Source organism: Ambystoma mexicanum, chromosome 5p (genome assembly GCF_040938575.1).
Source record: "Ambystoma mexicanum isolate Mex_15411 chromosome 5p, UKY_AmexF1_1, whole genome shotgun sequence".
Lineage (NCBI taxonomy): Eukaryota > Metazoa > Chordata > Amphibia > Caudata > Ambystomatidae > Ambystoma > Ambystoma mexicanum.
Window position 1 is genome coordinate 660,766,778 of NC_090930.1, and position 1,153,433 is coordinate 661,920,210.

The window sequence follows — 1,153,433 nt, forward strand, 5'->3', positions numbered from 1 at the left end:
TCGTAGTTTCATGGTGGCGAGTTGTTCAATCAGTGAGTTTTGGGAGTTGGCATGCCTGTCTTCGAAACAGATGTTGAAGTCCCCCAGTATGATTAGGTGTTCGTGGTTGATGGCTATGTTGGTTATGGCTTCTATGAAATTATCGACGAAGGATGCATCATAATTTGGGGGTCTGTACACCAGGATGAATGTGATGTTGGTTTTTGGGCTAGCTGTTAGGTGTATGACCATGGACTCGCAGTTGAGGATGTTGAGTGGTTTGTCTGTTCTTATTTTTAGCTGTTCTTTAAATGCTATTGCGATGCCTCCTCCTTTTTTGTTTTTCCTGTTTATTTGAAGGCATTTAAAGTTGCTGGAAGGCAGCTTTGGAGTGTGATTTTGTAGTTGTCGTCCAGCCAAGTTTCTGTGATGAAGAGGATGTCAATGCCATTGTCGTCGAGTAGGTCGAAGATCTCTGTAGAGGGTTTTGACATGGATCTTGCATTTATTAGATTAGTGTAATAATAATAATGAGTGTTCAAACAAAAGTTCAGAGCTTCTTACAGCTCTTGGTCGGAAAGGGCCTCTCCCTTCCCCAGGATTCCAAATATCTCAATATTAATAAACAGGGGATCCCTTCCCCAAGCTTTCAGGTCTCTCACTGTTTTCACAAAAACACAATTCTTGGGATTCTTCCCAGCTTTGCAGCTTTTGCCTTTTTCATCAAAATCATAAAGTTCAACTCTTTAAGTTCAAAATGCACAGGCCTTTCTGTATCTTCAACCATAAATTTAGCGATGTTTCAAGTGGCTTCTCCTGTGTGGGATGTATTCGGTCTAGGCACAGTTGTCGCACTGCACGGTCCACCCATCACAAGTCACGCAATCGACACACCTGATTGACTTCTTTAACACAGTTGCACCACCGCCTCTTCAGCTCAAAAGTGGTATCAGACTTATATCCTGGCAGTCTTTTCCAATACTTGTCTTGCCACTATTCACTTGTTGAACTATCACAACCTTTTCATAGTTTGCCACAACTTGTAAAATTCCTCCTTTCCTAATGGCTTTAGCCAATACTTAACTCTGCATACATAACTCATATAAAAACCTACACAACCACCTCTCGCATAGCAAGCTGCACACACTTCACCACACCGCAACAACAAACACATAAGCCACACCAACAGCACACGAGGCCTGACATCGATCCGATACTCGCACCAAAGCTCAGTGCATCGTGTATACCGAACTGAAGCCGCACACAGGACACCAGTTCTCTCACTATCCTACTCCCTCTTCACCTTACTAACCCACCCCGCCTTCTCGTTTACAGATCCGCCTGAGAGCCTGGCGACCAATTCTGTTGGTGACGGTGCGCGATACAAATACCTTTGACATTAACGATACTTGCTTTTTCTTTACTTCAACACTTCACAGTTCATCATATTCATTACAAATGCTTGCTTTTTTCAGTTTATCTGATTCACAGTTACTTTGTACTAGGGAACATTTTCCTCTGCTTCCCATGCATGTGGCATCCACTCAATATCACTTTCTTTTGGTTAGGTATTGACAATACTTTTCATTCATGTTCAAAACAATGTAATGGCAAATTGCCAGTTCACTCTCCTGCTGGGAATTTGCAACCTTTACTCACAGGTTTCTCATTCACTTTCAACTTTACTGTTTTTTCTGGCCCTTCTGCAGCCTTTTCAATTGCTTTACAGTTCTGTATTCTTAACTTGCTCATTTCACAAAGTTCATCAACCTTCACAACATTGTATGAATCCAGAATTATCGTTTTATCTTTATGAAGCAGCAATCACATTGCCTCTGCATCCGCTTGCTCACTGCCGAGCGTTCCGATCTTCCTTCAGCACGCAGCCCGTACCACAGCGTCCCGGAGTCACTAAGCTTCACTTGACTCACCGGGTACACTGGGCCTCATTACAAGGTTGGCTGTCCGCTAATAACGATACCGGTAAGGGAATACCGGCATCGTTTAACGGACCGGTGCATTACGACCCGCAATGCTGGTGCTACCGGCCCCAGCAGGGACCCTGTTGTGACCGGATATCACCTACCTGTAATGGGGGTGGGCATGCGGCAGCCGCGCCAGTAACAACGGCATGCCGTTAGCAAGTTCACATCACGAGGTTCACGGACATGCACTTACCGGCATCCAGATGGCGGTAAGAACGGGTAACATGACGCCGTTAACACCGGCATTGCGGGCAGCTGTTAATAGCAAACTGCTGTGTAGAAACCTGCCGCAGGTGCACACAATCAGCACAGGTGGAGGCAATGGAGTCTGGCACAGCACAAAAGCAGCACACCCACACACCACACCCCTTCCAAACACAAAATGCTACCATTAGAAGTTGCAATACTGGAGCTGGAGGACATGCCTGTACTGCTCCTACTCCAGCAGGCATTGAATCAGGGGATGCAGCAGAGGCGCAGGAGGAGAAGGAGGGTTTGACAGGGCCACAAGGACAGGCAGTTGTACACTGCAGGCAGCAACCTATACTTCACCTAAGGGCCAGTCCATTTGACCCTAAGCCCTGCACAGATCCACACCCTAGACCGCCTGGACAGGGACACCATATGCACAATAGTGGACCTCATCCATGACGACCTGGTAAGACTCAACAACCAGACAGGCATCCCCCCTTTGCTGAAGGTAGTGTCTGTGCTGCACTTCCTTGCCACAGGCACCTACCAGCACACTGTGGGGCGGCTGCATGGTATTTCACAACCATGTTTCTCCTGTGTGCTCAACCAGGTGCTAGATGCCCTCCTGAAACATGGAAGGGACCACTTATATTTACCACGGACTGTGGATGAGGTGCATGATACCAAAATAGCATGTTATGCACTGGCAGGCATGCCTAACGTAATTGGTGCCATCGACTGCACCCATGTCGAGCTGGTAGTCTGGCATGCAGAGGAGGTAGTGTAACACAACAGGAAGCTCTACCATTCCCTGAATGTCCAGATGGTGTGCGATGCAAAGCAATTAATCACGCATTGCTGTGCAAGATTCCCGAGATCCACACATGATGCCATGGTGCTGCGCAACTACACGCTTCCCTGCTACATGGCACGACGCACTGCACAACGTACCTGGCTGCTGGGTCAGTCCCACAACCGGGAAACGAGGGCCATTGGCAGGGGGGGCACAATCATGGGCAATCTGTCTGTTGGCTGGGGCATGAGGGGTGTTGCCGGGGCGGGGGGAACACAGCGACCTGGGTGGCAAAACCGGTATACGCGTGCAAGCTGACTCGGAATCAACCGTTGATTCCGGCAGCAATGCAACACGGACACAGTTGCACCGGCATGTCAGTAATTTACAATTTCTACTGCCCAACTCGTAATGAGGCCCGCTGTCTTTGTGGGCCCATCTCCGCTATGGGCGGTTCTTCGCAGCTGCTGCTCCCGGCTCGGCAGGCCCCTCTTCTCAGGTCTCCGACACCTCAGGCTGCTGGAGAGGGATTCCTCTCAGCTCCTGGTGATCGGCAGCCTACCCCTGCCACCGGAGAATTTCCGACAATGCCAGTCACAACCTGCTTCTGCAGCAAAGACTCTGCAGCTCCACGGCACCTCAGACACACGTCTCCCTGCTTCTTCCTCCGGCCTCCCCGACTGCAAGCATTCCACAGGAGTTTCCGCTCTCTCTCCCGTTCTCTCCGTTAGCTTCACGTGAGCGGGCCATTTATACCGCCCCTTTGGCCTCAAGTGCAGGCCATTCATGTTAATTACTTTTTTTTTATTATTTATTTATTTAAAGTGCATATTGGTTAATTAAAACCTTATACACTAACAAAAATAATTACATCAATAACAAAGAACATACATTAATTTCATATTATCCATACATAAGAAGGGATATCGCACATCAAATCATATAAATCATACAAACAGGATATCACATTTGAAAAAAGATATCACATTCTTAAAATAGAAGAATATAATTTGCCAATAGTTTAAAAAGAAATTGCTCGCTTCCAAATATAAAAGGCTGCCCCAATAAAAACCTTAATTTCACCATCATAAATTACTGACCAGAATTGATTAGATTCAATCATTTGAAGGTCACCAACTAAATTTGAGTACCCTTTATAATACCATTCCTTTAGTTTAATAAACATAGTTAAAATGTGTCTTACTGTCTCCACCTCTAATTTACAGTGCCTGCACAATCTTTCAGCACGGGGTATATTTGCCCAAGCCCCGGTTATTTCATTACATGGGAGAGTATTCATATGTAACTGTAAAATAAATCTCCTCAAAGTCCTATTTCCCGTGTTTATTTATCCCATGTTAATTACACAACGGTCTTGGTACTCGGCAAGAGTGGTGTTTGTGTTCGAACTAATAAAGAATGGATGTCTGTTCCTGTGTGGCCTCTTACTCGTCTATAATGGTGTATATTGGGAGAAGTTTTTCTAACACAATAGGGAAGGAATTGTACCATGTCTCACCCAAGGGTGCCTCATCCCCCCCAGTCCCAAGTCTCCTCCTCTCAGGTGATCCTCCCTCGCATATCCACCCCCAGGGTCAGGATCCAAAAGCGATGACCTTTCCCTGGCCACCTGGGTGGGGGTGGAGTATTTTGGGGAAAGAAGTGAGGATGCCCTCCGATTCCTCACACCCCCTACATCTTCTTTACAGCATGATCCAGAAAACTATACACATAACCCAAGCCGTTATTTATACCAGTTTGCCCTGTCCTTCTTTAAATCCTGATCCACACATCCATCTACAAATCACCACCGTAACACCCTCTAAGAAAGGGTGGCCTCAGAATCTGCACTGGCCACTAGGGAGTAGGAAATGGGGTACTGTGTGTACCTGAGGATCTGAGGGGGCTAATGACATTTTATGCCTGGCAAGTCATTTGAAATGTGTACCCCTGAAAAGTTGCATGCAAACACCCCTCCAAAAAGCCCCACCTGTAAAGTCCACACCTCTTTCGAAGGTTCTATTCACACCCTTTCTACAAACCCACATCCCCAAAATATCCCCACACTAACTGCCACTAGGGCAGATCCAGATCCCTCACTCTACAAATCTAACACCTGTTGCCTTCCAAAGCCTCATTCAGACCCCTCTCCGAAGCCCAATCCAAAACCCTGCTGTCAAGGCCAAATTCTGACACCTACACAAAGCTCCCTCCAAAACACCTGTGAGAAGGTAAATCCTGGTGTCCTCTAGAAAGCTCTATCCAGAACACTGCCCGTTCCTCGTGCCCCCTATACAAAGCCAGACCCAAAACACCTAACAATGTCTAATCCTTATGCCCCCCCCCCCGTGAAGTCCCATGCAAAACTCCTCTTAAATGTTCCAATCCTGTTCCTCCTCTACAGAGCCCATCTAACATTATATAACGCAACATCTGGTACCACCCTGACAAGGTCTAATCTTGCCCCTCCACCCCCAACAAAACCACATCCAATAATAAACCCGGTTGAATCCTGATGCCGCCTTTCAAAGCTTCATCCAAATCATGCCTAACATCGTCCAATGTTGATGCCATCTCTGCAAAACGCCATCTAAATTAACAACTGATAAGGTTCAATTCTGCCCTACCTCTACAATGTCCTTTCATTAACATCTCGAACAAAGTGTCATACGGCCACCTTTACAAAGCCCTATCCGGCTCCCGCTTCCACAAATCCATATTCCAAGCCCCATGCAAAAATACCACCACAAAGTCACGTGTCGTTTATGTTAGTTATCCAGACTAGAGAGCCACCTGCCTTCCTTTAGATACACCCCCTTTACAAAGCCGTACACTGGACACCTCCCCCTGTGTGCACAGTACAATCCCCCAAACCTCAACCCACTGTATAAATCAACTCCCCCCTTTGTGTGATGAGGTCCCTTTAAGCGAAGGGCGTGTGTGACATCAGGTCATAGTCTCAATAAATGGGGAGTCACGGCACGCACCAGTTCAGTGCACGAGCGGAGCCCGGATGATAACCTGTGTCTTCTGTGTGCTTCCTGTGCATCTTGGCTTTCTGTGCCTAGGAGGCCCTGCAGCCTCACAATTGGCAATGAGGTGGTGCTTGATGTGGGAACGGTGTTGCCACATCAAAAGACCCTGCGCCGCTCTTCCATGAATCGGAAGGTGCTGTGAAGCTTGGTGCCTCACAAGTGAGTACGGGTGGGCGGATGAGCTCCTGAGCAGAGCAGACACACAGTGGACTGCCCCACCCCTCTGTTACTGTGGTCCCAGCTCTGTATAGGAGTGATCATGCGCCTCCAACAGAAAAAAGTGGGGCGAGGACAACATACTTACTTTATATTTCTGAGACCCATCCTGGAAACGTGATTCTTCTCCAAATTACTGTTGTGGCACGCCCATAAGTGCCCGCCCCCCATTTCCCTGAAGTGTGGCTTCCTTGTGGAGTGCTCGTGCCCTCCGTGTGAGTGGAGACTGCGTCTTGGCAATGTGCTATTCAAAGAACAGTGAGTGATTTACAGTCACATAATGGCTGATGATGCAATAGTACCCCCAGCACCTGCACCAATACCAAAACAGAATGGATCACTAGCCACCCCCTAATGGAGTTTGATGTTTCTGGTGCCCGATCCAGCCTGGGCCCACGCTAGAACATTCATGGGATGAGGTTGACACTGCAATACTCTGCTGGCCCTGCAGGTCACAACATTTTTAAAACATTGCGTCCTATATGTAGCTGCCAAGACTGCGCTGACTGAATATTTTGACACAATGGTGATTCTTGATTACCGACGATTTGTGATGTGTTCAGCAAAACAAAAGGAGGATGAATCATTAGATGTGTTTCATGGCTGACTGAGACATTTGTCCATTTTGTGTGCATGGAAGAATGAAGAGGAGGTTGTTCATCAGAAGCTGATACAGGGCTGTTAGTCTAGCAAGATGAGAAGACAGATTTTGAGGGAGCCTGGCATCCCATTGGCCCGCATCCTTGAGTAGGGCCGGTCCCATGAGTTGGCCGATGTAAGGGCATCTAAAATGGACGCGGCCATGAAAACAATTAAACTAGAGGAGGCGCGTGCCACTGGTAGACAAAAATCATGGAGGCCCATCAGGAAAACCATGTGGCCAAAGAAAGAGAAAGAGCCTGAAGTATCACCATTGTGCCCGCAGTGCGGACATGACTTGCAGCATTCGGCTCCATGCCCGGCAAAGGGACACACATGCGGAAAGTGTGGCATTGCCAATCATTTTGCGAGGGTATGCCGAACTCCCGTGCCAGCTACACCATCTTGCGGCCCAGTTAGAATGCGTCCGCTTGCCTTAAGGCAAATCCCCAAAGTAGCGCATGTCTAACCTGCGAAAATTAACAAGATGAAAAAACGCCAGCTCAGATGCGTTGTGAGTGTTAATGGGACCGAAATCCCTGTTCTCATTGACAAGGGAGCATCTGTCAATGTCATGGCCAGTCACAGTATGTGACCCTAGATGGTCCGCCAACCCTGGTCGATTCCAAGGCGCGGATATTCACATTCAGTGGTAAGTCGTCCCTGCCACTAAAAGGTATGTTCATATCGGAAGTTAGGCATAAAAGGAAGAAAATAAAGGCGACATTTTTCATCACAAAGGTCAGTGGGGTCACACTTTTCAGCCCTGGCGATAGTGAGTTTTGTGGTGTATCAAGAGGATATAGAGACGCTGGTAGAGAAGTTTGCAGATGTATTTTCGGGAATTGGAAAACTAAAAGGTGAACCTATCTGCCTACACAGATGAGTCGGTGCAACCAGTTCCTTTGAAACACCGAAGGATCTCGTTCCACCTAAGGGAACTAGTGGAGAGAGAACTTGACAACCTTGTTCAGCTGGATATAATAGAGCCGGTGGACGGTCCCACACCCTGATTCTCCCCGGTTGTGGTGACTCGAAAGCCAACGCAACCTGACTCTGTGTGCATCTGTGTCGACATACGCCTCCGCAATAAAGCCATCAACCGGGAGAGGCATATAACACTGACTATCGACGACATTGTTGCATACTTGCAGGGAGCTGTATTTTTCTCCAAATTGGACATTAGAGCAGGGTACAATCAGCTAGTTCTGCACCCAGAGTGTCGGTATATCACAAGCTTTACCACACACCGAGGTCTTTACCACTATTAGAGGCTCAGCTTTGGAGTCTCCTCTGCAGCTGAGGTCTTTCAAAACTCAGTGAGAGGTGCACTGGCTGGTATCCCTGGTACTCTAAACATTAGCAATGACATTTTGGTCTTTGCAAAGACAGAGGTGGAGCATCTGGAAAGGTTGGAGAAGGTGCTCAAGCGCATTTGCTTCCTTGGACTCAAACTTCACAAGGACAAATGTGAATTTTTGGAAAAAATACTTGAATGTTTGGGGTTTGTGTTCCAGAAAGGGGCATCTCAGCCAACCCAGCCAAGGCCAAAGACATTCAAGAAGCTAAACCCCCAGATAGAATGTCTCAGAGATCCAAGATTTTTGGCCATGGTAACCTATCGTGGGCGATTTATTAGAGACCTTGCAACGCTCTCTGAGCCGTTGCAGGGGCTTACGAAAAAGGACTCCCCGTGGAAATGGACCCGACTTGAGCAGTCAGCGTTTGAAGGATTAAAATCGCCCTCACAGCTGACAGTACGATGGCTTTCTTCAACCCGGACAAATCCTCAGAAGTGGTTGCGGATGCAAGCCTGTTTGGACTAGGGTCTGTGCTCACTCATCTGACAAAAATGGGAATGTGAGGCCAGTGGCATTTGCGAGCAGGGCGTTGTCCACAGCTAAACAGTGTTACTTGCAGATTCAGCGAGAGGCGCTGGTGGTGCAGTGGGGTCGCAGGCAGTTACATTTATATATCTCTGGGCAGCCTGTAACAGTAATCACTGACAATAAGCTGTTAGTTCAGATCAAGGCTGGCTCCTCGACCTAACCACCGGCGAGGATCAAAAGTGTTATGTTGGCCCTGCTAGAATACAACATAAGTCTTAGCAAGAGAACGAACACTGCCCACAAGACACTATAACAGCTTTGGAGGGTCCAGAGTGAACTTTTACAGATGATGGACTGGTATTGAGGGGATCAAAGATGGTCATCCCTTCCAATCTGATCTTCAGGGTAATTGAGCTGGTCCACCATGGGCACCAGGGGTCAGCTAAGACTAAGTCTCGGTTGCGCATGAAGATGTGCTTCCAGGGCTGGAAGAGAGTGTCGACTTTGTTAAACGCTGTATCTGGTGCCAAGTGTCTGCCCCAGCGCAAAGAGAACCAAGGATTGAGCTGATGCCATGGAGCTGCACGCCTTGGGAAATAGTGCATGTGGATTTTGGATGCACCAGAAGGGGGACACTCTTTCTGGTAGTGATTGACCAATGTCCGAGATATCCGGAGAGCGAGTTCATCCCCTCTACGGCCTTAACAGATGTGTTACCGGCATCGGAAAAGATATTTGCTTCACATGGCCTGCCGGAGGAGGTGTGCTTGGATAATGGCTCTCCATTCCCAAGTGAAGGTTTTTCTATGTTCCGGCAGCAATGTGGAATTCATCATAGGAAGAAAACACCAGTCTGGCCAAGAGTGAATGGAGAGGCTGAGCGATTCATGAGAACAGTGAATAGAATTGCCTATGGCCAAGGATCATGCCTCAGAATGGCATTGTACCGGTTCTTTCGAGAATACCGCACCACACTGCATTGTCCTACCGGAGTTCCCCCGCCAGAGGCTCTGTTTAACAGATGTCCTCCAGGGCTAATATCAGACTGAGAGCAACGGATTCCAGGAGCGATTGACAAGAAGGAGATAGCAGAGGATCAGGGAGTGAGAAATTAGTATGAGAACGCCAGGAGAGGCCCGTAGAACTATGATCTAGTACTGAGTGAAACAGTGCTGATGAGATGCTGTCATCCGGAAGGCAAGTTGTCCCTAACATATGAGCCTTGGCCACCTGAGGTCTTAGATGTCAAAGAGTCGATTCTCATGGCATTGAATGGTCATAACACTGTCACCAGGAACTGTTTTTTCAAAAAGATGGAAGCCGAGGTCCCTGTGCAAGCAATGTATGACTCACACCGCTCTGAGGCTGAAAGGGTGGAGGAGGATCCCAAATTTCCTGGCAGTGAAGATGACCGGTATTCTGAACAATCAAGGACTCCAGAACCAACCATAGACCTGGGCCCAGACCAGACTGAAGGGAGTCGAGAAGGCAGCCGGCAAGGTTGCAGAACTATGTGGTAAACGTATGATGGTGGATGTGTGTTCTCTTTATGTGCCCAAGTGTTGTGGCAAATGTTGGATGGGTTAAAAGTTAACGTTGTTGGGTTTAACTATATGGGTTAACGTTGTTGCTTTTAACTATATGGAAAAGGAGTGTGGAGAGGTCCCTTTAACAGACATGCCAACATTCTGGAGCCCCTGAGTGGGAGATTTCACCACAGAAATTGGGAGATAGTATTTCACCCATAGAATTGCATGGGCTTTATAATAATTTTAGGCGGGAGACAGGAAAAAATAGCGAACTTTTTAATTGAAATCGGGAGGGTTGGCATGTATGCTTTAAGCGGCCGGGCAATTTGACGTCAGGCAGTAGTCTCAATAAATGGGGCGTCCTGGCATGCACCAGTTCAGTGCACAAACAGAGTCAGGGCTACGACCTGTGTCTCTGTGTGCTTCCTATGCGTCTTGGCTCTCCGTCCCTAGGAGATGCTGCACCCTCACAATACCTCATACACATGACCACAGGAAATCTCCCAGACTCTGTATAAGACAAATCCCTCTGCATAAGACAAATCAGCCTCCACTCAAGTAATCCATCTGTGCAGGGCAACCCACCCCCTACCCCCCACTCTATGTACAGCACATATCCCCAAATCTGTCCCACTGCAAAGAAAGGACACCCCTCCCCTACTACCTGCAAGGTCGCAAATAACCCCTCTGTACAGGATCACAAATCCTCCCTACCATACAGACACAAGTTCCAAATCGCCCCCTCGCAAAGAAACAAATGGCAAAATGCACCACCCCCTATAAATACCCCAATCTGCGCAAGATAACATCGCCTAATAACTGCCTATCTCGCTGTCGATCTCAATTTCGTATGTCTGCCGAATGCTTCAGCTGTTTGTCATCACTAGATGATGTAGGCTCGCCGAAGAGACATCTAAGACAAACTTGTCAACTCTAGCTCCAATAAAGACGCGTGGATGTAGCGTGCAACTCATCATGAGCTGGAGGCGGAGCGTTGCTAGGGTCCATTCCTCAGATGGCAACCAGCCTCTACCCTTTTCCGTGGACCAACATGCTTTAGTCCTTTTTTTCTTTTGCCGAACCTCTGCAACGTGACTAAGTGGCTAGGCGGCGCATAGATTGAGTCTGATCCTCAGCCTGCTATTGAGTTGTTGGTTCCCATGTGAAGGTAAGACCACCGAGCCTCTTCCGGTTCCGGCGGGAGTGAAGGTCGAGTGTGGCACTGCTGCTCTGAGTGAAGCAAAGAGGATGGACTCCAGCCTGGGTGGCGCCGCTGCGGACCCGCAACTACAGCGGTTCATCGAAGTCGAGACGCAGAAACAGCGTTTCCAGCTGCTGGTGCACCAAATGACAGAGCTGTGCTGGGTAATTATGGGCATCCCCTGTCAGGTTGTGATCATCATCGCTTGGCCATTCATAACCGGCATGCCCAGTTTTCGGGTTTTCATCACATGAAGTGCCTACACAAGTCTGCTCTCATACCAGTGTACGCCCATTGTTGCCAACTTTTTATTTTCGGTACTGGAGCGAGATTGTATGCCTATACTAAATGCTTAACCCCAATGTCGTAAAAGTATCAAGATTTGGACAGACGAAGTTAAAAACTTGTGATTCTATTGTAAGGTGTCAAAAGGAGCATAGCATATAACCATGTAACCCCGCTGCATACTACATTGGAATAAACTACCTCTGTGCACCAGAGGAGGATTTAACCGTCGGTCAAATGCCCATGGGGTCATGGATGGTGTCAGCGGTTTTGTTTGGGGGGCTCGGGGAGGCCAGGGCAGGTACCATCTTTTTTTGCAGTGTTTGCTCGATCTATTCTGGATGTGCCTTCCCTGGAGAAATGGACTTTTTTTGCATCACCTTGTTGCCTTTTAACACTGGTTCCTCCCACTTGCTGACAAAGAAGGATTCATATCTTTTCAGTGGGCATTCAGTGTTTCAGCTTCCTGCTGGCTGCCGTCTCTTGATAATCAGCGGTTATCCCCTTGCTGTATTTGTTTCCATTATAATGTATGTATGCATCCCAAAAGTACCTCAGACTTTTACGTTGTAAGCACAGGCCCCCGTACATCTTCAGCTGGCCTACACAGGGCCTCCCTTCAAACATCTAGGACTACTCATGCTTTCTCTGTGATGCCTAATCCATCTTTTGTAACAGGCTTTATTGGCATTTTGTCAAAAACATCACACACTCCCCAACTACCCCCCCCCCGCAACTGCCCTGATATCTAAAACCATTAATGGCGTCTGCTCCCCCTTCAGTCACTGCGGCAGCTCCTCGCCCAACACCATTCCTCTCCTTGTCCGCCCCCCCCCCCCCATCTTCATCCTTAACCTTATCCACTTTGTTTCCTGTGGGCGTCCGATGAGAGTTCCCCTTTGTTTGTAATTGCATACTCGTACCAAGCCCAACAACTTCAGTCTCCAAGGGCACCAGGCAGTTCGTGAATCCTTTTTGAAGAAATTGCAAAATGATGTCCCACCTATCGGGAATGTATGGCAACCCCGCCCCCCGAATCGAATAGGTCATCCGTTCTAGAGCAACAAAGCTCTATACCTTTCCCACCCATTCGTGCTCCGAAGGGACGCATTTCTGCTTCCATTTTTGCGCCACCAGCAATATTACTGCCACCATCAGAATTACGTACGCCTTTTTTTGTGCTTTAGAGGGTAGATTCCCCAGAACTTTGCTCATCCCCAACATAGCCTCCCCCACATTACCCGTGATCTGGATGCCAAAGATCGTATTTAATGCTCTGCAGACTATACCACAGAAAGGTTGTATAACCGAGCATTCCCACCGGATATGTTTCCAGGATCCCAACTCCATGCAGCCCCCTCCAGCACAGAGCATACGTGATTTGGTAATACCTGTGCAATTTTTCAGGTAAGAGGTGCCATTGGACCATTACCTAACCTACATCTGCTGAACCTGGATGGCCAGTGTAAGTTTGGGTATGCTTGCTTACAGCTGAGCCCAGTGCCCACACATGGTGGCCCACCACAACCTCCCACTGGGTCATATATGCCCCTTCCGGGGCCCCTGGTCCCTCGGCTACAATTTTCTGTAGTGCTGCCAACAGATGTTTACCTGTATCCGTTGTAACACAATTCTCAAAGAGTAAGGTCCCTAGTGGCTGTGGATTTAATCGATGGATTCGAGAGCCAATGTCTCAATTGTGAATATTGATATCTTTCTCTCGCCCCTAGCTTAAAATTCCACTTGTAATGTTCAGAGGCTTTCATTTAACTACCCTCAAACATGCCCCGCAGTTATGACACTCAACAGTTCTGACTTGTGTGTTCATTTTTAGCCTTGCTACTACCCCAAATAGCCCCAGTCCCCACGAGATCGCCGAGGTGTGGTCTGGTTCAGAGATCCGAAGATGCAGGTCGGCGAAGGCCGTTAACTGTGTGCTCTTTGCCCTTGAAAGTGATTCCCTTAATGTCCCCAGTCGACCCGAATTCCTTCTAGTAGCGGCTCCAAATGGATTGCGTATACAAGTGGGGAGAGCAGGCAGCCTTGTTTGGTGCCACTAAAAACTTGTATCCCTTGGGAAGGGTGCCTGTTAATCACGAGACGCAGGAGAGGCGCTTGATAGTTGGCTCTGACTAATGAAAGGAACTTGGGAACCAAACCCCATGGTCTCCATTGTGCGAAAGAGAAATGACCATTCAACTTGGTCGAATGCTTTCTCTGCGTCTAGTGCTAGCAACAGCGCAGAGGTCAGGGGTTGTTCACCTTCTCTATTTAAATGGCACACCCGCCTGATGTTATCGAAGGTCTGTCTCTGTTTATTAAAAACCCATTGGTCGGGATTGATCAGTTTGGGGAGGCGTTTATCCAAACATGACGCTAACACCGTAGTATACATTTTCGTGTCTAGATTAATGAGCTCTATAGGGCGGTATGAGCCGCATAGTGTTACATCTTTGCCAGGTTTCGGAAGCAGTACCACTTTAGCCTCCTCCATTGAGGGAGTAATTCGCCCAACCCTACCAAAAGAATTGTATAATGCAACTAACCGGGGGATCAACACCTCCCGAAAGGTCTTGTAGAAGAGTGCCGGAAAACCATCCGGTCCCGGGGACTTCCCCCAGCGGTCTGGTGGCTATAGCTGCCCTTATTTCTTCAGATGAGATGTCCATCTCCAGATCTTCCTTCTCTTGCCGTGGGAGCGGACAGGTGGCAAGATGGATGGACTGATCACTTTCTGTGGGTGAATCAGATGGGTATAAAGCAGTGTAGTACTCAGTAAACTTCTCCATAAAGTCTGGCAGTGCATAGCTACACTCTCCCAACCCCCTCCTAATATTGAGTGTTGTTCTCGAGGCCTCTTTCTTCCTGACCTGATAGTGATTCGCCTTCTGTTGGAGGAAGAGTAGGGCTCGCTGCGCAGTCTTGGTTGCCTATCTTTTTTAACAATTCTCACCATCGCACCGTTTTTATAATGGGAAGTGATTAGTGAGAGAAAGAATTGGCAGTGAACAATTGCTCCTGCGCTTCTTTTTTTTTTTTTTTTAGACTAATACAAGTTTTAATGATTTAGGTGTGTTTTTTTTTAAACATTTTGTTTTTTGGGTTATTAGAAATTAGGGGGGTGTAGAACAAACCACAATCTGTCTGCATTGCGTTTCACTTTGTGTCTGTGGAAGACTTTGTAGTTTCTTATGAATTTGCACTCTGGAACTTGTAGGCTCTATTATCATCACATTTGAAAGGGTCAATGAAACAAAAATGGCTCCTTGTAGCATATAGCACATATACGACAGCAGATCAAATGGATAAAATCTGGTCTCGCACCTTTAGTTATTCCAACTAATTTTCATTTTGATTCAAATACATATACAGGTTTACTGAGCGATACAACACGGAACCAGTCACGGAAAATAAAACAACAATGATCAGGGGCCAGTTTCCAAGTCGTGCAGAGAGGAAAAACTGGCAGTAAAAGCGTCCCCAGTCAGGCTCAGGTCGTCAATGGCCCATTAGTCAGCCTGGCATCAGCTGACTTCCTACTTTGAAGTGCGCAGCACTTGTTCATTTTGCAAGATGCGTGCTAACACTTCACAAAGCCTGTACCCAGCAGGAGAGGGGCCAGAATCCCTGCCGTCTAGATTTTCTGTTTTCGTTATATTGAGAAAAGTTTCACCTTCCTATTCACAATGGGGCAAATGGACACCTCTGCTCTCGTTGTTTAAGGAGTAAGGTGGCAAGTGCCCTGTGTACTCGGCAGCTATCCATAGACCACCTTTCCATAGCTGCAAACTGGAATTTGTCAGTTTCACAGCCTCATGCCCTTTGCAAGGGCTCAACTGAATTTCCTCCCAATAAGTTTTAAATGATATCGTTCGTGGGGGCAAAAATTAAGTTGCAAACTACTAGCCAGCCATAACTCACTTGCCACCTCAATTCTATACATGCACACCACGCACCCTCCAAGTGTCAAATTTCACTAGCCAGTGGCAAGTGTCAACTTTGCACCCTGCCTTGCTCTGTGATAAAAATACATACCCATTGTGTGGTTTGGCATGAGCAAGTCTTTTGGGTAGCTATGCTATGATATTTATAATGCGCTTGTACACAAGTGTTTCTAGGCATGACAAGACTGGGGGGTGGGGGTGGTGGAGAGAAACCAAGGGAGACGGGAGACAGTGCAAGGAGGACGGGTCCTGGGAAGCCTGGTATCCAGTGAGATTCTGATGGTACCAAGCCTGCTGTTATGTGATTCCGGTTGCTGCTGGGCTTCGAAAGGCGATTGACTGTGTGTGTTCCATTCTACTGTGTTCTGTGGGTTTGGAGGTGGTGGGAGGTCCTCCTATGCTCCCAGCAGAGCATTCTGAACCAGTTTGAAGAGACTTGCGACTGATGGTTAGTCCTGAAGATCCTGCCGCGGGTATCTGGCCTGCTTCATTCCCAGAACAGGGTTTTGTTTCCCCACATCCGGGTGAAGGTAGGTCGTGTTGCTGAGGTTTAGTGGCAGGGTTTGGAGCCTTGGCTACCTGCTTGTTGTTGCTGGGTGCCGGGGCTGGGCCTTGGCTTTCCCGAGCCTGCAGTTTGGATGATGTCCCCTCTCACCCCTGTCATCTGGGGCACATAATGAGTTTTCTGGTGCCGCACTGAAGTCTTGGTGTTTAATTTCTATGCCTCGATTGGGGTAGTACATAGACGAGGAGCACATGTGGATATAGCTGGATAAGGAGGCCCTTGCTACAGTGCTGGTTCAGGTGTCCGACTGTATGAGGTCCCAGTGAATGCTGGTCTTTTCCAACTTTGGTGTCCTGTGCCAGGCTTCAGTGACTTTACTACATCTTTGTGGTCTCAAAATTGAACAGCAAGTTCCGGCTGGTGCTAGATCTGAAGAGGTTGAATATGCAGCACTTAAAAATGGAGTCTTGAGAGGATTATTCCCCTGATAAGAGTCTGTGTGCCAATCAGAGGTTTCTGTGATTCCTAATAACTGGCAGCATTTCCAGTTTCGCGTTCTGCCGTCACACCTCAAATGGCTCACAGGGTGTTTACCTCAGCGATGGGCTGGTGGTGGCTCATCTTCATGCCCTGGAGTTCAGGCTTGGTGGAATATGTGGTGATCAAGTGCAGAGTGATACAGACTCAGGCTGTGCTCCAGATAAGATTTTGAAGTGGGAGTTTTGCTCCCTATTTTTTTTAAGTTGGGAGTAAAATGATTTTTAGGGAGTCAAAATGTACGTCCAGTTTCGAATGGGAGTATTTTTATAAGCGAGCAAAGAAGTTTTAACTGGGATACGGAAATGTTGTTGTAATTATTTCTGTGCACCTTGTTATGCATACAGATTAAAAGATAGATGTTTACTTTGTCCGATCATGCAGTAATAATAGCAGTTTCTTCCTGTGGTACTATGTGCACTACTGGGCCAAACATATCCGTGCAGCTGTGTGAGTGAAAGCAGGGGCACAAGGTCAGGTTTAGTTGGGAGTATTTGTACTCCCTATTTTTATTTTGTGGCAGTATTTGCCTATTTATAGGGAGTAAGTGGCAATACACCCCTTGTCTGTAGGGCTGGCCTCTGGGATTAATGCAGACTTGGGGAAGTCTCATCTGCAGCTGTCGCAAGACTTTTCAGTACATTGGTGCTCAGTTTTGGTCCATACATTGGGTGAGCGTTTCTCCCTTTTGGCTCAAGTAGATAGACTCTAGCTTCACTTGGGCAATCTACTGTCACGGGACTCTGTGATGGCCATAGAGGTTCTCCATGTCCCGAAACACATGATGTATGGCGTGTTTGTGGCAAAGTGCCACATGTCCCTGTTGAGTTCCTACCGCCACAGATTTTGGAGGACAGACTCCGGCATGTGAGGACAAGATTATGATCATTCCGGATCTGAGGGACTAGCTTCAGTGGTGCTTGGACAGGGGGAATCTACAGTTTTTGCTGTAGCAGCCGTTGCCGAGCAAAATCTGTACAGATGCCTCTGGTCTCAGCTGGGGAGCAACGCCAGAGGAAATGCAATACTATTAGCGATAGACTCCTCAGCAGGATACATGTTCTCAACTGGAGGGAGCTTGCTGCAATTTTTCAGGGTTTACAGGTCTTCTCGCACAGTATCAAGGGATCATATTAGTGCGGGTGGACAACACGTTGGCTCTGGTCTATGTGAGCTGTCAAGGGGGAGGAGTCGGTCCCGGCAGCTGGAGGCTCTGGCTTTTGATATGGGATTCTGGGCGGTGCGCACCCTACTGTCTCCGATGGCTATTTCATTTTAGGGGAATGAACAATATCCAGGCAGACACTTATTTTCTTCCTCTTGTTGGGTGTTACGCTTGGAGAGGGGGTGGAGGGTGGTTCACCAGATCTGCCAGCAGTGCAGGTTTCCAGTGATTGATTGTTTTGCCTCTCCTCAAGATGCTCATCTTACATGCTTATAGACCAGATTCTCTTGTCAGAGTTCCAGGGGAGTGGATACAAGACAAAGCGTTTCTCTATGCTTTTCCACCTCTCTCATTCCAAGGGTATTGGTTAAGATCAGGGACTTGTGGTCTGAGGTGATTATGGTGTGGCTGAGGCCGTCCTTGTATCCTATACTGATCAAGCTGGCTGTGACCCTGGGATGGTTTCTGCAGTCCTCTGCCTGTGCTCTCTTGAAAGTCAGTTTTCCTGGTCACCATAACACCTGCTGGCATGCTGGGGAAGATTAGGGCACCAATGTGCATGGCTGTGTTCTTGAGTGCAGACTGATTCCCTTGTTCTGAGGTGTGACCTGGAGTTTCTCTCAAACATTTATTGGCAGGCACAGGCTATTGGGCGGCCATTCACCCCCTCCCCCCACCCCGAGCCCTCCGGCACCCCAAAACCCAGCCTCTCCAAAGGAGGAGAGTTCACACAGGTTGGGCATGAAAAGGTCTGTTTGTGAACTGGCTGTTTCAGCCATAATCGGGCCTTGCAAATTCTTAAAATCCCACTAGGCCTGCAGGGCGAGTGCCTTTGTTTTACGTAGTCAACCTAATAAAAATGCACTTGCCCCAAGGTGACTGGTGACAACATATTTAACAGTGCTTTTTGTAAAGTGACATGCACCAAGGTGCACAGATATATTTTCACACCCCCAGCACACTACATGAAGAAACCTCAGAAACTGAAGGGCAATTATTCACACATACGCACATTCGGCTAGATTATAAAATGGCTCTTATATGTCAAATTTTCAAAAGCATACAGAAATGAATAAAAATAGTTTCGATAAAATACTTCACTGTTGATGCATCTCGCCAGAAAACGGCACTCAAAAGCTCCCACACAGGCAGGCAGAGAGATCTTTTGCATCAACGGTCCTGGAGCGATGTGTCCATCCTCCAGCAAAGCTTTCTCTGACTGCTCAGGTGCCCTCCCCACCCCCCCAATTTTTTTGAACCATTCCAAATGCATGATGGCATTTTCTAGGACTTTCTGGCATTTTCTAAGTCTCTGCCTGTTGACAGGTCCCATGGTCGGAATTTGAGATTCGATAAGCAGGAGCTAAAACCATCTTCTGGGTGTCGGGCATCACCCAGTAGGCAGGAGCTACTGCTGGGGAACCAGGAGCTACCAAAGATGCTCCTTTAAATTTTTGTCCAGTTTGTATGACAAAATTGTGTTTAAATGTATATTAGATGTGTTCTAATTCTTCTTTATTAACATTCTCAAATACTCATGTCACATTTACATGTTTGGAAAGCATCAGTTGGCCCGAGGAGACAAATGTAGCTCCTGGTAGCGGTTGGTTTCAAGCTAATCAGGCTCTACCATGCTAGAAGCGGGAACTAAATCACTCCCAGCTCCCCTCAATTTAAAACCCTGCCTTCTTCAAAACGGCCCTTGAAGCAATGCAGAAGCAAGAAACATCTGAAATCCAAGAAAACAACTAATCCCACAAATTGCCAGTATGATATTGGGTTACCTGTTCCATTAAATCTTTCACATTTTGAATGTGATTTTCAAAAGATCGGGAATGGTCACTTAGATAAAAACAGCGCATTACTTCAACTGCGTTACAGCCCAGGTTATGTTTCGGCAACAAATATAGCAGCTCTACTCTGCAAGCTTGCTTTTTTTTTGTTTTTTTTAATAGCTTGGCTATCTAGAAGCAGTTCCTGTAAGGCTTGGGAGGTAATGATTAACCCTTTCACTACTAAGCATGCTAACTTAATCCAAGATTTATAGCCCTCAGCAGCTAATCCCCCAAACGCCCACCAATGAATATGCAAGAGCTAACACTTATGACTCAGATAACAGGTGCACATTTGAATCCCAGTCTGGGGATAGCCCTATAGATTCAAAAATTGGTCTTCTCGTTCAAAGTAATGCTGGCTGCAAAGGAAACTAAACAAAGTCGTGTTAACACACATGGTCCTCTGGAAATATTAGCCGGAATGTATGTGTATATTACCACACGAAAAAAGCAATCCTGTCAGAAGTTTCACATGGTTTAATTGACTAGCCGCTACAACTGTATGATTACAGAACATAGTGTGGTTTACATTTCGACATGTGCTTGACGCGCGTGACCACAGCTGCTTCTGAAACGCATTTTGGTTCTCTTTAACGGTCAATTGTTGACATTTGCCAACCTCTTCTGGTACACAGGTCGTACGATAACAAACATTGCGTTGGGTGATATTGTAAGTCACTATCTGGGTACGGTTTCTCCACTTTTGGTTTGTTTCTTGACAGAACTTGCAATATTCATAACTGGAGAATGATTGGTGCACATCGGAATCCTCCACGAAAGAGTCATTGTGTGTAACTCCATCTTAAGTGGAAGCAGGTATTGGCACCGCTACTGAACATGTGGCCAGCAAGTCTCCTGCATTGTGCACGAATGTGAGATGTTCAAAACCTTTCATGCAAGATATGCCCACATGTTCTCTATTCGGGCATTCATTGGTGAATATCTTTGCCATACTATCTCGCACCTTGAGTATTCTCAATGCTTTACGAATCTGGTTCTTCATGCCTGCTGTGGCTGGTACGTTGGCATCTATCGGCCTCTGTTCATCGTCCGACTCACATTGGTCGGCTGCACAGATACCTCCTCCTGCGTTTGTTGTGTTGCTTAACCCTCCCGAACAGTCCATTTAGAATCGCAATTGCACCAGCCAGGCACAGGCTATGCAAAGCAAACCCAGAAAAGACACATTTAGTGTTGATAATCACGCTCTTAAATAACATTTGTCTGCTGGCACATAGTTCCATTTCTCCCGGCCAGGCTCCATTACCAAAACAACTTGCTCCCTGCTCGGGGCTATGACATCTGCGGGTACAGATGGGCCACTTGGTTTTTCTACCCACACCTTTGCACCCGGTACCATGCGGTCTGAGGAGCCGAAACCACTGTCCCCACGAGTAATTAACACTGTAGGGTGCTCCCCCTTCTGATCATGAACAATTTGACACGTGTGACATTGGGCTATTCTGTCTCCTACATGGATAGGCAGTATTTGGTCTACACTGTTCATTAAAAGGGCTTTAAATTCTCCTTGGTAATCGGCATCTATTGCTCCTTCAGTACTTGGATACCCTTAAATGCTAATCCTGCTCTAGGGGCAACCAATCATGTGTTTTGGTGGAATCTGTACTCCAATCCCAGTTTCAATTACTATTGCACCTCTTGGTTCTAACGTAATTTCTTTATGAGAATGCAATTCTACCTCTGCAGATTCTCGAGTTGCGCGGTATTGAGCTAAAGTGCCTCTCCCAGTACAGTAATGTCTCTTCAGCTGCATTAGGTTACATGTGTAATGCAGGTGTTAACATTCGCATTAAGGGTGCTTCATTTTCAGTCAATGGCCTATTCTTCAAAATCTGCTCCGCATCAACCACACGATCATGCCAGCCTGTCAGGCTGCCATTGCATGATTTGCGCAATTGTTCCTTCAGTTATCCATCCTCTCAATGATGAGGATGTTGACACACAGGACATTGCAAAACCACTTTTTTTCACTACCTCCTAAAGGGCTGCTAATCCCTCCAAGCTTGTGCCCACCTGCGAGTAGCTTTCTCTCTTGTGGCCACATTTCTGATGAGCCCACTTGGCCAAACCCTAATTGCCCTCCTGAACCTCTGTGTCCACAGATGAAATCTTGGTGTTTTCGTCTGCCACAGAATTGAACCAGCGTTCTAATAAGGCACTAGTACAATGCGCATCCACATGATACATGGTTACCTCACTTTGTGATAGTATATCCCAGATAACTTCCCACAGTTCCTTTCCCCACAATTCTTGGGCATTCCTTTTCCACCCATTCTTCTGCCATGTTGGCAGCCATGTAGCTAGCCCTTTAGTCACTGACTATGAGTCTGTGTACAAGTAACCTTGCCCAGGTATGTATTCTTTCAAGGCTTGATATACTGCATAATGTTCAACAAACTGGCTGCTCTTTCCTTTACCCAACGTGGTTAGGATATTTTTTTTGTCTTGGGATTATGACACTTTCCAATAGCACTCAGTTCCTACATAACTGGCTGAGCCGTTGGTGAACCAGGCATGTTCTCTGCTCTACCGTCAAATCCTCATAAGGTACTCCCATTTCACTGGACTCATGCACTTTTGTCACTTCCTGTGGTGTATATAGTCTACAGGTGGTACACTAGCCACTTGCACATGTAGTTTGGCAACTCCACACTTTCCTGATTTTGCTTAGTGTTGGATATACCATTTCCACTTGATTATACTGGCTTTTTGTGCGTGTCCTATCATTTGGGTTTTAGGAGAACTCAAAACCCACTGCATAATCAAGATTTTGGGCCAGATCAATAAATCATGACCCACTGTCATTTGCTCGGTATCAACAAGAGCCCAATAACACGCTAGCAATTGCTTTTCAAACGGAGTGTACCTATCACCAGCTTTGGGTATTTGTGGCTCCAAAATCCCAGTTTCGGTTTTATTTTTGCCATAGGCTCCAGTTAGCATAATTTTCCTGTACAGAAACATTATTTATTTCATATGTAGAGCACACATACAACCTGGAGGCATCGAGGTGCCGTTACAGGTGCATGTTATTATAGTGGTTTTGTCATACAATACATTTGGGTAAAAAGATCAGGATTTGCAATATAATACAATTGGGTCAAAGGGAGCAGGCACCGGTGATGTTACAGAATTGAAAAGCTGTGTTTTAAGTGCTTTACGGAACTCCCAATATGATTTTTCAGCCCTCAGTGAGTGTGGGAGGGAGTTCCATTGTTTGGCTGCTAGGTAGGGGAAACCGGAGCTCCCGGCTTTGGATTTTTTTACTTTGGGTAAGATTAGGCAGTCAGGTTAAGGTGTCCTAGTGGGTCTTGAAGAATAAGCGTTGACAACTCTTTGAGAGAGGTACGAGGGAGGGCTGTGTTGGATAGGCACTTATTGGCAATGGACAAAGTTTTAAATGTGATGCGCTCCTGGATGGGCAGCCAATGTGCTTCTCTTCTTGCTTTTGAGTTATGATCTTTTTTGGGATGTTAAGGGCTGCTGGGAGGGTGTTATTTTGGATGACTTGGGAGTTTGTGGATGTTACAAGAGGAAGTGCCTGTTAAGAGGACATTGAAGTAATCCTTGATCCAATGATTGCTCGGGCAACAGTTGGGCAACTATTTTTAGACGGGAAGGGTCTGGCAGCATTTAGGACCTTCGTGGCGTAAGCTGCTGATGAGGCAATGGCGCTCACTTGTCGGGACCCGGTGAGTGAGGCGTCAAGGAAACCCCTATGGTTTTTACAGCAGCTGAGACTGGGATAGAGCAGTTGTCAACTTCTCCTGACTTCAAGACCCACAAATCGAGCACACGCTGCACTGTCTTTTGCATATCAAACGCTCTCTGCTGCTCCTCGCCCCACTCAAACTCGTATTTCTTTCATGTCACTTTGTAAAGTGGAGCCAATGTTTGTCCTACATGTGGTATATGCTTTCTCCAAAACCCAAACGGCCCTATGAACTAGTGCGCTTGTTTCTTGTTCACAGGAGTGGTAAACTCAGTTTCTGATGCTTGTTAATCTGCTTAGAATCACATGCTGTGCATAAGGTCTGACATCCAGTGGTAACCCAGAGTATTGCATCTTGTCTTTTCGAGGATCGAAAGGGGACGTCAGCATAGGCGTGTCTGTAACACTATCCGTGATGTGTAGTGTACCCAAAATCCCTCACGTGCCGAGGTCCCTCGGATTGTTTTTTTCCGCCCAGATTACTGGTCGCCCTAATGCAGAGCTCTTGCATAGAGATGGCGTTATTGTCGTATTTATCGACTTTGTCGTTATTCCCATTAAGTCACTTTGACAGTTGAATCCTGTGAAACAACGCCGAAGACTGCTGCAGACTTTTGACGCTTGTTGATCCTACCGGCTCTGCCGTCCACGTGGCCGGGCCTTCTGGCTGGCCTATACAGTAGGGAGAGAGGGGTCGTGGTGGCCATATTCTTTACAAGTATGCCTTTCCTCTTTCACCCTCTCTGCTCCCTGGGTTTTGTCATCGATGTACCTGTCTTTCGCTATGGAAAAGACACCATTTAGATTTTGTCCCTCGCGTAGGGCCAATTATCCTTGGAAAGACTAGCACTCTCAGTGCGACAATTGTCTTCCCCCACCCCCCTCGACCAAATAGAAGCGGGTTGCGCTGCCTGTAGAAGACCAGGCCTCTGTGTCGGAAGCCATTGACCTAACGGCGGGCTGCTCTTGGTCCGCGACGCCCGTCCCTGACCCCCACCAGGCCTGACTCTAGTCACGCTATGGGGAAAACACCCGACGACGGGGGTGCACACGATCATAACACCAAACGCACAACCCAAGGTTCTGCTTCGGCGGCATTGTCTAAGCATACCAAAGCGCCAACGGAACCGTCAAATTTCAGCGGGATCCTCTGATAGGCAGCCTTCACCGCAGCTGCGGCCTGCGACTGGGCAATCCAAATTAAAGGGCGCTAACACTAAAAAACACACGCCTGTCGAAGTGCTCCAGGAGGACGTGCAGGTGCCGCTGACGGCCCCGGTGGTGCCGAAATGCACTGCTCTGCCTCCGGTTCACCCGGTGGTGCTGAAATCCAGCCGGTAGATCAACCAAATTCCCTGAGCATTGGCGATAGCATCGCAAGGATCGCCTCGGCAGTTCGACTGAAGGAACGTTCGAAGGAGGCGGCAAAGCACAAAGAATGGCCTAGAGACATGCTGAAAGATACGCCACAGTGCCCCGAACCCTGCAAGGACTGTGAGTCCTGTGCCTTTTTGTCAAGTACATTAGGAGGCCAATCTCGACGTCGCAGGGAAGATCAACAACCCTTTCCTCCCATGGATCCCTCTGGTTCATCCTGGTGGACCAGGGAGAAATTGAGGGATGTATGGGCAGATTAGAAAACTTGTCTTTTATTCTGAGAAGCTTGCTCCCAAGAGACCTCAACCTTCCCTTTACACCTGTATCCAAGTTTCAAAGGACCTTGGAAGATGCACATGAGTATACCTGTGTCCTCATCAGGATGAGGATGCCACCTTTCTGGAAAACTACAATGTGGATGACCAGTTAGACAATTTGGAAGACAGCCGTCAGGTTGATACTCAACCTTGGACGTCCCCTTCTCCCACCCAGGACCCCAATGCCTTGTGCATAGATCCGCCCGCCCCCCTGCCACTCCGGTCCGCCAAGCCTCCCCAGTGGACGATCAAATGGCGTTTAACGCCATCTTGAAAAAGGCAGCTGACCATTTTCAGATCACCACTCAAGAAGCTTTGCCAGATTCTGATTTTGTAGAGGATATACTGAAAGAAAAACCGCCAGCCAGGCCATTAAGAGGAGATTGGCACCTTCTTTGTTGACACCAGCCCAAACCAGGGCGGCAAACCCTAGGGTGGAGAAGTTATTTCGTCCTTCTCCAACCGACCCTGTCTATATCAAGGGACATGCCACTCCAGATTCCTTAGTGGTTACCACTACCAGGAAACGGGCTGGTGTTCCCCTGTCTACAGGAGAAGCACCACCTGTGGAGGAGTCCAAGACACTATATGCACTGGTGCTGCATGTTCCACAAGAATAGCTAATACCACGCTATTGGCCAGCTATGCAGACGTCCAGTGGAACCTTCTGCAAGAAGGCATTCAGGAAGTGCCAGAACCTACATGGACCAAGTTGCTCACCATAGTTTCGGAAGGCAAGCGAGTCAACTAGAATGTGCTCAAGAACACTCTGGACGCTGCATAGGCAGCAGGAAGAACCCTGGCAAAAGGTACCTTGCTCAAGCGACCTTCTTGGCTGAGGAACTCTGGTTTCAAGCCGGAGGCCCAAGCAGCCCTATATACAAACCCGTTGAGGAGACCAACCTGTTTGGCAAGGCAGTGGACGGTGCACTGGAAACAGCCAAGAAAAAACATGAAACGCTCCAGTCCCTTCAACAGATTACCATTTTTGTTTCATTTTGGGCATTACTAGGATGGCACATTATATTTGTACACTTTGTAGTCTGTGTCTCTTATTTAGGGGTCACGGTGAAAGGGTTTTGCTTTGTACTCCGATCTAGAAATCCCTACTGTGCATTAAATTGCCTCTTTTATACTATGTCGTATTGAGTTTCAGTGAGTGCATTGCATTGTACTCGCACCTAGGCATCTCCAAGATGAGGCAATAACGTATTTCATTTCCTATACCGCAATCGCCACTAGCTAGTGATATGGTGTATTATGCATGTAGATAATTGAGGTGATGAGTAACTTTTATATGGCTAGCTGGTAGCTTGCAACCTGATTTGTGCCCCCTGTCTATACTATTGTTTTATAGACTCGAAACGATGTGTACTTTTGGCACAGTTTTTGTTCTCTCACCCGTCTATGGCTTTGGGTATCATTTTACAGGTTTATTGTTGCACCTGCGCGCTTAGATTTACTCTTCGTCATTTTAACTTCTGTGCAATCTCTTTATGCTTGCACCTTTTGGGGCAGCCAAAGATCTCCAGAAATGTGGGGCATTGGAGGGAACGTAGCGCTTGCCAATGAATTTTAGTGCTCACCTGTAGGAACCTTGTCCTTAATTTAAGCATGGGCATGAGTTTAATCATGTAAAATGATGCATCATTTGTATCCTTTACTTTTCTGGACGGCGAACGCTCTTTTTTCTGCAACTGTTTAAAAAGAATGCATGTTGTGTAATTGAACATACACGTGATTGCTTAACACTGTGTGTGTTAACTAGGAATAAATGATATTGGGGAGTTGATCCAATATAACCATTGTGGTTGTTTTGCATGTTAATTAGCATTTTAAGAATAACCAAAGAGTTTTAGATTTGTCATATGTCTGTGAGAGTTGTATGACTGAATCACTAAATGCTTAATGCACCCTGGTATGCATTTCCGTTTTGTTTTTTCATAAACCAAAGGTCACCCTAACAATAGCGCTTTTGTAAACATAAAGCATATACATGTTTGGCAAGTACAGTGTTTAGCTGTCTGAGTGGACCGACTGCTAAGAGATCGAAATCACCTACGCATTGTTGTGGATCAGTCAGTCTCAGAGAAACAAATAACTTTTGTATTTAAAACATGCTGGCATGGAAAATTATTGCCACAGGAGCGGCATTTTATGTCACCCTAGGCCAGAACCTAGTTGGCCTTATTGTAAATAAGTCTCTGATTGCTGTATGTTTTTACCTAGACGTCTTTAGTGTAAAAGTGTGCTACAATCTTAATTCTCTTTCCCCATGAATCCAGGTGCCCTTGGGTAAGAGTTGGCCAACAATAGGATAGTCCAATATTATCTGCATCACTGTGACTTAAGCGCATGACATTGCTATACTTTCATGGGTGTCCCATTGTCACAGCGCAGCGTAAGAAGGGAATTAACTTGCAGGAGCACCACCAATACTATAAACACCTTCCAACGACCGGTTCAAATATACAACACCAAGCAACAAAACCCAAGTGCCCCAGGGGGCAAGAGCCTACAAGCCAAATCCAAAATGGTTCACGCTACCTGGCCACCTACCGACATGCCCTATGTCCTTTGCGTAGCACACTACAACCCACTCAAACCGTATTCATTAGGACAAGAACCAAAACTTTCGAAACCCACACCCATCCTTGCATGTGATCAACTGAACAGTACAATTTTAGATCACTAACTTCGGAACCGTGTCCGACTCATTGTGGCACAAATGGCTGAGACCACATGACCTTAACAATAACCCCCAACCTGTACACTACCATGGCCACAGGCCACCCAGTAGCCGCATTCTTGCTGGAATCCAACAACATAAACCACCCAACCTGTAACTTACTGGACCAGTTTAACAACAAAACATTGTACTTTATGCAGTTGACTTCCATCTGACAATTTGGACCCCAGCTCACACAGCATGGCAGGGCATCCAAACACACCTGACCTGTTACCCAGAGGCAGGGGGACATGGTTTACTGCAGTTTGAGTAATGCTCACTCAATCTCTCAACACACCTGAGATTCAAGAAATTCTTGGCAAAGGAGGAACCAACATGGTCTTTAAAATAGAAACCTGATTGTCTGATAACTATGAAGTAATGGAACATATGTATCCCCACCAACATGGGACTCCTCCAAGTCAACTGGACCATCAAAGAGGACGAGGTATTATTGTAGCACACAACGAACACCTCCAAATCTTGACTTCACATGGCCTGTATTTCCCAAATTGTGTAGAACTCCTGATCCACCATCAAACCGACCACTCTTTACTACTGATTTACAGACCACCATCATACAATCAAACCTTTGCAGAAAACCTTTTTTAGACATAATTGCTAACCTAGCGATACAACACAAACATCTAATGGTGCTTTGAGACTTCAACATTTTTGTTCGAAACAGTCAGAATCCAAAGGTTGAGATTCTATATAACCAGCTTTCACTTCAGCAAAATAATCAAATGAGCGACGCATGCTGTAGGCCATACCATTGATGCAATCTTTTGTGAAGAAGGCTGAATAGCCCCCCAAAAACCCATTCAGTTACTATGTAACAATGATTAGTGATTCCTTTCAACAGCCCCATGCGTCAACTCCCTACTCACAAAGGAGAAACGATCCATGCCAGGAGTAGCTGGTAAAATCTAAACCTGAAGGAACCTGGCAATCTTAAAGAAGAGACAACGAATGAGCACTTACTACCGGATAGATTTTTTTAACACTAGAAAACTGCATAACCAAAGCACTAGGCTTACTCGCCAGGCCTTGCAATCCTAAAAAACCTGCTAGACCTTCAGGTCGAGGAACTTGGAGAAATGCACTCGCCCCACAAAGAGGATGGCATTATCTTTTTACTGAAAAAAAACACGGTGCCCATCTGAAGTACATCCAGTACTGTCTGAGTATTGTGAGAACTATTGCAGCCTTGATTTTCTTTTTTTTTTTTTTTTTTTTACATATATTTTTCCTGTAAAAACATACATGATGCATGCAAACATCCAGAAATTGATTGCAAAGAAAGACTACCGCCAGGTATATTTAAAGTGCCTTTTTTGCTAGCTAACGAAACTCATTGCATACTTATTAGATCTGTCATTTACTCTTACTAGTTGTTACACAGCACTTCATGCTGGGATCTTCTTGCTTATGTTGTAATGACAGGTGTTAAATTGAGCACTATTAAGTGAGATATTATCAACCTTGGAAGGATGAAAATCTGAGTTGGCGCCACTGGCAATCCTAACAAGAAGTGCATGCTGGCCTCATCTGGGAGGAAAACCCTTGATTTAGGAGGTGTTGTGAGAATTTAGGGATATGGGAGATATGCTCACCTATGTTCCCTGCACTGCACAGATATTTAGCACTAAGCGCAAACATCATACATCATGTCCTGTTGCACAAGAGCTACAAATACACAGGCACATTCACTCACAAACACTGTTTGAGTCAAACGGACCCTTGCACAGATGACGCACAAAAACGCATGCACAGACAGCCAAACCGTTACACAACACAAATGCATACAGAAGACCAGAACACACAAGCGAACAAAAAATAGTCGCACAACGCCACAGGCCTACACAGAACCATGCTGTTTTATATACGAACTCAGATATACACAAACGCGCTTCAGAGACGTATGGGACTGGTGCATGGGAACAGAAACGTGGGCGTCTTAAATAATGCTGTCATGGCTTCCTGTTGAAGTCTTATTTGTAAAAGCTGAAGGTGCTTTTTGTCTAATGTGCACCTGCTTTGCTTACAGTTCTGTGATCGCATTGTAGATGCTTGCAAAGCTTTGATGTGACATTTTTCATGACATTGGTTTATTGTTTTGTCTTCTCTGTGCAATACTTTGGACCCTATGGCAGGCAGAGACATGCAGGCAGATTCAACCATCCACTCTCCCGTTTTACTAGTCCTACATATTCCTCGCCCCTCACTCGACTCACGTCGCTATGATGCTCCTGTGCTTCTAACCGGTTTCCCTCCCTCCCGTGCCACACATCTAGGGACAGCAGAGATCATCTTTCCTTGTGGTCATTTGTAAATGCAGGCAGTTATGGTAGGGCGATGGTGCAAATGAAATGTATGCATATCCTCAAAGCTTATTATTGTGGTGTTTATTGAGCGCAGATCTAGCTTCGGGACACAGCAGATCACTTTCCAATGATGGAAAGAACAACATGGGGAAGTCAAGAAACAAGGGAGTGTTTAGCTAATACGAGAGTGGGAGGACGGGGACTTTGGTAGCAAGGCGTCTACAAGCAAGTGGGGAGCAGATCATCCAGTCTCGGGTGGGGCAGGGAGTGGACTGTGTGTGCGGATATATGTGGGGTGGGAGTGCCAATGCAATGAGTACAAATCGGTTGGGTATTGGCAACATTCACTAATTACAACTTAATATAACTTTGATAGCATCCACAATATAGATATCAATGAAGAAATAAGCTGTCAATGGTAACTGCAAGATGTTAAATTCATAGTCGGTTTTAGATTGAAGCACATGTGGGTGCAAGTATTAACCACAGAAAATACTGTACCAAAACATGCCACAAACTAAGTGCAAATGGCTTCTTTTTGGCCTTTGCAATGCTCAGTTTACGAAGATCCTCCTCCCCCTGCGCCCCCCCAACAGACGGTGGGATATTCACTTGTATCCCTAGAAGGATGACTGGGTGATCAGAGCCCCTACCAGGACCCCTACCAGGACCCTTCTTCTGCAGCACGTTCTGGTTGTCTGCGATTCGTTATTTAGGTACGTTTTTCTGTAAATCAGTAAAAAGTAGAATTTGTCTCTGGTGCACAGTATTCCGTTCCCCAACCCTCGACACTTGTGGGGATGGCATTTCCTCCCCTGGAGAGCATTGTTGCCATTGGGGAGATCACCAAATTCTTCCAGTCAAGAACCACTATTCAGGCGATCTGGTTTCAAAAGATCATAGGCTTCATGGCCTTTTGTATCAATGTGGCTTCGAGGTGACCTGTTTTAGCTGCTCAGTCAAACATTCGGAGCAGCACCAATACCAGCACAAGTTGTAATTAGGGTGGGGAGCAGAGACTTGCAGCAGCTGCTACAAGCTCTGCTTTAGTGGATTCACCTCCTCCTCAGAGGACACTTCCCGGGTCCTTCCCTTGAGATTTCTTATCCAACCCGTGCTTTGCATTCTATTTGTGGTGGGGGGAGGTAGGAGGGGGTAAATTCGGGGCAACTTCTGATGTCCTCTGGCACACAGCCTTTGCACGCAAAAGTAAAGGGTACATAAATGGGCTGGTTCTGAAGGTATTCTTTACGCTTTGAAAGTAGTAATTCTGGATCTTTCAGGAAATTCAAATTCACACACCAACAATACAGTTATGTTTTACGTGAACAATTGGGAACCCGCTCTTGCCCACTGATCATGGTCAAAGTTTAGTTTGGGGCTCAGACCAATGCTGTTCTTCCAGTGGTGGTGTCATCAACACCGAGGCGGGCAGGGTCGGTCATCACCATTCTCCTCTTAATTGGTAACTCAAGCCAGAGGTAATATAGCGAATGTTTCTGTGTTACATTTGCTGCAAGACACAACGAGAAGTTTCAGTCCTACGTGGCTTGGATGGGGAAAAGTTGCCATTTCTTGGGTGTCACCTTTCTAGTTGATTGGTCGGGCAAGTTCCACTACGACGCCTTCCCGATGACAGTTCATTCACCATGTGTCTCAGGAGTTCAGGCGCAGTTTAAACACTCCGATTATAAGTGCTCTAAACTGGGCGTACCAGTTCTGGTATTCAAATCTTCTGCTATTATCGAACTGGGACTTCTTGGATCACCCACTCAAAGGATCTTCTTCTGTACCAAGAAAAAGGTTGCTCTGCCACCCCAAGCCTACCATTGCTCCGCTTGAGGTCCTTGTACCAGAGAAGCTACTTTACCCTGATGGGTTGGATTCTTAGGTCCAACATTCAGATTATGTGCGCGGCTAGGAAGGCTTGGATGTGTTTTTGTCGGGTGCTGTACATGTAGTCTCCGTCATATCTTTTGTCACATTTGTCCTGTACCGGTATCAAATGGACTGTTGTAATCCTTATCTTTTGACTTGAACCTTAATTGAACATGGGCACAAATCTCTCATTTATTCAGATTGAGGTCCTTCAATGCCGTTTACCGGTCCTGCCAGAAACCATCCACCTCAGTGGGACTTGAACTAGATTCTGGATTCTCGATGAGGAAACCTTTTGAGAGTTGCTTCCTGGTACCTTGACCACCTCCTCCTAAAAGACTGTCTTTGTTATTGCAAGCACTCCTGCCAGGTGGGTGAGCAAATTGTATGCCTAATCCTGTAAATGTATTTACGTGTCATTAATCCTGGAAAATTGGTTCTTAGGACCGTTCCTTCCTTCATGTCCAAGATTCTTGATAATTTCCATTTGAACCAGGAAATTGATGTACCTGGTTTTTCAGCCTCTGCCTTCTGGTTCTCCAACTGAGGTGGACTTCCATAAATTGTGGCCAGAACTGACGTTTGGCATATCTGATCGCCTCTTTGCCAGTCATGGTGGCATTTCTCCTGGACTCATGGTGGGAAAGGCCACAATTGCATGCAGTATTCCAGTTACGCAGAGACTCATTAACATTCCAGCAGACCTAAGGCAGCATCGGTAGTTTTGCAGAGTCATGTGTCCATTTTATGGATCTGTCGAGTGGACATTTAGGCTACCCCTTCTTTTGATGGGCAAGCACAATTCCCTGGACGTTTCTTCCAGGCGAGCTGCTTCTTCCAGCGTTTTGCATAACCTGTTTGCTTAAAACCTCCTGTCATATGAAGCAAATCGTCCCCAAGAAGGTTTTGCTTTGTAATGTAATGAATGTTGCTAGGGTGAGTGTTGACGACATTAAGGTATGTAGCCTTAGTCCATCCCTTTGAGTACATGTCAGTGTAATGTATCTCAAGGTTTGGTATGCTAACTGGGGAGGTGGCGCTTGTGGCACCCAGGTGGGGTATTGTAGGGTTTGAATGCTAGGCTTCTTTCTGCATTCTAACTTCCATTGTTGCCTTAATGCAGCATCGCTAGACTGTTTTCTGACCTGACTGCTTGCATGATTAGGCCTTTCCTAACGTGTCAAATGGGAGAACCATGGATTTAAGATTACTTGAATCGCAATGAAGGGCGATCTTTGAGCAATTCATGGTGGTGGCAGAGTTCTGGTTTTTAAATGTTATGTCCAGCAACCCTAAAATGCCTTCAAACTAACTTTCTTACTGTATTTATTATTGTAGTTTAACCACAACAGTACTTCTTTTAATGATTGTATTTGTTAATGCTCTACACGAACACACTTGGAGTGGCTGCTCGGCATTCCCTCCTCCACCTCAAAAGCCATAGCTGAGGGCTGACTGGGGAATTGTCAAATCTCTCGAACACCACACAAAATGAACCTTAACCACCAGACACACGTTGAAGTTCTGCAAATCGGGGCTTCTTGAATCTCAGTTGTGGACTCTGTCGCTCTTAACCATCAGTTGCTGAGATGTCAACCCTCCCTGTTTAGGTCTGGCTAAAAGACTTATGAACACTTGGGAGTGCTGGCAAAGTGCACTAACCTTTTGGCTTTCCGTCACCATTTACGTGTACCCTAGGATCTGCTTTTGGCGGTGAGGTCGCCGCTCGCAGAGGTCCGATCTTGACAGCCACCCCATTGTGGCCACAAACGGTGGCACGTATGCAAGAGGCATTGCCTTTGGTCATGCACCTGCATGGTTGCCAACATGACCCATTCCAATCTGTAGGTGATTATCTAGTCCTGTCGTTTTTCTTTGCATTCTGGGACTTGTAGTCCGAGTTTTGTAATGGAAAAAGAGGACCTACAAGCCCCAGAGTGCAGTGAAAAATGACTGGATAAGCAACTACAGATTACAATGGGTCATGTTGGCAACTATGCACTTGGGCACCTCCAAGAAACCCACTTTGCCACACATCGGTACTTTGGCTGCGGTCTGGCCTTTTGGCTGTTCCTGTGAGCCTACAGGACCCTTTGTGCGCTACAGTAGGTTACTTGGGCACCAGTTTAGATGTTTTTCTGCAGGGCCCATTTATTTTGAATGACTTTCTTTTCACGTAGCCATACAGACTGGCCCTGTAGGTGTGCAAATTGGTCGGGAAGGGGGAATGGATGACTGAAGTATGCCTAATATGCCCGGATTATTTTGAAGGAACACGAAACCAAGCAGATGACCCTTGTATGATCAAAGACACTCGTGGGTGTTTGTATGGGAAATTCAAGTATTGGCACCGCTTCCAAATTTGCCCCATTCCCCCCTCTCCCCATAAGTGAACTTTGTGAAACTTTCCAAGGAAATTCAGTTAGATGTAAATTGCTTTCAGATTGGTAGGCCGTTTTGTCAAATAGCAGAATTTATAAGCATTTGGAAAAGGTGCTTTCCCAATGTGGAGTCCATCGTATCCTTAACTGTGCAATGCAGCTATAGCTTATTCTGCAAGAGATATAGATAGATATACCGAGATGTACTGGCAAGTCCGTTCGAAAAAATAACTTGCGGCACTCCACTGATCTTGCAGAAAGTATGATTTCATAATTTCTTGACATCATGAATCACGCAACCATGACAAGATTACAAAAAATTCCTGAAACAAAACCGACACACGTTCCACCCTTGTCAGGGCTTCGCCAGGCTGATATCAATTGAAAATTAGCAATTAAGATCAAAGTTGAGTCATGTAAAATATGGGACAAATCAATTCTTATATTCCAGGAAATTCTTAAAAACCAAGAACAGGAAAAAAAAGCAGAAACAAATTGCACCGGCATCTGGTTATTCCAATCCTATTGGGCAACTGTACTCTATCAAAATCCGCCCTTCAAAAATATGCACAGCTCACAAGGACGCAGTGCTGTGTTGTCATGGTGTAATACCCCAGCACAAGTGTTCAAAGAGCAATGGTAGCAACAGGTCCATATCCTGATGTAATATGATGGCACAAGTGTGCAAAGCGCAGTAATGGCAGCAGGTATATATTAACAATAATGCACATGGCTAGCTGTCCTTAAAAAATCCCAATGTGCAAAATAGCAAGTGGAGCAGCAAATATTTCAATATTCTAAAGCACAAGTTTCAAATAGCAAAAATAACAGTAGTTTTATATCTTTTAATATGCAAATATGTGCAAAATATTAATACTAGCAGCAAATCTTCAATGTCTATATTAAGTAACAAGAATGTGCAAATGAGCAGTTCAGCTTTTTATAAGGATAACCGTCCAAGTATATGTAGACAGATATACTTCTCAATATACAGTGTAAGCTATATACAGTGTAAGCAAATGTTTCAAATGGCATGAGGGAGCTCATCCGGGATATGAACCTAGCGCAGCACAAAAAATACAACTTTGCCATGTTCATAGAGCTGGAAAAATCAACTGTTCTTAAATTGCCAATCCTAAAACATCTAACCTAATGAGCACAATTGTTCAACACGAGGTAAAGACGATACAACAGGGAAAAGAACAATATTTACAATAGTCCTGATAACAGTAGAAAAGGTCTAAAAGACTGATCATAAGAAAACATGCAATTCATTATCCACATCGAAAATAATGCGTTTAGATAGGGCGGCAACCTGCCCTATGGTTAAGGTGAGTCAGACTCCCATAGCAACCCTTCAAAATTCTATCTTTAGTAACTTGATTCAAGTAACAGATTTTGCTGACATTTTTAAAGTGATTTAAGGACTCAAGACCCACCCCAGACTGAAAAGTTTCATAAAGATTAGTTAAAAATGTAAAAGTTTAGTGCGGCCTACTTTATTTTCCCAATGACAAAAGTCAATTTGTGCTAACAGCCAGCCCAAACCGCTGGATGGATTTGGACCAGATCCGAAACCACTTGGGTACGAAGCATTGATTTGCGATCCGTGTTTGGTTTGGGGTTATTTATTTAGATTTGTAAAGCGCACAATCGGCCCTTGGGTATCGGGGGCTATTGCAGTAATCTTGCTTAGTTGCGAGAGTAGTACAGAGAAATTACAGTGAAGACAATTTAGTATAAAGATGATACAAAGCACAGTAAAGGTACAAATTGGAGAACAGGGTTGGCAGTATGTTCCTTGGTTACATTGGAACAAAGTTGAGGTTTAAACAAGCTATAGACATTTGCAGCTTAATGGAACAGTTTAGTATTAAGAGCTCTGCGGAAAGTTGTGTATGAAGCTTTGTTGTGGAGTGCTGTGGGCAAGGCATTCCAGTGTTTGGGAGCTAGATGTTGGAAACTGGACCCTCCAACTTTAGTTCTTCTGAAGGTGGGGACAAACATCGATGGGTCTGATGTAAGAGAGAGAGAATCTTTTCTGATAAGTACGGAGGGGTAGTGCGGGAGATGCACTTTTGTGTGTGATGGCCATGGTTTTGAAAAGAATGCAATCTTTGACTGGCAGCCAAATGTACATCCCTCCTAGCTTGTGAGAGATATTCCCTTTTAGGGATGCTTAGAGCAGCTCTAAGGGCGTTGTTTTGAGTAACTTATAACCTATGGAGGTTTTTAGTGGAAGTACCCAGAAGTAGAGCATTGCAATAGCCCCAACTGTAGCTCTGGCTATTACGAGGTGGTTAGTATTTGACAAGTAGGGTTTGACTGCATTAATAATTTTAGTGGTGAACGCTGAGGGGGATGCAATAGCACTCACTTGGCGTGTCATTGACAAAGCTGAGCCAATAAATACCCCTAGGGTTTTGACTGCTGGGGACACCTTAATGGTTGTATTGTCAATGATGAATGTCTGGTATTGTGGGTCAAGCTTGTTAAGCAAATCTTTGGAGCCTACAAGGAGGAGCTCTGTTTTGTCCCCGTTTAGAGATAAACCATTTGCTGACATCCATGTCTGAATGGTTGCATAGATATTGTCCAAGGCTGCAGCGTCTTGTTTATAGGAGCCGGTGAGAGGGAGTAGGACGTGGATGTTGTTGGCATAGTTTGTGTAAGCTATGCCACAATCATAGTCCTTGAAGAGAGGAAGGGTAAAGAAAGATATTGTACAGTGTGGGTGTTATTCCATACATATTAAATATTTGATGAAGAAAGGGGGTGCCCTTTCTCAAATAGATCTCGTGGATGTACCCGCAACCAGGGTTTTTTAGAAATGAAAAAATGAAAAGGCTATCTTGTTTTTCTCTCGATGCTGGAGCATCTGTTGGGGGGGGGGAGATAGCACAGGGGAGGTAAGGAGGCCATCTTGGGAGTGCGGGGAGCTGGCACAGATGAGTGGGTGGGTCAGGAAAGCATTTATTTTCCTGGCCGTTCTGTGACTATAAAGGACTACGGATAGCCGAGGGTATGTGTAGTTCAGTACCTGCTGTTAGTTTTTATTTGAGCTATAGTGACGTCGGTGGTGAAATATCACTGGCCAAGACCAGGTCTCCCTTCCATGCAGTAACCAGGACAGGCCCTGCTTAGCTTCAAAGTCTGCTGAGCTTCCTCAGGCCATGTTGTCTGATAAATGAGCCAAAGTTACAAGACCATTTAGAAACGGTCCTTGCTTTGAAGCTAAGCAGGGTCAGTCCTGCTTTGAAGCTCAGCAGGGTTAGTCCTGGTTACTACAGGGATGGGGACCGAATGGGCATCCAAATTATTTTATTTTTTTAAACCCTGCTACTATCAGTCCTTCAAAAATTGCCTTATGGGGGCATATAAAATGAGAGTAGAGGAAGGATAAGGAGGATCCAGCCCATGGGTGCATTTGAAGACAATTGAAAGAGTGATGCAGAAGACGGGATTCAAAATGAAGTAGTGAAATTTAAAGTAGGGAGGATGAGTAGAGGTCCAAGGGGAGGGGGGGTAAAGAAAAAAGGCTAACGGAGGAGTTGTAGATCGAACAAAGAGGAGAAGGATGACGGGCAGGAAGACTGAGCATTAAAGATGAACAGTACTCTATAATGGAAAAGACGAGGGGAAAAGAGAAGTTTTGTGTGAAAAAGATAAATGTGAGCACAGCGAATGTTAAACGGAGCAAAGCGGCAAGAACGGGCAATAGAGGAAATTTGAAGGGGGAAGGAAAGTGAAGGATCAAAGGATTCCCTTTTTCTGATTAGAAGGGCTCTTCCCAACCACCACTTGTGTTTTAGGAAATAATTAAAGACCTGCCTTTCCTTTGACTAACTTGATGTTCTTCAGTACCAGCACCATGAAGCCGTTGGGTGAATGAGTGCTTTAAAAACACAAATTAACATAAACGTGGAAAGTCCGACTGAAAATAATCTTTACAGCCGTTTGGGTTTTGTATATTTGTATTTTATTTATTTGTATAGCGCACTAGGCCCAAGGGCAACCAAGCGCATATCTTGAGGCACAGGTACAAAAGAGGCATTGATAAAGTTACAGGCACGGATAAATTCACAGGTGAATGTCTTAGGCACAAGGGTACAAAAGTGGCATAGGTGCAGGTATAGTCAAATAATTTTAAATCCACGAGCAAAGGAGCCACAAGGTACACAAGATGGCATTGATACAGTTGCAGGCATAGATAAATTCACAGGTGCGTATCTTAGGCACAGCAGTAGAGAAGTGGAAAAGATACAGGTATAGTCAAAACATTTTACATTCTCGAGCAAAGGAGCCAGTAGTACGGGAGTGGAACAGGTGACTTAGGCTGGTAATGAGTAGGGTGTAGAGGATAGCCAAAGCTTGGCTTTGTGTTTGAAGAGCGTGGCGGAAGGGAGGGTTCTAATGGCCTGTGGCAAGGAGTTCCAAAGCTTGGACACGAGGACTGGCAAGCTGACGCCTCCGGCAGTCTGCAGGTTGTATTTCGGTATGGTAAGTGATTGAGTTTGGGCAGATCTTAGGGCCTGGGAGGGAATGTATTGAGAGAAGCGGGAAGTTAAGTAGATAGGGGCGGGGGGCCTGATTGTTAACACATTTGTGAGTAAGTGTCAGTGATTTGAGCGAAATTCTTTGGGCCACAGAGAGCCAGTGTATGCTCTTCCTGGTGTCAGAGATTTGTGCCGATCTAGGAATAGAGCGGGCTGCTCTGATGGCATTGTTTTGGGCGATCTGTAGTATGTTTAGGTTGCGTTGGTTGGTGCCTGGATACAGTACGTTGCAATAATCAAGTTTGGACATAACCAACGTCCTGGCGAGAGTAATGTAGTTCTGGGTAGAGCGGAATGGGCTTGTAATCCGCTTACAAGTGTATTCCGAGGCAGCGGTGACTGCATTCGTTTGTTGGTTGAGGGACAGTGTGGAATCAAGGTAAATACCTAAGGTTTTGGTCTCTTTAGCCAATTTGATGGGGTTACCATCAATGTTGAAGGTGCTAAAGGACGGGTCATGCTTGCTAAGTCTTTGTTGGGTGCCAAGGATGAGGAGCTCTGTCTTGTCATCATTGAGACGGAGCTCGTGATGTGCCATCCATGCTTGGACGACTTGATATACACCGTTCAAGGCTTTGGCGTCTACGGTGTAGTCACCAGTGATGGGGGAATGAGTATCTGGGTGTCATCCGCGTAGTTGGTGTAGGTGACACCCAGATAGTCAAGCACATCAAACAATGGTTTGGTAAAAACATTGTAGAGCGTAGGAGATGCACACGACCCTTGCGGAACTCCGCATGGGACTGGAGATGGGTCAGCGGATGCAGTGGGTGAGAATACTCTCATGAGTCTATTGTCCAGGAAGGACCTGATCCAGTTAGTGGCATTTTCCGAAAAGTGGGCAGCAGATTTCAAGTGTTGGCATAGGATTTGGTGATTGACCAGATCGAAGGCCGCCGAGAGGTCCAGGAGTAGCAGTAGAGCTAGTTTGCCATTATCTTTAAGTCTTCTATTGAGTTTTGAGGTCTAATGAGGCTGTTTCCGTCCCATGTCAGGGTCTGAAGCCAGATTGTCTTGTGCCTAATAGTTGTTAGTCTCCAGATACTTCTGTATCTGGAGATGGGCCGCTCTATCTAAGATTTTTAGGAGGAACGGGACTGTGGTGATCGGTCTGTAATTAGTGGGTATGAACGGATCAAGTGTAGGCTTTTTCAGGAGAGGGATGACCCATGCGTCCTTCAGATTGTTAGGAACAATTCCGGAGTGAAATGAGGAATTAATGAAGGTGGCAATGAAGGGAGCAAGGTCATTGGCAGATATGATAGGGGCTGGGCAGGCGTCCCCTTGGCAGTTGGAAGGTTTAAGGTTACTTTGGACAAGTTGGATCGGCGGTCATTTCTAAGGATAGAGTATCCATCAGGAATATCTAGGGACAGGAGTGGGCCAGAAGCAGCGTGTAGCCATGTTTCTGTGATGGCGATGAAATCAAGGTTTTGGGTGGTAATGAGGTCGGAGATATCGAGTGCATGAGCGGTAAGGGTTCTGGCATTTATATGTGAACATAGTCAGGGATAGCACTGTTTTTTTTTTTTTTTTTGTTCCTCATGCCCTAGAGGGACTGTGTTTACGCGTCCTCATTGCTGGCATGTGTGATGTCCTGAGTAGTGCGTGGCAGAGGTAGGATTCCTAATGGTCACATTGATTGTATTTTGCCTTTTTTGCTGCAACCATAACATTTAACTAAATTTCCAAAGTTTCTTTCAGATACATTTAAGCATAATGTCCCTTTAACAAAGGGTGTTCATAGCATTTTTTAATTACCTACTCTACCTGTGGTACCTGATGGACATGGACAGTAGGCATTGTTCTCGGGGCAAAGCCAAAGGACCTGCCCCGAGCTGCTCCAGAAGCCCAGTTGTGGCTATTGGACATGACCTGTTGCTGTGACCGCGATCAGTTTGCCTGTTGCATTGCCCTAAGCCAGGCCCCAGGCGCCACCCAGCCATTCATTGCTTTCATTGGACATGGCATACAGCCATGCTAAGCGGACTCTGTGCTTGAGGCATGGTTTTAGGCACATCTCTGGGCATTTCTTGGAGCCATAATGTCTCTGGGCATGGTATGTGGACGTGCCCATGGTAGCTATGCCCTGGCTGGGGTGGATCCTGGAGTGCTGGAACAGGTCCCTTTGCAAAGTTTTTGCAGCGCAAGGTCAGCAAAATACACTTCCATGGTGGGCAATAACGTTTTCCAGGCCCACATATCGATTGGATTAGTTGGTTGCACTTTTCTGAACTTGAGACCCGGGCTGGTGTAGAGAACGGTTTGTCCTTTCTCGACCATAAAAACCGCCTCATTGGCCTGTGAATAAAAATATCTGGAGGTATTTTTTTGCCATTTTTGAGTGAATTAAAAAAACGAGTGTTTGGATTTTCACCAGACCAACAAAGGATTGCGAGTCAGAAGAGACTCGAGCATCTCACCTGGATTTGGTGTAAATCCATACCCCAGGCTCTACATTTGGAGACGGCAAAAATTGTCCTTTTGAGAAACTGAATTGATTATGAGACAGGGAGAATTAAATTGGACACTTTACTAAAGCGTTTAATACGTTCCTACTTGTATTTAGCAGTCGCTGCATTCCATATTTGCATTAGAAACTTAACACGCCCATCATTTGATCGATGTGCTAGCTGGAACTTTTAACTTGGATTTACTCACGTTTCACAATACAAGTGCATTGTTGGAATCCGCTTTTCAAATGCACAACAGGCGGCAATGTGCACAGAATGCTTGCAGACTTTGTGGGCAGACACACCGCGTCCAGGAGAGCACGTTGTAGCTGTACATTTACCCATGCACACTACAAGATGGACATCAAATAAGAGTAGCACAAACCTGCCCCCTGTAAGGCAAAAGACGAGTGCCCTTCCTCAGCAGCATAGATCTAAAACATTCCTGTAGAACCGGGACTGTACAGCCCACTGCTTCAAATTTAAGTGAAAGGTCATGTGGGAGCACAGCTAATGTTTGGATTTCCAGAAATGTGTGCTGCATAGCCCTTCAGCATACGTTCTAGTTGTTGGTTGGCCACACCGTAGCCGTATCAAAGGACTTAGAAACGTGACCACCCTACTTATATGCGAGTGTCAAGGTACGTGCAGAGCCGTATCTAAGGATTTAGAAAAATGCAATTGTGGTGGTTACCACATCCATTGTCCGATGGGATTACTGTTGGAATTTAGTGTATCCAATGATTTAACTCTTGTTCGTTTTTAAAGACTCCAAAAATATCTGCAGATTTTGTTTGTGCAGTGTATTTGAAAATTAAATGTATCTATTGCAACAAGGATACACTACTGCATATGACTACGCTAATCTGTGTTTTAAGATAGGGCTGCATCCAAACATCCTAGACCACATTTCTGATTTCCTTTTTGTTATTTTTTTTTTCGAACAGGACAAGTGTATGGACAAACCTGGACCAAAACTAGACAGCCGAGCAGAGACCTGCTTTGTGAACTGTGTGGAGCGATTCATCGACACAAGTCAGTTTATTTTGAACCGGCTTGAGCAAACACAGAAAACTAAGATGGCTTTCTCTGAAAGCTTGACGGACTGAGGATTGTCAAACTGATAAGACTTATTGAGAGCCACCTGCCTACTGTCTAAAAGGAATTTGCTTCACTGCAGATCTGTAAAGGGAAAGATATATCAGAACAACTATAATGGTGTCGGCAGTTAGACTCTCCTTGTTGCAAATGGGATTGGCAATGGCCTGAAGGTGCATTACTTTTTCAGAATACACGTAGTTCAGTAATTTTAAATGCCAAACTTGTAACATTAATTAAAAAAAAATTCTCTCGTTTGTTGCTGCCTTGTTCTTTCCATATTTTCTGATTAGAACATGTTATTGAAGTGTTAGGCTATAATGCCAAAGCAGTACTACATTGCTGTCGTAAATTAACAATTTTTTTGTGCAGCACATTATTCACAAATTAACAACTGTCTGTACATGTTGAGAGCAGAACAGCACACCTCAAATGTATCGCTCTACGTTGAGCGATGATTCACTGGTAACGAGTAAGAAATGAAGCTATGCATGCTAGGCGATTAGTGGCATTTTAGTCTTGGCTAGTAGATTGCAACTTGGAACAGGATGAAACACAAATGTGAATGTATAAAGGTCTTCTTTTTTTCTAAAAAAGAAAAGTAATTCAAACTAGAAACGGTACCAGAAATCCTTACTGCTTCATCCACTCATCGCTGAGTAGTGGGGTAGGCATCCTTACATACTTTTCTTTCTATAAAAGCATTGTATGTATTTCACTAATCTGCACTTCCCAAAAGAGACCAGCTTTTCGCAGTGGCATCTTGATGAGTTTCCCAAACGTGTATATTGGTTTGATCCACTTTATTTGCATTGGAATTAACATAGGATAAATCGCAGCAATCCAAAGCTTGTGCTGGTTATGTAATCCGGGGTAAAAACTAAGTTGCAAGCTACTAGCCAGCCATAAAAAGTCACTCCCCACCTCAATTAGACGGACACCCAGCACACCATTTGGTACTCTGGAAGAATAAATTAACACTAGCCGATGGAGAGTGCAAATTCTGAGTCCTGATGTAATTCATTGGGCATAATAAGAAGCATATATAACCAAATAAAACTGAGCAGGTATAGTTATTAGGCTTTGCTACTGCACAAGTCGCCACTTAGTGTTCAACGCCATAGCTTTGTCCTTTTGTAGGTGGATTGTGATTCCTCCTGGGGTATAAGCCAGACCTTTGTGTGTGAGACAGGATAATGGGATAGGGGTTGTGGGGAGGAAGGAGAGGAGTGGCAGGTAGGTTTGCTAGAATGCTGACACCAAACACAAAAGGGTGAAATTAACAGGATGCATGGTATTGATGACTTGCCTGCGAGAGATGGGATGAGTGAGTGAATAAGTTCTGAAGTACCCTAAACTGAAAAGCTTTGATGCTCTGTGCTTTAATGATGGTGCTATAGGCATGTGCTTTTAATATGTATTGTGTGCATAATGGACTTGAAGTATGCCCACTAGTACATGAATGTTTTCGGCAACACTAATCCAACGAGTCATTGAATGTCGTATGGTTTCAGGCTATTAGGGGATCTGGAAGTGCTATGCCCACTGCCCAAAGAAGTTGGACCGAAGGATAGGCTGTATGCAGAATGGGTAACATATGGAGAGAGTTGGGATAGTCTTCAGTCTTGATCAGCTGTTGGGTGTACTTGGGACTTGAAGAGAGCTAGTGAATGGTACTACATTGCGAGTATGAATGGAAGGAAAGGTTTTTAAATGTTATGTTTACTGATCAAGTACAGTATTTTGTACACCAACTTGGTGGGAGTTTCCTAGCTGCAGCATGAAAGCAGTGGGGTAGGTTGGGGGGGGGGTGGTGGGATGTGTAGGATTTTCTTTCTTTATGGGGATATTGGCAGGAAGGTGAATATCTGTCAATCTCCCCAGGAGGATCCAGGCCGCAAGTCGTCCACTTCAGTTTTTATCAACATGTCTGTCCTTGATCGAATTTGGTGCAGTTTGCATTCGGGTTAGTTAACAGAGGCCCATAACCTATTACTACTGGTTTGATAACTGGTTACCTGATGAAACGTGAGGGTGGAGGAAGAAGGGGTGATTCCTAACTGCGCCGTGTGCATGGAGAAAAAGTGAAAAGATGGCATAATCTACCCTCTGTAGGGGGAAGGAGCCAAAGTTTGTTCCTTAAACAAACCTTACATGATCCGCTTTTGTTGTGACCAAAGACAAAGAAACCAGAACGTAGAGAGCACTGTGTGGAATGGAAACAAAAAAGAAAAGCCGTATCATTCATGTGAATCAGTAAGTTATGTTAATCAGTAAGTTGTTATTGACTATGGAGAAACTGTGTTTGTGATTTGACCCCTAAGAAAACGTCAATAACCATTCTGCTTGCCCCAAGTATCTCCCTGCTAGAGGACCGCCTCGGTCAGAGTCTGAAAATGAATGTTAAGCGAGCCGCATTATTCTCTGGAGGGGGCAGCTGGATAAGCAGTATCTATGGTCTAGCTTACAATTAATGTGTTATGAATCGACTCACCAGAAGCACAGGGAATGATGATGGGACGAGACCAGTCCCTTATCAGTACCATGCCTCACCAAGTGGAGGCATAGTCGCCTCTGGAGTCAGAACTGCCTTAAGGAACCTTCTGGGGGGTAGACTTTGCATCTTTCTTAGACACATTGCTCACAGTGGTTCCAAGGACTGCATACGAGTAGTGGGCCTAGGAAAACAAGAAGGGAACTTTACCACCAGGGCTCAGGATATACCCCACCCACCTCGTGGATGGTAGACCTACATAGATGGTTGGTTCTGGTTCACTTCACCACTACTAGAGGTAGTTCTTGAACTGCCACAAGATATTGTATGAAACTCCTGTGAGAAGGTCAACACTTGGTCACAGCTGGCATATAGGGTACTGGAAAAAGCAGAGAAAAAGCAGCCCCCACTCCCTTGCTATAACAGAACAGCACAGAGTAGGGAAAGGGTTCCAGGAAGCTTCATACAGAATTGGTCAATGAGGCCTGTAACGCTCAGGTAAAAACAGAAAGCACCTAGTTCAAGCACACCTACTCACAGGGCTGTAGAAAAGGTCTGGCACTGTAAGGGTGCAAAAGTACGGCTCGGACACAATGCGGACATGGTTTTGGATACAGACTTATTAATAAGTGGGTTGGAAAATGCCTCTCTCTCCAAGGCTAAGAAGGGGCTCCCTACCTCAAAGGAAACTAATGGTATTGTCAGGAAGTCGGAAACGAAATGGTCTGCCACTGCCATCTCCCAAAAACCTGCGTCTGTCCCCAACACTAGCAATCTAATTTAAGTGTGCAAGGCTTATCGTTTCTCAAAGTAAAACGTGTTCTTTGTGTTTTCAAACACAAAAGTTCCCAGTTTGGTGGTAAAGTGCTGCAAAAATAATGTTCCAAAATGTAAGGTTCCAATCTTAGGATGTACTCCTTTCCTCTAGCTTCCTTATGTTAAACCTTTCAATAACTTGTCCGGAACAGTTTAGCTCACAGCTCCTGTATCCTACCAGATCTGTTTCCAATCCTAGGGTTCTTGACCCTTTTAGGTTTCTTCTCTGCCGGGGTCCCAGACCCTTTTGGCTTTGAACCTAGGTTTCACTTGTGGGTGCAAGTCCCAGACTCGCAATGTTGTCTTGTATCCACTTGGTTCACTCTCCTGCCAAGTATGCAATTCTCATTTGTTTAAGGGTCCCAGACCCTTTCAGATTTTGGGTGCAGGTCGGTTTGTATCCGTTTAGTTCACTCTCATGCCAAGCATAAAACTGTCTCTTGTTTGGTGTATGTTACCAGACATACTTTCTCCAGCTCCTTAGCTCACCCCTGTGCTTCCCCGGACCTCTTACAGCTCTCGGGCAGGCAACGCGCATTCCTTCTTGGCAGTCTCCACGGTCCCCGGGCAGCTGTCTCCTTCGAGCAGGATCTGTAAACTTTTGGGTGTCCAGCGCGGTCTACAGCGTCCCTACAAACTAAGGCTTATCTCTGATTGAGCGTTCTGTTCCTTCTGCGCTTAGTCTCTTGTCTGGTTCTGGCTCCTGATTTTCCTCTTCGGGGGACTGCTCTCCCTTTCTCGCGTCTCTGATGTTTGAACCTGAGCTTGAACTCCGTTGGAACTCACACATTGGATTGATGTATTCCTTGGAGCCAATCAATGGCCTTTGGAAACTAGACTGCTTGTTGTGCGAGTGATATTTGTACTCCTGGCCAGCTCCTTCGTTACAGTACCATCTTTCAAGCTACATGGTGAATATTTCCTATTATATGGTTTTTCAGTGTTATGCATGTCAATCTGCCTATATGCATAATACTTTATCTGGTTTTACCCTGTTATTATGTAGGTGAGTTTGGCTACATGCATTATACTTTATACTGTCTGGGTCTTCAATATTGTCATGTAGATTAATTTCGCTAACTTGACAGTAATATATATTTGCTGTATCAAGGGAGGGGGTAGCAGGATGTAGTCTATGAAAAGGGGTAGGGTGAGGTAAAGCGCGGTGATGCCGCATTGGTCGTCCCCAATCCCACTTTGGACGTTCCATCCTGGCCCCATGGGGAATGTATTCCCCCCCCCCCCCCCCGTTGCCCGCTTGGAAAGAAGGGACGACAACCTCAGATTTGTCACATACCTTTCCCCTTATGCCGCTGGCTTCCTCCTCTCCAAGTGGGAAACTGGACTGTGCTCTTTAACCTTTCGATGTTCCACCTGGAAGCAATATGGTTGCAGATCAAGAAACCAGCACATAATTCTGTGGTTTGTCTTTATGGAGACTCATCCAAATGGGGGTGAGTGGTTTTACCGGTGATAGAGTAAATACCCCACCGCCCACTTTATGGCTAGAGCCTCTTATTCAATTGTTGCATAGTTTTACTCCTTTAGAGAAGAGCTTTTTGCTGATGTATAGTACTGGATGCTCTATTCCCTCATGTTCCCTGGACAAAACAGCTCCTAGGCCAACATTGGAGGCTTCCGTTTGGAGGATAATCCCCTGGGTAAAATTGGGTACTTTTCAATCCTTGGGCACTACAAAGGATAGTTTAACGTGTCATAACAAGCCTGGTCTTTGTTATACCTGGGGTTCTGCATTCTTTAATGTGTCAGTAGGACAAGTGGTGATAGAAGAATAATCCGTAATTAACCATATGTAATATCCTACCAAGCCGAGAGAGGCTCTTAGATCCTGTTTGGTTTTGGGTACTGCTGTCTCTTGCTTTCTCGGTTTTGCGTGGCAGAAGTCCATTACCAATAAAATAAACTGAAATACGTAACAGCAGACTGGGTCAAATGGCATTTTTATGGGTTGGTAGTAAGCCCAACCTTCCTCAGACCCTGGTAACCTCCACAGAGTAACTGTCCTCAAAATAGGCCCTGCAAAATCCAGAGAATGGTCGTAGAATTTAATCCATTAATCTCTGAAAAATTGCAGGATCCCTGTGGAGGCCGAAAGGCAGAACCTTGAATTGAAACAGTCCTACAGGAGTGGAGATGGATGTTTTTCCTTGTATGACAGATTCACTGTTACTTGCCAATAGCCCTTGCTCAGATCTATCGTGGAGAGGAAGTTTTCTGATCCCAGCCAATCAATTAGTTCATCTATCCTAGGCATAGGATAGTTATCGAACTGTGATGAAGCATTTAACTTTCTGAAGTCAATACAAAATCTCCACAAATTATCCATTTTTTCTACCAAAACTATTAGAGAGCACCAGGGACTTTGGATAGATCTATACTGTCGGAAGCCAGCATTTTCTCCACTTCCTGTCAGACTTTCTCTGCGGGACTTCAGGATTTGGTAAGGCTTTAGATTGACAACTTTATCAGGAGGGGTACAGATGTAATGAAAGTCTTTTACCCTTCCTGGTTCACTGTCGCACACATCTGGGAATTGATTTAACAGGGTTTGTATATCCTGTTTCTTACATGGTAGTAAATCCGTAAGGACTAAACCAATTCTATTTTCTTCATTGGTCAGGAGACTGGCCATCACTACAGACGTTGATTCAGCTGGGTCTTCCCTACATGCCTTTAACAATTGATGTTATAAATCCTGTCTTTTGGCCTATCTGGTTGTGACGCCCTATAATTACAGGGTCCTGTCTGTTCCATTAATAAGGACAATGCCAACGTGGGAGCATCTTATATTCTGAGATGGGGAAGGGGTACCAGTAGCTTTTGACCAATAGAAAAAGGAGAAATACTTTTCCTGTCCTAGTGGGTCTTTTGCTGTTCTTGCGACCTATTTAAATGGGGACTAACTATTTTATTTTTAAATGTTTTTATTGGCATTTTAGTGAAAAACATTTGCGTTACAAGGTTGATTAAGAACATGCAATAATGCCAGTTTTAAATAATAACCATCAAAGAAACAAACAAAACAAGCGATTCTCGCTACAGTCTTGGCATGTGAAACACGAGAACAAGCGGCCTCTCCTCATCCGGGGTGCAGTTCTTGCCCCTCTTGGTGGCGACCCCTCAGGTTCACGCATGGTGGGGGTGGGCAGTTTGCCACTCGGGCATGGGGGAGTGCTCTTCAAGGTGTGCAGTTCATTCATTGAGGCTTGTCTGAAGGATGAAACATGTCCCATACTAGCGCTTTCCAGGCAACCCATTTGTCATTGCCATCCAGCTCTGATCTATTTACCGCCTCCATCCATACCTTAGTCTCAGCCCACCTCTCGAATCCCCTGTGCCAGTGCTGGTACCGTGGCCCCCCAGCCCTCTTCCATAACATGGCAATGGTTCTCTTGGCCAGGATGCATGCGAGGTACATGAATTTATGCACATGCTTATGTTTGCTGATCCTGGGGTAAGTACCAAGCAGGCACTCTTTCGGTGACCACTCATATCGGGCAACACCAGCAGCTCTACAGGCTTGTTCTATTTGCGACCAGAGATCCCTCGCAGCCCCAGAACATATGTATCATATCTGCCTCCTCCCTACCGCACCATGGGCAAAGTGAGCTGGCGTTCCTGTTGAAGGTGGCTATCGTGTGTAAGTGCGGTGCAACACGTTTTAGCTGTATCAGTTTGAACCAGTGGTTCCGTGAGATTGCTTTGGGGAAGCTCAGCGCCCTCTCCCAGTCCCGTTCTGTTAATGTCATGCCCAGGTCTGCCTCCCATTGTTCTTTCAGTGCTGAATTCTTTAGGTTGGGTGTTTCTATGAGCGTGCTATATAGGCTAGTGACTTGGCGCCATCCTCCGTCCTGGTTGTACATTAGGGTAAGAATTGGTTCAGCCTGCGGCTCGTCCGGCCAGCCGTCTCCGGCCACCTTTCGGCCCCGTCGATACCACAGGAACTGCCCGCCAGGGCCCCCCCCCCCTCCTGCATTGAATTAAATTCCCCGAAAACCCCTTCGTCATACATGTCACCCCACGTGTATATCCCGTGCCCTTCCCATCTTCGCAGCGCCGCCACGACCGAGCTGTCCTGGCATGCACCTGCCGCTGTTGGTATCTCTGGGGTGTAAGGGTGTGTGATCCCCAGTACCGCTCGCGTACTTTTCCTTATCTTCCGCCCCAGTGTCACCACCATTGGAGTGTGTTCCGCCGCCCCGAGGGTTACCCAGAGTATTTCTTTTAGTGTGCCGGGCGCGACCAGCTGTTGTAGCAAGACAGTCTCCGAGGTGGGGTCCAAGGAGAGTATGGCGTATTCCTTCTGGGAGCCCTCGGTCTGCGCCAGGATGTGTTGCAGTCTGCGCAGGTTTAGGGCAGTACTGCGCCCAGGTATAAAGCCCGTTTGATTGCTGTGTATTATATCCCCAATTATTCTATTCAGGTGTTTGGCGAGGACTGTGGTGAGAATTTTGACATCATAATTTAGCATCACCAGGGGGCGGTATGAATCGCAGATTTCGGTCAGTTTTCCGGGCTTCGGTATTGGGACAATTAGTGTTTCTCTCATAGACCCCGGTAGTACCCCATTGGTGAATGCTTCTTGGTAGACCTCGAGCAGGACCGGCGTGATGACATTGGCATATATTTTGTAGAACTCTGGGGGGAGTCCGTCGATGCCCGGTGTTTTGCCGGAGGCGAGGGACCTAATTGCCTCAGTGATATCCTCACCGTTATTTCAGCGTCTAGGGCCTCTGTGCGTATCTTCTATTTTGGGAAGGCTTATTTCATCTATTGTCTAGTATGTCAGAGTTTGCCACTTGGTGGTCGTGGCAGTATAAGCGGGAGTAAAAGTCCCGGAATGTGTTGTTTATGTCTTGCTGCGTTTTGTGTGTCGTGCCTCTTTCGTCCTTTATCTCAGTGATTTGGTGCCTCGGATGTTCCTTTCGGCATAGCCATGCTAACAGCCTGCTTGGTTTGTCACTTTCGGCGTGTGATTTGGCTGTTTTAACTGCAAAATCAAATTTTGAGAGCCTGCCCCATGTCTCCAAACAATTTCCTCGCTGCAATGCTAGTTCTTCCCCCTCCCCCCGTGTTCCCTTGGTGTTGGTTTCCCTGTGTTTTATTTCCTCTTCAGTTTTTTTCAAGTTCCGCCCTTAATGTTTTCCGTATGCTGCCGGCTCCCGTGATAGCCTCCCCCTTGACAACCACCTTCATTGCCCCCGTGTTCAACACTGTCCACGTTTGTTTCCAACCCTTATAGCTTGTCCTGTAACTCCTCCGCGAAGGATTGGTCCATCTGGGGACATGCGCCATACTGGTATGGGTGGTCTGGGGCCCCTCACTGTCCACAGCACCTGCAGCGGGGAGTGGTCCGATATTGACCTGCCCAAGTATTGAGCAGAATCCATTTGTGGCTGGTAATGTTTGGACACGCATATGTTATCTATCCTGGTGCGCAGGGCGTGGGGGGGAGAGAAGTAAGAGTACTCTGTCCATTGGGTGGAGTTCTCGCTACACGGCGACCAGGTCTAAGGAATCTATCGGCGCATTAAGCGCCCTGGTCGCCGTGTCGTTTCTGGTGATCTAGATCTGTCCAGTTCTCAGTCCCTTACACAGTTAAAATCGACCACCCAGATGCAGAGGCTGTCCTGGCAGCACCCCCGCAAGGCGTGCGGGCTGTGGTGTGTCAGCAACCGGCCGACACTTAACGGTTCGTGGGGTGTGCGCTTTCGCCAGGTCGGAGGCTCCCACTGCCCCTGCCTCATAAGATACTGTGGCGGTCTTCTCAGTGTTCATTTGCGCTTGTGCAAGCTTCACTTAAGGCGTTCCTCCCCACCCACCCCCTCGCCCCCTGTAGCTGGTTGGATCAACGTTCCTCATGTAACAGCTTCACGGCCATCGTCCAAGTTGTTGTGCTCCAGCCACATGTTGGCCGCAGCAGGCGTTTCAAGAAAGACTGCACGCCCTTTGTGAAGGACCTTGAGGCGGGACGGGTACATGAGCATGTACTTGAGGTTCAGTTTCCTATGTTTCAGCTTAACTGGCAGGAAAGAGTTCCGGGCTCTCTGCACCGCCGGGGTGTAGTCCGGGTATATGGCTATGTTGGCGTTATCCCGGCGGATCTCTCCTCCCTCTCTGGAGAACCTCAGAATTATTTCCCTATCGCGGAAGTTCAGTATCCTAGCTGTCATGGGTCGCGGTTGCGAGCCCGGAGGCAGCCTTTTTTGTAGTGATCTGTGGCCACCCTCCACTTTGAACCCCTGTGATAATTTCTCTGCTCCAATCTCCTGGAGTATCATGTTTTCAATGAAGTCCGTTGGGTTGGACCCTTCCATTCCCTCCGGAACCCCCAGGACCCGTATGTTATTGCGCCGGGCTCGCCCTTCGGCATCTTCTGCTCGGGCCTCCAGCGCTGCGTTCTTCCTTTCGAGCTCAGTCAGTTGCCTCTCCAGATCGATTGTGGTTCCTGCTGTCTCCTTCAGGGTTGTTTCGGCCGTGGTGACTCTTTCCGTGAGGTTTCTCATGTCTTGTCTCATCAGTTGCATGTCCGACTTGATCTCCCCGATCCTGGTGTAGATGAAGGTACGTAAAGCTGCAATTGCTTTGAGCGCCTGATTGTCACTGCTAACAGGGCTCTCTGCAGGTTGTGCTTGTGTTTCTGGGGTGGTTTGTGGTTGCCCTTTCTGTTTGGCAACATTGAAGGAGTCCATGATCGTTGTTTCCTTTTTCTGTTTTGTGGATGGCATGGTCCCAGAGGTGGCAAAGAGTGCAGAGGGTTGCGGCACTCTTGCGATGGTAGTATTCCGCCTGGCGGTTCACGTGTTGTGTCTAGGGTCCAGCCGCTCGTGGTTTATAGAGGTTATGGGCTCCAGGATCTAGGCTCTGGTGCCCTTGAGGCCGTGCAGGAGGATTCGCCCCCAGTGTGATGTAGCATGCAGTGTGCCTCGGCACGCTGCCCCAGTGCCTTGTTTCAATTTGACCCAACCAGTTCCTTCAGCAAATAATGTCCCAGCCCTGGGTCGTTCGTTGTTGCACGGGTGACACAACAGATTATGTCCCGGAGTCACCGGGCCCCAGCTCCTGTGCGCGTAGTGTAACTCTCCTGGTGGGCCTCAGACGTGCAGGCGCGCCACGTACCTCTTATCCCCTCCGGCGTCTTCCTGCGTTTACCAGGTCCCTCCAGCTTGCACCCTCCAGCATGAGCCGCACGCAGGAGAGTCCAGGTGGGCACTGCAACAGGTCTGTGTCCCTCGATGTCCTCTGCCGCGCCTTCTCAATGTGCCGGCATGTTCAGCGCCAGGGTGTGAAAACATAAAAATTGCTATGAGGCTGGGAAGCCCAAAGGAAACACACCAACACAGGTTACAAAGAACATACAAGTGCTTTATTTTAAAAGCTACAACAGTTGCCAAAGTCAATTGACAAACGAATAGCTATTCAGAGTAACGTAACGAACTTCAACGAAGGTTTGATGCATTAGTAGAGAGACCGTACATTGGAATATTTGGGTCTTTTATACGTTTTTGTCCAGCCTTTGGCCAACCCTCTTGTGGGTTAACCATTCTTGGGATCAGGCCTAGGGTTCCTTGCCAGGTCAATCCTATAATGTATGCATTTTGATCAGTTTCGCTGATACAGTTGTTCATTTACACATAGGTCAGTAATAGGACAAGGTCTCAGTTCGCGACCCCGACAAGTGGCCTGCAGGCATATTAATTATTCATGTGTGCGGAGGTCACAACGGCCAGAATCTCACTCAGAATGTCATTCAGCCTCCATTTTGATGTTCAGGGTGACTTCCACATTACAAGAGAACCTAAAATGGCGGCTAAATCCAAGATGGCGATTTACATTACTTTTCGTTAAGGTCAAGACCTTGCTGTGGAGTCTATTTACATGATATTTTAGACAACTTGGCGTAGGCCAATACACATTCAATGACTGCGATAGGAGGCATAATATTATTCCAATTCCGACAGACCCTCCTTTTGGCCTATGCCAAGTGCTAATATCATTTCTAATACTTTTGCGAATAACTCTATGTATTGTCTTCCATACATCCCGAATCATTGTAATATCTATAGCCATTAGGTCGTTCATCAGAACCTCTTGTAACACAAACTCTTTGGATGCTGTATCTGGGGCATATATTCTATGCCCTATTGTGCTCACTGCTTTGGCACAACATCCCCCTAGCATTCCACATGTACTCGGAAGACATTGAAAACAGCAACAAAGAAATAGCAGGATCCCCAAAATAACCAGAATAACAAAGCACCTTCCAGCCCCAAGATCGTAAAGAATCCCAGAACCAGGTGCTAAGATTCCAATCTCCTACAGGGATATGCACTTCAGAGCTAAGGATATGCAAGTTCTGTATTGCTTTAAAAATTGTCGGCGAGGAATCTGGTACGAAAACACAGCAAGCGGACCCCACCAATTTGCATACTCCACCTCGTTCTGCCAGAATGACATCTAATGCCATCCGATTTTGGAGTGCTACCAATCTTATTGCTTTTTGTTCTAGTGTCATATTGTAGAGTATGTCCGTGGTCCGGTTGATCGTTCTCTCCAGTACCCTTGCTAATCTCCTAATGTTCTCAGAGTTTATTTGTCCCCAAAAGGGCACAACTGATTTTGCTATATCTCCCAATACTTGCCCAGGGGTATCTCCGTTCTTGTCCCGCCGTGGGCGAGCCTTAGAAACCTCCAATGTACTAGCTACAAATACCCCGGGTAACAGGATTCCTAAATAACAGGTTCCCTGCCAATCCTTGGGCAACTAGGGAAATGCTAAACTACCACAAACAAAATAAACAGGCCCCCTACATACAGAGGCCTGTTTTCTCCAGTCAAATTTACAATGTTCATACAACCTTCAAAATCTCCCATTGGCCAAGTGCCATTTCTTTGTACACAAAAGGGGACCGAATCGGGGCTATGATTTATAGAGTAAGAAGGAGGCACGGCGTCCTTATTGCCTATCGGAGCCATTTTAAAGGAAATTAAAGTTTGAAAAGGAAGAGACAGTTTATCAGACGGCCTAATAGAAGCGACATTAGGTTTACTTCTATTTGCAAAAAGCGAGCATCCCAGGGGAGTCAATTCACGTTTCTCGAAATCATTCAAATTAGTTCCATCAAAGTTCCCTGAGATGCTATCATTCCAACGGCCAAAGAATAGTGCTCTAAGAGAGGCATAGCAAGCAGTCGTTAAAGGTAAAGGGTGAATATACCATCCTAGCCCCTTGTTCCCATGTTGCGGTAAATTAGTGCAAATCCAACAATTACTCTTATTAAAAATGGCATGTGTTGCATTCATTACTATCATTAGAGTGTTATTATGATACTTTTGTCTATGTTGGGAGTCTCTAGGGGACAGAGTGTGAAGGTGTACAGAGGGAGTCAAAGCAGTTGGTACAATCTCGGTCGGTAGTAGAGGTTTTAGAGGATAGATTTCTTCAAAGTACCAAAGTCCTACAGCAGTAATTGCAAAAATACCAATTATCATTATCAAAACACAGCAATACGTTTTCGGGGCCCAGGCACATTGTTCATTGTCCAAGTTGGTCACCCCCTTATTCACAAGTCCAGTGCGGGGAGCAGCAGTGGAGGTGGCAGGCATTGTAGTTCCTCAATCGACAACCCCAATGTTCGTTGCTGGCGACGCTACGGTCGCGCGATTTCTTAGTCCTTCCCAACCCTAGCCAGCAGAATCCCTTTTTCTTCCTGTTGTTCAACAAAGACTTTCTTATACAAAAGAGAACTTTTAATCACTTCTTTCCCAAATGCACGGAAAGACCCGTGCCGTAGTTCTATTTTCTTCGTCGAAGGTTGTACCTCGTGGTACCAAAGATTGTTTGATCCGAAAATAAGGTGGCGTCACTTCCTGAGGGAGGCGACGGAAGTCGCAGAACTCAAAACAGTGTTTTCTGGAAGTGATTTTTCAAAACAGTGTGGAGACGAAATGGACTGTTCCCCAAGCTCCACGGGCTCAGAGAAATTCTCCGACGCACTCACAGTGCTGTTTGCTACTCCAAGATCAGGGACTGTAGCATCAACGAGGGGATCTGCTTCTTCTGTAACGTGTGGCGTCGGGTGAGGAAGCTTCTTGACATGCGTCGCGTGGATCCAGTGTTTCTTCCCAGCCACCCGCACTGCTGTCCGGGTGACCAACAGCACCTGGTAGGGTCCCTTCCAACGAGGAGCGAGACAGGAAGACCTTTCGTAGGCCTTCACTAGGACCCAACTTCCAGGCTGTATATCGTGTCCTGGGCCCGTGAACCGTACAGGTAAAGCTGAATATACCTGGTGATAAATTAAATACAAGTTTTTAGTTAACTGGTTACAGTAGTCTACAAGCAATAATTTTCCACCTCTCTCAGGGCTTTAGGAGACCCCAAATGTTAGCAGGTCTCCCCATCACTACCTCAAATGGAGAAAGCCCAGTCTTCGTTTGAGGTGTGGTACGCATAGCCAGTAATACAATGGGTAAGGCATCTGGCCATTTCAGTTTGGTATCGGCACATGTTTTTGCAAGCTTATTCTTTAAGATACCATTATGTCTTTCCACCAACCCAGCACTTTGAGGATGTCTAGCTGAGTGAAATCGTTTCTCAATATGTAATGCTGTGCATATCTGCAAAATTACTGCTGCAACAAAATGAGGACCATTGTCCGACCAAATTACCCTTGGGAGCCCAAATCGAGGAAAGAATTCTTTTACCATAGTCTTTGCAGTGGTCCTGGCAGTAGCATCTTTAACTGGGAAAGCCTCGACCCATTTACTAAAGGCACAAATAATTACAAGAACATATTTCAGATTGGAACACCGTTCCATCTCAATAAAATCAAAGTGAATGACCTCGAAGGGAACAGAAGGGGGCCCAAAGCCTCCCCTTGGAGTTACTGTCCCCTTACCCACATTGTGCTGTAAGCAGATCATACAGTTCCGAACATGACGTTTTGCAGTCTCCAGAATCTTGTTATTCACCCAAACTTGTTCTAACATTTTCGTGATCTGCTGAGCACACATGTGTAGGACCGTGTGCCATCGTAACCATTGCCAGTACATATGAATCGGGGAGCAACCATTTTCCTTCAGATGTATCCACCCAACACCCATCATCATCTAGTTTCCCCATTCCTTCGGCCCACATTTTAGATTCTTCTACTGTAGCATCAGTTTGAATATCCCGCACAGACCCAATACCTTCATCCATTACATAGGCATCTTTTGTTTCTCTTAGCGCATACATGTCTGTGCTAAGGTCTGTGGCCGTTTGCCTGGCTATCAGGTCCGCAAAGGCGTTCCCTTTTCCCACATCATCTATGACCTTACGATGTGCTGCACATTTCATGATCGCTAACTGCCTACGGAGCGAGAGTGCCGGGAGCAATTGCACTATCAAGGGGCCATGCTGAATCTTGGTCCCATGTGAGGTCAGCAACCCTCTTTCCGACCAGAGCCTCCCAAAGTTGTGAGCCACCCCAAAGGCGTACTGGCTATCAGTATATATATTTACTATACGCCCTTCGGAGAGTTCACAAGCTCGGGTCAATGCTATAATCTCTGCGGCCTGCGCGGAGTTATGCGAAATTCTCTTGGTTTCAACAACTTTACTCAATGTAGTAACTGCGTAAGCAGCTGTAGATGTACCATCTGAAAGTTTGAAGCAGGAGCCATCACAAAACAGCTCCCCTTCTGCATTGTCCAAAGGAGTATCTATAAGATCTATCCTGCCCTTTGTTTGTTGTTCAGTGGTATACAGGCAGTCATGTAATTCTTTGTCACCGCAAACAGTGTTTTGCGGGAAAGGTAAGAGTTCAGCCGGATTAAGAACACAACACCTCTTAATTTGAATGTGAGGGGCAAACAGAATTAATTCATACCTTGTTAACCGTGCAGAGGTGAGGTGTTGGGTTTGGGTTTTGTTCAATAGGATATCTACAGAGTGAGGTACCATCAAAATCAAATCATGGCCTAGGACCATTCCCTCACTCTGTTTTACAGACGCGGCAGCAGCAGCGACAGCTCGCAAACATCTTGGCAAAGCGCATGCGACAGGATCAAGGGCGGAGGAGTAGTAGCCGCACGGCCTATTCTTCCCTCCGTGTTCCTGTGTTAACACAGCCAAAGCACATCCATCACATTCATGCACAAACAACACAAAGACCTTATCATAATTTGGAGTACCCAGAACCGGTGCAGAGCATAACGCGGTTTTGAGAAGCTCAAATGATCGTTGTTGATCCGATTTCCGTGGCAGAGAAATGCCCTTCTTCGTCAAAGCCAACATCGGTTTTATCACTAGCGAAAAGTTCGGGATCCACAACCTACAGTAAGAAGCCATACCTATTAAGGCTCTGACTTCCTTCTGTGTATTTGGAACAGACATGCCAGAAATGTGTTTTATTCTTTCAGGTGTCAACCTTCTCCCCTCCTTTGACAGGAGGTAGCCTAAATAGGCGACCTCCTGACAACAATATTGACATTTTTTGAGCGAAGCTTTGACCATTTTTAGCTAGATGAACAAGCAACAGTACAGTGCCTTCTTTACAAGCACTTTCAGAGTCTGCAGCCAAAAGCAAATCATCAACATATTGAAGCAGTGTACAAGTAGGTGGCAATTCAAGGGTGTCTAGCTGCTCTTTCAAAGCTCTACTATAAATGCTTGGACTTTCAGTATACCCTTGAGGTGCCCTAGTAAATGTAAATGAGCGTCCCCCCAAGGTGAACGCAAACAAATATCTACTTTCCTTATGTATAGGAATGCTAAAGAAAGCATTTTTTAAATCCACAACGCTGAAGTGCGTAGCCGTAGCAGGGATCATTGTCAATATCGTCGTTACATCAGTCACGATTAGGAATTGTGGGGCGACAACTCTGTTAATAGCACGAAGATCAATTATGAACCGGTATGGGATTGCATTGTCGCCTTTCTTATATACAGGCAAGATCAGACTGTTACACAAACTATCTGTAATCTCCTCGATCACCCCACGATGCACAAAATCGGAAACCATGCATTTTAAAGCACGCTAGCCCTCAACTGATATTTTATACTGCGGAATGCGTGGTAGTTTAACTCCATGTTTCAAAACTATTTTAACGGGCTCAATCTGTAGTACCCCGACATCATTGTCGTCAATCGCCCATAAACATTCCGGGACAATGCTAAACTCAGGAGGCAAAGGTAGAATCAGAAACTGAGAATTAGGAAGTTGCTGTGGTGAAACCGTCAGCCGTACTCCATCAGAGGAACAATGAATTACTGCATTCAATTTCTTTAACAAATTTAACCCCAGCAAATTCTCTCCACAGTTCGAAGTCAAAAGAAAAGGGCAATGGTCCGTAAAGGGACCCAAAGAAACAGACACCGGTGAAGAAACCGGACAGACAATTGGTATACCAGAAAACCCTACGGAAACATTTGTTTGCCCTGACAGTGGAATGTTTGAAACCCGAGAATGATCAATGGAGCACTTCTGTGCTCCAGTGTCTATCAAAAACTGGTGTTTCCTATTCCCTACTAATAATTCAACATAGGGGCCTTTCTGATTAACGGGAATAGGCGAAGTTTCCAAACCCTGCTTCGGGCAGTCCTAATGAAATAGAGTATCGTCGGAAGGAAGCTCTTCAGAAAGGTAGGCAGCAGAAGGGTGATCAAATATGTTCCTCGAGTCCACACTCGAGGTCTGATTTTCCCGTGAAAAAGGTTGCTGAGGATCTTGCAAAAACTGACCTCTATCAGGGCCCCCTGCTCCAGGGCGGCCCCTAGGTCGTCTACCCATACTCCCAAACGCACTATTTGACCTTTGTCGAAGGACTGGGCACTGTGCTCGCCAGTGACCTTCCTGGCGGCAATAAGCACATTGATTAATATTCACAGAAACCAAAGGAGTATTTCCTTGAGAGATACTGACCTCTGGTCTGTGTCATTCCTCCTCTGGGGTTTCTAACAATTTGTTGTAATAATACTTTGGTTTTCAAATCTCCTTTCCTCTTTTCTATTTTCTCCTTCTCATTATTAACACGGTTCTCATAATACTGAGCCATGTGCAAAACCTCAGATTGAGATTTTGCCTGCCAAGCGCTCTCAGAGGACATAATCTGTGACTGGATGTCGGGCAACAATCCACGTACAAATTTGTCCACAAACAACCTTTTCCCAGACTCTGTACCCAAATCCTGCCCACTGAAGTCAGAAAATACCTGCTCGAATCTGTTAAAGAATTCGGTGGCGCCTTCAGTGTTCCCTTGAACACAGGCCGTAAGCTTGTCCCAAATAATTCTTTTCTCTGGAATTATAGTTTTTAATTTTGCGACAATTCTATCGGGCAAAGTAAGTATTACCTGAGGTGGTTTCTCACCTGCTGGTCTTTCCCCATCAATCCTAATCATATTAGCCCACGTATCTCCCAACCCTGGCACATCGTCTATTGTCCGAACCTGCTTCCATACATCTACGGGTAGGAGTACAGGGAATAGCAAGTCAATATCACTTAAGGTGAACACAGAGGACTGCAAGACGGACTCTTATCTCTTTGTAAAACCCCGTCGGGTTTTTCCTGATATCGGGAACTGATTGTCTAATAGTGTTCACTTCCTGTCGTGAAAACGGGACGTGAACGAATTGTGATACATAATGCGCAGGGATATCCACAGCGGGTGCACCAGTCCCAGCGTTAGCGGGAATCTCAACCTTTGGGACAACGGTCGGAGGCACCTCTCTCATAGGTAACTGGGATATCGATACCTCCGGCCGCTTACTAAGCAACCGAGCCAGGTCGAGCGCTAAGGCAGCCGAAGAAGTGTCGGGCGAAAAAGCCCTTTTACAAATCCCCAACAATTCTCTGGGGCAACTAACCTTCTTTCTTACACATTCTTCTTGCAGGTACTGTACCATTACCTGAATTACCTTTCTTTGCATTTCTATTGTATACTGACTATACGTGTCATACACTTCATATGGCGGAATCGATGAATCCGAGATCCATCGAATCGCATCTTTGGTACAAATTCGTACTTCCTCGGGTGCCGATCTACGATACGGAAGGAACCGTTTCTGTACATACATACATACTATCGTCTTCGTCATACTCATCTCGTGACTTTTCAAAGTCCTTCCTATACTCAAACAATCTTTCAACATGACCATATACTTTCTGCTCTGTGTCCCTCGAAAGTGCCAAAGCATTTAGATCTCTTACTCCTTGTGGAAGATCCGAATTTTGTAATCTACCCCACATCACACATAAATGAGTCCCCAAACCTTCAATAAAAACATTTTTCTCGGGAAAACTGTTCAAATTAGATAATGTGGAAAAAACATCAACTTGATCACCTTTCTCCATACAGTGCTTAGCCCATGCAAACAATTCCTGTTTCTTATCTGCAGAAACAGTATTACGAGTGAAGATCTTTGATCCTGCACCTTGATCAACTTCAGTCAATACGGGACCACTCGGGAGCGGAGGTGCAGGTAAATTTAATAAAGGTGCAACTATCGGCGCAGGAGGAAGGGGCGGTGCGATAGGTGGAGGAACAACAACTAGAGGAATAGGAACCATAGGTTGTACAGGGGGGACAGGAATAACAGCAGGAACAGCAGGAATGGGCAGAGCGCCCAAGAAAGGATCATACGGAGGTGGCGCAGAGGCACCAGGCCTGCGTTCGTTTAACAATTTTTCAATAAATTCTTCAGAAACATGAAAATCTTTAGAGGGGTAAATTTTCTGGATTCCAAGTGAAAAAGCCCTATCCATATTTTTAACTGATTCTGAATGTTTTTCTTTATCATATAACAACGCTTTTTCGGCATTTGTTTTATGACGGCGTGCATGTTTATCACTACTTTTAAGCTGCTGTAACGCTTCTTTTTTCCAATTCTGCAAAACATCAAAGGCTGCAGGTCTAGCCTTCTTTTTTAGCAAGACCGATTCTAGGTATTCAATATGGGAGATCTCAAAACTGCCATTGATTGGCCACTGAAATTCGGAGGCATGTCTGTGCCAAATATCATAAAATACTATACTACCAATGCCATACTTACAGTACATAGTACATGCCGGTGACCCCTCCTGTGGTGCCGGGCGGCTAAATTCCAAAGATTGTCGATCGCTGCGGAACAGAGCCCTAAAGCAGCTAGACAATTTCCCAGGCATTTCACAAAATAATTGGTGTTACCTGGTCAATAATTGTGTCTGCAGATACAATGCGCCAAATTCAAATTGTCAGGGTTAAATTAAGAGCCGGGTCACGACTGCACCTGACCAAACCTAAGGAGGACCGTACGGTTTATCAAAGAACTTACCTAACAAATTTTACCTTGTGTTTGGTGGTTTCGACAAATCTGCCCGCCTCAAAAAATGGACCCTCGTGAAGATGCCGTGTCAGACCAAGGATCGGATCGTGCAGCGCTGCCGAGGTATCGCGTCTCGCTCGGTCGGGCCCGCAGAATCACATCGTCCGATCCCGGTTCGATAGATCCGGCATCAATCTTGAGGGTCCCTATTCGGGCGCCAACTGTGAAAACATAAAAATTGCTATGAGGCTGGGAAGCCCAAAGGAAACACACCAACACAGGTTACAAAGAACATACAAGTGCTTTATTTTAAAAGCTACAACAGTTACCAAAGTCAATTGACAAACGAATAGCTATTCGGCTCTCAGAGTAACGTAACGAACTTCAACGAAGGTTCGATGCATTAGTAGAGAGACCGTACATTGGAATATTTGGGTCTTTTATACGTTTTTGTCCAGCCTTTGGCCAACCCTCTCGTGGGTTAACCATTCTTGGGATCAGACCTAGGGTTCCTTGCCAGGTCAATCCTATAATGTATGCATTTTGATCAGTTTCGCTGATACAGTTGTTCATTTACACATAGGTCAGTAATAGGACAAGGTCTCAGTTCGCGACCCCGACAAGTGGCCTGCAGGCATATTAATTATTCATGTGTGCGGAGGTCACAACGGCCAGAATCTCACTCAGAATGTCATTCAGCCTCCATTTTGATGTTCAGGGTGACTTCCACATTACAAGAGAACCTAAAATGGCGGCTAAATCCAAGATGGCGATTTACATTACTTTTCGTTAAGGTCAAGACCTTGCCGTGGAGTCTATTTACATGATATTTTAGACAACTTGGCGTAGGCCAATACACATTCAATGACTGCGATAGGAGGCATAATATTATTTCGATTCCGACAAGGGGGCTCGCTCTGAGTCGACCTTCCAGCCGCTCCTCCCCCTCACTGCCGAGCCAAGGCCGCGTCGGCCATCTTGAAGCCCGGGAGGGGGGTGGTCTCGGGTTTTCCGTCTCTTATTCCGCCCGCACTCCGATTTTGTGATTTGTGTGGTCCGGGGGCTGAGGCAACGCTTGTCGGGGCCACCAGTACGGGCCAAGTCGCTCGTTCTTGCCTTTTTATTTAAAGAACGCAGGATCTTTTCAGGATCAGGGCAGGAGCCGCGGGTGAAGGCGTCCTCACGGCATGAGCTCAAGCCACGCTCCCCTGGGGAATTAACTATAGAACCAACTATGGCCAGATGGTCTGAGATAAGGGTGCCATGGCCTCTTGTTCTTCCCACATCTCTCTAAGCATATCAAGAACATCCCTGGGCTCTTGTCCATATAGAAGCTCGACGGGTGAGAAGCCCGGGGAGGTCTGCAGGGTCTTTCGAATAGCAAATGTGGGCCCATTCTCCGTTCTTCTTCAATCAATTTTTAACGTTTTATTGAAACGTTCCACCAGTCCATTAGTTTGTGAGTAATAGACTGAAGTTCTAAGGGTCTTGATCTGCAGAACTTTTTTACCTCGGCCATAAGCAGTCTCATGAAAGTGGTTCCCTGGTCAGTCAGGATTTCTTTAGGGGAACCTACTCAGGACAAGAATGGAAGGAGATCTTTCTAAATTTGTTGTGTAGTGTTGGACCTCATAGTGTAAGCTTCCATGTATCTGGTGGCATAATCTATTATCACAAAGATATTTCGGTTCCCTAGTTTGTAAGTTTCCAAAGGCCCAACAATGTCCATTCCTATTCTTGAAGAGGGGACATCGATAATGGGAAGTGGTTTTAAAGGAACTGGTGGAGGACTGAGTGCTGGTTTTCTGTGGTTGGCATACCATGTCCAGGCATTGCACAAAATCCCATACCAATCCCCCAAAAGCACAGCCATTATTCCCCTCTCTATACCCATCCTCTTCCCCTAGAACATATTGTTGCCATTGTGCTCTGAGGTCCACAGTTGACTGGTACCCTGTCCCTAAAGCATTTCCAGGGACTGCCACATGGCAGCGGTCCTATCGTCCCTTACCTCCCCGCTCAAAGGTATCCACTCCCCTGCTAGGCAGAATAAGTGTGTTTTTAAACACTTGTTGAATGATCTTGTGCTTTCGATACAACCTGTGCATTCGCAATTCTCAGGCTTTCTCTGGCTGAGGCTCCCAACCACTTGTGCACCCCCTCCCCCTTCTACCAAAGAGGCAATGCCCCCATCATGCAGACGGATGGCACACACTATCTCGTACTAGCCTCAACACCTGGCAATCGGCTTTCTGCATTTTTAATTCCAGAAGTATGGCCTTCACTGTTGCACAACAGTTACACCATGGCATGCATCCGACTGCTGTGGCCACTAGGACTTCGAACACCAGAATGCATTGCGGGAGGTGCTGGGCATTGGAGTGTGACTGGATGTCCTGCGGCTGTTGTAGCAGCACATCACTCTGTGTCAACAAGAGACTCCAGAAGAAACCAAAGGCAGGCTTCAGAAGACCACCACCCTTGACACACTTCCAGTTAGTCTTGTAGCCTGTGTATTGTTTTTGTTTATATTGCTAATTGTCTTGTTGTCTCCCTTTGTACCTACCTGGCCTGAACCGTGCCCTTGCTACTGGAGCCCTCTTTGGCCCAGTAGATTCCCTTGTTGTCTACCTGTGTACAAACTCGACCTGCCCTACGGCCTTGTTCTTGGAAAGTGCTGTACTCTGACACAACCTTGCTTTCCTCCCTGCGTACCAACCTGGGTATCTTGTATCTTGTCTTCTTTGTTCCTTATATGAGACTTCTTGGAACGTTGATTGCTTCTCCTGCCTCCTATTAGAATTGCCCTGCTGTGAGGAGCTCTGCGAGATCTGGGCCATGCTTGGGACTACTTGCTACGATATATGACATCATGGTGGTTCTAACTGATGTTCCGGTTTGCTATTCAGACACGTGTTTGATCATGAAAAGACCCAATTGATTTAATCTACAATGCAACCATCCCTTGTAGGAAGATTATCCACTCAGTGAGAAGGAAGATCGACCTCTTTAGCAGCACCTGGGTGATAATATGAAGTCTGGATGACAGTAGATATGTACTGCTAATGTTTTGACAGTACATGAAATAAAATATCAGCTTTTGTGCTACTGACCACACCATGTACAGAATTGTATGTTTTTTTGCTCGATGCATGCCTAATATTTTGGTCTCCCCTTTAATATGTATCCTTAATGTGAATACATTTTGTTTTACCAGTATTACTCCCATTTTGTTTGTGTTATCAAATGGCTAGTTTATAATAATGCCTAGCCCTCTGTAGGTTTTCTCCCACCTCCTGTGCGTCAGAGAGGGGTAGCATTTGACTCTGTCCTTTTGTGTCATGGCCACTGGGCAAGAACCACAGACTCCACAACATAGAGGGTCCAGTTGAACCCAGTCCTGGTGCCAGGCTCGTGAGTACGCGTGCACTGCACACTTTTATTTTGATGCAAGTGCTGGTTTCCCCCTGCATGGCCTCCACATGCATCCATGTCGGGCGTGGCCTTAGGAGAGAGTTGGGCTGCACGTGCAGCATCCTCTAGGAGTGGCAGGGTGGGGCCATGAGTCAGAACTAATGGGCGTGGCAGGAGCCAGGCTATTTAAGCCTAGCCCGCCTGCATGCAAGCGCTTCGTGTAAAATCTGCTTATGGCAGCGTAACGCTCACCGCCGCCTGAAGTGCATCCTTAGCTGATTCCAGCAGCAATCGCAGTCGGAGTGCATCCTTACCTGGTTGCAGCTTACAGCCACAGCACTTACCCGGGAGTCGGTTTATGGCCAGCATAATCGCGTATCCGGGCATCCTTCATTTGCCGGCAGATCTCCGGCTAGCAGCACTTCAGTCTAACACCGACAGACAGTGCCTGCAAGAGAAAGACAAAACCAGGTTAAAAAATCGCTAAAGACATTATGCTAAAGTCGCGCTTGGACAAATCCTCGCGCTTGACTTTAACTAAATCTTACCATCTAGTGGAACGACGTGAACTCCCTTCTCTTCCATTGGTGCTCGCTTTTGCACCACAACTACCGCTGAGCCGCATATCACCTATTGGGGAAAAAAGCAAGGAAAGACATTATAAAAGGATACGGACAATAATCTAGGAAACACATTATTTAAAGGATCCTTACCTTTGGAGTGGTTCAGCCACAGCCGGTCTGGCTGCCACGCACATGGACCAGTGAAGGAACTCGGTCTATCTAAAGCGTCCCTGCAGTGAGAATCGGGACAGAGAGCTTGCCATCATCATTAAACAGGTGAGACTATATGGGTCGGCGCATGCTCGCCACATTCTGGGAAGAAGGGTTTGAGGGACACAGCAGTCATTGCAGCATTCTCACAACCTCTCATATCCTCGCAGGGGCAGTGCCAACAATCAGCGCAGTCCACAACACATGAGCAGGGGAAGAAGCCTGACAAAGGGAAGCCATTTCCAGGGAGGGCTGCAACCGTGCCCCCAACATCCCTGCAGAGACCAGGTGAGCGTAACATTTGTTCTATTACTTACCCTCTGGAGTCAGGCCTCCCATCAACAAAAAAGAGGGTCCTTTTGCCCCATTTTTTTTTTCTGCTTGCAACACCTGAGACCTGAACTTCTGTTTGAAGTTTCGGCCGATGCCTCAGCCACGCCGCCTGAGCTCTGCTGTCGCAAAGATGTCTGCAGACGCTGTGTCTTCATCCAGTGTCCTACTATTCCAGCAAGTTGATTCCAGCTGAAAAGAATGACCCCAAAATGGATCAAGAACTCCTTGCCCTTGTCGCTACATTCAAGGAGTGGAAACACTACTTCTTGAGAGCCTGCCACCAAGTCTTGTTCTACACCACCCATTGGTAGTTAGTTGCACTTTGCATGGGTAGGTTCATTAACACCAGACAAACCTTTTGGCGCCTGTTTTTTTGTGCTTTAGGACTTCGGTGTAACATATTGCCCTATGCCGTCTAAGGGCTAGGCAGACTTCGTGACTCACATGTATGGACAAAAACTAACCAAAGAGTCAGTACCTAAAGAAACCATTCTGTCCAATGGACATGTGCCGTGCATCTGTGACACTCCGTTGGTCCTATTGGATGGTCTGCGCTTGTGGATGCAACGCACATCGTGGTGGGGTGGACTACAATGAACAGTATGTACTGTATGTGCAGGAAAGGTTATACATCCTGACACCAGAACTACACCTTGCTTGCACCCACTGGCTGGCCATCCTGGTCTTTCAAAGACCGTGGCCTTGTTGGAGTGATATTGTTGGTGGCCTTCTGTTCATACTGATACCAAGAGGTATATTGACAATTCGAACCCCCTAACGGTGTTTCCAATCACCTGCTTGGTCAATCTGCGGTGTGTAGAAACTGGTATAGCCTGCCGATTGAATATAGCCTGGAAATATTTAATTGGAGCTTAGCTCGGACGCAGCTGCAGCATTGTAGGACGCATCTGCATTACACCTGCTAAGCAATGCCGCCACTGCCTACACTTGCGGGTGTAACTGTGAAGAAACTTGGCACACGGAACTGAACAGTTATTTCCGTGTGCCAGAACTTGATTCCTTTTGCACCCTCTCTGTTTTCCCTATTTGTTTTTTACAAAGGAGGCAGTACCCTTAGTGCAGTTTCCTCTCCGAGAGAATATTTTCAACATTTCCAATGCTCCTTTCAATAACAGTGCTTACAAGCACTTGCCTTTATGGCTTACTCGGTGATGCTTGGTGTGTGAATGACATCTCAGATCACAACTCTTGTTCTCGGATCTGACGGGTCTCAGCCATCACACCTGAGCTTCTTGGAAAATCGCAGTTTAGCAAAACCAACCACAAAGGAGTAGAACACTCTGGTATTAGCCGTTGAATCAAAATATTTCAATGCAATACTTGCTTTTTCTTTTTCTATAAAGCAATTACTAATTGGTATAACCATCATGCTCTGCCTGGTCCCAGAATGAATACAATGCAGTTTTTCTCTGGCACAGATTATTTTACACGAAAAGAGAAATATCGTTTCTCCAGCATTGGATCTTTCATGGCTTCACATGCTTAGAATATTCCCTGTCGTCAGGCTGGGAACCCTCGGTATATTTATTAAGACGTTTTCCATAGGAAAAAATTCAACACTTTTGTGTCCTATCTACGTTGTTTTTGGGCTGCTTACGCATGACCCAATAGGACGTAGCGGTACAAATAGCCCCGCCCCGCAGCTCCCATCAGATTTCAACTGTCTCCAAAGTAGCGGGAGCACCTCGTGTTTTTCTACTCTGTACAAGGTTGAATTCTACTCTTGCAAGTCTTTCTTTTTACAATGTCTGGAAAGGCGTTGGTCCACCCGTGTGCGGACTGAAGATAGTCTATGAAGGAGATGGGCACATGGATTGCCTGTACTGTCTACACCCGCATCACTCTGCGGACAGTTGTGAGATTTGTAAGGGTTGCTCGCAGAAGACGCTGAAAGATTGGAATAGGCGTCTGGTGACGTGGCTAAATGAAGGGACCTACCCTTCATCGGAGGTAGGATCTGCAGAGTCTGGCATCGAGCCCTAAATCGTCGGTAGTCCATCGCCGATCAGTGTCTGCAGAGCCTCCGACGAAGAAGCCACGTTCTATGGAGAAACGTCCCTCAGAGGAACACCCGGCGAAAGAATCCTCTTCAAAACATGGACAAGATCACCATCAAGAGAAGTCGTCTTCTTCATCTTCGTCGAAAAAAGGGAAAGATCCTTTAAAGACCTCCTCAGGAGACCATCACAGGTCTTCCTCGAGTAGAGACGCGATGAAACATAGGTCTAGCTCAAAAAAGGCGGGATCACCTAAAGAGCCTGCAAACACAGCCTCCACCACCGTCGACAGGTGTTCTGTCGTTGACGGGATCATTACCACCGGCGCAGGCAATACCTGCAGTGGCTTTGACGACTCCGGCAGGGACGATTGAAAGCGCTTCCACATTGACGTCACCGGTGGATCCTCCAAGGGCTTGGCAACCAGAGGTGTACGATACGGTTTTGCCAGAGACCCTGTTGTAGCAGGAGGTAGCTTTCTCAATATCATCAATGGAGGAAGACCGTGAACAGATTGTTGGTTCAGCGGATCTGGGATTGCAGGGCGTTGGCTCATCGATTTCAGGAGGGTAAAATGTCCTTGTTGCATCGTCTTTGTTAAACCCTCAGTCAGTATTATCCTTAAAGGTGTTGACCACACTACAGTCTCTTTTGAGCCAATTGGATGCAAGGTTTCCCCCCCCCCCTCATCCCCTGTAGGTGCACCTACAGGGATCCCAGCGATGCTTGCCAACGATGAACCAGGTCCCTCTCTGTGGTTAACGATGGGGATGCCAGCTTCCCGTCCAGTTAGCGAGGAGCTTCCACGCTTACACCCAGAAGAAGGGGGAATTGCAAGATTCAGAGTCAGAGCAAGGGCCTAGAGACTCTTTTTCGGATTTTTCTTCGTCCCCTTCGAGAGATCCTACATGGGAATCAGAGGCAGAAGTGGAAGCGCCTAGAAGCCCGGCTCAACCGTTGCCGCCAGATGACATGGGCTCTTTTCACACGATGATGGGTAAAGCCTGTATTGAATTTGGTCTGACCCCGGAGGAAGAAAAGAAGGAATGCTTCTTGTTCGACCATATGGGGAAGAGGAGGAAGTCGGTCTTCTCGGTGCCCATTCTGGACCACGTCTGGCAGGAAGGCTTGCGAACCATGCACCATCCATTTTCAGAACCAGCAATAAAGGGCAGGTTGGAAAAGAAATTCAAGGCCCCGGATTCTACACCTAAATGTTTGACCACTCAGCCCTCCCCGGAGTCGGTAGTGTCGGCGGCAGCTGCTACAAAAGCCAGGTCGCTAGAACGCAGGACGCCTTTGGTAAGAAGGTGTTATCGGTAGGTGCAACGAAGGTTAAGGCAGCTAACTCGCTGGCTATCATGGCAAGATACAACCGGGAGATATGGCATTGTTTGGCCCCTATCCTGGAACACCTCCCTGAGGAGCACAGAAAATATGCCATGCTGGTCCGTGAGGGCGAAGAGGCATTGAACCACTCGATCAACATCTCCCTGGACTTGGTGGAATCCGGGTTCAAGCAAATAAACAGCGGAGTGGTTTTGAGAAGGCAAGACTGGCTGAAATGTACTAACTTTAGATCGGAGGTCCAGTATAAGGTGCTCGATATGCCATGTGAAGGTGAGCAGTTTGGGGAAAAGGTGGACGAGGCCCTGAAGGGGATGAAAAAGGACACGGCAAGATCGCTAGGAGCTCTACAAAGCGGGAGAGCATTTCGGTCCTTTCACCCCTTCCGCAGAGCATCGGGGAATTCCCGATTTAACGCATCCAGAGACCAGAGTTTCAGCAGACCATCTTACTCCTCCCAAGGTTATAGGCGTGCTGTCCAAGCAATGCGAAGAGGCCGAGACTACCAGGCTTCAAGGAGAAAGGGAGGATATTCGTCCACGAAAGGCAAGCAGTCAAAGTCCCAAGAATGACGAGCTTCAGGATGTCCTGGGAGGAGTGTTCCGTCGCGTCGACGAGTGGGAAAGAATAACATCAGACCGTTGGGTGTTAGACATGGTAAAACTAGGCCACTCTTTGCAGTTCAAGGAAACGCTGTCACAAATTCCACCTGTGTATTCGGCGCAACCCCATCTTCACAGATTACAACAGGAAGTGCTTATGCTGCAAAAAGGGGCTATAGAATTTGTTCCGGTGGCCGAGAGGTCAGGGAGTTTACTCCTGTCACTTCGTGGTCAAAAAACCCAACGGCAAGTGGCGACCCATTCTAGACCTTCGGGCTCTCAACAAGACTCTGAAAAGCCTGAAGTTCAAAATGCTTACGCTTCAGGTGGTCATCCGATCCATACAGCCAGGATATTTTCTAGCGTCGTCAGACCTACAAGACGCATATTTCCACATACCCATACGTCGACGACACAAGTCGTAGTCGGTCAGTTATTACCAATTCAAAGTACTTCCATTCGGACTAAAGTCGTCTCCCAGGACGTTCACAAAATGCTTGGCTCCAGTGGCAGCTTGGTTGCAAAGAAAAGGTCATCATGTTTACCCTCACCTGGACGATTGGCTGGTGAGGGGCTCGTCGCCGAGAATGACGCAAGCAAGCCTAGAAGCCACCATGCAACTTATGCAGCGTTTGGGCTCTGCAATCAACTTCGAGAAATCCTTCTTAGCTCCCTCAAGGAGCTTGATATTTCTGGGCGCGGAATTCCAAACTCAATCGGGGCTAGTGAAGCCGTCCTTGGAGAGAAAAGCGAAGGAGTGGAAAGTGGGCACCAGAGTGTCAATCAGAAAGTACATGTCACTACTAGGGGCCATGGCGTCCTGTATCCCATTGAACTGTCGCCTCTTCATGAGACCAATACAGGAGTTTCTGGCGGACCGATGGTCCCAAAGTCGAGGCTTATGGTCAGACAAGTTGAGCATTAGCAGCGAGCTTCTACAAGCACTTCAGTGGTGGCAGCTCTCAGACAATTTGATGAAAGGGATGCCCCTACAGGAACCAGATTTTCAATCAACGGTGGTAATGGATGCACCGCTGAAAGGATGGGGAGCCCATCTGGGATCCTTACAAGTTCAAGGTCAATGGTCCCCGGCAGAGTCGACTCTTGACATCAACGTGCTGGAGTTAAGAGCGGTACGTTGGGCTCTGAAATCCTTTTTGCCACGCATACGGGGAGTCGTAAGAATATTGACTGACAATACAACAATGTTCTACCTCAGGAAGCAAGGGGGCACTCGTTCCAGGACGCTCTCGAGCAAAGCTCAAGAAATATGGCGTTGGGCCCTCGAACAGGATATAAACATAATGGCTTACCATCTTCCAGGAGTGAGCAATGTACAAGCAGACTCTCTCAGCCGGGAGATGAATCAACTGCACGAGTGGGAATTGAACGATCAACAACTGACTAACCTCTTCAAGAAGTGGGGTCATCCTTCCCTAGATCTTTTTGCAACCCGAGAGAACAAGAAGTGCAGACATTACGCGAGCAGATGGCCACAACCCGGCTCGCTGGGGGAGGCATTCTCCTTCCCGTGGACTAACAAGTTCACGTATGCGTTCCCTCCGTTTTCACTCATCCGATCGACCCTCCAGTGGATTCGCAAGTACCCATGTCGTGTAATTGTAGTGGCTCCTTACTGGGCGAGACAGTCATGGTTCTCAGACCTGCTCCAACTGTTGCTAGCAGAACCAGTGAGATTCCAAACCTTCTATCCCAAGACAAAGGAGCAGTTTGGCATCACGACCCGGACGCCCTCTGCCTGACAGCCTGGCTCCTGACTTCTCAATTTGGGAACCTGAACATTTCCTCGAAGTGTCGATGAATTTTACAGGCGCCACGAGCTCCGTCCACGAACACTTCATATGCATGTAAATGGAAGAGATTCTGTGTGTGGTGCAGGGATCAACCGGGGTGGACCCCTTAAACGTCACGTCGGAACAGGTTCTTCCATATCCGCTTCACTTGGTGGAGAGAGGATTAGCTTTCTCCTCCATAAAAGTTCATTTGGCAGCCATTTCAAGATTTACTCGTAAAAGACATTCAACTCCATTTTTCAGCAATCGACTGGTTAAGCATTTCCTGAGAGGCTTATTTCGGACCTTTCCTCCAGCCAAAAAGTTTCCTCCTAACTGGAGTCTCAATCTGGTACTGTCCGCACTAATGAAGGCTCCTTTTGAGCCTATGTCATTATTGACGTTTTTGTGATGGAAAATGGCTTTTTTTTATTGGCCATTACCTCGGCAAGAAGGCTTTCGGAATTGCAAGCATTGGTCATTGACCCTCCATACTTGCGGTTTTTCAAAGACAAGGTGGTATTGGCAACCAACCCTCATTTCATACCAAAAGTTCCGACGACATTCCACAAGCATTCTTCGATTGTTCTGCCAACATTCTTCGCGACCGCCTCTTCTGTTGCGGGAAAAAGCTCTCCACACGTTGGATGTCAAAAGAGCTCTGAAGTTTTACCTCAGTCGTACTCAAGAGTTTAGGCGTACGAGATAACTGTTTGTGGCTTATGGACCTTCGGTGAGGGGAAAACGAGGACTGGCCCTCTGGGTGTCGACTATTGCATTTTGTCACTCTAAGGCAGGAAAGCCTCTGGAAAGATGTCCAAAAGCTCATTCAACAAGATCCGCCTCGTCATCGGCGGCATTGTGGTCCGGAATCCCACTGGTGGACATCTGTCAAGCGGCATCATGGTCGGTGCCGCACACGTTTACTCAGCATTATTGCCTAGAGCAACAACATGCAGCGGATATGCAGATGGGACGAGTAGTACTTCGACACTGTTTCAGTAAGGTAAGCCCCACAGAGGGATGTGTTCTCTTGTCAATATACCATAATTTGGGTTATTGTTAATGTGCCATGATGTTTTTTTTTTTCGTATGCCTAACTGCATGTGCGGCTCTGATCTTGGTTTGCATTGCACACCTCCAAGTTAGGCGTACTGCTATATAATCTATTCTAAGCATGTGAATCTATGAAGGATCCAATGCTGGAGAAGGGAGTAGTTTCTTACCTGTAACTCCATTTCTCCAGCGTTGGTATCTTTCATGGATTCACATGCGCCCGCCGGCCTCCCCTGAATGCAAACTTTATATGCCCCTACTACTTTGGGGGTTAAAATCTGAAGGGAGCCGCGGGGGTGGGGCTATTTATACTGCTACGTCCGTCATTCGTAAGCAGCCCAAAAACGACATAGATAGGACACAGGTGTCAATTTGTTCCTATGGAAAACGTCTTAACAAACATACCGAGGGTTCCAAGCCTGACGACTGGGAATATTCTAAGCATGTGAATCCATGAAAGATACCAACGCTGGAGAAATGGAGTTACAGGTTAGAAACTACTCCCTTTGTGCTCCACTAAAGATTTGGCAGTATTTGCTGTGCCAATACCACCAAACTGATCTACCATTATCCCAAGTGGTAACAGTCATTCACTGCCCAAATTAGACTTTTGGTTACTATCTATTCAGGGGTTTGATAGAACCCCAAGGCAGAGTAGCAGCATCACCCCATTCAGTGATTTCACCTGACTCACCACTACCGTTGAGAGTACAAGCATTTTTTGTGCATAGGTAGCATGATTCCAGCCGTAAAACAGGCAGTATAGTTTAGCCCAACATTTGCATACATACAAACATTTATGTATAACTTCTCATTTTCTTTCTGGTTAATGGCTGTATAGACCTGCAGCAAGGGCCGTACCGGGCGGTATGGTCCTTCATACCGCATGAACTCGGTCTTCAGGGCCCATAACGCCCGGTACGCCCTTGCTGCAGGTCTATAAAGCTATATTAGAACCCTGGGCTGGTGAATACCCCTTTCCTGTTGGTCAATTTGCGGGCTATAGGAAACTTTATAGCTTGCAGTTTCATTACAGCCCACAAACGTGGTCTTTGCTAGTTTTGTAGCTCGGAAAGTGGAGCACTAACACTCTGCAGGGGTAGCAGTTTCTAAGTGCTTTTTGAAGCTGTAATCAAGGAGCATGAGAAACGCTGCCTGCTACCTTAGATGTAACGCATGCGCAAAATCTTCCCCTGTCCACCTCCCCCTCCATATTTGTGATTGGTTCCTCTCCCCTCATCTCCCCACTGTAGCTTCTGTCCTCTCCTGAGAAAAAAAATCGGAAAATAACAAAACTCGCAGTTAAAAAAAAAGAACAAAAAAAAATAATCTTATAGCCTCCATCTACTTTACATTTCTCAGTAAAGTAGATGCTCATTAAAGATTTTCTAATGTTTCCATTAGCATTTTGTGTTATGCTAATGGGAATAATGTGGTGCTTATCCCCCATTCCAGGGACTGGAACAGGGATAACCGCCATGCAGCCCAAGTAATCGGTCGAAGCAAGGGCAGATAACGAGGACTCTGGACAGTTATCCCCGTTCCAGCCCCTGCAACATGTGATGAAGGCCATTAGCACCCTGCGTTGCCAAAGCGGTAACCCTGGCGTGCTAAAAAAAAAGGATTTTCCTTTTCCAAGATGGCCACCATGGAAATGGAAGGCGGGGCTCCATACGGCGCCCCTCTTCTTCCATGGTGGTCTATGTAGAAGAGAAGGAGCGAATGAGTCAGTGGCACCATCCACCAGCAAAATAAGTTAAGTAGGAGTAGTGGGGGTTGACAGAAATAAAATGGGATGGAAGGTGGGGAGGAAGATGGCGGCTTGGAGAGCCGTCCGTCTGGCGGCTTGGAACACTGGCTTGTACCGGCAGTTTGGAGTGTTCGGGCCTAAAGTCTGGAATCGGCTTCCATTAGAGATCAGCATGTGTGAATCTCTTGACCTCTTTAGGAAGAGATTAAAAACCTTTCTATTTAAATAACAAAATGAAAACCGAACATAACCAGAACTCTGGCTCCCTGTACTTTTGGATTCTTTTAGTGATCATCTGCGCCCTAATTCGGTTCATTCAGTCTGGTGCGCGTAATCCTTCAAAATAAAAAATCAGTTCAAGGTCATGTTCCTAGCCACCTGATTGGCTGGCTCCCCCACCCAGAATGCTAATGTACAATTGTATATTTAAGAAAAATATAAAATAAACCATTTTCTATCCCACATACTTTTCTCTAGCATATAATAAGGACCATAATCGATGGACCTTAACTATCCAAAGTCCCCTTTCCACGCCATGGATCAAAAAAAGACCTGGATGACGCATATACCATTGCACAGGGCTACCCTTTTTAATTTTATATTTGTAACACACCCTAAAGGCCCGCTTTCAAACGGTCCCAAATCCATCCACCAATCACTTCCAAAAACTGTACATCTAAAACCCTATGACCATATTAAGCTTCCACACACCACCTGCCACTTAACAATCTTTTACAAATCTTTTGCATTTCCCTTACCTATACAAAAGAATTGTACACAATTCTCCTATAAAAGCACACATGCATTGTGCAGTGAGAGAAGCGCATAAATAGAACGGGCAGTACGGATGGGCAAATGTTCATGATAACCCAGGAGGGAAATTCCAAGTTATGCCACCACTGGGTAACTAGTAGCATAGGAGTCCCAAGGGTGGAATGCATCTTAACCATAACATCCCTTTTTTAACAAAAGTTTGTTTCTGTAAATTTGATAGGTTTCAATAAGTGAAACTGTTTCATGTTACATCACTATGTATGTTATTAATAACTCCTCTTTTCATATATTTGAAAACTATAAACCTACGTTAAGAGACTTATTTTTTGCAACACATACTTTTTTTTTTTTTTTTTTAAACTTCTTTTTATTGGTTTTACAACATAAAAGGAATGGGAGAGAACAGACAAAACAGAAACAAAAGTCACCCTCCCATTTTCCTTTCCCCCTTCCTCCCCCCCTCCCTCTCCCCAAAGGCTGCCGCAGTATGTTCGTGGTCCGTTGCCGCCTCGGGGCCGGCGCCGGCCGTTGTCAAGTTCGTAGCGGAGGGGCCGGTCTCCCGGTGGCCTCCCTCCTTTCCCTGGGAGTTTCCCTTGGTCCTGTCCTTGCATGTGTTTGCTGGTCTTTCCCAGTTGGATTTGCACTGTTCAGAGTCCGCGCTGGTCACGACCTCGTCTCTTTCTTCCCGTTAGTTCTCTTCCTCTGAATTATGTAGTGCCTCCCGACGTGGGCGGTTCAATTTCATCGTTTCCTGAGTCGCCTGGGTCGCTATTGTCAGTCGTATCATCCTCGCCTCCGCTGCCAAACAGGTCTTGCACCAGGGAGTTCCATGCTTGTAGTCTGGCTCCGCTGTCGCTCTATCCCCTTTGTGTAGCTCTCGCCCAGACTGCCGTCTCTGCTATTGCCCATTTTTGTAGGTCGGCCCACCATCCTTCCTTCGAGGGGCCTTCGCTCTTGTTCCATGCCATCGCTATGCGGCGTTTCGCTAGTATTGTCATTAAATCCTTCATTTTTGCCACGTGTGTCATCTGCCGGTGCCCCCTTGGGAACAGGCCCAATAGGTATGTTGCTGGCGTTCTTGCTGGCATCCGTATGTCTGCTGTCAACGCCTTTTCTCTCACCGTGTTCCAGAAGTCTGCTATTTGCGGGCACGACCAGAACATGTGCACCATGTCGGCCTGTTCGTCTCCGCACCGCGGGCAGCTCCGGGTTTGTCCTTCTCCCATCTTTGACATTCTCTTGGGAGTTAGATATGCTCTATGTACTATGTATATCTGCAGTTGTCTGAACCTGGCGTTTCTGGACACCTTTTTTGTGTACATGAGGACTTTGTTCCATTCCTCGTCTTCGAAGGGTTGTTGCAGTTCCTCTTCCCACTTCATCCGTGCTGTTAGTGTCTTTTTGTTGGTGTGTCCCAGTATTTGCTCATAGAGTCTGGACACCGTATGACCTCCTTCGGATATATCGTACCATGCCTCTAGTACCCCTTCGGTGTCCTCAGGCTCTGGCATAGTGCTCCACCTCTTCTTTATTGTCCGAACTAGGCTATTGTGCAGGATGAATTGGCCCCTGTGTACATCTTGTTCGTCCATCAGGGTCTGGAATTCAGCCCACTGTCCGTCACGCCACAGGTCCCCAATTTGGGCCACACCTTTGTCTTCCCATTGTGCCCTGTACGTGGTCAGGCTGGCCACTCGGGTGTCCACCAGCCCCGCCAGTGGGATATGTCTTGAGCAGGGGTCTCGTATGCCCTGTGTCTTCCAGGCTCTTTTCCATAGTGTTCGGCCTAGTTGGGCTATTTTGGGTAGGTCTTTGGCTTGGGCGGCATTGACCCATAATAATTCTCTCAGGTAATACCTCCGGAGTGTTGGCCCAATAATTATTGCATCTATTGAGGTCTCCTCGCCCAGCCATCGCACCACAAATTGGAGTTGTGCTGCCAAATAGTAATATTCAAAATCTGGGAGTTTGATGCCCCCCCACTCATAGCTTCTCTGTAGTGTGCTTAGTGCCACCCTGTTTCGCCCCCCTTCCCATAGGAAGGTTCTCGCCATAGTGTGTAGGCGCTTGAAGAAGGGCCTTGGTATGTTGTATGGGATGTTCGTGAAGTAATATAAGAGTCGGGGTAGGACTGTCATTTTTAGTAGTGCCGCCCGGCCTATCATGCCCAACGGTAGCATCTGCCAGAATTTCATAGCCTTTTCAATTTTGTCTAAAGCTACTTGTGTGTTACCTGCGTGTGTTTCCATGGTGTCGTGATAGATGTCCACTCCCAGGTATTTGAAGGTGTTCGGGGCCCATGTGATGCCCAGAGGCGGTAATTGATCTGACGGCACTGCGCGTAGGCCTGCCAGGGGAAACAGCAAGGATTTTTCTCTGTTGACCACTATTCCAGATAACCTACCAAACGCGCGCAGCGCCTCTAGTAAGTCCTGCAGGTGGGTGCGTGGGTTCTGTATGTAAAGGAGTATATCGTCTGCGTATATGGATATCTGGTGTGTTTCCCCGTCTATCTCTATGCCCGTGTCTTTGTAATCCGTTCTTAGGAATACTGCGAACGGCTCCAGGGCCAGGATATATAACATTGGGGACAGGGGGCATCCCTGTTTTGTGCCTCGCTCTATGCCCCATTCCCTAGAAACTTGTCTACCCGTCTTGACTCTCGCTCTCGGGTCTTTGTATAGTAGTTCTATCCATCTTGTAAACCCTTGTCCAATCCCATAGTGGGTGAGCGTTCCCAGGAGCCAGTCCCATCCCACCGAATCGAATGCTTTGATTGCATCCAGTGAGGCTACAGCACACTCCCCTCCCTCCTGGTTTGTCCTTTCTATAACATAGTGGAGTCTGCGCAGGTTCCAGGACGTGTTCCGTTCTGGCACGTACCCTGTCTGGTCCGTGTGGATCAGGGTGGGTAGCACTCTTTTCAGGCGGTTGGCTAGTGCCGCCGTCAGGATCTTGGAGTCCTGGTTTATTAGGGAAATCGGTCTGTAGGAACCGCATTCAAGGGGGGGCTTGTCTGGTTTAAGGATCGGGATTATTATAGATTCTGACATACTACTCGGGAGTCTTCCTTTCTCGTATGCTTCTTCTAGTGTTTCTAGCAGTCTCGGGACTATGTCATTTTTATATTGTTTGTAAAATTCCCCCGGGAGCCCATCTGGCCCCGGAGATTTCCCTGTCGGGAGCTGGGCGATTACCTCCGTTAGTTCCTCTACAGTGAGAGGGGCGTCTAATATTTGGGCCTGCTCCTCCGTCAATTGTGGGAGTCTAATTTCCGCGAGGGCTTCCTTCAGGTCCCCCTCCTCTGCCTCCTGGACCCTGGAGTATAAGTCCTCGTAAAACTGCGAGAACACCTCGTTTATTCCCTCTTGGGATCTTATCACCTCTCCCTTTCTGTTCTGAATTTCATTAATTGGCTCCCGCTTAGTCTCCTGCTTGGTTAGCCAGGCCAGGAGTCTGCTAGGCTTGTCCCCCTCAGCATGTAGTTTCTGTATATATTTCCCATAGTCTAGCCGTCCCAATCTTTCCCAGGTCTCCACGCACTGTTGTCGCAGGGTGGTGAGGTTCTCTTGTTCCGCCCCCTTCTCCCCCGCTTGTCTCTCAGCCTTCTCGATTCTCCTTTCTAACTCATCTAGTTGTGCTAGGGTTTCTCGTCTGAGACCTCCCATTTTCCCCATCGCCTCCCCTCTGACTACCACCTTGAAGGCCTCCCAGACCGTTCCTGTGCTTTCCACACTACCCTCATTATGTTCAAAATAATCTTCTATTACGCTTTGGATGTGTTCCTGGAAGCCCGCGTCCAATAATGCCTCTGCCCTCCATCTCCATGTTGGTATAGGGGCTCTCCTGTGTGTGTGCGCCCATGTGATCGTCTGGGGGGCGTGGTCAGATAGGGTTCGCGCGTGTATGTGTGCCTCAGTGAATTCCCCCAGTGTCTCCTTGCCCGTAAACAGGTAGTCTATCCGTGTGAATGTCTTGTGTGGGGCACTATAATGCGTGTATCCCCTCTCTTCCCCATGTACCTTCCTCCAGACGTCCCCGAGCCCGAGCCGGTCCAGTATCTGTTGTAGTGCTCTCGCTGGCGGCGCCGCTCTCTTGTGCTTATTGTCCGACCTGTCCAGCCGGGGGTCCAGTGTGCAATTATGGTCGCCTGCCCAAATCATCGTTGCATTCCTGTACGGGGCCAGCCGGGGCGGGAGCGTCCTGAAGAAGGCTGTAGCGTCGTGGTTAGGGGCATAGGTGTTCACGAGGCATATCTCCCGATTTTCTAGCATCCCATGGACTACCAGGATTCTCCCTTCCGCGTCTTTCTCTTGGTTGATGAGCTGGAATGGGACGCCCGGGGCGACCCAGGTTATGACTCCTCTAGCGTAGTTGGAGTATGTTGCACTATACATCTGGCCTCCCCATTTTTTCTTTATTTTGGCCTGTTTTTCCGCCGTCAGGTGCGTCTCTTGCAACAGTGCAATGTGGGTCCTTGTTTTGTTCAACCAGGTATAAATCCTTAGCCTCTTGACATATGCGTTCATCCCCCTGACATTCCACGTGACAATTCTTAAGACATCTTGGTCCTTGTGGGGACTAGCGCTTGCGGCCTGTTCTTTCCAATGGGCTCGCTCAGTGTCTTATTCTCTCGGTGTATTCTTGCCGGGGATCTGTGTCCCTTCTTCTGGCTGTTGAGTTTTGAATCGTCCGTTCGTTTTCTCTCTCGGGTCGTTTCTCTCTCTGTTGGCCGCTCTTTGTTGTGGGCGGTCTTGCCTCGTGCTTTCCGCCAGCTTTTTGTTTGTGGGTACTGTCCCCTGAATTTGTTTTCCTTGCCGATTCTTTGTGTGTGACAACTGTTAGTTCCTCTTCCGCTCTCCTCCTTTCTTTGCGGGCTTTGCCTTAACTTCCCAACTGTTATAACTGTTAACCCAAATAACGTCAACAAACGCCCAGCCTCCCCTCCTCTGCTCGGGCTCCACCGCTTTCCAGGTGCCGCTTTTTCCTCCTCGGCCTTGCCTGTCGCGGCGTAGTGTCTTGAAACTGTTGCAACACATACTTATGTCTGTCGTTATCAGCAGTGCATGCTGGGGATGAAAATTGCCTATGGCATAAGGCTCCACCATGAGCCCAGCCGAACCAAAACACCCCTAGTATTCACTGCACCTACCCTGCATCCTAGCTCAGTGTCCACTATACCATAATAATGTAACCAATGGCCAGTGCTCATGGCTTGCAACCATGGCTAGACTCCAAATCCATGGGGCATAGGCTTCGGCCATGCTGCATTCCCCAATTAGCAAATCGGAGTACACATTTGCATTTGCCGAGGGCCAGGCTCACTACCCGGACACCAAATGTATATCACTAGTTTTTCTACTTGCCTTCTTACACTTTGGATAAATGAAACGCAACACATATTTCCAAAAACATGCTTCCATGTCCTTGCTAATGCTCATTGCGCAAGTTTGTTGTAATCTAGTCTGCCACTTCAGGCTGTAACTGCAAGCAGAATATTTTTACCCATTCAAACCTACCGCTTCGGCCATGCTGCATGCCCCAATAAGCAAATTACAGAACACATTTCTCCTTGCTGATGGCCTAGCCCATTACCCAGATACCAATGTTATAACCCTGTGTTGTGTACTTGTGTTTTACACATAAGAAAAATACAGCACATATTTGCAAAACCATACTTTGCAGTTCTTCCTGACCCTCCTCATGCATATTTGCTGCAATCCCATTCAGCACTTCAACCTGTACCCACAAGCGCATTTATTTTTCCCTTTCAAACCGATCCCAATTTCGAAAAACGTTACCACATAGTCAGTCCTTGGTAGCAATGCCTACTTTAAAACCATTGCTGGTCCGTGGTCATGGCCAGTAGCTAGATTGTCCGGGTCATGGCCTTAGGCCATAACCCTGACAATGTGGCCATTGCCCATGGTCACATACCTCAGTCGCCAAAGGTATAGCACTATTTTTTTTTTTTTTTCTTTTTTTTAATTTTTTGTACCTGCTTTATCACACTTTTCAAAAATAAAATTCGGACACATTTGCAAAACCATGCTTTCAGGTCCTTGCTAATGCTCCTTGCACGAGTTTGCTGCAAATCTGCCCACGTTTTTTATTTTTTCAAAAGTGTCAAAATGTACATATGTACAATAGTCATATAACCTAGCCCTCACTTGACAAAATCCATTCAGACAAAAACATTCAATGTTGGGTCTATAATCTTTCTGAAAACATTTGTCCATCTAAAAATGTTGAGATCCCCCACCCCTCTAGTTTTGCCCCTCTTGACAAAATCCCACCAAACTTTGCAAAAACATTCATATCTAAAATCTTTTTCCTACTTTTGTGCAGATTTGTCAGATGGCACCACATTTATAAGCCTTCACAATATTTTGGGACCCCCCCTCTAATTTTGTTCCCTCATGACAAAACAGCACCACACCATTCAGCATCAGCACTACAATGAAATTCCCGAATTTCATGCAGTTTCATTGAGTGGCGCCAAAGTTATAAGCAATCCAACAACTGCTTTTCACCAACTCTGAAATGCAGAAATAGGCATAGATGTCCCCGAACATCTTAGGTGTTCGCAAACATCACAGGTCTGCCCCAGACTGTTCGCGGACATCGCAGAAGAAAAACGCTAGTTTTTTGGCTTTTTAAGGCCATATCCCATCCTCCCTACCCCTCCCCAGAGATTGTTTAATTAGTTTGGCAAGAGCAATGTTGTTTTTTAATATGTTTACACCATGCTGTCTGCGGACACTGGCGGCTGTCCACGGATCCAATATGACGCACCTCACGCTTTTCACCATCCAATCAGCGGGGGCATCCCATGCCCGCGGACATCACTGTGCTCTGGACCACTGTCGGCAGAACAGGGAAGTGAATCTGCGGACCAAACCCAGATATCACTAATTTTCTTTTACCTACTTAAACAACTGGAGAGATTTACACCAAATTTATAAAAGCATGATGTTGGGACCAAGCTGCCACTCCTGCTGCAAATCTGGTGAAAATCCGTCGAGCGGTTTAGGCTGTAGCCATAAGCACATTTTCTTTTCCATTGCATCTATAGCAAAAACCACACATTTGGGAACCCCCCCGCCCTATAACTTTGCCCCCCTTAATGAAACCTCAACAAACTTTGCAGAATCAATCTGATGGGGCCATATACATTTTTTGCAAAGCTTTGTGAGGATTCGTCCAGTGGGGGCAAAGTTATAAGCCTCCCAAAAAGTGTACTTCCTATGGGTTGAAATTGACCGTAACTACACGGCCCCTACCACAGGCATGTAATATTATATGCAACTGTATTGACCAGACGGAACCCTGTCATTTTTGCCTTAACACTTTGTGTAGGCTAATTGTATTCATTTTTATTTTTTTAATTTTATTTTACATATGTTTGTCACATGTAATGATGGGAATAGGTCTCCATATTGTGGACATTGTGTATATGAATATGTGGTACACTGTATTTTAATTAAGTCTTTTTTGCATAAGCAGCATGTTTTTGATACTAAACAATTCATAATAAATGTATGTTTAATTCAATGTATTACTTAGTGTAAGAGTAGCCGTGTGGATACGGATTAGATTTTTCAGACATGGAGGGTGATTGTTGCATTAAATCATATTCTAGTGGGGTAGTGCAAGTCAACATACACTTAAGTTTTTATTGACCTTTAAACTGACATGGTCAACAATAAAGATATTTTGAATACTTCATAACAGGATGTCGTCCTTCTCTCCAGCGGCCCCCCCGCCCCACCCTTCCATCCCATTGTTGGTGTGTTTGGGCAGCGCTAAAAAATGATGCATTCTACTGTCTCGGGGTGGTGACGCATGAATCATTCAAGAACAACAACGATCGACTTCACATGAATTCAGCTCTGCATTGGCTCCCTCCTCCTGACATGGAGCCATGGTAGACTGTGTTTCTCCCATTTCACAGTGACTAGGTACCGACACCTTCCATCCTAGCCGTCAGCTGGCTCCATTGCTCCAAATGGGACCCAAAGTAATCGTTAACAATGGCTGTCAACTTCGTCACTATAATATTGCATAGTTTCTGTTCCCATTCCCTTCTCGTGGGGGCCCTCCCCTCCCTCCATTTGTGTGCTTTAGCCAGTCTCCCAGCCCTCAGCATGGCCTCACATACCTTTGGCAGCCTGTATTTCTCCCGGTCCTTGGCCAGGATCCCCAGCTGGAGGTGATCCATGCTCAACTGGACCTCAAGAGTATTCCTTAATCCAGCTAAGTTCTTGCCAGAAGATGTGTCTCTTAGGGCAGTGCTGCCAAATGTGGGACAGGGAACCCAACTGGCCGCAGCCCCCTGGGCACATGGGGGAGGCCCCCAGAAATGTGAGATCTTCAGTGGGTTCCTATGCCACCATTGTAGCATCTTGAAATTGTGTTCCATGGTTGAGGTGGAGGTTGCCATGAAAGGTTATCCGGAAAATGTTAGCCCATACCTAGTCTGTGATCTCCCTCGCGGGCTCCACGCAAAACCTTTTGAATGTACTTCTCTCCACCTCCGGGGTGGAGACCAAGAATTTATATATGCTCGAAAGGGAGCTCTTACGGGTAGCGGAAGCATCTAACCAACTGGAGATCCAGGCCAGCCACCTCGCATCAGTAAACATCCCCTTTAGCCTTAGGTACACAAAGATCGAAAACCTGTCCTGTCACAGGCCCTCTTACACCTCTTCAAAGCTCCTGAAGCAACTCTGGTCAAACGTGACCTGCCCCACCTTCTCAAGCCCCTCATCTAACCATTGTTTTGCACACCATCTCCTGCCTCACCAGATTGAATGGGGGGGACCCTAGACAGACGCCAAGGGAGAGGGCGAGGCCGAAAAAGCTCTGACTCCACCATCTATGCACAGGCTCCACAGAGCTCCCAACGTAGGGTGTGCCGTAGCTGTAGCCAGAATGCGCCGTAGGGGGGGCCACAGGTAGTCACTCACCTTTTAGTTGATGCACTACCAAGTCTCCCAGGTAAGTTCAATATGTTCGTAGATCCTCCCTCGAATGCTCCGAACAGCACCCTTAGCTGGGCGGCCTTGTAGTATAGGTAAGGGTCTGGAAAGCCAAAGCCGCCCTGGTTACATGGGAGCGTGAGGGCTGCCCACTTTACGTTCGGCCTCTTGTTCTGCCATACAAATTTCAAGAGTGCACCTTTCAAGTTCCTGACGAATGCTGCTGGGAGCCTCGCCAGGAGGACGCAAGAACAGGTACAGCAAACGGGGGGAGGACATTCGCCCATACCAGGAAAGGGTGAGGAGTGCCCACCTTCTAAGGTCTTTGATCTTTGCCAGCAATGGGTCGAGGTTGGCCTTGACTAGCCCTGTAAGGTATCTCTGCAATATCACGCCTGAGTACTTCGTCTGCGACTGTTCGACCCTCATTCACAGGTATCGAGGATGGGTGGACAGGCCAGAGTTGTTTGGGGACATGGGCATATTGCTGGATTTGTCCATTTCAGGCCTGACCGGCGTCCATAGCTCTCGGTTTGCTCCGAGAGCTTGTGGAGAGAGGAGCCCACGTCCATGAGATGACCCAGAATGTCATCTGTGAAAAGAGAAAGTTTAAACTCCACCTCCCTGCTTTGTATCGCCTTAATCTCCTGGTTAGCCCTGATCGCAATAGCAAGCGGCTCCATCATGAGCGTGTGTACAATAGTGGTGACAGCAGGCATCCCTGTCTGGTGCCACAGGTCAGACGGAAGGGGTCGGATACGACGTTATTGACCCGTACACATGCCGTGGGCCACACACATGGGGAGTTTACCGACGTCAGAATATCCTGACCCAGGCCATCCTCAATACAATCTTCATGAAAGGCCATTCGACCCTGTCGAAGGCCTTTTCAGAGTCAATCGAGACCACAGCAGCATCGTTCCCTTGCGTGTGCACCTGATGCGTAAGGATATTGTCGGAGCCCTGTCCCTCTCGTATGAAGCCCACCTGATCCCCCCCCCCCATGAACCAGGGACGGAAGCAGGTTTTGCAGTCTGGAGCCCAGGATTTTGGCCAATATTTTTACGTCGTTCTTTAGGAGAGAGATCGGGCAGTAAGAGACGCATCTTGTTGGGTCCCTGCCCTCCTTCAGTATTGTGACTATAGTGGCCTCCAGCATTGAGCTTGGAAAGCCCCCCCCCCTAATACCTCATTAAAGACCCTGGCCAAGTATGGGGTTAGTGTGGATCTGATCCTTTTGTAAAATAGCAGCGAGAACCCATCACGGTGCCTGGCTTCTTCCACTTATTTGTCCGCACAATTGCCTCCTCAGATGGATGCCTCCAGTTGTTCAGCATCTCCCCTTGATATGTCCGGTAGTGGCAGCGGGTAGAGGAATGCTGCTATATGTTCATCCCTGCCTGTAAATTCGGATGAATAGAGATTTCATAAAAGTTGGCTAATTCCTTCCCTGTACCCCTCGGATCATGTACCACCCTGTCCCCCTCTCCCCTAATAGCACCCATCGCCTTTCTTTTCCTTTACTCCCTTAGCTTCAATGCCAGGATTTTACCCGCCTTCTCCCCCCGCTCATGGTATTTCTGCTTCCGGAATAGCAGTTGATTTTTCTGTGTTCTGAACTAGGATGGCCTTGAGTTTTGCCCTCTAAATCCACAGTTTTTCTGTCCTACATTGCATGAGGTAGGTGACCCCCAGACTCTGTGGCTGCAGTTCCCTGACCTTCCCTTGCCCCCTTAGTTTGTCTTCTTGCACTCTGTGTTCTTTCTTTTTCCAGGATCCTCTCCTGATGAGCACCCCCCCGCCCAAAGTGGCCTTGAAGCCTTCCCAGAGAGATTGCACCCTCACCTCCCCATTGTCGTTGAAGGCAAAATAATCCATAATTTCTGATTAAAATCGACTGGGAGAGCTCTCTATCCTTTAGCAAGAAGTCGTTGCTGTGCTGTCCTCCAGAGGGCCTCGGACCAGGATTGTTGCCCCCCCACCATCTAACCATGTCATGGTCTGACCATGGTACCGGAACGACACTGGATTCTCTAACTTGAGCCTTCACTCCAGTATCAAGTCTATCCTAGAAAAGGAGTTGTGGACTGCTGAGAAGAAATTAAAGAGTCTGTCTACCGATGTTCCCTCTAATTATTTTTCTCTGTGCAGAACCGGTTGGCTGTTGTGCGCACATTATTTTCCATGTGTTTCAACTGACTAATGAGGTAAGGTAAAATATCGACTGGGGGTCGTTATAATGGACAGTGCGCTCCTCAATACCGCCTGAGTGATTTACAGAAAATGACAAGAAATTGAACAATAAGTTGAACGGTCTGCTGCGTCGGTTCACTTCCACTGGGACTCCCCTTCTGGTACCAGAAGAATAAACTAGTTAAAGAAATTGGAAGGAAAGTCCAACTAATCAATTGATATCATGAGAAAAAGTCAAAATCTTCCAAAATGCTGTGTAGTAGTCATAGTACAGCTGTTTCCTTGTTTCTTTTGGATGAACAAATTAAAGGCTATGACTATTACACAGAATTTTTGAAGATTTTGACTTTTTCTCATGATATCAATTGATTAGTGGCAATAATTATCAGGGATTGCGCGTTGGACTTTCCTTCCAATTTCATTAATTGACTAATGAGGTAAGCCACTTTGTGAGCTAGCATCGCAAAAGATTTTGGAATAGAAATTTCCTCTTCCCAGCCACTGCCATTCTTAAAAAAAATCTTACAACACTTTTTCCAAACACATGGGCTAAAATAAAATGTCATATGGGATTATACAGAAAACTCAACCAGTCCAATACTTCAATATCTGGCACAGTAGCTTGCAAACAAACGTCTACGCAGAGAAAAATGTCGGCCTCATTACGAGTTTGGCGGTAAGTGGTAAAGTTGGCAGTAACTCCATTACTGCCAACTTTACCACTATGCCAAAATCCGGAATTTCCACTGCAGTAATTCTGCCAAAAAGCCACATTGAGTCCAATGGACTCAATATGAATGGGGAATAACAGTAATTCGTTTGGGTGGTATTCTGGCGGATTCATGTCAGGATACCGCCCCAATATAAACAAAAGAGGGACTCCAAAACGTACAGGCACTCAAATGGAGCAAACAGACATCTATAAACACAAGGGTGTGCCTGAACATACAAAGTCAAAAAATATCATTTGTGGAGCTAACAGTATTATTTTCCTGGTAGCCTTAACAATAGATTAAATCAAATTCAAAATTTACTGGTCTCTCACCAGTCAAAGTAACCTTTATGAGCAAATAAAAGGGGGGGAAAGTACATTGGCATAAAAAAATTATAAACTTGCTTTAATTGTTAGTTTGTAACAAGACAATGTGTCAATTTAATAAGTACATACAACATGAAAAACATACAAAAACAATGCAATTTACAAAGAGAAAAGAACAGGACTATTTAGTCCATACAATCAATGCGAGCAGAATTTATGCAAAGGTTCACAGAAGTCGGGGTACAACCCCACTAGGAAATAAACATGGGAACCCAATATATGGGAACTGACAAAAAATGATTTGGTGTTAGCAAAACAGTGAATACATTTTAAATCATAAAAGTTTTCCGAGATAGCTAATAAAACTTAAACTATCCCTAGCTGACCCTTACTTGTCTAAAGGCTCAGATTAAACAATTTCGTGAAAATGGCACAGTACATGCGCCAACCAGAGCCTGATTATGGCTACAAAAACAAATTGTATATCACACAGAATATTGTTTGCTAAGCCTAATTTTGGCTAACCATGTAAACAATGTCGCACAGTGCTGTGTGTTAAGCCAGATTTTGGCTGAAAGAAATTTCGACATATACAATGTCACCCAAACAGTCATTTACCTGCTGTGTTGTCACAGGCTGAAAGGGGGTGTACTACGCCTACCGCTATAAAGCGTGTATGTCCATGATGCCAAACCGCAGGAAAATGTAGTTCCTGCGACCATTACATGGGACTAGTTGGCGTTTCGGTGGTATATTGATGGGTAGCAACCACCTTCCTCAGGTACTGGGATCTTCACATTCAGCCTTAATACAGACAGCCTTAATGTAGGGGGTCCTCCTGAAAAGGTAGTAACAGGGGACATTTTGTGAACTCAGAAGGTTTAACTTTAAATGGGAAGAGAACTAGAGAATATACCAATATATGGTGAAGGCATCAGGCCTCAGTGCCCCAGAACCAAGTTGGCAGTACCCCCAGACAGAAAACTTGAAGGTTACCAGAAAGGCGCCCTTAAAGTGTAAAGAGCGTGCCCAAAAAATTGATTACCGATTCCAATAAACGAGCAAGATTCACCCCTCGGGACACCCTGCTACTACCTAAAAATGTGGAGCCACAGGACAAACTAGTAGAACGTACCACGTAGAAGCAGCAGATGACTTGCTTCTAAAGATAGCTGCTTTGTTCATCACACGCTTCCATCCATACCCTTCCCCGGCCCCTGTGCTTGCCTCCAATAATAGTTGATAGAGCACTGTAAAAAGTGAGGTATTGTAGCAGTAAAAACTCACTGGGATATTTGCAGACCTGCAATGCTTTGCAAGTAAGGCATATTTAAATGCCTCAACATATGATGTGCATTTTAAGAATGTCATGACTCTGCATGTGCACAATCCTTTTGCAGTGCATACAAGATTGTTTGCAACATACCCCACCCTTATATCATTGTGTAGAATTACACAAGTGCTCAGTGAACCTGTTTTTGTATAGAAGCGAGTTACCATATAATGTGTGAAGGTCTATGCCCAAATGAGACAATGCAGATTGTGGGAAAAGCATTCTCCTTTCTGAATATCCGGTGCCTTGATACTATGGACGATTTAATCCTAGGCATAGTCCTTACCCATTATCCCTTGTAGGCTAAGTAAATGATATTGCAATGTTGCTCTCTACTTATAGGGTAATGTAGGGTAATGTTAGTAATACAAAAGTAGGAGACGCTGAGCATCACATTTGTCTTTTCAAAATATTTAGAGTTTCATAATGCCTTAACTTACAAGGGGGCCACTTCAAAGCACTTGTGTGACATGTGTACAAAGAAGAGGAAGTGTGGGATTTGGTTACACATCCAAGTAGCCTGCTTACTTACAGTCAGTATCCGATATTTGAGCAAGTAGAAAACAAGTGGATGTAGGTACACATCTGCTAACCTTTCACAGAGCCAAGAGAGGAACAGTCAAAGTTGTCCAGTAGTATCTTAATGTACTCTCGGGTAGAAGTTAGAGTCAGAAGGTAAAAGTGTGGGACAGTCAGGTTTAGGAATCAATGGTTGGGGAGGGAACATTTTTGGTTAATGTGTGCAGGCACATCTTGGTTAGATTCTTCTGTTCGTGTAGCCAGTTTTTCATATTCGTTTTTAACCTCTTGCGTTGTATTTTGCTGTTAGGGATTTTAGGTGCATAGTAGTGTAAGGCAAATTAGCAGAATATCAAGACTAGTTGCTTATTTTAAGAGGAGAACTTAAGGTAATTTCTGTGGCTTGTGCCTTATTAAATCTCTTTGAATAGGTGAGAATAGTCTGTGTGCGCTGCTAGAAATCTACTGAGCGGCACCCAGAAGGAAGCTGGGCAAGCGCACACACGCACAGCTTAGAGGGAACATTGCTGTCTACACCCCACTCCCACCGCTCCCTCCACTAGAGCATCTGTAAGACTTAATTCCTGGTTAATTTTCCTAAACCTTCTGGAGGACGCTTTACCCTGGTTGTCGCTACTCGTCACCCATCTTGCGATCTCTGACCCAGTCTAAGACCATGTTAATGTCCTCGCCTCCCCCATCCCCACCACCAGTCAGCCCTCCACAAAGAGGGGGCATAGAGCGCGCACACAATCCTCCTTTTGCCACACCGGGATCCCTTAATAAACGGGAATCTTTTTTCTTTTTTTCTTTCTTTTATTTTTATTCGCCACCCCCACCCACTGTGTCCCTTTTTATCCCATCCACCATCAGACCCAGCTGGGCCGAGAGTACAATTGTTACCCTACTCTATTTTCTCCTCGCTTGAGGCCATGAAAACCTCTCCTCCCCCTGCGGCCGCAGGCATGGTTCTCTATCCCTCTGCCAGAGCGTCTCTTGTACCATTAAGAGGTCTAACTTGGCCCTTCAGAATTTCAGCATAGTCCTAGATCTTTTAGCCAGAGAATTAAGCCCTCTAAATCAATGAAGCCAATCACAAGGTTACCTTTCCGAGGTCATGGCACTGCTCCTCAACCTCGCCATGCCACCATCCCTTCCTGAGACATGCTAAACCATAATGAACCCGGACAACGGGTCCTTTAAGGTGAGGTAACAGTATCTGAGATGGATGGGTTGCAGATCTTACTCAAACATCAATAATCGGATCGACTCAAGAAGTAAGTCTTCAAAACGGGGAGTACAACGGACATCAACAGACGCTGCACAGACTTCTCAACATAATTCATGAAAAACATTGCCTTTATACTAAATATTAGTTGTGAGTGACATCGGGATTCGTGGCAAACTAAAAAAAACCTACGGGGGTTGTGATTGGGTAACAGGGAACATCTACATCTACTTTCTATAGGATACAGGAACGTAATTGGATCTCTAAGGTCAGGTGGGCACCTAGGCCCATCCCAAGTGCAAGTCCTCTTCCGTGTCCTGAAAATATACAACATATTATTGGCTTATCAAACTACGGGGCGCTCTGCTACGTGGCCCTCTATAATTGGTTTGCACACTTGTAGCATTCTGAAAGATTCCACACGCTAGCAGCACACAACTGGGACTCCAGGTGCTGGGGGGTTTGGCCTGGTCATGCCTCCCCACCCAATTAGACCAACATCCATCATCACTGCTGCGGTCTGCCATTCAATTGATACCTTTGAACTTGGCCTTGCAGAGGCTCACTGCGCTTGGGAATAAAAGGGAGTGAAGCATGGTCTTCTGATCTCGGTGTAGCTCGACCTAAAGGCTATTCTCATCCGATCATGCGACTGGAGACCATGCTTTCGAGCTCTTTGTTGTATTTTAATACCATTAAATGAAGAAATCTTGGCACCCTCAATGGCTTTCATTCCACCTCAACTAGGAGCTGAGCTTGCTTCTTACGTTTTGTATCCTCTTGAGTACGTGGCAAGGCTCTTGGTGGCCAGGTGAGCTTTTCTCTAATCTTCCTTCGCCATCGGCTATTATTCTGCTGCGCCACTCTTCCAATTCTTCCATTCACGGGGTCCAAGTTTTCTAAAGTGCGTTTGTGGAATATCCAGATTCCTATGTATATACATTGGCACATCGCTGCTATCTATGCACTACGTAGCCAGCATTGGTCTACTTGCGTTAACGCATCTGTACAATTGTAAACTGGTTTTGCATTTTCTTTGGTGCTTCTCTGCACATGCAATCTTCATTTCAGGGGTGAAATGTTACATACTTCATTACTTCACCATCAGGTTTCTATAGGGTCTATATTCTTCATTTATATCTCTTCTGTGTGCTTCATCTCAACTTCATGTGACGTCACCAGTTCTTTCTTTATCCATTTTCACATTTCTTCCGAAACTTCCTTCAGAAGATGATAATTTCTTCGTGGATACATATAGGGCTTTCTCAATGGATGCCTTGTTTCAAGTACTTTTCGCGATATAGGCACTCTTACTGGTACTGTACAAGTCGCAATTTCCGGTTGCCAACATATGGGCAGAACTTCTGGTAGAGGTACTTGGCTCCTCCTCTATAATCTCCCCTCTGGGCAATTCATCGACCACTCTTCCATCAGTCTACACATCTAGACGGCCTAGTCTGAAGAAATGTTTCTTTGGAGTCCATATCTTTATTACTTCTTTCAGGCATCCTGCTGACTTCGCGTGCTCTGCAATATTCCAGGTCATAAGACTGCATGGTCCATTCGGACTGCAGTAAATCCATCTTCCCACATACTACTTGTGGTTTCTTGGATACAGGAATTTTGTTCCCTCAGGTGTGAATACTGGCCTTTACATAGTCTGATTTCTTCGTCTGTCAACTCTTTGCATTTGAACCCAGACTCGACATCAATCATGAGCTTCATTCCTGTAGCTTTCTTTGCAGTCTTTTTGCACTGTGCGATTTATAATCCTAACGATACAGAATTCCAAACATGATCATCACAAACAGGGCTCCAAGGAATTTGAAAATGTTAGCCATCCATTGTGGCACCCATGAGAAGATTGACGCAAACCAGCTGTCGTCAGCAATATCTTCCACTTCATCTTCCATCTTGACGTTCAAGTTTGTCAACCTCGTTATGGCCTCTGTCAAAGTGCCATTCTCGTCGTTGTGAGAAGATATGAATGTGCAACACGATTCTCCGATTTTGGCACAAACCCCCTCCAGCCATCGCTGTAATCATGTCTAGACCATATCTATTCTGAAGAGTCATAAGTCATATGGCTCTGTTCTTCCTTGATGGCATGGAATCCCTTTTATCGTAGTATTGATTGTCTGCAAAAGCTCCCATGTGGTTATTTGTAACCACTTGGCATTTGTAATCGTCTGAATCCCAGGCATAAAGATAACTGTAAAACCTGAAGCAGTCTTGCTGCATAGTCTGTTCATATGGAATAGCATCAAAAGCTTCAATGGAGCTGAGAAGTAATTCTCTCTTCTTTCGATCAAGGAGTTCAACAGATCTCCTCTTTCTCAGGTGAGCATCTGCTTTTGGAAACTCACCGATGTTCAGGTCACTCTTTGGAATAACTAATGCTGGAACATGGATAATTGCCATAGGCCTAGTCCTCCCAATCTCTGGGCTGCTTCATGTATGCTCTGGATCCACAGGCCCAGTAGTGGTCCATTATCACTACTGTCCCATCCTTCATTCCTGGTACATCGAAGATTCTGCCACATTTTTGGTTTTCTCCAACTTTCCTTGTGCCTTTATTTTTGAAGCATCTGAAGCACAGTTCTGCACGATCGGCGATGGGCCTCCTCTGTCTTCAACCAATGTCGGCAGCTTTGCAAGCCTCAGCCAGTGAGGTTTACATCCTTTTTAAACTCAATCTCTAACTGGTTTATGATGTCCAGCTACTGCCACAACTCTGCATACAACTATGCCTTCTTCCCAGCCATCTGGAGAAAGTACTGTTCACAGATCTGCATATGTCCTTTCCCTGCATCTTTGTATTTCTTCATCCGTCTTTCCTTGGCAATTGAGCTTCTTATGTATTTCCCATTGGATTCCTGCTGCTTTCATGCCTGGCTGTTCATATCCTAATCACATGATCTCTGGTGTGTGTTCTTTCTCTTGTCTTTAAATCTTGAATGTAATCCTCTTCTAATGGCGCTGTCCATTCAGTTGCCAACACTAAAGATGCTGTTGGACCCTGGAATTGACCTCTTGTATGGCAGTGTGCAAGGTGAGTTGAGCAATGGGCTGTTTGGACATCTATCTCTAGCTATGAATATCTTGAGTTTCCCATAGCATAAGGTAGGAGAGCACAAACCTAACCATCCTCCTCAGAGGGTCTCTTTCCTGCTGCTTTCATGTGTTGATACCACATGTTCCCCAAATTTGCTGTGCGGTCTAATCATTTGACTCATCGTCTTCCCTTGCACTCCTCTTGGGCTTTTTTCTTGCCAGGTGAGCTCTTATGAGCATCTAATTAAATTCATCAGTATAACTTCTTCCTACAGGGGGGAATCGTAGGAATATTCATCACTGAAATAGGTGACCTTACATGTGTCACTGGTGTAGGGTGGATCACGTATGGCCTTTGCTTCCTTGCAACCTCTAACTCTGCATAGGTCACTGAAGTGGGGAGAATCAAAGAGACTTCTATCCTTTTAGAACCAACAAGATATTCAGAATGAGTCAGCAAAAATAGAAAGACAATAACGGATGCTGTGCATATATAAATTATGCACCAATACATAAAGCCCCACCATTGATGTCTCTCCACACATCGTTGAGTTTGCTCACTACCTGGAACGGCGTCGCATGCGCAATAAATCTCATTGTGCCGGTGTACTTATTTTTTAAGGAAGGAAAAAAACCTTTTTAATTAGGCAGCCTCGTTAAATACTCGGGTAGCTGCCGAATCTGCTCGATTATTTCCACAAGTAGTCAACTGTTGCAGGGCGATTTATAGGATCTCGTAGAAACACAAGTGTTGGTGTTGAACCAAACAAGATAAGGGTGAACTTGAATTATATAATAAAAGTTAACAAGTAATCTGTGGGCATCATCATCAGACAGGACCATGTATGTGTCCAAAGAGAAACTCGGTGAGATACGAATTTGGGAACTGCTCCCTTTTCTAGTCCTCAAAAAGGAATTCCAGATCAGCATTTTTCATTTATCTCAGCACTTCCTAAAGTCCAATTTTCAATGAATTCCTGTGGCTCAGGAACAGTAACTTTCTCACATCCTGCTAAAATATCTATAAGGAGTGTCGAGGGGAGCCTCAGTCCAAATGCACACTTGCATTTATTTATTCCATAAACTTTGCGTCCTTCTTCCTCGTCATCGATCTAGTCTGCATGCGCTGAACATCTTCTTCTTGACCTGCTTCTGAATCGGGAGAGGGTGTTCCCTTCTCACCAGCATATGGCTTCGGGTTGTTAAGGTGTATCCAAGCACGCCTTCCTGGAACCTTTACTGCAGATGGAGTAATGTTCTCCACTATAAAAGGACCATTAAAACGGGGCTCATGCCACTTCCTTGTGAAATTGCGGATCAATATGAGATCTCCACTAAATAGTTTAGGAACAGGTAGTTCTTGGTATCTGGTTGTTGAATGGTCTTCATCTGCGTTCTGAGACCGACGTCCCTTACGCCCGAGTTGATTTGAAATGACAGATAATAGCAGTCATGCATGTTAAATACACATGTAACTAATTTCCTAACAATTCTGCAGTTGTCTGGGCATCACTCCTAGTCCTCGATTGAGGAGTCAGAGACGTTCTCATTTGCCTCCTTGTTACTAATTTCATGGGGTGTGAGGTGGTGGTCCGACCCGGGCTGATTTCTCAATGCATATAATGCAAGGAGCAGACAATACAGCCACCCCTTCTTCAGTGTTAATTAAAGCTTGGTGATCCTTTCTTTAAGAAGGCCGTTGAGTCTCTCACGTACTCCATTCACTTGCGGGTGATAAGGAGAGGAAAACTTGTGTTTTAATACTAAGCAATAAATCAATTTGCTCAAACACCATTTACAAAATGGGGCTCATTGTCGGATCTTAGCACCTCACATACTCCCCATCTAGGAAATACTTCTTGGACTAAAAACCTTGCACCGCAAGTGGCCTCAGGATGTGTTCATGGACCAGCTTCATTCCATCTCTAAAAGGGGCACACTACCACCATCCTACACCTATATCCACTACATACTTGCAGCATATCAACATAGTCAATATGTAAATGCTGAAAAGGACAGTTCGGTCTAGGAATCACTCCTCTACTGCTGAGCACACCCTGCGAACAATTAAACATTTGACATATGATGTAATTCACTACATAAAATGCAACATGTTCTAATAGTTTCGGCACAAACCAGTCTTCTGCTATAGCTGCAGCGAGACTCTCCCTAGTTACATGCGCTGGGTAGTCCAGTGGTTCTAACGCAACCCTTAATAAGGCTACAGGCATCACCGCTTTACCAGTGCTGTCCTGTCGCCACAATGCTTCAGAAGGTGATAAAGAACACCCCCCTCCTTGTCCACAGCTCCTTTTCTTCCTGTGGAGCATTACCTTCAACTTCCATCAATTGCGTTCTTGACAAATGATTAAATCCTTTATTTACAATCATAATCGTGACCATTTTACATATCGCATGAGGAGTATCAAGACTAAAAATATCAGATGAATATTCAATCTTTTTGGCCTGTTAGTCTGCGGCTTGGTTTCCTTGTGAAATAAAGTCAGTCTTCTTAGTATGTGCTGCACACTTAACTATTGCGATGGCTACTGGGATTTGTAGTGCCTTAATAAGCCTGTCCAATAATGCTGCGTGTTGTACTGGAGTGCCGTCCGCTCTGAGGTAGCCCCTCCTTTTCCAACGTGCTAACCCTGTGTGTACGGTTGATATCGCGTAGGCGGAGTCACTATACACCATCACTTCCTGCCCTGCGTGATTCTCTAGTGCGACAATAGGCTCTGCCAATTCTGCAGCCAGTGCTGTAGTCTCGCACTTGCTACCACTTCAAGTTCCCCGTTAACTCTGTGCCTTACCACAGCTGAACCTGAATGCCTTTCTCCATAGTTTGATCAAATTTGGAAGACCCGTCAATAAAGAGAACCTGCCCACCCCTGCTAGAGCATTCTCCTTTACCCTCCAGGATTTCGTCATAAAACTCCTCATAATTCGCGCAATCGTGCACCGGCTCGTCCTCTATCACAGGTTCGGCTACAAAAGTGGCAGGTTTCACTATTTTACACCTGACTATTTTAATCGCTGGGTTCAATAGAAATACCTCGTATGCAGAAGCCCTCTGTGATGTTCATGTAACCTTAAGTTTCTCCAAAACAGCAAACCAGGCATGCTCAACAAATAACGTCATGTAACACCCAATCATGATTCTTAATGATTTCTCAATGGCAAACGTGGGTGCAGCCAGCGATTGTTCGCAAGGAACGTGTCCTCTGATAACCGGATTTAGAATCCCACTATAATATGCTAAGGGTTTATACCCATGTGTGGTTTTCTGTTTGAGTACTGCTGTCGTAACTGTTTCATTCATGTGCAAGAACAAAAAGAACTCCTCAGAATAATTGGGAATTCCTAAAACTGGAGCTGTACAAATTGCTTTCTTCAACTCCTCAAACCCTTACTCCATTTCCTCCATCCATTCTATTTTCTCATTGTACACTTGTGCTTTCTTTAATGCTTGCAAAAGTGGTCTCCTGTATGAATTATAATCAAATACCCATGCTCTAACATGGTTACATAATCCCCAAAACTGCTGCATTTGCTTTATCGTGTGCAGTTTTGACGTTTTCATAATCGCCTCAGCTCTTTCAGGTGCAACCTTCTTTCCCTCATGTGAAATCAACTGGCCTGTATACAACGCCTCTTCCTGGCAGTATTGTAACTTCTCCTTATCTACCTTGTATCCTTTGTCTGTTAAAATAATCATCAATTGGATTGAATCTTGCCTACACATCTTCTGTCATGCTACAAACTAAAATATCTACGTACTGCAGCACAACACTTGGCAAATCAACATTGCTTAGGCCCATCTGTAGGACTCTATTAAAGATCGATGGAGACTCGCAGTACCCTTGTGGCAAATGGGTATTTTTCTGCTTAGTCTGGCGTAACGTAAATGACGTGAGGTCTTGAGAGTCCTTATGCAACGGGATTGAGAAAAAACACATTTTTCAAGTCCTTCACCGTAAAATATCACGCCTCTGTAGGAATACTACATAAAATCGTCAAAGGATTCGGAACTAAAGGAAACTCTGCGTCTACAATCTGGTTAATCTGCCTCATGTCCTGAATTAAACGCCACAACCCTCCCTTTGATTTTTGTCACAGGATACACAGCCGTATTACACAGTGACTCTGACGTCACCAAGATGCCTTGTTCCATCACAGCTAATATAGTCTTAAAAATATCCTCATCTGCCTCTCGAGACACTGGATATTGCTTTGCCTGAGGTAAAATTGCTCCTGGTTTCAGTTTAATCTTAACTTCTCCCACCCCCCTCAATAGGCCTGCGTCATAAGGGCCTGTAGGCCATAAAGAGGTCAGCACTTTTTCCATTTCCTCATATTGAAAAATGTGGGGCGTTGCCGCACAATCGCCCTTCGCTGTGGGATTTCCTTTCTCTCTAGTTTGACACAGTATGTGATACTCATTTCGAATACCACTTCATCTGATGGATCATTCCGAAACATGTCTTCATCTGTGACGTCAGTCAATTTATACCCTTCCCCAATGGCAATTACCGTTCTCCATGGCCTGCCTTCATCAAATCCTTCCAGCATGGCTAATTCCCCTCGTACTAGAGCTGCCTGCAACTGTAGGGGAAAAATCTGCCCCCCTTCTTTGTCCATAGGTATCTGGGGCCTGAAAAAAAAATCATCAGGTATCCTCAATCTTTTCCACTAAGCCAGGTAACCATGTTAGCAAAATCAATACCCCATAAAGAAAAACCTCTGTCTCTAATGGCACTCCTTGCAGAGCTATCTGCCCTGTAAATGCCATAATACATTCACCTACGTTTAAATAATTTATCTCTGGCGTGGAGCACACTATTCCCTCATCAGTAAAGGAAATCGTCATATTTCACTTCATCATTAAATCTCTGCACAGAATATTAACTGGTATCTGCCTTGAAAACAATAAAGGTACAGACATATCACACACTCCTATAGAGACTGGTAATTCATCAGTAAAAGGAACTCTACTTGTAACTCCACAGAAGCCTTGAGCATTCATGGCATTTCCTGATAACGAAAACCTTCCCTCTCGTATAAATGAGCGAGTTGTTCCAGTGTCTACTAAAAAAAGAAAGGATTTGCCTCCTATGGTAACATCGACCCTTGGTTCCTCTTGAGGATTTGGTGTCACTGATGGTACGGAACACATCGTCGCCCTGTGAGCTGTCCTGTTGTGGGTGCATGCTTATTCCCGTACCCGTGAAAGGACTACCTCCCGCAATAGTGACACCCCCTACTCTAGGAGTCGATAACTGTCCCATGTTTGCACTCTGCTGTACCTGCATGGGTGCATGCTGTGATTGCCCTTGCAGCGGATTCAAAGGTGCTTGCTGTGGTTGTAAAGCCTGTTGCATTTGTGGCGATTGTGCTTGATGCATTGTCTGGTCTTGGGCAAACCCGTCCCTACCTTGTGGGCTGTATGCTGAAGGATAAGCTTTCCCCCCCTCTTGAGAATTGCCCATTCTGTACATACCCTTGGCTCCCACATGTTCGCGCAATATGCCCGGTTATACCACATGTCCAACATATAGGAGGGAACCTCCTCAATTGCCCTCCCTGAACATTTTGGTCATCATTCTGGAGATTCTGAAACCCGCCTTGGTTTTTTTTGAAAGCCATCCCGTCCACTAAAGCCTGTACCTCTGCCTCTTGGCATAAACCCATTTCCTCCTTGATCCAACTGGCATTGATTACTCGCCTGTTGCACACCCGCTATTTGCTGCGTTCCCAGACCCTCTCTGCTTGTCAATACTGCTTCTATAGCATAATTGGATAATTTGTTCTGGACTAACTTACCTTTTTCAAGTTTCCTAGCATCCTACTTCTTATTTTTCTCTTGTAGCAGTTGGCAGTGATGTGCGCTATTCAGCTGTGTCTGTGCCCATGGCTTCACTTCCATTCCCACTAGCTTCTTAAGCTGCCTGTGTACCTGTTCTGGCACAAAATATGGTAAAATACTGGTACAGATTTTCCCCAAAGGCTCTCGAGTTTAAGCAAGTGGATCTTCATTCTCTTGCATCTTATGTGCCATAATTGCACCCATATCGTATCAGGATATGCTTTCCACACAGCCGCCCTACAATTATTAAACAGCGCTCCATCATGAGCTGTGTTCTGTGCTGTAACACTTGAATAACCTGCTCTTGTCCAAATGTCATCGGCTCTCTCCCCAAGAATGGCTGCTAGGAGACCTTTAATGTCACCTATTGCTAACGTGTTTCCTCCTGCCATCTTTTCTAATTCATAAATCCATTTCCCTGCACCTGCCATTAAGTGGCAGAGATTGCTTCTTAAATTATCTTTGTCCATTTGGGTCCAAGGAATATACTGCGGTCTGGCCCCTCCTTTCTCTAATGGGGGTAATGGCGTGAACCCAAATCCGCGCTCATTGTCTGCCTACTCCTAGGGGGAACAATGGTTCCTGATTGCCTTCTACCTGGCAATGACCTCAACCTGCTCACACATGGTGGCGATTATCCCCTCTCGCTATGTGACCACCCTTTGGGTCGCTCTGGATATGCCACAGGGTCTGGTTATCTTTAGGTTGGTCTAAATCCGACCAACTTATTTCCTTACCTGTCTGCAGACGTTCCTAAGGACTGCATGCACTTTCTCCCTCTTCCCCACTGGAGGTTTCTCTTTCTTAGTCTGACATGTCTAGTCCGGAACTAGTGTGGCTTTTGTCCTTCTCATCTCTGTTTAACATTAGCTTGTCCAAATACAGGGCCCTAAACTCGAGACCTAACGTGCTTCCTTCCTTGCCTCGTGACTGGGCATCTGTGAGTCGATCTTTCTTTCCCTGCTCAACTCATTTTTCATCCTCCTCTCTTGATAAGCTTTATCGATTCTGTCTCTGATACTTCCTATTTCAAAATTCTCATCTAGGTTTACCCTAGATGGTCCTGGCATTACTCCTTGCGACGGGAGAAACTCCTCTGTCACCCCATGATATTACTGGACTCTGTTGCATAAACTATTTTTCAATGCAATCAATATTGTGTGCTCTCGTCTCCTCTTTCATTCTATTTCTTCATCTAATTTCCTTTGTTTTCTCGCTTCCCATCTAACTCCATCTTCTTCCTTCCTTTTCTTTTCCCTTCTTTCATTTGCTCTACACACTTCTTTGTCTTTGCATTCGTTTATCTCGTAATTTTTTCTTCCTCTTTTTCTCTTCTCTAACCTGTCTTGTTCTTTGATTGCTCTCTGCCTGTTGTCATACTTTCTGTTCTTCTGTCCTTTCTTCTTTTCTGAGTTGTTCCTCCTGATACATTTTCTCTCACCTTTGTCTATTTTTCCCTTTATGCTCATCCTCTTCCAATCATTTCTCTCGTTCCCTGTCTTTTCTATCTTGTTAATCTTCTCCTTGCCTTACTTCCTCGATGCTCTTCCCATCGAGTTTGAGCAATATCTGTCCGGCCATCCATTTGTTCTGTAGGAGCGTAACCTCGTCAGTTCTATCTTTCTCCTTTCCTTCTCTTAATCTCTCGTTCTATATCTCGAGATACATTTGTTCATTCACTCTTCTCCTCTTATCTTGCGGGACTTTAGAGGTCTCCTCCTTTTCTTTAAACCTTTCTCTTCCTGGACTCCCGTCACTGATGTAAGCGTGTGGTTCAGATATTGTATTACTATATCCTATCGCTGCTTTTAGTTCCCTCATTGGGTACAACCCGTCATCTTTCGTACTATCGCCGTTTACTTCAGGCGCGGTTGGGGGAGCAGAAGGCTCAACCCCCTCCTCCATGCACTGATTAAGCATCCAATCCTCAGGAGGCTGATCTTCTCGTTCCTCCTGTTACATTTGCTAAAGCTCTAAACCAGCAAACCCTTTCTCCAATTTCTTCCCTGTGTACGCAGCGTGTAAGTATGTGGTCATGTGTTGCAAAACTGCTTTTGACAACGATCCCCATTGTGGCCATTGCATGAACAGTTTGCCTGCGATACCCTTAACCCATTCTGCACTGTACTGTTTAAGCTTCGGTGCATGTTTTGGCAGTTGCTTGCACAAATGCATTAATAGATTAACATCCCCCATTGTGACAAGTCTCAATTGATGTCAATACTTACCGTTACTTTTCACAAAATACATTTTTCTGAAAAACAATAGATGTGAGCGCGCACCAACAGTCGCCACTCAAAGCCTCTAGTCCGCAATTTTACTTCAATCAGCGCTGATATTAACTAAAACTAATTGTTTTGATCTCTACTCAACACAGCCTGTCCTTGTTGCTCCTCGACATTTCACTTCTCTTATGCATAAAATACAACAAACAAGTCAACTTTCCATCATATACTCTTTCAGCGTTCTTTGCTGCTATTGCTTGCCCCTAATTACTCCGATAGGAGTGTGAGTTATTCCCTCTCACAGACATTGTCCGTGTGCAGCCTAGGTTTACCCACTTGGGTTTTGGAATAACTCCTTCTAGACACTTGTGTAGGACACTGGGCTTTACCTCAGACGCTCTTCATCTCTGACGCTCCTCGTCATATATATATATATATATATATATATATATATTTTCTTTATTTTTTACTCAGTCAACCTCTGTTACTCTTCACTATCAGTACAATCCCCAGTTCTCACATTTCTCACTTCTCTTTGCCACATCCTTCAATCCTTTCGGCTCTTGCCACTCGGGATCGTCTCCTCCTCTAATTGAATACTTTTGCCTTCGGTCCGCTCAGCGCCTGTGGAAACCAGGAGGGATTTTGTGAAAGAGGCACCCATCCCACCTGTATCGTCTTTGCTTGCAAGTTTGTCTATGTTCGCCGATATTGCGCAATCTCTAAGGGCTTACTGAGATCGATGGGTCTGAACCATCCTCTCTACTACAAAGTGAACCTGGACAACGGGTTCTTTAAGACGAGGTAACCGTATCTGAGATGGATGGGGATGCAGATCTTACTCAAACATAAATAATCAAACCGACTCAAGAAGTTGGCAAAAGTCAAAGCTGCTTTTAATAAGTCTTTAAAACAGGCAAGTACAACGTACATCGCATAGACTTATCTCAACATAATTCATTGCCTTTATACTAAATACTTCATGAGTGACTTTGGGATAAGTGGCAAACTACAAAAACTTACGGGGGTTGTGATTGGGTAACGGGGAACAGCTACATATACATATACTTTCTATGGGATATAAGGACTTGATTGGATCTCTAAGGTCAGGTGGGCACCTAGATTCTAAGTGATCCGACTGCAGCTGATTTTGCTGCGGCTGGAAAGTTCGCATGAGAAAGGTGCGAATTACCAAAGGTTTGCACCTTTCTCATGTGAACACACTTGCATACTACGGGGGCTGCATTGGTGTCCCCCCGCAACCATCACTCACTATACCACACAGTATAGTGAGTGGGGTGTTGCGGGGTACAGCCCCGCAGTCTTTTTATTTTATTTTTTACATTTTTTTTTACTTACCTGCAATGCTACCATCAAAGGTTCAAACTTTTAGTGTTCGAACCTTTGGTGGTAGCATTTTTCGGTCGTATTGTACGGTCAGACCTTTTTTTTCGGTCCGGTCATTCAATACTGGCACCTAGGCCCATTTCAAGTGCAAGTCCTCTTCCGTGTCATCAAAATATACGACATATTATTGGCTTATCAAACTATAGGGCTCTCTGCTATGTGGCCCTCTATAATTGGTTGGCACGTTGTACCCATCTGGAAGATTCCACACGCTAGCAGCACGCAACTGGGATTCCAGGTGCTGGGGGGTTTGACCTGCTCATGCCTCCCCACCCAATTAGCCCAACATCCATCATCATGCCTGCAGTCTGCCATTCAATTAATACCTTTGAACTTGGCCTTGCAGGGGCTCACTGCGCCTGGGAATAAAAGGGAGTGAAGCATGGTCTTATCTTCTGGTCTCGGTGTAGCTCAACCCAAAGTCTATTTTCATCCGATCATGTGACTGGAGACCACGTTTTCGAGCTCTTAGTTGTATTTTAATACCATTTAAATGAAGAAATGTTGGCACCCTCAATGGTTTTCATTACACCGCAAACAGGAGCTCAGCTTGCTTCCCACATTTTGTATCCTCTTGAGTACATGGCAAGGCTCTCTGCGGCCCTGACTCTTGACTCTGGGCCAGGCAAACCTTTCTTGAATCTTCCTTCGCTGTCAGCTATTATTCTGCTGCGCCACACTTCCAATTCTTCCATTCACGGGGTCCAAGTCTGCTAAAGTGCGTTTGTGGAATATCCAGATTCCATATATTCCTATATATATATACATTGGCGCATTGCTGCAATCTATTCACTATGTAGCCAGCCTTATGATTACTTATTCTACTTGCGTTACTGCGTCTGTTCAATTGTAAACCGGTTTTGCATTTTCTTCTGTGCTTCTCCACATATTGCAATCTTCATTTCAGGGGTGAAATGTTACATACTTCATTATTTTGCCATCAGGTTTCTATAGGGTCTATATTATTCATTTATATCTCTTCTGTGTGCGTTACCTCAACTTCATGTGACAAGTTATTTTTTTTAAATCCTTTTCACATTTCTTCCAGAACTTCCTTCAGAAGATCATCATTTCTAAGTGGATACATATAGGGCTTTCTCAATGGATTCCTTGTTTCAAAGACTTTTCACGATAAAGGCATTCTTACTGGTATTACACATGTCGCAATTTCCAGTTGCCAACATATAGGCAGAATAGGGGTGGAACTTCTGGTAGAGGTACTTCGCTCCTCCTCTACAATAATGCTGAAAACGCTGAGCCCCATGTGGAGCTGTTCCCCGCCCCCCCAACTCTAAACATATAACCCAACCTGCCCTCTCCCTCTTGGGTGGCCTGTGCCAGCCGGCCCCCCCCTTCCTGCCCTCCCTTCGGCATCCGTTCCCGACACAACCCCCACCATCTTCCAGGATAGAATCACCAAAATGTTGCTGAGTCAACAGGACTCTCATAACACGCACCTCACTGTTGTTGAGCCCCCCTACTAAGAAATCTCAATACACCATATCCTTCACGCTCTGCTCAATGCCGAGACACTCCCTTGCCTCCCCCACTTACATGTTCCCAGATCAGGGGCCGCAGGGGCCTCTCAGTGGGGTATTTAACTTTTTATATTTGTGGGCCCCTGCCATTTTGCGTCTGTTTCTGGTGCCTGTGGGCTGATCCAGTGGACTCTCCCGAGCCTGATGGCCGTAGCCGTGAGTCTCCCGTTAGTTCCTCAGAAACTCTGTTTATGTTGCCCTCCATCGCCAGCCGGCAAGTCTGTCCGTCAAGTTCGGGGAAAACGGGAATCCCCATTGGTATCGTACCCCCTTGCCTGTCAGCCACTCAGTGAGTGGCCTGCACATTCTTCTCCTGGTTTGTGTGAGAGCTGAAAGATCCTGTAAAATGGTGATCTGGGCCTTGCCGTAGTTGATTGGGCCCACCTTCCTAGCCCGATCCAGGATCTTTGTCGTCCTGTTCATAATAGAGGAAGCGTGCCAACACTGAGCAATGACCCCTGGAACCACATCTTGCTTGATGTGCCCAATCAATGGTAGGTTCATCTATGGCATCTTCACCGAACAGTGTGCAGATCAACTCCCTGATGGCTCTCTTGATGTCGCCCTCCGTTTTACCCTCTTTCTGGGAAGCTGAAGTACCGTAGGTTGTTTCAGCGTTGTGTTTTATATCATCCAGTTTGTGAGTGGTCTCCGCTTCCCTCCTCTCCATGTCCACCAGCCTCACCCACGTTTGGAGTTTCAGGGTGTCCACTGAGGACCGATTGGCCTCCAGCCCCTGAGTCCGATCTTCCACCGAGAGGAGTCTCTGGTTCATTTCGTCCAACCTCTGATCAAGGGCTGATTTGATACGTATGAGGGCCGCCATATTGGACTTCATGGCAGCCGAGTCACCCTCCATGTCCTCTTCTGGGGGTGCAGAGGCCGTTCCAGCTCTCTCCTCGCCCTCAATCTGGAACCTCTGCAGGGAAGCTTTCCAGCTCATGGGCCGGCCGGGGGCATCAGTGTCAATAGCTCTGCAGGCCAGTGCTGTTCTCCCAATGTGCTGTTGCGCAGATGCCTCTGGTCGTGTCCCCTCCTCCTCCCTGGGGGGCTCTGGCCATCCTGATGTCTAGGTTTTCCCCTATTCTTGTTTGCCACTGTTGTCTGGGAGGTGGCTACCTAACCCGGTCTGGACCAACTTCCTGTGTTGCCAGACAAGCGCCTTAAGGCAGCCACCCTCCCTGTGTGTAGTGGGGGACTCCACCTCCTGTGCCTCTGTAGCAGAGCCTACCAATGTGATCTGCGATGGTCCCTCTCTTGTCGAATGTGATGTGGCCCTTCCTGCACCCATGTGCGGAGCCCTAGACTCCGGACGGGGGTGGGCTGCAACATGTGAGACCTCGCCTGGGCCTCAACCGTCTACCAGCCTTTGGTGGCCCCTGCTCCTCCTCACTGATATCCCATAGTCCAGGCACCAGGCGCTCTCCCCAGGGAGGCCTGTTGCCCACACTTGTGACTAGCACCTTTTTCAACTCCCCTTCCCAGGGAACCAGTTGGGGAATCCCCTGTGGCAGGGGTGCCGGGGCGAGGGGGGAACTCCAGGGGCACCCAGTAACTTGTTCCTCACCCTGTAGGGTTGGAGGGGGCACAGCATACTCACCTTTGGGCCAGAGCGGGCTGTCACTCCTTGGGCTTCACTGGAGGGAGCCGCCCAGCCCCCAGGGAGGGCACGCCAACGGCCGCAGTACCAGCTCCTCCTCTGGGCCTCTCTCTTGCCGGCTCTCCTTACTCCACCTTCTGTTGCTGGAGGTCGGGTTGTGGGGCCCGTGAACAACCTGTACAATGTCATTTCATCGCTTGCAATTGCAACGCCAGGCATTTCAAAGTGTATATTATAACGAAAACGTTCATTGAATTTTTTAGGGGGGTGGGAAAGGGCAGGTAAGGGGTTGAGGGACAGGGAATAGGTAAAGATGGGTGGGGAAGGAGGGGTTGGGGTAACTGTTTCATTAGAATGTACATGTTCTAATGCCTGGCGTTGTAATTGCAGGCGATGAAAGAACATGGAACCGACCAACCAGCCCTCAGTGCGGCGGGCTCAGCAGTCCTACCCCGATTCGCAGGACCAATGGGTCTCTGGGAGCAGAGTCTGCCAAATTCTGGGTCCTGCATGCTTGTTCAAAGTCACTGGGGCCCCTGGTGTCTCCTGTCTCTGCTTCACTCGCAGTTATCTCAGCTGTCCAGTCTTCAAATGGTTCCAAACTTGGACCGTGTATGCCCCAGCCACTCTCCTCGGGGGGGCCACCAGTGGAATCGCTTTCTAGGGGTGGGGGTAAAGGACCGGCTTCAGCCCCCTTTCGTTTCCTGCTGCCACGGAGCGCACAGAGAAGCACATTTTCCTGCATGCACCCCCTGGTGGCCTCGTCAACATACTTTAACAACCCTCTTGGGTATTAAATTTGAATTAGGATGTCTAATCCTTTATAAATGTTTCTACATGGAGAATTTGTGTTCTAAATGAGAAGCAAGCAAACCAGCATAACATGGATGCATCAGACTTCAAGACTGGAGACAAGGTATGGTTGTTCACCAAGCACTTGTCTTTCAAGGGTACCAATAAACTGTTAACCAAATATGTTGGTCTTTATGGAGTAGTGTAGAAAATCAAGCCAGTTTCCCTACTGTGCAGTAGCACATTGGAGGGTATGTCATGCGCGGAATGGAATTACCATAGTAAATTACTTTAGACCCAAATAACCAGACAGACTCAAAGAAAATGGCAAAGTACTACTTTATTGTGAGCTCAAATAAAGTAGGGAAATCTGGTGACCATACGAAATTCTACTCGCACACACTCTAAGTTATGATTACTCAAAGGCTTTATACTTTGATGTACGTTAGCTATGACATCCTACGTAGCAAACAGTAAAACCTATCGAGCGGGTGAATTTGTTAGGGGGAAATATATACTTATATTATGTATAAGTGTTAGTGCTTTATTGGCTGCCCCTTATCTGGTAGACATACCTCGAGCTACCTGAAAATACATATAATTTAGGTCATGAAAAAAATAACAGCGGATTGGCTTCTGCAACATTGGACAGCATACCGCTATATAGCCACTTATGATTGGTTGGCATACTTTCTCACCCTTGGACATTCGGCTTGCTAGCAGCACATGAACAGAACAAAACCCAAGTGTGGGGAGCAATGTCTGACCACTGCCCACTTTGGTCAACTAGCCTACCATCTCATCAGTTAGACCATGAACCAAGGCTTCTCCTTTGTAGTTCACCTTGCTGTTTTCTTCTCTGGGATTTTTAAGGGACTCTAGGTACCCCACTGTTCGTCTGAGGCTTAATGAATATAGCTTGTTTTCGAGTCTTGCACCACATGTTAGTAGACCACAAATTTGCCCATTTCAACCTGTTATTTACTGCTATTTGATTTAATTATGCTGGGTGCTATTACTCCTTTTTGCCCTTGGAGACTTGGTTGCTCCGTCCTACATGTGCTTTCTGCACTCTTGATTGTTCAATACTTGGCACTTGCCGATGTTTTTGTTCTGCTTAAACTAAGAGAAATGTGCCCTTCATTAAAAGCTTATCCTGTTTAACTTCCTTTGTACTTTCCAATTATGTCTCCTTAGTAAAACAGATATTCTTTGTTCCTTGCATGAAGCTGTTTTCTGTACTGTTTCAGATCTGCGACCCTGGTTTGTCTCTGAAGTAGATTTGACACAATCCGACGTCCATCTTCTCATCGTGACCACTTTACTCGTGTTATAGTTTCTACTGCAGTAAGTTTGTATGTTACTCATCTACCTTGCGTTTCTGCATATATACATTTGTTGAGCTTCATCACGCTCATCTTCTCGGCATAGATGATTTTTTCATCTCTATACATGATTAATTGGATTACACCTTAATTCCTTACGTATTCTTATATTGTTTCTGTGCATCATCATGTCTTCCCTTTATGACGTCACTTTACTCTTGTTGATTTGCATGTACTCCTTTGATATGGAACTATTCTTCCGCGTCACCTGATCATACAGCCTTCATCTTTTTCTGAGGTAGCTTGCTACCATCAAACCTGATTCGGCGTCCATTTTCCTATTATGGCTGTCCTAGCCATGTTATATATACCTTTGTAACAATCTTCTGTATGTTTTCCTTTCTACCTTGCGTTACTGTGCATTTACAGTTATTGATTAATAAGTAACTTCATGTTCTTTGTATTCATTACTTTAGCTTTTAGGTACATGTTTCTCTTTGTGCTTCAGTTACATTGTTACCTTTAAGTATTTTCATATCGTTTCAACATAGGTTCATATATCTTTATGACATCACTCTACCCTCCTCGGATTTCACTTAATGCTCCATGATGTCCATAGGTGCGTGATGGCATCCTTCCATGCGGCATTCTTTTACTGGCTCAATGTGAGGGTACATTATGTATGGTTGTCTGAGTGCATGATGTCTCTCATACACTCGATGTGGTATGGGAACGACACAGGTGGGGGGGAGGGTTACCATTTATTGCTCTTCTCTTACCATTCTAGTATGATGGTGGTGAGTCCCCTCAATTGGTGCCTTTGCTGCTGGCTTCCTCCACAGGTTGGCAACTGTCTGAACAAATACGAACATGGGTTGTCCTCCTAGGTGCATCCATGTTTGACTTTTGAGTCATAAGAGCGCATGTTTAATGAATACCGTCTCTTCAGTTGTCTACTCCTCCGAAGATTCATTGTGACAAAACTGTGCACATTCAATCTCTGTCCAGCTAGCACTACAGTACACATCATGCCAATGGAAATTCCCTCAATTCAGCAATGGATCCTGACACTACCCCCCACCCCCACACCAATGGTTGGGATAATTCACTCGTGTTCCAAATTAAACATTATTTATATGAATTTGTTTTAATTGGAACTTATATCGCACCTACAAAAAAGGCACTGAGCATTTCTTTTATAAAAATTGTACGGTATGTCAATCAATGCAATCAAATTTCAATTGAAGAACATATTTGGAACTCGGGCTTCAAGATGAAACCGCAGAATGAAAATACGATTTTAGATATATTTTAAAACACAAAATTAAGAATCTAGACAATAAGACAGTGTCCCAATGTTTAGGAAAAAGCAAGAAAAAAGAGATGAACAAACACACGATGTGGGAAGAGACTGAGCAGAACAAGAAGTAGATGATAAAAATGCTGGACTAATGAGATATGCAACAAAAAAGCAAGCAAAATGTTTGTACCACTTCATAATACATTGTCTTATTTATATATGTACACATAACCTCTAACCAATTTGTGCCAAGAACACAATGCCAACTGCATTTAGTCAATCTATATTTACGAATTTCAATAATTAATATTTTATTACGCGTGGAGACCAGTTTCTAATTGCAGGACCGAGAATCGAACCTGCGCTTTTCTGCATTGCCCTGCTTTCCAAGACAAATGGGTTGCCTGCTCCTGAGTGTAGGAAAGCCCCTAGACAATCGCATCAGAAAAAATACAACCTGTTATGGAAAAAGCCCCAATACACCTCTTGCAAGGATATCAAGGTTTATTTGCACACGAAAAATGGAAAGCACCAACTCTGCTGCTGCGTAACGTTCTGGAAAAATCTGACGTGGGAGTTTAATAAAGCTGCAGGACTACGTACTGGTAACCTTGATTCTACCATGTGTCTATAAAGTAACAGATGTGAGCAACACCTTAGCAACCCACGCGAAACTATTACATATAATATCTTTCCCTACACCTAATCCAGTCACACCACCGCCCCTGCCATTACCTGCTTATCCTGTCATGAAACATGTCTTTCTGTCTCACCTCCTGAACTTTTGAATCTTGCCAGGTGTTCCGAGACCCTTTGGGCAGGGCCAGCAATGGGCAAAAATCTAATTTTAGAAACACAACTGATATCAGTATTAACTGTGTCAACACTTAACTTCTGTTTCCCTCAGTGTTGAACATGTTTCACTCATGTACGTATACAATGATATGTGCACTAAATGTGTTCAGGTTGAAGGCATGGTTGTGCCCTGTGACAGTGTGGTCTCTCCATCCAGACAAGGTTTGGTTCTTGGGGGGGAGGCAGCAGCATTTATGGGCGAGGTGATAGCCCTTCTAGGTGCCTCACTTCACTACACTTTCTCCTTGCTTCTGAATCGGGCATATGGGGGGCAGTCAGCATTCTGATGCCACCTACAGTCTTATATAGGCGGAGGAAGGTAGGGCTAAAGATGTTCATTGTGACCCACAGGGTGCTGTTTTTAAATGCTCGTGGGAAACCATTAAGTCTATGATGTCACTGTCACTTGGTCTCCCTGATGCCTTGGCCATGCTGCATATGCATCATGGTTGGGGGTGTTATGCCAGTCCACTGCATTTTGCAGGTTGAAAGTCAGCACCACCATTTGCATTGTGGTGTGACTATCACAACTGCACCTGCTCCATAATGAAAAAGGAGATGAGAGTCTTGCGGGATCTGGAGGGTTCCTAAAAGGAGACTAGCGGTGCCCAGCCACCCATAATGTCAGCCACCACTGAATCACACCTTCCAGGCAACACAATCTCCACAGCAACAAACACAACACCACCCGATAAAACGTCATCCACATACCCCTGAAGGACACTCCAACATTGCACCACTCCTTCCAAAGAGTACCCCTACTTCCATATCTTTGAATTTTACCTAATGTCAATAAATGCCTACTCTGCTAAAAATCACACACAACAAATTACAGTGCCTTTTCACAATAGAAATGTGGCTATCATCCACCTGATCATTGAGGTCTTTCACAAACGAATTTCGGATGGGAAAACCACATTGCATCACAGCACACACCCAAAACAGAAGGAGGCATAGCTGTACATTGCAGTTGAACCTGCTTGATAATCCCCCCCCCCTTTCATAATAAGCCTCTTACTCAAAGACTCTTTCAAAGCTGTTACATGGTACATAGAAAAACCCCACCACCAAAATTATCAAGCCCAAACCCTCATCCCCTGGTAGCTTCTTCACTGTCCCTGCTTCGTCAGGTCGCATCCTTTCACAGCTGCCTGTTCTCTGTCGCCCCCCTTTTAACTCCCCACCTCGCTGTCCTATCGCTATTGCCTTTGACAGTCTTGCCCCTTGGCTTATGGGGGCCTTGTGTTCCATTTCACTCCACGTCATATGGCCCGATCACATCTCCTCGCCTCCTCTTCATGCTCCACTCGACCCAATTCTGTTGGCCACTCCGGTGGTTTCCTCTCGGTACCGCCTCATGCTACGCTGGCTCCCAGCCTGTGTTTTAACACTCCATGTCTCCATGTCTTGCTTCAATCTGTAGTTGCCCTTACCTAGTGGTGACATGACTTGACTCGGTTGCCTGCAACCTTTACCCATTACTGCACCTTCCCTGCTGTGGCCTAACAGCATTACGATGCCTATTAACTCTCCTTGTTGTCACACCGCTTATGGAACCTAACAGCCCTATGCTGGTCTGTCACTCCCAATCCTGCGCTATACTACCCACTGTACCTTTGCTTTTGTACCTTCCTTCAATGTAGCTTTTAATTTCTATGTCGCATAGCATGTCCTATGTATTGCTTTTTACCCACCTGCATCCACTCCGCGGGTCTTAACTTCTCGTAGCCTGAGCAGTGTTCTGCATTTCACCGACCTGCTTCCATTGGTTTGACTTTTCGCAGCATGAGCTGTGTTCTGCATTTCACCTACCTGCTTCCATTGGATTCACTTGTTTGCTGTGTTTTGCATTGTTTACTTTGTGGTGATACTTGATGTAGCCCCCTGGGAACCCCAGGGTGATGCTTTCCCTTATTGCTTTACATACTTTACCTCTATTCTCGAAGTAGCCCCCTCCTCCATGTGGTGAAGCTTTCCCAATGACATGCTCCCATTTTGCAGTCCACCCTTGCGTTGCGATTGAACCTGTCGCCTGCACTTAATGTTCCATTCCCCTCCCTCTGTTTGTTCTCCTTCCTCCCCTTCTGCACTTCCTTTCCTCCCCCCTTAGTTATTCAAGCAACAGCACTTGCACGATCCGAATTGTCTCACAGTCTAGTAGGAAAGTTTTGTTTGTTTTCTTCTCCCTTGTTCCTCCCCTCCTGCACATCCCCTTCTCCCACTCTACCTTACTTTTTCATGTTTCAGCACTTGCACAATCCGAAAGGCTCAAGGCCTAGTAGGAATGTTTTTGTTTGGTTTTTCTTCATCCCTGCCCCCTCGCCCCCCTTCATTTTGCCTTGATGCACCTTCAAACACCATGTGATGTATAGGCACATTATAAATAACAAATAAATAAAAATGCATAGATAGATAAATCCCCAGGGTACAAAAAAGAGCTGAAAACAAACCTGGGAGACTAGAAAAACAATACAGTAAAACGGCAATACGTATATCGCAACACTATCGAGCATACCACACTGCTGTAAAAAATATCCTGCTGCCAAGCACAGACTATCACCAATGCAAAGTCTTAATTAGCTTAGCAACACAAACAGAGACCCTTGCTCACCTGTCCTCCTTGACTGTTCTTAGCAATTGACATATGTGGTGAGTTGTATAAGCTCCTTATCTTATGTTAGCAGGGGAAGCCACTAGGGACTGAGCTGGTCCGACTGCTACCCGATGTGCTTCCCACAGGGTGGCAGGAGTGGGATCATATAGGCTTGCCACCCTCACCAAGATGCGGTACTACATCCCCAAGAGTTCTGAAGACCCCTCAATCAAAGAAACACAAAAACATACTAAAAACCTCTAACATTCCCTTATCAGGGATTTCTGAAGGTCTCTTTGTGCAAGCCTCTTATGCATACAATACGAGAATAACTTCCCCCGTGTTTGTGGGTAATACTTTACCCCATATCCCTGGGAAACTACTACATGGATTGAGGTAGTGCATGGTTCAGCAACAGTTCAGCAGTATACTCTGCAAAAGGCTGTGCAATAGACCCAACCCACAAGAGGGTTTGCTGTGTGAAGGAGTGCACCTAGTGAGAGGCACTGTAGCCAAGCACTGAGATTAGAAGGAAACCGTAAAGTGAGGGACTTCCTTGAGACATCTGAGAAGAGAGAGCCTTGGCAGGAAGGTTAAAGAACCCTGATTGAAATGGGACGGGGAATACCCATTTTTGTTAGTGAATGTGAAAAAGCCAAGGCATGGGAGAGATCTAAAGTGAATTCTGAGAAACCCAAGGCCTGAGAGGCACCCCAAGTGAATATTGTGAAACCCAAGATCTGGAAGATCTCTTAGTCAGTGAAAGTTGAGAACCTTAATCTGACGTCTGAGAGGTTGGTGGAGGATACCAACAAGTGCAACAAACGCCACCGCAGAAAAAATGAACAACGCAGAAGCTGGATCCACCAGAGGATGAGGAAGAGCTTGAGCGAGAAACATGCTAATCGTGAAAACCTGGGAGAGGTTTTAGGAGGCATTGTGAAAGCAGGAAGAGCAAAGATGCAAAGAGACTGTAAGTAACCCCTGGAAGAGCCTTCCTGGGAGAACATTTCATAGTGTGATGTTAAACTCGAGCTTGGTATTTTAGAGTAGGATACAGGGACTCTTTTGTGGGCCACCCCTTAGAACAATTTGTTTACATTTATGTTACAGCCTAGGGTAGCTAGGAGGCTGAGGACTTATCTGTGTTAAGGTTTGAACTTTCTGCTGGCCACCACCTTCTGATCCTGAGTTGTAGATTAGGGATTCCAATGAGGGCCAAGTACTTGTTAGAATTGGTTATTTATTTATTTGTAAAGCCCAAAGGCAACTAGGCGCTAAGACTTAAGTATATGGCATCAGGTTTACAAAGCTTCAAGGGCATATCTTTTAGTTAAAAGTTTGTTACATATTTACACATTTATATATTACATTAAAACATTACATCATATTCTTGCACATTTAGACATTAGCAGACTGATCTAAGAGACTAAGTGACTATTGAAGGGGGTCGGTCCTAAAGAGAGGTTTTTAGATTTTCTTCTAAATGACCAAAAGGAAGTGTAATTTCTAAGTTGAGTGGGGAGGGCTGTGAAACTTGAGCCGCCTGCTTTCTGTCTTCAATACCTAGGGGTGATAAGCAGATTGGTTTAGGAAGAACGGGTAGGTCTGTCGGATTGAGCTTTGCAGATAAGGCTACTGAGGTATGTTGGCGCCTTGTTCGCAATGCATTTGTGTGTTAGCGTCAGGATTTTAAATTTGATCCTGTCGTGGACTGGGAGTCAGTGGATGTTCCTCCTAATGGTTGAGATGTGTTCATGACTAGGAATATTTAAGGCAGCTCTGATAGCGTTGTTTTGTATTTGTAATTTTTTATATTTCTGCTACTTGTCCCTGCAAATAGTGAGTTACAGCAATCGATCCTGGAGAGTATCAAGGCTCTGGCCAGGGTGATGGTGTTTTCTGTGGTGAGGAAGGGTCTACTGGCTCTTATCAGTTTGGCCGTATAGGCTGCCGAGGAGGCAACAGCGTTGACCTGTCTATTTAAGGTGAGTGAGGAATCGATATAGGCCCCCAAAGTTTTTATTTAGTTAGCGACTGTGATGGTGTTGCCATCGATGTTAAATGATTTGTACAGATGGGGAAGTGGCTTAGTTTAGTTTTATTTCTGCTAAGGATAAGCTCAGTCTTATCGTCATTAAAGGATAGTTCCGGGACTTTTTTTTTATTGTCCCTACGGTTCGGCCATGTATTTTTAAGCATAAATCGGTAGATCGTAGAAAACTTTCCTATGGACCTTACCCGACTTTTCGTCCATTAACGCACTCGAAATCAGCCGCCATTTTGTGATAATCCTATCATTTCCCCCCATCGACCTGGCTCACCTGCGTTTGCGGCACTAAATCAAACCCCCCGCCCCTGAGCCTGACATCAGCAGACGCGTACCGCCCATTTCCCAACGCCAAAGCACGTTTCGTGTCAATCGCTGCGCCTCAGCTAATGAAGTGTGCCATGGAAATGGCAGGACGCCTCTTTCCTCAATAAGTATAAACACACCATTTCACAACACACAGCAGCAGATTTTCGATTCCATTCCTCTCTCTATGTTACTTTGAGTATTCTGTGACTCGTTTCTGTGCTCTGGTCAGCTACCTTCGCCGCTTCTAGGCCTTGTGAACACCTGTACCATCTCTGTAAATTATTTTACTTTCTTTACCACACAATGGCTACAATAATGCCGTATATGTACGAGCCCGAGTACACCGAGGAGGAACTACTGGAAAGGCAAGCACGCGAAAACGATGGGGATTCGGACGGCAGTTGGGAGGACCAGTCAACGGATGAAGAGCCTGGACCATGTCGCATGGACGGCGTCTCCACCTGGTGCACGTGCAATCGGTGCGAGCTAATGCCAACTGAGGAGGAGAACTGCTGCTGCCGTGAAAATTCCGGGTGCTTGGCCTACATTTCGGAAGGCGAGCCAAGTCCGCAATGCATCACCGAGCTGCCAGAGTTCGGGGAAGCCTGCCTCTCACGGACCGTGTTGAGGATGATGATGGTGCTTATGCACGAACTTCGCGGCACTGTTCGTCCGAGTAATCCGAGTAACGAGTAAGTATACTCTGGTTGTGATGTCAGTGATGCCACTACTATTTCATGGTCGTCTCCCACATATAAAATTACATCTACATATCATTCAAACGCATGTAAATTGGTTCCATTGCATCTTTCTTTTTCATAGGTGGTACAGGCTGGTGGCCTATCGTTGCTTCACTTGGTGGCTTCACGGGAGGCTCGGACACCGCGTTCGGAGAGTAATACCTGCCTGTGCGGTACTTGCCATTAGACAACATTTCCCCAGCGACAGTGGACAATACCGCGGATTTTCCCTGGATGTGCTGCAACCGGAACTTTACAATGTGTAATGTTTATTATTTATGTTCAATTGAAATTAAGATCTAAAATAAAACCCAACATATATTTTAACAATGGTTGTTTTGATTTTTTAAATGAATCTAGTGTGTCTCCATTGAATAGTCTTCCTGTGCCTTGTCTTGTCACACCACATGTCTCCGGCCAGCATCCTCCCTCACGCTGGCCGCCCACCTTCAATCCACATAAGTGTGTCTCCATTCACGAGTCTTCCTGTGTCTAGTCTGCACAACCACCGCCCCAATCCACCCCCCGCCCTATCAAAGGCAGTTCGCACCGGGATACTTGCGCTGGCAAGTGGAGCTGTCAGGGAGCGATAAAGGCCAAGAGGTGCCAAAGACCATGTACACTTCAAAGTGGTCTATAGAGCATGGGTTGTTGTTCCCATGTCTACCTCCAGACCCCGTGTCTCCTGCCAAGCATCCCCCCTCACGCTGGACGCCCCCCTGCAAACCGCACAATGCCACGACATATACACGTCATTCATTCACAAACACACCCCTGTTTCGAATTCTTTATAACCCACTTCATATTTCTAATGAGAACTTCTTTGCGCTTTGCTAGTCAACCCGTGAAGGTGCTGGTTATCTGCTCTTCGTCTCTGTGAACTTCCGTGACCACTTCGAGCAAACTCGTCAGTTTGCAACCTGTGAACTGCTCCCTATTCTACGACAAACTACTCTGATCCCTGCATCTAACTGTTTGTTCGTCAAGGTAAGGCCATGTACCATAATCATTTTGCGTCCAATTTTTTAATTTATATCTATTTGCTAGTAGTCATCAAATTGCATCCATGTTTTCTTTTCGTTCAAGACAGTACATGCAAGGAACTAGTCACATGTTCTGAGTTTAGTCAAATTATTTTTCTATTTTTTTAAAGTTATTCAAATACTTATCCGCATGTGAATAACGTGTATAGTTCCAAGAACCAAAAACGAACCTTGCATTGGACCTTTTATGTGTCATTTAATTTTTTAACACATTGGTATTCATTGAGAATTGTTGATCTTTACTTTTCAGAACTTTCCACAATGCCTGCCTGTTCCATTGGCGGTTGCCCTTTGAAGACCCATAATAAATCTTAAGGTACTATAATGCATGTTTTCCCTAAGACAATAGATCAGATAAGAGAATGGGTCCGATATTGCGGATATCCACCGTCTGAGCTTGAAAGTAGAGTCCTAGAAGTCTTTGCGGACACGAGGGGTGATCGATACCGCAGCTGCAGCAGGCACTTTAGCTCAGACATGTACTACACATCATTGCTAATAAAGAAGAAAACACCGCGAGCAAGGCGAAAATTGCTCTCAACCGCTATTCCCACTCTATTCGTCCACATCCCTCCACTGGTGAGTCAAGTTTACGGATTTAGCTCTCGGCCTTGCGGTAGTGTGTAGCATTAGCTAACAATAATTTCCCCATTTATGTATCCACTCAATATGAAGGCGGAAGATTCTCCATCCGTGTCGTTATTGCAGTCATCAGCCACTTCAAGCGCCTATCGGGTAATCTTACTTAGCTATTCTGCCACTGACTTGTTTTAGGCATGTAAATCAATAGTTTTAATTTATCGTGTAATTATTTTACCTAATGGTACACCCTAGTACTCGTCCTCTAGTCTTTGTTTTCAGTTATAATTATTGTTATCCAAAATAATGCAAGTACTGTCTTTCAGGGAGATGCTGAGGAGTCCAACGCATTGACGACAACCCTTGATGTCACTCAGATGCGCGAGGTACGTTTCCGGACAGTTCCATCGATGGAGATCATCAGATCTTGCATTCTTGTAGCGTGATTGTTACACACAATGTTTCTTTCGTTTTTAGCCATTGATATGTCCTTCTGTCGTCGCCCTCCTATGTGTCTTCTTTTTTCAATATTGTGTTCATTACTAATGAAAGTCCTTTGGTTCAGGGAGTCGATGGAGCATTAGTCCAAGAAGAAGGGGGAGCATGCAGTTACGGGTCGGCGCAACAGCTTGCAGAAGTGTGCACCGTAGTTACAGCGTCCCTTGATGTTCTTATGCATTTCGAGGTATGGATACTGACAGTTCGATCAAGCGAGATCATATGACGTGATTACATCCACTATACTTCCTTCTTTATTAACGCAAGTACTATGTTTCAGGGAGATGACGGAGCTTCTTCTACAAGAACATCACTCCTAGTAGTGGATGCAGATCTCTGGGTGGTGACACTTCCTACGATCGAGCAAATCGAATCATATTTAGATATCCATTATTTATTTTAGACAACTGATCATTTGTGCAGGTCTATTTAGATGAGCTGTTGACGCCTGCACAAAGTTTATGTTCTTTTTAACAAAATAGAAAACCATACTAATGCAATTACTGTGTTTCAGGGAGTTGCTGAAGCCTCATCTTCAATAATATCATCAATGGAAGTCTATGCGGAGCCCGAGGTATGGATCTTGACAGTTACATCTAACTAGATCAACAATGCGTGAATAATTGTCGTTTGAATGTTCTACACAATGCGTTCATTCGTGTTTTGCTATTGAGATGTACGTGGGTATTGGTCCCCAAGTACATTTTGTGTTTTCAATATTATTATACATACTAATGAAAGTTCTATGTTTCAGGGAGTCGATGGAGCGTCAGTGCGTGATGGATGTGCTTATCATGAAAATATAGTCGTTGCAGCGCAAGAGGAAGTGGAGACATGCACACACGAGTCGGAGCAACAGCGTCCAGATGTTGAAGTTCGAGGCAAGAAAGTTTCAAAGAAAAGAAAGCAAAAGAAGGTTAGTGTCCTGGTCACTATATTATGTTGTTTTTCACTGTTAATAGTTCAATACTGTAAGTTGTGTTTAAACTGAACATCCCTTTTCCAATCTGTCCTCTAGTTGCGAGTGGGTGTACGAACTACATCTACACAGACAGTGAAGCGAACGAGAGATGTTGCTTGTCAAACCTTTTGGCAGGGACTTGAGACTGGAGATGCATCGTGCCAATGGGAAGAAAATGAAGTGATTGACAACGGAGCTATACCACCACCAGCCATTGATAGCGAATGTCCTCCTGGTAGTTCGGATGCAGTCGGAGATCAATTCACAGAATCCACACCCGCAAAAACTAAGACCGCGAGAAAGTTGAAGAAATTGTTTTATTCTCCCATCGCCGGAGAAGGAACAGATGTTGCAATGGAAGAGAATGTAATGGACGACAATGAAACACCATCAATATCACTGAACATAGCGGAAGACGATATCAGAGATTGTACCTTTAATGTGAGTGACATGTCCTCAACGTTACAGGCCGAACCGGCTGGGATGCAGAGTGACAGTATAAGGAAAGAGGCCAAATTCATTGTATTCGATAGTTGTTTGATTGATATTATTATTATGCTGAAATGTGGGCATTCGGTTGGTGGGGAAGTATGTGGGGAGCCATTGATTAATGTGACTCGTGCAATTCGAGGCACTAACCTTAAAATACATGCCACCTGTACAGAATATCATCCGTTCTCATGGTCTGCACAACCCATGCTGGGGCAACTGCCAGCAGGCAATCTACTTTGTGCAGCGGCTGCACTTTTTAGTGGTTCAAGTTTTAAAAAGTTAGAGTATTTCTTTCAGTTTGTGGGAATCCATTTCATTGCGAAAACTCAGTTCTACAAATATCAAACCGATTATCTATTTCCAGCCATTAGCGAAGCTTGGAGAATGGAAAAAATGTCGATTGAAAGTACATTCGCGGGCAAACGGTTCAGGCTAGCCGGTGATGGACAGTGCGACAGCCCAGGATTTTCAGCCAAGTACTGCACCTACCACTTTCAGGACATGGAAAGTAAGAAAATTGTGAGTTCGGTGGTCGTGCAGGTGTCACAAAGTACATCCTCAGTGGCCATGGAGAAAGTTGGCTTTGTAGCATCATTGCAAGAACTACAATCGCGGGGAATGGTGATCGACCTGATAGCCACGGACAGACACGTTTCAATTGCCAAGACAATGAGAGAAGAGTACAAAAATATAAATCACCAATTTGACGTATGGCATCTTGCAAAAACAATCAATAAAAAAAAATGTCGGCTGCAGGTAAAAAAAAAGATATGCAAGGTATTTCACAGTGGTCCAAGTCAATCAGCAACCATCTTTGGTGGAGCTCAAAAACATGTGAAGGGTCGTTGGAAATTCTACTGGAAAAATGGCGGTCAGTAATGCTACACTGTAGCAACGTTCACCGCTGGACCACAAACCAACATTTCCACAATTGTGAACATGGCCATTTGTCCACAGAGGAGGCACGGAAGAAGAAGTGGTTGATTCCTTCATCACCCACTCACAAAGCCATTGAAAAGATTGTATTTGATAAAACTATAACAAGAGATTTGAGGGGACTCACGGAATTCTGCCACACAGGAGATTTGGAGGTGTTCCACAATATGTGCCTAAAGTACAGGCCAAAACGATTGCATTTTGGCATGGAGGGCATGATAAATCAGACTCTTCTAGCGGTCTTGGCACATAACCATAATGTTGGCCGTCAACAAAGTAGGACGACCGGAACTTTAGGGACGCTTCGCTACAATAAGGCCTTCACTAAAAGAAGTAAACAATGGGTGATCAAACCAGTGTTTGAGGATATGCAATATGAGTTTATTGAGAGACTTATTGTTGATGTCCTAGATAGGCACATACATGGAGTTGTGAACGAACCTGTGCAGGGGACAACTGCATTGCCACCCAACATTGCCTCTGTTCCATGTCCACCTAAAGCAGAGCTCATTGAGAAATACACATCACGGTTTAAATGATTGTAATTTGATTGTCTGTTTTCTCGAGTCTCCTCATGTCGCAGGCCCATTGAATATGTGTAGCTATGTATTGTGTAAATAAAAGTGATTGCTCAGTGTACATGCAATGTGTCTATCCAACCTTGTTCATTTGCGCATTAAATTAAACCAAACAGTAATATAAATCATTTTTCAAAACATATAGAATGTCTCCGTATTTATGGTTCTCTGGGGCTGCAAAGCACGCAGACAAAATGCAAAGATGGAGTGTAAATTTCAAGTCCTGTGAGATGGCCTTACACTGAATGTAGCTAATTAGGAATGTGTGCTTGTTCAAAGTGAAGGTCAGCTGCTTTGATTTTTTGCTCGGGTGCCGGAATGGCCCACGACTCAGTATAAGGTTCTATTGTTATTTGACCTTGACAGGCCGGGACCATCCCGAAAGACTTCTTTTTGGGGGTGTGGTGCAATAACGTAAGAAACGATAATGAATAAAATTTCAGAAACGATAGCCATTTAATGTTCGTTCATTAGAAGAAATAACGTCGGCATAGAAGGAGTGGTATTTCGGGGCTGCCCTACGCACAGACACAATGGAAAATGCAAATATAATGTAAGTAACTCTTTAGATGAGTTTATACCGCAATTTAATTACTATACAGTAGCTTTAAAGACGGGTTAAGTTGTACTTGTTCGTTCTATGTGGCATATTGTTTTGTACCGCGCACTATCTTGAGGAGAACCATCTCCTTTTACGGAAGCACGTCAAAACCTTCCTCTTTGCTTCTGCTTTCTCTCTCCCTCTCCCCTGCTACAACTGGTCCACTGTCTGCGACCTCGGTCCTGGGCCCTTCCACTCTCCACCTGCACTGCCTCCCTGTCAACCCCTGCACTGGGGGACTGTCTCAGTATCCTAAAGCCCCCCCTTCCCAGCACTTGTTCTGCACTTACCTTGCACTCGCCACCAGCTGGCCCTATGTATTTATTATTTTATGCTACTTACCTTGTACTCCACTTCCCCCCTCCCCTTCCCCTTGCACTTTTACCTTCCCCCTACCCCTGCACTTCTTCTCCTTGTTCCCCACCCCTCCCTGCCTCGCCACGCCTTGAAACACTTGTGTATAGGCGCGTTGCAAATGCCATATTATATCATATCAGTGACGAAGTGGTCCACTGGCGCTCAGGCGGCTCTGAAAAAGGCGGAGGAGAGGGGGTGGGTTACTGGAAATGACGCACTGTCCTAGCTATGAAATAATTTCCCGACCTAATATATAAAAGGAATAATTTTAATAAAGATCTGATGGTGAGACTAATTTCATTTTTTATGTTTTTAAAACAGGTACATCCTTCATTATTGTCCGTGTCACGAGTACCAGACACCGGCGGATGGCTTTTACAACCGCCAGTTGCTTCTCCGCGTGAACAACGTTACCACCCTGACCATTTTATGGGACGATCGCCAAGTACAAGTATGCCCTTACGCGGTACTAATGGCTAGATGCAACATACATACCGTTGTGGTGGCCTAGTGCCTCGTTGTTGGAACAGCCATGCGATTATCAGTGCGACCGAAGAGCTTATTTTATCGTAAACCAACACCCTGTGTACTGCACACGAACATCGCTTGCCTCAAGACGAACTATTTTGGATCGAGAGCAAAGAAAAATGCAAATCGCTGAATATTCTCTAAACATTTGATGTCCAATAAATGTACTTTACCAAATGTACCGTGTTGCTGTTTGATTTAAAAGTACAGTTTCATATTCCGAATTGTGGCGCGCTGTGTTGTGAGCTGATCTGTGTTGGTTTCCGGGTTCTGTGTGGAGTCGCGTAGTAGACGCCTGGGCGCGTTTGCCTACGCAGCACAGTCACGTCACGGAGAGAGGCGGGGAATATGAATGTTTTGATAAAGTCTGTTTCAGGGGCGGGGGATTTGATTTAGTGCCGCAAACGAAGGTGAGCCAGGTCGATGGGGGGGAAATTATAGGATTATCACAAAATGGCGGCTGATTTCGAGTGCGTTAATGGACGAAAAGTCGGGTAAGGTCCATAGGAAAGTTTTCTACGATCTACCGATTTATGCTTAAAAACACATGGCCGAACCGTAGGGACAATAAAAAAAAAAAGTCCCGGAACTATCCTTTAAGACACAATTCCTTAAGAGCCATCCAGGCCTGGATTGCAATGTAGATTTTATTCAACATTTTTGGCGTCTGTGTCATAACATCCAGTGATCGGTATGAGTATTTGAGTATCATCTGCATAATTTGTATATGTTATGCCAATTTTGTCAAATTTGTTGAATAGGCGCTTTGTAAATGCATTGTATAATGTGGGTGATACGCAAGAGCCTTGTGGTACGCCACAGCTCACAGGGACAGGGGGGGGCTGCTGAAGTGTCAGAGAAAACCCTTATGGTCCTATTGGTTAGAAATTATTTGATCCAATTGATGAATTCTGGGGAGAATTGGGCTGTGTTCTCGAGGTATGGCTGCTGAGAGATCTAACAGAAGGAGGATGCATAGTTCACATTTGTCTTTATATTGGTCCATTTGTGTTTTCAAGTCTGGTAGGGCTGTTTCCGTACCATGGCCTGGTCTGAAACCTGATTGTCTCAGGCCCAGGAGATGGCTGTTTTACAGGTATTTTTGGATCTGCAGATAGGCTGCACGGTCGAGAATCTTTAGTAGAAAAGATACTGTGGTGATGGGGCAGAAATTAGTAGGGATAATGGGGTCTAGTATAGGTTTTTTGAGCAACGGTAGAACCCATGCTGTTTTTAGATCTTTCAGGACTGTGTTTGAGGCAAATGAGCGATTGATAAGGCTAGTAACAAAGGGTGCGAATTCAACCGCACATTCTTTTACCAAGGTTGCAGGACAAATGTCGCCTTTGCATCTAGAGGGTTTTAGGCTTTTGATAATATTAATGGTGCCGGAAATAGAGAGTGGCGTGAATGTACATTTATTGACCTTAGGGAGATCCATTGAGGAAGGTATTGTTGGAGGGGTTAGGTTGAGGCTAAGTTTAGATCTTTTTAGTTCTATTATTTTTTTTGTTTTTTGTTTTAATAGTGAGATTTTGTCTGCTAAGGCATTTTGAATGCTGGAACACCATAGTTAGTCTTTAACAGTATGATCAGGGATAGGTACTGGAGATTCCATTTCACGGAGAATGGTGAATAATTCTCTGGTATTGGATTGGGTGTTCGATATTCTCTAGTTATAGACTTCACTTTTAGCTTTAATGATCTCTTTTTTATAATTGTTGGCTAGAGATTGGAAGAGGCTTTTGTTTGTCTAAGTTTGGCGATTTTAGCCAGTTATTTTCAGCAGATCTTTTTGATGCACGCATGGTTCTAAGTTCAGGGGTGAACCATGGGTTGATATGTGCTGAGGGTTTGGCCTTTTTCTTTTTTAGAGGACCAACCTTTTCAGTAATTTCAGAGTTGTAGAACTCGATGAATATTTATAGGTGTTTCGTTACCTTTTCTCTCCCATAATACATAACTTTTAGATAGGCCCCCCTTGTATGCTTTGGGCAAGTGGGAGGTCAACATACAGCAAAATGCTAATGACATACAGCTTTGCCTCAAACGTGTCATTAAAAAACGTCCACCAGCAAAAGGCCCATTTCATTCTGATAGAAACCAGATTTAGCTCTTGATTTACAAGCATATCTAACACAAACCAGATTGAGCTTTTGGTCAACCTGCCATTAATCAAAGGCTAGATTCAGAATAAACAAAATGTGTTCTCCGGCATGGAAGAGCTTCCGAACCAAAATATCCAAATCAGACTGTATGATTTGTCTGTTAAACCATAATTCAGCCACTGTATCAAGGCTTGCAGTTGTGACACTGATGCATCAATTAGACCTATGATTTAAAAATCATGTAAAGAAGCTCATCCATATCCACTTAGAAGAATTATAAGAATAAAGATTAAAAAGGTCATTAAAGAGAACCAGGGGCAAGTCTTCATCAATGAGCCCATATGCTGACCGATTTCTCCTTGTCAGTAACTTTCTTCTGGCCTCCAAGTCAAGAAAGAAATAAAGACCACCTTGGTTCTGCAATGGCTACCTCCCTCCTGCATGGATGCTATGTAATCAAGCCTTTGCCATAATTGCCTGTAAGCTCTAACTATGGATTCTTCATTCTTCTGAATATGTTATGCAATCTAGACCAAATATGCTTGGTGTCCTCTGTTTGTTGTCTTGGTCTTTTGGATGATCCTAACTGCAAAGTAACCTTGATTTGGTATGCAAAGCCTTGCAGTGTAGCTTTCAGCCCTGCCCCTTTGAGTGCATGTATCTATGACTACACCCTGCAATGGAACCAGGACCTGATTGGTCACCCTCCTGCTACTTACAGCACACTGAGGTCCTGTGGGGCTAGAAGTGACCTAAACAAGCATTCGGAATGAAATAAAAAAGAAATGCATTTGAAATAAGTGTAATACAGTTAATGCATTGGTACTATTATGACTTTGTCATCAATTTATTTGATATTCTTGGATTTAACATTCACAACTGTTTTACAACATCTTGATGCCAAGGAAATAAAACACAAATCATAGAGAAGTATGAAGCCAATAAGGTCAGGCAAGACAAGAATATACACAAACAGCAAAGGAGAACAAAAAGGAATGTGAACAGCAGTATCGGTGTCTGAGGTGAAACAACACAGCCTTTAGGAACGATAATGTAGTAACTGGACTATTGTTACACCACCTACAGATGGGTAATCGCCAACCCATTGATGAAATTTGAAAGACCACAATACCATGACACCCATCTAAAAGCCTTCAGATGACAACACTCCACCGTGAAAGTGTTGCACTGGCTCCTGATAGAGGAACTGTCAGAAAGTCCACACAATGAGAGGTATGGGTGTGCCAATGGGCCCCTCGTCGACTTCTTTCTTCCCTACCAGTCAGTCAGGCACCACCGACCTATCTTGCAAAAGAAAATGTTGCTTCATCCTGTTAAGTACACATGTTGGTTGAGTAGGATTCGGTACACATCTACCTTCTAGAATGCTCTACCTCGTCTCCACCTTGAATGACATAGTATGAATCATTGGAGAGGATTGAAAACCCATTTGTTCCAGTCCATAAATGGGCGGCAACACACTTTGCCTTTGATCCTCCACTCCGACTCTCACCCTCTTATATCTATTTTTTCTTAAACACTTTGAAGCGCTCTGGTATCTTGAACAGTACATAAGAACAATAAAATAAATAAAAAATAGTCATTAAGTCTAGTATAAACAGAAGAACAATAATCAAGACCAAAATACATAAAATAGGCACGTGCATGAGATGGCTGGAGGGTAATACGAGCATAACACCCAAACATGCACTCTTCTAAGCATCCCCCAACAGCACTATTAATCCCTAATTCAAACCATTCTACTTCAAAGTCCTCTTACAAGAGAACCTTGAATATCTCAAACTGACTTTTTCAGCAAAGTACACAAGACTTTCATCTACAATACAGCTGAAACGGTCACCCCACAATGCAAGCGGAAAGTACCAGGTCTGCAATCGGAGCTGGTAAAGTGCTGATCTCCTATCACACAAGCCAAGTTGTCAACAACAAGGACCTGGTCTCCTCGCTCTGAAGCAAGTACAGCCCATATGTAATAAGCACTGTTTACGAACCAAAGAATAACTGTCCCAAAAATCCAAAACTCCATCAACAAATCATGCCAACTTTTAACAAAATCAAAAGGTTTTTTTAACTCGCCATTTGCACCGAGGTCTCCATCTCCATTCCCAAATGTTCTGCTCCAATCTAAACAACGTGTGCATCAAGGAACTGAAAGACATTATCTGCCAAAGCAAAACCTCCAATATGCCCCCCAACATCCTAACTACTCCTAAAACTGAAATGAACTACAGCCATCTGCTATCTCGTCTCATACAAACATACGATTCCAAATCTTCAACCCTCAGGAGGTGCCATTAACCAAAGATTTTGCAAACATCCTCAATCGGACCACAGCCATCTCACCCTCAGCATCACTTCTTGTACTGAAGCCTTTTACAACCTCTTACTCCACAAGAATACAAACTGTATTCACCATCCAATATCTGATGTAATCCCGTCCTGCTGTCAGTTGTTGGAGGAAGTGGTTGTGGCAAAACACCAAGAATTCAAGAAAACCCAGCACAACATCCATCTTGTTTTTCCCCGAATACCACACACAAAGTGCATCATGGCAGTATGGCGAAACATCCTTTCAAAAGTGCACATTGGTGGCGCCTCCATGTTGGTCCTCCAAGAATCACTGACAGCCATTTAAAGTTTTGCCTTTCACAAGTTGATCAATTGCCTCCAAGAAGCAACAGGTGTTTTCGACTTCTCACTGAGATTATGTGAATTATACCAAACCAATCAAGTGAAACTCGGCGTCTACCTCTCAGAGCCAGCCCTGTTAACCTGAAATGACCACAAAGCACCCAACTCTATCATCAGACTTACTATTTAAACTATCCCCCTATACTAGCCCCTGTGAAAAACCTGAGAACACAAAACCTCCCCAACCATCCCTTAGAAATAACATTTACTTTGTAAACTACAGCATGAAGGAAGCCACACCATGTCAAAGGGATGAACATCCAGAAAAAATAGACTGAGAGAGGAAGAAGTGTTGCTCCCAGGCCCATCTCCTCAGTAAACTATACACCACACAACGTAGCGCCTGCGGCCAACCTCTCACTTATGGTAAGTCTGGCTAATAGTTACACTAACTGACTCAATCACATAACGTGAACTGATCAGTGTTAATGTAATGTGCTCGACAATGTGTATAACGAAGGGGACGTTCAAGTTGAACATGTAAAGAATTGAAATAACATTTATACATTTTTATTTAATCCTATGGATTTTGCAGCATCAGTGTGAGTACATTGGTCTGTCATTTCGTTTACTTGCATCCTTCAACTTCTGCATGTCCGTGGTCACTGAGTAAACTATGGAATTCTCCAATGATTTATGAGCTGAAGGAGATTTCATCAAATTCATGAAGAAACAAGGATATTGCAAATATGATGTCTGCTTCGACAATGGCCTTCCGCCGTTACTGTGATGACTGGCGTCCTGATCCTTTTGTATATGCAAATATTAAAACATTCTGAAAAGATATTGGAGAAAGAGTCTGAGCTATTCATCAATTTGGTCCATAATGTGGTTATGAAGCATCAGGAAGGAGGGTCGCTCATCTGGTTTCTGAAAAATAAGAAAAAACCAAGGTGATATAGTTTTAACTGACATCTATTGATACAAAAAGCGAATTCCCATTTTTCCTTAAAGTTTATTTCCAATAAGAGTCTACTTTCACAAGAGTGTGGAATGGTGCCAATAAGACCCCATGGCCCAATTTCCTCAAACATTTGCAAACGGCCTGCAGATCAGCACCTTTCCCTGCTCCTTTAAAGGGGTTCACTAGTGAAAGAGGCTGCAATCCCAAGCAGATATCATCAAACAAAGGGAAAGTTTGGGGTCATTACTGCTGGTGATTGTTGCTAATGCAGGTCTGGGTAAAGTGACCAGACCATTCCACGAGGATAAGCTTCTGCTCCCTGATTGGGGAGAGCCAGCGGTCTGCGGATGGCAGCCAGGTTGCAGCCTTGGTAGGGCCGGGTCCAAAATCCTGAGGTCAGGCCTCCATGACCATTAAGTGGATTCCATTGTAGACTGCCTCTCTGCCGCTCAGAATACAGTCTGTAATCTGTGGTATTGACCTCTTTTCAAACATTCTGACTTGAACAGCATAAGAAACAGTGCAGAAACAAATGTCTTAATCTGTGTAAAGGCAGCGAGGGGCATGCACACTTCAATGCCCAAAACAAAGCAGTGAAATACAAAATATGTCAAGATTGTTACAAGTTCCATGTTTATTAAACTTACATTACTATGTTACAATTTACGTGTGTGCCCATTTGTTCCCAATAGAGAAGCGGTTTCTTTGTTAACTCTATGTGCTAATAATAGCATTGTAGACCACGGAAGGGGTCATTATCACTTTGGATAATGATGTCTGAAAAGTAAATGTCTCACCTCGTCAATATCTAGTTGGTGGGTCATTATCCCGCGATAATGACCATTCTCTCAGTGTACAAGGCATAATTAAGTGGCACATCCTCCAATTTGCACCACAGGCCTGGATATTTATTATAGTTGATCGTATGGATTTGGAAAATGCTTACTGATACAAAAATAAATAATTCGTGGCAGTGCTTGCAAGAAAGATGAACACTCTTACAAAATTGGGTTGTATGGCACACAGGGGGCAGTAAAGGTCTCTATTGCATATGAGTTTTCACTTGCACCAAGGAGTACTTGGCACAGGTGAGGGCTACATAGGGGTGCACAATGACAGCATATTCCTTTTGTGAAAAAGGATTTGCTTCCCTTGAAACAGACCACTCGAACAATCCCTCTCATTTTGGCACAAAGGTGAACTTCAAGGATTTGTGGCATTTGGCCGTGCTTTGGCTAATATGTAAACCACCCATGGCTCTGCGAATCCCTGCTTTTTGCCTTACTTGCACAAGTCAGCATTTGCTCTTGGGCAAATGTTTAGCAAGTCCTCCAGAATAGAGTTCATTTATGGAGGCTGGCGTTCTGACGAATACGCATTTATAAAACAGGTGATTTAATCTAGTAAACGTCAATAAGAGTCCTCAGCGTTTCTAACAATGAGTACTGGAGACTCATAAAACCGAGTAGTTCCCTTGGTAGAAGTAATTTCACGATTGCCTTATCGACTTCTATCAGCAAAGAATGCCCTAGGCATGCCAATGTGATGTGAACTCTTAATGTTTGGGCGCTGTAACTGTGAAATATATGCACTAATGCTGCTCTAGAGTAGGCAACGATAGAGGGTGCAATGAAAACCTTACCTTTTGTAGGTTTACAGTGTAATATGTTGCATAGACGAATGCCAAGTTTTGCCAAAATGAGTATGGCTTTACAATGCTTGTAAAGCATATTTAAAAGAAACAAGCCCCTAATTTTTAAAGCCAAACCAATCATTTCCCCCAAATGTCCCATGTGTATATCAAAGCAGGTTAAAAGTAGAGAGAGACCTGCGTGAGTGAAAATCCCCAGCCTTGGACTTAAATGTAGTCTACACACAGTTTAAGGTTGAAACGTTACAAGAAAGGGTGTTTACCTCGGAAAATATGTCTGCATTTCAGCTGAAGTATGGTGTTTCGGTTATAATCGATATACATTGCTTTGGTGTATAAACATATTTATTATGGAGGATTGTGTCAAGAGAAATGCTTATCGTTTTATTAATGGCAATATAACAATAGTACAGGCCGTTTTCATTGTCAACGATTGCCTTTGCCAAAGTGATTGATGGGGGTTCCCAGAATGTGGAATGTTGGATTTGGGGCTGGCCAGTCCATAGGAATAAAAGTGCGTCTGAGGAGGGTCTGGGGGAGTTGGGCAATACTGGCCAATGATCCAGTGAGGATTGACTTTCTTGACTTAACACTTTTCTAATATCGGGAAACTCTGATCCCGTTTTGGAAACTTAGCTCCCTGCTCACCCTCAGACCACACGACACCATGCACTGTGGATCCTGGTTGTGTGACGCCCATGGGGATCTATTTGAGAGCACTGCGGGATGTCACTCCGCAACGCCAACTGGGATCGCCCTACCTGTGGATTCCGCATCCAGGCTTTGATAGCAGATGGTGGCCAAAGCGACAGTGTTGGTGTGGTGTGGATGATCTTTCCGCATAGGCCCCAGTCGAAGAAGAATAGAGGAGCTGCTAGTTGAGGCACACGGGAGAGCACCAAATCCTGACTCGGGCCCGAGCCTGGGCGGTGCAGATTTACGGTTTGCTTGCTGACTGACCGAGGCTTTCAGAGAGGTATGACAATCAACATAAAGATCGAGGCGGCCCAACAAGGCCGAAAAACGTGTCTGAGGTTGTTCAGATTAGAATTGCCTAGCATTTTGGTGCTGGACAGCCCTTGTTGGTGGGACGACGACTGATTTACAGATGGATATTTCTCCTCTCTGAAGGGTTCGTAAGCTGAACTGTGGTTATAGGGCTTTCTGATTGGAAGAAATTCCATACAACAATATAGCTTTCACGCCCCAAAAAGGGGGCGGACATGGCTGGTAATGGCCCGCCAAACCGAGCCATGGTAGGCCGAAGCGAGGGAAATTGCAGATCCTGTGTTATAATTCTCCAAACTAGTAGCAGTTCCTAGTTTCTTCCTTTTCAGGGCAATGATTTAGGAAGTGGATTTCTTTTGACCATGATGAGATCACGTTGTTGATAGATTCGGCATTTCTCTGCTTTCCAGGTCTGTATTTGTCCACTTCTTGTGCTTCCCAGACTGAATGTGTAATCCTGTATTGATCCTGCTTGTGTTCATAATCCTGTATTGATCATCAGTTGTCTGTCCATGGAGATTTCACTGCAAATAGATAATCGGCTGTGGGTTAGTTTATATTCAGGAACCTGTACTCCTGCTTGTTATTTTGTGCTTATATCTGGGATTCTCAGGGAATAAAGATGTTTTCTTTGCCTTTTTTTAATGTTGGATTCAGGTAGTGTTTTTTTTATTTTTATTTCAAGTTTCCCTGGAAAGTGTGGGACATGGCTCCTCATATGTGAAGATCATCTGCTACTCTGGGTTTTTTCTCTTTTTGTTAGTGTTTGGTGCATTGAATTGGAAGGACTGGTTTTGCTTTTCCTAATGTGTATCCAGACATGTGAAATCTGTATTTGTATACTGTGCAGGGATGGGGGGGTGTGGGGGGATACCCCAGTTTTTCTCCACAGTTTTGAGGAGGCTGCTGGATATGTGACCAGGTCCTGCCACTCAGTTGCTCCACACACTACCAAGATCCACGCCTTCCAGGCAGCTACTGAAGGGCTCCAGGCCACAGCATTGAGGAGGCTGCTGGTCACGTAACACCATGACGCCATATGCTTTTACACTGCCTTTATTAGTATATAACATTTGCTTTGGCTTCTTAGCCATTACTCCACCCTATCGGGTGTCGTTCTACTATTTTCATTACAGTGCGCATGCGCAGATGACGTCGCAGTGTTTACACCGTGAAGTCAGATGCTTCAGACGCAGGACGGCAACATATTGCGGCTTTCTAGCCATTTCTTCACCCTAGCGGGTTTCGTTCCATTATTGTCATTACAGTGCGCCTGTGCAGGTGACGTCTTGATGTTTACACCATGACGTCAGACGCTTCAGACGCACGATGCCGCCATTTAGCGGGTATTTAAAGGACCGTCTTTTCTCCTAGGTAGAAAGCAGATCCTGGTGTAAGACCGCATCGCCTCTCATACAACGCATCTAACTTAGATCTTTCTTGAGGTAAGTTAATCTGGGTACTTGGGCTTTCCAGTTCCTTGGTACTTACTCCTAATACAAACCCACTTTTTCTTTGGGATTTCTTTCAGATTTCCCTGGGCATTCAGTGGTGAATAGCTCTGTTCTTCCAATTTCTACTGGATGCTATGACTATCCTTCATAGGGAGGGATCCTCTTACACCTGTCCTCAACTAATATATGTTTATTAGTTGGTAAGTGTCTGCCTATATTCACTTTTTTTGACCATTTATTTGGGTGATGTAATCTGATTTTAATATCTTCTTTTAGGTTCAGGTCCTCTCCACAAATTCAGTTTAGGTGTGCTATAAACCGGTGGCCCCCTACTTCTAGGACGCACCGTAGATGACTCCTGACTGACTGATTGAAATAAAGCCATAGGTAAATCCTTCTTCTTATGCAGAAACGTCTCCATATTACATTAACCACATTGACAACATGGGTCAACACAAAACAAAATGATTGATATTGAGATGTGTAGTACAAATGTTGAGTTTTTCATATCTACAAATGAGATTATGATCTTGGTTGATTTTTGAGGAATTAATTCTGATGTTAATTTATTCAACGCTAAATAACTTGTTTGCTTTATGTCCACAAATCAAGTGGTTGAATCTTTTTGAAAGAGACTTATATGATTGTTACTTTTGATGACTATATAGTATGTAATTTATAAAATATATTGAGTGAATTGGGACTAATATGAATTTTTTGAATATTATGTTTTCCAGATGTCTTGTAAAGATTATGAGAAATTGCCCCTGAAGAAGTGAATTGTTTTCACGAAACGCGTTGGGCTTATAATAAATTATTTGATTTGTACTTATGAATCATTGTCACTGTGTATTGATATACATATAATTATTTATTTGTTAAATTCTACTTTGAAAAAAGCATCATCTAATTATCTACTCTTAGACTAAAACTAATTACTGGACTCATCATTTGAGCCACCTATAGAGTGCAGAGGACGGGAGTTCCCACAATTTGGGAACTTGATCTTTTTTCTGCATGTAACCAGGTCCTGCCACTCAGTTGCTCTGCCCACTACCAGGTTTCACTCCTTTCAGGCAGACAGCATTGAGGCTGCTGGTCACGTGACCTAGTCCTGTCACTCAGTTGTTCCGCCTACCACCTATTTCACCAGTGCTCCTTGGGCGACCTCATCAAGGACCTCACCTGTTTGTGCCTACTCAGGCCTGATAGGGCCATGGGCTAGACCCGTTATTCTGCATTTCACCTACAAATTAGTTACTACTACTACTACTCGCTAGAAGACATCACCATGTGCCTCCTCCCTCCACACTCGCTAGGGTTCCAATGGACATGTGTTCTGGGTAGCCCTGGCAAACCTCAATGATATCGCCCTTGCCCCCAACCAACACCCATGGACCACATGCCCTCTCATGTTGATCAATGCTTGCTCAGCAGTTGCTCATGCCACAGTGATCGCTGACCTCATCTCATACGATAACCTTGAAGCCCTCTTCATCACCGAAGCATGGTTTACCCCACTCCTCCCCAGGGTTTCGAAAACCTTCGTACCCCCAGGCTACTGCATCCAACATTCTGACTGGCCAGGAAGGGCAGGTGGCGGAGGGGCAATCATCCACCGGAGCGATTTGGCCGTGCTCCATCACCTCCTCTCCCAAAGCAAGCTTGTTTGAATCACTCACCTGCCTGTTTCCTTTATCGCAGGAGGAATTCATACCCTTGTTTTTTCAAAATGTGTACCTTTGGCCATGTAGTTTATGGCTTCCCCTTTACGTTAAACTGGTATTGGTTGGACCTTATTCAGGCGTTTCCTGGAGAATCCTGACTTGGCATATGCTTTCTTTAATTTCAGGCACCATTAGTTACAGTAGTTTTGCAGTATGCCAAGGTTCCATTAAGGATTAAAGGGCCAGATTATTTGTCAATCAGACAAATCATCTTTCGATCATCTCGTAGTAAATGCGCTTCCATTAATCTTTCTAGGGAGATTTCCAGGTCCTTCATGTGCCCGTTTCTTTCCATGTTCCTGTGTGAGAAAGCCTGTTCTTGTGGTTACTCTCACATTGCAGTGTGTGTGGACCTATATTCCCTTGATTGCATTAAACTGTATACCTGCTGTCTTTTCAAGCAAGGATTGACGGGGCAATCATTTGTTGCGGCTGATGTATAGATCTCACCCATGCATCGGCATCACATGTCCTCTTGCTTACACCTTTTCCAAATGTTTTCATGAAAAGTTATTTGAAATAACCCATGTGAATTTGGATAACCATGATTTATAACCAGGATAACCATGATCTCTATAATAAAAATAGAAGTACCTTGAATAAGGGGGAAATTGACTTGGCCTTTCCATAGAGAGTGTTGTTTTCTTATGAATGTATTACATATTTGTTACCAAAATCCCATGTATTTGCCTTAAATTGCTGTGAAACTGTAAGGTACTTCTGCTGTTGCCATCTAATACCAAGGCAATCAAACCATTGTCAAAGATATTACTAGTTACTGTGGTGGAAATGGAAAAAATATAAAGGGGGTTCCCACAAGGGCTGGAGTGCGGATGGAGTTCCAAGGGGGCGTAGTTCTGCGGAGGCGGAGCTAGCAGTTGGACTCCGCACAAAGGAAATGTTCAAAATAATAGTTTAAAAATGATGCAATTTCTTTCATGTTGCTTCTTTCCAAACTCCACACTGCACATCAATTCCACTTTAAATCACTTCTATGGCAGTGGTGCACCCAAAGTAGTGTTGGTAATGCAGTGATTTTTAGTACATTAAGGGATCTGTAGACCCGTTCTACAGTAGAATGCTACCAGTGTAGCTCAGCAGGTTGACAGACCGTTGCTGCAATGTTAATTATACAAAGTGCTTGGCCAGGGGATGTGTAGTCTGGTCGATGGGTTGGACTGGGGATGGGTTGCTTATATTTAGGGCGGAGGTGGGGGGGTATTTCTGCCCCTGTCGTGAAAATCAAATGTTGGCACCCACGAACCCACCGTTTAATTTTCTAATAACTGTCAGCCCAACAGAAGCATTTATTTGTGATTAACCACTTTGACAAGCATATAATATCTTAGTAAATATAACAAGTGATAAAACACTAAACAAGGGGCGTTGGTTTTTGACGCCTGCTTTTTGCAGGCGTTAAAAACCAACCCGCAAAGGGACCACGGAGCTAATTACGGTACCGCAATTTGCGGCACCGTAATTAGCGCCTTCCCCATTCCTATAGAGCCCTATGGGGCAAAAATGGGAATGGGGAAGGGCAATGGGGGAAAGGGGAATTACTGCCCGCCAACCTTGAAATAGGGCGGTAATTCCCCTTTCCACCAAGGCGGTGCCGGTATTTTACCGGCATGGACCAATGTGCTATTTATAGCACCTTGGTCCACCGCCATCCGTGTAATGAGGCCCTTTGTTTTCTGTGAAAGTGTAAAATGCACATTTGGAAAACAATATTGTGCCCAGCATGAAGAATGCCCACTTTTAACGGTGATGGCCGCACCCCCCCCCCATATCACAGCATGGTCAGATTCCATACGCCCAGTTAGCACACAATGTCCATGTTTTGCAATGGAGAACGCGTGAGAATGAGGGAAGTAAGGGGGTTGTGCACACATAGGAAGGGGGTCAACAGTGAACTCGCTAGGCTGTAAACAGTAGCAGTTGGACCGATGCTACAACTGTTGGGTCAAATCTGTACATAAACGAGAACAAATGAGAGAGGGAAAACGGGGAAGGATGCATGTTTAAGGTGGCTGCTGAAAACAAGAATAAGGCGTGGCAAACAGGAGCAGTAGAAAGAAAATCAAAGGAACATATGCACACACCCCGTACAAGAGTTTGAATTCATTCATGAACTTATAATATTAATAATGTATTTTTTATATGGTGCTACACACTCATAGGTCTCAGAGCACTCAAATAACAGAAGACAATATTATCCAACTGAGTGGTACTCATTGTATCGACATCAGAAGGCGGAAAGGCTGAGTTGACCCTGCCGGGATTCAAACCCACCACAGCAGGCTGCACGCAGATATCGGGTCCGAGCGCTTAGCTCGCTGTGCTATCTAACCGGCTATGAGAGGTCTTATAAAATCATTAATTGTGTACAAGCTTACAGGCAAAGGAAAGTCATTTCCACTTCATGGTTTGTAGTGAACTCCTAACAAAGGATTTAGAATCGCATACAAACTGAGGACGCACAGGCGGATTTGCAATGACCACTTTCAAAGGAGCTCCAGTAGAAATCCCACCTTTTACAAGGATAGCCCATCCAAGGAGGATGAATTTGCTGATGTTGAAAGCTACTCACGTCATGCCAGCAGCTGTACATGATGGCGTAGATGTTCTCCGTAGCCATCTGAGGTCGGTAAAGACGGAGGCCTTTTGTGATGTGATCCATCACCTCACTGTTGTTGAATCGGTCATAAGGCATCTTCCCCAAAGTGAAAATCTCCCACATCAGAATTCCTGCAGAAAATGTCATGATATTGAAAGAACTCTTTTCTAAAACATCACAGCAATACAAGATTGAGTTGTTGCTGAGAAAATGAGGATCAGGATGTCATTTCACAATCCCACTTCTTTACCATATTATATTTTCTTTTGGTTCTTGTAAGGGAAACAACCGTTTTTAAATCCATAGATTGCTAGTGAGAAAAAACACACGCACGCACGCACGCACGCGCGCGTGTACCGTTTTGCTTCCAGATTGCAGATGTTTACAACCTCGCTTAGTTCCCAAGTGAAATTAGTTGTGCACTTGTCAGTGTCTCTGTGTTTATCCACATCCTAACGGACACCCCAGATCGCCTCTCAATGCTCACGGAGCTTAAGGAAGTGAAGCATGGCCAATGCACATTGGACAATGCATGGAAGCCTGCGATATGTCAACTTCAATCAGCACTTTGACTATTTTCCCCCAACTCAGTGAATTAGTCATTATTCTCCAAGAATCTCTAGGTCCTGAATGATTATTTGCACAATTGTCAGAAATGCATGATAGGCGATGTCCATCTCCTAAAAGGTAACCATGGATACCCAAGCAGATAAAAACACCTTTAGGGGATTCGGACAAAAATATGCGTGTGTTGGAGACCTTCTGATGTCAGATACACCTATGCACCAAGTCCAATCAAAATACACATTGCTGTTATAAGGAGAATGCACTGAATACAGTGATGATGTTCCTCTTGCAGAGAATTGTAGTTTGTAGACTAGACATACATTTTCATGGTTTGGATGATAACTCAGAATCAAAGTTCTATCCAAAAGTGGAGTTTTACATAGACAAATGACAACACTGACATTTGAAACATTTAACCTAAAAAAAATTGTGCTATGTATAGAAATACTGGCTGATTACACCATAGAAATCTGAACTACATTTCCTGACCTTTACAAAGAATTGACACTCTATTTGCAAACAGCATATTTCTACATCACAAATAAGACTGTCCAAAATTGTTTGAATACTGATCAATTTGTATTGTCTTTATGGGCATTTGAGACAATTTTCGAAAAGCTGGATGAATATCTGTACAGCGTGTAAGAAGTCCCGCAGAAATCAATAAGGCGAACGCCATGTAACGAGCAGTGTCATTGGCGAGCTACCTGCTGCTCTAGTGCCCGTTTGATTGGAGCATTAGCATCATAACACGGATTTGATTATTCAGGACTTAACTTGATCTGAAGATAATATTTGAAAGCTAGTTTCCAAGTAAGTTGTGAGCTGCTGTGAGAGGAAGCAAATGAAGACGCCTAGCTTTCAGTTTTCCAAACGTCCACTTGGCCAACATCATAATGTAGCTAGCAGTGTGTGCAGGTCAGAGGACAAAAGATCTGGCAGGTGTAATTATCTGATCGTTTCACACATCTGTATGACTATCCATGGTTCAAAGGGTTGCATTTTAGTTTGGCAGAAGCATTAAAAAACTATGATGTTATGACATTTATAACGCGCCTGTACACAAGTGTTTAAAGGCGCGATGAGGCAAGGGAAGGGAACAGAGGGAAGACGGACAACGATCTTAGTAGGCCAGGTGGCATTGAGATCCCGCAAGTGCGGGGGGGGGGGGGGGAAGGGGAAAAGTACAGTACATAGGATAAACAGTAAATAAATGAGAACAATAAATAAGAAGTGTGGCCAGCTGGTGGCAGGTGCAGGGGAAGTGCAGACATCAGGTGTCAAATGCCGGTAGGGGCTGTAGGGATACAGAAACAGCCCCAGAGAGCAAGGTTTGCCAGGGGGGCAGTGCAGGTGTGAAACTGACGGGGACGGGACCTGGACCCAAGAACACAGGTTAGCCAGGTGACCAGTGCAGTTTCAGCCAGGAGTTTTGTATTTCATGTGTATCTATACAATTTTGAAGGATGGTAGGCACCACATGGTTTTCGTTGTACTAGGTTTATTAATGATTGAAAGGCAAAGGTTATGGGGAACTTCCGATACAAAAGAAAAGTAATAATACCAGTAATAGCAGTCAGGATGGCCGGCCTTCTCAAGATAGGTGTGTCCGGTGTCTACGAGGGAGACCAAGTACCCCCATCCTCTGGTGTCAAAGTTCCAGTCCTTATAGTTCCAGGGGGTTACACCACGTCCCCTTCTATAGTGTTGAGGGCTCAGAGAGTTCTTGACCTTCTGCCTGCTCAGTTCTTAGAGTCCTGGAAGGTTGTCACCGCTCCCTGTTCTGTCATTGCAGGCTCAGCGTGTTCCTGTTCCTAAACCCTCTTCTTGTGCTGGTTCTTGATTCCTGCATTCGGGGGTCCCGCTAGTCTGGACTAACCCGGTTACTAGTCTTCATGATTGGGTTGGATCCTTGTTTGAGACCAGTAGCCAGAGCTAGAGATGGGTCACTTCGAAAATGGCACCTGTACCCTGGTTTTCTTCATCTTCCCCTCTCCAAATTGACCATATGTTTCCTGACCCGGTCACATTCCTCCTCTTGCGGTCTGGATCTGCCCAGAGCAGACATGTGACCTCGGAACCTGTTTATTCTGTCTGGCAGGCTCTGATATTCCTTTCTCTTTCCCTCCCTGCTTCTTTCTGAGTGCTTTTGCACTGCTCTCTTATGATCTTACAATGGTTCCTGTATCGTTCTCTGAGGTTTACCCCCTCTTCCTTTCCCGGGGAGTCTGTCACCTCTTCCAGATCCTGTGCTCCTTTTAGGCTCCGCGCCTCGCCTGTTCCTATATTCTTCTATATTCTTTATATGAAACTCTCCCCGGCAATGCTCTTTGCCAGTTTTTGGATCCAGATCTCATCATCTCCTTGGCTGCCACCACCGCTTTCTGCTTAGACTTTTTTTGACCTCTTTGTTGCCACCAGCCCTTTCCTCCTTCTGATTCTACCTCCTCATTCTGCATGACTCCTAATGTTACACCACCGTTCTCACCCTTTCAGCTCTCACCACCTCCTCCCGCTCTCCAGTGTCTCCAGCCCTCAAGTTGCCTCCACTCCTGCAGTCTCCAGACGTCACCAAATGTGAGCCCACTGCTCCTATAATCCACCCTCCTTGACGTTCGTTTCAAGGAAAGCATCAATTAAGGCTGCAATTTCCCTCCTGGGGACCGAGTATCTGAAAATTTCCTCTTTTATGCGACCAGGCAGTTTGAACGGGGACGTAAATCTATTTATCGAAATGTGGGCAATTACCTGGGAATGGTCTGAGTGTTTTAGTGTTTATCTCAACTGCAGGGAGGAAGTGAACAAGGGCTGGAGAAATAAGCACCATGTCGATACATGAGTGGCCACGGTGAACATAAGAGTAAAATGTAGTCTGTCTCCCAAGTGCTGAATTCACCATAAATCTACAACCTGCAGATTCCTCATCTCCGATAATGCAATAGCATTTGTATAATCCAATGGGGTTGGCCGGGGAGATTTGTTGATAGTAGGGTCCAAGGTGGTATTAAAGACCCCCGTGATATTTTTAACATCAGTGGGGATGGCCTTAGAAATTGGGGCCAGATTACAAAATAATGTGTCTTGTTTGTCATTAGGAGCATATATAGAGATTAACATTGCGTGGCGGCCAAAAATGAGGCCCTTCAACAGGAAGAACCATCCCTGGAGATATCTCATAAGGGCTTGTTTAACAAAGGGGCCGCCCTTTGAGACTAAAATTGCCACTCCGTGTTTTTCCATACCACTGGAAGGAAAGTGCCAGAGGGTAAAATCTTTACCAACCAGTCACCGCTCATCGGAAGGCAGGAGATGTGTTTCTCGAACAAATACTAGTTTCATTGGGTAGTTTGAACCCTGGTCATTGGAATAGGACGAAATGTCCGAATAAAAATGACTGACCTCACCAAAAGACCTAAAACACACACCACGAAAAGTTCTAACTACCAAAAGTTTGAACTTTTCATGGTGTGTGTTTTGGTGAGGTTGGTTAAAACATATTTTTTGAAAAGGCTGCAGAGGTGTTCCCCGCAACACCTCGCTCACTAGACCGTACAGTATAGTGAGAAGGAGTTGCGGGGGACACCTGCGCAGCTATCCCGACGGAAGAAAAAAAAAAAAAGATGCTGCGGGGGTGTCTCCCACAACACCCGGATCACTATACTACGCAGTATAGTGAGCAGGGGTTGCGGGGGGAATGCCTGCAGCTGCCCCAAATGATGGGAACCGGCGCCGCAGGGACACCGCGCGAAGGAAGGAAAGTTAAGTAGGGTGGTGGGGGTATGTTGGGTGTGTGGGTGTGTTGTGGTTGTGGTGGGGGTGTATGGATGTATGGTTTTGTATTGGATGTTCGCATGGAAAATGGTTGATTTTTCCATCGCGGAAATATCGCGCAGATCCTGGTCATTCAGTGTAAGGACCTTTTCACCAGGCACCACACTGGATACCACAGGACATTAGGAGCAATTCAATATTATATGTGTGACCCTAGTATGAGACTCTCCTCAATAATCAGTGATTAACTCAAAAACATCATAAACTACAGGTGAACCAATTTCTTTTTGGTGACCCACGTTTCCACTTGGGACCCTTCTCTGAGGCGGTGGGAGAATTTGCTGAATATCTTATAGCCTCTTATTGTTTATAGGGTCCAACTGGGTGGGCCCACCTGCTCCATGGGGACCAGGCAGCCTAGGGTGAGTGCAGGACATAGTCGGGATTAAGTTGTGATGGTGGACTATAATCTGAGAAGCGGTGTCAGAACAAAACCTCACGGTTGTATCACGTTCAAGTCTGTGTTCAGGGGACTGTTATAGTGACAACTGGGGAATCGGCCTTCCTTCTAGGAGGACAATGGGGGTCATTACGAGGTTGGAGGTAAGGGATTACCGGCACCGGTAAGGACACCGGTGCCGATAATCAATTACCACCCTATTCTGAGGTCCCTTAGCAGGCCCCTTCCTTAATGCCTGGTTTTACCAGGTGTTATGGAAGGGACCCGTTAAGGGACTTCAGAGCTAATAACTGTACCGCAAATTGCGGTACCGTTATTAGCTCCATCCCCATTCCCATTGAGCCCTATGGGGACTCGAATGGGAATGGGGAATGGTTCCCGGAATGGGGACTTACCGGGCCCTCCAAGGTTGGAATGACCCGGTAAGTCCCTATTTCGGGAACCCGGACCCGGAATGGGGTAAGGAGGTAGCCATGGTCATTTGCATAGGTTAATTGGCTCTGATACAGAGTTAATTACAGTATTCATTGTAACATTTTCATTTGAAGCCTGCAAGAACACAGAAGGTTGCAAGGGAAGCATTAGGCTGATAGTGAAGCTTTTGGAAACAGTTTTGTCTCGAAATGAAGTTAAAATAGGTCAATTCTGAGCAGAATTTTGTTAAATATCATTTTTACTAGAGCCATTAAGGTATTTCTGGGGTGGATTGTTTTAGTTTGAAAACAGTGGAATAAAAGATAAAACTGTTCCACTCCACATTCAGCAGTGTGTTTTGGAATTTGCTGGGAAAATCAACTGCTCTAGAATATTATAGTTGACGCCATAGGTGACTTCATATTAATATAATTCCATTGACCATACTGTAAGCGCCATCCATTTGGAACACGAATGTTACGTTTTTGACTTTTCCAAAGTGGATAGGGTTATACTTATAAAGGCTGTGATTTCTGGAAGGCTGAGGGATAGTAGAAAAGCTTTCAAGACATTGGGACAGGGTTACCGTGTTCAAAACTACATTTTATCTGGCTAATTCTTAGCACACTTTCTGAGATTTTCTGTGAGTGTTTTGGAAAGGAAATACTCTCAAATAAGGACTTTACGAGATCAGAAGAGACCTTTTCACTTGAACAAAACCGGACCCAAATAGCGTATTTAAGCCTTGTATACATTGGTCGAAGTGTCGGAAAAGAAGTAGTGGAACTATGTTCCCTGCTGGACTGCACCCACACCCACAAACCCCATTACCACGTCCCCTCCCACACACAATACAAACACCCAAACGCATGCACCTGCTGTTTAAGGGAACGCTTAGTGCAGTGCACTGCAGTGCACGTTTCAACAACGTCCTACACTATTAGCATATAGACGCAGTGCTTCTCTCTCTCAAATCTCTAAACATGGTGAATTCATCTCCACTGTATATCAACTCTAAAATAAACGACATATGTAGGGTACATGTTGCAGCGGTGTTGCTAGGTCTGGAAAAGATCTGGGGCTATGCTAATGTCGGGCTGTCAGGACTCAGAGCCAGCTTGCCTTTTGGTTGTAGACCCTGAGCTTCTATCCTGATTTACAACCGAAAGACCCGGGGATATAGCCCCCCGGCTCGTGACTAGCGATGCCTTTGTACATGTAGCATTTCCTGAAACACTCACATTTTAGATTCATTTGGCAAGATAAATGATACTTTTTCAGCAGTTGTAGATTTTACTTCAATTCAGCCAGCTCTTATGAACTTTACTTTCCCTGGAATTATGTGGGACTGACCCATTACAATGCCAGTGTTTTGCTTGATAGGGTTCTTTCCTCTGTCCTAGCTGGTGCCAGCTCAGACGGTGTATCTAGATGTTATTTAGGCCAAACACATGGGCGTTGTACTGAAAGGTCCGTTCTGTTCTAGTTCTATTCACAGGAGATCTCCACTATACACATTTCACCCACACGCTAGTACCCTATGGTGCCTCGTTGGCATTCTTCCCTTTGAAGCAAGAGGGTTGTTTTAACCAAAGGATAACGCAGATCTCAGGCAAAGGAGGAGCATCTGCCATTTTCCAATTCGGGTAAGTACAGCGAGGGACTTAGAATGCGGGAGTGACGAGTACTGGATGTATTTGTGGCCTGTTGCACCTATGGGGAGCTGCTCTGCCCTCTCTGGAGGTGCCTGTGTTGGGAGGAACTTCCAGGTATGCCAGAGGGACACTGGAAGTGTGCGGACTTGGAGGGCCCAACACCCTCCCCCAGGATACCCCGAGGCCTCCATCAACGGCAAGTTCAAACTGCAGTTTATTACAGACAAAACCAACAGGGATCAGAACAGTAAAAGAGAATATTCATGCACATCTCGCTCTTCTTTGTCTCGCAGGCCGGTTTTACTCCCAAATGGCATCAGCACTTTGTCACAACCTGGGCCCTTCTCCAGAAAACCTATCGGGCCAAGTGATTGGGTATTGAGTATTCTATAACCAATACAGGACATTATAGGTGTTATTCTACTGGCCCACGCATGTCAGCTGGCTGGCCTGTTCCATCCCCAATTCACTAACTATAACATTGTTGCAGTGTTGTGGACTTACCATTGGTTCTTGCCCGTGGCTACCCACCCCTATGATACTAAACTGTGATTGGCTAGAGCACACGTCCCCAGGCCTGGGCCCCAAAAAGGTTCTCGGCTCACTGTGTACCTCTTCAAGGTGATGAGAATGATTGTGTCTGTAATGTAACTTGTGTGCACCTCCTTTGCCTTATGAGAGTCCTCTCCTGTCTGGTGCAACACTTGTTGCATACTTTTGCATACTTGTTGCAGTCTGTCTGGCTGCCTGGAACAGGCTCTCCTTTCCCACCATCGATCACTGTCCATTGCCTGCTTCGGCCACGTCATGTGTTCAGAGACCACAAATCTGAGCACTGCAGCTCTGAATTATGAGTATTTATTTGTATTTTCTGCAGCTGCTCCCTTTGTTGTCTGGGGATTGGAATGTCATCTGTATCTGTTGATCTTGGCTGCAGGTCATGTCTCACAGGTCTTGCTCTCTGTCCAGCCTGAATCAGCTCAGCTCGTCTCTTGCTCAGAGGCCTGAGGCCTGCTTTACTTTTCGTAAACCTTGTAATGCAGTTTCTACAGTGTCCATACTATACTATGTTCTCCATAGGTTAGTCACACTTGGCTCTGTCGGGTCCCATAGGTGCTCCTGCAGTTCCATGGGGATACTCTCGTTTAAGCATCTGCAAGCTTCGCTCAGGATCTCTTGCACCTTGCGGTTTCTGCGTAACTGCATTTGGCTAATAGCAAGAATAATAAAAGCGATGACAGTATGTATATGTATCTGTCTTTTAATTACCGAACTGTGCGCTTGTGTTCTTCATGTAGTCGAGTGTGTTCTAACGCTACTATGTCGTGTTGTCTCTGACATCAGCAACATGGCCTCTTGATGCTCTAGTCCAGGCTGTCCATATAGGTCTCTCTGTACCATTGCCTTGGGCTATTCATCCACACAGGGATAGATCCATACCGCACCTGGTCTCTATGGCTGGCTGATATGGTACCTCTCAATGTATTTGTCAATCATTGGTCCATTAGAAATTTGTCTGGAATAGAATGGATGATTGTGTTGTTTCCTGGAATTCTTTCTTGTCATGGATTTAGTAGGAGGGGGGTGGTGGCAGGATCCTGAACCCCTCTTCAATCTGCCTCTGGTCGACCTGTCGACCATATCCTTATATGACAGTCCTTTTGCTCTTGGCTGCCATATCTTTGTTATTCCTCCGAGATGCCCATAGTAGTTTGTGTGATCATCAAACAACCAGTTCATATAACAGCACACTCCTTCGAGGTTACACCATGCCCACTTTCCTTCATAGTAAGTTGCATTGAATGGGTTGTCCAGCTTAATTTCTTCAAGTGGGAACAGTTCACATTGTGCAATTCATTCCCTTATCTTGTTTCTTTCTGCCACAATCTCATCCTTTGCTCCTCCTATATTCACATCCACCAGTACCTGCATTCCCCTGGCTTCCTCTGCCATTTTCTTGCGCCTGGCCATGCAGATTTTGATCCCACATATTGAAGTCGCTGCTAGTATTGATATGCCCATTATCACTGTTAGTCCTTCTGACAGCCATGGTGGCATCCATGACCAAATGTATGCTATCCAGCTCTGGTCCTTTCCAGTACCCCTGGCGGCTTCTTCCATTTTGGTGTGCATTTGTGATAGCTGTAGTACCGCTTCTGACAGTGTACCATTGGCCTCATCGTTGGCAGGTACGAACGTGTAACAGGAACTCCCAATTTTTGTGCAAACTCCTCCTTCCATAGCTGTGAGCCGATCCAGAATGCATCTATTCTGGAGTTCCACCAACCTTACTGCTCAGAGCTCTTCTTTCATTGCGTTGTACCCATTCACTGTAGAGTTGATCATCACCATCAGCTCCCAATGGGTAATTTGTAACAATTTTGCGTTTGTGTACATCTGTACGGATTGTATTAATGATGCAAGGAACATCTGCGTCCTGCTGAACAATCTGTGTTCTGCTGGTACTTCATCTAGTGCTGTTTCTGATGCTTCTGGGAAGTAATTTCCTCCTCTCTTTACTCTACTTACTCCAGTTGCCTTCTCTGCCTTGGTTGTTGGTACCACTTGGATCAATCTCGTCTTTCTTTTGTTATTGTCCATCTTCGGGAACTCATCGAGCTTCAGATCCTTCTTTGGCACAACCAACGAAGGCATGCTGATGTGTACCAATGAGCATACTCCTCCCCAGTTGGGTGGCAGCTTCTCGTATGCCTTCAATTTGCAAGCCCAGTAATGATCCATAAGTACTGCTGTTCCTGTCTTCATAGCTGTGTGTTTTTTTTAATGCTCCTGCATCCGACATTCTCACCAACTTAAACTTCACCATTATTCTGATAACACAGTGCTGGTGTCTTCAAAGGTATTATCGGCATCAGACTAGCTTCATTTTTCACCCATGTCAGTAGCTTTGCACCCACCTCCCATTCCTTCAGGCACTTATTGTTTTCTTCCTGTACCTTGTTCACTGGTGACTGTGCTAGTGTCAGTGTTTTGCTTCCGTCTACTCCATCCTTCCATTCATCTTCTGTATATACTTGGCCATACACAAGTATCTGCAGTCTATCCGAGCAACCAGGCTCTCCTCCTGTCTCCTTCACTCTTGTCCATGGACAGGATAGTTCCTTCAGGGTGATAGTCTTTGTCAGGCCCATCAGTTATGTACTGTATAGATTTATCTGACTGCCAATAATTGTTCATCATGTCTAAAGTTTTTATGTCATTGTCCTCATACAGGAATGTTGCTCTGGACATCCATCTCAATGCCGCTGCCTTCCCATGGAACCTTCCTCGAGTTGTCGCCATCGAGAGGTACATTAAGCATTGTGCCCTTGCTGCAGGTATTTCATTTGCTATGAAAGGTCTGGAGGAACTCATGACATACGGGATTAAGGAGCAGACCTAACAGCTCTCACCGGTGGTTTCCTTACCTACTCTGGTCATGTGCTTGTACCACATGATATGGTATTTAAAATGCGCCTATACACAAGTGTTTCAAGGCGCGACGAGGCAGGGGAGGGGGAACAGACGGAAGACGAGATAATGATTCTACTAGGCCAGGTGTCATTCAGATCACGCAAGTGCATGGGAAGGGGGAAGGGTAAAGTGCTGGGGGTAAGGGGAGGGGACAGTGCAGTACATGGGATAAACAGAATAAACAAAAGTAAAAGTATGGCCAGCTGGTGGCAGGTGCAATGGTAAGTGCAGACATCAGGAGTCAGGTGCTGGTAGTGGGACTGTAGGGATACAGAAAAAAGTCCCCAAGTGCAGGGGTTGCCAGGAAGGCAGTGCAGGTGTGTGACTGATGGGGGAGTGGACCTGGGCTCGAGATCAGAGGGTGGCCAGGTAACCAGTGTAGTTTCAGTTTCAGCAGGAAAATCAGCAGAGGAGAGGAGGAGAGAAAGCAGAAGCAAAGAGAAAGGTTTTGAGGTGCTTCCAGAACCGGAGATGATTCTCCTCAAGTTTCAGGGAGGCAGGGAGGCTGTTCCAGAGGGAGGCCCCAGCCGAAGAAAGAGATCTACCATGAACTTGTTGCTTGGAGAAGCGACTGACCCTGAGGGATGTGTAGGTGGATGAGCAGAGAGCTCGAGAAGGAAGATCTTTAGGAAGAGAGAGTTGAAGGTATTGAGGCCCCAGAAGGCCTTGTGGACAATGCGAAGGGTTTTATACTAACTGTGCTAGTGTCAGTTTTTTGCTTCCCTCTACTCCATCCTTCCATTCATCTTCTGTATATACTTGGCCATACACAAGTATCTGCAGTCTATCCGAGCAACCAGGCTCTCCTCCTGTCTCCTTCACCTTCACTTCCCTTCCCTTCACTCCTCGCAGCCACTGGGAGCCAGTGCAGGGATTTCAGTACTGGAGAGATACGATCCCGCGGCTTGAGGCCAGGGACAATTCTCGCAGTCCTGTTCTGGATGAGTTGCAGATGGCAGAGAGTTGAAGCAGGCAGATTTAGGAAGAAGCTGTTGCAATAGTCCAGCCTAGAGACAACCAGAGCTCTGGAGACAGTGAGCTTCTAGGGGAAAGAGAGGAACAGAAGAATACATCTGAGGAGGTGCAGCTGGTAGTGTGACTTCAGACGTCAGAGATGTGAGGAGAGAAGGAGAGCGTGGATTTGAAGATGACCCTGAGGTTTTTAGCCTCACAGGTGGGAGCAGGAAGAGGTCCAATAGAGGCCAGCCAGGGAGTGAGTGGAAAGGAGGGAGCGGGTGTGCCGATGAGGAGAATCTCAGTCTTACTGGCATTAAGGCAGAGATCATTGGCGGCACACCACTCCTGGATGGTGGACAGACAGTCAGAGATGAGAGAGGGAGAAGAGGTGGCTGAAGGTAGCCTTAAAATGAGCTGAGTGTCATCCGCATAGCACTGGAAGTTGGGGCAGAGCACAGCAATGCGGGGGGCAAGGAGTGCCAGGTATTGGTTGAACAGCCAGGGAGAGAGAGAAGACCCCTGGGGAACACCACAGGTAGAGATAGAGATAGAGGAGAGGAAGGACCCAAGTTGAACCTGGGAGGGTCGATCAGAGAGGAGAGGTCAGCCACGCCAGGGCCTGACCGGTGATACTCAGGTTGTCACGGAGAAGGTTGAGCATGGTGGCATGGTTGACCGTGTCAAAGGCAGAAGAGAGATCAAGTAAGATGAGGACTGTAAAGACTGGAGGGGGTGTCTGTACTCCTGCTCTCTATATGGCAGAGGAGAGGCAGAGAGGACCCCAGCCAAGATTCTCTATAGGGTAGAGCTGGTCGAGCAATCAAGGCCTAGCTTCGCAGGAGGTGATGCAGACTGGTTCTTAAGTACAGTGTAGTTCCCCAAGCCCCCACAAAGGAATGTCCACACACTGTATTAGTTAAAACAATCTTTATATAATTAAGTTCAAGGTTATGTACACAATCACAATAACTCACTTTGTGCTCAGTAAATCTACAATGGCAAATATATACAGTTCTAAGTGGTATCACACTTATTATTAGATTCCATTAAAGTGCATCAACTGTACTCTGGTTAAATGTCACACAAATCAATTAATAAAGGTAACCAACAATAGACATAGGAGGAAAGCAGTTGACTAGAACAATTGGCAGAATACTGGCCCCTGCCACTATACACAGTTCTGTGTGGAGATCCCTCCCCCCCGGACAACCTGTAAAGATCTATCACAAGCCCAGTCCATATATTGTTTTATAAGTCTCATTTCCTTCTATATGGTTTCTACCACCCCAAAGTACCTGGAATAGGAGAGTTCGATGACGAGTCGTCGACGGATCCTTCTTGAGCTGCTCCCTTTAAAGCAGGAGCCACGGATCGTCAAGATCCCTCAAAGAAAGTGAACTCGGCGTCGAGGTGGCAACTTCGGTCCCAGCGGTGCTCGTCGATGACGGAGCGAAGATGTCCTGCAAGGAAGAGGCATGCGGGGCACCTCGATGTCAATAGTCAAGACTGCAAAGAGATTGTGAAGAACTGTGGCCCAGCAAGGGCGTCGAGTCATCCGGCATCGCTACGGTCTTTGGGTGGTGGGAAACCCACCAGTGGATGCGCCTCGGTGCGTCGATGGCCTGGCCTTCTCTGGCGGGATAAGGCGGGCAGCGGTGCGAAAGAGCGCATCCATGAATCAAAAGTCTTGGGCAAAGGAGCCTGCGGCTCCGGTCATCGGTGGCATGACATCAAGCAGTCCCCTCTTCCGGGCAACATGGCTTCGACGGGCCTCCAGCGGTTACAGCAAACTTGCGAACCCTGGGCAGTCCCAGTCTCCGGTCGTCAGGCTTTCGAGGGTCTGACTTCCAGGGAGCTTCGGCGAAGGTTAGCAGTGCTCAATGGTCCCTCGGAGCACGGGAAGAGGGCGCCTAACCAGGTCCTCTCTTGGATCAGTCTCGGCAGCTTTCGGCTTTCGGATTTCGGTAAAGGGAGACCAAAGTCAAAATTCTTCTTCCGGCTTGGCTTCGAGATTAAGCGTCAGTTTCAACTTCAGCGTCTGAACGAATTCTAGCAGTGAGAGGCCCCCAGATATACTAGTTGATCTCCCATTCATTCTGCTGGGTCACACTCGGGCAACCAATCACTCAGAAGGGCATTCAGCAGTCAGTCAGCGAATCAGCCATACAGTGCATTCAGACCAAATTCCCCTCCCTCTCAGACACTCACAACAAGGAATGCGTATTGGGACAAGTACCCAGCCATTCAACACTACATACTGCATTCATACCTGTTTCGGGCAGGGCTGTCTCAGTCATTGTGACAAACACCAGAAACCAGACATCCACAACAAGAAGTGCATATTGGTCACACACTCCATTCACCCAGGTCCCACCCACAGGGTGTACCCATAACATACAGTCACTGGGAAGGCTCCAGCCAGTCTGGCCTGGACTTCACAACAACACCATATATGGAACTTCCACCCAACAGCCAGTCAGGGGGAAGGGACAGAGTCAGGGCTTCCCAGGACTTTGGGAAAACAAGGTGACAGGCAATAGAAAGCAAGAGGCCACAGGGGCCATCTTGTTTCCTATCAGGAATCAACTGATTCCAATGGCAGGGCCTGGGTATCTCAAAATGGAGGATACTCGGAGCACCTGTCAAATTCAGCATGGAGCTGCCACCAGCCCATACCCTGCTCTGTGGGTCACACACAGGTGCCCAAAAACATACACTAGGGGCACAGGGTTGTAACCCCACCAATGGGTGCCATAAGGGTATCCCAGGGGTCTGTACACCAAACCAAAAACAGGAAGAGCTGCACTGCCAGGAGTCCCACATAGACTCCTGGGCAGAAAACAATACAGAACACAAATGAAAAAGGACTACAGGAGAAGGACAGGGAGGCCCTGTCCCTCCAATGCATTTCCAGTATCACAGTGACACAGGGCTTGTTGGAATTAAGGTTGGAGTGCAGGTCCTCACGGATGTTCAGGAGAACAGTTTCTGTGCTTCTTGCTGCTTTGAAGCCAGACTGATGATCATGGAGACGACCACCAGATTCAGTGTGAAGATTGAGCTGGGAAATGGCCAGTTTCTCCAGGAGTTTGTCCAGGAAAGGAGTGATGGAGATTGGACAATAGTTAGCTGAGCAGGACGGGTCGGCCGTGGGTTTCTTAAGAAGAGGGTGCACAAGGGAGTGCTTCAGGGGGGATGGAAAGACACCAGTGGCGAAGGAGCGGTTGCAGAAGTCAGCCAGAACAGGTGTCAGGAACTGGAGATTGTGGAAGCGCTGGAGGCTATGATCAGCGCGCGCTCCAGTCCTCACCCAAGATGGCCGCCGTACCTTTAAGAGGCTGGCTCCTCCCACAAGCTGGTGCGTTGTATCTGTTTGTCAACGCTCGGTTCGTGTGTTGGAGTTTCTTCTGTAGATCCTTCCGTGCCTACAGCGAACTTACTGACCGCCTTGAATCCTACCCTAGTCTCCCTCCTCCTTGGTGCCCGTGCCTCTTTTTGTCTGTTTGTTCTGTTTTGCTCTCCGCCTTATCTTCTTTTTCCTTCTACTCACGGTGTCTCAGCGTCGCCTGGTTCTGTGCCTTTGCCCTTAGTTTGTCTGTCTTAGCTCCCGTTCCATTTGCTACTCTGCCTTTCCTCTAATATTTCATTTTGAATTGTAGGCGCCGATATTTCATACTTCTATCGGCGCTGCCTTTGCCTTTCACTGGTTGGGTCCCTGTTGCTCAGACTACTCCCTGGGAACCTTTAGCTCTTGCTTTATTGGACTATATCCGTATACATTTCTATTCCTTTCAGTCAGCCTTTCACAACCTGCTCAGGATATTCTTTTCGTCCTAATCCTATTTATATCCATCTTCTGTCACTTATCACGTGGTGTTGCCTTTTCTCCTTATATCCTTTACTCTTCTCAGCATTCAATTTGGAGAACTTCTGGTGTTCTCTTCCATTTATACTCCCTACAGTCTGGACAATTGTGGAATCAGACATCTATTCAACCAGCATTCCTTTTTGGTGTGGAGTAAACAACGCCTTCCTTGTCGATTGAGAGGAACCGACGGTCCCCCATCTGAGCCCATTCGGAAACAGGGTTTTTTCTGCATTTGTGCTTTTTCCCTGGAAATTAGGACTGGCCCTCTGGGGATCCCCGAGGTCAGAGTCACATCTGGAGAAGGGATCAGAAGAAGCCAGAGGCCAACCCTAAAGAATCCTTCCCAGAAGAATCAGGTGAGGAGTTGGGGGAGGAAGCCTCGGTTCTTGACAGCATACAACGCCCAATAACCATCATGGCCTCACTAGAGCAGTATCAGGAGTTGGTAGCTGCTTTACAGAACCTTACTTTAGAGGTGCAGGCTTTATGGACAGAGAACGTAGCCCTCCGGCAGCAGGTAGTGTTACATCGAGATGATCGTGGAGACCTGCCTACTATGCCCCTTTCCTTTGGCAAATATGATGGTCACCCGGGAGGTCTGAAGGAATTTCTGGATGCCTGCAGAGTGTATTTCGCCTTCCGACTTCACGCCTATGAGACTGCCAGATCTAAGGTGGGGTTCATCATAGCCAATCTGATCGGAAACGCCCTTGCATGGGCCACACCCTTGGTTACCAGAGATGATCCCGTTTTGAGCGACTATGATCGTTTTACAGAAGTTTTTGGTGAAAGATTTGATAGACCAGAAGTATTCTATTCTTCTCTGGAAGCAATACTTGATGTCCAACAGGGAAACACAGACATACAGACCTATCTCTTTTCCAGAAGCTGGCAGCCAAGGCAGATTGGCCTGATTCCGCTCAGCAAACAATCTACAGACGGGGTCTTCGTGAAGAAATCAAGGACGAGCTAGCCAGAGTGGCTCGTCCGGCATCCTTTCAGGAATTGGTGACTTTATCACTTCAGATCGAGTTCCGTCTCCAAGAAAGAAGATCCGAAAGAAGAAGAACCAGAGGCTTCCCACAACAGTCCAGTCAACCATCCCCTGCTCCTCCACCTCAAGCTAACCCTGGTACGGATGAACCTATGCAGATTGGGGCGACTCGCGGTCCCTTGACGCAAGAAGAAAGAAGGAGAGAGGCAGGATTATGTATGCACTGCGGCTCCTCGAAGCATTTATTGAGAGACTGTCCTGAAGTCCCACCTCGACGACAGGGAAACTTCCACCCCCGATCCACAGCAAGGGAGGTTACGGGGGAAATAACAAGCACCCTTGCTACTATACAAGAGCAGTGAGCACCCCGGAAGATAATAGCCTTATGGTGTTTCGGGTCAACCTGTGGTTGACCGAGGATTCCCCCACTGAGGTATTCGCAATGCTAGATTGCGGGGCTGCTGGAAATTTCTTTGACTCTAAGTGGGTGGCAGAGCATCTAATCCCCACTATACCCAAGGCCACCCCGATTCCAGTAGAAGGGGTCGATGGTAGGCCCCTGTCGTCTGGACCCATAACGCTGGAGACCATTCCATTAAGGATGAGGCTAGGCCAACATGAAGAGTTTTTGGTGTTTGACCAAATCCGTGCTGCTCATTTTCCGTTGGTTATAGGGATTCCTTGGTTAAGGAGACACAACCCTCACATTGATTGGACTGCCAACAGGGTCTCTTTCAATTCGACCTTCTGTGAGTCCCACTGTATGAACCTGTCTGCTTCTCCTAACACCCTAGAACACTGCCGACGTGGGGTTCCGGAACCTGTCACTGTGGCCTCAGTTCCCGTACATTATCAAGACTTCTCAGAGGTGTTTATGGACACCATACCCAGACAACTACCGCCCCATAGACCTGAGGATTGCTGTATTGACTTAATCCCGGAGGCAGTAGTACCCTTTGGAAGAATGTACCCCTTGTCGCTACCAGAGAGGAAGGCTTTAAGAGAGTACCTCAACGCTAATTTACAGAACGGCTTAATCCAAGAGTCCAAGTCCGCCTGTGGGGCTTCCTTATTCTTCATTCCCAAGAAGGACTCGACAGAGCTCCGCCCTTGTATAGACTACAGGGGTCTTAACAAGATTACCATCCGGGATAGATATCCCATGCCCCTTATCCGGGATATCTTGGAGGCAGTACAGGGGGTGGTGTACTTTACTAAGCTTGATCTAAGAGGCGCCTATCACCTCTTGAGAATCAGGCAAGGTGACGAGTGGAAGACGGCATTCCGCACCCCCTTCGGACTCTTTGAATACTGTGTGATGCCCTTCGGTCTCGTAAACGCACCAGCCATCTTCCAGAGGTACATGGACAAGGTATTCACCGACATGTTGTTTTTGTCGGTAGTAGTGTACCTGAACGACATCCTAATCTTTTCCAAGTCTTTATCTGAGCACCGATCATTGGTCAGACTAGTTCTACAGTGTCTGCAGTCCCATCATTTACTGGTAAAGCCAGAGAAGTGTTCATTTGAATCCACTACTGTGTCCTACTTGGGTTTCATACTGTCCAAGGATGGTATTGAGATGGATGCTAATAAAGTAAAGGCTATTAGGGATTGGAAGGAACCTACCAATGTCAAGGAACTACAAGGGTTTCTAGGACTGGCTAACTTTTACAGGAGGTTTATTCCCAACTTCTCCAAGAAGGTGCTTCCTCTGACCTCCTTATTGAAGAAGGGCGTGAGGTTCATATTCGGAGATGAACCCCAAAGAGCTTTCAGTTTCCTAAAGGAATGCTTTTCTACAGCACCCATCCTGGTCCAACTGGATCAGGCCAAGCCCTTCATTCTGGAAACGGATGCTTCTGCAGGGGCGGTAGGGGCAGTCTTACTCCAAAGACTGAAGACGGCTATGAACATCCGGTTGCTTACTACTCCAAGACACTGACTAGTAGTCAGTGCAACTACTCTGTTATCGAAAAGGAGCTGTTGGCCATAAAATCGGCCTGCCAAGAATGGAGACATCTCCTACAGGGAGCCACACATCAATTAGCCATTAGAACAGACCACCGTAACCTGCGGGTTTCGCAACAGTTGGAATGTTCTAACGCCAGACACGCCAGATGGGCATATTTTTTCTTACAATACGATTTTATAATTACTTGCATACCTGGCATCTGAGCCCATTCGGAAACAGGTTTTTTTCTGCATTCATGCTTTTTCCTTGGAAATTAGGACTGGCCCTCTGGGGATCCCCGAGGTCAGAGTCACATCTCTGCCAAGGTGGCCTCCGGAGGGGACAGACCCTACCTACACGATAAGAAGGTCCGGACTCCAAAAGACAAGACTCCCTCAAGGAGAAGGGATCAGAAGAAGCCAGAGGCCAACCCTAAAGAATCCTTCCCAGAAGAATCAGGTGAGGAGTTGGGGGAGGGAGCCTCGGTTCTTGACAACAGGAGCCAGTGAGTCAAAGTGGTCCTTGATGGTTTTGGAGGAACAGGGATGAACCTGCTTTGACGAGACTTTCATAGATCGGACCTGTCTAGAAACCTCATCTGGGAAGAACAGGGGAAAGGTAGAGAAGGAGGGAGGAGAGGTGGCCGAAGAAGGGAAAGAGGAAGAGCAGGGATTAGAGGGAGGAAGGGTAGAGGAGGAGAGAGAGGACAAGAATGTCCTGAGTTTTAGAGATGAAATGAGAAGCCAGTGCCGAGCAGAGGGCTTGGGAAGGGACAGGAGAGGTAGAGACTGCAGCAGGATTGGCCAGTTCCTTGCAGATTTTAAAGAGTTCAGCGAAGTTGTTAGATGCTGCAGAGATGCGGGCTTGCATTAGAGCTCCTCTTGGTGAGGACAGAGAGCCGGTAATGCCTTTGGAGAAGGCGGCAGGCCAGTTTGTCAGAGGATGTACAAGAAGCACGCCATTTCCTCTCAGACACCCTGCACTTGCGTTTCAGGGTGACAAGGTCAGAGTCGTACCAGGAGTCGCACTTGGCTTTGGGCTTCAGACGGATCCTCATGACAGGGGCAAGAACATCAAGAGTATCAGATATAGCAGAGTGGAGCATGGAAAGGGCAGTGTCAGGGTGTGAGTCAGCCAAAGGGAGAGGGGAGCAGAGAAAGTGGTGCCAAAAGCCTCAACTGACACGCGATTCATAAGTCGGATGACCGAGAAGGTGGGTGGTAGTGCTGGAGTTGGCTTGGCCTGAGGGCTAAAGAGGGTGAGCTGGGAGGAAAGGAGAAAGTGATCACTCCAGGAGAGAGGAGTGGTGAGAGGGATGGAAACTCGAGCAGTGTTGGTGAGATACATGTCAACCCCTTTCATGTCTGTGTCAACAATCCGCTTACCTCTCCTTAGCTTATCAGCAGTGGTCCCCTGTCCACCTGACATGGTTGTTTCACCTGCTTGGGTTGGAGGAATGTTAGTGTAGGGTACCGCGGTAGCACTAGCAACGCAGGTAATTTTCCAATATACAAAAACACTGCTAGTAATAAGTAAGACCAACAAAGCCTTCACATTTTTTAATGTCATTCATTTTCACTTATGCTGCTTGACCCTTGCAGCTTGAAGTAGCCCACCTGAAATGCGCGAAGGAATGCATTATCTGGTTAGTATTGTAAGTGCTCTTAAGCTCTGCGGATCAAATAATCGCTTATGGCGAATGCAAACCCTCCTTCCCACACTTTTCTTACTGATGGGTCTCTCAGTGTGGCGAGGACAGGGGGATTGTCATGCTCAAGCTATGGGTAAGTTTGGGCCAAATACTCTATAAAGGCAAGATAGTATACTCCGGGGGATCGAGATCGAAATCTGCTGGGTCTCCTCACAGTATGGACAAATTGGTTTGAGAATGTATCTGGGTGATTGGCAGAGGGCAACATGGACATTCCTCAACAATTACATCGGCTTTCACATTTGTTTATGTGTAAAAAAGAAAAACAACAAACGGACAGTGTGCACTTGCTCTAAGTCGATGAGCAAATCTGTCCCTAACTCTGTTGACCGCGAGCACATGACCATTGAATGTCCCCCTCCTGGTCCTGTAAGTTCAGAACACGCTTGCAGCTCTCCTAGGTGCTGAACATTGGCCCTGTCGATCAAGGTATCCTGTTGCCAGGCAAGGCTGCTGCTTTGTAGGGCTTGACATCTACCAAGTGGTTCCAGACCTGCTTCCCCTTGAGTTTGACAGCTCGGCCTGCCACTTTCTCAACAACGTGCGGACCTGTGAACCTTTGCACATTCCAGCGCCTCATGAAATTCCTCAGGAGGACAATGTCCCCCACATTCACAGGATTTTTAAATCCAGAGACATAAGGTGCACCGTCACAGTTGCTCTCTTTGCTGTTTTCTGGGCCTACCTGGTGTCGCATCTGTCGAGATATAAAAGAAGCGCTAGCAAGCAGAGAAGTGATGTATTCATGCATCTCCTGTCCTAACTCATCTGCACTATTCTCAGTCTTTCAGTGCTCTTATGGGAGGAGAGAGTGGGAGATGCATGCGCCGTCCCGTCACCACCTCGTGGGGTGTTAAATGGTGGTTGGACCCAGGCTTATTGTGCAATGCAGAGGTGAGAGGTAAGCAGTGTAGCCAATTATTTTTTGTGCTCTGCTGCGTTTTGGCTATGCACTCCTTCAGGAGGCTGTTCAGGCGTTCACACACCCCATTTGGTGTGCTGGAACATTTCATTGGCGAAGTGAGGGCCATTGTCAGACCATAGGACCTCACACATGCCCCATCTTGGGAACACTTCCCTGACCAGGAACTTAGCCGATCTAAGGACATCAACATGGGAACAGGGGCCTGCCTCAATCCCCCTGGAGAATGGGCATACAACCACTATCATGTAGTGGTATACTTGGCAAACCTGGATCACGTCTACATACTCCACATGTAAATGCTGGAAGGGGCCTACTAGTTTCTGTATGGCTCCTCTCACAACTAAAGGTTTCACAAATTCAGCTAAGTGTTCCGCCAAATTAGGACAGAACCATGTTTCTCCAATGTGTGCAGCAATGACCTGCTTCTCTGTGTGTGTTGGATAATGCAATTGTGTTAATGCAGTGTTCAATAATGCTAGTGGCATCACCACTTTCCCTGTAATCCTGTTGCTATAGGGCATCTGCCAGAGACATTGTGCATCCCCTCCTGGTTCACAATTCCTTCTCTTCCCTGGGTACAGCACCCTGCAATTCCATGATCTGTGCTTCTGCCAGTACATTGTACCCTTCCTTAAGCAACATATTTCTTGTGCACGCTCATGCATTTGGAGCTCCTTCTATATCCATGGCTCCCCAAAATATGCTGTTCACTTTGCCTCAAAGTCTGCTGCTACGTTCCCCCTTGAGGTGGGATCTTCCCCTTTAGTGTGTGCTTAGCACTTCACTGTTGTTATCCTTTTTGGCCAGAAATTACTTCGATCAATCTGCCCAATAGAAGTGCATGTTGTACTGGAGTCCCGTCTGCCCTCCTGAATCCTCTCCTGAGCCACCGTGACAGCCCAGAGTGTACTGTGGACGTCACATAAGCGGAGTCAGAATACACTGTCCTCTCCTTTTCTGCGCTATGTTCCAGTGCTAGTATTAGGATCATTAGTTCTGCTGTTCGACCGAGTAATGGGATGGTAGTCGTGCACTGGCTACTACTTCACTTGTCCCATATTCCTTCAGTCTTACTACTGCAGTTCCTGTATGCCTGACCCCATCTGTCTGATCAATTGGGAAGATCTGTCAATATAGAGAATGTCTCCCCCTCAAGTGCATCCTCCTCCTCTACCTTGCGAGTGTCTCTGAGCATCTCTGTGTTTACTGTACAGTCATGTGCATAGTCTCCTGCCTGTAGGAGGTCTGCTAGAAATATTGCTGTGTTGACAATTATGCATCTCACTATCTTCAGTCCTACATTCAATAGTATCACCTCGTATCCTAGGTTGTAAGTGTGCTCTTTGGCTTCTGGAGTATCGAAAAGAGGGCATGCTCCATGTAGAGAGTGGTGGTGCATCCCATGGTTATTGCTCCTTAATTCTCTACTGCAAATGCGGCAGCTGCCAAAGCGTGTTCGCACTGATAGTGTCCTCTCATTACTGGGTTGAGTTTCCCACTGTAGTAGGCTATTGGCTTGTGTTCGATGCTTGTATTTTGTGTCATTACTGCCTTCATCACTACACCGTTAGTGTGTGGGAACAGGAAAAACTCATTTTTGTAGTCTGGGATCCCTAGCACCGGTGCTGCACATATTTCCTCTTTCAGCATGTCAAATGCCTCAGTCATTTCTGTGGTCCATGTCAGTGTCTTGTGTCCTTTCTGTGCTTCCTTCAGGGTGCCCAGTAGGGGACTCATGTATGTGCTGTAGTCAAAGACCCATGCTCTGCAGTAGTTGCATAACCCTAAGAACTGTTGCATTTCCCTCACTGTCATGGGCTTAGGTGTTTTGCGTACTGCCTCTGCTCTCTCTGCGGTGATCTGTCATCCATTTCAGGATGTGGTCTGTCTAATGTATAGCACCTCCTTTTGACAGTACTGTAACTTGTCTTTGTCCAGCTTCTATCCCATGTCCGCTAACTCAGTCAGCATGTGTACTGAGTCCTTCCTACACTGATATTCAGTCGTGCTGCAAATCAAAATGTCATCTACGTACTGCAAAACTGTGCTCTCATCTGTATATTGCTCAAATCCATCTGTAACACCCTGTTAAAGATGGATGGTGACTCGCAGTATCCTTGAGGAAGTCTTGTATGTTTCCACTTTTGGTTTCTATACATAAAGCTGATCAAGTCTTGTGAGTCTGGGTGTAGTGGTACTGAGAAGAATACATTATTCAAGTCAATGACCATGAAGCAGGCAGCTTCCGCCCGAATGCTGCACAAAATTCTCGCTGGATTTGCAACTAAAGGATACTCTGCTTCTACAATGTGGTTAAGAGGCCTTAAATCCTGTAAGAAACGCCATGAGTCCCCCTTGGCCTTCCTCACTATGTACACCGCTGTGTTGCATGGGGACTTTTATGGTACAAGAATGCCTCTCTCAATCAGGGCTGTGGTTGTCTCATACATGTTCTCATCTGTTTCTTTAGTTGGGGTTACTGTTTCACTCTTGGTGAAATTGCTCATTGCTTCAGCTTGATCTTCACTCCCCCTATGCTCTTTATGTGACCCACGTCATAGGGACTTGTGGTCCATGAGGTGCTGGTTACCTTGGCCATGTCCTCCTCCCAGATTGGGGGTGGCACCTCCATTGCCATTCTCTGTGGTACTTCTTGTAGTGTATTTGTAAACAATAAGTCACTCATTTCAAACACCATCTCTATTCCTAGCCTTTCTTCCCTGAATAGCCCTTCGTCTGTCACTGTGGTCAATCTGCACCCCTCTGCCACTGCAATCTCTACTCTCCATGCCCGTCCTGTGTCATCCATCCCATGCACTGCTATCCAATCCTCTTTCACAACCACTGCCTCTATCTCTATTGGCACTATTGTTCCTTCCTCCTTGCCCATTGGCAGTTCAGGCCTGAATAAGTACTCGTTTTGAACTCACCACACCTTCCCTGCAATTCCTGGAAGCCATACAATGGCAATGTCAGTTCCATACTGGAACATTTCTGCATCCACTGGCACCCGCCTCTGTACTGCGCGCCCACAATATGTGTGAACAATCTGTCTTACATTGAGCATGTGTATTCCTGGTGTAGAGCACACTATTCCCTGGTCTTTGAATTAAGTGGTCATGTTCAGTCTGCTCATGTCGTCTCATCCCAGTAAGTTTACAGGTGTCTGTCATGAGTAAAGTAAAGGCAGAGATAGATCGTGATCTCGTATGGAAATTGAGATCTCGTCTGTGAAAGGAACTACTTCCCGAGCCCCAGAGAATCCTTGAGTGTTCATGGCATTGCCTGACAATGTAAATGCTCCTTCCCTAATGCAGGACCTAGTTGCTCCTGCGTCAACAAGAAGGGAAAATGTTTTGTCACCTATCGTCACCCCTCTGCGAGGTTCCTTCGTAGGGTTGGGTGTGATCGACAAGATGGGACACATCAAGTTTGTCTCTGGGTTGTCCTATTGAGGGTATAAGGACATTCCATTCCCTGTAAAGGGGTTATTCCTCACCATGGTAATGCCTCCCATTTGTCTGATGGGAACTGTCACCATTGAGCCCTCGTGTGCTGCTGCGTCATTGTTCTGTATTTGTGCTAATTGGTGTGTGTTTCCTCGAATCTGTGGTGCTTGTAAATATTGTGGTACCAGTGCTGGCATCTGTGGTACCTGCACATGTGTACTTGGCGTATGTACTTGTGGTATCTGCTGATGTGTGCCCTGCATCTGTCCTTGCTGTTGTTCCTGTGCATAGTAATCCTCCTGGTACCCTTGATAGGGCTGCTGGCCCTGCGCCCCCCAGGTTTGCTGCATCCCCCTGAACCTATGCACTCTTCAAATGTGTCCTAGCTGCCCACACATCCAGTACCGTGGTGGCTCCGTCCTTTGCCCTTGAAAACCCCCAAAAAATCCCCTGTGTTCAGCTGCATACGTTGCCCATATACCCAACCCTCCCGCCCCCCTGGAAAGGGGTCCGAATCCTTGCCCTCTCTGTTGGGGCCCCCCTTTTTCGGAACCAGAGGCATAGCCAGGATTGTGTCACAAGTGTGGCCTGGAGCTAGAGTAGTAGGGCCCATCCAAAGGGGAGCCTGCAGAGGGACGTGCATTTGGTCTAAATGTGCTGGAGCGACAAAGCATAGATGGGGAACCTGAACCATTCAAGGAGATTAATTGGAGGACCCAAGTCATCAACCATGCACAGAAGAAGTTTCCAATGCATTTTTATAGTGTAGTACCTTCCCCTACACCAACAATAACACTCAATGTTCTTTGTTGACCCATAAACACCAGTTAAACATGCCATGTCCCTGTTAAAAATTGTTCTATGGTCCAATGACCCTCCCTAGGCCCCAGCCTCTCGTACACAGACACACACAAACAAATACACTGACACACACACACACACACACACAGACACAGACACACAAACTCATGCACATTTATACGCATTCATCCACCAGTCACATACCCATTCAATTTCTCTGTCATTCACACAAGCACCCAGAACATTCATACTGCATTCTCATTCACACCCGTTCTCGGACCAATGTACACCATTCACAATGCATTCATTCATACAAATGCACTTATAGACACACCCTTGCATATATATACACACACATACATATGTGCACTTAAACCCTCGCAAGCATGCACACATACATTCATACCTACATACAATCCTCACACACACACCTACACACAAACAAAAACACTGTTTCTTCCATTATCTGTTTCCCTCCAGACTCGCCACACTGCTGCCTTCTCAGCTGCTCTGTAAGCCTCCGGCTCCTAAACAGACAGAAAACAGGAAGCAGAGATAGCTTCCTGGTTCCTGACATGCAAGCAGCAGGGTCCGTTCTCCGGCTCATCTGCGCAATGCGCAAATTTCCCGGGGAGTGAACCCTGCTTCTCAGGCTGCACAGTGGCAGTTGTAAATGTCTACTCAGCAATGCTGAGTGGGCATTTAAAGATTTTGGGTTGGCCTTGCCCCTCAGGCCTTAACCTGTCTATGCCTCAGAACCTTTGTTGTGGACCACCCGCCCCATGAACCCTCTCCCCATGGGTGGTGCAAACTGCTGCAGTTGTTGCTGCGGCTGCTGCCCTTGTGGGTTGGGGCTGGTTAAGACTGCACCCTCCATCGCGTACTAAGATAAGTTTTTCTTTGCTAGTTTCGCTTCGACCATCTTCCTGTCCTCTGCCTTTTTCTTAATCTTCTCCTGCCATAGCCTACAACGATGAACTGTTATGAGCTGTATCTCTGGCCACCCTTTCGCTTCCATCCCTACCAATACCCTCAACTTTTTCTGGATGTGCTCTGGTAGTCCCTGTACTACTATGTGATCAAATATTGCTACTGTTTTGTCCCACGGCTCTGGGGTTTCAAGGCACCAAAGCTCTTGAATCTCCTGAATGTACTGCACATTGTATTCGTCTTCCCTCATTTTCCGGGACGTAATCGCCCCAATGTCTGATGTGTCTGGTTATTGTGTCCTTAGTGCTTGCCATACCGCTGCACTGCAGTTCGCAAATGGCGAACTATTGTGTGCTGTGTTTTGTGTCGTCACCCCCGGTAACTCCATCCTTTTCCGTACCTCATCAGCTGTATCCCTTAAGCTAACCTATTTCCCGCTGCCATCTTCTCCATTTCATAATCCATTTCCCAGCTCTTGCATTCAATGAGGGTAGTCTACACTTCACATTCTCCCTATCTGCATGCGTCCATGGTATATACTGGGGTCGTACTCTTCCTCTTGATAATAAGAGCATTTGTGTGAACCCCTCCTCCTCCTCATGCGTTGTTCTAGTCAGTCAACCTGCATGTCCCCTTTCTCGCTCTCAATGCCTGCGCATAAATTCACTGGTTGTAGTATGGGTACTCGGATACCTTTGTCATATCTCCTTGTCAACCTTCCCCTTGAACAGGCCATTGCTGTCTCCCTTTTCCTTCATCCTGGAAGGTCTCTAAGTCTATCAACACATGTAGGGTATGCAAGTCTGTTGTCAGTCTCAAACTATAAGGTCCTTCGTTATACGGACTTCTACAATTGGTTGGCATGCTTGTGCCATGTCTGGAACATTTGGTTCACTTAGCAGACCCAGGTGCAAGGAGGTGGGCCTGACTCTATCTCCCCACCTAATTAGCCCAACATCTCTCATCGCCCATGCCTTCTGCCATGGAGATTGTCTTTGAACTTGGCATTGCAAAGTATACTTGTCTCTGGGAATACATGGGAGTGCAGACGCTCACTATCATTCTAGGACTCCAAGTTTGACTCTATTTTCATCCTTGGCTCACGTTACATGAGACCACGATTTTGCAGGTTTTAAATGTCTTAAATGAATAACACTTGGCACTCTTGGTGTTCTTTCCCTGGCCTTACCAAGAGATGATTCAGCCTTTGCACGTTCACTCCTTTCAAGAATAGAGGACTGGCATTGGCTGCTTCAATTTTGATACCAGGCCAGACAGCCTTGCCATGCAGCTCCATGATTTCAGCTTATTCTTGCTGTGACACAATTCTTCCTTTCTTCTTCATGGGTACAGGCTTACTAAAATTGATGATACCGATGTCCAGCTTCTATACAGTGGCGGCTTCGCCCGCATTCTTTTCACTACATAAAGCCAGCTTCTATGATGACTTAGTCTACCTTGCATTTCAGTGTCTGTACAATTATTGAACGGTTGATTCTCTGCAGCACTTCGTGCACATGTAATCTTCTTTGTATTTAAAAGTTAACTTGTCTCTGTACGTCATCATTAGTTTCTGTAGGATCCATGCATCCTCTTCAGCCAGTATCTCGGGACATCGCACATGACTCTTGTGATGTCACTAGCTACTCTCTTTGGTCTTTTTCATATTCCTTCAGGGAGTTCCTCCCTCAGATTGTCTTCTCTTCGGGGATACATTCGATATGGTTGTCTCAATGGGTATCTTTCGAATACACTTTGCGGTATTGGCACAACTGCTGGTGTCAAACACGGAATGATCTCAGGCTTCCAACATATAGGAGGTAGGGGTCGGGATTTCCTACAGAGGCATGTAACTGCTACTCTGCATTCCCCCTCTGGTCAAGTCCTTGACCACCTCCTCAATCATTTCCACATCCTGATATTTTCACTTGAAGTGTTTCTTTGGCGTCCATATCTTTATCACCCCCTCAGGGTGCCGGCTGATTTAACATGTTCATCTACACGCCAGGTCATGTAGTTACTATGTCCATGTGGACTACAATAGACCCATCGTCCCACGTACTTCTTATGATACTTCCAATAGAGGAACTTTGTTCCTTCAGGTGATACAATGCTGGCCTCTATATATTTTCTGATGGCTTCATCAGTCAGCTCCTTGGGTCTCGGTCCAGATTCGACATTGATCATGATCTTCATTCCTACCACCTGTTTTCTTGCATTGGGCAATCACTATCCTGATTATACAGAATCCGAACATCACCAGCACTAATATTACTCCAAGATTCTTGAACATATTTGCCAACCACTGCTTTATCCATGAGCCCCGGGAATCAAACCAACTGTCATCTTCAATGTCGTCTGTCTCATCTTCAATTTTGTTATGTAGGTGTGTCAACAACGCTACGGCCTCTGTCAAGGTCCCATTTTCTTCATTATGAGAAGGTATGAATATGCAACATGATGGCCTGATTTTGGCACAAACTCCTCTTTCCACCGCTGTGATCATATCAAGGACAAATCTGTACTGGCGCGTCATTAGTTGTATGGCCCCAAGCTCTTCCTTGATAGCGTTGAATCCCTTTATGGTAGCATTGATTGTTTTGCAGAAGCTCTCATCTGGTGATCTGTAGCCGCTTGGCGTTTTCTACTATTTGGATCCCAGGCATGAATATAGTTGTTAATATTGTAGTAGTCTTACTGAACAACCTGTGTTCATCAAGAATGGAGTCATACACTGTTATTGATTTAACTGTGAAATAATTCTCTCTATTTGTCTGACGGAGAAGTTCAAGTGATCTTCTTTTCATCAAATGGGCATCCACCTTTGGAAATTCACCAATGTTCAGGTTGCTTTGAGGAATCACTAATGCTGAAACATGAATGAGCACCAAAGAACATACTCCCCCCAGCCCTCCAATCATGGGCAACCTTATGTATGCTCTAGATCCATAAGCCCAATATTGGTCCATGAGGACAGCTGTCCCTTCTCCCATCCTAGGAACGCCAATTGTAGTTTTGCATTCTTTGTGATATCCCACATGATTCTTTCCGTGTCTTCGGAAGCACAGTGTCGCATTAGCCAACGAGATTACAACTACTGGGCCCGATTACTCTTCTACCCATGTCAGTAGTTTGCCGTGTTTAGCCCATGACTTCAAACACCCATCATTCACCTGTTGAACTTCTTGTACGTTTTCTGTCTTCAGCAGTTGAGCTGCACAGGACATCATTCCTTCTTCCCATCCCGTCTTGGACTTCAATCCTCAATAGATAAAGAAAAATGGAGTTTGCTCCCAACATCCAGGTGATCCAGCTATTTCTGTCACATCAGGGCAGTTCCTTCTCTTAATTTCTTTAATGATCACCTCATCCTGGCCTGCAGGTCTTGGTGTAGTCATCCTGGTATGGAAACGACCATTTTGATCTCCATCGCAATGTTGTCCAGCTTCCTTGGAGTTGTCCTCGAGTTGTACATGTTGCAAGATGACTGAGACACCTTGCAGCGTGCTCTGGAACCTCTCTGGCAATGAAAGTTCGTACTGCATTCATAGCATAGGGGAAGAGAGAGCAGACGTAGCAACCCTCCTTAGATGCTTTCTCCCCCACGTTTCTCATGCGCTGGTATCACATGTTATTCCCCAAATGTGCTGTGTTATCTAGATAGGTATTTATCCATTCACTTTCATCCTCTGAATCCCTCTTGTATCTCCCAAACATTGTGTAAAAATCATGGAGTAAATCAAAAGTAGGGAGAACCATAGGGACTTTAGCAGAAGTACTAACATGATAGAGGCTGTGAAAGAAGTACTAACAAGATAGAGGCTGTGAAAGATGAAGAACAGAAAGACAGAGAACAACCATGCAAGCGCATATTATGCATAAGAACATAGGCATCCATCTCTCATTCCATCCTGCTACTCGTTGCACTTGTTTATCTTGTAGAACCGCACCACTCTCTTCATTAACCCTTTAACTGCCATGGGTTTTTCCTCCAAGTGCCAAGGCCTTTTTTAGTGATTTTGGTATGTGGCCATTCAATGCCTTGTAACTTTTTTGTTCCATGAGATATCTCGGCCAAATGTGGCTCCTTTTTCCCCACATGTAGGCGGTCGTAACGCCACCTAGGAATCCTAGGGTACTGGAGGGGGTGAGAGAAAATAACCAAAAAGGGCAAAAATTTTGTTTTTTCAAAAAATGTGAATAAAATGATGTACAAAGAAGCCTGTGGTTTTTTTCCTTGTAAGAGCTAGGATCAAATGGTTTGCTTTGCGGAATTCCCAAATTTCCTGGCTTTCAAGAACAGGTTGAATGGAAACGAAAAATCATTATTTTTATGTGGTTATCAAGTGTTTTGGGAGAGGTAGGCGATTTTGCCTATTTTTGCCAATTGGACATGCATGGACGGAATGGAAGAAAAGGATAGGAAAGCTGAATTGGAGGACAGAAAGGCATATATTTCTGAAAAGTAGACACAATTCCAAGTTTAGGAAGTGGTGATTCGCGTTGGTCGGGCAACAACTAGGTAGGGGAAAATGCCATAGATTGAGGGAAAAGCGCGGGAAAATGACTGAAAAAAAGGTATGCGGTGGACATATTTGGCTTGGTATGGCAATACTTCTATGAATTTTGAGAAAAGAAAATGCTCCGCTACATTCCCCCGACTCTTGCAGATAGGAAAGCACACATTTTTTGTAGTGTTTCACAAAACAAGCAATACCACAAGCCAAACACTGAGCCATGGTACACAGGAGTTTTATGCTTACGGCCTGAACCGACATATTTAGCATGTGTAAATCAGGAAAACCAATGTTGTGAGGAAAAGCAAGCATACATTTTTTGAAAGAGCACAGGCAGTCCTTTTCAAGGGTAGGTGACTTGTGCAGGTTACAGAAGTGTATGGTGTCTAAAGCAGCGACTAAATGTAGGGCACATTTGGGAAATTAAAGGGTTGTGTGACAAAGGGCACCAGGAAATGGGTTAAAACTTTATGAAAACCACACAAACACAAGTAATGTCATACCTGAGGTCTGACTTGTGCAAATCGGCCCAGAATTTATTACCCAGAAACACCAGCAAAGTCCGAAATCTGGCACAAAAAAACGCATTTTCCACACATTTCACTCGGCTCACCCACTGAAACACGCCGCCATCAACACATGGCCTTCCGTCCCACGTTTCCACAGGTGTCCTGATGAAAACAGTACCTCACATGTTTGGGTGCACCCACCTGGGCGCCAAGGGGAAAGCCTAAAACACAGGTAACCCCAAGTCTGTTCTGACAGCAGAATTTCACACTTTTTCCAGACGGGCACACCATGCAGATATGGGCCTCGGGTGTGCTGCCACCAAGGAAAACAGGGAATCCCATGCATTTCCGAAAAGAGGACACCCGTGGGAATCCGCAGAGGTCTGACTTGTCAAATTGTCCCAGAATTTATTACCCAGAAACCCTGGCAAAGTCCGAAATTAAGTGAAAAAACACCCATTTTCCGCACATTTCACTCGGCTCACCCAACGAAACATACCGCCACCAACACATGGCCTACCGTCTGGCATTACCACAGGTGTCCCGATGAAACTGGTACCTCACATGTGTGGGTGCACCTACCTGGGCGCCAAGGGGAAAGGCTAAAACACAGGTAACCCCAAGTCTGTTCCGACAGCTGAATTTCACACTTTTTCCAGACGGGCACATCATACAGCTATAGGCCTCGGGTGTCCAAGTCACCAAGGAAAACAGCTCGGCCTACCTTCCCGCATCCCCACACGTGTCCCAATTAAAACTGTACCTCACATGTGTGGGTGCACCTACCGGGGGCGCAAAAGGAAAAGGGTAACCCACTGGTAACCCCAAGCCTTTCGGCACAGCACATTTTGTTTATGTGGGCAACCTACAGATTTGGGCCTAGGGTGTTGAAGCCAGCAAGGAAAACAGGGAACCCCGTGCATTTCCCAAAAGAGGACACCCGTGGGAATCCACAGAGGTCTGACTTAAGCAAATCGGCGCAGAATTTATTACCCAGCACCCCCGGCAAAGACCCACATGGTAGAAGGGTGCCCAAGGCCAGGGATATTACCACTGACTTTGCTGGAGCCCTGGCTGCCCTGCGTTACAGCTTCTCCCCACCAGGGAGTCCCAGCAGTGTGCCAATACCTCCCCGAAGGAAAAAGCTGTAATGCAGCCCAGCCACAACTCCAAGACGGTTGGAGGTGATGTCCCTCGCCTTGGACACCAATGTACAATGTGGGTGTACCGTCCCCAAAGCACAGCAGCAGTTCCAAGGAGCCCCGGCAGGATCTCCATTCCTCCCCGGAGGTGACATCTGTAATGTAGCACAGCCAGAGGTGGAGCCTGGGCTTGCAGACGGACAACCCACATGGAAGGGATCCACTCCCAGGGAAACACCAATGTTCTGCTGGCATGGGGGCAATTTGTGGCCTGCCCCTGCAATTGTGTCCGTCCCAGCCCACTAACATATCTGGCCAGACGGCCCATTCCCGCCCACACCACCAACAATCCAGTCCCAGTCTCACCCACCCCACTGACAGGGGGCCTAACCATAGAATAATAAAAAACAGTACTCTGATAACGTTGCAGCTGCTCGCATAAAAAAAGCTGTAAAACAAAACAAAAAAACATGTGTTATCTACGGTCACACCAGGAAAATGTAGCCCTCCCTGGGGGCACATAAGGGGAGGCACTGTCCTGCACTCCTCCCTGGGCTCAGGCGTCCCTTCCTAGGAGTAGATATCTGGTCCCAGGGAGGGCTGCATGACGTGGCACCCACTCCATTGCGAGTGGGGGGGTTAACGCCCCATCCCATTAGAAAATTCCCTGTCCCTTTGGGGTGCCCCGCAGCCCCCCTAAAATGCGTTCCACCATTTTCCCTTTTTTCCTTTGGTAACACAACTCCCCTTGGCGCAGAGGGGCCATTGGTGTGCCAATCTGGCCCGGGGTGCCCAAACCTTACAGCCCTATCCACTGGGGGGCCTGTCCCACAATTTTTGGGGGCCCTCTCACCCCTCACCCCAAATGTTTGGCGGGGGCACCTCACGCAGGCCTCCCTGGGCCTCCTACAAATGGCTGCGTGAGGTACACCCCCCTCCATTTGGGGTGGGGGGATAGGGTCCCCAAAAAGTGTGGGACAGGCCCCCCAGTGGGTGGGGAAGTAAGGTTTGGGCACCAGGGACCAGATTGGCACACCAATGTGCCCCTCTGCGCCAAGGCAAGTTTAGTAAACAAAGAAAATAATTAAAAATGGCAGGCTGCCCTTTAGCGGGGGCTGAGGGGCCCCCTACACCTCTGGGAAATTTTCTAATATGAAGGGGCGTGCACCTCTCCACCCCCACCCCAATTGGAGGGGTGGCACATCTCATGTAGCCCTCCCCAGGGGCAGATAAGGGGGGGGCTGTCCTGCAGTCCTCCCTGGGCTCAGGCGTCCCTTTCCTAGGAGCAGATATCTGGTCCCAGGGAGGGCTGCATGACATGGCACCCACTCCATTGCGGGTGGGGGGTGGGGCTGTCAATGCCCCATCCCATTAGAAAACTCCCTGTCCCTTTGGGGTGCCCCACAGCCCCCCCCTAAAATGCGTTCCACCATTGTCCCTTTTTTCCTTTGACAACCCAACTCCCCTTGGCGCAGAGGGGCACATTGGTGTGCCAATCTGGCCCCGGGGTGCCCAAACCTTACTACCCAACCCACTGGGGGGCCTGTCCCACCATTTTTGGGGGCCCTCTCCCCCCTCACTCCAAATGGGTGGCGGGGGCACCTCATGCAGGCCTCCCTGGGCCTCCTACAAACGGCTGCGTGAGGTACACCCCCCTCCATTTGGGGTGGGGGAGAGGGCCCCCAAAAATGGTGGGACAGACCCCCCAGTGGGAGGGGCAGTAAGGTTTCGGCACCACGGGGCCAGATTGGCACACCAATGTGCCCCTCTGCGCCAAGGCAAGTTTTGTAAACAAAGAAAAAATGGAAAATGGTACACTACACTTTAGGGCAGGCTGATGGGCACCCTAAACCGCCAGGCAATTTTCTAATGTAATGGGGGTGACCCTCTCCCCCCACACCAAATGCACGGGGGGCATCTCATGCAGCCCTCCCTGGGGTCAGATGCCCCTTCCTAGGAGCAGATCTCTGCCCCCAGGGAGGGCTACAAGGGATGCCCTATTTCCCCTTGCGGTGAGGGGGAGAGGGCCACCTCCCTTTTCTGTAAAATAAAACCCTGGTGGCTAGTGGCCCCCCCCACTCCCACCCATAATTCCCTTTTTTATTTTATTTTTTCATTTTGTCCCCTTTCCTGGGGGAAGATGATCAGCCATCTGCCCCCAGGGGGGCCCTAACCTGCAGACCCCATCCTTTGGGGGGCCTGCACACTTATTCCTGGTGGCCCTCCACCACCCCTCCAATTGGATGGGGGGCCACCTCATGTACTCCTGCCTGGGGGCATAAATCTGCCCCCTGGGAGGGCTACAAGGGGTGGCCCTTCTTTCCACTTGGTGGGGGAGGGGGAGGGCCACCTCCATTTCAGGGGGGCAAAAAAATGGAGAATCTCCCCTTTCCAACAACACCACTTTTTCAAGAATCCCTGGTGGCTAGTGGGCCCCAGGGCCACAAACCCGCTCCCACCTTCCTTCGAACATTATTTTTTTGTTTCCTCCTCACCCCTGGGGGCAGATGATCACTGCCCCCAGGGGTCTCCAGCGTTGTGGCCCCATGCTTTGGGGGGTTGGTGGAGAGGAGGCCGCTTACCTTGTAAGCAGCCCCCCTCCCGCACTCCCAAAACAGATCCCTGGTGGTCTAGTGGGCATTGCTGGCCCGGATCGAGCTCTGCGCCCGATCCGTGACCAGCAATGCTGTCACACAAGGTATGGTTGGAAAGAGGAGAATCTCCCCTTTATAACGATACCTGCCTTGATCTCCGGCTTGAAATACAGCCGGAGATCGAGGCAGAGGGAGAAGGGCTCTTACCTTCTCTCTTCACCGCGGCAGCCGAAAATGGTGAATTTACTTTCAATTGCATGCCGATGTGAAATTGAAGGTAATCCAACCCCCGGGCACTGAAGGGGGACCTCCCCCGCTCATAGCCCAGGGGGGGTGGATTACAGTTTTGTGCGATCCCTGCTGAGCAGGGATCGCACAAAACAGAGTGCCGAAAAGGACAAGATATCTCGTCCTTGGCAACAGGGAGGGAATTCCAAGGACGAGATACCTCGTCCTTGGCACTAAAGAGGTAAATCATTTTTAATACAATCATCAAATTGCTTTGTTTGTAACTGAAAAATCTCTTCAATTATAGCAATAAGAAGTCTTCTTATCACTGGCCCACTTTTAGGATCCTGCAAGAAAGTGTGAATACAAACATCTCTTCTAACATGAGCAGGGTAAGATCCAAGTATGAACACAAAGACAGCTAGCACAAGCCGATGAACATCACTATCGCCAGGTACCATATGTTTAATCACTTAAAACACATGCTCTCCATGAAATGAGTCTGGATCTCGTTTCCAATTTCTGATTAAGAAATTATGTTTAGGCATAACTCTGATGCTTCAATATGTATTTCTAAAAGTTCATATAAAAATTCCTGGAATTCTCTGCAACTCTTTTCACTCTTTGCTAAAATATCTATAAGCAGTGTTGATTGAATTCCAGTCCAATATAAAATCTTTATTAATCACTTGATTTTTCGTCCTCCTTTGTCATCGATCAGGTCTTCACACATTGAAATTCTTCTTCTTGTCTTGCTTCTGGATCAGCAATGGTGGCAGGGCAGGCCTTTACTTTATAGATCTTCACATTGCCCATGACTAGCCAAGCTCTTCTTCCCTGTACTCTAATCGCGGAAGGGGACACTTCTTCATTGAGGAAAGAGCCATGAAAACGTTGCTCATGCCAGTTGCTGGTAACATTTTTAATTAGGACTAGGTCCCCAACATATAACTTAGGTGATGGTAAAAGTTCACTTGGATTAGTTTTTGAATTATCTTTTTCTGTGTTCTTAGACCGACCGCCCTGGCACTTGATTTGATCTGAAATTAAAGAAATACTAGAGGTCATATATGTCAAATCATGCATCTCATCACCTAATAGTTTTTGCTAAGCTCGGAGCATCACTTCTACTCCTAGACAGAGGTGTAAGCGGCATTCTCCTTCAACACACTGTAACTTGCTCATGCGGGTTGAGGTGCTTGTCTGATCCTGGCTGATTCCGAAGGGGAAAAGGCTAGGGGTAGGCAATACAGCCATCTGTTAAGTTGTGCGTCTCTGGGGCGCTGCGTACCTGAAGTTTCAGTTGCTGGTCTCGCCGGTGACGCCAGACTGGTAAACCGTCAAACTGAATGCAGAAATTGTAACGCTAAGAAGCGACCCCGACCCAACCCTAATGGAACAGGGATGGATTGGAATCACCTCCCAACGCCACTGGCTCACCTCCCTGCGGATTAAAGTGACGTCGGGACAGTGCAAGCACTGACAGGGAGGTGATGAGATGTTGAGCTGGTATGATTCGGTAGAGGTTCACAACTGGAGGATGAGAGGTCTTCAAAGATGTCCAGGCACGATCCACCAAGGCAGTTGATAATCAGGAGGGCTGGCACCCAGAGCCAATATGGCAAGAAAGATCCAGGCAAACAAGGAGATCAGGAAGAGAGGACCCAGGGAACAGGGAGGCCCAAGGAGAGGGAGAAGGCCAAGATGGGAACCCCACAACCTCCTAAGAGCCACAGAGCCAAGGGAACTAATCCCAATAGAAATGAACCCAGGGAGGGGAGAGGAACTGGAAGACAGGAACCACAAGGACCCAGCAGGAGCTAAGGCAGCCCGAAGGCCAGATAATTGGACAAGGAAGCAGGAACCAAGGAGCAGGAACCTGATGCAAGGCACCAATCGACGGTAAGTGGGGAACAAACCGCGTTAAGATGCGATCTGTAGAGGGCTGGACACTATTTACAGCGTCCGGCACGAAAACGAGGCGTGGAACGCTAGCGGGGCTGCGCATGCGTAATGGCCGAGCGGGCACCAGAACGAGGCTTGGAACACAAGCTTGTCTGCCCGTTCCTGGTTACCCGTGAGGTTCGCGCATGCAAGCGAGCGCCGGCCTGCTGCCAACAGCCACGCTTCCCAAGCTGGTAATATGGGTACAACTGCCACGTCCGGGAACGGATGCGACGAGAAGGCCAGGTAAGTGTCCTAACACCATACCCCCCTCCGGAAAGACCGGAAGAACCCGGCTTCCAAGGAAAACGGGCACAAAATTCCTTAACCAAACGAGGGGCATGAACGCTCTCAACAGGTTCCCAGGTGCGATCACAGGCAGGATAGCCCTTCCAGTCAATCAAATACTGCAATTTTCCCCTAAAGAGACAGGAATCACATATTTCCTGCACCTCAAATTCAGGGAAACCTTCCACGTCAATAGCAGCGGGTCGGGGGCAGGCACGATGGAAGGGATCCGAATGATAAGCTTTCAAAAGAGATACATGAAAAACAGGGTGGACCCTCCAGGATTCCGGCAACTTAAGTTCAAAAGCTACTGAAGATATCCTTTTGACAATCGGAAAGTGACCTAAAAACTTGGGAGCCAATTTCAAGGGTACGTTCCGTGCGGGCAAATATCTGGAAGATAACCACACAAGATCTCCCACCCGGAATGGTGGCTCAGGGCTCCGATGTTTGTCGGCCTGTCTCTTCATAGCCTCACGTGCCTTGGCCAGGGTACCAGCCGCTCGACGCTGCAGATTCTGGATATCGGTGACAAGGTGATCCGCTGAAGGAACATTACTTGATTGTACTGGTGTAAAAGGCAGCAATCTGGGATGAAGGCCAAAAGTACAAAAAAAGGGACTTAGTCTGGTTGCAGAATGAGCTGCATTGTTATACGCAACTTCGGCCAAATCGAGATGCGACATCCAATTTGTTTGGGAGGCATTGGCAAAACAACGGAGGTACTGCTCCAACGTTTGGTTTGTCCTTTCTGTCTGTCCGTTGGTTTGGGGATGGTAGCCAGAACTGAGTGCCCTCTGGATGCCCAAATGCTGGCACAATCGACCCCAAAAGGAAGAGACGAACTGAGAACCACGGTCAGATATTATCTTAACAGGTAATCCATGCAGGCGATATACATAGTGCAAAAAGGCACGTGCTACTAGAGCAGCCGTGGGAAGTCCTGGGAAGGGAATGAAGTGGGCCATCTTGGTGAAACAGTCGACAATAACCATGATGCAGGTATGACCTTCGGAGGGCGGAAGGTCGACAATGAAATCAGTGGCGATTGTATGCCAAGGAAAAGGCGGTGTTTCCATGGGATGTAAAAGACCCACAGACTTCATGCGTGGAACCTTGACCTGGGCACAGATGGGACAGCATTCCACATAACGTCTGACTTGCAAAGTCCATTTAGGCCACCAAAAATGTCGAGAAATGAGTTCTTGCGTAGACCGAATACCACGGTGACCCCCTATCTTGGAATCGTGAAAGCTTTGTAGGATTGTCTTGCGAAGCTCATCCGTGGGTAGGTACAACTTATTCTGGAAAAAAAGCAATCCGTCCTTCTCCCTAAACTGGCGACGTCTCATCAACGCATCCCGAGAAGAGTCAGACAAAGTAGCTTGTACCACCCTATGCAAGAACGACGGCAAAGCCAGTAGAAAATGCTTGGGAGCGATCACAGGCAGGTCCCGTCCCTCATGTTGCACATCAGCAGCCAAAGAACGGGAAAGAGCATTCGCCTTCACATTACAGTTACTGGGTACATAGGTGACACGGAAATCATACTGTGAAAAAAAAAAGGCCCATCGAGCTTGGCGGGAGGTCCGACACTGCAGAGAGCGTAGAAATTGCAGGTTTCGATGGTCAGTGCGTACCTCCACTGGAAAGCGTCCTCTGAGAAGATGATGGCGCCATTCTTCAAAGGCGGTCTTGATGGCCAGTAGTTCTTTTTCGATAATGGGATAGTTCCGTTCACTAGCTGTAAGTTTTCTGGAATAGTAGGCTACAGGAAACTCCATTCCAATGCTCGGATCCATCTGAAGTAGAACGGCTCCCACAGCAAAATCCGAAGAGTTGGCTTCCACGATAAATGGCTGGTCGTCTTGGGGATGATGTAAGATAGGCGCGGAACTAAAGGCCTTCTTTAGTTGCTCAAAAGAGGCGGCAGCATCATGCCCCCAAACAAAGATTCTCTTACTGCTGGTCAAACAGGTTAAGGGTACAGTTAGTTGCGAAAAGGATGGAATGAATCTCTGTTAGAAATTAATGAATCCAAGAAAACGTTGAAGAGAATTTCTGTCGCTGGGGACCTTCCATCCTAGGATTGCACGAACCTTGGCTGGATCCATGTGTATACCCGACGCACTGATCACATACCCAAGAAATTCAATATGGTCTTGGTGAAAATGACATTTCTCAAGCTTAGCGTAAAGGTTATTCACATGTAGCCGCCGAAGTACCTCTTTTACTTGTACTATGTGCTCTTCGAGATTCCTTGAAAACACCAATATGTCATCCAAATAAACCCAGACTGAGGTCCCGATTAAATCAGAAAATATATGATCCATTAGACGCTGAAAGACAGCTGGGGCATTAAATAGCCCAAAAGGCATAACTCTGTATTCATAGTGGCCGCTTGGAGTCTTGAAGGCCGTCTTCCATTCATCCCGGCCTTTATCCGTACCAAATGGTAGGCTCCACGGAGATCAAACTTGGAAAACATTCTTGATTCACGTAAAGATTCCAAAATGGATCGAATCAAGGGAAGTGGGTATCTATCCTTTCGGGTGATGTCATTTAGTTGGCGATAATCAACACACGGGCGCAGGGTACCCTCCTTCTTCCTTACAAAAAACAGTGGGAATCCTGCCGGTGAATTAGAAGGGGCAACATACCCTTTCTGAAGACATTCATCAAGATACTCCTGCAAAACCTCCTTTTCTTGAGCGGTCAGGGAGTACACCTTGCCGTGTGAAATCACAGCGTCGGGCAACAGGTCGATGGCACAATCGAAAGATCTGTGAGGAGGTAAGGGAATGTCCTTAGGTTCAGAGAAAACCTCATAAAATTCAGCATATTCAGAGGGAACTGAAGAAACAGAGAGTAAGCGTGGCACACCAACCTCTTCAGTCTGGGTGGCGATTGAAGATTGCGTTGAAGAAGAACCGACATGGCAACAGTCCTGCACACAACGATCAGAGCTGAAAACCAAGGTCCGAGTCTGCCAGTTGATGTTGGGGTTATGATGTAACAACCAAGGCAACCCTAAAATGATCGGATAAGAGGGAGTCTTGATAACATCCAGAGAGATCTGTTCATGATGTTCTTCAATCCACAAACTCAGTGTCTCGGAATGTTGATGGACCGGACCCGAAGACAACGGGGTACCGTCAATAACTTCCACCACCGAAGCACAGTTCTTTTCAATCAAAGTAATACCATTCCTGATGGCAAAATCTGCGTCCATATAATTTCCAGAGGCTCCACAATCCAATAATCCTAGCACCTTTATGGGTTCTTTTCCTGACCAAGAGACCTTGAGTGTTAAGACCATAAGCATGACTGATTGCATGGGTTGTCGGACCTGTACCGAATCGGGAAGGACTGTAGAAGAAGAGAGGCCCATCGTCGCCTTTCCCCTAGACGATAGGCCATTCAGTTTTCCGACTTCCGAAGCGGTCTTGATGGACAAGTGCTGAGATAATGGCCGGAGGCCCCGCGATACAGGCACAACCGTAGGTCACGCTACGTTTCTTCTCGGCATCAGATAGGGGACCTCTGACCGCTCCTAGTTGCATTGGTTCAGGAGTTGGTTCAGACGAGGTAGATGCTTTGGCTGGTACTGGAATGAATCTTGGTATTGACCTTTCCAAACGGCGCCTCTCACCCCTTCTCTCAGACAACCTGTGATCGATCCGCCTCACCTGTTCTTGCAATGCTTGCAGGGTTTCAGGTTCTGGAATATGGAGAAGTTCATCCTTATATTCATCTCTCAACCCTCTACGAAAAAGGGTCTTTTGAGTAATCTCAGGCCATTGTGAATCGGTGGCCAGCTGACGAAAACGGCTGATGTAGGCGATTATATCACTGGATCCTTGCTTCAGGTCCATGAGCTGATTTTGCGCAGCAGCGGCGAGGTTGGGAGACTGGAACACTTCCAGAAAAGCCTTCTCAAAGGCCACAAAGTCTTCCAGAACTGGACTCTTGGCAGCTACCAAAGTGTGAGTGGCCCAGGCCAATGCGTTTCCGGTTAGATTTCCCAAAATATACCCAATCTTAGCCTTATCCTGGTTGAAATGCGTAGGACGGCACAAAAAATGTATTCTACAAAGATTGCAAAATTCTGCCACCCGTCTAAGATCTCCGTCAAACTTTATTGGGGTGGTCTGAGCCATCACAGACTCTGCAGAGGTACTGGGGGTAGTCCCTTGAGCTACCAGCTGACGTAAGGCCAAATTCTCCTGATGCAATACAGTCATCTCGGCGCGTAGGGCCCTGATCTCATTCCTCAATTCTTCAGAATCTTCCATTTCAGAATCGGAACTGGTTGTTAGGCGTCTTAATCTGTTAAGTTGTGCGTCTCTGGGGCGCTGCGTACCTGAAGTTTCAGTTGCTGGTCTCGCCGGTGACGCCAGACTGGTAAACCGTCAAACTGAATGCAGAAATTGTAACGCTAAGAAGCGACCCCGACCCAACCCTAATGGAACAGGGATGGATTGGAATCACCTCCCAACGCCACTGGCTCACCTCCCTGCGGATTAAAGTGACGTCGGGACAGTGCAAGCACTGACAGGGAGGTGATGAGATGTTGAGCTGGTATGATTCGGTAGAGGTTCACAACTGGAGGATGAGAGGTCTTCAAAGATGTCCAGGCACGATCCACCAAGGCAGTTGATAATCAGGAGGGCTGGCACCCAGAGCCAATATGGCAAGAAAGATCCAGGCAAACAAGGAGATCAGGAAGAGAGGACCCAGGGAACAGGGAGGCCCAAGGAGAGGGAGAAGGCCAAGATGGGAACCCCACAACCTCCTAAGAGCCACAGAGCCAAGGGAACTAATCCCAATAGAAATGAACCCAGGGAGGGGAGAGGAACTGGAAGACAGGAACCACAAGGACCCAGCAGGAGCTAAGGCAGCCCGAAGGCCAGAGAATTGGACAAGGGAGCAGGAACCAAGGAGCAGGAACCTGATGCAAGGCACCAAGCGACGGTAAGTGGGGAACAAACCGCGTTAAGGCGCGATCTGTAGAGGGCTGGACGCTATTTACAGCGTCCGGCACGAAAACGAGGCGTGGAACGCTAGCGGGGCTGCGCATGCGTAATGGCCGAGCGGGCACCAGAACGAGGCTTGGAACACAAGCTTGTCTGCCCGTTCCTGGTTACCCGCGAGGTTCGCGCATGCAAGCGAGCGCCGGCCTGCTGCCAACAGCCACGCTTCCCAAGCCGGTAATATGGGTACAACTGCCACGTCCGGGAACGGATGCGAAGAGAAGGCCAGGTAAGTGTCCTAACACCATCCCTTTTTCAAAGTCAATTTGATTTGGCAATACTTTCTTTGAGGAGGCTGTTATCCTGTTCGCTTGCAGGTGAAAAGCAGAAGAAAACATATGCTTTATGCTTAATTGAAGCCCTATCTGTTCAAATAATTAATTAACAAAATGCGGCCCATTATCGGATCCCAGAACCTCACACACCCCCCACCTCAGGAATACCTTGCACACTAAAAATTTTGCTGCGCAAGTGGCATCAGGGTGTGTACACGGACCTGCTTCGATCCACCTAGAAAAGGGACACACCACCACTAATAGATACCTGTATCCAAAACATACCTGCAGCATATCGACATGGTCGATATGTTAATGCTGCAATGGATCATTTGGTCAAGGTATTACTCCCCTAATTGTTCTCAGTGTATGCCCAACAGTAAATATTTGACACACAATGCAGTTCACCATAAATAGTGCCACGTGTTCCAGTAGATTGGGAGTGAACCTGTCTTCTGCAATCGTAGCAGCAAGACTCTCTCTAGTTACATACGTGGGATAGTGCAGCTGTTCGAGCGTGACCTCTAATAAAGTTACTGGCATCACTGGCTTTCCAGTGGTGTCCTATCGCCATAAAGCTTCCGTGGGGGATAAAGAACAGCCCCTTCATTTCCATAATTCCTGCTTTTCCTGTAGTGCGCTTCCTTGAATCTCTATTAATTGGGTTATCAACAACTTATTAAACCCCTCTTGCACTAGCATTGTTGTAACTACTTTTTCTTTAATACTCTCATTGTCAAAACTCGAAATTTCTGGGGAATATGCAGCCCTTTCAGCTTTTGTCTGCTGCTTCGTTCCCACAAGAGAGAGAATCTGTTTGCTTTGTATGTGCTGCGCATTTAACAGCTGCTATGGCCTTCTGGGAGTTGTAGTGCCGAATTGAGCCTATCAAATAAGGATGCATGCTGCACTGGAGTGCCGTCTGCGCGGAGGTAACACCTCCTTTTCCAACATGCTAACCCTGCGTGTACGGTTGACAGTACATAGACGGAGTCACTGTACAGAGTCACGTCCTGCCCTTCATGTTTCTCAAGCGTGACAATAAGCACTACTAATTCTGCTGCTTGCGCTGAAAATTGAGACAGTCCTCTTGCACTCACCACTACTTCAAATTATCCATTTAACCTGTGTCTTATTAATGCAGCGCCTGCATGCCTTTCCTCACTAGTCTGATCAATTGTTGAAGAACCATCAATAAAGAGAATCCCCCTCCGGCTAAAGCATTCTCTTTCACAAAGGGTATATCATCATAAAATTCAACATAATTAGCACAATCATGCACATGAGCGCCTTCTTCTACCGGCTCAGCTATAAATGTGGCAGAGTTCACTATTTTACATTTTACGATTTTAATCGCTGAGTTAGAAATCATTACCTCATAAACTGAAGCCCTTTGGGATGTCAATGTGCCCTTGGGTTTCTCTAAAATGGCAAATAGAGCATGCTCCACGAGGAGGGTCATAGAGCAGCTCCTGACAATACTTGAACATATCGTCATCGATTATGTCAGTCAATCTATACCCTTCCTCAAGCGCTATCACTGTTCTCCATGGTCTACCCTCAACGTCTATCCCTTCAAGCATTGCCATTTCCTTTCATATTATGGCTGCTTCCAATTCTATAGGAATAGTCTGTCCACCTTCCATATTCATAGGTATTTGTGGTCTAAACAGAAACTCAAATAACAAGGGGGGTCCTGACGTTAGTCCTGGTTACTAGAGCCTTACCCAGAGTATTTAGCTTACTATCTTTCACAGAGGAGAAATATCCAAAACATATCAGTCTTTGTCCTGCCCTGGAGCAGTCCAGCACCAAAATGCTTGGCAATTCTCCTTTGAATAAGAGTACCAACATCAACCCCAGACACATGTTTCGGTCTGGTTGGACCTCATCAGTATGGTGGAGCTGTGCCTCTCTAAGAATAGTGAGCAAGGGGTCCACGTCTGGATTCCCCTAGTAACTTAGGGTGAGACCCAAAGTTACTTAAAATATTCAAATAACAAGAGGGGTACTGGGGGTCTCTCTGCCAGACATTAGTCCTGTTTACGAAAGCCTTACCCAGAGTCTTTAGCTCACTATCTTTCACAGAGGAGAAATATCCAAAACATATCAGTCTTTGTCCTGCCCTGGGCCAGTCCAGCACCAAAATGCTCCACCTCACTGACGAGGCCCAACCAGGCCAAAACACAGGTCTGGGGTTGCTGTTGGTACTCTGGTTCAGAAGAGAATTGCCAGGCATTTCGGTGCTGCACTGCCCTTGGGCAGGACAAAGACTGATATGTAGTGGAAAGGTCTCTTCTGTGAAAGGATGGTGAGCTAAAGACTCTAGTTGAGACTCTAACACGGGATATAGGCTGGTAGTAGAGAAACTCCCAGAACCCCCCTTGTTTTTGCTAAACAGAAACTCATCAGGTATTCCCACAATATTTCCCATCAATCCAGATAGCCATGTCAATAAAATGCTGACTCCAAATATAAACATCTCTGGATCTACTGGAAGGCCTCTCACAGCCACTTGCCCTGCGAGCGCCAGTATAAACTCTCCCACGTTTATATAGTGTCTTCCTGGAGTGGAGCAAATATTAACTGGTGTCTATCGTGAAAATAACAAGGGAACAGACATATCGCATTCCCCTATGATGACTGGTAGTTTATCCATAAAAGGAACTCTACTTGTAGCTCCAGAGAACCCTTGAGCATTCATAGCAATACCTGACATTGCATATTTTCCCTCTCGTATACACAAACAAGTTGCTCCAGTGTCTACAAGAAAAGAAAAGGATTTGCCACCTATCATCACATCGACCCTTGGTTCTTCTTGGGGCTCTGGTGTCACAGGTAGTACTGAACACATCAAGTCACCCTGTGAGCTGTCCTATGTGGATACAGGCTCATCCCCATCCCAGTGAAAGGATTTCCTCCTACCACAGTGACACCTCCTATTCTGGGTGTCAATACTTGTCTTGTGTTTGCATATTGCATGTCTGCATAGTGGCTTGTTGTGACTGCCCCTGTGGCAGATTCATTTGTGCTTGTCCCTGCTGTGGCACCTGCAGTGCTCGCCTGATGAGATGTGTTATTCTGGACAAAGCCTTCTCTGGTCTGTGCACTACATGGCAGAGGATAAACTGCCCCCACCCCCCCTCTTGAGAACTGTCCATTTTGTACCTTACCTTGGCTCCCACATATGCGCGCAATGTGTCCTGTTATTCCACAAGTCCAACATATTGGAAGAACTCTCCTATTAGTTCCTCCTTGGTTATATCCTCCCTGAACATTCTGGTTCTCATTCTGTGTACCTTGAAACCCACATTGATTATTTTGAAATATGCCTCCTCTTCCTCTGTAACCCATACCTCTGCCTCGTGGTATCCACCTTGATCCATCGAGCGCAGATTATTTGCCTGCGATGTACCCAATGTTTCCCGCATCACCAATCGTTCTCCGCTTGTCAATACTGCCCCTTCTATGGCACATTTTGACAACTTTTTCTGAACTAATTTAGCTTTCTCCTGTTTTTCTATTCTCATCTTTCGTCTTGTTCTTGTTTTGTAGTAACCAATAATAGTGTACTATCATCAGCTGTATCTCAGCCCATGGCTTTGCTTCCATCCCTACTTGTTTTTTCATCTGCCTCTGTACTGGCTCAGGCAAGCCCTGACATAAAATGTGGTAAAATAATGCCACTGTCTTTTCCCAAGGCTCGCAAGATTCAAGCTGCTATTTTTCCTGAATATCCTGAATGTAAGCAAAAGGGTCTTCATCTTCCTTCATCTTATGTGTCATAATTGCACCCATATCTGATGTGTCGGGATACTGTACCCTGAGTGCCCTCCACACATCTGCTCTGTAATTATTAAATGGCGTTCCATCATGCACTGTGTTTTGTGAAGTCACACTTGAATATCCTGCTCTTCTCCATACGTCATCAGCCCGTTCCCTAACAATAGCTGCCAGGAGGCCTATTATGTCCCCTATGGTCAGCATATTTCCTCCTGTCATTTATTCTAATTCGTATATACATTTCCCAGCTCCCAAAGTCAAACTACGGAGCTTGCATTTTAAGTTAGCCTTATCCATCTGTGGCCATGGAATATATTGTGATCTTGCTCCCCCTTTTCATAACTGCGTAAATCCATTGCATAGTCGGATCCCACTATTAGTCTATACATTTCAGGGATAATCGTCCCTGTCTGTCTCCTTTTGGGTAAGGACCTTACCCTGCTCACATATGGTGGCGACCCTCACTTCTCAATATGTGATCGTCCTCGGGGATGCTCAGGATTATATTTGCTCTATCTTTAGGTTGTTACAGATCAGACCATCTCACTTCCTTATCCATTTGCAGATTTCCTTCAGGGGCGCGTGCGCCCCCTCCATCGGCCCCATGACTGGACTCTTTCCTCGTCTGACATGTCCAGTCCCCAAATAGTGTGACTATCATCCCCTTTACCCTTATCCAGATTCAGTCTGCTTAAAGATAATGCTCGACGTTCATTACTGAAAAGGCTTCCCTCCTCACTTTGTGATTGGGGCACTGGGCATCGATCATCTTTCCCTCGAGTTTCATACTCGCTATTTCGCCCTAACTGTTGAAAAACTTTATCGATCCTATATCTGATGCTTTCTGCATCAAATCCTTCTCCGTCTAATGCTACTGTAGATGCTACTGGTATTACTTCTTTTATCTGAAGAATCTCTTCCACGCTATCCCACCGTATTTCTGTGCTCGGCCTCATTTGTTCTTTACGAATTAGACTGGCATTGAGACCTCGCTGTCGCCTTTTCCGTTCTATTCTTCCATCTATTTCTCTTTGCTTTCTTGCATCCCTTATAATTTCATCCTCTTGCCTTTGTTCTTCTCCTCTCCTTACTCCTTCCCTTCTTTCCTCCCTTCCCTTCTTCTCAGTAATCTTTCGTCCCTTAATCTTTGTGCTTCATCCCCCCACTTTCTTGTCTGTCTATCCCTTTCTTCTGTCGCTCTGTCTATTATCGTGCTTTCTTTGTTCTTCTGCCTGTTCTTCTTTTTTCTTTTGCTCCTCCTGATATATCTGCTCTCGTCGCTCCCTGCTTTTCCTTTTCTGCTCCTCTTCTTTCATTCTCTTCTCTCTCTTTTTATCTTTTCTTTCTTGTTCATCCTTATCTTCTCTTTGCCTAACTTTCTCGATACTTTTCCCATCTATCTTAAGTGATGTCTGTCCTCCCATCCATTCGATCTGCACGAGCGCTATCTCATCAGCCTTATCCTTCTCTCCTTTCCATCTCTTAATCTTCCTGTCTATTTCTGTCGACAATTCTGACCGCTAACTTTTGTCTTCCTTGTCTTGTATGGTCTTACAAATCTCTTCCTTTCTCTTATTCTCCTCCGGCCTATCCTCACTACTGTAAGCGGGAGATTCATATATTGAATTACTATACCCCGTCGCTGCTTTCAGTTCTTTTAAAGGATATATCCCTATTTCTTCCATCGCAACACCCTTTGCTTCAGATGAGGTAAGGGGAGCTGAGGGCTCAACGCCTTCCTCCTTATGCTGATTAAGCATCCACTCCTCAGGTGGTGAGTCTTCTCTTTCCTCTTCATACATCTTCCAGAGCTCTAAAATTGCTAATCTTTTCTCTAACTTCTTCCCTCTGTACGTAGCGTGCAAGTATGTGGTCATGTGTTGCAATACCGCTTTTGACAATGATCCCTCTCGTGGCCACAGCATGAACATTTTATCTGCCGTGCCTTTTACCCATTCCGCACTATATTGCTTGAGCTTGGGCATATGCTTTGGCAGTGTCTTGCATAGGTGTATGAGAGGAGTATCCCCCTTAATGACAAGTCTCAATTGACTGTCGATACTTACCAGACTGTTAAATAAACTTTATACTGTGGCTTAAATCGCCACTTTTCAACATTTTTAAAACAAATATGAGCAAGCACCATTAATCGCTGCTCAATTCTCTAATTTCAACAGCCTATCTGTTCTCTTGCTTGACATATCTATTCTCTTGCTTGATGTATCTATTCTCTTGATTGGCACCAATCACATTGCTATATTTAATCACTGTTGCACCTCAACATTTTCATCTTTTTACAATCTCCATCGCTCTTTGATATTTTTACTCAACATCATTCAGACTAGTCAAACATTACACATTTATAAACACTGTGATCACCTTATCTCTCGACTTTATTTATACCCTATACAGGGTTTGAAACATCACTTTATGTAATCCTGATTACGTGTTATATATTTCACTCTACTCCCATTGGAGTTTGAGATGTCTCCTTCTAACTCCCTTGAGTCAGGGCTTCCAGGCGCTACCTCTTCTTCACAATATTTCCAGTTACTGAAAAATATTGCAATCCCGTCCCCTTATTTGCCAGTCCCCTTAGTCTACTCACCATTCGTTAATCGACTCGGAGCCTTCGGTATCGATTCCTCCTTCAATCCGACCACTTTCCCTTCTGTCTGCAGTGCGCCGAGGAAAACCGGGCAGGGATTTTCAAAGGGGGACCTGCCCACCGTTTCAGTTCTTCTTGCAAGGTAATTTCTATCGGTCACTCTCCACAGGAAACCCTGCGATCTTCCAGCTAATGGCGGAGGATGACCGATCGTCCAAAAATCTGGAGACAAACTGAGTTGGATCTTTAAACCATCCACAAAGGTACCACGTGAGCTTTGGGCGCTTTAATAAATTGCGTGAAATTGATGGGTTCACAGAGTAACTCTGAGTCCAACTACCCAAACCAACTCAGGAAGATGGCAAAGTACTGTTTTATTATCAATTATCTAAAACAGGGACTTACAACGGACATCAACGGACGTTCGTTCAATTTCTCTCAGTGATCTTTTCACAAAGCATAGACTTTATACTAAAAATACGTCAGAGGTGATGTCTTACTACGTGGCAAATAATGAAAACCTAGTAGTGATTGTGATAGGCTTAAGGGGAATATCTAAGTATACATTACATAGGAACTAGGATTGTGATTGGCTGCCCAGTGTCAGGTCGGCAATATATGCCTACCTCTAAAACATGTCTTCATTAAAATCATTAAGTACACAGTTTTCAATTGGTCTTCAAAGGTTTATAGTGATTGCATGGAATGCCTTAGCATCTAAAAAAAAGCAATGAAAAAAAGCATCAAATGCATTTCATTCCCAATTTTTTTAATGGGGGGTCCCCCAACCCCTATTTCTTTACCCCTTAAAGGCCATTATAATTAAAATAAAACCTTTACCTTTGAAAAAAATGCATTCGATGCTTTTTTGGATACATTTTTGTTGATGCTTTTGGCATTCAATGCTTTGTATTCGATGCAATGACTGGATACTGTCTTCAAACTATAAGGTCCTTCATTGTGCAGTCTTCTATAATTGTTTAGTACGCTAGTGCCATGTCTGGAACATTCGGTTCACTTAGCAGCACATAAGCCCAGTTCCAGGTGCAAGGAGGTGGGCCTGATTCCATCTCCCAACCCAATTAGCCCAACACCTCTCATCGCCCATGCCTTCTGCCATGGAAATTGCCTTTGAACTTGGCCTTGCAAAGTATCCTGGAAATACAAGGGAGTGCAGGCACTCACTATCATTGTTCTAGGACTCCAAGTTAGACTCTATTTTCATCCTTGGCTCACGTGACAGGAGACCACGATTTGGTCCATTTTGCAGGTTTTAAATTTCTTAAATGAATAACACTTGGCACTCTTGGTGTTCTTTCCCTGCACCTTAGCAAGAGATGATTCATCCTTTGCACGTTCACTTCTTTCAAGAATAGTTGGCTCACCTTAGCTGCTTCAGTTTTGATACCAGGCCAGAAGGCCTCACCACGCAGCTCCATGATTTCAGCTTATTCTTCCTGCGACACAATTCTTCCTTTCTTATTCATGGGGCTTACTAAAATTCATGATACCGGTGACCACCTTCTATACAGTGGCGGCTTCACCTGCATTCTATTCACTACATATAGCCAGCTTCTATGATTAGTCTACTTTGCGTTTCAGTGTCTGTACAGTTATTGAAGGGGTGATTCTCTGCAGCACTTCATGCACGTGTAATCTTCTTCGTATTTAAAAGTTTACTTGTCTCTTTACTTAGTCATTAGTTTCTGTAGGATCCATACATCCTGTTCAGCCAATATCTTCAGATGTCGCACATGTCTCTTGTCATGTCACTAGCTTCTCTCTTTGCTCTTTTTCATATAGCTTCAGGGAGTTCCTCCCTCTGATTGTCGTCTCTTTGGAGATACTTTTGATAGGGTTGTATCAATGGGTATCTTCTTTCGAATTTTGTAATCCATTCTCACCATGTGTTACTGCTTGGGTCACAGTTAATGAAGGGACCCGCAATCCATGCTCCCACCACCGTCTGTGAAATTTCCCAACATAAAGGATTGTTGTCCGGGTGGTATGCTTGACTCAGGAAGTGGCACACAGCGTCAAGACGCTTAGTGGATATGATAGATTAATTACTGAGTCGGTGGAGGGTCCACAGGCGTGTGGCACAGATGTTAGATGTTCTACTGGGTGGTGATAAGAATTTGATGAGATAATGAGAATACTAAGTACTAGTTCCCTCTAACCCATGGGACGGTGATGTGCACTGAGGAGGGCTGGGTCGTGGCAAAGACATTTTTGACCCATAAAACCGAAACTATATTTGGCAAATGTCATGTTTATTACAAATGTGTCACTGTTTTTTTAAAAAAAAGTGAACTGGTTATGTACTATGTATATGTTCCAATGAGAACTACATATCTGCTACCTTGTGATCGACACGTAAGAAGGAATAGTGGCACACAAAGTTGGAATCATTGGTGCCAGGAGATGATTAATTACATCACTGCTGTTGTTTATTAACTGTATTGGGTTGATGACATGAGATAGTAACGGTGGCTGTGCATGAAGAGTGAAACACTTTTGTATAGGCTCGTTATAAATACCATATCATATCATATCATATATGTGTGAGTTGTGTGGTATTCGAGTTCATGGTTGGGTTAGAGAAGTTTGGTGTACAGAGCCATTTAGCTCTGTTTGAATAATTTGAGTTTGTTATTATTGAGAAATTGATATCAAAACAAATAGACATGTATATATTTTTTTAATAAATTGGTGGTGGTCTTGTGAATGTGTTTTATTGCTTGAACTAAAAACAATGGTTTAGGCCTCTCTTAAAAGAATTAGAAGGAAGGTCCGGTCCTGGACTCTCCCATTTTGTGCTACTCAGGCCTCATTTGTTGTTTGACATGTATGTAATACATAACACTTTAAAAAGTAAATGCATACAAAACATATATCATCTGTGTCAAATGACATTCATATATACATTTATTAGATATGTTATTTTTTCAATTGTGAAACATATGTGCTACAAACACACACTGTATGCAGCCCAATTAATGCCTCATTCCTGCGGCAAACACAGTATGGGAGCCTTAGGAGGTATAGCACAAATACAATGCTTTTTTTATGTGGAGCTGAGGAGTACCTGAAAATACATTAAAGCTGTCATTTTTATAGCGCGATGATGTTGTTAGAGATGGCATAACCTGTCACAATGGCAGGATTGCGGCATACCTGTTCAGCTAACAATGTAAGACAAACCCTGCAATTTTCGTTATTTTAATGTTCCATCAAAATACTGTTGGAACATTAAAGTAACGCAACTGCTGGGGTGCGATACAACAATAGTGCACACGCCCCCACCACCCCAATATTAAATCAGTGTGGCACTGTGCAGTCAAGACAGAATGAAGACCCTGATCTCCGCTTCTTTCACTGAATGCGAATAGGAAGTGTCCGGTGTGTGCATGAATCTGCCGTATAAGTACATGAAGCGGCGCGTGCCATCCCAAAACGCAAGTGCCTCAGAAGCTTCCTGAAGGGGAATCCATGGCTAATTTTAAAAGGACTTTTCACGTGTTTGCTAGAATGTACCATACAACTTTCTGGATCTTCTTGGTGACTTAAATATCCATTTTTCATGCAGGCATTCCTCTATTCCATTATGTTCTATTCTTGACTCCCATCATCTTCATCATATTCCTAGCCCACCTTCCATGTCTGGAGCTCCTCTCTCGATCTAGTCTTTCTTCTCTGTTATCTATTTCTTCTGTCTCTGCTCTTCGCATCTATTCTTCCGACCATTTCTTTGTTTTTATTTTCCCTTTTTATTCAGCCTATTTCTCCTCCCTCTTCATCTTCTTCTATCTTTCTGTGCCTCGATTTATGACACTTTGACTCTTCTATGTTTATCTCCGGACTTGCCACATCTCTTCCTTTATTTGGCTTGCTATCCTCCCTCTAACAGACAGTGAAACCTCATTACCGTTCTCAGGCTTTCAAGGTACTCTTCATTCTCTTTATCGTAATTACCTTTCCCTCCCTCCCGTGAACCAACGCTTCCTTGGTTAAGCCCTGCACTTCACACATCCTGCCTTCTTTTATGGCAGGCAGAGTACATTGGAGGTAATCACAATCTCCTTTGGATCTTGCCGTCCTTTCCTCTTTACACACTTCTTGTGATTTTTCTCTACTTTTAGCAAGCAAAAATACTTCACTGCGCTCATAAATTCTTCTTCTCATCCTCGGCGTTTGTTTCAGATTCTCAATCACATTTTATTTTCAGCCTCCACTGATTCCACTCTATCCTCTTCTTCCATCTGTGGATTTTGCCAACTACTATGACTTTACTGGGACCCTTCTTCGTTCTTCTATCTCCTGTAGCACTTCCTCTTCTTACTCTGGACCTCTATCTTCCGTAGCTTCCACATTGACCACATTTCATCCTCTTCAGGACACTGAACTTTTGATAATTTTGTACAAAGTTCACCTTACTGATGCCCCTCTGATCCTCTGCCTTCTGCTCTAATTCTCGAAGTATATACCTTATTCATTCCATATCTCACTCTGCTGGGTAAATCCTCCTTGCTCACCTTGACCTTTTCCTCTGTCTCTAAACATGCATCCATACTTTCGAACCTAAAGAAACCATCCCTTGATCCTTCCCTGCCTATCATCGGATATTTCTTCTTCCCTCCCTTTCAAAGCTCTTGGAATGTGTTGTTTACAACCAGAACTCTGACTATATAAACCACTCTGCTCTTCTTTCTCTTTATCAACCAGGTTTCTGTCCTCACCACACAATGGAGACCGTTCTTCTTTCTGTCTGCAATTCCTTACTTTCTACTCACCATGCGAAACAAGCTTCTCTTCTCATTCTTCTTGACTTGTCTGCAGCCTTTAATACTGTTAATCACTTTATCCTTCTTCATTCACTTTCCAATCTCGCTTTCTAGGGTTCTGTAATTGAATGGTTCTGTTCCTACCTGATGCATCGCACCAACTCTGTTTCCTGGGCAGTACAATCTTCCTCTGTTGTTCCTCTTCACTTTGGCGTTCCTCAGGGCTTTGTATTGGGCCCTCTACTTTTCTCATGTTCAATTCCTCTTGCTTATAGCATCTCCTCCTATGGTCTTTCACACCATTTCTATGTCGACAGTTCCCAAATCTCTCTACCATTCTCTGACAAAATCCACTCTAATCTCTCTGCTTGTCTTTCATCTATAGAATTTTGGAAGTTGGATCATTATATCCTTCTTTATCTATTAAAACTAAAGTCCTTTTCTTTCCAACTACCACTGTAATTCCACCGCTACCTCCATCATCTAATTTTCTTTCCCCCTTTCTCTATTCCCATTTCCTTTTTCTGCTTTCAACCTCGAGGTCACTTTTGACTCCACTCTTTCTTTTCCTTCCCACATTGCCTTTGTGGCTCGATCTTGCCTTTTTTACCTTTTTAATATCCATCGGGCCTGCCCCTTTCTTTCTTTTTGTGGTACTACAATTATTGTCACCTCTCTTATCTTCTGTCACTTATTCTACTGTTCTACACTTCCTCCTGGCCTCCATGCATATCAATTAGGCCCCATAAGTCCATCTTCAATTATACTATTCGCCTTCTTTTCAACCTCTCTCCTCTCAAATCTATCTTTCCTGCTCTCCAATCTATTCATCGCTGTCCTTTAAATGTCAGCTCTTATTTTAATTTCCTCTGTGTTGTCTTTCAAAGTGTTCACGGAATGCCTCCTTCCTGTCTCTCTTCTCTGATTTCTTTCTATGCACCTTCCAACCCGTTTCCAATTTCTTGTCTCTGTCCCTGATCCCCCTCATCGTGCTTTTGTCCTTTCTCTCTCTTAGCACTACCATTCTGGAACAAGCTGCCAGTCTTTTTCTTCCTTTTCTCTTTTTCATACTCGTTTTAAGACATTTCTGTTTTCTGCTTGAATGCTTTGGCAATTGATTTAATTCATACGTTTTTGTACGGTCTTCTTTGTTCAGCACTTTGATGTACATCGCCTTTTTTATAAATTCAATAAAATGCGAATACTAATCTACCAACATGGACTTGCACTCCCAGAGAGAACTGTGTGGCACTCTTAGAGCGGAAAGCCTTTTCACGTACTGTATTTGCTCTCCACATAGCTGCTGTTTGCTCCTGTGATACTCTTCACTTTGCCTTTGGAATTTCATCTTGGCGAGGGTCCGGAAGCACTTACAACACAATGAGCTGACTCCCTGGTGTGCAGATATATAAACACCGACCAAACATATATGCAGACAATGAGAGAGAAGCAGAGTAACCTTTGCAAACTGTAACATTCACATAACCAATATTCACTGTCTCATTGTAACTTACCAAAGGACCACACATCCGATTTGCTGCTGAATTTGCTGAACAGGAGGACCTCTGGAGGGGACCAACGGATTGGAAATTTGGCCCCCAAGGAACTTGTGTACTCATCATCCAGGACATACCTAAAGTGATAAGTGGGGTAGAGACACATCAAAGAACAGTATCTCTTTGCTCATATTGTATTTTGTACACAATTATTGATCCTTTTATAAAGAGTGTTGGTTTGCAGGAAGTTACACTTCAAACCTTCTTAAGTTTATTTGGAGATAAAAGCTACAGCAAAGTCCCTCAAGCATCTCGTTGCAAAACCCCAAACAACCATCCCCACTTCCTTCAGAGGAATGCTTCTGCATCACCCACAGTTATAGGTCAAGCTCCTACCAAGCCTGTTGCTAGGATACTAGATGCCTGAGTTATGAAAGGGAACAATACAGAAGAAAAGAGTTTACCGATAACTCAAAGGTGAAGCTGCCAATTTACCAACAAAATCATTTATTGTTACCGCCACTTGGTCCCATGTCATTACGACAGGATTACGGGTGGTGGTATGCCAGTATAAATCAACATTTCTGGAGTCCATAGGCCTCCATGGAAATGTGTACTGGCTTTACCATGAGGGGTAATTCGGCATGGTAAATCCTCTGATTATTGAAGGCAAAGTGGAGAATTCACTTTCAGCTTCTTGCTGAAGATATATCCTCCATTTTAACCCCACAGTTTGATTTCGGCAGAACACTAAACGTGGTGGTTAGTCTGTTACCTGCAGGAATGGGGTGGGAACAGAATTACTGGCAGTCTTTTATAGCACATGTAATAAGGCCCATATATAATGCCTAACAATCCAATTTGGATATTACACAGAATATAGAACTTGGGGGTATTTACAAGTATGACAGTAGTACTACAACATGCAGTATTTGCAAGTTCTGCATGTCTTACCATGTTGCCAAACTATGAATTGTTGTTCCCGAACATCTTCATTTATTCTCGCTTTGCGAAGAGGACATTTCCTCCACACAAACAGTAGTACTGCATGCAATATTCCAGTTTGCAGTAATATGGAATTCGCCAATGGAGAATAGCTGCAGGCGCCGCATTACTCAAAATCATGCAGCCCTTCAGGTTTCTGCATGTTTACTGCATATGGTAATGCTAATACATTTTGCTGGCATTCCCAGAGATTTACAGAGGCAACTTGTAACCACCTCCATCTTCTTTGTTGCATGGTTCAATCCGGGCCTAGACCAATAGAATGCAATAAAATGGATGCTGTAACGTTAGCTTCCTCAATCTTGCTGAAGCTGCTCAGACCTATGCTTCCACTTATCTTAGAACCCTACACCCATGCTTTGATCTTGGAGTTGGTCTGGCAGCTGTGCTTTTTGTTGAATTGATGGCCAGTTAGTCTGATCATGGGAATTCAGGAGGAGAGTGGAGAAGCAATGCCTGGAACCTAAGAAGGTCCCCACGTGTCGGTGTGTTAGAGGATTGTCTAACCAGACAATCCAAAACATGTAGTTATGGGATTACTGCTCCGATCTGTAACCAAATCCTGCTGTCTGATTGGGGCAAACTGCTTCATGAGAATGGGCTGATCAGTGGCCAGGCTAAATACTAGATGCCCCTTGAGAAGTGATTCAGAATTTCATAGATCAAATTATAGACAACACTGGAGTGCTCCGAGGAAGTGTGTGATGCTGAATCAGGATGTTTGGGTGTTTGGGTCATGTACAAGCTGAATAATCTAACTATGGCTGTTATTAGGTTTGTGGTGGCTACAGTAACAACATGTGGAATTTTAAATACCACTTGTGTTTAAAATACTACCTAATTATGAGGCAGGATCCCATAGGACAGTTTTCGCATAGGGTACATAATGCCTCAGCTAATTATGAGCTTCTTGCAGTTCTTTCTATTTACCCCATAAAATAAATATCTGATGACTCATCCTTACTTGGCATTTGGAAAGTAGGTGCCTTTACTTAAGCTTAACTTTAGACCATTGACTTCTGAATATTGCCTCTAAGATGATTGGATCACCCTCTTTCAAGGACTTTGATACTCTTAATGGGACAGTAGCCGCAGCACTCCTCAGCCAGTTTGCTACATCTTACTGGGACAGTAGCCACAGCACTGCTCCGCCAGTTTGCTACATCTTAATGGGACAGTAGCCGCAGCACCCCTCAGCCAGTTTGCTATATCTTAATGGGACAGTAGCCGCAGCACTCCTCAGCCAGTTTGCTATATCTTAATGGGACAGTAGCCACAGCACTACTCAGCCAGTTTGCTATATCTTAATGGGACAGTAGCCACAGCACTACTCAGCCAGTTTGCTATATCTTAATGGGACAGTAGCAGCACTATTCAGTAGGCTGATAAACCTTCATCGTCACAGTGTCCAAACTTCTCAGCAAGACTGGTATAATCTATTGACACAGTATTCGGCATGGCTCTGATACAGCAGTTGGACCTCTTGTAAGGGCGGTTATTCTTTTAATGGGACATGACCATAACATCTCAGCAGGGTAATTATATTTTAATTAGACATTCCCAACACTTTTCAGTAGACTTCTAAGCAGGCCGTACATTTTTATTAGAATGATACTTCCCAATACTAATCAATACGTCTCAGCAGGGGGCACCCAAACTGGTGCAGCCATCACTAATCTGAGCGGACACTACAGAAGCAGACAGCAAAGACTACAAATTACGAATACTACTTTTAACAGAAGGTAAACATTGTCAATCTAAAGCCCAGCCATGCAAGGCTATGTTAACACACGCAATTTCCTCCACGTGACCAGGGCAAGAGGTGGCTGAAGCTGCAGGTTGGCATGAGCAAATACAGCTCTGCTAATGTCTAATCCGTGAATGTAGTTGACCCGGGAAGAGGAGGAGGTGCAAATGTAACAAATGTTAATATTAAAGGTTTTTGTACCACGCACAGGTGCCACTTGTGTGGTCTCTCTGCGAAAATAAGGACAGGGTAATGGCTAGTGGGAAGAGTGGGAAAAAGAGCAAGGGAGCTGTGATGTGCTGTTGGCAGCTTCAGTTCGGATGGACCGTTCACTGAGCCTTGGTGCAAGGTTTGGGAAGCGGCCATCATGTGGTGTTGTGCAAGGTTGTGTGCGCTGTGTTTTGTGGTTGCAGTGTTGTGAAGTATGTGCGGTTTGCTGTGCTGAGGAGTTCTGGTTGTCTGTAGTGCATTATGTGATAGGTGTGTGCAGAGGGTTTAGTATTAGTATTCGTTTTTTGTTAGCAGCAGTTCTTAAGCTTATTCTGGTTGATTAGTAGTACCTACCCATCCTCCAGTTGCCCTTTCTAGTTATAACAGTGAGGTTGCCTCTTAGGTCATGGGTTCCAAAACTGCACTGCTAGTCCGTTGGCACCCTGAACTCTGATCACTGGCTCTATTTCTGGCTGGGTGCTGAACCACCCATTTTTTTCTTTGTGTATCGTTTGGGTCCAAGGCGGATGTTGTTGAAGGATTCCAGGGCTCTGGCTGGTTTATAAACAGAGAATTTCTTTTGGATGAAGTCCACTCCCTGGCTGCGTACTGCTCTGTGCGTTATGCACAGGGTTTTTTAAAGAGATTCTCCCTTTGACCGGTAGGCAGTGAAGCATCCTGAGAGCGGGTGTGATGTGGTCTCTTCTGCTGAGTTTGAGGAGAAGTTGGGCTGCCGCATTTTGTATTGGTTGTAGTTTCCTCAGCAGGCGTTCTGGCATTCCAAGGTATATGCTCTTAGCATAATCAATCCTGGATATAATGAGGGATATGATGGCTAGTGTTTTGTGTGTGAATGGGAGGAATGGTAAGATCCTTTTTATTGTTTGAATGAGGTAGAAGCATTTTCGGATTGTTGCATTGACTTGGGGTTCAAGTGTTAACTCGTTGTCCAGGATGATTCCAAGGTTTTTTACAGCTTTGGAAGCAGAGCTGTCCACTCCTAAATGCTCATCTGATTTGATTTGATGGTGTAAGGATGGTGCTCCTGCCTCTTCTAGGCACTGATTAGAATAAGACAATAAAAATAACCATTGGCAATGCCAACAATTTGGGCTTTGGTGCACGTATGGGAAAGGCATTTTCTAGGCACTTTCGTAGTGGTAATAACTGACCATTGATGGTAGCAGCTACAAAATGGTGCGAGTACCTGGGCATAAAATAGCAGTGCCTGGCAAATGCCAAATACATATACAGAAGCCGACACTGTTGACTTTCCCAATGATTGTTTTTAACAGGACTTCAGTGAAGGACACACACAGTGCTTATAAATCGAGTGGCTGAAGGCAGACCTGGCTAAGACATTTTCATTACACCATTAGCACGTTTACAGCTCCAATTAAGTGATTAGGCTGGACCCGTAATGATTTATTGGCGCATGACTTGCCAGAAACTGCGGGGCATTGCAACCCCACCGGTCTGGAAAGTCAGGCGCCGGTATAATGTTGTTCCCCATTCCCATAGAGTCCAACAGGAAAGGAGTGATGGAGATTGGGCGGTAGTTAGCTGGGCAGGACAGGTCGGCAGAGGGTTTCTTAAGAAGAGGGTGCACAAGGGAGTGCTTCAGGGGGGAGGGGAAGACGCCAGTGGCAAAAGAGTGGTTGCAGAAGTCAGCCAGAGAAAGGGCCAAGGTGTCAATGTGGTCCTTGAGGAACAGTGGTAAACCTGTTTTGATGAGATTGGACTTGTCTAGAAACCTCATCTGGTGAGAACAGGGGAAGGCAGAGCAGGAGGGAAGAGAGATGGCCGAAGAAGGGCCAGAGGAAGAGCAGGGTGTAGAGGGTGTAGGGGAGAGGACAGGATGGACTGCCTGTACCTTAATTGTTCTCTAATTATTGTTCCTTTGTTTATATTATGTTCAACCCCCTATTAAATTGATAGCCATTGCTGCCAAGTCAAAGGGATTGTAATATTGTTGTGTCTATTTGTTTTTGTCGATTTACTCTGTGCATGAGAATATTACATCCCCTTCCTTTCCCATAAGTGCCCTGAAGTGAGTAACATTATATGTGGTGCATTTTCACAAATCACAGAAGGTAAATACATGTAAAAGAGGGAACCTAGTAGTGGGGACCTTTTCGCAAGAACACATGAAATGTAGCTGCTGTTTGCTATGATTAATAGTGATTACTCTGAAGGGGCCCCTGAGGGACCCTCATTTGTGGAAACAAGGCACAATCACCACACACGAGCTGATACGCCAGACACAAGGTCGTATTCCCAAAATCTAGGGTTTATTGCAAAATAAATAGTCTCAGTTGGCCAACTGGTCCCACGCCCCGCGACATGTCTCTATCAGACCTCGGGGGGCGCAAGAGACCGAAATTCATACAACAGTTACATATATACAAAACAAGCATCTAGTAATCAGTAGTGTCACAACTTATACCGCCCCTATTGCATTTCCTTTGAACTAGGCACGATGATTGACAATGGTGACGAGTTTGACACCTTCAAACATTCATTGTGTAACAGTTTGCAATTTTGTAAGCCCACAGACATTAAGTCTGTGTTTTAAAGAACACAATGCTTCTGTTTTCTGCAAGCAAGCTGTGCGTAGGGAGAGACACATTCCAGGCCTTGCTATCTCCTAGTTTCTATTTGTGTGCCGGGGGGTCAACTTGCTCTCCGGGGCTGTACCGCGCTCAGGGAAGGGGGGCCGCAAAGAAGAGCATAATTCAAGTCATTTAATGTTTGCTCTAGCGTTTCTACTGTGCTTACCGAGACTAGCTGGCAGCTGCTGTACTGATTAGAATGCCTTGCTGCTCATTCTCCAAGGATATGCGAGGGAGGGGACCGGACATTTCTGTCTGAGTTACTGCGTTATGTTTCAACATGCCACTCGTGGCCTTGCATTGTGCACCAGTGAAGCAGAATAACATTTCAGCAAAGCAGTTTTACATGAGGCAAAAAGCAAATGTTAGAGAAAAACAAAATGGCGATTTCAGTCGCTTTGAAATGGGCGCACCTTAGTCAAGTTTATGGCTATATATTTCTTATACTAGATGCATGAGACAGTTGGTCTTCGGCCAACATAATACATAGCCTTATGATCGAGGGGTGTCTACTTTTCTAGATCGACAACTCAATGGCACTGACATTATGAACAGAACCACATATAAAAAAAGGTGTACTACTCTACATTAGCTCTACCCTGGCAAAGCGTGCTGCACTTTCTTTAGCCAGATACATAATTGATAAAAGGTGTGGCTACTTTGGAGTTTGCTATAATGTTTCAATTCCAATCAAATGCAGTGCTAGCAGATTATTCTAGAAAAATAAGTCATGAAGATCATGCCAATTGCATAGTCAAAGGTGTTAGTCAAGGCTTTTGTATAATTATTTATGACTGCCCTATTGAGTTATGAATGGCCATATGACCTTGCAATACAGAATTTACAGGTACATTACTGCCAATGCCAAGGTGTATAAAACAGTCTTGTTGAGATAATTCATCCTCTGAGGCAATGTATTTAAAACATCTCACCTGGAAAGACCGAAATCTGCAACTTTCACAATTCCGTTTTCATTTACCAAACAGTTTCTGGCAGCCTGTTGATGGAGAAAGTGGGAGACAAATACATCAGTCATAAAGACAACACTAGTTACATGTATGGGGCACTAGATCATATTCTGATATGCAAGCCAAACCAAATAAGATGTGTCCTACAGCCTCTTCTATGCTAATTCCTGGGGCTGGGCGGTTTGGAAGTCTTTGGGTTAAGTGTCAAGTGAGATTTCCTTTCAAGAAAACCGATTGGATCTTGTTCTGTTAGTGCAGTGTCAAACTGGTAGCACTTCTGTTCAACCTAAATTCAGTTTCCTTTTGCAGATCTGTCCAATAAAATAGACCCCTATGTGTTTCCACAGGTATAGTTTACAGTTCAGACTGTAAACCGAGTGTCATCGCTTCACAGCCTGACAGAGAATCTTATAATAATTTGCAGCCTGATTGAGGCTTTAGATATTTAAAAAGATATTTTGTAATGGAAGGGAGCTTAAATGAGTCATAGTTATTCCCATAAAAATAGTGCAAATGTAAATCCCATGCAACCTCTCAATCTGAAATTGCACAGTGAGATTCATATGTGGTTTGAAGGTTGTATGCTATTTGACCGAATGACAATTGACCGAATGACAATTGACCTTCTGCACAACTGACCGAATTTTAAAGGTCAATTAGTACGTAAACCCCCCGCAACCTCCCACCCAATCCAACCCCCCCCTGCAACCTCCCACCCAAACCCCTTATATTATTTATAATACAACACCAACCCAATATAAATATAAAAAATAAAAGGTCAATTGTTCGACCAATTTAGGTCATTCGGTCAATTGTGCGCAGTCAATTTGGGTAATGCTGGTTTGAAAGGGGAGGGGCATTTATATTTGTTTAATATTATCTGAAAACCATTCTCTCAGGTTGGGATGAGTGAGCTGAAATTGTGTGTGTTCTAAATTGAAAACGTTACTTCCCTAACCCAAAACTTTTAGAATTCAAATGCAAGTTATTGCAAGCATAATGTAAACTGCACACAATGTTATCAGCCAACAGGACCATATTTAGGAGAGAAGTGTGCAACCTGAAACAGTTCTTTGATTTTAGTATGTAATGGGGAAAGCAAGGTTTTTGCATCATTCAAAAACGTAACTTCAAGCTCAATTTGGAAATGTTTTGATGTGAAAGAAATGTTGTCATAATAGCCGATAAGCGGAAGAAATGAAATTAGATGACCTATTGTAGTTTAGAACTTAATATAGATGTGTAATTGTTTATGTAAATGGATGTTTGAGATTCAAGCAGGCAGATTATTTTAGTTTTTGTGAACAAGCTGCCTGTGATTGTATAACACTATAGTGACATCGCCTGCTTAAAGCTTGGGGACCACCTTTAATTAAATTATTTAAATCAATTTGAGTATTGATCAAAACGTCTGTTCCTTGCCTCGAATTCTGGGACGGGACCATATAATTAAGGGGCATTAGATCAGGGTTGCCTGTGTAGTGGAGGTCACAGATATGGCCTGCACTCCAGCCAACCATTTTGAGGTACCAGGAACATACTCGTCAAGATATGTGACGTATGTGGAGCAAATAAACCAACAAAGAGCAGTGCTGGGGCTCTGCCAAGTGCCATCAGGAGAGCAATACCGGTTGAAGTGCCTATAACCAGACAACCATGGGCAGCACGGTACCCACTGAGACAACCGTACCAGCAGTTAACACGAAATGAAGACTACTTGCAAACTGTCCCCGAAGAGACTCAAAGAGCCTTAATGGAAGCCGAGTGGTGATGACACAAGGGCCCGGACAGACTCACAGATGAACGAAACGACAACCAAAAGATGACACTCAAAGATGAAAAGTTATGAATAGAGATGTAATGGACTTAGAAGAAGAGGCGATGTCGAAATATAAGGAAATCTAGCTGTAAAACGGAATGGAAGTATTCAACCAGCTAATGCTTGTAAATAGGCTTCGAACTCAAAAACCTAAGAAAACAGTACAGTTTGCTATGCTTAGTAGAAGAATAGAGCGGCAAGCGCCAACTGTTTATCTACCTCAAAGAAGCACATTATACAAGTGCGACTCCATTTTACAAAAGCAGAATTAAGCCCATGCTGCAAGGGGCCAACCAGGCAGAGATTCATGTTCCAGCTAAAGCCAGAAGGGAAGAGCGGAATCGAAACTGAGCACGAAGCAGCTCATGCCTGGGAATTCGAGGTCAACCAAAGGAAGGGAGGGGAGCGGCAACTTCGCAGAATCGAAACTTCAGAGCATAGCAGCCTGCCCCGTGAAGGTCAAGATAAGGAGGCCCCAGGCAGGTGGCAAGGCTAAAGGAAGAATCAAATACACGAAAATAGGGAAAATGAAGCAGATTCACGGTGAACTGACACGTGACCAGCCAGGCGCGAAGAGGTACCAACGTCTGATGTCACCCAGAACACGAGGATGCATTAACTTTTCCTGATAAGAAGCTACAGTTTCGAGGTCAACCTCAGCCAACTAATTGACACATAGCCCTAAAGTACTGATTGATGGAAGGGAGGCAGGGTGAATCTTGGGGCACACTGCATCTGGGTGTCCATTCTGCATGCTGCTAATTAAAATGGAGATTTATGTCTAGGGGTGTAACTTATCCAATCACAATGGACCAAATAATCTAGGGTCTTATAGCTAGTAGAACCAATGAGACGTTGTACTTGTAGTGACATCTATCATGAGTGATGTAGAGGGATGGGCGTAGACGCCCACCCGATAAGAGTTATCCAATCCTCACACTCTGTTACCATATACAGATATAGTACCTATACTTAAGTTACCTTTTACGACCAATAGAATTGCATGACAAACTTTGAGTGTTACACGTCAAATGATGACGAATTTTGCCTATAAGAATGGCTGTTGGAATGAAGATTTTGGAAGTTGAAGCGAGGCGGGCGATCGCATCACTGTTGATTTCCATTTGTTTCCCCATCTTTTGTACTTGTCATTAAACGGACTTCCCTTTGCCAAACCATTGACTTGTCCTTATTGATTGGTGTTGGAGTAAGAGAATCCTGCACCCCATCCTCCTCAAGGTGCAGCTGTTTCGTCCTAAGGTGCTTGAGGGTGAGCTCTGATCCCATGGGCCCGTCAGAGGTCGCTCCGTCCTCTTGTACACCTGCTTAGTGAAAGTAGTGATACCTTGACGAAAATATATCCTAGAGAACTGGTTGTTTGTGCCTGGACATTAGGTTGATGACATCATTTATGTCAACACTCATAGGCATTGAATAAGGTCACAGATGTGGGTGAAGTTGCATCAGTGTGTGAAATTAGATAGTCCCCGTTGCTTAGTCTCATTAGAGTATGCAGGTAGTGATTGTGAATTGGACCTTTTTTAATTATACGTCAGAGAAATTATTCAGATAGATTGTTTATTTGGTTACAGGATTTTGATTGTCACATAGACTAGAAGTAATAGACAAGTAAGACTAAGTCATACCTGTGATCAAATATACATTCTGGACATGACATCACGGCTGATCTGGAAGTGGCTTTTGATCATGCACTGACCAGATATTTCCTACATGAGCGATGGTCAACGCCGAATCTCCAGTCATGGAAAGATTAAATGAAACATGTTGGTTTAACTATTTTCAGTTTGTATGGAAGGTGGCCAGTCTCTGATTGATTAACATAGATATACAAGGATATATCCCAGGGTATATCTTTTATTATGTGTTTTATGTTTTTATACCTCCTCTGATTTGGGGTAATTGATTTCCAAGATGCAAATGGTTTTTGGCGACTTACCAGTGGTAACTACAGTTATTCTTTATTTGTTGTGTTGGAGGAAATGAGGAATCTTATCTGTAGTGATTACCCAGTTGGACACCTCTTTTATTGTTTCTTCTAAAGTCTTATGTTTCTTTGTTTGTTGAATATGTCATGTTTTATCCTTAAAAATCAATAAACACATACTGGAAAAAACAATAGTGTCACAGATATTTGGGCTGCTGAAACACTCTATTTAACCTCCACACATAGGGAGGAGAAGCAACTGATTCGGGATCATTCTGTCAATTTCTTCGTCCACCTTAAGTTGGAAGAGGGCAGCATGGATGTGCCATCATTTACAGAAAATGCTCAAAAGGCCTTAACATAAGTAATACCAATGCAACATGCTAATGATCAGTGCAAACACAAGATAAACCAATTGAATGAGTCTTTGGGTGACAAGCAAGTGCTACTACAGAAACAAAACTGTGGAAAAGAGGTAATACAAAAAGAACTGAAAATCTGCAGAATAGCCACTGAATGTCTAGAGAGAGAGAGGGAGAGAGAACATTTTTGCATTCATAGTCAGTGTCTACAGACGTACGATAAATTAAAGGCCAAAACAATTGATCAAGACAATTTTACCAAAATTTTATTAGGTGACATGATGAATATAAAAATACAATTGAAAGAGAGTAGAGAGACACATGCGGAACCTGTTGGGAAGGAGGTTGATTTGCAGACCAAATTTGATCACCTGTGTAATGATCATTAGGTCATTGAGGAACAAAGGACTCAGCACAAGAGAAAGACACTGTAATGCAGGAAATCTATCACCTCTTCTTGCAATTGACACAGACAGAAGCCCAGGGTGATCAAAGGCGCCTACAAAAGAATCGATGCCAAAAATAAAAGAGAATGTAACATTGAGAGAACATTCAGAAACATTAAGGAAAGATCTTAATGATGCAATGTCAGAGATTGAACACCTAAAAAAAGAATAAGCCAGCTGGCAGACTATCAGCCAAGAGTCAGTAGTAGAAGCAAATATTTATCAGAAAGAAAAAAGATTTTTTGCAGAAAGAGCTACACCACATGAAACGAAAATTGGCTTCCAAACAGAGCACTTGGAGACCTCCAATGCCCAAAACCTCACAGAGTCATACTGGTGGCTTTGGCGCACCTAGCCATAGTCACGATATCGGTGGCACCAGACACTATTGAGGTGACACTATTTCCTCTTCCCAAACGCACCTAAACTAGCATGAACACTTGATTTCACTGTCAGATTCATGGTAATATAGAGAAATTCAGGTGAGAGGAGAGAGGAGTGGCACACCTTGAATGCCAAGAGTGGACAGGAGAGAAATTGACAGCACCCCCAAACTGAGAATTTTCAAATCAACATAAGGACAAGAATTACATCATATGATCCAACAGAGAAAACATTTAGCCTGTTTACTGACATTGAGAGACAGAAAATGCAAAAAACCCTTATCTATACTAGCGATTATAGGGATACTTCAGAGTCCCTAGGTAGATGGGGAAATAATAATATAGATTCTGAGTGACATTATGAAGACACACCTCACTATCCATCACCTCAGAAAGGATGTAAAGCCTATAACCCAGAACACCGACATACAAGAGAAAAGAGAGAGGATCTTTGTACCGTACACATTGGAAACCTCCTCAGTCATTATGACGGGGGATTTGAATAGTGATTCTGACTCTGATAACGGTAGTTGGACCCTACCAAGGAGGCATAGAAAAGGAAAACCACAATCACAGTTTGTGAAAGACCCAATTGAACAGATTAATCCCATAAAAGGTTTTATGACCCCTTTGTAGCCCCTTAAGAACAGATGGCATATTTTTTAATTGAAAAATGACCAAACAAAATAGAATTAATCAAATGGATGTTCTCTCCTGAGTTTTCTAGTTTCTTTGATGGGCTTGAAGATCAAAATCATTAGACATGGTCCTCTTACAAGGTGGCATTTTGAAATATTTTTCAACTCACAGAAATCCTCAAGAAGAACATAAGGCAGCCTAATCTCATGTCTTCTGAGGTTCAACCTCCTAGGGAGCGTGCTCAAGAACTCAAGCACATTTTTGCCCAGATTTGTCAATGTGCGTTACCAGAATATGTAGTTATTTTCTGATTTTGATGACCCAAGAAGTCTTGAGTGGATTATCAGGCAGGTTATGAGGATCTATGAAGTACAGAACCCAACAAATCCCCAAAGCAAAAAACCCCAAACAAATGCATGCTCCCACTGTCATTAAGGTACCCGAGGTGAAGAGTACTCCTCAGTTGGACTTGGAGACAGGAGGGAAACACACATATTCTTCTGCTGTTAAGGATGCTAGCAGACAGAGAAGACCCTCTTTTCAAGACAGTCGACTAGTTCTCCAACTGGCATGCAAAATACGTATCCTACAAAACCGAAGACTTACATTATTCCTCAGTACTTTGGTTGTAGGCCTATTTTGGGTTACAAATACATCCCTCCATCTGGGTGAAATACTCAGAATCCAGGAACAGGTTTCGAGTGAAAGGTAGAATTTTCCCAGTGAGGGAAGCCAACCACCACCTTCTAGAACCAATTACCAAGAAAATGATAGTCTTCCTCCTCTTTGATTCCAGGATAATAGATCCCAGTACCAGGGCGAGTGGTGACCAAGCAACACATGTAAAAACAGTTTTCAGAGTTACCAAAGCCACACTCCAAGGAGAATGATTAGGGCAGACAATGACAAGAGGAAAGTATTCCAGTTAAAACATACAAGGAGAAGAGGAAAGGGAAATGTGACAGACAAGATATGCCAAGCCTTAGAGGAAGCTTCTTTTACATCCTCCGAAAATACCCCTAGGTTTGCTGATAAATGGTAAAGGCCAATGGCAAGCCCTCTTTATTCCTTGGAGCCAAATCAAAATAAAAAGTGAAGTTTAGTGAGTAGAACAATTTTACAATTACATTTGATAAAAGAGGAGAACTCTGTGGAGATAGAACCCAATGCTTATTATTCCCCCAAATGTAATGTCTCCTCCAAAAGAGCAGAAAATCAGAGTTAAGAGAATTATGACAAAAAACTGCAATGAAACGAAAGAGATCAGCAAAGAAATCCTTTAGACACGAGAGCCAAGAAGAACTAAAACAGAGAATATAGAACAAAGGAATTATCTTCCTCTCTAGGTTTGTCTAGGTATCCCACAAGCGGTAGCAGTGACCTTGAACTCACAGAAGGGTGAGAAGTCCCTGTGCCAGTGTTGATTTCCAAGTATATTTTAATTCCTACAGAGTTCTTGACCAATCCAGATGAACTTGAATCCAAGGGGAATGCAATGTCAATTAGTCACTAACTCACACTCCCTCTGTAAGTTACAAATTAAAGGTTTGTCACACCTATGCAAGTTCAAGGATAGTGTGACTTATTGGCTGTCATACAAACAGGGTTTTAGGTGACCTTGATATCTCGAGAAGTACTTGAAACTCTGAACCAAGCAAGAGGGAAAAGTCACTGTATTACCCTCAGACTCCTCCTCCTTCGAGAGCTAAATCATTTTGATAGAAAGGAGACTCCAGTAGATGGAGTAACTGAAATAGAGAAACACAGACTCACCCATCTAGTCATGGTCATGGCTATCAAGAGCACTGCTGCTTTACTGGGAAACTATTTTCTTTGGAGGCTTTTGCCTTTGATAGATTATGTGAACCAGGTTTACTGGATCAAAACTCACCACCCGATCAAACTAAAGAGAAGTGCCAATTATATCAGTCTGACTGGGACCTGTCACTTGATTGAAAAACATGCTGACCGAGTAGAGATTCATTTTCAGAACACTCTATTTAGAAAAGGCATTATTTTTAAACTGAGTAAATGTTTCAATAAAAAAAAAAAAAAAAAAAAAAAAAAAAAAAGAAAAGGCATTTTTGTAAGCTCATTATGTAAGCTCAGTTCTGCCTTAAGCTGCTGAAGTGCAATTTAAGGAAGAAATTACTATTCCAGGAAATACTCGACAATACACATTGCCAATAAAGATTGGAAAGAGACAGATCGTGTTTAATGAAGTAACATGCCTGAATGTAATTAGCACACAGGGGGAGCCTGAGAGGGTGGCAGCTGCCCAGCCAATCATGAGGCATGGAAGGGTGTCTTTACCTCATGGCACAGCCCCCACTCCGAGCCTCCTCAGAAGTTGAAGGATGCCATCTTCCCTGCTGAGAAAGCAGGTAAGTCTATGCCACGCTCCCCTACCCACCCTTCCCCAGAGCACCTATTTCCACCTCCCTCACCAACCACCAGCCCCACCCCAGCCCACTTACTTTGCACTCCCTTGTCCCTCACCGGTGCCGGAAACACTTGGTGTACCTGGCACAACTCCTCCTCTGCAATGGCCGCCATGCAGTGGGAGAAGGGACTACGTGTAGTTCCCTTCTCCCTAATCCATGGCAGTCATCTTGGTTTGTCATTTATTTTAAATTGAGAAACAGTAACCTTGCCATTTCTCAACTGAAAAAAACAACTATTAGCATCCCATTAAGCATGCGCGATGCTTATAGCAATAAACTCCTCTGGATGGGAGGACTTTACGGGGCGGTGCAGGCACTGCTCAGTCTCCCATTAAAGCCCTTTTTTCGCTCAGTCTTCTAACTGGCCTGGGCATTACCTGGCCCGTTAAAGCCCCCACCTATTGAGTTTATTGCTTAAATAATATAATTCAGCAAACTACATCCAACCCCTGTAGAAGAGTTCAAAGATGACATCATCCACATATTAGTTGATAATAAGGATCCCGAATGCATCATTCTATCCCCAGGTACCTCCACTGGAGTGGCCGTTGATTCCAGACACTTTTCCATAGATTTAACCAATCCCATCATTGGTAAAATACCTAAAGTATTGTTATCCTAATACTGATGGCAGCAGACCAGAAACTCTCTATACCCGACATGGTGGCAATTTTATGATTTACACCCTGTGCCCTTATAGAGTGAAAGATGTTACCTGTGAGATGCTGGAAAAAGAGCTGGTATTCAAAATCACTAGTAAATACCTTCATCCTAAGGAATCAATCAACCAGGTGGACACCATATGCAAAAACCTGCCCACCCAACTAGAAGGTACATCATAAATAACCACCCCAGAAATGTTTCCATGCTTCTGTCAGATGGATGAAGAGCACATCAGTATGGCTGATACCTGTGAGACAGATGAGCAAAACCTTAAACAGGTGTTCTTAGACTTTTACAAAAAGAAATTGCTGGGTTGGAAGCTTAAAATCATTACAAATGGTCCTCTTACAAGCAGCCATTTTGAAATACTTTTCAACTCATAGAAACCTCCAAGAGGCCTGAAAGGTATACAGTTTAAAAAACCCTCTACAATACTTATCAAATAAAAGACCAATATCAAAAATTCTAAATACAATTCGCAAACAATTCATAAGCATAAATACAATGTAAAAAAGAGCATCGAATTTTACATCAAAAATAAAAAAAACACTAAAAAGTGAATGAACTCATAAACTTGAAAGCAATGCCAGCAGTTCCAGGAGAAAGCGATGCATGGCCAACAACTACAAAACCCCCGCCCCCCTCAGGTACGTGTTCAGCAAAATGATACTTCCTCATAGTAGTTAAACCCGGGCACATGTCACTATATGGCTTAATGTTTCAACATTGCCAGCAATTTTACAAACACAACAATCTGTAGACCCATCTCCAACCAAGTTCCAACAACTAATACGCTCCAAAGTAGGCAATTGATTGAGTCTAAAATGCATATGTAGATCACAGGCCTTGCTACAGGGAAATCTGCACAGGTAACCTGGCAGGTCACCCTTTTCCCTCAAATAACTATCATAGTTTCTATGTCTACTGTACGATAAGACTTGGTCACAAGTAACAACCCAATCATACCTAAACAACTTTGTTTTAGTGGATACAGGTCGACTGATTAGTTCTCTTCGGTAGAATTAATAAGGTCAAAAATGTTACTCATTTTTGCTTTAAAAGAATTAAGCGATGGTACCGAACCTGCCTTGATCATCAAGCCCAGGTCTTTGTACAACAAATCGACAGAAGGCGGGATGATTTTGGCATAAGCAGTCAACTGTCTCCACAAGTATCTAGTATGCAAAGAATTAAGACTAAGAGTACATTCTTCCATTATCCTCAAAATAGGTGTTGACTTAGTTAGTTTGTGATTTTGATGCCTGAGGATGTTTCAAGCAGATTATCAAGCAAACTATGAGGATTTGAAGATTAGGTTCTTCATGTATTGCATTCCTACGAACTTAAAAAACCATGTACATTATGCAGTTTTCTGAAATGTATGTTCAAGCACATTTCTTGTCTTTTTTTCTATTGATGTTCCCATGCAAAATCTATCACTGTTTCTAGAGCTAACCTCACAAAAGTATGGATTATGACTCCATGAGAAGATACTGAGATGCTGACCCTGTGCAATACCCTTTTCTAACCACCCCTTTTTAGTGTTGTGCTTCTTACATATAACTTCTCTTCCAAAATGATCTACTGCATTCACAGATCAGCAATATTGGAAGGTCGATAAATGCATTTATTGTCTGTTGCTTTCAATTCAGCGCATATTTCAGGGTGTTACACATCTTTTAACATATTGTTTTGTTTGTAACCCTAGTAGTTCTTAAATGCGATAATACTTCATAATATGATCATTCCCCTACTTTAACAGAAGGATAGAAGAAGAATCACGCCTTAAAACACTTGTGTATAGGTGCATTATAAATGCCATATCATAACATCATAAATGCCATATCATCGTAGCTCAGGGGCAATGCATTTGTCTTGGAAGCGAGACAATGCAGAGCAACACAGGTTCAAATCCCAGTCCTGCTTTTAGAATCTGGTATTATGCCTGTTCTAAAAGATTAATTAATTAACAGCAAATCACAAAAATAGGTACATTGGGAAGGAATCTTTCTAGCTGTTAGAGTAATGCCCACAATGCTAAAATTATAGCAATATGACATATTTACACCCTGAATCCCTGTAATCCGAGCTTAGTTTGTAAAAGAATAAGTGTCAGGGCGCAAATACTTTCTAGCATACCATGACACCTCAGGACGGGTAGCTTTCTGCTCACTGTTGCCATGACCCACAGCTGCCACATTCTTCTTGGGTTTTTATAAATGGTAAATGTTTAAGTGTCTTTAAACACAATCATTGTTAACATTTTGTTCTGAATTTATATATGCTTCTTAGGTGAAAGACAGTTAAAATAATAAAGTTCCCAAACACCAAATATTACATGAACTGAGTCTGAGTCAATAAGTTCTGGGACTCAGAAATATGTGCCAGGGCTGAGCTCTGGCAAAACCCCCCACAAATTAAGCACTGCCTGTAATTTTGAATGTACACTTGCAAAGTGTATTATTGGGACACTGGTGAATTCAAATAATTCTTATAGGGACAATTTTATTTTGTTGTAGACACTGATACTTCACAATTTTAGTTCAGCTTAGTAATCAATTCTCTGCTTTGTGGAACTAAATAGAAGCAAGGAGATATAATTACTTGTGGACAAAACTCTAGTAAAGAGACTTCATTTTAGTCTGCTGAGAACATTTGAAGCAAAGGTTGTTTTTTAACAAAGTAAAATTAAAACTTTACTAGTACGAAACTATTTTCCTGAGTGTTCGACTCTCTCTGCTGGGATACAAACTGCAGATAAACCCTTGCTAAAAATCTTCTCAGCAAACTACACAAAAACCTTTCACATCTTTTTCTGAGAAACTTTACAGCAACTTTAGTTTTGTCTATATTTTTGCAGAGTCTGACACTGCAATAACCATTTTTTTTGGACTTTTTGAATTTCTCAAAATGTCTCCAGTTTTGTGATGCTGGTAAATTTAGAGCATTATTTCAGAAAAATGGCAAAAATGAAATTGCCCAGGCCATACATCCCTAATTTTGATTTCGGTTCATGATATGTTTACCAGTGTTCAAATTTCAATTTTACAAGGGCACCATATGTGATCATTTGCAGTTTTATTCAACTTGGCTGAATAATTGTGTTATAGACAGAAACTAGCTGCTGTTCAAAGATAAATTGTTGCATCACTTATCAATCTTATCAATTGCTTGGAAGTTATGGTAGAGCCCTGAGCTACTCTTGAATTGTGATATTCGCCTACTATTTTTTTTAATTAAAATGTTTTATTGGTTTACAACAAGGAACAGAGTTCAAACCTTTACAATTTAACTCGTCAATATCTTGCCGTCTCCCAATCACCTTACAATCACTCTAGTATATTTAACTCCCAGAGAAAAGACAAAAAGATACATTAAAAAGTGACTTCACATTTCAGTTCACCGCTTCTTAAAAGAAAAAAAAGAAATTTCAGAGCTGGAGAACTCAAAGAAGGGACACATGTACAGCAAAGGTGCTTATAGAAACCACCATTTTACCAAATTTTCCCCCTGACTTCATTGCTTACTCCATCATCCTCTATTACCTCTGCTTTGTTTAACACAAATTCAACCATCTTCATCAGCACAATCACCAGGCTGTTTTTAGCCCCCAAAAGAACCCATTCCCACCATTCTGAAGGACCCAATATTTCACAGGCAATCATGTGTCCAACTAGAAATTTGGCTCTCACTTCTCGCAACAAGTCACATGCCGTTAACAAGTGGAGCAACGTTTCTACAGTTCCTTTCTCATTGCAGAATCTGCATTGGACATTCAGAATCTCTGGCATTTTCCTTGCCCATAGTACCTCTCCAGTTCTTAGAGTATTTAGCCGACATCCGAGGAGAAAGTCCGCACAGAGCGCTGAAGGGAACTTTTGTAGGTACATTGGGAGATCATTGAGGCATTTTCTTTCAAAGTTTAGAGGCTGTCTCAATTTGTCCTGGCCCCATTTCTCTTCCGTGGTTATACAGTCTATATATTGGAGCTTCTTTTTCACTTTAGTTGGGTTAGCAGCTAGATCACCCATAGGGAACCCCTTTCAGTCAGGATACTTTCAACCTTCATCCTCCACTGGATTAAATATCTATCTTGCCTTCTTTGTGCGGATCAAAAATTGCAAACGGGGTGCCCAATGACTCATAGGCACATTTTCTATAAAGGGCAATTGTTTTCAACACAACCATAGATTTCAAACATTGCAATTTTAGTTCTTGTCTAATCGTATTCATTGGCAGCGGATTTGGAAGCCTCAATACTCGCCGCCAGAAAAAACCTTCCAGCCTCTCCCAGATCTTCCAGGATAAGTGCAAGCAAGCTTCCGCCCCATAAATTAGCTAGGCTAATTTCTGCTTATAGAAGGAAATGATCGGGACCATCGAAAACTTCCCAAATCTACGATGGAAGGCCATTCCCTGTATGGTTAGAGATATTAGCCTGCACCTTAAATACAGGTATTGGCCCTTTTCATTCCCATTCCTGTTTATCACTACCCCTAGATAAAACATAGAATCAACTATTTCCAACGATCTTGCACCCACTCTCCACGTAAACCCACTACTCTTCTTATTTCGTGCTGACATCATATTCAATATTTTAGACTTGGTCACATTTATCTTCATTCCATTTTCATTTAGAAAAGGGATGAATGCGTCAATCCTTCTCTGAAGCCCAATAGGTGTTAAATCAAGAAAAAACAAATTGTCCACAAATAGTATCCATGGTACTGCGGTACGATTGATTTTGGGCGGGAAGTTGTTCACATCCTTTTGCGACCAAGCCAAGTCAACAATATAGAGACAGAATAGAAAAGGAGCCAAATCACATCCCTGTTTTAAATCTCGATGGGTTGGAATTTTCTTTGTCAGATGACCTTTTCCTGAGAGCCTTATCCGCATACAGGTGTTAGTATATAAGGCCTCCATGGCCTCTACCACGTTGACTGGGCATTTACAAGCTCTAAGCTTAGCCCAAAGGTGTTCTCTAATGACCCTGTCGAAAGCCTGTTCGAGCTCCATAAATGCAAGACAAAGGCAGGCCTTCAATTCCAATGCCGTCTCTTTAAGGGTGTTAATAATAAAGAGGTTAAGTGATGTCCCTACCCCCTTGATGAACCCTGTTTGTCTAGGGTCAAAGATTCCACTCTTATCCACCCAGGCCTTTAATTCCCTCAGTAGGACAGTAGCAGACAGCTTTCCCACCAAATCTAGCAGTGCAATGGGCCGGTAATTCTTCGGCTCCGCCCTCTCCCCTTTATTAACAATTGGGACAATATTAGCTTCTCTCCAAGTTGATGGTATTTCCTTTTTCTGCATTATCTGGGCAAACATTACTACCAGGAGCTTTCCCCATTGCCCCTTGTTTTTCTTCCGCTCCTGGTTTGATAGGCCATCCGACCCGCCACCCTGGATGAGCTTAGATTTCCTACCATGATCTCGGCATCAACCTCATCAAATGCAAAATTCCAACTACGGGTTGAGCGGACTTCTCCCTTATCCACTGCCCAACCCAGATCAGAGAATAGGGACGTATAGTGGGTCACCCAGGCCATTTCCGTTACCATACTAATGGAGTTTGCTGGTCGAAATGCTCCTCCATTATTAATCAACTCCCATAAATTCCGAGAGTTTTTGGCACATATTGCTATACGCATGCATCTTTCTGGGCTCTCACCATTTTAGAAGCAATTAGCCAGTTTCGATATTTTTGTCTGGCTTTATATATTCTTTCCTTCTTTAAGTTTTCCCCATCCCTCCGAATCCTTCTAATAGACATTCGCATCCGCCTTCTCACCTTTATCAATTTTAGATCATACACATGCTTCTGAGTCCATTCCCCCTTTCCTTTACTGGACACTTTTGGGGAAAATCCCTTCAGACTTCCCAGATAGTCAACTCCATTTGGATTTTCATGAATAAAAACATGTATCGATCAGTTATCTGCATCACCTCTTTAGGTTTTAACCTTAATTGATTTATTCCCCATTCCAATTCGACCTCTCCAATTTTCTTTAAGCATTTCCTTGATTTCCCCCCACATATAGAGAATGCGAACAGGTCCTGATCACTAGACTTCTGCTGCACTATCTCAAATAGTGCCCTTAAAAACAAAATCTTAGCCTGGCTCAATATAAAAGTGGCTCCTAAATGTATCAGATTCCTAGAGTTAAGGAACCTTCGGAGAACCCAGATCGAGAATTGGTGTAGCTTAGATAACACTGACTGTATTGTGGTTGGATGTGGATCTAGCAGCTTACAATTGTTTCTGCACAGAATTACTAATCTGAACTATTTGTCACCGCTTTCTAAATTGAATATTGTTTTGAATTGATCTGTCTTATTCAGATGCCTTGTCTGCTTTTTTACGCATTGGTTCTGCTTCACTACGGATTGTATCAGCCTTTCCATTTCTGTTTATATTTTGTAAAATGTTGTGTTTGTTTTGTATGCGCCATTATGCCTACAAGTCAGTTGTGTGCAATATAAATAAATAAAATTAAAATAAATACATAGATCTCTTAACCTTCTCTCTTACATTTTTTGATACAAAACAATAATCGATACACGATTTTAATTCCCCACATTTCCACGTACAGCTCCCTGGAATATCGCCCCAAGTTTGGGCATTGAGCATATAAATGTCCCGCTCTCTCTGGCTTTGAATCCACTTCCAGGCTCTCATCTAATTCACCATCTTTCAAAGGACTACCAGCTTTTTTAAATATTCGCCTGCTATTCCCGCACATAGTCCACATTTACAGGGTAATTCATAGAATCCAGCGCACAAGTAGCGCACGCGGCTGGCGCACAGCGTGCGCCTGCGATAGTCTGCGCCAGCCGCGTGCGCCAAAACCGAATCCGGCCCACAGCGTATTCATGGATTTTAGGCTCCCAAACCAGCCGTGGCGCAGAGTATCGCAGCGACCCTGCAGCAGCGCCAGTAACGCCCCCAAGAACGCCCTCGCGCAAGGAAAAGCCATCAAAATCGCTAAATCATCGCAAAGGGCTGCGCCAACCCTGGACCAGTTTACAGGGCTGCCAAACAAGGAACGCAAAGCGGGTAACGTGCATATCAGGGGTACGCGTGAAGTTATACACGCGATTAGCCAGGGTACGTGTATTACAGGGGTATGCGGGAAGTTTAACATGCGATTAGCCAGGGTACGTGTATTACAGGGGTACGCGGGAAGTTAAACACGCGATTAGCCAGGGTACGTGTATTACAGGGGTACGCAGGAAGTTTAACACGCGATTGGCCAGGGTACGTGTATTACAGGGGTATGCGGGAAGTTTAACACGCGATTAGCCAGGGTACGTGTATTACAGGGGTATGCGGGAAGTTTAACACGCGATTAGCCAGGGTACGTGTATTACAGGGGTACGCGGGAAGTTTAACACGCGATTGGCCAGGGTACGTGTATTACAGGGGTATGCGGGAAGTTTAACACGCGATTAGCCAGGGTACGTGTATTACAGGGGTGCGCAGGAATTATCACACACGATTTGGCTGGGTACGTGTATTACAGGGGTGCGTGGGAATCATCACACGCGATTTGGCTGGGTACGGGATATTACAGGGGTACGCGGGAAGTTTAACACGCGATTAGCCAGGGTACGTGTATTACAGGGGTACGCGGGAAGTTTAACACGCGATTAGCCAGGGTACGTGTATTACAGGGGTATGCGGGAAGTTTAACATGCGATTAGCCAGGGTACGTGTATTACAGGGGTACGCGGGAAGTTTAACACCCGATTAGCCAGGGTACGTGTATTACAGGGGTACGCGGGAAGTTTAACACGCGATTGGCCAGGGTACGTGTATTACAGGGGTATGCGGGAAGTTTAACACGCGATTAGCCAGGGTACGTGTATTACAGGGGTGCGCAGGAATTATCACACGCGATTTGGCTGGGTACGTGTATTACAGGGGTGCGTGGGAATCATCACACGCGATTTGGCTGGGTACGTGTATTACAGGGGTGCGTGGGAAGTCACACGCGATTAGGCTGGGTGGGTCCTCACAGGTGTTCCCTGTACACCCTCCACGGCCCCTCCAGGCAGGGGACTACCCTGCACACCTGCTCATGTCCCCCTGCACCCCCACCCCCCAGCAGTGCAGGGGCAGCCTCCACCAGGCCCCCACCCATGCCTCCCACCACCCCCAACCCCCAGCAGTGCAGGGGCAGCCTCCACCAGGCCCCCACCCATGCCTCCCACCACCCCCAACCCCCAGCAGTGCAGGGGCAGCCTCCACCAGGCCCCCACCCATGTCTCCCACCACCCCCACCCCCCCCGCCACCAGGGGCAGCCTCCACCAGGCCCCCACTCATGTCTCCCACCACCCCCAGCCCCCACCATCCAGGGGCACCCTCCACCAGGCCCCCACTCATGTCTCCCACCACCCCCACCCTCCCGCCACCAGGGGCAGCCTCCACCAGGCCCCCACCCATGTCTCCCACCACCCCCACCCCCCCGCCACCAGGGGCAGCCTCCACCAGGCCCCCACTCATGTCTCCCACCACCCCCAGCCCCCACCATCCAGGGGCACCCTCCACCAGGCCCCCACTCATGTCTCCCACCACCCCCACCCTCCCGCCACCAGGGGCAGCCTCCACCAGGCCCCCACCCATGCCTCCCACCACCCCCAACCCCCAGCAGTGCAGGGGCAGCCTCCACCAGGCCCCCACCCATGCCTCCCACCACCCCCAACCCCCAGCAGTGCAGGGGCAGCCTCCACCAGGCCCCCACCCATGCCTCCCACCACCCCCAACCCCCAGCAGTGCAGGGGCAGCCTCCACCAGGCCCCCACCCATGCCTCCCACCACCCCCAACCCCCAGCAGTGCAGGGGCAGCCTCCACCAGGCCCCCACCCATGCCTCCCACCACCCCCAACCCCCAGCAGTGCAGGGGCAGCCTCCACCAGGCCCCCACCCATTTCTCCCACCACCCCCACCCCCCCGCCACCAGGGGCACCCTCCACCAGGCCCCCACCCATGTCTCCCACCACCCCCAACCCCCCGCCACCAGGGGCAGCCTCCACCAGGCCCCCACCCATGTCTCCCACCACCCCCACCCTCCCGCCACCAGGGGCAGCCTCCACCAGGCCCCCACCCATGTCTCCCACCACCCCCAACCCCCAGCAGTGCAGGGGCAGCCTCCACCAGGCCCCCACCCATGTCTCCCACCACCCCCACCCCCCCCGCCACCAGGGGCAGCCTCCACCAGGCCCCCACTCATGTCTCCCACCACCCCCAGCCCCCACCATCCAGGGGCACCCTCCACCAGGCCCCCACTCATGTCTCCCACCACCCCCAACCCCCAGCAGTGCAGGGGCAGCCTCCACCAGGCCCCCACCCATGCCTCCCGCCACCCCCAACCCCCAGCAGTGCAGGGGCAGCCTCCACCAGGCCCCCACCCATGCCTCCCACCACCCCCAACCCCCAGCAGTGCAGGGGCAGCCTCCACCAGGCCCCCACCCATGCCTCCCACCACCCCCAACCCCCAGCAGTGCAGGGGCAGCCTCCACCAGGCCCCCACCCATGCCTCCCACCACCCCCAACCCCCAGCAGTGCAGGGGCAGCCTCCACCAGGCCCCCACCCATGTCTCCCACCACCCCCACCCCCCCCGCCACCAGGGGCAGCCTCCACCAGGCCCCCACCCATGCCTCCCACCACCCCCAACCCCCAGCAGTGCAGGGGCAGCCTCCACCAGGCCCCCACCCATGCCTCCCACCACCCCCAACCCCCAGCAGTGCAGGGGCAGCCTCCACCAGGCCCCCACCCATTTCTCCCACCACCCCCACCCCCCCGCCACCAGGGGCACCCTCCACCAGGCCCCCACCCATGTCTCCCACCACCCCCAACCCCCCGCCACCAGGGGCAGCCTCCACCAGGCCCCCACCCATGTCTCCCACCACCCCCACCCTCCCGCCACCAGGGGCAGCCTCCACCAGGCCCCCACCCATGTCTCCCACCACCCCCAACCCCCAGCAGTGCAGGGGCAGCCTCCACCAGGCCCCCACCCATGTCTCCCACCACCCCCACCCCCCCCGCCACCAGGGGCAGCCTCCACCAGGCCCCCACTCATGTCTCCCACCACCCCCAGCCCCCACCATCCAGGGGCACCCTCCACCAGGCCCCCACTCATGTCTCCCACCACCCCCACCCTCCCGCCACCAGGGGCAGCCTCCACCAGGCCCCCACCCATGCCTCCCACCACCCCCAACCCCCAGCAGTGCAGGGGCAGCCTCCACCAGGCCCCCACCCATGTCTCCCACCACCCCCACCCCCCCCGCCACCAGGGGCAGCCTCCACCAGGCCCCCACCCATGCCTCCCACCACCCCCAACCCCCAGCAGTGCAGGGGCAGCCTCCACCAGGCCCCCACCCATGCCTCCCACCACCCCCAACCCCCAGCAGTGCAGGGGCAGCCTCCACCAGGCCCCCACCCATTTCTCCCACCACCCCCACCCCCCCGCCACCAGGGGCACCCTCCACCAGGCCCCCACCCATGTCTCCCACCACCCCCAACCCCCCGCCACCAGGGGCAGCCTCCACCAGGCCCCCACCCATGTCTCCCACCACCCCCACCCTCCCGCCACCAGGGGCAGCCTCCACCAGGCCCCCACCCATGTCTCCCACCACCCCCAACCCCCAGCAGTGCAGGGGCAGCCTCCACCAGGCCCCCACCCATGTCTCCCACCACCCCCACCCCCCCCGCCACCAGGGGCAGCCTCCACCAGGCCCCCACTCATGTCTCCCACCACCCCCAGCCCCCACCATCCAGGGGCACCCTCCACCAGGCCCCCACTCATGTCTCCCACCACCCCCACCCTCCCGCCACCAGGGGCAGCCTCCACCAGGCCCCCACCCATGCCTCCCACCACCCCCAACCCCCAGCAGTGCAGGGGCAGCCTCCACCAGGCCCCCACCCATGCCTCCCACCACCCCCAACCCCCAGCAGTGCAGGGGCAGCCTCCACCAGGCCCCCACCCATGCCTCCCACCACCCCCAACCCCCAGCAGTGCAGGGGCAGCCTCCACCAGGCCCCCACCCATGCCTCCCACCACCCCCAACCCCCAGCAGTGCAGGGGCAGCCTCCACCAGGCCCCCACCCATGCCTCCCACCACCCCCAACCCCCAGCAGTGCAGGGGCAGCCTCCACCAGGCCCCCACCCATGTCTCCCACCACCCCCACCCCCCCCGCCACCAGGGGCAGCCTCCACCAGGCCCCCACCCATGTCTCCCACCACCCCCACCCTCCCGCCACCAGGGGCAGCCTCCACCAGGCCCCCACCCATGCCTCCCACCACCCCCAACCCCCAGCAGTGCAGGGGCAGCCTCCACCAGGCCCCCACCCATGTCTCCCACCACCCCCACCCCCCCCGCCACCAGGGACACCCTCCACCAGGCCCCCACCCATGTCTCCCAACACCCCCACCCACCAGCACTGTGGGGCACGTGGCCAGCAGGCAGTCAGGCAGCAGCAGATGGCAGGTGGGAGCGTGCTCAGGGCTCTGGGGGGCAGTAATTTGGCCTCCTGGCCAGGAGCGTGGTCTCTCGTGTGTGAACGCGTGGACAGCCTGATAGGGAGTGAAATCCCACACGTCAGCAAAGGCCCTTAGCGCGTAAACCCGTCAACAGCATATGCGCGCCTATAGTCACCTGCACGTGCAGGAAATTGTTGCGTGACACGTCCCAGTGTCAAAGCGTGTGATTGGTGAAAATGGATCTACACGTAGAAGTGACAAAGCGTGTGATTGGTGAAAATGGATCTACACGCAGAAGTGACAAAGCGTGTGATTGGTGAAAATGGATCTACACGCAGGAGTGACAAAGCGTGTGATTGGTGAACGTACACGCCGCGTAAGTGACGCTGAACGTGTGGGCCTGTATATAAGGTACATGTAGAACACCATTTCCTTGTAAGTGCTTTTCGTGGAGAGCGAGTGGGTGAATTCTGTACTTCTTGTCGTTTCACACGCGATTTACTTCACGGCGTTTCCAGTTCGTATTCCCTGTTACCTCTGACAGCTTTTTCTCTTTTTTCTCTTTTACTGGTTTACCTGGGCCTGTTCCCTCAAACAGTGTCCCCTTCTACTGTTGTCCTGTCTTCTCAGACAGCGTACACATCTTCTTTTGGCGGGGGTTTAGCCAGCCAAACGCGCTCATTTTTCACGCTCTTTTACCTGGCAGACGGTGAGTCACGCACGTATCCAACTTCTGTGCTTGCCCCGTGTGTAGCCTACCCCTTCAGAGGTCATTCTAGGCTGCGTGTGACACGCATACGTTCATTCTTGTGTTACTGGGTGCCACAGCGTAGTGCAGGTTTTTCTTTCTGCACACGTGGTCTAGGAGGGGTTGCGTGCACGTCATCTCCCTTTTTTGGGCCTCCTGTGCGTTGCGTGACCCGTCATCTATCCCCAGGGGTTACAATCAGCCGTGCTAGAGCACTAGGGTACAATTACCATCTGGTACCCAACCCCTTTGACCCCCAATTGGCCAGGACAATTGTCTACAGCCACTCCCATACGCACATTAATATCAGTGCCATGGCTGGGAGGCGAGGATTCCGTAAGGGTGGCAAAGGTGGAAGAGCCACAAGTGGTGGCCGTGGTGGATCCGGTAGGGGACGTGGTCGTAACTTGCAGGGTGAGCCTGTTCCCCCATGTGTGGAGGACCAGTCAAGGGCACCCATCATCCCCCCCCTCCCCCCCTCCCCCCCCTCCCGTTGAGGCTGAAGTGGCTGACACCATCCATGCTCAGCCCTTGTTGGACCAGCCCATTGTGGCACCAGACCTGGCTGACTCCATGGCTGACTTCCAGGTCAGCAGGGCTACGACACGTGCGCTGGTGCACGTTGATGCCATCATGCCACGTGGATCTGGGGCAGCAAGGTCATCTGCTGCACCAAGGAGGCAGGGCGGAGAGGCTGCAGGGGCAGCTGCGGCTCCATCCACCCCAGCCCTCACACACCCAGCCAGGACAGTGTCGGTCCTAGTCCATGCTGCTGACATTCCCCCTGACACCATCACACTAGAGCCAATGCCTGCACCAACTCCCATGCTGAGTGTGCAATCCCACACTCCTGATACAGAGTCCACCAGGGCTCCTGCCCCTAGTGTCCAGAGCGGCGCAGGACACTCAGGATCACCACCACCTTCCAAGCGGAAGAGGAAGAGTGCTCGTCCGGCACAGGCTGATGCCCCAGACACGGCTACACAGTCCGGCCCGTCCAGGAAGCCCAGCTTCACGGATGACGAACTGAATGCACTTGTCGAGTATGTGTCCGGACATGACAACGAGATGGTCATTGTTGCAGGATCCAAGACCACACCTGCACAACGCCAGGCACACTGGCAGACCGTTGCGGACATCGTAAGTGCCCTTGGAATCGTGAGGCGCACAGCCAATGATTGCTATAAGCGCTGGAATGACCTAAAGCGCAGGGCAAAGAGTAAGCTGGAATCAAGTCATGCCGCAACTCCAGTGACTGGAGGTGGGTCTCCAGTAGTAGACATGGAACTCACTCCACATGAGTCAGTCGCTGGGACCTACGTCACGGAGGAACAGATCCAAGGCGTGGGAGATCTGGCTGATTACGAGGCATTGTCCGGTGAGTGCACATGCATGTGTGTGTCATCCATGTGCATGGTGTGTGTGTGAGGGCTTCTGTTCGGGTGCCAGGTGAGAGTGTGTGCGCCTGAGTCGTATGGGTCAGCCATGTGCTTCATGCAATCCTTCCTGCGCAGCTGCATTTGGCCATAGCAGTATCCCTTCTGCCAACAGTAGACATCTAGCACAACTGCACGCCAGTTGCCCTTGAAGTGTCACCTTGACACAACATATTTGCTTCTTTTTCACTGTTCATTCAGTCAGTTTGTTTGCATTCCACCACTTTCACTAGGCATGTCGCTGTCCACTAGTCACATGTCTGACATGGGTATGGTAAAGTGGAGTGACTTTGTTACCTGGATATCATTTGTACACACATGTCCCTGTGCAATTGGACCATTTCAGACTGGCAGCTCCAGGTGAAAAATCTGACCTGTTAGAATCAGAAAAGCTATTACATGCGGGAACTGGACTGAATGAATAGGTGCTGCCCTCCTCTCCATCTTCACTCAATAGCAATGGTACATGCCATCTGTGTGACGGCATGTGTGTTTCACCTGCCAATCACAGGCCAATGTGTGATGCCACTGCCAGGCAGCATGCAGAAAATTTGTTCATCTTCCATCTTGGTGTCATCAGTGTGTGCCATTTGCCTGCACTTCATACGCAGTGAGGGTGCATGCATGGGAGGGTTTTAGTCATGTGGGACATGTGTCAATCAAGTACTGGTTCTCTTGCTTCTCAGCCCTCAATGTGTGCCATGGTGCTAATGCCTGTTTCCATTTCTTTGTTTTCATGTCTTTGCAGGGGAAGACGCACCTGATACTGCTGGGGTTGTGGAGATGGTGCAGACCCAGGAGGTGTCCCAGGGCCGACCAACCACCAGTGAGGGACGTGGTGTGGTGGTGGGGGAGAACCCACAAGTGCTGCAGGTCGTGCTCTCAAGGGGTGTCTCTGGCTGCACCTCCCCCGAGCTGTACTCAGGTGTTGATTCGGATGAGACCTACGTGCCGTCGCAGGTGAGTGTTCCAGGGAGGGATTCTGTTCTGTCTCACCCACCTGCACCAGGGTCAGTACCCTCCATGGGGATGTCAGTGTTGGCAGCTACGCCTTCGGTGGTTACGGATGCAGGGTCACACTCCGCGACATCTGATCCTGTTCCTGGGCCAGCAGATCAGAGGGGGAATGCAGTCCTGCAGCCTCAGGCATTGCCGGCACAGCAAGGCGCAGTTCGCCTTGCCCCAGACAGGTGTGGTGCCCGCCGACGTGGTGGCCGTACGCCACCCGGCAATACCGCATGGGAGCAATCCATTTACGGTATGGCTACCCAACAGGCTGCATCATCCGAGATGATGGCTCAGGCCATGGATAGGGTGGCCACTTCCATTGTCCCCCCAGAAAGGCTGATGGAGCGACTAGAGCAGGCAACCGACTCCATCTGCCAGTCACACAGGGAGGACATGTTGGGGTCCAACAGGGACAGGCGGGCGGCACTGGCGACTCTGCAGGAGGCCATCTCCATTGAGTCCCAGGGCCACAGGGAAGCCCTGAGGCAGGAGCTCCTTCACCTCAGGACGACTCTTGTTGAGCTTGGGTTCTGGTGTGCATCCTGTCCTCGGACCTCCTGGGTGGCCTCCCCAACCCCCCCGGGCCCATCAATGGCCATTTTTGATTGTTTCTTATTTTTATTTTTATTTTGATTTCTTTTATTCCCAATTTTTTTGGGACAATCTGTTGGCTTCGATCTGTTGGCTTCGATCTGTTGGCTTCCGTGGTTCCTGTGGGCATACGCTGCATTGTGGCTGGGCACATGCAGGCTTGTAATGTATTTGGTTCAGATGCTTGGGTTTGAGTCACACACACCCCTCCTGCTTCCCGTTTCCATGGGCTTGCAAAGGGTGTGCCCAAGTGACAGTGAATTACACAGTGACGTTGGACTCCCATGAGCTGTGTGGCCAGTCTGTAGTCAATACTGTGTATACATTCATAGTGCATATTGCTGTTGTGTTGTACACTGCATGTTGCATTGATGTGTAACTCTTCTTCTGTGTCTACCTCCCAATTTGCAGGTCCCTTCCTCATGTCCACACAAGGACCTCTAGTCTGGAGATGGGGACCATGTTGGCAGCAGTGCACCTACAACTCTACATGGCGACAACACTGCACAGTTGGTAGTGGTGGGAGTGCAGGCATTTCCAGGTGGTGAGACTACTAATATGTAACATTTGTGATGTCATGTTAATGGTACTACGTGCTCAAGTATGTTGTTGGTCCGGCATTGCTGTGAGCATTTCAGGTGTTGCAGGTTTCTAATAGTGCCACTGTACATAGTGAGACTGATGTCATGTTGTGGGGATTACTTTGTTTACCTGCAATTAGCATGACATGGCACGGTGTGTCGTGTGGCGGTGCTGGGGTTGGGTTGGCTGACATGGCACTGTCCTCTTCTTGCATTTTGCAAGTGGGTATTCATTTTAGCTGCTTCAATGTGTAACTTCACAAAACTGCATTGGTGGTGTCTGTGTGGGTAGGGATGCACACATTGTGACACTTCCAGGTGAACAATCTCAGGCTGACATGGTATTCCCGGTTCATTCTCCAGACATTCAGGATCAGTGTCAGGTTGAGTCATCATTGATTGTCAGATGGAATGTGCCAGGGCAGTGTGCACTCCACAGGGGTGTGATTTCTATGTGAAGTAATTAGCCACTAGCTGTGTACGGGCTGCCTCCCCCCGTGCCCTTTCCCCTCCCATGCGCAGCGGCTGTGCATGTGGTTGGGGATGTGGGGCCACCACCATGTCCACGGCCAGGCCCCGGCGTGTTGCAACGTTGTGCAGGACACATGCTGCCACTATGATCCTGCACACTACTGGGGGAGCGTATAACAGCTGCCCGCCAGAACGGTCAAGGGAGCGAAAGCGTGACTTTAGCACTCCGAATGTGCGCTCCACTATGCCCCTGGTTGTAATGTGGGCTGTGTTATATCTTACCTGGGGTGGCGTGGTGGGGTTCCGAATTGGCGTCATCATGTGGGGGCTGAGAGGGTAGGCACTGTCCCCTGTGGAGGTGGTGATTGGTATCATTGGTGGGGTTGTGACCTTGCTCAGTATCCAACATGCATGCATGTGCAGTGGCATACATACTCACCAAGCAGCCATGTATCGCCATGCCGCCCAGCATCTATGTCCCGGCATAGGGTGGACATTCGGTAAATGAAGCTGTCGTGGGTGGACCCGGGATAGTTGGCATATACTGAGGTGATGATTCCCTTGGCATTACATACTACCTGCACGTTGATGGAATGCCAGTGCTTGCGGTTCCTATAGATGTGCTCTGATGCCCTGGGGGGACGTAGAGCCACATGGGTGCAGTCGATGGCACCTAGCACTTTGGGGAATCGTGCCACTCCGTAAAAATCCAGGGCGGCAGCATGCCTTTCTGCAGGTGTTCTGGGCAGGTATATGTGCCTGCGGACTGATGGGCGTGCAGTCATGATGTTCAAGACCTGGTGTAGGCAGCGTGACTGGGTGGCCTGTGACACCCCACCCACTATGGCACTTGTCCGCTGAAATGATCCAGTGGCTAAGAAGTGCAGTACATTGAGGACCTTCTCCAGGGGGCTGAGTGCTTGGGAGCACAGGGTGGGTGATGTGAGGTCATCCTCCCACTCAGTCACCAGGTCCAGTATGATGTGTGGTGGAAACCTGTACCTCCCATACACCTGGTCATCAGGCATCCCGAAAAGGCTGGTTCTGGGTGTGAATATTCTGGCCCTGACTATCCTCCTCCTCCTCCTTTGGTAGCCCACTGCCACTGCTGCTAGGAACGGTATGTTCATCCTGGCGTCTGAGCTTGTTATTGTTAAAGTCCGCAATTTTATGCTTTGCGCGTGTTCTAGGCGAGCGTGTGACCCGCGCACCCCTGGAATCCAGTTCCCAGTCCAATAGCGTGTGGAAATTCACACGCACCACGGGATACAGGCTCGCTGACGTACTTGCGTGTGTAAGTGGCCGCGCACCCATTAAATACACGTACATAGGCCAATCGCGTGTACGCGCACTTTTGTCCAATTACACGCAATGAAATACACGTACATAGGCCAATCATGCGATGACACTCTGACGTGCAGTATTTCCACGTGTGTTCCGTCATCACGTGCTGAGTGGGGAACGCCCGTGCGGGTCACGTCAGACGCGCTTACGCGCTGAGGGACTCTGGTCCAATAGAATCGCGTATGCGTGCTGACGCGCTTACGCGCTAAGGGCCTTTCCTCGGATTTCACGCTGACGTGCAGGATTTTCACGTGCCAAATCACTCCGTATCAAGCTGGCCACCCGAAAACACACGGAACACCACGCTCCTGCCCAGAAGGCCGAGTTACTGCCCCCCAGTGCCCCGAGCAGCCTCCCACGTGCTATCTGCTGCTGCCTGCCTGCCTGCCTGCCTGCCTGCTGCCACCGTGCCCTGCCATTTGGTGGCTGCACATCAGCCATCTGCAGGGGTCCAGTTGCTGTGTCCACCCCTGCTGGAACTGAAGACTCCCAACTGGGATTACATCGCTCCACAGCCCAGCCCCAGGACCCAGTTGCCCACCCACACCTGCCTCTGGGGTTGCCATGTCGGGCACTTCCACATCTGGCACCAGTGGCAACCCCAGGCCAGAGGGGCAGAGGGGCACCAGCTTCACTGCCACCGAAGTTGGTGTCCTGGTGGAGCATGTCCTGGGGCAGTATGATGCCCTCTTTGGATCGTCCCGCGCCAGCAAGGAAGGACGGGAGAGGATCTGGGCCGACTGTGTGGTTGCCATCAACGCGGAGGGGGTGGCAACCCGCAACGTCCAGAAGATCAAGAAGCGCTGGGAGGACTTGAGGGCCAGGACCCTTGTGAAGGCCCGGCGCCTCGTGGAGGGGGGCCGGGGTCGCATGAGTTCCATCCAGAAGAGGGTCCTGGAACGCGTACGCCCAGCGCTCCACGCCCAGGTCCTTGAGAGGGAGGCCCGTCTGGAGTTGAGCGGTATGTGTCCAAGCATTACTGTGTGAGACAGGGCATGTTGCGGTGTGCTGGTTCTATGATACTTGCCTGTATGTGTGCCATGGGCCATGTATGCATGTATGTGTGCAGGGACATCATGGTAATGCATGTGCGACCAGTGATGTGTGACCCACATGGTTGTTGCATGTGTTGAAATGCGGCATGGGGAGCCCTATGCAGATTTTGGACATGAGAGCATGCCAGTCTCTGTACCTGGACATGGATGGGGGTGAAGGATGGGTGCTGATGCCAGGTACATATATGGTAGCCATGTCTGTGTGCCTGACCTGCGTGTCTGTGACTTGTGCATGCCATGGATGCATGACACATGTGTGTGACAATGCACAGATTCAGTGACGCACCCAACTTACCCTTGTTTCGCCTGTGTTCGGTGTGTTTGGGGCCAGATGGATGTGACTGAGGTGAAGTGTGTGCATGTGATATGCATGAGCCATGATGCATGTGAGTTACATATCATTGAATGTTTCTAGAGTCCATTGGACATGCATGGAAATGTCCATGGCATGCACCATGCCTGTTACTGTGTGTGTTTTGCCTGGACTGACCCATGTGTTGTGGAGGGACATGATGGAAGTGTACTTTGACAGTGGTGCTCATCTGCTATTGCTTCCTGTCTAGGGGACCATTGTACAGTAGCCTGATGCTTGTGTCCTTTGTCTCCCTCTACGCAGCGGCTAGTGAAGAAGAGGGCGGAGACGGCGCTGTGGAGCAAGGCGGCGGGGATGCCCCCACGGCTGCAGCGGAAGGGGTGGGTGAGCCCCCACAGGGGCCTGCTACGGCGGGAGACGGTGAGGAGCCATCCAGGTTGGTGGTTTGCACAGAGGAGGAGGAGGCCGACACTGGTGCACACATGGGGCCTGGTGGGAGCATCCCTGCTGGTGCAAGTGGTGCAGTCCAGGGCCAGGGGCAGGAGGCAGCACAGGTCACCGTGGAGGGGCCTGTGCATGTCACTGTCCCTGACCCTGTGAGTGCACCACCATGCACCAGCAGGGATGCCCCGTCCCAGGCCCGTCCGCAGGTAGAGGGGATGTCCATGTCACCTGACTCCCCTCCACCTGCGGACGTGGTAACCCCTGGCCGCGTGGAGAAGGTCCTGATTGGGGTCGCGATGCGCACGGCTGTGATTCGTGATGACGTGCGTGCTTCCCGGGAGGAGCACGCACGTCATCACGAAGTGCACCGTGCCGACGTGGCCCAATTGGGATCGGCCATGTTCGGGGGTTTCCTGCATGTGTTGGCCAATCTGACGGCCCTCTCCTCCTCAGTGCAGGCTATCCACCGGTCGTTCTCCTTGCCGTCTTCCAGCCCAGATGCCACCAGGGCCCCCTGTGGACCTGCCCCGACCAATGCAGCCAGCTCGGTGGGGATCCCATCCCTGCCACAGTTGGGAGTCGGAGGTCCAGCAGGGGTGGACAACACAGCAAGTGGACCCCAGCAGATGGAAGATGTGACGGCATCATCGGGCAGGGCACGTGCACGACGGCGTCGGTGGTTTCCATCAGCCTGGATGCCGTCGTGCTGGCAGAGGCAGTGGCGTCGGAGGCAGCAGCGGGCTCGACGTGGGAGGCATCATGGCTCGGGGCCATCAAGATCCGAGGGGCAGGCATCGGCCGGAGGGCAGGGCAACCCTTGGATGGTGGTGTGTTCCGTGTGGGAGGAGTTTGGCCAGCGGATAGGTGCGGAGCGGCAGCGGGCGGAAGAGGAGCGGCTCGCCATGGTCAGGGCGGAGTTCTCCATGCGTCGGGCATTGAGGCGGGCTGAGTGCCTCGAGGAAGCTCGCAGGGAGTTTGAGGTGGACATGGGGTTGTCCCTGCGAGACCTCGGGGCCAGGACAGAGTCCCGCCTCCAGGACATCGACATGGAGTTCGATGATGCCCTGGCCAGCAACATCACCAAGTGAGCCGCAGGACTTGCCCGCTGCCTTTGTATATAGTTATTTAGTTAGTTAGTGCTAGGTTTCCTTTATTTATTTTTATTATTTTGGACCGCTCGGACAATGGCCACTTTTTTGTACATATATTTTTCATTAGTTAGTGGTAGGTTTCATTTTTGGTGTTGGGCTCATGGACCCTGGAACATTCCTGTATATAGTTTGTTTTTTTGGGAGATACATTTTTTTAATTTCTTATTGTTTTCACCATGACGTAATGGTTTTTCATTAATTTCCTATTACATGATATTGCTTTGGACAAATTCATTTTAATTTTTTTTTCCTTTGTTTTTTTGTTTATCACTTTTGTTCTCGGACATGGACCATTTATTTACTTAGCCACATCGTTGTATGTTTGAGAAATTCACTTATTTTTGGTATTTAATACATTTTTTATATTTTCTTACACTTGTGTTATTTTCTCATTGGTTTGTTACATGTCATGATATGGGTTTTGACATTCACTTGCACCCATTGTGTATGTGTGTGTGACGGACATGTGTTCTTTTGCATACTTGGCATTGGGGTTGTGTCATGTGATTGCATTCACTATGTGGGTGGATGCAATCCTTGCCTGGGTGTTTGTGCTGGGTATGCTGGCCATTACTGCCATGATTGTGTATCGTCAGGACCTGGGGCCAGGGGGACATGTGTGGGGGCCTGCTGGCAGGTTCCCCACAGTGCTGGGGGGTGGGGGTGGTGGGAGACATGAGTGGGGGCCTGGTGGAGGGTGCCCCTGGATGGTGGGGGGTGGGGGTGGTGGGAGACATGAGTGGGGGCCTGGTGGAGGGTGCCCCTGGTGGCGGGGGGGTGGGGGTGGTGGGAGGCATGGGTGGGGGCCTGGTGGAGGGTGCCCCTGGTGACTGGGGGGGTGGGGGTGGTGGGAGACATGAGTGTGGGCCTGGTGGAGGCTGCCCCTGCACTGCTGGGGGGTGGGGGTGGTGGGAGACATGAGTGGGGGCCTGGTGGAGGGTGCCCCTGGTGGCGGGGGGGTGGGGGTGGTGGGTGACATGAGTGGGGGCCTGGTGGAGGGTGCCCCTGGTGGCGGGGGGGTGGGGGTGGTGGGAGGCATGGGTGGGGGCCTGGTGGAGCCTGCCCCTGCACTGCTGGGGGGTGGGGGTGGTGGGAGACATGAGTGGGGGCCTGGTGGAGGGTGCCCCTGGTGGCAGGGGGGTGGGGGTGGTGGGAGGCATGGGTGGGGGCCTGGTGGAGGGTGCCCCTGGTGACTGGGGGGGTGGGGGTGGTGGGTGACATGAGTGGGGGCCTGGTGGAGGGTGCCCCTGGATGGTGGGGGGTGGGGGTGGTGGGAGACATGAGTGGGGGCCTGGTGGAGGGTGCCCCTGGTGACTGGGGGGGTGGGGGTGGTGGGTGACATGAGTGGGGGCCTGGTGGAGGGTGCCCCTGGATGGTGGGGGGTGGGGGTGGTGGGAGACATGAGTGGGGGCCTGGTGGAGGGTGCCCCTGGTGACTGGGGGGGTGGGGGTGGTGGGAGACATGAGTGTGGGCCTGGTGGAGGCTGCCCCTGCACTGCTGGGGGGTGGGGGTGGTGGGAGACATGAGTGGGGGCCTGGTGGAGGGTGCCCCTGGTGGCGGGGGGGTGGGGGTGGTGGGTGACATGAGTGGGGGCCTGGTGGAGGGTGCCCCTGGTGGCGGGGGGGTGGGGGTGGTGGGAGGCATGGGTGGGGGCCTGGTGGAGCCTGCCCCTGCACTGCTGGGGGGTGGGGGTGGTGGGAGACATGAGTGGGGGCCTGGTGGAGGGTGCCCCTGGTGGCAGGGGAGTGGGGGTGGTGGGAGGCATGGGTGGGGGCCTGGTGGAGGGTGCCCCTGGTGACTGGGGGGGTGGGGGTGGTGGGTGACATGAGTGGGGGCCTGGTGGAGGGTGCCCCTGGATGGTGGGGGGTGGGGGTGGTGGGAGACATGAGTGGGGGCCTGGTGGAGGGTGCCCCTGGTGACTGGGGGGGTGGGGGTGGTGGGTGACATGAGTGGGGGCCTGGTGGAGGGTGCCCCTGGATGGTGGGGGGTGGGGGTGGTGGGAGACATGAGTGGGGGCCTGGTGGAGGGTGCCCCTGGTGGCGGGGGGGTGGGGGTGGTGGGAGGCATGGGTGGGGGCCTGGTGGAGGGTGCCCCTGGATGGTGGGGGGTGGGGGTGGTGGGAGACATGAGTGGGGGCCTGGTGGAGGGTGCCCCTGGTGGCGGGGGGGTGGGGGTGGTGGGAGGCATGGGTGGGGGCCTGGTGGAGGGTGCCCCTGGTGACTGGAGGGGTGGGGGTGGTGGGAGACATGAGTGTGGGCCTGGTGGAGGCTGCCCCTGCACTGCTGGGGGGTGGGGGTGGTGGGAGGCATGGGTGGGGGCCTGGTGGAGGGTACCCCTGGTGACTGGGGGGGTGGGGGTGGTGGGAGACATGAGCAGGTGTGCAGGGTAGTCCCCTGTTTTGTGGGCTGCCTGCAGGGGCCGTCGAGGGTGACAGGACCCACCCAGCCTAATCGCGTGTGTAACTTCGCACGCACCCCTGTAATACACGTACCAAGCCAAATCGCGTGTGATAATTCCCGCGCACCCCTGAAATACACGCGCCCAGCCTATTCGCGTGTGGAACTTCCCGCGCACCCCTGAAATACACGCGCCCAGGCTATTCGCGTGTGGAACTTCCCGCGCACCCCTGAAATACACGCGCCCAGGCTATTCGCGTGTGGAACTTCCCGCGCACCCCTGAAATACACGCGGCCAGGCTATTCGCGTGTGGAAATTCCCGCGCACCCCTGAAATACACGCGCCCAGGCTATTCGCGTGTGGAACTTCCCGCGCACCCCTGAAATACACGCGCCCAGCCTATTCGCGTGTGGAAATTCCCGCGCACCCCTGAAATACACGCGCCCAGGCTATTCGCGTGTGGAACTTCCCGCGCACCCCTGAAATACACGCGGCCAGGCTATTCGCGTGTGGAAATTCCCGCGCACCCCTGAAATACACGCGCCCAGGCTATTCGCGTGTGGAACTTCCCGCGCACCCCTGAAATACACGCGGCCAGGCTATTCGCGTGTGGAACTTCCCGCGCACCCCTGAAATACACGTACCCTGCTGTAATCGCGTGTGGGACTTCCCGCGCACCCCTGTAAATGACGTACCCTAGTTTTTCGCGTGTAGGATTTCACGCGCACCCCTGGAATTCCCGTAGCCTAGCTTTTCGCGTGTGAAACTTCCCGCGCACCCCTGTAAATGACGTACCCTAGTTTTTCGCGTGTAGGATTTCACGCGCACCCCTGGAATTCCCGTAGCCTAGCTTTTCGCGTGTGAAACTTCCCGCGCACCCCTGTAAATGACGTACCCTGGCTTTTCGCGTGTGGAACTTCACACGCACCCCTGGTATCGACGTGGCCAGGGCAATCGCGTGTGGGACTTCCCCGCACCCCGGGATACACGTACCCAGGGCAATCGCGCGAGTGACTTCTCGCGCAACCCGTTGTACACACACGCGCGAATTTTTGAACAGTGGATGTCCGTGTAAATGGCGTACACCTTTGCACATCATTAGTCCTTTGGGGTCACGGTATGGCCCATTGCTGTATGTGGGTGGTATTTGTTGGCGCAGGTTTTGGCGCACTTTCGTTGAGTGCGTCGGGACGCTACCGCCTGCTTACTTGTGGCGTACGTTTTTGGGCCTGTGCGCTGGTTTGATCGAGCGCTGTTTTGCCCTGTTCGAATCCATGAATACGTGTTGCCGGAGAGCGTGTGGGCGTTCCGCGCACTTGCCTCCTGTACTTCCCCGTGCCGCCCACATTCTTCCCCATTCCGAGTGTTGTGCCCCATTTTATTCCCCATTCCGAGTGTCCCGCCCTGTGTTCCGCCTACTTTAGAGCTGTGCGCTGCGCTCGGAGTGATAGCGCAGTGGCCGTGGCGCACGCCGTTGGTTGACCTGTGCGCCGGCGTGCGCCGCGCACTTTTTCAGCGCACGTCCTATGCTTTTCTTACGCACGGACTTCCATGAATCGACGTGCGCTGGTTTCCCTGCGCTTTTCGCTATTTTTCGGCGCAGCGCACGTATAGGCCCCTCTGCGCCGGAATTTTCGGCGCACATTTATTCCATGAATCGGCCTGTTAATATTAAGTTGCCACATAAAAAGATCAGTGAACTATTTTCTTCTTCATTTGTTTGCTACAATTCATGGAACATGTTTTTGTTGTTGAAACATTTGAACTGAGCCTGAGGATGTTGAGGTTGCAAATAAGGTCCTCTCGGTGTGAGCTCTTGCTTACACTGAACAGAGGAATTCTTGGCCTATTGCCAATGCTTGGATCCATTTGCTGAGCTCAATTTGTGGGCTTTCATTTAGTACACCCGGTTTCCTTCAACAATAAGCAAAACACTACATGGAAAATATGAATTTGGAAGAACAGTTTTAGGATTTATAGGATCTAACAACCATATGTAGAAAAGTTTGTTTTTGGAAAACAGACAAACACAAGAACAAATAGCCTAAGGGTCTCATTATAGCCTCTGGAGTGTTTTGTACATGCAATCCGATGGAGCTCAATAGCACCTCAACTAGTGCCAATCTGAATTGTCAAACCAGATTACAGTTTTGCGGCTACCTTTTGGAGTTGAACCTTAAAAGACCATCACCAACAATGTAACCGTCAAAAGTTTTTTTGAAAATAATGTTAGTGCCACCACAACGGTAACATTAAGTGGCAGACATTTTGAAAATGGTGCTTGTTGCCTGCGTCACCATCAATATGAGAGCTGATTATGACGAGAGTGATGGTCGTGTAGATCTCAATAGGTCCCACAACCCTTCTTTCCATGTCTTAACACCACCACCCTATTGGCATGTGAGGGGGCCAGTCCCTAGATTTCGTTCCCACTGTTGCCTTCCAGCAGTTGATGTCACCTCTATGGGAAATGGACTTGCATCACAACGCACATAAACAGCTGGCAGTATGTCAGGTGGAGAAGGTATAGTCTGCATCAGCCACCAGTGTGTGTTTTCTGCAAAACCAAACATAATTTCGGCCTCCTGTGCTGGCTGCGTAGTGATTGAACAGATGTCATGACACTACAGGTCCAGTGCACACAGGAGGCCGCAGAGGCTATTTCCCATAGCTTTGGACTGTTGTCTGAGATACTGGAGAGGTTCGAGCAACAGGGATCATTGGCCCATGTCCTGGAGTGGGATGCATCTTGTGGCATTACCCCAAATATCATACTAGTGACTTCTGTCAGTTGGAACCCACGGTGGAGTTCTGCAAGGGCTGGGTGTTGACCCCAAAATATCATACTAGTGACTTCTGTCAGTTGGAGCCGACAGTGGAGTTCTGCAAGGGCTGGGTGTAGAAGGTGAGAGTGAAAGGGTGTGTAGCAGGGGACGGACTTTGTGGGAGTTGGGCTAGGAAGAGAGTAGGTGAGCCAGTAGGTCGGGAGACAGAGTTAGTTGGAGTTGGGCAAAAGAGGGTCACTGAGGGTGTTAGTGTTTTTAGGGAATACATTATGTACACACACGTTGACCAGTATATGCTAATTGTTGTATTCATATTTTATTTACATGTGCAGTGTATGGATGCGACTTAGAGAGTATAGGCCTCATTACGAGGTTGGCGGTAAACCGCTGGTGCGACAGGCGGGTTGCCGCCAACCCTGTAACACTGAATCCGGTGCCTGACTTCCCAGTGCCACCGGGACATTACAAGTCCGGGCGTCGCGGGAAGTCAGGCGCCGGATTTTGCAACTCCCCATTCCCATAGAGTCCCATAGGACTCTATACGAGTGGGGAGATGGAAGCACTGGCACTGTTGCTAATGGTGCCGGTGCTGCCATGAAAAGTCTGCCTTCCAGGGCCACTGCATCCTGCCGGGCGCGACGGCCACGCAGGCAAACTCAGTGTGGGGTCCAGAAACAAAGGTGCCGGTAAGCTTACTGGCACCCTTGTTTCTGGACTGCCACACTTGTAATGAGGCGCTATGTCATGTGTAGGAAATCCATGTTGTTGAACACAGAAGAATTGTCCATAAGGTAAAGCGTCCATCAGGGCCATTGTGCAGGACTGATCCTTCCTGCCAACCAATGTCATCCTCACTGTCAGACAGCATGTCCTCTTCCGCTGGCAGTGCAGCATTGCCTGTAATGCATATGTTGAGTAGCATACAGCAAACTCTGATGATTTCCCCCACCTTTTTAGGGTTCTACATACATTTTCCCCCATTCAGAGAATGTACCTGAACCATGGCCTCAGGAGGTCACAGGCCTTCCCAATAGTTCCAAGTGCCCTGGCATGGGCCTCATTATTTTGATGTTCTTGTTTGTGGGGGTGCCAGGTGGATGCCATTAAGCAGGGCTGCATTGGGAATTGTGACAATGTTTCCTATCTGATCACAGGAGTGTGAGGAAAGGTGAACATGGGGCAGGAGAGCAACACTCCCGTCATAATGCAGGGCCCCGGGGTAGTGTGGGGAGGAACCCCCTAGCCAAGCCCCCAACACCTGGGTCAAGAAGCAGAGGTTTGTTACATTTCTTACACCCAGATATCTGGCCCTTTAAAAAAATACCCAGAGTTGCTGGTAAGTGGTATTGATGATCCCAGATCTGCAAGCCCTTTAAAACAGGCCAGGCGGTCAGAAAATATTCTTTGTGCTATTCAAGTGAGGTGTAATTCATAGCTGGCGCCCGGATCTCTAGCCAACATTGAGACTCAGAGACTGCTTACCCAGGAAGTCACTGCTAGAGTGGCACTGGCTTTGCATGATCACCACAGAGCCTGGGTAGTTCCACCCATGTGTGAGACTTGAGAACATTATAATGTGGCAGACCAGCTTTTTGAAGCCATTGTCTGGAGGACATGGATAGCACACATTCCTTACACAGAAACACCTGCAAGGAAGCACATTTCTTTTTTTTTTTTAAATATGTTTATTTTAAACCAAGGCAGAGTGTCAATAATACAGAATAAACTGGCTTTGTAAACAAGTTCAAAGGCAATGACGGTTCCCTCCAATCCCCCAACCATCTCCCCTCTCCCCGCCCACGGTTAGGAATGTCTCTCAGTAGTTCGTGCTCTGCCTCTATTCTGGTTGTGTCTCCCCCTCAGGAAGCGTCTCTGTCCCCCAGGGTCCACCGGATGTTGGTAGGCTTATAAGTCAACGCTGCGAATTTTAGATCATATTCCAATATCGGGGCCCAGATGTTCTGAAAGCGATGGAGGACCCCGGCCTTTGCCGCTGTTTACCTTCTCCGCGATCAGGAAGTCCCATATTTTCCCCCACCACTGGGATATGGAGGGGCCCTCTGGGGGCTTCCAGGAACGGGCTATCACTATTTTCTCTGCTAGGAGGCATTGAGTTAGCAGTTTGGCTCGAGTTCCGGATCGCGGATAAGCCTCGGGGACCGGGACCCCCAGCAGGATGGGTCCAGGCTCCAGAGGGAGGGCGGTTTGAGTGATCTGTTAGATGGTGGTTAAGCATGACTTCCAGAATTGTTGAATATTTGGGCATGTCCACCACATGTGAAACCTGGTCTGCCACACCCTTTCCAGCAGGTGTGATCGAGAGAGTGATTCATGTGATGGAGCCTGAGAGGGAGATAGTACCAGCGCAGCAGCACTTTGTATGCACACTCTCTGTTGGTAACACAGGTGGAGGATGTGTGTGCTCGGGTCCAAATGTCCACCCAAGTCTGGTCCTTAATCGGATGTCCCAGGTCCGCTTCCCATTGGGCCATGGATCAGGTTTTTGAGATAAGAAAGTCTCCCAGAAATCGTCTGTATAGAGTGGAGATCCTGCCCTGAATTGGGAGGTCCTTAAGAGTTAGCTCGAGGGGGGTGAGAGGGCGTGTGGCTGCTTGAAGAGTTTGTGGGTGTGAACACCAATGCCGAAGCTGAATGTATGTGAATCCGTCCCTTTCCTGGAGTCAGAATTTCTCCTTGCATTGTGCAAACGTGCAGGGAAGGTTTCCCACATATAGCTGATCTAGGGTCTCAAGGCCTCTCGCAATCCAGTTCTGGAAGTTCCGGGGGTTCGTTCCGGGCGAGAAGGTTGGATTATGAAAGATTGGTGATAGGGGGCTCAGGCCCCTCGGGATTCCTCTGTTTCAGTGCCCAGTCCCAGGAGTTCAGGGTGTGCTTGGTTGCCAGCAGGAGTCCCTCCCAGCGATCCCTGAGAGAGGGTGGTATGTGTGGAAGGAACTGCAGGTGGAGCGGTAGCCGAGATTGTTCCAGTTCTACCCATCTGGGGCGGTCCATGGATATTTGCCAGGCGCGGATTGGTGCTAGTTGCGCTGCCACCCTGTAGGATCGCAGGTCGGGGACCCCCAGTCCGCCCAATCTGGCATTGCCTAACATTGTTTTTGAGGGGATCCTGGCCTTCTTTCCCCCCCAGATGAATTGGAGCATTTTCCTCTGTAGGTCGCGGAGGGCGGGGGCAGGGATCGCAACAGGGAGGGAGGAGCAGGCGTAGAGAAACCTTGGGAGTAAGTTCATTTTGCAGGCCGTTATGCGTCCCATCAGGGAGATTTCCTGGGTCGCCCAGCGCTTCAAGTCGCCTTGCAGTTCTTTAATGAGCCGGGGGAAGTTGGTTTGATATGTATCTTTCGGATTCATAGGTATGTGGACCTCCAAGTAGGGAATCGCCCTTGCCTTCCATGTGATCGGGCACATCTGAATCAGTGTCTCCCGTTCCTCCAAAGAAAGGCCCACACCAAGGGCCACCGATTTGTTGAAGTTTATAGAAAAGCCAATGACCTCCCGGTAGCTAGTTATTTTAGCCAAAGCATGTTTTAGTGAGGAGCGGGCCTCCGAGATTGTGAGCAGCACGTCATCTGTGTACAAAGCAATTTTATGTTGGGATGGGCCCACCTGGGGACCCTTGATATGGTCATTCAGTCTGATTTTTTGGGTGAAGGGCTCCATGATGAGTGCAAATAGCAGTGGGGACAGTGGGCAGCCCTGTCTGGTACCGCTGGTCAGGGGAATTGGGGCAGAGAGCGAGCCATTGACTCTCAAGAAGGTTGTAGGCGATTTATAATTGGCCAGGACCATCGCTCGGAAAGCCAGGCCAAACCCAAAGGCCTCCAGGGTGAGGCTCATGAACGACCAATCCACCCCGTCGAATGCCTTAGTGGCATCCAGGGCCATTAACACCAGTTCTCTAGAGCCCCTGGAGGCAAGGTCCACCAGATCCAGGGTTCTGCGGATATTGTCTCCTGGAGATCTGTTCCTAATAAAGCCTGTTTGGTCGGGGTGGATTACCTCGGGTAATATGCGTGTCAGGTGGTTAGCGAGGATTTTGGAATACAAGTTAGCGTCGATGTTCAGCAGGGCTATTGGCCTATAGGAGGCCGGATCTCTCGTGTCTTTCCCTGGCTTGGGGAGGAGAACTGTAGTTGATTCCTGCATTGAGGGAGTCACCGTGCCTGTTTCACTAAAGGAGTTGAAGCGCGTCACCAGGGCGGGGGGACCAGTTGGGGTTTGAAGATTTTATAGAACCTGGGGGAGAATCCGGGGCCCGGGATTTAAGGGATTTGATAGCTTCCTCGACCTCCTCACCTGTAATTGGTGCTTATAGATTCTTCCTGGCCGAGTCGAGTAGCTGACGAAGGGCCGCTTCTTGCAGGTATTCTTTTTGCTTAGTCTGATCTCGCGGTGGCGCCGTCATGACCTGAACCATATGGTCTGCCGCAAGCTGTTGTTTTTTAGATTCCGCGTATTGTATTACTCCATGTGGATCACGGAGCCCTATAATGGTACTGCTGCACTTTGCCTTAGCTAGCGTGGCCACCAGTAGCTTGTTCGCCTTGTTGTTTTTCACGTAATAGAATTGTTTAGCTTTGGTCAAAAGCTGTGCTGTGTGTTCGGCGTAGTGGGCCTCTAGTTTCTTCCTGGTGATAAGGATGGTTTGCTGTATTTTGGGGGACCAGCCTTTTTCTTTGTGGGCTTCTTCCACTGTTTTAAGTTCTTCTTCGAGGGCCAGACGTGCCTGTCGCCTGTTTCGATGGAATGCTACTTCTTGTGCGATCAACTCCCCTCTGAACACCGCTTTCAGGGCGTCCCTAGTGTTTGCCAGGGAGGTATCTTCGGCCGGGTTTTCCCTGAGAAAGTTTGTGATTGCAGTGGCGATCTTGTCTCGTAGAGGCATTTCATTGAGGATCGGATCGTAGAGCGTCCATCTGCGTGGCGCATTAGGCTTGAGTTCGTGTGCCCGGATCTCAAGGATTACCGGGGCATGGTCAGACAGGATCCGTGGTCCGATAGATACTTCGTTGGCGTAGGCAAGCATCTGGGGGGACATCAGGAGGAGATCGATCCTCGAAAAAGTTTGATGCACATAAGAGTAGAAGGAGAAGTCTTTTTCTGTGGGATGAAGTACTCGCCACGAGTCTACTACTTCCAGGGATCTAAACAGGCGCAGCAGGCTGAGTGCCTGAGTGAAGTCTCTGGGGTTGGGAGGATGAGATTTGTCTTTTGTGGGGTCTGTTACTCCGTTAAAGTCTCCCCTTATGATAACTTGGCCCCCCGTGAAGGCAGTGATAACTTGGCCCCCCGTGAAGGCAGCGAGGGAGGAACCCAATGAGTCATAGAAGGCTGCAGGGCGTACACTGATACAAAAGTGTAAAGGTCTCCCAGCAGTAGGTATTTGACAGCCACAAACCGGCCATCTGGGCAAGTTTTTGATTCCAGGACCTGGGGGTTCATACCACTCCTGAAGAGAATCGCTGTGCCCCCCTTTTTAGAGGCACTTGAGGCAAAGAGCTGGAGCAGGTAGAGTTGGGAGTGAAGGCACCCAAAGTCTGCTGGTAGTAGGTGAGTTTCCTGAAGCAGGGCCACCGCTGCATCTTCATCTTGCAGCTTTTTTAGTATTGACTTCCGTTTGGCGGGGGAGTTCAATCCATTGACGTTGAGGGTAAGGAATTTCAAGGGCTGATGCTCCTGGGCTAGGTCCCTCCTTGTTGCTGCATTTGGGGGTGGGGGGGAAGAGGGGAGTGAGTTAGCCGCCATCTTGAGAAAAGGTTATGAATGTGTCACTCTGCTCTTGGGGTTTTGGAAGAAGCCCCCAACGGGGGGGGGGTGTAACTTTAACTGGTCGGGGGGCCGATATTGTGGGTACGGCCGATCCCCTGGCCAACCGGGTCATTTGAGCAAATAGTCTAGGACTCCCAGGACTCGAAGGTGGTATGTACCTTGGAAATGGGCATGAGCCGTGGGTGGGGCCTGCTGCGTTGGTTATGGGTGTTCTTGATTTGGGTCTGGGTCAGTGAAGTTTCTCTGAGCTCGGGCTGGGGGCGGTCTTATGGGAACACAGGGACAAAGTCGCAGACTGTGGTCCAGCACCAGCCTACCTTCTTCTGTTGTTTCTCAGAATCTTCGAACAGGAGGAACGTCTGGGTTTCGTAGGGGAGGCAGCTCCCATATCAAGGGTATCCTCGGTGCTTAGCGAGGTAGATTTTTCGGGCGAAGATGGATGCATAATTTTGCTAGCATCTGCGAGGTGGCTAATTTTGCGCAGGGTGCCGTTATATGAGAACTGCAGGGCGGTCGGAAATCGCCATCTGTATTGGATTTGATGTACCTGCAAGAAGAGGGTCAGAGGCCGGAGAGATCTTCTGTTCTGAAGTGTGAGCAGTGAGAGGTGCTGATAAATCAGAAGGGGTGAACCTTGGAAGGAGAGCTCATCTCGAGAGCGGCTGATTGCTGATATGGCCTCCTTTGTGGTGTAAAAATGTACTCTAGTGATGACGTCAGGGGGGGGGGACTGAATCAACACCCCGACGAGGGTGCAATCTGTGAGTGCGGTCCAAGAGGAGTTGGGATTTGTCTAGTAGTGGGAGGAGGGATTGGAAGAAGTCCCCCACATATTCCACCAGGTTTTTATCCGGGATAGAGGTTGGAATCCCCCAGATTCGGCGGTTGTTGCGCCGGGCCCTGTTTTCAATATCCTCTTGTTTGAATTCAAGGATTTCGCAACTGTCTTGCAGGGTTCTTATCGAGTGTTGGACTTCGCCCAGTGTGGTAGCATTGTCCTGGGAGCGGTCGTCCACCTCCACCAATCTTTGTTCCATCTCAGTCACTCTTTGGTTGGTCTGTTCCAGCTTGGTAGTGAGCTCTGTCATGCAAGATCTAAATTCAGTTTTGATATCAGCCATGAAGGCCCGTATGTCCTCTTTGGTGGCAAGGGCTTCCCTCTCCTCTTGGGATTTCTGTGGGGTGAGCTTGGAAAGGTCCTGCTTCTTTCCCTTGTCGGACGACATAAGCATTGCGGCGATGTCTGCATTTTTGCCAGCCTTTGATTGTTTCGCCATCGTGCCAGAGGGGAGAAGGGGCAGGTAGCCCAGTGCTCACTTGGGAAGTCAGTTCCTTGGTCAGTCTTTGCGGGGGTAGGTATTCCCTAAGTATGAGGCTCTCTGAGCTAGTTGTAGAGGAGCGGGGAGGGGGCCTAGGGCTCCCGTTGCAGCGTGAGATTGTGGTGCTTTTTCTGACCTCTTAGTACAGGCTCAAGGAGGAAGGGAGAGTGAAGAGTGGGCCGGGGCGCTCCAGGAGGTGAATGAAGGGGGCAGTGGAAAGCAAAACAGTCACAAGTCAGCCTCCGTACAAAGCTGTATCATCTGGGTAGACCGCGGGTGCCCCGCTTGTGTTAGGTAGGTGGTGGCTGCAGAGAGGGTCTCTTATAATATCCCCATCTTGTGGTGACTGCTTTCATAAGGCTGGCAAGGCCAAAGGGGGCTAGGTGGCCCGTATGAAAGCTGGGCTTACGTCCCTCTCAGCCAGCTAATAAGCTGGTGTGGCCAGTACTGGGCCGTTGCTGAAGTAATGGACCACTGGGTGGGTCTGTTCCGTGGTAGTCCAGGACTTTACCCCCGTATGGCGCCGGTAAGCCCAGGGTGCCCGCAGCAGCCTATGCCCAAGGTGAGCCCCCACCACTCCAGTGACCGGGGGTAGGCCATGGGTGTGTAGATGTGGCTGGGTTGTGTGTCGGGGTTCGTGGGTGAGGCGGGTTATTGAAGCTTGAGGTGGGGGGGCCGCAGCACCCCACCGCGCCTTCCCAGGGTCGGAACTTGGCTCCACCAGGCAGGTCTTGTTCCTCCCTTCCGCGTTGTTGTCCGGATCAGGGCTCTCCTCTTCTGCAGGTCTGGAGCTGAGGGGTCTGGGGCCACTAGCCTGCCTGGTGGCTGGCAGTCCCCAACCTCATATGGCGTCTGAAGGCCCTGGGTGCCCGCAGCGGCCTAAGCTCAAGGTGAGCTCCCACCACTCCTGTGGCGGGGGGACGGGCGCTGGTATGCTGATGAGGCTGGGATGAGTTTCGGCGCTTCGTGGTGGGAGGCGTGGGACACCACAGCCTCCTTGCGTCTTCCATCGCTGGTGGAGCGAGGAGGATTATTAAGGCTTGAGGTGGGGGGGGCCACGGGACTTCACTGTGCCCTCTTGGAGCTCCAGGTCGCCCCCCGCGATCTACGAACCCGGCGTCGCCGGGCGGGTCCCGCTCCTCCCTGCTGGTTGCAGTCCAGGTCAGGGCTCCTCTGCGGGCACTATGTGTTGCGGCGGGTGCCCAGGTCCGGGGTCGCTAGATTGCCTGGTGGCCGGTGGAGTTCCCATCATGGAACGCTGTACCTTCATGGGCTTGGGGAGCCCGCTGTGATGTCTTGTTGCGGGCTTCGCCTGCTCCACCCGCCATTTTGGAAGAAGGCGGCGGAGGTGCCACAGAGATCGCAGGATCTTTGTGTCGCTTCCCGCGGGACGCCAGCCCCCGATCTTCATCCCCTCATGGGCTGCGAGGCTTCCGACATCTTTGGGAGAGTTTTTGGGTCATTTTGCAGCATAAAAACTTCACAAAACCGCTTAAGCAGCGGGCCCGTCATAGGGGCCTCTAAGAGAGCGTCCGCGTTGCCAGAGCTTCAGGTCACGCCCCGTGGAAGCACATTTCTTAAGCCAGCTTGTACCGCACTACTAAAACTAATCACCCATATATGAAAGCCTGGGCCAGAGGTGGTTTAGGGGCCTAGATAAGGTGGCTGTAGAGGAAGAGATGAATTGGAGAAGGAGAAGGAGTGAGTTTGGCAAAGGTTGGAGAAAGGCGAGTGGTGGAGTGGGAGAAGGTAGTAAAATAAAGGCTAAAGAATCAGGAGGCGGTGGTCAAAAGGGAAGCAGAGGATGAGGTAGAGGAGGAGGAGGAGTAGAGAACAATATCTGAGGAGGAGGTGATGGTAAAAAAAAGGAGCATGGAATCAGACAGAGGTGGTAAAGAAAGGAGGTGAAGTTTATGTTGCCAAAGGAAGCAATGGAGCAGAAGAATGGGATAAGGCTTGGGGAAGCAGTGGTAAAGGAATCAGCCAAATGGTTTTATGGATTTGTGAGAAAAAAACTGGCAGGGACACTAACACCCCATGCCTGAAAAGTGTGAGAGAGTTGTGGGAGGAGGTACAAACACTTGGCAAAGCGTTAAAGAGGTATTTGAGGAGCCAGGGTTGAGCCAGGGTCTTGAAGGGGCTAGAGGAACCCCTAGGCATGAAGACACATTTGGGATACTTAGAGGGGCAGACGGGCCGCCAGCCGTGCACCCTGGTAAAAGGATGTCTGCCATGTTGGGAGTCTGTCAGCACCCCCGTGCGTGCCCGTGAGCCCCTCAACCCACAGACCTCACTCAGCACACGTCTGTGTAGTTCGGGCTCCCCGGTCGCTCTGTTGCGGCCAGGAACGCCCCGTTTATTTAAGCCGCACGCGGCGACGTGCAACGTCACGCCGCCGCGTGCGCAGACCCTCACGGGGCAACGCCACACTCCTCCTTTTTCGGGAGGAACAACAATACCACACATTTCTAAATGTTACACCGCACACAAAACAACAACTAAAACTCAGAGCCCATGCCACTTTAATATCAGCCACCCGGGTCCCCTCCCTCCGGGAGGCACTCAACCGGTCCTAGTACATAGTCACCAGAAAACCATGGGTGTCAAAGATCTTCTCCACTGCTCCCACCACGTGCTCAAACGCCACTGACTCAACGAACTCTACTTCGGGGTACCGGGAGTACTCGTCCACTATGGCCAGGAAGTGGGTGCCCACTGCCGTGGACCCAAAGTCTGCATGTACGATCTCCCACGGCTGGGTCCCTCGTGGCATCATCTCGATTTCAGGTTCACACTGTACCGGGGAGGCCGCCTGGCACCACACGCAGGCCGCCACGAAGTCGTCCACCTTCCGCTCTAGCTCGGGGAAACCACACCTTCAGCCTCAGCCTCGCCTTTGTCTTGGCGGCTCCCTGGTGCCCCTGGTGTGCCAGATTGATGACCTGATTGATTTTGGAACCAGGCACCACCAGGCGATCGCCCCGCAGCAGAAGGCCTGACTCCGAGAAGGACAACTCGTCCTTCACTTTCCAGAGCTGTTCTAGGGTCACTTTGGCCTCTTGAGTGCGCCCCGCCACCATCTCCAGCACGGACTTCCAGGATCCCGACCGCATCGAGCTCCTCAATATTCGGAAGCACTCGTCGTCGGCCGCAGCTGCCTCCAGTTTTGGTAGCGGCATCGCGTTGGGGGTGGCACCCTCTACCACCATTCTGATGTGATCATCGGCCTCTTCGGCGCAGGTGTCCTGCACTGGACCTCCACGCCCTCCCGGGTGTCGGGACAGGTAGTCAGCCGTGTTGTTGGCACCCGGCCGGTATATCAGGGTGACTCCATATTCCAAAAGAGCAAGCATCCACCTCTCGATTCTGGCCGGAGGCTTCGATGATGATCCAGCCATGATCGGGAGCAGCGGCTTATGGTCAGTCACCACCGTTACAGGTCTTCCCAGCACATACAGACGAAAATGCCTACAGCCCCAAAGGACAGCCAGGGCTTCGCGTTCTATTTGGGAATACCTCTGTTCTGTTTCTGAGAGGGCTTTGCTGGCTTAGGCCACTGGTCTGATCCTTCCATCTCGGCCCACCTGAGTAAGCACTGCTCCCAGACCGAATGGGCTTGCGTCCACAACAATTTCCAACTCGAGAGCCGGGTCGAAGAAAGCCATGGTGTCCTCTGCCGTCAGGGCACCCTTAATGTCCTCAAACGCCGACTGCTCCAACGGACCCCACTGCCAAGCTGTTTCCTTCTTCGTCAGGGCCCTGAGCGGCTCCGACCTCGAGGCCAGGTTCTGGATGAAGCGCCCGCAGTATGTCACCATACCCAGGAAGCTTCGCACGTCCGATGCCGATTCAGGCGGTTGTGCCGTCTTGATGTCACGGACTTTCCTCGGGTCCGGCGACACACCGCCCTCCTTAAACACGAACCCAAAGAACTCAATGGTCGGGCGCAGGAACTCGCACTTGTCCTTGTGGAGGGTGAGTCCCAGCTACTGCAGCCTCTCGAGGGTCTTGGCAAGGCGTTTCAGATGGTCCTGCTCAGTCTTAGCGAAGACCAGAATATCGTCACTAATGTTGAGGACACCCTCCAGATCTGCGAGGGCGCCTCGAATTATGTTCTGAAACACTTCGGCTGCTGACGATACTCCGAAGCTCAGCCGCTTGTACCGATAGAGTCCCCTGTGAGTGGTGAAGGTCGTGATGTAGCGGGACTCTGGGTGGAGGACAACTTGATGGTATCCTGCTCGTAGGCCCAATTTGGAGAAGAACCTTGCCCCTTGAACTTCTGCAATTATGTCGTCAATGGTCGGGGTCAGGTGCCGCTCCCTCCTGATGGCCTTGTTGGGCAACCTCATGTCCACACAGATCCGGACAGAGTCTGGCTGTTTCAGTTTCCTCGCAACCACAATGGGGGACACCCAGGGTGTTGGGCCCTCCACCTTCTCAATTATGTCCAGGTTCACCAGGTTGTCTAGTTCCTTGTCAACCTGGTCCCTCAGGTGGAAAGGGACCCTTCTGTGCTTCAAAGCCACCGGCTGCACCGACTCATCAATGTGAAGCCTCACCGGGTCGCCCTTCATTCTTCCAATGCCCTTAAAGATGGCAGTGTACTTATCCAACAGGTCGTTTATGTCTTCTAAGTAAACTGAGTATGCGAAACTCACGATGCCAAGAGCCTCCGCCGCCGCACAACTCAAGAGGGTGTTGCTGCTCACTGGAGTCACGTAGAAACGGGCCTTGATCATGTACCCGTCATGCTCTACCTTTGCAACGAATGCGCCGTCCAGTGGCAAGGGCTCCCGCCCACCAAACGCAAAGAGGCGGGCCCTCGGCATCGCCAGACTCGGCGGTGGTTTGAGCGCGGCATAGTGTCCCCTCGCCATTACGTTGACTGATGCCCCAGTGTCGACCAGCACCGGGACAGGCGAGCAGTTCAGTTCCACCACGCATCTCGGCTGTCTCCTGCTCTTCCCCTTGAGGACTTCCATGCTGGAGACAAAGAAGATGTTCTCCTCGTCCTCCTCCTCAGCGTCCTCCGCCGGAGCATCTTCTTCCGCGTGGTCTACTTGAGCCACATTGGGCGGCCGATTCTGGCGAGGAGCCCAAAGCCGGGGTTGTCCTCTCGGAGTCAGTACGGGTAGGGCCGCCCTACATACCCTCGAGAAATGGTCGGGTACCCCACATCGGCCACAGATCTTCCCTATTGCCATGCATTCAGATGAGTGGGGGAGGTCATAGCCGCACTTCTGGCAGGACTCCACAGGCTTTCCCGCTCTGTCTCTGGCTGTTCCACCGGGCCTTCGCACCCCTCTACCGCCCTGCCAAACGGCGCACACCTCTTCAGGCCGCGCGGTGCGGGATCCGGCTTCCATTTTGTTGGCTCGGGCCTCGGCTACCTCATGACATCGCCCCAGCTCAAGAATGCGGGGTAGAGTGAGGCCGGGCTCTCTCAGGACCTGTCGCCTCAACTTGCCAGATGAACAAGCCTGGATTAGCATGGTCCGCATCATGTCCTCAGCATCTCCCCACGCACACCCTTGGGAGAGGCGGCGCAGGCGACCATAGAAGGTGTCAAGAGTCTCATCGGCCCTCATTACGACCCTGGCGGAGATCGTGGTGCAATATGCACCATGGAGCACGGCGGAAAGCTGCCAATACCGCCATGGGGGTTGGCGGATTTACCGCCCCATTCCGACCTTGGCGGGGCGATAAATCCCCAATCCCCATTTTACCCTTCCCCATTCCCATTTTTGCCCCATAGGGTATAATGGGAGTGGGGAAGGCGTTAATTACGCCACCGTAAAATACGGTGGCGTAATTAACAACAAGGTCCCGTAGCGCCATGGATTTCTCCGCCCGGAAAAACCAGGCAGAAAACGGCTCCATGGCGCTACGGGAACTCGTAGTAGGGCGGAAGGGTCCGCCGCGAATACCGCTGGCGTAAACCCACTCCGCCAGGGTCGTAATGAGGGCCATCGTCCTTCTGCCTGGCCGACAGCATAACGAATCTCTCGTAGTCCACGTTGGCAAGAGGAAGGAAGTGTGCGAGGAGAGCGGCTTTGGCCTGGTCGTAGGAGTTATCAACTGGAGTCAATGATTCAAATATCTCCTGGACAGAGGCTCCCGCTGAGTATAACATAGTGGCTATCTTACTGTCATTGTCCGTCACTTGGGCGGCCCTGAAGTACATGTCCAGGCGTCCAATCCATATTCTCCACCGGGGACGGGGGACTCGTGGTGTCAAATTCTGGAATGGGCTGCAGGGCTGCTTGCGCCCTGGCTTGGGCCATGGCCGGAGGAGTTGGCTGAGCGCCCTGCAAAACCCCAGGTCCTGGCTGATTCGGGGGAGCGGTGGCACCTACCGCGGGACTCGGCAGTCCAGATGTTGCAGGTAGTGGTGGCTGCTGGGGAGTTTGCCGAAATAGATCTGCCAATCCTTCGTCCTGTGAATCCTCCGAGGTCGTGGCAGACCACCCTCCAGGGCGCCGATGTCACTCATAGGACCGAGCGCACAGGCACCCTCCTTCCAGTTCTGAGGGCCGCAACTCAGTCCCCTCCCCACACCAAAACTTGTCAGCAGACCGTGCCACGTGGGCCCACCAGACCCCTTACTGCCACCACCCTCGTGATGATGAAGGGGTTGAAGAAGATGCGACAGACGAAGGCCGCCGCAGACCTCCTTGATGTGTATGTCCCAAAAATTGAGCTCGAAATATTGGAGTGGGCTGAGAAGGCCCAGCCACCTCAGTCCTTCTCCCAGCTATCACACGACGTAGGGGACCCAAAACAGGTCAAAACGTCAAAACCCAGGCATGGGCCTGCAGGTTAGGCTGCTCGCACTCAGCATGTCCAAAAATTTGGCTCGGATCACCTTCCGACTCCAAACCGGAGCTCCTGGAAGTTCCGCAACCACGTGTGCAAAATGGCCGCCAGCCGCGTGTATGGTCCGCGGCCACGGTGTGAGACGAAACATCCGCGGATGTTCCGACACAGGAAGAAAAATTCCGGGATGGCTCTCACCGCCGGGCCCGGGCATCCCATCCTCGTCGCCACTGTTGGGAGTCTGTCAGCACCCCCGTGCGTGCCCGTGAGCCCCTCAACCCACAGACCTCACTCGGCACACGTCTGTGTAGTTCGGGCTCCCCGGTCGCTCTGTTGCGGCCGGGAACGCCCCGTTTATTTAAGCCGCAAGCGGCGACGTGCAACGTCACGCCGCCGCGTGCGCAGACCCTCACGGGGCAACGCCACATGCCAGAGATTAGATGGCAGGTCTTAATACCTTCAAGCCAGCCCTCGTTCTGGCACAGATTCCCAGAACGAACACCCTCCCAGTTGTGGGAGGGTCTAAGGTCCATGATGGAAGTGGGTTATCATATTGTGGTCACGACACGGGGGGCCTTCTTTTCGCGTCCCTAATGATCTCTTGTGGAAGTGGGGTGGGTTCATGTGGGGGGGGAGAAGAAATGGGATAAAAGGAAGGGACCATGTTAAGAGGAAGGGTGGGGGACACAGTAGTGTCCCCTGTAACAATATTTTTCGTTAAAGGAAGCTGGGGTAACAGCGATGTCCCACATAAAAGGACACTCATTGGGGTGGAACGTGAGTGATGATGCGTTCCTCCGACTGCAACGACATAATGGAAGTACCCAGAGGGGAGCAGTGCCAGGAGGCTGAAAAAAAGGACAAATTAAGGAAAAAGGGGGACTGTGGGCTGTCAGGACAGGAAATCATGGAGAACATGCAGGAGCAGCAGGGGAGTGGCAGGAGTGGAGCAGGGTGATGGCAGCACTGCAGAGAATGGAAGTGCAGTGGCAACACTACCTCCGTTTAGATGACCTGCTCCCCTGTGATATCTTTAAAATATTGTCGATCATTGGTCACACATTCACCATGCTGCAGCATTTCTTATTATGGGTTTGTTGAAATTTGACCGAATCATCTCCATCGTATGCAAACTATATTGGCTTATCTCCAGGCCAGGATACTGTTCAATATTGCATGTTACATCTACAAAGCAGTCACAAGTAGCACACCAGCATACCTGGCAGCTAAGCTCCACATATCTAGTGGCACAGGCTGTATTGCACAGCAAATCAATCAACCGGCTCGAATCAAAACTCTTCCCTCAACGAGAGGACCTGCAAACGATCCTTCTCTTGTCACGCACCAACCGTCTGGAACTAGATCCCAGTATCAACTCGGAATGCCCCCACAATTCTCCAATTTCACAAATCTCTCAAGGCAAGGCTTTCTCAACATCCTCTGGCCATGGACTAATCCCAATGGATGCACAGAACACAACCCGCAGTACTGCGCTACTGTAAAAAGATACCAGCCCAAATGTTGGCTACCCAAACCTTGTACAGCGCTCTGCTGCTCTCAAGCTAGGTCCACGCTTTAAACAATAAAATAAAAGATAAAATAAACTTAAGAGGGCAATGATGACCTGGTGGGAAGAGAGTCAGGAACTTCAGCGAATCAGAGACCTCTTAGTCACCGTTAGGACCAAGAAGCCAAAGCCAAGAGACGGTGAGTGAAGCCAGGAAGAGACCCAGAGAGACTTAAAGACTTTAGTTGTCATTTTCTAAACACCAGAGCATAAGACTAAGGTGTAAAACGAAGTTTGAGCGGTTTACACCTTTCATTTACGCTGCAAGGGTTTATAATTATATCTGGTGGTGCAGTGGGGACACATAATGGAATATATGTTGCTGCTGTGCCCTCTTTCATCGCCTTCAAATAGCACATGGTTTTCCTATTGGAATCTTACTGACTTTATCACCTGCTAAAATGCAAATAGACTCCATATGGATATTTTGTAAGTGCCTCCTGCATTCACTAATTGCAAGGGCATTTGCACTTTTTCCAAAAGTGTTTATCTCTTTGCATTTTCACTCCCTTTTTGGAAATTAACAAAATTGCACAGTGGGGACCTTTTGCACAGACAGAGTTATGCAGCGAGATTGAGAAGAGATGGTGGTGGAGAGAGAGTGAGCGAAAGGGGCATCATATGAACACCCATTTAGGAGATGCAAGGGGAGTTTAGGGAAGAATATAAGAGGAAGTGAAAGAGTTGAGGAGACATTCATGATGCATGCTTCATTCAGGCTTGTAACGGACGCCCCGGGCAATACTAGATTGGTAATGCCCCCCTCCTCGGCTTCTATTGCTTTATTAATTGTTGATCAGTGCTGCTTTGAGTGGTCAATTTGTGTTGCATGATGGTATATGACGTCCAAATATCCAGCAGCAGTGTAAAATAGAGTGAAAGAAGATATATGAATGTTTGTTGAATGTTGGTACCTCTGGTCCAAATATCCAATAACAGTCTAAAGAGGACTGGAAGCAGAAGAACAAGTTACTTACCAACTGTAACGTTCTTTCGACTGGATGTTCCTCCCACGTATTCCTCATCTGATGATAATTCGTTATGGCCAGCTTCGCTGCTTCGGCAACATTTTTTCGGCAGAGGGCACTGTGCTCGAGGTCGTGGCGTCAATTGCCCCTCGACGGTCTCCGTACCTTGTCAACGTCACTGATGGTATAAATGGCTCGAGCCGCGCCCGTTGGCTTCAGTTCTGTTTTTTCGATGAAATATTGGAGGAACACCCAGGTGTGCCTCATGACTGATGCACTCTTCGTGAGAGGAAAGTGTAAGAAAACGCGGACTGTACTGCGGGGTAGGTTGGGAGGGGCGATGAGGAATACGTGGGAGGAACATCCAGTCGAAAGAACGTTACAGTTGGTAAGTAACTTGTTCTTCGAATGGATTGTGTCCTCCCACGTATTCCTCATCTTATGATAGACTCCCATAGCAGTGGCAATTTTGGAGGTGGGAGTACTAGATATTGTTTTCATGGACGGACTGAAGTACCGCCTTGGTAAATAATCCCTCATTGGAGGAGGCAGCATCTAAGCAATAATGCTTGATGAAAGTATGCATCGATTTCCATGTTGCAGCTGAACAAATATTTGCTGCAGGAACTCCCCTCTTCAGAGCCGCAGAAGTAGCCATCCCCCTAGTGGAATGGGCTTGCAGCACATCTGGGGGGCCCTTTCCAGCCAATCTGTAGCATTCAATTATGGCCAGAATGATCCAGCGGGATATGGTTTGTTTTGTTACCGATAATCCCAATTTATGACCTGTATAACCTACAAAGAGTTGGTCATCTTGATGTAATTTTGTCATTCTTGAAATGTAAAAACTGAGAGCCCTTTTGGGGTCCAGTCTATGCAGTCTCTCCTCTTCTTTGCCCAAATGAGAAGAAGAATAGAATGTTGGTAATATGATTTTTTGTGACAAATGGAAGTCAGAAACTACTTTTGGTAAAAAGGAGGGTTTAACTTTAAAGGATAGTTCCGGGACTTTTTTTTTATTGTCCCTACGGTTCGGCCATGTGTTTTTAAGCATAAATCGGTAGATCGTAGAAAACCTTGCTATGGACCTTACCCGACTTTTCGTCCATTAACGCACTCGAAAACAGCCGCCATTTTCTGATAATCCTATCATTTCCCCCCATCGACCTGGCTCACCTGCTTTTGCGGCACTAAATCAAATCCCCCGCCCCTGAAACAGACTTTATCAAAACATTCATATTCCCCGCCTCTATCCGTGACGTGACTGTGCTGCGTAGGCAAAAGCGCCCAGGCGTCTTCTACGCGACTCCACACAGAACCCGGAAACCAACACAGATCAGCTCACAACACAGCGCGCCACAATTCGGAATATGAAACTGTACTTTTAAATCAAACCGCAAGATTGTAAATTTGGTAAAGTACATTTATTTGACATCAAATGTTTAGAGAATATTCAGCGATTTGCATTTATATTTGCTCACGTTCCAAAAAGTTTGTTTTGAGGCACGCGATGTTCCTTTGCTGTACACAGGGACTTAGATCATCTCACAATACAGCGCCACAATTCGGAATATGAAACTGTGGTTTAAAAGCAAACGGCAAGATTGTACATTTGGCAAAGCACATTTATTGGACATCAAATGTTTAGAGAATATTCAGCGATTTGCATTTTTCTTTGCTCTCGATCCAAAATAGTTCGTCTTGAGGCAAGCGATGTTCGTGTGCAGTACACAGGGTGTTGGTTTACGATAAAATAAGCTCTTCGGTCGCACTGATAATCGCATGGCTGTTCCAACAACGAGGCACTAGGCCACCACAACGGTCTGTATGTTGCATCTAGCTGTTAGTACCGCGTAAGGGCATACTTGTACTTGGCGATCGTCCCATAAAATGGTCATGGTGGTAACGTTGTTCACGCGGAGAAGCAACCGGCGGTTGTAAAAGCCATCCGCCGGTGTCTGGTACTCGTGACACATACAATAACGAAGGATGTACCTGTTTTAAAAACATAAAAAATGAAATTAGTCTCACCATCAGATCTTTATTAAAATTATTCATTTTATATATTAGGTCGGGAAATTATTTCATAGCTAGGACAGTGCAACTGGGTATTATACGTCAAGGGGGGGCTGTAGGATACTGAGCCAGTCCCCCAGTGCAGGGGTTGACAGGGAGGCAGTGCAGGTGGAGAGTGGAAGGGCCCAGGACCGAGGTCACAGACAGTGGACCAGTTGTAGCAGGGGAGAGGGAGAGAGAAAGCAGAAGCAAAGAGGAAGGTTTTGAGGTGCTTCCGTAAAAGGAGATGGTTCTCCTCAAGATAGTGCGCGGTACAAAACAATATGCCACATAGAACGAACAAGTACAACTTAACCCGTCTTTAAAGCTACTGTATAGTAATTAAATTGCGGTATAAACTCATCTAAAGAGTTACTTACATTATATTTGCATTTTCCATTGTGTCTGTGCGTAGGGCAGCCCCGAAATACCACTCCTTCTATGCCGACGTTATTTCTTCTAATGAACGAACATTAAATGGCTTTCGTTTCTGAAATTATATTCATTATCGTTTCTTACGTTATTGCCCCACACCCCCAAAAAGAAGTCTTTCGGGATGGTCCCGGCCTGTCAAGGTCAAATAACAATAGAACCTTATACTTAGTCGTGGGCCATTCCGGCACCCGAGCAAAAAATCAAAGCAGCTGACCTTCACTTTGAACGAGCACACATTCCTAGTTAGCTACATTCAGTGTAAGGCCATCTCACAAGACTCAAAGAGCAATCACTTTTATTTACACAATACATAGCTACACATATTCAATGGGCCTGCGACATGAGGAGACTCGAGAGAACAGACAATCAAATTACAATCATTTAAACCGTGATGTGTATTTCTCAATGAGCTCTGCTTTAGGTGGACATGGAACAGAGGCAATGTTGGGTGGCAATGCAGTTGTCCCCTGCACAGGTTCGTTCACAACTCCATGTATGTGCCTATCTAGGACATCAACAATAAGTCTCTCAATAAACTCATATTGCATATCCTCAAACACTGGTTTGATCACCCATTGTTTACTTCTTTTAGTGAAGGCCTTATTGTAGCGAAGCGTCCCTAAAGTTCCGGTCGTCCTACTTTGTTGACGGCCAACATTATGGTTATGTGCCAAGACCGCTAGAGAGTCCGATTTATCATGCCCTCCATGCCAAAATGCAATCGTTTTGGCCTGTACTTTAGGCACATATTGTGGAACACCTCCAAATCTCCTGTGTGGCAGAATTCCGTGAGTCCCCTGAAATCTCTTGTTATAGTTTTATCAAATACAATCTTTTCAATGGCTTTGTGAGTGGGTGATGAAGGAATCAACCACTTCTTCTTCCGTGCCTCCTCTGTGGACAAATGGCCATGTTCACAATTGTGGAAATGTTGGTTTGTGGTCCAGCGGTGAACGTTGCTACAGTGTAGCATTACTGACCACCATTTTTCCAGTAGAATTTCCAACGACCCTCCACATGTTTTTGAGCTCCACCAAAGATGGTTGCTAATTGACTTGGACCACTGTGAAATACCTTGCATATCTTTTTTTTTACCTGCAGCCGACATTTTTTTATTGATTGTTTTTGCAAGATGCCAAACGTCAAATTGGTGATTTATATTTTTGTACTCTTCTCTCATTGTCTTGGCAATTGAAACGTGTCTGTCCGTGGCTATCAGGTCGATCACCATTCCCCGCGATTGTAGTTCTTGCAATGATGCTACAAAGCCAACTTTCTCCATGGCCACTGAGGATGTACTTTGTGACACCTGCACGACCACCGAACTCACAATTTTCTTACTTTCTATGTCCTGAAAGTGGTAGGTGCAGTACTTGGCTGAAAATCCTGGGCTGTCGCACTGTCCATCACCGGCTAGCTTGAACCGTTTGCCCGCGAATGTACTATCAATAGACATTTTTTCCATTCTCCAAGCTTCGCTAATGGCAGGAAATAGATAATCGGTTTGGTATTTGTAGAACTGAGTTTACGCAATGAAATGGATTCCCACAAACTGAAAGAAAGACTCTAACTTTTTAAAACTTGAACCACTAAAAGTAGATTGCCTGCTGGCAGTTGCCCCAGCATGGGTTGTGCAGACCATGAGAAAGGATGATATTTTGTACAGGTGGCATGTATTTTAAGGTTAGTGCCTCGAATTGCACGAGTCACATTAATCAATGACTCCCCACATACTTCCCCACCAACCGAATGCCCACATTTCATCCGAATAATAATATCAATCAAACAACTATCGAATACAATGAATTTGGCCTCTTTCCTTATACTGTCACTCTGCATCCCAGCTGGTTCGGCCTGTAACGTTGAGGACATGTCACTCACATGAAAGGTAGAATCTCTGATATCGTCTTCCGCTATGTTCAGTGATATTGATGGTGTTTCATTGTCGTCCACTTCATTCTCTTCCATTGCAACATCTGTTCCTTCTCCGGCGATGGGTGAATAAAACAATTTCTTCAACTTTCTCGCGGTCTTAGTTTTTGCGGGTGTGGATTCTGTGAATTGATCTCCGACTGCATCCGAACTACCAGGAGGACATTCACTATCAATGGCTGGTGGTGGTATAGCTCCGTTGTCAATCACTTCATATTCTTCCCATTGGCACGATGCATCTCCAGTCTCAAGTCCCTGCCAAAAGGTTTGACAAGCAACATCTCTCGTTCGCTTCACTGTCTGTGTAGATCTAGTTCGTACACCCACTCGCAACTAGAGGACAGATTGGAAAAGGGATGTTCAGTTTAAACACAACTTACAGTATTGAACTATTAACAGTGAAAAACAACATAATATAGTGACCAGGACACTAACCTTCTTTTGCTTTCTTTTCTTTGAAACTTTCTTGCCTCGAACTTCAACATCAGGACGCTGTTGCTCCGACTCGTGTGTGCATGTCTCCACTTCCTCTTGCGCTGCAACGACTATATTTTCATGATAAGCACATCCATCACGCACTGACGCTCCATCGACTCCCTGAAACATAGAACTTTCATTAGTATGTATAATAATATTGAAAACACAAAATGTACTTGGGGACCAATACCCACGTACATCTCAATAGCAAAACACGAATGAACGCTTTGTGTAGAACATTCAAACGACAATTATTCACGCATTGTTGATCTAGTTAGATGGAACTGTCAAGATCCATACCTCGGGCTCCTCATAGACTTCCATTGATGATATTATTGAAGATGATGCTTCATTAACTCCCTGAAACACAGTAATTGCATTAGTATGGTTTTCTATTTTGTTAAAAAGAACATAAACTTTGTGCAGGCGTCAACGGCTCATCTAAATAGACCTGCACAAATGATCAGTTGTCTAAAATAAATAATGGATATCTAAATATGATTCGATTTGCTCGATCGTTGGAAGTGTCACCACCCAGAGATCTGCATCAACTACTAGGGGTGATGTTCTTGTAGAAGAAGCTCCGTCATCTCCCTGAAACATAGTACTTGCGTTAATAAAGAAGGAAGTATAGCGGATGTAATCGCGTCATATGATTTCGCTTGATCGAACTGTCAGTATCCATACCTCGAAATGCATAAGAACATCAAGGGACGATGTAACTGCGGTGCACACTTCTGCAAGCTGTTGCGCCGACCCGTAACTGCATGCTCCCCCTTCTTCTTGGACTAATGCTCCATCGACTCCCTGAAACATAGGACTTTCATTAGTAATGAACACAATATTGAAAAAAGAAGACACATAGGAGGGCGACGACAGAAGGACATATCAGTGGCTAAAAACGAAAGAAACATTGTGTGTAACAATCACGCTACAAGAATGCAAGATCTGATGATCTCCATCGATGGAACTGTCCGGAAACGTACCTCGAGCATCTGAGTGACATCAACGGTTGTCGTCAATGCGTTGGACTCCTCAGCATCTCCCTGAAAGACAGTACTTGCATTATTTTGGATAACAATAATTATAACTGAAAACAAAGACTAGAGGACGAGTACAAGGGTGTACCATTAGGTAAAATAATTACACGATAAATTAAAACTATTGATTTACATGCCTAAAACAAGTCAGTGGCAGAATAGCTAAGTAAGATTACCCGATAGGCGCTTGAAGTGGCTGATGACTGCAATAACGACACGGATGGAGAATCTTCCGCCTTCATATTGAGTGGATACATAAATGGGGAAATTATTGTTAGCTAATGCTACACACTACCGCAAGGCCGAGAGATAAATACGTAAACTTGACTCACCAGTGGAGGGATGTGGACGAATAGAGTGGGAATAGCGGTTGAGAGCAATTTTCGCTTCGCTCGCGGTGTGTTCTTCTTTATTAGCAATGATGTGGAGTACATGTCTAAGCTAAAGTGCCTGCTGCAGATGCGGTATCGATCACCCCTCTTGTCCGCAAAGACTTCTAGGACTCTACTTTCAAGCTCAGACGGTGGATATCCGCAATATCGGACCCATTCTCTTATCTGATCTATTGTCTTAGGGAAAACATGCATTATAGTTCCTTCAGATTTTTTATGGGTCTTCGAAGGGCAACCGCCAATGGAACAGGCAGGCATTGTGGAAAGTTCTGAAAAGTAAAGATCAACAATTCTATATGAATACCAATGTGTTAAAAAATTAAATGACACATAAAAGGTTCAATGCAAGGTTCGTTTTGGTTCTTGGAACTATACACGTTATTCACATGCGGATAAGTATTTGAATAACTTTAAAAAAATAGAAAAATAATTTGACTAAACCCAGAACATGTGACTAGTTCCTTGCATGTACTGTCTTGAACGAAAAGAAATTGGACGCAAAATGATTATGGTACATGGCCTTACCTTAACGAACAAACAGTTAGATGCAGGGATCAGAGTAGTTTCTTGTCGTAGAACAGGGAGCAGTTCACAGGTTGCAAACTGACAAGTTTCCTCGAAGTGGTCACGGAAGTTCACAGAGACGAAGAGCAGATAACCAGCACCTTCACGGGTTGATTAGCAAAGCGCAAAGAAGTTCTCATTAGAAATATGAAGTGGGTTATAAAGAATTCGAAACAGGGGTGTGTTTGTGAATGAATGACGTGTATATGTCGTGGCATTATGCGGTTTGCAGGGGGGTGTCCAGCGTGAGGGGGGATGCTTGGCAGGAGACACGGGGTCTGGAGGTAGACATGGGAACAACAACCCATGGTCTATAGACCACTTTGAAGTGTACATGGTCTTTGGCACCTCTTGGCCTTTATCGCTCCCTGACAGCTCCACTTGCCAGCACAAGTACCCCGGTGCGAACTGCCTTTGATAGGGCGGGGGGTGGATTGGGGCGGTGGTCGTGCAGACAAGACACAGGAAGACTCGTGAATGGAGACACACTTATGTGGATTGCAGGGGGGCGTCCAGCGTGAGGGGGGATGCTTGGCAGGAGACACGGGGTCTGGAGGTAGACATGGGAACAACAACCCATGCTCTATAGACCACTTTGAAGTGTACATGGTCTTTGGCACCTCTTGGCCTTTATCGCTCCCTGACAGCTCCACTTGCCAGCGCAAGTACCCCGGTGCGAACTGCCTTTGATAGGGCGGGGGGGTGGATTGGGGCGGTGGTCGTGCAGACAAGACTCGTTTGCCGCAGGGCCTCACCAAGGAGAGGCCATCTAACTGCATGTAAGAGGCAGGCTGCAGGATCTAGTACATGGAAGGCAGGGGGGTGAGTTTATAAATACCTCACCCTCCCAGGAGAATATATGGGTGCAGTTCACCCTGGAGACCCTGGATGCCTAGGCAGTTAGTCAGCAGCAGGCTGGCCTGTGGTGGCAAGGCGGCACGGGCCAGAGGGGGTCATCTCTGTACCCGGTGCCGAAAAGGATGATTTATTATGATCAACCATATTGATTATTTACCTATAACCATGTTTTGTAGCAATAAAATCCAACGGCCTTTTATTGCCAACGCTTGAACAAAGTGGTGTGGTAAGTATTTTTGGGGGAGGAGGCAAGGCCGGGAGGCTTGATGCCAACCCGCAAAATAACATATGTATGTCTGCTGCATATGGGTTCAACGGTTATGTGGATTGAAGGTGGGCGGCCAGCGTGAGGGAGGATGATGGCCGGAGACATGTGGTGTGACAAGACAAGGCACAGGAAGACTATTCAATGGAGACACACTAGATTCATTTAAAAAATCAAAACAACCATTGTTAAAATATATGTTGGGTTTTATTTTAGATCTTAATTTCAATTGAACATAAATAATAAACATTACACATTGTAAAGTTCTGGTTGCAGCACATCCAGGGAAAATCCGCGGTATTGTCCACTGTCGCTGGGGAAATGTTGTCTAATGGCAAGTAACACAGGCAGGTATTACTCTCCGAACGCGGTGTCCGAGCCTCCCGTGAAGCCACCAAGTGAAGCAACGATAGGCCACCAGCCTGTGAAAAAGAAAGATGCAAACTGTATTAAAATGACAAAACTTTCTTATCACTGTCGATTCAGGTAAAAAAAGTCATTCTGCTTTGAAAAAAATTCTATCTAGAAAATGCACAATATGGAACCAATTTATGCATTCGAATGATATGTAGATGTAATTTTATATGTGGGAGACGACCATGAAATAGTAGTGGCATCACTGACATCACAACCAGAGTATACTTACTCGTTACTCGGATTACGCGGACGAACAGTGCCGCGAAGTTCGTGCATAAGCACCATCATCATCCTCAACACGGTCCGTGAGAGGCAGGCTTCCCTGAACTCTGGCAGCTCGGTGATGCATTGTGGACTTGGCTCGCCTTCCGAAATGTAGGCCAAGCACCCGGAATTTTCACGGCAGCAGCAGTTCTCCTCCTCAGTTGGCATTAGCTCGCACCGATTGCACGTGCACCAGGTGGAGACGCCGTCCATGCGACATGGTCCAGGCTCTTCATCCGTTGACTGGTCCTCCCAACTGCCGTCCGAATCCCCATCGTTTTCGCGTGCTTGCCTTTCCAGTAGTTCTTCCTCGGTGTACTCGGGCTCGTACATATACGGCATTATTGTAGCCATTGTGTGGTAAAGAAAGTAAAATAATTTACAGAGATGGTACAGGTGTTCACAAGGCCTAGAAGCGGCGAAGGTAGCTGACCAGAGCACAGAAACGAGTCACAGAATACTCAAAGTAACACAGAGAGAGTAATGGAATCGAAAATCTGCTGCTGTGTGTTGTGAAACGGTGTGTTTATAGTTATTGAGGAAAGAGGCGTCCTGCCATTTCCATGGCGACACTTCATTAGCTGAGGCGCAGCGATTGTTGACACGAAACGTGCTTTTGCGTTGGGAAATGGGCGGTACGTGTCTGCTGATGTCAGGCTCAGGGGCGGGGGATTTGATTTAGTGCCGCAAAAGCAGGTGAGCCAGGTCGATGGGGGGAAATGATAGGATTATCAGAAAATGGCGGCTGATTTCGAGTGTGTTAATGGACGAAAAGTCGGGTAAGGTCCATAGGAAAGTTTTCTACGATCTACCGATTTATGCTTAAAAACACATGGCCGAACCGTAGGGACAATAAAAAAAAAGTCCCGGAACTATCCTTTAAGAACTACCTTGTCCTTGTAAAAAGTAACATATGGAGGTTTACATGAGAGAGCCTGTAGTTCACTAACCCTGTGGGATGATGTTAAGGCCACAAGAAGGACAGTTTTTAATGTTAGAAGCCTCAAAGGACAAGAGTGCAGAGGCTCAAAAGGTATACAAGTTAGAAACTTAAGTACTAGATTTAAATCCCAAATTGGGGCATGAAAAGGTACTGGAGGGTATATGTTTGTAAGCCCTTTCAGGAATTGAATGATTAATGGCATTTTGAAGTAGGAAACCTCTTCCGAGGAGCGCTTGAAAATGGACAGCGGAGCAAGATATCCTTTAATTGTTCCAATCTGGAGCCCCAGATTGGCTAGATGTAATAGGAAAGAAAGCATCATTGGGGTGCCACATTGAAAAGGGTCCACATCCTTATCTTTGCACCAGTTACTGAACTTGTTCCAACGACACTGGTACAAAGATTTCGTTGCTGGCCTTCTGGCCGAAAGCAAAATCTCCATAACGTCATCCGGAAGATCCCAATCCTTGTATCTGAACCTCTCAGAAACCATGCGTGAAGGTTGAGTGTCTTGACCTCTGGATGGAGAACCCGACCTTCCTCTTGAGAGAGAAGATCCTCTCTTTGCGGAAGACGTTTTGAAGGGCAGATGGACATGTCCAGAAGGTCCGGGTACCACATCCTCCTGGCCCAATCCGGGGCAATTAGGGTCATGGTTCTCCTGAACTTTCTCAACCTCCTGATTACTTGAGGAATTTGTCATGACCCTTGCCCCTGGCCCTCACTGGCAAATCAGCCTTCCAGTTAGGGCCAGGTCAAAGGCCTTAAAACCTCACCCAAGACTCTCTTGGAGTAAGTCCTGGCGCCTTTGGCGCCAGGCTCATAACCATCATGAAATCAACATTAGAATGGGACTATTTACTTGGGACTATTTAACTTGGGGGGGGGGGGGTTCAGCCAACATGGAGGCACACACATAGCTCAGTTACAAGGAACTGAGCTATGCGATCTAGTCTTTTGGGTGTGACAGGCCTGGGACTACTTTACCTGGACTACTTTGGGTGTGGCAGGCCTGGGACTATTTTACCTGGACCACTTTATTTAAAACGCACCCAAACAGCAGAACATACTTTTTGTTATTCTGCTGTGGGCAGCGTAACGCTCACCGTTTCCAGTTCTTTGATGCCAGCTTACCTGAAACCAAGGACCTGCAGAGAGAGAAAGAACACTGTGGAACTTACCTGGAACAGTATCCTGTCTTCAATCCATCGCTGACTTCAGTTCCACTCACCTGAAGGTACGAACACCATCATCCGGCACTGCATGCATCCTGGAATACCATAACCTGGAAGAGGAGAAAGAAAGACAGCATTAGTAAGCGTTTACTCACGTTTCCTCCCGAATGAAGAAAGCCACACAATTCTTACCTGGGTAGTCATCTCCTGGTCAGTATCATTGCTGGAACATTACGGCGCTCGGTGAGGAACATTGCAACCTGCAAGGAGAGAAAAGACACAGGTTAGCAATATAAAAGGCAAAACAGCACCACGCATTGCGCATTGCTCACCGGACAGCATCGTGCACACCGGTGAGCAATGCGCCTACCGGCCCATGCTCATCTTCAAACTGCATGACAACACCAAAATACCTTCCCATACCTAAAAGGAAAGAAGCAAGACATTATTATTCGAACTGAGAGGAACATAAAAACTGCATATAAAAACTGTAAAGCAGCAAACCTACGGAGTCGCAGCAGGCCTGGATTCCCACAGGAGGGTTTGAACCAGTGAAGTAACTTGGTCGCTGCTCACCCCCCACATCTACGCGCCCCTGCCACGAGTAGCAGGACGGAGAATCCACCTTTTACAATATTAAGGTGAGGTGAAGGCCCAAGGGGGTGGAAGGAGTTGAGACCAAGGGAGGTGGGAAAACATAAAGACAATCTGGTATTGAATCCAGCTCTCCTATATTGCAGACCCATCTTTAACCAGAGGCCTTACCAAGGGACCGGGAGAGAGCTCGAGAGTGCAAATCATCCAACCAGGGCTGGGTGGCATCCCCGTGGATACCAGGTGAGCCTAACAGAACACAGAGCCTCAATAATATTATCCACCTAGGCATCATGGAGACTTCAGAGACTGACCAGTTAGTTCAGTTGTTGGGACAATTACGCGCCGAAGTACATTCAGCCAGGCAAGAAACCAACGCTCTTAGGAGGGATTTGATTGTTACTAAGGCTCGTACCGACGAAATAAGTAGACAATTGCTCCAATCACAGGCAGGACAGACCCCATTGCCTGGTAACATTCCGCCAGCACCTGTACCAACTTCTTCCACCAATCCAGTACAAATAACCCTTCCTGGTGCAGTTCCTTTAGCTCCACCTGAACGATTTACAGATTTACCAAGAAGTACGCAACGTTCATGAACCAGTGTCGTCTTCATTTCCTTTGCAGACCTGGGGCTTTTCCTAACGACCAAGCGCGGGTTGCTTTTGTCTTGTCATATCTGAGTGGCAGTGCTGCGGATTGGTCGGTACCATTGGTAAATCAGGATAACCCGTTGTTACATGACTTTCGGGGTTTCCAGATGGAAATGGAAAAACTCTTTGCTCGTCTTACCCAAGGCCAAGCATTAGACAACAAACATTTGTCACTCCGTCAAGGAAGTCAAGACTTTTGCTTACATATATAGCAACATTGAACAGACTAGTCGTTGAAGCTGGGTGGCCTGAGGAAAAAAGGACCACACTATTTCATCGGGGTCTACGAGGGGAACTAAAGGATGTCCTTGCTCAAGTAGTTAACCCACTTAAAGACTGTGGAGAATTCATCAACCTTGTGGTGCAATTAGATCACATATTACAAGACCGAAAAGCGGACTGGATAAGGTTAGACGCTCGAGCTGTGTATGTCCGGTCAAAGGATAATGTTCCACGTACATTGGAAAACACGGTAGAGCCCATGCAAATCAGAGGTGTATGGCCCCCTTTAACTAAAACTGAAAGAGACAAGAGAAGGCAACAGCATTTATGCTTATATTGCGGAAAATCAGGCCACTTCCTCAAAGAATGTCCAGTAAAACCACCAAGGAGAACTTTTGCAGCCACAGAGAAGGAAGATAATAACAAGGAGTCGGAAAACTACCAAGCCCGGCAAGCGTAGAGGTCCGCTTCTCGAGCGAGAAGGATGAGCCACAGACCTCACACTTTGCATTACCAGTAATTTTGATCAATCACCAACAATCGTCTCGGATGCATGCTGTCGAAGCATACATAGACAGCAGAGCAGTTGGGAATTATGTAGACCAAGATCTGGCAGCAGAGATGGCGCTTCCCTTATGCTCTAAGTCGACTACTGAAAAAGTTACTGCTGTTGATGGGACAGAAATAGCTTCCGGACCAGTAATCCAATGTACAGCAGCACTACCCCTACTGTGCCGGGATGGACACCAAGAATCTATTGCATTTGATCTCATCAAAGCTCCTCAGTTTCGACTAATCTTAGGGATGCCATGGCTGGTAGCTCCCAACCCTCTAATAGATTGGCGTGCCAAGAAGTTGGCCTTTTCCGATGATTGTGCTCGCATCTGTTATTACCAAGAAAAGGGGAAAACAGACTTATTTACATCTGCTACTCCCAGTACGGCCGCTATTGTACTAGGTGTGACTAGTACTCTACCAAATGAATACCAAGATTTTCAAGACGTGTTCCAGAAAGAACAAGCCAATACTCTACCACCGCACAGGCCCTGCGATTGTCAGATCGACCTCATACCTGGTGCGCAAATTCCTTGTGGTCGAATCTATGCACTTACTGAACCAGAAAACCTCCATTTTAAATCTTATCTTGATCAGTACCTGGCAAATGGATTTATCCGCCCATCTAAATCACCGGCAGCCAGTTCCTTATTCTTCGTACCAAAGAAGGAAGGAGATTTGAGGACTTGCATCGACTATCGCACATTAAACCAGATCACAGTAAAAAAACGTTATCCACTGCCCCTTATTCCGAATTATTGGATCAAGTCAAAGACACCCAAATCTATTCCAAACTGGACCTTAGGGGGGCGTACCATCTTGTTCGAGTGAAGAAAGGAGACGAATGGAAAACCGCCTTTACTATCAAATACGGCTTGTATGAATACCAGGTAATGCCTTTTGGACTTTGCAATGCTCCTGCTGCATTCCAGTACTTTATGAATGATGTTTTGCTGAGGTTAATTGACGATTGCGCTCCGGTTTACATTGATGACATCTTAGTGTATTCTGCTACAAAAGAAGACCATGTCAGGCATGTCCACTCCGTCCTTACTAAACTCTGCCAACATAAACTGTATTCTAAACTCGAAGAATTCTCTTTTCATGTCACCGAAGTGAAGTTCCTTGGTTTTATCCTCACACCAAAAGGTATCAGAATGGATAGACACAAGGTAGATGCCATTCTCAACTGCCTGTCACCAACGTCATTTAAAGGAATCCAGAGTATGTTGGGCTTTTCAAACTTTTACTGCTGATTCATCCCAGATTTTTCCCAAATAGTGCATCTAATTACATCACTATTGAGAAAACACAATAAAAAGTTCCATTGGACCAAAGAAGCAGAGATGGCCTTTCAAGAACTTAAGAATAAATTCACTTCTGCTCCAGTTCTACGGCATCCTCGCCCACACCTCCCTTATATAGTTGAAACAGATGCCTCTAGCATGGCTATGGGAGCTGTTCTCTCACAAAGGGACCCGGGAACTGGCCAGTTACACCCTGTGGCCTTCTGGTCATGAAAATTCTCACCTCCCGAACTCAACTATGCTATCACAGACAAAGAACTCTTGGCTATAAAATCAGCTTTCAAGGCATGGCAACACTATCTCCTTGGTGCTAGACATACTGTCACGGTCATAACTGACCATCGAAACCTGCAATACCTAAAAACAGCAAAGGCTTAATCATCCCATCAACTGTGGTGGGCTCTTTTCTTTGCTGAATATGACTATGTGATCACCTACTGGCCAGGATTCCGAAACGGAAAGGCTGACGCCTTGTCCCGCATGGGTGTTGATGAAAAGGTATACATAACTCCAGATCCAGTAGCCATCATTCCAGAAGACAAACTCCTGGGTCTTACGACAACACTGACACAGAGTGAACTCCAAAACAAGATCCAACTCTTAATGGATCCCACTTTCTCACAAGAGTGGTGTACTCAAGGAGAACATTACACCATTAAAGACCAGTTACCATATTTTAGGAACCGTCTATACTTGCCAAGTAAAGATTTACAAGAGCAGGTTATTTCAGGTTTTTTACGACTCCCTGATTGAAGGTCATCCTGGAATTGCCAAAGCTCTAGCTAAAGTAAAACAAAATTATTGGTGGCCTACATGGCGTAAAGACATCATACAATTTATCCAATTTTGCGGTGTGTGTGCATAAAACAAGTCCCAAAAATAGAAACCAGCTGGTCTTCTCCAACCATTGGAAATTCCTCCCACACCATGGCACACACTGTCCCTTGATTTCATTACAGATCTATCTCCCAGTCAAGGATTCAACACCATCTTAGTAGTTGTAGACTTGTTCTCTAAAATGGCACACTTTATTCTTTTTAAGGGTCTTCCAAATGCATCCAATTTAGCAAAAGTATTCCTGGAGGAAATCGTACGGCTACATGGCTTTCCATCGGTCTTGATCTCAGATCAAGGTAGTCAGTTCGCATCCAACCTCTGGAGGAAATGCTGTTCAATGGCCCAAATTGACATTCGACTATCCACAAGTCACCATCATCAAACAGATGGCCGAACAGAAAGAACAAACCAAACCCTCGAGCAATACTTACGTTGCATGTTACATCAAGTGGAAAGAAATTGGAAGGACTTGTTATGGATAGCTGAATATGCCTATAATAATTCATTACACAGCAGCAAAGGACAAACCCCTTTCTACACTATATATGGTAGACATCCACGTACTTCAGAATTGGATCTCCCAACCCCTTTGGAAATGCCAGCGGTTAAAACCCTACATACAACTATTTCCCAGGCCTTCAAAGAAGCAGCAGAACATTTACTCCAAGCCAAGAACAGACAAAAGAAATTTGCTGACCAACATCGTAGTAAAGCCCCCGACTATCAAATTGGAGACAAGGTCTGGTTAGCATCAAAATATGTGCCCATAAAAGGGACTCAGACCTTTCGTCCCCGATATCTGGGACCTTATTCTATTGAATCCATAATAAATCCAGTGGCAGTTAAATTAGCCCTACCACCCACTATGCAGATTCATCCTGTATTTCACGTATCACTCCTGGAACCGGTACAACCCGGTACTCGGCTTACAACACCACCAAAACCAGTATTAGTTGACAGAGAACCAGAGTTTGAAGTAAATGATATTCTAGACTCAAAATACACCAGATCCAAACTATACTACTTAGTTGATTGGAAGGGATACGGCCCTCAAGACAGATCATGGGAACCTAGTGAATACATCCATGCACCTCGCTTAATTAAAAAGTTCCATCAGAATTACCCAGCCAAACTAAGACCAGGCAGAAGTGCCACTGTGAGAGGGGCCTTGGGGGGGAGTGCTGTCATTACCCTTGCCCCTGGCCCTCACTGGCAAATCAGGCTTCCAGTTAGGGCCCGGTCAAAGGCCTTAAAACCTCACCCACGACTCTCTTGGAGTCAGTCTTGGCGGCTTTGGCACCAGGCTCATAACCATCATTAAGACCAACATTAGAATGGGACTATTTACTTGGGACTATTTAACTTGGGGGGGGGTTCAGCCAACATGGAGGCACACACATAGCTCAGTTACAAGGAACTGAGCTATGCGGTCTAGTCTTTTGGGTGTGACAGGCCTGGGACTATTTTACGTGGACTACTTTACCTGAGACTATTTAAACCACACCCAAACAGCAGAACATGCTTTGTGTTATTCTGCTGTGGGCAGCGTAACGCTCACCGTGTCCAGTTCTTTGATGCCAGTTTACCTGAAACCAAGGACCTGCAGAGAGAGAAAGAACACTACGGAAATTACCTGGGACAGTATCCTGTCTTCAATCCATCGCTGACTTCAGGCCCACTCACCTGAAGGTACGAACTCCATCATCCGGCACCGCATGCATCCTGGAATACTATAACCTGGAAGAGGAGAAAGAAAGGCAGCATTAGTAAGCGTTTACTCACGTTTCCTCCCAAATGAAGAAAGCCACACAATTCTTACCTGGGTAGTCATCTCCTGGTCAGTATCATTGCTGGAACATTACGGCGCTCGGCGAGGAACATCGCAACCTGCAAGGAGAGAAAAGACACAGGTTAGCAATATAAAAGGCAAAACAGCGCTGCGCAGCGTGCATTACTCACCAGACAGCATCGCGCACACCGCGCTTTCGCCTACCGGCCCATGCTCATCTTCAAACTGCATGACAACACCAAAATACCTTTCCATACCTAAAAGGAAAGAAGCAAGACATTATTATTCGAACTAAGAGGAACATAAAAACTGCATATAAAGACTGTAAAGCAGCAAACCTATGGAGTCGCAGCAGGCCTGGATTCCCACAGGGGGGCTTGCACCAGTGAAGTAACTTGGTCGCTGCTCGCCCCCCACATCTACGCGCCCCTGCCACGAGGAGCAGGACGGAGGATCCACCTTTTACAATATTAAGGTGAGGAGAAGGCCCAAGGGGGAGGAAGGAGTTGAGGCCACAGGAGGTGGGAAAACATAAAGACAATCTGGTATTGAATCCAGCTCTCCTATATTGCAGACCCATCTTTAACCAGAGGCCTTACCAAGGGACAGGGAGAGGGTTTGAGAGTGCAAATCATCCAACCAGGGCTGGGTCGCGTCCCAGTGGATACCAGGTGAGCGTAACAGAATCACAGGGACTGGAGGAAACGCGTACAGAAGTGGGAACTTCCACTCCACTACGAACGCGGCTCCTAGAGCTCCTCTCTGAGGAAATTCCCTTGAGAAGTACTGTTCACACTTCCGTTTGATCGTGGTAGCAAACAGATCCACTTCAGAGGTTTCCCAAAGGGCGAAGATCTCCAGAAGGACTTCCTGAGCTAGCTCCCACTTGTGGGAGACTGTGCTCTGCCTGCTCAGAGCGTCTGCCGCCATGTTCTGCTCTCTGGCTAGGTGAACTGCCGATAGAGAGATTCCTTCTCGTATTGCCCAGAACCAGAGTTGCATTGCCTCTCTGCACAGTGGTAGTGACCCTACTCCTCCTCTCTTGTTGAGGTAGTACATGGCCACTGTGTTGTCCGTCATTATCAGGACATTCTTTCCCTGTACAGAGGTCAGGAAGGCATTCAGCCATAGTCTGATTGCCCTCAGCTCCAATAGGTTGATGTGTAGTTTGGACTCTGATGGAGTCCAACGACCGCTGATTGTCAGATCGTTGGTGTGTGCTCCCCACCCTGTGAGCGAGTCGTCCGTTACTACTGTTATCTCCGGCCATGGTTGCCAAAAAGATTCTCCTTTGAGGATGTTGTTGTTGCAAGCCCACCATGGCAGATCCTGAGCAACTGCACTCGGGACTTGCAGAAGATCCAACATATTCCCTGAGAACTGGGACCACTGAGTTCTGAGTGTCCATTGAAGGGATCTCATTCTCAATCTGGCCTCGGGTACTAGGAAAATGCAGGATGCCATGAGGCCGAGCAACCTCAGAAAATCGAAGGCCGGTAGATGCTGGGCATTCTGGAACTTTGTTACCATCTGCAGAATGTGGAGAGCTCTCACCTCGGGAGGCGAGGCTTTTCCCGAGGAAGTATCCAAGACTGCTCTGATAAACTGAAGCTTTTGGGATGGTACCATGTGGGACATCTTGAAATTGAGGGAGAAGCCCAATTTGTGAAGGAAGTGGCAGGTGATCGAAAGATGTTCCTGAGCTTGTTCGGGAGAACGTGCTCTGATCAACCAATCGTCCAGGTAGGGATAGACGTGAATCCCCCCTCTCCTGAGACTTGCTGCCACCACCGCCATTAATTTGGTGAAAACCCTCGGGTGGAGGTTAACCTGAATGGCAGAACTCGAAACTGATAGTGAGAATTGCCAATCGCAAACCTCAGGTACTTTCTGTGCTTGAGATGGATTGGCACATGAAAGTAAGCATCCTGAAGGTCCAATGATACCAACCAGTCTTGGAGTTGGAGAGCCTGAAGGATCTGAGAAAGGGTCACCGTCTTGAACTTGTCCTTCCTGAGGAACTTGTTCACATGTCTTAAGTCCAAGATGGGTCTCAATCCTACGTCCTTTTTTGGGATGAGAAAGTATGGGGAGTACCAACCCTTGTTCCTCTCCGCTACAGGTACTTGTTCTATAGCACCTTTCTCCAGCAGGGTTAAAATTTCCTGCAACAGGAGCGGATCTGGAATTTTGACAGAGTTGGTTCCTGGTGGATGGTTCTGAGGTGTTTTTAGGAAGGGGAGACAGTAACCTTGAGCTACTGTTTCCAGTGCCCAAGCATCTGAGGTAATGCCCCACCATTCCTTCAGATGCTGAGAGATCCTGCCTCCCACTGGGGTTTTGTGTAACAAGGTCTCAGAGTATTTTGGAGGCGGCTGCAGGAGCGGCTGAGGGCAAATATGCCGATCCTGAGGCTGGTTTCGCACCTCTTCCTCGTCCACCACGAGGGACATTTCTTTTGCCTCTTTGGGAAGCCTGTCGAATAGGGTTTGAGGCTGACGCATGGAGGCGCTAAGAGATTTAGCTGCCGCTTTTGAAGTCTGAAGTTTTTCTAAACTTTCATCAGCCTTACTACCAAACAGCCTCAAGCCATCAAAAGGCATGTTGAGAAGTCTGGCCTGCACATCTGGTGCAAACCCTGACTTTCGCAACCACGCAAATCTGCATAATACAGTGCTTGCAGCCATGGATCTGCTGATACTATCAGCAGTATCCAGTCCAGACTGGAGGCATTCCCCCATTGCCTCCTTCCCTTCTTTAACAATATTCAGGAAGCCTTCCCTTTCCACGCATTCTGGAATATGATCAGCCGCCGCCAAAATGCAGTCCCTCAGGGTATGGGTAAAACTGGCCAGGGTACAGGTGACATTGGTTGACTTAAGAGCCATACTACCTGAAGTAAAAACTGTACGGGCCCAAGCATCAACTTTTTTATCCTCTCTATTCAGGGGGGATAGTAGGATATGCAGTCTGTCTTGAAGTAGTTGCTGCTTGAATAACGAGACTTTCTGGAGTGGGATGTCTGTTTAAATATTCAGGATCAGAACTAGCTGGTCTATATTATTTTGGAAAATTACTGTTTCCAGCAGCAATATTTTCAGGATTTTCCCAGTTCTTCTCCACTGTTCTCTGAAGTGCCCTATGGAAGGGGAGAACTGGATCCTTCTGAGGACCCCAAACAATTATGTCCGTCATATCGTCCTGTTCAAAAGTGGGTGAGGTTCTACCCCAACCCATATATTATATCACTCTATTCATCTGACTCCTGTACCCTGAATCTGCATGTTCTGCAGGGTCAGGTCTAGCAAACTCTAATTCCCGTGACGTGTCAATTCCACTAGCAGAATGCAGAGTCTTACACGGGTCTCTCATCTTAGATTCTGGGTCTATAAGTTCTTCTGGAACTTGTCTAGTGCCATATTGCACTCCAAAAGGAGAGATTTCCTCATCCTCAGAGCCAGATTCTTCAAAAATCGAAGACATAGGCCCTCATTACGACCCTGGCGGAAAGTGACTGACCGGACCGCCACAGCGTAACTAGCGTTTCCGCCATTGCACGAAGGAGCAAAGTGCGGCCCATTCCGACCCATCGGGCACGAGCACCACGGCATGGCGGAAGTGCAAAGTCCGCGATGGCGGAAATGACCCCAAAACGGCCCACACCGCCGCCGTACGGCGCCCTAGGTGCAATACCGCCACCCATCTCAGCGGACACCGCAGTGTGCGCCTACCGGAAAGTACGGTGACCGGAAATATACGGAAACGGAAGTTAAAACATGGGCCCGGAACGGGAAACATCCCGCCGTACACCCATAAAACCACGAAATCCACACAACCACTATAAACACTACCCTGAGACACACCCCAACCCGTCATCCACCCTAGCGAAACCAAGAAAAATGGGAAAAGTAGCGAAGAAAGCGTGCGACCGCAAGCGGCAGGTCCACTTCTCCCGTGAGGAACTCACCGTGCTAACAGAGACCCTCTAGGAGAATGCCGCCGCCGTCTTCTCCACGCAAATGACCAGGACGGCACTTGCGAACAAGAAGGCCATATGGGCTCTGGTGGCACAGCGGGTAAGTGCGGTGGGGACCGCACCCCGCACCCCACAGCAATGCCGTAAGCGATGGGACGACCTGCGGATACGCGTCCGCAGCATACTCTCTGCCAACCGCAACATTGCCACAGCCACCGGGGGAGGTCCTGAATCACCCATCAAGTTGACCCCCTGGGAAGAAATCTGTGCCTCCACCATCGGAATGGAGAGCATAGAGGGAGTCGGAGGGATGGAGAAAGGAGTGCAGACATCCGAAGATTCAGGTAGGTGGCCCTAACAAAACAATGCCAAATCCACAATGTCCAATCATGTGAAGTACCATGCGTCCACATAGTGCAACAGAAACACATGTCCAGGAGAACGTCCACACACATCGGCCTGATAGCGCACGTTAAAACCCACAATAAATACATAAATAATTAAAAACCCCTAATACACGCACTACACGTGCAGCAGGCACACCCTAACTGCAGGCTGCCACACAACTGCACCCTCACTCCACACACAAATGAAACCACCTCCAAGGCCCCGACCCAAATCACCCTCAGGTACCACCCCAATGCATGTGATACAATGCCATTCCAATTCCCACAGACCCATCAATAACCCTCGCCCTCCTTTACTCCACCACAGGGTCCGATCCAAACGACGAGCTCCAGGACACCCCTACCAGCACACCTGCAAAGAGGGCCAAGACCAACGGCCAAAGACCCTCCACCTCAGCTGCACGCATCAAGACACGGCAGCAGCACAAATCAGGTGGCAGCACACAGGAGGGAACATCAACAGGCACCCCAGCAGCCAGCATGCCCACACCACCACCACCACAGGTCCCCCCAACGGATGCCACAGAAGGCACTGGCTCCGGTGGCAGCAGCACCATAGGTGACACCCCATTGATGGCAGCATGCTCCGACACAGAAGACGGGGATGTCGAAGTCAGATCCATCCATGACCTCTCCCAATCCCCCTGTCTGTCCGATCCCGTACAACCTGAGGATACCACGCAGGGGCACCCACAAGACGACGACCGGCCATCCCCCACAAGCCCTGTGGCAAGGCAACATGAGGACAACAGCCCCTCTGTGACACCCCCGCATATGGCCATGGCCCAGCAGAGGCAACAGTCCCTCGACCAGTTAATCGTGCAACAGCAGCAACTGGCCACGCTCCTCAAGGACCATGCCGATGAATGTGGGGGCACTAAGGCAGACATAGAAACATCAACTGAGACACTTAGGGCAGAAATGGAGAGAGGTACAGAGACACTAAGGGCACAAATGGAGAGTAGCACCGAGAGCCTGAGAGTCCAAATGGAGAGAAGCACCGAGAGCCTGAGAGTCCAAATGGAGAGAAGCACCGAGAGCCTGAGGGGGGAACTGCATGCGACGTCCAAAGACGTATGTGCCGATCTAGCCGCAGTGCGCCGTGTGCTCACTGAGCTCTCACAAACCCTTAGGGACATGCATGGACGTGAGCAGGCAGAGACATCATCCGTTGCAAGTTCCGTCCAGGGCAGCCCCCAACGTAGATCTGGGAGGAACCTGCGCTCCACAGGCAGGGGTGCCCCTGATACCCGCAGAGGGGGCTTGCAATAGCGACTGCCCACTGACAATGAGCATCTTTGGACACTGGTGTTCGGGGGGGAGGTAGGAGGGTGGAGGGGGTGTGTTGGGCTCACTTGGGTGGCGGGTCGATAGGGTGTTCAACATGATATCACATATGCCATAAACAGTGCACGATCAACCAATGAGATGTGTGGACATTGATCTTTGTGTACTAGGCCATCATAGGCGTACAGTCCATATTGTGCATGTCCCAGACACACACAGTGCCACGAGTCCCGTGTCCATGTATCAGCCACCAGGCGTGAGTGCTAGAAGCATACATCAATGAGATGCTGACGAATTTCACGGGCCTCCTGTGCCTCGCCGACTCCTTGAGGTGCTGCCACATCCCCACCCTCATCCTGACCATCTTCAGGTGCATGCAGTTCTGCGTCAGGGGGCATGGGCACATTTCTACGTACGCACATGTTGTGGAGCATGACACATGCCATGACCATCTTTGCAACCTTCTCATGGCGGTACAGGAGTGCCCCGCCAGACCTGCTGAGGCAGCGGAAACGACCCTTCAGTAGGCCGAATGCCTGTTCAATGACTACACGGGTACGTGAGTGGGCATGGTTGTAGTCCTCCTCATGCTGGTCCCGTGGGTTCCGGACTGGTGTGAGGAGCCATCTCTTCAGTGGATATCCAGCATCACCTGTATGTGGATGAGAAACGTATGATGTGGAATGCCATTGCTACGTACGCACACACCCCCCCCCTTCCTGCCAGGTCATTGCCGAATCACATAGCCCACATTATCATGCATGTAATGAGACTCACCGAGTAGCCAGGATCTGTTCCCTGCGTGTCGCTCCATGTAGCGTGGTATTGTAGAGTTCCTCAAGACCATAGAATCATGGGTTGATCCAGGGAATCGGGCACAACAATGTGTAATGATCCTGTTGGAGTCACACACCATTTGTACATTCAGGGAATGAAATTGTTTTCGGTTGCGGTACTGGGCCTCCATGGCATGTGGGACGACCAATTCCACATGGGTGCAGTCGATGGCACCAATGCAACCCGGTATGCCGGCAAGTGCATGGAATCCCACTTTTGTGTTCGTAATTTCCTGCTTCGAGCGTGGTAGGGAGATGTAGTCGTCTGCGTGCTGCAGGAGGGCATCGAGCACTTGCAATAGTGTCCGTGAGAACAGTGGCTGAGAAATGCCATGCAACTGTCCGACTGTGTGCTGGTAGGTGCCTGTGGCCAGGAAGTGTAGTACAGACACCACCTTCAGTAGGGGTGGGATGGCGGTTGGGCTATCTATCATGCTGACAAGGTCAGCCTGTGTCATGTCCACAATGGCGGCTATGGTGTCCCGGTCCAGACGGTAGAGGATGTGGATCTGCTCATCAGTGAGGTTGAACGGATGTGCTCGGAGGCGTGGGATTGCGGGCTGCCTGCGTGGTGGTAGTGGCTGTGCTGGCGGCCCTTGCTGGCCCTGCCTTGGCCTCCTCCTCCTCCTGCGTCTCCACCGTGCGGCCGGTTGTAGTTGGTGTTCGTCTTCTTCTTGGAGTTGGAGTACTTGCAGTGCTATCAGGTCCCCCAGGGCCAACATCGCGAGTCCTGCCGGTAGCATTTCGGTGTGGTTGTGGGAGGAGACTGGGTGTGCAATTTATGTGTTTTCAGGCTGTATGGCCTCCACCTGTGGTGATTCATTCCACCTGTGCAAACTGCTCTCCCCTTTGGCCGAGCACGTCCTGCGCACAACGCTGCAATTCGGGGAATGGCATCTTGCTATTGCAATCATGTATTTGTACCCGATGGCCGTGTGACATTGGTTGACATGTTCATTCTGCTGTGGTCCCATTGTTTCACATACTATCTGTGCAGTCGCGAACAGACTTGTGAAGGGTCAGTGGAACGTAGTACTCGAGTAACGGTGGACCCTCATGCAACACTGTACCGAGTTGCAACGACGGGCGGGGCGTCCCATTTGTGGGTGAAGGCAGTTGCCATTTTCACACACAGCCGCACTCGATGGAATAATTAGTGATTTCAAACGGCCACAGATGCCTCTTCGACGTGATGTTGCAAATGAGGAATTCGAAGGGCGGCGCTTTCGGTTATCAGCTAGCGGCGAGGAGATGCCCACAGGTCTGACTGCAAATATAACGTTCTATTGTTCAATGTCCTTGAGACAGGGGCCATGGCGAGGATGCAATGATTGATATGAATAGTTTGGGATGCGCAATAGCGACGTGGGCGATGAGGCCGGCCGTTCCCAAATACATGTTACTTCACAACACTGGAATTACGGGCTGGGGCACTGTGGATTTTGCAGGCTGCATAACGCACAGACTCAATGGATGTTTCTAATGTTATGTGAGTAATTATTCAGGCGTTTTGATCCCGGGATGAGGGAATGATGAATGGATGCATGGGCAGGTGATTTGATACAGAGTTTGCCATGTACAGGGCTTCTTGGGATCTATCCGCCTCCCCTACGCTATGTGATGCAGGGCTGCCATAGTGGGACCATCGTCTATCTGGCCTTGTTGAGCCCTCCCTGTCTCGACGCGCCCTCAGACACTTGTGTCCATGCACGTCAACATTCCCATCTGATGGATTCTGTTTTGACAGACGCATGCACAGGTACACTCGTTTGTGATGGTGTTTGCACCTCGATATAGATGGTTATGAGTTGCTAGTGGTTTTGGGGTGGTGATGATCCTTTGGAGTGGGCTAGCATGCATATGGCTGTGGATTTAGTGTGATCATTGAAGTGAGTTGTTCGAATGTAGTTCTGATGGCCATTCTGTTCTTTTTCTTTTCTTTTGGTTGACAGGTATCTCCTCCCCTTTTGCCACTGCCATCTGTATGCCACTCCTGCAGATGGGTTTTACTCCCGACACCTGCTGCTTCGTGTTAATCAGTGGAGCAGCATTACGATCTTATGGGACGATCGCCAATGGGCCACATGCCCTTACGCAGTACTGGTGGCTCGGAGCAACATTTCGGCCTTTCATCTGGACTAGTGCCTCCCCATTGGGACGGCCCTGCGGTTCTGTGCGCTTCCATGTTGCCTTTTCGTACGTGAATGTGGCTCTGTGTACCATGAGGGAACAGGGCGTCACACAAGTAGTGGCTGGTCATTTCTTGCGGATGCAGCCCACAATGGTGAAAAGTGTTTTGGAGTTCATGGCCTGATGGCTGTATGGGCTTGGTGATTTTGATGTGCATTAAATTTCTATTCTGATTTGGCCCGTGTAGCGTTCTTCTTTGCAAGTGATGTGGCATATGCCTATTTGGGGGGCGATGTATTGTGAGGAGATCTGCATTGGGTTCCAGCTTTGGAGTTTAGTTGCGTGGTACTGTACTGGGCGCGTTTGCCTACGAAGCCCGTGAGGTCAGGGATGGGGGCTGCCAATATGACAGTTTGAATGTTGTCATGCTCAGGGGCGGGGGATTGGGTTTTGTGTAACAGATGCCGGTCAGCCAGGTGGACTGGTGGAATGATGTGATTCTCGGAATATTGCTGGTCACAGGTGCCTGTGTTTGCGTGCGTTTCTTGGTGGGGGACTGTGGTCATGTCCATTGGGATGGCTTCTGTATTCGTGCCATCTGTGCCCTGCAGCTCCCATTGGCCCCTCTTGTGTTTCTTTTGTTCGTTGCCATGCATGGGTGACTTGTACATTTCAATGGTTGCATTGTGACTTCATTGCACCTACGGGGAGTTGTACTTTGTGGGCAGGGAGCGGTGTACAGGCACTCAGTGGGGCCGTTTACGGTTGGTTCGCGATGCCGTACTTCTCACCATGGCGGTATGGTACATTCCGCCATGCTTGATGGCGTTAGGTACATGTCCGCTAGGGTCGGAATTGGCGTACCCTTGCACCATGGTGGTTTTTGCGGTTTGCCATGGCGCGCGCGCGCGCGTACTTGGTGCAGTTAGCGTTGGCGTTCACTACGGTGTCGCTAATGGCTTCGTACTTTGCGGTGACGGGTCATAATCGCACCGAGCGCTATTCGATGGCGGTCTTGCATTTCCGCCATCGTTTTTCGATTTCCGCCAGGGTCGTAATGAGGGCCATAGACTTAAAAAAGTCTGATTTTGGTAATGGAGTAAATCTCCTCTCTTCCTCCTGAGTTTTCGTCGAAGGAATGAAAAGATTATTTGAAGGTGTCGAAGGAATCTTTGACGACCCCGCTGAAGGCTTCGACACAGGCGTCGAAGACGCTTTCGATGTCGAAGCTGCAGGCGCCGAAGGCGCCGATGACGTCGACAAAGTCGTGGACGTTTTCGACGACTTCTGTTTCTTATGTGGTATTGGAGAGGTACTCGACTCTCGATGAGTCTTCGACGACTTGGCGTCGACTCGAGTTTTTCGAGTATCCTCCATACTACTGGGTTTTAACACAGTAGTTCCTGACTTCCCTTTGCTGTCCAATGGAGCGACAGGGGTACAGCTCTTCTGAGGCTTCTTTGAGGGGGTCGAGGCCGCATTCTCAAATACCTCCATCTTCTTTCGAAATTCCTCCCATTTTCTAGGGGAATCCGACTTTGTCGGGCATCGTACCACTTCGGTCGATGAATCGGAAGATGACGAAGGAGATCTATGTCTCCTTTTCACTCTCTTAGAAGATGAATATGAAGAGCGCCTCGATCTACTACGAGATCGAGATCTCTCAGAGTGTCTATGACGATCCGATTCTTTTGAATCGCTCAATTTTTTTTAATGTTCTTTAGCTGAAGCCTTCGAGGAGGCCTTGGAAGCTTCCCTCCGCCACCGCCAGTTTACCTTTCCTCTCACGAAGGGCCTTCTCCGTCATTGACTGACAGGAGCCACAGTCGCCGGTTCGATGATTAGAACCGAGGCACCAGAGACAAACGCGGTGGGGATCTGTGATCGACATCTTCGATCCGCAGTTGATACACTTTTTAAACCCAGTCTTTGGTGTTGAAGGTGTTGAAGAAGACGACATTTTCAGTAGGACATTTCGAAGCGCGCCGTTCTCGAGAGCGAAGCAATCGGAAAAACTGAACTGAAGCCAACGGGCGCAGCTCGAGCCATTTATACCATAGGTGACATCGACAAGGTACTGAGCTCGTCGAGGGACAATCGAAGCCACGACCTCGAGCACAGCACCCTGTGCCGAAATTGTTTTTCCAAAGCAGCAAAGGTGGCGATAACGAATGATTATAAGAAGAGGAATACGTGGGAGGACACAATCCATTCGAAATAGTTGTTTTGAATGCCGGTTCAGGTGGGCCAAATATCCAATAAATCCAATAATAAGAAAAAGTTAAGAGTGAATTGTGTTGCATGGTGGTAGAGGTGGTCTACATTAACAGCAACAGTTTCAAAAGGAGGAAACAGACAATAGTGCTGCATACTAGTACATGAAGTCCAAACATACAGCAAGAGACTATGAATAAGCAAAAGATGAAAGTTAATTGCAGATAAACGTTGTGCGAAAATATCCAGAAAATGCAGTCATCTGGCATTGCTAGTACGCCAGTAAGTGTGTAAGAACAAGGGAAAGAATTGAAAAGTCAATTCTGGCAATTGTCCAAAACTTGTAGCAGGAATATAAGGGGACGTGAAAGAGTTGTAATAGTGTATATTGCATGTTGGTATTGCATGTTGGTACTCATTGTCCAAATATCCAGCCACACTCTAAGAAGGACCGAAAGAGCAAATAGCATTTTGATGTTGAAAAATTTACTTAAAGAATACAGAGCCACGTGTTAGGAAAGGGGGTCCAAAGTACCAGTAATAGTCTACGAAAGACTTGAAGGGTATGAAAATCAGTTGAGCTACATGTTGAGGATTGTAGACCTAAGACATAAATATTACCTAAGAAAGATAGAGAAGACATTTAAGTCAGATGTAGAACTAGAAGTAATTATCCAAACATTCAGCCACATGGAGACTGAGAAATGTTTATGAAACTCCAGTAAGACATAAAAGTGAGGTAATTTAAATCGAATGTTGAGAAATATTGTCCAAAGACCAAGTCACAGTTTTCGAAAGAGTGCAAAGAAGTGCTGTTAACACAATGATTGAATCTGTGCACATAGAACCAACATTAGACTACGATTAACACACTGACCCAAGAAATCACTTGAGGCTTGCCTCAATGAAAGCAAGACGTCAGGGAGAACAAAGGACATTCCGATATCTCTTGAATCCCAGAGGACAGAATATTAGATAGGTTATCGAGAACGAGTGGTGGAAGACTGACAGAGGTGTTAACAGCTTTAAAATCCTGAGCTTTATTAAAGTCCAGAAAGTACATGAAACAAATCAAGTAAAAATAAAATAATGTTTTTTGTGAGAGTCAGAGTGATGTTGTTTCGTATTGGTAGGAAACTGCGACACTAACCTATAAGCCAATCCTAAGAAATGTGCAGTGCCCAAGTCCTTAGTTCAATACCTGGCAATGTTTTTTTTTTATCATCCTCTAGAGTCTGGATTGACAATAAGAAAGAGTGTGCCATGATGGAATGGCAGAGACCAATACATATGTAAAAACCCAATGCTCCATTGGCTTTTCAAAAATGTATGGGAAATTGATCAAGAACTATTCCAAGTTGGCTGTGTCTATAACAAGTTCCCTTGAGAAGAATAGTAAAGTATTCTGCTGTACCACTCATGTAAACCAGGCGTGTATTTGCTGGAGAAAGACTTTTGCAACAACCAGACAATGAGCTTCCTTGTGTTAACGCAGATGCCTTCAACAGGTCATGCAGCGCTGTTCTACTACAATTCATGAATGAGGATGGATGAGAACATTCGCATAGCTTTCCTATCATATTAATTGACCCACTTTGTATGCAATTATGTTGTGATCGACAAATAAGTGTTGCTGATAAAGCAGATATTCCCTGTACACAGACATAATCGACTGGGAGTCTGAAATATTGTAACCATTCTTGCTGACCATTGTAATAAAAACAAATCCTGGAACAAGATGAAAGTCAAAACAGCCGACATGTTCAAAGGACTTCTGGTCATCATTTGACTTCTAGGTAATGTATATTCCAGGATCCCAAAAGAATAGAGCAAATGCTCTTTCATCAACATATACTGAACAAGACAATGGCTAATACATAAGGAAGTTATCCTTCCCCAAACAGTTTTTCTGTTGCAGTTCATCGATTTCTGCTTATAATGCAAAGGGGTACGGACCATGCTCTGGGTGGACCTATCAATGACATATTGTAACGTTTCTTCCTCAATGATGGCTTATTGTTTAATTTTAAGCAACTTTATGTCCTTGAACTCTTGGGGCCTGACCTTTTATCATACATCACTTTTCTTTTCTGTCAGTCATAATGGGAGCAAGAATACTAAGGAGCTACGTGAACAATTGTGGCCTTCCGTAAGCCAAGAATTGATTCTTATGTACCACTTTTGTCCTAGTCAAATCTAGCAGAAGGCCTACGCATGACTTCAACTTCCTTTTGAGATATCCCATTGTCCAGGGAGTACATTGCAGCAGGTTTTGTAGGTACATTAGCACATTCAGAGGTATGCACAGTGATGCACTTGGTTACCATTGACCCATCACAATGGCAGATTATTTGCCATTACAAAAATTACCAAAGGCAAAGGACATTTTCTTTGTCTTTCTTATGAAATTCTTTTTGTTTTTCATTGACTTTAAACATGTTTCATGTCTGGCCAGGGCTTGCAGTACTTGCCCCATTTCTGAACTGCACTTTGTCATAAACTGGGCATCCACAGAGCCCTTTCATCCAGTGTTCCTCCTCATGCCTATGGATGGCACACAAGATTAAATCAGCCACTGAAAGACTATTTACGTTGCTTTACCAGTGCTTCGCATTCTTCATGGAAATCGCTGCTGATCAGTTCCAGAACTGATATGATCTGATATGGCATTTATGACGCGTCTATACACAAGTGTTTCAAGGCGCAAAACACTGCCTATTACAATGCCATACACTCTACCATAGGTTATAGTCCATACTTTTGCACACATGCATTTCATCCCAGGTTTCTTACTGAAATGTCATGCAAAAAGTCCAGCATTGTTAGAAAATCTCACAATTGTGGCATGAGGCCATGCCAGGGCCAAACAACATCTACTAGAGTTCCGAGACTGCAACAAAGAAGCATTAGATAAGCACCACTTACTGCCCCTTGGTTTTATGGAAAACCAAACTAGGTATTAAGCACTTTGGCCCTTTGCTTGACGGTTGCTTTATATATCCAGTGTTGGCCTGCATTCAGCTTCCCGTTTTCCATTCTTACCTTTTGAAATCTGTCAAACCCAGGCATTTCCTCATCCATCTCTGCCTCCTCCTCCTCCTGCGCTTTCTATGCTCATGGATGTCCTGGAAGAGGATGAGCTGATGGCGTTTTGCAAATCTAGAGTCTTAAGGCATCAGCTGCAATATCTCATCCCCTGGAAGCGTTATACCCATTTTGACTGGCCCTGGGAACCCACTATATACTTATGCCCTACAGCTTTGGTCCATGCCTCTTATCAACTTCACCCTTCTAAACCTGGTCCTCTGGGGTAGAGTGTGCTGCCATGGGCTGTGTCAACCTGTAGTCTCCAGGGCATGAGTTTCTTTGTCCAAGAGGCCTAACAACACGCACTGTTGCATTCATGCCCCTGTCGCTGGCACAGTGGCTCTACCTCAACTGCTGTGGTGTACCTCATGGGGCCTCTGTGGTGCTCACAATCAGTCCCAAGATCCAATAGCTGTTGCCTGTGTTTAGCACGTCTCTGATCTTCATAATTTATTAATCGGTTTATATCATGCTTCATGCAAATCAAGATGCTTCAGAACACTCAATACTCCCACTCTACATTATCGATTGTAACTCCAATGTTCTTGCCGTTTGCAGTCAAACATGTATATAAGCAACGTTATTACAATTTTAAACAAATGGATACGCTTGGATGGGTTCTAAAATCAGAGAAAAGTGCTTTATGTATGAATGAACCTAGAACCGTCAGTGATTTCCTAACAGGATAGGCTTGAATTTGTGCGAATAACCCACCGTACCTAATGCTACCTCCTCCACTCTCTTTTGAATTCAAATTAATTAGTACCCACTGCCATTTTAGTGACCTATTTTTGATGAAACTTACCAAGTCTCGGTGAAGGAACTGATTTGACTCGAGGTAGGCCATGGCTGCGCATATGTCCCTGCACATCTCCAGTAGTTCATTGGCAGAGAACCGCCGGCGGCTCTCTTGCAGGTAGTTAAGAAGGCATCCGTTGGACATGTATTCAGTTATAATGAAGATCGGCCTCTCTTTCGTACACACACCATAGAGCTGGACCAGATTCTCATGAGACAGGTTCCTGGAGAGGTTGTTTTAAGGGGACGACAAGAACATATGAGATGAGAACCTGCATGGCTGACAAGCCAACACAGATTTTTTGCTTTTTTTGTGCTAGAGGAAGATTTATTCCACTGGTGAATCACGCTCTACAACACATTTGTCCTGCACAAGTTGCGCTCAAATAGACATAGAACCAAAGAAGTACAAAATCGTAAGCCAGTACTGTGCGAACATAGAACTGTGCAGAGGATATTTGAGAATTTGACAATTGATGATGCCTAAGACATTGTTCCCTGCAATAAACACAGGGGGCTCTGATCTACTAGCAGGCAATCATCACATCCTCCTAACCTACGTAGATGACCTTTTATGACTCATGCAATGAACATTTGGGCACTGGATGTGCATGACGTATTGAGCCATTGTTGTTGTAGTGGGTCACTTGCAATAGATGGAAAGGAAAGACAGTGGAGCTCGTTATCATAAATGGAAGGAGTAAAAGCCTTACTAATGCTAATGCTTTTACGCCTTCCATTGATGCCATGCGATGGAACAAATAATCCAGCATTTGCACCTGCATGCATTTTCATGTGGTGGAAAATGCTGGGGATCCCTATGGAGTCTGCTGGGTTTTTGCACCAGAAAAAAGCAGGTGGATTCCGTAGGGAGATATTGGAATGACCACCTGCCATGCATATATGGCAGGCATTGTTTACTTAATTTGCATGGCAAAGGTGGCATGTATTACTTGTTGATTTGCTTGTTCCCCGTGTAAAGCGCTTTAGATTAAAGCGCTATATAAATCTAAATAAATACAAAATACAAATACATGCTTGTACGCCGCCTTTTGCCCTATAATTTTGCACTCCGGCATGCAAATGACCAGCATTCAGTGACAGGGACCTGTGCATGCCAAAGTGCAAGCATACAGGTCTCCGCCGCCAAATGAGGCTATGTTGAAAGTGTTGGACTTAACACCCCGACTAGTAATAAACTTCCTTTATATTTAAGTAGCATGGCGTTTTTCTTTCCAGACACGTGCAAAGACCTCAGAATTACTCACCCTATTACACGGAATGAAAGTTCTTGGACTCAGGAGGGCAATAATACACACTTAGACCACTAGTTAGAATATTGTTGGCTCTTTACAGGCCCTTTATTCATACTCCATAAACATGCATAAAACAATAGAGTAAATGCAACTTGTTACACATAGATATATAGACATAGACTTAGAACAAATACTTCACCGTTAGTGCAGCTGTAGAGAACACCTTCATCTCGACCACAACAACACCACCAAGTCCCGAGGCAGGGAGATCACATCAACTAATGGGGTCTGGAGTGGAGCGTCCTCTGTCTGAGCGAGACTTTTCCTTCTCAGGATTCCAACTACCTTGGCGGATTCTACTTCTCTTCTTATGGGGTCAAAGTCCCGCCCTCTATAGGTTACCGACAGCCCCCAGCCAGAGTGACAGACAGCAAGCATTGGAGGTGCTCTTAGAGTGGAAAAATCCAGACAGTGGAAAAAATAAAGCTCTCGTTCCCAGGTGTCCTTATCAGTGCACCTGCACATCTCTGCCTCCCTTCTCAGCTCGACCTTGAACGAGCAGTGCAAAACTATCCTACGCAGTGAGCTCATCTACTTGACACTAAAATATCACAAACGCTGCAAAATATATGTCTGCCTTCTAACTGGGCTCGTGGGAAAACACAGACTTCCATTGCGGTTGGGAAGTGAATGTCCAAAATGGCTGCGCACCGGCACCATGTTTTAGCTAATTTAGCTACCATATCCCAATGAAACAAATGACGGTTTCATAACCCGACAACACATACAACAACAAATAAGCAAAATCAAAATAATCATTTTATTTATTTTTCAAGCGCTCACACAGCCTGTGGGCATCAAGGCGCTGTTACATGAATTGTTTTCTTTTTAGTTGCGTAGTTGTTTGTCTTAGTTGCATATTTATAATGCGCTTAAATACCCAGTGGTTTCTAAGCGCGGACCGGGGGATTGAACCTGTCTTGCTTTGTGCCGTCTTGCTTCCCAAGGCGAGCACGTTGCCGCTGAGCTATCCTCCCGGGAGTGCATAAAAATGCAAACAAAAACATAATGCATTACATCAGGAATCCAGGAAATGATTTGATTCCACCAGCTCCCGTTTTGATCTTGAGTAATTTGGGAAATTAGGTCATTCAAATTACTAATATGTCTCTCAATAGAATGGGAATGGTAACCTAAATCAAAACAGCACATCCCTTCCACAGCACTGCAATTCAAATTATGTTTCACAATCAAATAATCAACAGCAGCTCTGTTTTGCAAAATAGCCTTCCTAAAATTTCTGCTGTCCAAAAGCAATTCTGTTAAAGCTTGAGAGGTCTCATTAAGACCTTTAACCACTAAGCATGCTCATATGATTAAAGATTTATAACCACCAGCAGCCAAGCCCCATACACCCACCACAGAAAATGCAAGCGCTAAAACTTCAGGTTCAGATAACAAATTCACATTGGAATCACAGTCTGGTGACAGGTCAACATCACCAACATAATAACATTTAGCTCGATGAATCGCAAGCTGTAAAGGAAACATCATCAGACTGAGCCGCGTTAAAGCACAAGGTCCACCAGAAATGTTTGCAGGAATGTAGGTGTAAGTAACATTCCCAATGGAAAATAGCCAACCTGCCAGAGGTTTCACATGTCAAAGATGGCTGACAGCAATTACAGTAAAATTACACATCATCTTATTCGAAACATCAGTACATGCGACATCAGATCGCGCACATAAGCGCTTTTCAAAGTCAGTTCTACTCCTCCCATTAGTCAAATACAATTGCTGGCATTTGCCAACGCACCGAGGCTCACAAGTCATCATATAGCAGACATCAGCTGGAGCAACGACAGTTCTCCATTTGCGATCCATTTCATGACAGAATTTACAGTACTCGTAAACAGAAAAAGAACTCCTCACATCCGAGTCCTCAACCAAGGAATCATCATGCAGTACTCCAAAAACATGCCTTAGCACAGATGCCAGTGTTGGCACGGCCACAAGACATGTGGAAATCAAATTCAAAGCATCATGAACGTCAGTCATGCAAAATGTTCAGCACTCGATGGGCAAGAAAAGCCCACATGTTCTCAGACTGCTAGACAATAGAAGAAGAATCTTGTCGCAGAAAAAAAACAGTCGTCGCAGAGGAAGGCAAAGCATCATGCCTATGTCCACGACGTCTCCTCTAAAAATGTTGGTATCCTACTTCCGCACTGGTCTTAGGCAACTTTGTCACATCAAAGCCGTTAGTCATCATCCAGTTCGCCGTAGTCGGTTGCACCATGGAGACACCTGCCACTGTTCTTTGCAAGTCCCCGGACCCTCCTGAATGGACTCCACACAAACCCGCAATCGCACCAACCGCACACAGGGTCTGAAGAAAGTTTTTGCAGAAAAAACAAGATATCGGCGTTGTACATTATTCACGTAGGTAACCTTTGTCAGTGGGAATGTGACGCCATTTTATTTTCCCTGGTTCCATGACTAGTACTAGGTTTCTTGACCCAAACCTTTGCCCCCTGTACCATTTTGCGTGATGAGCCAATACCTCTGTCCCCACATGTAGTTATCACAGTCGGTGGCGCTCCTTTTTTCACCATTGACATCTTCACATGTACAATAATTAAATGAGCCACTCTGTCACCTTTGTGAATCAGCAACATTTTGTCTCCACTATGGATCAAAATTACCTTAATCTCACCTTGGTAGTCGGCATCTACAATACCTCCCAATACCTGGATCCCTTTCAACACTAATCAAGATCTAGGGGTAATCAATCCCACATGCCCCGATGGAATTTGTACTCCAATTCCAGTGTTAACAACACTAATCCCTCTTCATTAGCATGCAAATCTACCACGGCTGATTCTGTTGTTGCTCGATAAGGAGCTAAAGCCCCAGGCAGTATCTCCCAATAGAGCAAAGTTTCTGCTGCAATGTTTGGTTTCATTTGGATTGTTGGCGATAACATACGCATCAATGGTGTTGATTGGCAATCGGTCAGTTATTCCAAACTTGGACCACATCAGAAATGCGTTCATGCCACCCTTTCAAATTGCCCCCTCCAGTTTTTCCGCAACTGTTCTTTCAAAAATCCATTGATTCTCTCAATCACCCTCGATGCCTTGGGATGATAAGGGACGTGAAATATCCACTCAACACCTTTTTCTTGACAATATTTCGGAATCAATTTACCTTTAAAATGCGAGCTGTTGTTGCTTTCAATCTTTAAAGGTACACCATAGTACACTGCCACTTGATCTAACAATTTAATGGTGTTCCTAACAATTTAATGGTGTTCAGTTGCGTAGCTCTTTTGGATGGTAACACCATAAAGTAATCTGAATATGCGTCCACAATATTACACGCATACTGACATCCTTTGCTAATTGGCATTGGACGAATGTAATCGATCTGCCAAATTTGTCCTGGCAATTTACCTCACTTCAATGTGCCTTGAACTACACAGGGGGATAGATCTATGTTTTTGATGCTGACACATTGGACACTGCAAAATCACAGTTTTCACTATCTCTAAAGGAACACTAATTCCTCGATCTTCTGTCCACCTGATAGTAGCTTTTTCTCCAAGATGCCCACTCTTTTGGTTGGCTCACCTTTCAAGCCCTTGCAGATCATCTTCCTCATCTCTCGCATTCACAGATGAAATCTTGGCATCTTCATCTGCAACAGAATTGAACCAATGTTAGAATGAATCTGTCGCACAATGCACGTCTTCGTGATACACGGTCACTTTACTGTGCACTAACATTTCTGCAATATCTTGCCACAGTTCTTTCCCCCATTATTCTTTTGCATGAATCTTCCACCCATTTTTCTGCCATGTCGCCAGCCAAACAGCTAGTCCATTGGCCACAGACCCTCAGTCTGTGTACACGACAGTGACCATGTGTTTTTTGCTTTAATGCCTGACAAACTGCATACAGTTCAGCGAACTGACTGCTCTTTCCCTTTCCTGATGTTGTCAGAATTCTCTTTGTTTTGGGATTATATGACACTGCTTTCCAGTATCGTTCAGTCCCTGTATATCTAGTTGAACCATCAGGGAACCAAGCATTTTCAGTTTGTTCACTCGTCAATTCCCCATATGGTACTCGCCATTTCATGGGAGACTTACAGATCTCTGTCACTTCCTGTGATACCTAATCTACGGGCGGTACTCCAGTCACTTGCTCGTGCAATTTCGCGATTCCACCCTTCCCTGATTTGGCACGATCTTGATTGCTCCTTTTCCATTTGATAATGCTGGCCTCTTGAGCATGTCCTATTCGATATGTCTTAAGAGAGCTCAGTACCCATTGCATGATTGGAATTTCTCGTCGGATCAATACATCAAGACCCACTATCATTTGCTCAGTATCCACAAGAGCCCAATAGCAAAGCCAATAACTGCTTTTCAAATGGAGTGTATCTGTCACCAGCTTCAGGTAACGTACGACTCCAGAATCCTAAAGGCACACGTTTCCTGTCCTGTTGTTGCCACAAACTCCAATTGGCCTAATTCTCATGTACATACACATTTAATTCAACTTCCCCTGCCCTCAACGGCCACAAGTCAAGCACTCTTCGTATGGTATCTTTTGCTAGCTGAAATGCTTTCTCTTGCTCATCACCCCATTCAAAGTCAAATTTCTTTCATGTCACTTTGTAGAAGGGGGCCAAAATCGGTCCCAAATGCGGTATATGATGTTTCCAAAACCCAAACAACCTTATAAACTGCTGAGCTTGTTTCTTAGTCACGGGTGTAGGAAACTCAAGAAACCTTTATTTAGCTTTCAGAATCATCTCACGAAGCCCATTATGCCACTGAAATCCTAGAAAGATCACAGTCTCTGCTGGACCCTGAATTTTAGTCTCATTAATTTCCGATCCTTCCTTTCTCAGTCATTCAATGATTACCTCTAGGTGCGTCCGCACACTTTGCTCATCTTTTCCTTGTATAGAAATGTCATCAATATAGTGTGAAATCTGTACATCAGGTTTGCACGGAATCTTGTCTAAATGCTCTGTCACCAGCTGGTGACAAATAGTCGGACTGTGCGCGTATCCCATAGGCAAACATTGAAACATATTCTTCTGTCCGTTCCCCGAAAATGCAAACTGCTCTTGACACTCTTCTGCAATTGGCACAGTGAAAAATGCATTCGCCAAATCTATCACTGCATACCAAGTCCCATCAAACTTTTGTACGTTCTCGATTACAGTAACAGCATCTGGGACTGCAGGTATTAACGGAGGAGTGTACTTATTCAACTCGTGATAATCCACAGTCATTCTGTAACTTCCATCTGTTTTTTTAACCAGCCAGACCAGATTGTTCCAAGCCGTAGTTTCAGGACGTACCATGCCCACTTCAAAATATCGCTTGATAGTATCTGAGATATCCTTATGCCCCCCAGGAATGCAATATTGTTTCATTGACACACCTTTCATGACCAAAGGAACCTGCAATGCGGGCATCTTCAATGTTCCCACAATGCCGGGTGTACACGTCAATGTACTCACCTCAAACTGATAAATCTTACCTCCTAGTCCTAAAGTCAATCCTTGCAAGATATCAAAGCCAATAGTATATTCAGTTATAGGAATAATTAACACTTGATATTTTTGTATTTTCAAATTACCAATTTTCATGTCAACTTTCGTTTGAATAGCGGGTGTCTCCCTCCCAGTCCAGTAATGGTAAAATGCCTGCCAGTAAATCTCGAAGAATTACCATGAATCAATGAGAACTCCATCCTGGTATCTATCAAAGCTCGAACCTCTTGCTTATTCCCTGATTGCCAAAAAAGTTTCACATTCACATGAGGCCGTTTGTCTACCCTAATCCGGGCAGACGCTTCCAGAGTTTGAGCACAATCCTATTCGTATTTTCAATGCGTGTATTTGGACTCTGTCTCCATAATCGCACTCACCACTTTTTGCAAATCAGCATAAGTTGGCTGATATGGTGAAGACGTTCCCATGGATCCCTCATCCATCTCCTCTTTAGGTGGTGCAGAAGGAGAAGTATCCCCAACAGACTTGTTTACATCCTGCCTTTTGACTTGTTTGTACCGCTCTTTCCCTTCAAGCCCTCACTTGTTATACAGCTGGTACATTTCACGAGTTTCAATTCCATCAATGTCTTCCTGCAGTACTCCATCTTTTAGTAGCACCAGGAACGTGTCCTTTCGCGGCACACAAGAATCCCTACTGTCGGACCTCTTTCCCGGGGTCTGTTTGTCACTACGCCTCAATCTCTCTTTCTCTCTGGGTTTTTCTTCAATTTTGTTCCATTCCCCCAAATCTGCTAACTGTCGGATTGGATCTTCCACTTCATCTGTTAATTTACCTTTCATCCACACCAGCAAGGTCATGATTACATTTTTATAAGCCGACGGAGCAGTTCGAATGATTGTATTTTGGGCTGAAACCGATAATACCACCACCCCCATATGTTCTGGATCATCAATATCAATGGCTTCCTTCATATCATGCTCCCTAAGTCTTTGGATTGCCTCTCTCAACGTATACCACCTCTTTTCCTCATTGGGCCAGTCTGACGTAATTGGATATTTGCGGTTACACCCTTGAGCAGCTAACTGTAACAAAGAAAGTGTAGTATCTCTCCCCTGGGCACAAGGAGGCGGCCCTGCATGCAATACCTCCTGAATATTGGTTTCATGGGACAATGGCAGGAATCGTGGGGAATCTACAAGAAGGCCTGCAGCACCTCCATCAAATAACCTGACCATCCACGATAACAGAGACTCACGAGCCCTCTGTTTCAATCGGTGGATAATTTCCCCAACCTTTTGCTTAGAATAATCCTCCAACTTTGTTAATTCTACTAGACCTACCACCGGATTTTGCAGATGTGGTCCGGCTCTTCTATGTGTAACCGGTTTAGCGGTCATCGCCTTTCTGTCAGGCTCTAGGTTAGACAGTGTTTCCCTGTCTGAACCACTCTCCAAACTAGTGCTGTCAAATACGTCCCCATCCCACTGGTCAGGATCCCAATCGACCCCTGCGGAGGCAATCACTGTAGCCACCTTGTGGGTATTCTCTCTCCCTCTTCTCTTTCAATATTTATATCGAGCAACTCTTACAGCAGCTAGCTCAGCCAACTCCTGATATTTATCTGCCTTATCATGATACAATTTCATCTGAAGTTGCTGCATTAGCGCAATCTGTTTCTCAGCAGCCAACTTCTTTTCTAACCTAAAAACATTTGCCTGCAATTCCACATTCTGCTGATGCATCTTTCTAAATGAATACAACAAAATCCAACCTCTTCTGTCCAAAGGTGAGCACTCCTTTCCCTTTTCTACAAGTACCTGTTGCAAGCAAGCAGCCACCTCGGCCGGACTCGCCTCTCCTATGCTCGTATCACATGGCTCGTTCAAACCTGCGCCACATGCTCAAGTCTGTGCGAGTTTGTCATATGGACTCTTTATCCACCCTCGGATCATTACTTCAGGACAATCTCCGCCTGCGGAGCTTCCCCTTTTCCTAAACAAGGAACTCATTGTTTCAATTGATTTTTCAAGTGCCCTATCAAAACCTCAAAAACAATCACACAGCTCACAAAAACAAAACTCAAGAAATTGCATTTCTGTGTCCAAGCTTCAGATTCGTTTGAGTTCTTGTTATTAATTACGTCACAAGAACCCTGCTTACAGCGCCACTATGTTTTGCTTTCCAGACACATGTAAAAACCTCAGAATTACTCACCCTATTACACAGAATGAAAGTTCTTGAACTCAGGAAGGCAATGATACACACTTAGACCATTAGTTAGAATATAGTTGGCTCTTTACAGGCCCTTTATTCATACTCCATAAACATACATCAAACAATAGAGTAAATGCAACGTGTTACACAGATATATAGATAGACATAGACTTAGAAAAAATACTTCACCGTTAGTGCAGCTGTAGAGAACACCTTCATCTCGACCACGGCAATACCACCAAGTCCCAAGGCAGGTAGGCAGAAAGATCACATCAACTAACGGGGTCTGGAGCGGAGCATCCTCCCTCTCAGCAAGACTTCTCCTTCCTGGAATTCCAACTACCTTGGCAGAATCTACCTCTCTTCTTATGGGGTCAAAGTCCCCGCCCTCCCTAGGTTATCGACTGCCCCTGGCCGGAGTGACAGACAGCAAGCATTGGAGGTGCTCTTAGAGTGGAACATTCCAGACAGTGGAAGAAAACAGCTTGTATCTCATGCTCTCATTCTGAGCACCCCTTATCAGCGCACCTGCACATCTCTGCCTCCCTTCTTGGCTAGTCCTTGAACGAGCAATGCAAAACTATCCTGCGCAGTGAGCTCATCAACTTCACACTAAAATGTTGAAAATGCTGCAAAATACCCTTCTAACCGAGCTTGTGGTAAATGCAGACTTTCATTTCTGGTTTGGAAGTGAATGTCCAAAATGGCCGCTCACCAGCACGATGCTTTAGTTCATTTTCGCTCAGACACTACACATGGTCACGGTGATAGAGTAAGGTGAAGCCTCACTAAATGGATTACCTAGACTACAACTCAAAGATTCAAAAGTATTGAATACTCAAAAAGTCAGATTTTGAATTTAGAAAAAAGCAAAGTGAATTTTCAAAATTAAAATTAAACAAACACATGAATGTTAATATGAACATCCAGAGGATGCTTTGCGGGTTAAACTTGTGAGGCAGCCAGGAACATAATTGTTGAGTGGGTATTAGGTGAGGATATATAATTGGTACAAACTATTATACTTTATACCTTAAGCATTGATGCATAGTTTTGAAAGAGGTTTATAAGGTTTGTCTGCTACAGCAATCCTAAAATCAACACTAAGTAGTGAGAAGTAAATGCACTTTGTCAAGGGGACATTTATTTCCATCTCTTATAGAGAATTAGTATGGCCAGCACAACACAGTAAATTGAAATAACTTTTCTTAAATGTTATCTTAAACCAGTTTGCAACATGCCTTATGTTCAGTTGAAAATGTTGCTGAGGAAGCTTAGAGTGTACCTGGCTAAAGAGCCAGGTTTTCCATAGGTCTTAGACTAGGTGTACATGTGTGGGTTCGAGGGGCTGAGTTTCGTGAGGGTTACTGTTATACTGAAAGACGCTTCTCTTGACTCGTGCATACTTGGGATATAGTATGCACAGAAACATGAATTGAATACATCAGTTCCAGCGAACTCCTGTTACTCTTATGCAATGTATTTATCCATTTATATAGCACTGGAGCGCGCCGGCATCAGGGCGCAGAGAAAGGGGGAAAGTAAGGTAAAAAGCCTGAGTCGAATACCGGAAAAACCATAGCTATTTGAATAGAAACATTAATAAAGGTCAAGAGATTGGGTTCAGCACATAGTTCCTTTGGAAGTTTGTTCGAGGCCGTAGCTGCTTGTACAAGGAAGGATTTGCCATATCATCTGACCCGTTTGCCACATGGGACAATCATACGTTTTTCATCACTTAATCTAGTGGTTCTTTTAGGGACATGCATTTATTGTAGCTTTTTTAAATATCCTGGAGCTTGCCCATAGCAACATTTCTGCACGATAGTAAGTGCCTTAAAGAGAGTCCTCGCCTTCACAGAGAGCCATTGAAGGTTTCATCTGTGTTCCGAGATAGGCACGTGTGTACGCACATTTTTGACCAGGTGCACAGCGTCATTTTGCAGGACCTGCAGGCAGCCTAGACTGCCCTCACTAGCTCCAATATGTAAGGTGCTACAGTAGTCGATCGTGGGCATAATTAATGCCCGAACCAAGATTGTGCAGTTGGTTTCTGATACGTAAGGTTTAACCAGTCGCAATAATCTAAGGTGGTACTGGGTTTTGTTGACTAAATTATGGATGTAGGCCTCTGAGCTAAGAGATGCTTCAAAAATAACTCCCAGGTTCTTCACCTTCGTAGTTATTGGAATGAAGTGTTTATCAATAGTAAATCCAGAATATGAATCCTCTAGCTTCCCTCTAGACTGAGATGACCCAAAGAGCAACAGCTCGGTCTAAGCGGCGTTCATAGACATACCATTACATGTCATCCAATTCTGTATCACATCATAGATCCGTGTCACTCTCTCAGTGTCTTTCTTGTGCACTCCACACAGCTGGATAACGAGCTGTGTGTCATCTGCATAATTGGTGAAGTGTATATTGTATATAGCCTGGAAGTGTGGTGAGGTGTATATTGGGTCCACTATAATCTTGCATCCAGGTTTATGTGACACACATTATATCAATCTGGTTGTCAATTCTCCTACATTCAGGGCATGTCTATCTAAGGATCTGGTGTTAAGTAGTGTGACGTTGATAGGCATGATGGTAAGACAGAGGAGACACCCAACCGTCCATCCTCAAGACACACACAGCTCAGGTCTGACTAATCCTGAAACCATGCATGCATCACACTCATTCAATCTTCTCTGAACTGACGTTCATTCACATGCACCAACATTCTACAAGCAGACACAGCCATACAACAAAGACTCTCACCTCACTCGGGCCATGTGTAACAGTTATCATGTTCCACTGCCAGGGGAACGGATTGAGAATGATTAGCCTCTGTTTTGGTACCTGTAGTGTTTTGGAATGGCAATGGTCTAGTTCAGAGACTATAGAACACCCATTGCTTTAATTAAAATCAGTTAATTGTGATCCTTACTTACATCATGACTTTTGCTTCCTCAATGAATTCATCCTCTGACATTGACCCCTCTCGGATCATCTTGATGGCCACATCGTATTGGCCTCTCCATTTCCCATACTGCACAACTCCAAACTGGCCACTTCCCAGCTCCTTCAGGAAGGTGAGGTCTTTGTGGTCTATTTCCCATGATCCTGCATCACAGAAAAGCACAGCACTTAGTATACAGCCAGGGCTTCCCATATAGCAAAGTGTTACTGCTTTCAGGTTAATCTTTTCTCGCCACCCAACAAAGCATGTATTAATGTCAATCACAGTATCTTGCACATTGTTCAAGAAATCTTTACCTTTGCTAGGCTGGTTCATGCTGGTTCATGGCAGTGTGACCTCCAGGAAGTCATTATTAGAGTTACGCCCCTTCCAATGCAGAGATGTTTTAAACACGCACAGAGCCCAGCCTACCAGATGGGAGTAGTTTCTTACCTGTAACTCCATTTCTCCAGCATTGGTATCTTTCATGGATTCACATGCTTAGAATATTCCCCGTCGTCAGACTGGGAACCCTCGGTACACATATATATAGTCATTTCCAATAGGAAAAAACTTCTGCCCTATCCCCGTCTGCGTCCTCTACGGGGCCGCCCACGTACACCCCGTTGGACGTGATGGTATATAAGCCCCGCCCCCGCGGGTCCCTTCAGATTTCGACCCCTCCAAGATAACGGGGGAAAACTTGCTTACATACCAATCTTCCACATTGCAGTCCGGGGAGGCCGGAGGGCGCATGTGAATCCATGAAAGATACCAATGCTGGAGAAATGGAGTTACAGGTAAGAAACTACTCCCTTCTCCAGCATTGGATCTTTCATGGATTCACATGCTTAGAATAGATTGTAAAGCAGTAACATCAAGAAGGAGGTGAGAGTGCAATGTAACTTACATTCGTAGAGACACCCCCAAACACTGCCGTTTACACCATGTATGTAAGCAACAACTTATTATACTGATACGAAACGGATTTCCGCCATACAATGCTATGTCATATGACTCAGTATGCACCCCTTGCGCATATATCTACCCGACCACTTATGTTTAGGTCAATAAACTATGTACATTCATGTATACACTCTGAAAAAACAGCTGAGGCCAAATAATAGGCAGCATTATTCTTGAAACTTTGGCTTACCTCATTGAAAAAGGTGGCGAAGCACTGCCCTTCCCATTTGTACCTCATCCGCGTGCTGCTTTTCCAGGCAGTAGTGGCGCGTAAACGTGTGCGGAACAGACCATGCCGCCGCCTGGCAGATGTCCGTCAGCGGAATTCCTGCCCATAGAGCCACGGAGGAAGATGTCGATCTCGTGGAATGGGCTCTGGGACGATGTAGTAGAGGTCTCCCGGCCTTGGAATGACACAGGGTAATCGCCGAGGAGACCCAGCGAGCCAGACCTTGTTTGGAGATAGCCTTACCCCTAGCCGAGGGGCCGTAGGCGACGAATAGCTGTCTGGTGGCTCTGATATCTTGCGTTTTTTGCAGGTAAAATTTTAGCGCCCTTTTGACGTCCAGAGTGTGAAGAGCCTTCTCTGCCGTCGACGAAGGAGATGCAAAGAAAGTAGGGAGTACCAGGGTCGAGTGCTTATGATAGACCGACGGTACTTTTGGGATGAATGAAGGGTTAGTTGATAAAATAACTTTGTCCTTAAAGAACCTCAGATATGGAGGGTCTATGACCAGTGCCTGTAGTTCCGACATTCTTCTAGCCGAAGTGATGGCAACTAGGAACGCGAGTTTCCAAGATAGAAATTGTAGAGATGAAGAGGACATTGGCTCAAAGGGAGGCTTCATTAAGGCAGCTAGAACCGTGTTCAGACTCCACGACGGTGGGAACCGTTTTTCCGGAGGGAAGGTTCTAAACAGACCCTTCATGAAATGCTTCACTAGCCTGTCACTGAATAGTGGAGGGGACTGTCTTCTTCTTGTAAATCTCGAAACAGCCGCCAGGTGCACTTTGATTGACGATGATGACAGTCCGCTCTCCGCAAGATGAAGAAGATACGGGAGGATTTGCTCCGGAGTTACTTCCAAAGGTTGTATATTTTGTTGTGTTTGACACCATATACAGAACCTTTTCCATTTGCTTACATATGATTTGTTAGTGGACGGGGCCCTGGCCGCCTGCAGAATCCTTCGGCAATCAGTCGAGACTTTTAGGTTCCCGAACTCCGAGAAGTCAGGAGCCATGCAGTTAAGTTCAGGCTGTCCGGATTGTGGTGCCACACGGTCCCCTCGTCCCTGGACAGGAGGTTCGGCACTTTCCTGAATGGTATCGGCTGATCCAGCGACAGATGAAGGAGGTCTGAGAACCATGGTTGCCTCGGCCAGCGCGGGGCCACTAGGATGACCCGGCAATTGTACCTGTGGATCCCCTGGATCGTCCTCCGTATGAGGGGAAATGGAGGGAAGGCGTAGAGGAACTTGCCTGTCCACGGAAAAGAGAACGCTTCCCCCAGGGAGCCTGTTTGGGGCCATCTGCTCGCGAACTGAACACATTTTCGGTTTCTTTCCGTGGCGAAGAGATCGATCGACGGGGTCCCCCATCTTTCGAAGATTTTCCCGAGTTGAGTGGAGTCCAGCTCCCACTCGTGTATTTGTGACATAGTCCTGCTCAGGGAATCCGCCTGTACGTTCTTCGCTCCCGGTAGGTGGTATGCCACTAGGGAGATGTGGTGTTTTAAAGCCCAATGCCAGATCTTTTGAGCTTCCTTCGAGAGGGTCCTGGATCTGGTGCCACCCTGTTTTATCAGGTAGAACATAGCTGTCGTATTGTCCGTGAGCACTCTTACTTTTGACCCCTTGATGTGTGGGAGGAAAGATTTCAGGGCCCATCTCACCGCCCTTAGCTCCAGGACGTTGATATGTAGGCGAGATTCGGTCGACGACCACCTGCCTTGGGTTTGGTGACGTGACATGTGTGCTCCCCAGCCCGACAGAGAGGCGTCTGTAATGATGGTGTTCTGAAATTCCGGCTCCTGCAGGGGGACCCCTCTGTCCAGGTTGCGCGCCACTTTCCACCATCGGAGGGCTTTGATAACTCGTTCGTCGTCGACTATTATCTTGTCCAACCAGCGGCCTGTGGCCTGCTTCCATCTGTCTGATAGGAACTCCTGTAGAGGTCTCATGAACAACCGGCAGTTCGCGACTAGGTGGATGCACGATGCCATGGAGCCGAGGAGAGCCGCATATTTTCTTACTGACAACCTGCTCTGTAAACGAAGTTGGCTTGTCAGGTGTTTGATCTTCAACAACCTTTCCAGGGATGGTTTCACTAGTCCCGTGTGGGTGTCGAATTGAGCACCTAGGAACTTCAAGCTCTTCGAGGGCTTTAGTGAAGACTTTTCGTAGTTCACTGCAAATCCCAGACGCTGTAGCAGTCGCAAGGTGGTCAATAGGCTGTCGTTGGTCGACGCTGGGGAGGATCCCCTCACGAGCCAGTCGTCGAGGTACGGGTAAACGTGATGCCCTTCCTTCCGCAGCCAGGCTGCTACGGGTGCTAGGCACTTTGTAAAGGTTCTTGGGGAGGACTTCAGGCCGAAAGGGAGCACAGTAAATTGGTAGTGTGTTTGGCCGACTAGGAACCTCAGGAACCTCCTGTGGTGAGTGTGCACCGGAATGTGAAAATACGCATCTTGGAGGTCCAGAGACGCCAGGAAATCGTTCTTTTGGACCGATCTGATTACTTCCTGTAGAGTAAGCATCTTGAACTTTTGACTCAGCAGGGTTTTGTTGAGGTCCCGTAGGTCGAGGATGGGGCGCCACTTCCCGTTTGGTTTCTTTACTACGAAGCAGCGTGAGTAAACCCCTAAGCCTCTCTGCGAAGCAGGGACTAACTCGATGGCGCCTTTTTTTAGCATGAGCGCAACCTCTCGACGCAAGACGCTTAGGTGTGGTTGAGACAGGCGTATCGGTGGACGTCTTGGAGGTCTGGATTTGAATCTTAGGGAATGTCCCAGTCTCACCGTGTCCAGAACCCACCGATCTGTCGTAATTGACTCCCATTCCTCGACGCAACTTGACACTCTCCCTCCTAGAACGTCATTGTTGATCTTTTTGTTTTCCCGTCGACGACGAGTAAGTGGGACGTCTCTTGGAGGCCTGGAAATTTCTGCGTCGGGTCGAGGACTGTGAGGCGCGCCTATAGCCTTGGGACGGATATGAGGACCTCCCGAATGCTCTATCCCTGGATCCCGCAAATCGTGCGTTTCCCGTAGCTCCTCTAAAGGGGCGAAAGGAACGAAAGGGCTTACCGCTTTGGAGAGAGCCCAGTGAGCGCGCCGTCTCAGAGTCCTCCTTCATTCCTTTCAAGGCCTCATCCACCTTTTCGCCAAACAGGTGGTCACCTTCGAAAGGCATGTCGACGACCTTATATTGCACCTCGGGTCTAAAGTTGGTGCACTTGAGCCAGGCCTGGCGTCGTAGAACCACTCCGTTGTTAATTTGTTTGAACCCCGAATCTGCCAGGTCCACCGCTATATTGATAGCATGGTTCGAGGCTTCTTCTCCTTCACGAACCAGGGACATAGCTGATTTTCTGTGTTCTTCTGGGAGGTGGTCCATAATGGGTGCCAGTCTGTGCCACATCTCCCTGTCATACCTGGCCATGATTGCCAGGGAGTTTGCTGCTTTCACTGTTGACGCTCCCACTGACAGGATCTTCTTACCGAAAGCGTCTTGGCGTCTAGCTTCGGAATCCGGAGGGGTAGAGCATTTATGCTGGGCCTTTGCCTTTCTCGTCGCCGCCGCCGATACCACCGAGTCAGGCGTGGGTTGCGCAGAGAGGCATTTTGGCGTCGAATCTGGAACTTTAAATTTTTTCTCTACGCGGCCCTTGACCGCAGGTTCCGAGAATGGATGCCGCATGGTTTGGACGCCCTCTTTCCATACATGGTCCAGTATCGGTATCGAAAAAACGGAACGCCTATTCTTGCCCATGTGGTCAAAGAGGAAGCAGTCCTTCTTTTCTTCTTGTTGGGTCAAACCGAACTCCTTGCAGGCCTTTTCCATCATGGAATGGAAGGCCCCTATGTCATCCGGTGGAGACGGGTGAATGGGACTTTTCGGAGGATCCACCTCCACATCCGAAACCCATGACGGGTCTCTCGACGGCGAGAGGGAGATACCAGAAGCTGACCCCTGTTCAGAGAGGGAGTCCGAGAGCTCACCTTCTTCCTGGACTGTTGGAGCAGTTGGGCCCACGACCGATCTAGTCGGGCGGTGTGAAGGTCCGGGCTCGTCGACGAGGGGAGTCGTCGGAACAGGTGGGAGCCTTTCGTCCAGGGACTTCAAGAGCGAGTGTAAGGAGGAAAGTACCTCCATGGAGAGAGTAGCCTGGGCGTTTGGAGGCTGGGTGAAAACTTGAGAGCAGGTTGCACCAGAAGGAAATCTGGGCCGTAGCCCCAGGTCTTCCGGGCTCACTATTCTGAAGCCGTCGTCTTCTTTGGAGGCGATCGAAACTGCCTGTTCTTGCAGCAGTGTGTCGGGTAGCCCCATGTCGAACACTTCTGGCCTCCAGGCCTGGAACTCCGTCGACGAGGGAATCGTCGTCGACGATGAGCCCGTTTGAAAGGCGGGGGACTGTGACGGAGTGGGCACTTGGATCGTCGCCGTCGTCGACGGAGGGCCTGCAGGTGGCTTAGGCGGTCCCGCCTTCGCGGAGCTCTCCCTGCGTTTATCCGCCTCTCTACTCGTAGCTGATCTTTTCTGATCGCTCGAGGAGGATTTTGGCCTGTCCTTATCTTTCTTCGACGAAGAAGAAGAGGAAGATGATTTCTTCGTCGATTCTTTCGATGAGGCCTTAGAGGAATGACTTCGAGGCACGTCCTTCTCCGTAGGTCGTGATTTTTTGGCCAGAGGTTCCGACGGATGTGAGCGTCGGGGGGCTTCTGATGTTTTCGCTGAGGCGATACTGCGCACCGATCCTACCTCCGACTGAGGGTACGCTCCAGCGCCGTCGTTCAGCCACGAGACCAGTCGCCGATTCCGGTCCTTCAGGGTTTTTTGGGAAAACCCCTTGCAAATATCACATTGGTCCGCCGAGTGGTGGGGGTGAAGGCAGTAGATGCAGTCAAGATGGCCACCCCCTTCATAAACCTTCTTTAGACCGCACGTGGCACACGGGCGGAAAAGAGGCTTACCCGACATTATTGCCAGCCCAACAAACAAAACTCGTAGGAGTTAGAAGTGGACCAAACAGACAAACTCGCAGGAGTTAGAAACAATTCGATAAGTATTTGAAGAAAATACACGAGGAGATCCCACTATCTTTGGAGACGGTTGAAATCTGAAGGGACCCGCGGGGGCGGGGCTTATATACCATCACGTCCAACGGGGTGTACGTGGGCGGCCCCGTAGAGGACGCAGACGGGGATAGGGCAGAAGTTTTTTCCTATTGGAAATGACTATATATATGTGTACCGAGGGTTCCCAGTCTGACGACGGGGAATATTCTAAGCATGTGAATCCATGAAAGATCCAATGCTGGAGAAAATTGATTACTATAATTGTTCATTTATAACACACTTAATACCAGGAGTGTTTTCTAAGCATGGGATCATGATTCAAACCTATGTTGCACTGTGTTGTCTTGCTTCCAAGACAAACGTGTTGCCCCTGAGCTATGCTTCATCCCCAATGGAAAGGAGAGTGCAAAAAAGAGTTTGTGGAAAATGGATCAGGTGACATAAATTGGGTGTGCAAGACTGGAAGTAGATGACAATAGGTGGAGGCAGAGGTGTTGAAGAATATCACGAGGCTAGATAAATGGGTTGGCCCGATAGCATAAGACAGTATCAGCAGGAGAATGGGTGAGAAAGGAGATGTCTCAGAACCGCTTTGGTAATAGGAGATAAGGTGCAACAAAAAGAGCTCAAGAGTGAAAAGAAAGTGAACTATTTTGATGCAAAGTACATCTTTGGTGGGATATAAACCGAACAAAAGATAAAAGATTTATTTAGGCCTCATTTGAATTTCTCATCCTAAATATATCTTCTAAATTTGCTGTGTAAGGCACACCTTTGTTTTTATAAGTTATCACCATAGTGCACATCAAAGTGGCTAATACAATGGATGCATGGAATGAGATGCACCACTTACATTTTTTAAAACCCTGCCTGCTTTGACAAAATTGTACTGATTTAACTGTAATGCATCCACTATGTCATGAACCGCTGACCTAGTTGTTTGGTGTTGACGACTATGTCTAACGCATAAGTTGTATAACCATCTCTTCAGAAGATTTTACGTGTAAACCAGCCTTAGTTTTGGGTTCACATTTTTGCTCTCAGTTTTTCAGACTGACACTATTTTTCCTAAAAGGAGAAGACTGGATGAAAAAAGCAGGGTTTGATACTTTATCAACAAATCAAGCTTGCCAAGTGGTCTGAAGCTGCAATTTCAGTACCTCGTTTAGCCAAAGCTCACTCTTTCTCCTTTTTAGAGTTGCCTGGTTTGGGTTTCTAGTCCCAGTGTAGACTCTGATCAGACATGGAAATTTGTAAATAATTTTCCTTGCAATACCTTTGACAAATATCTCTAGAAACGTTGCCTTAAAATTCCAGCCTGTGTTTTTTTCCGTTTGAGTCCCTTTCTCAAGTGGCTCTAGGAACATAGACTTCGGGTTCCAGCAGGCAGTGTTTCTCCCAACATTCACGTGATCAAATGGGCATAGGAAATTGGCCTTCAAGTTGCAGGAGGCCATGTTTGCCCTTTTGATCACTTGGTCAAGTAGCTCGAGGAACTGTACCCTTATCTTTCAGTGTGCAGTGTGTCTCCTTGCCACCGTTTGTTCGAATTGATTTCTCCTTTGAATCACTTTGCTAAACATTTCTTTGCCCTTAAATTCCAGCATTCTGTGTTTCTCCTTTGAATCACTTGGATAAGTGGCTTTATAAGCATTGCCTTTAAGTTCCAGCATGCTGTGTTTCTCCTTTCAATAACTTGGATGGGTGGCTTTGAAAGCATTGCCTTTAAGTTCCAGCATGCTGTGTTTCTCCTTTGAATCACCTGGATGGGTGGCTTTGAAAGCATTGCCTTTAAGTTCCAGCATGCTGTGCTTCTCCTTTCCATCCCTTGGCCAAATGTCTCTAGGAACCTTTCCTTCAAGGTTCAGCATGCTGTGTTTTCCTTTCAATAACTTTGTTGTGAACTTTTCAATTAGGTTCTAGCATGCAGTGTCCCTACTTTCCACGTATTGGTCAAATGGATGTAGGATTTTCGCCTATAGGTTCGATCATGCAATGTTTCTCCTTTCAATCATAGTGTTAGGCATTAGCCTTTAAATTCCGACATGAAGTGTTTCGCCTTACCAACCTTTGATCACATAGCACTAAGAACTTGGTCTACAAGTTTCAGAATGCAACAGATCCCCTTTCAAACACTCAAATGGGTCAAAGAATGTTGTTTTGCGATTCCAGCATACAGTGATTCTCCTTTCCACCACCCCTTGGTCAAATGGCTCCATGATCCTTCTCTATAACTAACAGGATTGATCTATGTTCGGCGAAGGTGGATTTATCGAATTCATCTTTACTGAACCCCATGGACCATCGACTGCCCTACGCAGCAAACACAGAGCTGTCAAATCCGTGGTCTGCTCTCTATGTCCAGTGCTAGCTGTGCAGAGGCAGAAAGTGGAGAGCAGCGTGACAAAGAGGAACAGGTAACTAGAGCATGGGGCTGGGGTGGAGGAGTGCGGTTAGGGGACACAGGGCAGAGCCCCCAGTGAGCACAAAGTTTAATGGGGTGGCTTACGGGCGTGAAATTCCTCCATTAGAAAACAGAGCAGGATTTGCGGGGGGATAGAATATTTGCCAATAAGTGATTCAGTGGGAGGGGACTAGGTATTCAGTTGGTGGGATTTGGGGGGGAAGGATTCGGTTTGGGGGAATGGTAGTCAGATAAACCACATAGATCCAGTTACAGCATGTAGAGTTTCTCCTTTCAGTCAGTTGATTAAGTGAATTTTGCTTCAAATTCCAGCCTGCTGTCATGCTGTATTTACTCTGTTGGTTGATCAAACACTTCTACCGGAAGTATCGTAGATAGAGCAAAACACAGAGAGCAGAGGCAGTCCATTTTCAGGGTACCTTTACATAGTGTCAGGGATCATAATGTTGCAGTCAAGCAAGAAACTGCAGGGATAATGTGTTAGTGCATAAATAAGGGGACATACATTGATAGGGAGACATATACATGCAGTGTACATTTTGGCCAGGGGCCAGTATATTTACATGAATGCAACACACTATAAATGGTTATTTAGAGCCAGGTTAGGACAGGCCTAGTTGTTAGAGGGAGGGTGTCGGTGTAGAGGATGTCTCTTGACTGGCTAGCAGGTGTTGCTCATGCCTGGTTTAAAATAGTTGTATTGATAACATTACTTTGATTCAAAGGGGAGAGCATTTCACTGGTGAGCGACGCGTACAGCGAAGGAGAGGAAGTAGCAGAGCAAAGGAGGCAGGCGACAGACAGGCTGTCAAGAGTTGAAGAGCGGCGAGCACGGGTGGGAGAGTAGAGGGAGATGCAATCAATTAGGTTATGGGGAATTGGGGGGTGGCGCTATGCCATGGATAGAGTTGAAGATTAAGAGTATGTGCAAAGACAGGTTTGACACAGTGTAAGTGCAGTTTTAAAATCACACCAATCCAACTTTTGATGCATTTTATTGGACTAGCTATAAATATTATGTAAGATGGTAGAATGCATTAGCTTTCGGCGTCCCATAAACTTCTTCATTACATGGTAACCGCAGAGCTAAACAGTAGTAGCTCTGGAACTACCATCTGATGAAGAATTAAAAAATCTATGTGACTTTAAAAGCCAATTATTGTAAGATCTCAGCATACGTCTTTCAGTTAGTCCAACTAAAGGTATCAAAACCTGGATTTTATGAAGCTAAAGAGAAGAAACTTTAAAATGCAACGATTTTGCATTGAGATCCACAAAGCACGCTGATGTTACACTGAGGTGGGAGTGGGTATGGGGAGGTTGTAGAGGGTGTGTGATGCAACGTTCAGTACTTTGATAAGGTGGCAAAAGAGTAAACAGGGAGATTCGATTTTTGGCAGGGTGATGGTATGTTAGATGCAGGCATAACTTTCTGATGTTTAGTATGTTGACCATGTCTGTAATAGAATTTGTAGAGATGAAGTTATTTTGCAGTGACAGAGGGGCTCTGAGTGATGGAGTGAGGAGGTACGGAGGGAATACGATAAAGAATGGGAGAGTAAACTGGGCATTGAAGGCTGGGAGAAAGAGGCCTCCATCTTAGAGGAGTGCAGAACCAGGCATTGTATTGACATCCAGTGACATCCAGTGACAGATGGTGGAGATGAATCTGATGATGCAGTTTGAGATGGCAGGACAGAAGGAGAGGAAAGTGAAGAATATTTGGGTGGCATAAACAAAGAGATGGTAACAGATGTCAAAAGATAACCCAGAGAGGTGATGTATAGGGTGAAGAGGAAAGGGGACAGGATTGATCCTTCTGCAAGGCTTACTGAAAGGGGGGCTGAGGTGTAGGAGTTGCAGGAGAAAAAGAAGAAGAAGTGGTGGAGGAGATAAGAAGCAACCAATTCGTGCATGGTGTCCTTGAAGCCAAGGGAGCAGAAAGTTTGAAGGAGGAAGCTGATTATAGACATGGGTGAGAAGAGTTTATGTGGCATGTTTGCTGCAAATCCCAGATTGGAGAGGGTCGCATAACATGCTTATCTCAAGATAGTTGAGGATGAAGTTGAAGATAAGTCTTTAAAAGATCATGGAATGGCGTGGCACAAGAGATGCAGATATGTAGAAAGAGGGTTTGTTAGGGCCAGCATTCGTTTTATTTTTGGAAATGACTGTGGATACCTTATAGCAGACTGGGGGAGATTTAACAGGGTGGATAGTTGCTGGCAGGTGACAGAAGCAAGCTATTGGATGATTTGGTTTGCAAAGGGATCAAGGGGAGTGCAGGATGCCATGTTTCTACTTGCTTCCATTTTATCCAATGGCTCTGGGACCATTCTCTCCTGGTTCCATCCTTCCATGTTTCTCATTTAAGTTATGAACATTTTATAGGTTCCAGCTTGCAGCCTCTATCCTTCCATTCTCTTTGGACTAGTGTTATTTACATTTTTAAAACATTTGGAGAAAGTAACTGATTTCCTTCAGAGTGCAAATTTGGTTAAACATTGCCCCATGGCGACCTTTTCCTTGGCGACAATGTCACTGGATAGCCCTTTATCAAACAAATCTACCAGGTTTTGCATGGACGCTCTAATCACCATGCTAAACTAGCCCTTTATTCATCTGTCCACCCCAAATTGGATAACATCAGCCGTCTCTTCTCCATCTGTTTTCCTGGACTCCATGGGCTCTCTCATTCACATCTGTATTGCAGCTTTATCAGAACTCACCTTCCTTCTGCTTTCTCTGTTTCGCTTCGGCCCCCATGGCGTTGCGAGCCATTTCAAATGATCTCAAAAGCCTCTTTTATCCATTCCATCCACAATTTGTTAGAGTTCACTTCACTACACAATGAAGTACTATTTAACCAGGGTTGTTAAAACAAAGTAGCCAAACAACTGTTAAGTCTTAACACCTGGGCTTCGTTCAATGTATTTTATGAATGATGCATGTTTCACACTACCCAGTGATTTCTCAAGGTCAGACACACTTCGAGGTTGAATTGCAAGACACACACTTATTTACCCATTATGTGAAGCAGCTCTGTGTAGCAATTAATCAGTCAATTGAAACGTGTACACCATTATCTGTCTGTGATTCTTTACACAACAGTTAAATTATACCTCAGGCATGACAGATATGTATTCAACTGCTAAAAATATATTTTACTATTTTGGAATTTATTGAAAAAATTCACACTTAATCTGTAGCAGTAAACACAATGTAATACTTGAACTTTGTTATTTAATCTCTTCAGATCGGGGATGAAATATTCTGACAGCAGCAATTCAGTTGTGCATTTCATTCTATCATATAACTATGAATGTATTTTTTTGCTTTAGCAATTACAAATATTGGATGTCAGCAATTATTTTACCATCAATGGGCATCATTACGACTGTGCCGGACCAGCACAGTTTGACTTTGCAGGCGGGTGCCATGCCATCCGCCAGTGTCAGACCTGGCGGGTGGAATGTCACCTGCCCACCCGCCCCAGTTTCACGGTTGACGTTGTTAACGGTGCTGGTGCTTCCGTCGTCCCCATTCCCATGGAGTCGGAATGGGGACTTATAAAATTACCGGGCACCTGATTTCCCAGGCGCCAGGGTCGGAATACCCCAGTGTTACCGGGAAGTCAGGGGCCGGTAATTCATTACGGGTCTTGCCGCAAGCTGCTGGTTTTACCGGCACGGTTACCGCCAGACCCGAAATGAGGTCACTGACTCGCACATAAAATGTAAAAAAACTGATACATAAAAGTGCACCATGGAAACAGCGAATCCTGCACCAAGAGAACCACACTATTTACAGAATTTTATGCAGCGCTCAAACAGGACTTGCTTGTTCACAGGTTAATTGATCAGACCTCCAAGTGGCAGCACACCCTGAAATATTCTTTTCACCATGATCCTCAACTAAAACAGAGAACCCCACCGTGAAACCTTCAAGATGGACCTTTTCCCCCGAATGTTCGCGTCCAACATTGAGACTAGTCAGATAGATGCACGGATGTAAAAGACATTCCAGCCAAGATCATTCAGGCGGTCATATTGGAGGGGTTGTAGAAATTAAAGAGTCAAACTGGGGGCCTGTTGCAATTTTAGAAAAACAGAAGATAGATTATTGAAAGTTTTTGAATTAATCATAACCTCTGGCGCAACTTGAGTCAACACCTTATTGATGATTGCCACTGGGCTGAAACATGTCCAGGGTTGCTTGTGGACTCATGACAGGATATAGCCTCGCAGTTCAGGCCTCTTTTTGGAATGGGACCAAGCCTGATTTGTAAATGGTATTTCCTCTTAAGTTATGGCTGAAAAGGTAAGTCTGGCGGGTTGCCTAGAGCAGTGGCAGAGGTTATGATCAATTCAAAACCTTTCAGGCCTCAACTATCAATTTTCAGGAGGCCTGGAGTGCATGGTCAGTTATGCTGGCAATGTTGAGGACACTGGGCTAACCAGTTTGGCACTTTTGGAAAAGAACATTCCACTGGAATCGGAATAGTTTCCGAATGAACTTAAATATAAACTTGAGGGTAGGTTTCATGATCACAACAGCACGCCTTGCTAGCAAACAGTAACTGGAGCTCTTTATGGGATAGTTCTGTCAGCACTGTTCTTTTATTTTACTTAATCACATTTTACCATAGCCCAATCCAGCCGTTGATGGTGCATTCTTCTTTTTTGACGACACAGGGTACTTCAATCTAGATATGAGTCCTGAAATACAAAAATAAAATTGACCAAGATTCAGACATTGTTAATACAGGGCTTACATAAATAAAGAGGCCAATTCCCAGAAAATCACGTTTTTGGATTACATTATGCGGGATGTAAATTAGGCTTTCAATCTTTACAATTTACAGCTGAAAATGATATTCACAAAGAAATCAGGTTTAAATGACTGCTGCAAGAGACTATGAGCCCCAGAAAAGGACAGAGCCACAGAAAAGCACTACTTGTACCCACAATTGATGGCCTTGCATGGACTAACCTTACTACTATGGTGTAAGCTTACTCCTTGTTACACAGGAAAGGCAATGACAAACAACTGTTCAGGGGTGGCTTGTCCATAATAGGCAAAAGAGTGCCAACCTGCCAACCTTTATGGACAAGTCAAACACTGAGCACCCTCTCAACTGCAGTAAGCTGCTTAGGCAGCACTTCTGGGCTGGCTTTAAACTGAAACCTGGTTTTTCCTTTGACAGAACCCCAGTGCTCATGTCTAATAGACTATGCAAGGCCAGGGTGTTTTGATTACCCAGACCATTGGGGATGCAGACTGGGCTACTCCAGGCCTGGATGTGCACATGGGATGCTCCCCACACATTCTTATGGCCTGCAATATTAAATTGAGAGTACTCCGGATAGTATGCGCATGTGCAGGAACCAGGAATCTCATCTTGCTTCCTGTTTTCTGCTGTGCAGGAGCTGGAGAGCCTTCCTGGAAGGTGGTGTGAAACTGAGGAGAGTACAGACCAGTGCTACAAGGTGAATGAGAGAGTGTATGCTGTATAACTGTGCAGGGGAATGAGAGAGTGTATGGGTTCATGTGTGAATGAGTGAGTGAATGCTGTATTCATTTGTGTACTTGCGTTCGATCTTTGCCTGAGGGTTGCTGATTCTGGTGCAGGGGGTTCATTTGGCAGGCAGTCTGGATATATATTCTTACTCTGGCATGGCATTTTTACTGCCCATCAATGGTAAAACAAATATGATAAGTGTTACGTTGCCCGCCTCTCTCCTCCCCACCACCCGGTACAGCTGTACCCCTCCTCTGTGCCCCTGGTATCCTACCCCCGCTGTATATCTGTTCTGTTTTTACCTCTGTAAAGCGCTCCGTTATGTACCTTGATTGGTGTATACCTATATAAAGTACTCCATTGCTTCTCATAGTTAGGTCTATGCTCAATAAATACAATAATAATAATTATAATAATATGTGGCTAGACTAGCCTATTTTGGTGTAGCCATTCTGGATATATTTCTTTATTGTGGCATGGCATTTTTGACTGTGCATCAAGGGTAAGCAAACATGATAATTTTTACTACATGGGTAGAGTGGCCTATTTTGGTTCAGCCAGTCCGGCTATATATTCTTACTGCAGCATTGAATTTTATGATGGGAATCAAGGGTGAAGCAAATATGATGTGTTATTATGTGACTAGACAGGCATGCATTGGTACACCCAGTTTGGCTATATAGGCCTATGTTGAACTTCCTTACCATAGATACCTGGTGCCTATCCCCATGGGAATATGCCTGCAATGCTGATTCTAAGAGAAGTCCACAGAAGAGAGAGATCGGAGACAACCAAAGGCCAAACCCGCGTTTGGAAATCCACCTGGTTTCTAATCATCTGCTTTTCCAGGTCGTGTGTGGAGAAACACCCATAAGGCCTGCTGGCCAGGTTGAAGGAAAGTATGCCAGTAAGAAGATTGGAGATAGATAATGCCACTTCCAACAGACAACAGGAGGAGGGTGATAAAAAGAGGAAGGCTGAACAGGGGAAAGAGAAGCAGTCTGGATGCGGAGCATAACGCTACTACTTGCATACCCTTACTAGCTGTAACCTTGAAAGTACTCTGGCCCTACAGTGGGGTAAGTTTGGAAGAACCCCATCCTCGAGGAGCATGATTATCAAAAACCCTGAACCAATGAAACCCTGTGGAGATGGGATGCTCAGTGAAGCTGTACAATGTCTTGAAACTCTGAAGCAATATGAACCATTAGCAGACTCTGACCTCTGGTAAGTGAGAATCAGGAGACAAACAAGGTGTCATTTTGGGTTAAGTGGTTTCTTTATTCAGATAAATAAATCTATCTATCCTTACTGGCTTTTGGTCCTATCTCAAAGAAAGTAAAGAAGTCAAAAGGATGCTTGTCAGGACGTCCTACAACATAACCTCTGTCTGTCATTGAGAAAACCTGCTCTGTTCTGATATATCTCCATACCACTGTAACAAAATAGACACCAACATAAATAAAGCCTGGGGTCTCTTGCTGTGTGGGGAATGTTGGTGCGGTTCTCACGCAATGGGCCTCATTACGACCCAGGCGGTAAGGGATTACCGGTACCGGTAAGGGCACTGGTGCTGGTAATCCCTTACCGCCCAATTACGAGGTCCCTTTGCAGGTCCCTACCATAACGGCTGGTTTTACCAGCCGTTAAGGAAGGGATCCGCAAAGGGACCTTGGAGATAATTACGGTACCGCAATTTGCGGTACCGTAATTACCACCTTCCCCAGTCCCATTGAGCCATATGGGGCAGAAATGGGAATGGGGAAGGGCCAATGGTGAATGTGGAATTACCGCCCCGCCAACCTTGGAATGGGGCGGTAATTCCGCCATTCACCATGGCGGAATCTGGCATCAACCATGGTGCTAATAGCGCCATGGTTTAACGCCTGGGTTGTAATGAGGCCCAATGTCTCTACTTCTCAAGAGGGGGTTCCTGACCCTAGTGTTAAGTTCAAGCCCTGTATTCTGCTGCACTGGAATTTTCTTTGTCCTCCCTTTGTGAGCAGAGTAAAGGCTACTGTCCCATCACGGACGACCGTCCTGTCCCACAGCCACTGAGAGCCAGAATGATGAGCAACAGCAGGGTTGGAGCCTACCAGCGACCTTGACTGAACTGGTGAAGTTTGGTTCTGAGTGTGCATACTTGCTTAACTTACCGGTGGCCCTTGGCACATAAATTGTACTTTTACGCATGAGGATTCCCTAAAGGATCCTCACTTTGGCTGGGACAGCCTGCGCTCCCTAGCTATTCCCGAACCTCAAAAGTCGCTCTGCCTGCAATGGCAGACCCTCTTCGAATTATAGGATTTTATTCTTCATCCCCTCAAGCCCCTTCCTGAACTATTACAGCCCCCTGAAGAGGTACCGTTTTCGCTCCTGAGACACGACTGCGCGTTGTAAACGCACTTCTGTACTTTTGAGTGTAAGGCTCTGCATTTCGTAGGGTTGGACTGCTTAAGCTAGGGTTTGGATTCCGAAGACCGCCCAATGCAATAATTGTGTCAACCCCCCTTCTGTTACAGGTTGTGGATGTGTCTTCCCCAATCTTGCATTAGGCTAAAAGCGATTGTATATATGTTACATAGTGATACGCTTGTGTGGCAATTGTTTCTCTGTTACTGTGATTATTTGTGTTTGATTGTAAGGCCTATAATAAATGTATATGTATTTTTTATATACACCTCTCTAAGAGTATTCTGTGGCTCGTTACTGTGTGTGCTGATTGTGGGTTTCAGATCACTCTCACCCCTCCTAAAACCTCGTATTGACCGCTCGCCAAGCTACCTTGATTGGTCTGGCTTGTCCAATGTTCCCCTGTTCCACTAAACTAGTGTGGCCTCCTAAACTTCTGCCCACCAGGTCAGAGTTTAGAAATCCATCTTAACACTTTCTCACTTAGAGTTCAAACCTCTTCCTTCTCTACTATCGTTCTACTCTTGCTTCTCATTTATGACACACCACCTCCTCATTCCTCCTCCTACTGCAGGCTTAACACCTTCAGGTTGGGGTCTTACCCCACTCTTAGCCTGGGGCCTAAAGTGCATACTCATTCCATGCTGATCTTGCCGGCTGTGGCCTTTCTGGCCTTCATATCTGGCTTCTGGCTCTTCACTCCAATCTTCTTCTGATGTTAAACTTCTACATGTCGCTTCTATTCTGCTCTAACAACCTCTGGATGTTTACCACCAATCTCACCATAGGATGCGCCCCATCATCCTCCTGCTATTCCAAACCACTCAACGCCTGATGTGCCGCTCCAACAACAACACCTTGGTAACTGTTACTTTCCTCTCATGTTCAGCCTCCTCCTCTTGACAAACTTCTTCCAGATTCCTTACTCTCTTTCTAACTCATTCAAACTCCCACCGCCAGCTGCTATTCTGGGTTTACAGAGTCTTGTAAGCCCTACCCTTGGGTTAGCCTTGCTTTGAGGGTCTGTACCTGCTTAAGTTATGGGGGTTTATGCTGTGACTGGCTACTCTTAATTGGCCCATCTGTTTGTTTTGGTTTGGGACTTTGGGGCTGGACCAAGACATTGAAAGGCTGATCTGCCATATTGGATATTAACCGTATCAACTGTGGGAACGCTGCTCATGCATCGCAGGGGTATTAGATGCTGGCGAGCAAGGTAAAGAACTTTTGAACTTGGCACCATTTCCCCATGGCCGTTCTGTGGTTCTGAGCTGCAAGGAAATGAAAGCAGCATTAGTTTGTTAAGCAGAATCACTGAGCGAGTGCCTTAGAAACATGTGTTTTCCCTCTGATGTGTGCATTCGCTCGCTGTGTGGGTGCCGTAGGGGAAAAGCAATGTTCCTCTTATTTCTGAATGATAGTCTTCGATTGGTGTTGAAGGTGTTTAGTTCTTTAGCTAGGCTATTATCTCAAGTTAAGAGCTTTGCTCACTTAAAGTAGCAGTTTCTAAAACTTGATCTGCTCTGTGAAAGCATGAAGTGCCCATGTTTGCGGACTAGGGAAACACTGTAACACTGCTTCTTTTCCGTTTCAGGTCCCCAAGTGTAGGACCTGTTCCCCTTAAAGAAAGAGAGTCTTTGGATTGGCCTCATGTGACCTTCCTTTGGTTTGTGATGAGGAGAAAGTGTGGGTGATCAGGGAGTCAAATGAAGAGGGGAAAGCTAATTTTAGCAGTGTCTGGATGGATGAGAACAAGGGAAAGTGCAAGGTTCTGAACTTAGAGGAGGCAATGCCAAAATCACTGTTCTAGACAACATCTCAGGACTGTCACATCCTGGAGGCCTTCTTGGGTAGGCCTTTCTCCCCCAATACCTGTGCGCTTTCAAGACTGCAGTAACTTTTATCCCCCAGCCATCCTGGGCTTTCTTGAGATTGGCACAGGCTCTCAGTGTCTACAGTGCCTGCAAGGCTCCAGCCCCAGAATGGTAACAAAGTGTCTCTCTCTCTAACCTTCAACTCAACTCAAAGGCAATGCTGGTCCTGGCACTAGACCCAGGATCCGGGCTATAGAACTTAGCAGGCCAATCACTCTACTCATTCTCAGTTGTCTTTGACTCTTACTGGTGTCTGGGCTATATACTCACGCAGACTCCTTGCACAACTATCTCCTTAAGTTTGTATCTCATACACGTTCTGGGATAATTCACTTAAGCGTTTGCTATACTGTGTTTTTGCTACTATAAATGCTAAAGCACCAACACTCTCAAATGTCATCCTAACTCTTACCCATCACTGTGGCTTGTGTCTTTTCTATACTGTGAGCCTAGGCCGAATTGTCCTAATAAGCTCTCAGATTGGAGGGTCTGTTTTCTCATTAGCCTCACGTCTTGGGATTGGTCTGGTTCCATCTGGTCGTCATGTGTTCACCCTCTGTCTCCCAGGGAAACCGTGTGTTCTATTGAATGTATGTGTTCAATGGCAATTCTACGTGGCCTGAGGGCTTACATAAGCCATTTGTCATCTTTAAATCTGGTATGGGCATCATGGTTGTCTGGGATCATGCATTCTGGCTCGCTGTACTCGCGAACATGGATATAAGCGCAGGGTGTACGCAAAGCATGCAATAGAGCAAGTCCTTTTCCGCGAGTACCCGCTTCTCCTTGGGCTCCAGTCCATTCTCCACTCAGGCGACACTTTGCCCTTGGTGTGCCTGGTAGAAATCCTGCTCTGTCAGGTGGATTGCACACGAAGCCCAACGAGAGCGGTGGGCTCTTGGCATGACCCGTAACTGTCCCAAATATGTTCTTACTCTGGTGATGTTGGTGTTTCTGTTTTCTGTTTCTATTCCGCCTGGATGGTAGACCATGTGGGACCGTACCCTACCTCCAATTCACTGCATCTCAAGTGGGATCACACTGTGAAGATTTCTCTGATGGAGTGATAACGGAGCCCATTGAGGGCTTCAAGGGGGGAAACTAGCCGTGCTCTGGGAGAGCCCCACATACCACCTTCAGAGGTCGCTTCACATGGGCGTGGCTTCTCTACATGCGTATGTTTGCACTTCTGTGCAATTCGATTTCCTCTGTGAAATGTTCATCATTTGCAAGATTTAGAGTTTGAGAAAAGTGTAAGAAAAGATGAAATAGCCTTAGTGCCTTTTTTTTTGCACTACGTTTTTCAAAAAGTGTAAATGCTACCTGGCATTCAGGCATGGTAGACAGCATTTAAAATAAATTCCCTTGGTGCAAAAGACAGGTGGACTCTATGGCAATCCGTCGGTTTTACACTAGCATCAAAATGACGTGTCTCCTGTGAGGAATCGAACTGGAAACTCCTCTCGGCAATCAGGAGCAGGGAATCGCTTTCATCCCTAATTCTAAATCTAGATACATGTTTTTTGCGATGGACCAGCTGGGTGGAAAAAGAATCAACCCTACACGACAGAGGCACAACAATGTGGTCTGTGATGTATCTACTTCAAAGTCTTGATAACTGAATACATAGCATATAAGATATGATTCTTCAAATGGGGGAGGCACAGATGAATGAAACAAAACCAAAAGATACCATCCCATTAATAAGGGAAGCCACAACTGGATCAGAAGGAACATCGAGCCACAAATTAAGGTCTTAGAAAATTGTAAAAGGAGGCAAATTGTGCAGACAATGTGACCACTGCGAATGGTGCCTTCCTATCGGGGGTCCAGTAACAAAGCAAGCAACCAGAGAGATTAACCGGGAGCTAGAAATAAGCATTCTGTCCCACCCAGGTGTGGAGAGTGGAAGGCCCCCTCCGATCTCATGTAGACTGACGATGCCATACCCTGGGGGAACAAAACCAGTGATAACTGCGTTAGGGGTAGCAAGTTAGTCATAAAACGTCAAGCTTTACTTGTAATAGAACATCAGCAATGTGTATTTAAGGGGCCAGAATTAATGTAGTTGTTAATTACTGGAGCGGGAATGAGACCAACAGGAGGGTGAACCAGGGGAGGACGGAAAATATACCCAGGGAATGTAGCCGTTCAACAATTAAGAAAAACAATACTGCCCCCAAAACTAAAAAAAATTGGGTTTAACCCAAGAAGACAGAAAGAACAGAACACCTGCAGTAAGCGTCAGATAACGGCACATGCCGTTAGCTGGTGCTACAGAGCTAGTGGATTGCAGATAAAGTTAGCCGAATCCGGGCCCACAAAGCTAATCAGCGTGCGAGCACGTGCACCTGTGAGCAAGGGACGCTGGTGAGGGTAGCTTGAGCCACAACCAGTGCCACTGCACAGATGGCTTCATACAGGCGTGGAAAGCAGTAAGCCGGTGCCAATCACTAGTACAGATAAGAAGAGGCTCTCTCCAATTGCAAAATGAATGTTAACATCTTCTCAGGACCTTCTTATGAATGGTCGCACATTGGCCCAAGCCCTGCCCCCACTGCTGACACACCACGCGAGAGTGTGCACCTAGACGGAAGAGGTGCTCAGAAGTGTAGTCCAAGCCTTAATGATAATGATGTGCTATATATATATATCGCCTTAATCCAAAGCGCTTTACAGAGCACATATTTACATACAATATCACCCAACCAAAATTGGTACTCATTTATCGACCTCAGAAGGATGAAAGGCTGAGTTGGCCCTGCCGGGATACGTACCTGCGACATGCAGATCGCGCTCAGATCGCAGCAGCGAGTGCTCAACCCGCTGAGCTATCTTACCGCAAAACATTATTATAATTTTTTTTAATTAAATTGCGGCTCCTGGTCTGTGGCCAGTAGCATGTGGCTGTTTGTTTCTGGAGTGAATGATTTTCTAATAGCTATAGCCGTTGAGATAGCTCAGTGGGTTGAGCGCTTGCTGCTGTAATGTGTGTGTGATCTGCAGGTTGCAGGTCCGACTCCCTTTAGCAGAACTGTAAGAAAGAGTGGGTTAGTGTTCATACATGAACCAATCTCCATCAGTTACTAACCCCAAGTTCAACAACAAAAAACAATTGTATATCTCTTTGATATTGTGGGGCACACATTTTTTGACTCTCAAAATTGAAGTTGAGTTGAAATTTAGATATTTAACAATATTCTTTATTATAGGATAGGAATCCAATTTTTGTGATATTCAGTGAAATGTTATGCTCATTGGAAAGCTCTTCTTTTTCATTTTTGCTTTTTCTGCTTTGCTTGTCGATACTTACGGCCTGATCACGACTTGGGCGGTAACGCCGTTGGTATTACCGTCAGCGGTATTAGCCCTACTGCCGAACTCCCCGGCGCTAATAGCGCCGGATCACGAGTTCGGCGGTAATGCAATTCCCCATTCCCCATTGAGTCCATTCGGGAATGCCCCATTCTCCATTGGGCTCAATGGGGAAAATTTGCGCTCTTACCGGCGGCAGATTTCCCACCGGCGGTAATAGCGTGAATTTTCAGCGGATTTCCCCCCAGCCAAGAGCTGGGGTGAAATCCGCCGAAGTCCTGATTTGGCAGACCCTTAAATCCAGCGGTAATACGGATTTAAGGGTTACTGCCAAAGTCGTGATGAGGCCCTTAATCATTATTGCCATTTATGGTTTGTATTCAATTCAGATGATTGCTTTTTGTAATATGCTTCAAGTTGAGCTTGTTTTAAAACAATATTGCTACATGTTTTGTAAAATGCTGTTGAGTTTTTGTACAAAGAATTGATTTATGTTTTGTAATAAATGATGAAAAGTACTTTTGAATTCATTGTTAGACCTTATGTTCAGTGAAGTGATAAAACTGAGTGAAATGGCCCAGATAATGGTATAAATGGTATACATTCTGGGGCCCTATGTATATGTGATGTTATCTTGAACACATAGAGAACATTAGGGCATTATCTGGGAATATTGATTAGTACACCCAGAGAGGAGTGATCCTTGATCCCACGTTTTTGTGCTTTTTCTGTTCAGTTAAAACACGGGGGTTGCAGGTAATTCATACACCCCATCACCCATAGGTCATTCATTACCTGTGGGGACAAACTTTGCTGTTTTTTCTGCAGGTTCAACTCCCGGCAAGGTCAACTCAGCCTTTCATCCTGCTGAGGTTGATAAATGAGTACCAACACAGGTTGGGTGATATTGGATGTATATTTGTTCTATATGAAGCGCTGAAGCGTAGGTGCTATATCATAACACATCATTATCATTTGGCCTTGGACGTCTGCTTACATTCGCAGTAATTTGGTAATAGGGGCATATAGGTGCTGATATTAATAATACATATTGTGATCCATTCTTGTATAAATGTATATGACTTTACCGTGATATCGTAACCATATTTTTCATAGTGTACTTAGAAACAATGCTATGTGATGCCACTTCCTGTTTTGTCAAGGGGTGAAAGGAAGTGTTCCATCGCTTCCCGTGATGTTACTTTGGGGTGGGGTCAAATGACATCACTTCATAAGATGTCATCAGGGGGTCAAGGGCCATGTGATGTCACATCCGCTACCCCTGGCAATTTGATGAAATGACGTCCCTGGTCCTGTTATCATTAATCTCGTAAGATCTATTCTTTCCGTTCAGCATTTCCATTTCATGAAGCGATTTTTGTTTGTCTCCCCGGTTGGGTTATTTTGTTACCCTCTACAGTAGTCTCAGGCTTTTTGTATTTTTGTTCTTTCTTTGGATTTTCATTCATTGTTTCTGTTTTTTTCATTTTTATCTGATATTTTATAATATTACATTTTGTTTTGCTTCATACGCTCTCCTATTTCCTTTGGGTGAGAGGGGCACTGTGTAAATATTCAAATGAAAAACACTAAAATATATATATTTTTAATACATTTAGAAAGTACCAGTCGTCGTGCATATTTTGGAAAAAAAGGCAGGTACAACTTTTAGGGAATGCTGCAAATTCTCTTGTACGAACGTTTCTAAGGGGAACACTCCTTAAGGTCTCCCCCCCTGTGTGAGGCGTTTCCAAAAGTGGGAACTACCATAATACAGCATTTTCAAGTCACTTACCTGTCATTCTGTATCCCTAAGCAATGCAGTGTGTGCAACCTAGTGCTCTACTCCTTCTACCTCGTCAGAGAGCTAGAAGTAACTAGCCTGTCCTATGATAGTGCAAAAAATAAAAGGTTCATTATAACCGGAATGCAAACTGAGCTTTGGGTAAGAAAAGGGGGAGGGCGGTATTAGGTGAATCATGAGTTATATGAACTTGTTCTACAAAGAAAATAAAAACATGGGTAGCTGTAAAAACTGGGTTTTCAAAGAGTGTTGGCCTGCATGCACATAAAGGCCTGTGAATCCATAGTTGCAGGGAGGGTGGGGGTATCATGCTGTAACAAGAGGCACTCCTGTTCACAGACTTTGGAATTTGGAAAATAAACCTTAGCCAAATAGTGCAGCACAACTCTACTGAGGTCCACAAATCAGGCTAGATGTAAGTCATAGCTGCGAAGGCACTGCATTGAGATGTAAGTCATAGCTGCGCAGGCACTGCATTGAGATGTAAGTCATAGCTGCGCAGGCAATGCATTGAGATGTAAGTCATAGCTGCGCAGGCACTGCATTGAGATGTAAGTCATAGCTGCGCAGGCACTGCATTGAGATGTAAGTCATAGCTGCGCAGGCACTGCATTGAGATGTAAGTCATAGCTGCGCAGGCACTGCATTGAGATGATCAGCGGGGGATTTCCACAATCAGATGTTTAGACACCTCAATCAGCACTGCTGTTTGCATGACTTACTCAATGGTAGCAGTTCCTTCTGCTTAGAGATACAGAAGCCATTTCTCCATCAGATCCCTTACCTGCTGAGTTGTGTTGGTGGTAGGTGATCATCTCTGGTATTGTGTCGAAGAGATGCTTCTCTGCCAGGTAGCACTGGCCCTGCGATGTCTGGCACACAACGTAATGCCTGGTTAAGCCCTGAGGTTCCCTGAAACCATACATCCAGTCAACTACAAGACAGCACTACATTTGAGACTTTTAATATCACAGAAAGTAGAAGCCCTGGTTGGGACCCACTTTACATGGGGAACCATAAATCTTTACTCATACATGTTTGCACAATAGAATGAAGTCACGGTGGGTTTATACTAAGCAAAAACAGATCTATTTTCCCTCATGAATCACTCACCTGATCCTTCACAGCTCTCCTCAGATCATTAAGTCACCACACTTAATGAAATTCTATCTGAGACACTAGAGGCCCATCAACTGCCATACACAGTTCAATAGCACTCCCTGACAGTCACACATCTACACACTTACCATCACCATCTCTCAGCCACATTCACTTTCTCTCCACCACTTTATCCCCCTCACTTCTCTGCACTCTCACATTCACTCATTCACACTCTCGTTATCAGTCACCCACACTTCCCACACAGGACTTCTTTATACTCTCCCTATCCAGGCAAAGACTTTTTGGTAATCAAAATACTAACTTGCAGAGCATTTTACCTTTCACCGGTGTGGCAAAAAGAAAGACCAATCTAAGTGTGGGATATAAGATCCTGATCGATAGGGTCCATTTAAAGCATTGCAATACATTGAATCACATGCAAGATGTACACAATAGAGCTCAGGTTGCATTATAAAATACCATTTCACATGATTTCTTTATTAAAGCGAACACAGACAAATGAGAGTGGCTTTGGGGTATTCAGACACAAAAACAGCAGAAGCAAGGATACAAAAACGACAAAGTGATCATAGAGCTGCAGTCTGGATTCAATAGCTAAGGTTACATGACACGTTACATAGGAAAGCGAACATGTATTTTCTGCTGTAACATTTGTGCTCATCCAGGAAAGTTCACCAAACATGGCGGGCAATGGAGGTGGCTGAATTTGAACATACATTCAAAGTTTGGTGAAGTTTCACAAACATTTTCATGTGAAACGACTATGGTTGCCATAAACCCACAAAAACAGGCGTTCTGTAGGGATATCTCCAAATCATCCACGTCGACTTCTGAGATATTTGGGGCACAAGTTACCTTAGACCTTACCTTTCTCGGGTGCACGCAGAAAAAATGTTGATAATCAGATTAGCCAAAATCTATTCACTTTTTAAGAATATTATCAATATAGATGTTAAAACACTGTAGAAGCGTTATAGAAATGGTACGTGCTTTCGAGTATAGCACTTGCGCATACCAGCGGACACCATAACCTCCAACAATGCACTCTGAATAATAACCTCTGAACAGGCTCGGACTGATCTATAGGGCTACACGGCAAGGCCCGATCCAAAAGTGGAACATTCTAGTGTGGCCCAGTTTTTGGGGTCAAAGTGGGCCACTTTTTTGGTCAATGTGCACCAGTTTGATGAGTTACTTCACTATACGGTTGGTAGTTTTGACCATTGTTGCTGAACAAATATTATTTAAATGTTCCCAATTTGCATGACATTTTATGAAAAAACTCCTCGGGTACTAATCAGTCTGTCACAAAAGGAATGACTTGTCTTTTGCAATTGTGGGCCACTCTTTCATTGGTGCCTGAGACAATTTTATGCCCTAGTCCGACCGTGGCACTGAATATCACTTGAGCAAATATATTCAAAACAATAGCCATAGACAACGTGCACTGCATAAACACCGACACCGTGATCAACACAATGCGCTCGGATGTTATTCTGAGGGCATTGTTTTTTTTTGTGTACATTTATTTTATTTTCAAAACCAAACAAAACACCACACATTACAACTGTTTCAATACATAAAAAACATCTTGAAACCATCACATTTCACAGTGTAACTCCCCAGCCTCCCCCCTGCCCCCCTCAAACTAGAGCCGGTTCTCTCGTATCGTCTGCAGGAGCATTATCGGGTAGCGCAGTACTTAGGCACTCATCATCCGAGTCCTCTGATTCGTTATTACCCTGATGAGGGTTTGCCATAGAGGCCACCAAGTGCCGCCAGGCCAGCAGGGGCCCTACTTCCTCCTCATCCCCCCTAGTAACCGTTTCAAACCAAACTACAGATTCCGCCTCCGCCCATCTCAGGAGGTCCGCTCACCATAGTTCCACCCTGGGTCTCTGGGCCGCTTTCCAGCCCATAGCGATCCTGCGCTTGGCCAGGACATAAGCTAAATCCTTCATCTTGCTTACGTGCTTTAAATCACGGGGTCTGGGGAAAATCCCGAGCATGCATGACCAAGCTGATCCCACGTCCAACACCACTCCCCCACCAGCCAGTTTCGTTTTAACCTTATCCCAAAATCTGTGCACCTCCGGGCAAGCCCATAACATGTGTAGCAGCCCTGCATCCACCTCCCCACACCTGGGGCATTGCTGCGTACCCGAGCCCCCAAACCTTGCAATTTTCCCGGGAGTCAGATAAGCCCTGTGGGTAACATACAATTGAAGCTGTTGGAGTCTCGCGTTCCATGACACCTTTTTATGGTACCTCTGGGCCCTTTCCCATTGCCCGCCTGTCATGGGTCCTCCTACCTCCTCTTCCCAATTCTGTCTCAATTGGAGCAGCTCCTTCCCTGCCCTTGCCCTCAGGGGCTCGTATATCCTCGATATTTCGTGCCCGCCCTCCGAAACATCATACATAACTTCCAGGGAGGCATCACGGTCCTCAGCCAGCACTGTTTCGGGCCATCTCTCTCCGACCCGTTTCACAAGCCTAGCGTAGGTTATATATTGGCCTCTATGCACCCCTGTCTCTTCATGCAACCTCTGAAAGTCCAATGCCTCCCCTTCCTGCCATATGTCCCCAAGGGTGGCCAAGCCTACCGGTTCCCAGTATCTTCGGACCGACTCAAATAGTTGTGAGTCGTTCCCGCACAGCGCCACCAGTGGGGCTTGCTGGGAGTACGGCTCCGAATCCCCCATCATCCTCCATGTTCTGTGCCAGACCTCCCAGCCCAGCCTCAGTAGCCGCCCCCTGCTCACCAGTTTGTCCCTTCGCAACCACACCACTTCCCTCAAAAAGTATGGGGCTGAGTCTCCTCGCAAAAGCCTGGCTTCTGCCGAGCCTTCCGCCGAAAGCCACCTGGCCACATACAGCAGCTGCCCCGCCAGATAATAGAGTTCGAAGTTTGGCAGGCCTATCCCCCCCTTATCGCACGGGTTCTGGAGCTTCCACAGGGCCACCCTATTCCTGGAGTTACCACACGCGAAACCCCTACACAGACTATGAAGTTTCACAAATAGGTTCCTGGGAATCAAAAACGGGACATTCACGAAAAAATGAAAGAGTCTAGGCAGGACCACCATCTTGAGCAAGGCCGCTCTCCCCATCATAGTCAGGGGCAATCTGGACCAAAACACCATGCTGTTCTTGACCCCCTCTATTGCCCTCTCTGTGTTATGTTTGTGTTCCGCCTCGACCTTGTGGTAAATATTTACTCCCAAATACCTAAATGTCTTGATCTGCCATGGTATTGGCAGGATAGGCAGCCTCTGTAACGGGACATTCCTATATCTGCCCAAGGGAAACAAACTAGACTTTCTAGGATTCACCGATATGCCCGAGAGGGTGGCGTAACGGTCCATCACCTCCAACATGTACTGCAGATTTTCTTCTGGATAACGCAGATAAAGGAGTATGTCATCCGCATATAGTGATACCAGGTGTCTACCACTTACTGTACTACTACCCACCTCCCCATATTGTTGCCGCAGGTATATTGCCAACGGCTCTAGTGCAGTATGTATAACATGGGGACCAGGGGCATCCTTGTCTGGTCCCCCTGCTGAGTTGCCAAGCATCTGAGACTACGGACCCCGTTTTGACTCTCGCCATCGGGGTGCTGTACAACAACTGGACCCACCTGATGTATCCAGGTCCCATTCCGTATCCCCCAGGGCCGCTTTCAGCCAAGGCCACCGTACCGAATCAAAGGCTTTGACCGCGTCTAACGACACAATAGCCAACTCACCCGAATCTTCCTCGGTTTGGTCAATAATGTGGTGTAGCCTCCTATGGTTATCAGTGATGTTCCTGCCCGGGACATAACCCGTCTGGTCTGGGTGTATCAGCTTACCGATCACCCTCTTCAGCCTATTAGCCAGCACTGCCATAAGTATTTTACTGTCCTGGTTGAGCATGGACAAAGGTCTGTAGGACCCGCACTCCACGGCCGGCTTGCCTGGTTTCAAGAGTGGGATGATCACAGCCTCGCAAAGGGACAATGGAAGTTCCCCCTGCTCATAGGCCTCGTTGAACATGGCAAGCAGTGGCTGAAGCAGCTCCTGCCTGTATGTCTTGTAAAACTCACTAGGCAACCCATCCGACCCAGGCGCCTTGCACGTGGGCAGATTCTGAATCAACACCTCCAGCTCATCCGAGGTGACAGGAGCGTCCAACTCCGCGCGTTCTAGGTCGTCCAGGGAGGGCAGCTCTATGTCCTCCAGTGTGTCCAGTATGTCTTGACACATATCCTCTCCTGTGTCCTCATACAAGTGTCTATAAAACTTGAGGAACTCCTCATTTACCCCCTCTTGGGTGTTGCAGATGCAACCTCCCTCATCCCTAATCTCATTAATCACCGAGCGGGGGGTCTCACTCTTGTACAGCCAGGCCAGCAATCTGCCCAGCTTGTCACCCCCTGCGTGTAGTCTCGCCGTGTATTTCTTGTAATTTTGTCTACACAGCCTATCCCAGAGTGCACTGCAGGTTAGTTGTAAATCCTTTATCTTAGTTCTGTTAGCACGGGCGGTGTCCTCATGTCGTGTGAGGCCCTCCAGCTCCCGTTCCGTTTCCTGAAGTTCCTTTTCAATAACCCCCTGGAGCCCTTTAGATTTGGAGATAGCTACTCCACGCACCACCACCTTAAACGCTTCCCACAACGTTCCCACAGAACGTACGCTGCCCGTGTTTATGTTAAAATATTCCTCGATGGCATCCCTCAGATCCTCCCGGAACCCCTCGTCTTGTAGTGCCTCAGTACTAAGTCTCCATGTTGGGATCCGCGATCTGGGGGGTTGGTGTCGCCACTCCACCACCAAAGGCGAGTGGTCAGATAATACCCGGGCCTTGTATTCTGCTCCTACCATTTCACCCACTATCTCAGCTGCTACAAACACATAATCTAGCCTCATGTACAAGTCATGTGGCACTGCGTAGTGCGAGTATTGCCTGTCTACAGGATGCAGCCTTCTCCACACATCCTCTAAGCCTAGGTCCTCCAACAATGTCCCCAGCGCTTTGGCCGCCGGCGCCATTTTCCCCGCTTTGTCAACTGACCTATCCATTCTAGGATTCAGGGTGCAATTAAAGTCCCCTCCCCACACCCCCGCGCCCTCAGCCATTGTACCCAGTTTGCCGTAAAGGGACCTAAAATAAGCTGCAGTGTCGTGGTTGGGGGCATACAGATTTATGATATGCACTTCTCTATTTTCTAAGAGCCCTGTTACCGCCACCATTCTGCCCTCCGGGTCTACCGTCGAGCTAAGCACCTGTAACGGCACATGCGGCGCCACCCAGGTGATAACCCCTCTAGCGTACGCTGAGTACGTAGCCCCCACAACAGTACCCCTCCACTTTCTCCTGACCACCTCCAGCCTCTCCCCAGTGAGATGAGTCTCCTGCAGCAGGGCTATGTCAATGCGCATCCTCTTTAAGTACAGCATCACTTTGTTTCGTTTCAGATAGCTATTGAGGCCCGGAACATTCCAGGTCACTATTCGGAGATTACCCGATGCCATCTACTCGGTCTGTTCTCAACCCACCACTCCCTACAATGCTCCCTTTGAAGGTTCATTTTCTGACTCTCCCCTTTCCCTCTTCCAACAATTTCCCCCCTCCCTGTTCCCCAACTACACACCACAACACACAACCCAACCCCCGCCCGCCCCCTACCCCAACAAATGCCCAGCTCCATCCCTGGATCTCAGGCCCACCCGCGTCTGGTCCTGTCTCGTGACCGAGGACTAGGACCTCGCGGGGCGTCACCAATCTAACAGTGACCTAACTAAGTAAACAACTATTGGGGTCAAAGGGTGCCTCCCAGGAGCTCCCTGTTATCTATTGTTAGGAGAAGTGCGTCCAACGGAACCAGTCGGCTGATACCACGACTCACTCCCCACAAGCATAATACCACTCTATATTCAAGTCCCAATGTCTTGACTATGTCACCTCGGTGCCGCAGCAACATGCTACTTATCTGCCGCAGCTTCCATCTGGACATCCGATTCCTGAGGTCGGCCCTGCATGTCCAGCCAATCCATCGCCTCCGACGGCGTATCAAAGAAAAAGGATCTGTTCTTATAAAACACCTTCAGCTTGGCTGGGTAGAGCAACATGTAGCGATGGCCTGCTTCTTTTAGCCTTCTTTTTACCGACCCAAAGTTCATCCTGCTACGCTGTACAAGCAGCGTATAGTCCGGGTACGCCGTGATCTTTGCTGAACCCCTCTCAATTGTTCCTCCTCTCCGGAAAAATTCTAGAATCTTCTCTCGATCCCGATAATTCAGGATCTTTGCGATCAGTGGCCGTGGGGGGGGGGGGCTCCTGGGGCCGGTCTCCTTGTCAGGGCCCTGTGCACTCTTTCAACCGCGAACCCCTGGGTCAACACACCGCCAGTTATCTCCTGTAAGAGCAAGGTTTCCACGTATTCTGTGGGGTTTGACCCTTCCATTCCTTCCGGAAGGCCCACTATGCGGATGTTATTGCGCCTGGCGCGCCCCTCTGCTTGCTCCGCTCTGTCCTCCAGATTGCCCACCCGTTGCACGAGGGCATGGAGCTCCTTTGCATGCGCGGCGCACGCCTCCGTAGTCGGGGCCATCTCCTTCTCCAAGGCCCCAGTGCGCTCCGCAATCGTCCGCACATCCTGTCTCAGCAGGTTCACCTCCTCCCGGACCGCCCCGATCTTGAGGTCTAGGCCCTCCTCCAGCTCTTTCATAGCCAGGCCCACTTCGTCTCCCAGGCCACTTTTAGATCAGCAATCGCTGCCAACACCTCCTGGATCGTGCCCTGTGTGTCCGCCGCTGCCGCGGGGATCTCCTTACTTTTGCCCCCCTCCGCGCCCGGGGGCGACTTGGCATAGTCCTCCATCGTGGGCTGCTTGATCCTGGGTATAACCACTTTGGAGGACATCCTGCTATGTCGACTGGGCGGAAGCCTGTCGTGCTTCCCCCCAACACAAATGTCCGCGTGGTCACGAATCACCCTCAGCAATCCAGATGTGTGCTAGTCTCTCCGCTCGCACCTAGAGTGGGCTGTGTCCTCCCACGTACCCGTGCACTCTTGGTGTCGTAGCGCCGATCTCTGTCGTGCTCCTTCCGTGGCCAGTGCTCAGGTGCGCTCACCCTTCCTCCGCACTCTCTTAGTATCCCCTCTGCCGCAATCACAAGGCCATCCGGGGCTCAAAACAGTCACAGATGTGTTGCTCCCTCACCCAGGCCCAAGGGGGCCCCTATAGGCATCAAGGGACCAGTCACGAGTGGGTTATGTCCTCCCACATCCTTCGCCGCTGATGTTTCTCAGCCGGGTCCGCTCACCCGCTCCTCCTCAGCTGTCCCTCGCCAGACACAACACTGCTCTGCGGGCACACCGCTGCCCAGGATCTCTCCAACGGGGGCCTGCGCTTTCCTCCACGCCGCAAGCCCGGAACATCTCAGGGTGTCAACGCGAAGCCATCAAGCGGCTGCTCGCGCCACATCGACATGGACTATGTGTGCTTGTGTGCGTGCACTTTGGGCTCGCTGGTTGTATGCCCTTTCCATGTAAATTACTTAAATTGGGTGCGTATTTCACTGTGGTTTATGCTGCTTTACACTGTAATCCCATTTGCATGGAGTGGGCTTTCGTGAATGTGCTGTCCCACAATCAAACCAGTGTCTCACTCAAATGGGAGCCTTTAACTCATATTTTCCATAGATCTTCCACAGGATGGCTCGCCGAGGCACGCCTCAGGCTCAATTACAACGAGTCTGTTACACATGCTTCTCTCCCGGTGTAACATTATTGCTTATGCGCCTCGGGCGCGAAGCCATCAGTGCACTCCCTGGCCACGCTGTTACAATGTATCACGCTTGAAGTCCTCCAGCATTTGATCGTGCTCCAGCGCCGGCCCAGCGTCCACCAGCTGTTCACTTGCGCTCGGCGGGTCTCAGTCAGTTACCCACCCTGCATGCGCGAGCGCTGGGTATGCGTGTCTTCAGTTTCCTTCTGCCTGCAAGACCCACACGCGGTTTGGGCTGCCTGCCTCCTCTGTCCGGTCCTCAGCGCGCCAGCCCCCGCTGTTAATCAGAACTGGGTCCCGCCGAGCTCCCGTAGCATCGTCGTCGCGGCATCCCAATGCATCCCAGTCAGTCCTTTGTTCTTGCCGCCGCCATCTTGGTTTCGTTTTCCACTTCGGGGCCCGCAAACTTCCAGTGGATGTAACTTTGTTTCCTCGCCACACACGTGCCCCAAAAGTTCAGCGAGTGCGCTTGCCACATTCACAGGCAAGTGTGTTGAATTCCAGCGCCGAAAGGGATCCGCATCCGCGCTCTCCCACAGGATCATCTACGGATCAAGGGAGCCCCTCCGAAGCACGTCCTATTACATGGCCGTCCTAGCCACGCCCCATCTCTATTCTGAGGGCATTGTTGTTGCTCATGATGTGCTTGTGGCATGCGCTGGTCTGCGCATATGCTATACAAAAAGCTGGATATCATTACTAACTAGCACTCTTACTGTGTATGAAATATTTGCAAAATACAATTCAGCGCAATAGACATACACAAGACGCACGGCTTACGAGCCCAGAATCATCGCTCCGACTAAAACACGTGTAATAAAATTCAGCATAGACAGAGGGCACTGCCTACAAGTTCACACCATGAACAGTAACAATTTCACACAATAATATCATGTTTGCAATGCAATTCAGCAGACCAGCCAGAGACAAAAATACCAGGAAATCAGGGGGTTACTACCTATTGTGATAAATTGCAATCTGGCACGAGTGTAGAAGCCCTGCCTTTTTTGATTTGTATTCATTAATAAAATAATGCAAGTAATCCCATCTCAGAAAGGGTGATCTGCTGACCCAACGCCCCTTTCATAAACTCCATGTCGAAAGCATAGTGTATCCCTCTGCCCTGCTGCATCAGTAGCCTGATGTGCAGCACCTGCTACCAGTGGGACAGAGCAGGTCCAGAGGTCACAGGTACCCATTTGACAGCTGCTGTGACAGCCAAGTCACTTCAGCACAGAGGCTACATTTAAAGTCTACACCATTGTTCCAAAACCATGAGGAATTACTACTCTGGTAAACTTGCAATGAGGGGTTTCCCTACCTCAACCTAGGTAAGCTAAAGGAAGTGTCAGAATGTTCATCAAATGATAAAGTTATCTGTCCTTTGTCAAAACCTAACTCTACCCCAAACACTTAAACTAAAGAAGGTCTGAACAATGTCAAGTTCTTTCACCAGGATAATGCCTCCCTTCTCCTGGTATCTGGTGGTGATTCTGTACTATTAAAAGGACCAGGAGGAGAATGCCTCCCTTCTCCTGGTATCTGGTGGTGATTCTGTAGTATTAAAAGGACCAGGAGAATGCCTCCTTCTCCTGGTGGTGATTCTGTAGTATTAAAAGGACCAGGAGAATGCCTCCCTTCTTCTGGTTTGCAAAAGTTTCCACCCCTCCTGGCAGTTCTTGGATTGCCAACTTCCAGGAGAATATCTCCCTTCTCCTGGTTCAGGCTCTCTCTGTATGCAATGCATCTTTATATATTGCAGCCCGCTTTGGGCCTCCTTTAGATCTTCCTTGAAATCTACACCTTCCTGCTCCCGCTGAGGACTATATCTTCGTAAGCTTTTCTCAGCTTTGGCAGTGGTTCCCCACCTGCTACTGTAGTGAGGGAGATTGTTTCTCCAGTATAACCACCAGTTCTGTTCCCCATTAGCTTTGCTGCTGCACTGGGATAAGCGAAAATGCTCCCAAGGTCCGGTTTCCAAGTCCGTTCACCAGTAGCCTTACTGCTGCCACTCGGATGAGGGAGATTCCTCCCAGTGTACTGTTCACTGTTGCCTGCCCCAGTAGCCTCACCTTGGCCACTGGGACGGGGTAGATTACTCACAATGCACTGGTTGCTTCTCCTTTCCCCAATAGCCTCACAGTTGCCACTGGGACGAGGGAGATTACTCCTGATGCCCTGTTCGCTTCTTCTTTCCCCAATATCCTGACAATTGCCACTGGGACGAGTGAGATTACTCCTGATGCACTGTTCACTTAATCTTTCCCCAATAGCCTCACATTTGCCACTGGGATGAGGGATATTACTCCTGGTGCACTGTTTGCTTCTTTTTTGTATTTAATAATTAAAGTGTACATATTTTTAATGAACCTTTATTGAACATTCCCTTTATTTTGACTGTTATATCTCGCTCTTTGAGTTGCTACTTGACCACATTAAACCCCTTCTTGAGAGTATAGCCTTCCCTTGGCAGATGTTACCACAAAAAGCTAAGGATATTGGTATCACCCTTGTTTTGTAGAAGTGTGAGGGCTGAGTAGGTGGTTTAGCCACTACTCACCCTTGTACTCCTGCAGGTCAGAAATAATGTATACACACCTATATAAAGGTGAGGTCTATGAACATTGGGGATCCCACCAATAAGGTACAAACACTCAGCACACATAAAGTATTTTCCTAACCCAAAGTCCATCACATTACAAATTAACCCATAAATCAGTCTCTCAGCCTTTTCCCTCATCCATATTACCCATGTTTTTCTCCTTGTCCTAGTCTCTCATCCTAGTCTCCCAGCCTAGCTTTAGTACCTCGTCCTAATATCTTGTCCTGGTTGTGCTATGTTCCTATGCTTTTGTGTTGTTCCAATTTTCCACAGTAGTAGATTGTAAATGCTGAATCCTTTTCCGAGGTGTTTTATGCTCCCTCCCGTAGAGAGGGAGTGAGGCAGGGTTAAATGATTGTATTAGTATAGATGCATGTTCACAGTCTCTCGTCCAACACCCTCATTGTAGTCCTACTCACTAGACTGTCATCCTAATCCTAATTCTAGTCTCTTGTCCTAGTCCCTCAACCAAGTATCTTCTCCTACGACCTTCTGCTTCATCCAAGCACAAATTCTGATACTACTTGTTGTCCCACATTAAAGTCGTAGTCATAGGGCCTCATTATAAGGCTGGCACTCCCGGAATGAAGGGGACCGGTACAGCACCGGCCCCCTTCATTCCGGGAGCGCCGATTACAAGCTTCCCATCGCAGGACCCGATTGCACGCCTGGTAAAGCCAGGTGTGCTTTCCGGGTCCCACGAGGGGAAGAGGGAGGTAATAACGGGCAAGTTGTACTCTGCCCGTCATTACCTCCCTCCCCATTCCCATTGAGCCCTATGCGGGCTCAAATGGGAATGGGGATGGGTTCCTGCATGGAGGACTTACCGGGTCCTCCTATCTCGGAGTAACCGGGTAAGTCCCCATTGCAGGAACCCGGTAAAGGAGCCATGGCTACCTCCATTCTCGTAATGAGGCCCATAGTCTCTCTTCCTAGTCCCAGTTTTGCTGCAGAATGGGAACACGGAGAGGCATCATGTCTATGCTGAAGTGCTGGCTGACACACATGGGTAAACGGAGTAGGGCTTAAAGGGCTATTTGAAACCTCTTATCTGGGAATCCCGACCCCAAAGGGAAAAAAACAGGAAGGGATTGGCCAGGAGAATCAGATGAATGCGGAAACATATTGGAGGGTGAGGAGGTGACTAAACCGAGCAAGAGGCCCTATAAAATGGAACAAGCAGCAGAGGGAAGTGCTGATTATTCAGGTGAGGTCAAGGGATGAGCAGGTGGACTAAGAGACCAGGCGGTGGAAGGAACAGAGTGTGGAGGAGACTAACAAAGAGTGTTAAAGTGCGGTATGGCTTGGTGTGAGAAAGTGGTACTTGTGTGTGAGAGTGTATTTATGGTGAGCGAGGAGAGTGATTGAGGTTAAATGCCAGGGTATGGCAGTAAGTGAGAGTAAGTGAGAAGGATGACTGGGAGAATACAGGAATTGTAAGTTTTAAGAGAATTAGGTTAGAGTGTAGTGGAGAGTAGAGGGGAATAAAAAGCAGTGGAGAGTAGGGGGAGTCGGGAGTCGATGGAAGTGTAGATCAGCGCAGAGTTGAGAGTAGTGGAGATCAGAGCAGAGTGGTGAGAAGAGAGGGTGTAGGGGAGAAGAGTACATGTCAGACATGATAAGATTAGAGGGACAGAGAAGAGAGAGTGTGTGTGAGAGAGAGAGAGAGAGAGAGAGAGAGAGAGAGAGAGAGAGAGAGAAAAGAAGTTGAGAGTGAAAGGAGGAGGGACGGCAGTAGAAGCAAGTCAAAGGAAGGACAGATATCAGGGCCAGGAATACAATAGATCAAGAGAAGCAGTACCAAGTGAGACCTGAGGAGTTTCAAGTACTTATTGTAAAGATCATCCATTTGTGGGACTTCAGGCTATGTTCCACCTAGAAAAACCCTAGTGGGAGTGACAGAAATTACACCTTTCCAAAGCAAGCATTATAGACAGTAGGGACTACTGATCTCTAGTTGCCACTGGGGATAGGGACGCCTCGCCTATGGAGGTGGGAAACCCATGCGATACAAAGGAGAGAGGCGGCTATTAGTGTGTCCTGCTATTCCCACATTGTAACTCTCATCTACTCAAATTGATCATTGTAAAACAAATAAAACCCTGAACCATCTCTGGAGTCATTGGCGTTCTTAATGCCATCTGTCACATATGTCTATCAAGCAGTGGTTTTGGCCATCTGATTTGTTCGGAGATGGGAGAGTGGCAGTTGACTATTAACTCATTCTGTATGTGTCCTTCTGGTATTTATTGACCAGCTGTCAGACAATCTGCAGCATATAGATAATGCAAAACGTCTTATTTTCAAGTGGGAGTATGGAACAAAGCAGGGACGTCATTTGGGGGTTGCCAGGGTAGCAACTGCTGTCCCTGGCACCCCCTTGCTACACCTAGATAGGTCCTTGCGACCCCTGGACCACTGGACAAATGGGCAGTGCCAAGAGCAGATATATTAATGTGTTGCGTCTGAGAAAGGCTGTTGTAAATGCAGCTAAATGTGCAACAGTTTTTTTTACTTGGAATCTAGATCTTGTTAGCTGGAGAAATAACAGGGATGCAGGAAAAACCATGATGCTGCCATCACTAACAGGTTGGCAGTCTATTAGTGAAGAATGCCTGAATGGTTGGGTTCAGAGGCAGGGCTGTCTGTGCAGCTCATACCCAGTACTGTAGCAACAGGAAGGGTATGGGGGTTAGGTCTAGCTAGCTGGTAATGGGTGAGCAGCCTGCAGTACTCACTGACAGTACAGCATGAACGCAAATCTCCTCAGTGTTTCTCGTTGTCTGCTTTGCACATCCAGTAAGCCATTGGACCTGTGATGAGACAGGTGTGCCTCGGTAGCTTCAGCCACCAATCCTGCCTGGGCACTGTGTGACCTGACTCAGATCTGCCAGACCTGCATCACAGGCACACTGTAGATAGATGTAAGTTGAGATCATTCATTTATATTTACATTAAGTTGCCCTAAGCCTTTGAAGTAAACCAGCTGTTGCTTCCTCAAGCAAAAATATATATATTTGAAAGGATATCTCAGGGTAAAGCACTTGCTTTGGGAACAAGAGGATGCAGTGCAACATGGGTTCAGTTCCTGCTCCCGTGGTTAGAAGCTGGAGCAGGCTGACATTAAGAAACATACAAAGGATGAAAGAAAATAATAAAATGGGCCTTTTCTATGGGTGATGTCATGGAGCTGATGCTGCTGCTGTGTAAATTAAAAAAAAAAAATCTGCAATTACTGTGACCTGCAAAACATCCTTCCCCTCTATCTCCCATCTAACAAAATAAACTGGTGAAGAGTTGTTGAAGTGGGGTCGGAGACTCTTTGTGTCGGAGGCGGCCTCAGAGAAACTTTGGTGCGGTCTGACGAGCGTTTCCTGCTAGGTTCTAGGTCCTTTCCTCTAGTCCTCCTCGTCCTCTGCCAGTGCCAATGTCTGCATAATGGGCGATGTCGCCTCAGCCAGCAGAAGATTTTCTAGACAGACAGCTGAGAGCCGCTCTGCTTTCGCAGACCCCCCTCCTGTTCTTGAGGGAGCACGGAGGAGGAGCACCGCCTGATGAGGTATTGCAAACACTGAGATCTCCGTGCTCCTAGCTCCAAGCCCTCTATTCACAAAGGGGGTCATAGGGCTCCCTTTACTCTACCAGTTTTAGCCGCTGTCTCCTACCTCCTACCTACTGTTGACGGCAGTGAGTGTATCCCGCACCCTGCAGGAACAGGAACAGGAGCAGGAATAGGAGACAGGTTGGGAGTCAGTCTATGTAGGAGCAAGAGGAGAGCCAGTTCCTGGTGTGGATAGGCTTTGGGGTGGGAACTGCTAAGCTGACTGGCTGCCAGTCTAGGCCACACCAGGACCAGGCAAAGTAAGTGTGCTTGTTATACATGCTGTGTGGGGGCTGGTGGTCCCTGTTAATAAAGCCTGTTGATAAAGCTCCAGGTAGTAACAGCCGATAACCCATAGCCAACGGATGATAGCTGTAGATAATTACAGTCTCCTAGTTTAGTCCCCGTCTTGTTTTCCCCCTGGCTTCCCTCCAGCCAATTTCACTTGTCTATTGTTTATCAGTGAAAGCAAGGGAAGGGAAGCAGCGACAATGAAAAAAACACGCAGGTAGGGTTTACGAAGTGAGGGCACCCAAGTGGGGAAGCGTTTAAGGTCGCCCATAAAATCTAGAGGAAAGCTAATGCTAGCTCTCCAATTGAAGAGAGCAAAAAAGGATGGCCCTACTGGCGCCCAAAGGAGGATTACCGGGTATTTTGAAGACACGTCTGTGATCCCACTGGCTTTGCCCCTCCTATTCCTTGCATCAGAGCCATCCAGCATGCTCCCATCCATGGATATCATAGGAGCCCGCTGCAGGGGGCATTACAGCCGATTCTGATCCCGTGAATCATTTAGACCACAGCTTGCCATCAATCGATTAAAATGGGTCGCTCCTTCGTATGTGGGAGAACCTAAGGCGGAACTCAATGGATTCTGCCCTGGCAACCTCTGCACCAGCAACTGGTGCAAGCATAGCATAGAGCCCTAATATGGTGGCAGCAAACTTAAATCAGGAGGATTCATTTCCGAACAGTGAATTCGTAGACATGGTGATATCCCTGCCAGTTCTGACAAGGACTGCCTGTAAGGAATTAGATGAAGCAGATGTTTGAACCTCCCCCCAATTAACTTTATTCTGTCTAAAATTGAGGCCTTATTTTTCCTTTGCTCAAAGATGGCAGCAGACCAGCAATCCCTAAAGTTTACAATAACAAAGGTGGCAGAAGCCGTATTGAACAACAGTCAATTTAACAACCACGGGTCCCGGGCTGCCCAACCAAACAGGGAAATTGGGAGGACATGCTTAACCCAGCATGATCCCGTTAGAGGTCCTGCCCCCTGTATATCCAAGAGGGTAGAGTTCCAATCTGAAAACAAAACCCGTCCAAAATCTAATGCCACGAATATATTTCTGCGTGTTGAGGCAACAACAGAGGAAGATCCGATCAAGGCCTTATGAGTGGAACAGCTGATGTGTGCTGGGCCACCCTGCGGGCAACCACTGTGACAGGGTCATTGTCCAGCATTTATCATTAGGAGAACCGGCGTGGATATCCCCCTGGAGGAAGAGGAGTCCTTGGTGGCTCCAGCTGGGGTGCCACAAAGACAGACATCGATGCCCCTTTTACACAGCGGCCACACACCCCGACGTTCCATCAAATGTCTATTACAATTGCCCAGGGGGATGGGACAACGAGGCAGGTGATCCTTCAAGGCCCACAATCAAGACAGGTCCATCGTCTTAATCCAAATCCCCCTAGCACTCGGCAGAACCAAAGTTTCACCAACTGAGTAATCGAGAACAACCTGGGTATGGAGGGCCGATGTCCATGTCGCAGCCTCAACCGCCCTCTATAGAGGGCCATTCTTTAAATCAACCTGGTGTAAATCAGAATTCGCAGCTCCATGAGGCGTGTGGCATTGGTGTACACAAAATCCACAATGAGGCACAAGTACACCTTCTGCTCTCCAGATCAGTGAGACTAGAGTAAATGGCACCAGGATACGATAGCCCATATTTGAATCGCTCCTCAATGTTGTCTCTTTGGAAGTCTATTCGCAGTTATCCTCAATATGTATCAGTCACATAGTCAGAATCCAACTGCCAAAGTGGAACAGTGTCTGAAATTGGGCTTTAATTGAATTAGCCTCACTAGTGGCTGTGACATTACTATCAACATGCGCAGGAACCTTACTGTTCATGGGCTTTCTTCTCTCAGTATGCCAATTGCGGCCCACAAAGATCCACTCCCCGCTAAATGGCATATCTGTAGCAGTAATGGAGGGGCCCTGCTCCACCCGCCCTTGCGCCTGTGTTGAGACACTACCAGCATGTGGGGGAAGTTCAAGGGAGATCCGCCAGCAACTGTCTGCTGGTCACCAGCAGCCCTTGACCTTTAGCCAACCCAACCCGGAGGAATTTAACTGACATGATGAAGGAATGTGGCCAGAGGAAGGCAAACAGAGATTGAACCTGCTTTCTTGGAACATTGCTGGCACGTATAGACATTTGGTTGATCCAATGTGGCCAGGTTTTATTGGTGGTTTTAATATAATTGCTTTGCATCCACTTATGTTATATAGTTACCAGTCCTTCTGCATCCTGGCCTCTATGGGTCCGAGAGGCAGGCCAAGGGGGCCTGCTGATCTGGATCGACTCTTCTATGGGCTGGGGGGTGAAGAGAGCACAGACCCTGTCCCAGGATGTTCTCATGTTGTACGTCAAATTCAACCCTGTAGAGACACTATGCCTAACTAATATCTATAATAGACTCACAGGCATACTAGGGATGTCATGTATAGAATCTGCCCAGAAGGCACTAACTGCCAAAGAAGCAGTGGGTCAACAATACTCTTTTCTGATGATAGTGGGTGATTTTAACCTGCAATTGGACCCGACTAAGGCGCTTGAAGGGTTTTGGGCAGACCAAGATGAAGCCTGGGATATCCCTGACCTGATGGCGCATGACCCAACCTCACTATACCCCTTGGCAGCTAACACAGGTGAATTTAGAGTTATTGAGAGGTATGAAAGTGACCACTGCCCGCTGGCTATACATTTAAAATTAGAATATGAAGACCCTCAAAGGAAAGTCACCATGAAGAGACCCACTAGGGATAAAGTCCTTGTGCGAAGACCACTGAAATGGGCCAAATGTTCTAACTCCAAAACTGAAGCATCAATTTTTGTGAACCTTAAAGTAATCTGTAATCTGGAAAGTAATTCCTTTGGGGTTTTGGACCAGTTTGAACTGCTGAAAACAAATGTGCAATCATATCTTTCAGTGAATGGGGCGATACATAAGAGCAAACCAATCACTGGGGGGGCATGGTTTGATGGATCTTGTAGAGAGGCAAAGAGAGACACAGAGAGACACAGAAAAAGGCCTCAGAGATCCCTCTGGGATTGATAGACCCCTGCTCCCTTCACTGAGAACCAACTACAAACCCCCACTCCATGGTAGAAAGATCAAACATCTAAAAGGGAAATGGGAGGGATTTCACAATGCCTGGAAATCGAGAAACAATGTTTTGTTTTGGAAATTGGTTTCGATAGTGATCTTAAAGGGTACCCCAAGAACACTGATAGTATTGGTGAGGATAGATGGAGGAACCACTTTAGTGCTCTTTATGCAGCAGATCCTATTTTTCACCACGCATTGGTTAGTGAAGGTGGAATAGGCTCCAGCTCTTTGTCTATTACCCTGCAGGCTGTAGTGGAAGTCTTATCGTCTTCCAAAAATGGTAAGGCGGCTGGTCCAGAATTAATACCAATGGATTTTTATAAGGAGGAGTTAGGCACCTGGGCGGCTATATTACTCCAGGTGTTTAGAGCAGTGATAGTTACAGGCAAGGTCCCAGACTCATGACGTAGGGCAATTATTATCCTGGTGTAGAAGAAAGGAGGAAGGGATAGTACGGCCAATTTTAGACTGATACCCCTTTTGGACGGGCTGGGAAATAGTTTGGAAAAATAATCCAGAAACACCTCCAGACATGGGTGGACCAAAAACGAATGATAACTGTCCACCAAGCAGGGCTCCGAAAGGGTCGGGGTTCTATAGATCAGTGTTTCATGTTATTTCTTATTATTCAAAAATATACAGTCCTATTAAAAAGGCATTTATATGTATTATTTGTGGACCTCAGGACAGCATTTGACTCTGTGTCCCGCGAACAGCTATGGAAGGTCCTAGTGGGGTGGAAAGTACTAGAACATCTGATAGGCATTATATCAGCCTTATATTCAAGCACGGTGTCCTGTGTACTTTATAACCTGGGCCACAAAGAAACCACATACTTTGAGGCCTCATTCGGAGTTAGGCAGGGCTGTTCCCTGGCCCCCCTCTTGTTCAACTTATATATACAAGGAAATGTGGATGAGTTGGTGAGGGGGGACCCCTGAAACTGGCTGCAGCACATTTCCTGCACTATTCTATGCGGATGACGCAGTGCTAATAGCTACGACAGCGCAGGGATTAAAGGATTCACTCGCAATCTTTATAAAGAAAACTGGGGTGATGGGTCTTCGCATCAATACGGCTAAAACAAAGTTGATGATTATTAAACCAAAAGGTGGGAAGATGGTTGCCCTCCAAATTGCTATTGATAATAAGCCAATAGAACAAGTCGATAGCTTCGACTACCTGGATGTGAGAATTTCAGCTTTTTCCGGGATTTACTCACCAATTAGACAGGGCAGCCGCGACGCTGAACAAATACAGCGGTGCAGTTCTAGCTTTCTTTGACCGTCACGGGAGTGGTGCAATCTCACCCACATTAGAGCTATATCAGAGGCAGACCGTATCAGCTGCGCTTTATGGCATAGAGTTAGGGAGTTACGAGAACAAAGAGACCATTTTAAGAAGAGAAAATAACTTTTTAAAGAAATAGTTGAAATTACCGCTGAGCACACCACTGCACTCGTGCATTTGGAATGTGGTCTCTCGCTCTGAGTTTAACTATCATTTATCGGCCTATCTCCTTGTGAGTTAGACTGTGGACCAGACCAGCCCTTGAACCATGTAGGAAGGCACTGATACATATCATGTCACTGTAAAGTGCAACCAGATTGAAATGGCTCTCCCATATAAAAGATGTACTATTCCATCTGAAAATGGGCGAGTTTTGGAAAGAGCCAAATAGGCTTTGTGATTTGAGCTTGGCACAAAGGAAGCCCCTAATAAAACAGAGAGTTAGAGAATCACTCCATTTTGAGGCTTCTAAGCTAAGCCTGGGGGCTGCTTACCAAGCGCAGAGACACATTGATGGTTTTAAATCATACCTGGATCAGATCAGGGCTGCCAATGCAAGATCATTATAAATGAGGGATTTGGCATACTGCCGTATCACTGCATTTACTGCCAAATGGAAGGGGTATGATGTTACCAGATGCCCACTGTGTGATGCCCAGAGGAGTCATTGTTGCATTTTATGTTATTCTGTAAACCATTCCAGCGGCTAAGGCTTAATATCTGAGACCCGTCCTTTTGGAAGCAGGGATCAAGTCATGGCCCAGTGCCGTAGAATTGTTGGTCCAATCGATAAAACCACAAACTGTAGATGCTGTGGTCAGTTTTTTGTATAGAGCATGAATCCTGAGTAAAACAATTGTAGCTCTTGAACTGGGCAAAAGGCTGCAGCGATAGCTCTCCTGTTGTCCCAGTGATCCGTGTGAAATAGTTAATCACCAATTTGTTATGGTTGTAGTGGCTACAAAGCGAAAGGTTGGAATATTGCTTTTAGCAGACATGCAATCTGTTTGTATTTTTGTTTTTATGTGTATTTGTGATAATGAATTATGAGATTAATGTATTTTATTTTTTAAATATTTATCCTGATGACTTTGTCGAATAAAGGTCTTTTATAAAAAAAATGATGGGTTACTTAGCAAATAAGCAAAACATACAGGTGTTGGCTGGAAGGTTTCAAATCATTCATAACCACTGGGACAGCTCTGGGTTTGAGGTGTGTGCTTGAGGCTCAGTGTTATGGAGGCTTGTACTGGAGACTTAAGATGTTGTCCAGTGACTTACAGATGTTGGGAGAGAGTGTTTGAGATGTAATATGTTGTATGAGAGTTGAAATGCATTGAATGCAGATATAAGATATTTGAGGAGGGTAATTGAGACTCACACTGTTAGGGTATTGAAAGAGGGTACTGGATACTTACTTTACTAATTTACTTGAGGTTGATGGTGCTGGAGAATGCTGGGGACTTAAGTTGCTGGAGGGTGGTGGCACTGTGTAAAGATGAAGTTGTTGGAGCAAGGCATTGGAGGTGTGGGTGTTGGAGGGTGGGAGTGGGCATCAGACATTTAAAGCTGTTGACCAAGGGTCCTTAGCAACTCGCAGTGGATGGTGGGGTGCCTGTGGTGAAAAGGGTTGGGGGATATTCAGGCTCTGGGTGACTTGTGGGAGTGGGTTGCTGTGCAATGGTTCTAAGTGCAATATTGACACGAGAATACCTGCACGTGTTGTCCAAGTGTAAGCGCATTAAGTGGTACAGCCTATGATTGTCTTCTGGTTGGACTTGTGTTGGTCAGTGGCTGTTTCCAGTCTGTGGCCAGACAATTGGCAGGCATTGAATGTCTGCACTTTTGGGTTAAGGCCTCTTCGAGATGCTCTGTCTGTTTACAATTTAGCCCAAATGATGTACAAAAGCCAAGGTTGTTGGTTTGGACGTCTACTTACATTCACAGTAATTTGGTAATTCGACCTTTACACACTGATATTAATGCTACATATGGTGATCCATTCTTATATGAGATGTATATCATATTACAGTGACATTGTAACCATATCTTTCTTAATGTACTGAGGAACAGTGCTATGTGATGCCACTTCCTGTTTTGACATGGGGGAAGGTTGTGTGCCATCACTTTGTGTGATGTCACTGCAGGACGGGGCAAATTACATCACTTCATGTGATGTCATCAGATGTCAAGGGTCATGTGATGTTACTTCTGCTAGCCCTGGCATTTTGGTGAAATGACATCCCTGGACAAAGTGTCATGTACTCACACATTATGCTGTATTGTTTATTTTTATTTTTTATGTTATTGTGTATTTGTAAGGTGCTTAGACATCAAGTAAATTGTGTTTCAGAGCACCCACAGGGCAACAGGGAGGGGACATGGGAGTGAAGAACAAATACAACAATGAAAGATAGAGGCGGTCCGACTAGGCCTTGGAAGCATTCAGAATGTGCAATTGCAGAGAGAGAGAGAGAAGGGATGTGGGAGTGGGGGGTGGGGGTAGGTGCTAGGTGTATGAAAAGCCGGGAGTGTGCAGCTGTAAATGACGTGGTGGAGTGGTCAACAGCAAATAAAGTAAGTGCAGTCCTGTGGTGACATAGGCCAGTGGGTGTCAAGGCAAAGTGCTGGGGAAGTGAAGGCTATAGGCGATTGGGTGTGGAAGACCAGGACCCGGGAGGACATATAAGGGCCCTGGTCACCAACCTCAGCAACTGTGGGAATTTAACAGAGGAGGGAGGAAGGGAATGAGGAGGTGAAAAGGTAAGCCTTGAGGAGCTTCCGTAATTTGAGGAGATCCAGCTCAAGACGAAGAGGAAGAGGGAGGCTATTCCATAGGAGGGAGCCTGCTGAGGAGAGAGATCGGCCACCAGCTCGCTGTTCAGCGAAGCAGTTAACACACACAGAGTTGATGCCGGAGGAACGTTAAGATCTGGAGGGAGGTTATTTAGTGAGAGCAGGTTGTCGATAGCGTGGTCCCCGGCCCCAGACAGCTTTGTGGATGATGCATGGGGATTTTAATTTGATCCTTGCAGCAACCGGGAGCAACTGGAGAGTTTTTAGGGCTGGATAGATGTGGTCCCTGGGCTTGAGGCCAAGGATAAGTCTTGCAGCCTTATTCTGGATTAGCTGGAGGGGTCGTAGAGAAGAAGGTAGATTAATGAAAAGCCTATTGCAGTAGTGTAGCCTAGAGAAAACCACAGTTCTAGAGACATTGAGCTTCTGGGGGAAGTGTAGAAAGGAGGAATTACTTTCAGGAGGTGTAGTTGAAAGTGGGACTTCTTGGCAAGATGCTGAATGTGAGGGATGAAGGAAAGAGAGGAGTCGAAGAGGGCTCCAAGGTTTCTAGCTTCAGATGAGGGAGAAGGGGGGAGAGCCCATAGAAGATGGCCAGAGTGAGTTTAGCCTATACACTTTAATTTTATCTTCTGATCTTGCTCTCGGTACACAAGTCTTGTGCAGTTACCGTAACAGTTACCATGCCTAGGGCTTTCACAAGCAATTGCTTGAAACATATTTATTCTTGCTATATTTTAACGAGCGACCAATGAGAAACATTCAATAACCAACAATAATTTCTAAACATTTTTACCTTTTATTTTCAAATTATGTCGTTTGGACAGAATTATTTTGCTGAATATTTTAAATGAACTATCCAAAAGAGATATAGGTCTAAAGCTAGCCGGGAGGGATCTATCACCCTTTTAAAATTGTGTGAGAGTTTCTGCAGTTAGCCACAAATCCCAGAATTCAAGGTTAGCTTTGAACAAACAAACTGGTACACAATCAATGCCTTGGCTTTTATGCACCCTGGGTGTCCCAAATGCGGTAGTTAAATCAGTTAAGCATTTCAACAATCATTCATCAGAGATAGGTAACAGATAGATTGACACTACCCCCCCCATCTTATAACATATCCATATCATTAGGGTCATGGCCATACAATCTCAAGAAGTGACCCAACCAACCCTTCTCCGGAACGCTAGTCTTAATGCTGCTGCCATTTATCTGCCTTGGACCATGTCCTATGAGCTTCCAAAACCTTTCAGAATTATGTGACCCTGCAGCTCCAATAAGCTCCTACCAGACGGCCTCATTCAGATCTCATTAAAGTGAATTGGGCATATGCAGTGCTTCTGGCAGAACAAATCAGCTTAGAATCACATGGCATTGCTGTCAGGCCTAGCAGTAGTTCAGACTTCGCTAACCTACACGACAGGAGGCTCAATAGGACAGGTAGTTTATGCCCCTAGACTCTATAGTAGTGAAACAAAATTCTCACCCAGAATCCTTTGGGAGAGGCAGGATATGTTCCCAGCTAAGCAAGGTCCTGCCTCTCTGATAAATGCCTATTTTCAGTTAACATACTTTCAGGGATAGATAGCCCATGAGCGCAAACACCAGCTTCAAACGTAGATAAAGCAGTAATGACATGGCACAATGAACACTGCCTTACCTGGGAATTATTTAGAAACCATTGATATATCTCCAATGCTTTATAGGAAATACATGCATAATCTATAGTTGAGTTGCTCCAAGTTGCATGAAATATTAGCCTACCTGGGCTAAAGTAGGGAGCATGGACATTCAAGGACCTAATCCGTTGGTCCACCTATCAGCCTCTGTGTACCTGTACCACCGTCGATCATTACGGGTGATGGATTTAATTGGCCTACAGTCGTATAATCATCAAACGGGGCGGCTGCTTATCCACCCCACACCTTCCGGTTCAATACCCCTGCTTAAATTATCATAGGGGATCAGCCAACAAAATCAGAATCCCATTCATGCAGGAGGTTATAACACTTCCTTTTGCTATCTGGGCCTGCGTCTCAGCAACAATGTATGTCACAGAGGCTACCAAAACCGGAGTTTCCTAACTTAACAATGTCAAAAATGTGGAGGAATGTTATTTTCAAAGTACAATGTAGCATTCAGAGCTAATAATACACACATACCACCTGAATTGCGCTCATGAAGGCTTTTGGGGCAACAATTGATTAATACTCACCTCAGTAGGGTGTTTCAGGGGGCCCACGCTCCTTGTGATAAAATTGCATCATAATCATTGAGGAATTTTAATAAAGGTTCATCTTGCACTTTATTCCATATCCCCAAAATGTTCTGGGATAACACATTTACTTTCAGTTTCTCCTGGAGCCTGTTATTTCCGACCAGCATAGTAGCTGCCTCTCCAGGGGGCTATGAATAAGAGGCAACACCTTGGTAGATGGAAGCTGACACATCCTAATAGAGATCAGTCCACATCTTCCAATGAGGCTTGGGTTGGGAGGCGGTTAAGCGTTGATGCGGGGGGCCTGACTCTGGCAGTGCTTTAAGAAGCCCCTTATTGGTCAGTTTGACATTCTGACGGTAAAGAAAATTGATGGAGCAATACATGTTGCAAACAGCATACTGCTGCTAGAGTATAATTTAAATGGTTCCTAGCAGCCCCAAATACCCCGAATATCATTTGGGGAATAAACAATACAGTTTGGAAGGGAAAATGAAGAAGTTGGGTTAGGATAGGAAGAGAAGGGGAGCCACGGAGGTGTAAGAGGGGGGGTTATGAAGATCTCTCCTGAAAAAAGAAGGGAGGCAACAAAATAACAGTCAACAATATTTATGCTACAATATTCAGTAACACTATATTTAGTGGCATGGAAACACGCCCTGGATCCACAACATGGTACTTACGCTGTCGACTTGGCATACACCGAGACTGTGTATTTCCCAGCTTTGCTGGACTCTCTGACGATAAATCCACCTTCTTTATCCTGAAAAACAAAAAATATGACAGCAGTCACCACTTACAGGCCACTAAAAGGCCTGAGCTCATTAACAGGCGCTATTCATGATACATTTCAGGACTGTGGTCGCTGACGTTTGAAACTATTCTTATGTACCTTTAATGTGGTTACTAGATTTTAACCTTGCAAACTCACTGTTAAAAAAAAAAAAAAAACATGCTCCTCCTTTGTGGCCAGTTCTTTTCAAAAGAAACCATTGGAACCATTGCATTAATACTGAAAGTATGCACTTGTTAACTGCCCTTTATAATATTTGGCTGAAGGTGGACACCAAATTGGGCATACCATTATGAGGGCATTTGTGATATATTTAGGTCAAGTCAGTATAAGTTTCTTTAGTGTGTTACGAATGGAGGGTGTGGTAATGAAGAATGAGGTTACATTTGTAATATAGCATATCAAGGTTACCAGGATAAGGTTATTGTTATGTCATGGTCAACTTGATTTTGATACAATTGTATTTTATTAATGTATGAATATTATTTGTTTTTATGGCTTTTATATATGTAGACTGATTTGATGTATATGTCTAAAGTTTATTATCTAAACTAAACCACATTAAAGATATCATTATTATTATTATTTAAAAAGAAAAGCAGTCTGAAGATACAGGGACCGCATTAATCTCCTTCAAATTATTAACCCTCACACTGCTCCATTTAGGCCTGTTTCCCTCTAGTTATAGCCTCACTCACAGCCTTATAACCTCATGCTATAACCATATTGTGCTTTGAGCACACCCCAGCAGAACAAGTCAAAGGGAGGCAGAGTGAGGCACAGCAGAGGGCGTGAGCATTGAGCAGTGAGCACTGAGCTCTGAATGGGGTCTGAGTCCTAGACCTACTCTTTGGATGTTCTAGGCTCCATTGCCATATTGGAATGGCTCCTAGGACTAAGCCAGTACAAAAGATACAGAAAGCAAAAATGAAAACAAAAGCGAAGAAAGGAGCCGGGCAAATTAGGAAGGGGTGTTAGGCAGAGTTTGTATGCAGTACCCTTTGGGACCACTACACACAACTAAGACTACAGGTGTAAGCGAAAAACCAACCTTTGGTATAAGTCTGTAGAACACAGTTTTGTTGTAGAGCTGCTGAGCAGTCAGGCTTATCTCTAGAGGGAATGTGAGCTGTAAGGATGTTACACGGAGGTCTATAATTACAATATTCAGATAGACACTTCTACTCAAGGTTTCTTGGTAAAACACTTATTAATTTATTACACAGTCAGTTAGAAGACATTCACTAGAAGGAGGTAATCTATATCACACAGAAATATACTTCAGTACTTCACAATATTAGATTTTGTGTCATTTAAACTACTTTGAAGGAGGAGCAAAATGGCATTCAGAGCATTTGAAGTAAGAGCAAAAAGGCATAAGTTAATAAAACGGATATTACAGTTACTCTTAAACAGTGCAAATAATTTGAGTTTGCCAAAGGAGTTGATTCAATGCAATTGGTTAGGCCAAAGTCAATGGGCTAAAGTCTTGTATCAGATAAAGCAGTTCTAGAAGTTAAACGGAAAAGTCTTTGCCAAAGTTCTCAGAAGTAGTTTGTAAAAGAAAGATTCATATGTCGGGTCACAAGCTGACTAGGCCTGCAAGTTGCCAAAGTTTCAAGCACTTTCGCGGTGAGAGATACGTTTTCTCGGTCGGGTTTTCACAGTACCGTACAATGAAGAAAAAGATGCAGCTGAAGGCATTGGTTCCTGGCAGTTCCTGCAGATATCTCTGTTTCCTGAGCCTCAGTCGTAGGGACAAGAGGGAGGACGTCGGGGGACTCCTGCACTGCACAGGGACTCATCCAAAAAGCTGGCAAAAGCAAATCTTCAATTCCGGTAATTGTCATCAAGCACACAAACTAGTGTCCCTCTCCCTGGCTATTCAGTTTCCTGCAGCACTCTGAGGAATATACAACCAGCACAGATAATGGTGTCCAGGTGGCTTATGAGTTGATTGGTCCCACCAACTCAAAGGGAGAAGTTGTCCTTGAAGGACTTATCTGTCGAGATGAACTTGGCGATTCGGACTTGCGGCAGGGCTTCACTGGGAAAACCAATGGTCCAGGCGTTGCAGCAGCCGTCCTCTTCCAGCTTGTCTTCGGTTCTTTTGTTCCAGTGGTCGACTCTGCCTTCCAAGCCAAGAGACTTGCCTTTTAAACAGTTTTCTCCCATTTATTCCAGCCTAGCTGTCACTCACCCAGCAGTGTGGCTGTCCTTGCCAGACAGTCAGCCAGCCAATCACGCCAGAGAGCATTTGGGTCTCCTAGGAGACTAATCACAGGGAGTTTCGGGCACCTCCCTCACTTCCTGCCCACCCCCAGACACTCGGGCGCCAGAGGCGGTCTTCAGTCGTAAAGCCCGCCAAAGGCATGGGAACAAAGGGACCAAACCTGGTTTGGCATGCAGAGACAAACTCTAGAAGGACCTTTCCACAAAGGAATGGAAAGAAAAGAAGGCCGGGACTTGTTTAAACAAAGGAGGCTCAGAAATCCATCTTGAAAAACATGGCTCCCGCGATTTAACGCTACCGGTGTTTTCGGTTGTGAAAAATCATGGTAGTTCATTGTAAAATCACTGCCACCAGCCATTTCGAGAGGAAAGGGTAGCATTTGACTGCTACATGAGTTTCTAGACATAGGGAATACTAGGTAACCCCTCCAGCACTCTATTGTGAGATAGGGTGTGCTGGGTATAGGAATTTGAAAAGGCTAGTAAAGTCAAGTTCACTTTACTTTCTTTGGGAAACAGTAGTTTATCCCAGAGAAGGTATTTAAACCTTGGAGTAGCCTAAAAGGCTTCCCTGTGTCACTGCACTGAGGGTGCTGTGTGACGCAAATAAAAAATGATGCATATGGAGTTGGCTAAAACTCCATAACCAAAAGAAATAAGCACAGAAAACAAACAGAATTAAAAGTACAGAGTCCCAAAGTTGAGCAAAAAAGCTGGGGGTCTCTGAGGTAGAGAGGAATTAGCACATTTATGAGAATTCTTCCTAACAAGGGGCTAGTACACTGGCTCCTTTTCTATGCAAATAAATCCAAGGGGTTAACACAGTCTACAATAAAATGGGCATTACATAGCCAGAAGCTTCACACTCCGATTGAGGCACTATTATATGCACAACTGGACAAACAACTAGATGGCAGCACTGATACCCCTGATATACAGGGTCCACCACAAAGGCCACCAGAAGAGCCTTGTAGGCTAGTATCTATTTCGGTATCCTCTGAAGCGCATTACTGCCTGACACCTATCCAGGAGCAGGCGAATGTCAGCAATTCCTTATCAGCAACCCAGGCACCCGTGGGGGTGATGGGGATGATGGCAGTCTCACGGGCAGAAGATCCCTCAAGCACCTGGGCAGGCGGCCAAATGGCTAAGGTTCCATTTGACAGATCTATTCTTGCAGTGCTTGAACAGTCGATTGGCCGCCTATATGCTGAGAACTGTCAGTCAGGAGGCAGTATAGTGATACCTCCCATACAAGAACATGTGGCCCCCACAATATATCCCGACGAGAGTCGGATAGCGAAGGAAGCAGACATTTCTTTAATTTGATTTTTCTTCAAAATTGAAACAAGTCTACGATGGTAGAAAAATAATCATGATGATTTGTGGGACAGAAATTGAGTCCCTTGTTGAGTGCCGTTATTAAATGTGGCGAAAGCTCTGTGTTTGTAAGTTTTACCACTAAGTTTTGCGGCTTTGTAGAGGATTCTGGGATCGGGTATGTACTCCTGTTTTTGGTTTTACAGTTTTTGTATTTGGATCTTCTGCCTCTTCTGCCCCTCCGGGTCCTGGATTTGGTGTTGTAGTATTCCCTCTGTTTGTAAATGACCTTAGATAGTTTCTCGTATATTTTTGTTGAATGAATTTGTCTAAAAAAGAGGAGCCAGTATGCACTGTTTTGGGCTGAGAGGGAATTGTTTTTTTGATTGGTTGCAGATCTTCAGTTGCAGCGGGTCTTTCAAACCCTATTTGTGATGAACCATAAAGACATCAATGTTTTCAAACAGACCCTCATTTAAGACCTTAACACCATTGAGCAACTATCAGTAAGTACTATTTTCCATTGGATTTATTTGTTTTAATTACACATTGAAATCGCCCATAACTTTGCTCTGTCTTCGGTTTACAGGGCATATTTAATTTTACCTGACACAAATTGAGCTACCATCAGGCACAAGTAAAGCCAATGTATGAACCCAATACATGGCAAAGACTTTAACATTATCAAGTGCCACAAAGGCAGCAAATTTTGAACTAAGTAACTGTATGAAATCAATACAGGTTTATAGTTACAGATTGTCTTCCACCTGAAAATGAATGTATGCAATCAATACAAGTCAAAAAGGTCTAATGCAAACAATACCTCTTAAGTGACTGTATGAAACCAATACAGGTCTATAATCAAGGATTGATTTTCACCTGAAAACGAATGTATGAAATCTATACACCTTTAGTGACTGTATGAAACCAATACAGGACTATAATCAAGGATTGTTTTTCACCTGAAAACTAATGTATGAAAGTTAAAAAGGTTTAATGTGTACTGTACCTCCTGAAGAACAGCTAACAACGATAAGCAGGGAAACACGTGTCGCGGTTTTCAGTGCAAAATAGAGGTTTTCTAAGCAAATAAACATATTAACTCTGGATAAAATACAGTGTTCATTGTATATTTTCTAAAGTACAAGCACAGACCAGGACAACTCATGTTTTACATGTATGTTCTAGCTCAGGCCAGTCTCTGAGCAAGTCCAGGTTCCAGCTAATACTTTCAACTCGCAAAATGACTTCCCGTTAAGAATTACATTGGAGTGCACCGTTGCTGCTTAAGGTTGGAATTCTTTATTACGTAAGTTGGAGCAAATATGCGGAATCCCAAGGTGACAGCCGATCAGCCATGGGATGTTTTATGGACTTCTTTATGGACAAATATTTGTATGTGGAGTTGAATGGAAGGTGTACGGGTGATATCCCACCAAATCCAACATATAAGACGGTAACAAAGAAAACAATACGCAATTATTGGATGGTGGATTGCTTCTCCTTTAATCGAATTAAACGTTTTAAAGTATTTGACCATATGGAGAGCGACCACAATCCATTGATTGAATGGCATTCAGGTTCCACCGTAAGAAGTATGAGAAAATCCAGTGAAGAGTGGACCCAGATCCCTCCTTTATGACAAATCTCGAATGATGATATGAGGGATATTTTTCAGGATAACATCATTAGGCTAACCCGAAAGAGGGTCTTAGGATCTCAGGAACCCAGGGAGGTGATCTGGCAGCTTGAAATATTGCAATTCCATATTTATCATAGGGTCCCCATATCATGTGCTGTGAGAAGAACAGGTGCCTACAAAGGTAGATTCTCTTTGGTTTGGCATTGAATGCAGGCAATTTAAATGGGCACTACACCAAGCTGTACAAAAACCTAGAAACTCTGTGGGTCAACTTATTCTTATAAAAAATCTTATAAGAATTTCTTGAAATATAAGAAACGCAAATTTGTTGAGGTACAATGGTAATGTTAGGGGAAATCAACCTAAAAAGTTCTGGAAGCTTGTCGCTTAGGGGTTTGAGGCAGGCAATGAGAGGGATGTCCGACTCATCGAGCTGCAAATATTGGTCCTAGCATTTTAAATAGATGTTTTATGATTCATCTGGCTAGACCCCAAATAAGGTAATTAGAAGATCTTCTGCAGAAGCAGGGGCTGGAAATGAGCTATTATTCTCAGACGAATTAATTAGAACTCAACTGAGAACTCTTAAAAGAGATGAGGCAGTTGGCCCTGATGGTATTATTCCAGAAATATACAGAGAGCAGAGTGAGTGGTGGATACCGGTTGTATGTCATGTTTTTATCTTAATAAATAAGATCAGTACTATCCCACACTCCTGGAAAAAAAGTCTTATAGTTCCTTTGTTAAAAAAATGTGATATGACTGATCCACATGGTTATCGATCAATCTTGTTAATTGATGTATCAAATAAGATGTTCGTTGGTTGTCTTGGGGGAGCGATTGGAGGAATGGGCATCAGAAAATGCGATTTTACCAGATACTCAGGCAGGATTTTGCAAAAGGTTTTTCCACGGTTGATCAATGTTTTATTTTAAATTCGTTAGTGGAAAAATATACACAACGGAAAAATATTTGTTGTTTAATGCCTTTTTAGATCTCTCCAAAGTGTTTGACTCCATCTGCCGAGGACTCTTATGGGACAGGTTAAGATTAGGTGTCCCTGAGAGGTTGCTCCATCTAATCAGGACTTATACTGATACATCAGCAATGGTCAGGTGTGAGAAGAGTTATAGTTATTCAAAAATGTACACTATTAACCGCGATGTAAGGCAAGCATGTCCTTTAGCTCCACTTTTATTTTCATTGTTTTTATGTGATTTTAACACATGAGGTTTGATTTCCCCTCTTTTAGATGGTGTTAAAATTCTGACGACACTGATAGACCTAACTGCTAGGGGATTACAGCATTCTCGAGATTATGCCAAAGCATATTTTCAATTGCATGGTCTGGAGAAGAAGCTACTGAAAACAACCATTCTGGTATTCGGTAGAGGTAAGAAGGATTTTAATTGGTCTCTTGCTAACAAGAAATTAGAGGCTGTTGATGAATTTAGATATTTAGGTTTACGTTTCTCAAACTGCGGTACGTGAAAAAACCATATAAAACAGACATCAAAGAAATCAGGGTAGCCTTCGGTGGGCTAATTTGTTTTTACCACCAATATGGCTGTAAACACTTAGCCAAATACATGCAGGTTATGAAGTCCAAGATCGATTCAGCAGTTCTTTATGGGGTTGAAATCTGGGGTGCCTCATCAGGAGGGTGTCTGGAAGGTTATCAAAGCTCAGGACTGTGAAGGCGTATGGGCATCCCAGCCAGTACACCTGCTGATGCATTAAGACATGAACTGTGTCTGGCAATATCACTTTGCTGGTGGAGCAACGGTTTCTGGAAGTTTTTCTTAAATTACAGATGCCTTCCTCCATGAACAGGAATCTTATGGCAGCATCTATGCAGCCAAACAAGTAATGATAGACACAGGTGGCATAAGAGAGGGTGTATTTTAATGCCCCACTGGAACCTACAGAATGTGGCATTTCTGGTCTGCTTAACAGAGTAGGAGCATAAGACATATTTTAAACAAAGAGCCGCAGAGCTAGAAATGGCCGCATTTTGTGCAAGAATTATAAAACTACCTTCACTAAAATTGTATTTACCCTATTCTATAACTGCGAGACGAGGCCTTGGTTAGAAAAAATTAACTCTTTTGAGAACCAGAGATATATGCTGCTGGCTCGATTTGCCCATTTGGGCTGGAAAGCAGGACGATTTAATGCATTTTTTTAATGGTGTGCTGGTTTTTAACAAATTTAGGAAAAGAATGATTCAGACCATATTTCATTAGAAATAATATAAGAACATGTGCAGAGGCAATGGCCTTTTTTATGTGCAGTAATAATGAAAACATTTTACCAGATGCTGGAAGTTTTATTAAGTTAGCTTTTAGAGAAATGTGTAGAAGAAGGAATGCAATGACATAATTAGGCCGGATCCCAGTATTGGGCATTTTATGTGGTAAATGTTAAGTATCTCAATGTCAGGCATTTTTGCAATGGTTGTATTTTTGATAATGTGTATATGTATTTGTATTTAATTGTTAATGGATTATATTGTCCGAATAACCTTTTACTTACTACTAACAACCTGGAAACATGAATGCGGTGAGACTGCTGGATTCAGGGTTCCTGCACTGACTCAGCACAGCAGGACTGTGGGCCACCCAGTGCAGAATGGGGTGAGTGAATATAAGACCTTTTGCATTTTTTATGCTTGTACCATCAATCATGTCTGAATATGTTGCATATATGTAAACACTTGAGCACTGTCTCTGGAGCGCAACCTACAGCGAGGGAATGTAAATGAAGAAGCAACCCGTTGGGTCTGATACACATGTCAATATGGGCAGTCACTGGGCTCTACAATGTCTACTTCAGTGACAGAGGCACTGATGGTCATGGCTGTGGTCTTCTGTTTTGCTGTGCACGAACCCACTCAAAGAAAAGGGGCGGTTCTTAAAGGTTGCAAGCGATCTTGCAGTTTTTCAGTGCTTCTTCTATGTCTGTGAAATCATAGAAGCCATGCAATGAGGAATGTTGCACCAATAATGGAGACACTTTAATCCCGTCATCTGCTCCTTTCACTATCTACTAAACTTTGTGACAGGAATAGGTGTCAGGCAATATCCATGTGGATTCAAAAAAGTGTTCAATACTGGTACCACAAGAAATGGAAACAGATCTGTGTGCCAGACATCCTAGAATGGGCTAAAATCACATTCTGTACGCCAGTCTTATTGTCAGTTAGGAACAATGTGAACCAGTGCCGAAACTCCAACCACGAATCTGGACCTGCAACTTGGAATGCTACGATGGACACCATGCACCCTGACACACAGGGGCACAAGGAAGACCCAGGGCCTCAAGGACGGCCCATCGCAATGCTGGACAAAAAACATATATGTAACTGGAGGGTCAGCTCATAAACAAGTGGGAGGACCTAAGAGCTAATGATACTTGAAACAAAAGGGATGGCGTCCTGCCACTTACTTTAAGTCTCTTTACATATATATTTTGGTAAAGGCTATGTTATTCAGCATGTGTAATATGGCAAAAGCTATTTCATTAAGCGAACGGTCATACGTATTCAAAAAGATGAGCAATTGGGCCCTTCAAGGGTGCACTGTAGCTTTTTATTTAGCCAGTGTTAGTAGATGCAGAGAGAATTTTCTGCATTTAGGTTTAACATGAAACTTTTTCGTTTTCTGGTGTACATGTGGATCGAATCACATTCATCTTATTAAACAGATGCAACAAAGAAAGAATTACAAATGCTTAAGAAAAATTAACAAACAAAACAAACAGATGCACAATCATTGGTGGTTTGCCTAAGTGTGCAATGAATGCAAAGAAACATAGTATATTATTTAAACTCAAGGCAAACACCTATATGGAATGTGTGGAGTCCAAACCATGTGTCAAGAGAAAAGGCATTATTTCTTTCTGAAACTGGGTTCATTTATTGCTGGCTCCTAGAGAAAAGGGACCTAGTCGTTGGTATTATGTTTCTCTAGCACTGCTCATCATAACAATGTGGTTCCACTGAATATAAATTCTGTGTCCATAACCCAACATAACCGAGGCCAGAGAAAAGACTTGAAGCTGTGACAGCATTTCAGAAATAATATGTTAACCAATCTAGGGTTCCGGCACAGGCTGTATCCCCCAGGTGCCTCTGGATCGGGGATACACAAAGAAAGTTCAGAGTCACAGTCTAGAGGGCCTATGTTCAGTCAATCAGGCTGTTAGGACCGGAGGCTCGGGCTGCCCTGGGATCAGTGTTATGACTCAAGTTGACCTGAGGAAGGGGGAAGATACTTGTCAAATGGCAGTTCCAGTGCCAAAGCAGCCAACACCCACAACCTCTCTTAAGGCAATGCAGATTAGAAGCTTATTTTGTAAAAGCAACAGCTTATTTTTGAATTGCTCAAGATTCTTAGCTTTGCTATATGCTATCATCCACTTCGATCTATAAAAAACAGCGCCATTGAGATCGTGGACATATGCAAGGAATTTGACTTTGCAGCCTCCCTTGTGCACTTCTTTGATGAAAGTATCCTGTGGTACATTATGGAACACGGCGAGGCCATCTATAAGCTGGGCTATGACTGCACTATCATCAACCTGGAGGGCAGCTCCAGCCAGAAATACCCACAAATCAATCAAGGGAGGCAATCTGGACTGGAGCGAATTAGAACAGTTACAAGTCTTGATTGCAACAGCTCTGCTCAGGTCTTTGGCCCAGCTGACTCATGGAGGCACTAGGGAGGCGACTTCAGGAGGGGAGGGGGCTGAATCCCACTGGGCCTGGTTGGCCTCCCTGGTTGAAATGAGAGGTGCCTGATATCCCTAACCCTGGCTATGATCTTCCCTATTTGATGCTAAATTGGCATACCAAGGGCCACGCCCATCTATTCCTAGGAGACAGGTTATTGAATTATCCAGGCTTAACGTGGTTTTAGCGCAAGAAATTTGGCTGACAGAACCTTTGGTTGTGGATGGCTGGAACTTTGTAACCCGTCCGGCGAGAAAGGGGCCCAGAGGTCGGCCTAAGGGAGCACTTGCATTGGGAGTCCAATGGGTATTGTGGAGGTACAATTAATATCTGTGAATATTCTCATGGCTAGGCTGACTCCTTGTCAACACATGAGCACACCTTTCCCCCGGGAACTGCTGTTCATTAATGTCTATGCTGCTCCTTTTGCTGGGGAGGTTGTGATCACTCTAGGGGAGCTGGAGGTGTTGTTGAGGGACATGACATATAAAGGTCCCATATTGTTGTGTGGAGATTTTAACTCTAGGATGCCCCTGCCAATGGGATGGGCCATTGGTTGGGATTGGTGGCCTAGATCTAGACTAAGGCATTGTGCAAGATGGAGGTTCCATTAGGGCTCAACAATGGGGAGTCGATTGGGCCTGTATGGTGATGTTGCACGGCTTTGTTGCCGGTAATGGTGCTTATCCCTCTGATTACCCTCCTAAGTTTACCAGAGTGGGCGTAGGGGGTAGCAGTATCCTGGCCTGAATGTTCATTGTGGACTCTCATTCAATAATGGAGGACGTGTGTCTATCAATGCCTGGAAAGTGATCATTACCCCATACTGGCGAACCCGAGGCTGCAGCAGACACCTCCTAGTATAAGACCGACTGGCCTGTAAAGTGTCCAGGCTTGAATCGTGTCTCTTGCAGCGATGCGGGCCTGGATAGGGCAGTGAGGGCAGCGGGAAGCATCTTGGCATTGGCTGGGGTGGAGGCGAAGGGTTCTTCGGCAGAGACCCATGTGGAGGTAATGTTCCAGTTTCAGAACCACATGGCTATGATTCAACGTCATGCCATAAGGCTCCCTCCAACGGCTGGAAGAATGGCATTAGGAATTATGAACCCTCACAGCTATCACCATGATCGGGAAATTAGGGACAGAAAGAGGCAATTGAAGGGAGAACTGCGAGCAATAGCGTTAACTGAGCTATCTCCAGCAACTCATAGTGAAACGGTTAAGAGGGCCAAACAAGCTTATTGAAAATGGCTGAAAAGCCATAGATATTCTCTTGATTGCCAGACATGGCGCAAGCTGGTTCTGGCAGTTATGAACAGGGACAGTGGTGACTTTTGAAAGATTGTCAATAGCAGGGAACTGAATGTCAGGGACATACATGGACTATCTGAGGCTGCTTGGATAACCCATATCCAGCGGACCCAAGGCAAAAGTGGGGTCAATGGGCACACCCAGATTCAGGGGCTAAATAATTTGGCCTATGATCTGGGCATTGATGATATCGAGGGAGTCATTTGAGCCACTAAAGCTTCTAGGTATCCAGGCCCAGATGGAATATGCAGCAATATCATCAATGCCAATCCATCTGTCTGGGCCCATGCCCTACATCAATTGTTCTTGAGTATTGAAGCACTGCAGTGCATACCGGCCTCATGGCAGGACAGCATTATCGTGCCGGTCCTAAAGAAGAGTAGGCATGACGATGCAAAAAATTACTGCATGCTGGCTATGCTGGATCTATCGGCCAAAGTTTTTTGCGAAAATCCTCCTGAAAGAATTGGAGATTTGGGCAGAATCTGTCAACATCATTCCCCAACCCCAAACGTGGTTCCACAATAATTCTAGCACCAGTAGTAAGATCTTGTCTCTAACGACGACCATCCAACAAGCATGGATGGTAAGGAACGTTTATTGATTTAAACGCCGTGTTTGATTCCATGGTCCACGAGAGGCTGAGGGGAAAACTGCAGAGGCTGAACATCCCATCAGGGCTGCTTAAGATGTTGGTCTTATAGTAATCCAACACTAGGGTCAATGTCAGGGTTGATAGGCATGGGGGTTTCACTACCTGGGTGCCAACTGTTAAGGGCTTGAAACAGGGTTGTACTCTGACCCCCATGCTGTTCAATTTATACCTGGATGATCTGGCAGTGGCTCTACTCAATCCAGGTGCTGTTCTGCCAAAGTTGGGGTCTGTGCCACCTCAGTTTCTAGGTTACCCCGATGATCTGGCTATTCCCGACCTGACTTCTGGAGTGCTGCAAAGCTCCTTGAACAACTTATGCTGATGACAATTCTTTGACTACCAATATTGCCAAAATCAAGATAATGGTCTTTAAAGCAGCAAGGAGGAGGGTAAACGTAAACTTTCCCTGGGAATTGGCAGAACCGAATTGGAGGAGGCGACAACCTACACATACCTGGGGATCCACTTGTACTCCAGGTTAAGTGGGTTGGCCAATTTGGAATGTGTCAAACTAAAGTCTAGTGCAGTGTCGGAGGGATATGGGCACTCGCTTTAAGGGGCGGAGGGTTCTTGGTTGGCTCAGTGCTACAGCTTTACCAAGCTAAGGTTGTACCCTTAATGCTCTATGTGGTGGAATCATGGGCCCCAGCAAGGATTGAGAAGGTTGGTAGGTTTGAAAGAACATTACTAAAGAGCCTGTTGTGGCTACCTACTCGCACTGCTTTTGAAATGATCCTGTTGGAGTTTGACCTCATGGCCATTCAACACAGGATGGACCTAATAGCCTAAATCTATTCTGGAAATTGTCTCATGCACCTGAAGGATCCCTCCCGAACTTAATCTTGGAGGTATATCAGTGGTCGAAGTGGGCAGGAGCAGTTGGGAGTGGTCCTCCTCTACTTTTTTAAAATTTTTACTGTTCCTATACTTTTACTTTAAAATTAACCTTTTCCAAAATGGTCTCATTTTAAAATAAATCTGTAGGAAGTATCTGAAACTTGTACTTCAGTGCACTGCACCGAATGTTCCCTTAAACAGCAGGCACGTTTGTTTAGGGGTTTGTATGGTCGGTGGGAGGTGGCGTGACAATGGGGTTTTTGGGGAGCGAGACAGGCCATCAGGGAACATAGTTCCACTATTTCTTTTTGTACACTTTGACCACTAAGGAACATAAATCATGAGCATCCCCCATGGTGGGCAGTGATATCATCCGATTATGCGAGACGGCCAAGCAATGGCCAAGGTACGCACCAGCAAATATCTTGAGTTGTTACATGCAGCACTTTAAACTAATTGTGAAGCCCATATTACGAGAGTATGGTCTGGAACAGGCTTTGGTTAACTTGGGCACTAAAAACCAGGCTGTGGAGTTTGTGCAATACATACAGGAGAGCATGAGTCCCCCTACATATATTCAGCAGTGCCTGGGTAATCATTTGGTTTGGGAGTATTTAAAGTTAAAATGTAACATAGTCAGAACTTGGGAACACGAGGGAGCTTGGCATCAGGTCCCCATAGCAAATAGGCAATGCCGGCTCTGTGGGGAGGGAACATTAGAATCTGTTAGACATCTTCTGTGCCAATGTGAAGCACTAGCAGGACTCAGGACGGCGGCTAGAGCAGCTGTAGGAGGAGAGAGAACCTGCCCAGGGGACTGGTTGTGGGAAGTATTTATGGAGGGAAACAATCATGTTTGTGTTGTTTTTTTCAGTTTGTTTTGGAGAAAAAATGCCAATATTTTGAAGGACTTGCCATGAGTAAAGGGGTGGGAATGATCATTGTTCTCCGACCAGTTTATCCTTGGTCCTGAGATCTATGAGTTTTTTATTGTTTTAAATTGTCAGTATATTCCGAAGTGATGTTCTGTAGGTAATTAATTCGTTTGTGAAAAGTTGAATAAACTAAATCACAGTAAACAAAAAAAAATGTCTACCAAGCAAAGTTTTGTGGCATTCTTGTAGCCTACCCCCACCCACCCACACTACCGCTACTCTCTCTAGCCACCCACCCCACCCCCACTCTCACTGCCCAACCCCACTTGTTCTACTCCATCCACCCATCTTACCCCACTCTGTATACCCCTACCGACCCACCCTACCATCACTCTCTCTACCCCCGCCCACTGTCCCTCCACTCTCTCTACCCCCACCCACCCTGCCTCCACTCTCTCTAACCCCAACCACTCTCTCTATCCCCACCCAACCACCCAACCCCCACTATCACTACCAAAGCTCACTCTCACTACCCCTGCCACCCACCATACCACCACTCTCACTACCCTCACCCACCCACCCTACCTCACTCTCTGTAACCCCACCCACCCTATCCCCACTCACTACCCCCTCACGCACCCTTCCCCACTCTACCCCACCCTTCCCCCATTCCCTCTACAATCCCCCACTCTCTCTACACCACACACCCTGCCCCAACTCTCTCGACCCCCCACTCTACCTCCACTATCTCTACCCCCACCCACCCTCCCACTATTCTCTCTGCCCCCACTCACTCACCCATTGTACCTCCACTCTCTCTACCCTCACCCACACACTCTACCTCACTCTCTCTTACCCCACCCACCCCATTCCCAATCTCTCTATGGCCCTACCCATTTTACCCCCACTCTCGCTAGCAAACCCACCCACCCTACCCCCACTCTCTCAACCCCTGCTCACTCTACTCCCAGACCCCCTGCCGATACCCACCCTAGCCCCACTCTCTGTACCCCCACCACTCACCCAACCTCCAATGTATCTACTCCCACCCACTCACCCTACTGCTACTCTCTCTACTCCCAGTCACCATAAAACCCATGCTCTCTGCCACACCCACCCTACCCCCACTCTCTCTACCTCCACCCACCATATCCACACTCTCTCTACCCTCACCCACCTCTCTCTACGTATACACTCACTCGCTCTACCCCCACCCACCCACTCACCCAATTCTCTCTACAACCCACCCACCCCACCCCCACTCCCTACCCCTCTCATCCTTCCTCTCACACTCTCGCTTTATTTCTTACCCTCTATTTCCTCTTGCTCACCATTGATGGCACCCTCTCTCAATCGTTTCCTTTCATGCAATATTCACTTTCCATCTCATTCTCCTGTACACCCACAGTCTAGTGCAGTGTCGGAGGGATATGGAAAATGAAAGCACAGCAGTAAACACCAAAACTATTGGCTTTGCTAGTGCTTGTTTTACATGGAAGAGTAGCAGGATAATCCACCTACTGTACCCACTCATTTCCATCCTGCAAACAATGATGGAAACAGGTTTTATAACTATTTTTTAAAAAGTGACAAAATCATAACATGCAGATGTTTTAAAATACTTTGCATGTTATTTCTGAACAGCTGCATGTTTTACTGCTGGTAGCACCCTCGGTTTGAACATGTGATAACTGTAATTACTGAATGTACCAGGACAAAACATTTGCAAAACAAAATCTGAAGGCTATGGTATTTATTTACAATTTCTGAAGATGATTCCTAGATTCTATTCCTCACACTTAAGTACACAATGAATATATATATATATATATATATATATATATATATATATATATATATATATATATGTTTTTAATGTAATTTAAAATCCACATCTGGTTTACATATAAAGACGTATACTCTAAGCAGAACAGTTAAATTAAAATAGTTTCGTAGTTAAAAATACAAATAGCATAATCACATAATCAAATTATATAATTGAGTAATTTATCTCAATGTATCATTCATCGCTTTATCAAAGGAGACATATGTCCTAGTCCCATTTAATTAAAATAGCCTAATTTAACAACTCATAAGGTGACATAGTCCAATTCCATTAACACAGCTTAATTTAACAACTCATTATTAATGACAATCCAATACTGAATTATAGCTATAATAAGATTTAGTTGTTTACTAATGATACACCAAGATTGAAAAGGCCTCAGTGTATTTATATTCTTGTTTATAGGCAAAATGTCTGTAGCACTGTCGTTTAACGTTTTCTAAGTGTTCACTGTGCTGACCTGTGCGTGCAACAAGTGGTACATAGGAAGCACTAAATGTAAATTAAAGACACGTATACAACAGCATGTACGGGCCATCATCAATAATGATGCGAACTATCCAATGGCCAAACATTTCGCAGAATTTCATGATACAAATATGGATAGCTTTGGGTTTTTTGGGGTGCACAGAATTGAGATAGGACCCAGAGGAGGCGATAAAGAGAAAATCCTGAGACAGAAAGAGACCTGCTACATATTGGACTTTGAGCGTAAAATCCCCAATGGACACAATATAGATGAGGAATTGTACACATTTTTAGGCCAGTGATGAATTGCCAGAAAAAATTCACTGAATTTTACATTTTCGGAATGTTGATGTCTGTCCTTCATCTCTTTTATTCTTACACTCCTTTTCTTGTTTAACCGGTTTCTATGTCTCCAAAAAAGTTGTAGAGCATACAAACAACTAGTCAAAGAAGTCCATGTTAGTTTTCTAATATTGCATAATGAAGAAAAATTGTAGGATTCTCACATCCCATTTGTGGAATTAGGGGAAAGGAAAAAGAATGGATGAGAATGGTGGTCATCAGCCCTGCCTCTTGGACATCTTTAACAGCTATGAATTTCATATTGTTTTAATTCGTACAGGATACGATTTTAATTTTAGGTGGTTGTCTTTTTATCTATTTGTTTACACATGTGTGACATGTAACTGTGCCCTCCCCCCTGTTTTTATAAACCAGAGTTTGACATATAATTGTCAAAGCAGAGCTTGAACCAATAATTGTCAAGCTAATATGCCGAAAAGATAATATGGTAGGACCTCAGATAAATCGGATAAGTCTAAGCCAGGCAGTGAATGACATTCTGCATTAGCAAGTATTTTTGCATAATGCACCTGATATTGACTGTTGTACTCCAAAAAGACTGTTGCAATTCTTAGTGATCACTGCACTTTAAAGAGTTTGTTGTATTCCAATATGTTGCTGGCACTATGTACTTTATAACGATCCTGGCATCTCACTGAGATATCTTAGCGATGAGATATAATATATAACCATTCGAGTTAAGAATGATTAGATTGCCAATTGATGTCGTTTTATCATTGAACATATTTGCACTTTGCACTTTACAGCGACTATTGCACCTTCAAAGACCGGTGCACTTTACTAAGTTGTTTGCACTATGCACTTTACAGTGATTCTGTATTTCATAGAGGTACTTCAATTATAAGATCTTATATTACTGAGGCCAGCCAATACATGTACTGTATTTTTTAACAGGCATTCGGCATATAATGGAGCTCCACGGGGAAACTTTTACTCTTCGAGGCAGACCATGGTGGACCAATATTGAGTTTGAATCATAATCAGTTTCAAACCCAGACCTCACACTCTCAAGGAGGGTACCACTCCAATTAGGTGGAAGTGGTACGCATAAGCATGCTATCAGTGCGGCACTAACAACACCAAGATGGCCGCCGTGAGTTAGTTTCGAATGGGCTGAGTTTTGAAGTGGAGTCCCCTTTTCTGTGTCGGCACAAAAGGTTGCCGTCTGCTCTGCCTAATGGTTTAAAACTCTATGGTTTACTAGGAACGAATTGTTGTGACCAAGCGGCGAGGCAAGCCGCGAAACGCGTTAACGTTCCAAACGCGCACGGATACTTGCACTTTGGGAGAGCCTTACCTTTATGGCTTTTTAAATTGAATTTTGCCACTTGCAAGGCATTAATAAAGAATACATTTTTTTCAATCTGGATGTCCGGACTTTGGTTATTTCTGAAACTATGAAGAGTGCTACTCACCCAGCCTGACGTCTTTCAGTGCTTTGAAGATATATATATATATATATATATATATATATATATATATATATATATATATATGTTTTTAATGTAATTTAAAATCCACATCTGGTTTACATATGAAGACGTATACTCTAAGCAGAACAGTTAAATTAAAATAGTTTCGTAGTTAAAAATACAAATAGCATAATCACATAATCAAATTATATAATTGAGTAATTTATCTCAATGTATCATTCATCGCTTTATCAAAGGAGACATATGTCCTAGTCCCATTTAATTAAAATAGCCTAATTTAACAACTCATAAGGTGACATAGTCCAATTCCATTAACACAGCTTAATTTAACAACTCATTATTAATGACAATCCAATACTGAATTATAGCTATAATAAGATTTAGTTGTTTACTAATGATACACCAAGATTGAAAAGGCCTCAGTGTATTTATATTCTTGTTTATAGGCAAAATGTCTGTAGCACTGTCGTTTAATCTTTTCTAAGTGTTCACAATCTAATACCAAATGCTTTACACTTTCAAGTACACCTTGAGCTTTTCATATTTGACAGGACCTCTGTTCCTTGTCTATCTTTAACCTATCTCCTATTATTTTAACCGTCTCCAGTAAATCCAAATTTACTAAAGGGATGTCTGATGTTTCTATCTGGAAAGTAAATATCGCAGGGTTGTTGTTTAACATAAAAGTGTGGAAGTCTTACATATTCCTGTGCATTAGTTCTACTTGATAAAATTGCCAGAATATTTTTCCATTCCCAGACTTTAGTTTTTAGCTTAAATTCCTTTATAGTCACACTGAGAGGAGGGATCCAGTTAATTGCAAATTCTATTTCCTGATAAAAGGCTAATAATCAACTTTACATTTTCTGGTTGCTTCCTTTATCTAGTGCCTCTCTAAGTATACCATTAAGGCTATGATTTTCCTCTTGCATTGCTTGAGATAGAAAACACCCCAGCTTATTTTAATTACAGTCGAGAAACAGAGCAAGTCTAGCTCACATCTTACGAATTCAATTGGTGTAGTCGTCACAATACCTAAACACGTACCTCAAAATTTCACAAAAAGGGCTCAAGCCTTAGGCTACAGTTTCCAAGCCATGTCTTACAGCTGGAATGTATGTTTTTATGCAGTGTGCATAGTTCACAAAGAAAAGCCTGCTTATTTTCTATCAGAGGCAGGCAAAGGACAGCTGAATGCTGCTCCTGTCTTTCACTTTTTTGAGGAACCAATACATTAAGCCCATTATGATTACATTTCAAGCCAGGTTTTCGAAACCTCTGTGACCACTCTCTAACAGTGTGTTCCCAATCTCCAGGTATCGTTTTCCCGCTTTCTAAACCTATGAAATATCATGATTTTTCTTTTAGAAGGATTCATTACCAAATGATTTTTAGTAGTAATATCAGCAACTGTGACTAATGATTTGTATAGTCCTCTTTTGGTATGATCAAATAAAACCAAAATCATGTGCATAGGCTGTCCAGGATATATATGGTCCATGCATTACTTTGACGGAAACACTTTTACTTTCTTTAAAGTAGATTTTAAGTCTGCCCTGTACATTTAAAAAAAATATTTGTATTTTATTTTATACTATTGTGTTACAGTCAAAGAGTTTACACATAAAATAAAATAAAAGTAATCGTGCAAAATCTAATACAGAATTTAAGATGCAGAGTTTAAAATACATAATCTGACTTTTAGATACTATATATACATGCAGGCAGTAAATACATTCATACAGTGCATAATAATGAGCAAAACAATAGTGGAGCTCGTACATGGTTTTTCAAAAGAATAAGATTCCCGGACACAGCCTTGATGAAGTCAATTATTTGTTTTAATTTTAGTTGATAATGCCATCAAGGCATATTCTAACCAATGTGTCTTCATTTATTTGTTTAACATGGTTTAATATTGTGAAATCTAAAACTTGGTTGCTTCTTTCCTCCGAAAACATTGTCTAGATGCTATATCAAATTCGACAAAGAGGTCTACGGAGGAAACTTAAAATGGTGGTTTACCTTTTCTAAATTCCGTCTAATCTCTCTGATTTTGCGTGTTACCATTTTTAAAAAATGGAAATTACTAGGTATTCTTGCCATGATCTAGGAACTTTTCTATCTTAACTATCTGACAAAACAACCATAATAAAAGATGATCCCATTTCTCTGCTTGCTCAAAGAGGGCTGCAATAGTCAGATTATCGGGTCCTAGTGTCTGAGATTTTTTGATTTTTCCATTCATTTCAGTAATTTACTGACATTGTATGTGGTGATTATTCACCCTGTTAGATCAAAAAAAAGTTCCAATCCTTTCTCACATTCTTTTGCTAATAAGAAGGTGGTTATATGCTGTTGCCAGGTGTTTTCATTAATTTGATTTAACTATGCTAAATTATTAGGTACATTACTTTTTATCAATCAAGTTCTAAATGTTTCTACAATCTTTTCTTGCAACTGCTTCTAACATATTTGACCAGTTCTGATTTAATTACATCCTTTTTTTCTCAAAAGCTAGCAAAAGTACCCGTTCTCTAAATGGGTTCTGTAGACAGACATGATAACACTCATCAATTTTTGAAAATCAATTATCCTGTTGGTCACTGTTCTGATTCGCTTATCGTTTGAAGTAAACTGCACTGAGAATGGGCACGTGTGGCTGGCTGACATACCTCGAAGTAGACGTTGGGGGGCAAGAGATGTTGTGCCGCTGCATACTGGGAACTTCTGTGCTCTCCCCACATGTCACCTCACTCTAGCGTGGTGCAGTTTGTTGCAGTGCAAATATATCGGAAGCTGTGCGTCCTATTGCCTTGAAACGTGGTTTGACCTCAGATTTTGTTCCTCGTGTCAGGACCAGTCCTTCCTACGACCACATTGATATTTTGCCAATTTCAGGCAGCCGTCTCATGTGTGAAGGTGCTGAAATCCAGGGGAACTTGTGGGGTGTCCAAATGTTATGTAGCAAGACATGTCCGGAGGGTCCTAACCAGTAACTATGCAAAATCTGGTGCAGATTGGTGAAACAGTGTGGAATTGTATAATGAACAACGCTTCACCAAGCCACAAACCCACAAACAAATGTTCACTTGTGCTAAAATCCGGGGAAAGGGCTGGGTGTCCACATATCATGTTGCCAGTAATGTCTGGAGGGTCCTAACAGGTAACTATGCAACATTTGGTGCATATTGGTGAAACGATGTGGAATTGTATAAGTAACAATGCTTTGCAACAAACCCAGCCACCCACACATTTTTACTTCAGTAAATATAGATAGATTAACCCGTTTGCATCTTTTTTGTTGCACGTCTGTTTTCATTATGATATATTATGAAGGTTTAAGCGAAGAACGTTGTCGATTATTCATGCCCAGACTCAATTGTTTCTTCCTTTTGCTGATCCGAATATCACGAGTAAAGTTTACCTTCCCACAGTGAGTCAATCTCTGTCTAGAATGCACATCAAAACTTGTGATCTAGGGTTAAATCAGGTCAGTGTTTACTTTTACAGTATAAGTATCAGGCTTCTGAACCATTTCAAACCATCAACTTCCATTTCAAACCTTTTCACTAATATATTTACTGGAAGCTTTAATATCCTTCACAGTCCATGTTATACTACTGCTAGCCTCATTATTTTTTACATCTCCAACTAAACGTCTGGTACGTTTCAAAATCTGACTTAAATCCATACTTAAGAGTCATAAAAGCATGGTTGCTGGCAGTAGTAGCCAATATATCAAAGGAGCTAAACAGTTCAAAGTGGTTAGCATGGACAAAATAATAATCAATGGTAGAACTAAAATATCCTTCATGCTGTGTGTATTAATATGCAGAATATATTTAGGTGTCCACCCATTCATCACAATCATTCCCAATCATGGAAACACTTCGACCAATAGTGACCGTGCTCTATTACTCAATTTTTGTTGCAAAAATGCTTCTGGAATTCACTTAATAGAGATACCCTCTTCCTCATCGATAGTAATACTTATGGGTATATTTCACTGAACTCACTCCAAGGGAGCCTAAGTTAATCCGGATGTCATTCATCTATTTAGATAGTCATAGCCCATTGACTAATGAATTCCTTTCCAATGAGCCAAGGGGAATGTACAGATCTATCAATAATCCACTCACAGTGTTATTATGGTTATTTATAAACTGAAAATAACCGTGTGCTGGAAATTAATGACATCATTTCAGATACATTCAAATTATTGCATATTGTTTTCAATACGCAGCAGAAGGCTGCATTAGGATGGCCATGAGGTCCTTTCAATGGCAGTCTGTTATATAGTGTGTAGCCTTCGATTGCTGGAAGGGAAGTTAACTGAGTTTCTTGGATCATAAACACATCAGGTGAACACAGTGAATCCATTCTTGTGGAATCATAGCATGATGATGTCTGTGTAGAATTCCAGGAAAGGCGTTGTAAATGACCTGAAAATGCTGATGGCCCTGACTTATTTGTATTTATTTGTCATTTAAATGGCGCCTTACGCCAAGGCGCTGTATAAAACCAATTTTACAGTACAATAAAAATGAACAGGTGGATACAATACAATAATATATATTACAGTAGAGCTCACAGTACAATTAAGGCAGAAGTAAGAAGGAAGGTGTAGTTTGAATGAATAAACCGGAGGGAGAGAGGGAGAGCATTCCAGTAAAGAGGAGCCAGAAGAGAAAACGAATGGAAACGAGAGGAAGCACAGGGGGGACGAGAAATAGTTAAAAGAAAGTGGGTTTGGGAACGAAGAGTACGGGACGGGGCATAGAAGGAAACAAGAGAGGCATGGTAGATGGGAGCAAGTCCATAAAGAGATTTAAATACAATGCAGAGAAAATAGAATTCAGGCTGAGAGTGGAAAGGTAGCCATCGGAGAGAGGCCAAGGAAGGGGAAATGGAGACACAAATAGATATGGAATACAAGAGACAGACAGAGGAATTGGAAATAGATTTAAGGGGAGCTAGAAGCTAGAAGCTAGAAGCTAGAAGGGAGGCGGGAAGACCAAAAAGAAGAACAGAACAGTACAATAATCAAGAGAAAATTAAGGAAGAAATTAGAAGCTTCGTAGCACTGAAGGTAAGAAGAGGTCTAACTTTCCAGATGTTAAAAAGATGAAAGCGGCAGGAATTAAATGGAATTGAAATATGATGAGCAAAGCAAAGATTAGTATCAAGATGACAATCAAGTTTGGGGGCAGTTAGTGAAAAGGGCAGATGAAAAGGGGTAAAAAGAACAAATGGAGGGTAAACTCAAGAGGTTTAGTATTGGGGGGAAAAAAGAGAACTTTAGTCTTAGATGGATTAAGGACAAGAAAATGGTTCGACATCCAAGATCTGAAGCATTCAACTGAGTTTAAAGCATTTCAGACAACAGTTGCAATCATCTTTCTTAGCCTGACTATAGATTTGCTCCTTTGCGGTTATGTTTACTCTTCCTTTACTATTGGTTATTTTTGTCCAAATGGCAGATACATTTTCTTCACCATTAAAAGTGAAAAACCTTTCTGAATTTTTCTGGGTTGTAAGTGCTGTTCCTCTTTCATCAGATGTATTCCTTCAATTAATAATGAAATCAACATTGAAGCCTATAACTTCAAGTTCTCTACCTAATCCCAGACAATTCAAGTTACCATAAGAGAGAAGAAATACACTTTTCCCACACTCAAGAAATTATTGTCAACACATTCCACATAAACAATGTCCTATATGTTAGTTAAACCTAATATTGGTGTAGCCTGAAAGATTAAAAGAACTTGACCTCTATGTAATGGTTCATTATCTGTAAAGAAAATGTCTACAAATATACAGTAGTAGACTGGTTACGCTATACATTTGAACACTGAAAGACATTTTAAAAGTAACACCCTTCCGAGCTCTTCTTGATCTTTTGTGCCAATCATTACATAAATGATCACGTCAACTACAAAGCAGATCATTTCTTACATTCCCTTGCTCTTCAGACTGCTGACCATGTATTCCTTTGCTTCAATTTCAACCTTTCTGTTTTCTATATTTACCAGCACACCAACATCATCTTGAACTCTTATGCAAAGTGATTGCTCATTCATTGGATGCTGTCAGAAGAGGCTGGATTTCAGTGTTTGCAGCATATGGTGCAGTTTGAAGGTATACAGCTCTTGGTCTGCTCCTCTCGTAGTCTAGGAAAGCAGTGTTTCAGACGAAGAAGGGGAGACACGGCACCACACTGTTCTACCATCAGAACCCGAGGGTCTGCTACGCCAATCCTGGCGCAGGAGTATTGAACCCGGCTGACTTTTGGCTGATGTCGTGGAGTGGTGCGGCACAGATCCCATACCTCACATTCTGCAAATTCCTCAGCCGGTCTTTCAGCTGAGCTGTGTCTGCAAAGTGGCAACTGAGTCGGTGATTTGGTGGTCACACTTGCACACACTTCACCCTCCAATCTGTTGCACGAACTTGAGGTGTGAGCCCGCCATTCAATTTTCTTCTCCTTTCTCCCGTTTATCTGGTTGAGGAACCCGAGGTCAAGGTCACACCACACCCTCACCTTCACCTGGTTAATCTAGTTGGTTATCTAGCCATACTGGCCACTAACAGGTCACTAACTAAATACTAACTGGTTACTATGGCTGGTTACTAAGGCTACTAAAGCTATTTGGGCTATTATGGCTACTAAGCTATTAGGGAAAATTGGTGCCACACCAGTAGTGTGATCACCAGTAATACTAGCACTGGCGAGATTATCAGCAGTTTGTGGTGCAGAGCAGGGGGCTCAATTGGAGGGGGGTAATTAGGAGGGTCTCTCTATCTGCCTCTCTACCTACCTCTCTCCCTGCTGCCCGCCTCCCAGCTCTTGAAGCTGGAGCAAGCTTGAGGGGGAGACCCTTAGCTGGGCCCCTGCTTGCCTGGCCTCTGTCTGTCTGTCTGCCATCTTGTGGCCACCTCTTGGCATATATAGAGCTGTGTCAATGGCAGCAAAGCCTAAGCAAAGGAGGGCCAAAATTGTAACCAAGGCTAGAAGTAAAGCCGCAAATCAATGCGCGCCCCTTTGTTCAGTGCGCCTGACTAATCCAGCCATAGCAGTGCGAAAATACTCACAATCAACTAAAAAGTGGGCCCTCAGAAGTCACATGGATGAGGTCATCACTGGAGACTTTGGGACCCTGATTGTGGGAGTAGTGAGGGAAGAAGACGCAGAAGATCCAGGCATGTAGGAGGCCACCTGGATGCCCCTCTTCGGCTCATAACAGAGTCCCAGAGGCACTTAACAATTCAAATGGAGGCAATGCGTGATCCTTCATCATTATTGCTGGTTTCACTGACTCTGTCCAATCTGTCAGAGGAGCCCAGTCCAGCTACTCCATTTAGGGCCTCAAGGGTCATTGAGAGCGCAGAGGGAGGCTTTACCACCAACCAGCTGAACGCTGAGACCAACGAGCGACCCGCCTATGCAGGAGTCCATTCCTCCTCGTGTCAAGGAGTGGGCGAATTGCTCTCCACCCCCTACAAGCGACAGGCAGAGCTTGGAGGGCCATCACTGAGAAGAATGGACACATTGGACAGCTCCTTGATAGAGGCTGTGGTGAGGTCAATTACGAGGAGAACTGCGTGACGTCCGTTCCACCTATCACAAGCCTTAACAAAAGGAATGTGGAGCATGCACTAATTGAGCTGCAAGCTGCCAAGTGGAAACAGCCTGTCAATGCAGAACCCATTGTCCAATGCACCAAAAGTGAAGTCCTCTGTAGAAAACTAAGCCAGCAAAACAAAACCTGGCAGTTCCATTGTTTAGAGAGATGATCACTGGCCCAATGGACAACATGCCAGTGGCACCCAGAGGGAAGGCAGTAGAGGAACATGGGGAAATTAGGGCTGGCTTGATGCCCAGAGAGAAGAAGCCTGACACCTCTGTTATCTCAGTACCCTCTGAGAGAAGGTCCTTTCTAGTCCTGAACGAGCAAATGGACTCTGCTATTAGCACACAGAGCATACAGGACATTGACACCCATTCTCAGCAACTTCAAATCCGACATAACCAGGGTGATGATGAGGAGTGTGAGGAATCTGAGGGAGTCCTCACTTCTTTCCCCAATATATCCTCCTCCCAGGTGGCCAGCGAAAGGCCGACACGACCAAATCCTGACCCTGCGGGTGGATATGCAAGGGAGGATCACCTGGGTGGAGGAGACTTGGGGGGGTCAGGCACCCTTCGGTGAGACGCGGTATCCTCCATTTCCCTTTTCTTATGAGTCCAATGTCCCCCTGGCCTTTGTAGGTTATTACCAGTCCCTTCCCTTTCTTTACAAAAAATCATCTCCCAGTAAAAAACGGTCAGGTACAGGGATGAGGAAGAGACAAACCAGAGTCATACATCCTCTCTTTATTTACTCATACGCACATACACACCACTCTGGTACTTGTAATTGCAATTGGTTATTTATAATATGCTTAATACCCAGAGGCTTCTAAGCGTGGACCCAGGGTTCGAACCTGTGTTGCTATGCGTTGTCTTGCTTCCAAGGCGAGCACGTTGCTATCCTCCCTAATTTGGGACAAGGAAGGGGGATGCCGGATACCATAATCATTGTGGGCCTCATTACGACCCAGGCGGTAAGGGGTTTACTGCGGCGTAAACAGCGCTGACCCTTACCGCCTGATTCCGAGGTCCCTTAGCGCCATGGAGGATTTAACACCTGCTTTTAGCAGGTGTTAAAATCCATGGCGCTAAGGGACCTTGTTGTTAATTACGCCACCGTAATTTACGGTGGCGTGATTAACGCCTTCCACACTCCCATTATGCCCTATTGGGCAAAAATGGGAATGGGGAAGGGTAAATGGGGATTGGGGACTTACCGCCCCGCCAACCTCGGAATGGGGCGGTAAGTCCGCCAACCACCATGGCGTAAACATAGTTTACGCCATGGTGGTAAATGTACGACCCAGGCGGTAACTTACTGCCTGGGTTGTAATGAGGCCCTGTGTAATGAACGAACATTGCTTGCACCTGAAGCCAAGTGGGCGGTATAAATGGCCTGCTCAGGTGAGGCAATGAAATGGCTTGCTGGGGAACCTGGAGGGGAAGCCAGAAAAACGCATGCCCGAAGTGCCTACGAGCTGCAGAGTCATTGTAGTGGAAGCTGAGTGTGGCAGAGGCATTTGAGAGGTCTCTGATAGCAGAGCTAGTCTGCATACCTCGCGGGTGCCAGAGAGACTCCCTCTCCATACGGCCGAGGCAGCGGAGAACCTGGAGAAGTGTTATGCTGACCCAGGAGCTGCAAGTGCCACATCGAGCCTGCCGACATGGGGAAAAGCACCTGGAGACAGCGTACCCATTGAGTCAGAGAAGCGTGAGTGACTCTGAGACATTGAGGTGTAGACCACATATCTGCTATTAATGTGTGCCCCTCTGTTCAGTGCACCTGACTAATCCAGCCATAGCAGTGCAAAAATACTCACAACCAACTATAAAGTGGGTCCTCAGAAGCCACATGGATGAGGTCATCACTGGAGACCTTGGGACCCTGAATGTGGGAGTAGTGTGGGGAGAAGACGCAGAAGATCCAGGAGATGTAGGAGGCCACCTGGATGCCGCACCTCAGATCATAACAGAGTACCAGAGGCCCTTAACAAATCAAATAGAGCCAATCCGTGATCCTTCGTCATTATCGCTGGCTTCACTGACTCTGTCCAATCTGTCTGAGGAGCCCAGTCCAGCTACTCCATCTAGGGCCTTGAGGGTGGTTTAGAGTGGTTGGGGAGGTTTGACCACCAACCAGCTGAGTGCTAAGACCAACAAGTGAACCTGTCTAGGTGAGAGTCCATTCCCCCTTGTGTAAAGGAGTGGGCGCGTCTCTCTCCACCCCCTACAAGCAACAGGCAGAGCTTGGAGGGCCATCACCTGGAAGAACGGACTGGACAGATCCTTGTTGGAGGCTCTGGAGAGGTCAATTGATCGATATTATGCAGAGAACTGTGTGTTGTCCGTTCCACCTATCACAAACCTTCACGAAAGGAATAGGGAGCGTGCAGTAATCGAGCTGCACTCTGCCCAGGGGAAACACATACAGCCTGTGAATGCCAAACTCACTGTACAATGCACCAAAAGTGTAGCCCTCTGTAGAACATCAAAGCCAGCAAACCAAAATTCGGCAGTTCCATTGTTTAGAGAGATGATCACTGACACAATGGACAACGTGACAGTGGCACCCAAAGGGAAGTCAGTAGAGGAGCATGGGAAAATTTAGATTGGCTTAATGCCCGGAGAGAAGAAGCCCACTGCCATCATTATCTATGTACCATCTGAGAGAGGGTTATTTCTAGTGCTGAACAAGCAAATGGAATCCCTTAATGGCACACCAAGCATACAGGAGGCCGACACCCATTCTCAGCAACTTCAACCCTGACATAAACAGGGTGACGATGAAGAGTGTGAGGAATCTAAGAGTGTCCTCACCTATCTCACCAAGATATCCTCCTCCCGGTGGCCAGCGAAAGGCAGTTGCTACGGGATCCTGACCCTGGGGTGGATATGTGAGGGAGGATCACCTGGGTGGAGAAGGCTTGGGGAGGGAGGATGAGGTACCCTTGGGTGAGATGCACTATCCCCCATTTCCCTTTTCTAATGAGTCTAATGTCCCCCAGGCCTTTGTAGGTTATTACCAGTCCCTTCCCTTTCTTTAGAGAAAGTCATCTCCCAGTAAAAAACAGTCAGGTACTTGGATGTGGAAGAGACAAACCAGAGCCATACACCCTCTCTTTATTTGCTCTTACACACATACAAACCACTCTGGTTATTTATAATGCGCTTAATACCCAGTGGTTTCTAAGCGCGTCTCCTGGTATTGAATCCGTGTCGCTCTGATTTGGATGCCGAATACCATAATTGTTGTGTAATGAACGAACATTTGTTGTGTAATGAACGAACATTGCCTGCACCTGAAGCCAAGAGGGTGGTATAAATGGGAAATGAAATCGACAGTGGAACGCCTGCTGAAGAACCTGGAGGTATAGCCAGAGAGACGTGTGCCCAAAGTGCCTACGAACTGCAGAGTCGTTGCAGCGGAAGCTAAGTGTGGCGGGAGCATTCAAGAAGTTTCTGGTAGCAGAGCTGGTCTGCATACGTCCCGGAGTCAGAGAGACTCCCTCTCTGTACGACCGAGGCGCCAGAGACCCTGGAGAAGAGTTACACCGAGACGGGAGCAGCGAGAGCCACAGCAAGCCTGCCAACGCGAGAAGAGCACCTGAAGACAGCGTACCCGTTGAGTTCGAGAAGCCTGAGTGACTAGACTGAGTGCAGGTCGGGTCGCTCGAAAGTGAGCGAGAGACAGTTTGGGCAATATGAATCCTGCTCGAGGTTGAAAGCTAAAAGGTTACGGAATGTGTTTGATAATCACGATGAACCTAAACCGTCAAACAAACCGAGTGAAAGGTTTTATGAATACCGAACTGTGAAAGGGATGAAAGGAAGGCTAACCTGAAGCCAAGTAAAATCCCAGGGTGAATTGCGAATTATGAACTGTTAAAGAGATTAAAGGAAGGCTAACCAGGAGCAGAGTAGAACCCCAGGGTGAAGTGTGAATACCGAACTGTGAAAGCGATGAAAGGAAGGCTAACCTGGAGCTGAGCAAAGTCCCAGGGTGAATTAAATAAGTGTGAGTTTAAACAAGCAGTTGCATGACCAAGGGAGGGCCAGAGAAAACTGTTGGTTTCTACAAAGTGACTGATTTTAATGACAAGAGCCTTTTTGAATTATGATCTGATTGAAAGCAGTTTTTTTTACAATTCCCTGATAACATAGAATTGTGTAACCTGAGAAAACCCGCATTGGCAAACGCCATAAAAATGCAAAGAACTGTGTGACTTGAAGAATAAACAGTGGCAAGAACCCTGAGGAAAGGTGAAAGTGTCACAAGTGACTGGCAGCAAACCTAAGCAGTGACAAATTATCAAGTGGACGTAAAATGAGAGGCAATGCGCCTATGAAGAAGGAGCCGTGTGGTCCGACAACTGCGCCTAGACCGACTACACCCACCTAAGGAAAAACCACTTAAGTCACCAACAAGCTTGTGATTGAATGAAGGAAATTGTATGTGATTTGAAATCGAGGAAATTAATTTTATGAAATTGATGAAAGGCAACCAAGCCAGAACAGCTGAAAGTATCCCAAGGAATTGTGTTGTTTTGGAAAGTTGAGAGACTTGAACGCTTGGGGAAGGGAACCCCTCTTTTTTTGTAAAGTGAGCTATCTTGAACCTTGGGGAAGGGAAAACCCCTTTTTCAACCAATGTCTGGAAGAAGCTCTGAACTTTTATTTGAGCACTTCTCATTTTGAGGCTGACATCCCTACACATTTTATACAAATAGATGTGAGGGCTAGTATAGGTTTTGGACACAGGCAGACATTTGCTTTGGACTTCCTGACACAGCCTATCATTAGTTTTTATTTAGGTAAGGAAATCCAACCTTAGCATTGGGCAAGTTAGGCCTTTTTCCAACCCTCCTTTTGCTTCAATAAAGTTTAAAGCCCAACCTTTATTAAGTTGTCTGCGTCTATTTCATGATGCCGTCACAGGAGGCAGACTACAGTATTAATAGAGGCCAACAATCACTCAATGAAAGCAAGGGAATATAACAGCTGTGGCTAAATGACATCAGCGTAAGGGCCGTAATTTGGGAGTCACGCTTGCCCTGTGGTCTCTCTTGCTGCAACTAAAAAGCGGCAGGCTTTCTTGTTCAGGCCTCTTTAAAAAAAGCAGGGAGTTCCGCAAGTGTAACACTTTGAGCAGTGACCCTAAATAATAAAGAATAGGAATAATTTGTCTTTCTGTAATTCTATACAATAATTGCTAGATTCATTAAAGGTTTATTTCACGCACACTTCAGGGGTTAAGTCACTGATTTAGTCTGTTCTTAAACACCTCAAATTCACAATGCAGACAAAAACGTCCAAAAAGTATTTAGAGTAGAAGAAGCATCCATTTCGGACTATATATTTTGCTTTTTGCAAGTTGCAGTTATAGCATGTTTTTTTCTGGTGTTGTCTCTGTTACGATCATCACAAGACATTCCATCTCGGTGTCCCCGGTCACTTGACAAAATCCTTGTACCTAAAAGCTTGTGTACAGTGTAGAAAAGTTCGAACATAGCACATAAAGTGGCCCTTAATTTCATTGTGCCACAAAAATGCTTTGCTGTAATGTGTCTATCTTTCCTATCTCCCTGGAAAGCTGTGCATGATGTGTGTTTGCATGTATGAGGTAACGAGTGCCGAGTACGGGATGCTGTGTGAGTGCGCTGCTTTCTCTACGCTACTCTAAATTCTTTAGTACACAGTTATGAACCCTCACAATGGTATGTATTTTGCCAACCTCCAAAGCCTGAAAAGTAGATCCACGCAGGCTTGACATGTGGCCAACTTTGCGCCAGACCTACAGATGAACTGGCCGGCTGATAAATCTCAGTTACTAGTTTAATGGTATCCATACCGATGTAATTTGCTTTCTGATTTTGAGAACATTCCGACATACAATTACTAATTTTACTATAGCCGGTAAGATAGCTATAGCCAGTAAGATAGCTCACTGGGTTGAGGGCTCACTGCTGCGTTGTGTGTGTGATTTACAAGTTGCAGGTCTGAATCCCGGCATGGCCAACTCAGCCTTTCGTCCTCCTGAGTTCAATAAATGAGTACCAAGACAGGCTGGGTGATATTGTATGTATATTTGTTCCACACAAAGCTCTTAAACGTAAGTGCTATATAATAACACATCATTATCATTTGGCCTTGGACCTCTGCTTGCATCCACAGTCATTTGGTGATATGGGCCTATATACACTGATCGTAACGATACATATAATGATCCATTCTTGTATGAAATGTATATCACATTACAGTGATATCGTAGCCATATTTTTCATAGTGTACTTTGGAACAATCCAATGTGATTCCACTTCCTGTTTTGTCAAGGGGTGAAAGGTTGTGTTCCATCACTTCCCCGATGTCACTTCGGGGTGGGGTCAACTTACATCTCTTTCTGTGATGTCACCAGAGGTCAAGGGTTGTGTGATGTCACTTACGCTAACCCCTGGCATTTTGGTGAAATGGCATCCCTGATCAGTCTCTCGATAAATGACATCAAGGGAGAGATCCATACGTTGCAACCCTCACAAGCCAAGGATGAGCAGCACCTGGATAAATGACTAGAAGTCATTTTAAAGTTGGTTAGGGATAGCATTCCTCAAACGTCCCTGAATAACAAGATACTTGCATACGTGGATGCTGAGACTCAGACTGTATATACCTGTGCCCAAGCCCATGGGCAAAGGCTGGCAATGGTAGAAAATCAGGCTTCCACAGAGAGCAATCCCGGCCCTGCAATCTTAATATTGTCTTTGGTAGCCACTTATACTCAACATCAGATTCTTTGGACTCCCAATACCCAATGCCCCAGCGCCAGGGGAACCCAGGGCAGTGAACAGCATAGCCAAACCTGGCTAAAATCTGCCTCCGCTGCCTGAGCTATTAACTACTGACACAGCCACAACCAACCCGGGCTGCCAGGTCTCACCCATAATAGAGTGCAGCCTTAAAAGCCACCTGTGATACACACGAAGGCGCTTGAGGCTACCGATAGACAAGGTCAGACTGAAAGCCCTGTGGTGGATTCCCTTGCTGGCTGGAGGAGAGGAAACATCGTCTGTTGCTTTAAAGTCCTGAACCATGGCAACAAGAACTCCAATAAGAGATCACTGATCAAAGCAGTGACAGCAACTCTGGGGATTACTGACCTATCATTCAAAATCTTTTCGGTAACGAGAATCCTCTCAGACTGCATGTACTGAGGGGGCTGTAATGTGAGATTTGGGATGGCAAACCAGCACCTGCGAGCAGCCATACTGAACCGTGCGGTTGCCATGGCAGTTAAATGTATAGTAAAACATCAGGATAAGCAGCATGTGGTATGCCATTTACATGACACATGGCATGCACCATTGTGCAGCATCACAGCGATTTCACAGAAGAATGACATGAATACACGTGGGTCTACGCAGTTAAAATGTCATGTCGTTTTGGTCCCAGCGAACATGATGGACTTGAACCAAGCAGTTTTGGAGGGTGTTTTGGCCAGATCCTCCTTACCTACCCTAACGATTATAGTACCGATATGTAAAAAGGGCAACAGAAGTGACCCAGCATGCTACCGCCCAATCTCCCTAATTGACACCTCCGCAAAATAGTTTGGATGGGTGCCGCACAGAAGGATCATGTACTGGGTCACAGAAAATCGTATCCTCTCAGATTACCAGTACAGCTTTCGGGAGGGAATCAGCACAGTTGATCAGATATTGAATTTGTGCCTGGTCATGGACAAGTATGTCTGTGGTTATAAAGGAACAATTTATCTGGGCTTCATGGACCTTTCAACTGCCTTCGATTGCATTAACCTTGGCAAGCTTTGGGAAGTACTGTGTACACTAGGCGTATCTTGCAAGTCTTAGTCCAAAGACATTCACGTTTATCGGCAAGAGTGAGAGTGAGAGTGAGGAGCCAAGGGAAAACAACCCAGGCATCCGAGTTTCTTGAGCAGTGAAGCATGGGTGTGTAATAGCCCTGCTCCTTTTCAAACTCTATATAAACTCACTGCTGAATGCACTGCATGACTTGACGAGCGATGTCCCCAGGATGGCCGGCCAAAAGACGTGTGTACTTCTGTACACCCACGATGCAGTCCTGATTGTAATTGTAGTTGTTTATTTGTACAGCGCTTGTACAGAAGTGAAGTGCTTCAAAGCGCTTCTAGGCGGAAAGGGAACAAGGGGACATCGTCGTCATTCTTAGGCCTTGAAGATTCCGAGTAAGTGTGAGACAAAGAATGGGGTGGAAGTGGAGGTGGGGCGGGAGAGGAGCATACAAGACAAAAGGTTGTTCGTCAATGCGCCTCTGTGTGCAGGCACAGCAAAGCTGAGGAGGGGAGAAAACGGAAGACAGGACAGGTAATATGCTGGCTTAGTACATTCAGTGTCGTGAAAGTGAGCAAACAGAAGTGCGAGGGGGAGGGACAAGTGCACCCAGTCCAGCAATGGCCAGGGTTAAGTGCAGAGTGGGTGCCATTCTCATGGAAACATATTCCAAGTGCAGTGATGCAGGCGGATTGCGGAGGCCCGCAAGCAAGTGCAGGACTGGTGGGGAAGCCTGGGACCTGTGAGGCTCTGGAGGTACACCAGGCAACCAGTCAGCTGACTGAACAGTTTGTGGATGAGAACGAGGAGGGAAGCAGGAGAGAAGAGAAAGGAGAGAGAAAGAGGAGTAGAAGCGGAATGTCTTGAGGAGTTTCTGGAACTTAAGGAGGTCCAGCTCAAGGCGGAGAGAGGCAGGTAGGCTGTTCCAGTAGAAGGCACCTGCAGAGGATAAGGATCTACCCTCAAATCTATGTTTGGAAAAGCGGCTCACCTGCAGTGAGTTGGAAGAGGCTGGGTGGAGAGCTCTGGAAGGAGAGTACTGGGAAGAGAGCGTTGAAGATAGTGGGGAGCCCGGAAAGCCTTGTGGGCTATGCAGAGGGACTTGAAATTGGTCCTTGCAGCCACAGGGAGACAGTGGAGGGATTTCAGTACCAGAGAGACGGGGTCCCTGGGCTTGAGGCCAAGGATAAGTCTTGCGGTTCTGTTCTGGATAAGTTGAAGCAGTCGAAGAGTAGAGGTGGGAAGATTGAGAAAGAGACTGTTACAGTAGTCCAATCTGGAGAGAACCAGGGCTCTGGAGACAGTGAGCCTCTGGGGGAAGGTGAGAAAAGGTAGAATACTTCTGAGGAGCTGCAGTTGGTAGTGGAACTTTTTGAACCTGTCCGAGATGTGAGAAGAGAAGGAGAGTGTAGAGTCGAAATATGACCCCCAGTTTCTTTGCCTCAAGAGTGGTTGGTCAGAGTGAAAAGGGGGGGAAAGGGATCAGGGGTCCCTAAGAGGACCATCTCGGTCTTACTGTCATGAAGGCAGAGATCATTTGCAGCACACCAGGACTGATTTGCAGACACACAGTCCGGTATGCGTGAGGAGGAGGAAGAGGCAGAGAGAAGCCTGAAAGAGAGCTTTGTGTCATCCGCATAACACTGAAAGTTGGAGGTGGAGGATGAGATCATGTGGGCCAGGGGGGCTTTGTAGACATTGAAAATCCAGGGGGATAGATTTGATCCCTGGGGTACACCACAAGTAGCGAGAGTGATAGCGTCGAGAAAGGAACAAAGTTCTACCTGGGAAGGATGGTCAGAGAGAAAGGATGCTAGCCACGCCAAGGCTTGATCAGTGATGCCCAGGGTCTCACAGAGATAGCTAGAACAAAGTACTCTCAGAAAACATAGGCCAATGGGTTCAATAATTATATGGGGCAGAAAGACTTGAAAATAAATGTGAGGAAATCAAAAGGTCATGTATGTGGGTAATAGCAAACCCAGGGGAAACACAATATCCAAAGAAGTGTTGGGATGGAAATGAGTATATCCCACCCCCCCTAGGGGCTTTCAGGTGAGTCTAACCCCATAAAAGGTGATGTAGTGTACAAGGGGGAGGAAACCGCACAATAAAATACAATGTAGAAGTAATGTAGTGCCAATCATAGGTGCGCAGCACTAGAAAGCTCATAGAACGAAACTTCATTTTGTGTAAGGCCCAAATAGCATAGGCTTGTATAAACGCGCTGCAGACACCAAACTCCATGAACCCAGCCCATTAAGAATCTGCACAGTCAGTTCTGACAGAAGTTCACTTCTCCCTTGTTCCTCCACTGTTACAAACATTTAGTATCCTTCAAAGGAATGCGCCTGCAAGAGCATGAGACAACCCCAGGCGCCGGCGTCGCAGCATGTCCATCCATCTCCACTAAACTGCCAAGGAACCACCAACCCCCACCCAATGAACCTAAAGCTGGGCCCACACCAATGACGTGACCCCTACACATCTGCATTCCCTGATAAGTGAGCGACCCTCCTGTTGCAACACATATCATGTGCCCATAAAAGATCTAAGCATGCGCAACTGTATTTCATCCAGCATAAAATACAGCTTTTGTAACACAAGGTACAGGGAGGGATACATTAAAGATCAAACCCAGGATGGAGACCTTGAGTGCGGGAAGTGCGGTATCAATGAAGCCCTGAATGTGTGGGTCAGCATGGCTGTATTTCATCGTCCCTTCCCCCTGGCACCATTTTCCTCGCCGCCCAGGTGCATGCCACAGTGATGGAATAGAGAGATTAGCGTGCTAGTTTAAATGTCACTTTGTATTATACGAGTAGCCTGACCTTCACCCAAGACTGAGATGAGCCCAGCTGACCCATGTGGAGACTGATCGACGGCAACAGAACTAACCAATTGTAGCCTGGCATCCCCTATGGAGCAGGCCCATCTATAGGGTGCTACCAATCGGTAGTCCCATTTCTTACTGTATACAGTGATGCCACATGGGTTTTTAAGCTTCTGCTTATCCTTGGATTATTCAAAGCGCTGTCGAGCAGCAGATTCCTTTGCTGATATGTGTATTTTGTACTATTAAACCTTTGTTCCCCTTGCAATGCTGTCTCCTGGCCTATTTCCCTAGAGGGGTGTCTTTACTCTGGAGTGCGCGTTAAAAGGGACTTGCCTTCAGAAGGTAAGAAACTAGAATGGGTCACTACTTTTCATTATTTAGGTGTGACAATCTCTTGCGACCTGCCATGGTCCCCACACATCAAGACAAATATAATGAAGTCTTTGCAAATCAATGGCTCAATTCTGAGGTATGGCTCAATACTTGGCGGGCTGCCATTAGAGCATATTGCTGGTATTTACTCAGCAAAATCTGCACAATTGTTGACTTATGGTGCAGCTGTGTGGGGTTACCACTTGACGAAGCCAGCCCAGGTCAGTGAAAATCATTTCTAGAGGAAGCATTTGGGCATGCCTCAAGGTTTCCTGCTGTAACTGCTATATGAAAACTTAGACCTGGTCCACATAGAAGACCTTATACTATTACAACCATTAACCTACTGGCTACGCTTATGGGGAAACTCTCACTTGTCACTAACTAGAACCTTTGTGAGAGATGTAATGACCTCGAACGTCAGTGGCACCTTTCCCGGGCTAAATCACATTAAGTCATCTCTTTGCAAGCTTGGATGCATGTGCTTTTTGAGTGAGGAACCATCGTTTGGCAATGTTGGAGAAACGGAACTTCTAGACAGTTTTATTTCTTATCAAGCAAATGCCAGGAGGAGAACTGAATCGCAAAAACAAAGAGTACATTATTATCATAAGAATATTACTGCCACAGCTGGCAAGACAGGCTAGGCACAGTGGTTTAAAAACCCAAGGAAAAGGGAAATGATTCTCTGTTTCAGGAACAAATCTGCTCTTTACAAATTAACAGCACCCTTTCCACAGAATAATAGCACCACTGGGCAGAAATGTGCATGTTTTTGGGCAAACGCGCACAACTTGCAACACTTTTTCTTTTTCTGCCCTATCTTTGCGGTTCCGAGGAAGAGAGCCTTCCTCCCAATATTGAGGGCGTGAGGAGTGCAACCAGCCCTTAGGCTTCTTTTATCAGTCCCAGACTTGTTCATAGCACAGTGTGTTTACTCTTACATTGAAAGTGCTTTCTTGTTGCATAGCCAATTCCTGTGAACCGAATTTTCCTTGTGCTCCTTTTTTATGCATTCATATCGTACGCTGTTTTTATTCCATTTTATTTATTTTATCTAGGTACTGTTGTGGTTGTATTGTGTTTTATATTGTATATTCATTGATGGAAATGACTATTTTCCGAATAAAGAAAGATTAAAGTAAAGTTTCTATGTTTTCTGAGCATCCTCCCTAATAGCTGTAGAATGATTGTCCTTTGGAGCTATAGTAATTATATTTACGTTCTTAATATTGCAGGTCCACATGTCAATTATATTTCCATTTGTCTTGGTATTTACTATTTCCCCTCTCAATTTTTTACTTCGCTTTTGATCTTTTGTTACAGTCTGTAACTCTGTCCTCTGTCCTCCTTTGATGACCTTCAGCACTACCATCCACCTGTAGCTCATTAGATAAGGAGTCTTTTTAATTTTACTTTCGTTTTTTGTGTGCATCCTCTGCTCTCTTTCTTATTAGGTTTAGATACCTTATTATTATGTTGTTTGTTATTTCTTCTACTTTTACCATGAATTGTAGTTCTTCCTTCTTGAAATGGTACTTCCCTTTAATTAGCCTCTTCATTAGAGCTCTCCTCTGGTGCATGTCTATTTCATTTTCATTTTATTTTATGCATTTGTAAAGCGCTGTATGCCCGGAGGTAAACCACCACACTCTCAAGGATGTCAGAATATAACAGAGGTAGCTGTGCTTCCATTCTGATAGAAATAGGAGACGCCAATTCGATCATACTGTTTCTTTGAACATGTAGAATTTTAGAATACCTTCACTGGAGTCTGCCAAATCAGGATAATGATTTGTTTTCAGCAAAACCTGATTACAAATAGCATGTTATGTTTCTAAGGTTTGCTCCTTGTTGTTGTATATCATTTGCAATATTATCATACAGATATATGAGCGATTTTAATGCTAAATGCATGGTTTGCAATGTCGAGGGTGCAGCCATCTTCTGCCTCTCCTTCCCAGACCTCCCTTCCTAGTTAGAGAAATTGAGGTTGGGCTACTCTACAGGCAAATATGTCTCCTTGTGTCTGACCTGATTCCTGCAACCTAAGTGATAAATCGTGCATTTTCATTTATGTACAAACCTGTTAAGCTTTTCATCCTCTTTATAGTTAATATCGATTAGAAAAATATCTGAGGAATTAGAATTAACAGAGTCTAATCTAGTGTAACCCAATTTCGCTTCATTCGGCACAGCAAGCTTTACTCCCTCCCTACTGAGGCAACTGCTCTCAGCTGGTGCTTCGCTAGCTTGAACGCTTCCTTGATCTTCTCGCTGACACACATGCTTTCATGATCTTTTTTTTATAAAGCTCGAATCCACTTTCAACACGGAATTAAAGGTACAGCAAGCTACAGTTTGTTCTTACTGCAGCAAGTGGGCTTTTCAAACGGACACCTTTGACTTTTCTTCATAGCGACATCCGCCGCGGCACTATTTGAGCGCACGTATCTGCTGTGGCCCTGCAGACACTCTTTCTATTGGCTCTAGTTGCAGTCCTGTAGCTGCTCTTTCAAGGTAGCACTAGAAGCACCCAGAGGACGAGGCACATTGCCCCAGGCATCTGCATCAGACACACTCTTTTATTGGCAAATTGCAGTGTCTCTGGAAGCACAACATTGAGTCTATGGTCAGTTATGTGCAGCCCCAGGACATCCGCCACCCCCTCTCCCTAATACTTCTGCTATTATTTAGCTTACAGCTGACACTCACCTCTCCTTTAAGCAACTGCTCTGCTTGGCTCCTTGTCATGTTCTTTGAATACCATCTGAAATAAAGGAAATATACATGTGGCAAATGGCGCAGAAAATAAGCAATCAATACAAATAACATGGCAACAAAAAAGGTTAATTCACACCGTGTTTAACAGATTATTTGTTTCTCTCCAGCTGTCGATCACTCAATAGGTGAATAAATCAGTCTTTCATTGGAGTACTCAGTGAACTGCTAAGGGAATCATTGTGGGATTTGTGTTGTTAAAATGGATAACAACACTATTTTCTTCGTGCAAACACTACGTTTCTGCCTGCTGTGGCCGCTGTGCCCAACAGGTCTGATCATGCCATGGCGCAGCGGCCACGGTAGGCACTTCCCAGGCTGCCGGACATGTAATCTCCCGGTGGCACCGGGAAGTCAGGCGCTGGTAAAATGTTACGAGTCCAGCGGCAACCTGCTGGTTGGGTCGGCAGGGTTACCGCCAGACTCGTAATGAGGCCCAATGTTTAGTTTTAACACGGTGGCTAGTGAGATTACACCATTATGCAACCACAAGCCTGTGATATCATTCCATTGTTAGCTTGGTGGACAGTGACTCATTCATGAAAGCGCCTGGTGGATATTAAGCTGTCTGGTCTGGGTGTTCCCATAACCGCCATGTTGGGTCCCACACAGGCAACCTCCTCTTTGATCCTCCTCAGAAGCCTTGTCAGATCCTCCAGGAAACAGGAACACTCCCTGGCAGATCCTCTGGGAGCTCAGGTTTTGAGGAACATGAGTATGGTGACATTAACATACCAATGTGCTGATTTTAAATGTACTCTTTGCAATGTAAACTGCAGAGAATATGTGTAGCATGTGCTCAATGGAAGAGTGCATGTCATTCTCAGCAGGACAATATGAATAGACTGCAGCCTGAGAATTAAATACGACAAGGCACCCATATCAATATGGCATTGGATCAGTTTAGAGCTAGTAATTCTTTTTGCTATTGTATCCAAATGGTGTGTATCAAGATGAGGCTGCATTTGGAAAAACAGATGCCAAAAATAACTGCAACTACTTACCACCTCATTTATATGCAGAACGATGTGGACGTCAAAGGCATCATCCACAACCGTATCGGCAATCGCACTGTTCGGACGAACACACGGCAAGAAGCATGTTTCATCCAAACAGAGAGCCACCATTACTTAATTCAGAAGACATATCGCTATAATTTATTCTTTGAAACACCTTTCCGCATACTCCACGCATGTCAAACCATGTTACCTATGTTTGACACGCGTATTTAAACAAGTGAAAGATCTGTTTTTGTTTGAACTAAACTAGCCAATATACCACTGAGGAACCGCCGTATTTAAGGCGGAGAACCACGTGTCGGGATTAGGCTGGACAAAATGAACCGCAACCAATCAATTGAAGTTAATTCATAATGGGATTAAGCTGGACAAAATTAACTATAACCAATCAATTCAAGGTTATTTCACAATGAAAACGAAATGTAACTAATTGAATGACTTTTAATTCAATGAAACAAACACCGGTCCATTCATAATGAAAATTATATGCAAATAATTGAATGATTCTTAATTCAATGAAGGAAATGCTGCAAACAATTGGATTAAATTGAGGCCAAGAAAAATCACACTAAATCCCTTTGAAGTGAATTCTTTATTTATTTTACAATAATTAGTTGTTTTTGATAGTTATTGGGGAAGCACAAGTTACATTAAGGTCTAGTTTTGTTCTCTCTATTTCAAGTATGTCCCTCTACAGCCTGAGGGTATTAGACCTTTCGTTTGCTGCTTTCTATCTCTATAAAAAAATTGCCTAATACGGAGCAGCGCCGGAATCAGCCAAAGACTGTTTTCTTTTCCTAGGACGTCAAAATACACTTGAAAAGTCTTTATTTTAGAATGAATACGCACAGGTTGATCATCAATAGAAAAGAGGGTGGATGATCAGAAGTAGACTTCCAACAGGGCCCAAGGCTAACAAACAACAGTTCTGTTACTGTAAAAACAGGGACAATTATATGGCACCCATGTCTGAATAGAAAGAAAAATAAACTTCAAGTAGTTATTGTCACGGGTAGGATGGTCGCTTAGTTGGAAAAGTATCTGTAAATCATCATCACTAGGGCTGCACAGTTCCTGGCGAAATGTCAGCAAGTGGACAGTAGTAAGCGTAATATTCTTAGTCTGGTGGACGTTTTAAACATTTTGGAACAGCTTCTGGAGCATGGCATACTGTTGTGACCAGAGGCGTTGCTAGGGGAGGGGGCTAAGGGGGCTATAGCCCCGGGTCTTTTGGTTGTAGCCCCGGATAGAATCTCAGGAGCTAACACCAAAAGGCTAGCTAGCACCCAGTCCCGACAGTTCTGACATTAGCGTTGCCCCGGGTCTTTTCCAGATCTAGCAACACCCCTGGTTGTGACGTGGACCCTATCTTGTTGTGTGTGTGTGAATGAGCTTATAGAATTAATGGAATGTACAACCTGCACAGACCTGAGGGTTTCAGAGATGTTGGTTGTGGACTGCAGAATGGGAGCCCTGACCAGAAAGATGTACCGACCTGTTTCTCCTGTCTTATCTTTCCAACTCTAACCTTCAACATTAATGAAGCTTTCCCTTTTTACCTACTTGGGTCCAGAGCCTTACCTGAGTGTTTGCTACTTTTTACAGAGTGGAGTTCTCTGTTGGCAGAGTGAGAGTGTGTGAAGAAGTGGCAGTCCTATGAGTTGGGGTTGGTAGACCCAGATGGAGTTTTATTTTAGAGAGTTGCAGACGTAAGATGTTGGCTTTGTCTTTTCAACTGTAACCTGCAACATTTAAGAAGCTTTCCATTTTTACCTACTTGGGTCCAGAGTATTACCAGAGTTTTTCCTGCCTTCCTCTGGCTCCAAGATACATCACATGCTATGGTGGCATGTTTTATTTAGGAGCTACCTATTTCAGAAGTATGCTCTATGATTATGGTTGCTGGGAATATCCTGAAATATTTTCCAACTAATTATTTAAAAAAGGGTGTTATATTATGAGTCATGTTTTGGGGAAATAGTTTCAAAGACCCTGGGGATATGAGCAAGACCTATCCACTGGCCAGATGCAGAGGGTCAATCAGATAATGGAATATTATTTCCATTGTTTTGTTAATGTGATTAAAACAAATTGGGCTGCACCAATTCTACAGAAGGGAATTGCCATAGCATTTCGGTGCTGGACTGCCCATGTGGGTGGGACAAAGACCGATATGCAAATGGAAATTTCCCATCTGTGAAAAGTACAGTGAGGTAAAGTGTGGCTGCGGACTCTGAAGTGGGTACCTTCCCATAGAACAGGTCAATGGGGCGTGTTCATTCTCGCAGAGGGGCGTCTATGGACTATTTTTTAATTTTTTATGGTACTTAGGTTTGTTTAGTCACCCTACATTTCCTAGGGTCATCCAGACGTGGACCCCTTGCTCACTGTTCTCAGAGAGGGACAGCTCCACCACACTGATGAGGCTCAACAAGGCTGAAACACATGTATGGGGTTGCTGTTGGTACTCATGTTCAGAAGGGAACTGCCATAACATTTCGGTGATGGACTGCCCATGTAGGTGGGACAAAGACTGATATGCAAATGGCTATTTCCCATCTGTGAAAGGTACAGTGAGTTAAAGTGTGGCTGCAGACTCTCGAGTGGGTACCTTCCCATAGAACAGGTCAATGGGTTGTGTTCGTTCTCGCAGAGGGGAGCCTTGGGACTATGTTTTTATTAATCCTACAGCTTAATTTGCAGGTTACACTTAGTTACCACTCTTCTTAATTATCTTAGGTATTCGCCTTCTTCATTAGGCATCTACAGGGATTTCTGGCTATGGTTTCATCAGAACAGATGGTTCTCACTTCAAAGATGTTTTGACATGAGCTGCTGGTAGCATGGTGGAAGATTATATTTATGCATCAAAGGAGGTTATGAAAAGATTTGTGAAGGCTTCTAGAAATCCTTCCCTTACATACTCAGTGGGAGAGAAGATGTGGTTATCATCTGGGTTTATGCCTTCTTGTTTTTTAAAGTGAAGTTATCTCTTCCATGTTATGGACCTTTTGATTTTGAACATGTTAAACATCCTGTGGATTCTTGTCTGAGTTTGCCATGGAGATGGAAGATTCTTCCGGTATTTCATATTTCTCAGGCTATACGTGTTGGTTAGGCAGTACCTTCTGCCACCTGGAAAACGTTCATCATTCCCAAATTCCTTCACCATGATCTTCTGTTAATGTGAGGCCATTATGTTTCATGAGACTACTGTGACCCGGTATCCAGTCATTCCATCGAATGACAATCCATCTAACACCAAACTATCAAATTTTTTCCATCGAAATACCATTCCATAGAATGGCCATTTTGTTGAATAAAATTCGATGGATCCATCGAAATGTAATGTTATGATTAGGGGATGCGATTATGGTTAGGGTTGTGTTAGGGTTAGGGTTGGGCTAGGGTCAGATTAAGGGTTACATAGGGTTAGGGTTGGGGCTAGGGTTAGCTTAAGGGTTACATTAGGTTTAGGGTTGGGGCTGTGGTTAGCTTAAGGGTTACATTAGGGTTAGGGTTGGGGCTAGAGTTAGATTAAGGGCTGAATTAGGGTTAGGGTTGGGGGTTAGGGTTTGGGCTAGGGTTAGATTAAGGGTTACATTAGGGTTAGGGTTGGGGCTAGGGTTAGGGTTTGAGCTAGGGTTATATTACAGCACTGGACAGCGCCATGTAATGTTTTAAAGCTACAAAAAAAGCATAGAAATGCTACTTTTTACATGTAAAAGTGCATTTCCATTGACACCAGTCCATGTATATTGTGGATGGACTGGTTTCGATGGAATTGCACTTTTACACGTAAAATATAGGTTGTCGATGCTTTGGCATGCGATGGTTTGTATTTGATGGTTTTGCATGTCGATCATTTTTTTCGATGTAATCACTATAAACCATGTGACCCTCTCCCTGTTGAGAGAATCTTTTTTCTTTGTATTTACATTTTTATTAATTTTACAAGCATAAAACAAAAAAAATCTTATTAACATCAGTTCCATAAACACAAAAACAATGCGAACAAGGTATAACAAATACATCACAGTAGATTTAAAGTCAAAAGGCAAACTGTAGCGATCAAGAAGAACTTTTCAAGCAAAAAGATCTAGGAACCTACTCCAAACATCTTCATATACATTCATCTTTTTGCTTCTGTAGAGAATAATTATCTCCTTCCTGGCCACCTGTCTAAGATCTGAAACCCATTCTGCAAATTTAGGTTTTTCCACATCTTTCCATTTTCTGAGAATATATTTTTTGGCAGAATTAGATGCCCTCTAAAACAAACATCTTTGAGGATATGTGAAATCAGACCCCAATTCATCCTCGCCCAGAATCAAACTTACATATTCAAATTCTACATCAAGCATGAGAACCTCATTCCTTTTCAATGACACCTTCCTCCAGAAAGGTCTCAGTTCATAGCATTCCCAAATCATATGTTCAAATGTTCCTTTAGAATGTCTGCATCTCCAACACGCTTCTGAATCAAGAAGACCCCTTACATGAAGCCTTTCAGGTGTCCCAAAGACCCTATTCAATATCTTAATCTGACAACTTCTTTCACCCAGATTTAGAGATGTCAACGCCACATTATTATAAATGTTTAGCCATCTATTTTCGGTCATCTCAGAATCTAGTATACCTGACCATTTCTTCAAAAGTTCTGAATTTGGTTTCTTGTATTGATTCAACTGTTTGTCCACTCTTGAAGCCATGTTGCCTTCTGCTTTGAAGTCCTGCAGCCAGGTTTGCTACCCAATGTCAGCAGTAGGAGTTTTGTTCATTAAAGCCTTCTTTAATTTTCTATATTCCCCCTGAGTGCAATCCTGGAGGTCTTTACTTGTATGCAATTTTTTGAAATTAAGCCACTTTTGTCCATCCATTAGGTTCTCTAGTCTATGAATGCCCCCTAATAGCCATTCTGGCCAGAGAAGTACTTTCCTGTTCACCTTAATGTCAGGATTAAGCCAAATTGAGGTGATGGAATTCCCCACTATGCCCTGTTGAGAGAATCTTCATCAGAGAATCATTGCCAGAAGAACTAACAGTGAGAAATCGCTTAGAAAACTGTTATGGCTTCTGGTAGCACTTGCTCCTGCCCCAATCATTTTCTGCACTTCAAGTCTTTTTTTAACTTTTATTTTCACAGTGAAGTGAAATGCACCATGCCCCACATTTGTCATTGCAGCTTTATACATTCATCTGCTACTACAATATAATCATGTTGACAATTAATATATGTGAAATGGGTAATAGATCTAAATGAGAGGGCCTGTACTTTGTCACTCTGTTTCAAAAGGGAAAATGCCAGTTTGAAGTTTGGAGTTAATTGATGGGCCAGAAATGTTATTTTAGGTAAGGAATAACCCTCAGCCTAGGTTCAGCCACTAGCTTCCTGAGCGACAGCTGGTACAGACACTCTGCCTGGAATAATGCAAATGCTGCCCATTGAGTGAGGCTGGCAACGCCTCGCCCCAAACATTCCTAGAAAGCAGCGTGAAAGTGCAGCTTTGAAAGTTGCACATGACGCTTCTCTCAGTGGAGGGAACAGTATCAGGTCATGGTACCAGGTCATGTGAGTAAAGCAGTATGGAAGAACCCTAGGAGAGGATCGTATGGGAGTACATCAGATTGTGAGTGGTGCTTGTGTACTAGAGGGCGGAGGGACCTCTGAACGGGCCTATGAGATTCAGGGCTCGCCCTCCAGCACCTTAAAACGAGATAGTTGCACCTTGAGGAGGATGGGGTGCAGGATTCTCTTACTCCAACACCAATCAATAAGGACAAGTCAATGGTTTGGCAAAGGGAAGACAGTTTAATGACAAGTACAAAAAACGGGGAATAAAATTGAAATCATCAGAGCTGCGATCGCCTGTCTCGCTTCAACTTCCAAATTCTTCATTCAGACAGCAATTCTTATAGGCAAAATTCGTCATCATTGACGTGTAACACTCAAAGTTTGTCATGCAATTCTATTGGTCAGGAAAGGTAACTTAAGTATAGGTACTATATTTGTATATGGTAACAGAGCGTGAGGATTGGATAACTCTTATCGGGTGGGCGTCTACGCCCATCCCTCTACATCACTCGTGATAGACGTCACTACAAGTACAACGTCTTATTGGTTCTACTAGCCATAGGACCCTAGATTATTTGGTCCATTGTGATTGGGTGGGTTACACCCCTAGGCATAAATCTCCACTTTAATTAGCAGCATTGCAGAATGGACACCCAGATGCGGTGTGCCCCAAGATTCACCCTGCCTCCCTTCCATCAATCAGTACTTTAGGGCTATGTGTCAATTAGTTGGCTGAGGATGGCCTCGAAACTGTAGCTTCTTATCAGGAAAAGTTATGGCATCCTCGGGTTCTGGGTGACATCAGACAGTGGTACCTCTTCGCGCTCAGCTGGTCACGTGTCTGTTCACCGTGAATCTGCTTCCTTTTTTATCTTTTCGTGTATTTGATTCTTCCTTAGCCTTGCCACCTTCCTGGGGCCCCTTTATCTCGACCTTCACTGGCTGGCTGATATGCTCTTAAGTTTCGTTTCTTCCAAGTTTCCGCTCTCATCCCTTCCTTTAGTTGGCCTCGAATTCCCAGGCATGAGCTGCCTTGTGCTCAGTTTCGATTCTGCTCTTTCCTTCTGGCTTTAGCTGTAATATGAATCTCGGCCCGGTTGGCCCCTTGTACCCTGGGCTTAATTCTGCTTTTACAAATGGAGTTGCACTTGTATAATGTGCTTCATTGAGGTAGATATATAATTGGCGCTTGTCACTCTATTCTTCTACTCAGCATTTCAAGCAGTACCATTTCCTTAGCTTCTTGCGTTCCAAGCCTATTTACAGGCGTTAGTTAGTTTATCTCACTTCATGGTTACGTTTCTTTATATATCAACATCGTTTCTTCTTACAAGTCCATTACATCATTACTCTTCACATTTCGTCCTTATGTGTCATCTTTCGATTGTCGTTTATGTTCATCTGTACGTCTGTCCAGGCCATTGGGTCATCACCACTCGCCTTCCATTAAGGCTCTTTGGGTCTCTTCGGGGACAGTTTGCAAGTAGTCTTCATTTCGTGGTAACTGCTGGTATGGATGTTTCAGTGGGTATCGTGCGGCCCATGTTTGTCTGCTTATTGGTGCTTCAATAGGTATACAAGTCCTTCTGATAAGCACTGGACAGAGCACTACTGTGGCTCTCTGTTGGTTTATTTGCTCCTTAGATGTCACATATCTTGGCGGGTATGCTTCTGGCATCTCGAAATGGGTGGCTGGAGTGCAGGCCATATTTGGGACCTCCTCTACACACCCCCCTCTGTCGGTTTATCAACCACTTCTTCTTCTTCCTTTAGATTACTCTTACGTGGTTCTTCTATGTCCAATTCTTCGTCTTCTGGGTTTGTACATGACGTGTGTTTCTTTGGAGTCAATATTTTTATCACTCCTTTCCGGCTTCCTGCTGTTTTTACATGTTCGTCTTTGTTCCAGGTCATAAGCTAACACTGACCATTTGGGCTAGAATAGATCCATTTTACTTCATAAAGTCTACATCGTCTGGGATACACAAATTTTGTTCCTTCTGGCGCAAATTCGCTGGCCTTCACAAATTCTCTTATTTCTTCATCAGTCAGGTTTCTCGGCTTCCATCCTAGTTTGACATCGATCATGATCTTCATCCCTATGGCTTTCTTCGCAGTTTCCTGGCATTGTGTGATGATTATCTTGATAATACAAAATCCTAGTAGTATCATTAATAGCAGAGCTCCCAGAAACTTGGATATGTCCGCCATCCATTGTGGGACCCATGAGAATAGAGTTCCGAACCAGCTGTCATCATCAACTTCGTCAGTTTCATCGATCATCTGGTTCTGTAGGTTTGTCAGCATACTTATGGCTTCTGTTAAAGTTCCATTCTCTTCGTCATGTAAAGGTATAAATGTGCAACACGATTCTCCAATTTTTGTGCAAACACCTCCATCCATCGCTGTGATCATGTCAAGTACATATCTGTTCTGGAGGGTCATTAGTCGGATGCTCTTAGTTCTTCCTTAATAGCATTGAATCCTTTTATGATAGTGTTAATGGTTTGCAATAACTCCCATCTGGTTATCTGCAACCATTTCGTATTTTCTCCAACCTGGAATCTTGGCATGAGGATTGTTGCGAACACTGATGAGGTGAGACTAAACAGCCTGTGTTTGTATGGGATTGCATGAAATGCTTCTTCTGATTTGGTAGAAAAGTAATTCTCTCTCTTTCTTCAGGATACCTGTTCCACAGATCTCCTTTTCCTCAGATGAGCATCTGCTTTCGGAAAGCTGTTTATATTTAAGTCACTCTTCGGGATCACTAGTGCAGGAACGTAGACGTTCACTATTGTGCATATGCCTCCCCAGTCTCTTGGCAGTCTGATATATGCTCTGGATCCACACGGCCCAATAATGATCCATAATTACTGTGGTTCTGTGCGTCATTCCTGGAGCTTTAAAGATTCGTCCGCAGTTTTGATTCTCTCCCATCTTCCGCGTGTCATTGTTCTTGAAGCACAATTTCGGGCTTTCCAGTGGCACTATTTGCAAGGGTCCTCCTCTGTCTTTGATCCATGTCAGTAATCTTGTGAGTTTCAGCCATAAAGGTTTGCACAACTTCTGCAAGTTCTCTATTGCTTCCTTATATGCTCCATAGACCATCCATGCTCGGCAGATCACCACTCCTTCTTCCCATCTGTTTGGGGAAAGCACTGTTCCCCAAATCTGAATTTGGCCTCTGTTCTTCCAATGTTTCACTTCTTCTGTAGTTTTTACTTGGACATTCAGCTTTGGGTTCACTTCCCATCTGATTACTGTTCCTTTAACTCCAGGCTTCTCGTACCTGATCACATGATTCCTTGTATGGGCTCTGTTTCTCGTCTTAATGTCCTGTATATAATAATCTTCATCTGGGTAATTTGTCTTGGTTGCCCATATCAATGAGGTATCCCCTTCCCTGAACTCTCCTCTGGTGTTACACATTGCTACGTGTGACATGCAGTGTGCTGTTCGAACATCAATTTCTACAGCCACAAAGATCATGGATTTTCCCATACTGTATGGTAGAAATTCACAGACGAAGCATTCTCCTTCTGATTTACTTCTTCCAACCTCTTTCATGTGTTGGTACCAAATGTTGTTTCCTAGATGTGCTGTGCTGTCCAGGTAATCATTTAGTTCATTGATATCTTCATGTGGGCTTCTCTTGATTCTTAGTGTCTTTCTGTAGTTAGCTATAACTACATCTCTAAATGCGCCTGTGTGACTTTTCCTTGCTGGAGGACTCTCAGGTATTCCGGTTGGTGAAGCGGTTTTCATTATCTGTATCGATGTGGTAGGAGGAGGTTTTGCGATTCTCTTCCTCTCCTCTTGTATTTTTTCGTAGAGTGCCTTTAACCACCACCTGTCTGCCATCAGCCCAACATAAGGCTGCATCGTGGGCCTGGTGCTTGTTCCTTGTGTTGGAACTGGTGTGCTTGTCACTACAGTCTCTGCGGTTCTATTCTTCAGTTCCTTATGTAGTTTCTTCGCTCTAGCTATGAACGGGAATACATGATCTATCAACATTTGTGTCCTTGCAGTAAATTCATCCGTAGCTGCTTCTGTCTCTTTAAGGGCTCTTGTTACGTCTTCTTTAGTTGGAGTTTCTCTTGATTCTTCTCGGTTTCTCTCATTGTTTTCTGAGGCTGATTGTTCGGCAGGCAGTCTTGTGCTCTCTGCTGCCTTTGCTTGAGGTTCCGTAACCATTGACACTTGCCCTATTTCGTGTGCATTTAGTGTGTGGGTGTGTAGTGGTGTGTGCTATCTTTTCATTCATTCGTAGCTGACCCTGTCTCCAGCTTTTCTCTTCATTTGTTACCTCAAGTGTGTATGAATCACTACTAATTACATTCAATTTTAGTTTGCTAACTTTATCATCAGATTTTCTTGGAACTGGAATAACTATATAGGGTCTGGGTACTTTCGTGGGACTCATGCATACATTATCTAGTGGGTGCACTGCAATTGGACCGCTTCGTGCACCAATAAAGAATGCAGTTCTGATTGTTAATGACAAAAAGACGATGATAATCACCATGCATATACATATGATTGTGCGGTAACACAGGTGGCAGCATTTCCTTCCAGGGAAGCGGGGGCGCCCCTCTGCTGGTGGGATGACCAGGTTACTGTTCTGGGCCCCCATTTTGATTATAGGAAAATGTCAATGTTCTATTCGTTTCATTCACTTCATTGTTGGTTCTCGAAAGTTAGTGTCTTAAAGTGTCTGGTGCTTCGTAAGTGTCCCCCCGCTTGTTGGTGATGATTGTCTCTGGTTATGGGATACAGTTCCCTTGCTAGACTATGGAAAAAGGTTAGACTAACACCTTTGGTGAGGCACGTTCACTGCGCATATTCAAAGTAGGTCAGTTCCCAGTCTACCCCCCAAATTTGCTTCAGTCCTGAGGACATGCTGCAACCTGCTCTATGTGAAAAACTAGAAAACATGGGAAATCAAAATCAAAATAAAAAAATCAAAAATCAAAAGTAACAGGCGAAGTTCCTGTCTCTGTTGCCAGGATCTGTCCCTCGGCGGAACGATGAAGAGCTGCCTTGGCTTCCTTGATCTGTCCCTCGGCGGAAGGTTTCACTAGAATTTCCTCAGATACTCTCTTTGGAAGTTGGACAGTTCCACTTGGAGCATAATACCATGGAGGAGCGTTCCCATATGCGCAACATTAGCTGGCTCTCTGAGGAAGGTAATGACATCAACCTCGGCAGGTCTCCCCACCATTTCTGGAAAGTCAGTGACTAGGCGAAACAGGACGTTGTGTGCCAATCGGCTGTCCTCGGGTGACAGGGACATTTGTCCTGCTTTCTGGGTTCTGGATCACAGTCCCTTCCCTTGACGTGAACAGTCCCTGCTCTTTCCTGCAGCGTGGATTGCGACTAAGTAACTAAGTTTGTTCCACAGCTGGCTTAAATGTTCAGAGTTTGATGGATCTCGAATAAAAGTGAGTGTGTACGTGGTTCTTCCGACAATAGCTGGGCACTCCTCTATGATGCGAAAGAAAAGCATTTTGATGAGTTCATCTATAATCGCCTGTGGTGGAAGCATTTGTTTCCTTATCGCTGTATTCAGGCAATACAATGAAGGCTTCCGCGATGACGGTAAGTAGTTGCCAGATTACTTTCTTGTTGGCAGGATCTTGAATAAAGTCTGTGATACTGGTGACTCTCCCTACAAGTGATGGATATGTCTCTAGTACTAATTGGAAACAGGACAATACATCCTTTGGGATATTTCTGCTAGGTGACACCATAGATGTTACAACGCGACGTCCTGTTCTTTGATGAATCGGGATGTTTCGTTCAGCTCTTTAGGCAAAAGTCTTTTAATCACAATCTATTCGAGTCTTGTTTTCTTCGACGCTTCAGTGTGGTTGCTTTGTAAGTTTGAGTCATCAAACGTGTTGTGGCTTTAAATGCGCAATTGTCTTCTTCACCCTATAACTGAGATGCATAGAGTGTCGTTGTGTCCTTATCCCCTTTTTGCTTAGAGGAACTGTCCAGTTTAAGCCACAACTTGCAGGCGGGTTCTTTGTCTTGGCTTTTCTGCTAATGCGTCCTTCTTCCCCGTTGTCCGTTGTTTCTTTGCGGTGGGGTGCGGCTAGAGGGCCTTCTCCGACATAGGGCTTAATGCCATTGTGAAAGATCCATGCTCTTCTGCCTTGCAGTTTGACAGCTGAATGAGTGCAGTCCTCTACGATAAAAGGGCCGTTGAATCTTGGCTCGTCCCACCTTTTCCTCGTGTGGTTTTTCACCAACACAGCCTCTCCAGGGAAGATGAGAGGTACACGTAGACCTTGAACTGTGTCTGCCTCAGTGCCTCCTGCTGTGTCTTGTGCTGTGCTGCACCTTTTTCGTCGTCGCTGTAGTTGGTCTGAAATAACAGTAAGGCTGGATGTCATACAGTTCAAGTATTGTGACAATTCGGTTCCCAAGACCTCTTTGATTGGCTGGGCATCCCATCTAGCTCTATCTCGTGGGGTGAGAGGGGTATTCATTCTCCTTCCTGTGACTATCTCGTGCGGCGTAAGATGATGGTCGGAGCCTGGTTGGTTCCGAAGAGCAAACAATGCCAGTGGAAGACAGTGCAACCATCCCCTCTTTAAAGTAAGTTTCAACGTGGCTATCCTTTCCTTTAACAAGCCATTGAGCCTCTCACAAAGACCATTACCTTCCAGATGATACGCCGACAAGAACATGTGCTTTATACCAAGCAGTAAGCTGATCTGTTCAAAGACTGAGTTAACAAAATGAGCCCCATTGTCTGACCTCATCACCTTGCACACCCCCCATCTAGGGAACACTTCCCTCACCAGGAATTTTGCTGCACAGGTTGAGTCTGGTTGTGTACAGGGACCTTCTTCTATCCATCTAGAGAATGGACACACCACTACAATTAAGTACCTGTAGCCGTTACATACTTGGATCATGTCGACGTAGTCGATATGTAAGTGCTGAAAAGGCCCATTTGGCCGGGGGAGGACTCCTCTTACTACTTTTAATGTGTGCCCATCGGTGAATTGCTGGCAGATTATGCAGTTCACCATAAAGAATACAACATGCTCTGCTAAATTCGGTATGAACCAGTCTTACGCGAGCGTTGCAGCTAGATTCTCTTTCGACATATGTAATGGGTAATGTAATTGCTCCAATGCTATTTTCAGTAGGGCTACAGGCATGACTGGTTTACCAGTGCTGTCTTGCCGCCACAATCTGTCAGAGGGGTTTAAAGAACACCCTCAACGTTTCCATAGGTTCTTTTCGTCCTGATGGGCCTCCCCTTGAAGCGCCATCAGTTGTGTCTGCCCCATGTTACTATAGGCTTCGGGTGTGGTTCGTGCCACCATCATTCGTTCATGGGTGCACGCCACTTCTACTTCCATGATCGTCTCACTTTTGGAGGCCATGCGCTTGGCTTCCGTGTCTGCTGCGTGATTTCCGCGCAACACAAAATCTGTCCCGTGAGTATGGGCGGCGCATTTCACGACCACTATGCCCACTGGGAGCTGTAGTGCCTTAATCAGCCAGTCCAATAAGGCTGCGTGCTGCACTGGCATGCCGTCCGTTCGGAGGTAGCCCCTCCTTTTCCATCGTGCTAGGCCTGTGTGCTCTGTAGACGTCACATAGGCAGAGTCACTGTACACCGTTACTTCCTGGTCTGCGTGATTCTCAATGGCGATTATCAATGCCAATAACTCTGCAGCCTGTGCTGAGAAATTAGATGGTATTCGTGCACTGACGAGTACTCGAAATTCTCCATTTGCTATGTGTTTCATCACGGCAACGTCTGAATATCTTTGTCCGTCTTCTTGGTCGATTCTTGAAGAACCGTCAATGAAAACGATCTCTCCTCCTGCTAGGGTGTTTTCTTTTCCATTGGGATTTCATCATAGAATTCCTCATAGTTTGCACAGTCATGCATCGGTTCTCCTTCAGTGACTGGCTTGGCTATGAATGTAGCTAGGTTTACTGTTTTACATCAAACTATTTTGATCGATGGGTTAGATATAATCACTTCATAGGCAGAAGCTCTTTGAGCTGTCAGCGTACCCTTCGGTTTCTCTAAAATGGCAAATAATGAGTGCTCGACATATAACGTCATAGATCATCCCATTACAATGGTTGTCGCTTTCTCTATGGCGAACGCTGCGGCAGCTAAGCTTTGTTCGCATGGGAATTGGCCTCTCATTACTGGGTCCAGATTCCCACTGTAATATGCCAGGGGCTTGTACCCTAACAAGGTTTTTTGAGCGAGCACTGCCGTCATAACGCTGCCATTCGTGTGCGAGAACAGGTAGAATTCTTCTGCATAATTAGGAATCCCGAGGACTGGAGCCGTACAAATCACTCTATTGAGTTCTGTAAACCCTTTTTCCATTGTCTCAGTTCAATCAATCTTTTCCTTTGTTGCCTGGGCCTTCTTTAGGGCCTGGATCAAGGGCTTGGTATACGAGCTGTAATCGAAGACCCATGCTCTAACATAATTGCACAGACCTAAAAAGCTCTGCATTTGCTTTACTGTGAGTGGCTTTGCCGTGTTCATGATAGCTTCAGCCCTTTCTGGGGTTACCTTTTTCCCCTCATGCAAAATCAACTGGCCTATGCACAGCACCTCCCGTTGACAATATTGCAGATTTTCCTTGTCAACCTTATAACCCTTCTCAGCCAGTATAGTCAGTAGCTGAACTGAATAGTGCCTGTATTGTTCTTCTGTCGTGCTGCAGATCAGAATGTCATCCACATACTGCAAGACAACGCTTTCTAATGCAATATTGCTCAGGTCCATCTGGAGGACTCTGTTAAAGATGGACGAGGACTCACAGTACCCCTGTGGCAACCTTGTGCTTTTCAGACGCATTTGTCTGAATGTGAACGACGTCAGATCTTGTGAATCACGGTGCAACGGGATTGAGAAAAAAGCATTTTTCAAGTCAATCACTGTGAAATATTTTGCCTCGATCGGTATATTACATAAAATCGTGGAAGGATTTGGGACTAGAGGGAACTCAGCTTCAACAATATTGTTTAACGCTCTTAAATGTTAAATGTTAAATGTTAAAGGTATTTGTACCGCGCACCGTCACCAACGGAATTGGTCCCCGGGCGCTCTGGTAGATCTGTAAACGATAAGGTGGGATGGGTTAGTAAGGTGAAGAGGGAGTAGGATAGTGAGAGGAGTGGTGTTCTGTTGGCAGCTTCAACTCGGTATACACCGGGTGCTGAGCTTTGGTGTGGGTACTGGGTCGGTGTCAGTCCGCGTGTGCTGTTGCTCCGGTTTATGTGGTGTTGCAGTGTTGTGAAGTGTGTGCGGCTTGTGGTGCGAGAGATGGTTGTGTGAGTTTTTGAGTGAGATAAGTATGCAGAGTTTGAGGTTATATTGGTTAGTGGGTTACCTGATCTTTAGCATGCTAACTTTTACAGTTTTGTCTAAGTGTGGCACTTGTTGGCCTTCACAATCATATCTAGATGCGGCGCAGGCCAATGTTCAGAATTCTATCTAGGTGTGGGCATGCTAACATTCACAGCCTTATCTAGATGCGGCGCAGGCCGGTGTTCACAGTACTAAGTGTGGCACATGCTAACATTCAAGGTTCATCTAGGCGCGGGCATGCTATCCTTCAGGCAAAATCCTATCTAGATGCGAGGCAGGCTAATGTTCACAATTCTATCTAAGTGTGGACATGCTAATATTTATTTACAATTCTATCTAAGTGTGGACATGTCAACATTCACAATTCCATCTAGATGCGACGCAGGCTAATGTTCACAATTCTATCTAAGTGCGGACATGCTAACATTCACAATTCTATCCAGGCGCGACGCAGGCTAATGTTCACAATTCTATCTAAGTGTGGACATGCTAATATTTACAATTCTATCTAAGTGTGGACATGTTAATATGCACAATTCCATCTAAGTGTGCACATGCTAATATTTACAAATTCCATCTAAGTGCAGACATGCCAACATTCACAATTCCATCCAGACGCGACACAGGCCAATGTTCACAACTCCATCTAAGTGTGGATATGCTAATATTTACAACTCTATCTAAGTGTGGACATGCTAATATTCACAACTCTATCTAAGTGTGGACATGCTAATATTTACAATTCTATCTAAGTGTGGACATGCTAATATTTACAACTCTAAGTGTGGACATGCTAATATTCTCAACTCTAACTAAGTGTGGACATGCTAATATTTATTTACAATTCTATCTAAGTGTGGACATGCCAACATTCACAATTCCATCTGGATGCGACGCAGGCTAATGTTCACAGTTCTATCTAAGTGTGGGCGTGCTAATATTATGGCACTTTATGTTATTGGGAGGTAAGATAGAGTGGCAGGGGTTTTCTGGAGTAGAGTGATTGCTCTACTCCCCACCCATGCCACACTCACAGTTTTTGTTGGTGTCTGTTAGCTGCTGGCTTTCTTGGCATCCCCTGCAAACACCTGCAGACACATCTTGGAGCCGCCAATGTGGGAGCCGCCCTTTGCCTCGGGCCCTTAGCCGCAGGGGCTGCTGGGCAGAGGGTTGCCCAGGTCAAGTCCAGTATAAGGAGGGGTTAGCCAATGGGAGTCGGGGTGTGGGCGCGGGAGGCAGGACTCGAGGGAAAAGTTGGGAAAGGAGCCTCGCGGACATAACGGGCCGCATTGGGGTGAAATTATGGGCAAATTGGAACGCATGGGCAGTCGGGGGTGCAGCGCTGACCTGATGGCCATGATGGAAATGGCTCAGGAAGCGCGACGGCAGAGGGAGTAGGCCCTCGAGCCAAAACATATGGAAATAGCCAATGGGAGTCAGGGGGTGGGCGCAGGAGGCGGGACTCGAGGGGAAAGTTGAGAAAGGAGCCTCGCGGACATCACGGGCCGCACTAGGGTGAAATTATGGGCAAATTGGAACGCATGGGCAGCCGGGGGCGCAGTGCTTACCTGATGGCCATGGTGGAAATGGCTCAGGAAGCGCGACGGCAGAGGTAGTAGGCCCTCGAGCCAAAACACATGGAAATAGCCAATGGGAGTCAGGGGTTGGGCGCGGGAGGCGGGACTCGAGGGGAAAGTTGGGAAAGGAGCCTCGCGGACATCACGGGCCGCACTAGGGTGACATTATGGGCAAATTGGAACGCATGGGCAGCCGGGGGCGCAGCGCTCACCTGATGGCCATGGTGGAAATGGCTCAGGAAGCACGACGGCAGAGGGAGTAGGCCCTTGAGCCAAAACATATGGAAATAGCCAATGGGAGTCAGGGGGGTGGGCGCAGGAGGCGGGACTCGAGGGGAAAGTTGGGATCTTGAATTAAACACCAAGACCCTCCTTTTGATTTCTTGACAGGATAAATCACTGTGTTACGGGGTGACTAAGACGTCACGAGGATGCCTGTTCCATTATGGCGGAAATAGTCTTTGCGATCCCTTCATCCACCTCTCTGGACATGGGATATTGTTGCGCTTTTGGTAAAATTGCTCCTAGTTTCAGTTTAATTTTCACTTCTCCCACCCCCTTCAGGAGGCCTACGTCATAAGGTCCTGTGGTCCATACTGCGACAGGCACCAGGACCATGTCATCATCAAAGTATTCTGGACGTCTCAGTGACAAAATCATTCTCTGGGGCACTTCTATTTTGATCATTTTCACCCAAAATATGAGACTCACTTCTACCCTTGTCTCTTCTGAATCAGGCTGTTCTTCAAACAGATCGTCATCGGTGACGTCAGTCACTGGATACCCTTCTTCAATGGCGATAATTGCACACCATTTGTCTGCCTTCATCATCGTAGCCTTCAACTAATGCTATCCTACTTCGCACTGCTGCAGCATATATCATCAAGGGAAATATTTGTCCATTCATGCATTGGTATTCTCGGCCTGAATAAAAATTTGTCCGGGTTTCTCCTGACCTTGTCTGCGAGGCTTGGTAGTCCCGCCATAAGTTCACGTATGCCATACGCGAAAACCTCAGGTTCCAGTGGTATAGCTCTCATGGCTTTGTGTCCTGAATAGGCTCTGATCATATTGCACATGTTCGAATAATGCATTTCCGGGGTAGAGCATACTATGCCCTCCTCTGTAAACGAGATGGTCATATTTAATTTTGTCATTAGATCTCGACCCAGAATGTTTACTGGGGTCTGACGTGAATACAACAAAGGTACATTCATTTCACATTCCCCTATGGAGACTGGGAGTGTGTCTGTAAAGGGAACTCGACTGTGATCTCCTGTAAAACTCTGAGTATCTATAGTCTTGCTGGACAAGGAAAATTTGCCTTCTTGTATGCACGAGCGTGTTGCCCCCGTGTCAACGAAGAATGAATATTCTTTACCCCCTATTGCGACATTCACCCTAGGTTCCCTATTAGGGTCTGGTGTCACTGATAGGATAGAGCACATCAGGGTTCCCAGTGAGCTGTCCTAGTTCATATATAAGTTAGGTCCACTGTACACTTGTGTATTTTCTCCATTCCCGGGGTTGCCTCCCCTTGCGGAGTTTGTTCCCTGAGACATTTGTGGTGGTGCCTGTTGGAATTGCCCTTGTGACAAGTTCCCCATGCTCGAGGGTTGAACCCCCTGCTGTGCACCCTGCTGCATGCCTGGTGCTTGCTGCTGCACTGTGTGATTCTGTGCACCGCCCTTTTGTGGGATTGCAGGTGCATTCTCTGCACCTGCTCCCAATCCTTGGCTATTTTGCCACGCGCCTTGGCTTCTGCACGCGCGCGCCAGGTGTCCTGTCATTCCACATAGCCAACACACCGGCGGTGGTCGGGCTACTTGTCCGTTTGACATATCTGGACTGCCCATCTGCACATTTTGAAAGCCTCCTTGATTACTCTGGAAACCTCCTTGATTACTCTGCCATCCTCTTCCTCTCAATCCCCTTCCCCTTGGGCATTGTCCTTCGAAAACCCTGGTTATTCTGCTGTGGGATAGGCACCTGTTGTGTGTTCTGTTCAGCTGGGCTAGTTAGCATGGCTCCTTCGAGAGCATACTTGGATAATTTCTTTTGCACCAGCTTTGCTTCCTCACCTTTACGAGTTGCCTCCTTTTTCCGATTCTTTTCTTGCAACAGTCTGCAATAATGTGCAATCGTCAACTGTATTTCAGCCCAAGGTTTAGCCTCAACTCCTACCATTTTATTAAGCTGTTTTTGTACAGGCTCTGGTAACCCTTGCCATAGAATGTGGTATAACACAGGTATGGATTTTCTCCAAGATTCATGTGTTTCGAGCACCCACGCGTCTTGGAAATTCTGGACATAACTTAACAGATCTTCTGACTCCTTCATTTTACGAGTCATTATAGCTCCCATATCGGAAGTATCTGGGTAAAGCGCTCGTAGCGCTTTCCATACTGCTACTCTGCAATTATTAAATGGCGCTCCGTCATGGGCAGTGTTAATTATGGTAACACCAGGGTACCCAGCCCATGCCCATACATCGTCTGCTCTCTCACTGAGTATGGCAATCAGGATACCTTTAATGTCCCCTATAGCTAACGTGACACCCCGTGTCATTTTTTCTAACTCGTGTATCCACTTCCCAGCTCCTGATGACAACATTGGAAGCTTGTTTTTCAAGTTCTCTCGATCCATGTGTGGCCACAGAATATATTGCGGTCTCGCTCCCCCTTTTTCTAGAAGCGGAAATTGAAACACACAGACTCCCTTCTCTTTCCCCAGAGCTCTCATGTTTACCACTGGGGTAAACCTGTCCGCATAGTCGGGCGCCGGAACCTCCCTCTGACCATGGGGTGTTCCTTCGTGTCAGTCAGACTGTGCGGTAGACTCTGATGCCCTTGGTACGGACTCGCTAGTGTCTGACCATCATACCCCTTTGTCCCTTGGGAGCCGCTTTTCGCGCTGTCTCCCTTCTTCATTTGCCTCGCACTCTGTCTCCTCTCCGGAGTCGGACATTGATTGGTCCCAATTCACACAGCTCCTTGCGTCATCTTCGTTCTTACTGATTTCCAGCCTATCTAGGGACAGTCTCCTGCTCCCACTACTTCGGGTGACGTCCATAGTGTCATACAGCTAAGTGCTTTCTAAGCGCTCGTCTTCCCTTTACCCTTGGGATATTCGTTCTAACACCATTTCATCATATATTTTATCGATCGTTTCCCGATGCTTCTGGTGTCAAAGTCATCCACAATATTCGCCCAACTGGTGCCTGGTACTGAATCATACGCAGGGAAAAATTCTTCACTGTCTTCCCATTCTACAACAGGATTGGGCTTTTTTAACTTCCTGCTCCAGATAGTCGAGATCGCGTGCCCTCTGTCTACGCTTACGTTCAATATCATCATCAAATTCTTTGCGCTTCCTCGCCTCTTCTCTGCCCTTATCTTCTTCCCTTCTTCTTTCATTTCTACATTCGTTTGCCCTTCTAACTTCCTCATCTTCTCGTCTCTTTACTTTTCTTTCATGTTCTCTTTGCTCTTCTTCCAACCTTTGCATGTTCTGCCTGTACTTGTCATAGGCTGCGCACTGCTTGCGACTAAGCGGCTTTCCTTGCTCTTCGCGATGTAGCTGTTCTCGCCTCAGCCTATCTTTCCTCTTTAGTCTTTCATCCGTTACTTACTTTTCCTTCTCTTTCTACCTTCTCTGTGCCTCATCAGACCTCTCTCTCTGTCTCACATCATCACTTCCTTCACCATCGAGTTTTAACAATATCTGTCCTCCGATCCATTCGTCGTTTGCGAATGCTATCACATCAGTTCTGTCTTCACTTCCTTTCCATTTTGTTCCCTCTCTCTCCTTATCGAGAGGTGCACTTGTCTGTGCCTGATCCTCCTTTTCATCATAACGTCTCTCCTTGTCCCTCAGGACTACGGAGGCGAGATTCTTATCCTGATCCTTCCCTTTATTTTCGTCACTACTGTACGCAGGTGACTCATATGCGGGGTTGCTGTACCCTGTAGCTGCCTTGAGCTCTCTTAATGGGTAGAGTCCCTCAGACTTACTTCCCTCACTTTCTGTGTCAGGCGGGGCTGGTGGCGGTAGGCGTCTCACCCCCTCCGTGCATACATTTAATATCCAATCTGCAGGTGGATCTTCCTCTTTCGCCTGTTCGAACATTTTCCAAAGTTCTAGAACAGCGAGGCGTTTCTCTAGTTTCTTGCCTGTATATGTGGCATGCAAATAAGTCGTCGTATGTGGCAAGACGGCTTTAGATAAGGACCCATTCTGTGGCCACGGCATAAACATCTTGTGGGTGGTGCCCTTAACTCACTCTGTACTGTATTTCTTAAGTTTGGGTGCATGTTTATGCAATTGTTTACACAACCGAACTAGCGGAGTAATATCTTACATGCTCAATCTGTTTTAGCAATACTTTCATGCATTTTCACCACACCCACCAATATGAGCGAGCACCAAATGTCGCAAGCTCCAAACCAAACTTCTCCCGCAAAATTTTTTATATCACCAATTCATTCAAGAACATCAATTCATGTGCGATTCCCTCTTAATTATAGAATCGCGAAAAACCCTTAATCAATTTCAAACAACATGGAACCAAATTTTCTTACATGTGACACATCAACAGAACATGTATGACGAAAGTTAAACAGACTAGACAGACTAGACAGACACCAGCTGGACACAGATATCTCTGCCTTCTAATCAATACCCTGACATGGAGTTTCTTCTGACTGCTATATTAAAGCGCAGGAAAAGGCGGATCCTTTACCTCGGGTGTCCTCCCGGTATCCTCTCACTTCTCAGGTGCCTACCCTGGTATCCTCTGTTTTCTCTCGGGTGTCTATCCCGGTATTCTCTGTTTTCTCTCGGGTGTCTATCCTGGTATACTCTCTTTTTATTCAATTATCCTAGAGTCATTATTCCCCTATATATATATATATATATATATACACAGTCTTCTCTACTTCTGACTATTTTGTTTTCTCCACCTCCCTCCGTTACCTTTCCCCTTACTTGTTCTATCGCCTAGGAACATTTGCCAAAGCATCACTTTTTATTTCACTCACTGCTCGCATCGTTCCTCGGGATCACCACCTCCTTTTACCGCCTCCTTCAGTCTTTTTGTCCGATCGGCTGCCCGTAGGAATGAGAAGGGTTATGCTTTGTAAGGCAGGTTCCTTCAGACCCACTGTAGTTTTCTGATGGACTTACACTATCATTGTCCACGGGAAGCTTCTCAGTCTACTCAGCCGAATGGTGAAAGTCTTGTGATATTGCCGAAAACTTAGAGTTACTACGTGTCGACGGTCAATAGGTGTCTTATCAATAATAAACATTCACTAGTTGATGGTCACAACCATCCTCTGCTACCAAGTGTACAAGAGGGCGGAGCGACCTCTGAACGGGCCCATGAGATTCAGAGCTCGCCCTACGGCACTTAAAACGAGATAGCTGCACCTTGAGGAGGATGGGGTGCAGGATTCTCTTACTCCAAAACCAATCTATAAGGACAAGTCAATGGTTTGGCAAAGGGAAGTCTGTTTAATGACAAGTACAAAAAAACGGGGAAACAAATGGAAATCATCAGAGCTGTGATCGCCTGTCTCGCTTCAACTTCCAAATTCTTCATTCAGACAGCAATTCTTATAGGCAAAATCCGTCATCATTGACGTGTAACGCTCAAAGTTTGTCATGCAATTCTATTGGTTGGGAAAGGTAACTTAAGTATAGGTACTATATCGATATATGGTAACAGAGCAAGAGGATTGGATAACTCTTATCGGGTGGGCATCTACACCCATCCCTGTACATCACTCGTGATAGATGTCACTACAAGTACGACGTCTTATTGGTTGTACTAGCTAAAGGGCCCTTCTACTAGCTAAAGGGCCCTAGATTATTTGGTCCATTGTGATTGGGTAGGTTACACCCCTAGGAATAAATCTCCACTTTAATTAGCAGCATTGCAGAATGGATACCCATATGCGGTGTGCCCTAAGATTCACCCTGCCTCCCTTCCATCAATCAGTACTTTAGGGCAATGTGTCAATTAGTTGGCTGAGGATGGCCTCGAAATTGTAGCTTCTGATCAGGAAAAGTTATGGCATCCTCGGGTTCTGGGTGACATCAGACGTTGGTGCCTCATCGCGCTCAGCTGGTCACGTGTCTGTTCACCGTGAATCTGCTTAATTTTTCATCTTTTCATGCATTTGATTCTTCCTTAGCCTCGCCACCTGCCTGGGGCCTCCTTATCTCGACCTTCACTGGCTGGCTGCTATGCTCTTAAGTTTAGTTTCTTCGAAGTTGCCGCTCTCCTCCCTTCCTTGAGTTGACCTCGAATTCCCAGGCATGAGCTGCCTTGTGCTCAGTTTCGATACCGCTCTTTCCTTCTGGCTTTAGCTGCAATATGAATCTTGGCCCGGTTGGCCCCTTGTAGTCTGGGCTTAATTCTGCTTTTACAAAATGGAGTCACACTTGTATAATGTGCGTCATTGAGGTAGATATATAATTGGTGCTTGTCACTCTATTCTTCTACTCAGCATTGCAAGCAGTACCATTTCCTTAGTTTCTTGCGTTCCAAGCCTATTTACAGGTGTTAGTTAGTTGCATATTTCATCTCACTTCATGGTTACGTTTCTTTATATATCAACATCTTCTTCTTACAAGTCCATTACATCATTACTCTTCACATTTCGTCCTTATGTGTCATCTTTCGATTGTCGTTTATGTTCATCTGTACGTCTGTCCGGGCCCTTGGGTCATCACCACTCGCCTTCCATTAAGGCTCTTTGGGTTCTTCGGGGACAGTTTGCAAGTAGTCTTCATTTCGTGTTAACTGCCGGTACGGATGTCTCAGTGGGTATCGTGCGGCCCATGGTTGTCTGCTTATTGGTGTTTCAATAGGTACACAAGTCCTTCTGATGGGCACTGGACAGTGCCCTACTGTGGCTCTCTGTTGGTTTATTTGTTCCTTATACGTTACATATCTTGGCGAGTATGCTTCTGGCATCTCGAAATGGGTGGCTGGAGTGCAGGCCATATTTGGGACCTCCTCTACACTTGCAAAAGAGTGCAGTCTGGATCTAAATACCTTACACACGCAAACCTCATGCATGCGGAAGACAGCTGGATAGGCCCAACCAGCAAAACATCAATGTGAACCCAGAAACCCCATAAGCGTGATCCTGCAGAGGACATCGGAGAATACTTGTACACCTGAAAAAGGTTCACAGTGAGGGGCTACCAGTCCATGTCATAGCTGGCTAATCGGTGCATCCTGAAACCAATCTGTATTTGAAGATATATGAGCAGTGGTGTATGGGGTAAGAAAGACGTGGGGTATACAAGGATTCCACAGTTATGTAGCATGGTGTGAGCGACCCTTAGCAGTAACTACCAGTCAAGTAAGCTTTGTGTTATTGTGGGAAGAGATATGCTTGTATGAGTCATGCATATTTGCCAGTAATGTTTTAGAGCACTATGTTGAGTTACTGTGTTTGTTGGAGAAACACTTGTTATAACATTGTTTTGTTTATTCCTACCTGTGAACGTTACCATTTGTGACTCAAAGACTGGACTGATGCTTGTTTATTAGCTGTTGTTTCTCTCTGAGAGTGCAGTGTGTTAGAAGAGACAGCAGGAGTATTACTCCATTGTTAAAGTGTATCTCAACCAGACCCCGGTTCAGGCCTCGTGTTCTAAGTTTCGTCCTCTTTCCTCAGCTTCCCCAGTGGCCTATCAAACATTCCTCTGGCTGAGCACAGATAGCCGCAGTAGAGTGTTAGGGGTCTGTACAGTTATTCCTCAAGAGGATACTAACACAATCCCCTTACTAATGAGGCCTCATGACTGGTGCTATCTCTGTGTATCCTGCAAATCAGGGCTAGGTATACATAGAGTAAAGGCTTTAGAATCTGGTGTGAGAGATCCCATAAGGACTTGACTTAATACTGCATTTGTCTGGTCCTCCTAATTCTATTTGAGACAAAGCAACAATACCAAGGATGTCAATCCTGCAAAGATGCACACATTAGTTTTAATATCTCCAACAAACTCATGCTTGGGTCATGCCAATAGGCATATGTAGCTGCCATCTCAATTGACTGTGTCACCTTAGAAAATGCAAAAAGGAAGTGCCTAAACCTCTACTCTATGGCTCCTAAGTGCTTGGACTTTTTTCAGACATGTTTACCAGAACCTAGGGCTATCTCAACAAGAGTATAACCAGACACTGGGGGTCATTCCGAGTTTGGAGGCAGCCATGGTGCTATAAGCACCATGGCTGCCTGCAAACTTGGGTCAAGGTCCGGTTAGTCGGAATGGGGACTTACCGGGACATTCCGACCTATGCGGACCTGGTAAGTCACCATTTCGAAAACCATTCCCCATTCCCACTTGAGCCCACATAGGGCTCAATGGGAATGGGGAAGGAGCTAATAACGGGCCCGCAAATAGCGGGCCACGGGTCCCGCTAAGGACGGCTGGTCAAACCAGCCGGTCCTGGTGGGACCCGTTAAGGGACCTCGGAATGTGGCGGTAGGGGGTTAACGGCACCGGCATCCTTACCGGTGCCATTAACCCCCTACCGCCATATTCGGAATGACCCCCACTGTCTCTCGTGTGGTTCTTAAGGGGACGACGTGCACCCCATGTGGCACCAGTCAATACCATTTCACTACTGTGAGGGTGGCAGGGGGTGCATCACAACCTGAAAGCGACCATTGGGGAGCCGCCATCCCCAGCGTTGCCTCTGCTTATGCAGCTACCGCTCGGTTTTGAGTTATGACTGAGGGGAAGAATGATTCTACAGCGACGTCGCGTTTCACAGCTTTCCCAAGTAACAATCTTCATCACCACAAATGTGTGAAAACATGAAATCACTTAGTTTTAGGGATGTTACTCTTCATTCGTGTCATTTCAGTCCACCCCCTACAAGAAATGTAGTTTACCAAGTGCGATAGATAGGTAATACACTCATGTAAGTGGAAGCGATGTTCCTGAGCTGGTCACTTCTATTTACATAGTGTCTCCAAGCACAAGCAGCGTGCAGACAGCTTCTACCCGCCACTTCGACTCCAAATAAGATCTGTAAATGCTTGCCAACTCAACACAACAATCTATGCAACATTGTGCACAGACATAGAAGTCGCTCTGTCAAAATTCAATCACAGACTTCACACTTGGACTATCAGTTCCTCTGTCACTCACCCACTCACTCACTGGCTCAGTGACTTGCGGACTCCAATACCTCACTTGCCATCCTTCTCACTCACTCACTCACTCACTCACTCACTCACTCACTCACTCACTCACTCACTCACTCACTCACCCACTCACTCACTCGCGTGTTAAGCCAGTGGAATACGTCTCTAATAATATCCCATTCTTTCCAGTGACATATACGTTGCTGGGAACAATTTGCTGAAGTGGGCTCTAAGTAAAGGACAGTGCCTCTACTCCTGCGTGGGCCATGTCACACCACTGCTTGCCAACTTAATGTTTCAGGAACATCTGCTTTCATAGGGAACACATTCATTTTGATAGACAGTGTGGCCGAGATACTTACTCATACATCTCCAGGGGGTCCCTTGCCTCAGTCACATAGTTATTCGGAATATAGCCTTCTTGCCTGCACGTAGAAAACAGTCATGAGCAAATGGCGGTGTGTATATAGACATCAATAGGGAGTGGGCACATAGGTAGGGTACAGACATTTTATCTGTCAAAACTACTGACAAACTGAAACCATTGATACATTTTTTTACATATTTACCATAGTCAGATTTTAAGTATTATCAGGAGACTAAAGAAGAGTGCTGCTTGCAAGTCTTTCACCCTAGCAGAAGATACAATTCTAGCCTTCCACCTTGACAATTACAGTCCAATAAGGAAGTTTGCTTGTTGTGATGGCACCCCGCTGGCTTGCTTGCGCCCTAGGCAACTGCCTGCATTGCCCAATGGGTTCGGTTGTCATTAGGCACAATTGCCAAAACAGGTGACCTTTCAGCTATGTACATCTTCTGAGTTCCACTTTTCATCTTATGCAATTTCATCTTCATTATTATTATTCATTATAATAATAATAATAAGAGTAATATTAATAACATCAGGATTGCAAACAAGTGCTTCATGTTTCTTATTGCTGTGATAATAGCTGTTATTATTAACCAAAGTAATGGTGCTCCTTGGTAAGTCTGAGTAATTCAAGTCATAGATTACATAAAAGTTCCAATTTGAAAGAAACAGTAGTAAATATACTAGTACAACATCATTCATTCACTGACTTTGAAACATTTCAGAAATATGTGTTACAAAATTAAAAGATCCTTGTATACAACAGATGTGCAGTAGACAGAACTCTTGTCTGCAAGTGTTAAATATTCTGCTCAACTCAGGAGAATAACAACTGTTTCAATGTAGCTGTAATGAAGTGCTTGTTTACATCCAGGAAATGTCAGGTGAGAACGAATTATTTACTACAGTTGCCTTAGATTAAGTAGGACGATCTTCTTAGCGACAAGGTTCTTGCAGCTCAGTTGTACATGCCCTTCCTTTATCATTATAGCTGCAAGAACCTTTCTAAAAATAGTGGGCTTCCCTCTTCCACCGTCGGCTCTCCACCTGGTACCAGTCGCAAAACCTATAACAGTGAAGAGAGTGTAAAACCTCTGTGTTCTAGATCATTTAATCACAGGCAAAGCTGAGCTTAAGGCTCTCTGGCATACCCTTGTCCCTCCTTTTGGGAGCTCAGCTGAACCTAAGGCTTAATTGTGCCAGAGGTGATAGGTTATGCAAGAAAAATATACACTCCTTAAATCAGTTAATAGATATCCAAAGTCATGTTCAGGGAACATTTAATTCTTTGAAATGTAAGAGGTGTTAACAAGTACCCACTTGAAATTTTAAGGTACACTAAGAAGTGTCAATACTCAGACTCTGTTAAGCATATTATTAAACTTCCAAAAGAAATTAAGGGTTTGAGCCTCAAAACAACAAAATCTTGTAGGTTCCCATTGAATTCGATGGCTCTAGAAAAGTGTTTTAAAAATGTATACTTTTAAAAAAGCAGCCAGGTGAACTGGGCTGGCAAGGGAGATAGTTGTTATTCCTGCGGCATTTGGGCCCACTGGGACAAGTTACCTTCATTCATAATCTTCCTTGTTGTTCGATGTTCTCTTGTGAGTGTGGAAATTCCTTGGAGCGGTCTCTGGTGCAGTGGCTGGCCAATGAAGTCGCAACCTTCCCCAGCCGGATTGCTCATGGTGCTCCTAGGCGAGCCTCACAGTACCTGCTGTGTTCTCGTCCTCAGACTCTTTTTTGTAGCTTTCTTCCTCCAATGACCTGCGATGGGAATTAGTGCATACATCCACTTCCTGAAGTTTAGTGTAGGACTGGAGATCAGTTTGTCCCAGTCAGCAATAGAGAACAATGCCTTGAAATGATAGAGTCCCTTACAGGAGTTATATAGGCTCTACTAATGGTTGGAGCCAACTTGGATTCTGTTAAGTGCCATGAGCAACTACGTACAAGGAGGTTTGAAAAATGCAGTCTACCAATGTTTCGTCTCTAGGCCTGTCTGAAATCTTCAAACCGTCACAATTAAAGGTGGTATGGTACCACAAAGTTACCATTTACTGCTTCCCCAGAAAAGGCATTGAGTTTCCAGTGAACCACACATCTCTAACCATGGTGTTAACAGTGAATAGCCTACAATGCTCATGGTGTCCTGGTTAGGAAACAGGCATACCCTAGCCTGGAGGTCTTCTCAAAACTTACAAGGAGGTTATGGTCAAGATCCAAGTGTGAAAGTGCATCTCCAATTACCAGAAACTGATTATCCAATAGCAAACACTCTGTAGCCGGCTTAAATCAAAGAACAGATTGTTTTAGTTCAAGAACAACATTATGTGAGTTATACAGGTTTCAGGATCCGTGTCTTCAAGTCCCAATATGCTACCAAGCCCACAGCCTTGGACATCAGGGAAATATCATCTTGACATTTGCTGAAAATTTTGGGGGTTGGGGGGCATGACATCTAAATGAAAGGGCCCCCTGCCAAATGAGTGGGATACAATGGTGTGCCACAAAAGTTGGGGACAACGACACACAATACCCTTGTCTTCCCCCTAAAATTACACCCATGGCTGCCTTTGATATTACTACTCTGGTCATTTACAGTTAAGATCCAGGAGCCTTGGTCCTGCACCTTGCACATACATTGTGAATATTATGTTTACATGTTTTTTGCACTTTATTTGAACTGATGAATTGAGATCAGGCCTTTGATAGTTTTGATTTTTCACAGTCAAGATTTAGGATCCTTGGTTGTCCAATATTGCACATTTAGTGTGTACTTGATGCTTTTTCGAACAACTGTTCTTCACTTTTTGCACTTTAATTGGCTTTTTGAACTGGATGACTACGTTATTCTTGTTTACATGTTTACATGTTTATATTCTGGTATACCTTCATTGACCAGATGTATTTAGGGGCCATTTGAATATTACTGAAAACTATTCCACATTAAGTGTGTGTGTGTGTGTGTGTGTGTGTGTGTGTGTTTTTGAGATCTGGTTTGTGTAATTTGGGAATAGCATTGTCTTGTTATATGAGTGTATTTTCTTTTTTATATGGTTTTTGTATGTGGCAGAATATTTAACCATCAAAAATATTTTATTTTTGATGGTTAATAATGTTTGTGATTTATACCTTGATCATGGTCAGTCAAAGACTGCGGCTCCAGCTCCAGTATAGGATTGAGTCTACTATTTGGAATTATTTATATTTTTGTTACACCTTGTCATGAGATAGCATTCCGTGTTTGCAGCTTTGCTTTAATAGATCACATTTTCAGATAACAAGTAATGGAGTGCTTCCAAATTTCGAAAATGAAATTAGGCAGCATAGTAACTAACCACAGCCCAGTAGACCCTGGAGTGCCCAGGTGGTCACTGTAGGCGTGTATGCACACCTGCTACTAAACGTTATTGGGCATCATGGCCTGGATTACCATTTGCATGCTGATTGCACAGGCTGGTAACCAGAATTGTCAATATACCAGCTCAACATAAAGCAGAAGATAAGTGGCCGATTCACGAGTGCCTGGCTGAGGTCAAAGTTTGAATGAAATGTGTGTGACAGCCTGAGGTGCTGCTGGTAGGAGATACATCTCTGACCACCATCATACCCAGTAAAGACAGTTAGGAACTTGAGAAAAACATTTGAAAAGCACCTGTCATTTCAGCTGTAAGTTCAGGCAAACTGAACACAACACCTGACAACTGTGCGTCATGCCCTTCCGGCATCTTGCTTGTCCAGCAGCAGAACTTGGGAACATTACCGCTCCTGGCACTGGCAGGTGCAGGTTGATCGAGCTATCCAGTTAGTGGAATGTTCTAAAACACATGTCATTGAAGCTGATGTACCAATAGAGCTGTACAAAACCCTCGATGGTTGAAAGTTAGCAGATGTCGAGTAAGAGTAAAAGGAAGAATGTTTTTCTTCTGGGGTGATTGCCTAAATCAGTGGGTCATCATACCAAACAAAGCAGCAAGATAAAATTTAAATCTTGGCCTGAGCTCACAAGATCATAATAGACCAGCCCTCACGGTAAGTGTTCGAGAGGGAAGTTGGGATTAAAAGATTTTAAAAAACAGAACAGAGGGTTGGGGAGAAGATGGGGAGCTGTGGAGCCGGCCAGAAGGCGGCTTGGAACGCGGGCTAGATCGGGAGGATCAGCCCACGTGTCCAGGCTCCAGATTGGCTGGCTCCCACCTGCAGGGTGCTAATATAGGATATACCATTCAATTTGTTTATTACGAGTGGTCATTTGGTTATTCTTTAGTGATTATTATAATTGAATATTATTTTTTGAAAAATAAACTCAGGTACACAGGCATCCGTGTTTGGGGATGAATATTTGTTCATACCACCAAATGCATTTACTCTCTCCTTCTTTGGAACAGGTTTCTGCAAGTTCTCCATTTCAGTTGGTATAAACTCCTTAAAGACACCTTTGCCAAGAAATCAGCAATTTCGTCCATAGAAATAGAAGTAACCTATGGATGCTGATTCCCTGTTTGAAAAAATAAACTTGATATACTGTGGTTGGGGTGAGCGGGTTAATTAGGTCTTAGAATTTTTGTTGAAAAATTAGCCCTATTAAACTGATTGCTAGCACTAACTGAATGAAATTCTTAACGTGCGTCCTTGATGTCATCCCATAACAAAATGTTGAGAATGTGTGCTAACTAGGTTCTGTAGCCAGCGGCCTGAATGGAGTAATGTTGATGATGTCATCTTTTCTGCAGTGTCGAAGGTCACAAAGAACCTCTTCAGTGGCTACATTCGGAACTGCCTGATAAATGATCTGTCATAAATCTGTCAAAAAGTTGGAATATACCCGCAGAATGAGGTCCTTGAAGCTCGCACCTAGCATTGCCAAAGCGAGTAAAGTTAGGAATCCCAGTTTGATATGATCCTCAACAAAGGCATGAACTGTACGTTTCTGGTGCATGAAGAATCAAGGAACGCCTTGATCCTGTTAGGGCTGCCTCTAAATCTAACCACAGAAAAGCGAATCCCAAACCCCTCATGAACAAATCCAAAGCATGCTGCAATGGAAATCTATGGATAAGCATTTTCTGCCTTAAGAGTCTAGACGTGGTTAGTCAACTTCTGGGCAGCCAAGGTAAGGCTCTACAATTGATCTATAATATTACTAGGGATGTTTGGGAGTCAAGACCTGTCACGATCAGGTAGCTGTCCTGTTGCACAACACCTCTTGGTGCGGAGAATCATGCAACCCTTCCTCAGTACTAGCATGGTACCTTAGGAACCAATACAAAGTGTGCAGGTGACCCATGAGCAAGACCCCTCACTGGAGGAAGAACCACCAGGCGCAAAAACATCCACTCCAATGAAGTTTTCTGGTTCACAGGACCGACTTGGCAGAGAACAAGTAAGAAAGGACAGCTCTACCAAAAGGGTCCAAACTAATTTTGTCCTAAATCCTCCAAGAAGAGTCAAGGAAAGAGATAATGACCACATCTTTATCAAGGTAGAAGGTCATAGGGGGTTGGATAAAAGCAAGTCTGCTTTACAGGATCCAATCGCTGTCAAGCTAACAAGTGACTTTTGCCTTCTTGCATCGTTCCCCAAGTGCTCTGCTAATTACCTTCTGCTCTTTCAGACTCCTATAACTCCGCCCCCTCCAAGGCCTGCAGCTTCAAAGGCCCTTTGGTATGCATCACTTCAGCATGAGGCTGGCCCTTTTGTTATGGGTGTGCCTTTTTAAAATATGGTTATCAGGAGTCCTCATACAGAGGGTTTCCTGGGCTGGAGATGCGTTACCCAACCTCCCAAGTGAACACAAAGAGATTGCTTTCCTTGTTATTGAACTGCTGACTGAGCAGAGACAGGCAGTCTGGCTCCACCTAGCCTTTCCAAAGCTGGCCTGAGCTCACATGGTTGACATGAGTATGGTACAAATCTGATGTGGCTTTAAAAATTGGGTGAACTAACAGCCACCATAGCAAAACCCACAGATTGTTTATTTTTTAGAGATTGCCCTGCCACCATAAGGAGAGTTTGTCCTAATTATGATGGTTGCTGAGTCAGCAGTGCAGAATGAAATGCAAACTCTGTCTGCAGTGACATTTGTGTGTCAGCAGCTGTCAAACAGGGCACATGCAACATTTGAATCTGCTCTGTGCCACTGAAAAGCAGGAACTGCAGATCCAGAGACCGATGCAGCAGAGCACATGTTTTCACTATGCTTTTGGTATTAAGCTTTCTGAAAGGGGGGTCTGTTTAGCAAAAAAGCTAGGGCTTTCACACGCTCATCAGATGTCAATTTTTCACAAGCACATATTAACCATTGTGGACCCCAGCACTACACAAACCTGGACTTAACAGGCAACAACATCACTTTACCTTGATACCCACACCAACAAATCTGATCTAGATTGCCACAAGTCTGTGTCCAGCTGAGTGCCACCAAAAGGGCCCCAGTGCATGTAAAAATGTAAGGGGTTGTGCAGGTTTTTCTCCATGCTGCTGTGCCTCTCTGTTCTTTTTCTTTCTTTGCTATTTTGAAGTTCAAATCCAGTGAGTGCTCTGGATTGGGGACCAGCAACTGGGAACATAATTAGTTTGCCAGGCACCCCAAATAACTGCGATCACACTAAGCCTTTCCAACGTGTCCCAAAGATGCAAGAGAGAGCAACCGCTGTGAGGATTTAAGGCCCCTGCGTAGCCTTACCATGGCCTGTAGAAGTGCATGTTCTGATCTGAGCATGTACATCTTCTTCACGCGTCCTCACCGCAAGTACACACTGGCTTTATATGTGACCAGCTCCCGCCAGAGCGGCCTTTGCTATACAGGAAACAGTGCATCTCAAGATTACTTGGTCAGCTGATTGGCTCCCCGCCACCAGCCAGCTTGCTCACCTCTAACCCTATTCTTGCCCATACATCTTTTTTCTAATAAAAAGATCAATATCAGTCCTTTAGTAATTTTATTAACCATGCCATTTAATATTATATACCTCAATGTGACCCTAAAATACATGACTATTAAATGACCATATCTCTAAAACCTATTGAGCAGTAATACCGCTTTCATTTGGGGAACTATGCATCTTTCTTCAGCATTTAAGCAGTTTTTATTTATTACATTACTCATCTTTTTTTAGAATATCTTTGTCTGAACCTGATTTGTTTTCTATCTTTGTGTTGCTTTGGATTGTGGTTGTTATTCATTGCATGCCCTCACTCCTTGAACAGTTAAGTTTTGATGTTCGCCTCGTTTCTGTGTAAATCTGTCTATGGCTTTTAATGATGCTCCTTTATAGTGGGCAGATGCCTTACGTATTCTTTAGTTCACCCTCTAACAGGCCAGTGACACCTTTGCATTCAGCTTGTAGAGAACCATGCCTGTGACCACTTTCTAGGCACACTAGACTACCTACTCCGGAAACTACAGCAGGCCCAGTACTCATTGTCTCCACTCCTTCCCCATCTGGACACTTGAGACCACTTATCAGCTGTAGCTTATCGGACTACCAGTCCACTGCTGCAACTCCTTCAAAGCCTTATGCATTTGTCACTGGACATTGGCCATTGGTTTCTACAAAGCCAACGTCACAGCTACTGATTGGAATCATACATTCTGGAAATTTCACTTGGGCAATGCATCTTTCTCAGTACAGACCCACATTCCACCTTAGGATATGCAAGCTTATTGACTCTTTCACTTTCAGGAAAACCTTTAAAAACATGCTTCCTACAACCATCACACCTTTTACCCAAAATAGGCTAACCTGACCTTCTCAGACCCAAAGATCTACCCAGTCTTGCAACAATAACTTTATTTATTTAATAGTGTTTTATAACATAGTTTGGGGGGGGGTTGACAAAACCTTGTTTTGTTCGGGCGCTGGCAGTTCTTGGTGATCCAAGATTTGGTACTCTGTTTGGTCCTTAAGAATAGTTAATGATTCAGTCATGAATTGTTGTTGTTCATGGTGTTTTTATTATTCTGGTACAACATTACAGTTATGGCAGCTTGAGCCATTAGGGGTGAAACAAAAAAGCTGACGCGCGTTTTGACATTAGTCTTTATCAAGGCTGTGATTGGTGAGAGATGTGCAGTGATAGGTTTGAGAGTCAAAAAGGAACGGTGCAGTGGCATTTATACAAATTTGAAAATGGCATCATTGTCGGTTGATCAAGCATAGGTTTAAGCGAATAGTTAGTGGCAGGTTTAATCAACATGACATGTGTGTCCAAGACACGTGGTGAGGGGTGAGTTTTGTGGTGATTAGTGATGCCCAATGGAGCATTAACAAGTCAGAAGTAATGGTAACTTGCACAAAGATCAAGCATATTCATGAAGCATGCAGATAGTAATGCGAAGCGAACATAGTACCAGGGAAGGAAGGAGGGAGACAAAAATGATAAAATATATGAAAGAAGAATCAGGGTGGTTTGTGGGGCCTTGGTGGGGCATTCATTTGAATACAATAGGGAGAAACCCTAGCAAAATGATGTGGAAGCAAGTGCTTACCAGAAGAAAGAAGATTAATCAAGCCAGCTGTTCACGAGGAGAGGAATTTACTGACTGGCCCATTGGTCATCACTCACCCTCTAGAACTTGTAAGACAAGATAGCTGCACCATGTGAGGACAGGGGATGCAGGATTCACTTTCTCCGACACGACTCAATAACGAGGACTCAGTAGTTTGGCAAAGGGAAGTCCGTTTAATGATACATACATCAAACAGGGAAACAAATGGGAATCAGGTAGTGCGATCACCGGTCTCGCTCCGACTTCCATGAACTTTGGTAGAACAGCAATTCTTATAGGCTAAAATCATCATAACTGACGTCTAATTTCTATAAAAAATCATCATGCAATATAATTGGTTAGGAAAGGTAACTTAAGTATAGGTGCTATATCTGTATATAAAAATAAAGCATGTGGATTGGATAACTCTTATCGGGTGGGCGTCTACGCCCATCCCTCTACAACACACGTTATTGACGTCACTACAAGTACGACATCTCATTGGTTACAGTGTCTGTAGGGTCCGGGGATTACATGGTTCATTGTGATTGGGCAAGTTACACCCCTAAACATAAATCTCCACTTTAATTAGCAGCATGCAGAATAGACACCCAGGTGCATAGTGCCCCAAGATTCACCCTTCCTCCTTTCCATTAATCAGCGTTTTAGGGCTATATGTCAATTAGTTGGCTGGGTATGGCCTCGGAACTGTAGCCTCTTATCTGGAAAAACTATGGCATACTCGGGTTCTGGATGACATCAGGCGGTGGTACCTCTTCGCGCCTGGCTGGTCACGTGTTGCTTCACCGTGAATCTGCTTCAGTTTCTAGCCTTTTGTGCATTTAATTCTGTGTCAGCCTAGCCACCTGCATGGGCCTCTCTTATCTTGACCTTCACAAACGGGCTGGTATGCTCTGTAGTTGGAGTCTTGTGAGCTCATGCTCTCCTCCCCTTCTCTGGTTGACCTCGATTTCCTAAGCATGAGCCGCTCTTTGCTGAGTTTCAATTCCACTCCATCTCCTGCCTTTGCCTGGGTTTCGAAACTTGGCCTGTCAGGCCTCTGGCCGCCTGGGTACCTTTCTGCCTTTACAAAATGGAGTCATACTAGTATAATGTGCCTTATTGAGGTAGATATATGATTGGCGCTTGCCGCTCTGTCTTCTACTAAGCATTGCAAGCAATATCGATTTCTTAGCATCTTGCGTTTCAAGCATATTTACACACGTTTAACAGGACGTTTGCTTCCATCTTGTCTCGTAGCACCATTTCCTTACGTTTTAACATTGTCTCTTCTCTGCGTACATTCCATTTAATTTAGTAGTTACTCGCACTGGCGTGTTATCTCCGATAGCTGCTCTTGTTCATTCTCGGATCTGTTCAGGCCCTTGTGTCATTTCCACTGGCCTTCCATTAAGGCTTTTGGGGTCTCTTCGTGGACCGTGTGTAGGTACTTCTCATTTAGTATCAGAGGCTGGTATGGCTGTCTAATGGGGTACCGTGCTGCCACGGGTTGTCTGATTATGGGTGCTTCAACCGGTATGGATCTTCTGATGTATACTGGGCAGAGTCCCAGTGCAGCTCTTTGTAGGTTCATTTGCTCTTCATTCGTCACATGCCTTGGCGAGTTCCTTCCTGGTAGCTCGAAATGGGGGGCAGGGGTGCAGGTCATGTCTGGGGCCTCCTTTACACTCCCCCCTCTGGTCGGTTCATCGACCACTTCTGCTTCATTCTTCTCCTCTATTTATTTTGCTTCTTCAGTGTTTTGTTCATCATCTTCAGGATTGGTACATGAAGGCATGAACATGTGCATCTTTGGAGTCCATATTTTTATCACGCCTTTCAAACTTCCTGCTGTTTTGACATGTTCATCCTTGTTCCAGGTCATTAGCTGGCACTGTCCGTTTGGACTGCAGTAGATCCTTTTTCCTTCGCTTTTTAGGATATTTGAACTTTGTTCCTTCTGGTGCAAATTCGCTGGCCTTCACAAAATACAGGATTTCTTCATCTGTCAGGTCTCTTGGCTTCCAGCCTGGCTCGACATCGACCATATTTTCATCCCAATGGCTTTCTTTGCAGTTTTCTGGCATTGTGTGATGATTATCTTGATAATGCAGAATCCTTGCAGTACCATGGCAAGTAGGGCTCCCTGGAACTTGAATATATCAGCCATCCATTGCGGGGCCCATGAGAATAGGTTCCCAAACCAGCTGTCATCGTCCACCTCATCCGTTTCATCGGTCATCTGGTTTTTTAGAGTTGTCAACATGCTTATGGCCTCTGTTAGGGTTCAGTTTTCTTCATCGTGTGATGGTACAAATGTGCAACATGATTCTCCGAATTTTGCACAAACACCTCCATCCATCGCAGTGATCATGTCAAGCACATATCTGTTTTGGAGGGTCATCAGTCTGATTGCTCTCAACTCTTCTTTGATCGCATTGAATCCTTTTATAGTGGTATTGATGGTCTGCAATAACTCCCATCTGGTTATCTGCAACCATTTAGCATTCACTCCAACTTGGATGTGAGGCAGGAGTAGTGTTGTGAATGGTGCCGAGGTGAGGCTGAACAGCCTATGTTCGTACGGGATTGCATGGAATGCCTCTTCTGATTTGGGAGAAAAGTAATTTTCCCTCTTCATCCTGGATACCAGTTCCACAGATCTTCTTCTTCTTAGATGAGCATCTGCTTTTGGGGAACTGTCCAACTTTAGGTCATTCTTAGGGATCACTAGTGCAGGAACTTGGACGTTCACTAGTGTGCATATGCCTCCCCAGTGTTTTGGCAGCCTTATGTATGCCTTGCATCCACATGCCCAGTAATGGTCCATAATAACTGGGTTCCTTGGATCATTCCCGGAGCTTCAAAGATTCATCCGCAGTTTTGATTCTCTCCCATTTTCCTTGTGCCATTGTTTCAGAAGCATAGTTTCGGGCTCTCCAGTGGCACAATCTGCAGGGGTCCCCCTCTATCTTCGACCCATGTTAGTAATTTTACTAGCTTTGGCCACAGATGTTTGCATAACCTCTGTGAATTCTCTATTGCTTCCTTGCAGGCTCCAAGGACCATCCACACTTGGCAGATTACTACTCTGTCTTCCCATCCATCTGGGTAGACCACTGACCCCCAGATCTGCATTTGGCCTCTGTTCTTCCAGATTTGAGCCTCTTCTGCAGTATTCCCTTGAACGTTCAGTCTTGGGTTAACTTCCCATTTTATCCCTGATCCTTTGACGCCATGGTTCTCGTACCTGATCCCATGATTTCTGGTGTGCGCTCGGTTTCTTGTTTTAATGTCCTGGACGTAGCCATCTTCATCCGGGAAATTGCCCATATAAACGATGAGTCCCTTCCCATAAATTGTCCTCTGGTGATACACTTTGCTACGTGTGACATACAGTGTGCTGTAGGGACATCAATTTCTACAGCCACGAAGATCTTGGATTTTCCCATGCTGTATGTAGTAGAGCACAGACAAAGCATTCGCCTTTCAACTGTCTTCGCCCGACTTCCTTCATGTGCTGGTACCATATGTTATTTCCGAGATGGGCTGTGCTGTCCAGGTAGTCATTAAATTCATTGTTATCTTCATGCAAGCTTCTCTTGATTCTCAGCGTTCTCCTGTAATTCTCTATTACTACGTCTCTGAATGCGTCGGTGCTGCTTTTCCACTTCGGGTATCTCGGTGGAGGGGGCTGCCTTGACTGTATTGTTGTGGTAGGGGACAGATTTGTGCTTCCTTTTCTTCCCTTTTGCAGTCTGCCATAAACTTCCCGTAACCACCATTGGTTCATCAACCTCCCAACTAGTGGCTGTGTTGGAGGCTTGCGGCTTGTTCCTTGCGTTGGAGCAGGTGTGCTTGCTGTTATAGTTTCTATAGTTCTGTTTTTCAGCTCCTCGTGCAGTTTCTTTGCTCTGACTATAAATGGGAACAAATAATCTATTAGCATGTGTGTCTTTTCTGTGAGTTCTTTTGTGGCCACTTCTGCTTTTTCGAGAGATTTTGCTATTTCCTCCTTCTTTGGCATTTCATTTGATTTGTCTTGGTTATCTCCACTATTCTATGGTATTGAGTGTTCAGAAGGCAGTTTCCCCTTCTCCGCTGCCTTCGTTGGAGGCCTTGTAGCCATTGACACTTGCCCTTGTTTGTGTGCAGTCTGTGTGTGGGTGCGTGCCGTGGCCAATGCTACATTATCATTCATTCCGTGCTGACCCTGTCTCCAGCTTTTCTCTCCATTCATCACCTCACATGTATACGTATCGCTGCTAATTACATTCAAATTTAAGTCATTTGCTTCATCATTAGCTTTTCTTGGAACTGGAATCACTACATAGGGTCTGGGTGCTCTTGAAGGCCCCTGATGTTCGTTATCTAGTGGGTGTACTGATAGGGGGACACTTCGTGCACCAAATGTGAAAGCAGTCCTGATTGTTAATGACAGAAAGACAATGATGATCACCAAACATATACACATGATAGATTTGTAAGACAGCTGGCAGCATTTTCTCCCAGGAAAGCAGGGGCGCCTTTCTGTTGGGGGTAAAACCAAGTTACTGTTCTGGGCCCCCATTTCGAATGAGTTCATAGTCAGTTATTTATTCCTTCTTTTGCTCTGGTCTCGTTGCTGTAAAGTTAAGTAACTACTAAAGTGATGAGTGCTGTTCAAATGTCCCTTCTCACGAGTGAAGATAGTAGTCTCTGGATATGCAGTACAGTTCCGTTTGCTAAACTATGGAGAAGGGTTAGACTACCGTTTTAACACATCACATTCATCCTGCATTTCTATAGTAAACACCATCTCAGGGCACAACTCCAATTTGCCTCGGCCTTGAGGACATGCAGGAATCTGTTCACTGTGAAAGGCTGAAAAGATGGAACTACTAAAAATCACACAAAAATAAAATGTTGTAAAAATAAAAACAAAAATAAAAATAAAAGTGAACATATTAAAAAATAGGCAAAAATAAGAAAAACGAAGAAAAAGGAAAATAGGACAGCGAAGTTCTTGGGTCTGCTCCTTTCTCTTGGTCTCTCCGTGGCAAGTTGAAGAACAGTGTCTCTTTTCTCTATCTGCTCCACAGTGAAACGATGACGACAAAAATTCTATTTTGGATTTCCTCCTCCTATGGCTCTCCTCAGCAGTGGATGTCCATAGTTGCTTCTTAGTTCCGCTGCAATAGCCCTCAGCAGCCTGTTTAGTTGAGCGTTTTTTGCTTGATCACTGCGAAAAGTGAGCACATCACTGTGGTTGGGTCTGCCCCCTAGTTCTGGAAAGTTTTCAGTGAGGTGAAAGAAAACACAATATATATATTGGCTGTCTTCTGGTGTTAATGACATTTGCTCTGATTCTCTAGCCTCTAGATCACAGTCCTTTCTTGCAGCGTGAACAGTCTTGCACTTTCCTCAATCTGTCTCTCGGCGAACAGTCTTGCTGGAAACTCCTTAGGAATTCTCGCTGGAAATTGGACAGCTCCATTGGAGCAGGATACCATGGAGAAGGGTCCTCATATGTAGGAAATTGACTGGATCTCTTAGGAAGGTGACAACGTCAACATCAGCAGGCCTTCCCACCATTTCTGGATAGTCTGTGACTAGTCTGAGCATAACATTGTGTGCAAGCTGTGTATCCACGGGAGACAGAGACATCTGCCTTGTTTTGCTGGGTCCCGATCACAAGCCCTTCTTTTGACGCAAACAAGTTTTACACCTTCCTGCTGCCTGGGTTGCAACCAAGTAATTTAATTTGTACCATACTTGGTTGAGAAATTCATTGTTTCTTGGGTCTCTGATGAAGGTTAGTGTATCTGTGGTTCTCCCGACAAGTCCTGGGCACTCCTCTATGATTCGGAAAAATATGGTATAGGTCAGTTCATCGATGATCACTTGAGGTGGGAGCATTTGTGCCCTTTTCACTGTATTCAGGCAGCTCAGTGAAGGCTTCTGTGATGACAGTCAGCAGTTGCCAGATTACCTTCTTGTTATCTGGATCTCGAATGAATTCTGTGACACTTGTTTCTCTTCCTATGAGTGACGGATATGATAGCACCACCAATTGAAAGTACGTGAGCACATCCCACTTGAGGCTTCTGCTGGGGGGGTACCATTAGGTATGTAAAGAAAGTCTTGATACTGGTTGCTTCAGGATACTGTGTTACGCTCTCAGAGAATATTTTATTGGCAGTCTATCGGAGTCTTGATTCCTTGTACTACTTGGGTGTGACGTGATTTAAAATGTTCTTTTTACCACTGTTGTTGTAGCTTTGGATGTGCATCTCTTTACCCTGAAACTAGGATGCACAGAGTGTCCGTGTTTATTTTGTCCTTTATCTCTCTCTCTGGTTTTGAGGAAATGTCTTGTTTTAAAAGCCACAACTAAACCAGCATTCATTTGCCTTTATTTTGCTGCCCATGCGTCCTTCTTCCTCGTAATGGACCTTGTCTGCACGTGCTGAGGTTCTTCTCCTTTGTCTGTAGATTCTTAGGAGTTAGGTGTAGCAGGAGGGCTCTGTCCTACAAAAGGCTTAATGTCATTTAGGAAGATCCAGGCTCTCCTGCCCTTGAGCTTGACAGCAGACAGGCTGCAGTCCTCTACGATATAAGGGCCATTAAACCTTGGCTCGTCCCACCTTTTTCTGGTAAAGTTTCTTACGAGGACGCTGTCTCCAGGAAAGACGAGGGGCGCACAAAGGCTGTGAGCTGCACCTGCGTCAGCACTATCTGTTGTGGTCTGTGCTGTGCTGTCCCCTTTCCGCCGACGCCACAGCTGGCCTGAAATGACAAAGGTGCTGGATGTCAAACAGTCCAGATAGGCTTTCATCTCTTCTCCTAGTACCTCCCTAGTTGGCTGGGCATCACATCTAGCTCTGTCTCGGGGGGTAAGAGGGGTCCTCATCCTTCTACCAGTAACTATTTTGTGCGGCGTGAGATGATGGTCGGAGCCTGGCTGGTTCCAAAGAGCATACAATGCCAGTGGTAGGCAGTGCAACCATCCCTTCCTTAATGTGAGCTTCAACTTGGCTATCCTTTCCTTAAGCAAGCCGTTGATTCGTTCATATATCCCATTCCCCTCAGGATGATACGCCGACGAGAACTTGTGCTTTATACCAAGCAACAAGCTGATCTGTTCAAAAACTGAATTTACAAAATGGGCCCCATTATCCGATCACATTACCTCGCACACCCCCCATCTAGTGAACACTTCCTTCACCAGGAACTTTGCGGCACAGGTTGCATCGGGGTGTGTACAGGGACCTGCTTCTACCCAAAAGGGACACACCACCACAATTAAATACCTGTACCCATTACACACCTGTATCATATCGACATAATCGATATGCAGGTGCTGGAACGGTCCATTTGGTCTGGGGATGATTCCGCTCACTACTTTTAATGTGTGCCCAGAGGTGAATTGCTGGCAGATAATGCAGTTTACCATAGAAAATGCAACATGCTCTGCTAAATTCGGTGTGAACCAGTCTTCTGCGAGCGTTGCAGCAAGATTTTCCATTGACATGTGTATGGGGTAGTGAAGCTGTTCTAACGCTACCTTTTGAAGGGTAACAGGCATTACTGGTTTACCAGTACTGTCTTGCCTCCACAGTCCATCAGAGGGGTTTAAAGAACACCCTTGACGCTTCCACAAGTTCTTCTCCTCCTGAGATGCCTCCCCTAGGAGCTCCATTAGCTGAGTCTGCCCCATGTTGCTATAGGCCTCTGGAGTGGCTCGTGCTGCCATCATTGTTTCATGGGTACCTGCCACCTCCACGTCCATGATTCTTTCCTTCTTGGATTCAATGCGCTGGGCTTCCGTGTCCACTTCATGGTTTCCATGTGACACGAAATCTGTCCCTTTGGTATGAGCGGCGCATTTCATGACCGCTATGCCCACTGGGAGCTGTAGTGCTTTTATCAGCCTGTCCAATAAGGCTGCGTGTTGCACTGGCATGCCGTCTGCTCTGAGGTAGCCCCTCCTTTTCCAGCGCTCTAGTCCTGCATGAACTGTAGACGTCACATAGGCGGAGTCACTGTACACCGTTACTTCCTGGTCTGCATGATTCTCAATGGCGAGTATCAATGCCAATAGTTCTGTAGCTTGTGCTGAATAGTGAGATGGTATTCGTGCACTAACGAGTACTTGAAACTCTCCATTCGCTATGTGTTTTACCACAGCCACGCCTGTATACCACCAGCCACGCTTTGTCCGTCTTCTTGGTCAATTCTTGAAGACCCGTCAATAAAGACAATCTCTCCACTTGCCAGGGCGTTTTCCTTTACCCTGGGGATCTCATCATAGAATGCCTCATAGTTTGCACAGTCATGCACAGGTTCTCCCTCAGTGACTGGCTCAGCTATGAATGTAGCAGGGTTCACAGTTTTACTTCGCACTATTTTGATCGATGGATTAGAGATGATCACCTCATAGGTGGATGCTCTTTGAGATGTCAGTGTGCCTTTTGGCTTTTCCAGTATGGCGAACAGCGAGTGCTGAACATACAGGGTCATGGAGCACCCCATCACAATGGATGACGCCTTCTCGATGGCGAACGCGGCAGCAGCTAGATTTTGTTTGCATGGGAAGTGGTCCTACATGACCGGGTCCAGATTCCTGCTGTAATATGCTAGGGGCTTGTACCCCAGCGAGGTTTGTTGTGCAAGTACTGCCGTGATAAAATTACCATCAGTATGAGAGAACAGATAGAATTCCTCTGCATAATTAGGAATCCCGAGAACTGGGGCCTTACAAATTGCCCCCTTGAGTTCTGTAAATCCCTTCTCCATTGCTTCATTCCATTCAATTTCTTCTCTTGTTACCTGGGCCTTTTTAAGGGCCTGTAGCAAGGGCTTGGTATACGAGCTGTAGTCAAAGACCCATGCTCAGACATAATTGCACAGGCCTAAGAAGCTTTGCATTTGTTTTATCGTGCGCGGCTTGGCTGTGTTCATGATGGCTTCAGCCCTTTCTGGGGTTATCTTCTTTCCCTCATGTGAGATCAGTTGCCCTATGTACAACACCTCCTGTTGGCAGTACTGCAACTTATCCTTATCAACCTTGTATCCCTTCTCAGCCAGTATAGTCAATAGTTGGACAGAATCGCGCCTGTATTGCTCTTCAGTGGTGCTGCAGATCAGAATGTCATCTACATACTGCAAAACAACACTGTCCACCGCAATATTGCTTAGGTCCATCTGCAGGACTCTGTTGAAAATGGATGCAGACTCACAGTACCCCTGTGGCAACCTCGTACTTTTCAGGTGCATTTGTCTGAAAGTAAATGACATTTCTCTGAAAGGCACAGGAAACCCCACTCTCTGGAAGAGGGTATTAGTAACAGAAACTAGTCTCGGAAAGAACATCCAGAGGATACAGTTTGAAATTCTCATATTAAGGATTTTATTAAACCTAATACATTTATTATTATGTGAGTTTAATCACAGTTTTATTTTGCACTCAAACAATTATTTATTTAACATAGCAGCAAAATTGTTTAAAAACACATCATAATTCCATAAAATTCATACTCTTGAATCATTCACACATTTGTCCTCAGCCATACAACATACATCAGCCCATTCATACACAACATCAATAAGTACAAGGTAAGAACCTTGTACTTATTGAGAAACATGAGAAATATCACAATTCATTCACAATCCAATTATTGTACAAAAATTATTATATTTTGTGAAAAACAACAACAAACAGCATGACCACAGTGATTCTTGTGGGTGGTCAGCAGTTCGGATAGGCGAAAAAATGGAAGATCTTCACAAATAGCCTTATCCACACTTTCTCTACCGGTTTCGACGTTTTAATGTTTTTTGTGTTACGTCTTCATCAGGAGATAGTAATATATTTTCTAAAAATAGAACAAATATAAAAACATAAATTTCCCTAAAGGAATATATAGACAGTGATAAAAGAAATATAAAGAAGCGCAAATGTGTGAATACACCGTGCTCAAGTTAAAAGTAGAAGAATCTACTACTCTCCTTCTTATGACCCCGAATATATATATATATCCGGGGTAAACAGAGGGCATCATGTAAGGAGTGCTACCAACCGAAATCAGTGTCCCCAGGCAGGGCAGGATTAGATCAGGGCTCGAAACCCGCCAAATGTGATACAACAATTATTACATGCAAAGAGTGGCATCCTATGTTGGAAAGTCCATCTAATTTAGAGACAACCACAAATACTGACCTTGAGGACACCAACAGAAGTCAATCCGTGGTGTGTTACCGCTGTCTTTAAGATTTTTCAGCCTTCAGATTGAGGATCCTGCTTTTGCAGAAGAATGCACTTAATGCTTCAATCTAAAGGGTTAAAGTATATTAAGAGAATCAGGAAACCCTCTGTCAAAGAGACGTGGGCTATAACCTACATATGAGGTTACAAGACCCAAGTCTGCAAGCTAGCCAAAATGTCAAGCATATCCAGGGTCAGTATTATTCTTACCCTAGCGGGTCGGGTCACAATAGACCTATTGGTGGTGCTGGTGGTGCACCTCACAAGATGTTTATTCAAAAGAACTGCTGCAGTTACCAGGAGAGTGGAACCTAAATGTGGCATATTACCACAGGCCAAAGACAAAAGACGAAGAACGAGAAAAGAGCTAGTAAATAGTTATATAATTATATAATTATATAATTATACTCTCTACCGATTTTACAAGAGAAGGACTCCTGACCTAATTTAAGAGTCATCATTTTGGGTCAAGTAATTATTTCCTACTAATGGAAGCCCAAAAAGATTTATGATACTAAATACTAAATACACCAGTGAGCCCAGCGGCTGAATACGCAGTTGGGTTGGCTAAATGAATAGCAGCAAATCCCTGTGTTCGAACATGAATGTAAGCCCAGCTTACCTGAAGCCGACGGCCGTCGACGTGCTGGACCTGTCCCTGGGTCAAATCGTGCACTCAAACTTTCCCCGACCTTCAATACAGACCGGAGACTCGCATCTGAAAGGCAGCGCTGTTGGAACATTTAAATGTCCAACTTGGTCTCCCCACGTGATCGTATTGCGCGTTACGCCGTGTCTTTTTGGCGTCCTTACGCTGATAAGCAGCTGATTGTAAAGATGCGTATGGTAACCTCAAGCAACCAAAGGGACGAAACTGTACACCGTGTGTTTCCAAGCTGATGTAAGAAAAACATCCCTAAACTCATTCCGGAACGTGTCAAAGAGAACACGTTAGCGCTCGATGTGTGCTCTTCACCCATCTACGATATAAAAGGAGCGCGAGACTTAACGCCTGCGCAAGCTACACTGCAATATCAAAATTCGCGGGAGAACGCGGCAAAGGAGGGGGGACGAAAAGGGAAAATTGGTACGGAATCTAATTGGATCCTTATACTTCAGGAAAAATCAAGGAGTAAACATTTATTATTATAGAACATGTCTGAATGGTGCCGCTATGGTATTTGGAAGAAAAAACAGGGGAAAAATGAGTAATGAACCCCAGCTTACACATAGAGCTAGATGTACGAACTGTAGGCAAAAGACCATTAACAAAGATGCAGGAAGTTTCAGCCAGACGCCTTTTTAAACACAGAACTTGAATACTTGAACAATCATGTATGGTGATGGTATACTACCAATCTGCATGATGGGGTCCCAGAATATGGGCGTGTTAACTACCTGGGTGCCAGGGTTCTATAGTATTAAGCCCCCAGTCAATGTTTTTAAATTGAAAATCCATAATTGCTCTTTATAGGCTAGGTTTTTTTCTCAAGCTGTGTCGAATTTTGGCCAAATACCTTTTCTACACAAAACCATTCCATCTGGTCTGCTTTGTGGCCCATTTCCACATAGTGGATGACCATCGGAGCATTTAAGTTCCGTGTTTTTATCTTTGAGCGATGCTCATTGATACGGGTGCTTACTTCCCGAGCGGTTTTCCCTATGCACATTTTTTTACAAGGACAGATAATTGCATAAATTACATTTTTACTTTTACATGTAGTAAAAGTACGAAGATCCCAATTTTTATTTTGCATGAAAAAATAAGTAGTCTTTTTAGAAAATTTGCACGCTACACAAGTGGCGCATGGAAAATGGCCGATAACTGGATTTTGATTGAAATCCCGAACATTAGGTGGTTTCAAATGACTTCTGCTGGCCCGAGTAATTTGTTGTTTTAGATTCTTACTCTTTTTGAATGCAAAAAGAGGTTTTTGCAGTGTAGTGCCAGATACATTAAGGATGCGCCAGTTTTTTAATATAATGCCTTTAATGGTTTCACTGTGTTGGCAAAAAGTTGATACACAAACTAGTTCCTCTTTTTTCTTGACTTGGGTTTTGGGTTGCAATAATGCCTCTCGATTTGTAAAACAAGCTCTTTTTCTGGATTGCTTTATAAGCCTTCTCGGATATCCCCGCTCCAAAAGTCTTTTCTCTAAGATCAAAGCATGTTTAGTAAAGTTATTGATGTCTGTACAGTTACGACGAAGCCGCAAAAACATACCATACGGTAGGTTCCGCAAGAGACAAGCCGGATGTTGACTCTCAGATTTTAGAGTAGTATTTCTTTCTGTTGCCTTTCTGTGTAATTCCGTATGGAGGAGCCCCCCTTCGGAAAAGATGGACAGATCCAGAAAGGCAATTCTCGAGGTGGAATATTCGAAAGTAAAGTGAATGTCCACATCTACTTGATTTAGCCATTCTACAAAAGACAGCAGTGACTCCAACGATCCCTCCCAAATCATAAATATATCGTCGATGTATCGACGATATATCATGATTTTTTCTTTGTATGGATTGGAAATATGTAGGATTTTCTCTTCCTCGAGTAAGGCCATAAAATTATAGCCAAGTTGGGAGCAAAGGTGCAACCCATGGCCGTACCCTTGCTTTGCAGGAAGAAGTCTTCCTTGAATTTAAAGAAGCTGTTGTTGAGAACCAATTGGGCTGCTTTACATAGAAATTCTGTTGCAACAGAGTGTGGAGGTGGTTGCTTATCCAGAATAGTCCTAAGACTTAGAATGGCCCTGTATTGTGGTATATTAGTATATAGAGCCTCTATATCCAAGGAGACCAGTATTTGTGTAGATGGATCAAAGGGTTTTAGTTCAACAAGGTTGATTATATCCCGTGAGTCCAATAAGAATGTGGGGGTTGCCATGGCCAAAGTTTTTATAAAAAAATCAATATATTTGGATATGGGCTCCAATAACGAACCACAACCAGAAACTATTGGCCGTCCAGGAGGGTTTTCCATATTTTTATGTATTTTTGGCATAATGTAGAAAAGGGGCATACGTTCTTCTGAAGAGTTGATATATTCAGTTTATTTTGTTGAAAGGAACCCTGCATGATTACCTTCATCAGTAAGAGCCAAAATCTTTGCCTTAACTAATTTGGAAGGATCATTAGTGATTTTGGTATAGTGGCCTGGGATGGACAAAAGTCTCAACACTTCTTGATCGTATTTGGAGGCATCCCAGACCACTATCCCCCCTCCCTTGTCTGCAGCTTTAATCACTATCGAGCGATCCTCAGCTAATGTCTGAATTGCTTGAAATTCCTACAATTTCAGGTTGGGGCCCGATTGTGTCCTTGAGTAACGAATTACTTGTTCAATTTCTTTAAGGACCATTTTTTCAAAAATAATCACCTCTGGGGGAAGGTCATTAGAGTTGGGAGTGAAGGTAGAAGGTCTAGACAGCCCAGAAATTTTCGGTTCTCTGGGAATCTCATATTCAAAAAGTAGAAACGCAATCTCAGTTTTCTTAAAAAACCTTTTATTTCATTTATTATAGACATTGCACTAGGGTTCTGGGTTGGGACGAAGGAAAGCCCACGTTCCAAAATAGAAATTTCTGCCGATGTTAAAACCTGTGAAGAAAGATTGAAAATGGGCAAAATATGGCTAGAGGTACTCTGTGGTTGGTTTTGATTTACCACCTGTATGCACGGTTGGGAGTCTGAAAGTCACGGTGCATCATACCCTGTCCTGGGGTATTCTGCAAGGGCATATTGTGATTCATTTGACCTCGGGGGGCATTTCTGCGGCCTCTTCGGCCGCCCCTTCCTCGAAAAGGGTTATCACCCAGGGATTGGTTGTTGGAGTCATCATTACCTGAATTACTGGATGATGTATCTGAAAAAGTCACCCATCTTTTTTTATTATTATTCCCATTAGGTCCACCCACATTCCAATTAGCATTGCTCTTCCATACAGTTTGGGGATTAAAATCATCCGCCAAGTATGGATATCCTTGTTCCTTCTTAAAGAGGGAGACATCTTTCTTTAATTTTGCAGTCTTTTTTTCAATAGTTAAAGTTTTGAACTCTTGGAAGGCTTTTTCTATCTGTTCCAATTTTTGTTTGGCCTCTGTAATTAAAGTGTTTGTCAAAAAGGTTTTTTCTTGTTCAGATAATGTTTCCAAAATCGTGGAGCTAACTCTTTGGGCAGTCGTGATAGTTAGGACTAGTAAGTCGCGGCTACACTTTGTGGCCACCTGACTGAATGCTACTTTGTAGTCTTTGTCATATAGAAAGAGACATGGAATAATTTTCACTTGCAGTCCCTGGGGAATAATGCTAGATCTTAAATATTCTTTTAATATATGCCAGTGCATTTCAGTGCAAAACTGTTTCTTTTTTAGCCTCAAAAGTGCCTCGCCCGTAGACCCTTGACTCTGTGTAGGTAGTTGTAGGTTATCAAAAAAGGAAGGACCTTCTATGAGTTCTGAAATTTGGGCTTCCGTAAAGGAAATGGTATCTATTTCTGCCATGATCCAGAGCCACCAGCCTGAGATCCACCAAAAGACACCCAAAGAGCAATAAATGAAAAGAAAAGAAATAAATGAATTACAAATAATAATAACAGTACCCTAAGTAGGGTATGGGCATAGACATAAAAGTAACCTGCACAGCCAAGGGCTGAATTAATATTTCTCTGAAAGGCACAGGAAACCCCACTCTCTGGAAGAGGGTATTAGTAACAGAAACTAGTCTCGGAAAGAACATCCAGAGGATACAGTTTGAAATTCTCGTATTAAGGATTTTATTAAACCTAATACATTTATTATTATGTGAGTTTAATCACAGTTTTATTTTGCACTCAAACAATTATTTATTTAACATAGCAGCAAAATTGTTTAAAAACACATCATAATTCCATAAAATTCATACTCTTGAATCATTCACACATTTGTCCTCAGCCATACAACATACATCAGCCCATTCATACACAACATCAATTCGTACAAGGTAAAAACACATGAGAAATATCACAATTCATTCACAATCCAATTATTGTACAAAAATTATTATATTTTGTGAAAAACAACAACAAACAGCATGACCACAGTGATTCTTGTGGGCGGTCAGCAGTTCGGATAGGCGAATAATGGAAGATCTTCACAAATAGCCTTATCCACACTTTCTCTACCGGTTTTGACGTTTTAACCTTTTTTGTGTTACGTCTTCATCAGGATATAGTAATATATTTTCTAAAAATAGAACAAATATAAAAACATAAATTTCCCTAAAGGAATATATAGACAGTGATAAAAGAAATATAAAGAAGCGCAAATGTGTGAATACACCGTACTTAAGTTTAAAGTAGAAGAATCTACTATTGTCCTGCTTACGACCCCGAATATATATATATATCCGGGGTAAACAGAGGGCGTCATGTAAGGAGTGCTACCAACAGAAATCAATGTCCCCAGGCAGGGCAAGACTAGATCAGGGCTCGAAACACACCAAATGTGATACAACAATTATTATATGCAAAGAGTGGCATTCCATGTTGGAAAGTCCATCTAATTTAGAGACAACCACAAATACTGACCTTGAGGACACCAACAGAAGTCAATCCGTGGTGTGTTACCGCTGTCTTTAAGATTTTTCAGCCTTCAGATTGAGGATCCTGCTTTTGCAGAAGAATGCACTTAATGCTTCAATCTCAAGGGTTAAAGTATATTAAGAGAATCAGGAAACCCTCTGTCAAAGAGTCGTGGGCCATAACCTACATATGAGGTTACAAGACCCAAGTCTGCAAGCTAGCCAAAATGTCAAGCATATCCAGGGTCAGTATTATTCTTACCCCAGCGGGTCGGGTCACAATAGACCTATTGGTGGTGCTGGTGGTGCACCTCACAAGATGTTTATTCAAAAGAACTGCTGCAGTTACCAGGAGAGTGGAACCTAAATGTGGCATATTACCACAGGCCAAAGACAAAAGACGAAGAACGAGAAAAGAGCTAGTAATTATATAATTATACTCTCTACCGATTTTACAAGAGAAGGACTCCTGACCTAATTTAAGAGTCATCATTTCGGGTCAAGTAATTATTTCCTACTAATGGAAGCCCAAAAAGATTTATGATACTAAATACTAAATACACCAGTGAGCCCAGCGGCTGAATACGCAGTTGGGTTGGCTAAATGAATAGCAGCAAATCCCTGTGTTTGAACATGAATGTAAGCCCAGTTTACCTGAAGCCGTCGGCCGTCGACGTGCTGGACCTGTCCCCGGGTCAAATCGTGCACTCAAACTTTCCCCGACCTTCAATACAGACCGGAGACTCGCATCTGAAAGGCAGCGCTGTTGGAACATTTAAATGTCCAACTTGGTCTGCCCACGTGATCGTTTTGCGCGTTACGCCGTGTCTTTTTGGCGTCCTTACGCTGATAAGCAGCTGATTGTAAAGATGCGTATGGTAACCTCAAGCAACCAAAGTGACGAAACTGTACACCGTGTGTTTCCAAGCTGATGTAAGAAAAACATCCCTAAGCACATTCCGGAACGTGTCAAAGAGAACACGTTAGCGCTCGATGTGTGCTCTTCACCCATCTACGATATAAAAGGAGCGCGAGACTTAACGCCTGTGCAAGCTACACTGCAATATCAAAATTCGCGGGAGAACGCGGCAAAGAAGGGGGGACGAAAAGGGAAAATTGGTACGGAATCTAATTGGATCCTTATACTTCAGGAAAAATCAAGGAGTAAACATTGTAGAACATGTCTGAACGGTGCCGCTATGGTATTTGGAAGAAAAAACTGGGGAAAAATTAATAATGAACCCCAGCTTACACATAGAGCTAGATGTACGAACTGTAGGCAAAAGACCATTAACAAAGATGCAGGAAGTTTCAGCCAGACGCCTTTTTAAACACAGAACTTGAATACTTGAACAATCATGTATGGTGATGGTATACCACCAATCTACATGATGGGGTCCCAGAATATGAGCGTGTTAACTACCTGGGTGCCAGGGTTCTATAGTATTAAGCCCCTCAGTCAATGTTTGTAAATTGAAAATCCATAATTGCTCGTTATAGGCTAGATTTTTAGCAAGCTGTGTCGAATTTTGGCCAAATACCTTTTCTACACAAAACCATTCCATCTGGTCTGCTTTGTGGCCCATTTCCACATAGTGGATGACCATCTGAGCATTTAAGTTCCGTGTTTTTATCTTTGAGCAATGCTCATTGATACGGGTGCTTACTTCCCGAGCGGTTTTCCCTATGTACATGTAAATGACGTCAGGTCTTGAGAGTCACGGTGCAACGGGATTGAGAAGAATGCATTTTTCAAATCGATCACCGTGAAATATTTTGCCTCGGTGGGTATGTTGCACAGAATTGTGGAGGGGTTCGGGACTAGAGGGAACTCGGCTTCAACTATATTGTTTAGTGCTCTTAAATCTTGGATTAAACGCCAAGACCCTGTGACACATTACAACCCTGGCGCTAAGTGAAAAACGATGGCGGTAAATTGTTACCGCCATCGTTTTCCGCTAAGTCCGATCATGACCCGTGACCGTTAACTACGATGCCATTAGCGGCATCGTAGTTAACGCTGCCACTAACTACATCAAGGACGCGCGCACGCGCTCTCCCACACCGTAATTACCGGCATGGCGCAAAGGTACGTGAATGCCGACCCAAGCGGACATGCACCTTACGCCATCACCCAGCCCGTTTAGTACCTTACCGCCATGGTGCTAATTACGCCATCGCGAACCAACCGTAAAGGACCTTGTGCAGTGAATCCAGCTGCCACAGGTGCACAGAATCAGCACAGGTGGTGGCAATACAGACTCAGGAAGTAGAAAAAGAGCACACACAACCCCTTCCCAGACCCAGTCACACTCCACAATAATACCAATAGGACTAGCAATGTTGGGGCTGGAGGACCTGATAGCAATGCAAGTGCTACAACTTCAACAACAACAACAACAACAACAGTCTGCACAGAGGAGACGCAGGAGGAGAAGGAGGGCAAGGCAGGGCCAGCAAGCCCCACCAGCACAGCCAGTGGCACCACGCAGGCAGCCCCCAATCCCACGCATCAGAGCCAGTCCATTCAACCTCACCGCTGAGCAGATCCACACCCTGTACCGACTGGACCGGGACACCATCACCACCATTGTGGACATGATACACAACGACATCGTCAGCATGATTGAAACACCCACCGCCATCCTCCCCCCTACTGAAGGTAGTGTCCGTGCTCCACTTCCTGTCCACAGGCACCTACCAGCACACAGTGGGGCACTTGCATGGCATATCACAACCATTATTCTCACGTACACTGATCCAAGTGCTCGATGCCCTCCTCAAGCACACAGACGACCGCATCTCATTGCCACGGTCTGCCCAGGAGATTGCTAACACCAAAGTGGGTTTCCATGCACTAGCTGGCATACCTGGTTGCATTGGTGCCATCGACTGCACCCATGTGGAATTGGTGATCCCACATGCCATGGAGGTAGCGTACCGCAACCGTAAACAATTTCACTCAATCAACGTGCAAATGGTCTGCGACTCCAACAGGATCTTCACACATTGCTGTGCCCGATTCCCATGATCAACCCATGATTCAATGGTCCTGAGGAACTCCACAATACCACGCTACATGGTGCGACATGCAGGCCCAAGATCCTGGCTACTCAGTGGGTCTAATGTCATGAGCATGGAAATGTGAAGTGGGTAGGTGATCGACGTACCAATGCATACTTCACCTAGCAGAAAGGGGGGGGAGATGATGCATACTTCACCTGGCTGCGACTAGCAGTAGCCAGATCATACCCTGAGGCAGCACTTACGTCATCTGACAACTGTATACATGATGCCTGACCTAAGAAGCCCTAACATGGGAATGAAGGTGTCTCCCAACCATGACACAACCATGTGCAAGTGCATTGTACAAAATGTGACCACAGTGACTTCAACAAAAAGCACCTACATGCACGTCACCAAACACCATCAACTGAAAGGCCTGTCCCCTATAACTGCGCACAAAGGAGGCACATGACGGACAGAAACATCAATACACCACAACACAGACAGCAAGGCCCACAAACTGTCCCTATTGACATCAGTATTGTTCAGTGGGGTCATAATGAGGCAGACAGCAATGTTGCAATCATGTGAACGTTGACCTCACAGGACACGTGCCAGGTCACCTAAAGAAACGGCCTGAACGGACACAGTGGATGGGCACTCACAAGGCACTCGTCCCCCCTGCATTGTGTCTTGGCATGCAAAACTGTACATGAGAGCCATGAACATATACTGGTTGCATAGTGTGAATGCATTAGCGCAACTAAAAGTGGTGCAAAGTAACAGTTGAATGCAATACAGAAATCAATCTCATCCCTGACACATACATTGTTGCCCACTTACAGGTGATGCAGGCTATCCCCTGAAGAGGTGGCTCCTTACACCAGTCCGGAACCCACAAAACCAGCATGAGGAGGACTTCAACCGTGCCCATGCACGTACCCGTGTGATGATTGAGCAGGCATTCGGCCTACTGAAGGCACGTTTCAACTGCCTCAGCAGGTCTGGCGGGGCACTCCTGTACCGCCATGAGAAGGTTGCGAAGATTGTCATGGCATGTGTCATGCTACACAATATGTGCGTCAGACGAAATGTGCCCCTGCCCCCTGACGCCGAACTGCAACCACCTGACGATGAGGATGATGAGGGTGGGGATGGGGCAGCACCTCAAGGAGGCAGCGATGCACAGGAGGGGCGTGAAATGCGTCAGAATCTCATTGACCAATGCTTCTAGCACACACGGCGTGTGCGTGTAACATGGAGACGGCACTTGGGGCACTGTGTGTGTCTGGGACATGCACACTGTGGACTGTACAACAATAAAGCGCACATATGCAATGAGCAATGTCCACACATTTGATTTGTGCTAAACGAAAGTGTATTATGAATGTGAAAAGGTATGACACACCCACCCCCCCTACCCCCTGAACACCCCAACACACCCACTCCCCCCTCCCCCCTGGAATCCCTACGAAGGTGTGAGTGAGTCTGTGCAGCAGTGTGTGATGCAGTAAATCTCCACTGTCCAGCCACTAATTACAGTCCCCTCCCCTGGCCCCCGGGGCACCCCTGCCCGTGCTGCGCAGGTTCCTCCCTGATCGTCGGATGGGGCTGCTCTGTGCCGAGCTGGTTGACAAGGAGGTTCCTGCATGCACATTTGGAAGCATGTCACGAATGGTCTGCACCAGTTCTGAGCCTGTCCCTTCGGTGGGCACGATTGGTGTAATGTGCGCTGCTGTTGCTGATTCTGTGGTGACAGTTGTGGTGGCTGTCAGTGCCCTGTCCTCTTTCCCTGGCAGGGATTGTGGCTGGCTGCTGTGGTGTTTTCTTTTTTTTAAACTTCTTTTTATTATAAGCGTGGCAGCAAAACACAGGCGAACAGCGCCAGGCGAAACATTGTAAAAGAACAGTATACATAGCGTAGATATACAGAAGTTACTACACATATTGAACAGTCGAAGAGCAAAATGCAGTGAGATCGTGAAGAAGGGTATCAGGGAACTATGACTGAGCTAAGGACCCAAGCTGGCTAGGGGAAACCGGAGAGGAAGGGGAGGTCTGAGTCTCGACTAGGTCAGAGATATAAGAGCGGAATCGGAGCCAAATATTTCTCGGTCTGGAACGTGTGGGTTGTAGGTGGGACCAGGTTTCTTCCGTGTCAGAGGCCCACGTGACCGCTTTCAACCATTGGGCATGTGTAGGAGGGAAGGGGCGAAGCCAACAGAGCAGGATAGAGCGCACCGCGAGGAGGAGGCAAAGACCAGCTAATTTCTTGGAGTCTCGGGGGAGGCCTGGGAGATCGTGAAAGAGGCATACCAGCGGGGAGAGAGCAATGGGGTGGTCTGTCACAGTGGACACAGTCGAGCAGACGGCCTCCCAGAACTGGGCCAGGCGAGGGCAGGACCAGATCATGTGGATATAGTCAGCCCCATCCCGACCGCATCTGGGGCAGCTGGTAGGATAGTCGGCCGACATACGATGTAGTCTGATCGGGGTATGGTGGAATCTGTGAAGAACTTTGAATTGAATAAGTTTGAACCGAGAATTGAAAGAAACCCGCTGCGTGCGGTCGCATAGATGGGTCCAACGATCCTCGGACATCTCCACACCAAGGTCCGCCTCCCAGGCGAGTTTCAGTTTGGTAAAGTCCGGGACCGATCTGGACTGCAGCATGGTGTATAGCCTAGAGATCTTGCCCCTCCTAGGGGTGGGAGAAGTGAGCTCCTCAATTGCGGGGTCATCAGGCGGTAATGCAGGGAATGTTTGGTAATGTCGTTTAAGGGTCTTTCGAAGGGATGCGTATTGGAGCCATACGCTCCGGTCCCTTCTCAGGGATAAGGGGAGGTCAGGCCACTCGACAAATATACCCTGGTCGAACACGTCGCGTAGCAGCTCGAAGCCCAAGTCCGCCCATCGGCGCACCGCTACCAATGGGACCCGCGGGACCCCGGGGAGAAAATTCCAAAGTGGAAGATTGCCATGGAAGGCATAGGCGGTCCCCAACAGACTCCACGTTTTTGCTAGTGCAACGGCTGTGCAGGCAACTGGGTTCTGCGAGTTCCGAGTCAAGGGGGCGGGTTGTAGCACCAGGGAGCGGATGTCTCGATCAGCTACTGCGAGCCTCTCAAGTCGGACATGCGGGGCTGGATCCGCGGTATCAAACCAATAGGAGGTATATTGGATTTGTGACGCCATCCAGTATTTAAGAAAGTTAGGGGCACCGAAGCCCCCGTAAGACATGGGGGTGGAGAGGGTCCCGATTTTAAGACGAACCGCACCCGAGTGCCAGAGAAAAGAGTTCACGGTGCGGTCCAATTCGCGGAAAAAGCCCGCCCCCGGCCATAAGGGAACATTAGCGAACCTATAGAGCAGCTGGGGTAATACCACCATCTTCAACAGGCCAATTCTGCCAGCCAGAGATATTGGGAGCTTGTCCCAGACCTGAGTCTTGGCTGTCAAGTGCGTAAGATATTTCTGGTAGTTTTCGTGGAATGTCCGCTCATATTGGCGAGTCACTACCGTCCCAAGGTAAATAAGTATGTCTTGAGCCCATGTGAAACCAAAGGTATCAGGGAGGTGAGAGGTGCATTCCGTCAGCGGAAAGAGGGTAGATTTCGAACAGTTCACTTTAAGGCCAGAGATCTGGCCGAAACGGCTAATGTCTGCAAGTACAGGGGGTAAGTTGGCCGAGGGAGAGCGCACAAATAGCAACGCGTCATCTGCATAGAGGGACACTATATCTGTGTGTCCTGCGGAGCGGAGACCCTTGTCTGCATGGCGTTGGCGGAGCATGTCGGCAAACGGCTCGATTGCTATCGCAAAGACCAGGGGAGAGAAGGGACATCCCTGTCTCGTTCCCCTGGCGATCTTGAAAAGGGGAGAATAGCGGTCCCCCGTACTGACCCTGGCAACCGGTTCAGAGTAAAGCAGTCTGATCCAGGAGATAAAAGAGGGGCCGAATTTACAGCTCTCAAGGACTCGCCATAAATACTTCCATGAGACCGAGTCGAATGCCTTTTGCATGTCAAGGGCAACAGCCACAGCGTGTGTGTCGGGGCTGATTCTATCAATAATGTTGAATAGCCGCCTCAAGTTCAGAGAAGTGGAGCGACCTGGGATAAAACCGGCCTGGTCTCGATGGACTATAGATGGCAGAAGGGGAGCCAGCCGGAGAGCCAGAGCCTTGGCAAATATTTTGACATCGCAGTTTATGAGAGACAATGGGCGATACGAGCCGCACTGTGAAGGGGGTTTGCCGGGCTTAAGTATCACTGCGATCGTGGCTTCACGGAGAGAAGGAGGAAGCACCCCAGCCTCAACAGACTCCTCCCAGAGAGCCAGCAAATGAGGGAGCAGTTGTGACTTGAAGCGTTTATAGAACTCGACTGGGATACCGTCCGAGCCAGGTGTGCGGCCCGAGGATAGGGAGTCAATTGCGGTCGAGAGCTCCTCCCGTGTGAGTGGGGAGTCAAGGGAGCCCGCGGCCTCCGGGGACAGAGTAGATAGAGGGAGGGTATCGAGAAAGGAGTCAATCTCCGCCAACGAGACCTCATCGGCATTGGAATACAAGGATTCGTAGAAGGTGAAGAATTCCCTATTGATCTCTTGTGAAGAGACCGCCATGGAACCATCAGATCTCTCAACCCCGAGAATGTGCGGGGGCCCCGTCTCATGCCGGATCAACCTAGCTAGGAAGCGGCCGGGGCGTTCCCCCTCTCCGTACCTCCTAGCCACACCAGGGTTATCGAGGAACCTCTGTTCGCGGTCCGCAAGAGAACGGAAGTTATCCAGTTCCTCCCCAATATTAGCGAGGTTACCTGGAGTAGAGTGTAGTGAGCATGTGGCTTCCAGAGATGAAAGTCTAGATTCGCTGGCGGCGAGGTCCCTGCGGATTGACTTAAGGGCCCAGCTTTCCTTAGACAGCGCAATCCCTCTAGTGTAAGCTTTGAATGATTCCCATAAGGTGGCGTGGGACGTTACCGAGCCCGTATTGGTCTCGAAGTACTCCTCAATCGACAGTTCAAGTTCGGAGCAAAACTCTGGGTCCAGCAGGGAAAGGGGTTTCAATTTCCAGTGTCGAGAGCGGGCGGGATCGGGGCCCCAGTCTACTGTAATGGTGACAGGAGAGTGGTCAGAGAGGGTTCTCGGAAGGATCATTAGTTGTGTTACATTCTTGACTAGTATGTTAGAGATCACCCACCTATCAATACGAGAATAGGAGTCGTGAACCGAGGAGTAAAAGGAGTAGATGCGGGAGTCCGGGTAGAAGAACCTCCACGCGTCCACCATGGCCAGGCGGGGAAGGGAGGAAAGTGCCGCATAAGCCGCCCTGGAGAGGTGACGGGGCCTGGAGCCCGATCTATCTAGGGCTATATCGAAGATCGTGTTAAAGTCCCCTCCCCAGAGGATTGGAACAAGGGGGAAGCCATCGAGAAGGGAGGTGACCTGCACGTAAAATTCCGGGTCATCAAGGTTAGGGCCATAGATATTCAGGAGGATCACTTCCTTATGGTGCAGCATGGCGTGAAGAAGTACATATCTACCCTGGGGGTCAATTTTCGAGGAGATGAGGGAAAAGTGGAGGCTCCTGTGAATGAGGGTCATGACTCCTCGGCTCTGGGAAGAATAATCAGTGAAAAACCGGTGAGGACCCCAGGACTTGGCAAAGCGCATGCAGTGTATAGAACGAGCATGAGTCTCCTGAAGGAAGAGAATCTTGGATCGGTGGCGCTCGGCCTGCAGCTGGAGCTGTCTCATCTTCCTATAGTTCCCCAGACCTCGCACATTCCAGCTCATAAAGGTCAGGGCACTCTCAGTCACAGCATGGCGGTATTAGGAATAAAGCAGAATGTCGGGGACCGAGAGGTCAAATTAACAGTTCCACGGGAGCATATCCCAAATGCCTCAGCACAGTTCGCCTTCGCTGCCATCGCCACTTTTCCAATAACAAAAACCCAAACAACCCCAACATAGCCCACCCCCACCCACACCCCCCTCCCAATCAGAGGGATGACCAGCCCATCCCTTAGTAAACAAAACCAAAGCAGAGGCATCGTCGCCTGGGGGTCTGAAGGCCCGACTGGCCGTAACGCTCCGGGTTGCAGCAGAGCAAATAGTGCATGGGAAGCCCGTGACGGACGAGAAATGCAGATTAGACAAAGTTCTCGCCAAGGGAACAGCGGGCGAGCACCAAGGTCGAGCTGAACAAGCAGGTTGCGGGAAAAAGGATTGACATGGTCCCAGTTCCGGGGGGGCGAGAGGACCCATACGCCTCCCATCGGGGACCAAGGATCACCGCTGTGCCGAGATCAGGGGAAGGGGATCAGCCAGGGAAGTGTTCATCGATGAATTTGGAGGCCTCTTCCGGAATCGTGAAGAACAACACCTGATTGGAGTACTCTATACGAAGCTTGGCAGGATAAAGCATAGCATATTTTATGGAGTGGTCTCGCAACCTGCGTTTCACCGCCTGGAAGGTTTTGCGTTCCCGCTGGACCGCAGTCGAGAAGTCGGGATAGAGGTGGATCCTCGCGCCGCCCAGGAGTAGCTCACCCTTGAGTCTCGCAGCCCTGAGGAGGGCGTCGCGGTCGCGGTAGTTTAGTACGCGGGCTATGATGGGTCGAGGAGGGGCACCAGGTCTTGGTTTCGCCACCAGGGCGCGATGGGCCCGTTCAATTGCGAAGTGTGGAGAGAGCTCAGGCTCGTCAAGCAGCGACAGAAGTGTGCGTTGAACAAAGTCTTCCATTGGCTCATGGATTTCATCCTCAGGGACCCCGATGATGCGGAGGTTATTGCGCCTCGAGCGGGATTCCAAATCCTCGTTTTTCTTTTCCACCTCCGTGACTCGGCTGGAGAGAGCGACGACCTCGGCGCGAAGGGCCCCCAGCGCATCCTCCGCAGAGCCCACCCGTGTCTCGACCTCCAATACACGGCCGTCTGTCCTCTCAATGTGGGCCTTAATAGAGGATATGGTGCCGGTCATGTCGTCAAGTTTGGAGTGGAGAGCGGTGAACCCCTCACGCATAAGATCAATCATATTTCGGGAGTCCGGGGATGTGTCGAGGGGGGCATCGGAGGCCGACTCGGAGGCTTCCTCAGGTGGCCTCGCCGCAGCTCTCGCAAACATATTGATGGAGCTCTGTTTCCTTGCACCTCCCCTGGTCATCCTGGCTTATGGGTATATCAGGTAGAGAGAAGAGGGAGAGATGAGAGCTAGAAATTAGTGCCAAGGAGCGTCCTCCGGGATATAGGGGCCAATGCGTGTCCCGGGGTGATGTAGGCACAGAGCAGCAAGCGAGCACACCCCGAGTCCGGAGTAGAGGTTGTGGCCCCTCTAGGGCAGGAGAGTAGATGTCGCTGTGATAGGCCCAGGCGCGCACCGGTGAAGCGGCGCACAGTGGCCGGAGCGCGGTTCAGGGAGTCCAGTGGAGGCAGCTACAAGGTATGTTCGCCAGCGCCTCAGCCCCAGGGCGCGTGCAGCCCGGGGGGAGATGGAGCACAGTCCAGCGGGTCACAGTGGCTGGGTAGACGCAGCAGGAGTTAGCGGCGTAGAGAGAGAGGCAGGGGGGCGGGAGGGGACAGCAGCGCCGGCACCAGGGAGGCACCCGCAGGGTATGGTAGGTGCGGGCGGACCCGCCAGAGTCACAGCAGTCAGGCGCAGTCCCCTCCCCGCGCTCCCCCTACCTCTAAGCCGCCACGAAGTTGAAGTGGCCCCTCGGGGCCCGGACCAATGGCACGGGGCTGGTCGGCTCCCGCGCCAGTCAGGAGAGGAGGCAGTCGGTCCAAGAGGTCGCGGCTGATCGGTCCACAGGATCGAGGAGAGGCCCGGCCGGCCACAGCAATCCGGCGCCCCTCGCCGGGCGGGTGCCCCTCCCCCAAGCGGCCCGCAGCGCCGCGGCCTCAGGTCGGAAGAGGGCCGACGCTGTCGGAGCCGCGGGTCGGGGAGGGCGGAAGGCTGCAGCCGCAGGGCAGGAAAGAGGGCGCAGCCCCGTCCACGGGGCACGCAGCGGCTCCAAACCGCGTCCGGTCGCGGTAGTAGTGCTCCCGAAGGATCGGGTGTAGGAGGCAGGTCCGCAGATGGCGTCGGGCAGAGGAGAGCAGGATCGAACGCTCTGCTGGCCCGGAGCACGGCGTTTAGGCGGCCATCTTGATTGCCGCGCAACAGCGCCCCTGCTGCTGTGGTGTTTTCATCGGGACGGCAGAGGTGGAGGATTGCGGTCTTGGCACAGTTGTCCTGGCCCTCTTGGTGGCTGTGGAGGCAGTGGTGTCCTCCTCCTGAGGGTCTGAATCTGAGCCTGTGGTGGAGCAAAGGAGGGATAGTGTCATTGATGGGTCAGCGGACATTGGGCCTGCATTGTGACGAATGGCATCTTATCAGTTAGTACATGCAGCACATTTGAGGCAGGGGCATACAGGTTGTCTGCCTCTTGTGTGGAAGTAGCATGGAGGTATGTGGGTGCCGGCAGTTAGGGTGTGCATGCTGCATGTGTGCAGGGTAGAGATTGGATGTGTCTGTGGGCAGTCTCCTGCTGCTGTGTTGCATTTGCACTATGGGGCAACATTGTACTTCACATGATTGGACTTTGGTGAATTTTGCATGGCTTGATTTGAGCCACCTACCTGCATCTCCTGATGTCGTGGCTCCTCTCTCCATCCCTCCTACTCCTTCTATACTCTCCATTCCAATAGTGGAGGCACAGATTTCCTCCCATGCTTGTAATTTGATGGGTGAATCAGATCCTCCCCCGGTTGCCGTGGCCAGGTTCCTATTCGCCGAGAGGATGCTCCTGACGCAGAGCCTCAGGTCGTCCCACCGCTTTCTACACTGCTGTGCGTTGTGGGGTACGGTTCCCACCGCACTGACACGGTCTGCCACCAGGGCCCATATGGCCTTCTTCTTGGCAATCGCCGGCCTGGTCATTTGCGTGGAGAAGACCACCGCAGCATTGTCCTGGAGGGTCTCCGCAAGCATGGTGAGTTCCTCACGGGAGATGCGGTCCTGGCGCTGCCGATCACAGGCTTTTTTCACTGCTTTTGCCATTTTCGAGTTGGTAAATGGGTGGGTGATGGGTTATGACGGGTCTCAGAGTCGGATGTGGAGTGGTTGGGGAGGATGGCAATGGATTGTGTTTTTAAAGATGGCCGCCGTGCTCTTTCCCATTCCACCGCGATGACGCTACTTCCGGTTCCGCTTATTTACGGTCACCGCTACTTACGGTCACCGCTAATTGCGGTGACCGCTAATTGCGGTGACCGCTATGATGGGTGGCGGAAGTGCACCTTGCGCGGTGTACGATGCCGGTAGGGGCCGTTTTGGGGTCATTTACGGCATCGCGTACTTTACATTACCGCCATGGCGTAATGCTCGTGCGCGATGGGTCGGAATGTGCCGCACTTTACAACATGGGGCCAGGGCGTAAACGTAAATTACGCCATGGCGGTAATGTTCGATACTTACCGCCTGGGTCGTAATGAGGGCCCCTCCCTTTGATTTTTTGACAGGGTAAATCACTGTGTTGTAAGGTGATTCTGACGTCACTAGGATGCCCTGCTCCATCATGGCGGAGATTGTCTTCGCGATTCCTTCATCTGCCTCTCTGGACATTGGATATTGTCACGCTCGTGGTAAAATTGCTCCTTGTTTCAATTTGATTTTCACTTCACCCGCCACTTTCAGGAGACCTACATCATAGGGCCCTGTAGTCCATACTATGGCAGGCACTTGGGCCATGTCATTATCAAAGTATTCTGGATGTATTAGTGCCAACATCATTCTCTGTGGTACCTCCCTTCTGATCATTTTGACCCAAAATATGAGACTCACTTCCACTCTTGTCTGTTCTAGGTCAGGATGTTCTTCGGACAGATCGTCATCTGTGATGTCAGTCACTCGATACCCATCTTCAATGGCAATAATCGCACCCCATTGTCTGCCTTCATCGTCATATCCTTCAACCAATACCACTTTTTCTCGTACAGTGGCAGATTGTATCGTTAAGGGAAATACTTGTCCCTCCTCTTCGTGCATGGGTATTCTTGGTCTGAATAGAAACTCATCAGGGGTTCTCATAGTTTTGTCTGCGAGGCCTGGCAATCCCGCCATAAGCACTTGTACGCCATATGCGAAAACTTCTGACTCCAGCTGTATAGCTCTCATGGCTGCACGCCCAGAGCATTCTCTGATCATTTCTCACACGTTTGAATAATGCATTCCTGGGGTGGAGCACACTATACCATCTCAGTAAATGAAATGGTCATATTCAACTTTGTCATCAAGTGCCGACCCATGATATTTACTGGGGACTGACGTGAATACAATAGAGGTACATTCATTTCGCGCTCTCCTACAGAGACTAGGAGTGCATCAGTAAAGGGAACTCTACTATGAGCTCCAGTAAAACTCTGGGTGTCTATAGCCTCGCCGGACAAGGAGAACTTGCCTTCTTGTGTGCAAGAGCGCGTTGCACCCGTGTCAACTAAGAAGGAATATACTTTCCCCCCTATGGTGACATTTACCCTAGGTTCCCTGTTAGGTTCTGGTGTCACTGATAGGATAGAACACATCAGAGTCCCCTGTGAGCCGTCCTATTTCATATACAGGTTCGGTCCAATGTATACTTGTGGGTTTCCCCCATTCCCAGGGTTAATTCCCAACCAGAATTATTGCCCTGAGCCATTTGCGGCGGTGCCTGCTGGGGTTGTCCCTGTGACAAATTCCCCATGTTCGGTGGTTGAACCACTTGCTGTGCACCTTGCTGCAAGCCTGCCGCCTGCTGCTGCATGGTATAATTTTGTGCATTGCCCTGTTGCGGGATACCAGGTTGATTCACCATGCCTGCCCCCGCCCCTTGGCTGTTTTGCCATGTGGTTTGGCTTCTGCACATGCGCGCCACGTGTCCAGTCATTCCTCACAGCCAACATACTGGCGGTGGTCGTGCCAACTGTCCGTCTGGCATAGTTGGATTGCCCATCTGTGTGTTCTGGAAGCCACCTCGAACATTCTGAAACCCTCCTGGGTTACCTCGAAACCCTCCCCGATTACTCTGCCATCCTCTATTTCCAAACCCTCTTCCCATCAGGTAAAATCCCATGCTACCTTGATTATTCTGCGAGAGGCTAGTCGCTTGCTGTATGCTTGGTTCGGCCGGGCTGGTGAGCATTGCTCCCTCAAGAGCATACTTCGAGAGCTTCCTTTGCACCAGCTTTGCCTCCACTCCCTTACGCGTTGCCTCCTTTTTCCGATTCTTTTCCTGTAGCAATCTACAATAATGTGCAATTGTCAACTGGATTTCGGTCCATGGTTTAGCTTCTATTCCTACCAATTTCTTGAGCTGTTTTTGCACCGGTTCTGGTAACCCTTGGCACAATATATGGTAGAACACAGGGATGGATTTTGTCCAAGATTCATGCGTTTCGAGCACCCATGCGTCTTGAAAATTCTGGATATAAAGCAACGGATCCTCTGACTCTTTTATTTTTCGAGTCATTATAGCTCCCATATCAGACGTGTCTGGATATAGCGTATGCAGCGCTTTCCACACTGCTGCTCTACAGTTATTCAATGGCGCTCCATCAGGGGAGGTGTCAGTTATGGTTACTCTAGGGTATCCCGCCCTTTTCCGCACGTCGTCTGCTCTTTCACCAAGTATAGCAATTAGGAGCCCCTTAATGTCCCCTATGGCTAGGGTGACACCCCCCGTCATTTTCTCTACCTCGTGTATCGACTTTCCAGCTCCCGATGTCAGCATTGGGAGCTTATTTTTCAGGTTTTCTCGGTCCATATGCGGCCATGGGATATATTGTGGTCATGGGATATATTGTGGTCTTGCTCCCCCCTTTTCTAGCAGTGTGAATTGGAATGCACAATCCTCCTTCTCCTTCCCTGTACCTCGCCGGCTTTCGCCGGGGTGGCGTCCCCGCCTTGCCGTCTACCTGGCAATGCCCTCAACCTGTCTGCATAGGCAGGTGCTGACATCCCCCTCTGACCGTGTGGTGCTTCTTTATGTCGGCTGGACTGTCCAGCGGACTTCGGTGTCCTACTTGTGGACCCACTAGCATCTGACCATCGTACCTCTCGGTCCCTTGGGAGCCGTTTTTCACACTGGCTCCCTTCGTCATGTGCCACTTCCTGTTTCCCCACCGGAGTCAGACTCTGAATACTCCCAGTTTACACAACTTCTTGCATCATCTTCATTCTGCCTAATTTCTAGCCTATCTAGGGACAGTCCCCTGCTCCCGCTACTTCGGGTGACATCCTCGGTGTCATATAGCTGAGTGCCCTCTAAGCGCTCAACCTCCCTGACCCCTTGGGAAATTAGTTCCAGCCCCATCTCATCATAGATTTTATCAATCGTTTCCCTGATGCTTCTGGTGTCGAAGTCATCGTCAATATTTGTCCCGCTTGCACCTGGTACCGCATCGCTTGCAGGAAAGAACTCTTCTATGTCTTCCCAGTCTACAACAGGATTGGGTTTAATGACTTCCCGCTCCAAATACTCAAGATCTCGTGCCCTCTGTCTACGCTTGCGTTCTGCTTCCTCATTTATTTCTTTTCGCTTCTTTGCTTCTTCTCTAGCCATATCTACTTCTCTCATTTGTTCGTTTCTACGTTCCTTTGCCCTTCTAATCTCCTTGTCTTCTCGCTTCTTCACTTTCTTTTTGTGCACTCGCCTTTCTTCCTCCAACTTTAGCATGTGCTGCCTGTACTTCTCATAGGCAGTGTATTGTGTGCGACTGAGCGGTATTCCCTGCTCTTCGTGATATAGTTGTTCTCGCCTCAACCTATCCCTCTTTCTTACCCTCTCGTCTCTCATGTCCTGTTCTTTCTCCTTTTCCTTTCTTTGCACCTCATCAGACCGTTCACTCGGTCTTACGTCATCACTTCCTTTTCCATCTAATTTCAATAATATCTGTCCTTTCATCCATTCGTCTTTTGTGAATGCTAACTCATCACTTCCTTTCTGCTTTTTTCCCTCTCTCTCTCTATCGAGAGGCGCACTAGTCTGTGCCTGATCATTTCTTCCATCACCACGCCTCTCCTTGTCCCTCGGGGCTGTGGAGGCCAAATCAATTTCCTGTTCCTTCTCTTTCATCTCGTCACTACTGCATGTAGGTAACTCATATGCGGGGTTGCTATACCCTGTGGCTGCTTTGAGCTATCTCAACGGGTAAAGGCCCTCTGACTTGCTTCCCTCAATGACTAGTTGCGGCGGGGCTGGTGGCGCGGTAGGTGTCTCACCCCCCTCCGTACATACATTTAATATCCAGTCTGCGGGTGGTTCTTCTTCCTTCGCTTGCTCGAACGTTTTCCAAAGTTCGAGAACAGCAAGGCGTTTCTCAAGCTTCTTGCCGGTATATGTGGCGTGTAGAAATGTTGTCATGTGCTGTAAAACAGCCTTAGACAGTGACCCGTTATGGGGCCAAGACATAAACATCTTATTGGCGGTACCCTTAACCCACTCCTGGCTGTATTTTTTCAATTTTACTGCATGCTTGGGCAGCTGCTTACATAAATGCGCAAGTGGGGTAACTTCCTCCATTCTTAATTTTGTCACCAACAATATTCACACAGTTCTTTTAAGCTTTCCACTAGTATGAGCGAGCACCACATATGCAAGCTCCAATCCAACATTTTCCCGCCAAATTTTGTATCAACAATTTACTCAAACCTCATCAATTCAAAGGCGATTCCCTCTTAGTTACGAAATCGCGTAAAGCCAAATCCATTACAATCAATCAACAGTAGAGTAATTTCACATTTGACATACATAGGACATATACGACAGACTAGACAGACAAGACGGACGCCAGCTGGTCATACATATACCTGCCTTCTAATCACTACCCCACCATGGGATTTGAACGAACCCCCTTAATTTTGTTTTTAAACGTTATCGTAGCCCAAATGTCCCCCCTCTGTGGGCTCTGGGTTCACGTTCCTTCTGACCACTCTTTAAAGTGCAGGAACAAGGCGAATCTTTACGTTTTTGCTCAGGTGCCCCCCTGGTATTTCTTATGTTTCTACTTCAGGTGCCCCCTGGTATCCCTTACATTTTTACTTCAGGTGCCCCCCTGATATCCTTTATGTTTTTACTTCAGGTGCCCCCCTGATATTCTTTACGTTTTTACTTCAGGTGCCCCCCTGATATTCTTTACATTTTTATTTCTTATGCTCGAGTCATTACCCCCTATATATATATATATACAGTCTTCTCTAGTTCTAACTATTTTATTGTTTCTCCACCACCCTCCGTTACCTTTCCCTTACTTGCTCTAATGCCTTCACGACATTTGCCAAAGGAATGAGTTTTATTGCATTACTCACCGATCACATCGTTTCCCCTCTGGAACTTCGGGATCACCGCCCCTTCCTCTTCCTGATTTAAGGTTTTCATCTGATCCGCTGCCCGTGGGAATGAGAAGGGTTATGCTTGTAAAGGCGGGTTCCTTCAGACCCACTGCAGATATTTTTAAATGTTTTACTCTATCATTGTGCATGGGAAGCTTCTCAGTCTACTCAGCCGGAATGGCGAAAGGACTCGTGATCTTACTGAAGGCCCAGAGTTACTTCGTGCCTTCGGTCTAAGGGTGTCTTACACTATATCAATCGATAATCTATAATCGATGGCCGAAACCATCCTCACGCTACCAAGTGTTCACGAGGAGAGGAATTCGCTGACGGACCCATTGGTCAGCACTCACCCTCTAGAACTTGTAAGACAAGATAGCTGCACCATGTGAGGACAGGGGGTACAGGATTCACTTACTCCGACATGACTCAATAACGAGGACTCCCTAGTAATGTATGTATCATTAAACGGACTTCCCTTTGCCAAACTACTGAGTCCTCATTATTGAGTCGTGTCAGAGTAAGTGAATCCTGCACCCCCTGTCCTCACATGGTGCAGCTATCTTGTCTTACAAGTTTTAGAGGGTGAGTGCTGACCAATGGGCCCGTCAGCGAATTCCTCTCTTCGTGAACAGCTGGCTGGATTAATCTTCTTTCTTCTGGTAAGCACTTGCTTCCACATCATTTTGCTAGGGTTTCCTCCTATTGTATTCAAATGAATGCCCCAGCAAGGCCCCCCAAACTGCCCTGATTCTTCTTTCATATATTCTTTTCATTTTTGTCTCCCTCCTTCCTTCCCTGGTACTATGTTTGCTTCGCATTACTATCTGCATGCTTCATGAATATGCTTGATCTATGTGCAAGTTACCATTACTTCTGACTTGTTAATGCTCCATCGGGCATCACTAATGACCACAAAACATGCCCCTCACCACGTGTCTTGGACACACATGTCATGTTGATTAAACCTGCCACTAACTATTCGCTTGAACCTATGCTTGATCAACCGACAATGATGCCATTTTCAAATTTGTATAAATGCCACTGCACCGTTCCTTTTTGACTCTCAAACCTATCACCGCACATCCCTCACCAATCACAGCCTTGATAAAGACTAATGTCGAAACGCGCGTCGGCTTTTTTGTTTCACCCCTAATGGCTCAAGCTGCCATAACTGTAATGTTGTACCAGAATAATAAAAACACCATGAACAACAACAATTCATGACTGAATCATCACCTATTCTTAAGGACCAACCAGAGTACCAAATCTTGGATCCCCAAGAACTGTCAGCGCCCAAACCAAATTAGGTTTTGTCAACCCCCCCAAACTACCTAACCATTCGGGAACCTTGGAGTTTGGTTCCCTGACAAACTGTGTGCCAGGCTGCAGGCAAAAACATGACCATTAACTAATCGTGCGCAGGGGACCAGCCGTCCCAACACCAGACTCCCAATTTCTTGAAAACTGTGTTTTATAACGTGCCTAATACCGTGCCTGAGTGAGTTTCGTTTCTAAGCGCAGATTCAGGATTTGAATGTTTGTTGCTCCGCATGGTCTTGTTACCAAGACCAGCGCGTTGCCCCTGTACTATCCTCCATTCACAATACAATACAGAATACTCTGTTTGCAATACGGAATACACTCTGACCAGACAATCAAGCCAAATATTCAGCTGTTCTGAATATGTGCAACCTCTGAAATATCCACAAATGCACAATTACAAGTAAGCATGCCCGGGAGTGTCAGTACTCCTTCCTGTGGGCCACATATACGTAGTCATAGGAACAGGTTTGCAGTACCACAATCAGAGCACATCTCTTGCCATCCTGCATGAGAGCAATTATTGGCAAATAGCAGACACATCTATCTCTGCCCTTGCATCACACGATCAGCATCATTTGTACCTGCACAATCATACATTTACTGCAACAAAAATGCAGTGCCACATTTGGGCACTTATCCGGTCTGCAAGCATGATACTCAAAAAATTCCACAGAGAGCATATTCCAACCAGGCGCCCTTCCACTCCCTGGCAGTGGGGGACATGAGCTATACGAATAACTATCAACATTACCATTGACAATAATACACAGGTACTGATACCTCTCTGCCTGTCTCGGCCGTACTTTTGTGGATCCTAATTAGAGGAGTGAGCTCATTCAATGCTCACGGGTTTAGAAACAGTGCCAGAAATGATGTTGCTAGGAAGACCAGCTAGATGAAATATATCTTGATAAGAAACACATAACAACCAACTCCAAAGCAGAATTACATTTGTCCAGTGGTGTAAACAGTTGATAATCCACCACTCTGACCATAATAATAATAATGTACTTCTTATATAGCGCTGCGCACCCATAGGTCTCGGAGCACTGAAATAACAGAAGACATTATTATCCCACAGAGTGGTACTCAATTAATTGACCTCGGAAGGATGAAAGGTTGAGTTGACCCTGCCGGGTTTCGAACCTGCCACTGCATGCTGTACAAAGATACCAGGGGCAGGAACTTAGCTCGATGTGCTATCTGATCTAAATAATGACTGAGCACCCCTCTGTGACCAGCAGCTCCACACAAAAAATCTGAAGCCAATGCATGCCATTGATTGTGAGGTATTTCCGAGAGCCTGATTCCAATGTCAGTATGAGTATGGGCATTGGAGTCGTAAATGTGAGGGAAGCATTGCACCACTTCAGTACCCGCTGGGTTGCACCTTGATTCTGATGGCAGCATTGCCACGGGCACATGATATCGCCCTAGACATGCTGAAAAACCGCTCTCAAAGTGCTTAGCAGGTATCATTTATATTAGCTCTTATTTACGAGGATATCGGCATATATTTTGATGTTTGTCTCCACATTTGTTATTTTCGTCCACATTTGGTAAATAACAAAATGGTGCAGGTACCCCAAGCTCTCCAAAATGTCAGAAACATGTACACATTGATGCTTCCTCTGTACTCTTCAACTGCATCACAAAGAGCAGTTCTGCAATGACAACATAAACCACAGGAAACACATGCAACACTTACTGCTAGTGTAATTTTGGACAGTCACTTCCATGTCACAGGTGGTATAATTGTGTATATGTTTAACACAAGTGTAAAGCTCGACTGTCACAGGTTTTCACCTGGGATCAGGAAGGACGCCAAGACCAGATGTCAGGCTTTACTATCTTTTATTAAGGGTTTGTTACAAGGTTGGGAACTTAAAGTAGAAATGGGAATTGTTCCAAAGAAAACAGATGCCATGCTGTTCCTTCTCAATAATAGGTTTCAGCCCCTTCCTTCTGAGCAGCCTGCCATGACCAATGTCTCTTCCATGGGTTATGGACAGATAGGCCTCTCCTGGCTTCAGAAGCAAATTTATCCATACACACAGTGTAAGGCCACACCCACCTCTGACATTGTAGACTTTTGGGTGACCGCTACTCTCCTTCTTGGTCTGGTCTAGATGCACGCTTTACAGAGTCCCAAACACCACGACTCGCTCTACTCTATATTCTTGTGAACAGGTGAGTTAGTGGACTTAGCCGACAGGACGCTCGAGAGCCTTCCTTCTGGTTTTTCTTTCCCCAACTCTCTGATCTCACAATATAACCTATGCCCCAACTCATGCCTCCTTACAGAATTCGGTCCTGCCTTGGGCCAATAATGCCCACCAAAACCTACCTGCTCTTTTTAGCTCGGAATCCTCTGATTCCTATTTTCACTGTCTGGTGTCCCTCTCTAGACTCACTCTCTCTCTTCTCCTGACATTGTTTAGCATGTCTTCCCTGTAATACATTTAATACCATTGCCAACTCCTCATTGTGCTGTTATTCCTCCAACGTCTGCAGTGCTTCGGAGCTACCAGGATGGGGTTGCGCTACTGTACTGGGAGAGTGTGGATGTTCTGGCTTCCAAGGGCTGGACTGAGGAACGGCACTGTGACTGTTCCCTGCCATGCAGGCTTCCTCCGCCCCCCCCCCTCCTATAGGCCCAAGAGCCACTGAGATGGGGTGGCACCTGGACCCCTGAGCCTCCACATCATTGATCCCCAAAACCAGACGGGGGACTTACTCACTGAACGCTCCCTGAAGAGATTTCTCCACAAGCTTTTGCGTTTCCACGTCATGAAGCATGGTTCACATGAGGAACTTCTTTTTGTCTGAAAATGAGGGGAATTGATACTCACCACTTTTTTCCTAAATGGTTATGACTTAGGGATGTCATTTGGGGGTCGCCAGAGGTCACCACTGCGGCCACTGAGGTCTCCTTTGATACCCCTGTGGTCTCCCTTGCTACCCCTCAAAATAACATTTTAAAAATTCAAAGGTTTTTATTTTTGTTATTTCTTTAAAATTGAAGCTGCTGGGGTGTGGCCAGCGCCAATTTGGCTCTTTGCTTCTGGAGTGGATGGCTTCCTTGTTCCGGCCTCTTTAAAAAACAGAGGGTTCTACAAGTTTAACACTTTCAGCAGTGACCCTAAATAAGAAAGAATAGGATTAACACATAATTTGTCTTTCTGGAATTCTATACCACAACTGCTAGACTCATTAAAGGTTTATTTCAGGCACACTTCACGGGGTGAGTCACTGATTTAGTCTGTTCTTAAACATCTCAAATTCACACTGCAGACATAAACTACCAAAAAGCATTCAGAGTAGCATAAGCATCCTTTTCGGACCATTGGCCTCATCACAAGTTGGGCGGTAGCCCCGGCGCTATTACCGCCGGGGCTATTAGCGCTACCGCCAAACCCCCAGGCGCTATTGGCGCCAGTTCACGGGTTTGGCAGAACGGTTTTTTCCCATTCCCCACTGGGCCCATTCGGGAATTCCTCATTCCCCATTGGGCCCAATGGGGAATTTTCGCGCTATTACTGCCAGCGGATTTCCCACTGGCGGTAATAGCGCTGAAAATTGGCAAACTTGCGGCGTATTTGCCCCCAGCTCATAGCTGTGGGCAAATCTGCCACGCCCATGATCTGGCGGACCCTTAAATGCGGCAGTAATAGCGTTACCACCCCATTTAAGGGTTACCGCCAGACTCGTGATGAGGCATTTTGCTTTTCACAAGTTGCAGATATAGCATATTTTTTTCTATGTTTTCTCTGTTACTGGGTGTCCTTGGTCACTACACAAAATCCTTCTGCCTAAAAGCTTGTGTACAGTGTAGACATTTTGACCATAACACATAAAGTGTCTCTTGATTTCATTGTGCCAGAATTAATGCTTTGTTGTAATGTGTGTATCTTTCCTATCTCCCTGGCATGCTGTTCAGGATGTTTGTTTGCATGTATGTGGTAACGATTGCCGAGAGTACGGGATGCCATGTGAGTGCGCTGCTTTCCCTGCACTACTCTAAATACTTTAATTCACAGTTATGAGCCCTCCCAATTATATGTATTTTGCCAACCCCTGAAGCCTGAACAGTAGATCCACGCAGGCTTGACATGTGGCCAACTTTGCACCAGACCTGCAGATGAACTGGCCTGCTGTTAAATCTCAGTTGCCAGTTTATGATATTCACTACAGAGTGTAATTTGCTTTCTGACTTTGAGAACATTCAGTCATGTAATTGCTCATTTTACTATAGCTGGTAAGATAGCTCAGTGGGTTGAGCGCTTGCTGCTGCAATGTGTGTGTGATCTGCAAGTTGCATGTTCAAATCCCGGCAAAGCCAACTCAGCCATTCATCCTTCTGAGATTGATAAATGAGTAACAACACAGGTTGGGTGATATTGTATGTATATTTGTTCTATATAAAGCGCTTAAGCGTAAGTGCTGTATACTAGCACATCATAATCTTTTGGCCTTGGACATCTGCTTCCATACAGAGTAATTTGGTAATATGGGCCTAAACACACTGATATTAACGATACATATGGTGATCCATTCTTGTATGAAATGTACATCACATTACAGTGATATCGTAATCATATTTTTCATAGCACACTAAGGAATAATGCTATGTGATGCAACTTCCTGTTTTGTCAAGGGGTGAAGGGTCGTGTTACATTGCTTCCCGCGAGGTCACTTCAGTGTGCTGTCAAATTACATCACTTACTGTGATGTCATTGGAGGTCAAGGGTAGTGTGATTTCACTTCCACTATCCCTGGCATTTTGGTGAAATGACGTCCCTGTTATGACTAGGTGTGACATGCTAATTTGTCAATGCACATCATGGCAAATTATACCTGTGGAGATCCACAGACAGAGTAGGCCACCACAAACATTGTAAAACTAAAGGTAAAGTAACCTTACCTCTCCTATAACCAGTAGGATCACGACACAAGCTAACACTCACACAAGCAGTTCTTGGCAAGGGATAAACAGAAAATGACCCAACAATTGTTCATCCTTTTTGATTAATTGTAGAGGTGATTGTTCAGGAGACAAAAGTGTAGAAGTTCATTTTAACACTGTTTCAGCACGCCAACCGACAACTTGTTGTGGAGTTAGTATAACTTTAGCTGAAACAGCAACCCTGGGTGCTGCCAGGCTTGTCCAATTACAGATCTCGAGAGCCGGATCCATGCTGGGTTTTCAGTACAGCCCTCATTAATATTCATGAGATATATTTGCATACAATGATTCTAAATGTATGCACATTTGTCCTCATGAAAATGAATGAGGCATATCCTGAAAACCCATCAGGATTCAGGCTCTGAGGCCCGGAGTTGGACAATCCTGCGCCTCTGCGTTGACATTGCTGGGACATGAAATAGAATATAACCATACTGAGCAAGGAAGCAGGCCCAACTTGATGTTTGCTATTCAATGTCCGCTCATGCCATTATTTTTTCACATTCCTATGCTGTGTTTCAATCGTTTAAGAAAAACAGGTGTCTCTTGTGCAGGCACCATTGTTCACGCCGAAATGTTAATTCCATTTTCAGGTACATGTTACCGGAAAAATGCAATTTGTTAATGTTAGCGATTTCACTGGATTGTACATATAGGGTTTTGCGGGGTGAGGGTATAGAGGGCTGTGGGGAGGACCCCAAATATGCTTGGGGGGCATCACATCAATGACAAATCGAGATGACGATTCATATTCCAATCTACAGTCATGAGAATTTATGTCGGGATAATGCGGGTGTTGACACCCAGCTACATCCTTCTCTTTTCTCAACACACTGCCTTCATTCCTAGAAAATGCTGCTCCATGATGGAGTCATTTCCCTCACAACAGATAAGGGCATGAGGTAAAAAGTAGGAGATTCTGCCAATTCACAATCCCCAAGACGTAAGAGGATGGTCACGAGTGAGGTGAAGCTTGGCAGAGCGAGCTGTGGGGTCCAGTGTTTAGGGTGCAAAGACTCACGCATTTTCATTGCCCATTATCCGGAGTATAGACCAGAACAGAATATGAATTATGTTTTATTGGAACCTCCTTCTGTGTTTTAAAGAATCACTTTATAAACAGTTGTAAAGGATTGATCGTTTTAAAATTCAATGATTTTTAGCAGGATGAGAACCTCTCTTCCCTTTCTAGTTCAAAGGGTATATCCCCAGAGTCTTACCCATTCTTATCCCGCGCTCGCCACCATGCCTGGTTACCCTCTTCCAGGATGAGGTACTCCTCTCCTTTCTGCAGGGGAAGATCATTGGCATTCATGGGGGTATAACCGTAGAGGGCCACCACTTTCTTCATCTCTTCTTGCACTGGAGGCTCTGGGGGTAGAGGTCTGCTCGTTTTCTCCTCAAAGGTAACAGAGAAGTTTTAAAGAGTGGTGAGTTTCTAACAGATCATTGTTCAGCTATTACATTATATTTCTTTCACGGTATCAAAATAAGTGGCAAAAACTCTCCACATACCTTTTCCTCTGTCGGGGTAGGAGGTAGTGGTTTTTTGGACATTCGGCGAGATCTCACTGGTTTTATACCTTTAAAAAAAAAAATCCACACAAAACTTGATTGTTTACTTTAACATTTGCTTTGTTAATGTGCGATGCATCAGAAGATTCAAGATGGCGGAATGAAGAGGTGTGCTTCTAGAGCAGCAGGTTTCAAGAAGAAGCAATGCAATGAAAACTGAGAGGAGATAAGAGTCGGAAAGAAGACAAGAAGAGTTCCTGGTGGTCAAGGCGAGGCTGTAAAGAATGGGAATGTTTCAACCTGCATTATGACCGAGGAGATTAACCTTGTCTCTTGGGTGAGTGGCCCTTTGTTCCAGAGACAAAGCCCAAATGAGGAAGGCAATCAGCCTCTTTCAGCCTGCCTCTGTTTCACTTTGCATGTTGCTTGACTGCATTTCACAGAGAATAGTGAAAACCCACACCAACTTGGTGGCATTTCATACCAACCAGTGGAGGTGTAAAATAACACCAGGTGAAATCACCATACCTCCTGGCAGAAAAATTCATTCTCAAAGGCCCATGCGACCTGCCTACTGTATCCTTTGATATCATATCCGCCTGATGTTAACATATTTCAGATGGTGGCACAGTGTACACCCGAATAACAAAAGTACCATGTGGGGGAAATGAAAACATAGCCAGAGTCATGCTAAGGGCCCATATAATGAAGAAATAAGCCCCACACAGACTGTAGACCAGCAGGAAAATAGCTCTGCATAGCTGCATGACAATCCACAAGACAGCAGAGAGCGGAATAAGGACTGAGAAGATGCAGCTGGAATCCTGGCAAGTAAAGACATGGCACATGAGACAGATGCCAAATGAGGGGGAGTTATTTAGTGTGCATGAACGGATTGAAGGAGAGTGAGTGCATTGCAAACAATGAAATGAGCACACGTCCGCCATTCAACCAAATATCTTAACTCACTCTATCCTCGTCTGCAGGGCGACACGCGCCAAAGACCCTGTCCTCCAGTAGTTAAACATGTTCCCTGGACATCAATGTGATAGCCTTATCAGATAACCTTCTTCAATCTCCAAAAACAGGAGGGTGGGGTAGCAGGTAAAAGCACGCCCAGGCCAAAAAGTTTGCCTTACGATGAGGTGAGAGACTGCCGCAAGCCAAAGGAACCAGTAGGTTAACCCAACCTAATTGAATATAAGGAAAAAGCTGTTGTTCCCTGGAAGATGCACTGTCTCATGCGCAGCGGTGTTGCTAAGTCTGGGAAAGATCAGGGGCTAAGCTAATGTCGGGACTGGCGCGACTCAGGGCTATCAAGCATTTTGGTTGAAGCACCTGATCTTCTATCTGAGGCTACAACCAAAAGAGACAGGGCTATAGACCTCTCAACCTACCCCCCCTAGCAACGCCTCTGCTCATGTGTTTAGTTCAGAAAAAGAGCAAGTTACACACTATAGCAATCTTATGTTGACTAATAATCTCGATTTTAATTATTGAGTTCTTTGCCGACACATGTTTCGACCCCTTCTTTGGGTCTTTTTCAAGGCACGGTTTATCACAATAACACTCAATTACATCCCCATAAATGACCTCCAATTACATGTGCCATTAAGAAAACATCAGAAAGAAAATACAATAAGCAAATCCATTGCATGGGAGGGAGAGGGAAGGATTAGAAAACATCGAAAACCACCAATCAATAAAAACAAATGGTCAAAAACCAAGTAAAGAGCAACACACTGTGGAAAACAATCAAAAGGAACAGTCAAAAAACAAGAAATAAAAAAAGGAAGAAAAAAAGAGAAAAATCTCAATATCATGAAATAATACATTGGTTCAACTCTTGTACAGCTTCTTTGGCATACTCCATATGTCGTGCTGCAGGTGTCATGCTGGACAAAAATATATCAACCCCTTAGTGGGCTAAAGACCAAGTCTGAGAGGAGTCGTATACCCAACCATGATTCAGTAGCATACCATATGTCCACATTTGGTTTAGTGAGAAATTGGGATAAACCGAGACATATCCATGTCTAGCAGACAAATCAAAATAACACTCTATGAGCGCTAGGATTTCATACATCAGAAAGAAGCTTTGGAAACTGGGTAGATGATGGTCTCCAATGCGGGAATTATCCTGTCATTATTTGTCAAAACGGTTTTCAATCATTCATATTGGGAGCCTCAACTCTTAAGTGCACCAATCATTAGTGAATTAAATAAACATCCATGCGGGTGTCACATAGTCCCATAGGAAACCAATGTTCAAAGTGCATCAAATAGTAACAAAAATACTTTTTGGCATTTTCCATCCGCTTGCAATCCTAAGCAATCCGCATGCAGTATCTGTGAACGACTTCCAATCATATGGATATCTATAATCACCTCTGCCACATTGGGGTGCCGCGTCGTTGTGCTAAAGGTAAGTATACACTGACCAATTAACCGGCCTTGAACTAGTAAGGAGAACAATGTATAGATGCATGATTAATAAGAGTGTTGCGTGCGGCACTGGAGTTCCATGTGAGTGACTAGAAGATGAAGTATCATTTACCTCAGCCTGGTTGCACTGTGTCCTATGTGAGTCTCGTGCGCAAGTATGCCTTCTATGAATTGAGCATCCAGATGTGCAATTAAATCACATCGTAATATTCCTAGAATACAAACACATGAAAGAAACACGTCATTCCATGGTGTAGGTGGCTAGAACTCGTTTGGCGACAGCAAGAAATAGGCACATATAACGTTCTTGCAGTCTCGTATTCAAATGCTGTGTAAAAGCTCAGAAATGAGTCGGCGAGTTAGAAGTCGAATCGCCTCTGTTATTAACTCAGGAACGATTCAATGCCGATTTCCGCATATTCTGACACGCAATCAAGGGTTAGACGTATATATTCTAGGGGTAACTTCCCATGTGATACTCCCAGAAATTAGCTGATACCTGCGTAAGAGATTAGGATAAAGTAGTCTTATTGTGCCACCCGGATAAGAAATCACAGTGGATACTATACTTGAAATACGCACGTGAAATAAACATTTTTATTATTAGTGAACAAAATACCTTGCGACATGGTCGCCACCTCACTCAATATGAATGATAGAAATTCTCCATCAACCAAAAATAATCTCCAGTTGGCTCAGAAGTAGCCCCTCTGGTTTTCACAAATGTGGAACATGTACCCTTTGCCAATATGCTCTCACATCTACCGCTCAGTTCACATGTCATCAAGGCCTGACAATGAACATCCAGGACTTCATTAATTGCAAATCGAAATATATTATTCACGCCATATTATGTGTATGCCAAAAGGTCTATGTTGGAAGTATGATACGCATAAGGATACAGAGGCGATTCGACGTCTAACTCGCCGACTGATTTCTGAGCTTTTACACAGCATTTGAATACGAGACTGCAAGAACGTTATATGTGCCTATTTCTTGCTGTCGCCAAACGAGTTCTAGCCACCTACACCATGGAATGACGTGTTTCTTTCATGTGTTTGTATTCTAGGAATATTACGATGTGATTTAATTGCACATCTGGATGCTCAATTCATAGAAGGCATACTTGCGCACGAGACTCACATAGGACACAGTGCAACCAGGCTGAGGTAAATATCTTCTAGTCACTCACATGGAACTCCAGTGCCGTACGCAACACTCTTATTAATCATGCATCTATACATTGTTCTCCTTACTAGTTCCAGGCCGGTTAATTGGTCAGTGTATACTGACCTTTAGCACAACGACGCGGCACCCCAATGTGGCAGAGGTGATTATAGATATCGATATGATTGGAAGTCGTTCACAGATACTTCATGCGGATTGCTAAGGATTGCAAGCGGATGGCAAATGCCAAATAGTGTTTTTGTTACTATTTGACGTACTTTGAACATTGGTTTCCTATGGGACTATGTGGCACCCGCATGGATGTTTATTTAATTCACTAATGATTGGTGCACTTAAGAGTTGAGGCTCCCAATATGAATGATTGAAAACTGTTTTGACAAATAATGACAGGATAATTCCCGCATTGGAGACCATCATCTACCCAGATTCCAAAGCTTCTTTCTGATGTATGAAATCCTAGCGCTCATAGAGTGTTATTTTGATTTGTCTGCTAGACATGGATATGTCTCGGTTCATCCCAATTTCTCACTAAACCAAATGTGGACATATGGTATGCTACTGAATCATGGTTGGGTATACGACTCCTCTCAGACTTGGTCTTTAGCCCACTAAGGGGTTGATATATTTTTGTCCAGCATGGCTGTAAAGACCGGTAGGGGGTGTCTGTACTTCTGCTCTCTATATGGTAGAGGAGAGGCACAGAAGACCCCAGCCAAGATTCTCTATTACGGTAGCAATGGACGAGCAATCAAGGCCTAGCTTCTCAGGAGGTGATGCAGGCTGGTTCTTAAGTACAGTGTATTCCCCAAGCCCCCACAAAGGAATGTCCACACACTGTATTACTGAAAACACAGTCTTTATATAATTAATTCAAAGGTTATGTACACTTATCACAATAACGCACCTTGTGCTCAGGAAAATCAATAATGGTAAATATCTACAATTCTAAAGTGTTACCACTAATATTAGACCTCATTAAAGTGCATCCACAAAAATGTCACACAGATCAATAAGTGAAACCAGCAATAGAGAGAAGAGAGAAAATAAGGTGGTTGAACAATAGGCAAAATACTGGCCCCTAACACTAGACACAGTTCTGTGTGGAGATCCCCCCACCTGGGCAACCTGTAAAAGAAAGAGATCTAACACAAGCCCAGTCCATATGTTGTTCAATAGTCTTATTCTCTCCTACAATGTTTTTACCCCCCCAATGTACCTGGTGGAGTCGAGTCCTTCGAAGAGGCGTCGACGGATCCTTCTTGAGCGACCCCCTTTCAAGCGGGAGTCACGGATCGTCGAGAGGCGTCGAGAAACGTCGAAGAACTCGGGGTTCGGCGACGGGGAATCGACGGCCCTTCTTGAATGCCTTCCCTTTCAAGCGGGAGGCACGGGGCGTCGAACGTCCGTCGACAAACGAGGTAGAACGATGTCGAAGAGGCGGCAGCTTCGTCCGAGCGGTGCTCGTCGGCGTCGGGGCGTCGGCGTCCTGCAAGGCGGAGGTGTGCGGGGCACCTCGATGACAATAGTTCTGGACCGCAAAGATTGTAGAGACGGAAGCCCAGCAAGGGCGTCGGGTCGTCCGAGTCTTTGAGGTCGTTGGGTGGCGGGAAACCCACCGGCAGGTTTCTCCTCGGCGCGTTGGTCGTCCTCGACTTTCTCCGGCAGGATAAGCGGTCGACGATGCGGTCGAGAGAGTCCTTCGATTGAATGTTCTTAGGCAAAGGAGCGGACGGCTCCGGTCGTCGGCGGCACGGCGTCAAGTGGTTCCCACGGCTGGGCAACACAACTTCGACGGGCCTCCAGCGGTTACACAAACCTGCGAACCCTGGTCGACGGCAATGGACTTCGACGGCGTCGATGTCCGGGTGCTTCACTTCGATCTCCTCGGCGGTCCCGTCTCGGGTCGACAGCCTTTCGAGGGTCTGTCTTCCAGGGCGCTTCGGCGAAGATGGAGCGGTGCTCGATGGTCCCTCCGAGCACGGGAAGAGGGCGCCTTACCAGGTCCTCTCTCGGGTCAGTCTTCGACGATTTCGACAGCCTTCGGATCGGTCGAAGCAAATGCCACAGCAAGTCTTCTTCTTCCAGCTGGACGTCGAGGATCAGCAGTTCCAGTTACTCTTAGAGTGGAGACTCAGCTCCAGGATGCTTCTGAACGTTCCTGAACGTTCCTGAACCTCCTGAACAGTGGTGAGAGGTCCCCAGATATACTATTCTGTCTCTCATCCACACTGCTGGCATACACTCAGCAGCCAATCATACAGAGGGGCATTCATGCAGTCAGTCAGCCAATCAGGCACACAGTGCATTCAGGCCACACTCCTCCCTTTCAGACACTCACAACAAGGAATGTGGATTGGGACAAGTACCCAGCCATTCAACACTACACACTGCATTCAGGCCAGTTTCGGGCAGGGCTGTCTCAGTCTTTGTCTCTCATGCCAGAAACCAGACAACCACAACAAGGAGTGTATATTGGTCACACACTCCATTCACCCAGGTCCCACCCACAGGAGGTACCCATAACATACAGTCACTGGGAAGGCTCCAGTCAGTCTAGCTGGGCCTTCACAACAACACCATATATGGAACTTCCACTCAACAGCCAGTCAGGGGGAAGGGACAGAGTCAGGGCTTCCCAGGACTTTGGGAAAAACAAGATAACAGGCAATAGAAAGCAAGAGGCCACAGGGGCCATCTTGTTTCCTATCAGGAATCAACTGATTCCAATGGCAGGGCCTGGGTATCCCAAAATGGAGGACACCCAGAGCACCTGTCAAATTCAGCATGGAGCTGCCACCAGCCCATACCCTGCTCTGTGGGCCACCCACAGGTGCCCAAAAACATACACTAGGGGCACAGGGTTGTACCCCTACCCAGGGGTGCCATAAGGGTATCCCATGGGTCTGTTCACCAAACCAAAAGAGAGAGCTGCACTGCCAGGAGTCCCACATGGACTCCTGGGCAGAAAACATGACAGAACACACGATAAAAAGCAATAAGGGACAAGGATTCAGAGGCTCTGTCCCTCTGATGCATTTCCAGCATCACAGTCGCCCCCCCCAGACTGAGGTGGAGGGTGTCTAATCTCCCACGGGATAGACACCCTCATCCAGACGGTCAACATACCTTCTGGAAAGGCCATCTGCATTATCCTGACTCTTCCCTGGTCTGTGCTCTATGGTGAAGTCTAGCCCCTGCAGGCTAATGGACCACCTGAGCAATTTCGGATTCTCACCCTTCATCTGCATAAGCCACTTCAGGGGCTTATGATCTGTTTGGACCTTGAAGGTAGACCCCGTAAGGTAGGGCCTAAAACGCCTAAGGCTCCAAACTATGCTAAAACACTCCTTTTCAACAGTAGCCCACCTAAGTTCTCTACCCTTGAGTTGTCTACTGATGAATATGATAGGATGTTCTCTCCCTTTGTCATCTAACTGGGACAAGACAGCTCCAATTCCGGTGTCGCAGGCATCCGTCTGGACGATAAAGGGTCGGCTGTAGTCAGGTGCACACAACACAGGTGCCCTACACAGACTTTCTTTCAAGCCATCAAAGGCCCTCTGACAGTCTTCGGTCCAATTAACCTTCCTAGGTTGTTTGGGTGAAGTTAGAGCTGTCAGGGGTGCAGCTATGGTTCCATAGTCTGCCATGAAATTGTGATAGTACCCAGTGAGGCCCAAAAAGGCTCTCACCTGGGTTTGAGTAGTGGGAGTCTCCCAGTTCTGTACATCCTGTACTTTACTGGAGAGAGGTTGGATTTGACCCCCTCCTACCTCATGACCAAGATAGGTAACTTTCCCCTGAGCTATCTGGCACTTGGTGGCCTTGATAGTGAGGTTAGCCCTTTTCAAGGCCTGCAACACCTTATCCAGATGTGTCAAATGCTCTTCCCAGGTGGAACTGTAGACGGCAATGTCGTCTAAGTAAGCCACACAAAAGGCTTCCAGCCCACTGAGCGCATGGTTGACCAATCTCTGGAAGGTGGCAGGGGCATTCTTCAACCCAAAAGGCATTACCCTAAACTGGTAGAGTCCCTCAGGTGTTGAGAAAGCCGTCTTTTCCTTGGCATGGTCCGTCAGAGCTATTTGCCAATAGCCTGAGGTAAGGTCAAAGGTGCTCACAAACTTGGCAGCACCTATGGTGTCCACGAGCTCATCAGCCCTGGGCAATGGGTGCGCGTCAGTTTTGGTGACGGCATTGACTCCTCGGTAGTCCACACAGAACCTCCAATCTTTGGTACCCGCCTGGGAACTTGCCTTGGGGACAAGGACCACTGGACTGGACCAGGGACTGGTTGAGGGTTCAATAACACCCAGATCCAACATCTTGGCGACCTCAGCCTGGATGTGGTTTTTGACTGTATCTGACATACGATAGCACCTGCTTTTGACAGGCACACTGTCACCAGTGTCAATTTCGTGCTTACACCACGGTGTAAGGCCCGGTGTCAGTGAAAACAGAGAGGCATACTGCTGGAGCAAAGCCCTGCAGGCCCTCTGCTGCTCTGTTGTCAAATCTGGAGAGAGATGTACTCCCTCCACTGAGCCATCCTGAGGGTTGCTATGCAGCAAATCAGGAAGGGGCTCACTCTCATCCTCTTCTTGCCCTGAAGCTAGCAAGAGACATGAGACCTCTGCTCGCCTGTGGAAAGGCTTGAGCCTGTTGACATGGAATACCTGGGGGGCTACCCCAGAGGCTCCCATGTCAACCAGATAATTGACTTCGCCCATCTTGGAGATGATCCTGAAGGGTCCAGTCCACTTGTCTGCCAAAGCTCTAGGCTTGGTAGGCTCCATCACAAGGATTTCCTGTCCCGGAGTCCAATCCACTTGCGAAGCTTTACGGTCATGCCAGTACTTATTCAATTCCTGGCTGGCCTTGAGATTTGCTGTTGCCTGACCCATCATTTGTGTCATCCTCCGCCTGAGGCCTAACACATAGTCCCCCACTTGCTTGGCGGGACCGGGAGGGGTGGCTTCCAAGCCTTCTCGGATCAAGGCGAGGGGCCCCCTCACGGGATGTCCAAAGAGTAACTCAAAGGGGCTGAAACCAACACCCTCTTGAGGCACCTCTCTGTAAGCAAACAGCAGGCATGGCAGGAGGAGATCCCATTTCCTCCTTAGGGGTTCTTCCAAAGCCCCTAGCATGCCCTTGAGAGTTTTATTAAATCTCTCAACCAGACCATTGGTCTGGGGGTGGTAAGAGGTGGAGAACTTGTAGGTTACCCCGCACTCTTTCCACATGGTTTTCATGTAACTAGACATGAAGTTGGATCCTCTGTCAGAGACAACCTCCTTGGGGAATCCAACACGGGTGAAAATGCCCAGGAGAGCCCTGGAAACCACCTTGGCAGTAACAGTCCGAAGGGGTATTGCCTCAGGGTACCTGGTGGCATGATCTACCAAGACCAGGATGAACCGATGTCCACCTGAAGTGGGAGGGTCAAGGGGACCGACGATGTCGATGCCCACCCTCTCAAATGGTGTGCCAACCACTGGTAACGGCTGCAGTGGGGCAAATACCTGCCTCCAGTCTTGCCAGACAACTGACAAGTGGGGCAGGTCCTGCAGTGGGACTCCACCTCTACTCCCATCCGTGGCCAGTAGAAATGGGCAGAGAGCCTCTGCTTAGTCTTCTTGGTCCCAAGATGACCAGCCAAGGGCACCTCATGCGCCAACTGCAGAAGGAAGGGCCTGTAAACCTGGGGTACCACCAACCTCTTGCGGGCACCAGGTTCAGGCTTAGTGGGCTCACTAACAAGGAGCTCACCCTCCCAATAAATCCGGAAATTCCTAGGCACTTCTCCTTGTGCCTGGGACAGGGCCTGTTTCCTCAGACCCTCGAGAGAGTGGCACTCCCTCTGTCCCCTACAGAAGTCTGCCCGGGAGGGTCCCCCTTCAGCTAACAAGCATTGAAGGTCGGGATGATCCTCCAGGTTGAGAACCTCTCCCACAGGAGAGTCTTCTGCCTCTTCTCCCAAAGGAGTTGAGTTTGGGTTTTCCACTGGACCCAGCCCGTCCGGAGCATGGATCCCGATGGGTGCAGCAGGAAGAGAAGGTGCTCCCTCCACAGAGGTGGCCTTCTTGGTCCTCCGCCTTCTTGCCTTAGGCCTCGCCTTTGGCTCGGGTATCTGACCCACAGCCAGACCCGGTGTCACCTGTGACCTAGTGACGGCAGCAGCAGTCATGGGAAGACCATCCGAGATCAACCCCAACTCTACTAGATCATTCCCTAACAAAATGTTAGCAGGGACATTGTCCTGAACCAGGACAGGAAGCTTCGCTGTCTTGTCTCCAATCATGAGTGTGACTAAGGCTACAGGTGATAATTTGGGAGGCCCACCAGCTAACCTGGTGGTTTGCAGAGGAGCACCTTCATAGTCCTCTGGCCTGAGCAGGGTCCTGTCCACCACTGTCATGCTTGCCCCAGTGTCTCTCAAACCAGTAGAAGGCTGGCCATTCAAGAGGACACTTCTCAAAAACCTACGGGTGTTCTGTGGGATAGTCGCCAGTACTTCCGCGTACTGGTCCCAGGCCCCAAGGGATACTAAGGAAATCTCTACCGGAGCACCAAATGTGATCCCGGTAGAGGAGGGGAGGACAGTGGCCTCCACCTCAGACACGGGGTAAGGGTAGGTCAGGCTGACAGCCTGTACTCCAAGTGCCTTACCTTTACACTTGGAGTCACCCCTTTTGTGATCCAGAGCCCCACAGTCCCAACAAGCGCCAGGAGTGCGGGGTACGGTACTGGAACCACTGGGAGCCTGCTTTGCAGCAGGTGGACCACTACTCTTATTCCCACCCACAGATGACTTATCCCCACTAGATTTTTGGGTCTTAGGAGAGGAAGGTTTTGGTTTACCCGACTGTGATTGCTTGGGGGACTCCTCAGCTTTCTGAGAGGCCCCCTTCTCTTTGTCCTTGTCCTTCCCACTGGAGTCCTTAGGGGACACCCGGTGAGAGACCCACTTGTCAGCCAACCTAGCCAGCTTAAAGGGGTCCAAAATGTTCTGGTCAGCGACATACTGACGCAGCTCTGGTGAACAGGCTTCAGAAAAATGCTCAAAAAACAAGAGGTGGGACAATTCAACAAAAGTCTTAACCTTGTACCCATCGATCCGCCCCATCATGTTCATGTGCGCAGCACTCACCCAGTCAACCCAAGACACATTCTCTCTTTTCTTAAAATCCCTGAACCTTCTAAGGTATTGGGTAGGTGTCTTGCCAAACTTGGCAATCAAAGCAGACTTCATACACTCATACTGACCCCTTTCTTCCACACTCAGCTTCAGAATACAGTCATATCCAGTTTGAGGCACTCTGCTTAACAAACACTTAGCCCAATCTCTTTTATCTACATCATGAATCGCACAAGCCATTTCAAACGCTTCAATCCATTGGAGGATATCTGAGCCCTCCACAAATACACCAACCAAATCTTTCATAAACTTGGTGGCTGGGGACCTGACACTCTCACTGGTTTTAGCTGAAGTCTCCACTCTAGCTTTCTCTAGCTGGATTCTCTGACATTCAGTGTCCTTGTCTTTGAGCGCAAGATCCCTATTCTTGAGTTCCACTTGCTGTGCCAGCTCCTCTTTCTTAAGCTCAGCTTCTATTTCCAACTTGCGATATTCAAAGGCCAATTTCATCCTTAATAACTCAAGTTCCATGGAATGGCTGGGGTTTGGAACAGAGGCAGCAGGAAGGGTGGCATTCCCAGAAACAGATTCAGCGACAACCCCAGGGGCAGAGTCCTCATTGGTTGCATCCCCCCCTTCATCAAGAGTTTCACCATCAGTCTGGTAGTCCACCAGGGCAGCTATCAGCTCAGCCCTAGACTTATCCACAAAGTCTAGCTCCCTGGCTTCACAAGCACTCTGGAGAGCCTCTAAGCTCATCCGAGTCAATTTACCATTTGCAATGGGCTCCAGTGCTTGTAATGCAGTTATTTGGTACACACCCAAACCTTAATCTAATAAAGTGCGGATATTTTGTAAGTGGCACGGTTATACACTGATTCTTAAAACCATAAGCATCCCACCGCTGCCACCAGCTGTAAAGACCGGTAGGGGGTGTCTGTACTTCTGCTCTCTATATGGTAGAGGAGAGGCACAGAAGACCCCAGCCAAGATTCTCTATTACGGTAGCAATGGACGAGCAATCAAGGCCTAGCTTCTCAGGAGGTGATGCAGGCTGGTTCTTAAGTACAGTGTATTCCCCAAGCCCCCACAAAGGAATGTCCACACACTGTATTACTGAAAACACAGTCTTTATATAATTAATTCAAAGGTTATGTACACTTATCACAATAACGCACCTTGTGCTCAGGAAAATCAATAATGGTAAATATCTACAATTCTAAAGTGGTACCACTAATATTAGACCTCATTAAAGTGCATCCACAAAAATGTCACACAGATCAATAAGTGAAACCAGCAATAGAGAGAAGAGAGAAAATAAGGTGGTTGAACAATAGGCAAAATACTGGCCCCTAACACTAGACACAGTTCTGTGTGGAGATCCCCCCACCTGGGCAACCTGTAAAAGAAAGAGATCTAACACAAGCCCAGTCCATATGTTGTTCAATAGTCTTATTCTCTCCTACAATGTTTTTACCCCCCCAATGTACCTGGTGGAGTCGAGTCCTTCGAAGAGGCGTCGACGGATCCTTCTTGAGCGACCCCCTTTCAAGCGGGAGTCACGGATCGTCGAGAGGCGTCGAGAAACGTCGAAGAACTCGGGGTTCGGCGACGGGGAATCGACGGCCCTTCTTGAATGCCTTCCCTTTTAAGCGGGAGGCACGGGGCGTCGAACGTCCGTCGACAAACGAGGTAGAACGATGTCGAAGAGGCGGCAGCTTCGTCCGAGCGGTGCTCGTCGGCGTCGGGGCGTCGGCGTCCTGCAAGGCGGAGGTGTGCGGGGCACCTCGATGACAATAGTTCTGGACCGCAAAGATTGTAGAGACGGAAGCCCAGCAAGGGCGTCGGGTCGTCCGAGTCTTTGAGGTCGTTGGGTGGCGGGAAACCCACCGGCAGGTTTCTCCTCGGCGCGTTGGTCGTCCTCGACTTTCTCCGGCAGGATAAGCGGTCGACGATGCGGTCGAGAGAGTCCTTCGATTGAATGTTCTTAGGCAAAGGAGCGGACGGCTCCGGTCGTCGGCGGCACGGCGTCAAGTGGTTCCCACGGCTGGGCAACACAACTTCGACGGGCCTCCAGCGGTTACACAAACCTGCGAACCCTGGTCGACGGCAATGGACTTCGACGGCGTCGATGTCCGGGTGCTTCACTTCGATCTCCTCGGCGGTCCCGTCTCGGGTCGACAGCCTTTCGAGGGTCTGTCTTCCAGGGCGCTTCGGCGAAGATGGAGCGGTGCTCGATGGTCCCTCCGAGCACGGGAAGAGGGCGCCTTACCAGGTCCTCTCTCGGGTCAGTCTTCGACGATTTCGACAGCCTTCGGATCGGTCGAAGCAAATGCCACAGCAAGTCTTCTTCTTCCAGCTGGACGTCGAGGATCAGCAGTTCCAGTTACTCTTAGAGTGGAGACTCAGCTCCAGGATGCTTCTGAACGTTCCTGAACGTTCCTGAACCTCCTGAACAGTGGTGAGAGGTCCCCAGATATACTATTCTGTCTCTCATCCACACTGCTGGCATACACTCAGCAGCCAATCATACAGAGGGGCATTCATGCAGTCAGTCAGCCAATCAGGCACACAGTGCATTCAGGCCACACTCCTCCCTTTCAGACACTCACAACAAGGAATGTGGATTGGGACAAGTACCCAGCCATTCAACACTACACACTGCATTCAGGCCAGTTTCGGGCAGGGCTGTCTCAGTCTTTGTCTCTCATGCCAGAAACCAGACAACCACAACAAGGAGTGTATATTGGTCACACACTCCATTCACCCAGGTCCCACCCACAGGAGGTACCCATAACATACAATCACTGGGAAGGCTCCAGTCAGTCTAGCTGGGCCTTCACAACAACACCATATATGGAACTTCCACCCAACAGCCAATCAGGGGGAAGGGACAGAGTCAGGGCTTCCCAGGACTTTGGGAAAAACAAGATAACAGGCAATAGAAAGCAAGAGGCCACAGGGGCCATCTTGTTTCCTATCAGGAATCAACTGATTCCAATGGCAGGGCCTGGGTATCCCAAAATGGAGGACACCCAGAGCACCTGTCAAATTCAGCATGGAGCTGCCACCAGCCCATACCCTGCTCTGTGGGCCACCCACAGGTGCCCAAAAACATACACTAGGGGCACAGGGTTGTACCCCTACCCAGGGGTGCCATAAGGGTATCCCATGGGTCTGTTCACCAAACCAAAAGAGAGAGCTGCACTGCCAGGAGTCCCACATGGACTCCTGGGCAGAAAACATGACAGAACACACGATAAAAAGCAATAAGGGACAAGGATTCAGAGGCTCTGTCCCTCTGATGCATTTCCAGCATCACAATGGCACCTGCAGCACGACATATGGAGTATGCCAAAGAAGATGTACAAGAGTTGAACCAATGTATTATTTCATGATATTGAGACTTTTCTCTCTTTTCTTTTTCTTCCTTTTTTTTATTTCTTGTTTTTTGACTGTTCCTTTTGACTGTTTTCCACAGTGTGTTGCTCTTTACTTGGTGTTTGGCAAGATGCTTTTATTGGTTGGTGGTGTTCGGATGTTTTCTAATCCTTCCCTCTCCCTCCGATGCAATGGATTTGCTTATTGTATTTTCTTTCTGATGTTTTCTTAATGGCACATGTAATTGGAGGTCATTTATGGGCAAGTAATTGAGTGTTATTGTAATAAGCCGTGCCTTGAAAAAGACCTAAAGAAGGGGTCGAAACATGTGTTGGCAAAGAACTCAATAATTAAAATCGAGATTATTAGACAACATAAGATTGCTATAGTGTGTAACTTGCTCTTTTTCTGAACTAAACGCATGAGACAGCGCATCTTCCAGGGAACAACAGTTTTTTCCTTCTTTTCTTCAATCTCCAACATCTTGATCACCTCCATCGAAAAGGGGGTTTGCTAGGGATCCGCCTTGGGACCCCTTCTCTTGAACCTTTATCCTGCATAGCAGAGTGTATGTAACACCTAGTCTACATTCTCTACAAAGCTAGCGGATTGCTGTGCCCTCTGATATGCCGGGAAATTGTGCTTTTAGATTGATCTCCTATTTAGCTTCAGCGCAGTTTACAAGCTGCCAATTTGTACTTGGAAGGGAATGGAAGAATATAAACATTGACCAAGATATTTCATTGTAGGTAGGGATCCAGATAAGATTGTGAATGTCAGTATTTTACTCCCTATTTTTTTTAAGTTAGGAATACAATGTTTTATGGAGTAAACAAGTAATTTGCATTGTCAAACGGCAGCATTTATAGATGAGTCAACATAGCTTTTAACTCTAAAACATATCACTTTGTAATCCGTACTTTTTTATATTCATTAATTAATTAAAATTAAAAGATTTTTAGCATAGTTACATTTCAGATCAGGAAGTAATACTAGAGTAACACTAGAGCTCCTTCCTGCTCATTTCACTCAGTGGATTCCATACATGGAGTTTTGTGGGAATAGCAGTAGGCAGACGTCAATGTTTCTGTTGTTTCAAATTGTTTGCTGGGAATATTTCTACCCACTATTTTATCTTGTTGTGAGTATTTTCCCGTTTTTAGGGAGCAGAAGAGCCAGGCACGCTGAATAGCTGTAGGTCTGATGGTAGGAAAGGGCCACTTAAGTACAGGTAGTATTGTGGGGATAAAATGGAGGTAATCAATGAGTACATTTACCTAGAAATCAAACGTGTAGCTCCTCTGCTGGGGACAGCCCATATCTGTTATCTGACTTCAAAGTTCAAGATAGTCATGGTGGTTCCACACCATGTTTACCATACATTTCATATGCAGACCTCTGAGTTGATATAAATAGGTACTTTGGCGCTTTGACGTAGGGAAATGTTCAGACTTGAACTCTGCCAGTGCAGGAAGGAAAGAATCAGAAGACAGGCCTTCTCTGTCTACGCCCCACAACTCTGGAACCCCCCATCAAACTCAGACCTACCCCCTACCTTCTACAGTTCAGGGATGAGTTGAAAACCCTCCTCTTCAAGACAATTCTCCTGCCTTACAACCAGGTCCACAACACACTCTCCACCCCCCACCTTATCTGAGACTGAGTGATCTGATTACCACTGTGTCCTCTCCTGGCTGTTTGTAGATCCATCGCTGACAACTTGCCTTCCGCCTTCTTTCCACTTCCTAGCTCCCTCAATGGTGGCCTTAATGCCAGGGCAAATATTTCTGCAGATCTTCTGAGGCAAATTGTGAAGAAGCAGTATGGGTTGGGATACGACTCCCAGCTGACTTCATATCCTCCACATTAACGAAGCAAAGACTTGCCAGATGATATCTACTGTGGTTCCGAAACAAAAGTGTTTTTAGAATTCATGCTGTTTTAAAACTGTGTCAATTGATCAGCACAGGAATACATTTCTTTGTAATGCTTTAAAAAAGTTTCCATGTATTAAAATCGCAGCAAAAATGGCAGTTTACACAAAAAATTGTGGCAGAAAGGCTGTGGTTTTGCCGCCACAATCCATGTAAAGGACACCCCCGCACCCCCGCTCCCCTTAAATTATATAAACGGGTACACCTTTACCGGGTCAAACCACAGCATTTTTGTAAGCGATTTTTTTGTAAAGGTCGACATTTTTGCCGTGTTTTTATTACTGCATACCTTAAAAAATGGGCACATAGTGTAGAAGATATTTTCGTTTGCCTGCTCTCTGATGCAGTATTATGCAGTTTTCCCACATATGACAATAACTATTATTGCAAAATATACACTTAATTCTCACAAGATGGAATTTGGAGACATCAGGTTTCACGTTCACATATGAGAGATTATCGTAAGTGTGTTACTTGCTGATGCCACCATCGGTCTCTGCTATTAACCTTCATGAGATTATTAAACATGATTTAAAAAACGAAACAGGATGACCCCGCACTTGTACTTAGGGGAGAATACAATGCACCACATTTTTATTTCGATTTGTTCACGGTGTGAAATGAGACCCCGAATCTATTTGAAGGACTGTCTGATAGTATTCGATGTGAGAAAAAAATTGGGACGTACTAATCTCAATTGGATTGTGCAATCCTTTCTTCAACATATTAGTCTATATGTCATAGCGTCTTCCTGGACAGTCCTATAGAACATGGTGACTGGGATTTATAAAATAATAGGACATGTTTTGGTGGGGAGGAGGGATTCAAGTGCTGTTTACTGATAAGTGTGTTCACTTAAAAAAAAATGAACAGTTCCAGAAACTATTCAATTTTCCAGCCCTAAAGTAGGGTTCTCCTGGTCCTGTCCTCGAGAGCCCCAAACACACCAGGTTTTCAGGATAACCACTGACTCTAATTAAGATTCAGGTTATTCAAATGCATTTTGCGTGGATATCCTGAAAACAAGGAGTGGATTTTGTTTTTGCAGGCTGGACGTGAAGACCACTGCCATAGACAACACTTGGTCTGGAAGTGGTTTGAAAATCCATCACTTACTTGAGAAATGGGGTTAGTGACTGTGTTGCTTGTCCACCTCCTTTTATGTCTTTCAGCGTGCAACTAATCCCGCAAAGAGCTAACATCAGACTACCGCAGAAGGAAGGAGGCCTGATCGCTGGCCTGTTCACCAGCTGGTATCCAATCTCCAGTACTCCCCTGGCGGGGAAGGCTTTAGAAACAGCTGTGTAACCCCCTGACCGATTTAGGAAGACTGTAAACAATTTTTAAGGTGTAACTAGCAACATTATTTTGAATCTTAAAACACACCTAAACATCAATTATAAGAATAATTACTTGTTTCATTTACAATTGTAAAAATCAACTTTTTCTTTGCTCTTATGTTGCACAAAATGTAGGCCTTATGATTTCTCCCTTTTAGTGTGTTTTCCAGTCACTCGTTGTAATGAATATAGCAATAAAACCAGATGTGGCCCACCGGATTAGGTTTTATTGCTATAAGAATCCCGCGTTTCCAATCCAAAACCTGCGGTGCTCACAGCAATGTATTTTGTTTGAATTAACAGGATGCTTTCAGTTCCCCGTTCATTCAAACAAAATACTTACCTAAGTTGGCCACCATGGAGATGGAAGGCGTGGCTCCATGCAGAGCTCGTATTCTATTTCCTGGCACCTGGGGAATAGGTAGGAGTGACGCTGGTGGCGCTGCTAAAGAAATCCGCAAAGGGAGTTGGGAAGGAAGGGACAGGAGACCGCGGGGAGGTAAAGGTGGGGAGAAGATGGAGGGGCAGGTGAGCAACTTTCCGGTTGATCGGAACACAGGCATGGATTGTGGGATTCAGCCTACAATCCAGGAAACCACTGGGGTGGTAGTATTAGTTGTTGCTTGGTAATTAAGGAAATTGTTTAACCAAAGGTTAATATGAAACATTTGTCCTCTTGTAATCTCAAAAAGAAAAGACTGAGCCTATCAAAATCAAACCTTTCAGGCTGTTAGATAGGACAGAATGTTTCAGGCGATCATAAAAGACCACCAACTGATCCCTTTAAACTGAAAAGGGATCAAGGGAAGGCTTTGTTTTAATCAGCAGCTCGGAGTATGTCCCTTCATCAGAACTAGATCATTACAGACAAGGTTGGCAATCCCTGTAGCCTAGGGTAAGGAAGAAAGCATGGCCTTAATAAATGCTTACAGTGATCAGTGGCACATTAAAGAAAAGGCAAACTAGGGTGTAATGAAACAAATACAAAGTCTTCACTGGCTCCCGGTCACAGCACAGATAAAATTAAAATCCCTCTGTATCATCCACAAGGCTGTCTGGGTCTGGTGACCACATTATCTGCAACTCTTTCTGACTAAATATTCCCCCTTTAGATACCTGCGCTCCTCTAGCACCAATTCCTAGTGTGTAAAGCGGTTTGCTAAACAGAGGGCAGGAGGTCGATCGCTTTCCTCAGCAGGCTCCCTTCTTTGAAACAGCCTCCCCTCACTCTTGGTCTTGAGAAGGACCTACTTAAATTATGGAAGAGCTTCAAGACCTTCCTCTTTATCTCCTCCTTCCCTCCCTATCTCCCCTGCTAATCACACAGTAGCTCGATTGGTTAGCAGGGCCCTTATGCATCCTCGGAGCCCTGATCTTCCACATCGTATCATCCCAGCTGCTGTCTATCGTCTGCACGTGCCTCAACCCACCCTCCACCCTTGGAGGCTTGCATTTAAGTTTTCATAGCACTTCACCTGCTACTCTCCCACAAGAACCACAGCACCTATCCCATCCCCTCTCCCTTCTGCACTTGCACATTCTGAACACTCACAAGGCATAGTAGGTTCGTCTTCCCCTCCCCATTGTTTGTCTCTTCTTATATTTTTTGTATTTACATTTTGATTGTCTATCATCACCTGTCCCCCTCACTGTTTCCCTGTGCACGCTTTGAAAAAGAATTTGCTTTGTGTATAAGCGCCTAACACGGACAATAAATAAATAAATACAAATGTGAGTAATATCGATTATAAGACGGTAAGAGTGGTGTTGTGTCATGCCACGATTGGGCCAGGGAAAAGGGTGTGCCTTATACTGGAAGAAGAAAAACAGTGTATAAAAAGATCAAGGCGAAGAAGGCAGTGCAGAGAAAATGTAATGCAGAGAGCAAAAATGTATGCAAATGTGAGGCGCGTAAGAGAAGAGGAAGATTGGTGAGGGAAATGCAAGACAACATAGTGGGAATTGTTCTTAGATACCGAAGCGATAGGAAAGAGTTGGGGAAAACATGCAGAGATAGCTCTTACTTCCATTACTGCTCGTCAGGATCTGGCAGCCCATGGCGTTTTTAGATGTCTGAGCACAGCAGAGGTATTGTCCATCGATCCAAAATTTGGGGTGGTACTTCCGCATAACATCATTTTTGGACGTGATCACTGCAGTGTGAATACAGTGGAATTGTTAGCATGGTCGGAAAAATAAATCAGTCTTACTTGGCTAAAGGAATGGGATGAAGGCAACAAAGCGTTTGAGAAAACGAGGAAGAAGGCTAAGTTTACTTTTGCAATAGTTCACTTTAGAATACCAGTCTATAGTTCAGGCTTTGTTTGTTTAGTTAGGGCAAGAGCAAATGTGAGTACACTTCTAACAAATACATTGAACAAAAACCTGTAACTGGGAACCCAAACAAAATGCGCCTGCATTTCTATATAAGGTGTACAGAACGTTCAGGTTGAAATATTATTCTCAGATGACTGACTAGTCAGAATTTTGCAATATTTCTAATCTCATCCTGCTTGACGTCGCAGCAGCATTTGACACAACGAGCCATAGCATACTCATCAAAAGACTTAACACACCTGGCTCAACAGATGCAGCACTATGTGGGATAACATTCATATTCAGACAACACTCAAATCATATTGCAACTCCCCACTGCCAAGAACAAAGCCCTAGTAGACCACACCAGATGCCTCTGTCAAGTGAGCGCATGGAAGAACAAGAACAGCCTGAAATGCAACCATAGCAACATGGAAACCATGATCTTCTCTCCTAAATCAATAGCCCCCATGTCCATCCCCTGTCAACAGAGAGTGAAAACTGCCTGCAAGTATCCAAAGTGCTAAAGAATCTTCGAATCATCATAGATAGGCCATTAACATTTGCCCCTGCAATCGAGGAGACATAGCCTCGCTTTTACCACACAGCATAGGTGCCGACTAGATGGGGGTGTTGAACGGGTTATTATATTGTGCCTCTTTATTGTATATATTGGCCTAAGCCCAGTCGCTCTGCGAAGAAATCCGCGTTGCAAGGTTCTGACCTTAGATCGATTTAGCCGCCATTTTAGGTTCATCCGCCATTTTGATTCTCACTCCAAAGTCACCCTGTGTTCTAAAATGGTGGACAGTGTTCTTCTGTTTGTAACATGGCCGTCTTGACCTCTGCATACAAGTTAATGCTTAAACTGCCCACAAGCCAAATATTAGGGTCATGTAATGAGACCTTGTCCTTCGTTGACCTGTAGACCAAGGATTACCTGTACCAACGAAACTGATCCGCGAGCATATATTAAGCACAATGCTGTTTAAATACTGAATGTGAACACTTGTTTGACTACATTGTATAAAACATGTACAAATGCTTAATGTTAAATCCAAAGATACACTGTTGCCATTGTGACTTATTTGTGAATATACTAGGAATAATCCATATGCCTATAGATGAATAAATTAGAAGCAAACTCGGCATGAACCCCTAGCCCGAGAAATGGTTAACCTGCAAATGGGCTGGACATCATGTTAAGAATTGTATAAAAGAGCAAACATTCTGATGTACAGCCCCACTCACTTCTCACACCGAAAGGGCTGGTATTCGCTGTGATGTACTGAGGGCCAGATAGCTATCTGATACTTTGTTCCTTTGAAAACTGTTCAGTTATAGAATAAAGATCTGTGTATCTTTGTAAGCCCATGTTTGGTGTATTTCCTTTTGGGGTACTCAGCCTCAATATTCTCTTTTTGCTTTTACAGATGGCGCCCGAATAGGGACCCTCAAGATTGATGCCAGCTCGTTGAAGGTTGACACGGCTATCGGACCGGGATCGGACTGTGTAAAGGGGGCACCTTTCTTGGATGAGAAGCGACACCTCAGCAGCGCTGCACGACCCGATCCCTGGACAGTGAGCATGTGGTCCGAGTCGGCATCTTGACGAGGGTCCATATATCGAGGCGGGCAGATTTGCCGAAATCACCAAACACAAGGAAATCTTTGTTAGAAAATTTGTAATCCGATCGGACCGCCTTAGGATTTGATCAGGTTAGTCGTGGCCCGATTCTTAAGTATCCTGATAATTTGTTTTGGCGTATTGCACTCGCGAGTTCAATTATTGACCAGGTAACACCAGTATTCTGATATGCCTGGGAAATTGTCTGCCTGCTTCAGGGCATTATTCTGCAAGGACAGACAATCTTTGGAATTTGGCCAACTGGCACCAATGGAGGGGTCGCCGGCGTGCACTATGTACTGTAAGCACGGCATTGGTAGTATAGTATTTAATGATATCTGGCACAGACAAACTAGACATGCTTCCGAACTTCAGTGGCCAATCAATGGTAGTTTTGAAATCCCTCGTATTGAATACTTAGAATCTATATTATTGAATAAAAAGGCTAGACCTGCAGAATTTGATGTAAATACCAGAATTGGAAGAAAGAAGCTTTGCAGCAGCTCAAGAGTAGAGAAAAGCATGCACGCCGTCATATGACGAACGCCGGAAAAGCATTGTTGTATGACCAAAATAAACCGTCTGAGTCAGTTAGGAATATGGATAGGGCTTTTTCACTTGGGATTCAGAACATTTACCCTTCTAAAGACTTTCATGTATCGGATGAACTTATCGATATACTATTAAAAGAACAAAGGCCTGGTGCCACTGCGCCACCTCCGTATGTTCCTCTTCCTGCTGTTATTCCTCCTCCCATAGTTCCTCCTGCTCCTCCTGATGTTCCTCTTCCTCCAGTCGTTGTTCCTCATCTTGTTGTTGCTCCTCCACCTGTTCCTCCGCCTTTGCCTGCTGTACCAGTAATAGCACCTCTGTTCCCTGATGTTCAAAACTTTCCTACTCTCCCTCTTCCAAGCTGTTCTACACCGCTTGTAGTCGATCGGGGAGCGGGATTGAGGGTTGTAACTCGTAATACTGTGTCTTCTGAGAAAAAAACGTGAGTTAATTGCATGGGCTAAGCATTGCATGGAGAAGGGTGAACAAGCTGATGTTTTTGCCACACTTTCTAATAAAGACAATTTTCCTGAGAAAAACGTTTTTATTGAAGGATTAGGAATTCATTTATGTGTAATGTGGAACAGGCTGAATGACATAGATCTCCCACAAGGATTGAGGGATCTGAATACTTTAGCATTCTCTAGAGATACTGCGGAGAAGGTGCTAGAGCATGTTGAGAGGATTCTTGAGTATAGAAGGGAGCTGGAAAAATTACGGAATAAAGATGAAGATGGTGATAGCTTGGACGTCATGTTCGTACAGAAACGGTTACTTCCTTGTCGGAAATCATAACTGAGGAAACACACATTTGTACGAAAGATGCGATTAGATGGATCTCAGACATGTCGATAACTCCCGTAGAAGTATATGACACTTATAGTCAGTATATGCCAGAAATGCAGAGGAAAGTGATACAGGTAATGGTAGAGTACCTACAGGAATAGTGTGTAAAGAAGAAGATTTGTTGTCCCGCAGACTTATTGAGTATTTATAAGAGGGCTTTTTCGTTTGACACTTCTTCAGCTGCTTTAGTGCTCGATTTGGTTCTGTTGCTTAGTAAGCGTTCGGAGTTGCCTACTTCTCAGTTGCCTATGAGAGAGGTCCCTCCGACTTTTGTCCCAAAAGTCGAGGTTCCAGCGATGCCGGAACGGGTGCGCAGGCTTATGATATTCCTGCACATTATGTGTCACAGTTCGTTCACGTCCCGTTCTCAAGACAGGAAGTGAACACCATTAAACAATCTATTCCCGACATTAGGAAGAATCCGACAGGGTTCTACAAAGAAATAGAGTCTGTCTTGCAATCATCGGTATTCACCTTAAGTGATATCGATTTGTTATTTCCCGTACTCCTGCCTGTCGACTTGTGGAAACAGATTAGAACTGTAGATGATGTACCAGGGCTAGGGGATACATGGACTAACATGGTTACACTTGATGGAGAAAGGCCAGCTGGCGAAAGACCGCCTCAGGTAATACTAACTTTGCCTGATAGGATAGTTACGAAATTGAAAACTATAATTCCCGAAAAGAAAATTATTTGGGACAAGCTTACTGCCTGTGTCCAAGGGTGCTACCGAGTTCTTCAATCGGTTCGAACAGGTATTTTCAGATTTCAGTGGGCAAGATTTAGGCACAGAGTCTGGGAAAAGATTATTCGTGGACAAGTTTGTGCGTGGATTGCTGCCTGACATCCAGTCACAAATGATGTCCTCCGAGAGCGCTTGGCAAGCAAAGTCTCAGTCAGAAGTATTGCATAAGGCTCAGTACTACGAGAATCGTGTCAATAATGAAAAAGAAAGAGTCGAGAAGAGAAAAGGTGACTTAAAGACAAAAGTATTATTACAGCAAATTATTAGAGGCCCTAGAGGGGGTAATTCGCAATTTAGAGGTCAGTACGTTCCACAAGGAAATGCGCCCTTGGGTCCTGTAAACATTAACCAGTGTGCTTATTGCAGACAAGAGGGTCATTGGCGTGCACAATGCCCGATCCTCCAACAGAGGTCAAATAACACATTTGGGAATATGGGTAGATGATCCAGAGGTCGCCCAGGTGTAGGGGGTCCTGGTAGAGGTCAGTTTTCACAGGATTCACAGAACCTTTTTCGCAGGCCAATCAGGCATCTACTGTTGAAAATAGAATTTTTTTTTATCATCCTTCTGCTGCTTACCTCTCTGAAGAACTTCCTTTTGACGACATTCTGTTTTGCTAGGATTACCCAAAACAGGGTTTGGAACCAGCACCTATTCCCGTTAATCAGAAAGGTCCCTACGTTGAGATGTTAGTGGGAAATAGGAAACATCTATTTTTGATGGATACAGGGGCACAGAAGTGTTCCATTGACCATTCGCGGGTTCCAAACATTCCACTGTCAGGGCAAACTAATGTTTCTGTAGGGTTTTCGGGCACACCAGTTGTCTGTCCGGTTTCTTTTCCGGTACCGATTACTTTGGGTCCATTTTCGGACCATTGTCCATTCCTTTTGACTACGAATTGTGGAGAGAAATTGTTGGGGTTGAACCTGTTGAAGGAATTAAATGCGGTAATTCATTGTTCTTCTGATGGAGTGCGTTTGACGATTTCACCACAGCAACTTTCTGCCTCTCAATTCTTGACCAGGCCTTTGCCTGATGTTCCGGAGTGTTTGTGGGCTATTGATGATAATGACGTCAGTGTTTTGCAAATCGAACCTGTTAAGATTATCTTTGAACATGGAGTAAAGCTGCCGCGTTTTCCACAGTATAAGATTTCGGTCGATGGTGAGCAAGCTTTGAAATGCATCGTCTCCGATTTTGTGCATCGAGGGGTGATTGAGGAACTTGCAGGTAGTTTGTGCAATAGTCCGATTTTACCTGTGTACAAAAAAGGCAATAATGCAATTCCTTTTCGTTTCATAATTGATTTACGTGCCATCAACAAGATCGTTGCTCCACAATTTCCAATTGTGCCTTATGTGACGACAATATTAACTATGATCCCGGCTTCAGCTACTCATTTTAGTGTTGTGGATCTAAAGAACGCTTTCTTTAGTATTCCTATACACAAAGACAGTAGATACCTGTTTGCGTTCACCTTAGGGGGACGTCCGTTTACCTTTACTCGTGCACCGCAAGGTTACACGGAAAGTCTGAGCATTTATAGTAGGGCTTTGAAAGAGCAGCTCGATACCCTTGAGTTGCCCTCTACTTGTACACTGCTTCAATATGTTGACGACTTTCTTTTAGCTGCTGACTCAGAGAGCGCTTGTAAGGAGGGCACTGTGTTGTTGCTTATTCACTTGGATAAACATGGACACAAAGCTTTGCTTGATAAATTTCAATATTGTTGTCAGGAGGTCGCCTATCTAGGCTATCTCCTGTCAAAGGAGGGAAGAAGGGTGACGCCTGAACGGATAAAACTCATTTCTAGCATGTCTGTCCCAAATACGCAGAAGGAAGTTAGAACCTTGATAGGAATGGCTTCTGACTGTAGGCAGTGGATCCCCAATGTCTCACTAGTGATTAAACCAATGTTGGCTTTGCCGAAGAAGGGCATTTCTTTGCCATTACGGAGGAACTTGGAACACCAGCAAGCATTTGATCTGTTCAGGACTGCATTGTGCTCAGCACCAGTTTTGGGCACACCAAACTATGAAAAGGCCTTTGTGTTGTATGTGCATGAATGTGATGGATGTGCTTTGGCTGTATTAACGCAGGAACATGGAGGGAAGAATAGGACGTGCAGCTACTTTTCTTCCGCCCTTGATCCTGTAGCATGCGCTTTGCCAAGATGTTTGCGAGCTGTCGCTGCTGCTGCTGCATCCGTTAAAACAGAGTGAGGGAATGGTCCTAGGCCATGCTTTAACCCTGATGGTACCTCACTCTGTAGATGTTCTACTGAATAGAACACAAACGCAACACCTCACCTCCGCACGATTAACGAGATATGAATTGATCTTGTTTGCACCGCACATACAAATTAAGAAGTGTTGTGTTCTTAATCCAGCTGAACTTTTACCTTTCCTGCAAGGTACTGCTTGCAGTGACAAAGAGTCACATGATTGCCTTTACACTACCGAACAAGAGACAAAGGGTAGAATCGATCTGAAAGCTACTCCTTTGAACAATCCACAAAGGGAGCTGTTTTGCGATGGCTCCTGCTTTAAACTTCCCGATGGTACATCCACAGCTGCTTATGCAATCACTACATTGAGCACGGTCATGGAAACCAAGAGAATCACGCATAACTCTGCGCAGGCCGCAGAGATTATAGCATTGACCCGAGCTTATGAACTTTCCGAAGGGCTTGCAGTAAACATATATACTGACAGTCAGTACGCCTTTGGGGTGGTTCACAACTTTGGTAGACTTTGGGCAGAAAGAGGTTTCTTGACTTCGCATGGTACAAAAATTCAACATGGCTCCTTGATAGTACGGTTACTTTCAGCACTTGCACTCCCTATTCAGCTAGCTATCATAAAATGCGCAGCGCATCAGAAGATTGTAGATCATGTAGGAAAAGGGAACGCTTTTGCTGACCAGATAGCCAAACAGACTGCCACTGAACTCTCTTCAGAAATGTATACTTCAAGCGCTTTGAAACACATTGTGTATAGGCGCTACATAAATAAACTATCATATCATATCATATCAAGGGAAGCCACAAATGCCTGCACTTTGGATGAGGGTATTGATTCCGTAAGGGATATCCAAGCCGATGCCACATTAGAAGAGTCTAAGAAATGGGCTCAGGGCTTGGGGAAACTGGATGATGATGGGTGTTGGGTGGACAAAATTGAAGGGAAATGGCTACTGCCTGACGCATATATCATGATGATGGTTGTTATGGCTTATGGTCCCACTCACATATGTGCTCGTAAAATTACTGAAATGTTGCAAAAAGTATGGGTAAATGACAAAATCCCTAAAGTAGCTGAACTCTTTGTTCAGGGATGCATGATTTGTTTGCAGCATAATGTGGGAAAGGGCACATCAACTCATAGGGGTAGGTTTGGTCCACCTTCTGTCCCCTTTGAGGTTATTCATTTTGATTTTATTGAGATGGAGCATTGCAACAATTTCAAGTATGTATTAGTCGTCATCTGTGCTTTTAGCAAATGGGTTGAGGCTTACCCTGTTAAAGATGCCACAGCTATGTCCACAGCAAAGACTATGTTAAAGGAATATTTTCCAAGGTTTGGGTTACCGAGAGTCATCCGGTCGGACAATGGTCCACACTTTATCGCTGCTGTAATACTGTAGATATGCGCAGGATTGCAGATCGATAAACGGTTCCATTCGGCTAGACACGCTCAGAGTGCTGGACTAGTGGAAAGACACAACAGCATAATCAAGAACAAGCTCGCTAAGACGTGTGCTGGCACCAAACTAAAATGGCCAGACGCCTTACCGATCGTGTTGTTATCTATGCGAACAACTCCTCAAACTAAGACTGGGCTCTCTCCCTTTGAGGTGGTTATGGGGAGGCCAGCTAATATTTGGAATGTTCCGAAGTCTCGCTCTTTACGAGATGTCAAAAATGTACTTCTCTCTGATTACTGTGGCCAGTTAACTAAAAATCTGTATTTATCACCAGGTGCGAGAGGCTTTACCTGTACGGTACGGGGGTCCCGGTCACAGCATACGACCGGGGGAGTGGAACCTCGTGAAATCGTTTGAGCAATCCTCTTGCCTTGTACCTCGTTGGCGGGGCCCCTTCCAAGTTTTGCTGGTCACACAGACTGCGGTGCGGGTAGCAGGACAGAAGAATTGGATACATGCAATGCACACCAAGAGGATCCCACACCCAGTGCCGCACGATACAGAAGATACAGAACCCCTCACCAATGCTGTAACCAATGATCACGAAGCAGCAACCAGCATCGAGAGTGCATCAGAGACTCTCCCTGAGCCTGTGATGCCTGGGGAAGCAGCCACTTTGTCTCTACATTCTCCAACAGTTTCGTCTTTTGAATTTGTACCGGATCTTGCATCCAATCCTGCTTTGGATTCGTCGCTTCCAACGGGAAGTGACGACACGTTGTTCACAGATCACTCAGTACCAGGAGCCACAAGGTACGATCTGCGTCCGAGGAAATAGACTTACTGCACGGTCGGGCTGTGCCATCGAGGGAAATCATCAAAGGGCTTGTCTTTTTGGCCCGATTATTTGTACAGAAGGGGATTCTGTTGGCTAGGGTTTGTGGAAGGACTAAGAAAACGCTCGGCCAGGAGGTCGCCAGCAAATAACATTGGTGCATTTGTTTGAACAATACAATGCCTGCAACCGCTTCCGCTCGTACAGGACTGATAAGAGAATGTGTGACCAGCTGCAAAAATTGACAATCCAATGTATGGGCCCCGAAAACGTATTGCTGTCTTGTGATAATGTTAATTGGTTTCACAATAGTCATTGTCTTAGGTTTCTGGTATCTAGAAGAAGTACATCCGTTTGAGAATTTGTTGCCTACTGAAAATGTACCTACTGTTTCTACTCCTTTCGTGCATCTGCATACTCTATCTCCTAGAGACTCTCAGCACAGACAGAGATATCACAACAACACACTATTACTCATCATGAATGCTACACACGCTATTTTTAACAAATCTAATTGTTGGGTCTGTTCACATTTACCGCAACACGGGGATAAGGGGCTAGATTGGTATATTCATCCTTTACCTTTGACAATTGCATGCTATGCTTCTCTTAGAGCACTATTCTTTGGCGATGGAACGATAGCATCTCGGGGAACTTCGATGGGACTAACTTGAACAAGTTTGAAAAACGCGTTCTGACGCCCCTGGGATCCTCCCTTTTTGCAAATAGGAGTAAGCTTAATGTTGCTTCTATTAGGCCTTCTGATAGACTGTCCCGTCTTTTTAAATATTTGATCTCTTTTAAGATGGCTCCTATAGGCAATAAGGATGCCACGCCTCCTTCCTACACTGTTAACCATAGCCCCGATTCAGTTTCTTTCTGCATACAAAGGAATGGTACTCAGTTAATGGGTGATTTTAAAGGTTGCGCCAATGTTGCGAATTTGACTGGCGAGGGCAGACCTTTGTATGTAGGCGAAGCTGTCTACTTTGCTTGCGGTAATATAGCATTTCCATGGTTACCCAGGGATTGGCAGGGAACTTGTTATTTAGGGATCCTGTTACCCGGGGTATTCATTGCAAGTACTGTAGAGATTTCAAAGGCTCGTCCGCGGCCAGACGAGAATGGTGACACTTCAGCACAAGTTCTGGGAGATGTAGCTAAATCCTTTGTGTCATTTTGGGGACAAATAATGAACTCTGAAGATATCAGGAGACTAGCGAGAGTACTGGAGAGGACCATCAACCGGACCACTGACATAATCTATAATATGACTCTAGAACAGAAAGCAATAAGGTTAGTAGCACTTCAGAACCGGATGGCACTAGATGTCATTCTGGCTGAACGTGGTGGAGTATGTAAATTAGTGGGTTCCGCTTGCTGTGTTTTCGTATCAGATTCCTCCCCAACTATCTTTAAGGCAATACAGAATCTGCATGTCCTAAGTTCAGAAGTGCATGTTCTCGAGGAAAACTGGGATCTTAGCGTTTGGTTCTGGGACTTCTTGCGATCTTGGGGATGGAAACTACTTTCGGTCTTGCTGATTATTTTAGGTATTCTGTTGTTTCTTTGTTGTTGTATACAATGTCTTCCTGGTATGTGTTCAATGTTAGGGGGATGTTGTGCACAAGCGATGGGTACATTAGGACATAAAGTATACGCCCCAGACAAGAACTCCAACGAATATGTGCTGAAAGAAATCTTAGTAACTGATTTTATGGCAAATGATATCTTCGATAGTGATTCAGGATGTATGGACATTGAGACGTGGAGTTACTCGTAAAGTTACTAGAAGTAGTATAGCGCTTGGCTTATGCCAAACGGAGGGTTTGTTGAACGGGATATTATATTGTGCCTCTTTATTGTATATATTGTCCTAAGCCCAGTCGCTCTGCAAAGAAATCTGTGTTGCAAGGTTCTGACCTTAGATCGATTTAGCCGCCATTTTAGGTTCATCCGCCATTTTGATTCTCATTCCAAAGTCACCCTGTGTTCTAAAATGGTGGACAGTGTTCTTCTGTTTGTAACATGGCTGTCTTGACCTCTGCATACAAGTTAATGCTTAAACTGCCCACAAGCCAAATATTAGGGTCATGTAATGAGACCTTGTCCTTCGTTGACCTGTAGACCAAGGATTACCTGTACCAACGAAACTGATCCGCGAGCATATATTAAGCACAATGCTGTTTAAATACTTAATGTGAACACTTGTTTGACTACATTGTATAAAACATGTACGAAGGCTTAATGTTAAATCCAAAGATACACTGTTGCCATTGTGACTTATTTGTGAATATACTAGGAATAATCCATATGCCTATAGATGAATAAATTAGAAGCGAACTCGGCATAAACCCCTAGCCCGAGAAATGGTTAACCTGCAAATGGGCTGGACATCATGTTAAGAATTGTATAAAAGAGCGAACATTCTGATGTACAGCCCCACTCACTTTTCACACCAAAAGGGCTGGTATTCGCTGTGATGTACTGAGGGCCAGATAGCTATCTGATACTTTGTTCCTTTGAAAACTGTTCAGTTATAGAATAAAGATCTGTGTATCTTTGTAAGCCCTTGTTTGGTGTATTTCCTTTTGGGATACTCAGCCTCGATATTCTTTTTTTGCTTTTACAGGGGGAGAAGGCGAATATGCCCCCGCACTCATTATTGAACAACGGGGTCAGGAGTGTCTTCATTTACCCATTGTGAATCTGCAAGTAAATCTTTCCTCACTCAGTCTTGAACTCTGGGTGTTAGGGTGAAGTGTTAGCATCTTGAAAAATGTGCAAGTGCTGCTCACTTCAAAGTGGGCAGGCTGCTGGGAGAAGCGGACTAATGGTTGTGAATGGACATCCTGAGTCTTGGTTTGGGGGACAAGCCAAAGCTCTTTGGCTGGAGTGGAAGCAGTATTGTGTACGTTGTGCCCTGGCAATTTGCCACTTTAGAGGTTAGAAGGAAGAACGACCCACCAGCATGATGAACTCCACACCAAAGTCCTGCCCAACTCCCTCTCCCTCTCCCTGGGTCTTTCTCATGAAACCCACACCGCCCATGGCCTGTGCAGCTGCCTGTTGTCAGGCTCTTCACCTATGTTCATGGAAAAATTGGCGTTATGCAATATGGTAATTCTGGAATTTGGTTGGAGTCTTTTTTTAGAGTTTCACATTGTGTCCTTTAGAAGCTGGACTCAAATAAGACTACACATTTCTATGCGCTGCTTTTATGATGAATGAATTGTCATTCATTACTTTGATATTTTTTTTTAATACTTTATTTTTGCTTTTTGCCAACAAACAAAAGAAACCAACATAAATATGGAGTTCGGTCCCACAGTGACCCACCCGTAACATGAACCAACAAAGGATTGACGGTGTACATTGCAAGGAAGCTGTCCATATTGCCATACAACATGATTATTCAGTCGCTGCAATTAAATATTGAAGATACGGTGCCCACACATCTGGCGGGTGGGCATGCAGGGTGAGAGTCCGAATGAATGCTGTCTCCACGTCTCCATGTCATGACAATACTCAACATCCTGCAACCACATTTGCACACTGGGGGGGGGGGGCGTCCTTGTCCCCAGGACATAGCCATCCTCCTACGAGCCACTACCAGGAGCAAACCGGCCAAGCGTCTAAACCCTGGTGGTTGGGGCCTAGTGCATCCCAGGAGCGCTACCAAGGGATCAGGATCTAGCCATTCCCCAGTAAGCCGGGCGACCCTCGCCACGACATCCACCCAGAACCGAGATACCCCCTCAGAGTCCCAAGCCAAGTGCAGGAACCCCGCTTGAACAATAGAACACCGAGAACATGAGTCCGGTGTAGCTGGGAAATGTCTGTGGAGATGGCCTGGGGTATGATGGAACTGATGTACAAAATTAAAGTGGACCAGCTTAAACTTGGAATTCAGGGAAACCTTTTGGGTTTGATGCAGCCCATGCAGCCAGTCCTCCTCCGCAATTCCCTTACCAAAGGCCATCTGCCACCGCCGCCTCGGCACATCCCTGTACCATGGAATATCGGCCATGAGGCTACTGTAAAGCCGCAAGTCCAATCGTACTTTGCTCTGCAATTGAATCACCCCATACAGCAGTTCCCTGGTGGGAGGCTGTCGGGAACACGATGGGAACGTTTCCTTTAAGATACTGTGCACCCGGAAATACATGAAAATGTCCAAAGCGGTATTCCCTCCCTTATCCTTCACCTGCTGGAGTGATAGGAACTCCTCTCCAACAAAAAAACCCTGAAGGTGGCAACACCCAATTTCTCTACCCACTTAAATTATGCCCTCTCCCGGCTGATCTTCAATCCGACCACATGACTAACGGGTAGGAGAGGCAAATACAGTATATCAATGCACATTTTACATATCACCCTCCTCCAGATGGCACAGCTGACCCTCACGATATTCAGGGATCCGGGTGCTGTCTCCGGGGCCGTCAGGCCCACCGAGCATAACAGATTTGGGGCAGCCAGCACCCGTTCCACCTGCACATGAGGCTGGATGAAGTGAGTTGAATACCAATGCACCAGTAGTGTGCCTGCACCGCCCAGTAGTAACGCTCCAAGTCTGGCAAAGCCAAGCCTCCCTTCTCATAGGGTCGTGTCAGCACAAAGTATGCCACCCTTGCAGACTTCCCCGCCCAGAGGAGGTCAATGATAAGTCCCTGCAGTTTCACTGTCTCATTTGCGCTCTTTCTCAAATAGTGAGTCAGCCACCCCCTGCTTCCAATCCTCATTAACTCTCTATGGTGCCTTCCTGTATCCCCCACTCTGTTGTTACCCACATCTTCATCTGAAGAGGTAAAGCAGCACTGTGGTATATGGATCATTGATGCACATAGAGATTTAGATTCTTCCTATTGTGCAGAATAATTGAGTGCCATCCATACTCCTTCCCCTTGTGGCTGCAACCCTACCCTGCTCTCCACTGCATGGCTGCATTGTATCCTCCTGATGACTGAACAATTCCTCGCGCATCATGAGTTAGGGAACCCTCATTTTAGGGCATAAGCCTCACCTACCCTCACTCGGCATGAGGACCGAAGACGAGGAGCGCCACACATTTGGGGGACGCAATCCCTTGTAAAATAATGTCCCTTTTCCCCTATCAGGGTTCTGCCGTCCTATCAAGGACTGCATGTCTTATTCTTTGCTGGAGATGAGACGCAGGACCAGACCCCAACTTTAGATGATATTTCTTCTCCTTAAGGGCTGTATTTAATTCTAGCACGGACAGGACTTGTATTAGCATTTACCAGTAAGATAGAGGGTAGCCCTGCAGCAGGGTGCAAGGATCTGCACCTTATCGACAAGTCACATGAACCAGCCACGAGTAAGATAGCTCAGTATTTTAATATAGGTAAGCACCTGTGGCAGAGATCTGTTGTAACCTGAAAGGCACAGGTTTAAATTCCAGTACTATAGCATGGCATGTTAACACGCATGCTGTGTGCAACCAGAGGGTGCAGCAGCCTAAAAGCCTTGCGGAGAGAAATTGAAGAACAGAGAGGGAGGGAATGATGGATGGGAAGAGGAAGAGAAAGGAACAAGGGAGGGAGGGAGGTAGGTGAAGAAAGGGAGATAACTAGGCATGGAGAGATGGTGGGAAATAGAAATGTGGAGGATAGATGTGGGAGGGAGGACAGGTTGTGCGGGAAAAGAGAAATAGCAGTAAGTTGCTTTGGGAAGTGAGGTGAGCAAGGAAGAAAGAATGAGGGAGGTATGGGGAATGGCACGTGGAGAGAGAAAGAGACGAGAAGGGGGACAGAAAGAGGAAAGGGAGGAGGAGGGTAAAAATACCCCTGAAAAAGAGCCTGAGAGGTGAATCCCAAGTAATCATGCATAAGAATAAAAGGTGTGCACATTTTACACCACATATATACATTAATTGAGCTATAAAAACAATACAAACCTACAGGAAAAAAGAAGCAAGTGCAGTAGTGTGGCAACATCAGTCTACCTATCTTCCCAATCCCACCTGCTGTTGCCTTTTATGCCATCCACTCCCCATTCACCTTTGAACCCGCAGTCACCTTGCATCCACTCCTTTTTACCACCAACTACATTAAGGTGTTTACAATTTATTGGTGCACATCTTGATACTTTTATAGCATTGGGATTAAGGATATGCAAAATAAGAAATCTCGCTCCCGTACTGAAAATCAAAAGTCAGCATGCATGCCACACAGAACCTTCCCGCTCGTAATTTGTGACTGGCATCTACTTGGGCTACCACAACATCTGTTACAGGGGCTAGAGGAAATATAGAATGCGCTCATGGAACTGCATAAAAACACTACAACCCCCTATGCTGTCCAGCCTTCAATACACTCTTAATTGCTCACCAGGCTCTAAATGACAGAAGGACAACATTCATACAAAAAAACTAAAATCACACACCACATCTCCACAGGACCACTAAAATCCAGCAATCCTGTATTCCTGACAGTGCCTTGATACAACAGAAAATGACAAGGTGGCACCCTGTTAAGCATGCATTGCAGCACTTTGGAAATATCCCAAAGGAATAAGCCCGCTGCAGGATTACATCACTTTCTACAAAGCACTCAGAACCTGCCTCTGCCGCAGACTCTTTAGAAATTCTTAAGGATCTACCTGACCCTAGTCTGGGAACTACATACATCCGTACCTATCAAACTACTCTCAGAAGTAACAGAAGTCCTGAGTATGAGAATATTTACTTTGGCAGACATCAAGCAGATGAGCTAGAGCTTGGAACAAAAACGTGGGATGTCAAACAACCAACAGAAGAGAGAGCCTGATTGGCAAAGACCAGCAGTAAGCAAAAACTGTCCACCAGCCACGAAATGCATCTCTGCCTGAGGTTGCATTAGTGGCCCAGCTGTGCCATCAATCGACCAGATAGATGGCAGCCAATCAGTCACACACCTACGCGAAACGGCACTCCCAATTATAAACCAACACTCCAGCCTCCCACCTGACCCGACACCACATCCCACAATACCACAATAAAAATGAAACACTCCATAGTTTCGGGAGGATAGCTCAGGGGCAACGTGCTCGACATGGATCAACACAGGTTCAATTCCCGGGTCCGCGCTTAGAAACCTATGGGTATTAAGCACATTATAAATAACCAATCATATCATATCAAACACTGTATTTATGAGCCCGACTGGGTCAGTATATAAATTCACTCGTGATACAAAACATATTAATCATTCCCCAGAACCACCATAACACTGAAAGACTCCAAGACCCTTGACAACTTTCTCAAATCACAAAAGTCGCACAAATGAATCTGGCTAGCTCTTTGAGACTATGTACCAAATACAATAACAACATACCCACACACAGAGCACCTTTGCTTCCGAACTGCCTGCATCAACGCTTCGGCAACAGCAGCCTTGCACTGCCCTCTCTACTCCAGCTATTTTTCCACCCAACTAATTCCAATCCAACTGTTCTCTAATTGTTCTCAAAGCAGCCATGAAAAATGGAAGATGCTGCTCTGAATAGACCCAGTAACATAACAATACATAACTTAAGTACTTTCCATGGAAATTAGTGTTGCCAAAATGTGTACCACTCTCCATTCTGCTACTCTCCGCTCCTGCCCCCGGTGACGGGCATCTTTATCTGAGAAACTGCATACGTGCACTCAAGTTGCACTAACACCATCACTCATGGTAGTTCCCTGTTCTGTTTGCTAAATAGTAGAGAGAGAGAACTCTTTGAAAGGGGCCGTAGGGAGTCAACCAGTTCCTTTCTATGGTATTTTAGCCCAGGCTAATTTGGACACACGTTCAAAAATAAGTGAAAGGTTGGTTCGTCTCCTCTGGAAGCTCACTACCTACAACTCACTTCCTTGCTTGCAGGTTTTCTGTGCAGGACACAGATTGCCACCCCGGCTTATTAAATCTCACACAGCTAAACCACTGCCTGCTTCACCCACCTGCCAGGCCACGTCCATGTGGCCTTGAGGACTTCCCTGACTCCAGCCTCTCCATTTGATAGGCCAGTTTATGTTGCATCTCCATCCTCCTCTACTGCCCATTATGGCTCTTTCCAAAGACCCTCTACAAACCGCCATGATTCTTACCCCTCTTCTTGAAAAGTTCAGGTCACCTCTCCGCTAGAGCTCATATGGCACCTCTCTCCAAAAAAGGTTTGGCCTGCCACCCTGCCACATGCGCGTTCCTCCTACGTCATGCCACTTCAACTATTTGTTCCTCTCCAACCGCCAGATATAATACACCACCTTCGCCATTCAGCCTTGGCTGGGTATTTCCCAAACCAGCTCTCTGAGCTTCCAAAGTAGCAGTACCACTCCCTTCCTAACACTTCCAATGCACACAACAGAATTCTTCTCCCGTGGAGATAACTAACAGCTCCTGCCGCATTCTGCACCCACCGTGTGAGGACATGTACATTGGGTTTACATGCATTGCTCAACTTTCCCTTTCCACAAGTAGACATATATGTTTTGACCTAATCTACGTGACCTCCCTACATACACTACGGTTCACGCCAAATGGCAAAACACATTAGGGAGTTAAATCAGCATAATCGAAGTGCAGACATCCCTATAAAGGCAGCACATTCCTTCTCCAGGTGCCTTACACACACACAAACACACGCAGACACCTACCTCCACCAACCCCCTGGCTTTTTGCTTTTTCTATTTTACCTATGGAAACACGACTTGCTACCCATTTCATGGAATTATTTGCGTCATAAATAGGGACTTTGCGCATCAAACTGCATGCAAAATCCTGGTTGTCGATTCATGGAATCGACTGTTCTGCACTTTTTCGTACTTTGCAGAGACTTTGCGCAGGCTCAGCATGTCTCTGCGAGCGGCCGAGTGCCTTATGCGAGACACCATGGGCAGCGTGGGCGTGGCTTGCGCAGAGGGCAGGGAAGGTGGCGAATCTCGTAAAATGAGGAAGAACAAGGGAAAATGTGGGCGTTACGAGGGACGGCCTGTAGGCATTCCATCACACGCCAACTATTGCACAGAACAATACGTATGCATGAATCCAATTGCACAACCTCTCAGCATGGAAATTGCCATGCAAAGCCCTCATTCTATCTGTCACCCGAAGACCAGTGTACAAACACTTGCACAGAGGATTCACCACGCAGAGGTAAGATCGGGTGTCGGATTTAGGCATTCTTGAACGTAGCCGAGGTTCCCATCTAACGTAGGGGTGCGCATGCACAGTGAAGCAGGGTGCAGGAGAGGTTTATGGGGTTTGCACGCAGATTTGCTGAGTTTTACCCAAGTTAAGATCAATTGTACACATGTGTCAGGGTGCTGGTAACAGTTACAAGGGACCAAGCGCAGGGTCCCCGAGATGCAGGCCTGCTTGCGGGGGACCCCACATACTGTTTTTAAGGGTGCATGTAGTCACACCCGGGGAGCACGCAAAGGTAGCAGTTTCTATCTGTTTTTGTTTTGCGTGGGGGCGTTTCGGGGGGCGTTATGGCCACGACTTGCATATACGGTTACTTTGAGTGAACAATTCCATGAATATGCAGAGCACGCAGAAAAATCTCTGCGTGCAGGTTCGAGGTGAGCCCCTTCTTGGCACGTTGGCATTGTGGGATATCTGCGCACAATTCCATGAAATGGGCCGTTGATCTTCTTAGTGAAATCCTAAACTTAAAGTTTCAGCATCACAATCAAATAACAGCCATAGAGTTAACTGTTAGTAATTTTTAAGCACCCTTGTGCTACAGTTGGTTTTATCAGTCTCCATGCTTTTCTGCTTATTGATCCATGCTTTGCTGGTCTCAGTATTAACGCTTTGGAATCTAAGACATGCTAAAATATATTTCATCACGCATTCACACGCAATACATCTTGACACTGGACCATTTGCTGGAAACGTCCCTGTACGCAGTTCTTTGTTATAACCTAATTTTAGATTGAACAAGACTTTCAAATATGCCAATTATTGCACAATGTATTAGTGAAGTAAGGCCGAAACTTGTCTGAGGTTGCTTGTGTTTCCGGTCAGAGGGGACCTGGCCTAGCAGTTCGGGCAGGGCTGCTCCCATTACTGGCAGAACCTGACTGCTTTGCATATGGCTGGACCCCTTTTGCAATGGTGCTGACGGGCTAAAAAACTGTAGTGTGGAAGGTTGACCAGAGCAATTCCAGTGGTTCAGATTAATTAAAAACCTTCCACTCATCACTTTTTTGGTTTCAGTTTGTCTCCCTACATGAGAGAGGGTATGCCCAGATGTGGGTCCCTTGCTCACTTCGCCATAGCGAACGAAGCTGCACCTCACTGAGGAGGCCCAACAAGGGCGAAACATTTATGGGGATGCTTGTGTTTCTGTGTAGAGGGGACCTGGCCTAGCAGTTCGGGCAGGGCTTTGCATATGGCTGGACCCCTTTTGCAATGGTGCAGACGGGCTAAAAAACGGTGGTGTGGGAGGTTGCCCAGAGCAATGCGAGTGTTTCAGATTAATTCAAAACCTTCCACCTATCACTTTTTTGGGTCAAGTAATGCATACTGGTTTTCAGTAACTGGTATTTTTCTTTTGTGCCCAATCTGGTAATGGACACATAATCATTTGTTGACATGAAAATTCAGAGGCCAACAGAATAAATTATTGGATTATGACAAGGAGAATTCTGGGACCAACATAAAGGGCAGAAACAAAAGGAAACTGTATTTTCTTATGTATCAAAGCGTGTGCCGATTCAACCTTTACAATATTGTGTCTAAATGCCCAGCACTTGCTTTACAGATGTGTTTATAAGTCAAGTTGGCCAACAATGTATTCTGTCTCAGGTGTGCCTGTACATTCTATATACAGGCTAAGGGCCACAAGCCGTCGCTGTATTAGGACAGACACTCTTGGAAATGGGCATCCTATAGGTTTAAAACATATACCTTCACACAGATAGTTTTTTGTTTTAAGTTTGCATTCTGAATTGGTTACATTTTAGAGAGTGAACATGCTCTGTGTAACAGGAGGCTCAGCCTGTGAGAATGTGATATCCAGCATCTTGTACTGCAACTCCTTGAAAATATCCTACTTTTTTGGGAGATAACCCCTCCCACTCTTCCCCCAACCATGGCCTGTTTATCTTGCAGTCTCTCGGCAGCACTGGAGCCAGCACAGAAGCAAGGGCCGTTAAATAGACATGCCTTCCTATGCTACATTGTAACTATTAGCTCTTCTTTAAACATTCTGTATAATTTGCCTTCAGACCATTCCCATTTCTTTCTACAATGCACGTTGAAGCTCTGCCGTGGTTGCAGGCCACAATGTTAAGTCTGTGTCAATTCAAACTTTGTAATACCTCGTCTAAATGCTCGGGGCATGCGTTACAGATTTGCTTATCTATCCAGATAACTTTGTTCAATGCCTCTGAAGGAAGTATCATAGACTGCCATTTGGGTTGTAGATTTGCATTTGCTTTACAGACTCCCACTCTGAATCCACGTCCGGATGATAAAACACACAAGATAAACCACATGAACAAGCATGTTACTTCTCAAACAGTAAAACCAGAGACACGTATCACTAGTGAACACATTCATTTCTTTTAGAGAGGGTTATTTCACTGTAGCTACCTGTGCGTCCCAAAGTATTACACTGACTGTCTACAGCTCATTGAGAATGCTGTGGCATCATTGCTTTCTTCAATAGGTCATAGAGACCACAAAATGGCTGAACTGAGAAGCCTTCATTGGCTTCCACTTGCCACTAAGACTTACTACCGTAAATCGGCCTGTATTGTTGTCCAGGAATTGTTTGGCAAATGAGTGATGTAAATCCATGACAATTGCAAGCACTACAAGCACAATAGACGACTTTCTGCTGGGAAGAAGTGCTTTGCTGTGTCTCCAGAAATCGAAACACGGTGAGGAAGCCATTTTAGGCAGGCCCCATTACTATGGAAGCCTCTACCGGTTGCGCCACAAGCACTGGAAGATCATGTTAAGTTCCACAAGCGACTAAAGACATGGCGCTTGCCTTTGACGGACTCTAGGAAAACAGAGAAGGATGGTTAGAGAAGCTAAGGTCCTTCTCTGTTTTCCTAGCACTGAACTGTCTCCTCAGCTACAGAACGCTCGATAAACTAGTATACCCTTACATCTAAGTGATATTAACTAGTACGTTCAATTCTTCCAATTTGACAATGTGAAGATCCGTCAGTTGTTCGATCATATCAGCAGCAAATGGTGCTTTTTGGTGCATGGTGCAGCCTCTCATAGTCTGTGCTAAATTTGGTATGGGGCCAGCCCTCAAGCAGGGAGGTAGTTATTGCATATCTAAAGCTCTTCTTTCTTCCTCACCTTCCTTTCTCTTCTTCCATTTTGTTATTCCTTGCACATCCGCTCTCCAACTTTTCTGTGTTCCTTGACATCGCCAGCCAAAGAACGCTAATGCTAAGCATGTCAAATGAATTGATTAATAGGCTTTGTTGATATAAGGTATGTAACGACATCATACCGTATCTTGATTGTTCATGCACGTGCAGCGCATGCACTTCCTGTTCGAAAGGCTGCAATGTACTCACCATTCTTCAACTGGTGAATCCAACGTCGGCGCAGTTCTTCTGTTGGGGCGAAAACATAGAGCGGCCCTTCATCATACACCACCTGATGAAAGAAGGATGGAGAGAATAAGTCTGACCTTTCTCTCCTAAATAAGCAAACGAGGGCATGAGAGGATGACTATAAGACGAAAATGAACAGCCAATCCCTGCATTGCCATGTGAATAAATTAATTTGTTTTTTTTTACTTATTCTGCCGACTAGTGTATCAGAGTGCCAAACAGCAGTAAAAGATACAAAACATATTTTCAGGAAAATATGTTAAAAACAATAAAACCCCAAATATACTACACCGATAATACATGGAAGGTGAAGTTTAGATATTGGAAACGATTAGCCATTGCTTTAGTGTTTCCCTAAAATGGAGAATGTTTTGCTTCATTCTTAATTCCTCAATAGAGGAAGACACAAAGAGAAATTGGAAAGGGACAAAAAGATATGTTTTAGTTGCCGCCCTCTACACAAAGTTGATCACTCCTGTACTGCTCTCAATTTTGCATTTTGTACGCCAGATAGGATGTTTTTTTTTAAGTGCTGACTTGTTGCTCAGTCAAGCAAGGTTGAAACTAATGTGAATTCTTGGGGGCAACGAAAGGAGCAACCGTTACAGAGTGGTCATGTCTCGTGTTGCTCATCTCCAGCCGTGCTGCTGCACAGAGGATTACCTTCAGTGGCAATGGGTTAGAATCTGGTAATCCTGCCAAGAGTTAATACAATCGGGAAACCACAAGTGCCTGTACCAAAGTGTGCAAGGTAGAAGATGGAATGTAGGTCTCAATGGCAAGTAAGAAGTGAAGTTGATAGTTACACGATTTAACAATGGCTCAGCATTCAGCTTTATGACTTGAGCCAGAGTCTAGCAGAAAGAATTGAATGAGGGTGACAAGAGGAATAAGCCCATCTTTAGAACTCCTACATGCACACCTCACGGGGATAGCCATCCTGCTATTTGAATCTGCAATGAGAAGATGCCCAGTCTTGGGAAGGGTTAGGTTAGCCAACAAGTGGGGCCATTCAGGTCATTTATCTCACGCAAGCAGTCCTGAAGCAGCTTCATGTCATAGATCGTTAAATCTTGCAAATATAGTTGTGTGTCATCAGCATACTGATACGCAGAGACGCCTCGCTCAACAACCAGATCCTTCAGCAGCTCCATGTAAAGACTGAATACAGTTAGAACCAGACTCGACCCCAGGGGGACAACAAGACTAGACATCTCAAAACCTGACCAATTGGCCATGAAGGATGACAACCACGAAAACACCATACCCTCGATACTTATTGGTTGTTCCAAGATGTTGTGCGCCACCCCATGGCTGATCAAGTTCAAGGCTGTGAAAGATCACCAGCAGAGATGCACCCATGCAAACTAGCAGCCAGGGAACATCCAGAGAAAACCCCTTCATGGTCTCAATTTTTGTGCCATAGCAAGCACAATAGCCAGACTATTAAGGGCGAGGAGATGAGCCTCTGTGACAAATCTGTCTTGTTACAGAAATAAGCTGCCATCTGTGGTCTGGCTAGTATTGGGCTGGTAACTCGCAAAATATTTGGGATCGCGAGAGGTCTTTTATATAAGTGGTCAAATATGACCAATCGTTAAGGCTTGAGGAAAGGCTCACTGGGTTAGGGAAGCATTTATCCACACACCACAAGCCTTCGAAGCTGCGGAATAAAAAACTGAGTTGGTAAAATATCACCAGGAAAAAGATGGCTTCAGTTGACCATAATTACAGATAAGTCTTATTGCAAAATCATATTAAAACACAACCAAAAGGTGTTGGTCCAGAAATGCTATAATGAGTGGCTGATTTAAAGAAAGAATGCATTTTGAGCATGTTTTACACCTTTCGATAGCCACAAAATGAGGAGCAGAGCGATCTGGATTTTTAACAGAATTTAACACGGTAAAAATCTTCCAGGCATAATTGCTGCTGCATTTGTCTGGGAAGACAAAAAAAAGAGCTCTCTGGTTTTAATTCTGGCCGATATACTGTGCTGTATGGCTTCTCAAAGTTACGTTTTCGCACAATTGACACCTACAATAAAATAAATATAATCATAGGTCTTGGCAGTCAATATTTATTTCTGATAACAAAAAGTGCGCAGCTTTAGGGATAAATACTACGAAACGTGCGGTTCCGCTGCAGATGCTCACACTGACGCATTGACTTGTATAGGATGTTAAGATTTTGAAAAGCACACAGGGCAACAGGAGGAGTTGTAATACTTTAAAAAGTTGATGGAGTGAATACATCATTGATATTGAAGAGCTGAGTGTTATAGGCATTTCCAGGGGAAGCTGCATTTCCAGACAAAGAAAGGCTAAGTAGGGCTTTGACTAGATTTTCAGGTGGAAGATTTTTAAGAGAACGTTTTACAATGTTTCCTTTCTTGGGGCATGATCAGACCAGGCCAGAAAAGTGGTTCAGAGAATCAGTGCTGGAATCATAGGTGAAATCACCCAACCAGGAACACCTCCATGTTCTTACATGGCCGGGGGAGGGAATAAACACTGGGCAAGGTGACCTAGGTAAAAAAAAAAAGATATTAAGGGTCATGCGTGTGTATAGGGTGTGCCAGCCCCTCTCCCCTCAACTGAATATAGATAACATGATAGGCAGATCAAATAAATTCACTCTCTCATCATTGCAGAAATCAGGATTAGAGTGCCTTTATTAAAAGTAAAAAGTGCACATGGCACTGCACATATTTGGGTTGGGATAGCCCCGGAAATGAAGAGTACTTTTAATGTTACACACACTCCATAAGTGCACAAGGATACAAAGTGAGAGATGCTTAATTTAATAAAGAATAGCTCCTTGAAGCAAAATACTATGTCACACAAAAATATATTATAAAATGGATACTCAAGCGCAAAATGATTTCTAAGCCTAAGGCAGGTGTGGAAGACTATGACCCATGCCAAGAGTTTTCAAACAAGCAACAGAGGCTGATACCTTGGAGATAGTCTCTGGCAGCATCTCGCAGTGAAGTAATTAGGTTTGTTAGTTTAAAAATGGAAATTGGCACAAAAAGCAGACAAGCTTGTGATGAGGCCAGATAAGTAAGGGAAGTTTAAATACATGTATCTATTTTCTTATTGAAGAGGACACAATGTGTTTCATGCAGACTATTCTGAGAGACCAACTGTATTATTTTGGCACCATATAATAAAGTATATATATTTCTCCAACAGTATAGAGCACTAACAAACTTGGCAGGACCTCAACAATCAGATAAGGGTTAGATATTGGTGCGTGGAAATGTTCTTGGCAGGAGTTGAGCACTGTCATAGTTGTGTCCAGCCAAGTCTAAAATAAGCGTATCAGTTGTTTGCGTCAGAGACAATTGTGGATGCCAGCTATGCTAATGTGGGCTTGTTGTACACACAAGTTAAGCTATCCATTGATACTGAAGGAATGTTTTCTCTCTGACTAAGGGGACCTATCAGAAACATACCATGTACAAGGTAGTCATTTGCATAAACATGTTGCATCGTCTAAAAAGACTATAAAGCAGGTTAAAGGAAAAAATGTCTTTGAGTGTGTGTCTTGTTATTCCAGTTAATAAAGGCCATGATGAAAAAACTCCCAGGCTTCTGATTTCCTCTTGTCTCTCTCTAAGAAGTGTTCATAGATGTCAGGTGCTTGATGGAAGATGGGAAGCAGGCCCCCAGTTCAAGTGGCACCCAATGTGGAGACCTAGGTCTTTCATAAAATTCAGGGACAATGACCCAAGACCCTTTTTCTTGATGGTGATGTGCTGGCGGACAGGAGGAGAATGCCTGAAAAGATGATAGGTGAGTGACAAACTGCAGTATGATCTCATTTCTGTCAAGAGCATGTCCTCATGGCCGCCAGCATAGCACACCTGGCACCTATGAATTCTGGCATGTATTCTGAAAGACAGAGGCAGGAGAAAATGAATAACATGTTTTATGTACAAATAAAGGGGATTGTAATAATTTTGAGTAACAGGGAAATATTGTGGAGATAAGAGAGTCCTAATTCTAGGGAATTAGAAGGAGACATTTCAAACTCCAACGGGAGTAGAGAGAAATAAAAAACTCACAGGTCAGGACTGTGTAAGGTAATGTCTCAAACCCTGCATAGGGTAAAAAGTAAAGGTGAGAGAAGTACCCTGTATTTATGAATGAGACAGTCTAAATGTTGTTTGTTGAAAAAAGTATCGAGAAGTGATAGAAATTGGAAGAGTTGAAAAAGTAACAGTGGTTAAAGATAAAGTGTAGTAAAACAATTGGCGCCAATCAAAAGAATAGTTAAGTCATTGAAATAAGAGGACTGATCAGCAGTTGATGGTGCTTGCTCATATTTCTTGTTTTAACATGTTAAAAGTGATGATTTAAGTTAAAATAAAAAGGTTTATTTAACGATCTTGTAAGTATTGACAGTCAATTGAGACTTATCATTGTGGAGGACACTGCTCTCATGCACCTATGCAAAACACCATTTGTGTTACACATTTTAAACAAAGGATTGACATCAAGTAAGGGGTTCAAAATAAATTAAATCAACATATAAAACTCTGCACAGATTGGAAAACCAAGAACGATATAAATCTGACCAACAGAATATTTAAACGAAGGAAGAAGACAGGACAGGAGTGAAAATAAATCTGCGAGCATTTCTCTGGCTAGGAAAGCGTGCAGTCAAAAGCATTCCAGGCTGTGTTGTGAGCTAAAACAACAGCAGTGATTCTATTTTTTCTTTGAACAAAAAGAAGATAGTTTGAACATGCCATACCCTAGGAGTGAAAATAAAATAAAAGTGTATTTATTTTAAAGCTGGATGAGTGCATAAACTGACAGACACCATGCATATTGTGCAGCGCGAGAGTTACGTTTCAAATGGATACAGCATTATGTTGCTTTGAAATAGACTAGGGAGTTTCAAAGCTGAGATAAGAGTTGACACAAAGCAAGGAAGTGATTAATAGGTGCAGGAAAAAATAGCTCTTTGCATTCCTTGTGAAAGGCAAGAGATGAGCGAAAACATTAGACAGCTCTGATGTTGAAGCAACTGTGGATTAGTTCTGCATGAGAAATTAAGAATATGATGTTTTTTTTAGTAAAGTGACATACTTTTATAAAACACCATTGAAAATATGGGAAGCTTAGAGAAATGAGAAGTGTCTGTGAATTAAGGAGAAACTTGGTGTAAATGTATATTTGTGTATTAACATTGAGACAGAAAAATAAATAAAGAATTCATGAAAATGTGAAGTGGGGCTAGAGCTTATGCATGTATGACCATGCACAGAATAAATTGAGAGCAAGGACATATTTTTAAAAAATGTGTAACGTTTAGTTTTTTTAGAACAAAATAATGTTTTGTGTATAGTAGTAGAGTGATTTTCTAATAGAGAGAGTATTATAATGATTGACTTGTGCATTTTGAAAATATGCATATTTTGTGTACAAGGTTGTAAGTGAGCCAGGTCTGACTCACACCCTTGTGAAAATGTAGCCTTGAACCAGAACTCATTGAACTGATTTTTGTTTTTTAGAGGTTTTGTGACACACACATGTAATGCTTGTGTTTCTTGAGTAGGGAAGCTCAGCTTTAGGTCCATATGACAAACACCAGTTGAAGAAATTGAAAATTGAGTAGGTTTTGAGGAGAGCATTTATTCATGATATTTGTGCATGATTATGTTGGAGCCATGTGCTGAAGGAGCACTTGATTGAATTATGTGACATTGTGGGGTGGCTAAGCCCTTGGTTGTTTAGTTAAGTAAAGATATATATTTTTAAACATTGTTGTTTTGCCAGGAAAGCTATATGTGACTAAACCATATTGTGAGTGTACTGTTTTACACTAGAAATTGTCCCCAGTCATTACACGTATTGGTCCCATTAGGTCAGTTTTTCTAAAATTACACAAGCCACTTCCCATTTTAAAGGGTGTGTTAGTTATTTTGGAATTAATGCCAGAAGCTTTCTCTGTTAGGCACACACTAGATCATCCCTCATAAGCATGCATAGGCCAATTACACAGATGAGAAAAAGGCAACGGAAAGAAACCATTAAAAAAAATCTAGACACATTTATGAAAAGTAATTGGGAAAAAAGGAAAGGTACTTCACTAAAGAGTTTCAGTGCACTACCAAAAGGAAGAGCAGATGCACACAGCTTATTTTCATAGAATTTTTAACAAAAATGCAAGGAGGTATGTCAGCAGAAGGAAATGGGAAAGTGATTGCAGAAGGAGAGAAGAAGGATGAAAAGGGGCACAGTGTTGGAAGAGCACAACTAAGACAGAGATTGCAAATGAAAGCACAGGAGAGTGTTATAAGTAGCCAGAACAGTGATAATATTGGCAAATAAGGACAGAGTGAGGAGGAATGGGACATGCACCATAATACAATACGGTTATAAGGATATTGAACATGCACACTCAAGCATATGCACCAAAGCCACAGCAAATTAGGCAAGCTTCAAAAGGGGGTACAGCATCTTGCCCACCGCACAGCATAGAGGCATTAAAAAGAAATGTGCCCAAGATCACACAATTTGTGAGACATGTATCATGAATAAAAAAATAATTATGAATGCAAATTACGTTCAAAAGTAGGTTAACACGATAGCAAAGGATACTAGACTATGCACTGTAAATATTTATGGGGAACAGAAAGAATGAATAAGATAAAACACCTTTTTTCAGCAACAATGTTAAAAGTGCATTCATTGATGCAAACATTTGTATTTAGAATGGGGAAGCCACAAGTAATGAAAGCAAGTACTCTCAAACGCACCAAAGCTAAGGTTACACACACTATAGATAAAAGAGCATGTTATATTTTATAACAAATTAATAGTTGTATTGAGGAAAGATCTCAGTAAGGAACTAGGAGATAACATGCACTCGTTTTAGGGATTAGTTATGTAGACACATAAGAAAGCACACTAGTATTTTTAAGGCCTGAACATGTAAAGGGGTGTGCCATTAGGTCAAATGAGTATTTTCTATAGAACACACACCCTGATTATTATGATTTTCAAGAATAAAGAGTGCATTATTTAGATTTCTTGCAGGATTTCTTTAGATGAAACATATTCATGAATAAGTGCAAGCAGGCTGGGAGCTGACAAGGAAAAACAAGGAAGGCGTGGCACAATTATTGAGGACAAAATAGATTATTACTATGCATGATGAATTGATTTATTAGGAGGAGTAGAGAAAAGTGGAATTTGGAGATATTAAAAGTGAAGAGATTTTTCAAGAGATTGGGGAAAAATAGAGATAATTAAGTTCGAGTCATGATGTGCTTATAAGGAGAGGGTGAGTTACACACACACACACAAACGCGAGCGCACACGCACACGCACACACACAAAGATAGCCAATCTTTAATTTTCAGCCAATTTCAGAACAAGAATTGACTAAAACTATTATGCAGCTTAAAAGTACGAGCTGTAAAGGGGACCCATGTTCTTCTATTATGATAAAGGAATGTTCTCCTATTTTTATCCCCGCATTGACCAAATTTGTCAATTCCTCTTTTGCCCTTAATAGGGTCCCAGACAACATTAAAAATGCATGGATTACCCCTATTTTTAAGAAGCACAACCTCTGCCCTCATAGTGCATTGAACTATAAGCCCATTACAAATACCACTTTTCTGTTAAAAATCTTGGACAGCGTGGCTTATAACCAAATCTCAGTTTTTCTAGAACAATCATATTCTTCATGATTATCAATCAGGTTTCTTAATCAACCATGGAACCAAGACTGCTCTGTTAGCCTTAAAGTCTCATCTTCTGCAGAGTATGGATAGGGGTCAAATCTCTCTACTTATGATTCTTGACCTCTTGGCGGCCTTTGACCTGGTGGACCATTCCATTCTGTCCACCAGGTTAAGGAATAATGCCAACTTTTCCTCGGCAGCGACAGATTGGATCTCTTCCTTCCTCAAGGGGAGGCAAGTTAGGGTAGCTAGTGACTTCGCAGAAGCTAAACCCACCACCCTTATGTATGGTGCCCCACAGGGAGCATGTGTCTCACCTTGTTTTCATAATATCTTTATGATCCCATTCTTTCAGAAGTTGGAACAGGAAGGGATCCTATTTGCGAATTACACAGACGACACTCAGTGTGTTATACCCATGTCAGGATCATACTTGGAGGATGAAAAAATAACTAATAAAATCTATCAAAAGATCCAACATTGGATGGTAGTCAATGCTTTAGCCATTAATAGCTCTAAAACTGACCTTCTATTAGTCGGGTCAGAGACTACAATCGAGAAACTGGGACCAATGTACAAGAATGTTAACATAGATAATTGCACTATCAAGGTTTTGAGCAAGATGAAAACCCTGTGCCTCTATTTAGATAAAAATCTGAATATGAAAGCCCAGGTCAATAGTTTGACCTCCTCGGCATCGTATTTTATTAAATTGTTCCATAGCCTTAGACCATTTATATCTGAAAAAAACTCAGCGACACTGGTGAGGGCTATTATAGGCTCCAAACTAGATTACTGTTGCATCCTGCTGGTGGGACTCCCTTTAGCGGACTTTCACCGTTTACAAGTAATTCAGAATGGAGCAGTAAGTGTCGGTAAATGCCTTAAAAAAAGAGATCATGTGTCAGAAGCAAGAAGAAGTCTCCACTGGCTTCCCATTCAGGCCAGGGTCTCCTTTAGGTTGCTTCTCATCACCCACAAATGTGTGCAGGGCCAAATGCCCATGTATCTCAAAGAAGTCATCATCTTAAATCACATCGCTAGAGTTCTGAGATCAGATGACTCGAATCTTCTCACCATTCCTCGATGTAAGACCAAGAAGGCTAGGGATGCTGCTTTCACCTTTGCGGCACCCCAGGCATGGAACACATTAATACCATGATTGAGAGTTATTATATCCACTGATGTCTTTAAGAAAAAGCTTAAAACAGCACTCTTTTCCTAAACCACCAGATATTCGACAATATGGCAAGATAGCTCATGTCTAGTGAGGCCAGAGATACTACCTGTCTCTGCTGTTTATCTTGTTTAGTTCACTGTTTGGATGTCAAGCACCCTTAAGCCTTTGGGTACCTGGTTGCACTATATAAATTCTGAAACATAAACATAAATACACACATACATTCACACACACACACACATACATTCACCCACTCGCACTCACAAATGCAGACACACTCACACACGTACCCACATACACACACAATCTTGTGAAAATACAGGGAATCAATGGATCACAGGCTCAATTCACATAAAACACATTTAGTTAGTCAGAGAAGGAAGTCAATACTGCAATGAGAATACACTCACAGATATAGGCTGCTTTCGCTTTACATTAGATACAAACATTATGTCCTGCTGAAACACAATATAAGAGTAGCTGGATTTTTGGACACTATAAATGGAAGAGAGCTAGGGATACCTTGAATGTACAGGCTCAAGAAGAGAAAGGAAGGGTATACACTATAAAACATAGTATACGAGTGGTAAGGATTCCTACTGGCAGGGCACATAAAATTCCCAGAATGGTTAACAAAAACAGAAGACAATACATCCACTAAGACAGTGGAGGAAAAATGTATATAGGGGGACAAAATAAAAGTACACATATGTAAGGGAATATGTTATGTTAAGGAAACTTAATAAAGCGCACGTACACCCAAGGGCATCTTGGCGCTGACGTGAGGTTGGAGGACAGAAACATAATCAGGACCTAAGACCCATATTTAAAAAAAATAGTTTTAAGAAGTCGGCGGAAGGTGAGATGATCTGCAGTAGCACGAAGAGCAAGGGGAGGATCATCCCAAGAACATGTAGCCAGCACAGAGAAGAAAGGCTTGTCCACACTTGCGCGACAGACTGTAGCGAGGGACAGCTACTTGAGTAAAGATTGAGATCTCAACAAGTGGTTCGGAATGTAGTGAACAAATTTGGCCTGAAGATACTCAGCACCCATGCCATAGATGGCATGGAGCACAAGGCACATGGATTTAAACAGGATCCGGCTGGCCACAGGAAGCCAGCGCAGTTTCCTCAGTAGAGGTGAAAGATGGCATGCAAAAGGGGGGCTAAGTATAGAGCGGACAGCCGCATTTTGCAATAATAGGAGCCTATTTATCAGATAATGTGGTTGGGCCAAATAGAGAGAGTTGCAGTATTCAAGGGAACTAAGGACCAGTGCTGCCACCACAGTTGCCTGACATTCGGCGGGAATGACAGGCAGAACATTCCTCAAAATGCAGAGTTTGAAATGCCCAGACCTACATACGCTAGCCAACTGGTCATCAAGGGCAAGAGAAGAAGAGATTTCTACGCCCAAGTTCCAGACTGACTGCACCAGAAGGGGGAGAGGTCCCGAACTCGACAGCCAGAATTGCGAGGTCCAGAAACGTTGGGGAGATGTAGTACCCACAACCAGGACCTCAGTCTTACTGCTGATGAAATTTCAGCCAGCTTCTCATTATCCAACGCCCCAGATCCGCCAGACAGATTCTCAGCCGAGCTGCAGTGTCGGCGTGCGTGAGATCAAGGCGAACAAGGATCTGGGTATCATCCGCATAGGAATAGTAGCAGAACCCATGTGCCTGAATAAGAAGCAAAAGAAGTCAGATATAGACATTGAAAAGGATAGGGGAGAGTGCAGAGCCCTGGGAAACACCACAAAGGAGTGAGACCAGGGCCGAATGAAAAGGAGGAAGAGAAATAGACTGGGACCGGTCAGACAGAAAAGACATGAATCAGTCGAGCCTGGCCGGAGAGGCCTGCATCTGAGAGGCGAGAGAGCAGGATGGAATGATCGACCATGTCGAAAGCAGCCAACAGATCTAAAAGGAGGACTGCTCCGACAACACCCTCATCAACCAGGCGCACTAAATTGTCCAGTACCGAGTTCAGGACAGATTCAGTGCCCCTACCCGGCCAGAACCCACACTGGAATGAGTCAAAGAAGTGAGAGGACTCAAGAAAATTAGACAAGAGGGGGAACACCAGTGCTTCCATAAGCTTCATAAGGAAGGGAAGAAGTAAAATAGGGCGGTAGTTGGACAGTACATCGGGATCAAGAGAGGGCTTCTTAAGAAGTGGAACCACCAAAGCATGCTTGAGTGAGTGGGGAATTTCTCCACTAGAAAAGGAGATATTGACAGTGGTGGTAATATGTCCGATCAGATCGACATATGTTGCCTTTAATAGAGAAAGGGGTATAGCCTCGCCAGGGGATGCAGATTTCAGTTTGGAAATAACCAGCAGAACATCAGAATTAGAAAACTGGGGTAAGATGGACCAGGACGAACTAGCCGGAGGGCAGTCATGGCAGCTGTAGCGGCAGTAAGAAAGGGCAGGCTGTCCTTTATGTGGTCGTGAATAAGCAAGATTTTTTTCATAAGGGATACTGAAAGGAAGTCACATAGGCCCTGCGATTATAATATGTCAAGTATAAGAGATTGTATTGTGTTAGACTAATTAATATAAGATAATAAAAAACAGTTAAAACTAAAGCGCTGAAGTAAGATGTACCTAACCAAAACATTGATGTCAAACCAGGGGGTGAAATAAAAAAATAAAAAATAAAAAAATGAATGAATGAATATTAAAGCAACAAAAAATACAAGTTGATAGAAGGTATATATAAAGGGAAAAAATATAATTTTGCCACAAGGTTGATGGAGGAAGGTGTGGATAAAATATTCTGATTTACAAACAATGAACAGCAATGGATGGTGCCTGTTTAAACTGATCAGTGTAGTATATTTGATAAAATAAATATGATTAATGAAAGGCCAAAAAGGTATGGACGGCCAAGATTGATCTAACAGTATGAGAGAACTTCAAGCAGAATTGCACAAAATAACATGTGAGAGTAAGTAACAAAACATTGTTTATGTTTATATGAAAATGTTGATTTATGTATTATAGATGAAAAAATTGTCATTTTTGAAGCTCGGGAGGAATGTCTATTTGGCAGTAGCTGAGTATAACGATATAATGGGAAGAAACATTATGACAAAGGTAAGAACTAGTGGCCAAGTAGAAAAAAAAGGTAAGTACCAGTGGACACATTAAGTGTCTGAATAGCCTCATTAAACAATATTAGGAGAAAGAGGACCAAGGTGAGTACAGAATAAGGTAGTAAGGGATCCAATCTTTTTAAATAGATAGAATTTTTCCCAAGAAAGATGTTGACAGGTTTGAGCACAGAATAGTACATATATGTGAGTATGGCCATATCGAATGAAGAGAATGAAGAAGACTTTTGGATAAAAGGTGGAGTAACCTTTTTGTAATCCTGCCGATAAGAATGTCAAGTATGTACATTTGGCAAATGCATGAACATTTAGGGATAGGCAAATTTTGTATGCCTATATGCCACATTTGCATGCACTTAATAGGATCAGTGCTTATTTTCAAATACCACAGGTCAGTATGATTAGTTTAGGAAGGGCAACAAAAAATGTTAATTATGTCTCAACAGAATAAATACACCAAAGAAAGAAGAGACTCCGGTCCCACACCATCAGGAGGAGGACTACAAAGTCCACAGGACATTTTCAGCATAGCGAAAACATTCACAACAAGGCTGCCACTATATTTATGATAATTCAAAAAGAAAAGACTAGTTAAGGTGCACCATTGTTTCCATTTTTTAAGAAAACAAATTTTGCATTTTATTGATCACACACAAAGAAATCACACAAATTTTGCATTTTATTGACACAAAGAAATGACCCCAGCAACATCATATGGAAGGAAAAATTCATAACCAAGGCCTATTTTAAGGAACTAACTGATTGCTTTGCTAACTTATCATGACTTTGCCTATATTTCGGTTTCTACAGGGAGCATGAAACAATATTGCCATGGATATGCAAAGAAGAAAGAAAGGGAGCAGCCGAAGAAGATGACATCCTTTTAAAAAAAAATTATTGGATTTGTTTTGTTGTCTGATTTGTCTTTTTATCATTTTTTTCATAAAGAACGAAACAGTATAACTCTGTTGGTGTGAAGGATCACACGACCACAGAGAAGAAAATGTCTTTGTCACTTAGAAAATAAACACACTATAAGAAAGAACAAAAATGGAGTGCGAGCCCATGAAAAGATGTGGCAAATGAAAGAAAAAACAATTATGTATGTGCTTTATGGTCTCATGTCATAGACACACCCAGGTAGCAGTATACAAATAAGCATAGGTGACGCTAAGATATTCAGGAAAGGGAGAAAGAAGCAGCCATTCTGTTATATTAGAAAAAGAGAACATTCAGTAGCAATTGTTTTTAGGAGGTAGGAGTGCTTTAAGGAAAGGGACACGGTTATTATAAGGATTAGGTTTGAGGAAGAAGTATTGGTGATAAAAATGTACTTATTCTTCAAGAAACTCACCCAGTTTTTATATCAAAGATAGATGGGCAGCACCTGCACTCCATGTGATTAAAGGCAACTGATCCTGCGAGCAGGGAGAAAAGCCCTCATTGTCATGGACCCAGCCATATGCCCAGTTGCAACTAAAACTGAAGACTCTCTTTATGAAACTCCCCCATTCTTGTGTTTCCCAGAAACAATATAATGCCCCAAACTGACTATTTTATTTGAATCAGAAGATTGAGGGTTTGAGTCTTCTGTGGTCACAAAACAGTGGATCCTAAAAGACTGGCCTATGAATTAAGGGGACCTTCATCTTGCTGCAAAGCAGCCCAAAGGACAAATAAAACAAACAGAAATGGACTAAATTGAGAAATTCCTTTGTCTTGGAATAAGGAGAATAAAGAATCGGGCGGAAGATGTGCAGATGGAAGATGAATAAAATGAAGACAAAACTGAACGTGCATGGGGAGATGGTAGGGACCAAGGAAGGGTTATGGGGTGGGAGGAAGAAGAAAAAAAATATATATATATATATGTATATAAGTGTTGCAAGTGGAAGGAACAGTAGACAATGGGCTGGTGGGTTCCCTCAAGGAATGAGAATATGTTCTAATGAACTCTCCCAATTCTCATGGTAGCCGAAATCACTTGCTGTGCATGTTATTTTAACATTTAAGTGGGTAACAGGGGTGGGAACCAGATGGGACCAAAAAAAGTTACTGTTTGGGGATACGTACATAAAAGGATTAAAAGAGGGCAAAACATATGCCATAATCGTTTGACAGAAAAGAGATACATATATATCTTATATTAGGAGAATGCAATGTGGTTGAAGACAATATTGATTCTTTAGAAGTGTCTTTTATGATACCTCCCCTTTTGAGGTACAGCATTGCATTGAGGGGGTGACTGATATAGGGAGGCATAGGTACACTGCATATGGGGGAGGGTGGACACTGGGTGTAGTGGTTGAATATTAAACACTGGTTGAATATAGACCAGAGGGGGGAATGTATAGGATGTGTCAACCTCTCCCCCTCAACTGAATATAGATAACATGATAGACAGATCAAATAAGGTCACTCCCCCATCCATCATTGCAGAAATCAGGATTAGAGTGCCTTTATTTAAAGTAAAATGTGCTCATGGCACTGCCCATATTTGGGTTGGGATGGCCCAAGAAATGAAGAGTACTTTTAATGTTAAACACACTCCATAAGTGCACAAGGATACAAAGTGGGAGATGCTTAATTAAATAAATATAGGTCCATGAAGCAAAATACAGTGTCAGGCAAAAATATATTTCAAAATGGATACTCGAGCGCAAAATGGTTTCCAGGACTAAGCCAGATGCAGAGGACTATGACCCATGCCAAGAGTTTTCAGACAAGCAACAGAGGCCGCTGATACATTGGAGATAGTCTTTGGCAGTATCTCACAGTGAGGTAATTAGGTTTGTTAAATTGAAAATGGAAATTGGCAGAAAATGCAGACAAGCTTGTGATAAGGCCAGATAAGTAAGGGAAGTTTAGATACATTTATCTATCTTATTGTAGAGGGCACAACATGGGTCATTCAGACTATTCTGATAGACCAGCTTTATTATGTTGGCACCTTATAACAGAGTTTATATATTTTTCCAAAAGTATAGAACACTAACTAACGTGGCCGGACCTCAACAATCAGATAAGGATTAGCTATCTGTGCGTAGAAATGTTCTTGGCAGGAGTTGAGCACTGTCATAGTTGTGTCCAGCGAAGTCTAAAATAAGCTTATCAGTTGTGTGTGTCAGAGAAAATTGTGGATACCAGCTATGCCAATGTGGGCATGTTGTACACACAGGTTAAGCTATCCAATGATACTGAAGGAATGTTTTCTCTCTGACTAAGGGGGCCTATCAGAAGCAGACCATGTACAAGGTAGTCATTTGCATAAACATGATCCATCATCTAGAAATACTATAAAGCAGGTTAAAGGAAAACATTTCTTTGAGTGTGTGTCTTGTTATTCCAGCTAATAAAGGCCATGATGAAAAAACTCCCAGGCATCTGATTTTCTCTTATCTATCTCTAAGAAGTGTTTATAGATGTCTGATGCTTGATGAAAGATGGGAAGCAGGGCCACCGGTTTAATTGCCAAGTGGATTTTCCATATGGGATCATAATCACCCAAAAATAAAGAACTTTTATATTGAAAGAGCTATAGTCATACAGTCTTCCTTTTTGTCAACAGGTCCAGTGTCGTTGCTGGTAGGATGGTACACGCATATGAAGCAAGCCACAGTCTATATCAGGGGTCGGCGACCATTGGCTCGCCAGATGCTTCAGACTACATCGGCCATCATTCCTAGCCAGCATTGTCAAGGGGGAGGTAGCAAGGGAAATCTAGTCTCAAACACTTTGGTAGCCACAGGCTGCAGACCCCTGCTCTAGATCATGCATTATTGACACCAATACCATGATTGTTGACTACAGACCCCTTTCATGGACAGATTGTTTCATGTTCTCCTTTGAAGAATCATGTTCTCCTTTGAGGAATGAAGAATGGCCTCTTTCCGGTATAGAAACATACCTAATGTCTTGTCCTAAGACTTCCCCAACTTTGTCCTAGACCTACCTCTGCGCTGCTCGGAAACCAGGACTGTCAAAGTCCTGTAAGATTTTAAGTCCATGCATATTGTGGCACCTCTAAAATATAGTAGACCCACATATTCAAGACCTGACTGAAGCTCCGCCCACTAGCCAGAGAAGAGCTTAATGCTCTTCCCCTACAGCTCTCAGGCCAGCCTAAGCCTTATGTAATCATTTTAAATATGTAATCTTGCAATCACTGATGTAAGACCTATTTATGGATGTTGGTCTGTTACCAAATGTCCTATTTTAATGTCTCTTTGACCCCCCCCGTTAAATTCCAGCCAAAAACCTCTCCTCACCTTTTCACACTCACAATTTAAGGGCACCCTGAAATGTGACTGCTGCCTATTGATTTTCTGTGTGGCATTTCTGGTAAGAATCTCAACTTACTAAACCGAAAAATAGTTTAAAAGAGATAGAAAACTTTGTCTTCTTGATTGAAAAGTATCCTTAATTGATGTGGTTATGGCTATCAGTTAGTTGAGATGCTAAAGTCTCTGAACTTTGAAGTACATACCATGCTACCTGGCTTTCTAAGAAATAGCAAAGGCGGTGCTGTCCACAACTCTACCCTGCTAGGGTTATGTTAATGCTGCTTATCTGGGATATTTACAGTGCCTGCTTAAATGGTGTCTGGGGCAGCAGAAAGCAGCCACACACATTCTTCCACGTTTGAAATGTACAGATCATATCTCTCCAGCTTCGAGGGCCCAGCAAAGGCTCCTTGAGGCTAAGCAGGTGACTTTTTTCACACCGTGCTGCCCCCATCACTCCTGTTCCAGGCCTCATTATGGGTATAGAATTACTGCTACATTTAGCACACCCCCATACTGAGGGTACTTCTGAGGGTACTTTTTACCCTATGCAGGGTTTGAGACATTACCTTACACAGTCCTGACCTGTGTGTTTTTTATTTCTCTCTGCTCCCGTTGGAGTTTGAAGTGTCTCCTTCTAATTCCCTTGAAATAGGACTCTCTTATCTCCACAATATCTCCGTTACTCAAAATTATTACAATCCCCTTTATTTGTACATAAAACATGTTATTCATTTTCTCCTGCATCTGTCTTTCAGAGTTTGGCAGTAATGAGGAGGAGATTCCACCAACCCTTGGCTGGAGGTATATCCAGCACATTAGTGACAAAAACTGTAAGGCAGAATTTCCATGCACAGTAATTTCCCCAAAATCCCCATGTAGTCAAATGGCCTCCAAAAATAGGGAGTAGCACTGCCATGCTTGTGCAGATTTTGTCTGATTACAAGTGGCCGAAAAGGTAATCGAGTTGGGCGGTAGTTTCAAGCTTGTAATCAGTATAATTAGGCACCACGCCCCTTAAATCCTAGAGTACTCTTCAGTCCATGATGTCACCACCTATCACTGCTTGCCCTAGACCGCTCTGTAAATCCCCGTCCTGCTACAGAGGAAGGACTTCATTTCCTCTCAGATCTGTGATGCCACTGCCAGGAGGCCATTTTATGGTAGATGTTTATTACCCATAAACCATTAAAAAAAAATCATAACTCACCTGAAATGGGTATGGGAACCGTTCAATTTTAGAAAGTTGTCCAGTTTCATCTTCATCACTCCTTTGCTGTAAGTGAAAAGCAAAACAAAAGGACTATAAAAGTATGTTTTTCTGGAGCAACGGCTGTCTGGTCTAAGAAGGTAAACTGCAACATGTTTGAATTTACTGAGATCACAGGCTTGAATAAATATAACAAATATAGTCTTGGATTCTGTTTTCTATATTGCTTTTGTTGTGTAATTCAGTAATTTCTTGTGCTGTGGAACATATGGTACTATTTCTGAACTCAGTTAAATTAATGCCAATGATATAAAAACAATGTAATTAGTTTCTTGTATTGCACTTCATGCAGGGGCCAAGTGCAGTACCCGGACTGGGTACCACTCCCATGCTGCTCAGTGTAGTCTTGTTTACAAGACCAGAGTGTTCAAGCTAAGTTTTCAGTATGCTAGTTAGTAGACGGACTCCAGGAAAATATGACTTAAAATCAAAATAATTGTTGGGTTGTGGCCCGCTGCCTCTTCTAATTTGTGAACATGACAAAGCCACTTCTACTTTTGCACATTGTTTATATCTTATGCATGCTTCCACTCAAATGTATCCATCTGGGACGTATTGCACCCCATCAGTATATTGTACATATTTTTATGAAAGTCAATCTTCACACATGTCTTGAATACTAAGTCCAATCTTTAAAAAAGCAAATCAAAGTTCGTTCAATACCTCTTGAGAAGATCGAAAGTATAGTGGTAGAGTAGGGCAACTCAATCACCCGAGCAAAGCCAGCATGCAACATAGTTAATTCATTTTTCCTAATCAATGAGGGGCATCGCTTGACAGTGTAAGGGTGGCCCTGATAATATTTTCTATTAGTTCTTGCCACACCAGACATCCGTCCCTGGCTTCCTCGCACTCAATGTGAGGCAGCACTGTATCTGTGGATAGTGCATCACTGTCTTCTGGGGGAAGCATGTCCAGATCAGTGGGCATGGGGACATTTTGCTGAGGCAGATGTTGTGCAGCATGGCACAAGCAACAAATATCTGGCCAACCTTCCCTTGCCTGTACATCAGGTCCCCTCCAGAACGGTCCAGGTACCGGAAGCATGCCTTCAGCAGGCCAAAGGTCTGCTCAAAGCAGAGTCTGGTCCTGATGTGTAATTTTAGGCCACCTTCTGTGGTGTACGTGGATTACTCACAGGTGTCATCAGCCATGGGAGCTGGGGGTAACCAGAGTCACCTGCAAGAGGATAGGACACAGATGTCAGTCACATTGCATTGAGTATGCATAGCGTCTTATATGTTTTGTTGATGGACACTGTCTTGATGCATTGATATTGCATTTGTACTATATGGTGTACTATATCATGGGAGTACATGTGCATTGTCACTTAGAGATACACTGTTTGTTCATACAGCTCACAAGCACGTTGTGCCAGTCATGGCATTTGATAGGATATTAAATGTGCATGTTGTCTGTGTTGGGCCTGTGCTATCAGGTAGTGCTCTGCAGGGTGTTTGTTGCCAAAAGGATACACACACGTGGTTTACAGTGTTCTTGCCATCAGTGTCTGGCAGTGTTGCATTTTCATTGTGCAGTGTTGAACTGTTACATTGGCTGTGTAGGTATGTGTGTCCAATGTAGTCATCTGTTTATGCAGGAGTTACTTATCGGGGCATTATGCAATGCTGTCATACTACTGCACAGTCCTGCTGGGCCGAGTCCTGTGGGTTGGTGGTTGCCATGTGCAGCATGCGAGGGGAGGCCCTGCATGTACGGTTTCTTGACAGGGCATGCATTGATCAGTGATAGAAATGTTCTAACCGCCACACCCCCTTCACATGGCATACAACTGGTGCTACGAGATTGTATTGTGTGATGGCACTTGAACTCAACAAGCATCCATAATAGTTGCACTCCATGGCTCTCAATGTACGCAGACAGATTACTGCTACGGAGGACCTTGGGTGGATCGAGAGAAGCAGGTGCAGCAGTGTATTATTGTCAGGTCGCACGTAACCTGCACACTCACAGAGTGGAACTATTTCCTGTTGCGGGATGACTCTTTCCAATGCCTTCGGGGCAAACAACGCGACATGGGTGCAGTCAACTGCTGCAATTACGTTTGACAGGTGGGCTGCTGCAGAGAAACGTGCCTTTGTGGCATTTGTCTGTGCCAGGCTGGTAAGAAGGAAGATGTGCCGAGATGCATGGCACAGGAATGCTTCCAGCACCTGCATGTTCACAAGTGAAAAAGTGGGCTTGGACATGCCATGCAGCATGCCCACAGAGTGCTGGAAGGTGCCACTGGTAGGAAAATGTAGCAACAACACAAGCTCTAGCAGCAGAGGTAGGGCTGTCTTGATATTGATCTTGCTCTGGATGTTGTGAATTATGTCCAGCACCTCTGCAATTGTTTCCCTGTTCAGGTGATACAGGCTAATGCGCTGGGCATCAGTCAATGGCCAGGGTGAGGGTCTGAACCAGGGAATGGGTGCTCACCTTGCATTGCGTTTCCACCTCCTCTTCTCTGCGCCCTATACTCTGTGCTGCTGCTCCTGCCTCTGCAGCTCAATATGGAGCAGGAGGAGCTGCATGGCCCAGTTAGCGACAGCTAGTGGGAGCATGGTGTTTGGAAGTGTGTTTGGGTCAGTTGTGGGCCTTATGTAGTCTTCCTGAGTGGATTAGGTGCACCTGTGACTTGTTTTCTATCCCATATATGCATTTACCTCCACCTTTTAGGTGGAGGTAACTGCACTGTGTTTTTGGCAGTATTACTGGCCATTTTGGTGGTATTTCAACAAGCAATGTGGTGGAAATACCATTGTGCTTATTGGCAGTCATTCCGCCAGTGGAATTAGTGCCAGATGCCAGTGATAATTGCGCTGGCACTAATTAGCGTCCATTTTCTCATACGCCTGATTCGACAGTGCAGTAAAAGTGTCAGTAAACGAATTTCTGCCCCATTTCCCACATAACACCCTACTTGTAATGAGGCCCTAAGTCTTTCTACACTGGTGGGTGGCCATGCATCCTCTTCTTGGAAAGAAGACCACCTTTTACCTCATGCAGTATCCTCCTGTACTTTTTCAGGCTTTTCTGGATTTTGGACTTTCTTTTTATCTTAGCCAGGCTTAATACAAAGTCTGACTGCTAATGTAGCTCTGGATTAGCGTGCTCTGCCTTAAAAGTTTGAATGGCTTCTGAGGCAATGGTACCCCACTACTACCCCATAGTCTGACAGGGAAGGTGGCCTTTCTCTTTAGTTGTGTGGCTAGGCTGGTGGTAGCATTTTTGCTTGTGTAATATGGGTCCACTGGGTTTAATCCATTTTGCCTGACTGGCTCCTTTTTCATTCCCTCGTCCATTTCACAAAATGGAGTTTTTATTTTTTACTCGAAGATCTGAGGGGTCACATGACTTTCCGTTATTTCCGTTATCCCCCTTTCTGTGCGGGAGAGGAAGTGGCTATCCTTGGACCACTTGATGCCTGTATCCCAGGAATGGGGGCTGTAGTAATACTGTAACCTGTTCTGACTTGTATATGTAGATTCCTGTCTGGGATGGTGTGGATTCACTTCTGTTGTGTGAGAACCCTTCGTTAGTGCATCAGTGTCTTTGAAGAAATAGTCTGCCATTGGTTGACCATCCTTTTGTTTGAATGAATATTGGTGTGTGATTAGGCGCTGCGTTCACTCACTGCCTCCCAAGTAGGAGTTTAAGCATGCATCTTATCTACTGCTTGAACTCTTCACCTACGTTCCTGGAAGGATTGCTGATTCAGGAAAGACTGAAGCTCTGCATTATTATCCTTTGATGATCCACTGAATCTTTGCCCCTCTGGAAGACCAGAAGGGACTGACTACTGCACTCCTTACCCCTGACCTAGCGGGAACAACTGGATCCCACTCCTGCTCGAAGGACTAGTGTCCCTGAAACTCTTGACTGTGCCTGCATCACTAGGTCCATAAATGGGAGTACCATTTCTTCCAGGCCTCTGAAGACTCTGTGCCAAACCAACCTGCATTTCTTAATCCTAGGACATTATGCAGGTGCCATGGTTGCATAACCTACATCTGGGAGGCTCCAGTGGCCCGTCCTGCAACCTCACCACCTAACAAGCCTTCCTGTCCTTCCATGGTTGGCTTCTCTCCTGTGTGATATCACAAGATTGTATTCAACAAGTGTTCTTCTTTGAGCTCGCCTCACATGACCCCAGCTTCAGAAGCTGAATCATGCGCCTGATGACAATGGGAGAACCATGCATCACTGACGTCCACCCAGCACACCGGCTCCACTTTTCAGCTAATCTGGCTCAAAACATTTACCCAGGAACGACTGAATCTTAAATAATTGCCCTTCCCAAGGGTCCTGGTGCTCTGCCTGTACTGGTGTGTCATTTTCAAACCCAGGGTGTTGCTCTTCTGACTCTCAGGTACTCAGTGGCTAGTCCTGTCTTTGCTTGTTTCTTCATCTCTGTGCCCCTTCTTCACCACCAATGATCTTTGGTGCCTTGAATTCCATCAGAGTTCCAGAAACCGCTCATTGGGACACTTTCGCAGATTGTAACCCTTGGCTGCCAAAGCCTGCCCCAAATGTGCACAACCGGTACCCCTTAGTTTCTTGGAGACATTTTCTGGCCTGAATAGGGGAGGTTTACATATCTAGTATTGCATTTCCCCTTATAGGACAGACTCATTACTGAACTCTTAAGAACTCCTTTGAAACTGTTTTTGCTTACCTGTTACAGTGCCGTATATATTTTACAACGTTTACATACTTGTAATTGTAGGGATGTGTCTCTTGCTTTTTCCTATATAAAGATTACATTTCTTTATGCCAAAAATAATATGTAGAAATTCTCTCAATTTTTATCAATGAAAAATGTGTATTGTACCTGTTAACCACCTCACTCCACCACTTGAGAGTTGGGCATGGGTTGCTCTGTCACAAAACCACTGTGGTGTGATGTGGTGAGCTTGAGGGAACCACTTGTTCCCTAAGTCAGGAAGACACACCAAAAAAGCTTAAGGGAAATCTCTGTAAAGCCCTCCTGCTCAACACAGCAATGGTAGATACGGAAGACTGATATAGTCCAGTTAAGAGCATGTCATGGAGGATTGGAATCACTCTTCTGAATGTTTATCGTCCAACCCCGGTGTTCACTACCTTTTATGTTAAATTGATGGAAAAATGTATAGTCAGAGTGTAAATATAGGCGATTTTACCATCACAATTAGCCAGTTCATGAACAGTGATCTACTTTCCTTTCAAAGAAGACTTTGAGCACCTCCATGGCCTGGCAAATGAGTTGTATTTTATCGATCTAGGAAGGCCCAAACCTGACAAAAAAGGGATTTCACTTTTTGTTTGAGATTTAAACAAATATGCTCTAGATTAGACTTAAACATTCCTCCCTGGAGCTTTTTGTGACATGCTGTGAAATGTCCTAGCCTTCCCTTCACACGCCTGGAAAATGTCCCCATGAACTTAGAACTCTAAATCCAATCTCTGTGATTGTTACTGAAGAGTGTGACTGGGTTACACGTACAAAGAGTATTAACGAAAAGTGTGTCTTTTTTATACAGATCTATACTTTCAATATCCATATAAGGATGAATCAGATTTTTCAATGCCTTCTTTTGCAAATTGGACGTACCGCTCCTGTCAGAAGTTGATCAGACAGCGCTGTAAACTCACATACAAAAGGAGGATGTAATGTTTGCAATGAAGATACTTTGAAAGGGAGTCAGGTTAGGTGGCGAGCCCTAAAGGCATCCCAATAGACTAGAAACTATTGACTCCAAACTGGCACAGCCATCCCCCTGTTGAGGGATCACTGTCTACTTTAATGGTTGAGTCTAATGGTATGGACAGAATTGGTTATGAACCTGGGCCACACAGGCTCTGGGTCAATGGAGATATTAACTGGATAGTGTTATCAGATTCTGAAAGAATTTCAGAGGAGTCTTGTAGCTTGCTATTGTGGTGATTTTATTAAACAGTTCAGCCAACACGTGTTTCAACCCTTCTGGGTCTTCTTCAAGGCTTGTGTTGGTTGAGAATGATCATCTATGTTGATGTTGAGCTCTGGGTTAGTAGCTCTTGTTGTTTAACAACATATGGGGCCTGAGGGGACTATGTAAAAAGATGAGTGGTCTCAGCAATCTTTTTGAGTGTAATGCTAGTCCTTTTTTTAACCTCGGAAGTTGCCTCCATCTGCGGGTCTTATCCAGAGCTCTAGACCTGATTTTAAAGTGGGGGTATTTCGCCTCCTGTGTTTGGGAGAAAAATTACTTTTAGGGAGTAAAGTAAATCCTATTCCCAATGGGGGTATTTTACCTCTTAAACAGATATCTTTTTGTAATCCATAACACATGACACTGTGTAAATCTTTTTAGCTTAAAGTGCCTCTTCAGGCAAGGCAATAATAATAATAGTAGTGCTTCTTTCTGTGGCATTACTCTGCTGGCACCACTGATCTGAAAATCATATTGATTGTACTGTTTGAGTGGAAGCGAGGGGATAGGATACTATGTTTTTGTTGTTTCCTATTTTTTATTCTGTTGTTATTCCCAATTTATATTTGTTGAACATATTTTATTTGATTTTATAGAGTTAAATGGGCTTGAGCACCACTTATCTGCAGGGCTGCCTATATCTGTAATAATAATGGATGTTGTAATACTGGCCAAATGCCTTGCAAAGAGTTTAGAGCACTTTCTCCCCAGTTTGCTCCCCCACGGCCTGATGGAATTAATTATGGAGCGACACTCCACAGATAACATGAGGATAGCCCTCAATTACGTACTGAGAATGAAAGGCAAGGACAATGCTATCCTCTCCCTCGATCCAGAAGAGTTTGATATAGTTTGTGTTAGGGAGAATTCTCCAGAATGGCTAATTTCCCTTACCTACTGAGTCCCTCGGCAGCTTTGCTGGATTTCTTTTTTTTCACCTGTTAAGAGTGTGAGTCTTTTTTTCCCACTCTTACATGTGTTTTGCTGTGTGTTTTACATTTTTGTGCTTATAGACTGTGGAGCCTCACCTACTCCATAGGCATCATCTTTTTACTGTGTGTCACACAGCACCTTTAGTGCAGTGACACAGGGTTGTCTTTTCCAGACTTCCCACTCTAAACTCCATATTCTGGGACTGACTACTGTCTCCCAGAACATGTAAAGTTGCCATTGACTTTATTAGTCTTTTTAAATTCACAGACCCAGTACAAACTATCTTACATAGAGTTCTGGAAAGGTTTAATAGTTATCCCTTTTCGTCTGTCTCTCATGGAACATTATTTTGTTCCCCTTGCTTTAAGATTTGGCTGGTGGCAGTGGTATCTGCCATATTTTTCTATGCGGTCTATGTAAATAGCCTTGGTACCGTTTTAGGCTATCTTGGTAGCCCCAAATTTAAATCCGCTGGACCCCATTTACTTTTATTTGGTTCCAGTTGGGTTTATTCACCATTTCTTTTTGTAACAGACTTTCTCATGTTTTACTCTGCACACCAAACCAGGTCTGGTATCTTTGTTCGCCGTCCTTGGCGGGCTTCTGCTCAGAAGCCCTCCTTAGGTACCTGAGAGTCTGGGGGGACAGGATGTGAGGAAGGGGTTTTAGGCCCCCTGCACAGGATTCCCTAGGAAACCCAAGTCACACTCTGGTTTGATTGGCTAGGTGACTGTCCTGCCAGGACAGCCACCCCGCTATGTGATTGACAGCCAGGCTGTGTGAATGGGGGAAACCTGCATAAAAAGCAGGTATCTGGGACTAGGAAGGCAGAGTCGCCACTGGATCGAGAGAACCGAAGAGAAGCTGAAAGAAGAGGACCACTACCACGACTGAATCTTCCGGCGAAACCCTGCTGCGGGTCCAAATCTCCAAACTTCGACGACAGAGAAGATCTGCAAGGAATCTTCTTCCCTTGAGCTGGTGACACCAACCAGTTCGCCAAACACCAAGCAAGGCCCCCCTCCCCTGGTCGAATTTACTGTGCACAGCTGTAGTGAACCAGATAACCAGGACGACCGGACCCTGTTTGGGTTTTAAGGAGTGCACCTTTTCTTTGTTGCTTTGCTCTGCTGCTGGTTTCTTCCCTGGGCAGTGCAGAACCCTCAAGTCTTCCTACTTCGTGTCAGTCTGACAGTCACTTCAGCAACCATGAGCCTGCAGGACCTGCCAGGATCTTCTGCCTCAGCTACAGCGTTCTTCTTCATTTAAGGTACTGTTCTAACCCGGTTGTTCGTTCTGTCCGACCGCGGTGAAAGTGTTTGAAATCTTTCGCCAATCCGAGGGCTTGTCCTTCTCTACTCTTTTAAGTAACTTTTCTTCCGACCAACTTAGTTTTGAACTCTTGGCAAAGACTTAACCGTGAACTACTCTGAACTGTGTGGTCCTCTGCAAAGACTCTGTACCATTAACATTGGCCCAGGCCTACTGATTTGAATCCTCATTGTAGCAAGCCTTTTCTAGATTGACCTGCCTACTTACTTGTTGGTGCTGCTTTATTTTGTATAATCTTGTCTTTCCCTCCCTTTTTAATTGCTGGAGTGCCATTTTGCTCACACTTCATTTTGAGCTTGACTTGTCCAGAATTCATTGGGTGTTGCGCAGTATATTAAGAGTGTGATTTTTCTGCTGCTTAATTTAGTGAACTGTTTTACAATTGATGTGTAAATAAATGTATATTCTTTTACTCAGAAACCTTGAGTCAGTGTTTATTTGAACCATAGTAATTGCTGTCCTTTGTGTAACTGTTGATACTGCTCACTTTACTCTTGAGATAAGTCTGGCTGCTCAGCCATCGCTACCACTTTACTGTGTATTACAGGTTTGTACCAAAGGTGAATTTGTACTTGCACTTGTAGTCTTAATTGTGTGTGGTGTTCCCAAAGGGTATTGCATATGATTCTGTCTAACAGTTTGATAGGCTGTCCCGTCCAAAGCGGGACATTTTGAGAAACATACATGATTGCCATTTCATACCCAAAAGCATTGGTAGTTATGAATAGGGTCCTTTCATCCTGATTTTGCTTGCTCCCTGGAACAAGACAGGGAGAACAATTTGCCCATTTGTTCTCCGTGCTTGCAATTGGCATGTGCCATCAGGGAACACCACTGTTTTGCTTGGAGTAAGATGGGTACTGGAAAGCGCAGTATCGCCCTATGTACGATCGATGTGGATGATCTTCTGGGGAATATTCCCATCTATGCTGAATTCTCTTTGAATGTATTGGACTCTATCTCGGTGTAAAGGAGATATTGCTAAATCTGAAACATTGCCAATGTATGCAGAGGGAGACCTCACTTATCGACATGCAGGCCCATTTCGTCTGGCAATAAACGAGATCAAATATTTTAGGATTTGGGCTCCCAATACCTTGCAGGTTATGTAGGGTAAGCGTTCTGTGTGATCTGACAAAGTCATTTACCATATAAGTGTGGAATCAAACAAAGGGTAGACTGAGCTCCAAAATCCTTCAAGTGACCAGGCCAAATGGTGGTGTGCTACCACATGGCTGCAAGAGACTGGCTGTAATTAATACTCAAGCCACACTTGCACACTCTCTAAAACGCTGGTTCTGAAAATAGAGGAAGACATTTCCTTTTGAGGGATATGTTCCTTGTATGGGATTAATGCATGACACCTCAGGCAAAGATAACCAGTTTGTTTACGGTGAGCCTGCACAGTGGCTGGAATACCATAGAGTGGACATGAAACGAACATTAGGCAAATGCCAAGATGCCAGAGTAAGCCTGTGAGGACTTGTGGATTGTGTCCCATGAAAACGTGTATTATGCTAGTTTAACATTCCTGTGCATACTTTCTTTTAGACAATGTTATTAGTTATGATCCTCCGGCTGTCTTATGCAATTCCTACAATTCGTACATATAATTCCCAAGAAGTACTCGTCTCCTCGCTATTCCCTTGTGTTAAAATAGGGAATATGAAGATGATTGAAGCTACAAAGTGAGCGTTCAATTCCCTGCTCTCTAGGGCACATTAAAGGCCCTTCGAGCAAAATGTAAATCCACCATTTATGAAGAAAAGTCGATTTTCTTCAAGGGTGTCAGGATGTTCGAAACTGGTCACTTATTCTCAATTATTTTTTTCTGTTACGTAGGTACAAGCAATAATTTTGATTTTTTATTAGAAAACCACAACATTTAGAACTGAATGTCTTCAAAATCATTTCACTATGTTACCTATTCCAGATATGACTTCCCGTTATATTCCCAGATAGGATGATTTTCCTTTATTAACACACTTAGTCTGAGAAATTCTGTACAAGCAACTAGTGATGGGTATGGTCCACTCTCTTCCTATATTACTAAATCCTCTGGGTCCTCCCTGGTTCCCCTTTTTTGGTGTGCTGTTTAATTCCTCACTTGCCCGGAGCAATTTTTTCCCTATTTTTACAATGCGCTAAGTTTAGCCATAAGCCATTGTTAAATAAGCCTGAGTGGATGTAACCGACTAAGACAACCTGCGGCATGAGCTTTATTTACAGAAGTGCTTGGTGCATTACACAGCATCACACTTGGGGTCCACTTATCCACACATTCTGCACCCCTTTCACAGGTTCTACAGGTTGGACCCTCCACATCACACCCTATCGCAGTCAACTGTAGTACCATGCCTCTTAACATCTGCATGAAGGCGTGGTGGAGGGGAGCAGCAGCATAGTTGTGGGTGTGGCTCTGGCCACTGCAGTGAAGTGGTAAGTAGTGGCACACAGGTAAGTAGTAGCAGTAACACTATTTATTCACACAGACGGAACCCTTGTCACATTTAGTTAATTCTTCACTAAACTGCACTGATCCTGCAACTGGACCACTCTAAACTGCCTTCGGTCCTGGTCCCAGTCACTGATCCCCTGGAACCCCTCTGCACTACGGGACTGTCTCTGTATCCCTACAGCCCCCCCCCCCCCTTCCCCAGCACTTGTTCTGCACTTACCTTGCACTTGCCACTAGCTGGCCCTTTTTTATTTATTACTTACGCCACTTACCTTTACTGCACTTCCCCCCTCCCCTTCCCCTTGCACTTTTCCCCCCTCCCCCACCCCTGCACTTGCGCGATCTGAATGACACCTGGCCTAGTAGGATCGTTTGTTTTGTCTCCCCTTGTTCCTCCCCTCCCTGCCTCGTCACGCCTTGAAACACCTGTGTATAAGCGCGTTACAAATACCATATCATATCATACCATATCATATCATATCATATCATATCATTGTGGTGCAGTGTGGCTAAACAATACTGTTACTGCACCGTGAACATCACCTTCAGGATCCCTGTAGCCCAACGTGCTAGGAGTATGGCATTCTTTCCCTGTTGGGATACCTCTGTCTAAGCATTTAGAAACACTCCATAAACTCTGTTTTGTTTACAGTCTCGGGAGGACAGCACAGCGGCAACGTGTTTGCTTTGGAAGCAAGATGACATGGAGCAACACAGGTTCAATCCCTGCGTCTGCGCTTAGCAACCTCTGGGTATTCAATAATTAGGCTACTGCCCTCTCCCTATGTATCTTGAGCCATATCAAGTTTTACTTCGGTTTTGTTTTCTATTGTTGTAATTTTTCTATTATATTTCCTTTTTTTATTGCAATCTGAAACTGTATTTTTAAAATGTGTATATTCCATATTATTGTACATAGTACTGATGCCTTCACATTTGAGGTGCATATTAAACATAATTTGAATACACATTTAAAAACATTCCCTAGACACAGATGTTGACAACCCTAAGACGTTTCCCTTCTAGACTATGCTGATCCTAGACAATGATCCATAAATGGGGTCCTAGCCAGAGTGTGCGTGCCTGATCTTCATGTTGTGATAGATTGTAGATATATGTTGTCTTACTGGGACCTAACAGGGGATGGAGATCACCTTCTCTGTAGGAAACAGAGACATTCATTCGTTCATACTTAAGCTTTACGGATGCGGTGTGAGAGTAATGTTAAATGTTAAAGGTATTTGTACCGTGCACCGTCACCAACGGAATTGGTCCCCAGGCGCTCTGGCGGATCTGTAAATGATAAGGTGGGATGGGTTAGTAAGGTGAAGAGGGAGTAGGATAGTGAGGGTGTAACGGCCATAACGACAGTGTTAAAGGCCTGAGCACAGTGATTAACAAGGTTTAAAAGCCCATAACCCCTGGTACGGCACGTGAAAGAAGAAACAAAAAGGAGCCAAAGAGGCAAAAGTGGTAGATACGACTAATCCCTTTATAGTCTATATGTCACTGTTCTCTACTTCCTGGGTTGATGTCCACTCCGTGTTTGGTATTACATCAAAATTGTTGGGCAGGGGCCTGTTTATAACATTTAAACCCAGCTGGGAAGATGCCTGGCATCGGCTGTGGGTATGTGTGCACAGGCCTGTTGATAATACAAAAATCTGCCTGCGTTGCTGTGGGGAATAGACTGTGGCTATGCTCTGCACTGCTGGCAAGATTTGGAATGCAGTGGCCTGAAGAATCTGTGGGCCACACCTGTTCATATAGCTTGCAGAATTACAGATAAGAATGCTTAGTGAAAATTCCAAGGGTTATAAAGAGGTGATATGTCCTGAGGCGCCAAGGGGCATATCGCCATTAGCACCTGTGTAGTGTCCTATCCGGGCGCTAGTGGTGTGTATCATTTCTTTAATGAAATTTACCTCAGTGCCTGGATCCGCGCTGTGTTTTCCAAAGGTCTGTTTTCACTGTTGATGGCTGTGCGCACCAAGGTACGTTTCTTTTTTTAACAAAAAATATACACTCTTAGCTCCCATGTAGGAAACTACACGGATGCTAAGAGGTGAAGGATTCTGGGCAAGGCAATAAGGAGTGGGGTAGTGAAGGGGGCTTTCCGAGAATCCTGATTGGCCAACGCCCCTTGCAGGGTGCTAATGCAGGCTGTTAGACTATGCCAAGGAGTGGTTACGAAGCAGCGTAATATATCTTATTATATGCATTGCTATGTTCATTAAACATTCTTATCCGTCATTCTGCAAGCTATATGAACTGATACAACCCACAGTGTATTCCCGACTACAGTCCAGGCATATTGCAGGCTCAGTTAGACCATGCCTAGCAGTGGTTATGAAGCAGTGCAATATAGATTGTGTATTTCCTTTTAAAGAAACGTACCTTTACTGCGCAGCGCCGGGCAGTGCTTTCCCGTAGTCAGTTTTCAATGTAAGCCACAGTGATCAACATTGAAAATGGACTTTGGGGAAACCACTGCGCAGTGTCGGGCTGCGCAGCAATGGTACTTTTTATTTTTAAACGGACACACCATTAGCACCCATGTAGGAAACTAAACTAAACGAGAGCTAATGACCCTCTCGGTAACGGCACTGCTGCTTGCATTAAGGGACCCTCGCTTCACTCGGTCCCTTAACTTGGGTGGCGGGCTGTTACCAACAGGGTTGGCCCGCCTCCTCGGGGCATATTGCCCCAATATGCTGGAGGGCATGTATGTGGGAAGGCACACATTGACCATATGTGGGACGTGTGTTTCTGTCCCCAGAATCAGGGGTTTTGGAAAAGGTTGAACGCAAATTAAAATAGATATGAACGTTTCCTATTGCATTTGGGAATTGACTTCGCTTACAGAGGGTGTCTTTTACCTGGGGATCACTAATCTAGAGAAAGGTCTTATGCACATCATGTTTTTTTGGTTTGGAAAGCATTCATCTCTAAATGGGAAGACAAATATGAAGTAGCCACCATATATTAGCAAAAACTGCTAACACAGTAAGGCAGCGTGAAGCATACCACCCTGGAGACAAGTCCCCCAGATGACTCAGGAGATATGGGATATCTTTGAGCACGGTATATAGAGCCCTATCATACCACCCTGGAGACAAGTCCCCCAGATGACTCAGGAGATATGGGATATCTTTGAGCACGGTATATAGAGCCCTATCATACCACCCTGGAGACAAGTCCCCCAGATGACTCAGGAGATATGGGATATCTTTGAGCACGGTATATAGAGCCCTATCATACCACCCTGGAGACAAGTCCCCCAGATGACTCAGGAGATATGGGATATCTTTGAGCACGGTATATAGAGCCCTATCATACCACCCTGGAGACAAGTCCCCCAGATGACTCAGGAGATATGGGATATCTTTGAGCACGGTATATAGAGCCCTATCATACCACCCTGGAGACAAGTCCCCCAGATGACTCAGGAGATATGGGATATCTTTGAGCACGGTATATAGAGCCCTATCATCTCAGGGATACCAATGAATATAAATGGCAGATGGTGAACCACTTCTGCGGATGCCCTTTGAAATAGTTTGGTATCTACAACTTTGTCTTTGATTTGCAGAGACGACTGTTACTGAGCTCAATGCAAGTGGTCAGGAACCACATTGAACTACTTATGCATGATTGTGGAAGGTTTACGTTTTGTCACGTGTGGGCATCAGCCAGGTTAATGCTGATAGCCCCTTTCTGACTGTTTCTGGTTACTAACCAAAATGCTCTCTCCAGGTTCCAACTCTGGTACAGATGCCAAAACGAAGACTAGGGGCAGCATTACTACAATGCTTTTCCCACTCGATTGCACCATGCCCTGCGATTATGGTTTAAGGTGATCTAACTCATGTGTGAGATACTGTTTGCTTGCCTACTACTCATATGAACCAACATTGTTTCGTTCTAACCTGTAGAATATCCCAAAAAATGTAAAACATAAAGTATATCCAAACAATGCTGCTTCAATAGTCAGGTGTGTTGCATATACAATATAATGTCTCCGTCCAAGGACCTCTAGATATTTATTTATTTGATAGGCTTATACAGTACAATGATATCCTTTTGGCTTCTTCAGTGAATGCTATTGCAAAACTGAATAAGAACAGCACTTGTGTAGGTGTTGTGCGACAATGGTGTTATGGATCGGCGAATTCCCACCCCTTTTGTAAAGTATAGTACAGCAAAGTTTAGCAGGAGCGGATGGTGCGCAGATGAAGAGTGATGGTATCGTGTACGATCAGGCCTGGCCTGGCCATCATCCTCTCGGAATAGGAGGGCGCGGGAGTCCAGTTGCCACTATTAACTCAATGACTCTGTAAACAGGACGATTTGTAAGTACTTGTAATCTCAGTAAATAGTTCCGACCCACCATGCTTTATGTTCAGCCTCCTTTTCTTTTAATGTATAAGCTTAGCCTGAAAAGAGCCTAGATTGCAGGTTGGGTAAAACTGTATTGAACGTTTTTCCGGGTAATGTGAGCTTGGTGTATTAGGGATATGATATGCATCCTTTAGTCCACTAAGAGCAAGGGAGGGCCCTTTAAGGCAAGGGTTATAGCCTCATCCTTCTTTAGGGGATGACTGACTGCAGCTGTCAACGCAATTGTGAAATGACATATTATATGTGTTGTATATGTTGTATGTCATTGTAAGTATTTATGTATATTTATCTATATATAGTTAATTGTATATAAAATGTTATGTAGTGTAGTGCATATTTATAAATAGTAGTAAATGTTAAGTGGGGGAAATTGGAGAGGGTACATTTGTAGAGGGAATGTTAAGTAGGACTGTTAAGTGGGGGTAGGATTGAAAAAGTATATATAAGGCAGTAAGGCGTTGACAGCTGCAGCCAGTTATCCACTTACAGTACCTTCCCTGAGTCTGTCCTTGGTGGCTGGGTGGGGCCCTGTCACTGGTGTAACTGGGGCATCACCCCCACTGTTCATCCTTTTGGGTGTACCCATCAACCACGTGGGGCCACCCACACTCACTGCACTGCCTGCAATCTTATAAATATTTCTGCATGGCCCCTGCCCATGTGGGAGTCCACCCATCACAGCTGTGACCTGTGGCACCAATTATCTCTTCAGGGTGGGCCTCATATGCTGGGGGGCCCACCCGCACTCACTGCTGCTCCCCACCACCTTGCAAATCTTCAGGGTGGCCCCATAGGACGGGGAGCCACCAACAATCACTGTCACACCCCGTGGCAACTTCAAAGTCGTTGGGGCTGCCCTGTTGCCATGGGGGGTGCCTGTGTCACCATCACACCCCGCAGCACCATATTTAGTTCAGGCGGCATGCCATTTGTTATAGGGACACCACCGTGCTCACTGCCATCCCCACAGCCTGAGGCTCTTCCTGGTCCACCCCGTTTGCATCACGTTGCAGAGAAGCAGTGCCAAGCCGCTGTAGACTCACCTGGACTTCCCCGCTGCAGCAACTCAGGAATTTTCTTCATCTGGGCTGCCAAGACGGGGCAGCCTGGGAATTTTAGTCTCTGGCACTCCCTCTTCACCAGGACTTTCTCAAAGGGCCAACTTGGGGGCACGGCCAGGGTGCCTGCTTTGGGCCGCCTCCCTCACATGGCCCAGGCTGGGCAGTTCATTTTAGGACCGGGCAGCTCCAGCATGTGCTGCCCAGTCCCTTTGCTCGTATGGACCCGACTGGTCTGGCCCCCGGGCAGGCGGACTGCTGGGATGGTCCGAGGGGCAGTCGGGCAGCTCCTGTCATGCAGCCTGGCCCCATGGATCACTCGCTGGAGGGTCACCCGCACATGGCTTCACTTAAAAAAAAAACGCCTTGGGTCCCGGGGTGGGGGGCAGGGCGCTCGAGGCTGCACCCCCCTCACGTTTTTTTTTCTCTTGCTGTCTCTGCTCTCTTCTTCCTTTTTTCTAACTCCTTCTTTCAACTGTTGTCTAACTCTTTTTAAATGCACTTTTGATTCTTTTCTCCTCTGCCCAGCCCATTCTTGGACAGGGGAGTTCTGTACCTTTGGTCGCCTTTCTTAAGCATTTCATCCGCCCTGTGGTGAGCTGAATGGATTATTCCGTTACTGAAAACACACACACTGACACTACATTTGATAAAGTATATTTTATTCAGCCCTTGTGTCTGCGTCTTTCTTTCCTTTAGGTGGAAAGCATGCAACCCTTACGTGCCGGGCCATTTATGGGCCACCAGCTACACACCTCAAAGAGAGAAGGCTGAAAAGAAAGAGGAAGAGAAGGGAGAGGCCAGCATAGTTAAAGGAGACACTTGCATTCTAAAGGTAGAAGTGGAAAGAAAGGCTAGTCATTCCCGCATGGACCGGAATATGTCCAATTTTGTGTAAAGTGATTATTCGTGTGTCAAATATTTGCCTCAGATGGGATTGGCGTCTTCTAGGACAAAGACATTTATTCCATGGTTGAGTGGGCATGCACAGTGGGTGGAATGTCATAGGGTGCATAGGAAGTTAATGTTAAGTAGGCCCAATGCCAAGGTGGCAGAGTGCCCATGTACACAAGTTATGTATCCATGGCAGAGAGTGGGGGGCTGCGTGCATAAATACTTGAATACATTTTGGCATCAGGTATCCGAACAAGACAGGGATGTTCCAGCTTTCATGAACAATCAAGAAAAGCCTTTTGCTGTCTTACCGGCATCTGTCTCTCTGGCGGGGGGGCTTGTTCCGGAATGACTTTTTCAACAAAGGTGATTCTGTCAATATCCACTGATCCCTTTTTGCTGCCTCGCCTCTGTAAAACAATACGTTGAATGAGAAGAAGAGAGAATAGGATCAATAAAAAGAAACAATCATGCTATCCATCATTGTGAATTTGGTGGTATTCAGGGTCCAGCTGGTAGGGAACAGTTTTAGGATACTCCCTATTGTGCCATAGGTTTTGCAATCAACTGGCCTCTCGCGCTTCCCGCCTGCAGATTTGCATGAAAACTGAGCTTATTTTATTAGAGCTGGGAACAGTACAACCTTTTATTCCAAGGGCATGGCAAATGAGCAGAGAAGAGCAGAATTCAGCGGGAGGGGCCAAATATGTGGGCGAAGTTGCATTCCAAATGAGCACATGGAAGTCATTAGTGACCTCCTCTGAGCTAATCAGAATGCTCGTAATTCAGGCAATAACTGAGCATTCTGATGTTACCATCCAACAGGAAACATCAGAAATCATTTCCCTGCAATCCCTGCAATCAGAAAACACACAAGCAGTTTCCTAACAAAATTTCTTTAAACAAGACACAGATGGCCTCATTACGAGGTGGGCGCAAAGGGATGCCGGGCACCGTTAAGGACATCGTTTCCGGTAATCCCTTTGCGCCCTATTCCGTGGTCCCTTAGCGGGTCCCTTCCTTAACGCCTGGTTTTAAGGGACTTCAGAGCTAATAACGGTACCGCAATTTGCGGTACCGTTATTAGCGCCTTCCTATTGAGCCCCATGGGGGCTGAAATGGGAATGGGGAATGGCTTTTTCAATGGGGACTTACCGGTCCCGCAAAGGTCGGAATGGACCAGTAAGTCCCCATTGAACGAGGGCGGGTTGTACCGGTATTGGAGTTAGTCATGGCGCCAATAGCGCCATGACTACCTCCAACCTCGGAATGAGGCTCATACTCTTTGTGAGTGTATTTTTTCACTGCGCCTTCAACGTGACAAAAACATTCAGTTTACTGTACTGTCCCAAAGGGAAAAGGAAAACATGGAAACATACTTTCACTTTCCCATAGAGTACCCGTTTAATTTATACCCATTGCATGCTCATGTTAAAACCACTCCAGTTCAACAAAGCTTACAATTCAAAAATCTACCTGAAAAAGACAACCTTGACGTTGTGAACGGAGGATAGTACAGGAGCAATGCGCTGGTGGAGGAAGCAAGACCAGCAGAGCAACAGTGTTTCGAATCCTAGATCTAGCGCTTAGAAACTGAACTGATATTAGACGTGTTATTAAAAAAACAAATAAATAAATACTTGTTTTGCTTTACATCTGTACTCCAAAACCTATACTGCTATAACCACTACGTCCTAACAGCCTAAGTAAGGGCTCGTTGTAAGTTTACCGGTTTCCTGTCAGAATTCGGGGAACTAGCATACTGTCTCTACACCTGATATCCCGGGCTTTGGGGGATGTTATAGGTGGTGGAAATGCCGTAGCTCCCCAATCCCAGGGAGTCCTACAGGACTCCATGGGATGGGGATGCTGCAATCACAGTCACTGGGTAATACTAATGCCGGTGACTGCAGCAATTGTCTGCCGATAGGAGATTGAAATAGTACAATTACTGGCCAATTACTTGATGAACCTTCACTGTTTCGTGATTTAGGAGTTTAGGAGTCCCAACATAATGGTGGGGGTGGGTGTGGGCTGGCTTTACCAACTCATGCAATTTGGTGGTCATTTACTCCCCATTCCTTTACTAGTTTACCATTTTCGACTGCTCTTGCTATGATAACAATTATTATCATTTTCTCTAATTGCCACAAGATTTCAAACCAAAAGGTTTTTGACCCCGTCCTGACCTTCTGCTGGTCAGAAAACATGCAGCCTGGGGGCGCGCCAAAGAGAAAAAGCGAGCTATGTCACTTATTTATTTATAAGTATGCGCTGACGCCACAAGCCAACAATTCTATGGTTGGTCAAAAGCTTCATGTGTAAAGACGTCAGTTTCACTTTAGAGGATTAGCTCACCAGCAGGACGTGTCAGTTTCTTCCCCTTGATAGCACACTTAAGACAAGCCGGCGACATATTGAGCATCTAGGGTCAGGTGTGCCAAGTGTTCTGGCACACGTGTCAAAAGTGTTTTCCAAATAATAACGGAAGGTGATTAGAAGAACTAGGTCTGCAAATAGGACACACAGCCAATTCCTTCTAGAGAGGACTTCTAAATCTTCAGCAGTTGCAAGGCCTAGATCCCACGAATAGAAAGCAATGAATATTGACCAGGGAAACGTATGCTGTTCTTTTATCATTCAGACTCAATTAAAGAAAAAGAGGCCAGCTATTAAAACAAATACATCAGCACACTGGGCCTGATTATCAGAAAACTGGATGTCTAAAAATAGCACAAATGGTGCATTGGTCAGTCCTCCTTGTTGGTGGGAGCATGCTCCTGGCAGTAATTCTTGACAGGTTCCCAGGACCCAGGAGGGAGTGTAGTTCACAATGACAGGCCATCTGTCATTGTGAAAAGTTAATAATGCTGCCGTATGACTTTAAAACATGCATAAAAGAGTCAGACAAATCTAATGCATTGTTCACCCCCCTGAACCCGTTCCAAACAGGTGCAGGCGAATATGTTTGTTTCCTGTACGTTTCAGAGCACATTCTGCTTGTGAATTTGAGATATTCTTTTTCATGTATAGAAAAGCCGCCCCCACATGTGTGCAATTACACAAAGGGGTTACAAACAGGCAGCAGATTGTGCGCATATGTAGGTGCCCTTTCTGAATTTTGCGCAACCGTTTTTGGCGTAATAAAGTGGAAATACGAGCATTTCACCTCACATGGACACAAAACATTTTCGGAGAACTAGGCGCATAATATTTTAGCACAGCACACGCAGTTTGTTTTTAATATCATAAATGGGGCATTCAGATTTTTGACATACATGTGTTATACATTGTTTAACGTAATGGAACCTGGAAACTGATCAAAACAATCAGCATATAAGTGAACTCCTGCAGAGAATTCAGGTTGGACCATAATTTAACAATCTCTGCCTTAATGCCGCTAAACAGAAATGATCATCTTTGAGATCCTTGGCACCTCTACCTATGAAATGACCACCCCTCATGGGCAAACCATCCACCCCTTTGGATCAGGTTTCGACAATAAACTCTAACTACAACAACCAATAGACTCTCTAGCCCAAACATTACACTTCCTGCTCCATATCCTAAGGAGTATTGTCCCCTACTTGGAACTGACAAAGAAAATTGAGGTGACCAGAGCCCTTGTCCTCTCTCGCCTATTTATTATTATTATTTCTATTATTATTTCTATTATTATTTCTATTATTATTATTATTATTATTATTTAAGAAGATAGCTCCACCCGAGTTAAGAAGGCTGAAACACAGAGGGAACTCCATTACAGTATTAGGTCTGAAATTCTGGAACAAATTCTCCACAACTCTGTAAACAGAATCTTCCCTCATGAGGTTAGAAAGGATGTGAAAATCTGTCTCCATGAAAAGAAGATTCTGATAACTATAGCCATGATGTCCAGGCAACACAGGTAAGCCAGGCAAGCTGTGGGCATGAAGGAGGGGCATGAAGGAGGCCCCTCAGACACTATACCCATGATGTCCAGGCAACACAGGTAAGCCAGGCAAGCTGTGGGCATGAAGGAGGGGCATGAAGGAGGCCCCTCAGACACTATACCCATGATGTCCAGGCAACACAGGTAAGCCAGGCAAGCTGTGGGCATGAAGGAGGGGCATGAAGGAGGCCCCTCAGACACTATACCCATGATGTCCAGGCAACACAGGTAAGCCAGGCAAGCTGTGGGCATGAAGGAGGGGCATGAAGGAGGCCCCTCAGACACTATACCCATGATATCCAGGCAACACAGGTAAAGCTCTTCGACTGTTTATTTAGATGAGAGGCAAGCTGTGGGCACGAAGGAGGCCCCTCAGACACTATACCCATGATGTCCAGGCAACACAGGTAAGGCTCATCGACTGTTTATTTAGATGAGAGGCAAGCTGTGGGCACGAAGGAGGCCCCTCAGACACTATACCCATGATGTCCAGGCAACACAGGTAAAGCTCTTCGACTGTTTATTTAGATGAGAGGCAAGCTGTGGGCACGAAGGAGGCCCCTCAGACACTATACCCATGTTGTCCAGGCAACACAGGTAAAGCTCATCAACTGTTTATTTAGATGAGAGGCAAGCTGTGGGCACGAAGGAGGCCCCTCAGACACTATACCCATGATGTCCAGGCAACACAGGTAAGGCTCTTCGACTGTTTATTTAGATGAGAGGCAAGCTGTGGGCACGAAGGAGGCCCCTCAGACACTATACCCATGATGTCCAGGCAACACAGGTAAGGCTCTTCGACTGTTTATTTAGATGAGAGGCAAGCTGTGGGCACGAAGGAGGCCCCTCAGACACTATACCCATGATGTCCAGGCAACACAGGTAAAGCTCTTCGACTGTTTATTTAGATGAGAGGCAAGCTGTGGGCACGAAGGAGGCCCCTCAGACACTATACCCATGATGTCCAGGCAACACAGGTAAGGCTCTTCGACTGTTTATTTAGATGAGAGGCAAGCTGTGGGCACGAAGGAGGCCCCTCAGACACTATACCCATAATGTCCAGGCAACACAGGTAAGCCAGGCAAGCTGTGGGCATGAAGGAGGGGCATGAATGAGGCCCCTCAGACATCTTCCTCATCAGCGCAATCCTCAGACGACTCCTCTCCGCACCTCAGGTACACTCGAGCATCTTGCGGTCCCCCAACCTTCCACTCCTTCCAGCCTACCCGCACATTTGCTGCACTAGGATATGACAACTTCCCGTCCTCATTGACTCCTATACACAACTCTACTGCACTTGTACCATATGACTAGCCCTTCCAGCCACAACTACATTTAGCCATTAACTGATAGCCTCTAATTTTCATTCCTTGGCCCTATAAAAGGTTACCTGACTTGTTCCCACATTTTTTATGTTTGTTGCAATATGTTTAAACCTACAAGCAGCCGAATTTCGGGAACCAGTGGTTCCTTACAAAAGTAGCAACTGCATTATGTAAGCCAACTGTCAGCTAAGACCTCTGATACCGACTGGAACTAACCAGACTACTTGGGCGTGCAGCCACTTCCCGTGCTTCCGATTGCTTGTATGTTAATGTCACACCTCTGTATTGTACTCAATGTCCTATTTTGTTTTCCCCAGCAACTTTAAAGCAACACCCACATGAGATAGCACGTTATTAAGCTAAAAAAAAAAAAAAATATATAGGCCTGGCACAAGTGGGTGAGAGCCGAGAGGGATGTAAGTACCCAGAGGCAAGTGTGGGAGGGCATGGAGAACCGATATACGATCTGGTACGAGATATGGGACAACTGGAACTGAACCCAGACTGGCGTCCCACATGAAGGGACCTTGGGTTGACAGAACGAGGCTTGAGGGGGTTCTATGATGCAGTGGGGGGCAAAGGCGATAAGAGAGGAGCAGACAAAGTGATGGGGGATGAACTGCCTCAGTACGGAATTGGTTTGGGGTTGGAGGAGCGTCAGGGTAGGAAAGGAGGGGGAATGTTACAATGGGCCTCATTACGAGGTTGGAGGTAGCCATGGCGCTATTAGCGCCATGGCTGCCTCCAAACTCGTTCCGACTCCGCCCTGGTGAAAGGAGCAATTACCGGTCCATTCCAAGGTTGGCGGGACCGGTAATTCCCCATTCACCAGGGCCATTCCCCATTCCCATTTGAGCCCCCATAGTGCTCAATGGGAAGGGGGAAGGCGCTAATGACGGTACCGCAAATTGCGGTACCGTTATTAGCTCTAGAGTCCCTTTGTTGGTCTCGTCCTTAATGCCTGAAAAAAACAGGCGTTAAGGACGGACCCGCAAAGGGAACTCGTAGTAGGGCGGTAAGGGATTACCGGCACCGGTGCCCTTACCGGTGCCGGTAATCCCTTACCGCCCACCTCGTAATGAGGCCCAGTGTATGTTTCGTGCTGGCAAGTGTCTGTTTGCATTTTGAAAAGTTCAATAAAAACAGTTTTAAAAAACATATGTAGGTTTGTTACACGCCAATGCAATACTAAGTAAATCAATATTGTTAGCTATTTTGTGCTGCGTAGACATCGTCAGTAGCTTCTTTGTAACTTTTTATATTAAAACCAAATGTGTTTCATTTTAAATTACTTTTAGCCACTGTTTGTGCAATGTGAGACAACCTTAATTATTTCACGTAGAATGTCTTGATTTTATATACAGTTTGCTTTTCAATAAAACTGCAATCTACATCCGTGTTTGAAACAAAGATGGTACTAATGCGATGATGGGCTGTAATCTATTCAGCTGCCACGTCTGAGGCCCAATTTTAGCACTGCACGTGTTTACAGGATGTACAGCGTCGTGAGGATAACTTAGAGGCAATGTGCTTATCTTGGAAATAATACGGCTCGCAGCAGCACACGCGCGATTCCCGGTGCCTCGATTAGAGAATGGAGTTCGGCACGAAGCACGTTATAAACAAATATAATCCCCCCTTTTCTTTTTACGCCTGTTCGAGACAGGTATATTGAAATCCAGGGGAGTTGACAGTGGAACTCGCTTTGTGGTTTCAATTATGTTATTAATGTTATTTTTTAAAGGAAATTGGGCTTTTGTCATTTTGTCAGCTTAGTAAGCAGTAAGAAGGTATTTTTCCACTTTGTAATGTTTTATTGACATTTTAGAAAACATTTAAGACATCTGCATTACCTCCACGGCGCTCTTCCTTGTCCCAGTACTTATGTTTGAGGCACCCACCTCCATGCCAAGAACCTTTCTTAATGTAAGTCCCCCCTTCACTTTGACTATATAATACTGATACAATCCCTCAATTCCCCAGTTAACAATGTCCTGCCCTCTGGACATAGACCGAAAGTGGGCAGCAGAAATGCATGCATTCCGGACACATTACTGCTGGGCTTTAGAGGGGCAACAGTTTGCGGGTTCCCTTCCACTCATGTCCCGAGGAGCGAGAACACATTGAGGAAAGCAGGAAGCATTCCTCCTTGCATGCATGATGGGCGAGGTGCCGAAGATGAGGAAGAGATTATACGTTCTCAGCTCATGTGAAGAAGCACAGGAAGAGCGTTACTAGGGCATGGAGAGTCGCTCCGCACGAAGGTCGGTCTGAGCCAATGAAAAAGTGGCCCACAGTTGCAAATTGCTATTCATTCCTTTTGTGGCATAGTCTGAATTTTAACCGAGGGGACATTTTGGGATACAATGTGATGGAAATTGTGCATTTGAAAGAATATTTATTCAGCAAAACTGGTAAATGCTTCTAGCCGCAGAGTGTAGTAAATCATGAAACTGGCCCACTCTGACCCAAAAAAGTGGGCCACTTTGACCCAAGAAACTGGCCCAGACCAGCATTCTGATTTTTTGGTTCGGCCATGGGCCTATTGTTCTATAGGCCAGACCAAGCCTGCTCCACGCTTAGATGCATGTAAGCAAAGCCATCAATGTGTCATAAAAGATGAGACCTTAGAAGTCCCCATAAAATATGTAAATGAGAGAACTCTTCTTATGGAAAAATGATCATGTATGATAAGGCTGTTGGCGACAATATCCCCAAGCCGACAGACACCTGAGCATGGGCACAAGAATTCCGGGGTGCATGGTGTGGCGCTGCCCCTTTTCCAGGGACGCACATGCAGCGGCGTGACGGTGCACGCCGCCGCTTGCAGCATAAATAAAGGGGGCGTTCCCGGATGCAGGCAGAGCGACCGGGAAGCCCGAACAGCAAGGACGTGTGTGGTGTGGTCCTTGTCAGGTTGGGGGCTTACGGGCATCGCATGGGGGGTCTGGACAAACCTCCAAAGTGGCGACGGGTGGATGACGATGCTTGGGCCCAGCGGTGACAAAGTTGAATTCCCTGAAACGGAATCAACGGACATTTCGTTTCGTGGCCGTGCATCGCACACGCGGCTGGTGGCCATTTTGTCAATGAGGCCGTGGAACTTCACTGAGCTCCGGTTTGGGTGGTGAGTGGCATCCAGGCCTAATTTTTGGACACACTGCTAGCAGGCAGTTATACCTGCATGCCCATGCCCGATTTATGATTTTTCGTCAAAATTTGGGTCTCCTACGTCGAGTGTAAGCAAGGAGGGGGGCTATAATGGCTGGGCCTGCATAGCCCAGCTCTCTTTCTTGGCTCAATTTTTGGGACTCCTACACCCATTGGGTGCTACTGCAGCTGGGGTTAAGGTGCTTCTTCATCCCCTTCATCATCAGGCTGCTGAGGCTTCTTCTTTATCCTCTTCATTATCAGTGAGGATTGCTGCAGTGGTGGACCCTCCATTTTGGTTTCTTCTTCTGGTTCTTCGTCAGGTCCAGTTGCTGTGTGGGCGCATGAAGCGGCCTGGCATTGCACCATCATCATATTCCCCCAGGTTGGACTTTTCATTTTCCTGGGTGGGGCATCAGAACTGTGCTGTGGTGGTGGGCGATTGAGTTGCGGCCCCCAAGGTCCAAAGTGGGGGTGCCTGTGCGCTCAGGCCCATGAGTGACTCTGAAGATCAAGATGGTGGGCTCCCAGCAGCCCAACAGCTCCCCCAAGACGGCGGACAAGCAGCGGCTCAACAACAAGTCCCTCTAGCTCCAGCAAGGGGTCAGGTCCCTGTGCCTCCGGTGCAGCCACAGATAGCAGCTCCACAGCAACTCCCTGAAGTTCAAGCAGGTGGGCAGGCTCCTTTAGCTCAGGCGCCGCCGGCGGTGCAGCAGATTGCTCAGCAAGGGCCTCCCATCATGGCCCAGGCACGTGCCCAGGCGGCCCCACAGCCCATCCCTGAGTTCGACGTATCGGGCCTGCCATCCAGCATTGGGCCCAGATGGAAGAGGTGGGTCGACCGCCTCGACATGTACTTTAGAGCTGCACAAGTGACAGATGATGACAGCAGGCTAGCAACTATGCTGTATTCAGCGGGGCCTTCGGTCCAAGAGATTTTTGAGGCGCTGCCACCGGGTGATGGCTCCTATGACGCAGCTAAGACTGCCCTCCAGGCTCACTTTCTGCCTCTCACCAACTCGGACTATGAAAGGTTTGTGATGCTGTCGGCGAAACAAAAGGAAGATGAGACGCTGGACACCTTTTATGGGCGCCTGCGCTGCCTCTCGCTGGCATGTGCATGGGGTGACGCAGAGGACATGATACGAACTATGCTGATCCAGGCATGCTCCTCGGGCAAACTCAGAAGGCAGGTCCTGAGAGAGCCGGGACTCACTCTCCCCCGCATCCTTGAGCTGGGCCGGTGCCATGAGGTGGCGGATGCTCAGGCAGCCAGGCTGGAGGCGGGGTCCCGCTCAGTCAAGTCTGAGGAGGTGTGTGCCATGTGGCGGGGTGGCAGAGGAGTCAGAAGACCTGGGGCAGGCCCCCGTGACAGAGCAGGAAGAGCGGGTGAATCGTGCCAGAAGTGTTGGTATGATCTTCCTCACCCAACTGAGTGTCCGGTGGCGGGGAGGACATGTGGTAGGTGTGGACTGCCTGACCATTTCTCGAGGGTGTGCAAGACAGCCCGGTCCGGGTTCCAGCGCCAAAGCCGCCCGCCAAACATAGCTCAGGTGGACCAGGGTGAGGAGGATGCCCAGGTGGAGGAGGCAGAGGAGGAAGAAAACGTCTTCTTTGTCTCCAGCGTGGGAATCCTGAGAGGAAAGAACCGGAGACAACCAAGGTGTGTGGTGGAGGTCAACAACTCGCCAGTCCCGGTCCTGGTAGATACGGGGGCATCGGTCAATGTGATGGCCCGGGGACATTATGATGCCATGGACTCACCCCCGAAGCTACTAACACCGAAGGCTCGCATATTTGAGTTTAGGGGACTGGAACCGATCCCACTGGATGGGGCCTTTGTGGCGAAGGTGGAGCACGAGGGCTCGCAGATCAAAGCCTGATTCTACGTGACGCCAGTAAGCAACAAGACTCTGCTGAGCTGTGCCTCCGCTGAGGCTCTTGGAATTGTTAGCTTCGCTTACTCGGTATACCTCGAGGACATTAACGACCTGCTCGAGAAGTATTGCGCTCTCTTCAACGGGATTGGGCGGATGACTGGCGACCCCATGAGGTTGCATATTGATGACTCTGTGCAGCCCATCGCCCTGAAACGCTGCAGGGTGCCGTTCCATCTCCGTGAACAGGTAGACAAGGAACTGGACAACCTGGTGGGCCTCAATATCATTGAGAAAGTAGAGGGCACGACCCCCTGGGTGTCCCCGATCGTCGTGGCTAGGAAGCCGAAGCAACCTGACTCTGTCCGCATCTGTATAGATGTGAGGCTGCCGAACAAGGCCATTAAGAGGGAGAGGCATCTTACCCCTACTATCGATGACATTATTGCGGAAGTGCAGGGGGCTCACTTCTTTTCCAAGCTGGACCTCCGGGCGGGCTACCATCAGGTGGTCCTCCATCCTGAATCAAGGTACATCACCACATTCACCACCCACCGGGGACTATACCGCTACAAAAGACTAAGCTTTGGAGTGTCCTCGGCAGCGGAAGTCTTTCAGAATATAATCAGAGGCGCCCTCGCAGATCTGGAGGGCGTACTAAACATCAGTGATGACATCTTGGTGTTTGCAAAGACTGAGGTGGATCATCTGAGGAAGCTGGCGAGGACGTTCGAGAGACTGCAGTCACTGGGACTCACCCTTCAGAGGGATAAGTGCGAATTCCTGCGCCCCTCCATTGAGTTCTTCGGATTCATATTCAAAGAGGAAGGAGTATCGCCGGACCCCAAGAAGGTTCGGGATATCAAGAAGGCGCAGCCGCCCGAGTCAGTGTCCGATGTCAGGAGCTTCCTCGGTATGGTCACTTAATGTGGGCGGTTCATTCAAAACATTGCCTCCAGGTCTGAACCTCTCAGAGCACTAACAAAGAAGGAATCCACCTGGCACTGGGGCCCACTTGAACAGGCGGCGTTCGAGGACATCAAGGGTGCGCTAGCGGCTGAGGACACGATGGCGTTTTTCGATCCAGCATTGCCATCGGAGATCATCGTGGTTGCCAGTCCGTTTGGCCTGGGCGCCGTACTGACTCAGATAGATCGTGACGGGGGTGTCCGGCCAGTGGCATACGCCAGCAAGGCGCTGTCCGAGACTGAGCAAAGGTATTCACAGATTGAGCGCGAGGCACTGGCGGTTCTCTGGGGCTGCAGGCACTTCCGGCTCTATGTCCTGGGACGGCCGGTGACGGTCGTGACTGACCATAAGCCCCTGCTTCCTATTCTGGCAGGGTCATCATCGAAGCCACCGGCGAGGATCGAGAGGTGGATGCTCGCTCTTCTGGAGTATGGAATCACCTTGGTGTACAGGCCTGGGGCCAACAACGCAGCAGACTATCTCTCCCGGCACCCGGGAGTGCGTGGGGGAGTGGAATATGACACCTGTTCGGAGGAGGCTGATGATCATATCCGAATGGTGGTGGAGGCGGCCACTCCCAACGCCATGCCCCTGGCAGAGCTGGAAGCGGCAGCTGCCGAAGATGAATGCTTTCGAATCCTAAAGCATTCCATGCAACAGGGGTCATGGAAGTCAGTGCTAGAATCTTTGACAGGGCGGACTCAGGAAGCCAAGACCGGACTGGACCAGCTGTGGAAGGTCACGGAGGAACTGTCATTCTCGGCGTAGGGTCTGCTGCTCCGAGGTGACCGGATAGTAGTCCCCCAGTCGAAGGTAAAGGACGTGATCAGTCTAGCTCACCATGGACACCAGGGCGCTGCGAAGACCAAGGCCAGGCTGCGGCTGAATGTTTGGTTCCCGGAACTCGAGCGGAAGGTCGACGACTTCGTAGCGGCCTGTGTGTGGTGTCAAGCGGCATCCCCGTTACAGAGGGAACCTGCCATTGAGGCGATGCCCCGGGGCACGCGACCTTGGGAAGTGGTCCATGCGGACTTTGGATCGACGACCATGAGCACCCACTTCCTGGTAATGGTCGACGAGTACTCGAGATATCCGGAAGTGGAGTTTGTGGAGTCTGTGGCATTCGAACATGTCGTGGTGGGTGTGGAGAAAATGTTTGCGTCCCACGGGTTCCCCCATACGCTGTGCTCCGATAACGGGGCGCCCTTCCAGAGTGAAAGGTTCTCGGAGCTGATGGAGAGCTGCAGAGTGCAACACCGGAAGATAACCCTGTTGTGGCCCAGGGTGAATGGAGAGGCGGAAAGGCTAATGCGGACACTCAACAAGACCTTCAGGATCGCCCAAGGACAGGGACAGTCCCTCCAGAGAGCTCTTTATCAGTTTCTGCGGGTGTACCGCACCACCCCGCATGCTTCCACGAGCGTGGCTCCGGCGGAGGCGTTGTTCAGGCACTGCCGGTGGGGTCTGCTTCCCGAGGTTGGGGACAAGGAGCCGGGGGTGATTGACAACCAACAGGTCGAGGCGGACCGGCGGGTGAGGATCGAGCAAGAGAATTTGCGAAGGGGGCTTTGCCCGCAGCGGCTGGAGCCCGGGGACGAAGTGCTCATCCGCAATCGACACCCCCACGGGAAACTCTCCCTCCCCTATGAGCCAGAGCCGTTGGACGTTGTGGCCGTCAAGGGGTCCATGGTAACTGTCTCTGACGGAAGGTCTGCCATCACCAGGAATGTCAGTTTCTTTAAGAAGCTGAGGGATCCCAGAACTGAACCACCTCTGGAACCTGACTTGGTGGAGATACCGGACGATGGAGGAGGCCCTCCCAGCACTCCAGAATCCCCTGTCCGGGGGGCGTCGTCGGTAAGACTACTCGTGCCGGAGGTAAGCAGGAGGCTGGGCGAGGGAAACCTGCTTACCTCAGCGATTATGTGCTGGGACAATTGTCGAATCAACCTGAGTCCGGGGAGTGTTGAGTAAGGGGACCCGGGTGGTTGATAATAAAGGGACCAGTGGGGAAACTGTATTGATCGGTTGTGTTAATAACTTTGTGTGGTTTGCAGTGTGCATTATAATAGTAATTTGTGTCTCCTCCCGAAAAAGGAGGAGTGTGGTGCTGCCCATTTTACAGGGACGCGCAAGCGGTGGCGTGACGTTACACGCCACCGCGTGCAGCATAAATAAAGGGGGCGTTGCTGGACGCGGGCAGAGCGACCGGGAAGCCCGAACAGCAAGGGCGTGTGTGGTGTGGTCCTTGCCAGGTTGGGGGCTTACGGGCATCGCATGGGGGGTCTGGACAAACCCCCAACACATGGGGTTCACGCATGGTTGACACACTGGGAATGCAAGTGTGACTGATGGCAGACAAGCGTGGTCCAGACAGGTCCACCATCATGGAATGGGGCGAAGCTGGGATATTAATGAGCATGCACAGGGCTCGCGGCATGCAAGGCTTGGCATGAATGATATGATAGGTTATTTATTAACGCTCTTACTACCCAGAGGTTTCTAAGCGCAGACCCAGGGATCGAACCTGTGGTGCTCCATGTCATCTTGCTTCCAAGGCGAGCATGTTGCCCCTGAGCTATCCTCCTGAGAATAACACGCCTGCAATGCAAACAATGTTACATTGTTTCACTGAAGGCAGAGCGGCATGTGAGAGCAGAATGGGATCCTCAGGGAAACGCACAGAGAAGAGGAAGCACTTGCCTGATGCTTGCACTGACTCTGCCACTGATTCCGCCTCATCCTTCTCAAGGAAAAGAAAGGGGGAGAAGACACCATATGAAAATCAGCTCAGAGGAATTCTGAAAATAAAGTGAAGGACAAGCACTACATGAAGAGAGTCCAAATAAGATGAAGCGAAAGAAAGAGCTAGAGAAGAAAGAGAATCCCTTCCTTGTCTTGATTCTTCCCCTCCTCTTCCTGCTGCTCCTCATCAAGTGAGTCTGAGTCCTCAGAGGAGGAAAGTGAACCAAAGGGAAAACACCTGGATAGGGATTCACTGGATAGTTCGAATCTTACCCTCTGTAGCACAAAGTATGAGATTTAAAACCCAGACTGCCCAGGCAGACTCAAAACAAGCGACAGTCACACATCAAGAGTTGCGGTGCCAAAAAAAAGATTCTAAGGGATTGGAGGGACCGTGATGAAATAACTTCATAACGGCCTCCACACATGCCTCCGTTATATCACTAGCTGCCCCGTGTGATTTCCAAAAGCTGTTCAAGGATATTGAGCCGCAGTCAGACCGCACACACATTCTGGGAAAGTTGCAGGAAATAGGTGGAACGACTATCTGGGCTGGCCTTTGACGGAGTGAGTGTTTCGTCCTTAGCCATGGTGTGGATATATCTGGCACAGATCAGGGATTGGCATACATAAGGAGCCCAGAGAATTGCGGCAATTGAACTGTTTTATTTGGGGACCTTCTTGAAGAGGAAGTCCACATAATGTTAAAGGATGGCGAGCATGTGGGCAAACATGGGAAGAAATCAAAAAGCAGTCTTCAAGTCCGGACCAATGGGGCTACACCGAAACTCCAAAAGGTCATCCAAAAGCATGCTCATGGAAAAGGCCAAGTAAAGGTTTACCCAAACACCAGGAGTTGAACACACCACCAAAATAAAACAAAATCTATGAACACATGCCATCGGGGGCTTGATTGTTCAATTTTTTACAAACGCGTGGAACCCGCGTAAAGGTTTTTTTTGTAAAGTTGGAGTACAGAGTCGAATTTGTGAACTGCACATATCAATCTGGCCCGATTTAAACCCCACTACCTAGAAGTGAAGCAAATACACTTACACTACTTTAAGGTGTCCAAAGGGTAATGGATAAAATGGCAATATCCTCTGTAGTCAAGGGAGAAAGCAGAGAAGTATTTGACTCATTAATCTTTCCAGTGCCCAAACATCCGGGTCCGTTCAGACTGGCTTTGGGATGGACAGTTGAAGTGACTCCTCATCTCTCCCTTAGGTATTGCCAAAATTCCACCAGTCACAGAAAATTATTTTACTTCCCTTTGACACAAATCTGACATTGCGGACACTGCACCAGAAACATATTAAAAAACACAACATTGCACTTGTCAAACTTATCGAACAATCTCTGGGTAGGTGGGGGTTGATGACGATGGGATGGGATATGGCCATAAGAAGCCAAAAAACTGGTGTTTTTAACCTCGAAAGTCTGTGAGCAGTCTGAATGTTCACGAGCATCTGTGCCTATTTCTGCATAACAGGGTTGATGGAAAGCAGTTCTTCGATGGCTTATAACTTTGACGCCACTCAATGAAATTGCATGAAACTTTGGAATCGTACTCTAGACTTGACTCTGAATGGTTTTGGAAAGTGTGCACAAAAGTTTGCAAAACGATTTAAAATCAAGATATAAATGTATCTGTAAAGTTTGGTGGGATTTTATCAAGAGGGTGCTAAATTAGAGGGGGGTCTCAGCATTTTTAGGTGGCTTATAACTTTGCTGCCATATGACGAATGTGGACAAACGTTTTCAGAAAGATTATAGAACCAACCTTCAATGTTTGTGTAAAGACTGAATGGATTTTGTCAAGTGGAGGCTAAGTTATATGACTATTGTATGTACATACATTTTGACACGTTTAAAAAAATAAAACATAAGCGGATTTCAAGCAAACATGTGTAAGGAGCATTGGCAAGGACCATAAAGCATGTTTTTGCAAATGTGTCAGTGTTTTATTTTTTGACAAGTGTCATAATGTAGGTACAAAAAATGGTGACTGAGGTATAGCCTGTGGCCATGGGCAGTGGCCAGATTGTCTGGGTCATGGTATAAGGTCATGACCCAGACAATCTGGCTACTGGCCATGACCATGAGGGACCAAAAATGGGGTTAAAGTGGCCATGTCCACCTGGGGTAAAGTTATTCGAAAGTGGGATAGGTTTGAAAGGGAAACAAATGTGCTTGTGGTATAATGGTCATAGGGTTCTGTCTTCGCCTTCTGCAGGCTGCCATGGAAAGGGAAGACGAGCTCTGTATGGAGCCCCGCCTTCCCTATCCATGGTGGCCATCTTGGAAAAGGATTTTCCTTAGCACCCGGGTTCCCGCTTTGGGCTGCAATGGAGGATAATGGTCCGGAGCCCTCGTTATTTATTTATTTATTTATTTATTTATTTATTTATTTATTTATAATGCGCCAAAGCCCGCAGGCATCAGGGCGCACACAGACAAACTTTGCTTGGGCTGATAACTTGGGCTTCCTGGAACGGGGGATGAACGTCACCTATTTCCATTAACATAACACAAAATGTTGGAAAAACGTATTGAGTCTATGTACTTTACTATGTACTTTACTGAGAAATTTAAAGTAGATGGAGTACATAAGATTTTTTTTTTTCTATATTTTAACTGTGAAAGGTGGTTCCTAAACGAACCTTTCTTTTTTTTGTTTTTTTAAAAAGAAATGTTTGCAGGAGAGGTTTGAACGTAAGGTGAGGAGGGAAATGAGGGAAGAGGCACCAAGCACTAAAATGGAGGGGCAGGTGGACTGGGGAAGATGTTGTGCTTGTGTTACTTAAGGAAGTGGGCAGTGTTTATCATGCACCTTGATTACAGCTTCAAAAGCACTTTGAAATTGCTTCCCCCTACAGAGTGGTGTGTTGGAGTATACAGAGGACTGTTATCTTCCAAAGATATGGATCAACAGCCTCTTTTATTGCTTGCATGGTAGCTGGTGGGATTTTGTGTCCCACAGAAGTAGGCTATGTGGTTACAGTATTGGTTGAGGAAGAGGATTTGGCGGAAGACAGCTAATACTTGCTAAGAAAGGAACAATCTGTTGGGACAATGACCACGCCGAAAACAGTTAAGCAGTAGTTTATTGTATGTTTTGAAGCCATATACAAAAGACCCCCAACCAACACTACAGCCAACAACCAACTGCTGATTCTTGAGTAAAAACATTCACTGAGGATTCCACACTCTGGAACCACATGACCTCATCACTTGCCACAGATGAGTAGTCATAGAAGAAATACATAATAATCACCTCATAGATATAAAGCATCTACATAACACCCCCCCTCCCTTATCTAAACAAAAAAAAACAACCTTTTAATTTCCTTATGTCAAATGAAAACCAGAAAGGAGGAGAAAGGGAGGAAAAAAAATAAAAATAAAATAAACAATGATGAGAAAAAAAATCAAACACAGTATAAATAACAGCAGTAGCAATAATGCAAATTCTGCAAGAAAAAAATGGGAAGCAAAGAAGCTCAGACGTAGAGTTTCACTTCACTTCATTATTTTGGCAACTCTTGACAAATTCCATATTTGACCACTTTCTAATCTCACAGCACCCTCAAATACTTGTGCAACCCTGACAGGATCTGAATATAGAGGATCACCCTTCTTGGAAACAACAGCTCTCCTTATCCTGATAAAATCACCCAGTTCAACAATCGTCCTCTTCCTAGGAAACTTCTCATTTGTCTTCCTTACCCATTTTTCCTTTCGCTCTTCCATCCTCTTCCTCACCTCATCCACTACATTATCAGTTTCTCTTGTTCTACCCATCCAAGCCGTAGATAACAATGTGTTACCCTTTTGTCCTCTCATTAGCTCAAAGGGACTGACTCCCGTTTCAACACGGTGCCATCCGCAAAGCATACATCCGTTCTTTAACTGCAACCTTCCTATACATGCCACATGCATTCGCCCCTCTGATTCCTTCCATTATACACCGATTTACTCTCTCAATCATGCCATTTCCCTGGGAATAGTACAGCGCAGTTCTTTTGTGCCTTATCCCACACTTGTTTAAATATTCCTGAAATAATTTCCCAGTGAACTGTGGACCATTGTCTGTGAGCACACTCCTAGGCAGTCCTTCCCTTTCAAAGACATCCTCTAAGAATCCCACAATACTCTGGCACATTACTTCCCTCATTACCTTGAACTCCGTCCACCGCGAAAACATGTCTATCGAAGCAAGCACAAACTTTCCTCGCCCCCTACCCATATCTACCGGGCCAAGGACATCTATCGCAAGGTCCTGCCAGACTCCCTTTGGTGCTTTCACTTTCCTTACCGGCTGCACCACAGCTGATAGATTTTTCCAGATTTAATACAATCAGCACATTCCCCAACCACTCTCTTAACTTCACAATCAAGACCCGGCCACCAATAGTCAGCTTTTATTATTTTGTAAATTCCAATATGACCTTGATGTGCAATCTTAATTAATCTCCCCCTCAAACATCCATGAACAACCAACTTGTCTCATCGGTATACCAGGCCACCCTTCACTGACAACTCCAACCTCACTTCCCATAGCGATCTCTCTTTACCAGACAGCAACCTCTTTTCAGGCCATTCCTCCCTGACAAAACTAACTATGCGTCTCCACCTTTCATCGGACACTTGGATCCATTCTTCTTTCTGTATCACACCTTCTACGGTAGCAAAAACCATATTCCCTACATCCACATACTTGTCACCATCATCTTCATTGGCATCATCCATTCTTACTCTCGATGCATGGTCTGCCTCCACATTCTCTTTACCTGAAACCACCTCAATGTCAGATTTGTGACATTGTAGCCTGGTTACACAGCAAGCAACCCTCCTCAAGACTTTATCAAGACCCTTACCCTCAAACATCGCCTTCAAAGGCTTATGATCAGTTCTCAGGACAAGTTCTTGACCCCATACAAAGTTCTTTAGTTTCTCTAACGCCAAGTGACATGCCAAGGCTTCCTTCTCCAAAATAGAATAGTTAAGTTCAGCACCTTTCAACATGCAAGAAACATGCATCACAACTGCCTCTGTGCCATCCGCCCCCAGTAGGGACATCACAACTCCTATACCCATTTCATCAGCGTCTACAGTGAGGACGGTCCTTTTTCTCGTATCATACATGGCTAAAGGCTCTGCCATGTCAATCTTCATTTTTAATCTCATTGAACTCCCTTTCACATTCTCTGTCCCACTCAAACTCTACTCCCTTCCTCAACAATGCCCTTAACCTAGTTACCTTATCAGCATAATTTTCCACAAAACGATGATAAAACTCTATCATTCCCAGAAATGATCTCAATTCTGCTTTATTCCTCGGCGATTGTATTCTCATAATTCCATCTACCAAATCTCTTTTTGACCTCAGCCCCTCCTTTGATATCTCATCCAAGTATTCCACCACTCGGATAGAAAATACACACTTCTCCCCTCGCAACGTTATGCCACGTTGTTTGAAAATCTCCATCACCACCTCCACCTTTTTTTTTATTCCTCCTCACTCCTCCCACATATCAACACATCATCTTGAAAACACCAGACATCACTCACCCCCTTTAAGAGCTTATCCATGACTTTTTGGAACACCGATGAGGCTGATATCAGCCCAAAGGGCATACGGCGAAATTGATAAATCCCCTCATAAGTGATGAAAGCAGTGAACTTGCGAGACTCAACATCCAAATTAATCTGGTGATATGCACTTGCCATATCTAACTTGGCAAAAAACTTTGCATTTCCAATCCGACTCAGTAGTTCCCCCATATTTGGAATGGGGTGTCGGTCAGCTATCACACATCGATTTAGCTCCCTCAAATCAACATAAACTCTTAAATCGCCGTTCCCCTTTCTTACAACAACCACTGGGGAAATCCACTCTACAGCTTTGGCTGGTTCAATAATCCCTTCCTTTTCCAACTTTTCCAACTCCTCACGTACAGCATCACGCATAGACATGGGCAAAGGTCTGAGTTTGGCAGCCGCAGGCACACTCCCATATTTCAACACAATTTTGTGTACCATCCCTTTAAGACATCCCACACCCTTGTTAAAAACAGCTGGGTATTTCACAATTATATAATTTTCATTACCCCCCGTCTTGTCGTTCTCTGAACCATTGCTAACATTCAGCACTTGTTCTTTACTATAGGGGTCTAATCTGATGCTCAATCCCCTTTGCTCCCTCCACCCAAGCAAGGTCTCACCTTTTTTGGTAACATAAATCTTTCCACATGTCATCCTACCTTTAAATTTGAATTGAGCGTTACAACATCCCTACACTTCTATCCTGCCTCCATTGTAACCCCCAGGGTTCTTATCGGAGGGACCCAAATCTTCCATACGGCCAAAAACTATATTTTCATAAACTGCCCTTGACATCAATGTTATTTTTGAACATGAATCTGCTAGCATTTTCACTTGATGCACATTTACCTCAACCGAAGCAGAGGGGTGTTCGCACTCGTCAACTTCAGTACACCGTACCATATTCACAGTAACAATCTCATTCTCTGACCCCTCACCTTCCTCTGATGACACTACATCGCATTCCTCAACCAACATAGTGCCTTTTCCTCCACCAATGCGGTAACTCTTACAACAATTTTCAAAGTGCCCCCACCTCTTACAAATACTGTAAATGGCACGCCTCCCAGGACATATGGGAGAAGTAGATAGATGACGTGCACTCCCACACCAGAAGCAAAGCCGGTCATCCTTCTTTACTCCTACTTGCATACCATCTTTCTGGGCAACTTTATTCCCCAGGTGACTCCCCCCACCCTTGCCCTGGTTGACATCATAACGTTTCGCTGGTCTGGCCTTGTGTTTCTTTTTCTCTTTTAAACCATCCTTCTTTTTGTCACCCACTCTCAGCACCTCAGTCGCCTGGGGAGTCTTTATTTCTTTGGTAGTTAATTTAGCGACACACTGTAATGTATGTTCGATTCTCTTGGCGATGCCTATGACCTCTTCCAAATTAGGGTCATCTTTCAACCACACTCTTTCACAAATTTTGTCATTGGAACAGTGCAGCATAAATTGGTCCCTTATATGCTCATCCAACCCCCTGCCAAATTTGCAATTTAAGGATAAGTGTCTCAGTGCCGTAATATACTCTTCCACAGTCTCCCCTTCGTGTTGAAACCTCATCCCAAAGTGGTACCGTTCAAGCACTGTGCTTATTTTTGACTCAAAATGTTTATCAAGCTTTGCTAGCGCTGCGTCAAAATCGTTTGCTTTGCCTTCCACATCCAGTTCAACAGTGTCTGGAAATGTATCATAAATTCTTTGCCCTTCATACCCGAGGAAATGCATTAGCATGGACACTTTTCGCTCTGTGGACATTCCATTTCCACAAGTTGCTTTTACATAATGTAAAAAGCCTCTTTTGCAGGGCCCCACTTAATTCTGGGTGGGCCTGGGGTGGGCATGAACATTTGTGGCACTGGGACTCCTGATAAAGCCATGACCATGCAGGATGATGCGAATGAGATCACTCTAGCACACGATTTCAGGGAGACTCACACACATGAGAAGGATATACTGTATAGTGCAGCGTAGTATTTCGCAGCGTAGCACAGTACAATAGTGCAGACACAGGGCTGATCCCTTCCTTCCCTCTCACCTGTACAAAAAAAACCTTGGTCGCTTGAACAATGAGGGACACACCCCTCGCAGGCAGCTCGCAGGGGCACTGCTATCGGTGACTCAACCACTGCCTTGCCAAATGGGCCCTGGGTGGGGTGAGCGCGGGAAAGTGGTCCAATCCTTCTTTTCACTTCCCGATCATCGGGCATAGAGAAGCGATCACACTCTGCAGCCGGCGCCACGTAGCGCATGTCACGTGACTCGCGGTCACAAAATTAGGGGCGGGGACCCCTTCCCGGCAATACTGGGGCTCCTCACCTAAATTGGCCAGCGATCGCCTCGGAGTTTCCGTTCAGGAGAAGTCGGGCAGTGACCAATCACGCTGGTACCAACACTGCAAACAACGAAACAGCTGGGCCGAGGGACGTTGGGGCGGGAACGCCTTCTGCCAGATTAACTTTGCAAATCGCTGGCTTCGCTTCCCCTTGTCAAGCAGGATAATCAGAACAACGCGGTGGCACAAAGGGGTGCAGCTGGGCAATGGCCACTCCTTCCCAGATGGCGTTGGGGGTCTCAGGTCAGTCCCAGGTGGGTGCCACTCACTCCTGGCATCCTATCCTCGTCGCCAATGTTGGGACAATGACCACACCGAATACAGGTAAGCAGTAGTTTATTGTAAGTTTTGAAGACATATACAAAAGACCACCAACCAACACTACAGTCAACAACCAACTGCTGATTCTTGAATAATAACATTCACTGAGTATTCCACACTCTGGAACCACATGACCTCATCACTTGCCACAGATGAGTAGTCGTATAAGAAATACATAACAATCACCTGATAGATATAAAGCATCTACATAACACAATCTTTCTGAGAGCATTGCAGTAGTTGGATTTTGTGTGGTGGAGCATCGAGGTGGTCCTGTAGGAGTAATGTCCAGGTAGTCCGCAACTGAGTACAAAGTTGCACTCAGTGCATTTCACTCTTGTAGCTTTAGCCTTTGGTACATTTCCAACAGTGGTAAAGAACTGCCACACCCACAATTCTCTCGGTGCTAGAGGTAGGCACTTCCTCTACCTCATCTTCTTGGACCTCTTCATTGTCTTTGGAAATACTGCACTTTTCTTGTTGTGTGGGTCCTCCAGCTGGTGGTGGTGGTGGTGGCTCTTGGGGAGGAGGGATGGCAACAGCTGATGCCATTTTTAAGATAAATAGCAGTCTTGCTACTATTCTACCAAGTATGTGCTTTGTACTAGATTGTTAATGGATAATGAGTAAGAATAGGTGTAGGAGCTGTGCAAGGGTAAATTCTGAGCTTGAAAGTTCCTAGATCAGTAGAAAATGCAGTTCCGAACTGTCCTCAAAGCAAGGACCCGAGCGCGAAGTGCAAACGGGTTCATGGACACGTCATTATGCCGCGCATGAGCGCATGGTCACACAATGACGTCAGACATTTGTAGACGTCGACGGAAGCAAAAACAGTGGAAAAAGTATAGAAGTGTTAACAATGATACTAGAAGGTGGGAAATGGCAGAGTTTTAAGGTGAAACTTTGTACATTGGACAAAAATGTTGCTATATTGGGGTAAGTATGATATTAGTAAGTTGTAGGAGAATAGCATGCCTTGGTAAAAATGGTTAAGTTGCACTAATAAAAACTTATGAAATTCAATGAAAAATCTTTGTTAAAGGGACGTTATGGTTAATTTGCACCAATAAAAACCTATAAAATTCACTGAAAAAATGTTGTTAAAGGGACGTTATGGTTAAGTTGCACTAATAAAAACTTATGAAAGTCAATGAAAAGAATTTGTTAAAGGGACGTTATGGTTAAGTTGCACTAATAAAAACCTATGAAATTCAATGAAAAAATGTTGTTATAGGCACATTATGGTTACAAGCAACCATAACTCGTGCCACCACTGTGCACTGCTAAGACTAACACCATCGAGGAAGGTTCAAACAAAATGCTCAAAACATGGATAGATAAAAACCAAACTCTCCTAAAATCAATAGGAAGCTCAGAGAACGAGCTTCTGGCTAATCCGAAAAAAACGGCAAAAAAACTGAAAGAATCAGATTGGTGCGACACCCAACAGAAAGCACTCAACTACAAATCTGTGGCCCATCTCCCGCCTTTTGCCCAAAAAATAAACGAGCCCATTAGCTATCTATTGAAGTTTCCGAACAAGACTTTTCGCTCAACCTTCTTGAGAGCAAGACTGAACATCTTAAAAACTAACGAGATCTTGAAAACCCGAGGCAAAGCCGCGTCTGACTCCTGTCATTTCTGTCTGAACCACGACTCAAAGGAGAGCCTAAAACACCTGATTCTCCATTGTCCGGGAACCACTGGCAACAGAGAAACCCACTTGGGTCACCTCCATTCAAAATTCTCAAGACTGGATGAAGACTACTGTTGGTCATACTTGATAAATGGGCTAAGTCGAAGACCAGTAATCGCTGTGGTAAACATTTTGCACAGTTTGAACTTGGACGCTATCTGTTAACGATCAGAAAGACCCGGAAAGGACTTAGCCCTTTGACAAGGAACTGGAATACTAACTTGACAAAAACAAAATCAGAAAATACACGAAAGCTCCTAAGGAATCAAGATTTCACTTCTTCTTTTCTTGTAAAAACTGTTAATTCAGTTAACACAATAAAAAAATAAAAATAAAAAAAAATGTTGGTAACAAGATGTCAGGGGGGATTGTGTAATGTTAAACATGTAATAAACAACTAACAATTTAAGACTTACTACACACTTATGCTAGTACAAACAATACATAAGAAGACCCACAATGCATACAAATCAGAGGCACATAAAGGGAAACTAAAGTAAGGAAGAAAGAAACAGCATCATCAGAAAATGTTAATAGCATTAAAGTTTATCTTCATGTATACAAATGAAGTGTGTGTTTGAGGCCTGCCTATTTCCCCATGTAGGTGCACCATGAGCTGAGACCAAACCCTAAGGAAAGTACCTTAAGAACATATGACAAGGTTAACGTCTAGATGTACAGCACCTTTTGAATTTTTATATTCTGACTGTCAGTGAACAAAACCACCTTGCCTAGATATGTCAGTGAACAAAAACAAGTGGACCAGATATGTGATGTCATCAGTGATGTCATCAATGACATTTGTGATGTCATCTTTGATGTCCTGGGTGTTAGTCTTAGCAGTGCACAGTGGTGGCGTGAGTTATGGTTGCTTAGCTTTCCATAACTAGGGAATTTATTAGGTTTTTCGCTTTTACTTGTAACCATAATGTCCCTTTAACAAAGTTTTTTCAGTGAATTTCATAGATTTTTATTAGTGCAACTTAACCATAACGTCCCTTTAACAACGTTTTTTCATAGAGCGTCAGGGGACCACTCCGGTGGTGATAGTGCGTGGTACAAATATCCTTTAACATTAACATTAACATTGAATATATAATATATATATATATACATATATATGTATATATATATATATATATATATATATATATATATATATATATATATATATATATATATATATAATGAATAAGGGGGAACATGCCTGCTTATATAAACGCTTGATGTACATAGCCATGGACTTACCCCACGTTCAAAATCATATTCAAAATAGCTAAGTTTGGTTTCAGTCAGGACAAAGAGCCTCTTCTTAAAGTTGAGCGGAGACGTCTTCTTCTTCTGCTGGGATCGCTTTAGGAAAATGCTCTCCAAGATAATCCCGGACATGTTTTAATCCAGTAGCCACTCCTGTTGAATGCAAACACATGCGATCACAATGGCTGGAGGTTGGCAAGCATGGGTTATTGCACAGTACTTCCTTTTGCGCAGATGTGTATTGTCTCCTAATGCGCTTTGTGAAGTAAGGTATGCGTAGAGGCCTAGAGAACATATTATTTAAGAAAACACATTGGATAATATAATCTGAAAAATACAACGTTCCTTCAGAAATTAAGAATATTCTAAATGCTCAGAGAGATTTGTTGACTATCAGATTTCCATTTCTTCACACTTCTTGCTGTGCCCAAGTCCATTCATCAATCTTCATTCAGTCCTGGTGGTTCTCGATTTATTTAGCACATTTGACAGTGTTGACCAAGCCCCTCATCTGACTTCCCTTTCACCAATGGTAGGGTGAGTACATGGATTCATGACACCTCAGGCAAAGTGACATTTGGATGCCTCCACTCCCTTATAATGAGGCTTGATTAGATGTTTTCAGTGTCGATATGCCACTCCCTTCAATCTTTTCTCTGGTGCCACCCGAAGCCGTTTTATACTAATTGACCTTTTCACAACTGACCTCGGCAGAATTGACCTTGGGGAGAATTGACCTAATTGAAAAGGTCAATTAAGACATATAAGCGGGGGAAATCCCCTGCAAGCTCCTACCCAATCCAAAACCCCCTGGCAACCCCCCAACCAATCGCCTCAAATATCATTTATAATCCAAAACCAACCCAATATATACATAAAATAACTGAAATAATATAAAGGTCAATTGTGCAGAAGGTCAATTATGACCACTATAATTAGGTCAATTGGGGCAAAACTTCAATTGTAAAAGGTCAATTTGGGTAATAGCCCAGAAGCGGTTCATAGTCACACTGTAGCTGCTCCTTGGAGATGATTTCAATCACTACTTTGGCCTGGCTGCATTTATAGCCACCATCGTGCATGTTTTGGTGTATCATCTATAGAAATCTCTCAGTGGCCCTCATTACGACCCTGGCGGAAAGGGGTTTACGCCGGCGTAAACCATGGCGTACCTTTCCGCCCGACTACGAGTTCCCGTAGCGCCATGGTGATTTTCACGCCTGCTTTTTGCAGGCGGAAAAATCCATGGCGCTACGGGACTTGTCGTTAATTACGCCACCGTAATTTACGGTGGCGTAAATAACGCCTTCCCCACTCCCATTATACCCTATGGGGCTAAAATGGGAATGGGGAAGGGTAAATGGGGAGTGGGGACTTACCGCCCCGCCAAGGTCGGAATGGGGCGGTAAGTCCGCCAACCCCCATGGCGGAGTTGGCAGCTTTGCGCCATGGATCATGGTGCAAATTGCACCATGGTTCTCCGCCAGGGTCGTAATGAGGCCCAGTATGTTTTATGATGTCCTGAAAAGTTTGTTACTTGGCCTTCGTTTGGCTACACATGATGTCACTTTTTTGCTTTAATGCTCGCCTTTATGTCGATGATAGATATTCTTTGACTGTCACACTTAATGCCTGTAATGTTCCCTGTCCAATCTAAAGTGAATCATGATCACCTAACAGGTTGCTCTAGCTTGATCCCACCACAAGAGATACACTCACCGTTTCTAATTTTACATCTCCTGCCCTCCCTCCTTCCACGCCGTGGCAGCTTTCTTCATTCACTCAGACCCTATCAGGTCATAGCCTGTATGTCTTATTCAAGTCTTTAATTGCTGTCCAGGACTAAACTGTGCCCATTGCCAGTGAATGCCACTTCCAACTCTATAACTTCAGAAGAATGTGCTTTCTGCTTACTTTTGTTTTAACAGAAAAGGACAATATAGACCTACCATGTCTAAATGTCTGCTGCTTCTCATTTTCCATCCTTCCATATTATGCTATATGGACCTACCATGTCTAAATGTCTGCTGATTCTCATATTTCATCCTTCCATATTATGCTATGTGGACCTACCATGTCTAAATGTCTGCTGCTTCTCATATTTCATCCTTCCATATTAGGCTATGTGGACCTACACGTCTAAATGTTTGCTGCATCTCATATTTCATCCTTCCATATTATGCTATATGGACCTACCATGTCTAAATGTCGGCTGCTTGTCATTTTTCATCCTTCCATATTATGCTATATGGACCTACCATGTCTAAATGTCTGCTGCTTCTCATATTTCATCCTTCCATATTATGCTATACGGACCTACCATGTCTAAATGTCTGCTGCTTGTCACATTTCATCCTTCCATATTATGTGATATAGACCTACCATGTCTAAATTTCTGCTGCTTGTCATATTTCATCCTTCCATGTTATGTTTTATGGATCTACCATGTCTAAATGTCTGCTGTTTGTCATATTTCATCCTACCATATTATGCTTTATAGACCTAGCATGTCTAAATGATGTCTGCTGCTTGTCATATTTCATCTTTCCATATTATGCCATCAGTCCATCTCACTCAGCAGGTTGCACACCATTTGTTCTTAATTATTGCTCCCATACATCGGCTTTGTTCCTACCAGGGCCATTAGCTTCCCATCATCTTGTGTTTCTAATTGTATTTTTTTGTTTTCTTGAGTCGATATTTGTGCGGTTCTTTCTCTCTTTGTGTTACTGCAGCCCTACTATTTCTCTTATAACCTCTTGCTGGCTACCTGGCTGGGGCCTGCTCGCCACCTCGCTGCGTGACCCATCAAGCTTTATCTTGCGTATATTTGCCTGTGTCTGAACCCTGAATGTTCTTCCTTTATCTCTAACCTCTCCTTTGAAAACATCCCTTAAAATACCATTTAGTTTCTATTTCTTTACTTACATATTTTTCTGAACTCTAGTTAATGTAAATTCTGATTCAGATATTTTCTATTTTCTTGTACAATGGCGATTTACCGTGGTCAGCAGTTAATGCTAATATATTTATGTGGGCCTATATATTTCAATGACAGTAAATCTAATGGCATGGACATAAGCAAAGTCGACATTGTACTAAACGGTGTAGCACATCTAGAGCAACACTGTGAGCAAGCGACAAACTGGCTGACAGAATAAATATATTTATACAGTGCTAATACACTATATGCATCATGACTGAGCAACACAAAACCTTTCAGAGAGACACTATTCACTGTTCTAGGTCATTGTCATGACTGGCACCTGACATGAAAGGATAACAGTTGTACTTAGCCCTGGTGACACAGGGCCTGCCTGACCCACAGGTATTTGCACTGGAGCACATGAGGAGATGCGCATCAGTCCCTCTGATGTGAACTTGCTACTCCTTACCAGATTCACACGGCCTACAACCAGAGCAAATAGGGAGCACCTGCTTTTGTACAGTACATTTCTGGTTACTGCTGGGGAGATCATAGGTGCCCACTACTAGAGAAGATTCCTGGTCATTGCAGGGCAGATCAGATGTGCTTGCTACAGTAGATTCCTGGGACCTGCAGGACAGATCAGGTGTGCTTGCTACAGTAGATTCCTGGTAGCTGTGGGGTGGGGCAGATCAGATGTGCTTGCTACAGTAGATTCCTGGTACCTGTGTGGGGCAGATCAGATGTGCTTGCTACAGTAGACTCCTGGTAGCTGTGGGGCACATCAGATGTGCTTTCCTACACTAGATTTCTGGTAGCTGTGGGGCAGATCAGATGTGCTTGCTAGAGTAGATTCCTGGTAGCTGTGGGGCTCATCTGATGTGCTTGCTACAGTAGATTCCTGGGACCTGCAGGGCAGATCAGATCAGGTGTGCTTGCTACAGTAGATTTCTGGTACCTGTGCGGCAGATCAGATGTGCTTGCTAGAGTAGATTCCTGGGTCCTGTGGGTCAGATCAGATGTGCTTGCTACAGTAGATTCCTGGTAGCTGTGGGGTGGGACAGATCAGATGTGCTTGCTACAGTAGATTTCTGGTACCTGTGGGGCAGATCAGATGTGCTTGCTACAGTAGATTCCTGGTAGCTCTGGGGCAGATCAGATGTGCTTGCTACAGTAGATTCCTGGTAGCTGTGGGGCAGATCAGGTGTGCTTGCTACAGTAGATTACTGGTTCCTGCTGGGCATATCGGATGTGTCCATTACTACAGAAGATTCCTGGTATCTGCTGGCCAGATCAGATAACTAAGTATAGCGGAACACTTCAGGCAGGTGATAAATTAAGCACGCAATCAGTCATGAACAGGCACTTGCCGCTTCACGCACTGAGATTGTAGGGCAGGTTGAGTGGCGGCCCGCAAATGTGCTGTGATTCAGCAGTCCCTCATCACTTTTTATACTCCCATTGCTCCAGAGTACTCAGGCAACCCTTTGTTGAAATCTCCCTTTGAGAGGCAGGTAAAGAAAGAATGAGCCGGGCACAGTTACAGGCAGCCGCAGTGATTGACAGCATGTTGAATGAGCCGGAAACCGCAAGTAAGATCACAAATTCACATTTTGCTAAAATCCTAGTCTCACTTTGGCATCTTCCCCTTAGTGTTCTGCCTAGCATTGCTAGGCAACTTCTAAATGCCCTGCAGAACACTGTAGTCCCGGGCTAATCATGTAGCAGGCAGCAGACAACGGAATTGCACGGGGAAGCACTACCACACGGAAACTCACGGTGCCTGCCTTCTCACTGCCTCTGCCTCCTCTTCCTCCTTGATCAATGGAAGAGGAGGGTTTCAAAACAGCATCTAGCTCAGACGTTGGGGCACAATATCTTAACCCTAATGGTTTCCAGTTCAAGCATCAAGTCAGGGAAACACAATTCAAATGTGTCAGTAGATCCTAGCAAAGGCCTGGGGCAATGGTCTTACCAGGTCCCAACCCCTCTGATCCTGAAAGACAGATGTCTCAAGGGGGAACACATCTCCCCTCTGCCCGAAAATCATTCCTCTGGAGCATGAGGATAATGATCTTTTTCTTAGCTCCCTTGCACCACTAAAATCTGAGAGTGCCTGATAAAGGAGAAAACAAAATTTTATGAACAAATGGATGGATAAACAGTTTTCCCCCGTTTTGGGCATGACACTGCCCTCTAAAGTGTCTTGAAGATAAGCTCCACCAGTGGCCAACATGGGATCTCTTGCCTGCAGTCTGTAAAAAGAACATGTCTGGTGCCAGTTTCTCCATTGGCACCAGAACCTTTGTGGCATACATAACCCAAACTCTGATCTGGGTTTTTAAGCATATCCTGGTGATTTTGACATTCCTGATGGATGCTGCCCCTCTGCATTCAGAAGTTGATGAAGCAACAATACAGACGGCTATCGATGGTCTCTGCACCGCAGATGATTCTGCAGCGTCTTTGTGGAAAGCTTGATGCAAGGTATGATAGCACCTAAGGAAGATGGAGCCAAGCCAAAGAGCAATACTCATTCACCTTCCCTTTGATATATGATATATAATATGATATGATATGATATGGCATTTATAACGCGCCTATACACAAGTGTTTCAAGGCGCGATGAGGCAAGGGAGGGGGAACAGAGGGAAGACAGACAGCGATCCTACTAGGCCAGGTGTCATTTAGATCGTGCAAGTGCATGGGAAGGGGGAAGGGAGAAAGTGTTGGGGTGAGGGGGAGGTGACAGTGTAGTGCATGGGATAATAGAATACATAAAAATAAGTAAAAGTAAGGCCAATAGGTGTCAAGTGCAAGGGTAAGTGCAGGCATCAGATGTCAAATGCTGGTAGTGGGACTTCAGGGATACAGAAAACAGTCCCCAAGTGCGGGGGTTGCCAGGAAGACAGTGCAGGTGTGGGACTGGCGGGGGAGGGGACCTGGGCCTGAGATCAGAGGGTAGCCAGGTAACCAGTGCAGTTTCAGTTTCAACCAGGAAGTCAGCAGGGGAGAGGAGGAGAAAAAGGCAGAAGCAAAGAGAAAGGTTTTGAGGTGCTTCTGGAACCAGATATGATTCTCCTCAAGTTTCAGGGAGGCAGGGAGGCTGTTCCAGAGGGAGGACCTAGCTGAAGAAAGAGATCTACCACAAACTTGTTGCTTGGAGAAGCGAATGCCCCTGATGGAGTTGGAGGCAGATGAGCGAAGAGCTCAAGAAAGGAGATATTTAGGAAGAGGGAGTTGAAGGTATTGAGGCCCCATGCCCCAGAAGGCCTTGTGGACAATACAGAGGGTTTTGTACTTAATCCTCGCAGCCACTGGGAGCCAGTGCAGAGATTTTAGTCCTGGAGAGATACGATCCCTGGAATTGAGGCCAAGGACAAGTCTCGCAGTCCTGTTCTGGATGAGTTGCAGAGGGCAGAGATTAGAAGCAGGCAGATTTGGAAAGAGGTTGTTGCAATAGTCCAGCCTAGAGAGAACCAGAGCTCTGGAGACAGTGCGCTTCTGAAGGAAGGAGAGGAACGGAAAAATACTTCTGAGGAGATGCAGCTGGTAGTGTGACTTTTTAGAGACATCAGAGATGTCAGGAGAGAAGGAGAGTGTGGAGTCAAAGATGACCCCGAGGTTTTTAGCCTCACAGATGGGAGCAGGAAGAGGGCCAAGGGAGGCCGGCCAGACAGTGATAGGAAAGGAGGGTGTGATTGTGCCGATGAGGAGTATCTCGATCTTACTGGCATTAAGGCAGAGATCATTGGCGGCACACCACTCCTGGATGGTGGACAGACAGTCACAGATGAGAGAGGGATAAGAGGTGGCTGACGGTAGCCTGAAAATGAGCTGAGTGTCATCCGCATAGCACTGGAAGTCGGCAGGTGATCAGGGCCATTGATCTACAATGGGGACCAAAGGAAGAAGTTGGCAGGTGAGAATAAAGTTATTTTCCCCTTTACCAGACGTTTCCTCCTTATAGGCAGTCAAGCCCATCACAAGGATTCCAGAGAGCATGGCCCTTTTTAATGGAACGGTTCATGGCCTGGGGTTTCAGGGTCTGATAGATCTTGAAAGGAGCTGGCCCCCACTCCCTCATGACCTCACCAGGAGTCTCGTCAGCCATACACAGATCTCTCTGCCACTTTGACCTGCAGTTGCATCTCCAAGCCGTCTGTGTAAGGATGACAAATCAGGCGGTCAAATGTTATTAAACCTGCAGTGGGGTACTCACTGTAGATTCATAGTAATCTAGCCCGTGGGATCTACTAATGAGCCAAGAGAAGGTTGGAGCCACTGACGGTAGCATTTCTCCCACGATGGGAGAAGGGCATGCGGATCCCCCAAGTATATTGTTCATGTTAACGTTGTCAATCCATTGCTACCCATAACCTGTATTTTAACAGAGAGAGTGTTTAGCACAGTCATACCCAACCCTTAATTGTCAATGCTCGAAAGGTTCAGAGAGCTTGTACTTCCTTGGAGGTAGTTAAAAACAGGAACTGGTGTTGAAGCATATTAGGTCACAGGGTGCCGATCACAGTAAATAAATCAACATGCATAGAAGCAGGATTAACGTAGGGCCTGGGTTCTTTCTTCTAATTAGTTGGCAAGGTTAGTAGCTAGAGTCTGTCTTGTGGAGCTTTCGCATCACATAAGTAAGGACTTTGATGAAGAAGACAGAGGAGCGGTAATGACCCTTCTAGACATAGGCATCGCCATGTGCAAAGATGGTGAGAATGTGAGCATCTAAGATATTCACATTCTCACCCCCTTTCTGGACCTCCTGAGACTCACTCACAGGGCAAAAAGGTATTGCCATATTTTGGGTGGAGGTAAAATTGTGGGGAAATACCACTGATTTTTCAGGACATGTTTCAACCTATAATCATGCGATATTAAGTCTATTTGGGATTTTAAAAATTCTTCATGGAGTAAATACCTCCAAACTCATAATGATAACGTTGGTAAAATTGAGCATTAATCGAAATATAAACCATCTTACTCGTTACTATGATACCATTATGTCCCTTTGAATTTGTAGAGTACAAGCCTCTGTTGCTGCCACACAATGACAATCTTTCTAGCTTTCAAGACCAAGTAATCTAGATTTTTCATCCATGCAGATGTGAGTAAAATAATTCTGATTAGTTCTTCACGGTAATTTATTTAACAGCTTAATTTAGTAGGATGAGACTTTCACATCTTCTTCAAATATCTTTGGCTTGACCTTGCACAATCCCCTAGGTGTGGGTTGTTCCTAAAACATACATTTATCAGTAACTATGATATGCAATTTTCCAACAGTCAAGTGCGCATGCATTTTATGTTTATACTAGGCCCTAATTTATTCACATTGCACTTTTCTTTTCAGTATGTTCATGTCAGGGAGTTTATGTTTAAGATCTGTTTGCTGTAGCACGAGCTTGAGGGGAAGCTGAGTATGGGGGGACAACAGGCGCATGAATTACTTATAAGGCCCTCTCAGACCTCTTTTTTATGTGTAAAATGTAACTATTCTTGCCATTAATCTACTTTCAGCATATTCTTTCCTTATACTGTACAATAGGTCATACAAAGTGAAACAAAAGGCAACACACACCCTCAACCAAAGTGAAGAGAGCATATGTACACAGAAGGTGGGCAAACCCTTCAGAAAGGAAAGACAGAGGGCTTGGTTTGACCCCCTGTAGATGTGTTGGCCGCAGAGCTGACATCTACGGAGAAAACTACATTGGCTTCCGGTCCATCGACGAATCCAATTTAAATTACTATGCTTGATCGTTAAGTGCATACACAACTTTGCACCTTATTACGTAGTGTCACAAATTCAAATCTATACCCCCAGCAGTCCTTGAGATCTATGGCTCTACATCAATTGGTAGTTCCCACCTCTAGATTTCTCCACTGGGGGATAGAAGGTTTTCAGTGGCTGGTGTCCGCGCATGCAATGGTATACCACACCATCTAAGGAAGATGGAATCTCTGACAGCCTTCAGAATACATCTAAAAACATATCTGTTTGAATAATGCCTTGTGACTGGTTATGGGTGTTTCTTCTAACCGTATTTAAGATCTGCGCTGAGATGCGGCTTAACGCTTGGTTTCCAATGGGGATATGCGCTATATAAATTCCAATTCAAATCAAATCAAATCAGACTGGATAGAACTCTAGGAAGCCTGCCCAGATCTTATCATGTCTGTCCAATTGCCCTTCTTTCCTGGTTGACCCTTGCCTTAGTGTTGCCAGCTTAAAGGGGTCAGAAAGCCAAATCACCACACTGGGTCGCATCATACTTTTCCATAGCCCTAATATCGCTCTCTCAGCTCTGACTACGGTGGTAGGGTAATTGTGCTGTGTGCACCCGATGTGCGGAAGGAATCATGTGCACCATAATGGTCAGGGTGGAAATGCATCAAGCAGGCTTGTAAGGGTTGCAAGTACACGACTTATTGAACACAAAAATTAGGAGTAGTGAAATGTTCGTCAGGGACTGGTACAGGCGCAGGTCCACACACAGAGGTGGGCATGCATGGCTGAATCATACACGCGGAAATACCCAAGACAGGAGCACCAGACCTGGAGTGCTCGGTAGGTGCTGAATCTGGATATTCCCAATAAATCGTGCCCCTCCCCCATACAGAGTGCTCCTGATCCTGAGAACTCCAGAGGATGTGGCAGTGGTCCGAGTCCCGCCATTGGCAACTGGTAGGTACAACGCTACAAAATACATTTGCCTCATTCAAGGTATTCTGTGTATGGCTGCTTTGTAAGTAGCATTTAGGTTAATGAGCTATGCTAACCATTGGCTTTACAGACTGACAGACCCCAGCTAAATTTGAACAAAGGATTTCAGTAGATAGTTCGTTAAATGTACTGACATGCAGGTAGGGACTGAACATGCACAACAGTTAGCCCTAGGATTAAGGAGAAAGGGCAAAACAAGATGAAGCAAAAGCTATACCTTAAAAAGGTTTGAGGTAGTAGCTAGAGTAGAGCGCAAGACTCATGCCGCTCACACAGGGTTTGTGTTCCTGCATATTAGGCTTGACTGGCAGCTGGGGAATAAAGTGGATTCAGAATCTTTACCCTCAACCCTGCATTTGGTTGTAGAAGAGAGTTTTAAAAGTAAGTAAATATAAATTAAATAATTTCAGGTGCGAGCAGGTTGCTAGAGTTATGGGAAGGGAGTACTTTTAGAAGAGACTAATGCTACCCTTTTCTCCTTTCTGGGAACGGCAGGCCCTGCTCCCTCCTGAGCCCCTTTAGCCCCTTCCACTGGGCTCTCCTACACCTGTCTTTTCATTTCCATGTCTGAAGGTGTCCAAGACTCTGTGGCAGACTGGGTTGCTGTTGTGGGCTCCATGCTGCTCTCGAGAATGATGCTGGTCTGACAATTATAGAAATGTCTTGGGAGGGTTTATCTGTTGATGATGATTTACAACGAAAATATAGAATCCACAGAGGTTTAATCTTTGATGTAGGAATTAGAATGTTCAATATTTGTATCGCAAAAAGAATTCCAATTTCAAATGCACATATTTTGGGTATTAATTAAGCATTATCGCCTGAGGCAGATGGCAATAGCAGGGATTAATTGCCCGGCAAGCCTAAATTAACATCCCCAAGCAAAGCAGGATGCTTTAGTACTTATAGCTTTTTGCGCACATCAGACTGCAGAGAGAAAAGAAAGAAGGAGGCACTGGATGGACCAACGTGCCGGGTTGTTATGGTTAATGTGCCTGAACATGGGAATCTGCTCTGTGAGATCAGACCCTGTGGTGCAATAGCGTCACTTAAGCGGGACAGGAAAGGAATGGCAGCAAAGCTGTTGTTAAGAGGTGTCAGTTTAGTGGCTACAGGAAGGCCCTCGTGAGGACAGTGGGAGGAGTCAGAGGTGAGCGGAGGTTAGCCGGGAGAAGGTAAGCAGGCACGGTGAACCTTCCACTTCACGTAGTCAGAAAGGAATGAAACATACCGAGCAACCTCCAGCAGAGAGTCAAAATGGTCCGTTCTGGATTGGATGAGCCAAGTGGGAAATTCCACAGTGGGTTCTAACTAAAGATATATTCTGGTCGAGAGGGTGGCCATGATTGCTTTTTTGCCAGGGATCTGAGGGCCATGACAAGTATAGGATACAGATAGCCACATATCCCCAACAGTCACCTTGGGGTATATTGAAGAGTGTGGCCTTTTACAGAGCTCATTGTAATGACATCTACATACTACAGTAGTGGGATGGGTTATAAGGTTTCTTGTTTTATTTCTTCATGATGTTCTGACTAAACAGCATGGTTGAAGATTGGCAGGAGTCCTTGTGTTAGCAGATATCTGGAGAGGCGACTATTTAATTTATAGTGGTGCAACGTCCTGGTTGCCTTCGCACAATATTGAAACATAGCGTGTGCACGGCTGTCCAAACAGTGATAGAATCAAGTTGCCCTTCCGGTCAGTGTAGAACATGCTGTGTGATCAGTGAAGTGGTATTTGTGCATAGAACATCAGTGAAACTCAACATCCAGTGCTGCTCATGCCCCATAGAAAAACACTAAATGTTGAACTATTTGCTGTTGCCAATCGATAAAGACGTTGGGATTCATAGATACTTTGCAACATGGAAACAACTGTCATGATGCCTACCCCCGGAGCACCAGGCCAGGCCCAGCACCCCCGGGAGCAGGCATCATGCCCCCGGGTAAAAGCCCAGCGGCCCCTTATAGGGGCTCTTTGGACTCTGTCCTGGGGCCGTTGGCGCCAGGCTCATGTTGGACATCAGTCCTGGCGCCATAGGCGCCAGGCTCATAAAGGAAGGTGTTTTGTACACTTACCTGATGCAGACCATGCTGCAAGATTCAGGCCTCCCTGAGACCTGAAAGGGACTATTTTGCCACTCGGGCGTTGCCAGGGAAAGATACTTACCTGGAACTACTTTGGGGGGGCTATTTAAGCCACGCCCAGACAGTAGCTCACGCTTCGCGTTGTTCTGCATCCAAGCAGCTGAACGCTCACCGTGTCTGCTCCTGCATCTGGTCTCCAGCCACACCCGCCTCGATCCTGGAACACCTGTAAGGAAAGAAGAGAAGAGAAAGGTGAAAACCAAGAATTTTATCAAACTTCTTACCTCATCCGGAACTTTCACGCCAGCGTTCCTGAGAAAAGACTTTCATTTAAAAGCACTGTGTTGCTCGCTGCAGCGCCGCGCTTCACTCACCTGTCCTCGGGAGTTCTTCTGGCTCCACCGCGACTGTCTGCTCCGGTCGCCACATCTCTGCGCCTAGGGGAGAGAAGAAGAGACAAAAGGTGAGCAGAAGGAACATATGAGGAAAGCCTAATTTTCCGCCATAACACTTACCGGTCTTCTGTTGGTGGACCATTCCTCATTTCGGGTCGGCGCCGCTTCATTGGCAGGTACCGCACCCCGGCCCCTATGGGGAAAGGACAAAAGACATTACTGGAGGAATATAAAGACATTAAGAGGGGTCGCCCCCATTGCTAACTCACCTGAGTTTACAATCGGCAATTCAATCCCTCAACGCATCGCCTTCATTCTGCACCTCAAATAAAGGACACATCACAGGTTAGGAAGGCAACAGAAAAGGAGGCTCAACACTTGAACTTTTGTAATCTTCATACTTACGGCGTTCCGCTCGGAAAAGTCAAGTGGATTTTGCAAGCGCTATTCTGAAAACCAGTGAAGTAACTGGACAAACACGTGCCCCTGCACCAGAAGCAGGATGGAGAGTTCATCCTTTCAAACCATAAGGTGAGCTTCAACCGGGGATTTCGGAGGAAGTTAGAGAAGAACGAAGGGGGGAAGGGGGGAGCAAGCACACTATTCTGCAGACTGTTAATCCCCTTTCTCATCTGCAGAAGGATATTCCTACGGGCCAGACAAGCAAGATTTGAGGGTCCTGTTCAGTCGGTGTTCCGAGTTCTGCGCATCACGCTCGAAGAGGCCACAGCAACCCAGACTAGACCAGCGCCTCCGTGGGAGTCAGGTGAGCGTTACAACAACTTTATAACACCAATCCTGGGCAAATTCCCAAAATGTAGTCAATGAACGTGTGTGGGTCACCCCTTCAAAGGTTTGGTTACTTGACAATATGTATGATTCATTTTGAGGGAACAAACCAGTCACCTCACTACCCCACGTCTGTAGCCCACCATATCACTGTACGGCTTTCCCCTTCCATACCACCCCAAGAAATAGAAAAGGAGTTTAACATACCCCATTACCTCATTGCCTGCCAGTGGCATTTTAGGCCCAGGAGTGGGGATGCAATAGAGCCCTCTGGGGGATAGCCGAAACCTGCCTGAAACCTGCCCGAAACCTGCCCTCCACCAAAAGTTCCTTTGGCCCCGTTTTGGTGAACCTCAAATGTTTTCAGAAAAATGTCCAGAAAAGTTCAAACGTTTGCAGCATCTCGAAACACCCCCAAATTCGGGTGGTTTGAGTTATCCCAGAACTAGTTCACTCAGGCCTATTATTATTTTTCATTGGCGTTGTCTGTAAGAGAACAATGGCTGCAGTCCTTGAGGTTTGCTGATTGAAAAAAGGCTTGACCTCTGTTGAGTCTTTGCTGCAGATTCAGAAGCCTTTTCCTTATCGCTTCAGTTCTGGCGATTTGTGGCTACAAGTAAAGGGGATCTGTGACGACATGACTATTAGCCAGCAATAATACAGAGAAGTGCAATGGATTCTAATCACTATACTCAACCCAGCACTACTACTGGTACAGTACTGCTCTGGTTATAAAGATGAAACAGACGCCCAAATCAACTGGACACCTTCTTTGTCCCTTAGAGTAGCCTGGGCTAAGCGCAGTCTGTACTCTTTGGGGGTTTGTGAACCAGTTCTGTAAGGAACGCATGGTGGCATCCGTAAAGACAGACAGAAGTTATCAAAGTTCAAGGGTGTTTATTGAACAATGATTGCAGGGTGGAAAAACGCTGAAACTAAACCTGAATCTAAGATGGGAGCATGGGTCGACCATCAAATGAAAATAAGGCAGTCCTAGTGGCGTTGTGTTAAATAAAAATGCCTATGCTAAGAAACCTATTGCCAAACCTTACAACTAATCCAAAAAGTGGTGTGGGATAGTTTTCAAGAAAAGAAAGAAGTGTTCACGAATAATATGGCAGGATGCGGTAGCTTGGGCCTCCCTTCCCCACGTTTTGAGCACGTAGTAAGGCAGCCGCTTGGAGCACAGCACACACTTGAGCTTCCTCAGCATGAGACAACAGTTTGGTTCCAGTTTTTCAGGAGCCTTCGATGGCCAAGTCTCGTTTCCCTTGAAAGTCTCTTACCTTCGGGGGCCTGACATGTTCAAATATCAAAAAAAAAAAATGTTCCTTCAACAAAATGAAAGCTTGTTTCTTGGTTTCACTTAGGGTGAGGGTTCTTCACCCCTGACTCCCCCTCTTCCGGGCACAAACCCTTCTTAACTTCTAGCCTCCCTCCACCGGGTTCACTCAGGCTTTTCCTTCCTTCACAAATCTTAACGTCTTTTTAAACAGTTCCCATGGACATCTATCGGCCAGCTTCACTGTCAACACACTGTTTCTTGGGACTTTAGACTTCCCCTTCTTGTCAGCTTTCCTCTTCCGGGTACACTCTTGTCAACTTCACATTCACGTTTACTTTCAATGTTTGCGGGATTCATTTCCCTTGCTTTCTTTACAGTTCTTAGGTCAAAGGCTTTTGACTTACAGGGATTTTGCTATACCTCCTGTATGACCACTTTGACCTATCTTGGCGGCTCTACTACAGCCTTCTGGTATATGTAGTTTCACTCAGACGGTGATTGACCAGGGTTTCTTGGAGCAGTACCCACATGGTTCCGATCCCTTTTTGCAGCTGATCTCCCCTTTACAATGTAACAGTTCTCACTTTGCCACTTTGTGACTTTCATTCACCACAGCCCGGTTCTTATCAGATCTCCACTCGACTCACCGGCTGTAATTAACCGCTTGGTGTTCCTCTTTACTGGATTCAAGGCCGGTACCACAGAAGCAGGAGTCTCCCTCGCTCATGCTTATTGGCATTGATACGCTCCATGTACCGTTGACATCTCTTGCAGCACACTTGGGTTATTGTCCTCCATCTTAAGTTTCTTTCAGCAGAGGGTTCGCAGGGTTTTGTCAAAAAGGGCAAGGTCGTGTCTCTCCTCATCAGCCTCTCGATATTTGCCGCCTTTATCCTCTTCTTGAACTGCTGGGTCTGGATAGCTGTCTCGTAATGCAGTCTGTCTTGCTCGCACTCTGCTTTCTTGCTCCACCTTTTATCCCTGTAGAGAAGTGAAAGGGCTATCAGGTGTGTGTAATTCCCATTAATTGGCTGACTTTGCCTGACCCTTGTATTGGGATATGTCAGGTGAACGACTCTGGTGTTAGTCCGTTGTGCGAAAGTGTTTGTGTTAGGAAGGGGGGACAGTATTTTCAAATGTCCTACGTGGTAGGATGGGGAAGAGGTATTGAAGGAAGGGGGATAGCATGTCTCACCTGTCTGTGTCCAACTCCCACTCCCTGAGTACCCCCCATCCAGCCAGGTGATCCTGCCTCACTGGTCCACCCCCAGGAACTGGATCCAATAGCGATGGCCGTGTCCTGGCCACCTGGATGACAGATCCCTGGGGACTAGCTAGGGAGACACCTTCAGGTTTCTCACAGTACAGAAGAGTCCAAAGAAAAATAGCACAGTGACACCAAAATAAAAGGAGTGTCCACACAGAGTTCTTATAAAATATAGACACTTTACTAAAACACAGACAGTTGATTACAATTCTTAAACACACCCACCTATGTATACACAATACACAGATTAATGCAGATGTATATATCTATGCTGTTCACTCTGGATATTAAATGACAGGGTGGAAAGGCCAGGCAGAAATACAGAAACATATTTAAATGCAAAATGATTACTTCTTTTTTTTAAAACAGGTATTTTATTAGATTTTCAGTTTACAATTCAAAGACCAGCATTGGGGAACCCTCCAAAAAGGCTCCACATAAATTCATTCAACAGTAATAAACATAACAGTAAATCACATCCTAAATTCATTAAACCATAATCAGTCTGTAGTAAATTTGTGCCTGAAGAAAGACAGGAGCCAGGCAGGGATTTCACCAGGACTTTATTTCCAATATGTCTGGATCAGATAGTGCACAGATAGTGTCCAGGATTTAATGGGCCAACGTGGCCAACTTGGGGTTTAGATGCTATGGCTCGAATAAGCAGCAAAACTCCTTTAATAAGTCCCGTGCTCGGAGGAGCCGGGAAGACGCTGCTCTCCGCGTCCTCAGCTCATCCCGTAATGCGCGCGTAGCGCGCGGGGGCGGAGCTGATGGCGCGAGCGAGATCTCGCGAGAGCGGGGCTCTCGCGATATCTCTACACACCTCCCTTTTTCCAAAAACAGAACGGGTTCACTGTACCACATAGTCATTGTATCTCACCGGTCTTCTGTGCTCCCTTCAGGGCCTCTCACTGGTTACGGGGCATGCTCTCTGCTGCTCTGGTTCTGGACTTTCACATGGTTCTTCCCGTTCCGTTTCGGTTTCATCTCTTTCTCCATCGCTTCCTTCTGTTTCTCGTTCCTCGTTTCTCCAGTTATCTCTTTCGGTTTCTAAGTGGGGTGTCTCTTGGGTCCTCGCTTCTTCTTGCCTTCGCTGGTATAGCGCTACCCTTTCATACTTCCACGAGCGCCCGTCTTCCGTGCGGACGTGATTGGTTCCTTTGTGAGTTACTTTTATGGGCCGACTATAACGGGATCCCGTGGCTTGGTCCTTTCTTGGCAGTTTGATTTTGACCCAGTCCCCTTCTTTTATATTGGGCGCTTGCTTCGTCCTTCTTCTCTCATCACTCCACAATTTCATGCGTGTCTTGTTTCTCTCCATGCGCCATACTACTTCCGTCATGTCAACTGCTTCATCTTCCCTTACTTTCGCCAGCCATGGTGGAATGAGGGTGGATGCCGCACTCCTCCCTCTCAACATTTTGAATGGGGATATTTGAGTAATTCCATTTGGCGTGAGCCTGTGAGCCGCTATGGCTTCTTTGGCAGTTTTGAGGGGGTTCATTCCTGACGCTGTTGCCAGTTGGATGGCCCCTTTTATGAACCTGTTCGCCCTCTCCACCAGTCCATTTGCTTGGGGGTGATACAAAGCCGCTTTCTTTTGTTTGATGTGGTTCTTTCTTAAAAATGCTTCCATATCTTTGGAAACTAGTTGCACACCATTGTCTGTGACGACTTCTTTGGGGAGGCCTTCCCTTTGGAAAATTTCAGTGAGTACCTCTATGACCGTCTCTGTGGTTATGTTCGGGACAAACTCGGCTTCGACCCACTTGGATAAGTAGTCGACCAGCACTATGCCATATTTGTGTTCCGTTTCCATCGCCTCCAGGGGCCCTATGAAGTCAATGCCCACTTTGGACCATACTGCTTCTGGTATCTCCGTGGGAATGAGAGGCGCCTGTCGAACTTTCAGTCTTTTGTCACTGTTTAGGCATTCATGGCAGCGCTCTACCATGGCGCGTATTTCCTGGTCCAAAGACGGCCACCAGTAAGCTTCTCTCACCCTGCGGCGAGTCATCGTGTTCCCTAGGTGTCCCGCGTGGGCCCTGCAGAGTATGGTGCGCCTCATTCCAGTGGGAGGGATGATCTGATCCATTTTCATGATTATTCCCTCTGTTTCCGACAACTCATCTTGCACCTTCCAATATGCTCTCATGCCCTCCGGCAGAATTTTCTCATTCGGCCAGCCTTCTTTGATCCAATTGCTTATCTTGGCCATGATTGGGTCCTTCCCGTCTTCTTCTTCCCAGTGTCTCTCACTGAGTTCCAGGTAGTCTGGGGCCCTTATGTCTGATATGGATGCGAATATGCATTCTCCGTGTAGGAATGTGGTAGCCCTTTCCTTGTTCTCGGGCAGTCTCGACATGCAGTCGGCTTGCGAGTTTTTCCATCCTGAGATGTGATGGATTTCGAATGTGTATTCCTGTAGTTTTGCTGCAATGCGAGCTAGTCTGGGCGTGGATGTTTTGGTGCCTCCCGGGCTGAGCATGTGGATGAGCGGCTTGTGATCTGTCACCAGCTTGAACTTTGTGCCCCACACATATGTTCTGAAATGTTCGACTGCCCATGCGCATGCTAGCATTTCTTTTTCAATCGTAGAGTAGTTCTGTTCTGCCTCTGATAGTGCCTTCGACGCAAAGGCCACCACCTGTTCGGTGTCACCTCTCCTCTGCGTTAGCACTGCTCCTAATCCGTACGCACTGGCGTCAGTGGTAATGACCGTATCCCACTCTGGGTTAAAGGGTTGCAGACATGGAGCTTTCATGATGTGTTGCTTTATGGTGTCCATCGCCCTCTTCTGAGGTTCACTCCACGAAAATTCTGTCCCCTTTTTAAGTAGATCGCGTAGGGGTGACGTGGTTTCTGAAAACTTTGGTATAAATTTCGAGTAGTACTCAGCCAATCCCAGAAAAGACCTCACCTCTTCTTTGGTGGCAGGTTCAGGAGCTTTGGCGATGGCTTGCATAAGATTTTCTTTCGGGCTGATCCCCTTTTCCGAAATTTTGTAGCCCAGATATTCAACTTCTTTTACTCCAAATGAGCATTTCTCGTGACGTAAACGCACTCCTGCATCTTGTAGTTTGTTGAGAACCACTTTGAGGGTGTTATCGTGCGTCTGCTTGTCCTTTGCATACACCAATATGTCATCCTGAAAATATACTACATTTTTGATTTTCCTTAGTAGGACGTCCATCATGCGCTGAAAGGCCGACGCGGCTGACGACAACCCAAAAGGCATTTTAGTGAATTGAAATGTGCCAAATGGCGTGATAAATGCTGTAAGGGGCTTCGATTCTTCATGGAGCTGTATCTGATGATATGCATTTCTCATGTCAAGTTTTGAGAATATTTTGGCCTCTTTCATTAATAATATGAGTTTGTTTATGCTTGGGAGCGGGTAGTTGTCCGTGATAACCTCTAAGTTTAGGCTGCGCAGGTCTATACACACCCTTAATTCCTGTGACTGGGGTTTCTTTATCAGGACGACTGGGCTCAGCCATTTGGACGCTTCAATTGCTTCTATCACTCCTTCCATCTTCATTTTGTCTAGCTGTTGTCTAAGGGTGTCCCTTGCTGTGACCGGTACCGGTCTCACCCGGTGCTTGACAGGGACGGCATTTATTTTGAGCACGATCTTGTGAATGAAATTTTTAATGTGCCCCGGCTCCTCCGAGAAAAGTGTTGGGAAATCACTCTTGACAACAGATTCGTTCCTCGTATGGACTGATAGGACTTGATCTTCTGTGCTGGGATCCAGTCTGATTTTTAACTTGTCTTGATCATCCCAGCCCAACACTGCAGGCCCTTCATGGCTGAAGTAGACTCTGGTGATGGTTTCTCTTCCTTTGAATTCGACTCTGCCGTTTATATACCCTAAGAGTTCGACTGAGGCCCCCCCAAACACCGTGGGCTTGTGTCGTGTGGTGAGCACTTCCACTTTCTCTTTACCCACCATGTCTTTATATGTCTGGAGGGGTAGGATGGTGAGGTCCGACCCAGAATCTGCCATGACCCGTGTCTCTCTACCATCGATTTTGATCACGCAGTGAGGCTTCTCTCTCCTGGCTCGGGTGCTGTTCACCATTATGACTGTGGGTCTCCCCTCCTCATCTGACGAGGATTCCCTTTCCTTTGCGTGTTCTGTGGTGAGGCTTGTGACTTTCTTGTTCCTCCATCGACATACTATCGAGAAGTGTCCTATGCATTTGCGGACTGAACACTCCTTGTCTCTGGCTGGGCACTCTCTGTCAAATGCCAGGTGTTTGGTGCTGGAGCACCTATGACACTTGAGGGGTTCTCTCTTGCTGTTTCTTGACTCTCTCGTGTCTGGTGCAAACTTTTCCTTTCTTGTACGGAATCCAACTGCTTGTATTTCAGTGGGGACGTGGGCCCCTGTAAACTCTTTCCTTCTCCCCGCGGTTTCCTCTAGCGCTCTGGCAATTTCTACGGCTTTTTCTAACTGTAGCTCTTTTTCGAGGATGAACTTATCTTGGACCTTGCGACTGTTGGTATGGACGACTAGCATGTCACATATGCGGTTTTCCGCCTCGGTGCCGAAGTTACACAGGGCTGCTAGTTCCCTTAATTTCGTGACGTAGTCATCGACGGGTTCGGACTGCTCTTGTTTTCGAGTGTAAAACCTTATTCTATGGAGTACAGTGTTCTCTTTGCTGGCGAACCTCTTAATGATTCTTCTAACGGCCTCCTTGAACACATCATCATTGTCGTCAGCTACTGGTATCGGGGTAAGGCCCTCGAATATTCTTTGCCCTTCTACCCCTAAGGCGTTAAGTAACATGGCCCTGCGTCTCACCGCTGAAAATCCTGATCCACCCATTGCCTCCACGTACGTCGTGAACAGGGGCTGCCATTGTGGCCAAGGAATGGCAGGCCTACCTGGTGTCTGTAGAAAGGGTGGTGGCGGTGTGGCTCCCTGCATGTTTCTGCGCGGTTTCCTGTGGTGATCCTCGTCGCCAATTTATGTAGTAAATTTGTGCCTGAAGAAAGACAGGAGCCAGGCAGGGATTTCACCAGGACTTTATTTCCAATATGTCTGGATCAGATAGTGCACAGATAGTGTCCAGGATTTAATGGGCCAACATGGCCAACTTGGGGTTTAGATGCTATGGCTCGAATAAGCAGCAAAACTCCTTTAATAAGTCCCGTGCTCGGAGGAGCCGGGAAGACGCTGCTCTCCGCGTCCTCAGCTCGTCCCGTAATGCGCGCGTAGCGCGCGGGGGCGGAGCTGATGGCGCGAGCGAGATCTCGCGAGAGCGGGGCTCTCGCGATATCTCTACACAGTCCTTCCTTCACATCAATTAATAACCTCTGTTCAAGTACAGCTTAATTTAAGATCAAGTATGCTTCATGTGAGGATACATTCAAGAGATACTTTGCTCGCTATAATAATGTCCAACATAAACTTCTCGTTGTGGCATATGCAGGCATTGTCTAATCTGGGTCTTTATACAGCCTTTTATGACCAAAACAATATCACATACAACTGTTATATAGGCTCGTGGAGCATCTAAGTGCGAGTTAGTTTCGAATCTGTTCGTCGGTCTTTGGCCTTACCGTTTTGGTCTAGCTACAGGTTATGTTGTCACCTAAGGTTTTACACAGTTACCAGCTTAGGTTGTTCTGTATCTAGACCCAGCTCAGCAGAGGTGATCAGACCAAGAAGGTTCCTCACAAGTTCATTCAATGGTTACAAGTAATTTAACAGATCACTTCGAACAGTACAATAGTAGGTTATTACAGCTGCAGATCAACCTTAGGCCTCACCATACTAGTATTAATTCAGGATGTGAGTAAACTTTAACTGCAACCGTTCAACAGTCCCTCCCCTATCTCCCACCCCCCTCCCAGTTTTTGTTGATATGGATCAGTTCCTACATTTGCTGCTGGCGGAGTTATATTCTAATTGAGGGGCTTCTGCGCAGCGTCATGACTCCTTTGCCAGCTTAGTTCATTCTCAATTGTGAATTGCTCTCAGCAGGTTTGGCCTGAAGAAGTATGCCTCTCTGTCTCTGACGTGATCAAAGAAGGGGTCCCTTTTTAATGTATTTAAAAGTAGAACATGGTGGCTTAACAGTCTCTAGGGCAAAGGATATGAAGACACGGAGTTAGAACCTAGAAAAGCTTTTTTAAGGGCCTCTGGTCCATTTAAAACACTAACCTAGTCTTTTGTAGGGGATTGGCAGGTTTGACACAGTTTTCTTAGCGCTTTTCCACTGACGCAAGTCGTGGTTCAAAGCAGGTGTGATTAATCAATTTCCGGGTTACCAGTGGTCCAGGGATGAATATCAATTTCTAAACCTTCAATCAGCCCTGCACCTCCAGCACACCATAATGGATTCAAACAAATTGGATTAAAAAAAGCATACAATTAAAATGATAAACCACCTGGTCCAATTTTGGTTACGTGGACAGAATGGCAGGCTTTTCTCCTATAACGGTTGTGGATCGTTGGTAAGTAGCAACACAGTGAACATACAATAGTTATCCAATGATAAAAGGAGTGTCCAGTCAAGGTTGTATATAAATCAGGAGGGTAGTCAGCATTGTTAATAACTACAACAGTTTGTTAAGGGTTCTTGGCTTTAGCACACAAGTCGAAAAGGGTCTTAAAATGTCTCTAGGGGCCTTCTGGGAAGGTCCAGTGGGACAGAACTATTACCTTTTACTGTTGGTGTTCTGGGTGCTCAACAGGGTCGAGTCGGCTAAAGGGTGCTTTGCAGGTTTCTGTGACAGAGTTCGAGACAGGAGTCAGCTGCGGGTATCAGGTGGCAGGGCGAATCGGCGAGCGAAGCTGGACAAACGGCTGCAGGCTGGCCTGCACAGTGCCTTGGGGTCAGAAATCATTGTCTCAGAGCTTTTCTGCAGTTCTGAAGCACTTGTCGAGACAGCCCAGGTTTCTTCAGCGACTGCTGCTTGGCAACAGTCAGAGTTGCAGTCGGTTATGGATTGAGGAAATCGACTGGCTAAAAAATGTCCTATAAGGCGAACAGCGGTACATGCCGACCGAGGCCCTTCTCCCAGCTTCTTCAATGGGATTGTGTTGTCCTTTAAGGCAGACAGCCCAAAGCTCAGGAGTGTGTTGCAGGCAACTGCCTTGTCCTTGGTTTCGGGTTCACAGACCTTCTGGCACTCGCTATCCAGGAAGCTTGCTGCAGAACCTAGCAGTGTACAGAGTGTGATTACTGGGTACTGGTTCTAGAGTAACTGAAGGGTTCTCTGAGTTCTGTTTCTCCTTCATTTCCTTAGGGGAAGTTTAGGGGAGGGATCTTGCTTCCCTCTTTGTATATACTGGCCTTCCTTCACTGGCGGAAGATGTAAGGCAGACTGTACCTTCAGTTAGGGTCCAAGGCTGAGTTCTTCTTTCTTACTTCTTGTGCAGTCTTCAGGTGATCTGCCAAGGGAGGGGCTCCAGCCCTCTTTTAAAGCCAAGTGGGCCACAATGATTGGTGTAGTTTAAGCCTACCTTAGTGAAGCAATCCTGGTGTCTCTACCAACAATTTTCTATTTGGGTGAGGTCATAACCAGAGTGCTTTGCAACAGGAAAAGGTAAGGGGGTCCTACAGGAATAAGGGGTTTACAAGAACCAATAAGGCGGAAACCTCCTCTGAACACAAAGAGCTCTGAGCTCGCTACCTTGTGCTACTAGGTCCCGCCCTTCTTCCTGTCTGCTTTGATCAAAGAGTTTCTCTGGTTAATGGATCTCCCTGTGGTTTCTGATTAATGAAGCAGGTCTTCCTTGATGATGCTGAGAGACCACACTCTCTGGCTTCCGAAAACCACATTCTGATATCTTATGAATGTGTCCCCGCAAGCGGTGGCGGCCTAGTGCAACAAAAGACCCAGACATGTCAGTTCACTGTCATTGATACTGATGTCGGGCTGGATTCAGGGTGATACAGTTGCATATGAAAGGTTGTTGGATTTTCTGCATCCTTTGTTATCCTCTACAGCCAGGCCCCTTGGGGGTCTGTTTGAACTACCCTCAATTGGTATGTAAATCGCTGCCACTAGCTGCTGGGCGATGCCATGGAGTCTTTCTCTGTTAATCAGGCTGTCCATGGCATGGTGAAGTTTTGTCCTCCCCCTCCTTGAGATGACATCATGCCCTCCTCTGCTGTCACATTCTGGCTAAATATGACAGGGCAGACTGTGCCTTTAGGCTTTGTCAGAGTACACAGGTCTATGCTTTTGTTGTGGTGTGAGCATAGGGAAATGTGTACCATCAGTTCATTTTTTAAAACATTTCAAAAAAGCCATGTTGAGCCCACCCACCATGCAGATGGTCGAATTCCTCACAGCAGGCGAGTGGCTCGACTGGATTTGAGAACCAGTGTGTACTGAAGTCTCTGTGTGGCTGGAGGACCTCCATGGTGCATGAGGCAGTGGTTCCAGTTGTCGTGGCTCGATCACTTGGCAGATGGCTTGAAGATGAAAAAGCAGGAGATTCGGTTGTGATGGCACGATTCAGCTGGTTGGCCTCGCATTTACGCGATCAGCAGCGAGTAACTTTATTTTACGGCTCTCCTGGATTCTCCAGTTGGCTCGATGTGGCAAAACCTATCACACAGCACATACAATGAGTACATATGATAGCGTCAGCAGTTCAATGGAAGCTCCATTTCAACTCAATCCCCTCATAATAACCCAAATCAGGAAATGCTGGATCCTGAAACCAGCATTACCAAAGGAAATACCTTTGGGCTTTCAGCACACTGTGGCCCTTTCAGAAAGCTCCTTACAGAAAGGTATGCTGTCTGCTGACCTTCTCAGTCCAGGTATTTACTTCAGAGTTGTTTGCAAGGTGTTTGCCACAGTCCAGAGCAGTACTCCCTGGGTTACAGCAGTCTTCTGTAGCAGGCAAGCTTTATTCCAGCAGCCATCTTTCTTGCCCCTCAGAGGTAGCCTAGCCAAGGGGAGAGCCTGGCTCTTCTGTTCATCTTGTCTTCACCCATTGCAATGGACTTTGAGTAGCTTTAGCTCCAACAAGTTTCCATCTTGATTCTTCGCTTACAAAGAAGATTCACTAAATGGGGAATTTCACCCCCATATACAGTCAAAGCCTAACAGGGTATTGATCCTTCCTAAACCTATTTATTTTTCTGCATTTACACCCGTGGGTTTCTTGGCGGTAGTAAACTGAACCAGGGAAAGAAGTGGTTCAAAACAACCATGTGTTCCAAGCACACCGAAGTGAGAGAAGGTTAGAGGTGATGCGAAGGCAAGGCGTTCTAAGAATCAGCAGCCAGGACAGAAATGGAAGATCAACCTGTACGTTGATTTTTAGACTGGGGTACAGAAAGGAGATTGACGGTAGAGGAATGCAGTGACCGAGAAGGAATGGTTCTCCGGATTTTGTCTAGCACTGGAATTAAATGCAATGGTGTATGGGTAGCAAGTGGAGACTGCATATAGCAGAAGGTACATGGGCACATTTTCTGAGACCAAACAGCGAATCTAGCTGTGGTATTTTGGATGATGTGTAATTTTTTTTAAAACAAGGCAGATGGAGTTACAGGTATCCAGCTGAGAGGAAGTAAATACTGATACCACGTACTGATCATGGTTATCCTGCACCATGCCACTTGTGAATCTAAGACACCTTGGTTAACTTGATGCCTCAGCTAAGCCATATACCACTATACCAAAGGGCACTCCATACTACACTCTCTGCCAACTTTTTAATAAACTTTTTAATACACTTTTATTAACTCCTTGCACATTCATTTGTATTCTACATGCATGCCCAGCTTGCTACAGCAGGCATTATTTTTTTTTAACTCTTTGGCATCTTGGCCCTGCTCTTTTGCCTCAATTTCTTGATATGTTTAGCTTTGCAGGCCCCTGTTTAGAGCTTTTTGCATGACAACCCATGTCCTTCCTTTTTCCTTTTTCCTTTTTCTTTATTGGTTTTATATCAGATTGTGGGCTCCATTCAACAAGCCTCCTGTTTCTTTTCCTCTTGACCCCGAGTTGACCTAACCGATACTGAGACTTATCAAATTACACCTTAATTTGTTTTGAATAATACAAGCACTCCCTATTGTACCGGTTTCAGCCAAAAGGATAGTCACCTGCTCCACAGTTAGAAATCTCTTACACGCCTAACAAAGAGACTTCATATTGTCTACAGACTCGGTTTTGGTCAGAATGTGCTGTCTAATTAAATGTGCAGACCATGTTGTGCAATCTGTTATTTCCTAAGGATTTACTTTGAGTATCAGTTTATACTGTCTTGATTTATCGGACTTCCACCCACATTTCCTAACTTCCTGACTCTTGTTTCAGGTTTTCTTTTTTATTAACTTTTGCAACAATTTGTATATATAGAATTGGTTATAATTTATTATGTAATACAAAGAATACATTTGAAACTTACACTAATGGCAAAAATTCAGCGCAGTGTTTCATAGCGCCCTTGTTTTTCTGAGGGCTCATACGAGGACACTATACCACATGATAATTATTAACAGAAGGTTCTAGCTCTTTCTTCTGAGCAGTAAAATGAGGACACCACACTAGGTGTAAGTATTAACACAGTGTGCAGAGTGTCCTCCCTTGCAGTTATCCATTGAGACAGTCTACAGTGACTTATCCCACTGTCACACCACATAGTTTTGCCTGTCGGGACTAACCCCCTGTTTTCCCACCACGACCATGAGAATCTCCTCAAGGAGAAAAAGAAGAATTTTATGGAGCAGGTCAAGCGAATAAAAACAGATACAGAGATACAGAACGATTGTACTCGTGGCAAGAGAAAAAGAGTCAGAAATCCGACTTAAAGCCCAAATATTTTACTTGAGTGGATGGTGTGAACGAGATGTTCATGTAAGTTTATTCATTTATTTATAAAAATCACAAGAAAAGCAATACATTGTTGGCACAAAAACGGGCACAAAATGTTCCATTGATGACAGAGCAGAGATGACATGGGTCCTTTACAATGGGCTGAGAGAATGTGACTTGAAGGCCAGATGTTGCAGGGGAGCTGCAACATAAGCTAGGGACAAGGACAGGACAGCATGACATAGAAACGGGATGGTGGAGAAAGTGCTATGGATGGAGGGGTGATGGAAATGTGCTGTAGGGTTGTCTGTAAAGGGTAGGGAGAGAGGAAAATAGGGTGATGCCATAGCGTAGATTGCTAGGAAACAGGTTCTTCAGAAAGAAGGAGGGTTTTGAGGTTGGATTTAAATAGTGTTAGAGTTGGAGTAGTACAGCAAGGGAGAGAACAGCATTCCATAGTAGGGGATCAAGGAGCGAGAGAGAGCAGAAACTGGAGGGAGCACAGTGGGCTCGAGTGGTGGCAAGGAGGTGAGCTGAAGATGATTGTAACGAGCGGGAGGAGAGATCAGAATGGTCAACAGTATCAAAGGCAGCAGAGAGGTCAAGAAGAATAAGAATAGATGAAAGAGGTTGTGAGTATCAACAGACTCAGTTAGTCAATAGAATACTACTCGCTCTAGGATTTTGGAATAGTGTGGTAGAAGAGAGACAGGGCGAAAGCTGACAGGACAGTTATGATCTAGGCCAGGTTTCTCCAGCAGTTGGATGACAGTTGGTGTCTTATATGATGAGGATAAAGTGGCATTGTCAAGAGAGGAGTTGAAGAGAGAAGCAAGATTTGGAGCAATACAGTGAGTTATGTACTTCACAATGTGCTGGGACAGTGGCTTAGTGGGCGCACAGGAAGGGTTAGAGTAGGGCAATAATCTCATCAGGGTTGGTGGTGGCAAAGGAAGACATAGTATCGGCAGAGGAGGGTAGGAGTGGTGGAGACAAGTTAACAGGAGGAGGGGATAGAAGGCAAGTAGCGAGGTTATTATGAAGGTTGCAGATTTTATAAGCTAGTTAGAGAGCAAGATCATTGCGGAAAGAGCCGAGGAGATGGGTTTAGGAGGTGAGAGAATTGAGTTGAGAGATATTTGGAGGTGCCTAGGTTGGAAGGATTGAGACAAAATGAGAGAGTGAGATAGAAATCGCATGTGCCATATTCGGTTCTACGTTATGAAACCGAATTCCAAAAAATTCGAATTACAAAATTATGACGCCCACTTGTTTGCATTTTGTAATTTGAGTTTTTGAGATTTTGCTTTTTTCCCCCCGCTGGCCATGTAATGCATGCAGGGGACACCGCTGAAACCCTGGCAGCCCATAATACTGAACTAGAGGAGCGGGGGACACCCTGCAGCCCCTGCAACCCCTGCTCCCCTTGTTAAGTATTATGGGCTTCAATATATTTAATACAGGTCAAATGCACAGTAAAGGTGCATTCAACCTTTTTTTTCGAAGTTTTGGGGTAAAACTGGCATACTCAAGAGTAGAAGACTAGCTCTGAAAAGCAGTGATGTACAGTTGGAGATGTGGGGTATGTCTTGACCTTTGCCAAGTTTAAAGCTTTTTCTGCATTGGTGTTTAGAGAGTGCGGATGAGAGGTGTAATCCATGGACCTGTAGGGGAGGATTTAGGAGTAAGTGTAGTAAGAATGTAGTGAGAGGAGAAGGGAGCAAAAAGAACAGTGTTAAAGTTAGTGAAGGCTTCTTCAGTGGATGGAAAGGTGAGTTCAGCGTAGGAGGAGAATGTGTGGTATACGTCCGAGAGGTAGTCAAGGAGCTTAGAGGAGAGATGTTTGCACTTAGTGATAGTTGTAGTAAATGGAGAGAGTGAGGAAGAAGCAGGAGTGTAGAGTGAAGCACAGATGATACAGTGATCGGAAGGAGAAGGAGTGGTGGAGATATTAGAGGTGGAGAGTTGAGAAGAGATGAGAATAAGGTCAAGGAAGTTTCTATTTGAATGTGTGGCCAGAGAGTGAACAGAAGAGAGTGAGTGGTTAAGTAGAAGAGAGTTAAAGTGAGTTGATGGAGCAGCAGAGATAGAGGTTAGGTTGAAGTCACCAATGACAATGAGGTGGTGAACAGGAGGGAGAGAGTCAATTAGTTGTGGGGAGGGTGGTTGAAGAAATAACCAGCTGGACCAGGAGGCCAGTTGAGATTGATAATATATATGCCATCAGTGGCAGTGATTGTCGAATGAAGGAGAATTTGTGTGAGATTGGGTAGTAGGCGATATAGGAAGTTTGGGGGATGAAAACAGTCCTACTCCTCCATCCCTGCCAGTGGGGTGGGGAGAGTGAGTGAAAGTGTAGCCAGGGTCATGAAGGGCAGAAAAGGTTACAGAGTCAGAGGGAGAAATCCAGGTTTCAGTATGGGTAATGAGGTTAAGAAAAGGAGATTGAGAAAGGAAGACATTGGAGGTAAAGGCGGTTTATTGCATACAGACTGCGCATTCCAAAGAGCACTAGAAAGAGAGTGAGATGTAGAAGCATAGAAAAGTTGCCTCTGACATATAGAGAGGTGCTGGTGATAGATGTGAGAAGAGGAAGTGTAAAGGATGGCTAATCCCCACATATCTGGTGCCACACACACTTCATGCAAATCAACCAACCGGCTGGAATCACAACTTGTCCGCAAAAAGAGGACACGCAAACAATCCTCCTCTTGTCATGCACCCACCCTCTGGACCTCAATCCCGGTCTTGGCTCTGAATGCCCCCACAGTTCTCCAATTTCACAAATCTCTCAAAACGTGGCTCTTTCAACAACACCTGACCAAGTGCTAATTCCAATGGATGGACATACTGACGCACAGACCTCACAGTATTGTGCTACTGTTAAAAGATGCCAGCCCAAAAGCCTGCTACACACACTGTGTACAGTGCTCTGCTAGGTCCATGCTTTAAACAATAAAATAACAAATAAAATAAAAATAAATGGAAGTTAGTGTTCGAGTAGGTTTTGTGAATAGAGAGAGTAATGGAGCGAGAAGAGAGGTGGCGCTAAGGAGAAGATATGTTAGGGATGGGCAGAGAGTTGAGATGGAGAGTGAAGAGACAAGCGGAAGGGAAAGGAAGTTATTGTTAAGAGAAGTGCATGGGGAAACTGAAGCTGAGAAGAAGAAATAGTGGTCACTTACAGACATGTAGCAGGGCACAGCAAAGCAAAGACTCTTAGGCTAAGAGGCAAAGAGGCAGGTCAACGGCTGGTTTTCATCCATCATTGTGCCGCCATAAACAGGGATGCCGCAGTGATGACACATGCTCACCTAAGCTGGGAAACAATTTTGGAATCCATAGTAATTGGTTGGGGCTGATAAAAAGAATGTCAATTTTTTCAGAGGTTAATTTCAGAAATGTATGAGACATGCAAGCACAGATTGGCTTATCGTCTTAATGCAGAAGTAGATATGTATCTTCTGCAAACCAAAAGAATCAATAAGGTGAGTCAAAGGCCAGTCATAATTGAAAATAAAATAGGCAAAAACAAGGAGCCTTGAGGCGCCCTGCAGGTAATAGATATAGGAGATGGAGAGAATCGTGGTAGAACTACTGTTTGGACATGGTCAGAGAGGAAAGAGCAACACCAGGTTAAAGCTGTGCCCTCAATACTGGAGTCGCTAAGCCTATTCATAAGCAAGGAGTGGGCGACCGAATGGAAGGCAGCAAACAGGTCCAGCAAAATAAGGGCCGATGTGATATTAGTATAGGCAGCCATATGAAGGCCATCGAAAATAGAGGGAAGAACAGCCTCTGTACTATGAGCAGGGCAAACCCCAACTTTGCAGTCATCTAGAAAATGTGTATCTTCAAAGTTGCAGCGAAGACCTTCGGTAGCACATTTGATGCAAAGTATAGCAGTGTGGTAGTTTCCAGGCAAGTAGAATCAAGTGATCAGAAGTGGCATCACTTTATCTGCTTTAAAGACAAAGGGAATCATACTGGTGCTGATGATATGGGCCAAAAAAGGACCAATTAGATCCATATGATTACTGAGGATTTTAATCGGAGTAGGGCCTAGCAAGCATCCTAAATCGATTTTATTGTAAAAATGGTCAAATAAATAAGTGTGGATTGAGCCAGAGGTGGTGGTGTGGGAAAAGGGAGGTTGATAAAGCAATATCTTCTTGAATCTTTAACATCTTTTCTGAGGCGAAAAAGAGGCAATGTCATTGCACAAAGCCTCAGAAGCAGATATGGATGAGGCTACGCTGAGGGGAAGTGAGTTCCTTAGTGACTCGAAAGAGGCTTGCGTTATTTTATCTTGGGGTTGGGGTCTCATTTTTCGTTAATACTTTAATAGAGATTTTATAGTGACAAAACGGTTTTAGGTATTGATCTTTGGCGCCAGGGTCATAATGATGACACCATACCTTTTCTGAGGAACTGAAAGGTGGACCTAAGGGATTGGAGCAAGGGAGAGAACCCCAAGGCAGAGCGAGGGGTGTTTTTAAGGGGACAGGATTTGGCTAGGAAATGGTTTCTAACAGTGAGGCAAGCTTATTAGATGACAGATTCTGTGCCTTTTACAAATAAGAGAGCTAGGGGAAGTGATGTGCAGTGGATAGGACATTAGCTACATTCTCAGAGGACAGTTTCTTCCAATTTTGGCTCATGGTGGTTTGAGTTGTAACTGACTTACTTGGACGCTGGGCAGATAGAAAAGAGATGTGAATGGTAAAGTGATCCAACTAAGTTACAGGTGTGGATGAAAGCCAGGAAATTCAAGATGGGGAAGAAGAAATCATGTCCAACTTATGGCCTACTATGTGAGTTGGGCCAGGAGCCACTTGCTGTAAGCCTAATGTATCTAAGTAAGGAAGGAGGGAGATTGAAATATTTAAGTCTCCAAAGATAATTGTTGGCCTGGCAGATAAAAGAAGTTGGGCAGTAATATCCGTTAATTGAGAAATAAAACTAGCATATGAGCCAGAAGTGCGGTATATGAAAAGAAAAGTGATAGTGGTAGCAGCTAAGTAGAATTCTGAAGTCTGGTATTCAGCATTAAGCTTAGAGGCTGTTGAAAGCAAGTCCAGGTCACTGTTACAGATTTTTTCCCCTCTTCACCTTCATACCCAGAGTCTTTATTTTCCAGGAAGTCAAGGGGTGGAGCGCTAGAAGGAAGTGGTTTACTGAAAAATCCAAGATGGTCAAACTCTTTCTGTAGGTTTCTGTCATCTTGGCTCACCTCCATTTGCTTCAGATCAAACAGTCTCCTTGCTAATCCGCCGCCCCCCCTTCATCTATTTCATCTTTGTTCTGCTGCCTCATTTGTAGCTGTCCTGTACCCATCTTCTGGTCCAAGGGAGGCAGTCTTCTTACCGGGGAGAGGTTTCATAATTTCCACTAGGAACACAATATATTTCCTGGGAGTTGCTGCACACATATGTAGGACAGAGGTGGAGGGGGACAGCAGATGTTTCTCTCGTATTCAGTCGAAAATGGAACGCCAAAGTCAGGGAAATAAAATATATTAGCAAATTCAGTTTTGGCAAAATACATAAATCACTATATAAATCTTCTGGAATTAAATACAGTCAGGATAATTCATAGATTTCAGCGCAGAGGCAGCGCACGCGAGTAGCGCAGAGAAGAGCGTGCGCCAGCGTGTTCCAGCCATGTGCGCTAAACAGCATTCTGGCGCACTGCGTATTCATGGAATATCAAAGCCATTTTGAGGGCTGGCGCAGAGAACATCCCGCAGCGCCAGTTACGCCCCAAGAATGCCCGTTGTGCAAGGATAAGGCATTGAAATCCCCAATGCAGCGCAAAGGACCGGGCTAATCCTGCACCAGTTCATAGGGCCGGTACAGTGTATTTGGGTGGTGCGCGGGAAGTTTCACATGCGATAGGCCTTGGCCGAGCGGGTTACGTGTATTCTGAGGGGTGTGCGGGAAGTTATACACGCGATAGGGCTTGGTTGAGCGGGGTACGTGTATCTTGGGGGTGTGCGGGAAGTTATACATGCGTTAGGCCATGTCCGACCGGGGTACATGTATTCTGAGGGCTGCGCGGGAAGTTATACACGTGATAGGGCTTGGCCGAGCGGGGTACGTGTATTCTGAGGGGTGCGCCGGAAGTCATACACGCGATAGGCCTTGGCCGAGCAGGGTACGTGTATTCTGAGGGGTGCGCAGGAAGTTATACACGCGATAGGCCTTGGCCGAGCGGGGTACATGTATCTTGGGGGTGCGCAGTAAGTTATACATGCGATAGGCCTTGGCTGAGCGGGATACGTGTATTCTGAGGGCTGCGCAGGAAGTTATACACGCGATAGGGCTTGGGTGAGCGGGGTATGTGTATTCTGAGGGGTGTGTGGGAAGTCATACTCGCGATAGGCCTTGGGCGAGTGGGGTACGTGTATTCTGAGGGGTGCGCGGGAAGTCATACACGCGATAGGCCTTGGCCGAGCGGGGTATGTGTATTCTGAGGGGTGCGTGGGAAGTTATACACGCGATAGGCCTTGGCCGAGCGGGGCACGTGTATCTTGGGGGTGCGCAGGAAGTTATACATGCGATAGGCCTTGGCCGAGCGGGGTACGTGTATTCTGAGGGGTGCGCGGGGAGTATCACACGTGATGACGCTGGGCGAGCGGGGTACGTGTATTCTGAGGGGTGCGCGGGGAGTATCACACGTGATGACGCTGGGCGAGCGGGGTACGTGTATTCTTGGGGTGCACCAACGCAAATTGGCAGTGTGTGTCCGCCCAGGTGTGCACTCTACCCCCTCCCCAGGCCCTACAGGCAGCCACCCCCACCCACCCAGCAGTGACAGGCACCTGCCAGCAGGCCCCGTCTCATGTCTCCCTGAACCCCCACCCACCCAGCAGTGACAGGCACCTGCCAGAAGTCCCCGACTCATGTCCCCCTGCAGCCCCACCCACCCAGCAGTGACAGGCACTTGCCAGCAGGCCCCGACTCATGTCCCCCTGCACCTCCACCCACCCAGCAGTGACAGGCACCTGCCAGCAGGCCCTGACTCATGTCCCCCCAACACGTCATCATGATCCACAATCATGGGCCTTATGGCCACCCAAAGCCCACTGCACGCCACACCTGTCCAAAGAGCCAACCAAGTATTCCATCCACCCCACATTGAAATGCCCATTACATGACACAACCCAAATGGCAAGTATGTACATCAACACATGTCCGTCACACACACACACAATGGGTGGCAGTTAATGTGAAAACCCACATTGTGACATGCATGAAACCAATGAGAGAATGCCACAAATTGAAGTATGAAACAAAAATGTATTGAACCCAAAATTAAGGGAATTAAATGAAAACACACAATAATGGAAATAAGAAATAAAATGCAGCATGTCCCAAAATTAATAAAATATATGAAATCAGAATCCAAATAAATCCAAATGAAGATGTGTCCAAAGTCTCAGTCCAACAAAGCACATCCAATGGGAAAGAAATAAGTAAAATCCATTGCTCCATGGTCAAATAAAAAAAGTAATGATGAAAAATCCACTGTTCAACTACATAAAAATAACAAATCCAGGGTCCATGAGCCCAACTATTGAAATGAAACCTACAAAAAAGACTACCTAATAAAGAACTATCTACAAAAAGGTGGGGCGTAGTCCAAGCGCCCCAAATGAAAGAAAAACATAAATGAAACCTAACACTAACTAACTATATACAATGGCGGCGGGCAAGTCCTACGGCTCACTTGTCGATTTCCCGGGCTAGGGCATCATCGAACTCCTGTGCTATGTCCTGAAGGCGGGCCTGTTCCATGGCCCCAAGGTTTCGCAGGGATAACGCCATGTCCACCTCCAACTCCCTGCGAATTGCCTCGAGGCACTCGGCCCCCCTCAGCGCCCTGCGCATGGAGTTCTCAGCCCTGACTATGGTGAGCAGTGCCTCTTCCGCCCACCGCCGCTCCACATCCATGTGCTGGCCCAACCACTGCCACACCGAAGACACTCCTAATCCAGGGTTCTCCTGCCCTCCGGCCAAGTCCTGCCCCTCTGATGTTGATGGCCCTGAGCCATCATCGCTCCCACCATGAGCCTGCTGCTGCTGTGCCTGTGCCCTGGCTCTTGATGCCTGCACATCCTCCTCCTGCTGGGGTGCAGTTGTTGGTGTGGCCACCCCTGCTGGACCTCCGACTCAAGAATGTGGCATGGATGTGTCCTCCACCAGCCTGGCCGCTGGGTCAGAGGCAGCTCCACAGAGTACCCAGGTGATACATGGGCCGGAAGATGGCACGGAGAATGACTGGCGCATAGGGGGTTCAGGTGAGGAGGGGGTCGGAAGAAGGTCCAGCGGACGGAGGAATCCAGCACTGGCGACCCATCCCACTAGGTCGATGCGGTCAAAGAGGCATCCGAGATGACGTGCAGTGTCTTCACGAAAACACTGCAGATCATCTCGCCTGCCCCGTTGACGCAACGCCACCCCAGCCAGGACAGGCTCAACACGGTCCCGGATTGCCACATCCTCAGGAAGAGGAAGGCCAGTTGTTGTGCGCTCATCCCCTCCCTGAGAACGGGTCTGGACGTAGGCATCCCTGCTGGTGCGGGATGATGCAGTCACAGGATCGGGGACAGGAGTACACACAGGCACCTCCGTGGCAGCCTGTGCTGCCTCCTGTCCCTGGACTGCACCATTAGCACCAGTGTAATCCCACCCTCCAGAACCCGTGTCTGTCCCTTCCACGGCCTCCTCCTCAACCAAAGCCCCCACCAACCTGGATGACTCCGTGCCATCTTCCTCTATCGGACCCTGTGGGGTCACAGCTGCCCCTTCTGCTGCCGAGGAGTCCCCCTCCGACCTCTTGGACTTACACTCAGCAGCTGCGGCCACGGACGAGGCACCAGACTCCTCACTCCCCGATGAAATGACAACTTGGGAGGGGAGCCGGGCCTTGCGTCTCCGGCTGGCGGTGGGATCCCTTCCGCTTTGCTCCACAGCACTGTCTTTGCCCTCTTCATCAGTTGACGCTGCAGACAGGGAGAGATAGAACACAGGCATCAGGGCACTGTGCAATGGTCTGATAAACACATGACAGTTGTACATGAGTGGCAGTGTCAAACTTCAGACATGGCATCACACTCCCCAACACACATGTCATTACAACTCACACACATGAGCAAATTAACAAGAATGTTGCACCAGGCAGCACCATCCATACACAAACAGCATGAGCAGCCAAAGGTGAGCCTCACGTCACATGCAACATGGGGAGTGCAGAACACATGCACACACACCACCAGACATACATGCATCTGTACAGCTCCACCACCTGTCGCAGTGATAACATCGCCATCCATGTCACATCTGGCAATCAGCCTCCTACATGTCAGTGTCACATGCATCCATGGTGTATCACAGTTACATACTTGTCAAATTCATACACATGCACATGTACATAGTGCAGATACATGCAGGTGGAACCACTATCCATGTCTGACACCACAACCATGCCACTGTGCACACACAGAAATGTAAACATGTGTGCACCCACACCTGCATTTGGGCAGCATGCTTACCAACACATACACCATCAATGTGTCTCACAAATGAGAGGACTGACATGCGGTAGGCTCATTTCCCCGTACATACACATGCATACATGGCCCTACGCAGACATATGTACAACCTGCACACTCCTGCCACACCTCAACATGCACAGTGTCCAATCAGTATGCATGTACACTTACCGCTCGACTCCAGGCGGGTGTGCCTCTCAAGGACTTGGAGGTGGAGCGCTGGGCGTATACGTTTCGGGACCCTCATCTGGTTGTTTTTTAGGCGGACCCGGCACCTCTTGGCATCCACTGCCTTCAAGAGGCGCCGGGCCTTGTTGAGGGTCCTGGACCTGAAGACCTCCCAGCGCTTGCGGATGTGTTGAATGTCGCGGACTGTCACCCCCTCCACATTGATGGCAGTCACGATGTCCATCCAGATCCTCTTCCGTCCTTCATTGTCGGCGTGCAAACTTCCAAAGAGGGCATCATACTGTCCCAGGAATTGCTCCACGAAGATACCAACTTCACTGGCACTGAAGCTGGTAGTCCTCTGCCTCTCTGGCTGGGGGTTGCCAGTGGTGCCAGATGGTGTTGTGTCCGACATGGCAACCCCAGAGGCAGGTATGGGTGGGCAAATGGGTCCTGGGGCTGGGCTGTGGAGCGATGGTATACCAGTCGGGAGTCTTCTGTACCAGCAGGGCTGGTCACAGCAACTGCACCCCTGTAGATGGCTGACGTACAAGCACCAAACAGCAGGGCACGTGGGCAGCAGGCAGGCAGGCAACAGCAGATGGCAGGTGAGAGCGTGCTCACGGGTCTGGGGGGTAGGAAAATGGCCTTCTGGGCAGGAGCGTGGTCTTCCGTGTGTTGTTGCGTGGCCAGCTTGATACGGAGTGATTTGGCACGTGAAAAAACTGCCTGTGAGTAATTCAAGGAAAGGCCCTTAGCGTGTAAGCGCGTCTGTGACATGACGCGCAAAGGTGTTTCCCTCAACACAGGTGCATGTTGATTGTTCACGTGCAAAAACTGCACCTCCGGGTGTCACTGCGTGCAATTAGAGGAAAGGGCCTTAGCACGTACGCACGTAAGTGACGTTGCACGTGTGGGCTGGGTTAAAAGGTACACGTAGGACAACATTTTCTTGTACGTGCTTTTTTTGGAGAGCGAGCAGGTGATTCTTGAACTTCTTGTCGGTTCACAGGCGATTACTTCACAACGGTTCCAGTTCGTACTCCCTGTATACTCCGACAGCGTTCAATTCTTCTTTTGGCGGGGGTGTTGCCAACGCGCACATGCACATCTTTTTCACGTTATTTTTCCAGACAGACGGTGAGTCGCGCATGTATTTTTCAACTGTGGTTGCCCCCGTGTGGCACGTACCCATTCAGAGGTCATTGTAGGCTGTGTGTACCACGTGTACGCTTATTTTTGTGTTTCTGGGTGCCACAGCACAGTGCGGGTTCATCATTCCATGCACGTGGTCTACCAGGGGTTGCGTGCACGTTAAATATTGTTTTCGGGGTGCCTGTGCGTTGCGTGACCCGTCATCTTCCCCCAGGGGTCACAGACAGTCTTGCTAGAGCACTGGGGTACGTATTCCATCTAGTACCCTACCCGTTTCACCCGAATTGCCCAGGACAATTGTTTACTGCAACTCCCATACGCACAACAACATCAGTGCCATGGTTGGGAGGTGACCAAGCAGTAAGGGAGGCAAAGGTGGCCGACCTCAAAGAGGTGGGCGCAGCAGGGGACGTGGCCAGGATGTGCAGGGTGGCCCAAGAGGCCAGTGTGTGGAGGACCAATCAGGGACACCTATGCCCCCCCCCAATGGTTCAGGGAGATGTAGCTGACACCATCCCAGCTCAGGCCTTGTTAAACCGGCCCATATTGTCAACCGAACCGGCACAGGATGACTCCCAGGCTGACTTCCGTGTCACCAAGTCTAGGCCACGTGGATCTGGGGCAGCAATGTCATCTGCTGCCCCAAGCAGCCAGGGTGAGGAGGCTGCAGGGGCAGCTGCAGCTCAATCCACCCCAGCTCCGAGTCTCCCAGCCGGGACAGTGTTGGTCCAAGTCCATCACTCCGAGGTTGGTCCTGCCAACATCACACAGCAGCCAATGCCTAAAGTGAGACCTTTGGTCATCGTGCCTTTGGCTACTTCCAGTGCCCAGTCCACCTGCGCTTCTGCCCCTACCAACCAGAGCGGCGTAAGCCACTCAGGGCCTGCACCACCTTCCAAGAGGAAGAATGGTGCTCTTGAGGTACAGGCTGGGACCCAGACACGGCTACCCACTCCGGCACATCAAGGAAGCCTAGTTTCAATGATGCCGAACTAGATGCACTTGTGGGCTATGTGTCGGCCCATGGCCGCGAAATGGTGGTGACTGCAGGGTGCAAGACTACGACTGCTCAACGTAGGGCCCACTGGCAGACCTTCGCGGACCACATTAGTTCCTTGGTTTTGTGAAGCGCACAGGTGATGATTGCTCTAAGCGGTGGAATGACCTGAAACGCAGAGCTAAGAACAAGCTGGTTTCAAATCATGCCTCTACTCCACCAGAGGAGGAACAACTCACTGAACATGAGTCTGTCGCTGGAGCATTCATCACAGAGGATCAGATCGGAGACCTACCAGATTTTGAAGCAATGTCCGGTGAGTGACCATGCATGTGTGTGCAATTCATGTGTATGTTGCTTGGGTCATGTACTCTGATTGAGTGCCAGGTGAGGCTGTGTAGTCATGAGTGCTATGGGTCACCCATGTGGTCCCTCAAAACCATTCCCCGGACTTGTGTTTCCGTTTCACAGTAGCCCTTCTGACCACAGTCCACTTTCTGCACATGATTACTGCACTTGGCCTTCAGCTGTCCTCTTGCCACAACATTCTTCATACTGTTTTCCTGTTCATTATGCCTGATTTATTATTTTTTTAGCATTTTTACCACACATTTTTGTGGCCTACTGTCCCAAATGTGACATACTTCAGTCATAGATTACACCGCACAATGGGCCACATTTCTTGACTTATTATGGGAAAGGTTTGAACAGTCAGGCTGATTGAGTAATGCGCACCTACACATGGCCTGCACACAATCATTTTAGAGCCCAGTTTGAATGTTGAACATGACAATTGTATCCTCTCATGTCGAAGTGACCAACCATTGATGTATCCATGTGCCTACCATCACTGCATCAGTGAACACTGGCTTTGTTGCAGCGTGTTTCACATGTGTGTTTTGTCACACTAATTTGCATGTTTTATTTCATGATGTCCATTTCACATAGATGGGTGGCAGTACTGATTTGCTACCATCTGGGTGTCCTTGTCAAATCTGCCATGGCTATGCTATGTGCCATCTGTGTGCTGGCATGTGTCATGTATGTGGATTTTCCATGCCAATCACAGGCTAATGTGTGATGCCAGTGCTATCCAGCATGCAGCACATGTGTTGGGTTTCCATCTTGGAGTCCTCAGAGTCTGCTTTTTGCCTCCCCTTCCAACTCATTGGCAGTGCATGCATGCCAGAGTTATTGTCATGTGTGACATGTGTCATTTATGTACTGGATTTCTGCCTTCGTCATGCCTATGTGTGTGGGCTATGGTGCTCATGCCTGTTTTCATTACTCTTCTTTTATGTTTTTGCAGGTGATGAGGCACTTGATGCTGTTGAGGAGGAGGAGATGGCGCAGAGCCAGGAGGACTCACAGCCACAACCAGGCACCAGTGGAGGATGTCGGGTGGTGGTGGGTGAAAACCCATCACTCCTACAGACCATACTGTCCACGGGTGTCTTTGGGTACACCTGCGGCAACCTCTATGAATCAGGTGCTGAATCAGACATTGAGACATATGTGCCGTTGCAGGTGAGTGTTTCTGGCAGGGATGCTGTTCTGTCCAACCCACCTGACCCCTCTATGGGGCATTCAGTGTTGGAAAGTCTGCCTGTGGCGGTTACGGATGCAGGGTCACACTCCACAATATTTGCTCCTGTTGCTGGGCCAGCAGATCAAAGGAGGAATGCAGTCTTGAAGCCTCAGGCAGTGCCAGCACAGCAAGGTGCATATCACCTTGCCCCAAACAGGTGTGGTGCCCACCAATGCGGTGTCCATGCGCAATATTTTGTGGGAGAACTCCATCTACACTATAGCAGCACAAGAGGGGGCATCGTGTGAAATGATGCTCAGGCAATGGATAGGGTGGCCACTTCCATTCTCCCCCCTGAAAGGCAGATGGAGCTCCAGCAGCAGGCAACAGAGTCCATTTGCCACTCACACAGGGAGGACATTTTGGTGTCCGACAGGGAGCGACGGGCTGAACTGGAGATTCTGCGCACAACCAAATCTGTAGAATCACAGGCAATCAGGGAAGCCCTGAGGTTAGAACACAGCTCCCTCAGAAATACTCTGGGTGAACTTGAGGTGTCCCGGAGTACAAGGTCAGAACAGCAGCTGGAGCAGCTGACAAGCACACTCTCAACTGAGCTCCAGGCAACCCGTCAGGAGATCCGGGCATCACACGAGGCCATGCAGGCAGAAATACGTGATACCCGTGAGGTGCTGCATGGGGATCTTCGTACCATCATCCTGCAGAACCAAACCTTTCAGACCCGCATGCTTGCTGCCATGGAGGAGCATGCCGGGGCTTTGCGTGGTCTGCCTCCCATATCACGGCCACCTTCTAATGTACCATCAGAGGGTGATGACAGCGGCGGCTGTTCTCCCACTGTAGCGTAGCCGTGCAGGCCATGAGCCCATGGAGGTATTTTTGTTTTTTCTCAACATCCACGCACATGGGTGTTGGGGTGAACCCTGACCTCGTCGCTACTGGGTGGCCTCCCCCCTGGTCCACACATGGACATTTTTGATTTTCTTTTTTTTTAAACAGTGTGTTGCTTTGTGTGGCTCCCGTAGGCATCCACTGTGTATTCCAGCTGGGCACATGCAGGCTTGTCCTGTCTTTGGGTTAGATGCTTGGGTTCCTGACACACACACCCCTCCTGCTTCCCCTTTCCATGGGCTTGCAAAGGGTGTGACCAAATGACAGTAACTTACACAGTGACATTGGGCTCCCATAAATTGTGTGGACAATCTGTAGTCAAAACTGTGTATACATCCCTAGTGGGTATTGTTGTATTAATCTCCACTGCATGGTGGATTTATGTATGGTTCTACATCCATGACTTTTTCCTTATATACATGTACCTTCTTCATGTCTTAACAAGCCTGTCTACTTTGCAGATGCAGTTAATGTTGTATGCAGTACACTGAAACATTTGCCTACCACCAACACTCTGAAGTTGGAAGGGGTCAATGTGCTGCATTAGTGAGGTTGTGACACATGCACTACTTGATGTTTTCTCTTGCTGTTAAGTATTTGTTCATGTGTGTTGTTTTTTTTATTCATTATTGAGAGCAAATTGTTTGTGGCCTGTTTCCATTTAGGACAGTGCACTTTGTGACACTTGTGTCATGTGTTGTGCATTCATTTGGTTGCTTTCACATTGCATGCCATGCCATGGTGTGTTGGGGAGATGTTGGTTGACATGCCACTATTTTGATGTGCTATTTTGCAAGGGGGTAGTCATTCATGCTGCATGAATTTGTGCCTTTTTGTGACACAGCATTGGGTGTCTTTGAGTAGCTAGGGATGCACACAATGTAGCACTTCCAGGTGAACAATCTCAGGCTGGTATGGTTGTGACAGTTGACTGTCCCTTTTGTCATCATCATTGATTGTGAGCTGGTATGTGCCGGGCCTGTGTGCACTCCGCAGGGGTGGGATTTTAGGTGAAGTAATTTGCCACAAGCTGGGTCCGGTCTGCCTCACCACGTACCCTTTCATTCACCTCCCATGCACAGTGGCCATGCATGTGGTTGGGGATGTGGGGGCACCACCATGTCCACCGGCACAACCCGCCGTGTTGCAACGTTGTGCAGGACACATGCTGCCACTATGATCCTGCACACTACTGGGGGCGCATATAGCAGCTGCCCACCAGAGCGGTCAACGAAGCGAAAGCGTGACTTGAGCACTCCGAATGTGTGCTCCACTATACCCCGGGTTGCAATATGGGCTGTGTTGTATCTTACCTCGGGTGGTGTGGTGGGGTTCCAAATTGGCGTCATCATGTAGGTGCTCATAGGGTAGGCACTGTCCCCTGGGGAGGTGATAATGGTTGTCATTATTGGGGTTTTCGCATTTCTCAGTTTCTGACATGCATGCATGTGCAGAGGCATTCATACTCACCAATTAGCCATGTGTCGCCATGCCGGCCAGCTTCCAGGTCCCGGTTTAGGGGTGACATTCTGAATATGAAACTATCATGGCTGGACCCTGGATAGTTGGCATATACTGAGGTGATGATTCCCTTGGCATCACATACAACCTGCATGTTGATGGAATGCCAGTGCTTGCGGTTCCGATAGATATGCTCAGTGGCTCTGGGTGGACGTTGAGCCACATGGGTGCAATCAATGGCACCTAGGACTTTGGGGAAGTGTGCCATCCCGTAAAATTGCTGGACAACAGCCTGCCTTTCTGCAGGTGTTCTGGGCATGTAGATGTGCCTCCGGACTGAGGGGCATGCAGTCATGATGGCCAACACCTGGTGTAGGCAGCGTCACTGCGTGGCCTGTGACAGACCCCCCACTATGGCACTTGTCCGCTGAACTGAACCAGTAGCCAAGAAGTGCAGTACATTGAGCACCTTTTCCAAGGGGCTCAGTGCTTGTGAGCACAAGGTGGGTGATGTGAGGTCATCCTCCCACTCCCTCACCAGGTCTAGGATTATGTGTCGTGGAAACCTGTACTTCCCATACACCTGGTCATCAGGCATCCCAAAAAGGCTGGTTCTGGGTAAAAAAATGCGGGGTCTGGCTATCCTCCACCTCCTGCGGTGTCCCACGATCACTGCTGCGAGGAACGGTATATTCATCATAGCGTCTGAGCTTGTTTGTTGTTAGCGAGCACTTTTATGCTGCGCGGGGCCGCTTACGCCTGCTTCCTGCTGGCGTACGTGTTTCCGGATTAGCGCATCTTTTTTGGCGCAAGCCTTTCCCCTGTTTGATTCCATGAATACGTGTTGTTAGCGCGCGTGTGGGTGTTGCGAGCATTTACTTCCTGTACTTCCCCCGTAACGCCCACATTTTCACGTGTTGTTCCCCATTCCGCATGTTACGCGCCGTGTTCCGCCCACTTTTCTTGTGTGCGCTACACGATGTGCGCTTTCCTTGTGCCCGTAGCGCACGCCATTTAGTGACGTGTGCACCACCCACGGATTTGGCACACATAGCAGGTTTTACTAGCGCAGCGCATTCCATGAATCGATAAACGGCTGCGTGCGTGGCTTTGGCATGCGTGCGCTGCGATTTTCACGCTTGTGCTCCCCTTTTCGGCGCACATTTATTCCATGAATTACCCTGAGTGTATCTTTAAAAATACAGCGTATCTTTACATTGGAACAGTCCATAGTTTAAAAGGGATTGTAGCCCTGACAGAGATTCATGAACATAACAGTACATGGAAGCCTATTTGTATACATCTTAAAGATTACAGTTTTAATTCCAAAAAGGCCAGTGTGATTTTTAGAATAAATTCATTTGTAGTCAAGCTAGCATCAATTCCTATGGGGGCCAGGAATTTACTATCCAAATGTAGACTGCTTGCACCTTTCTAACAGGTATGCCAACCAAAATGGCATTCTACTTTATAAGATAACTGGCTAAGGCACTTTTAAAAGTGTAGACCCACTGCTGCTGAACATGAATTTACTTTTAGCAGACTGTAGATCCACACCATACTGTCCCTCATTCTTCAATACTTGATAAGTACGGTGAGATCTGTATGATGTGAAGGTGTTCCCTAATTACCAATTATGTTTTTAAAAGGGAGCCTACATGAGAAACTGTAACGCAGTTTCTACATGTTCAAATGTCCTTGCTGTGCATACCTTTATGTTAGGTACTGCGTGGCCTAACAGCGGCTGGCATGCAAAATAACTGATGCCCAGCATAAAATATAAAATTGTGACTTAAAGAGGGACGACATTAATGTGATTCTGCTGCGCACCCTATGGGCTAAAAGCAGGGATGTCATTTCACCAAAATGCCTGGGGTAGCGGAAGTGAAATCACATAACCCTTGACCTCTGATGACATCACAGGAGGTTATGTCATTTGACCCCTACTGCAAAGTGAGATCACGGGAAGCGATGGAACATGACCGTTTACCCCTTGACAAAACAGGAAGTGGCATCAGATAGCATTGTTTCTAAGTACACTATGAAAAATATGGTTACAGTATCACTGTAACGTGATATACATTTCATACAAGAATGGATCACCTTATGTATCAGCAGAAAAAAACATGCTATAACTGCAACTTGCGAAAAGCAAAATACATAGTCCTAAATGGATGCTTATTCTACTCTAAATGCATATGGAGGAGTTTATTTGCATTGTGAATTTGAGGGTGTTTAAGAACAGACTATATCAGTGACTCATCCCCTGAAGTGTGCCTGAAATAAACCTATAATGAGGGTAGCAATTATTGTATAGAATTTCAGAAAGTCAAATTATTTGTTATTCCTAGTCTTTCTTATTTAGGGTCACTACTCAAAATGTTACACTTGTGGAACCCCCAGTTATTTTTTTTAAGACGCCTGAACAGGAAAGCCAGCCACTCCAGAAACAAAGAGCCACATGCCATTTGCCACAGCCCAGGGGCTTCAATTTGTAAAAAAAAAAAAAAAATGTTTTGTATTTTTTTTTGGAGTAGCCAGGGAGACCACACGGCTACAGGGGTAGCAAGGGAGACCTCAGGGCTCACAAGTGTGACCCCTGGCGACCCCTAAATGATGTCCCTGGCTGACAGGCCCATCAGGGTAAAAACAACTAGCATCACTTTCTAAGACACAGGGCACATTCTGAAAGGGAGACTGTTTAGCAGGCCTGACTGGTATGAAGATAGCATTTACCTGAACTCCAGAAGTTTCAAACAAATTCTGGGAGATTTCCACCTAGCATATCGAAATCCATCACAGCCTACATTCTCACTGGGAGCACTATTAGGTTGAACAATTCTCATGAGACAATACGGGCAGTGACAGGGTCAAAGACTTGACCCTGTCAAGGGTGGGCGAAGACTGCTCTCAACCTGGGGCAAGAGGCCTACCATGTTGATGTTGTTTACCAGAGCCAGTCCTGCCAGACAGGTAGGGTGAGAGAGTTAGCAGGGCCTCAGTCTCTGTCACCTCCATATGCACCTGGCTACCAGTACAAAGTCCAACTTTTGATCGCCCTGCGGAACAAAATGCTTGCCAGAATTGTTTCTGGCCTCCAGGAATGCAGAGCCCAGAAGTCCTCGAGGTGGAAATGGAGCACACAACACACCTGTGGGTGAAGCAGCGACGAACACCGGGGCAATGAAACAGTCTGCTGTGCACACTGGCGAACAGGAGGTTCAAAACCGCCTGATTAAGAACTTAGAAATTGACTATTTTCATCACAAGCCACCGTCACAAAACTCCTGCAGCTCCATGTTTGAGAAAGGGGTGGGGCTTAAGAGGCACTTTAAATCCTTGCACATGTATTACCTACTCCCAGTAGGAAAGCAAGAGGTTGATTACAGAACCAATGGGAGGAGGAGAACAAAAGGGGACGCAGGTAACAAGAGAGTGGGTTTTTCGGGTGAGGCTAAGGGAGAAGAAGGCAGACCAAGAGACCAGGCATAGGAAGGATGGTGGAGCGGAGTGTGGAAGAGAATTACAGAGAGCTTGTGCAAGGTTAGGTATTGGTTGGTGAGAGAAAATTGTACTAGGGTGTGAGAGTGCGTGTATGATGAGTGGAGAGAGTGACTGCGGTTAAGTGCAAGAGTATGGGGAGTAAGTGAAACTGAATGAGAAGGGCAAAAGTGAAAGAGGGGTGACTGTGAGATAAGGAGGAGCCGAGTTTAGAGCGAGAGTGGGGAGTTGTGGGAGGAGAGGGTAGTGGAGAGAAGTGGGAAGAGAGTAGTAAGAGGAGAGATTAGTGGAGAGTAGTGGGGCAGGGAATAGTGAAGAGTAGTGAAAGGAATGAGTACTAGAGTGGTGAAGGAGAATAGCAGTAGACAGGAGATGGGAGAACACTGGAGGGACAGGGATGGGAGGAGAAAGGAGAAAGTGGTAGAAAGAGAAGAGTGGAGAGGAGAAGGAAGGAAAAAGAAGAAAAGAACATCAGGGCGAGGACTGCGAGTGTGTGAAAGGTAGACATTGAGTGGAACCTAGGTGGTTGGAAAGCACTACTTCTTGATACCATTCTTCTTGTGGAACCCCAGGTTAGGATGCACCTAGAATATCCCGGGGAGAGTAAAATAGATAAGGCATTGCCTGTTGGCCCTCACCAGTAGCCAGTCAGAACCAGTAGCAGTTACTGATCCCTAGTGACCCCCTTGATGTTTAACAAAGTCTGGACTAGGGTGGAGGAAGACCTAGTGAAGATGAGAGACTGTAGTCCCACCTTCCTTTTGATATATTTTTTATATCAATTTAATATAAAATATATATAAAAAAGATATCAATATTTGTTGATATCGATTTTATACAAAATCTATATTTGATATCAAGTAGGTATAATTTCTATCAGTTTTGATATAAAGCGAATATACATTTTATATAAAAAATGATGTAAAAATGGGAGCAGCGAAATGTGGTGCTGCTTGGTCGACTATGGAGGGTGAAGTGAGCTCTGAAGACATGGACTGTGAAGTTAGGGTTTTGCAGCATGATGCTGCGATGATGTAGGAGTGGGTTTGGCCTTTAATGTTACAGGAAGCAGCTATAAATTGTATAGAGAGTATAGATGACATCATGAGTTTATCATTTTAATGATACAGGCTAGAGAGTATAGCTGGATGATATAGATGTGATATAAAATGATCAAGCTATAAATAGGTTTGGGAGAGGTCTGGTATTTTAATGTGAATAAAACTGAATAAAAATGTATGCATTAAATGTTAATAAAAATTGTTTATAATATCTGGTTGTGGCTGTATGTTTAACGGTTATGGGCGAACATGAAGCTGTCAGAAATATATTATGACAAAGGGTGTTAAGAGCTTGTAGCATCATCTGGGAAAATAAAAATGCCAACATCTGGAACAACAACAGAGATTTACTTTGTGTTTTAACTTACATAGTGTGATTAAAAATATAGAAACCGCTGGGCTATGGCTTCAATGGCTAGTAACATTAAACTTTATGTATTGCAAATATAGCTTGTCAGGATAGCCCTATGTAAATAGGCAAAGTGTGCTTTACAGGGCTATAGCTTCAACAGTTAGTAGCATCAAACATGATTTGTTATAGTGCAAATAGAGGGTGGCACGATAGTCCTATGTAAATAGACAAAGTGTGTTTCACAGAGCCCTGGACCTGTCAGCTGCCTTTGATTTAGTCGACCATAAAATCATTTGCCACCACCTCACTACTGTGGCCCACTTCTCGCCTGAATCGACTAAATGGATTGCCTCGTCCCTTGAAGGTAGAGTCATGAAAGTGTTCTCGGAACAGGCTAGTGCAGCCCCCACCCCTATCCTGTGTGGAGTCCCTCAATGCACCTACAACTCCCCCACACTCTATAACACATTCACCAGACCGTTCTTCGACATCCTGGATGCCATCGGCATAGCCCACACCAACTACGCCGATGACACCCAAGTCCTTCTCCCGATCTCTGGTGACTACAAACAAGACTCTAAGACCCTCAACATGGTATACTTGACTATTCAAACCTGGATGGCAGCCAACCGGCTTTGCCTGGACGGAGACAAGACTGAAATCCTGCTCGTAGGCCCACACACCTTACTAAAAAAACATAATTACCAACAAGCAGCCTTTGACATAGACATCATCTGAATACCTGTCTCCTCCTCAGTCAAGACCCAAGGGGTTTAACTCGATGCCACGCTATCACTATCTTGTCAGATTAACTCCCTAGCATCCTCAGCAGCCTACACTACCAAATTACTTAACACAGCCAAACCCTTCCTCTCTACTGACAGCTGCCTCACTGTCAATTGTGGGGTCAAGGCTGGATTGCTGCAACATCCTTTTTTCTGGCACCTCTGCTAAAAGCCTCCAGAAGCTTCAAGTGATTCAAAATAATGCATTACGAGCTGCCCTTAGCATACCTAAAAGAGAACACATATCTGCAGCCAGAAGAGCAGCCAACTGGCTGACCATCAAGGAACTATTCAAAACCCTGACCATCACCCATAAATGCCTCTCCACCACAGAAACCGTTATCTTGCCAAAGGATCACAAGAGTCACCTTCTCAATAAGAACCCAATACTCACACCGCCTCAGACAACCCAAAGTTAGGCGTGCAAAAACTGGAGTTGCAAGCTTTCCTTTCTTGCAGCCAAACAGTGGAACCTACTAACAACCTACTTCAGAACAGAACCATATTATTCATCTTAACCATTTATTCATGATGCACCAAATATGTGGTGCATCATGAATACAAGCCTGCAGTTGTTATCTGTTAATATGTTCATGGTGCTTGCTTAAAAATACATTTGATATAAAATGAATAAGATCCCCAGATGTAGGTTATAAATAGAAATGTAACAGCCCCTTGTACATTTGTGCTCACCATCAACCCTCACCGTCAAACTCTACCTTCATTATGCCTATACAAAAGCCAGAGCTGTCAACTTTGTCAATGCCTGTTCCTTGATAAACTGCACAAACATTTTAAATCTCAACTGTTAAATGTATCAAATTCACTTACTCTGCCTGTGCAGACCGCTATCGTCTCAGAATTTCAAGGGGTCTGAGAGACTGTTGTTTTCCCCCGTCTTCCTTGAGCCCTTTGAATCACTGCCTGTGTATAGGCGCTTTATAAATAAACAACACCATCCCATACCAACACTGAAATCCTAAGCCGTGTTAATACAGAGTCGAACCCTAAAAAAACATATTCAATCGCTCTGCCTCAGAAAAGGCCTAAATACCTTATTAGTGATTTTTACAACTGCTTTATTAAACTGCAAGCTTGTCATTAAATGCAGACAATTGTTTTAATTTGAAAATACATACAACTCACCTTTTCTTTCTGGAAATAATCAGCCTAAAAGAGACAAGGCCTGTTTTCAATCACAAAGGCTTGCAGTGGGTCTTCTGTTCCAGGCTCTCAGATAATAGGGTTCCACGCAAAGCTGCCGGAAGTTTGAAATCAATTATCCATACAGCAGGGAATCAGCAGGCCCTGAGCTCTCCCAAAACTCCAAAGTGATATTTCTGCTGGCTGTCGTCTAAAAGTCTGCTTTTAAACATTAAAGCCTACATTCATGTGCATGTTACTTTGTTATCAGCACCCCGCAGCTTGATGTATTTTTGCAAAAGTGTGACCCCACCCGGTAAAGTCCTTAACTATGAGCGGAAATAAAATGTGTTGTTCAAAAGCGATTTCACAATCATCACTACTTCATATGTTTCTGTTACTGATAGCCTATTGTGTGCACACAGAACAGGTCTACTGCATGTTTTCTGCTGAGCGTGGCAAAAATCCCACATGGCAGACCTCTCGTATATTTTCTGTTGGCTCGAAAGGAAAACACAGCTGACCGATGGCTGTGAGTCAGCAAATTCTTGCCATTCTATTGCTGACGCAAGACCCACTTTGCCAGGACCATCCATCAGCTGTGAGCTTCGTAGATAAACCCACCCCTGCCGCTGCAGCTTTGTTCATAGCTATCAGCTGCTTTATTTCTCCCTGCTACACCATCATGAGTCTCAGTCACTCTGTGAACCAGCAAGCCTTTTGAACAGCAGAGACAAAGCCAGTATTTGGTGTTTTTGTACAGGATATGAGAAACACACGTTATCTAAAAGTCTCACTCTCCATTTAGACTGAAGCAAGCATTGTCCAGAGCCAATAGTTTTTAGGTGAAGGTTCCAGGCTTGTGCATTGTCTCCATTTAGAGTGAAGCAAGCATTGCCAGCAGCCAATATTTTTTTTATGTCAAAGGTTTACTCTTCAATTAAAAAGGCAAAACACTTCTTGCTGGCTAACAAGAGCTGGGTTCTGCCACTGATATTTTTTTATCTGGCAAAGAACTGCCTGTGCTGCCCATGCATTGGTCTTTCCCACTGGCACTGTAAACCATATAAAAAGGCAAATTGTTCTCAATATTATTTTTAAAACAAGCATTGCCAGAGGCAATAGTTTGGGAACTTTTATATAGACTCTGTGAAACACACTTTGCCTATTTATGTAGGACTAGTGCGCCACACTCTATTTACACTATAGCAAATCAAGTTTAATGTTACTATTCGTTGAAGCTACAGCCCTGTAAAGCACACTTTGCCTATTTACATAGGGCTATCCTGCCAACCTTTGTTTACACTACATCAAGTTTAATGTTACTAGCCATTGAAGCTATAGCCTAGCAGTTTCTATATTTGTCATCACACTATGTAAGTCAAAACACAAAGTAAAACTCTGTTGTTGTTCCAGATGTTGACAGATGATGCTTTAAGCTCTTAACACCCTTTATCATAATATATTCCCAAAAGCATCATGCCCGGGCATGTTTGCCCATAAGCGTTTAACATACAGCCGCAAGCAAATATTATAAACAACAATTTTTTATTAACACTTAAAACATACATTTTTATTCAATTTTATTCACATTAAAATACTAAAACTTTCCCAAACCTGGTTGTAACTTGATCATTTTATATCAAATCTATATCCATCAATACTCTCTAGCTTGTGTCATTAAAATTATAATATCATGATGTCATTTATACTTTCTATACAATTTATAGCCGCGTCCTATAACATTAAAGGCCACACTCACTCAAGTGTCATTGCCACGTCACGCTGTAAAACCCTAAATCCACAGTTCTTATCTTTGGATCTCACTTCGCTTTCCATAGACGAGCAAGCACCACCACACCACGCTGCTCCCATGTTTACATCATTTATATATAAAATATATATGCACTTTCTATCAAAACTGGTATAAATTATACCTGGTTGATATCAAATATACATTTTTTATAAAATCAATATCAAAACATTTTGATGTCTTTTTCATATAAAATGTATATTAAATTGATATCAAAAACATATCAAAAGGTGGGCGAGACTAAGGCTGGAAGCAGGGGGCGTGTCTACCTGTTAAAATGTACTTGATGTGGAAAGGGGGCCCCAATAACTACTGAGGGATGGCCCTTAGGGGGAAACTTTCAAAATATTTAATTAAAACCCCTGAACCTTCTTTGAGAGTTGTTGAGTTTTTGAGGCCATCTGTGACAGGGTGTAGATCCTCCACTCACAATTTAATGGAGGTTGTTTGTCAGCGTGGTCTAGATTCAGTTAGAAATAGTGTTTTCACCTCTTTGAAGGAAGTGCCCAAAAGACGCTGGCCCTAGACCACAGAGCAGCATCTTTACCCGGTATTTTGATTGTAAAGATTTCTATCTACTTCTGAGTGTGCCCAGTCACGTGGCATATGCAGATTGTGTCCTTATCTCTTATTTGCGTGCATGTTTTCCAAAATGTACGTCGGTAGGGTTTACTTTGTTTGTTTTGTAAATCTGCATTTGACAATCCTTTGTCTCAAAACTGTTTGGTTGTATGAAGGACAATAACAACTTTTATGAGGTCAGCCATTCATCTTCTTGGAATACAGGTTGCAGGTCCCAGTTCAGCATGGCAGGGGACCACCAGTGGGATATGATGACTGCCTTGCTTGTCTTTGTATTCCAGAGGCCAGATTATGTAATGTTTGCACTGACGCTAAAAATTGAGCAAATCCACTTAGTAACCATTTCACTTCTCACAGGCATTCTCCCAATAAGTACACAAACAATTGCGGATTGGGGCGAAAGGGTTTTGCACATTTTTCTGCCGGCGTCATAAGGAATACAGCAAAAAGAACGTACTCCATATTTAGCTGGTACCTCATGACATGATATTTTGAGCCAAGGCAAAGAAATTCAACACACCAACTATTTTTGTATTTTCTTTTGTGTATGCAATGCGAAAGAGTGCCCTTTTAGGCAACCTCTTTTATGTTCATGTTGCATAGTAAATAGAGTACAGCGTCTAGGTCAAGGTTATCTAATCTATTAGACCAGTTTGAAAAATTAAACAAATTAATTTGGCACCTTGTGCCTCCAGTGGAAAAATCTTTGTGATATGTACTTAGCTAAACCTGCTTGCACTGTTCCATACTACAGAAGCTGAAAAAGTGGTGCTGAGTGAATTTGCTCACTATTTAACAGTGCCGCACATTTTTGTTGATCCGGCCCTTGGTGCTAAGTACATGTGCCCTTGGTGCTAAGCACATGTGCTCAATTGTTAGTGCCAGGATAAACATTAGATAATGTGAGAAAGCATGCTGTATGTGCCTTTGCAAAATGTTTGCCACGGGTGCATAGGTCAGGTTGTCGGCCCCAGGAGTTTATTTCTAGGTATTCTGCTGTATGTATCTGGTAAACCACACTCCTGTGGTTGAAGCAATGGCCTAGTTCCCTCCTGAGGTCACTTATCTGTTGGGTCCTATCTGCGGTAAAATAGCACATAGTGTTTTATTAGTTTGCTTGGATAACAATAGAGGCATGTTTTTTGACAGTGTTTGTGTACGGTGGAAGATTGCACTTTGTAGGTAGTGGCGGCTCGGTCTGGGTTTGCAGAATATCGATTTCTGCTTTTTGTTGTGCTTTAAATCAATGGTGGCATTCATTTAATGGAGTGCATTACAAATCTGGCGCCGAGCAGGGCACAGAGAACCTAGGGGGCTTGAGGGCCTTCAAGCAGGGGAAGAAATGGATACTTTTATTGAGAAGCAAGAAACTACTTATGCGATGGACATACCGTTTTGCTTGTAGTTATATGCCCTAACTGTTGTTACATGTTACGCTCCAATTCTAAAAAGAAGTTGTGCTCAAAGTGAACGTGTGCCTGAAAACATTGGAGTCTCTTGCAGGAATACATGGATTTGCTCCCAATTCATTATTAGCTGGAGGGAGTGAGGCCTGGCCATATTCTAAAGAAAGATGGACCTGACGTGGAGGTGTGGTGCGGCTCACAGATGTATCCGGGACAGAGTATGCTGGTTGTCTTAGAGGGCAGGATCCCACTGTAGTTACAGCTTTCTTCCAATTGAGCAAAACACCTGCAGGGATTTCATCCTTTACAACTTTTTCCAAGCCTTCTGACAATTATGTTATGTTAACATACTGGTTTGAGAGCACCTAGGCGTGCCCATAGAGTGACAGACTACAAAATGATCCCCTTACTGACAATGATTCTTAGTTATGCCCACACTGCTGGAAAATAGCACAATCCCATCCCCCAAGCCTCTAATTACTTCTGGTTTATGACTCCTGGAGCATCAGTAACCCTCACCTTTTCCTGTTAACAACGTTTAGCAATGGAATCTATATCAAAGTGACTTAGTTTCCTAGAAAGTTCATAAGCAGAGGCACCAGATTTAGCTTCTATTGACATGTGGACCCGCTCAAAATGACCAGCCACCAATGGGGACCCTTTCTGGAAGCCCAAAAGTCACCTGCCGAAGACCCTTCCATCCATTCCAGCAGCCTGTAATCCTTCCAGCCCCAGAACTCCGGACCAAAAAACATCTCTGGACATAAATTAATTTTATAATCCTGCAGGCTAGCTGTGGACAAGTGCCCCCAACACCGTTTCATGGTGTTACCAATGGAGAAAGCATGGCCATCGCCTTGAATCTCATCTTTTGAAGGTGACGTTTTCATTCGATTTGAACTACTTCGAAATCGTGAGCCCCAAGTAGGCTGACATAGCGAGATCGCTCCTTCTAAAACAAATTGCTTTGTTTCTGTTACTTCCAAGGGAAGTAGCCTTTGTTTTATCTGCTTATAGATAAAAAAAATGAGATCTACAATATTCCACTAATTTACTTATCTTCCTCTGTAACCTGACTCCCATCTGATCAACAGTTACTAAATTGCTTGCATATAACAAAGAGTATGCAGTGCACTCGCTTGCATTCCGTGGAAAAGTCTGAGATACAGATGTCCAATCATTCGCAGATGAGAAGTATGCTAGTAGACGTTGCAGTGCTGACTAGAAATATAACACAAACAAAATCCAGAATGAAGGTGTGAGTTTGAGGACTGTGGTTTCAATCCCGGAACACTGACTCCCGAACCTTGATATTTGAGGAAGAGGTGAGATTGAAAGGAACATGCATTGAGAACACAGAAAAACAGATCCATGCTCAGGGCGGGTGCCTCTTTTGCTCTGGTGAATTTCAATAATCAACATGCACAGGACCTGATTCTAGAGACTACTGTAACACAGTAACCTCACCTGTGGCTCTTTAGGATATGGGGCCTCATTACGAGTTGGGCGCAAAGGCATACCGGACATCGGTAAGGACACCGGTGCCGGTAATCCCTTTGCGCCCTATTCCGAGGTCCCTTTGTGGGTCCCCGCTAAGGCCGCCTGGTTTGGGGGCTCGAATGGGGAATGGTATTTTCAATGGGGACTTACCGGTCCTGCAAAGGTCCGACTAGACCGGTAAGTCCCCATTGAATGATGGCGGACTCGGTACCGTTATTGGAGGCAGCCATGGCGCTACTAGCAAGACAGGTTGACGAAACTTGATTATATGTCTTCCTTTACAACATATGCTAAAATTGGGTAAGAGTGTGGGGGTGACACCATTCCGGTTCTTGAGTCAAGATATCTCTCTCTTCCAACCTGTCTCTCTTTGATGCAACCATTTTCATTTGCCAATTGTACGGCAAAAGCACACCCTGTTTTCATGTACTTGCTAAAATTATTTCAAACCTATTCCATACAATCAAGAGCACAGTTGATGGTCTCATTGAAATTATTAGAGGGACAAGGGATTAAATCCTAGCTGCAGAGAAGCTTTATATCCGGTCTAACAGGGAGCAATAAAGTAACAAGAATACATTTGATTTTGATTTTATACATTTCGTACATATCATGAACATGATGTAAAAGAATGTATCAATTACAAAACAGGGGATTACCCCAAGTTGTGGTACAGCTATTGAGGGGGTTTCAAATGTTCAAACTGGAAAATACAAAAGCTGTAAAACAATGAGTTAGTAGACTATAGTCTTAATTTACATGGTCAGTGATCATGGTATCTGAGATATCCAAAAGTTCTTCCTTGAAACAACTAAAGATAATCTGAGAGAATCGGAAATAATATAAAGCTAATGTTATAAAAAAAAAAAATGTAAGGGTTTATTTGACAAGAAAAAGGAACATGATTTTTTATAAAATCATAATAGCAAATTAACATTCAGTTACAATGAAAGCAAGGTGCATGTAAAAATTGAAGCATCAGAATTGAAACAGTTGAATGAAACACAAACAGAATGTTCAGTACATATAAGCAAAGGTATAAATTAATAAATTTGCCAAAATTGAGCAATGAATGAAACACAAACCAAATGAAAAATAAATGAATACATTTGTGCAAAAGTGTAGATTCACTTAAACAGGTCTGAATGTATCAGCAAAGATTTTTGACTCATAATCATGATACAACAACATGTTCCAAATCCACACACCACAAAATGTAAACAATGCCACAAATTATGACCAGATTGATGAAGTCAACCAACTAAAATAACCCTCCTAAAAAAAGGGTCTTAAAGGAATGTTTGGACGAGAAACCGGTCTACAGTGCAAAAGGAAGGGACGCAGTGTCTTGCAATAAAATCAGAAGACAGTTCCCAATAGACACTGTAGAACTTCACAAATACCCCCTTAAGGTTGATGATAGCCAGAAAGGGCACCTGATATCTGTAACCTAGAGAATTGATAACTCATGCGGCAGAATGGACATCTTTGTGCGCCAAATACACATTCTTAATGTAATTTGAGTACTTAAAGGAAGCCAAGGGAGACCTGCCAGTATGGGGCTGACTCAGTCGCAATTTCTAGCTCTGATAACCAACCTGGCAGCAGCATGCATGGTAGGCTTAGGGGAGCAACCACAGACTTAGCGAGGCAAACAATCAATTGGGAAACTGCTAAAGCCTACACCAAAAGATGAAAAATCCAATCAGAAATTAAAGGAGCTCTTGGCGAAAATAAATTACAAGTTTAAAAATGTGTTGAAGATAAAATTCTAAATCAAAGCCCAAGTCTCAACACACCCCAGAAAACTAGAAGGTGCCCTGGGTAAAGAAATCTATGAGACCAAAGACAGCGCACACACTCATGGGCTAGCGTGCTCCAGAAAAAGATATTGAGTTTTAGGCATTTGCAACTATAAATAGTGGTTAGCCATCCAACCTTCAGTATCCACGAGGAAACACTTTGCAATGATGTAACTCTCTAATCGATGCATACCGTTGCAGAGAGCACCCGTGCTCCCAATGGACAACTACAGCTCCTAGCGGCTCACGATATGATTAAGCAACATGGGGGACTGGATGGATAGAGGTGATGGGAAGCAACATGGCACTGCCAGATAAATCATAGGGGCTGTTCATCTCCAATCTTATAAATAACCAACCCAAATACCTTACAGACATATTCCAAGAGGAATCCACCAGCACAACCTCTGTGTATGAATCCAAGAGCAACTGAGCTTAGACAGATGAGCAAGGGAGTGAAAACCGCAAGCCTTTGAGGGAGAATGAGGGCGAAAGACCATTCATATTATCATAATAACTCTGTTTCGTATAGCGTCTGATTTCACCAGGAATCCAGTCTCAGTTCACTTGATAACTGATGCCACTTATTAACAGCATGCTACTTACATTATCAACCCTGGGTGTTTGGGGAGGTGGTTGAAGGGCTGCGTTGACCAACTGGGGTATCAAACCCATGACACATAGCAGTGTCCTGTTCTAAAGGAAAACACTTACCCTTCAGTTTTCCTCCTGCTTACTGGTGGAGATACACACATCCAAAAGAGTATTTAGCGATTGATGATGTCAACACTAAATCCGACTTTTGATTGGCATGCTCAATTGAAAGTAAAGAAGTAGGTTTGTGTCTTTTCAGCAGTGGGAAACAGCGGATGAGGAACATGAGGAATACACCTGGGCTAACTGAGCTGAAGGGAGACTGAAGGCCCCCAGAAGTAGAACCCAACGCTGTAGCTGTGTATCAAGTTAAGTGTATCAGGATTATAAGGACCTACTTTGTGTGTCTGATGCCCATAGGAATACAAGTCTGATTACACTACATTAAATCACTGAGTACCGACTCTTCTGTACGCCAATATTCACTCCTATGGAAAATCCATCAAGTGTTTCTAATATCTTGCTATAGGAAGACATTATAGAGATACATATGTCAACCTATATCGGAGAGTATGAATCGCTGCTTACTATAATTCTAGAAAAGCCTAAAATGGGATTAGTTGATGCATGATGCCAATCATAGCACTAACAATACTTGTTTTGAATGTGGCATTCACAAAGTGGGGAAAGCAGCTACTAAGCACTTAAATTATCTTTATGCAGAGAATGTAAATGGGGCCAAATCAGCAGGTCTTGTGAAGGGACTCTGTCACATACAGCGTAATGGTCATGTTAGGCTACATTTCCGAACAGCTACTTGGTTTTATGACCAATTGGTAAGACTTCTTTAAAACATAAATAATCACTGTTATGGCGCTGTGTGATCGATTTCTGAATGGCATATGTCTCTGTGAGCAGAAACAGAGTATGATTAAATTGCCAACATGGATTATATCTCTCACTGTTGATTCTTCAATAGTTTTCTTCATACCGCCACTTGGGCATGAGTAAAACACAGCACAGAAGACCTTTCTAAGAAAATACAGGCAGGCAATGGCCTCAAGCAGGGATTTCACAAAGCACAACACATTTTTTAAATTTGTCAGTGGACTGCATGTAACATTACATTTTGTATATCCGATGTTCAGAAAACAATTTTACATATTTAGTTTTCTTTTCCCCCATCTTTTTTTAATCAAATATGTTTGGAAGAAGGGCTCACATTTTAGCAGTTGCACAGTTCAATAGAATGCAAGCTGCTAACCTGATTTGTAGTCTCCTCCTGGACTCTCTTTGGTTCACGATGATTGGATGTATTTTTTTTTTAATGGATAACAGCATCCTGTGAAAACTGCATAGAACAAGAAAGATTCCCTTCTGCCACACTCGAATATTCCCATTTGAAAAGAAAAAGGACCAGGACTCAGATTTCCTTCAAAGTTTCCCTAATCATTCAGATTCCCTTAGGAGCAGATCATCGTCCACGCCACATTTTCTGCAACTTCAACAAAACTTTAAAGGGCCGTCACCTTCAGACAATTGGCCTCCTTACATGTTTGCCGGTATCCCGCCCGTTAATCCGGCGGGATACCGGCAAACGGTAATACCGTTACCGGCACTTGGTCTGCCAGCAGATTCCAAGTGCCAGTGTAAATTATCATTCCCCATTCAATGGAGTACAGTAGGACTCCATGGTGGGGATGCCGGTATTACCGGCACTGGTAATACCAGTGCCAGTAATGCTGGCTATTTGTTGCTGGTAGCGTGCTGGAATTATCTCCAGCTCTTGGCTGGAAGTAATTCCAGACACCCCACCAGCAAACCTATGGCATGCTGGTGCGGAAGCGTGCTGGTAAACGTAATTACTGGCACGTTCATTCCGCACCAGCATGCTTATAATGAGGCCCATATGTCAACTCTCAGTCAATTGTGCAAACCGTACAGACTCCTGCTACTTTCCCTCTGAAAGTCTTATAATGTCCAGTTACCGCTACTTCCTCTTCATCGAATGCCCATGAAATGTAAATATCCAGTGCACCCCTCACCCCTACATGTTTACCCCCGCTGCTGGAAATCAGCAATCCTCCCCACCCTGTTACAAGGTGATATGGTCCGCCAATGTTTTAAGACAACGGCCTTACTATTCTACGAAAACAACATTATTACATTAATGAAATAAATACTCCTCCTAAGTAAGATGCTAGAGTAGAATTTATAGAAAGGACAAATAAACACAGTTCTTTCATACCCGACCTTGAGCCGTGTCTGTGGCAGCCCTTTGTGTATGGGCTGGGTCCTGGAGCCATGGAAGCATGGCTCTCCAGACAACCTTGCTCTAGTGAGACACAGCCCTCAATAAAGTACAGGCCAGAACATGCCTGCACAGCCTTAATATGACAGTTCCTGGTGCTTTGATTTAAACTCCATGAGCCAGATTCTCAGAAATGAGCGCCACACAGGGAAGGAGCTCCTTTCATTTGCGCTCATTGCTGAAAGGCTCAGGTCACCTTATTCTCAGAGGTCGCCTGTGCACTTTAGGAGGGGCTGGACAATAGTGCATCTTTGTATACATTAGTGTGAGAATCGTGCCCCTACACTGATGTATGACAGTCTCCCAGGCCAGGGCCGTCACTAGGAGGGTGCAGGGGGGGCAAACTGCCCCGGGCCTCGCACTTGCAGGGGGCCTCGCGGCCCCCTCTCCTAAGTGGAAGGCAGCACAGTCTCCCGTGTCCTTTATTCACATGGGGGACTGTGCTGTCTGCTCTCTGCCCCTGCAATGATTTTGCTGTTTGTTGCGAAGCCGTTTGGCTCCGCAACAAACACCAAAATAATGGGAGACAGCAGGGCTCAGAAGTGGGCTCTGCTGCCTCCCGTCATTCAGCTGACAACGTGGACAGGCTGAATGACAAGAAAGGACTCCTCTCCTGTCAGTCAGTGTGTTCACGTTGCTCAGCATGACCACACTGACTGATGGGAGAGGAGTTCTCACTTGTCAGTCAGTGTGTTCACGTTGCTCAGCGTGACCACAGTGATTGATGGGAGAGGAGTTCTCTCTTGTCAGTCAGTGTGTTCACGTTGTCAGTGTGATCACGCTGACTGATGGGAGAGGAGTTCTCTCTTGTCAGTCAGTGTGTTCACGTTGCTCAGCATGACCACGCTGACTGACAGGAGAGGAGTTCTCTCTTGTCAGTCAGTGTGTTCATGTTGTCAGCGTGATCACGCTGACTGATGGGAGAGGAGTTCTCTTGTCAGTCAGTGTGTTCACGTTGCTCAGCATGACCACGCTGACTGACAGGAGAGGAGTTCTCTCTTGTCAGTCAGTGTGTTCATGTTGTCAGCGTGATCACACTGACTGATGCAAGAGGAGTTCTCTCTTGTCAGTCAGTGAGTTCACGTTGCTCAGCGTGACCACGCTGACTGATGGGAGAGGAGTTCTCTCGTCAGTCAGTGTGTTCACATTGCTCAGCATGACCACACTGACAGGAGGAGTTCTCTCTTGTCAATCAGTGTGTTCACGTTGCTCAGCACGACCACGCTGACTGACAGGAGAGGAGTTCTCTCTTGTCAGGCAGCATGTCTACGTGTCGGCTGCGTGGATGCTTTTTAAGGGTGCATGAAGGTAAGTGTTTTTTATTTTAAATTGCAAGTGTATATGTGTATTTAAATTAAATTAGTATGTATATGTGTATGTATGAATGCATTCGTGCATGTTGGTGTTTGTGTCAATGCTGTGTTTGGGTTTATTATACATGCATGTATGGAGTTGAGTAACTGGTGGATGAATGCATGGGTGAAAGTGTTTTTTGTGAGTGTGTGTTCAGCACCACCCCTAAATGTAGCCGCCCTGGGGGCCACTTCATTAAGGGGTGGGTTCATGGCATCAGAGGTGCACCTAGGCTAAAATGTCAGGGCAGAAAGGGGACTAACACTTCAAATGTTGGGAGAGGCGCTAACATCAGAGGCTGTGAGGAAGGGGCAAACTTCCTTGTGTGGGGGCACCTAACATCTTTCCACATTTTGAATGAGACTATTCTGGTGAAGCTTCAATGTTACAAGCAGCTACCTCTTGCCTTCATTTCTGAAACGTCACACTTAAGGACTGCTGTGGGAATGAGATGTCTCATGTCACCACTTCCCTTCTAATCACTCCCCTAGCATGCAAGTGCTAATCCCACATCACGATTTAAATTACCTAAAAATGTATGGGTATGAATGCAGGTGCTAACAGTGAAGTGACTTCTCATGGCCATTGGAACTCTTTGAGCTAACGTTAAACATGCCTTGCCATCAAACTTAGCCCTCAATGGGCCTGCAAGTGTTTCCTCAAAGGAGTCTTCTGAGAGTTCATGACTTCATTGGAGTTGTAAACACGTAGCTGGTGTAATAGAAATGTCTTAATCAGGTCTGCCTTTGGCCACTCAATTTAAAAACACCCTGCGTGTCTTTCGCTGAAGTTCTTTTAAAAATAAGCATTGGCAAAGCCAACAGTTTTGGCATTTGTATACGTATTAGGCATTTACCAGGCACTATTGGCTGCTCAGGTACTCCCACCATTTTGCATTGGCACTATCAATGGCCAGCTAATACCAATACAGAAGTGCCTTTCCCATGCCTACACAAATGCCCAAACTGTTAGCATTGCCAGTGCTCTTTTTCCTTTACCCTTGATGCAGAGGACTATACATCAAGGTTAAAGCAAACATGCTACTTGGCTAAATTGGCCCACATTGAATGTAGGTCAATCTAGCTAGTAATAACACTTATGGCACACAGTCAGCCTGGATATACTTTCTGTGGCATGGCATTTTTACTGGCTGGGAGTCCGTACATTGTAATAATGGCAAATATTGATGCAGCCTGCATCGACATAATTAGAACAACCAGCATGAATATATTTTTTTACTAGCATATCTCGCGTGGAAAGGTGGCATGAAATGTAATGGAGAATGTTCCTATGCACAATTTGAGATTTGCAACTATTGGGAATTTCCATGTGCTTCCATACACAACCAAATGCAAACTGTATGGATTTCTACCCAATTTTGCAAAGAAAGTGCTGTAAAATGCATACTTTTAACCCAATCTTTCAAAAATGTTCTTGGGAGTGAGAACCCCCCTCAAGCAACCCTTGTTTGGTTTGGGCTCCCTCACTGTGCTCTGTTGATCCTGCCTAATTGGCACAAACATTTAAGCCTCTTAAATTCAGAAATGTACCAGCCTCCACTGTACATCATTTGTCACTGTGTATGATGTGTGTTTTAATGCGCACACAGGGGCAGGGTGCTTCTTAATGATCTGATATGGCTCTTTATTTATATGATATGGCATTTATAACGTGCCTGTACACAAGTGTTTCTAGGTGTGACAAGGCAAGGAGACAGAAACAAAAGAGGAGGACAAAACACAGATCTTACTAGGCCTTGTGTCATTCAGATTGCGCAAGAGCAGGCAAGGGGGGAGGGGAGAAGTGCCAAGGGTGGAGTAGGATGCAGAAGTGCAGTAACAAAGGAGAAACAAGAGTGCAGCCAACGGGTGGCAAGTGTGGGTACTCACAAGTGCAGCCAACGGGTGGAGAATAAGAGCAAGAGCGGGGACTGTAGGATTACAGATACAGACCACAAGTGCAGGGGAGCCAAGAGGCAGTGCGGGATTGCAACAGGACAGGCAGGGACCTGGGCCCGAATTCAGAGCTTGACCAGGTGACCAGTGCATGGATCAGGCAGGTGATCAGCAAGGGAGAGGAAGAGAGAAGGCAGAAGCAAATAAATACGTCTTGAGGTGCTTTTGGAACCGAAGATGGTTCTCCTCAAGTTTCAGCGAGTCAGGGAGGCTGTTTCCAGAGGGAGGCCCCAGCCGAAGAAAGAGATCTGCCCTCAACTCTTTTCTTGGAAAAGTGACTGACCCTCAGAGAATTGGAGGTGGCGCAGTGGAGAGCTCATGCCATCTTATATATATATTTATTCATAACATAAAAAAGTTAGTCTGGCATGAACCTTTCTTCAGTAGAGCAATCTAACTTTGCTGTAGTTGCTTTGCAGTTGTAGTAATAAACCATATTTGGGATCCTGCACACAAACTCAAGGGTAGATTTCTCGAGTCTCCTGTTTGCGGACGTGCCGCCGCTGGCCGAGTGCAAATAATTGTAAGGGGGCCTCACCAAATGTTTTGCCCCGGGCCTCACCACATCGTCTGACAGCCCTGTCCCAGGCACATAATGGTTGCTGGGAGCGCATTTCACCAAGACAGGCTGGTAAAGCACCCGCCTCAGTGAAATACCTTTGGAAAAAAAAACATGCCCATCCCTCTTTGGGGGATGTAAATGCAAGTGTGACAGCCATCGTTTAAACTGCGGCTGACACACTTGAACAAATTGTAACGACTTGGTCAGAAATTACCCTGTCATGATTCGCGTCTCCCCCTGGGGTTGATTCAAAAGACGCAGGGGGGTGACCCTCATTTCAGGGCATTTGAAAGCGCAGCCCTTTTGTGAATCCGAAATGCACTTTTAAATGCCCTTGAAACACCCCCTTATTTGCACAAAATGGGGGAAAAGGGCCTCTGAATGAGAGCCCTTAGGATGCATATATTCAGATGACCTTTGTGAATTGCACTGCTCCTTTTATTGGTGCACGTGAGGAGGTGCGGTAGCGCAGCTTCTCACCTGTGCCAAAAAAGTGTTGAGGATCCGGTCCTATTTGTTTCGGTTCAGGTATTTTCCATCCTGGAAAGAAAGGAATGGACTGTAGAATCGTTTATTTGAGCGTTCCAGAGTGCCATTGCCTTCTCCGCGTCCCTCCCACCATACTTGTCTAGTCCTACCTCTTAGCGGAGCAATCTCATTCTGTGTCTTTGTGTTGTTCCCAAAGTTTGAAGTCCTCCCCTGGTGATACTGAGTGGCTGGATGAGTATCCGCCATTGCAGCCAGGGAAGAGGGCACAGAGGAGTACTTCTTCAACCCAATAAAGCACACATTCACTGAAGGGTAGACTACACATATCATGTTAAGTATCCCAGGTTCTTTCACATCACACTGTACTGCAATTCTTATGGAACATTCACAGTGAATTGCCTGCCAACATCAACAAGTCTAGTAAACATGTTCTTCTTTGAATTGAGCTTGGCAAAGTCAGTGCAGTTTAAAGCACCATCAAGTGATTTATATCATATTAGTTATTGATTACATTAGCAGGTCGGTAATCATTAAATGAACCCCTCAAACCGATGTTTGTGGGCACACAGAGCTAAACTTGCATTTACTTGAGGTGTGCTTCAAACAAAGGTGGCAGGGAATTTTCAGCCACTCCACCAGCACCATCAGATGAAACACCAGCACCATCAGATGAAACACCAGCACCATCCGATGAAACACCAGCACCATCCGATGAAACACCAGCACCATCCGATGAAACACCAGCACCATCAGATGAAACACCAGCACCATCCGAAACACCAGCACCATCCGATGAAACACCAGCACCATCAGATGAAACACCAGCACCATCCGATGAAACACCAGCACCATCCGATGAAACACCAGCACCATCAGATGAAACACCAGCACCATCCGAAACACCAGCACCATCCGATGAAACACCAGCACCATCAGATGAAACACCAGCACCATCAGATGAAACACCAGCACCATCCGAAACACCAGCACCATCCGATGAAACACCAGCACCATCAGATGAAACACCAGCACCATCCGATGAAACACCAGCACCATCAGATGAAACACCAGCACCATCAGATGAAACACCAGCACCATCCGATGAAACTTACCGTCAGCCTTGCAGGAAACAAGCACTGCTCCTGGAGAAAAGGTGTAGCAGATTCGCAGGCATGTAGGGTCTTGAGTAAATGCTGTGGTGCGAGACACGTGCCCTGGATCTTCTGCCTAAGAGCTCCAGAGAGTCCTAAATATCAAAGAGAGCTTCCATGAGCAGCGTCGGCACAACATTATCCAGTCCTCATGCAGCAAAAGTGTCCATCACAGAACTCCCATTGGAATGTGTCCAACCACACAACTACAACAAACGAATGTGTAGAACACATTCATGGTCTCACAAACACATTCATGGTGTCATGCCTGCTTGAGAGCTCAACTTAAGATCCTAATATCTGATGATTTCGGCATCAAGGCAGCTAAACTAAGGCAACAAAATACTCACAATAGTGTACAATTGAAGAGAGGACCACTCATTTTTGGACTTGAATACCTCCGAGTAAATTGTAATTGGTTATTTATGACACACTTAATACCCAAAGGTTTCTAAGCGCGGACCCAGTGATCGAACCTGTGTTGCTCCACGTCGTCTTGCTTCCATGGCAATCGTGTTTCCGCTGAGCTGCCCTCCTGAGACTAAAAACTGTTACTAAAAGCAATGAGAGCTACTTCTGATCAATGAAAACTATCGAGGGCAGCAGTTAGCTAGTATAGTCAGTACCACTTTTTTTTGTTGCTATCCCCTGGGCAACTACTCTGCCATATGTAAGAGGGAAATAGGTTTCATAACAATCTCTAGCAAACAAAAAAAGTTGGAATCTTCCTTAATTCACCAATGCCAGAAATTGCAATTCATAACATATAAGTACTATAAAATTGCGGAAAAGTAGATTTTTAACTACAGTAGGCAAAACAGCACATTATATTATAATTGATATTTCACAGGTTACGTTTCAAAATAGAATACCTCAAAACAATGCAGGCCCATGCACGCACATAGTTTACCACAGAATGCGGGGTAGACAACCAAGTCCACACATTAGCCCTCTCCACTCCACCGCCCCCGATCCCACCAATTTTGCCTGCCCCTAACCCACCATCTACATGTTGGTGGTGAAATTCGAGGAAATCAACACAGCAAAATAAATTCGAGCAGTTTTTAGTCGAGCAATAGACTTTGAAAACTAACAAAAGCTGCTGACGGCTGCAAATGTGCTCAGCAGGGAAGGGAAAGAGCCGAAGCACTGATTGGCTCGACTGACATCAAGTAAGTGAACACTGTCATAACCACAGGGGGTACCTCAGCATCAACTACAGCGCAGGACACAAAGAGTAGGAAGGATACCACCAAACCACACCTGCCGGCCACAACAAACAGGAAACACACAAGGGCCGAGATCATGAAACCGAGAAACTAGCCCACACCATACAAGCAGGGGGGCAGCCACTAACCAAACACACCGTGAGCTTATTCATGTAACACTCACCGCAGTTGAACTCAGGACATTCAGCCACACACAGAGTAGGTGGAAAGAACATAGCAAAGCCACTGTGCAATCCTTTTGGATTTGTTTTTATTTTTGCCCTAGTCAGAGAAGCCGTATGAAAATAAACCCACTGGCCGACCTTCTTCATTTGGCAGCATTAAAGCTTACTTTTGCTTCCCTCACTCTGGAGTGAGACAGACTTGGGAGCACAGCATTAGAACATGCGTGCTGTGGTGACCAGACCTGCTTTGAAGGGTCATGCTAACCTGCACGCTTGACAATGCGCCTTCTCCAGGTTGCGAATACATGTGACGGATGTGAGAGCCGCCAGCCCATCCAATGCAACGGCATTCCGATATCTGCCAATCTGGAGCACTGGCATACTCGTGGCTTCCTGCACTTATATGACATACCCTGTCTGATGACTTAAACGCAGCACTTGCCGCTTGCTGGCTGCACTACCACTGTTTGTTGTCATTTATTTATTTATTTATTATGTATCTGTTTTCTCCTTTGCTTCGCACTTTCCACTTCTCCCCCCACCCATACTCTTCTCCCATCCCCCTCTCCCATGCACTTGCGCGTTCTCAATGTCACTGGGGCCTAGTAAGATCATTGTTTTGTTCTCCCTTGTTTTCCCCTCCCTTGTCTGGTCGCGCTCTGGAACACGTGTGTATGAGCGCAATATAAATAAAATATCATATCATACCATATGACCTCACTTTATAATATATTTTTGTTATTCAATTGCTGATGGTACATGGCTTCGTGTTACAAAATCATCACTGTTATAAATGGCAAATGAAGTGCAATCAAGGCAAAACATTTAAAGCAAAGTCTGCTGTTAGTTTGATTCAGCAATTATTATTACCCACAGACAATCGTTTGTGCATCTCACATGGACATCTTGCATCGAAAAAGTATATCCTTTTGTTAATATAACCTTATTGACCGAGGGAGGGGTCATTATCGTGGAACAATGACCCACAAACAAGTTATGGCCTGAGCTGAAGCCGAGGCTCATAGGTCGGGACAAGGTCATTATCCCAACTAATAATGACCGCTCCCAAGAGCTGTAAGCTATTAGCACATACTGGTAATAGCATTACAGATTTGGAGCTTTCATGGTGAAGTAAAAGCCTTACTTTAATTAAGATTTATAGACGTAACCCAATGGCAGTAAGGGGAGTTAGAAGACCAAGTTAAAGGCCTGAGCCCATTCAGGGTGTTTAATGAGGTCTTCAGGTCCCATACTTCCTGGTACGGCCTGATAGCGTGGTCTATACAGCGAATATGTCCCTAAAATAAATTGAGAAAAAAAGGAAATTTTCCTGGAGTGTTTGTTGGGAACTGACTAGTTCCAAGCAACCATGTCGCAATATGATGAATAGGAAGGGGCATGGCTTAATTAGCAAAAGGGCCGCATCTGCAAGCTGCTGCCTGGTGAAGGCTGCAGGCAACAGGAGAGTTGCCATCTGCTCCCCCAATCACCTTAACAAGGTAAGTTGTTGGCGGGGGGCAGTTGATTTTACATGCCCGGGCTGCATCTATGATATGTGGCCCTGGTAGGATGAGAGAGGTGTTGGGAGGAGGGTCTCTGCACCCTCCCAAAGAAGGTAAGGAGTGAGGAGAGGATGCGGGTCACTTTTCGCTGTCAGGTGCAGACTGGGGAGGGCGGAGAGCAGCGCTGACAGCATGGCTTTCAGCGTGGTACTCCAGTGAAGGGGGAATGCCGTGCTGACAACCAGGCTTGCCTGACGCTCAACATGGCGTTCCTGTGATGAGAGAGAGCACTGCACTTAAAGTCATATGCCGCTAACAGCGTGATGCTCCCTCTAATCACAGGCGTGTCGTGCTGAGAGCCATGCACTGCTGGCAGCATGGCTGTCAGCGCAGTGTTCCCATGAAGAGGGAGTGCTGTGTTGAGGGCCATGCTGTCAGTGCAGCATTCCTGGGGAAATGTGAAGGCCTTCCCCCATTGGCTCATCTTTGGGCTATATGGAAGTTCAATGCCATACCAGCTCGTATAGCCTGGAAATTGGCCAATGGGGGAGTGCCACGTCATTTCCCCTGGACATAATATAGCTTCATAGACCTAGCACTAGGGCCGTACTTGGAGTTTTGGGCCCTGAAGACAGAGCACTCCAGCCTTCAATGAGGTATGAGGGCCCATAACACCAGTACGGCCCTAAGGTGAAGTGTATAAAGCAATTAGAACCCATGACCAATCACAAACACGAAAAAACTTGTCAAGTAAAAATATAAATTGTTTTTATTATTGTATTGTTTTTTTACTTGGGGTCTTATAACTTCCATGGGGAAAATTTAAGTTTAAAAAACATGAAATATAACATGACAAAAATATAATTCTTGTTTATTTATAGTAAACTAGATGATATACGCGGTGTTGCCCGGGATTTCATTTCCTCATAGGTACTATTTGTTAGAAATCCCTTAAGGTAGCTTTTCGGATAGCCTTTTCAAATTATTTAATACATTAAACATGTTTTTCTATAAAGACTACACAACACAACACCATTTTTTTGTTATTCTTAAAAACGAATTCTGAAACGTAGAACTGTACGTGAAAACAACATGGAGGTTCCTGAGCAGCATGATGGGTGACATGATGCCGACGGTGCCGACAACAATGAACCTAAAGTTTGATATTACAAAAGTAAGTGTTCATTGCAAGGCTTGTTTATTAAGAACGTTTTTTGTTTTGTCAGTTGGAGCAAAGAAATACAACTGATTCGGGGAACCAACTCTAGAACACGCGACATATAACTGCCCATGGGAGAATCATGCACTTGATGGACTGGCCCTGTGCCTTGTTGATCATGATACTGAATGAAAGCCTGACCGGGAACTGTAGGCGTGTGAAACTGAACGTCATGTGTGTTGGAATGAGTGGAATGGTTGGGGTGACTACATCTTTGCCTTTTCCCTTCCCAGTCAACATTGTCGCTGCAAGTACGTTGGGCAGCAATTTTATGACACAAAGCCTTGTGCCATTGCACAGCATACATAGGTGGGTCGAGATTGCGAAGCAGCATGATGGGTGACCAAACTTTTAGTCGAAGGTGATGTGGTGGCATTCCCGGGGGGTCGAGTGAGTTGAGGAATTCTGCTGGATAGTTTACGGCTTTGTCGGTATCCATCACCCTATTGATTGAGTTGTACTCAATAACTGTACCTGGCAGCATGTCCTGAATCTGATTACCAATTTCATTGACAGAATAATTTTTAGCAGCAAGGATGGCTTGTTCACACAGCAACTCGTGAAATAACACTTTAACACTATTCGTAAGAGAGTAACAGAAATGCAACAATTTGGAAACTTCTGGAATGCTACCTGCCTTCACCTCTCAGGACCATTCACCGCCCAAACGCCTCACCTTGGCCTCTCAGACGCCTTTGCCACCTCTCATATGCCTTCAACTTCCATATGCCAATGCTTCGCCTCACCACAAATCCACAAACGTATTGGTAGGAAAATGTAATTTTTTGTTGGACCACTAGAGGAGTGTGAAGCACTGTTAGTACACTACACTGAGTAAAAGCTGGCAAATTGGCCAATATGAATGATTCTTTCACCCACCCACCCAGGGTTCGTATAGTGAGTCAAGTAAATAGACAAACTAAACTAAGTTAGTATATTACGTGTTTTTTATTTTGTAGTATTTAAATAGAAAACTTGGTTATACTGGAACAGACTTGCTATGAGTACGCACTAGGTAAAAGGTAAAAGATTTCTCTTTAAGAAAGTAAAAGCATTTTCCTGTGTTTTAGCTTTCTTGTTGTTGCGTTAATAGGCTGTTGTAGAAAATAAGCTCCTCAGAGAGAGCACATGTCTTGTTAAGTACATTATTGCCTGGAAATTGCATTGTTGTTTCGCTGTTTATTTTTGAAGACAGATGGTTCAGAATGCAGTCAAAATCAGTAGTTATTGACTACACCTTGAACATTCTGATTGGATGAGGGGAGGTCAATACCAATCTTCATGTGCTATACAAGTTTATTTTTAACATATTGTTCCACTTTAGAGTGCCTCCTCTGTCAGCCAATACAAGTCACAAGTATAAGGTGTGACCACAGAAATATATACAAAATGTGTCGACCATGCATTGCACCTTTCTCCCCGACACGAGGCCAGTTAATCTGGTGAGTAACCTCTGGCTGATTTGATTCTTTTTGTCCATTGCCACTAATCCTAAAGGCAAACTAATGCCATAATTCCACTCTCTCCACAATGTGTAGCAACTGGGCTGCCCAGGTGCAAGATGTTGGCCAAGCACATAGGGATGTGCCATTACGTGCTCCAGAGTGTTCATGTGATATATGCTCCTATGGGCTTTGAGGCTACAGTGTTAGCAGTGAACTAGTTGAAACTCTCACCTACAAAAAGGAGGGCAGAGATGGGGTTAAATTTCACCTCTGCCAATGCCTTTTTCAATTGCCTTTTGTTTTGCATTTTTGTTGCTATTGTTTACCTCTTGACAAGCAAAGTAGTAGCACAAAAACGTATACACTGTGGGGTTGAAGCTTATGTATACCTCTGGCAGCAAGTTGCTTTGTAGCTTGGTTAGCCGAGGGACCATGTGCACTCAGGTGATAGTATTAGCCCTTTGACAACTGATGTTGTTTTTCTGATGTTGTTTTTGTTTTTACAAACAAAATATTAATAATTAGCTGAATTGTAACTGGAGCCTGGTCAAGTAGAGATCACCAACAGTAAAGTAGCACATACTGACCACTTACCATCTGGTCTGTTCTCCGCTCTCCACACCCATTCCCTGCCTGGCACAATGTCATGCATGATGACCCAGTGTACAGACTTGTGGCAACAGCTGATTCAGTAAACCCTATTCATTGTTACTGGGATGTACATAGTGTCAATGGGACATTTTTTATTTTGCAATCCTTTTGAAGACTGATGTCATGTCCTCCCCCATCCATCTAGAGAACCCATATAGTGCAAGACACATTTTTGTTAGAGTGCATTATGGTGCAGTCTAAGGCACAGTCATGCTGAACACAACACGTATGCACGTTTCACCCCGGGACTATAGCTATGCATTGCCAATCTGTTTATGTTGTGGAACTACAATGCCTGCAATGGCATGCGCAGAACCGTTTTAGTACTGCACCTTCCTATGGGAGACAGATTAGTCCTGTAGACTTTAGAAGCACATGCACCCATCAGCCCTGTTTATATTTAAGTTGGCCCACCCTTGTATACAGTCCCTAATACACATCTTTAAACTTTGAGCACCTGGTTTCTGATGCACTTCTTGCTCCCACATATCCAGTCTCTGACAGCGCCCAGACCAAGGCCTCCTAACATGAACTTGGACATTGCATGCCGCACGCTGCCATCACCATTCCATGGTGGATCAGGGTGAGGAAAGTGGGTGGGGCCTAAAACTATATTTAAAATCGTCTCTATATTGAACAATTCCAGGCAGGGAAGACATGGCCAAATTGGCCAGTGCCAGACAACCAACCAGACCACGGGAGGGGCTCAAAAGAGACCTTAGGAAACAGGAAGTTGTGGGTTATTCAGGTGAGGTTAGAGGAGAAGGAGGCTAGCAAGAGTAAGCAAGAGTAAGGACAGAGTAGTGGAGTGTTGGGGCCATTTTTCATTAATTGGTGTATTAGTGAATGCAAGTGGTACTGCATTGTGAATGTGCATGAAAGAGTGGCAAGTGTGTTCAGGTGAGAGAGTTTAGGGAGTGACTATGACCGTGGGGCTTGTGTGAGTGAAAGGAGTGTGTGTGAGCAGAAGATGGGGCGGAGGAGTAGTAGTGTGGAGGAGGAAGTTGTACTGTGGATGCGTGAGTAGTAGAGTGGAGAAGGGAGTACTACTGTAGAGGAAGGCATTACAATATTGAACGGTGGTCACAGGAAAAAGAGAGGAAAACATTGGAGGGACAGAAGAGGATGACACAGGGAGTAGAAGGAGTACATGAGGGTAGAATTAAGAGTAGGGAAGTATTGAGAACAACAGATAGGGAGGAATGGAGGGCAGTATGTGGGCCTGACAGGAAGAAGACTAATTCGAGCAGAGTATCTGGAAGGCACATTCCACTATCCTTTTAGTCAACTAACCACTGGATAGTGTAGTGTCAGTTAGGAATGCTCGTAGTGAGATTAGGTTGCTAAGCATTGGATTTTAGGTTTCCCCTTTTAGAATAAGAAGGAACTCGGACAGTAGTGAGAAACCTTTGGTATGTACTATCATGGGGAATAAGATGCCTGGGTTAGGGTAGAACTTGTGCTCATAAATGAGAGAGAGGGATGGTTGTTGGTGCCCTGCCTGAAAATATGACAACATCCCTTGGACCATCTGTAGGAGTTAGAGTGTTCTTTGAGTCATCTGCGACACCTCTGCGAAACGTGGTGAATGTCTTTATTTGGAGATTTCAAAGCTTATGCAAAGGGAAATGTGGGCAAGGTGAACCTACAAGAGAAATGCGTGTACTGCTTCTCTCACTTGGGATGTATACATAGGGAGAGAGGACCTCATCCTGGCCAGCTACAGACAGTGTGTCGGGGTAGGTAATATCAGCATTCTTCTCACTGCAAGACCCAGCACAGTTTGCCCTACCCTTCGAGCATTATTCCATGATACCCAGAGCTGCCTACCATCTTGTGGCCCATAATTGGACAACATTATCATGAACCACCCTAAAGCCAGGCACCCTGGAGTGGCCTTGCCCTTGTTGCTGGAGAGGGGCGGAGGTGTGAGGGGGGCACATGCTTGCCTGTTTGCCATATCGTCTATTACCTCCCCTCTGCAGACCAAACATCAGACCGCTCATCTTCCAAGTAAGGGTCTTTGCTCCACTCTGCTTACACCTTGTTATCCTCACAGTACCTGCCCTTAGAACCCATGCTTTGTTATTGCCCCATGCTGTGCTTCGCTTCTATTTCTCCCAACTGTACTCTTCTCTTAGGTCTTTCGATTGGAAATGTTATTCTCAGTCCTCTGTTATGCCCCACTGTGCTTGCTCTGTAGTTGATTTTGCTACTGGGTTGTACTCCTCTGCATTTATGCCCTGCACAGACATTTTGCACTGAGGTCCCTTTTCACTCTGTTTTGCACGTGAGTTGTACTCACATGAATTTATTTAGGCTCCTTCCTGTATTAGCAGTCTCCATTGTGATATTCTCCTGAATTGTGATGTCTAATGACTTCTCCTTTTCTCGACCATTCCAACTATTTCCTAGATATTTTTAAATCTTTCTGTATTGGGGTTTAAGCCTCTCATTTAATTTTCCCTGCAAGGGGGCCCCCTCATGTTTGGGGCCTGGGTCTTTGTGGGCCTAGTTTGTCTTGCCACCCATTATTGTATTTTGTATGTTGACTGCATACCAGCTCCAATATGGGGCTTAAGAACCCCACCGTAGAAGATTCACATTTCAGAAGGGTCTCCTACACCACCTAACCCATGTTATGGGGAATCACACACTAATGTATTCAGTAGCTATGTCCTCCACACCTTGATGTGGTAGTTTCCTCCCACAGCCATGTGGCTCACAAAATCACAAGATATACTGACAGATGATGTCTGCAAGGGTGAAGCAAAGTTATGCTGGAGATAGACTAGCTGTTTGTGAATTATAGAGGCAGCAGACAAAAATAAACCAATGAGGTGTTAGATAACAGAAATGTTACTACTTGTACCAAAATACTTTTGCATTTGAAGTAATAAAGAATCTCAAAATCCTCCTGTCTGAGGGTAAAAGATACATAAAGGGAAGACCGTCATGCCAAATAGGAGTGGACAGGCATTTTTGTTTATTATGCAGACTTATGTATCCACCCTCACCTTGTGGTTTCCAGTGTCTGCCAGGGGATTAGAGTGGATAGACATGGATAGCGGAATTGCACCATGCAGTTCTGAATTCGTTGGTGTTTCCCATGTAGTTATGGAAGCTAGAGTGAGTACTACGGGCTCGGCAATCCAAGAGCTCAGGCCACAACCCGGGAGGCCCCAATCACCTGTGACCCCAAGCAGTTATCCCCAAGAAGGTAGCATTCCTCAGCACAGCAAACACAGATTGTGTGGTGGAATACCCGGCTTGTCAATTGGCACCCGCAAAGCACAGCAAAACACCATTGTGTGGCGGGATACCTGGTTTGGCAATTGGTACCATCAAATATATAGAGGTTGTGCTTTTCATTGAACTGTCCGGCTGGTGTCAGACTGTCAACAAAGATTGATTCCGTTGCCCTAGAGAGCGTGCAAATGATCCTGTGCAAAACAGCAGGTATCATGCATCTTGAGAAAACAACCCTTTCCACAGATCAAAGTGCCTATTAGTGACCTTTGGTGTATGCACTATGGGTGTGAATGGTTCCACAGTATCCCTAATCAGATTGATTAGGGCCACCATCCCTTTAGCCTATTCCCTGGCAGACACTCACTGGCCACCGACTATTCAGTGCAGGTCAACAAGAAGGGTGGAAGCTTCGTGGGAGGATGCCCAGTGTTTTACTTTGACCGCCATCAACCCTGAAAGTTCTGTATGAGAGTCAAACACATTTGGAAGAAACGTATACCAAGGAACCGTCTTTTCATTGGAATCAACAAATTCATTCTGGCTTCATTGGTTTGGCCCGGGTGGATAGCTCACAAGTTAAGTACTAGCCTGAGACACGGGGCCAGCCTCCACTTTGCATGTCCGAATCCTGTGACAGAGGGCACCTGCTGCTTCAGTTCTTGGAAGCGAGCTGAATCCACTATAAAAGACTGCAACTTTGTAACCTGTAAGCCTAAAGTACTATTGTCATCGCGCCCTGATACCTTTGGGTCCGGTGCACTCTACAACTAAAGAAACAAACAAACAAACACACATTTCTGTTATGTAAACATTGATGAGCCTAAACATCAGCACACTCTAAGGCTCCTCAGGCTGCACATCCCACATAGCCAAGGTCACCTGGAAACCCATGGTGTCTTGCTATTTAAGTAGAAGCATTGCCTTAGCGAGTTAGTGGGTTAGTAGGGGAGTGGTTGAGCACTACTGTACAGCACCATTCATGTCCTTAAATATTAGTGAAAATATTTAAGTTAAATGAAACCTCTCTGAAAAGTGCAAACATATTTAAAAACACGCTTTGGTGTCACTAAAATCAGCTTGGCAAGCAAGGGCTTTCAGAGATAAATATTTTGCTTCTATATATACATTTTTCGAGAGCTGATAGTGGAATGCTCCTTTAAATTCGGCTACAGTGAATTGTGGGTATCCCACCAGCACACTTTGTACTCGAGGAAGCTTTTCGTAAGTAACTTGCAACATGCACAAAAATAGAGCACAACTAAGTCAAAACATCCCGTGTCATCATCGGGGTTGGGGACGTATTGATGTTTTTTTTTCTGTTTCTCAGGGAGTGAAGTTGCAGTTTTGGAGATTGAGAAAATTACAAAGCATATTCCACAAACCACAAGCAGGCTTACTATTCTTTTGTTTAATTTAACTTATTACTTGGCATAACCTTTAAACAGCGGTGATGTCACATACATTCATATAAGCAGGGGCTGAGCAGTTTGCAAGCTAAAGCAAGTTTCTTGTCGGAACATATGTAAATTACTTACTATTTGGTTTAACTTGTTGCACCCACAAACATACACACACACATAGATTTGTGTCATTTTTAAAAGATCTATTTAGTTTCAAATATATTTTTTGACACAGGCCTGGGCCTGCAAAGTGACATAATTCCACAGTACTGTTGACAAAGCCCTCAGAGTAGTGAGTGGTTTTATCTGTGCTTTGTTTTGCAAAAACAAAGTGTTCATGGAATGTGGCAATAAGACCCGAGGCGGCGGGCCAATACCGCCCCAGGTAATGCCCAGGGCCGTAGTTATAGGGCCGAGCGTAGCCGTTGGATCGGGGTGCTAATGGCATTTTTTTCTGTTCAACAGAAAAAGAAAAAAAAGAAAAAAAACAGCAAAAAAATAGTAGTCCGTTTTCCCTTTCCATGGCGGCCATCGGGAGCGGACGCGCTCGGAACAGTACTGTTCCCAGCGCGTTCGCTTCCAAGACCAGAAGAAAAAAGAAGGTAAGTGGGGTCGGGAGGGCGGAAGGGAGGGGATGGGGAGGAAGAAAAAAAAAAACATACCGCAATCTCTGGCGGGGGACGATGGAAGCCTCCAACCGTGTGGAGGCTTGGAGCGGGGATGGCCCTGCTCCGAGTCTCCACACGGCTGGAGGTTTCCATCGTCCCCCGCCGGAGACCGCGGGATAGAAGGTAAGTGAGGTGGGGAGGGGGGAGGGAGGACGGAGGAGGGAGAAAAGGCTTGGGGAAAAAAAAAATCTTACCTGAGTCCCCGGCGGAGGACGAAGGAAGCCTCCAGCCATGGGGAGGCTCGGAGCGGGGATTGCCCCGTTTCGAGCCTCCTCATTGGCTGAGGGGCTGCCACGCCTCTCGCCGGGAACAGAGTAGCCGGGTGCCGGGTACTAATGTGAGGTATGCTGTAATGTACTAATGTGAGGTATGCTCTGTTTGCACATGGAAGACCTTTTCTCCATTTCAATTGTTAGAGATGTATTTCCTCGCAGACAAGCTCCATGTTCAGAAAGCAAATCAAATTGGTTTACTATAACATGAAGTATGCAATAACAGAAATAAATCAACTGCATCAGGATAGCCTTCGGTTATAATGCATTGTCAAAATCATTCATGTTTCATATATAGTACATGGCCTAGAATAATCAAAGTAATGCTGGTGGAATTCTCCATCATAAAAAGATAATACATCTGCAGTCTAATGGAGAGAAAAACTAGCCCAACACTTGAATAAATCATGGTTAAGGGAGGGAAACGTTAAATTGTCGTTTATGCTCACTGTCTTTTCTCAAAAGAGATGCCAAGCTAAGCAGAACAATGGGCTGGTGAAGTTTTTTTTTACTGTGGGCTGTCTGAGCCTTTGTGTGGGCTGGCTCAGTTTTGATTTGGGAGGAGATCCATATTACAGGCCATGACATTGCTTTGTTATTCATTCACATTGTCTTCTTTCTTAAATAAACATTGTTAAGCTGTGGAGAAAAAGTATGGCCAGCTGGTTGAGAAGATCAACAATTATGGTCAGGATTGGCTGTTCGGTAAATAGGATGGATTTGCATAAGCCTGAATTCACCCTATAAAGCAAGGGGTGTGGTAACACGGAGCATCCCGAGTTTCCTGGTGGCGAGAGTCCATGTGGGGCAGAGGTGGAAGTCAGAGCTGAACCTCAGAACTGAATAAGACTTCTGAATGACTTTGGTAAGAAGACACACCAGTCTCTCTAATAAATATACCATAGCACAGTAAATAAGCATTATGCGCCTAAAAACTGGTACTTTTCTCCAAATTCGAATTTCAACAGCAGATAAGACTGATTTTGGGGTGTTTTACCGTGCAAATCCTCCTTCTCTCTCCTGCCTTCTCTCTCCCTCAGAAACATTGAGCACCCAACTGCCCAAACACAGACTCACAAACATACATGCACGCCAAAAAATACTTGCAGCCATGCCCCCAACATACACAAATATATACTCACAAACATACATAGGCATTCCTGACACAAACATTATTCCCCACCCATAGACACACACAGACACACAAACATACACACACACACTTATCTGCTGCCTTTCTTCTTCTGGAGCGCGGAGGAAGGGCTTGTCAGCCCCTGCACATATTCATGTTCAGTGTGGGGCTTGGATCAGCCTCTGCGGCCCGGAAGATTGTGGCCAATGGTATACAGTCTTGTTCCCCACAATCAATAGATCATGGTCAAAAGACCGTATAGTGGGGAGGCACTGAGCCTTGGTGTGTGGCAAGTCTTGGGAACACACATTTAAAAACCCTGTTCCTCCTTGCAGTTCCCCTAGCCAGGATAATTGGACCCAGATATGTACTAATAGATAGAAGGGGAATCCAGCAGATGGAGTTCAGCTGACACAGTACTCTTGATTCTCAGTGACATATAGTATACACTTGGTGGAAGGTTGAGAACAAGAGACCAAGACTACGGAGACAAGCGCAATGTCAGACTAGATCATCATCTTCAGGTATACAAAGTGCGGCGAAGAAACAACTAGTACATTAGCGCAAATACAATCTAATCAAACAGTGATACCTGGTCCCTCTACTTCTATTGATACCCAACAACCTACATCTTCCACCCTTGAGGCTTCTTATTTAGAGCAAACTACAAGGTTACTAAGAAGACCAGAAGAGGGAGAGGGGCTGAAATAAACCAGGACTCTGCAGGTGTCTTCACAAGGACCCAAGTGAAGAGAGCTTAGTGATCAATCTTTCATTTTATCACTTGAATTGAGGGTATCCTTTGATACCAATGTTGACGCTTCCTTGTTTGACTTCAAGATTGACTTTTCAAAATTCATTAGAAAGATAAAATTAGAAACTAATTTTGGCTATAATCCCTATAAATCTGATAACCCTAGCTTGGGTTATGATTACATGGAAATGAAACCATGTAGTACTTTCAACCATCAGTACAGAATGCTATGATAGATTTATTTATGAATAAAAACCCTTAGAGATGACACTTCTATTATTTTCAACCATAAAAGCAGGAAGAAACTTTCACATAATCAGTAGCATGTGGAAAAGTCTTTATCACGGATCATAACATTATTTTAAGGCTGCCAATAAAGATGGAGCACTACAAATTATGGACACTACATATTACCATCATGAATGTTTGAGCAGCTTTTTGAAACAATTGTATATATGAAAGTTGATGAAGATCCTACCCTTGATGTAAAAATCTGGATGATTAAAAACATTATTAGGAGAGGCTATCCATTTTAAATTGATTACTGAGATGGCAAAAAAATACTTTAGGACACCAGAGCATTTGATGCCTGTCTTTTATGTTCTCTCAAAGATACGTAAACACCTCCAGCATCCACCTAGTAGACCAATAGTACAATAGTATCGGGCACTAATGGTTTATTCCAATCTCTAGGATTTTTAATTGATCCTTGTGTGCAACCTCTAGTCCTAAATACATACACATATATTTGTTATTTCACTGATTTCATCAATCAAATAAACTCCATCACTAATACAATGGATACTTGTGTTTTTTCACAATTGGCGTTAAAAGCCTGTACACTTCCCTCCCCCACAAATGTGGTTTGGAAGCTGTTGATTGAGCCCTTCTTGAAACTGATCATGTAGAGGGTAATAAGACTGTTATCATGAAATAACCACACTTTCTATAAAATCATAGTTTCTTGAGGTTTAAAGACCATTTTTACCTACAGTGCAGTGGCCCATAAAGGTGAGCCGATATGGCTGCTGCATATGCAAATGTTTTTATGTGCCATCTAAAAATGACAAACATATTATCTCCCTAGACAACACAACCTTATTTGATCTTCCTGGCATTAAGTGGGGTAATTGCTCCACTTTGATGTCCTTCGTACATACTTTAAATAACATTCACATTTTTTAGATTCAATCACCACAATACATTTTGCACTGGCATTCCCCAAAAGAAGTGACAGACAGGGCTAGTCTTTTACACTATCTCAGCTCTCACCTGAGACCACTCATTTTAAATGTGTCATTCTCACAGATGTTATGGGTTTATAGATGAGTTTCAGAGGATGCAAGATTAGGGGTAAGCCAACAAATGATGAGAGCCAATTTTGAACAGCCTGGTTATCCTAAATCTATGCTAGATAGCACATTAGTAAACAACCCTCCAGAAGGATAGGTCAGAGTTATTTCTTCCCAGACAAAGAAAGGAACCACTTGAACTGAATATGGATTTGAGATTTTCTCTCAAAAGACATATTATATATAGAATCATCATATCTAACTTGGAGATTATTAAATCAAACAATAGGTTAACTGCACTTTCTTCTGCACCACCAACCTCTACATGCTCTAGAAGCTGTAATCTTTGTGAGATGTCAGTACATGCTGATTAGTATTACAAAAAATGGGCAGGACCCTAAGTGGGCAAACGTGGTTTGGGTCACAATGTAATCAAAGGAACAACAAAAAGATTAACCACGATGCACAACAACCTAATCTGTTTTATCTATTCTGATTTATTAATAGATTTAGTAAAGTGCTGAAAAGTCACAAAGAAGTGTTTCTCATTTACTGCATTTTTCTATTATTAACATAACTATGACAACAAAGAACAGTCTCGAGAGGATAGCTCAGCGGCAACGTGCTCGCCTTGGCAGCAAGACAACATGGAACCACACAGGTTCCATCCCCTGGTCCGCACTTAGAAACCTCTGGGTATTAGGCACGTTATAAATAACCTATCATATCATATCATATATTGCAAAGTGTGATTAGTGAAGCAAATATAGAAACAAAACAATAAATACAAAAAATAAATGTTGTAAGTCGTCGCAGAGTATGCTCGTATAAATGACAAGGTCAAGGAAAATAACACATCCATTTCAGAGGAAGTACACAGAAGAGCGTACAGTGATTGGTACTCATTTGAAATTGTGAGTGAATGGATTTGGCTATAGGGTGTATTCTGCATTGCCCTAGACTATTGTGTTTAATTCAACAGTGTTCACGCTAAAAAAGTCCACATCCAGGGTACATTGTTCATTACCCTGAACGTTGAGACATGATCAATCAATGGTCATGTCTTACAAACAATAGGTTATCTGCACTTTCTTCTGCACCAACATGCTCTAGAAGCTGTAATCTTTGTGACATGTTAGTACATGCTGATTACACACCACAGAGTCACAAACAATTTTTGGGGAACTCAAGTTCTGCACTTACCCTTGTTTGAGTTGTCAAAACTGCAATGCAGTGATACCAGGAGAAATAGTATAAGACCCACATACTGGACAGAACAATAAGTTGAGTATATATGCCATGTGTTTGTCAAAGAATGATGCAAGTCTGTCAAGTGCAAAGAAAATGTGTCTTAATATATGAGACACTCGTGTCCCCCGCACACCAATACATTGAATAACAGTCAGCTTTTAAGAATAAACAGTTACAATCAAAGTCAGGAGACAATAATTTAACAACAATTTCCAAAAGGTGGTTAATTTTATTTAGTACATAAACAAAAATACTCACATCCAATGCGGAATGCAGTAATACAGCTCAAAGCATTTTGTGCACCTGCCCTTCTTCATGAGCACAATGAAATGTCATCTAGCAACAGAATCCTACAGAAGGAGTTGGTGTTAAGATGCTCTGACAACCTGTAGTCCTGCCGGTGTTAGATCCATTATGGCTAGGTCGTCAGGATAACCCTGCCATTGGATTGTGAAATCACCTAGTTATGGGGGAATGACAACCACTTTGGGTAGAGCCCCTCCCAGGACTGCTGTGTAAAGATTAAACAATATGGGAGCTAGAATAATGCAGTAATATAGCTCAACGCGTTTTGCGCACCTGCCCTTCTTCACGAGCACAAAGACATGTCATCTAGCAACAGAATCCTACAGAAGGATATCTAACTTAAATACATAAGTATCCAGTGTGCTGTTCGTGTCTAATCAGTGGCCATTACAGTGGTAGCGAAATAACTACAATTTCTGTAACCGTGAGATATTTAGAGTGTGATCTTCACTCATTTGTGACAGTCTATCTCCCGCACGACACTAGGAATGCCAGCTATGCCACGTTACATCACACTAGGTACTTATGCAGTGAACCATAATGTTAACCAGATGTATAAGATGAGATGCTGAAGATTTTCTTGAGGAACTCTTGATACAGTCACCTTTTCCATATTTGCTTACTTCGGATGAAGTTGAGAATATTAAGAAAATAATTGGTTGACTCATTGAGTGGACGTATTTAAGTTAGATATCCTTCTGTAGGATTCTGTTGCTAAATGAAATTTCTTTGTGCTCCATAAGAAGGGCGGGTGGCCGAAACACGTTGAGCTATATTACTGCATTCCGCATTGGATGTGATTATTATTGTTTATGTACTAAATACCACCTTTTGAAGGTTGTTGTTAAATTATTTGTTATGATAATGTCTCAGCTTACACTGACACTGTATATAATGTTAGTAGAATGCTTAGTGTGAAGAATGCCATGACATCATTGTTAGATCCATGTGGAATGTTATGGCATGTCTCATTTAGAATGTTATCCTTTGAGTACTGTCAGTTGATTGATGTTGTGGAGAGGGTTGGGGGTCTTTAGCTTATGACTTGTATATCATTAATAAAATACTTGTCAAATCCATTGCTGGAGTGGTGTTGCGCTTTCACATATGGCGACGAGGATGGGATGTCAGCACACTGATGCCTGCTGATCCATCCGACATTGAAAGCAATGTCGTGGATCTGAGACCCCCAACCAGGCGCCGCTCTGAGGAGGAGCTACCCCATTCCTCCCTGCAAAGCCCCGTACCTGGGGAAACAAGCCTTTGGCCTGTCGCTGCAAAGGCTGCGGGCGAACAGGAGCGGCGAACAGGAGTGCCTCCCCATCTGTGGAGGAAGCCGCCCGGGCCCCCCCTGCTTCGGAAGGCATCGGCTGGGGCAGCATTCGGCAGCACCGCATTCCTGGACTTTCTGGCGGCATTTCCTTTTTTTTTTTGGACAAGGAGGTGAGCGGAGCCGGCGCGAGCCCAGGATACGCTCAGTTGGGAGGGCTCGCGCGGCGCGTTTCGAGTAAAGGACCCAACGCCATCTAGTCACGTGTCCGGAAGATGCGTACACGCACGTCCTAGCAGCATTGAAGACGGGTTTTGAGTAAACGACCCTACGCCGTCTAGTCACGTGTCTGGAAGACGCATACACGTACGTCCTAGCAGCATTGAGGACGGGGAATTTGCTCCCCGGTGCGGAGCCACTGTGTGCAAGCGGGAACGCTTCTCTGTTGCAGCACGCAGTGCGAGTGAGGCGCGGGTTGCTTTCTCCCACTAGCAGGAGGACATTGGAGAGCGAGCGATCAAATAAAGGTGAGAGACTTGTTTTGGGGTGATCAGTGGCCAAGTGAAGGAGAGGGGGCCATTAGACACCTCAGGAGTGCCTCCCAGCAGAGCTGCAGCACCATTGACGTTGGAAGACCGCCTTCCCAAGGAGTCAGGGTTGGGCGGCATCAATAGTTGTGGGTAATTTAAGGCATTGTATTGTGCACTTATGGCCTTGTCAGGGATACCGGGCCCACAGATGTTCTTGCCATCGCCGGGTCCACCAAGGATCAAATGGGGACCATGGAAGAAGGGCTTTCTTCACTATGTGAAAGCCACATGTGGGAACGGCATGTCCGTAGAAAGGAAGGTGTCTATGCTCATGCACTTATTGGGATATGAAGGGCAGAGGATTTTTGAGATCTTACCTAATATTAGTGAATTGGATGCTGAGGAAGGCATGAATGATTTTGATCTTGCACTAGCTAAACTGGATAAACATTTCAAATTGAAAATAAGTACTGTGTTGGAAAGATATCATTTCGGGATGAGATCACAACATGATGGTGAATCGGTAGAAGACTATGTCACTGCTCTACGACATTTATCCCTGAATTGTAAGTTTGGCGAGAGCCTGGATGAACACATTAGGGATCAGTTCATGCTACATTGTTCTAATGACAAGATTAGGGAGGAAGTTTGGCTGAAGGATGATCCCGGTCTAGATGAGGTGGTTGCCATTGCCAAAAGAATTGAACATACTTTACAGTGTGTGGCAAAATTAGGGACAAAGGGTACCAGAGCGGAGCAACAGGTTGAAGTTCTGAAGGTGAATGACAAAAAAAGGGATGTGACTAGAACACAGAGAAGGCAGAAAGGGAAAAACCCAAAATCCGGGGATATGACCAAAGGAAAAATTGGCAATACATCCCAGATGTCACAGATGTCCAATAGATTGCCCCAAAGGGAGGTTGTACAGAAACCTGGGAAAAAGAAGGACGAACGTTTATGTTTTCGGTGCGGGAGTTCCCGCCACCTATCATCATCACCGATATGTCCGGGAAGGAAAAGTAAATGTACCATTTGTAAGAGATGGGGGCATTTTGAGATTTGTTGTTCTAACTATAACATTGGTACAGGGAGAAATACGATGGTAATTGAGGAAGTTGATGGACCATCATCAGAGGAATATGAAGTTTCCGATAGTGAAATTGTGACGGTGAATATGGTTCAATGTAAAGAGATGGATGAGTGCGAGCCCCCCTAAGCATGGGTTGAGGTTAATGGGAGTCAGGTTAGAATGCTTGCTGATTCGTGCTCAAAGATTACTTTGATGTCCAAAGCGGTATATGAAAATGTGGTTGGTGGGAGGATGAATGAATTGAGTCCGTCAGATAAGACACCAGGTGGGTATAATGGAAGCAAAATTGAAGTTTTGGGATGTTGTATGGCAAGGTTTAAGTTTAAAGACCGAGTTGCATGTGGCAAATTGTATGTCACAAAGTATAGTGAGACGTTTTTGGGATGGAAGGAACAAAGAGGGTTATGCATCAAGTTAGACCCCAATAGCAAAGTGCAAGTTTTAAATGTAGGGAAGGAATCTGGGCGTGATGGTCTGGATGTGTTGCCCAATAGTTTAATTGCTGAATATCCTGATGTTTTTAATAAAGGGGTTGGTTGTCTCAAAGGTATGGTCCATAAAATAACTCTAAAGGATGGTAGTAAACCAGTAGCGGCTAAACTTAGATCACTACCGTTATCCATGCGTAATGCGGTGAGTGTAGAGTTGGAGAAATTGATGAAAGCAGGTATCATCGAGCCAGCTACGGCTGTTGAATGGATATCCCCGGTAGTTGTCGTTAAAAAGCCAAGTGGAGAGTTGAGGGTGTGCATTGACCTGAGAGAATTAAATCGTTGTGTGGTAGCAGACCGACATCCTCTACCCAACATGGGGGAGCTGTTAAGCAGGATTGGCAATGCTAAGTATTTTGCTAAGTTAGATTTGGCGAGTGCCTATCACCAAATTAATCTGGATGTGGAGTCACGCAAATTGACAGCCTTCATTACGTATGATGGTATTTGCCAGTTTAGACGCATGCCGTTTGGTTTAATCTCAGCATCTTCTGTTTTCCAAAAGGTGATGGATGGATTGTTCAAAGGTATTGCCAATGTGTGGTGTTTTCAGGATGATGTATTAATTTGTGGTAATACTGAAGAAGATCTAGAGAAAAAAGTGAAAACTGTGTTGGAAATATTTAGGGCCCGTGGTATTACTTTGAGAGGTGAGAAGTGTGTGTTTTCCACTCGGGTAGTGGAATATTTAGGCCATCAAATATCCGAGGAGGGTTTGAAACCAAAAAGAGAGCTAGTTGATGGTATAAAGAAAATGCAATCCCCCAGGAATAAGGCAGAACTACGCTCATTCTTGGGGACAATAGAATTCTATCATCGCTTCATAGAGAATTATGCCGACAAAGTTACTGCACTGAGGGCACTTTTGAGAAAAGGGGTAGAGTTTGATTGGAGTGTGGAATGTGAAAGAGAATTTCAAGAAATTAAGGCCAAAATTGACATGGCTAAACCTTTGGCTATGTTTGACACTAAAAAAAGAACTATTCTAGCGGTGGATGCGAGTGAGAGTGGAATTGGTGTGGTTATGTCTCAGGTTGGAAGGGATGGATTGGAGATGGTGGTATTACATGCCTCACGAATGTTGAGGGGAGCTGAACTCAATTACTCAGTTTTGGAAAAAGAGGCATTAGCGTGTCATTGGGGAATTGAAAAGTTAAAAAAACTTTGTGTGGGGCCAAGACTTTATATTGAGAACTGATCACAAACCATTGAAGGCTATATTCGAAAGTAAGGGACTGGACAAAGTGTCAAGAAGAGTTGCGTGTTGGGTCACGAGACTACAATGTCACAAGTTTAGCATAGAAGTTGTTCCAGGGAAGGACAACATACAGGCTGATCATGCTTCAAGGTTAAGAGTTGAGGATGAATATGGTATCGATGGACATGATGAAATTGAGGCTATGGTGTTTAACACTGGAGGTAGTGTAATACACAAAGAGGAATGGATCAATGCGTTTGCTGTGAACGATATGTGGAAACGTATAATGTCATTCATTGGAGGTGAGTGGCCTGAAAAGAGGTTGTTATCTAGTGATGAAAGGGCCTACTGGGAGGTGAAGTTTGAACTATCCGTGAAGGGTGGTTTGGTATATCGATGGGACAAGTTAGTTGTGCCTAGTTGTCTGAGGAGAAAGATCATTGAAATAGCACAGCAGGGTCATATTGGTACGTATAAGACTAAGGAGGTGATCAAGGCTGATTACTGGTGGCCGGGACTAGACCGAGAAGTTGAGAGGGTAATTGGTTGTTGTATTGATTGTACCAAGTCAGGAAAGAACATATCTGCAGTTGCACAGCCAATGAAGGGTGTTGAAAGTCCCAAAGGCGTTTGGCAGGATTTGGCAATGGACATTTTAGGACCGGTAGATATCGGTAGGAGCAGGGGTAACTTTATTGTTGCACTGGTGGACATGTTCTCGAAGTGGACGGAGTTTAAAATCATGAGGGATGTGACAGGAGTGTCCATAGTGGCATTCCTGGAAGATGTGTTTGAAAGGGAGGGTTTACCTAGAAGTATGTTGACGGATAATGGCCCACAGTTCACGGGAAGTATTTTTCAAGAATACATGTACAAGTGTGGTATTAAACACAAAAAAACTGCATTATATCCTCAGGCCAACGGAATGATTGAGAGGGTCAATCGTTGCATTATGGAGGGTATCAGGAGAGGTAGTGCTATGGGTCTGGATAGGAAAGTAACTGTAAAAGAACGAATGCATGCTCTGAGAATGGCTCCCAACACCAAGACTGGAGTCAGTCCATTTGAGTTGATGAGAGGGCGGAAGGGCAACACAGTACTATCACCAGCTTGGTTAGGCTGGGCGAGAGAGACAGATAAAGTTGTGGAAGAAGTAAAAAAAAGGGTGGATGAGCGGAAAAATAGATGGGTTGAAAAAATCAACAAGAAATTTCCCAGGAGGAAAACGAGTGTTGAAGTAGGAGACATGATCAGAATAAGAAAAGCTGTCATAGCAAGAAAGGGGGACCCACTGTATTCGGATCCCGTTAAAGTAGCTCAGGTTTTTGATGGTGCTGTGAAATTGGAGAGTGGACAAGTGTGGAATTTATCGCGAGTTGTCAAGGTGAGAAAATAACATAGGTCACTGTCAGTTCACTGTTAGTAATTTACAATCACTGTACAATTACATTTTTCAATTTCTTTGCTTACTAAATTTAAGGTCCATGTGGATATAGTTTATTTTGTTAAGGGAGGGGGTGTGTTATGATAATGTCTCAGCTTACACTGAGACTGTATATAATGTTAGTAGAATGCTTAGTGTGAAGAATGCCATGACATCATTGTTAGATCCACGTGGAATGTTATGGCATGTCTCATTTAGAATGTTATCCTTTCAGTACTGTCAGTCGATTGATGTTGTGGAGAGGGTTGGGGGTCTTTAGCTCATGACTTGTATATCATTAATAAAATACTTGTCAAATCCATTGCTGGAGTGGTGTTGCGCTTTCACATTATTGTCTCCTGACTTTGATTGTAACTGTTTTTGCTTAAAAGCCTACTGTTATTCGATATATTGGTGTGCGGGGGACGCGAGTGTCTTATAGATTAAGACAATTTTTCTTTCTGTATTTCTGAGTTTTAGTGCTAGGACTGTTTTTACCTCCTCCGATGATCTAACTATTAACATTGGATGTATTTTTCCTGAATTGTGTAATTTACCAATAGGTGAGCATCTTGTTAACTAGTTGTTCTGGGTTACATTCTGTTAAGTGTCCATGTGGATTACTGTTATTGGCGAAACAATGAAGGAGGCAAGCATACGCTGGAATGACCATAGAACATCAGTAAGAACCACATATATGCAATCTACCTCGGCACAACATTTTTTGGAACAGAGACACAACATCACCCAAATGCGTCTTAAAATGTATAGATATTTATTCAATGTTACCTTTTGCTGTGACCTATTTTCATTGTGTGATTTACTTTATGTTTTTTCATGTCTTTCATGCTTTAGATTGTAAGGTCCTTGTGTGCTGTTCCTGTGTTCACTACAAATGTCCACTTTGGGGACATGTGTGGTCCCACGGTACACAGCATGCCGGACCATTACTTTATTTATTTTTTTACTAATGGATTGAACACCAGGGATTGAAAGTCTGTCCTCTAGTTTTGTTTTATTTACAGTATTTCGTTAATTTCCATTTAAATTGTTCCTTTGTAATCAACAGGCTTTTTGTATTTTTTATTTTCATACATTTATCCTTTCGGTAGTGAATTTAAACTCAGGATGTTTTTCTTAATTCACAATTCCATTGAACTATTTTGCAGAGATCATTTTCTATTTTTTTCATTTTTCATACCTTCCCTTTATAAGATAAAAAACATGTTTTCTATTTTCATCAGATCTTATTTTTGATAATATTTTTCAATTTCTAACAAATCTTCTTTTTTGGTAGTATTTTTTCATTTTTTATTATTTTTCCCATTTTTATTAACCTTCCTTTGTTAATGTGACTTTTTTTTGTATTTTATCTATTTCCATTAGCCTTCCTTTGAAGTAAAGAATGTGGGTTTTGTAGAAGCCATTGTGCGAAACTCACTAAATATTTCTGAATTTTATGACAGCTTATATGGCTTAAATGTTTAGTTTTCAAAATAAGTCATACTTGTTCTTATAGTCCAAAAGATATTTTATTATAATCAGTGGCACTAATAAACAAATTCAATAGGTACTGACATTCTATGACACTGTTTTCTCTGCCTCTCTCTCCTGCTGAAATTCCCTGCCGATTCTGCACTGGTTACCTGGCCACCCTTTCTGATCTTGGGGCCAGGTCCCGCCTTTTGCTCACCTGCCCTGCCTCCCTGGCAACCCCCTGCACTTGGGGACTGGTTCTGTATCCCTTCAGTCCCCTTACCAGCACTTATGCCTGCTCTTACCTTGAACTTGCCACCATCAGGCCGTTTTATTTATTGTATTTATTCTTCTTTCCCATTTACTGCACTGCACTTTTCCCCTTTCCCTTCCCCTGGCACTCTTCCCTTTCTCACTACCCTCGCACTTGCGCGATCTGAAGGACACCTGGCCTAGTAGGATCGTTGTCTGTCTTCCACCGTTTTCCCCTCCCTTGCCTCGTCGCGCCTTGAAACACTTGTGTATAGGCGCATTATAAATGCCATGTCATATCATATCATGCCTAGCCTGTTCTGGAAGTATAAATCATATTCCCTCCTACCCACAATTATGTTTGTGTGGTTCCAGTGATCAAAGTGGATGCTGCTGTATCTAAAGGCAAGCGACCTTTCTTTGGTTTTCTTTCTTCCTCGAGGCAACTGATGAACTGTGCCTGTTTAGGTGTACTGTGCCTGCTCCAACTCCTGTTATACCTGGGGCAAGGGAAGAGGGCGGAGAGGGTGCACTACATTTCCAACCTTTCAAAAATATGCTGACTCCCACTCCTGTACACCTTTTGTATCAATGCAGGTAGAGAAGAGAGGGACAAGACAAACTGTTGCACAGAGTGAACCATTTCTCCATCATTGAGCACACCAGTGCTTTTGCGAAGGGACATAGATGGCTGTTGCAAACACATCAGTGGTGGAACTGCAACAGCGAGGTTCATACTGACAGACAGGCCTGCTTGCAAGCATAGAGTGAAAGGACAAACCAACTTAGAGACTCTTCCTCTGCACCATGTACACACAAGTAGATCTGATATATCCATGTTTATCTTAGTTTAGTGAGCAGAATCTGAGTTCAACCCCCTTGTATAGGAGGAAATAGGTAACCACTTTATATATAAAACAAGCATTGGCAAAGCCGATAGTTTTGGCATTTGTAGTGTATTGCATTTTCCATTTAACATGCAGGGAAGGAATGACAGCACAGGGAGGAAGAAATGACAGCATGGGCAGGAACGAAGTGCAGCAACAGTGGTTCAGAGAAGTACTGTGGGGGGGGAAATAAGACATGAACAGCAACACAAGGGAGAATACAAAAATCCAGTAGATGAAAGCTAGGCCAGCAACAATGCACAGGAGCACTGTACAACATTTGAAAGCATGGCAGCACAAATGGGGGGAAGGTGTGAGAGGGCAAAGGGGGCAGAGCAACAGCACAGAGGGGGGCTGATCGACTGCACAAAGGTGACAGCACATAAGAGGGAAGGAGCAACAGTGCAAGGGGGAAGAGTGACAGTCCAAGGGGGAGTGACAGTGCAAGGGGGAGGAGCTACAGAGCAAGGGGGAATCGTTACAGTGAAAGGGGGGAGGAGCAACAGCACAAGAGGAAAAGGGGTGACTGCATAAGGGGGAGGGGGGACAGTGCAAGGGTCAAGGAGAGACTGCAAGGGGGAGGAGGGACAGCATAAGGGCGAGGAAGGACAGTGCAAGGGGGAGGCGGGACAGCACAGAAGAGAGAGAGGAGGGTAAGTGCAAGGGGATAGGGGAATTGCAGGGGCCAGAGCAGGGCCAGCGCAAGGGGGAGGAGGGTGAGTGCAAGGAGATGACGCGGGACAGTCTAGAGACAAAAGAAGGACAGTGCTACGGGAGGAGAAGAGACAGCACAAGGGGGACAGAAGCAATAGCACAAGAGGGGTTGAAGCAATAGCACAAGGGGGAAGGGGCAACAGCCCAAGTGGGGGGCAGTGTGAGAGGAGAGGAGGCGCAAAACGAGGGAGGAGGGACAGCTCAACAGGGGAAGAGGGACAGGAAAAGGATGGAAGAGGGACAGCACAAAGGGGAAGTGACAGCTGTTGGTTGTAAGCATAAGTGCAGCCTTTGGTCGTAGTTGTCCTATAATGTAATTTTGATCTCAATGTGATTTCTTCCAAGGACACCTGTATGTTGTCAGTGGTACTATAACTCTCTAATGAACTACAACATGAAGATGTCCTCACCACTTATTTTAATGGAGAGGTGCAGTAGCACTGACAACAGGCAGGTGTCCTCATAATATGTTGTCAGTGGTACTGCACCCCTCCAAATAATAAAATAAAACACATAAACAAGAATTAGGCAACCAGGAAATAGAAATGGAAACAGGTTTTGAGCAGGGTAACCATTTGTCAGTGGTAACGCGCCTCCCCAATGAACTGCAATCGGCAGATGTCCTCACAACTTGCTTTATTGCTGAGGTGCAATACCACTGACAGCATACAGATGTCCTCATAAGAAATCATATTGGGATTGGAGAAATGCAGCAGCACTGACAACATACAGATGTCCTCATAAGAAGGGCTTAAGGCCGATTAATGGAATTATTTGCATGTAAAACAGGGATTTGCATGCCGTTCTGCTGCAAATCCCCATTCGCCAAACAGGGATTTGCCAGCAGAATAGCACACAAATCCCTGTTTTACACACAAATAATTCCATGAATCAGGGCCTATGAGAATATCTGTATGTTGTCAGTAGTTTACTGGACCTCTCCAAAACGTTATTGCTTCTATAGTAACAGTCTCCAGGAAGGGAAAACTGCATGTAGCCCAAAGGGGCAGGGAGAGCAGCTCAAATATAGCCCAACTGCCTCTGGGTGCGACAAGAAAGATCACTATGCTGCCCCTGCTTTGAAAGTGGCACAGACACGTGACATGGTACAGCACTCCTGATTGGGCGAAAATTAGTTCAATGAGCCACTATTGAATTACATTGTATAATGGGATAATAAATAATATTTACTGTGTCGGACGATTATGCCACAGCATTTCCAGTTGTCTGCTTTCTGGCACCCCTTTGCTCTCTTCTCTGTAGCAGTGGTGTTGGTGATATTTAAATGTGCCAAAACTAAAAAAAACCTTTGATAAAGTACAAGGCGTAGGCATTGTATTTATGTTGAGAACCAAGGACTTGCTGTAGCAGGCCCTCCCCAATAACAATACATCTTAGTCCAGTGGCGCAACGAACATTGAGCCAATGAGGCATTAACCACCCCCACCATGACATTTTGGGTTATGTTGTCTTGACCTACAGGGCTGTTGGCAGGAAGACAGGACACGGACAACGAATAGTGCTGAGGGCTGCACTGTTAAAGGTCTGGCAATTGCTACTGCAAAGCATTTCACTGTTAGCAATGTGTTCATATGCATATATTTTAGGCAATTGAAATGATGATGGATGTTAGCAGTTGCATGTCAGGGGAGTGATTGGAAGAGTAGGAGAGGACAGAAGACAGCTCATTCTCACTGCAGACCTTAAATGTCTGCTTCCAGATGTGAATGGGAGAGTTAACTGATTTTATCACTGAAGCCTGACCAGAAGAGTCTCGTTAGAATGTGTAAAGAGGTTAAATGCCCCAACACGAGTATGTTTGCCCCTCTCCCCACAGTGCCTGAAGTTACTGCCCCTCCCATATTTTGAAGGGTATCCCTCACCCCCTGAAATTTTAGTCTAGTTGCACCCCTGTCTGAGTCGACACCTTTCTCCCGATTTTATATGTTCTATGAAAGGGGAAATGCCTCAAATGCAGCTAAAGTGATGCTGTAGTGCACATCCCGTGCACACAACTGCTGAAGATTAGGACGTTGTTTACATGGAAAAGGGAGACGTTGCTTTTAAAACCTCACCCCATTTCTGTTCTCTCAGCCTGTTTATTTCTGGCTATTAGGTGGAGCTAGAGCGTCACCTATAAGCCAAAACTATTGCAGTGGTGCACATCTAGAAGGGAGATGACATGTGAAGAGAGACGCACATTGTTATGTTATGTTAACTCCATTTATTAAGCGCGACCTACACCAGCTAGGGTATCATGGCGCTGAAGTGAAAGAGAGCCGAGGTCAAAGAAACTAAAGTAGAAAAAAAACAATCACACAGAAAACAAAAAAGTCTTCAAAGTGCGCCAGAACGGTAGATGGTCAATAAAAGCCTGCAAAGAAAGTGGAGGCGAATTCCAAAGAATAACCCCTGCCACCAAAAAAGAGCACCCTCCAACTCTAGAGCGAATGAATCGGGAGACGAGCAGCTGCAATGAAGAAGAACGTAAAGAACGGCAGGGGACATAATGTACGAATTTTGCCTGAAGATATTCCAGCCCGATTTTATAAAAGGTCCAATGCACCAAGCAGAGGGCTTTAAACTTCACCCGTTTAGCCACGGGAAGCCAGTGCAGGGCATATAGAATGGGAGACGCAGAGGCAAAACGGGTAGCACCTGTGGCCAGACTGGGTGCCGAATTGTAAAGGACGTTTAGCCGTTGCAACACGAAGCCGGGCTGTCCCAAGTAGAGCGATTTGTAATAGCCTGCCGTAAGGAAGGAAACAACTAATGGCCGGAGCAGGTCAGGAAGATAGGGCAAGACCTTGCGCAGAATGCGCAATTTAAAATGAACAGCCTGACAGATATCGCTAACAAGCAACACAGAAAGCTTCAGGCCCAAGTTTTAAACAACAGCAGATGGGGTAGGCAAAGGGCCGAGTTCCATAGGCCAAAAAGCAGAAGATCAGCCTGAAGATTCAGGAGTGGCACCTATAATCAGGATCTCCCTTTTATCCCTGTTAAGGGGAAGCCAGTTCTTACCCATCCACACATGGATGGCTCACAGGAACTTACGACACCTCTCAGCCGTAGCAACGGATCGGGGTTGAAAGACCGAGGTAGAAATGTTTGAGGGAGTAAAAGGCCTGAAAATTATTTTTCTGAAATAAACTTCAGTTTTTTCTCCCCTGAAAATTTCTGACACCCCCACCCAAACCCCTACCTACACCTCCACCCCACCCCCCTACTTACCTTGCTGCACACTGGCTGTGTCCCTGTGATGCCTGTTCCCTTTCACTTCCGTGATCGGGAACCGGTGCCGCAGGGTCCTTTTCTTTCCTTTCTGTTTCGGTTGGCTGTGGGGGACACCCCTGCATCCCCCGCTCACAATATAGTGAGCAAAAGTGCAGGGGACATCCCCGCAGCCCCCAGTACCGAATACGTGATTTGGTCAAACTTTTCGGCTGTTCTGAATTTTCGAACGGCTGAAATTTTGCCAAATCACGCATTCAGCCTTTTCAACTCGATCATTTTGGCCGATGCCGTAGCAACAAGAGAAAGGTCAAACCGCATCAAGATTTGGGTATCATCGGCATAAGAGAAGCACTGAAACTCAAAAGAGTGAATGAGCTTGACTAATGGCTGGATATAAAGATCAAAAAGAAGGGGTGAGAGGGCAGAACCATGGCGAAGTGAGAGGAGTTAGAGGTGAAAGAAAAGGTGAGAGCGAAACAGACTGTGATCTATCAAGAAGGAAAGACCCAAACCAGTAATCCTAGCTAGTGACAACCTCTCAAGGAGGATGCCATAGTCCACAGTGTCAAAAGCAGTGGAGAGGTCTAGCAGGATCAGGGAATCAATAAACTGCTGATCCACAATCTGAGCCAACTCATCCACAGCCGACACCAGGACAGTTTCTGTGCCCTGGCCAGGACAAAAACCTGACCTGATATTGTGGGTATTATTTGGTTACTTACCCACCAGTTGACTGCTCATGGCCATGCTTCTTCCTTTGGTCATTTCCATCCATTGGCGCGAAGGCAGAAGTGAAGGCTTAAGTGTTGACTACATATAGTTCTGGAGTTATCCGCTGTTTTTGCCTGCAGGGAGTTCTGAGTAACTGCTATTGTCTGCTTTGGGCTGGGAGCAGGCCTGTAGCTCGGTGCTCGGCTTATCCTACTGGACAACTGCTGCTTCAAAAAGCCTTTTGCAGCGTGAATGCGTGTGCAAAGGCATATTTGAAGGCTTAAGTGTTGCTATACACAGTTCTGCAGTGACCTGCTGTTTCTGCCAGCAAGGAGTTCCAAGTGACTGCTATCGTCTGCTTTGGGCTGGGAGCAGGCCTAGGAGCTCGGTGCTCGGCTTACTCCTACTGGACAACTGCTGCTTCAAAAAGCCTTTTGCAGCGTGAATGTGCGTGCAAAGGCAGTAGTGAAGGCTTAAGTATTAGCTATACACAGTTCTGCAGTGACCCGCTGTTTCTGCCAGCAAGGGATTCCAAGTGACTGCTATCATCTGCTTTGGGCTGTCAGGAGGCCTGGGAGCTCGGGTTTTGGCTTACTCCTACTGGACAACTGCTTCTTCAAAAATACTTTTGCAGCACGAATGCGCACACAAAGGCAGAACTGAAGGCTTAAGTGTTGGCTCTACAGTTCTGAAGTGACCCACTGTTTCTGCCAGCAAGGAGTTCCAAGTGACTGCTATTGTTTTATTTGGACTGGGAGCAGGCCTGGGAGCTCGGTGCTTGGCTTATTCCTACTGGACAACTGCTGCTTCAAAAGCCTTTTGCAGCGTGAATGCACGCGTGAAGGCAGAAGTGAAAGCTTACGTGTTTGCTATACACAGTTCTGCAGTTCTGTAGCTTTGAGGCTGAAGAGGGTTAATTCTTTGTGAGTACCTACCTTTGTGTCCCTATATTCTCTTTGACATTTTGATTAAGAGAAACCTCTTCTATATCCAGTACTATGACTAACTTGAAGCGACATATTTGTGGCCTTCGCAGTACAGCACAACGTAAGGGCAAATGTCCTCGTAATCAATTAGCTGGGAAGCGAGATCCTGTGGGCCCCCCGTTTGAAAAAAAAAAAAAAAGGGACTGATATGTCTGTAGGATTCTATCCAATCTAAGATAACAACTTTCCTGGAACCCGTGTGCTCTGAGCCTAGAGGTGGGTCATTGGCAACTGTACGACTTGAGTTCAAAGAAACCGCAAGCTCTAGCGAACTACAGAATTCTGCGATAAATCTTTCACACAGTTTGCTTAACATAGATAACAATGGGTCGCTCCTGAACCACTGGCTTAACCTCCGATGGAATTCCATGGGCCCAGCAAATGTCAATTACAATAACGTAATTTGCGCTACCCTTCGGCCTACTCCTGATTTAGAGAATCTGCTCTCCTCTAAAGGGATCTAAAGTCTATTATGGGAAAAGTGGTGGATGTGATTTTTGGTTAATAGTACCATGTGCAACAAAAGTCAAAACTTAATGCCGGGGATGACCAACAATAAGAACTCAGAAAGGCCAAGTATGGCTTATTCTACAAAAGATCAGTTAGCTTTGCATATATCTGACAATGCTTGTTCTGGCACAGAGGCCTCAGACTCATTGCGAGCCACTTCCATACATTCCGTGGCAGTAAACCTTGATTCTCCACATCCTTCTGAGTTCAACGTGCGGACAGGTTCTGTCAGAGTGTCGGCCGAATCCGAGGAACAGGCATTGATGGTTCTGACTATAGAACAGTCTATGCTAAACACTCCACCATCACCGGAGTTCATAAGATGAAAATTAACCAAAAAGAAAATTCATAAAAGCAGATTGCTAATTACGAAAACAAGACATGTCTCGAAAGAGGTTTGCCACCGAGATTGCCTAAATCTTCGACTGCATCTACTATGACTGGGACTTATTTGGTCATTAATGACACAGGAAAAGGCAAAGTAAGGCAGGTTCTGTTGTAAGGAAATTTGAATTAATGGGTGGTCCCGAGGAATAGTCCTCCTGTGCTTGTCACAGTACCTAACCCTTTAGGGTGTCCTTTCGCAACTACATTTCAACCTGCCACTACATCAAATGCTCAGCACAATAAATTCACTAAGCCTCGAGACACAGCTATAAAACCTCCTAGATGTCCACCTTCTATTGATCTTGGTAGAGCACATATGTCCACAGAACCCGCTAATGTATCTGATTCTTGGTATACACGAGTGGAAGCACCTCAGAAAACTTTGAGCAATAACATTCCACAATCTACTGACACTTTATGGTATGCTGACACCAGACACATCAAGTTGGTTGAAGTCTCTCCTACTGCTAAGAGCCCATTTCTGAACAGAAGATGGCTACTGGAATTATTTCATAATATTCCAGATCTTTGTTCAATTACCACTAAAGATATTGTCTCATTAAAACTCCCATGACTGACCAGCATTTCGAACTGGGTGATAGCATGCTTTACTTCACCAACTCTTATAGTGCGAGTTAGCAAACACGTACAAGCTTTTAAAGCCTTGGGATTTGAGCTAACTGTTTTCTGCCCTGTTGAGCAGAACGAACAGCTTCAGGGTCCAGTGGTTCCTAGTGCTTACCTAAGACAGTTTGAAGAAAGGGATAGTGATGGTTACAGGTTAAATGCTCAGAGGGCAGTTGGTCACAAGTGCACGGGTCTGTTGAATTTTTTCATCGCAAGACACTGCTTCTTTGAAGGTAGTTTCTTGGAATACAAGGGGGTTTAATTCATTTCTCCATAATCAGAGTGGTCTATCTCAACTAACTGGTGCTCAGGTGTTTAAATTGCAGGAAACTTGATTGACCTCCTCCTTTGACTGTGGCTATAGCATGGTCAACAAATTAGCAGCCCCTGTACTAAAGGGTCGCCCAAAAGGCAGACTCTGTATTGTAGCAAAGCCAGTAAATGATCTAGTTGAACTCTGGGATATTCCTGTCCATAAAAATGTGTTTTGTGCCACATTGTCCAAGACATCTTTAGGATCTGAGCTACTGCTGTTACTAACATTATATCATCCTCTAGGTGATGACCTTACCAAGAGTCTCATGTTTGCAGTTACTGAGACTCTTCGGTCTTGGTGCAGTTGCCGCCCACAAGCTGGTGTTATATTAACTGGCGAGTTTAATGTTGATTGCACATATTCATCTAGCAGTTTCCAAGGATGGGAAAATATTGGCCGCCCTGTTAAAAGGGCAGACCTGGCATGAAGCACTCTTGGAACATGATCTACAGATGGTCACTTTGAGCACCATGGAGCCGATGCTGGCCTGGTCAAATGAAACATACAGCAGTTGCATAGATTTTATTTTTTGTTAACTTTGATATTTCATGTTAGTCCCATTGTAATAGGTGACCATGCTGCCATTAGAATAAAATGTCAGTTAATCACAAATCAGCATCGGAGAGGTTTAAGGGAAAATCCTATTGTTAACTTACAGGGAATTAGACTTCGATGATCTTTTCACAATATTAATCATTTTAACTCAAATCTTAGATTTAGCATTGTTAAAAATGCTACCTTACTGGGGCAACACGACTGGGATTTGAAACGTTTGCTAGATAGGTATTGTGCATTTTCATCGAAGCATGTCTTTTGGAAAATAGAATTAGGAAGGCCAGGGCCCCATATGATCTGGGTACAGGTAAGAGAAAGAAACAGATCAATGCTATCCTCTGTGCAATTAATAGAAACTGCTCTGTACCTATTGAAGACAAAAGAAAACATAAAGCCCTAGCCAGATCTCATTATACATGTTGGTTAAGTGCATACAAATATAATGATAAAACTGACGTTTTATAAATATAATGCTTAGGACAAGTGACTTTCCACTACGCACTTTTAGATCTGCTAAATCTGACTTGGCGACATGTGGTATTACTGAGACTACCTTGGCCACTCATATTGCAAAGACGTATTGGGCAAAAGCTGATCTTCAAACTTGTTTGTCTGGCGTTATCAAGACCGGCTCACTGGTTTGACACTATGTGAAGGATGCTTATATTACTTCAATAATATTGAAGTCTAAATCATCAAGGGCCATTGGGCCAGATGGTCTTTGTAACGTGGTCCTTCAGAATGATCCTCATTATTGGTCTGAATTGTTAAGGATTTATTTTGTTCCTGCATGTGTGTGAGACTGGCTGTTTCCCTCCTACATGGCTAGAGTCAATTCTGATTCCAGTCTATAAGAAAGGGCCACGTTCTGACCCAAATAATTATAGATTACTGCCCATGTTAGACAGCAGCTCAAAGATTTTCTCTTGTTTATTGCAGGAGCTTCTTTCTTCCTGGTTCCATTCTAAATATTACACAGGTCGGCTTTAGGAAGGGTCATTGTACAACCATTCCATCTGGGTGCTCCTTACACTTATTTCTGATACCCTTTGAAATCCTGGATCCAATCTTTGTATGTGTTTTGTGGATTATAGCTGCACTTTTGACTCTGTTGACAAAGGAAGATTGTGGAATAAGTTGAGGGACTGAGGTTTGGATACTTCTCTTTTGTATTTCATTAAGTTGCTGCATAGTGACTCAGTAGTAAGGGTGCGGTTGTCCCAAGATGGAGCACTTACAGAAGCTTTTCGAACTAATGTTGGTTTGAAGCAGGGTTGCAAACTCGCACCCCTGCTGTACAACCTATACATGGCGGATTTTGCCTCTGCTTTCAAGAAATGTACACAATCATCCCCCCAGCTATGGTGATAAGAAGCTACATTAGATCACTTATGCTGGCGATACTGTTTTATTTGACCGTACACCAATGGGTCTTCAACGCTCGCTCAATGCCTTGAAAGAATATGACATTCTCAATTGTCTTCTTGTAAATATTGGAAAGATGAAGATTACGACCATTGGAAGAGGGGCATATCGGGGGACGAGGTTGACATGGCATCTGGGTGGTTCAAGCCTGGAACAAGTCGAGGTCTATAAATATCTAGGCATGTACATAACATCTAAATCCACCAGTTTATGTCATGCTAATGCGACTGGCCCTATGGCCTGGACAAAATGGTTGTTGCTAGAAAATGTCATTAATAGACAAGGTGGCAGATCTATTGAGGCTAAACACACTGCATACATAGTATCGATTGCGCGCGGATTCTGTCTGCTGCTCTGGGGATGCTGCCAGCGGGGTCAGTGTGTTGGCTGAAGAAACTCGAGGGAATACCTTTAAGATCCTTGTAGGGCCTACTTGCTGAGGTTCCAGTAGAACTCATCCGACTGGAACTTAGCTTGCTTCTTTATACATACTATGGATGCTGGCAGTGTGTACATTTTGGGCTTCGATCCATTTTAGTGATGCAGAGAAAGGAAGACTTTTGAGCCTAGCCATGCGTCATGGGAAATGTTGTTTGCGCAGCTTTTGGTTTAAGGACATGCAAAATGTGGTTCGAAATCATTATGTGAATATTGGTATGAATGGATTGCGTGAGACAATGGAGGTATTTTATGATTCTGATTTTGAGAGGAAATCCAAGGATTATGATCACATTTTGTCTATTGAATATCTGGCCAAAATGTGTAATTATGTCCTATATTCTACCCAGATAATGAACATCAGTACTCTGTGTAATTATCTAACCAAACTATGTACCCCTTCACTGCTACGCTTCATTCTATGTCTACGGTTAGAAATTCTACCAGTCTATGAAAGTACGGGGGCTTGGTTAGGTCTCAAAAGGGATGAGCACTATGTCGCTTTTGTGACCAAGCTGTTGAATCTTCAAGGCATCTACTGACACAATGTCATTTATATTTTAGCCTATATGAGAAGGGCTATCATGAATTTCCCACATGTACTTCCGACCAGTTTTGGAGCACTCATTATGGTGCGAAATCTGGTAGTGACTGCCGCTGTGTACCATATCTGGTTGGAAAAAAGATTGGCTATGCTAAATGGATAATTCTTGTTGAAATTCTACATGGATTGTGAGAGACCTGGCACAAGGCTAACAGTACTATTGGAGTACACGTATACAAATGCTGCCGAAACATTCTTCTGAAGAATTTCGATGCTGTAAAAGTTATTAATTATAGTTGCTGTTTTATATGGATTCAATGTAATTTTACTCTTTTGACGTATTTATTATTATTTTAATCTTTTGATGCATGTCTGTGTTTTCTTTGTACAGTGTAAAGATCAAATGCTGACCAGACATTTAATAAAAAAATAAAAAAATTCCATCCACTAGCTGCCCTGCCCGCCCAAAATACATACTCTCAGGATCTCTTTGAATTAGCTTTATTGAGCAACATGATCAGACTTTGTGCTGTAAGTGTTACGCTCACCTGGTTCCCACGGGGGCGCCGACCGGAACTGGGCCGCTGTTGTTTCCACCAGCGTGACGTGTAGCGCCGAGATGACTGACTGGACTGGCCCGCTCTGCCTAGTTTGTCTGGCTCGCAGGAATATTCTTCTGCAAAGGAGAAGGGGAATTAACCACCCGTGGAATTGAGTGTCAACCCACCTTCCCCACTCCCGTTGTCTTCCCACAGATCACTCTTGATGTCCCCTCCTTAGTCTCACCTGATGGTTTGGAAGGATGAGCTCTCCATCCTGCGTCGACCGCAGGGGCGCGTTGATGACCAGTTACTTCACTGGCGTAGAGGAATTGGTGAGTTCCAGTATTGACTCTAAAGTCCAATTGTTCATAAGAGTTCAAATGTCTGATCTTCACTCTGTCCGATTCCTTGCAGGTTGCCGATTAATCCACTCAAAGATTTCCAAATGGCAATTGGTAAGATTCAGGTAAGTCTATTGTGGTTTTCCCCTTAGGGGCCGGGGTACGGCGATGAAGCAGAGTTGACTGCTCCGACCCGAGATGAGGTGAGTACCCCCCGTGGTAAATCAGGTAAGTCCTTGGGGGTAGCTTGTATAGCCTTAGAGAGTCCCCTTGCTCACCTTGCTGTCTTTGTCTCCTTAGGTGTCGGAGGGCGGCCGCGAGATGGAGAGAGCGTGATGGAATGCTGAAGTACCGCCAAGCAGGTGAGTTCAGCGCGGCGCCGTAGGAATGCGAAGCGATGCTTCAAAGACTTCTGTCTTTCAGCTCCGTGGCGAAATGGATCAGGATTCAGGTAAGGATTAAAGTTAAAACTCCTGTTCTAACCTTTATCCTTCTTTTCTTCTTGTTTCAGGAGTCCCAGGACTGAAGCGGGCGTGGCTGAAGACTGGAGCTGCTGAAAACACGGTGAGCGTTACGCTGCAGCAAGCAGAATAACGCGAAGCACGAGTGGCTGTCCGGGCGTGGTTTAAATAGCCTTGGAAGACGTTCCAGGTAAGTATTCTTCCACAGCCCCACCCAAGTAACAAAATAGTCCCTTCAGTAAAATAGTCCCTCCTAAGCCTCGTTTGGCTTGAGCCTTCATGCAGCATGGTCTGCCTCAGGTGAGTATGCAGCATGGTCTGCTTCAGGTAAGTTATCAATAATGAGCCTGGCGCCCATGGCGCCAGGACTGACTTTATCTTTATGAGCCTGACGGCATAGGCGCCAGGACTGCACCCAAACAGCCCCTAACTGGGGCTTTTGGGCATGCTCCAAGTGGCATGATGCCTGCTTCCGGGGCTGCTGGGCCTGGTCTGGTCTTCCGGGGGCAAGCATCATGACAGCAAGTGCCTGCCATTGTTATTTCAAAGCAGTCTTCAGAGAATGTAAGGCTTAATTGCAGTTATAAATGTGCTGCTGGTGTAATAAAATCTCAAAACAAGTGGTCCTTTAGCCCCTTTATTAAAAAGGCATATCTGTGTCCTTGCACTTATGTCGGTATCAGGTAATATTATCCCCACCAATAATATCGCCATATATATGGTTGTGGGGTCAGGCCATAGGTGATATTATTAGTGGGGATAATTTATGGGGTTAATGGGACCAGGGGTGGCAGGGGTGTACCCCGCTCCATTAAAAAAATGATGGGGTTTGTGGCGGTGTCCCCCGCAGGTTCCATGGCTTAATATTGCTGCAAAAATATGGCAATATTCTTGTATGGTGACATTTATGCAGGGATATTAACACATGGAACCCTTAAGTCATGTCAAAAACAAGCATTGGCAAAGCAACAATTCTGGCTTGTGTATAGGGATTAGATAGGTTTTTGCCAGACACTGCTTTCATATGGCATGCTACTCGCACCTTTTTGCAGCTGTTACCATCTGATGGTCAGGTGTTACATTATGACAGTTCCTGGAAAATGCATTTTCTATACTCGGCCAAAGGTCAAAATTGTTAGCTTTGCCAATGCTTGTTTTGTTTGAGGATGGGAGTATCTGTCCAAACCCTCAGGATTCTCTTGGGATTTAGGCCTTGTTTTTAAGGATTCTCACCTTCCCTCTTTTTTATTGAGAAGGGCTGTAGAAATGTTGTAGTTTTGTGGTAGTGATTTTGACAGGTAGATATGGGATCAGCTTGCAGAGCTGACTTTGGAAGGCAGCACTCATGATGGATATACCTGTGCTATTTCCCTTGGTTTAACCCTCACTATGTTATACTGAGAGGGGATTCCACAGAAAGTTCCAGAGAATTCTGTTTTAAAAAGTGAAGCTGAGGTAGTTTGGGATATTTTTAAGAACAGTGATCCGGACAATATCACACTTTCGATGGTTAAAACTAAGCCAACTCTCTTTTTGGTGACCGCTGCCCAGCATCAAAGTTTAAAGAGCATGTTTAATGTTGTTCTCCCTTTGTTCTTCAATTAGTAAATATTTCCTTAGTTAGTGGTTGTTTTGCTTAATGTTGGAAAAGGCCTGATTCTGATGCTAATTGCCTCTCTAATTTCGCCAAGTGACATTGTTTCCTTTTCTGGGTGCGTTTTTAGAAAGACTAGTGTCTGATCAATTGAATCAATAGATTTATGTTCATCAACTATTGGGGATCTTTCATTCTGATTTACTTAAGAGTTGTAGTATAGAATCAGCCATATTATTGATGATGATCATAGGATCTTTGATGATGGAGGCAACTGTCTGCTGGTACTACTTGACTTAAGTGTGTTATTCGACACGCTTGACCAAGTGGTGCTCCTGGATTCTTCATCTGAGCAAATGGGCATTCAGGGGTGGGTTCTGGACTGGTTCCATTCCTTTTTGTTCAATCGGTGGCAATTGGTTGTTTCAAGAAGGTCCTGTTCCATCCCACTCCTGATGCTATATGGGATACCCCAAGGTTCAATCCTGTTGTCTATGATTTTTAATCTGTGCATGGGACCATTAAGGGATTTAGGGGAAGAGCATGCTTGCAATATCCATCAATATGCTGATGATACTGAGCTCTATATTAATATTTCTTCTGAGGGTGACATATCATCTAAAGTCTATGTGATTGTTTAGTGGATATTGAAACTTGCATGGCGTCACACTTTTTGAAATAAAACCCCTCTGAAACAGAGTTCCTCTTCTTTTCCTACTCCATTCCACAGCTTCCTATTTCCAATGGGTTCTCTCATTTTAGGTGTCTCTGCTGTACTTCTACAGCTAAATCCATGGGTTTTACATCAGATTCTCATTTGTCTTTTATCCCTCACATTAATGCATTAGTGAAATCTGCTGGTTATTCATTATATTCTTTGAGATCTGTTAAAGAGTATTCGTCTTATGCTCATTTTCACTTGTTTGTTCAATCTCTTGTTTTATCACGGATCAATTTGGTGAACTCCTTCTTAGCAGGGATTCCTCATTCTATTCAAGCTCCATTGAAAGCGGTATTCTATCTGAATGTCTCTTTGAACTACAAAATAGATATTTAAAATCATTTGATAATAAGACAGACACAAGCAATCTTCTTGAAATATGGCACATTTTTATGAATGGTAATGACTGCAATTTGATATATTTTTTGGTTCAATTTTATCTATGCATTGTCGAGATTTTAAAGATTGTAAGTAGTTAGTGATGCAATGACAGGTTTTTAGTAGTTTTTAAACTGTTTTATATTTAATTGTTGTATCACTATCATATTTAATCCAACACAACCTAATTTGACTCTGTTGTGATTGTGGTATCACCAGGTTGAAATGTATTGAGGATGTTGACTGTGATGTAATATGTTTTTACTTGACTGTTACATTATGTTACAAGGGTTTATCTATTAATATGATTTGAACTGTAATTGTAAGAATCATGATATGAACTGTAATTGTAAGGATCATGTTGTCACATATGTTAAATTTTGTATGTTTAAATGTTGTATATACAAAGCCTTTTACCGTTATTAAGTATATTAATAAACTGAAACTGAAACTATGCTGCTACACAGCTGACTTCTGATACCTAGAAGTTTGACCAGGTGATTCCTACTTTGAAAAGGATCATTGACTTCCTTTAGATTATTTTTTACATCGATTTGTATTTCATATAAAGTTATACGTCGTCATCCTCCTGTTTACCTGGCAAACAAATTGAAGATTTCTGGAGGCTCACACAGTCTTCAAAGTCAGGAGTTGTTGCTTCTTGAAGTTCCTAAATTCAAGCGGTCTTTATCTATGAAAGGATATCTTTCTAGCACAGTTGTATCGTGCTGGAATGCTCTTCCCCCCAATCTTCAATTGATTCCTGATTATTTGAAATTTCGGAAAGCATTAAAAACCTGGTTATGGAAGTCTGTTTATTACATTTGGCATTAGGACTAGTTTTATTGCTATCAGAGCTAGTTTGTAATATCTTAAAATGTTTTGTATTTTATGTAAATCTTTGTGTATGGATTTGTATGTATTATTTACGTATATTTGTAAAGCACTCAGATGCAATGTTGCCTTGTTCGTGCACCATAAAACAATTTAATAAAATGAAATAAGTAATAGTGATGATAAGAACAACGCACTAGTTCTGTGGCCTGTGGTAACAGCAAAGCACTATTGCATATAAACATAGTTGAACTTGGTCTCCCTGAGCATTTATTCCGAAATGTACATTGGCTGCTTAGTTGAACAAAGGTTGCTAGTCTGGGATCCTAGAATGACAGATATGCTACAGCCTCCTGTGTTGAGACTAGTAAAGTTTCAGCTCTCACAAGGTAATTTCGTAGCTGTGGATGCAGTCCTCAAGTGGGGTAGAAGCCTGAGCTGGTAGAACCCTTTACTACAGAATTGATCCCGCACGTGGCAGAAACAGGCTGTGCTGGGTTGGTCAGGCCAATTCATGCAAAGCATCCGTCAGCCCAGATTAAAAATGCACCAGCCTCTACCGCTTCACTCTCTGCTTTGGTGGCCTGCAAGCTGGTGATGTTGACAGCATCCTAGTAGCTGTACGTATGTTCTCCATTGTAGCATTTATGTATTTGTGTACCACCCAGTGCTGGTTTGCACTGCCCTCTTCACCATTTTACAACGTCCAGAGTGCTGTTATTACGGTCTAGTCGGGGTGAGAGCATAGCTTACATGTCTCTGACATCATGGGGCTCTTTGGGCTTTGATGCTGGTTGCTGAGAGGTTTTTGCACCTGAATGATGGAATTTTCCTTGATACGTTACTCCCTGCAGCCAGTTGTTAAGAAAAAAAGAGTTCCATCAGTTGGTTAGATCCATGCTCTGTTGCATGGTCTCATTACATAGACCTGTTGGGAAGGTAAGTCAGGGTTACTGCCATGGTCACACTTTGCTCAAAAGACTCCAGGCTTTCTCATTAATATGGCAGAAGTGGTCGTCATACTTTCTCCAGGGGAATTCTTTTCTTTGCCACTTTACTGTTTCATTGCATTGTCTAGGATGCTGTTTTAGTTTCCAGGGCCTGGTGTCAGTTCATGGTGCTGTTAATTCATCACTGGAATGCAGCGTGGAGCTAGCCTTGAATGTATTTATGTATCAGTTATCATTAGCAGGCTTCCTGCCTCTTCCTGAGTCTTGGTTTGAAGGTTTCAACGTCAACTGCATGTGCGTGGTCCTGGATAGTGACGCTTCTGAGGTAATTCATCATTCAAAAGGCTCATGTTTTGTCACCTCTCGGTAGGACTGCTCCTCTATCTGTATGCTGAGTCATTGGGCCTCATTACGACCCAGGCGGTAAGTTACCGCCTGGGCCGTGACTTTGCCACCATGGCGTAAACTACGTTTACGCCATGGTGGTTGGCGGACTTACAGCCCCATTCCGACCTTGGCGGGGCGGTAAGTCCCCAATCCCCATTTACCCTTCCCCATTCCCATTTTTGCCCCATAGGGCATAATGGGAGTGAGGAAGGCGTTAATTACGCCACCGTAAATTACGGTGGCGTAATTAACTCCATGGTCCCTTAGCGCCATGGATTTTAACACCTGCTAAAAGCAGGTGTTAAGTCCGCCATGGCGCTAAGGGACCTCGTACTCAGGCGGTAAGGGTCGGCGCTGTTTACGCCGCCGTAAAACCCTTACCGCCTGAGTCGTAATGAGGCCCATTGTTTAGTTGTAGTGGTGCCAGTAGTTGTTAGCACTGTCAAAGCCGCTGCCTTGATAGTAACCCTGTCACTTTTTTCCTCGTGAAAGTAAGAACAGGGTAGTCGCGGAGGGGAGACAGTCACAGATCTGTATGTCCTCATACAAATAGAACTGGGACGAAGAAGAAGGATGCAGTGTTCATGGATCAATTAATAACTGGTACACTTCATTGCAGCCAGTCCTCAATGCCTCCCTAGAGCCCGTCCCCAATGCCTCCCTCCTGCATGACTGTCTTCAATTGTACTGCTAGGTTAGTGCGAACAGGATTGTGGGTAGGAGATCCGACGATGCATAACTGCAGCTCAAGGCAGGAGCTAAGAATGTTTGGTACATTTTAAAAGGTTGCTGCTGTGTCTGTTTTCGTGAAAGACTGGAAAGTGTAAGCAAATGCATCAGCCCTTTTGTGTTTTGTTTCTTGCTCAAGCATGTTCCTAAAAACGCACCTATTTGTAAAAGGTCCACATGTTTTAGCAAGTGAAAAATAAAACTTGACTCAAAAAGTAAATTGAACACAAAGATCAGCTGCTCGCACATTGCAAAGATCAGCATTCGTGTGCGATTTCTCACCCCCAGCTCTGTACGTGTGACACCACATTGCTGCATTGAGAATTACTGTCCAATGCAGCATATGTTCCTTTGTAGTAATTTTATAAATGATCAGATTTTTTTTTCATTTCTGTTCATGTGTTACCTACAGCTTTATCACCTGCAACAGACTTGCACAAAGATAGAGGGAATTTATTTTTACATTTTAAGTTGTCCCCAATAAAGTACATTATACTTAAAATCAGAAACATACAATTGACGACTTTTGAGAATGGAAACATGGGAGCTATACATAAAGGTCTTGCTTTTTTGGAAGGTGTAGCACTGAACTATTTTAATTTGTTTTTGATTTTAAATTTGAATATCTTCCTTTTAGTAATTTTTTTGACAGAACATTAACTCAATGGCATAGAATGCAGGCTTCATATTATGCATGAACCCTTTTTATTTAATTCCAACAAGCAATAAGAACTTTTCAAAAGAAGATATCACACAATACTACAACTCCCATAATGTCTACAATGCCTAGTGCTGCCGGTCTCCATGGTCCAATAATAGAGTCACTGCTCTCCACAAGAACCCCTCCTAATCCAACATGTCCTCTTTTTTTACTGCTGCAGTGGTGCCAGGTAGGTACACTGGTTTTGCATGGGGTTGATGGTTTGTGCAGTGTTCCCAGGGTGGTAGGTTGTTTTGCTTTGGAGTCATGAAGAGAGTAATTCGTGGGCTGAACTTTTTGTTTATTCTCATGGGTGGTGACAACAGGGTCTGTTTGGTCTTTCGGGCGGCAGCAAGAGAAGTCACCGAGGCTTTGCAACACTGCTTCTGCCACACAGCGAAGTTGCAGAGAATTAGAGGAAAGGCCATGAACATGTGCCCTGGTGTAGGTATAATAGTAGCGTGTTACATCTACTTTGTTTTCAATTAGCTAGTGGAATGTGTTTGAGCACCATACAGCATTCTGGGAATTATGGAAATCCTGTTGCAGGGTCTCAAAGGCAGTCCCTTTCCACTAAGGCACAATCAGCAGCTCTCAGTCAGATTAAGGGTGAAGACTAGAGAGGTGAATTTGCTCATTCATATAAAACCATCAGTCCAAGATTCTAAGGACTTAGACAGATCCATTGATGTCTTTATAGAAAAAGCACTGCCGAGAGATCTCAACCATCTGTCACTTCCCCTCGGGCGGTAGGAGGGGGAAATGCATGAGAAGTGGGGTGCACTCGCATCCACAAAAAAGAAAGTGAACAAAAGGAAGCATCCTGTTTACAAGGGAGTGATGTGTGATGAACTTGTCAGGCAAATTAACCCTAGGTCCTAGAAAGAAGCAGGACCTTTATTGTTTGTTGTGCTGATTGCACTAGTACAACTTTTGGGCTAGGATGAGAAGGACCAGTCTTCGGATAAAAAGGCTAAGCACTCTCATATTACATCAGAATTCAGGGGACAATGACAGTGTCTCTCCACCAGGGGATGATGAGTAAGAGGAGGCTGGTGGTCTGGTGCCCTTTACAGGGGATGATAATGGCGTGGTGGTGGAAAAATGAGATTTAGGCTTTATGGGCTTTGCAGATTTTTTGGGTGACCCTATGTCATATATCCTCAGCCATTGCATACCCTAATTCAAGAGAGTAGGGCCCATTAGAAAAGGTGGCCAAGTATAGAGAGCCTTTTTCTTGCACACTAGATTCTGCCACTAGGAATCTAACGAAGGCAGAGCGTCCTAGGTCCCCCTACTCGCTATCAGTCCTCCATTACTCTTTCTTGGACCACAAAATGTATGCATACTTTTCTAAATACTTTATTTTATTTTCACCTTTTATTATTTCCTTAGAACATGCCAGAATAAGCAGGTGAGAGATGAGTTAGTTCAGTATAGTTAAACCCACTCCTAAAAATTGAAGTCCTCATTAATCAGAGGTAATGAAATCCAGAGAGCCCCATCCCTGACACAGACCAAACTGAATAACTGAATAACTGAATATTTGAGTGTTGGTTGAAACGTGCGTTGGAAGTTCATTATTGTGTGGGACGCACATTCTTATAGAGGACCGGACTTTGTAGATTGATGCCCACTCTATTATTACTGGGATAATTCAGAACTGTCGAAACCACTGTGTAACCAATCCAAATTGAAAGGATGAAACAAAACCTTGGACATAAAATGCCTCTAATATATCTTCTCTGAATAAGGAATGAATGTGATAATGTTGGTTGTTGAATGGAAGAATGATTGTTTCATAGGGATATGCAGATTATATCAAAAGGCCATTTTGCACTATGGTTTTGTGCTGTGATCTATGTACTAGATTCATTGATTTATGTTGAAATATTTAGAATAAAACATTTGTTTTTAATGTTACTTTGGAGATTCACCTTCTTTGCAAAATGTCAAAGGGTTCCACCTGGTGATAACTCTCAGAGATCTCAAGGGGATTCTTGGGTATCAACGCTTCAAGCTGGAAATGATTTCTACTTTGAGAAGTGTATGAGGCCAAGAGACTGGTTGGTCACATTGGTTCTAATGGACGCTTGCCTGATAGCAATGAGTTGTCCTCCTCATTTTTCTGGAGGTTTCAGACTCTTCTCTACCCTTCTATCTGGCCTCCGCCCCTTTGTGCTTTGCAAAGCTACTGTGGCTGGTAGTAGCCTTCCTGTGAACAGGGGTAGTAGGGATGATTATTTATTTGGAGAATATGCTCATCATGGCCCAGTCATGGGTAAATAACTCCATTATCCGGACATAATAGTCCATCTTTTGCGGGTATTAGGGTTTTCCATAAACTGGGAGAAGTTGGAGAGATCACTGTGCTAAAGGATTCGGTTCCTGGGCTTTGTGAAATACTGCAAAACCTCCACCTTGTGCCTACTTGGGACAAAGGTTCAATTGATAAAGAGAACATCGAAAAAGTCTCAGGCCAAGTCTGTGGGGTCACTAAGACATTCAACAGACCTTGTCAGTCTTCATCTATCCATGCAATATTTCCAGCTCTGCTGAATTAGAGGGTTTCAAAGAGATTAAAGATCCAGGATCTTCAGAGGCATAGACTGTTCTCAATGTGTTTCACTTTCAGGAGAAGTAAGAGAAGTGCTCAAATGGTGTTACTAAACATGGATGCCTGTAACTACAGGGTGACCTTCACTGCAAGGCTAGATCTTCTCTTACAGTCCAATGCAAGTCTCAAAGGCTCAGGGGGCTAGGTCAGGTACTTCTATAACTGGAAGGAGGCGGTTTCAGCAAGAGGATCTTTGGAATATCACCTGCTTAGAGAGTCATGCTGAGTCTTTTGCCGTGCAAGGTTTCACAAAACAGAGGTCACGTTGAGTAGTCAGTTTACTCAAGAACAATCTTGAGCCAAACTAGGGACGGCAGCAAGGTAAAGGTACCTTTTCGATCAGAGTTTTGGGGATTTTTGTCTCTGGTGCCACATCAAAGTACAGGCAACGTTCCTGCTGGGGACTCAGAATCTGATGGTGCAATAGTGCTGCCATCATTGGAGGGATGCCAGTCAGGCCAGTTTTGTTTCTGCTTGTGAGTCAGTGGGGTCTCTTCAAGATTGATCTGTTTGCCTCTTGTCTGAACGCTCAGCTCCTGGAGCTTTTCAGTTGGGCGCCAAATACTTTTGTTTGGGGCACAGACTCTTTCTTTCAAATTTGGTTGGCAGTTTCCCCCTTTTTCCTTCATAGCGAGAACCCTGCAGCAGGGCTGAATGCAAGGGAGTTTGGAAATGCTCATCATGCCATTTTGGCAAGTACAGACAAGGTTCTTACTGGCGATGGAGATATCCATGGATTGTCCTGCCCTAATTTGCTCCTTCCGGAGGCTCCTCAACCCCTCCTCTTGGCAGGCAATCTGCCTCTGATAGTTGATATCAGGGGCAGGTGGTGCCCAGGGGTGTTTTATCAGAGGCTGATCCACTCATCAGAAGGTTGTGGCCCCATAATAACATCAGGTTTTCCGAGTGATCCTGGTGAACGTGGGTACGTTGGTACTCTGTGAGGGGATAGGATCCTTTTTAACCACATTTAGAACAGGTCGTAACATTTTGGTCCTCTTGCTTCTGTATTTTCTCATTCTATAATGAATGTGTACCATTCTTCTGTTTCTGCAATTCATTCTTTGGTGAACGACCAGCCAATGGGATTGAAACCATTTATTTGTATGTTACTTATGGGGGTGCAGCTTAACGTACATGCGCAACCCAGATGCTCCATCTGTGGGATGTAAATCTGGCCTTATCTTTGTTTTGTGAGTTGCCTGATGAACCCAATTTGTCTCTTCAGGAACATTCAGCAAGGTTGTTTTGTTTCTTTCTGGAGAGTGCTGGATGTGACTGTTCTCGATTTATTTGGTCATTCCTTGACTCTGGAGGTTCTTCCAAAATGTGCAGGAGGATAAAGAGACAGGTCCAACGGTGGTGGTATTTCCTGCTGTGTTTGTCATGCCTGCTTTGTGTGCTTGGGTATCTCTGGAAATATCAGACCAGAACAGGTGCTACAATTAAGTATTTTGACCAGCGCTTGCTTTCTCTCTGAAAACCTCACTACCAGGTGCCTCCAGTGCCACGCACACCCGCTGATTCAGATGTGTTAATGGCACCCTTGAGTACTGACAGTGGTATTTTTTAGTTCACTCTTCTAGTGATGCCTGAAATTCATGGCTTTCTGAGCAAGTGCCAGTTGACTGGTAAAATGAGCTTTCTTGTTTCTGCAGTCATTATTGAAATGCATAATAGGAAGCCTCTGTGCAATGCCATACCCGATTATTTTTAGTCATTTTTGTAACAGGTAGTCGTGATTCTATTAAGCCCCAGTGGTGAGCATTGTCCCTCTCGGTTAACCCTCCCTGTTTTATTTTTCCTTCTGTAGCTGATGCCTTCTTCTTGGGACATCCATTCTCTTGAGATGCAGAGGGGCACCGTAGATTTTACTGGATGGACCTGATGGTTGCTGTCGGTCGTGGCCTTTTTGACATTAGTTACTAGATTGGTGGAAGAAGCTTCAACCGTTTGCTTCTGAAAAGAGGACTTGTTGGATTAGGAGGGGGTTCTTATGGCGATCATGGCTCCTGCAATGGTGGAGGATAGGGACCAGTAGCACCAGCAGGTGTAGGCATTCTGAAAGCTGTAGTGTATTTTGATGTGTCCTTTTATACATTTCTTATTGCTTGTTGGAAATAAAAAACAAGAGTTGATGCATAACACTCGCCTATTTGCCTTTAATAGAATCAATTCACAAAAAGGACTAGAAATAGTTGTAACTATATTTAAAACACCTTTAAAAATATATTTTCCTCCATTTCACGAAAAACCCAAGCACATCTGTTAGGCCGCTTCTTTAGCAACATGGATCCCACGTCTTTTAACACTTTCTTAGATCATTGGGATTATGTGGCTGTGCCAGAAACTACTTAGGCCGGGCCCCAAATATTGTTTTGTCACTCTTTAACCCCTCCAACCCCCAAAACTCTTATCCCACTTGAAGCACTGCCTAGAGGCTTCCTGCAAAGTGAGACCCCTCGGTCAAAGTACAAGTCCACCTCTGAGGCAGTCTATACCACATTCCTCGGCCCTGCTGTCCTTCCTTCCTTCTCTCCTCACTCTTAATGCCTGTCTACACTTCGAAGGGGCAGTTGTGGGGAAAAATGATTTCCATCATTGCCTGCAGGACTGGTGGGATCTAGTGTAAGACAGTTTGGGGGCTCCCTGAGTTTCAAGGAAAGTCGAAAGACTTTCTTAGATACTACCAGCATAGTCAAATGAGGCTCTGGTTTCCTGCCAACACGCAATTTCCTTGGCATGTTGGCTTGCAAAGAGAGGGCCGGGTAAGGAGAATACCACATAAAACGTGTGCACTCCCCAGGCCATGGATTCCATGACTGTGAACGGATCGCATAGAGGACAAGATTGTGTATTAATCAATATAAGTAGTACATGCAGTACCAGAGTCTATATTTACTTTTATGTCAATGAAACAGTTTCGATCGACAATTAGTACCCAGTGAGGGTCAATGAGTTTGTTAAAAGCAAGTTCATTGGCCCTCACCATGGCCTTACCTACCCGACAAGGCTCTGACACTGTGGTGTCCCAGAGTTCTTTCCTGCGAGTGGCCGCCTTGGAAAGGGAGAAGGGACTTCCATGGTGGTCATTTTGTTTGTTTCCTTTTTTTCATTAATTTTAATGCCACTTCGCTCGGGCTTCTAACTATGGCCACCGGGGCATTACCCTACTGTGAATGCCCCCCCCGCCCACTCCCCCTTGGGTTATATTAAACTTTTAAAATATGTGCACCTGGAGGAGTATTGATAGAAATTGTATGCATAATGACTTAAGGTGGCAATGGTTAAACAAATTCATTGACACGTATGTTGACATTATGTCAGCACTGAGATGTACTTTTTTTTCTGGAATACAATACAGATGAACCGAAGATATGTGTTTGTGTGAATTCAAGTGAAAGCCTTTCAGAATAAAAGTTATGTATACGGGTTACGAAAAAATACATAAACTTCGGTATGATTGTTTTAACCATAACACACTTATGCACAAATAAACATATGTATCTGTATACATAAAACGTTATTCAGATAGCTGCCAAACATACCAGGGAATCTCTATTTTGTTGGTCTGTTATCAGGAAGAACACTGCTTGATTCTCTGATGCGCAGCCTGAATTTCCAGTGGAGAACTGTGCTAGAAATTGCCAGATAAGCAATATTCCTATCAAAAGGAGTCTTTACCCTCTGGTGCAGGCCCCAGCAGATTACAGCTTGTTTTCTTCCATCTGACCCCCCCAAACCCCTCATTTCATACTTACTGGTAAACTGTGTTCTTGAGACAAGACCTGCATTCACCACCTGTGGGAGCCTGCTTGATCGACCTATGCCCCCTGAAAACATCAGATGGCTGGCGGTGGGCGATTCCATCTTTTGAGGGGGGAGCAGGGAGTCTGACATTATACCCCAAGGTTCATCTCCTGTGTCACTTCTTTCCTTTCTTCTTCCTTCTGAATCCTGTAACATTCTCTTATAATCCCCATCTTTCTACTATTCCTACTTCTTCCTCTTGACTTTCTTGGCTCATCCCTTGACCTTAAACTTTCCTCTGTCTGTTCAGTCTCAGCAGTCTCTGACCTCCATATCTACTTCTCCGACCACTCATTACTTTCCTTTATTCTTTCTCTTGTCCCCATCCTATTTACAGGTCTGTTAAATGCTGTTTTCTATCAGCAATTTGCAGCTCTTTGATTCATCCACTTTTGTGTCCACTCTCACTTCTTCTCTCCGTCAGCCTAATGATGATTTTTCTGCACTCTTAGCAGATTCTGCTGTGTTTGCCTTAACGTCTGGTCTTCCCTCAATTATTGGTTTTCTTCATACTGCTAAACCTGTTTATCCCTCACAGAAACCTCCACATTCATAGCTTGCTCCAACTCTTTGATTTCTTTGTTGTTCTCTTCACTGTGCTGAACAATCCTCTTCTGATATTGATACCCAATATTCACTTCACTCTGCTTATGACACTACTTTTGACTAAAAAACAATACTGTGCTGATCTTTTTCTTACCCTTGCCTTTCATTCACGCCAGTCATTTTAGTTACTTAGCCATCCTTATACTTCTCCTTCGGATCCCCTACCTTCTCTTATTCCTAAAGTTTAACCTCAGCAAATTTCCTTTTTATCTATGCTAAGTAATAGTTATCTGCCCAATGCTACTTTTCCTTCCCAACTTAAACATGGTACTATTATTCCCATACTTAAAAAGCTGTGCTTTCATTCACATATCTTTTCTTCCCTTTAAATCTAAAGTCCTTAAATGTGAAGAATATTATAATGTTTCCTATTATCTTGAGCATTATTCATTTCACTTTCATTTCATTTATTGAATTTATAATGTGCTTTCGCCAAAGCACTGTACAAATAAAACAATGGTACAAAGAAAGTGTTTGCTGATTCACAAACATAATAATGTATGATGAAGCAAGGAGATGGACTTTGAGAGAGAGATGGAAACAATACAAGGATGAAGAAGAACAGATACTGAAAGGCAGAGAATTCCGGGGGCGAGCAAAGAGAAGGAGCCAAAACGAGAAGGTAGCACAGGGGGGGTTTAGGAGTAACCAGTAGGAAAAGAGACTGAGAACCAAGAGAGCAAGCAGGGGTACAGAAGGAGGCCAACGAGCAAAGATATGGAGGAGCTAGGACATGCACAAGAAATTGAATAATAGATGAGATTCAAAAGATAGCCAGGAAATGGAGTGTAGTGCATATGTAATTGAGGGCTATGGGGGAAGTTCAAAAAGAGTACAGATGGCAGAATTCAAGATAGAATGCAAGGGAGCAAGACGGTAGGCAGGAAGATCAATAAGAAGAGCAGAGCAATAGTCAAGTCTAGAAAGAATCAAGGAAGAAATCAGAAGTTTAGTGCCATGTAAAGATAAGAGAGAACACATTTTCTGTATATTAAAAAGCTCAGAGCGATAGGACTGGGCCGTGGCAGAAATGTGAGAGGCAAAGGAAAGGTCAGAGTCAAATATGACTCCTAAGTTTCAAGCCAATGTAGAAAATGCGACCGAGGAAGGAGGAAAAATGATAGCAGAAGGGGAAAGAGAGTGATAACAGAAGATGGAAAAAACAGAATTTCTGTTTTAGATGGATTAAGGTGCAGAAACCTTGAATGCATCCAGACAAGCAGAGACGTTACTATCAATGGTCTCAGTGAAAGACGAGAAAGAACGAAAAATCTGAGTGTCGGTAGCGTAAAAATGATAAAAAAGACCAATAGGTTTAACAATGTGAGCAAGAGACACAGTATAGAGAAAGAAAGGAAGTTGCCCGAGAACAGTGCTTTGAGTAACGCCATGCTTAATAGGAGCAGGAGGCGAAAGGTTACCAGCCCACAAAACCGAGAAAGACCAATCAGCAAGATTGGACAAGAAAAATGTTAAAGGAGAGCCAATAATACCAAAAGAAGAGAGTGGGGACAAGAGAAGAGAGTGGTCCATGGTGTGGAATGCAGCGGAAAGATCCAGTAGTATAAGAATAGAAGATAGCTTAGAATGATGAGCAGATAAAAGGGAATACGTAACAACGAGTAGAGCAGATTCTGTCGAGGGTAGAGGACGAAAACCAGGCTGAAAGGGAGAAAGAAGAGAGTTACGCTCAAGATAAAGAGAGAGCTGAGAGTAAGCGGCACATTCTAGAAATGTTGAGAGATAGTACAGAAGAGAAATTGGTCAATAGTTAGATGGAAGTGAACAGTCAATAGCAGGCTTCTTCAGTAATGGAAGAATAACTGCATGCTTAAAGATTGAAGGAAAAGAAGTAGTGAATAAAAGATTGAAAGCGTAGTGAGATAAGGAAGTAGAAGAGGGAAGTCTTTAGAGATAAGTGAAGAAGGAACAGGATTAGATGGTGAAGCAGAGAGGAGAAAAAGAAGCAAGTCATGAAGGAGGGCGTTAGCTAGAAGATGACAGGGAATAAGGCAAAGGAGAAGAAGGATTGAGAGAAGAGTGCAGAAGAAGAACCTTCTCTGTAAAAAAAGTAGAGAAATCAGAAGGGGGTGAGAAGAATGAAGTGAAGGGTCAAGGGATGGAGAAAAAAGAAGATATTAGAAAGAATCTAAACTATTACTCGTTTCTACTTTTACATCATTGTGATTTTGTACTTTCCATTCTAAAGAAACTGCATTTTTATAGGTCTCAAATTACTTTCTGCCCATTATGCTAATAATTCCTCTTTCTTGTCTTGCCTGGTCTTTCTGTTGCTCTTGATACTGTTGATCTTCATATTCTTTTTTCCACTCTTTTTTCTTTAGGGTTCTCTGTTTCTGTTAATCAATGGTTGTATTCTTATCTTTTTGATCAAACATACTTTGTCTCTTGGTCTGATCAGTCCTCCCCTGTGCTCCCTCTTCAATATAGGTTCAGCCAGAGCTCTGTTCTTGGTCCTCTGGATTAACACTTTATGCCATTCCATTATCTCCCATCATTTCCTCCTTTAATCTTTCTCATAATTTTTTTAACTTTATTTATTGGTTGTGGTACACGTGATTGCAGCAACACGTTACATTACATTTAAACATCGTGGAGATTAGTATTTTAAGCACACAGCATATCATACAACATACAAAATCAACGTTAATCAGGACCTTCTTCTTCATCCGACACCATTTCGCATATATCCTAAATGGAGCCCATATATCGTTGGGTCTGCTTGTCATTGGTAATGTCATCACGTATTGCTCCTCAAACTCATTTATATATGTAAGTTCTTTAAGGTAGTGGTTTACGTTTGGCGCATGTGGGCTTTTCTAGTTCTGAAGTGTACATTTCTTGGCCACTGCACAGGTCACATTAAACAGTCTTCTGTTTTTTTTCTGCTCTTTACCCTATGTCCCCAAACAAATACTTCTGGGGTGTGAGGTAAGCTGGAACCTGTGAAATCTCCTCTATTATCTCGGCTCTTTACCCTATGTCCCCAAAACAAATACTTCTGGGGTGTGAGGTAAGCTGGAACCTGTGAAATCTCCTCTATTATCTCGGCCACCTCCCTCCAAAACCCAGAAATAAGTGGACAGCTCCAGTACATATGGAATGAGTCAGCTAACGGATTCCCACATTTCTGGCAGCCACCAGGGCAGTCTTCTGTAAATTTAGCAATTTTGGCTGTTGTATAGTGAAGTTTGTTTAGTACCTTGAACTGGATTGATTGGAGACCAGAATTGAGAGATACCTTCTTGGACAGTTCACTGTATCTCGACCATTTTTTGTCTTCGATTGTGGTCCCATGTCAGTTTCCCATGAAGCCTTGATCGTGTTAAGTGAGGGTGTGTGTGTTTGTATTATCATATACAGTTTAGAAACTCTGGTGCCAGACTGAGAGGACAATGATGTGAAGCATTCATGTGATAGAGGTTCATCCGGAAGCAATGGCCACCTAACCTTGAAAGCCAGCTTCATACGATGGTATTACAACATACGGAGCTGTCCTTCCCCCCCACAAAGGTCACAAAGTCTTTCTGAGTGACAAATTTCCCATTGGGGAACATATCCTGCATCTTTATTTCCCTGTTGGGGTCCCATATCTTCTGCATATCTGTATCAAATGATGGCGAAATGTGGGAAAGTTCAAAAGAGGAGCATCAGGGTTATTTGGTGTCTCTAGTCTTAGCCTTTTATAAATCTTAGAACAGGCGTGGACTGTTGTACTAACTGGGTCAAACTTTCATTCATCCTTGTGTCGCGTTTTAAATAGGATAGAGCGTAGATCAATCGGGAGCATGGAGTGTCGCTCTATTGGTATATGTGGTGCAGTGTCCAGGGGGTCGTACCAGTATTTGGCAAACTGGGCCTGCACCACCAGGTAGTACAACTCAAAGTCTGGAGCAGCTATGCCTCCTGTGTCATACGGTTCAACCAGTTTCTCCCATTTCATCCTGGCTGTACCCCCATTCCAGATTAAAGCTACGGCTATGGATCTTAGGGTATCAAAAAATAGTCTGCCCGGCCATATCGGGATGTTACTGAATATATACAATAGCTTGGGCAGGACCACCATTTCTAGAACTGCAACCCTGCCAATCAGTGATATAGGGCTTCTGGCCCACAACTGGAGTTTGGTTGTGATTATATGTAGGAGTTGTTCATGATTATCCATGTACAGAGAAGTTCTTTCTTTTGACACAAGAATCCCCAAGTATCTTATTCTCGTGGGAGACCATTTAAGTCTGTATGTGTTTGTAGGGCATCTAGTGACAGGAGTCAGGGGAAAAATTTCCGATTTAGAGTTGTTGATTTTATAATCGTAATACTCTGCAAACTCATGTATGGCTTCCATTGCAGGGCCTTGATTAACTTCAGGTTCTTGGATGTACAGTAGAGTATCATCTAAATATAGGGATATCGACTGGGTCAGTCCCGCCATTCTGATCCCTCTCCGTCCCTGATGCTGCCTAATGGCTGCTGCCACTGGTTCTATTGTAAGAGCAAACAATATGGGGGAAAACAGGCATCCCTGTCTGGTACCCCTTTTCAAATTAAAGATATCTGAGATTGTACAGTTGGTCAATACCTTAGCACCAGGCCCAGAGTACAGTAGCTTGACACATTTTGAGAAATAGGGGCCTATACCGAACTTTTCAAGTACGGCAAACAAATATTCCCAGAACACTGAGTCAAACGTCTTTTCGGCATCCAAGGAGATAACCACTGCTTGGGCCCCAGGTTTAATCTGGGCCATGACCCCAAACAGTCTACATAGATTCAACGCAGCCAACCTCGTCGGAATAAAGCCACACTGGTCCAGGTGGACCAGCTGGGGCATGTTGGGTAAAAGTCTCGTGGCCAGGACCTTAGCAAAAATGTTGGCATCACAATTGATTAACGAAAGAGGTCTATAGGAAGACATATCATGAGACGGCTGTCTGGGCTTCAAAAGCACCCTTATAATGGCCTCTCTCATGGATTCTGGTAAAGTCCCCCGTTCAATCGCCTCCTCCCACACCAACAGTAATTTGGGGGCAAGTTCAGGTGCTTTCCCCGAGGACAAGGATATGATTGCTTCAGTGATTTCTTCTAGTGTTATCAGGATTTCAAGGGCCAGCTTACTTTCTAACAAGAGTTTTGGAAGCGTAATAGTAGTCAAATAATTCACCATTTCATTGGCGGACGTCACGTCATGGTTGGAATATAATTCCGCTTAGAAATCAGCGGACTCCCTGTTAATGCCTTCTTCACTGGTGATCATGCCGCCGTCTCTTGCAACTATGCTGGAGATGGGTGCATGATATCGTTCAGCCTTCAGCAGGTTTGCGAGGGATCGGCCTGCTTTATTTCCCTCACCATAACGGCGCGTCCTGAGAGAGATCGCCATATAGAGTAGCTCTCTATTCGCTAGTCTATTGAAGTCCTGCAGAAGACTATTACTATCTGCTAGTGTCTTTTTTTCATTGGCGATGCTATATTGTAGTTCTAGTTACCTCAGGCGTCTCTCCACCTCCGCCAACTCAGATCTAACAGATTTCAACAAACCCGTGGATTTAGAAATCAGAATCCCCCTCACCCATATCTTGAAGGTTTTCCATAGTGTTGCACTCCTATTGACGGACCCCTTGTTAATCTCAAAGTATTCCTCAACTTCAATATGAAGTGCTTCTGCGACAGTTGGATCTTTTAGGAAATTGGGTGGCATTCTCCATCTTCTCATTGGAGGCTTTACATCATCCAACATTATTTCTAGTGATATTGGGGAGTGGTCTGATAAAGTGCGGGGGTACATCTCGCAATTGTTGATCACATTGGTAAGGTGAGTGGAGACCAGCCAGTAGTCAATGCGAGACTGGGTGTCATGTACAGTGGAGTAAAATGAGTATTGCCTCTCTGGTGGATGTAATGTCCTCCAGGCATCAACCAGGGACATTTGTGTTAAGATCTGTAGTACAGTAGCAGCTGTTCTAGTAGGCGCTCTATTTTTACTAGAGGATCGGTCAAGGGAGATATCAAGAATGGCATTAAAATCGCCCCCCACAGCATACTTTCACCATCTAATGGGCCTATCTCATGTGCTATATTTATGTAAAAGTTGGGGTCATCAATATTAGGCCCATATGTATTGACAAGCACCACTTCCCTTCTGGCAATGCTACCCCACACTACAATGTAGCGCCCCTGTGGGTCAATTTTGCTATTGGCGAATCGGAAACCCAAAGAGGGATGTACCAACATGAGAACCCCTCTTGCCTGAGTCGAGTATTCAGTGCAGTATCTGTGCAGTCCCCAGTCCCAAAGGATACCCACGTTTACCTTCTGTAGTGCGTGCGTTTACTAACATAACAATGTGTGGGTGGTGTCGGGCCACATAAGCTCCAACCTTCCTTGACTTGGCCTGATTGTTAAGCCTGCGGACATTCCATGTAAGTAGTTTAATTCTTAGCCCATTGGACATTGCCTTGCTGTGTGCCATATAAGTGTTTTAAAGTCAATTGTAGACATCTCCATTTTCCCCAGACATGCGTCGTATGCAGCAGCGTGTCCACACATTTTAAACAACGGAACCCTTCCAACTGGGTTCCAACATCCCAACTCTCCCCTCCCCTCCTGTATGATATCATAATAAAGCTATTCCTCTCCATTTGTTCCGTCCCCCACCCTGCATCATCACCCCCAACTTGACAATGCTGCCCCTTGAATCTTAAGAACTTCCAAAAGGACATCCCTTTAACCTGTGGAAATCTCCTGAGGGTCACTTGTTGCAGTTGCATGCCTGCCCTCAACAGATGCTCACGACCCCGGTTCAAACAGTTGTCTATCGGAGCCACCCATCTTTACTGAAGATCTCAAATATTATTAAGGATATAGCTCTCAACGTCAGTCAATCTGTGGGGTCTCGTCTCTCCTCGTCTGGTCATGGTCGCCTGTTTTGATCCACTGCCCGTTCTCTGGGGGGCAGAGGTATGGAGGCCTCTACGTATGCCATGGCTTCCGCATGGTTCTCAAAAAAAGGTGCTCTTCCCCCGTGCTGGATTCTCATCTTTGCCGGGAAGATGAGAGCGTAGGGAACGTGGCGCAATCTGGGATGTCTCTTGACCGGTTCATATGATCTCTGTATCTGAATATTAGCCAAAAAATCTGGGTATATGTGCAACCTGTTTTCCTCATAGTGCAGGGTGCCTTTTTCTCTGGATAGCCTCAGGATCATGTCTCTATCCCTATAAGTCAGGAGATGGGCTATTATTGTGCGGGGTGGTGCGCCAGGCCTGGGAGGTGGTGCTAGGGTTCGGTGGGCCCTCTCGACGAGGAAGTGATCCGAGAAGGATTCCGCGCCCAGAGGGGTCTTCAAAAGGTTTTCCACATGTCCCTCCATCGGGCCTTTACAGAAGGACTCTGAAATTCCGACAATCCAGATATTATTTCTCCTGGATCTTGATTCGAGATCCTTGCATTTGTTTTGAGTTTTGTACAGGTCATTCTTTAGTTGCTCAATTTCACGGTTGTGCTGAGTTATCATGTCTTCGTTTGTACTGATCCTATTTTCTGCCTCTGTGATACGTGCACTCTCCTTCTCTACCCTTGCCTTCAGGGAGCCGATGGTTTCCACTATGTCATCTAGTTTGACATTTACTGCTAAGAAGCCGTTTTGTATGATTGTCGTTAGGCGATCCTCTCTTGTGTCGATGGGGGTCTCAGCCTGACTGTCAGTTGTGGATGGTGACATTGGGGTCAATCCGTGTGGTTGAGAGCTAGCAAAGGCGTCCATTGGGCCAGTTTTCTTGGCTCCTGAACCTTTCTTCTCATGGCGGCCCATATAGTGCAGCTTTCCACCCAAGAGTGGACTGTGTTCTCCCACGTATTCGTGACTGTACGGGGCTACTTCGTTCTGGTGTTCCCAGCGCAGGGTGGATGTTTTTAAATCAAATGGCTGATGCACACTCTGCTCCCAACTGCATGAGCCCGCTCCAGCCGTCTCTGGGGGAGTTGTGCAGTTTATAGTACCCTTGGGTTATTATTGATTTGGCTCATTAGGCGTCCTTTCAGTCGTGCTATCAGGGTCTCTCAATGCCACATAAAGGATCAGCTGCGTTGTGGATAGCGTCTCGAGCTGCGCAGTGGCCATGTTTATCTCAAGGGCTGTAATGTTCTTCTCTTTAGGAAGTCGCCCTCAAAACTTTAAAGTTAAACTGGGATAGAATTGTAGTAAGGATCTCTGCGGCAGCTGTTGATATTAGGGCTTCCGTCATGTCAGTGCGCTTGCTAGATTGCCCTTGTAGGATTTCTGTGAAAACGTGGTAATAGTTTGGTGCAGACCACTTGTTCACAACCTATTGCCCTCGCCACATCGTATCCCAAAGCCTTGCCCTCTGAAGTTTTCCACACACCTAGCTGCAGAAGGTTGTTGGTGCAGGTGTGAGGATGCGTTTCCTTATATGAGTTCCACTGTTGGTATATGGCTTGGAGGATGCAGGATGTAGTTACCTTGTGCACACGTGTGTATATGATTTAGTGTGGTACCATCATTGTTACTGGAATAGGATCAGTTAGCGCCGGAGGTATAGCCTTTTATGTTCCGACCAACTCATTCACCAGCCTCCACAATGTTTTTTGGCTTGTTTTGCCCTCTCTCTTCCACCGGTGTGGTTAACAAGCGGGTTCTAGGTTGTCCCCAGTCGGGTTCCCATGACCACGTCTGGCACAAATGTTCACACGATGCACAATGTATATTTGAATCAATATTTACCCTTCCGCAGATTGGCCCTCGGTCTGGCACACTTTCCTTTGATGGGATTTGATGGGGTTCCTGTGCGCCCTCTCATGCATTTAACAGCGTGTGCCCTCAGTGTCTGCTCGGCTCCTCCCCGGGTTCGGATGACCTGCAGGGCTGCTATGGTGCGGCTGACGGCGTCGTCCGCTGTGCAAGGCCCCAACGTGATCCTGAGTGTTCCGTGTCAGCAGCCCGCTCAAGCAGTGTTCTGCACCCGTGAGGTACGGCGGGGGTGATGGCAAAGAGTATCAGCACTGCCAGGCGGGTGACTTCCCAGTGCGTGTGCCCACAGCTCCAACGATCTGAGCTGCATTCAGTCCTCAAACATCTCCACAGTTCTGCGCAACCACCCCGGGTCACCGCCCGTCCGTGGGTGTTCGTTGGCAGGCTCAGCCGTCCACTCCCTGGAGCGTACCCCCAGGATCGTACTCAAAGTGTTGGGTTCACCGGACCGCTGTGGCGGCAGGTGTCGACAGCTACTCCACCGTTGAACTTGTTTTTTTTCGAGTGTTTCAGCCGTTACTGCAGCATCATCATCAGCATCATGGGTTCGCTGGTGCTGCGGCGTCTCCACACTGCCCCTCCCCCACTCGGCCCAACACCAGTGTCCACCCACGGCCTAGTGTAGCTGTTTCACGGAGCTCCGATACGGATTCTCCAATGCTGTGCTACTGCTTCGGATTCCGGGACCAATATCTGCGTGGGTAGTTGGCAGATTTTAACAGCGTTTTCATGAAATGTTCTGTAGACCTTCCGGATTTAGTTTCTTGATGTTTCTGATGTCCGGGCGGCCCCTGAAAGGATCAGTTTCTATAAGGATATTGGTCCAGTCGGAGCTCTCTCTTCAGGCAGCCATTTGCTACATGCGCAACAGCGCCCCCCCTTTCTCATCATTTTAATGCTGATTATTCTGAAATCATTTTCTCATTTTCTGAGTGCCTTAATTCTACTATTTCCGCCTCTCAGCTAGCCATTCAGTCTTGGATGTCTGCTAACTCTCTTGACCTCAAACATTAAAAACTGAGGTCATTTTCATTCTTGCATCTACAATTTCTCCTTGTATATCCGTTCTTCCTCTCCAGCCTCCTTTCTCTGCTTCTGCACATGATCTCAGTGTTATCTTTTACTATTTTCTTTCCTTTTCTTCTCAGATTTGTATGACTTTGAACTTGAATTTGAGCCATTTATAATTGTGCACAAGGATAAACTTAATTGTATAGAGGCAAAGATGATATGTAAAGATGCAAAGCAAGCAACAACAGTATAAGGGGCTATTTTGTTTAAAAAGAGACATATTGGAGGCCCCGAAAAGGGGCAGCCTCTGTTGGCCCTCTAAAAAGAAATGTTTTAAGGGCTCTTCGGAACTGATGGATAGATTCAAAGGCTCTAATTTCTCGAGGGATACTATTCCACAATTTAGGGCCATAGACGGCAAACATGCAGTCTCCCCTTTGCAACACTGCTTGGTCTTGCCTTTTTCATCTGTGTAAAGTCTGCACATTTTTATCATTTCACAATACTAAAGTTCATATCTCTTGGTTAATTTGTTCTCGTCTTGTTTGCTGTTCTACTCTACTACCTGGATTGCCAGCCTGTCAACAAGCTCCACTTTGTTTTATTTATAATTCTTCTATTTGCCTACTTTGCTGTCTCTCTCCGTGACTCTGTTTACTCTGCTTTAGTTTCCATTCACTGGCTCGCCTTTGATTCTCAATTGTGTTGATAGGTGGGCACATCCCTACGTTTTTTTTGTTCATCTCTCTTTATAGCCGTCTGTGCACTCTTGGGTTGCAGTCTAAGTTTATTCTCACACTTCCCATGCCTCCATATGTCCTGTCTTGTTTTCGTTAATTTTCTCTTTTGGCGGATTCAACTGTCGCTATCTGTTCAGTCTTTCCTTTTCTCTTGTTCACTATCAATAAAACGAGAATGTTCACTCACTGTTTTCTTCCTAACTTAATGTTCATGTAAATGGTCAACTTGCTTTAATTGTGCCGTTTTTTAGTGTGTTCAGTGCTTTGGCGGAAGTGTGATATAAGCTACAATAAATACAAATTTAAAAAATACAAATTCTATGAACTGTTCTCAGAGTATGAGATAGAGGGTTTTGGTAAGCCAAAAGTTGAAAGTGATAGTGTTTGCGCTGCTCACATATGCCGTCTACCTTTAGGTGGGCAGTTACTGCTTTTCTCTTCGAAAAATATCACATCACCCTACATTTCCGTCTTTACATTATAATCATGAGGTTTGACAGATTATCAACCATGAACACTACAACTGAACATTGTTATACTATACGCTATATACTGAATATCCGATTCATTCTTGATATGCTAGATAGGCAGTGTGGAGTGATGTAAAATGTAATTTCTTTCTTATGTTAATGTGTAGTCTGAATTGAGGTAAGTTTCCTTTAAATACTCTAGGCATGATTGGCAGGTGGCATGACATTGCCGAGCTGTAAGTAGAAGCCGGCCATTACTGTACTGCACTGCACGTGGAAAGATTTGCTCTCTGGAGTGAGGTAGAGGAAAGGTGTGTGTATTGATGGGGTCAGGCAGTGGGTGTGTAGAGGGGTTGGTCAGCGCAATAAGGGGATGGGACGCCGACACAGCATCCAGGATGGGGAGCATGAAGTGGAGGGACCGGAGCCACATGGGGAGAATCAGGTATATGAATGAGGGAGCCGCTAAGTGGGCGTGAAGGACGCGTGGAAGCCCCCCTTCATGAGTGTGGGGGCAGGAGCTAGAGAAGTGGAGGAGGGACCCTTCTTCGAGGAAGAGGAGAGTTCTTTCCTCCCGTATTATTTGTAAAACAGGGGTGTTGCCCATTTGTATTCTCCCCTTCATTCCTCCTACAGGAGTTAGCTGTCCCGCTGTTTGTGTTTGTATACCTACATCTAGCCTTATAGCCCTGTTTCATCTTTTTAGGGGGTAAATAATGTTTTTGTTAACATGTTCACTTCATAGGAAGTGAAGTGATGATTGTTTCCTGTACAGGCAATTATTTTCTGGAGTGTCAGAATGTGAGGTATGCCTGCATTTGCCTTAAAGGGCTCATGTCTGTCCCTAATCCCTTTTACCACCAAGTATATTTACTCAGAAGGGTGTCCTAATCACTGTGAGGTACACTAACTATCCTCTAGTTCTTTTGCTTCCCGCCGCATTTGGAGGCAGTCCACCAGCTCCCAGGTAAGTTAAGGCCTTAGGCTTTATCTTCCCCAGAGGTCTCCTACATTCCGAGCTCTGATCTACTTCCCCCTCCGAATCCCCATTCCACTCCCCTCTGCACCTCTTGACCTTCTGTCTGCCTGCCGGCCCCATGCCCCGATTGCTGCTGCTGGGGTCAAGAGACCCAGAACAGCAGAACCAAGCAAAGAGTAGAATCAAAGCAGAGGTAGCTCTTTTGCTTCCTGCGGCATTCAGAGGAAGACCACCGACTCCAAAGTAATTTAAGGCCTTGGGCCTGACCTTCCCCAAAGCCCCTCACCCCCTCTTACATCCCGAGCTCCAATCCCCTTCCTCATCCAAATCCCCAGTCCACCCCCTGCCCCCTTTTGCCTCTCACTCTGCCCTTCCTCTTCAGGCCCTTATTGATGCCGCTGATGGGTCACGAGACCTAGAATAGCAGCACCAAGCAAAGAGGAGAAAGAAAGTTGGGGCAGGGTTTTTTGCTTCCCACTGCATTCAGAGGAAGACCACTGGCTCCCAGGTAAGTTAAGGCCTTAGGCCTTACCTTCCCCTGAGCTCCTTACCCGCCTTACCTCACAAGCGCCCATCCCCTTCCTTAGCCCAATCCACTGTCCACTCCCCTCTCCACCTCCAGACCCTTCCACTGCTTGCCCTCCCAGGTCCTGATTAGTGCTGTTGGGGGGGCGGGGGAGGGTCACAAGACCTGGAACAGTAGCACCAAGGAAAGAGGAGAAACAAAGTGGGGGGAAGCTCTTTTGCTTCCTGGCGCATTCGGAGGAAGACCACTGGCTCCCAAGTAATTTAAGGTCTTCGGTCTTACCTTTCCCAGAGCTTCCCACCCTCCCCTTACATCTTGAGCTCCCATCCCCTTCCCCACCTGAATCTGCAGTCCAATCCCAGCCCTCCCTATGCTGCCCTCTCCAGGCCCTGATCAGTGCTGCTGATGGAGCTTGACACCCGGAACAGCAGCACCAAGAAAAGAGGAGAAATTATGTGTGGGGCTGGGGTGAGCTCTTTTGCTTCTCACTGCATTTGCAGGAAGACCACTGGTTCCCAGGTAAATTAAGGCCTTAGGCCTTACCTTCGCCAGAGCCCCCACACCTCCTTACATCCTGAGCTCCCATCTCCTCCCCCACCCGAATCCCCAGTCCACTCCCCTTCCCAGCTCCCGAACCACCCTCTGCTGCCTTCCCCAGGTCCTTACTGGTGCTGGTTATGGGTCACGAGACCCGGAGCAGTAGCACCAAGCATAGTGGAGAGACGAAGTGGGGGAACGCTCTTTTGCTTTGCAGCGCATTCAGAGCAAGATCATGATTCCCAGATAAGTTAAGGCCTTAGGTCCTAACCTTCCCCAGAGCCTACCATGCCCCCTTACAAATTACGCCTCTGTCCGCCCTCCACAGGCCCTGATTGGTGCTGCTGGCGGTCACGAGACCTGGAACAGCACTCTTAACGGAACCTCCCAGGGCAGCCTTGCCTGGGCAGCCAGGAAAGGGCACTGGCTAAGTGCAATTCCCTGCCTGCATGGCGCCCAATCCACCTCTGTGAAATGCTGCCTCTGTGAAGTGATTCTGCTGTGATGTTTTGTCTATGTGTAGTGTTGCCTCTGTGAAATGTTGCCTCAGTGAGGTTTTGACTCTGTGAAGTTTTGCCTCTGTGATGTTTTGCCTCTGTGATGTTTTGCCTCTGTGATGCCTTGCCTCTGTGAGGCCTTGCCTCTGTGAAGTTTTGCGTCTGTGAAGCTTTGCCTCTGCAATGTTTTGCAGCAGCAAGGTTTTGCCGCTGTGGGGTCTTGTCACTGCAAGTCCTTGACATTGTGAGAGCTTCCCGCTGTGAGAGGCTGCCATTGGGAGAGCTTTCCATTGTGAAGTTTGGCCAGTGTGCAGGCTATCACTGTGGAGTTCAGCCACCGTAACATCTTGCCATTTTGAGGATCTGCCACTCAGAGGCTATTTTCTACTATTTTTCTCTCTTTTGTTTTTTGCCATTGCACGGTATGGCCACTGTAAAACTGTGAGATTTTTGGTAAGTGTACTACCCACTGGGATTTTGCTAATATACGTTTTGCTAATGTAAATTGTGCTAATGTGATTACTTGCCACTGTACGTTTTGGACACTGACATTTGCTAATTTTGAGTTTTGTAATGTGAGATTGTGTCACTATCAGATTTTGCCTCAACCAGGTATTAGCACTTTAATGGAAGTTGTGTTAATGTGAGCATTGCTAATGTGAGATCCTACCACTTTTAACTTATGGCACTATTAGATTTTGCCGCTGTGAGCTTTGACCACTGAGCTCCTGCTAATATGAGCTTTTATCAGTGTGAGCTTTGCTTATGTGAGTGTTTAACACTATCAGATTTTCCACTGTAGGTCTTGGCCACTGAGATCTCGCTAATGTGAGTTTTTGCTAATGTGAGAGAGTGCCACCATCAGATCTTGCCATTATGAGACTTTACTACTGTGAGGTTTGGCAACTGAAATTGGGTTGATACCAGTTTTGCTAATGTCAGCTTTTGCCGCTAAAACATTTTGCCACTGTCCGAGTTTTGCAACTGTGGGGTCTCACTTCTGAGATTCAGATATTGTGACATTTTGCCACTATTAGCTTCCACCTCTGTAAGATTTCTGCCACTGCAATCTCGCCATTGTAAAAGCTCTGCGACTGGGAAAAATATACCACTCTGAAACTCTCCCACTTTGAGGTTTACCACCGCGATCCACCCGCCAAAGCGAATACAAGCCAACCTTCTAAAAAACTCAAAAAATAAACTGGAAATCCCTAAACACCATGGACCTCAAAACCAGACTAGAATCCATGAAACCTCAAGTACCGTTTTAGGGTCAATCCACATAAAACCGGGAAAAATGCTCACCACATCACAAAAGAAAACAATGGGGAGAAAACAATGGGGAGATGGTTCACACCTCAACTCAGAGCCCTGAAGAAAGCAAACAGGAAACTGGAACAAGAGTGTAGGACCATCAGAACAAATCATACCAAAGACATAAACAACTATACAAAGCAGAAATCCTCAATGCAAAAAAACATACTACACCAAATGCATCACAAAAGCAAGCAACACCCAGAAAGAGATGTTCAGCATCAGCAACGAGAAAAGAAAACTGACATCCTGCAACAACATACCCATTAACTCCCAAAAATAGTGTAATGACCTTGCAAACCATTGTAAAAACAAAACACCCAGCAAGTCATCAGGAGTATGCCCCAACAACATCACCAACCAGCCAACTCCAGAACTAAACATAAGACTAAACTACCTCTCACCAATTTCGACAGATACATTCACCAATCTTGTGAATCAAAGCCACAAAGAAGGATAACCAGCAGACCCTTGCCCACCAGCCATTTACAAGACCATCCTCACACAAAAAACACCTGCAGAATACTTACAGAACCTCTATAACCATTCTCTGGCAACCGAAGATGTACTGCGAAGCTTCACAGCAGCACACATTAATCCCCTCCTCAAAGACCCCTCAGGAAACACAGAAGACTTAAACAACTGCCAATCCATCTAAAAAATCACTACCAGGCAAACCTCCTAGAAAGTAATGTATAATAACAAATCCTGAACACGTAAAAAGCAATCAAATACTAGACCAGACACAGGTCAGTTTCAGACCCATGAGAGGAATGGAAACAGCACTACTATCCATCCGGTATGACTTAAGAACCATTGCCGACTCCAGCATCACCTCAACACTACTTGTACTAAACCTACCAGCAGCCTTCGACACAATCTACCACAAACCCTCACAAAAACACACAGAAATAGGAATCAGCAGCAGGTACACCAACCTATGGAGTCCCCGAAGGCTCATCCCTCTTGCCACTACTCTACAACACCTACATGACCACACTCATCAAAAAACATGGATCCACCAGATACAACTACTCAGATGACACACAAATTATTGGTAAAATCAACACTACTGGATAACCAGGCCAGACCCTTATCACCGGCACGCTCAAGTATATGAATGGATGAGCACCAATAGCCTTAACTCAATCTGGACAGAACAGAAATCATGATCACGCCCAACAACCTGTCAAGCCAACATCACATTCCATGGCCTAGCGAAATGTAAAATTGACCGGAACCTTCCAGAGTAGTTAAAAATCTCTGAATATTAATGGACAATGACTTAACACTTGAACCGCAAGTCACTGCAGCAGTAAAGAAGTGCTTCTTACAACTCACAATGAAGCAGATACTGTCTTTCCTCACCTTCCCACACAGAATACTCTCTGCCATCTCCCTTGTCATGTCAAGAATAGACATTTCCAACAGCATCTACCTTGTATTGCTTTAATATATCCAAAAAACTACAGCGAATGCAGAACAAAAACTACAGCGAATGCAGAACGTGGCAGCAAGACTACTCCTCAGGTACACTAAGAGAGAACACATCACACCAGCACTGAGAACCGCACACTGCTTACCAGCACGGCAGTTTCTAGCCAATTTGGTTCCCAGGGTGAAACACTAGAATGGCCTCCCTGACTGGCACACATAACTCCGAAACTACACATCTGTGTAAAGCGACAAAGCCCCTGCTCAATATCAATAAATCACTGCCATAAAAATGAAGTTGGTTTTATTACATTGTAATTCTAGTACTTTACAGAAAAAAAACGACAAAGTGCACAACAATATTATGAACATGGATTGTTTTTCATTTTTGCAGATAGCTGACTGCAGTGGAATTCTTATTTGTTCAAGACGCTAGATGGTGCAGTGGCCATGCTCCTGGCTATATTGTGCGCACAGGCATCATGAAAATGAGCTTCACATTGGCAATTCCGGCATAAATTGTGGGCAGCAACCTCATGAAATTGAGCTCTATAGTAGCAATACTAGCGCAGATTGCTGGAACAGGCATTATGAAGATGTATTGTAAATTCTCTGGGCTACTGTTGGTGACCGGAATTATTGGATTTTTTCCATGCTTTCCCCTTATCTTACCGGGCCCCCAGCGATTGGAGACCCTTTCCTTCTCCTCTGGTCTTTGGACACTGCAGTAAGGAAGGTGGGGCTAAATATAGCCACTGAAACCATCCTTCTCCTTACAGTTACGGGGCGAGAGGGCCGCACTTCATAGGACAGACAGCAGTAGATACTGTGTCACCAATCTTACCCCTTGATCCTCTATGTGTATTTTTTTTTAACAATTTTTATTTTTGAACAACAACAGTTAACAAAAACAAGTCCAACAGTGCATATCATAGTTTATCAAGCATTAACACATTATCATAAAGTGGCCACTGTTCTCCCTTTACACTCCCACCTTAACTCGAGCTTACTCGCCCTCGTTCTCCACCTTAGTTCCTTCTAAAGGTTCATCCTCCTTTGTATTTCCAGAGGAGGCCTGACCGTCTGGGTGACCCTGGGTAGACCCATACAATGTGGCTACTAGGTGTCTCCAGGCCATTAGGGTTTCCATTTCCTCCTCTTCGCCCCTGTTGGTCGCCTCATACCATACCACTGTTTCCACATCTGCCCATTTCTGGAGGTCATGCTACCACACCTCTATTTTGGGTCTGTGGCTCGCCTTCCAACACATGGCAATTCTACGCTTGGCCAATATGTAGGCCAGGTCCTTAAGTTTGCTCACGTGTCTCAGGTTGCGAGGTCTCATAAAGCCCCCCACCATACATGCCCACACAGATTCCACATCTAACTGAATTCCTTTCTTGGTTAACCGGTGCGTGATTTTGACCCAGAATTTCCAAATCTTCGGGCATGCCCAGAACATATGTACCATCCCAGCGTTCACCTCCCCACATTTAGGGCATGCTTGTGTTTCTGTGCTCTTGAATCTGGCGACCCTCTGAGGGGTCATATACGCCCTATGAGTTACATATATCTGTTGGATCTGCTGCAACCTCGCATTTCTGGACACTTTTTTGTGATATCTCTGGTCCCTTTCCCACAGCCCATCCTGCATGGGTGCGCCCACTTCATCCTCCCAATCCCGCCTCAGCTGGGTCACCTCCTTTCCCACCCTAGACATAAAGAGTTTGTAGATTCGGGAGACTTCCTGTCCACCTTCCGAGATATCTACAACTTCGACAGGTTGATCTACAAGCGCCGATTCAGGCCATGATTCTCTCACCCACCGTACCACTCTGGTATAGGTAATATATTGCCCCAGGTGTAGTCCAGTTTTGTCTACTAGCTCATCAAATTCCATTACTTTCCCTTCTTGCCATAGATCTCCCAATGTTGCAATGCCCACCGGTTCTCAAAGGTTGCGCATTGTCTCCCTTAGTTGCTCATTCACACCCAACAATGCCACTAGCTGCATCTGCGGGGAACATGGAGTCGGGTTCTCCATAGCCCGGCAAGCCCTACGCCATACCCCCCATCATAGTTCCAACACCCTCAATCGCCCCATTAGTTCTGGTTTGGGCACCCATATCATCTCTTTCTGGAAAAACGGGGCACATTCAGACCTTAACAATCTGCACTCCGCTGTGGGGTGTTTTCCGTCAACCATTTCGCCACATACTGTAGTTGGCTGGCCAGGTGATAGATCTTGAAGTTGGGCAATTTTATACCCTCTCTATCATAAGTGTTTTGCAATTTCCATAAGGCTATCCTATTCCTGGTGTTGTGCCAGATGAAGCCTCTTCATGGGCTCTGTAATTTACCAAAGAAACACTTGGGTATCATATAGGGGATGTTCACAAAAAAGTGTAGTAGCCTGGGCAGTGCAACCATCTTCAGCAGCGCCACCCTACCTACCATGGCCAGGGAGAGCTTCGCTCAGCATCTCATGCAATTCTCCAGGTTTGTTACTGCCCTTTCTATGTTATATGTATGTTCGTCTTCCACCTTATGATAAATATCAACACCCAAGTATCTAAGGGTTCTAGTCTCCCAGGGTATCTGCAATACTGGTAGGTTCTCCTGCGGGATCCCTGTATATCTACCCAGGGGGAACAAGCTCGATTTCATGGGGTTAACTGCGATCCCAGAGAGCGATGCAAATCGCTCCATTACTTCCAAGATGTATTGCAGATTTTCCGCTGGATATCTCAGGTATAGCAGTATATCATTGGCGTACAGTGATATGAGATGTGGTCCCCCCTTCGTATAAATTCCCACCGTTTCGTATTGTTGTCTCAAATATATTGCTAGGGGTTCTAATGCGAGGATATACTGCAATCGGGGACCAGGGGCAGCCCTATCTGGTGCCCCTACTGAGCTGCCACTTATCGGAAATAGTCGCCCCGTCTTGACCCTAGCTAGTGGGGAGCTATACAACAATTTTACCCATTTTAGGTACCCAGGCCCTGTACCGTATTCTTTTAAGGCAGCCATCAGCCAGGGCCATCTGACTGAGTCAAAGGCCTTCACCGCATCTAATGAGGCAATTGCTACTTCTTACAAGTCCCTTTCTGTTTGTTCTATGAGGCGGTGAAGCCTTCTACGATTGTCAGATATGCTTCTCTGTGGCACATATCCGGTCTGGTCTGGATGTATGAGTTTGCCTATGACCTGTCTCAGTCTGTTAGCCAGCACCACCGTGAGAATCTTGCTATACTGGTTTAGCATGGATAGCGGTCTGTATGACCCGCAGTCCGTGCTAGGCTTATTGGGCTTGAGTAGCGGGATAATGATTGCCTCTCTGAGGGATTCCGGCAATCTCCCCCTCTCCCACGCCTCGTTCAGCATATCCAGTAATCCTCCGTCCTATATATAGAGCTAGTGCTCTCTACACATCTTCCTGTTGGGAAGGTAGAAGAAAGGACTCACCGTCCTCCTGAGACTCTGGACTGGGTCTCCTAGAAACAACAGAACTAAGAAAGAGACCACTGGGTCTTCCATCAGCTCAGAACTGCCTCAACGCCAGTTTGTGCACCTTCACTGCTGTCCAAACTATTGCAAGGGAACTGCTGAAGTCACCTTCAACCTTGCCACTTGACTGCCTCTGCATCACTGAGTTTTGCTCAACACCCATGCCAACAATACGGTCTTTCTGCATCTGAGACCTGGCAAGTCTTCTACCATCCCCAACTCCACACTGCCTAACTGGTTGCTGCCTCTTCGAGCTCCAAGCCATCACCGCTGAAGTACCACAATGATGTGTTCAGCCAATCAAATCCACTAGCCACTGAAGGGAAGCCTCTGCCTCTATGGACCTGAGAACGCAGAGTCTTCCAGTGGTGTTGACCCAACTTCACTTGCCTTTTGTCAGTGTCTTTGACCCAAAAGCGGTTGCTGCTACTGAAATGCACCACGTTGTTGGATGCCATCTACAGCGCTCCCCATCTCAACCATGGCTCTGCACCAAAATCACTCAGACAGACAATGGACACCAAAACACCTCAAAGACAAGAACTGAAATGACCATGTCCCTCTGGTACAGGACTTTTAAGCCCCCTTGTCTACAGTTTGAAAGACATATTCAATAACTTTGACATTTTGCTGCTGATATCTACCCGAGCACTCACGTCTACAAACCCAGAGTGCCCCTTTATTTTAAAGTCAGCTTTCTCAGTACTTTCCCTTAAAGGGGTGGGGCAATCATACTTCTATCAGTTGTGTGCGTTATTGTTAATCAAAGATCCTATTTTTATAAAACCTTGGTTTAATATTTTTTTGTTTGGGTACCAATTTTGATGAATCCGCTGGAGTCACTGATTTTCCGGCGGTGACCTCCTCCCACGTGCCCAGGGGATGGCAGGATGAATCCATTTGCAACATTCCAATGGCCCTGCTCTATAAAAGGAAAATGCTGAATCTTTCTCAGCCCAATCTACAGACCAACTTTAAAACACTGACTTATCCTCAAAATCTATTAGAAACATTCCTCCAATGTTTTTGTGCAAGTTAACTGGAAAGGGCTAATAGACCAAGAACCACACTGATATTACGATGAATAACAGGAGGTGAGGAATGCAGAGCAGGAGAAGCCCCAAGCACGGGCAATGCTCTAGTTGTTGGGAGCACGTACCTGTGCCTGGCACATTTAAAACAGGACCTGCAGAAACCATGGTAGAATGCTGGTGGGAGCGGGTTGCTCCTTTCTGTGCGACCGACGGGTTGAGAGGAAGACGGTAGAGCCAACTGGCTCTAGTGCTGAAAAGAGGAAAGCTGCGTTCGGAAAACTATGCATTGTGGGAACGCCAGAAGCCAGCGCTGGGCTCCTGGGAGTTCGGCAGTTGAAGAAAGCAGCGAGACACTTACCGTAGATCAGTGCGAAGCAGAAAATTCCAGCTGGAACCGGAGGAAACAGTGATGCAGAAGACTGAGATGCGTGAGGAAGAAATCACCCGAAGACTGTTATCGGGAGGCTGCAACCAGGTCAAGTAACACCATGAAGAACCGTTGAATCATGGCTCGGAAGAAGGGAACACTGGCTGATTGACGAGCATGCTGCATGCGAATAATTGAATAAAATAGAGCAGAGGAAGAAAGAACGCTGTTTAAGCACGAAAGCAAGAAATTGAAAGTTCATCAGTTAAAGGAGGGAACCTTTGAAGTTTGCCCATATGTACAAAATATGCATATAAGAAACAGTAACAAGTCAGCATAAAATGGACAAAGTGAACTAGCCAACAAGGCTAAAGTGGTAAATTACCAAGAGTGGAAGTGTGAGCAAAAAACTAATGAGCTAATATGCCATGGAAAGAATGAATAAGCCGAAAGGGCTGACATAGCGAATTGTCAAGAGTGGAGGTACAGACAAGTGTGTGAATATAAGAAGCCCTGGCAGGAGAGTATACCAGGCAATTAAAAGTGTGTGGAAATAAGAAGCCTTGGCAGGAGAGTATGCCAGGCAATCACAAGTGTGTGAGCACAAAAAGCCCTGGCAGTAGTGTATACCAGGCAATCACAAGTGTGTGAAAACAAGATGTCCTGGTAGAAGAAAGTAGCAGGCAACTAAACCTGTGTGTAATAAAGAAGTCCTGAGAGGAAACATCAGGACTGAGAGAATAACTGTGTTGGGTAAAACAAAGAGGTCCAGAAAGGGAAGATCAGGACTAGGAAAATGGATTGTATGAACTAGGAGTTCAAAAGAGACATAATTACAAAGTCAGACAAGTTTGTGCATCAATACTGTTGTGGGCCAAGAAAGGCACAAAGAATTGTTGTATGTGAAACTTCAGAGGACAAAGAGGAATCCAGGCGAAGGGAACCATCCTGTGGATGACCTTTATCCTTGAAGAACTTTTATGTTGGAGCCATTTATTCTTCTTTTGTGAACACTTTTCTAAACATCACAATGTAAAAGACATTTTCCCTTTCACCTTAGAGCAGTGGTCTTCAAAATGTTTTGGCCTGGGTCCCCCCTGAGCAAAATTTGGGCAGGCCGGGTCCCCCCAAAAGTGCCAGATGGACAATATGTAGAAATCGTTATGAACTTTTGCGTGCCGTCACCGCACCCTACTCCCAGTACAGACCCTGGGCTCTCCCAACCCTACTCCCACCACTATCCCAGTGCTGCCGCCCATACTGCTCCCACCACAGTCCCATAACACAAGCATACACACATCCATACACATATTTAAATAAAAAATAAATCACCATAAACGTAACTTCTGCAGGGACCTGCGCTTGGTTGCTAAAATACCCCGCTCCAGGTTGCTCTGCCTGTATGTGCGAGGAGGCGCAGGAGCACCCCCTCGCACATACATACATACATGCAGTGCCCCAGCCAGCATTTCCAATGAGCTATGCAAGGCTGGCGAAGAAAAACACCCCCAGCGTTGCATGGCTCAGTGATCATGTGCGGCTGGGGAAATAAACTGTCAAAAGCAAACAGTGTTTCCCTTTGACAGTTCAGCCAGCCCAGGAGCACTCCATCAGCTGGAAAAAGCAGCTGTGGGAGTGCTCAGTGTTTCACTGGGCTGGCTCCTCGGCTCCTCCATAATGGGTGAGGTGGCCAGTGGGTGGACGCCCTCTCACCCATTATGGATGAGCCGACAGGCTTGGACTGGCCTATAGGGCAATAGGGCGATGACCGTACCAAAAATGCAAAATGCTAGTGTAGGCCAGTCAAAATGGGCCACTTTTTTGGCCAATGTGGGCCAGTTTGAGGAGTTACTTCACTATGCAGCTAGTAGTTTTGACCATTGTTGTTGAATACATTTCTTTAAATATCACAATTTGTTTACATTTTAACAAAAACAACCCCTTGGGTACTATTCAAACAGTCTGTGACTAAAGGACTGAATATCCAATCGCAACTGCTGGCCATTTTCCATTGGTGCCTAAGACCGTTTTATGGTCCAGTCTGACCATTTGAGCTGCCCCTTCCCATTTCCTCCAATCTAAAAAATAAACAAATACATAAATATATATATATATATTTATTTTTTTACATTTCATGCTGGGCTCTGGTGCCCCCCCTGGTATGCGACCACGCCCTCCTGGGGGCGCGGCCCACAGTTTGAAGACCTCTGCCTTAGAGTTTAGTTTTAGTGTGAGGGTCAGAATAGAACTTTGGACACGGGACAGTCTTGTTTTGGACATTCTGACACCGACAGGTCCTTAGCTTTGGTTTTAGGTAGGGAAATTGCTCTTAGAGCAGGGTCAGAGAGGCATTTTCGCAACCCCTTTGATTTTCAATAAAAGTATTTAATCAAAATCATGGCTAACTTGTGTTCAAATTTAATGACTGACTCCTCACACAATGTACTATTTTTGTTTTGATTGCTTTCGTGCCAGATCACACCCCTACGGAAGAGTATAGCTTGCATTTGGCCCATGTTACCAAAAGAGGCAAAGTAGGTACAGCCTTTTGGGCTGTGCCGTTTCACCTTTATAAATGGGATCACCACTACTCCTCCCTGTACTCCTGCAGAGTAGTAGTCTTTTCGTCACACTAACCCACCTCGTCTCCCTTTCAGATCCTTCAAAGCGCCTGGAGGCTATGCAAATGGCAGCAGTGCGTGTTATAAATACCAGTAACATGCGTAATGTATTCATAGCGGTGTCAGCCCCCATTGGCGCCCCCCCCTGTCGTGGGAGGATGGCATACCTTGGGAACCAAAACCTGAGCAGTCAGTGACTAATAGTCAGACAACAGATTACATTGTTGGTTGATTACATGGACCCTGTGACGGCCGCCGTGCCGCAAGGGCGCTTCTGGGTTTAGCTATGCTTCTCTTTAAAGCTGCATTGTGTCGGCATGTCTTTGTCTTTATGGGGCGTCAGCATGCGGCATTGGCCGCTTCGTGATTTGCAATTTTGTTCTGCTCATGTAGCAGCACTTTTAAGGTGGGGCTGGTTTTGAAGGGGTTTCAGGAGTAGGGTTCCATCGTTTTTGTGTGTTCGAGTAGGTTGAACCACGAGTAGCGCGTAAGAGGTGTACCAAGATGGGTTAGATATTTGTGCTCTTAAATAGTGGAAAACTACTGTGCGATGCGGGGGTAGGTGGGTTGCAGTTTATCATTTAAATGTATCATGCTTGGTACCAGAGAATGGATTGTTAGCACCTTTATAAATGGGGTCACCACTACTCCTCCCTGTACTCCTGCAGAGTAGTAGTCATTTCGTCACACTAACCCGCCTCCCCTCCCTTTCAGATCCTTCAAAGCGCCTGGAGGCCATGCAAATGGCAGCAGTGCGTGGTATAAATACCAGTAACATGCGTAATGTATTCATATTTCACAATTTCCCTGTGATTTTTCTCAGAACAGACAAAACAACAACCTTTTGGCGCAATCTGCCTCTTACTTTTCAGCAAGCCAAAATTCGACCAAATAATTCGACCAGCTGTACTTGCTGCACTCCATCCAATCGGTTCGTTCATATCAAGTTACTTCTTCTCGCCTTCAACTATTGCACTGAACTGCGGGTCATTTTTAAACAATCCTGATTCTACAGTGCTCTAGATGGCAGATTCACAAAGAAAAGTGTGCAGGCAAACTGCATTTGGGGCAATTTGCGCTTTTTTTCAAGCTGCAAATTCATATTGATATTGATAATGTATTTCTATCACGCTCGTACACAAGTGTTTCAGAGCGCGATTGATTCAAATTGATGTGAGGCTGGAAAAAGCCACCCTGAATTGTTGGCAGAAATCCTCATTATAACCTATAACTTATGGCAGCAAAGTGCAAAGTGGCTGTTCTAGGCGCGGATAATTTGGGAAGTTCATGTTCGTGAATAGGACAGGCAGCACAAGAGAGCACGCACATTCTCTTCCCACAGTAGAAGAATATATTTGCTTAGAATCGAAAGTGCACATGCATAAATATACTTCTGTGAATGTGCTCCTTAAAACATTAGAATATATTTTCCTTAGTGTGTGCTCTAATTGTAAAAATGTATCCCCTTTATGCTTGAATTGCACCCGATTGTTATTCAAAATCCCCACTATGGGTACTTTAGCATATTTACAAAGGGAACGAGCAGATAAAATAGGATATACTTCTCTTATTTACTTGATGTACTTGGCTGGAGCAGCCAAACCCTGAGGGGAGCTGTAGGCATGCTCGTGGCTCGTGTCATGGGTGTCCACATCTGACAGTCCTGGCTTTTTAATCAACAGCGCTATGGATTCTGGAACTTGTAGTTTCACTTTCATCAGTGAAATACGTTCACGCAATACCCTAGTACATACACTAACAGCTTGACACTTCCACACTCCCATACCTGCTCGCAGCCCTTGGAAATCCATCTGGCTGGTTGACGATTGTCTGCTGCATTCTAAGAGTCCCTCCCAGCATAACTGGTTTCTGTTGAGCACGTTCACAAAGTAGGCACTGAATGGGCTCTGCTTCTGCAGTGAAGGCCTGGGCATGGCGCCATCGCAGCTAGCGACCAGTCTGTGGGCAGAGCCCAGCCAAACCACAGCAGTTGTGTTTCCTGTTTGCAGACAGTTCCCCTTTGCTTACAAGCTCGCAAAAGAAGGATCCTAAATTGCCCTTATTTGCATTTCAAATGTGCTTGCATTGCACCCATCCCGGACGGCCGTTTGTCACATACTGAAAGTGAGCAGAAGCGCCTTCCTCTCCGGCTGAGAAGTAAGGCTTTACCGTCCAACTGCAAGAAACCTCTTCATGTGACACTCTGCTCTTTTCACTTTGACTCAGTACGCCGCCTTTGCAGAAAACTGTTAAACACCCAAAAAACCCATAATTCATTGGCGAATTGCTAGCCTCAGGGGTTTATTGTGAATTCAACCTCTGGTCTGCTGCTTTGGGCCTCGTTGCCCACGGTGTTGGAGACTGGTAGAACCCCTTTCACTGTTTTGGCAACTTGGTCATTTGCTGATACATTTTGATTAATAACAGCCTTCAGTGGCAGCTGGTGACATTTTAAATTGGAGGGGTATAAATCATTTCCACAAATCTGCCAGACTGACCAAGCCCAGCGAGGGAGCCCGAAACAACCATGGGGCCTTCTGGAGGTTACTCCCCGTAAACATGTTTTGAATAAGGGGTAAAATGGTGATTACACAGCACAATTTCTGTGCAAAATTTGCTAAAACTCCAGACAGTTTGCAATCAATTTTGTAGGGTAACTCATGAAAAAAATCTAATACAAGTGCAAACGTACATGGGAGCATTTCCCAATTTATTGTTATGGTGCTTTCGCCAAGAATATATGCCAGATTAAAAAACATTGTCACGCTGGCTGTGCCGAAATATATATTGCTCTGCAGGCTGCAACAATATATGCCAGTATTACCATAAAAGAACACACACACATGTTTGCTTTGCGCATAATGCCAGTTGCCCCTCATAAGAACATACTCCTTTTAACTTTGCCATTAAAAATGCCAGCCAAATAAAAAATAAAAAATACAAACTGGCTTCACCAACAAAGGCCGTTCTAGGCCGGTAAAAACACTAGAAATCTAGGAAGGTGTTAATGCATTGATGAATACATTTCAGCAGGATGCAAGGTGCTTTTGAGGCGTTGAGTTTCTGGAAAGTGGTCTACGACACTAGTTAACCAAGAAAATCTACTGTTGGATAGACATATAATTTCCGAGTGGGAGTGGTGCAAAAGGAGAAAAGCGGATGCAATAGATGGTGACTTTGATTACCTGACAAGCTGCAATTAAAATGCAGACTTTATGCGAAACCGGTAAAACTTCCCCTAAGTTTCGGGATTGCACATGTTTTCTAAGAGAAAATTGAGGTGTAAATCTAATATAGAATGTTTGTTTACAAAAATATGTGTGTACTATATTGTGATTGATGACTAAGATTGTAGCACCTGAGGAATGTTCAGCACACAGTTGGCATAAGAACAGAAACATGTTGAGCATTGGGTCATAGAGTGTTCTATGGACCGTGAGTGCATCATTGGCTGACTGATCTTTAAATCGAAAAAGACACGTTATTGATGTGTGTGTTTTAGTGACAACTATTGGACATATGTAGCAACCAAGTACTTTGCACAGCTTCTCTGAAACCTAAGATGATTTTTTTTAATTGATTTGTTCAACTTTGTGATTCATTTTGTAAGTGAGGATTTGGTTTATTGACAAATGATTCATAAAAAGTGTTTTTACATTTGGAAATGCTCAGTCTAAAGTTATATGTTGATACTGTGTTCTTCTGAGAAGCGTGTGATATTTCGTTATTGCAGTTACCCACAGACACATGACCTGTATGTTTTGTGTACGTAAAAACATACTATGCTTAATTCACCATTGATGCCCAGTAAAAATGCATTGCCACAGTAGGAAATCAGAGCTATACTGACTGTACCAAAATATGCTAGTCTAGCCATGTAATAGAGCTTATGTTTGCTTATCATATATGCCCAGAAAACAATTCCATGCTAGGGTAAGAAATTATAGCTAGATTGGCTGCAGCAAAATGAGCCAGTCTAGCCACGCACTAACACGTATCAAGATTACTTTATCATATATGTCCAGAAAAAAATGTCATGCCACAGTAAGAAAACATTTTCTTGCAGACTGTGTGCACTGCATGCAGCCGGCAAGAAAATGCTTTCTTACCTTGGTACTGGCCTGAACCTTTGCCCCTCGAAAGCCTAGCCTACAAACACACATATTCATGCACACAAGCAGTCACACACCCATATAGCCTCTCTCAATCATTCACACAACACCCACAAGAACCCTTCACTCACTCAGATATACACATGCACACAAGCAGCCACACACCCATACAACCTCCCTCCATCATTCATTCACACAGCAAACACCAGAACACTTTACTCACTCAGATATTCACATACACACAAGCAGTCATGCATTCATTCAGCCTCTCTCAATCACTCACAAAGCACCCACCAGAACACTTCACTCACTCAGATATACACATGTCAGATATACACATGCACACAAGCAGTGACACAGACATACACCCTCTACCGGTCATTGACACGACACTCACCAGAACACTTCACTCACCCAGATATACACATTCACACAAGCAGTCATGCAACCACACAGCTTCCCTCAATAATTCATTCACACAGCAGCCACCAGAACAATTAACCTGCACAGATACACACATTCATAGGTTCACACAAGCAGATGTGCACCCATACAGCTTCACTCTATATAATTGAGAGAAGCTTTATAGGTATGTGAAAGCTTGTCTGAATCTGGATGTGAATGTATTGATCTGAGTGAATCATTCACAAGGCTCCCACCAGAACACTCCTCACAACCACACTCTTCACATTTGCCCTCATGTCCACTAGAAGCACGCCTCAGTACTCTCTACACCACCATCCATCACTCATACTACGTCCACCATCCCTGATAACACCCAGCACAACCTCCACAACACTAAACTTACTGACCAACCCATTCCCAACCTCGGGCTCCTCAGGCTTAGAACGCGCACTAAGACACACTTCGCTCACAGCAAATCACCACCCAGCACTCACATTAGGAACCTCAAACTCAGCATGCACACTCCCACACTGTCCACGCACACACATCACCACAACCAACACCTCCATTGCACCATGCCCAACACTAAAAGCACCCAACCACCCACTCACCCAAACATCACACTCACTAACCCAACCCCAATACACACACACATATAGACCCCCTACCTCTCTCAACACTGAATTAAAATGTGCACTCATTAATGCCCGCTCCCTCCCAGCACACGCACTTGAAATCAACGACCTCATCACCTCGCACAATCTTGACTATTAGCTATCTCCGAAACTTGGCTCCATGAAGCATCAGTCCCAGCCATCTCCCTCGCTCTTCCGCAAGGATACATTATCCTGAGACAGGACCGTAAGACATCCAAAGGGGGGGGACGTAGCCCTCATTTTCAAAGACTCTCTCTCCCTCAGACTCTGCAACCAACATTGGGAAAACAATGCCGATCTCCTATTCACCAAACTAACTCTCTCTCCCACCTGCACCATCAAACTTCTTATCACGTACAGGCCACCGGGGTCTCCACCTGACTTCCAGAAGCACCTCCTCCATACCAAAGCAAGCAACCTAAAAAGCTCTACCAAAACCTTACTGCTCGGTGACCTTAACTTAGGCCTACATGACCCTAAGGACAAAGCAGCCGCATCATTTGCCAACAAACTCACTAACATTGGGTTTGTCCATAAAATCACGAAACCAACCCACTACAAAGGCCGTTCCATAGATTGGATCACGGATCACAACTGCTCCTCATCCAGCACTAATATTGCAGCCCTTCCTTGGACTGACCACCACTGTATTCTCTTTTCCGTCCCAACCACCCACACGCACAAAGTGCTCACTTATGCCCCACCTGCCAAAGTCACAAGTTCAAAAAAACTCTCTAAAATCAACCTCGCACATCTTCTGGACATCCCAGAACTTAAACCTCCTTTTATCAACGACCCCATCTCTCTGGCCAACACCTATGCCCACGCACTCTCCCATGCCAATGAGTCCATAGCTCCCCTAGAAAACAAAAAAGAAAAAAAATCTATGCACTCCAACTCACGGAAGAACTATCAACTCTACGCACCAATAAACGCAAAGCCCTTGCAAAGTGGCAATCCATGCCCAATCAATCCTCTCTCAAGGAATTCAAAGATATCTTATTGTCCTATAAAAAAAGCCATCTTCTTAGCTAAATCAGAAACATTTAACCACAGAATCTCCAATGCCAACTCCAAAACTAGGGAAATGTTCTCGATCTTCAAAGATCTCATCACTCCAGCCACCAGCCCTGACGAAATCACCAAAGACGAAACCTGGTGTTCCAGCATCCAGGCCGCTCTTATCAATAAAGTCAGGATGCTCCAAGAAAAAATATTAGCACAACGCAAAACCCTTCCTAAACAGAACACCCATCCCACACCTGCCTCTCCTAATCCTCCCACTCAAATTCCGCTCTTCGTCTTCAGGGACGTCACAGAGAATGAAGTTATGTGCCTACTCAAGCACATCAAACTCTCCACCTGCAAAGGAGACATCTGCCCCCCAACCGTCATTAAAGCATGTGCAGACTCACTGACCCCTATCATTACAGCATTCATTAATGCGTCTTTCTCCTCAGGAATTGTACCACCTAGCCTAAAAGAGGCATGGGTTCGCCCTCTCATAAAAAAAAACACCTTAGACCCAGCTTGCCCCAACAACTATCGCCCCATCACAACCATCCCCTTTCTTCTTAAAATCTTAGACAAAGCCGCCCACAACCAAAACCAACACTACCTGGAATCTAACGCAATCCTAGCAAAAAGACAATCAGGCTTCCGTAAAGGACATGGCACTGAGACTACCCTTTTAGATTTAAAAAAACAAATCACCAAAATAATGGACAACGGCAACCCAGCCCTCTTGCTCCTGCTCAATCTCTCTGCTGCTTTTGATCTCGTTGATCACAACATACTCACAACCCATCTTTCTAATGCAGCCCACTTCTCAGAAAAAGCCACCTTATGGATAACATCCTTCCTTCAAGGCAGGGCCATGAAAGTGTACTCTGAACAGGCTAATGCTGCCCCCACTACCATCGACTGTGGAGTCCCCCAGGGATCATGCACGGCCCCTACACTCTATAATCTGTTTACCAAACCTCTCTTAGACATGCTGGATGTGCTCGGCATAACCTACACAAACGATGCCAATGACACCCACGTCCCCCTCCCCCTCACAGGCAATTATGACCAAGACTCGGAAGCTGTCCTCCAGATCTATGCCACCATCTAAACTTGGATGGCAATCAATGGTCTCTGCCTAAATGGGGATAAAACATCATTCTATGGCCCAAGGAAACTCTTTCCAAACTCAACCCCAAATTCTCTCATTTCACCATCGACAACACAAGCATACCTGTCTCCACATCAGTAAAGACACTGGGAGTCTACTTAGACTACCCACTCTCAATGTCAAGACAAGTTAGTGCCATTTCTTCTGCCTCAGCCCTCACCACCAAACTGGTTTACGCGATAAAACCTTTTCTAACCACTCAAAACTGCCTTTCCACAGCCAGAGCAACCATAGGAGCAAGACTTGACTACTGCAATGCCCTCCTGGCTGCCACCTCTACTTAAAACATCAATAGGCAACAAACTATACAAAATAATGCACTCCACGCTGCCCTCCACATTCCCAAACATGACCACATAACACAGGAAAGACGGAATGCACACTGGCTCCCAGTTAAGGAAAGGATCAACTTCAAAATCCTCACCCTCACTCACAAATGCATCAATCTCTCCACCCCGTCCCACCTATCTGAAAATATTTCCAGAAACATCTCTGACCGCCCAAAAATAAGCCACTACGCCAACCAACTCTGAGTACCCGCCATAAAAAGAACAAACCCTGGAGGCATTAGCTTCCCCCACATAGCGCCCAAACTATGGAACGCCCTTCCCCATGCACTCAGAGATGAACCCTCCCTCTACTCCTTTCGCAAATCCCTCAAAACCACACTATTCACATAGCAACGCATCACACCCCTTCCCTGCGTAGCTCCAGCCTTGACTAAACTCAATGTAATCTTATGTAGCCATGAGGCTCCCCTCACAATGAAATCCAATGTAACTATGAAACTTTCCTCATAATGCAATCTTATGTAACCATGAAGCCTTCCTCCCAATGTAACCAGCAATGCATATCTGTAACAGCGCCACGATGCCCACGGGCTGTTGTGCGCTTTAAAAATACGAATAAATAAATAAAATAAATAATAAATAACACTTAAACTCATGAAAATAGATGCATTCATATGCATACAAGCAGACACTGCCCTACACAGTCAATGATTCAGACGTCATCCACCAGAACACTTCACTCACGCAGATGCCCTCTGTCACTCACATGCACTCACACACACTTTAAAAATAAAATCTTTCACACACATGTATACACATTTCTTTTTTTTTTTATTTTAAAAACTCACCTGAGCGGTTCGAGGCAGTGATCTTTTCTTGTAGACCCGGACTTTCTCCCTCTTCCTCAATAGTGAGCCAGGGGTCAGGAAACGCCCTTCACCCCTCCCCCTGCCTATTCCTGCATCAGGCACAGGGCAGGGCCAGCATTCTGACGCTGCCCCCAACCTGAGACAGAGACAGAGGCAGAGGAAGGGATGAAGAGGCCTTCAGGATGCTTCATGCACCAGAATTTCAAGCACCCCAAAGCATCCCGAAGACCGTGATGTTACCCAGGGTCTCCCGAATGTCTTTCATTTAGCTTTACATGAGTGAAGACAGAGGCATTTTGTTCGCTGGCCTTCACCCACCTAAAGGGCTGTATAGGGCACATGGACAGCACCAGTCTTTGAATTTGCAAAGAACGTAAATGTGTTTAGATTATTTGCAAATGCAAAAACTACATATGCATTATTATAGAGGGAGTTAAAAATCACTCGCTCGATAATGCAAATGCATTTTATTTTATTTTGAGTATGGGTTTCTTCAGGAATCCTCAAGGGTTCCAGAAAATTAAGGTGGGGTGCCGTCCTACGTCCCTCTATGGGCAAGCCCCCACTGACAGCCTTTCTGGTCTCTCTGCTGGAAGGCACCAGGCTACTCTGAGATATCTGTGAGCTATTACATAGCTACATATCCAAACAATGTGGATTTTTCATTGAACGTTTCATTACATATTCAGAAAAAGTCTTCTTTTTGCAAACAAGTTTCCGGAGAAGCAAAAAAGGCAGAAAAGTCTATACATCTGTTCCACCCGGTTGCTCTTAAATGAACAAGCATTGTAAAAGCTAGCATCTTTTGCCTTGCATATGTCACGTGCAGCCTTAAATGGCCAAACAATACCATCACATACTAAGTGCAGTCCTAAACAACCCAATAATGCCTTCAAATGCCTTGTAAGTCCTTATATATAAGGTATAGCTTCGAAGGTGCTGCCATGATATGCCAGTTGCAGCCTCAAAAGGCTCCAATGAAGCCATCATATGCTTGGTATAGTCCCCATATGTATGGCACAGCACCAACTAGCTAGTTGCCAGTGTAAGCTGAGGGTACATTTAAACACCCCAGTAATAGATTTAACATATTACCAGGGATAGTGAGTCTCTGGTATGTATAGCACGCCATCTCAGTGGAACATAGCAACATCCCTCCCGGGGCACAGCCACCCATCGCGAACATCGGCAAATATTCACTACTTGACCTCATATAGCACATCACCTCTGTCATTAGAATGCAGCAGAGTCCCACGAAAGAATGCGGTGCAGCTGGGCACATAATCAGTCTCCTTGACTCGCCTACCCTCCTGCCAGTCTATCACAGCACCCATCTACTATCCAGATCCCCACGAGTCGCTATCAGGGACTTAGCCACCCCTCCCTACCATCGTGCTGGCTAAAATGCACACAGCTCTTTGAGACCATACCAATGGCATTAGGCGGTATACATATGTTAATGGACATGCCACTTGCGTGGTCTCTCGGCGCTCTGGCGGTTCTGTGAGAAAACCAAATGCCATATAACATAACATAACATATGTAAGATGGATTTTAGAAACTTGAGCAATAGTTGAATATAATCCTTTTTTCATTAAACACGGAGCATACTGACAGTCCTACTCTTTCAAACTAAAGGGTTTTCCAATCCTATACATAATATAGGTAAACAAGCACCTACAAAATGCATTTAATGAAAGCTATAATATTTTTAATATGTGTGTAAATGCCTTTTATTAAACACAGACAACAGCACATGAAGCTTAATGTCCATTTAATTAAATACCCTTTAATGAAAAGCCTTTAAAAATACATCAGGCGTTTATTATTCTAATAGCTTCCCTTATAAACACAAATATACAGTATAAACGCACCTGACAATCTGTTCATTGATAACAACAAAAAGCACAGTTCCCTGCTAAATAGAACATCCAGAGGCTCTCGTTTCAGGCATCCGCTTTTTCCATGTATGTGCTTTGTTTTCCTTGAACCATGGCCCGGAGATGAAATGATAGAATCCCTCAACATTCAGAAAGGGTAAGACCGTTACGCATTTACAGAAAAGAAATAAAAATAAAGAACTAATGTTTCCCAGAACCTTAGATGGCCCAGTAAAGTAAACGTGTTTCACGTCTGCAAGAAATTACCTTCACACAAGTTAATTTAAAGTTTCAAGAGAAGCTTGAAAGCAGCGCTTCCTTCAATAGCTGGAACTTACAAAATCTGAATGACAGCTTCAAAGACCTGTTCCCCAACCTCAACTCTAACATCCCTTCTGTCCTCATCCTACTAAATCTCTCTTCTGCCTTTGACATGGTCAAACATGCCATCCTGCTACACTGTCTCTGTGATAACCTGGGTATCACTGATCAGGCCCTGGCCTGGCTGACCTCTTTCCTCTCTGATTGACCCTCCCAGGTCCAACATTCCAACATGGGTCCATCCTTTCCTCTATCTAACTATTTACCTGTGGTGTTCCCCAAGGGTCTTATCTCTCTCCCTGGCTTTTCACCCATTACCTGGCACCCCTTGCCCACCATATTGCTGCCCTCTGCCCCAACTTTCAGTGCTATGCAAATGACACTCTGCTCGTTTTCAGACTTCCCTCTGTCACCTGTTCCCCTTCTCTCATCTCTGACTGTCTGCTATCCAGGAGTGGTGTGCCACCAACAATCTCTGCCTTAATGCCAGTAAGACAGAGATTCTCCTCATCAGCACACCTGCACCCTCATTTCCTGTCACTCTCTGGCCAGCCTCCCTTGGCCCTCTTCCTGCTCTCACCTGTGAGGCTAAGAACCTCAGGGTCATCTTCGACTCTACACTCTCCTTTTCTCCTCACATCTCTGACATCTCTAAGAAGTCAAACGGCCAACTGCAACTCTGCAGAGGTAGTCTTCCTTTCCTCTCCTTCCTCCAAAAGCTCACTGTCTCTTGAGCTCTGAATCTCTCTAGGCTGGACTACTGCAACAGCCTCTTTCTAAATCTGACTGCTTCTACTCTTCGCCCTCTGGAACTCATCCAGAACAGGACTGCAAGGCTTGTCCTTGGCCCCAAGCCCTGGGATCGCATCTCTCCAGCCCTGAAATCTCTTCATTGGTTGCAAGGATTAAATTCAAGACCCTTTGCATTGTCCACAAGGCTTTCGGGGGCATCTCTCCCTCCGTAAATACCTTCCTACTCGAGCTCTTCACTCTTCACTCCTCCACCTCCAACTCCCTTAGGATCAGTCGCTTCTACAAGCAACGGGTTGGGGGTAGATCTCTTTCCTCGGCTGGGGACTCACTCTGGAACAGCCTCCCTGCCTCTCTGAAACTTGAGGAAAACCATCTCTGGTTCCGGAAGCACCTCAAGACCTTCCCCTTTGCTCTTCCTCACCCCTGCTGATCTGTTTGCTTCAGCACCGGGCACCTGGTTACCCTTTGATTTTCGGGCCCACGTCCCTGCCCACCCAGCCACACACCCGCACTGCCTTCTGGCAACCCTTGCACTTGGGTCTGTATCTGTAACCCTACAGTCCCCTTAACTGCACTTATCAGACACCCCTTGTGTGTGCCTTAACCTTTCACTTGCCATCTTGCTGGCTGCACTATCAGTTGTTGTTTTATCCCTTGCTCAGCACTTTCCACTCCTACCCTCTCCCTTGCACTTTCCGCCTTCCCTCTCCCCTGTGCGTTCTCAATGTCACTGGGCCTAGTAAGATTGCTGTTTTGTCCTCCCTTTTTCCCCTCCCTTGCCTCGTTGTGCTCTGAAACACATGTCTATGAGCACAATACAAATAAAATATCATATCATAAAGGGGGAATAGCAAATACTTTCCATTTCCTGTTGTGATGATGTGATCCATCGATGCCTGAATGGCCATATTAAGGAGACGGTAAGGGAATTCCCAAAGCACTGGTATGTATGTATCACATGGTGAATGCCATCCTCCTCCCTTCCCAATCAGAGCATTCAATTGTATCTGTACTGGGTGGTGTAAAACAACACCTATGTGACAAATTGCAATGGAGCTCATTTTTGAGCTAGTAATTTGGTGGCGTTTGCACTTTAGCATAAACGGGTCCCCGCCCCCAAACCTTTCATCATTTGCACGGCGGAGTGCAATAGTGCAGGCAAAAGGTGGCATACAAGTGTGTACGCTGCCTTTTGCCATGCACGTTTTCACTTAGCCAAGCAAATTAATTAAACGCCGCCTGCCATGTACGCATGGCAGGCAGCATTTACAATAGATCCCTATGGAGTCCGCCTGCATTATGCTGGAGCATAAAGCCAGTTGGTTCCATAGCGATCCCCAGCATTTGCGCCGGCATGAATATCCATGCCGGCACAAAATGCTGGAGCATTTATATCGTAGAGGGGAAGGGACCAGAGGAAACGCAAGTTGCATTACGCCCCTCCTCTCCCTATAAAAATTGAGAAAAATGGGGCGTAACACAAATGAACAACGTTAAATCCTGACACAAGGCTTTTGCGTCTTTCATTTGCATTATGAGGGGCTCAAAATTAGCCCCAATAAAGGGAAGAAAATCTTAAATGAATTTTATATTTGGAGACTTGTGATATTTAACTTTGAATGGAATGGTGCTATCCAGTCCAGCAATTTGTTCACTATTTACTATTCTAAAAATAATCCAGATAAAACCAATCAGCTGATTGTCAACCGTCTGATGCAAAATGTAACCTTGAAACTATAAATGAAAATGATTAGCAAAGCCTACTCTTTGGTAGAACTTGAACTAACTACAGAGGAGTTTGCCAATTATTTTCCATTGTGGTATCAGTGTTACATTCGATTCAGTTATGGATCGTACCATTAAAACCATTAAAATCAATTGTGTGCACATTCAGTGGCCAGGAGCTGGACTGCAAACAAATGGCCACTAGTTACTTTAGAAGATGCCTGAAAGACAATGCATTGCTTATTACCTAACTAGTAGGATCTAGTTATTTTTCATGTTTGAATCAGTTCATTAATTTTGTGTATATAGATCAGAAATCTGTAAAAATATGTTTTCATCACATAAGCACATAAATGCATGATTGATATGTATACAGTCAGTCAATCAATAAAATTAGTTTATTTCAGGTGTTAGCCGATAAAACTAAATGGAGAATAAAAATAATATAACAAATATGTTTTATAATCCAAGAATAAAAACCAATAATCAGGTACAAAAAATGTGGTAACTTGTCTACCACATCAGTAGTAGGGTTTGTGTGCTGCTTTGGATTTTACCAGGTTTCTTCTTTTAGATAATGCTTTATGAGTAAAGTGCAAAAGTGCTCAGATGGAATAATGATTATTTGGACTCAGAAAGTACATTAAAGCAAGTTGGCCTGATCTTACATTAAGATATTTAAAAAATGATCATAAAAATAGCCCACAATCAATTCTGTAAAATGGACACAAAACCAAAAAATTGATTATTGTTAAGGAAATAAAACAACACAAAGTGGTTAAGCAGATCTACAATCCCCATTTTCTGATCTACTATCATTTAAGAAATGAGGGTTCCTTAAGTTAAAACACAACCTGGCAATGGCAAAACAGCCCTTAAAAAACAGAGATCAGGTGTTATCACACCTGATCTCTGTTTTTTAAGGGCTGTTTGTAGGCCAGGGATACGACTATCCTGGTTTCATTAAAATTAGTAAATTGAATAGATCTACAATGTTTAACTAATATATTTTTCATGCGACCCGATGTCCATAAATTTACATCACTGTCCATGAGGATAAGATCCTGCTTGACATGTAATTCTATTTTATTCGGATTCTTACCACACTCGACTGCCACATGTCTAAGCCAAGGAGTAAAACAGATCCTATCACTACTCCGTATAGATCTAATTACAGACTTGATAAGAATGGCAAATAAAATGGATCAACATTAAATAGATCCTCTATAAATGCCAATATTAATTCAGTGTGCGCAGCACATTTAGGGGCAGATTGAGGGAGAACTATTAGTCTTTTAAAGAAAGAATTTTGGTGAAGTTGTTACAATGATCCTTATTTTGAAAATCTAAGACATCTTCACTATACAGGGTGTGACGAATGTGAGGATGTCGTTGCTGCTTCCGAAGGGGGAGGCCAGGGTGATGAGGCTTCTTCCTGATAGTCATCTGGGGTGGTACTCAGCGGGTGGATCTCATGGGAGGGGCACCCCCTTTGGGACCAGTGACGACCATATCAGGAGAATGCGCTATCCCCACCAATCATCTGACCCTAGACTCCTTCCCTACCATAACTCCACCTCTCCTTCACCTGCTGCCTCTCCACCTCTGCCCTAGTATACCATGTACTTTGGTAGCCCAGCAAAAGTAGAGAGTATTGAGACGAGGAAGATCTCTAGTGAGTTACAACATCATGCCTTACTCAGTACTGGGATGAAGAGGAGGCGTGGAGCAATACAAAATACTAACCAGAACCACTTTGTGCATTCTAGTGGTACTCAACAGCCGATTGGAAGAAGCAGCGTTAAAAGTAAAGAAGGACTTGACAAAGTTTCAATTCGTTCCTGGAGGAACCGTGAGAGCAAGCATGGACCAGGACTGAAGGCGGAAGCTGACCAGGACGATGAGAACAGAGAGAGAGCAAGAGAGAGAGAGAGAGCCAGTCCAGGACGTGAGGACTCCATGGCCAGAAGGCTGGCTGATACTCTGAGCATCCCTGAGACCCAGGGAGTGTGCATAGAAGGAACCAGGTGTCCAGGAATGCCAACAAGACTGTGGAGCTGCCGCAGAGTGAGATAGGCTGCCGAACGCCGTCAGAGCCCTGTGACAAAGCCCAGCTGCTCCAGTGGATCCGACACACTTGCACTCCACGTAGTAAGGTATGCGGTTGACAGGAGAGGCGCTGAAAGCCTAATGAAGTGGTGGCACAAGCTGAGAGGCTGGGAAAAGTGGGTCTTGGCCCCTACAACCATGGGAGAAACAGTTGTTTGGACATGTGCTGGTACTAAGGCTTGGCAGGAGAGTGAAACTGATAGACAGTGTATGCAGTACTTGGCAGGTGAGTAAACCAAGTCAGTATGTATCCCCACAGCTTGGGAGTGCATCCAGGCTGTTCTTTATTGTCGCAGTACTTGGTAGGAGGAAACCAGGTCTGCCAGACAGGGTCAGGGACCAGCCACAGCTTGGAAGTGCATCCAGGCTGTTCTTCCCTGTCACAGTGCCTGGTGGGAGGAAACCAGGTCTGCCAACCAGGGTCAGGGACCCACTACACCTTGGAAGTGCATCCAGGTTGTTCTTCTTCGTTGCAGTGCCAAGTGGGAGGAAGCCAGGTCTGCCAACCAGGATCAAGGGCCCACTCCAATTTGAAAACACATCCAAGCTCTTTTTGTGTGTGCAATTGTGCCATGTGAAAAGGGACCAGGTCTACTAAACAGGTTCAGGGACCGAGGGACAGAAAATAAGCCTGAGAAGGGCCAAACAGGGGATGGGATTTCCCCAACAGTTGTTAAACTTTACTAGGAGCCAGAACAAGGCGGGGCTCGGGAGATATTCCCCAATTCTTCAAGGTCGGAAGATTCCAGAACTGTCTTTTGTCCAGGGGAAGGGTACCACTCCCTTAAGTCTGGAAAGACCAAATGTTTCCGTTAGTTTAAACTTAGATGTGAAGTACAGAGTTAGGATTTTGACATTGGACATTGGGACTTTGCGTCGGACATCCTGACACTAGCTATTTCAGTTGAGGCAGGGAAACCGCTCTTAGAGGTAGGGTGAGATTGGTTTTCTTTTCCTTTTTACCTTTGAATTAAAGTTTCTAATAATCACCATGATCCCGCTGTGTCAGAGTCTTACCTCTGCACCCTTACAAGGGCCACTAACCTAACATTGGCTTTGTACACCTTAAGCATATAAGTTACAGGTTGTTTTATGAAAATCCAAGCAAAGTTTTACAAAATAAACACCAATTACCTGTCTCATATGACAGGTTGATTCCTTCATGTGATTGCAAATGGATAGGGATTGCGAAAAATGCATGCCAGGTAATCAAACTCATCTACCTGGGGAATGTGTTCCTTTCCTGTTCTACTGATCAACGACTGTATAACTTTCATTTGAATAAAAATAATTATTTTAATTTAATTGTGCTTTGGATCAAGATGTAAACCTTTCACGATATACAGAAATAAGAAAGAAAAGCTATTACAAAACAACATTTATAACTGGAGAGTAAAAACAATGTCAATTTAAGCATGAGACAGCTACAGCATTTAAAAATCAAAATAACTCGATATGATTACCCTCGGGTGCAGTGTGCTTTGTCGTGTTATGTTGAATCATTTAAAACAGTGCAGGGAGTTAGATGAAGTGTTAAAACTTTGTATGAAATGAAGGCAGGCACACAAACGCTCATGCCAGAAAAGAAAACGCTAGGGAAAAAGGGCAAGAGATTCTTGCAAGCATAACAAGTTTTAATCACACAAAAAATAGGTGTTCCAGCAAAGAACACTGCTGCTCACTAACGTTCTGCCGAAAAATGGTTCAAACAGAATGTTATAAGGAAACACATCATCATCAGGGACGTAAACATATACAGTAAAAATCTGCATGGCTGGTTGGTGAGACCTTACACATGGTCAGCCTGCTCTATAGGAGATGCCAGGCCATTGGCCCCAGCCCAGTCCGTCCATCTTCTCCAGGCAACCAAGGTTGAGTTCGCAATTAGTTACTATGTGAGACAATGCTACTCTATCATTATGGTGTGCACCTGAGAGGATCAGGGACTGGCATAGGGGGAGGCTTAGGATCACGGTGACCCACACATTCTTCACTCATTCTGTATTGCACTATCCGCTCCCCTTGCTTTGGACTATAATTTATTCCACCATGTACCTTGCATTACAAATCTTGTCCTTATGAAATACGGTGGAATGGTCGGGTTCTTTTACATCTTTGTTGACCAGTGAGTTTGTGGTTGGTGGTCTGGGGTCACCTGCTATCGTGTAATTGAGTGGTCTTGGACTGGGACAGTTGTGGGTGCCATAACCCATGGCTGGCTGGGTGGGGGTCGGAGGCCTGCTTTGGCCTAGCTGCGATAAAAATGCACTGTGAGGTGCCTGGTACTGTCTTGCGGCCTTGCATGCACATTCCTTCTTGGGATAACACATAACAGCAACAGTTGTGGAACCAAGCAGCGTTCCGATGGAGGCTAACAGCATGAGTCTCTTTATCCTCAGCACTTGGGCCTATTCAGGTTTCTTAGTTAGATTTGTTCTCTGTGTCTACCGCGCAGCCCTGAATATTTCTACCATAACTACAAAATGGCGCTTGTTTACATGCGCGCACAAAGTCTCAGCATCTACATTTCGCATAGTATTGTGTTCGTGCAGGGTCTCCTAATATGCTCCTCTCCCCCAGGGGATTCACCTTACTATAAAGCACCTAGGAGGGAGACATAGGTCCATCTCCTTCCCAACATTCCCCCTTTCATTACTTCTACAATAACAAATTCTTATGCATACATGTGTTAATTTTCCCTTCTCACTTTGGTTTCATATGGTGGGATTCCCTTTATTGGCATCCAAGCTCTACAAACTGCAATCATATCAGAGAGTGACCCATTCTCTGCGTCTTCTGGTGGCACAAATGTGCAGCAAGAATTGCCAATCTTGCAGCAAACACTTCCTTCCATCGCCATCAGCATGTCGAGCACATACCTATTCTGCATCATCATCAGTCTTAGTGCTCTGAGTTTGACCTTTATGACGTTGAATCCGTGTTCAGTATATGTTGCCAGCTGGACACGTTCCCAGCATAATATTTGCAGCCACTTGGCGTTGGTTACTGCTTGTATGCCAGGTAGCAGAAGTAAGGCAAAAAAAAAAAAAAATCCGCCGGGCTGAAACGTTGGTATTCGTCTGAGATCTTGGCGAGCAGTGCAAATGAGTCTTTGGATTAGTAGTTCGACCTCTTTCTTCTTTTCAGTTTCTCATACTGCCCCATTCCGGGTAGGATGTGGAGCTCTGGCGATGGTAGTGGGTTTTGTTCCTTGAATGTTGGTGGTACGGTTGGGGCGGTATCCGGGTTTGGCCCCCTTTTTAGGTGTTCTTCTGGGAATACTAGTAGCGCAGAGTGCAGTGTGGCCAGCGAACAATAGCCCCTCCATGATGGTGGGAGGTGCAAGTACGCTTGTTAGCCACAGACCGAGTAATAGTCCATCACTGCCGCCGGGCCCCTTTTCAAGTCTGGAATTAACAATGTTCTGTTACATCGTTCTTAGAACCGATGAAGACAGTTCCCTCAGTGTGGAAACGTAGTACATAAGTCTATTCTCTGTGCACTTTCACTGGCTTTTCCATTGCCGCAATCCATGCAAGTTTGCAATGTGTTCTGTCCCTATTTGTGCACAGGTTCTTTCCACTAAAGCCTGTACTTATTATTTTAGGATTTGTAGAGCGCGAACTATGGCCCGAGGTATCTAGACGCTAGACCGGGAAAGGAGCAGTTTTACAGAAGAAGGCCTCAGGCTGAAAAGGAGAAAGAGAACTAAAAAGATGAGTCTTTAATACTTTCCTAAAAAGAAGGTATTCAGTCTGAACTCTCAGATGCAGCAGCAGGGCGTTCCACAGGGTGGGGGCCAGTACCAAAAAGTAGCGGCCACCCAGACGCTTGCAGTGGAATTTGTGAATCTTAAGGAAAGCCTACATTTCAGATCAAAGACTTCTTGCAGGTCAATACCTTCCCAATTTCTTTCTCAAATAATGAGGCCCAACATTGTAAAGAGTTCGGTTAACAATGCACAGAATCTTCAACTCGATCCATGCCCCCACTGGCAACCAATGAAGCTGGTAGGGAGAAGAGCAGCAGAAGGAGACAATTGAGGAGCTTTAAGCACCATCTGGTACTTTGGTTGCCCCAAATAGATACCATTGCAGTAGTCTAAGGACCCCATTATCGAGGATGTTACCAGTGTAGTGCGATTTTTCAATGGAAGCAAGGGAAAAATTGTTCTCAGAGATTTCAATTTTCCAAAACCAGCCCCACAAATGGCAGGAATCTGGGCTTCTCATGAACCATTAGGAAGAAGTTTCACACCCAGACTCTTGACTGAAGCGCAAGGCACAGGACATGGGCCAAGGGAGTCGGGCCAATATTGCGCGTTCCAGAGGTGATCCCTGCCCGGTGGCCCAACCACTAGTACCTCTGTTTTATTCCCATTTAGCTGGAGCCAATTGGCCACCATCCAAGAACCCACTTTCTCCAGACAATCGCGCAGCTGGCTGGGGGATGCAGTTTGGGGAGAATCCAGCTGGAAAATCAGCTGCGTGTCGTCCGCGTAAGAATAAAAGAGTACACCACAATAAGCAATGAGGTCGGCCAACATCTGAACGTACAAATGAAACAAAAGAGGAGGTTGGGGCGACCCCTGCGGAACTCCACAGAACAGCTTGACAAGAGAAGAAAAACATGCTTGGAAGGAGACTGTCTGCGAAAGACCCTCCAGGAAACACCTGAACCAGGCTAGGAGGGATCTTTTAACACTCACATGTTCCAGCCTAGCCAGAAGAATTTGGTGGTCCACGGTGTCAAAGGCCACAGAGAGATCCAGGAGACCGTATCCCAGAAGACCTTTCGCCAGGCAGCTGGGCATTGTTTCTTGTCATTTATTGCTTATGCACTTGAGTCTGTCAGTTGCTAAATATGGTTGCAGTAGGCAGTTGAGGTTTCTTGAGTTGTTGTTGCATTGCAGGGGGTCTGGATCCACAAGCTCTAGCAGCATGCTGTGTGCATGGAAGGTGCCTTCTATTGTGCATAGCGCAAGATGAACCAGGCATTGTGCCTCTATAATTGGAACTTCCTGTGGTTCTAAAACCTTGGGGTCCTGATGCGTGCAGTATTAATGAGCATACATAGCAACTGCCATTGTTTGATTTCAGGGGTGGACTGGGAACCAAAAGAGGCCATGGAAATAATTTTCAGAGTTGCCCTAAATTACGTATTTTCAGCAAGTCTAACACTTGTCCTATCGGAGCATTTGGAAATACCACCCAAAAGAGGCCCAGAGTGCGGTGGCCTACCGGGAAATCTCAAGAATTCCCTATTGGCCAGTCCATCCCTGGCTGTCTTACTACCACCCTCATGTCAGTATACCAACTGTTGGATAGCTCAGGGTATCTAATATCTTCAATAGCATCCAGGCCTAGGCCATGGAATGCACCATATTTGGGCCAACGCGCGTTCCTTCATCATTCTATCATTCCTTGATATAAATCTTTTTGTTTTTTGTTAGTGTACTAATGCTATCATTGCTGCTGATATTTTTGTTGCAAAAAATGTATAATAAAATGTTAAGAAATACATTTTCTAATATTTTACTCACACTCATCCATCCAGATACATTTGCTTGTGTGTTAACACTGTTATTGATCTAATGGGAAATGTTATACATATGTACAATGGCATTGCTGGTTCTGTTTAGCAGTACAATTCTCTTTATGCCCTCCCCCTCTTTTAGTTGGCTTGCCCAGATAAAAGATGAACCCCAATAAATTCCTAACATAAACATCAATATAGTCAATAAGAAGGTGCTAATGTTAATCCACAGGTGTAAGAATATAACCACCTAGAATTAACATTATACTTAGTTAATGTTTTACTATACAATGAATCATTTGACATTGAGTGTTCCATTTTCTTTGCTCCCTTAGGGGAAAAAAATGGGGATAGGGGGAGAGAGAGAGAGAGAGAAAGAGAGAGAGAGAGATTTTTCTTTTCATAAAGTGATTATGCTTTTAGCAGCTATACATGTTTATTATCTGGGACATGTAGTCAGGTTATTATTTCTGAGGTAGTCATGTTGATGTAGATCATGGGTGCACAACATACGGCCCGCGGGCCAGTTGCGGCCCGCCATGCTGTTTTTTCCAGCCCGCGAGGCACAAAGACTTTCCTAATGGAGGGCGGCCCGCAAGCAGCATCGGCCGCCCTCCATTAGGAAAGTCTTTGTTGTCTTCCGGGCCGGACAAAACACTGGCCGTCATTGGCTCAGCACACACGCACCACGTCACTCCTATGAGCCACGTAGTGCGTGTGTGCTGCACCAATGGAGTGCCAGCACTACAGCTGGCGTGGCCAGTAAGGCTTGATGCCGGAAGGCATTTCAACCTTGCTTGCCACGCCAGCCGTAGTACGATTCCACTTACCTCGCCAGCGTTCCAGCTTACCTGCCTTCCAGCACGTCTCCGGTAAGTGGTCTGTGTGTTTGTGTGTCGGGTCTGTTCTGCTGTATGTGTGTGTTGTGTATGTTGAGATTGGGAGGTGGGGGGCGTGTCGGATGTGTATGAATGTTTGTTTTTGAGTGTTTGTGTTGTGTATGTTGAGATGGGGGCTGGGGGGCGTGTCGGATGTGTATGAATGTTTTTTTTTGAGTGTTTGTGTTGTGTATGTTGAGATGGGGGTGTCGGATGTGTATGAATGTTTGTTTTTGAGTGTTTGTGTTGTGTTTGTTGAGATGGGGGTGAGGGGTGTCGGATGTGTATGAATGTTTGTTTTTGAGTTCTTTGTTTTGTGTACGTTGAGATGCGGGGCTGGGGGGGCGTGTCGGATGTGCATGAATGTTTGTTTTTGAGTGTTTGTGTTGTGTATGTTGAGATGCATGTATGGGTGCGTGCTTCAGAGTTTGAGTGCTGAGTTGGGGGGTTTGGGTCTGTATGGGTGCATGCTTGAGAGTGTGTGTGCTGAGTTGGGGGGTGGGGGTTTGGGTCTGTATGGGTGCATGCTTGAGTGTGTGTGTGCTGAGTTGGGGGTGTGGGGGGTTCGGGTCTGTATGGGTGCATGTTTGAGAGTGTGTGTGCTGAGTTGGGGGGTGGGGGGTTCGGGTCTGTATGGGTGCATGTTTGAGAGTGTGTGTGCTGAGTTGGGGGGTGGGGGGTTCGGGTCTGTATGGGTGCATGCTTGAGTGTGTGTGTGCTGAGTTGGGGGTGTGGGGGGTTGAAGTCTGTATGGGTGCATGTTTGAGAGTGTGCGTGCTGAGTTGGAGGGTGGGGGGTTCGGGTCTGTATGGGTGCATGTTTGAGAGTGTGCTGAGTTGGGGGGTGGGGGGTTCGGGTCTGTATGGGTGCATGTTTGAGAGTGTGCTGATTTTGGGGGTGGGGGGGTTCTGGGTAAGATAGGGAGGGGCTGAGTTGGAAATGCATTTGTAGGTGAAAGAGGGTGTCTTGAAAATGATTCTTTCATTAATGGGTAGCCAATGGGCGGTTCTACAGGCGGCAGAGATGTGATATGTCTGTGGGATATTGAGGGCAGGTTTATAGGTTAAAGTTTTGACTCAAAAGGGTCGAATGATAAAAGGGTCGTAACAATTAGACTGAAAAAAAGGATCCCATTTTTATTTATTTATTTTTTTTTTGGGGGGTCCCCCCCGAAACCCTTGTTTTTGGTGTAAAAACACCTTTTTTTTTACCTATACTAAATAAAAAAATATATATACATTTAAAAAAAAAATTAGATCCTTTTGTTTTCGGTCCAATGCACTCTCTCCTTTGGCATTCGATCCTTTTGATTTCGTAACTTTAACTGGACACCTGAGAGCAGCACGTAGAGCATTGTTTTGGATGGTTTGGAGTTTTTTTAGATTCTGATTTGAGGTGCCAGCGAAGAGGATGTTGCAGTAGTCAAGACTTGCGCTCACCGCTGCCCGGGCATCAGTTAGGCAGTGGTTCGTTGATAGGAAGGGTCTGGCAGCGTTGAGTAATTTTTTGTGTAAGCAGCACCCGAGGAGATGGCAATTACTTGTAATGTTAGGGAGAGGATGGCGTTGAAGTGGGCACCCAATGTTTTTCCTGATGAGGAGATGGGGATCACAAAGCAGTCGATGTTGAAGTTGCAATATTGTGAGTCTAGTGTTTTGAGGGCAGCTGATGTTGTATAGCGTGGGAGGGACAAAAGATCCTTGAGGGACACCACAGCTAATGGGGGAATGGGATGCACAAGTGCTGTCGGAGAAGACTTTTATCACTCTTCCTTCGAGGAAGGAAACTATTCAGGAGTCAGCTTCCTGTGAGAAGGCTGCGGCAGAGGTAAGGTGGTGACATAGGATATTGTGGTTGACTAAGTCAAAGGCTGTGGACAGATCGAGGAGAAGGAGCATAGCCAACTTTTCATCATCCCTGATAGAGTCCAGCTGGATTTTTAGGTCAAGGAGTGCTGACTCCGTACTGTGTCCAGGGTGGAAACCCGATTGGCGAGTGCCTAAGATCTGGTTAGTTTCTAGATGGTGTTGAATTTGTTGGTAGGCAGCTCTATCTAGGATTTTAAGGAGGAAGGGTACAGTGGTGATGGGACGGTAGTTATTTGCTATGGTGCGGTCAAGGGAAGGTTTCTTCAATAGCGTGAGGACCCATGCTTCCTTGAAGCAAGTGGGTACTAGGCCCAAGTTGAAGGAGGCATTGATGAACCAAGTGATGAAAGGGGCAATCTCAAGGGAGCAGTCTTTGATTAAGGTTGCTGGGCATATATCCCCTTTGCATATAGAGGGCTTTAGACTCAGTAAGATTCGACATGTTTCTTGGGTGGTAACTTCTTTGAAGTTAAACAGAGGGGCATCGGGGCTGATTTTGATAGTGCTTCCCACCATGGGTAAAGGTGGTGAAGTATTGTGAGTCAGGATGCAAAGGAATAGAAAGGGTGGCGTTTTTTTATTCAACCACCGTGAAGTGGGTCGCTTCCTTGGAGATACTACACAAAATGTTGGCCGGGTTTGGAACTACAGGAAATTCTTTCTGTACCACATGATTTAGAGGGCATAAATCCTGGATCATTCTCAAATTACCTATGTACCATTTTTGACAGAATAGATCACAGTATTGCACAGTGAGGTGGAGGGTACTATTATCCCTTGATTAAGTAGTGCCTGTGTCGTGTCTTTTATTCCCTCTTCTGCCTCCCTTGATACACCTGTTTCACTCGGGGTAAGACTGCTCCAACCTTCTGTGTAAAATGTACTGGGGTAATTTCTTTTAGAAGCCCTATGTCATGGGGGTCAGCAGTCCACAACTGTGCGGGCACATACTCTAAGTCTCCCTCGATGAAGGAAGGTGGTGCAACAATGGCCATTAGCGGGCACTGCACCCTCCTGTACTGCACAATGATCTCACAGGGGATACAGATCTCTAATATTATCTCTCCGTCATTGTCATTATTTTCAAAAAGTTCTGTATCTGTTACCTCTCTGAGGGGTACGGTGGGATTGATGCACAGTACTGTACACCATTTGCACCCTTGCCTATCTGTTCCAAGAACAACCACCCTTTTCACAGATACCACCAACCCTTGTATATCAAGAGAGAATATTGTACCTGCCACCAATTCTGGGGACAATACCGGGCAAATAATGAAATCAGTTGGCACTCTCCAGCAGGCTTTGGCACTGTCGCCAGTAGTACTGTTATGCCGTAGATGAACATGTCTGGGTCCATGGGTATGCCTCAGACCACTACATCACGTGCCATGGCATGTATTATGACCATCGCTCTCATTGCACTCATCCCTGGTGTGGCACAGACAATGCCATGATCAGTAAATGAGATCGTCATGTTCAACTTGCTAAGCAGGTCCCTGCCGAGCAGGTTGACAGGAGAACTCTCAGAGTCTAATAGGGGAGCGCACATCACATTCACCCCACATTTACATCCAAATCTTTAGCATATGGAACCATAGAACAAGCCCCAGAGAACCCCTGCGTGTGAAGAGTGTTGCCAGATAATGGGAAGTCCCTTTCACTGATGCATGATTTCTCCATGCCCGAATCAACCATAAATATGAATTGCTTGTTTCCTATCTCTGCTCCCACCAAGGTCCCACTTCAGGGTTGAGGGTGATCAACAGTATCAGACACGCAAGCACTCTCTACGGGCTGTCCTAATCAGGGTCTGTTTTTGTCCATGGAAAGGAGAAGGGGTTTCCCCTCCCCACGGTTGCGCCTTGGAACGGGGCAACCATGCCATTGGGCACTCCATTAAAGGTGTTCAGTTTACCTGTCTGCCAGAAGGCATTGTGGGGCATATATTGTTGCATTGTTTACTGTGGTTGCTGCTGTGAGGGAGGGCCTGGTATCTGCAGAGGCAACTGTGTGTAGGCTTGGTGTATTTCGTGGGGTATGGAGATCATTCTGGGAGTCGGCCCTTGAAGGGCCCCTTGCGGTGGTGAACCATCATTTTGTTGACCATAACTATACCCCATCCCCTGTCAACTTCTACACTCTCTTGAAAAATGTCTCAATTTTCCACAATTTCAACATTGTGACGGCCCCATTCCTCCAAAACCCCCTCCGCTTGATCTTCGGAACCAACCTGTTCCTCTCTGTTGTCCTCGTTGCCGCTGTGGGCCGGGGTACTGTGTTTTCTGCACCTCTGTCCTTGTCCTCCTTCTGACCACACTGTGGCTAATCTGGCATTCGTGAAATTAGCGGTGTATCCTTCCACTTCTGTCCATGCTGGTGTCGATACTGATGCCTCCAGGACGAGCTTAGCCAATTTATTGTGTACTTGTTTTGTTTCCTCTGCTTGTCGCCTCTGTGTCGTTTCCTTATCACGCTCCTTTATTCTTTTGCAATGGTGTACTATTATTCTTTGCATTTCAGGCCACCCCTTTGCCTCAACCCCCACAATGTTGTCTAGTGCCGTCTGCACTTCTTTGGGCAGGCCCTGTTTGACAATGAAGTAGAAAAAGGGAATTGATTGATCTCATGCGTTACCCGTTTCTGCTCTCCACATTTCCTGAACTTTAAGAATATGATATAATATTTTATTTATATTGCGTTGGTACACAAGTGTTTCAGAGCGCGACAAGGCAAGGGAGGGAAACAGGGGAGACAAAACAATGATCTTACTAGGCCAAGTGACATTAAGTAAGCGCAAGTGAATGAAAAAGGAAAAGGGGAAAAGTGCATGGAAGGGGGAGAAGTGGAAAGTGTGGAGCAGAGGAGAAACAGAATAAATAATAATAAATAAATAAATACATAAATAATAAAGCCAATAAAACAGTGGTAGTGCAGCCAGCAAGTAGCAAGTGCTGGGTTTAAGGCAGCAGACAGAGTATGTCTGATAAGTGCAGAGAAAAGAAAGAGGGTGGGGGACTGTATGGGTACAGATACAGACCCCAGTGCAAGGGGCAGCCCGGAGGCAGAGCAGGAGGGTCGCAGGGTGAGCAGGTACCTGGGCCCGGAGGACAGAGGGTGACCAGGTGCACAGTGCCAAGAGAGAAACAGATCAGCAGAGGAGAGGGGGGGCAAAGGCAGAAGCAAAGAGGAAAGTCTTGAGGTACTTCCAGAACCAGAGATGATTCTCCTCAAATTTCAGAATGGCAGGGAGGCTGTTCCAAAGGAAGGCCCTAGCGGAAGACAGAAATCTACCCCAAGCTTGTTTCTTTGAAAAATGACTGACTCTGAGGGGGTTAGAGGTAGAGGAGCGAAGGGCTCGAGAGAGGAGGTATTTATGGAGGGATAGTTGAAGGTATTTTGGACACATGCCCCAGAAAGTCTTGTGGACAATCCAGAGGGTTTTGAATTTAATCCTTGCATCCACTGGGAGCCAATGAAGGGATTTCAGTGCTGGAGAGATACAATCCCAGGGCTTGTGGCCAAGGACAAGTCTCGCAGTCCTGTTCTGGATTGAGCGGTGTCTTCATCATCATCTTCATCATCGCCCATAGTACATTGCATGATAGACTGTAAGTCGGGTGTGTCAGGGAATGCTCGCTGCAACACCTCCCATATTTTTGCTCAAATCTTATTAAAGGATGCTCCATCATGTGTATCATTTCTCAGAGTTACAACCAGGTACCCCGCTTTTATCCACACATCGGCAGCCCGATCTCTGATAGTAGCTGCCAATAGGCTTCTGATGTCCACTGCTATAGGTACTCCTGCTGTCTGTTTCTCAAACGTATAGATCCACTTCCCTGCACCCATCGTTAGGGCCGGGAGGGCCTTTATAAGATTGTTTTTGTCCATCTGTGCCCATGGCACATAATGAGGCCTGCCGGTCCCCTTATGTATGGGAGGCATTTGCAGTCATCCTTTGTTCCCCTCAGTCTTCTTACCACTTCCCTTCTTCCTTGCTACCGCCTTCCGGCCAGACCTAGTCCTTAACCTCCCATCCAATAAACTTTCCACCCTAGGAGTTAGCTCAGGTGCCTGTTATGCTTCCTCATCCTTGTCATCCTCAAACTCATTGAATGTATTCCACCTGTCAGCATTGTTATAACCTAGGCTGTCAGCCCCCTCACTTCCTTCTCCCTCCTTTTCCACATGCATGCGTTTTATGGGTGCATTATCTACCCTGAATAGGAAATCTCCTGCTTTCCATCCATCTGGTGCTTGCTCTACCTGTCTGGCAGCTTTCATTTTTTTTGCACTGTTCGCAGTCTATTCAGTTTCGCTCTTACTGAGGCCAATGCCACCTCTAACTCTCTCTTATTGACATCGTCATGTCCTGTGGCGTCCGGAGGGGGAACATATGGGGCTGTTTGGGCCGTCGCTGCTGTGGACACAAATGTTGGGTTAGTATAGCCTACAGGGGGGTGAGCTGTCAGTGGGTATATCCCTCCGTGCTCTGTCGTTACCCCAACCTCTCTTCCTTGCCAATCGCCCTTGCTACCGTACTGTCCGTCCTCTCCCTTACACTCTTCAGTGTGTTTGAACTTTTTCCAAAAGTCTAATATTTCCTTCCTTCTTTGTAACTGTTTTCCCTTATATTTGGCTGTTAGGAAAATTGACATATGCTCTAGCATACCCGTATTATGGGAGCCCTGCTCCGGTCACGAGCAGAGTATCCCGTTCTCTTGTTTCTGTCACTAATTGCTTATGATACTTCTCAAGTCTGTCTCGGTACAGTGGTAGGGCCTTACACATATATTCTTTTGGGGTTTTTCCTCCGATGGTGGTGGTGGTCGTGCCCTTGTTGCTCTTATGCTTGTACTAGCGCGCTGCACACAGTGTTACAGTTTGTCAAAAGACACAATCACTTTTCTTCCCCATCCCTTCTTTCTCACCACACTGCCGTTCACACACTCCACACACTCAAATATACCACAAATCAAACAATTCCCCTCCTGGGCCTCCGCCCTACACAATAAAACCACCAATAAAATAAACTAAAAAAACAAGCTAAAATAACAAGTACTCTTCCCACGCCCTCTAATTATGTGGGGCTCCTATATATTTTCCTTTTCCTCCATTGCACAGTATGAGTGGCGCCACCTTCTCCCCTCACTTGGAGAGGCTCCCTACCATTCCATTTTCCTGTTCATAATATTCTCGTAAAAAATAAATAATACCGAAAAACAAAATGATCCACATGCATGCCACACCCACAATTTCAATATCTGCGTGTTCACACTGGTCACGCTCACCCATACAACTATCCCCTAATTGTTATATCTTGCAAGGCTGTACTCACGTGCGTGTATTCACCCAAACTCCTCTGTCACAGGGTTCCAACAACACCGGCCTGCACTTCTCAGAGCCGCGTCCCTCTCCAAAGAGCAGACAGGACTCCTGCAAGGCCTTTGGGAAATATGCGTTTTTTGGGACAGGTCGCTGTAGGTGGGCATGGCCCTTCGGAGTGGCTACCTGGACACCTCTGCAGGTACGGGGGCACAGGGATCATATCAGGGTCACCAAATGAAGGCATGCCCACAAACGCTCACGCCAGAAAAAAAAATACACTAGGGAAAAAAGGCCAAGAGATTCTTGCAAGGATAACAAGTTTTAATCACACAAAAAACAGCTACGCCAGTTAAGAACTCTGCTGCTCAAGAACGTTCTGCCGAAAAATGGTACAAGCAGAATGTTATAAGGAAACACATTGTCATCAGTGACGTACACTAATACAGTAAAAACCCATGTGGCTGGTTGGTGAGACCTTACACGTGGTCAACCTGCTCTATAGGAGATGCCAGGCCATTGGCCCAGCCCCATCTGTCCGTCTTCTATTACGTGGGGTCGGCTAAACTCATCATCTCCAGGGAAGCAAGGTTGAGTTTGCAATTAGTTATTATGTGAGACAATGCTAATCTATCATTATGGCTTCCACCTGGGAGGATCAGGGACTGGCACAGGGGGAGGCTTAGGATCACAATGACTCACACATTCTTCACTCATTCTGTATCTCACTATCCGCACCCAAGGTTTCCTCCCTCGCTTTAAACTAAAATGTATCCCACCCTGTACCTCGCATTACAAATCTTGTCATTAAGAAATAATGTGGAATGGTCATGTTCTTTTAGATCTTTTATGGCCAGTGGGTTTATGGTTGGTGGTCTGGGGTCACCTACTATTGTGGAATTCAGGGGTCTTGGACTGGGACAGTTGTGGGTGTCATAACTCATGGTTGGCTGGGTGGGGTCGGATGCCTGCTTTGGCCTGGTTGCGACAAACGTGCACTGTGAGGTGCCTGGTACTGTCTCGTGGCCTTGCAGGGTACATTCCTTCTTGGGATATCATATAATAGCACATATATTAGCAACAGTTGTGGAACCAAGGAATGTTTCTATGGAGGCTAACAGCGTGGGTCTCTTTGTCATCAGCGATTGGGCCTATTCAGATTTCTTTGTTAGGTTTGTGGTCTGTGTCTACCGCTCAGTCATGCAGGCCCAAATGTTTCTACCATAACTACAAAATGGCGTCTATTTATATGCGTGTACTAAGTCTAAGCATCTACATTTCACATAGTATTGTGTTTGGGCAGGATCTCCTAATACGCCCCCATCCCTCTGGCACATCACAAGTGTATTTATGGGATTCACCTTAATCTAAAGTGCGTAGGGGGGTGAGATAGGTTCATCTCCTTCCCAATAAAACAAGGATCTGAGTGCAGCTAATTTTAATGATATTTGGGGATCCCCACAACACTCCCTGAAATAGATTTTCTTGGGTAATTACTCTAAACTCCCTTGGAAATCGCCCAATGTGCTGTGTCAAAGTCGTCTTAAGGTGTGACACTCCAGCAGTAGGTGCTCTAACGTTTCAAACTTATTTGGAGTACTACAGAATCAACAGACTCTAAGGTGCCTCACAATATTACTACGGGCACCTATTATTTTATTTGAAGGGTAAAGGTTAAGACGCATCCTAAGGAATTGGCATCTCCATCGTGTATCAGGAATTTTTTTAAGATATCCTGGCACTGAGGTCAAAGGTTTCTCCTCAGAAGTCACATGAGAGAATAATGTATACTTCTTACATTCTCTGATGGTTGTTATCCAATAGTCTCTCCATAGTTTCCTTTTTAGATCAGATGGCTTCAACTTCATCATCTCTGGGGAAGCCTCAATGGAATTTTACTAACTAGACAGTATTAAACCCAGTTATTCATTCATGATTGTAAATGGATAGGGATTGCGAAAAATGCATGCCCAGGCAATCAAACTGGTGAATGTGTCCCTTTCCTGTTCTAATGATCCACGACTGTATAACCTCCTTTTGATTAAAAATAAATATTGCCGACTTATGTGAACTAATAGAAAGGCCTTTGGTTTTCATATAGCAGGTGTATTTAGCTAAAAGAATTTGGAGGGATTTTGGGGCCCCGTCTAACAATACACAGTGGTTTGCACAGGCTAGCAATGGTAATGGTCTATTTTCAACTCAAAGGCAGTCTGCATTGGCCTCATATACAATTGCATATAAAGAATTTGTAAATAGATTAAATAAAATTGGGGCCAGAACGCACACTTGTATAATTTCCCTGGAAACGGAAACATATTTGGTGACAATACCTTGTGTGGAGTACCATAGAACAGCAGAATGTGAAATTAATCATGATGAGCACAATTGCAAGATTACAGTACAAGTACGAGATGACTAGGACAACCCATATTGGATAAGGTAGCCCACATACAAGCACAACCAATGGAATTAAAGGCTGCTGTTAGATCTATAAAAGTAGTGAATAGCAGTTCCCGTATAAGGTGCAGAGACTTAGAAATTGACAAATACAAATGTAATGCCTGGCGTTCAATCCCAAAGCCTTAAAGCAAATCAAGTTGGACTGGGGCCAACATGTCTTTATCAGTAACCCAATCCATAATCTTTCCCAATAGAACCTTAACAAATAATTTAAAGGAGCAATTTAAAGCAAAATAGGGCAATAGTTTAAAGGTAGTTGTCTATCGGCCTTCTTAAAAATTGGGCAAATAACAGCTTTAGACGAAGATTTGGGAATTTATTTAACTTTTAATATAGGATTGAAAACATGACACAGAAGGGGATCTCACACATTAGGATACAGTTTATACAAACCAGTCAATATCAAATCTGGACCAGGGCATTATGGTTAGAAGTCAGCTGGGCCGGTTGAAGATCATAATTTGTTGATGTTAAAATGTCTCCTGCAGGACTATTAGTTTCAAAAGATTCTATCGTCTTAGTCATAGACGAAAGACATGTATTCTCTATATTATATAAAGCAGAACAATGTGAGATCCAAATTCCTTTGGGAATATTAACTTCTAATTTAACCATTTCATATTTAGGGCTTTGAATAACCACCTCCGAAAATAATCAAGTGTCATGTTATAGACGGCTGCAGATTCAAATGTATTATCTATACAATTAATACCCATTATTTTCAATCCCTCAATTCACAATATTCTTGCATTGATTTCTGCTATCTACCCTACGTTTGCAAACCTTGCATACTGACATATTACTCCTTACTTTATCTGGCCATTGCAACAAAGCCTCATGCTAGAGGCTGGGTGATGGGACTGGGGTGAATTGGGGAGCCTGAAGCCACCACCCTTTCTGTGATGCTGGCATTGGTGGAGGTACATGAAGGATCCCTGGGATAAGGGATAGAAGGATGCCTAAAGTCAGGGATTTCCAATACACCCCCAGCCTACTGGCAACGCATGGACTTAAGAAGGGCACATGCCAGGAGGTCAGATAAAGAGGAACCAAGTATTTGCATGAAAGCAGTGGAACTGGCAGTGTGTGTAAGGGGCAGTCAGACAGCCCCTTCATGTAAATAAATCGGCTGTTCATATTCTGAACACTTGCATATGCATCAGACAATGGCATCCATGTGGGTGGACGTCTGGGGTGATCACTCCAACCACATGGTTCTGGATGCACGTTTGCAGTAATGGGACTTCAATAGCCTTGAATGGTCTGTTATGTCAATGCATTTATTTTTTATTGCCACCCATTCTTCAGGGTTGAAAACAGGCATGCTCATGCTTTCTATGCTGGTCCCTATTCGTGGCACAATGATACAGCTAATGGTCTGAAAGGCACCCTATCTGCATTGCGCTTGCCCTGCATTTGGTATCTGACAGCTGAGACCAGCCATGTGGAAAATTGCCACATGGGATTGCCAGAATGCATCTCTTTGAGAATCAGGGAAGCAATCCAAGATGCATCTGCCACTTCCACAGCATACCACAGACATGATTTTAGTTCTGGGTTTGCTGTAGCAGTCTGAAGATCCCACGTTGTGAAAGGTCTCTTTTGTCAATAAACACACACGCAAAATGTGTGTTGACACATACAAGTCAGTGGAAACCATTGCGAATTGGCATCTGTATATTGACATCAACCAGACAATGATTCATTGCCCGGTACTTGTGACGAATTGAATTCTGCTTTGCAGGAGTACAAGGATGAGTAGGGGTGAAAATGCCCACTCAGACCTCACACTTTTACAAACCAAGAGCAAACGCAATCATAAAGGTAAACACAGGCAAAGATATATCGCCTTTGGCTTTTTTGGTATCGTGGGCTGAGGGAAGGCTATGCGCTTTAAAGAGGTGTGAATGTGATTCAGTAGTGAACCAAACAACACAGTAAAACAGTCCAAAATAAAGATAATGTCCAATCAAGGTTGTATAAAAATATATATACTTTAATGAAATACATCATCCGCAATAGAACTAAATAAAAAACAAAAATACCCTGCGGAAGAATACAGAAGATGCAACAGACTGAAGAGAGTAGTAATCTGAGTGTGGATACAGGGGTGATAGGCAAAATAGCAACAACAAAAAGGCAGGGACTTCATTTCACCAAAATGCCAGGGGTAGCGGAAGTGACATCATACGGCCCTTGACCTCAGATGACATCACAGGAAGTGATGTATTGTGACCCCATGCCAAAGTGATATCACGGGAAGCGATGAAACACAACCTCACCCCTTGGCAAAAAAGGAAGTGGTATCACATAGCATTGTTCCTAGTACAGTACGAAAAATATAGTTATGATATCACTATAATGTGATGTACATTTCATACAAGAATGGATCGCCATATGTATCATTAAGATCAGTGTGTATAGGCTCATATTAACAAATTACTGTGAATGCAAGCAGACATCCATGGCCAAATGATAATGATGTTTTATTATTTAACACTTACGCATCAGCGCTTCATATAGAATACATACAATGTCACCCAACCTGTGTTGGTATTCATTTATCGACCTCAGAAGGATGAAAGAATGGGTTGAGGTATTTAAGAAAAGACTACATCAGTGACTAACCCCCTGAAGTTGTGCCTGAAATAAACCTTTAATGAGTCCAGAAATTATTGTATAGAATTCCAGAAAGACAAATGATTTGATATTCCTATTCTTTCTTATTTAGGGTCACTGTTGAAAGTGTTAGACTTGTGGAACCCCTGTTCGTTTTTTGTATTTTTTTTTATAAGAGGCCTGAACAAAAAAGCCAGCCACTCCAGAAGTAAAGAGCCACATGGTGCTGGCCGCAGCCCATGAGCTTGATTCAAACAAAAAAAATGCTTTATTTTGTTTTTTTTGTAGGAGTAACAAGGGAGACCACAGGGGCAGCAAGGGAGACCACAGGGGTCACAGTTGCTACCCCTGGCAAGCCCTAAATGACGTCCCTGCAAAAAGTATATGTCTTTGGGTGAAAAAAGTGAAATAGTGAACTAACCAGTCTCCAGAGCCCTAGTGGACCAGAGGGGGCAGTTCGTGGTCAACAGTACCTGGTTTTGGTTCTCTGGTGTGCTGACTGTGTCCGACATGGTGCCGAACATTGATGCAAGCAGATCAAGCTCTGTTCGGATACGGTGGATCATGTGGGCCCAAGCAGCAAGTGGCCGTTGAGCGGGGGCGAATGCGGTCGCTCTGTGCATTTCAAAAGGGGGCTTTTAGCGATGCATGTCTGGGTATTCCCCAGGATCTCTTGGAGGTTGGGCCAGGCCGAGTCAGGTTTTAGCCACTGGGAACGGTCGTGTGTGATGCTCCAGCGGGTCGAGTCAGTGGGCAATGGTCATCAAATTGGGGATTCAGTTCTTCTGATGTGTGGGTCGATGAAGCCACCATTCGAGGGCCAGTCGGTCGAGCTGTGGTTGTCACCCCTGGCCAAAGTTAGCGTGTTACACTCCAGCGGTTCAAATTCGGTCCCAGTGTCGAGCAGTTGATTCAAGCCTAGCAGGTGATGGGCTCAGCTAGTGCACAATGCACTACGACCTGGTTAGAGATGCCGGCAGTATAGTTCAGATGGATGGAGGAATGCAAAAGCCAGCATGGGTGTATTCCCTCTAGTTTTATGAGTAGTGAACACGGTGCGACCAGTTTGGTGTGGCAGAACAAGGAGCTTCAGCTGATCTGGTCCTCTGCAGCCTGTGAAGCCCACTCAGGGAGACTTGAGGACAGAATGTTTCTGGTCAGCCTCTGCTCTCCAAGCTTTAGGAAATTCTCGCACAGATTGCCAGGACCTTGACCAAAGCAAAAACCACCCCCAATGTGCCTTGGGAGTGGGCAGGGGGCGGTGCTCTCCTCCGCCTTGAATGCTCCTTCTTCACCTCAGGCTGATGGCTTTGGAAAGTGCAACTTTCCCAAAAGAGGTCCAGTGAATCATTCTCAGGTGTTGTTCCAGAGTGAATCAAAGAAGTGGTGTAAGTGCCCTTCTTTTAAAGGGAAAATCCCACAGGTCATTTGACTAAAGCTAGCATGCCTTAGTGGTCCAATCCCTGTTCTTGAAAGAAGTGGACATTTCCCTTCTGACATCACACCCAAAGTGCTTTTTCCAGAAGAAAGTGGAGGGGATATGAACGCGAGAGAGGGAGGCAGAGGGAAACAAAATGGTGGAAGTAGATTTCCACTAAACAGACCCCTACTGACTACCCTAACCCCATCCCCTCCCCTTCTGAAGTGAGGCTACTCCCTATGAATGGGTGTGCTCCATTGATTACTGGGCCCAGGGCAGCTGTCTGCTGTGTAGCTGTTCCTGGCAGAGGGTGCTACCTGTCCTCACAAAGAGATCAAAGAAGAGGCATGGCCATTCAGATTCCTGTCCTGTCATTTGGCAGACTCAAACCGTCTGGCCCAAATACACACCATCTTCCACAGCTGAGCTTGGCTCACAGGAGTAGAGACATGTGTGACATCAAATTGAATGTGGTTGCAATTATCATAAGCAGTGCCATGCACGATTCCTTAACTCAGGCATAGCTTTATTCTTAGAGTTTAGCCTGACACCTTTATGGGGTACTTATGATCATTGGTACAGGGGGAATATCTTGAATGCAGTGCCTGCGCTGCAGTGACTTGGCTGTCACTGCAGCTGTCAAATGGGCAACTGCGACCTCTGAACCTGCTCTGTGCCACTGGAACAGCAGGCGCTGCAAATCAAGATTCTGATGCAACAGGTCACAGATACACGCCATGTTTTTTGCATGGAGTTTATGAAAGGGGAATCTGATCAGCAGATTACCCTTTGAGAGATGGAATTACCCGCATCAGTTTATTAATTAATAAACATTTAAAAAACATGGCTTTTTACACCCTTTTCTAGATGGCCATTCCTTACAGTACTACTCTGGGGCTTAACAAAAGGCAGCCTGCTGTCTAGTAGGCTTTTTCCATTAGAAGTCAATGGCAAATGTTTTAAGCCCCAAATTAAATTTTGGGATCCAAATTTTCAATCATTCAAATTTAAAGTTATACTGCAATAGTATATAACTAATTCCTGGAATCGCATATGGGCAATGCCGTTAATGGCCTGCCAGCCTGGGACATTTCATGAGTGAGTGAAGAGAGGGCCTCCAGCGAGGGTTTAGGGCTATTAAAAACCAAAGCTGTCCTCAAACACAGGTATTAATGCTATTAGAACCTCAGCATGTTTGTGGGATTCTAATTGTGTATTTTGAGCGACGATGCACCTCTTCATCAACAGGAAGGTTTGCCTTTTCAATGTTGGCTGCCATTGACTTGTGACTGGGGCTCAGGAGTGAGTCTCTTGTCGATGTCCATCATCCCTGGCATAGAGGTTGAAGGAGGGCGGAATTGTGGCGTACAGCAAATGTAAGTGTGGTGAGAAGGTGAGGCATGGGGAGGATGACAGGGCACTTGCCGATGGGGAGGAGAGCAGCGTGAGGGCAAGCCAGGAGCTTCAGGAGATAATTGCGCCCCTCATGCAGTGGAGCATCCAGCAGCTCTTTAGGAATGTGGGCTTTCACTGCCGGTTAATGCCCAGTTTTGGAGGGTGCTGAATAGCTGGATCACCCAAAGGGGCCTACTGGGAACCAAAAGAGGCCCTGAAAAGAATGTTCAAAGTGACCCCATATTACACATTTTAAGCAAGCCCAATCCTTTACCTATGAGAACATTTGGAAATAAAATAGGTTAGCACAAAAAAGAGGGCCAGGGTGCAGAGGCCTACTGGGAAATCTCCACAGTTTCCTATAGGCCAGTCCACCCTTGCTACCGTTGGATTCTTCATTTAACAATGGCGGATAATCATAAACGGTGCTTATTTGATTACCATTATGTGGGTCGACCTACAGGGACCAATCTGCCCTTTGGCGGTACCAGCAATAAGGAGCAACCTGTCAGCATTTACGATGTAACAACGCGCTGAAGCGATAGCGTTGTTTTTGAAAGTGCAAAGAATCCATATCTTCTCACAAACGGAACACCATGTGCGTCATTAGAAGGTTTTGCTGGTGTAACATGGGGACATACAAGAATTGGAGTACAGGGATTGATCGATCGCTTATCGCAATCAGCGTATCTTAAGGAAGTTATAAAGAACATTCAAACCATGCAATGTTCGCTAGCTATACCTTGTATTGCAAAAACATATTGTTCATTTTGTGGACTTAATCTTCTTTTGTGAGCGTTATTTGCTAAATAAAAGCACTTGTTACATTGCAGACTATTGATGTTTTCTTAAAAATAAATGTTTTGCTCTCCTATTTGGGACGAGAAAGAAAGGTTACACGCTGTGAGAGGATGTGTGTGTTTATCTTCCTGGTTCTGCGTGAAGTAACGTTATGGTGTGGGTGATGACGGGGCACGTTTGGCTACGCTGGCTACGAACGTCATAAAAATAGGTGGTGCATATCATTTGGACTAGCGATGTCAGTTTGAGGGGCGGGCGATCTGCATTCTTGCCGCAAGGGCACTTGAATTTAGGGTGATGCTTCAATGGATAGGATTAGCACAAGATGTCAGTGCCCAAGCTGTTGTTTTCGCATGTGTAAAAGTGAGGAAAACTAAGGGAAGATGCATAGCAATTTATTTTAAGATCGATTACAGCATGCTTAAAACGATCGGGACAATACAATTTTTGAGCAAACTTCCCCTTTAATGACGTTTCCTTAGAGGCCCAATCCGACAACTCCACTCAGTGAACCTCCTCTCAACCCTGCACCTTCCAAGCTTCCCACCTTTTCCCTCTTAGTCTACCTGTGTCCCAAACCTACATGCAATCGTATCTGTGCAAGGAAGCTTGTCCCGGATCCTCAGGCCTGTAGCACAAAACACCAGCATTCTTAAGTCTAACTACAACATAATTTGCTACATAAGCAGTAATAAGAGACAATCAAAGGGGCTCATTACATGTTTTCTGGCACAGAAATACGGTGCTGGGAATAACGCAATAATAATACACAACCCCTAGCTGTGAATGGCTGTACTCGCTGGGTTACACCAAACAAAATGCTGCCTTGTTCATCTCTTGATCTAGCCTACGTGTTACCAAATCTAACACGTATATTACTACACATCACTCATGGTACTCAATTTGTTAATACTTCAAAATTACTTTAATTGCACAAAAGTTCTTCTTGAATGAAAAAAAACAATTCAACTGGACCAATCGGTTTTAAAATTTGTATCTTGAACCATAAATTTGTTTATTTTTCAGCAGAGGCACATGCTCCCTGTAAGAGGATTCAATTCAACACTACAGCTAAGTCAATGCCTAGTCTGGGATACTGAATGGAAACCCTTATGGATATATCTTTATGTCCAGTTCATGCGTTCTGGATGACTACCCCTATATAACACCCCTCTCTTGGAAGTTTTCCCTGACCCCACTGAGCCAAGAAATAGTTCTGTTTTGCAAGTTTAAAAGTTTATTTGATAATTTAAACAATGTATATATATATCACGCTTTATAATAAATTAATAATTGAATATCACACTTAATCTGATCAGTAATCAATAATGGATAGTCTGGCACTAGCACACTTCTTTATAATCAATGATGAGTGGTTATAGGATGGATAAGATAGCAACAATACTTTTATGGTTTCAAAAGGATGCAATGTTGAATGAAATGCAGTACAGAAAATAACTTGATAGGATTTCAGCAAAAACAATGTAATCACTTTTCTCTGGCAATCCCCTCCCCCCTTTATGCAATGCAAGGAAATGGAAGGAAGGCACACAGTTCTCAGAAATGCAATCAAATGTGATTCAGTTCACCCCAGCAAGCTTAGACTACAGAAGTTTGAAACACAGGCCCAAAATGCTTTTATATGTGCTGGCAATGAAGTGAAAAATATGCTAAAATGCTTTTAATTCCCTCTAGAGGTTCAGGGTGAGTGGTATCTAGTTAATATTAGTCCAGGCTCACTCTTGCCATGATTCCGGAATGATTGGCAGGTTAAACAAATTTTTTCTTTAACGGAAGGCAAGCAGCAGCAGATTTTTACACGTGGAGAAACTTGCAAATCGCGGCAAAATGTCAAATCGCGGCAGATTTTTCCGAGTGCGTTTGCGGCAAAAGTATCGGGGGTAGGAATGCGAACAAACGGTTACGGAGATATGAGCGATTAAATAAAGGTAGTTTTTCGGATTTGGAATGTTAAAATTCAAAAAGACAAGTGCAGCTTGCAACTAGAAAATGACAGGTGACAGTTAGGAGGCAGTTCTACTTAGATTAAAATAGATTGAATTATATTATTTTAACTAAGAGATTGGTTCTACACAGTCTGCTAGGTACTCACACTATATTCTTGAATTAAATGGGCCTCGCCACGGATCTGGTCAGGTTTTAGACTGGACTCTGGTCTGGTCTCTGCACTTCACAGTGATCTGGGTCAGCTCTCTCTCTCTCTGGATTCTGGAGATTGATGGATTTGAAGTCTGGATCTTTCTGCACAGCTTTCTCTAGAGATTGATGGAGGTAAAGTATGGATTTTCCCGGCAGAGCGTCCCGCAGCAAATGGATTTGAAGGTCCCTATCTGTCCTGACTGTCTGCTTTTATGTGTTTTGAAAATGGGTGTGTGTGCAGCATCACTAGCCAGCCCCTCTCTCAACTGCCCATTGGCCCAATTCTCCCCTCTCCCATGATTGGGGAAGGAACTGTGAGTCAGAGTGATGCTGTAGGTTTTATGGGTCAGAGGATCCTCCCCTGGTCAGTTTTACATACAATCTATATTTGCTCAAAAAGACATATTTGCACAGGTACACATTTGTTTAAAATTACATGCACCCCTCACATATCACAGGAGGTATACCCTGTCCAAATCTGCTCTTCCTGAGAGCTTGCATTCAGAAATGGCAATATTTTGCACTTTTTAACTGGTTTGCAATACCGGACATTAACCCAAATTTACACACATGTGCGCAAGGAGTATGGACATTAATTGATGAAGTGTCAGATTTCTAACATGCATACATTTTGAGTAATATCCTCTTTTCCGCTAAAACCCCCCTGAACATACCACCGGGTCCTAACACGTCTTCAAATGTGCACCGAAAAATCACAAGAATTATGGCATCATTTAAATAATTATGACAAGTCCGTACTATCAGTTATTCATCTTTTTCTAAAACCATATTCTGGCTGGCAGGGGTGTGTCTTTTCAGGTCACATGGTACAGAAACCAGTCTTTCCAGTTTCTGCCAAGCTCAGAGACCCTGCCCCTCCCAGCTTCTGCCAAGAGGAAGCTGTTTTACGACATCTGCAATAAACCATCTGCCTGGGTGAAGGGGGTTGCATTGTTCAGAGCTCCTGTATTCTGTGGGGGCTCCCCTTAATTCAATTATCAGAGAGATGGCATATCCTTAGTGTGGCCAGCAGGAAACAGCCAGGCCTGGGAAGTTACTTGTGAATCAAGTTTCACTCCTGATGGGGGTAGTTGCCAGGCAAAATTGGAATCTCTTTAAGCCAGTTTTTAGCCACATGTCATTTCTGTTCCCCAGTTTTCTGCATTCAAATAACTAACAATTTTTTACATATGCAGCTAGAATGCTGATTCTAAGTTTAAAACTATGACATTTAAACAATTGCAGCCTATGTGACACTCAAAAGTAGGTCACTCATTTCTTTTAAACATTTAGATTTTTAGTGTCTTTCAGTCCAAATTTACTTAAACTGCTGAAATCCACAGCTCAGCCAGTCTTGTTATAAACCTTCAAGTCACTTCAGAATATAACTTTTCATCCTCTTTCCAGATTTTGTATGCCCACAAGACTTTATTCTGCCAGATGTCCGCTGGTGTTCAGTGAGATTTTTGGATGTGTTGCAAATAGGCATTTTGAGCTGGCATTCAGAGAAACAAAAGGTGATTTTAAAGTGCGGTTTTTCCTTTGGCACACATTTCACTCATGGCACCCCGGCCCATCCTGCTCGCACTGGTGGATGGCAAGTTAGGCAACCATTTTAGTGTGCACAACTGCGCGGTTTTCATAGATTCTGGCGCACATGTGGGCTTTTTTGGCCATCTTGGATTTCCTAAACCCACAGCACCAAATGTTGTAGCATAATAGTCCAAACGTGGGTCAGAACACCCAACAAACCCCCCCGCCCGACGGCACTTGGATTGAGTCGAGGGGATGTCGGGTGCACAAGGGTTTTGACCCACGCACTGGTATGTCCGCATAATCTTCTTCCAATTCTGCAAATGGCACAGTTCAGCATCTTTTCCTCCATCCGGTACTTATCGATCGGTTCTCCTCGCCGGTCCTGATGGGAATATTGGGCGGTACGCTGGGCCCCTCGCGTCTCTGCTTCCGGTCTCTGGATCGTCCTCCTTGGCCCGTCTCCAGGTTTTCTTTCTCCTAGGACGACAAAGGAAGAGCGGCAATACCTACTCATAGACGTTTTTCCACCACTGTTGAGATAGTGGGGCAGCATATGCATTTCATCATAACGAAACATTACATTCTTATTTTGAAAAAAAAACAGTATAACTAAGAGACAGTTTCATGCAAATCACAATATTTTAGAGACTAGATGTGGTATGCTTTATGGTTGGAACTGAATTAGTTTGAGACAGTACCCGCTAGGATTCCAGAGGATTCCTCCAGTTGTTGCAGAGTGTGCCTGGGATGGCAACATTTCAACTGGTTTATGTGGACCCACTTGTCTTCCCCCGCTGCCAAAGGACCTTTGGGGATGTGGATTTTGTAGGCCACAGGGGAGATCTTGTCGATGATCTCAAAGGGTCCCTTCCATGTAGGCAAGAATTTCCGCTGTTTTGCCTGGTTTCTTTGGAAGTTGTATAGATAGACCCGGTCCCCCACCTGATATTCCTTCCTGGAAGTTTTCAGGTCATAGTGGGTCTTCATGCTATCAGCTGATCTTTCTAGATTCCGCTGAGCATAAGCAAAAGCATGTTGAAGGTGTTTCCTTAAATTCTCCACATACTCATGAGTTGTGGAGGCATTTATCAGTGTCTGCTCTTGGGTCCTATAGAGCAAATGCTGGGGAAGCACCATCTTGCGTCCAGTCATCAACTCAAATGGTGACATTTTGGTTGCAGATGAAGGGGTAGATCTGATGGCCATTAGGACCAGAGGTAATCGGATATCCCAACTTGGCCCAGAATCTGCCACAAACTTCTTTAATATGCTCACAATGGTTCGGTTATATCTCTCTACTGCCCCAGAAGAAGCTGGCCTGTAAGCAATATGCAACTTCCTTTTGACCCCCAGTATCTCCCACATCTTTGTCATTACTTCACTGGTGAAGTGGCTACCCCTGTCTGACTCAATCCTTTGAGGTAGACCAAAACGGGAAAAGATGTGGTTAATCATCAGGGCAGCTGCGGTTTCTGCCTTGCAATTTGGGGCTGGGAGACATTACACCCACTTGGTAAACAAGCATGTCACAGTCAACATGTACTTATTCCCCCTAGCAGAGCGAATCACCGGGCCTACAAAGTCGATTTGTAAATCTGACCATGGCAGTGTCATCCCCCTCTTTTGGAGAGGCGCACGGTGCGTGAGGGATGATGGCTGAAATTGTGCACACACAAGACACCCCTTCAAGTATTGGTCAAGGTCCTGCCCCATGTGTGGCCAGTATGCAACCTCTCTTAAGATTTCCAATGTTGTGTGAAACCCCCTATGACCGGCGGTGGCCGCATCATGGGCGTGACTTAACATCAGGCTTCGGAATGAGGTAGGAACCACCCACTGATCGTGGCCAGCTTTGGATTTCCTTACCAGCAAACCGTCTTGGATCCGGAACATTTTTGGACATTTCATCAACACTCTTAGGTCCTCTTTCCCAGTGTAATCGGTATCCGTCAGGGGAAAGTTCTCACGGTCCTCAAGGTGCTGGTAAAATTTACCAATTATTGGATCCCCCTTCTGAGCGGTAATCAAATCAGCATCAGGGGTCTCCTTACTCCATTGTGCAATTGAAAGGTCGTTGTGAGCATTTGTCTGGGACCTAGTGATAGCAGTGACCTGGATTTCCCCCAATAGGGACTCAGTCTCAATTAGATCCCCTTGGATGGCCCTGGTTTTGGCCAGCTGATCAGCTAAGTCGTTTCCAGTTTTGTCTGGTCCCTCTACTTTGGAATGACCCTTGATCTTTTTCCAATAGATGGTCATCTCATTCGAGGTGACCAGATCATCAATGTTTTGGATCAACTTCCCATGTTTCAAGGGTTTGTTGTTAGCACATAACATGCCTCTGGTTTTCCAATTAACCAGGTGCTCCACGAACCCGTTCCGTACATAATCCGAATCTGTGATTATGACCAGTTCGTGGAGTTGATGCTGGACAGCAGTGAGGATGGCCTGATGCACAGCCATCAATTCTGCCACCTGACTACTTCGGGGACCAATTTTGTATCCAGCGGAGGGTTCTGGGGACTCATTCACCCATGCATTCCCTACGCCGGCCACCAGTTCTTTCTCCCCGTTGTTGTCAACATGGTAAGAGCATCCATCCACATAGACAGTGGGCATTCCCTCACACTTGTCCTCTTCAAAGACTTTGTGTGGGGAATTAAGGTATGCCTCCGTGTTGTCCTTGATTTTTAGACTTTCGTCCTCGAGACAGTTTTCTCTGGCACAATCGTGCAAGTCAGCCAGAACTTGCATGAGGGGACTCTTCTTGTTTTGGCCATATCTGACCTCCACAGGAAAGCCTTGCATTGACAGAATCCAGGAAGTAATTCGGGAATTACTCACATTTCCGGCCCGGATTCTATCACTTTGGAGATATTGCAGAGGCTGGTGTGGAGTCTCCACTATGATGTGTTCCCCCTGGATAAACGGGCGGTAATTCTTCAATGCCCACACCGTTGCCAGGAGTGCCTTCTCACAATCGTTGAATTTTTCCTCCACAGAGGATAAAGTTTTGCTCGCGTAGGAGATTACTTTATTGACCTTGTCATGCTTTTGGTATAATACTGCCGTCAAGCACGTATTAGAGAACTCCGTCTCCAGGAAGAACTCCTTGTTTCTGACAGGGTAAGCTAGGCAGGGCGCTTGTGAGAGGCTTCTTTTGAGTTGTCTTACTGCCTCGGATTGTTCTGGACCCCATTCCCACTTGACCCCCCCCTTCAGGAGATGAATCAGGGGTCTGGTGATCTCTGCGTAGCCCTCAATGAACTTTCTGCTGTAATTAGTCAGTCCAAGGAGGCTCCTTAGTTCCCGCAGAGTTGTGGGGTCTTTCAGTTTTTGAAGTGCTTCCACTTTCTTTTCCTGGGGACAGAGACCCTGAGGAGTAATCTCATGCCCCAAGAAATTAACACGGGTTCTACACCACTGTGCTTTCTGAAAGGAAAGTTTTGCTCCGGCGGCCCTCAACTGGGTCAGAACATAACGGATCTCCGCTATGTGTTCCTCCACAGATGAACTTTTTTTTTTTTTTTTTTTTTTTTTAAAACATATCTTTATTAGTTTGCATGAATATAACAGAGATTTAACTTGAAAACTTTGGTTAACAAACCCTTCTACCCCCCCCCCCCTCCCTCCCCCTGTGTCGGAGAGCTCTGATTGTCTCTGGCTTTATTAGGCATTGAAAATGTCTGAGACTTTAATATTATGGGGACACCACTGTTCCATAAAGTCTGACTGGAGGTATTGCAGGGTCCCTTCCCATTCTTTTCCGAATTTGTCTCCGGAACCTTGTATTTTGTGGGTGATTTTTTCCATTGTAATGTGGGCCCAAACTTTTTGCAACCATGTGAATTTCAGTGGAGTATCCTTGCTCTTCCACTTCTGTGCTATGGTGGTCCATGCCGCGATGAGTAGGCCTGTGAATGCTCTCCATTGTGATTTACTGTATAGTCTTGCTGTGCCATCCCTGAGTCCACATAGCCAGACCTCTTCCCCGAGCAGCCCCACATCCGGGAACACTTTGCCCAAGTCGTTTCTAATTTCTTCCCAGAATGGTTTAATGCCCTCACAGTCCCACCATATATGCCTCCAGGTACCCACTTCATCACATCCTCTCCAGCATAGATTTGACACATTTGGGTACATGGAGTGGAGTCTCTCTGGGGTGTAGTGCCATTGAGTCATAACTTTGACCCACATCTCCCTGGTTTGTGCCGAGCGGGTCATCTTGGGGATCAGCTTCCATAGGTCCACCCATTGTCTATCCGTTGGTTCTTTCCCTAATGTTCTGCCCCACTTTATTCTGTAGGACCATTTAATATCCTCCCCTTGTGTGTTAATGAATTTATAAAGAGTTGCCACCCACTTTTTTTCCCCCGAGTTGGAAATGAGGTATGTCTCAAAGGCTGTGAGATCTCTGGTTGCTGCTTCCGTGATATTCGGGGAGCTTAGCCAATGTTTCAGTTGCTCATATCTATATCTCTCACCTTTTGGGGGGTTTGAGCCTGTAAAACAGGATTCCATTGGGATAATTTCTTTGTCTGCAAACATTTCCCCTATTTTGGTTATGCCCTCCTGTTCCCATCTGTCATATGCCCCTAGTTCCGTCCCCGGGGGAAATTGTGGATTTCTACAAATGGGAGTAAAGGGTCCGAGTTCCGTGGTCATAATGCCTGTACGTGTTTGGTGGTCCCATGCTTTTAGCGTGGTCCTCATAATTTCGCTAATCCTCAGGTTTTCATGTCTGTATTGCCTCTGTTTCCAAAGGAGTTCAACCAGTGGGGTCCTAGCTACCGCCCTATCTTGCTTGGCCCAAATCCTCTGCGGGGTCTCCCTTACCCATTCCCTCAGGACTTTGAGCTGTGCCGCCTGATAATATTTTTTAAAATGTGGGAGCGCCATCCCCCCATCCCTGGTTGGGGCCGTTAGGACCATTTTTGCTATCCTGGGGGTTTTCCCTTTCCATATAAAGGATGATATTAATTTGGTCAGGGTCTTGAAAAAGGTGTCGGGGACTCCCACCGGGACAGCCTGGAAATAGTATAGGACCCTCGGAAGGATCGACATTTTGATAGTTTGTATTCTGCCCCACCACGAAATCTGTAGCGGGTTCCATCTTGCTAGTTCCTTTCTAATGTTCGTGATTAGTGATGGGTAGTTTTCCCCGTAGAATAACTCGATGTTATGTGGAACCACTATCCCCAGATATTTTATGCTACTTTTTACTATCTTAAGGTCCTGCAATTTGGCTTCCCTTTCTATGTTTGCGGTGTCTCCTGCCAGGATTAGGATCTCTGATTTTTTCCTATTGATTTTTAGACCCGATATGGTTCCATAGTGTTCTAATTCCCTCACTACTACTGCTAAGGTTAATTCGGGGTCCTCTAGGGTTATTAGCATGTCATCCGCATAGGCGATTACTTTATGTTGCTGTCCCGCCATGTCTATCCCTTTGATGTTGGTTGACTCCCGTATTTTTATTAGAAGTGGTTCCAGAAATAGAGCATAGAGTAAGGGCGAGAGGGGGCATCCCTGTTTCGTGCCTCTTGATATAATTATCTTATCCGAAACCTCGCCGTTAATGACAATTCTACTGGATGGGGAGTTATAGTTCGCTCGGATGCTCGCGATGTATTGTTCCCCAAACCCCATGCACTTCAAGATTTTGAATAGGAGAGACCATTCGACTCGGTCAAAGGCCTTTTCGGCGTCTACAGACAGAAGAATCGCAGGGGTGTGGGATATGCCTATTTTTTCCACCAGGTGGGCGAGCCTCCTTGTATTGTCATGCGTTTGTCTACCGGGAATGAAGCCCGATTGATCTTCGCCGACTAGTTTCGGGAGTAGTTGGGACAGTCTTGTGGCCAGAATCTTTGTATAGATTTTTGCATCTAAGTTAATTAGGGAGATTGGTCTATATGACGCCGGATTCGTTGGATCCTTACCTGGTTTGTGGAAAACTAATACTTTCGCTTCGTTCATTGAGGGAGTTATATTGCCCTTCTCTCTAAAGGAGTTTAAGAGCCTGGTTAATATCGGGGTCAGAATGTCAGAATATTTTTTATAGAATTGGGCCGTAAACCCATCTGGGCCTGGGGCTTTGTTAACTGGGAGCTCTTTTATTGCTTTCCTGATTTCGTCTTCACTAATGGGGGACTCTAATGTCTGTTTCTCTTCTTCTGATATTTTCGGAATCGGTAGGGCCTCTAAATATGAGTCTTGGGCGGAGGTGTCTGGGCGTTCTGTGGAGTAGAGAGTTTGATAGAATTGTCTCAGTGATTCCCCCATGTCATGTGTGCGTGTATGAATGTCCCCCTTCGCATCGCGTATGGCCTTGATCGTTGTTTCTTTCTGTTTTGTCCTGAGCTGTCTCGCCAAGAGTCTGTCCGCTTTGTTTGCTTTAATGTAATATCTCTGTTTCAGATATAGTAGGTTTTTTTCTGCGCCTCTCGTCCGTAGCATCTCTAGTTGGCCCTGCGTGTGTTTTAGTGATTTTTTCAGTATCTTCGTGGGATGTATTAGCATTTTTTCTTGAATGTCCTCAATCGCCTTTTCCAATTCCCTTTCCCACTGAAAACTTTGTTTGTCTCTCGTATATTTCAGCGCAATCATCTTTCCCCGCAGTACTGCTTTGAAAGCGTCCCAGACTGCGCTCAGAGCTACCTCCCCTGTGTCGTTTTGAATAAAGTATTCTTCAATCGCTTCCCTGATTGACTCCCCGATTACAGGGTCCTGGATCAGATCCTGGGGTAGCTTCCATCTCCACAGCCCATTCTTTCTCCCTGGGAAAGTCACGTCTAGCCAAAGGGGGGCATGGTCTGAGAGGGCTATTGTTCCCTTATCTACATCTTGTATTTTTCCCAGCAGGCCCACCGACACCCAAAAGTAGTCTATCCTGGACAAGGTGTTATGGACATGTGAGAAGTGGGTGTACCCCCTATGTTCGCCTTTTCTCTCCCTCCATACATCAATCAGGGCCAAATGGTCCATTTGTTGTCGCAGGCGCTTTGTAGGTGCCCCCTGGCCTTGTGTTTTACCTGTACTCCTATCTAATTGTGGGTTCCACGCTATGTTAAAGTCCCCTCCCAGGATCACATCTCCCCTCGCGAAGACCTCCAGTTTTGACATAGTGTCCCTGAGGAAGCCATCCTGCCCCTGATTTGGTGCGTATATCGAGGCTAGTGTGATGCGAGATCCCTCGATTTCTACATTGGCGAAGGCAAATCTGCCTTCTTTATCTACAGTTATGTCCAGAAGTTTGAAATCTTTCCCTTCCTTCGCCGCAATCAGGACCCCTGCCTTTTTTTCCTTTGCCGTCGCCTGTGCCCATATTTTGTAACCTTTTATCCTTATTTTCTGTTTGTCCCTTGTTCTGATATGGGTTTCTTGAAGGAGCAGGATGTCGGCCTTCCCCCTTTTGAATTGTTGCTCCAGTTTCGCTCTTTTCGTTGGGTGGTTCATCCCCCTAATATTGTATGAAACAAGCCGAATCATCCCCATGTTGTATTGTTCGAGTGCCGTTGCTTCGGTACGCCTGTGATGTATGATTCATTAATCAGAGTTCTCCGACTTTTCCCCCTCCCTTGAACTCCCTCCCCCCCCCAACCACCCTTCCCTTGTACTTCCCTTCCCCCCCAACATTGAACTTTAAAACAACCAAACTGTCCCCCGAGTAGGGCGAGGGTTCCTATTGACCCTAGGGCGTTGCGCCCTTCGTTCCCTGCCCTCCATACCCTCGGGGGGTGTGTTATGGGGATTCCTAAACCCCATTGACTCATTTGTCTTTAACGAGTTCCAGATCGTTGGGTCTCGACCAGACCGCCGTCCTTGAATTGTCCGTTCGGCTCCGTTCCCATGCCCCCCCCCCGACTGGGTCTCAGTAGTAGCGTTTCCATATCTGTTCCCCAAGCATATGTTTTCCTTGTGTTCTTCATGGTACCTTTCTCCGGGTGTCCCTCTCTGCGTTTGCCTTCTTCTGTTTGGTGTATTCCCAGCCCATAGGTCTCCTCGTTCGCTCTCTCTTGTTTGTGGCTTCCCTCTGTTCCAATTCTTCATCTTGTAGTCCCATTGTACTGAGGCCTTCTTCCAGTGTGGTCACTCTTTTCTGTTTCCCTTCCCATGTGAACAGTAACCCAAATGGGAAGGTCCATTTGTAGCGGATTTGTTTTTCTGTTAGGACTTTCACCAGTGGGGCCATTGCTCTCCTTTTTTGGAGGGTTATTAGTGCCAAGTCTTGATACAATTGGATGTCTTGCCCATTCATTTTTACATGCTCCAATTCCCTGGCTCTCCTAAGAATCTGTTCTTTCTGCGGGTAGGACGATAGAGCCACCAGGACGTCTCGAGGTCTTTCCCCTGGGGCCCCCGCTCTTTTCGGTCCCACCCTATGGATTCTGTCGATTCCTATATCTTCAATGTCTTGTGTTCCCAGAATGTCTCTGAACACTTCTCCCACTGCTTTCTTCAGGTCTTTGTCTAGCACTGATTCCGCCATGTTCTTGATTCGGATATTGGAGCGTCTAGAGCGGTTCTCCAAATCCTCACATTGTAGTTCCAAGTTGTGAGTGAGTGTTACCAGGTGTTCTTGCGTTTCGCTTGTTTGTCTCGTGTCTTCTTCCAGGCTTTGCACCGTTTTTTCCACTATATCTGTTCTTTCTTCTAGGTTGTTTATATCAGTTCTCATGTCTTGTACCGCTTGTTTCATTTCGTTCTTCATGGATGTAAATTGTTCCTGGACTGTAGACATGAATTTTTCTTGCAGGTCCATGAACCAGGTTTGCATGTCTTCCCTGGTCGGTGGTTGCTGTTGCTGGGATAGTGGTTCTGCCTCCCCCGTGTCTCCCTGGTTTCTCCCTCTCGGTTGTGGTGTCCCCTCTGTTGACCACAATTGTAGGATATCGGCCCCTTGTTTCGCCGTCTGGGGAGTCTGCTGGATGGGGTTCCCCTTTCCTTTTGCTCTAGACATGGTCGAGCGCTCCGGCTGACCGTCTGTGGGGCTCCTGCGCCCTCTTGTAGCCCTCAGATGGGGCCTCCTCGCTTGCCTGCCCTCCGAGAGGTTCTTATCTGTTGGGGGTTCTGCAGTAGTGTGATCCTCCTTCCTGGGTTTCCCCCCTCTCCTCACCCCTGTCTTGTGGGCCTTGAATCCTGCCTGTGTGGGTGGGGGGGACTTATGTTGTGATTCCTTGTGTCTCCGGGGTGTTGTGATTCCTTGCGTCTCCGGGGGGAATTAGTTGGAGCCGGAGAGAGAGGTATGTATTTTTATTTTTTTTTATTTTTTTTTTTTTATTTATTTTTTTTTTTCTCTCCCCTTTGTCCTCCTGTTGGCTTGGGTCCCCCCCGGGGTGTGTGCGCGCGGGCGGGCGCCTTGTTTCTGGCCCCCCCCGGGCCAGCTCACCTCTTGCGCTTCGTTTTCCTTGAGCGCTCTATGCAGGGCGGCCCCCGCGGCTCCTTTCCTGCAGTCCGCCCTGCTCACGTTGTTCTCTCTCGGCGCCGCCGCGGCTCGGCTGCACGCCGCTCCTCCTTCGCTTCAGGGCGGTGTGGGGTGATGTGGGGGCGGTTCTGTCCTCCGGGTCCGCTGTGTCCCCAAGCTCACTCCCCCTCCGCCGGCGCTTCCCGGCCTCCCGATGCCGCGCTGGATGGACTCCTTCGACGTCCGAGATTCTCCCCCGGCGCCGATGGGGGAGGGGCAGTCCACCTCGTTCTTTCTAATTACGGCGGCGCTCGCTTCGCCGCAGCGCCTGTTTCTTCGCTGGGGGGGGGGTGGTTGGGGTGGGGGGGGCAGCTTTGTGGTGGGGGGGGCGGAAAACGGTCCGTCACGGCTTCGGTCGTGCTATTTTTGGTGGCCCGGGCGGAGCGCGGATTAGCTGCGACTCCTCACCCCGGCGGCCATCTTGGATCCACAGATGAACTTTTGATGAGGACATCATCTACATAAGCCAGGTTACCCCTCGCACCCAGGTCGGTCATGGCCTTATGTAGGAAAATGTTGAATTCATTGCCGGAGTTGAGGTATCCGAAGGGAGTCCGGGTCCATGTATACTGCTGGCCCCCAAAGGTACAAGCCAGTTTGTATTGGTCCTCCCTGCTGACAGGCACGGTCCAGTATCCATTGGTCAGGTCTATTGCAGTGAATACCTGTGACCCCTGGAACTGGGCCAGCCCTTGGTCAATGTAGGGCAGAGGCCATCGGGAAGTATGGACCCCTTTGTTGAGCTCCCTAAGGTCAGCGCAGAGTCTCCACTGGCCGTTTGGCTTCAATATTCCCAGCACCGGATTATTGAAGGTGCTGTGGACTGGACGGATTATTCCCCGGGACTCAAGGTTCTTAATTATTTCAGTAAGGGACTCCATTGATGCGAGAGGCAAGCGATATTGCTTCACAAACACTGGAGTCATGCCAGGGTCCGTGGGGATTGTTGTTGTGTGGATGTCAGTGCGACCACAGTCATATGAGTCTACCGCAAAGAGATCTTGGAAATCCAAGAAAACTTGTTTCAACTTTTGCTTTTGTTCCAGAGTCACACAGGCATCAGCTAGGTTGACTCTCTCTTCCACCATCTGCCTGAAGCCTGGAAAGACTTCTGGTTTGGCTATCTCAGCGGCCTCCTCCAGCTGGGTGGAGAAGTCCCTGGTCAGAGTGCTGATTTGGACTGGAGGCTTCAGGTGGGAAAGGCAGCCCTCATGGACCTGGAAAATCACCTCATCCCTCCTGAAGTCACAAGTCACATCTTCCTTACCATAAGGGCAAGAAGTGTACACCAGGAAGTTCCCCCCATGCCGGGTAAAAATCCTGTCTGGTGTCGTATTGTCATCACTGTCACTGTCAAAGCAGTCCTTGGGGATTGGCCCTAACAGTTCATTACCTAAATCTATGGAAAAATGTCGGTCATCAACCGCCATTCCAATAATGGTGCCTGCGGCTAGAGTAATACTCTTTAAGTCGCTGTTATCCACCTCTATTAGAATGGTGTCATGTTCTATGTTGACTAATGGAGTTGGGTTTACCCCCAACCCTTGCTGTTGGAAAGAACCGTTTAGATGTATGTAAGCATCAGGGTTTTGCAGATATTGTCCTCTTTTAACTTTCACTTCCAGGGAGAATTGTCGGGTCCTTTCTGGGATGGTGACTTCCTCTTTGATCTGAATTTCAACTGCATAAGGTAGCAATTGAGCTGACCTAAATGCTTTTCTGGATCATCAAAGCCCATGGGATTATCCGCTAATCGGGACCAAGCTTTGAAGTTTATTAGGTCCAAACTAATGGCAAAGCGATTGAGAATGTCACTGCCTAGGTAAAAGGCGGCAGGGACGTCTCGCACGACCCAACAATTGTGGACTATGCTCTTGTTGCCAATGGAAATTTTGAGCATACACCTGCTTGGCAGGAGATGTTTGGAATTGGGTGCTTCCAGGTCCATTTCCCATTTGTCTATCAGTTTGAATGTGGGAATGGGTGGATCTTTTGGGAGTTGGCGAAACATGGCTTCGCTGATGAAGCTCTTACCGTTGTTCACACACACTCGAGCGAGAACAGAGTCCTTCCCATCATTTAACTGGACAGAGATGAACAACTGCTCTCCAATTTGCTGAATATCAGCCAGGCTCTGAGCTGATTTCACATCTTTCTGGACTATAGGAGTGGGAGTTTCTGATTGTGGATTAGTATAGAATCTCAGAGTGTTTCCTTCCAGCGTGGAGTACCACTTTAGACTGGAAGGAAGGTTGATTTTCAGAAATAGAGAGGACCCTCCATCACCAGTCTGTTGTCCTACTGCTATTACTGTCACGTCTGGAATTTGGCTATTCTGGAAGTGAAATTCTACTTGGTCAGATTTTTGTTCAACCATGTGGCAGGTGCCGTTTAAACTAACATGGTTGACACTCTGCTTTAATTTTATGGGTCGGCTAGTCTGGGTCCAGAGGACCTTGTTTACGCAATCTATTAGGGGTGACAACCTTCTCAGGAGGTCATTCCCTAGTAAACAAGGGGTGCCCTCTGGAGTCACAACTATGACTGGGTGTTTCAACTTGTGTCGCCCAATTTTAATGTCCAAGTCTGCAGTCCCCTCAACGGGAATTTCCTTCCCGTCAAAGTTCTGCAGTTGTCCAGGAAGTGAGGTGAGAGGAATTTGGTAATTCTCTCCCCTTCCTGCATTCAGTTCATCAAAGTCCCTTCTGGACAGAAGGGTAGCTTGAGATCCCGTGTCTACCAGCGCTGAAATCGTACCCTGCCCCTGTACTTGTACCGGGGCATAATATCTTCCCTCCTTCTCCTCAAGGGGGCACAGATAATGCACATTTTTGGACAACTGGTGGGCTAACTTTCTGGTTTTGGACATCGCTAGCGAAGATATTTGGGCAGAATTCTGTGGAGAGCCTTGGGAATCTGAAAGAAAAAGTTGGCAACTGGAGATCAGAGCCATTGTGGGTTCCCCTGGCTCCGGTTCTGGGCCGCCCCCCCCTTTTTGGAGGCAGTCATCAGGATGGGTTTGAACCAGGGGATTTTGGTATTGTTGGTTCTGGGATAAGATAGTGGGCGGCGATAGCTCAGTCTCCACATCTCCCCAGTCTAGATTTGCATCCCTAGGGACCCATTTTTCTTTGGGAGGAGTTCCCCCCTCTCTGAAGGAGAAGATCCTTTTCCCAGGATCCTCTGAGGATCCCTCTCCCTCAAATTGGAAGATCTGTACCTCCTCCTCAAACTGAGTCTGTTTGGGTCTTTTGTTTCTCCTACCACCCCTCTGCTCCTTAGGAGGCAGACTTTCAGGGGCAGGAGATTTTGTTTCCGGTTCCTGGGTTTCCAGGGGCTGTTTACAAGTGAGGAAGGAAGCTTCCTCCAAGGCTTTACACCCCCCTTCCCCTTGTGCCTCCTCCCTGGGAACCGGTGAGTTATCGGGGTGCTGCCCCCGTCATTGTTCTGGAGCACCAGGTCCAGAGTTGGGTGCGTTCTGCGCCGGCATGCCGATCTGAGGGTTCTGCTGAGCCCTCAGTATGTGACCCAGATCCCGCGCCATGTTTTGAACCTGGCGCTCCAACTGGGAAACCCGCTCAGGCTGATACGGGGCCCTGTTTTCTCCCCTGGGCTGATCCCGGGAAGGGTAGCTATCCCTTCTTTGGTAGTACCCCTGGTTGGGAAGATTTGGATACCCCTCCACCCTTGGCCTCCCCTCTCCCAGATTCGGTTGTCTGGGCTCAGGGAATTGGGGAAAGAAGGGTGGAGGATTTTGGGGTTGGAAGTTGGGTGGATACCTGGGGAAAAAGTTCTGCCCAGGATTTGGAGAATTTCTGCCCTCCGGTGGGAAGTTAGGAGGGAAGTTCCCTGGGTTGGTTGCTTGGCTGGATCCCCCCCCTTGGGCTGGAGGAGTCCACACATAACCCAGGATGGGTCTGTTTCCCTTGTAACGGGGGCTTACATAATCAGGAGAGCGAGGGACCCCATTTGTGGGGCTGCCTCCCTGGCTCCCTGTCTGTGACTGGCCCGAGGACCTTCTGGGCCTAGCATTATTAGGTGCAGGTAGGTTTTTAGGCCCCCCCATCTCCAACTCTAAAACGGGGTGACCTTTACCTCTGCCACCTTGGCAGCAGCAGGGGTGTTGTTGGCTTTGGGGTTTTTGGGCGCATTATTTTTATTTTCTATTGGCTTCTGCACCTCATAGATCCGGGTCGCCTGTTCAATGACCCAGTCTAAAGATCTTTTCTCGTGAAAATCCCTCACGAGCTGGGTCATTATGTATTTGGGCAAGGCATGGAAAAACGTATTAATAAATTCTCTACTATCCGTGCGCACCCTTCTTGTGGTCTGTGCAAAAGCACGCTTTAACTCCTGCACAAATTCTTGTGGGGCCTGATCCTCTCCACATTGTAAATTGTAGGCTGCCTTGCGAGCCTCTTGAGGATTTCTATGAGTAGAAAAATGTTTCAAGATGGCCGCCTTATAGGTGGACCATCTTAAATGATTTTGGTCCTCCAGCCCCGCAAAGAAACTGGAGTATTCCGGGGAGAAGTTCCACTTTACATATTGAATACAGCTTTGGCTGTCCTTCAAATGGAAAGTCTCCATCATTTGCTCAAACAACTCTAAGTGCTCCCAAACAGAATACTTGGCATTCTTATGATACGGCGTGATGACGCTCCTGATTGCCTTAATCTGATTTAAGGGGTCCTTAAGCAAGGCCCTTTTTGTCTTATTGGCCCTTTTGGTCCGGGTAACCCTGGTCCATTCATCTTCTGACTCAGAGGCACTGCTCCCAGAGGTTCCCGTCTGTTCTTCCAGGTTTTCCCAGATTCTGCGAGCCTGGGAATGGCTGGCAGAATGTGGGGACCTGGTCTCCTGTGTCCTGTACCGCTCAGAGGAGTCTTCAGATCCCTCCTTGCTGCCAGGATTTGATGGGTACCCCTCCCACTGACCTAACTGGGCAGAGGTTTTCAGGATGCCCTTAATGGGCCTACTCACCTGGGGTTCCCCATCAAATTGCACCGTGCTTGGGTGCCCATACCCGGATGCCCGCCCCTCCATTCCTGGGTGGTACTGGCCTATGAGCCCCATGCTTCTGGCTGGATAGTAATCTGCCATCCCTGTGGCCCTGTGCTCATGTGCGCCAGGGGACATGGGGGTGGCAGAGTCCAGGGACTGAGAGAAATAAAGGCCTCTGGTACTAGGGCTCCTGGGGTTATGCTCAGGAGTTTCTCTTTCCCAGCGAACCTCATCTCTATCCGCCCCTGCTCCCTGTTGCAATGCAAGAGCCTGCGCCTTCAGTTCCTCAGTTAAGGCCTTACTAGCCTCTATCAGTCTCTCCTGCATCGCTACCTGTTGTTGGAGTCTTTCATTGTGCTGGCAGAGAGCCTCATTCTCTCTCTGTGCCTCCTGATTGGTCCTGGAGCACTGGGCCAGTCTTTGCTGCAGGAGGGTTACCTCCTGAGCTGTGTCCCTATTGGCCTGCTCCTTTCTTGCCAGAGCATCCTCCACCCTCCTGGTGTGTTCTAAGACGTTCTGGCGTTCTTTTTGGAGGTCACCCAGCCCCTGGAGGGCCAAGTGATTTTCTTCTGTTTTCCTTTTTAAATGGCAGACTTCCTGGCCTAAGGCGTCTCTTTCCTGGCTAAGAGCCTGCATTTGTGCTGCCAGGTCGTCCCTCTGCCTTTGAAAGGCACCAGCTTTCTGGCGTTCTTCATCAAACTCTGCCTGGGTATCCAGGTCTTTCAAAATCAGCTTGTTGCTCTCTGCCTTCACTCTATCTAGATGACTTTGCAGGGTGGCTACCTGCTCCGTGCATGCCCTGTTAAAGTCTAATTGTTGCTCCAGCTTTTTCTGGCTCTGCAGTAGGGAGTCCAAACCTTCTTGGTACTCCCTCTGCAAGGCCAGAAATCTGGTATCCTGGTCAGCCTTTTCCTGTTGCAGGATGTCCATATCCTTCTTTATTTTAATGATGTGCTGTCTACTCTCATTTTCTGACTCCTGGCTCCCCTGCAGCCTCTGCTCAGAAGAGACCAGGTCAGATTGGACCTTCTCTGACGCCATCTGTCGCTTATTCGCCAGATCTTGGCTTTCAGTACATTTATCCTGCATGTCTCCCATATATAGGTACAGGTACGCCGCTATCCTAACCATCTTGTCTTGTTCATCCTTAGCTTTAGGAGCCATGTATAGTTCACTCAGGGCCACATGTAAGGGACCCTGATCTCTCCATATATCTGACCCTGTTTCCGTGATCTGGGGTGCGATTGCTTGCAACCAGACCGTCTGGTCCTGATGAGTCCACTCACCTCTCACAAATAACTTATGTAAGAAGTGCTCTCTGGCTATTTTCATGTCTACTAAGGTCGTCATTCTAGAGATTGGTCTCTGTCCTGACTTACAGAAGTTTGTATTTTATTTTTGCAAAACAGACCTTTTCCTAAGAGCGTTCCTTTGAGGAGTGCTTTACAGCGTAACACAGCGTGGTGATCCGACCGGATATGTGTATCTGGTCAGCTGGCACGCTGTATTAATCTGCACAAAAGGTAGATCTAACCCAAACGTCCAGCACGAGCCCCCAATTTGTAAGAGGATTCAATTCAACACTACAGCTAAGTCAATGCCTAGTCTGGGATACTGAATGGAAACCCTTATGGATATATCTTTATGTCCAGTTCATGCGTTCTGGATGACTACCCCTATATAACACCCCTCTCTTGGAAGTTTTCCCTGACCCCACTGAGCCAAGAAATAGTTCTGTTTTGCAAGTTTAAAAGTTTATTTGATAATTTAAACAATGTATATATATATCACGCTTTATAATAAATTAATAATTGAATATCACACTTAATCTGATCAGTAATCAATAATGGATAGTCTGGCACTAACACACTTCTTTATAATCAATGATGAGTGGTTATCGGATGGATAAGATAGCAACAATACTCTTATGGTTTCAAATGGATGCAATGTGGAATGAAATGCAGTACAGAAAATAACTTGATAGGATTTCAGCAAAAACAATGTAATCACTTTTCTCTGGCAATCCCCTCCCCCCTTTATGCAATGCAAGGAAATGGAAGGAAGGCACACAGTTCTCAGAAATGCAATCAAATGTGATTCAGTTCACCCCAGCAAGCTTAGACTACAGAAGTTTGAAACACAGGCCCAAAATGCTTTTATATGTGCTGGCAATGAAGTGAAAAATATGCTAAAATGCTTTTAATTCCCTCTAGAGGTTCAGGGTGAGTGGTATCTAGTTAATATTAGTCCAGGCTCACTCTTGCCATGATTCCGGAATGATTGGCAGGTTAAACAAATTTTTTCTTTAACGGAAGGCAAGCAGCAGCAGATTTTTACACGTGGAGAAACTTGCAAATCGCGGCAAAATGTCAAATCGCGGCAGATTTTTCCGAGTGCGTTTGCGGCAAAAGTATCGGGGGTAGGAATGCGAACAAACGGTTACGGAGATATGAGCGATTAAATAAAGGTAGTTTTTCGGATTTGGAATGTTAAAATTCAAAAAGACAAGTGCAGCTTGCAACTAGAAAATGACAGGTGACAGTTAGGAGGCAGTTCTACTTAGATTAAAATAGATTGAATTATATTATTTTAACTAAGAGATTGGTTCTACACAGTCTGCTAGGTACTCACACTATATTCTTGAATTAAATGGGCCTCGCCACGGATCTGGTCAGGTTTTAGACTGGACTCTGGTCTGGTCTCTGCACTTCACAGTGATCTGGGTCAGCTCTCTCTCTCTCTGGATCCTGGAGATTGATGGATTTGAAGTCTGGATCTTTCTGCACAGCTTTCTCTAGAGATTGATGGAGGTAAAGTATGGATTTTCCCGGCAGAGCGTCCCGCAGCAAATGGATTTGAAGGTCCCTATCTGTCCTGACTGTCTGCTTTTATGTGTTTTGAAAATGGGTGTGTGTGCAGCATCACTAGCCAGCCCCTCTCTCAACTGCCCATTGGCCCAATTCTCCCCTCTCCCATGATTGGGGAAGGAACTGTGAGTCAGAGTGATGCTGTAGGTTTTATGGGTCAGAGGATCCTCCCCTGGTCAGTTTTACACACAATCTATATTTGCTCAAAAAGACATATTTGCACAGGTACACATTTGTTTAAAATTACATGCACCCCTCACATATCACAGGAGGTATACCCTGTCCAAATCTGCTCTTCCTGAGAGCTTGCATTCAGAAATGGCAATATTTTGCACTTTTTAACTGGTTTGCAATACCGGACATTAACCCAAATTTACACACATGTGCGCAAGGAGTATGGACATTAATTGATGAAGTGTCAGATTTTTAACATGCATACATTTTGAGTAATATCCTCTTTTCCGCTAAAACCCTCCTGAACATACCACCGGGTCCTAACACGTCTTCAAATGTGCACCGAAAAATCACAAGAATTATGGCCTCATTTAAATAATTATGACAAGTCCGTACTATGAGTTATTCATCTTTTTCTAAAACCATATTCTGACTGGCAGGGGTGTGTCTTTTCAGGTCACATGGTACAGAAACCAGTCTTTCCAGTTTCTGCCAAGCTCAGAGACCCTGCCCCTCCCAGCTTCTGCCAAGAGGAAGCTGTTTTACGACATCTGCAATAAACCATCTGCCTGGGTGAAGGGGGTTGCATTGTTCAGAGCTCCTGTATTCTGTGGGGGCTCCCCTTAATTCAATTATCAGAGAGATGGCATATCCTTAGTGTGGCCAGCAGGAAACAGCCAGGCCTGGGAAGTTACTTGTGAATCAAGTTTCACTCCTGATGGGGGTAGTTGCCAGGCAAAATTGGAATCTCTTTAAGCCAGTTTTTAGCCACATGTCATTTCTGTTCCCCAGTTTTCTGCATTCAAATAACTAACAATTTTTTTACATATGCAGCTAGAATGCTGATTCTAAGTTTAAAACTATGACATTTAAACAATTGCAGCCTATGTGACACTCAAAAGTAGGTCACTCATTTCTTTTAAACATTTAGATTTTTAGTGTCTTTCAGTCCAAATTTACTTAAACTGCTGAAATCCACAGCTCAGCCAGTCTTGTTATAAACCTTCAAGTCACTTCAGAATATAACTTTTCATCCTCTTTCCAGATTTTGTATGCCCACAAGACTTTATTCTGCCAGATGTCCGCTGGTGTTCAGTGAGATTTTTGGATGTGTTGCAAATAGGCATTTTGAGCTGGCATTCAGAGAAACAAAAGGTGATTTTAAAGTGCGGTTTTTCCTTTGGCACACATTTCACTCATGGCACCCCGGCCCATCCTGCTCGCACTGGTGGGTGGCAAGTTAGGCAACCATTTTAGTGTGCACAACTGCGCGGTTTTCATAGATTCTGGCGCACATGTGGGCTTTTTCGGCCATCTTGGATTTCCTAAACCCACAGCACCAAATGTTGTAGCATAATAGTCCAAACGTGGGTCAGAACACCCAACAAACCCCCCCGCCCGACGGCACTTGGATTGAGTCGAGGGGATGTCGGGTGCACAAGGGTTTTGACCCACGCACTGGTATGTCCGCATAATCTTCTTCCAATTCTGCAAATGGCACAGTTCAGCATCTTTTCCTCCATCCGGTACTTATCGATCGGTTCTCCTCGCCGGTCCTGATGGGAATATTGGGCGGTACGCTGGGCCCCTCGCGTCTCTGCTTCCGGTCTCCGGATCGTCCTCCTTGGCCCGTCTCCAGGTTTTCTTTCTCCTAGGACGACAAAGGAAGAGCGGCAATACCTACTCATAGACGTTTTTCCACCACTGTTGAGATAGTGGGGCAGCATATGCATTTCATCATAACGAAACATTACATTCTTATTTTGAAAAAAAAACAGTATAACTAAGAGACAGTTTCATGCAAATCACAATATTTTAGAGACTAGATGTGGTATGCTTTATGGTTGGAACTGAATTAGTTTGAGACAGTACCCGCTAGGATTCCAGAGGATTCCTCCAGTTGTTGCAGAGTGTGCCTGGGATGGCAACATTTCAACTGGTTTATGTGGACCCACTTGTCTTCCCCCGCTGCCAAAGGACCTTTGGGGATGTGGATTTTGTAGGCCACAGGGGAGATCTTGTCGATGATCTCAAAGGGTCCCTTCCATGTAGGCAAGAATTTCCGCTGTTTTGCCTGGTTTCTTTGGAAGTTGTATAGATAGACCCGGTCCCCCACCTGATATTCCTTCCTGGAAGTTTTCAGGTCATAGTGGGTCTTCATGCTATCAGCTGATCTTTCTAGATTCCGCTGAGCATAAGCAAAAGCATGTTGAAGGTGTTTCCTTAAATTCTCCACATACTCATGAGTTGTGGAGGCATTTATCAGTGTCTGCTCTTGGGTCCTATAGAGCAAATGCTGGGGAAGCACCATCTTGCGTCCAGTCATCAACTCAAATGGTGACATTTTGGTTGCAGATGAAGGGGTAGATCTGATGGCCATTAGGACCAGAGGTAATCGGATATCCCAACTTGGCCCAGAATCTGCCACAAACTTCTTTAATATGCTCACAATGGTTCGGTTATATCTCTCTACTGCCCCAGAAGAAGCTGGCCTGTAAGCAATATGCAACTTCCTTTTGACCCCCAGTATCTCCCACATCTTTGTCATTACTTCACTGGTGAAGTGGCTACCCTTGTCTGACTCAATCCTTTGAGGTAGACCAAAACGGGAAAAGATGTGGTTAATCATCAGGGCAGCTGCGGTTTCTGCCTTGCAATTTGGGGCTGGGAGACATTCCACCCACTTGGTAAACAAGCATGTCACAGTCAACATGTACTTATTCCCCCTAGCAGAGCGAATCACCGGGCCTACAAAGTCGATTTGTAAATCTGACCATGGCAGTGTCATCCCCCTCTTTTGGAGAGGCGCACGGTGCGTGAGGGATGATGGCTGAAATTGTGCACACACAAGACACCCCTTCAAGTATTGGTCAAGGTCCTGCCCCATGTGTGGCCAGTATGCAACCTCTCTTAAGATTTCCAATGTTGTGTGAAACCCCCTATGACCGGCGGTGGCCGCATCATGGGCGTGACTTAACATCAGGCTTCGGAATGAGGTAGGAACCACCCACTGATCGTGGCCAGCTTTGGATTTCCTTACAAGCAAACCGTCTTGGATCCGGAACATTTTTGGACATTTCATCAACACTCTTAGGTCCTCTTTCCCAGTGTAATCGGTATCCGTCAGGGGAAAGTTCTCAGGGTCCTCAAGGTGCTGGTAAAATTTACCAATTATTGGATCCCCCTTCTGAGCGGTAATCAAATCAGCATCAGGGGTCTCCTTACTCCATTGTGCAATTGAAAGGTCGTTGTGAGCATTTGTCTGGGACCTAGTGATAGCAGTGACCTGGATTTCCCCCAATAGGGACTCAGTCTCAATTAGATCCCCTTGGATGGCCCCGGTTTTGGCCAGCTGATCAGCTAAGTCGTTTCCAGTTTTGTCTGGTCCCTCTACTTTGGAATGACCCTTGATCTTTTTCCAATAGATGGTCATCTCATTCGAGGTGACCAGATCATCAATGTTTTGGATCAACTTCCCATGTTTCAAGGGTTTGTTGTTAGCACATAACATGCCTCTGGTTTTCCAATTAACCAGGTGCTCCACGAACCCGTTCCGTACATAAACCGAATCTGTGATTATGACCAGTTCGTGGAGTTGATGCTGGACAGCAGTGAGGATGGCCTGATGCACAGCCATCAATTCTGCCACCTGACTACTTCGGGGACCAATTTTGTATCCAGCAGAGGGTTCTGGGGACTCATTCACCCATGCATTCCCTACGCCGGCCACCAGTTCTTTCTCCCCGTTGTTGTCAACATGGTAAGAGCATCCATCCACATAGACAGTGGGCATTCCCTCACACTTGTCCTCTTCAAAGACTTTGTGTGGGGAATTAAGGTATGCCTCCGTGTTGTCCTTGATTTTTAGACTTTCGTCCTCGAGACAGTTTTCTCTGGCACAATCGTGCAAGTCAGCCAGAACTTGCATGAGGGGACTCTTCTTGTTTTGGCCATATCTGACCTCCACAGGAAAGCCTTGCATTGACAGAATCCAGGAAGTAATTCGGGAATTACTCACATTTCCGGCCCGGATTCTATCACTTTGGAGATATTGCAGAGGCTGGTGTGGAGTCTCCACTATGATGTGTTCCCCCTGGATAAACGGGCGGTAATTCTTCAATGCCCACACCGTTGCCAGGAGTGCCTTCTCACAATCGTTGAATTTTCCCTCCACAGAGGATAAAGTTTTGCTCGCGTAGGAGATTACTTTATTGACCTTGTCATGCTTTTGGTATAATACTGCCGTCAAGCACGTATTAGAGAACCCCGTCTCCAGGAAGAACTCCTTGTTTCTGACAGGGTAAGCTAGGCAGGGCGCTTGTGAGAGGCTTCTTTTGAGTTGTCTTACTGCCTCGGATTGTTCTGGACCCCATTCCCACTTGACCCCCCCCTTCAAGAGATGAATCAGGGGTCTGGTGATCTCTGCGTAGCCCTCAATGAACTTTCTGCTGTAATTAGTCAGTCCAAGGAGGCTCCTTAGTTCCCGCAGAGTTGTGGGGTCTTTCAGTTTTTGAAGTGCTTCCACTTTCTTTTCCTGGGGACAGAGACCCTGTGGAGTAATCTCATGCCCCAAGAAATTAACACGGGTTCTACACCACTGTGCTTTCTGAAAGGAAAGTTTTGCTCCGGCGGCCCTCAACTGGGTCAGAACATAACGGATCTCCGCTATGTGTTCCTCCACAGATGAACTTTTGATGAGGACATCATCTACATAAGACAGGTTACCCCTCGCACCCAGGTCGGGCATGGCCTTATGTAGGAAAATGTTGAATTCATTGCCGGAGTTGAGGTATCCGAAGGGAGTCCGGGTCCATGTATACTGCTGGCCCCCAAAGGTAAAAGCCAGTTTGTATTGGTCCTCCCTGCTGACAGGCACGGTCCAGTATCCATTGGTCAGGTCTATTGCAGTGAATACCTGTGACCCCTGGAACTGGGCCAGCCCTTGGTCAATGTAGGGCAGAGGCCATCGGGAAGTATGGACCCGTTTGTTGAGCTCCCTAAGGTCAGCGCAGAGTCTCCACTGGCCGTTTGGCTTCAATATTCCCAGCACCGGATTATTGAAGGTGCTGTGGACTGGACGGATTATTCCCCGGGACTCAAGGTTCTTAATTATTTCAGTAAGGGACTCCATTGATGCGAGAGGCAAGCGATATTGCTTCACAAACACTGGAGTCATGCCAGGGTCCGTGGGGATTGTTGTTGTGTGGATGTCAGTGCGACCACAGTCATATGAGTCTACCGCAAAGAGATCTTGGAAATCCAAGAAAACTTGTTTCAACTTTTGCTTTTGTTCCAGAGTCACACAGGCATCAGCTAGGTTGACTCTCTCTTCCACCATCTGCCTGAAGCCTGGAAAGACTTCTGGTTTGGCTATCTCAGCGGCCTCCTCCAGCTGGGTGGAGAAGTCCCTGGTCAGAGTGCTGATTTGGACTGGAGGCTTCAGGTGGGAAAGGCAGCCCTCATGGACCTGGAAAATCACCTCATCCCTCCTGAAGTCACAAGTCACATCTTCCTTACCATAAGGGCAAGAAGTGTACACCAGGAAGTTCCCCCCATGCCGGGTAAAAATCCTGTCTGGTGTCGTATTGTCATCACTGTCACTGTCAAAGCAGTCCTTGGGGATTGGCCCTAACAGTTCATTACCTAAATCTATGGAAAAATGTCGGTCATCAACCGCCATTCCAATAATGGTGCCTGCGGCTAGAGTAATACTCTTTAAGTCGCTGTTATCCACCTCTATTAGAATGGTGTCATGTTCTATGTTGACTAATGGAGTTGGGTTTACCCCCAACCCTTGCTGTTGGAAAGAAGCGTTTAGATGTATGTAAGCATCAGGGTTTTGCAGATATTGTCCTCTTTTAACTTTCACTTCCAGGGAGAATTGTCGGGTCCTTTCTGGGATGGTGACTTCCTCTTTGATCTGAATTTCAACTGCATAAGGTAGCAATTGAGCTGACCTAAATGCTTTTTCTGGATCATCAAAGCCCATGGGATTATCCGCTAATCGGGACCAAGCTTTGAAGTTTATTAGGTCCAAACTAATGGCAAAGCGATTGAGAATGTCACTGCCTAGGTAAAAGGCAGCAGGGACGTCTCGCACGACCCAACAATTGTGGACTATGCTCTTGTTGCCAATGGAAATTTTGAGCATACACCTGCTTGGCAGGAGATGTTTGGAATTGGGTGCTTCCAGGTCCATTTCCCATTTGTCTATCAGTTTGAATGTGGGAATGGCTGGATCTTTTGGGAGTTGGCGAAACATGGCTTCGCTGATGAAGCTCTTACCGTTGTTCACACACACTCGAGCGAGAACAGAGTCCTTCCCATCATTTAACTGGACAGGGATGAACAACTGCTCTCCAATTTGCTGAATATCAGCCAGGCTCTGAGCTGATTTCACATCTTTCTGGACTATAGGAGTGGGAGTTTCTGATTGTGGATTAGTATAGAATCTCAGAGTGTTTCCTTCCAGCGTGGAGTACCACTTTAGACTGGAAGGAAGGTTGATTTTCAGAAATAGAGAGGACCCTCCATCACCAGTCTGTTGTCCTACTGCTATTACTGTCACGTCTGGAATTTGGCTATTCTGGAAGTGAAATTCTACTTGGTCAGATTTTTGTTCAACCATGTGGCAGGTGCCGTTTAAACTAACATGGTTGACACTCTGTTTTAATTTTATGGGTCGGCTAGTCTGGGTCCAGAGGACCTTGTTTACGCAATCTATTAGGGGTGACAACCTTCTCAGGAGGTCATTCCTTAGTAAACAAGGGGTGCCCTCTGGAGTCACAACTATGACTGGGTGTTTCAACTTGTGTCGCCCAATTTTAATGTCCAAGTCTGCAGTCCCCTCAACGGGAATTTCCTTCCCGTCAAAGTTCTGCAGTTGTCCAGGAAGTGAGGTGAGAGGAATTTGGTAATTCTCTCCCCTTCCTGCATTCAGTTCATCAAAGGCCCTTCTGGACAGAAGGGTAGCTTGAGATCCCGTGTCTACCAGCGCTGAAATCGTACCCTGCCCCTGTACTTGTACCGGGGCATAATATCTTCCCTCCTTCTCCTCAAGGGGGCACAGATAATGCACATTTTTGGACAACTGGTGGGCTAACTTTCTGGTTTTGGACATCGCTAGCGAAGATATTTGGGCAGAATTCTGTGGAGAGCCTTGGGAATCTGAAAGAAAAAGTTGGCAACTGGAGATCAGAGCCATTGTGGGTTCCCCTGGCTCCGGTTCTGGGCCGCCCCCCCCTTTTTGGAGGCAGTCATCAGGATGGGTTTGAACCAGGGGATTTCGGTATTGTTGGTTCTGGGATAAGATAGTGGGCGGCGATAGCTCAGTCTCCACATCTCCCCAGTCTAGATTTGCATCCCTAGGGACCCATTTTTCTTTGGGAGGAGTTCCCCCCTCTCTGAAGGAGAAGATCCTTTTCCCAGGATCCTCTGAGGATCCCTCTCCCTCAAATTGGAAGATCTGTACCTCCTCCTCAAACTGAGTCTGTTTGGGTCTTTTGTTTCTCCTACCACCCCTCTGCTCCTTAGGAGGCAGACTTTCAGGGGCAGGAGATTTTGTTTCCGGTTCCTGGGTTTCCAGGGGCTGTTTACAAGTGAGGAAGGAAGCTTCCTCCAAGGCTTTACACCCCCCTTCCCCTTGTGCCTCCTCCCTGGGAACCGGTGAGTTATCGGGGTGCTGCCCCCGTCATTGTTCTGGAGCACCAGGTCCAGAGTTGGGTGCGTTCTGCGCCGGCATGCCGATCTGAGGGTTCTGCTGAGCCCTCAGTATGTGACCCAGATCCCGCGCCATGTTTTGAACCTGGCGCTCCAACTGGGAAACCCGCTCAGGCTGATACGGGGCCCTGTTTTCTCCCCTGGGCTGATCCCGGGAAGGGTAGCTATCCCTTCTTTGGTAGTACCCCTGGTTGGGAAGATTTGGATACCCCTCCACCCTTGGCCTCCCCTCTCCCAGATTCGGTTGTCTGGGCTCAGGGAATTGGGGAAAGAAGGGTGGAGGATTTTGGGGTTGGAAGTTGGGTGGATACCTGGGGAAAAAGTTCTGCCCAGGATTTGGAGAATTTCTGCCCTCCGGTGGGAAGTTAGGAGGGAAGTTCCCTGGGTTGGTTGCTTGGCTGGATCCCCCCCCTTGGGCTGGAGGAGTCCACACATAACCCAGGATGGGTCTGTTTCCCTTGTAACGGGGGCTTACATAATCAGGAGAGCGAGGGACCCCATTTGTGGGGCTGCCTCCCTGGCTCCCTGTCTGTGACTGGCCCGAGGACCTTCTGGGCCTAGCATTATTAGGTGCAGGTAGGTTTTTAGGCCCCCCCATCTCCAACTCTAAAACGGGGTGACCTTTACCTCTGCCACCTTGGCAGCAGCAGGGGTGTTGTTGGCTTTGGGGTTTTTGGGCGCATTATTTTTATTTTCTATTGGCTTCTGCACCTCATAGATCCGGGTCGCCTGTTCAATGACCCAGTCTAAAGATCTTTTCTCGTGAAAATCCCTCACGAGCTGGGTCATTATGTATTTGGGCAAGGCATGGAAAAACGTATTAATAAATTCTCTACTATCCGTGCGCACCCTTCTTGTGGTCTGTGCAAAAGCACGCTTTAACTCCTGCACAAATTCTTGTGGGGCCTGATCCTCTCCACATTGTAAATTGTAGGCTGCCTTGCGAGCCTCTTGAGGATTTCTATGAGTAGAAAAATGTTTCAAGATGGCCGCCTTATAGGTGGACCATCTTAAATGATTTTGGTCCTCCAGCCCCGCAAAGAAACTGGAGTATTCCGGGGAGAAGTTCCACTTTACATATTGAATACAGCTTTGGCTGTCCTTCAAATGGAAAGTCTCCATCATTTGCTCAAACAACTCTAAGTGCTCCCAAACAGAATACTTGGCATTCTTATGATACGGCGTGATGACGCTCCTGATTGCCTTAATCTGCTTTAAGGGGTCCTTAAGCAAGGCCCTTTTTGTCTTATTGGCCCTTTTGGTCCGGGTAACCCTGGTCCATTCATCTTCTGACTCAGAGGCACTGCTCCCAGAGGTTCCCGTCTGTTCTTCCAGGTTTTCCCGGATTCTGCGAGCCTGGGAATGGCTGGCAGAATGTGGGGACCTGGTCTCCTGTGTCCTGTACCGCTCAGAGGAGTCTTCAGATCCCTCCTTGCTGCCAGGATTTGATGGGTACCCCTCCCACTGACCTAACTGGGCAGAGGTTTTCAGGATGCCCTTAATGGGCCTACTCACCTGGGGTTCCCCATCAAATTGCACCGTGCTTGGGTGCCCATACCCGGATGCCCGCCCCTCCATTCCTGGGTGGTACTGGCCTATGAGCCCCATGCTTCTGGCTGGATAGTAATCTGCCATCCCTGTGGCCCTGTGCTCATGTGCGCCAGGGGACATGGGGGTGGCAGAGTAGCAGGGACTGAGAGAAATAAAGGCCTCTGGTACTAGGGCTCCTGGGGTTATGCTCAGGAGTTTCTCTTTCCCAGCGAACCTCATCTCTATCCGCCCCTGCTCCCTGTTGCAATGCAAGAGCCTGCGCCTTCAGTTCCTCAGTTAAGGCCTTACTAGCCTCTATCAGTCTCTCCTGCATCGCTACCTGTTGTTGGAGTCTTTCATTGTGCTGGCAGAGAGCCTCATTCTCTCTCTGTGCCTCCTGATTGGTCCTGGAGCACTGGGCCAGTCTTTGCTGCAGGAGGGTTACCTCCTGAGCTGTGTCCCTATTGGCCTGCTCCTTTCTTGCCAGAGCATCCTCCACCCTCCTGGTGTGTTCTAAGACGTTCTGGCGTTCTTTTTGGAGGTCACCCAGCCCCTGGAGGGCCAAGTGATTTTCTTCTGTTTTCCTTTTTAAATGGCAGACTTCCTGGCCTAAGGCGTCTCTTTCCTGGCTAAGAGCCTGCATTTGTGCTGCCAGGTCGTCCCTCTGCCTTTGAAAGGCACCAGCTTTCTGGCGTTCTTCATCAAACTCTGCCTGGGTATCCAGGTCTTTCAAAATCAGCTTGTTGCTCTCTGCCTTCACTCTATCTAGATGACTTTGCAGGGTGGCTACCTGCTCCGTGCATGCCCTGTTAAAGTCTAATTGTTGCTCCAGCTTTTTCTGGCTCTGCAGTAGGGAGTCCAAACCTTCTTGGTACTCCCTCTGCAAGGCCAGAAATCTGGTATCCTGGTCAGCCTTTTCCTGTTGCAGGATGTCCATATCCTTCTTTATTTTAATGATGTGCTGTCTACTCTCATTTTCTGACTCCTGGCTCCCCTGCAGCCTCTGCTCAGAAGAGACCAGGTCAGATTGGACCTTCTCTGACGCCATCTGTCGCTTATTCGCCAGATCTTGGCTTTCAGTACATTTATCCTGCATGTCTCCCATATATAGGTACAGGTACGCCGCTATCCTAACCATCTTGTCTTGTTCATCCTTAGCTTTAGGAGCCATGTATAGTTCACTCAGGGCCACATGTAAGGGACCCTGATCTCTCCATATATCTGACCCTGTTTCCGTGATCTGGGGTGCGATTGCTTGCAACCAGACCGTCTGGTCCTGATGAGTCCACTCACCTCTCACAAATAACTTATGTAAGAAGTGCTCTCTGGCTATTTTCATGTCTACTAAGGTCGTCATTCTAGAGATTGGTCTCTGTCCTGACTTACAGAAGTTTGTATTTTATTTTTGCAAAACAGACCTTTTCCTAAGAGCGTTCCTTTGAGGAGTGCTTTACAGCGTAACACAGCGTGGTGATCCGACCGGATATGTGTATCTGGTCAGCTGGCACGCTGTATTAATCTGCACAAAAGGTAGATCTAACCCAAACGTCCAGCACGAGCCCCCAATTTGTAAGAGGATTCAATTCAACACTACAGCTAAGTCAATGCCTAGTCTGGGATACTGAATGGAAACCCTTATGGATATATCTTTATGTCCAGTTCATGCGTTCTGGATGACTACCCCTATATAACACCCCTCTCTTGGAAGTTTTCCCTGACCCCACTGAGCCAAGAAATAGTTCTGTTTTGCAAGTTTAAAAGTTTATTTGATAATTTAAACAATGTATATATATATCACGCTTTATAATAAATTAATAATTGAATATCACACTTAATCTGATCAGTAATCAATAATGGATAGTCTGGCACTAACACACTTCTTTATAATCAATGATGAGTGGTTATCGGATGGATAAGATAGCAACAATACTCTTATGGTTTCAAATGGATGCAATGTGGAATGAAATGCAGTACAGAAAATAACTTGATAGGATTTCAGCAAAAACAATGTAATCACTTTTCTCTGGCAATCCCCTCCCCCCTTTATGCAATGCAAGGAAATGGAAGGAAGGCACACAGTTCTCAGAAATGCAATCAAATGTGATTCAGTTCACCCCAGCAAGCTTAGACTACAGAAGTTTGAAACACAGGCCCAAAATGCTTTTATATGTGCTGGCAATGAAGTGAAAAATATGCTAAAATGCTTTTAATTCCCTCTAGAGGTTCAGGGTGAGTGGTATCTAGTTAATATTAGTCCAGGCTCACTCTTGCCATGATTCCGGAATGATTGGCAGGTTAAACAAATTTTTTCTTTAACGGAAGGCAAGCAGCAGCAGATTTTTACACGTGGAGAAACTTGCAAATCGCGGCAAAATGTCAAATCGCGGCAGATTTTTCCGAGTGCGTTTGCGGCAAAAGTATCGGGGGTAGGAATGCGAACAAACGGTTACGGAGATATGAGCGATTAAATAAAGGTAGTTTTTCGGATTTGGAATGTTAAAATTCAAAAAGACAAGTGCAGCTTGCAACTAGAAAATGACAGGTGACAGTTAGGAGGCAGTTCTACTTAGATTAAAATAGATTGAATTATATTATTTTAACTAAGAGATTGGTTCTACACAGTCTGCTAGGTACTCACACTATATTCTTGAATTAAATGGGCCTCGCCACGGATCTGGTCAGGTTTTAGACTGGACTCTGGTCTGGTCTCTGCACGTCACAGTGATCTGGGTCAGCTCTCTCTCTCTCTGGATCCTGGAGATTGATGGATTTGAAGTCTGGATCTTTCTGCACAGCTTTCTCTAGAGATTGATGGAGGTAAAGTATGGATTTTCCCGGCAGAGCGTCCCGCAGCAAATGGATTTGAAGGTCCCTATCTGTCCTGACTGTCTGCTTTTATGTGTTTTGAAAATGGGTGTGTGTGCAGCATCACTAGCCAGCCCCTCTCTCAACTGCCCATTGGCCCAATTCTCCCCTCTCCCATGATTGGGGAAGGAACTGTGAGTCAGAGTGATGCTGTAGGTTTTATGGGTCAGAGGATCCTCCCCTGGTCAGTTTTACACACAATCTATATTTGCTCAAAAAGACATATTTGCACAGGTACACATTTGTTTAAAATTACATGCACCCCTCACATATCACAGGAGGTATACCCTGTCCAAATCTGCTCTTCCTGAGAGCTTGCATTCAGAAATGGCAATATTTTGCACTTTTTAACTGGTTTGCAATACCGGACATTAACCCAAATTTACACACATGTGCGCAAGGAGTATGGACATTAATTGATGAAGTGTCAGATTTTTAACATGCATACATTTTGAGTAATATCCTCTTTTCCGCTAAAACCCTCCTGAACATACCACCGGGTCCTAACACGTCTTCAAATGTGCACCGAAAAATCACAAGAATTATGGCCTCATTTAAATAATTATGACAAGTCCGTACTATGAGTTATTCATCTTTTTCTAAAACCATATTCTGACTGGCAGGGGTGTGTCTTTTCAGGTCACATGGTACAGAAACCAGTCTTTCCAGTTTCTGCCAAGCTCAGAGACCCTGCCCCTCCCAGCTTCTGCCAAGAGGAAGCTGTTTTACGACATCTGCAATAAACCATCTGCCTGGGTGAAGGGGGTTGCATTGTTCAGAGCTCCTGTATTCTGTGGGGGCTCCCCTTAATTCAATTATCAGAGAGATGGCATATCCTTAGTGTGGCCAGCAGGAAACAGCCAGGCCTGGGAAGTTACTTGTGAATCAAGTTTCACTCCTGATGGGGGTAGTTGCCAGGCAAAATTGGAATCTCTTTAAGCCAGTTTTTAGCCACATGTCATTTCTGTTCCCCAGTTTTCTGCATTCAAATAACTAACAATTTTTTTACATATGCAGCTAGAATGCTGATTCTAAGTTTAAAACTATGACATTTAAACAATTGCAGCCTATGTGACACTCAAAAGTAGGTCACTCATTTCTTTTAAACATTTAGATTTTTAGTGTCTTTCAGTCCAAATTTACTTAAACTGCTGAAATCCACAGCTCAGCCAGTCTTGTTATAAACCTTCAAGTCACTTCAGAATATAACTTTTCATCCTCTTTCCAGATTTTGTATGCCCACAAGACTTTATTCTGCCAGATGTCCGCTGGTGTTCAGTGAGATTTTTGGATGTGTTGCAAATAGGCATTTTGAGCTGGCATTCAGAGAAACAAAAGGTGATTTTAAAGTGCGGTTTTTCCTTTGGCACACATTTCACTCATGGCACCCCGGCCCATCCTGCTCGCACTGGTGGGTGGCAAGTTAGGCAACCATTTTAGTGTGCACAACTGCGCGGTTTTCATAGATTCTGGCGCACATGTGGGCTTTTTCGGCCATCTTGGATTTCCTAAACCCACAGCACCAAATGTTGTAGCATAATAGTCCAAACGTGGGTCAGAACACCCAACAAACCCCCCCGCCCGACGGGACTTGGATTGAGTCGAGGGGATGTCGGGTGCACAAGGGTTTTGACCCACGCACTGGTATGTCCGCATAATCTTCTTCCAATTCTGCAAATGGCACAGTTCAGCATCTTTTCCTCCATCCGGTACTTATCGATCGGTTCTCCTCGCCGGTCCTGATGGGAATATTGGGCGGTACGCTGGGCCCCTCGCGTCTCTGCTTCCGGTCTCCGGATCGTCCTCCTTGGCCCGTCTCCAGGTTTTCTTTCTCCTAGGACGACAAAGGAAGAGCGGCAATACCTACTCATAGACGTTTTTCCACCACTGTTGAGATAGTGGGGCAGCATATGCATTTCATCATAACGAAACATTACATTCTTATTTTGAAAAAAAAACAGTATAACTAAGAGACAGTTTCATGCAAATCACAATATTTTAGAGACTAGATGTGGTATGCTTTATGGTTGGAACTGAATTAGTTTGAGACAGTACCCGCTAGGATTCCAGAGGATTCCTCCAGTTGTTGCAGAGTGTGCCTGGGATGGCAACATTTCAACTGGTTTATGTGGACCCACTTGTCTTCCCCCGCTGCCAAAGGACCTTTGGGGATGTGGATTTTGTAGGCCACAGGGGAGATCTTGTCGATGATCTCAAAGGGTCCCTTCCATGTAGGCAAGAATTTCCGCTGTTTTGCCTGGTTTCTTTGGAAGTTGTATAGATAGACCCGGTCCCCCACCTGATATTCCTTCCTGGAAGTTTTCAGGTCATAGTGGGTCTTCATGCTATCAGCTGATCTTTCTAGATTCCGCTGAGCATAAGCAAAAGCATGTTGAAGGTGTTTCCTTAAATTCTCCACATACTCATGAGTTGTGGAGGCATTTATCAGTGTCTGCTCTTGGGTCCTATAGAGCAAATGCTGGGGAAGCACCATCTTGCGTCCAGTCATCAACTCAAATGGTGACATTTTGGTTGCAGATGAAGGGGTAGATCTGATGGCCATTAGGACCAGAGGTAATCGGATATCCCAACTTGGCCCAGAATCTGCCACAAACTTCTTTAATATGCTCACAATGGTTCGGTTATATCTCTCTACTGCCCCAGAAGAAGCTGGCCTGTAAGCAATATGCAACTTCCTTTTGACCCCCAGTATCTCCCACATCTTTGTCATTACTTCACTGGTGAAGTGGCTACCCTTGTCTGACTCAATCCTTTGAGGTAGACCAAAACGGGAAAAGATGTGGTTAATCATCAGGGCAGCTGCGGTTTCTGCCTTGCAATTTGGGGCTGGGAGACATTCCACCCACTTGGTAAACAAGCATGTCACAGTCAACATGTACTTATTCCCCCTAGCAGAGCGAATCACCGGGCCTACAAAGTCGATTTGTAAATCTGACCATGGCAGTGTCATCCCCCTCTTTTGGAGAGGCGCACGGTGCGTGAGGGATGATGGCTGAAATTGTGCACACACAAGACACCCCTTCAAGTATTGGTCAAGGTCCTGCCCCATGTGTGGCCAGTATGCAACCTCTCTTAAGATTTCCAATGTTGTGTGAAACCCCCTATGACCGGCGGTGGCCGCATCATGGGCGTGACTTAACATCAGGCTTCGGAATGAGGTAGGAACCACCCACTGATCGTGGCCAGCTTTGGATTTCCTTACAAGCAAACCGTCTTGGATCCGGAACATTTTTGGACATTTCATCAACACTCTTAGGTCCTCTTTCCCAGTGTAATCGGTATCCGTCAGGGGAAAGTTCTCAGGGTCCTCAAGGTACTGGTAAAATTTACCAATTATTGGATCCCCCTTCTGAGCGGTAATCAAATCAGCATCAGGGGTCTCCTTACTCCATTGTGCAATTGAAAGGTCGTTGTGAGCATTTGTCTGGGACCTAGTGATAGCAGTGACCTGGATTTCCCCCAATAGGGACTCAGTCTCAATTAGATCCCCTTGGATGGCCCCGGTTTTGGCCAGCTGATCAGCTAAGTCGTTTCCAGTTTTGTCTGGTCCCTCTACTTTGGAATGACCCTTGATCTTTTTCCAATAGATGGTCATCTCATTCGAGGTGACCAGATCATCAATGTTTTGGATCAACTTCCCATGTTTCAAGGGTTTGTTGTTAGCACATAACATGCCTCTGGTTTTCCAATTAACCAGGTGCTCCACGAACCCGTTCCGTACATAAACCGAATCTGTGATTATGACCAGTTCGTGGAGTTGATGCTGGACAGCAGTGAGGATGGCCTGATGCACAGCCATCAATTCTGCCACCTGACTACTTCGGGGACCAATTTTGTATCCAGCAGAGGGTTCTGGGGACTCATTCACCCATGCATTCCCTACGCCGGCCACCAGTTCTTTCTCCCCGTTGTTGTCAACATGGTAAGAGCATCCATCCACATAGACAGTGGGCATTCCCTCACACTTGTCCTCTTCAAAGACTTTGTGTGGGGAATTAAGGTATGCCTCCGTGTTGTCCTTGATTTTTAGACTTTCGTCCTCGAGACAGTTTTCTCTGGCACAATCGTGCAAGTCAGCCAGAACTTGCATGAGGGGACTCTTCTTGTTTTGGCCATATCTGACCTCCACAGGAAAGCCTTGCATTGACAGAATCCAGGAAGTAATTCGGGAATTACTCACATTTCCGGCCCGGATTCTATCACTTTGGAGATATTGCAGAGGCTGGTGTGGAGTCTCCACTATGATGTGTTCCCCCTAGATAAACGGGCGGTAATTCTTCAATGCCCACACCGTTGCCAGGAGTGCCTTCTCACAATCGTTGAATTTTCCCTCCACAGAGGATAAAGTTTTGCTTGCGTAGGAGATTACTTTATTGACCTTGTCATGCTTTTGGTATAATACTGCCGTCAAGCACGTATTAGAGAACCCCGTCTCCAGGAAGAACTCCTTGTTTCTGACAGGGTAAGCTAGGCAGGGCGCTTGTGAGAGGCTTCTTTTGAGTTGTCTTACTGCCTCGGATTGTTCTGGACCCCATTCCCACTTGACCCCCCCCTTCAAGAGATGAATCAGGGGTCTGGTGATCTCTGCGTAGCCCTCAATGAACTTTCTGCTGTAATTAGTCAGTCCAAGGAGGCTCCTTAGTTCCCGCAGAGTTGTGGGGTCTTTCAGTTTTTGAAGTGCTTCCACTTTCTTTTCCTGGGGACAGAGACCCTGTGGAGTAATCTCATGCCCCAAGAAATTAACACGGGTTCTACACCACTGTGCTTTCTGAAAGGAAAGTTTTGCTCCGGCGGCCCTCAACTGGGTCAGAACATAACGGATCTCCGCTATGTGTTCCTCCACAGATGAACTTTTGATGAGGACATCATCTACATAAGACAGGTTACCCCTCGCACCCAGGTCGGGCATGGCCTTATGTAGGAAAATGTTGAATTCATTGCCGGAGTTGAGGTATCCGAAGGGAGTCCGGGTCCATGTATACTGCTGGCCCCCAAAGGTAAAAGCCAGTTTGTATTGGTCCTCCCTGCTGACAGGCACGGTCCAGTATCCATTGGTCAGGTCTATTGCAGTGAATACCTGTGACCCCTGGAACTGGGCCAGCCCTTGGTCAATGTAGGGCAGAGGCCATCGGGAAGTATGGACCCGTTTGTTGAGCTCCCTAAGGTCAGCGCAGAGTCTCCACTGGCCGTTTGGCTTCAATATTCCCAGCACCGGATTATTGAAGGTGCTGTGGACTGGACGGTTTATCCCCCGGGACTCAAGGTTCTTAATTATTTCAGTAAGGGACTCCATTGATGCGAGAGGCAAGCGATATTGCTTCACAAACACTGGAGTCATGCCAGGGTCCGTGGGGATTGTTGTTGTGTGGATGTCAGTGCGACCACAGTCATATGAGTCTACCGCAAAGAGATCTTGGAAATCCAAGAAAACTTGTTTCAACTTTTGCTTTTGTTCCAGAGTCACACAGGCATCAGCTAGGTTGACTCTCTCTTCCACCATCTGCCTGAAGCCTGGAAAGACTTCTGGTTTGGCTATCTCAGCGGCCTCCTCCAGCTGGGTGGAGAAGTCCCTGGTCAGAGTGCTGATTTGGACTGGAGGCTTCAGGTGGGAAAGGCAGCCCTCATGGACCTGGAAAATCACCTCATCCCTCCTGAAGTCACAAGTCACATCTTCCTTACCATAAGGGCAAGAAGTGTACACCAGGAAGTTCCCCCCATGCCGGGTAAAAATCCTGTCTGGTGTCGTATTGTCATCACTGTCACTGTCAAAGCAGTCCTTGGGGATTGGCCCTAACAGTTCATTACCTAAATCTATGGAAAAATGTCGGTCATCAACCGCCATTCCAATAATGGTGCCTGCGGCTAGAGTAATACTCTTTAAGTCGCTGTTATCCACCTCTATTAGAATGGTGTCATGTTCTATGTTGACTAATGGAGTTGGGTTTACCCCCAACCCTTGCTGTTGGAAAGAAGCGTTTAGATGTATGTAAGCATCAGGGTTTTGCAGATATTGTCCTCTTTTAACTTTCACTTCCAGGGAGAATTGTCGGGTCCTTTCTGGGATGGTGACTTCCTCTTTGATCTGAATTTCAACTGCATAAGGTAGCAATTGAGCTGACCTAAATGCTTTTTCTGGATCATCAAAGCCCATGGGATTATCCGCTAATCGGGACCAAGCTTTGAAGTTTATTAGGTCCAAACTAATGGCAAAGCGATTGAGAATGTCACTGCCTAGGTAAAAGGCAGCAGGGACGTCTCGCACGACCCAACAATTGTGGACTATGCTCTTGTTGCCAATGGAAATTTTGAGCATACACCTGCTTGGCAGGAGATGTTTGGAATTGGGTGCTTCCAGGTCCATTTCCCATTTGTCTATCAGTTTGAATGTGGGAATGGCTGGATCTTTTGGGAGTTGGCGAAACATGGCTTCGCTGATGAAGCTCTTACCGTTGTTCACACACACTCGAGCGAGAACAGAGTCCTTCCCATCATTTAACTGGACAGGGATGAACAACTGCTCTCCAATTTGCTGAATATCAGCCAGGCTCTGAGCTGATTTCACATCTTTCTGGACTATAGGAGTGGGAGTTTCTGATTGTGGATTAGTATAGAATCTCAGAGTGTTTCCTTCCAGCGTGGAGTACCACTTTAGACTGGAAGGAAGGTTGATTTTCAGAAATAGAGAGGACCCTCCATCACCAGTCTGTTGTCCTACTGCTATTACTGTCACGTCTGGAATTTGGCTATTCTGGAAGTGAAATTCTACTTGGTCAGATTTTTGTTCAACCATGTGGCAGGTGCCGTTTAAACTAACATGGTTGACACTCTGTTTTAATTTTATGGGTCGGCTAGTCTGGGTCCAGAGGACCTTGTTTACGCAATCTATTAGGGGTGACAACCTTCTCAGGAGGTCATTCCTTAGTAAACAAGGGGTGCCCTCTGGAGTCACAACTATGACTGGGTGTTTCAACTTGTGTCGCCCAATTTTAATGTCCAAGTCTGCAGTCCCTTCAACGGGAATTTCCTTCCCGTCAAAGTTCTGCAGTTGTCCAGGAAGTGAGGTGAGAGGAATTTGGTAATTCTCTCCCCTTCCTGCATTCAGTTCATCAAAGGCCCTTCTGGACAGAAGGGTAGCTTGAGATCCCGTGTCTACCAGCGCTGAAATCGTACCCTGCCCCTGTACTTGTACCGGGGCATAATATCTTCCCTCCTTCTCCTCAAGGGGGCACAGATAATGCACATTTTTGGACAACTGGTGGGCTAACTTTCTGGTTTTGGACATCGCTAGCGAAGATATTTGGGCAGAATTCTGTGGAGAGCCTTGGGAATCTGAAAGAAAAAGTTGGCAACTGGAGATCAGAGCCATTGTGGGTTCCCCTGGCTCCGGTTCTGGGCCGCCCCCCCCTTTTTGGAGGCAGTCATCAGGATGGGTTTGAACCAGGGGATTTTGGTATTGTTGGTTCTGGGATAAGATAGTGGGCGGCGATAGCTCAGTCTCCACATCTCCCCAGTCTAGATTTGCATCCCTAGGGACCCATTTTTCTTTGGGAGGAGTTCCCCCCTCTCTGAAGGAGAAGATCCTTTTCCCAGGATCCTCTGAGGATCCCTCTCCCTCAAATTGGAAGATCTGTACCTCCTCCTCAAACTGAGTCTGTTTGGGTCTTTTGTTTCTCCTACCACCCCTCTGCTCCTTAGGAGGCAGACTTTCAGGGGCAGGAGATTTTGTTTCCGGTTCCTGGGTTTCCAGGGGCTGTTTACAAGTGAGGAAGGAAGCTTCCTCCAAGGCTTTACACCCCCCTTCCCCTTGTGCCTCCTCCCTGGGAACCGGTGAGTTATCGGGGTGCTGCCCCGTCATTGTTCTGGAGCACCAGGTCCAGAGTTGGGTGCGTTCTGCGCCGGCATGCCGATCTGAGGGTTCTGCTGAGCCCTCAGTATGTGACCCAGATCCCGCGCCATGTTTTGAACCTGGCGCTCCAACTGGGAAACCCGCTCAGGCTGATACGGGGCCCTGTTTTCTCCCCTGGGCTGATCCCGGGAAGGGTAGCTATCCCTTCTTTGGTAGTACCCCTGGTTGGGAAGATTTGGATACCCCTCCACCCTTGGCCTCCCCTCTCCCAGATTCGGTTGTCTGGGCTCAGGGAATTGGGGAAAGAAGGGTGGAGGATTTTGGGGTTGGAAGTTGGGTGGATACCTGGGGAAAAAGTTCTGCCCAGGATTTGGAGAATTTCTGCCCTCCGGTGGGAAGTTAGGAGGGAAGTTCCCTGGGTTGGTTGCTTGGCTGGATCCCCCCCCTTGGGCTGGAGGAGTCCACACATAACCCAGGATGGGTCTGTTTCCCTTGTAACGGGGGCTTACATAATCAGGAGAGCGAGGGACCCCATTTGTGGGGCTGCCTCCCTGGCTCCCTGTCTGTGACTGGCCCGAGGACCTTCTGGGCCTAGCATTATTAGGTGCAGGTAGGTTTTTAGGCCCCCCCATCTCCAACTCTAAAACGGGGTGACCTTTACCTCTGCCACCTTGGCAGCAGCAGGGGTGTTGTTGGCTTTGGGGTTTTTGGGCGCATTATTTTTATTTTCTATTGGTTTCTGCACCTCATAGATCCGGGTCGCCTGTTCAATGACCCAGTCTAAAGATCTTTTCTCGTGAAAATCCCTCACGAGCTGGGTCATTATGTATTTGGGCAAGGCATGGAAAAACGTATTAATAAATTCTCTACTATCCGTGCGCACCCTTCTTGTGGTCTGTGCAAAAGCACGCTTTAACTCCTGCACAAATTCTTGTGGGGCCTGATCCTCTCCACATTGTAAATTGTAGGCTGCCTTGCGAGCCTCTTGAGGATTTCTATGAGTAGAAAAATGTTTCAAGATGGCCGCCTTATAGGTGGACCATCTTAAATGATTTTGGTCCTCCAGCCCCGCAAAGAAACTGGAGTATTCCGGGGAGAAGGTCCACTTTACATATTGAATACAGCTTTGGCTGTCCTTCAAATGGAAAGTCTCCATCATTTGCTCAAACAACTCTAAGTGCTCCCAAACAGAATACTTGGCATTCTTATGATACGGCGCAATGACGCTCCTGATTGCCTTACTCTGCTTTAAGGGGTCCTTAAGCAAGGCCCTTTTTGTCTTATTGGCCCTTTTGGTCCGGGTAACCCTGGTCCATTCATCTTCTGACTCAGAGGCACTGCTCCCAGAGGTTCCCGTCTGTTCTTCCAGGTTTTCCCGGATTCTGCGAGCCTGGGAATGGCTGGCAGAATGTGGGGACCTGGTCTCCTGTGTCCTGTACCGCTCAGAGGAGTCTTCAGATCCCTCCTTGCTGCCAGGATTTGATGGGTACCCCTCCCACTGACCTAACTGGGCAGAGGTTTTCAGGATGCCCTTAATGGGCCTACTCACCTGGGGTTCCCCATCAAATTGCACCGTGCTTGGGTGCCCATACCCGGATGCCCGCCCCTCCATTCCTGGGTGGTACTGGCCTATGAGCCCCATGCTTCTGGCTGGATAGTAATCTGCCATCCCTGTGGCCCTGTGCTCATGTGCGCCAGGGGACATGGGGGTGGCAGAGTCCAGGGACTGAGAGAAATAAAGGCCTCTGGTACTAGGGCTCCTGGGGTTATGCTCAGGAGTTTCTCTTTCCCAGCGAACCTCATCTCTATCCGCCCCTGCTCCCTGTTGCAATGCAAGAGCCTGCGCCTTCAGTTCCTCAGTTAAGGCCTTACTAGCCTCTATCAGTCTCTCCTGCATCGCTTCCTGTTGTTGGAGTCTTTCATTGTGCTGGCAGAGAGCCTCATTCTCTCTCTGTGCCTCCTGATTGGTCCTGGAGCACTGGGCCAGTCTTTGCTGCAGGAGGGTTACCTCCTGAGCTGTGTCCCTATTGGCCTGCTCCTTTCTTGCGAGAGCATCCTCCACCCTCCTGGTGTGTTCTAAGACGTTCTGGCGTTCTTTTTGGAGGTCACCCAGCCCCTGGAGGGCCAAGTGATTTTCTTCTGTTTTCCTTTTTAAATGGCAGACTTCCTGGCCTAAGGCGTCTCTTTCCTGGCTAAGAGCCTGCATTTGTGCCGCCAGGTCGTCCCTCTGCCTTTGAAAGGCACCAGCTTTCTGGCGTTCTTCATCAAACTCTGCCTGGGTATCCAGGTCTTTCAAAATCAGCTTGTTGCTCTCTGCCTTCACTCTATCTAGATGACTTTGCAGGGTGGCTACCTGCTCCGTGCATGCCCTGTTAAAGTCTAATCGTTGCTCCAGCTTTTTCTGGCTCTGCAGTAGGGAGTCCAAACCTTCTTGGTACTCCCTCTGCAAGGCCAGAAATCTGGTATCCTGGTCAGCCTTTTCCTGTTGCAGGATGTCCATATCCTTCTTTATTTTAATGATGTGCTGTCTACTCTCATTTTCTGACTCCTGGCTCCCCTGCAGCCTCTGCTCAGAAGAGACCAGGTCAGATTGGACCTTCTCTAACGCCATCTGTCGCTTATTCGCCAGATCTTGGCTTTCAGTACATTTATCCTGCATGTCTCCCATATATAGGTACAGGTACGCCGCTATCCTAACCATCTTGTCTTGTTCATCCTTAGCTTTAGGAGCCATGTATAGTTCACTCAGGGCCACATGTAAGGGACCCTGATCTCTCCATATATCTGACCCTGTTTCCGTGATCTGGGGTGCGATTGCTTGCAACCAGACCGTCTGGTCCTGATGAGTCCACTCACCTCTCACAAATAACTTATGTAAGAAGTGCTCTCTGGCTATTTTCATGTCTACTAAGGTCGTCATTCTAGAGATTGGTCTCTGTCCTGACTTACAGAAGTTTGTATTTTATTTTTGCAAAACAGACCTTTTCCTAAGAGCGTTCCTTTGAGGAGTGCTTTACAGCGTAACACAGCGTGGTGATCCGACCGGATATGTGTATCTGGTCAGCTGGCACGCTGTATTAATCTGCACAAAAGGTAGATCTAACCCAAACGTCCAGCACGAGCCCCCAATTTGTAAGAGGATTCAATTCAACACTACAGCTAAGTCAATGCCTAGTCTGGGATACTGAATGGAAACCCTTATGGATATATCTTTATGTCCAGTTCATGCGTTCTGGATGACTACCCCTATATAACACCCCTCTCTTGGAAGTTTTCCCTGACCCCACTGAGCCAAGAAATAGTTCTGTTTTGCAAGTTTAAAAGTTTATTTGATAATTTAAACAATGTATATATATATCACGCTTTATAATAAATTAATAATTGAATATCACACTTAATCTGATCAGTAATCAATAATGGATAGTCTGGCACTAGCACACTTCTTTATAATCAATGATGAGTGGTTATAGGATGGATAAGATAGCAACAATACTCTTATGGTTTCAAATGGATGCAATGTGGAATGAAATGCAGTACAGAAAATAACTTGATAGGATTTCAGCAAAAACAATGTAATCACTTTTCTCTGGCAATCCCCTCCCCCCTTTATGCAATGCAAGGAAATGGAAGGAAGGCACACAGTTCTCAGAAATGCAATCAAATGTGATTCAGTTCACCCCAGCAAGCTTAGACTACAGAAGTTTGAAACACAGGCCCAAAATGCTTTTATATGTGCTGGCAATGAAGTGAAAAATATGCTAAAATGCTTTTAATTCCCTCTAGAGGTTCAGGGTGAGTGGTATCTAGTTAATATTAGTCCAGGATCACTCTTGCCATGATTCTGGAATGATTGGCAGGTTAAACAAATTTTTTCTTTAACGGAAGGCAAGCAGCAGCAGATTTTTACACGTGGAGAAACTTGCAAATCGCGGCAAAATGTCAAATCGCGGCAGATTTTCCCGAGTGCGTTTTTCGCAATTGCGGCAAAAGTATCGGGGGTAGGAATGCGGTTCTAGGTTCGTAGAAAAGCCACGATTCTAAGCTTTCTGAGGAAAGTTACTTCAAGTCTCTAGGACAAACGGTTACGGAGATATGAGCGATTAAATAAAGGTAGTTTTTCGGATTTGGAATGTTAAAATTCAAAAAGACAAGTGCAGCTTGCAACTAGAAAATGACAGGTGACAGTTAGGAGGCAGTTCTACTTAGATTAAAATAGATTGAATTATATTATTTTAACTAAGAGATTGGTTCTACACAGTCTGCTAGGTACTCACACTATATTCTTGAATTAAATGGGCCTCGCCACGGATCTGGTCAGGTTTTAGACTGGACTCTGGTCTGGTCTCTGCACTTCACAGTGATCTGGGTCAGCTCTCTCTCTCTCTGGATTCTGGAGATTGATGGATTTGAAGTCTGGATCTTTCTGCACAGCTTTCTCTAGAGATTAATGGAGGTAAAGTATGGATTTTCCCGGCAGAGCGTCCCGCAGCAAATGGATTTGAAGGTCCCTATCTGTCCTGACTGTCTGCTTTTATGTGTTTTGAAAATGGGTGTGTGTGCAGCATCACTAGCCAGCCCCTCTCTCAACTGCCCATTGGCCCAATTCTCCCCTCTCCCATGATTGGGGAAGGAACTGTGAGTCAGAGTGATGCTGTAGGTTTTATGGGTCAGAGGATCCTCCCCTGGTCAGTTTTACACACAATCTATATTTGCTCAAAAAGACATATTTGCACAGGTACACATTTGTTTAAAATTACATGCACCCCTCACATATCACAGGAGGTATACCCTGTCCAAATCTGCTCTTCCTGAGAGCTTGCATTCAGAAATGGCAATATTTTGCACTTTTTAACTGGTTTGCAATACCGGACATTAACCCAAATTTACACACATGTGCGCAAGGAGTATGGACATTAATTGATGAAGTGTCAGATTTTTAACATGCATACATTTTGAGTAATATCCTCTTTTCCGCTAAAACCCCCCTGAACATACCACCGGGTCCTAACACGTCTTCAAATGTGCACCGAAAAATCACAAGAATTATGGCATCATTTAAATAATTATGACAAGTCCGTACTATGAGTTATTCATCTTTTTCTAAAACCATATTCTGGCTGGCAGGGGTGTGTCTTTTCAGGTCACATGGTACAGAAACCAGTCTTTCCAGTTTCTGCCAAGCTCAGAGACCCTGCCCCTCCCAGCTTCTGCCAAGAGGAAGCTGTTTTACGACATCTGCAATAAACCATCTGCCTGGGTGAAGGGGGTTGCATTGTTCAGAGCTCCTGTATTCTGTGGGGGCTCCCCTTAATTCAAATATCAGAGAGATGGCATATCCTTATTGTGGCCAGCAGGAAACAGCCAGGCCTGGGAAGTTACTTGTGAATCAAGTTTCACTCCTGATGGGGGAAGTTGCCAGGCAAAATTGGAATCTCTTTAAGCCAGTTTTTAGCCACATGTCATTTCTGTTCCCCAGTTTTCTGCATTCAAATAACTAACAATTTTTTTACATATGCAGCTAGAATGCTGATTCTAAGTTTAAAACTATGACATTTAAACAATTGCAGCCTATGTGACACTCAAAAGTAGATCACTCATTTCTTTTAAACATTTAGATTTTTAGTGTCTTTCAGTCCAAATTTACTTAAACTGCTGAAATCCACAGCTCAGCCAGTCTTGTTATAAACCTTCAAGTCACTTCAGAATATAACTTTTCATCCTCTTTCCAGATTTTGTATGCCCACAAGACTTTATTCTGCCAGATGTCCGCTGGTGTTCAGTGAGATTTTTGGATGTGTTGCAAATAGGCATTTTGAGCTGGCATTCAGAGAAACAAAAGGTGATTTTAAAGTGCAGTTTTTCCTTTGGCACACATTTCACTCATGGCACCCCGGCCCATCCTGCTCGCACTGGTGGGTGGCAAGTTAGGCAACCATTTTAGTGTGCACAACTGCGCGGTTTTCATAGATTCTGGCGCACATGTGGGCTTTTTCGGCCATCTTGGATTTCCTAAGCCCACAGCACCAAATGTTGTAGCATAATAGTCCAAACGTGGGTCAGAACACCCAACATCCCATTTAATTGTCGTTCAATCAATTCAACTGGACCAATCGATTTTGGTTTATGGTTCAAGATACAAATTTTAAAATTGATTGGTCCAGTTGAATTGATTGAACGACTATTTAGTAGGAGTGTGTGCCGCTGCTGAAAAATAAACTGTACAGACATCCATATTTACCAATATGAGAAAACGAAAAAGCGTGGTCAATGAACAGTCTAAACACAAGAAAAACCACCACCAAGTGACTGCAGGTGACAAAGCATAAATTCCAAGGTCTCACAAAAACTATAAAATAGCAGCTAAAAATATTCTCAATTATGTGCAACTAGAATTTTACTAGCCATTTTCAATCCCGACATGTTTCAGTTCCCATGTGGAAATTGAACTTTCTTCAGGAGAATACATCAAATTTAAATGAGCTTCGTTTTCATTTGACTTGGATGGACGATATTTCAACCATTTATGCAATCAAGAGTCCACAGTTGTTGTTGAAAGGCAGCTGTGGACATCATCTTTCCACATGTAAACTTAATTATCACGGTTCATTGAATACAACATACCAATATTTAATTATCTGGTTGACTCTTAAACCATCTGGGTTTTGTGAAAAAATCACATGCTAAGGGAGACATATTGGGTTCCTGGAGCACAATCTAAGATCACTTGTGCCCCATATCCTGACACCCTAAATATCCTATATCATATTCAGATAGAAATTCCAAATATCATTCAAGTCCTCGATGCCACTGTGTGAGGTTATGCTTATAGAGCAGACAAATCATTCCCGGCAGGTATATCTACTGACCTAAGTTCTGAAGGGGTCCTTTCCATCTTTTGCAAAGGTCCCACTCTCATAAGCGTCACACAGCGTGGTGCTCCCAATCTCCTCACTTCTCTAGTGTCCTGGATGTGTATCCTGAATCTGTAACAGAGTTTCAGAAACGTAGTTGTATCTGAGTGTAAATCCTTACACATGCAAAAACACAGCCAGAGAGAGCATGTCTTATCTAGCCACCTAAAAGGTGAGCACACCAATGCGTGTCTGATTTCACATTTACCTGGAACTTTTAATGACTACATCACAGGTCCAAGCCCCCACATGAAACTTCCAAATGAGCTCTATTAATGACTGGATGCACAGTAAAATGTTAGTTCTCCATGCTTTTATGTACCCCTCACGACCTGCAATGAAGAGAATATTTATATCTCTAAAACTGGGTGGATGCTGAACATTTTATTTTAGATCATGGCTTTGTTATGACCTAGATCTAGTGCAAGTGTGGGGAGCTTACTTTTATAGTAGAGGGCGGGTATGGACCACACCTTGAGCGTCTGTGTGATCTGCAACAATGCTCTGATCCGCGTCCACAGTATAAAAAGCCAGAGGGTTCTGGTCACGTGATAGCTCCTTTTTTACGAGCTTTGCATAAAAAAAAGCTGCAGCTATGCTTATTGCTTCAGACCTCTGACTCCTGCTTTCATCCCTGTTGCTGCGATCAACTAATTATTTGTTGTATGATATATGTTCTCTACATTTCTATTTTTGAAATTGATCAACGCTAACATTAAAAGCTGTTGCTAAAACTTTTTTTTTTTTAAAAGAGGGATCCGTATGTCATGCTGACAATGTATAGATACCCTGGGGTATGAAACCAGGTATCTAAATTGACAGGGAGCTGTTGCAAAACCTTTTTTAGCAAGAAGCCACATATAATACTGACAATGTGTGGATACTCTGGGATGAGGGTCCAGGTATCTGAATTGACAATTTGCCAAGTATTTCACGAGGAGAATGTCTATAAATCACTCTCCACATTGAGACCTCTTATATGACTGCCTGTGATAAAAATAAGTCTTTGTTCCAGGTATTCAAGAAAATCCTGTCTTAGTATTACTTGCTTGCAATAATACTGTCCATTCAATATGTTCCTCCGTATGGTGCAACTGTTGATAAAGTAATGTAAGGGCGCATTCTGTTCACCAGTACGAATTCAGCTACAGTGCTCACCAATTCTTATTATTATATGGGCGTGTGGTTTGGCCAATGAATATTTTATTACATGGGCACCTGATGCAGTATATCACTATCTTTGAATTGCAATTCGTGAAGAATTTTTGTTGCCATTTGTCTTTGAGTCCTACGTCAAATTCTACAGAGCGCGATGTAAATTTGCGTACCCTGCATGATCCACACGGAGCATGACCTCTAATTCTCACTAGACCCCATATTTCTGGCAGAGTCCTTTCCTCATTGTGGGATTGAATACATGCATCGGTCCTGAACATCTAATACTTCTGTTTTTTTTTTTTAAGCAAACAACAGGTGAGGTAGATGTAAATCGTCTTTATCCAAAAGATGGCAATGTGGCAATAAGACACGAGGCGGCCGTAGTAATAGGCCCGAGCGTCGCGAGGGCCTTAACGAAGCCCCCAGGCATTACCTGCGGCAGTATTGGCTCGCCGCCTAGGGTCTTATTGCCATTAGTACCCCGGCCCGTTGGATCGGGGTGCTAATGGCATTTTTTTCTGTTTCGGAACAGGAAAAAAAAAAAAAAAAATACCAATGGCCTCTGCCATGGAAATGGAAAACGTAGTCCGTTTTCCCTTTCCATGGCGGCCATCGGGAGCGGACGCGCTGGGAACAGAACTGTTCCCAGCGCATTCTCTTCCAAGACCAGAAGAAAAAAGAAGGTAAGTGGGGTCGGGGGGGGCGGAAGGGATGGGGAGGAAGAAAAAAAAAAAAGTACCACGGTCTCCGGCGGGGGATGATGGAAGCCTCCAGCCGTGTGGAGGCATGGAGCGGGGATGGCCCCGCTCCGAGTCTCCACACGGCTGGAGGTTTCCATCGTCCCCCGCTGGAGACCGCGGGATAGAAGGTAAGTGCGGTGGGGAGGGAGGAGGGAGGAAAGGCTTGGGGAAAAAAAAAATCTTGCTTGAGTCCCCGGCGGGGGACGAAGGAAGCCTCCAGCCTTAGTGAGGCTCGGAGCGGGGATTGCCCTGTTTTGAGCCTCCTTATTGGCTGAGGGGCTGCCACACCCCTTGCCGGGAACAGAGTAGCCGGCACGCACGGCGCGGACGGGAATACCGTGTGGTATGGCTCGCAAATGAGCCAATCACCACACATTATTCCTTTTCAGCCGCGCGTGCCGGGTACTAATGTTTGTTAATGGCTCTTTTCAGTTTGAATGATAAGTGTGACTAAGTGGACACGCATACCAATCTATCTTGTTGGATTTTCTTCTGTTCTTCGAGGAACACCTCCCTGGGTATATTATTCACTCTCTTCCTTGCATTCCGGTTGTTTTTCTTAGGATAGAATTGGGCTTTCAGTTTATTCTTTAAATTGTCTGCTGCCTCATCAAAGTGTCCTGTGTTGGTACTGTTCCTTTCTAGCCAGACAAATTGTCCAAAAGGCAAGTTTTGTCTACGATTTCTGGCATGGAAACTCCCATAATTGAGTAAGGAGTTGGTGTCAGTAGGTTTAACATAGGGTTTAACCTTTAGCATATTGTTTTCATGAAACACAGTCACATCTAAAAAAACAATATCAGTTTTACTGAAATTATGTGTGAAGTGTAAATGAGGATCCAAGGAATTTATTGATTCAATAAATTCCTCCATTTGTGTCATGGATCCTTCCCAAATCAGAAAAAACATCATCTATAAATCTTTTCTACTGTTTTATATGTCTATGATAAGGATGATCTATAGTGTAAAGGTATGTCTCCACAAACCAATTGACATAAAGGTTAGCTAGATGTGAAGCCACCGTGGACCCCATTGCCACCCCTTCAATTTGATGAAATAATATGTGTTCTTGAACCTAAAGTAACTTTTAGTTAGACACATCTCTGTACACCAGACTATAAAGTCGCTCAGATTTTGTGGCAGCTGATCAAACTCTGAATTAAGATGTTGACTGATTATGTCCAGGATGTGTCTCTGGGGTATATTTGTGTAAAGGGACTCTATGTCCATACTCACCAAAAATTGAGTGTTGTCATCAAACGGACACTACTCAATATTGTTAATGAATTGTCTCGCGTCTTTAACAAAAGCTTGCATGTCAGGTACTTTTTGTTTCAGAAAGAAATCTGCATATTTCTAGAGTCGTTCCAAAATGGAGTCATTACCCGAAACGATTGGTCGTCCCGGAGGGGGTACCACTCTTTTATGAATTTAGGGGACAGTATAAAAAATGGCCAGTATAAAAAATGGGTATTCTAATTTTGGTGGGAGTCAACAACTATGTTTGATTATACCCTCATCGAAAGCCTCCACTACATTTATTTTGATGTCTTTCTGTAAATCATTGGTTGGGTCATGATTCAGTATTTCATATACACTGCTATTATTGGCATGCCCGAGACATTCATTAATGTATTCATTTGCATCTAACACCACAATGGCCCCACCTTTATTGGCGGGCGTAATGGTAATCATGTTATTTTGTTGTAAGGATCTCAAGGCTTGCCTTTCTTTCTTACTGGTATTCTGAAAAACCTCTGATTGGCATTTCTCAATTTTTTCTACATCCCTAAGCACACATTTCTCAAAAACCTTAAGTTCGTCCAGCATACAAGACCGGGTGGCTGTGATTATGGAGGGCGTTCTTAAACCTGTTACGTTCTCCCACACTATGAATGCATAACAGCAAAGAATTCCTTAAGACATATTTTGCGTAGGAATTGTTGTAACTCTTTCCGATAGTCAAACGGGTCAAGCATATGTGTCATAACATAACTTAAACTTTACTTAGTATTGCTTTTTCATCCTCTGTCAACACATGTTTGGACTGATTGATTACTGTTGTAGTTCACTTCTTGTTACCCACATGTCTTGCGGTTGACTCTGTTGTCTTCGTTGACAACCTCTGCCCCTGCCTCTCTCTAAAAAAGGTCGGCCCTGCATGTGTCCTCGCAAAATGCCTCCTCTAGCAGTCCCTCCATTTGTGTCTATTCTTCCCTCAGAAGTGCTTGCGCTTGTCTCCGGCCACCGGTAATAACGCATACCTGCACCTTTCGGGTCCGGCAAACTGCAAGTCTGCCTGTAGGGGCACTGATCTACCGGCAGGCCTGACCTACCGGGAGATCAGGCCCCTACAGGCAGATACATGCCTGAATTACTGGCACCGTTACTAACGTTGATGTTGATTCGGGAAGCCCCATCCCATGGAGTCCTAAAGGACTCCATGGAATGGGGTGTTACCGGCGTCTCTGCCACTGGTAATATACCGGGATACCGGGGAACTCGTAATGAGCCCCGAAAAGTTGTTCAACCATGAAAATAACCGAAAGTCACCCACAGGGCATTTCAGCAAAGGCTGTTGCTGATTGCCATGGGATACTCCACTCTGGAAGATCCTCTGTACATACCCCCTCCTTTGGTTGTCCCATGTCATGGTGGATGATTCACTTCATGGATTTGCACTTTTCAGGGGCAATGGCATGGCAGCACCACTGCTGCTCTGCAATGGCGCTGCCACACTGTATGAAACGCTGGTGCTCCGATGTGAGAAGACATTGGGGTGCCCTCAACAGTTCTCAGATGTTTGAGCACAGATCTAAAAGCACCCTGCTCCAAAAAAGATTTGACAGCAGATGCGAGTTTCGTTTGCGCACTGGCCCACTACAAAGAAGCATGATGGGACCACAGTTTCCTTGCATCTCCAGAGAGTTATAGTCCAGTCAGCAAGTGGCAGACCTTTCGCAAGCCTGAGCAGGAGCTTTGTGCAAAAATAAGGAACCTCAATAGTCTAGGAGTAGAGGCCAGCACAGCTTCCTGCCAAGAGGCCTATGACAATGTGTGTTGTATCACCAGGATCACACAGACAGTAGTGCACATGTGACATATGCAAATGCAGTTTCAAATAAGATTTGACTAAGCCAATTGTTTCGGCTGATGCCTGGTGAAAACATGTTATGAGTACATGCACAAACAGATACTTAGGCTGATGGAGTTATGTTGAGGTGAAAGCAGACAGGGTGGGGAGAGATTCCAGTGGGGTGGATGAATGAATATGAATTTGAGGATTGAAGAAGGAATAAAAGCACAGGAAAATGTATGAATACATGGCTATAAGACTAGATGAATGAGTACGGGCATGGTGCTCGAAGGCAGAGACGTTTTAATGGGAGGGCAAAAGGGGCACAAATTCTGACTGATCTAAAGAAGTAAGATTCCATTCTTCACCAGACTTAAATAGCACATGTCAAGAAATTGTAGGGCATGCTGCTGAGGCTCTAAACCTATTGCCTGTCTGTTTTGACAAGTACATTCTGCCTTGATTAATTCGTCCTGTAATGCTTTCTGTGTTCACTGTGGTATACACAGCTTGTGTGTTCCCTACGGCACAACTCCTGTAGCCTTCTTCCCTTCCTGTGGAAATTATACTGATTATGTGCAATAGCCAAAGTTGAAATGTATATGGATAAATCGAGTGCCAAATGGTTCAGAAGTTAGCTCAGTGTGTTACGCACTCGTTGCAGATATATGTGTTCATATGCAAGATTAGAATAGCACATTGCAGCTAGGCTGGCTGAGACTTTCTTATGTCTGAAGTTTATAAACCTGCCTGCATATGTACTTAGTTTTGCAGCCCCACATGTGCTATTATCATCAATGTACCTGCACCAGATAGGGGTTGCTATAAAAACTAACATGTAATCTTATGGTAAAGGTCTAGAAATGGGTTTATTCAGTTGGGGTGTTGTAAAACCTAGCCAATCACCTCCAATGACGAGCATAAGCTGTTAGTCCAAGAGGTAAATGAGTATCCAAATTTAAGACTATAGAACCAAAGCATACATGCTTGTAACCTGGTTTGCCAGCAGATGATACAGTAACAGTGATCTAATATCTCTTACATTACTGTGCTGTCTTCTGTGAGGTTTGCTTTCTTGCATGTTGGTGGCATTGATTAGCCCATTATGTGATCTTTCTTCTTATGTAGGCCATTTGAGTTTAAAGGTTGGTAGACAGAAGAGAGTGGACCAGATGTTGCAGGCTTCGGGCAAGCATATTTTAAAGTCTTCTCATTTGGCATTTGATGATGGAGAGGATGAAGCGAGAATCATTCCCATTTTGCGTAACACCTTTCTATAATAGTTTATCATGTTTGGTAATGTGATTTGTGTACTTTCCAAGTCAGTTTTATAAAATGAGATTATTTTAGTTAATGATAAGAACTGGAAAAGATAGTGTTCAAATGCAGAATTTGCAGCATGGGCACAAATCCCACCATCACCCCTTAACCAATATGTGATCCTGGGCATCTCATTTAATCTTCCAGTGCCTAACCTCTCAACATTGTCAGTCACTTAACCTTTCAAAATTGTCAGCTCTTCAGAGGGATTTCCTTCTCAGAGTATGATCTTCAAAAAAGCATTGCTCATGGTTTCACTGGCTATAGTGTTGCTTTCACTATAACAGTGAGCATTTGTATATATTGCACACCACAGGCACCTGTTCCTTTGGTCTCCAATGGCAACACTATTTGAAAATCAAGTCCCACTTCTAATCTCAGTCTGTCTGGATACAGACACCTTCCTGGTGGCTTCTAATTTGCATGCACTATCCATGCTATGGCATGTGTAGCTTTATCCTGCCTTCCAATTGGTCTCCTCTTTCCATGTTTGAGCACTTTTGCAATCTATGGGGCAGCTAAAGTGAGTTCTCTGTCTATTCTGGGTTACATGTACCTTTTACATACGGTCCTACATTAATACTACAGGCTGCATACCTTCATGGATGCTATTGATAAAAAGTCTCCTGTGTCTATACTAGAACCGAAGTAACCTCTTCGTAGACTGCTAGTGTTGGCCTTCAAATGCTACTTGTTTATCATTCTTATTAGAGAAAGAATTAAGAGGGAGTTAAAGGGAGTAAACATGTTTTTTTGTAATGCTGCAAGGAAGCATATCAACCTATGGGTTGTGATCACGACGATGGGGAAAGCGGGTTCGACCAGATATTCTTGATCACTTAATTCCTTTGGTTTGGTGGAGGGGGGCCCCAAAGATGTCCGTGCTCAGGGCCCCAAAGTGCCTAAAATGATCCTGCTCGAAGGATGAATTAAAGACTTTGAAGATGGATGGATGAATGAATGAGCGAACGTTTAAGTATATATGATATTGTGCACAGTTACAAGCATACATGGGATACGGATGGATGGATTACTGAATAATCACGTAAGGGCGGATAACTGAGAATATGAAGGTAGGTGGATACATTAAGTAGTTTGAGGACTGGTGAGTAGTGGAGAAAGAACATGATAGGAGAAAAGTGTGAAAGAAAAGTGATCACATGGAAAGAACAGTGAAAAGAGAGAAAAGGGGAGCGACGAAGTAGAAAGCTCAAAAGTGGTGAGGGAAGAGTGGGATAGAGGGAGACAGAGTGCAGAGAAACCATCTAGTCAAAGAGAGGAGAAAAGAGTTTTTGCTAAACAAAGAGAGTGAGAGTGAAAGAGAGAGAGAGATTAGTCAAGTGCATATTTTCTATTAGCACATGGAGTTCATTATTGACCTCCACTCAGCCAATCAGAACGTTCAGAATACAGTCAATAGCTACCTGTTATTGCATTGACTCAATTGACTCAATTATGAAAATGTGGACTTCAAAAGCAGACAGGGAAACAAAAATGAAATTTCCAGGAAATATGTTTTTGAACAATACACTTCCTCTTTTGGAGGAACAGTTTTTTTTTCTCTGCTGCATCCTATTTAACATGCCAAAGATGAAGCTAAAACACAGGAAACGGATTTCACTCAAAAATAAACTGTTTACTTTCACACAACCTTTAATACTTGCTCATGTTAAACCCTCTCTAGTTTAACCAAGTTTGCATTTGAAATGCTTAACTTTTGAAGACAACTGTGTTATTTAAATACTACCAAATAAAACACCATTAAATGTACTGAGTTTGCCGCTTTACTCTCTCATTATGAAACTAACGTTTTTACTACACCACCAAAACATGATTTGCGAGTACCTCGACGTGCTTATAGGATATGGGTTCGGGAGGTGTCATTATCGCCTGGGATAATGACCCTTTGCCAACTTATAGCCCTCGCCTTCGCCTGGAGCCATAACTTGGTGTTGGGTCATTATCCTGCGATAACGACCCCCTGCCTAAGTCTATAAGGCTATATCTCGGGAAGATAGCTTACGGGCAACGGGCTCGCCTTGGAAGCAAGACGACCCAGGTCTGCACTTAGAAACCTAAGGGTATTAATCGCGTTAGAAATAACCTATCATATATTGCTGCTGTGGCTGACTTTAGTCTTAGTTGGTGCTGCCTCACACGCACAAAATCCTCACCCATAATTATTGCTGCCCCAAGTGGTCCAGGGTCATGCAAGGGGCGGGGACTGGCGAGGATGATGGGGCATGAGCTCTCTCCTGAACTGTACAAACTTAGATCTAGACTGAAATCAGTACCTTTGAATATGAAATGTGATGTTCAACTAGTTTTGTCCAGCATACCTGGTGCAGTTTGAAGTGCTGCAAATGAGGGTTGAGATGGAGACAGCATTTGTATAGGCCAGGCTTTCCGGTGCAACTGTGGGTGTGGATTTGCGGTGCAGGCCGCAAGGATTGAGCCTGCGATTGCTGTTTGTGGCAGCCCCGTGGAGTGGGTGCTGGCAGCTGCGGTTGCCATGCGTTGTGTAGGCGTCCTAATACCCATATGATCCTGAGGCCTGGTGAAGGCCTTTTGCTCCTGTAAGTCTCATAAAGTAGCGGCAGCATGAAACAAGGACTCCTTTCTACTCACTAAGATGGTCTGTGCACGGCAGGAAGAGGGATTGAAGCAATACCTGTTTTTCCCATGCACAAGGGTGAACACAGCAATCCGAAGAGTGTAGTAAGTGGTTTCAATGGAATGCATGAAAGCACAGCTCATTGTGAGTGGGATGTGTGAGTGGCTCCTTACGCAGAGTGTGCTTGATACTGGTAATAGAGGCTAAGATATGAGTTTGTTGTGGTGCCTGAAAAGATAGCACTAAATCCCACATGTTGCCATTGTGTAGCAATGCTGATGAGATTAATTCTGGCGCTTGCAGGAATACTCACATCTTATTCCCAACTGTCGAAGTGCTTTTTGATTTTGAGTGTGGCCTTTTTAAAATTGAAAAAACTGGAACTAAAGGTAGGACCAGCCTACAACCGTTCGTATCTCAAAATGACAAAGACACTGCTGCAGACAAGGAAGCCACTGCAAACTCTGTTGAAGGTGTGGAATCAGCTGTCACATAGCAAGAAATAATGACTGAACTTAACAACAGTTATACTGAACTCTCCACGTCGATCGACGGAATAGCGTCCTGAGGGTATTACCCCAAACTTTCGAGAAAAAAAAAACTAAAAAGGTATGGTAGGTTTGATCGAATTTTGGCTGTACGAAAATTCGACCAAATTCCCCATACAGTACCATTGTAGTGAACAAGGGCAGGGGAGGTTTGCAGGAGTGTCCCCCGCAGCCTTATTCGCTACAGTGGTACCCGGGGCAGCGGGGGTGTCCCCTGCTTCATGTACATAAAGTTGTAAAAAAAAGAGGACCCTGTAAGTGAAGGGAACCGGTGTCGCAGGGAGATGGGGGAGTCGGCATCCCACAACGCGGTCTGCCGCCAACAGGTAAGTAGGGGGATTGGTGGGGGGTGGGGTAGGGGAATACACATGAAATGATGCGTGATTTCACTGCAGCACGCATTTCGAAATTTTGCAATGCAGTGAAATCACATAAATGCTGTAGATCTCGTCTAATGGATGACATATAAAACCGATTGGTGGAGCTCACAGGCCGCACACTTGAGTCTGAAAAACGTATCACTAATGCAGAAGAAAAGGTGAGAAAAATATTGAAAACTACTAAAGCTATTGAACATGATGTCAAACTAATACAAATGAAAGTTGAAGCCATGGAAGGATAGTCACGCAGAAATAACACCTGCAGTTTGGGCCTTGAGAGAGCAGGCGAAATCTGGACAGATGGAAACCTTTCTCAAGAAATAACTTCTGCAACTGCTTCCACAATTTCATCACAGAATGTGTTCATAGGTCTATTGGACCACATCCCCCATCTCGATGCACCTCCCCGACCTACCATAGCACTGCTGATTATTTGAAGGGGCAAAGACCAATTCTTGAAAGCCACTAGAGAAATGGAGAAGTTGCACTTCAAGAATACTTACTGACAATTCTTTCGGGGTTTTAACCCTGGAGTACAAAGGGCATGTAAAACATTGCCAAGACCCCCATCCCAAGAGGCTTTCTTCAGCACCACTAACACGCGTTCATGCAGCTCCCTCATTGGATCCCATTATGCTTGCATTGATTTGCAGCTCTTAATAAACTGATGGTTGTTAAATATTGGTAAGATTGAGAAGATACACTAAACAACAGAAATGGCGGGATATCTTTACGTATGCTGGCAAAGGGTAGGTACGGCTGAGGTGAGTGGGCTCCTTGGTACCATGCACAGTTGCCCCATAAAAGATTTGTGTAATGTGAAATATTGGGTATGTTGGATTGACTGGCAGTTGGGCTGGGTCAGTGTGGGTGGTGGGGCAATTTCAGTGCATGATTAAAAAATGTTTGCTCTGGTAACACACTGGGAGTTTCTTATTAAAAGCCAATTTTGTCAAAGCATTGATCAATCTGGATATGATGTTTAAATACAAGTGGTGTACATCCGGTATTAATAATGCTGTATTATCAGTCCATGGTTCAATGAGGATTAGGAATGGAAGGTCAGTGCATTGAATAGGTACAACACATTTGTAAACTACTATCTTACGCTCATACGTATGAAGTTTATATCTTATCTCTACAAGAAAAGCACCTAGTGAAGATGACGCAACCCTCTTGCCAAATGTTGGGGTGAAATAACGTTCTAGTCTTCTGAATCCGTGCATGCAAGAGGTGTTGCAATATTTATACGTCGTTCATGTGGGTTTTTGCCTGAAGGGGTAATTTATGTATTTATTTTATTTCTTGTATTGCGCCACATGCACATGGGCCTCAGGGTAATGTCATACAGTGGAGGCAGATAGGTTTCTATTAGAGGAACCATAATTGTGCAAGGGTGATATCAATACTTATGCTTCTACTATTGTTAATGCGTTGTGCTATGTGGAAACTGGTGATATATTCAGTAGATGGCATGGCTCGCTGTGGGTGGGGGACTTAATTTTGCTGAGGGAAGCTGAAATGGATAGTACCAGAGGCCCAAATAAACCTATGTACAAATCACCAACTGGATTGGAAGAAATGCTGGAATTTTGTGGGTAGATTGATACATGAAGATGTGTGGGGCCTATTGCCAGAGAGTGTACTCATTATTCCGTGGTGCATGATTCTGCTGGGCACATTGGCTTTATCCTCCTATCCGAAATGTCAGTTAGGTAGACTGCAAGTTGAAATATCTTTGCAGGAACACTATCCAATCAGAGTCCTGTAAAATTGCTATTACCGTTACCATGTGGCAAATGAGGGTTATGCACAGGGAAACTCAAATCTCAAAAATGTTTTTTTATTTACTAATCTGACTTTGATCAAATGAATGTCAATGATGTGTCACTCACCCATGTTCAACTCCACTAAGACTAAAGTTCTCTACTTTCCAGCCAAACAGACTATCTATCCCCCCTCTTCTTCTCTTCTTTCCTGACTACCTTTCTTACTCTGCTTCCACTAATGAATTTGGTGCCATTTTCGACCCATCTCACAACTTCTTTCTCTTCTGCTCCAAATCTGCCATTGCAGCAAGAGTCAAAATCCTCAACATCAGAACAATCCGTCATCTATTCTTTTGAATACTTTTAAAAAGCTAATCTCCTCCTTAGTCCTTTCTAGATCTGACTACTGGGCCAGTCTCCTCTGTTGTCTTCCCAACTTTGCTTTTTCACCTCTGGACAAAGTCCTCAAATTCGTGGTCTGCATACTTTTGAACCTTTCTCACTTTACTTCTACCTCCTCTGCCCTTTTCCTGATTGGCTGGCTATCTATGAAACAAAGAGCTAAGTATATACTTCTTCGCATCATCTTCAAAACTATCCATGCACTTGCCCCAACTTACCTATCTGCTTGTCTCACTCACTACTCTCCTCCTCCGTTGTCCCAATCATCCTCAGCTCAACTCCTTGCCACTATTCGAGCCCCCTGTGCTCCCCCTCGTTTCCACTCTCTCCCTCTCCTCACTACCCTGGAATGCTCTTCCTCTCACTCTATTTATCACTCCAACCCGACCACGATTTAAATCCAAACTCAAAGTCCTCCTCCTTTCTGAAGTACCCATTTCCTAGCACTCTACGTTACTCCATCACTCTGCTGGCCTCTCTGCCTACCCTCACGGACAACCCTACAGCACTTTTCCGTCCCCCATCCATCCTTAATCTAGCACTTCCTTCACCATGCCATTCCTTCACCATGCCATTCCAGTCCTCATCTGTCAATTATGTTCCCACCTTCCCCTGCAACATCTGGTATTCAAGTCACATCCTCTCACCCCATTGTCAAGGACCCATGCACGCCATTCTGTTATCAATGTTACATTTTGCTAAAGTTTTTCTGCCAAAAATTAATTGCTTTCTTGTGACTTGTGACTTCTATAAATAAATAAAATAAATGTGGAGAGCATTTGAAGTATACATACATGGAATATGCATGTCTCAAGAGCCAAGGATCGCCAGGGATATTTGAAATAGATTAATGAAGCAGGAGACAGATATCACATTACTGCAACAACAATATAATAATACACACAACCAGGGCATTCTCACACCACTGCATGATAAACTTGGGCAATTTGGTGAGGCAGCAGACTCTGACATTAGATTCCTTTGCAGATAGTTAAATGCTATATGGTATGGGGAATGAAATGTACCAGGTATTTCCCTAGCATGGTTAACTAATAGAGAACAAGGTATTAATCAGAGGTCGAAGTGATCGGGAACGGTTGGGATGGGTGCGCCCATACTTTTTATTTTTACGTTTAACTGTTCCTATAATTTTATTTTAAAAATAAACCATTCTGGAATCGTTTAGTTTTTTAAACAAAAAGTATAGGAAGTAGTTGATGCTTGCACTTCAGTGCACTGCACTGCACATTACCATAAATAGCAGGTGTGTTTGTTTGGGGGTTTGGATTGTGTGTGGGTGGGGCGCAGGGATGGGGTTTGTGGGGCGCGGGGCAGACCAGCAGGAAACATAGTTCCACTACTTCTTTTCATACACTTCGACCACTGGTATTAATCATAGACTGGCTATAGAGGAGGACCATAATAGCTGAGTTACTAATGATATGGACATAAACAGAGATTTTAGATGGTTTCATAATGCAATATATGATATTGAATTAGCATTTACTGATGAAGATTTGGATGCATATTTTGTTATCATAAAATTTCCACACTTAGCAAAATACACCCATACTCTACCTTTTATCCCAATTACACATTGTCGAATATCCATAGATTTTCAAATGATAAATCACTGGACCGTGATGGCCTGGCGGCTGAATTTTATAAGACCTACATGAAGTGCTTAACACCCAGGCTGCTCTACGATGAAGCCAAGGAAATGAGAAAGCTGCCACCAACATTAAATGTAGCTAGCCTTATTTTGTTGCAGAAGCCAGATAATCCACCTGAAAGTTGTGTCTCATAACATCCCCTAGCTATGTTAAATATGGTTTACGGATTATAACATATTAGCCAAGATTATTGCCAATCTTCTACTTCTGCATATTTTATCTTTAATACATCCTGTCAATCGGGTTTCATTCGCAGTAGCTCAACATAGCTTATCGGATATTCAGGGCCATTGGCTCTTGCAGTATTTCACAAGGCTGAAAAAGAATTTGATTCTGTGTAATGGAGGTACCCCTGGGTGACATTGGAGACATTTGCATTTGGACCAAGTATCATATGAAATGATATGATAGGTTATTTATAACGCACTTGAATTGGATAGTCCAGCCCCTTTGATGACCAGCATTTGCCCTTGAGATAGATGAGGATGCAGATCTTACTCATACACCAAATAATAGAACCGACACAGGAAGTTGACAAAAGTAAGACTGTTTTAATATCAATTATCTAAAACAGGGAGCATAACGAACATCAACGCAAACGCTTGATCTTCAACTCACAACACATTTGAGAAAAATACTATTTTTATAAACAAAATGTGTCATCGCTGACGTCTACCCTATGTTTTACCAACGTCATCCTACGTGGCAAACTACAAAAACCTAACGGAGGGAGTGATTTGCTCTAAATGAATATCTAAGTATATAATCCATACTAGTTTAAAAAAGTGTAACTATGTGATTGTTTACTTAACATCAGGTGGGCAACTAAGCTCTCCTCTAAAAATTACCACTATGAACGTCACTAAATACACAACGTCCCATTAGTTTACATCCTACAGGACCCCTGAATACGCAGGTCCTCTACAATTTGTTGGCACTCTGTCCACCTTCAGTATTTTTCCACCTACGTTAGCAGCCTGCAGGCTGGCCGTCCAGATGCTAGTGAGGTTGCCTTAACTTTAGCTTCCCACCAATTAGCATATCAATCCATCATCACCTCAGTGGTCTACTGTCAATTAGGCCTTTGAACTTCGTCCTTGAGAGTGTTCTTAGCTCTGAGAAAATTAGGGAGGGAACAGCACAGGCTGCCTACATGCGTACGTGCGACCATCTTGTTCGTCCAACTTCATGCCTCCATGTGACTAGAGACCATAAAATTATGCCTTTTCATGTATTTAATATTTTATTCCAATAGTCCTCTGACGTCTTCTTTGTTATTTTCACTCCTTCTGGACATGAGGTTTGTTCTTTCACACGATTTTTATCCAAAGTCACCTTACTCCAGCTGGATAAGAACTTGGCTTCCTGGGGCTCGTACAACCTTGCCTTTCTGAGCTTCGTTTCTGTAATTCAATGTCTGCTTTTTAAACTGCGACATACTGAATGGAGGCCTTTTTGCTAATGTCCAAGCTGCTTTAATACGTTTGGTGGAAACATCCATAAATCTCTCATTCCTATGCATGCATACGTTGGCGCTTGCCACAATCTATTTTACTATAAGCTTGGAGCTAGCTTCACGATTACTTTGCTGCGTGTGTTTCTTCTGCATCTGAACATGTGTAAAATGATTTAATATCTTCATCTGTTTCTGTGGCATAAATTCTACACCTTGAGCCAAAGATGTCACTTATCCTTATTACTTTCTTGATGCCTTATAGAATATCTGCTTCTCTGGTCACTGCATCTTGTTATTTCATCTTCAGCTCCATATAATATATACTTGGTAATGGCTAGTAATACTACCATTCATCTTTGCCTTTTATTGGTTCTGCTTCTTCAGGAATCTCATTCAGATGGCCATCATATTTCTTTGTATGCAGATAAGGTTTTCTCAATGGGTACCTTGTCTCCCAAATCCTCTTAGGTTCTGGCCCTTTTATTGTTACTGGACTGAGTCCATATTCTGCTCTTTATCGATTCAACTGTTCTGTATATGTCTCATACTCTGGTTTCCAGCATACAGGTAAAAGGGGCAGGGTCGATTGAGGTGGGAGTACTTGGCTCCTTCTCTACCAACTTAACACCCAGGGGTTTCTAAGCCCGGACCCGGGGATCGAACCTGAATTGCTCCGTGTCATCTTTCTTCCAAGGCGAGCACGTTGCCGCTGAGCTATCCCCCCGAGATTGTTGGATAATCCTATACATTGGATAAAACTGTTATACACTGATTCTTGTGTTAAAGGGGGTCACAGACATTTCAGGTACTATGATATATTAAAGGGGGACCTGTCTGAGATGCCGGCTATAACCCATATTATTTGCACTTGCAGTTGAGCCACTTGTGCCACTACTGAGGCAATACCATTGAGCAAACGGCATAACAATGGCATGACTCACTTGCGTGATTGTATTCGGATGACATGGCCATTAACTTGACAAATGTTCAAGTCAATCTTGATTCAATAAAGGCTGCAATTGGAACTATGCAGGAAAAACCTCAATCGGCGTAAATCAGAAACATTCCTTTGACATTAAGGGATTTAAATAGTGCTCATTGGCATTTAAGCATTCGGAGGTGCACCCCATTGCGAATCCCAAACTGTTTTCTGAACTAAATCACATTAAGCACATGGGGCCTCATTACAAGATGTGCGGAGTGGGTTTAACGGCGCCGGCAATGGTGCCGACGCCATTAAACCCACTCCGCACGATTACGAGGTTCCCTCGCGGGACCTGCTCTGGACGTCTGGTTTTACCAGATGTCCAGATCGGGTCCCGCGAGGGGACCAGGGAGCTAACAACGGGCCGGTCGTAATCGGCCCGTCGTTAGCTATCGCACCGATTCCCATTGAGCCCTATGGGGGCTGAAATGGGGAAGGTCCGAGCACGGGTTCCCTGAAGGAGGAATTACCGGGCCCTCCGAACTCGGAATGGCCCGGTAATTCCCCATTCAGGGAACCCGGATTCGGACCCGATTTTGGAGGCAGCCATGGCGCCAATAGCGCCATGGCTGCCTCCAAAGTCGTAATGAGGCCCTGGAGTACCTGATGTTACACTGCCTATATCTATTGCAGGATTAAAATTATTGCATTGTCTAACTTTTGAACATGTTCCAGGCACTGCCGCTCGTGTTTGCTGCTACTATTTACTATAGCAAAAAGCACTGAATCTGTGGGCTTCACCTGGTGGTAACGGCCCAGGGGCCAAGTTATAACAAGTTATGAAGTTAACACTGGGTGCCGGCACCGTTATCACCCGATGAAGCCCCCTGAACGAGTTCTTATTCCTTTTAGCACCTCAACGCTAATCCTCTGTGTGTCAACAGCAATACATTTGTGTGATTGATAATGTTGATAATGATGTATTATTTATATAACTTTTATGCCTAAGCACTTTACATAGAATATATATACATACAATATCACCCAGCCACAGTTGGTACTTATTTATTGACCTCGAAAGGATGAAAGGCTGAGTTGGCCTTGCCGGGATTCGGACCCACGACTTGGAGATCACAGACAGATCTCAGCAGCGAGCTCTCAACCTGCTATTTTACCAGCAAGTTCGCATCCCACTGCTTTTGTCAAAGGCATCCTCCTCACCTAACATAGCAGCTATGGAACAGGAAGTAGGGGCTCCGGTGCAGAGCCCCTCTTACATTTCCATGATGGCCATCTGTAGAGTCGGGATTGGCACGGCGGTGCTGCAGCAGTTGAGTGGGGGATGGTGGGATCAGGGTGGGGGCTGGCAGTAACGGGGAAGGTGACTGGAAGAGCGAGAGGGAAGACGGCCAACTGGTGCCTTCACTGCTCGGGTTGCTCAAAACGTGGGCTTGGATCGTTAGATGCAGCCCAGGTTTTGAGCAACCTAATTGGTTGACTAACCTGCAAGGGTGATAATAAGGTGTTTGGGATACTACCTGAACTAGTATGTGGAGGTCAGGTTGCCAGAATTAGTAAGGGCCTATCACAAAACTGGATACACAGAGTGGTCTAGCCATACTTCATTTGCCAGACTATTGTTTAGTGTTACAAGCACATTTCGCTATGCATTGGCCCTGTGATTATACCCTTACACATGTTAAGAGTGAGCAATATTGCTCTACGCCCAAAGCGCTGAACTCGATTGTAATTATGACAAAGTGCAAATTAAGCTTGACACACAGTTTTGAGTACCCAAAATGCTTGGGAATTGATATCTAATCCCCAGGTGTGCCAATATGTGTTCCCACCTCAATAAGATATGTGAAAAAATACAGGTTCTTCTTTTCCCTTTTGATGCAGATATGCAAGCAGCATACCAGTTGTTTGGGATGCTTAAATAGGAACACCTTCCTGCAGAAACCAATTTTCCGCCTGTGGCTGACCATATGACTCTAGGCCTACAGTATTAAGCACTCAAAAGAAACAATGGCCTTATTTCCCTAGACCCCAAGTGAATTCATTTGCGTAGTCGACAATCCCAGAAGATAGGTGCATTGATCTTTTTATATGTGCCTTTGCAGGGTGGCCTTCCCGCAGCTGGCCAGATAACGCTGGCCAAATGGAGGTCAGACTGACAGATTGAGATACCAGATGAGCGGTGAGAACCATTAGGCGTACTTGCTTGGAATATTTTGTTTTCTACTAAACTGTGTATGAGACATTATAGCTCCGTACAGATACTACACTCTAAGACTCGACTAGATTTGATTATTTTCCTAAATGGAAGCATTTAGGCCTAATGGCTTTATGAATTTAGCACGGTCATGTGAACCAGTACACATCTACAGGGTTGAGGTAACTGGTAAATTGAGTGAGATGGTTTGCTTGCAATTCCCGGGATGTCCTTGGGGGCTGTACGTTGATGATTTTAAACTTAACTGTAAATGTATACACTTGGCTGTGACCGTAGCTAAACACAGAGTAGCCAAAACCTGGGTGTGTTAAGAGTCCACCCAAGGCTAAAGAATGGTTTATGGAAGTTACTTATATAACCCAAGTGCAACTGACTTCTTTAATATCTATAACCTGGGTAGGAATTGGGTTGGAACAAGCTTGAGTGCTGCTCCTTCCCTGGGGGCTAACCCAGGAATCTCCTGTTCTGAAGCCAAGTTCTCGCACTGCACAGCAAGGAGCAGACTGCTTCCCAGCGACTTGTAAGACTACCAACGGGGGAATACTTGGCAGACGAGTACACCAAGTAAACGGGGCTGACCCGCTGAGACTCTTGTGTTCCATCAAAAGGAGACATGACACCCTTAAACGGCCTGAGTCACTGTCAAAGGGAAGGGAAGCCGGCCCGTTTGAAGTGTCTGGAACTTTATCTTAGGAACACCTATACTCGTTAGGATCTTGTCTTTGTAGAACTGTATGGTAGAATTTTCACAGTGGAACTTGTTGGTTTTGACACGTTTTTGTAACTTTTACATTTGAGCTGTGAAGAGAGCTGTGAATGAACAGCTGAGAGACCATTCCCCTAGTTTTCTTTCTATTGCATTTAGTGTGTGAGGGACAGATTAGATTTTGACCGTGGACGGAACACTTCATTTGGCCATCCTGACACAGATTGTTTCATTAGTGAGTTTTGTTAAGGTAATGAAACCCCTCTCAGTGTTAGGTCTAGTGGGGCATTTTTCAAACCCCTTTCATTAATTAAATACTTGTATTTGGGCACCTGTGTCAGTCTCCTATGCCTCAACCCTCACAACTGTTAGTAGGTTTTGGAGATACATTTTCGTGGCTTGGGCATCCATAAGTGGGCCAGGAGTTGGGGTGGCGTTTATCTGAGTCACAGTGGCCACTTCATGCTTCTTCGCCTCGTCTTCAGTCGCCTTCATTGCCAGAACGTTGCCAGACTTGACAGTCTTGTAGTGCTTGGTCGTGTTGAGCTGCTTATGACGTGCCCCTTGAAAGTAGGACAGTGTAATAGTGGTTCAAAGATGGAGGCTAGCAGGACTGTCCTTGGTGCATCTGCGTTGCTGCATGGTCTTTAGGGTTTCCTGATCTGATGCAGTGCCAGGGTCCACCTGGCATGAGGTTGGTAGGAGTAGAGGTAGGATACCACTGTGGTGCTTGAAAATAATTACAGAGAATGAAGGTTTAGTTGGTTCAGGAGGGATGTGAGTGTAGAAGCCCCTCTGTCAGAGGCCTTCCCATGATGTGCCTCTCTCCACCTACCTCCCTCTCATACCTCCAGTTTAGAGTTGTGTGATTTCTGGAGGGGAGCAGGGCTACTGGCACTGCATGGAGAGCTCTCTCACCACGAGAAGCATCCTTGAGCGCCTGCTTGTCCAAAGGAGACATGCAGCATGCCAAGCCCAGGAGCAGTGTGGGCCAGTCAGGTTGTAGTGTACCCCTTCACTGGGACCCGCAACCCCCCTAGCACATCAGTCCCCCAGTAGGAGACCTGCAGTCAAAGCCATCAAAGAGCCACTGTGGCTCCAGCAGCCTACTCCATGCCGCAGGTGGGCTGTCCCAGAGCGGTTCTCTTCATGAGTGTGGTGCTGGAGAAACCATTTTGAGTGTCCGCCGCAGTGGCCTGGAGCTTGGTCAAATGGCGTGCACCAGGCCGCACCACCGCTCCAGTTTTAATATAGCACATTCCTTGGAGGCGCATGCACCTCTAATACAGACTTTGGTTGATTGCAGTGTTTCAGATTGATTGCGGTGCCCAGAGGGGGACCACAGCCATGAAGAAAGTGGTAAAACTTACATAAACCACTGAAACCCGTTGGTCCAAGAATAGGGTTCCTGTGGCCTCCTAAGTACCGAGGAGCCCACACTAGAGGAAGCTCAGTGCACAGCAAATGGTGCACATATTTCCTCAACCATGGAGCCTTGCTTTTAGTTTCATTTTTTAACATTCTGATAGTCGCTAAACAGGGTTACTAAAACCAATTACGAGAATCTTGTATGACTTCCAACACCTGTCGGGCATGGCCAACCTGTGCCTCTAAGGTGATTTTAAAACTACATAATTAGTTTAATACCACCATTTTATAAATTATAGTTAGAACGCCTCTGGAGTGTGCAGGATAACCGAGTGCTCCTGTGCACTCCCCAGCATCTGGAAATCTGTTCATGTGCCAAATTATTAACCTGTGTTTCTTGTAAAAGAATAATGTCTGCCTTGTGCCATTGCAGATGTGCTATGACCTTACAGGTTTTGGCCAGGTTGTTCAGTCTACGAAGGTTTCAGATTATGAACCTAATTGCACCTGTGACCTTATGTCCTACATAGCACATCCTGCGGTGAAGTAACACTGTAACTGGTTAGTAGTCCACTTTTCCTCTGCATCTGTTGGGTCTGCTGACGCTGGTTCGTGCATCAAGCATTCTGACTGGCTAACTTTATCCCTTGGTCCCACTCCCTCCCCTCCCAAGCTGGCATTCCCATTTAACCAGAGACATACTCCATTAAATTCCTCCAGGTGCCGCATCAGCCACCGAGAGACCTCAAGCATGCATGCAATATTGGGATAAAGGTGTCAGGGTAGCCCCTAAAGTAACATTGTCCTGTCTGATGCTTGGCATTTCACCAATGGGGCGACTGAGTCTTTACGTTAGCTTTACAAAAGTCCATCATACTCTGCCAGAGAAGTAAAGAAGCGTCATTGAATGTTTTAAATTATTTTCAGATTGGCAGGAAATAGCAATGGCGTATTGTATCTTCCTAGCTCTGAGGAATTTCCAGAAGTCAGTGAAAGTTCATCTCATAGCTTGCACTTTTGGACTATAAAGAAGGTAGATCTGTATTGATGCCAATTGATAGTGGAGCATACATTTTTGCCTCTCCACATTAAGGATCAGGTTTCTATCTCTATAGTTAAAGATTCTTGCCATTATTGGTCTTGTGGCAGGACTGTGACTTGGCGCAGGCCCAGAGACCGGTGTATTTGCAGAACTTGAAAATGCAGGGTCCCCAAGTAGTGTCAGTAGTTTTTTTTCCAGGAACAGCGCCAGCTGTCCTCTCAGGTCTTCTCCGGCAGAACAAGGATCCAGATGTTGTTTTGCCAGAACCTATTTTCTAGGTCATCATTCTTTCTTTGGACCACCTTTAATTGCACTCTCAGGGCTGAGATGATGCTTTCCAACTTCTCTGATGTTGAGATGCACTGTTCCACCTCGATTACTCTCATGCATAACTTGAATATTGGAGTTCGATGCCTCAACTTTCACCTTAAGATTCTCAAGTTCGCTGTTAATTGCTCTCATGCTCTCTTGTATACTGTTGCAATCAAATCCACTTGTGGCTGAAAATTTGCAGATACCTCAGACACTTCCTCCTCCTTTTCGCCCGCCTATCACCAGAAAAGGATTTATTAGCAAAATTATCAAATTGTGCCTGTTTTTCAGCCGACCCCGTCTTACCCACAATCGCCCATCATCACTTCCGGGGAGACTTTTGGTGGAGTCTCTCCGCAGGTGCATGGATGGTGACCCCTGTTTTGTACAGTGGAGGTATCTGCTTGTGTGGCTCTCACTTGCTGTTCAGTGTTGTCTGCAGTCTGATCAGTCCTGGGTGGAGGATGCTTTTTCCCAGCACCCTACTTACTCCAGTGCTCTGCCATCCCCTTAGTGCTGCAGCGCACTGTTGGAGCTGCCCGTTCCAGCACTGGCTTCTCTCTCGCACATACTGACTTCTCAGCCCAGGCAACAGCCGCTGGAGCCACCCAAGCTCTCCCCAAGTGATAGAGCCGCACCACTGCAGGTGAGTGCGGGCACTGTTGCTGATGAGTCTCTGAGTGAATCTCCCTGGGTAGGTCTTTTCCTCGTCCTCCATCGCTGCGATCCTCAGTTTATGCAAGTCCTCCCAGCAAGCCTCCATGTAGTATTCTCCGGGTACAGGGAGTGCTTCTGTGTCAGAACTCCGGTCACGCTCGCTCCACAGTGGGCCTGCAATCCTCCTCGGCTTCACCTGTGCCTACTCTTCGGTTCCCGCTTCCCCATGTTAACATGACACCGTCTGGACCAGAGCGCCTCACAGCTTCACACTCCATGATTGCTCAATGCGGGGGCGCTGCTTTCTGAAGGGCCTCAGCGCTGCCTCGTGAGAGGCACCCATCGGAGGTCCACCAGCCAGGAATTCTCTGTCCCCAGGTCTCCTGTCGCAGTTCTACAGGTGTCTCCTGCGATGATGGGTGCCCATGAAGGATATTAAACCAGGGTGTACTCAGTGGGCACCAGAGCTCTCTTAAAGTGCGGCCCTTTTGTAGGCAGCACCATAGCCCCTCCTAACTAAGGACTTATTTAACTGTACTTGCATCAGAATCTATGCCTGCTTGTTGTAAATGTTTTCTATTCCTCATAGGGCACCGAATGTTGTTTACTCGTCTTATTCATCGTCACACCTGAAAACACAAAGTACTATTTTTCTTCCCTTTCCACAGTACAGAGCCCTCTCGCCTCGGACTCTACTACCTCCTACCTATCTCAAAAGCAAGTCCGAGGCTCTGTAGCTTGCTTTCCCACATAGATAGAAACCACGTGCCTCTTTATTCTAACATGTAAATGTAATTGGTTATTTATAACGCGCTTAATACCCAGAGGTTTCTAAGCACGGACATGGGGATCGAACCTGTGTTGCACCGTGGCGTGCTCGTGTTACTTCCCAGGTGAGCGTGTTGCCCCTGAGATATGCTCCCGAGACTCTGGAACCTGCTGGTTCCTCTGAGTGGCTGATAGGGATGGAGCAGCATCTGCTAGATGTTTCTTATTCTGAAATGTGACTGACCAGCGCCCTCGAAGGCACTCGCCTTTTAGGAAGTGTATCAGTGTTACCAGGGGATAGAGGGCAGGAAAATGAGAACTTGGAAAGTTTATAACAATGGGACACGTGGATAAAATAACGTGAAACTTTCCAATATAAATATACACTGTGCTCTGAATTTTGTAGGACATTTCTGTGGTCCATACAGAATGTTCTCTTGCCTTCTCTCGGTGTCACCATCCCTTTATTATTCCACTTGCTTTTCGTAGAAGGCTGAAGCCAGGAGATTCATGACCCTGGCCTCTGCCAGCCCAAGTGGCTACCAGACTCACACTAATGCATCTTCAGCCATCCCAGGGCTCTGCCAGGGGAGGTCACATTGGGAAGGGGCAGGGAGTGATGAGTGGTTTATTCTTGCCACTTCCCCTTTACTTCCTGGAGAGAGATTATAAGACACATGAATACTTAGAAGTGTGTGCTTCTCCATCAGATTGAGTTAAACCCAACCTTATCTGCCATTGCTATGCTGCCTGTTCCTCTTTGACTTATGACAATGAAAGTTCCTTTATCTTTAAGAAGACAATAACGCTTTGTTTCAGACCATTGGCTGAGTATAGTCTACTAAAAACAAGTTATTTAGGTCTATTAAGAAATAAAACAACAGATGACTTTGCATCGAACCTAATATAGCACAGGCGGAATAAAACTGTGTGAAATCCTAAATGACGCTGCTAGAACACTACCTTTTACTAGTGCCAAGCAAAAAAGGGGAGGATATGTCATGCCTGAAGAAATGCCCCAAGTAAAGACGAAATAAATGTCTGCGACAGAAGTGAAAGGGATGGATGTCCCATTTCTAAAATTCACACGCCACTCTTTTGTTAATTTTATTAACATTATTGTTTTTAGTTATTTTACAAACTTTCCACATATATTACATTTAATGCATGTTAACATTAATCAAATCAATTTGGGTATCAAATCATTTCAAGTTATGCAGTTTTGAATATACGTGAGAAATATACAAAAACATACTTTTAGACTTAACAAACAAATGTCCTAAAACCCTCTTAAAAACTTCTAAACATTTCAAAACATTCTCTAAAAATGCTCATTACAACTTCCAAGCAGCCTCATTATAAAGTGCTCCATACTTCCCCGCTAGTATTCAAATTTTGATGACATTTCACCTCAGTAAAATCTTTGCTTCAAGCCATGTATGGTAAATGCGAGGTGCAGTTATTTATTTTCACTATTCACCCTCCTTGATGCTATCCCAGTGGGCCACACATTTTCCTGGTAGGTTCGTATACAGTTTTCCCAACTTCCTACACTGCGTCAGAACATGCATTGCATTTTCAAGTTTCGTAGTTATTTTGCAAATACGACAGTATCTATCCACTGTGGGAAGATGCAGCTCGAGCCCCAACACCGTCAATACAGGCAATCTCTTTATATGTAGAACTTGTAGAAGCAATACAAATCTGCAAAATGCAAGGAGGGACATCATAGCAGGTAGTATCTAGGTTTCCTCCTGTTGTGTGTGACAGCCATAATGTCCCTGCAGCATTTCAGTTTAGTAATGTGATCGTAATTCAAAACCCAGTCCCAGGCAAAAAGTCTTTTTTCAAAGTTCACCTTTTGCGCATAGTACTCATTATCCCAATCTGGGCTCCATCCAGTCAGTCTGTTCAAAAGTATGTGTGACTAGTCCAAGGTAGAAGTCACCATCTCCTTTGTTAGCAGTTTCCCCCAACATTTCCAACAGTGGGCATTTAGGACCAGCTTTGGATTTAATATACAACAAAAATCTCCTCTTCAAAGAAAGGGATGGAAGAGATATGAAGCCTAATTATAATCGAAGCAGCTAAATAGACACAGACGGAGCCACTCCCAAAACTTTCCTCCAGAATTTTCCTTCGATCGCTTTTAGCCAGTTATAATCCTTCATCGCTAGGGCATCTGTGCCATACAGCATGGCGGGACAAAAGCATTGCTTATACAACATCAGTATCGCTGCTAGACTGTGTCCAGACGTCTGCCCGGCGAATCTGTTAACAAGCGCAGTTTATGATACAACCTGCCTTCGCTTGACATCTGTAAACTCCTCCTAACCGTGTTTAGTAGTTAGCTTGACGCTGAGATATCTTAAACTGTCAACATATTCAATCTTCTTTCCCAATATAACCAATTCAGGTTTCATGACCTTATGGTTGGATAACTGCATCCTTTTAGTTTTTTCGAAATTGATGTTGAGTGCATTTATACTGGCATAATTATTAAGTTCTTTCAAAGTTTTCATTCCTGAGAAAGTGTGATCAACAATTACTAGATCATCAGTGTATGATATGTATGTGATCTTTGAATCTACTATCCTGGGAGGACAATTTTGTATTTTACTTAGGGCCTAATTCACAGAGGCGTTTCATAATGGCAAACCCCCATTGGAAAATGCTCTGTGAATCAGGGCCTTAGTGTTTTTGGGAGATCAGAAAAAAAGATGTTGAACAGCAGGGGGGCAAGAACACAACCTTGCTTCACACCCTTACTAGTTGGAATAGGTACTGTTATAGCCCCTCTGCTGTCCAATCTAACCTGTACATTAGTTTCCTCATAAAGACTTCTCACTGCCCTCAACAAGTTTTTAGGACAGCCGAATTCCTCCATTTTGGCCCGAAGCCTATTTCTATCGACTGTCGAAAGAGACTCGAAAGTCAACGAAGTACACCTATAGAGTAGGTCTGCCTCTCATTCTAGCCTGGACAATGAGCTCATCCATCAGCCTCAGATTATGGACTGTTCTTGATCCTTGTCTGAATTCTGTTGGGAGTATGTCAAATAAATTGACAGATTCCGTCTAATTCTGAAGCTCTTCTAATATTAAAGTGGCATAGATTGTTCCTGTTGTGTCGAGCATCGACAGGAGCCTGTAATTGACAGGATCAGTCCTGTTCCCTTTTTTAAATATTGGAATAAGGAATTATCTCTTTCAGGATGCTGTTGCCCGGGATCGGGCTGGAAAATAATTGCGCGCACACACACACAGAGGATTTGGTCAGCAACCTTCTTTTATTACAGCTTCAACTTAACTGGCGCCAAGCGTGCCTTTCCCAAAAAACCCTTTCCCTGAACGTGCATGATGACACCTGCCTCTTTGTGGGCAGGGCTATCATTAACCCTTCAGTGGCGGTCAACACCACCCCCGGACAAAATGTCCAAACGTCCTCTTAGCATTCTTCGACCAGTTGTGTGGGTCTCCTAATGACTCACTGCGGTCCCTCGTGGCGTTCCTCTGTTTCTCCACCATTTTGAGCATCAGATGCTGTTCTGTTGGCATCTTCGTTTGGCAGAATCCACTAGTCGGCCTCCCTGGATCCGACAACATAGGATACCTCTTCCATAAGAATCTCCCGTCCTGATGAAGGCCTACACCACCATAGCTCACCAAGCTAATCTTGAAAATGGCCGAAACACTGTTGTTTTGACATGTTTGTTTATGTTGTTTCAACTCTAGATTGTTCCCAACCCATTGTGCTGATCACCCGACTATTACTTCACTAAGTTCTCTAGTTTCCTTCCCAAGGAATCCATATAGAATGTACAAGCAAAAGAAACTAATATGTCAAATATTTGTCATTTTATCAATGTAACTTAGGTACTAGGCCTTGTATGTTTAACATTGAATATCCTATGCTCTATAAATTGAAGTGTATACCACTTAGTGCACATGAATTAAATCTGAACTGCAGTAGACAGACTACTCCGGAATTCTGTGTCCATCAATTCTGTTGAGACTCATTCAGGATTCAGTTACTCTATTTTCAGCATTGAGACCTTTATGACCTTGCTCATTTGTGTTCTTTGTTATAACTGTACCTACCTGGGCAGAGCAAGGCATTAACCAGGTGCCCCTTTACAAAAATTGTGTTTGAACTGTTGGCAGTTCCTGGTGATGGCCTTGATCTGATCTTGGGCTGTCACCATTGTTCCTTTTATCGCTGTGATTCTCATTGGGCTCGGAGCATATCGAGAGTCCGTCTTTCGTACCATGGGCTGTTGTACCAGCTTCTCATCTCCGATCTGGAAGTCTTTTGGCGTTGCCTTCCGCCTTTTGTCGGTGTCCTGCTTCGCTATCCGTTTTCCTTCAGCGTCTTGCTGCAGTATTTCCACATATGGGTTCGCTGTCGCTGATGGGTTTCGTGGTACGCGTGTGCGTACTTCGTACCGGACCATGAGTTCAGCGGGCGTTTTGTTCGTGGCTTTGTGGGGCGTGTTTCAATAATCTCTAAGGAGTCGGCATATTGCTTGATGTGGGTTGACTGCTTCTATTCGGGCCCTTTGAATTGTCTTCTTTATTGATGCCATGAATCGTTACGTCATTCCATTTGCTTGCGGGTGTCGAGGTGTAATCTTCAGGTGTTTGAAACCTAAATGGTTTGCTAATGCTGCGAATTCATATCCACAGAAAGGTGGTCCATTGTCCGACTTAATCACTCTGGGAATTCCCCATTCGCTCAGGACTTCCTCTAGTACTGCGGCCACTTGGGGAAATGCTGTAGTGGCTACTTTCTTCACTATGGGGAATCGTGAGTGTTTGTCTATCAGGAGTAGGAAATATTCGCCTGACTCTGATGGTCCATAAAAGTCTATGGCCACTCTTTCCCACGGGTGTTCTGGTATTTGTCTGTGTTTTAGAGGGGCCGGAGGTTCAGCTGGGGATGTGCACTGACAGACATGGCAGTTTCTGACCCATGCGTCTAGGAATGGGAACGAGACGTGACATCTCAGTTGTTTCTTTGTATTTTCGGCTCCTCTGTGACCTTCATGTGCGGTGCAGATGACATGTTTCCTCAGAGCAGCCGGGGTTACGATGCAGCATCCTCTGAGCAGGATATTGTGGTCTTTTACTGCTAGTTCATTGTGTAGTCTCGCTAGTCTCTCAACTCTCAATTTCTTCTCTGCACACCCCTGGGTGGGCCAACATTGCTCATCGGTGGTCTCTCCAATTGTTGGCTGACGTCAAGCTGATGGCGAGGGCGATAGTGGGGTCCGCTGCCGATGCTGCAGCGACTGTTTCTATCGCAAGCACAGGTGGTAGCGAGATCAGCGTCACGTAGTTGACATATGCAACGTCCCCTCTCCTTGTTAGTGTAGTGGGGCACCTACTGGGTGTCGTGACAGGTAGTCGGCAGGGTTCAGCTCACCCCCAGGTCGATGAATGGTATTGTAGCCATATTCTTGCAGGCGAATGCCCCAGCGTTCTATTCTTGGAGGCATTTTGGTGTGTGGATTGCCAAACAGAGACAGTAGTGCTTGGTGATCTGTTATTAGGGTAAATCTTTTACCGATTAGAAAGTTGTGAAAATGTTCACATGCTCAGACTGCGGCTAGGCTCTCCTTTTCTGCCTGGGAGTATGCTGTTTCTGGGGTAGATAACGCCCCGCTTACCTATGCAACCACGTTCCTGGGGTTGACATCTGTTCTGTTCACAGTCCAGTTTGTCTGTGCTAAGAGCGCACCTAGACCAACTGGACTTTTGTCTACTATCACTTCCGTGTGCCAGGTCGGGTTGAAATATGCTATACGATGTGCCTCAGTGAGTGCTTTCCTTATGTCGTTGAAAGCGCTTTGGCATCTTGGAGTCCAGTCAAAAATCGCCTCCTTCTGTAGGAGCTTCCTGAGTGGTTCTGTGAGGGATGCATAGTTTGGGATATACCTGGCGCAGTAGCCGGCCATTCCCAGGAAGAAGCGGACATCGGCAACCTGTTGTGGTACTTTGAGGTTCGTGATGCTGTCCACTTTCTCAGGGTCAGGCATCATTCCTTCACTTGAAAAGATGTGTCCAAAAAATGTGAGCTTTGCCTTGCTGAAACGGCATTTTTCAATGTTAGGCGTGAGGCCAGCGGCTTGTATTGCGTCACAACTGGCAAACAGGGCGGTGTCATGATATTCTTTTGACGAGCCAAAAATAAGAATGTCGTTGCTGTAGTTTAGGCCTGATGATTTGTCGTACCATTTCCTGAAAGATTTCAGCAGCTGAGGAGATGCCAAAATTTAGTCTGCGATATCTGAATAACCCGTCATGGGTTGCAAAGGTTGTGATTGCTCTGGAGTCGGGGTGCAATTCCAGTTGGTGGTAGCCCTGTTTTAGATCGATTTTTGAGAACATGCGGGCATTGTTCAGTTGCACAATCATGTCTTCGATGCATGGGCCTGCGTGTCTTTCACGCTGGATGGCAGTGCTCGCTACCCTCATCTCCACGCACAGGCATAATCTTCCCCCTCTTTGGGCACTACGCCAGGGGGGACACCCATGGAGTTGGTCCTGTTGCCGGTTCGATGATGCCATCAGCGAGTAGTTGTGAAGTTTGCATGATACTGCCTCTTGGAGGTGAAAATCGACTCTCCGCGGGTGTTGTGGAACGGGTCTCACTCTGGGGTCTATGTGCAGTTTGATTTGGGACCTTTGAATTTCCCAAGACCAGTGCATATGTTTGGGAACTTTAGTGCTACGTTTGTCTTTGAGACTAGGGTAGATGGTTGCTCGTGGACTACTGTTCTGATCTGTTTGTTCGGCTCTTGGCGGATCGTGGTTCAGGTGATTGTGTCTCCAGCTCCGACGTGGATCTCGATCAGGCCTAGGCGAGAGGTGGTGTGATAACTAAGCAGGCATCTCCCTTTTGTGAGGGATCTAATCACATGAATGGTGGTGTCCACTTGACGTCCGTTTCGGAGGAGACTGCGCACAAAGTTTCCAATTGTCTGAAGGGGTGTGGCTGCATGCCATTGGAAGATTCCGGAGCGCGAAGGTGCAAGTATTGGTGGACTCGGGATTCTCATATAGTCTTGTTCACCCATAATGTTCACGGAATATTCATGGAATTCATGGAAGTGGAAAAGGCTGTTCTCCATTTTGACTGGTATTTTCGGGGCTTCCCTGGCCTCTTCATTGTCAAGCACAAGGTTGACACATTCGTCTGGATTGTGAGGGTCGTATTGCGCATAGTACGCGGATGCTGGTGCATCATAGTAGTACGTTTCCTCACCACACCCTTCTGGAGGGTTGTCGTATTCATCTGTTAGATGTTGCGTCTATCCTGTGTAGTCGGGTGCATGAGCAAATTCATGATCTTGGTACTCGTCAACAGCTCTTACATATCGCCTTTGGTTTTGTTGATAGTATCTTTGTGATCCATATTGGGGACGCATCTGGAGGAGAGGCATTCTGACTGGTGACAGTGGTGGCATCGCGGGGAAAGGTTTCCCTTCTCTACATATTGATTGAAAATGTCCTTCTCTCCCGCAGTTTCTGAACCTTTGCGACAGCGCTGGGCAGGATCCTGAGTGTGGAATGCCATGCCGCAATTATAACATTGTCTCTGTTGACGTGGTATTTGCTGGCTTTGTGGCCTGTATGGGTATGGACTTTTTTCGTTTTGGTGAGGTGGTTGGACAGCGGCTATGAGTTCCGTTGTCTCTTGTTTTGGGTTGTTAGTGCCGGTCATGGATGCGGCTTGTGCATCAACTCTTTCGAATATGCGAACAAGCTCACTGACTTTGGGGTTGGTGAGTGGTTTTGTTAACAACTGCTTTTTGAGTGCGGGTGATAGGCAGCCTTCTATGACTCTAAGGCGTATTGCTTCTTCCATAGAAAATGCATCAAATTGGCAATGCGCTCCTTTCACTCTTAGGGGGGTAATGAATTTGTCCACCGTTTCCTGCGGTGACTGGGAACACTGGTTGAAAAGGTATCCTTCATAAACGCGATTTGGCTCGATTATGAGTAGCTTGTCTAGGGCTTTGATTAACGCTGCAAAATCGTTTTGTTCAGCCGCTGAGATTGTCTTGACAATGGTCTTTATCTCCCCCCCCGATTAGATTAAGGAAGATGTCTCTTATGTGAGGCGAGTCGCCATCTCCTGACCCTCTCACCAAGTGTTGGAAGTCTTCCATCCACTCAGTCCACCTTGGCAAATTCGTGGCTTGTGGTGTCGTGGTGAACGGTGGTGGCATCCGTAGCTGGATGGACTTGGTTGTGTGGGCTGGCTGGGGTGATTCTGGGTTGCTCATCCTGAGTTGTGTCTGGCCTTTGTGGCGCTAGTGTAGGAGGACTACCCCTGTATGTGGGGTATTTGTGCAAAGACCTCACCCCCTTGGGTGGAAAAACCTTCAAAATGGCGGCATGGCAGTGGGTCCGTTAGATGGGGGGAAAACCACATGGGCCAGCGAGGAGTAGGCGTGTTGGGCCTTATGCATGCTTACAGGCGAACAGTACTTTTGCATATATGTAATTACAGCAACCGGTGTGTGAGTGGGGTCGGGGATCCACTCACCATTGACTTAGCCAAGTTGTAAGAGGTTGATAACTCGGCGTTCCCTTGGGAGGGGCTGGCAGTTTCCTGTGAGATGCGTTAGCCATTCCTTATGGCTGCGTGTTAACTCGAGGTGCGGCGGGCTGCCGCCGTTGTCAGGAGGTATGACGGATCAGGGCGGGCCGCTCGTTTGGAATGTGGGCCCCGCGGGTCGCCGGCTCGGTGAGGAGGAAGTGGCGTAATGGGCGGACTGCCCAACTTCGGTGTACCCGCCCAGTGGGATCGCTGGCGCGATGAGGAGGAAGGTGGGGGAGTGGGCAGACTGCCCGATACTGTTATGCGCGGCCTGCGGGAGAGCAGGCGCCTGCAGGCGGAGGGAAACCTGAAGCCCTTGCAGCGGGATCGCCGTGGTCGTAGGAGGAGTGGCAGACAGCACTAGGCCAAAGGAGTCCAGCGGAATGCTGGTGCAGAGGACTCTGGTGTGTGGGCTGGGACGGTCCCCATCGCCAGTGTTGCCCGGGATCGGGCTGGAAAATAATTGCGCACTCACACACGGACGATTTGGTCAGCAACCTTCTTTTACTATAACTTCAACTTAACTGGTGCCAAGCGCGCCTTTCCCAAAAACCCCTTTCCCTGAACGTGTGTGATGACGCCTGCCTCTTTGTGGGCAGGGCCATCATTAACCCTGCAGTGGCAGGCAACAGATGCTGGGATCACACTCTGCAAACTTACTTCAGAGAACAATATATAAATACCCTGATTCATGGAATTATTTGCGCATAAAACGCACATTTGCGCGCCATTCTGCCCGAAAATCCCCATACCTCAAACAGGGATATTCGGGCAGAATGGCGCGCAAATGTGCGTTTTACGCGCAAATAATTCCTTGAATCAGGGAGATAGTATTGTTCCTCATGTTTCAGGGTCATTCTTCAATGCTATATTTGTGAGACTATTTGGGCCTGGAGTTTGCGAGAACCTTTGGCTTCTTTATTTTTCTCAAAGGATTGTCTCTGTCTATTGTTATTTGAAAAGCATCACCCTCTTTAGGCATCTTATTCGCCACTGCATGCCCTAAAGCTGTAAAATTAGCTTTAATATACTGGACCCACTGAAGGGCCCTGACTGGATTTACTACTAGATGTTCTTTGCTGGCTTTTGCTTTGCCCAGCAACTGCAAGATCTTCCTAGAGTCTCTTGTTTTTACAACTGCTACCAGTCGTTGCCACTTACAATTTTTTATGGATTTGTTCCATCATTTGATCCAGTTTTATATTTTTGTTTTTTAGTTGTCTATTGAACTTAATTTTGCTAGTCGTTAGAGGGACGCACGCTCTTACATGCCTAATGTCCCTATACATCTTTACCTTGGCTGTCGTCACTTCTCTATCGAAGATGTTTTTCTTGGCCAGTTTAGAAGTTATTACATAGTTTCACTTTTGGGTTGCTATGCCAGCAGTTAACTCACAAAACCAGTCCTCCACCTCGCCCACCGTCAGACTTTTAAACTGCTCTAATTTCTGTGCAGTTAGATCATAAAACAGATTACCCGCCGATTGAAGACTCCTGGTTGTTCAATTGATTCTGCTGCCACAATGGTTGACCAGTGCATCACGAATATTTATTTCCAGAGACTGCTCTCCTCTGTTTTCGAACTTTAGGTTGAGAGATGAGTGGTCAATGTATGTACCATGTTTTACACACATATCTCATGCATTTGTCCTGGAAGGATAGCTCAGGGGCAACATGCTCGCTTTGGTGGCAAGATGACACGGAGCAACACAGGTTTGATCCCCGGGTCTGTGCTTAGAAACCTCTGGGTATTAAGCGTGTTAAAAATATCATATCATGTAGGAAAAGACATTGATTTACATATAAGTAATCTAATGTTGTGCTGTGTTTGCCATTAGTCCAGGTATATTGCGCAGGGTAATCACTGCTGACACAACCATTTATCATATTTAAATCCCAGTCACTTAGGCACTCTCCTCACATTTTGCCTTGCCTATTGCCCAATTTTTGCATCATCGCATGCTTGCTTTTAACATGGGCTGTTTCTACACACTCCTTATGTTTCGTAATTCTTGTATTAAAATCTCCTCCCAATGTGATCAGTTTATTATCATCATGTCTGGGAATATCTGGCAATATTTCAGCTACAGTATCGAATATACTCTCAATAAAGCCATCACCTGGGGGCCATAGATGTTTATTACTGTTATTTGCTTATTATACCTAGGAAAGTTGACTTTCAGCGCCACTTCATTGGGGTTTTGTTTGTTTGTTTATTTGTTTGTTTATTTATTTATAAAGCGCACCAGACCCGAAGGTATTTGGGCGCAGAAAGCAAAAGAGGATTGTTCAGCTTAGGTTACATTGCTGTGCGTTACAATACAATACAATACAATACGATACATAAAAAACAATTTGAATACAATAAGGTACAATACGATACATAAAAAACAATATGAATACAATAAGGTACATAATAAACAGTGCTGGCAGATATCATACAAGTAAGAAAATGGTGACGGGAGGCATCAGACAATTATATACAGTATTAGTAGTGGTAAGAGGTCAGATGTCATGTTCCTTAATCCATCGGATAAGGTTAGATCTAAAACGTAAGACATGTCTTCCCTTAAAGAGGGTGGGAGTGAGTTCCAATTTTGGGCTGCTTTGACCGGGAAGCTATTACCACCCGTCTTCATGCGTTTGAATCTAGCCACTCGAAGTAGGTTGGCAGTGGCTGTTCTGGAGGGGCGGGTTGGTGGATTGGTGCAGGAATCTAGTGGTGAGGTACTGTGGGGCGGCCAAGTGTAGACATTTATGAGTCAGGGAGGCTGATTTGAGGAAGATTTTATCTTTAGTAGAGAGCCAGTTGTTAGATCTTCTGAGGTCAGATATGTGGGCTTTCTTGGGAATGTTGAGAGCTGCTCTCAAAGCATTATTTTGTAGGATCTGAATTTTGTTAATGATGTGTTTTTTGCACCATACGTATAGGGCATTACAATAGTCCAATTTAGATAATACCAGGGCTCTTGCTAGAGTAATGCAGTTATTGGGTGTAAGGAATGGTCTAGCTGCTCTAATTAGCTTGCAGGTGTAAGCAGTAGCCGAGGCTATGGAGTTTACTTGTTTTTTGAAGGTGAGAGTAGAATCTAGGTAGAAAACAAGAGCTTTCACTTCCTTGGCTACTGTAATGTTATTGTTGTCTATGATGAAGTTAGAGTAGAGAGGGCCCAATTTATTGAGATTTGCCGTGGTGCCAACTATGAGGAGTTCCGTTTTGTCATCATTCAGGCATACTCCATGGGAGGCCATCCATGCCTGGATGATGAGGTACACTCTGTTCACAAAGGCCAAATCCTTGTCGGAATCTCTTGTCAACGGGATGAGGATCTGTGTATCATCCGCATAGTTAGTGTAGGTGATACCCAGGCCATCTAGATCATCGAAGAGGGGCTTCGTAAAGATGTTGTACAGAGTGGGCGAAACGCATGAACCCTGAGGCACACCGCAGGTAATAGGTATGGGGTCCGCAGCTGCTGAAGGTGCGAAGACCCGCATGGTTCTATTGTCTAAGAAGGATTGAATTCATCCTATGGCTTCTTGTGAGAAATGGGAGGCAGAGTCCAGGTGGTGGCAGAGAGTCTTGTGATCAACCAGATCAAACGCTGCTGAGAGCTCGAGCAGCAGTAGTAGTGCTGTATTACCGTTGTCTCTCAGTGTGTCTATTTGTGCTTTAAGGTCAATCAGTGCAGTTTCCGTTCCGTGTTTAGGTCTAAAACCTGACTGACGTACTCCTAGGAGGTGGTTACATTCAGGGGCGTAGGAGACCCATAAAATCTGGGGGGGACAGGGGATGCCTTGGTACTTGGCTTTATTTATTTATTTATTTATTTATTTATTTATTTATTTATTTATTGTATTTTAGTGCAAGAACTTGACTTTTCACAAAATTAATATAGCAGTAGGTATTAAATAACAGAAAAGAAGAAAGAAAACAGAAGAAAATTAAGGAAAAGAAAAGCAGTTCAGAGTACAAAATCCTTCAATTCTGTCGTCCATCTTGACAGTACGTTTACTTTTTTCAATGTTATAGTCGTATTCACCATTTTTTTAACAACACAAACACAATAGTTTCAGGGTGTTTAAACAGCAAGGGTTATTATAACATAACACAATGGCATTTATTTGGGCAACCTCAGGAATAAAGCACCAATTCTATCCCACTCGCAATAAAACCTGTGGACCTCATGAACGATAGAACTTTTATGTCTGCCACGAAAACACCTGCTCTCAGGCTCCCTTCACTGGGGCGCAAGCTAGGGGGAAACCAGCCAATTTTGCACCATGAGGGGGGCAGGCTCTGTCTGCTGCGCTCTTCTGAGCAGTCTCTTCAGCCACAGGACTGGAGGGACTGTCTCAGCTACCACATCTACCACGCCGGAGTAGCCACCCAGCCAAATGTGACTTGCACGGATCCCCTTACGTTACCAAGAACAGTAAGTTACTTACGTCTGGTGATGACAGTAAAACGACTTGAATTCTTGTATGAAAAACTGTAAGAGACGTTTGAAAAGGACAGGTTGCTTTCAACATGTATTAGTGGTCCCGGGAACAAATCTGCCTCCAATGGGCCTACACTGATTTACAACTAAAGGTAATGCACACACCTCCCCTCAGCCACAGCCACTGTCTTTTCCTGTTATCATGATTCATGAAATGAAACGAGGGTACGCCCCTCAAGTTTCTCAATTCATGAAACAGTTTAAGAGGCCAGGATTCCTTCCCTGAAGTGCCCATCTTCCTGTAAATACCAGAACAAGCAACTTGTTTATTGGTCTCAGTCGCATCTCACAATAACTGTGAACTCACCTACTACTCCATGCTCACACACTAGGTTGGGGACCTCTCTACAAGCTCCACTGGAGGCACCAATGTTTAAGATTTAAAATACATATTTAAGGTCTCCAAATCCTTATTGGAATCATCAACCATGGGAGTGAAGCAAACAAGCAGTGACGGCTGGTGAGTTTGAAAGTTGGTGGGGCGTAAGTTTCCCCATGGGAATTGTGAGCGAGCGAGCTTATCACGTGAGCCCACGCCACCCGAAGGGGAGTGCGGACGTGGTTCTCCTCTCGCGAAAATATTTGGAAAAATGGCCTCCAAAATGTGCAATTTACTGTCCAAACCCACTGAAATATGACATAAAAAGCATTAGGATTTACCATACATTATTCTTACGTGTACAAGTGTTATGGTGTATTTTACAGCAGCTTGTATTGGGAATAGCTGGTACTATGGTGTATGCATAAAGAAATTCATTATATAGTCATGATGGAAAAATATCAGAAGCAGTACAACTCACATTCATAGAAACAACTTCATGTTTTGGGCATTAATAAGAGGTCTGCTTTAATATCCAGCCAACCATTTCCCTGCCACTTTCTCTCATTTGCTACAGCCCAGGAACAGAGAACCAAGGACAGCATACACCAAGTTTAGAGAATCACACCTTGAAACACTTGTGTTTAGGCGCGTTATAAATGCCATATCATATCATATCAAATCCAAATTCCACAGAAGAGCCCCCCTTTGACACTGCACCACTATAAACAGCATTTTTCCCTCGCCCAGGGAGAGGCAACACGCAATGTTTTAAACTACAATTACCATGCTCCTTCACCCTGGGCTAGATTGTCTGGGGTTGGCAGAAGTTGTAGGTCAAAAGGTTTTGAGTGTTCCAGGTTACCTACCCTGGTCCTAGGACTTTATGGCAACCCTTGGAGGTTTCGTACAGAAACTCACTGCACCCCACTCAACTCGGACAATAACCACTGGCTATTAATCATCACTAGCAATTACATCCAATTGGCACCCTACATTTGGTTAACAAAAATCCCAAAAAACAAAGGTTTTTACATCCTTGCAGATGACAATCCCTAGGCAAGTTGTTCAGGTAAATCCTTTATTCAGTTATAAATGTAATGAAGTCCATGACCACGACCCAGGTAGGGCTTCCCAGCGGCCCTTGGTGGAGCACTGGGGGCATTCCCATACATCGTCATTCCACACATGACCTCACATTCTCTGACATCACACTCGCAGGCATCCACACCACACTCTGTGCTGCGTGTGTGTATTGCACACGTGTGGGTAGCTATGTTTGTCCATTTGTATTCTCTGTGTGTTGCTTTGGGGGGTGTCTGTGTGAATCTAACAACTTCCGCCCCTTCTTTACTTCAAATTACACAGCTTCACAGCCAGTGGGATTCTTCTCGTAGCGCATCTGAATAGTCCAGGAAGTTAGAGGAGGAAACGCTGTGGCACTGCAGCGGTAGAGGAGAGACAGGACGATGCCGAGATTCATACAGGAGTCGCGCCTAAGCTCTGCACAGGGTGCAGGTTTGTCTTCGAGGTGTGGGCGTGCAGGAGTGATGTTTCAGCCCGGAGAAAACAAACAGCTGCACAAATCCATTAAACACATAGGAAGCCAATGGGGAAAGGTTGCCTTTTCTTGACAAGACTGCACTAGAGCATCCATGGAAGGCACTTTTCTGGGTGGGGGTTCGAGTGTGGTTGAGGAGGCCACCTGGGCTGGATTTGGTTTCCCAGCACCGTCTGAGTCAGGAGAGGGCCACATGGTGTCATCGCACTGCACCGCAAAGCAGGTTCTCTCCTCGCATCTCCATTGCCCTCTCACTATACCTCTGACCTCTCCCCGTATGGCCTTGCTTCCTCAAACCTAAACACCCTACCCTTTAATTACCTCAATATCTACAATGAACTGGAAGAACAATGGTGCACGCGCCAGGCAAACACAAATCATCTCAGTCCCAAATCAACTGCACGCCTTTTAACAACTGCAGAAAGTTGAAAGGCTGAGTCGACCCTGCAGGGGCAACATCCGCTGTCGTGTGTGGGTTACACAGGCTTCTATAGCAGGTGCACAACCCAATGAGGGATACATTTAGCTGGTTTTGCGTCTTAACTTTTGGAACCATTATAAACATTGGCAGAGCATCCCACCTTGCCCCCAGCTCCCCCGCCCCCTGTCTCCCCACACAGAGGCACACACTTCCCGGTGACCTTGCAGCGATACCCGTTGCAAGGAGGCTGAATCCCAGCCTGGCTCACTACAGGACTGGGAGACAGAGCGGCCCTGGGCTGACTGTGCAGTCGGTGCTGCTCCGACTCACAGTCCTGCCCGTGCCCACCGTGCGGCCTTCACCGTCAATCTGGTGATGGTAAAGGCTGGGCAGCGGGCCATGGGCACAACATGGTCAGTGCCAGCCAGCGAACAGGGCCATGAGTTAGACACAGTAAGCCGAGTGTCCCGCGGCCGCCCGCCCGCCATTAAGCTGTTTTAGTTAAGGAAACTCTTAGTCTTCTTTGCCAATGCAGCATGGAAGTCTAAGAGTTTATTAACTAAGCCAAACACAACGTCTTAGTAGCTCACTTACCTGGGGCTGCAGCAGCACACGTCCGGTCCGTGGATGGGCCTGGTTCTGGGCAGCTGGGCCTGGGTCACTCACTGTGACATCAACGACAAGTCCTTCCTAAAGTCCACCACCACCACACGCAACTAGACGGAAAGAACGAGAAGCCCATGACCCGACTCCACCCACACGGATTGTCATTGGCTGGTAAACAGCCAATGACAATCCAACACAACCTGTTGCTATGCTACATGGCCTGCAGTGCTAGCACAGGAGGTCTCCTCTGCGCTGTTTGCGCAGAATACCAACAGTGAGGGGCTACCCCTCCAGCGCCCCGACAGCCTCTCAAATGAGAGGATGGGATACGTAGAGTGTGTGGAGCTACGAGCGCCACGCACTCTCTACATGGAAAATGAACCTAACTCCGGACGCGCCCCGCTGCTCTACAGCTCTAGAAGCAGGGCAGCCTGCCAGCCCAGAATACTGCAAAGCGGCAAATTAATAAATAAATAATTAATCTGCCGTTCTGCAAAACATTGATTTAATTTGATTTTGCCGGTCCGCACAGCAAAAAAAGAGTTGTCTATTCTTCTCTCTGTGAAAGGGGCCGCCACTGAGTGCGAGGCCTGGCAGTGGCTCACAGCCAAGCTTGGGCGACAGTCCAGCCAGCCTTCAGCATTCAGTGTTCAGTGTTCTGGGGGTCCCAGGGCCTGTCCTGCAGGGGGGTGGGGGGAAGACAGGCAAGCACAGGCAGGACAGGGTTCATCCAAACCCTGGTCCCGCGCAGAACCCACAGGGGCATGGGCCTGTTCCAACGCCCAGTTTGGAGTTCGAGACTCATCCCATCCAAAGCTGTGCCAGAAAAGATATTCAGGGTTCTACTTGCCAACCACTCCCATCTTCTCTAAAGAGGGGAGGCCTGAGGACACCTCAATGAGGGGCATCAGGGCACCCAATGCCCATGAGTAGAGCGGGGAAAAATGAAGGGGATGTGGGTCATCGCCTTTCTGGCGCTGTCGAGTTTCTGTTTGGGTAAGAACGATGCAAATACCACTCTCGTCACCATCATTAGCAGCCGATAGGGGTTTCGGGATTTTTTTGGCACGGTGAACGAAAAGAAGTCCCAATGGCTGTTTAACGTGTGCCTTATTCTTTTAATGTGCAGCTCACATGAGGAATGAAGGAAGGAAGGAAGGAAGGAAGGAAGGAAGGAAGGAAGGAAGGAAGGAAGGAAGGAAGGAAGGAAGGAAGGAAGGAAGGAAGGAAGGGAGGGAGGGAGGGAGGGAGGGAGGGAGGGAAGGAAGGAAGGAAGGAAGGAAGGAAGGAAGGAAGGAAGGAAGGAAGGAAGGAAGAGGGAAGGAATGAAGGAGGAGAAGAAAGGAAAGGGAAGGATTGATGGAAGGAAAAGGAAAGAAAGGAAGGAATGAAGGAAGGGAAAGGAAGGAAAAGGAAGGAAAAGAAAAAAGGAAGGAAGAAAAGGAAAGGGAAGGAAGGGAAAAAAGGAAGGAAAGGAAAGAAGGAAGGAAAGGGAAGGATTGATGGAAGGAAAAGGAAGGAATGAAAAGGAAGGAATGTAGGAAGGGAAAGGAAGGAAGGAAAGGAGGGAAAAGGAAGGAAGGGAAAAAAAGAAAGGAAAAGGAAGGAAGGAAAAGGAAAGGGAAGGGAGGGGAGGAAGGAAGGAAGGAAGGAAGGAAGGAAGGAAGGAAGGAAGGAAGGAAGGAAGGAAGGAAGGAAGGAAGGAAGGAAGGAAGAAGGAATGAAGGAAAAGAAAAAAGGAAGTAATGAAGGAAGGAAGGAAGGAAGGAAAGAGAAGGAATGAAAGTGAAGAATGAAGGAAGGAAGGACAAGGAAGGAAGGAAGGAAGGAATGAAGAAATGAAGGAAACGAAAAGAAGGGGAAGGAACAAAGGAAAAGGAAGGAAGGGGAAGGAAGAAAGGAAAAGGAAAGGGAAGGAATGAAGGAAGGAAAGGGAAGGAATGAAGGAAAGAAGGAAAATTAAGGAAGGCATGAAGGAAGGAATGAAGGGGAAGGAATGAAGGAAGGGGAAGGAAGGAATGGGAAGGATTGAAGGAAGGAAAGGAAGGAAGGAAGGGGAAGGAAGAAAGGAAAAGGGAAGGAATGAAGGAAGGAAAGGGAAGGAATGAAGGAAAGAAGGAAAATTAAGGAAGGCATGAAGGAAGGAATGAAGGGGAAGGAATGAAAGAAGGGGAAGGAAGGAATGGGAAGGATTGAAGGAAGGAAAGGAAGGAATGAAGGAAGGGAAAGGAAGGAAGAAAAAGGGAAGGAAGGAAAATGAAAGAAGGAAGGAAGGAAAAGGAAAGGGAAGGAATGAAGGAAGGAATGAAGGAAGGAAGGAAAAGGAAGGAAGGAAAAGGAAGGAAGGAAAAGGAAGGAAAAGCAAGGAAGTAAGGAAGGAAGGGAGGGAGGAATGGAGGGGTGGTGGTGGGAGGAAGGAAGGAAGGACCTTGTTTACCCGCTGAAGCAGTCTGAAGTTTGTTGCACGCATCAAAAGGGAAGGAATGAAGGAGGGAGAAGAAAGGAAATGGAAGGATGAAAGGAGGGAAAAGGAAAGAAAGGAAGGAATGAAGAAAGGGAAAGGAAGGAAGGAAAAGGAAGGGGAAAAAAGGAAGGAAGAAAGAAAAGGAAAGGGAAGGAAAGGAAAAAAGGAAGGAAAGGAAGGAAGGAAAGGGAAGGATTGATGGAAGGAAAAGGAAGGAAGGAAAAAGAAGGAAGGAAAGGGAAGGATTGATGGAAGGAAAAGGAAGGAAGGAAAAGGAAGGAATGAAGGAAGGGAAAGGAAGGAAGGAAAGGAGGGAACAGGAAGGAAGGGAAAAAAGAAAGGAAAAGGAAGGAAGGAAGGAAAAGGAAAGGGAAGGAAGGAAGGAAGGAAGGAAGGAAGGAAGGAAGGAAGGAAGGAAGGAAGGAAGGAAGGAAGGAAGGAAGGAAGGAAGGAAGGAAGGAAGGAAGGAAGGAAGGAAGGAAGGAAGGAAAGGAAGGAAAAGGAAAGGGAAGGAATAAAGGAAGGAAGGAAAGGGAAGGCATGAAAGCAAATAATGAAGGAAGGAAGGACAAGGAAGGAAGGAATGAAGGAATGAAGGAAAAGAAAAGAAGGGGAAGGAACGAAGGAAAAGGAAGGAAGGGGAACGAAGAAAGGAAAAGGAAAGGAAAGGAATGAAGGAAGGAAATGGAAGGAATGAAGGAAAGAAGGAAAATTAAGGAAGGAGTGAAGGAAGGAATGAAGAGGAAGGAATGAAGGAAGGGGAAGGAAGGAATGGGAAGGATTGAAGGAAGGAATGAAGGAAGGGAAAGAAAGGAAGAAAAGGGGAAGGAAGGAAGGAAGGAAAAGGAAAGGGAAGGAATGAAGGAAGGAAGGAAAAGGAAGGAAGGAAAAGGAAGGAAAAGCAAGGAAGTAAGGAAGGAAGGGAGGGAGGAATGGAGGGGTGGTGGTGGGAGGAAGGAAGGACCTTGTTTACCCGCTGAAGCTGTCTGAAGTTTGTTGCACGCATCACTTCACAGCCTGCAGAGCGACACAAACTGGGGGAAACTGGGGGGGATAAATGCCATTGTTTCCCCCCCACTTACAACTGTGGGGGGGATTTGTCCCCCTTGTCCACCCCATATCCTACGCCCATGGTTACATTCCAAATAGTGTTGGATTTGGAGGTACGCTACCTTGTCAAGGATTTTAAGCAGGAACGGTACTGTTGTAATGGGACGGTAGTTAGTGGGAATGGATGGGTCGAGTGTTTGTTTTTTTAGGAGTGGGAGGACCCACGATTGTTTCAGGTTGTTGGGAATGGTGCCGGTAGAGAATGAGGCATTTATAAGCTTAGCTATAAATGGGGAGAGGTCCAGTGCGGCATCCTTTATAATTTGTGCTGGGCAAGGGTCTCTGTTGCAGTTGGACGGTTTGAGAGTTAGGATGACCTTTTCAACTTCTGGAATGGATATTTTCTTAAAGTTGAAGAGGGGTTTAGGCAGTGCAGTGGGGGCAGGAGGTGAGGTGATTGGTGGCAAAGGGGCGGTGATGTTGTTCGAATTGGAGTCGAGGAGTAGGGAATCTTTTTTGTTGTTAATTTTAGCTTTAAGGGTTGTTATTTTATTAGCTAAGGCACTCTGAATGCTGGTGCACCAAGCTTTGTCTTTAAGGCAAGTGTCCGGGGCTTGGATCGGTGTTTCCATTTCTTTGAGGATTATGAACAATTCTTTAATGCTAGAGTTAGCTTGGGTAATGCGCAGATTGTAAGATTCTTATTTGGCAAGGATTATTTCTTTTTTGTACAAGGAAGCTAGTTTTGTGAGGTTGTTTTTATTAGTATCTGAAGGGTCTAGTCTCCAAATTTGTTCGCATTTGCGTTTCTCTAATCTAATAGATTTTAAGTGGGGAGAGAACCAAGTGTTAATTTGTTTTTTCTGTTTGCACTTTCTAATTTTCAGGGGTGCTATGGTGTCTAGGGCAGAGAGCATTACTTTATTGTACTCTTCGACCAGGATATGTGGGTCTGTGGAGGCAGGGAGAGAGTTCAAGTTGGGGAGGATCAGAGGAATGAGTTTGTTAGCTGTAATGTTCTTTTTAATCCTAGTGGGAATAGCAGGGGCTATGTTGACGGCATGATGGGAGACTGTGGCTTCAAGGGAGAAGATCAGGTGGTGGTCGGACCAGGGCAAAGGTGTTATGGCAGTGATGGTGGTTTGGCAGTAGTGTTCTGCTATCCAATCAAGGGTTCTGCCTTTAGTATGTGTAGTGCCTGTTACCTTTTGGGTGAATCCTAGTTCCTCGATGGATTCATTAATCTGTGTAGCATTGGGATCAAGAGGGTCTTTATAACCCAGATTAAGGTCTCCTAGGTGAAGGCTTGGTGAGGTGTCTTTGAGGTTATCCGATAGGATGTTAGTGAGATCTTCTTCAAAGGAGCCTAAATGGCCTGGGGGTCTGTAGATTAGGTGGATTGATAGAGTTTGAGTATTTGATATGGTTAGCTTGAAGGTCAGGAGTTCGCAAGAGTCTACATTTAGTGCAGGAGCAGGTCTTACGGCTAGGCTAGTTTTGGCTATTATGGCTAGGCCTCGAGAGGTGGTGCGGTCTATTCTTAAAAGGGTATAGTCCTCCGGAATAGCTAGCATAATCATTGGGCCGGCTGCTGAATGGAGCCAAGATTCCGGGATAGTGAGGAAGTCAATTTTTTTAGTTGAGATTAGGTTGGCTATTTCTGTGGCGTGTGCCACGAAATAACGGGCATTTATTAAGGCACCTCTTATACCGGGCAATGTTGTCTCAGTAGGTGGTGGCGCAGTGTTGTAAGGAGGTCTAGGATAAGTGGTGGGGTCTCGACAGAGTCGGCTATTAAGCTGGAGTGGGTGCTGAGTATTCGTGGATTTATGCGAGGAGGTTTTGGTATTGGGCTGGGTGCTTCTTAGGTTTCTAGAAGGGTTGTTAGAGAAGGGGTGTAAGGATTTGGCTGGGGGTTTATACATTTTGGGGAGTCTGGCGCGAAGTTTGAGATTTCTATGGGAGAGATTATATGGTCTGGTTATCAGGTCCTTTAGGTTCTTAGGATCGTTAGGAACGTTAGGGGGTGTCACAGATGCCGACAAGGGCAAAGTGTGAGGGATGGTGATGTCTATTGTGGTAAGTAGGTGTAGGATAGTCCTTAGTAGAACTGTATACATGGCTTGCAGATGCATAATTGGTCTGGGGGGGCTAGCTGAAGGTACGTTTACCATATAGACTAGTTAAGGGTGTCCACCAAGCAGTGGGCACTGGTGGCTGAGATCAGAGTGGGCGCTAGTGACTATGTATGATGTGGGCGTACGAGTAGCAATAGAGCGGGCACGATAGTCACAGAACTATAAGGCTGGGCATGAAATCAGCAATGCTGGCACAACTGTGACAAACGTCACAGACGATGCATAAGGCGGGCAGTACTAACACAATGGTCATAGGGGTAGCAGGTTGGGCATGGAATAGGCAAAACTGGCAATGTGCTCACAGAAGTCACAGGTTGAGCACAGTGTGGGCATTACTAGCAAGAATAGTCACAAGATTCATAGGCTAATCATAAAGTAGGGTCGTCACAGAGCAATAGGCTAGGCATGGATAGGCAATGCAGGCACAGTAATGGCACAGTCACTAGAGACACAGACTAATGTAGAGCGGTTAATGCTGATCCAGTGGTCAAAGGAGTAACATACTAGGCCTAATATGAACAGGCTATCAATAAGGTCACAAGGTCATAGGCTAGGATGATATTGGTGAGGTTGGCAGTGTGGTCATAGAACTCACGGGTCAGGCTAGCAATATGGTCGCAGGTTCATGAGCTAGGCATAATATTGGCAAGGCTGGCCGTATAAACACAAGTTGCGCATGATAATGCATCGCAGAGTGCAGAAAAAAAGGTCGTAGAGTTTGCAGGCTAAACATAAAGTGGGATAATCACAGAGCTATAGGGCTAGGCATAGATAGGCAGTGCAGGCACAATAATGACACAGCTGCTATGGACACAGACTAACATAGGGCAGGCAGTGCTAATCCAGGGTTAGAGCTGCTCAATACAGCCACAGCTAAAGTTGGTGACAGTACAAGTGGGGGCAACACAATGTGGGCAGTTACAATTATGCTCAGTGTTAGCACAGCCTGGGTAAATTCAAATCAATGTTTACACTTGCAGTCGATGTTTGTAGCAGTGCATAGTAGCTGAATTGCACGGTCTGGGCAGTTGGAAACAATAATTATCAAAGCAGACAGTATGCAAGCAAGGCGGTATAATCTGAGTTGGGCTCAGGCAACTACACACGATGGATAGCACAGTGTGAGAGGGGCGGGACAGGCTGGTCCACGCACGGTGTGGTGAGGAGGTACAATGTAATCACAGTTAGCCTTACAAATGCTGGATATATGGCAGATACAAGATAATCACAGGATGAGGGACTATATAAATTAGGCATGATGAAGGCATAGGTGGGATATATGCATTTATGTGCAGCACTAGGTAGGAAGCAGTGTGAGTCAGGCAAAACAATTAGCACAGTTAGAGCAGATAACACATATGTAGTACAGCTTTAAGGTTATAGAAGCTGAGTTACTAATTTTACGTGGAAATAAGCGAATAAGGGCAGGCACAATAATTAGAGTGTATCGAGGTCACTGTGTGGAATGGGCGGGGGCCTTGGCAAGGATACGAACCATAGGGTGTGCAGCGAGGTGCGCTTGGGAGCAGAGAGATACAGTACCATATGGAACAATCTGTATGGCAGTAATAGGTCGCTTAACAATAGGTGTGACCCATATTACGTGTGCATGAGAATCTCACCACTAGTAGGCTGCTTGTTCGAGGCATCGGTCAGGGGTTTCGCCGGGCATAAATCCTTCCGTAAGGAGAGCAGTTCATCAAAGGAAGGGGTTCCGCATGGGGAAGCGGGGGAAATATGGAATAAACAGGGGTAAGGGGCCGAGAGCAGCTTGCAGCGTGGCACGCTCAGTCAGAGCCTTATTCCGTGATATTATGGCCCAAAGCTTACCTTTGCCTCCAGGCAAGGTAGAAGTGGCAGGTACTGCTCCTGCAGCACGGATGGAGCGCGGCCAGAGCTCCTGCTCTGGTGATGGTGATCTGTAGCTGGGGGGCTCAGTCAGAGCCTTATTCCGTGTGCCTTTGTATGTGGGCCGGTGCTCGCCTGCCGGCGAGACCCTATTGGTTAAAGTAGGAAGAATTAGCAAATCGGGTACTTCGAGAGGCTGGATGCCTTTTGGCTCTGGGTGAGAGAGGTATGATAGAGCAGGGCGGCCATCTTGCAGTAGGTTGATCCTCGCGGTCCTTGATGGTGAATGCAGGGCAACTGACCAGTGTGGGTCAAAAACCGCTATCGTAGTAAGGGCAAAAATGGAATTTGCGTTACTTTGCAAATGCAGCTGTAAATAATAGAAATTGCAGGACAGAGTGTAGCGCACCCAGAAGGTGCTTTAGGGCACTTGATATTATGGCCCAAAGCTTACCTTTGCCTCCAGGCAAGGTAGAAGTGGCTGGTACTGCTCCTGCAGCACAGATGGAGCGCGGCCAGAGCTCCTGCTCTGGTGATGGTTTTCAGTACTTAGTGCAACAGATTTACTTCCCATATGATTCTTCACACCTATAATTAATCTGCTATGTGGGCATCACTTGTTGCCTTTTTTGGCTTGTTTTTGTGTTATTTGAAACCCATCAATGCATATGGGAGATACCAGCCGGCTCTCCTGAATCAAAAATATGTCTATCCTTTGTAGTGTTTTTAATTACCCTGCTTTAGCAATCAAGTTTCTAAAACCCCTTGTATTCTATGGGCTTCATTATAAGTTTGGCGGTCCGGAAATAAGGGTGCCGGTAGCAATGTACCGGCATCCTTTCTGGACTGCCGGGAGTTTAGGGCCCTATGAGCAGTGTTTTCACTGAATCACTGGCAATGTTAGCAACGGTACCAGTGCTTCAGTGTCCACATTCCTATGGAGTTCTGCAGGACTCCACAGGAATGGGGATGCACCGTTCCACCACTGCTTATGATATCCCATGACATAAATGAACGTATTTAAGGATAATTAGATCCATTCATTACAACGGTTTCAAGAAAGCACTTGAAAACACCATGTATATCAATTTTAGCAACTTCTAAAGTTCCCCCACCACTCTATTGGCCACTTACTGGCTTCAAGCATGCAATCAAACTTTGTATTTTTTCATTATTATTTGATATTTTTGAGCCTTTCCCAACATCCAGGTCAAAACTGATTGACATAATCCTTTCTTTGTATGATCGTATAAGAGTTACTGTGTCCTTTTCAACACAGTGAACTCATGTGACATTCAGGTTATCATTATCATCATCTGTAGACTCTGGTTCGTTCTTCTGTTCTATTCTCGCCCCATCTGGACAACCTTTGGTTTTACCAACAAACTTGTCAAAGTGCCCGGAAGTTGGGTCTGCCCCCTGTATTAGCGATTTGCTCTATTGTGGGCTTTTTAAAAATTCTTTGGCATATTCCTCTGATTAATATTTTGACTTCCCATTTCTTGATTAATGGTTAATTGCGCATTTGCACATTGTACCTGTTGTCTCTTCAACTGCCACTTTTCCTTGCAGGATAAGTGAATCTCAGGTGGACAGTATCTTCAATTTCAGCAACCATTTGCCCGATCGGCTATAATAATGGACTGTGAGTGTTTTGGCTTAAAGCGCTATATAAATCTAAATAAATACAAATACAAATTATTACATTATCGACCGGTACATTGTCCGACTCCGCAATTGCTATCAACTCTTCCAGGCCCACGTCTTCCGGTCCATTTTCTTTATTCGGCACGTCAACTGCTGTTACAATTTCTACAATCTTTCCACTCATTTTTAAGAGAATCCTCATAGCAAACTGTGATGATGCCACTGATGCCTGCAAATCATTATAGGCATTGTTCAAATTTGGGGCATCGCCAGATTTGCTAGCTGCATTATCTTCCACATGTTGATTTGGTGAAGCCGACAATCCTTGTGTGTTAATGAACGGTATTGTCCAACTCTGCATTAATTGCATAAACCAAGAAACTTCTGCATTTCTTTCACTGTTCGTGGGCGGGCGGTTGAATAAATTGCTAGTGTTCGTTTGGGCATTATTCTTTGCCCTTCAATAGAGCTTATTTATCCCAAGTACAATACTGTAATTTTTCCTTATCCACCTTGTACCCTTATTATGCGATCAGTGACAAAATGTGTATTGTCTGTTCTACACTCTTCTTCTGTCTCACTGCATATTAACAGATCATCTACATATTGAATCACTGTGCTTGATGTTTGCATGCTGCACAGATCCATTTGCATGATTCTATTGAATATGCTGGGCGATTGACAGTACCCCTGGGGCAAACAAATATTTTCAAATATGATTCTGCGATACGTGAAGGTGATCAGGTATCTTGAATCTTGGAGCAAGGGTATAGAGAAAAAGGCATTTTTCAAGTCAATGACTGTGAAGTATTTTGTCTTTGCTGGTAGTTTACACAATATCGTGGCAGGGTTTGGAACCACAGGAAATTCTGCTTCTACCACTTCATTTAGGGGACGCAAATCCTGGATGAAATGCAACAAGTCTCCTTTTGATTTCTTTATTGGGTAAATTGCCGTGTTGCAGGTGGAGGTTGATGTCTGAAGTATGTTATGTTATGTTAGGAGTACTTACAGTGCGCACTTTCGCCCGAAGGCATCTTGGCGCTAGGAAAAGAATAAATACCGGCCCAAGCTGTGGCCCTAAAACAGGAGGGTTTTCAGCACCCTTCTAAACTGAAGATGGTTGACCAGGCCTCTAAGGCTAGATGGAAGCCCATTCCACAGTCTACTGGCTGCGTATGCGAAGGAACGACCGCCCACATAGGCCAAGCGGACCTTCAGGCTGACCTCTAAATTGACATGACCCGAGCATAGCGGCCTGCCGGGATGTAAGGGGGAAATTTGTCCTGCAAGTAATCCGGCCCCTGCCTAAAAAAAGTATGGTGTACCAAGCACAAAGCCTTAAACTTAATCCTGTGAGCCACCGGGAGCTAGTGCAATGACCGAAGCACAGGACCTCTCTGGGTTCCATAGGGGAAGGCAGTAGCCATGATAGCTGCTAGATTTTGCAACAATTGTAAATGGTGTATCAACCCAAGAGGTTCTGCCAAATAGAGTGCATTGCAATAGTCAATCTGACTGGTAATTATAGAAGCCACTACCAGTGGTCGCATACGCTCTGGGAAAAAAGGCAGAACTCTGCGCAGCACTCTAAGAAGGAAATGTCCAGTCTTACAGACTGCACTGACTTAGGATGACATAGATAAGTCAGAAGACAGATGAATCCCTAAATTCTTGACCAACTTTACCGGGATAGGAAGATCACCCAGAGTAGGGTGCAGAAAGAATCAGACCATACATCAGAAACAGAAGAAGATCCCACCACCAGGATTTTGGTCTTGTCCCCATTCAGCTTCAGCGAGTTCGCACTCATCCAGTTTCCTACTGCCGACAGACACTACCGCAGTTCAAGGGCTGCAGTCACTTGGTCCCGGTCAAGACGGACCAGGATCTGAGTGTTGTCGGTGTAGGAATAACAGGGAAAGCCGTAGCAACAGATGAGGCGAATCAATGGCTGAATATAGATATTAAAAAGCATGGGGGACAAGGCCGACCTCTGAGGAACACCACAGACTAAAGTGCGAGAAGAGGATCGAAAAGGAGGTAAAGATAGTGATTGACTCCTATCAGTGAGGAAGGAAACAAATCAATTTAGCATGGGCCCAGAGAGGCCCGCCGCCTGCAGGCGAGATAACAGGATGGTGTGGTCGACCGTGTCGAATGCCACCTACAGATCTAATAAAATCAGGGACCCCACTCCGCCCTGGTCCACCAACATGGTGAGGTCATTGATTACAGACAACAGGACACTCTCTGTGCCCCGTCCCGGTCGAAACCCTGACTGAAAGGAGTCAAAGAAGAGTGAAGATTCTAGAAAAGAAGAGAGAAGGGGTACTATCAGAGACGATAATAGCTTCATGAAAAAAGGAAGAAGAGAGATAGGGCAAATGTTAGCCAGTAGTAACACATCCAAAGAAGGCTTTTTAAGAAGAAGAATCACTGTAGCCTGCTTCGGCTCAGTTGGAACCATACCTGTCCGACAGGTAGAGTTCACTGCCTCCACAACCCAAGTAATCATAGCTGGCAAAATCGTTTTAAGAGTGGGCAGAGGAATAGGGTCAGATGGGGCAGCCGACTTTAGGCACTCCACCACCTGTAAAACTTAATTGGCTGACAATTCGGGAAACATGTTCCATCCCGTACTAATGGAATACAACTTTTCAAAGGTTGGAGCAGCTACTATGTGCTGCCTACCGCCTGAGATGTTATCACGGATATCCACTACCTTAGCGTAGAAGAAATCTGACAGCGAATCACAAAGGACTTAAGAGGCTGGCACCGACGAAAAGAGTTCTTTAGATTGGTTAAGAGCAAGCTCCACCTTGCTAGTAAAGTGTACCATGCTGCCATAATGCATGCAGAGTGGAATATATCCCCTCATCTGCTGCTCTGGTCAATGGGTATTGTTTTGCACAGAGCAGCAGGGCCCCTTCTTTCAGTTTTATTTTTACTGCCCCAATCCCTTTCAGTACCCCTACATCGTGAGGTCCCTTTGTCCATAACTTATCTGGCACCTCTTTGAGATCTCACTTTGTATGTTTGTTTTTCTTCTTTAATAACTGTGTCCGGATGGGCACCAGTGTTTCCACTACCTGAACTGGGCATGGTATCCGTATCTGGAATACCATCTCTCCTTCCTCCTTGTCATCGTTGAACAGTTGTTCATCTGACACTCCTGTAATTGTCAAAGTGGGGTCACTGAACAGCACTGTTCGCCACTCCACGTTGTCATCATCAGTGCCACACAGAATCACCATGTTCTTGCGTATTACTACTTCTTCCAACTGTAACACCATTGTTTTCCCCTTTAAATCATCGTTCTGGCCCTGTGGTATGAATAGGAATTCTGAAGCCAGTTGGAACACCTTCCCTTGTATTCCCAGGACCCATCGTAGCAGAACTTCGACCACGTACAGAAGCATGCTGTGATATACTGGCTGTACTCGCAAGGTGCTTTGCGTGTGTGCTGCCAAGAGAAGAGCTGCTACCCGGCAAAGTAAATGTCGGGCGTGGAGCACACCATCCCTTTCTCTGTGAATGATATAGTTGCATTCAATTTACTGAAAAAATCTCTCCCCAATATGTGGATGGGTGTGCTTTTGGATAATGGGTGTAGTTACCCTGTGGTAGTTTTCCTCATTGTGGACCATAATGTGGCTGCATGTACCCTCCTTGTTGCGGTGCTTGTCCTACGGGAAACCCTCCCTGCGGTGCTGGTGCCATGGCAGCAGTGTCTGGCACTAACAGTGCTCCTTTCACAGTGTCTTTAGCCATCTTCTTTTGCACTCATTTGTTTTCTGCCTTTGCAGCATTCTCGGATGCCTGCCTCTCGCTTTCCTGCTTCCTTTTACAATAGTGTATTATTGTGGCCTGTATTTCAGGCTAGCCTTTAGCTTCTATGCCTACTATCTTGTCTAAGGATGCCTGTACTTCTGTTTACAATCCTTTCACTAGTATGTGATAGAACAATGGTATATATTCGTCCCAGGACCTTCGTCTCTCTTGGGTCCATAAATCCTCAACTCTTTTTATATATTCTGCCGGGTCGTCTTCTTTCATTTTATGAGTCATCACTGTTCACAGGTCATAGCTGTCTGGGTACATGCTTCTTAGAACTTCCCAGACATGTGCTGACAATTGTTGTATGGCACTCCTTCATGAGCATTGGTGCTACATTTCACACCTATATAACCCGCCTGAATCCAAATTGTGCCTGCCTGTTCTCCTATGATTGTGGCAAACAAACTTCTTATATCCCCTATGGCCAGCGTCACCCCTGCTGTCTTTTTCTCTAGTGCCTGTATCCATTTACTGGCTCTGGCCATGAGAGAAGGTAAACTACATATTAGTTTGTCCCGGTCCGTTGTTTGCCAGGGCACATAATGGGCTCCCCCTTGTCCCTTCTGTAATAATGGCATTATCCACATTTTTGGTCCTGCCCCTCATCCCCTGAAAACGTGTGTTAACCCTATTTTTCCCTTCCCCGTCCTACTGCGTAAGGAGATGGACCAATCCCTAACGCGACTGTCTCCGTCCTGTCGTCTCTGCTCTTTTCTTCCCCTCCTCCTTAGTTTGTCGAGTGTCCATTCGTCACTGTCCCAGTCACTCCATTCATCTCCCATTGACCCTTTGTCTGACGCTATGTCTTCCTCGTCCCCCTCATCGTTTTTTTCCGTGTCCTCTTCTCCGTCCTCCCCATCTAATTTGAATGTTATTCTTCCTAATACTCATTTCCCCTTGTCCCCTTGTTCTTCCTCCTTACCTCCTCTTCCATTACCCGTTTTGCTTCACTGAACAACGCATCCACTTGCTGGCGCATGCTCATTTCTTTGTCTGCTAGATATTTCCTTTCGCCCCGTGTATGCATCTCCTCTCTATGTTCCTCCTTCTCTTTTTCCCCTGTGCTTATCCCCTGGTCTCCCTTAGATGTTTCCCACTGTGGGTTAGTGTACCCTGCAGCTGGTCGTAAAGTGCGATATAACCCACAGGGTGGGGGCGGGAGCTCTTTCATCCCCTCTCACTGTCACTTCTTTCTTTAATTTGTCCTCTTTAGTCTCCTCATCTAGTTTCCAGAGACCCAATATATTCTGCCTGCTTTTTAGCTTACAGCCTTTATATTTTGTTAACAGGTATGAGAACGTATTCTCCATTATTTTACTATCAAACGTACCTTCTCCTGGCCAGGTGTGGACGTACTACCATGCAGTCTCCTCTGCCCAATGGAAGTTGTACTTTAATATTTTATTGCAATTTTGGGGCAATTTACAGTACATATGGTCTAAGGGGCTGTCCATATATGCCATTATTTCCTTTTCTTTTTTATTTCACTACCTTGTGTTTGCCATTTTTCTGTTTCCCCCAACTCTTCACCCCTCCTTTAGTCCCAAGCACACTTTTCAATGTTCATTCTGGTCCTCTCAACATCCCAACCAGACACTTCACTCATTCACACTTGCCCTCTCCACAGGCCGACCACTCACTCGATGTTAGTATTTGACAGCCATCTCCACTGACTCACTGTTCCCTTTGTTAGTGCAGAGTGACCAGTATCTACCCATGCACCGCCGGCACACTTCTGCTGTTTGTAATGCGAAAAGCCTGGTATTTTACACAAGATACCTCTGGGTGCTGATTCGTCGACCACGAATCCTCACCATTCAATGACGCTAACTACCACATGCATGTCCCACTTTACAAGAAAAAAACAACACAACTCATACCCCATTAATGCAACTATACAGTCATCTGTACTACGCGCTACTCCTGTCTAACAGAGTTCGCCATGTACCCTTCCTGCGCTACCACAGGTGTGCTCACACCAGTGCCCACTCCCTATCGGGTGGTATGCTCTAATATCTACACTACTACAGCCGATCGTCCTCCCTTCTCTTGAGGATACATCCTATACATTTTAATAACAATCCCCACCCTCTGCTAGCTTACACCTATTGTGCAGCATATTCTTGCACAATTATACTCACATCTTGGATACTCTCGAGTCCCCTCGGCACTGAGCCTCACCACGGGCTCGTCCTTCCACTGAAATGCGGGACGGCTCTCGGAACCTGGCAGAGCTTTGTAAACTCAGCATCTGCAGACCTACCCGCTAGGGAGGGTGGCGTGGATACCCTCAGTAGTCCGTGGAGGACTGTGACATCTCACTGGGTCTCCAAAATGTAGTCAGGGGTCCACTAATTAGTGCATAATAGAAACCATGTACTCAAAAAATGGAGCACAAACCAGGCAAGAACCAATGCTGTTTATTACAGCTGGGTGAGCACAAATCAAAAACAACAGTGGGATAGCTCTGATCGAGAGGCTGACAACAGAATGGACTATGAACAGCAGTTTTATAACAAGAAATACAATAGTCGGAAGTCAGGAGAAACACTTGCAAGTTGGAGGATTCTTTTTTTTCTGTACTTCCCAGGGATTTGATTGGTTTGTAATCTCCACCACCTCTCCAAAAAGTTACATTAATTAGCGAAAGCGTCATTAGAGCAAACAGTTCAATAGTTTCCCATCACCTCACCTCCCCATGTGGTACCACATTTTATTCACAACCCAACCCGGAACATCTTCTTATTAATGAAGCAACATTTGTGCTGACCGCCAGAACTTTAATACACTGCCATTGGTCAGCACTATTGAGAACAGGACACAACACACCCGCAGCTGATGGGAAAGGGGACATTACATTCACACGATACCTGTTAGATCGTGTGAATGTAATGTCCCCTTTCCCATCAGCTGCGGGTGTGTTGGGACTCAAGCTTTGGTAGGGCTTCTTAAAAGCACCTTTCTCTGTCAGGGCTAGCACTCAGGCTTCATAAATTCACTTGGCTGCTAATATCCAGCTCTATCTGTGCTTCTTTGCTATTTTCAGAGAGCATTCTTAGGACTTTTTGGAGATCCGCTACTGATTTTTCCCAACTGCTCCTTCTGGAAATGCCTGTAGCAATGTTGTTGTGAAGAAAGATCTTTCATATATTTGACCCCATACATTTTGTCACGGTATGTCTTTCTCTTTCATCTTGTACCAATCTGCAGGATGCATGCGTGCAAAACGTATGACTGCACTCAATGGAATTTAAACGTAATGCATCTTCTCGGATCACTTTTCAACCACCAGGTCTGACATGGTGACCGTACCGGCACCCACGAGCAGAACATGATGGTAGCACCGATACAGTTATTACCGGTACTGGTGCTACCACCCCCCCCATTCCCATTGAGCCCTATGCGGATCAAATGGGAACAGGGACCGTCACCCGTGAAAGGACAATTACCGGGTCTGGCTGGGCCGGAATAGCCCAGTAATTGCCCATGCGCGGATGCCGGACCCGGATGCGAGTTGCAGGTAGCCTTGCCGGTTTTACCAGCAAGGCTACCTCCAACCTTGCACATTGCTCAGCGTATGGAGTTGTGGGTCAATGAACTCACAGACAGCCAGAATGTGTGTGTGACAGTTGAGGAGAATACACTGGAGAGAAACATGTGCAGCAGTGAGCCATGCTGAATGAGTACTGTTGGAAGAAGATGGATGCAAGGCAGTAGCAGTATTGAGATCCCAGGGGTTCCCCAGAGCAATCGACACTGAGATACAAACAGGGTGCAGAAACGTAGAGGAAAGCAGTCTGCCAAGGGCGTCAAGTCCCTTAAAAGCTTTGGAGGAGTTACCCAAGGTCAGAGCAGATGGGTGGCGAGCACTAGCTTGTGAACAAGCCTGAGATACAGCACCTGTTGAGAGCTGGGAGCAGATGAGAGGAGCTGTTCCCAAAACACTTCCAATACCTTACAGGTGACAGCTGATGAGGGCCTGGTTGAATCCCCAGAGAGATGCCTTAGGAGGTCTAAGAAGCTGAGAAATATTCAAAAGGAGCCGAGGAGTTGGAATTCGTGGCCAGAAGATAAATGAGACCAGAAAGAGAGTATGAGGTATGTACAGAGAGACACTCAGGAGAAGAATTGCAGCGTGGCAGTTGTGGTTCAAAAACTCAACAGATCTAGCACAGTGGTGTTGATAACGGCAAGCGAACCAGAGACATATTGCCTATTGGGAGTTGGTGTTTAATCACTCCAAAGACCTTGCAAAGTGGCACTAACAAAGTCAAGTGAACCAGAGAAGAACTGTATTGTGGGAGCTGTGGTTCAATGACCCTATAAATCAAGTGCAGTGTCATCGACCTAGCCACATGAACCAGAGAAGCAGTACCTCCTGCTAGTTGTGCTTCTAAAACTCGAGGGACTTCGTGCAGTGGTGCTGACCTAGTCAAGTGAAACAGAGAAGAAATGCACTGTGTGAGATGTAGTTTAAACAGTACAAAGATCTAATAGCGCTGACCATGCTAAGTGAACCAGAGAAGCATTATCCAATGGATGTTGTGGCTCTAAGACTCCAGAGATTGCATAGAACGGTGCTGACTAATCCAAGTGAACCAGAGATGCATTGCCTACCTTGAGCAGTGGTTCAAGCACTCCACAGTCCGAGCATTGTGGTGCCAACCATGCCAAGTTACCAGGGGAACATTACATGTTGGAAGTTGTGGCTCTAACACTACAAACGCCTAGTAGAGTGCAAATGACCAAGCCAAGAGAACCAGAGAACCAGTGACTATAGGGAGTTTTGACTATAATACTTCAAATATACAGTACAGTCCGCAGACAAACTCGATACCAGAGATGCATTGCCTATTAGAAGTTATGTTTCGTCACTCCAAAGACCTGCTGTAGTGGTACTGACAAAGGCAAATGAATCAGAGATAAACTGTATTGTGGGAGTTGTGGTTCAATCACTTCAAAGACCTGATGCAGCGAGGCTGACAAAGTGGACCAGAGACACATAGGGCCTGATTCACAGAAGCGTGTTATAATGGCAAAACCCCATTGGAAAATGCTGTGTGAATAAAGGCCCTTGTCTATTGTGAGTTTGTGTCCAAGCACTCCATTAACTACTCCAGGACGTAAACTCCTACGACTACCTGGAGATTAGATTCCAAAAAGACATAAAATGGGGTCTGCATTGTAACAAGTGCAAATTGATTCTAAAAAGACGTGCTGGCTTACTTGCTACATTGAATCACCATTTGGGTAACCACTCCCTGTTAATAGTTTTAGAGGTTTATAAGGCTCAAGTATTATCTGTAACTTTATATGGAAGTAAACTCTGGGGAATCGAAGATTTGGATAATTGAAAATAAATGTGTGAAACACATCTTCGTTTTATCGACTAATACTCCTACAACCTCACTGTTTTTTAAGCCGGACTAAAATCGATTATGTAAACAAAGATGCAAGATACAATGAGCCAATTATGGTTCCCAGTCTACATTATATTTAAGAATAAATTAGCGCCGGAGCGTTACGTAAACGAAATTAAATGAATGAAATAGTACTGCAAACAAAATTCAGACTGAATGTATTTCCAGTTACCGAGTATGTTTACGAATGGTCGCATCACCCTGCTAAATGGTGTCCTTTTTGCCCCCTACCTGTAGAAACAGTAATGCATTTTCTATTTGAATGTCCCAAATATGCACTTTTAAGGGGGAGGTTGTTGATTCAATTTTTTTTAACTAATACATAGTTGCCAACATGACCCATTCCAATCTGTAGGTGCTTATCCAGTACTTTTTTTCCTTTACATTCTGGTTCTTGTAGTCTAAGTTTTATAATGGGAAGTGTGAAGATACAAGTCCCAGAATGCAAAGAAAAAAACAGGACTGGATAAGCACCTACAGAATGGAATGGATTATGTTGGCAACTATGCGAAATATCAGATGTTCTTATTACATGAAGCACAAGCACAAGCCCGACCAGTCGACACGGGAGTCCCACAAGGAGCATGCCTATCTGCCCTCCTGTTCAATCTCTACTTGATCACCCACTCACCAATAATTCGTTCACACAGCATCCTGTGTTACAACTACGCTGATGACACTCATCTAAATCTAAAACTCCTGAACTCAAAACCCAACTGCCGACCTGATCTCACCTCCTGCCTCCTTGACATAGAGATCTGGATGACCCGAAGCCACCTCCTGTTAAACCCCTCCAAAACTGAAATCATGGTATGTGGCAACTCCGAACTTCTTCCACAACCACTCCCTGGCCACCCGCCATGGGCAACTCACCGACCCCCTCTAACTCAGTGAAAAACCTTGTATACACCCTTGACTCTGACCTAACACTCTCGCGCCAAGTCAACAACGTCTCAAAGTCCTGCCACTACCACCTTAAAACCCTTAGGCGCATCTTTCCATATCTCTCCTTTCCCAACAGACTTTCCGCGGTCCAATCAATTGTTATATCAAGACTGGACTATGCAAACCCCCTCTACCTCGGAGTCCACGCTTACCAAATGAATAAACTTCAAAGGGCACAAAATGCAGCAGCCAAACTGCTACATGGACTCGGCCCAAGAGACCACATCCCCCCAGCCCTTAAGACTCTGCACTGGCTTCCAGTGGCCCGAAGGGTGACTTTCAAAACCTTATGCATCTCCCATCGAGCATTGCATAAAACCTGACCTCAATATCTTCAAGACAAGCTAAAACCCTACCACCCTGCACGCACTCTAATATCAAGCTCAACCGGCCTCCTAGTCATACCTAAGACAAGCTCAGTCAGGTTAGGTGGATCATCATTCTCAGCCTTGGCCCCCACGCTGTGGAACGCACTCCCACCTCACATCCGCCTAACTGAAGATCTAATGTCTTTCCGCAAACTACTGAAAACCTGGCTCTTCCCCTAAAACCAACCCGTACGCAAACTAACCCAAAAACAGTATAACAGCATCTCAAATGAAACCAATCTACTAGATGCAAGAAATTAACATCTAATAGCCACTAATATAAAATAAAAGAACTAACAGAATAGAACGAGTAAAGTAGACCAAACGAGTGAAGTGGATAATAAGAATAAATCGTACAAAAACAGTAACAAGATTTAAATTATGAACTAAGTGAATGGAGTGGATGAAATCGTTAGAATGGATGAAACGTGTGGAACGGATGAATGCATTGAGCGGATAAATGCGTTGAGCAGATGAGTGCGTAGATTGGATGAGTGTGTAGATCGGATGAGTGTGTAAAGCGGACGAGTGTGTAGAGCGGATGAGTGCGTAAGTGCAGAGAAGTGTGTAGAATGCATAGAGCAAATGAATGTGCAGAACGGATGAGGGTAGAATCGATGAGTATGTAGAGCGATGAGGGTGTAGAGCGGATGAGTGCGGAAGTGCAGAAGAATGTGTAGAACGCTGGAGCAGATGAATGTGCAGACTGGATGAGTTTATAGAGTGGATGAGTGTACAGAGCGGATGACTGCCTATGAGCAAACGACTCTGTGGAGCAGATGAGTGGATATAACAGATGAATGCATGGAAAGAACGAGTGCATAGAGCGGATGAGTGCATATAGCGGATGAGTGCGAGGAATGGATGAGTGCAAAGAGCGGATGAGTGCGAGGAGCGGATGGGTGAGCAGAGCGTGATGGGTGAGCAGAGCGGAAGAGTGCGCCGAGCGGAAGAGTGCACAGAGTGAAGCAGTGTGTAAGAATGGAGGAGTGTGTGGAGCGGATCATTGCGTAGAACAGACTAGTGGGTAGAGCTGACGAGTGTATGTAGCAGACGAGTGCGTATGAGCGAAGGAGTGCATAAGAAAGGAGTGCGTAAGAAAGGAGGGGTGCGTTAGAGCGGGTGAGTGTGTAGAGCGGGTGAGTGCCTAGGAAAAGAGGGGTACGTTAGAGCAGGTGAGTGCATTAGAGCGGGTGAGTGCGTTAGAGTGGGTGAGTGTGTAGAGCGGGTGAGTGTGTAGAGCAGGTGAATACGTAGAGCGTGCGAGTACCTAGAGCAGACGAGTTGCCTAGAGCGGATGAGTTCCCTAGAGCGGATGAGTTGCGTAGAGCGGATGAGTTGCGTAGAGCGGATGAGTGGCTAGAACGGATGAGTTGCGTAGAGCGAATGAGTGCCTAGAACGGATGAGTGTGGAGTGCGGATGAGTGTGGAGTGCATGTAGAGCGGATGAGTGCCTAGAGCGAAAGAATGCGTAGTGCGGGTGATTGCGTAGAGCGGATGAGTACGTAGAGCCGCTGAATGCATAGAGCGGACAGAACGGGTGAAGTATGTGGATCGAACGGGTGAAGTAAGTTCATCGAACTGATGAAGTATGTGGATTGGACGGGTGACGTATGTGGATGGAACGGGCGACGTATGTAGATGGAACGGGCGAAGTATGTAGATGGTACGGGTGAAGTATGTAGATGGTACGGGTGAAATATGTGGATGAAGTGCATAAAACAACCTAGAATACACGGATCAGAGTAAATAGAACAGATTTGAATGCGTGGAACGGATTGGAGTGCATGGAATCGATTGCAGTGCATAGAATTGTGTGACTTACATGGAAGGTTTTGGAGTGCATGGAACGTTTGAAAGAGCATGTAACCCATCATATCACATCACCACGCTTACTCTCTTCTTTACACCACCATTTAACCACCACCATTTAACTAACTAGAACACAGAGATACTATGACACCATTCGGTATAACTGTTCTCATACTTAAATCTGCTGCATACTCCCCATCACTCTAAGACCACTGCTGGTTACACACCCCCCAGCCAGGCGTTCTCCTCAGGCCTAACACAGCCACATTCGGTCTGGATAAATCCTGCCAGAACTAACACATACTCCTGATCTCTCAACCATCACACCTACCGCTAAGAAGCAGCTATTACACGAATGCCACACCAGCTGCACACATATCCAGTGCTCACACGCACCTTTGACTCTCTCTACTCTCTCTACTGACCTGAACTCCGGTTCCCAAGGGCGTTCAACCTACCAGCGCCTTCAGACCATACCAATGGTACATAAGGTGCTATATAAATGCAAAGTAACATAACATAACATATGTAAAATGATGTGCAAAGATGAAGTTGTTTTTGCAATCCGGAATTATTTGACAAAGGATTCACGGATTAGAAGGAAGTCAATCGGAAAAGGAGTTGTCAAAGATATCACTTGCATATTTAATGTATATCAAATTTTGTAATTTGTACACTGATTTTATCATTTTTATTGTACATAATGCATATAAATGTATATAATGAATTATGCTGAACTGTGTTCATTTTTTTACGATGTTCTTTTTTGAGCTTGCTCCGGAAATAATCTTTTTCTGACTCTTCTGTTCTGTGTATTTAAATGTTATTGAAATAACTAACACCTAGATGTGATTTGCATAGGCTCAATCAATTAGGATTGTGCTACTTGTAGAATAATATTTATAATGGAGAACATAAAGTTGCACAACATGTCTCTACAAGGATTTTGTTTAAATATTGTCATGTTGGTTCATCATGTGATTCTGTACTTTCAAAGTCAGGTCTACAACATAGGGTATTATTTTCTTTCTTGAAAGTCAAACATTCACAAATATTGCACCTTGCTTTATGACAAGAACTGGGAGACAATGTTGAAAAAGTGCCAATATTGCAGACTGCGCTCAAATTACTTACACTAAGTATATCATCTTGGTCAATTAATTTAACTTCAAAAGGGCTAATCTCTCAAAATGTCCAGTGCCTATATATTTCACACTTTTCAGTCCCTAAGAGTGTTTTAGTTCTCAGGGTGCGCTCTTCCTAACTCATGGCTGAAAACTCAAGTTGCAAGTTAATATCCAGACATAAAAAAGACACTCGCCCCTTCACATCTCTAAATGCATTCAAACACAACATTTCTCACTCATCAATCGCGGATTCATATTTGCTGATGACTATCTTTGAATGCAAATGTTGAGGCCTTTCCTATAGTATTGCTTCACATAAAATAACAGTGAGCATTCATATATTGCACACCATAGTATCATTTGTTTATTGGCTCACTCGTGCCAACAAAACTTGTGTTGCATGGCCCTCTTCTAATCTCAGTTTATGTTCGTGTCCGTAAACATTTCTTGCAACTTCGAAACCGTATTCTAGTTCTCTTTCATATGTGTACCTTTTGTGTTGCTTCCAATGTTTCTTCTATGTCAATGCTAGAGTGCTTGTACATTCTGTAAGGATGCTGATATGAAGACTGTTTCTGTAATGGGGTCTATGTATCCTAATCTTGTGGCTACTGATGTGTGTCTTGCATCTATATTGTAGCCAGTATACTTTCTGCATGGCTACTGTTGTTAAAATACGTACTGTGCCTATGCTATAACACAAGTACCCTCCTTCTCACTGATGCTATTGCTGTCTTTAAAATATCTTGGCTCATCATGCTGATCAAAGCATTGATGAAGGGATTCAGGGGTTGGAAGGGAGTTTCCATGCTTACTTTGCTTGCTGACAGGGCAGGATATTAAGCTATGGTTTGTTATTGGGATGAACGGTGGTGGGCAGGTGATACAAACAGATATTTTTGGATCCCTTAAATTCTTTGGTTTGGGGTGTCTGTAGACTAAACCAATAGGGTCCATACTGCTATGAAATCAATTGAAGAATTGCTTAAATAATGAGTTATTTAGTGAGTGTACCCAAGAGGTATCACTGAACAAATGAGTTTAGGCTAATACATACTCAGAAAGCAATCAAGGTAGTCTCATATTAAAAATAGTAAACATATTTATTTTACAATAAGACATAAGCAAGAGATGCATAAATAACTAAAGAAAAATAATGTAGTGAACAAATAGATACATATTGTCTGTTGGTTAAACAGTTGATCATTGAAAACACATAAACAGAAATAGTAGTCTTATTTCAAAGATAAACAAAAACTGCCAATTCTGAGTGATGACCTAAACTGAGCCAACACTCTTAGATTTGGCTTGTATTAAGTTTATTTCAGGATTGGCAGGGTTGGATTATTTTGTTGACAGGTCTGCCTACGTGTACGTGTCAAACAATATAAAAACAGCAAATTAAATAGACATCTTAAAACACGTTTCGGTAAAGAAGCCACCTGTCTGGCAAATGATTCCAGGACATAATTGAAGTTGCCTTCCTCAGGGCAGAATAACACACAACAACTGGACCCTGTGAGGAAGCAGACACAAGCAAGATAAATGATGTGAAAGGAATAATCTCTTTATGAGATTCTACCGAGATTGCTTAGAGAGATAGTTAAAGCCAAAAAAGGCATAAAATTACCAATAAAAGTAGCTGTGGCTTCCAACATATAGGCAGAATAGGGGCGGGATTTCCGGTAGAGGCATTTGGCTCCTACTCTACACTTCTTTACAAGTTCATGGTCTACCCCTTGCTCTTCTTCCCTCCCACTTCATGAAGGCACACAATGGCACCATTTCCTATGCACCCTCTCTGACCCTGAACAAGGCCAGGTGGCTGTCAATGATCTTGATCTGCAGAGGAAGAGAGTTCCAAAGGGGAGGGCCAAGGTGAGAAATGTTTCTGCTCCCAGCATGTACCTTGCAGTGCTGTTGGAGAGTCAATTGAGTCAGGCTGAGTCAGGACCTAAATGGGACAGTGGACAATGCAGAGAGATAAAGTATGAATTTGCTTATTTTTCCACACCAAACCATTTTAGGGAAGTTAACGCTGAGAGCAAGGGAGTTTTGAACAGATGTGCTGTTGAGAGTTTTGTGTCTGTCGCTTCCAAGCAAGGGAGATGTGTTGGAAAAAGACATCCAGATGAGAATTGGAATCAGAGCCGGTCTCTGGGGAAATCTTACTCATAGACTCAGCTACCATTGCAAAGAGGCCAGTGTGGATGAAGCCTTCAATATCATTCAGAGTGGCTCACGCTCCATTAATACGTTCATCCACCTCCCCGGTTGCACATGATTCTTCCTCATGGGAAGTGGTACCCTAACAAAGCACCTAGAAGTTATCCTACCAGCTATAAACACGCTGACGACACACAGCTATACATCAAGATCGGCTCCATCAAGAACATCCATAGGCTCAAAACCTGCCCCTCGCTGATCCAGTGTTGGATTTCCAGTGGATACTTGAAGCTCAAACCCTGCACGGCCAAATTCCTACTCCTCACCAACAACACAGAACACCCAGACATACAGACCTGGCTATCAACCATTAACTCTGAGGGCTTCACACCCCAGCTCACCTCCTGCGCCAAGTCCCTCGGGTTCCACATCGACAAACACCTCTCCTTCAAGACACACATAGCTAAGAAAACCCCCCGGACAGCTTTAGATCCACTGTTTAAGCACTGGTCTTATCCCACCTGGATGGGGGCAATGCACTCCTCGAAGGCCTCCCGTCATCCTCCCTTATTCCCCTGAGAAGTGTCCTACGCGCGGCCACATGCCTGTTGAAGTGTCTAGGGAGATCCAACCACATCACCCCTGCCCTCATCGACCTTCACTGGCAATCCCACTGCACGCACGAATAACCTTCAAGTCTTGCTGCATCATCTGTAAGGCAGTCGCCCTCAAGCCACCCAGCTACCTCGTGGAGAAACTCTGCATCTCCGGCGGACAGCACAGGACCAGAAAACAAGCCTTCTCTGCTACGCCCCAAGACTATGGACCCTCCTCACTGTCAACATCAGACTCGCCCCCACGCTCCTACAATTGAGAAAATAACTCAAGATCCACCTCTTCAAGGAGTCTCTCCTCCTGAATACCTATGCCATCACATCACCCCTGGCACAACCTGACTCGCTAGATGCTGCACGCCCCGCTCCTCCCTGCCACCCGGTACAGCTGTACCTCTCCTATGTCCCCCTCTGTATCCTACCCCCTGCTGTATATCTGTTCTGCTGTTAGCTCTGTAAAGTGCTCCGTTATGTATCAGTATTGGTGTATACCGCTGTAAAGCGCTCGATTGGTTCTCGAAGCTAGGTCTGTGCTCAATAAATACCATAATAATAATAATAATATAAACCCTCTCATGACAAAGAGGCAGTCCAAATCTATGGAAAACTTTGTGAAAATCTGCAGAAATATTTTTCATACTTCTGTGGAGTCGGAAATTCCATAGTTACAGAGGGGACATCTGCTGAAATTGTCCAAACATTTCAAAATCTGTAGGTGAGTTCTGCAATCTGCAGAGAATTTTGAAAGTCTGCATTTGCTGCAGAATAATCTGCCCCGCAAGATTTAAACTCCCTTCCCATGAGAGGGCTTTCAACTACTCACATAAAGCTAGTCTTAAATGAGTCTATCTCATGCTGAGGGCGACACCTCACACCAGAAAAGTGGGTCGGGATCTCACAGATCGGGACTTCCCATAGACCTACCACTCTCTGGGGAGCACTGTCGGGCTCCTCAAAGCAGATTCTTTTCTCGGGTCTCCCCTTGGAAATGTACCAGGAGCCATCATGCGTTCCAGCCGATAAGCACTTCAGATGTCTCGCTCCGTATAGACCCTCTCTGAACAGTTTCACTCCCAGACCCTGCAGGCATTCAAGCAGTGTCTGCACTCAGCCTTGCCTCTGCAGAAGGGTCGTGGTTCTCTTCCTGCATGCCATTTTTCCTGCCTTTCAGGTTCTAGTTCTCCAGGGCTGCCTTCAGCCTGGCACACTTCCAGCTCTGCAACCTGTTGGCACATCAACTCCAGGGCTTGCTGCACGGCTGAAGATTAGCCCTCTCACTAACTGTGGAGGCCAGCACATCCTGTAACTTTGCAACATAGTTTATTTATTTATTTTGTTGCTTATATAGCGCGCCAAGCCCGAAGGCATCTGGGCGCTTTTCTTACAGATAAAGTCCAATTTTTCTGAGGTTACACAAATACAACATTACTCATGGTTACAAAAATACAATGGTACTCAACAATAATAGTTACAGTTTGTTGAGGGGTGATACATTATTTACATAGTTACAAGAGTTCCCAGAGGACGTACGAAAGGTTAAATATATACAATGGCATGTGTGAGGTAAATTAGTTACCCAGGCTTTGTCTAAAGAGGTAGGTTCTTAATTGTTTACGGAAGATCCAAAAGGATTCTTGGGCTCTGAGTTGGACGGGCAAGGAATTCCAGTGCTTACTAGAGATGGTAGGAAAGCTACTGGCACCCGCTTTCTGGAACTTGAACCTCGGCGTGGCGTTCTGACTAAAAAACCTACTCTCCTCCACACAGACAGATAACCTGAAGGTGCACATGACCCTACACCTTGCGGGTATGTGCCACCTGCAGTCATAGAAATGAGCCAATGTGTCGCTTGCATAAGTTTCATAGGGGTTTAAATAATGAAGCACTGGCCAGGGGAGGTTGGTGACCTAACAGGAGCAAGGGTCCACGGAAGGGTTCTGGGATGTTACCTTTCCTTTGGGTGGTGAAACCCCCACATGAGGCAATGAGCCACAAACTCCACAGCATAAGTATGTTATAATTGTAGAGGGGACCTTTCAATGCCTCTCGTGATGTCGTGCTGTCAAATATGACATTATGAGGAGGTGTCAAATTGAGCAGCTTTTTTTTAGAGAGTATCACAAGGCAAGCAGCACGAAGACAGTCTTTTTACAAACTTCTTACGCACATCTCTGATGGGGAATTGCATATCTCGTGAACATATCACGATAAGGCTCATTTCCAAGAACCCCATGGCTTTATCTCCGTTTGTGCTGACGGCATATTTTCCTGTTTTTTGTTTACAAGAGTTGGTTTGATGAAACCGAACAAGATAACATGTTTTATTGCAGTTTAATTTTGCCAACTGTCTTTTCCGTCACGCATTTCTGTTCACCCCCCCCTCCCCACAACCCCCTCCGATCCTCAACAGACCAGGCATTTCACTCTTGAAGGGCATGGGGTTAGATTTACAGGACTTTTGCACAATTACGAATGGTGAAAACGTTCAAAACGATATCCATTCATTCACTCAAGCAATTTCCATATAGCTGTAAAGATTACACATTATATTGAGGCAACATCTGGCTCCCAACCTCAGAAGAGATAGAGATCTATTCCTATAGCCATACACCTATGTTCAAGCAAAATGTACATAAAAATATCCGGCCGCTGACAGGTAACTTCTTGGGCTGTGTGTGTCTTTGTGTGTACAGCACAGTGCTGGAGCAGTGAGTGTGTATGTGTGTGTGCAGGGGCAGTGTTGTCTTTCCTGAGTAGTGCTAGGCAAAATGCATGTGCAGCAGTGGGGTGCATCGTGCTGGGAACAGAGGGGTGTGCACGGTGCTGGGGACAGAGTGTGAATCTGTGCATTGCACGGCTTGTTTGTTTATGTAGTTGTAGGGGTGGTGTTAGTGTGTGTGGTGCAATGCTGGGCCAGGGTGTGCACCTGTGTGTGTGCACACTGAAATGCACTGCTAGGATGGTGTGTGTGTGCGTGTGCAGTACATTGTTTGGAGTGGTGGGTTTGTGCAGTGCTTGGGGTGATTCTGTGTATGTGTGCCTGTGCCTCTGTATTCAGTGCACTGGTGTGGTTATGTATGTGTGCAGTGCACTAATGGACGTGTATGGTTTGTGTGTGCAGTGCTGGGATGATGTATATGGGTTATGTTGTAATAAAAAATGATTTATACTGCATACCACTGCCATTTTCATGGTCTGCAGACGCTGTGGTGGATTTGAAAAGAAGAGGGGCAATGGGTGGGCATGTTAGTTGGAGGAGATGGAGAGTGCAATAGTGCTTTTGCTGTTCTGTTGGTATTTTCAGTTTGGAAAAAATGGTCACTGTGTGTTGGGTTTGCTTCTTGGTGGTAAGAGTTATTGGGTGTTAGCATGTGTGAGTCTGTCTGGGTTGGTTACATCTGGTTCTTGCATGGGGTTGGAATGTGTGAGTTCTTGGAAGATTCATGGATTCAGCTGTATGGTTTTAAAGAGTTGGTGTGGTGGTAGTGGTGTGTATCGTTGTATTTAGTAGTGTGGTGTATTTGGAACAATATGGAGAGTTTTAGTCGGATTAATAGTTGGGGGTTCATTATGTCAGTGTTGCAAAGATGGTGTTTAGACTGAAATCTATTGTGCAAGGTTTAGTGATATTATGTTTCCTTTCATTTGGTGCTGCCCAGCTTGGTTCACTTGATGCTGGATTCCCAAAGGGACATAAAATGAGGTTGTGCACTTCTTCTAGACTGCAGTTTTGGCGTTTAGGCTGCCAATTCAAAGAGCCAGGTTTTCAGTGATTTCCTGAAGGTTAGATGCTCCTCTGTTTGTTGTATTTCTTTGGGAAGTGAGTTTCAGAGTTTTGTTAAGATATTGAGATTTATGACAAGGCTGATCCACCATACTTTATTTGTGTGTGTATGCGCATTTGTTTGTGTGTGTGTGTGTTTTCAGTGCAGAACTGAGATTGTGTGTATATGTGTGTGCTATACAATGCTGGGATGTGTGCATAGTGCAGATGTGTGTCTGTGTCTGTGTAGAGTGCAGTGCTCGGGCTGTGTGTGTGTGTTTGTGCAATTTAGGAGCTGTGTTGTGTTTACTGTGTAGTAGTAGGGAACATGTGTGTGTGTAGTGCTAAGGAGAAGTGGTGGGCTGGTGTGTGCAGGTTTAGTGGTATTGTTGGTGGTGTGTGAGAGTGTGTGTGTGTCTGTACTGTTAGTGGTGTGTGTGCAGTGCTTTAGGAATGTGGGCAGTGTTATGGAAAGTGTGTGTGTATTGCAGTGCGCAGTTTAATCCATTGTTGGGTTCGTGTGTGTGTGTGTGTGTGTGTGTGTGTGTGTCTGTGTGTCTGTGTGAGCAGTAAAGTGTTTGTTGTGATGGGTGTATGTGGAGATGTGTTGGTGGATATGCACATGTGTGTGTGTGCGTTTAAGTGTGTGTGTGTGTGTGTGTGTGTGTCTGTACAGTGCACCTCTTGGGCAGTGGGTATGGTATATGTGGTGAAGTGGTAAACGTGGTGGTGGTGTATGTGTTGACTTAAGAAATTAGTATGCTGTTGTGTACGGTGCAAGGGTGGTGTGAGTGGTGCAGTGCTGCAGGCATTGTGTGATTACCATCCAGTGCTGGAGCTGTGTGCATGTTCAGTGGAGTGGCAGTTTTGTGTTTGCTGTGTAGAGCTATGGCAATGTGTTTGAAGTACAGCACTGAAGGTGGTGTGTGCAGTGCTAGGGAAGGTGTGCTTCTGGGTGTGTGTGGGAGTGTGGATGTGTGGACATGCAGTGCAGGAATGTGTATGTGCAGTGATAGGGCTAGTGTGTGTATGTGTTCTGTGTATGTGTTCACTGGCAGTGGTGTGTGTGCTGTGTTTGTAGTTGTGTATGTGTGTGTGTGGTGCAGTGCTATTGACAGGATTTTCATGTAGTGCATTGCATGAGGTAATGTGTGTGTATTGCAATTCTTTGGGCAGTGAGTGTGGGCAGTGCTGCCATGGTGTGTTTTCAGTTCCTGGACAATGTGTAGGGTGCAGCAGTATACATGAAATATGTGTATCTGTGTGTGCAGTGTAGTGCCAGGGTGATGTGTGTGGGTGTTTGTGTATGTGAGGGTATTTGATGTGCAGTGCTAGGGACAATGTGTGTGCACTGCAGTGCTGCTGTGTGGGGGCAGTTCTGGTGTCTGTGTGTTTAATGCTGATAATGGTGTGTGTCTGCAATGCTAGTGTTGATGTGGCCAGTGCTGGGGCTTTGTGCATTTGTGTGTGTGGGTGTGTGTATGCACGCACAGTACAGGACTGGGCAGTGTGTGCGCAATGCAGGGAAAGAGTTAACTTTATGTGTGGGTTTTACTGGACTACGACTTCTCTACACATAAGTACATCTTCGTGAAACCTTCTTACATCTGCAGTTCTTTGCTGTTTCCGGACAGTGACTAGTTGCTGGGAACACACAGGATTACTATCTACATCCACTTTTAGCTGAACCCGTGATAGGCAGTGATGGAAGTTATGTTATGTTAAAGGTTCTTACACCACACACTGTTGCCACCTGCTTGGTTTCTTGGCAGCCTGGCGGATCTGTAAAGCAAGGGGGAGGGTAAGTTAGTAGGACTAAGGAGGAGAAAGAGCAAGAGACCGTGATGTGTTGGTTGCAACTTCAGTTCGGTTGACACCGTTCACTGAGCGTAGGTGCTTTTCCGTAGGAAAAGATGTAGAGGAGCTATGTTCCTACTGGCCTGCCACTGCTCCCCACAAACCCCATCACCACGCCGCCTCCCACGCACATTACAAATGCCCAAACACATGCGTCTGCTGTTTAAGGGAATGATTCAGTGCAGTGCACTGAAAGTGCAAGTTTCACCTTCTTCCTACACTTGTATTTTAAAACGAAACCGTTCCGGAACGGTTTCTTTTTCAAATAAAAGTATAGGAACAGCGAAACTTAATAAAAACACGGCTCTCAACCACCACCGCCCACTTCGACCACTAATGATAGGGGTTACTCTTCCATCACCATCTGCAACCAGCATGCTCGATGGGGGGGGACAACTTTCATTTTGGCCAGATTTATTCATTTATTTTGTACATTTATTGGGAGTGCGCAAAGCCCAAAGGCATCTAGGCACTAGTTGCAGACGGAGAAAGATAAAAGGTGTCATTTGAAGAAATATGTTTTGAGATTTTTCCTGAACATGAGGTAGGAGAGTTCACCATGCAGAGCGGGAGGGAGGTTGTTCCAGAGCATGGGGGCACGGACAAGGAAGCTCCCCCCACCTGCTCTCTTCCTGTTGTAATGTGGTGTTGCAAGACGACGCTTGTAGGCTGATCTTGCCGGTCTGGTTGAGGAGTGTTTTTTTATTTTTTCCGACAGGTAAAGGGGGGGCCTCATTGGCGAGACCCCGGAAGGTCATGGAGGGAATCTTAAATTTGATTCTGTCCCTGACAGGTAGCCAGTGGGCAGATTTTCTAGCCTCAGAGATGTGGGCGTGCTTGCCGATGTCCAACGCAGCCCAGAGTGCACTGTTTTGGATAGTTTGAAGTTTGTGCAGGTTCTTTTCTGAAGTGCCACAGAATATGGCATTTCAATAGTCCAGTTTGGAGCCTAATAGGGCGCAAGCAATTTTGAGGCGGTTCTGAGTGGTGAGGAGCGGCTTGCTAGCATTAATAAGTTTGGTGGCATATCCTGAGGAGGAGCCGATGTGGTTGACGTGACGCGCAATGCAGAGCAGGGAGTCCAGGTACACGCCTACTGCCTCATCACGAGTCTAGCGGTAACCCTTAAATGCGGCAGTAACGCTATTACCGCTGCATTTAAAGGTCTGCCTAATCATGGATTTGGCAGGATTTACCCTTGGTTCTGAGTTGGGGTAAAATCCGCTGTGATTTTGCTGATTTTTGGTGCTATTACCGCACGCAAATGCTGCCAGCGGTAGTAGCACTGAAAATTCCCCATTGGGTCCAATGGGGAATGGGGAATTCCCAAATGGGCCCAATGGGGAATGGGGACTTACTGTTCTGCCAAACCTGTGATCCGGCACATATAGCGCTGGAGGGTTTGGCAGTAACGCCAATAGCCCGGTGGTAATACAGCCAGGATACCGCCCAACTCGTGATGAGGCCCCTAGGGTTTTGACGTAGGAGTCAACAGGAATCTTGTGGCTGTCGATAGTGAAGGTTTTGTAGGCCACGTGAAGTTTGGCCAGGCGAGCTGGGTGGCCAATGATGAGGAGCTCAGTTTTCTCATCGTTGAGGCATAGACTGTGTGCAGCCATCCAGGACTGAATGTTTTCGTAGATGGCATTTATTTGGAGGGTGTCTGTGGGGTGATCGTCAGTGAGGGGAATGAGGATCTGTGTGCCGTCAACATAGTTGGTGTACGAGACGCCGAGGTCGAAGAGGGGTTTGGTATACATGTCGAATAGTGTAGGCGAAACACAGGATCCTTGTGGGACCCGCAGGTGGTGGGTGTGGGAGTGGCGACGGCCTCTGTGGAGAAGACTCTGGAGGATCTTTCAGCAAGGAAAGAGGAGATCCATTTAGCAGTGGGCCTCATTACGACCCAGGCGGATTTCGCGGTGCTAAATGCACCGCGAAGCATGGCGGAAAGCCGCCGATAGCGCCATGGGGGTTGGCGGATTTACCGCCCCATTCCGACCTTGGCGGGGCGGTAAATCCCCAATCCCCATTCTGCCCTTCCCCATTCCCATTTTTGCCCCATAGGGTATAATGGGAGTGGGGAAGGAGTTAATTACGCCGCCGTAAAGTACGGCGGCGTAATTAACAACGAGGTCCCGTAGCGCCATGGTTTTCTCCGCCTGGTAAAACCAGGCGGAAAAGGCCGCCATGGCGCTACGGGAACTCGTAGTATGGCGGAGAGGTACGCCATGCACTACGCTGGCGTAAAACCCTCTCCGCCAGGGTCGTAATGAGGCCCAGTGTCTTTTGAGAAGTGGGAAGAAGAGAGAGAGCTTGGAACAGGATCTTGTGGCCCACGAGGTCGAAGGCGGCGCAGTCGAAGGAGTGAGAGGGAGCCCTGGTCGTTGGCAGCATCTAGCTGATTCTTAATGTCTAGGTTGGCTGTTTCCATCCCATGTTTGGGGCGGAAGCCTGATTAACGAGATCCTAGGATGTGGTGGTTTTCAAGGTGTGATTGGATCTGCAGGTATGCAACTCTATCCATGATTTTTAGGAGGAGTGGTACCATTGTGATGGGTTGGTAGTTGGTAGGCACCTCTGGGTCGAGTGTAGTTTTTTTTAGAAGCGGGGCAATCCAAGATTCTTCGAGGGAAACTGGGACCGTGCAGGAGGTGAAAGAAGTGTTGATGATGGCAACAATGAGGTGGAGAAGCGGTTCTGCGCATTCTTTGACCAGTGAGGTTGGGAAAGTGTCTCCCTTGCAGGGAGAAGGCTTGAGACTTTTAATGATGTTGGTGAGGGTTTTGGTGCTGATAGGTAGGAAATGGAAGGCGAGATGGCAATGGGCCCATGTGTGGATGGAGGTGGAGGTAGTAAGGATTTCTGTTTGGCTATTATTTTAACTTGTAGTTGTGAGATTTTACCTGAAAGGGTGTTTTGGATGCTCTTACACCGATGGGAGGAGCAATGGCGGTCTCTAGTTCCTTGTGAATGGCGAAGAGTTTGTGTGAGCTGGAGGCGACTTTGGAGATTCTCTCGTTGTAGATGCTTGATTTTGAGGTCAAGATGGCCGTGTCCAGTCAAAGGATCGAAAAAAGGATCGAATGTCCTTTTATTCGAATCCAAAAGGGCCGGAAAAAAAAGAATCGAATGCTTTAATATTTATTTATCTATATGTTTTTGGGTTTAGTGTGCGTAAAAAAGTGATTTTATAAAGGCAAACGGGGGCTTGGGAGGGAACCCCCCATAAGAAAAAAAAAAAGCATTCAAAATTTCTTTTTTCGGCACTTTTGGTTTCGAAAACAAGCCATTCGATCCTTTTGTTTTCGATGCTTTCACCTATAACCCAAGATGGTTTGTTTTTAGTGGCAGGAGGTATTCGAAAAGAGGGCTTTTTTGGTGGCAGAGGGCACTTTGCGCTATGCAGCTTCTGCCGTTCTTTTGGAAGCTCTAGTGGAGCGGAGGCTGGAGGTGAACCAGGAGTTGGGGTGTTTCAGACTTTTGGCTTTCTTTGCTTTGAGAGGGGCTAAGTGGTTGACAGTGGTGTGTACTAGGGAGTTGTAGTGCTCCACTAGGGCGGAGGTATCCAATGTGAGGGAAGTGGGTCTATTGAGGAGGGGGATCTTCTGGTCGCTGGTGAGGTTGTGGGAGCTGCGGGGCCATGATGAAGGCCGGGCTCACTTCTGGCTTAGTTTGTATGATGCGAGTAGGAATGGAGAAAGAGATAGAATGGTGGTCTGACCATGGGCATGAGCAATGGGAGAGGATAGGGATGTTACTGTTATGGTCCACAAACCAATCTAGGATACGACCGTGGTAGTGGGTGGGTTGGGTAATGAGCTGGGTACAGCCTAGAGCTTCTACTGAGTTGGATAGTAAGGTAGCATCAGTGTTGGAGGGGCCGCTTAAACGCAGGTTGAGGTTCGTTAGGGGGAGTAGTTGAGTGGTAGGCTTGAGTTTGGACGAGATGAGTTGGGTCAGGTCATCCTTGAGGTTGAACATGGGGCCTGGCGGGCCATAAATGAGGTGGATGGTGGTTGAGGCATTGTGTGAGCATTTCATTTTAACAGACAGTAGTTTGGAATTGGGTGGGGGGAGGACTTGATAACGCGCAACAGGGAGAGTCCTTATAGACGATGGTGACTCCACCGCCTTTTTTGGACATCCTATCACAGCGGACCATGGTGTAGCCTGCTGGGATGGCTATAGATAGGATTAGACCAGAGGCTGGGGTTAACCAATTTTCAGTTAGGGCAAGGCGATTCAGGTTTTCCAGTGTGATGAGGTTGAGGATCTTGTGGGTGTGGGCAGTTAGGGACCTGGTGTTCAGGAGGGCACAACGGAGTGGGGTGGGTGACTGTTTTCCAGCCAGGGGACCTTCCTGGGCAGGAAGAGTGGTGCTGTTGGTGGAGGGTAAGTAAAGGGGTGGTGTGCAACCGAGGCTGGTGCAGTACTGGAGATTAGAATTGCGTGCCTCTGGGTCGGGTGGCAAGGCATCAATGGTAGGGTGGGTGGTATGTGAGGCCAAGTGGGTTACTCGCTCGATGAGAGTGTGAGGACGTGTTTGAATGCATGGGAGGCTTTTAGGCCGGCTATGGCTGACAGAGAGTTGGCAGGCATATTGAGCATACTTTGACTTCCATGGTGGGGGGGTTGCTGCCCTCTGATGGTGGGCAGGTGGAGATAAGGGCGGTTTTGGTACAGTATGGATGGGCATGGTGGGTAGCGTGGTTGAGGTGCATTTGGGCTGAGGTCTTGTGATGATCCTTGCATGTGTGTGCGGAGGAGGTGTCTGTGACCAGGGTGCGGGGCTCAAGAGGGCGGTCTGGTAGGCTCTCAGAGTGTATTTGTTGTGGGGTGTCGTCAGATGCTGAGTCACAACTCTGCAGGTTGCTTGGTTGGAGTGTGGGGAAATGAGGTCTGGGTCCCCTAGTGCGGGAAGGAAGGGTGTGGCTGGTGGTAGATGGCTGAGATTAGCAGTGGTTTTCATCTGCAATGTGGCAAGGGTTTAGCCGGCAGTGTGGCGCTGGGAAAAAATAGCAGGATGGCCTAGGCGGGGACTGCTTGGGCAAACGCTTGTGAGGAATTGTAAGCAACTGATGAGTGCTGGCAAGAAACCAGCGGTTGGTATTAGGCAGAGCAGATAGCAGTGCATCAGGGGCATGGGGGAGGAGATATATGGGGAACTGGAAAGTGAGAGTCGGGGAATCCTAGCGGTGGAAGGAAAGAGTGGGGCTGCACAGGATAATGGGCAGATTAGACAGTTTAGTATACATAGTAGTACGTACAGCCTTCTCGCACAAGTCAGTTGTGAAGGGAGGCTTACCTTTAATGTTGGGCAGATCTGGTAGGAGAGAGGACAGTGTTGCAGAATCGCAGCTTCTTCGGTTGATACTGGCAGAGCTGCAACAAAGCCTTAAGTCACGGATGTCTGGGAGGCCAGCCAATCAATGCAGGGGCTCTCCAGAGCCTTGCAGGGCTCTATGTTGTGGCTGTAGATGATGGCAGCCATACTCCTCACCCCAGGCACTTTGTGGCGCAGATGGGGGAGGGATGTTGCTTCCATGCAGCTCGCTCTCTGCTGCTGTTCGAAGATACATCATTTCAGTCTGAGGAGAGGCTTTTTTTTCATTTACCCCTACAAAAGCATTTCTTAGCCATTATTAATTTCTTGAAGTAGTTGGCATCAATGCAGATTTGAAGTGCCCCGAAGCTCAAATAGAAGCAGGAGCAGTGCCATCAGTTTGAATGAGTTTACATTTCCCCAGAGCAAGAGGGATAACATTTACAATCTATTAGGCAGGTCATTCATTTTACTCAGCATTCCATCCATGTTTGCCTCTATTATTTTTGTCAAGTCTCATGGGGAGTATAATCCAAGTTACTTAAATAGTTCAGATGCCCACCTCATGGGAAAGTGCTCTGTGATAGGTCCTGGACAGGGGCAGCACCACATATTTGTCATGACTTACTTTGTAACCTGACAAGCTTGTTATGTCCCTTTAGGATTGGATGGTGCTGCTGCGTCAGCACCCCCTGGAAGTAAATAGGGTATCACGCTGCATGGCTGGGAGAGGATGAGCAGAGCCTGAACTAATAACATCACCGGTGTCGTACTGTGATTCCATTGGGCCTACAACCCTACGGAGGGTGTACACGTGAGTGAATCCCCAAACCCGCAACAATGTCAACGAGGAGGTCCTAATGCGCTGCACCTTGGCGCATATCAGAGGATCTATGTGTGGCCATCCTGACTGCCATGACACACCATGGGGAGTTCCGCTCTCCGGTGCCCGTGTAACGTCGGATTTTGCTTATCGTCAGAAAATGCTTTCCCTGCTGACTGAGCATGCGTAGTGTGTCTGCGCATGCTCAGTCATTCATTGCATTTTCTGACAGCGTTCTGACAGCGTTCCAACCCTTTTAAAAGCATTTGTCAGCAGGGTTCTGAGGGGGGATAACGCCCGACAACTCCTGCAGGAAAAGGACAGACAACATTCTGCTCAGAACTTCATATCACCTCCTATATTAACACCGGACGGCGCCTAGTACTGAAACAGAGGCAGTGCTTTGTGATGTGCGGAAGACTACTGCACTTAACGTTTACTATATAGGTCACGTCACTGTATGGCAGTTAATAAGAACCACCCACAGAAGTAAGGACACGACCCGTACTCACTTCTCCAGCAACAGTGACATACACACTTGCAGCTTTGAGAATTATCCGACTCCATTGTGGCACTGAAGGTGAAACAAATGCCTCCTGGCAATTTTCCTTTCAACACGGCATACTGTATTTTCAAGAAAGTACTCTGATGAGGCTGGAATTACATGGAAGCAATGCTCCACAGTGCAACCGCATGCATCGTGTTTTAGGTGCTATCGCTACTTAAATGAGGCAACATAGCGTTAAAAATGCTGAGGCACAGCTCCAGTTGCCCGGGAAGGACTGCATCAAGCTACCATAGGGTTAAATTGGCACAATTCCTCACAGGGGGCTTTGCAGGGAAGCAGAAAATTACTTTTTACATGCCGTCAGATTTTGCTTACCCTGCCGTCAGATTTTGCTTACCCTGCCGTCAGATTTTGCTATCGCTACCTAAATGAGGAAACATAGGTTTTGAAATTCTGAGGCACAGCTCCAGTTGCCCGGGAAGGATGGCACCAAGCTACCATAGGGTTAAATTGGCACAATTCCTCATAGGCGGCTTTGCAGGGCAGCAGAAAATGACTTTTTACGTGCCGTCAGATTTTGCTTATCCTGCCATCATATGTTGCTATGGCTACCTAAATGATGCGATATAGGGTAAAAATTGCCAACATAGGGTTAATGCTGCACTGCCTTGTACAACACAGGGTTAAAATTGATAACATGGGGTTCATACAAAAATTGGGTAAACATTGTTACCATAGGGTTAATGCAGCACTGCCCCATACAACATAGGGTTGGCTATGAAAAGCAGTCAAAAAATGCTATCAGAAGCGTTTTTTGATGGGTAGCAAAATCTGACGTTACATATACCATCAGATTTGACTAGAGCTTGCATTTTACACATGCGCAGTAAGCAGAGAAAGCATTTTCTGATAAGAGTTTTCCGGCGTTACACCAGCTTTGGCAGAGGTGTGTGGTCACTCGATGCATTAGAGCTCATTTGCCTAGCAGCGTTGATGTGAAATAAAGCATAAAAAATTAATTTTGGATGAATGGACTCCCGAATAGCAGACGAACTGTGTTGCTGCAGGTATGTGCTGGAAAAAACTTATCACGTATGCCTCATCGTGCACATAAGCACAGGAGAAGACTAGAGGCCTGAGGGAAATTGGCCTTGGTGAACATGGGGGTTAAGGGTGCTCGTGCAACTCCAACAAACATTGTTGGACTCTGCAACGGTCAGATGAACTAGAGTGTTATGTCTGAACCCCTCCCCCAGGTCTCGTACAGTGTCACGTGTTGCACAGTTGCACACATGGCACACACCATGTGCCTAACTTAATAAAAGGGCCGCACGGCTCCCTGCACAGCAGTTTGAACTCCAACTCACCGACTCCTGTGTGCATTCATGGCAAGTATGCAGGAGGGTGCCTGGCCATACCAAACCCCATAACAATGGCACCGAGGTCTGTGAGAACCTGTGTGCAGCCTGGCCATGTCGGAACACACGCTGAGGGGAGCGCTGCCATGCAGGAGCACTCACATCCCCTGTCAGATCTTGTCCGACGACCGTCAGCAGGGCTGGCGAAGGCCCCGCGGTGCGTGGGCACCCGTCACTGGAGTGCCCAGTGCAGGCCTAGTCGCACCATCTAAGTCTTGTCAGGGGCAGTCCTGACTGACCACCAGTTCGCCGGCGAGGACAACTATCACCATCACAGCACAAAGGAGAGAGAGAGAGAATAAGCGGCAACCTCCGCCGCATGGGAAAAGATCGAGGTCTCCAGCCAAAAGTAGCACAGCTGATATCGCTGCATCACGGCAACACGCCCTGTCCGCAGCCCTCATTCTGGAGGGTGCCTGTGCAGCCGCAGCGCTGCGATGGGTGGTCGTAGCCGCATGAAAGCATTAAGGCTCCCATCGGGGAGAGAAGGTGCGCCTTGCTGCAATTTGGTTTTGTGATCTTGCATATGAACAGATCTCTGCAATGAGTGCTTAACACACTGAGCTATATTCTGAACCATCGTGGCACTCAAATGTATCAATATGCTTTTTTACCTTTGGCTGTTACACATGCTCGATAAAATGCCTACTGAAAGGGGAGAATGCTACTGGAATTGTGCCCTAGTAAACACACAAACTATGTCTACCAAGTGAACACAGAAGGCATTACAGGATTAAGTAATCAAACCAGAATCTACTTGTCAACAACAGACATGCGATATGTTTGGAACCTCAGCAGCATGGCATAAAATATACTGATGGTGAACAATGGGAACTGACTTCTTGATGTAGGTCAGTCTTGTGGGGCCCTCTCCAAGGTGGGGGCCCGGGAAAGTGCCTCTTTTCCCCTCCCATAGAGACATCTCTGAGCACCACTAGTGGAGTTTGACACATCGCGAACAATGTCAAGCCTGGTCCTAGGTGGGCACTGCGGTTAGAAAGATTGGAGATGTGTTTTGATGTTACTGGAGGGCTATTGTACTCTGCTGGCCCTGCAGTACATACAATCTTCAAGAAGCACCACCCAGCCAACATCTCCAATGCAGCGGCGACAGCAGCCCTAACTGAATGCTTCAAACCCTTGGTGAATGTTGACTACGAAAGGTTCATACTAAGAAGAACTGCTAAACAGAGGGAGGATGAAACACTAAATGTGTTCCACGCACGGCTGAGACAGCTGGCATTCACATGTACACTGCTTAATGAAGAACATGAGGTGAGAGCGAAACTGATCCAAGGGTGTTTCTCTGGCACGTCGAGAAGGCAGATTCTACGTGAACCAGGAATAACACTGGCACGCATCTTGGAGCTGGGAAGATGCCATGAGCTTGCAGATGTGCGGGCATCCAAGATGGATGCCACAATGAAGGTCATCAAGCTGGAGGATGCATTTGCGGTGAGCAGACAACCAGCGAGAACACTAAAGACAGGAGTTCGGAACAAGAGTGAGAAGGGAAATGATGGGGTGACTGTGTGCCTGTACTGCAGATACGATTGACCGCACTCGGGCGAATGCCCGGCAAAGGGCCATACATGTGGCAGGCGTGGCTTGCTAAATTATTTTGCAAGGGCATGTTGTGCCCAGTTACCAACTCTGCAAGCAAGAGGCAAAGTCAAACGGAGGCAGCCATTTCAAAAGAGGAAACAGAAGGTTGTGCAGGTGGACCCTGCGGAGCAGGAGGAAGAGCAACCTGGTGGGGTGGAGGATGTTGATCAAGCATGCTTTATTTCCAGGGTGCTTGAGCCCAGGAGGAAATGCACACGACAGCCGAAGTGCAGAGTCAACATTCAAAGTACAGACACCCCAGTTCTCATTGACACATGAACATCTGTCAATATGATGGTTGCATCTCATCACAAGGTGCTATACCAACCCCCACCCCTAGTTCAAACCCAGGTTCACATTTGGGGGCACCAAACCATTGCCTTTGGAAGGGATGTTCATCACCACCTTTCGACATGAAGACCAGTAGATCAAAGCGCCGTTCTATGTCACTTCAGTAAGCAAAGAGACTCTAATTGGGTGTGCTGCAGCGGAGGCACTGAGGATTATGAACTTCGCGTTGGGGATGTATGTGGAAGACATCCAGTCATTATTGGATTGATTTAGCTCAATAGTTACTGGAATTGGGCAGATGAAGGGTGACCCGATTTGGCGGCACGTTGATGCAATGGTTCAGCCCATTGTACTCAAACACAGGAGGGTGCCATTTCATCTACGTGACAAGGTGGAGGCAAAGATTGATAAACTTGGGTAAATGGACATAATTGAATGGGTGGATGGCCCGACACAGTGGGTTTCCCAGATTGTGGTGGCACGAAAACCAAAACAACCTAATTCGGTGAGAATATGCTTTGACAGGCAGCTTCTGAATAAAGTGATCAAGAAGAAAAGACACATCACACCGACGATTGATAATATAGCGTCGGAAGTGCATGGGGCTGCGTTCTTCTCCAAATTGGACTTAATGGCTGGTTATCATCAACTAGTCCTACATCCTGAGTCCAGATATATCACCACATTTTCAACCCACAAAGGAAAAGGGGTTCAAATGGATCCAGTGACTGGGGCTGACTCTGCACAAGGAAAGGTGTGTGTTTTTGCAAAGGAGGCTAGTATCCTTTGATTACATGTTCCAGAAAGGAGGTATTTCGGCAGATCATGCAAAGGTGAGAGACATTCAGGATGCTAGACTCCTGGTAAACGTGTCAGTGGTGTGGCATTTTCTATGAATGGTCACATAGTGTGGGAGGTTCGTAAAGAATTTGGTCACCCCCTCAGAACCGCTGAGGAACTTGACAAAGAAAGACACCTTATGGCATGGACACTGCTTCAGCAGGAGTCATTCAACATGATAAAGGGCGTGCTCACAGCGGAAAGCACCATGTCATTCTTTTATCCTGGCCAACGCTCTGAATCAGTGATGGATGCCAGTCCATTTGGCCTGGGACGGTATTGCTACAAGCAGACAAGGGAGGTGAAGTCAGACCAGTAGCATATGCTAGCAGGGCACTTTCTGCCACAGAGCATCAATACTCCCAAATTGAGCGGGTAGCGCTAGAAGTGCTGTGGGGTTGCCATCACTTTCACTTCTTCATCTATGGTAAGCAAGTGCCCGTAGTAGCCGACCACAAGACGCTCCTCCCAATCATGTCAGGATCATATTCAAGATCCCCAGCATGGATTGAAAAATGGCTGTTGGCACTCCAAGAGTATGATGTGACTCTGATGTTTCGTTCAGGTAGAGATAAGACTGCAGACTACTTGTCCAGGCAATACCTTCCCACGAAGTCAGAAATCGGTGGAGGAGGAACGTGCCACGGAAGAGTATGTCTGTCTGGTCACAGAAGCAGCAGTTCCGAATTCAATGACAGTAGAAAAAAATTAAAGAAGCATTGGTAGAGGGTGAATGTTTCAACATAATGCAGCAAGCCATCACAAGTGGAGAATGGAAGCAAGTACTAACTAATCTGGACAAGCGAACACAGCATGCAAGGGTAGCATTAGAACACCTGTGGAAGGTGAAGCACGAATTGACGTTCACAGCTTATGCTCACCTAATGCGGGGATCAAGAATGGTTATCCCGACCAGGTTAACACCCAAAGTAATTAATTTGGCCCATCATGGGCATCAAGAAGCAGCCAAGAAGAAAGGCCTGGATCAGACAAAAAGTATGGTTTTCTGGTCTGGAGGAGCCAGTGAACAATTTTTTAAAGTCATGTGTGTGGTGTCCGGGTGCAGTTCCCGAACAGAGGGCACTGGTGTTTCAGTCCATGGAGAGGAGTTGCAAGCCATGGGACAAAGTGCACGTTAATAATTGGGTCCACAAGTCCAGAGCACGATTTCCTGGTCATAATTGACCAGTGGTCTTGGTACCCCAAAGTGGAATTTGTGGCATTGACGGCTCTCACAGATGTCCTGCCAGTGATATGATATGATATGGCATTTATAATGCACCTATACACAAGTGTGGAGAAGATATTCACCACTCATGGATATTTCGAGGAAACATGCTCAGATAATAGACTGCCATTTTAAGGGAAGGGGTTCCGATCGTTCATGCAGGCATGCGGCATCGGGCATCGAAAGATTACCCCTTTGTGACCAAGGGCCAATGGGGAGACGGAACGATTTATGAGAACCCTAAATAAAGCATTTCGGATCACCAGTGGCCAAGGAAAATGTCTGTGCATAGCTCTATACCAGTTCCAGTTTGACTATTGCCTCACCCTGCACTGCTCTACAGCGGTACCCCTGGTAGAGACTCTATTTCAACTGTGTCCAAGGGGTCTGATCCCCAATCATGAATTGAGCATCCCAGAGAAAATTGATGATCAATTGGTGCGGGGTGAGAAAAAGAAAGTAAAGGAGAGTGAGAACAGGAGGAGGCTACAAGAACATCCGCTGACGCTGGGTGACTCAGTGTTGGTGCGCACCAGACATCCAACAGGCAAACTGTTGTTAACCTATGAGCTTCAGTCATTCCAGGTGGTGGACAAGAAGGGGTCCATGGTCACTGCCTCAAATGGGAAAGTTACGGTGACAAGAAACTCATGTTTCTTTCGCAAATTTGCTGGAAGGGCTAAAGATACAGGGACGGGAGCACCTCTAGCTGAGGACAGTTTGTCATCAAGAGAAGTATCAGTGGTGAATGAAAGTGTAGGAGATAGCGATAGCAGAGGATCTCTGGAAGGTGAGATCACAGAGGTCAGTGATGTTGACAGGGAAGAAGAAGCCAACGTGAGTTTGACAGTGGTGCAAGAGGAGAGTAGAGATACCCGTTGAGAGCTTCATGAGGTCGACCCGGACACCTACGTGACTAAGTCCTGGGCGGATGAGGGTGGTTATGTACAATGAGCATTTGGGGGCGATGCAAATGGGGAACCTGATATGATGTTTTAAGTTTATGACAAAGAATATATTCTGGTCTGTTGATTGTTGTTATGAAATAGGAGGAGTGTTATGTCCCTTTAAGACTGGATGCTGCTGCGGCATCAGCACATCCTGGAAATAAATAGGGCGTAAGGCTGCATGGCTGGGAGAGCACGAGCAGAGCCTGAACTAATAGCACCACCGGGGTTGTGCTGTGATTTCGCTGTGCCTTCCACCCTGTGGACAGTGAGTGCAAGAGTGAACCCCCACACCCACAACAAAGCTCTCATAGCAACTTGAGGTAAAGAACAGTTCAGGGCCAGAGCTTCCCAAACCGCTCACTAAGACCAGCATGATGTGTGAATACCTTGAATGGCTCCATTCATTCCGATGGCTTCTGCTAGGGGTTCCAGGGCCAGATCAAATAGCAAAGGTGAGTGACAGTGACAGATCTGACTGGTCCCTGAACTCAGGATTCTTGTAAAGTGCTTTGATAATACTTATCATGTTGGGTCCGAGGCCATAGCAGCAGCGGCCAGCAAATAAGAGATCCCATTTTGTGCGGTCAATGCCTTTTCTGCATCTATTGAGATCTCTGTACGTGGTTCATGTTTATCTACAGATAAGCGTTGCATGTACAGAAGCAGTCAAGTGCAATGAGTCTCTTTTTCTTCCCTTCACAAAGCCGACCTGGTCTGTATGGATTAGTTATTTATTTTATTTACATATTCATTGCGTGCTTGTTAGGCGCGTATACAGGAAGCAAATACTTTTTTAAAGCACCCACAGGGAAACGGGGGGGGGGGACAAGGCGATGTAAAAACAATTGAAATACATAAAAATATTAATACAGTGGGAGGGGGAGACAACCGTACTATGCCTTGTGAGTGTTCAGAACGTGCAAGTGCAGAAGGGAGGGGGAATTGGATAGGTGCTGTGGTGCTCATGGGTGAGCAACAAAAGAAGTGCAATGTAAGGTAAGTGCAAGCCTACAAGGTGGAGGGTGAGCCGAGGCAAATGCTGACGAAAGACATAAGCTGGGGGGGGGGGATTTGGTGTGGGAGGTCAGAGCCCCAAGGATGCATTTGGGTCCTGAACACCAATCAAGCAACTGTGAGATTAGCAGAGGAGAGTGGCGGTGGGGAGGCAGAGTTAAAGAGAAAAGTCTTGAGGAGCTTACAGAATTTAAGAAAGTCCTGCTCAAGATGAAAAGGGAGGGGAGGATGTTCCAAAAAAAGGGAGTCAGCTGAGGAAAGAGATCGACCTCCTGCCCTCTGTTTAGCAAAACGCTTTGCACATAAAGAGTTGGTGCCAGAGTAGTGCAAGGGTCTAGAGGAGAAATATTTAGTAAGAGAGAGTTGCAGATAGTGTGGTCTCCGGCCCCAGAAAGCCTTGTGCATGATACAGAGGGATTTGAATTGAATCCGTAAAGCAACCGGGATCCAGTGAACACTTTTTAGGGCAGGAGAGATGCAGTCCCTGGGCTTGAAGCCAAGGATACATTTTGCTGCCCGATTCTGGATTAGCTGGAGAGGACGCAGAGTGGAAGAGGGAAGATTAAGGAGGAGGCTATTGCAATAGTCAAGACTAGAGAGAACCAGGGCTCAGGTAACATTGAGCTTCTAGGAGAAGGTGAGAAAAGGTAGAATTCCTTTGAGAAGGAAGAGCTGAAAGTGGTACTTCTTGGCAATGTCCTGAGTGTGAGGGAGGAAGGAGAGAGAGAGAGAAGTTGAAGAGAACTCCAAGGTATCTGGCTTTAGAGGAGGGAGTAGGGAGAGAGGCCAATGGCGGAAGGCCAGAGTGAACGGAAGAAGTCGGGAACATGGGTCCCAATGGAAAGGATCTCCATTTTGCTGGCATTGAGGCAGAAATCATTGAAAGTGCACCAGGCATGGCAGAAAGGCAGTCAGGGATGATGGAAGGTGCAAGAGGGTCAGCAGGAAGTTTGAAGAAGAGTTGTGTGTTGTCTGCATAACACTAGAAGTTGGGGGAGAATACGGAGATGAGGAGTGACAGCTGAGAAAGGTAGATGTTAAAGTGCCAGGGCGAGAGCTTAGAGCCCTGGGGGACACCACAAGAGAAGAAGAAAGTAGAAGAGGAAAAGGTGACAAGGATGACTTGAGAGGAGCGGTCAGTAAGGAAGGTGGTCAGCTACTCCAGTGCCTGCTCCGAGATACCAAGGGTGTCATGGAGCCTTTGTATGAGGATGGAGTGGTTGACCGTGTCAAATGCAGAGGAGAGATCAAGAAGGATGAGGAAAGCTGGGGTGTCGGAATCCAGTGATGCAAGCAGTTCTTCATGGGTGTTCAGAAGAGCAGTGTCTGTGCCTCTGGATGCTCAGAATCCAGATTGATGGACGTGGAAACCACAAACAAGTTCAGGGTGAGAGTTGAGTTGGGACAGGGCCAACTTCTTCAGCAGTTTCACTAGGAAAGGGGTGATGGAGATAGGGTGGTAGTTGGCTGGACAGGTAGGGTCTGCTGATGGTTTTTTAAGGAGTGGCCACACAAGGGAGTGCTTGAGGGAGGAGGGGAAAGAACCATCAGATTGAAAAGGTTATTTATTTAAAATATGTGTATTTCTTTTTATGTGTATTTTTTTAAAATATGTATTTTTAAAGAAAGGGACCCAGGTAGTATTCTTCATTGAGACCATGGGGTGTCATTGCATCTAGTTTGTGTATCCAATATAATTCTCTCTGGGCTAGTCTTTTAGCGGGGTCACCGCCTCTTGGAAGTGGATGAATTACTTCCAATATTATCCATCGTAATTGTGATATGTTGTGACCATTTTATTTGAAGTGTCTAAACACAGGTGATTTGGTGTTGCACGTTCTGATATTGGATTTGTGTTCCATCCAACGTTCTTTAGCTCTACGAGTGGTTTTCCCCAGGTAGTATTTGCCACATGGGCATCGAAGTGCGTACACCACATTTTTACTTTCGCAGGTGGAAAAATCTTTTAGCAGTATTTTTTTCCCACTTTTCGGGTGTCTGATGTAGTCCCCTTTGATGAGATTCGCACAATGTTGGCAGTTGAGGCATGCATATGTGCCTTGTTTCTGTTTTTCAAGGTTCCTTGGTTTTGTTTTTTAATGTTTTCAGCTCTGATCGGGCTGTCTTTGAAATGTTTGCCTCTACCTAGATTTGAAGAAGATGTTACATTAAATGTATAAATAAATGTTCACAGGAGGTTCAGACACTTAAATAATTGTAATTCATGTTTGATTTTCTCTATAGATTAAATTTGAAAACAATATTCACCCCTGAAGAAGAGAATTGTCTCGAAACGCGTTGACCCACATTATTTGTATTAATAAATTGTATATGAAATCAGAACCTTTGGGTAAAGTGTACTACTTATAACAGTATTGCAAATGCATTATTGATATTATTTTGAAAAATATGTTTGAAAAAATATTCTAAACTGTTTGAGTTGTATATTTAGCCATTGAAAGTGTGCAGGGGACGAGAGTTCCCTAACTGGGAACTATTTTTGTTCTGGTTCATTTGACAACCCATATGCCAGGGTTGATTTGCATCTCCTCTTCACCAAAAATTCAACAAATAGCCCACAGTGATTCTACAGAAGATTATTGCAAGGTTAAAATACATTAGGAGTGTGAGTTGCTTGCTTCTTTTGGATGATAGTAAAGAACCAGTAGCAAAGGAGTGGTTACAGAGATCAGCAAGTGCAGGGGCAAGGAGAGTCAATGTTGTCCTTGATGGTTTACGAAGAGCAAAGGGAAACCTGTTTGGAAGAGACCTTCATGGAGCAGACAACTCTGGTGACTTCATCAGGTGAGACAAGGGCAAAGTAGGAGAAGGAGGAGGAGGGAGGAGGAGAGGCCAAGGGAGGCAAGGGAGTGAGGGATGGGATGGAAGAGTGTGTAGCAATGCTGTTCAGGAGGTCCTGGGTTTTGGTGGTGCAGTGAGTGGCGAGTGCATTGCAGAGGGCCTGAGAAGGAGTAGGGGAGGAGAATACTGCGGAAGGGTTGGCTAGTTCCCTGCAGATTTTAAAAAGTTCAGCACCAGATACCCCGGCCTGAATGTGGGCCATCTTCTTGGCACAGATAACGAGTCTGTATTGCCTTTGGAGCAGGCGGTAGGCCAATTTGTCAGAGGGTGCGCTTGTGGTATGCCACTTCAGTTCCACAGTTCTGTACCTTCGTTTCAGGGCTGCAAGTTGCGAGTCGTACCAGATGTTGCGCTTAGAGGCGGGTTTAAAGCGGATCCTCATGACAGGGGCAAGAATGTCAAGGGTGTTGGTGATGGACAGGTTTAAGTTGCTGAGAGCTGTGTCGGTGGTAGAATCTGAGTCGGGGTAGGGGGATAACGGCGAAGTCAGCAGCTGACACTCGTTTCATCAGGCAGATGTTTGTGAACGAGGTTGGCAGGACTTTTGGAGGTGAGGTCACCGGGCCATAGGTACCTGGGTGGGAGGAGAGGAGGGAGTGGACTGACCAAGAGAGAGGGGTGACCATGGGAGATGAGTGAGGGATGTCAGAGTGGATGAGGGCCTCCAGTGTGTGTTCAGCAGAGTGGGCTGGACCGGAAGCGAGAATGGAGAGGGATAAGGAGGTGCAGAGCTCAATGAAAAGAGAGGACGCTATGCCAGGAGAGTCCAATTGGATGTTAAAGTCCCCTAGGAGGAGCAGGTTGGAGGAGGTAGAAAGAAAAGAAGAACAGAAACCAGACCATTTAGAGAGGAACAGGGAGGTAGTGCCTGGAGGCTGGTGAATGGTAGCAGTGGTCAGGGTGGAGGAGGGAGAAATGACCAACTTGCATACACGGCTCTCAAAGGAAGAGTAGAGCTGAGTGGCTAAGATGGAAAAGGGTACCCACTCAGGGAAGATTAAGGCAACCCCACTGCCAGTGATGTGTTGCAGAAGCTTGGAAATGATCTTAAAGCCATCAGGTAGGAGGGAGTCAAAAGCGGTGACTGAGCTGGTACTGAACCATGTCTCGGTAAGAGCGAAAATGTCAAGATCAGTGTCTTCAAGAAGGATATGGATGTCAGCAGATTGTTTGTTGGCTGAGCAGGTATTCCGAGTCGCCAGGTGGAGGCGGTCTCTGTGTTTGGAGGTTTTCTGAGGTGGAGTAAAGGAGTACAGGGGAGTGGTACTTCAGTCAGAGGGGGAGGGACAGAAGGGGGAGAGGCAAGAGAAGGAAGAAAGTTAATGAGGGATGGTAGGATCCAGTCAAAGAGAAGGAGGTTGACCTTCAGACCCTGAACCAGAATGGTGCCAATGTAATAGACATTAATGATGCAGCGTGAGGAGAAGAAGCCCCTCAAGAGGACTTCCCACTTGGTGCCACCATTAATGGGAGAGGATGAGAAAGGGGAGAGAGTAGAGATGAGATGAGGAGTCCATAGGCCTCGAGAGGGGACAGAGAAGAGGATATTGGTGAAGATTTCTCTGGAAGATGCACTGATGTAGGTGTCAGTGATGGGAAGGCCAGGATTTGCACCCAGGATATCATGATTCCCTTCCGTTTCCTTTCTGCAAGTACCTTTGCATACAGTTTGACGTCTATGCTCAGAAGTGAAATTGGTCTACAGCTGCTTCGCTTTCTTTCAGAAAGCCCCTCTGTTTGGATCAAAGTGACCCTGGCCTGACTATATGATATGGGCAATTTCTTCTGCTGACCATCTTCTCTCAACACTCTCCTAAGAAGTTTCACCAGTCTCTCTTTGAAAAGCTCATAGAATTCGACTTTCAAGCCATCTACGCCTGTCCTCTTTCCATTCTGTATCCTCAATGCTGTCAATGCCCATGTTAATCTCTATGGTAATTCCCACCCCTACCTACCCCTCCACGCGAAAGCAAATCCTCATGGGATCTCCTTGAGTTAGCTCTATAATGCTGTAACATAAAACCTTGTGCTATATAGGGCCCAACCGTTTTTCTAAGCAGTCTTCTGAAAGTTATTCGCTTAATTACTGCAGTAAATGAGCTCCTTGTGTGATAAAAATGGCTTAACCAAGTGTGCATGCTGCAATTTGTTTTCTAATGTGTATGTTCTCACATCTGTTCCTGTTATAAACAAGCATTGACAAAGGCAACAGTTTTGGCCTGGTTATAAGTGATAGATAGGCATTTGAGAGGCACAGACATCTATGTCTGGGTAGTCAAACCATTTTTCAGCTGTTGCCATCTTATGCCCAGGTAGTACCATTATGGCAGGGCCTGGCAAATACCATTCTCATACAGCAAAGGAAGGCAAAGAAATTCTCAGGGCTAGATTCACAGAGTGTTTTTCAATGGGATTGAGCCATTATAAAACACTTCTGTGAATCATGCCCTCAGTCTTTAAACAAAGGGATTGAGAGTCGAGAAAACATAGGAAAAATAGTTCCCGCTGTTAATATAAAGACAATCTGAGAATCTACTAAAATGCAGATTGATATATGAAGAGAAGAGGTATTGTGTTTATAAAGGTCATTTTAGAGCAAAGAGGTCAAATTCATATGCAAAACGTAAGTTCACAAGTCACAAAAAAGTAAATACACTGGTCACAGAAAATATTACATCCGGGTGCTGCCGATCACAAACAATTATTATTTTGGAACAAAGTCAATTGTTGCTGTAGATAATTAGTAAATAATACATAGCTCCTGAATGTTTTCATATCATTTCATAGTGTACGGCAGAATCCCATTTCTTGTGAACATGTATAGCAATATATATGACAATGTACTTGTAGTTAAGTGTGATTTTCACTAGAACAGTTAAATCTAGGAAAAAGCAGTGCTAGACAAAAAAGTGATGTGAGGTTAAAATCTAAGGAGAACGTCGATTCAAGATACTTGAGTTTTGGCTACATAGGTCGTAGTTTGGAAAAGCAACCCAGCCTTCATCAGGATGTGAAACAAAGTAAAGGCAGCACCTCCTTTTCGTTAATAGTGGATGATGATTGGAGGGTGGACCTCTCTGTAAAGACATAAAAATGTCTCGGGTCAGTATGTACTTGCTAGTGTTAAAATTAGGTTGCCTGCACATGGCTCACTTTACTGCCTATCTCATGCCTGAACAAAAGCCAAAATGGTTGGCTTTGCCAATGCTTACTTGTCATGGCTATTAGGTGGTGATTTTGTGGCGCACATGAAGCCAAAAGTATGTGTACAGGAGTACAGCTAACGGGGAGCTGGGGTGGGAGGAGGGGGACAACCCATGGATGTTACTTGGCTTTTTACCCACCCATTGAACATCCAATGCATGCTATTTCCTATGGCCATACCCACCCACAACCTACCCGTCCACACCCAAAACACAGCCTCCAGGGATCTCTTGAAGCTAGCTCTATCGCACAGTAACATAAAGCTATGAGTTTCTATAGTGATGCCATTGTTTTAAAGTAGTTGTGAAAGGTAATGGGCCTCATTACGACCCATGCGGTAACCATGGTGCTAGTAGCGCCATGGTTGCCGCCGGTATTTTACCAATTCCGCCATGGTGAATGGCGGAATTACCGCCCCATTCCAAGGTTGGCGGGGCGGTAATTCCCCATTCACCATTGGCCCTTCCCCATTCCCATTTTTGCCCCCATAGGGCTCAATGGAAATGGGGAAGGTGGTAGTTACGGTACCACAAATTGCGGTACTGTAATTACCTCCAAGGTCCCTTTGCGGGTCCAATCCTTAAAGGCTGGTAAAACCAGCCGTTAAGGTAGGGACCCGCAAAGGGACCTCATAATTAGGCGATAAGGGGTTAACAGCGCCTCCACCTTTTACGGCGCCGTTAACCCTTTACCGCCTGGGTCGTAATGAGGCCCAATGTCTTATTGGAAGTTTTTGGCCAGCTCCTGGTGCAACAAAACATTTCTTAACCAAGTGTGCCTGCAGCAATTTGATTTATAAGCAACATGTGGGTTTTCACGTATGTTCATTGCATTGTACCCCTATTAAAAACAAGCATTGGCAAAGGCAACAGTTTTGGCTCTTTATAGGCTTTAGATAGGCATTTGTCAGGCCGTGCCATCATATGCCTGTACTTAAGCCATTTACCAGCTGTTGCATTTTACGACCTAGTAGAACCATTATGACATCCTATCCATAGTCTATGCAAACCCAAATTGTTGGGTTTGCCATAGATTGTTTTGAGAGCTATTGCTTTGGTGCAGAATGTTCTCCGTTAATCTGTGAATAATATCCTAGCTCCAAGAGAAACTACGAAAGTCAAAGGCGAAATCCAAATTAATTTCCTACTGTGTTTCTTTTGGAACAAGCACACCAACCACTTTCAGATAATATTCAGACATTTTGCAGCTTGGATGAATCTCACCCGACAAATATACATTTCCTTTAATCCGCCTTTCTTTTTCACCTGTTTCTGGAATATATATATATATATACATATATATATATATATTCAGTAAAAAAACTTTGTTAAAGGGACGTTATGGTTAAGTTGCGCTACTAAAAACCTATGAAATTCAGTAAAAAAACTTTGTTAAAGGGACGTTATGGTTCCAAGTAAAACCGAAAAACCCCTGAAATTCGCCAGTTATGGTAAGCTAACCAACCATAACTCGCGCCACCACCGTGCACTGCTAAGACTAACACCCAGGACATCAAAGATTACATCACAAATGTCATTGATGACATCACTGATGACATCACATGTCTAGCTCTCTCTTTTTTTGTTCACTGACATATCTAAACCAGGTGGCTTTCTTCACTGTCAGTCAGGAATTAAAGAAGTAAAAAGTACTATATTTGTAGACCTTACCCTTCTCATATGTTCTTACAATACTTTCCTTAGGGTGCAGTTACATCATATGATACATATACTCAGGAGAAGAAGGAATCCTGAAACACAAGCATCTTTTCTGTGCATGAAGTTAATTAGTTCGGTTATGAACACTTTCTGCTAAAACTGCAGTTTTGCTTACTTTACGTTCCCTGTATATGCTTCTATTTGTATGCATTGTGGTCTCTTTATGTTTTGTGTGTAATAGTACAACTATGCAGTAAGGTAAGCATTCTCAAATACTTATGTTTCAAAGAATGCTAAATTCTGTAATGGAAGCATTTATCAATTTAGTATCCAACATGGGAAGATTTCGAATATTGCACCTCGATAGCGCATGCTGCAGACAATGCCTACATTTCTTCATGAGTGTGTTCATGTACTGAAAGAACTCAGTAATTAATGGATTTTTTTTGCAATGCATTGCTTAATGAACTATTTGGCATATGATAGTTCTTCAATGATCTGTGACATTGTTTTTGCCAATATTATAATGACAATCCCTTGTGGAGGCTCTGCATGAAAACTAAATGCACATGTGATGTCATCAGTGATGTCATCAATGACATTTGTGATGTCATCTTTGATGTCCTGGGTGTTAGTCTTAGCAGTTCACGGTGGTGGCGCAAGTTATGGTTGCTTAACTTACCATAACTGGCGAATATCAGGGGTTTTTCGGTTTTACTTGGAACTATAACATCCCTTTAACAACGTTTTTTTACTGAATTTCATAGGTTTTTAGTAGCACACCTTAACCATAACGTCCCTTTAACAAAGTTTTTTTACTGAATTTCATAGGTTTTTAGTAGTGCAACTTAACCATAACATCCCTTTAACAAAGTTTTTTCACTGAATATACACTTGCATCATGTGAATTTGGGAGATGTTTACTAGAATTCCTTTACTTTATCTACATATAACATAGAACATACTGAACCCCGGCGCTAATAATTTTTGAAGGCCACGGACTGTGCGTATGTCTGCGGACGGGAGCAGACCACATCAACACTACCCAAACACTCAGGGGGTATCTGAAATTGTTCTATCATACCATAGAAAAACTGCACAAGTTTAAAAAGCAGCACGTAAACACATTGTAAGTAATAATAAATAAGCAGTACAACCTATACGTCTAACACATCAACCATCCATTTAAATACCATATGTAATGAAATGGATTATACCATAACTAAAATGATATGCCTCCAACATAATTTCCTCACAGAAACTGCAGAGCTAGGATCGACAGTACACAAACACAACACAACAAATACAAATTACCAGAAACTAGTAAGTAAACTTAATTTTTCTTATATAGTTGTATACGTTTTGTGTGAGGTACAGAAAAATGAATATATTTGTGTTTTTCACACAGAAATGTGCAGTACTTTGGAGTGGCTCGAGAAGAATTTTCCACAAGATGTAATGTCAGAAGATAGCGATAATACAATGGTACACAATTCTCTGCATAAGCAAATTAATAGTCAGTACGTTATGTGTACTACACATATATATGTTTATTTTTAACAGACCATGCAAAGATTGAAGAAATTCCACCAAAAGGCACAATGCAAGACACCTTGCAACGCATAGAGCAGAAAGTGGACATGCTGAAACACAGTTTCAATGGTTTAGGGCAATTTGTGGAGGAGCACGTCAAAGGAAACATTAGATACCACTGTAATACCAGTACCTGTCCCCCCTCTCCATGTCCCAGTGAAGTATCCCCAAACCCTCACGAACAACATAAACGTTTCGACGAAATTTCCATCCCTTCATCCCCTCACAACCATCCTCTGGAAAACCCTAATTCCCCTATATTTGTTTGGGTTTCTGCTTCCCCCTCTCTTTCTTAAATGCTTTATATGTGTATAATAAAATAGATGTTATGTTAGTTGTAATGAAATTGTTAGTGTCTAATTGTTTTTAAAAAAACAGTTAAAATGTCAGCGGACAGCGCGCCTGTCTTAAACACACTACGCCTATCCGTACCATTCGCAACCAAGATGAAACTGTTCTTAGAACACACCAGCTGTCCCGGATGTCCTTAAATAAACAAAATAGGGGTGTCCTAAGGACACTATACCTCTCCGTAGCATTCGCAACCAAGATGAAACTGTTCTTAGAACACACCAGGTGTCCGGGATGTCCGTAAAATAATAAAATGGGGGTGTCCTAAGGACAATATACCTATCCGTACCGTTCGCAAACAAAATGGAAATGTCCATAGAACAGGCGCGGTGGCCGCGATGTCTGTAGTCAAACAAAATGGAGGTGTCCTAAGGACACTATACCTGGCCGTACAGTCTGCAGAACATCTACGCACATGCGCACCATGCCCGTAACTCCTGCAAACATCACGCCTGTCCGTAACTGTCTGTGTCACTTGTGTTGCACTTTTAATTAGTTTCAGGACCCGAACACAGTCCATAGAACACCCGCACGCATGCACACAACCGTTCCTGTGCATTTGGTGTCCTGCGGACACCGATTCCCTTCTTGGGCGTGTTCACGATGTCATCATGTGACCGCACCCACGCTGAGCGTGTGTCCTAATTTGCGCACTTTGTCCGCTTCCCCAACATTTTAAAAGAACTTATGCAGAAAATCCAAATTATTGTACAGTAAAAAATCACCATTTCACATGTTCCAGACATTGGCCCTAGCTTTACACAGGTATTTTGGAACTTTTTGATCGCTTCTGAGTGATCGATATGGTCACGAGGTGCACCCCTCCACCCCTATAAAAGGCCACACCCCAGAGCTCATCTTCATTGTACTTCTGGCTATTGCAGATTGACATTTGCTACCTTTAGTGCTCTAGCTGAGATTACCTCATCAACCAAAATGGCATCCATGACTGCTGTTGCTACATCAGCCTCAGCACCACCCCCAAACCCTCCACCACCACCACCACCTCCCCAAGGGCCTGCAGAGGGGAATACGCTTGAGGTTGTAGAGAACGAGGATGAAGAGGATGAAGAAAATGAGGTCAAGGAACTCCCTACTACCAGCACTCGCCGGGAGTCATGGGTGTGGCAGTTGTTTACCTTTTATGGTAACGAACCAGAAGCAGGTGCGGACAAGGTCACCTGTAACCAGTGCAAATTAGTGCTGAGTTGTGGGAGACGTGGTTCATACAGCTTAGGTACGATGTCCATGAAGCGACACCTAACTTCGTTCCATGGTGCAGACATTTGCAAGATTGTACCATGTAAAGAACGTAGTAGGTTGACTTTCTCTGCAGCATCCTCCGTTTCTGATCGTCTCACCACAAGAGACACTCCTGTGGGAGAGCGCATCCCTCCAGCTGCTTCAAAGGCCATTTCCGATGCTGTTGACCCTTACCTTTCGAGGTCACAATATTGTGTATGTACTGCGATGCAGTACTCTGCAGGGGGGAGAGTCTTCGAAGTGCTTTCGAGACTACGGTCAAGGAGCACCAGAAGAGCTGCTACCTACCTAAATAAGGCCCACCCTACATCTTCCTCTCTCCACCTGCCCTTTCTTATCCCCGTGGTTGGTGTCCCTTCCTTACCCTCCTTTCCCCTCCTGTCCTAGTGTGTCGGGTGTACAAAGAGCCACAAAATATATAAAACAACAAAAGGTTTTTAAAAAAGGCTCTTTTCAGAGCTGCCTTTCTCAGTTTAAAAATAGAACTATCATGTAAACTGCAGGCCCCCATGCATTTTTTAAAAGTCCGTGGACAGTCCTAGGACAGATAACATTTTGGGGTGCAACCCTAGCGAAACCAATGCACCTTTCTCTGGGAGTAAGTGGTAGCTCTGAAAAGAGCCTTTTAGTGGTGTTTTGTGTGTTTAAAAAACTTGGATTCGTCAACATGTAATGCAAAATAGATGACTATACTTCCAGAAAAGGTTGCTATGCATTTTGTACATTTCGAATAAAAATCTGATTGGCAGCATATGTAAGATGGACTCCATCTCAGCGAAAAATGAATGTGCTGCGAAACATAATATTTTCATTGTGGAAAGACGACATGCCAACATCTCTTAGAAAGGCACAAACAGCTTTACTGACATTGCGCCTCGCGTTCTCTATTTGTGGACCAAATGAAGAAGAACACAGCCACATTTGTCTTTGCGCAATACGTGAAAAAATTACTTGACAGTTTGGAAACATGTCCATCACCTTCGCAAATCCTTCCTTCATTGCAAATTGCAAAGAAATTCTGGACACATGTCCTAAACTGTTCCCTCCACAATGAATTATAATTATGTCAGGATGACGGTCTGTCTGTAAAGTAGCACAGAGAGGTACCAAGTCCAGCCACTTCATTCCACGCACTCCATGCCAGTGCACTTCCACATGACGGAATCCAAGATCTGAAGATATACCACAACGTTCTGCATGCACCTTCAACCAATGTATCCATGAGTCTTCCAAAATTCAGATAATCTGTTTTCGAGCACACACAGCCATAGCTGTCTGTTCTCCTCTCAGGAAAAAGACGTCCTCACTAAATCTCTCTGTACACAACACACCCACTAAACTTTACTGACCAATCCCTAGCTCCACTCATTCTCATTTGCATGCCTCTCCACCCCAGAATCCCTGTATGTAATACGCGCTGTCCGCAGACTACCGCCATGTCCGCGGACATGCAGAAGATCTGAGCGTGGCGAATGTACATTTAAATATTGTTCCCCATTTCCCCTTTAAGGTGGGCTCTGAAAAGAGCAGTTTTTTTTGTTTATTTGCAGATGCCTGACAGACACCTGTTATTTTGTATTTTTCTTTTTTTTTTTCTTCTTAGCTTACTCCTAAAATCTTCACATAACCTGTTCCAAAGTAACCCTTACATTCCAAAAAAACATGGCATTTCCCAAAAAAGATAAAGAAACACCATCTGCGTCGAAATAAGCCGCATTACTCGAAACAATGTTCCCGTGGCGACAGAAAAACATACCCGTTCTTAGCATGAAAGCAAGCATGGCTCGATTGATTGCACACCTAGCAATGCTTTGATCAGGACAAAAAACAGAACTGTTGTCCCATTTTGCTCTAGGAAGTAATCCAGAAAAAATTACTTTCGCAGTTGGAAAGTTGTTGATTACTGCTTCAACCAACTGTTCCAAATCTCCCAACAAAGTAGGGGAACTCACGTAGCCCAAATGGAAAGCACCACAGTGCAAAACTACCACATGCGGACTGTTCATCCTATGCATATCTCTGCAAACTTGGAGAATTGCCTCTACAATGCAGTCAGTCGCAACGCACCACACCACCTCCACTCCTGTAACATCAAAATTGTTTGCCACATGCCTGCATTGAGAATTGCTGTAAACCATAGACAAACATATCTCCGAGCACCATCACCCTGACTGTCTCCACCTCTGCCATCTTCACTATGCACACTCTCTTTCTACACAAATCAACAACGTCAACATCTAATTGGCTTATCCCTAAAGTCCCCTTTCCCTGCTGGATTTGCTGTTGCTGCTGTTAGCCAGCCCTTCTACCCTTTCCACATCACTCGCGAATCCATTCCATCACTGGACACAGCTAAGCAGTCACACAACCATCCACAAATCACATCCGAGACCTCTACATCTAACTCCATCATCAGAGTTCCGCACTTCAAATGTACTGTTGATCACTCTGAATATAAGTCTCATATCATTGGAAAGCACCTACTACAAAAACTACTGTGCAAGTCTCGAAGATTTCTACTTACAGCTCCATGCATATCCACATGCATGATTACAAGGTACAGGTATGCATATTTTATTCAGAGTACATGTACAATTCTTATGAATCCATATAAAAAAAGTAATGCCACTAAATCTGCATAGCCAATACATACATGCCAAGGCTCCTGCTTTAGGTGCGAGACTTCCGATTTTTCATTGAAAAATCGCACTACTTTTTACTATCTCCCCCATAACCTATGCATACATGCCAACCCTCCCGATTTAGGCGCGAAACTCGAATTTTCATTAAAAAATGTCACAATTTGTTAGTGTCTCCCACCTAAATTAATGCTAATCCCAATGCGATCGTATGAGAAAAATACACGTTCCCGATTGCTGTGGTGAAATCTCCCTCTCAGGTGCTCCCGATCGTTTGCATTTCTAGTTATAATATGAAATTATTCAAATTTTTCCCATTTCCTATAATGAACTATCACTTCCAAACCTCTCTGCTATCTACATCACAGCTGCAAAACAACAAGTGAATTTCATGAACTTAAAATTGTACTCATTTGCAAAGCAGGTTGAACTAACATACTGCAAATAACATATAAAGGCTGCACATAGTCAAATAAAATGGTTGCATACACTATGTTCAGATATTAAACGAGAACACGACCACGAAAACATAAAAGTTAACGTGTACATTAATATCAGTGCTATAAACACACAAAATTACTAACTTCTTCCTTTTACAATTGCAGTGAAGACCACTCTCCTGAAAATCAACAGCATCTAAACTACAAACATATCCGAAGAAACCTGCTCATTCTACAAAAAAAAAGTAAGTGGATTAATACCTTTATATTCTTACTGTTCCTCAAAGAGACTGCGTGGGTCATTCATGTCATTTGCGCACCAAAATAAACATCTATTTCTGAACCATTCTGCCCACAAATCTCCATTTAGGAAACAGAGATTAACAGGCAGAATGGTACAGAAATCCCGTATTATTTGGAACACAAATAACATACTGAAGCCTTGCAATGTTAGTACTACAAAACAAATAACTGTTTTAATTTTATACCATTAAGTTTACTATTAATGCTTCTTCTCACCACTAGCTCACTTTCTAATCTCATCTGAACCAGAGTGTAGTAACATACAAACAGAAAAATAGCTTTCCCAACTCATTGTGACTGCCCAATGCACATTTACACACCACCACAAACAACTTCCCCATCAAACTCATACACGCATGCACACAGCACACATACATTGTAAAACAGACCAACCCATACCTTCTTTTTTTTAACAGACCCCAAAGAATGCCTACCAAAAAACAAGTCCGTAGAAAAGAACGCAGAAATAGAGCAAATTAAAATAAAATTGTCCAAAATAAGCATACATCTCTACCAGACTTTGTACAAACCATTGAAACAAAACAGCTAATGCAGTCATTTAGCGAAAAACAAAAGAAGCTTCAAATACAGAAACTTTGCCTCCTCTATCAAAATGTGAAACGAAACAGAAAATGCTTAACAAGAATTTGGCTACCACTACTGCTAACACTGCTCCTATAAATCCTCATATACTAGCATGAAACCATACTAAAAAAAAGTATTTTAGCAAAAATGTTCCGCCACAGAGTCCTTCAGAATCTAATAAGAACAGGAGCAAAACCATCCACAACCCTTAAAACCTACCGTAGAAATCTAATCCTAGAAGCTCTCATAGACAGTGCAATCCTTCTCAAAAGGAAGTTATTTATTTTAGTTTTAAACAGGATGAAACCACTAACAAAACTAAGTACTAAACTACAAAAGAAACTTCTCAATAAACGGAATGTCAACAAAAATAACTTCTTAAATATCTGTCGAGGGGAATGGAGTCACACCACAACCACAGAACCATATTTTAATGAAGAAGCATACAAACAAAACCAAACAAACACAATTGCCATCCATAGCAGTGGACCAGGATATGAAAAAATCAATAATACCATCATGGAACAAGAAACACTGCTTACAAAAGTATCGCCAGAAAACTCAGAATTACCTCTCCATTCGACTAAACCTAAACGTCCAGTATACAAATGGCGGTGCACGTCAATGTGTAACATTCCCAACAAATGTTTCAAATCTTTACGCCACTTCCTCAATCAGTATGTGAAAGGTAAAGACAAAATCAAAATGAAAGTGCTGCAAAATATGGATACCTGTGTAGTGCGCAAATACACAGGACTACAAGGACATTCTTTAGCATGCATTTCAGGACCTCTTTGCAAAAGCACCTTCCATGATATCAAAATGATATCAACACATCATTCAAATGTAAGAATTCTAGTGTATAAACTGTACTATGCTAAAAGTCCTGCTTTTGAACTAGCCAATTTAAATAACACTCTTCTACATGGTATACCCAAATACCTACAAGAAGAAATCGACCGTATCCAGAGAAAATATTTTGGAAGTGAAAGCCACTTACAAAATACACTAGCTTTAGAACAGACTATCAACAATTGTGCACATGGCAACCTTCTATTACACACCTACAAAAAAGAAATACGAAAATTTAAAAGTACATCCGCTGAAGTACCAAACCATGTGTGTGTTTGTTGCTGCAGAACTGTTTACAAAAGTAACACAAAAACTATAGACGTAACATACAAAATAGAAGACAATGAAGATTCCAAATGGTTTGAATTAGCTCTCTACCTTTTAGCAGAAAACAAATACGAAATAAGTGAACCCTTAATATGTTGCAGTTACTTGTTACTGCATTACAAAACTTGACAACAACCAAACTCTTTCACGTGCTATCACAAATAACTTGGAATTATTCCCACTACCAAAACCCCTGCAACAACTCAATTTGTATGAGAGAATCATACTTCAAACAGTACACCCATTTCAAGCAATAATACGGCTTCAACCAAAAACAGCAAAATTACCTCCCTCTGAATTGGTGAAAGGCATTCGTGGCAAAGTAGTCTATTTGCCATTAGATCTGACAGAAAATGTACACACTGTAGGAGTGCAACGTCCAATAGAGCATTCTTTAGTTGTCTTAGTAAATGGTGTACCAACAAAAGACAAAAGAATTTGCAACAACTTGTGGACTTACATAAAGTTAGACAAGCCTTACAATATCTGAAAGACAATAATGAATACTACAAACAAATAGATATTGAAGAAAGCTTACGGGAAACAACTGAAATAATTCAAGAGTCATCAGAAACTGGTCAATTTGAACTTCTGGATCCTGCTGCAGTATCCACTCTTTTGGACCATTACACAATTCATCAATTGCACTCTAATGAGAGCATAGATGATGCAGTAGAAACTTACCAAATGCGACAAACCAAAGGTTCACCAATGAGCATATGGGAAAAAAGTATAGAAGCACGTGCTTTTCCACTACTATTTCCTACTGGCAAAGGAGGAAGATACGATGACAGACCCACTCAGATAACAGCATCAGAATACCGCTCATTACGAATGTAATCTGAAGATCCCAGATTTAGACAAAATGTGGAATACATATTCCACCTACTCTTTGAAAGTGAACTAGCAACCCTATGTTACGGAGTTGCACACATATTGAAATCTGGAACCCACTTTCAAAATATGTCAGCTACGCAATTAATACAAAAAGTGCAAGAAAAAGATGACGTTTTACAATCAAGCATAACTAATCTGTTTGCAAACATAAGTGGTACGAAAGAATACTGGTTCCGACGTCCCAGAGATGTACGTTGGATGATTAGAAACCTTGGACCACCCACTTGGTTTGTTACATTAAGTTGTGGAGAATATGCATGGGAAGATTTACATGATTTCCTATGCATATCAAACAACAAAACCAACATAGATATACTAACACCTGGAGAACTTTGCTCTCTAGATCCTGTTAATGTTTCAAGATATTTCCACCATCATTTCATTGCTATGCTACACTTTATTTGTAATAAAACTGTTCGTCCCCTCGGAGAAGTGCAACACTTCTTTTGGAGAAAAGAATACCAACCCAGAGGAGCACCACATATCCACATGCTTTTATGGATTAAAGGTGCACCTAAATTTGGTCAGGACAGTGATGCCACTGTTTTGCAGTTCATCCAAAAATATGTCACTTGTGAAATCCCTTCACAAACGACACATAGTGACCTTCATGGACAAATTGCACAATTTCAAAGACACAAATGTGGCAAATATTGTCGTCGCAAATACAAAAACAAAGGGACATACTACACCAAATGCCGCTTTGGTTTCCCTAGCCCAGTTACAGAAACAGGTGGAGTGAACAACTTCATGTCTTCAGTTCGACATAGTGTTAAAGGTAAATCACCTAAGAACACTTATTACATAAAAAGAACATAAGAATCAAAATATATCAATGATTACAATGCAATAATTGCCCTCTTATGAAATACAAACATAGATGTGCAGTACATTGCAGACAATTCCACTGCAGTTGCACGATATGTTACAGCCTCCTTAACAAAAGCAGAAAAAACAGAGCTTCAAGACCTCTGGAATGACCTATCATCAGACAAAACACTATCTCAGAAATTGTACAGGCTAGGAATAAAAATGCTCTCTAATAGAGAATGTGGCGCCTACGAAGCTGCAGATTGTTTAACCGGTACTGCTTTGTATGGAAAATCTGAAAATATAGTATGGCTAAGTCTTGGTCCTGCTAAATCTAGAAAAAGAGTTCTCAAATCATATGAGGACATAGAAACAATAGCCAAAAATTATCCCAACAGCCAAGACATTTTGAAAAACAATTTACTGGACACATACTACCCGAAAAGGAGTACCACTTTGGAAACCATGTGTCTATACCACATAGCCCAAAACATTGCATACAAAAATAATATAAAACCTGATGAAAAAAAAGGTAGATATAGAGTCACAGATTGTGAAGGCAGCTTAGTGAAACTTACCAAACGAAGCTTAATTAATCATGTCAAATTGTCATTACAAACTCCTCAACAGAAAGAACTATATTACATGTCCCTGCTACAACTTTTTGAACCATGGAGAAAAGAAGAAGAGATACTAGATAACTATGTCTGCTATGAAGACGCTTTCAAAGCAAATGAAAGCACTATCACCGATGTGAACTTTACACAGTACAAAACAATGGTGCACAATGAACAGCAACACGAAGAAGAACTCCAGGCCCAACTAGATAAGGACACTCCCAACAGTAGTCAACCTTCTCTAACAGAAAGCCAAGAACCACTCGGACAGCCACTAATACCAAATGAGGCAGAATTATCTATGACTGAAGTAGAAAACACCATGTGTCGCTATGAAGAAGATACAGAAGAATTAACTGTACTACAATCAAAACTTAACAAAGACCAGCGCACCTTTTTTGAAGAAGTAACAAAAGAAATTGCACATAGTGTACAACACGAAAATAAAGAATGTACCTGCCAAAATTACAAACCTATACTGCTGTACGTCAGTGGTGAATCTGGTTCAGGCAAAACATTCTTAATCAAAATCATCAGCAGGTTCCTTCAACAATTGACGAACAGCAAACTGTCAGCTGTTGTAACTGCCCCCAAAGGTTTAGCTGCCTAAAACATAGGCGGTGTCACTTTACATCGATTACTACCCCTTTCAGTAGAACACCAAAACAAATTAGACTATTAAAAACTTTCTACAGAAGCTGCAATGGAACTACGCAGAGTATTAAAACAATTGAAAATGCTACTAATAGATGAAGTGAGCATGGCCTCCAACCTAATGTTGGCTTTGATTCACCTCAGATTGCAAGAACTACGAAAAACTCTTTGCAGGAAAAGACATTATTGTTTTCAGAGATCTTCTACAATTGACACCAGTGAAAGGTGAACCTATTTTTAAAACCTTAGGACACAAACTCTGCTGTAAAACTGTTGGCAGCATAGGAAATGTCAACCTTTGGCAACATTTCCAACACAGAGAATTAACAGAAAACATGCGTCAATCTGCAGACCTCACTTACGCCAACGTTTTAAAAAGCTATTAGAGTTGGTGTACTATCTCAAGAAGCACAAGCCATATTGAAAATCCAGCACATCCATGCACTTTATGGCGATAACGCATGTGCTACTGATGTTATGGAACAATTAGCCCACAACAATGTCAATCGTATGGCCTTAATACCAACTCTTGCAAGCTGTTCCAAATTCAATTAAACAATGTTAAAAAAAGAAATGCAACCAATAATTGAAATTTGCTCCACAGACAAACTGGACGTACATGGTATGACACTACACATGTGTCAGCAAGCCACAAGACTAAATACCTTAGAAAATTCAATCTCCAACACAGCTGGGTTGGAAAAAAATATTAGAATAATCGTTAAATTGTAGAGTAATGCTTAAACATAACGTTGACGTGGAGCAAGGACTAGTTAATGGGGCACTGGGCACAGTTGTTGGCTTTCAAACATACCCACGTGACAACAACATTCAGTTTGTCAATATTCTCTTTGACAAACTTTCAGAAGTAAAAGGGATAGGACGCTCAACAGCTCGATTCCTTCGCTTCAAAGACATGTATGTACGTAGAGAACAATTTTCTCTAACTCTTGCATATGCAGTCACCAGTCATAAATCCCAAGGTCTTACCCTAGACAAAGCATTGATAGATATTGGAAACACAGTCTTTAAAGAAGGCATGAGCTACGCAGCACTATCACGCTTATGTACACTTGACGGTCTATTTCTAATCAACTTTGATGCAAGTAAAGTGAACGCTGATATTCCTTGCATTTTAGAGTACAAAAGACTACGTTCACTGTACACCCCCCATCTGAAACCATATCATGTTCCACAAAAAGGAAAACGTTGTAAAAGAAAACTAATTCAAACAGAAATGCAACAGGATCTGACTGCAAATCCTTCAAAGAGAGTAAAAGAAGCTAATACTTCATCAATTACTACAACCAAAGAAGAACCTATTAGTGAAAGTAAATCAGGTACTTCTTCAAAGAAGGAACACAAACTCCGAAAAAATCACTCGGACACAGAACTATCTGGTCCATTCAAATTTTCAAATATAACTGGTGTAAATTGCTATGCAAATGTAGCAATGAATATTCTATTTCAATTGCTACCAATTGTTAACAACATTTACTTACACAGTACAGACCAATTGTGTTTGCAAATGTTAGTCCTTCATAGAAACGCAACAAACAATCCTGACAACACGTATAGTGTTCACGAAATAAGACAAGAATTGGACTACTGTGCTGGAATGGTGAGGTTCACTATAAACTCACAAGAAGATCCACAAGAATTTCTAATATACTTACTACAAGTACTTGAAAACAAAAACATACCTATCAATCAGATTTCATACATGTGGAAACATACATGCACTCTCTGCAATAATGTGACACAGGAACAAATCCCTAATGAGCGATTTGTGTATGTATCCATACCTAATTGTGAATCCATTCCATTTCAGCAACTTGTACAAAATGCAAACCATGGCAGATTATGTACTATCTGAAATTCAGATAATAGCTCCACTTTACTGATACAAACACATAGTAACTACATAATACTAATGCTTCTATGTTACAATGCAGATGGTACCAAAAACAACTGCAAGCTGACTGGATTCACACATGGTCAAGTGTCACTTGGTAAGAAAACCTTCACAACAATAGGTATAATCTACCACGCAGGATCCACAACCAATGCAGGTCACTACACTGCATATATTAAAAAGAAATGTTGATGGTTCGAATGTAATGATAGTAGCATTACTCTAAAGCAGAGATTACCAGCAAATCTTACAAACGCTTATTTAATCTTCTTAAAGCCAGAATTTAATAACTAATCTGTACTTCAACATTAACAAAAATGCAATTAAAAGACTATAAACAGTTAGAACACGCCAACAGGTATCTAACTGGCCCAACATTGTATAACAAACACACAGATAAATGAATGGCATTCAAGTGCCACAAAAAATAGACAGTTAGAATACACCAACAAGTATCTAACTGCTTCAAAAATGTGTAACAAGCCAACAGATAGAACATTAACCAGAAACAATAAGTGAACACTCAAAGGAAACAAGCAAATAGTGTGTAGCATAACAAAAAAAGGTTTTTTTTTTAATCAGACAGGGATTTTTTTCCCCCCAGATCCAATGATTTGAAAAACAAACACAGAAACTGAGCAAAATGCACAGTACACTGGTTTGTAAACTAAATATGAGGGTAGACAAAAAGCTAAAATGTCTATTATGCAATGTAATAAGTCTTTATAAAATACATACACTAACATGCTCTTTTCTATTATCACAGAAATTGAAAAAGAATATTTCCTCCAAGTACTAAAGTAATGTAAAAAAAATATTGAATCTCAACAAATGAAACAGTAAGTATATTTTCAAACATTTCATACATATTCAAATCTATACATGTGATCTATAGCTGTAATATGGTGCAGTGGTTGTGGCCAGAGCCTAGAGTCTAGGATGTATAGCCTACGGCCTACGGCCATGCACCGAAGACGCTACATCCTGCCCACAACCAGCAAGGTCCAAAAATTGCCATTGAGCGTGGTCACGCTATGGCTTCCCAAACAAAGTTCTGTACTAGTGGCGAGGGAACAGTTGTCAGTCCCCCATTTAAATGCACGAGAAACTGGGCCCCTCAAAATCCTGTGCCCCAAGAATGCATGACCCAGCCATAGAACAAAGTTCACTGTCTTTATTAACAATTCAATGACAGGGATTGCAGCATGAACAATGCAACATTCTACAAGGGCTCTCGCTCTCCAGGCTCATGTCATCCAGTTTTGTTAACCAGTTTACCTCCAAAAACCTAACAAGGGAAGGGATTGGTTAGCAAGGTGAACTACATATGCATTCTATAAGGGGTAAGTACGATTATTGGACAAGCCATATATGGTGCTCCTCCTGACACCACCTCTATGTGTTGTGAATACAAAGTTACAGGTTAGCGAAAGGTGATTGGCCAATGCAACATAGTGTAAGCTTAGCTTGGAAGCTTGTTAGGGATTGGACAGAAAGCGTCTTCTCAGCCTTGGAGTTTTGGACAGTTACCAGGCTAAGTGCAACTATTCAAGGTAGTGGTAACAACCCTGAAGGTGCTACATGTTCCCAATAGGTTATCATCTCCAATCTCCTGGGCCTTCAGACAGAACATTCGACTTTGAATCTGTATTACTTTTGTATCCTCCTGCCTTTGGTTCAGTGGGAACAGACATCCCAGTTTGCCTTAAATGAATAGGCTCTGCCTTGTAGGTTCAGATCACGTTTGTAGGGACCACAAAATGGAGCCCTCTTGCTTGCAATTATGAGGATGTACGGCTTATGTTCTCTGCAGGTGTCCTATCTCTTCTGTTAACTTGAAACGTTCCTTCTCTCACTGTCCTTGGTGAGGCTATGCACGGTGTCTGCGCTGGAAGCCTAGTCTGCATGCTTCAGCAGGATCAGCCTGTCAGCCTTTCTTGGTATTCTTAAGTTCGTCTTGCTTTTTCCATTCACTCCAATGTCCCTATGGATCCCATCTTTATTCGCATGTCTACCCATGTTATTTGCAGTTAAGCGTCAGCAAGCAGTTCATATGCATTCTTATGTGTCTTGCGGTTTCCGCTTAGCAAAAGGTATACGTGTGAGTGTCAGTCCTCTAACTATATGAATCATAAGCATATTCTTCATGTCTATCAGCAATAAAGCTAATTGTCTGTGTAACTTTGTGCAGGGATGTCTATGTGCTTCATGTCTAAATTATCTATGTCATGATGTCAGTCGTGATGTCATCATTGTTGTTCGAGGTTGCAGTCAGTCAACTTGTTTGATTGATGACAGCTGTATCTCTTCAATACTGTCATCCGGGTATGGTTTGAATGGTTGTCTGACTGAGTAGCGCTTCTCACACCTTTGATACATTAATGATGGTGAGGAAGGACCTAGAAACGATGTACATCTCGTGTTTCTCTGTCATCGGACTGAGAGTGGGTTTGGTATAACAAGGGACACCTTTATGTCTCCCTCTTCAGTCCCCCCTCTGGTCGACAAGTCGACCACACTTCTTTGACAACCTTTTCTATTCACGTGCGTCCTTGGGATCCATACTTTCGCCACTCCTCCCAGATGTCCATGGTATCTCACAAGCTACAGGTCATATAGCAGCAATATCCATCGGGTTTGCACCAAACCGCTCTTTTGCAATAGTTGTCTAGATCCAGGGGAAAGGAGAATCTTGTACCTAGTGGGAACAGAGGACACTTCTTCAGGAAGGATTGCAACACTCCAAGATTCTGTGGCACTTTATCAGTTTTCGTCTCTGCGTCCAGCAATATTTTTGTCCCTATCCTCTTTTCAGTGGTCTTCTTGCAATGTGCTATACCTACACTGATAATGCAGAAGGCAAATCATACTAGCACTAAGCCTGCTATTAGCACTTTGAGTGCACTAGCCATCAATGATTGTATCCGGGAAAAGATGTACGTCAGCCAATCTTCATCTTCTCCTATTATGTTTTCCACTGCCTCCATTTTAGCGTGCAGGTCTGATAATGATATGATTGTCTCTGTTAGTGTCCCATTCTCTCCATTGTTGGAAGGCACGTACGTGCAGCAAGTAGGCCCGATCTTGATGCAAATGGCTCCTTCCATAGCCATGAGAAGATCCAGAATGTATCTCTTCTGTAAAGTCAGCAATCTGACAGCTCTCAACCCTTCATTGATGGTGTTAAACCCCTTGATAGTCAAGTGTATCATCTGAAACAGTTCCCATCTGGTGATCTGGAATCATTTGGCATTCACATTGGCCTGGACTCCCGGAACAATCGATGCAAAGAACATCTCTGTCCTGCTGAGTAATCTGTGTTCTGGTGGTATAATGTCTAGTGCATCTTCCATCTTTGTCAACATATAGGTTCCCCTCTTTACTCTTACTAGCTTCACAGATCTTTTCTTCCTTTGTTGTGTACTCATTTTGGGAAATCCATCTACTTGTATGTCTTTTCAAGGCAGTACCAATGCTGGTGTGTTCAGTTGCACCAGAGAGCATATCCCTCCCCAGTTTGGCAGTAATTTCATGTATCCCTTGGATCCGCTGGCCTAGCAGTGATCCATTAGCACTGTGGTACTGACCCTCATGCCTGGTATATTCAATATTTGTTTGCACCCTTTATTCTCTCCAGCCTTAAGTGGACCATCATTCTGGAAACACAAGGAAGCATTCTCGAGTGGTATGATTGGCACAGGACCTTCTTCATTCTCTGCCCAGTTGAGCAGTTTTGCACCTGCTGTCCACTCCTTGAGGCAATTGTAACTTTCCTTCTGCACCACTTCTACTGGAACTGTCGGGAGCGTGTGTGTTTTGCACCCTACCATTCCTTCCTTCCATCCTTCTGTGAATATGTGTCCGTATACTAGTAGCTGAGGCCTTTCCCAGAATACTGGCATTCCTCCTATCTCTCTTTGTCCTATCTTTGGGCATTGCAACTCCTTTTGTGTCACTAGTCTGGCTTCTCCTTTGTTTGTGCTTCCAGGAACGTTCTCTATGGTCCTGGTAGTATTCCAATAGTCATCTATCATTTCCTGAGTCTTGATATAGCTATCGGCATATGGGAACGTCTTCTGCAACATCGACCTTAGTGAGGCCCCTCTTCCTTGGAATAGGCCTCTGGTTGTGCAGAGCGACAGGTGCATGACGCAAGTACTCATGACATAGGGAATGAAAGAGCACACATAACAGTTCTCCTTTGTTGCCTCTCTCCCTACTTTGGTCACGTACTGATACCACGAAGGCCGAATCAGCTAAGTATGAGTTTACATGTTCAAAATATATATCTGCGCATCACCTGAGCCTTTTTACTTCTCGGGCACCACTGGGTACCCACCCAGATACGACTTCAGTAAGAGCAGGGATTGGGGTTGTGTTAATAGGTACCAAAGCATGTGCATGAGACAATACAACCATTTGTAGTGCAAAGAGGGTCAAGAAATAGAGACAGCAGGCAGTGAAAAATATCAACACAATAGATCTCACCACAGCTTCCATTTTCTTAAATGCCGGATGTCTTTTATATTGTCCATTGAGCTCATGAGACCATTTGAAAAAGGTTTTGAAATGCATCACCATTATTAGGTTGGGTTAGTCAAGCTCTCCTGCGGTAATACTGAGCCAGTGCAGCAAGAAACAATCATTCCCAGACAAACTGCCATTTGGCACTATTAAGTAATGCTATGACAGGTATATCATCTTGGTAAATATGGGATAGGTGTGTGCCACATAAATAAGAAAAGCATAAAAGAACATTTAAGGTGGTATCATTTGTCTGGATGTGGCTACAAGTTCAGCAAAGTGTTTCTCAAAGTGTGTGCAGGTATAGAATCGTTAGCAAGAATCAGTCCTAACTTTCATGATGAGTGCCTAGTGTGAGGAAAGGACAGTGTGCCTAATCTAACTTTTCATCTTGTTCTTGTCTAGCTCTAGTCTTTGATCAGGTTTGTATTTGTCAAAGTGTTTCTTCTTCATCTAGCTCTAGTCTTTGATCAGGTTTGTATTTACTGAAGTGTTTCTTCTTCTTCTTGCTCTTCTTCTTGTATCAAATTGTCTACATGTTGGGCTGAGGGGGTCTCACCTTGGCAGTGCTTGACATCTCCAAGATAGTACCATGCCTTCTTTCCCACGTGCTTGACTGCCTTGTCTGTTGCTTGTTCTACAGAATCGGGCCCCCCAAACCTGGGCTTGTGCCAGGACCTGATGAAATTACAGACCTGGGCTTGTACCAAGACCTCACGAAATTACGGAGAAACACTTGATCTCCCGAATAAAGAGGTAGTTGCTTAAGCAGTTCGGAGTCTGTTACTGGTGCATTGTCTTAATTATTCTTCGACCTCCCCCGCCAGGACTGAAGCTGTCGAGAGATAAAAGAAGAACTAGCCATCTTTGTAGCAAGATATTTGCGCATTTCATCACCTAGGACAGTGGCTGTACTTTGAACATCTGTCAACACTCTAGTGGGAGGAGCAAGTGGGAGTCGCATGTGTCACCTTGCACTACCTCAGGTTGATTGCAAAAAGGGCTAAGGGCAGGCAGTGTAACCATCCCTTCTTTAATGTTGCTTATATTTTGGCAATTATTTCTTTCAGAAAGCCATTGAGGCATTCACAAATCCCAATTGCTTGTGGATGATAAGTGCACGAAAGAGTGTGCTTAATCGTCAGCAGGGCTGTGATGTGCTGAAAAGTTTCTTTTACAAAGTGAGGCTCATTGTCTGAAGATAGGACCTCACACACCCCCCATTGTGGCACCACCTCTCTGACAAGGAATTTCACTGCACTGAGGGCGTCGGGGTGTGAGCATGGACCAGCTTTGATCCAGCGAGAAAAAGAACATACGACCACTATCTTATGCTGGTACCCTTGACACACTTGAATCGTGTCTACATGGTCTACATGGAAACGTTGGAAGGCCCATTATGGTGCGGTATTGCTCCTCGCACTATGGACAACGTGTGACCTGCTTTATGTTTTTACATACTATGCAAGTATCCATAAAAGTGGAGATATATTCCACCAGGTTTGGACAGAGCCAATCTTCTCCAATATGTGCAGCAAGAACATCCTTACTAGGGTGAGTAGGCTAATGCAGCTGCGTAGCGCAATAAGCAACAATGCCGCGGGAATCACCAGCTTTCCTGTGCTCTCCTGTTGCCACAATGCATCTCTAGGGGATATTGAACAACCTCTATTTACCCATAACTCCTTCTCTTCTATGAGTGCTCGCCCCTGAAACTCTACTATTTGGGTAGCATGCGATGAACTATACCCTTCCTTCAGTATCATATTATGCACCTTGATGCATGTGTTAGATGGGGTATCAAACTCATTTGTTTCTGTAAAGTATGCTGCGTGCTTCACCTATGTATCTGCGGCTTCGTTGCCATGGGAGATCATGTCCTCCCCCTTGTGTGTGTCTGGCACTTCAGGACTGCTATGGCTGATGGGAGTTGTAGTGCATCTATGAGTTTGGCCAATAGGGGCGTGTGCTGCACTGGTGTGCAGTCAGCAAGTCAATAGCCCCTCCTTTTCCAACGTGACAGTCCAGCGTGTACTACCGTGGATGTCACGTAGGCGGAGTCGGAGTACACAGTCACCTCCTCATCCTCATGCACTTCTAATGCCATTATAAGAGTTACTAATTCTGCAGATTGCGCTGAAAAATGTGAAGGCAATTTCCACAACTTCAACTATCCCATCCGGTTTTATTTTTACTACTCCCTTCCCAGTATGTCTCTCCCCTGTCGTCTGGTCTATAGTTGAAGAATCGTCAATAAAGAGTACCTCTGCTCGTTTGAGGGCATTCTCTCCTGCCCTGGGAATGTCATAATAATGTTCTGTGTATGTAGTACAGTCATGTACATAGTCTTCCTCCTCTACTGGTTCAGCTATAAACATTGCTGGGTTTACAATTCTGCACCTCACTATTTTTATCGCTGGATTGAAGACGATTACCTCATATCCAGATGCTCTCTGCGTGGTCAATGTGCTCATGGGCTTTTCAAGGATAGCAAAAAGGCATGTTCCAAGTAAAGTGTACTACTACACCCCATTGTGATGTTCACATATTTCTCTACTGCGAATGCAAGGGTAGTGTCCTCTCAGTACTAGGTCTAAATGTCTACTATAGTAAGCCATCGGTCTGTGCCCTAAGGTAGTTTTCTGTGTGAGCACTGCAAACATCACTACTTCATTCGAGTGTGAAAACAAATACAATTCTTCACTGTAATCGGGAATCCCTAACACTGGGCCGTGCATATTGCCCCTTTCAATTCCTCAAATGCCTCAATTATCTCCTGTGTCCATTTCAAGTTACCATCCCCCCCCTCTGAGCCTACACAAGCCTGCTTAAAAGGGATCTTGTGTATGTGCTATAATCGAACACCCAGGCCCTGCAATAATTACAGAGACATAAGAAATGCTGCATTTCCCTTACTGTCCAGTGGCGTTCTAAAGATTGCCTCCTCTCTTTCGGGGGTTACCTTCCAGCCTTCTTGTGATATTCACTGTCCAATGTACAACGGCTCGCTTTGGCAATATTGCAATTTCGCCTTGTCCATCTTTTAACCCTTTTCTGCTAACACTGTCAGCAGCTGTACTGAATCTTTTCAATACTGTTCTTCTGATCTGCTACAGACCAGGATATCGTCTACGTACTGAATGGCTGTGCTGTCCAGATGTATGTTTCCTAGGTGCATTTAGAGGATCATGTTAAATATAGAGGGTGATCCACAGTACCCCTGAGGAAGTCTTGTGCCTTTCCACTTTTTATTTCTACATAGAAACGATGTCAGATCCTGGGATTAATTAAGAAGTGTAGAGAAGAAGGCATTCTTCAAATCTATTACCATGAAATGGGTAGCTTCCGGCAGAATGCTACATAGTATTGTCACTGGGTTGGGAACTAACGGAAACGCTGCTTCAACAATATGCTTTAAGGGTGCAAGTCCTGGATAAAATGCCATGATCCCCCTGTTGCCTTCTTCACAGGGAACACAGCCGTGTTACACTGCGATTCTGAAGCCACCAGGATCCCTTGCTGCATGTGAAAAAAACAGAAGGTGTTTCATAGCCTAGACCCCGGGGATCCCTTAATCAGATGGCTAGCATGGCCATCGCCTTTGGATCCATACCGCGGGGATGGGCAAAGTGTGGGAGGATTACCTGGGTGAGTGGTCTTCAGGAGTGAGGGAGGAACACCCAATGGTGAGACATGGTATCCCCACTTTCCAAATACCTCTGTCCAATCCTATTTTATAGGATATTCCACACACTGAGCCGAGGTAGAGGAGGTCTGAGGCTGAAAGGAGTACAACCCATTGGAGATGCCCCAAATGAGATCAGGCAGGGTCAGGTTCTTCATCTTAATTACAAACATCTGGTACCTATTAGCTCTCCCCACATAGTTAAAAGGTGGAACACTGAGACACACTCTGAGCAAGGCAATGCACAAGAAGGAGCTGTTCTTCTGGGGTGACTGTGAACCAGGCAGAGCAGAGCAACAGGCTGAGTGACAGAACCGAGGTACGAAGAAACCTTGGACACCCCGGTGAGAGATTGTTACCTCCCAAGCACCTTGAAGTTTGCGCAAGGCATGCCAGCTGGAGAGTAATCACAAAATGATTTTGTGTTTCAAGGATACAAGCCACCCTCGTGGTGAATAGCAGAGTTGAGGAGGTACAGCAGCATCTGTGGTATCAGCCTTGACTTCAGGATCAAAGCAGCAAAAGAGGAAAATTAATTAACATAGCCAGTGAATTGATGAAAGCTATGAAAGTCCGGTCTGTGTTAAATGAAACTTGACAGCAACAGTGTCCGGCAAATGAAGGTTGCGCACATGTGAGAGAAAGGAAAACATTGTAAAGAACTATAAATTAAAGATACAAAGTAACAGAGTGGTCCAGCGAACGAAGATTGCCCAATCGGAAGTCTCTGTGAAATGTCTGATGACGTACAAGTGGCGGGAAGAGCAAGAAACTGGTGCAAGATTTGAACTGTTGGTAGGTTTGATCCTGGCAGAGGGAAACCTGGATGTGAGAGATGTCTTTGAACTGTTAGGTTTGATCCCAACAGAGGGAAACCTGGATGTGAGCTACATCTTTGAACTTTGAAATATGTACTGTGCTTGAAGATACATTTACCAAGAGGCCTTGGTGTAAGAGAGAAAAATTGACGTTTGGGGAAAGAAGGTCAAAGTGGTCATGCCGAGGTAAAGGCAAAAGCCTCGCAGTTTCGCAAGCCTTTGACAGCGGAAGGAAATTGAAAGGAGGCTTGAGCTCAATGGAGGGAAGCCTATGAAGGTGTGATAGAAGCTTGGGGAAGTGAACCCCCATAAATTGTCATTGAAAGGTTTGAGCCCGGCTCAGGGAATCCTGTACTGAATTGTGGTAACCAGCACGAAACAAGCTTTTGTTGAACTGTATCATAAGCTAAATGGTGACATGGGCTGCAGTGAGAGAAAGCCAAGAGGTCCAGCGGATAAACAAGTGACTTTTCATGGAAGGCCAAGTGGGCCCTGGTCCACGAAACTAGCTGCATCCTTTTGTCCGAAGCCAGGTTGTGTCGTAAGGTCCAAGTGTGCCACCTTACCCTGTGCTACAAAATGAGGGAAAGGGAGTTTTCTCAGCCATACTGACATTTCTTTTGAACACTGATTTTCCTTTTTGCATTTCACATTCACTTTAAGCATTTATTATATTCAAAAGAGGGCAGGCATTAGGTTTATTAGTATAGAAAGTGATTAAAGTGGGCGGGAGCGGTTGGCAGTGGTGCTCCTCTACTATCTTTTATTAAGCTTCACTGTTCTTATACTTTTATTTGAAAAAAAAAACGTTCCAGAAAAGTTTCATTTTAAAATAAAATGTACAAGAAGTTAAAACGTGCACTTCAGTACACTGCGTCAGAGGTAGGTGGGAGGGGTGCCTTTAATCTTTAGCATACCCCTTAAGAGGTGCAAATGGTTGGCGATTTGAATGGGGAGGGTGCGTAAAGCTGCATTCTGTGTGGGACAACAAATAAAGTTAATGGGGGTCATTTAAAATGCATTTTGCATTTTCTTTCGCTGTGGCTCTTTCGGCGTTTATACAGTGGTGGGGGTAGAATTGAGCAAAGGCGGGATGCAGGATTGGGGTTTGTATTGGGTGTGGGAGGGGGGCAGCAGGGAATATAGTTCCACTGCTTCTTTTCGTACACTTCGGCAACTTAGTATAGGCCATTTTATTTTGACTAAGGACTGAATAGGACTGTATGTTATTTTTGTTTGATGGTCGAGAACACTACCATCTTAGTTATAGGACAGGATAGGAGCTTTCCAGCCCCTTTTAAACCATCAATAAAGGTTTTTAAACATGCAGCTCTTGTGTTAGTGTCAACTTGTGATACCATGCCTCCCTCACATGCACTAACACAGAAATTGTCTCAAAAATGCCTGTCTGCCTCCCTGTACAAAGGATATTGTTTTGTCCTTGGTAAGATAGCCCCTGGATTAAGTTTGACCTTAACAGCTCCTACTCCCTTTATTAGGCCAACGTCATACCGACTACTAGTCCATAGAACACTTGCTACTCGTGCTAGGTCTTCCTCGAGAAATGGTGGTGGTGCCTTTTTCAATAAGGCCATTTTATGTGGTACTTCCCTATAATGAATTCTCACCTATTAAGTAATGCTCATATGGAACACTGTCATGAGGTCTGAATAGTCATCTCCAAGCAATTCTTTGTCTGTCAAGTATGTCTGTGCCCTTCTACCGTGATTACTGTTCTCCATACCCGTCCTGTGGCCATAGTCCTAAACAGTACTAGCCTCTTGTCCCTCACTAAAACAGTCTTGAGTTATAGTGGGAACACCTTTCCCTCCTTCTCGACCATGGGGACCTCTTGTCAGAAAACAAAAATTCACTGGGTAAACAAAGCAGTTTTCCTTGTATCCCTGGAAGCCATGCTAATAGTACTTCCACTCCATATTGGAATAACTTGGGGTTCACCGGCACCCCAAGTTATCATACATTCACATAATGAATTCCTGTGATTGAGCATACTATCTCCTGCTCGGTGATCGAAATGGTCATGTTAAGTCAGCTCATCATGTCCCTGCCCATTATGTTGACCGGTGTCTGTCAGGAATATAACAATGGAATGGTAAGGTCATGTTCCCCTACTGAAATCAGAAGCTCTTCAGTGAAAGGAACCAAGTCTGTAGCTCCAGAGAATCTCGGCACAATCATGGAAATGCTTGACATTGGGTATCTCCCTTCCCTAATACAGGATCTGGTTGCCACTGTATCTATGAGAAAAACATCACCTACAGTCACCCCTACATGTGGTTCCTCGTTTGAGTCGGGTGTAACGGATTGGATTGAACTCAATAGGTACGTCTGCGGGCTGTCCTATTGTGGGTATAGAGTTATCCCTGTGAAGCGGTTGCCCCCCACCACGGTTGCTCCCCTAAATTCTGTATGGGAGTCTGCATTGTAGAGTCTGTGTGTCTCGTGGCTACAAAGTTCTGCTGTGCTGGTGCCATCTGTGCTGGTTGTGGTGGCTGTGGGTATTCTTGTGTCTGTAGGGTGTACACCATGGGCTATTGTGACTTCACCAGTGCAACCATGTGTTGGTGGCATTTGCGGCGCATATATCTGCATCTGTGATTGCGGCACATATGTCTGCATCTGTGTGTGAACTTGGGCATAATAGTCTGGTTGTTCCATCTGATATGTTGGCTCGTATGTCATCCCCCCATTCTGCTGTACTCCATCCCTGCTCCTGCACAGTCACGCTATGTGACCCATTCTACTGAACGTCTACCATGGGTCTCTGCTGTCCTTCGTTAAGCCCGTCTCCACCCTGCTGTGTCCAAATCCTCTTACCTGGGGCATTCCCCCTTCCTCGTGGTAAATAATTTGTGTCTCCTCTTTCTGCAAAACTTCTCCCTGCCACCTGTCGATTTTGTGTGCTCTAACTACTCCTGCTCCGCTTGTCAACATCCCCCTTCCATTGTATACTTTGATAGCTTCTTTTGCACTAATTTCACTTCTTCCTGCTTCCTTTCCTTTTGTTTCTTTCTCGTGTTTTCCTACAATAATGCAATAATGTACTATAGTCAGCTGAATTTCTGAACGTGGTTTCGCTTCCATTGCCAAACATTTCTTTAATTGCTTCTGTACCTGCTCTGCTAGCCCTTGGCTTAATATATAATAAAACAGTCCTACTGTTTTATCCCATAGCGCTCTTGTCTCAAGACACAAACATTCTTCTATCTCCTGAATATATTGAAGTGGGTCTTCGTCCTCACTCATTTTGCGTGCCATAATCACGCTTATGTCTGATGTGTCTGTATACTGTACTCTTAGAGCCTGCCATAAAGCCACTCTGCAGTTATTAAATGGTGCACCATGTTCTGTGCCATCACCCCAGGATACCCTGCCCATTTTCAAACACCATTGGCCACCTCCCCAAGAATGGCTGAGAGTAAGCTCTTCACAGCACCCACTGCCAGAGTTGTCCCTACCCCCAATCATTCTAACTCAAATATCCATCTCCCTGCTCCTGCGGTCAACAAGGACAACTTGCAACTCAGATTATTCTTGTAAATCTGTTGCTATGGTATATACTGTCATCATCCGCCACCCATTTCTAGCAACGGAAACTGTGTCAATTGTACTCCCCTGTTGTGCTTCCCTATGTTTTTGGTGGCTGTACAAGCTCTCGTCATACTCGCTCTTTTCCATCCCGGTAAGGCTCTTAGCTTCTGTGCATATGGAGTAAATTAGTCTGTGCTCTTGCGATCTACCTTTGGGACACTCAAGGTGCCCTCTGGGTTCTAGGTTACTCTTCTCAGTGTCTTCCTCTCCACCCACAGTGTCTCACTGTCGGGGCTTACTTCCCTGAATGGGCGGCTAGACCTCCCCTCTTCGTCATTGTCACTTTCCCCTTGATCCTCATCTGACCCCATGGTTCCAGTGCTGTCGTCACTGTCCAATTCTCGTTCATCTTCAAAATTAAGTCTCTCTAACATGTGTTTCCCCTGTTGTTTTCCCGTTACTCTTTCCATTGAGTTGCTCTCCCTCCTCAATGGTGACTAGTGCTATACTCCTGCCTGTCTTCAGTGCAGAGGCGCTATCACACCTGCTCCTATACAATATGCCTATTCTCCTTCGTATTCCCTCTTCCTCATTGTCATATGAACCTGTTGGTTCCATCAAGATGTCTGCTACCTCCCTTAGGCGTCTCTCTCTACTTCTATCCCTTTCCCGTTCCTGTCTCCTGTCCCTCTCCTCTTCTTCTATGCATCAACAATCTTTAACAAGTCTTTCCATTTCCAGATTCCTCTTCTCTCTCTTCACTTGCAGTTGCCCCTTTTTTTCTTCCTCCGCCTTTCTCATAGCTTTTTCCTCTATCTCCTTCTGTCTTTTCTTCTCTCTTTCCTCCCTTTCCTTTCCTTCAGCCTTCTCTTTTTCCCCTTCCAAACACTCTTGTTCCTCCTTCACTTCCCTCTCTTCTCTTTACTTCCTCCATTATCTCTACCCATTCCCGTTCCTTTTCTTCTGTCCCCTTGCGCTTCTAAACATCCGCCTCCATACTTCTATGTTTGGCTGCACTCCTTTCGTCCAATTTGAGCAGTATCTGTCCCCCTACCCACTCGTTTGGCAGCACTGTGACTTTGTTATTCCCACTATGTCCCAATATCCCTTTGTCATCTCCCCTCAGTTTCGTTTGCAAAATGCTGCGCTGCGCTGCTTGTGTTCATCATTTATAGCTTCTATTCTCTTGTTTGCCTGTTCCGCACCACTAAGCGTGTCTTCATTGCTATACGCGGGTGGTGAATAAACGGGGTTGGTATATCCTGCCGCTACTTTTAATTCCTTCAAGGGGTAAAATCCCTGACTTTCTGTTGTGGGATCTGTGGTTCGAAGAGGGGGAGGAGGAGCCGTGGGCTCTTCACCCCCCCCCCCATATCGCTCTGGTTCAGCATCCACTCTCTCTTGGGTGCATCCTCTTCCCTATCCTGAAACATTTTCCACTGCTCCAGTGTAGCTAATATGTTACTCAATGTCTTCCCTTTATAGGCACCATGTAAATACGTGGTCATGTGTTGCAGCACATTTTTGGAAAGATCACCTCTATCGTCCATTCTGCGCTAAACTTGCGTATTTTGTCTCGATACCACGGAAGGGACTTGCACAATTGTTTAAGGGGTGTGTACCCATGCGACACATCACTTTCTGACTGACGATACTTACTTGACTTCAAGTCGGAATTTTTGACACGTTTGAACACTGTCAATTTAGATATTTCACAATTATCGTCAATTCTCAATCAAATTCTTCAAAACTGTAACAATTCTTGAACCATTTCACAGGCCTCTCTGGCTCACCACCATCAACAAAAGCGCGCTACACGCACCACCCACACTGTATTCTCTGCCCTTAAAGGCCAAGCCACAATTCCTTCACATGCTCTTCGAGCGCAGCCCAAATGGCATACCACTCATTGATAATCCATCACCTCATCAAGCTAGAAACCATCTTCTTCTATTCCCAAATACTTCTCGTTTCTCTCTTTTTCCTCTTTTCTCTTACTCTCACGTCTGTGCCCGACTAAAGGCTTTCGCTTTCATATCAACACAACATGTCCTATTCAACAACCTTATATGTGATGTCATGAACTTAAGGCAAAAAACCCAATACTTTAAGTAAAAATCCAAAGTGTTACGACATCCCAAGATACAACAACACAAATGACATGACACAAGGCGGTCTTCATGTCCTTCAAATCACAGGGAATACCAAAATCATGTGGTCCTTCTTCTCACTGCATATAGGATTATATCTCCATGAAATAAACTAGGAAACCACCTTCCACGACCTACGCTAGCGCCTAGAAACAGGGATCCATGCATAAATCATCCGTAAACCAAGCTAAATGCTCAGAAAACAGTTATCCTTTTTTTTGTCTTTTGTCTTTTTCATCCGCAAACTAAGCTAGAGAACAGGTACACTTTTTATTTTTTCCTCCAGAACCTAGCTAACGCGCCTGCAAACAGGAATCCATCACAATAACACAAACCAAATGACAAACAGCAATTTCCCCACCCCAATATTTGTGGTATGGCTGAGCCTATACGTACACTTTGCAGATCTGCTGAAGCTTTTCAGGACCTACCACCCCCACAATCTGCCATTCTGCTGTCTGGTCTGCTTGGCGTCCCATGGGGAGTGGGCAGGAATTTCTCCAAGGTGGCTCCTGACGACCTTCTGAATAAACACGCGTGGTATTTTCAAGTTGGTCCTCGTGGGTCGCAACACCTCCCTTCGGGCATGCAGCGGGAAAAAGACGGTATTCATTGTTGAGAGGTCTTAGCGACCGTCTTCTGCTACCACTTCTGCTAATGGCAAGGGAACTATTATCAATCTCACTGTTTACATGCAAGAGGAACTGGGCCCTAGAAATCCCCTGCCCCAGGAATGGCTGAACCAGCCATAGGACAAAGTCCAATGTCTTTATTAACAATTCAATGACAGGGATTGGAGCATGAACAATGCAACATTCACCAAGTGCTCTCGCTCTCCAGGCGCATGCCACACAGTTTTATTAGCCTGTGACATCACAAAAATGAGGTTACCGCCAAAAACCTTAGAGGAGAAGGGATTGGTTAGCAAGGAACTACATATGCATTCTATAAGGGGTTAGTACGATTATTGGACAAGCCATATCTGGTGGCTCCTCCTAATACCACCTCTGTTTGTTGTGAATACAAAGTTACAGGTTCACGAAAGGTGATTGGCCAATGCAACATAGTGAAAGCTTAGCTTGGAAGGTGATTGGGAATTGGGCAGAAAGGGTCTTCTCAGCCTTGGAGCTTTGGACATTTACCAGGCCAAGTGCAATTATTCAAGGTAGCGGCAACGACCCCGAAGATGCTGAATTTTCCCAATAAGTTACCATCTCTGATCTCCTAGGCCTTGAGACATAACATTCGGCTTTGAACCTGTTTTACTTGTGTATCCTCCTGCCATTGGTTTAGTGGGAACAGACATCCCAATCTTGCTTGAATAAATAAGCTCTGTCCTGTAGGTCCAGATCATGGGTGTAGGGACCACGAAATGGAGCTCTAACGCTTGCAATTATGAGGATTTATGGCGTATGTTCCCTGTAGGTGTCCTATTTCTTCTCTTAACTTAAAACCCTGCTTCTATCACTGTCCTTGGTGAGGCTATGCACGGTGTCTGCGCTGGAAGCCTAGTCTGCATGCTTCAGCAGGATCAGCCTGTCAGCCTTTCTCGGTATTCTTAAGTTCGTCTTGCTTTTTCCATTCACTCCAATGTCCCCATGGATCCCATCTTTATTCGCATGTCTACCCATGTTATTTGCAGTTAAGCGTCAGCAAGCAGTTCATATGCATTCTTATGTGTCTTGCGGTTTCCGCTTAGCAAAAGGTATACGTTTGAGTGTCAGTCCTCTAACTATATGAATCATAAGTTACCATCTCTGATCTTCTAGGCCTTGAGACAGAACATTCGACTTTGAACCTGTATTACTTTTGCATCCTCCTGACATTGGTTCAGTGGGAACAGACATCCCAGTCTTGCTTCAATAAATAGGCTCTGCCCTGTAGGTCCAGATCATGGGTGTAGGGACCACGAAATGGAGCTCTAACGCTTGCAATTATGAGGATTTACGGCGTGTGTTCCCTGTAGGTGTCCTATTTCTTCTCTTAACTTAAAACCCTGCTTCTATCACTGTCCTTGGTGAGGCTATGCACGGTGTCTGCGCTGGAAGCCTAGTCTGCATGCTTCAGCAGGATCCGCCTGTCAGCCTTTCTCGGTATTCTTAAGTTCGTCTTTCTTTTTCCATTCACTCCAATGTCCCTAAGGATCCCATCTTTATTCGCATGTCTACCCATGTTATTTGCAGTTAAGCGTCAGCAAGCAGTTCATATGCATTCTTATGTGTCTTGCGGTTTCCGCTTAGCAAAAGGTATACGTTTGAGTGTCAGTCCTCTAACTATATGAATCATAAGTTACCATCTCTGATCTCCTAGGCCTTGAGACAGAACATTCGGCTTTGAACCTGTATTACTTTTGTATCCTCCTGACATTGGTTCAGTGGGAACAGACATCCCAGTCTTGCTTGAATAAATAGGCTCTGTCCTGTAGGTCCAGATCATGGGTGTAGGGACCACGAAATGGAGCTCTAATGCTTGCAATTATGAGGATTTACGGCATGTGTTCCCTTCAGGTGTCCTATTTCTTCTCTTAACTTAAAACCCTGCTTCTCTCAGTGTCCTTGGCAAATCTCTGCATGGTGTCTGCGCTGGAAGCCTGGTCTACATGCTTCAGCAGGATCAGCCTGTCAGCCTTTCTCTGTGTTCTTAAGTTCGTAGTTCTTTTCTGCTTCAATCCAATGTCCCTATGGCTTCCATCTTTACTCGCATGGCCGCCCATATTGGTTGAGGTTAAGCATCAGCAATTAGTTCAAATGCATTCTTATGCGTCTTGCGGTTACCACATAGCAAAAGGTATTCATGTGAGTGTCAGTCTTCTACCTACATGAGTCATAAGTATATTCTTTGTGTCTATCATCAATAAAGTTAATGTCTGCAGAACTTCGTGCAGGGATGTCTATGCGCTTCATGTCTAACGTATCTATGTCATGATGTCAGTCATGACATCATCTGCGTTCTTCGAGGTTTCAGTCCGTCAATTATTCCATTGATGGCAGCTGTATCTCTACACTACTGTCATCCGGTTATGGTCTGAATGGTTGTCTGATTGAGTAGCGCTTCTCACACCTGCGATACATCTCTCATTTCTCTGTCTTCAGTCTGAAAGTGGGATGGGTGTAATGAAGGCCAAGTTTGTGTCTCCCTCTTCACTCTCCTGCAGGATAAAGACAACGAGCAGATGATGAATGACAATACTGCTCTTCCTCCGGAGATGTCTCTTTGAGACATGTTTACAATTGCATCATCTATTACAGACATCAGGGGTATTAATATTGATGTTGTATTTCTTTGAAAATAAAATATAATTCAGAAAATACATTGTTTGTTGCAGCATATTATATTGAATTCTTGTCATTAGAATAATTTAATAAAATTAATAAATAAGAATCATGAATGTCCATCAAATAACTGAAAGATTGCAGCCTGCGTTGACCTGTTTTTATGTGATTTTGGTTTAATATGTGCACTTTTATTTTAGTCGTGTTTCCCCTGTGTGGTAATTAAATTACATTTAACACACACCTTTGAAAATAAACTATATTCATTTTCATGCCAGGTATGAAAACTCAACCATATCGCTTAGGCCATTATTTTAGTTGCATAGGTCCCACATCTTTTAAACATTCATTAACCATTTGCTGTTTTAAGGCCATGCCATATCCTTCTTATACCCCATCCCCAAGTATTGTTTTATGAATTATTAGGCACCCCCAATTTCCTATCGGTCTTAAAGCAGTCAGTAACTATTTTCTGATTAAATATCAAACAACATAGGACGCTGCCAAATGCTAGTGTGAATTACTGTTCAATAATGCCTTCCAACTCAATTCACATGCCACAAAAGTTTATGAATGCAGTGCACTCCTATGCATTGACCACGGCACGCTGTGGAAACTATACCACTCTGTGCCACAACATGGCGATCTTCGTTATGTTCATTAATATGAGCCAAATATGTGTGCCCTCCCAGGTGGTAATTGACTGCGTACTGGGTCGAGCATTTAAAATGTCCCCAAGCAAAACCTTGTTCTGCCACCACCATCCCTCCAGTGAGGCTCCTGGTCACCCCATCCCTGAATCTGCCCCAGATCCAACCCTTTCTTTGTTTCCAAGACACTTGAAATTGGACCCCAAAGAGAGAATGTGTTACACCTGGCTTTGAGGCAGTGGTGTGCGCAGACCCTTTTGACTGGGGTGGCCCAAGTGGGGCACTGACTTATGTAGGGGTGGCATGAAGTATGGGTGTGTGCACACACACACGTCTGATGAGCATTAATTTACTATTTATCTCCACTACCCATGTGTACTATTATTAACATTAGTGTCTTACATTCCTTCGTTTAAATTGTTATCACTAACAGTACAGTGTCTTGCATTCCATAGTTTGGGATAATGGGGTAGCACCTGGGATGGACAATCAATTTCCAGAGGTAGCACTTGCCACCCCAGGCCACTCCTTGGGCACGCCTGTGCCTTGGTGAGGAGTATAAGCTTTTCAGTGTTATCCCTTACTGTCAGGAGGAGCAGGGAATTCCTTGAATGCAGGGGACCTTCCTCTTTGCAAACGGTCACCGACAGGGTGAAGAGTTACCTGCACCCTTCTGATCCCTAACATGTCAGACAGTTGCTCTTTTGGGAGCTCCCTGCTTACCATGATGCTGCCAAGCAAATGTGTACTGGATCAGCAGCAAACAAGAATGAATTATTACGATATGTCACGTCGAGAAAAAGTACAATACTATCACACATAACTCAACACAAACAGGTAACTGTAGAGGCAAGACTCACTTATACATGCGACACAGTGACACCCTTTGCAAACTTCTACAAAGTATACATTTCACAGCAAGAGACGCAAAACCAGGAAGAGACTTTCAAGGGTCATGCACCTGCTGCAGAGATGTGCAGCCATCTGAATCGGTTTTGCATCTTGGTGGTTTCACTCAGCCTCTCTTCTTTTCTAGGCAAAGATATTCGTATCAGTAATAAGTGTTATGTCACGTTTAACCTGCCCATGGTTGGTTGGGCACAAGGGTGGGCGTAAGGGCACAAGGTCACGTTCAGATTCACAATTTGTTTAATAATCAAAGAATGTCACTGCTGGCTGGTGTTTTTGCTGCTGTTCTTCTAAGCTTGTTGATGTTCACATGGCTTCTCTTATTGCAATCGGTATTCCCTCATTTATGACTCTGTATTTCAGGTTGCCCAAAGGGTTAGCCTTAACCAGCCTCACCTTAATAACACATGCCAACTAAACTCCCTCAGATTTGTTTTAAACTATGCAATAGCATGTCTTTGGCCTTCATGGATGCACCAGAGGATTTGGGATGGGACAAGATTGTGCTGTGCTTCAGCACAATGTGTCTTGCTGGAGTGCCGTTCCCTGGAGCCCAAGGTCCAAACCCCTTATGTTGTGTGAGGCCAGAGGCGGACTTAATGTCGGGATCCAAGACCGACCAAAGCAGAGGTGACCTGCCCATGCCCAGTTCTACCATTTTCACCATCCCTTTCAAGGAACCAAACCCTCTCTAGCTCCTGTGTCCTACATAACTAACATTTTGTGACATCCTGGGTCAGGGGAGGGAAGTGATGCAGACATGTTTACATCCCCCCTCCCCCTCTAGGAAGAAGCCGCCTTGGCCACCTGGCCTATATTTACTGAGTGCCGTTGGCCATGGTCAGGACTGGCACCAGTAGGATCAGTCGGTGCTGACGGACTCAGTAAAATGGGACTCGGACACAGACTGTTCTGATTTCCCAACTTTGTGGCCGCATCACCCTGCCCATTCCCCTCATCCCACCGACCTGCGGATTCACCTCCTGTGGGCCAGATCCCCACCTTCATCCTCTTCCCTGGGGCCATGCCCTGATTCCAAAGCCTCTGAGATCAGTTGCACTGCACCGCCTCTTCCCTTGACCTTAGTGATCACTTCTGCCAGGCCCCCACCCAGTGGAACCGTACCCGGATGTGTCCATTCACCTACAACCCAAACCAAGCAAATGCAAGTAATGGATAAACAGAACAACTCCAACCGTTATGCATTTCTCTTCTAGCCCTACAGCCATCCGTGGTGTATGCTTTCTGTAATGTAACCTTTTTCCCTCAGCCAGGTGGTGTCTCTGTGTGAAAAGCCAACTCGCCTCATGATTGATGTGGGTATTTACCTCATAAGCTATCCACCTAGAAAAATCAGCTGTAACCTGGGAGTGGATGGCATAGAGCAGGAGTGAAAGGATGAGCTCTCAGCTCCCCTAACCATGGCCGAACTGGGCTTAAATGAGAGACTAGCTGAGACCCATCCATTTTTGGGGCACTAATAGCAACTATGTGAGGTCTGGCATCCGGGGACGTTGGCCTCTGTTGTAAACTGGGTGGTACTTGATATGAAGCCCTGAACAGTAGCTCTAACTCATTCCACCTGTGGAGTCACTTGATGGGTTCCAGGGTAGCTTTATTGATACACATATGCACTATGTACAGGTTCCAGTTCCTTGCAGTCTATGTACAAAGAGACAGGACTGGGGCTAGGATATTGACACTTCGGACCATCCACTGGCCATCCTCACACCTCTTGACTTTACTTTTACTTTATTACATTTATACCGTGCACCACTAACCCGGAGGCTGAAGGGCGCAAACACACAAACAGACAAAAACAACAAAAAAAAACAACAGTACATAGGAAGGCAGCAACAAATACCCCTACAACAAACAGTTAGCAATCACAAAGTGGCTATAGTATTTTCCTGAACAGATCCATTAATTAATTAATTTATTTATTTATATTTATATAGCGTGCAAGCAGCCCAAGGGCACTGAGGCGCTGTTACTTGCATGAGCTTAGTTACAGAGGTACAGGCGTGGTAGCAGTAAATGGCACATTATATAACAAAAACACAAACATAGATATCATTACAGCTTAATTGATTGGTCATTACAGTTTAAGTTCTATGGTTAGTATTCATGCCTCTACTTATGAGAAGAGAATAGTTTTCATTGCTTTACGGAAAGCGAGGAGGGAGGCCTCACTTCGGATAGTGGGAGGTAAGGCATTCCAGTGAGTAGGTGCGAGATGTGGGAAGCTGGATCCGCCCGCTCTAGCTCTTTTTACTAGTGGCACACAGAGCATGTTGGTACAGGGTGATCTGGTTGGTCTTGTAGAGGCGACGGGGTGGATTATTTGTGAGAGGTAGTCAGGAGCAGTGAGATGGATGCACTTGTGTGTCAGTGTCAGAGCTTTGAACACGATTCTCTCCTTTATTGGGAGCCAGTGGGCTAGTTTTCTGGCCTCGGAGATGTGGTCCCTTTTAGCAATGCCTTGAGCTGCACGGAGAGCACTATTCTGGATGACTTGTAGCCTCTCCAGGTTTTTTTGGGATGTTCCTAGAAAGAATACATTGCAATAGTCTAGCTTGGAGCCGGTGATGGCTCTGGCTATGTTTGTGCAGTTCTCTTTGGAGTGAAAAGGCTTGACTGCGTTGATAAGTTTAGCATGATATGCAGCTGAGGAGGCAATTGCGTTGACTTGTCTGTCCATGGATAGGTTGGAGTCCAAATAGACTCCAAGAGTTTTGACAGAGTCTGAGACAGGTATTTGGATGCTGTCGATGGCAAAGTGACTAAATTGGGAGTCAAGATTTTTTAGCGTGTCGGGGGAACCTACCAGTAGGAGTTCGGTCTTGGCCAGTTGAGGCATAGTCCATTGTCTGCCATCCAGGCTTGGATGGTATTGTAGAGGTTGTTAAGGGTCATAGAGTCAGTGTCATAGTTGCCGGTGAGGGTGAGGAGGATCTGGGTATCGTCCGCGTAGTTAGTGTAAGAGGTACCCATAGCGTCAAGGATGAGGAAGAGGGGTCGTGTGAAGATGTTGTAGAGGGTGGGGGAGAGGCAAGAGCCTTGGGGCACACCACAAAGTATGATGGTGGGTGAGGCAGAAGCTAGGTCAGAGAATACTTGCATGGTTCTGTCTTGTAGGAAGGAGGTGATCCATGCTGTGGCGTCAGGGGAGAACTTGGCAGTGGAGGAGAGGTGGTGGCATAGGACGTCATGATCTACGAGATCGAACGCTGCAGATAGGTCAAGAAGTAAGAGGAGTGCTGGTTTGCCCATGTCTCTAGCATCGTCCATCTGGTTTTTCAGATCAAGTAGGGCGGTTTCCGTCCCATGTCTGGGGCGGAAGCCAGATTGGCGAGTCCCAGGAGTTTGTTCTCTTCGATGAAGTGCTGAACCTGCAGGTAGGCTGCTTTGTCCAGTATTTTGAGGAGGAAAGGGACATTGGTGATGGGTCTATAGTTGTTGGGGGAGGTGGGATCGAGAGTTGCTTTTTTTAAAAGGGGCCTGACCCATGCTTCCTTGAGGGAGGCGGGGACTTTCCCTGTTGCAAAGGAGGCATTGACAAAGGCCGTCAGCAAGGGAGCAAGCGCTTCAGTGCAGTCCTTGATGAGAGTGGCTGGGCAGGCATCCCCTTTACAGTTAGAGGGTTTGATATTCCTCATTATATTAATGATGTCTTTTTCCTGTATGGATTTGAAAGAGAAGGGTTGGGGGTCCTCGGTTCTGGTGGGACAGGGATATGCGTATTAGGCAGGGCTTGTTTAGTAGCTAGTATTTTGTTTTGGAGACGCCTCAGTTTGGTTAGCATGGCCGTTTGAATTTCTTCGCACCAGGCTTTGTCTTTGGTGAAGTTCTGGGGGGTGGGCAGGGGAGTCTCTAGCTCCCTGGAAATGGCAAAGATTTCTTTTGTGCTAGATTGGGCTTCCGAGATTCTGGATTCAAAAGATTTGGCTTTTGCTTGAGTGACAGCTTTTTTGTAAACCGTAGAGCGGGCTTTAAAGATCAGCTTATCTTTGTCCGTGTGTGACGTTTGCCACTGTGTAAGAGCTGCCTTTTTTTCATTGCGGAGTGTGAGCAGATCTGGTGTGAACCAAGAGTTAGAGTGGGTGGTGGGTTTGGATTTACGAGGTTTAAGCGGGGCAATGGAATTGATAGCTGCTTTGATGGCAACATCATAGGTTGATGCAAGCGTTTCTGGGTCTGTGGAGAAAGGCGGTCTGAAGGCTGGGGCTTGAAGGAAGGGCAGTAGCCTTTCCTTAGTGAGCTGACAGGAGCTTCTTGCGAGGCAGGGTGCTAGGGGTAGGGGTTGTGGAGATGAAGAGCCGGTGGTGAGGATGCTAAAGGTGATGATATGGTGGTCAGACCATGGAGTGGGAGTGTTTCCAGTGATGATGAGTGGGCAGTTGTGATGAGCGAACCAGTCGAGTGTTCTGCCTTGGGTGTGAGTTGGGCTAAAGATGGTGTTCTTATAGCCTAGTGTTTTTAGGGCTGAGTCAAGGGATATGGCTGCTGGGTCTTTTCTGTCCAGGAGGCCTAGGTTGAATTCTCCAAGGAGAATGGCTTTTGAGTGTTTTTTGAGGTTATCAGATAGGAGGTGGATGAGGGAGACTTGGAAGTCTCCTGTTGGGCCTGGAGGGCGGTAGACAATATGAACAGCAATGGTATAGTGGGGGGAGAGGTTGATTTTGACTTGGAGGTAGTCATCGTTGTGTAGGGATTTTTCTACCTTTCTGATGGTGAGGCAGTCTTTGGCGATGATTGCTACACCTCCACCTTTAGAGGGGCGATCTTGTCTGGTGATGGAGTAGCCAGGGGGCAGTGCAAGGGAAAGCGCAGGGCCAGAGGCCTCATGTAGCCAGGTTTCTGATATCATGAGCAAGTCTAGGTCATGGGTGGTTATGAGGTCATGGATGTCCAGAGCGTGAGCATTGATGGATCTGCCGTTGATCATGGCGCATTTGAGGTGGGGTTCTGTACTGGTGAGGGCGGGGTTCATGGGAGGAGTGGGTGAGGTGGTGGGCATGGGTAGTGCTGAGCAGGGTGCATGGGTGGTGTTGTGGAGGGGGGCGGTAGAGGAATTGTATATCACACATTTTGCACTGGGGGGCTCATTTTCAGTGGTGGTGGACACAGGTGGTATCACATTTGGCCCAATAGCATTCAGAATTGCATATCACACATTACTCATAATACTCTAGTCTAGAGTTTGAAAGGATAGCATCACAATATAAAGTTACAGTGTTAAGACCCCCTGGGCAGATATTGACACATAGTTAGATACAGAGGTAGATTACTAGACCCACAACACACGAGGACACAGTCCCTGTTTGATAGAGAACACCATTCACTCAAATCAATCTTGCGCATTATCTTACATCAAGATTACATCAAGCTGTCACACACTCACGCAGGTGGCCAGCAGACGTAAAGGGAATGACTACATATCATAACAGAAATGTATTGATCTTATCTTCATCTAAATCGATCTTGAGATTATCAATAATGATGGGGGTCTGAAACCCTTAGGTTACACAGGAAACATTTCTGCAACACATGCATGAATCCGTCCTACAATCAGAGAAACATGTGTGTGACAGGTGCGATACCGTTTGAACTGATGAGAAGGGGGAAGGGTCAAACACATGTTTGTCCTCCATGGCTGAGGAGGGCAAGGAAGGTGGATGTGGATGAAGAGGTGATAGTAGAGAAAGTGGCACTTGGCAAGGCAGGTGCTAAGGAACGGTATGGTAGGATCAAGTGGGTAAACCAGTCGGATGCTAGGGGAGGAGATATGATCAGGATAAAGAAAGGTGTGATGGGATACAAGGGAGCCATCTGGTATGGGCCGCCTAAGCGAGTGGCAGAGGTACTGGGGGTTGGGTAGGTGTTAAACATGCAGAGGAGAGTGCTGAAGGTGTAGGAATGAAGCACAAAATAAACTGTTGTAGTGCTGACGAGAGGTGAAGGTGTTTGCATAGTTTCGAAAGTGCATGTAATTAATTCAACCCTTTCGCAACGTCACCTTCTTTTTCTAACTCAGGCAGTGCTTCATATAGCCATTGGCCTTCGTAGCCTAAGCAGTACATAAGCAAGGACACCTTCCCATCCATGCCTATTCCGTTCCCACACGTGGCTTGCAGATAATGTAAGAATCCCTTCTTCCATGGTCCCCACTTTACTCTGGGGGCACCTGGTTGGGCTATAAACATGACAGGGCCATGGAACGTTTTGCATTGTCTCTTTCTCCTTTGTTTGTTATATGCATCTAATTCTAGTGTAGCAAAGTGGAGTATCAAGTTCCAGACGAAACCCGAAAAATTGAATTGCTAATAACCTTTGACTCGCATGATGGATTTGGCTGATATTTTGCAAACAAACGGTTTATCACAGGCCCCACCAAACTGGACATTTTGGGAAAGATTCTTTACAAAATTAAAAAGATATTAAGAAAGCACAAAAATGCTGTTTTCTCCCTACTCCCATTCATTTCCCCATAGAGAAATAGTCAAACGGTCTGCGCAGCAAACTGCAAAAACCGCTGGATGGAATTGGAGCAAGTACGAAGGGAGGTTTCTGGGGTTATTCCATCCAGTAGTTGTTCAAATATTTAATGAAGGGCGTGCCCCTTCTCCAAAAATTGTAGCTATATCTCCCATGGTGCTATGAAGCAAAGAGCCGTTTTCAGAAATGAAAAAGCCACCATTTTTTTGGTTCGATGCAAGTGATAATCAGGGTTAGGTCCGAATTAATCGAGGTTAGCTGAAAACTAAAAGTAGAAAAATGCCATTTAGAGGAGGAAAAAGGATCAAATGGCATCAGGCTAGCTGTGGGGAGGGGAAAAGAGGACACCATATGAAATTGGGGGGTTGGGGCCTGGGGACCAAGTTCAGTGCTTGAACGTTTTCTCATAATACGGGTCATAGTAGGAAACAGGATTGGGAATTAAAGTGCGTCACATGAATAATCAGTGTTATTTTATGAATGGGGTTATAAATAATAATAATAATTCAGCATTTTAGCGCTACGAACTCTCAGGTATCTGAGCGCTGCTTATTATTACCCACGGTGTGTGGTGCTCATTTATCGACCTCAGAAGGATGAAAGGCTGAGTTTGGCCCTCCTCTGCACAGATGTCAAAGCAAGCGCTCTACTTGCTGTGCTATCAGACCGACCGGCCGTTAATTGTAGTAAATTAATATTATCAGGATTATACTAACCACGGTTATGGGAAAACGTTTTTAAAAAATAAGAGAGTTTTAAAAAATTTGATTAATCCAAAAAAGTGTCATGTTACAGCTACAGTGGTGCAGAGTTGAGGGTGTGGCTGAAAACTATGGCTACTGCGTTATTTTAAGGAACTGAAAGGTGCAATATGGAAAGTGAACACGGCCGAAGGCCATAGCTAGTGGGCCCCAACGAGACTTTTTGGGAAAACAAGTCAAGAGACCACAGCAAAAGACCCTAGCCACTGGCCATGGCTGAAGGCAATCCATGGCTAGTGTGCCCAAAAGAAATATAGTGGTGGGCCACGGCCGACGTGATTCACAATGACATACAAAATGGTATTATGGGGGGACATCAACACGAGCGTGGTGAGTTAAGCTGGTCATACCTTCCCACATCTTCTGAATTTCAAGGGTTTTGTTGCATTAAATCTGCACAACTTAACTGCACCTTAATTAAATTTTTATCAGTGTGTGTGTGTGTATATATATATATATACATATATATATATATATATATTAATATATTACACGGCCACAGTAGTGGGCGTGTAGTTATGGTTAAGTTGCTGTTTCCATAGGAAGAGTACTTTTTGGGCGGCTTATTACTCCGCTCCCCCTGGACGAATCCTCACCAACCTTTTTTTTCCTATAGACTAAATGGGGGAAAAACTTTGCGCACGCCTACAGCTCAAACCGCGGAACGGATTTTCACCACATTTTCGGCAGGAGGAGGACCTTGGTCCCAAAAGCGTGCATTTGTAATTTTAGTGCCAACCCGTCCAGTAGTTTTCTTTAAAATGACCAAAAAGTATGTCTCAAAAATGTTGTGATATCTATGTCCGCTCCACAGTCACACTTCCCTGTTCTCTCCGCGGACAAGATACCGATTGGCTAATCAGTAGCGTCATGTCCGCGGAAATGTGACGCGCTCACTGATTGGATGTTGAACAGCGTGAAGTGCGTCAGATTCTTTCGCTGCGCCCGCCATCTTTCATTCGTGTTTTGGTGTACGCGGACATCGCCACTAACACATATAAAACAAGACACCATGGCACTTGTTAAACTTATGAAATACTGTTTCGGAAGGTGAGGGTTAATGAGGCTGTGATGGGATGTGGCAGCAGGAAGTCAAAAAGTGTTGTTTTCTTGTCACCAAAGTTATACGGTACATTGGAAGTTGCTGCTCAATATAGTGTCCATTAAGTACAGGCGAAGATTTACTGTGTCTGTGTTACAATGTATTTAAATTAATATTGCAGTCAGACTGGCGTCCTAGAGTTTGAGGCAGCCACCTGCACTGTTTGATGGAAACGGCGGGTCAGCCAGTGTATGGGAGTAGCAGTTCTCATGAATGCATTCAGATATGTTGTTGCAAAGTCAGAATGTATTTTCATTCTGAGTGAAGGTCACTTGAGTTGTTTTTTTGGTTGCGAGCTCAGTAGGCCCACGCATCTGACTGAACCCATAAGGGTAAATTGTTTTTTGACTTTGAGCGAAAGGGAAAATTCAGTAAGAATGCAGGGAGTGAAAGTTTGCCAAAAATACCATTTGATAAGGTTATGTATTCAAAACCTTTGTAAGACACATGTAATATCAGTTCAAGAAGATTCTTTGGTACAAGTCATTGGTGTCTGAGTTTAACGAAGCCAATGGAGACGGTAAATATTGTGTAAGTTTACTTTTGACGACTGTACACAGGAATGAGTTTTAATTTTTTTATTATCAGAACATAAGTAGTATCTTTCTGTGTAGATTCACCCATTTTCAATGCTAAAATGTCTTTAAAATGTTATGTATGACCACATCGATTTGTGTATCAGTTTCAACGTTCTTTTTGTCTTTTTCAAAATTGTTTGGTAAAGGTTGGGTATTGATACGTATTTTCTGTTACGTTTTCCGAACAGCTACATCCTGCTGTACTGTGATTGCCATGGATTTCAGATGCCACGTGACGGCTTTTTCGCACGCCAGATGCAAGTACTCGTGACCGGCTGCCTAACCGTCACTGTGTTGTGGGACGACCGGGCCGGCCCCATCTGTCCATACGCTGGAGTGGCCATTAGGAGTAACATTACATCTTTTATGATGGTGTAGGCCGAAGTTCATGCCGACGTCTTGGAAACCAGTGTGCGACCGAAGCGGTTGCTTCATCGAAAACGAATACTTTGTCTATGCGAAAACAACAACGTGTGCATCACGATTAACATTTTCGATGACGTCCGAAGATACAAATGTACTATTTGATTGAAAATGGGAATAGTCCGATGGTCTCGGACGGTTTATTGTGGAATAAAAGTACTTTACAAATTCTGAAATGTTAATGTTTTCTTTTAAAAATCAGTTTATTACTTCAAAATGCAAAGTGCTACGTTGTACTTCGCTGTGTGTTCATTTTCAGGTTCTGCGTCACGGCACGTAGGTGCTTATGGGCTCATTGGCTATGCTGGAGAGGAACGTCATCCAAAAAAGGTGTACAATATCATTAGGGTTGGTTATGTGACGAGATGTTGGAGTGTTTTCGTATTTCCCAAGTGTTGTAATGTAGTTAAAAAAATAGCGGTACACCTTTACTGACTGAGTGGTAGGCTGTAGGCATGGGGAGTGGGCAGCATGTCGGGATTATGGTATGAGGTCATGATCTGCATAATGTGGCTACTGGCCATGACCAGAAGGGCGAACAGATAGGATTGAAGTAGCCATGTCTACCTGGTACTGGCTTTGTGGTAAAGCTGTTCACCATTAGGATACTTTTCAAAGGGAAGAAAAAAGTGCTTGTGGTAATATGTAAACAGCGTTTAGTTTTTGCTTTTTGCAGGCTGCCATGGAAAGCGAAGAGGGGCCCTGTATGGAACACCCGCCTTCACTTTCTATGGTGGCCATCTTGGAAAAGGATTTTGTTTTCTAATCCGAGACGCCACAGGCGGCCCGGGTTAGAACGAAAAATCCTCTTTTTCAGTAGAACGGGTTACTGCTTTGGAAATCTAGATTGTTAATGGCATTCATCGCCCATTTTAAGGGTGGAAGGGGGGGGTAATGTTCCAGAGATCTCGTTATGGACTCTCGCTTCGATTGAGCTAATAAAAGTGTGAAAGGTGGTTCTTAAAGGAACATTTAAATTTTTTTACGGATTTTTTTTTTTTGGAAGGAGAGCTAAGAAGGAAAGTTGCGGACGGAAATGAGCAAAGAGGCACCAAACAGTAATATGGAGGGGTAGGTAGACGCAGGAAAATGTTGTGCGTGTGTTATTTGTAAGGTAGGGGCAGTGTTTCTCATGCTCCTTCATTACAGCAGTGGTGCTGTTTCTTGGGGAGGAGGGATGGGGTTAGCTCATGTCGTTTTCAGATAAATAGTACTTTTGCTAAAAGTGTGTATTGTGTACTACATTGTTAATGGCTGAGTATGAATAGTTGTTGGAGCTGTGCAAGGGAAATGTGGAAGTTGAAGTTTCTTCATCAGTAAAAACTGTCCACGAGGCATAGATCTTACTGTGAAGTGTGTACGGATTCTCGGACACGTCACCGTGCTGTGTGCCAGCATGTGGTCATGTGGCATTCTCAGGAAGGTGTGCAATGAAGTCAAATGTGTGTTTACATTATGGTTACGTGCCAGTACTAAAAACCTATGAAATTCAGTAAAAAAACTTTGTTAAAGGGACGTTATGGTTAAGTTGTGCTACTAAAAACCTATGAAATTCAGTAAAAAAACTGTGTTAAAGCTAAGCAACCATAACTCGCACCACCACTGTGCACTGCTAAGGCTAACACCCAGGACATAAAAGATGACATCACAAATGTCATTGATGACATCACTGATGACATCACATGTACATTTATTTTCATAAAAAGTCTGTCCAAGGGATTCTCATAGTAATGTTCATAAAAAAGTGTGAAGGGTTATAGGAATACATTTCATAAGGTACATAGTGCATCAAGTAATGCATTGATACAAATGTCTTTCTATTATGAGGTTCTTTCCAGTATACTAAGCTACTTATGTAGAAACACAGGCTTTGTGTGGAACATATATGTTGGATGTGCAATATTAATAATCTTACCATATTGGATAGTAAAATCATACATGCTTCTTATTAAAGTTTTGTCTACTGGGCTACATTTAATAACTAGCTAATAAAACCCACTTACTACACAATTGCATTATTCAAAACGAAACACAAATAATAACAACACATAGAAATATGAGCATATACAGGGAAAATGAAGTAAACAACAGTACTAGCAGCCATTCTTCATACCCCAACTGATTAACTTTATACACAGAAATGATCGCTGTGCTTCAAACTTACTAATTTGCTATGTATAAATATCATGTAATGTGACTGGACCCTAAGGAGAGTGGTGTGCATACAATGTATCCAAATATGAGCATATCCAGGAGAGTACCGTAATTAAAAAAGGCAGAACTATAAAAAAAAGTGTTCATACCCTTACTGATTATCTGTATACACACACACCATTGCTGTATTCCAAATCTGTGTTTTCCCCTATGTACATGTTTCATATGCTGTGAGTGAAACCCAAGTGAATTACTGTAAGAACATATTTGAAGTATAACTCTACAAATATAGTACTTCAATATAAAAAATAAGTTTATGATTTCTTAGTTCGTGACTCTTTATGCCTTAGATATGTCAGTAAAGGAAAAAAGGGGCCACTATCACACACTAACATAGCTTTTAATACAGTTTATGAGCATTGTCATAAATTGTTATGGCAATGCCCACTACTTCGCCGACACACCAGTGGCACCACTAAGTGCCTTTATCAATGGTGCCGCGCACGTCACCATCACTCTGTGCCTTCCTCACGTAGCTTACACCCTGCGTGCCTCAAAATTCCTGGTACCATTTATTGGTTGTTTTTTGCCGGGATATTCTCTGTTGGATTTCAGAGCTTCTGCCACTTTAGTTTCACCATCTCATTAAGTGTCCGCCACTGTTCCAGCACTCTCCAGTGGAATCGCTCCTGGATAGTCTTCAGTAGTTTGTCTGTCTGACCGAACAGGTTCACTGCAGGGGCTTTATGTCAAGTTGTTGCCAATTTGTTAAGTAACAAGGCCGCTCACGCATTAATTTATTATTGTAATAAGTTAGGTAATGTCTATAGGCCCCTGCTCCATGTCAGCTCTCTCTCCAATTTTCCAGCCTCTCTCAACCGCCACCAATGGAGTCTCACACACACAAACATGCATTCTTCCTTCTCAACATACCTCCATCTGAGTTCCATAGAGCCGGAAACCATGCAATACAAGACATGAATACAACATAGCCCTCAACTCTTCTTGGGGTCGGTGGATGGGCGTACCAGTGTTTGAATAGTCTGTACGGTGAAGACTGAACAGCATTGTATAGCTTTAGTAGCATGTTCCTTTTGTTTTGGCACTTCCTTTAAGGGACAGAATTCAGGTATCTCAATTGACCCAAGTGCCAGGGGTATCAGAGGGGATATCACATACCTGATGACATCACAATAAGTTACATCACATGTCAACCAGAAGGACCATCAAAGGACAGGAGCACTGATTATTTTATGCCTGTACGGCCTCAAATGGGCACTTACTGCCATCTTATATCTTTTAAAGCCTTACATGCCAGGTATAGTCATTTTATGATAGAAAGTGACTCATATGCCAGGTACTATTAATATATGCTAAGTACAACCCCATACAGCCAACTAGTGCTCTAGTATGATAGGTTAAGATTCATTTGCCATGCAGAGTCATCTTATGCAAGCCACCGCTTCACAAGGCCAAGTGCTTTCATCATATGCCAAGTGCAGCCTTAATCTCCAAAGTGCAGTCATTGTATGCAAGGTAAATAAAGCATGATATCCTAGACAAATGGTGCAGCTTGTTTTTTTTTATATAGTGCAACCTGAACTGAATCATTTAAATATGATCCCAATTTGACATTTGAAGGCAAATGAGGCCCTCTGGGGTAAATTGGTTTACCCGGAATCACACGATGGTCAAGTGGAGTAGCCAGAATGTGTCCCCTGGTGACCTTCTTTTACTGTCTCTAATCTAGCCAGTAAACAAAATCTGCCACCATCCCACCTTTTGTTTTATACCAACCTATTAAGATTAGGGTATTGTGTTGCTAATGAGCGGAACCCATTTTGGGGGTTTAAAGCACCAAACACATTCCAAGTCAATCTGAAAAAATAAATGAAACCTTTATCGAAGCCTGTTGGGTACAACACTAATGAATTATTTGATGGGATGCAGGACGAACACAGTTACCAGCAGCAAGCTAATTTCCTAAATGTACACAAATGTGTAGAGATAAGTGTCTGCACAGGTCATATTGAAGTGTCACACATAAGGCATGAAACTTCACACTTAGGCAAACTGCAGACAGATATGTTGTGCGCGCTCACACACATACAGGAATACAGTTCCCTACACAATAATCATTCTAAAGTTGTCATGGCAAGTTGGAAAACATCAAGAATCAACTAATGCAGTGCCCTATATTTGTTCTGCCTCCCCCAAGACCTTATAACGTCTTAAAAAATAGTATATGTCGCAGCATTGGTGCACTTTGGTTATGGCTCACTGCAACAGCCATTGCGCGTCTTTGAAAAACATCTCAACTTCTTTAATTCTGCGCATGTCTAACAACAAAAATTTCTTAATAAACTCTTAGGTGAGATATTCACGTCCTTTGGTGATACAAAAGAGTATTGAAATCTATCCTGTTATATATAAAACAAATGTATTTGCATGATACCGTAATTAACAACAATATACTATCTATATAGTGCTTCTGCTGTGCTACTGCAAACACATGTTTCGACCTACGGGTCTTTATCAAGGAAAGATTTACTTGCATTCTCTCAATCCATAATCATTGACGTTTAACATTACAAAAGTGAATATCCCATTAGAAAATCATTCCTTAAAGAAGAAAGCCATAACTGTAATAGGCAAATAAATAAAAAAGATAAGAGAAAGAAAATAAATATAAACAAAGAGTCAGTATCATTTTTCCTTCAACTAAACAAGCTTCATTAAACCGAAAAGGTATGCTATGTTGTCATATTGCCCTTACCATTAGATATGTTTCAATACTTCATCAGTTAATTGATCAAAATTCACGTGCTGTGCTATGGGATTTTTGGCAGGCTCAAAGAAGAAAGCCATGGCTCTTCACTATATTCATTATCGAATGGCTCTGACAGGAACCCACTACAAACTTACTTAAAAAGAGTCACAGCACCCAAAATCAAGACCGCAGCTAAAAACAAACTAAAAGCTGATATCAAGATTTGTGGAATACATGATGCTATAATAGCTCTTAAAATAGAGAAATCCCAGGACCGAAGGCTCTCTATTGCTTTATTTTAAACATCGCCATTGTGAAAATAATTTCATTCTTTTACTGAAAAAGCCTGGGTCACTAGCTCTGATCATCGTCATACCAACACCTCGTGAAGACCATACTCACCGAGTAAACTAAACTACAGGCCAATATAATTAACTAACCATAACTGGAGAATCTGTCTAAAATTGTAGAATAGACTTGCAAGTGTTATCGAAATCTTAATCCATGACATGCACGTTGGCATCCTTAAAGGCCACAGATAATACCAGTAAACTGCATCTTCTAACAACATCCAAGTTTCCAATGCTGCAATCATCTTGGATGTCGACAACCTATTACTCCATGAATCGCTTAGAGGGTTTCATTTCACGAAAAAAGCATCCACGTGACCATGCTCCTATATCGATCAACCATAGCCTGCCTCTTTGTTAACAACATATCCAAAAGCGTGTTTCCCCTACTCCAAAGTGCAAGGCAATGATGCCGTATAACACCACATCTTTTCTTGATTGTCCGGTAAGCCCTCATCATATCCTTAAGCAATGCCACTGACATTAATCGCGTCTTAACAGGTCATTCCGTCTAACAATGTGCATCCTATGGCACCAATACTATTCTATTCCTCTGTGACCCTCAATTATCACCCCTATGTTGGTTCAGGGAAGCCACCAGGGTTGTGGGATCACACTGAGCAAATTGAAATTGGAACATATGCCACTAAAAACCCCTTTTTCATAAAATCTGACATATCCAACTTTGGCCTTCATTGGCAAAAGGCTCTCTAAAGCCTACAAAGAGGAGTCATTTTTTTCTGTGTCTTAGTGACACAAGAGGTGTTAATAAGCTAACGTGTGCGCAAACACCCCTAAATAAATGGTCTTTTAAAAGCCTTTCTTTGTGGGACAGAATCGAGACAATCTAAATGATGATCACCACAATGGTCCATTTGACGCTCAGCATACCACCCTTAAAACAACCAGCATCCTTCATCAAAGACCTTAGTCAACGCATTTCAGAATTCTTATGGAAAAAAGGACCCCGAATCGGCATGAAGAGGCGCTCACTTTCCCTAACCAATAAAGGCTTTCACATTCCGAACTTCAAATCACACCAGACTGCATTCATATGCAAACAGCTGACCTGGTGGGTAACGTCTCTAACCAATGTACCTCTGATAGGCTGGCTCTCATTAGAAAAGGAACGCCACAGGAACGCAATAAGCTGGCTTGTTATGAGTGCCATATCCTTTGCACATAGAAAATAACCTCATCCTACTGAATTCTGGGCTGACACTCAAAGACATTGATAGGAAAATGTCAGTCAAAACAAAGTAAACCGCCTATTTGTCAATTTAGAACAAGGCATCATGTTTGATGATAAAAGAATGTCATAGCCAATATGGCAGCCACCAGATGTGCATACAATCAAGGATTTTATGCGAAATGAACAAGACAACAGTACTGTCATATTTTCGATGCCATAGGCAAGATCTCAAATTCACAATAGAGACTTTGATGAATTTTCACACATAAAAACAGCGTTCAAAAACCTAAAATCAATTGTTGCTAAATATTTCATTATTCATGTCCTCACCACTTCCCCAAAGACAAAGCATGTAACTTCCCGCCTTTACAAAACATTAAATAACTTGTCTAATAGCCCAGCCACAAATAAGGAGCCTACATGGGATAGACATCCTAAAATAGACCTATTTGAAACACATTTTGAAAAATGACTGCCATCGACCTCTAAATAAAGCCCCTTGGCTACAAAGACTCAGTCAGCAGTCATGGTCAGACAGGGAACATTTTGGACCTGTAACACCTCTACAAACCTCTACAAGCATCAGCTTTGAGAAAATGATACCTGCTGGCATTGCAATACTTGGGCAGGGCACATGATATATGAATGCAGATGCACCAAGTAAGGTATGGCCGACAATTTTGAATGTTAGCAACACTTGAATTGGGATCTACCTGTCAGTAGCAATGCTAGGTCTTTATATAACCCCTCTAACTCAAGATCCCATAAAAAGAAAATCTTTAACATTTTGCTATCAGCCTGCACCAAATTAATCACTTAAGAAATATATTGTCTAACCACGCGGTATGCCATTAACGCTGAATACAGCAGGGATAAGTCATCTCATAATTCCATGTAAACACTATTTGAAGACTTAAGAATTACATTGATTGCCTGAACCTGAATAGTCAGGGAATTTGATACACAGTATTGAATGGAACATTAATATTTGTTACAACTATTTAAATTACAAAATTGACCCAATTTTACATTTGGCATGGACCCTGCTAAAATAAAAGCCTTGAAAAGGACCTTCTAGGTCGAAACACATGTGGGCTAGGCTAGGTGAAACAAAATCATTACCTGCTGTAAAGGTGTAGAAGTATGAAACGGACCAAGAGAGGGCATGGTTTTGGTTATGAACTTGTATTTTGTAGATCACAAAGAAACCTAGTTATCCCTAATTCTATGAGGGTTTTTCCCTGCCTATACATAAACTAAAGGAACTGTCAGAATGTCCATCAAATGATAGTCACCATTCTTGCCTAAAACCCTACTTCTATCCCTTACACTTAAATCTAAGAATGCTAAATAATGTAAAGTCTTCCACCAAGAGAATGACTCCCTTCTCCTGGTATTTGGTGTAGTTAAAAGTCCAAGAGAATGTCTCCCTTCTCTTAGCACAGTTCAAACACAACATATCTTCAACCAGGAGGATATCTCCCTCCTCCTGTTCCTCTTAGAATGTTTGTAACAAATAATATCCAAAGTTCACAATAAAAAGTCTTCGACCCAGAGAATAACTCCCTTCTCATAGTACACTTAGGGCCTCATTACGGGTCCGCCGGTACCGTTCTTGTGCTACTGGCAAGTTTCTGCCGGACCCATAAATATTTACTGCCGCCTGACTTCCCGGTGGCACCAGGGGATTACAACCCTGGCGGCCCAGAAAGTCAGGCGCGGGCAAATTGTAAGTTCCCATTCCCATAGAGTCCGATAGAACTCTATGGTAGTGGGTACCACGGAAGCACTGGCACCGTTGCTAATGGTGCCACTGCTTCTGTGAACTGTCTGCCTACCGTGGCTGCTGTGCCCAGCAAGGTCAGACCTTTCGGGAATGGCAGCTCCGGCAGGCAGACCTGTAATATGCCGGTCGGGTAACAATGGTGCCAGCAAGGTTTCGGCACCGTTGTTTCCGGACCGGCAGGCCCTCAGCGTGCTATCAGAGTCCTCTTAACGAAACGGACATAAGCCAGGGGGAATGACACCCTTCCCTTGACACTCTGTTAACTTCTTTATTGTATCAGCTTACACTCTCTTTATCAGGAGAATGCCTCCCTTCTCCTGGTGTCTATGGCTTTGTCACAGTGTCCACACACTATAGACGAGGGGGAATGACTCCTTCCCCTGGTTCTCAGCACAACACTTGCTATCTTCTTAACTCCTGCCAACTTGCCAATTCCGTTGGCTTGTGTTCCCAGGCTCTACAGTGTCCCAACTCTTTCTATGAATTCTAGTGACGCCTCTATGGTCACTAAATTAGGAAACGTTTTCTTTATACTGTATTGCACTTTGCTTTGGGTTCCCGATCCTTATCTAGTAGTCAGTGGTCTTCCTTTGGTCCTTTGGCAACTGGGTTGAGAGTGTTCTCCTCTGTTGTTTCTTTCAACTATTTTAGGGTCTCTGCCCCTTTTCTGGTGGTTATTGGTTTCTCACTCTCCACTGAGACGAGAAGTACTCCTCGGATGCAGTCTCTATTTGGTATGGAGTAACCGACCCTTCTCTGGTAGTCAGTGGTTTCACTGTCTCCGCTGAGATGAGGAAGTACTCCTCTGTAGCACTCTCTATTCCTTATAGGGTTCCCCGATCCTTCTTGGCCTACTTTCAGGCTCTGCCACATTGATGGCTGGAACCTGAGACCCCTCGACTCTTCCCTTGTCCCCACCAGCCCGCCCTTGCCTCACGTTACCTGTTGGGAGCTGCTTGCACAGTGCCGGTTCTTCCAGGGACTGACGTTGGTCACTTCTTGGTTTACCGTGGTCTTCAGTGGTCTCTGTGATTTCGTACCACTTCAGAGTCAGTAGGCTCCCTGCAGTTTCGGCATTGTTGTTGGACCACGTCGTCCATCCCCTCCTCGAGGACACGCTACTGACTCGCCTTTTTCCATCGGTCATTCGGTCTGCTGCTGCTCGCGTCCTCCAGCCTCTGGTCTTCTCCACTTCTGAAGTTCCACATGTAGCAGTTTCCTTGCCTCTTGCTGCAGTGGGGCTGGCTTGACACGGATGGGCTCATCCCAGATGGACTTGGCAGTTTGTTTTGTCCTTTGACTCTTCTTATATTATGTTCCCAGCTCCTCCTTGGCGGAAAGTCCTTTATTTCTTTTGGCGTTTGCCTCTTCATGCCTCCTCACTACCACCTTGTACCAGCACTTAGCTGACCAGAACTTTTCACATCTTCTGTGATCTTCCTCGTCCTAGTGTTTTCTACCGGGGCTATACTGTATTACAATAGTACATATGTGTCACAACTGTACCACTGGAGCACCAATTGGCACCCATTGTGGACTATTTGGGACTTATTCATCTAAATAAGCATCCCTGGACAATACCTATTCATATTTTTGTCTTTACTTTCCGTTTGCAAGACATTGGTACGTCCTTATTTAATTTCACAAACTACATATCCCATAATGCACCTTGTGGCAGTTATCATTCCCTGGCTATTCCTATGCAGCAGTCTTAGAACTATAATCCCCAGAAGCCTTAGAGATCAGTGCTGCTTTCACTTTCCCAGGACCAGAGACAGAGGAGGCAGATTACTTTCAGGTGTGATGCTGCGGGTGCTGCCAGTGAGTTTGCTTCAGCACATGGCAGGTCAGTATTTATGCAGCTACCTGCAGGAGCACAGGGCTCTTGCACTGAGTTCGCTCCCAGCTCCTTGTGCTTTGATCGCTGGATGTTTGCTGTGTACTGTTGCTTCCAAAACCTGCTCCTGTTCCAGTGCCCTATGCTCCCTACTTTGCAGCCCTGCTACTCTGCCTGCACTCCCTTTCTTTCTGGCCTGCACCTCTGTGCTTCCTGCACTGCAGCCCTGCTCCCCTGTTTGCAGTACTCTGCACCCTGTCTGCAGCCCTTTTCTCTCTACCACCAACTATCTTGTTCCCTGCCTACAGTTCCTTGTTCTGTGCCCATAGTCTGTGTTACCTGACTTTAGCTTCCTAGATTCCAGTCCTGCGTTTCCTTGTTATATGTTTGCAGTCCTGCCCTTGTTATTCCAGTACATAGTTATAGTTCTTTGTTACCAGTCTGTAGCTCAGTCCTTGCTTTCCTAGCCCAGAGTTTTGTTCCTGAGTTTTCTTGTTCCTGGTCTATAGCATAGCTCTCAACTCACCCGCTTTTGGCGGGTGTCACCCGCCTTGAAAGCAGGTGAATCACCCGCCCAGTCCCTCATATGCCCATTCACTTCTATGGGTCTCTCACCCGCCAAAAAAGGTTGGGAGCTATGTCTATAGTTTAGTATGCTGTTCCGTGAATCCGGTCCTTAGTTTCCAGTCTGCAGTTCGAGTCAACTGTACGCTTGCACTTCGATTCTGTTCTTCTTGCTTTTCCTCTTTCTTCCTGTTCTGTCCTGAACCTTGCTCACTCTGACGTCCTATTCTTTTCCTGTAGGGTTCTGTTACTGTTCTTGTCCTCACTTGTGCTTGTGTAATTCCTGTGTTCAGAGTTTGGCGGCTGAGTTACCCAGCAGGCAATCTCTGCCCCTTTCCTTTGCCACGTTTCAGAATTGTACGTGTGCCATATTGTTAACAGTCTGCTAGTTCCTGTTTCAGAAGGCAGTCATTGTTTGGTTCCTGCTGAACCCGTACAGGCTTCAGTATTGTGAGTACTGTTTCCTTGTTCGCGTCTTACGTTCCAGGCACAGACATCCACTCCTGCTGCTCCTTTCAATGAGCATTCAGAGTGGGGCCCTGTAATAGTAGCCAGCTCAGAAGGCTAGAATTTCCCCTGACCCTGTGGGAAACTCTTCCCCCATTCTCTGTATACCCCAAGTGGAAACCTAACGTGCTTTTGTTTTACTTGTACTACCTGCCCCTTTCTGTTCACTGCCTTTGCTGCCTGTCTGCCGTTACTGCCTATCCTTTCTTGTCTGCAGGACACCTTACACTCCTATCTCTTGTGCACTTTTCTCTCCTCTGCTTTGTGGGCATGTCTCTGCCTGCATGCCCGTGGCAATATGTTTATCCTCAAGAAAGGGGTTTGTGATGGAAGGAGGGAGCAGAGAATATTGGGGTGGGATTGTGATGTCAACTGAGGGCCTGAACCCTAGGTCGTCGTACTTGTCACCAGGTGGGGAGTCCTTCCCCATGAAGTCCTTCCGCATTGAACGACCCAGAGTGAGACAATTGGGTAGCAGGGGAAAACTTGCCCAGAATTGACTCGTATCTGGGAATGAGGAATAACAGCGGGCGCTCAATTATTGTCCTCACTGCTGTCCTCCTAATCCCACTTCTGCTCTGCCTTCCCAGTCCCTTCATCTCCCATCTCTACAGCTCTGCTTCAGAAGGGGAAGCGTTTCAGCTTGTGTCTCCATGGGACACTCAGAAAATCCAAAGTGGCGTTCTTATTGGCCACTACCATCTACAAAACAGTGCACCACAGGTCCGCAGTCCCAATGCCCTCCACTGGTAAACAATAGACAGGAGGGCTGGACTGGCCTATAGGCAACTCTGGAGATTTCCCAGTAGGCCTCGGCACTCTGGGCACCTTTTGTGTTGCATTTCCAAATGTTCCCACAGGCAAAGGGTTGGGATTGGTGAAAATGTGTGATATGGAGCCATTTTGAAAATGATTTCCAGGGCCTCTTTTGTTTCCCAGTCCACCCCTGACAGACAGGTGTACATGTTATCTATTGAAATGCCCCACTCAACGTTGTATGGAGATGGCGCTTACCGCTTTTTATTAAACATGAGAAAAATTCAGTTCACTGAGTCTTCACTAGTATGTAACCCCTTGTCACCTTCGTTGCTCTTAAATTGTACACGCTGATGTTTATTTTTGGTTATTATGGTTTTCGTTTGTTAGAAACAACGAAAACATAATAATGTAATAAGCGTGTTATCCCGCTCTGCATAAACATATTTCTTTATAACAGGACGCACTAAAGCCTAACAGACTAACCTGGGCCCCGTGTCCATTTTAATGACCTCTCCTTGCAGGGATCTCACACGGGCGCTATAGTTTACTGCCAAGTTCTGTGCAGAAACACTGCGTGTGTAAGAACAGTGCCAACTGCATGTCTCATGAGAAGGCCTTGCACAGCCTTCTCAGGGTAGCCTCTGGCTCCCAAAGGCTGTCTCAGAGATCCTGGACATTACCGAACATTAAACCGAACATTAAATCTATCGACCTCTGCCACTATCTCTCACTTTGTCACATACAAACATTGAGTTTGTTTACAAATAGTAACCCCCACGAGTGATCTGAAACGGGACGTCATGGAGCACACAACAGATAACAAGCATTGGCAATGCCACCAGTTTGGGCTTTTGCATAGGCATAGGCAGGGTGAAGTCCTAAAAAAAAGTGGGGGGACTCATTAACATACCAATTGAGTATGGTGTCACCAGAAACTAGCACACCAAGGGGCCCTCTGAAAAAAGTGGGGGGACTCTTGAAAAAATGGGGGGACTCCGTCCACCCACGTGTCCCCTCAACTTGAGCCCTGGACATGGGAAAGGCATCTGCCAGGCACAGTCGTATTGGTATTAACTGACAATGGATTGTAGTATCTGCAAAATGGTGCGAGTACCTTGGCTTCTAATAGCAGTGCCTGGCAAATGCCTAGATACTTATACACACGCCAAAACTGTTGGCTTTGCCAACGCCTACAAATAGAGTGGCTATTTTTATGAAACCAGTAGCGAGTTTACAACTCCAATTAAGTCTTAAATCTTAGACGACTGCTTTGAAGAAGCACTGGCAGGCATTTCCAGAGCAAAGTTTGATGGTAAGGCTTGAATAACCCGAGCTCAAAGAGTTCCCATTAAAAGGGGCTTTGCGTGGGGAGGGGCAGGCATTGGGGGGGGGGGAATGGCCCATAGGGATTGGCAAGGCCATAGGCTGTCATGGGTATGCAAATAACCAAACACCTACAAGCTGTGTGTTCCTCTTCATATAACATTTCCCCCTCTCTGTACTCTAACGCAATAGTTTCGGCTTATACGCAATAGCCCAAACTAAAAACGGGCAGAGCCTAGTAGCCTCCCAAGGGGGTCTTCACCACCAAGTCCAGACCCTCTGCCTCAAATATGAACTCTTAGCTCAATGCAAGCGCTGCGCCCATAAAATAGACAACTCACAAGCGACTTGTCACAGCTCCAAAGGTTACTGTCGGGTGCTGAAGCCGCGTGCCCTCGCTGAGGCTCTTTGCTCCGCACGCACGCACGCACGCAGCGTCCTCACGGCTTCTCCACGGAGCAGCTTCGGATGCTGGGTGGCACTGACGGGTCACAGCGGCGGGAGGTTTCTCCACTCCACAGAGGGAGCGAAGGGGGTGGGGCGGGGTCACGGCTTCGACACCTAACCACAAGCCACAATGTGGTGCTCCCGCTTAGGGGGTTCTCCGCCGACGTGGCGTCTCCGTCTTTATTCCTGCAGTAGAGTCAGGTGCTCGGGCGCTCCTTTCATGCCTGCTATCGTAGGGTCGATTATTAAACTTAAATGGACTCAAGTCATATCGAACAAAAAATGATAGTCCCCGGTGCCTACATGCATGTCAGTATTAACAGCTACACTTAGACAGGAAGGGCTCTTGAGATAGCACCAACCCTCCCCGTTAGAAGGAACCAGGCTGCTGCTTTGCAAGTTCCTCTTTTTTGTTTCCGGAGTGTGATCTCTTTTTCCCAGTCGTTAATTTTCTAGTTAAAATGCCACATTAATGGCGCTATCTGTGCGGTTCATGCGGTTGTTCTTTTTCTTGCTGAGTGACCTGTTACAACGCTCTCCTCGGAAACCTATCTCATGCCATGTAAAGGCCTTTGCACATAAAGGCCACATACATGCGCACGAATACCACTAGTACGTGTAAAGGCCGTCACCCAAAGGCGCACAGTGCACACAAAGGCCAATGACTAGTGCACACAAAGGCCTCTTCGATTACCCCCTCTCCTCTTGTATTCCTTCCGCTCAGCCATGTACCCTTTAGGGGCAGTGGGGGCCTTCCAGTTCCGATCTGGCACCTGTCTCTCCCACCGTCTACTGATAGACTTGCTAAAGTCCCCTCTCTGTGGCCTCCCTTGTTCCTTAATGCATAACATTACCCTAGAATTCTTCCTAATCTGAGCCTCCCAGGTGTTGTGACGAAAAAGTGGACATGATCCCTTTAAGGGGGACGGTCCCAGGGAATGGGGTGAGAGGAGGGAGGAAAGGGAGGGGGAACGAGGGGAGTCAGTTAGCATGTAATAGAGGAATAAAGAAGGTTGTACGTTAGCCTGGCTCTGGCGTCTTATGTTGGGAGGGCAAGGAGGGCCACACCAACTGGCGACGGAGCGTCACGTTCCACGCCGTGTGAGAGCACGAGACTGCCTGCTCGAGCAGGCACTCAGAAGCAAGGCGGACCAAAGAGGGGACCGCCGCCACATCCACAAGAGCGGCCGGACAGGGACGCGTCAAGGAGGGCCTGCAGACCAAATCTGTGTGCGAGGAGGGACACGCACACTGAAGAAGGCCGGAGAAGAAGACCGACCTGGAGGCAGAAGGGCCCACGAGTGAGGAAGACAGGGCCGATGTGCTGACGCCACACCAGGGCGCAGAGGTAGGAGCGGGAGGCTCGCTGACCAGGCAGCTGGGAGGAAGAGTCCCAGAAGGAGAGGACTGCTGCACCACAGCGGTAAGAGAACATGCTGCACAGCAGCACAGAGAGAGAGAGCGAAGGCAGGGGGAAGGACAGAATACACACCGGTGAAGTCAAGCCACGTGCACCCAATTACATGCGTATCAGCATACGCCACGTATGATAAGGACAGGCCACGTATGACACGCGGTATAAAAAAAACAAAATTAAAATGTTTTTCTCACGACACATACACATCAAATGAGAAAGGAAAGAGCAGTAACCAATGAAACAACCCTGGTATACAGACCACCCACTAAACCACCTGGGAAGTGGCCCCACAGAGCAACAAAGGGACTACCGTCACACCAGAGCCCTCCAGCAAACCAACGGGGCACGCAGCCACATATGCAACGCACGCACGACACATACCAATAAGGCACGTGCCCTCCAGACAACACCAAGGGGACAATCCATACTAGAAGAAGTGAATAAACAAAGTCAGCAAACCAAAAGCACATGGACAAACGCCACAACTAGACCGCCACAAGACAAACTAACCCTGCTGCCACGATGTCGTAAGGAGCACAAGCAGCCGCAGGGGCAGAAGCAGGTGCCCAAGATGCCATCAGGGCAGGACTAACATCCAGGGCGACTTTACTACGGCGCACCAACCCATTCACACTGCAGCCACTTCATGACCAGGGCTAGAGGTGGGAAGAATGGATGGAGGAGTTTGAAGATTTCATAAGAGCTATAGGTGATCAAGAGTCACCCAACAAGACAGACATTTTCACCAATCTAGCAGGAAAAGCGATCAAAGGAATCCTGAAGACCATTCCGGCACAAGAAAAGAACACCTATCAGCGCTTAATATCTGCCGTCAACAGGAAACTAATATTCCTCCCCAACATGGACTATGAAAGGTACACATTTAATCAGTGCACACAGCTATCCCATGAGAAGATTGGAGCGTTTAATAGAAGGCCGCACCTCATCACAGTTTCAGAAACACCTCCTGAAGAAACCCCTCCTGCTACAAGAACTATCTGACCTAGCTAGAATATATGAGAGAGTGGATGTGCAAGTTGCAGCCATGGAAACCCAAAAAAGGTGACACTGGACCACAAGGATATGCTCGCTACCCAAAGCCCAGGAGTCCCCACCGGCGACCCCAAGGTGAAAAGCAATGCTACATGTGTGGATTTGAATGCCCTCACAGAGGGCAGTGCCCAGGCTAAATGTGCATGAGATGTGGCCAAATAAACCACTTCCAAGCGGTGTGTAGAGAAAAGTCCCTGATGCTCACGGCATATTGACCGACTCCGGCACTGGAACCAACCACATGATATGATGAACTGGGAGCACAGGGTCCTTGATCATACCACAATCGTGACGCCCCGAGAACATTCCAAGAAAGTCAAGCATGGCCAGGTGTCGTCTGGCAGGGAGTCATAAGAGCAATCGAAGGCCTTGACATTGAGTCACCATCAAGATAGACCAACGCATATGACTACACACCCGACCCGCCAACGGACTACGGCCTAGAGCAGGGACCCAGATACGAATACGATACAAATGCATATCAAACACCATACTATGCTCATGACCCCCATAAAAATTCCTTGTGACTGAAAGGAGTTACCAAGCAGAGGACCAACATTACATATACAACAGATACCACAAAGAATATGTCAGACTCATAAGCGGCATGTCAGATGACAGCGCAGCGCCCAAAGTGGCAGTACAAATTGGAGGGCTAAATAACCAGTTTATTATGGACACCGGAGCAACGGTCAACTGTTACGCTCACCTGGTCTCTGCGGGCCATTGGGGCACGATTGCAGCCCGCCCTTGAAGTGGATTCCCCTTGACAGGCTTCTACCCCTGCTTGTGTGCTATGGACTGTGATGGTTGTTGTCACTGCCCTTGCGAGGATATGAGAGAGCGTGAGAATGCTGCAATATGATTGCTGTCTCTCTCGAACCCTTCTTACCAGTATGTGGTGAGCATGCGCCGACCCATATAGTCTCACCTGTTCATTGATGATGGAGAGCTCTCCGTCCTGCTTCTCACTGCAGGGGTGCATTTGATGGACCAAGTTCCTTCACTGGCCCATGTGCGTGGCAGCCCAGACCGGCTGTGGCTGAACCACTCTTAAAGTAAGTGTCTTTTAGCTTTTAGATATTGTAGTATTGATTCTTGATTATTGTCCGTATCCTTTTGATAATGTCTTTCCTCCGCTTTCTCCCAATAGGCGATATGCGGCCCAGCTGTAGTTGCGGTGCATGAAGCGGGGCCAAATAAGAGGAGTATGGAGTAGGCAATGCTCCGACAGAAGGTGAGTGTTGATTTAAGGTTTAGCACGAGGTATTGTCAAAGCGCAAATTTAAACGTAATGTCTTTTGAAAATTCTAACCTGTCTTTATCTCTTTCGCTTTCAGGTTCCGTCTTCCGATGGATTGCTCGTGGTGGGATGATGTCGGCATGAACGCTGCATTCCGGAGGTCTCCAAGTGGATGAAGAATACCTGGGTCTATGATGATGCTGGCCGTAAACTGAAAACAGGTAAGGATGCGCTCTGCCTGCGGTAGCTGGAAACAGGTAAGTATGCGTTCAGGCTGTGGTAGCTGGAAACATATAAGGATGTGTTCAGGCTGCGGTAGCTGGAAGCAGGTAAGGATGCGCCCTGCCTGCGGTAGCTGGAAACAGGTAAGGATGCGTTCAGGCTCCGGTAGCTGGAAGCAGGTAAGGATGCGCTTCAGGCGGCGGTGAGCGTTACGCTGCCATAATCAGATTAACACGAAGCGCTTGCCTGCGGATGGGGCAGGCTTAAATAGCCTGGCTCTGGCCACGCCCCCTTAGTTCTGACTCATGGCCCCACTTTGCCACTTCTAAAGGATGCTGCATGTGCAGCCCAGCTCCTTCTCAAGGCCACGCCCGAACTGGATGCACTTGGAGGCCCCTGCAGGGGAGACAAGCACCTTGCACAAAAATAAAAGTGTGCAGTGCACAATTATTCATGAGCCTGGCGCCAAATGTTGTGAGTTCTGTGGTTCCTGGCCAGTGGCCATGACAGTACAGCCCCCTCAAGGCCCCTCTCACAGGCGTGCTTCCTCCTGGTCCTGGCTTGGTGGGTTTGTTGCGATGGAATTGTCTGATTAGTCGTGACGCATGAACGAACTAACTAGGTAACCATGTGCGGTCTTAAGTTCCATAAACTTTCCAGTCTATAAGGTAGTACAATTTAGATTGCACTATCTTGGAATCCAGAATAGCCTTGACCTCGTATTCCGGTTCTCCTTCTATGATGTCGGGCTCGGGCGGTGCCTCAATCCGAGTACCTGGTTTCATTGGTTTCAGGAGAGAAACATGGAGTACCAGATGGACCGGCATGTTAGGTGGTAAATACAATTTCATGGGAGCAGGGTTTATTATGACCTTGATGGGATAAGGTCCCAGTTACCTGGGGCGGAAGGCTTGTGGTCCCTTCAAGGGAATGTTTTTGGATGTCAAGCAAACTTTGTCTCCGACCAGATAATGTGGGTCCTCTCTTCGGTGTCGATCAGCACATTTTTTCTGTTGTTCTTTGGCTCTGATCAGATTTTCGTCTGCTTCTTTAAGGATTCGAGTGATGGTTTTATGCAAGGTTGTAACTGCTGGCATTTCCAATTCGTCAAGTGAATCAAAAGTGGACGTTCGAGGATGTCGACCATGCACTGTGTAGAATGGGGTCTGTCCAGTGATAGTGTGGATGGATTTGTTGTAGGCGAATTCGGTCAACCAAAGGATGTTTTTCCATGACTCTTCAGTTTGTTGCAACATACACCTCAGGTGTTGCTCCAAGGTCTGGTTGGTCTGTTCTGTTTGGCCATGAGTTTGAGGATGATGACTAGTGGATAACCGGATATCAATTTTGGCTATTTTGCAGCACCTCCTCCAGAGTACTAAGACAAATTGTGTTCTGCGATCTGAGATTAGTACTGATGGGAATCCGTGTAACCTGGCAATCTGTTCCAAAAACACAGTGGCAAGGGAGGAAGTAGTGGGAAGTCCCTTTAATGGAATAAAATGGGCCATTTTGGAGAATAAATCCACAATAACTAGGATGGTGTTAAATCCATTTCAGGGGTGAAGATCGGTGATAAAGTCCATTGACAATGCATGCCACAGTGCTGGTGGTACAGTCAAGGGACGCAGTAACCCGGCTGGGCTTAACTTCTGAGATTTGTGTTGCGCACAGACACCACAGGTCGCAATGAATTGGGCAATATCTTTTCTCCAGGTTGGCCACCAATAGCCCTTTTGTATTTTAGCTTGAGTCTTGCAATCCCTGGATGTCCTTCCACTAGTGAATCATGATAGTTTTCTATTATCTGGTCTTGTAATTTCTTGTCCTGAATGTACAGTCTCCCTTGAAAATAAGGTAGATCATTTTCAATGGTGTATTGGTCTCCTCTGGCTAGCCACTCCTGTTGTGTTGCTTGGTTCATCCGAGATTGCGGATCAGTTTTCAAGTCATCCAAACAGGTGGTTGTGGCAATTTGGTTCTGGATTCGTTCTTCAGGAATGATGGCCACAGGCTCCGACGTGGTGAAAGCTGCTTTGTCCTCACTCATGCGTGACAGAGTGTCTGCCTTCTCATTGCGTACTCCGGGTCTGACCGTGATGATAAATTCATATTCCGCAAAGAAGAGGGCCCAGCGAAGCTGGCGTGAGGATCGGGCCTTGGCAGTCTTCAAGTATTGTAGATTGCAGTGATCCGTGATGACTGTGACCATGTGTCTTGCCCCCAGAAGATAGTGTCTCCATGTTTTAAAGGCTCCCTTAATCGCTAGCAGTTCTTCGTCAGTGATCGCATAATTCAACTCTGGTGCAGAAAACCTACGGGACCAAAATGCTATGGGATGTAATTGTCCTGTGTCGGGGTCCTTCTGCTATAATACCGCTCCCATGGCTACGCTGGAGGCATCTGTTTCAACCACGTATGGCAGATCTGGTCGAGGGTGTTGAAGAACTGGTGCTGTGGTGAAAGCAAGTTTCAACTCCTGGAAGGCGTTCTCCGCTTCATGGGACCAGAAGAATTTCTTGTTTTTTCTCAGCAGGGAGGTAATTGGGTGAACTATCTGCGAAAACGTTGGAATAAACCAACGATAAAAATTGGCAAATCCAAGCACACTTTGTACTCCTTTTGTGGATGTTGGTGATGGCAATTGAAGGATAGCATCCACCTTGCATGTGTCCATGTGTACTCCTCGTGGTGTGAGCAAGAAGCCCAAGAATTCAACTACTGTTACATGGAAGAAACACTTTTCTAATTTGGCAAACAGCCGATGCTGTCGAAGTTTTTCCAAAACTGCTCTCACATGGCCACCGTGGTCCCCCTTGGAAGCCGAGTAAATAAGAATGTCATCTGTGTAGACAAGTGCGCAAATGTCCAATAATTCATGAAGCACATCGTTCATAAAGAATTGAAACGCCGCCGGGGCATTACATAATCCAAAAGGCATGACCCTGTACTCGAAATGCCCATATTTGGTTCGGAATGCCATCTTCCACTCGTCCCCCTTTTTAACTCTTACAAAATAATAGGCTCCTCGAAGTTCCAGTTTTGTGTAAATTTGGCCATTCTTTACCTGATCTAGAAGCTCCGGGATAAGTGTCAGGGGTATCTGTTTTTTACCGTGATTTGATTAAGCGCTCTATAGTCAATACAAGTTCTTAAATCGCCTTCTTTTTTTGGTATGAAGAAGAGGGCCAAGGAGGCAGGGGACTTAGATGGGCGGATAGACCCGTTGGCTATATATTGATCCAGGTAAGATTTTAGATGCTGGTTTTCCTGGTCCATTAGAGCGTAAATTTGCCTGCAGGAAATTTGGGCTCCGGACACCAGATCGATTTGGCAATTGTAAGGCCTTTGTGGAGGCAAGGTGTTTGCTTGCTCCTTCTGGAAAACATCCTGGTAATCCAGATATTCATGGGGTAGGGAACAAGAGAGTTCCAGAATAGTTTGTGTCTTGTGTTTCAGGTTACTTGCATTTTTGTTGTAGCAGATGTTAGCACAGTCTTGAGGGAAGGCCAGAACTCGTTTTCGCCAGTCGATCCTAGGGTTGTGGGTTTCCAGCCAAGGCATTCCTAATATCATCTGGAACTGAGGAGCACAGATGAGATCGAAGGAGATGTCTTCTTGATGACCATCCTGACACATCAGCATGACTTTCTCGGTATGCTGCGTCACTGGGCCGGATGACAACTGAGAACCATCCACTGCTGTGACGTTTTCCGATTTCAGCTTTTGTCAGAGAGGAAGGCCCATTTATACAGCCAGATCTTGATCAATAGGCATGTACCTTTGACGGCTGTTGGTGGTTGACCAAAAGTACCGGGATGACCAGATGTGAGGTCTGTACAGATTCCTTCTTTTCGCTCGACAAGTGGACCCCTACGCTTGTCGGGCGTTGGAGTTTTCTGGATTTTGTTCCTTTTCATCATTGCCATTGTTCGTTGCGCCAACTAATTTCTTGGGTGGTTTTACCGGGGGTTCTCGGGGGAAATGTCCTGCTCTCACGCAGTATAAACAGAGCTGTTGTCTTCTTTTCTCTCTTTCTGCCTTGGTGATAGGACTCCGTAATCCACCGATCTGCATTGGTTGTGTTTGTTCGTGGGTTTTGGTTTGGTTGTCCCGGGGTCGCATATAGACCGACCTCCCTTCAGTTCTTGTACGGTCCATTTTTTGATTCTGCAATCTATGGTCGAGGTGCACAGTCAGGTTGATGTATTCCGCACAACACTCAGGGGGATTAACCACTTGGGCTAGAACATCCCTAAGTTCCCCACGCAACCCTCGATAAAAGAGTGTGGTCCTCCTTTCTTCTGGCCAGTTTCTCTGTGCTAAGAGACAATTAAAAGTTGCGATGTAGGCCAGCAGGTCTTGGTTTCCCTTGATCGTTAGGAAAAGCCCCAGGCTGGCACAAAAAATGGAGGAGACATTGGTTCATGAATATAGCATATTTATTGGGGTCGCCGGTAAAGCGTTTGGGCAGGGCCAGTGGCACTGCACCTGGAAAAACCACTTGAACTGGTTGTGATGGCTGCAGCATGGGAGGTTGGGCAAGCCCAGGTAATGGAACCTGACCCGCGTGGGTCTGAAGCATTTGTCTTGCCAAGTCCTCAGTTCATTCTCTAACTACAATCAGGTCCCTCCTTAAAGCATTGGTTTCTTGTCTGGAGGCATGGACTTCCGCCCGTAATTCCCCCAGTAGCTGGGCTACTTGGTCTGTTTCCGAGGTTTCCATAACACCCAGGCAGAGATTCGTGGAGGCTTTGTGTTCTGTTACGCTCATCTGGTCTCTGTGGCGACGTTGGGGCACGCTTGCAGTCCTCACTTTAAGTGGAGTACCCTTGACAAGCTTGTTCCCCTGCTCGTGTTCTATGAACTGCAGTGGTTGTTGGCACTTCACCAGCGATGATATGAGAGAACGTGAGAATGCTGCGATATGATTGCTGTCTTTTTCAAACCCTTCTTCCAGTATGTGGTGAGCATGCGCAGGCCCATATAGTCTCACCTGTTTATTGATGATGGCGAGCTCTCCGTCCTGCTTCTCACTGCAGGGGCACGTTTGATGGACTGAGTTCCTTCGCTGGCCCATGTGTGTGGCAGCCCAGACCGGCTGTGGCTGAACCACTCTTAAGGTAAGTGTCTTTTGGCTTTTAGATGTTATAGTATTGATTCTTGATTATTGTCTGTATCCTTTTGATAATGTCTTTCCTCCGCTTTCTCCCAATAGGCGATATGGGGCCAATCTGTAGTTGCGCTGCATGAAGCGGGGCCCAATAAGAGGAGAATGGAGTTCGCAATGCTCCGACAGAAGGTGAGTGTTGATTTAAGGTCTAGCGTGAGGATTTGTCAAAGCGCAACCTTAAACGTAATGTCTTTTGCAAATTCTAACCAACTGGACCCTCTATGTTGTGGTGTCTGTGGTTCCTGGCCAGTGGCCATGACATCAACATCATGAGGGTTAGGAAAGATTTCCATTTGTGTGTAATTTTCCCTCCAGTTGTGAACCCCCAAACCTTTAGCTGTTGTCTGACCATCCGAGCCTGATTTATGCCTGTGGAGCACAGCCTTCTGCTGCACTCTGCTGGGTGTTTGCTTACTTTGTTATGGGGAAACTGACATGCCCTTAAAGACAGTCAGTACCTTTTACTTCGTTGAAGGTTCTTTGCAACATTTTACCAGTGCACAAAGTACCGTATAGTACAGTGCGCTGGGGTCTTCCTTTCATTTTTAAGGCCCTAGATGCCGTCAAAAGATTTTCCGGTTGTCATGCCTGCGCCATGGGCGCATCCATTTATGCTCAATATGGACTATTTGTTTATCATTTATTTACAACAGACACTTGGATCAATCTATATTTACTTTGGGGACTTTATTTCCCATTTGCGAGACTTTGGTGCTTTATTATTTTTTCCAACAAACTACGCATACCACAATGCACTTGGCTACAAGCATCGATTCCTGGCTGTTCCTATTGGTCATCAAAGAAACTACACCCCCCAGAAGCCCTAGGGATTTGCCCTGCTTCCACCAGCCCAGGAACAGAAAGGGAGGTGGCCGATTGCCTGCAGGTGTGCTTAGCCAGGTGCAACCAATTAGCCTGCCTCTGGGCTGGGCTAGGCAGTATAAAAGGCTGCTGCCTACAGTGGCTCAGCCTCTTGCATTGAGAGTCCTTCCTCCACCTTTCGCATCTTTCTACGGATCTTTGTATGCTGTTCACCATCACTCCTACTTGGACCCTGCCTTGCAACTTGCTACACCCTGCTGCCTACAGCCCTAGCCTTCTGGGCTTCCTGCCTCAGTCCAGCTCCTCTGGGCTTCCTGCCTTGCAGCCTGTTACACTTCGCTGCCTACAGCCATAGCCTTCCAGGCTCCCTGCCTCACAGCCCTGGTACTCTGGGCTCTCCACATTGCAGCCGATCACGCTCTGCTGCCTTCCAGCCTCCGCCCTTGCCCTGCCGGTCTCTCCACATTGCAGCCGATCACGCACTGCTGCCTTCCAGCCTCCACCCTTGCCCTGCCGGGCTCTCCACATTGCAGCCGATCACGCTCTGCTGCCTTCCAGCCTCCGCCCTTGCCCTGTCGGGCTCTCTACATTGCAGCTGATCACGCTCTGCTGCTTTCCAGCCTCAGCCCTTGTCCTCTGGGCTCCCTGCTCTGCAGCCTGCCTCACTCCGGCTGCCTACAGCCCTTGTCCTCTGGGCTCCCTGCTCTGCAGCCTGCCTCACTCCGGCTGCCTCCAGCCCTTGTCCTCTGGGCTCCCTGCTCTGCAGCCTGCCTCACTCTGGCTGCCTCCAGCCCTTGTCCTCTGGGCTCCCTGCTCTGCAGCCTGCCTCACTCCGGCTGCCTACAGCCCTTGTCCTCTGGGCTTCCTACTTTGCAGCTTATCACACTCCGCTGCCTACTACCTACCTTTTTCCACTGGGTTCTCGGCCTAGCAGCCCTCTACAGTCCTCTGCATCCTTCTACGTTCAGCGGCCCTGCCCCTCAGGGTCCACTCCTTGCTGCCCGGCCCTTCTGGGTTCCTTGCCGTGCAGCCTGCTTTACTCTGCTGCCCTAAGCTCTTTTCCTCTGGGCTCTCTACCTTACAGCCCTGCTCCTGTGGGCTTGCTCATTGCTTTCCTGCTCCTCTGAGCTCTCAACCTTGTTCCTTACTGTCCTCTGCTATCCTATCCTGTTACACGACTTTCCCTTCATTTCCTTCTGCTAGTTTGCTATCAACCTCCTTTCCTGGATTTGTCTGTAAGTATCTTCTCTTGTACTGTTTGTAGACCCTTTTGTACAGAGCTTGTCTGTTGGTTCCCATCAGTCAACCTCTGCCCCTTCCCTTGTCTCGTTTCTACATTACAGACACCCATAGCTGCTGTTCCAAGCCATGAGCAAACAGCGTGGGCCTCTGTTATAGCAAACTGTGCAGAAGGCTGGAGTATTTCCTAAGGTTCGTGGAATACTCTTTTCCTATATCTACATACACCCCAAGAGGGAATTCATTCTGTACCTTTTTCCTTGCTACTCTTGCCTACTCTTCGTTCTCTTTCCTTTCTGCTGTGTGTGTACTTATCTGTCCACTTTATTTTGGCACCCAAACCTTTCTTGGTGTCCTGTGCTACTCTTTATAGAGTACCATCCCTGACAGAATGCAAGAGCCAAAAAAATTTCTTGTTCCATTGGCCGGAAAGGCACACACAGACCAAAGATGCTTTCCTTTCGAGTTAAGAAACCTTTGCATAAACCTATGGTTTCCCTAAAGACAGCAAACAAGAACCTTAGTCTAAAGGACAGTCTCGCCTTAGTAAACAAAGATTTACAAGCACGGTACTATACTCACTGGCTAGCTGACCCTTCTTCCATGTACAATTATTATGACATTTGCGACTATGATCCGCAGTCCTTATCTGTTGCAGAGCTACAGCAAGATAATGAATTCTTACAGATCTTGTTAGACCAAACAGTGAAAAACTCTCCTGCGTCTTCTGACAAGCCTTCTAACACTGCAACAGCCAAGGATATAGCACTCATTGTGGGAGACTCTAAACCAGAATACGCTGTTGCCAGAGTGATATGTGCAAGATCCGCTTGGCAAGCTCCCCAGAATGCTGAAAACCCTTATTTAACAGGACAAGGCAGTCAGTATCCTGAGGTTTGTGCATCTGGTCCTGGGTACAAAAGACCTATACTAACCATCGGTTGTCTTAATGCTTCCACAGTATCTACTAACCACAATAACCCTAAGGTCAGTCTTCCCATTGCTACAACCGAAATTTCTGCCACACCAGCTTCTGAAGCTTTAGATCAAACTAATGATACTTACCTGCTACACAAACAACTTCTACGCCTTAAAAGAAAGACCGAAGACCTCTATGATGACTTTGTTTATTTGCATTATAAGAATCTTATGAAGGGACACAAGTTACCAGACCATCTGACACTATGTCCAACACCTGACATCTTATCTTTAGAGATCGACATGATAAGGCCTGGAATTGTCACGCAGAAAAATATACAGACTTATACCAAGCAGATGGAAGACCTAAATATAGCATATATATCCCTTCTAAAGACTGACACAGCTCTTTCACCTTCCAGCCACAGTAACTCAGGTTGTTGTACTGACAGAAAAGAATTAACTCCTCCGGTGGGTCAAATCACTCACACAGCCATAACACCACAAAACAAGGGTGGTCCTCTGATTGGAGATTCCTCTGAGTCAAAGGATGGTTCCGCCCTCACCCTTGCCTATTGTCCAGTACTCACACTTACAACCTCTGAAATGACAACGGCAGCTGAGGAGACTGGCGCAGTTCACACCAAGCATGCTGAGTTGGCAAGCGGGGCTTGCCAAAGTGTGGCTGTGCTATCAGACAACACTCTTGAGCAATCAACATCTTCAGTTTCTTCGATACCCCCTGAATCGCCAGTGGTTGTGGTACCCCATCTACCAGTAGTTGCAACACCTGAACTGTCTGTAGCTGCTACAACACCCGAACTTCCAACTGCAATTCATGATCTTCCTGCTGCTGTGGTTCCTAAGCTCCCTGCCACATTTGAGACTCCTGAAGTCCCTGCTGCAAATCTTGAGGTTGCTATAGCTACTGTGATTCCTGAAGCTACTGCTAATTCTGATGCTCCCGATGCCCAGATTTCTACTTCCTTCGCAGCTGTGCTCGCGGCAGCAGAATCCTCTGCTACACAACCTGATCCCGCAGCACCTTCTCTTCCTGATCCTACATCCGCCATGCTAACTGTTGCAGAGTCAGCGAAGGGGTTCCCTGTTAAGACTACTGCTCCAGTTGTTCCTGCTGGTGTATCTATAGCACTAAGACTGTCAGACTCTACTCTACCAGTCTCAGGTGCGTTCCAGCCCGCTGGTTCTCTCATGGCACCCACACACCCAGTTGCTACAGCCTCGATACTCTCTACAGCCATTCAAGATCTCACTGCTGCTGTAACCTCTGAACTGTCTACTAATCATGGGGAAACCGCCGCTGTGACTCCTGAACTCTCTGCGGCTAACTCTAACGTTGTCATTGCTGCTCCGGGTGTCTTGGAAAACCTTCCTAAAGCTACCAACTCTGCTGTACCTATGGCTCCACTTTCCAGCATCATACTGTTGCCCGTCAAAGCAAAATCTATCATGGAGCCTGCAGCAGTTTTTCGCAGTTCCTCTCTTCATGCACACACAGTTGGGGTCTGTGTTCCAAAGACTTCGTCTTTTCTGATTTCTACATCAAAAGTTCAGAACATTGGTACTGTCTCCGTCATTCAAGACTCTCACCTTGCAACCCGTTTCTGGTGCTTCATGATGTGCCTTTTTGGATTAAGACTCTTGTACGGTGTGACAGACATTCTTCCTGTAGGTCGGTCTTCAGGGAGCCTGGAGAGGGGCCTGGAGAGGGGCATACTGTCATGCCTGCGCCATGGGCGCATCCATTTATGCTCAATATGGACTATTTGTTTATCATTTATTTACAACAGACTCTTGGATCAATCTATATTTACTTTGGGGACTTTATTTCCCATTTGCGAGACTTTGGTGCTTTATTATTTTTTCCAACAAACTACGCATACCACAATGCACTTGGCTACAAGCATCGATTCCTGGCTGTTCCTATTGGTCATCAAAGGAACTACACCCCCCAGAAGCCCTAGGGATTTGCCCTGCTTCCACCAGCCCAGGAGCAGAAAGGGAGGTGGCCGATTGCCTGCAGGTGTGCTTAGCCAGGTGCAACCAATTAGCCTGCCTCTGGGCTGGGCTAGGCAGTATAAAAGGCTGCTGCCTACAGTGGCTCAGCCTCTTGCATTGAGAGTCCTTCCTCCACCTTTCGCATCTTTCTACGGATCTTTGTATGCTGTTCACCATCACTCCTACTTGGACCCTGCCTTGCAACTTGCTACACCCTATTGCCTACAGCCCTAGCCTTCTGGGCTCCCTGCCTCAGTCCAGCTCCTCTGGGCTTCCTGCCTTGCAGCCTGTTACACTTCGCTGCCTACAGCCATAGCCTTCCAGGCTCCCTGCCTCACAGCCCTGCTACGCTGGGCTCTCCACATTGCAGCCGATCACGCTCTGCTGCCTTCCAGCCTCCGCCCTTGCCCTGCCGGGCTCTCCACATTGCAGCCGATCACGCTCTGCTGCCTTCCAGCCTCCGCCCTTGCCCTGCCGGGCTCTCCACATTGCAGCCGATCACGCTCTGCTGCCTTCCAGCCTCCGCCCTTGCCCTGCCGGGCTCTCCACATTGCAGCTGATCACGCTCTGCTGCTTTCCAGCCTCAGCCCTTGTCCTCTGGGCTCCCTGCTCTGCAGCCTGCCTCACTCCGGCTGCCTACAGCCCTTGTCCTCTGGGCTCCCTGCTCTGCAGCCTGCCTCACTCCGGCTGCCTCCAGCCCTTGTCCTCTGGGCTCCCTGCTCTGCAGCCTGCCTCACTCCGGCTGCCTACAGCCCTTGTCCTCTGGGCTTCCTACTTTGCAGCTTATCACGCTCCGCTGCCTACTACCTACCTTTTCCGCTGGGTTCTCGGCCTAGCAGCCCTCTACAGTCCTCTGCATCCTTCTACGTTCAGCGGCCCTGCCCCTCAGGGTCCACTCCTTGCTGCCCGGCCCTTCTGGGTTCCTTGCCGTGCAGCCTGCTTTACTCTGCTGCCCTAATCCCTTTTCCTCTGGGCTCTCTACCTTACAGCCCTGCTCCTGTGGGCTTGCTCATTGCTTTCCTGCTCCTCTGAGCTCTCAACCTTGTTCCTTACTGTCCTCTGCTATCCTATCCTGTTACACGACTTTCCCTTCATTTCCTTCTGCTAGTTTGCTATCAACCTCCTTTCCTGGATTTGTCTGTAAGTATCTTCTCTTGTACTGTTTGTAGACCCTTTTGTACAGAGCTTGTCCGTTGGTTCCCATCAGTCAACCTCTGCCCCTTCCCTTGTCTCGTTTCTACATTACAGACACCCATAGCTGCTGTTCCAAGCCATGAGCAAACAGCGTGGGCCTCTGTTATAGCAAACTGTGCAGAAGGCTAGAGTATTTCCTAAGGTTCGTGGAATACTCTTTTCCTATATCTGCATACACCCCAAGAGGGAATTCATTCTGTACCTTTTTCCTTGCTACTCTTGCCTACTCTTCGTTCTCTTTCCTTTCTGCTGTGTGTGTACTTATCTGTCCACTTTATTTTGGCACCCAAACCTTTCTGGGTGTCCTGTGCTACTCTTTATAGAGTGCCATCCCTGACACCGGTAGAAGTACAAATGTGCCTTGCACAGAGCTGGTGGCAGCTGTTATTTTTCACATATTTTTAACCCTTTCTTTCGGTCCATATCACGTTTACCGCGTTTGGGCCTGGTCACTGGCTTGGCCTCAAAAAGGCCATTCCACAAGGTCCTTTGTTCTGTCCTTTGGCCATCTTGTCCCTTTGCCTTCCCCAGGTTCAGCAGACCCGGGTCAGTCCTTATTTGGTCATTCATTCTCCAGCGAAATGCCAAGCTTTCGCAGGCTTATGCATGCCTTGTGTGTTTGCCTCCAGGATGTGGGCTGGACTGTTTATTTCCAATACACATCCTGGATGCCAGAGAGTCTGGTGTGCTGGGAATGACTGGGACCACCATGGTCAGTGATTGATCCACGTCTGGCATGTCTATATGTGAGCAGGTCTCTCATTGGGTCCTCTTGGTTTTAGCACGAAGGAGATTCTGGATAAGAGAAGGGCCCAAACACCCATACCAAATAGGATCCAAGCATTCTGAAACTAAGAAGCCAACTCGAGGAACCGCTGGTGACCCGCTGGAATGTTTGGCACCCTGAGCCTGCTGTTGTCCTGCAGGACCCCTTTGCATCTGATCGAACCTAGAAGGTCTGCAAAGGTACTACGACCCATTTCTACTACCCATTTGAATGGTGGTGACAGTGTTTCTGGGCCAACCAGTGAACTGACCAGCTTACACAGGACCTTTGCTCTGGAACCGCCGATGTCTCGAGTTGACTGTTGAGACTTTGCAGATCATAAGCACTAGGTATAAGGCACTCTCCTGCTGCTAGTGACCCTAGGTTTGGAATTAGGAGAGTATGCATGAACCCGAGTGCACGCGATCACTGTGTCACTCAGCGGTGGTGACGAACTTCGAGGGTGCACTGCTGCCGTGCCCTCATCAGCCCTGAGATGAGCTGCAGTGAAATCGAGCTGATCCCTTCACCGGGAGAGGAGAAATCATCACTGTCCCACCACTGAATCATCCCTGGAAATCAGCCGCTAAAAACTGCAGAGCCGCACAATTGCAGCATTTGAACACACAACCGAAGTGGACTCGTCTGCCAAAGTTTGGTACAGATTGCACCTTGGGTCGGTGAGTACTTGCAACCCTTACCGGTGGCCCCTGGTGCATCCTTCTATTTGTACGCACAAGTGTCCCCTGAGGGCCACTCACCTTTATCGAGGTACCTGTGCTACCGTCCTATTCCAAACTATTGGAACCTGTTCTGCCTTCTTGGGGAGACCCTCCTCGAACAGTGGGAACTTATTCTTCACTGCCTCACCCACCTTCCTGAGTTGCTACAGCCCCTGCAAGAGACCCTGGATTTTTTTGCTCTAGTGTACAATCGCGTGTGTCTACACTGAAAGTACTTTTGGGTGATAGGCTCGACTCTTCTTAGGGACCGGGCTGCCTCTTAGTTAGGATTTGATAAGTGAAGAATTGTCTAAAGTATATTCGCACTGTATGCCCCTTTCCCTTATAGGTTGTGGACGCTTACTGTGTGCCATTCCTTTAGGCCAATTGTAACTGTATATATGTTTTATAGTAGTATTGTGTAGGTTTAAGTATTACGGCTGATCTTTGCTTGTGTTTGATTTAAAAGGTCTTTAATAAATGTATATGTATTTTTTATATACACCAGACTGAGAGTAATTTGTAGTGTCCTTCACTGTGTGTGCTCATTGTGGCTTTCGATCACCCTCACCCCTCCTGAGACCTAGTCTTGACCGCTGACAATGCTAGCTTGATTCATCTGGCTTGTCCAGAAGGTTACCCTGTTCCAAGAAACTAGGCTGGCCTTCTGAACCTCTGCCCACCAGGTCAGAGTTCAGAAATCCATCTTAACAAATTGATGTAGAGCGGTGGTATAGGATCGAAGGTACCCAGTGCTGCGCACTGGTAAAGGTACTCAGGTTCCACGTACCCAGGAAACATAGTGACCTTAGTAATAAAGTACTGTAAAAGCTAAACACTCTATCTTATAATATGGAAACAGTTACAAACATAATCTTAAATGCTTCTAGATCAGAAACATTGAGAATGCTATGAGAGAGGCTTGCCTGCTCAAGATACAAAGAGTGAAATGATCCAAGGGATCATGGATTGGCAAGAGTCACAACTCAATGCATTACCTCAGATGACAGTGCAGAAGGTTGTGGGGCTGCTCTCACTGGCAGAACTGACAGTTCTGTTGCAGCACTTGTCCATGGTACCCATGCCAGAGATGATGTGTTGTCCTAAATTTCCTCTGCCAGCTCTGATGCTGAGGCCATTCTGGAATTCAAGAAGCAAGAGCTGCTGTTTAAGAAGAAGGAGCCTGTATTTAACATGGCTTAGCTGAAAGTAGAGCAGGTAGAAAAACAGAAGGACAGGGATCACCAGTTGGAACTGGCCAAGCTTCAATTTTCAAATGGCTCATCCAAGGGATCTGGATATGGGTCTGGGTCCTCCTCTTATCCAAGATTTCCTAAAGATCTGCTCAGTGTGTATGATGAGAAGAATGACATTATGAACTGGTTGACTGCATTTGAATATGCATGTGAACTTCAAGAGGTTGTGGATGCTGACAAGATTGCACAGTTGCTCAGTCGACTATCCCATTCTGGCTGCAGTGCTATTATGGAAATGTCAAAGACTGATAGAGTAGACTTTGCAACATTGAAGCAGACGCTCATCTTAACGTTTGGGAAGACTCCTGCCAAATACTTGAAGAGGTTTAAAGAGTACAAAAAGAAAGAAGGCAACACTTGGGTGTCCTATGTTACTGATTCCTTGAAAAACTTGACTGGCTGGGTTGAAGGCTATGAGGTTTCCACCTTTGAAGGTATGATTTCCTTAGTCATGCTTCAACATATTTTTGCATTTTGTTCTCATGAGCTTAAGCAGCACTTGGCTGATTCAAAGGAGTTAGATCCTAAAACGTTGGCCATGGCAGCAGCTGTATGGGTGTCACATAGAGTGTCCCATAAGGACAAGACTACTCCTGGTAAGCAGGAGGAGGGGAAGATGTCCAAAGATAAAGAGGGTGGGGGATCTGATAAAACATCCTCCCAAAAGGGCCACAAAAAGAAATTCAAGGGTAAGTCCCAGGAGAATGTACAGGGTAGTGGAAGTTATATTTCCAAGCAGAACTCTGGTTATAGTAAGTCTCCCTATGTCCAAGACCCAGTGGATCTTGTGTGGCCTGTGAAGGAAATGGCCATGTGAAGGAGGACCCCAGCTGTAAGGTCAAAACCTTGGGGGTCCACTCTTCTGTGAGTCAGACCTTCCCCTCCTATAAGGAGGAAGAGATCACAGAGGCATCCTTCTCCTCAGACTCCTTCCCCAGTGGGATAGAATCTGAGGTAGTCCTAGTTTCCCCGGGTTCCTGGGAGCCTAAAGTCTCATAGGCTTATGCTAGCATTCTAGATAACACCAAGGACTACTTTAAGGACAGTGTGCTGATTAATTAAGTTGATACTCCTGCCCTTAGGGATAGTGGGGCCAGCAGAAGAGTGGTATATTATACCTTGGTAGATCCAGAGGAACTTGCCAGAGCTCCTTTGATGCCCACCAAGTTAGCTGATGGCCCCCCTCTCAAGTTCCCAGTAATGCGTGTAAATCTTAATATCAAATGGTACTATGGTCAGGTTTCCAGTGAGCATTCGGAGGCAAGTCCCAAGTAAGGTCCTGCTGGGGAGTGATATCAGAGACTTAGGTCTTGTGGGTGACACATCAGAGAGACCATGCACAAGGTCACAAACAAGGGCTGCATTGGCCAAGTCCAAAGCCAAGCCCAAGCCAAGGCTAAAGGAGTCAAAAAAGACAGAAGAGGGAAAGAGAAAATTCCCCCTAACACACCTACCACTGAAGTGGAGGTAGTTGGTCAAACACCTGAACCCGACGAGGAAGAGGTGTTGCCTGAAATTCTCAATTCACATGACCATCCTGAACTCCAGAGTTTGTTGGTGGAAGGTGGTCCTGATAGGGTTGAGTTCAGTAAGTGCCAACCTGAGTGCCCATCTTTGGAAGGCCTAAGGAGACAGGCCTGTTCCCAGCTTCAGGGTGAACCTCCTTGGAAGCACTTGATTTATTGGGAAGGTGAGCTTAGAGAGTCTAAAAAAGGAGACCATAGGAGGTTGGTGGTTACCCTTTCTGTAAAACCATTCCTCTTGCAGTTGGTGCATGAAGTCCCCCTTGCTGGTCACCTTGGTATCAAGAGAACCAAGCAAAGGTTATCCATGCACTTCTACTGGCCCAAGTGGTGGTGCAAGTAGAAAGTCACTGCAGGAGTTGTGCCACCTGCCAGTTATCTGGGAAGAGTGGCACAACAATCCAAGCCTCTTTGGTACCACTCCCAGTTGTGGTAGTACCATTTGAGAGGGCATGGATTGACATTGTTGGTCTCCTTGACCCCAAACATCCTCAGGCAGGTTTATCCTGGTGCTGGCAACCATGCCACCAGGTATCCTCAGGCCATCCCATTGAAGATTGTGACTGCCAAGTCAGTTGCAAAAGCTTTACTTGGCATATTTACTAGGGTTGGCTTTCCTAAAGAAGTTGTGTCTGATAGGGGCAGCAATTTTGTGTCAAAGTATATGCAGGCCATGTGAAAAGAGTCTGGGGTTACTTACAGGTTTCCCTCGGCGTATCACCCCCAAACCAATGGTCTATTTTAGAAAAGCATAACAGAGGGCTCTGGAAGAGTGGCAAAGAAGAAAATTGGATCTTCTGTTACCATGCTTGTTGTATGCCTACAGAGAGGAATCTCAGGAGGGTGTTGGCTTGAGCCCCTTCAAGCTTCATTTTGGTCACCCTGTAAGGGGACCCTTAGCAATAGTCAAGGAGTGGCGGGAGATGCCTACTCCCCCTATCACTACCAATGTAGTGGACTATGTGCTAGGACTCAGAAAAATAATGGTACTCCTGATGGGTCAGGCTAGTGAGAGGTTGAAGGCTGGGCAAGCTCTGGTAAAACAGTGGTATGACCAGATGGCTTCCCTGATCAACTTCACACCAGGCCAGCAAGTCCTGATCATGAATCCTATGAGGCCTAGAGCTTTACAGGACAAATGGTCAGGCTCTTACACAGTGGTGGAGTCACTGGGTGAGGTTAACTATTTAGTGGACCTTGGAGGGACTGGACAGGCTCCAAAAATCGTTCCATGTAAGTAGGCTGAAGGATTTCATCCCAAGAGTTGAAATAGCTGCACTGCTGTTGGCATCAGATGTAGAGGAGGAAGAGTCAGAACCTGTTCCTGATCTGTTCCAGGGCAGTCCTTAAGACAGCTCCATTGAGGGTGTCCATATGGCCCCTCACCTGACTTCTGTTCAACAAGAGGAGGTGAGAAGTTTTCTAAGGCAGTTCTCCCCCTTGATTTCACAAGCTCCTGGTTTGACAGCTTGGTGCAAACATGATATTGACACAGGAGATAGTGTACCTACCAACAGTAGGGGATACAGAATGTCGGATAAGGTGGGATCTTTCATCAAGACAGAGGTCAACAAGATGTTATATCTTGGGGTGTTGAACCCTCCAGTAGTCCTTGGTACAGCCCTGTGGTTTTGATTCCAAAGGCAGGTACCTCTGAGCTGAGATTCTGTGTTAATTACAGGGTTCTGAATGCTGTCCCCAAGATATATGCACACCCCTTTCCTAGAACTGATGAGCTGGTGAATACTTTGGGTGCGTCCAAGTACCTCAGCACATGTGACCTCACTGTAGAGTATTGGCAAATAGCCCTAGCAGAACATGCCAAGGAAAACAAAGTATTCTGAACTCCAGAGGGTCTTTACCAGTTCAGGCTAATGTCTTTTGGGTTGAAGAATGCGCCTGCCACTTTTCAGATGCTTGTGAATCATGTCCTTAATCGGTTTGATGAATTCTGTCTTGCCTATCTGGATGATATGGCGGTTTTCGGTGCCACCTTTGAGGATCATGTGAATCACCTCATAATTGTGTTGCAGGCCCGGGGGCATGGCTAAATGACCATGGGATAGACGTGACTCTGGGGTGCACCTGCGCATCCTTTAATGATCCTGTGATTAAATACACTCCGTGGTAACTGGGAGTTGCTTACTTGATACTACGGACGCATGAATGCACATGGCACGGTGCGATCGTGAATCTGGTGCAAATCGCTGCACAGATGGTGAAATATGTGCTGGAGAAGTTGGCAGAACCTTGGAAGTGGAGTATCCAAAATGGCAAAGGTCAGAGAACAGAGGAATACACTGTGGAGCAGCTGCACGACAGGAACGAGAGCCGTGCTGTAGACAACAAGGCAGACCCGGACCCGCGCGGGATGAAAGATCAGGCAGATCAGATAATATACAGCGACTGTTCATGAGGCTAATCAGCACAATAGCCCCTGCTGTCACGGTGTAGAAGACCGGCTCAGCGCAAATAAGCAGGGTTGTATATGCTGGAGACCCGGAGGAAGAATTCGAGTGCACCGAAGGGTCTTTGCATTATATTGAACGAAGTGGAACAGCGACTGGGGAGGCTTGCAATTTCACTGTGCTGCCTGGGAGGTAAAACAGCCCTTGGTGCTCAGATCATATGGCAAAGACGGAGTCCCGAGCTTGCTAACAAGCACAAAGCGTCCGACCATGTCAGCCCCTGTCTAGTGGAAGCTCGTCCTCCCGCAGAAGAGTCTTATCGACTGGGCAACGAAGATTGCACCAGAAGCGGAGTGAAGAGTTACAGTTGCAGGCAAGGGAATGCAGAGTGCCCTCTGAAAGGTGAAACTGAAACGTGCACAGCAAGGCAGAAGCGCCCACATATGGTACAAGGGGAGCTACTATATAACACGGTTGCCTCACTGCGGGAATGAAAAACTGAGGGAGCTGATGAGACACTGGATGCTTGCTGAAAGGCACAGTTACTAGAAGGTTGATACAATCCGTAAATGACAAATAAACAAAAGCTGATCAGGGTACGTGACAGTAGAGGAACTGTGGATATGTGGTGGCTTAGCCCATGTATGAAAGGAATAACATAAAACCACTAGAATACTGAAGTACAGCATGTGAGATGCCAGACATGAGATGTACGGCAGTCCAGAATAAAGAAACAGCACAGTGAGAGAAAGGTGGTCCGGCAGACAGAAACAGGCACAGACAAGTGGAGAGCGGTCAGAGTGGAACTGGTAGGAGGCCAAGACCTAAGTAAGTCAAAAGGCTGTAGCAAAGCCATTGGAATTACAGCTGCTAGAGACCTGTCCCAAAGTGCGTGTGCTGGCAAGAGCACAACAGCACTGGCCAACCACTGCCCGAGGGGCCTGCAATTGGTTCAATAAAGGTGGCAACCGCATTAACGAGCATAAAGTGAAACCTGCGAATGACAACTTTCCGAGATGCTCACGGGCACAGATACCCCGTAGTTACAGAGCTAGCCCACGAAATGGAGGTGTGAACTGGGCTCAGGTTGCTGAAGGCTGGCCCCCTCCAGAACAGACCAAACCAGACCCGGTGGGAGCACGTCGCAGTCAGTGGTAACACAGAGTCAACGGAAGCTGGAACAATTAAAGACAGGGAACACTTAACTGTGCGGCACAGCAAATACTGGTGCTTGTAAGCGTGGATTGAGGATTTAGGAGTGGAAACGGCCCCATGAACCGGAGCACAATGCATAAACAGAAGCGTAATTAAGGCGCTCCACGGGCAGAGTGGCAAAGGTCACAAGAGGCCGGCTTCAAAATAGCAACGCACAGAAGATAAACCCTCAATGGCAGACTGAAACTAATGGTGTAGATACCAGAGGCAAACTGAGGTGGAAGAGCAATTGAGGGAACACAAAGTAAGACGCCTCCATACTGTGCACCGCACAGACAGTAGTCCCCTGGAAGACAAGGTCGTAGAGCAAGGCTGAGCACCACGGAACACTGGGAAGAAACAAATTTGGCCATCCCAAGCGGAAAGACAATTCCCAGAATTAATATGGCCTCCAGAATGCCTGTGAAAGGGAAGCAGTCAACGTTGGAGGAGTTTGCCAAATCACCACAAACAACAAACTTGGTCAGGAACAAAGGGCAACACACACAAAGCAAAGTAACCACAGTACGACAGGACCAGCAGATACTAGAGGCAATTGCAGACTTAAAGGAATCATGGGTGCTAAACTGGATGCTGCAATGGCGGATGTAAAGACCTCGCTGGAGTTCAAGATAAACGCTGTGAAGGTGGATGTCAATTTGCTATGACAGGTTGTGATGATGCTGGTGGAACGCACAAGTGGTCTGGAGACAGAGGTGAAGACAAATATGGCCACCTTTGCGGCGGACACCACTGAGGTACATACACTGCGACAGCAAATGCGCAACCTAGAGAACAGAGTGGAATAAGTGGAAGGGCGTGCACGTAGAAACAACATACGAATTGTGGGGCTCCCGGAGGGGGAAGAAGAATCAGACCCGACCAATTATGTCGAGACCACGCTGTTACAGGATATCAAGGACGGAGCCCTCACCCAGGGGTTTGCCGTGGAGAGGGCACACAGAGCACTGGTTAGGAGGTCTTCACCGGGAGCCCCCCACACCTGGTCATCGCTAAGATATTGAACTATAAAGACAGGGAGAAGATCCTGTAGCATCAGCGTCCATCACAGTGTATCCAGATTACACCTTCCTGGTACAAAGACGGCGACTGAACTATGCGGCGATCAAAAGGAGGTTGCGTGAGGCAAGCTACAGATACATGTTGATACATGATACATATGTGATACACCTGCCCGCACTACGATCTGCACTACTAAATCCCTATCTAGATGCCATCGAGCATCGAGCACGCTCTGCCTGACCTACCCTGCCTGACCTTCTAATGCCGGGCGCAGCGCGGCATGAAACCGAGGCTGATGCCTCGCTGCTAAGCGACTAGCAGCCTTTTCTTCCACCTACATCCGCCGGCAGGCGGAAGCGCCGGCGGCCACAAGAAGGCCCATACTAAGGCCCCTGTTTGCTCCCTGTTCGCGCCGTGGAGCGTGAGGGAGCGCCTTATGGTGATCCCCCAGATTTGACACCGGCCCGCCACGGTGGTGGTCACCGTTCCGCAGTACTTTCATCCCCAGTTGTTGTCGCACTCTTGCTCCTTCAGGACACACACAGAACGACGTCTAGAAAGGCGGTAAGACTCCTCATGGACCGAACCTAGCTGAACCTAGCATGGTCAATTTACCTAGCATGTCGGCCTTTGTTACCCCGTCTGGTTATTAAGGTCTTTCCCCTCTTTCATTCGGGAGCACCTTCTCTACGTAGGGCCACTTCTCTCTTCTCCACTTGATTCACGATTCACCGCCTATTGTAATTCCTATATGCACGCTTCACTCCGTCCTTTATATTCTGTAGTCGCTTAGCGTTTGTACTTACCCTGTAGCTGAGCCTCTGCCTTTTGAGTCATTGATTGCATAATTGCACATGTACTTACCCTGTAGCTGAACTTCTGCCTTTGGAGTCGTTGATTGCATAATTGCACATGTACTTACCTCGTAGCTGAACTTATGCCTTTGGAGTCATTGATTGCATAATTGCACATGTACTTACCTCGCAGCTGAACTTCTGCCTTTGGAGTCATTGATTGCATAATTGCACATGTACTTACATCGTAGCTGAACTTCTGCCTTTGGAGTCATTGATTGCATAATTGCACATGTACTTACCCTGTAGCTGAGCTTCTGCCTTCTGAGTCATTGTTTGCATAATTGCACATGTACTTACCCTGTATTTGAGCTTCTGCCTTTTGAGTCATTGATTGCACAATCATACATGCACTTACCTAACAAGCTGTACTTGGACTGCCACTTCTTGGCTGATTCTACCTCCGCCTAGCCCACAACTCCTCCACGTCCACTCCAGTGCGCACTTTCACTAACGCACCAACGGAGGGTTCATCATTGCCATAACCCTCTACCCCTCCACTCCTCCCAGCACAGTTATGACCGACCCTCATCACCCTACTTTTCACCATACTGCAATGCCCCTGAGTAACCCATACCTCAATGACCCTGCCCTCTGGCTACATCACTTTGCCACTAAACCCATTCCTAACCAACCTTGCACACTCCAAGTCAGGAATCTTAGACTTGGATCCAGACTTCCTCGTGCCCACTGCACTCAGCACACTCACGTCACCACTACCTCACAGAAGTCACCGTCATCCCACAGCTCTATCGCTGCCAAAGAACTCAAGGGTGCCCTCATTAACGCCAGATCTATTACGGCCCACGCACTGGACATCTCTGACCTCATCACCACTCATAACCTCGATTTTGTGGCCATCACCGAAACATGGTTACACGCAGCCTCCGGCCCACTTCTCTCCCTCGCTATCCCCAACGGTTACTCTATCCTCAGAGCTGACCGACAATCAACATCCAAAGGAGGTGGAGTCGCATTCATACATAGAAATAACATCACACTTAGAATCATCCCCAACACAGAGCTCAGCTGTGCAGAATCCCTCTCCGTGAAACTCACCTTATCTCCAACCAACACTGCTACCCTCCACCTCATCTATAGACCCCCAGGCTCCTTCATTGATGAGATCACAGCCATTCTGACTGTCAATACGAAACCCAACTCTCAGGTACTGCTTCTAGGTGACTTCAACCTTGGTTTACATGACACTAAGGATCACTTGGCCTCTGAATTCGCTATCACATTAGCTAACTTAGGACTCCAACAGCGCATTGACAAACCCATATCAAAGGTAGAACGCTTGATTGGATCTATGATCTCAACTGCAACACTACCATAAGTTCCAACCACGCTTGTGCCTGGTCCGACCACCACATCATCATTTTCCACCTTCCAGCGACCAACCCTCTTACCACTCCCACGATAGCTCCAGCCATTCCCACAAGGAACAAAAAAGACATCACCAGGGATAAACTTCTCCCACTCATCCTTCCTTTATTGAACAAATGTGTGTCACAACACAACGACCCTACAGTCTTAGTAGACATCTTCAATCAAACACTTCTCAAAGCCATTGATAATATAGCTCCGCTTAAATTACGGAAAGCTAAACAACAAGCCCATTTGAATTCCTGGTTCACCCCGCAGTTACGAGCCTTACGCAAAGAAAAATGCAAGGCTGAATCACTCTGGATGAGCCACCCTTGCGACCCTAACAAAGAACGCCTCATCATCTCCACCCATAACTACAAGGAAGCAATCCTACAGGCAAAAAAGGAGACTTACAACCAACGTATCACACAAGCAGAATCCAACACTAAGGAGCTGTTTAAAATCCTTAAAGAATTGGAAGCCCCCTCCCCCATCCCTGATACCTGCACTAAAGACAGCCAATGGTGCAATAACATCCAAAACGCTCTCCTCAACAAAATCACCACCCCGCAATCAAAAATTAACGCCAAACAAACTACTCTACTCACCAACCCCACCATTAAGCCCCCCACTACGCCAACGGCCTCCTTTACTCATACCCCTTTCAGCTTCACCCCTCTCACCATCCTCGAGGTCGAAAACATCATTCGCAACCTAAAACCCTCGAACTGTCAAGGTGACTCCTGCCCAGCACCTATCATTAAGGAAGCGGCACAGGACCTTGCTCCTTTTATAACCTCCTTCATCAACTCTTCATTCCTAACAGGAACGGTACCCAACAATTTAAAAGACGCTTGGGTTATCCCTCTCCTAAAAAAACAAATCTGGACCCTGAAATACCAACTAACTACAGACCTATTACCACTGTACCTTTCTTACTTAAAATACTTGACAGAGCAGCATACCTGCAGATTCAGAACTACCTAGAAACTAATAACCTCCTCGGCTCAAGACAATCTGGCTTCAGACCCAAACATGGGACCGAAACAGCTCTTCTTGACCTCAAAACTCAAATTGAGGACCTTAAAGACAACGGTAAACTGGCCCTTCTTCTACTACTGGACTTATCCGCCGCTTTCGACTTGGTCAACCACCAAATACTATGTCGGCACCTAAAGTCCGCTGCTCACTTCTCTGACAATGCATCCAACTGGATCAGGTCATTCCTCGACAACAGGCACATGAGAGTTTTCTCACCTACCGCATCGGCCGACCCTACAACAGTCCTGTGTGGAGTCCCGCAAGGGTCCTGTGTCTCCCCTACTCTCTATAATGTCTTCACCAAACCACTATTTGATGTGCTTGACTATCTGGGCGTCACCTACACGAACTATGCCGATGACACCCAGATACTCATACCTATTACTGGTGACTACATTGTTGACTCCAAAGCCCTCAATGACATTTACCTTGTCATTCAAGCTTGGATGGCCAAGCACGAGTTGTGCCTCAATGATGACAAGACTGAGCTTCTCATCCTAGGCACGCAACAGAGACTTAACAAACTAAGTCCCCTCTTCGGCTCCTTTAACATTGACGGCAATCTAATTAAAGTATCTAAAGACACCAAAACTTTGGGTATTTACCTGGATGCCTCCTTGAATCTCACCCGACAAACCAATGCAGTGGCTGCTGCATCTGCCTATACCTGCAAATTGATCTCAGCCTGTCGCCCATTCCTTACCGCCCAGAATTGCATCACCTTGGCCAGGACCTTGGTCATGTCCAAACTGGACTATTGTAATGCACTGTACCAAGGCACTAACCAGAGTAACCTTAACAAATTACAGACTACCCAGAACAACGCCATTAGAGCGGCTCTCAATATCCCCCGATCTGCCCACATCTCAGAAACCAGAAAGAACCTCAACTGGCTCTCAGTCGCCCAAAGGATTTCACTGAAAGCACTCACCCTTACATACAAATGTGTTAACCACCAGGCCCCCTCATATCTAGCCTCTCGATTCACTCAACATATTCCAACGCGAGTACTCAGATCCGCACAGTCCCACGGTCTCGAAATCCCCAGATTCAAGCTTCATACAGCTGGGGGTGCTAGCTTCCCTGTCCTGGCAGCCAAGCTTTGGAACACGGTACCACTCACCATCAGATCCTTACCATCACTTAACCTATTCAAACACAAAGCCACGCTCTGGCTAGTTACTTCTCATTAACAACTGCCCTCTGACCCTGACGGGCTAGCTGTGACTTAGCTTTGCTCTGCCCTGGCACCTTTGTGCCGCTTTTTGCCCTGTTTTGTAACGTCAAATGTATTTGGTAACGTCAACTGTATAATCTGTATATTTTATATATTGTATATATTGTATATGTTGTTCGCAATCTGTTGATACCAATGTGATGATATTTTTTACCTGTAACCTTCTGCCAAGATATGCGCCCGGTTGCCTCAGGGCCTGGTTTGCGCTATATAAATAAAATAAACATAAACATAAACATGTTGATGAACCCGGCAAAATTGAAGGTGCTTCATAAGAATAAGGCCTTGTTTTTCAAGACACTGGAGGACACAACAGAGTGGTTGGATGTACAGGTCTGTCCAGCAGAAGCGCAGGACCAGATGGAGAGCGTAACGGATAAGTGAACTTGTACTCTCCCAGGCTGTAATGTTGAAGGGGACTTGAATATAGCACAGCATATAACGAATCGGGGAGAGAGGTTATGGAGGGAAGGAGAGAGATGCAAACTGAGCGACATACTGTTAGCTTAATGCGGGAGACACTGGTGCTGCAATAGACAAGCAGTGCCGAAAGAAACGCTATCACCCCCCTTAGATAGTTTAGTCGAGATACTGGTAGAATCTCCTGCTGAGCTCCTAGTAGTGGTAATACCGGGAAAGGGGCTAGATGCGGGATAGCCTGAGATCCAGGGATGGTGCTGGGCAACAGCTTGTAGTGGGGCAGTTGGGATTGGGAGGGGATGGAGTTTGAGGGGGAGTTGGACTAGTTGGGGAGGGTGTTGGGGCGGGGGATGGGATAGTTTGAGTTGAAGGGAGGGTGAAGGTTAAGGGGGTTGAAACAAAAGGGAGGGAAGGGGTATTGGGAAAAGTTGGAGAACGAGCCTACGCCTATAAATCACTGCGCATGCAGCAGAAGACAAGGGAGGACAGGGGTGGAACGGGATTATGGATGGGATGGGGGACCTCAAGATAGTTACCTGGAATGTCAGGGGGCTCAATAATTATTTGAGAGGAATAAGGTCATGATATATCTGAAGAGACAGAGAATAGATATTACTTTATTACAGGAAACTCACCTGACAAAAGAAAAACAGGAGGTGGTGGGGAGGAAATGGAGAGGGACCCCCATAGGAGCAACATATTCGGCGAATGCCAGAGGGGTAATCACGTGGACAGCACCACATGTCCCTTTTAAGCTGTTACAGTCTACCATAGAGCCAGATGGGAGGATGGTGCCAATAAGAGGACTAGTAGAAAATAGGGAGCTGAGCATTATCAAAAAGTATGCCCTGAACCAAGATGCTACTGGCTATTTCAGGACTCTATACAGCAAGATCAGCCCATATATTGGGGGGCAGTTATATGGGCAGGGGACTTTAATTGCACGCTAGATCCCAGGGTTGACAGATTAGATGAGAAAATTGAGAAGCCCACCCCGGTAGCAAAGGCTCTGAAGATCCTATTGAGTGATTTTTGATTAGTGGACGTATGGAGGATGCACCACCCACAGATAGGCAATATTCCCACTACTCGGACCCACAAAACCTGCACACGCGGTTAGACTACATATTCGCTGCATTGGAGTTGACAGGGGAACTAGTGCAGTCGGAATACAAAGCGAGAGTCCTCTCAGACCACTCGCTATTGATTGTAGCATGGCAGTACTCGCCACCCAGAGCAAGGATCCCGACATGGAGACTTAGGGCCAAAGCTTGAAAGACACGGTGTTCAGGGAGGACCTGAAGAAGGAAATAAAGGAATACTTTGAACACAACACCGGGAGCGTAGAATCGGCTGGCACACTATGGGAGGCATTCAAGGTGGTGGTGAGGGGGCCTGCAATATCTAAATCTAAAGGTCTACAAGGTGGAATAACACATGAGTTACACGAGGCAGAAAAGAAATTAGAGAAAATAATGCGCAAGGGTGGGCATTCCCCAGAAGAGGCTTGGACTATATGACAACTACAACAGGATTGTAGGGAGTACTGGGAGAGATTATGAAACCTGAACTACAAAAAATATGTTGAAAGGCAGCACGCAGAGGGGGATAAGCCGGGCAGGTTGTTAGCCTGGTTGTATAAGAGTGAGACACCCAGACAAGCAATTAGAGTGGTACGGGGGATGGATGGACAAATACTAGACACCCAGGGAGGAGTGAACAAACATTTTTTAGAGTTCTACCAGCGATTGTATATGGATGTTGACGAGGGGGAGAAGATTGGTGTGATGGAAACATTGAGGGACATAGACCTTCCTAAACTGGAGGTAGCAGAGAGGGAGAACTTAGAGGCCCAATTACGTTAGAGGAATTAGAAGCAGTGATCAAGCTCTTACCTACTAGTAAAGCTCCAGGGGCGGATGGACTCCCTAGCGAGTTCTACAAAACGTACAAAACGGAGTTACTCCCCCCACTACTAGCAATATTAAATGAGGAGCTAGATAGGGGGACGCTGCCGGAGTCTCTGAGGGAGGCAATTATCATCCTGCTCCTTAAGCCTAATAAACCATGCATGGACTGCGGGTCATATAGACCGCTATCCATGCTTAATCACGATAGCAAGATACTTACGGCAGTGCTGGCGAATAGGCTGAGACTGGCTATCAATAAACTCATACATCCTGACCAGACAGGGTATGTTCCGCGCAGAAGCATATCTGACAATCTTGGAAGGCTCCATCATGTTATAGAACAAATGGAAAGGGACCCCCCCAGGAGGTTGCAATAATCTCGTTAGATGCGGTGAAGGCCTTCACCTCTGTCAAATGGCCGTGGTTGATGGTGGCCTTGAAGGAATATGGGGTTGGGCCCATGCACTTGAGGTGGGTCCAGATGCTGTACAGCAAACCACTAGCTCGAGTCAGGACGGAGGTGACCATCTCAGATCGATGGCAACGTAGTAGGGGTACTAAACAGGGATGCCCGTGGTCCCCGGCGCTGTTTATTTTAGCACTGGAACCTTTAGCGATATATTTGAGGCAACAATATTGAGAGGTGGGGATCAGCATGAAGGGAGGGCAACATCTGATATCAATGTATGCCGATGATATGCTGTTTTACTTGAGATATCATGAATAGAACCTACAATATATTCTGGAAGTAATGGGGCGATGCACGGTGCTGTCTAGCATAACAGTGAACCCCAAGAAATCATGTATATTTCCCCTGGGTAGGTATAAAGTGATACCACGAGAGGAAGTGCCGGTATTACAAATACAATGGGAGACCGGGACCTTTAGATACCTGGGGATTGATGTACATCACAGTGTTGAGGCTGAACACAAACAGAACACAGAGAAGGCGGTGGCTAACATTGAAAACAGCATGAGGTTCTGGGCCAAGCTCCCATTGACCATGATGGGGAGAGTGGCTCTGTTAAAGATGGTGGTGCTGCCTAGGCTGCTGCACTACTTTGTGAATATACCATACATGATACCCAAGAAATTCTTTGTTAAAATCCAGGGTATATGTAGGGGGTTCACATGGCACAATTCTAGAAACAGAATAGCACTATGGAAACTGCATAACACGTATGAACAAGGGGGCATTAAATTGCCCAACTTTGAGATTTACTATCTAGCTAGCCAACTACAATATGGCGAGTTGGCTATCGGAAGACTTCACATCGGAGTCCAGATTGTTGAGGGCTGAATGTGTCCCGTTTTTCCTGAAAGAATGGATATGGTTTCCAATGTCACAACGAGGTGGGGGGACAAGAATGTTAGATTTGGGATGGAAGTTATGGCGAAGGGCTTGCTGGGTCATGGAGAACCTGTTCCTTTGTTCCCCAAATATGCCACTAGTAGCATTGAAGGGAGTGGGTGAGCAATTGAGGAAGATAGTCCGGAAGCATTGGGAACCGATTGGTATAGCAACGCTGGGAGATGTGTGGCAGGTTGGGAAGGAGGTGGAGTTTGACACACTGGTGGAAGACACTGGATTACACCGGGGACAGTACATCACCTATACTAGGTTGGTGCGGAAGATAAAAGACACTTACTCAAAAATAGTGCTGGAGAGTCAGCCCGTTGCGGCCATAGAAACATTTTATGATGTGTCAGACGGAGGCCACAAGGTCTCCCGAATTTACGAACTGCTGATGTCAAGGTTGGGGAAGGAGGTGATCCAGTTGAGACAGGATTGGGAAGAGGAAGCTGGAGAATCTATAGATGACGGGCTGTGGGTGATGGTACAGGGATACTACAAAAAAGTGTCCAGGAACGTGAGGTTGCAACAAATCCAGTTATATGTTACCCATAGAGCGTACATTACTCTTCAGAAGATAGCTAAGTCTAAGAATGCGGGAATACAAACATGTCCTAAATGTGGGGAGGAGAATGCGGGACTGGTGCATAAAGTCTGGGCATGCCTGGAAATAAGGAAATTCTGGAGGGAGGTAGCCCACCACTTGGCGGAGAAAGAGGTAAGCCTGGAGGTGGAATCAATGTGGTCGTGCATGGTAGGGGGGTTCCCTGGGCCTCGTAGAATGATATACATAAGCAAACTCAAAGACTTGGCTTACATACACGCTAAGCGCAGAATTGCTATTAGCTGGAAAGCAAGCAATAGACCGAAAGTAGAAGCCTAGTGGCGGGATCTTCGGAAATGGGCGGATGCGGAAACAGTGGTATGGGGTGAAACAGTAAATAGAGGTGGAGATGAAGAAGTGGAGACGTTGATAGCCTGGAGGCAACTAGCAGCCACACTGTCTGGGTCTGAACAGACATGCCTGGAGGACGACAGTTCTTCTGGGGGAGAAGGAAGGGATGTGCCATCTGAAAGGGTGCTGGAAGGTGGTGATGTGGGGTAGGCTCGGGATAGGGGATGGAGGTAACGGGGGGTGGTGGACACATCACAACATTGTACACGAGACATGGAATGTATAATTGCTGTTCACTGTTTGGTTTTTTCTTTCTGTACTTTTTTGGTTGTTGAAATTTTAAAAAATTGTTTAAAAAAAAGTAAGTGCTAGATTGGTCAAGGCTCAGTGGTCTACCTTGGGCATGAAGTAGGTGGAGGGAGGATACAGCCTCTTCCCAGTAAAGTACAAATAGTACAAGTCTGGCTTGCCCCCACTACACAAACCCAGACTAGAGCCTTTTTAGGACTCACAGGGTATTGCATCAACTTTATGGCAGACTATGGCAGCATAGATGCCCCTCTGACTGCTCTCACAACTCCAAAGAAACCCAAGAAGGTCTCTTGGTCTGAGGATTGTGAGAAGGCCTTCAATGGCTTAAAAGACTCCCTGTGCCAGGCGCCTGTTCTCAGGGCCCCTAATTACCAAAGACCTTTTCTTGTGCAGACAGATGCCTCTGACACTGGGATAGGAGCTGTACTATCACAAGTAGATGAGAAGGGTAAGGAACACCCTATTGTTTTCATCAGTCGCCAGCTTAAGGACAGAGAGTTCAGATGGTTCACAACAGAGAAAGAATGTTGCTCTGTTGTGTGGGCCCGAAGGAAGCTGAGGCCCTACCACTATGGGACCCACTTCACTGTGCAAACTGACCATGAGCCCTTAAAGTGGCTGATGAATTTGAAGGGAGAGAATCCTAAGTTGCTCAGGTGGTCCATAAACCTGCAAGGGTTTGACTTCACCATTGAGCATAGGCCAGGTGTTAAACATAGAAATGCTAATGGCTTGTCCAGAATGTTTAACCGACCTGAACAAGAACCTCATCCAGGGGTGGATTAGTTCCCCCTGCCCTTGGTCTGGGAGGGGCAAGTGTTAGGCAAGATTTCATTTATGTGTAATTTTCCTGCCAGTTGTCAACCCCCCAATCTTTTGCTGTTGTCTGACCATCCTAGCCTGATTTTAGCCAGTGGAGCACACCCTCCTGCTGCATTCTGCTTGATTTTTACTCAGTTTGTTATGAGGAAACTGACATGCCCTTAAAGACCGTCAGTACCAATGTTCCCTCTAAGCTGTGTGCATGTGCGCTTGCCCAGCTTCCTTCTGGGTGCCGCTCAGAAGATTTTTAGATGCGCACACAGACAATTCTCACTTATTCAAAAATATTTAATAAGGCACGAGCCACAGCAATTACCTAAAATGTTCTTTCTCTTAAAATAAGCAACTAGTCTTGATATTCTGCTAATTTACATTACACTACTATGCGCCTAAAATCCATAACAGCAAAATACAACACAAGAGGTTATAAACTAATATGAAAAACTGGCTCCATGAACAGAAGAATCTAACCAAGATATGCCTGCACACACTAAGCAAACAGTTTCCCTCCCCACCCATGACTCCTAAATATGACACTACCACACTTTTACCATATGAATCTAACTTCTGCCCCAAAGCACATTAACATACTACCGGACAACCTTGACTCTTCCTCTCTTGGCTCTGCAAAAGGTTAACAGACATGTACCTACATCTACTTTTTTATGTTTGTTGTAACAAGAATAACGTTCACGCGCCAGCATTTCTGTTACTCACTGTGCCTTACCAAAAGAGTCATCACACTTGAACTACCAGCTTAAATATCGGAAACAGACTGTAAGTAAGCAGGCTACTTGGATGTGTGACCAAATCCAATACTTCCTCTTCTTAGTACATATGTCACGCAAGTGCTTTGAAGCGGCCCCATGTAAGTTAACGCATTATAAAACGCAAATATTAATTTGCCCACTAAAGATTTTGAAAGGAAAAATGTGATGCTCAGCGTCTCCTACTTAATGATTATTAACATTACCCAGTAAGTGGAGAGCAACATTGCAATATCATTTACTTAGCCTACACGTGATAATGGGTATGTACCATGCCTGGGATTACTTGTCCATAGCATCAGGGTACTGGATATTCAGACAGGAGAATGTTTTGCACATAATCTGCATTGTTACCAAATGTTCAGAGTTCCTTTTGACATAGATCTTCATACATTATATGGTAAGTCACTTCTATAAAAAACAGTTTACCTGAGCACTTGTGTAATCCTACACAATGATATAAGGGTGGGGTATATTGCAAATAATCTTGTATGCACTGCAAAATAATTGTGTACATGAGTCATGACATTCTTAAAATGCACATCATATGTTGAGGCATTTAAATATGCCTTCCTTGCAAAGAATTGTGGGTCTGCAAATATCCCAGTGAGTGTTTACTGCTACAATCCCTCGCTTTCTACAGTGGTCTATCAACTAGAATGGTAGGCAAGCACAGGATCCGGGGAAGGGTATGGATGGAAGCATCACTCCTTGCGGGTGATGAACGAAGCAGCAAATTTCAAAGACCAAGTCAGACGTTTTGGCAGTACACTGAAGGAAATGTGTTGCATGTTTGCTAAAGGATAGGAAATTCTAGTTCCCATCCAGACAACAGCACCTTCTTTTTCTTTCTATACTCAACTGCTGAGGGCTTTTCAATATAACCATGTGTTCTGTGTGTGCAGACTCTAGCATCTCCCTGCATCTTATTTAACTGATCACAAAGAATTACAGAAGAGGGATCCATAGTTGCAGAAGAAGGCACTCAATCAGTTGTATCTCTGATGAATTGATGCAATTAACTTAAAAGGCTAATCAGATTTTGCTCCCTACTTGGAGTCAAATATTTTTTCAGGTAGTAAGAAAGTAATTAGCTTTGCCAATAGGGATAATTTGTGCTTATTAAAATAGGTTCTTTCCCCATAAAATTCCTTTTGCGATCAGGCATTAATATTATTAGAGTTCCTTCCTTCCTATGCAATGCTCTACTGGTCATTAATTCAAACACATTTCAGTGGAGCTTTGTGGGTTGAAGCAATGATATGTTCATTGTTTATCATTTTTTTTAGGCACATTTTCTCTTTTTAGGGAGTAAAAATGTATGGTGCATATGTTTCTTAGTTCTAAGGCTGGTGTTATCACTACTCACAGGAGAACGTAATGTGGATAGTAAGCAGAGGCACAGGAATTGTGGATCATCACATTCTAAGGTGCAGCTATTCTGATTATATCATCCTTACACAAATTATTAGAAGCATGTTCTCGTGGCCCTTGAATTACTTCATTAAAGTGGCACGTGAACTCCTTTCAGCATGTTTTTGACACATTGCTTTTAATTGCCATTAATACATTTGCAAATGTATTCTGTCTGAGTATCTTGACAGCCACATCAGTTATGACAACAGATATTTGTGTTTTGTAAAACAAATGAGTGATTTTCTAGTGGCATAAAACACACAGGGGCGCATTACGACTTGGGGCGGTATCCCAGCGTAAATCCACCAGAATACCACCCAAACGAATAACTGTTACCGCCACTTGGTCCGGAGGAATTTCTGCTGGATTACAACTGGTAGGGAGTGGAGATGTAATTCCCCATTCATATTGAGTCCATATTGAGTCCATTGGACTCAATGTGGCTTTTTTGGCGGCATTACCAGAGCAGAAATTCCGATGATTTTGTCGTTGAATTGGAGGATTTACCTCCAGGATTTTCCTGGAGGCACAGCCTCCAATCCAGGCCCGAAATTATAATTGGTTGTAGTGGTAAAGTTGGCAGTAAAGGAGTTACCTCCAACTTTACCACTTACCGCCAAACTCATAATGAGGCCGACATTTTTCTCTGTGCAGAAGTACGTTTGCAAGGTACTGTGCCAGATATTGAAGTCTTGTACTAATCTCACATGACATTTTATTTTAGCCTGTGTGTTTGGAAAAAGTGTTGTAAGATTTTTAAACAATTGCAGTGGCTGGGAAGAGGAAATTCCTTTCCAAACTCTCTTCTGCGATGGTAGCTCACCAAGTGGCTTAACTCATTAGTCAGCTACGCACATGGAAAATAATGTGCGCACAACAGCCAACCTGTAGCGCACATAGAGAAAAATAATTAGAGGGAACACTGGTCAGTACTGGGAGACTTTGTTTCCCCTAGCCTTTCACTTTGTTGCAAGTTCTTTGCAACATTTTACCAGTACAGTGCGCTTGCGTCTTCCTTTCATTTTTAAGGCCCTAGACACCCACAAAGGATTTTTTGGTAGAAGTACAAATGTGCCTTGGACAGAGCTGGTGGGAGCTGTTATTGTTCACATATTTATAACCCCTTCCTTCGGTACATATCGTGTTTACCGCATTTGGCGCTGGACAGCGGCTTGGCCCCAAAATGGCCATTCCTTTGTTCTGTCCTTTGGCCATCTTGTCCCTTTGCCTTCCCCAGGTCAACCGGACCGTTGTCAGTCCTGATATGGTTGGGCCTTCTCTCACGAAACGCAAAGCTTTTCCAGGCTTCTGAATGCCTTGTGTGTGTGCCTCCAGGATGTGGGCTGGACTGTCTAGTTCTAATACACATCCTGGGTGCCAGAGAGTCTGATGAGCTGGGAATTACTGGGAGCACCTTGGTCCATGATTGGTCCACATCTGGCATGGCTGTATGTGAGCAGGTCTCTCATTGGGTCCTCTTCGTTTTGGCGTGAAGGAGATTCTCGATAAGAGAAGGACCCAGACACTTATACCAGGTCAATCTCTTGAGTTCTCACTGACCCTAGGATAGGATCCAAGGATCCTGAAACTAAGAAGCTGCGTCGAGGAACGGATGGTGACCCGCTGGAAGGTTTGGCACCCTGAGCATGCTGTTGACTCGCAGGACCCCTCTGCATCTGATCTAACCTAGAAGGTCTGCAAAGGCACTTTGACCCATTTGAATAGTGGGAACAACTATTCACAGCACCTCCACCACCACCTTAACCTGCAAGCGAGCCTTCTCAGAAGTGTTCCTGGGCCAAACAGTGAACTGACCAGCTTGCGCAGGATCTTTGCTCTGCAACCTCCACCATCTCGAGTTGACTCTTGAGACTTTGGAGATTGTAAGCACAGGGTATAAGGCACTCTCCCGCCGAGTTTCATACACCTAGGCACCCTAGGTCTGGAATTAGGAGAGTACGTACGCCTGAACCTGAGTGCACGCGGTCACTGTATCACCCAGCCATGGTGACAAATCTCGAGTATGCCCCTGCTGTGCCCTGAGATGAGCTGCAGTTAAGTCGAGTTGATCCCTTCACCAGGAGAGGATAAATCATCACTGTCCCACCACAGAATCATCCCTGGAACTCAGCCGTTGAAAGCCGCAGAGTTGCACATTTGCAGCATTTGAATCCGCAACCAAAGTGGACTCAGCTGCCGAAGTTTTGTTCGGTGTGCACCTTGGGTCAATGTTTACTTGCAACACTTACCAGTTGCCCCTGGAGCACCCATCCATTTTTACGCACACACGTCCCCTGAGGGTCACTCACATTTATCGCGGTAGCCTGTGCTGCCATCCTATTTCCAACTATTGGAACCTGTTCCACCCTCTTGGGGAGACCCCCCTCGAATAGTGGGAACTTATTCTTCAGTGCCTCACCCACCTTCCTGAGTCGCTACAGACCCTACAAGAGACCCTGCTTTTTGCTATACTGCACGATTGTGTGTGTCTACACTGAAAGTACTTTTGAGCACTAGGCTCCACTCTTCTAAGGGACCAGACTGCCTCTTAGTTAGCATTTGATAAGTGAAGAATTGTCTAAAGTATACTCACACTGTATGCCCCTTTCCCTTAAAGGTTATAGACCCTTACTGTGTGCCATTCCTTTAGACCAATTGTAACTGTATATATATTTTATAGTAGTGTTGTGTAGGTTTAAGTATTACTGTTGATCTTTGCTTGTGTTTGATTTTAAAGGGGTTTAAAAAATGTATATGTATGTTTTATATACACCTGACTGAGAGTAATTTGTAGTGTCCTTCACTGTGTGTGCTCATTGTGGGCTTTCGAACACCCTCACCCCTCCTGAGACCTAGCCTTGACCGCCGCCAATGCTACCTTGATTGGTCTGTCTTTTCTAGAAGGTAACCCTCTTCCAAGAAACTAGGCTGGCCTTCTGAACCACTGCCCACATGGTCAGAGTTTAGAAATCCATCTTAACAATGAACACAAGCACCTACCCACACATAGCAACAGCCTACCCGATGTATCCATCACATATTTCAATGGGGAGCAACCCATCCACTCCAATCAAAAGGACAATACCACTGTGACCTGCTATACAAAGGAAAAAGGGTGCCCAGTGCCATTCACGTCATCCACAGTCCGATGACAGGGTGTTGCCTCCTCAGCTACAGGACAGGCAGAGCCCTAGCATTAATAAACATTCAATATGACTCTTCTGACATTGTGCAAGGACTACCCCCTGGAGCCCAGGTCCTGCACTCCATAAAACGGCAAGAACTGGACATTGAAACACTCAAATTCACCTTCCGCAAACTTTTTGAAGGAGTTGGAATGTTGAAAGACACTGCCATATCCCTCCACATTGACTCAAACGTCCTCCCAGTGCCTCAACACCTTCGCAGAGTGGGCTTGCATATACAAACCCAGGTAACACAAGAACTAAAGCTCCTACTCGACAATGATATCATCGGGAGGGTAGAGGGGCCAACACCATGGGTATCACCCCTAGTTGTCGTGCCTAAGAGCAATGGCTGTCTACAACTCTGCGTGGACATGCACATCCCGAATACTGCAATTCAAAGGGAAAGGCACCCAGGATCGAACATCAAGGACATGCTGGTGCAAGTCAACCAAGCTACCCGCTTCTCTAAATTAGACTTAAACCAAGGGTATCCCCAGCTAGTAATAGACCCTGCCTCCAGAACTATCACAACTTTTACCATGCAGGAAGGGCTGTTCCATTACAAGCGGCTCAACTTTGGGATATCATCCGCCGCAGAGATATTTCAGGAAACAATTTGCAGACTAATATCCCCCGTGCTGAACGCCCTCAGCTATTCTGACGATATCCTAATATTTGTTACTATCCAAGAACAGCATAATGCTGTGCTAAAGGTGGTGTGTGACATTCTTCACAAGGCAGGGCTCACCCTAAATGGTTTCAAGTGTGCCATCAACAAATGACGACTATGGTTTTTTGGTCACATCTTCTCAGACCAGGGCATCACCGCCGACTGTCACGATCCCTGCCCTAAGCCTGGATAGCCAGGTCAGGTGGGCTACTTCTACCCCATCAGGCCCTCAAGGGCCTTGACATTTGCCCCCAGACTCTCTTGGAGTCAGTCCTGGCGCCTTTGGAGCCAGGCTCATATGCTAGAGCAGTAATCAGGGCCCATAAGGGCATTGCGCAACAACATGGATGCCTCCACATGGCTCAGTTCCTAAACTGAACCATGCGGTCTAGCATTTTGGGTGTGGCAGGCCCAGTGATACCTGGGATGCCTGCAGGCTATATAAACCACACCCGAACTCCAGTACACGCTTCACGTTACTTTGCATTCCAGCAACGTGACGCTCATTGTGTTCTGCAGCATCTTCGAACCTCGAAAAGTCTGCACCTGCAAAACAAAGGGACATGGTTATTTTCAGCAGCTTACCTGAGATTCCACTGCAGACTGCAATCAGCACCCAAGAAACAGCAAGCTTCTTGGATCTTCAAACCTGCAAAAAGAGAGAAAAGAGACATTGGACATTTACATCAGACCCGGCAACTTACCTCTCAAGTCGCCCATCGACCAGCACCGCTTAGGAGCCTCTTGCTTCGGTGAAACGTGCGGCCAATGGGAATAAAAGACAACAGGTTAGCAGAAGCACGGCACCATAGCGCTACGTATAGCGCCCACTTACCGCATCGAGGCGCTCCCGAAACACCATCACTTCCCGGTGAGCCCAAATCCAGCCAACGGCCCACAGCGGACTCTCACGCACCTACTGGGAGAGAAAAGACATCATTAGTGCAAAGAAAGGCTTACAGAATAACAGTAATAAGACCTACCTGAGAGACTCAAAGGGGTAGCATCAGTGAAGTAACTCGATTACAATCGCCCTCAGGGGAAAAAGCGCACCTGCGAAGAAGTCAGGACGGAGAGCTTGTCAAAGCCCAAAATAAGGTGAGGAAAGGCCCGGGGAGGCGCTGCGGGCATACCGGGTGTTGGGTGGTTATTTTCCCCAGTTGCTCAATCTTGAACATTGCCCACCTGTTTCCCAGAAAGAACTCCCCGCTGATAATACCCGGCAGCGACCGAGAAGGGCACCAGGGTCCGGCAGCCGGGTGGCGTCCCCGTGGATACCAGGTGAGCGTAACACCGACCCATACAAGATCAGTGCCATTGTCAACCTGGCTGCCCCTGCTGGGGTAGTTGAACTGCGCTCCTTCTTAGGTATGGCCGGTTACTGTACCCGCTACATGCTGGACTACGCCACCTTGACAGACCCCTTTTGGAGGCTCCTCAATTAAGACACCCTGTTCAAATAGGATTGGCAATGTCATGAAGCATTCAACACCATCAAACAGGAGCTCAGCAACAACCGGCAACTCGCATATTTCAACGCACAATGAGAGACCAAACTTATTGTTGATGCTAAACCTGTTGGACTTGTGCCATACTAGCCCAGACGAGCCCCAGCAAACCTCACAAGCGCAACATAGTTGCATATGCGAGCAGAGCTTTATCACCAACAGAACAGGCATATTCCCATCCCGAACGAGAAAGCCTGGTGGCCGTATGGGCCTGCGAAAAATTCCACCACTTTATCATTGGCAGAGGATTCACCCTCATTACGGACACCAGGTGCTGCTCTACCTATTAGGCAACCCCAAGACCAAGATGCCCACTCGCATCGAACAATGGGGTATCAGACTACAAGCGTATGACTACCGGATCATACGCAAACCGGGGGGTGAGGCCATTCCAGCGGATTCCCTATCCAGACACCCTGAAGGGAAAACAGATGACTCCATGAGGAAAGAAGCGGAAGAATACATTGCATACTTGTCACTCAATGCCCCCCCCCCTCCGCTATCAGGACAGAGATGTTTGCCAAAGGCAGCAGAGCTGACCCCACAATACAAGTAGCAAAACACCTCAGCAGATCAAACAAATGGAAACACCTCAAATCTGAACAGTTTGCCAATGGGGAGGTAGATAAGAAAGAGTTACACAGAGTAGTGAAAGTGCAGAGCGAACTTGCCACAAAGGACCAAGGGATACTACTTTGAGGTAACCACCTACTGGCCCCCAGAAGCCTGAGGAAAGCACTAGTGATAATAGCCCACGAAGGCCACCGGTGGTCGCAAAGACCAAGAAGATACTGAGAAACCAGTTGTGGTTCCCATATATGGACGCAATAGTAGAAGACACCCTAACCCACTGAATACCTTGCCAAAGGACGGCAGCAAACAGTCCCCCATGTCCACTCCAAATGGTACCACTACCAGAGGGACCGTGGCAAAGAATATCAATGGACTTTTACGGCCCACTGGAAGCAGGGGGAACCTCCTTGTCATAATCGATGAATATTTACGATTCTGCTAATAAAGCATGTACAATCCACCTCATTTCACCACATTGTAGGGGTGGTCGAGGAACTCTTCAGCAAATGGGGAGTCCTGAACACTGTGAAGACTGATAACGGCCCACCGTTCATTCCAGGGACAAGAATTCCACAGGTTTGCCACCCTTCTGGGCTTCCAACTTCAGAGAATCACACTATAGCCACATGCCAACGGCATGGTGGAACTGTTCATGGCCACCATTAAAGAACCGGCAGAGAGCCACCACCGAACAAACGTTGTTACCTCAAGCGATATGCCAAATGCTGAGGAGCTATAGAAACACACCACATGAAGCAATGGGACGGATGCCCCTGGAGCTAATCGTAAAGTACAAACCACGGACCCGCCTCCCACAGATGGAAGACTACACACCAGAGGAAGATGTAGAAATTCGAGCGAAGGACACCGAAAGGAAAAGAAAGATGAAGGAGTGGGCAGACTGGAAGAGGAGAGCTTGGAACAACAGCTCCCAGATGGGGAAGTTGTTTTAGTAAGACAAAGACAGCAGAAGAAAACCGATCCAAGATACCACTCAGAGCAGCTCCTAGTGAGAGAAGTGAATGGCCCGATGGTTACTGCAACAGGAGAGGGAGTCGAGAAAAGCTGGAATGCCTCGTTCCTTCACAAACTACACCAAGCAGAGCTAGAGACAATGGAAGAAAGAGTGAATGACAAGGAAACAACAGGCACCTAAGAGGCAAGGGATCACCCGACCACTGAGGAATCCGGTGAAAGCCACAAAACACCAGGCCGCCCACTACGGACCACAAGGAAACCCCTCCACCTCATTGAACAGATGTAGGTGACAAAACCTCTTGATAAGCAAGGGGGAGTTTAGTTTAGTTTATTCATTTGTTTATTCATTTGTATTGCGCACCAGACCCGAGGGTATGAGGGCGCATGAGCAGCAAGGTGATTCAAAGCTTGGTTACAGGATGCTGTAGGGGAGCAATGGCCGCCAGGCCCTCCTCACCTACAGCTTCCTCCCCAGGCGGGGACCATGACTCGGTGGGCGCCCCCTCATGCCACCCGGGCCCAGGTGGAGGAGGGTTCACCCGCCGACGACATTGCCCACACGCACCCTGTCTTTGCATTTACCAAAAATTAAGTTAGGCCTAGACGCCATCTTGCCTAGCAAACATGGTGTGAGTTCAGCACACTGTAACGAGGCCCCCACCTTTGGAGGGCCTTTCATGCATCTCTGTCACCTCAGCAGCCCTGACAGATCCGCTGCGAGTGCGTTCCCATGAGAAAGTCGGAGATGAGCTAAACCCGAGATGCCAACACGGCAACATTATATTAGTAACAATGTGATATTGCACCCCGTATGACCCGGACCGCAAGGCCGGGGTAGCGAGGAAAAAAGCTGAAGCATCACTATCTGAAGAAGGTAGAAAACAATTCAAGTATTGGTATCAATGAACTACCTCTGTTTAAAATGTGAATAAGCCATAAAAATGTAACGTTATATGATATCCCTCCAGGTCTGGACTAATGCTGCTATAACCACGGAGAAAGATGTTGACCAAACGTGTAACCTATATCTGTAAAAGTGTTTTTCAATAGTATGTAGAAACTTGAACTCATATATGTTTTTTAATTCACCCAAAGCGGCGAGCATCAATCTCTGTAGGCCATAACCTAGATATCCCTCGTATAACGTCTAATGTACATACAATACGCACACAATGTAGTGAATATAATGTTAGGTAATGAAAAGGTACTGGAACCGACTGTATTAAAGAAATGTGTAACGAAATTGAAGTATATATATATGTGTCTAAATAACGTCAAAATAAGGCAGAACAGTATAGAACTTCTGCATTTACTGATCAGCAACGCACGAGGAAAATACCTTTGTGGATATATGCAAGGCCATTCCCTCTCCCACCCCACCAAGCCTGCCAGATAAAAAAGCTAAGACTTGTGCCGCGCTCCCTCACCTCCCCCAACCAAGCTGGCGTTACTTCAGAGAGTCAGAGGCCCCGGCGCCGCAACCAAGGCCACAGCCCGCCACCTGTGTTATTTACAGCACGGTAATAAACCCACGGATGAACCCACTGATCTACCAGCACCCTCTCATAAATCCCACGAACCCCCCAAGAATCCTGACCCCGTGTAAGGACGACCCCCATCATTGAGACAAGACACAGAGACCCATCTATATAACAACTTCTAACGCAGCAGACAGACATGTATCATTCGGCCCAGGCCCCAGAGCCCCCGTCCCGCGACCTAAAATACCGGTCAATAGGACACAGGTAAATCTCACCCCAACCGATAACCACCAGACCTCTCACGAGGTGCATTCCTCATGTGTTGTGTTTATTTTATAAGATAAGCTGCTGAAGCGATTTATTAACGAACTTAAATGTCATTTTCTGAATAACTGCAGTGTGCATGGCCTAGGGCAAATGAGACAGGAAAGGTATTCGTCATTGTCACAGGCTGCCCCAGCACATCAACACCGCACGGATGACCTCAAGCCGGCCTGCCAGGCCCAACCCAACCCACGAGGCTGACCAGTGACGTCGTCACGCCAAGACCAACCCCGCTGCAGCAACACCTATAGTTAGTCAACGCCACCCAATCCCAATTGACTTGTGCCCCCTATAGTGTTTAGGTGTTGATGACGTTTTTTGTATTAGAAATACGCCTGTCTTTGCTATTGTCAGGCAGAGCGCTCTCGTAGGTTGCAGAGTTCTTTGCATGCCTTATTCTTGGATAAACTCCCACTTACGCTCACCCGCACTCTGTCTTGGCCTTATTCCCACTACGGGAGAGTCCCTTATTGTCTCTCATTGCGGGGAGGATCGTGCTGAATTGGGGGCGCTTCCCTTCAATGCTTATACTTTACATTACATAATTATACATTACATTACATAATTACAGTGTGACGATGAAGGAACATGTGTACAGTTTGGCAGGAGAGAATGCAGTAGATGTATTTAAAGAATTACAAATATATACAAGTTTAGTATTACAAATTTACAGATTCTCTTAAAGCATGCAACGCGGAGAGCAGCCGTGTGGAGTTAGAGGTGTTAGTGGTTCGTGTTCTTTAACCAATGGATGTAGTTGCGTCTAAAAAGTGAGTAAGGTTGGGGAGTTCTGAGCGATGGTGGTAGGGAGTTCCAGTGTTGGGGTGCTTTCACCTGGAAGCTGTTGCCACCCATTTTAGTGCGTTTAAACCTGGGGACGGTGAGCAGATTAGCATTGGAGGTTCTGGTGGGTCTGATGGGGCTGTGTTTGCATATTCTGTCTGCCAGATAGCGTGGGGCAGCATTATTCAGGCATTTGTGGGTGAGCGATGCTACTTTAAGCAGGATTTTGTCTGTTGTGCTGAGCCAGTTATGGGATTTCCTGATATCGGAAATGTGTTCCCTCCTGGGAATATTGAGTGCTGCCCTAAGGGCGTTGTTTTGTAGCGTCTGAATTTTGTTGGTGATTTGTTTGGTGGCTCCTATGTAGAGGGCGTTACAATAGTCCAGTTTGGATAATACCAATGCTCTGGCAAGTGTAGTGCAGCTGTGGGTGGAGAGGAAGGGTTTGGCTGCTCTTATGAGCTTACATGTGTAGGCCGTAGAGGATGCCATCGAGCTAACCTGTTTGTGGAAGGTTAGGGAGGAGTCGAGGTATATTCCTAGGGTTTTTACTTCTTTCGAAACCTTGATTAGGTTCCCATCTATGATGAAGTTGGCATAATTGTGGTCGAGTTTGGTTAGGTTGGACGTAGAACCAAGGATGATGAGTTCAGTTTTGTCATCATTCAGGCATAGACTGTGCGAAGCCATCCATGCCTGGATGATGAGATACACCCTGTTCACCAAGGCCAAATCCTGGTTGTAATCTCCCGTCAACGGGATGAGGATCTGTGTATCATCGGCGTAGTTAGTGTAGGTGATACCCAGGCCGTCTAGATCATCAAACAGGGGCTTTGTGAACACGTTGTACAGAGTGGGGGAGACGCACGAGCCCTGTGGGACTCCACATGTAATGGGGATGGGTTCGGCGGCGGCAGAGGAGGAGAAGACTCGCATGGATCTGTTGTTGAGGAATGACTCAATCCAACTGATGGCTTCTTGTGAAAAGTGGGCAGCTGAGTCTAAATGATTACATAGGATTTTATGGTCAACTAGGTCAAACGCCGCAGAGAGGTCTAGCAGGAGTAGTAATGCAGTTTTCCCGTTATCTCTCAGGTCGTCTATTTGGGCTTTCAGAACTATCAGGGCTGTTTCAGTTCCATGTTGGGGTCTGAAGCCGGATTGTCTTATTCCTAGAAGGTGATTTGTTTCAAGATACTTTTGAATTTGTAGGTATGCTGTCTTGTCTAGTATCTTGAGCAGGAATGGGACGGTGGTAATCGGTCTGTAGTTGGTTGGGATGGACGGGTCAAAGGAGGGTTTTTTGAGGAGAGGGAGGACCCAGGACTCTTTAAGGTTACTGGGGACAGTTCCTGAGGAAAAAGAGGCATTGATGAGTCTGGTGATGAATGGCGAGAGGTCTCGTGCCGCGTCTTTAATGATTTGTGGGGGGCAGAGGTCACCTTTGCAGTTGGAGGGTTTAAGGCCAAGAATTATTTTTTCTACTTCGAGGGAAGAGACTTTGGAAAAGCTGAAGCGAGCAGAGTTAGGTGTGTGGTGTGAGGGTGGAGGGCTCGAGTGGGTGTTGATGGGGTTGGTAAGATTGGTGAGGGAGTCTTTCTTATTTTTAATTTTTGTTTGAAGGCCAGTGACTTTGTTGTTTAGTGCATTTTGGATACTGGTGCACCATTGTTTGTTTTTAACGCAAGTATCTGGGATTGTTACCGGGGTTTCCAATTCTTTCAGGATAGTAAATAATTCTCTGGAGCTGGAGTTGGATTGGGAGATTCTCAGGTTATAGGATTCTTGTTTGGCCGCTATGATTTCTTTTTTATAGTTGGCCGTTATTTTGTTAAGCAATAGTTTGTTGTGGTCAGTCGGAGATTGTCTCCAGACTTGTTCCAGTTTACTCTTTTCCAATCTAAGGGTTTTAAGATGGCTGGAGAACCATTGGTTGAGGTGCTTTTTTGGTTTGGATTTCCTAAGTTTCAATGGTGCAATGGCGTCTAAGGATATGCGCATTGTGTTGTTATAGCCTTCTACGAGGTCATGGGGATTAGAGTCTTGGAGTTGGCTTAGTGTAGGAAGAATGAGTGGGATCAGTTTTTCTGCGGTGATATTTTTTTTGCTTCTCGTGTGGATGGCTGGGGCTGGTGCCATGTTGGTTGTAGGGCTTGAGGCCTCAAGTGAGAAGGAGAGGAGGTGGTGGTCGGTCCAGGATTGGGGAGTGTTGTTAGTGATCGATACGGCACAGTTATAGTCTGCTATCCAATCAAGGGTTCTCCCTTTGTTATGGGTGGGGCTGGTTACTTTTTGTGTGTAGCCTAGTTCAGACAGGGTGTTGCTGATGAGAGTGGCTTGATTGTCTTTGGGGTCTTTGTAGCCTAAATTGAAGTCTCCTAAGAGAAGGCATTGTGAGGAGTTTTTTAGGTTGTCGGTAAGGATGGCATTGAGGTCTTCCTCGAAAGATCCCGGGGGTCCGGGCGGTCTGTATAGTAAGTGAATGGATATTGTTTGGGAGTTAGCGATGGGTAGTTTGGCTGTAAGTGATTCACATGATGGGTGGTGTGTGGCGGAGTTGAGTCTGATGTTAAGGTGGGTCTTGGCAATGATGGCCAAACCACCGCCTTTAGCTTCAGTTCTGTCCGCTCGGATGATGGTGTAGTCAGTGGGGATGGCTAGCGAAAGGGCTGGGCCTGCGGCTGCATGAAGCCAGGACTCTGTTATGGCTAGGAAGTCTAGATCTTCAGCTAAAATGAGATCAGCGATGTCCGTGGCATGGGCAATCATGGAGCGTGCGTTGATGAGGGCACCTTTTATAGGTAGGGTTTTGGCTTTGGCAGGGGTGGAGGTGGTAGCTGTGATGAGCGCTCTATTGTTGGTTGTAGTGGAGTTGACGGGTTTAGGTTCGGGTTTTTTTAGCGTAAGGTTAGCGCAGGAGCTGATGGAGGTTCGGTGTGTGAGTATGGATTGTGTGGAGTCCCTGGCTCTAGGCTCGTGTATTTTTGGAAGTCTGGATCGTAATCTGGTCAGCCTGTCCGAAAGGCATGGGGGAGCGAGTAGGCTAAGCATGATTGTGGTGCTGGGCTCTGTGAGGGTGGGTGATGCGGTGCCTAGGCTGGTCAAGTTAAGGGGTGAGCTGAGCAGGCATGCTGAATTGGTGATGTGGAGAATGGTTCTCAGTAGTATAGAGTAAAGGCCCGGGAGGAACATTGTGTGAGGGGGGTAAGGTGCAGTGTGTGTCCTGTCTAGGGTCGAGATCTAGCAGTGGACAGTGCGGCCTGCTTGGAGTAGCCGAATACTACCTAATCCATGTAGTGCAAGGTTGCAGATTGGCATCTGACTCGGGTACAGGTAAGCAAAGTGGTCATAGTAAGTGTTTGTCAATTAGCACAGCATTAGGTTTAGAATTGCGCCAGTGTACCAATTAACATCTTGGATCAGAGTAGCATGTATTCAGAATAGCGCCTGGAATGGGAATAGCACCTAGGTTCAGAGTAACACTTAGTTCAAGATAACACCTAGAATCAGAATAACCCCTAACTTCAGAATAGCACATAGAGCAGATTAAGCACAACATTGAGTTTAGTGGCTATAAAAGTATGTTGAGCGGGGACACATTGGGCTGCAGGTAAACAGATCTAGAGGCAGTTGGTGAGCAGATCAGCAGAACAGAGCAGATGGTCACAATGCGGTTAAAAATGGCAACTAGAATTGCATAGGGTAGCCGAGCAGCAGTGAGGCACAGTGCGGTTATATGTGACAGGGATGATTAGCGACACAGTAGTCTAAATACGAATGTGCACCTATGTACTGGAAATGGCAGCAACTTTGGGCACAGATACAGCATGGAATAAGGCCTGAGTGCACGAGAGTGGCAATAAGTAGCTTGTGGTAACAAAGCCTTTTCCAGAGTCTAGGCAGTTCAATTTAAAAGCGAAGTGGCGTTTACCGTTCAGGTTGGTCTGGAATCCGGCAGGGGGTCCGGGCAAACGGCGAGGAAGGCTGAGGACAGGTGAAGACAGGTATTGGCCTTGTTATCCTGGGCCTTGCTGGGAGTGGGCCGGCTTCGCCTACCGGCTGGCGATAGGCTGCTTAAGGTGGCTCAATGGCCAATCGAATGCGAGGACAGTCGGATGTGCTCAGTTAGGCACTGGGGTTCCTTGAGACATGGCGGGCGGCCATCTTGGAAGTGTAAAAACCTCGTGGTGGCTAATGGTGGCAGGGGCAAACACAGCAGCTGTAGGCATCAAGTTTAAAACATGCAGGCTGAGTAGATATTCTTGCAGGTCGGCGGATCACTGGTGCAATTAGCAGCAAGAAAAAACGAATCTCGCACGGAATAATGATTCTTACCCGAATTCGAGGGCAATTCAGGATGGATCCAGGAAGGGGAGACCACTGCTCCTGCAGGGTCCGGGGGAGCTCCTGCTCCTCTGGTGAAGGAGGTGTTGTGAAGCGGACATGATCCCTTTGAGAGGGAAGGACACTGGCAAGGGGGTGGGAGATAGGAGGAGGGAGGAAAGGGAGGGGTGACTAGGGGATGTCAGTTATCATGTAAAAGAGGAATAAAGAAGTTTGTACATTAGCCTGGCTCTGGCATCTTATGTTGGGAGGGCAAGGAGGGCCACAACATCAAGATGCCCTTTTTGGAGATCTTTGCCTCCCTACCCTACACATACCCACCTCCCTCCATTGCATCGATTTATAAAATGCGCCTTATCTACAGTACTGGTTCTTCCCCAGCTTTCATCCCTATCGTAGAAAAGCAAGGGGCTAACCAGAACCTAACGGCTAACTTTCACCCTGTGTCTCTTTTCCGCACTACTCTAAAGTGCTCAAAAGGGTTGTGTTCAACCGTCTTACTTATTTCTCAAACATCCACAACCTTCGAGACCCCCTGCCAGGTGGTTTCTGCTCCTGTCAATCCACAGAAACTGCTCTCATGAATGTGTCCAACTTAATTGTCTCTGCTAAGCACTCCAACCTGTCCTCTATCCCTATTCTCCTTCACCTGTCTGCTGCCTTTGACACTGCCAATCACTTTGATCTCCTTAATACTCTTTCTTCTTGGGATTCATGATTGAGCACTTGCCTGGATTGAATCCTACCTTGCACCTCACCAATTCTCTGTCTACTAGAGCAACAACACCTCTCAACTCACTCATCTAACTGTCGGTGTTCCACAAGACTATGTTTTGTGTGCACTCCTCCTTACAGTCTTCAACTCTGCTCATGGGGCACTAATCTCCTACTTTGGGTTGTCATACCAACTCTTTGCGGGGGACACCCAAATCCTCTTCTCTTTTCCTGAACCCTCCCCTGATGTCGCTATCAAAATGTTCAACTTTCTCTCTGCCATTAAATATTGGATGGCATCCCACTCTCTGATCGTAAACTCTACCAAAACAGAGGTTCTCTTCTTCCCTGCCATAAACTCTCTCTCATCTCTTCCTCTGCCTATCCAGTTCCCACCGGGCACTCTCCCCAACTCTTCTTCAGCAAGAAACCTCTACTTTCATCTCCAAATTTAGAACAGCAGCTCCCCTCAACCTCCTAAATATTAGGAAAATCAAGCACCTCCTTCCTTTCAACACCGCCAAGCATCTCTTCCCACTATTGTCTCCAAACTGGACTACTGTGCCAGCATCCTATTTGGTCTCCCCCAACAATGCTTTCTGTCTTCTCGACAAGACCAGTAACTTCGCTACCAGGACTCTCTTTGAACTCCCTCACTTCACACCTGCTTCCTCGTATCGTCACCAGTCTGGATGAATGATGATACAAAAATGGGCCAGATTAAAAAAATGTCTCTTGGTTCACAAATCTATCCACGGTAAGGCACCACCATATCTATCCTCATCTATCCAACTCTACAAGCCTTCTAGTAATCTCTGCTCTGTCTCCTGGAATACCCTTGTGGCTCGCGGCCCTGCCTGTGCTTCCTCTCGCTTTTGCTCTTTCTCTCTTCTTGCTCCACTTGTATAGAATTCTCTTCCCCAGACATCTCAGAAACAGTCCACACAGATTTCTTCAAAACCAAACTAAAAACCCACATTTTCACCTCTGAGTTATACTCTTAGCCTACCTCTCATCTTCCTGTTAGCTAACATTTTTCCTTCACCTCTATCCTGCCTCTGTCTCTCACTTCCTCTGCCTCCACTCTAGCACTTCACCCATAAAGGTCCCATCATGAGCACAGCTGGCTGTACCGCCTACCTTTGCCTAAAAATGTCCAATGTTGGTTGCCCATAATCTATGTATATCCCCTTATGCTCCATTTACTCCCCTCCACAACCTGGTCAGAATGTCCATCAAACTCAGACCATTGTAAGAGGCTCACTGCTTCCCATCAAATCTGTTTTTTGCATCTGTTGTACGTTCATTTTAGATCAAAAGAGCATTGTTCCTCCTGCATATAAATACATATAAATAGATAAATAAATAAATCTTGGACCCTTTGTTGCAATAAAGATCCTGCTACTCTCATACCCCAGAGAGTATACCCTGTATGGTACCTCACTCAGAGACTCGGGCCATAGGAAACCCTGGTTCGCCTGCACCACCTCACTATTGCTTGCTCCCAGAGGTCCACAGCCCCCAGTCAGCACTTATGGCTGTGCCTCTGAAGTTTAGAGATGGCTTTCTGCTTGGAGGCTCACCGATTGAAAAAGCATAAGGGGAATTTGGTTCTGTGCACCAACAATCAGCAGCATAAAAATTGCCCTGGCAACTTTGAGTAGCTTGCTGCCGCTTTGGGCGTGGATGTACATTTTATGACACATGCGCAGTGAACTTTCTCATGTCACTGTGCAAATTAAATAGCTGTCTTCTTTTGTAGGGTGACCAGACATCACGGTATTGCTTGGACTGTCCCGACATTTGGTGCTCTGTTCCCCTTTGTCAAGATATGTTTCCATTGGAAACTGCAGTGGTTCCGGTTTTTGGTAGTAGGTCTTCCTAGCTGGTAGGCAGGAATGCACAATCTTGTACAGAAGAAATGCTGCATTTTACTTCTTAATATAGTGTACACTACACAGCTGCCGCAGAGCCACAGAGAGCTTTTCCCTACATCGGTTGCTGTACCGGCTGCCCACGAGGTCGATGAGCCTCCAAGACGCTCAGTAAAAGCACCTCCACCGAGGAAATCATTAGAGCGTACGCCAGCAGCAAGAACATGTGCTGCAACGCGGGCCTCATATCCTGCAAACAGGCACCGCCACAGAGGAATACTGGCTGCTCATCCATCAAGGGTGGCATCAACAAAAGGAATTAATTACCAGTAGATTAGAAACCAAATTCAAAACTATCCTGGCAAGAACGACATTAGATCTAGAGACCCTTGCTTCCAACCCACTAAAAATAAAGAGAGACTTGGAATTGTTAGATTGGATTGAGACAATATCAAAAGTCCGGAACTCAACCCCAAAAAACACCTTTCTAGCAGTGGACAAGAAATTATGTTTCTTACCAAGATACCTGGAGAAGTACCCTGACTACAAGGTTAGGACTGGCTTCCTAATGTTCAGACTGAACATATTGCCCACAGGGGAAATTTTAGAAGCTCGATGCCAGAGTGACAATGATGTTTCATTTTGTGAAATCTGCACCAACCCACGAAATCAGACCCTCTTTCATCTATTAATGGAGTGCGAAGGGACTTTGACTCTGAGGCAAGACACATTTTGGAAGATTTGTCATGAACAAGGAAAGAATTACATCAAAGCATTTGTGGAACAGACTGATATCAGGACATGAAACCCTTCTCACCATGGCAGTGGTGGAACTAATGAGGGCTCTCAGCCTCCTAAACTAGTATACCGGACAGCGGTGATAGATTGAATTTTATTGTTATTATGTGTAAATGCATTTTATTTATATATTCTTAATTTTTATATATAGGAAGTTAATGAAGAAAAAACATCTCTGTTTTGTAAAGGTTTAAATGCTCAGTAAACCAAATACAAATAAAAATAATTTTAAAAATGAATTACTGGACAAAACAAATGCCACTGCCCCGGACGCCTGTACAAACAAACCAAGCACTTCTTCAACGCCACGAGCAGCAACCTGCACACTGCACGGGCCCTAGAACACTTTCTTCAGTACCCAGCATTATCCAGCCAACAACAACACGGACATCCTCAGAAACAGATTTCTCCACAGTCCAAGGTGAGCTTGTACAATTTACTGGGGCCCTGCCACCATGTCAGGAAATGAGGTGGACATCAGCTTACAAAGCCCTCAATCAAGTTCCACTCTCTGCAATCCCATGCTCAGGGAAGAGGGAAGTCATGACTCATTACAACTACAGGCCATGCAGCATTTTGACATTTCAACCACCTGTAGCTTGGCGCCCAGCTGGGCCAGGTAGCTTAAGAAGCTACATATATATAATGATGCAACAGGCGTTCGGGAAGAACGCTGTCTGAACGAAATTTTAATGCATTTGCTCAGCCCAGTGCTAAGAGATATTGGGCCTCATTACACAGATGGCGCTAAGTAATTACCGGCACTGGTAAGTGCACCGGTGCCGGTAATTCCTTAGCGCCATACTATGAGGTCCCTCAGCGGGTCCCGTTCTTAATGTGTGGTCAGACCACACGTTAAGGGCGGGACCCGCTGAGGGACTTCAGGGCAAATAACGTTACCGCTAATAGCGGTACCGTTATTTGCTCCTTCCCCATTCCTATTGAGCCCTATGGGGGCTGAAATGGGAATGGGGAAGGGCCTTGGTGAATGGCGAATTACCGCCCGCCAACCTTGGAATGGGGCGGTAATTCCCCCATTCACCAAGGCGGAATCGGTAAAATACCGGCGGCAACCATGGCGCTAATAGCGCCATGGTTGCCGCCATCTGTGTAATGAGGCCCATTGAATTTGAGATGCCAGAAAGCAATACTGACACATTTCAAGGCATAATTGACTCGCTGAATAAATATTTTGCACCGCTGAGAAATGTGGATTACGAGAGGCACATTTTCCATACGACCACACATCAATTTCGTGATGAGACTGTGAAAACAAGCGAAGGATTGCGATTTCGACCGATACTCTTGGGAAGAAACACTCAAATCGCAAGCCATTGCAGGCTGTGAGTCCCCTGAATTCAGAAAGAAATTGCTTCAAAAGAGTAGACGAGTGGATGAAATTCTACAGCTAGCTAGAGCGGATTCCGCTCTGTCTTTGCAAACAGAAACACCCAGTAACATTAAAACAACGCAATCTGCATCACCAGCAGCCTTGTGCCCCATTTGCATGTCGGAGAGTACTGCAGAACAGAAAAAGTGCTATAGATGTGGATACAAGTTCCCACATGTCGGCCCGTGCCCAGCCAGAGGTCACCATTGTGATAAATGTGGAGGTGAGAACCACTTCCAATCAGTCTGTAAGAACATTCAATTCTTTTAGTCAGCAGAAACCAGCAGAGACACCAGGAAACAAGATGGCCGTTGCTCAAGGCGAGAAAGTCCATGACCTAACATGTGGTGATCCCCTACCACCAGCAGATGCAGATCACACAGCGGATCAAGAGAGTCATCACACAGAGACAGACAGAAGAGACAACTCTGGTCGATATAGGAGCAGACAGGAGTTGCAAAGACGGCCACTGCGACAGAAATCAGGTACCTGGAAGAGTCCCCGCGATGACAACGTGACTCAAACTCCTCCTCATCGAGTAAAGATTGAAAGAGAGGATATGTTCATGCCATCGGGAATGAACCCGCTGCCGAATACAGTCCAACATTATTGCTACAGATAAATGGACAGAGCCGTGAATTCCTTATTGACACTGGAGCCACGGTAAACGTCATCAATGAAGACACATACGAGTCATTGGTCAAAAAGAAGGAGTTAAGCAAAGAAGACACTGAAATATACCCATATGGCTCGAACAAACCCCTCAACTGCCAAGGCATGTTCACAGCCACGTGTCAATACAAAGATAAAAGCTGAAAAGTTCAAATATATGTCATAAAAGGAGATGTACCAGGGGGAAGGATTCTCAGTTTTCGATCAGCTATTCAAATGAGCCTTATACACATAATCTACCAGATCATGTCTGCATATACCACCAGCCCAGAGGAAATGATAAAGAAAATGTTCCCAACATTGTTTATAGGACTTGGAAAACTCAAAGGCAAACAAATCAAGCTGCACATAAACACACTGATACAAGCCCGACAGCTCAACACTACAGGGCATACCCCTCAACATACAGAGACATGTAGAAGGCTAAATACAGTCCTTATTGGAACAAGACATAATTGAACCGGCATCAGGATCCACACCTTGGGTGTCCCCCTTAGTGCCTGTGCCCAAAAAGGAGAACAACACCAGCATCTGTATCTGTATAGATATGAGGGCTCCCAATGCAGTAATAGAAAGGGAATGACATTTAGCGCCCCGGATGACGGACATGATGCATTTATTACATGGGGCAAAAGTATTCTCAAAACTGGACTTAAATAAGGCTTACCACCACTGGAACTACATCAGTCCTCCAGATGCATCACTACTTTCTCCACACACCTGGGACTTTTCAGGTACAAGCGAGTCAGCTTTGGAGTATCGTCAGCTGCCGAAATATTTCAAAATGAAATCCATCAGGTCATCAAGCACATCCCAAATTGCTTAAACTACAGCAATGACATTCTAATATTCGCAACACACAGGAGGTGCATGATGACACACTAAGGAGAGTGTGTATGGTGCTTGAGGGCACTCATTTGACACTAAATGCTGACAAATGTGAGCTGAGCAAATCGGCCCTAAAGTTCTTCGGTCACATATTTTCAAGCAACGGCCTTCAACCAGACCCGGAGAAAGTGCAAGCATTAGTGGAAGCCACTACACCAACCTCTGTGTCTGCAGTCAAATCATTTCTAGGAATGGTGAGCTACTGTACACAATACATTCAGGACTTTGCGTCAGTGAGCACGCCCCTCTGGTTGCTCACAGGAAAGGGGGAAGAATTCTCCTGGTCCAATGCATGCAAGGCAGCTCTCCAGGAGATCAAGAAACGCACTGCTTCTGCATCCTACATGGCATTTTACAATCCGAACCTCAACACAGAGGTGACGGTTGATGCTAGCCCTGTCGGTCTGGGGGCGATCCTAGCCCAAACAAAACCAGGAGCCTCACCTGACTCACTGAGACGCATAGTAGCGTATGCAAGTTGCAGCCTCTCAACAACAGAATGTGAATATTCCCAACCGGAGAAGGAGAGCTTGGCAGTTGTGTGGGCATGTGAACATTACCATCTGTTCCTATATGGACGCCCATTTACCATCATCACTGACCACCAGGCCCTCACCACCATATATGGCAAACCAATGTCCAAGATGTCACCACATATTGCAAAGTGGGGACACAGGCTGCAGGAATACTCGTTCAATATCATACACCACCCGGGGAAAGACAACAACCGGTGGACTTCTTATCCAGATACCAACTTCCAGCTCACGATGAGAGACAGTCCATCAAAGAAAACCAGTACATAAACTATCTGATAAGCAATGCCCTCCCCAAGTCCATCATGAGTGCTCAACTGATAGAGGGCCTGAGGAAAGACCATCTACCCCAGAAAATAGAGGAATGCCTGATGTCGGGTCAGTGGAACATCAGAAACAACCAGGGTCAACCTCTATTCTTACCTGAAGAGAGACACTTCAACACATTCAGACTCATAAGACACACGTTGTCCATGCCTCCAGAAGGAAGCTTGCTGAAGGAGAACCGAATTGTCATCCCAGCAAGCCTGCAGGAGCAAGTGCTTGCACTCGCACACTCTGGGCATAGGGGAATCGTCTCAACAAAATTACAACTCAGAACCAAAGTGTGGTTCCCACAGATGGACGAAAGGGACAGATGCTATTTAACTGCATTGCTTGCAAGGCAGTCACCCCATGCACCTTTTCTGAGCCTCTCAAGATGTCATCGATGCCGTTGCAGGTATGGGACGAAGTTGCCATCGACATGTTCGGCCCGTTAGCCAACGGCAAGTATGTACTTGTGATTATCGACGAAATGTCCAGATACCTGGAGGTGCATCTAATTCACTGCACCAGCACCCAGGCGATGATATAAGCATTAGACAAAACGTTTGCAGATTACGGAATTCAGTCTATTGTGAAATCGGACAATGGCCCCCCTTTCAGCGGACATGACTTTGACATGTTTGCAGAATATCTTGGTTTTCAACATCGCAAGATCACGCCGCTGTGGCCACAGGCAAGCGGAACCGTGGAGAGATTCATGGGAAAACTAAAATGCACTCTCCAGGCATGCTCACTCATCAAAGGTTAATTTATGCAGGCAATATGTACCTTGCTGAGGGACTACAGAAACACCCTGCATAGCTCAACAGGTACATGTCCCTTGGCGCTAATGTTTGGGCGAGTAGTAAAAACCACACTGGCAGACAATCTTAATGCTTCTCTCCCTACCACATATGCCGATATTGCAAGGAAAAAAGACAAGGAAAGCAAAACCAAGATGAATGAGTATGCCGACCTGCAGAGAAAAGCAAAATCCAGCAGTTTCCAAATAGGAAACCAAGTACTGGTAAGACAGACTCAAGACGCCAAAGACATCCCGCCTTTAAACCCGAACCAATGACCGTGGCTCACGTACAAGGGTCCATGATAACCACGGCCAGTCCCACGGGCACAGTCAACTGAAACTCATCATTCTTTCGAAATTTTGAAGAGGTCAAGTGTCAGGAAAGCAGCGGCCCCATCGAAGGAGAGAACTCCTCTGACTTGGACTCCGAATAGATAGAATAATACATGGACGTGGATGACAGTGCCAGTGACTGCACTGTAAACGACACGCCAAGTGTATGCAGCCCTTCTCGAAGAGTGGTTCGCAAGCCTTCACGGTGGATCAAAGAACTGAACTAATATTCCATCTTTCGGTCTAAGCAAGGGGGAGATGTAATGTCCTATTTCTATTGTTCCTTCGGGAAAGGAGACCCCCGCCTTATATCTATTGTTATGTTGTGGGTTGCAACCCACATGTTCATGTGGGCGGGGATTCTGCCCATGCGCCAGTTCGCGCATAATTAATAAAGAAGTAACAGCTTGCGATCCAGTCTCTGTGATTTATTGCATACTGTTTTATTGACACATCAGTTTTATGAATGTATACACGTCTGAGTTCAACAGGGATGAAGAGTTACTGAGCCAGATAACCAGGGTTCCATGGCCTGTGCCTCCTAACGGTCACGGGAGCCCTGCGGACAAGTCCCTGCAGTGGTGCTTGACCATGCACCCTGTATCTTGCTAGGGAGCAAAGCCTCCGCTATCTCTGCCCGCGATGCAGAAGTCCCTACGCAGAGCCGCTGGCACTCAAGTTGGTAGAGGCAGATTGTGCAGTCGCTCCAACCAGTGCGCCCTGGTGGTGCACACGACCGTTAGAAGAGGTCCTCTTCTTTTCATCAAGGGTGAGTCTCAAGCTCAGAAATACCTGGTTCTGCACAACAGATCAGCGCTAGATATATTGTTTGTGCGCCCTGATGCCGCACACAAAAAAAGAATAATTGATAAACACCATGTCAGACCAAGAACCTGCTCCCTCCGACCAAGCGGCTGTCACAGACCCACACCCTCGAGCTGTGGCTGAAGCATTCCCTATACAAGCACTGCTCCAATTTGATATGACTGATAACATGAACCGTGGGCCGCGATGTGTCAGGTGGATTCTTGACTTTAAAGTATATGTTGATGCAATGGGCTCTCAAGATGGCAGACGTAAGAAAAAGGTCTCCTTATCTTGACTGCAGGCCCAGCAGTGAGGGATATAATATATGAAAAGCCAGAAAATAACAACTACTTACCAAGAGCTAAAACAACACCTGAAATTAACATTTCATGATCCACACAAATGTAAACTATGAACGATACCTAGTCCATACCACTATTCACCAGCAAGGTGAAACGATGGATAGCTTTGTGACACAATTCCATACACAGGTAATTCCATTTGTATTCCAATGAAGAAGCAATTAGGTCACAAGTGATGGCTGGATGCCTGTCACTGGCATTCTAAAACAAGTTACTACAGAAACGTCCAACTCTACCCGAAATCCTTACAATGGCCTGGACCACTATGGCTATTGAAATGCAAGCTACCAGAACGGAGAAGCTCAAGGTGCCGCCAAACCCAATAGCGCCGCTGCATAAAATAACGTCACAGCAGATACCTGACAAATGCACAAAATGACTCTGCCACAGATGATTACCCACATGAAGGGGTCTGACAAGACCATTTCCGTGCAGCATGTAGCACACTGAGGATGCCCCAGAGGAAATGCGACATTCAGACATAGCTCACTTATGCACGGACCACAAGAAGACAGGAAAATAGTGCCAGTACAATATTACATCACTTGAGAACAACAACGCCATCTACGAGCGACTTAGACTCATCTTCAGGCCATGGGAGAAGAAAAGGGTATGTCTACGTCATCAGCAACCCTGCAGCCATACAGCATAGTCCTATTCTATCATTGAAAATAAATGGGCAGGCATATCAATTCCTAATTCACTCTGAGGCAACAGTGAATGTCAAGTCAGAAGAAGAATTTGACAAAGTGTGTCAGGCACCAAAACTGAGGAGAGCACAAGCGAACATTTACTCATATGGCTCTACAACGGTTACAGTGCAAAGGTGCATTCATAGCCAAGTGCGCACACAAAGAACAATTCGATCATGTGCTAATAATACACGTCATAAAGTCTGATGTAAACATTTCAATTGTATTTAAAACTTTATATATTTTCTTTGTTTTTTGTTTTTGTTTTATTGGTTGACAAACTTCCAACCTTTAACAACATTGATATCCCATCCTTTCTTATACAGAAAAAGAAGAAACTTAGTTAAATTCCATCAATATTGTCAATTTTTAACATTTTCTCAAGAAATGTCAAGGCATCAATGGTTCTACCCATTTTTGGTGCTGTCAGCAGTCTTTCCCAAGTGAAATCTTCCCTGTATTGCTCAAATTCAAACTGTAAGAATGGCATGACCATTTTTCTTTGTGCCGTTAGCATTGGGCAAAGTAGAAACAAGTGTTTGGTTGTTTCGACTACTTGTGGCTCTTTACAAAATCAGCAGGTTGATTCCTCCACCGTTATCATTTTCCTAGACAAAAGCAATTAGTTGGAGGGTAAAATGCTCAATCTACACCTCAAGAGCAGATCTCTCTAGTATGGTGATGGAAATATTATTAAGTAGGCTGGTAGTTCATTGACTTTCCAACGTTCCCAGATGATATTCAAACTCAGGTTATTTTGTTTCTTTAAATCAAAAGTATCTAGCCAGTCTCTTATCAAGATAGCTTTTTTCACCTTGGTCGGGTTGTTTTCCAAGATTTCACAGTCTATCTTTAGATTTTCTAAGTGTTCTTTGCAGCTGGCTTTCCATCTAGATAGGTTTTTATCTTTGCTTGATGCATTCCCTTTTAACACTTCAAAGGGTTCCGCAGGGTTAACCATAATGCATTTTCTGAACAGAGATAAGCTTTTCCACAATACGATTGCTGACAAAGACTGCAGTCTTAATTCTTATCTTATTACTGCTGCATTTATGGCGTTTGGTAATATAAGGATTTTACTCCAGAAGAAGGCTTCAAATATATCCCAGACTTTCCATGATAATGACAGTAGTGCTTCAACCCCATACGTTATCATTGGAGTTACTTTTTATTTAAAGAAGATAACAATCGGTACGAGGGAGTAAGTGCCATATCTATAAAAGAGGGATCTTCCTTGGTTAGTTAATTTTAAAGGTTTTTCCCTGATCACAGGTAGTGGCCCAACTCATTTATGTTCTTGTTGATGTAAATTCCCAAGTCTGTGATGGAATCCACTATTTCATGCTGCTTTTTTTTCGATCTTCCATGTGAAATTGTTCTCCCTTTTTTTGTGATTACCATGTGCCGATTGCATGATCATGATCTTGGATTTACTTACATTTATTTTCATTTCATTACTGTCTAGATATATTTTTAATGCATTTAGTCGTCATTGTAGTCCAATTGCTGTTAAGTCCACAAAGATAAATCGTCCGCATATAGAACCCATGGAATGATGTCGTCTTCTATTTTTGGCGGGAAGTCCCTAATTTGTTTTTGAGACTCCATCATCTCTGCCAAATAGAGTACGAACAGGAATGGCGCCAGAATACATCCCTGTTTGATTCCTCGAAACATTCTTATTTTCTTTGTTAGGGATCCGTCTTTATCAAGTTGAATTTGGATAGTTGTATTCGAATACAGAGCCTGTATTGCCTCAAGCAGATCTTCCGGGCATCCCCCTTTCTTCAATTTGGCCCACAGTAGTTTTCGATTAACACAGTTGAAAGCCTGTTCGAGATTGATAAACCCCAGAAAGACTTTACACTTAGTTTCGAGTGTCTTTCATTTCAATAGGCTTAGAATGAACAGATTGAGAGGGGTGCCAACTCCATTAACAAAGGCCGATTGTCTCTTATCCAAGATCTCCATCTTTATTGCCCAGCTTTTCAAATCGCGCAGTAGTAGTTTTGCGAAGAGTTTGCCTCTAGAGTCCAAAAGGGCTATTGGCCTGTAGTTTATGGGTTCACTACAATCTCCTTTTTTGTAAATTGGTACCACAACGGCATCTTTCCATGACGATGGAATGGTTTTTGTTTTCACAACTTGTTCAAATAGAAAATAGATAAAATCTGCCCATTTATCTTTATTTTCTTTTAAAACTTGATTAAAGATGCTGTTGGGTCCCGCTGCCCTAGATGAGCTTAATTTGATATCAGTAATCCAGATAGGCTTCATCCAAATATTATACCAGCTGGTGGCTAATTAGTACATTACCACATATGCCAAGATAGAAGCAGCATTTCCTTCGCTATTTAAAGGTATTGGAAAACTAAAAGATTGCCATGTCAAGCTCCACATTGATGCAACGAATAAAACAGTGGCACAGCACTACAGTGGCATCCCTTTTAATGTCCAAGTACAATTGGAAAAGTAACTCCACTCCTCGATCAAAGCAGACATTATTAAACCAGCAAAAGGGGCCACTCCATGGGTGTCCAGTGCCAAAGAAAGGACTAGAAAATCACAAGCATCTTTGCATCGATATGTGGATGCCAAGCCAAGCAATCATGAGAGAAAGACACCAAACACCTTGCATAACAGACATGATACTTCTATTAAATGTAGACACAATATTTTCGAGAATACCACCAACTAGAGACCAGTGAAGATTTAGGACTCTTCCGATACAAGCGGTTAAACTTTGGAAAATTGTTGCCTGACATCATTTTCCAGGAGGAAATACGAAAGTTATCTGTCATATACCTAGTTGTCTTAATTACAGTGACAATATCTTGGTTTTGGGCGCATCACAAGACAAGCATGATGCCACTCAGTTCCAAGTGTTTAAGGCTCTTGAGAGTGCAAACCTCACCCTCACTCGGGACAAATGTGTCTTTAACAAATCTACCCTAACGTTTTTTGGCCATGTGTTTTCATCGCAAGGCCTTCACCCGGACCCTGAAAAAGTAAAGATTTTGACAGACACGCCCGACTACTGAATGTGGCTCAGGTGTGGTCTTTTCTAGGTCTTGTGGGCTACTGCATGCCTTATCTTCCTGACTTTGTATCCCTCAGTGCTCCTCTACACATACTCATGAAAAATGACCACATTTTCCTCTGGTCCGCAGACTGTCAGGAGGCAATCGACAAAACCAGACACAGGATGGTGTTCGCCATCTGTATGTCACACTTTGATCCTAAACTTCACATGGAAGTCATGGTGGATGCCAGCCCGGTGAGCCTGGGAGCTGAAGTGGTTCAATGCATGGCTAATCCATCATCGCTGTGGAGAATTGTCTCCTATGCCAGCAGGAGTCTCAAGGAGACAGAGAGGGCCTACTCACAGGCAGACAAGTAGAGCCTGGCTTTGGTGTGGGCCTGCAAGCACTTTCTTTTATTCTTCATCAAGAAGCCATTCACCATAATCGTAGATCACCAAGCTTTCACAAATATCAATGGGAAACCATTGGCACACATGCCGCCAGGCATAGCACAATGAGGTTTACGTTTACAAGATCACAACTTCAACATCGTCCATAAACCAGGTATGGATGCAAATTTAGCAGACTTTTTATCACGCCACCCACTGCCCTCCCAAACATCAACAACATCAGTGGCAGATCAATATATTAATTATGTCGTTCAGCAATGTGTAAGCAGTGTGTTACAGTTCTGCATTGGCTGCAGTGGACTCTGTGAAGAGCTGAGTCTGTTCTCTCTAACTATTGTGTTCATACACATAAAAATTCTGCTGCAGCGCGGAGTGCACGCAATGTGCGAGCAGTGTTCGGACCTGACATCGGCTGGACTTAATTTGACTGTTTTGCCAGGTTTCATTTTTGTTCTTCTTTCCTCTCTATACTGTATTCCTGGTATCTGATCCTTGGACTTTGTTTGGTAGTGTATGTACTACTTAAGGAGTAACCCTAAAATGGTGCAGGTTGTGGATCAAGACCTAGCTAGGGCAATTCATTTACCTTTGCCCTTATTTCTGGGTGAAGGTATGTCAGATTGTGTTGTCCCCTTGGAGAAGTCTGCTAATATACAAACCCCTAAAGTAGGGGTGACTAACAACCGGTCGATAGTGGCCTTAAAGTCACTTCCTTTTTTAGCTCATTTGTGCCCACAAATATCCCAAATGTAAACATTGTTGGAGATAAGACGCAGTCGGTAAGCGTCTCCTTAGTGTTACAGTTGAGTCTGTACATTACGGATGAAGTCTTGTTGACTATTCCTGTCTCAATCTCTGATGGAACGATTGCGGCACACGTTAATAGTATTAGAGGGCAGGACTCCAACTCAGGTTTACTAGACACACCACCCGACATAACCACGTTGCTTTCCCATGACTTTGACTCTTCAATTTTATCCTATATGTCTACCCCAGCACCGGTTCCACCCAGGAGAGGCTCTATGGCATTACGACATTTGGCTAATAAACTGGGGGAGGGTCAGGATGGGATTTTAACTGAAATTAACCAGGTTTTCTGTGTTTTGTTTTCTTTATTCGAGGCTCTTAAGGCAGAGACTAAAATTCATTCCACATTACTGGAGTCACATGTATTTAAATTTTAAAATGTTAAAATGCATAATAATATAAAGGAATTTCTGTTTAACCAGAAATCTAGGGGGTCATGGCCGCGGCAAGAGGCGATAACCTGGGGGACGCATTCATTGTTTCTGGGGCAGTCATTGGTGGACAATCCAAGATTGAGATCAGTGATGGGACTAGACATGTGATAACACAAAACACATTGACCCCAAGTGAAGTTGTGGGAGTTGATCAGTCACAGCCAGCTACATAATTAAAATTGTGTTGCACCCAAGCACAAGGCAATGGGAATGTCTTAATTCAAACCCCTGAATTTAAAAGTGGTAATACCATGGCTGATTCGTCCAGGCCTTTGGTACCAATAGAATGACAGTCATTCTCGGGAAGTTGGCTGTCAAGTAAAAATCAATGGGGGGTGGAATTTCTAGTGCTGGCAATGTGGTGTCCCCAGGTAATGTGATTTTGTTAGAAGAACATGCTTCTCTCATCTGTGATGGTAATAATGAATACTCAGGAGTAATCCAGGATAAAAGGTGTGAAAGTAAGTTCACTTTAAGAACGAAGAAAAAGAATCTAAGTCTGCAGACTAAAAAACCGAAAAAGAGGCCAATTCAAAATCATAATAAGCAAGCTGCAAGACAGTTTGTTCGATCTTCATTAAAGCAACAGTCAGTGAAAGCTGTTTTTGAGAATGTCAAGGGATTTTGCCCAGTAACTCAACCTTTTGAGGTAGATACTATAGAAAGAGAAGAGGACCTTGTTATTATTTCAGAGGCCCCATCGAGTGGGAGAAAAATGTTGCAGGTTTCCCACTCTGTGCAAATTGATTCTGTTCCTATTGTGGTAAAACTGGATTCCTCCCCTAAGATACCGAATGGTTTGATATTTGGTACATTGGAGTCCAGAATGTCCATATTAACAGACATTCATGGGTTAAATCCCCAACATGGCTTCTCAGGGCTTAGTAGAGGTCAGTTAACTGTTTAAAGGCCTGTAGGTTACTCCCAGAAAGTGGTACTGGTTCTCATGCCTGGTAAAAGAGGGTGGATTATGGGGTGCAGTCAGTTAACTAAGTGTATAGTGTGATAAAAGGATTGAGAGGAGCTGAATCCTCAAACTATGCTCCTGATTTTTTAAGTAAGACCAGTCAAAGTCCAGTATTGAACCCTAGTCTGCCAGGCAAGTGAGATAATACTAAAGAGCGTGGGGCGAGCAGGTTTATAAAATCTTACAAGAAAGTGTCTTGCCAAATAACAGACACCTGGTGTTAAATCTGTCACAAATTGGGGATTTATCCGTAATGTCCAAATCACTTTCTAGTTCTGTATCCTCCCCTTCCTCCTCACCTGAAGAAATATTCTTGGAAGGTTTCTTTCTTCTTTCTTTGATGGATAGTTTCTTTTTTAGGAGATACGGTCTACCACGGAACGACGCCGCGCTGGTTGCGGAAAACTTCCGGAAACCAGTGGCCCCGGGACCGTAATAACCAGAAAGGGGGAAAAAGCCACATAGCCAAAAAAAACCTGAACCGCCTTGCAGAAGGGATGGTATCGAGGAGGCACTAAAGATCGATGAGTGACACGAAAGCTCCGAGCAGGTAAGTGCGTGTCAAACTGCAGGACAGGGACTTGAGGAAAAAGCCCCAGTAGAAGCGGAAACACTCGGGGGAACCTGAAGATGGCGCCACCGAGAGCGGCCCAACAAAAAAGGAAAGACGAGAAGCCGAGGCAAAACCGCCGAAGCTTCCCGGGAGAAAATGCAGAGAGAGAGAGGGGAAGGGAGGCGGAACAGAGAGAGAGTTCCAGCAGGCTAAGAGCATAGAGAGGAAAGGAGAAAAAGAAGGAACGGAGAGAGGGGCGAGGAGCCGGAGGAAAGGCAGGGCTCAGCAGAGCCAAGAGAAATAAACAAGAGCGTGACATTAGCAGGATAGCGAAACACACACAGTTGCAACGCGGCAAGCCGAAAGCAACTGAACGCTGATATGCTGGGGGTGGCCATGTTGGAAAAAAACTAGACCGCAGCTCAGGAGCATGTCAAACGTAATGGGACAAACGATGGCGGCCCAATTTCCATCGATCCCAATGTTTGACAAAAAAGGGGCGCATGACAGTATGCCCCCCTCCAGTGCGCGAAAACCCTGGCTTACCCGGATGGGCCCGATAGAACTGTTTTATCAGACGGGGGGCATGAATATTGGAACTGGGCTCCCAGGAGTCTTCGGATGACGGGTGTCAAGACTTGATGGTCGTGTAGGCGATGATACCTCTGTCCCCAAGTTCCACTCGAGCAAACAATCAATATACTGCTCGAGCAGCCCTTGAGGCCACAGGTGGTGAATGTCGTCAGCCGGAACCAGGAATGCCGGAAGATGTTCCCCCGACCACTGTAAAACAAACACGCGGGTTAGATAACAAATACACCCTGTGCACAATCCTTAATGTTTATCTACAAGGGAGCTTACCCTGAGTGGTTGTTTGGAATGTTGATGTAGGGTGTTTGTCTGAGGGGGCCAGCAGGGTTGACGACAAGGTAGCAGCCTGGCAATGCACTTGAAGGATGGAATCACCACCTGATACGGAACCTGGTACTGTGAGCCAAACAATATGGCACGTGATCCAGAGAGCAGAGTTCAAACCAAAGGGCAATCCAATTGCAGTCCAGGAGAAAAGCCAAGGTCGTGTCCAGGGGGAGCGGTTCAAGGCAAGGTACCAAACAAGGGATATCCAAGAAGCAGTCCGTGGGAGTAGCCGAGGTCAAAGCCAGAAAGAAGCCGGTCCAGGCGAGGTACAAAAGGGGAAGCGGGTCGGAATCCAAGGGCAAAATCCAAGATCAAGGAAAGCAGCTTCCGTTGTCCAACCAAGATCAGCTGTGAAGCGCGGATGGGAGTTCGCGCATCGCTTTTGAACGCTCGCTCCAGTGATCACGTGGCTCACACACGTGATTGGCGCACACGCGATTGGACGCTTGGAGGAAGAACGTCCAAGCGCCGGCAGCGGAGACGCGGAATGCCCGTGGCGCGTCTCCACGACAACTGCCAATTCAGGAATGGAGAGCGAGGCATAAACCAGCGCCGCTGAGTTCGGCCAGCCCCTTGACGGCAAACCTGAAAGTGGGGATGTGCAATGGTGCGTGTGGAGACTTGCTGTGCTCTATGTCTCTGTCGTGTATTGATGGAATTACGGGGTGCAACAGGAGGGTTTGTGGATGTGGATGGGGGCGTGACAGAGCCCCCCCTCAAAGGCCCACGACCCCGTGGGCTTGAAGGGTACTCCCTGTGGAACCGAGCCACCAACAACGGAGCATGGACGTCAGGAGACGGGACCCAGGACCGTTCCTCAGGACCATAGCCCAACCAGTCCACCAGGTACTGCAACTGCCCTCTAACAATCCGGGACCCCAAAATAGCACTAACCTCATAATCCTCCTGGGAGGCCAGTGGAACAGGACCGGGAGTGGGTGTCATGCGAGTGGCATCGAGGCAGGGTTTGAGAAGGGACGTGTGAAAAACAGGGTGCAGTCTCCACGAAGCGGGGACAGCAAGTCGGTAAGCTACCGGGTTCAGGACCTTGGAGACCCTATATGGGCCGACGAAACGGGGTAGTAGTTTACGTGAACCCGGTATGCGCAGGTGACGCGTAGACAACCACACCCGATCGCCCGGTGAGTATGAAGGGGCTTCCTTTCTCCTTTTGTTAGCGGCTGTCAGCATCGACTCCTGTGCTTCCCGGAGATGGACAAGGGTTTGGGTATGTATGGATGCGAGATCCCGGGCACAGTCATTTGCCGCAGGAGTCCTGGTCCGTAGTGCGGGGGTATTGGCAAAGTCAGAATCAGAAAAAGGGAGAGTACGTGGATGCTGGCCGTAGAGTGAGTAGAAAGGGGAGAACCCAGTGGATGAATGCATGGTGTTGTTGTAGGCAAATTCTGCGTAATGTAGTGAATCAAGCCAGGTGTATTGGAATTGCAAGGCTAGACAACGTAGGTACTGTTCCAAGGCCTGATTTACTCTTTCGGTCTGGCCATCGCTTTCGGGATAGTAGGCCGACGAGAAGCGTGCGTCAATACCTAGTAGTTTGGTAAGGGCCACCCAGAAACGTGACGTGAACTGTGTTCCACGGTCTGACACAATGACACATGGCAGACCGAACAGACAGAAAACAGACCTGAAGAACATTCGGGCCAAGGAAGGAGTGGTGGGGATGCCTTTACACGGTACAAAGCGGGCCATTTTGGTGTACGAGTCCACTACTACCCAAACCGTGTCATAACCCCGAATACGTGGTAATTCTGTTATCAAATCCATGGACACCGTATGCCAAGGTTTTGGGGGTATGGGCAAGGGCTGTAGTAATCCCAATGGACGGCCTCTCTATGTTTTGCACTGTGCGCACTTAGAGCAGGTGTTGACATAAGTCTCCACATCTCGTCGCATCGATGGCCACCAGCACCAGCGTTTCAATAATTCCAGGGTTCGTCGTTGACCTGGGTGACCATTGATGAGAGCATTATGGGACCACTCCAAAGCCTGGTTACGTGTATCATTGGTGGGTAGGAATAATTTCCCTTGAACAAAAGGCAAGCCGTCTTGTATGTCAGGATCCCAGTCAGCTAGTATCTGGGGATGTTGTGCAACCAATTGTCGAATAGCAGTCAACATAGGTGGGGGTGGAGTGCAAGCACAAACTACATGGCCTTCGCCTAGAAGCATTTCGAGATACGAAGGAAGGGGTACCCCCCTGGTGAACGAGACAAGGCGTCAGCTTTTCCATGGATCGCCCCGGGTCTATGCTTGACAAGAAAATCATAGGCAGAAAAGAAGAGATGCCAACGAACCTGTCTACTGTTGACACACTTCAATGACGCTAGGTCCTGTAGGTTCTTGTGGTCAGTGTAGACTGTGGTCTGGTGCTTTGCCCCCAGGAGATGATGTCTCCAGACCAGAAACGCATCCCTGATTGCTAGGAGCTCTTTTTCGGTGACCATATAGTGTGTCTCGGTCGGTGTGAATTTCCTGGAATGGTAGGCCACCGGGTGTAGTGCTCCGGTGGAGGGACATGGTTGGGACAGGATGGCCCCCAAAGCGAATGAAGAGGCATCTGCTTCCACAACATATGGGAGTTCTGGGTCCGCGTGTTGCAAGACAGGAGCCGTGGTGAACAAGGTTTTGAGGGTATCAAAGGCTACTTGGTGTGTAGCGGTCCAGTCAAACAATACCGCGGGACTGGTCAATGCGGTTAGGGGTGCCACAATGGAAGAGAAATTCGCGATGAATCTCCGATAAAAGTTAGCGAACCCCAAGAAAGATTGCAGTTGTTTCACAGTGACAGGGATCGGCAAATCTATGATGGCTTGGACCTTGGACTGGTTCATAGTCAGCCCCCCAGGGGAGATATGAAAACCCAGGAATTCGACTTCGGCTGTGTGAAATAGGCATTTCTCGGGTTTGGCATATAAGGAATGTTTTCTGAGTCGTGTGAGTACTTCCCTAACATGAAGGACATGCTCGGCCATGGTTTGGGAAAAGACTAGTATGTCATCTAGATATACTACGACATATATGTCCAGAATATCACTGAATATGTCGTTTACGAACCGTTGGAAAGTGGCGGGGGCATTGCAAAGGCCAAAAGGCATCACCATATATTCATACAACCCCTGACGGGAGCAGAAGGCCGTTTTCCACTCGTCACCAGAGCGCATACAGACCAGATTGTATGCTCCCCGGAGATCCAACTTGGTATATACAGAAGCATTGGTCAGCTTGTCTAGCAAGGTTGATATGAGTGGGAGAGGGTAGCGGTTTTTTATGGTGACCGCATTCAGGCGTCTGTAATCTACACATTGACGGAGGTCACCCTCCTTCTTCGGAACAAAGAAAATGGGACTAGCCACAGGGGAAGAAGAAGGCCTGATGTGACCTAATTGAAGGGCATGACGTATGTATTCCTTCAGGGCCAATTCTTCTGATGGGGATAGCGAATATATGCGCCCCTTGGGAAGCGTTGCCCCATCGATCAGATCAATGGGACAATTATACGGTCTGTGGGGTGGTAGTACTTCGGCAGAGGCTTTGTCAAAAACCAAATGGAAATCGCGGTATTCTGGGGGTACCCCTGACACAGTGGCTCCCACCGTGTGTGCCCCTTCAGGAGGACTCTCATCCACTATGCGTAGCCCCCCGAGTGCCCTTGCGGGACTGATGAGGACATCGTCTTCCAGTAGGCAAAAATGCTGGCACACCTCAGATTCAAATGAGACCTGACCAGTACCCCAATCGATGAGAGGGTTATGCTTTTTCAACCAGGGAAGACCCAAGATTATCCCGAACTGTGGTGTTGATATCAGATCAAAGGACAGTTGTTCCTTATGGTTGCCCTGGATGGTCACGTCCATTTGGGCGGTCTGTTGCTTGATCGGACCGGATACGAGGGAGGACCCGTCCACTGTCTGGACTGGTTCGGGATGTATCTTGGTTACCAGTGGAAGGTTCAGTGACTTGGCCAATGATATGTCGATGAAGCAACCGGTAGCTCCTGAATCAATGATGATGTGGACTTCATGTGAACACTCCCTGGCCGGTTGAAGAACCGCTTGAACAACTACTGGCCTTACTGGACCGAATGAAGGAACCCTGGGGTTATAAACTGAGCTCGCCTTGTCCCCCATACTCAAGGGTGAGCTTTCTGAAAACCCGAAGCCTTGTTCTTCGGACGTCGAGGGCCCTCCTTGACGAAATGTCCACTGAGGCCACAATAGAAGCATGCATTGTCGGTTCTCCGACGCTCTCTTTCGGTTTGGGTAATAGGGCTTCGTAGACCTCCTATTTGCATGGGTTCACCCGCACCATCTGGGGAAGAGGGCAAGGGTTTTACAGAAAGGCCTGACTCCATCCGGCATTCAGACTTCCGAGCGTCTACCTGTAAGGCTAGGTCTACCAAATCAGAATAGGTGTCAGGAAGGGAAGGAACAACAGAAAGGGCGTCCTTCATAGCGTTACATAAACCTTTGTAGAACACCACGGCTTTCTTGTTTTCTGGCCATGAGGTTTCAGCTGACAACTGATTGAAGTGTGTAATGTATTCTATCAAGGATTGTCTGCCTTGGGATAGCTCTAGCAGCTCCAGGTCCCGGGACTGGGCTTTATACCTGGTGTCAAATATTTTGGCCAACTCACTCACCAGGAGGTCGAAATCATAAAGGGCCGGGTGATCGTTTTCAAGGAAAGGATTAGCCCAAGTAGCGGCAACCCCGGACAGATGGGAAAGCAGAAAAGCGGCCTTTGTGGTGGAATCATGAAAGACTAAGGGCAGACAAAGGAAATGAAGCTTACACTGATTGATAAAGGTACGGTATTTTCTGGGGTCCCCCTGGAACTTCTCAGGGGACGCCAAAGGAAACTGAGTGGGCAATACCACGGGAGCAGGTGGCGTGAGGGGTGCAGAGGGGCCCGGGGTTGGTGGTGCCGGATCCCCAAATTCGGCATCTGGCGGTAAAGGGTTGCGGTTGCTCTGAATGTTGTCTAAGCGATGATGAATCGCGGTTGTGGCAGCCGCCACTTCCGTTCTAAGGGATGCAACCACTTGCATTAGAGCGGCCACGGGATCCCCGGCAGCAGGTTCCATCGCCTGAACGACCATAAGTTCTTCACAGTCTGTGAAGACTTGTTGGTCGTGTAGGCGATGATACCTCTGTCCCCAAGTTCCACTCGAGCAAACAATCAATATACTGCTCGAGCAGCCCTTGAGGCCACAGGTGGTGAATGTCGTCAGCCGGAACCAGGAATGCCGGAAGATGTTCCCCCGACCACTGTAAGGCAAACACGCGGGTTAGATAACAAATAAACATTAAGGATTGTGCACAGGGTGTATCTACAAGGGAGCTTACCCTGAGTGGTTGTTTGGAATGTTGATGTAGGGTGTTTGTCTGAGGGGGCCAGCAGGGTTGACGACAAGGTAGCAGCCTGGCAATGCACTTGAAGGATGGAATCACCACCTGATACGGAACCTGGTACTGTGCGCCAAACAATATGGCACGTGATCCAGAGAGCAGAGTTCAAACCAAAGGGCAATCCAATTGCAGTCCAGGAGAAAAGCCAAGGTCGTGTCCAGGGGGAGCAGTTCAAGACAAGGTACCAAACAAGGGATATCCAAGAAGCAGTCCGTGGGAGTAGCCGAGGTCAAAGCCAGAAAGAAGCAGGTCCAGGCGAGGTACAAAAGGGGAAGCGGGTCGGAATCCAAGGGCAAAATCCAAGATCAAGGAAAGCAGCATCCGTAGTCCAACCAAGATCAGCTGTGAAGCGCAGATGGGAGTTCGCGCGTCGCTTTTGAACGCTCACTCCAGTGATCACGTGGCTCACACACGTGATTGGCGCACACGCGATTGGACGCGTGGAGGAAGAACGTCCAAGCGCCGGCAGCGGAGACGCGGAATGACCGTGGCGCGTCTCCACGGCAACCGCCAATGCAGGAATGGAGAGCGAGGCATAAACCAGCGCCGCTGAGTTCGGCCAGCCCCTTGTCGGCAAACCTGAAAGTGAGGATGTGAAATGGTGCGTGTGGAGACTTGCTGTGCTCTATGTCTCTGTCGTGTATTGATGGAATTACGGGGTGCAACAGGAGGGCTTGTGGATGTGGATGGGGGCGTGACAACGGGTAACCCTTCCAAGAGAGCAAAAACTCCAAACGTCCACGATGATAACGGGAATCCTTGATGTTGGATACTTCATATTCTTCCCCCTCGGGACCTTGTTCCTCCACAAAGGGACCCAAAGGGACTGTTGGAATGTCAGCCAAAGCCGGGCGTAACTGGGAAGCATGGAACACAGGATGAATTCTCTTCATGCTGTTAAGCAGCCAAAGTCAGAAAGCAACCGGATTTATTTGAGAAGTCACCGTATAGGGTCCCACAAACCTGGGTGACAACTTAGACGGGTGAATCCACCTGGGAAGAAATCTGGTGGACAGCCAGACCCTTGATCCTGTCTTAATTGTGGGTGCCTCAACATGTCTCAGATCCGCCAAGCGCTAGTATCGGTCGCAAGCTTGAACCAGGGCTGTCTTGGCAGTTCGGTGGGCCTCCGTAATTTGTTGTAAACGGTCTTCAATAGTGGGACATACTGATGCTGATTCCGAGACCGGTAAAATACTTCTCGGATGTATACCAAAGGTATTGAAAAAAGAAGTCAGTCCCGTGGCAGAATGGATGCAATTATTATAAGCAAATTCGGCAGCAGGCAATAGATCATACCAGTTGTCTTGTGTATCATTGGTGTAGCATCAAAGATATTGTTCCAGTCTTCCATTGAGTCTCTCGGTCTGTCCGTTGGTCTGGGGATGGAAGCCGGAGTTTAACGCTCGTTAAATACCCAGTCTCTGACCGAGAGCTGCCCAGAATTTCGAGGTATATTGACTTCCTCGGTCCGAGATAATCTTAGTAGGCAGTCCGTGCAACCGAAATATGTCTCGTACAAACACCTCTACCATCTGGAAGGCCGCAGGAATCCCAGAGAAGGGGAGAAATGAGCTAGCTTAGTGAGTGTATTGATAGGGACCATGATACACGTGTGGCCTGGAGATTCTGGGAGATCCACTACAAAATCTGTAGAAATCTGTTCCCAAGGGACCTTGGGTAAAGGAATCTGTTTCAATAATCCAATGGGTTTCTTATTACAATTCTTGTTTTAGGTGCATTGAGCACACGCTTGGACGTACTTTTTTATGTCTGAGGACATTCCTTGCTAAAAGAACGATCTTTGAACTGGGTGGCCGTGACACCAAGATAACACCTTCTGCTGCAAGCTGACCTTCGGCAAGAACAATCTCTTGTCAACAAAACACAAACCGTCCCTCATGTTCACTTGAATATGAGGTGAGGAAGAAACTGGTAATGGTACTTTAGTGGTAGCGGACCTGACTTGAGAGACAAATGACGAGACAACGGCAACAAACACTCTGTTGGGGAACAACCTTTCTTTAAGGCTTTGTGAAGAGTCTTCCATGGTATATCGACGGGAGAGTGCATCTGCAACCACGTTCTGCGTGCCTGGTACATAAGTGATCTCGAAGTCAAAATGGGCAAAGAAGTGTGCCCACCTAGCTTGGCGAGAGTTTACACATTCCATATTCTTCAAAGATCTGAGATTCTTGTGATCTGTTCTAATGAGGAAAGGATGTTCTCCTCCTTGCAACAGATGCCTCCGCTCTTCACAGTCCAATTTGATGGCTAATAGTTCTCGCTCAATAACAGAATAATTCTGTTGGCTGGTAGTGAGAGTCTTCGGGAGATACGCGATGGGGTGTTCCTCTCCTTCCTCTTCCTGCAGAAGAACAGCTCCCACCGCGTTGGCTGAGGCGTCTGCCTCAACAATAAACCTTTTGGCTTGGTTTGGTTGAACCAGAATGGGTGCAGAACTAAATCTTTGCTTCAAGGCTAGAAATGCTGTCTCAGCTGCAGGAGACCAAATGAAGGGTTGATTTTATTTCTTTAAAAGGGCGGTAATGGGTGCTACGGTGGCAGAAAAATCTTGAATAAATTTCCTGTAAAAATTAATGAAACCCAGGAATCTCTGGACCTCCTTTATAGTCTTCGGAGATGGCCAGTCTCTGAGACCTTCTTATTGTCCATCTTTATCCCTTCTTGGGAGAGTATGATTCCTAAATAGTGGACAGATGAGACAAGGAATTCACATTTACTGGGTTTTACTAAAAGATGGTTCTCTTGTAGGCAACGGAAAACTTTGTGGAGATGAATGATGTGATCTTGGTGGGTTCTTGAAAACACCAAGATGTCGTCAAGGTAAATGATCACTGAATGAAATAACAAGTCCGAAAAAAAGTGCGATCCATGAATTGCTGAAAAATGGCAGGGGCATTAACTAGGCCAAAAGGCATTATCTTATACTAGGCCGTAGGGTGTTCGGTACGCCGTTTTCCATTCATCTCCTGTCCGGATGCGCAAGAGATGATAAGCATTTCTTAAGTCGAGCTTAGAAAAAACTGTGGCTCCTCTCACAGCTTATAGTAGGTCTGCAATCAGGGGCATGGGGTATCTATCACGAATAGTTACCATGTTGAGCCCATGATAGTCAATACAGGGTCTAAGCTCCGTGGAGTCTCTCTTGGCGATGAAAAACAACGGAGCACCAGCTGGAGATTTTGAGGGTTGAATAAGGCCATTGGTTAAGTTGGCATCCAAGTATTTCCGGAGTACTTCCTTTTCTTTTAGTGAAAGCGAAAAAATTCTGCCAAAAGGAACTAAGGCATCAGGTACTAAATCGATTGCACAGTCTTCAGGACGGTGTGGAGGAAGATCATGTTCTGCCTTTTCCATGAAGACTTGATGATATACCTGAAACTGAGGAGGAATCAAGTGAATAGCTTGTGATTGAGCTTCTACCGTCTGCAGAATCACAGGTTGATAGTTTGCAGATTGTAGGCAGGATTGTTGGCAATGGGGTGAAAGGAAACTGAGGGAGTTCTTAGACCAGTCTATGGTGGGATTGTGTAAACAAAGCCAGGCAATGCCCAGAATGATGTGGAAATGAGCTGCCCTAATAATCTTGAAGGAAATTTCCTCCTTATGCTGTTGAATGGTAAGGCTGATCAGTTCCGTGGAATGGGTAATGGGAACCGAGCAAAGAGGAGTACCATCAACTCCCTCCACCATGAGATCTTCCTGATTGAGAATGCGCCGGATACCCATCTTCTTGACCCAAAAGGTGTCCACAAAATTGCCAGCCGCTCCACAATCTATCAGAGCGAGAGTCTATACTGACTTATCCCTCCAGGATAAGTGTAGAGTAACCACCATCAAACGGGTGTCTTCTGACTGGGTGGACGGTGTGATGGATAATGAAACATAGGGAATTTCTGTAATTCCTCGAACCGTGGTCCCCCCTAGGTTCGAGGCACCCTGTTTCCCGACCGTCTTGGAGGGACTTCAGGACAATTCCGAAGCAGATGTGAAGAGGATCCACAATACATGCAGAGACCCGAGTCTCTGCATCTCTTCCGTTCTTCTTGAGTGAGTGGAGCCCTCATGGATCCGATTTGCATTGGTTCTTCCTTGCTTAGGGTTGTAGACGACAGTGAGGGAGGAGGAACGGGGACAGGGAAACTTGTTATTCCTTTTCCTCTCTTCCTCTCTTGTCTGCGTTTGTTGATTCGGTGTTCCATCTGAAGGACTTCCGACAAAAGCTCAGAGAAAGAGGCGGGTCGAGGAACTCTTGCCAGTTCATCTTTTAATTCCTCCTTGAGGCCTCTGCGAAATATGGTAAATTGCACCTGTTCCGACCATGTAGATTCAGTGGCTAGTCGCTTAAACTTTGTGATGTAGGACAAAAGATCCATCTGACCTTGGTGTACCTCCAGGCGCTCCTCACACGCCATGTAGGTTATTTCAGGTCTTTCAAAGGTCTGCCTTAGCTTGGTAAGGAATGCTTCCCAATCTTGTAGAACCGATCATTTCTGGTGACCAACGGGTTGGCCCAGGCCAAAGCGTTTCCGGTCATATTGGACACTGCAAACCCTACTTTGCTCAGACCTGTCGAGTATGCTGTGGGTCGGAAGGCAAAGTACACATTACAGGCTTCAATGAATTCTTTAAGTGATTTAGGTGTGCCATCAAATCTACCCACAGACAGAGGTAGTGAAGGGAGATCAGAGCGGGCTTCTCGGTTAGACACCAATTGTCGAAGTACATTGTTTTCCACCTTAAAGTTCTGTACTTCTTGATTGAGATTACGGACTTCCACGTTAAGGGATTGGACTGCAGTAACCAATTCCTGGAGTTGTTCAGGGGTAGCTATCTCAGTTTGGTTTGGGCGTTGCAAAATCTCACAAATTGGGGATTTAGCCGTAATGTCCAAATCACTTTCTAGTTCGGTATCCTCCCCTTCCTCCTCACCTGAAGAAATATTCTTGGAAGGTTTCTTTCTTCTTTCTTTGACGGATAGTTTCTTTTTTTAGGAGATACGGTCTACCACGGAACGACACCACGCTGGTTGCAGAGAACTTCCGGAAACCAGTGGCCCCAGGACCGTTATAGCCAGAAAAGGGGAAAAAGCCACGTAGGCAAAAAACCCCGGAACTGCCTTGCAGAAGGGATGGTATCGAGGAGGCACTGAAGATCGATGAGTGACACGAAAGCTCCGAGCAGGTAAGTGCATGTCAAACTGCAGGACACGGACTTGAGGAGAAAGCCCCAGTAGAAGCAGAAACACTCAGGGGAACCTGGAGAAGGCGCCACCGAGAGCGGCCCAACAAGAAAGGAGAGACGAGAAGCCGAGGCAAAACCCGCCGAAGCTTCCCGGGAGAAAATGCAGAGAGAGAGAGGGCGAAGGGAGGCGGAACAGAGAGAGAGTTCCAGCAGGCTAAGAGCGCAGAGAGGAAAGGAGAAAAAGAAGGAACGGAGAGAGGGGCGAGGACCCGGAGGAAAGGCAGGGCTCAGCAGAGCCAAGAGAAATAAACAGGAGCGTGACAACAGCAAGATAGCGAAACACACACAGTTGCAACGCGGCAAGCCGCAGCAACTGAACGCTGATATGCCGGGGGCGGCCGTGTTGGAAAAAAACTAGACCGCAGCTCAGGAGCGTGTCAAACGTAATGGGACAAACGATGGCGGCCCAATTTCCATCGATCCCAATGTTTGACGAAAAAGGGGTGCATGACAAAATCGCTCAAATATTCTCTGTATTTTAGGTGAGATTGTCAACCTCTGGGCAATCTCGACAAGAGATATTTTACCAGGTCGACTTTATAGACTTACATACTGAGGCGTAGCCAGGATTGCCTAGCAAATGGGGCCTGATGTTAATGTAGTTGGGCCCACTGCACTGACAAAATTATCTGTAAATACCCACACAGCGCTGCTGAGTGGGCATTTACAGATTTGGGGTGGGCCCTACCCCTCAGGCCCTACACTGCCCACGCCCCTGCTCTCTCCCCCCAGGGCAAAGAGCGGGAAAGGCTTGCTACAGGAAGAGTCTTTCAAATCTTTTACTTTTGAGAGCAGAGTGTTTACATCTAAAAATCACAAACAAGCAGCAATAAGAAAGCATACAGTAGCAGAGGACAGAAGACTGCCCTGCGCATATCAGTACACCCCAATGACAAAGGCAAAGATTTAACTGAACTGCTTAGCTATTAGTGGCTCACACCTCACAATGAGTATCAAATCTCTGTGAAGCAAAGCATACTCTGAATTGGGGTGAAAGATAGATCTCATGTGCCAAAGGAAGGTAAGATGGAAATTCAGTTTCCTGCTCTCAGAGGAAGGAGGGTCGACAGCCCAATGGGTTAATGCACCTACTGCAGCCTCCTATGTGTAGCCTGCAGGCGACACATTCAGTTGCTGGTGAGATGCTGATACAGGTTTGCTTGCTATGCAGGGGCCGGTGGTCACCTCGCAGCGCCTCGAGAAGGAGTCCAGTCTGAGTCCAGGGCAATTATTGTATCAACCATGACCTGTATGTTACACTTTTTCCCCTCATTTCTTCCAGTCAGTTGGGGTCAGAGAGAAAAGCTTTTGTATGGGCGTTACCAAGGCCAGAGTGTAGAAAAAAAGGCACAACTGTTAGTAGGAATGCAGGTATTGAAGGGGCATTAGCTGTTGGCTGATCGCGCAGGGCAATGCATACACATTTTAAATGTTTATTTTTTAGGGCCTAAGTGCTTGGCGATCCCGGGGGCTGAGCCCCCCTCCCTTTTGTTTTTTCCCTTTCCCTCAAGTAAAGTGTTATTAGTAATGTTTATGCATGTATAACAAAAACAATAAAAATTGTTTGATTAAAAAAAAAAGAATAACATCAAATACCAACATTGTTGTGCAGTGGGGTCCAGTAAGAGAAAGTAAGGCATGTAAAATACCTTCCCAATGTGTAGGTAGCCGGATATCCTCCCTCAACCGGGACAAAAACCAGCGTGGATAAGAGAGCCGGTGGTGCCAAGTAATGCAGTCCTACTTAACTAAAAAACTTGTAGGCAGCGAAGAAACTATGCAGCAATTAGCACAGCGAGGCATGCAGCACTATGAGGATGAAGTGGTGTAAAAGAACAAGATCCTAAATGCCCAGAACCTCAAGTCTATATGTAAGCATCAAAACAATGCATGTACAAAATTCAAAGCCTGCTCTACAATACAAAGCGAAAGTTCAGTCCTTACTGCTTGGCGTGGGAGTCAAAGAGCAGTTAGGAAATATCACAGCTCACAGTCACACTCAAACCTGAAAAAGGAGTCACATTACAATACACAGTTAAATATCAGAAGCCGTTTCTGTAGTGCATATAGAATTGCAGTGCTTACAGCATGGAGAACAAGGAGCAATTTCCACAGTATCAGGGCTCGGAAATAGCATTCATACCATGGAAGATCAGCACTACGTGATACTAACAGTCAAACCCACTCTCTCATACCATGTCCCACCCATCTTACCCTTAGTCCTTTTCTTCCTCCTTCTGACATGTTTAGGCTTATGATATTGCCGGACTCTCTGTACATTACCGGTGCGGGTCCATTGGATGAGGCACCTGAGTGGACTGGGTTTTTACCCCTTAACAGCGCAATGTGGGTGGATATTCCTTCCAACCCAACCTGGTCAAATGGACACTCATCTTCTACTTTAGACTATATTTATGTGTCCAATGGGCTCCTTGAGTGGTGTAGGTCATTTACCATCCTCCCGACACCCCTGAGTGATCATGCCAGATTGATTATCAAGTTCAATCTGAATTGTCTGTCTCCACAACTAAATGTGGTAGGTCCGTCAAATCTGGTTATTAATCCTGCAGGTATTAGGGTTTCCTGGAATCAGGGATTTGCCATGCGAGTTAACCAGGCTCTTGATGAAGCTCTGGTGATTTCCACAACGGAATGGAAATTGTGGGTCCGTAGTGCTTCAAACTTTGGCGGCTTCTCTAAGGATATAATCTTGGCACAACAATCACAGGGTGGGAGGGGTGGGTGAGCATTGATAAGAAGCGCACTCATGTATATAACAAGGTGGTGGCCGATAAGAAAAGATTTATGAGAAAAGAATTAAAATCCTTGAGGCATAGAACAAATCTTTCTCCTGGTACATTGATTGATCTGGCGAAGCAGTTACACCAGACTCACCGGAACTGGTTGAGAAACAGTCAAAGTGGGAGAAGTCAGGCGGATGCCGGAGTCTTATTTCTTACCATGGAGAAGAAGAACTTGCACACTTTCTGGCGAACGATGAACTCAACTGAGGCATTGGATTCTGAGAAGGAAGTTAATGCTGTCTGAGAGAGTGATTGCATGCTACACTTTTCTAAGCTGTATGCCCGGGCCAGCGACTCATGTGGCTCTTCCTGTCCTGTCTTAGGCGACAAAATGGATCTGGCACCCTTTGATGAGGACAGGATTTTGGAAGTGTTCAAAAGGATTAGCCCTTCGAGGACCCCGGGCCCAAACCAACTATCAAACTATTTACTCAGGGATGACCCCTTGAATTGGGCAGCATGCTGAGTATCCTATTTAAGAATGTGGTGGCCCACAAGCAGTTTCCAGCATCCTGGTCAAGGGCCCACATAGTTTTGATTTTTAAGCGTGGTCTGAAGACGAGTCCACTAAACTACCGTCCCATAGCCTTGCTTGATGTGGACAACAAGGTATTTTCATCTATCCTGCTGTCCCATTAAGAGGAGTGGGCTGTAGTTGCAAAGAGATTATCTAAATGGCAGACAGGATTTCATCATAATATTGGAACTTTTCTGAATGGGACAATTGTAAAAATGATCCAACATCTGGACTGGGATGGAAAATATGGGTCGGTTTTTGTGGCCACCATAGACCTATCTGCAGCATTTGATGCGGTTGATCTGCAACTCCTGTGGGCCAAGTTACATTGTTGGGGTGTGCCCGCAGGTATATTAAGACTTCTGATGGACCTCCATGAGCAGAAGGAAATTCAGGAGCGGCTGAATTGTGCAGGCGGCCTGTCTCTGTGTAGATCTACAAGTAGGGTGGTCCGGTAGCACCCTGCCTGTTTAACCTCTACCTGTCAGATATAGGTCACCATCTAAGCACCACAATACTTGCTTCTGCTGCAATTGATTGGTGGACACCATATTTGTTGTCATATGCAGATGACTTTTTGAGTTTTTATGTCACACTTGTGGATTTACAGAGGCTGTTGGATTCATTCACCACGTACACCCTTGCTCACTCACTCAGGATAAATTGGACAAAGACGAAGATCATCCAATGCTCCAAGGGGCATAGGAAGGCAAACTTTAACTGGTGTATTGGCTATGAGGCGATATCAAGAGTAGACTTGTTGATATATCTGGGGTTTATGATCCAGACTATTCCAGGTTTGATTAAGTTGAAAACCTGGGTTAGACGCAGAATACTACTTCTAATTAATCAACTGGCCAGGGTAGATAGACGGTATGGGAAGCATACGTTGAAGCCTGTCATTAAATACTATGAACGGGAAACTAGTTTCAAAGATCTTATATGGCATGGATATCTACTCCCTTTCCCTATTGGATACCCTGCCTGGCCTTGAAGCCCTGCTCTGGTGTAGGGTGTTAAGGGTCCCTAGCGCTGTTCCCATTGATGTCATCCGTTATGAGTTAGGCATAATTTCCCTTGTAGCACATATGGAGTGGAAACTCCTGTCATTGGTTAGGAAAAGCTTGAGCTCTGTCGGGGGTTCTCTATTTGAGGACTAATACGGTATTCTGGAGTTGAGAAAAAGTATGTGGCTGAATGACATATATGCCCATTGGATTAATGTCCTTGGGAAAGTGAATTGCTCCCTTTCTGAATAATGTAAAAATCCAGAGCAAGTGAAGAAATGCTTATTTGAAGTCGATTGGGTTGGGACCATTGTAAGAATGCATGGATATGCTTCCATTGCTTACCTAAACTGTGATCATAAGAAATTGGGAATACTAGCTCAATATCTGGAAGTATATCCTGCAAAGTGGGCCCATGACTCATTTTAAAGATTTTGTTGGAATTATTTTCTGACAGAAGAAATTAGAGCCAGAAGGGGACTGTTGGATGGTGAACAGTTTTGTTGTCGGTACTGTATGAATGAAGCCTCACATGAAACTTATAGCATAAACTTGAAGCATATATTCATAGAAGGCCCTGCACGATCTAAGATCGAAATATTTTTAAACGTTTGTGTCCTCACAGTTTTTGGGGGCTATGGAAGGGGTTTGGGCATCCTGTTTATCTGGCCATACAACCTCCACAGTAATTGCAGTGGCTACCTTTTTAAAAGCTTAAAGGTATGGAGAGGATTGTGGAGAGAGTTGATCCTGTAATGATGTGAAGGTGGGGGGGAGGGTTGGCTGAGTAACTCTAAGGATGTTATTTCTGCCATTCAAGTGTTTAGGATGTGGTAATTTGTCTTTATCTTAAGTGATGCTTTCTTTTCTTCTTTAAGTGATACGTACTCTGTATTGTATTCTGTATTTTATATATTATGAATTGTGTATTGTCTTTCATATATTGTAAAGGTTTTTTTTATCTAAAACCATATAAAATAAAAAAGAAACAATCCAAAACAAAACAGGGGACTTGAGACTCCACTCTATGTTGTCTTCAGCATAGGTGGTTCTTGTAAGCCTCAGGGTTCCATTTCCCAAAACTTCAGTTCTGAGAAAACATGGGTCTTGAGACGCCGCTCTCAAGACAGCACAGGTGGTTCTTGTAAGCCTCAGGATTCCCTTGCCTAAGACTTCAATCCAGAGAAAACAGGGTTCTTTAGACTCCGCTTTCAAGACAGCAGAGGTGGTCCTTGTAAAGCCCAGGGTTCCCTTCCCCAAGACTTCAATTATTCTGCCGCCTACACTTGTTATAGTCATTCCAAAGGAGAATGTCTTAACAAAACACTAGATAAACCTGACCTTCTTTCTGGCCCACTTTGGCAGCTCGGATGCAATGGTTTTCTTAGGCTGTTGTTCAGAATTCTTATAGTTCACCATACAGGGCTCTCTGGTCTAGGCACAGTTGTTAGACCACACGGTCCACCCACTACATGTCATGCAACCAGGGCCCCAGGACTCCTTGGAACACAAAAACAGGTTTACTTGGCACTTGTTCCTGAGAACAAAGTAACCTTCACTTGGCTCCTTTTTGCTGGCCTCTTGACTTTGGGGTGATCCTTGCACTTCCTTGGTCTCGTGGCCCTGCCACCATGTGTTCTTCACCGCTTCCAAGCTGTGGCCTTGTCACAGCGCATTCACTCACAAAAAGGTTCACTGTCTTGAAGGGTGCACTTTTATTATTCACAGTTCTATTCAGTTCAGAATTCAATGTGCACCTTTTTATTTCAATGTTTAAGTGTCCCTTTTGGTCAGAAATCAATGAGCCTTTGGTTAATTCAAAGTAAAGTTTTTCTTTAGCTCAGTATTCAATGAGCATTTAATGGTTCAAAGTAAAGTTTTTCTTTAGCTCGTCGTTCATTGAGCATTTAATTGTTCAAAATAACATTTCTTGTTAGCTCGGTATTCAAATACCACTTCACTGTTTCTACACTGTAGACCAGAGTTCCTCCGTGGTCTTGTTGGAGCAGCCCAAAACCTCTCTGCCGTCTCGACACTCATTGGTCCTCTGTACATTAGCGGCGCAGGCCCCACCCGCCGGCCTTGTGCTTCTCTCTGCACACCGGCAGCTTCAGTGCCTCAGTTAACACATGGGCAGCGTTCTCTCTGCTCCGGCTTAACGGCAACTCCTGCTGCGCTCTGAGGGTTCTGGAAGCTCCCAGGCTTGGGGAAGTCACAGGCCCACTTGCTTTGGGTTCCCCAAGACTGCTGGGTGTCTAGCTGGCGTACTGGCTTGTGCTGCTGCAGTTCCACCATGGCTGCCTCTTCACACGTTGCTCCCTGTCTTGCGCTCCTTCTGTCTTCCACTGGCCACTTTATTTCCATGTATACACCTGCAGCTCCTTGACAGACCGCAGGTGTAGCTGACTCATTAGTGCTGCCTGAACATAAACAGAGAGACATGCCTGACCCTCACAATCCTTAGTAGGCATCTTCCTTGTTCCTTGGAGCTCGTCGTTCATTGAGCATTTTATTGTTCAAAATAACATTTCTTGTTAGCTCGGTATTCAAATACCACTTCACTGTTTCTACACTGTAGACCAGAGTTCCTCCGTGGTCTTGTTGGAGCAGCCCAAAACCTCTCTGCCGTCTCGACACTCATTGGTCCTCTGTACATTAGTGGCGCAGGCCCCACCCGCCGGCCTTGTGCTTCTCTCTGCACACCGGCAGCTTCAGTGCCTCAGTTGACACATGGGCAGCGTTCTCTCTGCTCCGGCTTAACGGCAACTCCTGCTGCGCTCTGAGGGTTCTGGAAGCTCCCAGGCTTGGGGAAGTCACAGGCCCACTTGCTTTGGGTTCCCCAAGACTGCTGGGTGTCTAGCTGGCGTACTGGCTTGCGCTGCTGCAGTTCCACCATGGCTGCCTCTTCACACGTTGCTCCCTGTCTTGCGCTCCTTCTGTCTTCCACTGGCCACTTTATTTCCATGTATACACCTGCAGCTCCTTGACAGACCGCAGGTGTAGCTGACTCATTAGTGCTGCCTGAACATAAACAGAGAGACATGCCTGACCCTCACAATCCTTAGTAGGCATCTTCCTTGTCCCAATACCAAAGTGGTGAAAATGGGTAATCTTCACTGCTCTTGGTGATCTCTTCTTCGTCCCAGTATTGTCAAGTGTTACATGTGGAAGATTGAGGGGAACTGGCTTATAATAGTGTGCATCACTTTTAACGCACGTACTTCGCGTCCAGACTAGCTGTCTGTGCTGCCTCATCTCCAGCCAGGCAATCATCGCAGCCGAGCACTCCACAGCACCGCTTCATGCCCCTGGGCGCATGCGCAGGCAGACTAGTGGCTCCGCACCAGGGACTACACACACTGTCCCGGAGCGGGTCCACTGGCTCCCAGCGCATGCGCCTTTGCACACGGCTCCCCGGTCCGATGCGCACACTATTCTTTAGCGCATGCGCATTGCAGCGCATACACTGCTGAGCGATCCAGCAGCCCGTACGCATACCTACGGATGGCAGCAGCGCTCGTGTACGCCGCATCCGCGCATTAACGCAGGTAAGCTGCAGATCTAAGCAGTCCCACACAGGTCTGCTTCCACACAATACCGGCAATCTGTCTTGGTGCCGCGGCACCCTGCTCACATTAGCTCTCCCATTCCTTTCAGCTGCATCATGTAATGAAAGTTCCATCTGGCGCCATATCGGGCCTCATGACCGGTCTCTCAGTCAGACGGAGTTACCCCTGCTCCAGTCACACATCAACTCCCCGAAGGCTGAGCCTTTAATCAGAGGTATGCTACATTTTATATACCACTAGATGCAAATGTTGACTTTACCTGCACCAAAGTCAAGATACAGTGGTACCCCCCTTTACATTTCTCTTTCTTTCTTTTTGCTCCCTCTCATGTTTTCTGCTGCAGCCCTACCTACGGACATTACAGGGCGCAACAGCCGTCTCCCTGCACGCCACAAAAGGGTGCTCCACACACCCAGATACTGGATCCCATTCTACACAGTCCAGTCTGAGTTTGGCTCTCTTCCTTCCCCTTCCCAGTCCGGACATATTCAAGGTCAGTTGTTTTAATCCCCTGTAGACCAGAATACACATCTGCATGTGTACTCTAGTGTTCTTTTTTTAACTGTTGAGCTGATCATACCTGCCGTGGATGCTTTCTCCCGAGCATGTCCTTGATCTAATAGATATCAATCTCTTCTCTTACACATTATTTTAGGCTTCCACAATCCTTTTGGCCCAGAAGAAGGCTGACAATTCTAAAGCCAAAACGTCACTGCAGCAGGCCCTTGCCTGATTCCAGTCAAACATCAGGGATTTTTCATTTCCCGACATAGACCAAGGATTGGCCACCATCCCACTAATGTGAAAGACTTCATTATAAAACAACAGAACTTGGCTTTTCTAACCAAACTGTCAAAAGTCAGGCTCGGTACTTTCCAAATAATGCCACACTTGAGATGTGTGCTCTCTTTTTCTCCTGGTTGCATTGTCTTGTACACAGCTACCTAATGGCGCCCACAGAACACAATGTACCTAACTTTTTTGTATGAATTTTCTGTTTGGTATAATTGCAGTATATTCTGATGCCATAAACACTGACTGCATTAGAGAGTACTCCAGCTCTGTTAGCAGACCACAGTAGCAGCACAATTGTGTATATACACGTTTTCCAAGTTTCCGGTTCAAACATTAAGAACCTATCATTGTTACAGACGGGTTCATGTAAAGGGAATATCCTTCTAACTATATGCAAATGTTGGTTGCACTCCTGAATACAGAATCCATGCTTTGCTTTGAATGAGGACAATCCTAGTGTTTAACATTGTCTATTTTTTTCTTTTTTTTTCTTTCTCTGATCCATACACCATGGCAACATGTTGCATAATGAGTTCTTTTTGCCTGAAGATGTTTATGTGATTTTCTTTTAGACTACATGTAAATAAACACATGTCCCCTGATTGAAAAGGGTGCACAACAATTGACATGATTTAATCTATGCTTGCTGTTTCCTAGAAAAATGCGAGTTCATGTTTAAGCTCTTGCGAGTTTGGAATAGGGTGATTATTTCTAAACATCACTACATTTTCCCTCTAAATAGAACATTCTAAAATTTAAGAATTGTCTTAATTTGATCAGCGGCAACCACCCCCCTTGTTATACAGAACTGGCTTATAATAGCCTATAAAGATTGGGGGAGGGTTATGTTGGTTGTCATTAGGAAATGGGCATACCATGTCACACCCATCTTAGCTTTAGTCATTTTCCTCATCATTCTAACATGTTTAGGCTTATAGTATTTCTTGTCATTTTCTGGGTCCAGAGGACATGGGGAATAATATCCCATAACCACTTCTGGAATAGGGTTTTCTTCCTGAAGGGATAATATGGGACATTGCGCCTCGCCTGAGTATGTCTCACTCCCAATCCCCAAGGACCCTCTACCCAGGTGATCCGACCCCATGGTCGACATCCAAAAGCGATGGCCTTTCCCTGGCCACCTGTGTAGAAGGTCTCAAAGGAATGAAGGCGGAATACCCTCAGGTTTCTCACAACAGGTGCATTGGTTACCCACATTAGAATCACTGGAGAAGGTGTCTTAGACCTTTTGATTCTTATTATATACTGACACATTGGTGTAAATAATGTGTATGTTATTTTGGAATAGGTTTCGGTATGTATTAATGAGTGGAATGACAAGCGTTTTGGAGGTCAGATCATGCTATCTGGTGATTTAAATACCTCCTGTGTAGGCATAGTATTTAAGGAAAACTTGATTCCGGATCTAGAGAAAATGTCTGTGAAGCAATATCCTGGGTGGCATTGGTTAAGGGGCCGAAATGTTGAACAGAGCCATCAATGGGGATACACAGAGTAAAAGTATCTGGGATAATGAAACTTCTTCCTTCACGATAGGTTACATCTTCATGGGGAAATGGCTCTTTGATAAGTGTTAGTCATTAAAGATTATTTACACTGAATATAGTGACCATTGTATGTTACATACAGTATTTGAGGTTTCACTTATGACTTGCTGTGAGAGTGGCCCTCATGATTTAACTGTTAACACTGTTGGGAACAGAGTAACCTGGAATGTAGCTCTGTGTCACAAGTTAATAACACTGTTGCTACCTGTCTTGAGGTATCCACATTAGATTGGCAATATGAGACATTTACAGTTGATAACTTTGATGATTTCATTGCAGATGTAAGACATTTTATGCTAGGTAATGCTAAATCCTGGACTCATGGAAGAACAAAGGACCATCAGCATGTATATGATGAAGCAGTTGCATTTAAGAAAAAAGAAAAAAGAATTAAGAGCCCAAATCAGATTTCTAAAAATAAAAGGGGAACTTGATTATCCTGATATTTCCTGCAGGATTAAGAAGCTAAAATTAGCATTTAAAAATTGGCTCATGGGCTCTGGGCCATAAGGAGTCAAAGGGATGCTGAGGGTATGTTGCTGATTCTTCGTAATAAAACTCTCAGGCATTGTAGAGGCTAATCAATGATATGGACGCTTTTCAGACTCTTCAACAGTCTAAAGCAGGAATGGGTTATTTTAAAGCTCTGTATTCTGCCCCTGATTTTCCAGTCTATTGTCATTACTCTGTAGCAGATGTTGGAGATGGTGATTGAAAACAAGATGTTGGTTGTGATGCAATTTTACTGGTGAACATCAGTACTTCACAAGCATTTGGACCTAACAAGTTATCAAATGTTTTGCTCAAAGGTAACCTTACTGTTTGGGCCTCCATACTGACTATTTTATTTCAGCATGTATCTGATTCCAATACATTTCCTAACTTGTGGTCTACCACATATATTGTACCGATCCACAAGAAAGGATCCCCTTCTGAACCTGCTAATTACAGGCCAATTTCTATCCTTGATGCTGAAAGCAAGGTTTTTGCAGGCTTGCTGTTGGAGCTACTTGAGATATGGGGAAAGGGATCAGGAAGGCTCAAAAAATGGCGGATGGGATACAGGAAGCACTTATGTACTTCCCTGAACGGATTCATACTAACGTGTACTCACAATCGCGCCTGGACCAAAAGGTATGACTATAACGCTCACCTGATTCCCACGGAGGCGCAGGTCTGGCTTCGAGTGCTGATGCTTCTTCAATGGTGAAGCGCAGGACTCTGAAGAAGGACAGGAAGGGCCCCTCTACTATGGCTTCTCCGGCTTGCAGGAATATTCCCCTGTGCGTGAAAAGGGAGTATTACCTACTGACTGAGTTATGCTCAAGCCTCCCACTCTCTTCCAACCCTCCACGATACCCTTCCACGATTCCCCGTGAAGTCTCACCTTAGGGTCAGGAAGGATGAGCTCTCCATCCTGCTTCTGATGCAGGGGCGCGTTGAAACCCAGTTACTTCACTGGATTGAGGATTATGGGAGTTCAGGTAAGCTTGACTATTCAGGTAAGGCTCTGTAAAAGTTCTGTTGCAAGTTCAATAGTCCAAGCTTAATAATAATGTTCATTGTCTTTTTCCCCTTAGGGGCCGGGGTTCGGAATGCCAGAGATATGGCGCCGACCCGAAGTGAAACGTGCAGTTCCAGTAAATGACAGGTAAGTTCTGGATGAGCGCTCGGGTAATGTCTTTGCATTCGCTCATTCAATGTCTTTGTCTTTTTTCCCCATAAGGGCCGGGGTCCGGATGCCTGGAAGCGGCAAGACCCGAAATGAAATGGGAATGACCCAACAGGTAAGACTTAGAAGGAAACTGAGCTTTTCCTATTCCCTTCCTTCTCTTACCTTGTTCTTGTCTTTCTCTCTAGGTTCTGGGAAGTGGCTGTGGATCCGGATGATCGCTGCTGAAGATGGTGGCGTCCAGGAAAGGTGAGTGAAATGCAGCGCTGCAGCGATCCTAGCGAAATGCTTTTAAAATGATGTCTTCCTTTTCAGGATCGTCGGTGTGATGTCTCTGTGGTGCTGATTTAGCAGGCAAGATCTTTTGTCTCCCTTTGCAGGTGACCCAGGATACTGACAGGCGTGGCTGAGGTCCAGATGCAGGAGCTGACACGGTGAGCGTCCAGCTGCGAGGAGCAGAACAACGCGAAGCGTGAGTTGCAGATCGGGTGTGGTTTAAATAGCTTTGGAAGAAGTTCCAAGTGTGTATCCTTCCTCCGATCAGGTATGTATCCTTCCCCGACCACACCCGGGTGGAAAGTAATCCCACAGGTAAAGTAGTTCCATTCAGGCCTCAAGAGGGCCTGGATGTGGCAGCATGGTCTGCATCAGGTAAGTGCACATTAAAACACTTGAACACATGTCTAGCTTTATGAGCCTGGCGCCTAAGGTGCCAGGTCAGGGGTCCAACATGAGCCTGGCGCCTAAGGTGCCAGGACTGCGTCCAAAGGGCCCCAGCTTGGGCCCGCTGGCAATCCCCTGGGGGAAATGATGCCTGCCTCTGGGGTTGCTGGGTCGGACCTGGCTCCTTGGAGGTAGGCATCATGACATTACCCCCCCTCAAGGCCCCTCCCAAGGTTCTTCCCTCTGCGGGTTTTGGCTTGTTCGGAAATCTCTGGTGAAACCTTTGTACTAATCGAGGTGCGTGGACATGGTTACTAGGCTCCCACGATCTCTCCTGAGGTCCATATCCCTTCCAGTCAACAAGATAGAAGAGTTTCGACTTTACTACCTTGGAGTCTAAAATGTCTTTAACTTCGAATTCTAATTCCCCTTCAATTTGCACTGGATCTGGAGGCTTGGACAATCGGGTTCCTGGTTGTACGGGCTTCAAAAGTAATGCATGAAAAACTGGATGTATACGCATGTTGGACGGTAGATCCAGTTTAAAGGCCACTGGGTTGATTATAGCCTTGATGGGATAAGGTCCTATGAATCTGGGATTGAAGGTTCGCGGGCCCTTGAGGGATAAGTGTTTAGTTGCTAGCCATACCTGGTCTCCTACTTGGTAAGGAGGAGTTTTACCTCGGTGCAAATCTGCGTTTTCTTTATACTTTTTCTTGGCTTGCTGTAAATGAGTTGCAGCTTCTTTGAAGGCTCGGGTTATTGTGGAATGCAGATGATTTACTGCGGGCATTTCCAGGGTCAGAGGTGGATCTAGGTCAGAGGTCCGAGGATGGTGAACATACAAAGTATAAAAGGGGGTTTGTCCGGTTCCAGAATGCACTGAATTGTTGTATGCATATTCTGCGATCCAAAGGATGTCTTTCCAATTTAACTCGGATTGGTGTAACATGCATCGAAGATATTGCTCGAGAGTCTGATTGGTTCTCTCGGTTTGTCCGTCGGTCTGGGGGTGGTGGCTGGTGGATAACCGCACATCTATTTGTCCTAGTTGGCAACACTTCTTCCAAAAATGGGAGATAAATTGACTTCCACGATCCGAGACTAATATGGAAGGGAAACCATGTATGCGAACTACATTCTCCAGGAATTCCTTGGCCAAGGTGGAAGCTGAAGGCAAACCCTTTAAAGGGATAAAGTGGGCCATTTTGGTGAATAGGTCCACAATTACAAGGATTGTGTTGTAACCAGCACAAGGAGGCAGGTCGGTTATAAAGTCCATTGACAGGGTGTGCCATGGTGCCGGTGGAATATCCAAGGGTTGAAGTAGGCCGGCTGGCCTTTTCTTTTGAGCCTTGTTTTGGGCGCAAATTCCGCAAGACAGAACAAAAGACTTTATGTCTTTTCTCCAAGAAGGCCACCAGAAGTGACGTTTGATTTTTTCCTCCGTTTTAGCGATACCAGGATGTCCTTCCATTAAAGATTCATGATGATGGGAAATAACAAGTTCTTGCAATTCTTTACTTGGCAGAAACAACCGCTCCTGGAAGTAGGGTAAGTCATCCTTAATGGTGTAATGAGGACCCTTCTGACTCCATTCAAGTAAGGTTGAAGAGTCTAGAAGTTGTTTTACTTGCGTTTGGATGTCCTCAATAGTGTGCAATGAAGTTAAGCCTAAGATTCTTTGCTCAGGTATGATGGGCACAGGTTCTAAGCTCGAATTAGGTTCTTCCATGCCAATCCGGGATAAGGCGTCCGCTTTTCCATTCTTGCAGCCAGGGCGATAGGTAATTACAAAATCAAATTCCGCAAAGAATAGAGCCCATCGGAGTTGTCGTGAAGATTGAGCTTTGGCCGTCTTTAAATACTGTAAGTTTCTGTGGTCCGTAATTACGGTAATGGTGTGTCTTGCCCCGAGAAGATAGTGACGCCAAGCCTTGAAAGCAGATTTGATGGCCAGTAACTCTTTATCGGTAATTGCGTAGTTGATTTCAGGAGGAGAACATTTTCTGGACCAAAAGGCCACTGGGTGTAGTTGGTTAGTTTTTGGGTCTCTTTGCGACAGGACTGCTCCCATGGCCGAACTGGATGCGTCGGTTTCCACTATGTACGGGAGATCTGGGTGCGGGTGTTTCAGTACAGGTGCAGAGGGGAATTTGGTTTTCAGGTCCTGGAAGGCTTGTTCGGCTTCAAGAGTCCATTCGAAGCGTTTGTTTTTCTTTAGGAGAGCGGTGATGGGTTGGACTGTTCGGGAAAATTCCGGGATGAATCTTCGATAGAAATTGGCAAAGCCGAGCATGCTCTGAACTCCCTTCACCGAGCTAGGAGATGGCCATTTGAGGATGGCGTCCACCTTTCGCGAGTCCATTCGGACTCCTTGAGGTGTCAAGATGAATCCGAGAAACTCAACTTCTGTGGTATGAAAACGCATTTTTCGAGTTTTGCAAATAGTCTGTGCTGGCGCAATTTCTCAAGAACTGCCCTAACATGTTTTCTGTGATCAGATTCTGAAGAAGAGTACACCAGGATGTCATCAATGTAAACAATGACACAGACATCGATAAGTTCCCGAAGAACATCATTCATAAAGTACTGAAAGGCGGCAGGTGCATTGCACAACCCGTAGGGCATCACCTGATACTCGAAGAGCCCAAATTTGGTGCGGAATGCACTCTTCCATTCGTCGCCTTCTTTTATGCGCACCAGGTGATAAGCTCCTCGGAGATCTAACTTGGTGTACACACAAGCGTCTTTCACCTGGTCGATAAGCTCAGGGATCAAAGGCAGAGGATAACGATTCTTAATCGTTATTTGATTTAGGGCGCGATAGTCTATACACCTTCTAAGGTCGCCTTCTTTTTTCGGCACGAAGAACAGAGCTGAAGAGACAGGAGACTTGGACGGGCGAATAAAACCATTGGCTAGGTACTGATCTAAATACTGACGCAAATGCAGGTTCTCAGGTTCCGTAAGAGCATAAAAGGCCACTGGGTGTAGTTGGTTAGTTTTTGGGTCTCTTTGCGACAGGACTGCTCCCATGGCCGAACTGGATGCGTCGGTTTCCACTATGTACGGGAGATCTGGGTGCGGGTGTTTCAGTACAGGTGCAGAGGGGAATTTGGTTTTCAGGTCCTGGAAGGCTTGTTCGGCTTCAAGAGTCCATTCGAAGCGTTTGTTTTTCTTTAGGAGAGCGGTGATGGGTTGGACTGTTCGGGAAAATTCCGGGATGAATCTTCGATAGAAATTGGCAAAGCCGAGCATGCTCTGAACTCCCTTCACCGAGCTAGGAGATGGCCATTTGAGGATGGCGTCCACCTTTCGCGAGTCCATTCGGACTCCTTGAGGTGTCAAGATGAATCCGAGAAACTCAACTTCTGTGGTATGAAAACGCATTTTTCGAGTTTTGCAAATAGTCTGTGCTGGCGCAATTTCTCAAGAACTGCCCTAACATGTTTTCTGTGATCAGATTCTGAAGAAGAGTACACCAGGATGTCATCAATGTAAACAATGACACAGACATCGATAAGTTCCCGAAGAACATCATTCATAAAGTACTGAAAGGCGGCAGGTGCATTGCACAACCCGTAGGGCATCACCTGATACTCGAAGAGCCCAAATTTGGTGCGGAATGCACTCTTCCATTCGTCGCCTTCTTTTATGCGCACCAGGTGATAAGCTCCTCGGAGATCTAACTTGGTGTACACACAAGCGTCTTTCACCTGGTCGATAAGCTCAGGGATCAAGGGCAGAGGATAACGATTCTTAATCGTTATTTGATTTAGGGCGCGATAGTCTATACACCTTCTAAGGTCGCCTTCTTTTTTCGGCACGAAGAACAGAGCTGAAGAGACAGGAGACTTGGACGGGCGAATAAAACCATTGGCTAGGTACTGATCTAAATACTGACGCAAATGCAGGTTCTCAGGTTCCGTAAGAGCATAAATCCTACTACAAGGTAGTTGAGCATTGGGTAACAGATTGATTTGGCAATCATAAGACCGATGGGGAGGTAACGTGTTAGCCTGTTCTTTCTGAAAAACGTCTTGGAATTCTTGGTATTCTGACGGTAGCTGTACAGGGGTGGAAGTTGCTGAGGCTAGACCCATAGCTGGATTTCTTGAATAACAAGTTGATTCACAATCAGGAAAACTTACCTTCTTTGCTCGCCAGTCAATTCTGGGATTATGTGTTTCTAACCAAGGAATTCCAAGAATTACTTGAAATTGTGGGGCCTTGATCACATCAAACACGATTGCTTCCCGATGTCCATCCTGACCCACCAGAGTCACTTCAACAGTGGAATGCGTTACTGGCCCTGAGGCTATTTCGGTTCCATCTACTGTAGTAATGACATCTTGGGTTACTTTCGGGCGGAGAGGAAGCTTGATCCTGGAAGCCAATTCACGGTCTATGTAATTTCCAATAGCTCCACTGTCGATGTATGCTTTTATAGCATGCAACTGCTGAGGCTGTTTTGGGTTCACGAGCACCATTGGCATGACAAAATGCGAGGTCAAAGAGTTAGTTTTCAAGCTCGGCAAGCGGACCCCTACGCTTGTCGGGCTAGGTCGTTTCCCGAATCAGGTGTCAATAATTTGTTATCAGTAGCTCCAACCACCTTCTTAAGTGGTTTAACTGAACAATTTCGAAGAAAGTGACCGGAAGTCCCGCAATACAGACAAAGTTGCATTAGCCGCCTTCTCTCTCGTTCTTTCTGCGTTAATGGTCCTTTAACGCCACCGCTTTGCATAGGTTCAGATACGTCGGTACTCTTGGAGTTAGCGAGGGTTTTGATTGGTACTCGGTTTTCATACTTGACCCGATCTGCTTTTCTATTTTGAAGTCTGTGATCAAGTTGAACCACCAAGTCTATGTAGTCTGCGCAGACCTGGGGTGGGTTTACTATCTGAGCTAGAACATCCTTCAGCTCTCCGCGCAGGCCTCGATGAAACAATGTGATCCTTTTGTTTTCTGGCCATCCAGTTTCCACAACCAGTCTGTTAAAGGTGGCAATGTAGGACAGAAGATCCTGATTACCTTGTCGTAAGGATAGCAGTTCGTTATCAAGGGCCTGTCCTTGAGAGTGTCGAGCGAACAATGTTTCCATGCTGGCCTGGAAGCCCTGAAAATCCTGGAGAATGGGATCATCCTGATTTACCAATGGAATAGACCAATCGGCAGCACTGCCACTGAGGTAAGATAGTATAAAGGCTACCTTGGTCTGATCGTTAGGGAAGGCTCCGGGTCTGCACAGAAATTGTAAACGACATTGGTTCATAAAGACGGCATATTTCTTGGGATCCCCCGCAAAACGTTCAGGCGGGGCCAAAGGCATGTGTCCAGGTAGATTAATTTGTACCGGGTTACTCAAACCCATTGATGTGGAAATGTCTCCGGAATTAGGTAAAGGAGTGTGCCCTGCCTGGGCCTGTAATAACCTTTTGGCTAGGTCATCTGTTCTTTCCTTGGATAAGATCAGTTCTCTTTTGAGAGCGTTAGTCTCCTGGCGGGCTGAGTGCACCTCCGTCCGTAATTCCCCCAAAAGCTGGGCCAGCTGGTCAGTCTCGGAAGTCTCCATAGCGCCCGGTTGGGAAATTGTGGGTAGGCTTCGCGTTCTATAACGCTCACCTGATTCCCAAGGAGGCGCAGGTCTGGCTTCGAGTGCTGATGCTTCTTCAATGGTGAAGCGCAGGACTCTGAAGATGGACAGGAAGGGCCCCTCTACTCTGGCTTCTCCGGCTCGCAGGAATATTCCCCTGTGCGTGAAAAGGGAGTATTACCTACTGACTGAGTTATGCTCAAGCCTCCCACTCTCTTCCAACCCTCCACGATACCCTTCCACGATTCCCCGTGAAGTCTCACATTAGGGTCAGGAAGGATGAGCTCTCCATCCTGCTTCTGATGCACGGGCGCGTTGAAACCCAGTTACTTCACTGGATTGAGGATTATGGGAGTTCAGGTAAGCTTGACTATTCAGGTAAGGCTCTGTAAAAGTTCTGTTGCAAGTTCAATAGTCCAAGCTTAATAATAATGTTCATTGTCTTTTTCCCCTTAGGGGCCGGGGTTCGGAATGCCGGAGATATGGCGCCGACCCGAAGTAAAACGTGCAGTTCCAGTAAATGACAGGTAAGTTCTGGATGAGCACTCGGGTAATGTCTTTGCATTCGCTCATTCAATGTCTTTGTCTTTTTTCCCCATAGGGGCCGGGGTCCGGATGCCTGGAAGCGGCAAGACCCGAAATCAAATGGGAATGACCCAACAGGTAAGACTTAGAAGGAAACTGAGCTTTTCCTATTCCCTTCCTTCTCTCACCTTGTTCTTGTCTTTCTCTCCTGGTTCTGGGAAGTGGCTGTGGATCCGGATGATCGCTGCTGAAGATGGTGGCGTCCAGGAAAGGTGAGTGAAATGCGCGCGCTGCAGCGATTGTAGCGAAATGCTTTTAAAATGATGCCTTCCTTTTCAGGATCGTCGGTCTGATGTCTCTGTGGTGCTGATTTAGCAGGCAAGGTCTTTTGTCTCCCTTTGCAGGTGACCCAGGATACTGACAGGCGTGGCTGAGGTCCAGATGCAGGAGCTGACACGGTGAGCGTCCAGCTGCGAGGAGCAGAACAACGCGAAGCGTGAGTTGCTGATCGGGTGTGGTTTAAATAGCTTTGGAAGAAGTTCCAAGTGTGTATCCTTCCTCCGATCAGGTATGTATCCTTCCCCGACCACACCCGGTTGGAAAGTAATCCCACAGGTAAAGTAGTTCCATTCAGGCCTCAAGAGGGCCTGGATGTGGCAGCATGGTCTGCATCAGGTAAGTGCCCATTAAAACACTTGAACACATGTCTAGCTTTATGAGCCTGGCGCCTAAGGCGCCAGGACAGGGGTCCAACATGAGCCTGGTGCCTAAGGCGCCAGGACTGCGTCCAAAGGGCCCTAGCTTGGGCCCGCTGGCAATCCCCTGGGGGAAATGATGCCTGCCTCTGGGGTTGCTGGGTCGGACCTGGCTCCTTGGAGGTAGGCATCATGACAATGACTCAAATTTTGTAGCAACAATTGATCTCTCTGCCACATTTTATGTGGTCAATGGAGATATTTTATGGACTAAGTTGCAAGACTGTGGTATTCTGTTCAGGCTTTTACGTTAGATAATAGATTTATACGAACAATCCAATGTTCAGGTTAGATTAAACTATGGTAGTACCATATATTGTAAAATCTACACCTTTAGAAGTGTTAGACATGGTTGCATATTGGCACCCTGTCTTTTTAAACTTTACATGTCAGACACAGGTGTGCACTTGGAACCAGTTACATTTGCTACTCCCAAAGTATCTCATTTCAAACTAGTAAGGATAGCTTATGCTGATGATTTCTTGGTTTGTACTGCACGCAGAGAGGTTTACAGTACTTAATGAATACCTTTTTTAATTTTGGCTCGTTCAACTCATTTAAAATTAATTCTGCAAAAACCAAATGTATGCATTGCACTAAGAAGGTAAAAGTCTCTTCAATGGGCAATACATTCTGATGTTCTATAAAAAGGTATATAGCATTATTTAGCTTTGTTTCCCAATTAATTCCAAACCACAGAAAGCACACATTAAGGAATGGATGAAAAAATGGGTAGTTGCCTTATCAAACCAGTTTAGGAGAGTTGATGCTAAATAGGGAAAATTCTCTTTGATTTTGGTGTTAAAGTTTTATGAGGGAAAGATTGTCCCAAAGATTTGTTGCGGTCCATGGACCTTGGATTTTAGCACGTTTGACATATTTGTAAGGTTTACTCTGAAGGAGAGTTTTGAAGATCCCAAGTTCAGCTCCATTGGTGGCAATCAGGTATGAACTGGGAATTCACTCCCTCACATTTAAAACATATTGGAAAGTCGTATCTCTTTATACCATATTGTAAAATAATGTCTTACCCATTACATTCTTTATGCATAGATTCTGCATCAATTTTCAAAAAAGGGGTTCTCAATAAATGTTCATGAGTTCCCAAATCTGAGCATCAACAAAAGAATTGTCTCTTTATCTTTCGTGAAACTCACACAGTGGGGAAGAGGGTTATTTATTTGCTCACCTCTACCACTGCCTCTCTTTTATTTGTTATTTCCTTATTTTGTAGTATAAAAATAGTTACTTATTTCAGCACGTTTCTATGCATAGTGACAAAAAGGTATATTCATGAGGGTAGCAAAAGATTCTTTCGCTCCTATCAACCATCATATACATCATAGTTTGAACATATATAAATATTTGAAATTACGGATATAATCTGCATGTATACAGTGCTTAACATAGTGTTTTAATATACTGAGACATACAGAAAGTTCATACTGTTAGTTTGTACTCATTCACATAGACAATATAAATACATATATATGTGTATGTGTGGTGTAGCCCAAACATTATAATTCGGTATATGTGTCCCTGTTTTTGGCTATGGTCATCATATCTCTTGGTTTCTCTATATTTGTATTCTTAGGCTAGTATTCCCTAGATGAGGTGGAGGTTGTATTTTGATCAGGCTGCATTTTGGTCTCTTTATACCAACATTTTAGATCCGTTGTCAGATTCCCTTTTTTATGAACTAATGGTTATTTTAACTGAAAATGGTGATACATTTGTATCATAGTTGCCCTTGTTTTGCCTCAAGCTGCTTGGAAGATTGGGCTTGTATAGTCAGGATTTGGTTGACAACCCTGGGAAAGTCAAACGTGTCTTATATGACTTTCATTGGATCTCTAAAATTGAAGATTTGCATGGATATGAATCCTTAAATCAGTTGTGCTGGGATCATAAGTGTGTGGGTGTTTTGGTGCCTTACCTTTCTACCTATCCTAATTGAAGGGTTAGGCTTCTTTTCCTGAGATTCAGATGGAATTCCTTTCTAACAAAAAACCTTTGGTCACATATGGAATGTTGAAATTAGATTCTGCTAATTGCAGATTTTGTACAAAGTAAAAGTGAAACTCTAAAACATTTATTAATATCGTGCAATGCATTACAAGGGTAGCGTATGTTATTTTTAGGAAAGCTCTGGAATTTGTTTATCTTGGGCGAGGAGGAATCTATTTGGCTCTGTTGTTTAGCTGGGCGCACTACATCGACTGAACTTCCGGTAGTGTTTTCTTTTAATTCTCTGCAGTTGAACTTATCAAAAGAGATCACCTTACCAAAATATGTTTAAAATAATCCTAATGATTGATAAAAAATAGCTTTGTGATAAATCAGTTTTATTGATCGAAAGTTATTTTATAGTGTTTTAAATATGATTTTATTGATGAATTGGTGCTACGTGTGTAAGTGTTATGTAATGGGCAAGGTGTTCTCAGTGAAGCTCTCACTGAGCTTTGGAGACACCCGTTGTGGAGTTAATACTACTGCAAAATTAGGACTTGAATTGTTAATCCTTCAATATTTTCTTTGTTCAACCTGTTGAGGTTGCAACAAATAATTCACTGCTAGTGTTTCCAAAGATTTTTCAACATTGTTTTTATTTTAATCCTTTCATTTTTGAAGAGGCCCAAGCTGATGCATTTCGGGCATCCAGTCCATCTTCAGGGCGAGCTCTAAAATATATTAACAGACATGGGGTTATTATCACGCCTAGTGCATGCTAAGTACATACCATCTTACAACAAATACATTTTTCATAATATACTTCTCAGGGCACATACCTGCAGTAACAATATCTGTATTCAAATTACTTCTTATGCCTTCAAAGAGTGCCATACAATCACCAGCTTGTGCATAAACTGCTTAACACGCAGTACCAGAGTTCAAATTGCCAATGTGAGTCGAAAGGCTTGTCGCATCATATGTACTCTGTGTTCATACACTAGCTTCAAGAACAAGAAAACTGTCATGTATATTGTGCTATCACTGGAAATGTCTACACTCATGATCCTTCTGTAATTCTGAATGTAATTTTACTAAATTCTGTATCAATTTTTTCCATCTAGTAAAAAATAATGCCTAAAGCTTACCTTGTGAAGGTAGAATAACCGTCTCCATGTTTAGACTGCAGTTGGCGCTTAGCTAGCTTGTAGCGTGACCACCAATCTTCGGCATATATTGCCCTGAGTGACCCAAACAACCTGTTGGCAAAAAACATGTATCTTAGAATCCCTATGTTCCTTTTAAACCCTTACGTGTCGCCATGTGCATGCTTGTATTCCTGACTTACTTGATTCTGTCTGTGAATCACGCTGTGTGCTCCTCCAGTGTTGCTGCCTCCCGACGACCACGTTGCCTATGGCGATGAGACGCCGCAGAAACTGTTTCCTACTTTTAACACAGCATCATCACGTTAAGCGTGATGACGTATCGGGAAGTACCTGTGCGATAGAAGATCCTGGGTCCTGTAGTCTTTTTAGGTTTATGGATTACAGTTTAAACCATGCGTAATTAAAGTTGAAATTATGTATACTAATCTAGGTAGGATTGGGAGAAAGGCAACATTACCGTGCTGCTAAATGTTGGGAATCTACATCTTACTGTGCGTGCCACGTTTTATGAATGTATAGTATCAGACTGATGCCTGAGTGCACCGTGATTGTTAGCATGCTGCCACAGAAATATATGCAGAAATATATACAATGTCCAATTAGGTATATCCCAGAATTAGCTATGGTCCAAGATCTACAAAAAACAAGATTATGTGCACGTATCTGTGCAATTATGCCGATCATCATTCTATCATGTTCAGACTTGTATATACATTACGTAAATGTTATTTATGAGAAGCTGCGTAAGCGAAGTGGAATGTAATGACATATCTATGTCATATCAATTTCATTGTCAAAACACTGAGTTTATCAGTATCCCTTGAATTGTGCCTTTACTATATCAGTGTTACCATTCCTACCCATCAACAATTGTGATGCGTTCCAAAATATGTTATTGACACGTAGGACAATTTGCAGCGGAATTGTATATAGGCTGTGGCTCGCCTGCATGATTTCTTGCTCATGTTAACTTAGTATGTGATCTATACATATCGCAGGGTGATAAAGGGAAAAAGGCTGCACTGTCACTGTCATTCCTTCATTCAATTAGAGGTGGATACATTTGCAGTGCCAAATAAATGACATGACCTAGTCATGCTTACTATTTCAAATCTACAAACAGTTGATTCCAGCTCTGAAAATCATTTTTGATCATGTATAACATACAATCTGGAAGTTTTGGTACCACTGTTTCCATAATGTCTGTCTTATGCACATCATGATCATCCATCGATTTCTCTAAGATGTTCCGAGGCATGATTTGATTCCACTTCATGCATATTATTTTATAAAAAAACAGTGTAAATTCAGTTCTTCGTTCAAACCTGCTGGAGCTACAGAGTCAGGTTTGTGAATCCAAAACGCTTCTCTTTGTTCAAGTCTTTTAGTGATAGTTATGCTTAAATTCTTAGTGTTGATGACTTCTAGTATCTGAAACCGGATCTGTGATATCTGGTGATTGTGTTCTTGGAAGTGCCTGGCAACTGGTGAGTATCAATGATTGGTTCTTATGTTGGATTTATGTTCGTTCCATCTTAATTTGAGCTTGCGGCATGTCTGTCCCACGTATGTCAGTCCACCTGGGAATTTGATGGCATAGATACAGTTTTGAGTATCGCAGGTTGCATAATCTTTTAATCTTATTTTCTCACCAGTCTTGGAATGTGCAATAATGTTCCCTTTAGTGACGTTATTGCAGTTGCTGCATGAAAGACAAGGGTATGTTCATGGATGCTCGGTTAATTTATTCTTTACTGTGTCTGATTGTGTTATCACAAGCAAATCTTTGAGATTCTGGCTTCTTTTGAATGCAAAAATTGGTTGCTTGGTGAACTGATTCTTGAATCTTGTGTCGCACGACAGTATAGGCCAATGTTTCAAGATGTTTTTTTTTAACCTGGTGGTCTGTATACTGTATTTGGTCACAAATACTAAAGGCGTCTCAGACTCATTCTTCCTCTCCTTAGGTGTTAACAGGCTACTCCGTTCTTGCGTGCTGACTCTCAATCTGGCTTCAGCCAATTCCACATCATGGTAACCTCTGGTTTTATATTTGTTGAGAATTGCTTCAGATTCAATTTCCCAGTTGGTGTTCGTGTTGATAATCTGTTTTACCCCTGAAAGTTGACTGCACAGTAAACTGGTGTTATGTAATGCATTATTGTAAATATTATTGATTGAACTGATTGTATGTGAAATATAAATAAAAATATATGTCATTCATCATGCTTACCCCACCAGACTATCATTAGAAGAACTCCAAAGACACACAGTAGAAGACCCAACAGTCAACATCGTAATCACCTGTCTCAATATGGCAAAGTGGAAACACGCTCAACGACCTGCAAAGGCGAATGCATCTGTGGATCTCCACACCATACAGGTTCCATTCCTTGTAAAGAATGAGCTGTCCATCTCGAATTCTCAACTACTGCTCAAAGGAAATAAAATTGTAATCCCTTCCACTTTACACAGATGAGTGATCGATCTATTCCACAAGGGACATAGAGGTATAGTACCAACAAAATGCATATTACGACAGAAGGTAATGTTCCCAAGAATGGACCACTTGCTAGAGTCAACCTTAAAGGAATGCAACATATGCCAAAGTTTGCAACCACAGACATATCCAGAACTCTTACACATGACACCATAGCCCCTAGAATGTCTGGGAGGAAATAGCAATCAATTTCTTCAGACCACCACAGTCAAGAATGTATATACTGGTGGCCATCGATGAACACTCACATTATCCCAAAATACAGATACTACAGTCTATGGCTGCATCTGCTATCATACCAGCACTGTACAGAATTTTCCGACTTATGGGATACCAAAGATTATCAAGTCAGACAATAGTCCTCCATTCACTGACCATGTGTTCAAATAGTTTGCTGAATACATGGGTTTCCGCCAATGGAAGGTTACCCCACTATGGCCTCAAGCAAATGGGGCAATTGAATGTTTCATGACCAACCTCAAGAGAACGGTACAAATAACCAATATTACAAGAAAATCCTTGGAGCAGACTAAATACCAGCTATTGCAAGATTACAGGAATACGCCTAATAGCACCACAGACACATGCCTGTCAGGACTGATATTTGGAAGACAGGTATACATAAGACTTCCACAAGACACTACTGATAAGGAAACAGCACATGAAGAAAGAAAAGTACAGAAAAATTCAAATCTATGCGAATGAAAGGCAGAGAACCCTGAGGTTAGCTATTCAAATAGGAGATAGTGTGTTAGTACGCCAATCAATGAAGCATATAGGAACTCCATCTTTAGACCCAAAGCCAGTAGAAGTGATGGACAAAAAGGGTCCCATGAGCACAGCGGAACAACATGGCAAAATAATCACACATAATATATCTTTCTACAAGTGGGTGTCAAATCCCCTTGGACGCGGTATAGATGACGATGATGAAGAAACACAACACACTGACATGCATGAGGAATCAGGTTAGACACAGGGGATGAAGAATAATCTCATGGTGAGGATGTTACAGAACATGAAAATTAACCGAGTGAGCTCCAACCACATGAAAACACCTGACCTCAAACACTGGTAAATGACCTTCACAATAAATTGAAGAGATGGGTTAGTTGTACCGTTTAACAGCTAACTGAGGAAGAGAATGTAACAGCTTCTTTAACAACCCATTGCTGTGCTTATGTGAATAGTTAGGGCGAGTGCTGGTAGGAAGTGATGAGGACAGAGCTGGGCAAGGTTCCAGAAATATAGGCAGTTTTTTAGAAAGTTAACAAAGTGGGTGGTTACATTATTGTGTGCGTGTGTGCCGTCTCGTCCATTTGCTGGCACACAAAACTGTACACACACAAGGGGTCAGGCCATCAAAAGACTTCCTGTTCCCGCAACACCCATAGCACCCCTTACCAAAACAAAACCACATCAGTGAAAACAACAACTCAATTGTCTTTTTCAGGTCCAAAGACCTTTCTTTCTTTCACTACAAAGTCACAGAACATTCTCAGCATTCTCCTATTCAAGTGTTTTGTTCATCCCTCGATTCACCACTCTCATTTTCTGGCATCTCTTCTGGGTAGTCCCCACCCTCTTGAACTTGACCCTGAGCCTTTGGGGATAGGTCTTCAGCTGAATCGCCATGAAATAATTTGAAGTGTGATCTGTTCCTGGCTACTACTGAGTACCTATCACTGACTGTTATCATGGATCCCTTTGTTGATACCAGAACGCAGTGCTTTACTTCAAAAGGCATGCTTAGTTTGTAGCTGGGGTTTCCATTCTGCAGCAGCACTTCTACTCACCTGTTTATAATTGTTATCTTGGCCCCTATATGTACACTTTATTTAGCAAATGCTTCCGCCATTTGTTCTACCTGTGTGTGTCTATCGTACAGGTGGGCCATGACCAGTGCAATGGGATCAAACTTTTCCCCTTATGGCTTAACACGTCACCCACCAGTATGACAGATGTGGATGAATGAGGTGTTTGTTGATACTCTCCCAAGAACGTGGTTGGTGATTTTTGAAATTCTCCACCTTGCGCCACAGCATGTTTAAAGACCTTGCTTATAATGCGCATCAATCACTCCACATCTCCATTGGCCCGAGGCCACACCGGTGTGATTCTCCTGTGAACAATGCTATTGTTCTGGAAAAACCTTTGAAATTCATTACCACTGAATGGTGTCAAAATGAATCACCTCAGGAATGCTGTGACTTTCAAATATTTTCTCTGTGTTTTGAAAGACTACCTGCAATGAGGTGAATTGTATGAGCTGCACTTCTGGAAACTGGGGGAATTGGTCTAGGATGAAAATGAAATGGTGATCTATTAGTAATGTCCCACGGCCAAGTCTCACCACCTGCAATATAGAGAATCTATGCTCTAGGGATTCCATGACCAGTTCTTTGTCTGATCTTCCTGTCACCTGACATCATACGCAGTGCTTAACAAATCCATCACCTTTGCCTACATTATCGTGAACCAGAACCTTCCCTTCAATTGGGCTTTCATTTTCATAGACCCTTGATGTCCTTTGTGAGCAAGATTCAATACTTTGTCCACAAGAAAAGCAGGAATGCCAATGCAAGAGTCCCACAGTAGGACCCCTTCAGCCAGGCAAGTTAGGTCCTGTATGACCCGCCAAAGAGAGTCTTGGTTTCTCTGGCAATCTCTTCAACCAACATCTGAATGAGGATGGTCACCAGGGTAATGATGTTCATGTAAACTCTGGCCACTTCTCCCTCATCATTCTTTGAGTTAAGCTTCTCCATGGGGTTGTAGGACAGGAGGTTCATTGTATTGTCAGCCCTGGTTGACAGCACAAGGTCACATTGTACTACTATAGTTGCAGATGCTGGCATCCAATTCTGGTAGACAGGCACTGAGACGATCCTTTCATGATGAGGAGTGGCGGCTTATGATCTGTTACAACTACTACAGACCAAACAAAGATTTATAAGTGGAAGTAGTATCACCCTCACACCACTGCTAGCTCTTCCAGCTCAATCGGAGAATAGCTCTGTGCAGTGGTGGTCAGGGCATGGCTGGCATACGCTATGTGCTGCTGGCGCTCTTTGTCATTCTGTAGGAGCACATGCTCTAGCTCCACAGGACTTGCATCTACCATCAGCATGGATGATTTGTTGGGGTTGTTATGGTGGAGTCAACTGTGAGTGCCCATTTGTGGCCTCTTCATTTGACTACATTGCCATACCTGTTCTTTTTCAGCAATGCTTGAAGTGGTTCTGTGAGGGTATCCAACCGAGAAATAAAAGCCCCACAGATGTTTACCATTCCTAAGAAGCTATGCATTTCAGTATTAGGGGATGAGGCCACTGATTCCTTGGCGTTTCACCTTCTGTGGAGCTTCTCTGGCTTGAAATGCGAGTAAAATTAATTCCACATTGTCACAAAAAAATTCACACTTTTTTCATGGAGTATCAAGTCTTGTCTATAACACATTTTTTTTACTTTGTCAGCTAGTCCCAGGTCGTTAATGACCAAAATATGGTATTCGATGAGCAGATATACCAGAATATCGTCACACGCCTTGATATCACGTGGCAGATCAGTGACAACACTCCAATTCATATGCTAAAATACCCTGGCAGCCACGGGGACCCTGAAACAGAGATGCTTGCTGCAAAAAAAACAACAATATGGGATTGAAAGTTAATGAATCATGACTCGGGGAGCAGTAGTATCTGATGATAGCCCTGATTGTGATAGATCTTTGAGAGTATACAGGGCCTTTTGAGATCCACCAACACGTCATTCAGATTCATGGTTGGGTGTCATTCCAGTGCATCACTTTATTGTACAGTTTCATATCAATGCATTTTCTCACTGCCCTGGGCTGTTTCGGTTTCAGTGTAAATAGCATGGATGATACCCATAGGGCATTTCAGTGATGTTTGCTAACATTCTAGTTTCAATAGTTCTTATGCAACCTAAGGACACAGATGAAACGGCACATGCTGGTGTCATAGCACCACTGGGTACATACATTTGTCTATGTGAAACTTGACAGGGACTTCATGGATCTCACTCCTTTAAATTAGCTTTGGAACTTTGACAGCTATGAGGTTACATCCTATTCATATATGCAACAGGCAAACTGGATCAGACTGAGGGTCTTAGCAGGTAAAGGACAATCCAGTGCCTACGATGAACAGTGGTGAAGTTTTTCCAATTAGTATTATGCAGCTTGGTTGACTTCTTATGGTGGCAGAGGCACCAAAGACAGTCAATATAAACAACACCTCCTCTTCGATCTCCTCAACATTACAGTGATCAGTCTAGTTTGAAGAAGGAACTTTCTTTGTTACGGCATCTACTCTGAGCCTGTGTGTTGTCCGCCATGCCATCCCTCTGCTGTCCATGTGAGAGCGACCTACATGCACTGCTGAAGTGATTGAGTTTTCCAGATCGATTGCAGGACAGACATTTTGCTGGACAGTCTTTTGGCTGAGGCCAGTCACCCCTACAGTTGAAACATGTATTTAACAAGTACTTTGTTGTCTTTTGTCTCTTTCCTGCTTGCACCATCATTTTATTCTGCGGGTGGACCTCTGTTTCTGTTTGCCTCTTCAATTTAAACTACATGGTGGGCTTCTGCCATATGTTCAGCACAATAATCTGCTAGTTCATGGGACCTTGCCAGCTCTAGGATACTCATTAACATGATTCCAGTTCCTCTCAGCAATCATTTTCTGAGCTTATCAGACAAGCACCCACCCTTGAATGGTCTGTGCACAGATTTTCTCCTCTTCGTCCCTCAGTATGCAAATCAGTGCTAGCGTGCAGAGGTGGGCATGGAATGCGTCCATTGATTCCTTCGGGTTGTAGCTTAAACCTTTTGTGATCCACATTGATAAGTGGACTGAAGTATGCAGTTACGGGAGCATGTGCATCATAATATGTATGCATCTACCACAGACAACATTTAAAAGATTCTTTGAGCTGCATCTCCTCCAAAGTATATTAGATACTTTTGCCACATCAATCATCAACTTCCCGGATGGTCACAAAAGGCAGTTGTGGTCATGCAGCCACATGGCCAGCTCAGGGGAAGCATTGCTGAAGTCCTATGGTCATCAAACTGACCAGTTGGGGATATGTGAGATATTGGAGTCCCGAGCCTGGGAAAGGAAAAAGCGATGCATCACATCCTACTAATAGGGGCTCCAGCTGTATGTGCCCCGGAAAGTGGCATTGACATAGCCATTGGGTCAGGGCAATCAGTGTGTCTCATCTGGTCCATTTAAGCACTTAAGCACTCCATCTTCAGGTGCTCAGGGACACCACAGCCAAGGCTGTGCCACAAAATGTTCCACATGCAAGAGGCAATGACCAGAAGGACACGATTTTGGCCAGTAATCACATGTGTATAGAAGTATGGCTGCAGGGTGGTTGTTATGGCCAAGGGCTTTGGGTTGACCCCCTCTGCACAGACTTATCCCAGCATGGCATTCTTTGTAGCCCAGGGGACAGGGAGGAAGTGGCTGCAGCAGGCCAAATATTGTGTATGCAAGACTGCCTCACACGAAGAAGGGGATTTTAATATGGGAAGAGTCACATTTCAGGAAGGCCAAACAAGAGCAGCATTCAACGTCCATGATCCTTGTCACCAATTGTTAGGGTGTGAGGCAAGCTTGGCTCCATGGACTGACAATCAACTCCAGAATGTGGGGAACCTGAGGGCGTCCTCACTTCTTTTTCCCCTGTAGCCTCCTCTCGGATGGCCAAGGAAAGGCCATTGCTTTTGGATCCTGACCCTGGGGGTGGATATGCGAGGGAGGAGTGGGGAGAGGATATCCTGTGGGATGTTTCAACCCACTAGTCCAGGCCCTGCAACCTTACTGTGCATTGCTTGCAGCAGAAACATCGGAATGGCCGCCGGAAAGCATGCTGCTTGCTAAAAATCACCAGAAAGTGCGCAGTTAAAATCTGAAAAATAGGCCGCCATCCACTTTTGCCTATGTCAGTGGTAACCCAGGAGACCACTGCCAAAACCCATCATTTGGCTGCCCACAGAGCAAAATCATTGCAAAAGAAACACAGAGCTGTTTTAAAAATCCGTTTTCCCTGGCTGTCAAATTTGTAAAAATCATGGCTCACAAACCACCCAAAAAGATCCAACCTCCTTGTTGGGTAGTGAACATCATTCTACTTCGAGAATCCGCATAAATACAATGTCCACAGAAGTATATATTATCTGAACAAAGTCCACTTTTGAGGATGGTTGAGCTGGAAGAAATCTGTCAAAAATGGGTGTAGTACTGTTACTCATCTCTGTCAGAAGCCGGCGATTTAAAACTTGTCATGTGTAAAGTTGTACATTGAACTCAAACTATGCCAAAGAAAGACTTGCTACCAGAAGCCTAAGAGGTGGATACAATTCAAAACTATATTCTAAAAAGGCTTGAAGTAAGCAATTGGTTGATGTATTTGTTAAAAATGTAAGTTATATTTTAAGACAAGTCAATTTCAGACATTGGGTTTAAAAGTTAAAGTTTCCCACACTGGGCTTCAAAAACATTCCACACCTCCTCCCTAAACAAAGGAATCTGTTCTCCCGTGCTCTGCTAAGAAACTGGCAGGCTGGTGTGAAAAGGAACTGGGAGGGGAACCCTGGCCTGTTGCTCTGAGTGCAGACAAAGGGCTCCCTTGAGCTGAATGGAAATGCTAATTTGGGGTGTCAATAGAAACTGCCCTGGCAGGAAGAAGGCCATGTGACTCTCTGATTCAGCCAAGACCTTGGAGGCGGGCCAGACTGAAAATGTGGATTTGACATTGGATTAAATATATGTTTAAGGAAAATACTTCTAAAATATTGTACCAAACTGACAAAAATATTAAATTTAGAGATTATTAAAATGAAAAATGTGCTCACAGTTTAAAACTAATCTGGAATCTGTGCAATGTTCTGGGACTGAACCACGAATGTTTTTAATATTGTAGCTAGTGTGATTGTGCTAGGAACATCAAAAATTACAGAAGTATGACCAGATAGTATGTGCATGTATATGTAAAAAATTGTACAGATCCGAAAATGTGTAACCAACCAAAAGCGCAAAAAAACTGTCATTTGTGAACCGAAACTCGTAGGAACATGGGACTTGAACAGAGACGTGCCTTAATTAATGTGTGATGTGTATATGTATTATGAACAAGTTGTGCATAGTGCAAATATGTTTCTTGGAAAAAATAGATTTTCTAAGTAAAAGCAAAGGGGAGGTTCTTCTCTAGATTGTAAATGGCAGCATCACTATGACACATGATGACACACTGTTCCCTTCTCAAATCAGGGGACAGGGAATTCTCTGAACTATCAGATCCTTAGAGGGTTGGGCATAGACAATCAGCCTCCCCATCCACTTTGGAAAATGAATAAATAGGGACCCACAGACACACCTTCTCACTAATCAACTGATCCCCTGGCGAAGCACCCTGCAGGAAGTTCCAGACTCCAGAACCAGACTCCAGATCCAGACTCTAGAATCAGACTCTCGTACCCTGAAACAGAGGCCTAATACAAAAAGCTGAACCCTTTTCAGCAGGCCTTTAAAAACCTTGCAAACCTGATTTTAACCCCTAAACTTCCAAGGGGCACCACAAAATCCAACAGCCTGGCTGAGCTGTTTTGTTGTGCTATCTAAGAACCTCGTGCTAGAACCAAGATCCACACCCATAGAGCAGAGCTGTACCCAGAACCAACCCGTCAGATCCAGTCCAAGAGGCCGTGCAGACCAGAGGGCCTTGCAGAGAGCAGAACCCAGTGCCTGAGACCTGTGCGGTGGCGAGAGAATCTCAGCCAACCCTTGACCAGATATTTGACGGGCCCATTCCATTACAAAGCCATAGGAGTGAGTATTTACTATAGAACTGTCCATAGTCATCTCTTAGTTTAAAGTAATCCTATTCAATCCATTTCAACCTATCCAGAACTGCATTATAGAATCTTGTGTCCATCCTGAATTCTTCTCATCATATAGTCTATGATAATTGTAGCGATAAGCATCTGTGCGCTGATATTTTCTGAAGAAAGTCAAGTGTCTCCTGGTGCACAGCAATCAGAGCGGAAGGCGCCCTGTCCTGGTGGTTGTCCCGTTGGGTATCTTGTACTTTCATAGCTCCTTAGTGTAAGTCCATCTTGGTTCCTAATCTTTAAAGCGCATCTTTCAAATTGAATCTTGACTCTGTTTCTGAAAAATCTACCTTCACAAAAACCTCTGTAACTTTTGAACCGTACGTCCTAGAAACGTCATTTTGAAGCTAACATCCTCAGCTTTCGAACGAACCCAAAATGATGTTCCAATTCCTTATAGTTTTTCCGCAAACGCGTTTCCCGCACGCAGAAAAGTTGCAGCGATTTGCAATTTGGCTCAATTTCACCCCATGTAAAACAGCTATTTCTTGCTTTCAAATTCTGAATTTCGTTTTCCAGCTGCTAATCATTCTATAATCATTGCTAGTGTTGACATGAACCAATCCAAAGCAACTCTTACTAGTTCTGAATCCCATTTAGCGAATTAAAATCAATTTTAGAATTTTTCCATACATTACTAAATCACATTAAAGCAATTGACCTGTTTAAAATCATACCTTTTCTCTCTACGCTTGCTGGGGGAATTGGGATTGAACTGCATTGTTGATTGCTATTCCTGATACCTGTGTGCCCTCATTCCATATCTTCATATTGCATCTTGGGGGGAGTGAGTAACAACAGGGGGAAAGATTGATTACATTGTCTTTGGTTAAATTCATATCAAGTTTATTTCTGTGTTGCATTCTTTCATATCACTGCATTTCCTTGAACCGCACCAAGTATTCTCTGCTACATTAATCTTCCTATTCCCACTACTAATTGATTAAAGAGATTTTTGATATTGTAATATTACCTATTGCTGATCATTGTTCATATTCATAAGTGTGATATTCAGATATTATCCATATTTATAAAAGTGTGATATATATATTGTTCAATTCTTCAAATAAATCTTTTAATTTGCAAAACAAACCTATTTCTTGGTTCAGTAAGACCGGGAGAATTCAAAGAGAGGGGCGTTATATAAGGGTACATCATCCAGAATTAAAAGAACTTTGACATAACTTTGACATAAAATATATAAATAAGGGTTTCCATTGGGCATCCCATACTAGGCGTTGGAGTGCTGGATTGAAATCACTTACAATCCTTAGGTGAGACATGGTATCCCCCATTTGCCTTTCACAACAGTCTATCCCTCAAGCTTTTATATGCTTTTGTCAACCCTTTCCCTGTTCTTCCCCTAAAGCATTCCCCAAGACACACCAGTATGCTACTGGGACGAAGAAGAGGTCAACTAAAGCAACACATTCTCATTTTGTTAATGCAGACCCATTATGACCCCAGCTAGCTACTGAGACGAGGAGGAGGACAACAAGAGTAAAGCAGGACTACCAATTCAGTATTAAGCGGTTTAGGCCTTTTTGGAATAATCATGTAGGCAGGAACTTTAAAAGCTGGAATCAAGATGGCAATTGAGTCAGCTGTGGAAGTACGACCACGAACTGCTGGATGCAGGCAGACCTCTCTGGTGCAGCGGTGTGGCAAGCAAAGCGCTTGAGACCCGTGGAAAAGTGCAGAGTTTATGCAGCATGAAGCAAAACTAAAGGACTCTGGAGGCCGGTGGCAAGCGGAAAGGAGTGTGCGTCCTGAGTTGCAGAGGGAGCATCGCTGGGTGAGAGCGAGCCACGGAGAACCGCTGGGAGAACAAGCAAGGTACCGCATGGGAAGGAAGGAACCCATGGCAGCTGAGGACCTTGCAAGAAGCCGTAAGCATCTGACCGGTGAGTGTAACCAGAAGGGGGAGCACCGGGCTGGCAGGTGAACATAGAAAGTAAGTAATGAACATTGATTTAAATGGAAGCATGCATTGCTATGGATACCGTTTTGAACGAAAACAGATATAAGTACTTTCTGAATACCGAACTAAATGAAAGCAAGTTTTGAGCATTCTTGAATCTTGAGAAGAGTGAAAGAAAGTTTGTGAATCTTACTGAAATGATCAACTGCATTATGTGAGAAACCAAGCATTGGCAATGGCCAAAATACAAGGAACTGTATTACCTGAGAAACAAGTGTTGGCAAAGCCAAGAGAACACAAAGAGGTATATAGCATGAGAAACCCAGCATTGGTCAAATCCAAAAAAGTTCTAGGAACTATATGTTATAAGGAAACAAGCATTGGCAAGAGGCAACAGAACATACGAAAGTGTAACAAGTGCATTGTGGCCAACCAAGCCACGGTACAGTGTCAGGAGAGTGTGACACATATGGAGGAAGCAAGCATCGCTGTTAAGGAGTAACTCTCCAGGACTGAAATCTCTGCACTGGCCCCCTTTGACTGCAAGGGTTAAGTTCAAAACCCTCTGCATTGCCCACAAGGCCTTCTGGGGCCTGGGGCTGCAATACCTTCAACTCTATCTTCCTAAATATCTTCCTTCTCAAGCTGTTCACTCATCCACTTCCAACTCCCTCAGGGTCAGTGGCTTCTCCAAGCAACAAGTTGGTGGTAGATCTCTTTCTTCGGCTGGGCCCTCCCTCTCGAACGGCCTCCCTGTCTCCCTGAAACTTGAGGAGAACCATCTCCGGTTCCAGTAGCACCTTAACACCTTTGTCTTTGCTTCAGCTTTTTCTCCTCCTCTCCCTTGCTGACTTCCTGGCTGAAACCTAACCTGCACTGGTTACCTGGCCACCCTCTGATCTCGGGCCCAGGTCCCCTCCACAGCCAGTCATACACCTGCACTGCCTTCCTGGCAACTTGAGGATTGTTTCTGTATCCCTTCAGTCCGACTTCCAGCACTTGACACATGATGTCTGCACTTACCCTTGCCACCTGCTGGCCGCAATTCTACTATGGTTATTATTCTTTATCCCATGTACTGCACAGTCCCCTCCCCCTTCCCCTGTGCACTCTCCCCCTTCCCCTTTACCATGCACTTGCGCGATCTGAATGACACCGGGCCTAGTAGGATCGTTGTCTGTCTTCCCCCTGTTTCCCCTTCCTTGCCTCATTGCGTCTTGAAAAACTTGTGTATAGGCGTGTTATAAATGCCATATCATATCATATCATTTCAAGGAGAAGCAGTGAACTAGTATTGATGGAAAAACAGTCAAGAAGGGGTACTGGTTGCGTGACCTGTAATGGGTGGACCATGTGGTCCGTCAACTGTGCCTATACCGGGTGTCCCCGGAATGGGAAAGCCACTTAAAGCACCAATAAATAAGCTTGTGTTTTGCAATAATCTTTTAGGTGATTTTGAAGTCAAGTGTTGTTTTGAAAGCTGGAAGATTTTAACTCTTGTGGAAGGAAACCCCTGTGTTGTTTTGAGAAGCTGGAAGATGTGAACTCTTGGTGAAAGGAACCCCTGTGCTTTATGAACTATTTTGAACTTGGGGAAGGGGAAGCTGATTACAAGCCAAGAGCTAGAAGAAGCTCTGAAATTTATTTTGAACACTTTTCATTTTTGATGCTTACATCCCTACACATTGTATGCAGTTAGTTGTAAGGTATAGGTTTTGGACACATACAGATATTTGCTTTGTATTTCCTTAGTTTTCTTTAGGTAGTTAAATCCCACATTAGAATAGGGCATGGTGGGTATTACTCCATCCTGCCTTTTGCGTTAATAAAACTTTGTGAAACAAACTTGAACCTGTTTTCACAATCAATAATGCTCTGACACCTCTGAGTAGCTCACATATTCTTGAGAAAGCCTGCGAGAAAAGGCCCTGTTTGTGCCTGTTAGAGATCGGGAGTGCGATGCCGTGCCGACACCCACTATAATGCTGCTATCATAAGGTTGGTCTCTGATTCGCCCACTTGGCTCCACCCCTGACAATGAGCCATGCTCTAGACACTAAAAAGTTTTCTCTGCCATATCTGATTCACCTCTACTAACTCCATTGCAATATACAACTTGGTGCCTGCATTGTGTTAAACACGCACTTGCGCTAGAACTATGTCCTGCGCCTTAACGGAATTCGCATACAGCCCATGTCATTGGGTGCCCCTTTCCTGGTAGGTGTGATCAAATTGCACTGTGCGCCTTAACTTGTAATAGTGTATTCTAACAGCATTACGTGCCCCACCTCTTAACTGATGTTTAAACTGCATTACGTGCCCCACTCTTGATTGTGTGCTTCAACTTCATTACGTGTCCCTCTCTTGATTGTGTGCTTCAACTGCATTACGTGCCCCACTCTTGATTGTGTGCTTCAACGGGATTACGTGCCCCACTCTTGATTGTGTGCTTCAACTGCATTACGTGCCTCTCCCTTGATTGTGTGCTTCAACTGCATTACCTGCCCCATCTAGAGCTGGGTGCCTAAACCACACTGTTTGGGGCTACACAAAACCCCCCATCCTGCTAATACCTCACATAAGTATACCCTCAGTACGTTATGTACTCCACTACCACCTTACCACTATACTTATTGTGGGCCCTACTAGCACTAGGACAAATGTCCATTATTGCAGGATTTAATTACATAACCTCACCTTACTTAACGATGGGAAGTACTATGGTGTACTATGGTGTACTATGGATATCATACCCACTCCACACCACCCCAGCTGAAGCTAAACTCTCAGCATAGTACACCCATCTGCTATCCCACTGGGACGACGGTAGACACTAAACATCAACCTAACTACTACCACTCTGCTAATCCTGACGATCGACTGCCCACATATCATATTCCTAACCATGACTTAATTAGAACTAATTTACCATGCTACACGCTAACAAGAAACACCAGACTTCGTTCAAGAGTGACCAGACTACATGAGCCACCGATCAGAACATCTACTAACGTATACCCCTTAAGAGACTGCCCATCTCACAAACACAATGCCAAGAATAAAAACAATGACCTAAGTACCCCACTCCTGCCAAAGACAGACGATCTTACCCATAAAAAACAACTATTGAGCGAACTCCCCTACTCGCTACCTGCCAAAGTAACTAGTAGCCAGGGCAAACCTTTGAACCATATATCTAGCAACAATGTCCCAGACATCAAGGGCGCTTTAATCAATACCAGATCTCTGGTGGCACACGCTATTGAGATAGCTGATTTAATCCGTGCTGAAGACTATGACTTAATTGCCATAACGGAGTGGCTTCACATAGCAGCAGACCCTGCCCTCCTGCTCGCAGACCCAGACAATTATACTATACTTAGAGCAGATAGGGTCGACTCTCTAGGTGGAGGAATAGCTCTCATAGCTAAATCTATCCTAGCTATGAGACTAGCCCATTCACTAGATATCAAATCATGTGAATCATTTACTGGCAAACTCCCCATATCTGACTCCCAAACGCTCCCTATCCATCGCATCTATAGACCTCCAGGCCACATTGGAGCATTTGAGGAGGATATCTTCATAATCTTATCTGACAACTTGAAAACCACTTCTCAAATACTATTATTGGGGGACCTCAACTTGGGCTTCAACGACCCTAGTGACCAACAAGCGACAGCAATATCCAACGTGCTCACTGAATTTGGCTTTACCCAAAGAGGGACCTTGCCAACACACAATAAAGGCAGAACCCTAGATTGGGTGGCTGATCTGAACTGTAAGGCTTCTATCACCTATATAACCCCTCAATTCTGGACAGACCACCACCTCCTCTCCTGTACTCTTGCAGTTAAAAGTCTAATTCCTAATAATAACCTACTCGCTCCACCCACCGTTACCAGAAACAAAAAGAACATTACAGCGGATAAACTCATACCACTTATAATACCTATCCTCAACTCATTGCCTGATACTAATGATCCTGCCACACTAGTAAATGCATACAACAATACCATGACTAAAGCCTTAGACACGTTTGCCCCACTATAAATGAGGAAAAGTAAACCTAGAGCTCACCGGAAATCTTGGTTCACCCACACCTTAAAACCTTGAGAGACAAAAATAAAATAAAATGTGAAGCTACTTGGAGACACCAACCTAACAATGAAAATAAAACCATCCTGACCAACATATCGGCCTTATATAAGAAAGAAATAATACATACTAAACAGGAAACATACAACAACAGGATTCTTCAAGCAAACTCAAGTACAAAGGAACTCTTTGTAATCTTAAAAGAGTTGGAACCCCTATTCCACCAACAGACAACTGCCTGAAGGGCAAACTGTGGTGCTCCAATATTCAGGATGCCTTATCCAACATAATTATCCATCTCCAGAACAAGATTGCTGAGAAAAAAGCACACCTACCTAACTCAGACATACCTGTCAGTACCCCGACGCACTCCATTAATCTCTCACAACGCTTCTGTTTCTTAAGAGTCTCAATCCTTGAGGTTGAAAAAAATCATCCTTTCATTAAAACCCTCAAACTGTCAGGGAGACAAGTGCCCAGCCCAAATTATAAAAGATGCCGCAAGAGACGTCTCACCTTTCATAACCAAGCAAATTAATGCCACTTTTGCATCGGGTACTATCCCTAGCAATTTAAGGGAGTCTTGGGTCCTTCCTCTCCTCATAAAACAATTGTTCGATCCATCCATTCCTACTAATTATAGGCCCATCACGATAGTACCATTTTGACTTAAAATATTAGACCGGGCGGCCTATCTCCAGATACAGGACTACCCAGAGTCCAATCAGCTCCTGGGACTCCGCCAATCTGGTTTCAGACCCCAACACGGCACTGAAACGGCACTAATCGATCTCAAAACCCAGATCGACGAGCTCAAGGACAAGGGGAGCACTAACTTGTTACTCCTCCTTGATCTCTCGGCTGCCTTCGATCTGATGGACCATAAAGTACTTTATAACCACCTCGACTCAGCCGCCCACTTCGCACAGGATGCCATAGTTTGGATCGAATCCTTATTGAGCAACAGGACTACGAGAGTCTTTTCGCCATTTGCGGCGGCATACTCCATTCCCATTACATGTGGTTTGCCGCAGTGCTCCTGCGTCCCACCTACATTGTACAACATATTTACTGAGGCCCTATTCGATAATCTGGACCATTTGGGTGTCACCTACACTAATTATGCAGATGATACCCAGATCCTCATACCACTTACCGGGAATTATGACAGGGATGTGGCCTTAATAAATAAAATCGACCTCAACATCCAAGCATGGATGGCCGCCCATGTTCTATGCTTGAATGATGACAAAACCGAGCTCCGAGCTCTGGGGACTACAGTTAACCTTAACAAACTTGGTCTTAAATATACCTCTATCAACATCGATGGTAACCTCATTAAGGTTGCTAAAGAGGTTAAAACTCTAGGTTTCTACCTTGACACCACCCTCACTTTTGCTAAACAGGTCAATGCCATGGCCTCGGCCTCTGCATATACCTACAAGCTAATCAGAGCTGGCAAACCCTTTCTATCCAAGGATAACTGTACTATACTGGCCCGAACCCTAATCTTGTCCCAGTTGGACTATTGCAACTCCCCGTACATGGGCGCCAGCAAGCATATTATCAACAAGATCCAAATCCTCCAGAATAATGCCTTGAGATCGGCAAAGGGCATTGTTAAAAGAGAACATGTCTCAGAAGTAAGGTGACAGAACAAATGGTTGTCCATCAGAGATGAAATCTGGTGAAAACTGTGTTGTTGACCCATAAATGCCTCAACAGTGCAGCCCCTCGCTACCTTGTGGAAAGAATCAACAGAAAAACGACTAGCCGACCTACCCGGTCTGCCTATTCAGATTGCCTAACCATACCCAGATTAAAATTAACAAAACCCGGAGGGAGTAGCTTTCCGGTCAAAGCAGCGCAGTTATGGAAATCCCTCGCACCCTCCCTGAGGGCGGATCAAACCTTTCTCAAGATATAACACTACTGAATGGATCAGAGAATATGACCACTAACTAACCTTAGCGCCTATCCTTCCTTTTGCATTCATCTCAGCATCACCTTATAGACCTGACTGTATATGACCATTGTAAATTGCTGAATATGTTGTATATTAACACTGTAAATTATGTAACTACGTATCGTTTGTTCTCTTGGACGCGTATATCCGACTTACAGTTCCCTAAATGCATGTCACCTACCTGGGAATTGGTGTATACCTTCTCTCCCTGCAACCTGTGTAACCTGTGAGAGAGAGAATCTATGTTTATCCCAACTGGCATTGCTAGAACCAGCTTTGGATTGGCCATTAGGGGACTTGGCCAACTTCCGAAGTGCCAGCCCATGATTATAGTATGGGATTTCTTTGCATTATTTGAAACATATTTGACCAAAAACACCCCCGCTTGAGTAGTACTAACAGTCTGTTCTGAAAAGTAACGCATTGGAATGGCTGATTGTTGGCCATTCTTTCATTGGTGTCTGGCCTAATTTTATGTCCCACTCCGACCCTACCTGCACATGTAGCTGGCCTTTATGCGCATCAGTTCTACGCCTGAGCATGTATATGGTTTTCATGTGCAATAGCCTTATATAAAGACCACATATATGTGCAGGCATTAGAACGGTCCAAGTAATGGGCAAATGCATGTGCATAAAGGCCACATACGTGTGCAGGTGTAGATCTAGTGTGCAGGTGCAGTGCATGACTGATTCAATTCATGTAAAGGCCACATAAATGTGCCAGAGAATAAGAAGCGGAAGCTTGATAAGGTACCGCAATGGGAGTAGTTCTAGGGCAGATGAAGAAAAGGGCAATTCCTGTTTGGACCTGTTCGGGCTGATAGTACCCAGGACTAGAACCCCTGCCCCCATTTTACCATCATACAAGCTCACTTAAATATGTGTTTCACTTCTCTCTCCCAACAGCCCATTCCTACCATCACCACTCATCGCCAACCACGCTGCTCACCAGCAACATCATGGGCACTGAATTGTTGCAACCTCACCCATGTAACCATACACCCCATCACCACTCCATTATCCACAGTTACACAGAAATTGATGTTTGCCAATGTCCTCTCAGCAATCAACCATGCAGCTGACATCGCTGACCTCATCACTTGGATGCCATCTTCATTACTGAGACCTGCGTGACTTGCACCTCCACCCACACCCTAGATGTCCTCACCTCCAACGGCTACAGAATTCTTCGAGACCATCCCAACAAGATCGGCAGAGGCCTCGCAATCATTCAAAAGGAATCATGGCAATGCACCCAACTGGACGTTGCAACCATTGGCTCTTTTGAAAACCTATCCTGCCACTTCCTGCTGCTTTTTACTAGATTAAATAAAGTTGTTCAATTCTGCTGGCTCATACCCTCTTATTATACTACATCAGCGCAGGACAATGGGACGGCTCTTGCTGGTCTGAGATCCGGCATCAGATGTCCCCTCGGATCTCGGGCCCGGCCTGCCTCAACGCTGACAAGGCTTTACCGAGCCCCGAGCTACCCTGAGGGAAGCTGGGGGATCATTGGTCTAATCTTCTCTGTGCTCCTTTTTCCAGCCTTCATTTGCGAATTTGCACGCTACATTTGCCTAGCCTGTTTTTTTCTTCTGGCCTGAAATGGACAGCACGGGAATCAATGGGCTATGAATTTCACTGGGGTGGGGGCCATCAGTGTTAAAGGCAGGCTTTCTACATGGCACACTATTGTTTTCCAAATGTGCATCTTACACTTTCATTAAAACAAAAAAGTAATTTCTGAACTCAAAAATACTGCTTAAACTTGCATTCACTAGTTTTCTTTAAAATATGTTTCTTTTTTTGTCTGGCCACCACACAAATACCCTGTAATCTGTGTGCCCCTTCCTTTGTGTTTTATCACAGGTTATATTTATAAAGATGCTATATCCTTGTCAAATTGCCAAATAAATGCTTAGGTTGTGTTGACAGCAGTTCTTCGGAAATTAAACTGTGGGTTCATGGGTGTCAACTTTTGATTTTCACTAGAGGGGCAGAAATACCCCCACCTTTGCCCTGAATATAAGCAAGCGACCAGCCAAACCCATGCCCTGCCCAAATACATTTTATAGCACTTGTTTTTTTTATAAGGAATTACAAAAAGTCATACGATTAGCAACACGTTTTTAAATATTTAACATCTCAGCAAATGTGTCTGATCCTGCTGAGCTACCCTGGTAGCTTTCCACTGCAGAGCGTGCCTATGGATCCTTTAATGTACTACAACCACTGCATTACCAACAGTATTTTGGGTGCACCACTGCCATGGAAGTGATTTTAAGTGGAATTGATGTACAGTGTGGAGTTTGGAAAAGACACAGTATGTAAGAAATTGCACAATTTTTAAACTACTATTTTGAACATTTCCTTTGAGCAGAGTTCAACTGCCAGCTCCGCCCCCTCGGAACTACACTGCCTCCTCCAAACTCCGGCCCCAACCCGGACATTGTTGGATCCCTTTTCCATTTTTTCCATTTCCACCACTGCTTAAAGCGGTGGATGGGAAGGCCCTATTACTGCATCCGTAGGTGACACAGAGCTAATAGCCCAGAGAGGTGCTGCCTGTGACCCATCCACCCCGACGAGAAGCTTGTGCCTGCATGAGCTCCTGGTGCAGACAGGGAAGGCGCAAGCCAAAGGTTACTTTTGTAATGCTCTTTGAAAGGCCTCACAGTAAGGACGCATATATGCATGTTCCTAAGGCCAAACTTTCAGAAGGAAGAAGAAGGAACCTTGGTGACAAGGTGGTAGCAATCTGCATTTTCAAGCATTAAGATGTTGCAAACGCACTTTACCCACTCCTTGGTTTCGCAAATAATGGGGTGTAAAATGAATATCAGAAACAAGGAAAGGGGTTGCTTCCAAAAAATGAGTCTGAGTATGGCTACCATTTTAGACTAAGAATGAGAATACTGGTGGACACCGGGTTCACCTGACTCGCTTTTTATTGTTATAAAATGTCATATGGCCTTATAAAGGAAACTGAGTCCGTTTCTATGGCCCCATCTTTTTCCCCCGCGTACTCGGCGTCCCTGCCCTGGTGTAAATTGTGTTAGACAACACGTGTGCGGGAACAAATGAAAGTTAATTGCCCTTAACCCTTGTTCATGGCCCTCACTTCCTCGGGAACGTTAACATGGGTTGTGGGCAGTTATGTGATGTTAGGGCCTGTGGGCTCACATGGTAAAGTCTCTCCAGCTTCCTCACCGCAGAATCTAAGAGAATTCTTGTGATTTAGAACAGTAAGAGGGAGCAGAGACTCTTCAAGCTCCGCCATCAAGTTTCCTAATTCTCTGCAGTCTTCCTAAGCGAAACCCACACCTCTGGGTGACACTCAAAAAAACATCATCCCATTGATCACCAGGTGAATTGCCTTTACTCTGTCACCTGATCTCAATACCCCTGATTATTATTATTATTATTTTATTTACATTTTTATTAGGGTATTTTGTGAGCACTGACCTAGTCTCAGGTACGATTGGGGAGTGCAGGGTGTGTGGGCCTAGGTGTTAAGGAGGAGCCATTCCTTGAAGAGGAAGGTTTTGAGCTCTTTCCCGAACTGTAGACGTGATAGGGCAAGTCAAATGTTGACCGTGAGGAAGTTCCAGAGTCTTCGAGCATAGACAGAGAAGCCTTGTCTTCGGGTTCTTTCTACACATTTCCTTACTTTTGGTGGATTGCAACCCTCCGGAGATGCTGAGTTTCTCAGTGAGGTAGCTTGGGGACTTCAGGATGACAGCCTTGTAGATGATGCAACAGGATTTGAAGATGATACAGGCTTGCAGTGGGAGCCAGTGCAGGTCGATGAGGGTCAGGGTGATATGTTTGAATTTGCAGAGTCCTTCAATGAGTCTTGCTGCAGAATGGAGAACACATTTCAGAGGTGCCAGTATAGTCAACGGAAGGCCTTCCAAAAGGGCTTTGACACCATCTAGGGGAGAAAGGACCAAAGCTTGGACAGCAGATCCGAAGTTCTTTTCTGGGATGAAGGGCTTGATTTTCCGCAGGAGAGAAAGTTGGTACCAGGCCGTTTTGTGTCTTCCTTGCAATGTGCTCTTTCAACGTGAGGTGTCTGTCGATGTCGAACCCAAGGGACTTGGCACAGGGGGCCAGATGCAGTGTGAATCCCTTGAGGTTCATTGCAGAGAGCCAGGTCTGGTTGTCTGGGTGTTTGGTGTTAGGAATTCAGTCTTGGAGGGGTTGAGCTTCAGGTACACACTGGAAATCCAGGACTGGATCAATGTGAAGCAGGCCATGTGCTTGTGCATGTCTTTGATAGAGGATATCTTGCGGTTGATCTGTGTGTCATCTGCGTATTGGTGAATGTGGATGTTGTTTGGAGAGAGGAGGGTTCTGGGAGGTTCCATGTGAATATTGAAGATCACAGGGCACAGAATGGATTCTTGCGGGACTCCCCAGGTGATGGGGAGAATTGGTGATCTGGAAGAATCCATTTGTACAAACTGTTGGCGGTTCACAAGGTAGAATTTGAACCCGCTGAGGACGATGTTGCTGATCCCTATGAGGCGATGTAGATTGTCGGTGAGTGTCTGGTGGTCTACTGTGTCAAATGTTGCCGAGAGGTCAAGGAGAACCATGAGGTAAGGATGGCCATCATGGAGAATTTTAAGGGCATTGTCGATCACCTTGATGGTAGCCATTTCTGTGCTGCATTTGGGTCTGAAGCCAGATTGGTAGGACTGAAGAAGGTTATTGGCTTTGGTGTGTTGAACGAGTTGTGTTGCTACTGCTTTCTCAAGGATCTTGTCTAGGAAGGGAAGATGGTTAATGGGGCGGGAGTTAATGGGATCGTCAGGGTCCAATGGTGGTTTCTTAAGAAGTAGGAGGATTTCTCCGATCTTGAGGGTTGAGGGGAAGGTCCCTTGAGTTAGGGAGCTGTTATGATATGATATGATAGGTTATTTATAACGCGCTTAATACCCAGAGGTTTCTAAGCGCGGACCCAGGGATCGAACCTGTGTTGCTCCGTGTCATCTTGTTTCCAAGTTGAACACGCTGCCGCTGAGCTATATTCCTGGGACATTGATGATTGTCAGGTAAGGGAGGAGTGCCAGTCGGAAGGATCTTGAGTTAGGAGGCAGGGAAGATGTCATCTGCATAACATGTGGCCTTAAGGGATGCTAAGGTAGCAGTGAGGCCTTCCATAGTTAGTATCTTGAAAGTTGTCCAGGTAGTTGTGGTTTTGCGAGATGGGATGTGTAGCATGCTGTCCGTTGTGGCGCTGGTGTCTTTGTGTTGGTGGATCATGTTGATCTTGTTGATGAAGAAAGAGTTGATGGGGATGTATTTTTCATGGAGTGTGCTACGGGTGGATCGGGCAGAGGGTTGATGCAGTGCTTGATGGCTTTGAAAAGGACTGTGCTTTCATTGTTGTCCTTGGCTATGGTATTTTGGCAGTAGTTGGCCTTGGCAGTGTTGATCAGTCACCTGCGTGTAGCACGCAGTTCCTTGAGCAGGGCAAGATTGGATGCGCAGCAGACATTTTACCAATTCTTTTCTTGTTTTCTGACGGTTCGTTTGTTGAGGTTGAGTACTTGAGTCTACCAGGATGCTGAAGGTTTAGGCTTGAGGGTGTGCCATATCACTTGGGCATGGTGGTTGATGTTGTTTGTGAGGGTGGCGTTGAGTTCTTGGAGAAGCGAGTTGCAGGCCTAGTTCATCAGAGGTACATCAGCCCATGTGAGGTGGAGTTTGGTGAGGGTTCCTTATATGTCCATAGGTAAGGAGGTAAGTATTTAGGACAAGGACGTTGTTAGATCTTGCACCCGTTCCCACAGTAATGCAATATGTGCAGCAATGTAGAAATAAAGCACTTGCCTGTTCTTTGGACATCTGTATCTGGCACTCTGCTACATCTGAACTCAGCCTAGGAGGCCTCTCCTGTTCCCTAATGGGAAAAGGAAAATCAAGGAGGTGCACCCGGGGCCAAGCCTAAGATTTTGAGGAAAAACCCCTGTAAGGGAAGAAGCCTTGTGCTGTTATCCTTTCTTTGTATTCCAGTTGTAAATGCTGCTGATGTTCCAGTAGAATATCCAGCAGCTTGGCGTAATATGAGGAGAGCATCCAAGACAGGAAAGTGTCCAATAGGAGGCAGTATCCGAGAAGGTAAGTGTCCAATAGATAGTAGAGTGACCACAAAACAATGAAATATCCAATGGAATGCACACACCAGGAGGAACAGGTGAAGCTCAATGTGAATGAATGAGCTACTAGAGTGAAAGTAATCCCGTCACGGGACACACAGTAAGAGGGGCTGCTGGTGTGAGCAGCAGAGCCTTAGCCTTGCGGTTCAGTGGATCTGCCCTGTAGCAGCACCACAGGATGACACCCTGCCGAGGAACCAACGGCAGAGACGAGCTGCAAACAAATTGGAGTGGAGCCGTAGCCTCACAGGAGGAGCTCTGAGCGCAGCATCACAGGGAGACATGTAACAAAGAGTCTCAACCCGACGAGCTGCAGCAGCAAGGCAGTGACTTGATGAATGGAACTTGGCGGTCCGCAATATGTAGGATGCGACCACCTGCAGGAAGGGGGGCAACGGGAGCAGTCGCAAAGACTGACAAGGAAAAAAGGAAACAGAAGGCAGAAAAATAAGGGCTGAGCGGAGTGCCCAGAAAAGCTAAGTGAAGCCAAGGAAATAGAGGGTTGAATAGCAGAATTGCTTACCCAGCCACTAGGAAAACTAGCGTCTTGCTAAGGAAAAGTTCACGAAGCAACGCGCAGACCTTCACCTCCACACTGCTTATATGCTTACTGAGGAATCAGGCACAGTGCCCTCAAGTGGTCCAACTAGAACGTTGGTTGAGTTTTTAAACTGAGGACCGAAACACAGCCATCTTGGGAAGGTCTGGAGCCCATAGGAAGGTCTTCTGCGCCAGCGCTGCCAGTGATACCACAAAGAGCGGGCATTCCTAACAGTATGCCCCCCCTGAAGAGTTCCCGGTCCCGGTTTCCAGGGGTGCAGTTGATGGAATCTACGCACCAACCGGGGAGCGTGAACCCCCAAAGCAGATTCCCAGGTGCGATCAGCCGGCGTGTAACCCTTCCAGTCCAGTAAGTATTGTAGTCTTCCCCAATAGTACCTGGAGTCACAAATGGCCTTGACCTCATACCCCGGCCCTGTTTCAGTGCCAACTGGAGGAGGAATGTGGATTTTCTTCTGAGAGAAACGATCCGGGTGATAGGACTTCAATTGCGATACATGGAAAACTGGATGAATGCGAGACCACAAGGAAAGTAATCTTAGTTTGTAAGCAACGGGTCCCACTAACTTGCAGATCTGAAACGGTCCAAAATACTGAGAAGCCAATTTGGAGGGTACCAAATGTTTGGGAAGAAACTGTGAAGAAAGCTGTAACACTTACCTTAACTCTGCGGGGACACACACACAATTGGAACTACTTCACACTGACTCTTCTTCAGTTTGCGATGTTTCTACACTCTCCTTAACCTTCCCAAAACTAGGACTCCCTAAAAATAATACAGAAAATTCTTTAGGGTGTGGAAGGAATCTACAACCTGGAATGCAACAAGATATTCTCAATACAGTAGCATGCAATACACCTTCTCAATTATTCTTTTGTCTTTACCCTATTTCTTGTTTGGGTGAGCTCTCCATTCTGCATCTGTGCGGGGGCTCGAGTTCTGTAGAGTGGAATTCCTGGCAAGGTCTTCAATGGCAGGGAATGGGGAAGGGGCGCTACACTAGGTGATGAAACAAAGCACCAAGGAAAAATACCTGCGCCAAAAACAGGCAATGCCACAGAAAAGCAATGAGGAAGAATTCCAGTACAAGTTAATGGATGGCTCAAGGAACACCAAACTTGTGGTAAGGCAATTAGCACCAAGGAGAAATAAAAAAGAATTGAAGAAAGTTATGACCCCAGAAGTGCGTGCTATAACACCATAGGTTCAATATCTCAACCTGTAACTCAGTGGAGCCCCTCTAGCTACTTGGACACAAGTTAGGTAAGCAATTAAGTGAATGCTTGCAGCGTGCGGAGCATGAATGTGATTGCGGGAACAATGCGCACCTCAGCCGCGCTTTACTATGTCAACTGAAACTCTTCAGAACATGCGCGGAGCAAGAGGAGAAAAACCAACAGGCTCCTTCAGTGCCCTGAACTTCTCTCCCATTATCCAAGAGGGATAAGCAGAAGACCAATTCCTTTTAGGGGCAATTAAGGAACCCTTTTCAGTGATCATGACAAAAGCCCAGACAAAATCTCTCTCACAATCCAATTGGAAGATGGAAGCCGATGCTTGTCCACCAACGCCTTGCTGTAGGCCCGAACCTCATGTACTGATTTCAAAGCGGTATCCTGTCCGTTCTTGATGTTAGTCACATGATCGTTGAATGACAGAGAATTTGTGGCTCGGATGTCTAAGACAGGTAAACAAATGGGATGAAACCCATAAGTGCAAAGAAAAGGACCCATCTCCAAAGAAGAGTGCATAGCATTGTTATATGTGAATTCGGCACATGGCAGTATGGTTGCCCAATTGTCTTAAGAGGCTGAATTAAAACACCTTCAATATTGTTCCAGAGATTGTTTTAATCTCTCCATCTGTCCATTCTACTATGGATGATACCCCGAAGTGAGGGCTCGATGTATCCCCAATTTCTCACACAATAGCTTCCACACTTGGGAAGTATACTGTGGACCTTGGTCAGAAAGGGTTTCTTCAGGTAGTCCGTGGAGATGGAGTATGGAGACGAGAAATAAATTGGCCATCCTTTGAGCTCAGGGCGCCTGTGGTAGAGCTCCAAAATGAGCCAACTTTGGGAGAGTCGACTGTGGCCATTATGGTGCACATGTTTCTTGAAGGAGGTAATTCCACAATGAAATCCGTGCTCATGTGTTGCCAAGGACATGTGGGCAGTACTGGCGGAGTCAGTTTACCAAGTGGGGCCTTGCAAGGTCCTTTACTTTGTTGACAAATCACAGAGGAGACCATGTATTCCTGTACATCCTTGTGTAGTGTAGGCCAACAAAAGTGGCGGTTGATGTTTTCAAGCGTGACCTTTACTCCTCTATGGCCTGCAGTCTTAGTGTCATGACACATGAGCAGAACCTGTCTCTGAAGCGCAGAGGTGGGGATGTAAAGGCAACTTTCATTAAACAACATTCCTCTGGCTTGTACTAATCCATTCTTCTTGATGGCTGCTGCAGTTTCATGATCCTGTATGGAAATAGTGGCACAAACTCTCTGGAAAAACCCTGTAACGGTAAACAGGAAAGCGGCATTGGGCAACAAAGGTTCTGGAGAGGGTTCTTCTTCCTTTAGGAATTGAGAACGTGAGAGGGCATCCGCCATCTGATTTTCTAGACCTGGTAAATATGTAGACAATCAATCGTAATGTGAAAACAATAAGTCCCCCGGGCTTGACAGCTGTTTTGACACTCTTTTTGTTGTAGAACCCTTAGATTCCGATGATCCGTCCTAATGGTGACTTGATGTTGAGCCCCAATTAACAAATGCAGCCATTCTGTGCACGCCTTCTTGATGGCTAGAAGCTCCTTTTCATGAACTGTATAATTGCGCTCTGAGATGGTCAGAGTCTTTGAAATGTATGCGATGGGGTGGGAGTGTGGCTAGAGGCCATGTGATGTGGACGTGCTCTCCATGAGCTCCAGAGGATCCATCCAGAGATAAGCTACGAACGATCATTTCTAAAAGGTCTAAATTACTGGAAACCAGAGCACAGCTGCAAGAAACAACAGAGAAGCTCCTGGCGATTTGAGATAGTCCGAGGAGACTTCAGATGGGAAGAAACGCTGGGTCGAAGAAACGCTGCAGAGCAAGTTGAGAAAATGGCAGCATTCGCCTGAGAGCAGAGGTGGAGGAGCCACAGAGAGTGACAAAGGGGAGGAAGCAGATTCATAGTATCAAGTACAAGTAGAGCGGACACGGCAGTACCCCATCTTCCCGGGACTCTGGCAGCTAAAGGTTGTGGCAGAGGAGGCAAACGAATGCTGGTTGCCGGAGGCTGACAGACCCAAAATGCTGCGCTACGCAGCAAACAAAGGGAGACCAACCACCAGCGGCGTGGAGCACCCAGAACGCCACAACAGTTCAGTATGAGGTGTGGAGACGAGGCACTGGGAAGGCTGGCACGAGAACCTGGAGAGAGCGGAGTAGAGCATAAGCCATGTGAACACTTGCTGTTGGCAGAGGAAGGGAGCGACAAGCGAGATACAGCATGAGCTGGACTGGAGCCGCGTCAGAGGAATTCCCACCGTAAGACAGCTGATAGAACCGCTGACAGAGAGACGGGGAGCAGAGGCTGGATGGGATACCCTGCGAGGACCAGTGAGGCGGTAAGGAGTCAGAGGGAGGAGGGGCCCTGAGAGAATTATGCTCACTGAGCTGGGGAGAGGGCTCCCCCCACCACTCTTGAAACTCGCAGACTACGCTGGGCCACAGGCGGTGAAGCATTGAGACTAGGGAGGCACCGACTGGGGGTCCCGGCTGGTCTCCCCCTGGATAGAGCTGTGCTGCAGACAGGTGCGGAGCCCGGGCCATAGCAGCACAAGCAAGGGTCAACGAGCGCAGGCTGGGCCCGGAGACAGTCCCCTGCTCGGATAATTAACTGAGGGAGCACAACAACGACCCATGCAACGATGCATGCAGGCGAAGTTGGCCAGCAGTACTATAGTGCCACCGGAGCACTGACAACATGGTCCCGTGAGGGACGACACCCGCCAAGGAGATAAATAACTATCCCCCACAACCGGAGGTGCACAGTGGCGGCTAAACAAATTGCTCAACACAGGGGAGTCGGCCTGAGAAGTGGGGGGCTACGACCACTGAAGAGTGCAGGCAAGTTCACAGTAGACCCCGGGACATCACTGTCTAAACAGAGGCACAGTGTGGGGTACACCAAGGACTGGAGCTATGCGGAGAACACTGGCTATGCACACAGCAAAATAGGGTGCATCATTGTCACACGTGCATGGTGCAAGACCATTGAGTAACTGCAACATGGTGGTAGTGAAGGGGCGCAGAAGGGCCATAGCGGCCAAGGAAGGCAAATAGGAGTGGGAGTGGTCAGCACTGGCGCAACAGCGCGGTCTGGACGATAGGCCTGGACCCCCCCCACTTGGGCACCGAACTCTGACACACAACCGGAGAGGAGCGGACACAGGGCAGTGTCCAGTACAGCCCAGAGAGCCAGTGGTCTCACAGTTTGCAGTGGATACCCAAGTCCGATTGGGCAGGAGACAAGCAGAAAGAAGCCTGAGATCCCTAGGCATTGTGGACTACAAGGTGTGTTGTGAACAGCTCTTGGGGAGGGTCATATGGTCGAGAAGAGACCTCAATAATCGGGAAATAGTAAGGCAGCGGCTGGCGAGGGGAGGGGGCCACATAGAGACGCAGGTTCTCCTGACCAGCAGCACATCGGAATTCTGATTATTGGAGACCCCGAGTGCAGGAATCCACCGACGGCGGCCTGTTAACCAATTAGATCCATTGAATTAGGAGGCACGTCAGCCTCCAACCAATCCAACCAATCCAGTCTCTCCTAGATGCTGGGCTGCCCATTAACCAATGAGATTCATTGAATTAGGAGGCACGTCAGCCTACAACCAATCCAGTTGTTCCCAGATGCGACCCAACAGCAAGAGGCCTTTCAAATCAACGCCCCTGCCTCAGTTCACTCGCTCGTTCGCTCTCTCCGCCACTTGCAAGCACACGCTTTCTGTGCGTCTTGCATTGTTGGACGAAGTAAAGTCACCAGCTAGCCGGCAGCCCTAAGTAAACTTGAGGTAAGGAGTACCTGTCTCCTCGTAACTGCGTCTAGTCCTGCACGTAATCCTGTTTTTCTCCGCATGTATCTGTTTCGACACGGTCCCAGGAAGTACTATTTATGCCTCCATTTGCCTTCTTTTCTCCCTCTCTGTTCAGAGGCAGCACATTTCGCTCTCCCCACTGCAGGCAAAAGGGTATCTGCCCTTTGCAGGAACCAACACAGCTAACCGCTAGCTGGATGCACCCCCTTTTCCCTCTAAGGTAGGCACATGCCATTTTTTCACTGGGACACGTAGCAGTTAAAGGGGTTTTCTAAAACCATGCACATTTAATTTTTAGGTCAATTAATTTGATGTCAACTGACGGACCTTAGGAGTCATCCCAGGTACTCTGCGGAACGCAACATTAGGAATTCATTCCCTCCAGCGTTCCCTATTAAACATTTTTTGAAAGGTTGTTACCCACTTTTCAACAATATATTACCTGTTTAGCATCATTTATGCACCTTTGTTTCTGAAACTTCTTTCATTTAATTGCCAGAGAGCGTGTTTTCTCCGATGTGACCCCTTGTCTGTTGATGTAGCCCTGCCATGAGTCACCCTGCTTCCACCCATCCAGACGCTCTGCGCTGGGATTCCTGGCTCACTATGCGCCTGGCTATCTCCACTCACCCACAGCGAATTGATTTGGTAATTTTTATGCCTTTGGGCGTTTGACTTTCTCTTTAAGCAATATGGGTAGTTGAATAGAAAGGGTTCATCTCTTTCATATTATTTACTTTGTTTATGTCTGCTTCCCCACAGGGTCCAGTTGTTGTATTGTATTTCGCCCTGAGGAAGGCAACTTTAACTATGTCATGAAACTATTGACCAGACAGGTGGCACTTTTGCCGAAACGTGGTCTAATGATGTCAATTTAAATTTATTGTTTATGTCACTAACTTTTGACACGCACACGTAGGCAGACCTGTCAACAAATCGTAGGACATAGAACAATTTTACTCCTGCCAACTCTTTTGAGAACAACTTATGCAGTGGCCCAATATAAGCTATAAACAAGAATATTGTCTGGGATCTAGGCCACCATACAGTTGGCAGTTTGTTGTCCAGTTTCTTTTAGAATTCTCTTTTGTCTACTTTGTTCAAAAGTTTGAAGAAAAAACCTATATTTAGGTTTTTGTGTTTGGTGTCTCTTGACTATTAACCTTCCAACCATCGAAAAATGCATTTATATGTTTGTTATATTGCTTTATGTTTAGTTGTTTATGTATTATTCACACAACTATTTCTTTGTTAAATAAATATTTTTTACGGCTTTTCAATCATCAGACTACCCTGTTTGCTTTCAGAGTCTGCTACAGCCTATACATTTGAGTAATACCTTTGTGGTACACCCTGACAAATAACTTGTTACTCAAACTAATTATTAATTGAACCCACAGCAGTGCGGACCCTCTTGTTTCAGTCGGAATCCACCGACGTAACAATAGAGATCCGGGAGCTCCACAGGTGCAGCAAAGCAGGATGATAACCAACAGCAACAAAGCTGAGAACAAGCAGTCTACATTGGAAACCTTCACGAAAGGTCAAACACCCCGACAAGAGAGAGATAGCGAGGACACCGTGAAGGGATAGGCATCATCCCCTGGAAAAATGGTGGACCCAGGGAACCAGCAGATCCTAGAGGCCATTGCAGCGCTTCAATAAACGCTACAGAGCAAGATAGATGCCGTTGCTATAGATGTAGGACTCCTAAGACAGGATGTCCGAGCCATAGTGGAACGCACAGGCAGGCTGGAGGAGCAGGTTAAGGAGAATACAGAAGTCAGAGTGCAGCTGGCGAAGGACGTCGACATCCTCATGCAAAAAGTTACATTGCTGGAAGATAGAGAGGAATAAGCGGAGGGGCGAGCATGCAGAAACAACATAAGGATTGGGAGACTGCAGGAAAGAATTGAGGGATCAGACCCCACTGCCTATGTGGAAGACTTGTTGATACAAGAAGTTGGAGCGGGAGAACTTAGGCAAGGGTTTACGATTGAAAGAGCACACCAATCCCTAGTCAGAAAGCTGCCACCAGGTGCTCCACCCAGATCTGTGATAGCCAAGGTGCTAAATTACAAAGACCGGGAGAGAATACAAGCCTTTTCTAGGTCAGGGGAACGATACAAAGGGAATCGGCAAAGGTTTCAGTGTACCCCGACTACATCTTTCAGGTTCAAAAGAGGAGGGCCCAATTTATTGCCACAAAGGTCAGACTCAGGAGGGCGGGCCTAAAGTACATGCTAATATATACTGCAAAGTTAAAGGTGATCCACAATGGCAAAGTCCTGTTCTTCGAGTCGCCGGCAGATGCGCAGGAATGAATGGACAGAGCGCAGATACCAGAGGCAGCAGAGCAGAGGCAGCAAACCTGACAGATGAGGGAATACCCTGTGCGGTCCGATAAGACAGTATTGAGATTGTATAGACGGAAATGCAGAGTAATAGAAACGATTGGACCATGCAGAAAGAATAACTTGTTAATAACATAAGATATGTGTAAGCAGGAGCACAATGGAGGAGCCACTGAAACCCGGTAGAGGGAACGCTAAGTGCAGCCCCTCTAACCCTTCGAGAGATATATTTAGGGCTACTATATAGTGCCCGCCCGCAGGGCACCAGGAGACTAGTCTAGCGACTAGGTCGAATGGAGCGGAAACAGGGAAGTCCTAGCATGCTTAGCAAAGCTGGACAGGTTATGTGTGAGTTTGGGGGAGGGTGGTTGGTCGGGATGGGCGGTGGGTGGGAGAGGGGAGAGGGGAGAGGGTGTGTTTGAGTTTGGTTTGGAGTGGGTTTTGTGGGTCAGGGGAGGGCTGTTGAAGGCAAGCCAGGTACACACGGTCAATTGTTGCATCCAACTCCTACTGATGTTGGTGATGGGCTGGCGGCCTCATTGTTGCCCCGACCATATTATAATGGCAGACACCATCAGAATTATGACATGGATTGTCAGGGGGCTCAATAATTATGTGAAACGCTGAAGAGTGAGCATTTATATTCTGAGGAACAAAATAGGGATAGCATTGTTGCAGGAAACGCATATAGATTGCCAGAAGCAGAAAAACCTTGCGGGTGCATGGGGTGGGCTGATGGTGGGCTCCACTTACTCGTCATATGCTAGACGGGTCCTCATTTGGGTGGATCCCACTATACCATTTAAAGTGCTGGCCAAAAAAACAGATGATGATGGTAGGATGGCAATGTTACATGGAATGTTGGTGAACCGGGAAATATGTATTGTGAACACTTATGCCCCTAATCATGATGCCACAGTGTTCTTTAGATTATTGTATGCAAGGTTGGAACCATACACAAATGGGACCCTGATTTGGCGGGAGGGACTTTAACTGCACGCTGGACCCAACAGTGGACAGATCGGATGAGAAACACAAGCAGCCGTCCCCTCTGGCCAAGGTGCTACACTTGCTCCTGAGGCATTTTCAGTTACAGGACCTATCGAGGGCGGAACATGGGGAAGGTAGGGAATACTCTCATTACTTGTCCCCACATAAGGTACATACTAGAATCTATTATGTGTTCGCTAGTGCGGAACATGGCAGTGACTTCTCGGAGGTGAAATATTTGGCCAGGGTCATGTCTGACCACTCCCCCCTTGTGGTCCGAACGAGAGTGTCTGCTCCGAGACCGCTCATACCCACATGGAGATTGTGGAGCAAAGGAGTGTTGGATAAATCATTTGCCGAACATATCTGAAAGAGCACAGTTGAGTTTATTGCAGTCAATGAGGGGAGCGCACAAAAGATGGGCACATTGTGGGAGGCGTACAAGGTGGTCAGAAGGGGGTAAATTATGTCAGAATTAGGGGGGAGTGCAAAAAAACATTATCAACGACCTCAAGAATATGGAAGAGAATTTGTTGGTACTGGAGAAGGGAGATAAGACAAACAAAGAGCATGTGGAGGAAGTGATAAAATTTAAGCAGCCCTTTTTAATACAGTGGGACAGACTAGGGAAGTTTAATTACACCAAATAACTAGAGAGGACCGATGCGCAGGGAGACAAACCTGGTAGACTATTAGCCTGGCTGTACAGACGCCAAGATGCTAGATCCCCCATATGCTCCATTCAGAATGGAGGCCGAGATGAGGTAAACACGCAGGTTGGCATAAACGAGGTGTTCTCTGAGTATTATAAATCACTGTATACAGCACCCCCAAAAGGTGAAGAGGAAGACTTACAAGAAGTTCTTGACCTTATCACCCTGCCCAGCTTAGGTGCACTGCAGGTGGAGTCACTGGAGGCACCCATAACCCCTGATGAGGTTGTAGCCACGATTAGAACACTGCCCGTGGGGAAGGCTCAAGGTACAGATGGGCTGAGGTACTGGATAACTCCAGCGCATTGACAGGAATTACAATAAATAGTCTTGCTTGTTTCCATTGGCGGTGACAGCAACTGCGGCTTCGGAGGACTTACCGATCCTCCATCTGCCCTGGAGCAGGGACTCATTTCGGTATCTGAGTGTCAACATCTACCATGACCTCATGCGGAAGCATGATTTCAACACAGTGCAGGCCAAAAATGGGTTGGAGAAATCCATAGAGTTTTGGAGTAAGTTACCCGTCACTGATGGGTAGAGCGGCACTGCTTAAAATGGTGGCTCTGCCGAGACTCATGCATTGTTTCGGTAACGTCCCATACAATATTCCAAGGACCTTCTTCTGAGAGCTGGAGAAAAGGTGTGGGGGGTTCCCGTGGAGAGAGGGGAGGAACAGGGTGGCTCTGAGTACACTACAGAGGCCGTATGAATACGGGGAGCTCAGGTTGCCAAACGTCAAGCTATACTACTTGGCATGTCAGCTGCAATATGTTCTGCAATAGATGGCTGATGATCCTACGGCGGAAACAGCGCTGCTGCAACCGGTGTTGAAAAGGAGGTACCTCAGAGACCTCCTTTGGATTCCCTCACGGGAACTTACTGGTTATCCTTATCTGGTGGAATTGGGTATCCGCATGTGGAAGAGGGCCTGTGGAGTAATGGGTCTAGTACATTCACTTTCGCCATAGATACCGGTTGCGGCAATCCTAGAGGATAGACCAGGCAGCAGGGGAATTGTGCGATCAAGATGGGAAGGATGTGACATAGCCACGATAGGGGACCTGAGGAACGGAAGCAGGCTGATGACATTTGCGGAACTGCGAGAGACTACAGGCATACATGAGGGCCAGTTTCTGTTGCATAACACAGTGCTGAAGGTGCTGCGAACTAGATGCCGAATAGCAAAATAACGATAGCATAGAGAATGCAGAAATTGAGACACTGTTGGCAGTGGCAGAGGGAGGACACGCAATCTCTAGGATCTATGAGGTATTAATAGAGAGCATCTCTAGAACAGATTTGAAGTGCAAGGAAAGATGGGAAATGGAATTGGGGAAGACGTTTGACGATAACAAATGGAAAAAGATAATAATGTAACACAAGAAAGTATCCAGGAATGCCAGACTACAGCTAATACAATTGTATATTACACAAAGAGCATACCTTAAGCACAGTGTATTTGCGACATTTAGAGGTGCGAATTGACAAGAATGTCCCAGATGTAAGGTTGAGAATGTGGGCCTTACACACATGTTTTGGTGGTGCCCTATAGTGCAGGGGTTCTGGAGGGGGTGGCACAAAGAGTGGCCCAAGGAGGTATAGAGTTGGATATCCAGACCCCAGATGCCTGCATGCTGGGCAGATTTAAGAGAAGAACGAAGGATAGATCGCTGAATAAAATGAAAGCTTTGATGTACATATTAGCTAAACGCACCATTGCTATGAGATGGAAGGATGCTAAGGAACCGAGTGTTGATGGATGGTGGAGGGCGCTGGAGAAGTGGGCTACGGCAGAAACTGGAGCATGGGGAAAAAGCAATGGGTGAACAAAAAGTTGATTTGAGTATGGGCATTCAAAGGTGGATGGCATTAACTTTGACTTTGTTTACATGCCAGAGCGATGAGGAAGCCACTCAGGCTGCATTGGGGGAAGTAGTGGACAGGTAATGTGCCGGCTGAGTTGTGGAGAAACTTAGGGTAGTTTAGATGTTAATTGACAAACATGGAAATAATAAGCTGTATAATATTGTCGAGATTGTTATTGTTTATTGTTGTCATGAGAAAATATGCAATAAAAATTGTTTTAAAAAAAGAAATGTATGCAATGGGGTGCTCATAATTGTCTTCAAATAGTTGCTTCAGGGCTGCTCCAATGGCAGAGTCGGAAGCGTCTGTTTCCAAAATGAAAGGCCGCTGTTGATCCGACAAGATTAATTTTGGAGCCTGTATAAAAAGTTCTTTGCGTTTCTCAAAGGCTTGTCTTGCCAACTCGGTCCACAGGAAACAGGAATTATTTTTTAGAAGAGCTGTTAAAGGTAGACTCCGTGTGGAAATGTTTGGTATAAACTTCCGATAGAAATGTGCGAATTCCAGAATCCTCTGGCTGTCTTTGAGGGATGCGGGCTCCTTCTACTGTTGGATAGCTTGTACCTTGCACGGATCCATAGAAGCACCTTTCTGCGACAAGACGTAACCCAAATAACTGATTGAGTGTTGATGAAAAGAACATTTCTCAAGCTTGGCATAAAGGTGATTCCTTTGTAAACAGCTGAGAACTTCTGAGACATGTTTCCGGTGTGCTACCAGATTTCGTGAAAAAATTAAGATTTCGTCCAGGTATACGGCCACGGAATGTAGCCATAAATCCGAAAAAAGATGATCCATAAATCTTTGGGAAATTGCTGGGGCATTAGTTAAGCCCAACGGCATAACACAGTATTTGTAATGTCCGAAGGGTGTCCGAAAAGCCGTCTTCCATTCATCACCTGAGTGTATGCGAAGAAGGTGATAAGCACATCTTAAGTCCAACGTTGAAAAAACTGCTGCTCCACGAACAGCCTCTAAAATATCAGGAATCAATGGAAGTGGATACTTGTCCTTTATTGTGATCTGATTTAATCCTCTGTAATCGATAGATGGTCTGAGTTCTTTGTGTCTTTTTTTGATATGAAAAACAAAGAAGCCCCTCCTAGGGATTTGGACTCTGAGATCAATCCGTTTTGTAAATTCGCCTGCAAATATGATCAGAGAGCATCCTTTTCTGGACCCTATAAGGTGTACATAGGACCAAAAGGTACCTGTTTGTCAGGCACTAAGTATATGTGACAATCTTCCAGTCTGTGGGGTGGTAGTTCCTTGTATTCTTCCTCCAAAAAAAACCTTTGTAACTCCTGATATTCTTCGGGTAACCATGAGAGAAAAGACACTGTCTGTTTGATTTCTTGTTGAGCCTGAGTGAAAACAACAATGGCCCCTTCTTGAAGACAATGGGAAAGATCCTAAGAACATAGCTCCTGCTGTCCTATTTATGAAAGGATTATGTTTTCGGAGCCATGATATCCCCAGAATGATTGAATAATGAGCTGCCTTAATGATGTCGAAGGTGATGTTTTCCATGTGGGAGGCAACTTGAAGAGTAGCTCTCGATGTTCTTTCAATGATGGATCCAGAGGCCAGAGGAGTACCGTCAACACCCTCTACCTGCATGGGAAGGCCTGTTGGCTCTCGCGAGACAAGGTGTTCTTTGGCCCACGCATCATTGATGAAGTTTCCCGCCATGCCCCAATCTATCAGGACTGGAACACCTTGAAGTAAATCGTTCTTGGTCTGCAAATCTACTCTGAGAACCATCATGATGACTCCTTTTGGTATCTGTTTCTGGGAACAAATGCTTTCTACCCGTTCCTTGGTTCCTCATAGGAACAGGGTTTTGCGTTTCCCGACTGTCGCAGTGGAGTGACTGGACAATGCTTTAGTACATGCTGATCGGAAACCGTAATACATGCACAGTCCCAGAGTTCTGCGCTGGTTTCTTTCTTCTGGAGTTAAAGGACCCCTGGCCGTTCCTATCTGCATAGGCTCTTCGCCGGTCTGAGTGCGACTTGCAGTCTGGAAAGTGTCTGTGGTCCGGAAAGAACGCCCCTTGCATCTCTCTGCTGACCTTTCTTGTATACAGAAATCTACTTGTAATACCAGTGTTACTTTTTCCTTGAGATTCGGAGGTCTGGAAACCCTGGATATCTCATCCTTTAAGTCTTCTGACAACCCTTGTCGTAAGATTAATAGTAAAGCGTTATCAGCCCAGGCTGTCTCTGCTGCCAAAGTTTTAAATTCCATGGCATAGGCCAGTATAGGCATCTCTCCCTGTTTGATCTTCAGGAGATTCACTTGGGATCTAATGGTGAGTTCTTGGCGACTGAACATCGACTGGAGACTGTTGAGAAAAGCCGGGTAGGAATCCAATATCTGGTTATTGGTAACAACCAATGGAGTAGCACAGAGCAAAGCTCTATGCAGTGATATTTGATACCATGTAAATTACTCTTGATCGGTCGGTAGGAAAAAAGGCAGGTTTCAAAGTGAACTACACAACGCTGGCATCTATGAACTACTTTAGTCTTTTGGGGTTACCATCAAATTTTCAGGAAAGAAAAGCTGCTGGAGTAAGTTCTGCTTGCACAGGCGCTGTAGTTACCATTTGCTGTAGATTGGCGTTCTCGGTCTTTAGCTGTTGGACTTCCTGTGTGAGTTCCTGAATGGCGGTTATAACTTGCTGCATCTGATCCAAAGTGATGGGGTGGCATTGGTTATTTGTTAGATCTTGCACCCATTCCCAGAGTAATGCAATGTGTGCAGCAATGTAGAAATAAAGCACTCGCCTGTTCTTTGGACATCTGTATCTGGTACTCTGCTGTATGTGAACTCAGCCCAGGAGGTCTCTCCTGTTCCCGAATTGGGAAAAGCGAAATCAAGGAGGTGTTCCCGGGCCCAAGCCCAAAAGCCCCTGTAAGGGAAAAAACCTTGTTTTGTTATACTTTCTTTGTGTTCCAGTTGTAGATACTGCTGATGTTCCAGTAGAATTTCCAGCAGCTTAGCATAATATGAGGACAGCAGCCAAGACAGGAAAGTGTCCAATAGGAGGCAGTATTCAAGAAGGTAAGTGTCCATAGATAGTAGAGTGACCACAGAACAGGGAAATATCCAACAAAATGCAGATACCAGGAGGAACAGATGAATGGAACTTGGCGGTCCGCGATATGTAGTACGGGCCACCTGCAGGAAGTGGAGCAACGGGAGCAGTCGGAAGGACTGAGAAGGAAAAAAGGAAACAGAAGGCGGAAAAATAAGGGCGGAGCGGAGCGCCTGGAACAGCTAAGTGAAGCCAAGGAAATAGAGGGTTGAATAGCAGAATTGCTTACCCAGTGAGTAGGAAAACTGGAGTCTTGCTAAGGAAAAGTTCAGGAAGCAACGCGCAGACCTTCAACTCTACACTGCTTATATGCTTACTGAAGAATCTGGCATAGTGTCCTCAAGTGGTACAACTAGAACGTTGGTTGAGTTGTTAAACTGAGGACCCAAACGTCACCATCGTGGGACGGTCTGGAGCACATAGGAAGGTCTTCTGCGCCAGCGCTGACAGAGAGACCACGAAGAGCGAGCATTCCTAACAGATGTCCTGGGCTGCTTTGCAGTCCTGAAGCAGTCATCAGTTCCTCATTAGGAGGAGCGCCAGGAGCACGACCTGCTCCGTAGCATAAGCACCTCCATGAGTGTTTCTGGTGTGATTTTCCGGCTCTCCATGGATCACGTGCGAAGTCTCGCAAGACTACGCTGTTGCGAGTGAGCTCGCGAGGCCCCTTCACACCTCCCTTCAACAGGCAAGCAAAGGTTACTCCATTACAAAGTCATCATACTTCACTGGTCTCTGTGCTCTCTTCTAGGACGATCTTCCATCCTACCAGATGAGTTCTAGAAATAAGGTTAGCAATGTCAGTAACCACGAGAGGAGAAAAAGAAGCAAGACATAAAGGAGGGGGTGAGCTAGAAGATGACAGGGAATAAGGCAAAGGAGAAGAAGGATTGAGAGAAGAGTGCAGAAGAAGAACCTTCTCTGTAAAAAAAGTAGAGAAATCAGAAGGAGGTGAGAAGAATGAAGTGAAGGGTCAAGGGATGGAGAAAAAAGAAGGTATTAGAAAGAATCTAAACTATTACTCGTTTCTACTTTTACATCAATGTGATTTTGTACTTTCCATTCTACAGAAACTTCTAATTCCTCTTTTCTTCTCTTGCCTGGTCTTTCTGTTGCTCTTGATACTGTTGATCTTCATATTCTTTTTTCCACTCTTTTTTCTTTAGGGTTCTCTGTTTCTGTTAATCAATGGTTGTATTCTTATCTTTTTGATCAAACATACTTTGTCTCTTGGTCTGATCAGTCCTCCCCTGTGCTCCCTCTTCAATATAGGTTGAGCCAGAGCTCTGTTCTTGGTCCTCTGTATTAACACTTTATACCATTCCATTATCTCCCATCATTTCCTCCTTTAATCTTTCTCATCATTTTTTTAAACTTTATTTATTGGTTGTGGTACACGTCATTGCAGCAACACGTTACAATACATTTAAACATCGTGGAGATGAGTATCCTAGGCACACAGCATATCATACAACATACACAATCAACGTGAATCAGGACCTTCTTCTTCATCCGACACCATTTCACATAGATATATCCTAAATGGAGCCCATATATCTTTGGGTCTGCTTGTCCTTGGTAGTGTCATCATGCATTGCTCCTCACACTCATTTATATATGTAAGTTCTTTAAGGTAGTGGTTTATGTTTGGCGCATGTGGGTTTTTCCAGTTCTGAAGTATACATTTCTTGCCCACTGCCCAGGTCACATTAAACAGTCTTCTGGTTTTTTCTGCTCTTTTCCCTATGTCCCCAAACAAATACTTCTGGGGTGTGAGGTCAGCTGGAACCTGTGAAATTTCCTCTATTATCTCGGCCACCTCCCTCCAAAACCCAGAAATAAGTGGACAGCTCCAGTACATATGGAATGAGTCAGCTAACGGATTCCCACATTTCTGGCAGCCACCAGGGCAGCCTTCTGTAAATTTAGCAATTTTGGCTGTTGTATAGTGAAGTTTGTTTAGTACCTTGAACTGGATTAATTGGAGACCGGAATTGAGAGATACCTTCTTGGACAGTTCACAGTATCTCGACCATTTTTTGTCTTCGATTGTGGTCCCCATGTCAGTTTCCCATGAAGCCTTGATCATGTTAAGTGAGGGTGTGTGTGTTTGTATTATCGTATACAGTTTAGAAACTCTGGTGCCAGACTGAGAGGACAATGATGTGAAGCATTCATGTGATAGACGTTCATCCGGAAGCAATGGCCACCTAACCTTGAAAGCCAGCTTCATAAGATGGTATTACAACATACGGAGCTCCCCCCGTCCCACAGCGGTCACAAAGTCATCCTGAGTGACAAATTTCCCATTGGGGGACATATCCCGCATCTTTATTTCCTTGTTGTGGTCCCATATCTTCTGCATATCTGTATCTAATGATGGTGAAATGCCGGGAAAGTTCCAAAGAGGAGCATCATAGTTATATGGTGTCTCTAGTCTTAGCCTTTTATAAATCTTAGAACAGGGGTGGACTGTTGTACTAACTGGGTCAAACTTTAATTCATCCTTGTGTTGCGTTTTAAATAGGATAGAGCATAGATCAATCGGGAGGGTGGAGTGTCGCTCTATTGGTATATGTGGTGCAGTGTCCAGGGGGTCATACCAGTGTTTGGCAAACTGGGCCTGCGCCACCAGGTAATACAACTCAAAGTCTGAAGCAGCTATGCCTCCTGTGTCATACGGTTCAACCAGTTCTCCCATTTCATCCTGGCTGTACCCCCATTCCAGATTAACGCTACGGCTATGGATCTTAGGGTATAAAAAAATAGTATGCCTGGCCATATTGGGATGTTACTGAATATATACAATAGCTTGGGCAGGACCACCATTTCTAGAACTGCAACCCTGCCAATCAGTGATATAGGGAGTCTGGCCCACAACTAGAGTTTGGTTGTGATTATATGTAGGAGTTGTTCATGATTATCCGTGTACAGAGAAGTACTTTCTTTTGACACAAGAATCCCCAAGTATCTTATTCTCGTGGGAGAACATTTAAGTCTGTATGTGTTTGTAGGGCATCTAGTGACAGGAGTCAGGGGGAACATTTCCGATTTAGAGTTGTTGATTTTATAACCGGAATACTCTGCGAACTCATGTATGGCTTCCACTGCAGGGCCTAGATTTACTTTAGGTTCTCGGATGTACAGTAGAGTATCATCTGCATATAGGGATATCGACTGGGTCAGTCCCGCCATTCTGATCCCTCTCCGTCCCTGATGCTGCCTAATGGCCGCTGCCACTGGTTCTATTGTAAGAGCAAACAATATGGGGGGAAACAGGCATCCCTGTCTGGTACCCCTGCTCAAATGAAAGATATCTGAGGTTGTACGGTTGGTCAAAACCTTAGCCCCAGGCCCAGAGTACAATGGCTTGACACATTTTGAGAAATAGGGGCCTATACCGAACTTTTCAAGTACGGCAAACAAATATTCCCACGACACCATGTCAAACGCCTTTTTGGCATCCAAAGAGATAACCACTGCTTGGGCCCCAGGTTTAATCTGGGCCATGACCCCAAACAGTCTACGTAGATTCAACGCAGTCAACCTCGTCGCAATAAAGCCACACTGGTCCGGGTGGACCAGCTGGGGCATGTTGGGTAAAAGTCTTGTGGCCAGGACCTTAGCAAAAATGTTGGCATCACAATTGATTAACGAAAGAGGTCTATAGGAAAACATATCATGAGACGGCCGTCTGGGCTTCAAAAGCACCATTATAATGGCCTCTCTCATGGATTCTGGTAAAGTCCCCCATTCAATCGCCTCATCCCAGACCAACAGCAATATGGGGGCAAGTTCAGTATTGAGTACCTTATACAGTTCTGCTCCCAGACCGTCCGACCCAGGTGCTTTCCCCGAGCACAAGGATTTGATTGCTTCAGTGATTTCTTCTACGGTTATCAGGATTTCAAGGGCCAGCTTACTTTCTAACGAGAGTTTTGGAAGCCTAATAGTAGTCAAATAATTCACCATTTCATGGGCGGGCGTCATGGTTGGAATATAATTCCGCTTAGAAATCAGCAAACTCCCTGTTAATGCCCTCTTCACTGGTGATCACGCCGCCGTCTCTTGCAACTAAGCTGGAGATGGGTGCATGATATCGTTCAGCCTTCAGCAGGTTTGCGAGGGAACAGCCTGCATTATTCCCCTCACCATAACAGCACGCCCTGAGAGAGATCGCCATGTGGAGTAGCTCTCTATTCGCTAGTTTATTGAAGTCCTGCAGAAGACTATTAATATCTGCTAGTGTCTTTTTTTCATGGGCGATGCTATATTGTAGTTCTAGTTCCCTCAGGCGTCTCTCCACCTCCGCCAACTCAGATCTAACAGATTTCAACAACCCCGTGAATTTAGAAATCAGAATCCCCCTCACCCATATCTTGAAGGTTTTCCATAGTGTTGCACTCCTATCGATGGACCCCTTGTTAATCTCAAAGTATTCCTCAACTTCAATATGAGGTGCTTCTGCGACAGTTGGATCTTTTAGGACATTGGGTGGCATTCTCCATCTTCTAGTGATATTGGGGAGTGGTCTGATAAAGTGCGGGGGTACACCTCGCAATTGTTGATCACATTGGTAAGGTGAGTGGAGACCAGCCAGTAGTCAATGCGAGACTGGGTTTTATGTACAGTGGAGTAAAATGAGTATTGCCTCTCTGGAGGATGTAATGTCCTCCATGCATCAACCAGGGACATTTGTGTTAAGATCTGTAGTACAGTAGCAGTTGTTCTCGTGGGCGCTCTATTTTTACTAGAGGATCGGTCAAGGGAGATATCAAGAATGGTATTAAAATCGCCCCCGACAGCATACAGTCACCATCTAATGGACCTATCTCATGTGCTATATTTGTGTAAAAGTCGGGATCATCAATATTAGGCCCATATGTATTGACAAGTACCACTTCCCTTCCAGCAATGCTACCCCACACTACAATGTAGCGCCCCTGTGGGTCAATTTTGCTATTGGCAAATTGGAAACCCAAAGAGGGATGTACCAACATGAGAACCCCTCTTGCCTGAGTCGAGTATTCAGTGTAGTATCTTTTCTGTCCCCAGTCCCAAAGGATACCCACGTTTACCTTCTGTAGTGCGTGCGTTTCCTGTAACATAACAATGTGTGGGTGGTGTCGGGCCACATAAGCTCCAACCTTCCTTGACTTGGCCTGATTGTTAAGCCCGCGGACATTCCATGTAAGTAGTTTAATTCTCAGCCCATTGGACATTGCCTTACTGTGTGCCATATAAGTGTTCTAAAGTCAATTGTAGACATCTCCATTTTCCTCTGACATGCGTCGTATGCAGCAGCGTGTCCACAGATTTTAACCAACAGAACCATTCCAACTGGGTTCCAACATCCCAACTCCCCCCTCCCCTCCTGTATGATATCATAATAAAGCTATTCCTCTCCATTTGTTCCGTCCCCCACCCCGCATCATCACCCCAATGCTGCCCCTTGAATCTTAAGAACTTCCCAAAGGACATCCCCTTAACCTGTGGAAATCTCCTGAGGGTCACTCGTTGCAGCTGCATGCCTGCCCTCAACAGATGCTCACGACCCCGGTTCAAATAGTTGTCTATCGGAGCCACCCATCTTTACTGAATATCTCAAATATTATTAAGGATATAGCTCTCAATGTCACTCAATCTGTGGGGTCTCATCTCTCCTCGTCTGGTCGTGGTCGCCTGTTTTGATCCACTGCCCATTCTCTGCGGGGCAGAGGTATGGAGCCCTCTACGTATGCCATGGCTTCCACATGGTTCTCAAAAAAAGGTGCTCTTCCCCCATGCTGGATTCTCATCTTTGCCGGGAAGATGGGAGCGTAGGGAACGTGGCGCAATCTGAGTTGTCTCTTCATATGATCTTCTCTGTGTCTGAATATTAGCCGAAAAAGCTGGGTATATGTGCACCCTGTTTTCCCCATAGTGCAGGGTGCCTTTTTCTCTGGATAGCCTCAGGATCATGTCTCTATCCCTATAGGTCAGGATACGGGCTATTATTGGTTGTATACAAATTGTTCGTTTTACAACTGTTCGAATTACAATTCACCTTTTCACTATTGACCGAATTGTGAAGGTGAAGGTCAATTGTAACATTTATGTGGGGGGAACCCCCCACAACCCCCCACCCAATGCCAAACCCCCAAAACCCCTATATATTTTGGGTGGCTTATAACTTCGCTACCTCTGGACGAATCCTCACCAAACTTTGCAAAAAAAGTATATGGCCCACTCTGAAAATATTTGCAAAGTTTGGAGAGGTTTGGTCCAGGGGGGGCAAAGTTATAGGGGGGTCCCAAAACTTTTGTTTTTTCCCACAGACATAATGGGAAAAAACTTTGTGCACGCCTACAGGCCAAACCGCTGGACGGATTTACACCAAATTTGCGGCAGGAGCGGGGGCTTGGTCCCGAAAGCGTGCTTTTGCAAACTTGGTCTAAATTGGTCCAGTAGTTTTTTTTAAAATGACCAAAATGTAAGGCAAAAAAATCAGTGATATCTCCGTTCGCTCCGCGGATGGACTTCCCGGTTCGCTCCGCAGACAGTGCCCTGATTGGCCAAGCGGCTTGCGTGATGTCCGCGGACATGCAACGTGTTCGCTGATTGGACGGCGTGGTGCGTGAAGCGCGTCCGATTTTCTGTGGCTCCCGCCATCTTGCATTCGCGGACGACCGTGGATAGCGCAGTGAAACTTGGATTAAAAATTGTATTTAGTGGAGTGTGTTGTGTGTAAGAGTGTTTGGGGAAGGTGGGGGAGTATGAGATAGGTTCAATGTTCTGTTTTTTTATGTGCTAGACACTTTTGTTGTGTTTGATTTTTCTGCGGACAACACAGCTGTTCTGAAATGTTCATAAATAAACAGAATGGATTCGGTGTCAAGTTGAAAGTGTTCTAAGAAGACTCGTGGGGTCCTGGAATGTTCGCAGGGGGTGTCCTGAAGATGTCTGTATTGTTCGTTGTCAAGCTGAAAGTGTTCTAAGAACACTCGCGGTGTTCTGAAATGTTTGTACATAAAGAAAATGGGGGTGTTCTGAGGACGTTGTCCGTATTGTTCGCTGGCAAGTTGAATGTGTTCTAAGAACACTCGCGGTGTCCTGAAATGTTTGAAAATAAACAAAATGGGGGTGTTCTGAGGACGTTCTCCGTACTGTGTGCCTGCTTAGCTGTATCCAATGAGGGAATGGCACAGAGAATGAAGTGGAAATGGTAGAAGGGCTGTCTAAGAGTTATGCGGTCTGCCGACAGGGCGTGCTACATCTGGGGTTTTCCAGCAAATCCAGCATGGAAAGAAGACTGTAGGGATCAGCCAATCAGATGTTGAGGTTGTGGATTTGTGTTCAAAGAGACTGTGTGTAGTGAAGATGGCAGAAGTGGAGAAAGTCAGGGTGTTGGTGCTTGGAGATATGTTTGTGAATGGTTTACAACAGTAGGCTCATTGCAGGCATGTTGCAAAGAATTTTGATGTTAAAGGAGTGGAGGTGGTGTGGAGCACTCTGCCTGATTGCAATGTACAGGGAATTGTACACATTTGTGAAGATATGGGCAGGATCAACAGTCCCCATGTGGTAGTTTTGCACTATGATGCTTTCCATTTGGGCTATGTCAGTGCCCATACTTTGTTGGCAGATTTGGAACACTTGGTTCAAGCAGTAATGAACATCCTTCCAAATGCCAAAGTAATTTTTTCTGGATTAGTACCGAGGGCAATATGGGACAAGGGTTCCGTTTGTTTTCCTCAGCAAAACAATGCTAGGTGTGTAATCAACCGAGGCATGTGTGACTTCATGCTTAGAGCTGGTATGTTCTTCTGTAATAATGAGAATATTGATTCCAGTAATGCTGTTTATTTTAAAGAAGATGGCATTTCCTTATCTTTTATGGGAAATGCCATTCTGTTTGGAATGTGAGGGTTGATTTGGAGAAGGTTATGTGAAGATTTTAGGAGTAAAGTAAGAAAAATAAAAAAAATAAAAATACAAAATAACAGGTGTCTGTCAAGCATCTGCAAAAAAACCCCCAAAAAATGGCTCTTTTCAGAGCCAACCTCAAAGGGGAAATGGGGCACACTATTTAAATTTGCATTCACCACGCTCAGATTTTCGTTATGTCCGCGGACATGGCGGTAGTCTGCGAACATCGAAATCACTAGCTAGGGGTTCAGTATGTTCTATGTTACATGTATATAAAGTCAGGGATATTATGGTTAAGTTGTGCTACTAAAAACATATGAAATTCAGTAAAAATACTTTGTTAAAGGGACGTTATGGTTAAGTTGCGCCACTAAAAACCTATGAAATTCAGTGAAAAAACTTTGTTAAAAGGGACGTTATGGTTAAGTTGCGCTACTAAAAACCTATCAAATTCAGTAAAAAAACTTTGTTAAAGGGACATTATGGTTCAAAGTAAAACCAAAAAACCCCTGAAATTCGGCAGTTATGGTATGACAAGCAACCATAACTTGCGCCACCGTGCACTGCTAACACTAACACCCAGGACATCAAAGATGACATCACAAATGTCATTGATGACATCACTGATGACATCACATGGCTGGCTCTCCCTTTTTTTCCTTTACTGACATATCTAAGCCACATAGTTTTCTTCAGTAACAGTCAGGAAGTAAAAATTGAAAAGGTACTATATTTGTAGACTTAGGGTCAAGTCATATCATATGAAACATATATATAGTGGAAGACACAGGCTTGAAAGAGAGCAATCCTTTCTGTGCATGAAGATAATCATTAGAGTTATCAGCATTTTCTCATAGTTTTATTTTTATTACTATACCTTCCCTGTATATGCTCATATTTGTATACATTGTACTCACACTCCTTTCCTTAGGGTTCACTGACATCATTTGATACACATACATACAGTAAGTAGCAGCTTTGAAACAGAGCAATCATTTCACTGCATAAAGATAATCAGTTAGGTTATGAACTCTTTCTGCTACTACTTCTGCTTTTTTGCTTACTTCTCTGTCCCTGTATATACTCATATTTGTATGTGTTGTTGTCTCTTTGTGTTTTGTCTTTATTAAGTGTAATTATGTATTAAGTGGGTTTTATTAGCTACTTATGACATGTTTCACAGTACGCAAAACTCTAATAAGAAAGCAGTTATCATTTCATTATTCTACATGGCAAGATTATGAATATTGCACCTTCATCGTGTATACTGCACACACTGCCTAGGTTTCTGCATGAATTGCTTAGTATACTGGATAGAACTTCATAATAGAATGCTATTTATATCAATGCATTGCTTAATGCACTAATTAGCTCATGATATTTATTCAAATGATCCTTGACACTTTTTGGTCAACATTATAAGAATCCCTCCTACAGAGTTTTCATGAAAAGTAAATGCACATGTGATGTCATCAGTGATGTCATCAATGACATTTGTAATGTCATCTTTGATGTCCTGGGTGTTAGTGTTAGCAGTGCACGGTGGCGCGAGTTATGGTTGCTTATCTTAACAAAACTGCCAAATTTCAGGGGGTTTTCGGGTTTTACTTTGAACCATAATGTCCCTTTAACAACTTTTTTTACTGAATATATATATATATATATATATATGGTCAATTGTGAAAACGTCAATTGTGACCCTTTAAATTCGGTCAATTGTTAATTCGAATAATTGTAAACAAACAATTTGGGTAATACCCTATTATTGTGCGGGGCGGTGCGCCAGGCCTGGGAGGTGGTGCTAGGGTTCAGTGGGCCCTCTCGACGAGGAAGTGATCCGAGAAGGATTCCGCACCCAGAGGGGCCTTCAAAAGGTTTTCCACATGTCCCTCCATCGGGCCTTTATAGAAGGACTCTGAAATTCCGACAATCCGGATATTATTTCTCCTGGATCTTGATTCGAGATCCTCGCATTTGTTTTGAGTTTTGTACAGGTCATTCTTTAGTTGCTCAATTTCCCGGCCGTGCTGAGTTATCGTGTCTTCGTTTGTGCTGATCCTATTTTCTGCCTCTGTGATACATGCACTCTCCTTCTCTACCCTTGCCTTCAGGGAGCTGATGGTTTCCGCTATGTCATCTAGTTTGACATTTACTGCTAAGAAGCCGTTTTGTATGATTGTCATTAGGCGATCCTCTCTTGTGTCGATGGGGGTCCAGCCTGAGCGTCAGTTGTGGATGGTGACATCGCGGTCAATCTGTGTGGTTGAGAACTAGCAAAGGAGTCCATTGGGCCAGTTTTCTTGGCTCCTGAACCTTTCTTCTCGTGGCGGCCCATAAAGTGCAGCTTTCCACCCAAGAGTGGACTGTGTTCTCCCACATATTCGTGACTGTATGAGGCTACTTCGTTCTGGCTGATGCACACTCTGCTCCCAACCGCATGAGCCCGCTCCAGCTGTCTCTGGTGGCATTGTGCAGTTTATAGTACCCTTGGGTTATTATTGATTTGGCTCCACAGGCGTTCTTTCAGTCGTGCTACCAGGGTCTCTCAATGCTACATAAAGGATCAGCTGCGTTGTGGATAGCGTCCCGAGCTGCGCAGCGGCCGTGTTTATCTCAAGGGCTGTAATGTTCTGCTCTTTAGGAAGTCGCCCTCAAAACTTTAAAGTTAAACTGGGATAGAATTGTAGTAAGGATCTCTGCGGCAGCTGTTGATATTAGGGCTTCCGTCATGTCAGTGCGCTTTCTAGATTGCCCTTGTAGGATTTCTGTGACAACGTGGTAATAGTTTGGTGCAGACCACTTGTTTACAACCTATTGCCCTCGCCACATCGTATCCCAAAGCCTTGCCCTCTGAAGTTTTCCACACACCTAGCTGCAGAAGGTTTTTGGTGCAGGTGTGAGGCCGCGTTTCCTTATATGAGTTCCACTGTTGGTATATGGCTTGGAGGATGCAGGATGTAGTTACCTCGTGCACACGTGGGTATATGATTTAGTGTGGTACCATCATTGTTACTGGAATAGGATCAGTTAGCGCCGGAGGTATAGCCTTTTATGTTCCGACAAACTCATTCACCAGCCTCCACAATGTTCGTTTGGCTTGTTTTGCCCTCTCTCTTCCACCGGTGTTGTTAACATGCGGGTTCTAGGTTGTCCCCAGTCGGGTTCCCGTGATCACGTCTGGCACAAATGTTAACACGATGCACAATGTATATTTGAATCAATATTTACCCTTCCGCAGATTGGCCCTCGGTCCAGCACAATTTCCTTTGATGGGATTTGATGGGGTTCCTGTGCATTCAACAGCCTGTTGCCCTCAGTGTCTGCTCGGCTCCTCCCAGGGTTCGGATGACCTACAGGGCTGCTATGCTGCAGCTGATGGCGTCGTCCGCTGTGCAAGGCCCCAACAAGATCCTGGGTTCCGTGTCAGCAGCCCGCTTAAGCAGTGTTCTGCGCCCGTGGGGCATGGTGGGGGGGAGGCGAAGAGGATCAGCACTGCCAGGTGGGTGCCTTCCCAGTGCGTGTGCCCACAGCTGCAATGATCCGAGCTGCATTCAGTCCTCAAACACCTCCACAGTTCTGCACAACCACCCCAGGTCACCGCCCGTCTGTGGGTGTTCGTTGGCAGGCTCAGCCGTCCACTCCCTGGAGCGTACCCCGAGGATCGTACTCAAAGTGTTGGGTTCACCAGACCGCTGTTGGGGTGTCAGCTGTTGTTTCCCAATCTCTGCCCTCCATACGCTTTACCTCTTTCTGAGTGTGAGTACGTTTGGCTCTCCTGTGGTAGCAGGTGTCGACAGCTACTCCACCGTTGAACTTGTTTTTTTTCGAGTGTTTCAGCCGTTACTGCAGCATCATGGGTTCGCTGCCGCTGAGGCGTCTCCACACTGCCCCTCCCCCACTCGGCCGAACACCAGTCTCCACCCACAGCCTAGCTTAGCTGTTTCACAGAGCTCTGATGCAGCTTCTCCAATGCTGTGTTACTGCTTCAGATTCCGGGACCAATATCTGCGTGGGTGTTTGGCAGATTTTAACAGCGTTTTCATGAGATGTTCTGTAGACCTTCCGGATTTAGTTTCTTGATGTTTCTGATGTCCGGGCGACCCTGGAAGGAGCCGTTTCTATAAGGATATTGGTCAGGTCAGAGCGCTCTCTTCAGGCAACCATTCACTACGTGCACAACAGCGCCCCCCCTTTCTCATCATTTTAATGCTGATTATTCTGAAATCATTTTCTCATTTTCTGAGTGCCTTAATTCTACTATTTCCGCCTCTCAGCTAGCTATTCAGTCTTGGATGTCTGCGAACTCTCTTGACCTCAAATATTAAAAACTGAGGTCCTTTTCATTCTTGCATCTACAATTTCTCCTTGTATATCCGTTCTTCCTCTCCAGCCTCCTTTCTCTGCTTCTGCACATGATCTCAGTGTTATCTTTTACTATTTTCTTTCCTTTTCTTCTCAGATTTGTATGACTTTGAACTTGAATTTGAGCCATTTATAATTGTGCACAAGGATAAACTTAATTGTATAGAGGCAAAGATGATATGTAAAGATGCAAAGCAAGCAACAACAGTATAAGGGGCCATTTTGTTTAAAAAGAGACATATTGGAGGCCCCGAAAAGGGGCAGCCTCTGTTGGCCCTCCAAAAAGAAATGTTTTAAGGGCTCTTCGGAACTGATGGATAGATTCAAAGGCTCTAATTTCTCGAGGGATACTATTCCACAATTTAGGGCCATAGACGGCAAACATGCAGTCTCCCCTTTGCAACACTGCTTGGTCTTGCCTTTTTCATCTGTGTAAAGTCTGCACATTTTTATCATTTCACAATACTAAAGTTCTTATCTCTTGGTTAATTTGTTCTCGTCTTGTTTGCTGTTCTGCTCTACTACCTGGATTGCCAGCCTGTCAACAAGCTCCACTTTGTTTTATTTATAATTCTTCTATTTGCCTACTTTGCTGTCTATCCCCGTGACTCTATTTACTCTGCTTTAGTTTCCATTCACTGGCTCTCCTTTGATTCTCAATTGTGTTGATAGGTGGGCACATCCCTACGTTTTTTTTGTTCATCTCTCTTTATAGCCGTCTGTGTACTCTTGGGTTGCAGTCTAAGTTTATTCTCACACTTCCCATGCCTCCATATGTCCTGTCTTGTTTTCATTAATTTTCTCCTTTGGCGGATTCAACTGTCGCTATCTGTTCAGTCTTTCCTTTTCTCTTGTTCACTATCAATAAAATGAGAATGTTCACTCACTGTTTTCTTCCTAACTTAAGGTTCATGTAAATGGTTAACTTGCTTTAATTGTGCCATTTTTAGTGTGTCCAGTGCTTTGGCCGAAGTGTGATATAAACTACAATAAATACAAATTTAAAAAATACAAATACTATGAACTGTTCTCATAGTAATGAGATAGAGGCAGTGGCGTAACACAAAATGTGGGGGTCCCCCTGCGAGCCATGCTGAGGGGCCCACCCCATATCGGCAACAAATCACGGTCGTACCACACTCTGGGCCAGCCTAGATTATCACACTTGCACAATACGCATGAACGTGCTGCTGAAGGGTATGCCGCACAATTTACTAGGAGAAAGATATAAATATGTGTTTTAATGAAATATACAGCACACTTTCTAAGAATAATTGGCCAAAAAGCCAGACTGTTTGCAATTGTTTTGTAGGGTAACACCAATCCAATATATGCAAGTCACCAACGGTGCACAGGAACATTAATGCTTTGCTATTAAAAATGCCATGCCACATTGAAAACATGTTCCACTGGCTGCACAATGTAGACCAGTGCAGACGCGTTATGAAATTACAGTAAAGCATGCCAGGCCACATTTATACAGACCTAGACTGGATGCACAAAAATGCCAGTCGAAGCAATAACACTCATCAAGAAGAGAGCACACATTGAAGCCCGGGTCTCTGCTGCCTCGAACAACACGGCCAAACTCTTTAAAATCTTCATGGAACTGGTCAATCCTGTTGCGGTCTCCACCTCTCCGGTTCCCTCCCAGGCCCTCTGTATGGCTCTGGCCTCTCACTTCTCAGCTAAAACTCAGGACATCCTGTCCACTATTTCCTCTTCCTCTCCCTCTTCCTCTCTTGGCACCCCTTTGGCCATCTCTACCTCTCCTCCTCCTTTCTCCTCTTTCTCTCTGACAACACCTGACATGGTTTCTAGACAAGTCCGATCCATGCAAGTGTCGTCCAAACAGGTGCTCCCCTGCTCCTCCAGAACCATCAAGGGCCATATTGACACCCTCGTTGCACCTTGGCCAATTTCTGTAATCACTCTTTCACCACTGTAACGTTCCCCTCTCCCCTTAAGCACTCCCTTGTGCACCCACTCCTCAAGAAGTAGTCTGCCTATCCTACCTGTCCGGCAAACTATCGCCCAATCTCCGCACACCTTTCCTGGGAAAACTCTTGGAAAAAAGCTGGCCATCTCCCAGCTTACTCTCCACGTTGAATCTGTTGGTTGTCTCCATGACCATAAGTCTAGCTCCAGAGCTGCCAGAGGCATGGAAACATCTCTCCTGAATACCTACCTGTGATGATCTGCTCTCTAACATTGATTCCAGCATTCCTTCTGTCCTAATCCTCCGTGATCTTTCCTCGACTTTCGACACAGTCAACCACGCCATCCTGATCAATCGACTACGTGAGAACCTGGGCATCACGGATCAGGGTCTGGAGTGGCTGACCTCCTTCCTCTTAGACTGCCCCTCCCAGGTCCAACTTGGTCCCTTTTTTTTCCATCACCTCTCTCTCTCTTCCTGTGGCATTCCCCAGGGCTCTATCCTCTCACTCTGGTTTTTCAACCTCTAGTTGGCCCCTTTGGCCCACCTGATCTCTACCTTCTCAGTGTTATGCGAATGGCACCCAGCTTTCCTTCAGGCTCCTCTCATCTCTTGCTCATTCCTGACTGTCTATCCATGATTCAGGATTGGTGGACCTCCAACGATATCGAAATTAGTGCCATTAAAATGGAGATCCTTCTCATTGGGACCCCTGCTTTCCCTCTCTCACTCTGGCCACCCACCTTGGGCCCTCTTCCTTCGCCTTCCTGCGAGGCAAAAAACCTTTTGTGTCATCTTCGACTCTACTCTCTCTTTCTCTCCTCGCATCTCGGACGTCACCAAGAGGCCCCACTACCTACCAGCTGCTCCTCCTCAAAGGTACTCTTCCCTTTCTCACTTTCCCCCAGAAGCTCACTGTCTCCAGAGCCCTGTTTCTCTGTAGGCTGGACTACTGCAACAGCCTCGTTCTAAAGCTGCCTTCCGCTACTCTCCGCCCTCTGCAACTTATCCAGAACAGGACAGCGAGACTTGTCCTTGGCCACAAGCCCAGGGATCATATCTCTGCAGCCCTGAAATCTCTCCACTGGCTCTTGGTGGTTGCAAGAATAAAGTTCAAGGCCCTTTGCATTGTCCAAAAGGCTTTCTGGGGTTGGGCCCACACTACAACCAACGCTCTCTTCCAAAATACCTTTTTTCTCTAGCCCTTCCACCGGCTACCTCCAGCTCTCTAAGGGCTAGATGCTTCTTCAGGCAGAGAGTGGGGGTGGTAGATCTCTCTCCTCTGCAGATTCCTCCCTCTGGAATGGCCTCCCTGCCCCTCTCAAACTTTAGCGGACCACCTGATGTCCGGAAGCAGCTCAAAACTTTCCTCTTCTCTGCTTTTGCTCTCTCCCTCCCCTGCTGACCTACCTGACCTACCTGTCTGCTGTACCGACTGGTTGCTTGGCTACACTCAGAGTCTCACTGAGTCCAGGCTCTTTCTTGATCAGTCACCCTTGCACTGCCGATGGCCTACCATGCACATAGGGACTGTAACTGTAACCCTACAGTCCCTTGTTCTCCTTTCACTACCCAGGGCTGCACTGTCCTGGCTGCACTTACTCATTACATTACATTACATTGCATTACAGCCCTGTTTTCCCTGCCCTTCTTCCTTGCACTCCCCCCTCCCTTTCCCCTTGCATTTCTCATTCTCGCACTTGCACGATTTGAATGACACAAGGCCTAGTAAGATCATTTGTCTTGTCACTCCCTCTATCTTCACTCCATTGCTTGTCGCGCCAAGAATCACTTGTGTACAGGCGTGTTATAATAGACTTCTATCATATCATTTTATCACAGATAATCAAAAAAATATACAATGCTGCAGTAAGAAATGGCTAGACTGGCAGCACCCAAATGCCAATCTAGCCAGGTAATTACACTTAGCAGGACTGCTTTATCAGAAATGTGCAGTTAAAAAAAAGTCATACCAAATTGAGGAATAACTAGACTGGGTGCACCAAAATGCCCCTCTAGCCACTAATACCACACATCATGCCTGCGTAGCCTGGACATGGACAACCATCATGATTTATCGCACAATCCCACCTCTCACACATGCCCTCTCCCTCCCATGCCCTACCCCAACCTCCATAATCAGCTCCTTGGCCCAGAATTACCTTAAAGTCCCTCCTCCTTGTCCTAGAGCTTACGTTTGAGGCTCCTGGCCTCATAGGTAAGTACTGGGATGGATCGGACTTGTATAGAAACCTTGTCAGGTGTTGTCAGAGAGAAAGAGGAGAAAGGAGGAGGAGAGGTAGAGATGGGATCAGGAGTAATGAAGATACCGGTAGCTAAGTCAGGCATTGCCTCCATGTACCTCTACCTCATCCCAGTGCTTGTGTATGAGGCAAGTACTGCCTCGTACACAATTACAGGGACAAGGAAGAATAGGGCTAGGAGTAATGACGATTACCAATAAGTAATTAAGGCATTAAACACAAGTAGGGTCTTAACAATATTTAGTTGACTGGGCTGCAGCACTCGCCCCCAGTAATTTTGGGCTATGTTGACTCAACCTGGCTGACCTTCAGAGCAGTTCCCGGACAGAACAGGACACCGATGTTAAATGGCACCTGGGTTAACAAGGGCCGAGCAGTTACTAACGTAAAGCATTTCACTGTTAGTACCTGCATTCAAATGCCAAATCTTTTAGGCAATTGAAATTGTGATGTGTGTTTCGCACTTTCATGGCAGGGAAGTTATTGGAAGTGTAGAAAGGGAACAGGAGACCGTTCATTCTCACAACAGTTCATAAGTGGGTGTTTTTACACTTAAAGGACAGAGTTAACTGCTTGTAACATTGAAGCTGCACTAGAATAGTCTCATTAAAATGCGTAAAGAAGTTATATGCCCCCACACAAAAAAGTTTGCCTCCCCCACCACCCGTGAAGTTAGCGCCTCCTCAACATTTGAAGCATCAGCCCCCTGAAATGTACGTTTTGTTGCGCCCCTGAGCACAAGCACAAACACCATTCACCATATACACGCATGCACACCAGCCATCCTTACATTTAAGTGTGCAGTCTTTCACCATGCAGGCACACCCAGGCAGCCACCCATACATTTAAGTGTGCACCCTTTCACTGTACACGCACACACGCCCACCCAGTCACCCATACATTTGTGTGCACCCTTTCACCATACACTCACAGACACACGTCATGGGGTTGAGGGGAGCCATATTACTTCAAAAAGGAATTGGGCCTCAGTATAAGTTTGCCGGTCCGGTAACAACGGTACCGGTAAGCTTGCTACTGTTGTTACCAGACCAGCAAACTATGAGTTCTGCTCTAGGGTGCCTTCCCGCCCGCCAGGTCTGACCTGGCAGGCGTACCGGCACCCGCGAGCAGAGCATGTTGGGTGCACCGGCACCATTATGAATGGTGCCGGTGCATCCGATCTCCTCATTCCCATTAAACCCTATGGGGATCAAATGGGAATGGGGAGCATTTTTTTCCGCCGCCCGCAAATGGGCAATTACCAGGTCCGGTGGGGGTCGTAATGACCCGGTAATTGGCGGTTTTACCAGCAAGGCTACAGCCAAACTTGTAATGAGGCTGATTGTTTCTTTTTGAAGTCAGTCTGACTTCATAAAGACATTATTTCTGTTACAGAAATAATTTCTTTATGAAGGCAAAGTGATTTAAAAAGAAATTAAAAAAAAGATTTTGAAAAAAAGATTTTAAAAATGTTTTTTTTTCAAGTGTGGCCCCCTCCCAGGACATGTGCTAGCGGGGCGCCTCGCACCGCGGGGGCTGCAGGGGCCCCTGTTACGCCAGTGTACCACCTGCGTCGTGTGCTTGACTTACCTCTTGGGATGTTTCCAACACCTCTCTTTCTGTCTCTCACTCTGTGATTTCTCACGTGGAGGTTTCTAATTCTCGTTATCTTGTGGCCTCTCTGTCAGGGCTTTTACCAGACATGAATTCCCCCTGGGTTGTTTCCGCCGTGTAACGCTTCTCAAACATCGCCACACGCTCCATGCTCCGTGTGCGGCCATCCTCTGTGCGAATGTGATTTGTCCCTCTATGGATGACTTTTACTGGTTAAATGAACTTTGAACCTGTAGTTTGATCTTTACTCAGTAGTCGTATTTTGATCCAGTCGCCTCCTTGACTTCTCAGCCTTGGGTCGTTCTTCTCTGATCACTCCATCTCTTCATGCACGCTTTGCTGTTTTCCAGCCTCCACACCACTTCTGCCATGTCTACTTTGTCATCTTCTTTTACTCTGTTCAACCACCGTGGCACCAGTGTGGATGCTGCTCTCCTCCCCCTCAGCATCGGAACAGCGACACTTGGGTGATGCCGTTGAGGGTTCATCTGTGCCCCGCAACAGCCTCCTTGACTGTTTTGAGTGGATCAATGCCGGAGCAGTTGCTAACTCGATGGCTCCTTTGATGAACCTGTTTGCCCTCTCCGCTAGTCCCTTGGCTTGAGGATGGTAGAGCGCAGCCTTCCTATGTTTTATGTTGTTTTTGTGCAGGAATGACTCAATTTCCTGTGACACGAGCTGTACTCCAATGTCCGTGACTAAATCTTTGGGGAGACCTTCCCTCTGAAAAATGGATGTGAGGACATCTATGACAGTAGCCATAGTAATGTTGGCAACAAATTCTGCTTCTACCCATTTCAACAGGTAATCTACCATCACTATGCCATACCGATGCTTGGGTGCCATTGCCTCCAATGGACCTATAAAATCCAACCCCACTTTGTGCCACACTGCTTCTGGGATCTCCTTGGGAATCATCGGGGCTTGTTTGGTCTTCAAGCGTTTGTCATTGTTCAGACACTCGTGGCATCTCTCAATCCTGGAGCATATTTCCTGGTCCATGATAGGCCACCAGTACGCCTCTCTCACTCTTCGTCATTTCATGGTGTTTCCTAAATGCCCTCAGTGGGCCCTGCACAGGATGACTCTTCTCATTCCCACTGGTCGGTATAACTTGATCTCCCTTAATGAGCAATCCTTCCACCTCTGAGATTTCTTCTGCCACTTTCCAATATGGCCTCATGCCTTCAGCTATGGCCCTTTCTCCTGGCCAACCGTTCCTAACCCACTCTCTAAGTCTCACTATGGGGTATCCTTACTGTCCTCCTCATTCCAGTGTCCTTCAATTAACTCTAGGAATTCTGGATACCTGAGGTCTTGGATAGACGCTAAAATGCATTCCTCTTGCAGAAACATGGTTGCCTTTTCTTTGTTGTCAGGTAACCTTGACATACAGTTCGCCTGGGCATTTCTCCACCCGGGTATGTGGGTTATTTCAAATGTATATTCCTGCAGTTTGGCCGTGATGCGTGCCAACTGGGGTGTTGACGATGTTGTCCCACCTGGACTGAGCATATGAATGAGAGGCTTATGGTCGGTGACCAGTTTAAACTTGGTGCCCCATACGTAAGTCCTGAAGTGCTCAACAGCCCATGCACAGGCCAACATCTCTTTCTCCACTGTGGAATAATTCTTCTCAGCCATGGACAGAGCCTTAGAGGAGAATGCCACTATGTGATCAGTGTCCCTTTTGTTCTGAGTAAGTACGGCACCTAACTCACATGCACAGGCATCCGTGGTGATGACTGTATCCCATGCTGGATTGAACGGCTGTAGGCACGGTGCTCCCACAATCCGTGTTTTTATCTTCTCCACGGCCTCCTTCTGGGCCTCCTGCCATGTGAACTCTTTGCCTTTTTTTAACAGATTTCTCAGGGGCATCGTGATTTCCGAAAAATTGGGGATGAACTTGCTGTAATATTCGGCCCAGAAACTACCTCACTCCATGCTTGTTGGCTGGCTCTGGAGCCTTGAAGATGGCTCGCACCAGGTTTTGTTTGGGCCTTATACCACAGGAGGAAATCTTGTATGCCAAATGTTCAACTTCTGGTGCCCTTACGATGCCCTTTTCACATCTCAACTTTACTCCGGTGTCCTGTAATTTGGTAAGGACTCTTCTGAGAGTGACATCATGTGTGTGTCATCCGCGGCATAGACCATTATATCATCCTGGAAGCAGGACATGTTTCCTATGTCGCGCAGTAGTAAGTCCATCATGCGCTGAAACGCCGAAGCTGCAGACGATAAACCAAAAGGCATCTTCGTGAACTGATACGTGCCAAACGGGGGAAAAAACGCTGTGAGTGGCTTGGATTCTTTGTGGAGAGTAATTTGATGATATGCATCCCTCATGTCCAGCTTGGAGAACACTCTGGCTTCCTTCATCATGAGAATGAATTTAATTATGGTGGGGAGGGGGTAGCTATCCGAAATAACTTCTAGGTTAAGGCTGCAGAGGTCTATGCCGACCCTCAAGTCTTGTGAGTTTTGCTTTTTGATCAGAACGATGGGGCTCATCTCCTCTGAGGCTGGTACCTCCTCAATGGTGCCCTCCTTCACCATTTTGTTGAGCCTGATTCTGAGTATGTCTCTGGCTGTCGCTGGCACCAGCCGTACTTTATGCTTTACAGGGACTGCATTTGCCTTGAGCATTATCTTGTGTACAAAGTTCTTGATTTTCCCTGGCCCTTCCGAAAACAGTTTGGGAAAGTCTTCTTTTACCACCAGTACTCCTCCTGTATTGACAGTCAACACTTGATCTTCCGTGCTGGGATCTAATTTAATCTTGAGCTTGGCTTGATCGTCCTATCCTAGAACCACTGGTCCCTCTTGTGTGAAGTATACCCTTGTAGTGGTCTCTCTCCTCTTGAACTCCACTGTTCCATTGATATACCCTAATAGGTCTACTGACGCACCTCTAAGGACTGTGGGTTTGTGGCGTTAGCTGAGGACTTCCACCATTTTGGTGCCCATCATTTCTTTGTATGTGAGTAGGGGCAGTATCGGAGCCTGAATCGGCCATGACTCTTGTCTCCATTCCATTCAATCTAATTGCACAGTGAGGCTTTTCCCTCCTGGCTTGTGAGCTGGTTACCATTAACACTGTGGGTCTCCCTTCTTCTTCAGATGAGGATTCCCCCTCCTCACAGTGTTCCACATTAATGTTTGTGACTTTTCTATTACGCCCTCTACATACCAGTGAAAAGTGCCACATTTTCTTGCACACAGAGCATTCCTTGTCTCTTCCTGGACATTCTCTGTCGTTAGCTAAGTGTTTGGTGCTGGCGCATCTGTGACACTTCAGCGGTTCTTTCCTTTGCCACTTCCCTTCTCTTGCGTCAGCCCCTTGTTTCTCCTTCTTGTTCCTAAAAGTGATTGCTTGGACCTCTGCTGGGCTGGAGCTTCCTGCATACTCTTTCCGTCGCCCTGCAGTTTCTCCCACAGCTCTCGCAATCTCTATGGCCATTCCAGTTGGAGTTTCTCCTCCAAAATACATTTGTCCTGTACTTTTCTGCTATTGGCGTAGACTATCAACATGTCGCAGATCAATCCTTCTGCATTATTGCCAAAATGGCACAGTGTGGCTAGTTCGTGCAGCTTGGTTATGTAGTTGTCAACGAGTTCTGATGCTTCTTGTTTGCAATTGTAGAACCGTATCCTGTGCAGCACAGTATTTTCTTTGCTGGCAAAGCGCTTAATAATTCTTCTGACGGCCTCTTTGTATACATCGTCTTTTTCATCCACCCCTGCTTCGGGCGTAAAGGCCTGCAAACACTCTTTGGCCTTCCACCCCCAGGATGTTTGATAACATGGCTCTGCACCTTGCCGCTGTATGCCCAACACCTCCCAGTGCTTGCAGGTAAGTTGTGAATAAGGGGTGCCATTGCAGCCATGGCATTGCAAGCCTACCTGGTGTTTGCAGAAATGGCGGGGTGGTGTTGCTCCTTGCATGATGATGCGCAGGTTCTAGTCTTGATCCTCGTCACCAAATATGTAGTATAATAAGAGGGTATGAGCCAGCAGAATTGAACAACTTTATTTGCTCTAGTAACAAACAGCTGTAACACTGACAAGGGTTCCTTATATGATATGATATGATATGGTATTTATAATGCGGCTATACACAAGTGTTTCAAGGCGCGACAAGGCAAGGGAGGGGGAACAAAGGGAAGACAGACAACGATCCTACTAGGCAAGGTGTCATTCAGTTCGCGCAAGTGCATGGGAAGGGGGAAAGGGAAAAGTGCCAGGGGGAAGGGAGAGGGGGGAAGTGCAGTACAGGGATAGTACAATAAATAAGATAAATAAAAACGGCCAGCAAGTGGCAAGTGTATGGTAAGTGCAGAACATAAGTGCTGGTAGGGGGACTGTAAGGGTACAGAAAACAGTCCCCAGGTGCAGGGGTTGCCAGGGAGGCAGTGCAGGTGGGCAACTGGCAGGCCTGGGCCCAAGATCAGAGGGAGGCCAGGTATCCAGTGCAGTATCTGTCCGGAAAATCAACAGGGGAAAGGGGGAGTGAAAGCAGAAGCAAAGAGGAAGGTTTTGAGGTGCTTCCGGAACCGGAGATGGTTCTCCTCAAGTTTCAGGGAGGCAGGAAAGCTGTTGCAGAGGGAGGCCCCTGCCGAAAAAAGAGATTGACTACCAACTCATTGCTTGGAGAAGCGTCTGACCCTGAGGGAGTTGAAGCCGAAAGAGCGAAGATGTTGAGAAGGAAGATATTTAGGAAGAGAGAGTTGAAGGTATTTTCGGCCCCAGACCCCAGAAGGCCTTGTGGACAATGCAGAGGGTTTAGAATTTAATCCTCGCAGCTACTTGGAGCCAGTGCAGAGATTATATGTCCATCGGTAAGGAGGTAAGTATGTGAGTATGTAGGACAAGAATGTCCGGGGCTGCTTTACAGCCCTGAGGCAGTCATCAGTCCCTCATTAGGAGGAGCGCCGGGAGCACGACCTGCTCTGTAGCAAAGTCGCCTTCACAAGTGTTGCGGCTCTACGTGGGTTGTGCAGGAAGTCTTGTGAGACTGCGCCGCGGAGCGTGATCTCGCGAGGGCCCTATAGCTGGCTTTAAAAATGCAAAAGCTTACTACAAGTCATTCACTGTAAATCCTACCTACTTTAGTATGTGCCATTTTTCGGTTGGGCTATTAGGTGGCGCTAAAAGGGCTACCTTTAAAGCCAAAACTTGTCATTAACATAAGAGCTTCAAATATGGGCTTTGAATCGGGGTCTGTAATACTCCAATGGAGATATATTTGAGGGATACACAGTTGTAATCCTGCCCATTCTTTGCCCTTAGCCAATGTTTTCCCCATGGCTAATCCCACCCATTCCTGCCCATCTCTGATCTCTTTTAGATTTTTGTGCTTTTCCATGGAAGCAGCCATCTTGGATGACTGTCTCTAAGGAAGCTCTCTGGAAAAAGGCAAAACTAGCAAACATCTTTGAATGGGAAAGATACCATGCATCCTCCAAAGGGAACCTTCCTTTCACAAAGTCAGTTATTAAGCTTTGGGAGAGGTAGAGATTTATAATTTTTCAAACACATGATGTCTCCCTGACATTCCACAGGTGAAGCCTCAGCTTTTTGCCCATACATTTGTTACTTAAGTTTTGCTGTAATTGTTCAGGCAGCTTCTCAAATGAAGCACTGGGAACTATACTGTGCATTCATTATTCCAATAACTTGTGCTAGGGAAATGGATTAGTAGTCCGTGCCCCTTTGCGTTTGTTTGAAGACTGCAAAATGTAACTGCAATGCTCTTTATCAACTTGGATTTTTTTCAGTCGCATTTCCTCATAGCAATTTACCAACACGTCACAGCTACAAAATGAAATACTGTTATTTCCAGCAAGCTTAGCCACCATTATTTCCCCCAGAACACCCTCCATGCCCCTCTGAAATGTCACTGCGGGATTGTGATCTAGATACTTTGAAGGGTCACATTTACCCCACACTCATTTACATTTAAAGGTAACTTTAGTTGCTATTGCAATCGTTTTGAGGCGGATTTTGATCGGTGCCTTCATTAAGTATTTGCCAATTTAAATGAGTATCCTCTAAAAGTCCGAATTTCTACGTGCTCAATCACCTCTTTTCTTCAATGAGGAGATTTTAAATGTTATAGGTATTTATACCGTGCACCATTACCAACGGAATTGGTCCCTAGGCGCTCAGACCGATCTGTAAAACAAGAAGGCAGGCAGGTTAGTCGGGTGAAGAGGGAGTAGGAAAGTGAGAGAAGTGGTGTGCTGTTGGCGGCTTCAGTTCGGTTTCCACTGTGAGCTGAGCTTTGGTGTGAGTATCGGACCGATGCAGGACCTTGTGTGCTGTTGGTGCAGTTTATGTGTTGTTTGTTGTTGCTGTGGTGTGGTGAAGTGCATGCGGTTTGCTGGGCGAGAAATGGTTGTGTGGATTTTCGGGTGAATTAGGTATGCAGAGATTTGAGCTTGGGTTATTGGTGGGTATATAACCTAGTCCTTGCAGATCTTGTTCTATTTATTTTGCATTCCTGTAGGCAGGTTTAATTGCCACTTTCCTTTCTTGTCCATCTAATTGTTGTGAGTGAAGACGTGGCACGTTCCCAGCTGTGTTGTATTTGAACTTAGTGTAAAGGGACGGGGTATGTCTAGTCCCCCACCTCTGGTATTAGTGCTGTAGATTAGCAGTCCCCTACTCCCTGGCTATCTATTTCCGTCGGTGGTCTGTTGGTGCTTGTGTGCAATTCGGAGGCCAGGGTGCTATTGATAAATCGTCCTTGTGCTTCCGTCTTGGTCTAGCTGTGTATTCAATCTTTAGTTTCGTCCTATCATAACCATCTCTCAGTTGGTATGTTTGGTATGTCGTAGAATGTCTTCCTTACATTCTGTTTGTAGTCAATTGCTTAGTGGGATCCGGGATCGGTATCTTCACTCATCATTCTTTCAGCTATGTATATGCCCGTGTGGGCGTTCTTATAGTTATGCAGTTAAGAACCAGGATTTGAGGAGTTTTGTGAATACTAGGTGATTTTTTGTGTTACGTATGTTCTTTGGTATGTCGTTCCAAGTGTTTGGTGCGAGGTGAGAGAAAGAAGATCCTCCGAGTTTTCTTTTGTTGTAGGGTTTTGTTTCCAAGCGGATGTCATTACTTGATCTGAGCGTCCTTGCTGGGTGATGTAGGCTTAATTTGTCTCTCAGGAACTCTGCGCCTTGAGACGCAGAAGAGAAGGCATGAGGCATGATTAGGGAGCAGGGTCGGATTGGCCCCTCGGCCTTTCGGCCCGTGGCCGGGCCGTAATCGTCCCTGGGGTACGGGGGCTGGGTTCTGGCCATGCATGGGCTGGTTTGGAAGAAAACAAAATAGAAAAAAATATATTTATTTTTCCAATTTTTTTTCTTCTTTTTTTCCAAATAAAAGCCTTTCATCCTTCTTAGGTCGATAAATGAGTACCAACACAGGTTGGGTGATATTGTATGTATATTTGTTCTATAAAAAAGAGCTTAAGCGTAAGTGCTATACAATAACATATTATCATTTGGCCTTGGACGTCTGCTTGGATTCACAGTAATTTAGTGTACTTAGAAACACTGCTATTTGATGACACTTCCTCTTTTGTCAAGGGGTGAAAGGTTGTGTTTCATCGCTTCCCGGGATGTCACTTTGGGGTGGGGTCAAATGACATCACTTCCGGTGTTGTCATCAGAGGTCAAGGGTTGTGGGGCGTAGGTTGGGCCACTTTTTTGAAGCGAGGGGTGGGCCACTTTGTTTTGGGTGACCGTGCCTATTTTTTGTTCCAGTCCGACCCTGTTAGGGAGTCCGGTTTTCAAGGATTACCGATTTCCCCATAATCTAGACCCCATTAATATAAATCAATTACTCGGGGGACTCTGATAAACTCTGGTAATTCATACTTACTTACTATGTGCAGGGGATTTGAAGCTGTGTTGTCTTGTATTCAAGACAGAAGCTTGCCAGTGAGCTATCCTGGCAGCTCTATGAAAAAGTTGTATTTAATGACTTAAATGATTATGCACCATTGCCACCTTGTGGCTGAATGTTGAATTGAGTGCATTGCAAACTGCTTTGTTTTTTTCCTTGTCGATTCTCGCAGGTTTTGTCTACTTATCTGTGGCAGAGGAGCAGGACGTGGGAAGGACTGTTACTGCCTCTGGTGCCCCCTAAAATGGGGCACCAGAGGCAGTTATAGGCTTCAGCCATCGCCTGGTCTATTTATTTATTTTGGCAATGTCTATTGGGTCAACGGACCTGATTAATTTATTCATTTCTGCAATGCTGGTCGCGACCAGCATAGCAGAAATAAATTAATTAATCGGGTCCACGGACCCGGCATAAATTGTCCAAATAAATAAATAATCCATGCTGTGGCAGAGGAGTGGGACGTGGGCAAGACTGTTACTGCCTCTTGTGCCCCCTGAAAGGCAGTTACACGCCTCCGCCACGGCCCTGTTTATTTAGTTTTTTTTATTTGGAGTGGCAATGATGGAACATGGTTTGGGCTCCCACTTCCCTAATATTCTAGCCTTGGATTGGCCTTGGTTAGGGGTTAACTTACTAACACAAGGACTTACAGTGGGGTTCTCTGTAGAGGTTCCCACAGGCTCGGAGTGGTCTCTTAAGGTTGCCTCTCTAGCCAATTTGGTTTGGTTCTGTTTCTTCCTACTGGGAGGCCTGGGGGTACTGGGCACTACTCCCGGAGTTTTTAAGTCATTCCCCAAAAGGACTCTCCCACATACCTCATTTTGAATACTGACAGGAATCCTCACTGTCATATTGTTACACTGAATGAGAGCTGGAAGAATTGGAACCATTTGGACGGGCCCTCGAGCAAATCTAGTGGGACCTTTGGGTGCCTTATCAACATCCTCAGCCTGGAAAAAGCTTTCATCACAACTGTTCTGCTGGCCCCAGTGTCTCTCATGGCAGGGGTTCCCTGGCCATTCACAAGTACACTGTCCTTTTAGTATTCTTTGGTGTTATCTGGAATGGAGCTGTACACATCCATATTCTGATTTTTACACAGACCCAGGGACACTAAGGATACAGTGGCTTGAACACCAAAGAGTTCTTCAGCCAGTAGGTGAAAGTGGGCACTAGCCATTTGTACTTCTTCCTCAGGGACGAAGGCGCAGGAGGCAGTGCTGACTCCTGCTGGTTTACCCTTGCATCTGGGTTCTCCTTTCAAATGGCCCACAGGCCCACAGACATAGCATTTACCATATGCTCTCTGGAGTGGGGGTTTCTGCTGACCTCCCTCTGGTTGGGCACCAGAGGGTTCACTAGTCCTACAAGGTTTCCCATGGGATCTACCCCTATGTGGATTGGGGGCCTCTCCTAGGTGGTTGGAATTAGAACTATCTTTATTCTCACCTTTTTGGCTGCTTTCCCTCCTCCTTTTCGTGAGTGACCTCAGAATCCTTATGAGTGGCCCGGTTGGCTACCCATGAGTCAGCTGCTCTTGCTAACATCTTGGGATGAATTTCTTTTGAGTCAGCCAAGTGCTGTTTTAGCCCGGGAGAGCAGGCATCAAAAATAGACTCTAACAAAAACAGATTTATCATTCCTTCAAAGGAGTTCATTCTGTAACCCTTAACCCAACCATCTAAGTTTTTCAAACATTCATACACCTGGGTAGCCCAAGGGGTACCATTAGCCTTTATGAGGGTCCTAAACCGCTTAAGGTACTGGGAAGGAATTTCCCCAAATCTGGCTATCAACTGATTCCCTGTGAGATCCTGAATCCCATGATTGTATTCAAAGGCACTCAACCAATCCAAAATATCAAGTTTCACATCATACATACTCACTGCTTCTTTGGCCGGCAAGGCCTTTTGGGACTGAAAGACTCTGGGAGGGAAACAGTTTCAAGGGACAATTATTTCATTTCAAGAGCATGTTGCATTTCCAATTCCCTGCGTTTGATGTCTTGATGTTTGGCTTCAGCTTGAGCTTGCAACCTTTTAAATTCCAAATCAAGTTTCATTTTCTCAAGAGACACATATTCTGGACTCAGTAATGGACCTTCTGGGGTCCCAGTGGACATGGGTTGAGGCAGAAGGGCCTGCTGAGGCAAAGAGGGGCTCCTATCCTGGGACTCCTCTCCCTCCTCTGACTCTTCTAAGACATTAGAGTTAGACTCTGAATTATCTTCCTCATTATCATTTTCCACATTCCCTTGGTTACTAGGTGTGACAGGCCTATGAGCCAAACTTTGGTGATTCAACAACCTTGTAAGTAACTCATTTTTATTTTCTTGAACAGAGTGATTCCTGACTTTACACATTTCTTTCAGTTGTTCTACTGTTAAAATGATGAGGGCTTCCTGAGTGAAGTTATCCATATTAGGCATGTTACAATTGTTGTTCTGATGGAGCTTAGCCTTGTGAAGATTTTAGTTGAACAAAATCAAAGCAAATACTCAATGTAACAACTCTACAATAGATCCTCACCGCCTGCCACCTGTGTTAGGCAAGATTGTACGCAGTACCCTGTGGGAGACTGTAATAGCCTTGTCCTCTTGGCAATAGTTAACCCAACCTTTGGTATAAGTAAGTACTACACAAGTTTATAGAGTGACTGAGCAGCCAGGCTTATCTCAAGAGGGGTCAATGTGAGATGTCATTACACGGAGATTCACAGTGACAATTATCCAAATAAACACTTACCCTCAAGGTTTCTTGATTAAACAATTATTTATTAATTTAACAGTCTGTTGAATCAGCCTTCTTTAGAAGGGAGCAAAATATGTAACACAATAATATACTTCAAAACTACACACTCTCAGTTTCAATAAATCAGTAGATACCCATTTGGGATGGCACACAGACACTTCCTACACCCTGAGGTAACTAGGACACTGTGGACATTGATATATCACTTGCACATTTAGAGCAACACTGAGATTAGTGTCAAAAAGAAAAGATGAGGGAATAAAACAATGGTTAACAAATATTCTTCAGCAGGTAAATACTTTTTGAACCTTCCAATGCAAAGTAAAATAACCCTTTCCCTGCTACACAAGTTATCTAATGTGTGACTTTTGTTGAGATATAGTTCAAGCACAAAGCCAGAGTCTTTCAGGGAGCCAGGGCAGTCAATGTTAGTTGAGCAAAAGTCTAGGTGAGCTGAAGCACTTATTGCAGGTAGGTAAAAAGTCTTGTACAATGTTTTAGACATCTTTGTAGAAATAAAATCACTGTAGGGCCACAAGCTGGGAGGCTTGTCAGGGGCAATGCTGCAAGAAACTCTGCAAAGGTAACCAAGACCAGTCTCAACTGAAAGCTAGCAAGGCTGCACAATAAGAGGTAAGCAACCCCTTAGTTTTACAGTACCTTTGATGTGAAGAAATTGGTTCCAGCTGGCTTCTGTTACAGTTGTAGGTTTGTAGATCCTGTGTTCCTGAGCCACAGTCGTGGGGACAAGAGGGAGGACATCTGGGGTCTCCTGCACTAAGAATTGAAGGTCTGTGGCAGCAGCGGGCAAACTTCATATCACCGGCACTTTGCGGTTTCAGCTTCTCACGGCTCTCGCAAACAGCACCACCTCGGTTCTCGAATACCTTTATGGACTTTCCTCATATCTGGGGTCCAGAACTCTGTTGAGGTGGCTCAGGCTTGATCAGTCCAGCTTCATGGGAGTCCGGAGGATCTTCCTGAGTTCCGGTCCGACTTAAAAACGATGCACTCGATCTGGTGTTCCTCTCCCTGGCAATCGGTTCCTGCAGGAGCAATGGAAGTACAGCTAGCTCTGAGAGGATGTCCAGATGAGTTCACTTTGGGGTTGATTGGTCCCACCAACCCAAGGGGAGAAGTCGTCCATTGCAGGGCTTCTCTAGTCGAGGCGAATTTGGAGCTTCAGCAATGCAGCAGGGCTTTACCGGGCAATCCAACGGTCCAAGAGTTGCAGCAAACATCTCTTCCAAGTTCTTCTTCGGGTTCCTTCGTCCAGTGGTCGACTCTGCCTTCCAAGCCAAAAGCCTCGCCTTTCCTGCAGGTTTCTCCAATCCATCCGCAGCCTAGCTGTCACTTACACAGCTGGTTGGCTGCCCACCAATGATAGCTGCCGGACAATCTCCTTTGGGCGCTTTCCTGTAACCAAGGGGATTAAGCACAGGGAGTTTTGGGCACCTCCCTCACTTCCTGTCCTGCCAGAGACGCTGGAGCCAGAGGCGGGTTTCAGCAGTGAAACCTGCCAAAGACAAAAGGAACAAAGGGACCAAACCTGGTTTGACACGCAAAGTAAATCTCAAGAAGGACCTTTCCAAAAAGAAATGGCGAAAAAAGACCGGGGCCATTTTGACAAAATGGGCACCCATGGGTGCTTTACTGCAGCCCGTGGTAGAAACACACAATGGTAGGAAAAAGTAAACCACTGCCATCAGCCATTAATCATAGACAGGGTAACATAAAAATGTTACATGAGAAACTAGACAAAGGGGAGCCTAAGTAACCCCTCGAGCGCCCTATTGTAAGATAGTGTGTGCTGGGTCTACAAAGTTACAATGTAAGTAAAGTCAATTTCACTTCACTGCTCTTGGAAACAGTAGTTTCACCAAGAGAAGGTATTTAAACCTTGGGGAAATCTGAGAGACTTCGCCGTGCCACTGCACTGAAGGTGCTGTGTGACACAATGTAAAAAGGTGATGCCTATGGAGTTTGTCAGACTCCAAAAACAAACACAGAAAACACATAGAATTAAAAGTACAAAGTCCCAAAGTTCAGCATAAAGAGCTGGGGGTCTCTGATTTGGGAGAAATTAAACACTAAAAGGAAAATTCTCCCTAACAACAGGTCTTCAGTGAGTGGGGTGGCAAGACTAATCAAACCACAGCTGGGGTCGGTAGACAGATATGTTGTTTTAAAGCAGCCATGACTTATGACGCTTTCCACATGTAAAACAATGTACAATGCTGAGAGGCAGAAGTGATTTTAACAATTAAAAATATATATATTTGGTTCTTATATCACACTTCATGCAGGAGTCCAGCCTCTGAGTGCAGAACCAAGTATCGAACCCAAGCTGCACAAGCGCGTTGCCCCAGAGCTATTCTCCTATTACAGCTTAGAATTTGGTGGAATCCAGCATGAAGCGCTATACAAATTGCGACATTGTTATCATTACTGTATGACTACCCCTTATCTGCATGCAGTGATCAGCAGGCATGCTTTTCAAGGAAGGAAATGGATAGTGAGGGCATGGTGCTGCCATCTGATAAAACAAGATCAAACACAAATGATGATGGTAGCCACTGGCGTAACAGAGGCCCCTGCAGCCCCTGCGGTGCGGGGGCCCCGCCAGTACATGTCCTGGTAGGAAGCCCACTTGAAAAAAAAACAAAAATAGATTTTCTCTCTCGACTAAAAAAAGTTTCATGTTTCATTTTGAATTCACTCTGCATTAATAAAGAAATTATTTTTGCAACAGAAATAATTTATGAATGCAGAGTGACTACAAAAATAAACTTTCTTTTTGAAGGCTGAGGGCTCCCCTCAACCCATGACATGAAAGACCCTAGACTGGAGGGCTCCATGTCATGGTGTGGAGGGAGCCCTATAACTTCAAAAATAAATAGTTTATTTTTGAAGTCACTCTGCTTCATAAAGACATTATTTCCGTTATGGTTCGGTCCTTAACCGAATAATTGCTTAAAGAAGTTAGAGTGACTTCAAAAAGAAACAATGGGGCTCATTCTGACCATGCCGGCCTGGAAACAACGGTGCTGGTAATCTTACCAGCACTTTTGTTTCCGGACCTGCATATTACACGTCTACCTGCTGGGGCCGCTGTGCCTGACACGTCTGACCCTGCTGGGCACAGCGGGTACGGTTGCCATACCCGTCACGGAAGCACCGTCACAGTTAACAATGGTGCCGGTGCTTCCGTGTCCCCAATCCCATGGAGTCCTATGGGACTCCACAGGAATGGGAATTACCGAAATTACCAGCACCCGACTTCCCGGATGCTGGACTTGGAAGGGCCAAGTGGCACCGGCAAGTCAGGCGGCAGTTAATTTTTTACGGGTCTAGCATCAACCCGCCGGCAGCATCAGCACGGTTACCGCCAGACCTGTAATGAGCCCCAATTTCTTTTTGAAGTAATAGGGCTCCAATCAACCCCATGACGTGTGCGTGTATGAGTGTATGGTGAAAGGGTGCACACTTAAATGTATAGGTGGCTGCCTGTGTGAGTATATGGTGAAAGGGTGCACACAAATGTATGGGTCGCCGGGTGTGCGTGTGTGCGTGTACGGTGAAAGGGTGCACACTTAAATGTATGGGTGGCTGCCTGGGTGTGCCTGTATGGTGAAAGGGTGCACACTTAAATGTATAGGTGGCTGCCTAAGTGTGCCTGTATGGTGAAAGGGTGCACACTTAAATGTATGGATGGCTGCCTGGGTGTGCCTGTATGGTGAAAGAGTAAACACTTAAATATATGGATGGCTGGGTGTGTATATGGTGAATGGTGTGTGTGGTTGTGTACAGGGGCACAACAAAACCTACATTTCGGGGGGGCTAACCCTTCAAATGTTGGGAGAGGCGCTGCTAATTTCACGGGTGGTGGAGGGACGCAAACTTATTTGTGTGGGGGCATCTAACTTCTATACGTGTTTTAATGGGACTATTCTAGTGCAGCTTCAATGTTACAAGCAGTTAACTCTCTCCTTTAAGTCTCCTATTCCCTCTCTTCCCTTCCAATCACTCCCCTGGCATGCAAGTACTAGACCCACATCGCGATTTCAATTGCTTAAAAAATGTGGCATTTGAATGCAGGTACTAGCAGTGAAATGCTTTACGTTGGTAATTGCTGGACACAGATGTTAAACAGCAAAACCCAGGTGCTGTTTAACATCTGTGTCCTGTTTTGTCCGGCAACTGCTCTAAAGGTCAGCCAGGTCAGTCAACATAGCCCAAACTGTCAGCGGTGGGGGGTGCTGAAGCCCAGTCAACTCAATGGTGTTGCACCACTACTTGTGTTTAATGCCTTGATTACTCCTAGCCCTATTCTTCCTCGTCCCAGTACTTATGTATGAGGCAGTACTTGTGTACTCTGCCTCATACACAAGTACTGGGATGAGGTAGAGGTACATGGAGGTAATGCCTGACTTAGCTACCTGTAATCTTCATTACTTCTAGTCCCACTCTTCCTCATCCCAGTACTTACCTATGAGGCAAGGCGCCTCATACGTAAGCTCTGGGACAAGGAAGAGGGACGTGGAGATTATTCTTGGCCAAGGAGCTGATTTTGAAGATGTGGGGTAGGGGGTGGGAGGGAGAGGGGATGTGTGGGGTGGCGGGATTGTGCGATAAATCATAATGGTTGTCCATGTCCAGGCTATGCAGGCATGATATGTGGTATTAGTGGCTAGAGAGGCATTTTGGTGCAGCCAGTCTAGTCATTCCGCAGTTTGGTATGACTTTCTTTTAACTGGGAATTTCTGATAAAGCAGTCCTGCTAAGTGTAATTACCTAATATCTCAAACCAAAAGAATGTCCCCTATCCGTGTTAATACATTTCTTAAGTAAATACTTTAGTTGTGCCACTTCTCTACTCAAGTGAGGCACAGTCTTGTTCCTTCCTTGTCCTTGCTTCTAACATCAGACAATTGAGGAGAAGGGAACTATCAGTGAACTTGTCACACTTCTTATACTCATCTTGATGAGTCATATGTTGAAAGAATAAACAACTTCCGCCCAACATACAATTATATGTGTTTTACATGAAATAAAAAATCAAACAAGAAAAGTGTATAGTGCAACATCAATTATTCACAAGTATAATTACCTGACTAGATTGGCATTTGGGTGCTGCCAGTCTAGCCATTTCTTACTGCGGCATTGTATATTTTTCTGCGCATCTGTAATAAAATGATATGATAAAAGTCATTTAAAACGCGCCTGTACACAAGTGTTTCTATGCGCGATAAGACAAGGGAGGGAAGATAGAGGGAGGACAAGACAAACAATCTCACTAGGCCTTGTGTCATTGTAAGAACAAGAGGTGCAAGAGGAAAGGGAGGGGGGAAGTGCAAGGGAGAGGGGAGGGGAAAACAGGGCTGCAATGCTCTGAGTAAGTGCAGCCAGGGCAGCGCGGCTATGGGAAGTGCAAGGCGAACAAGGGGCTGCAGGGTCACAGTTACAGCCCCTAAGTGCACGGTAGGCACAGCGGCAGTGCAAGGGTGACCGATAAAGAAAGAGCCTAGACTCAGAGAGACTCTGAGTGTATCCAAGCAACCGGTCGGTACAGGAGACAGGTACGTCAGCATGGCAGGTAGAGAGAGAAAGCAGAGGAGAAAAGGAATGTTTTGAGCTGCTTCCGAAACTTCAAATGGTCCGGCTCAAGTTTGAAGGGGCTGGGAGGTAATTCCAGAGGGAGGCACCAGCAGAGGAGAGAGATCTACCCCCACTCTCTGCCTGGAGAAGCGTCTAACCCTTAGAGAGTTGGAGGTAGCTGTCATGATGCCCGCTCCCGGGGAGCCGGTTCAAGCCCTGCGTCCCCGAAAGCGGACATCCAGTCCCCAAGGAAGGACCCAGCAACCCCATATAGGGGCCCTTTGGACAGTGTCCTGGTGCCTATGGCGCCAGGCTCATAAAAGACATCAGTCCTGGCGCCATAGGCGCCAGGCTCATTATGGGAGTGCTTGGGTGCACTTACCTGATGCAGACCATGCTGCAGGATCCCAGCCTCCTTGAGGCCTGAAAGGAACTACTTTACCTGTGGGACTAATTTACCATCCGGGCGTGGTCGGGGAAGGATACATACCTGATTGGAGAAAGGATACATATCTGGAACTTCTTCCAAGGCTATTTAAACCCCACCCGAACAGCCACACGTGCTTCACGTTGTTCTGCATCTAGAAGCTGGACGCTCACTGTGTCTGCTCCTGCATCCTGACTTCTGCCACGCCTGCCAGCATCCTGGATCACCTGCAAAGGAAGAGAAGAAAACAGAAGAAGGAAAAGTCCTTACCTGCTAAATCCGCATCCCGGAGACATCTCGCCGACAATCCTGAAAAGGAAGACTTTAATTTAAAAGCTCATCGCGTCGATCGCTGCAGCGCCGCATTCCACTCACCTTTACAGGGCGCCTCCATGTTCAGCAGCGATCATCCGGATTCGCAGTCACACCCCAGCGCCGAGGGAGAAAAAGACCAGAACAAAAGGTGAGAGAGAGAAGGGAATAAGGAAAGCTAAATCTCCATGTTAAGATTTACCTGTTGATTCATTCCCTCTTCATTTCGGGTCCGCGCCGCATCCTGGCATTTCCGGACCCTGGCCCCTAAGGGGAAAAAGAGACATCAGCGTTAATGAGCGAATGAAAAGACATTACCAAAAAACGCTCATTAAAGACTTACCTGATTTCTACAAGGATTTCACCTCTCATCTCGGGTCGGTGCATGTTCCCCGGCATTCCGTACCCCGGCCCCTATGGGGAAAAAGACACTAGCATTAGTACCTTAATGCATGGACACAAGGGGAACCTCTTATCAAAAAACGTACCTGGAAGCCAAGCAAGTTTGGTTCTCACCAATCCGAAAATCCAGTGAAGTAACTGGATACCAACGCGCCCCTGCATCAGAAGCAGGATGGAGAGCTTGTCCTTCCAGACCCTAAGGTGAGACGCTACGAGAAATCACAGAAGGGTTTCGAGGAGGGGGAGAGGGGAAAGTGGGAGGCCGATTGCATTACCCCGCAGACAGTTAATCCCCTATTTTTGCCTACAGAAGGATACTTCTGTGAGCCAGGCAAGCCAGATTTGGGGGCCCGGTCCAGTCCGTCTAACGAACCCTGCGCATCACCTTAGAAGAGGTCACAGCAGTGCGAACCAGGCCAGCGCCTCCGTGGGAGTCAGGTGAGCGTAACAGTAGCTGAGTGAAGGGCTGGAGAAGGAAGGTATTTTGGAAGAGAGCGTTGGATGTAGTGTGGACAATGCAAAGGGTCTTGAACTTGATCCTTGCAGCCACCGGGAGCCAGTGGAGAGATTTCAGGGCTGGAATGATATGATCCCTGGCTTGAGGCCAAGGATAAGTCTTACATTCCTGTTCTGGATTAGTTGCAGATGATGGAGAGTAGAGGAAGGCAGAATGAGAAAGAGGCTGTTGCAGTAGTCCAGCCTGGAAAGAACCAGGGCTCTGGAGACAGTGAACTTCTGGTGGAAAGTGAGAAAGGGAAGAGTCCCTTTGAGGAGGAGCAGCTGGTAGTGGAACTTCTTGGTGACATCCGAGATGTGAGGAGAGAAAGAGAGAGTGGCATAGAAGATGACACCAAGGTTTTTTGCCTCACAGGAAGGTGAAGGAAGAGGGCCCAAGGCGGACGGCCAGAGTGAGAGAGGAAAAGCTGGTGCCAGGGTCCAAATGAGAAGGATCTCCGTCTTACAGGCATTAAGGCAGAGATCGTTGGAGGCGCACCAATCCTGAATCGCGGATAGACAGTCAGGAATGAGCGAGAGTGGAGAGGAGGTTGAGGGGAGCCTGAAGGAAAGCCGAGTCATCCGCATAACACTAAAAGTTAGAGGAGAAGGTATAGATCAGGTGGGCCAAAAGGGCCAATTAGAGGTTGAAATACCAAGGTGAGAGTATAGAGGCCTCGGGAATGCCACAGGTAGACAGTAGTGGCAGAGTGATTGGGACCAGGTTGGACCTGGGAGGGGGTGGGGGCGGTCGAAGAGGAAGGAGGTCAGTCACTCCAGGGCCTGATCCGTGATGCCCAGGTTCTCACAGAGTCGATTGATCAGGATGGCGTTGTTGGCGGTATCGAAAGCAGTGGAAAGAAGGAGGGTGAGGACAGAAGGAATGCTGGAATCAAAGCTAGAGAGCAGATCTTCATGGGTGTTCAGGAGAGCAGTTTCCATGCCTCTGGCAACTCTGAAGCCAGACTGATGGTCATGGAGACAACCAACAGATTCAGTGTCGAGAGTAAACTGGGAGATGGCAAGCTTTTCCCAAGAAAGGTGTGATGGAGATTGGGCAATAGTTTGCCGGGCAGGTAGGATCAGCAGACAGTTTCTTGAGGAGTGAGTGCACAAGGGAGTGCTTAAGGGGAGAGGGGAACGTTCCAGTGGCTAAAGAGTGATTACAAAAATCGGCCAAGGCTGGAGCGAGGGAGTCAATATGGTCCTTGATGGTTCTGGAGGAGCAGGGGAGCACCTGTTTGGACGACGCTTTCATAGATCAGACTTGTCTAGAAACCTTGTCAGGTGTTGTCAGAGAGAAAGAGTAAAAAGGAGGGGGAGAGGTAGAGATGGTCAAAGAGGGCCGAGAAAGAAAGAGGGAGTGGAAGAGGAGATAGTGGATATGATGTCCTGAGATTTAGCGGAGAAGTGAGAGGACAGAGCCATACAGAGGGCCTTGGAGGGAACAGGAGAGGTAGAGACCGCAACAGGATTAGCCAGTTCCTTGCAGATTTTAAAGAGTTTGACCGTGTTGGTATAGGCCGCGGAGACGCAGGCTTCAATTTGTGCTCTCTTCTTGATGAGTGTTATTGCTTTGACTGGCATTTTGGTGCAACCAGTCTAGGTATGTCTAAATGTGGCCTGGCATGCTTTACTGTAATGTTATTACATGTCTACACTGGTCTACATTGTGCAGCCAGTTGGACATGTTTTCATTGTGGCATGGCATTTTTAATAGCAAAGCATTAATTTTCCTGTGCACTGTTGGTGACTTACATGTATTGGATGGGCGTCACCCTACAAAACAATTGCAAACAGTGTGGCTTTATAGCCAATTTTTCTCAGAAAGCGTGCTGTATATTGCATTAAAATACATATTTATAACTTTCTCCTAGTGCAGTGTGCGGCATACCCCTATAGCAGCACGTTCGTGTATATTGCGCAAGCGTGACAATTTAGGCCGGCCCACAGAGTGGCGCGACCCGTCATTTGTTTCCAAGTTGGGGGGGGCTCTCAGCATGGCTCACAGGGGGGCCCCCACATTTTGTATTACGACACTGATGGTAGTAGGTGAAACAACTAAAGCAAATTACATTCAGTATGATTTTTTCTCAAAAGGAAGATCAGCGTTAACAACTCCGTGGCCGTGGGACAAATTGTGAACACAAACACACCGTTACATTTGGTTATTCCCAGAGAAGAATGTTCAGTTGTGTTATAAATATAACCTTTGACCCTGGAGTTATTGATCTCATCAAACCCCTGCTCATAAATACATTTGTATTAGAGTACAGATAGGGATAAATGGCATATGAAGAGGAACACACAGCTTGCAGGTGTTGTTTGGTTATCTGTCCACCCATTGACTGCCAGTGACCATGTTAATCCCTATGGCCATTCCCACCGAGATTCTGCCCCTCCCTCCCTAAACACCTCCTTGTGGGAACTTTTTGAGCTTGCTTTAATGAAGCCTAACCATCAAACCAGCACTTGAAAGTGCTTGCCAGCGTTTTTTCAAAGCAGTCTTTTGCGAGTTAATGGCTTAATTTGAGTTCTAAACCCACCACTGGTGTAATAGAAATGTTTTACAAGGTCTGCTTCCAGCCACTGGATTTACAAGCACTATGGGTGCCCTTCACTGAAGTCCTGTTAAAACAAACATTGGCAAAGCCAACACTTATGATTTGTGTAGTGAAGTGAAAGATGTTAAGACATGTGTTATTCGAGCGGTGTGTGCATATTTGCCAAAGCACGCTATAGTGAACAATTACCACCCACATTGTAAAGATGTACATCAGTTTAGTTGATTGCTGTGTGTGTGTATGTTTGTGCCTGCTTTAAGACGGGTAATCGGTGTGTGAATACGGGTATACTAATTCAGCATATTCTGATTCAGGGACGTGTTAACTTTGCCAAGTCACTGTCAGTGGGGGAAATTACTAGCGTGGACGGAAATATATCCCTGGGCAAGTGAACAATCGATATGTTTTGATGGCCTTTGCTTAGCTCCTGCACAAGTGGGCCTCTGGTGCTTTGAAAGCATGAGCAGGTTTGCTGGCTTGCCCTGTTGACTCCCATCACACACACAAGACACATCAGACACTGTCCCTGTTGATCAACCACAAAGCGGATGACAAGGTGCTATACAGAAGTGTTATCAACTCATTGCCTTCTAACTCTGGTTACGCCACATCAGCCACTTGCTGACAAAGAAGGGTTTATAGATTTTTAGTGAGCATTTTGTGTTTAAGATCCCAGCTGACTGTCTTGTGACAATCAGCAGCTATTAACCATGGCTTTGTCACCAATGTAATGTGGGCACCCCATGGGGCTTCAGACTGTTTTCGTTTCGAAACAGGGGGGCCCCTAACCATCATGTTGAAATGGGCCCCCACACATCTTCAACCAAGTCTGGCAACCGTAAATGGATGCCCTTTAACGCTGCCAGGTGACTGTGCCTAATATGAACCACCCTCAGTCTTCACCTGTTTCTGGACACAGCCTAAAGAGTGGCAAAGTTCCAACTAATTGATGAGCCTCCCCGGGGCTGCCACCCACACAGGCCGAGGAGAATGTGACAGCCCCAACTATTGGCATTGCCAATGCTTGTTTATCACTGCATTTTATTTGCCATTTTCTACATTACCAGAGTAGGACTACAAGCACCAGAATGCAGTATGATGTGAGCCTGAAGACCAGGACTGGCTGATTACTTTATATCTGTTATGGGCAACTTCCCATCTCTCTTTACAGCTTATTAGCCTGTATTGAGTTCAAAATGTAATAACACACCAAAGAAGTCCTTCTGTCATTCTTTGACACAGGTATGCATTTTGATGTTATACTTGATATGAATACAATTATTAATCCCAAGAAAAAGACAACCCATTGTTTTTGTGTCAACCGTGCCAACATCAGAGTAGCACTGTTAAGTTTTTTAAAAAAAGGTTTACTTCATTAATGAATTAGCTTGGGAGTAGGCACAGACTGGGAAGCCAACTGGGGGCTTTAACATACTAATGGCCATTTGCCCCATCCCAGTCAGGTGTGAGTTATCAGAGAAATGGGTTACTCTGTCTCTGTGCACCAATCAGGTCTGCTGTAGTGCTGTAAATGGGCCTATCCTACCCGGAAATGAGTACCTGCACTTCTCAAAACCAAAGAAACAGCACCAGTGCTCAACTACAAGGTGACATGAAAATGAAAGCATTTCATTTCAATGGATCACAATAAAGGACTAAGCCACTGCAGCTGTGCTTTCTCCCTCCTCCTCTCTCCCCTACCAGTAGGGTCCATAATGTCTCCTTCAAGGCCCACCCTGCAGAACAACCTGCAGAGCAGTTCATTTATTGGGCTTTACCGACGGGTTCCCTTGAGAGTTTTCATATGGAGCACAGATTAACTTGCAACGCCTGGACAATTACGTTTTTTGACACCTTTCTTTGTTATTAGCTGTGCCTGTTCTAATATTGTATTTAAATGCTTATGTCATTGGAACTGTGATAAAGGTTTCAGACTGAAAACCCACACACAGCATCATTTTCCTACCAAATTCCTTATAAATAATTAGGCAATTAAAGTGAGCAATAATACAATTCCCCTTTTGAAGCTTAGTTGATGCCTATGAAGTCTGTTAGTTTGACACGCAAAAAGAAAGCCTCATTTTATAATGCTATTCAAAGTTTCTTAACACAGTGCAAACAACAAACTAAACGACTGTGTGAAAATATCCTAGATTAACTGTTTAACCAAGGTGTGTGATCCTTTGCAAATAATTTCATTTCACTGTGCATTCATCCCCTGCAACAATTGGTAGTTCTCAAAGCCTGCCATCTTTTGTACATCACTATACTGGTGTCAAAACAGGACAGTCAGGGATTGCTGAGCGTCTTTCAAAGATGGTTGCATTAGGCTGACACAATCAAATTTAAAGTTAGTCAAGTCATAGTAAACCATTATACTGAGATTTGGGTTGGATTCACTGACATGTTCCAGCCCAGCATTCTGCAAAGGCCAGGCTCAGACAAAAATACAGACTTACAAAGAGAGTTAAAGATGGTGTGAGAACATGGCTGAAGCGGGAGTGTGGGGTGGTGAGACACATAGAAATTGACATAAATATAAAATGAGTGTGAGGAATTCGACCATCTGCACGGAGAGTGTGTGCTGCCTGGGCTTTTTAGATTTTATGGAATTGAAAATGAATGATAGGAGATCAACCTCCGAAAATGTTTGAGGGCATTCCACGCACATTCCTGCTCACCACATGACAAACGCATAGTCACATGTACTGCGGGAGGACACAGCCTACAGGCGCCGCCGTCCCCTGTGTTGTTCAGCTGGAATGTGATAGCCACAGGTACATCAAAGCATCTCAAGAAGGGTGAAGGCAAAACCTTCCTACGGCCATGGGCAACCTAATTAAAGTATCAAAGGCTCCATAGATCTGCCTTCCTATTGTCTAAACTGCTTGTGACAGTGCATACTAACATGAGTTAATTGGAACAGGGCTGCGTCAGGCTTGATCGCAGAATGGACAAGAGGAAAGCAGGACTAACACTGCTTGGATATCCAATGTGTCAACTTGAAGCTATTTTCCCACCCCTCTGTATGAAGGACAGTGAATGGCCTCACTGGGTATATGATATATGATATGATTGGTTATTTATAACGCGATTAATACCCAGAGGTTTCTAAGCACGGACCCGGGGATCGAACCTCTGTTGCTCTGTGTCGTCCCACTATTTACCGTAGGCAACCCCTGCAGAGCAGACACTTTTCAGAGGTACTTCAAGTGAGAATTGCACTTTGATCAAGAGTCACAGAGGGCTCAGGTTACCAGAGAGACACTTTGATATGCAACAGACAGGAAGGAGGGTGGGATTTAGGAGTACATGTTGTCACCCCTTACCGTTCCTGTTGCAAAGCACTCTGGTCCCGACCTCACACATATCATTCCAACAACAAGAGGGAAATGAGGGTGGATGCCATATAGGTAAATGATCAAAGTGTGTCATTTAATGATTCCACGTTCCTGCGAACTTCTGGCTTCGACACATACATGTTAAAAAACAAATGATATGCACATATCAAATAAATCACATAAGGCACAAAGGAAAAAAGGCAACGAATTGTGCAAAGTAATGTGAAATAGTGTAAGGGCAGTGAACAGAAATAATGCAAAATACACAAAGAAGTGATAGCACAAATGTCCTATCCTGTTCAATAGGGTTCTGAAAAAGATACTCCTCTTGAATCACAATCTAGTCTGCGTTTGCAAGTTCTTGTCAACCACAAAGGTCCAATGCATGTCATCACCAACAATGAGTTAAAATTGGTAAACCCTCCTTGAATCCAGGAAGGAAAAAGTGAACAGAAATACAGTTATATGCAGTCAGTACAATCATATGCAGTCTAGCAGGTGAGATAGTACACAAATCCAATTATTGTCTTCCATCCTAAGTGATCTTGAGCGCTAAATATTATAGTTTCAACTAATAACCCGGATGGGGCTAGTTTTCTTCAGGAATGGTTTCCTCTGTCTACAATAAATTAGAAATAGACATGTACCAATGGCCATGAGTTAAATACCAATGGTGTCAAAAAAGATCAAGTTCGATTTTTACTACTGTATGCATTTACTTCAATTAAATCAAGCATGTGCATGGTAATCTGTTGATGTCCGAGGATCACACGTAGAGTCCTAGGGGGGGAAGAGATACCAGAGAAACACCCATGAGGGTTGAGATCTGACATCCAAATAATTCAAGTCTTGTTTATGTTAAAATAGGGAAGGAGAGTAAAAAAGAGAGAGTGAAATTTACTTACACGCTGCAGGGACAAAATGGTCCTAGTTGTGGATGCGGGAAAAAACACAGGTGCCTGGGCTGCCTTCAATACGGGGCAGCAAAGAATGGAGCAAGTCGGAAGCCAAACCGGCGAACAGAGAAAAGACAACATTTAGTCCCACCACCAACATGATCTCAAAGGAAATCATCACATTTGAAAAAGTCATCCTGAAGGGGTTTGATGCCATCTTTAAGGACAAAATCTCTCCAGTAGATTTCAATTTTGGATTGAGAAAAAAAAATATTCTACAAAATCTAATGAATGACAGTAGCATTGTTATCAAAAGCGCTGACAAAGGAGGGGGCATAGTCATTATGGACAGCAGTTTCTATGAACAGGAGGCCTACAGTATTCTACTCACCATGGACACCCATAAGCCCTTACAAGGTGACCCCACCTAGAATATATTCAAGCACGGAATACAGAGATTGTGACGTCGGGTAAAGAAGAAAGTTTCCTAACCGATAAAGAGCTTGAATTCCTGACTCCTTAAGGTAGGCTTAGCCTGCAGCATTCACTGGGGCCCATTTGGCTTTAAAGGAGGGCTGAGCCCCTCACTTAGCAGATCATCCAACGACTTCAAAAGGAGTAAGAAGAAGGACTATTTTGGACCCTGGCTGAAGGTACAGTCTGCCTTACAGCTTCCGCCATTGAAGGAAGGCCAGGATTTCCAAGAGGGAAGCAAGATCCCTCCCCTAAACATCTCCCAGGGAAAGGAGGGAGATACCGGACTCAGAGGACCCATCCAGCAGCTCCAGAACGGGTACCCAGCCAGCACACAGCATGCCCTGCTAGGTCCTGGCAGCAAGCTTCCTAGGTGGGAAGTGCCAGAGAGTCTCTGAACAAAGAACAAGGCTGTTGCCTGCAAAAGCTCTCCTCAGCTTTAGGCCGTCTGCCTTAAAGGATGACACGGGCCCTGCAAAGAAGCTAGGAGGAGTGCCACAACAATCATCTACTAGTGCCCATCTTTTAAGGACATTTTTGAGGCAGTCGAGCCCTCGAACCACGACTGGCTGTACCACTGACTGGTCACATTACAGTCACTAAAGCCGTCCGAGACGCCTCGACCAGCGTTGCAGATCCGCCATCCAGCACAGAGACACCGATTCTTGAACCTGAGCTGCCATGTAGGCCAGCCTGCTGCCGCCCGTCCAGCCTCGCTTCCCAAACTGCCTGCTGCCTGATACCCGCAGCGCTCTTCCATCTTGAACTCTGTCGTGGGAGCTCCAAAGCATCCCTGAACCGACTTTACGCTGTCGAGCATCAAGATCATCTCAAGCACCACGTACATTGTAGTTCTGTCCCCCAGGTTCTTCTCCGAAGGCCCCTATTGACATTTATGTCCCCTTGCTCCCTTGGTGCTGAAACCAAATAACCTGGAACAGTTAAGACTGATTGCTTTACTGACCCCCCTCCTGTCTGTATCCAGAGTGCATCCCTTTCCTTCGTGAAACTGTCTGTCCTCTGTGTTTCTTTAAAAGGTGGGTTGTATTTTGTAGTGTGCTAGAACTGTCTGTTGTAATGTTAACGGTACTTATATATGTTAACGGTACTTATATAGCGCACCGTCACCAACGGAATTGGTCCCCAGGCGCTCCGGAGGGTCTGCAAATGAGAATGTGGGATGGGATAGTAAGGTGAAGAGGGCGTAGGATAGTGGGAGGAGTGGTGTACTGTTGGCAGCTTCAACTCGGTAGACACCAGGTGCTGAGCTTTGGTGCCAGTATTGGATCGGTGTCAGTCCGCGTGTGCTGTTGGTGCGGCTTATGTGTTGTTGCAGTGTGGTGAGGTGCGTGCAGCTGGCTGTGCGAGAGATGGTTGTGTGAGTTTTTTAAGTATGCAAAGAGTTAGAGTTTATATTGGTTAGTGGGTTATGTGACATTTAACATGCAAGCATTCACAGTTCTATTTAAGTGTCGCACTTGCTGCCCTACACAATTCAGTCTGAGTGTGGCACTCACCAACCCTAACAATACCATCCAGAAACCACACAGGCCAATGTTCATAATTCTATCAAATTGCGGGACATGCCAACATTCTCAATTCCTTTTTAGTGTAGTGCTTGGCAATCTTCATAATTCCGTGCAGGTGTGGCACCTTCTAATGTTCACAATCCTGTCTAGATAAGGCGCAGGCTAATGTTCTCAACTTTAAGTGTAGCACATGCTAACATTCACAATCCTGTCTAGATACAGTGCAAGCTAATGTTCACAACTTTAAGTGTGGCACATGCTAAGATTCATAATCCTGTCTAGATACGGCGCTGGCCAAAGTTGGGAATTATGTCTGAGTGTGGTACATGCTAATATTTACAATCCTGTCTAGATACGGCGCAGGCTAGGTAGAGGATTCCATCTATGTGTGCACATGTTAAGAATTCTCTGTAAGTGTGGTGCATGCTAACACTCTTGATCCCATCTAGATGTGACGCAGGCTAATCTACACAGTTCCCTCCAGGTGTGGTACTAGCAGACATTGGTAAGTAAGTTGGTATGTACTGCAGGGCAACATTTACAGTCCATTAGCAGTGGTTGCAAGTCTTTTTAAGTATGTATTGTGTAAGTCTATGGCAGTCTATGCTATGGAAAGGTAAGGTAGAGTGGCAGGGGTTTTCTGGAATAGAGTAATTGCTCTATGCCCCACTCATGCCACACTCACAGTTTTTGTTGGTGTCTGCCGACTCCTGACTTCATTGGCTTCCCCTGCGGACACCTGCAGACACTACTGGAGCCGCTTCAGTTGGAGCTGCCCTTTGCCTCGGGGCCCTTAGCCGCAGGGGCTGCCGGGCAGAGGGCTGCCCGGGTAAGGTGCAGGATAATGAGGGGTAGGCCAATCAGGGTCAGGGGGAGGGAGCAGGAGGTGGGACAGGGGAGAGGGAGGCTCAAGCGGCAATCACGGACCACGAGGCTTGCACTAGGTGAAATTGTGAAAAAATAATTTAAAAACCTGGAGCTGGGGCACACACAAACGCTTACCTGAGGCCAGTGGTCTAAAATGGCCCAGGAAGTGTGTGCGCTGCGGGTTAAGCCCTGCAACACAACACAGGGGAAAAGCCAATCAGGGCCAAGGGGAGGGAGCAGGAGGTGGGACCGGGGAGAGGGAGGCTCAAGCGGCAATAGTGGACCACGAGGCTCACACTGGGTGAAATTGTGAAAAAATTATTTAAAAAATATACATATAATAATAATAAAGTAGATATTTTTATACAACCTTGACTGGACAGTCCCTTTTATCATTGGGTAATAATTGTATTTTCCCTATGTTGCAACTAATCAACGATCCACGACCTTGCAGAGATAAGCCTGCCATTCCATCCACATTACCAAATTTGGACAAGGAGGTTTATAATTTACTTTTGTTCGAATCTTTTCGCATCCCTTCGGGTGTACTAGTGGTGTTGGGCTGATTAATGGTTGAGATACCGATATTCATCCCTGGGCCACTGGTGCCCTGGACGTTGATTCGTCACAATGAGACACAAAGAGAGAGACACAATAGAAAATTAGACACATTGAGAACTGTGAAAATGGAGTGAGACACAGTGTGGGATTAACTGAAATGGGTCAATGAGCCTTGGCTGGGCTTTGACGTAAGTGCGACTTTCAGACCCTTCCAGGCTGAGCCTGAGCCCACTTAAAGCCTAGATTGATGAGTATCTGCACTTCTTTGTTTCCATTTAAAGCACTGGTTTGCTGCATACCCCTTCGGTCCACCCCTCACCCCAATAAAAGAAAGGTTGTTTCCTTCTGCATGTGCTGCTTAAAATAAACAAAGATGCTGGGCAAAACAATAGCCCACGGGCCAGTATAAAGCCATGCTGGGACACAGTCTTAACATCATTTTGTCAAAGCTCTTAATCAGCAAAACCTCTGTCGAGAACAAAACAGGGAAAGCAAAGTTGAAGTTCATTGGGCTTGATCCTGGCCTTCCTGGCATTAATAATGATGGTAGGCAGCTGCAATCATGTGCCAGTTCTGATCTCTTTGGCCAAAGGCATCACACTGCTGGGCATCCTCAGCAAAGGTCAGTAAAAGAAAAGTGCATTGCTTGTTTGGGCCTGTTCGGTCACATTACCCCCTTCTCTGCCCCTGTAGCCCTAAGAACCCTCTTCAAAATCTACTACTTATACCCCCGCTTCCCACCACACTTAGCAACCCAGGCTACCTCAAAACCCAACGTGAGTGACACTGATCGCATCCATTGATCGCTACCAGCCTAAATGTACACTTGTTTTATTATGGGTTGCTACCGGCCTAACTACATACATTTCTATTGCTGGTCTTTATCCGCCTAGCTGCATAATTACTATTTTTGGCTGCTACCAGCCAAACTGCACATATTGTTATTGTTGGTTGCTCCCTACCTAACTGCATACAATATTATTTTTGGTTGCTACAGGTCTAACTAATTACATTTCTATTGTTGGTCACTACCTGCTTAGCAGCTTACATTTGTATTATTGGTCTCTACTGGCCTGACTGCCTACATTTTTAATGTTGGTCGCTACTTAACCAACTGCTTAGATTTTTCTTGTTGATCGCCACCAGCTTTACTACTTACATTTATACTGTTGTTCGCTACTGGGCTAACTGCTGACTTTTTTACTGTTGGTTGCTACTGGCCTAACTGATTACATTTCTATTGCAGGTCTCTACGAGCCCACTGTTTTTTTTTAATTGTTTTATTTGGTTTATTCAAACCTTTAAAAAGAAAAAGAAAAAGAAACAAGATAAATCTTGTTACACTCAAACACTTCAACTTCACATCATCTGTTAGAATTAACACCAAATTAACTTTCATTTCACTTTTCCACAAAGAGCTCACATTGATGACTAAATTGAGAGACTTGTTAGTTGGCATCAAGACATTTCTTCAGGGCTCACAAGAAGGCAACCTGTGCAAACATCAGTTTTCTGTCTGCCCCGTCAAACATGGCTTGCCACCAGTCGTCAGCGTTCAATGTTTGGTGCTTATTGATCACTGGACCCAAGATTTGTGTTCTCGGGTTCTGGCACTTTGGACAAAACAGCGTTAGATGCTTCAGTGTCTCCCTGTATAGGTTACAGAAGCGACACATCAGGTCCAGTTCGGCGTGTTGAGCCCATGTGCCTAGGTATTCTTTGGTTGCCAACACATTAAGCCTGAAGTGCATATACAAAGATCTTGATTTTTGCTCAGGAAATCGAGATAAGTAGGCTTCCAGCTCACCATAGGCTCTTGCTTCACTATGGACCTTATTCATTAGTCTTGATTTTCGCCTTGAGTCACATGTTTGGCGCCAGTCAGATCTCCATAGCTTTTTCTTGGCCAAGTCTGGGTTGTCTATAAGTGTTTTTAGGGCAATATCATGTTCTTTCAGGACTTGAAGACATTGCTCGTTCCACATTGATAACACGGTATACACTTTGTCATTGTCAGGGTTATGTAGTATTTTTACTTGAGGTACTGGTGTTGTTACCATCGTTTTCCTGAAAACATTTAGTAAATTCCAGCATACTCTTGCATGGATTGAGATGAGACCCAATTCGTAACGTATGCAAACAGTCGATGTTCCTTTAGGTAATTGGAGAACCTTGACCCAGAACCCTGACCGAGAAGATGTTTTCCAGTGAGTTCCACAAGTCATGTGAACACCCAAATGTGTTTTCCGCACCATAGATTAGTGCCGGCACTACCTTTTGTTGGTAGAAGGCAATGGTTGGCCTTAATGAAAATGTTCCATATTGCTTGTTTATCATGGACGCTTAACACGCCAGCTGCCGACACTTACTCGTAGTGGTTTCAGCCCATGGGGCATCATTTCTGTTGGCAATAATCCTCATGCATAAGTAGGTAGTGTTTCTTATAGTCTTCAAGTTTTTCTTATAAGGTGACATACATATTTGTTTCGCTTATTGCTTTTACCCATCAACCTTTCGAAGACCATTATTTCACACTTTTGTTTGTTGATGTGTAGACCATTATTTGCTACATAGGTTTCAAGGATATCGAGTTTAAGCTGTAGCCCAATGGGGGTCATGTCCAATAGAATTAAGTCATCAGCGTAAACAAGCCAACTAATGTGGGATCCGTGGATCTTAGGTGGGAATGTAGACACTTCGTTAAAGACGTCGCTGATGTCAGATAAGAACAGGTTGAAGATGATGGCCGCCAAAGGACATCCCTGTTTGGCACCTTTAAATGTGCAGATTGGAGCGGATAACGTGCCTTTAGAATCCAGTCCGATCTTGATGGTAGTGTCAGTATGGAGTTCTCTAATTGCTTCCAAGAGACTAGGAGGACAGTTCCACATGCTTAGTTTTTTATACACCAGGTTTCGGTTGATGCTGTCAAAAGCATGGGAAAAGTCTATGAGTGCCAAGTAGACCTTGTTGTTAGTTCTTAGGGCTTAGTAGGTTTAGGCCACAACTCACACCCTTTACAAACCCTGCTTGTCTCGGGTCCACGTGGATACTTTCAATGGACCATTTTAGCAGTTTTTGTTGCAAGAGAGTAGTGTAGATTTTTTCCTAAGACTATCATTTTTAGGGTTGGCCCTATCCCCCTTTTATGAAAATCGGAACAATTACAGCACTTTTCCACGATTTTGGGGTGGCATGTCTGGTGACATTTCTTTCAAAAAAGGGTCACACAAAAATCTGCCCACAACTCTGGATTACACTTGATGGTGTGGTTAATCAGCCCGTCCGGGCCGGGCGCTCTTGAGGCATGTACATTGCTGATTGCACCTAGGATGGCGTCTCTTTCAAACACCAAGTCCCAGTGATTAAGTGTTGGTGGTTTCCATTTGCCAATCTTGTCATTCTTGATTAACAAGGCAGTGTAGAACAAGACCCACGATACTTCGGGAACGAAGTTAGCCTGTAAAGCATGCTGTGGTGCAAAATTGTTGTTAATGAGCCTTCAATACTCTGAAGAGGTTTTGTTTTCCATTTTTGTCACCATAAGCTCAGAGTCGTTTTGTAGCATGGTAGCCTTGTGAGCCTTAATCCAGTTTGTGTATATTTGTTTAACAGCTCTTTTCATGTCACAAACAGTAACATTATCGGTTCCCGAATGGTTTCTTATATCACGACGCATTCATCTTTTTCGCTGTTGAATGTCAAGATCGAATTTGTGTTTAGGGACAAATTCACGATGTTTAAGACCCTGTTTCCGTTCCATAAATTCAGTTAACAGGTGTTGGTATTCAGTTGTGTTTGGTTCTTGGTAGAAACTAAATATGATGCGATTTACCTCTTCTTCTTGGAGGTTTAATCATATCCTACTGGCTCCGATGCTCACCGCATAAGGCCATTCTGGTTTTTTCCTGTAAACTGGAGAAGTTAAATCTTAACTTGACCATGTCATGATCACTGTGAGTCATGGCTGTGACCTCCAAGCGAGTTGCCCTTGTGTGAATAGACTCGAATACAAAGACATAGTCAAGGACTGAGCTTTGCTCTAATCTTCTCCAGGTTGGACAGGCTGGGATGTCTCCAGTTATATTCCCATTTAGCATAGACAACGTTTTTAGCTCCTTTTCGAGGCACCATTGGGAAACCACCTGATCTTGCATATAGGATCCATTCTTCTTGATCCCTGTTAGTTTCTCATTGTGAACACTGTCAATATTTAGATCCCCGCAAATGATTAGGTCTGTGGAAGTTGATTCTTCAAGTAAGTCGTTCATAGTGACTGTTACTTGGTCAATAAAGGACATAGATCCTGCGGCCACATGGTTCCAATATAAGTTGATAATATATATCAGAGCCAGGTTACTCTTGTCTTTTCGCAATAATGTCACAGTTGACACTTGAATGAATGGAGAGATGTTAGTGGATTTCACAACCCTAAGCCCAGAGGCTTTCCTTACCGCAGTTAAGAGCCCGGCCGTTGGTCTTCCTTTTGCTTGTTTTATCGCCGGGTTTAGTGCTATTTCAAAGTCTTCTAAGATAGGGCATTCCGTTATCCAGGTTTCCTGTAGACATACGAAATCTAGGTCATCTGCCCAGGCTGTCTGAAAGAGGTGCATAAACCCTCTTGTATTCCAGGAACCTAAAATGTATGCAGCGTTGGCCACCTCAGCCTGACATTATTTGTCAACTTTGGCATTTAAAGTTGTAGCAAGCCAGGACAAATCATTGCTTTTGTCAGAGGGATTTGAGGACGGCTGAGTAGTACTCAGATTTGTCAAGGAACCCTCCAAGCCTTCAATAGTTATCCTTATAAATTCACCAGCCTGAGGTTTGAGTAGTGATTCAGTGTTCTGTGTGCTGACACCCAAAGATCCTATTGTAGGAGACTTGGCATTAACATTTCTGTTAGGATCAGCCTCCGTCATTTTCGTTCAAGGTTGCTTAGGCAGGGTCGAACTTTCGACAGGGCTCCTGTTCTTTAGAACACCCAAGCAGCTGTCTGTGACTTTAGAAATGTCGAAGCCAAGAGACATCAACACGGGGCCAGTTTATAACAGAATATCAGCTATTATTTTTGATTGTAAATGGAGTATCACTATATAATTTTTACTCTCGTCGATACATTCAACCGTTTTCAATTTCTCCGATTCTATTGTCCTAAGGCTCGGAACAAGATGACACAGCCGTAACACATTATGGCGATTTAGAATTAGATTGTCAGACGTCTCAACTCGTTCCAGTATAAGTCTGTGAAGGTCTTGAGCTTTGGGAGAAGTTGGTTTCTGATTTTTACCATTCTTGGACTGTGGACAGGTACGCCCCGTTTTAGACACATTTTTGTGGTCATTTATGGAGTCATTTGGGTCGGTAGGTGTGGGAAGACTAGAGGCCAAGGTGTTCCCAGGTTTGAATATTCTGTTTGTCGGGTCCTTCACACTAGTTGTTGCGCATAAGAGCCGATGTTGCGCGTCGAGCTGTGCCCGTTTTTCATCAAGAGTCATGAATGTAGGACTTGTTTTTACTTTTTCATTTACAGCCACCACAACAGGTTGAATCAACCGACAAGATCTTTGAACTTTGCTGGTAACCACAACACTCGGGACATTAACTGGAGCTGAATTTAGGGAAACAACCTCTATGGTCTTGGGTTCTGGAAGGACTGGTATGTTGGGCTAAGAGGTGCCAACGACTTTGTCGTCGTCGTACGTTGACATGTTCATCAGGTCAGCTGACACATCACTGATACAGATTTGATCTGCCGCCACGTCAAGTGTCGCTGACTCAGTGTGTAGATGAGGTCCCAAATAAAGACTGCAGTCTAGTCACCCATTTGGAAGTACCAGGATCGTTCACACCAAAATATGTGACGTATGATGAGCAGATAAATCAGCAGAGAGCCGCAGTAGGGCTCTGCCCAGTACCTCAGAAGAGCAACACCTATTGAAGTACCGATACCAAGAAAACCATGGACAGTGAGGTATCCATTAAGGACACCTTACCAGAAAATGAGACGAAATGAAGATTGCCTAAATACAGTCCCGGAAGAAACCAAAAAGGTCTTAATGGAAGACGAATGGTGACGTCACGAGGAACCGGACTGACGTACAAGTAGAAGAAATGACAACCCAAGAATGACACCCAGAGATGAAACACCATGAATAAGGATGTCGTGAACCTAAAAGGGGAGAATGATGTTGAAATACAAGTAGCTTAAGCTGTAGACAGGATGAAGATATTCAACCAGCTAAAACTTGTACATATGCTTGGAACCGCAAGAAAGCTAAGAAAAAGATGCGGCTTAGAATAGTGAATAGTGAATAAGAATAGTGCGGCAAGCGCCATTATGCATAATCTACCTCAAAATGAAGCACAGTATTATAAGTGTAATTCCACTTTGCAAACAAAGCAGAATCAACCCAGGTTACTAAAGGCCAAATGAACAGAGAGTCATATTCTAAACAAAACGAGAAGAGATGGCGGAATCGAAACTCGGCAGACGCAACTCGTGCCAGGAGAACCAAGGTCATACCAATAGAAGGAACAAACAGTAGCTACATATAATTGAAACTTAAGAACAGAATATCCTGTCTCTGAAAGGTCAAGATAAGGAAGCGTAGGCAGGTGGCAAGCGGATAAGAATTAAATGCACAAATTGAGAGAAACTAGGCAAATTCACGGTGTCTGCATCACGTGACCATCCGAGCGAGGAGAAGCACGAGTTCACACCTACGCTTGGCATCCGCCCAGGAAGAGATATCAGAACTTTCCCAGACAGAAGATGCAGTTTAGAGGTCCAACCACAGTAACATAATTGACACATAATTGTTGAAGTGATGATTGATTGTAACCTTAATGGGAGAAAGGCCGGGTAACGGAGGGACACCCTGCACCTGGCTGACATTCTGTGTGCTGCTAAGCAAAGTGGAGATTTATGCATGGGGTTGGTGCCAACCCAATCACAATAGACCAAACGCCAGATCAGCTAAGGTTTCGGTTGCACTATAGAAATTTGAATGCCTCTGTTTGGAGTCAGATGAGGCGATTGATTCCACATTTATGACAAGGGGAAGATTCAGCGGGAGCCTCTCGGGCAACCGGCCTTGATTGCAAAGTGCAATGAAAGAAGCGGACTCAACGTTGAGGGGCATTTCAGTTGTATTCGCCAATGTTTTTTCGTGAGAGTGCCAGGCCAACACTCGCAACTGTGGAATCAAGATCGGGCGGGGCACCGGAAGAGAAGCAGCATCGGCACAAGTGTCCACGCCAGCTAACTTCGAGGTGCTCCCAACCGCCTCCTCCGCCACCACAGCAAGGCAGCCCCTGGACCCAGATCCTTCTCCGAGTTTGGCCGAATTCGTGTTGGCATTGTGTGTAAGGGAATGGGACAAGTTATTCAGTACTGGAGAGTGAGGCATGGGTAACAGTTCGGACACCACCACCTCCCCCGTTTCGTCGAGACTTACTTGGATAGAGAGCAAGGCGGAAGTAAACACTTCGGAGTCCGGGACATTGACCGTCGACTCCAGCCTTCGCTGTGCTCGCGTCTTGGTTGAGGAGGCAATTTTCAGTTTTTCACACATGGTGCCGCTGGTGCTCGGGCGCAGGTGAGTCAACGGGAAGTCCACCGCCACTGTCCACGGACTTCCTCAGACTCCTCAAACTCTGCCAGACTCTGCGCCCACTCCGTGGTGCAGGCTGGTTTTTAGAAGGAATCACACCCACACCGATGGAAACAGAAAAAATACTGCCAGACTCCGCCCAATGTTTGGTCAGTAAGGTAACCACCACCCTGTAATTCTTCTGACCCAGACCACATCCCCTTTCTCCTTGACTTTTACACTCCACTGCTCTCACCTGTGAGGGTTCAGAAATCAGAGACTCACACAAAATTGTACATTTCTCGACAATTGCCACGTTTATTAAAAAAATAAAGAGGTTGGGATAAAGGCCTATCTGTCCCTATCCTAACATGAAGGTCCCTGCCTAGCAAACGAAAACTAAAGAAAGTTGACCTTTTGTCCAAAGTATATCTGACCCTCATGTTTGTCCTTACTTTCTGCACTGTGGGATGTTGAGGGATGAAATAACGCTTTGCGAGGCATAAGGGCAGGAGGCCCAACAAAGGAGACAGAGCCACTCGGAAGTATGACTTCTCTTTATTTCCCTCTACATGGTTCTGGCCCGGGCTCTAGTAGCCCATCTTCTTCCTCCCTCATCCTGGTGCCCAGTACTTCCTGTTACCCCTTAAGGGCGTTCTCCATTGAAGGCAGACTGTCTTTAATCACCTCACAACATCTCCCCTCTGCCCACGCTTATTATCTTTGTGAGCTACTGGTCATGCTCCCTTCTGGCAATCTTCTGGGTATTCGTCATGTTCTTTCTTTTGTCATCTGTCCTCCATCTTCTCTCCCGGCTTGCATCCTCTCTCTCACTTCAGGAATCTCCTCTGGGTCTACCTCTGCCCTTTCCTCCAACTCTATCTCTTTCTCCTTTGTGCTAGTCTCCTCTTTCTTTCCCTCTCAGTTGCCCTCCTAGTTCTTCACACTCGAGCCACTGTCTCTTCATTTGCTTTTGGGTCCCTTCCCTCTCTTCTTCTTCCGTGACCTTTATCTGGTCATTTGGTAGACATTGTGTTGTGTTCTCAACCATTCTTCCTCTTGTCCTTTTCCCGTTGGTGTTCTTTCCCCATTGTGCACTCTCTACTGCGGCCGATCTCTGTTCTTCCTTCCTCTTGTATTTGTTTACGCTGTTTCTTCACACTTTCTCTGTCTTCAAGAGCACCCCATCCTGCCTCCTCCTTTGCTTGGACCTTATCGCTGCAGGTGTGTTGGTGTGGTGATGCTTCACTGGGCAGTCATTGAGCCCTGTTTGCCCCTTTTTCCGTCTAGAGGTGTCTGGATGGCAGAGGCCCTGCCATTCCTTGGAGTGCTGACATGGGAGATCCTCTACCCTCCTTCTCATCCACCATGCCCTTCTTTTCCAGAGTTCTCTTTGGTTCTGTTGAGTGCTACATTTGTGTCTTATATTGCTGCATTCCTCTTTTGTTTTCCCAAACTACTCCCATGCCTGGAGGGAGCCCTTAGTTGCTGACGTCACTGCAGCATTCCATGGAGCCCTTCCCAGGGTCCTATTGTGGCGTACCTTCTAGTGTGGTATGGGACCTCTGTGTCCCACTTTTGAGTGCGAGAGCGGAGTCCCGCTAACTGGTGTGTGGTGGACTGCCATCTTCCTCTGGACAGAATCCTTAAGTCTCTCCGGGGCTGACCACCTTCTGCACAGCAGACAGGCTGCCCTGTAATCCCTCCTGCGGCAGCCTGTCTTCCTCTTTCAGAGCAGTGAACAGCCCTCTCCACAGGCGCGGCGGACTGCCGGCCTCTTGCTATGGGCTTATTTATTTTATGTGTAGGTACTGGTGCCGGGATTGGCAGTTTGACCACGACTGACTGCCCTCTTCTTTACTTTTGCGGGCAGAGTGCCCTCTCGTACCTGACTGCACTCTTTTTTTTGCAGGCGGATTGCCCTCTCGTACCTCCTGTGGCAGGAAGCAGCAACCTTCGGTGGGCAGACTGCCCTCTTTAGTACAGGCGGATTGCCCTTTCTTGAGGCTGGGATCGGCCACACAACTGGGCGGATTGCCCTCCTTTCCTAAAGCCGGGATCGGCTGTTTCTCTGGGCGGACTGCTCTCCATTCCTAAAGCCGGGATCAGCTGTTTCTCTGGGTGGACTGCCCTCCGTTCCTAAAGCCGGGATCAGCTGTTTCACTGAGGGGATTGCCCTCCTTTTATCATGAAGGCGGGATCGGCTGTGTAACTTGATGGATTGCCCTGATGCTCCTCATGCGGCAGACTGCCGTCTGTGTGGGCGGATTGCCGTTTCTCCTCTCGGGCAGCCTGCCTTTCTTAACATTCAGTAAAGTGCCCTCTCTCCATATCCAGGGGGCTGAGATCATCTGCTAGGCAGCTCACGCTGCAATTGTCTTACGTATGTGTACCCCTTGCTCTGGCATGGGGTCATTTCACCTTCATCGCCAGTTGTTTTGTCCTTACTTTCTGCACTGTGGGATGTGGAGGGATGAAATAATATTTTGCGAGGCATAGGGGCAGGAGGCCCCACAAAGGAAGTATAACTTGTCTTCATTTCCCACTACATGCTTTTGCCCCAGGCTCTAGTAGCCCCTCCTCATCCTCCCTCCTCCTGGTGCCCAGTCCTTCCTCTTCCCCCCTAAGGGCATTCTTCATTTAAGGCATACTGTCTCTAATCACCTCACAACACCTTACACTTACATATACAATCAACGTATGCAAGGAAAAGGTATCTGTTTCCTCTTCAACGAAAAATGTGCAATAGTTCAAAATGATAACTCCAATAAAGTAATCCTTGTACAAAGGGTTGGACTCCTTTCCCCTGTATCTATTCAGGAAGATTTTTAAAAATGTTATGTTCCAACAATAGTCTATTCAGTTCAAGATTCATTGTTTCTTTCATCCCACATGTGTCTCAAATTGGCAACTCAAATGTCTCTTTTATAGAACACTTGTTCAAAACCAAAGCAACTATTTCCTCCACATGACTCCTTTCAAGATGCAAAAAAAGTGATTACTTAAAAGAATGTATCAATGGTCTTTCTTATAGAAAACTCTTGTCAAAATGGCAAAATCAGTTTCTCTTGTTGTACAATAGTTTGTCGCAATAGAAAAGCAAACAGTTTCTTTCCACCACACCCTTTATAACACCAAACTGGTTTTCCTTTTAATAAAGGCTCCTCCCATGGTTTACTCGCACTGCCAGGAATGCTCTCTAATTCACACTGTGTGTACCTTTCCTGGCTCACTCTCCTGCCAGGAACAGTTTCATTTTCATATTTCATATAACTGTTCCTCTCCTGGGTTACTCGCCTACCAGGAATGATCTCTACTTCACACCATTTCTTCCATTCCCGGTTTTTCTTCTGCCAGGAATTGGTTCTACTTCACACAATCTGTTCCATTCCGGTTCACTCTTCTAACAGTTAATTTTCCTTTGATTGTGGCAACAGAGGTTTCAGTTTTCTCCAAACTGACATCTCCTGTGTGGAGAAGTGTATCCCTTTGCTCATATGTTTCTTTTTAATGTCTCTTGGCTAATACCACTGCCACACAGAGAACTGCACCCCTTTAGCCCTTCTGTATCTGCTTCAATCTCTCTTGGCTGTTGACAGTACAGGTTTCATGTTTCCCCAGGCCTACCTCTCATGCGTGGAATCCTGTACCCTTTTTGCCCCTCTGTCTCTTCTTCAATATCTCTTGGCTGTTGGCAATGCGGGTTGCAAGTTTCCGCAGACTGGAATCTCATGCGTGGAGAACTGTACCCTCTTTGGCCCTCTGTTCTATTTGGTAAGAACTCTATTTGTTTCCCCAATCGTCTTTTAGCCTTCCCACTTGTCCCGGGGTCCCCAAATCCTTTTGGTTGGCTCACTGGGTGAAAGCGTGGCTGTGACAGAACACCATAACCGGGCTGATTGACCGAGTTGCATAGAGTCTCCTGTGGCTCTCTCGTCGGATTCTCGCGTTGCCGCCACTGGAACATCTGTCGTTCCTCCAGACCGCATCTTGTTCGGTCTGGCAGAAGCTGCCTTCCACTAGTGTCTCTCTCCTCTGGTATACAACACATCCAGGTGGGTGCTTGTGAGCGTCTCCCTCCACCAGCACAGCTCGCTTTGGTGGGTCTGTGTCTGTGCGCGTCTTCCACTCTGTGTCCTCCATGACTCTCTGCTCTTGCTTCTGCAGTCAGGCTACGACCGCCTCCTCCTCTCCTGCCACACTTCTGTGCACAAGGTGCACCATTTTGAAATCTCCTGCACAGCTGATCATTATTAGAACAACTAGTCTGCACCTTTGGTTTGCAGTTGCTCTTGTTTCACATTAATTCTCCTCTTCCTCCTCCTCGTCCCAGTACCATGGACATCACAGGAACTGAAGTCCATAATGTTTTCACCCCTTTTAGGGGTATTACATTTTTCATAAGCAGAAGATGTTCTGTAACATGTGATGTGCAGTGACATCATGCTCAGGACTTCTACCCATGAGAGAATCATTATATTCAGGGGATTTCACATGCGACTTATGGATTCCTAAGGGGTAAGACGTATTCTGTTTAGATGGTTTGTCAGATAATGTTCTTTGGATTTTAACCTGTGGTGGACTTGTGCAATAAACGCATGCCATTAAGTATTTGGAAATTATAGGATCATTATGCTCATTAAAAATAGAATACAGCATCACTCCCAAGGGAGTCACCACTTCACCCCAACAGCCATCTCCTCCAATGTGATCCTCCCTCAAAATTCCACCCACAGGGTCAAGATCAGGCAGCGGCTGCTTTCCCAGGACCACATGGGAGGACGCTTTAGGCTGGGGATCAGTGATGAACCTGAAGGATTCATCACACACCACACCATGTTCCTGCCTATCTTTCAAGTGGGTCTCTTAATAGCCCTCTTCCTGTAGACCTTCTAGTTAGTGGTTGTCCTGGTTCCCCCGTTACTTCCTCATCCTCTTTGCAATATTTAATTGGGGCAGTCTCCTAATATAGCCTAGAAACAGGAAAGTCCCCACCCCCGTACTTCCTCTTGTGCAGCCTCCACACACATTAATGGATAATGGGTGTCAAAGGTATAATGGGGTGGCCCTCTTGGAGTGGAAGTATACATCTGTGTGAAGCAAGGAGAAAGTGAATTAAGTGGAGAAAGAACAGGCAAGTGCAAAGGAACCTTAGATACAACTTACTCCTTCTGAGGCACTGTTCTTTCATGTAGGTACTGGTGTCGCTGTATCATCTTCTGCTCACTAAAGGACTCTGGAACTTCGGTACTGAAAGGACTGAAGTATGTCCTTTGTTTCTATGGTGCTTTCAACCAACAGACCCAACCTAGCTGTAATGCCGTAGCAGCAGTCAGTCCTCCTTGTTATGTAAAGGAGGGACTGATCATGGGTGGAGGACGAGGAAGTGACCTAACAGGAAAAGAGGATTTTAAGGTAAGGTTAATAATAAGTCACCAGAGTTAGAAACCATCCTCACTGGTGTCATGTTTAGATATTGTAGGATTATTTAGTGTGTTTTGGAGTGCAGCGCCACTGCACGGGATCAATGTATGGAGTGTTTTTGGAGTGCAGCGCCACTGCATGGGATCAATGTATTGCTATAATGTGGTACAGCAAGCCATGTGTTGCCAGTGTAACATATGGACATGCAAATGAAGACAGGTTACACATTGTAAAAGCACATCATTTTTAATGGTGTAACATATGGACATGTAAATGAAGACAGGCTACACAGGTCAGAAACAAACCATTTTCTCATTTAAAAGCACATCATTTTTTTTCTTTTCTCACCTGAAATGCCTCTATTGCAGGAGACACATTAGATAATTAATGAACTAATATAATTAACAAGTACTAACACGATTTTAACTTCTTAATATTGTAATGTGTTCTCCATGTGCAAAATGTGGCAGGCCGAGGCTCACTTTAAACGTGCATTCAGATTTTTTTTCTCTATTTTTCTCTGTGCGTTTCACAGCCCTTGCTCAGGAAACAAAACTCGAATAAGCAGGAAATCAATTTTGTTACAGTTGCTTACTGTAAAAGTGAGCTATTGTTTGAAGAAGGAGGGTATGACATGATGGATTTTTATTGGACAGGCGTCACATTAGGGGCTGTAACAGAGGTTTCTTGGTGCACCTCGGGGAGGAAGAAAGGCAGTGTCCATTTTGCATAGCTTCGGTGAGGACTTGGCTGAAGGGGCTGTCGGGTTGCCTGGCTGAGAGGCGTCGTTCCAGTGCACTGTTGACCTTCACAGGCTGAGGATTCTAGTCGATGAGCACCGGCTTGAGAATAGCAGATTACAGATTGGAACTGCATATCCTTCTGCATGTTCTCGCTGGGGTGCTCTAAAAGGAAGCCCTGAGCCATCTAAAGAAAGCGACCAGCCCAGAGATTTTGCGTGCTGAACAGCTACAAGTTGCTGGTAATTATCTGATACAAAGTGAGAGTGTGGTGTGTGGATGAAATCTATTTCAGTCAGGCAGCGTAGCGATAGTTTCCATTGAAGAAGCACTGTATTTAAATGCTACACTCTAAAGTTGCCATCTAAATGCAAGTCCACTGATGCATTGTTTTCTTTGTTGTTGCAAAGAATCTAATGAAATGCCATGTATGTCGCAATTGTTTCTCTTATGTTTATTTTAGAAAAGACTGCCTCGCAAAGCTGGTAATGTATGATTTTTGAAATGAAACTGATGTAAATCACAACCTGTGTAAAGGCTTCTTTTTGCTTCTGTTTTCTCTTGTGCAGTTAGCCCGTATCACGTGATAAAAGGGGAGGTTATTAGGTAATATATGCCAAGCATCCTATGTGGAAAAAGTTATGTTACGAGTAATTACAAATAGCTGTGTGCGTGGTTTCACTCAGTGTATATATGTGTGTGGCTTCTGAGTGGAACACAATCTGATAGTCTGCTGGGCGTACATGAATCAGCAGAGAGAGAGGCCTCTGGAAATAGTTTCACTAATGTAAATAAATTAGTGATAATACCACATGTTATTGTGAATACTCCATGGAAACATAATCTCACTAATGTAAATAAATTAGTGATAATACCACATGCTATTGTGAATACTTTATGGAAGCATAGCTCGCTGGTGTAGATAAATCAGTGACAACAGCCATAAGTGGCACTCCATATGAAAATGTGGTGTTATTGAATAATGTAGAAGCCTGAGGCCTCTAGAGATCATAAGAACAGTCTAAACAAAAGAAAGGGGTTTTGTATGTTGGGGCCACAAATAAAACAAAGAAACTATGCTCATCACTATACCACAGCGAAATGTATACCAACTGAATGTATCTGTGTACTGAAATAATGCATAGCTACTATACCACTATAATATCAAACCTAATCTAAATACAAGGAGTGGTTATTACTAAACTATTTTTGTTTTTGGTGGTAAGAAAATACCGCTAGGCTCCAAATCTACACAAAATACCCAACAATATATACTTGATGCGAACTCGCCAGTGACCCGAGGTTGTACATAACACTGGCTACATAACACTGGCGACGAGAACGGGGAGCCCCACATTGCTGCTGCTGCAGCCGGCTCGGCTATGGAGCCGTCTCGAAGGCCCAGATAGAGAGTGAGAGAGGTTGTTGGTATGCCAAGAGTGCATGCAAGGAGATGAACAGAGTGCACTGGTCAGCCAGCGTGAGAGAGAGGCGCAGGCTTGCCAAAGCAGCATCTAGCAATCCAGGTATGCCTGCGGGAGAGAGGAATACAAGCCACCCTGCTTTTAGTAAGGAGGCTGGGAAGGTCCAAAGTGCACCAGTGAGCAACCAAAGCCCAGAAAGGGGCATCACAAAGCAAGTGAGCCACAGCGAGGGATATACTGTGGACAAGGGTGCCTGCGCACATGTGATCAGGTCCAAGCGCATGACATACAGTGATACAGAGGGACATGTAGTAGCATGCAGAGGCACTAGAACCATGTGCCAGTACCACACAGTGCATTATACTTCACGCACGTGCAGAAGAGCGCTGGAAGGATAGTAATCGCCTGGCAGACCAAGACTGGACACTCATATAAGGACAAGTTGGCGTGGGGACAGAAAGAAGATGTCGGACGAAGACATTCCAGCGACAATCCCACCATCATCAACAAGAATGTTTCTGCTGCCACGCAGTGAGTCTTTGTCACTCCAGCGGCCAACAGCCTTCAACCTGATTCACACAAGCAACATGGGTCCCAGGTGAATGTGCTGGATCAGAGACTTCAAGGTCTACATCAGGCCATTTGGCCCAATAGAAGATGGAAGTAAGAAAAACTGAATGACATTGCCAATGGGGGTCGCAATACGTGACATACAAACTCATATACACTGAAAATGTGTCATTTCATGAAGTGAAAGATACTCTCTCCCAATACTTTGCTCTGCACAAAAGACAAAGGGGAAATGATGGATACATTTGTCATGTGGCTAAGGATCAGGATTAAATATTGTGAGTTTCACCAACACTCCAATGATGAGGCGCTGAGGTCCCACGTCATGGCAGGCTGCCAGTCTCTGCTATTTTGAAAGAAACTGCAGTGTCATGATGCCTACCCCCGGGCATCAGGACCAAGCCCATCAGCTCCGGGAGCAGGCATCCAGATTCTTATTAAAACCCCAACAGGCCCGGCTGGGGGCTGTTTGGGTTCAGTCCTGGCACCTTAGGCACCAGGCTCATCATAGAAATCAGTCCTGGCGCCAAAGGTGCCAGGCTCATAGACTTTACTTACCTGATGCAGACCATGCTGCAAGTGAGTCCAAGCCAACGTGAGGCCTGGATGGGACTATTTTATTACAGGGACTATTTTTTACTCGGGCGTGGTTCTGGGGAACTTCTTACCTGGAACTACTTTGGAGGCTATTTAAACCACACCCGAACAGCAGCACATGCTTCGCGTTATTCTGCATCCAGCAGCGTAACGCTCACTGTGCCTGCAGTCAGCATCCAGTCTTCTGCCATGCCCGCCTCGAATCTGGAACTCCTAAAACAAAGAGGAAAGAAAAGGACAAGGTTAGAAAACAAACTATTTTCGAATTCCTCACCTGATTCCGGATCCATCTCGCCTCCGGACTGGAAAGAACATCATTTCAGTATGTGTCGCATCTCCAGCTGCAGCGCCGCGCTATACTCACCAGTCCTCGCAGCATCTTTTGATTTGGCGCTGCCTCCATCATTTCTTCGCCGAACTCCGGCACCTGGGGGACAAAAGAAAACAACAAGGTGAGCCGAGAAAACCAGCAAATATAACTCTTATCACCATAGACTTAGCTGATTTACCACCGGAGGCATTATTCTATAACTCTCCACATCTTCATGTGCCGCACCTGCAAAGAGAGAGAAAACAACACGTTAAACACGTGCAACATTTACCGAACAGCGTCGGGTAATACAGACTCTTACCTGAGCGCCACCAGCTACCACGAGAGCATCTTCTCACGAACTCAGCTGCAAGACAAGGAAGGAAGGGGGGGAACAAGAGTGAACATCGGACATATTGAACTCTATGAACTTGATGCTTACTGGTCCTCGCCAGGAACCTCAGAGTCAATACTCTCCGGAACTCTCCCACGCCTTCAAACCAGTGAAGTAACAGGCATCAACGCGCCCCTGCAATCCATGCAGGATGGAGAGCTCATCTTTCAAGAGTATAAGGTAAGATTGTTGAGAGGGCACTTCGGAGGTGATTAGTGGGAGGAATGTGGGGGGGTGCCATCACTTGAATCCACGGGTGGCTAAATCCATCCCTCCACTTGCAGGAGAACACTTCTATGGGTCAAGCAGATAAGATTAGGAGGGCCAGTTCAGTCAGTCATCTCTGCACTACGCATCACGTTGGTGGAGACCGCAGCCGTCCGGGTCCGAACGACGCCCCTGTGGGAGCCAGGTGAGCGTAACAGCAGTTGCTTGTTATAGCTAATGCTAGCCCGCACAGAATCCGCTATTGAGCTACAGGTGGAAACCATGACTAAACTAAAGCTGCATTCATCACCAAAGGAACAGGCCAATCTCAACAAACTGTCAAAGGTCCCTGTCGAACAACCTGGATACAGGCACATGGACAGATCATGTTTCAAATCCGGGTACAGGTTTCTGCACAAGGGTACCTGCCAGCCCAGGGGAAAACATGCTTGGCATGCGGCAGAGACAACAACTTGCCCCCACAGCCACGCATCCTGACCCACCCCCATGTTCAGTGCAACGATCATATCATCGAAGCAATACTGTCAGACAGCCAGGGGAGGCGCAAAACACTGCTATTATGGCCAAAGACCAGCAGATACCACTCCCGAAGAGAATATAGATCCCCAGAAAGGAGAGAACAAAGGCACCTGTGACGGAACGTGCGCTACATGGAAGCCAGGTCGCTATAGGGAGTGAGTCAAGCTTGTCACCAGACGATCAACGCAAAGAAAGGTTGTGCGTGGGCTATAGACAATATAACTAAAGAAGGCAGCCCTGTCATATTGATGCATGTAAACAATACTCCCGCTGAATTTCTAGAGCGACCGTGAAAGTAATCAGTGAGGAGGCATACAACACGTTACCTGAAGCACCTCATTTGAAGCCGTCCAAAGTGGACATATATCCATATGGGTCAAATGCCCTGCTACCATGCGAAGGAATGTTCTCTGCCATATGCACCTACAAGTCACACTCGGCCGGGATACAGCTACACGTGCTCAAGACTGCGGCAGAGAGTGAATGTATTCTTAACTTCAAGACCGCTTTAGATATGGGACTGGTGCACATTTTATACAACATCATGGCGCACAAGTACATGGTGTAAGGGGAGAAACATCAAACAGACGTTCAAATCTCTCTTCAAAGGCTTGGGGAAGCTCAGGAATTGTCAAATCAGACTCCACATAGATGAATCTATTAAACCAGTTGGCCAACACTATCGGGGCATCCCAATCAACATTCAGCTGCAAGTCGACAATGAAACAGAAACAACTAGATCAAGACATCATAGAGCCTGTCATGGGACCCACCCAATTAGTATCACCCATGGTTCCCGTCCCCAAGAAAACCATCAATGGGTCCATCTGTCTATCTGTGGACATGAGGAGACCACATTAAGCAATACAGGGGGAGCAAAATCAGGCTCCAAGGATCACGGACATGGTTCATTTACTAAATGACGTGACAGTATTTTCCAAACTATATCTCAACAAAGGGTAACACCAGCTGGAACTGGTGCCGGAATCCAGATGTATAACAACGTTCGTGACACATCTTGGTCTGTACCGCTACAAGAGGCTATAAGAGGCTGAGTTTCGGGGTCTCAGCAGCAGCAGAAATATTCCAGGAGGAGATCCACAAGTAATCAGGTATGTGCCATACTACATTAATTATAGTGACAATATCCTGGTCTTTGGTTGGTCCATGGAACAACATGATGCCACACTACATCGTATTTGCATGACCCTTGAGGCAGCCTGATTAGCCCTGACCAAGGAGAAATGTGAGTTTCAGAAGAGTACATTTAAATTCTTTGGGCATATTTTCTCTGACCAAGGGATGCGCTCTGACCCAGATAAAGTGGCAGGACTGAACGAGGCCCCACTACCAGACAACATTTCGGAGCTTCAGTCTTTTCTAGGGCTGGCAATCTATTGCTCCTGATGCATGTGGGACTATGCCGCAGTGAGTGCACCCTTAAGAGACCTCACCAAGAACAAAGTAGAGATCAGATGGACCACATCTGGTCATAAAGCATTGGAAGAAACTCAGGAAAAAAATAGCATCCGCTGAAAATATGGCCTATTTCAACACTAGCAAGGCAACTGAACTCACAGTGGATGCTAGTGCAGTGGGCCTAGGGGCCATACTAGCACAATATGATTCTGAGTTTACACACAACATTGTGTCCTATACAAGCCAGAGTTTATCTCCCATAGAACAGGCCTACTCCCAAGCAGAGAAGTAATATCTGGCAATGTTTTGTGCTTGTGAACATTTCCATCTGTTCTTCTTTGAAACAGCATTCACCATTGACACAGATCATCAAGCAATGCTAACCATATATGGAAATCCCAAGGTGAGGATGCCAACAAGGATCGGTAGTTGGGGTCTGAGGCTCCAAGATCATGTCTTTACGATCCTGCACAGACCAGGAAAAGAGGAGAACGCTGCGGATTACTTATCGTGTCACTCAATGGCATCGGCCAGAGTTGAACCCTCGATCGCCGACACCTAAATCAATTATGTGACCCACCAGATGAAACCATTGCCATTAGATTGGGCCACTTTACAGAGAGAGTCAGAGAAAGATCGATCTTTTGACATCATTGCCAGGTGATTCATAATGAGAAGAATGAAACACACAAAATAGATGGCACAGGAGAAAGGTGAGGCTATACAGGAGGATGTAACCAGTCTGCTGCTGGTGCAGGATGAATTGACCACCACTGAAGATCACTTAGTTCTAAAAGGATGCACAGTAGTAATACCAATGTTGTGGAGACAACAAGCCATTGATTTGGTTCATGAAGGCCATTGAGGAATAGTGTCAACCAAAAGGATGCTACGACAAAAGATGTGGTTTCCCAACCTAGACACCAGGGTGGAGGATACTCTATGCAAACTGATGCACGTGTTGCATGATGTTACCCTCACCAACTGCAGATGTCATAATTGTCAAGAAGTGTATGGGAAAAAGTGGCAATATACTTCTTTGGGCCTGTGAAAGATGGTACATACATTCTGGTGGTAGTGGATGAATACACCCAATTCCCTGAGGTGCAAATCATACGTTCAACAGCTGCCTCAAGTGTTATTCCTGCATTGGACTGAATATTTACAGCATCATGGCGCACAAGTACATGGAGCAAGGGGAGAAACATCAAACAGACGTTCCCATCTCTCTTTCTTCAAAGGCTTGGGGAAGCTCAGGAATTGTCAAATCAGACTCCACATAGATGAATCTATTAAACCAGCTGCCCAACACTATCGGGGCATCCCAATCAACATTTAGCTGCAAGTCGATAATGAAACAGAAACAACTAGATCAAGACATCATAGAGGCTGTCATGTGACCCACCCAATTAGTATCACCCATGGTTCCCGTCCCCAAGAAAACCATCAATGGGTCCATCTGTCTATGTGTGGACATGAGGAGACCACATTAAGCAATACAGGGGGAGCGCAATCAGGCTCCAAGAATCACAGACAGGGTTCATTTACTAAATGATGTGACAGTATTTTCCAAACTATATCTCAACAAAGGGTACCACCAGCTGGAACTGGTGCCGGAATCCAGATGTATAACAATGTTTGTGACACATCTTGGTCTGTACCGCTACAAGAGGCTATAAGAGGCTGAGTTTCGGGGTCTCAGCAGCAGCAGAAATTTTCCAGGAGGAGATCCACAAGTAATCAGGTATGTGCCATACTACATTAATTATAGTGACAATATCCTGGTCTTTGGTTGGTCCATGGAACAACATGATGACACACTACATCGTATTTGCGTGACCCTTGAGGCAGCTTGATTAGCCCTGAACAAGGAGAAATGTGAGTTTCAGAAGAGTACATTTAAATTCTTTGGGCATATTTTCTCGGACCAAGGGATGCGCCCTGACCCAGATAAAGTGGCAGCACTGAACAAGGCCCACTACCAGACAACATTTCGGAGCTTCAGTCATTTCTAGGGCTGGCAATCTATTGCTCCTGATGCATGCAGGACTATGCCCCAGTGAGTGCACCCTTAAGAGACCTCACCAAGAATAAAGTAGAGATCAGATGGACCACATCTGGTCATAAAGCATTTGGAGAAATTCAGAGAAAAAATAGCATCCGCTGAAAATATGTCCTATTTTAACACTAGCAAGGCAAATTAACTCACAGTGGATGCTAGTGCAGTGGGCCCAGGGGCCATACTAGCACAATATGATTCTGTGTTTACACACAACATTGTGTCCTATACAAGCCAAAGTTTATCTCCCATGGAACAGGCCTACTCCCAAGCAGAGAAGTAATGTCTGATGATGTTTTGTACTTGTGAACATTTCCATCTGTTCTTCTTTGAAACAGCATTCACCATTGACACAGATCATCAAGCACTGCTAACCATATATGGAAATCCCAAGGTGAGGATGCCAACAAGGATCGGTAGTTGGGGTCTGAGGCTCCAAGATCATGTCTTTACAATCCTGCACAGATCAGGAAAAGAGGAAAACGCTGCGGATTACTTATCGTGTCACTCAATGGCATCGGCATGAGTTGAACACTCGATCACCGACACCTACATCAATTATGTGACCCACCAGATGAAACCATTGCCATTAGATTGGGCCACTTTACAGAGAGAGTCAGAGAAAGATCAATCTCTCGACATCATTGCCAGGTGATTCATAATGAGAAGAATGAAACACGCAAAATAGATGGCACAGGAGAAAGATGAGGCTGTACAGGAGGATGTAACCAGTCTGCTGCTGGTGCAGGATGAATTGACCACCACGGAAGATCACTTCATTCTAAAAGGATGCAAAGTAGTAATACCAATGTTGTGGAGACAACAAGCCATTGATTTGGCTCATGAAGGGCATTGAGGAATAGTGTCAACCAAAAGGATGCTACGACAAAAGATGTGGTTTCCCAAACTAGACACCAGGGTGGAGGATACTCTAGGCAAACTGATGCACGTGTTGCGTGATGTCACCCTCACCAACTGCAGATGTCATAATTGTCAAGAAGTGTATGGGAAAAAGTGGCAATATACTTCTTTGGGCCTGTGAAAGATGGTACATACATTCTGGTGGTAGTGGATGAATACACCCAATTCCCTGAGGTGCAAATCATACGTTCAACAGCTGCCTCTAGTGTTATTCCTGCATTGGACTGAATATTTACAGCATCATGGCGCACAAGCACATGTTGCAAGGGGAGAAATATCAAACAGACGTTCCCATCTCTCTTCAAAGGCTTGGGGAAGCTCAGGAATTGTCAAATCAGACTCCACATAGATGAATCTGTTAAACCAGTTGCCCAACACTATCGGGGCATCCCAATCAACATTCAGCTGCAAGTCGATAATGAAACAGAAACAACTATATCAAGACATCATAGAGCCTGTCATGGGACCCACCCAATAGTATCACCCATGGTTCCCGTCCCCAAGAAAACCATCAATGGGTCCATCTGTCTATGTGTTGACATGATGAGACCAAATTAAGCAATACAGCGGGAGCACAATCAAGCTCCAAGAATCACAGACAGGATTCATTTACTAAATGACGTGACAGTATTTTCCAAACTATATCTCAACAAAGGGTACCACCAGCTGCAACTGGTGCCGGAATCCAGATCTATAACAACGTTTGTGACACATCTTCAACTGTACCTCTACAAAAGGCTATAAGAGGCTGAGTGTCGGGGTCTCAGCCGCAGCAGAAATATTCCAGGAGGAGATCCACAAGTAATCAGGTATGTGCCATTCTACATTAATTATAGTGACAATATCCTGGTCTTTGGTTGGTCCATGGAACAACATGATGCCACACTATATCGTATTTGCATGACCCTTGAAGCAACCTGATTAGCCCTGAACAAGGAGAAATGTGAGTTTCAGAAGAGTACATTTAAATTCTTTGGGCATATTTTCTCGGACCAAGAGATGCGCCCTGACCCAGATAAAGTGGTAGCACTGAACGAGGCCCCACTACCAGACAACATTTCGGAGCTTCAGTCATTTCTAGGGCTGGCAATCTATTTCTCCTGATGCATGCGGGACTATGCCGCAGTGAGTGCACCCTAAAGAGACCTCACCAAGAACAAAGTAGAGATCAGATGGACCACATCTGGTAATAAAGCATTTGAAGAAATTCAGAAAGAAAATAGCATCTGCTGAAAATATAGCCTATTTTAACACTAGCAAGGCAACTGAACTCACAGTGGATGCTAGTGCAGTGGGCCTAGGGGCCATACTAGCACAATATGATTCTGAGTTTACACACAACATTGTGTCCTATACAAGCCAGAGTTTATCTCCCATGGAACAGGCCTACTCCCAAGCAGAGAAGTAATGTCTGGCGATGTTTTGTGCTTGTGAACATTTCCATCTGTTCTTCTTTGAAACAGCATTCACCATCGCCACAGATCATCAAGCACTTCTAACCATATATGGAAATCTCAAGGTGAGGATCCCAACAAGGATCGGTAGTTGGGGTCTGAGGCTCCAAGATCATGTCTTTACAATCCTGCACAGACCAGGAAAAGAGGAGAACGTTGCGGATTACTTATCGTGTCACTCAATGGCATCGGCATGAGTTGAACCCTCGATCGCCGACACCTACATCAATTATGTGACCCACCAGATGAAACCATTGCCATTAGATTGGGCCACTTTACAGAGAGAGTCAGAGAAAGATCAATCTCTCGACATCATTGCCAGGTGATTCATAATGAGAAGAATGAAACACGCAAAATAGATGGCACAGGAGAAAGGTGAAGCGGTACAGGAGGATGTAACCAGTCTGCTGCTGGTGCAGGATGAATTGACCACCACGGAAGATCACTTTGTTCTAAAAGGATGCAATGTAGTAATACCAATGTTGTGGAGACAACAAGCCATTGATTGGGCCCATGAAGGGCATTGAGGAATAGTGTCAACCAAAAGGATGCTACGACAAAAGATGTGGTTTCCCAAACTAGACACCAGGGTGGAGGATACTCTATGCAAACTGATGCACGTGTTGCGTGATGTCACCCGCACCAACTGCAGATGTCATAATTGCCAAGAAGTGTATGGGAACAAGTGGCAATATACTTCTTTGGGACTGTGAAAGATGGTACATACATTCTGGTGGTAGTGGATGAATACACCCAATTCCCTGAGGTGCAAATCATACGTTCAACAGCTGCCTAAAGTGTTATTCCTGCATTGGACTGAATATTTACAGCATACGGCATCCCGCAGACTATAAAATCCAACAACGAACCACCATTCACAAGCCAAGATTTAGCAAACTTTGCTGAGTACATGGGGTTCAAGCACCGCATGATGACACCATTATGGCCACAGGCCAATGAGATAATGGAGAGGTTTATGGCCGACATAAAAAGGGCATTGCCGATTGCTCATATAATGGATTGGCAGTTGAAACAAATGCTATATAAGTTGCTCCGTGACTACAGGACTACCCCATCAGACATTGAAGAGGTAAATTCGAGATCAAACTCCTGCCCCTCACCCCAGGCACATCGACAGACAGGACAGCAGGAAGAACAAGGAGCGCACTTATCATTTGAACCAGGCCCCAGCGCACCTATGGGTGACAAATATGCTGAAAGACATCCACTTCACCAACATTGCAACTTCCATGCTACATTAGCCAATGCAGTAATACCAGAATCTACAAAGCACAAGAATCCCTGTTTAAAGGCTTGCAGATGCCTATATGAACTAAACTGATCTAATTGCACAGTGTAAAGCCATGTTTCAGGAAAATCACAGCCAAGTGCATTCGTCTCACTGAACACCAGCCGCAGTGGGGATTCGTGCTGACTTCAGCAATGCTCCTCGCAAACCCAGGAGAAGCCAAGGTCAAACAGTAAGATAAGATTACTTTCTTTGAACGACAGTGAACCCTGGCAGACAAACATTTGTAATTCTTCACAAATATGAGTAAGCCACGGCAGAACACCCAGAGCCTAGTGTTTTTCCCTGGGAACGAAAGAAGACCCACACATTATTTGAAACATAATTGTAACAAGAATGGCTCAGCTTTGGCCACTGAACGCTGAGGACCCAGGGGCGAAAAGCCTGTTTCAGCTAAAACTGATGGGAACAGATTCATACTGCAACAATTTTAGTGTTAGGTAATGGGGGTGGTGCAGCTAAACCAACCCACTGAGGCAAAAGTCCTAATGTCCAATTATCAGGCTTCCTATAAGGGCTAAATAGGTAACCTATCACTTAGCAGCCAATAGCAGGATGAGATAGGTTTCTGGGAGCTGGTCCAATTCTGTGAGGTCAGCTTGCAGTGTGCTACAAAGCTGCCTTGCAAGCCAGCCCCGGGGGAGACGGTGCTGGGACTTTCGCTGTGCACAAAGCTCTCTGTGTGTTTTTCTTTTTTTTGCTGGCCAGAAATAAACGCAGGTTGGAACATGTTGCTGCCTGCTTGGGACTCTGTGCATTTCTTTGGGCAAAATGGGAGGTGTTTGGGTCTCCCATAGCTCAGACCCCCAGAAGCCCGGGTGGAGGTCCAACTTCTCGCCAACAAGTTGGTGCCCTCTGTGAGGCTCATTGCTCATTGTAAGAATGGGCACTGCCTGCACAAGCCCTGCATTAAACTGCCCTCCCTGCCGCCGACCAAAGAAGCTGTGGGACCCTTGCCTGCACCTGAAGACCACCGGAAGACGCATTCACCGGGCATAGGCCTCGGGGGCCACTTGGAAATACCCCGCTTAAGTTCAGGTGAGAGCCCTACAGAAGAAGGGGTCCGGTGATGCACCTTGATGGGGAGTCCGGTAGCAGAGCAAGTGCCAGTGCAGCATAGGAAATGTAAGTACAAGTTCAAACAACCAGCAACATGGGCTTTGAGGGGAGGGTGTGATTGTGTGGGGTAACAATGGGCAAATGTTTTAAGTATTAGGAAGTATTGTTGAACAGTATGTGGTAGAAATGTTAAATTGTATTGTCTAAATAAGGACTGGAGCTTTTGTGTGTAGGGAAGGTTCAGTCTTCGAGGTAAAAGGTTCTGGTGAATAACCAGGACTATAGACTTGACAGGTTTGGACTGCAGAAGTATGTAAATAGAGGTTTACCTGTGAGTTGGGCGCTGTAGTCTGTATCATGGATGGTGTATTCCCGTAGTGGTTGGTTAGCTGTAGCTAGCCTAGATTGCGGAAGGTGTTTGACTGGTTAAGTTTCCTGGAGAGAGGCATTTCATCCGTGAGGCGACGCCACGGGTGCAGTTTAAAACAAACACAAGTTAAGACAGCTGTGGGGGGAGGTATTGTAAATAGGGTGGTGGGTAATTGTACATTGTCGCAAAATTCGGCACATTGGTGGTGATCGGCACATGAATTGTAGTTGGGACTGGAGTGGTGGCAGTGGTCGCTTCTTGTGTTTATGAGGTTATTGGGTGGGGTAGTGACTCCCCACGTATAGGACGGAGTGCCACGCTGGTTGGTCTGGATGGCGATTGTACGGGGGTATGGCTTTCCTATGAATTGACGCTGTAGATCAATGAGTAGATGAGGTTCCCTGCTAGTTGAGCGTTTTAGTTCGGTGAGTGGATGATGTTTCCCTGCAGGAGGTAGCTAGATTGTTCCCGAGTGTGGAAGGTAATTGGCTGGTTAAGCTCCCCTGGTGAGGGGCGTATCACACACGAGGTGACGCAGTGTGCGCAGTCCGATTATAAGAGTTTATTGTGGTTTACCTTGCTCCACTTGTAGCGGGAAGACAGCTTTGGGGATTGTGGGGTTTTATTTTGGGCTATTTGTGGGGTTGGAAGCAATGGGTTATTGTTCTGTGTATGCACATTTTTCTGTTCATTTGTACTGTGTTTTTAGTTTGGTGACGTCATCTTTAGATTGATGCATAGGATACAGATTTTTGACGGTGAGGAGCTAGTGGTGTGGATTTGGAGAATAAGAAGAGGTGACCCAGAGGCGGTGTGTGGAAGACACATGCGCAAGATTGTGGGGGTGTGCCGGAGAAGGCAATGGTTTGGTGAAGATGGGCTGCACGTGGAGTGCACTGGCTAAGGTGCAGAGTCAAGAAGGCTGATAGAAATGTAAGAAAAAAAAAGAGAGAAGAGAAATGTTACACTATTTTCTAACTTTTGCTCCCTGAACAGCGGACTATCGATATTTCCAACTTGAGGTGAGGTAAAAGGTATCACATGATAGAGAAATGACTCCCCTTCAACTGTTATGTAGGAAACAGCCCCATGCCAAGATAAATTAGTAAAAAACATAGTGTGCAAAGATTAAAAAGTACTGAAGGTAAATAAATAAGACCATGCCTGCCGTAGGCGGCTTCTCTAGAGGCGTGCAGCAATTGCTACTGACATACATACAGAGCACTTACACGGGAAGAGGCTGAAAAGCACCTGGCTACAGTTGAACTGTGGCGCATGATGAAAAGGAAAGTGGTAAGGAGTCAGCAGATGCTGAACTAGCATTAGCAGAGTGAAGAGGGGTCTCACCCTTCTGCACAGCAGGGAGTGTAATATTTGATGACACAGATGGTAAGGAAGGAATGCATTCCATGAGAGAAATGAAAGCAGCAGCAAGGACAGATACAGGGATCATTTCAACAGACACCACAAGCACCAACACGAGCACTGTCACCACTACATGTACAGACACAGACACAACAAATGACAGCACCACCACCCCAGGACTTACAATCATCACAACCCAGGGGCACTGCACAGCAGTCAGCGCCCATACAGAACACTGACACAATAGCAACAGTACCGCTTACATGACCGGGAGGGGTCATTCTGGTGGGGAACAACCCTTTTAAAGGAAATGGATTGACAGTATACTCCTAATAAGACAGCCCAAGACAAACTTGATTTGTCTCACTCTGTCTCACTCTGCCACACACGCTCATGCTCCACCTCCCCGACAGAGCGGACGAGACGCACTCCGACACACACACTCACGCACACTCAAACCTGCAGAGGACAATTGCATAGGGGTGGTGATAGGTAACAAAAAACGTTCTTTTCTGGGTGACAGTGGGGCGACTAGGCCATGCATTAGGGAAGAGACATTTGTGACATCACGAGTAGACTAGATATGACCATTTTATTCACAGACAAAGCCATAACTTGTTTAACACCAGGAATACACATGCTGAATGTAAGGAAGATTGTTTAGGTATGTTGGGGTGCACGGTACAGAGAGGGGTGCGTAAAAATAGTGCATTGAAAGAGAGTAAATTGGGCTACATCATGAGCACACATCTTTCAGCGAGGAGACTGGGCTCATGCATAAACAAATAAAACAGAGCAATTAAATGAGACACCCAAGGTGGAGGAAGGTGCACTTGAGGTGGGTGGTGTACATTTCATTGACAGTTCACCACGGGAGGAGAGAAATAGGGGTAAAGGGTGGATGATCCATGTTCCCAACAGACACCATTTGGAGACAAAATAACACAGTGCAAGTAGTAATGCCACTAGGGCTTTTGAACACAGCACTGGCACAAATGCATTAGCCAACACACATAGGGAAAGAGGTCATTGCTGCACAAGTTGTAGAATAATGGTTGTATTAAAATTTGTGAGTAGATTATGGGGGGAGAAATATATTGTTCAAATTTAACAGTAATGGAAGTAGTGGAGTAATACAATGCTAGGCTTAAATACATGAGTAGTTAATAGACTGGGGTTTAACAAGTGGAAATGTAGTGGGATACAGGACATGGGAGTAAATTGTGACGGTTGCGATTGAAAGAAAAAGAGGAAATAAATAAATAAATAAAAAGAGGGGGGAGGTAGCGAATAGTTGGTAGCAAATTTCATTCATACCAGCTTAAAGTGCCTGCAGTTCACCGCGGGGCACGCCCTGAGGAGTTGTGAGAGGAGCCATAGAAGAAAGATTTAAAAACCATGTGATTATCTTAACTAAGGAACATGATCCTTTTAATTTAGATACACAGCCACACTATATGACAGATTTACCACCATGACGTTTCCCTGTTTAGCTTGTCAGTGCCTAATGCCCCCCCGGGACAAAGGCGCGCACAATAAATAGCTTAAAGTAAAGTACAGTAAATACAAGACTCAAAGGCCCATTTGTACACCGCCACCTACATTACGTGTATATGATCCAAGTGTGTCATGAGTATATTCACTTAAATTAACAGCAGACGATCCAGATGTGTTAAGGATACAGCTACGGGCTAGTGGTTGTCTACCCATTTTCCAGGTAAATTTCAAATTATGTAACAATTTACGGTCAGACCGCCACTGAACACCCATCAGGTGGTGACAGAATGATGCATAAATGTACCATTGGCTCCTCCCACTAGGACACTGAATAGTGCAAGAGTAGTGCAGAGAGGTTAGGTCAAGAAATTGAAGAATATGTACATTTTCAGGTCTCAAGCGCTTCTTTTTCATTTCTCGCCAGAGACAAAGGACCCAGTGCAGGCCTGAAGACAACTGACAACTAAAACCCAATGGCTAGAGTGAGACATTTTGCCCTCCTGACAGACTTTGTTAGATGTGTAAGGTGTCAAGCCCTACAAAGCGGTGGACACCCTGGCAACGAGGGAGCAACGATCAACAGGGCCAACACAACAGATTTTCATGAACTGCAAAACAGCACAAACACTCCTGAGTTAGGGAAACATGGCCATCCTATGGTCCAACGCACACTAGCAACTAGAATAGGGACCGACACACCCATGTCCACAGTTTAATTGAGTTTCATATTATATTTTGTGCACCTACAGCTGTAACACTGTTTTGTTCTTTCTCTTTTCCTCGCACATGCAGGTTGCTGCGTATGTATGCTGTTAGAATTGTGTAGGAAATTTCCTTAATGTTATCTCCCATTAGTCACCCTGAGGCCTACTCATTGAACCATTCTGAAGAGTTTCTCACTCAATTTGCCCACTATGTCAGAAAACTCAGACCCCTAGAGCACGTTTCCCTGAAGTATATTTTCTCGCTTACATTGAATACAAAGCCCAAACTTTTCCCCAACTTGAATAAAGTGCATATACTGTCCGACCAACATTGAGAAACCCTCAACAAGAAGTGTCCGGGGGGAGGTTTCATTTTTGCCCTTAGTGATTGTTTAGTTTGCGGAGCTTGAGGTTACTAACAAGTACTAATGTATTAACGCCTTTCTTGCTATTTTCAGGCGGGCAACTATATCATCTCATCAGCTGCAAACACCCAGCAGCGTAAGTGGTTATGGGCAAGCCAATGAGGACTATATCTTCATGATGGGACTGTTAATGATGAACGAAATAATGGGGGGTGGTCATTTAAAAATTATATGTAATAGTGAGCATTACTGCTGTATCCCCCACTAACATTCCCTAACCCAAGCAGGAAGACTTAAGGTGTCAGTGGGTGAAAAAAAGCTGCTGCGAAGTAAGGAGAGGTAAGTGCAGACACAAAGGGAGTAAACCATACACATCACACACATAGCAGAAGTTACAAACAACATGCACACATGTACAAAATTGGTAGGGACACCACTGGGGAGAGCTGTCCTGACTGCTCTTTAATAACTTATGCCTTGAGAGAATTGATTACAACAGAAATTACTACAGCAGAGCACGACGCCCATGTATCTCAAAGTGTTCCAAACGTGAAGAAGATTGCAAGGGAAGATAGCAACATTGAGATTGATGAAAAAAAAAGGGCAATCCCCTGTGAAAGAAGATTACATAAAGACACTACCAATCATGAAAAACTACTGGCAGCTCATTGAAGAACAACTGTATGTAGCAAGTGGCCAGAGAGAGAAGAAAAAAAAAACTCGCAAATGTACTTGTGAGCAAGCTGCAAGAGAAAAAAAAAGAAGAAAGAAAAAATAAAAGAGAGGAGAAACAATAAAAAGAGAAAAATATGATAAGCGCCTAAAAGAGTGGGACAAGAGAGCGAAGATGGTGACTTGGGTGGAGAATGAAGAAGGACATATACTGTGAAGGCATCAGCCTTAATATTACCAGCACAACAGTTAAAAGAAGTGGACAATTATGCTGGATGCAAGAAGGTTGAGACAAGTAGGGGGATGAGAACAGGAACATCAGTGATTATGGACTACTATTGAGCATATGGATCTAAACCTCAAGAGAAACTACCACCGAATTGGGGAGGAGACTGTTCTTTGGTGCGCATCAGCATGCCCTTGTTGGTGATGCCCAAGGATGATGTGAAGCATGACACATTCCCCAAGATGGAAAACAACGGAAGGAAGGGGAAGTGACTAAACAAAGAAACAAAAGCCCAAACAACGGAAGAAGAGAAACAGACAGAGGAGTGAAAAGAGGGGGGAATTACTTCTCGAGCGAGACAGAAGCAACATTGGATGAAGTACCAGCACACTAAAGACTGTTCAGCAGAAAACACATGTGAAAAGAGAAAGACAAGAACTGGCTAGTGTTTCCATGGTAATGGATGCCATCTAGACTGGCTGGTCGATTGAAGGTGATAACGGAAGCACTAGTACCGAGCGCAGCATCATTGTGCAAGATCAAGATACATTGCAAGATGCGAGAGATCGACAGAAGAAGAAATAGGAATGCAAATAAAAGACATGGTGAAAGGAAGAGCCGGACTAAGGGAGAAGATAGCGGTGTGCGACATGGTTCCAGCAGTAATAAAGGTGGACACTCCCTGTGATCCGAGGAAGTACGAAGGGAAGTGAGCGTGGTGGAACGCAGAAGGAGAACACTCCTACATGTACTGTTCATCGACAACAATGTGAACAATTATGGACACTTCAAAGAATTGACAAAGATATGCAGACCGGAAGGAGATGAATGTTGCTTGGTGGTGTGGTCGACAAAGTCGACCAGAGGGGGGACTGAAGAGGGAAAATCAAGATCAAACTCCTGCCCCTCACCCGAGGCACATCGACAGACAGGACAGCAGGAAGAATAAGGAGCGCACTTATCATTTGAACCGGGCCCCAGCGCACCCATGGGTGACAAATATGCAGTAATAAAGGTGGACACTCCCTGTGATCCGAGGAAGTACAAAGGCAAGTGAGCGTGGTGGAATGCAGAAGGAGAACACTCCTACATGTACTGTTCATCGACAACAATGTGAACAATTATGGACACTTCAAAGAATTGACAAAGATATGCAGACCGGAAGGAGGTGAATGTTGCTTGGTGGTGTGGTCGACAAAGTCGAACAGAGGGGGGACTGAAGAGGGAAAATCGAGATCAAACTCCTGCCCCTCACCGAGGCACATCGACAGACAGGACAGCAGGAAGAATAAGGAGCGCACTTATCATTTGAACCGGGCCCCAGCGCACCCATGGGTGACAAATATGCTGAAAGACACCCACTTCACCAACATTGCAACTTCCATGCTACATTAGCCAATGCAGTAATACCAGAATCTACAAAGCACAAGAATCCCTGTTTAAAGGCTTGCAGATGCCTATAAGAACTAACCTGATCTAATTGCACAGTGTAAAGCCATGTTTCAGGGAAATTACAGCCAAGTGCATTCGTCTCACTGAACACCAGCCGCAGTGGGGATTTGTGCTGACTTCAGCAATGCTCCTTGCAAACCCAGGAGCAGCCAAGGTTGCACAGTAAGATAAGATTACTTTCTTTGAACGACAGTGAACCCTGGCAGACAAACATTTTTAATTCTTCACAAATATGAGTAAGCCACGGCAGAACATCCAGAGCCCAGTGTTTTTCCCTGGGAACGAAAGAAGACACACACATCATTTGAAACATAATTGTAACAAGAATGGCTCAGCTCTGGCCAATGAACGCTGAGGGCCCAGGGGCGAAAATCCTGTTTCAGCTAAAATTGATGGGAACAGATTCATACTGCAACAATTTTAGAGTTAGGTAATGGGGGTGGCGCAGCTAAACCAACCCACTGATGCAAAAGTCCTAATGTCCAATTATCAGGCTTCCTAAGAGGGCTACATAGGTAACCTATCCCTTAGCAGCCCATAGCAGGATGAGATAGGTTTCCGGGAGCTGGTCCAATTCTGTGAGGTCAGCCTGCAGTGTGTTAGAAAGCTGCCTTGCAAGCCAGCCCCGGGGGAGACGGTGCTGGGACTTTTGCTGTGAACAAAGCTCTCTGTGTGTTTTTCTTTTTTTTGCTGCTGCCCAGAAATAAACGCAGTTTGGAACATGTTGCTGCCTGCTTGGGACTCTACTGCATTTCTTTGGGCAAAATGGGAGGTGTTGGGGTCTCCCATAGCTCAGACCCCCAGAAGCCCGGGTGGGGGTCCAACTTCTCCCCAACAACATACAGGTAGGGAGTTAGTGGTCATGAGGCAACCGTACAAGAGGAAGGAGGATTCTACCAGAAATTCTAACAGTGGCCCAGAAGAATGGCAATCTGATAACAGCCGGTGACAGAGGTAAAACTGTTACTTGAACGTGTCTCATTTCAAGGTAGGTTTGAAGGAGAGATGTGTCGGAGAGAGGGAGTGATGAAAACTCTGACGTCTCATATCTAGGAGACTGTGAGCTGTCAGATGGAGAATGGAGATGGGTTTCGAGAGCCTCACCACTGACCAGCCCAGAACATTCTCAAGAAGCTCATCAAATGCGCACCAGAACTAGACCAGTGCGGTTAACTGAGGAAATGGGTTTACGTTGTACTTGTTTAAAAAGGGGGAGGTGCAATGTCGAGTCAGCAGTCAGACCTCCTTGTTATCTAAAGGAGGGGCTGAACATGGGTGGATGAGGAAGAAGTGACGTAAGGGAAAAGGGGATTTTAGGTTAAGGTTATTAGAAAGTCACTCGAGTTGGAAATCATCCTCACTGGTGTCCCGTGTAGTTATTTACTTGATGCGAACTCGCCTGTGACCCGTGGCCATACATAACACTAGCATACACATACTCCCCTCAAGCATGTGGTTCATGGCTGCCACCAGTTTGTGCTGAGCCACAAAACTGCGACTTCTCCACATCAGCGGGCAGTCCATCTCGGCATGCTGAGCACAGCAGCAAAGTGAAGGAACAGGTAAGTAAGACGGCAGGCAGGAAGCAGGTGTCCTTTCCCAGTGTGTGGCTGCGGAACCGGGCCTGAGCGAGGTCATGTTCTCTCGAGATTCTCTCGAGGTTCTCTGTACAGCGAGGTGACTTGACAGTATGCCACCCCTCCCCGAGCCCCAGAAACCCTTGGCTTGTAATGTGTGAAGCTTGAACCAAAGCTGGAGCATGAACCAGGGATGCTGGTTCCCAAGACCTTTCCTAAGGTGGATAATCCTTCCAAGGAATCAGATTCTGTAGTTTACCCCTATGCCATCTTGAGTCACACATTTCCTCCACCTCATACTCTGAGAGTCCCTGAATGATAAGAGGAGGGGGTGGTGGCAGTGTTTGAGATAAAGCAACAGGGTGAACTGGGTGCATCCTCCAAGTCTGGGTAATTTCAATCAAGCCGTAACAGGATTGTTGACTTATGTAATAGAAAAAGGGCCATGAAATTTTGGAGACAGTTTAGACATAGCCAAAGACTTAGGGACATTTTGGGGAGATAACCAGACTTGATCTTCTACCTTATAAACTGGGGCCGACCTACAGTGATCGTCTGCCTTCTTATAGTTCTATCTGGCTCGAGATTGTGCAAGAGCTGGGTTTGCTACGTATGGATCTAAAAGAGAAGATTGTTAACCAAAGGAACAATGTTTGACCAGGAGGTAGCAGTAGGTATGATAATAGGATGATAACCACAAGAAGCATGAACAGGAGAAAACTCTGTGGAGAAATGAAGGTTGTTTTTATGAGTAAACTCTGCCACCGGGAGTAAGGGATATCAATCAGATTGCGAAGCATTAGAGAAGCATCGCAAGTGTTCCTCCAAAGTCTAATTGAAGTGGCGGTCATGCCCATTAGTGGTAGGTTGATAACCTGAAGACAGAGCCCTCTATCCCAATGGATATACATAGTTCTGACCAAAGGTAAGAAATATTGTGACCCTCCATCCAATACTACGAAAAACGTCCAATGAAATGTCAGCCATTTCCTTGGAACTCAGAAAATCAGTTAAAGTCAGAAAGAGTGCCATTTTTGTGAATGAATCTACCATTACCATGATTACGGACTGACCTTGAGACATTGGGAGTTCTACCATAAAATCAGTGGATATGATTTCCCATGGTCTGTAGGCACTTCCAAATGTCGTAGAGAATCCCTGTTTCTTGGGACGATTAGCCTTCATCTGAGCACTAATGACACAACTGCTTACATATTGACGGACATCTTTCTTGATCGATAATGTATTAATAAGAGTTCCAGTGATGCAACATAACTCCTATGTCTAACCAAGGGAGAGTCGTGATGCCATTTGTGATGAATCCAAAGATGTCGTTGCTGCTACTGTAGAAGGAGGTCGGAGCTTGGAGTATGGAAGTGAGTACTGTGTTTTGCTCTGGGATGGTCACAGAAGTGGTGAACGGAGGAGAACCCCCTGTGGGCGCTGAAACAGACCCGGGCCTCAGGTGGTGAGCGTTCTTTTGCTATGCGTTCAAGTCTACCTAGGGCATGTCCACCTGCTCTAACA

At 45.8% G+C, this 1,153,433-nt stretch overlaps 2 protein-coding genes across 6 annotated transcripts; one reads left to right on the forward strand and one right to left on the reverse strand.

The window, feature by feature from the left end:
• The first annotated feature begins 11,295 nt into the window (after positions 1-11,295).
• On the forward strand, positions 11,296-42,774 carry TIMM8A (translocase of inner mitochondrial membrane 8A). Its single transcript, XM_069613029.1, has 2 exons — positions 11,296-11,562; positions 42,367-42,774. Exons 1-2 carry the CDS (start codon positions 11,446-11,448, stop codon positions 42,526-42,528), a joined length of 279 nt encoding a protein of 92 aa, XP_069469130.1. The 5' UTR covers positions 11,296-11,445; the 3' UTR covers positions 42,529-42,774.
• An 83,665-nt stretch (positions 42,775-126,439) lies between these two features.
• BTK (Bruton tyrosine kinase) lies at positions 126,440-931,454 on the reverse strand. 5 transcript variants are annotated; one of them, XM_069613031.1, is made up of 20 exons: positions 931,050-931,454; positions 623,507-623,640; positions 559,106-559,267; positions 534,210-534,308; positions 516,803-516,868; positions 499,259-499,340; positions 478,175-478,303; positions 458,725-458,792; positions 458,430-458,608; positions 409,264-409,326; positions 382,119-382,173; positions 342,916-342,995; positions 318,206-318,333; positions 307,139-307,213; positions 293,798-293,969; positions 281,861-282,077; positions 199,335-199,399; positions 192,847-192,965; positions 137,671-137,828; positions 126,440-129,206 (listed from the first exon to the last, which is right to left on the reverse strand). In XM_069613031.1, the coding sequence occupies exons 3-20, from the start codon at positions 559,244-559,246 to the stop codon at positions 129,141-129,143; spliced, it is 1,962 nt and encodes a 653-aa protein (XP_069469132.1). In that variant the 5' UTR covers positions 559,247-559,267; positions 623,507-623,640; positions 931,050-931,454; the 3' UTR covers positions 126,440-129,140. The 5 variants fall into 5 exon arrangements, with proteins under 5 accessions (XP_069469132.1, XP_069469135.1, XP_069469131.1 ...); XM_069613034.1 differs by lacking the exon at positions 931,050-931,454 and adding an exon at positions 699,434-699,622 and having other exon boundaries at positions 458,430-458,605; XM_069613030.1 differs by lacking the exon at positions 931,050-931,454 and adding an exon at positions 699,434-699,622.
• Between the last annotated feature and the right edge of the window lie 221,979 nt (positions 931,455-1,153,433).

What these genes read in the sequence shown, in the direction of transcription:
- TIMM8A (XM_069613029.1), top strand. Translation starts at nt 11,446, where the DNA reads ATGGACTCCAGCCTGGGTGGCGCCGCTGCGGACCCGCAACTACAGCGG. An exon ending in AAATGACAGAGCTGTGCTGG is followed by an intron (nt 11,563 to 42,366) that starts GTAATTATGGGC and finishes TTTTTCGAACAG; the next exon opens with GACAAGTGTATGGACAAACC.
- BTK (XM_069613032.1), bottom strand. Translation starts at nt 559,246, where the DNA reads ATGTCCGGGATTATCTTGGAGAGCATTTTCCTAAAGCGATCCCAGCAG. An exon ending in GGTTCCCATACCCATTTCAG is followed by an intron (nt 499,341 to 516,802) that starts GTGAGTTATGAT and finishes TTCTTTCATCAG; the next exon opens with GTGGTGTATGATGAAGGGCC. An exon ending in TGTACAGCTGCTGGCATGAC is followed by an intron (nt 129,207 to 137,670) that starts GTGAGTAGCTTT and finishes CTTATTTTTCAG; the next exon opens with AAACCAGATGAGCGACCCTC.